At 36.6% G+C, this 1153433-nt stretch overlaps 2 protein-coding genes and 2 non-coding genes across 6 annotated transcripts; all 4 read right to left on the reverse strand.

Moving 5' to 3' along the window:
* Positions 1–126392: 126392 nt before the first annotated feature.
* On the reverse strand, positions 126393–889885 carry INPP4B (inositol polyphosphate-4-phosphatase type II B). 3 transcript variants are annotated; one of them, XM_047091642.1, is made up of 26 exons: positions 889718–889884; positions 762852–762914; positions 517595–517661; positions 494118–494325; positions 491375–491419; positions 466866–466984; positions 464721–464837; positions 387177–387227; positions 377073–377152; positions 343059–343170; positions 334000–334072; positions 321648–321795; positions 297932–298062; positions 297444–297548; positions 282404–282512; positions 258733–258910; positions 247124–247327; positions 231619–231778; positions 212272–212444; positions 211303–211426; positions 210064–210181; positions 204828–204968; positions 200339–200436; positions 180088–180200; positions 176027–176181; positions 126393–128163 (listed from the first exon to the last, which is right to left on the reverse strand). In XM_047091642.1, the coding sequence occupies exons 4-26, from the start codon at positions 494206–494208 to the stop codon at positions 128031–128033; spliced, it is 2778 nt and encodes a 925-aa protein (XP_046947598.1). In that variant the 5' UTR covers positions 494209–494325; positions 517595–517661; positions 762852–762914; positions 889718–889884; the 3' UTR covers positions 126393–128030. The 3 variants fall into 3 exon arrangements, with proteins under 3 accessions (XP_046947598.1, XP_046947600.1, XP_046947599.1); XM_047091643.1 differs by lacking the exon at positions 126393–128163 and adding an exon at positions 172959–173005 and having other exon boundaries at positions 889718–889885; XM_047091644.1 differs by lacking the exons at positions 126393–128163; positions 387177–387227; positions 464721–464837; ... (4 more) ...; positions 762852–762914; positions 889718–889884 and adding exons at positions 129338–129571; positions 386353–386481.
* LOC124521397 (U6 spliceosomal RNA) lies at positions 573285–573392 on the reverse strand. The gene has a single exon (XR_006964494.1). It is a non-coding gene; the product is annotated as a U6 spliceosomal RNA (small nuclear RNA).
* LOC124521388 (U6 spliceosomal RNA) lies at positions 843529–843634 on the reverse strand. The gene has a single exon (XR_006964486.1). It is a non-coding gene; the product is annotated as a U6 spliceosomal RNA (small nuclear RNA).
* A 127691-nt stretch (positions 889886–1017576) lies between the features above and the next one.
* Positions 1017577–1017833, reverse strand: LOC124520417 (60S ribosomal protein L39). The gene has a single exon (XM_047091280.1). It carries the CDS (start codon positions 1017790–1017792, stop codon positions 1017637–1017639), a length of 156 nt encoding a protein of 51 aa, XP_046947236.1. The 5' UTR covers positions 1017793–1017833; the 3' UTR covers positions 1017577–1017636.
* Between the last annotated feature and the right edge of the window lie 135600 nt (positions 1017834–1153433).

Consider the following 1153433-nt stretch of genomic DNA (forward strand, 5'->3'; position numbering starts at 1 on the left):
CTTTTTCTTATTGTTGTATACTGTTCTGTTTGGTTTTAATTAAAACAACTTATTCTAAATAATTATTTTAAAATATATTTCTTAAAATAATAATTCAATAATTTAGCACATAATTTTAAATAAAATTTCAAATAATTTTATTTAAAATAATTTATTTAAAAAAATTAAACTTTAGCGAAATAATGGTTGAGGATTTTTCTTTCACAACATCTTCCTGACCTTTTTGCCTCCCCCTCTTCCCACTTCTGAAGTGCCCCTCAGTTTTTCAATGGCCAATTTCTCTCCCAGAAGTTCCCCAGTCAGGATGTCAGGCTCCAACCTAAGTAGGCCTATGAAGATAAACCCAATCGTGTCCCTCCATCCTTCAGAGTCTTGGTGCTCCTTAGGGCAAGGGTATAAATTCCTTCTTCCACAGCAAACTTATGGGCATTACATTTATAGAAATCCCAGGTTAGCAAAATGCTTGTTTTTCCTTAGGAAACAATAGCAAAAATTTTCAGTTGTTCAGCCAATGGAAAGGACACAGTCTGCTTATTCATAATTTTTACATTCTCTCTAATGACTATGTTTTCTCTATTAATTATTATTTGCTCCTATTCTGACTTTATCTCAGTTTTTTTAAGGTCACATTTTACTTTCTTTAACCAAGAGAAGCATACAAATTGTTCCAAACTGAACTAGATGCTACTATTTGTAATTTAAGAAAAATTCTTAAGACATTGTCTTCTTTTAGATTTTGTTTTTTTAACATGAGCTGTTTGTCTTGTTTTCCCCCTTCTCTAAAATCTATTGTTGTAAATTCAGGGTTTATCTTTGTTCTGACTGAGTGAAGTCATATGGTGACTATAATTTGAGTTAACTCCAGTAAGCATTAAAAAGATTACCATATACCCAAATCAGCAATCTGGTCCTGTCTTATAGCCCATCCCCACCAAATAACTCCCTTTTCAGCCTTATGCCTGTGGGTGTGGTATTCTGATTTCACTGTTACCGCTTATAGCATTGGGCTGCACTGGTGCAAAAACATTTTCCCAAATGATTTCCAAACTCAATCCATCCTTCAGTAATTACATTTGTAGATAATGGAAAAGAAACCATTAACGCAGACTGCTTTTAAATCATAATTAATTGCACATGCAAATGCACTGCTAAATTTGGATGCTCAATTAGACAGCTAATTGCATTGAAAATGAAAGTGTGCCCTTAAATTAACGACCATGGGCCGTGGCCCACCTGTGTGCATCCTTACACTTAAGTAAGACTCCTTTCTTGATACAATTGTAGGTATGGAAAGGGAAAAGAAAAAAAAAGGAAAAAAAAAGTACCACTTGCAGGAAGCAGAAGATGTGGCCAATCATAATTGTCACACAATTTACATCTGTAATAAAGACAGTCTATTTTAAATCAGATCCTCTGAAGATGAGGCACCCTGGAGCTTCCATGAGTTTTAGAGCTTTCTAAAAACATTTTACTCATGAAGGAAATGCTGTGCTTATATAATAGTTCATTCTTTGATAATATAGGAGACATTTTCCTATGGGTTTTTAACCAATTCTTGTAACATTTAGTATCTTGAAACACTGAGATAAGAAACTAGTAGTGGAATTGGAACATTCAAATTATCATAACCAACATTATTACTGATAGATATATTGTCTCATATTTGTATAGCAATGACAATGTAATATTTTAACATATATTTGCTCATCTCATCATCACTCCATGAGAAAAGTAGGAAATGTACAATTATCCACATGCTATGAGCTGGAAACTATGATTCAGAGATGGGTTTGTGTTAGAAAGTCAATAGTAGAAAAGAAACTCTTCCATTTTAAAACTCAGTCTGATAGTCTTCATGAAACCAGCATTGAGTGTTAAAAATATACTTTGCAAAGTAAGTGAGCCTAACATCTTTAGCACTCTAAAATAAATTTGAAAAAATTGAGATGGTTTTGAAATTAAATAATAGAACATCTTAAGAGAAAAGTAGAGGCAAAATAATGCACACCCCTCTGCCCAGTAAATGGCCATGTGCAATCCCTGAACAGCGAATACATCAGGTTACATCAAAAAGGGGAATTAAGGCTGCTAATCAATTCATCTTAAAATAGGTCCTGGATTGGAGCACCCGGGTGGCTCAGTCAGTTGAGCATCCGACTTCGGCTCAGGTCATGATCTCAAGGTTCATGAGTTCGAGCCCCGCGTCGGGCTCTGTGCTGACAGCTCAGAGCCTGGAGCCTGCTTCGAATTCTGTGTCTCCCTCTCTCTCTGCTCCTCCCCTGTTCATGCTCTTTCTCTCTCTCTCTCCTTCAAAAATAAATTTAAAAAACATTAAAAAAGATAGGTCCTGGATTATATGCGTGGTTCCAGTGCAATCACATGAGTCCTTAAAAGTGGAAGAGGGAGATGAAGAAGAGTGTCAGAGGGAGATCACCTGTAAGGAAAAGGCACAGATGGATGCAACATTATTGGTTTTGAAGGTGGAGAAAGGAAGTTATGAGCCAAGGAATGTGGGCAACCTCTAGGAGCTGGAAAGGTTTCTAGGCTTCTCCCCCAGAGCCATCAGAGAGGAATACAGCCCTGCTGACACTCTGATGCTAGCCCAATGAGATCTGTGTGACTTCTGACCTCCAGAATTGTAAGATGTATATTTGTGTTGTTTTAAGCCACTTAGCTTGTGGCAATTAGTTATGGCACCAAGCCAGAAATTCGTATAAATTGTGCTAAAATGTACACGCTGAACTGGAAACAAATGCTTGTAGAATAAGTGAAAGGTGTCTCCTGAATGTTGTGACTATATCAGGATGATATAACTACACATGACATTTGCCTCTCAGCCTGTCTCTCCCCATTACTAGTCAGAAAACTTTCCTGACCCTTTCTTGAGAATTTACTCACATTTATTGAAATCGCTGGTTAGAGTAGATTCACAAATTCTTGCTTTGCAAAGGCAATTGTTTCTACTTTTCATTTTACCCAAGAAAGGCTTGTCAGGCTCTGTCAGTGGAAATCTACTGCCTGCTGATATAAACTGCTTTGATGGATGACTTTCTAACTCTCTTTTGGACATCAAACTTAGTGTTCTGAATTGATTTCTTACCTATTCTTGAGAGATCCTAAATATAACATAAAAGTTGCTTGAGGGTATAATAAGTGAGGTGAAAGAGGCCCAATTTGGTTTTAAAAAGATTGAATTGCACCTTGAAATTAACCAGGTTGTGTCCCACACAACCATTGTTAGAGTAAAACTTGGACAATAAGAGAAGTTCACTGGTTCAATACAAGCTTTTATATTTTAACGTATTAGAAGTCAACATTTATCATAGAACCAATGGCATTCACCATCCTTCCATCCAAGTGGGTGTGCATGACTTGTTCATAATTGTTCTGATTTGTCATCATTTCCATGAACTTACTGACATCTACAATGTTCCTACTGAAGGTGAAATCTAATTGGCATTGAAGAAAAAGTTGGTGTGTAAGCAAAAAGACACAAAACAGTGCAGCAGGGCATAAATTTGCTTCTATCAAATAGTCATTGCTGGTAGAATAACTAAAATTATACATTTCTCTTTTTTGGGGGGGGGGTAAAGAAGCCGTCAAGAATTTAAGAAATAAAATACTGACAAATAATGAAGCTATATTGTTTTCTTAACGGGATATATGCAAAAAGATTGTCTATTAGATTCCAAGCAATGTATTTAAGGGCCGGAGAAATTGACAAGTCCCTTAGAAGAGGGACAAGTATATGAGAGGCTAGTGTGACTAACACATTAATAGTGCAGGACATTCATTAAAGCATTGATTCATAATTTAATTTGTACAATTCTTTATATTACAATCATTAATATCTCATACTAGATAAAAAATAACATGTAAAGAAATGGAGGAACAAGATGAGTGATCTAGTTTATGTGTTGCTCCTAAAGTATGACACAGAGGCAATTTAAAATAGAATATGGATACATTTGAAATCATTATAGATTAGGTTCTCTTCCTTAGCCTTATTATATAACTAGAGCAAGGTAACTTTTCTGAACCTCTGTTCCGATCTATTAGAAGAGATAATAATGTTTACTAAGAGCTGTGATTCAAGGATTAAATGAGCTTTTCATTTGCTTCTCTTTCGTTACAGTCAAAGGGAATATTTGTAAGTCGGGTCAGTTGTGGGATAACCTGTAAGGAATTTGGAGTCTAGAGACAGGAGTTCAACATCTGGCTCTGCCTCTCACAGTGTGACCTTATACTTGTTAGCTAACTTCTTGGTTTGTGTGACAGTGAACCTGCAAGATGGCCTCAGGGAGCCCTTGTGTATACCCTCCCTCACTGGACTAGTTTTTATCTGTATGGCAGAAACATTATTAGGTCACTTTTGAGATCGGGTTATAAAGACTGTGGTTTCTGTCTTAGGCAGCAGCACTTTGGGGGAAGCCACGGGCTGTGTCTTGAGGATACCCAGGCAACCTTGTGGAAAGGCCTACATGGCAAGAAACTAAGACTTTTAGACAACAGCCCGCAGGGAACTGAGGGCTCCAGCCAATAGTCATTGGACTGAATCTTCTCAGAAGCTGAGCCTGGAATCTAGTCAAGGATTTATACAGTATCATGCAACCCCAGGTGACTGAGACTCTGTGAGAAACCCTGAGCCAAAATCATCCAGCTAAGCCATACTTGAGTCATAAGCCATTTCCTGAGTCAGAAATTATGAGGTAATATTTGTTTGCTGTTTTAATCCAGTAAACTGGAGTCTTGTTTTTTTTAATACAAAAATAAATAACTAATGTAGTCTTTTATCTAAGAAAATGAGGTTACTACTACTTCACAGAGTTTTGGAGTGTCAAAAGAGAGCATGTTGTAAACTATAAAGTATTAATACAAATGCTAATGACAATGATTATTCCACATGTCCACTTACCACACTTCAGATAACCTAGGTGCTATTAGACTTTCTCTTAATCCTAAGTAAGCCATCAAGAGGTATTGTTTCAGGGGTCCCCAAGATCATGCTTAGATTTGTTTCTTTTGTTTTTAATTTTTTAAATGTTTATTTGTTTTTGAGAGAGAGAGAGAAAAGGAGAGAGAGACAGAGCGTGAGCTGGGGAGGAGCAGAGAGAGAGAGACAAGGGACACACAGATTTAGAAGCAGGCTCCAGGCTCTGATCTGTCAGCACAGAGTCCCACACGGGGCTCGAGCTCACGAACCACAAGATCATGACCTGAGCTGAAGCTGGACACGCAACCAACTGAGCCACCCCAGGTGCCCATCAGGTTTAATGATTTTCTAGATGAACTTACAGAACTCAGGCAAGCTATTATACTCATGCTTATGGTTTATCACAGTGACAGGATCCAAATTAAAATCTGCAAAGTTAGAAGGTGCACAAGGCAGAGTCTAGGAGAGACCAGATGCAAATTCCCAGTTCTCTCCCAATGGAGTCATACAAATAGCACTTAATACTCCCAGTGATGATATGGAATAAGTCATACAGAGTATTGTCAGAGAATCCCACCTGAGTCTTGGTGTTCAGTATTTTAACCGGGGAACAGTCATATAGGCATAGAGCACCTATGTAGCTGACATTAGTTACCCAACAGCTTCTCCAGGCGCGAAATTTATGCAGTTTGGCCCAAGGCTTCTGCCACATATGGCATTACTGGCACAAATTCTCTGGCATGGCCCAAGTTCCCAGGCATGCAAAGACCTTGTAGGCAAGATATTACAAGGGCCTTGAGATTATCTCCCAGGGGCTAGCAAAGACCAGTCCTTTATTTGGAATGTTCAGGGTTTGAGCTTCCCAACCCCACTGAGTTAACCCTTTACTACATAAGTATGGTTCTATAGATTTATAGGTTTTCCTTTTTTCCTTTACCTATGAAACATCCTTCGTCTTATTCTCTGGGCTACTCTTGCTTCCAATTATGATGACGGGATTTTGCTATTCTCGTGCCTTCAGGGGACCTCTGGGTAGCTCTAGTATGCAATGGAATTATACTGCAAAGAATCCTATCTTCTTCCAGAGAACCAAAAGCCCCTAATGTCATAAATGTAATTGTGTGCCCTAGTAATGCTGGAGATAGTGGTCTGGTTTCAGTAATCCACAGACAAGAAAGCAGCATACTCTAGTGGGAAAACTACAAGCATGAAAGTCAGGGCTTGGCATTCTTGTTTTCTTTTTCCTCTAACTGTGCAACTTTCTCTGTGCCTTTCTTGGGGTCCTCATTAATAAAATATAAATGGAAAGGTAGTAATGCTTTCATACCTATGATTGGCTTTGTTTGAAAATTGTTGCAAATTAAAAAACAAACATTTGTGGGGCAACTGGGTGGCTCAATTAGCTGAGTGACCAACTCTTGATTTTGGCTCAGGTCATGGAATCAAGCCACGTGTCAGGCTTGGTGATGAGCATGGAGCCTGTTTGAGATTCTCTCTCTCTCTCTCTCTGTCTCTTTCTCTCTCTCTGTCTCTTTCTCTCTCTCCATCTGCCCCCCTTCCTCTCTCTCTAAAATAAAAAATAAATAAATAAAATAAGGATTTGCTAAAAATATATTGGATTTCGTGTCCCTTTTGTTAGGGAACAAAATGTCAATGCCTTAAACATTATTCTCAGAAACTGGAGAAATCTCTATAGATTTCTCACATAATTAAAGTAGATATTTGAATGGAGTAATGATTAAAATGGATTGAAAGTGGGGCAAAGTAAATAAACCAAACTGTTAGGTTAGTGTGATTTCAGTGAGATTGTGTCAGCAAGGAAAAAGGTGGGAATAGATTTTGGGTGGGCAACCCTGCATTGCCCCATGTAAAACTTATTTATAGAGGTGAAACGCTTCCCACCTTCTGGATTTCTGTTCCACAAGCACAGCCTTTATATCACACATTTCAGCATCCAGCCACAAAAATCCCTTTTATCAGCTCCACAAAGAACACAAGGTTATCCCCAGGCTTACCTATGGACACAGAAAAAGATGAAGCAAAAACTGACTGGTGCAGCCCAAATCCAGCCTGAATGAAACATCAAGAGCAGTTGCATGGCTCACAGGTCTGTAGGGTGGACTGGCTGCCTCCCTGAAGAAGAGTTCAGTGTCCACAGTGCAGCCTGCCTGTCGGAGGCCCACCTTCTTTCTACCACTCATTCCAGCAGTGTCTCCTTGTCTGAGCAAAGAGTGAATCCTTTCTAGTGTTTTGGTTGAAGAGAATTTGAAACTGTAGTGGTAGATGAGCAATCACAATATCAGGGGCTTCAGAGGGCTTAAAATGAAGCATACCTTAATCTGTTGCAAAAGAGTAGCCACTCTAGCTTGTAGAGATCCCTTGAGTATCTATCTTCAAGAGATCAGCTCATCTTCCCTGACCACATGTTTCATCTTAAGTTATTCCCTTGGCTGCTGGATCACTAATTCAGACATGGCCCTGCTTTTCTCTCTCTGATAATATACCCTCACTGAAACTCCTAAATTTATTAACAATCTTTAAAATTCCAAGTGATTGATGCTTGATTTGAGGTACAGCAAGGAAATAGGGTACAGGGATGAATAGACTCTAGTCCATATCTCATCCTAGCAGAATGTGACTTCAAGAAATAAATAGCAAAGCTAAGGCACTACAGCTGTACAAAAAAAGCTCTGGATTTTGGAGAAGGAAGAAAATACTAGACAGAGAGATGGTTAAGGGACTTGATTAGAGTATATGTCATGGTTTGCTTGGGGCATAATCTGTTTACAACTCTTGCCCTGGAATGATTTTTTTTAAATGTTTATTTATTCTTGAGACAGAGACAGAGCGTGAACAGGGGAGGTGGAGAGAGAGGGCGACACAGAATCTGAAACAAGCTCCAGGCTCTGAGCTGGAGTCCAACGTCCAACAACGCAGGGCTCCAACCCACGAACTGTGAGATCATGACCTGAGCCGAAGTTGGACGCTTAACCGACTGAGCCACCCAGGCACCCCTGCCCTGGAATGATTATTAAAAGCATCTCTCTTATCCTAAAAGTATCCTGGTTTGGATGATGAATTATATGGTGGACCCTAAACTTAACTGGCAGATGGTCAACCTGGTCATCACCAGAGAACTTAAAAAAAGATGGCAAATGCCAAAGAGAAGCAGAAGTGTGTGATTTAGAAATCTCCTGAATGCCCCAGAAAGGGAAATGGGCAAGTGTGGTCAATACTGTAGAAAATGCAAGAATTCTGACTGAGAAAACACAATTAAATAGAGTAATTTGGAGGTCACCGGTGATTTCCAGGGAGCAACCTTCTGGGCATTTTTGAGCCATAGGTTGTAATTTCAGTAGAAAGGGAAGTGAGTTAGAGGTTCGTACTACCCACCTACACTTTAGAAAAATGTGTTCATTAAGCAAAGGAAAGGAATAAAAAATGGGGCAAGTAAATGTATGATTTGATTTTAAAAGGAGAGAAAAGGAAATACAGAAGACTGCTTAACATAAATAGGTAACTAAAATTAGAACTATGCTGCAATATAATTTTTTAACCATCACGTTAGAAATGGTGAGATAAAGAGGCCCTTTCGTATCATGGTTGGTAGTGTATAAATTATTACAATCTGAGTGGAAGGTGGCTTGGCAGAATGTATGAATACATAAAATGCACGTTTGATTTGACCTAGAAACTTCCACTTTCAGAAATTATCTTGCAGATATACTTACATAGGTACAAAATGACTTTATATGAGGATATTTATTATAGAATTATTTGCAACACCAAAATATTGGAAATAACCTGAAGTCTTTCAATAGAAAACTGGATAAATGCTAACAGAAAAAAAAAATGTTGAATGCTTACTATGAGCTAGACACCATGGTAAGTGTTTTGTATGTATTGGCTATTTTATTAAATAGTCAATTAATATATGACTCAATCTGTGAGTCATATATTTATAGATGAGGAAACTGAGGCACAGAGAGATAGGTAACTTGCCCAGGGTAATATGGATAGTAAATGGTAGACATAGGATTTGAACTCAGAGCTTAGTTTCATAACCATTGATATAAGCATATCTTGTTCTATAAAAGAATGAGGTCTTTTATTGTGGCTTTTAAGAAGAATAAGGTAGACCTGTATGTACTTCCATGGAATGATCTCCAAGGCATAGTTCTAAGGGAAAAAGAGGATGGTGCAAAACACTATGTTTAATATACTATCATTTGTGCACAAAATGTATTTGTCTGTCTATGCATAGTTTCTGTCTGGAAAACTAAACAAGCAATAGAGGTTCTCTCTGAGAAGAGAGAGAACTTCTGAACATTTTTGAGCCAGAGGTTGTAATTTCAATAGAAAGGGAAGTGACAGAGGTAGGAGAAGACTTATGTTTTACTGTGTGCTCTTTTGTATCTGAAAAAAAAATATATTCATTTATTTTGAGGGAGAGAGCAGGGGAGGGGCAGAGAGAGAGGGAGAGAGAGAATCTCAAGCAGGTTCTGCTTGGGCAGGGTAGAGCCCCCGAGGCGGGGCTCCAACTCAGGACCTGAGCCGACATCAAGACTTGGTTGCTTAAGTGACTGAGCCACCAGTCAGTTCAAATCTTTTGGATTTTGTACCACGTGTTTCTATTTTTTTCTTCAAATTAATTTTTTTAAATAAAAATAAAATGTAGATGATACAAAAGAAAGAAAGGAAAACGGAGGTGCTAATGACAAATGATAGGGGATAAGTGAGAAAACCTGGGTTGGAAGGAGGTTAGAAGGCTTGGATGGCTGTGTGTAGAAACAGGACATGGGCTTAAAGAAAAGGAACACACTGGAGCAGCATGAGGATTTATACAAATACAACTATATTTTTCTTAACTGGGTAAAAAACATATAAGATGAGCTCTACCCTCCTAACAAATGTTGAAGTATACAGTATAGTATATAGTATAGTATTGTTAACTAAGTGCACATTTTTGTATAGTAGTTTTCTAGAACTTGTTCATCTTGCATGACTGAAACTCTACACCTGCTTTTGTTAGCTCAGGATCCTATAACAAAATACATGAGATGCTGGCTTAAACAACAGACATTTATTTTCTCATAGTGGTGGAGACTGGAAATCCGAGATCAGGGCATGTGAATTGTGGGTTTCTCATGATGGCTCTCTCCCTGGTTTTTAGGTGGCTATATGAATTGCTGTATACTCACATGATTTCTTCTTGGGGGATGGTGCAATGAGAGAGAGAAAGAGAGAGAAAGAGAGAGAGAGAAAGAGAGCGCTCTGGTGTTTCTTCTTATAAGGGTGCTAATGCCATCAGACCATGGCTCTATGCTATGATTTCATTTAATCTTAATCACATCCTTAAAAGCCCTGTTTCTGATGCAAATCACATAGTGGGTTAGGGCTTCAATATATGAATTTGAGAGGAACACAGTTTAGTTCATAGTTCCATTGAACAACAAATCTCCATTTCCCCCTTCCCTCAGCCAGAGGCTGGCAACTACCTTTCAACTTTTTCTTGTATGAGTTTGACTATTATAGGTATTTGACATAAGTGGATTCATGCAGTACTTGTCCTTCTGTGATTGGTTTATTTCACTTAGCATAATATGCTCAAGATTCATCCATTTGCAGCATATAAAATTTCCTTTTTTAAGACTGAATAATATTCAACTGTTTATATTTATACCATGTTTTATTCATCCATTCATCTGTCTGTGGGCATTTAGGTTGTTTCCATATCTTGAGTATTGTGAATAATGCCTCAATGAAAATGCATGTGTTTTTTCTCAGGACTTGGGCATGTAAATTTTCAGTTAGAGGAGTTTGCAGATTTTTTTTCAGGAGCTCATAATCTCTTGCCTCTGGTGTCTGTCTACAGCACCATGGTTACAGTATTACAGTATTCTGTATCTGTCTATATGTTTACCTAAAATCCAGGTTTTCTAGAGCTGCTACAAGATGTACAGCTTTCTTTTGTTCTCAGCGGCCACCAGGCTTCTAGTGTATGCTGTAGAACTGGGTCCCATCAGTTCTTTGAGTTGGGAAGGACAGAAATCACCCCTCAGATAGTCTCTCCAAAAGCTGCAACATTGGATACATGTTCCAACTCTCTCCCACCCCAGGGATAAGCTGGGAGTTGGGCTTTTTTTTTTCTCCTGATGTTCCACAATGAACCAGGAAGAGGGGCTATAGTGAGTGAGGGTACCTTAGGCCAAACCTTTGCCTTTGTTCTCAGCAGCTCCCAACCTGATGCCCTTTCCTGTCAGCACTTAGAGTCAGGCAACACAGAAGCCAGTCCCTTGAGCAGCCCCCTGAAAAGTCTGCATGTTGGACCTATGTTTTAGTCTTCTGTTTCCTTCTCCATGGAAAAGTAAAGAACTGAGAATTTCTTCCCAATCATACTGCACTAAGTTTGGGGGAAGGACTTTGGCAAGTGGGTGCCATGAGCTTTCCTACTGGAATTGATATGGCTTGTTTCATGCTCACCTGGGGTACAAGAGTTTCTTAACTATTTTATGGATTTCTCACAAAGGGAATTGATCTGTGTATTTTTGCTATGTTGGTGTGTCTGTGGAAGGGTCTGGAACTTCCCATTCTGCTGTCTTCCTGATGTCACTCCCAAATATCACTATGTTTTGATTAATGGGTAAAAGTTGCTGTGCTTAAATAAATACATATCCTAATGTAGGTGACACAAAACTTTGAATTCCTCAGTCCATGAGACTTGTTGTAAGAAATAGGAAAAGCCCCAGTGTGGTATCAGATGGTCACCAATGAAAGAACTTGTTTTCTGGGAAATTTTACAACTTTATTATCTTCTGTAGAGGAAAAGAGCTCAGACTGGGAATAAACCATTCTGTTCCAACAAGGATCCAGCCCTAAGATTGACCAAACGAATAAGAATTATAAAGATTGGAAATGCTTTGGCACTGTAGTGGTGATTGCTCACATATTCTTTTAATTGTTGGATGTTATGATTCCTTTTTAATTTTGCTGCCAAAAATTCTCAGAAGAATCAAATAATACAAGGACTGAGAAAAACTGACTGTCCTAGTCCTGGCTTTTGCACAAGGCGAATCCTCAGCAGTGAGAAGGATGTTCTGAAGTTGAAGAGAGAAGTTGTGAGTCAAAATAAAGCAGAACAAACAAGTGGAAACAGCAGGTGGGAGCAAGGGCTACCTTCTACCTCACAAGTTTTTGAGGCAGAAGAATTGGAGGTGGGGAGGATGCTCCTGAATGTGTTCCAGGAGCACAGGGGTTTCAGAGAGCTCAGGGCAAGTGGCCATGGAGTATATTTAAGAGAGCACAGGATAACTGACATGGAAAGAAGAAGGGGGTGATAATTAGGAATGAGATCACAAAAAGCAAAAACAACACAAAGAAGCTAGCTCCTTGGGGTTAGTAACAGTGGATCATGAGTTGATAGAGGTCAGAAGTTGGGAGGAGGCAGAAGGGGTAGGACTGCTGAGTAATTGAAGCTAAATTAAGATATATGTGTGAAATTAATGAATCTCAATGTACCCATTTGAAATATTTCTGCTCAAAGATTTACTGTTGTGGTGCTGAGTTTCTAGTACTTAAGATTTCTCTCTAGACTTTGCTAACGGTAATGGTGATGGGGCAAGCTGACAGAAATTAAAGGCAAGAAAAATTTTTTTCACAAAAGTAGAAAGAATGTGAAAGAATTCTTCTGACCTGGACTTCCTGTTTCAGGCTTGAGGCTGAAACTCACCCTTAGCCTTCCCAATTAAGTAAGCCTCTCCCCTAGCCACCTTGATATTGAAGCTACCTCCACTCCAGCAATCTCTGACACTATAAAGCCAGCTCAGAAAACTTCCTCTTTTCATCAGTCCCAGCTTCCAGTCCTCAAATAATGATGATATGGTTCTTGGTAAAATTTTTATTTATAAAAGGAATATGACCACATTATAGAAATGATGAAAATCAGAAGAAACAACACTTCTGATTCATCCATAATCTACCATTTTGAAAGAATCGGCGATATAACTTAGGTATTTTTTTGGATATTCATGTTCTTATAAAGTTTTGATGGTACAGTAAATTTAGTTTTGTACCTTTCTTTTTTATATATTAATGCATGGCCATATTTTTCTGTGACTGTATAAAATTACCTTTATTTACCAATCTTTAACAGCTCTTTAGCATTATGCATTGTTATTGATTTTTTTTTACTTCTGAGTCAGGAGGGAAGGCAAACTCAGGAGATAAGTTGTTTTGGTTTTAGGCTGACTCTTAACCTAAAAATCATGAGGTCATAAAAAGAGTAACAACATCAAGTTCATGGAAAACAACAAGACCCCACTCTTTTCGACAGTAAAATCCACAAAGGCTGTACAATCTTAAAATTTCTCCCCATGGGTAATTCCACAACCCTAAGATAATGGAAAAACTAACAACCCAATGTAGATGATAAACTCCACATTAAAGAACAAGCCCCTCCCTATATGGTCAGCTATTTTTTTAAAAAAACTTATAAAACTCTTCACTAGAAGGAAAGGATGATCCTCTTCCTCATCTGTGAGGAAAGACCACTACTTTGTGAAGTAGCCCTTTTCTTTTATATTTAACAAATCTTTGTCCTTTTCCCTAAATAGCAAAGCCAAGAAACCTTGGTGATGGCCCTGAGGCCCTCCCTCTAGGGGCCTTGGCTCATCTGACATCACTTTGGTTAATATCACTACTGAACATCTTTGTATATATGACTTATTCTATATGCTAGATTATTTATTTTTTATAATTTTTTTAATGTACTATTTATTTTTGACAGAGAGAGAGAATGAGCAAGGGAGGGACAGAGAGAGAAGAGAACAACGAGATCACAGAGCCTGACACAGGGCTCAAACTCACAAACCATGAGATCATGACCTGAGCTGAAGTCAGACACCTGACCAACTGAGCCACCGGGTGCCCCTATGCTAGATTATTTCTTTAGAGCATTATCTCAAATGTGAACTATGTTTAAACTGTATAAATATGTTGGGGATCCTCAGTGGCTCAGTTGGTTGAGCATCTGACTCTTGATTTCGGCTCAGGTAATGATCCTAGGGTCATGGAATCGAGCCCCTCATGGAGCCTGCTTAATATTCTCTCTCTCTCTCTCTCTCTCTCTCTCTCTCTCTCCCCCCCCTCTGCCCTTCTCCCCCACTTGTTCTCTCACTCTCTCAAAATAAAAATAAATAAGTAAAAATAAATAAAAAAGTATAAACATGTTATTTTTTACTCTTAGTGACTTTGCTAAACACTGTAGGCATATTTAAAAAAATACTCACTATCTGTATATTTGAGGTGGACGTTTAACCCCATTTATGGATGGGGATGTTAAGCTTAGAGAGGTAGACTAGTTTACTCAAGATCAGACAGCTGGAAGATGGATGAAACTGGACATGAAACCATCCAGTGAGAACCAGAAGTGAGAAGCTAAAATCTTGTGTAAATTGCAACCCAACCAAGGAAGGTGGACATGGAATTTGCTGTTGAGATCTACGTGCAGTTTCAATTCTCTGTAAAGAAAAAAATCAGCCTTTGACCTTAGTGCTCTTCTGTTCTGTAAAGAGAAACTAATAGACTCTGCATGCCCCTAGCAACTAAAGAGTAATATTAGGGCATTCACTTTATCATTCATTCCTGTGATCTGAGAAAAGATTGTGCATAATGTCAACAGCTGAAATAGACACATTAGGCATTAAGGTAGCTTTAATTACTAGTTTAATGGATGGCCATATATGTCAAAACAAAAACCATAGGGACTGAATCTCAGACTCACTTAACTCACTGATATCCTTTTTAATCATAGATATCAGAGAGATGCAGTTCTCTCTAGAATTAAACTTCTGTCAATGGGCTGAACAAAACAATAAGCATAGATTTCAACAATGGATCCCAACCAACTTAACACTTAAACTGCCATGGGTTAAAATTAAGGAAAAATGTTCAATGATATGGTCTAATAAATAATGTAACTATCCTTAAATAGGGGCCTCATCAAATGACTATGAGTAGATAAGTCAAAATTCTAGATGTGCATTATGGATGGTAAACAAAAGTACCCAGGATTTTTTTTTCTATCGAAACTTTTATGTGTACTTTATTTTTTTAATTTATTAAAAATTTTTTAACGTTTATTAATTATTGAGAGAGACAGAGACAGAGTGTGAGTGGGGGAGGGGCAGAGAGAGGGGGAGACACAGAATCTGAAGCAGGCTCCAGGCTCTGAGCTGTCAGCACAGAGCCCGATGTGGGGCTCGAACTCACAAACCACGAGATCATGACCTGAGCTGAAGTCAGACACCCAACTGACTGAGCCACTCAGGCACCCCCTATTATGTGTACTTCAGTTACAAAGCAGAATCAACTCTTGCTCAACAATCTGTTTGGTTCTTTTTAATCTCTAACCAATATTCCTTAAATTACTGATAAGTCCAAAAAATATGATCAGAAACCAAGCCTATATAGACTTTCATTTTTTTTTTCTGATTTCTCAGAGGGACTCACCAGAAGAAGAATGAAATTCAACCCTATGAAAAGAAATTTAGAAGCATCTGTAGTGAACTGAAATAATATGGGAAGAATGAAAAAAAATAAATCATCTGGGAAGAATGAAAAAAGAAATCATTCACCAGAAAAAGAAAAAACAGTCTTTTAAAACCCTAACAGGAAAATATCTACTGCTACCTAAGAAATGGACCCTTAAGCCATGTCCCACTATGTGGTGAAGTTATTCCTTCTCCTTTCTATAACACATGTGCCTAAGTTAGAATTTTTTTTTTCTTTAGCAGATCTAATATAAATCTATTCAAGTCTAGAAGACACTAAGCTTTCTCTCTCAGTACTATTTGCTAGCTTCTTCCTTGGGGTACCTCTTTTTCTATTTCCTTACTTGAGATTTTTATAAGATTATATACGTAAACATTGAAAATTTAAAAACAATTAAAGAGAAGGAATTGATAATACTCATGAATATTTAAATGAAAATATACATCCTATATGAAATACAATAAAAAGCCTTTGCTACTTAAAGTGGGTACATAGCAAATAACCCTTTATAAAATAAATGTGTTCTACAAAAACCTTTTCCAATACCTTGAACTTGTATCAATCAGGACTGACTGAATGCTATGGTTTAAACATTGTCATTCATAACCATACTTGTATGTACAGATATATAGCTGGTAGTGATATAAGAACAGATCACACAGATTTGTATCGTTGGAATGAGTGAGTGGCAAGGCCTGGAGGTTCCTAAAGAAGAGTGGAAATCAAGCTGACCATTGGCCAAGCCCAAGAAGAATATCACAGTGGGAAAAATCCAAATGTGAAGTTCTCTCCCATTGTTAGCCAACCTGATATATACAAGACCAGGAATGGAGAAGCATGAGCATAGGAAACAAAGGCGAAATGACAGTTTCTGTGTCATCCATTGGGCTAATGTTAAATTGTTTATTTGGGGTTGATTTGACTTGTTGATGTAATGCCTTGATTTTTAGTGATTACAAGAACTGGGTTCATATAATATATGTCCAGGTATAAACTATGTTAAAAAATGCAAGATACTTTATCAGATTAAAAAATGAAATCCTCTGAACCAACAATAAGAGATACAGAAATCATTTCTGTCACAGTAAATGTAGGTAAAATTCAAAGCTTAATGTCAGGCACCATATTTGTGTGAAGGATAGATCCTTTTCTTTTTCTGCACTCAGTCTAATCATTGGAGAATCTTCACAACCTATAAACAATCAGGTTGGGTGAAGTGTACACAAATCCCTGGTCCTCAAGCCCAAAGTCATCCCCCACAATTGGACTACTTGTGCCAGATGCTGTGATACATTACTGGCGGCATACATAGCTTTGCTCATTTCTATGAAAATTATGTATAGAGGAGCTTCTGTGTTAAGCTAACTGTCAATTAATATTGAAGTTACCTAAATTTTATTGAAATGAAGAAGGAAAGAAGAGAATAAACTGTATTTTATTGAGATACTCAAGCGTAAGGTTAATTTCTATCCTGTGTGTCAATTATTTTTTTCCAGGAATAAGATGCTTCTAAAAGAATTAGAAGTTTGATATATTGATTGAGAAAACACCTGTGAAGGCTATAGCAGAGGGAGAGAGAGAGAGAGAGAGAGAGAGAACAGAAGTAGGCAGAGAACTGTCAGATGACTTTTACGTATGATGCCTGTCAAAGCAGAGAAGAAAGGAAGAAAGACTGTGTAAGAGTCTCAAAGTGCAATGCATCTCTGAGAAATTCTAAATCAGGCCTGGAACCCCAGGGCAAAGATACTTCCTTAGAAGAGACTCACATCAAGTAAAAACTACCTTGCTCTAGTATCCCAACCATGCTCATTCATTGGCTGGGAGCAGTCAGGTAGCTTATCAATCACTGTGAGGACTTCAGTGGATCCCAAAGATGTGGCAGCTTGGTCAATCTTGAAGGGAGATTGTATGCCTCCATAACCGGCACACCACTTTCATCAACTATGAACTATAAACCTACCCTCCTCCATCTATTTCCCAAACTTTGGTTAAGTCCAGAAAAGAGATGGAAAATTTAAAGTTTTCCTTTGTGCATCGTGGTAGACATCATGAATCCATCAGTGTAATCTTTCCTGCTGATCTCAGACACAGACACATGATTGTTCTCAACACAGCTCTTGAGGAAGCCACTGTAGATGTGACATGTGGAATAAAACCTAACTGCTACTTCTGATTAGGTATCTAACTTTTCTCTTTAAATAGGAGCAGAGATATAGGTCAGTATGAAATGATACAAATGGATGCTCTGCTGGACAGCAGCACATTTTCAGTGACTCTATGTATGTTTTCTCTCAAAGAATATATACACTATTCTGAAAAACACATGTACACGTATGTATGTGCATGTATCTATACTTCTATCTATATACCTTTATGTATGAGATAGGATTTTTTTTCAATCAAGGAAGCCAAATTTATAATCATTGTATACTTTTAGTATACCCATACTCATTTGGTAGAGAAACTGTTCAGTCTTTAAATGATTCTTTTTTTCTTAGACATAATGAGTGTCTGTATTTTGGGGGTGGGACTCAGCTGCCTACTTCTTCAACCTGCCAGCCCCCAACACTTTGCTGACACTGCACTTCTCAGCACATCTTTGTGTGTGTCTCATTTTAAGTACAATTGGAAGCAAGTCAGAGATGACTGCCTCAAGGTTTGTATCCTTTTATAGAGTACTTGGCATAATCTTCACATTATGGATATTATTCTTTAATGCAAAAATCAAATAATACCATTACAGTGGAGATCAAATTGGGTTTTGCCCATCCACTCCTAACATGTCTCTGAAATTTTTCATTTCCTCAAGTTTCCCCTGATTGAGAAAAAAAAAAAATCCCTGGAGCAAGAGCTCTCTAAAGAGTTATGCTTATGTATTAAATTCCTGCCACTAGGCAAATCTCTTGACCCAGAAAGATTTATTCTAAAACTTTTATAAATAATCCCATCCCTTTTCATAAACCTCTCCCTGCATTCTAATTACATTTTTGAGAGGTGAGAACAAATTTAATTGCCGCTATTCTTATGAGATGAAGCTGGTTTAACCTGAGCTGAGTACAGCTCCATTGCCCTTCTCAATATTCCCCCCTCCACCCCCAATCTTTAGCAGCGTGTCAAGAAGAATTTATTTGTCCTGATTTGATTGGATTTTTGAAAGGAAGAGAAGCTGGGAATATGGAGTTACTCATTTACGACTCAGTGTAGGGGTATTCTGAAAAGACCCTCCGCAGTTCAAGCAGATCCAGGGATGTGGGCTAAGCACCCATTTCAACTGGGTTGTCTAAGAAGTAAATTTGGCCCCAGTCACCATGATGATCAGAGGCACTTAAAATTTGCATTTGAATATGTGCGATTAATTCTTTAAAAATTAAGCCTCACCAAGTAATTGGGCAGAAAAGAGGAAGTAGAAAATGCTACGAATTGATAGGAGGGAGTGGACATGCTTGCTGAAGCACATCTCCTTGGCATAAAGAAGACACTGAGAAAAAACAAAGTTAATGTGGTATTTGCTTGATCCATTGTATCCAGACTTACTGGATTGCTGTGTCTCACAAACAAATGTGCAACAGGGGGGCCAAATATGTGTCCAGGCATATAGGAGAGGGCAAGGGGAGTTGAGGTGGGGGTGGTTATACTGAGAGGAGTTGGGTAACACATTAGCTGTTCAGTAGTCCTGTTCTGTAGTTGAGTATTGCCCATTTTGCTTCATACCCACCTGCAGTCATGGCTTACTTAGAAGATAGAGAGGATCCTGTGATTAGAAAAAAAAACAAACCCAGCGGCACATGGGTGGCTCACTCAGTTAAGCGTCCCACTCTTGATGTCTACTCAGGTCATGATCTCCTGGTTCATGAGATCGAGGTCCATGTTGGAGTCTGTGCTGACAGCACAGAGCCTACTTGGGATTCTCTCTCTCTCTCTCTCTCTCTCTCTCTCTGCCCCTTCCCTGCCCACAGACTTTCTCTCTCTCTCTCAAAATAAGTAAATAAACTAAAAACAAAAAATCTGGATGCTGATTTAGACTAGGCTTTAAACATACAGACATACCTTAAATGTTTGGTTCCATGGCATCTTTGTCTAATAATAACCAGATTACAGAAGCAGCCTTAGAGGACCCCGAGAAAGAGACCTCCTTAAGAGGAGAAGGAAATTTTACATGCAGAGCTAGAGCCTATCAGAGTCCCTAAACTGGCATAGGAAGGCTGGTTCCAGAGAAGTGTGGCTGATGATGTAACCAGGGCTGGCTTTTTTTGGTAGGTAAATCTGTTCAGTCACACAGAGACCCTTGCTCTGGAGAACCCCACACTTTGGTTAGTACTCTGCTGTCCCTGTCTTGACATTATTATTATTATTATTTTTAAATAGACTTCACACACAGCACAGAGTTCAGTGTGGGGCTTGAACTCATGACCCTGAGATCAAGACCTGAGCTGAGATCAGGAGTCAGACAACCAACTGAGACACCCAGGTGCCTGTCTGTCTTGAAATTCTTAACAGCTGAACTAGAGGCTCTGCATTTTCCTTTTACAAATGAACCCCACAAATTATGTGGCCGGTTCTGACTATGAGCTTTCCTGGTGTCCCTCCCCAGTTCCTGTCTATTTGAAATAGTCCTTCCCTTAATTGGTTCCTCCTCCTGTGGCAATAATGTATGGTGAGAGTAGGGTTGGAGATGATCTCTTACTGGTTTAATTCTTCCTAAAACCCAGTCATCAAAATGATAATTGTTCAGGGATTGAGAAAGAAGTGATTGAATTACTACTAGATTATCTTCTTGATCTTTTAAGAAAAATGACATAAGTAAAACAAATAACCATTTTCTGGCCAGGGTGCATTGACCACTACAGAAGGAGCCACTTTTCATTTTAAAGTAAGTTCTCTGAAATACCCTCTCCAATACAAGGACTTCTCCCTTCTCATGCTGAGCCTAAACTCATCAGTATGTCCTCTTGACTTGCATTTAAGAGGAAAAAAAAAAGTAATAATCTGCCAATACAAAGTAAGAAAATAAGTTGGAGAATTCTGGATTGGGCCTAAATTTGGACAAAGTATGAAATGCAACCGAATTTTCAGATCCCCTGTAGAAGGCAGGGCTGGTAAAAAAAAAAAAAAAAAAAAAATGTTAAGTAAATGTCTAGATATCCAGCACCTCACAAACATTTTGAGGCTGAAGTGTTAGCTTCTGTAGATATAGTCTGATCCAGGCTTAGTTCATGTCTGGTCAACGTCTGTACATAATGCTTTAGTTTGCTCTGTCACCCAGCTGTCTCTCTTGGTTTTTCAATACTCTTTGTTTAGCTTTACTAAGGCAAGGCCTGTCGAAATTGCTTAGTTTTGAACACACGTTCGAACGCCACGTAGCTGAAGCAACCTGAATCCATATTCCTTCTCACATCAGGCTTTCTTTTTATCACTAAGGAACACTTACAAAAAGAATAAATACAATTGTTTAATCAAATTGAAACTATTGTTGCATTAGGTCTTTGTAAAAATTAAGCCAGATGAACGTTTTTCTTACAGTTTTCAGCGGAGGGATTTTACGCATAAAGGGTACTGAGTGCAATAGCCAGAAAATGAACTATTCTTTTTGAAGGAAAGACGAGTTGAGGACGTGGAAGGAAGTCTTAGGGATGGCATCAACAGTGGTGTCAGGCCCTGGAGAAAAATTGCAGTAGGTATGAAATGAGAAGCACCCACATGATTAGTCATATGGATAATGGCCCTTTGCAGGATTCTGCCTTTAAAATCACAGAATAATGTGAATATAAAATTCCTCTAACATTGTTTGATGAACTAATATTCCTTGAATGTTTTAGAGTTTGGATAAATGCATGAGCATGACAAATTTTGAAATTTCGGGAGTGCTATATAAAATGTGTTTTTTTTTTAGTGCTTGGGACGACAAAGAAAGTGATGTACTTTGAATATAATTCAGAACTTTATCTAAAACAGCAACATTAAAGTCTCTATAAAGTATTGAAAAAGTATCTGCAGATGTATGTTTTAATTTTTCCTCAAATTATCTTCAGCTTTTTCAAAGCCTATGAGGTAGGAATGGAGATTATAAGAACAATTTGCAAAAACTCATTCTTAAATCCTTTCTCCTGGCTTCCTGTGTTCCCCAGGGAGACGTTCTTGTGTTGGAGAGGGTATTTCAGAGAATTTAATTGTGTTCCTTTGTATAAAATCAGACCTGTCTGAAACACTTCAGAACAATTAGCAAATTTTCATCCATTTTCTTCTTCTGCACCGGCCCCCAGGGAAAATGGAGGACTGTCACAGTGGTAATTGCAGGCATCCTTTTTCCTTTACCTTTTCCTGCTGACTCCTAATCCAAACCTCATGCAAATACAGTTTTAGGGTTTATAGAAAAAGAGCAAAATGTAGCCGCAAAGCGCCAAACTTATTTTCCGGTCCCATGGTTTCCTCCCTCTTGGTATTTCACATGGGAGCTGATTTCCATTTCATACCCCTGAGAAAGAGCATTATCATATCATCATGAAGAACTAAATTAGCTCCTATTATCCCTGAGCCAAGAGTCTGAGGTCGGCCAATTGGAATTTATCCTTCTGATTTTAGAGCTGCTGGGGAACACTGAAGCCCAGCAGTGAACCAAGAGGTGCCTGGAGTCCCTCCCGAGGACTGAAAAAAATGACTATCACTCAGGTCTGATAAGGAGAAGAATGGTTGCATGCCAAATGACATTAGCACTGTGATCTGAACCTTTTAAAATTAATTATTATTTCCAAGAGCAAATGCACTTGAAAAAAGGTCAGCGCCTCTCACTTTGAAGCTCTCAACATCAGGTGCAGCTCCAGACGAAAAGACTGTGTGAAATGGCAGTAGCTTAGGGGAAGCTCAAGCCTCTCTCAGGGGAAATAGCTCAGTAATCATTGCCTCCAGATACTGCTTTGAGGACCCTGCTTTTCTTTTCCCTTTTCCCTACAAATTTCAGTGTTTCTCTCTCAGTTCTGTTTGGGCCAGTGAGCGAGTCCCAGGGGCTGAAAGTGGTGTTAGCAAGCACGGTGTGTAGAAAAAATGAGCACAGCAGGGCTGAGCCTGCTCACCTTAGACAGGATGGCAAATTAGACCTGCCTGCAAGGTTGGCCCTTGGCTGACATCTGGGACCTTGGATTTTGGGAAGGTTCTCACCACGCCCAAGGAGTGACTCATGTGCCTAAAGTGTTTGTGCAAATAATGTGGTTTATGCTGAACATCTGCTTTCTTTCAGGGAAATTCTGAGTCTGGAATTTTGGCACATGCTAGGCAGAGGGGGCTTATGCGACCAACCCCCTATAAAAGCCTTGTGCTCTGAGTTTCTAATGAGCATCACTGGTAGACGATATTTCACACACGTTCCTGGAGGAATTAAGTGCATTCTACGTGAATCTCCTGGGAAAGGACTTTTGGAAGCATCTGTCTGGTTTCTTCCAGATGTCACCTTTTGTACCTTATCCTTTGCTGATTCCACTTTGTATCTTTTCACTGTAATAAATCACAGCCATGAATACAACTATAGGCTGGGTCCTGTGGGACTTCCTAACAAATCATCAAACCTTGGGGTGGTCCTGAGGACCCCTCAACACACAAATTACAATAAAAAATGTTCACTCCATTTCTCATCTAGACTTTTAAGATAAAAGCTTTAGGATGCATCTCTAGTATTTGGTATCACTTTAGATAAGCTCTAAAAGAACTCACCTCAGCATTATGATTTTGGAAAAAAACTTCAATGCAAGCTATAATCTTGTATCAAAGTTGATTCTATATTTAATTTTTTAAATGTTTATTTATTTTTGAAGGGAGAGAGACAGAACATGAACAGGGGAGGGGCAGAGAGAGAGGGAGACACAGAATCCGAAGCAGACTCGAGGCTCTGAGCTGTCAGCACAGAGCCCGCCGTGGGGCTCGAACTCACAGACTGCGAGATCACGACCTGAGCCAAAGTCAGATGCTCAACCGACTGAGCCACCCAGGCACCCTGTGATTCTATATTTAAATTAGTTATTTCCATAATAGTGTACTGTAGTCTCCTCAAGTTGGATATTGTGGCAGCTTTTATTTTTGCAGAAGTTATCTACAAGGGGCACCTCGGTGGCTCAGTGGGTTAAGGGATCTGACTTCTTGTGATCTTGCTGGTGGAGTGCTCACTTTCCTGAAAACAGGACTTGACTCACCCTTTGCTGGCCTCCAGGCATCCTGTTAAAGCCTAACTACCTACCTACTTTAACATGAGTGCAGGACACATGACTTTGGGGAGCACTGTGGGGAGACTCTGAGGATGTGGGGAACATCCTGGTAGGCATTAAATCAATGGTAGAAATTCTGGCTTATTCCTTGTCGTTTCAGAGAGCCATAACCTTTGACAGATGGTGAAGTTGGTATAAATAAATACATTTCTACTCAACCTACTTTAGAGCAATTAGGGTTTCCCATGTGAGAAGTAGTTTGATTGAAAAGTTATAGTTTAGAATTCAAAGCATCTCCTCTCATGACTTGTGATTTGAAGCCTGTTTCTTTCTCCTGTACCCTTTAACACTATGACATGTTCTCCTGATTAATAATCACACGGGCCTCCACTAACCCTTATTTCAGTGAGAAGAGGAAAGTCTACGGCTTTGTGATTTCTACCCCAGGAATGATGCCATGACACTTTGTATTGTATATTTCCGGTCTGAACAAATTAGGTGAAAACCCACCAGTCATTTTCTGGGACTGTAGTAACAGGTAAATAGGTATGTGTAAACTTCATTTCATTTATATTGGAAATGATAACTATAGATGCTGATGCTTGCTCTTCCCGTTTCTAACTAATATCTTGACAACAGTAAGGTGTGCTTCATGTAACTAGTACTCCAGAACAATGTGGTCCAGCGTATAGATTTCATAGACATTTGGGAATGGAAAATTTACAAAACGAAGCATAATTAATAGAATTAGAACAACTAAGGTTTAAAAAGTGAAGGGAAAGGTGTTGTGAGCAAGCAGGGGAGTTAGTTCAAAGTCAGAAAAAAAGATTTCCTAGCACTATCATGGGAATATTACAAACAGGATAGAGGGGCCTGAGACCGAAGAGAAAAGGCAAGTTTGCTTTTGAGAATGATGCAAAGAATGTCATTCTTTGATGACATCCAGATTTATCCTCTGTCATGGTCCTCCTGTATCCTCAACACACCTAATGATGTGTGGTGCCCTTGATGCACCATGCTGATATTGCCAAACTATCGATCACATTGCTTCCTCAACTCAGAATGATCTTTATTACCTATTTGTCTGCTTACTAAATGTGTTCAGCGTTGAAGATTCAACTCATGGATCACTCTCCATAGAAAATGAAGATTTTCTGACCCTAATCCAGGTAAAACTGATCAGTAATTCCTTTGGATCTTCTCTGTACTCAGTAATTACTTAGATCGGAGCACCCATACATACTATTGCATTTGTTTCTTTATGTGTCTCTTTTCTTCTTGTAGATTGTAATCTTCTTATGGGCTAGGAACCTAATTCATCTTTGTATGTGCCTGACACAAAAATATATTATTTGATTAATAGCTATTCCCATGAATGAATGCAACACAAAGGGAATGAAAGAAGGAATACAAAGGATCTCATACATTTAATAAAATGATAGGAAAGTAGTGTTTTTCACCCTGAGGTTTACTTAAACCATGGGGACAAAAGTTGCTCCTTTCAAGCCAGTGTTCAAAGATGACTGATTACAAAAGGATTAAAAAAAAAAAACATGGAATTTTTGATCACTAAAGTGTTTATTAAAAAAAAAAACAAAACAAAACTTGCAGTCTAGGTGCTGGGTAGCACAGACCAAAGAAAAGTAAAACTCCAGTACTGACATCACATTTTTTTTTTAACAGCAAAACCTTTCAAACTGAATATAGATGTCAGACATTTCAGATGAAAAGTCCAAAAGCCAGGTGGACACATACACTAAAGTTTGGCAAGAGGTTAGAAGACACTTTGCTTTCCTCAAGGCCACAATTAGCCCCTAGAGTATTACCTTAGTGTTGTCTACTTCTTTTACCTCTTTATTTTTCTACTCTAAAATTACATTTCAGGCATCAGTGATATTCTAAGATATTAAAGAATGGGCTTGGCAATAATGTTTCCTAAGGTCATCAGAGCTCTGCTTTTCAGCATCAATCACATGAGAAGTTTATTAGCACCAAGATACTTTCTCATTAGGAAACATCCAAAAGAAAATATTTCTTAATGAATTTGAACCAGAGCTGGCATTGTTGGTCTTGAAACAAATGAGACACTTTCAGCAGCCTCATTATGTGCAATTATCAATTTTGGAGGGATGGTATTAAGGCCTATCATTGGGCATACCCAAACATATGGATTTGTTACCTGCTGAGACCCTGGAGATTTTGATGCCCAGCTATCACCTGTTTTCATTACATAGACCTCATAATCATATTTGGTGTTTCACTCTTTGTGAAGCTGTCAAATTCTGGTTTGCTAAAGTAAAACTAGAACAAATATCTTACGTTTAGAGTCTGTTCTTTTCTTCATTTACTGCTCTACATATGTATTCTATATAACTGAACTAGAAAAGAGAGATTAAATGTATACTTATTCAATTCAAAAAACTCATGCTAAATAACTATTAAGTGTCAGAAGTGCACTGAGAACTTAAAACAATATGAAGATGACTATTTGCCTGTTTCTGCTTTCTGGAGCATGCAACTAGTGGCTGAGGAAAGAGAAGGTAACAGCAAGAAAGAAATGACAACTTTAGAGTTACAACTGTATTTATAAGAGTTCAAGGAAACATAAATTCTTACCAATCTGGGGATGAAGAAGAAGGGATGGGAAGTAAGGAAATGGTTCATGGGAAAACGTGAGGTGGATGTTGAGGGAGAAGAAAGATTTTTGAAAACCCGAAGGAGACCTTCAAAAATGGAACAGAATGAGCGTGGAGGCTGGAAACTCTGAGATAGAATCTGCAGCATTTCACTTTGGAGAACTATGGGAATTAGAGAACTGAAGGAAGAAAGGAGAGGAAATATGGGCTTAATCATGTTGTAGAGGACACCAAGTGCAAAATGGAGGAAGCTGCATTTATGTTTGTCCAAAAAGGATTTATTGATGTTTTTTGAGGCAGCTAATAACATGTAGTAACATGACCAGAGATTTATTTATAAAGATTAATTTAAAATTCAGATTACTGGACAGTGAGAAGCAAGTTGTAAAAATCAAAGCAAGACCTAATGAAAGGCTGAACTCAATACTTGAAAGTCAAATTGAGAAGGAGGAAATTCTTTTTTTTTTATTTTTTTAAGTTTATTTATTTTGAGAAAGAGAGAGAGAGCACAAGCGGGGGAGGATCAGAGAGAAGTAGAGACAGAATCCCAAGCAGGCTCTGCAACATTAGTGCAGAGCCCAATGCAGGGTTTGAACTCACAAACTGTGAGATCATGACCTGAGCCAAGATCAAGAGTAGGATGCTTAACCTACTGTGCCATCCAGGTGCCCCAAGGAGGAAATTCTTCTACATAGCAGTAGAGGAATCTAATATTTGTTAAATTATTGGATGTAGATATTGAGGAGAGTAAAGGAGTCAAAGATCAGTTTAAGATCATATATATATATATATATATATATATATATCTTAAACTTAAATATATAAACTTAAATTTAATATCTTAAACTTATATATATATACACACATATATATATTTGGCTTAAATTATAGTAACATTAACAGATGCAGGACAGGGAAAAGTCTGGAATGGGGAATGAGGTTGACATGACTTAGATTAGGTTTTGATGTGTTGATTCTGAGATAACGTTGGATCATTCAGGCAAGAGTCTATAAATTTTATCAGGTAAAAATACTGATATTTTTATACATACCAAATTCATGCCTACAAATTTCATAACTATCATCACTATCATCATCATCACCATCAAATAAGTTATCAAATGCAAAATTGAACATATGAATATTACATGTGGACTTTTCCCTGGTGTCTTTAGAAATGAGGTGGTTCCCTTACAGCCTTGGCCTTCTGTTAGGTACCTCCCCAGCAAAAGGTGTATAAACTCATGAGACATATGCAAATATGTGGGTGTTGTGATTTCCTATATGTTCCTCTGTGTGGTCACTACCATGTTTTTCTTCTGCTGTTGCTTTGAGACCTGTTGTTTCTAATAGGAGGAAGAAAACCAAGTACAATACAAATAAGCTTCAGGTTGTTGAAGTATCAAGGGACGAAAGTATCCTTCTGATGGTAATACAAGATGATGTGATTTTTTGCTTGAATTTTCTCTCTCTGCTCTCAGACAGGGACAAAGCTTAAAAGGACATCTTTTATCCAGGGCATGATAGTTCTTCTCCAAAGATGAGCTATTTGTGTGACATCCTTTCCCAGTTGTCACTTTCCTTTGTGTCAGATTGGCACAAGCTGACAGAATCACTTAAACCATCCAATTCGAACATTCAAACACTGAATTAGGTAACTTTAAGTTGCCTTCCAATTCTGAGATTCTATCATTTTGAGAATCTATTAAATTTTATATTCTTGTGATAGTAACTGAGGTCATTTTTCAGAAAATGATAAACTGTCACAATTAAGAAAACAAATTCTTTAAAAAATAACAAATTCTTATATCCATTAATGATGGGGTCTAATATTCTGAAGTATCATTTAGCATTTTTTATGTTAATGACTTTTCTGATGTAAGGGAAATATTTGATGCTTGGAGGAGAAAGAGCTATGGAGAGCAGCTGGTAATTTTGAAGGTTTAAATACAAAACATAAATATATATTTTATATGTTTGTGTATGTACCTATACACATATATTAGATTTAAGTGGAACAACAGCAATAATAAGTTTATGAATAATCATTAACTATCTTAAGATGAGAATAATGATCAGTTTTTCCTTAATGAATTGAAGACAAGAGGAAAGAATTATTAACAAACCATTGGAGATTTCAATTTAGTATCTGAAAAAAAAAATCTACCGGAAGACTAATGACATTGAAGTGAGTTCCAATGTGGCGATAGTTTTTCCCTAAAGAGAATCTGAAATTGGAGTGAATGTTTTGCTGGGTGGTCGGATGAGAAGTTAGAGGCTGGGCAATTGTCCCACCCACTTCGGACTTATTCAAATACCTGTCAACGTCCAAACTGAAAACAGCTGTTAAAAGCCCTTTGCAAGTGGAAGCAGATAAAAATAAATACAGTCTATGTTAAACATAATGCTACATGCAAATGTACATAATTTTTTATGACTTCTCATTATTTCCAACTATCACCATATCTGTATAGAAGACATATTTATTTTAAAGCATAGTGTGGTTTTATCCTATGTGATGTTTTTAAACTAATTAATTAGGTAATCCAATAGACCTTTACTGATCCCTTCTAAATGCCAGGTACTTCTTCAGATATGGGCAATATAGCAGTGAAGAAACTATTCAAATAGCCTTGCCTTTAGGGAGATTACATGTTACTGAAGAGATGAGGCTAATAATTAAGAAGACAAAAAGTACAACATATGGTATGTTAGAGGGTGATAAATGTGAATGAAAGTAAAAGAAGTCTTCGAATAAGAAGTGTGTATATGTTGTGGGGAAATGTTATTACAATTTTAAGCAAGGTGGTAAAGGAAGGCCTTCCTAAGAATGTGGTAAAAACCTAGAAAATGAGGAAGGAAATCATGGATATGTGGGAGAAGAGCATTCCAGGCAAAGGGAACAATAATTGCAAGGGCCCTGAGGTGAAGATTTTGGAAATGAGAGAATGAGAGTGGCATGATTTTTTTAATGTTTTATTTATTTTGAAAGAGAAAGAGAGGGAGAGAGAGCAAGAAAGAGCAGGGAAGGGGCAGAAAGAGGGAGAGAGAGAATCTGAAGTGGGCTCCAGCAGAGACCCTGACATGGGGCTCAAGCCCACGAACCGTGAGATCATGATCTAAGCTGACATTACTGAGCCACCCAGGAACCCTGACATGATCTAATTTATTTTTAAAGGATTGCCCTGCATGCCGTGGGTTGAGGACATGGCAAGGCAGGCAAAGGCAGAAGCAGAGAGCATAGTCCAGGGGCTATTTCCATAATTATAACGGGGGTCTTGGGTTGAGCCGGAATGAGAGCCAGACACAAGTGTGGTCAAATATGGTCAGAGTATATTCTGAAGTAGGACTGCTGATGGGTTAGTTACAAGGTATGAGAGGAAGGGAAATTGAGTAACTGGAAGGGTGGCATTGCCCATAACTGGAATGGAGAAGACTGCAAGGGAAATGCATTTGGAAGAATGGTCTGAAGCTAAGTTTTGGACATTTTAAATTTCAGATGTGTATAAGTGGATGAAAGAAGTTTAGGGAGAGAAACAGAATTTTTGGCCCATGAATGACATTTAAAACTATGATTCTAAATGAGATTAGATGAAGTTACCTAGACACTGAGTACAAGATAGCCAGTTCCCTAGGGCATCCAAGCATTAAGAGATCAGAGATGAGGAGGAAATGTAAGCCAGTGAGGCAGGCAGAAAATGAATGACATATCCAGAAAAGGAAGAAAGCATATGGAACAGGAGGAAATGATGAGCTGTGGCAAATGCTGCTTGTTGGTCAAGTTCGCAAGGATGACAAATTGACCACTGGATTTAGCACATTGTAGGAAATTAGTGACTTTGTTAAAAAGTCAAAACAAGACAAAACAAAAAACTTTGGTGTGGGAGTAAGGATGAAAGACTAATTAGATATCTAAAAGATATTAAATTTGAAACTCTATGATTGGTTGCTGTTTATTAACTCAAAGCCTTTGAAAAGTTTGAGAAGGTACTTGCACAATATTGTAAGTGAGAAAATAAACAATCACTATAAATGATACACATTAATGAGTAGCCATCCACCAGCTAGAAATATGATGAGGAAAGAGAGTAGATATGGAAATGATGTCTGGAAAAAGAAGACAAAATGGTGCCTCCTGGAATTCACATGGTTGGCATATATTGGCCCATGATTTCCGTTTATGCAGTGACACAGAGTCTGATATTAGCATGGAACCTGGAATCAAATTCATCTACTAAGCTTGGCTGGAAGTAGCAGTTTTAAATTTTCCCAGGTTGAGTTGAGTTTGGAATTTGAGATCACAACCAACCAAGAGTTATATTGGTGTACTCGCATACTTCCAGAAATCACTGAGGAAACCAGCCTACATTCAGTACAATGTTCATGTCTCATTAAAAAGAAAAGAAAAGAAAAGAAAAGAAAAGAAAAGAAAAGAAAAGAAAGAAAGGAAGGAAGGAAGGAAGATATGTATGAACAAGTTAGAAAGTTATATTCTACTCAAAGATGAGAAAAAATTAAAATTAGCAATGTTCAAAAGACAAAATCAAATTAACAAATATTTGTTCAATATCTACTATTGGGAGGGCAATGTAATAATGCCATATGGAATACAAATATCATTCAGTATGTCACATTGAAGATTTTGTCTTCAATGATCTTCAAGTCTATTTGGGGGAAAAAAAAAGCCAGGGTGGGGGCACCGGGGTGGTTCAGTTCGTTAAGCTTCTAACTCTTGATTTTGGCTCAGGTCACGATCTCATGGTTTATGAGTTCGAGCCCCACTTCAGGCTCCACACTGGCAGTGCAGAGCCTGCTTGGGACTCTCTCTCTTTCTCTCTGACCCTCCCCTGCTTGTGAACATACGGACTCTCTTTCCCTCTTAACATAAATAAGAAAAAAAAATTTAAGGAAAAAGAGAAGACCATATGCTAAATAACCACATGTGATTAAAAATGTAAAGAGAAGGGGAGCCTGGGTGGCTCAATCGGTTAAGCGTCCGACTTTGGCTCACAGTTTGTGAGTTCGTGCACCGCATTGGGCTCTGTGCTGACAGCTCGGAGCTGGAGCCTGCTTCAGATTTCATGTCTCCCTCTCTCTCTGACCCTCCCCTGCTCACACTCTGTCTCTCTCTGTCTCTTAAAAATAATAATAAATTTTAAAAAATTAAAAAAATATATAAAGAGAAAAACCTAATAGCTGTCATGAGGTAACACATGGTTGATAATATAACCAAGGGGACTTTCAGTATTATAGAATGCTTTGAAAAGGAAGCACTGATTCAGTTTAGTAGGCTTTGTGAAATAGGTCAAATTTTGTTCAGATATTAGACACAGTCACTCTTCCTGATACTCACCATCAAATAGGGGGAAACATATGAACAAAAAATGTCAACATAAATGCTGACCAAAAATATAAAAGTATATGATTAGAGCAAATAACTTTATTAAAAGGATTAAGGAAAGGTTTCATAGATCCAGAGTTTTGAATTGAGATTTAAAGGATAGATAACATCTAGAAAGGTAAACCAGAGACAAAAATAGCCCCAAGTTTTTTCACAGGACTCTACACAAAGCAAGTATTTATAGAAAATAATTGCACATTGGAAGGGCATGATAAAATTAACATTATAGAATTATTTTTTGATAATGGTGTTGCCATCAATAAACCAAAGAGAGAAGAGATTTGTAATAGGACATCAGAAAAAACACTTAGTACTTGTCTTTAGTTAAATATTACACAAATGCCAAGTATATTGGTGAACATTATGTTTGTCTACTTCAGTAAAACATATGTCCATGGACTTATAAAATATATTACAATGTATTTACAAAAATTATCGGCAAATGCTACCTTTTCCATATGCTAGATGGCACTTTACTTACATTACAAATATGGTGTTTAGGGGCTAGTTGCTGTGCCTGAATTGTTACCCTTGCAGACAAATATGCCATCCAAAGTATACTTTTAAAAAAGTTGAAGCCATGAATCACAGTGAGAACATGTCAAATATACTTAACTCATTAATGAGGGAACCAGTGGAATAACTAAAGTGCATCAAAAAGCATCAAAGAGATTTACATTGTCAACTTAGAAAGGAATACTGAAATATAAGTTAGACACAGAACTCATTAATATACTATAGATCAATAAAATGGTAAACTTTTCTATCAGACAGCAATCATTGCATCTCTAGCAGACAAACTCTCTGATAACAAACAGAAAAAAAAATCTGGATAAAACCTTGTTAAAGTGAACATATAATTGCCCAGAGTCCAGACCTAATCATGAGCAAATACTGAATAAATCTAGAGCATATCACATAGGGAAATAATCTTCAGGTAGGTCTATTAGACAATGCTCCAGTATAACATTGAAAAGGCATGCAGTCATCCTCTTTCCTTATTTACACATTTTAGGGTAGTTGTAAACAAACTTTCCTTGTGATTTTAAATAATCATTTGAGATGATATTGTTTATCACAAAAAGGCTGGCCTCATATTTCATTTACATAGATTCAACAAGCAGTATGAAGTGACATGTGTTCATGTCCTTTCTGAATGGTCATCAAATCTAGAGTCATACTGAGTTGGAAAACTACAGAGTCACAGAATCAAATTCTATGTGGAGGTTTCAGAAGACTATCGGATTGAAATTCTAAAAGTTCCTATTATTTGCTCTTCTTTCTCAAGTTTAGGAACAAAACACAAGAGATTCATCTCTACCAAGTTTTGCTTTTGGTACATGAAACATTGGTGAATTTCTTTCTTTTTGAAGTCTTCAAACTCTGCTGAGGTTCCTGAACTATCAGGAAATGACCTTTCTTAATATCCTTATAGAAGAGTCTCTATTATCAGGCCAGTATCCTGGAAGGGTTTTGTAGACATTGGACACAAACAAGTTACAACCTCTTTTTCCTTAATGGTTGACTTTTCTTATATATATGAATGCATAAAATTTATTCTCAGATATGATACTCTAATCGCATTCTTTACTGCACAGCTTATTTACCTAATTATATTATGGTTAAAAAGGACAGAATTCTAGTGAACCTATGTAAATAACTACATTGCCATGAAAAGTATGGCATCTGTTCCTATTCACTGATGAGTCAGTGAATAAAAACCATATTTAAAAATTATTATTTTAATTTGCAAAAGCATATTCTACTAATATACCCATAAAAACAGTACATTAAAAATATTACCAACAATATTCAAAAATGAATAATCCCAATTAGATTTATCTTATAAGTTCATTCAGTCCTACTTAATCAATTATTTTTCCACTGGATCTTGATCAGCAGTCTGCTTTCATGAAGTTGTATGCTTCTTGATTAAAAAGAGCTTTTGAAATCTTGAATGGGTCCCCTGGTAAAATCTAATAGTTATCTAAGTGATGTTAGCTTAGAAGCCTGTGCTTAAAAATCTATCCCTGGAAGTATCAGTAATGAATACAGTCTTTTCTCTGAGGCCCGAAGAACATGCTTCATTTTTGAGGACCACATTTCTAGACTGTAGCTTATAATGAGCCTTTAGGCAAACATGAAAGGAAAGTATAAGCCATCTGTTGATGGTAAGACTAAATGACAGTGATTAATTTCTTACATCAGCAACATTATGAAATTGAATGGGAGTAAAATTCTCTGTTGGTTATAACACATAATGGTATCTTGAGGATTTGATCTAGATTTCTCCTGAGGGTAAAACATTATGAACAATGAGATCATTGCCTCAATCCTGAAGACTTCCAACTTTTTCTGTAATGTGGATAGTATCTGAAACATATTTGTGTTAATGGTATTTTCCTGTACAAAACTAACTTAGGAAAGGCATATTTTTTCCTGATTTGATAGTTTTTCCCAAGCAGCTCTTACAGTAGTGTTGAACTAATTAAGAAATATTGAGCACATCAAACAACCTAATTATTATTAGTATTCCTCCTTTAATAAGATGAAAGGATCTTTGCAGGTACCCAGGGACTTCTACAAAACCCCAAACATTATTTAGGTATTAAAGATATCTTGAAACAACACTTTTCTGAATCTAGTATGTGATTTTAGGAGAGCAAAATCAAAACAGTTATCAAAGGAGATAAGACAAGTAAGATAGGAACATAGGTGCCTAAGAAAAATAAATGGTCGTAGCCTGCCTACCTATTAATCATAACGTCAAAAGAATATTTTTAAAATAACAAAAGGTAACCTAATTGTAAGATATCTGCTCTTTCAGAAGTAACTTTTATTCTTTGTCTATTTAACAAAATAATCAAGGGCATTATTACAAAGGCAGCAGAACAAACAAAAAGTTATTCTTTTAAGGTACAGAGTCTCTGTTGTTTGAAAAATTGCACAAAAGCTAAAGAGTAACCTTTTATTATTTCTTGTTAAGAGTTGCTGAACACTTCATGACCAATTTCTCATTTTAGCAGAGAGAAAATCTAAGTTCTGGGACTGCATTAATATAATCTTTGGCAGTAAAGGACTCACAACCTTTTCCCCCCTTTATGAATAAACCCATCAAAATTGCACCAACACATTCGTTGCTTCTTTATAGACACATACTTTTTGGGTATTATAATCCAAGCCAAAGAAAATTACTTTCCTCAACCCACAGTTGGCTATAAACACATTTTGTCATTCACTATATTCTTTCATATTCTGGAGCAACTTGACATTTTATTTTAGGACAAAACTATTCTCTATTTCCTTTAAACAAAACAAAACAACGACAACAGAACAAATACACAGTTGTGTTTATTTTCTATTCGTTTTCTGCATAGATTCTCACCCATCCATGTTAATCACAACTTTAAACCAAAGTGTCAAGTTCTACCTCACAGCAAAAAATGTAAGGTAGATAATTGAAAACTGTGTGCCTCATACAAAAATGTCAGCAGATCAGGGAAGCTCATAAGTACACATTATACAACCTCTAAGGTTGACTTCCTTTTACATTCTTTTTTTTTTAAAGGATATAAAATCTTTATTTTTTAAATATAATTTATTGTCAAATTGGTTTCCATACACACTAAGTGCTCATCCCAACAGGTGCCCTCCTCAATGCCCATCGCCCACTTTCCCCTCTCCCCCACCACCACCCCCTATCAACCCTCAGTTTGTTCTCAGTATTTAAGAGTCTCTTATGTATGGTTTGCCTCCTTCCCTCTCTGTAACTTTTTTTCCCTCTTTGCCTCCCCCATGGTCTTCTGTTAAGTTTCTCAGGATCCACATAAGAGTGAAAACATATGGTATCTTTCTCTGCCTGACTTATTTCGCTTAGCATAATACTATTTTTGCCACTTTAAGAACGTAAAGAAGAAATAGACTTTCCTTTTCATTCTTAAAGTGGCAAAAATAAAAATGCTCAGTAACATGTCTCAAAGGTATAGACAATTTTTAATTTTTTAAAATAAAAAGTATGTTTGGTGACCAAATTTTCAGTGTTCTGTGTTACTTGGATGTAATCCATGCATAACCTATTAATTAATTCTGATGTTAATCAAGGTCTCAAATTTAACTAAAGATCTTGGAAATTTTATTTAAGTTGACAAAAAATTCCTAATAATTATTTATATTTAAAAGTTTGCCAGTATTATAATACAATTAATTGAACACATTATTTTATATCTTTCATAGTCTTAAAATTTATATAGAAGAATATTAGTTAATCTGAGCAATAAACCAGTACAGAATTTTAGTGCATTCATATTAGCAGCCTCTTCATGAGAAAACAAACCAAAACCTAAAAAAAAAAAAAACAAAAAAAAAGTTTTTCTTACCCCTTACAGTGATAAAAATCAGGAAAAAGGCATAAAGCTGTTTTTAAAACCCCAGATATCCAACCTATTTCATTTTTTCCTAAGGATTCATTTTGAGCATGTGAACTTGAATTAGTATATAAAAATACTTCTGAGGGGCGCCTGGGTGGTTCAGTTGGCTGAGCGTTGGACTTCGGCTCAGGTCATGAACTCACAGTCAGTGAGTTTGATCCCTGCATGGGGCTCTGTGCTGACAGCTTGGAGCCTGGAGCCTGCTTCAGATTCTGTGTCTCCCTCTCTCTCTGCCCCTCCCCTCCTCATGCTCTGTCTCTCTCTGTCTCAAAAATAAATAAAAACATTAAAAAAAATTTTTAAATACTTCTGAGCCAATAGTTTCTGAGAGAAAGTTTTTTTCTTTTTAAGAGCCTGTGATTCCTAATCAGGAGACTAGATGCTGGAGAAGATGTGGAGAAATGGCAACTCTCTTGCACTGTTGGTAGGAATGCAAACTGGTGCAGCCACTCTGGAAAACAGTGTGGAGGGTCCTCAAAAAATTAGAAATAGATCTACCCTCTGACCCAGCAATAGCACTGCTAAGAATTTACCCAAGGGATACAGGAGTACTGATGCATAGGGACACTTGTACCCCAATGTTTATAGCAGCACTTTCAATAAGAGCCAAACTATGGAAAGAGCCTAAATGTCCATAGACTGATGAATGGATAAATAAATTGTGGCTTATATATACAATGGAATACTACTTGGCAATGAGAAAGACTGAAATCTGGCCTTTTGTAGCAACGTGGATGGAACTGGAGAGTGTTATGCTAAGTGAAATAAGTCATACAGAGAAAGACAGATACCACATGTTTTCACTCTTATGTGGATCCTGAGAAACTTAATAGAAGGTCATGGGGGGAGGGTAAGGGGAAAAATAAAAAGTTAGAGAGGGAGGGAGCCAAAGCATAAGAGACTCTTAAAAACTGAGATAAACTGAGGATTGATTGGGGAGTGGGAGGGAGGGGAAAGTGAGTGATGGGCATTGAGGAGGGCACCTGTTGGGATGAGCACTGGGTGTTGTATGGAAACCAATTTGACAATAAATTTCATATTTTAAAAAAAAGAGCCTGTGATTCCTGGTTTGAACCACAGGACATGGAAGATTATTTGTGTAACTATTTTCTCAATTTTCTCAAAGATGATACATATCTAGTACTGTTGTAGGTATATCAGAGAGAAGTTAATTCATTATATACAAGAAGATGCCTTAGGAAATTAGGTTTAATTCTCTGGTGGAGGGGGAGGAACCAATAAGAGTACATACAAAGTGATAATAGAACATTTACCTTTCCCTCTCCCCCCAAAATCCTTGTATTTTCTTATATTTTTTTTTTTTTAAATTTTTTTTTCAACGTTTTTTTATTTATTTTTGGGACAGAGAGAGACGGAGCATGAACGGGGGAGGGGCAGAGAGAGAGGGAGACACAGAATCAGAAACAGGCTCCAGGCTCTGAGCCATCAGCCCAGAGCCTGACGCGGGGCTCGAACTCACAGACCGCGAGATCGTGACCTGGCTGAAGTCGGACGCTTAACCGACTGCGCCACCCAGGCGCCCCTGTATTTTCTTATATTTATATAAACCCTATGTTTTTTTTTAATATGAAATTTATTGTCAAATAGGTTTCCATATAACACCCAGTGCTCATCCCAACAGGTGCCCTTCTCAATGCCCATCACCCATTTTCCCCTCCCTCCCACCCCTCCATCAACCCTCAGATAAACCTTATGTTTTATAATATTCTTTTGATGACAGAACACACATGACACTCAGATGAAAGATACTTAAAGTTCCAAACGAGAGAAGGCTGTCAGGGGGAGCCACATAGGAGGTTATATCTGGGGACATGTGGAATCAAGCTGGAGCTCTAAGGAGGAGCTTAAATATGGCAAACCTGGCAGGGTTACCTATATTTCATGAGCTTTCTGTGGATTGGGTAATTTGAAAAGTGTTGGCAGGCTTTGGGGCAGAGAGCCTGTTCCTGGTTGTCTGGTAACTGGTCCCAAAGTGATTGGGAAGGCTGTATTCTGGCCTGGAGTTTGAGAACCCTCCAAAAGAAGTGGTTGATACATGGGTTTGATCAGCTACTCAAAAAGGGCAGCTCAAAAAAGCGTCTAGTCGGGCCTCAGAACTGATTAAAGATATTAAAAACAAAACAAAACAAAAGAAAAATGTTAGTACACCTTTTATTTTTAAATTATTATTTTTTTATTTTTTAAGAGGGAGAGAAAGTGCGTGCTGCAGAAGTGGGGGGAGGGGCAGAGGGAGAGGGAGGGTAAGAATCTTTTTTTTTAACATTTTATTTTTGAGAGACAGAGAGAGAGTGTGAGTGGGGGAGGGACAGAGAGAGAGGGACACAGAATCTGAAGCAGTCTCCAGGCTCTGAGCTGTCAGCACAGAGCCCGATGCAGGGCTTGAACCTACCAACCTTGAGATCATGACCTGAGCTGAAGTCGGATGCCCAACCGACTGAGCCACCCAGGCACCCCTGGGGGAGGGTAAGAATCTTAAGCAGACTCCCAGGGCTTGATCTCAAGACCATGAAATCATGACCTGAGTGGAAATCAAGAGTTGGATGCTTAACCAACTTAGCCACCCAGGCACCCTGATAGTAGACCTTATTAGTTCTTATAAACCAGTCAGAACCAGAGATCTCTAATTTAAGATAATTTATAATCCTGCTTACTAATGCATCTGGAAAACAGGAATATAGTTTAAACTCACACAATTAGAGGTAAAGGCTTTCTCAGTTACTGGTAAATATGTACACAGATAGTGTCTTAGTCAGCTCAGGCTGTCACAATAAAAGCCACAGATTGGGTGGCCTAAAGAGCAGGCATTCATTTCTCTGGGAGACTGGAGGTCCCAGATCAAGGTTTCAGTGTGGACTGGGTGTGGTGAGGATTCCTCCTAGCTTGTAGATCACTACCTGCCCTGATGCCTCACCTGGCAGATGAGAACAAGTTTTCTGGTCTCTATTTCTTCTTATAAGACCATTAATCCCATCACAAAGGCCCTACTCTCATGATCTAATCTAACCCAAATTACCTCCCCAAAGCCCTGTCTCCAAATACCACTGGGAAGTAGGCCTTCAACATATAAACTTAAGAGGGACACAATTCAGTCCATACCAGACAGCATACAACTTCAGATCAACCTCCTCAGCCATGAAGAGGCAGGGTCACAGGTAAAAGAAGGACACAAAATCTCCCTGGCCCAGAGATCCCAAAGTCGCAAAAATTATGTCCAGTAGGTATGACATATTCTTTTAATTGAATTAAGCTCAAAAATAGGTAAACATACTATTACTATGCAGAAAAAAAATGAACACAGTAGGCTTGATGCTGCTGGATTCTCCATTTCTTAAAAAAAAAATTTTTTTTAATGTTTACTTATTTTTGAGAGAGAGAGAGACAGAGTGTGAGTGGGGGAAGGGCAGAGAGAGAGGGAGACACAGAATCTGAAGCAGGCTCCAGGCCCTGAACTGTCAGCACAGAGCCCAACACGGGACTGGAACTCACAAACTGTGGGATCATGACCTGAGCCAAAGTTGGATGCCTAACCGACTGAGCCACCCAGGAGCCCCAATGGATTCTCCATTTCTTTAGAAGGGCCTACTTCGGGATTGACGTTGGCTGACATGTTTATTATTAATTGTTAAGGGTGTTAAGTGCCCAAGGCATTGAGCTCTGCCTAGATTGTTCGTAGAAACAATGTGATTTATGATGAACACGTCCTTTTCTTCTGGGAGTATGGGGTTCTGGTCATTGTGGCTAGTAGTGCAAGTAGACAGTATTTACATTACCAGCTTCCAATAAAAGCTCTCAGCTAGGTCTTAAGCAGGCGTCCCTGTACAGAAAGACTCCATACATGTTGCTTCAGCTTATTGCTGAAAGAAGAAGCATGTTCTGTGTAACCCTGGTGAGAAAGAACTCTCGAAGCTGTGCCTGGATCCCTCCAGACCCCATGATGAGACTTTTTCACTTGCCGGTTCTGCTATGTGTCATTTCACTATTAAAAACACTGCCATATGTATAATGAAGGCCCTTAGAGTCCTGTGAGTCCTAGTGAATCACCGAACATGTGAGTGAGCAGAGGACACCCAAAACATGTGTAAACAACTGACTACAAACCAGATCTCCTGTAGTCTCTCCCCATTAGAGAATAGATGCCCAGCATTTCAGTAGAGGTCACCAAAACTAGATTCTTAAATATTGTCACCACTTAATAGGGAATAACTTGTTGACTTTGGGTGGACCCGAAGCAGAACCAAAGTTGGCCATGAACCAGAAATAAAAACAAAACAGCACAGGGAAAACAGCTAGGGGAAAATAAGTCAGCAAAGTTTCTGGGCAGGCTGGTATGGGCCCCACGTCACCAACCATACCATTATCAGCCCTAAGATGACCAGGAACCCGCTCCCTACATAGCTCAGCCCCAGACCATGGAGGGGCAGGAGAAGGCTGTCTGTTTGTCCTACTCCCTTCACCTCAGAAGGCCCTTCTGACAGTCTGTCATCTGACAGCCACTCATCTGTCCTCTGTCTGGGCCAACCAACTGCCAAAGGTCCCCTCCAGCAGAGCCTGTAGTGGGCAACGAGAGTCCCTGCCCAGGAGCTCCTGCCCCAGTTCCAGCCTTGGGCAAACCCACCAGTTTGTGGTAACCCCCTGACATGTACTCTGGACTTTTTGTTTCTATTGCCACTTCGGACTCCCTTTGGAGGAGCAAACTGAAGTAGATCCAATGTTGCTTCAAGGATCACTTGAAGATCAGGTTTCCATAATCCATAGAGAAAAGCATGCTGAAATAGGTGTTATGAGGGAGAAACAAAACAGGTTAATGTCCTACAGGGCAATAAAGCTATAACCTTTGGAGTTTTCTGACAGAAATATTTTATATCCCTTCCAAACAAAAAGTAACATGTAACTTCAGAGAATCGGGCCCTTAGTCAGCAGTGTATGGTGAACTCAAACAAAGGTGCATCCCTAGAAGATGACATAATTCAAGTGAATCTGTTAGGCAATGCTCCAATATGAGATTAAAAAGACAGAGTCATCCTTTTGCTCTTTTTTGAAGTTTCAGATGATTTTTCTTATCAACGTGAAGACAAAAATATCAATAACAATTATATAGTTAGTAGTATACCAAAGAGCATATACAGTTATAAATGGGAAACCTATTTAAATCAGAAATAATATTTACTTATGCAATCGTAATTTTAACATTGAAAATTTATGGCAAAAGATCATTTGATTCATTCAAATGAATTAGTTGTATTTATGAAAAGATTGCGCCATAGAGATACTATAGTAACACTGGAATAAAATAATGGGTAGTACATTTTTCAGGGAGGGTAGATCATGCTGCATTCTTTTTAATTAAACCAATGGAAGAGACTTGTGCTACTTTGAGGTGTAAAGTATCATGGAAAAGGATTCTTCCACAGGATGAGAACTGTAGCTTTGTAAGATTCTCTTTCTGTGAAATAATGGAGATCATTACTATACATTAACACAATTGATACTGTAATCTGCAACACCTATGCCATGCTGCCATGATTCCTCAGAAAGGAAAACAGTTTTCAATTAGTGCATGCTAGATAAGATCAAGCTGGATGGCCTGGAAGAAAGAAGGAGAGGTCAATGAACATGTTTTACAAAAATAAGGGCTCTGTGCTGGTGCACTATGGAAGAAAACTTGATAAAACAAGTGGGTTGATTTAGCATTTATGACCTTGGATATCTCATAAAATCTCCAGAAACTGAATTGAAGTCTAATAAATTATTTTTAAAAGGGACTATTTGACTTTCCTTGCACCAGATGACAGAGTATGATGCCTGTGAAATGGAGGGGTCATCACATGTGAGCTAGCTACAGCTTGCTAGGAGATTAATATTGCTCTTGTTACTTTCTATACTTAGTTATGGACTAGTATCATCTTACACATTTCACAGATAAGTGAGAGAGCACTGAGAAAAGATTAGTAGTCACCAGGAGTTAAAGAGAGGGGTGGAGATGGGAGGGAACTTGGTGTAGCTTATACTAGGACAACTTGGGGAATATTTGTGGTATAGGAAATATACTGAACTGTAATGACCTTAACAGTGTCAATGTCCATACTCTGGTTGTAATACTGTACTATAGTTTGCAAGATGTTACCATTAGAAGAAACTGGGCAAAGGGAACTGGGTATCTCTCTGTATGACTTCTTACTCCTGCATGGAAATATATGATCATAGCAGAATAAAAAGTTTAATTAAAAATTATGGAGCAATATTTCAGGTTAAGATAGTATAGGTCTAAGTCCAGGGAAAACCAAATAAACAGCAATAGCAACAATGAAAAAAAGAGGCAAAAGAGAGAACTTCAGAAAATGATCTTAAAACTCCTGGTGTGACCAGGATTATTTTGAAGCCTTCTATAGGGATGTAACTTTTACCTGGAGAAAGAAACAGCCAGGTGAGGCTGTGGAAGGATACAGTTTAAAAGAGCTGTTGTAGCTCTGCTTTTGTTTCTCCCTTGACATTGCCTAGGGACTAACAGTGCCTTGTCCTTGCACCTGCTGCTATTCAAATTCCAGTGGAGCTGTCATCAGAAGTAAATCCATGTCAGATGAGAAGCCTTGTAGCTATAAGGATCAGATTTTAAACAACAACAACAACAACAACAACAACAACAAATAAACCAAGATCTACTTTTAGATAGTTACTTCCCCTACCAAATTTTCTAAGAGCTGGTTAATTACAACTTAAAGAGACATTTATTCTAATACGCTTATCTCTAAGAAATGAAATAATTTGTTGGGGGGGGGTTAGGAGTGTTTTATTTTTATGTTTTTCTTAGAGACCTTAGGTCTCTCTATCTAGGGCTCATTTATGCATCTTCCATGAGGTCAGTGGGGCTCACTGGACTGGAAATGGCTTTCCTCCAACATGTGCTGGCTGACAGTGTAGCCAGTACCTTTATGGAGAAATGAGCTCACAGGCCAAAATAAAACTTTTGAAGATTCCAAAAGTGTTTCAGAAGTGTTAAAAAACAAAATTCAACTGAGGAAATTTGAAAATATAATAGGCTGTATTTAATGATTCATGAATTGGACAGCACCCCATCTGGCAAGCAGAAAAGAGCTCCAAGGAGCTGAAAGAAAATAGAAGATTGTTATAGGCAGAAATGGGGCAAGAGAAGGAAATAATTAACAAAAGGAAAGAAGGATTGTGTTAAAATAAATAAAAACAAATAAGGATCAGCCTTAAGAGTTCCCTGAGCACACAAAACCAGTTTAGTCATAGCAATAAAGCTTAAACTGAGTTTATTTTGCAAGACTAACTTGACCTGGGTCATTTCTTGCTTATGTCTCTGGGAATCATAAACAAATCTTGAAATGTTTCCCAGGGTTGATATAATGTCATTAAAAAAAAATTCTAATATTATAACCAATTATTGTGAAAAATAAACAGTCACTACTTCCTCATTGTATAAGCTGTTTGTAATGATATACCCCTGAGCCTCATTCCATGTTTCGATTTGAGTGCTCCCGGTTTGCAAAGTGCTTTTTTGTTGTTGCACAGTAAACTTTTCCTAATTACTACCTCTGTAAGCTATTGTTATTTCTGAATTTTTGACATTTCTGTCTTTCAGGCAATGTAACCTTCCTATGAGGAAAGAATAGGGGTCTACCATGCAGATATCCTGACTATTGCTGAGCAGAAAATTCCAGATTGACTGGATAAAGGTCACACTCCTGTAATTAAGTCTTACTTTGCTGTAGTAGTGGCAAATGACACCATTTTGGGCCTTTCTTTCCTTCCTCCCTCTCCTCTCCTCTCCTCTCCTCTCCTCCCTCTCCTCTCCTTTCCTCTTCTTTCTTTTTCTTTCTTTCTTTCTTTCTTTCTTTCTTTCTTTCTTTCTTTCTTTCTCTCTTTCTTTCAAACAGAAGAAAAATAACATGTGATATTAAAGATTCAATTAGAGCAAAAGTAAAAAAAAAAAAAACACACATAAGAACCAAACAAGTAAAATTAGTCTAATAAACATACGAAGAGAAGTTATATGAAACAAGAATAAAATAAAATAAGTTTTTAAAAAGCTAGCTATATTAGTTATGAAATATCGGTTAGAATAGAGTCAAAGAGAAACAGACTTCAAAGAATTAAACAAAATAAAAGATGTCAGCCTTAAAAACCTTAGAAAGACAAAGAAAAGAAGAAAAAATACATACTTTGGCACACTAAAATGATGTGTTTGAATGACAAAGACAAAGAGAAATTTTTGAAAGTTTCCAGAAGCAAACAAAGATCACACATAAAGGAATAGAAATTGGGTTAATAATATTTTTTAGTAGAAAAATGGATGTGAGAAATAATGAAATACCGTCAAAAGTATTGATGAAAAGAGGTTAGAATGTTGTATAGGGCTAAACTCTTGATAAGTCTGTAATATCTGTTAAACACTAAAACCATTTAATTTTATCCTGAAAGCAAACATGAGGTTTCCAGCTAAGATCCGAGTTATTGCTTAAAGCAATAACTGTGCCCATTCCCCTGTGCCTCAACCCAGAGGCCACGCAACTGAGAGTCCCGTATCACCCTGTACATTGGAGAGTGCAGAGGAGGAACCCTGAAATTAGGTATTTGGAAGTTTATTCAGATCATCTGCCACCTTCCTCTCCTAAGAGAGGGAGATAAACCATATCTCCCTGATGTTAATAAATCCTTCTTGGAAGAGAAGAGGGAAGACCCTGGGTTTTTACCTTTTAGACTGTAAATAAACCTTTCTAGGGGAAAAAATAAGGCAATTATCTTAGTTTACAATCTTCAAAATGGTTTTGTTTTATCTCCCTTTGAAATGTAAACACATATCTCTAAGCAGGTAAAATCTTTCACCATCCATTCATCACCATTAAACTTTCAATGTTGGTATTTAAACCAAGGATTCTATTTTCTTCACTCAGAAAGCCCTAGTATGCAGAAACATGAAAATATTTACTTCTTGACAACTATTATTCAAATAGAAGGACATGATAAAAATATTCCCTTTCAATTCTTCAGAAATTGGGTACACTAAGCCCAGACTGAAAATAATTTTGGATACAGTACATAAATAAGAGAAAAGGCAAATCCAGGAGATACTGTAAAAGATATATGAAAAAAGAACCAAAACTTTGTTACAATTATGTTGTCTTTAAAAATTATTAAATCCAAGAAAAAGAGAAAATAAGTTTATAATAACCAAGAAATGAAAAGCATGTCAACATGATAGAGGGTTCCAAGTGGTACATAAGCACAAAGCATGTAAAAGCTTGCTAAAATTCTTGACATCAAAAAAAAGTACCAGAAAAAACAGAAAAAAAAAAAAAAAGAAAAATAAACTTGGAAACAGTAGAACAAACTGAAATAAGAAATTAAGAAAACAAAAACATAATTAGGAAAAACTGAAATAAGAAATTAAGATAACAAAAACATAATTATAATAAATGTAAGTGGATTCAACAATATATTAATAGAATGAGTAAAAAAAACCCAAAATAATAAATAGAGGCACCTAGAGCATAAGAATATTCCAAGAATGAGACTGAAAATATGTAATAAGACACCTAAGACAAATAGCAATCAAAATAAATAAATAGCAAATCAAAACAAATAGCAATCAAAAGAAAGTTTTAGCTTTTGATTAGCTTAGCTAATTTTGATTGTTTAGCTAAACTAATATCAGATAAAAGAGATGTTTATATATGAAGTATTACTAAAGATGGAGTATCATTACCCAATAATAAACGTTTCCATGAACTAAAAAGATATACCAACTTAAAACATGTATGCGACTTAAAAACGCTGCCATAGAATTAAGGGAGAAACTGGGGGCGCCTGGGTGGCTCAGTTGGTTAAGCGTCCGACTTCAGCTCAGGTCATGATCTCACAGTCCATGAGTTGGAGCCTCGGGTCAGGCTCTGTGCTGGAGCCTGCTTCGGATTCTGTGTCTCCCTCTCTCTCTGCCCCTCCCCTGCTCATGCTCTGTCTCTCTGTGTCTCAAAAATAAATAAAAACATTAAAAGAAAAAAAAGGAGAAACTGATACATTCACCATCATGTGTTTCAACATATCTCTTTCAATGGATTGGTCAAGCACACAAAATAATCAGGAAGTATACAGATATAAACAACATAATTAACAAATTTGAACTAGTGCACCTATGTACAATTTTGCAGCCAACAATTAAAGAATGTATATTTTTCTCATACACATATAGAAGGTTTATTACAATATTTTGTCATAAAGGAAACAAAGACACTAATTTCAAAGATACCATAGGTGTTATACAAACATGAGATCTAATGACAACACGATTAAATCAGAAATTATTTTTAAAAAGATAAAAATGTCCTATATATTGAAGTTTTTAAAAAAAACCTGCTAAATAGTTCATGATGTATAAATAAAAGACCAAGAGAAATAATTCCTAGAATTGTATGATAATAGAAGATAATGAAAAGCTTTTAAAACAAAACCTATGGGTTGCAAAGTGAGCCTTTGAGAGGGATTTATAATCATAAATGTTTATATTAGAAAAGAAGAAATTTTTAAAATCAGTTGTGCCAATATTTATTTTTAGAATTTAGAAAATGAATTTTTCCAAAGAATATGGAAAAAAAAGAAGAGTTGTGATGAATGAAAACAAAGGTGCAGTTTTAACTAGAATGTGATTATAAAGAAAATGTATCAAATAGAAGGAAACCTAATGACCTAAAAGATGGAAGGAGCTTTTCTCTCAACCTTTCGCTTACTCAGGAAAATTGATTCCATTTCACCCTTCCCTTCACTGTCAGCCTCTCTGCTTCCAGCATCTGCTGCCACACAGAACATGAATACCATTCTATGACAGAATAAAATCAAGGGAAGTCAAAGGCACCCATCCACAGAGCACCACAGACTTCTTGTGGGAATCACTCCTTGTGAGGGTTTAATTTGCCCATGCATTGCCTCATTTTTGCAGAGACAAAATAAATTAGGAGAAATCAAAAGTTATTAAATACAGGCACTCAAAAAAATAGACACATTGGCCCTGAGCAGTCTAGCAAGGGAAGGTCATAAGGCATACCATCTTCCTTCAGCCTTTGCCAGCAATATACTCTCATCTCATCCTTGAGCAGGGTTCTTAACTCTCCAAAGAGCAGACCTCTTTTTTTGTGAGAACAGAGGAAAGATTTTTAGCTCAGATTTCCATATCTTTAATTTGTGTTAAATCTAAAGCCTGGCAGACTTCCTTATTTTCTACCCAATTAATGCATTACACGGTTCAGTAGCTCTGACTTCACCCTGGCACCCTGATTACGGTAATGTGAACATTGGCTCATACTGCTGTTCGTAAGTGTCCTGTTCTGTGCTGGATCCAAACGTCAGAAAATGTCTCATATTGTTGGGGGCCGGGGAGAATGTCTGTCTATCTATCTATCTATCTATCATCTATTTTATGTACATGTATGTGTATAAGTATATATACATAAACAAAATGATGTACTCTGACCCAGAGAGAGTGATGACTGAGCACCAGTAGTTAATTGTTCTTTGCACACACAAAGGAAATCAGGGACGAGATAGTCTCCCCCCTCCTTTTTTTTTTTTTTTTTAATAGTCTGGGGTTGTTTAAGATGAAAGTGCCCCGGCTCAGTGGTTCCCAAACTTGCTCTTCACTAAGAGTCACCTAGGTGCTAGTTAAAAATACAGATTCCTAGGGGGCCTGGAGGGCTCGGTTGAGCTTCTGATTCTTGATTTCTGCTTAGGTCACGATCCCAGGGTTATGGGATTCAGCCTGGCATCAGGCATCAGGCTTTTTAACTTGTGCTGTCAGGGTGAATTTATGGTTGCACAAGTTTGGGAAACATTGTTCTACCTAGTTCTAAAAATTTTAATTTATGTGCATACAGTCTTTTGGGGGTCATTTTACTTGTTTTCTGTAAGACTTATCTAACTTCTTCAATTACCCCAACCAAGGAGGTGGTATCCATTAATCTGCATAATCTGCATAATCTGAAATATGGAGATAACATTAATAATAACACTACCTCCAAGAGATTTTTAAAGAATGCAATAAACTAATGCCTATAAAACACTTACCATAAGACTTAGAACACAGTAAGCCTGCAATAATGTTAGCTACAATGATTATTATTTCATACAACTGTCTTTTGCTTACGTAATGTGAAAGATTATTTAGAAGAATGTTGTAATTATTCTTCCTGTACTAAGCCTCTATACAATGTGGCTTTGCAGCAATTCCTATGGGGACATGAAGCTTATTTTCCATACACTTGAATCCAAGATGCTCTTATCAATTCTTCTGACCAAAAGAATGTGACAGCAGAAGTGAAGTTCTGCTAGTTTGACCCTAGGCTTTGAGAGGCCCCGGGAACATCCAATCTATAAGCAAGCCCACTCTAGCCAGTGGTAGGGGAGGGTGGGAAATCATGTGGACAAGCCCAGTCAACCAGGTGTCTCAGCCCTGGCCCCGGAGATGTAAGGAGCCAGTCAAAATCAGCAGGGTGCTAGCCAACCTATAACCAGTTGGAGGCAAATCAATGAGCCAAGTAAGTTAGCTCAACTGAAAGCAACAGAAGAACCCAACTGCTCCAAAAACTTACGAGGAATGATAAACCGGGATTCTTTAAGGTACTAAGTTTGGTGGTGATTTGTTACACAGGCATAGATTACTGATGCGTCTACTATACACCAATTACTAGGGGATATATGAGAGATGTAAAGATAGATTTGTTCAAAAAATAATTTTGGAATGTCTACTATTTGCCATTCATTGTTCCAGGCACTTGAGGCAGATCAGTAAACAAATCAGACAAAAATCCCTTCCCCAAGGAAAATAATAAGCAATAAAGGTTATAAATAAATACGTTGAATAGGATGTTAGAAGGTGACAAATGCTGGGGGGAGAAAAAAAAGATAAGAAAAAGTAGAACCAGTAGGAGGGAATCAGAAATGCAGAACATAGTGGATAGATATCAGACTGCAGTATTTAATGGGGTGGTCTGAAGAGGCCATTGTTGAGGAGAGAGTTGAACAAACACTTAAAGAAGATTTAAAAAACAAGAATGTTTCCAAGTAGATCAAGGAGATAAAGTGAGGTTAAAAAGATAAAAAAAAAAAGACCAGAAATTTTTTTTTTTTTAAATTTTTTTTTCAACGTTTATTTATTTTTGGGACAGAGAGAGACAGAGCATGAATGGGGGAGGGGCAGAGAGAGAGGGAGACACAGAATCGGAAACCAGGCTCCAGGCTCTGAGCCATCAGCCCAGAGCCCGACGCGGGGCTCGAACTCACGGACCGTGAGATCGTGACCTGGCTGAAGTCGGACGCTTAACCGACTGCGCCACCCAGGCGCCCCAAAAAGACCAGAAATTTTGATGAACAGATACTAGGGTAGTGTGGCTAAAGCAGGAGGAAACACAAGGTAGGACGTGCAAATTGGCCTTTAAGAAAGCATCAAGGAAAGCTTCCTGGAGGAGGTGACATGAGCTCAATGCTGAAGCAAGTATAGGAGTTAGCCAGGACAGTGAAGAGAGGCACCCAGGGTGTAGGAGGGAGAGATTAGATAAAAGAGTTACAAGTAAGACACAAGGACACATGAAAAAAGCCAAGACAATGTTCACACTGAATGTAATCTGCTGGGGAATTGCAAGTATTACAAAGAACTGGAGCCTTCAGGGGTGGTGCAAAATGACACTGGAGAAGCAGATAGGCTCCTATCCTGAAAGACATGAATGTAAGGCTAAGGAGGTTGGATTTTACCTGGAAGGCAATGGGTGACCACTGAAAACTTGAAGCAAGAAATAAGTGGTTTTTATTGGATTGATTTGGAAACATCATTCAGTTTTTAGCAAATGTACACATTAGGAAAATGTATTGGATAGGAATGAAGAAACAGTCTGGAAGGTATTTAGAAGCTACTTTTGATGGTGCAGCCAAGAAATGAGGACAGCGGTGAGAATGGATTCATGCAATATAAAAACGTGTCACAAGGTAGGGTGAATGGAAGTGGGACATAAAGCAATTCTGGAACTTTAAGTTTTAGACCACAGTGACATCCTAGTTATTAGGAGATTGGGCAGTATTTTAACGGCAATGAAAGAAATAATAGCGTTCATTCATACATTCATTTCTTTTAATATTTAATGGATGCCTAGGGTATCCCCAGACAATATTAGACACTATGGATATAAAGAAGAGTGAAACAGGGTTATATCATCAAGGGCCATACAGTCTAATAACACTTACTCATCACCTAGAAAACAACTGACACTTGGTGAGTGGTTCTTGTATAAGACGTGAATTAAGTGCTTTGTCAGGAGTATCTGAATGAGTCCTCCCAATGGCATTTTGAAGTAAGACTACTATCTCCGTTGTACAAATGAAAAAATTTAGGCATCGAGATTGACTTGGTCTAAGTCACACATGTAGTACGGGGCATATTTGGACCCTGAATCCAGGACATCTGTCACAACCCTACACTGCATTGTGGTGATCCAAACCTACGAACCAGTGAGTACAATAAAGGAAATAATCAATCAGTTTCCCTGTTTCCCTCACACTAACAGTGTGAAAGGCTTCAAGGTGGAGATTCTTTTTTTTTTTTTTTAATTTTTTTTTTCAACGTTTATTTATTTTTGGGACAGAGAGAGACAGAGCATGAACGGGGGAGGGGCAGAGAGAGAGGGAGACACAGAATCGGAAACAGGCTCCAGGCTCTGAGCCATCAGTCCAGAGCCTGACGCGGGGCTCGAACTCACGGACCGTGAGATCGTGACCTGGCTGAAGTCGGACGCTTAACCGACTGCGCCACCCAGGCGCCCCATCAAGGTGGAGATTCTTGAATTGAGCCTTGAGAGATGAGCAGCTGGGGAGGAAAGAGGGTGGAAAAACTTAAGTTGTGCATCCTATAGAGAAGCAGCTGTGTGGATGGACATTGTCTATATCTCCAGATCTACCCTTCACTCCCCTTACCTCCTCTGTGCACTAAAAGGCCGACCTCTGGGGATTGTGCCATCCCAGGGGGCTGACTGAATTTGACCAAGGAGACACTAGCTAGAGACTGGACTGTGGGAGTAGGGAGAAATCTGGGTAAATATTTTCTTGTTCCTGCTTTGTAAGGCCATGAGTTGACAATGGCTGCATTCATCTACCAAAGTCCATATCTACTCAGCGATCCTCTTCTCAGCTATATTACAACTGTGTATCTCTCAATTTCTAGAAACTGTGCTTTCTTCTTCCCGTGTTGCCAGGCCATGTATGCTCAATCATCCCTTGTGAGATTCCATAACTCTGTTCCACCTTTGGAAATAGTGATCTCCAACCTCTCTCTCTCTCTCTGTCTCTCTTTTCTCTTTTATTTACAGAACTAGCAGCCTAGTTGAGATGTAATTCACATACCACACAATTCACTCATTTCAAGTATAAAATTCAATAATTTTGCATACATTCACAGAGTCGTACAACCATCAATGCAATTTTAAAATACTTTCATCACTCTCCGAGAAAACCTTGTGCCGTTTGATAATCATCTCCCCGTTTCCTCCACACACCTCCCTCCCACCAAGCAACCACTAATCTATTTTCTATGCGTATAGATTTGCTGAATGTGGACATTTCGTCTAAATGGAATCATGTAATAAATGACACCACTGTGACTGAATTCTTTGACTTACCATAATGCTTTCGAGGTTCCTCCATGTTGTAGCATATGTCCATATGAACCATGTTTTTATTTCTTCATGTATCAGTTGATAGATATTTAGGTTGTTTCTACCTTCTGGTTATAATGAATAATGTTGTAAACACCTGTGTACAAGATTTTACATGGACCTGTGTTTTTCATTTCTCGGAGTGTATACCTTAGAGTGTTGTTGCCGGGTTGTATGAAAACTCTATGTTTAACCTTTTGTGCAACTGCCAGACTGTTTTACAAAGTGACTACATCGTTTTACATTCTCATCAGCAATATATGAAGGTTCCAATTTTCCACACACTTGCCAATGCTCATTATCTGTCTTTTTTATCATAGTCATCTTAATGTGTGTGAAGCGATATTTCACTGAGGTTTTGATGTTGCATTTCCCTGATGGGTGATGATGTTGAGCATCTTTTCATGCACTTACTATTTGTCTTCCTTTTTTGGGGAAATATCTATTAATATACTTTGCCCATTTTTAAACTCCCAATCTCTTAAACACTTCATTTGGGATTCCTGCTAGTATCCCAATTTACATGTATCAGAGGACCATCTAGATTTATAGAACATGCCATACCTCAAGGTACATAAATTTAGTGAAAGATTTAGGGCAAGCCACTAGTGTTAGTTGGACCAACAAAAAGAAGAAAATAATTTCCAAATTACTACACAGACCTTAGCAATTTCTCTTGAATTAAGGCTATATCTTAACATGGTCTTTTAACTAACTGCCTTTTATTTGAATTATTTAATCCCAAACCTTCCTAAAAACTCAAAACTAAGTACCTCACAGTCCAAGTCACAAAAAGTGGAATTTTAGGGCTTCAATATTGTCAATACAAACTTTACCAGTAAGCTTTAAAAAGCCCTGACAGTCTGAATAAGAAAAGCTCTAGGTAAGATTGAAGATACGTTCTTCTTGTCCAAATAATTCAGATTTTGGTAAAAACCAGCAGCTCCAATAAAGTTAAGGTTTGAAGCCACACAGAACTAAGTTTGACTATCTACTCTATTACTTATTGGATACATGAGTTTGGACTAGTTACTTGACCCATTTCCTCATCTGGAAAATTAGGATAATGGTATTAGTATCTATAAAATAGTTGTGACATTTAAATAAAATATTGCAAACAAGGCACTGGGAAGGACAATGTCAAACAATTATTTCCTTCCCTACTGTTCTTGCACTCTGTTTCATGGTAATTTGGTTCTGAAAATTATCTCTCTCCTCTGTAATGCTAAGTACGTGACACCAGAATTAATGCTAATGTTACAAAAGACACATATTATTTATGGGATGAGTCAATACATATAAGCCTGCTTTGTTTTTTTTATTTAAAAAAATTTTAGTGTTTATTTTTGAGAGACAGAGAAAGAGACAGAGTGCAAGAGGGGGAGGGGCAGAGAGACAGAGAGACAGAGACAGAATCTGAAGCAGGCTCCATGCTCCGAGCTGTCAGCACAGAGTCCGATGTAGGGCTCAAACTCACAAACCATGAGATCATGAGATCATGACCTGAGCCAAAGTCAGACACCCAACCCACTGAGCCACCCAGGCTCCCCTTCCTATGCTTTATCATAAAAAATTCTAAGATACATTTGAAAAGTCATTCCTTTTTTTTTAATTATTAAAGTTTATTTATTTCTTTTTTGACAGAGATTGAGCCCTCATGAGTGGGGGAGAGACAGAGGTAGAGCAAGAGACAAAATCCCAAGCAGGCTCTGTGCTGCCAGTGCAGAGCTCCACATGGGGTTCGAACTCATGAACCCCTTGATCATGATGTGAGCAGAAAACAAGAGTTGGTTGCTTAACCCACCGAGCCACACAGGCGCCCCCAACTCCTGCTTTTATTTATTTATTTATTTATTTTTAACAACAGTAAATAAGACAAAGTGTTAAGCGTCATAGAGCTTACATTCTAGTTGTGAAGGTGGACAATCTATCCATCCATTTTTAACACTGTAGGCCTAAAGATAAATTTGTACTTGGGGGGGGTCTCTCCATCAACCTATAAGTTTTAGAAATAGCCTTCTTATTTATCAAGACATGGGTTAAATCATGAGGTTGGGAAAAGTAGTGTCATTATCTCCTATTTATAATTGTGAGCATGTTAATATTTTCTATTGACAAAATGCCAAGTGAAACAGAGCAGTTCTCTTTTTGATACATTCCCTGAGCTGATGAATTATAAATATGAAGTGAGGGGCATATCTTATGATACTAATGTCATATCTTAAGGAGGCAAGAAAAAAGTTCTGACCTTTTAGGAACACAATGAATTCGTAGAAAACCAGTCCTCCAGGCATCCACCCTGAAAAGTGCACTCTTATCTACAAACCGCAGAGATGAGCTATACTCCCAACTCAAATAATAGCCATGTAGAAATTGTAGAACTATTCCTGGACTATAAAGGAGCCCAATTGTGGGAAGAGCTATAAAGGAAGCCATACAGGTATTTAGATTAGACCCTGCAAGTAGAGATATATATATATATATATATATATATATATATATATATATATATATATTTTTTTTTTTTTTTTTCCCAGAGTGCAAATGGAACATCAAACAAACATATTTTAAGTATACAGGATGTGGGCAGTTGTGGAATCTGGTTTTGGATGCTCTTATCCTTAAATTATATATAATCACTTTATTAAAGTGAGTCAGCTTGAACTCAATAGAATACTTTATTCTTTCTTGCCTGTTCCTACTAAATTCACTCTCTGGAATATTCTTTCCCGGCCCTGGATTAAAACTCATGCAAATTCCATAGCTTATCCAGTCACTCTCAGATGATAAAAATCTCTCTCTCTCTCTCCCTCTTTTAGGTACTAAGAAGTCTATTCAGGGTAACTATCACATCCATCAGTCTTTGTTCAAATGTTATTTTCCTTGACCGTCTTATCGACAATTTCAAATCTTGCTTCCACCCCAGCACTCCATATTCTCCCCTGTGCTTTCTTTCTTCTGCCTTCTAATAAATAATTTACCGATTTTATTTATTTTCTATCTTCCTTCCCTGGTAAGTTCCTTGAGGGTAAGACCTTTTTTTCTTTGTGTGTGTGTGTGTGTGTGTGTGGGAGGGGTGTATTTACCAGTTTATTCCTTGAAATTAAAACAGTGGTGAGCACTTTGTAGGAATTTGCTCAGTAAATATGGGTTGAAAGGAAGAGTGAATCAGAAATTCAAATTCTTAGCCAGTTTAAAGCTTTACTCGTCTCCCAGCGTGGGCTAATCTCAAGTGGGACACTGATGGAGCAGGAAGGCTTGGGCGCCTCCTCACTCATCAGAAGCTACTTGTGGCTACAAGAGGCAGGATACAACGTAAGAGAGAAAATTACTTATGGTTGTAATTTGGCATCAGGGACAATTTACTAATAATCCTGACAGGTGCACAATTTGCTGATACTCTTGTTTGGGTGGAGTGTTTTGTTAGGGGACTCAACACTTCTCACTGCTGAGAGTCTCTCACCTCCTTGACATTGGTGATGCCTCTACCGAGAGGCTGCTTGTGTCCTTACTTATCTTCTGTGTCCAAATGTCTTATTTGCTGTGTGTGCTGTGTCTTCTGAGCTTTTTATAACAAGTAAAATGAGTAACATAAAGTTTATAAAGGCAGAACCAAACCCTTTACTTTCTTCTCCAACTCCACCAGGTAATCAATGCTAATAACCTTTCTTCATAACGTTCTGTGTGTGTGTGTGTGTGTGTGTGTGTGTGTGTATACACAAGCAAACTTGCAAATATAGGATGTCTTTTTGTATATGTTTATTTTTATTTGATTAACACCATGCTCTTCTCATTACATTGATAAATTGTACTTATCATGGCTCTGACATTTTTTTCTGTGTCCTCATTCAGATACAATCAGCATACTGAATGTGATTCATGATATAATCAAACAAACTTTGCTTTTTGTCTCTTGTCTCTCACTCTTGTTCATCATTTATTTAAGGTGCTTAATCTTTGCTTGCCCCAGGATGAAAACTAAGGTCACTGTAAATATGAATTGCAGAATCAATTACATAAATATAGTGTTCATTCCTAGATATTAATCAGATACTCAGACTTGATTTAATGTTAAAATCTTCTTTCCTTTTCCTGTTTAGTTCCACCTTATTAGTCTACTTCAGTGTGAGTTTGAATCCATTTGAAATTACTGAATATCATGTGAGAAGGAGGTTCAATGTCACTTCCTTTCATATTGATAACAACCTGTGCAAACAGCATTTATTAAACAAACCTTACCCTTCCTACTCAAATGAAGTAATGCTTTTCTCTACTTGTGCATATGAACATTTCAAATATATGAGATGATTTACAGGTTTTTCTGCTCTTTTCCTTTGACCTGTTTCTCTATTCCCACCAATATTATATCAATGTGATTAAGCTGACTCTATCATATGGTCAAATACCAGGTTACATAAGACTTCTCTCTATACTATTTTTCTTTGTCATACTTTTCTTGGTTTATCTCTGGCATTTAGATTTTCTCATTAAATAATTGGATCCAGTCTACTACCCCCCCCCTTTTATTGGCACTGTAATTGAAATTGCATTACATTTACATATTAATTTTGGGCAGTTTGGTATTTTTATGACATCAAATTCCTATTTTAGAAGATGGAATGCTTTTGCAATATTTCAGATCTTATTTATGTTCATCGGTAATATTTTATAGTTTTATATTTATAGGTCTGACTTGTTTCTTATTAAATTAATTCCTAGGTATCATATTTCCTTGGAGCATTATCTTATCTTAATTCCTCCTTTTGTTCTGTGATTATGCCTCATTTTTCTTTTCTAATCTTGTATATTTTCCATTTTTTTCTTAATTAGGCTCATGAGAGGTGAATATGATTTTTAAATCTTTTTTAAAGAACCTGATTTGCATTTATTTATTCTTTTTACCTCTGCTGTTTTATTAATTTCAGATTTCATTTTATTAATGTCCTCTTCCTCCATTCTTTTGCTTTATTGTGCTGAATCTTACCTAATTAAAATATTTGAAGTAAATATCCAGACAGATGTTTATCATTCTATTTATTTGCCTTGACCCTTTGGCACCATTCTTATATTTGAGAAGTCTCTGAATTTTCGAGACACTTCAAATTTGAGTTAGAAGTCATAAGTTATTTACCCAGCCTCTCTTGCTGTAAAGGTGCAGGTGGCGATGCTGCAGATCACACAGACATTACTGATTAGAATTACCTAGGGGCGCCTGGGTGGCTCAGTCTGTTAAGCATCTGACTTCAGCTCAGGTCATGATCTCACAGCTTGTGAGTTCAAGTCCCATGCCAGGTTCTGTGCTGAAAACTTGGAGCCTGGAGCCTGCTTTGGATTCTGTGTCTCCCTCTCTGTGCCCCTCCCCCACTCATTCTCTGTCTCTCCTTTAAAAATAAATAAAACATTAAAAAAGAAACAATTACCTAAATGAGAGTTCATTTTAGTACATAGTGATGTTACATGCAGACATATGGTCTTCTTCCTAGTGAGGGTGGTCTGGCTGGATGTTTTAAGACTTAAGGATCCTTTTGATGATGTGGTACAACGCAATGACATTCTGAGAGATGAAATGCAGAGCCCTTTGTTACAGCTCCAGATGGGAGAAGACTGTCAAGCAGGGTCATACACAGGGTTGTACTTGGAAACAGGTGACACAGCAAGCTGGAACTGTAGGAGCAGGCTTATACAGCAAGAAGGGTGAATTTAGCTAGGTTTCCTGGCTGTCTGAGCATTGGATAATTTGAATAATCACACAGTCTCCGGGACAGAGATGCTATTCACAGTTGTTTGGTATCAGGCCCAGGAGCGACTTGAGGGGTGTGTGTGTGTGTGTGTGTGTGTGTGCGCGCGCTCGCGCGCGCGCGCTTAGTTGCCTGATAAGGGAAGTGGTTGAAGTAGGGGCTTACCAAACTACCTACAAAGGGGAATTGAGAGTTTTTACCCACAACTTCAATACTAGGTCACAATAGTGCTTGTGGAATGTTATCTTACCAGAGAAATAAGCTTTCTAACACAGCAGTGATATAAATGCAAGTGGAAGACACCAGATTCAAACTTGAGTGCTTCTGCCCCTTGGCAGAGTGAGCAGAGTTGTGGCTAGAGAGGCCCAGTGGTATGCTCTTATTTTATTTTTTTAAGTTTATTTACTTATTTTGAGAGAGAGAAAGCATGAGTGAGGGAGGAGAAGAGAGAGAGGGAGAGAGAGAGAATCCCAAGCAGGCTCTGCAGTGTCAGCACAGATCCCGATGTAGGGCTCGAACCCACAAACCGTGAGATCGTGACCTAAGCTGAAACCAAGAATCTGGTGCTTAACTGAACCATCCAGGCACCGACCCCTACCCCCCCCCCCCCCCCACCACGGCCCTGCACTAATGGTATGATTTAGAGTTAGATTCTGAGTCCTCTGACTCTCTGGTCCTCCTACAGATTCTCAGAGACATCCTGCATTAGGTTCTCCATATATATAAAGAAGTTTATAATAAAGAGTTGTCTCATGCGATTATGGAGGCTGGCAAGTTCCATGATCTGCAGGGTTGAGACAGTAAGTGAGAGACCCAGGAGAGCCAATGGTGTAGCTCTAGTCCAAAAGCCAGAGGGCTTGAGACCCAGGAAGAGCCAATTTTTCAGTTAGAGTCTGAATGCAGGAAAAAAACCACTGTTCCATGCAAAGACAGTCAGGCAGAAAGGATTCTCTCTTACTTGGGGGAGGGTCGGCCTTTTGTCCCATTCAAGCCCTTGGATGAAGCTCACCCACGTGGGGGAGGGCAATTTGCTTCGTCTACTGATATGAACATTAATCTCATCTAAAAATACCCTCATCAAAACACCCCAAATAAAGGTTGACCAGATATCTGGGCACCCCATGGCCCAGTCAAGTCGACACATAAAATTTGCCATCACAGAGTCTTTTATGTATTTATTTTCTATTTACTAGTGTAGGTTCTGTGAATTCTTCTGATTTCCACTAAAACTTTTGACTGATATGAATATTAGTTTATTTTAACATTTAATCTTTAATTTTTAATAAGTATTTAAGTTGAATGCTACGTGTTTTTCTCTTAGAAGAGCCTTTGATGTCTAATAGATTTGTGTGCAACTTTCTCCTTTTTATTATTTTCTACTTTGTCCTTTTAACTGTAAATTCTTATTTGATTCAATGTCTATCTCAAAGTTAGTTTTATAAGTTTTATGTAATAAAAGTTCCCTCCTAAACTTTGTATCTAGTTAGGATTGGAGAATTGGTCTGCAAGATTTATACTTTTTTAATTCAAGATATTTTTGTGTGTGTCTAAGTTGGTAAACAGGAGTTTTACAGGTACAATGAACACACAGAAAATACTTTTTAGTCAAGTTATCTAAAGTTCTGTATATAACCAGAAATTTGAGAGTTGAGTATTATTACTTATTTATACAATTTGTTGTATTTTTATTTATTTATTTTTATTTTATTTTATTTTAGGTTTATTTGTTTTGAGAGAAAATGCATACATGTGAGCAAGGGTGGGGAAAAGAGAGAGGGAAGGGCAGAGACAGAGAATTCCAAGCAGGCTCTATGCTGTCAGCACAGAGCCTGATACAAGGCTCAGACTCACCAACCATCATGATCATGACCTGAGCTGAAATCAAGAATCAGATGCTTAACCGACTGAGCCACCCAGGTGTCCCTTATTGTATTTTTATTGAAATGTATTATTTTTAATAAGTTCTTTTTGCTTTTTAAGTAGTTTTTTTTTTTTTAATATATGTGCAGGGCTCATTCAGATTCATGATTTTTTTCATAAATTTTGCTTTTTATAATTACAAAACATCCATCTTTATTCTGATAAGTGAATTTAACCTTAAACTCCTTGTATATTAATATAGCTGTTCTTGGGGGCGCCTGGGTGGCTCAGTCGGTTAAGCGTCCGACTTCAGCTCAGGTCACGATCTCACACTCCGTGAGTTCGAGCCCCGCGTCGGGCTCTGGGCTGATGGCTCAGAGCCTGGAGCCTGCTTCCAGTTCTGTGTCTCCCTCTCTCTCTGCCCCTCCCCCATTCATGCTCTGTCTCTCTCTGTCTCAAAAATAAATAGACGTTAAAAAAAAAATATAGCTGTTCTTGGTGGTTTTTTTTTTTTTTTTTTGTGGTTGCAACTACATTTGAATAATATCTCCTTAACTGTCTCTTTAATTTCAACCCAGATTTAATACTTTGTTCTTTAACAGCATAATATTTTCTGGACATGTAAATATTGTAGTCTGCCCTTTAAAGGGAAGTATTTAAGTGTTTTAATGAATTTATTTGATTTTATTCTATACTTTCCCCTTTGTATGCATTATTTATTTTCCTTTATTATGTTTCTGTTCTCTTGTTTTCAATGGTTTCATCTATTTACTCATAATTCTTTTTTTTTCTTGTCATTTATGTGACAGTTATACTGAACTTTCCCATCCTATCAAAGTTTCTGTCTCTTCTGATATTCATACAAACTTCTCTAGTGTTACATAAAAAGAAGGAACTAATAGTTCCATATGGGATAATTAAATTTCCCATTCTCTTTCCCGCTCTATCTCCTCCCTCTTCTTCTTTTTCTGCTCAATATCCCCCGGTTTCAAAGTTCTGCTGAGCTAGCTTTCTACTTTGAGTTCAGACTTTTTAAAACTCTCTTGCAGTGTCTCACATCTATTTTAAGAATTTGTTTAAACCATTTATATTTTGCATTTTCACTTTGGTGACTTAAAATATATATATATATATATATATATTTCAGTTTTGCAAAGGCAAAGGCTAGAGAAGTCAGTAAAGAATTAGATCAAAATCATGTGATTCCTGTAGACTTCGCAGAAACCGTATAGACCAGAACATGAAGCTAGCACAAGCCCTCCAAGTGAACAGGCGCAACAGGTGAACCGCCGTAGCTGTCTCTAAGCTGTTCACTTCTTGCAAATGTCAATCCTGCTTCTCCAAGGGAAATGGATGGAGCTTCTGATAGACCCTGGCCATGGGATATAAAGGCAGGAGCATGGGATTTATAGCCACATAAGTATGGACTCAAATTATTCCTTTGCCACTTCTCAGCAGGTGATATCAGGCAGTCACTAGCCTCTGGAAATTCAGTTTCCTTTCTGTGAAAAAGAAATAATAATAACCATCTCACAGGATTCTGTGAAAACATATAAGGCCACAGACCTCTGATGTGGATATTATCATGCACTCAAGTAACGTTTGGGTCTCTGTCTTTCCCTTGGACAGAACTGTGTGCTGATATTTGCCTTAAGAAGGTAAAACTAATTTGAAATTCAAACCTCACATCCCTCCTGCTGAGAAAAGAAACAATTGGAAAAATAACACCTCTCCCCTCCAGTCAAGCATGTCTGTTTCCATGTTTGTGTTCACTTTCTGTCTTTGTCTAGATGTACACATAAGGATAGAAGTACCCTGAACTGGCAGATTTGTGTCTGGCAAATATATTCTCTGGACCTTGATAGGCAGATAATTTTTTTTTTGGCTTACTTCTTCCTAGTAAGAGATGTTTATAAATCACTAGAGTTTTAGGTTTGAACCCAAGACCTAGTCAACTACAAAGTAAAACAAAACCTCAAATAACTGAAGAACAAAATTAAAGTTTCATTAATTCTGTATCTCAGAGTGTCTCTAGGCAATGCTAACCTCTTTACAAAATGATTTATTGCCTCACATGTCAGCTTGGAAAATATACAAGTTTTCAGCTGAAAGTGACTTTTATAGGGCAACAGGCCCCGGCACTGCCTCCCGGCCTAGAGGTTTCCAACATTGTTACTACCTAAGTCTCTCGACTTTTTTCCTCCCTTCTTTGACCTCGGGTGTTGCATTTTTTTTTTTTTACTGGACATAATATTAAGTAAGAGCTTGTTTCTTACATGTAACTCATCAAGAAGACTTAGTTTAACTTCACCTAATCAGTTAGTGACGGAAACACTTTCTTTTTTCTCCATCAAAAGAAAAGAAACACTACATTTTGGTTAACCCCAATGGCAACTACATTATAGATAAATGCAAAAGCCTTGGATTTTTTTTAAAGCTTTGCATCACACAGCCTTGTATAAGAATCACTTCCTCCAGTTGTTAGCTGTGTGACCTTGTCCTAAGTATGTAATTTACATAACCTCATATAAGGATGCAGGGGTCCTTAAACTGTGGTCCCTGGACAAGTATTATCTGCATCACCTAACACTTATTGGAAATGCAAATCTTCAGACCCCAAGCTGACCAAAGAAGTTTTAAGAAGTCATCCAGATGATTGTGATGCCACTGAAAGTTTGAGAACCAACGGGTTACAAGACAAACCATTATATTTCTCTTTTTTTTAATGTTTATATTTTATTTTTGAGAGAGAGAGTGAGAGAGAGAGGGAGAGAGAGATGGTGTGTGCAGGGAGGGGCAGAGAGAGAGGGAGACAGAATCCCAAACGGGATCTGCACTGTCAGCACAGAGCCCAACTTGGGCTTGATCCCATGATTCTGGAATCATGACCTGAGCCAAAATCGAGAGTTGGATGTTTAACCAACTGAGCCACCCAGGCACCCCCAAACCATTATATTTCTAAGATTTATCTAAGAATAAACGAAAAGTGCATACAAAGCAGCAAACGTATTGCATGGCACATAGCATGTACTCCAACATGTTAGCTAGTAGCATTGTTATTGAAAATCATATGGAGAACTTACCTGCCTCCTTTCACACATCCCAGACTGGGGATCGCTGATTTCAGCCAATGAGGTGGACAGTATTAGCCATTATTTCACAAATTACTTTGTTAAGTTCAGTCATACAGGTTCCGGAAACCCAGGATCCTTGTGAGGAAAATGACAGCCTTCTATAGGAATTCCAGTCACTACTAGAGCTGTATTCCCAAATTCTGGAATTAAAGTTCCCTGGTCTCTCTGCCTAGAAAGTCACCGTTTTGGGAAATCAGTTAGAATTCTCTTTGTCAAAAGAATAATTGATTCTTATCTCTTGGGAAATTTTTGTTCTTCTGAAAATGTACAGAATAATTAAAAGGCACTTTTTTGGTACATTTTTGGAAGAGAGTAAAGGTAGGGATCCCTCGGGTGGCTCTGTCTCTTAGTGAAGGGCTGTGGAAGCATTGGCCTGTGAGCAGGAAATAACTCTCTGTCACTGTGCCGCTGGTAATTTTCCCTCCACCCCTGTTTTAGGGGGTTGGGGCTTTAACCAGTCCTTTCCAGACTCCTGAACCTGATGGTGGTACCAGAGTCAGTTCTTTGAACACTTCACTTCCTGGCTTGCCTTATACTTCCATTTAGCTCCATCTGGGTGTTGTTTAATATTAAATGTTTTTGAGGATGCAGACCCCACCACCCATTCCAATACTGGATTTTGCCAACAGAAAATTAGACTACTATATTTCATTTATTTTTCCATTTATGCTTTTAATTTTTGTAGTCCTTCGACTGGCTTTTTCTCCTTAAGAAAGTATAGAGAAAAGGGGATGCCTGGGTGGTTCAGTCAGTTAAGCATCCAACTGTTGGTTTCAGCTCAGGCCGTGATCTCACGGTTTCCTGAGGTCAGACCCCACATCAGGCTCCACACTGGTAACATGGAACCTGCTTGGTATTTTCTCTCTCTCTCTCTGCCCCTTCCCCACTTGCACTGTCTCTGTCTCTCAAAATAAATAAACTTTAAAAAATATTTAAAAATGAAGAAAGTATAGAGAAAAGGAAATAAATGGACAAATTGTTTTATTCATGAAGGTTTTTCAAGTCCTAATAAGAAAATAGTAGTTTTGTTCTACCAGTCCTTCTTCCAATAACCCCCCTCCCCAATTAAATCAGGGCATTTTCTCTATTCTCTCTCTCTGAGCAATCCTGACGTGGCTTTAAAGATTTTACAATAAGGAAGAATTCTATCCTTTATACATTACTTCAATCTACAGAAGAATAAGAATGAGACTTATTTCTCACAAACTTGGGTGAGGAGGCAGCTCATATGTAAAATAAGGGAAAAAAAAGAAAAGCATGGGGTGGGTATCAGAAGCTTGCTTTATTTATAATTCAGACACTGGCCATCTTTTCTTGTGAAAGAAAACACAGGGAAGAAAGGTAATGTCATTACTAATGAGCCTGTTACTCACAAAGAGCACCCTACAGGGACCTCCCTGTGGGCCTGGCAGGATGAAGGTGATTTCTCAACTTTCTTACTGGTTTTGAAAAGCAACCACTTGAGTTATTCCGACATAAAAATCTTCTAGGATTAAAATAGGCAGGTCCATTCAGAATCCTGCCTTCATTTTCCCTGGCTGTAACTAGCTTTTATCTCACCTCAAACCTGAGACTGATAAACCTGTTCATTCACCCACTGCCTGAGGCATCACCGATAGCTTCAGGGTTAAAAGCCTGGTTGAGTTCAATTCTGATAATATCAAATTGTTTCTTGTGGAAACTAAAGGCTTCTGGGCTCCACTGCCTGTCAGGAAAGCTCAGTCTCTCCTGTGTTCCCTGAGCCAAGTGCCTCTGAGAAGATTCTAGATAAAAGACAAAAGGCCCAAGCCCAACTGTGCCTGGACTCTCCTGAAGGAAAGGAGAGGCTGAGCCATGCTGGGCTGAATTGTTTCCTTTCCAGTATAATTGAGAAATGCCTTCATATATATGTGTAATATATATGTATACACACACACACACACACACACACACATAGTGTTTCAAGAAGCCCTGTAGACATGGACGTTTATCTCATAGGAACAAGGCTAAGAATTTAGTGAGACCATCAGTTTGGAACTCAGTATCTCTCAAAGATGATGTTTTCCTAACTTCCACCATCATTTCCTTTATTCAGACTCCCATTACCAACGTGTGATTGGCTTAGTGAAAGGATCCTTTAACAGATCTCTAGGACTCTCCTAATGGTTCTCAAAATCAAGTGTGATCAAAATGTCATGTGTAAAGCAGATTCCTGGATCTTGTTAAGAAATTACATTCTTGGGGTGCTTGCATGGCTCAGTCAATTGAGCATCTGACTCTTGATTTCAATTCAGGTCACGATCCCAGTGTTCTAGGATTGAGCCCCTTGTTGGGCTCCGTTCTCAGTGTGGAGCCTGCTTAAGATTCTCTCCCTCTCTCCCTTTGCCCCTCTACCCTGCTCATGCTCCCTCTCTCTCTCTCAAAAAAAAAAAAAAAAAAATTGCATTCTTAACAAATACTGAAGAAATGGGGATATAAGATCCCAACCTATTTTGATAAACATTACTGACTCTATCTCCCTCTCCATCCATTCTTCCTCTGGTGCCAGAGCACTCATTCTATGGTGCAGCCTTGACCCTGTCAGCCTCCACCAAAAATGTAGTTGATAACATCCTGACACCTTTGAGAATAAAGCCTAGGCCCTTAACTAGTAATAGTACCTATCTGTATAGAGGTATGCATGCTCACCTGATCATTTCCCAGAAAGTATTTAAAATATATTACAAAGGTATATATGCTACAACAAAATAAAGAAATGACAGATGTAGAAATCTTTACAAAGACAAAAAAAGTGGGGAAAATAAGATGAATTCAAGAGTAAGAGTAGTGAGGCCCTGTGTAATAGCTATGAGTGGGCTGCAACTTTCGTTCAAAATAGTCTAGCAGAAAATGCAGAGACGTACACGATTGGCTAGATAAGTCACAGTTTCCAGGAGGGAAAAATAGGTCTAGTTAATGAGAAGAACTATGGCTTGTCCTCATATTGAGACCAGAGAGAATTTGTTCTCATGGGGGCTGAGAAAGTGGACACCTGGCAACATATCCTCATAATAAATATAGCAATACGTTTTCTAGGGCTGTTTCTTATGTTCTTACATGTTGATCGGTGGTATAATGCCTGACATGAAGCATGGCTCTATAGATGCCTTGAAGGGATGAGGTGTTCGTACCTCTATTTTAATCAAAGGATAAATTTTAAAGTGTCTGGAATAGAGCTCAACAAAATTTACTGGGAGCGGTGCATGAGTTAAGCAAATCCAATATTAAATTCTAATCTAAGAGCTGTAAATATTATCTCTCTCTACTGGGCTTTGGGTAAGTATTAGGCAGCAATAAATCCCAGGTTGTACTCAGAAAAATGCCCGGGGTGCAACGCTTATATATGTGTTGTCGAAGTGTTTGTAAACATACTTTAACAATCCTGAGGCTGGGATGGGATTCCCATCTTTTTGTGAAAACTGAGTTGTCTCACAACAAGAAAACATGCTAGAAAAGCCTTCCCCTGAGGTGGGCCAAGACAGTGGGAATAATGATACTTAAGATGCTGTGTTTGGTCTTCCGTAGCACAGAGACCTAAGAAACGACCAATTCCATAATTAATCTGGAACATTTGTAAAGTAGAACAAGGTAACTCTCTGTGGAGAGTATGGTTATTCTATTGTATGGTGACAAGATGGAGCTGAAGAAAAATGATGTAATTTAGCGAGGAAGTGGCAAAACTGGGATTCAAACCCAGACCTAGTTTCCTGCTGAGTCCATTGTTTTAACCTCCACATTATACAAACATTTTCCTCCCAAAACCATTCCTTCTAACCCTGATTCCCATGGTATTAAGGTAGACCATTAATGGGAGGAATCCATACTGAACTGATTCATCTAGTCCATGACCAACTTTTGTCTGTAGAACCAAAGGCTAGAGAACTTCAGCGCAGTGCATGAGGATTTCATGGCTTAGCTAGTATTCCCTCACCAGTCCCACCAGCCTACTCTAGTCTCAAGCATATCAAACCACTTGAGCCGTGCTCTTTCTCCACCGTACCTCTGCATGCCGTTTATTCTACCCACAATTCTTTCTTCATCTCCTTGTGGCTGGCAGGCCCCTTACCCTTCAAGCTTCAGTTCAAATATATCATCTACTTTATTGCATATGGGATAATACCCTTTATATAAAAGTAAGCTGCCGGTGTTTGAATAGGCTGTCTTTCATGTATACTGTAGAGGGCTCAAGGTAGCAGTAGTATATTACTTGAATGATTAAAATCTTGAAATATCTCAGATGAACCACCCAAGTGATGTTGGTTAGGCAGGGAGTTGCTATACATGCAGTGGTTTTGAAGCTTAGCTACCTTAAAAAAGATCTGATGCCCCAATGGCATCTTAGAAAATTATATCAGAACTACAGGGACCCAGGCATTAGTATTATTTTTTAACTCCTCGGGTGATTCTGAGGTATACCAAACGTTCCACCCTACTGCAATTATTGAAAGTGGGCTAAATGCAAAAACCTGGCTTTGGGGAAAAGCATATGGTGGTGGCCAGCTTCAGCAGGATGATAGAATGACTCTGATCTCATTCCTCAAGAGGTTGAAATGTCTCCTATAGCCCATATGTAGGTAATGACAGGAGGTACGTTTTCAAACCCTCTAAATGGTAAGCTTTATTTTAGGGAGCGGATCTGGTTTAGGATGCCAAGAAGGAATGCATGCAAGCAGAGTCAGACTTGCCTAAGGGCAAGGGAGCCCTGTCCCCTTGTGGTGGGAGCAGGGAGAAGTTTCTTGCAGAGAGCCATCTACAAGAGAAAGCATAGCAGATGTAGTTTGCTTTGAATAAAGATCACACATCCTCCTTAATCGCCACCTTTGCTTTTTTACGCAGTAAGTGTAAATTATTGTCAGTTTCATCATTTGTAATCAGAGCCTGAAACAGATGCTGAAGGTTTAGTTTAAAATGATATGTGTCTCTTGTAACAACTTGCAATATGCTCTCCAAGGACTATTTACCTTCCACATTCCATAAACTCAGTACACGGGAGTTTATTCTTAAGAGCATTTGAGGTAAATTAAGCACAATGAGTGCAACTTTAAGATAACGTTTAGTGGAGTTATTATAGGGCTCTCTATGTCTGCTTTGAGTGGGCATTTGCCTTAATGACTTTCTTTAACAAGCTTTCATTTCCTTACTTATGTGATTTAAAGTGCTCTTGTAAATATTTGTTTTTAGGAGTTTTACTACCAAAATGTGCCAATCACAACTTGGCTTTCTTTCTTTGTATCTTCTCTTTGTCTCTCTTTTATGAAATTAGTATCTGGGGATATTTATACAGTTTCAATACCAAGGATAACGGTAAAATTCTTAAGTTTCTTTGCACATGTTAAGCACTTTTTGGTCTGAAACTAGGAACTAGGGATTAGAATCAGGAATCCATAATAAAAATTTCCTCCACACGCACAAGTGCTTACTTCATGCAAGAGACCATTGGAGGTGTCCAGAGTAGAAGGGAGGAGAAAATGATGGTTAAGTGAATGAGTATGCTCAATGGATAAATGGAGATACCCACTTCATGATCTAAATGAGCCAGAGAAAACACATATTTTAAAAATAAAGCACTGTGGGTACCTTTGGGGAAAGGGAACCAAAACCAAAATCAGGATAGGGGATGAAACAGAGCATTTGAAATGCTTTGGCTTTTTACAAGGATAGTATGTAAAGTTATTACTTGTGTAGCTAAAAATAGGCTTTATAACAAAGAGAAGACTAGAAAAAGAAAGAAAAGGAAAAAAGACAACAGAGAACTTAAAATCCATCTGTAAAAGATTAAATTTTAGGCTTCAATAATAAATAACAATAAGAACATGAGAACCAAGGGGATCTCAAGAATTAATCAACAAGAGGCAGAATTCAACAAAGTAAATTAAAAGGAATTAAAAAAAATGTGTTTAATTTCAAAAAGAATTTTATGTTTTAAAAGTTAAAAAGAACTTTACCTCCAAAATTAAAATACTAGATACTACTGTAATTTTGATTCTAACACCAGTTGTTAAATTCTTTATTTAATTGTTTTTATTTACTTATTGATGGAATTTTCATTATTTTCTCAAGCTCTACATATACTTTTCATACCTTGGGTCATACAAGGTATATACACTTCTGTTCTCCTTGTCTTTTGAAAAAATTGACCAGATTCTCAAAAAAAAGAGAATCCTTTACTATTTTATATTGAAATTATTCTTTTATATTGAAATTATTCTTTTACTGTGGTTTTATCAAATTTATCCCACCATTAGGAAAATAAGTCCTCCGTTTTATTTAATAAAGCCTCATTTACTGGAGAGAGATCACAATTGATTCATAGGAAGAGTGAGATGCCAAGTACTCAGTTATGTCCCCCACCCAAGTTCATATGTTGATACCTTAACCCCCAATGTGACTGCATTGGGGGACAGCTTGCTTTCTCTCTTTCCATTCATGCACAGAGAAGAGATCACATGAGCATACGGGAAGAGACAGCTGCCTCCAAGCTAAGAGAAGAAGCCTCAGAATGAAATCCACCTGGCCAAGCATTTTGATCTTGGATGTCTAGGTCTCCAGAGCTGTGAGAAATAAATTTCTGTAGTTTAAGCTACCCAGTCTATTGGAATTTTGTATGGCAACTTGAGTAGACTAATACATGAGGGTGCTACTCATTTCTGCCACTAAAAAAGGGCATGTCAGGTCTTTGCCAATGACTCACTTCTCCCCATGTAGTGGGTGGACTGGTGGCCTCCCAAAAGATATGTTCAGATCTTAATCCCTGGAACTGTGAATATTACCTTGTATAGCAAAAGAGTAAATCTGACCGTATATGGTCACAAATGTGATTGAGTCAAGGATTTTGAGATGAAGAGATTATCTGAGATTATCTGGTTGGGCCCTAAATACTTTCACATGTATCCTTATAAGAAAGAGGCAAGGGAGCTAATACAGAAGAGGCAGTGTGACCAGGGAGACTGAAATGATGCAGCCCTAAGTCAAGACATACAGATAGCCAGCAGAAGTCAAAGAGGCAAAGAACGATCCAAGAGCCTCCAAAAGGAGTGAGGCTCTGCCAACACCTTGATCTTGGACTTCTGTCCTCCAAAACTGTAAGAGAATAAATTTCTGTTTTCAGCAACCTGATTTATGGTAATTTGTTATAGCAACCACAGGAAACTAATACAGCCCATTTCAATTTGCTGATTCATCTTGCATGAACCTACGGTCTCTCTATATACCTATTGAATTTCTTTAGGGTATATTTAAAAAAATTTTAACATTTATTCATTTTTAAGAGAACAGAGCATGAGCAGGGGAGGGGCAGAGAGAGACGGAAACAGAATCCAAAGAAGGTTCCAGGGTCTGAGCCGTCAGCACAGAGCCTGACACAGGGCTCAAACTTACTGACCACCAGGTCATGACCTGAGCCAAACAGACGCTCAACAGACTGAGCCACCCAGGCGCCCCACTTTAGGGAACATTTCAAACTGTCAGGTTAAATAGTATATGTATGCATGTATTTATGTATGAGAGAGACTTAGGACTCACAGGTCTTAAAACATTTATGATGTCTTTGTCAACTCTCCTTCATTTAGTAATTAGTCACTGCCATTCTAATAATGCACTGTTAGCAATATTCACATTAAAATCAAGACTAAGATAACGATTCCAACTATAACTCCCATCCTTAATGGTTTTTCTGAAATTCGTCTGAAATAAAGAAAAAAAAAAGAAATAAGAATAAAAAATAAGAGGTTTACCTACTGAACAGGAGGAAGAAAATAATTGTATGCAAATGATACAATTTTTCACTTAGAAGTTAAAATAGAACTTACTGAAAAGTTCATAAAGGGAGACAATTAAGAATATATTTAAATATATAAACAGCCTCTTTTAGAGCAGCTACAGTTAAAACAAATACGTCATAATAAAATGTTGGCAAAAATATAAAATATTAAAATCAACAATTATAAAAGCTCTATGGCACATAAGAACAAAAACTAAAACCTTATTGAATATATAGGGAGAGACACATACCATATTTTTTAACAAAACAATGTTTCAAAGAAATAATTTCCTTTAAAATTAATCTTTAAATTTCATTTAAAATTAAATATTAGCTAGATTTATTTAGATTTTAACACACTATCCATTTGAAAGAATAAATAAGCAAGAAAGACTAAGAAAAAAAAACTAGAAAGATTTAAAATCAAAAGAGCATAATAATGGTAAAAATCAACAGTTAAGTAAAACAAAAGACATAACTATCATTCATAATAATATTGTTTGTCATAAGGGAAACAACTGTTAGAGGATGAGAGGATTATTCATCAAATGGCTGCAGAAAATAGATGATTATTTAGAAAATTATAATGTCTGATTTTTAGTTAATATCATCTATAACAATAAATCCTGACCTTATGCTGAAAAGTTTATATCCAAAATTACATTATAAACTGCTACACATAATTTATATGAGCATTTTTTCTGCTCTCTGAATAGAGAAGGACTTTCCTAACATACAACATATATTTTTTAAAAAATTGTAAAAGAAAATATTTATGTTTTTCTACATAAAAATAAAACATTTTTTTTTAGGTTTAGACATTTTAGCTTTATTAAAATTCATTTAAACTGGCATGATTGTATTTTCACGAAATTTAGAAAAAAGAAAAGTTCACTGTCTTTGTATCTTTTCTGACTGTTTCTCATTCTATTTCAATATTATTACTGAAAATAATTTATAAAGTAGGGGAATGTTGAAAATGCTCTCCTCTCAGTGCCAAATAATCCAGGTGTGACAGTGCTCAACTACTTTTGGAAAGTGCTTGAAAGTCAGTGCACTGGGACTCAGACTTTATCCTTCATCGTGGCTGTTTTCCCCCTTTCTCCCTTCCTCCCTCCTAGTTTGCTTGCTTCTAGCATTCATTTTTCTATTTCTTTATTATTTTTTTAACTTTATTTTTTATTTTTTAAAATTTACATCCAAATTAGCATATAGTGAAGCAATGATTTCAGGGGTAGATTCCTTAGTGCCCCTTACCCATTTAACCCATCCCCCTCCCACAAACCCTCCAGCAACCCTCAGTTTGTTCTCCATATTTATGAGTCTCTTCTGTTTTGTCCCCCTCCCTGTTTTTATATTATTTTTGTTTCCCTTCCCTTATGTTTATCTGTTTTGTCTCTTAAAGTCCTCATATGAGTGAAGTAATATGATTTTTGTCTTTCTCTGACTGACTAATTTCACTTAGCATAATACCCTCCAGTTCCATCCATGTAGTTGCAAATGGCAAGATTTCATTCTTTTTGATTGCCAACTAATACTCCATTGTATATATGTACCACATTTTCTCTATCCATTCATCCATCGATGGACATTTGGGCTCTTTCCATACTTTGGCTATTGTTGATAGTGTGGCTATAAACATGGGAGTGCACATGTCCCTTCAAAACAGCGCACCTATATCCCTTGGATAAATGCCTAGTAGTGCAATTGCTGGGTCGTAGGGTAGTTCTATTTTTAGTTTTTTGAGGAACCTCCATACTGTTTTCCAGAGTGGCTACTCTAGCTTGCATTCCCACCAACAGTGCAAAAGAGATCCTCTTTTTCCACATCTTCGCCAACATCTGTTGTTGCCTGAATTGTTAATGTTAGCCATTCTGACAGGTGTAAGGTGGTATCTCATTGTGGTTTTGATCTGTATTTCCCTGATGATGAGTGATGTTGAGCATTTTTTCATGTGTTGGTTGGCCATCTGGGTGCCTTCTTTGGAGAAGTGTCTATTCATGTCTTTTTTTTTTTTTAATTTTTTTTTCAACGTTTATTTATTTTTGGGACAGAGAGAGACAGAGCATGAACGGGGGAGGGGCAGAGAGAGAGGGAGACACAGAATCGAAACAGGCTCCAGGCTCCGAGCCATCAGCCCAGAGCCCGATGCGGGGCTCGAACTCACGGACCGCGAGATCGTGAACTGGCTGAAGTCGGACGCTTAACCGACTGTGCCACCCAGGCGCCCCTCTATTCATGTCTTTTGCCCATTTCTTCACTGGATTATTTGTTCTTTGGGTGTTGAGTTTGATAAGTTCTTTGTAGATTTTGGATACTAACCCTTTATCTGATATGTCATTTGCAAATATCTTCTCCCATTCCGTCAGTTGCCTTTTAGCTTTACTGATGGTTTCCTTCGCTGTGCAGAAGCTTTATATTTTGATGAAACTTTTTATTTTGCTTTTGTTTCCCTTGCCTCTGAAGATGTGTTGAGTAAGAAGTTGCTGTGGCCAAAATCAAAGAGCGTTTTGCCTGCTTTCTTCTCAAGGATTTTGATGGCTTCCTGTCTTACATTGAGGTCTTTCATCCATTTTGAATTTATTTTTGTGTATGGTGTAAGAAAGTGGTCCAGGTTCATTCTTCTGCATGTCGCTGTCCAGTTTTCCCAGCACCACTTGCTGAAGACACTGTCTTTGTTCCATTGGATATTCTTTCCTGCTTTGTCAATGATTAGTTGGCCATACGTTTGTGGGTCCATTTCTGGGTTCTCTATTCTATTCCATTGATCTGAGTTTCTGTTCTTGTGCCAGTACCATACTGTCTTGATGATTACAGCTTTGTAGTATAGCTTGAAGTCTGGGATTGTGATGCCTCCAGCTTTGGTTTTCTTTTTCAAGATTGCTTTGGCTATTTGGGGTCTTTTCTGGTTCCATACAATTTTAGGATAATTTGTTCTAGCTCTGTGAAGAATGCTGGTGTTACTTTGATAGGGATTCCATTGAATATGTAGATTGCTTTGGGTAGTATCAACATTTTAACAATATTTGTTCTTCCTATCCAGGAGCATGGAATCTTTTTCCATTTCTTTGTGTCTTCTTCAATTCCTTTCATCAGCTTTCTATAGTATTCAGTGTATAGACTTTTCACCTCTTTGGTTAGATTTATTCCTAGGTATTTTATGGTTTTTGGTGCAACTGTAAATGGGATCGATTCCTTGATTTTTCTTTCTGTCGCTTCATTGTTGGTGTATAGGAAGGCAACCGATTAAAAATAAAACATTTTTGTTTAGAATAACATTGATGAAAATGGAAAGGAAATTATAATATTTGTTATAAATGTGATGGATATGGTTTTTATCCTTCATTATGTAATGGAGATGTTATTTTTGCCTTTATTGAATTCTGTTTCCAATTGGTGGCACCTCACCTAAATGCTCAGCCATGAATCTTGAAATCTTAGAAGACAAAAGGGAGATGTTCTATAAGAGAAAGGATATGTGCACTTTTCCTGGCCCAAGGCATTGTGAAGATGGTAAACAAGATACAAGTAGACAGACAGACTTTTGAATTATTGATCACTATCTCCTGCCCTATCCCCACATCCCTTGAGTCTACTTCTTGGGGTGCTGATTTTAAAACATTCAAAAAGTTTTGGAATAGACTATGTGGGGAGTGGCTTGACTCCCCATATACTGAGAGGGGGCCAGTAACTGCAACACTCCAGGAAAAGAATTACATGTGGCTACTTCCATCATTATACTGGAGTAAAGGCTTGGAAGTGTCATTAGACAGTAGGAGAGAGACTTGGGAGTGTTTTGGTTCTCACCAGCCTGTGCATGTCAAGCAAGAAACCCAGAGGTGGCCATGTACCTGTTGAAGAGACAAAGAATTACTTGGATTTACTTGAAGAGGCCACAGTGGGAAAGGATTTAGAAACCAGAGACAAATGGCCAGAATCAGGAACTCCCACAAAAGGTGCCAGTGTATTAGCTCAAACTGCTAAAAGGACCTGATCACACCCAACAGTCACTGGTCTGATGACTAAACAGAGGAACCACTACTTGTGAGACCAGGGAGGATTCTGAGAAGTCAAGTCCAATCTGAGGACTCCATCTCCTCTGATGCTGTGAGATCACAGAAAGCAGAGAGCACAAAGAGAAAATGACTTGTGAAGGTTGCAATATTCGTAGGTAGAATAAGGGGCTTATGGTCTCTTATGAAGAGATATGCAGATACAGAGATTATATCTGTAACAGGAGCAAACTTCTAGCCTAATTCTATGTGTTCCCTATCTGTATAGTTCTAAAGACAAAAGTATTCCTCTCCTGGAAAGTGAATCACTGAGAGTTTGGAGTGAGTGATAGACTTGTTAAGATTCACTTCTTCCTTCATTACTTTTCCTTCTCTTCTTTTCCACATATCTCATGCCCAGGAAGGGAAGATTTTTCCATCCTCTTTGTCATATCTTCGGATGCTATGGCAACAAGCTCCCCCTTGGATTAGCTCTCATACGGAGGGGGAAGATGAGAATTCTCTCCAAAGTCCATGGAATAAACATTTGGTTTTGCACCCTCCAGGTACATCTAACTGGGAGCTCTGGGGTATGATAAGGAAATAGGGATCTCTGAGAATGAGAACGATTTACTAGCTTCTGAATATGATCTCCACCAAAAATAGTCTAAAAAAACTCATGCCAACTAATAAGAATCCCCTCCCCTCCAAAAAAAAAATCAGAAAAAGCTGAGTAAGACATTCTTAAAAGAAGTAAACATTAAATAACATTTAAGTTCACAAGTAATCAAAAGTATACATATTTAAAAGCACACAACCTTATTAATTTGGCACGTAAAAGAAGATAGTTCCCAATGTTGGAGAAAATGCTCTAAAAGAGCATTTTTATATAATGCTGCTGGCAATGTTAATTTGTTCAAAATTTCAACAAAGCAATTTGGCAATAAGTTTTTGTAGCCTCCAAATTATCTCCTTAGATCAATGTTTTTAATGTTAAGAAAAATGGTAAATATGTTTTTAAAACAGAACTAAGTAACTCTCTCTGCCATCAATCACTGTTGACATAGTTGCATTTGTGGGGTTGGTACGTCTTCCACCTGGCATTTCCTTATCTATATCCACCAGGCATTTATATCAGTGACAGTTGATAGGCAGCCAAAGTAACAGGGATGTTGTGCTAAGAGTTTTAAGTAGCTCTCATTTTCCTGCTTCAACTGAAATTCCATGTAGATTTTTTTCAAACATATGTAAATAGTGAAACACAAAACAAAACAAAGTACTGAGGTAAAAATAACGACAGCAAATTTATTTTGCAAAGAAAATTTAAAGTTAACACAGGCAATAAATGATAACAAACAGGCACAAATCTTTTCCTTAAAGATACAGCAATGGGTTGCACATTCAAAAGTTCATGGAGCAAATTTTGTAAAAGAATCTACCAATAGCAGTGCCATGAAAATTTTTCAAAATGAAGATGAAATCGCAGATTAAGGTGGCAAATGTTCAGGTGAATCAATGTCTCCTCTGACATCCTAGGGACCGCAATGGCATCTTAGAAAAGCCAACAGACATTGTTTCTCTCTTCACTTCCATGTTGCCTCTTTGACTAGGGAACTGGTACAAAGTTATTATCATTCACACAAAGAATAAAAGAGTCAGAAAGACTGAACAGAGTCACAAAAGTACTATCTTCTTACCTTTAACCTTTCCCAGAAAAGCTGAGATTATATACATGTATATATTTAATATTTAATCTATATAATATATATGGATTTAAATTAACATTGCAAAAAGACGTTTTCTTTCCTTGGGCTCTTCCATAAAGCTAATGAAAGGGGTCCTATAAAAGTGTGTACATTTATCTGCTTTGTAAAATGTGACCAAGAGCACTCTTGTTCCAAAGCTGGATTCCTTTAAGCTAAATGAAGAAGTATTCTTTCTCTTCAGTTCTATGTTGTTCTTTTTTAATTTTTTTAATGTTTTATTTATTTTTGACAGAGAGAGAGAGAGAGAGAGAGAGACAGAGCATGAGCAGGGGAGGGGCAGAGAGAGAAGGAGACACAGAACCTGAAGCAGGCTCCAGGCTCTGAGCTGTCAGCACAGAGCCCGAGGCAGGGCTCAAACCCACAAACCACGAAATCATGACCTGACTGGAAGTCAGACACCCAACTGACTGAGCCACCCAGGCACCCCTCTTTCTCTCCAGTTCCATGTTTTTTTTTCTTTCTTTCTTTCTTTTTTTTTTTTTTTTTTTACTGTTTATTTATTTTGAGACAGGGAGAGAGAGAGAGACAGAGACAGAGAGAGAGAGACAGAGAGACAGAGAGAAAGACAGAGTGCAGGTGGGAGAGGGGCAGAGAGAGAGGGAGAGAGAGAATCCCAAGCAGGCTCTGCACTGTCAGGGTAGAGCCTGTTGTGGGACTTGATCATAGGAACCGTGAGATCATGACCTGAGCCAAAACTGAGTCAAACACTTAACCAACTGAGCCATGCAGGTACCCCCATTCTATGTTTTTCTATAAGATATTAAAATCTTTCATTCTCTAGCATATCATTTCATTGAAGTAAAGAGTGAGACTGAAAAAATGCTTTGTTACACTTAAGAAACATTTGCTACGAGTCCCTTATGTGCAGGATTAGCAGCACAGAATTCTAGAGATCACATCAACACCTTTATTCTTCTGGTGAGAACTCAGAGGCTCAGAAAGTATGAGCCACTCTTGGAGGTTACATAGCTAGTCAGTGGCAAGACAAGATCATACCAGAGCTTGTGACTGTAGCTCATCCAATCGTGTCCCTAGCCTAGGGATCTCAAGTACACAGCAAGAACTATGTCTTTCCTTTAATGTTTCAGATTGCTGACAATGATGTGCACGTTACACATGACTTTGAGATGGGTCTAATGAAGGGGAGGTTTAAAATGTATACACAGTAAAACCTTGGATTATGAGTAACTCATTTTGCGAGTGTTCTGCAAGACAAGCAAACATTCCTAATAAATTTTGACTTGATAAACGAACAATGTCTTGCAATATGAGCAGTATGTGATGCTGAACATCACATGGCCATAGCTGAGCCAATGGGTCTTCTCTCTCTCTTTCGCTGTGGGATTGTGGGTGATCATCTTCTATGCCAGGATGCTTGGTCTCAGGCCACAGTGACTGTCCACAAACTGATAGATCTGCACTGTGAGCAACAGCAAGAGGTTATGGAGGAGATCTCGTCTGCGGAAGAGGAGGAGAAAAAGGCAGAGGGATCCCTCACTTCAAATGAGATCGGGGAGATGTGTAAAATGTGGGAAACAGTGCAACATTTTGTAGAAAAGCACCACCCGAAAGAGGCTATAGCAGTGCGAGCGATGAATCTGTTTGATGACAGTGCAATGTCACATTTCCATGAAATCCTCAAAAGGAGGTAAAAGCAAGTGTCATTGGATAGTTTCCTTGTTAAAGTTGCACAAAAAGAAAAAGACTCCATTGAGCCGATAGCAGTGATTCCCTTAGTGATAGTGAAATTTGTCCAACAGGATAACCCTTCGTCTCCCTCACACCAGCCGTGAAGGTTTTTCAAAGTTAAGTGCAGGTTAATTTGTTTCTTTTTCTTCATATTTTGTATTTTCTTTATTATTTTGTATTACATTACAGTATTCTCATCATTTTTATATGAATAGTTTTAGGTTGTAAAATGAATCATCTGAATTTCCATTATTTCTTACGGGGAAATTCACTTTGATATACAAGTGCTTTGGATTACAAGCATGTTTCTGGAATGAATTGTGCTCACAAACCAAGGTTTTACTGGATAGTGTTTCAGGCCACATGCTTCTCTTCCCCAGTTTCTCCATTTCTCTGTCCTAAGGGCACTGATTTGCCATGGTGTCTGTCACTTAAGAACCCAATGCTGGTTGCGACTTTATATTTCATGCAAGTTTGTGTAATTTGACAGATTGAGATTTTGGGGGAAAACCCATTTCAAATGAATCCAAATCTTTCTGTGACTTTTTCTCAGCACTCATCACTTAACGTCCATTATTATATGAGATAATACATATAAAAAGCTTAGCTCAGTATCAGTTGAATAGCTATAAACCCAGCTAATTGATGATATTATGCACTTATTTTAAAACTCTGATTTTTCTAGTAGCCCTGGGATTTTGAAATCTTCCGTGGTGTTTATAATCCATACCAATAGGTCCTTACAATATAACTCTTAAAATTCCAGGAGGATTGGGAAGACTATTTTGTTTTCTACAGATACGTCCCAAGCACGTTCAATAGTACCAGGGACAATGTAGATTATCAAAACATAATTCCAAATGAACAGATAGATAATTGTGAACAGAGGAACCAGGCAGTAACATAAGCCGTGGGTCTGTCTCTGAGTCTAGAAACCTAAGCTCACAGATAAAGCAACTGCCCAGGTTGGCAAAAATGTAACTTATTATTAGGGGAAAGAAGTCTGATTAAGAAGTCTGGTTTAATCTTATAGCATGTGAAAGGTGTTTCCCTTCACAGTATTAGGAGAAGGTAGGAAGGTGAGATATGTTGGTAAAGATTTCTGTGACATTGCTTCAAATATGACCATTTTTCAGATTCATTCCTATTCAAGTCAAGATTACTCATGTTATGTTTGGGACTGAATTTTTTCATGGATACTACTTTAAGAAGAATCTAGTAACATTGGCCTCAAAGCCAACAGTACATTTGCTACAGATTCATTGAGTTGAAGTTCCCATGGATCTTGGGCAATTTCTCTATCAGGTGGCATTAACCTTTTTCATTCCTTTTCTATTTTATGATTATTTTTTACAGTAAGTCTTCAGGGAACAGAGATATATCGTTTTTTTTAAATGGTATTTAGTTTACCAGTGTGGATCAGATTATTTAGAAATGAACTTTAATGGGTAATAGTTCTAGATCCTTGCCTTAAGATAATTTAAAGAGTAATGACTACACTTACTAAGCTAATTTGAATTCCTTGAGTTAATTAAGAGTCTGTTATTAACAGATGTTATTAGGAAGAAATTTCTAATTTCAATAAATATTTCTAAGCACTATTTTAGGCTTTCCCCCAAACTTGTGAGATTATAGTGGTAAAGATATGATCTGTGTTATGGATCTTTATAAAAGGTAATGTTGTATAGAGCAATGCTGTTCATGATAATATAATGTGAGCTACAAATGCCATTATGTAATTTTCGATTTTCTAGTAACTACATTAAAACAATATGGAATGAATTTTAGTCATATATTTTATTTAACCTAAATGCCCAAAATATTATTATTTTAACAGTTAATCAACAGAAAATGATTTATCTTTTTTTTCTGGGCTGCTGCAACAAAATACCACAGATTGGCTTATAAACAATAGACACTTATTTCTCATAGTTCTAAAGGCTAGAAGTCTGAGATCAGGTTGGCAAAGGCCTTCTTCTGAGTTGCAAACTTCTTGTATCTTCTCTTAATGGAAGGGGCATGAAAGTTCTGTGGGGTCTCTTTAATAAGGACACTAATCCTACTCCTGAGGGCTCTACCCTTCAAATACCATCACACTGGGCCTTAAGATTTCAACATGTTTATTTTGGAGGCACACAAAAATTCAGACAAAGCACTGTTAGTGAGATATTTTACATTATTTTAGTGCTAAGTTTTTAAAATTTCACTTTGGACAAGTCACATTTAAAATACCCACAAGCCACCTATGCCTGGTGGCTACCTTTAGAGGCAATACAGGTGGAGAAGTGACCTGAGGAAGTGAAAGATTTTGGAGTTGGGAAGTTCTGGATATAAATCGTGGTTCAATCATTTACTACCTATGGGACATTGAAGAAATTTAAACATTCTAAGTGCCAGTTCCAGCAACTATAAAGTGGGATTAATTTATAGCTTGAACATTTTTGTGAAGATTAGAAATAATATATATAAAACATCTACTACAATGCTGGGAACTCAGGAGCCATTACTTCCTGAGGAAAGTCAGGTTTCTGGGCTTCAAACATAATTTCTATTAAATGTGCTGCTATTACCATCATCACTTTATACCTTTGAAATTGCAGAAAAATTCTCTTAGCTTAACTTTCTTTACCAAGAAGCCAATATTGCGTTGATATGTGGAATGAAGCTCCTGACTGTGGTACATCTGAAAGGTGACCTCATTCGCACACAGTGAGATAACACTGTTGTCACTTACTGTTAAACATGCATTTATCATGAGCCAGCTCATCTTCCTCATTCTAAATCACAGGAAAAGTGGCAGGTGATCTATTCATTTTGAGAGGGTTACTACATTTATTAAAAGCCACACCATGCCTTGGTAAAATAAGATGATTCACTCTGGAATAAATTAAAATGTTGCTATGCGCTCTAAAAATTCATTTTTTTCTTGTTTCAATTCAAATTCATACCTCACTCATTTCTGTCTCGATATGTATGTGTCATTTCTTCCGGCCACCATCCTTAAGAATATGCTCAAGGAGACCAATTCTGGATTTCTCTGAAAGAAGAGTGTGAATATACACTGATAGAACTGGTGGGAGCAGCCTCTGGGGGGGAGAAAATAGACTGAAGACTTAGTCTGAAGACATAATTGGCAAAAGGGAGCACATTTTCTAATCATACTTGATCACCAGACAGCTTGCCTACATGATAGAATGCTAAAGCAGTTGGTAAAATTGAATATTGCATGATCTTTTCTAAATCTTTACCTTACTTTATTAAATACTTTAATTATACACACACACACACACACACACACACATATATAAGCATTAACTGAATTATGGTAAAACTCACTTGCTGAGTCAACATTACCCAGTTAACTCTATGCAGAGAGGAAAAGTTTCTGCAAAAGCAGATAACAGATTTTAGAAAAGTCTACCATTGTTATATGATGATAATTAAAAAGAAATAGAGTTTGCAATGAATTTTGGACAGACTCAACCAAAGGGAATTTAAGGTCAACAACCCAGGTTTTAAAATGGACACCTACATGCTAGATGCTTCATTGAACCTCACACTTACGAGCTTTTTTCATTCACTGGAAAATAAAATACAGAATTACAGAATCATAGATTTACTTAGAAGTCCAGGCTACCCCAGCATCCTCACTTTATAGTTGAGAATCAGAGAAAGGGAGTGACTTTTCCGTAAACAAAGTGATAGCTAGGGACAGAAGGACATTGTGAACCCAAGTAGTCTAACCCCTAATCCAGAAATCTTTTCAGGGCAGAAAGTTGCCTCTAAGGAAAAGGATACACAGATTGTGATGGGAGATACCTGAGTAGAGCAGGTGGGACATTTCTTGGCGTCGTATTCCTTTGGCTGAATGTGTTCACACATAAAGTGAAGAAAATTATTAAATTACATTTTATTTTCAAGTACTAGAGAGCTTCAAACTGAGCTATGAAAATTATGGGTATTTCATGGACGGGGGGCGAGGTGTGATTAATTCAAATAATTATTCAATGTCGTGCTTTATTTTGACTAGAGATGCCGCTGTAATATTTTCAGTCTGACTTTTGGTTTCAATTGTTTTGTTATTCATGGATCCTGGGCAGAGGAAGACAAGTTGTTACTACTGAAGCATCTCCAGGAAATTCTTCTGGGCAATTAAGCAACCATTTCCTCCCTCATGAATTGCTGCAAAGCCACACTGCTTAGGAAATGAATTAGATGAACACTGGTTAAGAAAATCACCAGCTGTCATTTTGGATGTCTCAAAAGGAATATGTCCTCTCTATATTGTTACTTCATTGTGGGGTTCACAGGTTGATGACTGCCTTATTAAGAGGTTGCCGAAGTGGGTTCTCACACTTTGCTCTGAGATGTGTGGATGCTGCTTAGTCAGGCTAAAGCCACTTTGAAAATCCGGTTGTAACACTGCCTGTGGTTCCACTGTGCTTCCTGTAAGCAGGGATCAGCCCAAGTCATAGGAAGTTTATTTTACCAAAGCAAATGACAGAACATGGAAAATGTAGACATTTTTCAATGCCTTAAAACCAAGGAATACAGTAAATATAGAACAAAAATAAAAATGCCTAAATGCTTAAAATAGAAAAGGGAAGGTTACAGAAAAATTTGGTATATATATTTTAAAGTTTATTTATTTTGAGAGGAGGGGGGCAGAGAGAGAGAGGGAGAGAGAATCCCAAGCAGGATCCACGCCCTCAGTGCAGAGCCCAATGCAGGGCTCCAGTTCACGAACTGTGAGATCATGACCTGAGCCAAAATCAAGAGTGAGATGCTTTATCTACTGAGCCACGTGGACGCCCTGAGAAATTTGTTATTTAAGTCTTAAGGCTGATGGAATGAAATGAACGATTAAGTCTTATTTCAGTAATGACTTTTTATTTTGCTGGTAGCAAAATCAAGGCAGACCTGGGTGGTCAAAATGAAATAAATGCTCGTAAGTCAACCAGCATTGTGTGTCTTCACTAAGAACATTACTGAAGTGGAAACTTTTTAGGTTTTGGAAAAAAATTTCTTCATAATGTCCTTAAGAGAGACAGCACTCCAGATTTCAATTTTCTTATGAACATGGCATTGTCTCTATGAGCAGCTATTTCTTTTGTTGTTGCCAATATTTTGAGCCCATATTCATTATTACATACTTCTTTAGCAATGCTTGCTTGATCCGTCTCTAGGCTCTCTAGGTCATCTGTCATTCCGATTCTTTTGAGTAGTAGAATCAGTATTGGTCAAAATTAGATCTTGTAGATGCAATGTCCCTTCATGGCAATCTTTTATCTTTTAAAGCTATAAGACTGGGTCACTACGCCTCCTTGTTCATTTAGCCCTTCCCAAGATTCTGGGACTCTTCTGCCAAAGAGCAAGAGAAAACATAAGAATACCCAAATCAAGGGCTCTTTACAGTCAGTACCAAGCCTCTCTAATTCTTTCTCAAATTCCAATTCCTGAGTGTGGCAAAGACCAGCAAACCACTCACCATAGCCCTGTTTTCCTCCTCCTGGCACACAGCTAGATCACATTCCCCATCGTCTCTGTCATGGCTAATGTTCCATTTCCTAGTTAGTTTCGGTCATGCTACTGGGTTCTGGCCAGAGGAGTGTGATTGAAGTTATGTGTGTCACTTCCATCCCTGGTATATGAAAATATCTTATTCATAATCCCTTCATTCAACTCTCCCTCTCTTAGCTGCTGTGTTCAGAGGGGCATGACAACCTTGAAATCCTCATGATAAAACTGACAGTCTTAAGATGGAAAGAGTATGGGTTTCTGAATCACTGCGTGAAGGAGAGACACTCATCAATCAGAAACATCCATCTAAAAGTTAAGTGAAAAATTAAGTTCCTTTATGAAAAACCACTAATATTTAGTGCTTTATATATTACAGTCGCTTTTATTAGGTGCTTTCTATAAGATCATGACATGCATACTCTTGCAATAAATTCCAGTACTGAAAACCTACTCCCTGCTTTGTCCCTGTTTACTGGTCTTAAATCGGTTGCTCTATGGGATTGTGCCTTTTCTCTCAGTCCTTCCCAGAAATTGAGCTGTGCTTTGGAAATCTGTTCCATGCAACCTGGAATTGGATGACTTCTAGTGTTAAGATTAGACTAGAACTGTGTGCTCTTTTCTTACCCAAAACAGGCTTTGGGAACACCATCTAGTCTTTCAAGATTCTATCGCACACTCTCCTCTGGATTCCTTTTCCCACATACCTGACTCTAGAGAGTTACAACCTTATTATCACCTCCTTGTGGTCATGTAAGCATTTCACATTTTTAAGGTTTTCCTGCTGTGGAAGAAATAGATTTGATGCTGTGCTCTAAAATCCAACTTGCAAAATTGTTTTAAAAAAAGCATATTAAGGGAGAATTTCTTTCATTTGGTTCTCAAAATGGAAAAAAAATTATAATCTTTTAAACTTAATGGATAAATTGTATTACATTGAATGAAATCATGATCAGCATTTAATTATTTTTTTAGCATTTAATATTGTAAGATTGTTGAGATTGTAGCTTTCTATAAGTAATTACAACTTTAAGTAAACAAATACAGCTATTTCTAATATTCATCCTAATAAATATAGTTTTCTATAACGTATATTCATGTTTTTGATATGATAGGTTGTGGCCAACCCCTCATACCCAGTGTATCCAGTCTTCAGGAATTGGTGTCCTTGCTAATCCCTCCTATACCGGATCAAGACTGGTCCTGCATACTCTGTAGAATGGAGTGGAAATGATGCTTCATGACTTCTAAGCCTACATCACAAGAAGCTTGACACCATCTGTCTTGCTCTCTTGAAACACAAATGCTGGGAGAAGCCATCCTCAAAAAAGAAGCCCAACTACCAGGAAACTCCCATTCCCTCTTGTGTGAGGAAGCCCCAGCTGGCCATGCAGAAAGACTGCACGGAGAAAGAGACCTAATGTTGATATTTCAGCTGAGGTTCGAGACTTATGAGTCATTTTAGACATCTAGTCCCAAACACCATCAACTGAATCCAGCCCCAGCCACCCTTTGACTGCAGCCATAGGAGAAATGCTAGCTAAGAACTGCCCAAGACCAGTCAATGCAAAGAATCATGAGAAATAATAAATCATTTTAGCCACCAAATTTTGTAGTGGTTTGTCACACAGAAGTAGATTAATGGGTAGCAGGCCAAAAGTTCTTTGAAAAGATAAAAGCAAGCTTACAAGTAAAGCTAAATTCTTTACTATTCAGAAAAAATCCTGGTGTTTTTTATTCCTTGTCTCCATATGTGTTTTGAATAAATCGGGGGGTGGGGGGGAGGAAAGCAACAAATGAGGCCAGCATATCACCTTCACTATTAATAAAGGGAGGGTGCATGGGAGCCAAATGAGTTTCATGATACTTAACAGCTAAATAATCAGAATTATCCATCCCATCACAGGCAACTAGACCAGAGTAACTGTCTCCATCTGGAGGGGACTTCTGGGTAAGTTTCATGGCACAGAAAACAGAAGAGAACTTGTGGGCAGGTTTGCTTCAAGAGGAACAAAGAGCAGTTCTTCTCAAGTTACCAGTCAGATAAGTCCCTTACCTCACCCAGGGTTAGGTCAATAAAAAGGCAAAGAGAGTCCAGGTGTTCTTCCAATTTACTCAGTCCCCACGGAAGGACAGCTAGAAGGGAGGAAAAAATTCCCCTCTAACAGTAAACAGACTTGACAAAAACTGGCCATGAATAAACATAGATGTAACTGAATTTTTTTACATAAAAGTATGTAAATATTTTCTTATTGTCTCCATTTTCTTTTTAAGTAGAATGATGGCTAATTCAGTGCTTTACACTCTCAAAATCACTTGTGACAATTCCTTCACTTAAAGTTTCTAATTAATACCTTTGAAACTTGTGCCTATGGTTTTATTTATAATTTTATCTAGGCAACACCCAAGATCTGGGGCTCATAATTTTTATTTCTGCATTTCTCATCAAGTGCAAACAGGGTGTAACAAACACAAATAATGAGCAAAAAGGGCTTTTGACTATTTCAAAATTCTTACCACCTCAGATCAGTTTTATAACTCCAGTGCACTTAATCTCCGTAGCATAAATACACTTCAGAAAGTCCAAGGGAGTGAGGAAAATGGGAGAATCCAAGGTTCCATTTAGGTTTGAATGGGGGAATATACCTTAGTGGTACCGTATTGTGTGGAAGATAAAATAGTCAGAACAATTTTGCTAGTGAAATGGGGTTTTCCTAGGGCTAATAAGAATGTAATTTTTAACTAGGCGGTCACTGGAACTGCATGGGTAGAGATGAGTTACTGGAGTTATTTAAAAAATTGAGATGTGGTGTATAGTTATTCCCTAGATTGTAAGCTTTAAAAAAGTTACATGAAAGTAAGAGTTATGTGTAATTAGGCATTGATCCAAATGCAAATTGTACATTTCCTAACAACAGAAAGTACACACTTTGTAGAGAAAGAAAGATAAGAATAAGAGGTATTATGAGGATACCCATAGCTTATGAAGATGGAACCAAGACAATTTCTATTTTACATATGCCATGATTAATAACATTTAAAGAAACGGTGCTGTCTTTGCTCTCAAACCTTTCATATGGCAATTTTGCCCTTGATTTTCATCAGTGTCACAGATTTGATCAGCTTTTCACGTTAACAAGCAAACCTCCTTCAAGCTGTAGGTGTATTTAACACACTGAAGGTTTATTTAACTTCCCATTGCTGTATTTTGCTCAACAAGATAGTTATATTTCATCATATAAATGACTGCTCTGATAGTTCTCTCACTCCCCAATGGCCAACAGGAAATGTAATGTTACTGACACGGTTTGTAGTTAGGAAAGATAGTTAAGGACCAACTACTTACGGCTTGAGTATCACTTTTACTGCTCCCAGGCCAAGAATAAAAACTGATCAGCGAAAGCTTCTTCAGTAGTGTTTAAAAAAAAAAAAAAAAAAAGGCCATAATGACCAAATAGCTCTGGGATCTGGCAGCAGGGATAAGGATGACCTTCCAGACTTTGGGACCACCATGGGCCAGGTAATACGGCAATAAATGTCTTAGACACGGTGAGGTGGACAAATCTAGATATTGCCATGTACAGAGGCCAGATAATAGTAATTCCGGTCTTTGATGAATGAACCCAGAAGGAAACACAGAATCATTGCGAAGAGTCCGTGAATCCTCACATGTGCTGAATACTTTCTGAAAGCTAAATAATTAGAATGAGACTTGCACACATTTGCTTCTCCCCCCACAAATGTAGATCTTACTTGGATTAATAAAGACGTTCATGCTTTTTTACAACTTCTAAAATTTGTAATACCTTTTATATCATGCTTTTTCTCAAACAAGGGATTCTAAAATCCAGTTGTCACAGATGAGAATCTGTGAAATTGTTGAATAGGAGATAGGAAAAACAGTCTCCACACTCAACAGTATTTATTTACATTTTTTCCCTATTTTTTCATTAGCACACTATTCATCCCCAACTCTTTTGCCTCCATAGAACAGGTTAACACTCTATGCAGTAAAGGCATGTTTTTCTTGAGAGGGAGAATCATGTTTTGGAAAGCACCATTAAGCTGGAAATGAAGCCCTAAGGTGAAAAAGGAGTTCTCTTTACAATTCCAGGCCAACCATGATCCAACCTGGGTGATTTCACTTGAGTCCGAGGAGAGTAGGTGTATCTGTTTAGGACAATCTATAGATAGAAAAAAATGCATTAAACTTCCAAGAGATGCTTACGGAGCGCTCCTCACTTTGGACTGCGTATTAGAGTCACCTGGAGAGTTGTTAAAACTCTGAAGGCTCAGGCTCCACACTAGGTCAATGAAATCAGAAGCCAGGGAGGGGGTCTGTGGTGAGAATCAGGGATCAGCCAATCTTACAGCTTGCAGGTGATTGCAGTGTTCTCCTTGGGGTTGGCTTCTCTGAGGATCTTACAGAGACCAGGGGAGCGCATCACATTACGCAGTGCCTGACAGGTCCCTCAAACAGAAAACAAGCTTAAAGATTTCACATCTGTAGCCTGTTACTCAATCATCTAGTCCCTCAAGAGACAGGATAACAGGATTCGTTGATTTGGCAGAGGAGTTGTTATGGCCTCTGAGGAAATATTAAGCACATTTCACTACGTTTCCATAATCACTTTGCCTAGGCTTGATTTCAAACACACTTTCATTCTTTTGCCTTAAATCAGATCTTGTGTACCAGAGTCTGATCTAAATCTGCTGCTACATGGAATACAGTTTTATTTTCAAGGCGTTTGCAACAAGCTTATTGAACTATTGCATGACTGTTGTGTGGAATTGCCTCAGTGCATGTATCTGGGAGTGTTGTTATTCCTACTATTTTCTGCAACTATTTCATTGGAGTTCAACCCAGTTGCCCAGAAAGTTTTCATATGGCAGAATCTTAGTATCAACAAATATTTAATGAGTGCTCACTGTATGCAAGTCACAGTGCCTTGTGCACATAATAAAAACTTGAACTAAGATAACACAGCTCTTCCTCTTAGGTAGGTCACACTGTAAAGGGGGTTACCAAAGAGTAAAAATATAAGTCAAATGAAATGGAATACATAGAAACAAGTTCTCATTAGTTTTTTTTTTTCTTAGCTCAAGTATAGTTGGCACACAGTTACATTAGTTTCAGGCATACAACATATTGATTCCACAATTCTATACACTACTCAATGCTCACCACACAAGTGTAGCTACAATGGGTCACCATACAGTGTTACTACAGTATTATTGACTGTATTCCCTATGCTGCCCTTTTCATCTCCATGATGTATTTATTTTATAACTAGAAGTTTGTACTTCTTAAACATTTTTCCCATTCCCCCGTACAACTACCAGTGTATTCTGTGTATTTATGAGTCTGTTTCCGTTTTTTTTTGTTGTTGTTCATTTGTTTTGTTTTTTATAGTCACATGTAAGTGAAATTATATGGTATTTGTCTTTCTTGGTCTGACTTATTTCACTTAGTATAATATCCTGTAGGTCCATCTATGATGTCACACCTGACAAGATCTCATTCTTTTTTATGGCCAAGTAATATTCCATATGTATATACCTTATCTTTTTTATCCATTCATTTATTGATGAATACTTGGGTGGCTTCAATATCTTGGCTACTGTACATAATGCTGCAATAAACAGAAGGGTTTATTTGAATTTGTGTTTTCATTTATTTGGGGTAAGTACCTAGTAGTGGAATTACTGGATCATATGGTATTTCTGTTTTTAATTTTTTAAGGAATATCAATACTGTTTTCCACAGTGGTTGTAACAATTTAAATTCCTATCAACAGTGCATGAGGGTCTCTTTTGCTCCAAATCCTTGCCAACACTTGTTTCTTGTATTTTTGATACTAGCCATTCTGACTAACGTGAGGCAATAACTCATTGTGGTTTTGATTTGCATTTCCCTGATGATGAGTGATGTTGAACATCTTTTCATGTGTCTGTTGGCCATCTGGATGTCTTCTTTACAGAAATGTCTATTCAAGTCTTCTGCCCATTTTTTAATTGGATTTTTTTTTTTTGGTATTGAGTTGTATAAGTTCTTTATATATTTTGGATATTAAACCCTTATTGGACATATCATTTGGAAATATCTTTTCCCATTCAGTATGTTGTCTTTTCATTTTATTAATGGTTTCCTTTGCTTAAATTAGTTTTATTAATGGTATAGTCCCAATACCATTATGAAGACATTCTGTGAGAAGAAAAAGGGTAACATTTACAGAAAGAAGGAAGACACAGGACACAGTCTTGGTGACAACTGATCTTAGTTATATTTAAACCCTTTTTTTCTGATTAATGAGTAAACATAGAAAAAGTCAGAAATATAGAAATATGTAAAGAAAGTAAATAAAATATCACTAGTGGGGTGCCTGGGTGGTTCAGTCAGTTAAGTGTCCAACTCTTGGTTTCGGCTCAGGTCATGATCTCATGGTTTTGTGAGTTCAAGCCCCACATTGGGCTCCAAGCTGACAGTGAGGAGCCTGCTTGGGATTCTCTGTCTCTTCCTCTCTTTGCCACTACCCCACTCATGTTGGCTCTGTGTGTCTCAAAAATAAGTAAATAAACTTAAAAAAGATATCACTAGTAATTCCACAATCTAGACAAAACAAATATATTTATACATGTATGAAGAGGTGTATATGTGTGTGAGTATGCATTATGTGTTATATATAGTAATGAAAATAGATTATATTACACTTATATCCTATAGAGATGCCACACATTGATATATGTGCATATATGTACATATATGTTCATATGTGTAGTATATTTGAATGCACATTTGTTTGTGTATTATATATATGTATATATGTTCACTTATTTATATATATATACATAAATATTAATGTATCATCCATACATATACACTACTGTAATATCTGAGAAGATGTCGAAATTCTTTTTTTTAATTTTTTTTAATTTTTTTTTTAAATTTATTTTTGAGACAGAGAGAGACAGAGCATGAGCAGGGGAGGGGCAGAAAGAGAGGGAGACACAGAATCTGAAGTAGGCTCCAAGCTCTGAGCTGTCAGCACAGAACCTGATGCGGGGCCCAACTCATGGACTGTGAGATCATGACCTGAGCCGAAGTTGGACACCCAACTGACAGAGCCGCCCAGGCGCCCCAGAAGATGCCAAAATTCCAAATAAATTGAGAAATAAGAAGATGAAGCTGAAAATAATGCTTTTATTATTGATAGAGACTAAGTTGGAGAACATAGTTTTGTGTAAGAAACCAAAGGGTAAGCTAACTGAAGTCCAAATTTAAGCACTTACCCAACCACCAGCAATTCTGGCCTGGTGAGGCCAAACTCCACTAGGGGATGGTTTGGTCCTGGAGGAGCAGAGTAGAATTTACGCTCTCTGTAGGTGGGCTGGCTCTCAAAGAGGAGAAAAGTACGAGGCAAGTTTAGACTTTACAAATTTACATAGATATTTAATTATTATGTAATATATATGTAGTGACATTACATATGCTATTTTGTAACATATATGCAATTATAAAAATATATAATGTGAAGATTCTACCTAGTACCAAGTGAATTCTCAAGAAATTAGCCATTATTAATTTTTGAAACAAATTATGTCCAGTCATGTTGTCCTATGAGATTAGATGGCCACACTATAATACTCCAATCACAAAATGCACAAAGAGCTTTTATTCATAAAATTGCAACAATCAGATTCCTTTGACTTTTGAAAATAAATTAAAGCCCAAAAGTTATCTTTCCTCGTCTGTAGTTCTGCACAGTTCTGTCAGAGGAGTTTACCACATCTGGGTAGAGTTAGGGTTTTTTTCAGCAACTTCAGCCTGGGAAGGGTGTGAATCTTTCAGGGCCTTAAAAATTCTTAATTCAATGTCAACACTCCTCATTTTCACTCCAATAAGACTCTTCAAAATAGGACTCAAAAGTAACCCTGACCCCACACCTATCAATGATCTATGGTGAAAATCCTATTCCCTAAACCCAGAATGCAGTGTTGTCAAAGGCCATCCCACTGCCGTCTGAGGAAGAGGGCAGGTAAATGGTGACCTCCATCTCAGCTTCAGTTTGGCTCATTTGTCAGCCAGTTTACTTCTGGCTGTACAACCCATGCATTTAATGGGTAGGAGCCTCCCAGCAAATGACTAATTCTGTTACTATGAATTTACCCTATCTGAGGGGGTAGAGTCAATCCAGAAGCCTTCTGTCTCCTCAGGAGGGTGGTCTTTTTTTTTTTTTTTCTTTAAGTGTTTATGTATTTTTGAGACATTGAGAGAGCACGAGTGAGGGAGGGGCAGAGAGAGAGGGAGACATAGAATCTAAAGCAGGCTCCAGGCTCTGAGCTGTCAGCACAGAGGCCAACATGGGGCTTGAACTCACGAACCCTTGAGATCATGACCTGAGCTGAAGTCAGACGCTTAACCCACTGAGGCACCCAGGCACCTGCCCCGTCAAGGGGTGGTCTTGACAAGACACTATCATCTTCATTTGCAATGGCAGCAGCCCCTCCTGTCAAACCATGTGTTACTTGAGATCTTTCTTTCTTTCTTTCTCTTTCTTTCTTCTTTCTTTCCTTCTTCCCCAGTCTATTCAAAACCTCATAGCTTCTTGAGGATGAGCTCTATTGTTAGTGCTGACTCCTACTATTCTGTGAGGTATTTTGTGCCTGTGTAATAGCAGCACTCTTACTTTGCCTCTTGGGAAGAATTCAGCCTAAAAACACCCTGCCTTCTAGAAAAGGATTTCACCTTAAAGCTGTACTCATTTCAGGTGAAAAAAACACCATCAGAATTTCTTCTTTTTTTTTTTTTAAATTTTTTAATGTTTATTTATTTTTGACAGAGAGAGAGAGAGTATGTGTGTGTGTGTGTGTGTGTGTGTGTGAGCAGTGGAGGGAAAGAGAGAGAGGGAGACACAGAATATGAAGCAGGCTGCAGGCTCTGAGCTGTCAGCACAGAGCCCAGCATGGGACTCGAACTCACAAACCATGAGATCATGACCTGAGTAGAAGTCTAACGCTTAACCAACTGAACCAACCAGGTCCCCTCTTTTCTTTCTTTCTTTCTTTCTTTCTTTCTTTCTTTCTTTCTTTCTTTCTTTCTTCATGTTCATTTAGTTTTGAGAGAAAGAGATAGAGAATGCACGTGCACAAGTGGGGGAAGGACAGAGAGAGGGGGTACAGAGGACCCTAGGCCAGGCTCCGTGCTGACAGCAGAGAGCCCAATGCTGGGCTTGAACTCGAGAACCGCAAGCTCGTGACCTGATCTGAAGTCAGAGGCTTAAACAACTGAGGTGCCCCACCATCAGAATTTCTGAACTGAAGCTGCTACTGAGGCTCTTGAAGCAGGACTCCCTGAGGTCCTAATGAGGACTGGTGCCTCAGCCACGTGGTCCTCTAAAGTCTAGACAACCTCCTTCTGTTCCATCCCATAAATTCCCTGGGAACTGAGATACCCACATGCCCAGCTATAATAATAGCTGAATAGCTGAATAGTTTGAAACTTGCCCAAACATTCTTATCTATTATTTTCATTTTCTGTGATTGAGCCTTTGGATCAGACACATAATTTAAGGTCAAATGCTCCACAGTTTCAACCTGTGATCTGTATGCAGAATGGAGTGCCACTTACTGCCACCTAAGCAAAAGACCTTAAGCCTTAGCCACAAGATGTTTTAACAGTTTAAAGCTAGAAGCTTCCTAGTGTTCTGTAGCTCATGTGTAAATTTGCTGTCTTGCCATGTACAGGCAGATTATAATCCAACTTTAGCCTAGCCAAGGATAAGAAGCCAAGCTGTGCCTGCATTATAATAAACTACAGCAGCCTGTAATCTGAGACCCTAGCACCTGCCAAGGACACTGCTTTGCTGAAGCCTTTGCCTTGCACTACAAGTTCAAGGTCAAACTGCAACAATCTGCACTCTCAGTCCATCTGTGTTGGCTAAAGGCCCAAGCCTTTGGCTCCATTTCTTAGAGCGAGAGTCTTTTAGGGTCAGACCACAAGTTGCAGCCACCTGGCAAAGTAAAAAATACCTAGTGACTAATGCTTAAGGACTTTTAGCTAAGTGTCAGCAATTAAAAGCTAACTTTGCAAAGTAAAAACCTACTTGGCTTAGTATAAACTCTACAAACCACCAATGTCAAAACTCTGCCTAAACATGAAAGACTAAAGCCTCATCAGAAGTTCATTCCACATGACGTTTGCTTCCCAAATTCTTCTTATTTCTGTCTTCAATGTGTGTGTGTATATATATATCCAATTTAGTAAAATACCTGTAATACATACACTCAGTAAATTTTAATAAATAAAACAAATGCCTGACATATTTTTATATATCAGTATTGATTTTATTTATTTTACTAAATTCAGATCTTACTGTACAGAGAAATGTGTATTCTGCTTTTACACATCAAAAATATTTAAAAATATTTCCTAATATCATTGTTACAAGTTGAAAAACATTAAAATATTTTTTTAAATCACAGTATGCTATAAAGGACCACATAATATAGTAAAGTTTCATGAAAGGGTACATGTTCCTCTCCATAATCCAGCGTGGCTATCTAGAGGAAACAGTTTTTAATTCTTTTAGCTTGTTAAAAATTCTTTTAATTGAAATATAATTGACATATAATATTATATTAGTTTCAGGTGTAGAGAATAATGACTCAATATTTGTATACAGATTGTTCCTGACTCACGATGGTTTGACTTAACATTTTTTTGACTTTATGGTGGTATGAAAGCAATACGAATTCAGTAGAAACTGTACCTTCAATTTTGATCTTTTCCCAGGCTAGCAATATGCAGTAGGATACTCTTTCCTGATGGGGCGGCTCCCAGTCATCCAGGAGATCACAAGGTTAAACAATATATACATGTACAACCATTCTGTTTTTCACTTTCAGTACAGTATTCAGTAAGTTACATGAGATAGTCAACAGTTTATTATCAAATAGGCTTTGTGTTAGATGATTTTGCCCAACTGTAGACTAATCTAGATGTTTTGAGCATGTTTAAAGGAGGCTAAGTTGCAAGTCTGTGATGTTTGGTAGGTTAGGTGTATTAAATGCATTTTCAGTTTATGATATTTTCAACTTTTATAGGTTAGTCAGGATATAACCCCATCATAAGGGACGATTTGCATATTGTGAGTTGATTATCACTGTAAGTCTAGTTTAAGTCTGTCACCATACATATGACAAATTTATTTTTCTTGTGATGAGAACTTTTAAGATTAGCAACTCTCAAATATGCAATACACTATTATTAACTATAGTCACAATGCTGTCCATCACATTCTCTATTTTATAAGTGGAAGTTTGTGCCTTTTGATTCTTAGCTGATTCTTTTTGTTGTTCTTTTCATATTCCTAAATACTATCCTCTACTGGTATTTTTCAATTGTTTCAATTTTAGCAATTATTTTTTACTCCTTTGTCTCTTAATACACCAACCTTCTAGAATGGCTACATCACTATTTTGAATTGAATCAATAAGCTACATAAATACAGTTTATTTGAAAACCAAATAGTTTATTCATTTGCAGTTTTTTTTCATTTATCAGGAGTTTCTAATTTCCTTTTCTTCCCACTATGTGCCTTTATCCTAACATTATATTTAAACTGTTTATTTTATCAGGAATTCTATGGACTATTTGTTTGTTTTACTGCCTTTCTCTGAAACACTTTGTCTCCCACCTGTCATCTGTATACATCATTTTTTTAGGACAGCTTTGAGGTGGTCATCCTGAGATACATTCTTGGGCAGAAACCCTCATTTCCTGGATCTTGTCTTTGTCTTTATTGGATTACTATTTTGTTTTGCTGGAACAAAGAGTGTGTGGAAAATAATATTTCTGAAAAGTTGTATGTCGGAAAATGTGCTTATTCCAAACATTTGACTGAAAGTTTGGCTAGAGAAAGAAGTTTGGTCCAAAATCTATTTCTGTCAGATTTCTGAAAGCTCTACTCCATGACTGTCTAGCACCAGTGTTATTGATAAAGTGTTTGGTGCCAATATGATCATTCCTCTGTAGATGACATATCTAGTTCTCTCTGGACACTATTAGGACTTTGTTTTTATTTATTTGTTTCTAAAATTACACAAAAACTTGTCTAAGAATGGGACTTTTTCATGTATTTATTTGGCACTTAGAAGGTATTTTCAATCTGGAGACTTTGTTCTTCAACTCTGGACAATTCTCTTGAGTTGATTCTTTGATATCTTACCAGTTCCTCTTGTGTATGCCCTTTCATTATGAATTGCTATTCATCAGATCAATATTTATTATTTGTTATTCAAGAAACAATTTCAAAAATGAGATACAAGTGCTTAGTTTGGATTCTCAATCATCTTGGGTCTGGTAAAAATCCGCTAGCAGTTCCTTGAACGGTGAATCTTCAGACCTTCTCAGAGGCAAGGTCACAGAATCAGCAGCTGAACTTCTCCCAGAGACACTATGGAGACCAACCCTTTGCTTTGTAGGTGTAGACACCTGGATAATTAGGTAAGTATTCCACGGTCTTCTAGCCAGTTAGTGACAGAGCATGGATTAAACCAAACCATTTTCTAGCTAGATTCCTTGTTTACTACATAACGTTTAATAGTCTGTCACATCCCAGTAGCTGGAAGCACAAATTCACATACCTTAACTTCAAACATGATGCACATGGTTTCCAAAGGATATTCTGGGGATTGTTACAAAAGCAAACAAACAAAAAGTGGAGAAGGGCTACTAAGATGGCAGAAACTGGAGACATCCTTCAGAGGAGTGGATTTTTGCCTCCCCTCCTGCCATCAATCACTGCTGACAACTCTGTAACTGCTTATGAAGCCAATTTAAATATACACTGGTTATCATATCTATTTAATATTTAAATATAACATTGTTTCTTGGGATATAATTATGGAAGAATTGCTTAAAGTATATAAAGTTTTAAAGGCATATACACAATTTTTTGTAGTAGAACAGGACCTCAGAATAGACATTAAGACTGAATCATCATGTTAAAGAAAACTCAAGATAGAACCCACAGTTTGAGTATACCCCTAATCCAAACATCCATAGTCACATAAACAAAACTGATTTCCCTTAAATACTGACTCTAGATTTCAAACAAAACTTAAGCTTTCTTCCTGTCAGCACCACCATGTAGCTTCCTAGCTGATCAGCTACAAACAAGTAGCTTGAGGCAGTGCCCCTCCCTTAAAAGGAATGTAAGTGTGTGGTAATCAGTTGCAGTAGAAAGTAATGCACTTCCCCATTCAGGCTTTATAAACCCAGCTATAACTGCTAAGAGCCAAGCACTTGTAGTTTTAGAGTCTTCCTGTTTGCAAATAGTGTGTTTCTTTCTCAATAACATATTCATATCAAATAAAACTTTCTGTACTCAGGACAGTTTCTACCATACTTACTAGGTATGTTACTATGAACAAGTTAATTAAACTCTGAGTTCTTCATTAGTAAAATGTGGAAGTGATGATAAGATTTATTGAAATATTCTAAACACTGGATGAAACCACATATAAATTAACTAGCACAGTGGCTGATACGTGGAATGTGCTCATAAAAATTTGTTAAGTCAATGAATATTAGTTTATGTTGCTTGTCATGTGGACATCTCATAAGATTTCTCATGCATATAATTATTTGATAATCAGTCCACCAAATGTTAAAGGGTCTGGAGAACTTGGTTCACATTCAAAGTTGCTGATAAGTAGTAGTATCTTAGTTGACTTGCTCATAAGCAAGTAAGAAAAAAACCTGAAAATTATAGTATAAACTGAGAGAATAGTTTAGGTTATATGCCATTTTTGATATTGTAAGTTGAAAACATTTTGCACTAGGCTACAGTGGTGTCTTTACTGCATAAAAATGACTTTTTCTCGAATTGTGTATTTACGAGATTATGGAAAGTATGCATACTCAAAACATACTGTAATACTTGATCACCCGTAATAAAGGTAAATGTTTAAGTGTATGATTTTGGTGCTGCTCAATATATTCATTCATTCAAATGATTATTAATTCAACTCATTTGTTCATTTGTTTATTATTATATTTATTGAGTTCCAAATCAGTAATGCTGAGGCTATGAAGAAAAAGTCACTGCCCCAAGACTCGCTGTCTCATCTCCATGACCTAATTCATTTGGAAAAATAAAAAAGAGTACAGAAGATTAGAACAGAAGTAGGTTAATGTTCCTTGCTGCTGCTGTGTACCTAAATTAGTTCCTCCTCTTCTAAGAACAAAAGTCAAGGGTAGAAACCTGCACTATCCAATAGAAATAAAATACAGACCACATGTGTAATTTCAAGTTTTCTGGTCACATTTTAAAAAAAGTAAAGAGAGATAGGTGCAATTTATTTCAACAATGTATTTTAACTTCAGAATTTCAAAACATAACTATTTTAGCATGTAATTGACATTAAGATTATTAATGAGAAAAAAAAGATAATGAGATAGTTTAAATATTATAGACTGGGTTTAGGATGTGGATGTAGCTCTTTGGAGGTCACAGTTCAATCCCCTACACTCCCCTAGAGCCTCTAGAAGGAATGTAGATGTGCCAACACCTTGTTAAAATCCAGTGATCAATCACCTGGTGATACCCATTTTGGACTTCTGACTTCCAATATTGTAAGTTAACAAATTTGTGTTATGTTAAGTCCGTTTGTGGTTATTTGCAACAAAAGGAAGCATTAGCGTTCATCTTAAATTTTATTGCCATCCAGCCAGTGGTCTTTTATTGATACTGTTGAGTAAGAAGCACTTCAGTAATGATTGGTAGGAGACATGAAGATATCCTCTGGACAACTGAAATTCTGATTTGGAGCTTGAGAGCAAAGTGACAGTTATGAAACTAATTTTTTTTTTTTTTTAATAGGTTTCACACTCGGCACGGAGTCCAGCATAGGACCCGTGATCAAGACTTGAGCTGAGATCAAACAGTTGGATGCTTAACTGACTGAGCTACCCAGGTGCCTCTGAAACTGATTCAGGAATGATAATGATCCAGACACTTGCAGTAAGAATTGCAACAAGGTGTGGACCAGAAGGTCAGATGGTCAGTATATTTAGTCTTCTAATAAATTTTTATATCCAGCCATTATCTTGCTAGGGCAGGAAATGGCCCCAGTTTGAGGTTTCCTGAAGAAGGTTCACTGATGAGTTTGCTTAACCAGGAGAATTACATCCGAAAGGAAGGAAGGCAAGAAGGAAGGATGGAAGGAAGAAAGGAAAGATGGATCTGTGAAAACTCAGGAGAACTCATCAAAACAGTAACTCAAAATATCAAGTAACTATATCTCATGACCAAATCCTGCTAAATAATGAAGAATAATGTGGAACTTGAATCATATGCTATCAACTTTTAATCCTATAAGACAATATTAAAAGAAAGCATTTAAGTGGTACTTCCTAGAGAAGTAAGCTAGGTCTCATTTGTAATGTTAGTATCAGATGTGTTGCTTAAGTTACTTTTATTGAAAATAATATAACAAAAACTCCTAGGCGTGCACATTTGCTGGATGATTTCTGGGACTGTAAGTTTCCTAGTGTCAATCATTGCAGAAAGTACATTAAAGTCATAAAAATTTAAGAAATAACCAAAGGAATCTAGACCAATTAGTAAGAACCTAGAGCCCATTATTAAACAAAATCTCTACTGTTTTTCAGAGTGTGAGGAGTGTTAAGACACCAGGTAAGAAAGCACTTGGTATTCCTATTGCCACTTAGTTGTTGATAGTCATCAAACAAGACAGCAGAAACGACTTTATCAAATAGGATGAGCCAATGGGCCACTCTAAAGGTAGGTCAAATAAATAGAAAAAAAGATAATCAAGTAAATTTATTGTCAATACATCTCAAATAGCCTCATACACAGAGAAAGAAAGGGATAAAATTATGGACAGAATTGCCATTGATACATATTATAATTGGTTTTGGGGAATAAAATACCTTAAGGTAGAATAAAATTAATTTGTGGATCTGGAGAATACTACTTTTATCATGTAAAATATAAGCTAATAAACATTCATTTTCTGTAATAAATTTCCCCTAAAAGAAAAAAAATTGAATTGAATTGATTTTTATATTATGAAGTGATTAAAGATAAATGTTTGTATATTGATATTCTTTGGCTACTCCCTAAATACATTTTTAAAAATGTTTATTTACTTTTGAGAGAGAGAGAGAGAGAGTGTGTGCGCGCGCGCGCGCGCGCGCGCGCGCGCGCATGAGCAGGGGAGGGGCAGAGAGACCCCCGAGACATAGAATCCAAAGTCAGCTCCAGGCTCTGAGCTGTCAGAACAGAGCCCAAAGGAGAGCTGGAACTAATGAGCTGTGAGATCATGACCTGAGTCAATGTCAGACGCTCAACCAGCTGAGCCACCCAGGTGCCCCATCCCCAAAATACATTTTAAAAGCTTTATAATATAAAGATTAGAGTCTAATTCTTTTCAGACATTGATTATCAAAGATATATAAGCTTGACTATTTATCACTGACATTGTTTTACAACATAAATGCATTTTAATAATATTCACAGAAGAGTGTAAAATGAAGAGAATATTAGTTCAATTCATTCTAATGGAAATAAACCATGGGATACAGGTTTACAGAAAAATGTTGTAAACACATAATTTTGTTTATTTTTTTTTTACAAACATCAATGTTTTTAAGATGTGATGTTGGGACATATCTTCAAACTTGGCAGAGTACAGATTCTTTTGGTAAGATTAACACAAAGATACTCTATTTCTGCCATAACTTAGCCTTTTATTGCAAAGATAAATGTACTCAATTTATTTGCTCAATTGTTAGCATGGTCACAAAGAAGCTAGGAATGGAAAATTCCATCTCTCATTTATTAGAGCAAAAGAAAAAGCTGTGTACTATTCACTTTTCTCTTCATATCAGGAAAAAATACATTTTTCTCTCTTTTCTTCCAATATTCTTCCAATATGTTTGTCCACTTCTAAAACTAGAAATTTATTCCAAGTCTTGATGTTTCCTTATTCAAATTATTTGTGCCAGCACATAGTTTCTTCATTTCTTCTATAAACATCAGTTCTTTCATCAGATGATTGAGTGAAGTGGATGTAATTATGGCTCTTGACAGAGATTTAAGTGGAGTTATGTAACTTGCCTGACATGATAATAAGTTTATCTCCATCACAATTGCTGCTGCCAAAGTCTTGGGCATATTCCCTGTAAAAAAAATTACATAGGAGTTCCCTGTCACCTACCACAGCAGAGGTAGACAGAGTATGGGGATATTTGGATTTTTCCTTTAGTTAACATACTTGATTCATTCATTGAGCTATGATTATTAAAAAACAAACAAAAAAGGAACCTCCAAACTTCAGTGTCTCCTTTGGAGAGATAGTGGCATTATAGTCAGGTATATACCCTCAGCTTAGAATCAACAAAGTTGAGGTACAAATTTTATACCATTTCTGTTGAAGTCAATGATTTTGACTTTCAAATAAATTGTGACAATATCAATGTTTAAGACATTTTCAAAGTTATCATTATTTCATTCATTTCTTTCCTTTTCTTTTTTCTTTTTTTGACTTTTCATAGCCTACTGCCTTCTGAAGTCTTTTGATTTAAATGATCACTAACTCATGTGGAAAAATTAAAATGTTCCCCAAAGTAAGACAGTTTATTAGGTAAAGCATCCAATTTTGTTTTTTAAATTCCACAAAAATGGGAAATTTAATTACAACTTAACATTTGTCTATGGTGGCCTTAAAGGAAGAGAGCGTTTTCCGCCAAAGACAACTATAGCTTTCTAGTCTCTACATGAATTTAGTCTCTTACTCTAAATTTGTCTGTATGATTTAATATTTTGCCTTTTTAGCAATATGTTGGCGCATATAGCAGAAGAGATGATTTTTGTTAAAATACTGTCATGAAAATGATTAAGCATAATTTGGGAAAGAAAGAAACTATGCTGTTGAAAAGCCTGAGGTTGCTTTTGTATGATTACATAGTCTTAGCAGTTTAAATTGGAAGGACATTTGTCAAAAAGTCAATATTCAGCATGCTTAAACATTTCTTATTAATTTTAGTTAAAAGGATTAACCACTTCAATGGAAATAAAAACAACCTATGCTTGCATGAAACCAAGAAAAATGAAACTTGTTCTATGTAGAAAGCCTTTGGAATGCTTTGGTGCCTTAAACCTTTTATATAATTGGAAATAATTAGGTCTGCATTAAAAAGTCATGGTCATAATAAAAATTTGGCTGGAAACTAATGAAATAAGCTGTGCATTGTGTAACTACTTAACATATTTTTTATTTGATTAGTTGACTAATCAAATGAATTACAGAGATAATATAATTGACTTTAAAATTTTACATTAACATATGCCCTGCAGTCTTTCTTAAAAGTCCATTAGGGTATAAACTCTATCTATTGGAAGGAAAGATATTAAGTAGGCAATTTACCCTCTGTAATAGATGTTGTCTGACTGAAAAACAAAACCAAAATCTGTGGCCTAGAACTGAATGCGCAATCCACAAATGCAGAAAGATTACCAGGTGGGAGGCAATTCCAACTATAAAGATGGCTATTATCATAACCAAGTCACAAGCATGTATTTTAGTAAACAAATGATCTCATACACTAAACAGCAGTCCCATTTAAGGTCCTGAAGATGAGGGCTAAGTTCTCAGTAGCATGAGCTCTAGGGCAATGTAATAAAAACAATAAATGAATTAGAATGATACTTGTCATAATACTTGCATTGAGTACACTGGACTGCAGAAAAGATGAAGCATCTGAAAACACTGTGGAACGATTAGCTGAATATAAATACATACAAAAAAATTTGGAGTCACTACAGGTCAAATGTCAACATGTGCATAGAGAGTATGGTACTGTTTTAATACCAAGCAAAATAACAGGCTAAATGTAGTGGGATGAAGCCTATAGGAAATTTACCTATAGGTAAATTGGTAAAGGAGTAATACAGAAGAAAATGAGCTAATAATGTAGGAGAAATTATAGGATTACATAATTGTCCTTTTGGAACCCCTAATGATATTCCTGATCCAGGTAAGATAAAACCTGGTGTTTTATCATCTAAAACAATTAGGTGAATGGTTGATGGGGAACATGAAAAACTGCAGATATGACATCATTCTGATTATCTCTGGCTTGCAAAGGGGAAAAATAAGTACAATAAAAAAACCAATTTGTCAGTCCCTTAGCCAATGTTTAATCTTAGCAATACCAGTGGCTGGCCAACCAGAAAATAAGTTTTCTGATGTGATGCAATGTAGAATCCAACATTACTTATAATGTATATTTAATCCAAAAGCAGTTCTAATTTCTGGTTTGCAGGAATTAGAGGGAATTGAGGAAGAAACCAGACAATGAGAGAGCTTAGAAAACTCTCATTGTAAAACTTTGGGCAGGATATGGCAGAGATTTCACCTTTGTTTCTGGAAAATTTAGACCAGTGAGACTTTGAAAATATCGACATTACAGAACCATTTAAGCTGAAGTAAAGACTTCGTAACATATCTTAGTTCAGCTCCCTCATTTTACAGATAAGAAAAGTCAAATTCAAAGGCCACCTAAGCTAGTAAGAACCTGCCACCATTAGACCCCAGATCTGAAGCCTAGGGATCTTTGTATGACCTCATGTTATTCTCCAGGGTGTGGTGGCACCTCACCAAGTAGTATGTTCCCCATGGTGACAGGTGTTGTAGAGAAGGCTGGAGGATAATTTGGAAATGATGCTATGGAAAAAAATTAAACAGCAGACTTGTGCCTGGACTAAGGCAGAGGTCTTCAAGGTCTTCTTTGACAGTGGTGTGGTTTCATGAGTAATTCACAGCCATTTGAGCAGACTTTAGCTGAATAATTTAGGAATCCCATCCCCATTTGTACTCTTGCCTTTAAGAGTGTAATATTTGCATAGGGAGTAATTTTAAGACATGCCTGACCACCACGGACAAGTTCATAAAATAACAAACTTTGTTTTTGAGCTCCATAGGAATGGATAAAGAGAGGATAAAGAAAGCATTGCTGTTTATTTTTCATTATCTTCAGATAATATTCACATTAAAAAGTGCATTTCCATTCTGCTGTCAAATTCAATTATGTAATCACTTTATTTGTACTTCTTTTATGAAGAAAAATAAACATACTCAAAATATTTGCAGTCAATTTATAACACAGCAGCCACATACCCTACTTACATGAAAGATTTTTTTTTGTAAACTGTAAATTGCCAAACAGATATTAGTGATTATTGCATTCACTTCTATAATGACCTTCATAACTGTCTCATACTAAAGTCGGCTGTGTTGATCTCATTTCCAAATGCAGTTAAAACAAAAGCTCAAAGTCAAGGTATTTCTCAGCAGGCTGAGAATTAGTAGCAAAGATGTACCCTATGTAAGGATACGAAGATGGTTTTAACAAATTAGGTCCTGAGATTCCTCATGAGATTATTACAGCCTTTTAAAGCAAACTGTTGTTAGACACGGCCCTTTAAGCCCTGCTGGTAAATCAATAGCCTAACAATTTTATTCTATTTCACCCCAGTGTATTGAAGATCTGTCCTCAAGAAAGGACTCTTAGAGAGGTGGTTCTTATTCCCATAGAGTAGAGGAGTATGGTATTGATGTTTATTAAAAGGAGAAGGATGGTCTAAAAACTTTGAGTATAAGCTCTACATGTCACTTTCTGTACCCAGTAAAAAGGAACAAAAGAGGATAAATAAAACCACAAACCACAACCATAATGACAAGAACCCTTTCTTCTACATTAACCATAATCTCTCCTTTTTTTGTTGTAACATATTACCGTTCTGAAAGGCAATATGCTAATAAACAATTAAAACATTTACCTAAAGAAGATAACTAGGGCAGGGGGAAGAAAAGCCAAGAACATGGATATTTCACTACATAGTCAGACTAAAGAGATTTTCTGCCCTATTTCCCTTTACAAACCCAGGACGCTAATGTTCTACACTTAGAACAAAGAATAGCATTAGTCTATTAATCCTTTTGAATCATAGATCCTACTTTGCTACCTATTTAAAATGGAAATACTCACAATTTATTTTTGTTATCAAATTAGTCTGGTAATAAATATAATGATAATTCATATTTAATAAGTATCTTTATGTGCCAAGAACAAGTTGTTTGTTATTCCACTTAATCATCCTGCTACTCCATGACATAGACATTATTATCCTCATGTAACAGATGAGGAAACCAAGATTTTGCTTTGACGAGGTGTTTGAATCCACAAAACAAGGAAGTGGAAAATTGGGATTTGGTTTCAAATCTGACTTTAAAGTTTATGTTCTTTTCTGTATACAATGTTCTTATTTCCTTAAGAAACTAAAAGAATTGTGCAGAGCCTGCTTGGGATTCTCTCTCCTCCCTCTTCCTTTCTCTCTTTCTCAAAATAAATAAACTTACAAAAAAAAAGAAACCAGAAGAATGGGCTAGATTCTTACTCTATTTTAACTCTTAAAAAATGACAATATTATTTACTTTGAGTTTTACTTTGGCTGGGTCTTTTTACTTTATTTTAGCATTATATAAATTCATACTTTAGACTATATTGGAACTATAACTAGGAAGAGCTTACTAAATAGGTTATATGGAATTTTAAATAAATAAAAAATATTTCCAAACTGTTGACTCTCATTTATATAAAAATGTTTTTCTATTATAGTAATGTTAGTTAAGTTTACAATATAGATGTGGTTGGCTCTAATCAGTACTCAGGCCAAGGAAGGATAGCTAGTATTTAATCGAAAGGACATATTTCAGATGTGGCCACTACAAGGTTCAGCCGTACTTATGAATATTCAGTATCACAGTTTTCTTAATTTGTGTAACAGAAGTTAGAGATTATGTTTCTTTGGTGAATTGAAATGATGTTGAAGATCTGCAGATGGGTGAAAATTTGCAGAGAAAGGTGGGTGAATGGGATGTAAGAACATAGACTGGCCCTTCATCCTTTTGCCCGTGGACTTAGTTACCTGGATCTCATTCCTTAACCAACTGAGCCACCCAGGTGCCCCTACCTGGATCTCATTCCTAAATGGTCCTGTGTTTAGCCATTGATCAGCCAAGTTTTGTGACTCAGATTAAAGTAGTTACCTACGATAGCGTCACAGTTACCTTGAAGTAAACTTCATTTCAAGGTTTTGCCAGGATCGCTAAGGGACTGTGCAAGCATACAGAAGGGCTTGTGTCCTTGCTTCCTACCTTCTTGCTACTAAATATCTCTGTGACAGAATTCAGTCTGAGACTTGTTTTCATTTTAACAATGTGCAGGGCGGGGGGCGGAAGGTATATCTTTTACCTACCTCTAACTATTAGAGGTCACTAATATTTATCAAAAGGAATCTAATAGTTGTAGGTGAATAACTTGTCTTGGATTAGTTCAAGATAAATATTATTCAATTCCATGCATTATATAAGCATCTATATCTCTATGCCTCTATCATTACCTTGAGGCAATTGGAATTCCCTCACCATTATCACCTTCTTACCAACAAACAGGAATGCTACAGATTGGTCAGAGTGCTCTTGAGTCTTTTCTAAACTAGGTTTTGGACACATTTGGACTTTGGCTGGGTCTTTGGAGAGACTGAAAGCTACCAGGATGCTTAATCTAGGACACATTTTGAAAGTAATATAAATGTTCCTTGTTTTTATTTTCAAGTCTCTAAATTCAAATGACTTCTGTCCCAAAGGCAGATATTTTTATAGTTGCACAATAGCCAGGAAAGGGGTTCATCAGTCCTTAGGTGTTAATGAGTTAAGCAGCTTTTAGGAATGAATCCTAATTCGTGTGCAGAGAGAAGGTTTGTAAAATGTTGTTTAAATGAAAACTATCTGTACTTTTTAGTTTCCCACTCATCTATACCATCTGAGAAGGACTACGTCCTTTCCACACTTGTTCATGACTTTACGACTTTGATGGTGTAAGAAAGTTTAGGAGTAGTGGAGTAGTCTGTAGAGTAGTTGGGAGTAAAACAGTTTCTAGACTCAGATTGGGGACAAATCTCATAGTTTCCTCTCACTATCTCATCGAATCCTCACAATAAGTGTATAGGGTAGATAACATTTATTATCTATTATAGGGTTGATATAGAGTAGATATCTATTATCTATATTATTATACTAATGATATCTACCCTATACACTTATTGTGAGGATTCAATGAGATAGTCACCTAAAAGCATGTAAGACAATACCTGGTACATAGTTCGTAAACAATACATATTTACAATGGACAGATATTCAGGTTTCCTATTCAAAGTTCTGGGCATAAAAGGAAGAACATGGGGAATACAGTCAATAGTATTGTAATATTATTTTATGGTGACAGATGGTAGCTGCCCTTGTGGTGAGCATCACCTAATGGATAGAGATGTATCGCTATGTTGTACACCTGAAACTAATGTAACATTGTGTGTCATCTATACTCATATAAAAAATTAATAATAAAAATATTCTTATTCAAATTCCTTTCAAATACAAGTATCCCCAAATTTTATTTTCTTCTGAGTACAGCTGAAACATAGTGCCATCATTTACTCTTGCTGGAAGTGACGGTGAGGCAGGCATAGCACAGCAGGCACTGGGCATGGAGTGGGAAGTAATGGATTGAATTCTAGCCACGTGACTGAAAATGGCATACTTAATTTTTCTGAGCCTTCCTTCCTTACCTCCCAGTGTTCTGAAAATTAAATGAGAGTAAGCATAACAAAGTGCCCATCACTGAGCCAGTCTATAAGCAATGTTGGCCAGCTAAAGTATTTATTTCTGTGGAGTAAGATGTGTGCTATGGATTTTTCCTTATCCCTATGTAGCTCAATGATCCGCATACACTTGGTGTCTACTTAATAATTAACTATTTCCAGACTTAAAGAGTAGAATGTGTTTCTACATTTATTTCAACTTTATCATTTCCACTTTATTTGTGTGACAAACAGCTGAGTATGTGAATTTATTTCATTGTTTTCTCACAGAAGTGTCTTAAATGCTCTCCTGTACCTTACAACTTCCTGGATGCTATCTTCTTTGTTAATGATGTCCAAACAAATGCAATGTTAAAAATACATTGCATGGAAACACAGTGCAAAATGAAGTTTACTAGGTGGAAGATCAAGAGGAATTAAGTGCCAAAGCTCTAGCCCACACGTCTGTAAAACTGATTTGACTTAATAAGTTTAATGCAAATAGAGTTGTATTGTTTGCGATGTGTGGATACACACACTCATACACATACAAACGTACACATCTTCAACTGTATGGGCACATCTTGCTTTTGTCCATTTAGAATTCTCATGAATAAATAAATATAAATATGCTGTTTTCATTTTTAAAGATCAGCTTTTTATCAGAAAAGTATAGAGCATATACTAGCATACGAACAGACAGACTTTGAGAAACACAGTAGGTTGGGGCATGCCGGAAGATAGCTCATGATTGCCATGTTCTTCTCAGTAAAAGAAGTACTATATTTCTCATCTCATCCTCTTGATTAAACCTGTTTGTTTTTTACCCTTCCTGTAAATCATTTCGTTGCAACCACCACTAGATTTAAAGCATGGAGCTGCTAGTAATCACACCAATTTTTCACTTCAAGGCTTTTCTAGGTGATTTGGTGTAAAATGTTTAATCTGTTCTCCTAGCTAATGCTGGAAATCTTCCAGGATTTAATTTCAGTATCCTCCAGGAAGCTTCCCTTTATCCCTTCTTCCTATTCAGCATGAGCAAAACGTCTTTCCTCTGTACTTTTAAATTACTCCATATAATAATAAAATTGTAGCTTTCTTTCGGTCTTATCCATGACATTGTGAAAATCCTGTTTACTCTTGAATCCAATCCCTTACTACAGTGCTTACTCAGCACATAGGACATGCTCCATAGGTATTTGTTCAACCGAACTGAAACTATTCATGGACCTGTTTATCTAAGTTAATTCCAAAGTGATCCCCAAGTTTCCACTCATCCAAGAAGAATGCTTCTTCATGTACAACTTATTGAAAGAAGCATTGATATGTACTGTTACAAAAGCAAATTCTGATTGGTGTTGAAGTGGTGGGTTTCTAGCTTCTCACTCTGATCTCAGGGGGCAAGGGGGAGAGACTCCATTCAGTTCATGGAAGTTGTAACATTCAACTGGCATTGGGCTGAGTTCAAGGATGCAACTTCTTTATGCATGTGACCAGTTCCATTCTGTGTTTTTGGTTTTCTGCTTTGCAAAGTAAAAATGATCACTCTTACCTCGCAGAAGGCACTGGGATGCTTGCCCTGCCCAATCAGAAAATAAAATGATTTTTAAATTGATTACAGTTCATTATCTCTGAAAGGGTTCTTTTACTTACCTGAGAGTCCCAATTATCAATATAGTAAATCTATAAAATAAAAGTAGAAACAACAGATGATTTTAAGAATGGTGATTTCAAAACAATATGAAAGGGCAGTTGAGAGGAAAGAGAACAAACATAACTAGCAAGGTGAAAATACAACTAGTTAATAGAAGTCTAATATATAATAGGATTTTGTTCATTTAGGATAGCAGACATCTGAGGGACATTCCTGGTTATCTTTTACAGCTAGAATAAATTCGTATATTTTTATTCTTTTATTAGGAAACTGAAAAATCAGAAAACAATTTTACTTCCTTAAATTAATATAGATCTCATCCATCAAAAAGAGCATGCAAAAAATAACTCATGACACAACTAATAATATCTTACCCATAAATGATACCCAAGATCCAAGGGCTCCAGGTCCTTAAAAATATTATATTGTTTTGGGGCTCCTGGGTGGCTCAGTCAGTTGGGCATCCAACTCTTAATGTCAGCTCTGGTCATGATCTCGTGGTTGTGGGATTGATCCTGCACTGGGCTCCGAGCTGGGTGTGGAGCCTGCTTTTTTTCTCTCTCCCTCTCTCTCTGCCCTTCCTCCACTCACATGCACATGTGCTCTCTCTCTCTCTGTCTCAAAATAATTAAACATTTAAAAAATATGATATTGTTTTGAGAAAATAAATCATTCCTTTCTGTGTGTTTTGGGTAGGCAACATTGACTTCACTTAAAAATAGAGAAAACTAAGCACAGGAAATAGTAACTTTCTAACATAGGAACACTAGTAAGCCAATAGGGGAATTAACATATATTCCACTTTTACTACTTTCCTGTCTGGAATTTATTTCTCCTATATGTTTGTTTTTGAATGACAGAACAAAGAACAGAGCAAAAGTGTATTCCATTTTTGATGGACCATCACCTTTTGCAGCATTTTAGGTGGGTGGCAATCCAACAAAAAGCAAACAAAAAAGCCCTAAAGCCTAGGAAAAATATTCTAAAAACCCCCTATTGAAAATAGCTTTACAGAGAGTTGTAGAAAAATAAGCAGTACTCAGAAGTAATGCTAAAAACAGGCCCAAATTGGAGTCAGTTATGTTAAGCCCCATGTCACCAAATCAAGACTTACAGTTTCAGCTCTTCCAGAAATGGAATTATAAGGCAGTTAATCAGGAATCGTGCAATAAGCATTACTTAGGTAATCTGCCTGACCCCTGCCATGTCCTAAAGGAAGTAACCTTGCAATAACCAACCCATGTTTTGGGCTAGTGTAACTTTCTTGTTCCAGGCCCTTCTGCCTATAAAAGTCTTTCATTTTGTGTAATCACTTGGAGCTCGTTTCTGTCTGCTGGTTTGGATGCTGCCTGATGCATGAGTAATCGAAGAAAGCCAATATGATCCTCAAAATGTACTCAATTGATTTTGTTTTTTAACAGTTGTTTATTTATTGTCTTATTGTCTTTACCCCTCTAAAGAAGAAATATATTTTATCTCACACCTTAGCACTAACACAGCCTTCTCTGATCAAAAGTTCATTCCTAACTCATTAAACTCAGTGATTCAATGCCTATAATGTATTGAAATTTACATCAAAGTCCACCTCAAACTTGAACCTTCCAAGTAGCTAAAATTGTATTGTGTAAGAAAGTAATTCCTCTTTGCTCATATCCCTGCCTCTGGACTTAATGGAGGTGGAATCACCATGGAGCAGCAGCAAGTGCCTTTTAGCTTCCTTGATGATTTACTCTATCGCCTTCAAATGTTTTCCTGTGCAGCATCTGTGAGCCAAATCAATTACGCATTCCAGGCAGGTTTCTTTTTTTCCCTTCTTGAAAATTCATTATGCATCTTAATGTATTAAAAAGGTTTTTTTTTTTTTTTTTTTTTTTTTTTTTTTCCTCTCTCTCTAGTCTTTTATTGGTTTCTGGTTCCAAGGTATTAAGAGTCAGATAATGTGTTCACTTGCTTACATTTGTCTAAGTGCCTCCCCCCTCCCCCTTGTCCAGAACATTTTTAGCATTTGGTCTAAGCTGATCTAAAGATTTTAAACTATTGTATATGCAGCATATGTGAAACCTGAATTAATTTATACGGAAAAGCTTTTTACCATCCTCTAGTTGGAAAAGGTGAATGCTTACATTCTTCAAGTGGAGAAAAATCTATTCCAGAAAAGGTATTAGTGTAGAAACAATGCAAAAGCGGAAAAAACAAGTATGTGTTTGTTCATCTTAAACACATAGAGTTAAAAAGTAATTTTTACTATCATCCCTCAGATATAAAAAAAATCATTTAATATCCTTGTAGTTTTCTTTGTCAGACTAGTATTCTAAGAACTAATAATTTGAAGAAATGCCTTAAAAATATAAATTTTTCTCCTAAGTTTATTTGTACATGAAGCATTTTTAAATCATATTGAAACTATTAGTTTTCTGTCAGGTATTTATGTCTTGTCTCTTCCTCAAGCCACTCCCTAAAGCAGTAAATTTAGAAACCATATTTGCTAAAAAGATATACTAAACAGAGAAATAATTCAAATAAAATTCTCGCACAGAATCTTCTTAGGTGTTCAGACAATATTTTAAAAAAATGAGTGAGAAAGGTTGTGCTGGCAAAATCACTTAATGTATCATTTTTCATCACATCACACAGCTTCAAACTAATAAATCCTATAAAAGTTATTTTTAAGGGATAGTTTAGGGAATTAATCTATAGTATCTCCTTTTTCTGTTCCTGTTCTGAGCAAATTAGAGGTAGACAAGGAGCAAGGCTGTCAGAGATGAAGATATAAGCAGTTCTTTTTTTTTTTTTTTTTCAATTTTTGGATACACTTAGACTCAGAAGACCCGTGAAAAGAATATGGAGAGTTCCTGTGTGACTTTCTTCTGGTCCATTCTAATATCAAAAAAACACATAGACATTGGTTCAGTACTGTAAACTAAACCACAGACCTTATTCAGACCTCCCAGATTCTCCACTACTATTGTTTTCCTGTTCCAGGATCCAAGTTGCAGTCAGCTGTCATGTCTCCTTTGTCTCTCCAATCTGTCATAGTTTGTCAGGATTTCTTGTAACACATGACCTTGACAATTTTGGAAAGTACTAGTCAGGTATATTGTGATTGTCCCCCAATTTGGATCTGCCTTATGATTTTCAAGTATTAGACGGAGTTTATGGATTTGGGGAATACCAGAGAGGTCATGCGCTCATCATATTGCGATATAACAGAGAACACATGATATCAACCCATTTTACTACTAATGGTCATTGGAGTCATTAACAATGCTGACTTCCTACTCTCATTCTTTCTATATTCATTAATTGAAATTTTCTGTAAGGGTAAGTTGTCTCTTTCATTTATTTGTTCATGTAATCATTTATTTTTATCACAAATTCTTATTTTATTCTTTGGTTAATAGTCCAACACTATCATCATTTATTGTGTGGTTCTGATTGCTCCAACTATGGCCCCTGGGGGCTCTTTCAGGTTGGCTCTTGTGCCCTTTTGAAATGTTCCCTTTGTGTGTTGTTTTGATTTTGTTCTTTTGTTCGTTTATTCTATCTCTACCTTCTGCCACCTCAAGGTGATTTAGATTCATCTTGTATTTTCTCCACCCCCACCCTAGAATAAACCATTTATCCAAGTAATCTTGTTTCTTTACGTTGGAAAATAGAATCTAGAAATCAATATGCAAGTACTACGTGTGCTCATTCCTCCTGGTGGGTGACCGCTTTTTGGCACTCAATGCACACAGCGAGGGGAGTATATGTAAGCATACATTTACGTGTAATATACCTAGCTGTGTGTGTATGTTACACATACACAAATGTATGTACTATAAACATAAGTTTATACTGATACCCGATTCAAATCTACCACAGTATTCATTCTATCTGTCCTCTTTCTTTACTGTGACTTCTTTCTCAGGGAGGAACTTGGCTCTCACCATCTACAAAAGAGCTTTTTATTTGTTCAATCATAGTATAGCTGTAGTTTCAAAATTACTAATTTGTACTTATATGAGAAACAGTTTATGAACTAGAGTACAGGTATCCCTTGCTTTCAGAGAGTTCCCCTAATGCCACTTTGCTTTTAAGTTAGTACTGTTTTCCTTAGCCAAAAGAAGAGGATTTTTGCTTTTACAAAAAAAAAAAAAAAAAGGAGAAAGCTGAAATAGCTTTCAGTGTTTGTTTTGCAGTGAGCTCTTGTAAAGGCAACACACATCCTAAGCAATGAGGGGGACCCAGCCAAGCTCCTTGCCTGGGAATTGCGCTCAGTAGTATCTCAGCATCCATCTGCCGTAGCTTTGAACTGTGTGTGTGAACATTTGAGTTTTAGCTCAATTTGTTTTGTGTGTCTGTTGGCAAGATGTGTCCTAAGGTACGTGTGTATTATGCATTTTTATTGGCTATGTACCCGGGATCAGTGGCATGCATAGTGTATTCGACACCAGGGCAGATCAGTTTTTAATACACCTTCACCTATACAACAAAATAAGTTTTAATAATAATCAAGTAAAAATCAATAAAAATCATTGTCTTAATTTGCTCTTTAGCTTTAAAACTAGTATTAATAATTTAAAGAAACAATAAATTTCAGTTTTAAAGATAATTCTTAAATTCAGAAAAATATTACATATATGAACAAAAATTTACATTTTCAAAAAATAAATAGTATACCTCTCAGTTTGCATTACTTTAATGTTTTGAATTTTAAAGACAAGAACATTAGGTGGTTCTGTAGTGACAATTGAGATGACTCAAGTTTTGATTTTGTCTTTACAATCACTACACGATTGTTGCTTGTTTTGACCTAATACTTTTGTGCAGGAACATGTAGTATAACAAGAGTTGGAGACATGAATGTTAACAATTCTGAACTGAAAGGAACTTATAAGATGAACACATGTAACTGAATCCAAATTTGTCAGAGACCAATTATATAACTGGGAGTTCTCTGAATTAACTTTTATATAACACACCAAGTTTATTAAAGGATATGTAATAGAACAGCTAATTTGATGCTGACAATATTACAAAAATTAACAATATTTAAATTATCAATATTACCTGTGTCAATTGTTTAGAATGTAAATCCAGACAAGTCATTTTAGGGAAGAGTATTTGCCCATTGACATTGTTGAGAACTTCTGAGGCAGAGTTATAACAAAAATCAGACCATCTTTTCATTTCTTTTTTAGTTGTTTTTGTTGTGAAATTCTCTGCAGATAAGACACACTCTAATTTTCTTCGGCCAAGGAAGAATGTTCCCACCTTCCTATCCTTGATATGTCACTGCCTAAAAGTAGAATGCCTGGTTATGGGGTATGTGTGTGTTCAGCTTAGTAGATACTGCCCATATCTGGCAGTATAGTCATTTATATTTTCTACTACTAGTGTGTGAGATTTCCAGCTATTTCTTTTTCATTACCAATATTTGACTTGTCAAGTTTTTCAATGTTAACTGTTCTAAGTGTATATGGTTTCACAATGCGGTTTTAATTTCCATTTGCCAAGTGACTAAGGAGGATAGGTATTGTACATACTTTTGGATATCTTCTTTTGAAAAGTGCCTGTTTCAAGTCTTTTGAGCCCTAATTGGATTACCTGATATATTTTCTTTTAATGATTTGTAAGAGTTATTTATATATTCTGGGCACACGTACTTTTCTGGTTATAAATATTGTAAATACCTATTCCCATTTTTTAATTATTCTTCTTTTTTAAAAATTCTTTTAATGATGTTGTTTGTTGAATAGAAGTTCCTTTTGAAATAATTGCCATTTATTAACATTTTGTTCTATGATCAGTGCTTTTATGTTCTCTTTACGACAGAAGTTCTTCATTTTGATGCAGACAAATCCATCAATGTTTTCTTCGATGATTAGACCTATTGTGTCCTGTTTGAGAAATCTTTAGTTACTACTGGTATAAAAATGGTCTTTATGATTATATAGATGGGTTAATTCCTTGTATATCACATTGAGGTTTAAAAAATCTTCCTGGAATTGATTTTTTTTTTTTAAGTGGGGTAAGGCAGGGATCCATTGATGGATATCCAATTCCCTAGTGCCATTGAATAAATATACCATCTTTCCCCTACTGCTCTATACCTGCCACATTTGTTGAAAGTCAGGTAACTAAATAGATGTAGCATAGTTTTTGGATTTTCAACTCCATACCATTGTTCTGTTCATCTAAATTTGCATTAATACTGAATTACCTTAAGATATTAAATCTTTGCATTTCATTGTGTGTGTGCAACAGATTTGTTCAATTTATTAAAATTTGCCCTGGTTTCTTAGTACTCTTTGCATTTCCATGTAAAGTTTAGAATCAACTTGCCAATTTTCACCAAAATACCTGCTTGGTATTGCTTTGAATCTATAGCATTGAAGTCTTGTGCATCTTTTGTTAAACTGATTCTATCGCGTTTGATGTTTTTATGCAACTGAAAATTTTGTATTTTAAAAAATTACATTTTATAATTTTTCATCTACTAATATATGGAAATCTAATTGATTTCTTTATGTTTCACTTATGTTCAATGACTAGTTAAATTCATTTCTTAATTCTAATATTTCATTTCTAATCAAGAAAATTCCACATTCAAATCATATAATTGTATAATGCTTCATTTCTTAGAATTCATATGGTTAGGACCTCCAATATGATTCCAAAATGGAGAGAGAGAACATCTTTTCCAGATGCCTAATGGGAATATTTCACCATTCAATATGCTCTAAGTTTTCAAGTTATCTCTTTATCAGCTGAAAGAAGTTCCTTTCCACTTTTGTTTGAGTTTTGCTCTATACCTTTTTGGCATCCGTTGAGAAACCATATGATTTTACTCTTTTATTAAGTGTAGTTAATTATATTGATTGAGACCTAAATATTAGGTTTCTTGCATTCCTGGAATAAACTCAGCTTGTTTGTGGTACATTTTTTTTTTCAAATAGCCTAATTGATTCAGCTGCTGAAATTCTCTGCAGATATTTATATTTATGTTGATAATGATCATTAGCCAGGGATTGTCTTTTCTTGTGATATTTTGGTCAAGTGTCCAGACCTCTATTCACTGATCTATATCATGAATCCATGAGCACAATTAAGGTAATTTATCACCTCCAAAAGGTTTTCAGGGCCCTTTTATTTTAAAAAAAAAATTTAATGTTTATTTATTTTTGAAAGAGAGACAGAGACAGAGTGCGAGTCTGAGTATTTTTGAAAGAGAGACAGAGTCCAGAGTGTGGGGGGAGGGGCAGAGAGAGAGAGGGAGACACAGAATCTGAAGCAGGAGCCAGGCTCTGAGCTGTCAGCACAGAGCCCAACACAGGGCTCAAACTCACAAACCGCGAGATCATGAGTTGAGCCAAAGTGGGATGCTTAACCTACTGAGCTACTCAGGCCCCCCTTCGGTGCCCTTTTATAATTCATTTCTCCAGCCAAGCTTCATCTTCAGGCAAACACTGATTTATTTATATCACTATAGGTTAGATTGTATTTTCTAGAATTTATATAAATATAATCATACAGTATATGGTCTTATTTTGTTTGACTTTTTTCACTCAACATAATTACTTTTGAGATTTATCTACATCCTTGTCAACACTTGATATAGTAAGTCGTTTCAACTTTGACCATTCCAGTGGGTATGTGGTGGTATCTCTTTGTGGTTTTACTTTGCATGTTATCATTTTGTATTTTAAATTTTTAATTAAAAAATTGGCATATAATCTAAAAAAACCTGACACATGGTGAAATTCACTCATTTCATTCCGATTATGGATTTTGACAAATACATGGAGTATTTTATATACTACCCAAATCAAGATATAGTGTAGTTCATCACCTCCAAAAATTTTGTTGTGCTATACCTTTGGAGTCAAACTCTTTTCTCACATACAATTATTTGCCACCACTGACCTTTTTCCTCTTCCTATAGGTTTTGTTTTCCAAAATGCCATGTACATGATGAGAATGTTTAGCCCTCTATTTTATTCCTCTCAAAAAAAGAAAATCAGCTCAGGGGCACCTGAGTGGTTCAACCAGTTAAGCCTCTGACCCTTGATTTTGGCTCAGGTCATGATCTCATCAGGTCATGATGTCAGTTCGTGACATCAAGCCCTATGTTGGTCTTTATGCTGACAACTTGGAGCCTGTTTGGGGTTCTCTCCCTCTCTGCTCCTTCCCCCCTCTCTCTCCCTCTCTTTCTGTCCCTTCCTTACTCTCTCTTTCTCTCTCAAAATAAATAAACATTAATGAAAAAAAAAAAGAAAATCAGTTCAAATTCATAATTTTCTTTGGGAGTAAGTCAGGGGCTTCTGAAATAAAACCATATTCTAGAAGCAATATGTGTTTCAGGAAATCCTTGCAGTCAGGTGAATTCACCCTTTGTTCATGAAGCAGACAAGGGACAGACATAGAGTTGTGCTATCTTCAGTTTACATATGACAAAATGGAAAATAACAATGAATTGATTCACTCCGGGTTACTGGCAAATCCAGAAACTATTAAGCGTCTTGCCTTTCACTGTAGTATTATAGTTGTTTCCTTAGTTACATTTATTTCAGTGAAATTACTTTTCATTTTTATCTTACTAGTGACTTTAGAGTTTAACTCCAAATAAAATGCAGTTTTACAGTAAAGCAATTCTTATCAAAAGCAAGCTGTTTCTCCTATAACCCAGCCTCTTAATGTTCAAGCCCTGAGAGCTCTGGTTGCGGGCTTCGTCCTCGACCCTCTGACTCCCCAGGTGAGGTGGGTGTCCTCTCTTCCCATGTCTCTTCCTTTTGGGCATTGCTCTTTGCCAATGCTACTTAATGTGGTGAGTTGTCATTCAAAGTGCTACACTTCATCGGCCATGGAAGTGGAAGAGTGGCCCATACTGGCCCCTCAGAGTCTCTTCCCAGGACACAATGACTGGTGAGATCGATAGGGATCGATAGGATTGCAGGGAGAGAAAGCATCTCTTTTTTCTTCATGAGACATGTTAAAACATCATGTAAGCCTGGTACTGGCAGAGCATTTCTGGAAAATTATGCTAAGACAGAGGAGAGAACAGCCTCCTCCTCTGAAAAAGTCCATGGGGGTAAGACTAGAGAAAGAGAGAGATAGAAATGAGAGAGAGAAAAAGAGAGACAGAGAGACAGAGACAGAGAGAAAAAGGGAATGAAACAGAGAATCGAAATTATCATTTAAACATCAGGCAGATGTACCTAAAGCCCCACCCCTGCTCTTTTTCAGTTTATGAGTCAAGAAATTGTCTTTTGTTTCACTTAGTTTTTTGCCACTTTCAGTCAACAAGTGCCGACTACCCTTCTAAGCGTTTGCATTCATTTACATGAGTGACAGCTTCCACTACTCTAGACTAGTAGAGTCTAGTAGACAGCGTCCACTACTTCAGACTCTTCTCTGAACCCTACGTTCATCTCCACGGCTATACCTGAATTTCTGCTAGGATTGGATGACTTACCCAGCAGAACCTACCGTGTTCAAAGCCTAAGACTTGCTTTCGGCTCAGACCTATTCCTCCTCTTTCTGCATCTCAGTATGTTACCACCACTTTTCAGTCGCTCAAGTCAGAAATGAGACTCACCTTAATTACTCGGTCTCTTCACCCCACCCCCCACCGCCAACCCTCCAGCAAGTCCTGCCATTCTCAGCTCCCAAATGTTACATGGATCTCTCTGCCTCTCTTCATTTTTACCATTTCAGCTCCAGTCTGACACCACGTCTCACTGCCTGCAATTAATTTCCTTCTAGCTGCCTCACTGCTTCCAGTTTTGATTCTTCTTAATCCAACCTCTGCATGGTACTTCGAGTGATCCTTTAACATATAAACTAGGTCCCTTTAGTTCCTCTGCTTGGAACCTTGTCATTGCTGCTGCTGCTCCTCTCTTCCTCCTCCTCCTTCTTTTTCTTCCTCCTCTTCTTCTTCTCCTCTCCCCGCCCCACCTCTTTCTTCTTCTTCTCTTACTCCTCCTTCTCCTTTTTCTCCTTCTTCTCCTTTTTCTCTTTCCCCTACTCCTCCACTTCCTCCACTTCCTTCTCCTCCTCCTCCCTCTCTTCTTCTTCTATCTTCTTCTTCAGTTGTTTTTAATTGCACATAAAATAAAGCTTGAATTCCTTTTCCTGGTCTAAAAGGCCTTTGCTAAGTCTAATCTCATTTCTCCCCCAGCCCTACACTCTGTGGCCCCAACACTGCCCCCTACTTCTCCCCCCCCCCCCCACTGTCTCTGCTTGTACCTTGCTTTCCTGGATGATTCTCTTCCTTTATGGCTTAATCTATGTGATGTCTTCTCAGAGATTATCCCTCATTACTCTATCTAAAGCAAGATAAACACTCTGACCTACACCATGATTCTCTGGCAAAACTCTTACATTATTTACTTCATATCAAACGTGATAATGAATAATCACTTGTTTTTTAGTTGGTTTCCCTTTTGTCTGCTTCCATCACTAGACTGGACCATGAGGTCTGTGAATGGAAAAACCATGCTTCTCGTCTGCTGCCAAACACCCTTCTTTAACAGCAACACAGACACTCAAAAGTATCTGCTAAATGGATAAAATAATAAATGTACAAATGAATAAATTATACAAGGTATAATACAGAGAAATTAGAATAGTGGAGACTACTTCCATTTAGAATGATGTTTGAAGATTGCTTTGGAATAAGAAGCAGATGAGTTAAAGTTGGTGCAATAGTTTTGGGAAAGGAATAGTTTGGGAATAGTTTTGGGAAGAAAGAAAACAGCTCAGATAAAAACTGGAAGAGAGTTTATGTGTGTGTGTGTGTGTGTGTGTGTGAGCATGTGTATATGTGTGTGTAAGGGACGTGCACTGTGTATGCAGATTCCAAGTGTGGGTATGTATGAAGGACATAACATCCAGAGAATGAAAACAAGCCTTGACAGAGAAGAAGAAATTGTGGATTTCATTGAATACTGAAATTCATTTACTTTGGACAGATATCTAGTTATGGGGATGACAAAAGATGCATATGAAAGAAATAGCTTTGTTTGTAAAAAAGAGAAGTAACACATATGAGGTGATGCAATGGTAAAATTTATAGACCTAGTGACAAATGGAAGGTTTTATATGTTGACAGAGATGGAAGAGTCAAAGCCGATTTGAGCTTGTAAACTTGTGTGACTAGAATATAGACCCCATTGACAGGAAACTTAGAGGGCTGTGTGTGACTTGGGAGGAGGCCAATGAAAGTGTGAATGTCCTAAAACAGATACATTAAAAATGGCCAGACGATACTTGAAATGCTGGCACTGGAGCTCAGTTGAAAAATCAAAGATACATAAGTTAATCAGCAACAACTACTAAAAAGAAATTTTGAATATGTCCTATAAGACTGAGGGCATAATCAGTCAGGGTTTAGTGTGGGAGTGGAATCCAGTCCAGTTATGTCTAGCAGAGAATAACTATTACGTGTAATATGGGGAATTTGGTGTTTAGATGATCATTGGAATGACTGGAGGAAATTCATGTCAGAAGTAGACTCTCGTCAGGCTTCTCGCTTCAAGTACCTCTGATCCAGTGATCAGGCATTAGCATTGCCACCTACAGGTCTGGAAAATGCTGCTGCTGTGAGCACTGCTGAAGTCCCAGCCACCCCTACTTGCAAGCTGGGGAACTGGCATTAGAAATGGGAGCCCAATTGCTGCTACTGCAATATGCCTGCCCACAGTGGTGCAGAAAGGGTAAATCAGCTCCCGTTCCTTGCTGTCTTCCTTCCACCTTCCAAATATGGTGCAGGTGGGTCTCACTGGCAGAATCTATGTGATATACTGAACTGCCATGGTAAGTGTGCTGAGAAAATGTAGTTTTCAGTCTTCCAGCCACGTGGTTGCAGATGATGGGGCTAAACTATGGAGGGTAGAGGTGCCAGCTGCTGACAGAAGAGATGCAGTATGCTGGGCAGCGGGCAAAGGGCTAGGCGTAGACTTTCACACTTAGCTTCTCATTGAGGAGCACTAACTCAGTCATACTACAGATCAGAATGTGAAGACACAGAAGCACTTAGGAGCTTGACATATGTCTGCATCTAACTGGGGGAGCCAGATTTGCATCCAGACACTGTGACTCAAAAGCCCACATTCTTTAGCCTGTGCTGGAGTTTTCTCCTTAGAAATGAATAACAGTTATAAAGACCTCAAAGGAGGGCATATCAAATGAGCAGAGAAGAATACCGAGTCTAGACTTTTGGGCAACTCCTAAATGGAAGAAATAGGCAGGAGATGCAGAAGCAGTAATTGAGACTAACGAGCGTTTAGAATGGAATCACAGTGTTAGCATGACACACTCAAGGTCGAAGCACGAAGGAGGTGGTGGCTTATGGGCAATTGGTTTAAAAACTGAGAGATCATCATACTAGGCAACAAGACCACTATCATGGTTGCTGTTACTACATTCTGAAAGTAAAGGCTCTAGTGACAAATTCATATGGATTAGGAAATGGAAGGTAGCTCTTAACATTTGAGCACCACATCCCTGGTATTCTACCCAAATATGCTTTCAAGATCCTCTCCCTTTTCACTTAATATTTATTTAAAAGCTTGTTCTTGAGTCAACTTTATTTATCAGGACCATTCAGAGAACACAGAACTCACTATTTGTTGCCATATGGACCCACAGAATCATGACATGTGGCTACTTTCACTTAGAATGGGTGCTGACTTGACATTCTCCAAGTACATCTACCCATTCTCCTGATTCTGCTCTTCGGAGATACCAAAATACAGGAACAGATGTTCTGAGCCCCTTGTCGAATTGTGACTTTGAGTGGGAATGTCACTTACAACACCCAAGATACCTTTGCATGGATGTTTAAGACAGCAGAGCACTACTCCTTCATTCAGGCTATTCTTCTGGTTTTACAGCAGGTGGCATTTTGTTATAATTCATTACACATTGTTTCACCATGGGGCTACCTACAGATTGTTCCTGCTCAGAGGTAGAACCACATGTTAGTACAAACATATATTAATGATGATGACATTACAGAAGAGGAATGTTTATTCCTGCAGGATCAGCAATGTTCTTGAAATTCTCCAGATGGCAAAACTTCAGTCTTTCTTCACATGCAAGCAGGGGCCTCATTTGGTTAATTTTTTGGCAACAAGATATAATTAAAACTTTGGAATTTGCCTTCTAGTATCAGCTACTATAATGAATTATAAATGATCATATCCAAATAGCCTATAAGCAGAAGTTATCTCATGTACTCAAGTGACTATAACATCATCTGGGCCACAAAGATCACTGATTTGCCCAGTGTTGAAGCATTGACATCTGGTTCTTGAACTCTTTTCTAAATTATGGTTGATCTTGCTCCTACAGAATGGCAACCATAAAACATGCATGCTGCTAGTGATTATGAGACTAACTGACTATTGATGTAAAATGAGTGCTGTAATTGTGGTCTAGCAGAAAATTAGTCTATTCTCTTTGAAATATTGTTTAGGCTACCCTTCTGCTATTTTAATTAACTTTTAGACATTGCTACAATGATGAAAATGAAAAAAAAATGTGTGATAGGGAGAAAAAGACAGAAACATAAAAAATAAAAATCACATTTATTTAAACAAAAATATACACACAGTGTACAATGAATATGGTTTACACAGAACAACAAAATAAAATGATATTTCTTCTAAGGCCAATATAACACGATCTAACCTATCTGTGCCCCATTTCCTAGGAACACACATTATTGGCTCCTCTAGAATACATATTTAACATAAAAGGAAAACAAATGCCAACATTTCATATAAGTACCACAAGGATCTGAAAATTAGATGTTAGGCTAAACAAAATAATAAAATATTCACATGAGAAGTATATGTGTATAAAGGACAGCACTTGTGCAGGGAAATGGGGATGTCCATCTACTTACAGTAAAATGGAACCTGCCTTTGAAAAGTTTGACAGTCTTTTGACATGAAATATGTTTTAATATTGATAGTGATATGAAAGTATCACAAGACCCTTATAGATGATAAGGTAATGTCATCAATACGTGAGTCAATAATGCCTGCTTGACAATGAAATCATACCGCGTGATCATTAAAGACGGACTGTTGGATTGTGCCCTTAGAAGAATTTCCATGATTTTAAGAAGACTGTGAATATATTTACACTATGAGTAGGCAAGTGCAACGTTATCTTAAAGAATTCTATTCACTAAAAGATAAACAAGAGAAGGTTTATCAGGCAACATCACTTGTGTTAGGTCTCTCTCTTGACAGTCACTCTCTCTGGGTACTATATACTTTATCGTGAGCCTTGTTTTCTCTTTTAAGTTTATAATTCTAAATATTCATGTAATCTATGAGAATTCAAGCTGAGGACAGCTGATTGCATGTACAATTGTTTTTGGCTGATATTCTTACTTTTTTTTTCCTACCTCCTTGTTAGCCAGATATGCTTTGTTTCTTTGACATCAGAAATGCCTTAGACTCTTTTACTTGCTTAGAAATAAAGTTGAAAAACTGATTAATGTGCATGTGACTCAGAAAGTAAAAATCCAAATTTCCATACCTTAACTTTATACCTAATTGGCCCATGATTTTTTGTCTAAACATTTATTTTATTTTCTGTTCTTAAAGACAGTTTTGCTATAGGTAGCATCTGTTTGGATAGAAAGTTCTAACTTAAAACTGCCAAAGAAACAAAGGATATAATATATTGGGACTTTCTGTTTAAAGCAATAAAATATAAATATGGGGGAAAAAAGCACAGCTCTTGCAGATTGCAGCTGGCTAAATGAATGTCAATTCACACTAAAGTTGTCAATCAACTACACAGATCATTCTCTTTGGTGCATAATTTGTAAGGCCTTAAGCTATCAGGGATCCTTTTTGTTCAAAATGCTCACTGGGCTTTTGTAACTGCTGATCACCGGTTTTCTTAGGCCAGTTTCTTAAATCTGTAATAAACGTTTAACTTATTTCCTAAGGGTTACAAAAGGTGCCCTGGATATTGAATTAAACAATTGATACGCCACCGTATTTGGAAAGCAAACATCTAAAACATCTGCGGTGTTTTAGCATACCGCCACAGTTCAATTTGCTTAACAGTTTGGGTTTCAACCAAACTACATTTATTAGAATCTGAACACAGTAATATGTTACTGTTTTTCCTGCTTTTAGGAAGTGCTAAAATTATAAACTTAAAAATTTGTACTGAAGCACATTTTCAGTGGTGCTATAATTAGGCTAACATTTCCCTGAATTCAGCCGCTGTTATTGCTTACACTAAAGATGCATTGCTAAGATTTCCCTTGCAGAACATCAAGAGAGATACATTTTTGAATGTGTCTATATGATTAAATAATTTAATTACAAATAAAATATAAATGTCAAATATTACTTATAGTCTAATAGGTATCTTTCAAAAAGGGTAAAAACCAAAACAAAGTTGTAGCCATCTGAAGGTGAGTGGTTGAATTTAATACCATATGAATAACTTTATACTGCTTCCAATTATTTGTTATTTGCCGGAGAAAAAGTGATGGTGACTTTCAGTTGTGTGCTGGTAAATGTTTAACACCTGGCTTTTCAGAAATTAAAGGTCCCGGTTTGTAGCATTTGGTAATTTCTTTGGTGTACATACTCCCACTGTGGTCAATTTCAAGCTACCCACATGATGCTACTGGGTGTGGAGTCAAGAAGAGATGCACAGAACATGATAATAGTGTCTCCACTGCGTACGTACAATTGACATAAATAACCTCAAAAGCACAGATAAAGAGTAATATGAAGGGAAATAATTATGAAGTGGTAGTTTTTCATTATTATCTTTGTTTTTAATAAGATTTATTCAATTGCTTTTGATAATTTAATATTTAATGACGGTGTGTTTAACAACTGGCTTACAAAATTCTTGAAAATTCAATGATCAACTCTCATGAGTCTGCCGAAGCCAGTTCTAGCACATCACTGGTATCCTTTCTCCTTGGCATGTACCATACTTGTTGACGTGAGGGGCTTGATTTGTTGAGAGGAAAGGTAGTACTCCATATAAATCTTTTTCTTTTCCATCGTGAAATTTTATGCAAAATACTATATTTAGTTGAGGGGGGAGGAAAAAAAGGAAAGTATCCTTCCTCCAGATACTAGTTTTTAAGACTTCACAGTTTTTCAGAAAAACAGGAGTTAGTCTGATAAAGTAAGAGCAGGAGGTTAGTCACATGGCATACTGCTCTAATTAGGTGAGTGGGCATTTTAGCACAATTTGTCAGCAGGATCAAATGGTTGCTCTGACGCTGGATGGCTGGAGTCACCAAACATCAAAGGATTGTTTTGGCAGGGTGTAGACAAAGTCAGAGACAATATTAACAAGAAAAACAAAAACAAAAACAAAAACAAAAAACCACACGAGAAATAAATGAATGAATGCATCCAAGTGTGGCTTGGCTTCAATCCAATATCTGAAACTTTTATGTTTAGCTGTCTTGTGGAACATTTTCAGTCTCTGGGTTTTTTGTAGCCGGGTCAAACATAATCAAGATTTTACCTTCCCTTGTTTTTAAACATGTTTTCTGCAGAACTCTGCAGAAGAGCTAATACGGAATTGATATGTACATTTGATATCATTAGAGGGGAAACATATTTTTAGCAAAAATAAATTATCTTGTTTGGAAATGTCATTTTCTTGGTTCAGTTTCTGAGTCAATCTGATCTCTTGAAATAGGCCTGCTGGTGTTATCTTTTAAATAAAAATAGAGAAAAGGATGATTAGGCTGTGTTTGTACAAAGGAGATTTTAAAACTTTTTAACATTTGCTCTTTGATTTAGAAAACCATAATAACTTAAGACATAGTGAAGTGGGGCACCTGGATGGCTCAGTTGGTTGAGTGCCCAACTTCGGCTCAGGTCATGATCTTGCAGCTCATAAGTTCGAGCCCCACATCGGGCTCTGCACTGATAGCTCAGAGCCTGGAGCCTGCTTCAGATTCTGCGTCTCCCTCCCTTTCTGCCCCTTCCCCGCTCACGCTCTGTCTCTCTCTCCTTCAAAAATAAATAAACATTAAAAAAAATTAAGAAAAAAGAAATAGTGAAGTGGATTTCTAAGAATAGTTAGAATATCTCTCAGGAAAGGAGCAATATTGTTGTTGATACAAAACATGAATTTTCTTGATGAAATCCACTTTTAAAAGTATGTACAAATACAGGCTTCATATAGGGAAATGCAGATGACTATGCTAATAATAAATGAAAACTTCTATGCATTTGTATTACAGTAAACTCTAGCCTTTAAGACTTCTATATTAGTACTTTTCAAAAGAAAAAAAAAATCTTTGAAATATCTTCCCCCAAATAGAAAACCCTACTGTTGGCTTTCCATTTAATAAGTTTTTTTTTCCAGATTTGAGTCAAGAGTTTTCATTTTTAAAAATACAGACAAAAATTATACTGTTTATAAGATGATACATTTTCACTTAAGGTCTTTTGGAACCCAGACCACTCTGACATACTGAATGAGGCTTCATTGTTATTCGAGGAAACCTCTGTCATCCCAACCTCTTTACCTTAAATCCAATGGGATAATGAAAATAACACCAAATCCTACCATTTTTAAATTAAACTGAACAATTCAAAAGTTATATCTAATCATTGAAAGGGAGAATGAAATATAAGGCAGAACACCGAAAACTTTGTGAATAGATCTATAGTATACAGCCACTTTTTATTAAGAAGGCTATCAATTGTTTGTCAATGGTCTCAAATATAATGCCCACAAATCATTAGCTAAAATATGGATTGATAATTCTAGTATTCAAAGCCCAAAACAGTTATCTAAAATTTGTAGTAATCTGAAAACCCTACATGAGCCTAGAGATCTGTTTGGAGTCCTTAGTCAACAGATATCTTAGCCAAGAAGCTGTCACACTAGCTATGGAAAGCCCCATAATATTATCCACTGAATGTGGTCACAGCCAAGAGACATCTATGTAATGAGCCTCTGGCATATCCAAAGGGTAGATTTATGCTCTGGATGTCATACTCTTCCAATGAGTGAGGAGAAAGAATAAACTCAACATCTGGAGAAAATAGGTTTCATTTTTTCAGACTGTTGTACTCTAAGGTTTAATTCCAGCAATAAATGACAATTTTTATTTAACTAACTAGCATTCTCCCATAATTTTCATGCATTTTTAGCATGGCACAGGCTAGGAAGGTAAGAAGAGATTATAATCATGGTTCTAAAATTATCTAGCTGAATTATTGGGGGCATATCTTCCTCGTGCTTTAATTTACCCATTTATAATGACATTATACAAGATAATCTCTGCAGCAATTTCTAATTTGGAATATTGGAAAACCTATGCTGGTGTGATTTGGAAATTGAAGTCAACAGAAATAATTATTTTGGTTTATCATTAGCTATGGTTGCATATGTCTTAAAATGTTTATTCACACATAGTAATCTATGCCAGACAACGCAGATTCCACCATCTATATTCTGTAGCAAGATGACTATTGGAAAACATCACGAAGATATTTTTTGGACTTTTATGAACTTGGCTACACAGTTCAGGCTGACGGGGATTTTCATGTTTAACATCAGCAGGGTGATCAGCTTTCATTTTCTTGCAGTTTTAGTTCCTCACGGTATTTTTCTACTATACAACTTTATCACCATACAACCTGTGTCAGAGTTTAGAAAAGATACCATGTTATTGAAAAGTATCTCCACTGAGTTGCTAACACTGTCATCTACCTGTTCCGGAGGACTGGTTATGTCTCACCTGGAGGACCACAGTCTTTAAAAAGCACACCGGCAACCTGCTTCTGCCGTCAACATCATGCGTTGATGCTACCGAATTTTAATTCCCTAGAAAGATATTTTCCAAATACCACAAATGGGCTCTAAGGTTACTCGTGAGAAAGGCTGTGAAATACTATGTCTGAGTCCCTCTCTCCTTTACACTCTCCTGTGTTCATTCTGGAGGTCAAGCGCCCCTCTATGAGTCACCTGTACTCCTCCTGCAGCAACCTATGTTTCCTCAGAATCAGCGCCTTCCACTAAAGGACACCATGAATGAAATGTACACATCCTGAGCTGACCTCAGCCTGCGAGGGGCACCGTGTAGAAGCGAGAACTAGAATCACAATGTTCCTGGAGATTTTTTAATGGATTTCTTTCAGACTAATATGCTAAGACCTAATTCGAGTAATTCCTAGATTTGGGCAAACATCCCTGATCAGCTACCTCCACAAACTCGTGACAATAAAACAGTTTAGAAAGGTGGAGATTATCCGACTGAAGCGTAATTGTGTTCCTGGTTATTTACATGTTGGTAAAGTTAGGTGTCAGCTTTTCCATAAGTCCCCTCTGGAGGTCGGTAGTACTTGGGGAAAGCCAGCAGCTGTAGCATGTTGAAAGCATACTTTCTGCATTTGATATTCTTCAGAACATTCTCTATGCGGCATCCTTCTCTGGTGAAAGGGGAAAAAGTACAACTTCATGAAACACGGAATAAATAAATATGCTTTATTTGTTCAATGCAGAGTTGCAGCAACAGTCCAAGTAAAAATAACAAAGATTCAACTCTACATTTTTTTTTTCCACAAATGATGATACATCTTACAAAATTAAATCCTAGGCCAGGCCCAATACCATTATTGCCCTCAGAAGGAGATGATTAAAGTCTCTTTGCTCTTAACAGATATTTAAGGTTTAATAAACGCTTTAAATATAATTTGCTCCACAATACAGCTTCACTTTAGTTTCATAAATATATCTGCCTTTTTATAACTTTTCCATAAATTAATGTCAGTCTCTTTAAAACACATTAAGATCTACATGTAGCCCTAAGGATGCAGGTTCTAGGAATAAGGCATTTAATTTATTAAGTCTGGCCCTATAGATTTCAAAGGAAAATTTCATCTCTATTTTACTTCATTATTTTAGCTGTGCAACGAAGAGAAAAATGGCTTTCTGAACAGCCTGGTCCAAGTCTCTGCTTTATAAAGGAAGGGTGCTTGTGCACAGACAGTACAAAAGTCACAGGGGCTGAAAATGGCGTGTAAGACACAAACAAGACCTTGTTAAAAAGAATAGAAAAGTACTCGGAGAGCCAAATCAACCCAAACAAGAGTTACAAACAGGTTAATTTAATTACAAAACATAAATAGCCATTCTCTCCATCAAATTACTGGACAGAAAAGGGTAAATTGAAGCAAAGAACCAACATAACTAACAGATTAAGAAATCAAACAGAAGGTTCTGTCAGCTGATGGCAACAAGGATGTTAGCACAGTGGAAATAAAGTCTCGAACCTCCCACATCTCTAAGACTTGACTCAGGGTTTCAGTGCATTGTGCAAATTCATTCTTAATTGTCTTGAATAAATTGAATGGGAAGAGAAATAGGAGGTGCAGAACTTCAAGCTTTCAGGATTCTGTTCTTTGTCTTACTCCAAAGACAGAAATTTAAAAATTCTTTTGAGTTGGTTAACAGTGGGAAACACGTTTCCATGAACAAAAGAGCAAAATAATTCACTTAATGCATAGTACTTCTTTTTTAGATTTTAGGAAAAACAAACAAAACACATTTCAAACATTTTTTTTAAATTCTGTGAATCTGAAAATGTAGAAATATTACAGCATTGTCCCCATAATTTAAAGTCCATTGTCATTTGTAGAAAAGAAAGGAATACAACATAAAACTTATTGGTATTTGGCTAATAGTAATGCAAGACTTAAAATAAGCCACACAACTAACAGGTGTGAGCTGACAAGCAGCAAGGCGACAGGATAGAAGTGTCGAGAAGTTGGCTTGTTATCAGTTAGACAGCCTGTTTCAGGATCATCGGATTCACTCAGTGCTCCCTGGGTTTGTCTGCTGTTAAACAGGGAGGGGAGGGCGGGGAGTCAGGGGAGAAAAGAAAATAGTATAGCATTCACACAGTAAAGAAACTCAACCTTAAATATCCTGAAATTCAACACATTATTTTATAGAATACAACTGTTTCAGATGGAGTTTTTATGCTAAATAGCCCCAAATGCATCTGTGTATCATTTTCTTACTGTCCTACATTGACAAATGTATTAAAAAAGAAGATTCTTTTTTTGTGTGTGTGCAAGAAGGAAGAGAGAGACACTATGATACTCACATGAGTTGAATGTGTATGTACAAGGAAGAATCAAATAAACATAACAGCACCAATCAACAAGACTACATGAATAAAACTAAAATATGGACCCATAAAAATAATCTGATAAATACATCTTTGGAAAATAAGAAGAGAAACACAGTATGCAGAGAAGCAAACGGACATGCCTGGCACATTTAAACACACCATCTAATGTTACTATACTTACATAATGTATTTAAGGCTATAAAAGTGATTTATGGAAATGGTTTGGTATTTAAAATGAATGAAACATCTGATATGTCATCCTTTGCCAGCCATACGATTAGTTTAACAAACCCCGACTCAGCGTCCTTCTGTTAGTTCAGCTCATAAACTATGTTTTCTGCTGCTCATCTTAACTTAGATGAGGCCAAATCTATCTCCAAGGGACTCCTGGTCTTAAAAGAGATCCATATTGCAGAGTGATTCTCCGGGAAAGAAAAGATTTTCTGTGTGAGTAAAAAATGGGCATTTGTAATTGGGCTTAAAGGCAGCTCCAATTATGGCAAGTCTGAAATACGCCATACTGATATATGCTGAAAATAAAAATTCTTTTCTATGTTGTATTTCATCAGTATTCAGAGTATTCAGAATTTCAATCACAGTCAGTTGTCAAGGAGTGGTTTGATCTTTATCAGCTCCTCCAGGTTTTGAGGCAGAAAACTGGTTGTTACTCAGTCTCATGAAGAGTGCCCTGCAAGCAAGCCCCTTAGCTTCCATAGCCCCCTTTCAACCACTTGCAGCCCCTGAAAACTTGCTGCACAGACATTCTTGACGAGGCATGTGACCACATTACTGGCCACATTTGGCCCAGTAGCAATCATAATTACTTTGAACATTTATCTGACTTAGTTTAAAGCATCAAATCAATCATGTTATGCTGTGCCCATGTTATACTTGTTCTTTGGTAAAACCTAAGGACTATGGAGCCAGTGACAAAGTGAAATAGAGGCTTATCTGAAAAACAAATGGCTTGTTGAGCTAAAGAAGAGTTATTCTGGACCTGCATAATTCCTATCATCAATTGTATGAGTAACCCAGTTACTTGTTCAACATTCTACGGCACGTTAGGTAGGAAATACGCTGTGGGTTTTAAAGAATTGATATCCTTGTGATTCAGAAAAGCTTCTTTGCCCAAAATTATTTCTCTAGTATCACTAACATTCCCTCCTGTGCAGTTTTAAGATGAAAGTTATCTGTAGCAAATCTTAATTTTGTTGTAACCTTGGTTCCGACTCCAGTGTTCCCCATTAAAGAAATATAGTCTCCTAAATCAATCAATCTCTTTCTCTCTCTCATCTATCAATCATATTACAAATATTACATTCTGATTAGAAATTTAGGTTAAATATTAACCACAATCTATCAACATAATACTATAATAGTATAGACATACTCTCTCTTTCCCAGTGGGGCCACCTGTACATGGGCTCTGGCTGAGGAGTACACTATTGGCCAAAAAGTAAGTTGAAAGGATCTTATAACAGTCCTTAATCCAAATACAGTGGACTAATTTATACTAGGTGGCTTTTTTTTTTAAACAACTGCCAGAGCCCATTTAATGCTTTCCAGTCTGTCTGCCAAATATGCCTTCAAAGTGGAAATTACTAAATTAAAAGGTTGCATTGTTACTTTTTGGTTTTGTTTCTGGAAGGACAATTTTATAATTGAATTACTTTGCTGTTTACTAACTTCAATCTCTGGAGATTAGATTAATACATTAAAAATGCCTCACACACAATAATTCTATTATTCAGCTAGAATTGAAAGTAACATGGCCTATCGGCTGTCATAGAAGTTAAAGCCCAAGGCCCCCGATTATGTCATAATGTGGAGAAGGGTACTCTTGGCACTGTTTCCTTGCTTTCTGCTAAGAATAGCTCAAATGGTCATTTCTTCATAACCACAAATGAATTTTTAAGCACTCTGCAAGTATAAACTGCAAAGGATGTGTTGAATAATATTAGTAATTTCCTCACCAGCAGATTATGAAAAATAACAAATTAGTGGCCACCTTACAAGGTACCCTGACAATCCAGAGTCATTAGTTTTAGCCATCGTTGGTAGATCACCATGGGAGCAAATCACAATGTTGTCTCCACTGAAAATGCGACATGATCAGTCATTTAAGGGCAGTTACTGAATCTGCAGGATAGAAAATGATTTTTTTTTCTTTAAAGACCTGTCAGAGCAATCACTCAAAAACAAGTCAAAGGAAATGTCTTACTTTTAAATACACCACTGCCTACATGAGGAGACATTTCCTTAAATGAAACCCAATGTGCATAGCTTGATGATATTTGCATATTTCCCCCCTCTTTTCTGTCAGTGACTACTGCTGTATCATAGATCACGAGCCCCCCCCCCCCAACTGCAGGTATACTCTTAAACCATGCAAAGCTCTAAAAACAAAATTTATAGTCTTCTTATCTTCTCCTGCTGGGTAATTATTCATGAAGAGTTTTGCTATTTGATATTTTATTCTTTTAACCACTATAGCCCTTCAAGCTCCCTCAAAGGAAAATTCCCAGTCAAAACTGAATTGAAAAATACTTCCTTCTGACCAGGAAGCTGATTTCTTCCATGCTAAAATGAGACCATTTCACATCTAATTATATCCAAGTTTGGAGCTATGGGTACACCATCGTGAAATTATGAGCCAAGATTTTAGAGCCAATAGTTTATAGAGCTCTATTTGCATCTACATTCATGTAATACATTGATCTTAATAAAGCACCTTGTTTCAGGCCCTAGATTGCTGGATTGTGTCAGATTTTAAGCTGGCAAATCTGTGTAAAACTGAATGTAATGTAGGTCTGGCATCAATAAGAACTTTGAAAGTGGAACAGAAATCATAGAATCATAGATTCTCATATGTAAAAGTGACTTTAAAAAATCTTCAAGTTGAAGTGCACATTTTACAGATAAGAAGCTAAATTTGAAGGCCTTTTCCATGCTTTACAACAGCAATTGCAAGGAAAGGATGTTGAGAATGTACTTTCCCTGCTTTCCAGTTTGCTTATATGACAGTCTGATAAAATAAGGGGAAAGGACTTCTTGTTTTCAGTTTAGATCCAGGCCATGAAATTTAAATTCTAAAATACACTTAAATGTCAAATTATCTACCAAAGCTTTCCAAAAATTTAATTTATAATTAAAATATTAAAAGTATATTTCCAGGACTTAAAAAACAAACAAACAAACTGTGCAACTATTTACATGTAGGGAAAATTTTAATAAAAGGATATCGAAGGTGAGATAATTTCCATTGGCCTAGAAGCCAGATTAGCTTTTGTGGCCCCTGGAACACCAACCACATTTAAAATGGTTTCTTCTGGGGTACCTGGGTGGCTCATTCAGTTAAGCGTCTGATTTTGGCTCAGGTCATGATCTCATGGTTCACGAATCCCAGCCCCACATCCGGCTCTGGACGGCTTGGAGCCTGGAGCCTGCTCCAGATTCTGTGTCTCCTTTTCTGTCCCTCCCCCACTCATGGTCTATCCCTCTCTCTCTCTGTCTCTCAAAAATAAATAATAACATTAAACAAATTTTTTCTTTAAATGGTTTCTTCATTCTGACTGGATTTCAGAATCTAATTCAAAATATATTATGTAGACTATAGGAAAAGCCCCTAATGGAGAAATTACTCAGACGACATAAGACTATGTTATAGCTTTGAATGTCTGGGTCATAGAGTTTCTAACTATCATGGACAAGGTGGTATAAAAGAAAGAGAAGTAGTAAGCAAAACATGCACTCAGAGGAGTGTGGTTCCTCCCCATAGGACCCTGCATGCATATCCAGACAAGATATTTTTGCTGGGGCGGGGGGCGGGGGGGGGCAGTGTTGGGGGGGTAGGGCAGGGTGGCGTGCTATGAACTAGAGAACATCAGAGCCCAATAACCAGGAAGTGATAGTGAGCTTGGGAACCTGCATATCACAGAAGACAGAGATTGAGAGAATGAGTAAAGCCCCACTAACTTAGAGAAGAGGGAAATGTATGGTTAAGTGGTTGGCTTCAGAGTCAAGATTTCTCCAGGTTAAAGTCAGGGCCACCTTGGAGACCACAGGGAGTGTTTAAGGAAAAGGAAAAGATCTCCCATATATCATGTCCTATCATGTAAATGCTGCTTTGTAGGTGTTATCTTGTTCATCTCTTACAAACAGTTAAATTGGTCAGTATTATCTCCATGGGCTCAAAAGGGTTACAAGACTTGTTCAAGTGGCAGAGAGGGAATTTTTATCACTGCCTGTCTAATGGCAAAACCATATTCCTTTCACTTTATGACTGGGATCCTTTAAGTGCAAGGTTTCTTGTTACCTCTCAGAAACTGGCAGGTGTGATTTCTTGCTAGTTGTTACATTAGATTAAATGACTTCTACAATTGCTTTCATCTCTACCTTCCTGTGATTCTTTGATTCTATTCAAACATAACTACAGTACTCCAGAGATGCATATTTTTTTCTACTAATAGAATAGGTGACAGTTCAATAAGAAATAGTTGAAGTAGGGAGCAAAAATCAAAGAATGCAAAGCGTTCTTTGACATTGTGTTTGGTCTCTAAAGATGTTCCTGCTCATTCTTACCTATTTTCAGAATTAAAAAAAGGAATCTGACTTATTTATCTGTTTTGATTCAATTTCTCCCTGGTATCACTTGTTATATTCTTTTTCCCATTTCACTTTTTTAGTTTTATAAAGTACCCAGAAAATAGGAATATCTTCTTGTCAGAAGAAGCAAGGCTCCAAATAGTGATACTTTCAGGTAGTATCTAAACATTGCTTTGATGAGAAAGAAAAGTACATGTGCCCAGAAAAACAACTCAAGAAAAGATAGGAAAGTGGCTTGATATCAAGTCTGTGTTTTACATTAAAAAAGTTTAAAGAAAAAAGGAAGGAGAAAGAGAGAGAGAGACATAATGAGTTTCAAGTATAATTGCTTCCATCAGATGATTATCAGAGAACTGATTTCAGTTTTCATCTTAGAACTTTATAAAGAAGAGTATTTGGATGAGGTCCAGAAAGAAATATCATAAATGATGAAAGGACTGAAGAAAAAAAGCTTATGAGGAAGTGCCTGAGGTTAATTTTATTTGGATAAAAGAAGGCTAATATGCAAGTGATTGTTAAATGCAGGTAAGACAGTAATAAAAAATTTTTGAGTCACTAATTTGTGTTTTGCTCCCTTATATTTTAGGCTGCAGTACAAAGCATGTGTCCCAGGGATTTTAGCAGTGCTGAAAGCAAGAGCTGCCTGACCTAAGTAGATCTGCCCTTTGTTAATCTCATGACTGAGAAAATGTGAGGTATCCAGTGAGAAGCAAAAAGGACCTTTGAGGGTTGAGAGAGAAAAGAGTGGGAGAGAGAGAAAGAGACGGGGAGAGAGGTGGAGTGAGACACACAGAAAGACAGAGAGCACTAAATGGAAGGAGGACAAACTGACAAAAGTTGGTGTGGAGTTGGGGAGAGGATAGAGGTGGGGGGTGGGGTGGGTGAAACCTTGTGCATTGTTCTGCATGGGTGTCCCTGGAAGGGAGGACCACTGGAGGTGGAGAGAGGCGGGAGGCAAGCTGGCCCTCAGTCACTAGTCAGCTTTGCCAAAGATTCCCTTTTCTTGAGCTTGGCTTGGTGCAATGAAATAAAGGGGCATAAAGGCACCACGATGAATAAAATAGGCACATCAGTGGCTAATGACTGATACAGCCTTTCAGAAGTTTCAGTGCAAGGTAAGTCCTGTAGCAAGAAGAAGCTCAAAATAATAGGATTGACTTTCCATCAGCCTGGCCAGATAGGAGGCAAAACAGAGAATGAAGCTTGTTTAAAGAAATTTCTTTAAAAGAAACAAAACAAAACAAAAACACATCACATCTTACACACCTTAGTGGGCAGATAAATAAGGAAATTCTACAAGAAATGAGTACATAGGTGTAGATATACGTTCGTAATTCAGTTTCTGTGTTCCATGCAACGTAACTAGCTTTTCTTTGTACAGGAATGCCAACAAGATGACTTAGTTTTAATTGCTTCAAAGGAATAGTCAGAAGAAAGGAAACCAGTCACTAAAAACATTCTCTAAGTGTGTTTGTTGCTATAGTACTTAAAAATATAAAGAAGCATTGTCTTACTGCTCTAGTTTGCTATTCTCCTGGAGTTTGAGATAATTTTTATCCCCAAGTTAACAGAAAACTAACAGGCCCAAACAGACTTTTGATTCCATTCTTGATAAGCACCAGAGAATAATGAGGAAAATTCACTGCCAGTTAGCTCCCCTGGTGGAGCTGGGAGCTTGACTCCATGGACTACTCTTAAGCTCTCAAATAAAAATAAAAGTCCATATATACCAATAGATTATAGCCTATGTTATTCTGAAAGTAGCCTGGAAAATGTAGCAGGTATTGGTAACAGTGAATAAATATTAGAACATGTATAACAGGAAAGAAAGTCAGTTCAGCTCTCTATTACCTATTTGGTTAAGTTTCTAGTTTATTCCTTTAAATGGGAGAAAGTTAACATCTATCCAATAAGATTATTGTGAGATTATGTTAAAGGAATTTACACATTCTCAATAATAAAAATAGGTAAATAAATAAAATTTCTGTCTTCCCCCCTACTCCCTTGCTAAATCTTAGTTCTTGTGTGGACAATGAGTATCTGGACCAGATATGCAGCTACTTGGTTCCAGCCCTTCTCCTTTTTTTTTTTTTTTTAAACTTTTTTTTTAATGTTTATTTACTCTTGGGAGAGAGAGCTACAGAGCATGAGTGGGGGAGGGGCAGAGAGGGGAAGACAAAGAATCCGCAGCAGGCTCCAGGCTCTGAGCTATCAGCACAGAGCCCAGCACTATCAGCACTCGAACCCACGAATCGTGGGATCATGACCTGAGCCAAAGTTGGATGCTTAACCAACTGAGCCATCCAGGTGCCAGAGAAGCAAACGTTCTTAATGCCAGAGATGGGGATTCAATGCTCAGTTCTCCTTATAAGGAATTCTATGCTATAGACCTAGATGAGATCACTTCTCCTTCCTTTAACTCCTCCCACTCCCATATATTTTGCCTCTCTTCGTTCAGCCTAGTGTGTGTATGTGTGTGTGTGTGTGTGTGTGTGTGTATGTTTATTTATTTATTTATTATTTTATTATATATATATATATATATATATATATATATATATATAAATACAATGTTTATTTATATAAACCCAGGTGCCCCTGTTCAGCCTAGTATAAAAGAATTTAGGTTTTGACACTTCTTTGGGTGTTCATTTTTATTTATTTTTATTTTATTTATTTATTTTTTTGGTGAGGATTTCCCTGTACAAGTGTGCTTTTCACCTGTTTGTTTTTTTAATTTTTTCTTCAGTTTATTTATTTTGAGACAGAGACAGTGTGAGTGGGAGAAGGGCAGAGAGAGAGGGGACAGAGAATCCCAAGCAGGCTCTGTGCTGCCAGCATGGAGCCCAACGTGGGGCTTGAACTCACAAAACTGTGAGATCATGACCTGAGCTGTAACCAAGAGTCAGACACTTAACCAACTGAGCCACCCAGGTGCCCCTTCTTGCTATTTGTCTTATGTCAATTGAATTCTCAGGCCCAGCCAGAGACTCTAAGAGGGCAGAAGAAAAGTTTTGCCTCTGATAGTTTCAAGGTCAAATCTTGGATCTACTTCTTCTGCTACCATTCCAAATCATCTCCTCTCTTCCTTTCCAGCACAGAAAAGGACACACACCCACTCTCAGACATTCGTTCAGCACCTCAGATCTTCCAGATTCTTCCACATTCTGTAAAGCATCCCACGCTCCTCCATTATCCAGTCAGACCACTTTGCACCATCTCCACTGCTGCAGCCTATGAGTTCACCGTGACCTTGCCCTTGTACTAACAGAGGCAGTTTTCCTGCCTTCACCACTCTGGCCCCTCTGTTCAGTTTCACAAAATCCGATGTATCCATTTAGACACATGGCAGAGCAAATGCACCGTGAGAACCGTTACAGAATGAAAATCCAGCTGCCCCCCAAAGGGAGCCAAGCTTGTCAAAACAAAACTGATGCCTTCCATCTGCAGGGAGTTGGAAATACTTTCAACTGCTCAGCCCTGAGAATGAAGCTCCTGAATCTCAAGGAGGAAGTGCAACTACATTTTTTTGCTCCAGACCCTGTTGGGCTTCCCAGGTTTCAATCTCTTCCCACCAATGCCATTTCCACTGAATGAATCCTGTCAATCTTTCTCAGAGATGGTGTTCCATCTGAAATGGACAGAGTTGAGTATGAACTAGCTCCACATCAGACAGCACCATATTGTGAGTGTTGTGTATTCCCGAACATTCCCTTAAGCCCAACTCTTTGAACAGGAACCTCCAAAAGAATCCATTTAGTTTTTGCCCCTGGAACTATCACAGAGACTTCATCATCTCCTCTAGGACAGGTTTTGTCTCTTTTACCACCTGTCAGTCTTTTCCCACTTTTATTTTCCAATTTTCCCTTTACTTTCACCATCCCATGCAAACAGTGTAACAGTATGATGCTACAATTTATGTTATTAACTCCTGGAACTGAAGGCTTATGAAAATCCTAGGAAAGAGAGTAAGATACATTTGAGAATCTTAGAGTTTAGCTTTTGGATACAAGTACATGGCTAAAAACAATAATATTTACATAACTTTGAAAAAGGCAGAATATAAAATATGAAATACAACAAGGAAGAATAAATTCCAGGCATAACCAAAAATAATTTACATATATTATCACTAACCCCTGCTACAGAGATTCAAAAGTCAGAGAAGACTTCTTAGAGAAATAGACTTCTGTGTTGGACAGTGAAGGCTGAATAGAATTTCAATGGCCAGAAATTAGGTGAGGTTGGGTGAATATAAACAACATGAAAAGGCATGGACACAGGAGAATGTTCAGTACACTTGGGAATGACCCACGGTCTGCTTTGGTCATAATAATGGGGCAGCAAGGAAACAATAAAGGCAAGACAATTAACTTTCAAAGAAGATGAATTTCTTTTTTTTTAAATTTTTAACCTTTTTTTATTTATTATTGACAGACTATGAGCATGGGAGGGGCAGAGAGAGGGGGAGACACAGAATCTGAAGCAGGCTTCAGGCTCTGAGCTGTCAGCACAGAGCCTGACACGAGGCTCAAACTCACAAACTGTGAGATCATGACCTGAGCTGAGGTCTGAAGCTTAACCGACTGATTCACCTAGGTGTCCCAAAATGAATTTCTTTCTTTTTTGCTTACTTATTTTAGATATTTGCTAAAAATAAACACGTATTTTGCAATAAGAAATTCAGCTACATTGTTTTTTTTTTTTTTTAAAGAAGATGGGGCTGTTTTACAGATGTTTGTGGTTGCCAGCAAAAACTTAGACCTTATTCTCTGGGTGGTGGGTGGGCTCATGAGCAGCACAGTGGTGTGATTAGCTGTGTATTGTAACACCACCCAGGGTGGCAGTAGAAGGATGGTTTGAGCCAGGAATGCAAAAGGGATGGGATACATGAGAGCATGGAGACCAATTAGGAGGCTATCACAATAGGAGAAATGACAGCTGGGACTTGGGAGTAGGTAAAGGTAAGGGAAAGGTAAGGAAGTTCCAGATTCTAAAACAGAAATAATTTGAAAAATAGAGTAGATAGGGGAAGATCAAGAAGAGGAAGAGTAAAAACAGTATGTTTAGGTTTTAGGGGAAAATGCATTCTATTCAAGTATGCTATATTTGATGCAGGTCTTTAGTTAAATATGTACAATGAAAGACAGGTCTAGATAGTATTTAGACTATGTAGTTCTATGCCCTAGGTTTGGAAGTTTCCTGCAAAAAAAAAAAAAGGCTAATTAGAAAAAGTCACCCATGTGGACAGTATGTGATGAGTAGAGATGAGGACTGAGGGCAGAACTCTGGGGAATGCCTGCGTTTGTAGGGCCTGTGAGAAAGGAGGCTGAGAGTCAAAAGTGATATAGAAAACAGCCACAGATTCAAAGAAAAAAGGTGTAATCAATGAGTCGAATACCGCAGCCGGAGCAAGGAGGTTGCAAAATAAATAAAGGTCACTGGATTCAATCATGTGACTTGTAGTCTTTGACTTTTAGTAGAGTTTTAAGAGCAGAAGTCAGTTTACAAACAACAAATGAATGAGTAGTGAAGAATGGGAGGCAGCAGTCTATTCTATTTCAACCACTACATCTAGAGCCTTGACATGAGTAGAAAGGAAGAAGAAAGTCAGCACAGAGTCTGAAAGAGACTCAAAGATGAAACTGCTTCAGCATTTGTGAGGTGAGTATGCTTGGAGGTGCAAAGGAAAAAGGAGATAGAGGAAGATTCAAGAATATGGGATAGTTGGCTATCTTTTGCAGAAAAAAAAAAGATGTTTATGGGTTACAGACCAGGCAAAAAATAGGGATCTTTCATTGTTTATCAAAAAGTCCTTAAAAAAAAAGTCCTTACTAAGTTGCGCTTGTCAAAGCATTCTGTGATTTCTATGAATGTGGAACTGAAGATAAAGATGTCTGGGTGCCAGAGGAGGAGAATGTGGGGAAGTGACCAAATTAGAAGCTTCACCTCTTTACATTTTGTGACACAATCAGAATTTCTTGCAATACATTCTCAGTGGTTTAGCAAGCAAATAAAGCCAAGATTAAATTTTGAATCACCTAACCATCAACGTCACAATAAATTAGAACATCTATGCTACCCGTGGTGTGTTTGGAGTGGCATCTTTGCATATACTTTCGAAGCTCAATGTCATTTGGTCTCAAGAGTTTACATTTTACATTCACAAACAAATTTCCAAACAGCATATATTTCTCCTGAACTGATTCTTTCTTTGTAAGTTTATATGGGGGGGAAGCCTCCCAGTGATGTATAAACATAAGGACTAGCAACCTGAAGCATTTTAACCATACAGATGACTATCAAAATGACTATACTAGAATACATTATTCTCCTTCCTTTTTAATTTCTAATACTGGTAATGACCTTTAATTATCTAGATTTTGTGTCCAACATATGACTCCTGATTATGGTCATTGGAAAAGCCTTATAACTTGTGTCCCAGAACTTCAGTATCTATTCAGGGTTAATAAATCATCTTAAAAGATATTCAGCTGTTTTCTACTGACCAGAGGCTTACTTCCTGTTGTTTTTCTGTTTAATGCTGAGTATTTCTTCTTTTCCTTGTTTTAAAATGATATCATCCCCAAATGAGTTCTCATTGCTTGACTATGGATCTTGATTAATTTCCCTTTTTGATCTGCACCCCTCAGCCTCTCTAAGGATATAGAATGCAACAGGAAAATGACATTTTCTAAGATATCTGTGATGAAGTAAGTTCGGGGAATTGTAGGTTAAAAACTCTAGAGATCAAAGAAAAAAAAACTCTAAGAGATCTATCTATCTATCTATCTATCTACCTATCTATCTATCTAATACTCTTCGAGTACTGACTTTGTGCCTTCAATTGTGTACACTGACTATAGTCTAAGAGGATTAAAAAAGAGGAGGGGCAATGTGGTGGGAAAACTCTGTTGATCCTGAAACAACAGAGGCCCCTAAACTTCAGGCTAAAAAATATTGCTCCACTCTCTAAGCAGCAGAGAGTGACATGGTTGGTGCTGAACTTCAGGAAGTAGACTGGAAGGTAAGGGACTGGAAGAAAGAGAACAAACAATTAAGAGACTACTGCAGTGATCCAGATGACAAGTTATAAAGGTCGGGAGTAAAGCAAAAGAAATACAAATGAGTGAGAGACCATATCTGAAAGATAGCAGGTGGAGTGAATCAATATCTTGGGGAAACCACCTTATATGAATTACAGACAGAGGTAGCAATTATAAATTATAAGACCCAGGAGAAAGTATTTTATCTTGGACATATTTTTTCCCCCTTCTCTGTCCCTTTTGTAACTACACTGATGCAGATAATCTGAGTCTAAGAGACTCATCATTTCTGAAATTTGCATCAATTTTCCACAATAAGTCTTGAAATGGCCGTGTTGCTTGCCAAACAGAGGGTTATCAGGGAGAGTACAAGGTATCACTCAGAGCCCACTGTGGCAATTGCTTACAGTTAACTTTTCTGATTAAAATAAAAAATGTCAGTAGTTTTATTGTAGTAGAACCAAGAGAATTCTTAGGGCACCACAGTTTTTGTTGTTGTTGTTGTTGTTGTTGTTGTTGTTGTTTGTTTTCCTATCCATTTGGTTTGTGCTTTGTTGCTCTTCAGTCAGAAATCACATTCTGTATCAACTCTTCTGTTCAATTGAGTAAGACGCAAAGACACAGCGCTCAGAAAAAGGTTATTTTTTTCTACTTTTGTGTTGTTTAGGGTTCCTCTAATTTGCTTAAATCTTTTCCTCGACTCAGATTGTTGGAGCCTGGAGGGACCTTAGAGATCACCCAGTCCAACCCCTTCATTTTTCAATGAGAAAGCAGTGGCCTCCAGAGGAGAACAAGGATCTCATTAGTAGTCCATGGGGTGTAGAGCTGGAATTGTGTGCAGAACAATTAGATTAATGATATTCTTCAGCTCTCACACAGTGAACAGAACCTCCTCTCTAGCTCCATCCCTAACAGAGAGGAAGGAGCTACTCTCTCACTCAGATTTTATACATTGTGAGGACGTGGTTTCCAGCACATTCCTGTAAGGAAATGTTCTCAGGGTTGAGAGGAAGTGGAGCTGGATACCATGCATATGACTCATCCTGATCTCTCTGCTCCCTGGCAATCCCTATGGCATTTTGATTTTTTTTTTTTTTTCTAGACAATTCTGGTGTGGAGTTAGCCTTTCTCAGTCTGCTACTATAGCTGCTATTGCTCCAACTTACAAGCCATGGAGAATTCCAGGAAAAAAAGAAAATTCATGGATGGCTTCATATAACACTCATAAAGTCATCAGCGAAGGCCACAGAACATTAGTAATAAAAGTTACCGTTTATTGAATACAGATTAATTCAAAAAGGCCCATTGCCTCACCCTAACGATCTCCTTCAACCGTCATACTATTACTGAGAGGTGGATACAAAGATCCATGTTACAAAAGGAAAAACTAAGAAATAATCAAGGTTACACCAGCAATAAGAGGTAGAGATAGAATTTGAATTCCATTCCTCTGACTCTTAAGTCTATGCTCTTAACATGTGCTATACCTTCTTTTCTGCATTTTGCATTCTGTAAGAAACTATGTAGGATTATAGTACCTGCATACATGGCCCTATGGTCTACCTAGGATAGCTCAACATATTCAGAACAATTATAGAAAAAAAATGTAGTATTTGCCATAAATGAAATAAAGGTTTTGAATCTAAAGAGTTTTCAGTGTGATTTTAGGCTTATGGTAACCACACATCCCAGCATGCCCAGGATAACTCTGGTTTATGCCTATAGCCCCAGCAGGACTTAGATGGAGAGAAGGAGGGTTAAAGGGTATTAAAGTATTAAAAAGTATTAAAGTATTAAGTATTAAAAAGAAAGAAAAAGAAAAAAAAGACAGAAGCAAGGATATGTGGTGTTTGATATGTTTATGTGCTGTTACATGTTTGCTGAACAAGTGTGTAAGGGCAGGTATTTAATTGAGAGAAGGGTATAAAGATGAGTGGGAGAAACAGGGCATGGTGTGACAAGGAGATGAAATAAAATGATGATATACTACATGGTGTACTTGGGTTTTAGAAAGATTAGTTTAAAAATACTCTGCAGGGGGGGCGCCTGGGTGGCGCAGTCGGTTAAACGTCTGACTTCAGCCAGGTCACAATCTCGCAGTCCGTGAGTTCGAGCCCCGCGTCAGGCTCTGGGCTGATGGCTCAGAGCCTGGAAGCCTGTTTCCGATTCTGTGTCTCCCTCTCTCTCTGCCCCTCCCCCGTTCATGCTCTGTCTCTCTCTGTCCCAAAAATAAATAAACGTTGAAAAAAAAAATTAAAAAAAAAATACTCTGCAGGGTAGACTGAAGTTTAAGGATTGGAAGCAGAAAACCCAGTGAAGAGGACATGGAAATAATTAAGTTGTAAGGCAAGTTAGAGAGGATCAGCGTGGCAGAGAGAACTTGCAGAAGCCAAAAGACACATTGAGGGGAAGACATGACAGGTTCCAGTCAACGGAAGAGTACTTAACACTTGAGTAATTGTTTATGACTACGTTGGCCCCAACTATTAGATGCTATCATTGCGGACAGTGAGAGAACAACAGAAATTGCCTTAATGCACTCATGAAGCTTTGGAGCTAAGTGGCAGTAAGCTGAAATAATGGTACATGCTACCAAAGAGTTTTTATAGTAGTTTAAGAAAAACAGTCATGGCAGAAGTATATCATACGGCACAGAAAACATAGGCAACCCGAAAACTGTTGCCATATGTAATTTAACTTCAGCAAAATCCTATCACATCATAATAAACAAATCGAACTAACTCAAATTTTGTTGGTTTTGTTTTATGTCATTTGTACATTTGTTTTGGCTCTACAGTTGTATCAGAGCTAAAGGCATAGGGTGTTTGTACCTGGTTTTATGTTTGGGCGTATCTAAGTAAAATTATACTGAACATAGTCTATGTCAAAGAAGAAGGTATGCAGTAATTCTTTCTTCTTAAGGAGGTCAATGTATGACTCAGGTTTGAGACACAGTGTCTAACACAATTGCTATTTACATAACTGGCTTTGACAAGGACGTGGTCATCTGTGATGTGCCACCAGTTTAAGTGGACTGGTGGATTGGAAGTCAAACTGCAAAGGGACAGGAGGAAAATATGGGATTAAAAAGTAATACCAACAGTTGAGAGCACATCAAGAAGTGTGTATTGTGTATGACAAATTCTGAAGGAAAAACATAAAATGAAGAAAAACATCAATAAAACCCAACCATATAAACTATGATTGATACTCAAGACTTAGGACAATAGCTGTACTTGGCTAAAATGTGAGTTTTGTGGTTTTGTGGTAGACATTGCATATATTTCTTTCCAGAAAGGTGACTATATCAATAGACAGGAGTTAATTTTATGGCCAAAAATAGAAATGATAATTTTCAAGATTCATTAAAATACGAAGTATCAAGAAATATGGAAGACAATCCAGATGCCATATCTAATTACTCCAAACCAATCAATTAACAAAGGGTCTATGGGTCATATCCATGTGAAGTGCCATTGGTTTAAAGAGCTGATTTTTTTTTTTTTTACTTTTAGTCAGATGGTGGTGTTGAGGTCCTAAATCACATGGCTAAAATACTTTTGTTCTTTTAATTATTTTTCTAAATAAAAGGCAGTAATTCATTGAAAACTAGCTTCCAGGAAATTGTTTAGGGGATCACGAACAACTGACTTTATGTATAAGATTTCAAAGTTAATCTAGTAATGAATGACCTAAGATTCCTATATAGAAGTATGAAACCAAGATTTATCAGGACACTTATCCTTTTGTTTCAGAGGATGGCGTCTCAATGGATTCCATTCTAGTAAAACAGGGATTAGCTGTTACTCTCATTCCCTTAAAATACTTCCCATTGGAGAATGATTAATAAAAAGTAAATGGTTGATTAAAAACTAAAATATAGATTATTAGCCTATACATTTCTATAATTGCATAAATTATCAGTTTAAAAAAATTCTCAGCCGATACCATCGTACATAGTATATGGTAATTCTATATCTATATATAGCATGGTGTTTATGCACTAAAGTCATACAATCCTAGCTTGAATCTGGCTTTGCTTCTTGCTACCTGTGTCATTTGGACAATCTATATCATTTAGTTAAACTTGCATTTTGTCATCTTTCAAATGGGGATGATAATAGTATTATTATAGATAGGTTAACATGAAAGTTAAACACACACACTTAAACACGCATGCCAATAGTATATTTAGTATGTCTCACATATGTTAAGTACTCAATAAATGGTAGCTATAATTATCAGTGTCATACATATTGAAATATATTGAATAAATGACAATGAAATAATCTACAAGATCTCTATTAATGGCTACGAAAAACCCACAGTGTAACACAGATTAATGTTTATAAGTTATACTCCACAGTAGTGATTTCAAAGAGTATTTAACCATTACTTCTAATAGTATTTTGTTCTTATGACTTATATATACTAATAATTACTTTCTGTAAATATTTTTCTAAATTTTACAAATCCAAATTGGATGGGCTATTAAACAGTTTGATACTTTTTAACCAAAAGATGTTTTACTTGTAGAATATTGCTTTCTTGCTTTTATTATTGCACATTTTATAATGCTTATTTCTCTTATGCTTCTAGTCCACACCTAATTTAACACATATAACACAAAAGAACTGTGACTCAAACTTATAATTCATCTTAGTCTATCTGAAAGAATCACTTAATTCTGATGATGTTTTGTTATAATATTTTCAATCAAAAATCATTAATATACACAGAGATTTTTGTTCAAATATTTGTACCTTGGGTAATTATAAATATTCAATCCCTTATAATTGAGATAATGATAACCAGAGAGGTTTGATGCAAATTAAATTATTAAAATGCATAATATTTCAAAGGGGAATTGATGTTACTCTTTTATTATTAAACTAGCTTATTTATTCCCTAGGAATTACTTATTTAAAATTTATTTCTCAGAAATTGCTACCTGATTACTTAGGCACAATCCATGTTCTTCTATGTTAATAAATATAAACTAAAGCAATTGCATATAGGTATCAATTAAAATAAATACACAGGTTTCTTTGTCTTCCCTCTACTGTTCCATAAATAGGCACATATTTATAAAATAACATTAATTCCCTGAAAAATTCTACAGTGAAGAATGCATTGAATAATTTCATTAAATATTCTTTTTTGTATGTAATGCCTTTATTTTATCTATTTTATTTTGTATGTAATGCCCAAATTTGCTATGCTTAAATTGCCTCATCTCCTAAGACAGACTTTCCCATATTGTATTCCATAAGTATCGATGAATATGCAGTGTTAACAAAAGTTAATTTTCTTTATGATAGAATTTTCACAAGACTTTAATATATAAAAAGGTAGGGGGCTTTTGGGAGCTGAAAACATGCTAGTTCTTGGTCGTAGGCAGCTGTTTCTCAGGTATTCACTTCATAATTATTCACTGAAATATACACTTCTGTTTTATTCACTCTTTACTCCTGATAATACTTTAACATTATGTCTCATAATATGTATTGTGATATTGAGGACATACAGACTAGAAAAATTTCTTTTTTCTTGGAACACTTATTTAACTTCATAAAGGTAACTAGTTTTCAGAGGAACATGAACTGGGAAATGTTGGCTTACAAGAGTTCAGAAAAATAAGTTTAAAGCCACAGGCTAATTAGAAAACTAAACCACTGGGGTGCCTGGATGGCTCAGTGGGTTAAGCATCTGACTTGATTTCAGCTCATGTCATGATCTCATGGTTTGTAGGTTTGAGCCCCTCATCAAGCTCTGTGCTGACAGCTTGGAGCCTGGAGCCTACTTCGGGTTCTGTGTCTCCCTCTCTCTCTGCCCCTCCCCTGCTTGTGCACATGTGCGCGTGCACTCTCTCTCTCTCAAAAAAAAAAAGGGGTTTTTTTTTTTTTAAAGAAAACTAAACCATTTACAGCAAAATTACAACTCATGATATAACAAATGTTGGCAAGGATGCGGAGAAAGGGGAACCCTTTTGCACTGCTGGTGGGAATGCAAACTGGTGCAGCCACTCTGGAAAACAGTATGGAGTTTCCTCAAAAAATTAAAAAAAGAACTACCCTATGACCAAGCAATTGTACTACTCAGTATTTATCTAAAGGACACAAAAATGCTGATTTAAAGGGGCACATGCACCCCAATTTTAGAGTAGCACTATCGACAATAGTCAAAGTATGGAAAGAACCCAAACTTCCATTGACCGATGAATGGATAAAGATGTGGTGTGTATATATATATATATATATATATATATATATATATATATATGATGTATGTATGTATGTGTATATATACATACATAGACACACTCACAATGGAATATTATTCAGTGATCAAAAAGAATGAAATCTTGCATTTTGCAACAACATGGATGGAACTAGAGGGTATTATGCTAAGCAAAATAAGTCAGAGAAAGACAACTATTATATGATTTCACTCATGTGTAATGTAAGAAACACAACAGATAAACATAGAAAAAGGGAAGGAAGAATCAGATAAAAACATAGAGGGAGGAAAACCATAGGAAACTTAAATACAGAGAAGAAACCAAGGATTGCTGGAGGGGTGGCGAGTATGGGGATGGGCTAAATGGGTAAATGGGTGATGGCCATTAAGGAGGGCACCTGTTGGAATGAGCACTGGGTTTTATATGTGATGAATCATTAAGTTCCACTCCTGAAATCATTATTACACTACATGTTAACTAATTTGGATTTAAATAAAAAAACAAAAAGAAAATGAAACCATTTACTCAAATTAATATCCATGTACTAAAGTCAATGATAGCTTACAAAGGTAGGTAGAAAATCAATTCAATCATCTAAATAATTTTGACGAAAATGTATTATTCTTGTATATATATTTAGACTAGATGCTATTTTATTTTGATTTTTAGCTGAATAAATGTCCCAGTTTTCTTTTTACTTGGTATTGGGCTGTCTTAAAAACAGGTACATGTAGGGGCACCTGGATAGCCCAGTTTGTTAAGCATCCAACTCTCAACATCAACTCAGGTCATGATCTCAGGATCATGAGATTGAACCCTGGATGATCTCTGTGCTGACAGCACCTGGAGTCTACTTGGGATTCTCTGTCTCCCCCTCTCTCTGCCCCTCCCCACTCACATGCATGCTCTCTCTGTGTCTCAAAAATAAATAAAATTTTAAAAAAAGTTTTAAAAATGTACATTTAGACCCTATCTCTAAAAGAAAGCAATGTGGATACCTTAATTATAAGTAAAGGTAATACCAGTGCTCTCATTGTCTCTGTCTCTCTCTCTCTCTGTCTCTCTCTCCTTTTTTTTTTTTTTTTTTTTTTTTAGTTTGAATGGTTTTGGTTTAAATAAAGTACAAAATGACACACTATACTGAAATAATATGCTGTTCTGACTTCCTTGGAATCAATGTTCAAATCTTTCTTGATCAAGAATAGACTATTATATTAGACTCCCATCACATTTAAAGTTTTTTCAAGTACTTTATAAAAAAAACCCTCAAAACAATTTTTTGTTATTCTTTAGATACAATTTTTTAAAAAATATGACTTATTAATTTTATCGTGCTAAATAAGCATTGTGTTTTCCACTTTGGGGAACAGCTATAGATATAAGCATTTCCTGGAGACAAGACATGTACAAATAACCTATTTTCTCCAGAATTTCTATAAATTCTATATAATCATTTGAGAGTTTCTAAACAAACATGGGAACTCTACTGCAGAGATTTCAACCCAGTTGTTGGGAAGAAAGGCTCCTTTCAAGGAAGAGTATTAAAAAAGGAGGGCTCTGGCAATTGGGAGCCATATGGTACAAGGAAAAGAGCAGTAGAGGAAGTGTTGGGGGAAACAGGTTCTGGGCTTGGTGCTCTGACAAACTGACAAGTGTGTACTGTAACTTAACTAAACGAAACTTAACTCAAATGTTATTTGAGGGAATTGGCCTAGATACTCTCTAAGTCTAAAGTCTATGCTACCTCAACATTGCCATCAATTACTATAGAATTCTAACTCTGCATTTCTAACTCCTCATCATTCACCATATATCAGGCATTGCATTAGATGCTACAGAGATGAGCACATATTGTTTCAGCCTTCAGGGCTCAAAGAGGGAGAAAGGATATCTGAATCAATATCGATACTTAGATCTGAGGAGGAATGTCAATACAGTAACACTAAGCATAGAGAAAGGAACAATGAAGCCTCATGTAAGAGGAATCATCCAAGGTAGATGTTACAAATATGTGGCAGTTTAATAGGCAGAGGAGGCATGAGGACGTAGAAACACAGCAGAGACAAACGGTGTGTGCAAAGGGTAGTGTCTTCAAGGGCCTCGGGGGCTGGTTGGGAGGAAAAGGGCTGTGGAAGGAGAAAAGGCCAGGAGAGGAATGGTCATGCCAGTCCACTGAAAAGATCCTAAGATGATATGGGACTGACTCAACGTCTGTTTTGAAACATGAATTGTGGCAGCTACTCAGAGGGTGAGCTTCCAGAAGGCAGTAGGGAGAGGGAATCTGGTGAGAACTGGTAATGCTTAATCTAAGGCAGACACTGTGTGGATGATGACTGTCTGTGATACTAATACAAAGGAAATCTGCCTATTTCTAGTGATATTGGTGTCAGTGCTGGTATTTTGTTCAGAAAATCAGAAATCTTGTCTTGTATTCTTTGTCCTAATGGCAGACCACCACATACTCACCTAAGTAAAAGTTAAAATTGTACCTCTAGTCATGGCTCAGCTTCTCAAAAAATGCTTTAGATAGGCTTGAGGATTTAACTCAGAATTTACCTGAATCCCTCAATTTCTCTCCCAGGAATCATGGAAGAGATAACCCAGACCTAGAAAATTGTGGGAGGACAGTGAGTTACTAACTGCCAATCTCTCTACCAGAGAGCAAGAATGTTGCAACAAGAATCAAATCCAGGTCTTTCCTATGTCAATTTTTATCTCTGACATAGGCTTTAACAACCATTCTCTCATTCCCATGAGGTTTAACTTATTCCTACTTGAATTCTGGCCTATAAATTGTAGAAGTAAGCACAATCATTCATTCATGTCCATACAATGTAATTTGGTACTTTAGTAATAGAATATTAAATGATGCCTAGGATAGCCATATGAATAAATGGGTCTTCATAAAAGCCTAAATGGTTTTAGGGAGTTATTTGGACACTGGAGACATCTGTACTTTTTCTTAGAAATATTTTAGAATTCTAATCAACCTATCACTAAATGTATTTAGTGATAGATTACCATATATCATTCATCTCTGCCTTCAAATATTTCCTTCAGATAACCTTGCTAACATTTTTATGCATTAATTTAGAAACTTCTGATGGAAATGCTGTTCTATAGGTCATTAAAAACATCTTCTGATCATGCTATATGCTGTTATCTTCTGCTATATATAAATAAAATACAACAAAGCCTGGCTGACTTCCCTATGCACATTATTCAATGTAATAATAGGCTAAACCATAGCACTCTGTTTCTTCATCTGTTTCTATAGAACCAAATGCCTTCAGAATAGTATCTGGAAACACCACTACTGTATCTGAATACTTTTATATGCATGTATGAGATAATCACTGCTGCAAGATCAAGTTCATTACAGCCTCATTTCAAGTTCCATCTGGGAATTAAACTTAAATTGAGGCTGAAATGGGTTTTGTTATCCCTATTGTGTTGCTTAGGGAAGATGGCTCACGATGATCAAGAGACTGATTGTCTCTGGGGTGGAAAACACAGAGTTTGGGATAGTTCACAACATGCACACACACGGTAATGTAAAAATTAGATACTTCCACAGACAGTCCAGAGAGTCATATTTTTTTTTTCTTTTGTTGAGAACTGACTTAATTGTGAGTGCTTGCCTGGATTAAGGATTTACAACATTTATTTTAAGATTTTCTGATCCATTACTAAAACAAGTGCTGTGATTACAGGAGGCTGGATAATCACAAAGGGTTCCTAAATCATGCTTAAGTATATCCACAACCAGATAATGACATCGTTGGGCATGAAGTATTTAGGAGATAGAGATAATAATATACATAAGGGACACAATCTTTATTATGTACTGTCTGAAACAGGGAATAGATAAAGGTCTCTAAAAAGGGAATAGATAAAAGTCTCTAAACCTTTATTGCCTTATTTAGAACAATCTGTTCTACTGAACTTGAATGGGCACTTCAAAGTCAGCTAATTTTAACTATAATCATCAGCTAAAGATTGCTTACTAAGCATCTTATGACATAAGAGTAACCAAGTATGTGTGTATGAGTCCATTCACTAGTTTGAACCTTCTAGATTTTTTATTTTGCTTCATTAATTCAATAAATGTTTTTTATGGGCCTACTCTGTGCATTTATAATTCAAAGTCACAGGAATCATGGGGTTAACTATTACACATTCATTTTCAACAGCAGAGTGCATTAAAGTTGATTTGATGGTTAAGTAGACAACTGTGGATATTGACAAAGTCATTGATTCCCAAGAAGCACCTAGAAAAGGATTCAAACTCTTCTTGTCATTTATAGTGAAACGCGTGACTCTGAGGTAGAGATGGACTTGGGACTTTACATACAGAAGAGGCCATGGGAAATACACTGTCAACTCCAAATTCATAAAGTATGGCAGGTCTTTGTCAAGCAGGAAATTTATTTTTTTTCTTTCTCTGATTTTTTTAAAGTTTATTTTGAGAGAGACAGACACATCACGAGTGGGGGAGGAGCAGAGAGAGAGGGACAGAGAGAATCCAGCAGGCTCTGCCCTGACCTCAGAGCCTGATGCAGGGATTGAACCCACAAATCTGTGAAATCATGACCTGAGTCAAAACCAAGAGTTGCATGCTTAACCAACTGAGCCACTCAGGTGCCACCTTTCTCTGATTCTTATAAATGCTTTAAGGCTAGATGAGATAATGCCCATTAAATTCTTTACAAGAGTACAAAAAGGGAATTACATTGGTATTCAAGTTAACCAAAAGGACCATATTATACACATTATATTCTGGGTCATCAGGATTAGTAATCATAATGTTCAATGTTGTGTAAGTCTTATTTAATTTTCTACAAATGTTTCTTTTATACTCAAAGTTTTGTTCTATGGGAAGTAATATGAATCCTTCAACAAAAACAACAACAAAAGCAATTAGTATATGAATAGTTTATGAATTGGAAATGCTTCTTCTTAAATTAGAGACACTTAAACTATAAACACTGCTACTGTAAGTAAATTTGACCTAAAAAAATCAGCCTACAGAAGATAAAATGTTAATTTTTTTTAATGCTTATTATTTTTGAGAGAGAGAGAGAGAGAGAGAGCAAGCAGAGGAGGGGCAGAGAGAGAGGGAGACACAGAATCAGAAGTAGGCTCCAGGTTCTGAGCTGCCAGCACAGAGCCTGATGCGGGGCTAGAACTCACAGACTGCGAGATAACGACCTGAGCCAAAATCGACGGCTTACCCAACTGAGCCACCCAGGCGCCCCAGAGAAGACAAAATGTTAAATGGTATCTCTCTTTTCCAAAATGCCAAACTTACAAAGAAACCTTTGATTAGGAAATGAGATGAAATGGTTTTATGGCATAGAGACTACATAAACAGAAGCAGATGATGCTACCTATAAAAATTTAATCTCACTAAAGAAGTAAGTCATAGAAAGACGAAGAAAGTCAGTGTCAAGGACTTCTGATTCCCAGGACAACCTAAAGCTTCAGGTCCCAGAAAGAGGCTACTATTGGATGCTTTGGTTAGTAGCAAAGTGCCAAAAATGACTGGAAGCCACTAAGCCTAAAGACATACAAACATTTTATAAGGAAGAGAAGAGCATCAAGTTCTAAACTGGCCAATCTAAATCTGCAGAAGTTTGGTAATGTTAATATATTATGCCTGTGGTTGTAACAGGATACACTGATGAAGGTAGAAGTTATGTAATCTTCTCTGGAAGTCCGAGCAATACTAGTGACAAAAGGAAATTAAAGAAACAAGTCAACTTTGAGCTGTATTTTGCAATTGAAATACCCCTTTTGTCCTGTCCTACTTACTCAGGAACCCTGAGGGCTATGATCACAAAATTTTCTCACCTCTCACTTGTCAACCACCCAAATGATGGAGAAGTGAAAAACAGTAAGGAGACAGATTCTTCTCTTAAAGTTTATTATGTTCTGTGATGTCAGGGTACCCATATTCCAGACTGACAGGCACCATGGAAATAACTAATTACAGATGGAAACCTATAAATACATCATCACATAACAAACCAACAATTAGGAAACATAGCAAATTTCACAGGAACTTTATGATGATAAAAATGTTCCATTTTAATATGAGGATGTTAAAAACCAATTGTAAGTTCTTTCTAGCTGCACTATTTTTTTTCTTTAATCTGTTTACCTCATTCTAAAGTTACAGAAAATTAATTTATGGTCAAATTCTTCATTGGGTGCCACTTACACAATCTTTATTATTCTTCTTCTCCAATGTTGGTTAGTGATTGAAGGTGAGAACAGAAGCAAAGTTTCTTTCACTGGCTGGATTTATCTATTTCCGCTTAAGATTCAAAAATGGTTAAAGTCTCAGTAGCCAACGCAGAAGTTAAAGACAACTTGATGGGTGCAATCCCAGTGTTGGACTTGAAATTAAGAGGTCAGTCTGTACTGACATGAATATTAGTAAAGACTCCTGAGCAAAACCAGAAATAAATTTGCCTGGGTATATAGATTATGGAAATTCTTACATAGCCACAGGCAAGAGAAATGAAAGTATAAAATCCGGAACTGATAACATTCCATTATCAATGCATATATTATACCAAAATTTGCTTTCTTCTTCCCCAAAACTTTCTGCAAATCCATTTCCTCTTTGTGCAGTGCTCTTTTTGCTTCTTATTGAACATTTCTAGAATCCATAGTGCTTAAGATTTAGTAAGAATTAAAAAAAATTTTTTTTTCAGTCCATTATTCCTTAAGACTCAACTCCAGTGCTACAGGCAAAGTGAGCGTCAGAGGATCTTGGCCTCCTGTGAACATTTAGAGTACTTTCTGGATCTAACCAGATGGCATTCACCACATGCAGCCTGCATTTTATTTATTTGTGTATGTCCTGTCTCTTGTACCAGACTGGAGTTATTTTAGGACAAGGAACATATTTTATGTACCTAATGTGCCTTATACTAAAGAATAGTATATAAAAATACTACTTGAGTCAAGGTCCCTCAAGAGAGCCAAGTGTCACTCTTTCTGACAAGGATCCTGCACTTGGGCCATGACCATGCTAGTTACTCAATAGATAAATGCCTTTGATTAAAATTGATTGTGCCTTAGCCTTAGTAAATACCAGAAGCTCATTAGCACAACAGAGAGATTTAGAGTAATAGTTATTTGTATACCAATTTGATTTTCTAATCAGTTTATACTATCGAAAAGACTTGAAAATTAGGACTAATTCTGAGTTTTGGCCTCACTCAAATAAAAACAATCCCTCATTTTCACAAATGATTTTAAAATGAACATCACTATATCACTGGGCTATTATTTCTCAGATTGTGCCTTTTCCTCTTTTTTCCCTTTTGAGCATCTCTAAGGAAGCTATTTTAGATCCAATCTGTTCTTTGTTCCAACAGCATATAATGGAACAAAAGGCTAGATATTCTCCAGTTCAATATTATGTTGAAAGCACTGTAGAATTCATATACTATTCTTGCTTAACAATTATGATGAAATACTCAAGATAAGAAAGGTTTGAGATTAAAAAAAATAAAACAAAACCCTAAAATAAAATTCTATTTTGCAGAAGTATATTTTAATATCACTGAAACACTTTAATCCCATATTAAAACCAGTGGGGAAGGCTCTTGGACAAAACCAACTTATGATATCTGTTGTAAGATATCTGGTTCTAACACAGCTTTCTCTCATTCTAGGAATAAAGGGTAGAGGTTCATTCATTCGGGTTAAGTAGTAATGGTGTTTATGAGTCTTAGGAGGAGGTCAACTAAAATTGAAACCAATGGGAGAGATTAGGTTTTTGATTGCGTCACAGATTGTGAGCCCAAATACACAGTCTTGCCTGCCTCAGTCTGATGAAACCAGTTACAAAGGAGAAAAATGCAGACAGGTTAGAATCACCCAGGAAACCAATGTGTTTGTGGAGGGATAAGGGCTCCTAAATCTGGATACTTATAAAAGTCACTTCTCTACTTTTCTTAACGTCATGGTTTTCTCAGAGAGCATAACTTGATAAAGTGATCCACTTTTAATATTTATTGCCATTATATCCCAATCTTAAGCCTCTAGCAAAACATGCTGAAATTTTTAGAGTACCTAATAGTTTAATAGTCTCTTGTGGGTGGAATGTGTTTTTTTCTTTTTTACCTGCCCCATAATAATACCAACTTAAGGTCACCTTCTCTTAGCAGTCCTAACAGTGCCCCACAATCCCTCCAATACCCTCTGACAATTAACTACTCCCTTAGCTTGGTTTCCAAAAGCAGTTTATACATAATATCATAAAAAACTTAACCTGTTATTATTTATTTGTATGTGATTTTCTCCTAATAGGTTTTGAGCTTCTCCAGGACCAGAAATATATCATATTCATATATGTATCTTCAATATGAAGCATGATTCTTGGTAAATAATAATCACTCAAACATTCTTCCTTCCTTGATGTAAGAGAATATTCAGAGCCATCTCCTCTTTATGGTGAATGAAATACTTTTTAAAGAAATAATTAATAGGAAAAAAATAAACCAAATAAGAAGAAATAATTAATAGCACTATGGTCAACCAAGGTCAGCCTATGCAGGCCCATGTTGAAGTAGATCATCATCATTCTATAAACATGCCCTCTATGGGACTTCTGAGGGAGAGATGGCTGCACCCCAACAAAGACATAAAATAGAGTTAGCTCAGGGGTGGAATCTCTTCCTTCAACTTCCCGCCCCTGTGCTTCAGACCCTCATGAGGAAAAAGCAGGTGCTGGGTAAGCACAACTGCTCACTGACATCCTTTCTCTTTGACAACAGTGCACTGCTTGTTCAGTGGGGAGACAAAGTGAACTTGAACCAAGTCCAAATGGTCTCTCTCGCCAATTTTCAATCTTGGTCAAGGCTTTATGGTCTGGTTTAGTGTAACAATCAACCACAGATTGGTTCTAGAGTTGCTACATGCTTCGTACGCGTGACTCATTTTTGGTTTTGCACCTTCCATGATTTTTCATTTCAGCAGGCCCGAAGAAAATGCCCCATGGAATACATTTTTAAGATATTCATTTTTTTACTTAGCTATATAAATGTTTGGTTGCAGGGCCCTTAAATAACCTATTAATTTGGTATCATAGGCTAAGAGTATGTTCTATTATAAAATTCAACCTCATTTCTTAAAGCCCAGAAAAGATATAATGTGGCCATCATACTTTCTCTGGGCAATGCTGATAAGGATAAAAATGAATACATTTATATTTCATTACAAAATAACAATTATCTCAATAGAATTGGGAGAAACCTTCCTAGACAGCAGTGTATAAGACAAAGGACTACATGTTTTCACTTACTACACAGTGAAACAAAGTTCTTTTATAAGGGTTATGCAATTTATGTATTCAGGAACAAAGAGATTGAAGATAGATAGCTCTAGCTAGCTAGCTAGTGAGTCTAGGCTCTTAGACGCGTGGACTTGAAATAAGATGGACTGGTTCTACCATTTCCTGATTGTGAAGATTTGAGCAAGTCATTTAATCTCTCTGTTGCTGTTTCCTCATTACAGGATTAATCTTTAGCATTTAAAATAATGTTTAAGGGAGGAAATATTTGCAAAGTGATTAGAAAAGTTCTTGGTATGTAGTAAGCAATTTATAATGGAAAGAAAAAGAAGGAAGAAAGGAAAGAAGGAAAGGAAGGAAGGAAGGAGAGAAGGAAGGAAGAGAGGGATGGAGGGAAGGATGGAGAAAAAGGGAGGGACCTTTTTCTTCTTTTACTTTGTGTTCATGTTACATTTAGAACATAAAGTGCAATTTTGCTTGTGATTATTTATAAAGAGCATCAAAAACAATGCCTTTGAGAGGCAATATCTTTCAGGGAGGGCAGAAGCAGTTGTATCTACTTTTATATCGTAAAGGGATTTAAATGATTAAGCAGAACATGGCAACCATTTTCAAATACTTGCAGGCTGACACAAGGAAAGAGATACTGACTTACTCTATGTTGATCCAAACAGATGAGTGGATTAACAGGGTGAAGTTACAGGGTGACAGATGTCAGCTTAACATGAAGATAAGTTTTATGAAACATAGAACTGTCCAACCACAGAATGGGTTGATACACCAAGTAACAGACTCCCTGCTACTGGACGTGTGCACATAAAGGTTAGCTGACAATCTGTCAGGGATATTGTACAAGGAATTCCTGCCTTGCTTGGCAGGGTCACTAGGTAATCTCTAAGGTCTTTTTCAAATATTACAGTCCTAAAATACCACTAATATGAAAAGTTACGAGTGCACAGAGATGGAAGGAGTTTGAAAACTGACTTCTAGGAGAATAATGTGAAAGCTTGAAAAGAACATTTTATTCTGTACCTAAAGCTTGCGCCCTTCATCAACCCATGAAAATAACGATCAAAGGAATCTGCCTGGTATATTTGGGAGCAGTTGATGTGCCAATTTCCAGGTATTCTTCTTTTCTCAATTTATCTCATTTTAATGAGATACACACTGTTGTTGTTATTATCGTTGTTTTACTTTACATTAAATGTGTTGCTTAATATTAAATTCAGTGGCTGAAACAGTAGTGTATGAAAAACACATCTCTCACAAGTCATAACGATTGGGTCATCTGAATACAGTGCAGTTTAAATTTTTTTTTTTTCAACGTTTTTTATTTATTATTTTTTTTGGGACAGAGAGAAACAGAGCATGAACGGGGGAGGGGCAGAGAGAGAGGGAGACACAGCATCGGAAACAGGCTCCAGGCTCCGAGCCATCAGCCCAGAGCCTGACGCGGGGCTCGAACTCACAGACCGCGAGATCGTGACCTGGCTGAAGTCGGACGCTTAACCGACTGCGCCACCCAGGCGCCCCATGAATACAGTGCAGTTTAAAAACAAGACCAAATTAGGTCTAAGCAAAATGAACATAAATATAATTTATATATAATTTACTTTGCATATATATATGTGTGTGTGTGTGTGTGTGTGTGTGTATATGCATACTAATTAGGACTTTGGCTTTCACAGTAAGTCAAAGGGTAGTATTAAAAAAGTTCATTGCAATTCACTTTTCCATTTCAGTTATTTTATTTGGATCATAAGTCTTGCAAGGCTGCAAAATTCATTTTGTGAAAAAAATGTGGCTTTAGACTATTCTCTGAAGTGGTTTTACACTATCTCCTTAAACCTAGAGATCTAACCTTGCTCCAATAATTCTGTATAAATTCTCACTGTTGCTTAGAGAAGCATATCTTCTCTCAGCTCAGTCCCGAGAAGGGAATGTCCTCCAGCACGTCTGCTCTTGTCCCCACAGCAGCAGATTCAAGATATAGAATCTTCCATTGAAAAGCCTTCCACATGGGGCGCCTGGGTGGCGCAGTCGGTTAAGCGTCCGACTTCAGCCAGGTCACGATCTCACGGTCAGTGAGTTCGAGCCCCGCGTCAGGATCTGGGCTGATAGCTCAGAGCCTGGAGCCTGTTTCCGATTCTGTGTCTCCCTCTCTCTCTGCCCCTCCCCCGTTCATGCTCTGTCTCTCTCTGTCGCAAAAATAAATAAACGTTGAAAAAAAAAATTAAAAAAAAAAAAAAAGCCTTCCACAAAACTCAACTACCTGAAGAGCTAGCTTTAACTTAAGAGCAATATCTACATTAAAAAATAATTACTTTATTAGGCATATATTCATTAACATAAGACCTTGTGAGGTGTTGGGCCAGAAGATATCTAACTTCCCTTCCAACACTGATTTAACAGAAAAAAAATGTATTTATAGACTTCTTTTATGACAGAAATGAAAAAATCAATATTAACCACACATGTTCAGACTCTTCAATAAAATTTTTATCTTAAGTTGAAATATATATTTTGCCTTTAGGTATCTTGTCATCAATGGAGATGAAAGGCCACAGGATGATAATGCTGCAAAATATTTCTTTATATGTGAATAAAGAGTACTGCTTCAACAGTAATTTACTATTTCTTTACTCGCAGAGCCAGGACAAGAATATCAGATTACCTAGCCTTTTTCATGGAGGAGAAATAAACATCTATGGGGAATGCAGACTATCTTCCTTGTAACAACTTTCTCTTTTAGCTGCTGGGGAAAATATTCAGTTTAGATGATCTGCAGAAGCAGAAGGCTTCCCTCTACAAGGGGGAGAGAACCCTGCCTGCCTGGAAGGCCCTCACCATCCACAGTGGTCAAGGGGTCCCAGCCATGAGAGTTAGAAATGAAAGCTGATGCATGCCTTTACTTCATCAACCCCCTTACAAATTAGATAGCTGCTTCTTCTCTCCTACCTGTCAAACACATGGGCTTTGATTCTTTCAAGATTCTTTTAGTTTTTTTTTTTTATTGTGATAAAATTAGTTAAATCAAAATTTTGCTTCTATTACTAACCAAACTCCAGAAGGAAATTAGCAGAGTTTAGCAATATATTGGCAAAATGTACTAATTCCAATTTAGCTTGAGATAAGGATATTCAAATGCAATTGCTAACTTCCAAATTAAACTTAAAATTAAAAACATACACATAAATCCATTTTTATTAGCACTAATATGCCAACATCCTCAAATTCTGAAGGCTTTTAAAAATACTTAGTATTTTTCTTTTCTTTTCTTTTTCTTTTTAAATATTTATTTATTTTTGAGAGAGAGGGAGGCACAGAATCCGAAGCAGGCTCCAGGCTCTAAGCTGTTAGCACAGAACAGAGCCCGACACGGGGCTTGAACTCACAAACCATGAGATCATGACCTGAGCTGAAGTCAGACACTTAACCGACTGAGCCACCCAGGTGCCCCTAAAAATACTTAGTATTTTTCATTTTCCTTTCATTCCCTGCATTCACATGAAGACAGTACATCCTTCGTTTGTTCCTCAAGGGATGTGGGCAAAGGTGGCAAAATAAACATTCACACATTTATGACAAAACTAAATAAAGCAGACTGCAAAGGAACATGACTCTCTTTTACTTGGCATGAACAGAAATGGGAAACTGTTTCTATTGTCCATTATTACCTCAAACCATAACCTCAGTAATATAAAGTTTAAATTTATAACAGAACTTTAAGGATTTCATTTTGGAGAAATTATAATTGACTACATAAATATCAAACTGTATTGTTTGCTCAAAATAGATTTATTTAATCCCCAAATAAAGCACCATTATTTAGAATTAATTTCCAATTATGTACAGTATCTCCAGTCTGTTCAGGAACCACACAGTTCACTTGGAAATTTTAACTTATTAACATCCACAATAAAGTTGTATTTATGAAGTCCAACCACAGAGGAAAAAAAAAAAAGATTAAACTCAGCAAACGTTTGCTGGAGTTTGGGCTTTCAGAGGCTGTTAAGCATGCATTTCTCCTGTGGTCAAGCTGAACCCACAACAGCACTGTTCAACTGCTTCTGGTGCCTTCTGGCATTATGACTATGTAATATTTAATCATACGTACCTTTCATAGATGCACGTGAAATTTTGTTATCTTATTGGAAAATGATTTTTATTTTCTTTTGTGACTAGAGAGAAAGAAATATATCAATTTCAAGAGCAGCTGCTATAAAATCAGTTCATTCTTGTGAAGAGGCAGGCATTTCCCTCTTCTCTTCTGGCAAAAATAATATCTCTTGACAGGTCTAATATGCCTTTTTCTCACTTTTGTTCTAGTGTTTCCAAGAGGAAAAAAAGTCTTTATCATAAAATCAAATAAAACTGTGTTATAAACATTCCATATCTGAATTCATGTTATAAAATTAAATTATGGAACAGAAACTGAACAAAGGATGATATCTATTGTATTCCTATTTTCCAGTGCAAAAGAGCAGTCAAGGTGATTTGCAAACTCTGAAGCATATAAAAATATAATGATATTATTTTCTCAAATAGTTGAGAGGACAGCCATCACTTTGAAAACACATAAATTCAGATGTAAAAGACTGGATTTTTTTTTCAGTTTGAAAAAACTGTAAATCAGTATTATTCAACTTGATTTGACAAGTGTTAAAAATAGATTTAGGAAGTCTTTAGCTTAGGATAGAGAGAATGTTTTATGTGGTTTTATTCTTAAGTATTTAAATCCTGCCTTGTTTTAAAAAGAATTCAAGGCAGTTTAAATGAATACATAAAATTCAGAAAGATATCAAGAATGAAAAGTGGGAAAGAAATAGTAAATGCAAGAGTATGTCATAAAAATAAATTAGGAATGAGGTCACTGTATTTTTTAAAAAGACCCATTAAAGAATGCTATCCATTTGTAGTAGAGGGAGCACAAAATTGGCCATGAGGTTTTTAGAAGTCTCTAAAAAAGGAAAATCATAGGGGCACTTGGGTGGCTCAGTCGATTAAGCCTCTCTGACTCTTGATTTTGGCTCAGGTTATGATCTCACAGTTTGTGGGTTCAAGCTGTAAATCAGCTGACAGCACAGAGCCTGCTTGGGATTCTCTCTCTCTGTCCCTTCCCTGCTCGTGTGCTCTCTCTCTCTCTCTCAAAAAATAAGTAACAGTCGGTTAAGCGGCCGAGTTTGGCTCAGGTCATGATCTCGCGGTCTATGAGTTCGAGCCCCGTGTCGGGCTCTGTGCTGACAGCTCAGAGCCTGGAGCCTGCTTCAGATTCTGTGTCTCCCTCTTTCTGACCCTCCCCTGTTCATGCTCTGTCTCTCTCTGTCTCAAAAATAAATAAAACGTTAAAAAAATAAAAAAAAAACAGTGTTATAAAAAATAAATAAATAAACTTAAAAAAAAAGAAAATCACAAAATTAAAACTCACAGGCACACACACAATCACATTCAGCTACCCCACCTGCACACACAAACACACACACACATACTTGAATTGTTCTGGAGAATCATAAAGAAGCCTAATGTTAATGCTGTAGAAAAAAATATTCATGGAGAGGGAAATTTACAAGGAAATTTGGAAAATGTCTGCAACATAAATGAACCTTGAAACAGTATGCTAAGTAAAAGAAGTGATTCACTTGGGGTGCCTGGACAGCTCAGTCAGGTAAGCCTCTGACTTCAGCTCAGGTCCTGACCTCGAGGTTCACAGTCCCTGCCCTGCATTGGGCTCTGCACCGGTGGTACAGAGCCTGCTTGGGATTCTCTCTCTCTCCCTCTCTCTCTCTCTCTCTCTGCCCCTTCCCCACTTGTACTCTCTCTCAAAAGAAACAAATAAACTTAAAAAAAGACCACACATGGGGCGCCTGGGTGGCGCAGTCGGTTAAGCGTCCGACTTCAGCCAGGTCACGATCTCGCGGTCCGTGAGTTCGAGCCCTGCGTCGGGCTCTGGGCTGATGGCTCGGAGCCTGGAGCCTGTTTCCGATTCTGTGTCTCCCTCTCTCTCTGCCCCTCACCCGTTCATGCTCTGTCTCTCTCTGTCCCAAAAATAAATAAACGTTGAAAAAAAAAATTAAAAAAAAAAAAAAAAGACCACACATTGTATGATTCTATTTATATGAAATGTCCAGAATAGGCAAAAGTGATGAACACGTTCTAAAATTAGATTGTGACGATAATTGTAAAACTTTGTGAATACACCAAAATCTATGAATTGTACTTTTTAGATAAAATTTTTTTCTTTTTAGACTTTAGATAAACAAAAAATAAATTTTTGGTACCAATAGTGTCTCAAATATTTTATGAGCATTCTTTTTTTTTTTTTTTTAAGTATAGTTGAAACACAATGTTACGTAAGTTTCAGGTGTTCGACACAGTGATTCCACAACTGTATACTTTATGCTATGCTCACAAGTGTAGCTGTTATCTGCCGCCATACAACGTTATTACAATATCATTGACTGTATTCCCTATGCTGTGCCTTTTATCCCTATGAGTAATTCATTCTATACTTCTCACTCCCCTTCACCCTGAAATGGATGAATTACATGGTATGGTATGGTATGGTATGGTAGGTGTATGTGGATTTTATATCTCAGTAAAACTGTTAACAGTGTAATCCTATCCTTACGCTAGACCAAGGATTATGAAACCTAGGTGTGCATCACAGTCATCTGGAGAGTTTGTCAAAGCACTGATTGCCGGGACCCAATCCTACAGTTTCTGGTTCAGCAGGTCTGGGGTGAGGCCTAAGAATCTGCATTTATGTCAAGTTTTTGGGGGATGCTGATGCTGCTGGCCTGGGGACCACTCTTTGAGAATCAATGTATAGACAATATGAGTAATTGAATGGGCTGGGTCTTTTACTTTCTTCAGTATGGTTTGAGAAATCAAACCGCTGCACAGTTCAGTAAAACTAATTTGATGAGATACTGTTATGACAAAGAAGGTGGTAGCAATAAGAACAGTAATGGTGACAATCGCCACATCAGTAACAGCCATAGCAACATTTAATTTTTACTGGTCCTTACTATGCAACAAGTACTCTGTTAAGTGCTTCCATGATCATTATTTAACCTAATCCACACAATAGCCCTATGAGATGAATATGTTGGTGAGATCAACACCATAAGTTAAACTTTACCAAGTACTTACATGATATTCTTGTTACCAATTTTTTCATATACCCATTTCTTTCACTTTACATAGCAAGATCCCAAGGGCTCCTAGAATTTCATTCTCACTGCCAAGAAGTGGAGAACCAGGCCATCTTTCCACAGAGTCTTTCCTTTTAATCACTGAACTATACTCATTTCTCTCCACCGAGCTGGCTTAATTCTTAGATTTTTAGAGGTCTCAGAGCAATGACTCTGCCAAAACAATGCTGTGATACTTGAGAAATATCACATGTGATTTTTTACTATTAATAAACTACCAATTTTCCAAATGATATGCCTTATAAATTACACTCTCGACCCCTGTAATGATGTCATTCACACTCCTATGAACCCTGATAGACTCAATGAATGGGAGAGAATGGGGTGTAATTGTGCATAATATATCTTTGCTCATAGGACTTGAGACCATTATCCTCGGCATAAATGCATTATGCTGGGGATTTGAACTTCTCTGTCATCTATGATCTTCTGAAAAGAATAAAAGTTGGAAGTATTTTGACTGCTTTTCCATAAACACTATTGACTCCCAATTTAGCTTTTATGAGACAGTGGCCAATGAAGACTTTCAGTTTGTTCTCCTGGGGTAGAGACTGGAGCATTACAAGTAAAATTCAGGTGACAAGGAGGGTTGAAACCTTTCTATGACAGTGTTTACCCAAGTAGACTGAACACTCTGATTAAGGCTAGAGTTTTTACATGGTACACCGATGATGTATTGATTTTAACAGTTTTGGATTTATTTTCATGGGCAGTAGGACAAACATAATAGGTACATCAAGTGCATGAATTTGTGAATGTCATTCCTTAGGACAAGGTTGAAATAAATTATCGTTCGTGTCACACTTCTGGAAAGAGATTATTAGGTTGTTTAATGAAAAAGATTTGGGAAGTGTTATTGTATGGGAACTAAATGCTCTAACAAACCTGTCAACTTTAAAAGCAAGCAAGATCTGAGATAGAACTATGATATTTGTTTCACATCCCTGTGTTTAATTCCGAGTTGTTTCTCTCTTTGAACGTGGTGTTTGGGTCCAGCAATATGTGGCTGCGTCCACTCACTTCCTTTATTCTTGCATCCTCCCAGGAGCAGAAACAGACTATCTAGATTTTGGCAAAACTGCTTTCCACACGTTCAGGCCTGGGCCACATGCATCTCTGGCTTTTTTAAGGAAACAAGCCCTTTCTAGGACTAGTTCCTGCTACACCTAACTTTCCAAGTGCAAAGGTATCACTCACCTCCCTAATTGCCTCTGTGTGTGTGTGTGTGTGTGTGTGTGTGTGTGTGTGTACACATGTGTCTCAGCTGGAAGTCTCCATCCCTTTTCTAAAACGGAGTACTAAAAAGTCTCATACCATAGACTCCTGTCAAAACACTGCACTTCTCTCTCCAAACCCAAGAGACCTTTCTCATCTACTCTTCTGTGCTTTCATTTTTTTTTGTAAAAATAAAACAAATAAAAAATATTCTTAAACACTGTCACTCCTGAGACTCTCTTATCTAGAACTTTACTTAAATGCAATAACTCAGCAGTTTATATATGCTAGATCCCTTTCTTGGCTGGCATTAAATGCAAACACCCAATATATGAAACATATATTAAAGATGAGATGTTGGAAGTGGAAATGCAAATGGCCATCAATGTTCAGTGTTCAATATGACTTATTACAGAAAAATATAAATTAAATCAAGATATCATTTTTCACCCATCATATTGCTAAAAAAAACTCTTACAGTGCAAATATTTGGGCATGTGGAAAATGGGAACATATGTGCATGGATTGAGGGATATAAATAGTATAGCTATTTAAAAAAAAATTTTAACGTTTATTTATTTTTGAGACAGAGAGAGACAGAGCATGAACAGGGGAGGGGCAGAGAGAGAGGGAGACACAGAATCTGAAATGGGCACCAGGCTCTGAGCTGTCAGCACAGAGCCCGACGTGGGGCTTGAACTCACAGACCGTGAGATCATGACCTGAGCCGAAGTCAGACGCTTAACCGACTGAGCCACCCAGGCGCCCCTAAGTATAGCTATTTTTAAGAGCAATCTGGTAGCATCCAGTAATATTGAAAATATAAATACCTTACAACCTATTTCACTTTTATGTTCATTACACTGTGAAAATTCTCATACTTGTATTCATGGACATACTCATGAGTATGTCTGCTGCACTATTGTTTAATAGCATAATATCAGAAACAACCTAAAATTTGATAGGGAAATAGATAAATTGTGATCTATAATATAAGGGAATACTATACAGCTATTAAAGGAGAGGACTAGATCTTATATATGAATATAGATCTTAAAAAAAAACCAAAACATGATACCAGCTGAAGAAAATAAGTTGTTGGATGTGATACACATTATGATACCATTTATGTAAATAAAACATTTAACAAAGGTGATGATTAACAAACAGTGCCCTTAGCCTTACCCACTGATATTCCCAGTCAAGAACTCCCAATTCCTCCTTGCTGCTTACCTAAATTGTACTCATCCTCAAGGTACAGTTCAAACCCTACCTTCCCCAGGGCCACCCCAGCCCACAGTGATTCTTTTCCCCTCTGATCCACTCTGGTAATAACAGTTTTAGGTATGTGACCTGAACTACCTCATACTATCCTTGTGGGCATTAATAGAAGTTCCTCATATAGAATGCTTACTATAATTCTTAGTACATAGCAAGAAGAACTCATGGACTACTAGATGCTATTATTATTACAGATGCATTTTGCCATTTATTTAGCATGGTACTCTGCCATAGTAGATATTCAATAAATGTTTACTTTTGACTCTAAATATGATGATTGCATAGTTCTGTGAATAATATATTTGCCCAGGCCATCTCCTGGGATGGGGTTCTTGGCTTGTTATTTACCAGATATCCTAAATCGCTAATAAAGTGTGTGGGCATTCAAAGTTGGATAATGCACGAATTCTACTGCCTGAGCACCCAGGCACTGCCAACCGGGGCCACAGGTCATCACGAGGTCTCTGTTCCAGGCTCAGTTGTTCCCAGATTCCCTGGATGCCATCGGCAGGGTTCTCACCAGATTTTCAAACCATGTAGCCCATAGTCACTGAGAGAGAGTTTAAGCCTTTTAGCAACCAAGTATTAATCTTGGGATTTTCTTCTAAGACCTTGAAGATCAGGGAAATTCCTCAATTTCAGGAATATCTGAAGAGGCATGGAGGAGAAATATGGGCTGGGGAAGAATAGGCAGGGTAGGTTGCAATGGGGAGAGCATGGGAGCAAGCAGAGCACCTAACACCACTGGGCACGGAAACTTTAAATGAGCTATGTCATTTAACACAACCACCACAGGACAGGGGAGGAAACTGAAGCCTGGAGATTTAGTTGTCCATAGATGTACACACGATGAGTGTTAGGATAAGGATCTAACCCCAGATCTCCCTGCCTCTAAAAACTCATGTTTGTGGCAGAAGTTACATCTATTTTAATTACATTCATTTATACGTGTTTCCATTAAATGAAATTAAAAAAACATATATTCCATAAACTTGTATTTCTAGGCCCTCAGGTAATAATTACAAGAGCAAATGTGTGTGCAAAGCTGGTAACTGCTCTGGATGACAAGCACAGGGTCTCATGCCACTGCTAGTAGAAAACAAATCTAATACACAAAACAAATTAGGAAGAAAAAATAGACCTCAAAATCACAAGTTTTTTAGTTAACAAAATAATATGATTTGCAACAAATGCATGAAGATTACCTAAAATCAGCACACATGCTTTGTTCAGGAAGTTGAAAGATTTTCGACAGATAATTCTTCAATTTTTCCAATGAGTTCAGTTTTCTTTTAATGGTTCATCTGTGGATATCTTGTTAAAAGATGCTTGCTCCAACAAGATTTTTTTAAAAAGTGCATTCTTTGCACTCTCTTTCACCTTATGGTAAATTGAAGCAAAAACATCCATATGGGGTCAGTTTTCACATAACTATTAGCAACCCTAAGATGAAGGTGACTCCATCTGGGCTTATTGCTGTCATTCATCACAGATACGGACTGAAGTAAGGCAGCAATACAGTACTGAAGTTCTCAAGGGAAGAGATAATGCTTAGTGGTAATGGAAAAACTGTTCCTGCTTATGCTGTTCTACACAAACACATCCCTTTCGAGTAGTCAGGATATAACAGAAAGCTTCCATTGCCTCTGTCTATAATGCTTATTATTCACTTCAATATTTGAAATAGATAATATGAAATAGTAGCACCTTTTCTCTGACTTGTACAATCAAACAAAAGTAAGATGAAAGAAAAACAAGACTAACAAAAGAAAAAAATAAAGTTTTCTATCTTAACACAAACGAACTACATGACTCAAAAGTAAATCTCACAGAGAACGCAGAACATGAGAAATAAAACATTTACTGACATCAATTGGTTAAGGATCACTTGTTTATAAAGCAGAAAATTTGACAAGTTGTGAAATAGAAATAGCATAAATTTCAGGTGCAACATGTTGAAAATAGGACATTCAACAAGATATTAAAACTCAATGTGGCTGATGGGCCTTTTAGTCTCTCTCTTATGAATTAATTATTTACTAAACTTGAATGATGAAAGCCCTGTATCTAAAGGGTGACAAATAGGTTGTATGCTGAAATAAGCCCTGATTAATCTTACTAATGGCGTATCAACTATCTTAATTTTAAGGAGCCACTATAGAATGACAGATTGCAGAGGAATGTACCATAAGGAAAATAAAAGTTACAGACAACTGAGCAATATGGTGTCACATTGTTACCTTGTATATACACATCATCCCTGGGTTCCTGTTAAGGGAAATAAGATTGCACTGGTATTTTCATTTTAATTTACTTTTTAGTGGGTATTAAATTTCCCAACACAATCATTTTTTGATAGAGCATGACATTTTATAATCTAGTCAAATTTTGTATTTAAAACCCATTCCTAATTGTCTATTAATGAAATATAAACTCAAAAGTCTCTGCTAAAAATTCTTTCTGTAAATGCACTGGGACAAAAGGGATCTTAGCATCATGGAGATTCCATAACCAAAAACTGAGTGCTGATATTGCATTATCCCTTTCTATAAAAAAAAAAAAAAAAAAAGTCTGCCAATTACGCAGCCACCATTTTGTAACTTTCCACTAAACATGATCAAGGGAGAATTTGTCAATACACATACACTTCAAAACTCAAAGAAAGGATAAAACAAATAACTCAGTGAAGAAATGGGCATAAGACATGAACAGACAGTTTTCCAAAGAAGACATCTAGATGGCTAACAGACACTTGAAAAGATGCTCAACATCCCTTATCATCAGGGAAATACAATCAAAACCACAATGAGATGCCACCTCACACCTGTCAGAATGGTTAAAATAAACAATTGAGGAAACAACAGATTTTGGTGAGGGTGTGGAGAAAGTGGAACTCTTTTGCACTGCTGGCAGGAATGCAAACTGGTATTGCTACTCTGGAAAACAGTATGGAGGTTCCTCAAAAAATTAAAAATAGAATTACCCTACAACTCAGTAATTTCACTACTAGGTATTTATCCAAAGGATACAAAAATGCTGATTCAAAGAGGCACAAGTATCCCGATGTTTATGGCAGCACCATCAACAGTAGCCAAATTATGGAAAGAGCCCAAATGTCCTTTGGCTGATGAATGAATAAAGAAGATGTGGTACACACACACACACACACACACACACACACACACACACACTCAGGAATATTACTCGGCAATCAGAAAGCTTGAAATCTTGCCATCTGTAACAACGTGGATGGAACTAGAATGTACTATGGTAAGCAAAATAAGTCGCAGAAAGATATATATCATATGATTTCACTCATATGTGGAATTTAAGAAACAAAATAGATGAACATAGAAGAAGGGATGGAAAAAGAAGATAAAGAGAGGGAGACAAACTATAAGAGACTCTTAAATACAGAGAACAAACTGAGGGTTGCTGGAGGGGTGTTGTATGGGGGGTGGGCTAAATGGGTGATGGGCATTAAGGAGGGCACTTGTTGGGATGAGCACTGGGTGTTATATGTAAGTGATGAATCAGTAAGTTCTACTCCTGAAACCATTATTACACTACATGTTAACAAATTTAGATTTAAATAAAATTAAAAAAATGAGAGATATACCAGGCTAATAGTCTTACCACAAAGCCACTAAAATAAATTACTGCAATGTGGCAGGTTTAAATGAGATTGACTTCAGTCAAGTGGTTCTCCACCTAGTCTCCATCCCAGAAGCTAGTTTGTAGAAGGACTCCTGCCATTCAGCCCCCAAACCCCAGGGTTTCTTTCTTTTTCTTTCTTTCTTTCTTTCTTTCTTTCTTTCTTTCTTTCTTTCTTTCTTTCTTTCTTTCTTTCTATTTAAAATGTTTATTTATTTTGAGAGAGAGAGACAGAGAGACACAGAGACACAGAGAGAGACAGAGAGACAGAGAGAGAGAGAGAGAGAGAGAGAGAGAGGCAGAGTGTGAAGGATATAGAGTATCCCAAGCAGGTTCTGTGCTGTCAGCACACAGGCCAACACGGGGATCTAACCCACAAACCAAACCACAAGATCATGACCTGAGTCAAAATCAAGAGTCAGATGCTTAACTGACTAGGCCACGCAGGTGCCCCAAACCCAGGGTTTCTAATGAGGGTTGAGAATCATTGTTTTTGTCTTGCAATATAGGCAATTACTAAGAGTTCTTTACAGAGCCAGATCTTCCCAGATACTCTGCTAACTTTCTATTCTGAAGAAGCCCTTTTGCTATTTCAGCCAAGCAGATTATAACCAAAGGCACGTATCAGTAATGTGCACCTGTGAGTAATATTGGCTATGTAGGAAGAGAGTGAAATTTTTGAAAATAGTACAAAGGAAGGATTCAGAACATGCATGAAGATAGTTTTTTTTTTTTTTTTGAATCATAACCTCTCCAAACCTTTCAATTTCATCTTCTGGAACTTTTGCTTGTAAATATGTCATAACTGAGTGATAATTTCATTCTAATTATCTAATCTAATTATCTAATTCTAAATCTATCTAATTCTAAATGCCTATATATGTGCAAAACTTCCTAACACATATATATATATATACATATATATATGTATATATATGACCTGAACATTTTAGAAACCTGTGTTATCCATCCATCCATCCATCCATCCATTGAATATTTGTTGAGAACCTAATATCATTAGGCATTGTTCTAGATCCTGGAAGGCTGCAATGGACAAAGGAAAATAAAAATACCTCCTCTCACGGAGCTTATGCCGGTGAGTAAGTTTCTGATTAAGCAGCCCAATGAAGCTTTATTTATTTCTCTTTATCTATGACATTTTGTTTATTCATAAATAATCTGAACAGAGAGAAGCACAATACAATTGAAAAATTTAATAGAGATAAGGAAAAAGTAAAACTAAAAAATGGCAATATTATAACCTCGATGAACTTAAAAAAAATCCAGAGTGAATAGCCTGAAAGGTAGTTAGAATAATTCAAAGGTAACCTGTAATTAATGTTAAATAAAATTAAAAAAACAATATTTTCAAAAGCATAAAAATCAAACTCCTTTAAAACACTGATTTATTTAAATCCAAGATTGTGTCCCAGAATATCAGTAAAGTTCTTGAAAAATTTAGATTCCTGAATCCACCTCAGATTTCCCAATTATAAACCAATAGGGTCCAAACATAAGTAATATTTAAAAACTCCAGAAACAGTTTGAGATGCATTTTAAAGCCACTGTCTGAGGGTGGGATTTCCTAGATGGCGGACCAAGGAGTTCTGAAAATCCTCTTTCTTCCAAAAAACTATGACAATGGAAAATACTAGGAAATGGAAAGTCAAAAACACCCATTTCAGGACCCTGGTAATCAACTGAAGTCAAGCAACAAGCTGAGAACTGGTTCTTCCTGGAAAACTGCTGACAGGGGGTAAGAAGAGAGGAAGTGTGTGGCCTTCCTGCCTGGCACTGCTCCCATCCCTGCCCCTTTCAGCTCAAGTTCTACTAGGGTGAGCTGGCGGAGCACTTGACCGCTCTGGGGGAAATGCCACTCCTGGGAATTATCTGAAACAGCAGTATTCTTGGATGAGGACAGTGGACCTCTTGGCTAGTCTGAGATAGTGGTTCTACTGGGGCCGCTCCCAGAGTAGCCATTAATCTAACCAGGAGATCCTGAAAATGAGAGAGCCATGGAGGGATTTGATAAACTTTCACACATCCTGGCCAACTAGCAGGACCTAACAGGCCTGGTGGAAATAAAAGGGAGAAGGTTCGAAAATGCCTGAACTTTGAATATGTTCACAATCAACAGATACATCAACAGTGTTTGGAAACCTTATTGGATTGAGTTGTCTGAGCACAACTTCTGTCTGGCTTATTATCATTGGCCACCAAACTACAGAGACCCAAGGGCAACCCCAGGAAACAAGGCTTAGATATAAGAGTAAGAACCAAATTACTGTCTTGAATATAATTGAAAACATAATTTTAAAAAAAGACAACAAAGTTGATACATAGTTCTGAAAAACAGAAGGCAACATTATGAATTCCTATTTGGATTGTTCTTCATTTATTCAACCCGTATTTATATTCATCTTACTCTGGACCAGACACTGTGCTCAATGCCCTTGTACAAAGGTGAACATAGTAGATAAAGTTGAAATTAAACAGTTGATGTTCTAGAACTAGAATTTGCTCTTCAAGGTCTCAGGATTTGAGCAGGTTACTCTAGTCTTCTACACAGTCTGAAATTTATAAAAGCACACATTTTTTATGAGTTATAGGACTTACGTAATACACTTGACCCTTGAACAACAGAGGGGTTGGGGCACTGAACCCCTGCACATTGGAAAATCCATGTATAACTTTTGGGTCCCCTAAAACTTAATTAGCAATAGCCTACTGTTGACAGGAAGCCTTACTGATAACATAAACAGTGATTAATATGTTTTGTATATTATGTGTACTATATACTGTATTCATACAATAAAGCAGGCTAGAAAAAAGAAAATGCTATTAAATCATAAGAACATAAAGTACTTATAAAAAAATCTGCATATAAGTAGACCCAAGCAGTTCAAACCTGTGTTGTTCAAGGGTCAACTGTATTTTAACTAACAGATTTGAAGGTGCCAAATACATTACCAAATAGTTTTAAGTGATGTTATTTTATTTTATTTGGTACAAAGAGAATAACTTTAAAGTATAACAAGGTCATCTATGTTTGAGTGCTGGCTCTAATATTTTCTATCTGAAGTTTTTGCCAAAACATTCTAGAGCTCAGTTTCATTATTTATAAAGTAAAGGAGGTTTCACCAGATTTCTAGAGTGACTCTTTGATCTCAAATATATCACTCAAATTCTAAGGGCGTGTAAGAATACACATTAATGTAAAAAAATATTTACAAGAAATCTATCCAGGCTTACTGTGATGAATATAGTCCACCCGTAATTGGCACGGCATTTGTAAACACATGCACACTTTAAGGTGGCATTTAAAGAACTATTTCCTTAAATAGATAAAACGTTGCATTTGAAACCTTATTTATAAGAATCAGCAGTAGACTTTATTTTAGTAGATGGTATTGGAGTCAAACCTTTTGTCATAATATATTCATAAAGATTATAGGGACCATGGTTGGCTAGATTTTACTGTACCTGGAAGTTCAGAATGTTAACATCATGACCCTTGATATTTATTTTTTATTGACATAACAAATATTATACAGTGATCACTGTATGTCAAACACTGTTCTAATCACTTTACACATACCAATTCATTTAATCCTCAAGAAACTCCTAAGAAGAGCTTATCACATCTGTTTTATATATGAGGAAACTGAGTCATCAAGAGGTTGACTAACTTGCCTAAGGCATCAGAGGCAGTAAGACATTAACCTTCTCATGGCTAGTAAGCGATGTATAGGCTACATTCAAACTTGGGTCACTGGCTCCCAAGCCCCATGCTCTCATTTACTTTGCTATTTTGACAGAACTCATAAACCAATGGGCTTAGATTGTGATACAGAATACCCAAAGAAAGAAATGACGGTAGTTATTAAAGAAAAGAACACCACTTGTTTCCCGTAAACACAGGTACACACACACACACACACACACACACACACACACACACACACAAAGCCCTCCAAGCCTCACACAGCCCTCATGTATTCACAAAACCAAATGATAAATTTGACAGATTTGAAATGTATAAAAATATATATATACTGATCCCCCAGAGAAGTGGTGATATTGAAGTTAGGATCTTTAGTGTTTTTAGATTAAATTTTTTATACTTAAGTTTGTTTAACAAGGCAAGAATCAACCTCATAAATGTTATGTCCTGAGCAAGTATGTTACATATATAATGTTGATTCTGTACAACCTTTATGCAATACCACACTATGTAGTTTTATGGTTTAACATGTATATGACAAATACATCTTTTATTCACCAATTTGAAAGAATTATCTTTATAATTTAAGGGTCCCTTTTTACATCTGCTTTAAAATAAGCAACAATTGCACCTTCCAGAAAATGCCTGCTTGTTGAACCATTGTAGTCCTCTGGTATATCTGGCCAATAACATGTGTTCCTGCTCTCTCCACCTAGTACCTTTGTTCTATCCATAGTGAAAATTTGTATTCTTTTTATGCACATTAGAGGATTTCAGATTCAGATTCTGAATTCTTCCCATTAGTGCTGAGAGATTATTTTTAAAAGAAGTTTTCTATACCAACCAATGTGCTTTATATGGCTCAGATGTTCATGTCAGGCCTCTAAGACATACTCACACGTTTGTCAAAAAATTATGATAGAACTCCACTGAACAATGAAAATGCCAAGAGACATGAAATGGGGTAACAGAGAGGGCTTCAGAAACCTCTCATTACTGAGGAAAACATGCAGGCACAGGATAAGCGCAGGCAAGCGTCCACATCCCCACTGAAAGGCTGCAGCAGTTAAAAAAAAAAAAGTAGAAGCTAATGATATGCCAGATAAGAAGCAGGTGTCTCTAGAGCATCACAGGACATTCCTTTCTGGGAACAGAGAGCCTGTGCCATGCTATCGGGTGTGCTTCTGAGTCAGTCTTTGCAGCAAAGAGACAATTTCGCTTAACTTTTTAATTAACGTGTGTCCTTGCTGACAGACATTGTGAATGAGGCACTTTTTCCTTCCCATTATGGCTTAGACTTTAGATTTAATTACTGTGGAAATGAATCAAGAAACATGACTTCAGGCATAGCATTTTAAATGTCGGTAGAGTAACAATATTAATTCTCTATTTTAAAAGTATTGGTGTCATCCCATCTTCCTGATGGATGATGTGAAAATAAATTTTAGGAAGCAGGTGACTGACCTGGAGACCCTACCAGACATTGGGAAGATCACGTGTTAGCTGCAGGTAGGAAAGATTTTGTTTGGATAAAGACTTAGTTTTACTTTGTACATATTCACAATTCCTAATATATAAAGAAATTGTTCTTCAAGTGCTATATATGAAGGGACTAGAGCCCTTTAAAACTTGGATCTAAATGAGCTAATACGCTATTATCAAAATCCATCCACGTTGTATTTTATTGCCTAAAATCAGTAGGGGGAATACTTAACATTATTTTATCTTTCATGCCATGAGCTATGAACCATGGAAATGTGGTGAAGTTACTAAATATTTAGTCCTCTAGTAAAATATGTATTCGGAAAAAAAACCTAAAACTTTAAAATGACCTTAGAAGAAAGAAAGTTGAAGACATGTGGGATACCTTCTCATACAATCCAGGGCTCGGATAAAGAAGTCCTTGTGCAGCTGGTGCTCATCTCTCAAGATTGAGCACTGTTCAAGAGTCACCGACATGGACGTCCTGTCTTTGGCACTTTTGCAACAGGTGAAACGAATGCCATTTAGTTTGCGACAAATCTGTAACACAGACACATGAACAATTTATCGTTCATTTGTAGATTACTCTAAGGTGTCGGACTCCTCTAAACACTTCTTATCCAAACACACCAAATTTATGTTAATTTATGACAGTCAATTGGTTCAATCTGCCCTAGCGAATGAAAAACATTATCTTTTCATTTCAAAAGCTAGTGGAACAGATTGAATTTATTTAGTTCTTTGTATGTGGTGTGTGACATGTGGGGCTGTGGAAGCCATATGAGATGGTAAATACCCAGCAGAGGCAGCAATGCCCCCTGAGAGGGGGTCTGAACTGTAGTGGATGACAGTAATAATCACAGCTGAGGAGCAACACCTTAATTGTGAAGGGAAAATAAAACTATGTTTCCTGGATCAGATACTTGATTTGAATCCTAAATAGCTAACATCTTCTTAATTTATATTTAAGAAAACTTTGCTAGGTTTGGTTTTGTGGTATGAGATTTCAAACATCCACAGGGCACCAGCGCAGCAGAAAAGTGAACCACTAACCACTCATTAATGTAACTAGTAGGAAGAAGGACACCAAAATAGTCACTGTAAATCACTCATCTACTGTACCAGGTACGACGCTAATATATTTCATATAGATTTGCACATGAATAACTGCACATGAACCCTGGAAGAAGATTTAATCATTCTTATTTTACAGATGAAGAAATTGAGGTTTAGCCAGGTTAGGTAACTTGCGCATAACTGAGCAGAACCCGGATGCTAATGTGGGTTTACGTGATGCCAAGGACCAAGCCTTTAATTTCTGTTCTATTCTGTTTCTTTTTGTAAATTCTTTCTTTTGTTATTCCAATGTAAGTCAAGAGAAAAATCTCTCAGCAGCAGTATTCTCTTGTCTATGGTTAGCAGGTGAACCATTCCATTCCTTTCTCTTCCCTGTCTCATGGTAGGGCTCTGATATGAGATACCAATACTCTACATTAGTGTCAACAATACTAATCAACATGCAATTAAAATAAATCTAATGTGATACAATGAAGTTTTGCTTTATTATCTGACATCAGATAAGGAAGATCAATTTAAGAATATTTTACAGCAGATATCTGCCTTAACAGTTTTCTGCTTTAAGGAAAACATATAATGATACAGTTTATCAAGGATTTTTACCATGTTTTAATTGTGATTTTGATACTTACACTAGGATTTACAAGTCCTTATTAGAACTTTGGTACTTTCTCACCATTTCAAATATAAGCAACTAGAGAAATATGAGAGCATGATTTCACCATAAAATCTTTTTTATCTGTAAAACTGTAATCTTTTCAAATAAAAAAATATTTCAAAATTTTAAACATAAAACAGCAAAGACTTGACTATATTCATTGCAATGAAATATAGACCCCAATGCCACTTATCTGATATGATTTTTAAAAGAATGAATATTCTTTAAAATGTGTTGCCTCTACTGGGGTGCCTGGGTGGCTCAGTCAATTAAGTGTCTGACTTTGGTTCAGGTCATGATCTCGCGGTTTGTGGGTTCAAGCCCCATGTCGGGCTCTCTGCTGACAGCTCGGAGCCTGGAGCCTGCTTCAGATTCTGTGTCTCCCTTTCTGCACCTCCCACGTTCGCACTCTGTCTCTCTCCCTCTCTCTCTCAAAAATAAATAAACATTAAAACATTGAAAAAGAATTTTTTTAAAAAATGTGTGGCCTCTACGATAGTCAACTAACCTACTAAGGATAGTTGACGTTCTAAATTTAAAATCAAGAGGAGGCAGGGTAAATTAAATCAGAGTGGGCAGGCTGGGTCTTGGTTTCCTTATTTCTATAACTTCTTTGAACTATATGAACTTAATTTAAATGTTTATTTTTTGATATATAGAGAGAGTGAGTGCAGGGGAGGGGCAGAGAGAGGGGGACAGAGGATCAGAGGCCCTGGTAGCACAGAGCCTGATGTGGGGCTGGAACTCCAGAACCATGAGACCATGACCTGAGCTGAAGTCGGACCCTTAACTGACTGAGCACCAAGGTGACCCTGAACTTAATTTAACACACTTGATAGGCATTTGGTCTCTTTAAATTCTCATTTTTTATTGTTTAAAATGTAATCAAGATAAAACCAAATAGCTTTATATGTTTTTTTCTATGAGAATGTAAAATATTAACAGAGCAATATTTAGGTTTTAAAAGAGAAGAAAATGAAATAGAGACAGAAATAAAAGCTTTTTGGAAAATGTCAAAGGGAATTTCCACATTTCTTCATTGTAAAAGTAGTACCCAAGTCTTTGATTTAAAAAGAGGATATTGAAACTGAGGTATCAGCCTAAAGAAATGCTGTAATAATAAAGTCAGTGTTGCTACATAATGCCAAATTTGCACACTGTGGGTTCCCTGTATTTTTCAAGGCAGACAACCATCCATTCAATGATTAAGTTGTGAGTGAGCTATATTTCGTCAGTATTTAAGTTTCAAAAAAGAATACCAGGAATGAATGAGATTCATGGGAAAACTTTTAAAAATACATTCAAATGGTATAACAACATGTACTAAGAGAAAACGTACATTTGTGTTTGCACATGTATATCCTTCATTTATCGATTTACATAACTTCATGATATGTCTATAATGACATATGTATATGTGCCTAAGTTGTCAGAAAGCATTGGTAAATGATCAAATTACCTTCCTATTATCACATTAGTAAAATAGCAAAAATAGCACACGACCCACCTTTGTGAAATTTTTGTGAGAATTGACAACCATAGGAGTCTTTGAAGATATAAAGAGCAGCCACGTTGGGAGGGGGAAGCTATTAAAAACAACCTTCCTGTAATGCAGTATGGTGCTAAATGGGGCCAGTGTAAATGAGCTGCCTGAAAGCAATGTTTCATATTGTTACCTTGGATGTTCTTCCCTGGGGCTCCAAGAGGGCATAAAGGGAAGCTAACACAGATTTCCTCTGCCTTGTTCTTGGTAAATTATTTTATATAGACTCATGGTAAATTATCCATTCCTTTTTCCCAGAAGAGAGTAAGTAATATTGGATTGTAATTGAACACTGGCAGTAGGGACAAGGCTTTGTTTTAAATGCTACTGATACAGAATGAATAGTTATGTCAGAAGATCAGTTACTGAACTCCAAATTACACAAGTAACCGTGTGCAGTAACTACAAATATGGCATTCATCATAAAGGTCTCCAAAGTGTCCCTTTTCTGATCCTCCCATTAGGAAAGGATCTTTGGGTGTGAATGCTTAACAAAATTCGTAAGTTCATGTGAGCTATTGCCTGAATGGTTGCCAGACAAGAAGTTAAAAATTATAGGCACTATTCTCTCCCTCCCTCTAGTAGAAACCTGGGGTAGGAAATAAGGCAGAACTTCTACCCTGAGGGTACCATTAAATGAGAAAGAACCATAGAAAATATAGCTCATTACCCCAAGAGCAATCCATCAGTAATAAATTCTATGCTAATATCTAAATTAACAAACCCATTTACAAGCTCATTAATTGAACAATATGTCCAGGAGCCTTACTGAGCCTTTCAGTCAGAGATCTGATAACCGCATTCTGTTGAAACCATATGTCTCTAGAGTAGCACTTCAAAATCCTGATTGATATGGGTGATTGACATTGCAACGTGTAATATGAAGAAAATCACAGAGACTTCACTCTCACCTCTAAGTGTCAAACATCCAGGATGTACAAGAAAAGCCAATAAGTAAAATTCTTTCTCATTGAGTGCATCTTCTTCCATCTCTTGTTCTAGTATATTAATAGAACTACCAACAGCCTTGAAAATGCCTAATCCCCTTGATGATGGAGGATGACATCCGGTAACCCAAAGTGCAGAGGTTGAACCTACATAGCAGATACTCGATGATGCTTACTGGTCAGCACAGTAACGGAATAAGATCTGGCTGGAGAGTGCTTACCGTTGCAGCCAGCCACATGATTTCTACATTCTTTCTTTTTTTGGCTTGGATATTTTGATGGAGATTTTCTAGTAATCCTTTTAAATCATTTTGTTCTTGAAAATGTGAAATATCTGGGGAAAAAAAAAAGGAGAAAATAAGGGCGATAGTATTAAGCTGCCCATGGAGATGTGCTCAATGTAAGAGCAAATAGAACTTCCATGACAACAAATAACATTCGGAGCAGAAAGCATCTGAGAATAATCATATTTATTAATCCCTCCAGCTTTATTCTTTTCTTAAAATATGCCTCAGTTTCCTCCATTGCCTCTTCTGTGCTACTGTGGTAATGTCAATTTTCATATACTATAATTTTACTAATAAGGGAAACATTTTTTGATGATGGTTGCTGCCTCACTTCAACTAAAGCATGATTTGGATGAGACATGAGGTAGAATTTTATACTTTATTATCTTATAGTCACTTTTTGCTACTAAGTACTCTGAAACAAGAGGATATGTTACACTGAACACCTCAGGGGTGGGAGAAATCTGAAAGTTCCAAAAAAAAAAAAAACCCATGAAGTCAGTTTCCATAGCAAGATTCCTTAACCTCAGCACTATTAACATTTTGGACTGGATAGTATTTCATTGTGGGGAATGGGTTTATGTTCTGGCATGTAGGATGTTAAGCAGCATCCCTGACCTCTACCATTTAGAAACCAATAGTAACCTTCCTGTGGCAATTAAAAATGTCTCCAAATGTTCCTTGAGGGCAAAATCTATCCTGGTTGGGAGCAACTGCTATTAAGGAGCACAGGTATGTCATGGAAAGAGGAACAACATGAGAGGTGATAGTTAATTATATGAGATAATTAGGTAGGGAACAGGAAATGACTGATTGCTCACATCTCTACATGCTAATAACTAGAGTGTAGGTAATAAATGGCACACATTTTATATTAAAACCTAAGGCAATGTACATCATGACACAAATGTCCCTGAGACTTGGTGAGATGGGGTTCGAGATCAGAATATAGAGATGGAAACAAAAAAGCTTTCCAGGAGAGTTGTTGGATTAATGCTGTACAGTATGAAAATGTGTTCTATTATTGAATCCACAAACTGAGGGATGAAGAATTCCTGAGAATTTTAATAGAGGCTAAAAACAGAACAAACTCCATAAGCACAAAATGCACTGTGCTTAGGCTCTCCAGTAACAGTGAAGAAAAAATTAAAATATTCCTGAATCAGATCTCCCTTTCTCCCTCTCTTTTATATACACATACACACATACATGCACACGTGTGCACACAAACACACATATACACACACGTACACATACATACACACACGTATACACATGAACACACACATGACACAAATAAGCTGTAATCATAATGAGACTTCGTGCTTTCCAAAACTGTACCAGATGTTTCGTTTTATCAAAATAATACATCTGAGTAGTTCTTGACTTCAGCTCCAGAGAGTAGAGCAAGTATCCTAATGAACTATACTAGTGATCTATATCTACCAAAGAGTGAAAGTGGTTTATAAAATAAAAATATCCATTAAAAACAATTATATATTATCTCGAATTTCATGACCACAGAAGAGGGTAAGGTCAAGTACAATCGAGATGCATACCCTATGTTAGGGAGGTGAGATTTAAAATATTCATATAAAATATATGCATGCTTCCACTGTATTAGTTTCTAAATGGAAAAACTATCAGAAGTCAAACACTTACTATGTAACTATAGATGGTTCTCTTAAGAAAGACAAGGTCTGACTAAAAGTATCACATTACTAGGTAGGAGACTCTCTGATATACAGAAATTTTAACAGGATGCAGGCCAAGGATAAAGGGAAGGAGAATAATGCAGAATCCTTAAAGAGAGTTACAAAAACAGCTCAAGACTACAGCTGACCAAAGAACAAAAGGACAATAATGCTGCTTTTTAATTGATACTGATAGCATACAAGGAACAAGAAGTCAGGTCTGCCATTGATGCCCTTAATGAATTAAAATTATAAGTAGCCATTTAAAAACATGTAAAGATATATCATTAACAGATAAAGTGTCCTTGACATTGTTGAAAGGAAAAATTGGTCAGATCAACGCATGAATTTATTCATATAACACTGTATGTGTATGCATGTGTGTGTGTGCTTATGTCTCTCTATACATTCATGAAGGCAGAGCGAGACATCGGTTTTGATGTTAACAGTGGTCTTTGTTAGGTTGTAGGATTTAGGGTGATTTTTCAACTGCCTTCCCATGTCATTTGAGACATTTAAAATGAACACGTACTGTTTCTAAAGAATAAAGTTATTTTAAGAGAAAGGGAGAACACAGTATAGGCATAAGAAAAAGAAAGAACCCAAATTCTTAAGATACAAAGAGTTGACCTCAAAATCTTCACAGTTTAGTAGGGTGAGATGGATTTTAAACCATTATTAGCCGCAGTGAAATGTACTGTGGGCTATGACATTAAGTCAGTAAAAATAATAATAGAAAAAAAATAATAGAGACCCAAGGGAAGGAGTGCCTCATTCCATAAAGAATACTTGGGTATGGAAGAATTTTTAGCAAAAGTAAGGCCTTGTGGTTACGGAAAGCATTTGAGTGTGGAGAAATGATACAGCACTGTCAAAGCAGGGAATTTGTAGTTCACCAGGACCTTGCAGGGCATGGTCCCAGAAGCAAAAATTATGAAGGGTCTTTTCTGTTATGCCTGGAAATTTGGGCTTCATCTTAAAAAACAGGAGCAATTAGGGTATTCTAAATAGGGACATAACCATATCTGGCAGGTCCCTAAAATAGTTTCTGAAGTCACGTGATATAAATGGCTTTCGAACATTTTTGAAAGGAATACAGAATAAGAATTTTACCTTACACAAACACACACACCCTTCTGTAACAAGAAAATTATGACATAATATTTACCCTTAGTGCAAACACTGTTCCCTGAATATGTTCTCTTCTATTCCATGTGATTATTATTATTACTCTTATTGTCCCAACCCTTGAAACTGATAAAACAACCTGGAGTCAACATAAACAAATTGCAAATTACTGACTTAGGGCAACCCCATATCCAAGATGGTAAGTGACTTTCACAAGGTTCCTCGTCAGAGGAAGTAAAAAAATCCTAGTCTCCAAATTCCAATGCCGACAATTTCCCCCATATCTGTGCTAATGTCTTCACAATTAGCTGGCAGTTCCAGTATCAACACAATGAACCAGCTTCTTCAGAATTCTGAGAATCCAGAGTAAATATAGTGATTTTTCAAAATAATTCCATTTCATTGTTGACATGAAGATTTTTTAATCAGTTATATAAAATAGACTATAAGGATCCTAAATATAAGTCAAATAAATGGCCATCCTTAGCCTATTTCTACCCCATAAAGAGAGCACTTTAAGACAGACATGATGTCCCATGGAAATCTCAACCCTTCTCCCCAGGGCATGCTTTTCAGAAGGAAATCATTCTGATGTTCTTAAAATTTTCAGGCCACTCTTTCTATTTCTATAATGATAAAGCTGGCTTTATTCAGAGCACATCTCTACCAATTCAATACTTTGTTTGCTGCCAGTTTTTTCTCAACCTGACCAAAATCCTGCAGGTCACAGAAATTCAGGTCTGGTTCTGGAAAGAAGTATCATTGGTAATGACTAGACTGTGGATTAATAAGTGAGATTTTAAGATAAAATGAGAAATGTTGATAAATCAACTTAAAATCCCGGTATACATGGAATGTGGATTAGTTTAAACTTAGAATAAATCTCTTCAAATGTAAATATCGCAAGTCTTGCTTTTTGCTACTCACTCCTGCATTACTCTAGCACATAATTTAAACAGGATAATTAAATCTCCATACTTATCTCCGTAAGAGTATTCTTTTTTCAAATAGGGTTCAAGAAAAAAATCAGGTGAAAGGTACAAGAACGTTCACTGCATTATTGTTTATAATATTCAACAACAGAAAAAAAAAACACCTAAGTATTTACAAAGAGAATGGATAAATTGTTATATATTCATGAAATGTAACATTATACAATGGGTAAAATCAATAAACATGCTATATTATATATGTACATATCAGCATGAATATAGAGTAAAAACTATGTTGAGCAAAACAATAAAAATTATGGGACACATCCAAAATGGTAGCAATAATGTAAAGTTAAATATGTAAAACTACCAGATTTTTTATGGATAATATATATGCAGTAAAAGTGTGTATGAGAATGTAAAATGCCAAATTCAGGGTACTTCTTTTCTCAGAGAAGGGAAGGTGAGGGATTAAAACTGGAAGGTGTGGAAAGGGAGCTTTAATTCTATCTGTAAGTTGTTTCTTAAAAAAAAAAAGAAGAAAGAAAATTCTGAGGCTGAGTGATGGGTTCCCTAGTGTTTGTTATCTTATGATGTATTCTTTTTTTGTTTGTTTGAAACTTTCGTAATTTTTTTTTTAAAGAAAGCATGGAACCAAGCTTCCCAGAAAGTGATTTCTAATGCCAACTCCGTCCCTGATCTGACATGTGGTCTTAGGTGAGTTGCTTAACCCTCTGTCCTTATTTTCTCTACTGCAAAATGAGGACAATAACCCTGTCATGCTTCATCGACTTGAAGTGGAAAACAATTAATAAAAGTCTTGGCAGAAGCGGCTACATTGTTAGATTCTGTGTCAACCCTGAAAAACAGAGAAAGACATTAGTAGCTCTTAGGAAAGCATCCACAGTCTCAGATAGGAAGCCTACTTTCTCAGAAAAAGTCAGAATTTATCCAAAGTAGGAAATACTCTTTCAACACATAGAGGTGCACACAAAGATCAGAATCAGAAACACTCACAACCCCCGTGACTGTTCTCTTACCACTCTTTCATGGAACATAAGAGCCAAAAACAGAGTCACTTTTTATACCAATATCTTCCTTATGACATTGACCTGAATCAAAGATGGGGTGCTGACAAGCAAGCAGGAATGTGACTGTAAACTTTCACCTGATTGAGCTGTGATGTTAATGAGGCCAAGGCAATAGCTTCATCACCTCACAGTCAAATGACTTTATGTTGCCAGAGTGTTCCAAGATGAAATGGAAATTAAAGCTCAATTCCCAGCACCACACCTACTTCCCACTTCATAGCTGGCACAAAATTTAAATGGGATCAATCATACTTCCACTCTGATGTCAATTTATATAATCCCATCCACCTTGAAATCAGGATCAGTTCAGAGATGGGCATTTGAAACTAAGCCAACAAGAACTTGACTGTGACCACAGCAATCATTTCATGGGTATGTGGGTGACCTCTCCTGCCCCAGCTGAGTGAAGCTGAGGACTCAAATGTGGAAGGAGGAGTAAAAGTCCTCTTTATCTGTTTGGTTGAGTATGAGTTGAGCATGGGGATAATTGGTCATGCCAGCCATCATTTAAGATGGACCAGATGTAGGATAAAGTCTACACTAAGAGTGGTTAAGTGATGAATTAGCATGGAAAGTGTCTTTTCAATACTGCTAAGCCATTGAAGCAACCTTCCCTTGGAGGGTTGCGTGCTTGACCTTTGGAATTTTCAGTTTTGTTCATAAATTTTCTTTATTGTTCAAGCCAATTTGAGTCAGGGTTTCTGTCACTTGCAATCAAAAACATTCTAAGGTAAAATACGTGGCTATATAATACAGGCATTTTTAACATTGACCAGCCATATTGCAAACGTGTATTGTTGCTTTAGAGATGAGAAAATGACAAGTAAATTAGAATGTCTCTCAAAAGCAGCACATCAATCACCTCTACAGTGATGGTTTTAAGACAAGGCTCTACATTCTTTGACACTCCTTCTATTGAGAGATGGAGTTTATGTACTTTCCCTTGGAATGCTGGTGGGCTTGTCACTGTCTTTACTAACAGAGTATGGCACAAGTGACGCTATGTCACTTTGGAGTTAGGCCATAAATGCCAATGCAGCTCTTGTCTAATTCTCTTGTCAGATTTGCTGTCTGTGTTCCCTATCTTGAGGTGCTCCCTATAAGAGCCCAGGCACTATGCTGGGAGAAGCCCAATCACATGGAGGCTCCTATTTAGGTTCTCCAGTCAACAGTTTCACCCAAGTCCAGCCCTTAGGTTATCGTGGCCCAGGTGTCAGAATGCAAGTGCAGAAGCTTGCAAGTGCAGAAGCTTGCAGAACACTCCAGTTCCCAATCAGTTAAGTGACACCCTGACACCGCACCCCTCCCGCCCCCACCAATCTTTCCAGCTGAGGTCCCAGATATCATGGGGTGCAGATAAACCATCTTTACTTCCTCTGTCTGAGTACCTTCCTCTGTCTGATGCTTACAGAATCTGTGAGCATAAATAAAATGCTTCTGATTTTATATCAGTAAACTTGGAATAATTTGTCACCTGGTAATAAATAACCAGAACATCTACAAAGGGAAAAAAATTGTAAGAGTCTGTATCTTTAAGTATTGAAAATAAACATATAGGGACACTTGGGTGGCTCAGTCTGTTAAGCTTCTGACTCTTGACTTCTGCTCAGGTCACGATATCATGGTTCATGAGATAGAGCCCGTGTTGGGCTCTGCACTGATAACATGTAGCCTGCTTGGGATTCTCACTCACCCTTTCTCTCTTTGTCCCTCCCCTGCACACTCTCTCTCTGTCTCTTAAAAGTAAATAAACTGAAAAAAATGAACATATAAAGAACAACACTTTCATAGTCTACCCTGGTTAGTACTATATCCTGTGATATCAAATCTTCTCTACAATTAATTCTGAAATAATTATAGTTAAATTAACTACAGTTAATAGTTAACTATAGTTAAACTAGCAAGCGAACAAATGCAATTAGGTGAAAGCCATTGAGATGTCTTAAAATTGGAAATTACGTTCTTTTGGATGCTGTAAAATCTTGAAAATATTTAAAAAAAAGCCCCAGTGAAACTGGCTCTATTTAAATTGTATTTCCAACTTAACAATTTATGAAAAAGGCAATATAAGAAATCAAATATCAAACTCCCCACCTGAACAGAGCTGAATAATATTTTTGACCTATACACTTTCATTGTTTCCTTTTAAATGAATTTCAAGGTTGCATCACCCATAGTAAATGAAAGACAACTTTAAAAGTAATTGTGTTAAAAATTCTTCAGGATTTTCCTTGCTCACTGTCATACATTGAAGGCCATGGGACTTGGTGTGCAGGGAGGAGAGTAGAATTATAACATATTAATTTTTTTTCCTATTTTTGTTTTTGTTAAGAAAACACTCATGATTTGATTTCTGAATCTCCAAATAGTTTCAAGTCATTACAAAGGGTTGGGGGGGAGATAGTTCGCAGGTAGATGACTCTCAAAAGCCTAAATGCCTCAGATACTTGAGATAGTTTTATGCACAGACAGAAGAAAATTTGAGTATGGAAAGGAGGTTGACGCGGATTCCCCAGCTGAGTCTTCTTGTGAGCCCAGTTGCACTGCCTGCATTCTAGTGAGTGTTCACTGCCTTAGCAGTGAAGGCAGTTGATGGCTGCCTTTCCTTTTTCCCAAGGCAATTCCCAAGTCCCTGCATTTTACTTTGACAAGAATAGCAAGAAAGGTCCTGTTGAGAGCATACATTACACACAAAATGTCTGAAAACCAAAGCAAGTATAGACTTCTTAAAGCTTAGGACAGAAAGGAAAGCAGCTTCTGAGATATTTCCAGTACCCCACCTCCCTACCATGTAAGAGCCAGGCTGCCAGTGAAATATGTCAAGGCCACATGGCAGCATAGAGGGGCAGATGCATAATGAGGCCATCTCCAAAAAAAGAACAGTTCAGCACTTCCATGCTCCACTTTCTGATAACATGGAAGGAAATGACTCCCAAATTGCTAGAATGATAGCCGAAACAAAGCAGGAGAAGACAGTTGAGAAGACAGGGCTTTTTCCCAATAGCCAAGGTCTCTGCGTTACTTCTTTAGGCTCCTGGAGGCAAGTAAGAATGAGATCTTTAATATTTCATACTATATGGAATAAAATAAAGAACTCCTGAGGTATTAAAAAAGGTACAGATGAGGTAAAATAGAGGAAGAAGATTACAGAAACAAAGCTGCCTTGGGAGGCTCCAACATGAAAAGGAAAGAGGTAATAAAAACACAAGGTAGACATTTCATTCCATTCCTATAGCTCCTTTTTTGGCTTGAAGTGAGCTATAGTTTTATAACCTAGGCTTCTCATATATTTATAGTTTATTGATAGCAACAAAATATATTAAACTAACCATGTCACCAGACTTATCTTTTCTGATCCCTTGATAAAGATAATTTTATCTTTGAGTGTTGAGTTTCTCCTCCTTCTCTGACTTCAAAGATGAGTCTGAGTTTTGTTTTGCAGAACTGGAAGCATGAGGAAGTTAGGATGCAAGAAAAGGTAGACCAGAAGGAAACAAAAGACTTCGCACTTGTGGCTGAGAAAAACAACACAGTAAGCAGTGAATGTTTGAGAGAGTGACATGCTCAATAGAGTGAATTAGAAACTTGGACAAAAGGACTTCAAAAGAATCATCATAAAGTTGCTAGTTGTCTGCTCTTTGATGTTTAATTAAAAGTTGGGACTAAATTTTATTTACCTTTAATTATTGGGCTCTTTATTAGGTGTCATACTATGCTGAAACTGGAGTCCTAGGAGATTCATGTTAAATTAGGTGATATTTATTTCCAAAGGGGAAAGTGAATCCTAAGATTTTTAATATCCACCTTACTCCTCACTGTGGGGCCAATAAACTTATCCTAATGGTGATTATTTCAGGATCTCATCCCTATCACAGTATTTCACAAAGAGATATATGCTTTTTTAAAAAGATTATCAGACAAGCAGTGATTATAAGAAAACAATTCGTTAAGGTTAATATAGATAGGTATTTATATTTGAATAAATATACACAAGACAGAGGAAAAGAGACTACCGAATGGGGAAAAGAGGCAGGTTGCTTCAAACTATAGGAAGAGCTTTATAATCAATTTTAACTGGATCAATAAGTTGACTTGTTAGTACAAAGGAGACATATAACTCTCGTGAGAAACTCAAAGTGCATACAGTCATGATCTTATCCCTCACTGTAACATTCATAAGTGCAGTGTGACATCTTCTTAGCACAGACACTGACACTGGAAATATTAACTCCCTTTCTCTGGTGAGATAATGGTAGAATGTACTTTGATGTATTGGCATATACATATTGATTATTCTCATTTAGTCGATAACGAAATGGAGGCATTCAAAACATCAAGTGATTCACCTAAGTGAGCTTTCAATTGAATTCATATCTTTTGACTTCATGCCATTTTATGTAGACTTACTAGGCTGGTTTACTGGGAGTCTAGCTAATCTTCGATGAGTGGTAAAATTTGGAGTGCAAGACTCAGTCTACTTACTCTACCGACAAGGAAGCCCCTGTGAGAGGGAAAGAATGTAGACAGATGTAAAGTTGACTGATATACTAATCTTAGACTTTTCCTATACAAATTAGAGCAGAAGAGGGCTAACCAAAAAACTGATGCGTCTAAATTGCGAGGAGCCTGAAGTAACGTAGAAGATGCAGAGATCAATGCTGAGATAAACAGGGGGGCGGCCATCTGTATGGGCATCTGTGAGTGTGCATGTCTACCTCTGTTATTTGCAGTACTGTTTACATTTGTTGCTTCAGTCTAGTGCACAAGTTATTGGACACCAGAAGTCTATGTCTGTGGTTTTACCTGCACATAGAAAATTAAAACTGAATACTGTTTTATATCACTTTTCCTTTCAAAAAGCCACAGAAGTGCTTCTAGAGACATATCAGGTAAAAAAAAAATCCCTTAATCTTTATTAATATCAGAGAAAATTAAAAGCCTGAAGAGGTAAGTACATGAGAGTTTCTTCTTCAATGAGCTGAAAATAAAGGTGCTGCTGGATATATGCAAATGTTTTCTAAATCTGCAGTTTTAAATTGAAATGATCAGAAGAACTACAGCAATGGGAGAGCAGCAGTACAAAAGTGAAAAGAACACTTAACTGGGAAACAGGAAATATGGAACTTAGTCCCTGTTCACCCACTAGCTAGGTGTGTGAACTTAACAAAATCATCTTGGATCCCAAGCCCCTTATAGCATTTCTTAAAATATGTCCTGAGGGGCACACATTTGGCAAGATGCTTGTGAGTATTACATATATATTTGCTATATATCAAATTCTTTAAAACATTCATAAATGACCTCATCTATTTCATTAATTCATTCATTCAACAAATAGTTATGGAGTATGAGCTATAGGCCAGATAATGTTTTTGGTAGTTGGGATATAAAGTCAAAATATAGTCAAGGATACTTGTCCCCAAGGAGCTTACATTCTGAGGAGATACAGCCAAACAAAGTAAATGATGTATTATACACTAGATGATGGTAGGTGTTATGGAGAAGGGGACTAGGGCATGGGAGATTGCAATTGAAACAATTTTTTTTAATATATATATATTTTTAATTTATTTTTGAGAGACAGAGTGGGAGTGTGAGAGGGGCAGAGAGAGAATGTGACACAGAATCCAAAGTAGGCTCCAGGCTCTGAGCTGTCAGTGCAGAGCCCATCATGGGGCTCGAACTTGGCCTCTTAACCTACTGAGCCACCCAGGTGCCCCGGGAGATAGCAATTTTAAAGAGGGCAGTCAATGGCATGTAGGTGGCTCAGTAGGTTAAGTGTCTGACTTCAGCTCAGGTCATGATCTCACAGTTTGTGAGTTCGAGCCCCCTGTGGGGCTCCAGCACAGAGCCTGGAGCCTGGTTTGGATTCTGTGTCTCCTTCTCTCTCTGCTCCTCCCTCAGTTGTGCTCTGTCTCTCTCTGTCTCTTAAAAAATAAGGAAATGTAAATAAGAATTTTTTTAAAAAATAAAGAGGGCAGTCAAGGGTGTTGTATGTAAGTGATGAGTTGCTGAAGTCTTACTTCTGAAACCAATATTGCGCTGTATGCTAACTAATTAAAATTTAAAAGGAAATAAATAAAGACGGTAGTTAAGAAAGGCCTCACTAAGAAAGTGACATTTGGGGAAAGACTTAAAGGGACGAGTGAAGGATCCATATAAAGGGAGAGAATTTAAGGCAGAGAATTTAAGGCAAGAAAAAGTCCCAAGAAACAGCAAGAAGTCAGTGTGGGGCAGAGTAGAGCAAGGGAGGGAGAGAGGTAGGAAAGGAAAGTCAGCAGATTTGCTGCCAGATAACAAGGAACCTTCGAGACCACCGTAAAAATTTAGGTTTTTAGTCGGCTGAAAAAGTAGGGGCTATCAGAAGAGTTGGAGGAGAGACGTGATTTCATTTTCATGTTTAAAAGATCACTTTGGCTGCAGTGATAGAAACTGAGTGAGGCTGAGAGAGGAAACAAAAGACCAGAGGGAGCTTATTGCCATAATATGAGAGTGAGAATAATAAGGACTTGCACAGAATGGTAACAATATAGGTGGAGGGAGCTGGTGGCAGACACTTGGGAAATAGAGCCAGTGAAATTTTCTGATGGACTGAAAGTGGGGTGTGAGAAAAAGAGAAGAGTCAAATGTGACTTCAATGTTTTTTTCCCAAAGCAACAAATAAGCTAGAATTCATTAAAAACTAAGATGGAGATAGATGATTGTAGGAAAAGTAAGTTTTTTTTTTAAGTTTATTTATTTTGAGAGAGACAGAGACAGCATGAGCAGGGAAGGGGTAGAGAGAGGGAGAGAGAGAGTAGGAAAAGTAAGTTTTTTTTTTTTAATTCTTAAATTATTTTTTAATGTTTTTCTTTAAATTTATTTTTGAGAAAGAGAGAGACAGAGAATGAGTGGAGGAGGGGCAGAGAGAGAGGGAGATACAGAATCCGAAGCAGGCTCCAGGCTCTGAGCTGTCAGCACAGAGCCCAACACGGGGTTTGAACTTGTGAACCATGAGATCATGACCTGAGCTGAAGTCGGACACTTAACCGAGTCACCAGGTGCCCCGGAAAAGTAAGTTTTTAAGGGCATATCAGGAACAAAGTTTGAGGTGATGAGCAGGACATATGAGTTCCAGGAAGAGAGATGGGCTGGTGATGTAGGAACAGAGGTTGATAATTAATAGATGGTATTTAAAGCAATGAGACTGTGTTCAACAAGAGCAAAGACATCTGTAGACTAAATCCTGGGACCCTCCGACATTTGGAGGTCAGAAAGTTAATGAGGAATCAGTAATGGCAGTGGAAAAGTAGCCAGAGAGTAGAGGCAATCACAGAAAAGTGTGGTGGCCTAGAAGCAAATGATGAAAGATGGAAAAAAATGACCATGTCAAATCTATTACTAGATCAGGTAGGATGAGAACAGAGAACTGAGCACTGAGCACTGGCTCTAAACCCTATGAAAAAACCAGTTTCAGTAAAGTTATTTAGACCAAAGGCTGACTGGAGTGGATTCAGTGAAAAAAAAAAAATGGGTAGAGAAAAATTGGAGACAGCTGGTAATCTTTAAATTCCTCTTTTAAATGAGAAAAAACGGAGGGTGGGAGGGCAGGGAAGGTGGATGATGGGTATTGAAGAGGGCATCTTTTGGGATGAGCACTGGGTGTTGTATGGAAACCAATTTGACAATAAATTTCATATATTTAAGAAAATAAATAAAAGTACTTTGAAAAACAAAAACAAAAACAAAAATTAAATAAATTCCTCTTTTATCTGTTCTTTCTGAAACATTTCCAACCTTAAGGTAGTCTTGAATTATAAAATAATTTCTCCTATACCACCAACACCTTGTACTCGTCTTTAATGTCTGTGTAATGCCAAGCATATGGACGATATGTGAAAAATTCCTCAGCTATCTGAATGTTTCCAAATACACATGCGTTTGAAATAAAACAAGTAAAATATCTGAATGAGTAACTGGATATTTCATGGGTATATCTGTATGTGTACATGGTATCAGAGTTGGCTGTCTGCAAGACAGAAATTATTCGTAGTAATTAATTATGCAGTGATTTATAGTTCCTGTTGGAAGGATATTCGTGTGTTAATTCAAGAGCCTTATATCCTCTTATATCTTCATGTTTGTTAAAAATGCCAAAAATCCATAATATTCAGATCTTTCTTTGTGCTTGGTAAACTTAGACACATTAATTTACTTTGGCATAATCAATCCAGGTAACCTCACATTGACCGGAATCATGATTACAGCTGAATTGTACACATTATATACACTTCACTTAGGTCAATAAATGTTAGTTAAGCAAAAACTAAATAAAAGATACAACATTTCAATATTCTGGGAATTTCACTTTCTTTTATCCTCAGGTCTAGAGTATAAATGAAACACAAAACATAAACTCACATTTTGATAACTAATCTATAACATTTTACAAGTCTAACATAGTGGTTTTCAAATCATATTGTACAGCACAGTCACCTAGAGAGCTTGGTAGAACACAAACTGCTGACCCCATATCCAGATATGGATCGTTTGAAATTATTCTTGCATGGGTAAAAGGTAAGAAGAGGTGCCGAATGACTGAGGGATAGACTGGGCTAGTCAATTGCTGATTTGCTCTCATATCTATCTCTACTTTTTTCCCTTCTGCTCTATATCACAGGAATCCTTGTTCCCCAGACTGCTTGCTGCCTGCTGACTCAGTTAAATTTGGACAATGAGGATTAAGAGCGAGGTTAAAGGAACCAGGGAGACAGAAACCAGTGTATTTGTTTTCTGATCTCTCTGCTTGTGGATATGACCGTGGCTTCCGCATGGCTCCAGTTCCCAGGGGGCAACTCTTCTGTCTGTGGTCCCAGCTTCTTCTGGACAGTCCCCATCAAGAACCAAGATTCAGCAGCATGGCCCTAGATTTTGTGCTCTGGTGACACTACATCTGACCTAGGTCCTTTCAGCACCTGGCCTAGCATCAGCTTCTTGATATTGCTAAACTCAGTGTGGCTAAGTCGATCCCTGCTTAATTTCTCCCATTTCTTTCATGTCTATCACCAATGCTCCACAGCAAATTCCTCATATGTGTTTTCCTGACTGTGCTTGGACTGATATGGTTACTAAGGATTTAGTAATATATGTATAGTTTTTATTTTAGCAAACCACAGCCTAGGCTAGCATAACATGTCAAATTCAGACATGACCCTGTGTCTATCTGACCCTGTGTGCAGGCCAATCCTTTCTTGCATTTCCTGACCTCATACTTAAAGTTTATAGACAGTAAAAATATAAAAGATATATTGGGAGGAGGGAGAAAAGTACTGGCGGAAGGGTCTTATGGTATTTTTTGTCACCCATGGCTGAACCTTAGTTGACAGAATAAAACACTAGCCTTTGATGTCACTGTTTTGTAACGTTGAAGGGCCATCCTAATGTTCAGAACAAGTATATATCATACACATACAATATATATAATCATATCATATATATAAATATAATATATATATTAATGTAAATCATTCAGAGGAGATCTAGAATTATTATATGTGGAGAAAAAGTTAATCATTTAGAAATTTACTTTAAAACTTGGGAAATATTTAACCTGTATCAGAAAGTCCCTTTGCTAAAGGGAAAAACTCAGATTGTCAGAAGACATTTAATGGGGTGTGTACATGAGTGTGAGTGTGTGTATTTGTGTGTGTGTGCAACTGCATGTCTGTGTGTGTTTGTTAATGTCTTTTAAGATATCTGCCTGATTTCATTTCTTATTTTATAAGTTCAGGTTATTTCCAGAGCCTGCTGAGGTCTGGTTAGCCAGGATCAGCATGGGTGCTAGTCTGAGGGTAGAGGGCTCTGAAAAGCAGGGGCCAGAAACCCCACCATAGCTTGTTCTGAGAGAGTAAAGGCAGCATGTTTAGACTTGTGAAAGCGGTGAGCCATGTTACAAGTGTCAACACGCGTGGGCTCCAATTTTAAGTATACAAACAGTAAGTAGATATTTACTTAGATAAAGGTGATATTTAAATGCACCTTATTTTGTTTATGGAGCATTGCCCATCTCTGAGGCACACATAGTTGATGCTGTCACTATTGATTCTATCACACACTTTCTGGACTGCGACCACAGCTCATACTAGAATTACTGACTGAAGGAAATAGTCATTTAAGTAGCCTTAATTTTCATTAATACACAGAGCAAATGCAGTGCAATTTTTCTCTCTGATATATGCACGATATTCCAAGAACTGATGTATCTGCTGCTCCTCAGTGATTTTATCCATTTGTAACACAAGGTATGTGTTAGTATGTGTGCCAGCCACTGTTCTCCCACATTCTATGGCATTGAACCATGTGGAAAGTCCAACAATGTGATCAGCTACAAAATCTTGGCAAGACCTAGGACTGATTTCTTCCAGAGCATAGTATGTGTTATAAATGCTGTAACTAGTTGTCTGTTTCTTAGCAATAGTCTGATATATCCATTTGTAAGTTTATATTACATAAAGTACAATTATGAACGATACCTTGGTAGCTCTGTTTTGTTTTGTTTGTTTTCCATTTCTTAGAGAAACAGAATCCAATAATTTTACTCAGGGAACTATTACCATATATTTGTTCTAGAAAAAGTATCTTGATTTACTAGAGAGTTCTATCTTATCTTTGAAAAACCTTGCTGAACTTTCAATGGCTGTATGAGAATGTTTTCAAAAGACAAGTTATTAGATATGAAGAGTCACGTGATCCATTTTCTGGCCTAACAAAAGTAGATTTTAGATATTCAACATTTTATTCACAGTTAAGCTTTCTTTTTCATCTGCTTCTGGGAAATCCTTTCATGTGTAGGTTTTCTTATCCTAATGGAGTCCTGTTACTTTTTATATATTTCACATTATTTTGAGTTTTAACATTATAATTTTCTTTCTGATTTTATTCTTAACTGACCCAGTTTTGCTACATTGATCTATTTTTTACTTTATTTTTTAATATTTATTTATTTTTAAGAGAGAGAGAGAATGGGAGAGGGGCAGAGAGAGAGAGAGGGAGACAGAGGATCTGAAGCAGGCTCTGTGCTGACAGCAGCAAAACCTATGTGGGTCTTGAACTCATGAACTGTGAGATCATGACCTGAGCAGAAGCTAGATGCTTATCTGACTGAGCCACCCAGGTGCCCCCCACTTTTTAAAGTTTATTTATTTATTTTTGAGAGAGTGAGGGAGAGAGAGAAAGTGTGGGAGGAGCAGAGAGAGAGAATCCCAAACAAGCTTCAGCGCACAGAGCCTGATGTAGGTCTCAAACTCATGAACCATGAGACCTGAGCTGAAATCAAGAGTTGGAGGCTTGGGGCGCCTGGGTGGCGCAGTCGGTTAAGCGTCCGACTTCAGCCAGGTCACGATCTCGCGGTCCGTGAGTTCAAGCCCCGCGTCGGGCTCTGGGCTGACGGCTCAGAGCCTGGAGCCTGCTTCCGATTCTGTGTCTCCCTCTCTCTCTGCCCCTCCCCCGTTCATGCTCTGTCTCTGTCTGTCTCAAAAATAAATAAAAACGTTAAAAAAAATTTAAAAAAAAAAAAGAGTTGGAGGCTTAACCCACCGAGCCACCCAGGCACCCCACACACTGATTTATTTTTTAAAGGAGAGATAAGATAAATCAAAATACTAAAAAATGTAAAATGTTAACTGAAAATGTAAGTTCAAAGCACACGAAAATATTTTGGTCTAAATAAATTGCAGCCTGTTAACTAAATCTTAGCTCAGCAAAAGTAAACCTCAGAGTGCTTGACACTCATGCACAGATTTTAAACGTTATAGTTAAAGAATTACATTTTCATAATTATGTTAAAAGAATTTGACAGCATATCAGGGAAAACCATGACTGATCTGATTTTTACAGTTAGTAAAGTGCTTGTGAACAAAATCTCTTTTCAAGCTTTTTCCCTCTGAAACTACCAAAGGAGCCTGGAGACCTAACAGACAGTGGTGGACCGGCAGACCTAAACTACACTTTGGCCTCCTTCCAAACCTTCGATACTCAGGGCACCAATCTTAAACAGTCACGGGTGACCTTTTATTGAATTTCTTCAGGTGTTATATGGGCTGTAGCCAGGCATGGCAGATTTCTTTTTCTAAAACCCAGAATACTACTTTTTTCCTCCTGAGTAATGTTCTATCTCTGTATCGTATGGGAGGCATAATCTTCTGCTCTCTCTGGGTCCCTCAAGGGCTTTCTGGCTAGTTCTAGGGGTTTGACCGTTGCAACCTTTTGTAGAGCCTCTATGCAGTGTCCAGAGACGATCCTTAGCCCCTTGCAACTGTCCTATACTTTCCACATGTCTTTACAATTTTCATGTCTCTTGGAAAATGAAACTAAAGAGAAATAAAGGAGAAAACCCCTCTTCCTTGATTCTGTTGCTTTCAGCTTATTTTTTCATTCTTTGTAGTCACTACCGACCTTCCTAGGAGGGTAGCTTTCGCTCTGGTTGTCCACTTGTACAATACGAGTTCTCTTCTTAAATGCCTTAGATGTGGTTCCACTCCATGTTTTTATGTAAATGGTTCCAGGCAATGTCATCAATGCTCATAACCACCAAATCCAACAGCTTCTCTTTAATCCCTCTTTTTTCTTCATCAACACATTTGTTATTCTTGTTTACCTTATCCTGTCTAAAATCCTTCTCATTTAACGACAGTGATGCTTGAAGCCCCTCAATCTTGAACAATTTCTCCATATTTTGTGGGTTCTTTAATCCTTCTTTTCTTGTACTTAATGGATAGTCTCCTATCATATATGTGTATTTCTCACATCGGTTGAAATAGATTTATTCATTCAATCCCAATATCACAAAAGACATCCCTTAAGGTAAAAAAAAATTCCTTTGGAAGAAACGGAATTTTTTTTAAAACATGTAGAATAGTGTAAAATTCAACCATTTAATTCATAAATAATAAAATAAACGGGGTTAATGAATGGATAGCTCATCCAAAATGGATTAGTAAGTGAAAGTAATGGTTTACAGGATTAACTCATCCTTTTAACACTGACAGAAATTATCCTTAATTTTACTGTGAAAGAAAAATAATAGATTATATGGATTATGGGTACGATTCAGCATGGTAATTCTTTTCCTCCTTTACAAACAGCCTAACCTCTATTTACACTGTTAATAAAGCTTTATAGTTTCTTTCTTGAATGGAGTATAACTCAAATGATGCTTTGAGTTACAACTTTTCTGCATAAGGAACAACCCTACATATGTCAGTATAGTGCATAGATCAGATTTGGACTTTTGTTATGGAAAACAACCAAAGTCATATCACAAAATTCTGTGCCAAATCTGTGACAGGTTGTCTCAAAAGTATGTTGACATAATAGAAAACAAAATATCAGGAAACATTCACTATGTTAAGACAACTGCCTAGCTAATGAAATATAGTTGGTTTGATGCAAAAGTCCACCATGTTTTCAAGGAAGAAATATATTTACAAGTTTCAAATATACTTAGTTATATTTATTTAGTATACTACATGAGGTCTTATGTTTTCAAACTTTTTAAACTTCTGTTCCCATGAAGAGTTTAAATGACTTGAATGTAGGGATTTTTTTTTTTGAATTTCGTGTCTCAGACAATAATTTACTCATGACTTGTACATATTTCAACAATGACTTATACCTATTTTTAAGGTGACATAATTATTTTATGTATAGTATTGAAGCCCCTTATAGACTTTGCCAACAACCTACTTTTAAATATATTTTAAGTAATGAGGACATATCATTGGTTCACAAATATTAGTATCAATTAAAAATAACCTAAAATGTTTATTAAAACACAGATTATAGGGAAAACTCAATAGTTCTGTAGAGAGACTTGGGAATTTGCATTGCCAACAGGTTCCTAGGTGATGTTGATTCTGCTGGTCCTGTGATCACACTTTGAAAGAACTGATAGAAATAGAAAATAAGTTATAAGAATTCTGGGAATTCCAGATGTGCTTGGGTAGTTCAGTAGGTTAACCTTCTGACTCTTGATTTCAGCTCAGGTCATGATCTCACGGTTCTGGGATCAAATCCCAAGTCAGGCTCTATGCTGACAGTGCGGAGCCTGCCTGGGATTGCCTCTCTTTCTTTCTCTCTCCCTGTCCCTCACTTGTGCTCTCTTGTGCTCTCTCAAAATAAATAAACAAACATTTAAAAAAAAGAATTCTGAGAATTCCAAATTTAGATAACTTGTATAAAAATTATCTACCCACATCCAAGTTAAAATAAGCCATTTTTCATTAATTACTAATGCAAAATAGTTTTGTTTATATTATTAACTTTAAGTAATTAAATTTAGAATTCACAAGAATGCTGGCTGCCAAAAAGTTTCCCTGCATTTAATTTCATTTTGGGTTAAAAATAATATTTTATGTGAAATAAAATAATATAAAAACTGCAGGTGAAATTTGTAACTATCCACACTTGAACTTGCATATGCCATTGTAATATTTTGATGCAAGATTCACTGGGTTATGAAAAGTCCTAAACACTCTGCCACCAACGGTATTTTAGATAACGTATCAGAATACAGAGCAGTGAAAAAATTGCCAGTGATTTGATAATAGACTTTCATTATAGCTTTTGGTTAAAAATACTAAAATATTTTCTACTTTATTAAAACCTAGTTTCTTATCATTGTAAATATCTCAATATTACCACACACTTATATCACTTATTGATGAACTCCAACTACATTTTTGATTCTCTGGCTTTGAATTGCTCAAATGTTGTGTGCTTACTTTTGTGGGGAAAAGAACTGCAGAATTGAATAATAAAAAACATGCTGAAGTGTAAGATACATTTCTATAGGCTTGGATGCTTAACAGTTTCACATAAAAATTGCAATAATCCTATTCAATAAATTAGTTCCTTAGTTCATATCACTTTTTGTTACTTGTATAACTTGTATTCTATCTGATTTTCTCCTTGTATATGTGTGATATATCTGATATAGATTATAAATCAAAAAGTTAATTATTCATTAAACCCTTTTACATGGTTAAGAATTATACAAACTTTTTAGTAGACTCAATTGAGATTCTAAACTATAAGTTCCTTATTTTAGATTTTAGGTATCTTCCAGTGGCACTAAAATTAATGTCCTAGCATGAGCAGCAGGACATCAAGAGTGCAATCAAGGCAGTGAGGCAGGTGACGGTCATGCCACCTTGGCAATCAGTCTTTTTGATTCAGATAATCTCAAAGTTGCTCTCCCGTCCTTACCCCATGTCTTTCCCCCATTGACCTCTTTGTTTGACCTGTCCTGAAAATTTATAATCAAGAAATTATTATTGTTGCTTTATAAAGCTGGTATACTTACAATCAGGAGGCATCTTTTCCATAAATATTGTGTAATATTCTTTTAGAAGTTCAAAATTTTCCTGATTAATACTTTCCTGCAAGGAGACATCTCCAAACCTAAAAATAGAACAAAGAAAACAGTTATGGGTTATAAAGATGCTCCTGAAAGTAACATTTTTTAACCTTTTATTTTTAAATAGATGCCAGACTAAAACCACCTCCTCCTCTTGTTTAGAATTAAACATATCCCCAGTATTCTGCCATTAACTCATGTTAAAATCTAGGCACTCTTCTGGATTTCCTCTCTTTTCTCCACCCCGTCCAGTATTCATTGATCTTTTCTCACCTCTGGCAGTCTTTCCTTCTTTTTCCTTAACACTGTAATTGTATAGTAGACATTTAATTACATCCACTCTAGACTGGGTATATAGCTTCCCAAATACCCCAATGCTATGTCTTCAATCTCCTTCCCTTCCAGTCTCTCCTTTACATCAAGGTCAGATCATTCACTCATTCGACAGATATTTGTTTAACTTTGACTATATGCCCAGAGCTGCATGTGCAATAAACACAACGTTGGAGAAGTGAGTCTAATACCTGTTCTTCATATCAGCTCACTAAACTTCACTGCCTCTTCTCTCCCTAAAAGGACAAAGTCCAACCCCTTAGTTTAGCATCTAACTTCTCCACCAAACCTTCCAAAAACCCTCATAGGAATGTAGTTACACTCTTCTCCCTCATCGGCAGCATTTTGATACCTTTGGAACTCTCCACATGTTATTCTCCCTCTAACTAGAATTTTTTTTATCTTCCTTGTCTGTTTGATCAATTCATCCTTCAGGCTTTAGGCTCATGTATTCCATGAAACCTTCCTCATGTATTCCCCTCCCATCTGTGAATCACTTTCTTTCTTCCACTATTCCTGCCCCTTCCACATCTTTGCTTATTGCATGAGTCAAACTGTAATGTATTACTTGTTGACCTGGCTTCCTTACTGGATGGTAAGTTCTTTTCGGACAGGGATCATATCCATTTTTCTTGTCACATTGCATGCTCCCTGTGTCCCTTAGCTTGGCAGAGTAGTGCCTGGTACAAGGTCAATGCTCAATATCTATGCTGAGTTAAAGTTGGAGAATGAGAATATAGATGAAGGAAAATCCATAGGAGAGCTTCTCTTAAACACTGAAATACACTCTTCTAACTTTTTCATACATTATAACCAACTGGTATTAAAAAAATCTCATCCTTGCTGGAGAAATAGTATTGTTATGGACTTAATGTTTGTGTCTTCCCTCCCAAAATCATATTTTGAAGCCCCTAAACCCCAGTAGCTGTGTTTGGAAATGGAGATTCTAAAGAAGTAATTAAAGTCAAATGAGGTGGGGGCCCTAATCTAATAGGATTGGTGTGTCCTTGCAAAGAGAGACACCTGTGAGCTCACCATCTCTCTCTGTGCCCACAAAAGAGATCAAGGGAGCACACAGAGAGAAAGTTAGAGAGACTTCTCACCAGAAGCCAAGTTGGCTAGAACCTTGATCTTGGAATTCTCAGCCTCTGGAATGAGGCTATACATTTGAGATATACATTTGATATACAAATGAGATATACAAATGAGATATACATTTCTGTTGTGTAAACTGCCCAGTCTGAAGGATTTTGTTGTGTAGGCCAGAGTAATTAGTACTTATTTAATTAAGAATGGATACACATAACATACAAGTTGGCAATGGGTAAATAGTTCGTAAAGTATTGAACCTGGATTACATAGCATACCTAACTTGTAGATGTTGCCTGGTAAAGCTCAAAATTCAGAATCAGAGAAATAAGACTCAGAGAACAGAGACAGAGTAATTTACTTAAATCAGTAATTGGTTGATGTCTAAGTGTCAGCCTTCCCTCTTCTCTTCAAGTTTTTCTATACTTTGTCATTTATCTCCTTTTCAAGTCTTATGTGTTTTTACAGCTTCCAGTTATGAAAAAAGTGTATGTGTGCATGGTGCACGTGTGTGCACACACACATAAAATATGCAAGATTGATAAGAGAGAAGAAAGGGAAGGGACATTTTATTTTTTGATGTTTATTTATTTTTGAGAGAGAGGGAGAGAGAGAGCAAGCAAGAGCGAGCACAAGTGGGGGAGGGACAGAGAAAGAGGGAAACACAGAATCCAAAGCAGGGTCCAGGCTGTAAGCTGTCAGCACACAGCCTGATGTGGAGCTCAAACTCACGAACCGTGAGATCATGACCTGAGCCGAAGTTGGATGCTTAACCAACTGAGCCACATGGGCGCCACAAAGAAGGTAAGGGGCTTTTTAAAATAAAGTAACTAAGAACTGAGATAGTGACATAAATGATGCAAATTAACCGAATGTAGAGGGCTTGAAAATACAATGGTAACTATTCCTTGAAAGTCTGTACACGGGACTTCCACATCTCTCAAGATGACATTCACAGGTCTTAACTTACTAATTCAAACCGCAAACACTCTGTAGTTTAGTGTACCAAAGAAGAGATAATTAATTTAGAGTGCTGTTTTGTTTTTCCCACCCAAATTGTGTAATTTATGTTCATAAATATCATTCATCTCAACCACTGAACTTGCTGTGAGGCACATATATACCAATGACTGGAATATAATCTGACTTCAGGTACTTATTTGCAAAAGTGCTCAATTATCAAAGAAAACTTGTGCAACACAGTGAATACAAATATATTCTGATTTATGCATAGTATAAGAAAAGAGATTAATGGCTTCTGTACAGTTTGAAATTAAACATGAAATACAAAGCTGCCACCTAATTTTGTAACTGACAAGTGAGAATTATGAAAACCTATGCTGTTCAGGAAATATCTTTTGGATAAGAGGGAGAGAAGGAAAAATCATTGGAAAATAATAGATAAAAACTGGCACCTTGACTACCATTGAAAAATTCAGGAGTACTGTAAATGCAATGGCATTTTTAATTTAGTAAAAGACATTGGAAAGGTTTAACACTTACATATCAAGTCATGGCCAAGAATACGCTAGGCACTTTTAAACTGATACCTATGGGGGAAGGAGCCATTTGGAGAGTGAATTATGGATAAGAAATCATTTTAAATATGGAAGACTATCAAATTCTCCAGAAGTTCTGCCTGTAGGGGAACCTCTCCAGCCAGGCCTCATAGCCAAGATGGTGACTTCTGTCTCTAAAATCTTTTAAAAATGGGCGCCTGGGTGGCGCAGTCGGTTAAGCGTCCGACTTCAGCCAGGTCACCATCTCGCGGTCCGGGAGTTCGAGCCCCGTGTCAGGCTCTGGGCTGATGGCTCAGAGCCTGGAGCCTGTTTCTGATTCTGTGTCTCCCTCTCTCTCTGCCCCTCCCCCGTTCATGCTCTGTCTCTCTCTGTCCCAAAAATAAACGCTGAAAAAAAAAATAAAAAAAAATGTGTTCTATGAACTTTAACTCGTATCCACATTTTCAATAATCTCTACATGTGAATCATGTAATATGCAAAAGTAATTCCTATGCTTTCTCACAAAAGTATTTTTGACACTAACTCATGGCACTATGTATAATCATCTGTTGTTTGACTAAGCAATTTATTATGAAAAGATGTGCTAACCTTGCCCAATAACAGCTATTTTAGTAAACAAAACAAAAGGGAATAATAGACTATGTTTCAGGTCCAGAAAAGTTTGACAAAATTAGCTGAGTTTACATTGTTGAAATACATATGAACATAAAACTTTTTTTTTAAACATTTATTTATTTATTTATTTATTTATTTATTTGGAGAGACAGAGTATGCAAGGAGGACAAGGGCAGAGAGAGAGAGAGAGACAGAGAGAGAGAATCCCAAGCAGACTCTGCATTGTCAGCACAGGAGCCCAACAAAGGGCTCAATCACACAAACCCGCGAGATCATGACCTGATTCCAAATCAAGAGTTGGTTGTCTAACCAAGGAGCCACCTAGGCACCCAAAACACAAAAACTTTTTTTTAAATGTTTATTTTTGAAGGAGAATGAGAAAGAGTGTGAGTGTGGGAGAGGCAGAGAAAGAGGGAGACACAAAATGAAGCAGGCTCCAGGCTCTGAGCTGTCAGCACAGAGCCTCACATGGGGCTCGAACTCACGAGCCATGAGATCATGACCTGAGTCGAAGTCATATGCTCAATCGACTGAGCCACCCAGGCACTCCCAACCCCCCAAACGTAAAACTTCTAAAACTGGATACACACACTGTACTTGGAAACATGAAGAAAGTTAATCCCTGTAAATAATTTGGTATTGGCATCAATATTTTCCTCATTCGTTTGCCACATTTAAATTTGATGTGGGCCAGGGATCCTTAAATGTGAATATTTGTCCTTGCTATCTCAAATAACTTGGTAGTGATAAAAAGGGAGAACGTTTGCCATGAGTCTTTCTGAGTTCTGTGTTCTGTGCACGGAAGCGTATGGAATTGCTCAGCATACCCATACCAATTAAAAAACATGTGTAGTACTGATCTTACACTTGAAGCTTACCTCTCAGCAAGAGTTTGTTGCTCATTGATTCCAACATTAAAAAGTACTGGATACACATGAAGCAATTGCCCTTCTTTAATCTGCAGGGGCAGGGCCTCAAACATTCTCGCTGGAAGCTTCACCTCTACCACGTAATGTTCACTAAAGAAAGCGGAGGGCAAAGAGAAGGAGCATTGTTCATTTCATTCAGTTTTATTGGAAAGAAACAATAAAACAGTTGGAACATAGAGCTGATTTAGGTTTCTGGCTGCTATCTCCCTATTTTCTGTTATTAATTCATTCAACAATCATTTCATTCACTTCACTATTAAATTACTTGGCATAAAGAGTTATTTTCATTTTTTATTTTTCTCCATTACTTTGAGATCCTTTAGGAAAGGAAGAATGTTTAGTTCATTTGTACACCAGGGCCATGTGCATAAGAGACTCAATATTTATCTTCTTGATTTAATTATTTTTAAAACCCAGTCAGTCTCAAGAATAAGGAAAGTAATTTAATGATGGATTTTTCAATATAGTGAAACTAATAAGCCCAATCACTTAAGGCATTACTTAGCATGGCTTGATTATTATTATTATTGATGAACCTCCCTCTTTGCGATGGCTTGATGGGAATGTAACTGTTTCATTATTTAAAATGTAACCTTTGGGGGTTCCTGATCAGTTTTGCAACATTAGCACTGCACAGGAGTGGTTTTTCACTGGAAATTTCCATTAAAAATTACCCCTATTGTTTGGTGTGGAAAATTTAAATTAGGATTCACAGAATATGGTCAACAAGAATAGCTGCTTGTACATTTTTAAACTTGACATCTTCTGATGCAGTGTGAATTGAGTATTAAAATATAGAGAGTTTTGTTCAGAGTTTATGAAAATCCATGTGTTTCTGGAGCTATATATAGTGCTGGGATCGCAATACATGTATTGGGAAAAGAAGCACAGGACAACTAGTGAGTCTCTTTGCGAGGATATTTTTAGTTTTCTAAAATATAACAATACTGACACATACTCTGGATGATTGACCCTGAGCTTCAAACCAGAGAACCAGGACATACCCCCAATCTGGCAAGCAGGGATGTTAGCACTAGCCGCAGATGAATGGCCACATTATTTTTCTTTTTTTTTTTTTAATTTTTTTTATTTATTTATTTTAATGTTTATTTATTTTTGAGACAGAGAGAGACAGAGCATGAACGGGGGAGGGTCAGAGAGAGAGAGGGAGACACAGAATCCAAAACAGGCTCCAGGCTCTGAGCTGTCCGCACAGAGCCCGACGCGGGGCTCGAACTCACGGACTGTGAGATCATGACCTGAGCCGAAGTCGGACGCTTAACCGACTGAGCCACCCAGGCGCCCCTATTTTTCTTTTTAAAAATGCTCTCAGTGCCCTTTACAATAGCCTGGCTAACAGAGGGCTGATGTTTATTTATTTCAGAATACGAGAAGTATTAATGAGTGAGTCCATGTGTAAAGATGCACTGAAGGTGAAACATTATATAGTATTTTATGATAACTTTTTGTCAGCTTGAATCAAATATAACTGACATAAACTCATGCATGGTAAGTGCAGAATTCAGAGTTTTAGCAAATTTGTAGAGTTGTGCAGTCCTGACTATAATCCAGTTTTCAGAATACGAGAAGTATTAATGAGTGAGTCCATGTGTAAAGATGCACTGAAGGTGAAACATTATATAGTATTTTATGATAACTTTTTGTCAGCTTGAATCAAATATAACTGACATAAACTCATGCATTGTAAGTGCAGAATTCAGAGTTTTAGCAAATTTGTAGAGTTGCGCAGTCCTGACTATAATCCAGTTTCAGAACATTTCTATCACCTTAAACAAATCTCTCCCTTGAATGCAAATGACCATTTGCATTCAAACCCCAATCCCACTGTCAGCCCCAGGAAACCACTGATCTACTTCCTGTCTCTGCAGATTTTAGTTTTTTACATATTTCATATAAACAGAATTATGTAATATATAGTCTTTTGTGTCTATCATTTTCATTTAGCATAATGACTTTGAAGTTATTATGTCGTAGCATGTATCAGCAGATTATTCCTTTTTATTCCTTTTTATAGCATTCTATTGTATAGATATACCACATTTTGTCAACGTACTCACAAGTTGACAGATACTTGGATTACTTCATGATTTGGACTATTATGAATAATGCTGTTATCAACATTCATGCATTAGCTGTTGTGTGGACATATGGTTTCATTTTCTCTTTGGTATATACCTAAAAGTCATATAGTAATTTTACGTTCAACTTTTTAAGAAACTGCCAAACTGTTTCCAAAGTGGCAGCACAACTTTATATGCCCACCAGCAATGTATGAGGGCTCCAGGTTTCTCACATCCTTGTGAACACTTGTCTGATTTTTGATTATGATGGTTTCCACTATGATGAAGCGGTATCCACTTGGGGCTTTAATTTGCATTCTCCTAATGACTAATGATATTGAATATGTTTCCATATGCATATAAACCACTCACATATCTTACCTGGCAAAAAATCTATTCAAACTGTTTGCCCATTTTTAAATTAGGATTTTTTCTCGTAATTATTGAGTTGTAAGAATCTTTATACATTCTGGATGCAAGTCTTTTATCAGATATATGATTTGTATATATTGTCTCCCAATCTGTGGCTTGTCTTTTCATTTACTTAGTGATATTTTTGATCCTTAAAAGTTTATAATTTTGATTAAATTCTATCTATCAAATTGTTTATTTTATGAATCTACAATTTGGGGTCCTATCTAAGAACTCTTTCCTGAACCCGACTTAGAAATATTTTCTCAAATAGTTTTACAAATAGTTTTAGCTCCTACATTTAGACCTATGATCCATTATGAGATAACTTTTGTGTGTGACGTAAATTGGGTTCTAAATTATTTTTTCTGCATATGGATAACCAATTGTCACAGCACATTTTTTGAAAAGACTCTCCATTCTCCATTGAATGGCTTTGGCACTTTTGTCAAAAATCAATTGAACAGTTTACATCTGGGCTCTAAATTCTGTTCCATTGATCTAGATGTGTATACTTATTCCAGTACCACAAAGTCTTGATTATTGTGGTTTCATATTAAGTCTTGAAATCAGAAAGTGTAAGTCTTCTTTTGTCCTTCTTTTGCAAAATTGTTTTTGGAATTTTGGTTCCTTTGCATTTCCATACAAATTTTAGGTTTAGCTTGCCAATTTCTGCACAAAAGACTACTGGGATTTAGACAGCAATTGGACTGAATCTATAGATCAATTTGTGGAGAATTGCCATCGAAACAATACTGAGTATCCTAATCTGGGAACACGGACTGTCTTTTCTGTTTATTGGATCTTATTAATTTCTCTAAGCACGATTTTGTGTGTTCTGTATACAATTCTTAGAGTACTTTGTTAAATTTGGTCCGATGTAATTATTTTTTGACGTTATTGTGAATGACATTGTTATGTGTATCACCACTGCTTCCAACAACTTTTCAGGAGTGTGCTTTTTTCTGCTCTCCAGTCCAAATAAAGTCAGCCCCCTCTAGTAGTGAAACCGCTGGTCTTCTCGGATTGTGTCACCGCAGTAAAACTGTGCTGACCCAACTGCCCAGCTGGCTTGGATGGGAGCAACTCCAGGCAAGAGAGCCAACAGACACCAATGGTCTTAACCAATGTCCACTAGTTTTTCATCAATAAGTACTTCTGAGTTTGTGTGCACATTTATTTCCTTCGTCTCAAGATGGTCGTTTTAGACCATTCTGTCCAATTGCAGTGCTCCTGTTAGGAGAGAGGATTTGCCAAGTTGCTCACTTTGCTGTTCTAAGAGTTCCACTGACATCTGTTTCGTAACTTTTGAATTTAGGCACAGCCTGCACATTCCCTCAGAAAAAGCGTATACTCTGCCTATACCAAATGGCCTGGTAAGCTTTCCATATTAATTGTGATAGAAGTATCAGTTTCCCACTTTTGATAATAATCTCCATAGTAATATAGAGTGGTACTGTTTTCCAGGTGTGTGTATGAACAATTTTATTCTTCTTTATTCCAATGCATGGAAAATTAAGCATGAGTTCACAGATGAAATATTTAGCTTTATGAGGATATTTTTTCTTTATAAGAAATAGTCACCTTTCATTCAATCATGTATCTCTGAGCATCCTTCATACAAAGTTTAAAATAACTATTATATATTGACTATAGACAAGAAAGCAAGGTTAATTTTTTTATGTTTACTTATTTTGAGAGAGAAATAGAGAGCACACACAAGTGGGCAGGGGAAGAGAGAAGGAGAGGCAGAATCTCAAGCAGGCTTCACACTATCAGTGCAGAGCCCGATGCAGGGCTTGAACTTAAGAACCATGAGATCATGACCTGAGCTCGGATCAAGAGTCAGGTGCTTAACTGACTGAGCCACCCAGGTGCCCCAAGAAAGCAAGTTTAGTTTGAACTTTTCTACCTACTTTCTTCTCCATCTCTCTCCAGTATGAAAAGGGCCTTCTCTTTAGTATGTTCATATTTTTCCTTGTGATCTAAGAATGTTTCAAATTTCAAATATCCTCATGCAGCATTTAAAAGTGCTAATTTCCAAATGGTTACAATCTGGTGGACCCCAACTGAAATGATTTACCAAAGGATATAATTCTTCTGTTGGAGGTCTATTCCACACATCATCATTTTTCTTAACTATTTCTGATATTCTACCCATCATACACTGACCTTCAAAGCTATATTTAAAACCATTCTCAGAAATTTGAGTCTGTGAGTGAATTGTCAAAAATTATTAAGAAAAATGGCGGTATATGCCCCATGACACAGAAATAGATCCTTTCTAAAATGTTGCTGCTTTTAACAGAATTTAATAAAAAGTCATTTTAGGAATTATGACGCTATTAACCAAATGATTCCAGCAAAAGTAAAAACATGTAGAGCTTTGGAATAGATAGTAATAAAGAGAAAATGCTCTTCTGATGCCTGCTATTCTTTTGAATTCCTCATATTTCCTGGAGGAACACTACAAGGCTCACCTCACTACCGGACAATTGATAAACATTCATGAGACTTCTGAGAGTTTTTCAAGATCTTCCCCTCTTACATCCCCTAACTTATTTTGCACAAAAAAGGAAAAAAGAACAAGAGAAAAGTTTCCCAACCAAACCTTAATTCTCCTTGGCTCCTTTGTCAGGAGTTAACACAAATATCTAACAAAGCTTGGTCTCAAGGAAATAGGCACCACTTACCGCCTTCCTGTTATAACTGGCAAGACATCATTGGACTTGGCTTCAATTATTTTAAATGCAACTTTCTTCAAATCTGAAATGCCAACAGCCATGTCCTCTAGCATTCCGATTTCATCACCTACACAAGGGAGAAGGAGCATTGTTACAAATATACTATTTGAAGAAAATGTCATTTGGTATTACACCTCCCTGCTGGGATTTGTTCTAGCATTTTAGTGAATGAGTTTCTGAGTGCAGTGAATTTATTCTAAACACTTTTCCTCAGAGGCTGAAGGCTTTCACCAGTGAAATAAAAACCATTTCAGTGGACTCCAGCAGTCCAAGTACCCTTTGAGGGAAAGAAGAATGTGTACATTTGGTGGAAGACTATAGGGAAGTTTTAACTCCTTTATGAAACAGAGGATCATGCAGATCTCTTTCCATTGGCAGGACTGATATTTGATTTTTCTAGAAATAATAGAGATGTTTGAATTTTAGACTTGATATTTGATTTTTCTAGAAATAATAGAGATGTTTGAATTTTAGACTACTGACCCAGGCTCACACTAGTTTTATTTCTCAGCACACTAACGAAGAAAGCCTAAGAAGGAGGAAATTGAGTTAGAGTCCAGATCAACACTATCCAATTCAAATATAATGTAGGCCACATATATAATTTTAAATTTCCCGGGGGTCACGTTTTTAAAAGAGTAAGATTTACAAAGGTGAAATTAATATTAATAATATATTTTATCTAACCCAATATACCTACCCAATGTATCATTTAGTTATAAATAAATATAAAATTATTAATTATTAACATAAAACTAGTTTTTACTAGTCTTGGAAATCTGGTGTGCCTGTCTAGTACATATTGATTTGGACTAGACACGTTTCAAGCGCTCAATAGCCACACCAGGCTATGTATTGAATAGTGCAGTTCTAGACATTAGAGAGTTGGGACTTTAAAAATCCAGTCATTGAAACTCTGTTGGCAAAGAGCCTTTTATATTAAAAAAGCCAGATGGTTGTTCAGGACTCCACTATGAAATAATCTATAATTCCATTTTCAAAACATAATGAGGATAAGAGTACAGTTACAAGGTGAATGAATGCACAGAACAGAAAGTTACATTATTTCTCTAATGCCTGATGTCATAAATGTTTATTTCTCATTTTTAAGTTTTACTGCAGAATCTATGGATCAACTATCCTTATGAATAAGAATACGATTTTAACATGTACCAAAGCAATACTCACTATATGTACTTAGCAGTCCTTCATATTGCACTATCAACCCCACTGTGTGAAGCTGCTGCAGGAAGCCAGGGTCATGCAAACTTGTATGTAATTTGATGATAAAACCACAAACCAATCCAGCAAGCTAAAAAAAAGTCATTGAAGACATTTGGGTCAGCAAACTTTAATTGAAAAATATTTAAGATTTTTGAGGCATCACAGATTTAATTAAAAATTTTCAAGTATGTGAAACATCCATGAAATAGTGGGAGACACGGACAGTTGGGTTAAAATATTCCCTTTGCCTGGAATGTTTAGGAAGAGAGGCTTCTGTCTCCTTTCCTCCATATGTATGTCTATAAAACTCAGGTGTAGGTGTGGAGGCGGAAGGGAGAAGAAAGGCCCCCAGGACAGCTACTGTGATGGAGACCAGCCTTGGTGTCATGAGATAGGGCTGGGGGTAGGCAAAGAAAGTGGTCCTGCCAAACCCTGCCTTTAAGCATTACTTCCCTGCAAACTTATTTTATAAGCAAACCAAACAAAAAGATCATTATGAGGCCTTGTCCTGGGATTCCTTAGGGAGCTGTATAAATAAAAGGGAGGTTGCAAACAGATCCCTTTTGCCAGCCCCAGCTGCCACCTGCTGTGGAAGGCAGCCGCCCCTTTCCTTCCAGCCTGTACTGTGTGGAGACCCCAGGGAGTAATACCATGACAGGATGGGCAACCTGTTCTTCACGGACTGTCTGCGCCATGAAACAGAATGTACAATTCAGAGACTTGGCCATCTCTTTGCAGAAATAAATACTGAAGATCTCATAAGCTGTTTCCATTCAGTTCATGTTTATTATGAACAAGAAAACCTCATACCAAAAATTTAAGTAAAGAATTTCTTTAAAAATGAAACTACCAAAAGAAGACCTCTTCTGTCACCAAGGATAACATTTAGCCACCCAGCATTGCACTGTGCTCACAACAAAAAGAGGCATCTACCGCTTGGCTGAAGACGATGTCCCTTCTCAGAGTCAGCATCAAGCACTGGGGCAAGCTGTATGCAAGTTCCTGAAGGAGCACGAATGTCAAGGACTGCTTGGCTCGGTTCACCACTTCTCCCATGCAGTCCTTCAGGGTAAGGATGAGGGGATACAACTGTTCATACCAGTCCTCTGTGGGGAGGAAGGGGGTGTAAGAACAGCAGGATAGGTGAAGGTCTTGGAGAATAGAACCAATTTATTATTCTACAGTCAAGTTACACATATCATTAAGGATTCAGAATGATTAGAAGAGCTCTGAAACAAATCTCTCCTCTGAAATCCAGGTGTCAATAACCAGCCACATGTTGGATCTCTCTGCTGGGTGTATTGAATATATTTACAGTAGAACTCCTCTCCACCCTACTCACCTCCAGTCTGTACTGCTTGGATCCTAGTGGATGAGGCCATCAGACTCTTTCTATGCTGGAAACAAATTTTCCTAGACTTCTTCTTCTATAGTTTTCACATTTGTTGGGACATTGAATAGTTCTACCACTGTAATAACCCACCAGACATTCACTTACCCCTTGCCCTCTGCCTTCATCATTTCTCAATCTTCTCTGGATCAGTCACTTCCCTCTCCCTCTGATCACATCCTATTTGAACGCTTTTTCAACAGTGTCACTGGAGGGGACTTTCTAATCAGTTTCAATTCCATCCCATCCCTCACTCCCTCACTGCCCTACTTTAAACATTTTAAAAACACTAAAGAATTCAGAATAAAGTCCAAAAGCATAAAAGACCCTGCATTATCTGATCTCTGCTACTTGTCCAGTCTCACCTCTCAGAACATCCTCACTCGCAGTCGTGAGTCCCAGGTGAACTGAACAATGTTCCCAATTTTCCCAAACCTGCCATGCTCTTTCATTTTAGTGTGTGTGCAAATCCTAACTCCAGTCCTGGAACACACTCCCTCTACCTGTCTCCCTGATAAATACTTTATCTTCTCTGCAGACTTAATTTAGGATTTTTGTCTTCTAGGAAGTATGGATCCCCCCCCCCTCCCCATTTACTGAAGTTTGGGTAGAGATTAATTCCTTTTTTTTTTATTCCCACAGTTCCTTGTTTTTAATGTTCTAGAATTATCCACACACTGTTTGCTCTACAAGAAAGGGAGCTCACTGACAGTAAGGAACTTATATTTCAATCACTGAGCCTAGCATAGAATCTAAAATTCAATCGTTTTAATTGAATGAGTATAGTTATAATAAATATGCCAAACGTTTTTAAAGATATAGACAAGAATGAAAAAATCAAGTTTTTGACAATTCAAATAGGTTTTTTTCAAATCAGGATACAAAACTGAAACCAACTGTGCTTTTTGTATGTCTAGATACCAAACATGTTTCAATTCTATAATTATGACATTGGCACATGATATAGAAATGAGTTATATTATATTTTAGTTTATTTGGAAATCAAGGCCCTGATAAATGTCAAATACTATACATTCCAGATTGCATGACATTCCATTAACATATAAATAAATTAATAGTAGCATGACAATGATATCTAATAGAAATGTATATATGCTGAAAAATTCATTATAAATCAGGATCTGACCTGCTATGATCTTCTTAGCAAAAAAGTGTAAACTTCACCGTGAATGATGTAAGTGGTCAATAACCAGTTAAGACCTTGGAAGAGTTACAGGGAATGATAAAAAGAATCGTAATCACCATTGTACCATATCTACTGTCAGTTATTTTATGTTGTGTTGTAATAAACTAGATGAAATAAACTAAAATGCTTGAAAGAATAATTAGTGACCCCCACTTAATAAAAAGCTGTGCTCTTGTTAATACTTAATGTAAATGCTTATGTGAAGCTATAATGCAAAATACATTAGGAACATTATGAGTTATTATTCAAAAATATTGTAGAATTAAGTGTTATGATAGGAATAAAAAAAACACTAGAGAAGGAAAATCCAATGAAGGCTTATTAAGTCTGTAATCATTTAATGAAGGACTCACCTGTGGGCAGCCTTGAGTGAAATACAAACAATAGTTCATTTTAAACAAGCATTGGCTAATAGTGATTTTTATGTCATTATTACATGTAAAAGGGCGTGTGAATGGGCATCAGACTTATTTTCAGAATAAAAGATACATCAGTAGATATCAAAAAGGGATGCTCCTTAGTCCTATTTTTTTATATTTACATTCTTTATCTCCCATTCTCTCCCACCCTCTTATTATTCTCAATATGAATGTTTAGACTGATAACATACATATATACACTAGGAAGACAAATATTTCAATAAACCGATGTAGATTTCCATCTTAAAAGATAACAGGCGGCAAAATGATTTTGTTTTGTGCTTAAGTCCTAGAGATCAGCTTCTACTGAAGAATCTCAAACACAAAATAAAGCTTGTGTGCAGTAGGTGGCGCTGCCTTATTAGGCTGAAGCAGAACTACTGTGTCACTATTCCATTCAAGCCCCTGATTTGTACTGCCTTATACATAGTGTGCATATTGGTTTAGGCACCTTGTATCATACTATCTTGTGTCAAGTGGTCAATGACTTGGTCAAGGGTGTGATATGCTCTTCCTCATTAGAAATTGGAAAATTAACTTAAAGGTATACACTTACTTCTCTTGAAAGACATTGGCAGCTAAAATTTAAATATAGCTCTTTGTTTTTCTTGAAGATCTTTCTTTGCAAATTTCTTCATCATTTCCTTACTCGCTTCTAAACCTATCCTCACACTTACTTAACCAGTTGATTCTTACTCATAAATTGCAATCATATACTAACAAAAGGGAGTCTGATTTCTAGTCTTAATAGAATTAAACTGAAAACATGGAAAAAATACACTGATATTCTAAACCTAGGAGCATGTTAACAATAGTCTCCATTTACTATAGTTATATATATGTTTTTAGCTAAAATTTAAAGAAAATGACAGTATAATAAAACATTAATTATAAATAAGAAAAATGCAAGTTTGTGAGGAAGGTAGCATGTTTTAAAGATTACAGTAGCCAGCTTCCAATAGAAAAGCATGAATGAGAAAGCTAAAATTCTATTTTGTTTTCTGGAAAAGAAACAATTTAAGTTCACCAGATAAAGGAAAAACTGCACTGGCAAATGCAAATTGCAATGACTAAAGGTTTTGGTCCCTGTTAATATTCACTCACCGTAAATCTCAGGTTCTCAAATAAACACAATGGTGTATGACAGGCGAAAGAAAGGCTGGAGTCAGTTCACAAATGGCCTTTTTGCTCCAATGAGCATTCCAAATCATTTTCACAAAGGAACAGCAAATGCTTTAGTTTTCTCTTCGAAAATATTTTTGGGAAAAGGAAGAAGCTAAAGGTCTTGACCGTCTTCAGATCACTGTCACTTCCCCTCACCTTCCTGCCTCTCCTTACTTCACAATTTGCGTGGTGCTCACTTTGTTCTCGTGAGAAAGCCATGTTCTGTCAGAGATGAAGATGATGTTCATTCTGCACTATCTAGTCAAAATCAGAAGTCCCGAAATGCACAATCCACTTTTCTGAGTTTAATTTCTTCAAATTTCAACTAAGATTTTATACCACACAACACACACACACACACACACACACACACACACACACACACACAGGATACACCCAATGAAGCTAGGAAGCTAGGGGCTCACCACTCTATAGTCACGGCACCAACTCCTCTCTGGGAGCTAACCGGCTCAGCAGGCACTTAAGTGCCCACATCCTCGATTCTATCCCCTGGGCTCCTTTCAGTGACAGAGGAAAATATAAAGAGAATGTTTTAGTGTCTCTATAAAAACTTGCTGAAACTCCTTAACCCTGTGACCAACAAGCAGAGTCTTTCCTCAGGAAAACATAAAATGCATGTGGCTTAGCCGAGCTTTTCCTGAGCTTTGTGAAGTGTGCTGGAAGCCATCCAAGCAGAGCCTGTTTTCCAGCCCTTTCCTTGCTTCTATAACATATTCAAGTGACGCTCAGTGAAGGATTCAAAGAACGACTGCGAGGTGCCCCCCTCACCTCCTCCATAAGCCATCTATTTCCTGTACAGGATGTTCACGTCCTCTGAGCTCAATGGCTCTTATGTTACTCAGGAGGAAAATAAAAGAGCCAAATAGCTACCAACTGTAGCAGAGCATAATGCTTTCTTTCCAATTTCTGAGTCATTTTCTTCTCAGGTACTTGGTTTTCTTTGCTCATTTAAAATAATTAACTTCACACAAGCTTGTTGCCATTGTTATTTTTGTTATCACAACTTTTCAGACATAGAGGAAAAGAAAAGCTAAAAGATTGCATGCCCATTAAACTTTATGCAAAGAGATAAGAGAAGAAATGATCCCAGCTTTTAGGATTCACCTCAGTTAAGAAGATGATGAACTGTGAAGCTAAGAAATTAGAATAGCCTCTAAGGAGGGTGATAAAATCCCCAAGGTTGTGAGAACAGAGACCAAACTCCTAGCCAACAGGGCTTTTATACTATGCTCAAACTCAGGGACCACAGGATCCACAATGGGTTTGTAGTTGGAGGCGAGGGTGGGAGATTTCACAATCCCTGCTCAGAGTCTTTATGGCTTTTGATGGACCTGTGTCCTACCTCACCCCAGATATAGCTACCTATGTGCCCCTCTGAGTGAAGGCCTTCTTTCAGGCACAATGGGAACATCATAGCTTGGAGGGGTCAACCAAAGGCTTCCTCTCCAGACACTTTATAGCTAAACTCCTTTGTATGAGTATAATACATGGGGCCAACGTTGGTAATAGATCCTGGACACCAGCCCACATGAAGCCTCCAAATATCTGGACATACCCCAGGATATAGCCTAATCAGATAATAGCTGAATAATCCAGAGAAGAAAAGCACCCGCTAAGGCCTGGTTGCCTAGAATGCCTTCCTCAGCCACTCAGAATGTGCCCTGAGCCTTCCTAAGCCCTTGTCCATCTTTATCATCTATCTCTTGGTCCAGGAACCAAAAAATCAATCTGTATTTATATCACTTTAACAAATGCTAACCTGCCTTCCTTTTATCACTTTCCCTCCTTTCTTCACTGCCATCATGAGAAACACAGTCATTTGTTAGACAGGTAGAACCTTTTGGATGTGAGGTCCTATGGGTGACACTTATATTTATAACTCATGACCCCTACAAGGAAAAGTAAGAGGTGCAAAGTAATATCTACCATGTAAGGGAGTTGGATAAGTGCTATAAAAATTGGGAACGTGACAAAACAAGTTTAGAAGAATTAAGAGTTTAGAGGCAATGCAGTTCATCTTTGGTGAGATCATATTCATTCATGGTTGTGTTATTTGCTGAACATTTGAAGGAAGTGTTGTACGGAAGGAGTTCAGGGAAGCTGAATGGAACACTCATAAAGCAAAGCTTTGTAGGAACAGTCTGGGAGAAGTGAATGGTTTGATGATGTCAAGTCCCATAGACAGATGCCATAAACTGATTGAAGTTGCCATGCCGGGATTGGAAGGGAGGAGAGGAGGGGCTGACATTACTGACAGACTTGGACAAGGCAAGAGTACAGTGGAAATAAATATTGAGCCTGAAGCCATGGGAGGAAGGGAAAAACAATAAAAAGCTTAGTGGGCAGTCATCATAGCTGGGATAGAAGAGAGGTAAGTAGGGGTGGGGAGGGAAACAGGAAGGTACAGAGTATGTGAGCAGAGAACCAAAAGCTAAGAAATAAGACCAAATCTAGAAATAATGGGTATCAGGCAGGGCAAATGGAAACAGGGTTTATGGTAACCCTGGGGGAAAAGTTGCACAGAGAGCAGTCTATGTCTTCTGAGCAGTCTAACGGCCCCAGGGGGATTCACACAAAGGACAGACACGAATCTTAAAACGTGATCATCATAGTGTCCACTGAACTATGATCCAAGGGAAGCGACTGATCTTGGCACCTTCCAGATGTATTAGAAATGAGTGTACTGCTCAACTTGAAACAAGCTGCTAGAAGAACAAAGGCAACCTTTTCTTGTGTCAAGGGAACTTTGTTTGTTTAAATCCTGCCAGCCTGAGAACACAGTGTCATAAAACTCTCCAATCTTGCTCTTAGAAAAATAGCGAAGGAAATGCATCAACCGATATCCTGGTTAAATTTCTCATTTTGTAGCACAGAGTTGAAAGCCTTAAGTAAATTCTGCTAAGACAGTTTCCAGGACCTAAATCCATTAATCAAACAAGCTCTGTATTTGTTGTAGCACAAAAGTTTTGAATTGGGGGTTGTGATGAGCCTGGAGGAGTCTCATATCCATTGGGCTTATTTTGCCTTGTGGCCTTAAAAACACCTGTAACCTCAGGACTCTGGCCTACAAATATGCTGAACATTTCAGAATAAGCTGTATAGGTCATAGATTACTGAGCAACCTGAAGTCACCAATACATCTGCACCAGAGAGCTCCTGTAATTTAAATTTTGTGTAGTATCTAAGACTGAGAAAAAAGGAGTAGATATTGAGTTGACTGAAGAATGATCCAGAGAAGGGAAAAGGAGAGGCATTTCTATCCTGAAGTGAACCAGGTACTGTAGGAGCTTTCTCTAGTAAACTCCAAAGCCATTGGAATATAGTGCATCATTTTTAAAAATTCCTTTACAAAGTAACAAAGCCTCATGTAAACAGATTTAACTCATAAGTGCAGAGAAAGTAGGCAAGTAACCAAACATAATGTAAACAATACTACTCTCAAGCCATTCCATTCAATAATCATATGCCCCAAGGTTCCCACATGGGAAATATGAGTCTTTATCTATCTCAGTTTTGTTTTGGATGTGAGCATCACCAGATTTATGATAAATTTAAGTAATTTTAAGCAAGTGCAATTTTTGAATATGCGGTAATTCTTAATTTCTGCCTAAGGTACCATTCCATTGTAAAGCTTTAAGAGATATCTACAGGATTGATTTTCAAAAAGTTATCTCTCAATACCACTAATGCTTTTTCCTGGAAAGAATAGAAGCAGTGAAGCATAGTGGTCAGGAGAGCAGGCTCTCACCTGAGACCACTGGGGATAGAAGCCAGGCTCTGCCACTGGACTGGGATTGATAGTGACAAGTAATTCACCTTTCTACTTTTTCATTTATTAAATATGTAGAATTATTCCTATGCATGTTACAAGAATTAAATAATACAGGCAATATTTTTAAGTTTCCAGCACATACTAAGAAACCCCAAGATGTTAGCTACGATCTTAAAAAATTAATACAATCATAAAGTAATTTTTATATGTCACCCATTGTCTGCCTGCCTACTCACATTTGTTGCTTATGCTCTTCCTTCTCTCCTATTTCTGAGGATGAACTGTTTGTTCCCCAGCTAAGACCAACCAGCTCCTCTATCTGTACACCAGATCTCATCTCCTATCCCTTACTTAAAAGTATCACTCAAGAAATTCTCTCCCCTTTCCCCTACATCATCAATATTTCCCTTGTCACTAGAGATTCCCATCAGCACATACACATGCCGTTGTGTTCCCATCTTTAAAAAAACAACCCCGTCTCGACCCTACTTCCTTCTACAGCTTCCACCCTCTTTCTCTTCTTCCTTTCATGATGACACTTCTCAAAAAGTTGTCTATACATGCTGTCTCCAGTTCCTTTTCTTTCTCTTCCTTTTAACCACTCCACTTGCATTTACTCCTTATCCACTCTAGTGAATTGTCATCACTGTCACCAGTGACTTCTATGCTGATAAATCCAAAGTCACTTAGTCCTCATTCCACTTGACCTTTGGCAGCATTAGGCATGCTGAAAACTCCCTCCTGGAGTTTCTCACCCCGGATTTCAGGATATCATACTCTCCTGGTATCCTCCCACCTTACTGGCCATTCCTTATCCCACTCTGTTGCTGGTTCATCCACTTCTTTTTGACCCACTCATATGGGAACATCCCCAGGGTAATCTGCACATTAGCTTCCTTTCCTCTGAACACTCAACCCTTTGTTGACATTTTTCAGTTCCATGGTTTTAAGTACCATTTATGTGTTGACAATTACCATATTTATACCTTTTTTTATTAAGTTTTAAAATTTTAATTCTAGTATAGTTAACATACAGTGTTATACTAGTTTCGGGTGTACCGTATAGTGATTCACTCAGTGCTCATCATGATAAATGCACTCTTTATACAAATTTATATCTTTAACCTGAACCTCTCTCTTGAACCCAGATTCTTATATCTAACTGCATACTTGATATGTCCATGTAAACTGGCATTTTCCAAACAAGCTCCTATTCACCACAAACCCTGTTCTACCCAGTCTTCCCCAACCAGTACAGGACCACCCCATCTTTCCAGCTGCTTGTGCTAAAAATGTTGAATCATTCTCAACTCCTCCTTTTCTTTTTTTTTTATTTAAAATTTTTTTTTAACGTTTATTTATTTTTGAGACAGAGAGAGACAGAGCATGAACGGGGGAGGGTCAGAGAGAGAGGAAGACACAGAATCTGAAACAGGCTCCAGGCTCTGAGCTGTCAGCACAGAGCATGACACGGGGCTCGAACTCACAGACCGTGAGATCATGACCTGAGCCGAAGTCTGCCGCCCAACCGACTGAGCCACCCAGGCGCCCCTCAACTCCTCCTTTTCTTTCATTCTCTCACCCAAACCATCAGAAAAGCCTGTCAACACTACCTTCAAAATAAGTACAGAGTCCAACCACTTTTCATCATCTCCACTGCCACCTTCTTCTTGATCCAAGCCACTAACATGTCTCACCTATATAATTACATTAGCCTTCCAACTTATCTATACCTGGTTCTATCTTTCCCATCTATAGTCTAATCGCAACATTACAGCCTAGGTGTTAAAATCTGTGTCATATTAGGTTAATCCCTGGCTCAAAAACTCTCTGATTGCTCTTATTTTTCTCAGAGTAAAAGTCAAAGTCAATCCAAAGGCCTTACATGATCCTTTCTCTAAGTTACCTGTATAAATTCATCTTCTACTTTTTTCCCTCCTCTTTCTCTGTTCAAACCAAACTGGCATTTTTGCTGTTTTCTGATCATGGCAGGGCCACTACTGTCTCAAGTCTTTTGTAGTAGTTGTTTTCTGTGTCCAATATATCCTTCCCCTAGATGTCCACATGGCTCTATCTTTTTCCCCTTGTGTCTTTGTTCTAATATCAACTTCTCAATAAAGCCATTGGCCACTCCCCTTAAACTTCAATTCTGCCCTCTAACAATATTCCAAAACCCTCTTATTTGCTTCATATTTTTCCACATCATTTGCCACCATTAATATCTTGTGTAATACCTTTATTTATTATGTTTTAATGTCTCTCTGGTACAAACATATGGGAGGGCAGATGTTTTGCCTGTTTCATTTATTGTTGTATCTTCATTGTCTAGAATAGTGCCTGGCACATAGTAGGTACTCAATTAAAATATGTTGAATGAATGAAAGAAAAAAAATCACTTTAAATAATGTGACACCTTTATTCTCATACATTAGAACTGGCAGAGACCTTCAAAACTTGGTAGATGACCTTTATTTTACCCACAAAGTAAGGTCCAAAGAATGTAAGTTATCTGTCAAAGGTTATAGCCAAATAAGTAAATTGAGAACTTGCCAAGAATCTTGGAGCTGAGTCAAGTGTTGTTTTGTTACATTGTAATTCATTGCACAATTTTTAAAGGGCACATTAGTTTTCTGATAGGATATTTGAAAATTTCATAATGTACAATTATTATTGAAATCCTAATTTTATAATACAAATATCTGTGGTATATTTTATTTTTTATTGTTTTTTTTTAGCTAGTAAGTGTATTTTAAAAGCCTTTTTTACCTGTTAACTTATGAGTTTTTAAAAGCCTGATTCATTGATGCTTCTTTCCCAATGTAATACTAATCATTTATGTGTAGAAATTCATGAAATTCATGAATATTAATATTTAAGCCCTTTGATGAAAATGATGCTTTGTGCTTGTATCCTTGCACTTTACAAAGTAAAATACATGTTTCATATTATAAATCCACTGAAATAATTATCTAATGTTGAGTATAAGTTCTGATGATTTTCATGTATGTACGCATAAACATGCACACATGTTGATGATATTCACTTAATAATATAAAATTTACCTGCCTAAGCATTTCTTGTCAGGTAGCAGTTATAGATCAAGGTGACCAGGCTTTTATTTCATAATGTTGGCCTCTATGAGTTTCCAAGAATTATGTTAGGTTCTGGAGATTCAAGAGCAAATCACAAATACTTGGCATATTTTCTCACAGAGCCAAGTCTAGTAGAGGAGATGACATTTAAAACAGCATCTCAATAAACCAGAGATTCAGAGGCTGCAAAATAGTGGCCCATGGGCCAGTCGTATTTGGCCCTCAAAGGTATTTTATTTGGCCTTCCTCATATTTTAACAATTCTTCCAACTCAAATATTGACCTTTAAAGAATTTTAATGTTTCATATAAAAATTCAGATTTACTTGAAAAATCAGAAGATATGGCACCTGTAGGTTCAGATTCCTTTGTGGGAATGATTGGCTGGATCTGAGCGGTGGCCCTCTTTTGAAGGATATATACTTCCTAGTTTGTCCCAGTGTCCAACCATCCAATTCATTTGACTCATTCATGTTACCCTATATGACAGCTGAGGGCCTTTGTACTTGAAACCCTTGTAGAAAGTATGGCTGCAGAGAAAGACAGATACCATATGTTTTCACTCGTATGTGGATCATGAGAAACTTACCAGAAGACCATGGGGGAGGGGAAGGAAAAAAAAAGAGGTTAGAGAGGGAGGGAGCCAAAACATAAGAGACTCTTAAAAACTGAGAACAAACTGAGGGTTGATGGGGGGGTGGAAGGGAGGGGAAAGTGGGTGATAGGCATTGAGGAGGGCAACTGTTGGGATGAGCGCTGGGTATTGTATGGAGACCAATTTGGCAATAAATTTCATATTGAAAAAAAAAAAGAAAGTATGGCTGCATAATTTGCAGAATTCAATGAAAAAATTAAAATGTGAGAGACCCCTGTTCAAAGAGAGTAAACAACCTTTCTCCTTTCTTCCTCAGTGGTATCTTTCTCAACCTGTCATGGTTGAGATTTTACTTACTCTTTTATGTCATACTCCCTTGGGCACGGTGACACATGTATGCAGAGTCTCAAAGGTATCCATCCTGACCCTAACTATCTCCACACCTGCACCCAGGCCCCTTGGTAGGTGAGAATGGGGTCAGAAAGAGGTCACTGGGTTAGGAGAAAGATGAGGGAACTGGACAGGCATTGGAGAACATGGGAGGCAGAACTGTAGGTGAATCAAATCTAAAGTTCCAGGCATGGCTTCCATTGCCCTATTGGACTTTATTTAAAACACAAAGATAAATTTTTAAGAAGGCAAGATGGTGACTACAGAGCATTAAACCCAGAGCAGATGGCCCTGCTGTGTTGGTGACCCTGTGCACTTGCAATGATCCCATGCTCACAAAATCAGCTCTGGCCTGAAGGACTAGAGAAGGTTCCTCAGAGGATGTGAAGTTTGAGATCATGGAAAAATATGGGCAAACCTTTGAAGGCCTAGCAGTGAAAAGTACAAAGTGAGGTCTCAAAAGAGTCCAGTGTGACTAGATTATGAAGGATGAGGTAAGATGAGGTGGAAGAAAATGACAAAGCATTATGAAGTGGCAAGTGTGGGTCTTGGAATTTAGGGCTTTGAAAGATCAGGAAAAATTTCAGCAAACAAGTATTAGATATGGCTGATATCTAACCATAAAGTAAGTCCATATGCAGAACTGCTCTTAAGATCTAAGGATTTCTTGCCAACAGTTATTCTGAGGACTCAGATTCTTTTTGACAAATTCAATCAGGAATCATTTTGCCTGGATTTGTATCCTTGCTCAGATACCTACCAGTTCTGTGATCTTTTAAGTATTGCTTAAGTTCTTCATCTATAAAATGGGGGTAAAAATAGAACCTCCCCTACAAGTTTATTGTAAGGCGGAGGCAAGAATGTAAAAGGCTTAGCAAGTGCGTGTCACATAAATATGAATGAAAGAAGGTTTAACAAGGTAATGCGATTATTTTCTCTCTTGATACCTTTGTTTGGTACCCAAGTTGCATGTGATTTTTACCCACTTGTGCTTCCTATTCCTCAGGTGAAGGCAATCTCTATGACCCACACATCTGTAGTATGGATTTCCTTAATATTTTTCTCTTCCTTGTGTTCACACTTTATTTAGTTTCATCTATCTACCTGGTAATGACTCTTAAATGCATATTTCCTCTTCTAAGTCTTTTATCTTGTATATTCTATCCTTGGAAAATCTCTGTGTATCTTCTCTTATTTTTATTCATTTTTAATTTTTTGCATTATTTTATTTATTTTTGAGAGAGAGAGAGAGAGAGAGCGAGCAGGGGAGGGGCAGAGAGAGAGGGAGACACAGAGTCCGAAGCAGGCTCCAGGCTCCGAGCTGTCAGCACAGAGCCTGACATGGGATTTGAACCCATGAATGGTGAGATCATGACCTGAGCTGAAATCAGATGCTTAACTGACTGAGCCACCCAGGTGCCCTTCTATGTATCTTCTTTTAAATGCTATTTGCTCACCCAAGATACTGTAAGAGCAGGGTTATGACAGCATGACACAGGGTAGATGCTCAACACATATATATTGAATTAATGAAAGTATCTTCTTTATTTTCCAGCTAACACAAATTTAGTGTGTCTCTTCCATAAACTTAATGACATGAACTATTTTATGCATAATTGTGTTAATTAATTAATGGTTCTCATCCTTAAGTATTTCAAATTTATTAGGCAGACAACTACTCTGGCCAACCAAAGATAAAATATAGGAAAGAGGGGCACCTGGGGGGCTCATTCGGTTAAGCATCCTACTTCAGCTCAGATCATGATCTCATGGTTCATGGGTATGAGCCCTGCTGTCATCTCAGAACTCACTTTGGATCCTCTGTCTCCCATTCTCTCTGCCCTTCCCCCTTTCAGACACACACACACACTTTCTCTCTCTCTCTCTCTCTCTCAAAATAAATGAATAAGCATTTAAGTACACACACACACACACACACACACACACACACACACATGAAAGAAGTTTGCTAAAAAAAGTGATTTGCTAAAACCCTAGATTTGTCCCTCTTTGGAGGTTGTGGTACATTTTTTCAGATGACTAATCTTTGGCATTAGGAAGCCATTGATAATTAGTGATAAATTACTGACAAATTCTTGGTAGTTACCAAACAATTGGGTTAACTGGAGGCAGGCAAAGATGAAGTAAAAGGCCTGGAGAAAAAGTGAATTCTCAGATCCCACTAGGAAACGTGAAATGCACCTTGTAAGCTAAAAGAAAATTAGGAAACAGGAAAGGACATGTGTATCAGTGAGTGTAAAACTGTAATTGGTAGTAAGTAAACTAATTCTGTGATCTGCATGGATGTTTACCTCCTTTGTATGAGGAAGCAGTGATGACATGAAGTCAGCATGGGCTCGATGAGAAAAGTCACATCATAGGAACTTCATCTCCTTTTTGACAGGACTTACAGCTGGGCATATTAGAAAAAAAGTTTTCAGAGACATAGAGTGTTTGGCCTTTCACAGGACATTTCATGGTAACCTTGTAGAAGACAGAGAAATGCAGGCATGCAACAACATGAATGGGAGAATATATCGCTGCTTGAACACACATCCCTAAACAGTAGTGATTAATAAGTGTACTTCAATGCATACACACACACACACACACACACACACACACACACACACAGTGATGTGCCTCAAGGGTCTGTATTTATTTCTGTCTTGCCATCATTTTTATATTTTACTTGTGTGAATGAACAGAAAATAGTTGTGAAATGTGAATAAAATAAACCTGAGTTGGACAGCAGATATGATGGATGAGAGAAAGAGGTCTTTATTAGAGTATATTCAAAAGTGCGGCATCCTGCAGTCATGGGTTTGCACATCCATCTCTTCAGTAGAATTGAGATAGACCGTGTCTTAATCTCCTTGTGCCCCTAGTATTTCATAATGTCTAGCACACAGTGGTGCTTAAAAACTACTTGAATCTTGAAAGCCTGGAGGATATGTCAAATTTACCAAGGTTTTTGGATATCATTGGAGGCAGTAGTAAAATGCAGCTGTCAAAACAGTTAATGTGAACTTAGATATCATTAATAGAAAAATAGTATCTGAAAGTAGGAAAGTGGTCCTCCTGTGTTACTCTGTGTTGGATGCTATTCCTTTGAAAAATGACCAAGGAGTGGCAATTCAAAAAGGACATGAGGGTTGCTTTCAGGTAAGTTAGACTATAATGTGGAAAAAGGAAAGTAGATTTGTTCTGTTTGTTATACAGAATTAGACCTGGGCCGGTGGGTAAAATTAAAGGGAACATATTTAGATCAACATCTGGAGTATGCCATTCTAGAAAATAAAAAATGGTTTTCTATCAGTGGAGATGTGCACCACAGGCTACGTGAAAACTGGCAGAGATGCTATGCGTAAGCTTCTTAACACAATTTAGGAGGTTTAATTACATAATCTTTAAGGGCACATTAAAATCCAAGATTCTAATATTCACTGATTTTATCTGTGAGTCTTCAAGTTGTTACAAAATTAAAGGCATGTGGTCCCATGCATACAGTGGATGCTTGTAGATGCTTACAGTATGTTTAAGTTGGGGTGCCTGGGTGGCTCAGTCGGTTAAGCATCCAATTCTTGGTTTTGCCTCAGGTCATGATCTCACAGTTTTGTGAGTTCAAGCCCCACAGTGGGAGCTTGCTTGGGATTCTCTCTCTCTCCCTCTCTCTCTGTCACCTCCCCACTCATGCTGTCTCTGTCTCTCTAAAAATAAATACATAAAATTAAAAAATAAGCATGTTAAAATGTAGGGAAGTACACAAAAATCTTGTTCATTAAGAAAAGCTATGAATATATATAAGCCATATAGGTTTGGAAAGGTATTCCATTATTCATGTTCAGAATAGTAGAGAATGTTTTACTTCTCTCAACACTATTTATATTAGCTCTGAAAAGAAATTTATGAAGTAAGATATATTGTAAAATCCTGGATCTAAAATAAACAAAACCCTTTAAACCTCCAGATTTAAAACATTATTAAATAAATACACTGCAAAAGAAAAAATGCACAACTTGAAACAATATCTGCAGGTTATAAACATTTAAAAAATGGGAAAAGGTAGCAATAAATCAGAGGACCATCTGTTTAAACATGATATGTATATATGTATATGTACATATATATATCATGATGTATATGTACATATACATATATGTACATCATGTACATCATGATGTGTATACATATACATATATACATATACACATACCAGCAAAACAAACATGAGTTACAGCTAAAATATAAAAATAAAAGATGGTGATGAAGAGAGGGAAATATGTCATAGGGTTAACTTACCCTATGAGATTTCAAAATATATCTGAATATAAAACACAATAGTCAAAAACATATGAACAGAAGAAAAATTCCAGAAATTGATGAAAAATATATGCAGAATGTACTATAGAAAGAAAAAAAAAACCAGAACAATAATAAATGATGTGGTAACAAATGCCTAACAGTATTTACGATATCACACATTTCAGTATATTCTGGATGACTCAATCATTTACTGAATCAATTCATTTATTAATCATAAAAAGAAAAGAATAAAATCGTTTTTCCACCCCAGTGAGGAGCTGGGGATAAAACTGGGGCTGTTGAAGAAATGGATTTTACTACAAAAAATAATAATTTGAAGTACAGAATTAAGCTATATGATGTCAAACATCACTAATAACTAGATAAATTACAATAAGTTACAAATACAGTTATAATAAATTGCAAATTACAATATGATGTTTTTCACCCAATGTAGCATGAGATCAGGGAAGGCTGTAGTTAAAAGGGTGCTTGTAGATACTGCTGGTGAGAGTTTCTGTTGCTAAAGAGATACCTACCCACACACATTTGGTTTCTACATGCCATTTTCTAATAGAAGAAACCAGAGTTCCCTGGAAAATGGCTGAACCTAAGGCTGGGGCAGGGAAAATACAAATGAACCTAGAATACCTCATGGTGCCAGAGGGTAGCGGAGTGAGTGAGTAAAGGAAACTAAGAGAGTCAGTATGAAAGAAAACAAGGGAGGAACTAGTCTGTGCGCAGAGGAACATGTCAGAAGGCTACTGAAACCAACCTGAAAGAACTCCTAACGGCTAACTCCAGACAAGTTTGAGCCTGAAATAAATATTATAATATTATTAGATTATAAGCTAAAGATAAAATAAGCATTCATGAGTCCACACTGATATAAATAGAATTGTATAAATGAATACATGGGAGAGAAGGGATAACTCTTCCTTATAAAATAATTCCACTTCCAGCAATCTAACTTAGGGGGAAATATAGAAGATGTAGTTGAAAACTTAAGTGTTCAAAGATGCTCTATGTGTTAATATAATAATGATTAAATTTCTAAAATAGTGGTTTCTCTTTTGATGAATTAGTTTAGTGTCATAATCACATTTTTAGAAATGTTTCTCAAGAAATATTCATGATATAATAATAAGCAGGATATCAAGAAGTGCCTCTGTATTTACAATGCGTACTCCAGTTTGCTTACTGTGTGTGTGTGTGTGTGTGTGTGTGTGTTCGTAAACATAGGATATGTTCCAAATGTTTATGTCTGATTGAAATAAAATAAAAATTATACATAATACTATTTGTTGTTCTTTGCAAATTTTCTAATTTATTATTTTTCTAATAAAATTTAAAACTACATATAAATTGGGGGTACATATAATTAGTGAATGTGTATCTCAAATATCTGTATGTGAAATAATTTTGAGGGTAGTGTAGGTAAATGCATGACTTTAGGTTATTTGCTTTATATTAGTTCAAAAAACCACCATTAATTTCTCTATTGCATTGCTTTATGTGACAAAAGCCAGGGTAGAAACTAAAAATGCTTTTTTCCTACCTTAATAGGAAGACTATAATGACAACAAGAAGTATTTTATTAATATATTATTATTATTACATAATAAAGGTATATTATTATTACATAATTGATTGGGCTAATCAATCACAGTCCAACTATGCAGTGCATCCATAAGTATTTTAAGTAAACTTGAGCACAGATTTATCTGTAAGACATCTATTTATACATGTTAAGCATCTTTTTTTATGCAGCACTATCCTCTGCAAAACATGCACTCCATTTGCAATTGTGTAACATGTTAAATGTAAACAAAAGCTTTAACTTTGAAATTATTTGATGATACTGTATTAAATCATTATCAGACTAAAGTATATGTTTTATATTACACATTTAAAGTATCTTATTTCCTAAAATGTTTATAACATAAAAAAGTATGGATGAAATAAATATGGATAATAAGTTAAAGATAAAAATCATTTAGAGGGCACTATGTTGTTATTTGACTCTAACCTTTCACAGAGCCAATCAAGTTGTGAGTTCTACATTGAGGGCAACTTCTACCTGGTGTTAGATTATACCCAAAGAATGCTTCACATTCAAATGAAAGTGATTCATCTAGTCTTACCAAATATTTATCTGCCAAATATCTTTACTTCTGAAAATGTAATTTTGATCACACAGATATAATCTTCTGATAAAATACAAGATATGGATTATATATATATATATATATATAAAATTTCAAATAATTTAGAACTCCATTCTTATCAATGAGATGTTTCAGGGAATATCAAAACACACGTGGCAGAATTCAGTATCCCGCATCTTATTTCTAGTAAAAAAAAGTATTATGCCTAGGGGCATCTGGGTGGCTCAGTCGGTTAAGCATCCAACTTGGACTCAGGTCACGATCTCATGGTTTGTGAGTTTGGGCCCCACATCAGGCTCTGTGCTGACAGCTCAGAGCCTGGGGCCTACCTCAGATTCTGCGTCTCCCTCTTTCTACCCTTCCCCTGATCACGTTCTCTGTCTCTCTCAAAAATAAAAAAAAAATATTAAAAAAATTAAAAAAATTAACAAAAATATTATGCCTTGAAACTCATCAATGGACAGAACAAGTCACTAAAATGGATTATACTTCTCACCTCATTTTCTGGAGCGCGGTATAGTGTCTGGCTTACAGTTGATAGTCAATAAATGTTCAATTAAAGAAAATGGAAGTATACTACGTCTTTATGACATAAGTTATGACATGCTTTCATTTTGATTCATGTAAAAGTTATGGAACTGACATGAATCTAACTGATATTAGATCCATTAACTAATAAAACTGATATTATTTAAAAAATAAAATCCCCATATATAGTTAAAACAAGTAGGTATGAACATAAAGAACATTGGTATAAACTTTCCCTTGTGTGAATCTTCTACTGAGGATGAAGACCATCGACAGTAAGAAAACTTTAGAAAGCCACAGTTTACAAACATAATTTAGAAATGGTTCTACTGTTAATCAAGTGATGAAAGATTGATGTTTCATATAATTAAACTCCTGATGAAAATGTGAGTAATGAAAAATCAGGAAAACAAATTGGGAAAAACATAAATTTAATTTTATAAGTATCCATATTTTCTAATGAGTCATTTTCTTAAAAAGGAAATGTGGATTTCAGAGGAAGACAGCAGGGCAATACTGTTTATCCTCTCCAGATACTTAAGATACCAAAAGGGCTGTGGCAACCTGGCCCTTTTGTCAAAATTAATCAAATTAACAAAAAAAATTTTTGATATAAAAGCCGTGTATAGGGACACAACCATAATCAAATTTTTGATTATCATATTTGCTAGTCAAAGTTGTAATAAGTCATACTTTTGAAAGTATCTATGTATGTGTCTGTGTGTATACACAGATATATACACCTAGACGTGTATGCATGTGTAAGCATGTGTGTATACAGGTATCCATGAAAACCTAGACTTAAGGCAAAAAGCATTTTTTCATACTGCATTCTTTTCAGGAACCATTATGAGATACTGTGTCCTTATATCCCTAGAAGTTTCTCGGAGTTTTAAGAGCAGATGCTTGTTTTGCTTCCTAATAAAAATTTGGAGGAATGTGTCAAAATAGATTAAACTATGTCAGAGTCTTTAAAAGAAAACACTGTTCTTTCAAGGAGGTTTTTACGTAGCAAAAGAAAAAAAAAAAGAGCATTGCTAGCAGTTCTGAAAACACAACTGAGATGCAATTTGATAAATAGCCTTCTATCATCTAAGTCAGAGCAGTGGAAAAGCATGCTATCAGCACTTTCATCAAAGGCACTATTTACTCTTCTTTTTCTATCTCATTTTATCATGACTTTCTCATTTTGTTTACTCAGTCAGTGATTGGGAAAAAATGACTCCTTACCCCTTGGATGAGTTATGATGGAGTCCACTAGAGAAGGGTCCTCTTCTCCATCTTTGCTGCCATCGCCACCGCCTTCACTGCCACCATCTCTTTCAATCAGTTTATCCACCGTGGCAATAATGCAGTTCAGGCTCTTCCCCACACTGGCCCACACCCTATCCTGAAAAGAGCATGAGCATCACTACACAAGTTTATTGCAAATACAAGATGAGGCAAAATCTGACGAATCCACATTAGAGAAGCATGGGAGGAGCAATCATTAGAATGCAGATGGAGTGATTAGTTCTAATACTCCCATTAATTGGGCCAGACTATGAATATACAAGAAATCTGTTTTCCCTTAATAAAGCAACACTTAAGTGTCATAGAGTTTCATTTAGTTCATTATTTTTTCTCTGTCATAAAGCAATGATGAACTACTATACAATATTAATCCATAACTGAGCACAACCTATGATATTTTAAACTGGACATACCTATATTCCTTATCAACACTTAGTAAGAAAGAAAAAACACAACAATATTGTTAAATAATAATCATTTGTCTTCAAAATTCTTGTTTTTCCTCTTTATTGTGATAATATACATAACATTGTTTACCATTTAACCATTTTTAAGTATACAGTTCACTGGCATTAAGCACATTCACATTATTATACAACCGTCACTGTTTTCCATCTCTAGAATTTTTCATCTTTCCAACTGAAACTTTGTACCCTTTAAAAGTGAACTCCCCACCCTTCTCCCCCCAGCCGTTGGCAACCATCACTGTACTTTCTGTCTGTATGAATTTGAAAGCTCTAGATAACAGAAATTCTTAAAGTGTGGTGTTCACATCACCTCTACCAGAATGACCTAGAGAATTAAAATGCATATCCTTCGCGCCCACCAAGTCGATCAGAACTACTGGAAAGAAGGCACTCTAAACTGAAATTTTGACAAGCTCCTCAGGTGCTTGTAACCACACTAGGTCTGAGAACTTCTACATGCTACAGCCATGTAATAAGTTACTGTGGTTGATTTATTTCTTGGAAACAGCCCCAAACACTAGGGGAGCTCCTTGTCACCAATCTTACCAATTCTGATTAGCATTTGCTTTGGTTTAGGGCAATTCATGACACTCAATTCTGTGATTTATAAAAATTGTTATTTCTTTCTTTTTCTCTTTTAAAATTATATTTAAAGTTTACTTATTTATTTATTTTGAGAGAGAGAGAGAGAGAACACACATAAGCAGGGGAGGGGCAGAGAGAGAAAGGGAAAGAGAATCTCAAGCAGGCTCTGGACTATCAAGCACAGAGCTCAATATAGGGCTTGAAATCACATACCATGAGATCATGATCTGAGCTGAGGTCAAGAGTGGGAAGCTTAACCAACTGTGCCACCCAGGAGCTCCAAAAGTTATTTCTTAATAAACATTTTAAACATAGTTGTCATCATGGTAGGCTCTCATCTGTAGCTTCCTTTCTTGCTCCTTTCGCCACATCATTTAGATGCAGTCACTGACTCCACATCTGTGATGGTTAATTTAATGTCAACTTGATTGAATCACAAGATGTCCAGATAATTAGCTAAACATTATTTATGGGTGTCAATATATAATTATAGTACTTTTTTGTTAGTTTTTCTAGTTAATTTTGCTGGTTTATAAACAGATAAACTAATTTGGGGTAATAAATCTAGGAAAAAAGAACTATAGTTGAGTTTAGATTATTTGATGGTTATCTTGTAAAGACTAAGTTGAATAACATAATAAACAAATATGGGGGTTTACAGGTATGCATACTATAGGTGGTGGGGAAAAGTAGAACATTCAAAGTTAAAAAGGTAAGTTTGAGGTCCACCTGTAAGTGACATGCTACCTAGGGAAAACTGCCTCATTTCTGGGGAACCACAGTTGGTTCATCCACAGTTTAGAATAATAATTCTTGCCCTGCCTACCTCACCTTGGTGCAGTGGGAGCCAAATAATATAGTCTCTATGAAAGTGCTTGGAAAATTATTATAATTTGGAAAAATGACATCCTATTTTGCTGGCTTTCCTAAATGAATCAAGCTTGCTTTTCATCATTTTGTAATCCTGAGTGTGAGATATGCTATTAATCATAAATAATCAGAATAAAATCTCCACTCAGGGCATATTTATTCTACCGAAAATTAAAAGCACTTTCCCTCTAAGAGAAACTAAGACACCAATCACATCTATAAAATGCTTTATCCCTGCTTGTTGTCTGAGAAAAGGAGATGGTGTAATCCCTGAGTTATGACCCAGGAGATCTAAAGAAGCTCACCTTTTCCGGGATGAAATGTAGGGAAACCTAAGCAAGCTGAGGTCCTGACATCACTTATTTGGGATTTGGTGAGAAGCTTACATTCCAGACTGCAATAACAAACCTAATGGAACTCATTCTGAATATGTCTTAATCACTGCCAAGGACTGCATCTTTAAAGCTATTAAATTGAAAAATGAAACAAGTCTTGGGCTAACACTGGGAATAAACTCTGTTATTAAGGTGAAAAAAGGGAAAGGATTATTCTTAATTATCCAGATTAGCTTTGCACATGAGATAAATTTCAACTCTCTTTCTGTTGTCAATGTTGAGAAGAAGTTTATATTTTGATCAAAAATCAAAATAAGATTGCATGCTATCTTTCTTATATAAAGTAATATAAAGAGTTAACCAACTTCTTTTGATTACATCTCCAAGAGCCTGAATATAAGAATATATAAAAGGATAACTTTACATACTAAAACTATATGTTCTTCCTTTATACTCACCTTGGGTTATAGGATTATATTCACCGAAAAGGTAATATTTACAGCCAGTAGAGAGATCTTTATTGGCATGAGGTGCAGAGTGAAGCATGTTCACTGAAGGAGACCAACAACCATATAGTAAAAGGTTAGGTGGTAAACAGTAGAACAACATTGAAGTCATGAAATACTTAGAGGACACTCAAGCTGGGAGTGAGAAATTGAGCAAGTTTCTTATGCAAGACCAATACACGATTCATACATAATCAATTTTTTTTTTTTTTATTGAAGACACACTCAGCAGCAGCCCCTAAGTAGATTCATCCTGGTCTTTATCTTTTGGAGAGGAGATCCTGCCCAGCTGGTAGGGAGAGAATGCTGAGCTTTGACAGTCACTTCTTTTTCCTTTATGGCATCTACAAAGTAGATTAAAGTTATGGATTTACAGTGCTGTCTCTAATACTAGTCCAAGAGTTGTTTGAGGGTGGTGTCTTCACTGTATTGCACAGGGCATGGAGGAAAGGCAGAGAGAGAGAAAAGGAGAAAAGAAGAGAGGAGAAGAGAGATGACTCCAACCCAGAGGCAGATTGAGGCTGTTATTTATTTTCATCTGGTATAATGAAATGAGCTAATTTACCTTCCAAACTACCACATTAGATCAACATTATGGACTTCATCTTTAGAGATGAGGAGACTTTAGGAAAGAGATGTTGGATAACATGCAACATTAAAATGGTATATAACTAAATTAGAAATTCTATTCGATTTCAAAGACTTGATTCTTCCCCTATGATTTCCCACAGAACTGTGGTATACAGTAGGAATTCTTTGTGAGATTACTAAAACTCTGTGGACAAGCTAGATATAGGAAGGTCAAGAGAGGGAACCACAGGAAGGACCAGGCAGAGGTGTCTGTCACTTTACATGAGTAAGACTAGACATCACTTATCTAAGACTTGAAAATGAGTCCAAAGGCAAATCACTAAGAGATGATGCTGAAAAGGACAGGCTGGTCACATGTGTCTTTAAGTTGAAATAAAGAGGAATATACAATCAAAGATGGAACAATCACTTGGTTAAAGGGTCAATGAGCTTGGGTCAATGGACATAAGTGGCTAACATGAATAGAAGACAGTGTCAACATCAAACCACTCATGTGACCGGGATATAAAACAAGGAATGGGGTATAGGGAGAAAATATAATTCAATTCCTAGGAGATAATTATTAATTATTCTCAGAAAAATCACTATTCTGAAATTAGAATGCTAAAAATGGGGATGCAATATTCTTGAAGGGAAACCTTGAATATCTGATTCCCACCCCTCCACCCCAAAGAAAAACATTTTCCATAGTATCTCTGTGAAAACATTCACACGAAGGAAAATAATCAGCAAAATGCATTCTTATTCTGATAATTTTCATGAGGACAGTCCATGTAGGAGCTTCACTTTGCTTAGATTGCTGGTGTGGCTGGGGCCTACCTACTCCACTTTCTTCCCTACTAAAATCACTTTCTTCCCTACTAAATTTTTTTTTCAGACTGCTTCCATGAAGTGGAAAGGATGGTTAGTGAAGGGAAGACAATGGAAGCATAGAAATGTGGCTATAGTACATGGTGCTTCCATACCTCCCTTTTTCAGGAGACAGATACTACTCTAGATCCTACTTTAACTCCTCAGCTACTTGGGGGGTTTCAAACCAAAACCAAAACCAGAACCAGAACCAGGACCAAAACCAAACCAAAAGCAAAACAACAATCTGTCAGAAAAACAGATTGCTGGCGTGCCTGGCTGGCTCAGATGGAAGAGCATGTGACTCCACCTTGGAGTTGTGAGTTCAAGCTGCATGTTGGGCATAGAGCCTACTTAAATAAACACATGAATAAACCTAGAAAGAACAAAACAAAACAAAACAAAACATAAATACAGATTGCTGGGCCTTCCCCCACCCCCAGAAATAGCAGTCATTATTCTGTTACGTCTCCTGTTGAATGAAGTAAATAATGGAAAATTGGTGGGTTACAGTCTAACCTTTATTAAATGGAGGCTAACTGGCGTCCTTGACCTTAATGGAGCCTTAAGACAATTGAACTTCGTCAAAGTGAGTGGCTATAAACTATTTCTCAGCAATGAGGGCACAAAGTCAGGGGAACTAGTAGCAATATTTAATCCATCCTGAGTCAGGTGTTGATTTTGGTCCTTATTTATTTCTGGTTTAGGACCTAAGTTAACATGGAGGCCAAGCCCAGTGGCAAGAGGTGCACAAATTTAATGGATGTACTAGTGAGTAGTTAGTGAGACTTTGCACCTGGCAAAGTGAGCAAAATGGTGTTTGTTCAGCGTGTCACACATTTATGAGCTTGGTGGCATCCAAAGAATTCTTGACCCCTTTGGATCAGCAGTTAACTTAAAAATATAAAAATAGAGGGCACCTGTGTGGCTCAGTTGGTTAAGCATCCAACTCTTGATTTCAGCTTAGGTAATGATCTCATGGTTCTGAGTTTGAGCCCCATGTCAGGCTCTTGTGCTGACAGTGTGAAGCCTGCCTGGCATTCTTTCTGTCTCCCTCTCTCTGCCGTTCCCCCATTTACGTGCACATACATGCTCTCTCTCTGTCTCAAAAATAAATAAATAAACTTTATTTTTTAAAAAAAAAATTTTTAACGTTTATTTATTTTTGAGACAGAGAGAGACAGAGCATGAACGGGGGAGGGTCAGAGAGAGGGAGACACAGAATCTGAAACGGGCTCCAGGCTCTCAGCTGTCAGCACTGAGCCCAACGCGGGGCTCAAACTCACAGACCACGAGATCATGACCTGAGCCGAAGTTGGCCGCTTAACCGACTGAGCCACCCAGGCGCCCCTAAATAGATAAACTTTAAAAAATATATTTAAAAAATCAGCAATGCTTAGCAGCTGATCAGTTTTTCTAGGACCTATTTTTGATCAGCAAGAATGTGAAGACTAACCCAGAACTGAAATGGGGTCCAAAGTAGCTTTGTTGTGTCTGTATTTCTACACATAATTTCTCACTTGTCATTACCAATTTTTGAGTACTTTGATTAGAACCAGCCAGTGAATTAATAAGGCCAATCACATCTTCAAAGAGAAACTTCAGTGTATCCTTGAGTCAACTGAGAGTAATTTGTACTCAACTGGCCTCTTTCCTCAACACTGCAAACCTTCGCTCTTTCAAGAGCTTGATAGCTCTTCTCTCTGAATCCTAACTTTAAGAATGTTGGGTAAAAAAGGAGTTGCACTTAAAATACTCTATGGCACAAACTGGTACACGTATGGCCCACAGTAGGTAGTACACACACACACACACACACACACACACACACACACACCTGCACAAATACACATATAAACATACACATCATATCCTGTAAGAATAGCCAGACATGTGATATCCATCAGAATCGAGATAACCCAACCTTTGCTTCCTATTGATTCTCCTACTGAGCTTAACCTAATTAGTCATGTAAAAATCCCTGACCTTTGTTTCCAGATCATCACACTACTGACCTCACCCTGAAATTCAGTCCATAGTCATATAAGTGAGATTCTGATAGTCAGCTACTATTCTGTAGTATTGACCTCCCCATATTGTCCTGGTCTGGCTCTTGGCCAGACCCATCCTATCAGCTATCATACAGCCAGGTTTACACACGAGTGTACATTCACCCTCATCAATCACCATGCTCATATCATCAGTCCTCTGATCAAAAGCAAGCTTTGTACTGCAGCAAGTATTCATTCTTCAGCCTGGAGGCACTTCTGCAGTCGTGTCGACCTACATATCTCTTCTTATTTCTCGTTAATCTTCAAAACGAAAACTTCCCCAGGTCAGTCTCCTTGCTGTCCTAGAAACATGCTGTTAATTAGCTCAACATATATTTTCTGGGCATCTGCTACAAGCTTGCTGAGTGCTGAACATCAAAGATATGAAGGAAACCTTGGAGGAACTAATATTTCTATCCTGACACATACTGCTTTTTATGCTTGGAATGCTTTCTCTCATCTTCCATCAATCTAGATTCTCACCTTTTCAAGTATCATCATCTCCAAGAATGGTTCATTCTATTCTATCTCTGCTTAACATTTTTTTTTCTTTCTAGCAAACTCTATGAGGGGAATGACTATTATTTATTAATCCTTTTATTCTCAGGTGCTAGGAGTCATCAGGTAATAGATAAATAAAAGAATGAATAAATGAGTGAATGAAGAAGGAATGAAAGAAGGAAGGGATTATTTTTTTCATCTTCTCCAACCTTCATATAACTTCTCTCTGAATATTTTCAACATGTTTAATGTGTATCACACAACCACCTCCATTCTGGGAAAGATTCCATGTCTTTCAATATCTCTTCTTAGTTTTTGAGTGCTGGCCATTCACTTGAATTACATGATATGGCTTTTGAGGCCAGGAGCCATATTTTCTACTTAATTTACTCTCCCCCAAGAACCGATAGCATTATTGTACACTTAATTAACATCTGTTGATTGACTAAACAACCTGTGACTTACAAGTAAAGGGATACAACTATAGTAAGTATTATGACATACATCTCCAAATTAAAGTTAGAACCAAGCTCATACTCTGATAGGCTGTGTTCCCCACAATAAAGGTCACATCATGCTAATGCTTTCAATTTGGTGAAAACATTAAATAAAGCATTTGTTTAATAACAAAAAATCCACTGATTAAGTAAAGCTCTTAATTTTAAATTGGTAATTGGATGTTATCTGCACACCATTAGCTATACAACTAGTTGACTTATATGACATTATCAGTTGGTGCGTTGCATATAATCAATTTCCAGGATTGATTTTGTTTAACAGAATGTTCCCTGATATATCAAGTTAGTCTGCCTAAAAAATACCTCATTTCTTTAACTATTCATTAAATTATGGATATTCAAAAATTTGTACATAGAAAATAATGCCTCACTATTTACATTAGAACACAGTAAAGTTTGGGCTGCCTGTGAGGCTCAGTTGATTAAGCATCTGACTCTTGATTTGGGCTGAGATCGTGATCTCAAGGTCATGAGTTCAAGCACCATATGGGACTGGGCATGAAGCCTGCTTGGGATTCTCTCTCTCCCTCTTCCTCTACCCCCCTCCCCATCTCTCTCTCAGGAAAAAAAAAAATTACTAAAGCTTGAGTGATTGATTTGAATGTAATCACAAATCTCTAAGGTATGTGTATAGAAATTTGCATATTCATTATATACAGGAAAAATAAAAATATCTGATGTTGAATCAGGCATTTTAAGAGTCAATAAAGTATCTAAGGGAGATGATGGTATCCAGTATAAAAAAAACACAGGAAAATTGCCATTACATTAATAAAAATAAAATATCTCTGTTAAAAATACTGGCTTGAGTGGGAGGATGAACTGCTGATTCAGCAAATCCATTTATTCATTTATTTCTACATTAACTCTGAAAATACATTGAATGAGTATGTATAAAACACTGTATTAGGTGCTATAAAATAGGGAGCTGAAGGTGAATGTATTAACTTCATGTGGGAAAACCTAGAAATTGTCAGGATTTCATGAATATGCATGTACATAAAGATCTCTTTTGGGGTTTCTTTTCTTTAATAGAACATTTGTGCATTTTAATGGACAGTCATGAACTTTGCTTAATCACCTTTTGTGGACTTTCATATTGGATAAGTATTCAAAGCACATTTCTTCTGGGTGAAATGGACTGGAGAAGTTCAGGAATGTTTCCCATCCATCAAGAAAACAGATGATAGAACACATTTCAGCTGCCACATAGGTAACAACTAGCCCAATTCTCCCTGTCTTTGCCTGCCCTTTCTGATTGTGTGAGTGGATACTTCCAATGCCCCCTTCTCATTATAAGATTAACAAAAGCAGACAACCAACCCTATTATGTGTGATTTAGGGATGAAAACGAAAAAGCTGGGACAAGGGGAAAATAGTCACTTCCAATTCATATTTGCTGAGTAACATCTAAAATTATTTCTGTATAACTAGGACCTTTGTAATTGGTGCATGAATAATCAAATAAAATTAAAATTGCCACCACAGGGTTTCCGGAAGTTTCTGAAAGTCTTAATTCATCATGTTCTTATGTTCTTCATCATGTTCTTTGGTCATCTCTGATGTTATGTATCTAATTTGAATTTTACTGCTTTATATTTTTGGAGATATTGGAAGCTGACTTGTACAGTCACCTCTTGAGTTGATTACGAGACTGGGAAATATACACTAAGGAGAGAAGGATACAGCTGGGTACTTTTGACTACAAGAGAGACACAGAATCCCCAGAAGAATTCATGAATTCTAGTAGGGAAAAGGTACCTGACACAGTGCAAAGTTATGTTAAAGTTGAATATTCCATATTCCAAAATAAGAAGGTAAACAAGAATAATTTGAGGGCAAATTTCAAAGTCATTAATATATTCTACAAATAAGTAATGAGCACCTTTTCTGTGCAGATGGTCTGCTAACTGTGGAGTACAACAGTGAACATGAAGCTGACTTTGCCCCCTAGGAGCTTATAAAGACCATGAATACATGAAGAAATATATATATATATATATATATATATACATACACACACACACACAAATGATTATAATTCAGTGTTCATGAGGCTGTGTGATCACAAGATGCAAGAATAATGCTTTATTACACAAAATGTTTTGGAGTTGAATGCATATTTTATATCCATCTACCTATAACATAAAATTTTGAAATAAACGGCCATACTTTAGTGGGGATTTTATTCATTCAGGTAACTAAGTTATAAGGTACTGCTTTAGGAAAGTTAAATTAGTGGTCGAGTTGTCTATAAGAATTAATTATCTCTGAAGAACGAGATTTATTTCCTTCTTATCAAGATCAGGTTAGTGGTTTCACATAAAATAATTCTAGCCAGCCAGAGAACTGAACAGAGTATCTTTTGAATTATTAATTTGCATAGGTACCTCTGCATTATGCACAGCCTGAACTATTTTTCCTAGAGATAAGGTCTACGTTGGAGACAGAAGATGGCAAGTGAAGTTGAGAACACAGATCACTGCAGATTGCTTGTTGGGGGTATTTTGCTGGATAAGTGTGTTTTGTCCTCAATAGTAATATTTTGCAACTATGTATGCTTACAGTTACTAATTATGGCAATATAAATAGCTCTATCAATACTCTTGTCAGGCTTAAGCATTCATATTTGATCCAGACATCATTTGAGAAAGTTGTAGTACAAAATAGACTGTGAGATGGTGGTAAAGAACATACCAGAAAGTGGTATGTAAAGAACAAATCAGAAAGTGGTTTATGTAAATCTCATTCCAAAATGCAATCTTTGGGAATACTGACCTACAGAGAAACCACAATTTTTTTTCAGGTTATATATGGAATTTATTAACACTATGTCCAACATAAATATTACTGTAAATTTATGCTACTGCTTCTATAATCTATAACATTATTGAAAATGTATTATAGATAAGTGTGGATCATCTGTGCTCATGTGACATAAACATATTTTACCATAGAAGGCATAACAAATGTTTCCCTAGTTTAAGCATGGACTGAAAATTTAAAATTTGATTTACATTTACAACATGAAGAAGGGAATTAACTGGGTAATTTGGATGCTGAAAAGTTGCCTGATATAGAAATTTAGTTCAATTAAAAAATGGGTTTGGGATATGGCTAAGTAATAAGAATAGTTTTCTTACTTCTGCTCTTTGCTGGAATGAAACATAATATAAATGATCAGAAGTTTATTTTGTTTTTAACAATTTTTGAATGAGGGTAGACAGATTTAGCCCTGAACCCATCAGTGTAGTAATGTTGAAGTTAAATCACACTGTTCTAGAGAATAGTATAATTACTGGAAGCCACAAAAACTGGGTCAACTTAATACTTTAGTTGGATGACATGCTTTCATATTTTGGACAAACTAATCTTGGAATCCCAGCTGCTAGAAGCATCTGTTGTAGAGATAAAGAGAAAGAAAAGCAATATGTCATTTTTACCAGCTAAAAAAATGAAGAATGTCATATTAGTCTATTTCTTTGCACAGATTGCCATAAAATCCCAACATTCCTTTGGGTTTAATTGTTTACTAATTTTTCAGGAAAATAAATCTTTAAAGCACTCAATCATTTAATAAGTACAATTCAGCAAATAACAGACACTTTTTTTGGTCCATGATCATTTTAGTTTCAATCTCTTCCATATTGACTAGATAATTATTATCCAGATTCATATGTCATTAATTTTGCCAATAAAACAGGTTGAAAAGAGAACTGCTGACTTAGAATTAATATTCTCTCTTCTAACCTCAAAAAGAAAGGTTTTTACATGTATCAACAGAGTAGAATTCAAGAGTAATTTACTAGTATATATTTAGTTTCCAATATTTATTATAAGATGCTAAATGCAGCTGTTCAAGTTAATTGTTAAAACTAGTCATTATAAGACATTAAATAAAATGCTTTTTAAAAAATGGAGGTACTGTAGTCTTATGTGCAAACCTAAACCAACCTAAGTGACCAGAGAATACCTTCATATACCACAGAACCCTAACTAAATTAACATAAAACACTGAATTATTTCAGGAAGTTTATTAGACTTGTGATTAGTGTTGAAACTTTTCTAACAATTAACTAAGAAAAATGGTACACAAAGTTTTGATTCTAATTCATTTAATAGCACAATGTCTAAGGGCATTTTCAATTAGCTACATTTGTTTGGATTTACTCATCTTTTCAATTTTTATCTTATCTTATCGTATCTTATCTTTATTTATTTCTTTTGAGAAAATGAGAACATGCTTGAGAGCAAGCAGGGGAGGGGCAGAGAGAGAGGAGAAAGAGAATCCCAAACAGTCTCTGCTCTGTCAGCACAGAGCCTGATGCAAGGCTTGATTTCACCAACCATGATATCATAAGCTGAGCTGAAATCAAGAGTCTGATGCTTAACTGACAGAGCCACCCAGGCACCCCTCATCTTTTCAAATTTATATAAAGCTTTGAAAAGAATGTTAAATGGCTACGACTTGGGTAATTATTTTTTAAATAAGGGATTTCTATCTTTTAACAAAGGTATCTTCTCAATAGGAAGTAATTGCTATGGAAAATCAATCAGAATGTTATATAACAACCAAACTTGGTTACACTTGCAAATAGTGGTAAATTACATTAGGAGGAGAGAGAAGCAACTTTTCTGAGTGGGAAAGATTTTCCTCATAATTGTGGTAAATTTAGACAAAGTATTCATATACTTTCTAGAAACAGTGTGTTCTGGAAGAAATTCAGAAATTATATGAAAAGAGATAGAGAGATACAGATATTTGTTATTATCCTACCCTTTTGTCTGTGAAGGAAACCAAAACACCCAAGAAACTGAGAAGACACATCCACATAAACTGGAAGAAAAAAAAATCAGTAAGACTTTTTCCTAGTGTCAAGAGACTAAAGTATTCCAAAAAGAATAATAAAGGATAAGCCAACAACCATACGGACGTCTAATGCAACCCTGAATGGCCCATAGCAAGGATTGGAATTCTTCCTAATTTTTCTAAGTGTTGCTAGTAAGCACCTCTACCCATTGTCTTTGGGGTGCCAATTTGAAACTTTTACCCATTTCCTCATCCTATCCTCTTCCTCCCCTTCTCTTTGTACAAGATTCTACTTTAAGGATAAAATAAAGCACCCACATTAATATCCAAACAATATAAATAACTCACACAACTCAACAGAAAAAAAAAATTAAAAAGTGGCCAGAGGAACTGAATAAACATCTTTCCAAAGAAGACGCACAATAGCCAACAGGTATGTGACAAGGTGCTCCATATCACTAATCATCAGGGAACCACAATGACATATCACCTCATACTTGTTAGAATGGTTATCATCAAAAAGATAAGAGATAACAAATGCTGGTGTGGATGTGTAGGAAAGAGAACCCTGGGTGGTTTGGTGGGAGTGTAAATTGGTGCAGCCACTGAAAAACAATATGGAGGTTCCTCAATAAACTAAAACTAGAACAACCATATGATCCAGCAATTCCATTTCTGAGGATGGATATACCTGAAGGAAATGAAATCACAATCTCAAAGAGGTATCAGTACCTGCACATTCACTGAAGCATTATTTACAATAACCAAGATATGGAAACAACCTAAGTGTCCACTGGCAGATGAATGGACAAAGAAAATGTGGTAAATATACGAAATATCATTCAGCCACAAAAAGAGGGAAATCCTGCCATTTGCAACAACATGGATGGACCCTGAAGGCATTAAACTCAGTGACATAAGTCAGATGGAGAAAGGCAAATACTGTGTGATCTCTTTTATATGTGGAATCTAAAAACAAACAACAAACTCACAGAAACAGACAACAGGTTGGTGGTTGCCAGAGGTGAGGGTTCAGGGTGGTAGGGCAAATAGGTAAAAGGGGTCAAAAGGTACAAAAACTTCCAGTTATAAGATAATAAGTCATGGGGATGTAATGCACAGCATGGTGACTATAGTTAACAACACAGTATTGTACATGTTAAGTTGTAAGAGAGTAGATCTTAAAAGTTCTCATCAACAAAAAAAATCTTATATATTAACTAATTTAGTATGGTAATTATTTCTCAACTCATTATCTCAACTCAACTAATACAATATTATATGTTGGTTATATCTCAATATAGCTAGAAAAATATTTTAAGCAAACAAAAAAGAAGCCATCCAGCCTCACCTACCCTCAAAAAAGTGAAACTGATCCTTATATTCTCCTCATAGTCTCAGCAGAAGAGCCCATTTCTGCCCGGGACTGCCTTCCACCTGTATGCTAGAATTGAGTCTCTTCTTTATGGAGAAAAAAACCTCACTCTACCATTCATCACCTATCTGCTTCTCAAATGGCTTTTGGAATATAAACATGCTCAATTTTCATCATCTTTATAACAAAACAAGTGAACCACTAATAATAATCACACACACCTACAATATAGAAGGTCTCAAAAATTATCTAAAGAAAAGGACATAAGGAGGGAGGGATGGAGAGGGACACTTTCCAAGAGCAGGAGAATGGCAAGGTGTGGAGGAGAATTTGCATAACAAAGCAAGGTGAAAATTATAAAAACAGAAGATACCCAACTTCAAAATTTTTACTTGACATAATATAAAAATGGTACCTATTTGTCATAAGGTTGACATCATATGTTTAATTCAATAAAATACAAGTTCTTTTCTATATTTACTCAAACTCTTTAAAATTTACAACACACATTTTATGATAGATCCAGTTTCCCCATTTACTTTAAGAGATAGTATTAATCTCCATAATAAGATTATATAATTTATGCATCTTAAAAAAGAAAACATATAGCAACAATACTAAAGTAATACAATGCATTTCCAGGCCTTCCCACATAATGGGGCATTATTGCACAGGTAAATCATTTATCTCATGACCACCCAAGGAGCTAAACAGAACAGGTACTGTTATTTTCACTTTACAGTTGAGAAAATTGAACTTCAGAGAGGTTAAGAGGTACATACGCCTTGGAGCTGTGAATAAATTGAAGAAGAAAGTGAAGGTAAAAAGGAGAAATATTAGATTTGCTCTTCTGAAAACTTCTCAGTGGGAGAAGCGCAATCTTAATCAGCAGCAACAAATACTTATTCAGCATTTACTTCTAGGAACCCAGCTCTGTCTTTCCTGTGATAGAAGTTTTATCAAAAGATAGAACAGCCATCACTTTCACAGCCCTTCAGACAGCAATTTTTTTTGAGAGACCTGGGCCTTTCAAATAATTTACTCCCCAAACGCTCTTAAATTCTAGGATGGCAGGAAAAGTAATCATTAACTGTTTAACATCTAACATGGCTAGCATATTATTTTCTTGGTTAAACTTATGATACAGTAAAGAGCTTTCTTCTGTATGTGTGATATGCACATACTTTGTTCTTGGATAATTAATATGTATTAATTCAGGAATAACACTGCTCCCCTTTAGCCAGCACCTTCATGTTTCTTTTATTCTGTCCAACTAGAGTTTCTATTATCATGTTAGCTTTTTTTTTTTTTTTTTTTTGCCTATACTAGCTATTTTTTCAGATGCTTTTATGTGGCCATCCTTTTGCCAATTTCAGAGCATCTGGACAACATATTTTTTTAAATATAATCATGAACAAGAAGGATTTAAGAGATCTCTATGCCTACCGCTATGTAAACGCGAATGTCTTTTGAAGTTCGTCCAGAACTAAAACACCAGATTGCAGTAAGAAAATATTTGCAAGAAGTAGTGGATTATAAGTGATTTTTTACTCTTTTTCTAAAAAACACAATTTTAATAGTTCATATTACCTTGGCAATAAATACAGAAAAGTATTATAGGTCATGTAATTGTGGCATCTTTGCTTTAATGACATCTTGGTTTTATATATATATATATATATATATATATATATATATTTATTTTTTTATATATAATATATTTATATTTATATATATATAAATATTTATATTTATATATAATTTATGTATTATGTAACTATAAATTTTTATGCCAAATAAATGTGATCAGGAATAAGACTTCCATTTATAATTTTTCCCCAAGGAAAAATGTTGCCTATTTATCCACAATCTGTATTAGGACTGCTTTCCAACTTGTTTTGATGAAGAGGAGAGATTTCTGATCTTTCTTGCTTGACTTCTCAGGACTAAACATCAGGAGGCAAGCGATGTGCAAGAGACTTACCCACTCTTCCTCATCATAGTCTGAATGATGTGGTATGGAGTCCTGCCTTCTCATCGGTGGGGGTGGGTCCTGGGGACAGCTCTCCTCTGTGCTGTTCTTAGGAGAGGGTGGTTTCTTAAGGACACCTCCTGGCCTGGCAGTGTAGAGGGCTAAAAGAGCACTTCTTACCAACTGATCCTTGAAGGCATGTACAAAAAGCTCTGTCTGGAAAGAAATTGACAAGGATTAGAAACACCATGGTAGGCATCTCAGCATAGAGCTATGAAAAGGTCAACCGCAGATTTGTTGGCACATAAGTGGTGTGCATGGTGGAAAAAGTACAGGCGACAGAGAGAGAAAATGATTCATACCAATCAATGAAAATAGTTGAGTTTTGGGATGATGCCAAGGTCTTGAGTCCTCCTGTTCTAAAAGTTAATGCTGAGGTTCTGTGGGTACTATAAACACCAGCTGTCTCCTCAGCCCCCTCTCTTTTAATTCTAAATTCTATCTTTGAAGATGAATTTCACTAGAGATAATCATTTGAACACTGTCTACCTGCTGCACCTTTCAAGTAATTCCAAATGCACCTTAAAAGAAAATGTGATCAGACTATGTATATTCTATAGTTTAAACAGAGTGAAAGTCTAAAGAAAGGAATATGTATCTTTAAAAATAGAGGCAGGAAACCTTTTTTTTCTTTTTAGCATCCTGAGTAGATTTCAATAGTAGAGATGGTATAGGCAGTTTTCCCATGAAAATATTTGACTTTTATTCCTTATCATGACTCCTAAACTGTCTCCTCCACCAAATGGTTTCAGTAATGCTCAATGTTAATGAGGCTGCTGTGAAACTTGCTATGGTAGATTTTACAAGCTGGTGGTAAATACCTAGTAAGTACTATAGAAATGACAGCTTCCCAACAATAAAGAATTTTACAACAGTACTTTGCAATTTCCTGATGAAATGTTTAATAGCTTCACCCTGTACTATACTGGATGATGCAGTAATTGATCTTCTGTATTATACTACACTTAACATGCATGTGGTCTAACAATCTATTCATTCAGAATAGAGTAGTAACTCAAACATTGACTCATATTGCTAACACAATCACATATTGTAATCTGTTGAGAAGAAGCCCTTTAAATCATAGCATTATTTTGAATAATACTTGATATCACCATTTCATGAGACACTTGGATGTAATGCTGACTTCACCATCACTGTAACTCAAGGTAATCATTTACTGGCGTATTTTCAATATGCATTCAACAGTGCCATGTCTAACAAATGGTTACTAAATTATCCCTTAAAAACCCCTGTTGTGTCAGCAATTAAAGAAAACCAGTTAAACCCCATGCAAAACAATTGCCTAATAAGACTATGTTAATAAGACTACATATGCTAATAGGACTACATAGTTAAGTCTTTGCAATAGATCATGAAATTCTACAGTTGCATAAGACCTTAAAGTCAGACCTCTCATTAACCAGGTAAAGAAACTAAAAAGGAAGAGTGGTGTCCTGTCCTAGAACAGACTGCTTACCAGTAACACAAAGGGAACAAAGCCATAGTTTTCTAACAAATTCAGTAGCTTTTCCCCATACTCCACCCCACCTATCAACCCATCACCTGCATGCTTCTGTCCTTCCCCCCTTTCTTCCTTAACCCAAGCTCCTCAAGCGCTTTGGACATCTACTTGCTTCTATAATTAATCACGTCTACAATTGTCAGTGTAACTATCTTCACTGTAAAACTTTACTGATGTTTTTAAATGCTCTTTTAATCTATTGGTTGTATTGAAAGCACTTTGAAGGTAAGTAGACAAGAAACATTTAAAAAAGGATACACAAGAATAAAATATTGAAAAATATTTTGGTAATAATTTAGGAAAACAAAATGAAAAGGGAGCTTATAGTGAAAAGGCATAAAAAGAAGCATTAATTGATGTTCACAATGAAGTGTTAAAATGAAAATGAACAATACAAAAAAAATACTGATGAAAAATGTAGCTAGACAGTACTCACACAAGGCAATATAGTTATAACAAAATAGGGAAACATGTTATTTACATAATTTTCATAGAGCCTGGATAGATCCATCAATGTGAATTTAAATATTTAAAAATGCAAATTTACTTCCATTCAGCTTAACTAAACTATTTCTCTATTGATAGATTCAATAAATTCTTTTGACTTATTTTTAGAGCAAAACAGCTTGCCTTCTTTGAATTCCTGCTACTACAGCTCCAGTCTCCATAACATCACCTAATTACTATGTAGCTGAATATATATTCACACCCAATGAAATCTAAAGTTCTTATAATTGCCATCATTTTCTTCCCATTGCATGCATGCACAGAGATTCCACTTCATTTATTCAAATCTCATTTGAGTTGATTTATCACCAAAGACATGAAAGATAGTACAGTAGATTCGTGCAATTTTACAACCCAGAATTTTCTTGGTGGGGGGGGGGGTAGCTGGATGAACACACAAAATCTTATAGAAACAGTTTGTGTCTATATTGGAAAATTCATCTGACTGGAAACTCTATGAATAGCCATGATCTTTTGCAGAGAATTGCACTTTGATAGAAAATAGCCAAAATTCCATTACTATATCCATATGACCTGGAAATTTTCTCGACTAGCACTACTTAGTAAATGTAGACCAATGCAGATCCTGATGTTTTACACTCAAATAAATTAGCTTGAAGGGATTAATGTAATCACTCAATTCCAATACATCTGTATGCTGCTGTTCTTGCAACAGAGATGACACTAAGGAAGTTCAAAGTCATGGGAAGGATGCGGAGTTGCCTATTGACTCAAAGTACTGAAAACCTTTTTCCTTTTCTGACTCTGCTCATATTGCATTAAATGAAAGGAAAAAGGCTGTCTACATGTTATCATAAGGGTAGGCAAATCAATTTATTTAAAACAGTTTAATAATATAGCAAAAAAAGCATAAACTCTGTACCTAAGGTGGATCATTTCATTTGTTTGATATTAAAAAAGAGAAAGAAATGGTATCTTAAAAATGAAATGTTTTCTTGCCTTCCTGACATTTTTCCAATTCATGTTCTCATGCAAATGTTCTTCAAAGTAACACACAGAATTATCTACAAGTATAAAACCAGTAAAATTACTTCTTCTGGGGATGAATTTCCTAGGTTCCTAAATATTAAGGGCAGAGGAATAGTTAGGAATATGCTTATTTAAAACTACCCTTTTTAACTAGAGGTCTCAACAAATTAATCAAAGTCTCATACTATTTAAAAGCTTTTTTTCGATGAAAAAATTCAAAGCGATGCCTAACCCCACCTGCAAGACAGAAGTAGTCAATGACATAAACAGGTGATTATTATTTTAGTAGTCATGTATATGACAAAAAAGAATCCTGTTTATTTTTTTCCCCCGACCTTACCATTCCCTATTATTTTGCACCCAACTAGCCTCTCTTACTTTCATCACCTGCATGGTCCCTATCTAATATCGCTTGATTATTATTTAGATATGCTTGGGGCGCCTGGGTGGCTCAGTCGGTTAAGCACCCAAGTTCGGCTCAGGTCATAATCTCGCGTCCGTGAGTTCAAGCCCTGCGTCAGACAGCTCAGAGCCTGGAGCCTGTTTCAGATTCTGTGTCTCCCTCTTTCTCCTCCCCCGCTCATGCTCTGTCTCTCTCTTCTCAAAAATAAATAAACGTTAAAAAAATTAGATATGCTCGACATATAATATTATATTAGTTTCATATGTACAGTATAAGAATTCAATTTTTGAATATATTGCAACACTATCACTACAATAAGTCTGTTTATTTTTAAAATTTTGATATACTTTAATTACTGCATAGGGCAATAGCGCTATACTCTGGAATTAGTACATAAATATGTATGTTTTCTACATTCCCTAAAGAAAAGAACACTGAACCTTCAGGAGAGTTACTTGACATCTGGGCAGATCATACAAATTATGCACTTGACCTTGGCTAAATCACATAACAACTTTTCTCCAGTTTGCACAAAATTACAATGCTTACCTATGAAACCTCATAGCAGTTCACTGTAAACTGTGAACTCTTCTATTTATGCTCCCCTTTCTTGAATGATCTTTTCAGTTTCCTTTGTTGACTCAACATCCCAGACTCACTCAAACTATGGTAAACAAATCCTAAGGGACCTTAAACCACTTTCTTGAAAGCATTTTTTTTTTCCCATTAGATATATAACACATTTCCCCATAGCTTCAACTACCCTCTTTATGCCACAGTCTCTAAAATCCATCTCTATCCACCTCTTGAACCAGTACTGTCACCTGTTTCCACCTGAAAGTCTTTCAAGGTTAGAAGTCACAGCCTGATCTCAAGTGTTTTCAATAAATGTGTTCTTCCCAGCTTTTCAAACTGTGTGGTGTCATCATTATGCAGCAACTCAGCGCCCAAATGTCTGGATCATCTTCAGCAATATTCATCTTCTAGATTAGTCATTAATTTCTACAAGTTATACTTTTTCAGTAATTTCAAAGATTATGTCCACAGCTAGTCCCAGTTAAGATCCTTTCTACATTCCACGTGGATACTTTCCATAGTCTCCTTACTGATTGATTTATTTTTCCTAAGCTAATGCTTTGTTTTATGGGATGTTCTTCAAGGTCACTAATATTAAAATGTAGACATCTGAGTCCCAGCCCAGCAGCTGAGTCAGAATTTGTATTTTTAGCAAGCTCCCCCAAGAGGAATGCTGACATTTTGTAATGCCCAATAATGTCCAATAATTCAAATCCACTGTCTAGCTCAGCTTCTCTATTCTATGAGGATCATCTTCACAAAGCATGTCTCCAGTCCTTCCTCACTTAACGACCTTCCAACTTACAAAAGAGACTTTCTCTTGGGTGAATAACCAGGAGTGAAATGGCTAGATCATATACATATATAAACAAATGTATATATAAACATATATATAAACACACATTTATATTTATTATATATATTTATATAAACATTATGAGACACTGCTGAACTGTTTTTCAAAGTGTGCAAGTAATTATGTAAGTAATATATGAATGTTCCAGTCATTTCATATCCTCCCCAACTCCTCATATGCTTAACCTTTTTGATTTCAGCTATTCTAGTGGGTAGTTAGTATTACCTCATTTTAGTTTAAATCTGTATTTCCCTAAAAACAAATGATGATTAGCATCTTTACGTGTGTTTATTTGCCATCCATATATCTTCTCTGATGAAACATCATTTCAATTTTTTTGCCCATTTTAAATTAAGCCACTTGTCTTATTATTAAAGTATAAGAATACTTTATGTATTCTGATGATTTCCTTTGTAAGATACATAGTTTACAAATATTTTCTCAGTCCAGACTTGCCTTCTCACTTTTTAATAATGTCATCTGAATGTCTCCTGAAAACTTTAATGAAAGTTTTTGATTTTGATGTTGCCTTATATGTCACGTGTTTTCTTTTATTGGTTCATACTTTTTGTGTTCCAAGAAATATTTGCCTAATCCAAGATGACAAAAAATTTTTCCTATGTTGTCTTCTAGAAGTTTGTCTGTTTGCTTCTTTCTTTTAGCTTGTATATTAAGATTTATGCTCTATTTTGAATTAATTTTTATAGATATGTGAGGTAAAGATAAGGAAAGTTTTTTTTTTTTTTTTTTACATATGGATATCGAATTGTTCCTGAGTTTTATGTTAAGAATACATCATTTTCCCAATGAATTTTCTTTGCCCTTTCTCTAAGGTTATTTGAACATATATGTGTGGGTCTATTTCTAGATTCTCTATTCCATTATATTGATAGCTATGCTTACCCTAGAAAGTTACTAACCACAGAATACAATCAGTATTATTTTCATTTTAAAGAGTAAATATGTTTAAGTAAATTAAAGTTTGGTTTTTTAAAAATATATCTGTCTACATACTTACCATTTCTGGTACTCTTTATTCTTGTGTAGATCCATTCCCACCTCCCCCCCCATGTTATCACTTTCTTTGGCCTGAAGACTTTACTTTAAAATTTGTAGTAGTACAAGTTTGCTATGAAATCTCCCAGTTTTTATTTGTCCAAATGGTCTTTATTTCATCTTTATGTTTGAAAGATATCTTCTGTAGATAAGGAATTATAGTTTGTGTGTGTATATCAGTACTTTGAAGATGTTACTCTATAAGACCATCTAATAAGCCTGTGAATAATTCTGTTATATGTTCCTTTGCAGATAATGTGCCTTTTCCCCCTCAATTTTCACTTTATCTCTGTTTCTCAGTAGTTTGATGATGTACCTGCATTTTTTTTAATGTTTATTCTGCTTAGAGTACATTGAGCTTCTTGGATCTATAGTTTCATTTTCTCATTAAATTTTGAAGAATTTCCATCATCGTTTCAGCAAGTATTTTTCTATTTTCCTTTCTGCTTCTTCTAGGACTCTGATTAATGCATATTAGACTTCTTGGTATTGTTGGATAAGTCATTCATATTCTATTTATGTTTTTACATCTTTTTTATCTCTGTACTACATTTAAATAGTTTCTAATACTATGTTTGAAAATTCACTATTTATTCTTCTGAAGTGACTCATCTGCTAATTCTACCTAGTACATGTTTTTATTTCAAAGATTATATTTTATATTTTTCTTATTTCTGTATTATTCTTTTTTAATCTTCCATTTTCCTCTTCATCCCGTTTGTGTGTTTCTCTGCTTCCCTAAATATATGGACTATATTTATAATTTCTGTTGTAAGGTCCTTATCTGCTAATTTCATCATCTCTATTATTTCTGGGTCTGTTTCTATTGCTTGATTTTTCTTCTGGTTGTGGGTCATATATTCCTGCTTAATTGTTTGCTTGGTATATGCTTATCTCATCAATGAAATGTTTACCATTTAACGAGGAGTATAAGAAGAAGAAATAGGAGTTCTATCATGAAATTTCATCTTCATTTATACTTTTATATACATTCATGTATACTTTCACCAACTATAAAAAAAAAAGCAAAGAAAAGAACCTCTACTCATTAAGTTCTGTTTAGTTTGGAACTGAGATAGATCTAGGAGTGACTGAAGTAAATAGAAGTAAAAATTCCTTCTCAGTATCTAAGTAATCAATATATTATTTATATCTTCAACTTCTTAGTATACTGGCTTCCTGGTATTGTCATTAAAACAAAATTAAGAAAACAAAACAAGGCAACCAGAACATTTCTAAGAGTACCCTGAGTTAAATGTTAGACTGAAATGTTTTTGTTGTTTTTGTTACTGCTGTTTGTTTTTGTTTTTGTTTTTCGCTTTTGGAATACACAGGATGTTTCAGTATATTATGTTAAAGGACACTAGGAATTAGAAGTTGTGAGATTTTCTCAAATATACTGTGAGCATAGCCTCTAATATTAGCAACAAAATCCTTTTGTTGTTGTTTTTTTACCATCTAGCAATTTTCATAATGTGAAACACCCCATTCTTTTAAATTTTAGGTTATAAAAGTTAAGGTCCGTGTCTATGTAGCATTTGTCATACAGCATTAGTACAATACCACACACAATTAAGTGCTCAATATTGTTTTTTGATGAGCAAGAATAATAATGATTTTCTACACAAGATCTCTCCATCTCTATGGATAGAGAATGCGATGAGCATTTAAAGTTGATGTCACACATATATCTAAGCTGTGAGAGATAGATACCTATATCTCTTAAGTCCTTATTTTTTCAGTTCAAATTTAGTCACATTACTTTTTTCTCCCTTTTATTTTTCATAGTATTGCATACTTTCAGTCTAGCAAAAAGGAAAATACATTTTAACCCACTCTATTATTAACCTTTCAGATCTTATGTTAAAAATTTGGCCTATCCTTTGTCTTCTCTGTTAAAATTATTCATATAAACTCAGTTTTCCTTTTCTTATGACCCTATATCATAAGATTAAATAATTTCTTTATTATTTTCATGAATTAATATGCAAGGAACAAACCCAGTCATCCATAAGAAGGCATACTAATAATTAAAAAAATAGAACAATTTAATTACACTTGTGCACATTAGGACATGACAAATTTTTAGAAAATTCTTATTCTTACAGAATTTCAGTTTTATCTTTCCTATTCCCACTCTGATCTCTTTACTTGTTTCTTTAATCATATACACAAGTGTCCATCATGGAACTCATGGAACATTTGACCATATTGAATAGTGGTTAAGCTCACAACATATGGAGCTAGACTCACAAGTTGTGTGATTTTGGGTGCATTATATATATTTCTGTACCTCGGTTTCCTCTACTTTATAAAATAAGGACACTAACAGAACCTATTTCATGGGACGCCTGGGTGGCTCAGTTGGTTGGGCGACCAACTTGAACTCACAGTTTGTGAGTTCGAGCCTCGCATTGGGCTCAGTGCTGACAGCTCAGAGCCCGGAGCCTGCTTCAGATTCTGTGTGTCCCCCTCTCTCTACCCCTCCCCTGCTCACACTCTGTGTCTCTCTGTCTCTCAGTAATAAATAAATGTTAAAAAAAAAACAGTACCTATTTCATAGGATTAGAAAGATTAAATGTTGAAAATAATAGTGCCCACCTCATGGACTTGTAAAATGTTGTTATAATGTCTCACTCACAGTTTTTAAACCTCCAATAAATGTTAGTTATTATTGTCATCATCCTTAGCATCATAACCATTATCTCAAGAACTTTGAATCTCTTGGGAAGAACAAGAATAGACCTTTCTTATTCCATTTTGTGCACCTAGTGTAATTAGTATGAATTCAGTAAATATTTTTACTTTTCATAAATTGTGTTTGTTTGTTTTCTCCACCAATAAATGTTTAGAGGAATGGAATTTTGCTGGTGAGCCTTAGTCTTAGTCTTGGTTATAATTAACAGTAGAGATGATGTGAATTGACCTTGGATCTACAAATATTGCTCCTCTGAGATTCAATATGCAGTTGGATCTCTCTGTTGTCCTTTGCTTCCATCCCCAGACTCTGAGCATAAATTGATCTGATAATGTGTCCATTGCTATCATCTCCAGAAGCTACATGTTACCTAACAGGAGAGATTCCATCTCATTAAAAAACAACTGAATGCCTTCTACTATACTACGCATGGGCTTCCCTCAGCCCTACACAGCCTCCTTAGTCAATACAGAGAACTCTCCCATATTGGGCTTGGACTTCCCCTGATGCATATGAACATAGATAATTCCTATTGAATATGCTACATGAATGAGCTCCAGAGACAACCGAATGACTTATTTTCTAAACATACCAGTTCAGATTCAATAAAAGAAACAAGGGGACTAATAATAGAGAAACGTTTTATGCTCTGACCCACAGTGTGCAAGACCCTGATCTTAAAAACAGAATGTTTTAGGGGTGCCTGGCTGGCTCAGGGGATAGAGCATGTAACTCTTGATCTTGGGGTTATAAGTTTGAGTCCCACATTGGGGGTTTAGATTACCTACAGATAAAATCTTAAAACAACAATAAAACCCCAAAATATTTGAAGCTAAATATTCTAATATTAAATATTGAGACTATTTATCTTTTATGCTAAGTTCGCGGATCATACTTTATTTTAAACTGTAAGCTATTAGTTGCCTCCATAGATTATGCAAAACTCTGTTAACTTAGATAATTCTTTGAAATTCCAGGCATAAATTCTTAAAGTAATGCATGGCTTGCAAACTTAAAAAAAGATCCCTCTGATTTCAAAGTTTGACAGACTTATAAGTAGGTGAAGCTTGTCTACTCAGTAGAAAAACATAGGGTAAAATTTGGGAGCAATGCTGAGTTAAAGGAGAAAATACATACCCTGTTCCATCCCTCTCCCCAATCACTGCAGCAAGGTGTGAATGATGTATGAAATGACAAATCCCTGGCCCAATGCACAGGAAGAATATAAATACTGCTCTGTAATCACTGCAGTGATGTGCCATTTGCTAAAATTTTCTGCTTAAGTGAGCCCAGAAAAACCTCCTATCATCTGCAAATCAAAAAAAGAAATCAACTCAAATGAAATTATATTATTTTACTATATACAACACTCCCCTCTTTTCCCTTTTTTTTTCTAGTCCTAACATATTTATTGACTATTAGCCATACTTATCGACCATTAAGATACTTAAGTATTACTGAGAAGTATGCCTAATGAAAAATGTTTAAAAATTTTTAAAAAAGAAGTGTCAAAACACATATATAACCCATAGGATATCAGAAGGATTTTCCATTCAAGAGTCAACCAGACCTGGGTTTGAATCTTGGTTTTGTTTGCATCTAGCTGTGTGATTTCATACATCTTTTTAACTTCTCTGAGCCTTAATCATTTTCCTTTGTGAGGCAGAGTAAATATGTGCTCACAATGTGAAAATTAAGTTTGAAGATTAAATGAAATAATATAAGTCATAAAGTTATGGGCGCATAACCCAGGCGCCCCATAAATTGACATATTTGAATAAAAAATATATACATATATAATACCCAAGTTTCCATCAATCTGTTCTTTAGGGACATGAAAAACTATACTTGTTTTATTCTAAAATGATACCATGAGAATTTTGTTTCTTCTCAGTTTCTTCAAGGGCATATTTATTGGAAGTATCTCATAATAAACTGCAAGATGTCCTCAGAATGTGAAGGTTAAGGATAAGTGTATTGGAATTGGACTCCAGGACACCCGGTTTTACATTTAAAATCAAGCTGCAATTTGTCTTTTCAATCTTGGTTCTCTCTGTACTTTTCAGCTGCCCTAATTAGTTATGAAAGTTGATGTTGATGATTTACCTTATGCCAGACTACTTCTTCTCTTTGTATATACTGGGGGAAGTCACCTTTGAAAGAAAAATTCGGCTTAGGTCCCACTACATTACAAACAAGAGCTAGTATTTTTGGAAATATTTAAAACCTTCTCCCAGTAGATAGTGTTGTAGAAAGCAAACCAAAGCAGAGGAATTACCCCATGCCACTGATAAGAATCCACATCAAAGTGGTACTTTCTTTTTTTTTTTTTTTTTTTTACATTTTTATTTATTTTTGGGACAGAGAGAGACAGAGCATGAATGGGGGAGGGGCAGAGAGAGAGGGAGACACAGAATCGGAAACAGGCTCCAGGCTCCGAGCCATCAGCCCAGAGCCCGACGCGGGGCTCGAACTCACGGACCGCAAGATCGTGACCTGGCTGAAGTCGGACGCTTAACCGACTGCGCCACCCAGGCGCCCCCAAAGTGGTACTTTCAAATGAGGTGACATTCCTATTCAAATGTATAGCTTCATATGCATAAAAATTAGTTGATCACCAGAGGAAAATAATTTTTAAAATCTAATTCAACTCACTTAATAAGACCATGAGCCAAAGAAAATGAAAGATGTCAAGAAAAAAAGAAAATATATATCAGCCAATAACAGGTTTCATTTCCTACATAAAAAAAAAAAAATTAATGCTCAGTAAGATTTGACAAGAGAATGAGGCCAATTCATTTTGATCCTGTGGCAATACTTTGAAGCTTACTTTTTAACCTAGTCTATTTTACATTTCCAGATGCTGTGAAAGGCAATGTATGCAGAAAGCAACACCAATGGGGATTTGGGTATTTCATTTTCCCCACTGTAGTAGTGATTTGGATCTTACTTTTTCTGAAAGCATCTTTAAAGAATTCTTCAGGCTGTCTGGAGAATGCTGGCTTGCAGAATTAAGCAGGAGGTCCGCATGGGTTGCTATCAGAGGTTGTAGTTGATTGATGTTGCTGAGAACTTCTTTTGCTTTGGCTGTGTTTTCGGGTGAATAGTAAATAAACTGGTATCCAGTACTGGAACAACAAAGATAAAGGCAAGTTACACAAAAAGTAGAAAGAATTTGCAGCTCTCAGTACCAGATGGCAAATGAGAAACAGAACTCCAAATAGCATGACTTCCTTTTGAACAGATAAGAACTATTCTAAGAGAAGTTTACGATGTCCTAAGAGTTTTTTTAGGTAAAATAACCAAGACAATTTCAAGACCAAGATTTTTTTTGTAGTTTTTTTTTTTGAAATTTTTAAATGTTTATTTATTTTTGAGAAAGAATGAGATGGAATGTGAGTAGGATAGGGGCAGAGAGAGAGAGAGAGGGAGACACAGAATCCGAAGCAAGCTCAAGGCTTTTGAGCTGTCAGCACAGAGCCTGATGTGGGCTCAAACTCATGAACCTTGAGATCATGACCTGAGCTGAAGTTGGACCCTTACCGACTGAGCCATCCAGGTGACCCTAAGATTTTTAAGTGAAATAAATTCAGTTCTGCTCAACCGCCAGGAAGATTCTTTATAATTACATATGTCAGGTATTAATATTCAAAACAAATTATTGTTAATCACTAGAAAACTTGAAGTCACATTAGTATCCAAGTGAGAAGTATAAGCCTTTATATTCAGGCCAATCTGAATATAAATCCTGGCTCTGCTCCCTTGTAGCTAGGTGATCTTAGGCAAGCTTCAGTTTCCTCTTCAGGAAATTAGGAATAAATATACAAAACTTCTAAGAGGTGGGTAAGACTGATCATAATTCATGTGAAATGCCTAAAATAGTGCCTGATACAGAGCAAGCATTCAATAACTACTACCTATATTCCCCCCACCCCTGTGATACGTAGGGCAGGGTTAGTAAACTTTAATAGCTGAGAAATGGGGAGAAAACAAATTAATGCCAAGTGGGCATATGGAGAATTTTATTGGATAGAAAAAATATTTATAGCATAAAAATTTCATTATGCTATTTTGTCTCTACCCATTTTGTTCCTAGTAGTTTCTCATTTAACTTGTAAAAAACAAAATTTAAAATTGATTACCAACTGAGGAATATCTGACTTTTATAATCATCATCTAAGAATTAGTCAAGCATACTATGGGGGTAAGGATTCCACAAAAGGAAGGAAACTTTGGATTAGGAAAGACAAAGGAGGCATTCCAGCAGGGAAAGAAATAAACCCAACAAATACTAGCCAAACAAGAAAAAAAAAAAAAAAAAAAAAAAGAGGGAAGTTCACAGAACTTGTTTGCATCCTCCCGCAGTCAACTGTCAAAGCACTTTTCATACATCCTGCATTCTGTGTTGAGTATTTATTATTTTCTTTACGTTTACAAGTTAAATTGTTAAAATTCTCAGAATTCCATTTCTTATTTAGAAATATGAGAATCTGTTAGAAAAACTAACATCTTGGGAGCACTCTCCCTTTCCATTCACGCTAATGATTTTTAAGTACCAGTTTCTTCAGGAAGACAACACTCCTTTTGTAAACATATAATGACTATTCATATCATTGATTGATTGATTGATTGATCTCAATGATTAAAAGAAAAATCCTTGGTTGCTTAGACTATTCAGAAGCTAGGATAAGAATTTGATGAGGGGTACATGTTTGTGAAGGCTAAGAAACACATCGCTAGTGTGTGTCACAGAAGAATTGGCTCTTAATTTTATACTAACAGACTTTTAAATTTCAGAAGTGAGAGTTTAAAAATAAAACATGACTTAACTACTTATTGTACATATTTCAATGCAAATTAAAGCAAATGGTAAAGAACAATGGTGAGGAAGAGAAAGAAAACAGTTGTCCCTGCCAATTATCTAGAACTCTTTCCAACTCATCTGATCTCAAGCAGGAATGTGTTAAGACCTCTAACAAAAATCACGAACTGGGATGTCTCCCTTACTCATCTGTACTCAGATGGGATACAAAGTTCAATCCAAAACAATCCGTAGGAAATCAAACAACTCTGTGTTATTTTTGCAAAGAAAATGATTATCTTAAGATATTAGTGTGTCACCGGGATGGGGATGATGTTTGATACCCAGCACCTCTAACAGTGGAGAGAGACTTAACTACAGGCCTGACATGGAAAGCAATGTGTAGTAGCTGCTTGGTGGTCCCTTTACACAGATCTGCTCTTCTGTCATAATTTGCTTTCTGGTGTCATCTTCTGGGTACTGACAGGCCTCGCACGGCTTACCTCTTGGAAAGCAGAGCTCTGGAGGCCATGTGTAGACTTCCATCTTCCTCTTCACATAACTGTCCTCCCTGAGTGGGTCATTCTTGCTTCTCCTAATTTACTCCCATGCATTCTTTTTGACTCCTGTCCCCAGTGTCTCCCTTCTTTACTCATATCATACTTCCCTGCCAGTTCACTGTTACTTTATTGCTGAATGTTATCTAATTTCATTATTGTTTTCCACATATTTCTTGCTTTGCAAATTATTTTAGACTCTCCTCTCCAGTTGAGTCTACTACATACCTTTTCCAGATTTATTTCTCACATGTTCTTTCCACTATTGCTAGTTCAGTGGTCCTTAAATTTGAGCAGGCATACAATTCACTTGCAGATGAGGAGAGGGTCTGGGCATTTGCTTAAAAAATGCAGATTTCCTGGCAACACTGAGATTCTGCCTCAGTGGGTTGTGGCATTTGTAAAAACCATCTCGGTGAAAATCCTGATGCAGAGACACAGACGAGCACTTCTATTTTATTTTTTAAAAAGGTTTTATTTATTTAAGAGAGAGAGAGAGAGAGAGAGAGAGAGAGAGATAGAGAGAACAGGGGAGGGGCAGAGAGAGAGGCAGAGAGAGAGAATCCCAAGCAAGCTTAGCACTATTAGCCCAGAGTCCAACTCGGGACTTGAAATCACAAACTGTGAGATGATGCCCTGAGCAGAAACCAAGAGTCAGATGCTCAACCCACTGAGCCACCCAGGCACCCCAACTGAGCACTTTTAGAGACACCGCTGCCATTGGTTTGGCTGTGAATCCCCTCTACACCCCTTGACCTTGCTACACAGTGACCTTAATAATAAAGGTTCTTTTTCTTATTCTTAGCTCCAAGTTCCTTATTCTTAATTTATTCTAATTTCCATGATACCCTTTCCAAGGCTATCTTTGTACTCCGTCTTTATATCTAGCACCAGTTGTTTTGGTCCTTTCTCATTACCAGTGCTGCCTCCCCTCACTTTTCCCCACCATTCCTTCATCTTTTCCTTCCCAGCATACCGGCTTTCCTCATCCTTTCCTCCCCCAATCTCCCCGGTGGTAGGACATTATCATAACTCCTTCTCCCTCCTCATAAGTCAGTCTCCACTGGAGCAAAGTTACATAGCAGTTATTGATGCTCCCAATTAGGTCACCTAATGATGAGCATCTTACCTACTGAGGCAGAAAGATTCATTTTCCACAATAAAGCCAATGTTAATGTCCAGGGTGAAATACTATGGTATGGGAAAAAAAATATCGCCACCCACAAAATAATTTTACGTATACATAAATTTCCTCTACCTATTCAGTGCCTTACTCTTTAAACATGTCATATATTTTAATAGTTATAGCTTTTTAAATGGGAAGTTATGAGTATAATTTAATTATCGAGATAAAAAGTATATAGCTAAACTCTATTTTATAGTGGTCTGAAATTGAAACTGAATCCAAACACTTGAATCAACTATCAATCAGACAAAACCAGAAGAAAGACAAAGTATGTGCTTGGACAAAAAATACTTTATGGGATGTAAGTGATATAGCAAATCATGGATAATGAAAATTGAAATTAATTTTGTAATATTTTTCTACTGATGAAACAGTGGACAAAAGTGCATTATCTGTATATAGACACACTTTAATATGTATCTATTTAATTATTATCAGTTTAATTAGAACACCTCCCCATAACTCATAGAGGCATGTACGTGTTGTTACCAGAGAAGTCATATTTGGGAGGTGTAAAGTAAAATAAAGCACTCAGTGAAATAACATTCATATTCATAAACTCTAATTGCTAACCAAAATTCAACCAAAACAGGATCATATCCTCTTACGTTTATTCCACCTCGGTCGCTTTTTTCCTGGTCCTCCTTATCTCCCCACCTTGCAGTGTCGGCACCTTCCAAAGCTCACTTCTTAGGGCACTTCCTTTTTTTAGTCCCCAGGCCCTTCCTAAGTAATTTCATTTAATCTTGTGGTTTAAATACTTCAGTTGTGAAGATTCCCAAGTTCACATCTCTAGCCTAGACCTTTTTCCCTGAACTCTAATTAAAAACAAAAGCTCTCCTCTTGACAGCTCCAATTTATCATGTCCCAAACTGAACTCCCTATCTGCTCCTCATTCTCAATAACCAGCTCTTTCTACACGCTTCCCCATCTTAGTTCATGGCAAGTCCGTTCGATGTGATGTATGTCTATTCTCTTCCTCTTTTACCTTTTTCTTTTTTTTTTCTTTTCTTTTTTTTTTCCCCAGAAAATTTCTGCTATTTCCTTCAAAACATATGCAGAATTCTTGGGGCGCCTGAGTGGCTCAGTCGGTTAAGCGTCCAACTTCGGCTCATGTCATGATCTCACGGTCTGTGAGTTCGAGGCCCGAGTTGGGCTCTGTGCTGATGGCTCAGAGTCTGGAGCCTGCTTCGGATTCTGTGTCTCCCTCTCTCTCTGACCCTCCCCCATTCATGCTTTGTCTCTCTCTATCTCAAAAATAAATTAACATTAAAAAAAAAAGAATTTGGGGCGCCTGGGTGGCGCAGTCGGTTAAGCGTCTGACTTCAGCCAGGTCACGATCTCGCGGTCCGTGGGTTCGAGCCCCGCGTCAGGCTCTGGGCTGATGGCTCAGAGCCTGGAGCCTGTTTCCGATTCTGTGTCTCCCTCTCTCTCTGCCCCTCCCCCGTTCATGCTCTGTCTCTCTCTGTCCCAAAAATAAATAAACGTTGAAAAAAAATTAAAAAAAAAAAAAAAGAATTCAATCACTTATTTCCACACTCATTGCAACATCCCTGGTGCAACCCCCTATCATCTTCTACCTAAAAATTGGTTTTCCCATCTCTGCCCTTACTCTAAGACATTGAAATTCTGGGCTTATGCCTAGGGTTGAAGGAGGCAGGGGACAGGTGAGGAGAGAGAAATAAAGCAAGTGCTTCTTTAGCTTCCTGCCCACACCCAGATCCTGGGACTTGCTCTGCCACTTATCTGTGCCTTTCCTCCTCCATGCCCCTGCAACCTCCACTCCTTAACCCATTTGCCCAACCAAGCCACTATTTTGGTAAATAGAGTCGTGGAAGAGTATAGGTTAGAGATGATGAACAGTCAAGGAGAAAAAAAGGGAAGGAAAAGATCAGGGAAGAGAGGCAGAGGCAGAAGAGGATCAGGATTGAGGAACATAGAGGGAAAAATGCTATACAATAATGTGCCTCTGCTCCTGTGGCAGAACTAAATCTCCAGAGAAAAACCTGAGGACTATTTCCACTTATTTTTTTTTCCCAACTCAAGCACTACTTGTAAAAAAATGATCTTTGAATCCAGAGGGAGGGATAGACATTCTCTCAGTTCTAACTGAGAAGAAAACTATGTGGATAATAAATGAAAATTTACACCTTAGTGCACTTGAATATATATACCCTTTTGGCTTCACGGGGTTTAACAATGTGCTTCATGAAATTGTAGAAGGTAAAAACATACCTCTCTGCTTTCCCCCATGCATCCTTTCCATTTTTTGATAGAATTATAACTTAGAGAAAAGAACTCTAAGGAAAATGGGATTTGATTTTGTTTGCCTCCTATGGACTTCACTTACATAATTAAATTAGTTACATGATCAAAGCCTAAATTAATGCTTATCTTTGAAACTACTCTTTTTAAAAAATATTAGTTTCATGGAAATTTTAGGATCATTGTTTTGAACAGTACACTTGATTCTGCCATTTATTACCTCTGTGACAGGTGATACTAATTAAGAGGAAAAAAAAATCCTACAATTCATTTCAGCTCAACTTACCTTCGAATGAAATTTGCCTATGGTCTCTGATCACAGTGGCTCCTACTATCCCACTTTTCAGTTTACAAGTTCTTATCTGCAATTTCTTAACCATTAAGACCTTTCTTTTTTTTTAATGTTTATTTATATTTGAGAAATAGCATGCATGTGTGGGGGGTGGGAGGAGATGAGAGGCAGAGAGAGAAGGAGACAGAGGATCTAAAGCCTGCCCTGTGCTGACAGCAGCAAGCCCAACCAGGGGCTCGAACCCAGGAACCGACTGAGCCAGTCAGGTGCCCCTAAGACCTCTTTTCTACGTACAACCTTTCCTTAGCCCTATTCTTGCTCTAATAAAAATCTCCAGGGACTGTTATATGACCTTTAAATAAACACAGTCCAATGTGATTTCATTTCCTTCCATGGCTTATTTCCACTTATTCCTAAATATACTTGTCCTGATTCCTTTGCTAATTTCCAAGGGTCTGGTCACTTCTATTTGTGCCTAGTAGGGCTTCCAGTATTTTCATGTTCACTCCTCTATGAAGGTGTAATGGAGTAATACCTAAACGAGGTCCCTCGATTCCCTTTCATCTCAAAAACTTTTCAACTCCATCCTGGACCTTATCCATTCACATGTCTTATACAGAGTAAGATAAGGTACCCAAATGGAAACCATTCTCAAATACACTGCACAAGTAAATGTTCCCTTGACTGCAAATTAGCATGAGGGGCCTTTTGGGGGTGATGAAAATGTCCTAAACATTAGAATGTGATGATGATTGCATAGATTTACTAAAAATCATCGAACTGTACATTTAAAATAGGTCAGTCCCAGGGTATGCAAATTACACTACATAAGCAGAGAGTTGAATGGTGGTTGCCAGGGCTAGAGGGAGAGGGAAATGGTGAGTTATTAGTCAAAGGGTACAAAGTTTTGGTTAGACAAGATGTCTAAATTCTGGAGATATAATGTACAGCACCATGATTATAGTTAATAATACTGTATTGCATACTTGAAATTTGCTAAGAGGATAGATCTTAAGTGTTCTCACCACACATACACTAAAAGAAGACAAAGACAAAGATGCAGAAGAAGATGAAGATGAAGAAGAAGAAAAGAAAATAACTATGTGAGATGATGTGTAGATTAATTAACTTCATTGTGGTGATAATTTCATTATGTATATATATATCAAAACATCAAGTATTGTACTATATATATATTTATATATATAAATGTATATAGTATATATATAATATATACAGTATAGTACAATATATATATTGTGCAGTACAATATATACCATACATAATATATACATATATGTATATATGTGCATATACAATATACATATATATACAATATATACAATATAGTATATATAATATTATATACAATATAGTATATATAATATTATATACAATATACATATATATGTACATATATGTATATTGTATATACAATATACGTCTATATTGTATATACAATATATGATGTACTATTGTATATATTGTATATATATTGTGTAATACAATATATATACAGTACATTATATATATATATAAATGTATACATGTGTGCACATATATATATGTATATATACACACACATAGTTTTTATTTGTCAACTATACCTTAATAAAGCTGGGCACAAGTAAGCAAATATTTCCATAATATGATATTATAGTGTTTATAATATATATATTATAGTGATTATAATTCTGGGATAAGAATACAAGAAAGCAGAAGTATATTTAAAAGCCATTTCATTTTTTTCCCTGTTAAACCTAAAAAGGTTTTTGTAGATGTTTCTAATAAAGCAAAAAATTTTATACTGTGAAATTTACACTAATAATACAAATCTCTTTCATTTTAATAGTTAATAGTCATTGAGTCCACACTACAGGATTAGCATTATGCTAAATATGTAGAGATTATTTTATTTAATCTCGACAACTCTTTGAGGAACAAATTTTATTTCATCATACAGATATGGAAGTTGAAGCTTGGGTAGGTTAAGTAACTTATCCTGGATCACACAACTAGTGTGGTAAAACCAAGGTTTCATCCCCAGGTTTATTATCACACAGTTTGAACTCTTAATTATGTTTTACTACCTCATGAACATGATTCGGGCTACTTTAAATTTGGAAAAATTATAATATAATAACTAACACAGGAAACATCTTTTCTTTGGTCACACAATGGTAGGTACAGCCTATAAATATTAAAATAAAATATAATTAAAGACATTCTCATCTTCTAATTAAAACAAAGCTCATTAGAGAAGATACATGATTCTATTTTATAAGACAGGTTAGACTAAAAAATGAATTTGAAAGTTATCTCACAATAAATTGCTTTCAACAAATATTTAATGACTGCTACTGTGTGTATGCATTGAGGAAGGCAAAAGGCCAGAGGTAGCCAGCAAGATAACTGGTGGATGAGCATGATGATATCAGTCCTCTAAATGCCACAAGCCAGGGGTGGTAGCTGAGAAGAAGAAACAGGGAATAAATAACTTCTTTACCTCAGTCTTCTTTCCACAAGACCTTGTAAGCTTAAATATCCTTTGGATAGCTATAGCTTCAGAGCTTGTTTACTAACTACTCAGTCTTATTGCTCTTAAACATTCTTGAGAGGTCAGACATTCATTTACAAGCAATGTCACATGGTATTGGGACAAAGGATGTCACATGGCATCTAACTTTCCATCTATTTTGTAGTTGGAGATTTTTTTCATGTCACCTAGTTTTCCACATTTTCTGGAAGGAGAAGTGGAAAAAGGTTTTATAGAGACATTTCACTCATTCTACAACTAAATAAAAGAGGGGAGAGACAGAAAATAAAACTATCCTAAAAGAATTAGAGCTCTGTCTGCATCTATCAGCACCATTCTCAGTAAACTTACTATCCTTTCTAAAACATGTACCTGTACGTTTAGATTGATGTCCTCTGTGTATTTACAATTTCATGTTTTCTTTCAGGTATGTTTTTATTTTTTTCAACGTTTATTTATTTTTGGGACAGAGAGAGACAGAGCATGAACGGGGGAGGGGCAGAGAGAGAGGGAGACACAGAATCGGAAACAGGCTCCAGGCTCTGAGCCATCAGCCCAGAGCCTGACGCGGGGCTCGAACTCACGGACCGCGAGATCGTGACTCGGCTGAAGTCAGACGCTTAACCGACTGTGCCACCCAGGCGCCCCCAGGTATGTGTTTATATACATCTCTGCATACCTCATAATCCACACACTAATTGAAATGCTACATAGTCACATCACTCTAGTGATGCAAAGAGTTTGCTTATTCATTCATTCAAGATGTTTCTTATATTTTACGATTATGAATAGAATCTATGATTGCCTTTGAAAATTTTACTTTTTTTCTTTCATTTTTTTTTTTGATTGTAGGTATATTCTTAAATAAGTGCTTCCTGAGGTATATTTGGGAGGGCTATGTATAGAGAACCAATAAAGCTAAAGTCTTAGAAATATGTTTTACTGACTACTTTACAGAGTAATTTTAGGCAGATTCAAACAGTAATCAATCTGAGGGTTAACCACCACACCAAGTCATGTATTTTTTGTAATTGTACAGGTAAAGTGATTTCCTTTTAAAAGTGTGTTCTCATTGAAGTCCATAAGGAGTTGAATGCACCAACTTTTTTTTTTCTTAAATTTCTATCTGATGGGCAGCAAAATCAATTCTGGAAAGGTCATTTATAACTTACATTATTAGCTAGAACTAACACTGTTCATTATTAAGAGCATTTCTTTTGTATCAAATATCTACTGATTGCATGATAGTGAATAAGCATGGAAGAAGAACCCAAAAGTGGGGACAGAAGTCCAATTTTCTAGCTCTGGTTCTGTCATTATCTGCATGGGTGATTTACTCTTTGGACTCCCATATTCTCATCAATAAAGTAAAGAGGAGAATTTGTGATCTCTGAGATTCCCTGTTGGTTCTAACATTTAAAAGATTCTTTAATCGGAAAAAAGGCACAGACTCAACAAAATGATTTTCTTGTTTCCCAAAACTTCTTTTCATATTGAATATATACAACTGACTTTATTAACTAAGCAATGGAAACAAATGGTTTATTTCCTCTACTCTTTTTCCCAGAAACTTTTGCATTTACCCAATTATATAAACCAGAGTACTAAGAATCCCTCAACCCTGCCTAGTCTCCCTCAAGTACTAATCCAGTTGGATTTAAATTCTTTACAAATTTTCTTATCGCCATGGTCACCCATTCCTTCTCCTCATTAGTATTATAATGGAGTAATTATTTACCCTTCATTTTTTTCACACTTGGTTCAAAATACAAACCTGATCCTGTTAATCTTTAGACAAAAACCTGCCAGTGGGTCCCACAGCCTACAGTATGAACTGCCAGGACTTGATATTTGGCTCCTTCACATTTGGCTCCTTTTCTGCCCACCCTTATATAATTTCTCTCTCTCTCTCTGTCTCTCATCCTTCCATGTCCCTCCTTCCCCTCTTTCTTGACTTCTCCCCTCCTCTCCCTCCTTCCCTCCCCTTTTCCTTCCCTCTCCTTCTCTCCCAGATTCCCTATGCTCTTGGAATTTTTGAGTCAAGGACAATGGATGACATCACCATACCCACTTGTGCCGTACAGAATCTTGGGAGTCTTTCTTGATATCTCTGGATTTTTACCTCCCACTCCACACAAACACACAAAATCCAAACAATTGCTAAGCCCTCCCAAATATCTTGGTAACCAATCTCCTCTTCTGTATCTGTGCTGACATCACCCCAGGCCAAGCCATCTTTCTCCTCTACAAGATCATTGCAATAACTATGTATTCATACAAACCTCATGATGGGGGAGGACACTGGCATTGTTCAAAGTCCCATCTAATAAAGATTTTGCAAAAACAGTATTTTTCTCATGTTACACAAGCCAGTTTTGTGATTTTTCCATGACATAGATCCCATACATACTTTTTCCTTTTTTTTTTCTAAGTTAGTACTTTCACTATAATTTTGCAAAGAATGAGATATTCTATAGTTAGCTTATAAAGCTCTGGAAAATATAGTGCTTTTTATTTTCTGGGAATTTACTTGTAGACGATTTTATTTTCTGCTGTTTTCTGCCTTTGAGACAATGGATATTAAATATCTAAACTAATAGAGAGCTTTATTTTATTATTTTTGAGAGGACAGTATGAGCAGGGGAGAGGGGCAGAGTTGGAAAGGGATGGAAGGAGGAAGGGAGGGAGGGAGAAAGAGAGAGAGAGAGAGAGAGACAGAGAGAGAGACAGAGAGAGAGAGAGAGAGAGAGAGAGAGAGAGAGAGAAAGAATGTTAAGCAGACTCCATGCTTAAGGTGAACCCAATGCAGGGCTCAATCTCACTACCCTAGGATCATGACCTGAGCCAGAATCAAGAATTGGTAGGTCAAACGACTGAGCCACCCAGGCACCCCTAATAGAGAGCTTTAAAAATATGCTGAAAATTATTCAGTGTTTAACCTGAGTACAAAAGTTCTTCTTTGGATGAAATGCATACCAGTTGAAATGACCTAATAGTGCCATGATTTAATTTTTTTCAGTTTACGATGAAGGAGAAATGCAACTCCTGATTTACAGAAAATAAGTCCTTAAACCATATTATTTTTTCATATTTACTTTTTAAAGAAAAGCTTCTCTCTGTAATTTGCTTATTAGAGTTCACATTTTATCTTCTAAGTACCAATCTTTCTGTTGATTAACTTTTTCTTCCCAAATAAAACCAGAAGTCTCATTTTAGTAACTGTGAATTAAAACATTTAATTATAAAGTCAAATTATCTTCCTGAGAAATTGTAATGATATATTTTAAAAGTCTTTCCTTAAAATCTCAAGATTTTAACCACTCTTTCTAGCAATGTAATGATTTCAAAAGAAATCAGCCACATCAATAGTTCAAACAAAGAAAAAGGAGGGTGAGAAGTTCAGTGACTTTCTGAAAACCTCAAATTAATATTGATGATGTATTTTATCATTTTAGACACTTTTCTCTTCACCAAATTTATTACCACTATAAATTCTAGGTCATTTAACAAACTTATTTTCATTTACAATTAAAGTCATTTCTTTAAAGGAAAGATTCAATTTTTAAGAATTCTGAACTGTCACACTACATACAGTGCTTCCTGCCTACACTTCAGATCACACTTGGCTTCACAAGCTTTTGGGTAGGTGACTGGAAAAATGCCACCAACTAAAATGTTAAAGTCACTATTGCATTACAAATGTTGAATCAGATTTTAGGTTGGGCTATTTTTTACAAAATTTATCACCTATGTCCTTTCAGAACACATAAAAGTATATTTTGCCTTCCTAGTGAGGTGCAAACAAATGCAAACATTCTAAAATCTGAAAAATGGCTTTTTTTTTTTAAAGAGAGAGAGATAGAGGACATGAGCAGTAGAGGGAGAGAGAGAATCCCAAGCAGGTTTCCATGTCCAGTGTGGAGTCCAAAGTTGGGCTGGATTTCTTGAACCGTGAGATCATGACCCAAGCCAAAATCAAGAGTTGGATGCTTAACTGAGCCACCCAGGCAGCCCTGAAAAATGGCTGTTTTTAAAGCTTATGACATATTTTCTACAAATATCTGTTTTGTATTTCTATTTCTGTTTCCTGACTCTATTTCTGTTTCCTGGTTCCACAAATATTCCCTATATTTCTGTTACCTGATGCAGTCACACTGATGTCTTCAGGCAGAGGAGAGATACTCCTATGACAGGCAACCAATCCTTCAACAACAAAAGTTAGTTCCTGAGGATACTGTCTGTGGTAAACCGGACACACTCAGTCCATGTCCTCATGGCACACACAGTCCAGAGGAGAAGGTAGACAATTAGGGATGATTGTACATGGGAGGCTTCAAGTAGAAGTGGTCTAGCCAAGGGGTCAAAGAAAGCTTGCAGGGGGCACTGAAAGTGAGCTAGTTCAGTCTGGCTCATATAAGGGGTGTGATAGACAAAAATTTAGAAGAAAGTGGGGCCAGATAACACATGAATATATCAGGCACCTTGAACTTTACACTTTAGGCAAGAAGCAGCTAAGAAATATCCAACATTATGAAACCACAAGATTGTATTTGCCTTTTAGAAATATTACTCCAACCAAGGTGAGAAAAATGGATTGGATGAGAGCCAACCTGGAGAGAGAATGATTAAGAGATTTGGTGGTAGAATATTTAAAACATGGTGATTCCATGGGTTAGAGTTACCATAACCCATAATTTATTATTGAAATAAATGCTTTCCTGAAAAATAAGAAGGTAGAACTGATAGTACTGATTTTATTTTACTTTATTTCCACTTTCTAGGTTGAACATCTAGGTGAATGGTGCTGACTTTTATTTAGAAAAGATATTCTCAAGAGAAGTTTGAGGGAAAGGGATTGAGGGATGATTGAATATGTTGACACTGAAGTATTTGGATGATACCATTAATGCAGAACTGTCTTCTGGATGGTTCTAAATGTATGTCTGGACTCATGCGCCAAACCTGGGCTTAACACAGACATGGTGTCCGAAGCCCAGTGCTTGAGAATATGTGGGCAATTAGGCATTTTATGCACATTGACACAACTTTTTTTGGAAAACAACATGGCAGCATCTCTAAAATTTAACCACCTCAACTAAGAACTTTTAGGAGTTTATCAAAAAGAAATACAAATTTTCAGGGATATAAAATAAGGGTGTATCTTGTAGATGCAGGTGGTTATAGCAAAAAGTGGAAATAATCTAAATGACCATCAATATTGAATTGGTTAGATAATAATGCTGCATTCAATAAATAAAATCCTACATAGCTTTTAGAAAAAAATGAGATCTACGTGAACTGAAATGAAGCATTGTGAAAACATTTTTCTGAGTGAAAATATACCTGTTTATATATTTTTCATAAAAAAATAGCTAATATCTATTAGGTCCTCATTATGTGCCAGGTACTGTTAGAAAATGTTTGGTGTATATGAAGTCATCAAATCTTGAGAACAACCCTATGAGCCAAGCAACATTTCCACACCACAACTGAGGAAACTTAGTTATATTGAGGTGAGGCAATTTGACGAATGTTACAAAGCTACTAAGTGCCCAAACCATGATTTAATCTATAAAGGGACTGGAGTCTATGAATTGTCTGAAAGTTTCTGCCTTAACCCAGAATGGGGGTCAGAAAAATAAAACTTAGTTATGGAAAAGTCAAGAACATTACATTCCCATGAACCTGAGTTTGTGGACTGAGTCATAGCCATTGATAATTCAACTGGTTGGATGCCTAGAAGAAATTACACAGGGAAACACATTTACTGTTCCAATCGGTTTATTCTAGGGAGAGATAAGGGAAAAGGTAGGCTTTTCACTTTATATGCTTCTTTATTCTCTGAATTTGTGTGCTACAAGCAAATTTTATTTTTCTATAGTTAAAAAGAGAATAAAGAAGGGAAACGCTGCATTACAAATTCATTTAGGATCGTATGCAAGTTAAAAAACCCTTTTATTTCCTCGTGTCACATGTAGTTTAATGCCTTGCAAGCCTAATCATTTAGTTTGTTCAGTATGTTCAAGTCTCAACATGACTATTTATTTAAACACATTTTATTTTCTTGTTATTCCAAACTATAAATGTGTGAGAGATAAAACCCACTTACTCTTTAAGATTTGATGTTGTTGTACAAGGAGCTGGCTACATGCGGGGAAATGCACATGGAGAAGAAAAACCTGGTACATAGTTTTGGCAGACCTAGCTTTCTATTTGCTCAAATATGAACTGAGCAGAGAGCTAAGAGTGGCTGAGGAAGACTAAATCATAGGTGGAAGAAAATATACCCTCAAGGAATCAAATTATAATCTGCACAAAGAATGAAATTGTTATCTCCTTGAAAATAACATATTGCCGGTTGCTGGTTCAAAAGAAAAAAAATAATGGATAGGGCTTTTATTAACACCTACTCTTTATTTCCACAGGGCCTGTGTGATTTAAAGTGGTGTGTGTGTGTGTGTGTGTGTGTGTGTGTGTGTGTGTGTGTGTGATATAAAGCATTTTTTCCAAAAGGAAAGAAAATGCATTTGGAAGTGAACAGAACATGAATTTTAGCTATAACCTATGATAGTGATATTTTATATTATTTTATTTTATTTTATTTTATTTTAGTTTAGTTTAGTTTATTTATTTGGAGAAGGAGAAAGAAACTGGGGGAGGGGCAGAGAGAGAGGGAGAGAGAATCCCAACGAGGCTCTGCATTGTCAGTGCAAAGCCCAATGGGGAGTCCAAACCTACAAACCATGAGATCATGACCTGGGCCAAAATCAAGTCAGACACTCAATGACTAAACCACCAAGGTGCTCCTATAAGACTGATATTTTAAATAGACTAGCTTTGCTGGATTGGGCACGACTTCCAAAGAACCACAAACACATAGATATTTTTTTTTTCACTGTAGAACATTCATTTAATGTCCAGAGAAGAATTAGCCATCTTAAGCCGTTTTGAATTTTTAAGTTCATAATAGAAAAAAAAAATAAAGCTGTAAATTACATGTGGGAAAACAAACTAGAAGAGACCATACCAGTATGCCACCAGTAACTGTCTTGTTGAGGAGGGAGATTATAAGTAATTTTACTCTTTCTTTTGACTTTTCTATACTTTCCAAAAAAATACACTCAAAAAGCAAATAATCCAATTAAAAAATAGGCAGAGTATATGAACAGACATTTCTCCAAAGAAGATATATAGATGGCCAACAGACACATGAGAAGACCCTCAATATCAGTCATCATCAGGGAAATGCAAATCAAAACCACAATGAGCTATCACCTCACACCTGTAAGAATGGCTAAAATTGAAACACAAGAAACAGTAAGTGTAAGTGAGGATGTGGAGAAAAAGGAATCCTCTTCCATTGTTGGTGGGAATGCAAACTGGTGCAGCCATTGTGAAAAACAATATGGAAGTTCCTCAGAAAGTTAAAAATAGAACTACCCTATGAACCAGTAATTGCACTACTCGGCATTTACCCAAAGAATACAAAAATACTAATTCAAAGATATGCATGCACCCCTATGTTTATAGCAGCATTATTTTTAGCAGCCAAATTATAGAAGCAGCCCAAGTGTCTATCTAGAGATGAATGGATAAGGAAGATGTGATATATTCATACAATGGACTATTATTCAGCCATAAAGAAGAATGAAATCTTGCTATTCTAATGACATGGTTGATGCTAGAGTATAATGCTAAGTGAAATAAGTCAGTCAGAGAAGGGCAAATTCCTATGGTTTCATTTGTACGTGGAATTTAAGGAACAAAACAGATGAGCAAAGGAAAAGAGAGAGAGAGAGAGAGACAGAGAGAGAGAGACAGAGAGAGAGGGAAACCAAGAAACAGATTCTTAACTATAGAGACCAAACTGATGGTTACAGGAGGGGATGCAGTTAGGGGGATGGGTGAAATAGGTGACAGGCGTTAAGGAGTGCACTTGCCATGATGAGCACCAGGGAGATGTATGAAAGTGTTGATTCAGTATATTGTACACTTGAAATTAATATTACACTGTATGTTAAGTATTATCAGTAGAAAATATTTTTAAAAATCTCTATTATTGAGGGGCACCTGGGTGGCTCAGTCGGTTAAGCATCCGACTTCAGCTCAGGTCATAATTCCACAACTCGTGAGTTCAAACTTTGCATCGGGCTCCCTGCTGTCAACACAGAGCCCACTTTGGATTCTTTGTTTCCTCTCTCTCTGTCCACCCCCCACTAGTGTTCTCTCTGTCTCTCTCTCTCTCTCTCTCTCTCTGTCTCTGTCTCTTTCTCTCTCAAATAGAAATAAATATTTAAAAAATACATATACACTATTGAAAGAGCCAAAATGCTACTGAAAAGACATACGGCATGATCTCTTGGTGCTTACAAAATACTAAACAGATCACACAGTTGTGATCTCAGACTAAACTGCTCTGCCAGTGAGTGACAAGACAAATTTCTAGAAGAAATCCAGAGATCAAACTAGAGACAGAGAAAGAGCTTCAGTAGGAAAAAAATAACTAGAGACAGAGAAACAGCTTCGGTAGGAAAAATATAATAATTGGCTCCCTAAATCAAATCACATATGCAGTCTTATTACTTTCATTGAATATATTTGAATCACTCATTCTTTCATAAAAAAAAATAAGAATCTCAGTCTTCATAACTGCTTCCTAGTCTGCTCATAGTTAGTGGAGAGAATACAAAAAGGGATGAGTTGGAAAACTCAGACAGATTTGCTGAGACATCTCAGCTCTACATTACTAACTAAAAATGTTACTTTATGTTTTATCTCCACAAATTAAGTAGCGTAAGAAGAATATGTATCAAAGGTAGTGGTATGAAATTCTGCATCCAGTTCTCCCATTTCTGGTTTATTGAATGCCTGCTATACTGGAGGCTACACAGAGCTTCCTTTCCTACTGCAATATTTTTCTTTTTACCCAAGCAGTCTCCTAACTATAATAGAGAATGAGGAAATACCTATTTGTATTTCTCCTTGTAACAGGAAAGTTTTCCTCAGAGTTTTTGCCATATGATTACATAGCCATTGATCTCTTAAAGGTAAGACTGATTTGTGTAACTCTTTGCATTAATATTCTGCTTTCCTTCAGAACATTTCCCCAAATTCTAGTACAGACTCAGCTTGTTGTAGGCTCAAGGAGAATCTACAATATTCCTGTCAGTAAAATTTTAGTTCATTTTCTTTATGACTTTTCCAAGTGATTTTTTTTTCTCTCTTCTGTTTGAAATTGTGGGGTAGTAACTACTGATTTTGGGCACTTGGAATGACAGACTGGGGGGAGGAGTGGAAAGACCAAGGCACTTCCTCCTCTAGGCAGGCATGTGACATCAAGTCACTTGCAGGGAGTTGGTTCTGAATGCTCCAAATGAATAGGCAGATCACAGGGAATTAATATTCTCAAACAAGGGTTGACACTGCCCTTCACTGGTACTTTTTCTTTATAAAGGCTCTTGGTTTTCATGAGGTACTTTTTTCATTTTAAGGAAAGGTTTTTGCTTTTAGGTCATGATCCTACTCAAAGCTCTGGCTGAGTCTGAAATTCCTGCTGAAATCAGAAATGATCAAAGCAGGCAATATGCGTGGTTGTGGCAATTTCCCCCTTTCTTTTAAACAATAACAAAAGGAAAAAAATGATCATATTTTGAGGGAGGAATCCACAAGTTTTAAGTAGCTTCCAGATACATCACTGATTCCAGGGACATGTAGATGTTTGATGTAACTATTAAAGACAATGCCTTACACATCCTAATTCTGGTCTTTAAAAAAATACATGTGCAATTAGGCTTTTGGCTCATATAAATCTCATGTTTACAGCATGAAAACCCTTATAGTATGCTCAATTTTACTTGTTTGCATGTTACTTCAGCCCAAGTTGTCTCAAATCAAAATTCTTATAGCTCCCATCTTTGCTTCTGTTTTGCAACTGTTTAGTGAGTTCAGGATTCTTTAAACACAAAGTTCTAGTATGCAAGTTGTAATATTTTTCTTATTTCAACAAATACTACTTTGCATAGATTTTCTTTCCTCCTGCTACATATCAATTGAGGTTCTATACATTTTTCAAGTTCATTTCATCTGTGTCACTATTCTTGTTTCTATTCTCCACACCCTTCCTCAGCCTCAGTGGTGCTCAACTCTAGCTACACATTTGTCTTACCTGGGAAGCTTTTAAAACATACCAATACCTGGGCTCCATTCCCAGGACTTTCACTTAATTGGTCTGGGGTGCTATCTTGCCAGAGATAAAATCTTTTAATTTTTAAAAAAAATGCTTTTTTTTATTTTTGAGGCAGAGACAGAGACAGAGAGACAGAGTGTGAGCAGGAGAGGGGCAGAGAGAGAGGGAGACACAGAATCTGAAGCAGGCCCCAGGCTCTGAGTTGTCGGCACAGAGCCTATGTGGGGCTGGACCTCATGAACTAGGAGATCATGACCTGAGCCAAAGTCGGACACTTAACCAACTGAGCCACCCAGGGACTCCTAGATAAAATCTTTTGTTTATTTATTTTTATTTTTTTTAATGTTTACCTATTTTTGAGACAGAGAGAGACATAGTACAGGTGGGAGAGGGGCAGAGAGAGGGAGACAGAATCTGAAGCAGGCTCCAGGCTCCGAGCTGTCAGTACAGAGTCCAACACGGGGCTTGAACTCAAGAACCGTGAGATAACAAACTGAGCTGAATTTAGACACTTAACTGACTGAGCCACCCAGGCACCCCTAGATAAAATCTTTTAAAGCTCCAAAGAGAATTGTAATATGCAACAAGGTTGATAACACCTGCTCCATGTATTATGATTATTTGTGAGACTTGATCTCCCACTTGAATTTTCAGCAGCTTAAATCAGAGACTGTATCTGATTCATGTGTGAATTCCAATGCCTGCTGAATTTGAACCTGCATGCCATGTACTCTGTGGGGCACATTAGAAGATCCAAATTTTAAGAGGACATCATCTTTTCATTAAGGAAATCACAAACTGTTACGGAAATATCAGAAAAGAACAAACCTAATACATCATAACTGTGACCTAATAAAGCTATAAGGAGATTAAAAATAATATATTAGGATAGAGAGTCAAATCAACTTGAAAATTAGAAAGACATAACAGAGAAGGTAGAACCTTAGGGTGGACAATGTGTGGAAGTTTGAATAGGTTCATGTATATGGTTTTGACAGAAAGAAACAGAAAATAATGGGGAGATGAAAACAGAAGAATTTCTTGTACAAGGGAACAGAATAAGGAGATAAGAGGTGGGAAAGTATGAAGTCCTTCAGGGAAACAGTTTGTATAGCATTTAGGAAGAGCAGAAAGTTGGTGGGATGAGATCATGCTGGCTTTGAATACCCAATGGATGGGCATGGACTCCTTGAAGGATTCTGATCAGAGGATCAATATACTCAGATATTTGTGCTTTAAAAAGACCACTCTTCCTGGGGCGCCTGGGTGGCTCGGTCGGTTAAGCGTCCGACTTTGGCTCAGGTCATGATCTCACTGTTTGTGGGTTCGAGCCCTGCATTGGGCTCTGTGCTGACAGCTCGGAGCCCGGAGCCTGCTTCTGATTCTGTGTCTCTCTCTCTCTGCCCCTCCCCTGTTCATGCTGTCTCTCTCTGTCTCTCAAAAATAAATACATGCAAAAAAAAGTTAAAGAAAAAAGACCATTCTTCCTAATTATCTTGTAGCCTTTATTTATTTAAAAAAAATGTTAACGTTTATTTATTATTGAGAGACAGAGAGAGACAGAGCATGAGCAGGGGAGGGGCAGAGAGAGAGAGGGAGACGCAGAATCCGAAGCAGGCTCCAGGCTCTGAGCTGTCAACACAGAGCCAGATGCAGGGCTCACACTCACAAACTGTGAGATCATGACCTGAGCCAAAGTCAGACACTTAACTGACTGAGCCACCCAGGCGCTCCTCTTGTAGCCTTTAAAACATACTTTTTTTGTGATCTGAATTACATTATATAAATACTCTGAGCAAGGCTTTCTTATACTAAAACCCTTTTCATTGTGTGGTCAATGTATTCATCAAAAAATATATCACTGAGGAACAGACACATAAATTACATCTGTTCTCAGGTGACAGTACGTCATTCGCATAGCTGAGAAGAAAACAGATGAAGGTGAAGTAGGAAAATGGCTGTGGTGGTTCCCCTAAAAAACTGACTTAAAATATTTGGCTATCTTTTTGGGAGGTATCAAAAGAAAGAAGTGAAGGAAATTCCTTCACTTAATGTGCTTTTCTGCAGTGCCAAATGTAAATAAATGTGCAAGTTTAAGTTACTCATTTCATGTAGTCTCATATTTACTTCTCTATTATTGCTTTTGACTGACAAGTGCAATATTTGCTGTTGAAAAAGCCTGCAGAAAGATAATTTGAATAGTATGGTATCACTTTAGGCATAAAGTCTTTGTTTAGATCACCCCTTAACTTGATGGACAGGCTGATACCAAGCTCATCTGTGTATTGCTTCAGCAAGCCATATTTGTCCTACATCACTTCCCTACAGAGTACTTTTGAGATCTACACCAAATTGTTTTTTTTAATTAAAAACATCTCATTGGTTTTTTTTATTAATAAAGTCATCAGTAAAACAATGGGATATATAACACATATGAAAAACCTAAAGCAAATCAATGTTTGTAAGCTTTGGATGCATTTTTCTCTTTTATTTTAAATTTGATCCTAGAAGGCTATGTGCGTGTGTGTGTGTGTGTGTGTGCACGCGCGTGTGTGTGCATGTGATTATATGTATATAAACATCCCAGTGAAGGATAGTGAAGAATTCAGATATTCATGCAGGTATTTAAAACAAAAAATACTATTCAAAATCTAACACACAACTCAACATTTGTCTTTAATAGCAGCACGTAGTAATATTTTATGAAATTACATGGTTAGGTTCCATGTATCATCACATGCCAATTCTGTACATGCTCAACTAGATTTTATGTGCCCTACAGACAGTTTTCAGCCTTTTAGCTGTGTTATAAACACAAAAATTTGATTGAGAAAAGCAAATAGATTAGGTGAATTCTCACCTAAGATTAGAGACTTCTAGTTCCAGGAAAGATGGAGTAAACACAATCTATTTTACTTCTCTAATTACAAAAAAACTCTGGGCAAAATCTATATGTCATTTATCAGAAGAATCTAAGAGGTGGAGAAATGAAGGCAGATTGACTAGGTGCCTCAAGACTTAAAGAATGACATGACAGTGAGTTCCATGGCTGTTTTGTTTGTTTGTTTTTTTCCTTGTCTCATACATCCCAGCAATGTAGTAAAATGCCAAATAAAAATAGCAACCAAGAAAAGCCAAAGGATTGGTAAAGGGTGGGCAAACAGAATAAAAAACTTTTAATCATATTTGTCTGTTCTAGGGGTGATATTATAAAAATGGCAGGTTGCTCCCCGACTCAAAGAATGGTGCAGCAGGAGGTCAGTGAGAAACACCCCTCCCTGATAGAGCCCATGGACAGAAACCTGTATTCTACTCCCATTCCCATTTCAGTAAAGAGATATAGCATCCTTGCCCTGTGAAGTCTGTGATAACTGACTTCCAGCCTCCATGAATTAAATAGGAGGTGCCCCTCCCCTCAGATGCCCTGGTTGCAATTCTCATTTCTATTCCCTGCTGAAATAATAAAGCAACAGAACAGCTTTCTGCAGCAGAAGGTTTTTGGGGAGGGTGTGACTATTAAGGAATCACTGAGGGAGTTTCTTGGTGGTAATAGAACATCCCTTTATGATTATTTTGATGATAGTTACTCTAATTTACATCTGTGATGCAATTTCATAGAACACTATCTGTACCCTCTCAACCAACCAACCAACCACCCAACCAACCAAACAAGAAAATGAAACCTGGAGTAATCTGAATAAGGACTATAGCTAAGTTAATAGTATTGTACCAAAGTCAATTTCTTGAAAGCAAGAAAAAAATATATAAATATGTATTATTAGTTTATATATTAATATAATAGTATGTCACCTATTCAATCATAATTTACCTGAATGTTTTCTTCCTGAACATCTGGACACTGAATAAAAATGTGTTATGTGGTAAATGTGATAAAACTTAAAAAAAAATTCTGCTTTTGCCACTCAGATTTTCTAGTACTATTAATAAACCAACTATGACTAAGAATAACTATTTTCTCATAACTTTCAAACTTTGAGATCTTAATCCAAGAAGAGTAATGGCTTGAAAAGGAAAGTAAAGTTATCCTTCAGACCTGAATGATACTTTTTATGGTTTACATGAGTATAGGCATAGCTAGAGGGTATTATAGGATAAACTCAGTACCTGGGGGTGAGTACATGGGGGATAAACTACTGATGCAATATTTTAAAGTAAATGAAGACAAAAAATTGAGAAAGTATATTAAAATTATAAATAACAGTGATAATAGTTTTTGTGTCATGCCTTTCTCCTAAGGGATATGATTCCTCTTTTAATCTCATCACTTTACAGATACAGTTCTGTGTTGATGTCTCTTTTTCAAATGGCATAATTAAATGATAGATAGTTATGTGCCTGGACTTAGGTCAAAATGGAAATCAATAGTAGGGTCAAAGTCATAAATTAGGTCTCATGCTCTCCATCAAGTATCTTTGGGTTCACAGTTAAAGTGGACTGTTTTCAGCTAAATCTCCATCTGAATACCATTCCATTCAATGTGCCATGGTTGATACTAGATACTAGAATGTATCTATTTTGGTAGCATGGTTTCCAGAAATTTTTTCTGCCAGCATAATGCTACTACTCTATAAGCAATACACTCAGGCATTTCATTTATTCTAATTTAATTTCTGCTCAAGTATTTTTTTTTTGACATTTCAACAACTTTAAGTTACTTAATGGGTTGCAGAATTGAAGAACTGTTCATTGTGATGGAACAAACTTCTTTATCCTAACATTATACACAAACTTCTCCAAAGGGAAGATAATATCATTAATGCATTCTCTCATCACTTACTTTCTTCTTTCCATTTCAAATCTATGGAGTAGTTTCCGAAGACCACCATTCTTAAATCCCTGAAAATGGGCAGCTGGGGCTCCCACGGTGATGACATCGTAGAGAGCATCTGGAACAGGAATGGACAAGGAGATGAACATTTTGCAAATATTTGTCTCCAGCATGCTGTTGGCATGGAAGTATACACACTGTTGGAAGTTTGAGAAATTATTCTGTTTAATTTTGCAGGAATAACTATGAACTCACATCTCAAGGGGGCAAGAGGAGCTAATCAATCTTTGTAAAAGCCACCTGTGCACCTAACCAAGTTATAATATTTCTTTGATTTATGACTACATCTTAATTATATGCTACTATCTGGAACAGTATGTTCTCTCATTCTTCTATATACTTACTGAGATAACATGTTAATTGGTCTTTTGTGTATTTTACTTTATTGAGTTTTGCATCATTTAATTTGCAATCATATTGAAATTCAACAATAATGAACAATCTTTACAGAGAAAATTTACAGAGAAAAAAACCCAAATTATTAATTCATCTTGGCTCAAGGGCAGAACATTACTAGTGCATTAAACACACACACACACACACACACACACACACACACACACACACAAAAACTATACAGAGTAGTTTCCTGCCTATGTAAAACCTTAGACAGCTTGGAATGCATGCTTTTGCAATTTTCTTAGGTGACGAAGAAAGAATACACTAAATATCTCTAGATCTATTTTCCACAAAGATATTTTGTTTTTTTAATAAAAAAATCCATACATTTAAATTGCAACTCCATCTTTTGATCTTGAAACATCAAGTTTGATGCTTATTAAGTTTAGGGCTTCAAAACATGGCATCAATTTTCCATTCTAATGAAAAGTATCCCCATAAGAAGGAAAACAGAGTGAGCATCTCTGGTTAAACTACATTTTATTTGAGAAACCTAATTTCATAGTAGATCCTTTTCAAATTGATTTTGGTATTGACACATTGGTTGTTTTTCAGTTCTCATTTACAGGGAAAACATAAATTATTTTATTAGCTTCACGTAAACACCGTAACTTCTTCATACTGGTTCAATCCAAATGCACTTGAAATATTTTTCTTAATAAAAAAAGTCTTCAAGTGAAAGACTTCAGCAGCACTCAGAGAAGTCAAGGTCACACAACAGAACAAAACAAAACAGAAAACAAACAAACAAAAAACCCCACAGAATACAACCCAAATCAACCCATCAATAAGGCACATACTGAACAATCACTCAATATATTGCTGGAGTGGTAATCTCTTGCCCTTTTAAAAAGTCACTAATAAACTGAAAGTTAGCTTTTCTTAATATAGCAGAATATAAGACTTGTGTGAAATTTAAAGACTTCTTAGTCCAGGATATTTTAACATAGGGCTAAGAAAAGGGTTTCAGGGAGTCCATGAATATATGCAAGTTTTGTAAGTGTCTGTTCTACTTTATGGAAAAGGGCCACAGCTTTCTCAAATAGCCATGACATTACCCGAAAGTTACCAACACTAAATTCCAGTCCATCTTCATCTATCTCATGAGAAACCTGAGCACCTTGAGAAATTACCTGCTTCATCTAAAGTCCCAAAGACTTCAGGGTCTTTCACCTTCTAATCCAGGGATGGAGAGCCAGGGGTTTAAGTTAATGACCAGAACCTGAGTCCCTCACTCTGGATCCCAGCTCTGCCACTTATGAGCTGTGCAACATTAGGAAAATTATTTAACCTCTCTATGTCTCAGTTTCCTCAGCTAGAAAATGGAGTTGAAAATAATTAGAAGTGGTGAGCATTCACTATTATCTATGATTCTTTTTCTTTTTTTTAAGCTTATTTATTTATTTTGAGAGAGAGAGAGAGAGAGAGAGAGAGAGAGAGAGAGAGAGGGAGAGAATGAGGAAGAGACAAAATCCCAAGCAGGCTCTGTACTGCCAGTGCAGAGCCCCACACGGGGCTTGAACCCAGGAGCCATGAGATTATGACCTGAGCTGAAATCAAGAGTCAGACACTTAACTGACTGAGACACCCAGGAGTCCCTACGATTATTTTCCTTATAAGAAGTTATCCTACCAAGGAAGCAAAGAAAGATGATATTTTAACTATTGCTTCTTTACCATGAAAATACACTTTTCAGTCTGAAAAGGAAAGTGAAATTGAGGCTCAGTCTTCGGTTCCTGTGTTAATTTAAACTAAATGCAAAAAGAAAAATCATCATGATGATGCAAGCAGAAATACATTTCTGCTAAAAGCTGGGTGACCAACAATACCAACAATATAACTAAGTCACTTTAAACCCAAATCCCATTAAGCCCAAGCTAAATGCATTCCTAACTCAATTTTTTTAATTGTCTGTAGCCTCCCGCTGGATTCAAAAATCCACATCTCCAACATCATCTAGCAAGAGGGGAAGAATGAAGGAAGGGGAAATCTGAGTTTGTGGCCTCTCCACCACCACCTAGCATGAGGGAAAGAATGAGGGAAGGGGAAATCTGCATAGAAAGAGAGACCAGTCCTAACTGATGGAGGTTAAAATAACTTATTTTTGTAAAATTTGCAAAAACACCTGACCAGAAACAAGTTGCTGAGGCCCACTGAAGAATCTTGTGATACCCATACACAGGAAGAGCCAGCCCTGAACTTAAGTTGTACTAGCTTCATGGTAAATCTGTCTCTTCAATTCACCTATAGTTTCCACATTTTTCCAAAGCTACTTTCTAGGAGCAGAAACTTTCTTTTTGTTCCTCCACTTTGCTCTGGGAAATTCTAGATATCTGTGAAGGAACCATGAAACTTGGAAGTGGCAGGTAAAGAAAGAGAAGCAAGTTGCTCAAATATTCTCCATGCCTCATAATAAAGAGCTGATTATTTTTAAATCTAATGAAGACATGTGTGTTTCTTGAATCCAATGATATAAAGAGCTTCTTTAGTTATAAACAAGTTCTTTGATATCCAAAGTTCTGACTGACTTTTACTTGTTTCCATTCTATTTTCTATTTATAAGCTCATTCGTTTCAGAGTTTTAACACTATTTTTTTTTTTTTACCAAAGCCTACAAAGTCTCTATTTCTGGCTAGTTCTGACCTTTTCCACATTAAATAATCAAATTCCTAAGTGCCTTATGAACGTTTCTGAATTTAAATCAGTTATTAAGCTTCACTTGCTCTAACTCTTCCAACCTGGTCTTCCTCCCCAGTTGTCTATGATCATTACAGACACCACATTTTTTTTAAGTCTTCCAGAGTAAAACTCTCAAGATATCAAGATCATTTTCAATTTCTCCCTTTCCCTCAACATTTTACCTGATCAGTTTTTTTAATGTTTATTTATTTTTGAGAGAGAGAGAGAGAGAGAGAGAACACAAGCAGGGAGCACAAGAGAGAGAGGGAGACACAGAATCTAAAGCAGGCTCCAAGATCTGAGCTATCAGCACAGAGCCTAATACAGGGCTTGAACTTGCCAACTGTGAGATCATGACCTAAGCCAAAGTTGGATAGTTAACTGACTGAGCCACCCAGGTGCCCCTTACCTGATGAGTTCTCATAACTCTTCTACCAAATTTTATTTTCTCTTATCAGTGTTAATTATCTTTATCTTAATTCTGATCTTTGTTATTTCTTGTCGGGATTACTACTGCCTCTTCAGTCTTAGCCTCCCTCTATCCACAGTGCACTAGATTACTTTCCTATATGCGTGGCCATTCAGTCACTTGGCCCAAAAGCACAGGCTCTGATACTTATACTCCTCCTCATACATTTCAAATATTAACAGAAGAACATTCAAATGCCTCAATATCATCCATGTTGTAGGTTTTCAATAAATGCCAATAAATAAACAAATATTTGTTTAATAATTCAGTTTGTCTTATTTTTTTTTTTTTTGCAGATCATACAAGGTATTACTATTCTTTGAAATTTTTTTGAATGCTTATTTTTGAGAGAGAAAGTGTGAATGTTGGAGGAGCAGAGTGAGAAAGAGGCAGAGAATCCAAAGCAGGCTCTGCACTGTCAGTGCAAAGGCCAATGTGGGGCTTAAACTCACAAACCATGAGATCATGACCTGAGCTGAAGTTGGATGCTCTACCGACTGAGACACCCAGGCTCCCCAAGGTACTATTTTCATAATTGAAGAAATAAAAAAGTTTATAAACACTATCAGGAAAAACATTGGAATCTGAAATAAGTATATCTTCATGGGATGAGGATGAAAATATATCCATCCATAGACTATATTCTATAAAAGAATAAGAGAACTTATGATTATTCACATGCAAAAGAATGAAATTAGATCCTTATAGCATGCACAAAAATCAACTCAAATTAAAGATTTAGACATAAGACTTAAGACTATACAACTCCTAGAAAGAAACATAGAGGAAAAGTGTTATGATATTGGTATTTACAAATATTTCATAGATATGACACTAAAAGCATAAGCAACAAAAACAAGCAAAACTACATCAAACTAAAAAGCTTCTGCATAGGTGAGGAGATGACAGACTGAAAAGAAAAAGAGGAAATATCTGCAAACCATATATCTGATGAGAAGTTAATCTCCAAAACATATAATGAACTCCTATAACTCAGTAGTAAAAAAATTAATAACTTTATTTTAAAATGGGCTAATGCCTTGACTAGACATTTTGCCAAAGAAAATTACAAATGGCCAACAGGTATATGAAAAAATGTTAAATGTTATTAATCACCAGGGAAAATGCAAATCAAGAAGAAGAAGAAGAAGAAGAAGAAGAAGAAGAAGAAGAAGAAAGAAAGAAAGAAAGAAAGAAAGAAAGAAGGAAAGAAAGACAAGATAGTGAGTGTTTGCCATGATGTGAACAAATTTGAATCCTTGCACAATGTTACAGGATTCAAAATATGGTGCAGATGCGATGGGAAATAGTATAGACGTTCCTTATAAAGTTAAAAATAGAATAATGGTTCAGCAATCCCAGTTTTGGGTATTTACACAAAAGACATGAAATCAGGATCTCAAAGAGATATTAGCACCTCTATGTTCGTTTAAGCACTATTCATAATAGGCAAGATATGGAAGGAACCAAAATATCCATCAGTGGGTGAATGGATACTGAAAATGGATAAAGAAAAGTGGGTGAATTCCATGTACAATGGGATACTATTCAGCTTTAAAAAAGAAAGAACTTCTGCAATATGTGACATGGATAAACCTTGAGGTTATTATGTTAAGTGAAATAAGCCACAAAAAGACAAATAATGCATGATTCTACTTGTATGAAGTATCTAAAATTAAGTGAGAATCAAATTAATAGAAACCAGAAGTAGAATACTGGTTGCCAGTGGCTGGGAGAAGAGGGAAAAGGAAAGTTACTAATCAAATGGTATAAAGTTTCAGTCAAGGAAGCCAAATATATACCAAACAATAAGTTATTAGGTATTGTACACTTAACATTTTGTTAAGAGGTTAGGTCTTATGTTAGATATTCTTGCTACAGTGAAAGAAAAAAAGTTTATGACTAAGTTGCTGTCAATGTTTCTATAAAATTTGAATTAAATTTTAATATTCTGTCTAAAACAGGAAGAAATTTAAAAATACTTTAAAAATGTCTCACCACACACACACAGTCTCCCCATAAAAAAACACAAACAAACAAAAACAAATAAACGAAAAACTTCTGTTAGGAGATGAATATGTTAATTAGCTTGACTGTAGTAACCATTTACTATGTATATGTATAACAAAATATCATATTATATACCTGAAATATATATATATATATTAAAATACAAAAAAATTTATTGTTGTTTAAATATTTTTGAAAATTTTTATGTTTGAGATAATTTTGGATTTCCAGAGTTGTTGCAAAATTAGAGAGTTTTGTATACCCTTCATGCATGTTCCCTATGTTAAAATCTTACAGAGTCATAGATTAATTATCAAAACTAAAAAATTAATCTTGTACTATTACATCAAAATAAGTAGATAGTATGTTAGGATTGGTTTCTCCACTAACACCCTTTCCTCTTTCAGGAACTAGTCCAATATTCCACATTTTATTTAGCTGTTGTCATCTCCTCCAATCTATGATAGTTCCTCAGTCTTTCATTTTTGACTGTAGCACTTTTGAAGAATACTGGTAAGTTACTTTGTAAAGTGTCCCTCTGTTTGGATTTGTCTTATGTTTTCTCATAATTAGATTGAAGATTTGCACTATTGAGTAGGATACCATGGAGACAATATGCCCTTCTCAGTGCATTATAACAGGGAGTATGTTAAGTTGTTATGTATTACGTGCTGTTAACCTTGTGATGAAAAGTTGATTCTTCACTGTAAAGTTACTAAATATTTAAAGAGACATATTTTAAGACAATGCAGTATCTTGTTTCTGTTTAACTTGCTCCCACTCATTTTAGCATCTATTGATAAATCTTGTCTAAGGCACTTATTACTGCTGTGTTTGAATGCTCATTTTCCATTTCCGTCATTCCTTCCACATTCATTAATTGGAATTCTTCTGGAAAGAATAGTTGACTCTTCTCCTTTATTCTTTTATATATTCAGTTTTTTATTAACATCAATATGGGCTCATGGGTACTTTGTTCCTTGGTTTATGAACTAACACTATCTTTATGTTCAAGTTGTTCCAGCTTTGTCCATTGGGAGCTCCTTCAGTTAGCTCTTGTGCTATTTATATATGTTCCTTTCACACACACCATTTGTTGTCATCGTTGTTGTTCATTTTTTGAGCACTTCCTTACTTTCTAGAGCCACAGGATACTCTAGACTCTAATCTTATATTTTCCCTGCCTCAGCTCTAGAATCAACCAGCTTTCCAAGAATCCTAGTCCCTTTTACTGGACAATGGTGTTTAGAAATCAAATACTGGGGGTAGTTATGCTCATTACTATTGCTTCCAATCCTTTCATGGGCTAGAGGTAGGAAATATATGTATGTATACTAACTTGTTTACATACACACATCTATATCTATCTATACTAACAACAACAAACCCATGAGTCCATATTATTACTCTGATTCAGTTCAGAATCACAAGATTCCTTCTGGCCTTCCTTCCTTCTTTATTTCTAACTTCTTTTGCTCACTATCTTCATACCTACATATTGATTAACTCTAGTATATAAATAAAATAGTTTTAGAATTGTTCATTCATACTTCTGCTAGGAGTGAATTTACTAAGGGAAGTACAATGTTTGTAATTTGTTTTTAATATAGCCTTATAATATCCAGTGTTTCCTTAGATCAGATCCTTTATTTCCCATTCTTTTCATTAACTTATCATTTTTTATAATTTTATTTACCATTTGTTATCATTTTAAACAAGATATTAAAAATAAATTAACAAGAAAGCATATTGGGAATATGAAATTCTTGGGAAAGTTTACATAATAATTAGTATCACAACAATCAGGATATGAAAAAAAATAAGAACAGAAAGGGAGCCAATTTCCTAACATAGGTATATGTTCTCCAGGGTGAAGGTACCAGGAGGTAAAACACAGGAGACACCCCAAATATTCTTTATTCTTGAACTTCATAGAAAATATTTCAAATAGTCAAGTAAAAAGTAGTGTTGCTATGTTTCAGCACAGCTAGCAGAACTGAACACTATCTATATTTTAGAAGACATCTCTCCCATTTCCCCACCTTGCAAGCCAACCTTAATAATCCATTAATATCAAGAGGCTTTCTCCACAGGGACAATAAGTAGGGTTTATGTCTGGATACGGAAAGAGCAAGTAGGTCTCTCTTGCTCTCTCACTTTCTTGCCTTTTGATTCTACCTACCTGATTAAAACCATTCCTCAAAAAGCTGGGATCTTTATGTGCCTATTTTGTAGAGGGTCAAAGAATTTAGGTTTACCTAACCTTTGTATATTTGAGGTCTTCAAAAAGTTGAAGTGTTAAAATTTAAACATTGATAACTCTGATATTGTGATTTATAACATAAAAAAGACAGCCACAGGCTCATAATAGTCAGTCAAGAGACCCACATCAGCAAACCAAGCCTTAATACCTAATCTAACTGCAGTTTCAGCCCCCCAGGAATGTAATCTTTAACTAGTCAACATAGAATTTCTTGGTCAGCACTAGGAGATTTACTAACAGGTCCCTTCCATTTCCCTTAGGATGATCTTGCCTAAAACAATGGATTCCTTTGCCAATCATTTTCTTTTTCCCCATTTCCTCAATACCTTTAAAAAAATCTTTCCTTTCTTTAGCTCTACAGAGCTCCTTTCTATTTACTAGGTGGGATGCTGTCTGATTCATGAATCATTCAATAAAGTCAATTTGATCTTTTAAATCACTCGGTTGAATTTTTGTTCCTTAACAATAACAGGAAATAAATATTTGATCTTTGTTCCCTCTTCTGGTACAGCGGTTCTAAAAACCCTTGGAATTTCCTCAGCGTTGAGAGCTTTTCTCATGTTTAATGAAGTGACTATCGGACCTCACCTAAGGATAGGGACTGGATGCCAGTGAACCAAACAAAGTGATTAGAGGTTGGAATTTTCTATCCCTCCTCTCACACCCTGCCTCCTGGGAGAAGAAAAGAGCTGGAGATTGACTTCAATCCTCAATGGCCAATTATTTAATCAATTATGCCTATGTAGTGAAGTCTCAAACGAACAAACAAAAACACAACCCAAAGGACTAGGTTTGGAGAGGTTCCGTGTTGGTGAACATGTGGAGATGCTGGGAGAGAGGTGTTCAGAGAGCATGGAAGTTCTGGATACTTTCCCTATGCTTTGCCCTGTGCATCTCTTCCATCTGGCTATTATATCCTTTTATAATAAACCAGTGATCTAGTAAATAAAATGTTTTTCTGAGTTCTGTGAATAGCTCTATCAAATTAATTGAATGCAAGGAGAAGGGAACCTTTGATTTCAAGCCAGATAGTCAAAAGTACGGGTAACAAGCTTGGACTTTTGATTGGCATCTGAAGTGAAGGGCAGTCATTAACCTGGGAATCTGATGCTGTCTCCAGGTAAATAATGTTAGAATTGAGTTGAAATTTAGGACATTCAGTTGGCATCTGGGGAGAGTTGGAAAATAGATGATGTGAGGAAAGCCCCATCCCCACACTGGGATGGTTCCACAATCATGAATGACCAAGGAGTGGCTCTGAAAGAAACAGAAAGTAGCTGCTGAATGTTATTCTCAGAATTTACATGAACTTAAGCAAAAGAATACAGCTGTGCTCTTCAGCTATGGATATGTTAGGTTTGTCACATAATCTAAAATAAGAAGATGCTGTATACAGCTATATAATCCTTAACTTTGAAATCATCTCTGTCATACTTTACACTAATCACTATAATTTTTAAATACCACACTCTTACTGAAATCACAAAATCTCAACTCTTGGGAGTCTTAGTATTTTGCAAATATTGTTTGACAATTATCATTTACCAATATCACAGTATTGGAACTGCTAGATTTATGTCTTTGGTCCTTTCACCCTTGAATGCCACTTGCAATTATGACAAAAATGGTAGACAGATTTTGGTACACTATGGAATTCATTTCCTGGTGTCTTACTGTAGTTGATGAAGAACGGTATACACTTAAAGTACTATGTTCAGTCTTGGCTGTAACAGTTGTACTTTTTAAAATTCAGTTAGAATTAACTGAAATGTATTGTATTCCTCTAAGAATGAGCAGATATACAAGTAAACAAATAGTCAATAAAAATAAAACTCTTAAATAAAACAATCTTATCATTCATATTTGTCTCTTTGGAAAAATTTCCTCATTTTATCCTGCTGTTTAAATTATCTATCTTTATGATATGAACAGTCCTTAACTGTATATAATAAAAGCTTTCATATTTTTGATACTTAGAGGCAACTATAAAAATCTAGGTGGACATTTATTTTATGAAAATTTGAGCAATAAAATCAGAGGTCTTTTTTTCTTTCTAAAAAAAAATAGAATCTGTGTGTCTTCTTTTTTTGATAGTTCATATCTCAAAACATGTCCTTGGCTTTGTGAAAATGGCATCATATACAGCATAACAGGGAAGTGGAATTCAAGTTGCGAATCTCATCAAGCTAAAGATACTAGGTTGGCTTGAAATTTAATAATAGGGCTGCCTCATACTCTTTAAAAGCCATTTAATAATAGATATGAGATAATAAGTCTATTTTTTCCCAGAAAATCTCTTTAAAGTTCCTACAACTATAAAAATAGTTCTAATGAAAAGAAAAAAAAAAAAACATAGACATGCTGATCTCGTTTCAAGGAGCAATTTAAGCACAATCCCTGACTTCAACATGGACCACAAAATGACTTTGACATGAATCACAAGAGAACAAGGAATTTTAAGGGAAAACTATTTCAAAATAGTTGAAACAATTTGGCAACATCATGAAACATATCTAAAAGTAATTATACTGGGGCGCCTGGGTGGCGCAGTCGGTTAAGCGTCCGACTTCAGCCAGGTCACGATCTCACGGTCCGTGAGTTCGAGCCCCGCGTCAGGCTCTGGGCTGATGGCTCGGAGCCTGGAGCCTGTTTCTGATTCTGTGTCTCCCTCTCTCTGCCCCTCCCCCGTTCATGCTCTGTCTCTCTCTGTCCCAAAAAAATAAATAAACGTTGAAAAAAAAAATTTAAATAAAAAAAAAAATAAAAAAAAAATAAATAAAAGTAATTATACTTCATTGATGATGTGATATACTCAAACTCGAGATACAGAAATCAGGGAGCTCTAAACAGCTCCTCATTTGTTCCTTCCCTCAATGTGGATGTTTGAAAACTAAGGAGCAGAGGTTAGCTGATTCATCCTAGTTACACAATAAATTCTGGCTTATGTTGTACCTGATTCCAACTATAGCTTTATGATTTACTATAGATTTTTTCTTTCTTTTCTTTCTTTTCTCTTTGTATCTTTCTTACCCTGTCTCCTTGTCTCTGTCTCTGTCTCTCTCTCTTTGCCATGTACTATAATATGCTATTTTATATCTATAACATAAAATAAAACAACTTAAACACAGAATAATATCACAAGAATCCAGGGTGCCTGGGTGGCTCAGTCAGGTTAAGCATCTGACTTTTGATTTTGGCTCAGGTCATGATCTCATGGTTCGTGAGTTTGAACCTAACATCCAGCTCTCTTCTGTCAGCGTGGAGCCTGCTTCAGATCCTCTGTCTCCCTCACTCTGCTCACTCTCTCTCTCTCTCTCTCCCTCAAAAATAAAATAAACCTTTAAAAAAGTGTTACAAGAATCCATATTTTATAATATTCATAACTGGTTTTCTATTAAAGTAATATTCACCAGGGTAGAAAACTTTGCTCTTAATTTTAAGGTTTTGTCTTTGTTACTGTCACTGCCATCTAAGATCTCTATTGGGATTGTATTTGCTGTATTAAGTAATGAATAAGGGTGAAAAGTTAACTTAATGGGCCTGGGGGCACCTGACGTTAAATGGAGGTTATTTCATTTGTCAGTATGAGACAGGACATTAGTTCTGCTCAGTTACTTGTTTCTAGAGCTAGACATTAGCCTTGTGTTTGGTGAATCTGCCTGCTATTGTTTGCAAAGCTGCCTATCCAAATATATCAGGCATATTAATCAAATGTGGATTGAGGTAATTTACTAATGGTGAGAATGAAAATAAATGTACTACATCCAAATAACTCACCAGTGAAAATACCAAGGCTTGGCCAATCTTACTTGCATCATTACCTTGCAAAATGTTGTCTGTAATGCAGCTAAACATTCAAACCAGTAACCATGGATCTTAAATAAATTTAGCTGAAATTATTTTAATATGCTGACTACATGTTATATAAGCAAGTAGAAAATTTGATTGACTGTCATCTTAAACTTTAACCATTTTATTTTGCAAATAAGAAAACCAATGCTCAGAAAGCTTATTTAACTTAGTCAATATCAAAGAAGTGGATGGTAGGACCCCAAAAATTCAGTCAAGTTTTCAATTTCTATTATAACATATAGTTGGTGATATAGCCTATAAAGCACTTACTTTACCTAAATTCCAATCTCAAATAATCAATTTTCAACTTATAAAAACATATTTTAAAAACATGTAAGCTTAATATTCAATATCACATATATTATATGTATACCATATATATGATGTATATAAAATTATTTATATATGTATAATACAATACAATACAATACAATACAATACAATACAATACAATACCTATAAAATTTACATGAGGTGCCTTGGAGAAAAAGTCAGTATGCGGTAGAACTCAGTACCTTTGCATTAATTCTTGGCTATGAGGATATCTAGCCTTTTCCCACATTTTCTCCTTTAGGTCTTCAAAAAGAAGAACCATCTTTCTGAAAACTGCTCTAGAGCAAAAGTCTCCTAGTTCATGAGTCGTACCCTAGTTCTATAACATCAAAATCTTGCTTTTCTCTATACTACTTGATATTTATCATCACAAATAAGAAATTCCTCTATATATCCTGTTATTATGGGTTGATTTATGCTTCCCAGAAAGATATCCTAGAATATGACCTTATTTGGAAATATGGTCTTTACAGATGTAATCAAGTTCAAATCAGGTCATTAGGACAGATCATAATTCAGTGTGAGTGGTGTCCTTAAGGGGGAGGTTCGGAGATAGAGACAGACACAGTGGAGATGATGTTAAAATGCTCAGGGAACACCGTATGACGCATTGATAAACCAAAGAAAATCAAAGACTGCCAGCAAGCTATCAGAAGCCAGGAGGAGGTAAGGAAGAATACCCCTATAGGTTTCAGAGGGAGCTAGCTTAGCCAAAATTTTGATTTCAGACTTCTGGCCTCCAGACTGCAAGACAATAATTTTTTGTTTATTTAAGCCATTCAGTTTGTGGTACTCTGTTACAGCAGATCTAGGAAACTGATACATATCACAAACCAAAATAATTAGGAGAAATTATGTTTGCTTTTAGAAATTTACTTCAGTTGCAAGTTTCTTCCTGTCAAATTACAGAAACCCAAACTGAACACATTGTTTTCCTTCTAGCTCACTCTGGTCCATTTTTCAGATAGCATCTTGGAAAGAACAGCACAAATGGTTCTGTTTTTGTTTTGTTTTCAAGAAGTAAGTATAATAAAAGGTCACCTAGATAATATTTTTTCTTTGGTGGAAGTATGTTAGGATCATTGCCAAATATTTGAATGCATATTTAAATATACATCCGTATCAATTGGGCCCCAACAAGCCACTTGGTTTGATGATACAGCTATCTATCCACAGATGTACTGAAGTTGTCCTTCTCTCATTTCTTCCTTCTATCAGTCATTAAGTGCTTACATATGATAATTTTTCCAAAATGCCTAACTCATCTTTTCTCTAAATCTGGCTACTTCTTAGTTCAAGATTTCATTGTCCCTTAATAGGCTCTTCACTGATCACTTTTCTCCTTTTAACAGACCTGATAGAACTGAAAGATCTATTTTGTTCCAGTGATGGCAAATGCTACCTGTTTCATAATGGCTATTATTGTTCATTCTAGGTGTTTTACATACTCCAATTCACTTAAATAGGAAAAGTACACTTGCTTAGAAAGTAAATAACGGACTTAAGGTCATACATCAAAAATGGGAGAGCTGAAATTGTGTTTCATTTCAAATTACATAAACTTTACTATATCATTAGAGTGATTTAATATTGGTCATTAGAAAAAAAAGACATTGGTTTTCAGATAGATTTTAAGTATTTTAGTTTCTTTATTATTTATCTATACTTTGGTTTTGATGATTTTTAAAACCACCGGATGTTATGTTCAAACTACTGGTAGATATGCAGCAATCGAGGAAGAGTTTCTAAATGCTTTGGGCCAATCCATTTCATTTGTATCTCAGTTCTTTCAGTGACATAACTTCTGGTGAAAAGGAGCCAAGTTAAAATTTTAGATAGTAGATAAAGGTTACTAGAGGTATTCACATTACACATCATAATGATTATAACTACACTTAAACTTGCACATTAGCTGGTTGCATATATATAATCAATATGTACAAACACAGAAAAACTGGTTTTTATGCTTGTAAAACTTCAGATGATTCTAAAGCAGAATAGAGATTTTGACTTTTCAAAACCTAGAACCTCTATATTGCGACAATGGCTACAAAATAGGGTGTTAGCATGCATCTTTAGATGTATCTGTGTGTGTTTGCATGTTGATACACTTATCCTGAAGGACTGGATGATCTAAAGTAACTTTTGGCTCCAGGAACATGGGTACTGGTAGGATGACTATAGCACTTACCATTAAACAGGGAGACTTTTGAGAGGGAAGAGAGGTGAAGACCTTCTTTAACAATGATGCTGGACAACAAGCATAATATCAGACTTTGATGTATGTGAATGCAGGCATATAGTCACTCTACTTATGCACAAAAATTGATATTGCAGTAAGTTAAAGGAAATGGGAGATGAGAAGAATATTTTAAAATATTTTTTTTACTAAGAAATAGCAAGGAATCATGTAGAATGGCAATGAATGCAATACAGTGTTCGCTGTAAACCTCATTCAAGTATGTTTATAAAAATCTATACACTTTTCCTTGAAAAATGTTTCTCACAACTGAGTATAGTAAAATACTCTACCACTTTCTTTCTGATAAATTCCCTGCTCATAGAGAAGCGGGTGATTCTGTTGATAGTCACCACTAAATCAGAAAAACAGCTCATGAGTCTATCTTTGGGCTTTGATTTTTCAAGATAGGAACAAAATGAACAAGTCTTGTTTTTCCTTTTTCTTATTAAAACAGTAGCACAGTTATTAGCCATCACTGGTACTACTTAGGAAGCTAACACTTACTTCGTATATTCACCTGTTACTCAATTCAGGTGCCACATTTTTAAAGTATTGTTTAGAAACACAGCAACAAAAATGCTATACCCCTTTTTGTAGCAATCAGGGTCATTATCAAGTTAAATTGCTTCATCTTCATCTTTATATAATTCTGAAATTTTAAATTCTGCCAATAGTCAAGCTTTTTAAAAAAACACACACTAACATAATTTGCTCATTAAAAAAAAAGAATATTATATATTACCTTTCAAGTGAGGGCTGTGGACGTGCATTCTTTGCAAATGTAGATTTACTGGAACAAATTCTAATGTTTTCTCTCCTTTGCTGCTGCTTGATTTGAAAGAGGACCCTAAGTGGAAAAAAAACTGAACATTATTATTAAGTAAATAATAAATGTGTGTGTATGCACGTATATTGAAAAGTATGCTTGATATAGAAAAATGTTACAAGGATTTCAGAAAGGAAAACATATTTGTATAAGCTGCTTTTCTTTACGGAAATTCAATTTAAAACTTCTCAGTTATTCTTATAATAATACCATGAGATAAAATAGTGCAATTTGTTTCTTACTGGTCTATCATGCCGAGATGGTAGAGTTAGAAATAAAAGTTGTTTTTTTTTTTTTAATTTTGGCTCTTCCATATCCATAACAACAATGTTTATTATTGTTTTCACCGAACACATATGAAATGGAATTTAGTTTGAATACGTAAAAAGTTTTTGCTTTCATACCTGTTTCCTTGCTAAGTTCTGTCAGAATATCTTGGTACATATTCACCATTTGATCACAGTGAGTAAGGACATTTTTCCGTAGATTGTCCCAGTGCGGAGAAAGCTCACCAAGTTCCTTTAGCTCCTGGTTTCTGTTAAGAATGGAAAAGAGGGGAAAATAATAATTTTGATCTTATGTCCACAGACAAGGAACACTATAAAAGTTGCCAAGTTAAAAAGAAACTGATTTACCATCCATTTCAGGAAAGTTTTATGCACTTATTAGAAAAAAAAAATATTTTCTTACATCAGCCCTAACAATATCTTTGCAGGTATGTCTCCTGAGGCAAGAGAAACAAAAGCAAAAATAAACTACTGGGACTACATCAAAAAAAACAAAAACAAAAACAAAAACAAAAAAAACAAAAAAAAAAAACCTTCTACATAGCCAAGGAAAAAACCAACAAAACTAAAAGGCAATCTATTGAATAGGAAAAGATATTTGCAAATGACATATCCAATAAACGGTTAGTATCCTAAATATATAAAGAGTTTATACAGCTCAACACCAAAAAAACAAATAATCCAATTAAAAAATGGGCAGAAGACGTGGATAGACATTTCTCCAAAGAAGACATACAGATGGGCAACAGACACATAAAAACTGCTCAATATCACACATCATCAGGGAAATGCAAGTCAAAACCACACTGAGCTAAAACCTCACACCTGTCAGAATGGCTAAAATAAAAAACTCAAGAAACAACAAGCATTGATGAGGATGTAGGATGGGGGGAAATGAAAACTGGTAAAACAACTGTGGAAAGTAGTATAGACGTCCCTAAAAAGTGAAAAACAGAACTACCTTATGATCCAGTAGTTGCACTACTGGGTATTTACCCAAAGAATAAAAAAAATACTAATTCAAAAGAATTTTGCACCCTATGTTATAGTAGCATTATTTACAATAGCCAAATTATAGAAGCAACCCAAGTTTCCATCAATCGATGAATGGATAAAGAAGTAGTATATGTATGTATACAATAGAATATTAATCATAAAAAAGAATGGAATCTTGCCATTTCCAACAACATGGATAGATCTAGAGAGTAAAATGGTAAGTGAAATAAGCTAGTCAGAGAAAGACAAGTATCATATTATTTCACTCATATGTGTAATTTAAGAAACAAAACAAACACATAAATGGAAAAAAAAGAGACAAACCAATAAACAGACTCTTAACTATGGAGAACAAACAGATGGTTATCAGAGAGGAGGTGGGTGTGGAGATGGATGAAATAGGCAAAGGGGATTAAGAGTACACTTATCTTGATGAGCACTGAGAAATATATGGAATTGTTGAACCATTATATTGTACACCTAAAATTAAATAACACTGTATGTTAACTCCATTGGAATTAAAATAAAATAAATAATTTTAACACAAAGGAAGATATGAGTAATTTAGGTCACCCAAACATTAAAGTTTTATATGGCAAAGAGGTAAAAAAAAAAAAAATACAAGTTAAATAAATGTTTTCACTGGTAAAACTTCACAAAGATGACAAAAACTTAACTATCCTCTATATATTATATAATATATGTATAAATATATAATATATAAATATATAATATATATTAATATATATTATATATTAATACATATATTATACATTATATATAAATATATAACATATAAATATATAACATATATATTATATATTATATGTTATATATATATATTATATGCATATAATATATATATGACAATTCAGTTAAAAACCAAACACTAAAACCTCAATAGAAAAACAGCTAAATCCTAGACTTCAGCCATCCAAAATAAAATAATGTGGAAAAAAAATAACATGGGAAGGGCTATCTGACTAGGTCTGAAGGAAAAACAAGATATTCCAGTAACCCAGTTTATTTACAATATAGCTGTAAAATATTTTAAAAGCCCATAAATGGTATAATCAGTTGTGATTTATTGGCCTCAGTTTCTCTCAAGAGGACAATTTAAGTAAATGCGGTATGCATGTTTTGTCTTTTCTTTATCAAAAGGAAGAGCTAATCCTGCCATTTAGGTTTTAATTATTACCTTTTATCTAATTCTCTAGCCTTTAGCCAAGTTAATTCAAATCATCAGAATGCCTTTTTAAATTATAATGATAAATAGTCTAACATGCTGCTTGGTTAGATCTCTTACTCATTTCTGTAACCTTTTACCAACAACATTTTCATGAGGCTAATTTAACCAGCAATAATGAAACTTCTTTGCTATTTTGACTGTGAAACATGCTAAATACCAAGCTAATAAATTCAGAAGATGTAGAATCTCTAACATCCTGTTAAATGTAAGAATAATGGATGGTGTGCAAAAATGTGACTTGCTTTCAAATGCTTGTAGCTGCCTTTGTTTTGTTTCAATGGGGATGCAATATAGTAGTGCTGCATCTTTTATCTGATGTCTCCACAATTTTGGCAAACATTAATCTCATTTTTAACTTTTCCATAGATTAGCTTTCATCACACAACATTTATGGGAGAAGAAGTGGTCAATTAATAGACAATAAGAGTAAAAAAAGTTCATGACCGAAGTTGAAGGGGGAGACTGAAAAACTGGAGAGTCAAGTTCTCTGTGTGCACTCAAATGGCCGGACAAATTCAAATTCAGGACAAAACAACAACAACCAACACAAAAAAATAATTCCAAAAGCCTGAGATATCTAAGTCAAAAGATCTGGGCAATTAGGTCAGATATGAGATCGACAGCAACTGTGACATATCAACTTACTTTATTTTCAATATACAGTTAAAATGAAAATGCTAGCTAAGTATTCCTATTTAATACTCATAGATGCACTATGGGTTTATAATTCATGTTGTCCCTGAATCCTTGTCAGAAAGAATAATGAAAAGAGAGGGAATGAGGGAGGGAAGGAAGGGTGGTAATGAAGCTGCTGACGACATTGTAGGATACTGGGGTGGGGTACGTCTCCTTCCCTAAGAGAAACCTGGCAAAGCATGGTCAGAAAAGTTTAGTGTTCTTGGGGACTTGAGATAAGCTGAAAGGAGTCCATAATGTGTTGTTTACAATTTATTACACTCCTCCAATATGTCAAAAATGATATACAGAAATCTATAGATGAAACTTGACATTCACTGCTCATTTCTGGCACTGAACAGCTACATGTTCTAAAAGGGAAAAACAACCAAATAAAGCTTCTCTGCATTGAAGAAAACCCTCGAGTACAGAGGAGCTATAAAATAAAAGTATAATAAACCAGAGCAGAGTAATAAAAAGTTAGAAAACAAAATGGGACATAGTAAGAGGGTAGTTGTAAGTTTAAGAAAAATGAAAGAAATTGATTACATTAATACACTAAAATAGACAAAGAGAGAAGGTACTTAGGGGTACTCAAATCAGGAAACTTTTCAGTTGGGAAGGTGAGGACTGTTCACACTACATTTTAATTTGTTACTCAGTGAACAAAACTTGGGAGTTGAAGGACCTTGATTTGTATCTCAAGCCAGGTTCTCTAGGAAGCAGAGACTGAGATCAAGCAATCCTAGGTCAGCAAAAGGGAGGTGAGAAGAGAAGTGCTGTAGGAGAAACAAAGTAGACATAAGGTGGGAGGTTACTGAGTTGGGCAGAACTTCACAAGAAAACATGGCTGGTTACTTGGTCATGTGAAACAGCTCTAGATAAGTCATATGGAAGCAACGCACCTTGGAAAACTTTGTTAAGTGGAAAAAGCAATATTTATATGCCAGTTCCTTACCACCTTCTATAGTATTTCATTGGTAAACATTCATCCTATGAGACATTAACTCCTCTGCACTTCTGCTTGTCTCTTCTGGGTGGCCACTGGGGAAGCAATATCCCAGTGGAGATAGAACTGTCCTGGATATAGTCATAGGTACCTGAACCATTCTGGATATAGATGCCATTGGGGGCATGCTAACACCTGGTCTTCACCCTGAGGGAGGCTGATATAGCTGGTGGTGTTAGGAAATAAGGTGACAATGGTGGCAGCATCTGGAGCCCTCCATTGGGCAAACAGTCAAAACTTGAGGACAAGTTAAGGTTGGCCCATTATAGAAAAGTACATCAACTGGGCCCAGGACAGGCAACCCCTTGTAGAACTTGCACTTCCATCACTCCCTGACATCCTTGTGGCATATAAAACATCATCCCTCATATCTTCCCTAAGAAGAAAGTTCAAGTATAATCCTTTGAAGTGATGACCAGATGCAATTCCCCAAAATGGAGTAATGAGCCAAGCTATAATATGCAATATTCCAGCGATCCTTGGGGCCTTAGTTGACATTCATCACCAATCTCTACCGCTCATTCTAGATTTTCCTCACATTCCTTTGGCACTTCAGCTGGTCTGGGGTGCTGCCTTGTGAGGTGATCCAGACCTTAATCCCAAGTGATTAGGCCCTTAGTTTCTTTGCTTTTAAGGAATCTTAGTTACTGTAATCTCCCATGCACCTCTGGGCATGGAGCACATCTAAGTGCCAGGCATATTTCTCTTCACTCAGATTATGAAGCAGCAGCCCTATGTCCTCACAATGATAAGTATCCCTTGCCATCTTTGCTGGTCCATTGTAGTAGTAAGAAATGCATGATAATCAGACCACATGTGAGCCACACATAGGTTTCAGATAAGTGGGACTCTTTATGGCTTACTGACAGAACTGCCCCTACCCATGCCTCAAGAACTAGGATTCTAATTGGCAAAGTCTAAGGTGGTAGGGAAAAGAAGCACAACTCCACTAGTGGGCATCATGATTGATTGTAATAAGGGCTCCCCCTTTTTCCGAGAGCTGAGTATTCTACCTGTGGTAGACATCCTCTATCAGCTGTTGGTTTAGCATACAAACTTCATCCTGGAGACCAGTACTCCAATCCTAAGGTTAAGTTCCCCTAAAATAGGGCCTTAGCTGAGCCTCTCATGGTTAATAATGTTCCACTACTGTATTAGATTTGTGGCTTTGGGGTGGTAGGGCATGCAGGAATTTCAAGCTCACTGTTGCACCTCCTTTGTTATAGCAAGTATCCTTTGGTAGAAACAATGTTATGTGGGACATCATATCATTGGTCCAGGCATTCTGAAAGCTGTCAGATGTGGGTAATGGCAGTGGCACTGTGAACAGTAAAGGCATACACACATCCAAACTTTGTTTCACCTACTTAGGACAAATTGCCATCCTCTCCAAGTTGAAAGAGATCTGATGTAATTGGCCTGCCACTAAGTAGTTGATGGGTCTTCCCTAGGAACGGCACTCTCTTAGCATTCACTATCAGTTATATATTAGTGCTTGGTTAAGCACTAGACAAAAAGTCTCAATGATATGTGCATCATAAATAAAACTCAAAAAAGCAAAATTATTGACATGCATAGATGATAAAGGTCTTTTTGTGTATGTATGTCTTTTTTGTTACTGATTTCCCCCATTATTTGTCATTTTACCAACATATGTTACAGGTGGAACATATGTGTATATGCCACTTTACACCTGTCCTTCTGTCATGATTATTAGCATGTCTTTACTTTCAAAATATCTTGTTAGGCTGTCCAAGTTACAGGAAACCAAAGTTAATATAACTTTTTTCATCTTCTATTGTGATTATTAGCACGTCCTTATTCTCAAAATATCCTGTTAGACTGTCCAAGTTACGGGATACCAGAATAAATCTAACTTTTTTGATATAGTTTTAAAAAATAACTATAAACTCACAGAATGTTACAGTTGGAAGGAAGTTCAGAGAATAATGTGAAACCTCTTGTTTCACAGATGGAAGCATCTCAGTGAAACAGCTTGTTTGTCTCTGAGTCACTAGAATACCGAGTCTTTTAGACTATAATCCCCGTTTCCACTCTTTTCCTCAGCCCATGTAATTCCCTGGTGTAAACACACACATACTCACAAAATTAAACTAAAAAACAAACAAACAAAAAAACCAGAGTGCCTTATTTATTGAAGGTACTTAATGAACATAAGCTGAATAAATGGGGTTTGGAAGGAGTGGGGCTATTGACTTCTAGAACTACATTTGTAAATTTTCATGTACTTTTTTTTTGTTTTAATTTTCATGTACTTTTATTTTATTTTTTTTTCTACGTTTTTAATTTATTTTTGGGACAGAGAGAGACAGAGCATGAACGGGGGAGGGGCAGAGAGAGAGGGAGACACAGAATCGGAAACAGGCTCCAGGTTCGGAGCCATCAGCCCAGAGCCCGACGCGGGGCTCGAACTCACGGACAGGGAGATCGTGACCTGGCTGAAGTCGGACACTCAACCGACTGCGCCACCTAGGCGCCCCTTCATGTACTTTTAAAGTGAACTTTGAACAAAGGGTAAGTTATTGTTTGGTATTGTTATATCTGGACCTTTTAGTTAGAATGGTACAGCTACTAGGTGTGCAGTGCATGGTAACTGATATTCCCTAAAATACGTTCAAGTGTGTACTGGTGTCCAATATTACAAGACCCATAGACAGAGTCTTTGCATGTCTCCACATTTATCTGGGTAGCAATCTTGGCATTAATGTTTCAGTTAAATAGTTACACATCTTCACTCTGCCTTTGGTGTGAATGGCAAAAGAGATGAACTGTGTAAATGCATTTTTAATCCATAGAAAAATATTTTTAAAAATACTCCTTCCCCATCTATAAACATTCTCATTTATTCACAGCAACAACAGCATCTACTTTTAAAAGCTGTCTCCTTCAACTGCTACTTTACAACAATAACGGCAAAAATGTCTTTCTGGAAAATCCACTGCCCTCCTAAACACATACAATCTTTTATGAATTCATTACTTTACTATCACTAGAACTCTACGTTTCAAAAAAATCTTCTAATAGATAGGCTAGGACTCTCCTAGAGTCCAAGAAGTAGCCAAAAAAAAAAAAAAAGATGTTGAAAGAAAAGACTGAATATTCAAATACTAATAAGCTTAGGCCTCATACACATTAAACATTTTTTTGGCATTTACTGCCATCCATTCCCTTTTACGTTGCTACCTGCAAAAATAAAAGGTAAACCAGATAAAATAAATCTCAAAGGACACAGATGATCGCTAAGGCTTACTTGAAAAATATCTTTACACTCTGGATCTTGGCATTCCAACTGTAAAAGTGTGATATTCTTGATACTTGATGAAATATTCATGCCAATCTCTGGAAATAACCTCATGGTACACTGTTTGTCTACATGGCTTCTTTTGTCCTACCTTGCTTAAATATTTCAAAAATATAGGCTTTACCTCTTCAGCAAAATCACAAGTTTCAGGAGGTCATTCTGATCCTCTGAACCTTCCATAAAGGAACACACTACTAAGCATATAATATGCTTGAAACACCAGACTATTAAATAGTGTAAGGAGAAAAATGAGATTAAAAACAAACAAACAACTCTAAGAAGAATGAAGGGAAATAACTGAACACAAAATCAGTTCCAGGGAAACCTGAAGAAAAATAGCCAAACCTGTTTTAAAGTTTTTACATATAATTCATAAAACATTGGAAGGAATATTAAATAGATGGATAGTTTTTAAACTTCTTTCCCTACACCCTGTGGCTCAGGGACAGGGGAGGGTGTTGATGAAAGAGAAGTCAAGTACATGAACAGGCATCAGGACCTTTTCCTTATTCCAGCCAATCACCAGCTCCAATTGAATTTTTTTTGATTAATACTGAAATTGCATGTACAGATCTTTTTTTTTTTTAATTTTATTTAGTTTTGAGAGAAACAGAAACAGCATGAGCAGGGGAGGGGCAGAGAGAGAGAATCCCAAGTAGGATCAGCACTGTCAGCACGGAGCCCGATGTGGGGCTCAAACTCACTTGAAACCATGAGATCGTGACCTGAGTCAAAACCAAGAGTCGGACACTTAATCGACTGAGCCACCCAGGTGCCCTCCCCATGTATAGTTCTGTATGAAAAAAATAAGTTTTTCCTGCTAAAAAAAATAAAATTAGGTTTAAGATCACCAAAATAGAACATAGTTAAAAGAAGAGAATGTTTATCTTCTACTTACAACATAGTTTTAAAACCTACTGATGATGTATTCAAGGAGAAATTCCAACAGCGGGAATATTTGCTCTAAGTCTGTGAGTGTGGCACACTTGCCTTATTTATCTTTGTGTCCTACCACAGTCCTTAGTTTGTGGGAAGTGTTGAGCCTGATGACTGACTGAATGAAAGGTTTGCTTACAGACTGTTGTTCTTCAATCTTCCTGAAATTTGAGATCAAGTCAGAATATAAACTAACCTAAAAGTAGAATGTTGAGCTCTGTCCCAGTTAAAATGAATAAATGCAATAGATAAAACGAGACACTGTTGAGTCCTCTAACCTTGTATGATCTAGGTCTGCAACTCTGGATTGGTCATGTCTTCTTTAGGGATAGAGAAAGACCTGAAAATGTATCTTAATATGGCATTCCTTACTGTGATGGTTAATTTTATATGTCAACTTGGCTGAATCACAAGGTATCCAGATATTTAGTTAAATGCTATGGTAGGTGTTTCTGGGTGAGATAAACATTTGAATTGGTATACTGAGCAAAGTACCTTGTCCTCACTAATTTTGGTAGGCCTCACCAAGCAGTTGAAGGGGTTTAGAGCAACAGGTTGACCCCTCCCTGAGTAAGAAAGAATTTCTCTTGACTGGCTGACTTTGAAATAGGACATTGGCTTTTTCTTGCCTTTGCACTCAAATTGAAACAGTGGCTTTTCCTGGGCTTCAAGCTCACTGGCCTTTGGATTAGAACGGTATCATAGACTGTCCTGGGTCTCCAGTTTGTGGACTTACCCTGAAGATGTTAAGATTTGCCAGCCATCATAACTGTGTGAGCCATTCCTTATAATAAATCTGTCTGTCTCTGTCTGTCTCTGTTTCTTTCTACACACACACACACACACACACACACACACACACACACACACGGTATTGATTCTGCCTCTCTGGAGAACCCTCACTAACACACTAATTATACAGGGATTCCATTACAAAGATTTCCCTCTGTTTGGGGCAAAATGTTGGGGAAATGGGGTGGGATGGAAAAATCTAGAGTATAGTTCAGGACATTTCATGATCTCCTATCTCTCTTGCTGTATTTTGTAGATACTCTTGATTAATCTTCAACAAAGAAGAAAAGAATTCAATGGGAAAAAGACAGTCTTTTCAACAAATGGGGTTGGACAGCTATATGCAAAAGAATGAAATTGGTCCACTTTCTTACAACATACACAAAAATAATCTCAAAATGGGTTAGGGACCTATATATGAGACATGAAAATCCTAGAAGAGAGCACAGGTAGTAATTTCTCTGACATTGGCCACAGCAACATCTTTCTAGACTTCTTCAAAAGAAAAATGACTATAGAGTCGTTTAGCTCGTCTAAGGGACATGCACAAGAAATCTCTCTAGTGCTGAAGTCACTGCTCCACATGTGAGAACCTCTTTTGCTAGGGCTGTGAACCCAGAATAATAAAATTTTAAAACCTGAGTATGTAAATTCAAAAATTCCTGAAATTATGAAAAGTAATCATTGTAAGAAAGAGTAACTGAGAATAATAGTTAATTCATTTACAAGAATGTAGGAGGACCAAATAGCCTGATAAAAATTCATATACCAAAGGCCCAGTAAAAAAAGGCATTAAAATGTTATTTGAAATTGTTATTACCTCAGTAAATAGAAATATTTCCCCACAATGAGCTGCACAATACCACTTTGTACAATAAAAATAGCTATACAATTTAACCAGAGCCTTCTGGTAGTTATCATACTCTAAAACTATATGTGGGCATACACGGGTACAAAGTGTAATAGCCAGGTTGCTTTCATTCATTGAGCAAAGTTAGGCCTTAAATCAAACCTAAAAGAATCATAACAGAATTTACCCATTAGGGAAAAAAAATTAAACACTAAACAGTCAATGAAGAATAGATGACATAAATGACTCGGGGGTGGCTTCAATTTCATAAAGTGGTTGGGTGACACCATAAAGCTGAACAAAGTTCAACTAGATGTCAAGTTTCACAATATTTTTCACAGTATGTTCAACCCACAATTCAAACCGTCTGTGCTTGAACCCATGTGGGGATAAAAATTGCAGCCATAAATCACAGGCTTTGAAAAAAGTGCATTAAAAAAATGACAACGTGGTTAATGTTGCAGTCCGTGAGTCACTATTTCACTGAAAAATGATGGGATATTCTGAATGGTCACTCCTTCTGATTTTCACCTGACATTAAAATAAGCAGCCGTTGTACTGTATATTCAAGAAGGTTTCAAGTTATGTACAAAGACTAAACACTGGAACACAGTAACTGCAGGGTTTAGTTGTAATCACTGTAGCAGTTTGTACTGATGAATAGCCAGATTCCATCATTTAGTTTTATGGAACTGTGTTAGAAAACAATGAGGGATAAAAATAAGCATGTCTTATTCTACCTTAAAAGTCTATTTGCTGTTCCTGATCAAGGTGATTTGGTGTTTATTTACTTCTTCTTCTTTTTTTTTTACTGTTTACTTATTTTTGAGAGAGACAGAGACAGAGCGTGAGTGGGGGAGGACAGAGAGAGAGGGAGACACAGAATCCTAAGCAAGCTCCAGGCTCTGAGCTGTCAGAACAGAGCCAGATGCGGGGCTGAAACCCACCAACGTGAGATCCTGACCTGAGCTAAGGCCAGTCACTTAACTGACTGAGCCACCCAGGCGGCCCGGCGGTTATTTACTTTTAAGTAACATCTTATTTACACTTTGAAGTTTGTTTTCAAGTTATCAAAGATAGATGATATATATATATATATATATATATATATATATATATTTAATATCTTAAAGCTCAGTGTTCCACTGGTTTTTAAAGTGTGGCATATAATGTGAAGTCTGTCTGAAATCCACATATATTAAATGCATGTCTTTTCATTCTGGGTATCCATGAAAACTATGAACTGTACCTGAAAGTTCAGGGGGCAAAGCAAAAAACTGTGCTGGCACTCTCAGCACCTTTCCATTACTCGTGCTCGTAAGCTTAGAAATTGAAACCATTTCAGGCTGTTTTTCCTTCCCTTTCCATCCCTAAACCTGGAGTGCCAGACACCTCCTAGTCAAGTTTCATAATTAGATGCCATTCAAGTGGCTCCACAAGATGCTTGGCAGTGAGTCTCTTTGGTGAGCACTGTAAGGCGTTCCAAGTAACCAAAAATACTTCTGTATAGAATGTATCTCTTCTTTATTTTCAAAACAAACCTTGGACACAATCGTTCCAGAGCCAGCTGGACTAAGCACAATTAAAACTTCAGGTCGACTCAGCACATTTCAAGTGCTTATTAGTCACATAGCTATCATCTTCAAGTAGAGAACATTTCTAACATCATGAATAGTTCTATTGAATGACATCGCTTTAGACAAATGAGAAGAATAGAATTGAGAAGTGAAGTGATTTATTGAATGCCATATTGCTAGTAAGTGGCAGAATCAAGACTTGCGCCCAGGTTTTGTGACTATAAATCTTGCTCTCTTTATTTTTTTAATTTTTTTAATGTTTGTTTATTTTTGGAGAGAGAGAGAAAGAGTATGAGTGGGGGAGGGACAGAGAAAGAGGGAGACACAGAATCTGAAGCAGGCTCCAGGTTCCACACTATCAGCACAGAGCCTGACAAGGGGCTCCAACTCACAAACCGTGAGATCATGACCTGAGCCAAAGTCGGATGCCTAACCCTTATTCTCTTTTTTATTTTAATTCCTGGTGAGTATGGTTTCTTCCTGAATAGGAAGACTGAAATCTCTCACTTGAGGGACTCACCTGAATGCAACTTCTATTCAGCTCAACAGAGGGCTCACTCAAATATTTTGCTGAAGTGTTCACTTACCAGCCAGCCTTGGCTACCATAATTCCCAAGTATGTCAACAACAGAACAAAATTCTTATTTATTTTCTGTTAATTTAAAAAATATGCTGTGTTTATTATGGTTATTTATGTCAGGCAATGTAATAAGAAGTTAACAAATATTCATTCATTCAATATGCATAACAGCCCATTGAAATAGGTATTATTATTATCTTCATTTTACAAATGAGGAAAATTAAACTTAGAGAAGTAATTTACCCAAGGTCACCCAGATAGTGAGTAGCAGAACCATGATTAACCCAGGAGATATGTCTTTGGTGTCCATGTTTTAAACTAGTATACTAGATGGATTCTCCATTAGAAACATTGTACAATATGGGTGGCTCAGTCATTTAAGCCTCCGACTCTTGACTTGGGCTCAGGTGATGATCTCACGGTTTGTGAGTTGGAGCCCCACATCTGTGCTGACAGCACGGAGCCTGCTTGGGATTCTGCCTCCCTTTCTCTTTGCCCCTCCGCTGCTTGCTCTCTCTCTCTCAAAATAAAATAAAAAGAAATTAAAAAAAGAAACTTTATACAATCTCATTCCCACTAGAAATCACTGCGCAGAACATGTATCTTGATACTACAACTTGGAAAAACAGAATAAGAAAACCTTTTATCTTTTACCTGCAAATGTAAAGTAGAAAGCTTGATGTCACCCTTCTCATTCTCCACACTAAATTCTAACGGGCAGGAAGAAAGAGTTTTATACTGTAGTCCTTCTTTAGATGCCACTGTTGTTTATTCTACATCTGTGTTGTCCAGTAAAACTGTGTGTGATAATAGGAATGTTCGATAGCTGTGCTATTTAATATGATGGCTATTTAGTCATATGTGACTATTGAGCATTTGAAAGGTGACTAAGTTAACTACAGAATGGAATCTTAAGTTTCATTTAATGTTAATAAATTTTAACTTAAGTTTAAATAGCCATATGGGGCAAATGGCTACTGTATTGGATAGCACAGACCCAGATGGTCCAGCTAAGAACCTGTCAGGACTCCTTTCTTTCTTCTAAACCGCACGCTCACCTACTATCAGCGACATATACCAATCTATTCAGTCATGCAGGCCAGAATGCTTGAGTGATCCTGAGCACTTTATCTCCAGATATAATCCATCAGGAAGTTCTGTTGATTTTAGCTGCTTAAAAATGCACAGATGTATGTATACTTCTCCATTTCTCCCACTATCACCCTGGTCTAAGCCACTATAATTATCAGCCTAGGCAACAACAATACCACCTACATTGTTTTATCCCTCTACATTTGCCTCCCTTTTTCTTAAATTTATTTGAGAGAGAGAGAGAGAGAGAGCAAGACAGCACAAGCTAGCGCAAGCAGGGAAGGAGCAGAGGGAGAAAGACAGAAAGAATCCAAAGTCAGCGCAGAGCCCAATGCAGTGAGATCATGACCCAGGCCCAAAAGGAGAGTCAGACGCTCAACCAGCTGAGCCACCCAGGTGCCCCTCCTCCCTTTTTCTAAATGCAACCGTATCATTCTCTGATAACAGTTTCACTTGTTCTTAGGAAAAATATTGCATTACTGAGGGCTTATTATATGCTAGATATTATGCTAGATTTTAGAAATAACACAAGAAAATTGACAAGTTCTTCCTTTTCTGTGGCCTAGAAGTCCCCAATTAATTTGCAGCCTGATTTTCATTCCAAAATCACTGTTTCAGCTCCAAACACACCAGCTTTGTGGCTGAAGACATGCCCAGCCTGCTTTTCTGCCCGCTGGAAATTTGTGGTAACGCATAATGCACATACCTATGAGATGTGCCAGGTTAGTAAGCTAGAGGAGGTTAAAATAAATTATAGACTCAGTTGTGTGTCTGATGCACTATAGCATTCAGCTAAGATCAACAATAGCAATAGGTTTGCTATATGAAGTGTCTACTGTGTATGTGATTCTTTACATGGATGGTAAGAGTGGTTTCCACATACTAAAGGTCTATGAATGCATGTAGCAGGCCATGTCACATAGCTATTATATGTCACATAGCTAATTGTGCCATGTCACATAGCTATTAAGTAGAGTTTGGGAAAGCCAGCTTTCAAACCCAGAGCTGTACTTACACACACACACACACACACACACACACACACCTCAAAACAAAACCCTAGAGTCTCCTGATTGCTCATTTAATTACTACAGTAGCCTTATAAGACAGGTGATAATGTTATTACCTACAAAAATGTAGAAATTGAAAGATTAAGTAATTTTCTGTAATCATAAGCATGTATTGAGTGGCAGAGGTTTTTGAACTAAGGTCCATAGTAATTCCAATTCTGTGTTTTTACCATTACAGCACACTTTCCCTGCTCATTCCATTTTAAATAATCTTGGCACAATAAGGGAAAAAAAAAACTCTAAATGAGTTTTGCCATATTTGCTCCTGTGCAGATATCGTAATATTCAAACAGCAAAATAAAACACATATTTCTATCGCCAGCTTGACAATACTAAGTGCTCTACAGGACCTCTCATTAAATGATACCAAGAATCCATAACAATGAACTTAATGGCACACAGCATCTGCCCTGGATCCTGGGAGGCAGGAGGGCAAATGCACTTTCCATGATAAATAACACACCACATAGTATTCCAACTGAGCATCAACACTGCATGAAGAAAAATGAACAGAAGAAATAACACTAATTGGATATGAATCACCAGTGGAGTCCTCATGTAATATTTTTTATTCCTCATTTTTGGATCTTTAGGACTAAAGATTTTTCTCAGAGTGAGCAAGCAAGAGAGACAGAAAAAAAAAGTACCACGAGAAACAAAGTGGAAGAGAACATTATAAAACATCTACGAGATTCATCAGTTTGAGGTCTATTTGATATATATGAGATTTAAACAGAATGACTGGCTCCCTATCACTTTTACCATTGATCAGTGTTTTTTTAAGGTCAGTAAAGATTTTCAGTGTGCCTTTATTTTATTCAAGAATGCAAATGTTGATAGACCTCTCAAAAGGCATGTGGTTCAACCACACCAGATTAAATAAGGCATGGGATGAGGCTGGAGAAGTAAGTAGACACAAGGTCCTGCTTGCCTCGTAGGCCATGTAAAGGCAAAGCCTGTCTGGTGATTAATAAATCTTGAAACAAAGTACATAAATTATATTTTAGAATGTTAGACCATGTCAAATGCACAGGCTGGGTCACTATGTTGTATAATCCTACCATGTGTCTTTTTGTATCATGAGGATGTTTTTGAACAAGAATTTACCTGAATATATTCTACTTTTAGTTTATAATTCTTAATACATAATCTTAACACTTTAAAAAAAAGGCACTTCTGTAGTATTATCATCTTGAAATAAAATGAACTTTTATATGAGATTCATAAAATGCATTAAGATAAGGTAGAAAGTGAGAAATATTTTCTGCATTTGTCTCAAACTAGATATAATGCTTAGGAAACCAATTTAACAGCATATGATAATATTTAAGTAAGCATGTAGAACATGTCTCTAAAACATCTATCTCTGTGCAACAGCTAGGCTTTCAGCCTGGAATTTCAAAATATCTTACCAAAAAACCTTTTTCATATATAAGAATACACTATGTTCAAGAAATAGATTTAAGATATGGATATATATCTACATAGATACACTTATAGTTATATAATAATATAATAATAATAATGTAGCTATAATATGGCTATATTAATATCTATAATAGTAGAGGTATAGAATACAGAACACTTGACATATACAGTGTTAAAAAATTGTTTAACTTTATCGATATAAAATATTTTATCACTATAAATTTAGTATATGTACAATATTTACAAACACTAATATATAAGACAAAGCGTGTACATTATCCCTAAGAGGTAGTAATAAAACTTGAAAGTTTGTACGTCCCAAACACTATCACATTTTTCCCTACTAAAGTATTTTGGTTCATATTTTTTATATTTTATTTACAAGATTGTTTCTCTGCATCATACATATAATATTTATATTTTATGTAAAACCTAAGAAAGCCTTAAAGTTCACTGATATAAAATATTCTTATCTTTTCTTCTAAACTCCCAATGTACATGCCAGAAAGTTTCTCTTTCCCCACCCATGAGATCAAAAGACAAAAATGAATGACATAAATCAAACTAATTTTTCCCCTGGGGAGTTTTATGGACCATAGGGTTTATGTTCACTGAAATATTTCATTTATTTAAAACTTGTTATACCAAACTAGGTTTTCATATATTTTATAGTGTAGAAATGTACACTTATTTTTTAATATAAAGCCAAACACTATATGGCCATAGAACCTCCCATCCAAATGGTTGTGTATGCACACCATGATTTATATATTTGTAGCTGTCATGAAGCTTCAGCTCTACAAACACCAGCATTTTATCTAGTAACTAACATATTTCAGTGTAGACTGAGCACAGGAAACCTTTAAAGTAGGACAAAATCCAAAGAAAACACTCAACATAAACAAAATATGTAGCAACACTAGAACAAACTATAAAAATTTTATAGGTGGTAGTTTGGCAAGACCTACATGACTTGTTTGTGTGCAAGCCAAGCTGAAGGACAGTAAAACTTAAAGCATTATAAATACAGGCAAAGATGCACATAAACACATACACACACACACACACACACACACACACACACACACACGCTTTCACGCTTTCTACATATTTAGAATCTCTGAGTTGTCTTTAACATGTCATTCTTCTTTTCTTTTCCATTATATTTCTTTTCCATAATAAATAAGCCAGTTGCCATTTCCCCTTATCCTTCAGGCATGCTAGATCAAATAACTGGTCTGTTTTTTAACACTAACCCTGTATGTATCATGATTATGAAGTAATTCAGTAAACTTCTCAAAAGCAAGGTGTTACAGTGAGTACTTTGTAAGCAGAACCTCCCCCTTCCCTTCCCAACACATAATTGTAGTATGGGTCTCAAGAGATTAAATATCAAGGCTGTCTCAAGAAAACTCATACTGGAAATCTGAATTTTATAATATTTTCAATCAGATGTGACCCATGTATTTTAAGAAGATAAAGCCACAGGCAGAAAAGCCATTAGTAGACTGTTGCACTATCACAGGCAATACATGATGGTGGTTGGGATTAGAGCAGGTGGAGTGAACATGTACAAAAATGAATAAATGAGTTTTTTATGTTGTACACTTGAAATTAATATAATGTTATATATCAAATGTCTCAAAAAAGAGAAAAATAAACAAAACAGAAAAAAACGACAGCACATAGTTCATGCAAAAGGCTGTTTCAAAAAAAGAAAGAAAATAATAAGGACAAAACTAGAAATAACTAAGACAACAGGAAGACTAGAATTGATAAGTCCACAAGAATTCTCTTTCAAAAAATCAATAAAAATAAAGTATATCAATCTTTACAATAAGCATACAGAAGTTTTTTATACATGAAAAACTAAAATAGTGTTTTGTATGCATAAAAGAAGATTTTAGCAGGCCATATTCTTGAATATAAAGAGCAAAGATTCCAAATATTCAATTCTTTTAAAAGTAATTTTGTTGTTGTCACTGTTTAATTTTCTTAATTACTTTGGTGTTGACAATGGAGAAACATGGAAACTAGCAAGTATAATAAGGAGGTAAGAGAAATGGAACACTGAAAAAGTGATATTGAAAATACTAAGTTTTTAGAAATGCAGCTAATTTGGCATTTCATTTTATAAATGTAATCTAATAAGTCCCAGATAATTAAAATTTATTTCTTTTTAAGTTTTTAATTTAATTATTTTGAGAGAGACAGAGACAGTACAAGTTGGGGAGGGGCAGACAGAGGGGAAGAGAGAGAGAATCCCAAGCAGGTTCTGCGCTGCCAGCGCAGAGTCAAATGCAGGGCTCGAAACCCATGGAGTCATGGGTTCATGACGTGAGCCAAAACCAAGAGTTTAACTGACTGAGCCACCCAAGAACCCCACCAGATAATTAAAATTTTAAATGTAAAACAATTAAACAAAAATGTTGAAAGTATTAATATTGAACTGAACTCAAAATAAAGGGAAACTTTCAAAGTACCCCAGAAGGCCACGGAGAGAGAGTCCATGACATTTCAGTGGTTTCCTGTCAGCCCATGATAGAAACCACTAGGCATCCAAAAGACACTGCAAGGAATCAAGAATCCTTTTGTCACAGTTGCCATGAAAACAGAGTAAGCCCATCCTCATTTACCTACATATTTTCTTGAGGTAGGGAAGGGGGAAAACTTAAATTCTAAATGGTAATTTTCCAAAACAAAACAATAACAAAAACAAAAAACAAAACAGTCATCCACAATTTTTAGACCAATTCTGAGGGAGAACTAAATTTTGAATAGACTTCGATGTTTGAATGTAAACTGTTTAAATTAAAAGAAATCAAGATATGGTTAGCTGGCAAGTCTATTCTTTAATTGTAAGAGTTTATGTATTTGCTTTCTATTGCTGTGTAGAAAATTACTATTCTAAAACCACCATCCAGAGATAACCATTTTTATTATCTTCATATACATGTAACTAACGCTCTAGTATGTTTCTAGTCTATTTTTCCTTCTAGTTATTTATATATAAATAAAAATTAAGATGCAATAATTTTCACTATTTAGTGTCCTACACTTTTATTTAACATATAGTAGAATCACAGATTTATTCATAATACAACTCAGATGTGCAAGGAAAATTAACCATGATACCAGAGCATGATGGTCATAGGTACCATAATTCTGCTTCCCACAATAAGACTTATGAAAATGAGAGTAGATATAAAAAATAAAGACACAATATACCTTCTGGGTGGTCGATTTAGAGGAAATTTACTGGGTTTTTTTTTTTGGCCATTTTCTAGAGTGTGTATATTTTTTTTATGGAAAAAATCCAATATAATATAATATAATTTTCCCAGGACAGATTTCCAAGGATGCAAATGAAGTGCTTTGTACTGTTTAGAAGTACTAAAAGATAACAGCACTATGCCACCCGCAGTCTTCATCAAAGAAAGTAAGACAGTTCATCTAAGTTGTGAGGTTTAGGAGGGAGGTTGAGGTGAGTAAAGTACTTTCTGGGATCTGAGTAAGACTGGGGTTAAAAGAAGCTGAGAAAAGAACTTCAGAGTAAAGCTCTGTCCAGGCTGGAGATTCCATCCAACCAAGAGAAATGTTAGAAGTTCTTTTTGCAGGACAAGGCCCACTCTCAGATTCTTAATTTACTATATTATGTTATATCATATACATTTTATAATGTAATATAATTATATATTATATCAATTCATAGTACACTATAAATATGTCTTTTTTTAATGTTTATTCATTTTTGAGAGAGACAGATCATGAGTAGGGGAGGGGAGAGAGAAAGGGTGACACAGAATCCAAAGTAGACTCCAGCCTCTGAGCTGTCTGCACAGAGCCCAACATGGAGCTCAAACCCACGAACCATGAGATCATGACCTGAGCCAAAGTTGGATGCTCAACTGACTGAGCCACCCAGATGTCCCAAAATAATTCTTAATTAAATTAATTTCTCAGTTGGATGCATATGTCTTCAAGTAAATTTTTTAAGAACATTTTGTGAGCGGCATTTTTTGAGCTCCTGCATATTTATGTCACTTCCATTGCCTTCATTCATAAAATATTCATAACCTTGCCCTATACAATAAAGTGGGGCCATAGCCTTTTCCTCTCAAAAAGCAGTAGATGCTATTCTATTGGCTTCTGCAGAGAAGTGTAAGGTTAGCCTGATTTTAGCATGTAAACAACAACAACAAAAAACCACCAAAGCTGCATAACTTTTTACTGTTTTCTTTCAAACTTTTGCATGAGTTGTTCCTCCCTAAGAGCACTTCAAATTATTTGATAGTGCCCAATCCTGTGCCTTGTATTTCTAACATCTTTTCCCCCATCATTCTGAACTTTTTTCACCCTCATTCAGTATTTGAGGAGAACTTATTATATTTGTCTTCCACATTACTGATACAATTTCTCAGTGTCAAATCTGTTTTCTCTGGCTCTCTGGATTTCAGTTGGTTGCTGCATTTTAAAATTTCATTATTCCTTCCATTATCTGTTTCTTTACAGCTTTTTCCCTAAAGGATAATAATTCTTTTCTTAAGGGTTTCTGATTCTGCTTCCTAATAACCATACCTTCTTACACTCTACTGAGATGGCTAGTCAGTTTTCCTATGTTTTTCCTTATCTCCCTTTTGTGTCTTCACAAAAGTGTGATTTTTTCCCTCTTATTCTTTATAAAATGTTAAAGATTCATTGTTGAATTTTTAAAAACTAATTATGGGAGATTTACACAGAAAAGTTGGTGGAGAAAGCAGAAGGTATATGAAACAGGTTGGTCTTTACAGTGTCTAGCCAATTTTCAGATCTATCAGGTATTTATATAATTGAGTTCTATAGGATTGAAATTGGATTTTCTTCTCTGAAAAATTCCCAGTGTATACCGATTGACAGTTCCTAGTTTTGTTCCTAGCAACGCAACTTCATATTTGGATTCACTGTTCCTTTGTGTCCACCAGAACTGCCCCCAGGCCTATCTATGTGTTTGGATTTTTTTTTTCTGTAAGTGCAAAGGAAAAAGAGATAGGAAGAGAAGAGAACAGGTAAATGGACAACACTTTGGTGTGCTAAAAAGTAATAAAACCAATTACAGAGGTTATGCGTACTAAACTTTAATGGCTTAATGGCTGCTTTCTCCTTACTCCCTACCCATTATTTCCCCCTGGGATTTACTGTCTGTGAATGGATAGACAGAGAGATATTAACTGGAGTGAAGAAAAGATAGGGGTTAAAGATAGCACTGTGGAATATTCACAAGTAGTAGACATGTAGAAGGTCAGCTGATCAACCTTTAAGGGGTCTCTAAACCGATGACAAAAGACAGACTGGAACAATAGTAGGGGTCTTTTCATTTTCTTTCCTACTGTGTTGCAGTATTTTTAGATAAACAGCATTAGTGGTCCATCAACTAAGATGCTAAACCTTAAAACATTAGCCTAATAATTAGTCATCATGTTATAAACAGTATATTGCATAATAATAATGTATTATTATTTTTAAAATTTTAATATTGTGGTGTGCTAATCAATTTCCATGTTTTGTGAAAGGTCATAATTTTCTATTTTTTGTGTCTTTATAGATTATTTTTTTAAATTTTAATTCCAGTGTAGTTAACATACAGTGTTCTACTAATTTTAGGCGTACAATATAGTACTTCAACAATTCCATACATTACTCAGTGCTCATCACAATAAGTGTACTCTTAATCACCTGACCTTTATCACCCATCACCAATCCCTCCTTTCTGGTAACCATCTGTTGGTTCTCTATATTTAAGAGTTTGTTTTTCAGTTTGTCTTTTTGTTTTCTTTGTCCATTTGCTTTGTTTCTTAAACTCCACATATGAGTGAAATCATACGGTATTTGTCTTCTGCTGACTGGTTTATTTCACTTTGCATTATATTTTCTAGATCCATCCATGTTGTTGCAAATGACAAGGTTTTATTCTTGTTTATGGCTGAATAATATTCTGAGATGTATATATATATATATATATATATATATATACACATGCATATATATATATATATATATTATATATATATACATATATATATATATATCACCTACTAATGGGCATTTAGATTGCTTACATAATTTGGCTATTGTAAATAATACTGCAATAAACATAGGCATGCATGTATTCCTTTGAATTAGTTGTTTTGTATTCTTTGGGTAAGTGCCCACTAATGGGACTATTGGATTATGGGGACCTCAGAAGAAGAAGAGAGATTAAAAAAAAAAAAGGCAGAAAAATTTTGAAGAACTAATAGCTGAAAGCTTCCTGAATTTGGGGAAGGAAACAGAAACCCAGACCCAGGAGGCACAGAGATCCCACAGCAAAATTTACCCAAGGAGGTCCTCACCAAGACACATAGTAATTAAAACGGCAAAAATCAGTGATAAAGAAAGAATTTTAAAAGCATCCAGAATAGTTACATATACAGGAAACCTCATAAGGCTTTCAGCAGATTTTTCAACAGAAACCTTACAGGCCAGAAGGTACTGGCATTATACAGACATTTTAGTGGGAATTTAGGACTGGCTAACTTAGATGGAGTTTTCAGGGGCCATTTTTGGGGCAAGGCCTAACTCTACTTTTTTTTAAACCTGCCACCTCTGGCAACTCCTCTTCTGTGGTTCTAAGCTGAAATAAACGTGCTATGACCTCTAACTCATGCTTGTTTATGGAGTCCTTCCTTATTCTATAATCCCTGTGAGGAACAGTTATTCTCTATAAAACTTCCATATGAAATGTGATCTTTACATAACACTAGTGGGAATAATTCTTAGTGTTCAATAATCTAGAATACAACAATGCTGAGGATGAGAATTCTTTTATGACTTTGAAGATCCAAACTCTTATAAACTTGTTTATCCTTCCTAGGAATTTGTTGTTTTCATTACATACTCTTAGTACTAGCTATAGATAAGGATGATATTGAATAATTTGGCTTACATTAATTCATTCTTGCCGCTGGCTCTTATAAGTAGTCTGCTTAGTTTCCTGAACATGTTACAGCTTCTCTTGACCCAAGTCAATATCTGTTGTCTGATTTTTGTGGTCTGATTATCTTCACTCTCCTACTCTCAAATATATATCTCCTTGTCCCTCTTTCAATATTTATTTCCCTGAGTCCAGGTTGTTTCCTTACAACCCAATTTCCTATCTGATTTTCTCTAAAATCTTGGCTGTGTGTTTTTTCTTTTACTTATTCCTCACATAGAAATATAGTCTCTGTGTGGTCATTCCTATTCTAAAATATACTGTCAATATTGCCAGCTTTGACCTGCTTTGTCCATTGTTTGCTCACTGTTTTAGATCAAGATGATATCCTTGGGAACTGTAGAATCTACCAAAAGGGTACCTACTATTAAGTAACTTGGTGTATTAATGTGAACATAGGCCAGAAATCCAAATTTTAGACATTTCACACTTAGGTATGTATTTCAGCAATTACAAGTGTTACAAAAGTATCTGCTAATTTTCTGAAATGTAGGCCCTTAACAGTGCTTAGTATAATGTAGTATTCAGCATTTTTAAAGTCACTAGAGGTTTATAAGGCAGAAAAACAAATTGTTTGATCTGTCATGGCTCAGAGATATTCTTATTAACAAACAGTTCCCAGATCTTTCTGTTTTACTATGGCAATAGATTTAATTTTGCTAGATAACAACACCGTCCATTAATATAGCATACTTTATGAATCATCTAAAAGAATTTTTAGACCAACAAATATCTGAAAGCCTTGTTACAGGTGAGTAGTCCAAAGAGCCCAGGAGGCATTTCTTACAGAAACAGTAATCATAAGCAGATGAGGTAAAGACAAAAGGATTATTAGTAAGGTCAAAGTTCAGATTACTGGATACACACCAACTATATAATAGAAATAAATAGAAGCAATAAGTGAGAGTCATATATGTAAGTTTAAATTTTCTAGTAGTCATAGTTTAAAAGTTAAAAAAACAAGTGAAGTTAATATTTTATTTAACCTCCATATGCCCCAAATTTTAGTAATTTCATTTTAAAATCGGCCTTTTTATATTTGTGTGATAAGAATTCAAAATCTCGTGTGTATTTTACACTTAAAGAACATTTTTAATTGGAATAGTAGCATTTCAAATGATTAACAGCCATACAGGGCTAATGGCTGGGCAGTAAAAGTCTAGATTTTTGTGTTATAATCATACTTTGAGAAAAAATGTTTTGTAGAAAAAATAATGTGAAAGACAATCATAAATTATTTTCTCTTACCTACACAAGTCTTCTTTTATGTGAAGAGAAATCAATTCCTTAGGAATATGAAAAGAAAGTATGCTCTCTGACATCTGCTCCCGGATTCGCATCCACTTATTGTCAGATGTAGGAAATCTATATAATTTACACACTGGGTTCTTTAACACTGGGAGGGAAGAAAAAAAATAAAAGGTTAGTAGTTAAATTATAAATACATGCACATTAGATAAAGATCAATTAACATAATTATTAATCATTGTACCACTCTAATTATTTGTTTAATCAAAATTTGGTTTTATCATAATTCATTAGTGCATTTGAATTTCTAAGAATTTTTTTCTTCTGTTTTCTTCAGTAGCTTCTGAGATATAAAGTTGTTATTAAATTAAAAAATAATACATCAAATTCCAATTCATAAATGTGGCTATTGTGGTTCTCTAATTTACCATCTATTAATTTCTTTCTCTTCCAAAGATTTTCTTAAAGCATATGTATTTATAAATATACGTAAAATATATGTACTTACATATAATACACACGAAAAATACATTTCTGAATTTTTTCTGATCATTGTTAGTCAACTTTGCTCACTTATACAGTAGATGACAACTGACATGTTATTTCTGAGGTTTTAAATGGCCCTACTACTAAAAATGGTTTATTTCTTAAATGCCAGAAAGTTTCCTTGGATTAAGCTCTAGTACAATTCAAATATTACGTATACTTTAGTGCCAATGAGTCAATAAAATACTTTCCTAACATTACATGTTGTGAGAAACAAGAAAAGGAGGCTCTGAAAAAAACTGTATTTGTGGATGGAAAGTAATTAGGGAAGAAATACAAGATTATGCCATCCAGGATTTTAATAGATTTAGGGGAAAAATGGAGGGCCAGAGATTAAGGTAAGACTTGATACTTTTTTCATGAGGCCAGTATATCTACCACACTCCCAAGCCATTTATTTCAGGTCAGAAATTGATTTCCACTGCTGTTTAGCAATGAATGCCTTTGTTTCACTTATACACCAAAGTTTAATGGGCAATATATTATCAAGTCAATCATCAGTCAAATATTTATGGTTATTTGGCTCCAGTTTATTAATAAAACTGATTAAAAACAAAATTTGATATTGAAATGGAGCACAGGTTATGTGGGCCAAGACTACTCAATATATAAGGTAAAATTCCTTTCAAAATTTAGGGCTCCCTAAGACTGTATCTCATTCACTACTTGGGTAAATATATAATAGCTCTTTGAACATTGAAATGAGGATCTATTCATCCATTCCTCTGCAATCATCCATTCTCAGAGGCATAGTCTATACATTATCATTGTCAGAATTGATGAAATATCAAAAACCTTGATTTCAAAGATCCCATTCTTCAACAACTAGATTCAAATCTTCCAGTATACCTACCTACCCACTACTAAGAATTAGCCAAAGTGGTCACTTTTCAAAAACACCAATAGAAGCCAGAATATAGTAGGATATTTCCAATATGTTGAGAGAAAATATTTAAAATCTAGAGTTGTATGCCCAGTTAAAAAAAATTAAAATAAAATCTAGAGTTATATGCCCGAAGAGATTATATTTTTAACATAAACATTATCTATAAGTTTTATCAATTAGATTATGTCACAGATCCATATATCAAATTAATTTTATTTATTTTCTTTCTTATTGAAGTATAATTGACATAACATTATATTAGTTTCAGGTGTACAATGTAATGATTCAATATTTATATACTGTACTGCAGAATAATCACCACAATAAGTCTAGTTGACATCACCATCATAGCTATAATTTTTTTCTTGTGATGAGAACTTTTAAGGTGTACTCTTTTAATAACTTTAAACTACAGTATTATTAACTATAGTCATCATGTTGTATATTATATCCCTAAGACTTACTTTTTTTATAACTGGAAAAGTGTACCTTTTGACTCCTTTCAACCATTTCACCCACAGCCACCCCTACCTCTGGCAACCACCAATCTGTTCTCTGTATCCATTAGCTTGTTTTTTGTTTGTTTGTTTGTTTGTTTTTTTACTAGATTACACATATAAAAGAGGTCATATGATATTTGTCTTTCTCGGTCTGACTTATCTCACTTAGTGTAATTCCCTCAAGGTCCATTCATGATGTCACAAATGACAAGATTTCATTCTTTTTTATGGCTGAGTAATATTCCATTATATATAGATATCTATTGATGGATCAATTAATCAATTGATAGATCAATATCACATTTTCTTTATTCATCTGCTAGTGGACACTTAAATTATTTCCATGTCTTGGCTATTATAAACAATGCTGCTATGAACATGTTGGTGCAGATACCTTCTCAAGTTAATGTTTTAATTTCCTTTGGATATATTCCCAGAAGCAAAATGACTGGATAGTATGGTAATTCTATTTTTAATTTTTTTAGGAACCTCAATACTGTTTTCCACAGCACCTACACCCATTTACAATCCTACTAACAGAGAACAAGGGTTCCCTTTTCTCTACACATTCTTTCCAACACTTGTTATTTCTTTTTTTTTTTTTTGATAATAGCCATTCTAATAGGTGTGAGGTAATAGTTCTTTATGATTTTGATTTGCATTTCCCTGATGATCAGTAATATTGAATATCTTTTCATGTACCTGTTAGCCATCTTTATGTCTTCTTTGGGAAAGTGTTTATTCATATTCTCTGCCCATTTTTTAATCAGATTTTTTTTTGCTATTGAATTTTATGATTTCTTTATATATTTTGTAGATTGGGCCTCATCAGATATATTTTCTTTCATCTGAAATATAAGTGAGCCTATAAAAGAAACGATGATATTCCATTTTCTTTTTCTTCTTTTTTCAAGTTTTCATTTAAATTCTAGTTAGTTAAGATATATGGTCAAATTTGTTTCAGGTGTAGAATTTAGTTATTCATCACATATAATTCTCAGTGCTCATCGCAAGTGCCCTCCTTAATATCCATCACCCATTTAGTCCATTCCCACTCACCTCCCTCCATCAGCCCTTTGTTAAGAGTCTCTTTTTTTTAAATTAATTTTTTTAATGTTTATTTATTTTTGAGAGAAAGAGAGATAAAGCATGAGTGGTAGAGGGGCATAGAGAGAAAGAGGGAGCCACAGAATCCGAAACAGGCTCCAGGCTCCGAACTGTCAGCACAGAGTCCGACGCGGGGCTGGAACCCACAAACTGTGAGATCATGACCTGAGCCGAAGTTGGATGCTTAACTTACTGAGCCACCCAGGCGCCCCTGTAGTTAAGAGTCTCTTATAGTTTGCTTCCCTCTCTCTTTTTTTTCCCTTCCCCCTATGTCATTAATTTTTAAAGTGACAATGTTTCAAAGATGTAAGAATTTTACTACAACCTCAATTCCATCTCTAGAGTTTGAGAAGAAAAGGAAGTATGTATTGAATTCAATGTAGTATCAGTAAGGTTAAACCATTTATGGGATCTCATGAATTCTAATATAGCTAACATGATCAGAAATATATATGCCTTCTTTCATAGTAAGACAAAAACTCAATCTCTGAAATGTCCAAAATTTTGCTTAGTAACCTAAGTAAATATTCAATTACTTAGTTTGTGTATACTCAGTTTATGTGCTTCTTTTAAACCTCTGTTTTGTTTTGTTTTTTCAAGATTATACAGAATTTTTGTATTTCCCAAACTCTGGTTAAGAATCCTTCATTTTTCTTGTCTTTTATAAACAGTAAAGAATAGTTATTTTTTGGAGAATTTGAATTAAGATACAAAACATAAAATGCTTCATTTCCTCAGTTATCCCAAAAGTAGCCTTTCTACTTTTGATTTTATTGTTTTTATTTTAATGCTCTTCAGTGTGTTTAAGTATCAACCTTCACTGAAATGGCTTAAGCAGAAGTCAAGGGCAGTTTGATTAATGAGTTCTAGAACTCTCCTCTGACCATCTGGTACATATCAAACAAGGACTCTGTGGGAATGCTACTGTTTTTAAAGAAAACGCTTGGGACAAATTTAAAACAAAAATTCAGGCAACTTGATCAATATCAATTATATCTCCCAACTAACTTTCATGTTACAGGTTCTGATCTTTTGAAATTCATAGATCTGCAAACATTAGTACTAAATCAGGATCTCAATGTAGCTATAGTGGGGTCCACCTTACAACCCAGTTTCATTCAGCAGCATTTCTTATTAAACACCTACTATGTATAAAGCAAGAACATATACTCGGTATCTTAAAATATCATAAAATGGAGTATGACTTAAAAAATGAAAAAAAAAATATGGCCTAACATTTTACTGCTATGCAAATGTATTGCACTGGTTACAAGAAAGACCAGATAGGATGTTCTTAACTCAAAATTCTTACTGTGTTGATAATGGGGGGATTTTGTCATCTTCATATAAAAGAAAGGCATATTGTATTCATGCACCACATACTGAACAATGGATCATAAATTATGAATGCTTGTGTAACCTTGTTTTAATGTTTCTTCCTTATAGAAGACATTCAATTCCAACAATTCTGCATACTCATTCCAGCTGTGTGAATGAGTCCATCACTTTCAGCTCTGGCTTATCATTGATGCCAGGTTTTTCTTTATGTAGGAGATGCATTTCTGACCATACAATAGGCCTGTCAACTCAGAACACTATCTAACATCTATTATAAATTCTTTAAAGAGACCCCTGTGTGTGTGTATGCTCTTCATTTTTTTCACTGCTTTTGCCAAAACAATTGCTAAAAATATCATGTGACTGATTCTGCCAAGAGAAAAGTAGCAGAGATATTTTGGACTACATCATGGTCTTGAGATGACTTAAGAGTAAAGTTCTAAGTTGGTACAGATGTTGTTACATTTCTTTGAAGTCCACTCTCTATGGTGAGCACAGGAACAGAAAGTAGATGGCAGATCCCCCCCTACCCCCACACACACACCAAATTGCAGCACAACTTGAATCTCTATATTGTTTTCTCTCAGACACCATAGCAGCGCTTCTTTAACAAGGTATCTTGCTAAGAAATTGTGAAAGCCAAGCTGTCCCAATTCTGCATTATCAAAGTAAAGACGCCAAAGAAATGTTCAACAGAGCCAACACATAGACGACACATTAAAAACAAAACAACATGGCTGTTCAAGAGAACTGGGGCAGAAAGGATAAACCAGAAAGATACCATAGGAATTTGTTTTTTTCCTGTTTCTGTGTTAGGGGTGTCAGTGGATAGACAAGAAACTTTGCAAATTTAGATTTAGGGACAAGGGAGTTATCAAAAAGCCAAACACTTACTTCCTCTGGTTGTCTTTAATATATTTCTCAAGTGGAAGCTCATATGTGATTATCCTCATGAACTTTCTTGCATTCAGGAGGTGGTAGGAGTCACATATTTAAATGGAATCTGACTTTATTGGCTTTAAGCCTTAAAAAAATCATTATTTTAATGTCCTACAGATTCTTGTAGAGAATTCATTCTGTTGCTTTTAACTATGCAGTTGTTTAATAGTTTAATTATTCAGCTGAATGTACATGCATTGCCTGTTCTCCAAATGCTACATTATACTTACTAAAGATAAGTCTGTGTAATCCAATTAGATACTGACATTCCCTCATTTGTACTTGGAAATATCTTAGATTTATATACATCCAAAATGTAGGTTGGCTCTTTTTAAGACTGGATGAGAACTGAAAAACCTAAATAGAAATCACTAAAACACCATCCTGAACATGGTTATTGAAAAGAGACGGTAAGGAGACCCGACAGGAACACAGAAAACACAGCAAAGAGAGATCTGTTTACAAATAATAAAGATGAAATAAGTTGTTAAAAAAATGAACTCCTAAGAATGTTTCATTAATTTTCTCTAGATCTGTTATAAAATCTAACTTATGTTATTGTTTGTGTTGTTTTTAAAGGAGAAACAGAAAAAATGGAATAGAAAATAGGATATTTTCTATCTTGAACAAAGTGCTGCTTCTCTAGTCTAGTCAAACCCATAAGCTCTTGGCCCTCCATCTTCAATCTAAGGCCAAGAATAAGAAAAACTATTATAGATGTCAGACTAGGACATAAAGATAATATTTGTGGGCATTTAGTCTCCAGTTGGTGATAAATTGGTAAGTTTAGTGTATACAATTTGGGTTTTAGTTTTTAGGTGATCAGAAAATGATTTGCTTCATTCTCTCTAGTTTGCATGATTTTCTCTGTTCATTCTAGTTCAGTCATAAAGTAAAAGATACAACCAGGAGAGGTAGATGGTGGCTCATATTTCATTCTGGAGGAGGAAGCCTTCCTTGGCCTCCACCTCATCCTTCCCTACAGGTTTCTCTCCTTTGTACTTCGTATCCCCAGCACTGTCATGGTTTTTACCAGTTGTGCTACAATTGTCTACTTACTGTTCCAGGTCACCCATTAGAGTGTGAACTTTGTGAAGGCTAGGACAGTGCTGTTTTGTTCTTGTCCTCATTTTATCTCCTGCACCTAGCACAGTGCCCAGTAAAAATAAACATTCCACAGAAATAAGCTTAAACCTTTCAACTCATGTTTCCCGTCACTACTTTCCCCAGGAGAACAGTTAGAGCACCAACAACTGTGTGAAGAGAGAGGGAAAAATGCAAGAGTGAAGAATACAATTGAAAACCTCACTTCGGGGCACCTGGGTGGCGCAGTCGGTTAAGCGTCCGACTTCAGCCAGGTCACGATCTCGCGGTCCGTGAGTTCGAGCCCCGCGTCGGGCTCTGGGCTGATGGCTCAGAGCCTGGAGCCTGTTTCCAATTCTGTCTCCCTCTCTCTCTGCCCCTCCCCCGTTCATGCTCTGTCTCTCTCTGTCCCAAAAATAATAAATAAAAAAAAAAAAACGTTGGGAAAAAAAAAAAAAGAAAACCTCACTTCAAGGGAGCACAGGCATCAGAATGAAGGATGAAAAAAAAAAAACATGATTGAGAGAAAGGTATCCTCACATTTGTCCACAAAATGTTGGCTTTTTAACTCTATCATCTTCTTGCCTTCATTTTTCTTCTAGTTTACCTAGGTGGGGAGTGTAGGAGGTAATGGACTGATACCAGGAAGACAGCTGAAGCATTTAAACGTGTCTAAGACACGATTTCATTGATTATTAGATCATGAAATTCACTCTTCCATTGAAGCTACTTAACATCCTAAATATATTAGTACACAGTAATGAAAACATATGGTAATTCCCAAAGAGCAAAGTTAATGGACTCTGTCCCATTTGTTAAAACAGCAGAGGGCAAAGAAATCTGGTAAGTATAAAAGATCAAAGGCCAGTATTAGAAGTCAAAATTGCCCCAAATTTTACATATTAGAGAGTTACAAATACAAGGACAAAATCTATTTAAACTAGTGTGGGTAAAATACAACAGAGATATCTTTGTTTATATAAAATGATGTCATCTAAAGTCTGACAAGGTAGTAGATTTCACAGCTCATGAATAAACAGAAAGAAAATAAAGGGGGAAACTGGGGATTTGACTTTCGGTTGGAATTCATCAGGACTCAAAATGAGTATAAAGGGACATATTTTTGACAATATCTTAAAATAATGTGAGTCATGCATTGCTTTGGATGGGAGTGTTAGTGAGGAGAACATTACCCCAATATTTGGCTCATGTGGTATTGTGAGAGGCAGATAAACTCTATGGTGTCATATGAGGCAGAAAACATTTTTTTAAAGTAATCTCTACACTCAATGTGGGGCTCAAACTCATGACCCCAAGATTAAGAGTCACATGCTATATGGACTGGAGGCAGAAAACACTTAAAAATGAGAATTTGGCAGTAATTTTTAAGGAAAGTGATAAATTCTTTGATTTAAAAGCTAAATAATTAAATTTAAACATCTTTCTCATGGAGAGAATAACAATGTCATTTTCTGTTACATGAAGCATAAATTGAGATGATAAGATACACTGGCTATCAGCCATCTGACAAGCATTTATTGAGTTTCTATTGTGTTCTGGCCCTGGAGATACAGAAATAAATAAGCAATGCTCTTTTTTCTTAAATAGCATATAATCTAGCATCTTCTGCAAAGTGGTGGATGGCTTAACCCCAATTTGAGAAAAAGAATAAAAGATACAGTGGCCTATTTTGAGAAAAAGCGTGATTCATCTGTGAAGCAAGAAATGCAAAACACCAATAAATTCTCTGAATAGGAAGGCAACTGCATGGATTTAGGATGGAGAGATGGCCGGTCTCCTCATTTTTGTTTAGATTCCACCTTACACAGTCACGGAAATCATAGCTGTCAGATATCCCCTCTATGAATATGAAGGACAGTATACACGTTAATCTACAGCATGAAAGTGGCCTTTAAAGAATATAAAGGATAATTTCATGACTCAGGAAGTATGGAATTCAACCAAGGAAGATGCTGTATCAGATCTAATGCTTGCTGACAGGGGAAAACTTACTCAAAATGTGAAGAAAATAGGAAACCTTGTGACAGGGCCCATTAGTTCCTCAGATTTGGCATAGTAACAGAAGGGTCTATGGGCTGACGTGCATTATACTTTTACAAGGAGAGCTGGAAGAATTGGGAATATAGAGAGAATTATCTTTCTGACAGAATTTTAAAAAGGTATTATTTTTGGTCAGGCTTATTAAATATAAATGGCTTCTGAGAAAGACAACTGTGACAATGACAAAAAATTAGTATGTGACTCCATATGAAACTGATTAAAACAAATGCATTTATGAAATAAATGGCTGAATTATGCTATATTGACTTCACACATGTGAGAGCCAAAAAAGGAAGTCAAAGACTGTCCTGGTTAATGTGATCATTTAAAAAGCACTGATGTGGGGCGCCTGGGTGGCTCAGTCGGTTAAGCGGCCGACTTCGGCTCAGGTCATGATCTCACGGTCTGTAAGTTCGAGCCCCGCGTCGGGCTCTGTGCTGACAGCTCAGAGCCTGGAGCCTGTTTCAGATTCTGTGTCTCCCTCTCTCTGACCCTCCCCTGTTCATGCTCTGGCTCTCCCTGTCTCAAAAATAAATAAAACGTTAAAAAAAAAAAAAGAAAAAAGAAAAGCACTGATGTGCGAAGAGGCTGACCCATGTATTTGGGTCTCGGTGCTGGTGGGCAAATCTAGGCTTTGATACCAGTCCTTCCGACAGCCTGTCCAGTGCTCTTATATTAATACCACAAGAGCTATTTGGTATTGTTCGGCTGCAGAGAAGTCCCTCAGTTGATGTGACTTAGCAGGACACGTGAGAGACCCAACTGCACTTCTCTGTTCCCCACCCTACCCCCGCCAACAACAAGCAGTTTTAAGCTTTCTTACTACCATTTTGCTTCAATGAATAAGCAAATAACCAAATGAATAAGCAAATAACTGTTTTAACAAATTTTTGTTATGACCTACATAACTAGAGAGTCAAACTAAATAAGAACTTCACATTTCTAATACTTACTGTGCTGAAAGGACTGTTTTCCCATAAAGCTAAGGTACTTACAGAACTTTCTTAAGGAATTGTAAATTCTGCCCCCACCCCCTCCTTTCTCTCCTTCTGCCCTCCATTCCCCAGACTCCCAACATACACATTCACCTTGCAAGGCAAGCAAGGCATGAAAAAGGTGAGAACTCAGGGGTAAGAGCTTTTTTTCTTGTTAGTCTTACAATAGATGAGTGAATTTCCTGAATTATAAATTAAACCTCTAGAGATATAAATAGAATAGTGAAGAGCTGCTATGAGATATGACATTCTCTTCCATTCACTCAATAAGTACTTCATAACTCACTTGAGGCTGGCAAGTTCCACATAATACATTAATACAAAGACTTGAAAAAAATGTCAGTAGCTCTCTTTGCCTACAGATTAAAAAAAAATACCACATGGGAATATAATAGATTAATTCCAAAGTTGCTGAGTTTACATAGAAAAATAAATAGAACAATAGACAAAGGTACACACAAGCCAAAGTCATACATATTCTATACCTGTATGATGAACTTTTGTATTTTAAGCAGAAACATTTCACGTAGAGAACCTAGTTGCATTTAAATACTTTTTAAAAACCTAGCTTTTGTAACATTTGATTCCCATTTAGTTTTATCTTTCCCTAATGTAAGAAGGCTCAAAGAAAATATTTGTGGTAAATATCCTAGGTTCTGAGTGTTCCTCTGGATCGCATGGACTAAGGACATTGAGAAATATCATTAGAGGAGCACCTGGGTGGCTCAGTCGGTTAAGCGTCCAACTCTTGACTTTGGCTCAGGTCATGATCTCATGGTCTGTGAGTTTAAGCCCTGCATCAGGCTCTGTGCTGACAGCATGGAGCCTGCTTGGGATTCTTGCTCTCCCTTTCTCTCTGCCCCTCCTCTGCTCAACCTCTTTCTCTCTCTCTCAAAATAAATAAACATTAAAAAAAAAAGAAAAGAAATATCATCAGAACTAAGTGGAGTATCACCACCCAAACTGTCACCTCCATAAAAGGAGAAAGGCAGTAATCAATCATCTTTCACTCCACTAAGTATATTTAAATTATGGAAAGCAGCTGCCTCCATCAGTTCCATGTCAGTTGCCTTGTCCTAATGCAATTGATGCATTAGGAATAGTATCCTAGTAATCTGGAATAGTTAGTATGCCTTTAAGACTCATGCCTTACAGATTTTATGGCACAGGTATATGGAGGTACGGGTTTATTTTTCACTGTGTTCCTTCTGTCTCTTCTTCCTTAGGTAATATATTTTCTCACTTAGAAAGCCATTTTTCTCTTTCTCCTTGAAATGCATATTAAGCCAATCAGTATTTTAAAATGGCATTTCTTTCTCTGTGCATAAAAAACTACAAGGTTCACATGAGTGAATTACTAAAAAGTTATAATTATAATGTAGATGATTGTGGTGATAACCTGATTCATCCAAACTGTATTTAACATGCACTTAATATGTACTTAATATGTCCCACACTCAATTTTATTTCTCAAAATTGACATTTCCTAAATTAAATAGATTATGTGGATACATTAAAATAAAGGATTAAAAGTTTGGTCAATTTTCAGGTGGAAAATAAATGTGAGGAGGACGCTTTGAGGATATATTAGATACTTTAAGCAGCCTGAAAACTTATGAAGTACTTTTAACATACATGGTTGATCTAGCTGTCTGGGTAGACTCTTCACTGCTCATTGCACATCCCTCTCAATATTACATCCTAAATGAAATGAACAACAATATCGTTTGCTCATAGGCTAAGAAGTTGCTCCTCTTCTTTGGTATAATCAATCCCTCATTCCATGCAAGTATAATTACTGATTTTTTGTTATTGTTCCATTTTATTTTGAGTTCTCTGTAAGTATAAACTGAGTCAAAAGGGTTGCCTTCCCTTTCTCCATTCCCTATTAGTAGAGGCTTCTGCCAGCGAAAGGTTGCTAATAGTTTAGCAGTTATATATTAGTAAGCTTTGAAATTCGGTATCATTCACTAAGCTGATTATTATGCTATCTAAGTCATTGGTTAAATGTACGACATGACAGGGCTAGAAAAATATTAAGGCTTATTCTATTGTTACACCAACTTGTCAATTAATGGCTTTTTGGTAATAGCATGGCCTACTAATTAAGAGCAAAGGCCTTGGGATCAAAACTGGATTTAAATTCTGGACCTGTCATTTGCCAGGTAGGTGACCTTGACCGATTTCCTCATCTGTAAAATGAGGATTATGACAGTGCCATTTTCATAGCACAGGTCAGAAGGCAAGACATATGAGGCATTTAGCCTGCTGCTTGTCACTATAATAGTCATTGTTTACTATTATTAATGGTAACATAATTTACATTAACATAAAAATATTAGTTCCATAATTTACTATATATATTATCACAATTTTAACTGGTCCTATAAGTCTCAGTTTTATTCATAAGGTTATCATTTAACACATGGTTTAGTGTCTTGTTGAAATTCAAATATATTACTGTAAGTAACACATTAAATACATATATACCCCAGGAATGTACAAATGTGTATATGAATTTTTCCTACTTAACCCATATATGTACTGTTTTAACAACTTTGTTTTGAACTCTATAATTAGAAAGTCAAACTAAATAAGAGCTTCATATTTCTAATGCTTATTGTCTAATGTGTCTTGTTTCAGATAATACCAAATCCAAAGCTAAAAGGAATTTCCTTTGCCATACAGCCACAGTGTTTTTATATCTTTCTTATGGAATTGTCAAGTCTATCCTCCCTCCACAGATGATGGTTACTTCTCATGATTACCAATTTATTTACTAAGTGTTCACAAATGATTCTGTGAGAATGCTGCCCACTTTCAGTATTGAGTTCATGGGAAATTAAAATTTACGTTTATATGAAACTAATATCAGTTTCCAAAACTGAGGTACATACCTGCATTCAAAAAAGGTAAGTTATCTTTTCCGTTCACACTTTCTGGGGCTGTACATTCACACACCAGTGCACACTAGGAAAGAATAAAAGAAAAAAACACATATTTGAAAATAACGAAATCAAGAAATGAAATGCTTCCATTTTGTTTGCAAAACATGAGGCTATGCACATGGTTTCAAAAACTTTTGAACAAGACACTTTTGTAAAACTATTTTTAGCTTTATCTTTACTATGAGGCCTGTTTAACTTGTGCCTATTTACATGTATATATAATATGATTGAATCACATAATTATAGGCTACATCTTGGTTCTATCGGAAACTACTTAGGAAAGAAAGTAAAAAGTGGAAAAGGATCGTCCCCAACATGCCAGAAATCTGCTTTGAGTACAGCAAATCACATTTGACAACCAGAATGGTTTCATATTTCTGTCACCTGGGATAGTTTTGGATCAATAAAAAGCAAATTATTTTCTAGATTTGAAAGGACAGCTTTAAATAAGGACAGCTTTAAATAAAAGATAAAATATGATGAAGCATCAAGTGACATAAGGCGAAAGGAGATTTTCATCTCTGGCAAAACAATGTAAACACTTGTTCATAAAGTATGAGGAAAAATTATAAATAAATTGATCTCTGATTTATATGTTGCTGATTTATAAACAAGTAATTTGTAAATAAGCTGATCCAGAGATCATGGGTCTATTAATCTATGATTAGTAGGTTAAGCTCCTGAGCTTTTACAGAACCAACACTGCTCTGGACAGAGAAGAAACACAGAAGAGCACGTTGCCGTGAGTGAAGCATGCATGGGCAACGATATCCCAGACAATGTAGCATTAAGTGAGGGGACCCCCCTTCAGCTTTCTATGAAACTGGAATTAACAGAGGAAGCAACTCTTCTGGCCCCATGATATTGATAAGAGACTTATTGTCACACAGACTGACACCAGCATCGCTGGCATCTGTTTCTTCAAATGAGTTCCCTTCTATCGCTAGCCAAAAAAAAACGGGGGTGGTAGTTTGAGGAAAGAGGAAAGTGAATTTTTAGAGCAAATATATCACACAGAAACAAATAAATGCAAACAAAAACAAAGGAAAACTCAGAAACCAGAAACTTCTTTGGTGAGTTCTGAGGGAAGCAGGCTTTGCTCAAGAGACTCCAAGGGCTCAAGAGAACCTAGGAGGGTGTATCAAGATTGCTTGGGCTATTTCCTGTCTGTTTCCCTCCACCATTCCTTCTCCAGGCACTGGTCCTCTTGGAGAATCATGGCCACTGAGGTCACTGCTAATGATGGAACGTATATGTCTGTCAAACATTTCTAGAAGAAAGACAAATAACTTAAAAGATTTATTTAAACGTTGTGTCTATATTTGTATAATCCACTACTTATTCCCCCATCATAACATTCATCACATACTCAGGAAATGTCTTGATGGGGAAAAATGTGATCTCATAATTTCTTTGGTGCTTCTATTGAGGGCTAGTTTACTGAAAGAATGAATAACTGCAAACAGCTCTTAAAATTTGATGTTCTCTAAATCATTTTCCTGACCAAACCAGAACTCAAAGGTGATCCTTTCTTTTAATCCATAGCTATTTAGGAAATGCACTTCCCAAATCACTAGAGCAATGTGCAGTGATGCTTGAACATACTTAAAATTCTTTATTTCTCTTACTTCTAATATTTCTTCTACTCTTTGCAGCCTATATAGGGCTGTTAAAATAATCTTTCATAAACATTATATTCATCATACCAGTGCTCTGCTTGAAAATGTATAATGGTTATTTACTATCCAATCAAATCCAATATCTCATACTCGTATTCAAATTCTTTCATGATTTGTCCATGATATCCTTCCACATAATAACTAGGTAAATAGCTATTAGCCATCCTCCTTTCCAAAAAAGGATTATCATCTACAATATAATTTATAGGAATGGTTTGGATTAAACTCTTTTAGTAAAGAAGTCCATAATTCATAGGGATCAGGCTATTATCTTGAGAAGCTCCTCCTCTGCATGGAGAGAGCTGTGCCTCTTCATAATCAAAACCAACTTTCTGTTTCCTAACAGAAGGCCTATATTATTTTACCAAATGGATACAGACATATAACTTTCATACATCTGCATCTTCCATCTACACTGGAAGGCAGGTACTTAGGATAATTTTAACCTAATAACATTCTTATTTTGCAACTTTTATTGTATTTTAAAGCTTTACTATTCAGAATGCTCTCAAAATTTAAATCCTGGGAACATAACAGGAAATATCCAATAAGTATTTACTAAATTGATAAATATTTGACTCAGTAATTATTTTCTTCAATTGTTTCCTGAGTGTACTATCTGTGCCATTATTTAAGTTGTGAGTTTTTGAAGCCAAGAACCACATTTCTTATTTCCCCAGGCCATTTTATTTAGTATTTTACAGCTGACCCTAGAATCATTTTTCCACTGTGCTAGGTATTACAGAGAATGCAAAGATTAAAATGATGTGGACTCTGTGCTTAAGGAGGCTCCAGCTATGTATACTGTTTATTGCTATCATTATGATGGATATTTGCAGTGTTATGCACTTACACGGTAGGTGCTCTCAATGTAATGACTTCATATTTGTGATTCTGAGCAGGGATAACAAACACCACATGCCTTTTGTACCACCATAGCACCATAAGCCTAGTGATTTTGATGAGTGCTTTTAAAAATGTCATCTACTGGTAAGTATAGCCAAGAAGAAGAAACATAAGATATATAAAATTCTTGGAGCTTAATGATTTTGAATATCAACTATCAAACCAATTTGCCATGCATTGGGCTAGAAAGTTAACCAAACTGTAAGGACAATGATCATGAAAGACACAAAGACCAGACTCTTGGCTAAGCACTTTCACATTTGTTAGTTTATTCCTTAAATCATGGTTGTCTAAGTTTGGTCTGGAATCTCCTGGAGTGCCTGATAACTTTGTCTTTGCATCCTCTGCAGCATCTAGCACAGGGGGAAGACAAAGTCATTTTCATTATAACACTAAAACACTATTTGTCTACCTCTCTCTTTCTCTTATAAGCATATAGTGGAATTTTCTAGAGGCCCTATTACATAATCATTTGACAGCTAATGGTATGTGGGCTTGTGGACTCTTCTGTTTTAAACATTTCTTGTTTTAATTTCTAATATGATAAATGTAGATATAAGTCAGCAAAATCTCTAATACAGTAACTATCAACAGATAAAATCCACATAAATTCAAATTTTAAGAGTGTATAATACCGTTCAGATACTATAATTACTTGCAAACAATAATTCTAGCTTGGATATCTCACAAGAATTCTAGACTCAAACCTCCAACTGCCTTCATATATTTACACTTGGATGTCTAAGAGGAATTTCAAAGTTAACATCTCAAAATCTCTGGTGCTCCTGCACCTGCTCCTCTCACTTTTCCTTATCACTAAAAATGGTAATTCTGTTCTTTTGACTTTCCTTTGTACCTACAGTCTGGCCACATTTCACTTTCTCTATCAGTACCACCCTGATTCAACCCATCTTCATTTGTACCTTGAATCTTTGCAACCAACAGGCCCCATTCTTCTGCCCTTCCTTCTTTTCAGGCCATACTCAACACAAACAATCATAACATTTTGTACATATATTCAAAAATCCTCAACTGTATTTGTATCTAGTTCAGAGTCTAATGGCCTATAAGGGAGCATACAGTCTGCCTCCCCTGCCTGTGGACCTCATCCTCAACTCCTATCACTCTCCTCTTCAACCCCCAATTCCAGTCACACTGGCCTCCTCACTGGTCTTTTAATAACACAGGCACACTGCCACCTCAGGGCTTTTGCTCCTGCTGTTCACTCTAACTAGAATTCTTGTTCCTCTCAGATATCCACATCTTGTTCCCTCATTTCCTGCATGTTTCAGATCAGATATCATATTAACAGTGAGTTTATCCATGATCATCCAAAATAAAATGGCCACAGCCAACATTCCCTAGTCCTTGTACCCTTATTTTTTTATAGCGAATAGTACCATCTGATCAACACTATATGACTTGTTTATTTTGTGATTGTTCACTTCCCTGGAAGGCAGCATCTGTGTCTATTTGTCTCATTGCTGAATATCCAGAACCTAGTAGAATGCCTAGGACATAGAAGGCAGTATTTTTTGATAAATGAACGGTGACTATTATATGTCTGCAAATATCTTATAAGGTAAGTCAGTTATATTATTCTCAATTGTATATTTGGGAAAAATAAAGGGATGGAGCTTTTTGAGATGGTCCTTAGCTATCCAAGGAGTCTACACTTTCCCTGACCGTGGCTAATGAATATCTTGTTAAAACACCACTTCAAAATATGGGGGGGAAATAGCCTGAGGAGAGCAGCAAGTCACCAAAATATGAGTCAGACAAGGCTCGTAGTAAAAAGAAGATGTATTATTACTCCACTTGTATCATCTCTGTCACTGTCATAAATAAGTAAGGCTTTTCTCTCCTTTCGTAGAAATCACCACTACTTTGATCATTTGTAGTATGCCACATTCCAATATAATACAGATGTTACACAAAAGGGGGAGACAAGGCAAGAGGTGATCTCAGCCCCAGCAAAGCCCCACTGGAGGATGCCTGTTAACAATCCTGTCCTGACAAGAAGCCAAGGCCCCTGGGAGGGTGGGCAGGGCAAAGAGGAGGGCTATGGAAGTCTCACTTGATCCTATTGGCTGTTACTTACATGGGGTTTTCTCATCTATTACCTGATTTGATGCTTTTGGTTCCTCATTCTCCTTTCCCTAGTAGCATATTTTTTCCTTGACTATTTAATTCAAAGATTGTTCTTGAAAAGTTTCTTCCTCTTTCCTTCATAATTCTACACTCTTTACTGCATTCTCACTCCAGTCTTTATTTATGGACTGATCAGTTTGTACACAGCATTCTATATAGACAAATATTATCACTTCTAGGGAGACAATTTTGGATTTTATTTCAAGGTAAAAATGACTTCATTTACTTATTCACTCACTTTCCCTGTGCCAGGCTCTGTTCTAGGTACTAGGGTAAAGGAAAGAACACAATAGACAAAAGCCTTTCTCTCATGAAGTTTAATTCTAGTCAGCGAAATAGACAATAGATGAGACAAATAAAATATATATGACACTGGACAGTGGTAAGTACAAGGGACAAAAAATAATGCAGACAAAGGAGATAGAAAGTTTCAGGTAGGCATGGAAATTTTGGATATAGGGCAGAGAAGGCAGAATGAGAAGGTGACATTTTGAAAAAAAAAAAAAAAAAACAGAAGGAAATGAGGGAATGAAGTATATAGTTACCTGGGGAAAAAAAACTACAAAGGTAGACTGAAAACCAAGGTGAAGGACCTGAGTTGGAAAGGTCCTTCATTACCTGGAATGTGTAATGAACAGCCAAGAAGCTAATGAGGCTGGATCAAAGTAAGCAAGGAAGATAAGTAGAGGATGAGGTGAACCATCACACTGAGAGGGCCAACACACTGAAAGGATTTAGGTTTACACTTTCAGGGAGTTGAGAAGCCATTGGAGGAATGACATGTTTTGTGCTACATTTTAATAAGTGTTCTGCTAAGAATAGACTATGATGATGGGGGTGTCGGGGAGGAGGAAGAAGGGACATTTAAGAGATTACTGTAAAAATGTCTGTAACAGACAATGTTGTAAGAGTGAAGGACTCACAAGTCACTTCTTTCTGGATTTATTTAAAAGTCAAAGTCAAAGCGACTGGGTGGTTCAGTCGGTTAAGTGTCCGACTCTTGGTTTCAGTTCAGGTCATGATCTCATGGTTCGTGAATTCAAGCCCCATGTCAGGCTCTGTGCTGACAGTGTGGAGCATGCTTGGGATTCTCTCTCTCCCTTTCTCTCGGCCTCTACTCTGCTCATGCTCTCTCTCTTTCCCTCTCTCTCAAAAATAAATAAACCTTAAAAAAGGTAATAAACTTACAAATGTAAAAACATAACTTAAAAAAAAAGTCAGAGTCAACAGAATTTACTAACAGGATTTGAGTATGAGAGGAAGAAATGAGTCAAAGATGACTCCAAAAATTAAAAAAAATAATTTGAATACCTAATGCAATATTCCACTTGCTATATGAGCTTTGTAAAATGTTGTTACTACTTCTTCTGTGAAATTTTCCTTCTTTAGCTATGAGATTTTAACACTTTGCCTTCTATTACTATGCATGTACATAAAAAATAACAGTTTGAAACAGTGTGATATGGTGAATGCCCTTCTGAATGATCTTTGCTTAATGAGAACTGTAAAGTAATAATATGATTTGAGGCAACAAGTAAGTTAATGGCAGAAGACAGAGTCTGGATTTTCATTTATACTGTATTTCATGCTCTGGAGGTTATATGAGATTAAAGATTCAAATGTAGTTTTATGTCAGGGATATTGTTATGAACTGGATTGTTCCCCAAAATTCATTATGTTGAAGCCCAACACCCAATGGGACTGTATTTGGAGACGGCCTTTATAGAGGTAATTACAGTTAGGTAAGATGATAAGGGTGGGGGCTCTAATCCTATAGGGCTGGTGTCCTTATAAGATGAGACACCAGAGCTCGCTGCCTCTGTGTACATGTGCCAAGGAAAGGCCATGTGAGGACACAGCAAGAAGTCTGTAAGCCTGGAAGAGAGCTCTCACCAAGAACTAAGTCATCTGGCACATTGATCTGGGACTTCCTAGCCTCCAGAGCTGTGATAAAATAAATTTTTGTTGTTTAAGCTGTTCAGTGTGTAGTATTTTATTATGGAAGCCCATGCTGATAAAACAGGTGTTAATCTGTTATCTATTTCAATATACATGAGCGATAACCTGTGTCACTCACCCACAAAATTCTGGTCCTGCTAGTTTTACTTCATTCTCCACCATTCACACAAAGTAAGGAGGGGGATGTTGTTTTAGAGATAACGTCTATTTCGGTTACTTTGTCTTTTCACATGTTTTAGTCATTCAGGACTTAAGTCACCATTCGTGGACTGTGTTAATACACTTCATACAGATTTGGATTTAGCATATCTGCAAAAAGAGTCCCTGCATTTGCATTTCTAACAAACATCCCAGAAAATTCTGATCATGCTTTGTAAGCCACTGAGATAAAGTTATTTCCAGGTAATTCTTCTAAATGTCATACCTAGTGGACATTACTACATGTTTTTCACTGAACCATGAGTATTCTGAAGGATTGCCAACAACATTTATAGTAACTTTATTAAAAATGTATGAAAGGTCAATGTTTACTAAGAACCCAGACAGGACAGAACTAATGCCAACAATGATTAGCACATTTATCATTTTAGTCAACTTACGACTTGTACATGGTGCGTGCTGACACTGCCACCTCCTATTTCCAGAACAGTGCAGTTAAGTCTTTTTAAGTTCACATTACTAAGTCAGAAACATTATGTGGGGCTTTGGGGAGGTGTATTCCTGGGTACCTAGTTCTCTGTTTATGAGAAGAGTATGATTCAATTTGTCCTACCTCATAATAGCAACCCAGGAAAGGAGTCAGGGGGTGGGCAAGCTTTGAGAAAACTAGAGAGGTAGCTAATAATCTATTAATCTATTAATCTAATAATCTAATAATAATCTATTATTAGCTTGGAGCAGGCAAAGTAGTACTCCTTTGAAACAGGAAGTGTTTCTGCTACTGGTCTCCTGGCATACTGCCACAGGACAAGGCACAATTATCTGCCTTTTTCTGTTCTTAGTCTCTCACTTGGCCTCCAAATATTTCCTCCTTAATCTTGATACAAGCGTTCATGTGGTGGTGACTAACACAAGTTTTATATAGAACTCTAAAGGAAACAAGGATTGAATGAAGGGACCCCATAATTGGGGTCCCAGGTGCACACATCCTAAGAGCCACAACTGGGGTTCTGAACACACAGATCTTAAGCGAATCTGCTGCAAAACTCACAACAACCCTCACATTGTCAGGCAAATGGATTCAAACTTTGAGCCTCCTTGGAATATTTTCATGATTTTTGATATGTTGTGAGGGAGAGTAGGGGAACAGAGAAGCACAAGGCTTGCTGCAGCAGGTAAGACCCAAGCTCATTCTAGGGCAAGAATAATATTCTTTTGAGGGGCAGTCTTGGGTTTCTTTTATAAAATTAATAATTCGTTATATTAGATAAACACCATTTCCCATGTAGATGTTTCCTCAGCATCCAAAATCAAATATGCCCCTAGATAAGGGACACTAAGCCAGAAAGTAAGTCACTATAGGTCTTATCATTAGAGAATGCTTATTTATGAAAAGGTAGGAATTATAGTGTATATACAAAGTCTTTCCTGAAAAAATGCAGTTTGTAAGTCTATTCACTGTGTCTCAATAAATTAGGCAATTGCATTCCTAAGACAGGAATTTAAGTTAATTCTTATATTAAATTTCTCTTTCTTAGATGAAAGAAAGTAAAAATCCTGGACACCTATTGATATGCACTGGGGACCTTTATCCTCAGCTTCAAGGAAGCTGCTTCACCTCTAGCTGCCATTGCCCCTCCTCCAAAGCTGCCCCTTCCATTTTATGCTATTTCTACTTCTCTCTCTGCAATTTCATCAGACACAACATTATCAAATCTGCTCTCCTTCACATAAAGATGAAATCTAAATTCAACTTGCGTCTCTTTCTAAAGAGGGTTTTGAGAGTAGAAAAGTGGTTACTTTTGGCGATAGCCCTCCCAGAATCTTCTGTGCATTTTGCTTAGGGTTAATTAGGGCAGAATGCAACAGTGATCAATATTTTTGTTCCAATTGAGAGGAGGCAGTGTCAACACAGGAGCCAGGGCGAAGAAGAAGGTGTTTCTGAACGGCGCATGGCTTTGCATAGTTCCATGCAAACAGACACTTTGGTTCAGTGGATGAAACATACTTCTGGCACTCCCATTCCAGAGTTGACTTCTCATTTTGTCTTTAAATAATGAGATTTCAACTGCACAGACGTGTTGATAATTCAGGCATCTGGCAAAACTGATCATTTCTAATTTAATTTGTGCATTATGCTGACTGAGACCCTACCTTTTGTCCCTGCACATCTGTCGTGATGTGGTCGGCTTCCCCATCCTCAATCTCCCCCATCTTCACGACACTGACTTCTATGGTGCCAACAACTTTGCCACCATCTGAAGTTCTGCAACCAAAAATAAATGAAATGGAAAGGTAAGAATCTTCTCTCTCCTTAAAATATGCCCAAACATGTTTGTTTCTGAAAACCACAAATAGTGCTATTTACCTTCATTGGTCTTAATTAAACAAATCTGCATAAAAAACATCAAAACAAGTTAATAGTGTTGGTATTATTTTTAACTAAAAAAAAAGTTAACCACAAACTTAAGAGGTAAGTATATGGAGTGTCAAAAGCTACCTCATGAAGGGGACACCTCCTCCTGGATCTTAGGAGTAGACACAAATATCATGGATTGGTGTCCTGTTTGGCAACACCACATCCCCCACAACAGCAGAAACCATGGCTCCTCTGTGCCAACTGCATGGAATGTTGTGCAAATCTGTTATAGAGATTACAGCTGAATAAAATAGAAGAGAGTATAAACATCCTTATATTCCTCTCTGATTGGACCACTGGCCACAAAATCTGATTCTGTGCCTCCTCCCTAACATAATTTTTCTTTTTTTTAAAATTATTTTTAATGTTTATTTTTGAGAGAGAAACAGAGACAGACACAATGTGAGTGGGGAAGGGGCAGAGAGAGAGGGAGACACAGAATCCCAAGCAGGGCTCCAGGCTCTGAGCTGTCAGCACAGAGCCAGACGTGGGGCTAGAACCCACGGACTGTGAGATCATGACCTGAGCCGAAGTCGGACACTTAACCGACTGAGCCACCCAGGAGCCCTTCATTTTTCTAAGAGATGAGGTAAAGGAGATTCTCTTCCAGTAAACAGAAGAAATTTAAGGTACATGCAGAACAGAAATTAACGTTAGAGATAATTTAGTGCAACCTATAACTTAATCAAATAAAGAATCAGAGACTCAGAAAGATGAAAAGTCTTATCTAAGGTAACAAAATGGCGGGGTGCATGGGTGGCTCAGTCAGTTAAGTGCCAGACTTCAGCTGAGGTCACGATCACACAGTTTGTGGGTTTGAGCCCCGTGTCCGCCTCTGTGCTGACAGCTCAGAGCCTGGAGCCTGATTGGGATTCTGTGTCTCCCTCTCTCTCTGCCCTTCTCCAGCTCATACTCTGTCTCTTTCTCTCTCAAAAATAAATAAACATTAAGGTAACAAAATGGAAAACGAGAAATCCAGGTTTCTAGCTCCTTCAAGTCTGTTGGTCACTGAAAAACTTCTCTATTTAATGATGATGATAATTTTATTAAAGATTTTTGCCATCATTAATGTCCTCAATGAATTTTCTGATTAACAATAATGAAAGATAAAAATAGAATTAATAACCACCATCCTTTAAGGTTCTCTAATTTCTTTTCCTGGACAAGAAAATACATAGAATAAATAGTGCCACCATACCATTGGAACAGTGTGACACATAATGATATTTTCCCCTTGAATCTTATTTTGAAAATAGGTAGCAAGCCACCTCCTAGGCATGCCATTTTGCTATAACTTCTTTCTAGGTCTAACTGACTAACAGAAATGCAATGCTTCATATTCTTCCATCATGTTTTTTTCTGAAATTTGTTTTTATCTTTAACTAGGATACAAATAGTGTATTTCTTTCAACCAATTCCTTCCAAGTGTCATGATATTATACTAAAGAAGTCAGAAAAGAGGATTAGGAACATTTTTACAAAGTAGTTTAGCAAAATGCTAATTAAAATAATGAATGTGTTAGGTGAAAATGAAACCCAATTATGTTACTAGATCATGGTAGGTATTTCTCAAAAAACAAAAATAATAAAGTATACCCTTTTTAAGTATGTTTCTAAGAAAATTGAAAGAGTAAAATTCTGGTGACAAATGCATACCCAATGTCATAATGTAATAAAATAAAAATGTGTACATAAAGAAAAGTGTTTTACTTGTTAAGTGGTGTATTAAGATTTCTTAGTAACATATGAAATAAAATGCTTTTTGGTGACTTTAAAATCAGTGGAAATCATATTGACTCAATTATTTGAAATTTTAATACAGAAACTTTAAACATTCATCATAAAGAAGATACGTATATGGATGGCATTATAATCTATGATTTGTGAAAAACTGCATCAGCTCCAATTCTGGGATAGTTTTAAAAAATTCATTATACCATTTTCCCACTTGAAAATGACATACTAACTTGTCATAAATCATGATGTGACTTAACTCTGCACAGTTATTCAGTACTGATAGTTATTAATTAAAGAGTTTAATAAGAGCTTTCATTGGCACTACTCAGCTTTTTCTAGAGGTTTGCAGGTTCTTTTTCCCCCAAGTGGATCATCAATAACAATTACAGACATCTTTTTCTTCACATAGGAGTTGTTTAGAAATGTTTTGCTTGAGCAAATTGAGCTAGCTGAATTTCTAGGAATGCAAAGCCTATGTGTTACTGTCTACATTTTTTCAATGCACTAAACCAAATAATGCCATAATTATTTGAAGCCGAGGGTACATTTTTCACACCCCCACCCCTCACCGCAGGACTGAGTAATAAAACAATACATGCCATAGTTGTTAAAAGCGTTAAAGCAGGAGTTTTTTAAAAAAAAATTTTTTTTTCAACGTTTATTTATTTTTGGGACAGAGAGAGACAGAGCATGAACGGGGGAGGGGCAGAGAGAGAGGGAGACACAGAATCGGAAACAGGCTCCAGGCTCTGAGCCATCAGCCCAGAGCCTGACGCGGGGCTCAAACTCCCGGACCGCGAGATCGTGACCTGGCTGAAGTCGGACGCTTAACCGACTGCGCCACCCAGGCGCCCCAAAGCAGGAGTTTTGAGCTACCTGCTAGCTGCATGACCTGGGCAAAGAACTTAACCTCATGACACTTTGTAAAATGGAGACTGAGAATTTTCTTGTAAGGATTAAATTGTGGCATGATTTATGTCAAGTGCTCAGCACAATGCCTTCTATGAGATGAATGCTCTTTCCTGCCAGCCCTCCTCTTTGTCCTAGTAGTAGAGCAGTGGCAGGAATAGTCGTAGTAGTAACTGTAGTGGTAGTACCAGCAGCGGTGGTAAGAGTAGCCACAGCAGCAGCAGGAATAGACTGTGATGTCGTTAATGTATCAGATTTAATTCGATCCTCTTCAGGAATGTTACTAAAATAGGCAGCTAAGACTATAGTAAGAGGTTACAGGATCCCATGGCACGTGCATTTCAACAGTGATTGAGTGCTCACCAGAGATGCAAAGAATTAGAATTAACAGCTGATATTATGAAGCTTACACTCTTAGTAGCTCAAAGAACACAGGTTTATAACTAATTACAATGCGGCTGAACCTTCCAAAGTGCAAAAGTGAATGAATAAGCGATGTACTATGAGAGTAAGCTTCTGAACTATAGCTCTCTCTATTCCCTTTAAAACAATTATCTGGCTACTTTTTAAAGAATTTTAATGCCTTCAGGGTTTCCTACTTCATTTTATCTCCTATAGGCTTCCAAATAGTCCCAGATTAGAATCAAAGCAAGGAGCTTGCTCAATCTAGGGACTCTAGAATGATTCTAAAATCTTTTTTATTCCAAAACAATTTTGGATAGGGAGCTCTAACTACTCTAAAGCAAGTCTCTTCATCTGAGATTTGTGGATGACAAAGAATGGGGCATCCAAATTATAAACTAAAGAGCTGAATCCAAGACACCTAAAGTATGGTTCACCCTGTTGATGAACTAGAACATAAAAGGTAGAAGGTGTTTTCTATTTATTCTGCAACAATTTAACACACACAGAGTATGGGTATTCAACACTTCTCTTCAATCAGGGGAGTCATGATTGAAATATATATTTCATGTTTCCAAAGGCTACTTCAAAGGTGATTTCCTACACATTTAGAAAAAACATTCATTATTAAATGTTTAATTATGCTTTCAATTTATCACCCATCAGGTTCAGGAGGCTAGTAATAATAGCTTAACTATTATTTATCACCAAAATCCTACTGAATTTTATCTAGGGGAAATCACTGTATCTGCATGGAAGATATATAGAAGACATGTCTGGGCTAGGAACCAAGAAATCCAAGTATTACTTGTAGTTCAACTGCTAACTAGCTATGTGACCAATGAGACATCACTCCAGCTCTCTGGATTTCAGTTTTCTTCGCTGCAAAACAAAGAGTTGGTCTCTAATAGCTATTCTCTAATACCAGCACTCAGGCCCAGTGCTCTGGTCACCCCTGTGATTGCATCATATGATTCTATCATGGGCACCATAGGCCATCATGGGCTGATACAGCCTTGGGGAAAATATCAGGTACATTCTAGCCTCCCCTCACTTCCCACCTTCCCATCTTACCTTCCCCCAAAACAAACCGAAGAAGCCAAAGTCATGAGAAACCTGGCAAATACCTTAACGCTTGGAGTCAAATAAAAGGGCTAGTTTTTCTTATAATATCCAATGCATACATACATATTTTACTGCTTTTACAGCACAGCATCTTGGCATTTTTACAAGGATACAAATTTGACTGAGCTAAGAAACAAAAGTGATCTTTACACACTTTCCTAGCAATTTATATGGCAATAAGAACAGGCTGCAGTAATAAATAACTATCTCAATCTACGTGAACAACAACAACAAAAAACTGCCATTTCAGTCACTTGACAGGTCATTACCACTGTTTAATGCTGAAAGCTGTAAGAGAAGTAAAAGATGAATAGTTCGTGGCCGATAAAGTATTTTGATCACAACATCAAAGTTCCTAGTTAAATTCAGCAAATATAGTAGTCCCTCTTATCCTTGGTTTCACTTTTCACAGCTTCGCCTTCTGAGGTTTTGGTTGCCCATCATCAACTGTGGTCCCGAAACAGATGTTCTTCTTTCTGACATATCATCAGAAAATCAACAGTAGCCTGGGTCACAATACCTCTGTCATTCACCTCACTTCATCTCATCATGTAGGCATTTTATCAACTCACATCATCACAAGAAGAAGGGTAAGTACAATGCAGTAAGATATTCTGTGAGACAGGGACCACATTCACTTAGCAATTATTACAATATATTATTATAATTGCTCTGTTTTATTATTGTTCTTGTTAATCTTTTCCTGTGTCTAACTTATAAGTTAAACTTTTCCATAGGTAGGTATGTATAGGAAAAAAACATAGTATATATAGGGTTTGGTACTATCCACATTTTCCATTGGGGGTCTTGGAATGTATCCTCTGCAAATAAGATTTGTCGGGGGGGGGAGGCTTCTGTGCACTAATATTTAACCATGCCAACAAGATGGAAGGCAAACGAGATTTTCAGCAATACAAGTCTACATTCCTTTCTCACTCAGATTTTCAGCATGCAGAGTAGATTACTGGTTAAGGTCCTTTAAAATCTGCCTTTAAAATACCTCCCCTAATGCTTTCTAATGAAATATTCAATCACATGCAGAAACATACACTTTTAGAGGACTGAATGAAAGGGAGTGTAAAACAGTCTTCTAACAAAGGAAAATTTAATGACTCTTCCTCTAGACTTCTTCACCACCTACTACACTATCCTTACTAGAGCAAAACGAAAAAGAAAAAGAAAAAAAAGAAACTCTGGAAATGTTAAACAGCAGCATATAAATAACTCCTCTGTTTTGGAAATGCCACAGAGATGCAAACCAACAAATGACTCTGTAAACATCTAGGGAGAAACCATCATTAGCACTGCCAGTTTTTGTGAATATAAAGTAGTGCTGTGCTATGCACAGGATCTTCAGCTGTGAGACGTGCCTTGCATTTAAACTGTCTAGACATGGACCTGAGAAATACAAATTTCACCCAGACAAGAAAATAAACAAAGGTAAACAAATAGAGTTAGTGAGTGAGTGCATCCTGACGATCTTTCTGGTGAATACATTTTACCTGGCGATGCTAGATTTACTCAGGGCTGAAAGAAGTGAGAGTTCTATTTAAGTATGTATAACTAAGCACACCTCTATTCTGGCTGAAATTCATAAATGTCAGAAGCCATAAAATACTTTCAAACTATTACTTAAATAAAACTTTCAGTAGTTCTTAACATTATAGCTTATACCCTCCAAGTTTTGGTCTCTGGTTTTCTCATTATAAAGCTCGCCTTCAGAAATTCCATCCATAATTACAATTCAAGTATCCCGTGTATGAGGATCTATCATAATTCTACATTCCCTACTCTAACTTCTTTCAGCAGGGATAGAAATTCTTTAACCTGGTCTAGAACTCCAAATTCCTTTTGTCCTGATATTTTACATTCTGTAAGCTTGAAACTAAACTGTTCCTCAAACTCCAACTCACACACGTCAAGAGCATATCATTTCCAAAGAAAAATATGCCATAGAATATTCCATCTCTACCTGTGTCTTGCCTCTACCTTCCGATAAGTCATTAAGCCCTGCTGACTAGTCCTCTAGAATGTCTCTTACACATGTCCCTTCACAACGGTAACATCCCAAGCAGTTTTTTCACCTCTGTTTCATTACGCTTGAAGAACCTACTTTCACCTTCCATGAGCCTTCTCTTGCATTCCATCCATGTCAAGTTTTCTTCTTTTTTTTTTGTTTTTAAAATGTTTTTTAATGTTTATTTATTTTTGAGAGAGAGAGAGACAGAGACCGAGTGTGAGCAGGGGAGGGGCAGAGAGAGAGGGAGACACAGAATCCAAAGCAGCCTCCAGGCTTTGAGCTGTCAGCACAGAGCCCGATGTGGGGCTTGAACCCACAAGCTGTGAGATCATGACCTGAGCCAAAGTCGGCAGCTCAACCGACTGAGCCACCCAGGCGTCCCAAGTTTTCTTCTTTTTTCATTTTATTTTTTTAAGTTTTTATTTATTTATTTTGAGAGAGAGAGAGAGAGCACGAGCATGAGTGGGATAAGGGCAGAGAGAGAGGAATAGAGAGAATCCTAAGCAGGCTCTGCACTATCAGCATGGAGCCCCACGTGGGACTTGAACTCACGAACTGTGAGATCATGACCTAAGTTGAAATTAAGAGTCAGACCCTTAACCAACTGAGCCACCCAGGCATTCCTGTCAGGCTTTCTTATTAAAGTACATATTATTCTCTTTTCTCTATTATTAAATGTCACCATATTATTCTCTTTCCTCTATTTTTTTTTTCTTTCTCAACGTTTTTATTTATTTTTGGGACAGACAGAGACAGAGCATGAACGGGGGAGGGGCAGAGAGAGAGGGAGACACAGAATCGAAACAGGCTCCAGGCTCTGAGCCATCCGCCCAGAGCCTGACGCGGGGCTCGAACTCACGGACCGCGAGATCGTGACCTGGCTGAAGTCGGACGCTTAACCGACTGCGCCACCCAGGCGCCCCTCTCTTTCCTCTATTAAAGGTCCTGAGACATTGTCTAATGCCTGCCCAGAGAGACTGCAGTATAGCCTGTCTTTAAAGGCCTTATATCAGTACTTGTCAAGGGTTTTGGGGAACTTGGTGTTTTTGGTTCAAACTTATCTATGCCATCACACACCATTAAATAACAGAGTATGGTTTAGTGAGCAGTGCAGTGAACTTTGAGTAACAAAGTCCTTGGTTACTTTACAGTAAACAGCTATGTGACCACCATTAGCAAGCAACATAGCATCTATAAAGATGTCCCCAGCTATAAAATATGAAGATAGTAAGCCATCCTACTTATCCCACAAGATTTATGTGACCAAAAACAAAAGATCTTAAGTGTAAGTACAAAACTGCTTTAATGTATGGCAGTGACTACTATATTGTACAGTCTGGGCCACAAAGCTTCAAGAGTACATCACAAATACATTTCTTCAATTTTCAGACTCATTGACTCATAGCATCTTCTTTACTGCTAAAAATAGTACTATTCAAATATAAGTAATTATCCTAATAGAAATAAGTTAAAGCATATCTTTCCCTCTTCATGACTTTATTACAAAAATATATGATAAGTTATGTTTGGAAACTTGTTGATTCAATGTAAAGGTGAAGTATAAAATACATCTTTAAACTTAAGACATATCCTGTAAACAAGGTGAGAAAACAAGATCGGCATCTTGTGAATGAATTTGTCAGGATTCGTAGGCAACCAAACATATATTAAAAATAATAGGATATCAAGAGCTGCCCACTGGTACATACTGAGTTGTAGGTAAGAGGGAGTAAGTACACTCTACCCTCCTGCATCCACCGAATGCAGCTATAAAACCCGGACAGATGGACAGAATAGCTGTTTGAAGACTCAAAGTAAATAGTACAAGGAATATTGGGGTAGATCAGAATTTTAAATACCACTGAGCCAGCGGTGAGTTTACCATTTCCCCCTCTCTGGTAGCTCCTGATCTGGACTCAACAGAGCCCTAAGCCTAGAGGCGGTCAATGGTGCAAACAGAGAGAACTCCAGGAGAAGCCCTCAAATCCTGGCACAAGGAATATAAAATGGGTTTCCCAACACTCAGAAGAATGGTTTTCATTTTTATTTTTTCCACTTTCTCACATCCCAGCCCCCAAGTAATCCAGTGGGGGCAGCAGTAAAAGTGACAGCAAAGAGGAATTGCAGGAGGCTGAATACTATGAAGGAAGGAAAGTCTCCTCTCTGATTGCAATTGACATCGTAAGGGTGTAGGGTGAATCCCTTTACTTTTTATCTCTCTCTGTTCTTCTGCTTCTTGGTCCCTGAAGAGGGTGCAGTTGCATAGCAGAAATAAAAATAAATAAATAAATAAACCCCCAGCTTTCTGGCTGGAGGATCAAACGGGAAGCCACAGGAAACAGGAACGTGCCAGAGATAGTGTGAAGAGGAAGGAGGTCAGGAAAGGGACTTCTTAATATTGTTCATAAATACCTGGCCTCACCTCAAGCTGTGCATGCATGAATCTAAATAGAATACCAGAGACTTTGAGAAATTATTTATGGACTCGACTACCCCCCAGGTCTCAGACTGTCAACTGAGTGACAAAGATGAAGGACAGGTCTTAATGATACAACAAAAGCTTTGAAAATTTGAGTGATACTGAAACTACCATACGAGGTTTCACAGGACGTTAAGTTCAGCTCACAAACATCTAGCAATGAACAAACGGAAACTGACATAAAAAATTATCATTTATGGTAGATACAAACCAAATGCCTAAGTGCAAAGATGTATAAGATTTATATACTGAAAATTACAAATGCGGATGGAAGAAATTAAAGAAGTTCTAAATTAATGGCAAGACAGATAGTGTTCATGTATTTGAAGACTCAACTTTATAGAGATGCCAGTTCTCCCCAAATTGATCTATACATTTAATAAAAAACTAATCAAAATCTTTTTGTAGATTTTGTACAAGATCTTTTGTAGATATTGATAAGCTAATTCAAGAAGTTATAAGTCAGGGCAAATAAATAGAACAGCCAGAGTAATTTTAAGAAAGAAGAACAAAAATGGAGAATTTGCATTTACAAGACTTACTGTAAATATACAGTAATCAAAACTATGTGGTGTTGGTGAAAGGGAAAATATATTTATAAATGAAACAATACAGAGGCAACATGATCAATTATTTTTTGACAAAGTTATGGTCAATTAAATAAAAAAGACTAGTCCTTTCAACAAATGGTATTGAAATAATTAGACATCCATTTGGGAAAAAAAATGAACCTTTGTTTTGACTTCACAACTGAAACAAAAGTTAAAATGCTTCACAGACCTGAATGTCTAAAACTTTTTATATAGATATAGATATAGATATAAGAAAAAAATCTTCATGAATTGGGTTTAGTCAAGTGTTCTTAAATATGACAAAAGCAAAATCTAAAAAGGAAGAAAATCAGTAATTTGAACCTCATCAAAATTGAAAACTTTTGCTCTGTGAAAGATATTGTTATGTGAATGAAAAGACAAACATTTGACTAGAAGAAAATAATTGCATATTCTGTATCTAACAAAGAATTTGCTTCCAAAGCCCATAAAGAGTCCTCAAAACTCAACAGCAAAAAAAGGAACAACCTAATTAATAAATGGGCAAAGTTGAACCAACATGTTTCAAAAGAGGATATTCAGATATCAAATAAGCCATGGAAAGTCATTCAATGTCATTGGTCAACAGGGAAGTGAAAATTAAAAGCATTATGGGATGTCACTATATGCCTTAGGATGGCTGATGAGGATGCAGAACCACTGAAACTCTCATACGCTGCTGGTGGGAAAAAAAGAAGCATCTTGGGTGTTTATACAACTCAATATACACTTACCATATGACCCAGAAATTCCAATCATATTTACCCTAGAGAAATGAAAATTTAGGGTCACAGAAAAACCTACACATGAATATTTTACAAGGCCCTCTCATAATCATTCCAAATTAGAAACAACCAAAATATCCTTTAATGTGAATGGTTACACAGACTATCTTACAACCATATAATGGAATCCCGCTTAGTAATTAAAAACCAAAACCAAAACCAAAACTGTTGATACACATAGCTTGGATGAATTTCAAAGGCATTGGACTGGGTGAATGAAGCCAGTCTCAAAAAGATACATACTCTATGATTCAATTTATATGTCCTGGAAATGAAAAAGCTATGGTAATAGAGAACATACATTGTGGTCAGAGGGGTTAGGGTGGGTGGAGGTGTGAATTAACAGGGAAGTAGGAGAGAGATTCACTGTGGTGAAAACAGTTCTGTTTCTTGACTGTGGTGGTGTTTACAAGAATCCACACATGTGTTAATAGATAGAACCATATAAACAATAAAAAGTCAATTTTACTGTATGTTAATTTATAAAATACAATAAATTAGAAAGGACACAGCCATTTTCTCTGATAATAAATTAACAGCAAATAAAAACAGCCATTCAGTCTGGGAATAGAGAATCCAAATCATTAAAAGGTTATCCTATTTTATGTGAACCAAATCTTCCAATTTCTGGCAATACTGACTTGAAACAGGAAAGTCAAAGTGTCAATTTATCCCATGCTCTATACTTTCAAGATATATGCTGACATAGAAATGTCATATATGAGAGAAAAAAATCCACATGAACCATGGGGAACATTTCATCAGACTAGAGAGGAAGGTGTTCATGCAGGAAGTTCAGTGAGTTTCCCAAACCAATGATTCCCATTCATGGGATGAACCTACCAACTAAAATTAGTCACATTTAGACCTACAAAAGAGAAACTATTGCTAGGGCTTTCTGTTGTGTCAACTTATTTTATTACATTTATTTGTTTGAATTTTTATTTTGAGTAAGAGAAAGAAAGAAGATTGAGAGGAAAAGAGCACTTCCTAAGCAGAGATCATTAGAAGAGAAAAGAAATAGCAGGGAGAAAGTAACCATATGAGGTCATGCATAGATTGCTTCAGACATTATTTGAAAGCAAAGATTATACATATATACACTTTTAAGACCATTTTTTTCTTACTCAAAATGGACATGCTCCTGGAACAGAAACTCTTTACAAGAATGGTTTGCAAATGTCACTAAACCAATCAAAATATTCTAAGACATTCTGAAAACATTCCAAAAATAGCAGGCATGGGGAATTAAAGGAGGCAATTATTAAATAATTAGCAATAAATACTAGTGATGGGTCAGTACTTAATACTCAAATTTTGAATTATGTATATTTTTATCTGTGTTGTGCTTTGTAGTTTATGCCAGTTCCTTAATGGTAGGAAACAGTGCTAAGAGATTTTTTTTAAAGCTAGAATTAAAAAAGTTATACAGTATATGGTCAAAGTTTTACAGTGTATAAACATAATTTTAGACTATAATGTTTTTCAAACCTATGTAGTAAGAAATTCACTAAGCTTTAAATTGTACCATGGGGCATGCACTCTGAAACCAAGCAATTCTTAGTGTCTATATTTTTATGCTTAATTGCATTTGGATCTACGTTACATTCTTTTATTAAGCTATAAAATGTTGTGGTTTTAAAAATATTTTTTCTCCTTTAATATGACATTTTAAACCAAAAATCCTTTAAAAATAAGTTCAAAAACCAGAAAATATGAATTCATTTACAAACTTTTATTAAGGACCTACTATGTTGTAAGCACTATTCCACGTACAAGGATTGTTGCAACAGAAAACAAAACCAAAATCCCTGCTCTCATGGAATTTGAACTCAACAAATAAATGATACATTAGAATATGATAAATTCCATGGAGAAAAATTAAGCAGGGAAAGAAGGTGGATGAGCATCGGGTTGGGGCTGCTACTTTATACTCAGTGGTTAGAAAAGAACTCTCTAATACAATGCCATTTTAACAAACACCTAAAGGCAGTAAGGAAGTAAGTCACATATCTTTCTTGGGGGAAAATCTTTTCAGGCAGAAGAAACAGATGGTCCAAAAGCCTTGGAACCTGGTCCCCATATTCAAGGAGGAGAAAGAACCATTATGGCTAAAGCTGGGTAGGGTAGAAAGAGCGTACAAGAAGACTAAGTAAGGGAGGTATTCATTCTTTTTACATTTCTGCACAACAAATGACCACAAACTCACAGTGTAAAGACCAGAAGTATGGATCATGTCCTGAGCTCAGGGTCTCACAAGAATGAAATCATCATGTAGGATGCACTGAATTCTCCTGCCTCATGGAAGCTCTAGGGAAGAGTCCACTTCCTAGCTCATTCAGGTTGTTGGTAGAATTTATTTCCTTGTGCCTGAATGACTGAGGTCCCCTTTTTCTTGCCAATTATCAGCTAGTTTCTTGCTACTGACACTCCATGCCTTGAGATCACCCTCACATTCTTACTATGTGGCCCTCTCTATAGGCAATTCATAAGAGGGAAGTTTGCTTTCTCAAGGTCAGGAGGAGAGTTTCTCTTCCTAGTATGCTAAGATGGGAACTTATACAAGGTTATCCCAGCTACCTAGTATAATGACTAGTGGTTATCCCATCACCTTTGGCACATGGGGTAACCTAATAAGGGAAGTAACTATCCCATCATATTCACAGGCCCCACCCACATTCAAAGGGAAAGTATCATGCATGGCATGTACACCAGGGAGCTGGGAATCTCAGGGGACATCTTCGCAGTCTGCCTACCACAAGCAATGGTGAATCATCTAGAACTCCATAGGACACTCTAAAAATATTTGCCTCGTAAGTGAGATGGAAGACTGAAAGAAGATTCTAAGCTGACACATAAGTTTTAAAATGAGAATCTGGGCTGCAGTGCAGAGAACAGACTGCAGGGAAGCAAAGAGAGAAGCACCAAAATGGGTTAGAAGAAATTAGGATGAAGTCAAGACATGTCAGATTCTATTTTTATTCTGAAGGGAGACAAACTAGATATTGTGATTGGTTGGATATAGATAGTAAGAGAAAGAGGAATCAGAGACTACAGAGACTATGGCATGAACAATGAGAAGGGTGGAATTGCAATTTCTTGATATGGGTAGACTGTGAGGATACATAGGATTTTAGGGGAAGGAAGGAGGCAGACAGGAAGGGAGAGTTCAGTTTTGAACATTTTAAGTGTGAGGCATTAATTTAAAGGGCGAATAAAGATATCAGGTGGTTGGATGTGAGAGTCTGGAGTTCAAGGGATCAGTCAAGGATAGAGAGAAAAATACAGGGATCATCAGAATATAGATGATATCAAAAGCTTTGAGACTGAGTGGAGGTGAGTGAATGAATGAAGAGTGAAAACTCTGTATCTAGACTCAGATGTAGGACATCTCAGTTTAGAGGTTGGTGTGATGAGGAATAATGTGCAAAAAAACAGAGAAGTGGCCAGCTTCCTATTGATAGGAAGACAAAAAAAGTCTAGTATCTCAGATACCTTCTAAAGAATGTGTTTTAAGGAGATAATGATCCAGTGTACAGATGTGCCAAAGAGAGGAACATTGAGAACTTTCAATTGGATTTAGCAAAATGGAGGCAATTTATTCCTGATCATGACAATAACTGTTTAGGTAAAGTAATAGGATGAAAGCCTGATGAAAATGGATTCAAAAGACAATCAGAGGAGGCAAAGTGGAGACAGCTCTTGAAATGGTTCTTCTACAAAGAAGAGTAGGGAAATAGAGCATTGGTTAGAAGATACGGGAGATTGGGTAGCATTTTTCATGTTAACAGACATGATCTAGTAGAGAGGAAATGATGTATGACACAAGAGTAAGAGGGGATAATATTCTTAGATACATGAGAAGAGATGGAATCTAAAAGGCTAGTGGAAGAGTTGACTTTAGACATGAAGCAGAGTTCATCTGTAATAGTGGCAAGGCAGGCAGAGTGGATGCTGGTAGGTTAGTAAATACAGCATGGGAAATTACCAAATTCCTTTTCTCAGTGAAACAGAAACCAGATAAAATCAGCTGTGAATTAGGAAGAGGGGGAGACTTCTGGGAAGAAAGAGATGTAAAATAACCGTCCAGGAGAGTGGGAGAGCAAACGGACCAGGGAACTATAGGACTACAGAACAGTACTGAAGAATTATGAACCCAAAAGAAACCTATAAACATGGAAATCAAGTTATCCCAGTTCACTCAGCTGGAAGGATGCATGCATGGATTAGGTGAACAAAGTGAGGAATTTAACCAGTGTTTTTGCTGTTGTGGCTATTCTTTCCTTCTATCTATCTATCTATCTATCTATCTATCTATCTATCTTCTATCTATCCTCTATGTACACTTACCTATTTTTCCCAGGGAGTATAGTAACTGAAGAGGGGCCCAGGAGATGAGGATATATATGAGGGAATTGTTCTCTGATTCCTAAGTAATGGATCATGGAACCACAACTGGATAAGAAAAGAAGAGTGGATATGGGGAAGGGAGGTTATGAAGGGTTAAAGATATGACTTTAGGATCAATGACTTGGTACAATCAAAGAGCAACTAGAAGGAGCACAGCTCCTTCCTCACAATATGAGATGGAAATCCAAAAATAGAGTACTTAAAATGTAGACTCTGGAGGGGTAGGATTAGTGACAAGATCTGGGGGATGACCCCAGGAGTAGGTTGCTGAAGTAGAGAAAAGTCTGAAAGGCCCATGAACTGAAAAGATGATTTACATGGCTATTAAATCACAGGATGCATGAGAGGGGTTGTATTGAAGAGAGACAGTGCATTGCGAGTGAAAATCTTCATGAAATGAGGGGAATGGCATCTTTCCATAACCCTGGTAAGGCAGGGAATCCAAAGGTGTGTCTGAAGACATAAGCCTCAAATTAGGAGCATTTTCAGAAGATGTTCATCCTACACCACTTGGCAGGGCTGCAAGAGATAGATACCCAGCTTCCAATTAAATAAAGAGAACTAACTGAGAATGGGGTTGTGGTTGAGGAGGGACTTAAGGTATTGGAGGAGATTTGGGGAGCAGAGGGCACTAGGACCAGAGTACGAGTAGACAGACAGGTAAAATGATGGGTGACCACGTGGATGAAGGATGACCTGGGAATCCAGCACTTCTTGTGGTCACAATGAGTAATGATTACTGCCACAATAAGGAAACTCAATTTAGGAAGGGCAGCACTAATTTTAAAATATTATAAAGACCTGAAATTTCTCATTTTCTGACTTTATCTTGTTCTGCTATATAGACTTAACACTGCCTTCCTAAATCATCTGGTAATTATTTTAGAGGTCAAGATGTGACTGATTCACCAGTAAAGAAGTCTAGACAGAACAATAAAGATTCCTACGGAATTTTTTTGTTAAAAAGAAGAAAAATAATTAAATCAAAGTTCAAGACGTTGCTACAAGGAAACAGAATACTCAGTATACTGCTTTTATTCATGCTAAATAGATTCTGAAGATATATTTGAATAGATCAAATGTCCTGCACCAGTTTTTCAACATAAAGTACATGAGAAAGCACTGTTTCTCCAAATATAACCCTTTTAAAGATTATTCTAAGATTTCTGATTATAAGACAGGTTACCTACTAGTAATTAAAAGGTCCTTATCACTTCTCTAAGAAAAGAATCCATATAAGAACAAGAATGGGTTTTGGCAGGAAGTAGAAAAACAGTAAAAATGAAAGGTCACAGGAGTAAAATTTTCAATTCAAGAGCAATTGCTATATAATGTTTTGGAAATTTTTGAGAACTATATTGATGTATGTGTTCCAAATAAAAGTTTCACTAGTTTTAAATAACCTCGGAGGCAGCTATTTTCTCCTTTTTTCTCAGATAAACTCCTCATAAGTCACTGTTAGGATTGAATAATGTCAGAGAATGTTTAGACCAGTGAATAAATACCATCTAATTCACTTCATAGAAACTGATACCCAAAGAGTTTAAGCAACAGGCTCAAGGCCACCTCACAAGTCATCAGACGCGCTGAAGTTGGTCTAAGAACAATAAAAATCGGAAGGCCACATCTGATTTTTTAAAATTCATTTCTGAAAAACAAAATATAAATGGTGTAATTTATTTTTAGTTGTTTGTCAATTTGTTTATCATTCTTATCTGAAAAGTCTTCATAAAAATTGTGGTTTTAGTTTAGTCCTTCCCAGCTTGCTCCTGAGCTCTGAGGCAATTGGTCTTCTGGGCTACGGGATCTTTGTTCTGAGCAAGAGACATTTAGGAATCATTTCATGTCTTCTTTTAAACTTTGTTCTAAGACTGTATTCTCTCCTATAGCAGCATGAACCTTCTTGTGTATCTTTTCCATGTCTGGAGTTACTTTCTTTACATATTGAGAGAATTATTTCTTGTAAGCAGCATCATCTTCTTCCATTAAGTACCACATATAATCTGAAATGTTCTGATCCAAGATGTGCTTACAGAGCACTTCTGTGCTGAGTTCCTTGCTTTCTGAATCGCATCCAGGGCATCATTTGGTACTGTGAAGGACAGAAAAGCTTCTTCCCATAGCTCCCTTCAGAATCCCCAGAATCCTTCAGAAATTTTATTTCCAGCGGCAGTTCTGGTATGGACTACATCTAAATATAAAATACCTTCACATTATAATTTGGAAGTTCATGAGTATAAGCCACAGAGACTATCACAGCAATATAGTCCTGTAGATGCAAGCAATCTGACAAATGCTATCTCCACCAGTTACATAAACTATTATATTATATTTAATTTATCCTGGATTTACTAAGCATTCTCAAACATAGTATCAGCTTTACCCTCTTGTCTTCTTCTAATTTTCACTTGGTATCTCTTGAAGTAGGCCTTATTCTTGACAACTTATTCTTGAAACCCTATCCTAAAGAACAGAGACCAATGTCTGTGGCTGCAGCAATGGTGGTAACTTTTAGAATTTAATTCTTACTGGTTACAACAAGAAAATACAGTTGATGAAATTAAAAAAAATGATTTGAAAATCTATTCTAAGAATTCTATCAAAGTCCAGTAACTCTTTGTTTTAGTTTGCTCAGGCTGCCATAAAATACAATTTTGGTTGATGCCAGCATGGTCAGATTCTTGTGAGAGATCTCCTCCTGACTTGTAGACAGCTGCCTTCTCATTGTGTCCTTGCATGATGAAGAGAAAGAGCAAGCTCTCTGGTGTCTCTTATAAGGGCACTAATGCCATCATGAGGGCCCCTTCTTATGACATCATGTAACCCCAATTGCTCCCCGAAGACCCCATCTCCAAATAACATTACAGACGGGGTTTAGGACTTCAAAAGATGAATTTTGAGGGGATACAAACATTCAGTCTGTAACACTTTAAAACCTCTAACTTTAAAAATATTAGAATACAACTCAATATTGGTCATTATTCATTACCTTTGCTGTATTCATAGAGAACCCATTTCAATTACATTTGCAGATGTCTGGAAAGGTCTACCTTAATAGGGCTTTGATTACTGAATCTGGACCATCGTTCTTGAAATAAGTCTATTATTGCATCCTTAAAAATCACTGTGCCCATAAATTATCTTCTCTCTCATCCATTCTATCTTTGTTCATTTTCTCTGGAACTTACCAGAAATGTGGTATTGGACAATTTACTTAACACTTCTAAGCTTAATTTTGTTCATCTGTAAAATAGTGATAATAATATTACCTGCCGTGTAAGAGTTTTTGAGGCGTAAATGAGACAGTCTGAGAAAGCACTCAGTAATTGCTATTATTGTGTTGTTGGTGGTCCTGGTTGTGAAAGACAGTGGAAGAGGTGAGGGACTACAGGTACTAGTAGTTTTCTGAAATCTGCAATATTTCTTGGGTTTATCATCTGCTTTACTGATTGCAAAATAATAGAAATATATGTTTTATTCTGTGCCTGGTTCCCTTGTATTTTCCTAAGTACTAAGAGCACTAAGAGCATCTTTTGCTCTAATATTTTGTCTTTGACTCTGGTCCCTGACACAGAGCTTCTAAATCCCTTGGAATTTCCTGGATGATAAGAGTGTTTTCGTTCAAATGAGGCAATGTTTGGTGGGCTCCTGGATGGCGGTTGGTCACCAGAAAGAACAAGACACGGTTAGAAGCTTAGAATTGTCAGGCTCACACTCTATCTTCCATCAAGGGGAGAGGGGCTAGAAATTGGGTGAATGACCATTCCTGCCTATGTGATTAACCCTCCACAAAAATCTCAAAAGTACAAGGTTCAGATAACTTCTGGGTTGGTGAACACATCCATGTACTGGGAGGATGAGGCATCCCAATTCCACAGGCATCCCACACATTTGGTGACCAAAAGTCAGAAATGAACCGTTCTGTGTGAATGACAAGGGAGAAACACTCAGGAGTGTTTTCCTTTACATGGATTGTTTTCTATAGTATCAAATTACTATTCCTCATCCCAATGTGGTTTTATTTAAGCCATTATGTTTTTAATGTTATTATGCTTTCTCTTCCCCATCTTGTTATTGCTTAATAAATTGAAGTGTTAGAGGACTTGATTGAGAGCCTTGGAAAGATTCTTTCGAAAATATCTTTTTATTGGGGCTCCTGGGTGGCTCAGTCAGTTAAGCATCTGACTTCAGCTTAGGTCATGATCTCATGGTCTATGAGTTTGAGCCCTGCGTGGGGCTCTGTGCTGACAGCTCGTAGCCCGGAGCCTGCTTTGGATTCTGTGTGTGTGTCTCTCTCTGCCCCTCCCCCACTCACCCTTTGTCTCTCCCTCTCTCAAAAATAAACATTAAAATTTTTTTAAAATATCTTTTTATCAACGGATTTTAAAACTTTAATTATAATTTTATTTACTTACATTTGCTTCTCCTGACTGTAGTTTAAAACATTTCTAAACTTCATATGGTTACTTTTTTCCCCCTTCATTAGTTTATTAATTCATTCTTACAAATGTATCTCATCTAAACTTGATAATGTTCAAAAGGGGACTTGCAATCTTTCTCTTAAAACCTATTTCACTGAAGCCTCCCCCTACTAAGTTAGCGGTAACTCCATTGCTTTCAAAGTCTAAACCAGAATTTCTGAATTCATTGTTGTTTCCTTTCTCTCATATGCCATATCTATGCTGTCACCAAACCCTATTCATTCTGTCTTAAAAAAATATATCCAGAGAATGGCCACTTCTCAGCACTTCTGAACTACCTCCCTGGTAAAAACCACCATCACTCTTCTCCTGGGTTGGGGCAGAAGCTTCCTACTTGCACTCTTGCGCCCCTGTGGTGATTCTATTCTCAACACAACTGAAGTCAGAGCATGCCACTCCTCTTCCAAAACAGGCATGACTCCTGGCTCTACTAGAAGTAAAAGATGAAGCAGGCACACTGGCTTTCACTCCTACAGCATCTAGACCCATGTTACTTTCTTGGCCTTATTTCTTTTACTGTCCTTGTACTGCTCATTCAACTTTTGTCTCATGAGTCTCTTTACTGTTCTTTACATTGGCTATGGCAGCAAGACCACCATTGCCACCATCACTCCTCAGTTGATATCTGCAGGGTTAATTTCTCCAAATTTTTGCTCAAAATGTCACCTTCCAAATATGACTGGCACTGATCACCCACTGAACCATGCTGACCATAGGTAGGAAACGTGTATGATCAAAGATACATAGGTATAAACAGCCTAGAGTTGGTGTAAACTCATTTTTGACAAAATAGAAAGCTATTGAGGTTTAGTGTTATGAGAGACTCAAGTTGTTGATGATGATGATGGTAATGATGACCGGTACTTTTTGGGTACTATGTACCATGCATATGTCAATTGCACTGCATGTATTATTTTCTAAAATTCTCAATATCAGTGTTATGAGGCACTCCATTCCCAATTACAGATGAAGATTGTGAGGTGTCCTCAGAACTCTAAGAAGTACCTCCATTTGTAAAGGCTTCTCTAAACTTGATTCTGGAAAGGCTGTCTTTCAGGAAAACATAAGTTATCCAATAAAAATCAATACCCTTTCCTTGTATACTTCACTAATTAGGTCCTCCAGGTAATGCAAAAAATAACTCCCTTACCTCTCTCTGCCTGCAACCCTCACCCCATCCCTCTCTAAGAAGGTCATAGATGGAGACAATCCTCAGCCTTTTAGCACTAAAGAACCTTGGAGTTCATCTAATCATTGAATTCAAAGTCTTTTTTTGCACCCAATAAAACTGAAGAGTGCACACACACTTCCTTCCTAAGGTTAATGGCAAAACGGACCACCATCTTTGGAATGATGTGTCTTGGGTTCCAGTCCCAGCTAACATAAGAGATAATTTACCCAACCATCCTATAGTCTACATTGGACCCTTGTGACTCAGCTTTATGTGCTGATTATTAATATACATGACTCAAAAATAGAAAGGGGAACTTTTTCCCAGAATGAGTATTCATGTGCTGTTATAAAATGTTGCTTGTTATCCATTCTTTGCCTCTCTAGCTTCAGAGTTGTCCATGATTCTAGTCTTACAATCAGCTCCAGAAGAAAACACTCCTTATCTCTTAGAAATTCATCAGTCCTCCTTTCTGACTCCATCTCTCTGTAGATAAGACATGAGATGGAAGTTTCACAAAGCTTTCATTAAGGAATGGACCTGTAGGGTGTGAAAAGGAAAAACACTCTCCAAAAATATGTATTCCCATCTTTTACTCACCTTAGTCCTGAAACACAAAATTTTGTTGCCATATCATGTCCATGACAATAATTTTTGAACTCAAAGAATTAAAAAAAAATCTCTGAGAAAACAATAAATTTTATGATAAATACTATGAAACCAGTTATATGTGTTTTTACCATTTCCTCCTATATATCCTTTATTATCTCAATATATTCTTCAAATAAATTTGACAGGAAAGAAGATCAATTGAATAGTACTTGTTTCAAGGACTAGTGGAGGTTTAAGGAAGGAAGGGATGTATGAAAGAAAGAGTAGATAGAAATTTTTTTCTATTAAAATATAAAAGGATCCTTTACTTAAAATCCAGCTTATGAACCCATTATTTAATTTCATTCAATGGTATGATCATTAGTAAATGCAATTTACTAATGGGGAAATTTAAGCAAAGTAATTAACACTCCTGGTGAAAGTAACAGTACTCTAACTTCTTCCAATGTTACACTCACAGGCCTAACAGCCTCAAAGTACTTCAAAGGATATATCATAGAAGCAATAATAGAATTGGTCATAGAAGCAATTCATTTTTAGTGGTACTAGAGGTATGTCTCAATAGTCAGGAAATTTAGTGTTAGTTGGCAGTCTGCCCAACAAACAAGCAAACCCAAGGACCTATAGAGACTGTCTCTCCTACTTACTGTGTAAGTCCTTGGAAAATCTTCAGTTCGATTCTAGATAAGAAAAAAATAATCCCCACTATACAACATTTTTAAGTTTAGGATTGAAACTTTCAAACCTGCTTTGAAATAGGGAGACTGCATCTATGTTGAGAAAGATAAAAATAAAATGAAAATAAAATAAAATAAAATAAAATAAAATAAAATAAAATAAAATAAAATAAAATAAAATAAAATTCAAGTTATCTGCTCTGCTCTTCAATGGATGGTTGAGGATTAGACTAAGTTTATTATGGCACCTCAAGTTTGTTTTTAACAATCAATTTTTATACTAAGTTTTAAAGGAATGTGCTTATTTCCTTTCTAACTTACATATTTGAACATAAGAAAGAAGTAATATTCAGCATGTATCTACAAGCGAATTTGGACATTTCATTTGCTTGTAATAATGTAATATATGCCCAGTACCACTGAGATCAGGTTCAATTAAATCCTCATTCAGTAATACAGTTAATTTAAAAAAAAACTTACTTTATATGCAAGATAGTAAAAGTACCCCATAGGGTAACAAATTCATCAGTGTTACACAGTGTTAGAAAGAAGACTCCTTAATTACTTAATTTATCTATTAGGTATTTGGGTATTTCTATTAGGTATTTCTTATTCTAATGAGCTTAAGTGCATTGACCGAGGAACCCAACAGATCATCCATGAAACAGGTTGGGCCCATTACTAGAAATAACTATCCCCCATTGTAGCACAGCCTACAAAACAGCGTGCATACATGGAAAGTAATTTGCATATATTGGTACTATATCTAATTAAGTACCACAAAATAAGCTTGACTATTCTTTCTTCTTTCTTATTCTACATCTTCTCTTTTTACCTTTGATCTCATCCTTCTCTTTGCATTCTTAAAACCTTTTATCATATTTTTGCATATTTTCTAGTTTCCCTAGCTTTTATTAATAAAATAGTATTTGTCTTAATTTCTTGACAACTCTGTACCTTACTGAAATATTATTGCAAACAATCTCTTTCAAATGCACTTGTACTATAAGATAGCCATGCTATGCCACAGAATTATAGACATCAATTAATTTCACTTAATAGATTAGGGTAAATAATCCTCAACTAGAGCATACTATAAGTGGGGGATACATTGTCAAGGGGCAGGTAACTTTCTATATATTCCTTCAAGGTTGATACCTCCAACACAGCTCACTCATATATATATATATTCAGTGGAACAGACAATGTGTAAATAGAACAGCAAAGTCAAACCTCACTGGAAACAAAACTAACAATGGTGACCTCTCAGTGATCATTAATCCTCTGTTAGTTGACAGGGTGATGCGTTCTGACCTGCTTCTTCAGGCACCACTCAAAAGCCTGATGGTCATCTGGTCATAGGAAATCGAGAAGCCTGAGTTGGGGTGGTGACCAGAACTTTTCACTAACATTTCTGGAGACTGCTGTATCTAAGTTCCCAGAGGGAGTAAATTTGAAGAATACCAGGGTGTTCTGGATGGGTAAGACTTATTCCTTGGGTAAAAGATGCCCAAAAGTGGAGGGAAAATAACTGGTTATCAGTGTAGGACTGGACTCCACCTTTACAAAGTGGAAAGTGTGCACAAGCCCCTGTAAATGATGAAGGAAGAGGTATCAGTGTCAAGGGTAATGTGTGTGGTTGCAGATGAGGCTGAAGAAGCAGACTTACAATCTTGTATATCTTGGCTGAGGTTGTTGCACACATATGTTCATATACATGCTCATGTGGAGGGGGGCGGGAAGGAATATACTGTCTCTATTGTTTAGGAGGAAAAGAGCATAATCAGATAAGAATTTTAGAAAGGATGAATTGAAAAAGATGCTCAGATCTCTAGCTTCTGCTACATTAAGAGTGTCTGATGGTTCTTAGTTTAACAAAGATATGAAAAGCACCAAAAAGCACAGCTTTCAGGGGAACAGCAAAGTTCAGTTTGCGGTAGTTATAATTTGCAAAAATAAATGTATGTCCACTTATGTAAGCTGAAAATGAATCAGTCAATGCCCATAAAGGATACAGTACGTATTTTGTCACTCATTTCCCACATTTCTATACAAATTTCACAAACTGGTGTCTACACCAGTCATGGCGTGAATATAAAATGCCACAGGGTTGGCAATGCGTATGGACAGGGGGTGAGGGATGGGAGAAATAGGGGTGGGTAACTGCATGTTACATAGGAGCATAACGTGCATGGGTGGAAAGTGTGCATGTAGGACTGAGTATTCATTTGCATGAAGACCACATGCCTGCCTACAGATGTATGTGTTAGAAAACAGGCCTATGGTTGGGGGAGAAAAGTGGACCATACATATAGACAATCACTCATGTATTTTTAAAGTTTATTTATTTATTTGAGAGAGAGAGAGAGAGAGAGAGAGAGAGAGAGAGAAAGTGACAGCACCCAGACAGGGCAGAGAGAGAGGGAGAGAAAGAGAAGCCCAAGCAGGCTCCAGCGGCAGAGCTCAATGTGGGGCTTGAACTCATGAACTGTGAGATCAGGACCTAAGCCGAAGTCAGAGGCTTAATAACTGAGCCACCCAGTCTCCCCAAGACAGTCACTCATGCATTTCTCTGAAAAATACTTGGCTGTTCTTGTTCCCAATCAGCATTTCCTAAATTATGCAGCCGTGTTTCTTGGAGCACAACATCTGATAAGCTGTGAATAGGTGTTCCATGAAAAAAACTCTTGCGTTCAAATTAGTGTGGGAAAGCTGTAGGCAACATCTGTCTTCCCAAAGGGCCTGGAGGACTAATGAAGGCACTGAGAAGTCCTACAGTAAAGTAACCCTCTTCAGTCTTTTAGCACAGCATTTTTAAATTTACTTGATATAAAACTCCTTTATTCTAAGAACATATATGATTAACTTAAGGGATACTGTGTTCAAAAAAACCCAAACCCAAAACAAACAAACAAAAAAACACTGTTTAGAAAAAGCTGATATAAATGTGTCTAGAGCAACAGAAACACGGGGAGATAATGACGAAAGTGACTTTGGTAAATATGGGCAAATCCAATATGAAATTTTCAGGTCAAATATAATTCCTTGCAGGCCTAATCATTCCTGCAAATTATCTTCAAAGCTAAATTAGCTCTCAAACTTCTTAAGCAGGTAGGTCTTTGTGTACAGATATTAACTTAATGTGATTTGCATTTTAAAAGAGGAACGGTTTCAGGTTTTTCTATACAAACTGAGAAGCTATTAAAGTGTGCTCTAAGTATGTGGTGTCCCTTCAGTGACTGAAAACCCTAATTTGCAATCTGATGAATATGACATCTTTTGAATAATGCAAGCTAAGAAAGTGCTAATTGGTTTCCATGGTCATACCTACAGCCTCATGAAAATAGATTAGGAACATAAAGAAAAATGCAGAATATATGACTGCAGAGCCATTTAAATTATAAATGAAAGACTGTCTAGTTGAATGTAATGCAAAATAATAATAATGATAATTTTAATAATAGGTGATAAGCATTGATTTGCACCTGCTTTGCACCAGATACTGTTTCAGATAGGCTGTGTCCAATATGTCTAATCCTCATCTACAAAAACAAAACAAAACCTGAGGCTAGACAAGCTAATCAATACAAAGATAAATAAAAATTATAGGGAATGTTTGTTGAGCACTTTCTATGTGTCAGGCACTGTTGGACACATCTCCTATCAAATAATTCTTGCAAGCCTCACAACAACTCTGTGAGATGGGAACTACTATTGTCCCCATTCCACAGATAAGAAAACTGAGTTCAGAGTACTCCACCATGCTACTAAGCAATACAAGAGCCAGACTTGAGTATGTATGTATGTGTTCAGATATGTCTCTAAAGCACGTATTCTGTCTACCTCTCCACTATCCGAATCCCATGATATCTGTATACGTTTCATATTCTGATTTTAAATTAAATTGATATAATGTTAACAGCAATTAGCAAGTGGCTCATGTTAGAGCCTTTTGATAATTTTAGGCAATTGTGTCCCTAAAGGACATTGACATGTAATCAGTTGGAGAAGCAAATTCACCTACTTCTGGGTTTGATGTCTCCCTTTATTCTCACAGTCCGGTTCTGAGAAATGTCACTTGAATTTACTTCTGTGGACAGTTTATGATATATTCAGCAATAAAATGCAATCAGTACACTCTAATAGCAATTGATACACTGTGTTATATTCATGAATTTCTGTCCTGATTTCAATGCTATATTGCTAAATTTTTATTTTTTTAATGTTTATTTTTGAGAGACAGAGAGATAGAGACAGAGAGAGAGAGAGAGAGAGAGAGAGAGAGAGAGACAGGCAGAGTACAAGCGGGGGAGGGGCAGAGAGACAGGGAGACACAGAATCTGAAATAGTCACCAGGTTCTGAGCTGTCAGCACAGAGCCCGATGCAGGGCTAGAACTCACGGACTGCGAGATTGTGACCTGAGCCGAAGTTGGACGCTTAACTTACTGAGCCACCCAGGCGCCCCAGCTAAAGTTTTAAGTAAAAAAAAAAATTCTTTTTAAATGTTTTGCCCACCTCTGTTTCTGTTTCAACCAAACAAACTGCTCTCCATATGCTTCTTGCTGGTATCTGCCACCTGATAAGAAGCTATATCTGATGTTAGAGGGATTAATGGCAGAATTTAGACTTCAGGTAAGTGTCTATTTCTCAGATAATAGAAGTGACATGTTCAGGTCAAAGGTTAAACTGACCCCTCTGCCACTGACCAGTTTTGAGAATTGCGGATGTCACATGTAAGAAAGAACTTCAACAAACTAAGTAAGCAAACAAATCAAACATTAAATTATGGTTGAGGGAATTAGTAAGTTTAATGCAAGAAGCAAGGAAAACAGTATGGATAGAATGCTTTTCTCTAATGCAAAGCAGTGCAAGGAACTTTACTGCATTTATTGATTGCCCGGAATTACCCTGGGAGGGAGGTCATTACTACTTCTACTAACGGGCATTAAAGAGAGCAGACAATAGAGGTGAGGCAAAAGCTGGAGGCAAAGCTGGGAGTTGAACCCAAGCCTGGCATTACAGCTGGCTGTTCTTTCTACTATATCACATTCTTTCCTGAGAAAAAAAAGGAGAGAAGATTTAAGGTTGGACGAAAGAGCTGCTTTCAAATGTGATCATAAAGACACGAGGCTTGTCCTCCTTAATTCCATGAAGGAGAGCGAGGGCTGTGGCAAGGGCAGCAAATTTGAGATAAGAAAGGAATACTTTTCTGACTTTCACCTGTCTGAAAATGGGAAAGACAAATGGCCTCTTGAGTTGGCACTGCCTTTCACTAAAAGGGTCCAAAAAGAAGTTGAAGTGTCCCAATGTTTTCTGTTCTCTAAAACTATTTAATTTTAAGATTCTAAACAAAATATATATTCTCTAGAAAATCCTTGAGAGCAAGGACACTTCTTTCTCAATCTCCATTTTCCAACGTGTCCCAGCCGTGTGACCTAAGAGACGTTGAACTGCTGTTGTTCGGTTTGTTTCTTAGTAAAGCAGGAATATATCACCTTTCAGGCAAGGTTATTAGAAGATTGAATGAGATAAGACATGTGACATCCTGAATCCATCATAAAGCTCAAACAGTGTTAGCTGCTCCTTCCTACATGTTTATGAGGTTGGAGTCTGTCAGAATCAGAAGGCTTTCCTGTTACCTCCACTTGGATAATGCTGAAAAATGTGAAGGAACCCCCCCCACAGATGCAAGGCTCTCCCCTTCTACATGTGTCTGGATCAATAATGAGTAGGCATGTGCTACTGACTTGCATGTTTTTCTGCTTTTTCACTCCCTAAGAGAAAAGTGCAGTGTTCTTATTGCTCTCAGGGTTTATAATGTGCATTTTTAGTTAATTCTATGCAAAAGCATCGATTAAGTAGGTTTTTACATGCCATCTTCATTCCTCTTTTATATTGGTGCATTCAATAAAGTATGCTACTATTCTGTTTTATAATTAATCACAGATAGGCCATTCCCTCTCAAAGAGGGTTTTTTTTTTTTTTCCAGTTGCCCATCAAAGTCTTTATCTGAGAAATAGATACTTACCTGAAGTCTAAATTCTGCCATTAATCCCTCTAACATCACCCTCATTTCATATAAAAAGTGTTTCAGTCATACATAAGAATTAGTGTTGTGGAACCATCAGACCTTTCTGCTATAATCTTACCTTCTGGTACCCAAGAAAGCTAACTGGAAGACTTTTAAGAATGAATGAAATATATTTAAGATATACATGGCTATTAAAATGTTTGCTTGTAATTTTTTAAATTCTCCTGAAGTTCAAACAAATACTGATAAGAAAAGATGTCATTAAAGAGGTATTCATCATACATATAATTTTCAAGACTATAATCTGGTGCTTAAATTAAAAAGACTTGCATAACCATTATTTACATGCAGGAAAAGAATAGTGATAGGAAATTAAAATTCTAAGAAAGTTTAGTTCCATTTTAAATGAAAAAAGTTTATCCTTTAAAACTCTTTTGTCAATCTATGGCAAGGTTCATCTCAAGTACTGAGGGGGTTCAGATGTATTCATGCATTCCAAGAACAAACTTATTCTGATCTACTGCCCCGTGGGCTAAAGACCATGTCTATGCTCCCAACCTGTGAGTTGTTTGTGACAATTTCATCTTTTTATCGCTCTGAGTATGCTTGTGCAGAAAACTGTATGTCATCGCCCAAGGAGCCTCTCCTTATCATTACTTCCAGCTCTCAAGTTAAAAACATGCCTTTGGGAGATTAAGTTAAAAATATGTGGGTTTTTTTCTTATTGTTCTCTTACTTTTAGAAACAAAGTTGAACTGTATATCTGTGTGTATGCGTGTGTCTAAGGAGGTTAAATTGTTAAATATAAGCAAAACACCAACAAATAAAAATCTAAGGGCTTCATAATGTGGACCCTCCTTCCTCTAAGCACATACATTTGACAACAATGGAAAGCAAGTATTCATGGTTGGTGAGAAAGCAAAATAATCCTGAAATAATATAGATGTACAAACACATGCCCGTCCACACAATTTATGATAGATTTATATATGCGGAAGTATGTACACATATAAATATTACATAAAATAGGGAACATTTAAAAACCAACAGTAGATATCTATTGTTTATTTCTTTCATAGCCTCTCCCGCATATCTGTGTATCATAAAACATAATGCCATATGTCTATTAGGATCATGGGAGTCTTACGTTAAATTTATGTTACATGACAGCACTACCATAAATGTGGCAGAAGTAATAAATGAAAACAAGATTTCTTTTTATGAAAAAATTCAAGAAGATTTTGCACATCCATTCTGATAAAATTCTGTAAATGTTTGCTTACCTTGGAAGGGTTACATGCGAAAGACTACAGAAGAAATAAGAGAGCACTCATTAAGTGCTCTCTTGAAAGATTCTGTGACAAGGTAAAGTGGCCTACCCTGAAATCGTAAATTCTAAAGGGTTTCAGCTTTTCAAGCAAATTACAATCTATCCCTCACTGTAACTCGGAAAGGGACTCATGTCAGATATAGTCTAATGCTTAGACTGCACTATAGTCACTAATTTAGGTGGGTCCCATTCATAAACAAATGGTACTAGGTTTAAGCTTAGCATCCAAATGCATATGAGGAAGTCATCATCATGAATCAAAATTCCAACAAATTATTACTGAACCCCTCCCATGTCACTGGCATATGAAACTGAATTTTAAGATAAGGCATTAAGAAAAAAGAATTGAGGTCCCTGAAACTCTCCCAAGGACAGCATATAAATGGAGGAGGAAGCAAAGATTCTATCAGATCATTAGCTTCCTAAGAGGCAGGAAAATAAAGCAGCACAAGTGCTGGAGTCAGACCAAACTGGATTCTAATCCTACTCGTACAGTCAGCAGCTGCAGGATCGTAGATGAGTTGCTGCAGGACAGGGATGATAATTCTGTGTGGGTTAAAGATCATGCATGAAGAGCACCTCATGTGTTCTTTGCACATGAGTAGAGGCTCAATAAATAAGGAGATTTTTCATTAATCGTGTTATTAGTGACATCAACTGCAAAATATTAACTGATGACATTGAAATGTTTTTCTAAAAAACTATCACGGTACTTAGCATATGAAAAATTTTAATAAATGCTTGCTGAGTGAATAAGCCCTGAATCAAACCTAAATTGTGAGGAGATACACAACGAAGTTCATATGCAACAAAGACAAGGTCAGAACACATCCATGTGTCTCAATTCTTCTGAGAAGGATTTCCTAAAAAAAGAAGTTTTACCCTCCCCTCCCATCCTTTTTTTTTCTGCTTTTGTGGTTGTTTGAATACTTTAAGAGTAACGTAATTCTTCCTGACTGCTAGTACCATTCCCAGAGACAGATCTAATCTCTCCATTCTTTTATTAAATCATGACACAGAATTATGATGTTCCAAATTTCTGCTTGCGTGGTCCTAAGACATTCAGATAAGGTTGGCAAAGCAAATGATTGTCAGGTGCTTGGACAGTAAATCAGATCTGGGCCTGATAATGCCAGGCTGCCGGGGTAAGACTAGATTCCATAGGTTTCCCTCAGTCTTCCCCTTAACCAGGCTGGTTCCCATTTTTTGCCATCAAGGCTAATATGTCTGACTTTTCCATGGCATGTTAACACTCATTACGTCTTCATTTACTATTTGACAAGGCACTGTGGTGAAATTGAAGTGGAAGAAACCATGAACGAGCGGTCCTGGACCTGAGTCCTTGCTTTGTTCCTCCATCACCTAAGTCACATGATGTGTGATATGTTTTAACAAGTTCTCAGTTTTCTCCTCTCTCAAAGGAGACAAGCAGTGTATCACTAAAAGCACAGGCTTTGCAATCAGCAATGTGTGGCTCCATATCTTGGCTTTCCCATTTATGAGCACTGTAACTTTGCGCAAATCACTTAACTACTTTTTATATCTCACTCTCCTTTTTTCTTAAGTTTATTTATTTTGAGAGAGAGAGAGAGAGAAAGAATGTGAGTGGGGGAGGGGCAGAGAAAGAGGGACAGAGAATCCCAAGCAGGCTCCTTGCTATCAGGCTCCTTGCAGAGCCAACACAGGGCTTGATCCCATGAACCGTGAGCTCATGACCTGAGCTGAAGAGTCAGACGCTTAACCAACTGAGGCACCCAGGTGCCCTATATGTCTCAGTTTCTTGGTTTATAAAGTGGCAAAAAGAATAACATCATAGGTGAATTTGATAAGGGTCAGTGAGACAATATCTCTAATATATTTATCAGAGCATAAAGCACATAGTACCTTCCTCTCCTCCTCCTTCTATTTATTATTATTATTATTATTATTATTATTATTATTATTATATGATTATCCACTGTCTCTCATGCCTACATTTGTAATCTTCTATACAAGGAACTTAACTTGTTTACATTATAGTATAAGAAGAGTCAGGGATATATGGCAATGAACTGGAGAATAAAAACAGAAAATGCAATTCAGATCTAAAAGAAATCAGAGGAGATAGGAACTACCAAGTGTAAACTAGCAAAACAAAGGAGATATAATACAAAAGTAAAAGGGTTAATCCTAAGTAAAGATGCCAAGTGCAAATGGGATGCTAGAAAACTCGGGCAGTAATTTAGTAACTATGTATTTAAATGAAGATGAGTTATAGGAGTAGGAACCAATTTACATATTGGAGGCATTTCTCCCAATACATGCAAACAAATTTTATTATACAACTTCAAAAATCGACACTATGATATTTCATGAAATTTGAGTCTACATGTATAAATAAGACACAGACTTCTTGCCCCTTGAAGTTTCTGTGGGAAAAAGAATTCATTTCCAAATTCAGTTAAAAAATTCTAGTTCAAAGCACAAATGACACAGTAACCACAAACTATGGTGCTCTGTGGAGCTAGTGAGAGTTTTGGAATTGGAATTATCTGATAAGAAACAACTCAAAGGGACAGTGAAAATGAAACAAAACTACACAGATTTTTTTTGGAAGCTTACATCAAAGAACATTTCCTATAAATGTATATTTATTTTTGTGAATTTGTTTCACAGAAATCTGAGAATTCTATTGCTTTAAACATAATGACTGGAATTGAAAAGGAACAAAATTCAGGTAGTCAGTGCAAAGGACTTATTAAAAACAAAAGAAAACAAACAACCAAAAAAACAATGCTTCTTATCCCTAACCTAATGTTATTTTAGCACAGTACCTCAGAGACCCCAGAGCCAGGGGAAAGAAGATGAATTACCTCTGAATTAAAAAATATGAAGTGTCAGAAATCAAAAGGCTATGATAAGTCTATAAGGTGTCTAGTTCATAGGGAGAGAAATACACAAATTTGGCAAAGCACAAAAAAGGGAAACAATAATAACCTACCCTTTTCAAAATTATTTTTGAAAAAATATTTTTTTCTAGAAAACTCAATCCTTTGTTGTTAAATTTGTTTTCCTTTTATACAGTCAAAATCAAATGAGTATTAAGCAGAAGTATTAAAACCAAAAGTGGAAATTTGTATTGATTTCATCTAAATCTGAAATTATTCTAATTCTTTTTTTTCTTTTTCTTACAATGGTTGTACTCTAAACTTGACCCTTCTGTTCCTATCCTACCACTAAGGTATTATATGTGTTTATTAATTTTCATTTAAGCATTTGTGGTCCCCATTTCTGTTTCAAGAGCAGTGTCTAAATGTGTAGTGTGGTGATGTTAATGACGGTTATGATATAATCAATATTATAGCTTGTAAGTCAGCAAAAGGAGGAATAAAGTGCTATGCATCTCATCCAAAAAACATATGGTCTGCTAGCATTCCTAAATTAGCTTAATGCCTCACTTCGTATGCCATGAATCCAGCAATACTTGGGTGAGATCCCACCACCGTGCTAGGGCACTAACACAGATTTTCTAGAGTATTGGTGACATTGATAGCTAGACATTTTAGCTGACCCATACAAACTTCAAACTGAAAATAACCACAGCAAAATTTTATTGGGAATAACACCACAAAACTATGAAGATTTAAAAATGTCTTCCCAAATAAAATACAACAACAATAACCAAACCATGGATGTTTAAGAGACATAGCTGAGAGCGAAGATGATGGTCTCATCAGAATCCATCCACACTTATTTTTCTGCATGAGTATGAGTTACTTTACATTACTTTATACTCTCTTAAGTCAAAATGCAAAGCTGTGCGGATCAGGAAAAATCAGAAAAGGAGACAGCCAGCAATACAGATTCCAGCATAAGCCACAGCATCTTTATTGAAATAAATTGGTTACAAGTGGGTCCTTGTGGGTCAAGGCAGAGGGCAAACACACTTAAGGCATTTTCTCCTCCTTGGGAGGAGTCTCTATGTTTCATCAAAAGGAGAGCATTTTCAGGGGCACCTGTGTGGCTCAGTCAGGTAAGCCTCTGACTTTGGCTCAGGTCATGATCTCCCAGTTCATGAGTTCAAGCCCTGTGTCGGGCTCTGCGCTAACAGCTCAGAGCCTGGAGCCTACTTCAGATTCTGTGTCTCCCTCTCTCTCTGCCCCTCCCCCACTTGTTCTCTGTCTCTCTCTGTGTGTGTCTCTCTCTCTCTCTCAAAAATGAATAAATGTTAAAAAAAAAAAAAGGAGAGCATTTTCTGATTTACAAATAGTGTTCTGTACAATTTTTATATTTTTTATTGCAAATATTGCAAGGTGATATTTTTCATAATTATAGAAGTTATCATACAGTTAGAAAACAACATGCTATTGATTAGAATTTATAATGAAGTTTAAAAATGTTTATTCTATTTAATACTCTTCTTAACATTAAAATACTATGTAACTTCCTAAAGATGGTTGCTTCATCTTCTATACCCAAACAAATTGTACTAATACTCAAAATTAGATCTGACCTACTGCCTATTTCAGTATGAATCTGTTTTAACTTGTGTTTTATATTTAATAGTGTAGCAACAAAATAAGCTTAAAAAAAGAGAATAATGAACATTTCCTGTATTATCATAAATTTGCAATGTTGCCACTAACAAACATATTTCAAACCTAGAAACTTACTTGACTTAAAAAGGAACATTTTAATAAGTACTAGAAAAATTACTTAATAACGTGCTCATCATTTCTATTCTTACTATCAAAGAATTTGATTACTTTAATGATCGTGTAATTTTTTTCCCCTATAAGGGCTGAAAACCTTTGACAATGTGAACCATGAACTTCAGTGTGAACTTGAATAATTGCTGTTTCCCTATAACTTGCTGCTGTGGCGAATGTTAAGCCATCTGAGAGCTGACATCTAAACATCTGTAAGAATTGGGACTTTTAAACCCAAACATCCTTCAATAAATACCATAGGCTATTTGCTTTGCAGCATTTCTGCAGACAAAGGACTCACCTCAGGCTCAGGGCCAGCAGCTGCTCCTTTGACTTCAGTAGCTCCCCCACTTTAAAACTGGCATAGCCCAGGAAACTTCTCTGAAAATAAGAAAAAATGCTTTTCGTTAGCTTCAGAAGTCCTTAATATTTTTACCGGCACACCAATCAGACAAACCTAGTCTTCAAAAGAATGAAATGTTAAATCCATTAGCCTGACAAATATTTCATATGCAGAGATACAGTCCTCACTGACAGATACAACAATATATCCTTCTCAGGGGGTGAAGTCTAGGGTGCACATGTATCCTTTTCACAAAAAACAAAGAGACCAATAGCCTGGGACATAACGAAATGTATAGTGCAGAAGCCAGGACTTTTCTAGGAACTAATTTTCTTCGCCTATGAAAACTGGGTTAGAAGAAAAAATGATAAACTTTTAACGTTTACCAATGCCGTCCTCGTTCTTATTAGAATTCCTCAAGTCACTGGCAGCAACAACTTTGTATTCCAGATATGAGCAAATCTGGTAGTTGGAGCTATTTTTATGTGGGACTCTGTACAAGTTATAAATAGAAATGCTACATTTCTCCCCCATCACAGCAATGTTTAAAAGCATTTGTTTCCTTTGTTATTTCTAGCATGGGACAATTTCATTCCAACACACAAAAAAGAAAGGTGCTTATTCAGTTACATTTTCTAAAATTGCTTTTTTAACCTATCATACTGGCTGTTGACTATCTATGAATATCTACTTCCCACACTCTTTGGCTCATAATGCAAAGAATAAAACTCTAAATTGGTTTTTCTTTTCCAGGATAAAAATCTTCCATCTCTTTTTAATATTCCTGGCTACTTCTGATTTAAAAGTCACAATATTATGGTATACCATAAATAGTATTTCTCATTTTCCCCTCAAGGTCAAGAAGTAAACATGAAAACATCAAACCCATATTATTATCTAGGCCATTGCTGCCTCACACATTGTAAACTCTACAAGAAGTCAAAACTGAATCTTCGAGAGCATTCTCTGTTCATATGTCTGTTGCCAGGCTGCTCTAGAATGAGAGCCTGGACGTAAGTAGTCTGAGGACAATTGTATCTTTTCAGAGAAAAGTGTGTGGTTATTTCATACATAGAAGGCTGCCTTCTATGAAAAGTGTAAGAAAGAAAAGCTTCAGGTCTGAATTTTTCTCCCTCTTTTCAAAGCTCTAATTTAGAATTCTTTCAAAACACTCAGATGCAAACATTTGAAATACAACTCAGCTCTAAAGTTGGAGATGCCTCTATGTTAGTAACAATAAATCCAATTAATTAACTTGAAACTCAAAAAGCTGGTTTAGACACCAAGTCACCAAAGCCAGAAGAATACAAGACTGAATTATTCAATGAAGGGTGTTAGGTGAAAACAGAGATTGAGGTCCACGTCGGGCTCCATACTGACAGCATGGAGCCTGCTTGGAATTCTCTCTCTCATTCTCTCTCTTTCTCTCTCTCTCTCTTTCTCTGCCCCTTCCCTGCATATTCTCTCTCTCCCTCCCTCCCCCCCCCCTCTCACACACACACACACACACATACACACACAAATTAAACATTAAAAAAATAAAGTATTTGTGGAAAGAAGGTCTGATGAGATGTCAATGAGTGATGAAATGAGTGAGTCAAAGCAGAAAAGGAAGTTTAAGAGGTATATATGTATTTGAAGCTCCACAAGGAGCTTTATTTTGTTTTCTGACAAACTCCTCCTCCCTAGTGCATGGTAGGCATGTGATGAACATTTACTGACAATAAATGAATGAATGAATGGCTGATTTAAAAACTAGCTTTCAAGTCAGTCACTCTATTAGATATGGATATTAGAATGCTCTTTCTGCAGATATTTACAAAGCACTATAATTCACTGAAACGTGGGTAATCAAAACAATTTTAGTAGGCAGACTGTATATTGTTATAGTGAATTTCATTTCAGCCTTTTGCATTTAAATAGATGTCTATCTCACTTCCTCTTTCCCTGATTATCAGGGTTTTTAAACTCCTATTCCCCACTCTCTCTTCACTCCAAGAAAACTCTTAACTGATAACAGATTTCATGACACCTCAAAATTTCAAATTATTTTCTCTCTGTCTTTTGAGATTTTGAAGATATGGATGGTTTTAGAATTAAAAACACAAACTTCACATGTCATGAATGTTACCGTGGTCTCTTCATCAATAAAAGGAGCAAATGCTCCAGACTGGAATGTAGCAATGAGAGACAGGTGAAGGGGCTATTTTCAGACATAGCTACACACACACACACACACACACACACACACACACACACACACACACCATGAGCCACAGCTGCAAGTAGTTTGTGACCACAGCCACTGAATGTCTCATGTGTCCACAGATCAGGAGATCCTGTGGAAGGAGGACGTTGGCTTGTCTGCCTGTGAGTCAAGCCCAGTGCCCAGAACAGAGGGTTGCCTAGTATGCCTACTGCTTCACTGTGAGGGCTTGAAGTGGGCCAGGAAAAATGCCCATGAGTCAAACTTTCTTCCCATCATAACTGGCTGCCACATGCTTCATCTCAAAGGATAAGGGATTTTACAGAAATCATACAACTTATTAAAAGCTAATTTAAGTAATGGCATCATAGTACTGTTATGAAAACATGTCAAACTAGAGGAGGTGTTATTTAGGTATAAGTATTACCGTATTTATTCTACAAATAACTATATTATGGAGACTACATGTTGCATAAAGTACATTAATGAACTTTCTGAAGACAGTGTATAATTGTTCCAAACTGCAATGCTAACAATGGAATTGCCTATATATTTAATTTCTAGGAAGTTTGTGTGTATTTGCTCCATCTCAATATAAGCAAAACACATCATTTATTTACATGAATATTCACTGGACTCTTGTAAAAGAGTAAATTAATTAGAGGAAAATAGTCTTCTCTGTTTCTAAAACCTAAATGCCCATGAAGGGAAAATAGCATACTAATGTTAATGTAAAAAAATAACTTAATATAAAGCTATTTTATCTTTGCTATCACTGTAATCATAACTATAGAATTTGAGAGAATTATTTATTTTTTAATTTTTTAATTTTTATTTTTTAAATTCTAGTTAGTTAACATTAACATATGGGGCATCTGGGTGGCTCAGTAGGTTGAGTGTCTGACTTCGGCTCAGATCATGATCTCATAGTTTGTGGGTTCAAGCTCCATGTCAGGCTCTGTGCTGACAGCTCAGAGCCTGGAGCCTGCTTTGCATTCTGTGTCTCCCTCTTTCTCTGTCCCTCCCCTGCTCGCACTCTGTCAATAATAAATAAATGTTAAAAACATTTTTTAGTTAACATATAGTGTAATATTGGTTTCAGGAGTAGAATTTAGTGATTCATCACTTACATACAACACCCAGTGTTCAACACAAGTCCTAATGCCCATCACCAAGCTAGCCCATCCCCCACCTACTTCCCTCCATCAACCATCACTTTGTTCTCTAGAGTTAAGACTCTCTGATGGTTTGCTTCACTCTTTTTCCCTCTACCCTTCCTCTATGTTCATCTGCTTTATTTCCTAAATTCCATATGTGAGTGAAATAATATGGTATTTATTTTTCTCTGACTTACTTTGCTTAGCAATAAAGTTCTTTAAACACTTTTATATTTCAGATATAACTCAAGGAACAAGATTTTCCATCTCTTCTTCAGTGTTGTTTCTAAAATTCTCATCTTAAAGGTCTTAAACTGGGAGCTCTAATATCAGTGGAAAAAATCGAGAGACAAACAAAAAAATTTAAGTCTCATTGGAGTTGGAGCTCAGAGATCTAAAGTGTCATACTAAATCTGCCTCAAAATGGAAATCTGGGCTCTCACAGCCCCCAGAATGGTTATCCACTAATGGATATTGTCTAGCCTTGTTACTCTGTCTTCTTTCTTACTAATACATGGTCTTAAATGAAACCACTGACAGCCTTATGGCTGTATGAAAAAGTTGCCTATGATAACTCTATCTTTCTCATAGCTACAGTAATGAGAATCAAAGTAATCCAGGAAAAGCACTTAGTACACTGCTGGGAAAATAGGAATTTAAAAGTTAACCTGGCTTCTACATGGTCCCAGAACTAGTTAATATGCAGAAGCCAAGTTGGAATCCAGGTTTCTTGCTTTTCAGTCCATCATTCTTTTATCCCCATCACACTGTGCCTTATTTCCAAGACAGGTGGCAATTCCCTGTCCCTCTGCCAGGCTCTCTGCCTGCACAACATGTGGTTCTGACCTTTTCTGCCTGCTCGTGAGAGTGCAACACTCACAATGATCATTCTGGTGCAAGCACCCAAAGCAGATGATCATTAAATTGCTTGATGTACAATTTTAATCACTCACCTGGCTGGAGAGTGATATCAAGCAGCGTGGAGAAAAGTGGGGCATCTGCCTCAATCCCTGGTTGCTCTCTATGGAGACTATACAAATAAACAGTTTATCCTATTAGCCCTTGCAGGGACTCCAGCTGTACCATATAAAGGGCCAGAAGATGTACAACCTCAATCACCTTGCAGTGAGCTGGCCACACCTCCATCACCTATGTTCATCTCACAAAGCCTTTACTCAAAGTATAGGTTTTCTTTACACTACAATTTACAAGTACTATGCAGGGCTGTACTATCCAATGGGTAGAATTAGGCTTGTGGCTATGCTGAATTGAGATGCGCTAGTAAGTGTAGAATATACATCAAATTTACACAATGTGGTATGAAAAAAATAATGTGAAATATAGCATTAATAATTTTACATAGTGATTATGTTTTGAAATGATTACATTTTGCATATATTGGGTTCAATAACACATTAAAATAAGTTTTTCCTCTTTCTTTTTACTTTTTTAAAAGCATGGTCTACTAGAAAATTTAAAATTACATATGTGGCACACATCTGTGGCACATATAATATTTCCATTAAAAAGTGATTGTTTAGAGGTTAAATGAATATATCAACAATAAGAATAATACTTTGGCCTATTCTAATAAAACTATACATAGGAACTGTGGCACAAATTTAAAGGGTCTTTGAAGTTGATATCATGAGGCCAATATACAACGTCTCCCAAACATAACTTACAGGACAGGCCCTTTTTCATATTCCATGTGCTTTTTCTTCACTGTCAACCCTAACAGATATGGTTACGTGGTTTCCCATCAAATAGAAAGGGAAAGAGGGTACATGAACTATTCACACTGAAAAAAAGACATCAGAAAGAAAAACAAAACTTGGGAGGAAATCTATTAAAAGTTGATAAACAGTCCAAAGAAAACATTAAAAAGAATTTTAGGGTGAAGTCATATATTTAAAAATTACATCTTCCCTATGAATATAACTCAAAAGGTCTCAGCACAGATTGGCATCTCGTTCACTAAGACATCAACAAAAGATCTGGGTGCATCCAAAAGATGCTGCTTAAAAATGCAAAGAAATGTATAGAACATATTTGGACTATTTATAATAAAGTATTTCAGCTCATTTTTTTAATGTTTATTTATTATTGAGAGACAGAGAGACACAGAGCATGAGCAGGGGAGGAACAGAGAGAGAGAGGGAGACACAGAATCTGAAGCAGGCTTCAGGCTCTGAGCTGTCAGCACAGAGCCCGACACGGGGCTCGAACTCACAAACCACAAGATCATGACCTGAGCCATAGTTGGACGCCCAACTGACTGAGCCACCCAGTCACCCCTAATTTTCAGCTCTTTTTTAACCAGAGTAGTCAATGGTTAGAGTCCTTAGCATGTTGTAATGGCAGAACAAAGTCTTGGCCAAGAGCTAAAGCTCTCAGACACGTTTTGCAGTGCCCAAAGCAATATTCTGTGGATTAATCGATAAGATAAATATTACCCAGGGGTACCTCATAGGTGCTCAAGATGTGGTAATTCTTCTCTGTCCAGAATATCATGTACTCTGAGGGTATTAGACACGCCACAGCATGCTAACTTGTTCTTATTTAGGCTCATTCTTACTATGCTTGAGATTTAGTTCTACAATATAACTGCCATTTTATTGAGTTCTGATGTGTCATAAAGTATACTAGATTTTTACATATTATTACAATTTACATATTATTGCAATATATATGTATATTCATATATATTCATTATATATATGTATATATATATTCATTATATATATGTATATATATATGTATATGCATATAATATATGTATATGCATTTATTTATTGTTGACAGAGTGCAAGCAGGGGAGGGGAAGAGAGATACACACACAGAATGCATATCATACATATCATATATGTATATATATCATTATTTACAAGTTTCCAGGCACAAAGGTAGGGCTATTCGAGTGAACAAAATACATAGGCTCTTTGCTATCATGGAGTTTAACACGTAGGAGGATTGGGCAGACATTACTAACATGTAATACCTAGTTTGCTCATTTGTATTACTAATAGCACCTTGATTTTGTTTAAGTGAGAATTGTACTGAGATTCCCTGCTGCTTAGGGACTCCTCTCTTCTCAGTGAGAGATACATATCAGTATACCAATTGAAATTTCCCCAAAAGCTACTGTTTCCCAGAATTGAAGGAACAGGGTCAGCTGCCTTTTGTCCTTCGGTCTTCTCCCCACCTGGACTGTGATTCCTGAAGGCGCAATGGTTAGACTGGACAATACTCTAACAAAGGAGGAGCGGCAAGGTAGATAGAACGTGGTTGCTAGAAGTCATTTTTGAGTAGCTACAGTCTTGGGCAATTTCCCCAAACCTTCTTCTAACATGAAAAAAATGACTCTGTTACTTTTAACCCACTGTTTGCTAGGTTACTTGCTTCTGAATGCATGCCTAACTGATATAATTACCATGCCACAGAATGTCAATTGAGAATTTTGTTTTGACCCAGGAATCATAGCTGAGTCTCTCACAAAGACATTATACCAAATGCACCATAGTGTCAGTTCAGAGAACCTCTAGTGGCCTGAGTTAGCAACCTCCTCACAGTGCTTAAAAAGAAGCTAGTTTACAGAAACTGGCCTATTAGTAAACATGACACACACAGCTGATATAAAGGTAGTGTTAGCAGAGAGGGAAGGTGAGCATTTCACAAGGTGTACTATTTAAGAACCGAACCTAATTTCTTTGTTATATCATACTCAGGAAGACACCTTAAAGTCAAAGGAGGGGTGCCTGGGTGGGTCAGTTGGTTAAGCGTCCAACTTCAGCTCAGGTCATGATCTTGGGATTCATGAGTTCAAGCCCCGCGTCAGGCTCTGTGCTGACAGCTCAGAGCTTGGAGCCTGCTTCGGATTCTCTCTCTTTCTCTCCTTCTCTCTCTTTCTCGCTCTCTCCCTCTCCCCTGCTTGTACTCTCTCTCTCTCAAAAATAAATAAACATTATGGGGCGCCTGGGTGGCGCAGTCGGTTAAGCGTCCGACTTCAGCCAGGTCACGATCTCGCGGTCAGGGAGTTCGAGCCCCGTGTCCGGCTCTGGGCTGATGGCTCGGAGCCTGGAGCCTGTTTCCGATTCTGTGTCTCCCTCTCTCTCTCTGCCCCTCCCCCGTTCATGCTCTGTCTCTCTCTGTCCCAAAAATAAATAAACGTTGAAATAAAAAAATAAAAAAAAATAAACATTTAAAAAGTAAAAAAAAAAAAAAGTCACGGCGGTCTGGTCCCAAAAAAATCAATTATTAAGCTTGTGGGTGTCCAAACCATCTTTGGCTCCACTATATCAGGAACTGGAGATTGTCTCTCCTTTGAAAATCATGACTGTTGGGGCGCCTGGGTGGCGCAGTCGGTTAAGCGTCCGACTTCAGCCAGGTCACGATCTCGCGGTCCGTGAGTTCGAGCCCCGCGTCAGGCTCTGGGCTGATGGCTCAGAGCCTGGAGCCTGTTTCCCATTCTGTGTCTCCCTCTCTCTCTGCCCCTCCCCCGTTCATGCTCTGTCTCTCTCTGTCCCAAAAATAAACGTTTAAAAAAAATTAAAAAAAAAAAATCATGACTGTCTAGCATCTGATGCTGGTCAGGCTTGTAGAAAGGGACAGCAGAGAGACGGCTGAGCTGAGAGAGGAAACACCAGTGGGGTAGCCTGCATCTCTTCTGTGTGGCATGGAAAATACATGTGTGTTTCATCAGGGCCAAAAAACACCGCAAGCAGCTAAGCAAGCATTACATGCTAGAAAATTAGGTCTTAGCAGCAAGAGCGTACCGGGTGAGCCTGGGCAGTGGAGAAGGTTGAGCCAGAACCAGATTCCCCATGGTAGGGAAATCTGTGATGGGAAGGAGCCTACAAGGTCTCCAGAAATACCTATAGTTGTGCTCATAACAGAGACAGCATTTCAATGTCTGCCACATGCTGACAGGCAGCACTAGCCTGAGAAATATCAAAACCAGCAGAAAGGGAACCACAACCTCACCATGGGCAAGCACAGAAGGAACCTCTCCCCATTCCTTTCTCCTTGCCACAGCATTGAGCAATAGAGGAGGAAAGGGCAGGACTCATGTGAGAATCGGACTGTGCTCCCCTTCCACTACAAGTTGCTAGAGGCACAGAGATGTCTATCTACCCCATAGTGGGAAGTGATGGGGGGAGGGGGGAGAAGAAAACAATTAAACTCAGAGAAGGAACTCAAGTTTTAAAATGAATAGGATATATTTCAAGAACTTGAATGAGAGAAAAAACAGGGAAATTTACATAATTAGCCCAAGATGTCACTAAAGCTTCAAGCGAGGGGGATTTAACACTGAGCAGTTGTGGGGATGAAGGGTTAGAAGAGGAAAAATAAATTAAACTAGCTCATCTTTCTTGAATCTCAAAAAATAAATAAAATTCCTTATAAAATAATGCATTCAGTTGATAGTTAAAATTTCAAAAGGTCTTGTTTTCAGAAGCAAGTACGAAGGGTGTGATGAGAGCTTGTGATGGAGGTTCCAGTTAAAAGGAGTGCACCTGAGGTGGTCAGAACCCAAAGGCTGTGAACAGAGCCCTGAGCCCTGAGCAGGGGAGGAACAGCACTGGGCAGGGAAAGGGTCCTGGGGCCTGCAGCAGTGAAGGGCCTGAGGCTGGGAAGAACTTGCTAGTCACTCTGGAGAAACTAAGCATAGTCTGGGCAGCACAAGAGGTTTGAAGGTTTGCAGAAAACAAAGCATGAAGATTCACTCGAGTAAAAGAGAACAACATGTCCCCAGGAAGAAACTAGAAGCTTGTGTTAGGCATGAGAGAGCACAGAGTGCCCTTTTCCTTCTCCTTCCCGATCAGAATCAGAATGTCAGACATGGCTGACATTCTTCTCCATCAATTCAACTCACTCTTTGGTGCACACATTTGGAGGGCTTCCTTGGCAGGTTCAGATAGTGGCTGTTGCTAGTGAGGAAATGATCGGCATATAGTACTCTGCTCCACACATCAACTGGAAGAAGGTTGTCAGTTGCCTGTAGGATTTCTGGGAATTTCAAATAGGTCTTTCAGTTGGCTCAGTCCCATGGCCTCTATAGACTCAACTTATTTCTAGGCTTTTTCATCCTCTCTGCACAGATCCCAGGGACTCAGCCTGCTGGGCTATCTTTTCAGGAGTTGCCACCACCTACTCTAGGCTTGTCTAAGCAAAAAAGCACCTATTATCTTTCCGCTCTTCCAATTTCTAAAAGCTGCAGATGCAATGGCTCAGATGCAGCAGGAATTCTGCAACACCGGTCTGCACTTTGGTGGCAGCTACTGTTGTGAGTTGCATTACAGTGTTTAAGCAGCAGGAAGCAGAAAACAGCACAGTCTTTCAGGTAATTAGTTCTCTGCCTCCTTCCTGAAGCAGTCGAGCCCACATCAGCAATCTCTCTGGCCCTCTGTTGTTCCAGGAATGTTGGTTCCAAATTGCATCCCAGCTACCTGCAGGACAATTTCTCGATTCATCTCTATCCAGTGAAACAAAATATGAGTTCATCTGGGAATAATTTTTGAGAGACAAGAAATGAACTCTATACAATTCGCCAAATATGTGCCCCCTTGCATGGTCACACCCTGTTAATTTAACACAATTTCATTTTTCAGCCATCAGACAGCAGAAGGCCAGTGAAAATCCAAATGATTTAACTTAGAAGTGCTGTGTGTACCTTTTGGAAAGATAAAAAACACTTACCCCAACCTCTGGCAGGGGATCCTTATGTTCAGGTAGGACACTGGTTCGAACCTATAGAGAAAAAACAAACATTTTCTGTAGGATTTTGGAGTAGAAACTAGTGCAGAAGCTTCACACAGGTGCTGGGTGTCATTTTCCCATCATGGAGCATCAATTCAGACTGGGGTTAATCATTACCGAAGGTACCTGTGTACATCACCTGCTGCAGAGCCATAAAGCTTTCCTCTGATAGTTGCTAAGCTTCCTGGTTTTCCTAAGTACACAGAACTACTGGATCCTTACCCCATCACCCCTTGTCAAATACAGAGATGTCTGGGCTTTAGGTGAATCAGCGTTAATCTCCTCAAAAAGCAACCCTAATTCAACATTCAAAGGAAAGGACAGAGTTGGTGTAGAGCAAGTCATTCCACGCAAGCTCAATAAATATTTATTCTCTAAATGAGCACCAAAACCCACAGTCTTTATAGTATATCCCTCCCACAGGAGAGTTCTGGGCCAAATTGTCAGATACCATTATCTAAATTCATTTGAAAATGAATTCTCAACTGGGGGAGAGGGAAATAGTGTAAAATAATCAGTCATCTGGGGAAGCTTTTCATATGTTTGAACGTGTTCCAAGTGAAATATCAACCCCTTAGATGATAAGTAGACATATATCTTCTACTGAGTAGTGATCCTTAATCCTGGTTGTGCATTAGAGTTACCTGGGGACCTTTCAAACTGCTGGTGCTCTTTCCTGCCCCTGGATATTGATTCTAATGTACAGCTGAATCGATGTTTCTCTATTTAAGAAAAAACGCTTCAAATGAAAAGAAATCACGACTATCTTTCTCACTTAAGAAAAGGCTAGTAAAAGCAAGAAACACATAAAACCTAAATCTAGTATATCTTAATTTGAAGTAAGGATTAGATAATAAAGTTAAGTGAATACAGAGCAATAGACAAGCATACTCTGTTTAACTGGAGAGCAGAGGGAAGGGGTGATGGATGGGAGAGAGGAGCCCTAGAAACACATGATGGATCAATATTTTAGGGGGTCATTTTAACAAAATCCCTTTGGAGGTACTGCACTGCCAATCATAACTTTCTTGAAATCCTTTAAGCTCTGACATACTTGACCATACCTGGTCAATTCTCCCAGGTTGAAGAGATACCTATAATACCCCTCATAATGTCAAAAGACTTGAACTAGCTCCCAAGGGCCTACTAGTCTTTAACACGGTTTCCATTTTCTTGGAAAAAGCCTCAAGCCGTGGTAAAACAGTGCATTTTAACTTCTAGCTTAAAGCTCCTTCTTTGTTTCTTTATGACAGACCCAGCACTATCGCTTGCACAATTTGTCAGTCATTATGACTCAAATTGTTCACCAGAGCACAAAATAAATGACAGGAGAGATCCCAACAGAGTAAACAACACAATTTGCAGAACACACTCCACTCAGGATTTCATGACAGAGCGTTCACTGGCGAAGAGCATTTGCAGTGTGGCGGCTGCATTAATGCTCTTTGGTCCAGAATGTTCAGATGTACCATTCAGTCTCATTATCTGAAAACCATTAGCTGGCCTCAAAGGATAAGGAATCTGTATATTAACAGGGGACTATAATGGACCATACAGTGTGCGTATGTGTATGATTTCCCTCTCTCTCTCTCTCTCTCTCTCTTTCATACATACAGTGTATACTCTCTCTGTCTGTCTCTGTCTCTCAGATTAACTCTGTCTCCGAAAGACAGAGACAGAGAGACTTGTTCCCCCCTTATCCACGGTTTCACTTGCCATGGTGTCAGTGTTACCCACAGTCAACCACTCTTCTCTGGAAGCAGAGGATTCTCCTTATATATCATCAGAAGGTCAAAGCAGCCTAATGCTACATCACAATGTCTATGTCATTCACCTCACTTCATCTCAGCACATAGGCATTTTATCATCTCACATCATCATGAGAAGAGGGAGTATAGTACAATAAGGTATGTTCAGAGAGAGAGAGACCATATGCACAGAACTTTTATTATAGTATATTGTAATAATTGTTCTATTTTATTATTAGTTATTATCAATCTCTTTTTGGCCCTGATTTATAAATTAAACTTTATCATAGGTATGTATGAATAGGAATAAACAGTATATGTAGGGTTCGGTATTATCTGTGGTTTCAGGCATCCACTGGGGATCTTGGAAGTATCCCCTGTGGATTAGGTAAGACAACTGTATACACACATAGACACACACACACACAATGTGCGCATGTATGCATATATATATATATATATATATATTCACACACATATATATGCATGTATACATATATAGTATATAAAGTATGTAGAGTGTACATATTATATATATATATATATAAATGTACATCTACTATATATCAGAATGGATTATATATATAGTGAATGTATATTCACACATATGCAACCCATATAACACATATATATGTGTATGTTTATGCATCATTTTAAGAAAATATTTGACATCCAAATAACATTATCCAACGGGATATGCTTAAATTTAGAAATAAAGTGAAAGAAGTCAGACATTGGTGGAGGTCAACATATATAGGATTGCTATATCATATATATATGTGTGTGTGTATATATATATATATATATATATATATGTGATATAATGTTAGATAAAGTAGAATAATATTGACAATTACTGCAATATTGTCATTAAATTGATGTTGATTTTATCAGGACAATTAATCCTTATAAATATAAATAAACTACAAAGAAAAAAGAAAAGATTCCTGACCCAAAGTTGTATACTATAAAAAAATTTCAAAGATAATCATGGACTAGTTTGCCATTTCCAATGTGTGTACATGTGTGAAGGAGAGAGAGACAGAGAACGAACTTCCCTTTACATAATAAAACTATTTTTGAAAAGTACATGTATGTCACATGTCATAACTCAAGGCATGTTTAAAACACTAGCAGAGCTCCTGATATAGAGGAATTGAAAAACAAAACTTTTGTAAACCAATTTTAAATTTTATAAAGTCAGATTTTCATATGAAACACATGTTTCAGGTAGTATATATGTATAGTTCTAAAACTTTTATATTTAAGGTTAATGCTACAGATGTTATGGTATATAGGTCACACACTGATGATGTTTTTTCTTGCATAATATATAGCCCTCATTACACTAAACACATACTAGGTGGCAAGCACTGGGTTTGCCAGTAAATAGGGTCCCATTTCTTCTCTTTGGGATTTCAGAAACCAGTGGATGGGACAAATATATAAATAATCCAGTACAACATAATACATGCTATAATGGAAATGTGAGCATTTTTCTGTGGGCATTCAGGGTAAGGAGTAATTAATCCAGACTGTGAATGTCAGGAAAGGCTTCACAGAACAAGGAGTCTGGGTTTTGAAGGATGTGTAGGAGTTTTAAGCAAGGAAGAATAGGATGAAGCAAACAGCGTATTACATAATAAGCATGTGTCATGGAGTTGTAAAAGGCCATTTGTTAGGGCGCCTGAGTGGCTCAGTCTGTTAAGTATCTGACTCTTGGTTTCAGCTCAGGTCATGACCTCATGTTTCATGCAACTGAGCCCCTCAATGGAGTCCACGCTGAGAGTGTGTGCCTGCTTGGGATACTCTCTCCCTCTCTCTCTTCCCTCCCCTACTTGCTCGTTCTCTCTCTCTCTCTCAAAATAAATAGATAAACTTAAAAAATAAAGGCCATTTGTGTTTCGGAAAGAGTGAGTATTCTGATAATACCATAACAGGGGGGCCTTCAGGGAAATGGTAAGAGTTGGGGAGATGTTTGGTTATATGTCTGAGGAGAGAGGTTGGGGCCATTTGATATCTATCATGTTATGGAACTGGAGCTTTATGCAATTTATAGACAATAGGATATCAGGTAAGACAATCAAGTAGAAAAGTGATGTTATCAGAGCCCCTTAAAGCATATCCACTATGCCCTGAGTCATAATGGGAAAATAACCTCTTTATGCTAGCTGCCTTTTGCCTTTTTGTTAGTTATCTTTAGCATAGGGTGAATAATAAACCTCATAGTTGTTGTAGTACATCTTTTAAGTACCCAGAACAGTACCTGTCACTGAGAGGGAAGAAGGGAGAGAGTGAGAAAAGAAAAGAAAGGGAAGAAGAATGAGAGGAAATGAGGGGGGGAGGGAGAAAAAGAAAGAAGAAAGGAAGAGAGAGGAAAAAAGACAGAGGAAAAAGAGTAAGACAGAGATGGGGTGGGTAGAAAAGGCAGGAGCAATATGTCACTGAAAACAGATAATAAAGCCTGGACAGATTTAGATGAGGCCTTTTGATGAGGAAGGGATGATGCAATGGCTGTCACTGTAACATTTGGAACATTCCAGTTCACGGGCAATGTCATGCCTCCTGAGATTTACTGGCCTTCCTTCAGAATTCATTTTCCCTTTTTTGGTCTTATTAGCCGTTCTTCTTCCCAGTTTTCTTTACCATACCCCTCCCTGTCCTTCCTGGGACACAACAATGTCTGCCTGGCCACACATTTAAAGTTATTATAACTTCCTCTTGTCTAGGAGGACACTTTTATGATATCAAATAAAGATCACTTAATAGAAGTTATCATGTAGATGATATGTTCCATCTTGAATAGTTCTCAAGTTTCATATAAAGCAAATTCATTTACTTTTTCATAGGCTCAAACTTCCATATCCTAAATTTGCCTTGAAAAAAAGAAAAACTGAGGTTGGGAGGGTGGTGGAGACTGCTGTATTCTTCATGGGTGAGTAGGTAAGAATAAGCAATAGGGCTGCCTCAACTGCAGGCATTGTTGACTATCCAGATACAGAGAAGGGGTAGGTCAGGCTGCCATGACTGTGCACTAGGCTGTCCACACCTCAGCCCCGGGCAAGTGCATCTTCTCAAGAGCAAATGCAACTTTTCCCTAGCTGGGCTCAGCTGGACAGGGTTGTAACAGTGCTTGAACATCCCCAGGGCAGGGAAAGGGCCTAGATCTTCTTCTTGGACTACTGTGACATCTGGTAAGTTCTCTGATATTGAATGCATTGTTGAAACACGTTCTTTTTGTTTTTTTTAATAAAAATGTTACTCTAATTCTCTACATATCTCGAGTTAGAATATATTATTTCATCACATTTACTTGTTCCACTTGGAACGAGGCACCAAACTGCCTTCATACTCAAACACACGAAAAGCTGACTGGTACAGAAGTGTTCTGCCACCTTCCACAATATTAATATTCGGGGAGGAAGATGCTCAGTTAGGCCCATATTTCCCAGGATGCCTTGTTTTGAGAGATAGCCATGTACCAAGCTCTCACCAATAAAATATATGTGTAAGTGATGTTTGCTGCATCCAAACTGGAGTTCTCCGAAGTGGATAGCCTAGGCCCTCTTCAGTCCTTTTCTCCTTCCAAGGAGTCCCGCCTTTAGGTGACTGCAGAGCCACACATGAAAGAACACCATTCGCCACGCCATACCATGTATCCCTACCAGTGTTAGATTATACATGATTGTATCAGTTTTCTATTGCTGCTTAACAAATTTCCACAAACTCAGCTGCTTAAAACAACATCCACTTATTAATTCACAGTCTGTAGGTCAGAAATCCAGTCCTCATGTGGTTGATTTCTCTGCTCTGGTATTACAAGGCTGCAGCCTCTCCTGGAGGTTTGTCTAGGCAAAGGTCTGCTTTCAGCTTCCACAGGCTGGCAGCAGAATTCAGTTCCTTGCAGCTTTCGGACCAAGGTCCCCATTTTCTTGATGAATGTCATCTGGAAGCTGCTATAAACTCCTGGAGTTTATTCCATGCCACCCTTACTCCATGCCACGTGGCTTCCTCCATCCTCAAATCCAGCAGCAGAGGATCTGCTTTGCACCAAATCCTTCTTGCACTTCAGATACCTGTCTTTGGAATCCACTCTTTTAAAGGCTTATCTCATTAGGTCAGACTTGCCCCAGATAATCTCCCACTCTTAGGCAACTTTGCCATGTGACATGATCTAATCACAGGAGTATGTCCCAGGGACCATGTAGAATGTGTACAACAATGGGGCAGTAATCCTGGGGCCAGTGTAGAATTCTGCCCAACACAGTGACCAAGAAATAAACTTCCCACTGTGAAAACACACTGAAATTTGGATGTTTACATTTGTTTCAGCAGATCACATAATATGACCCCCCCCCATTTTTTTTTAATGAAAGTTTGGATTCCATTTATGGCTATGAAGAAATAAATCAAAATAGCTAATATTAAATCCTAATTCATTATTTTAATGTCAACAGATCTGTATTAACTGTGTATTATGATCCAATGACTGTCATAAACACTGGCAATACCAGAGATTAGGAAGACAAGGTATTTCTCACCCACAGGTAATAATGATAACATGGCAAGGGTCAAAACATACAATTATAATTGTTAAGCATCTTCAATTGTGTAAAATTTACCAGCCACTCTTAGATACTGATTTTCCAACTATTTAATTTCTGCTGTGCATGGAGAAAATGATCCATGTATAAGCCCAAATGATTCATATCACAGAACCTTAGAGATGGGAGGGATCTTAGGGTAAACCTAGAAAAACCACCTCTGTGATGTGAAAATTGTACATGAAATATCCCGGGAGCTTACATTTAAATTTTCTCCTTGGACATGTTTAATCTCTAGCTTATTCTCTTACTAATTAGTCTTGTAGAGGTAGTATTGCTCACCTACCTAAAGGTTCCAAACAGGTTAAGTTAATGAAATAAGTAGGTTGAGTGTGAGAGACAATAGGGAGGGGAAAGGAATCTGGCAAAAATGGAAATCACATTCCTAGTCTATGAAGAACAACTATCCAGCTCCAAGTAATTAAAATGTTCCTGAGAAAAAAATTCTTCAATTATCAACAATGGACAAATCCTAACTCTTTTGCAGGTATACCATTATTAGTATTTAATTATTTTTGGCAGAAACCAGCCTGATATAAAAGGTAAAAATATGCCCAGTACTATTTTTAGTGAGTGGCGGGGGGGCGGGGGAGTGCTATTCTAAAGCAATTGTTCTTAATCTTGACAACACATTAGAAACCTCTGGAATATTTTTTAATGCCAGTTTCCAGGCCATATTCTAAAATAATTACATCAGAATCTCTGAGGGAAGAATCCAGGGATCAGTGCTTTTTAAGGCTGACTCCACACCTGTTTCCAAAGTGCAGTCAAAGTTAAGAATTACTGCTGTAAAATAAATGAGATTGTTTTGAGTGTAAGCCTCAAAACTAGCTCCAAATCCTATGAAGATTTGCAAAAAAAAAAAAATGTACTAGGCAATGGTCATGTGATGGAATAAGGCTCTCTTGGAAAACAAAAAATTAAAAAAAAATATGTTAATGGATTCTCAGAGCTGGAAGAGGTCTTAGACATTATCAGGCCATGTTGCTTAAATTTCAGTATGCATTCTCATTACCTACTGGTCTTCAGCTGGTTGGGGGATGGTCTGAGGACTATCGCTTACAAGCTTGTTATAGAAATGCAGAATCTCAGTCTCACTCCAAACAACTGAATCAGAGTCTTCATTTCAATAAAGTCCCCATGTAATTCATATGCACATTCAAGTGTGAGAAGGTCTGGTCTAGGATAGTGCTTATGAGGGAAATAGGTCACAGGTGAGAATGGTAGACATTCATTTGCACATAAACATGCTTGAGACAAGGGGTGGGGTTTATTCTTCTGGTTTTGAAGGTGTTTGGTAATTTATTTTTAAATGTCAAGCATCTGTAAAAGCTCCAGATAATACTTTCTATCAGAGATGCCCTTTCCTTTCTTTTTTTTTTTTTAAATTTTTTTTTCAACTTTTTTTTTTTTTTTTTTTTTTTTTTTTTGGGACAGAGAGAGACAGAGCATGAACGGGGAGGGGCAGAGAGAGAGGGAGACACAGAATCGGAAACAGGCTCCAGGCTCCGAGCCATCAGCCCAGAGCCTGACGCGGGGCTCGAACTCACAGACCGCGAGATCGTGACCTGGCTAAAGTCTTGACGCTTAACCGATGCCCTTTCCTTTCTTATGCAAAGGGGGAAAGGGTTGCTCTTATCATCAATCTCAAATCAGGGACTGATTTGGGACAGAGCTTAGCTGGAATTTCTGTAAGACTCATTGTTGCAGGCTGAATCTCCACTTCTCTAACCCCTTCATCTCCCCCAAACCCTCAATCTCAATATCACAGGTTGAAGTCCTAACCAGAGAGTGCATTTGGAGATAAGGGTAATTAAGTTAAAATGAAGCTATTAGCATGGGACCCTAATGCAATATGGTTGATGTCCTGAAAAGAAGAGGAAGATGCTGCAGGGGTGTGATACAAAGGGTAACCATGGGAAGAGGCAGCAAGAGGGCGGCCATCTGCAAGCCAAGGAGGGAGGCCTGAGAAGAATTTACTGCTGCCAACACCCTGCTCTTGGACTTCCAGATTCCAGTATTTTAAGAAAATAAATTTCTGTTTAAGCCACACAGTCTGTGGCAGTTTGTTACGGCAGCTCTAGAGAACTAAGACACTCAGTCTACCCATGTTGTAGGGTATGACCCCTCTCCAGGACTTTTAGCCAAGAACCTTTGGTTGAGGACTCTTTGTCCTTCGACCCTAAAAGAATGCTAGAGATTCTTGGAAGTCTCTCCATACCTGTTTCACACTGTGTCCCACTCAGCTTCAAAATCTGGCAAATGTCTTTAGAGGCAGAACAGCCATGAATTTGAGTCCCCTTTGGTCTCTAAATTTGTCATTTCAGCTACACATAAAAACCAAAATCTCTGCTGGGTTCTATGTCTTCCAGCTGCCACTCTGTGTTAAGCAAAACCTTGATGCTGAGACTTCCGAGCTACAGGGACAATCTGTAAATGCGCACAGGTGGAAAAGAGCTTTTTAGTCCCTCACCACCACACCCTCTTGGGCTTTCTCTCTTGCCTGTGACTCTCCCTGTTTCCAAAGCGCTGTGAGTCTGTGGGAGGTTTCACTCTGCTTTTTAGAAGGCTTTGGCCTGGTTCTCTAGACTCCTGAAAAGCTCAGAATTCAGCAAGTCTCTTCGGAGAAAAAAAATGTTCATTGACTTGAAGTTGACGAAGTCTCAGTTTTTTAGTTCCTCCAACACATGCACTGAGAGTTTTGCTGATTTTTCTTTCTCTGAGCAGCACCAGCTCTGTGTCCAGGCAAAGGCATGTTCTTCAGCTCATTCTCAGAACCAGCAAATGCCCAAAGAGGAAAAATAGCAGGCTCCTGAGAGCTCAGCTCCAAAAGATCCTCCTTTCTCTGGAATTGTAGTTTACTTTTGTAGTTTAAGTTGTAGTTTATTACTTTCACAGCTTGCTGGAAGATGCATTCGAATGCGATTTTTGTAAAATGTGTGGCTTGTTTCTGGGTGTTGTCAGAGGGAGCACAGCTTGCCCTCCCTACCACATACTACCCAAACTGAACTTTTTAACATCTGAAAGTCACTAGAAGTTTAAGGAATCTTCCAAACATGCGGTTAACGGATGAAAAATGATATTCGACATTGCATAGTTAAATATGCTTGGAAGGGGGGAAATGCCATCACATGCTGGTCTGTCTATTAAGGTAAGTCTTTAGTAAACCAGTTACAAATGCATAATTACAGGTAATTCTCCTGGTAAAAACAGAGTTTATCCTGAAGCCTGAGCACTATCCAAAAACTATCCAATAATTATTGAGTGTGACATGTTGTGTTGGTCTTCACTAGGTAAATGTGATCATCTTTCACATGTCAAAACATATTATACAAAATTATGTACATGAGAATAATCTATTGGCTTCTAAGCCTGAAAGAAAGAGTGGTAAGACAAATATAAGCACTCTTTTAGCTTGGATGCATCTAGTCTTAGAGTTCTCTAAGGCACGGATGTTCACACCACAGCTCTCTAGTCACATGGGTCCCTTTATGTTTAATTGGTGGCTCTTTCAGACTTCTAATTTCACTATATGAATGTGCCATTATACTAAATTCTACCAGTCATACAAGAGTCATGTGGTTCTTTGGGTTAATGGTGACTGCAAATGTGGCTCCAGAGTCACATAACTCTGAGTATCCCTGCCATTACCCACATTTTATTCCATTTCCCTTTCCAACCATTATAGAGATCTATTACAGGCAGGTGAAAAAATACCGAACAGCAAAAATACCTTTAGACATTCCCTTTGTCAGAGAGTCTCTCCAAAAGATACAGGCTCTGCTGAAAATAAGAGATGCTTAAACTTAGATCAGGGAAGTTTCAGGGAAGTCAAAGAGGTCTCTCTACTGCTGTTCTGAAAGTAAGTCCATCTGCCTTTCATACTCTTTACTTCCGGATTTTCCTGAAAGGGACACTAGGTTCCGAGAGGCAGCGCTGTTCAGATCCGGTCAGGCTTCTTGTACTGTACCTACCAGCCAAGTCTGATCCTGGGCACTTACCTAAAGCAATAAAGACTAATCTCCAAAGAAATGCACAATTAAAGACCCAGGCTTTATTTATTTATTTATTTTTTAGTGTTAAGTTTTAAGTGTTAAGCTGTTTGGATATTTTAAAAATAGAAATAAAGAATAAAGGAACTCTTTGCACTGAAAAAATACAGTGTTAAGATGTGTTATGGGCACTGAAGACATTAACTCATGATTTGCTAAATAATTGCTCATTCTTTTTTTTTAAAGTTTTTTCTAATGTATATTTATTTTTGTGAGAGAGAGGGTGGGGGAGAGAGAGAGAGAGAGAGAGAACGAGCAGGGAGGCTGCAGAGAGAGAGAGAGAGGGAGACACAGAATCTGAAGTAGGCTCCAGGCTCCTAACTGTCAGCACAGAGCCCCATGTGGGGCTCAAACTCACGAACCGTGAGATCAAGACCTGGGCCAAAGTCGTATGCTTAACTGACTGAGCCACCCAGGTGCCCCGATATTGCTCATTCTAAGTTGAGACCTCTATTCCTGCTATCCTGTAGGAGGATACTGTAAACATATCAGTACATATAGTGCTCAATTCAAATATCATGTATCTATAATAACAGTTTTTTATCAGATCAGATCAGACCTTTACTACTGCTTCCTCCTGCCATCACCCTTCTTCTTCTCTACCCAAATACTGAAAAATAATTGTGCCATCATTTTGAAAAGTGGGGAGAGTCATTAGAGCTGATCCTTTGATCCCAGAATTAGACTTACATTAAGTATGTGCTACCCTAGAAACTTTCTACCCTATAAATAAATAACAGAAAGTTTATAATTGATAAATAAGGTTAATAGAATCCAAGGAAGTAACAACTATGCTTTCTGGACCAATAGGTAATTATTTCAGAGGCACATGCATTATTTTCTTTACTTGTATTATCTCATTTAATCCCTATAGTTCTGGTGTTGTATTACTACTTTGTCCATTTTACAGGTAAGAAAACTTAGTCTCAGAAAACTGGATTAATTTGCCTAAGGTCAATTCAACGGCAAACTGCAGATCAGACACTGAATGGTCTACTTCCAAAGTCTGTGCCCCTTCCATGGCTGTGTGCCTCTTCTGAACCCAGACTGATGGTGACTTTAATTGTCTTCCCTAGGGCTGCTTAATGAGAGTTTTAAAAGCCAAAAATCTATTAGCCTCAGGGAATAGAAACAGACACAATTTATCACATTGCCAGACTCAAAAACACCATCCTTATGTATTAACAGCCCCCAATTAAGACCATAGTCATGAGTTAATGAACAAGCCATTAGAGAGAGAACAGTAATATCAACACAGGCACATGTCTATTAATCTGTTGCTCACTGAAAGTCATTAGTTCTACACTATAAGGCTAAATAATTTCTAGGTAGCTTTAAAACAAAATTATTGCAATATCACTCAGTATTTTAAAAGATCATTTACAACACAGGCTTTTCTAACTCCAGTCAAAAGAAGATCACCATGCCCTGGGTGAAGATCAATTGATTAATAAAATCAGATGGTGTGTACAGGCACAGAGGGGAGAGGCTTTTAGTGTATTTATCCAATGAGGTGTTTTCATCCCCAGGCAAAAATGGGATAGCTGCAATAACTCTATTCTACTATTCCACTACTTTCTTCACTGTAGAATTCTACCAAACTATCTAAGAGTTTTATCAGTGGGTCTCAGCATTAGCTGTAGATGACAAATCACATGGAGAAGCTTTCAAAATGCTGATGCCAGGGCCCCACTTGCTTTTGCTCCTGTAATTGATGTTTCTAAATCTCTCAGAATTTTCTTCCACTGCTTTCCCTTACTATTTAATCTTCAAAACAACTATATGAGAAAACTGAGGCTCCAATTTCAAGTAACTTCCAACCTGTCAGTAGAGGAGCTAATATTTCAATGTGCATCTGCAGCATCCCAAGACCAATGCTTTCAACACCTCATTGTATTGTCTGCAACTTGAGCTGAAATCATACTACACATCTACACAAAAAACAATGAAGGGACATTGAAACAGAGTTCCCAGTTTCCCTGTAGCAGAGGGCAAAGTAAGTGTGGCATCTCAAACAGGAAGTAGGGATGACTCTTTTCAAAGAAGCACTGTTACAAAGAGGCCAGAGTCTACTGCATGGCTCAGGCAGTCTTGTCTTAAAAGAGCAAAGGTGTTCAATTCAATATGGTAAACTCTTCCCGGGAAGGTAATAACAGTACATAACAATGTTTCCAAAAGAAAAAATGTATTTGACGTTTCAAAAGATTGACTTACAAAATTGGGAACACAATCTCATTAAGTTGAGGTTTCCTTTTACTCTCATAAACCAGGTGCACATTGAATCCTGCGACATGTGAGTAGTAGCTAGGACATAAAATGCTTGCATTTTATATCTTATTCAAACTATATATTGGCAGTTCTCTAGTGGGTACAATCAGAGAATCTACAAGGTCAAATTATTTTCATAATAATTCTAAGATGGTATTTTCCTTTTCTACCCTTCTTTCATGAACGTACAGTGGAGCTCTCCAGAGCCTTCAAGAAATGTGATTTCACCGGACATTGCACACAGAAGCAGACAGGACAACTCAGTTCTCTGCTATTAATTGGGCATTAAAGGGATTTGCAAAATGGTAAAACAATGCCACACTCTCAGTATACTTTAGTTTTCCAAAATAAAATAATTTCAAAAACATGTATTATTTGGCTAACCTGTAAGGGGTTATTATTAGTTATTTTAAATAAATTGATAAAGATGTAAAGTATTCTTGAGTTTTAATTTCTAATGCGGTAAGTATCCATAGTTACTTTAATTAAAGCTGGTACATCTGTACTATTTATTTAATTTTTAAAAATTTGAGTACAGTTGAGTACAGTTGTGTAGTGATTCAACAACATCCATAGTTATTAACCCACATAACAGCCTTTTGAGAGTCTTTACTTTATTTTTTTAAATATTTTGAGAGAGAGAAAGAGAAAGCGAGCACGTGAGCAGGGGAGAGGCAGAGAAAGAGGGGGACAGAGAATCCGAAGTAGGCTCTGCGCTGACAGCAGAGAGCCAGATTCCAGGCTGGAACTCGCCAACCATGAGATCATGACCTGACCCAAAGTCAGATGCTCAACTGACTGAGCCACCCAGGCTCCCCAAAGCCCTTCGAGATTCTTGATATTGAAGAGTATAAAAAGGTCCTGAAACCAAAACTTTGAGAAACAGTGGGACTGGTGATCCTGAACATTTGGGATTTGTCTTTCATGTTTACTAAGTCAGTCTTACCACTTTTAGGCAGATTTTTGCTTCAGAGTCTCTTTTAGAGATGGATGTGATGTTTGCTACATGCACCCCTAATCCAGCTACTCTGAATCACTATGGTTCCTTGAACTTGTCTTGTTTCTATCTCCCTCCACACCTTTGCATATGCTGGTCTTCTGCCATCATTAAATTTGAGGAATATGGTTGCAAATACAGAATAATCGCTTCATGGACTTATAATCTTAGCATCGACAAGAGACAAAATACCAAGCTGGATAAAGTAGTAAGTATACATGAAAGTAAGTTAGGGTGATAGGATGAAGTGATAGCTGGATGGGGATACTTTAGCTGTGGCAGTTAAGAGTGGGTTTCTCGGCACAGGTGACTTTGATTAAGACCTACATTAAAAAAAAAGGTGGCCAGCTTAATGAAAAATAAGAGGGAATAGTATTCTAGGCCAAGACAGTATTAAGGGCAAAGGCCCTGAGGCCAGACTGACTAAAATACATGGCTGAATAAAGGGGAAAGAAATGGTCTGAAGAGTCAAGGAAAGGCAGGACTCTAGCAATGTAAGGTCTCTTCTTATTACAGTGGAAATCTCTTGCAGGGTTTTGAGCCAAGAACTAATGTGATCTTTTTCATGCTTTAAGAATATTGTGCTGTGGACACCTGGGTGGTGGTTAAGCATCTGACTCTTGATTTCTGGTCAGGTCAGGATCTCACAGTTTGTGGGTTCCAGCCCCGCATTGGGCTCTGTGCTGACAGTGTGGAGCCTGCTTGGGATTCTCTGCCCCTCCCTTCCTGCCTCTCTCTCTCTCTTTCTCTCTCAAAATAAATGAATAAAACTTAAAAAAAGAAATAATATTGTGCTGATTCTATATGGAGAATAAACTGCAGAAGGTCAAAATAGAAAGGATGAACAATTAGAAGTCATTTGTAGATTAGAGTTTTATTACCATTATTCTAGTTTTTCTAGAGTACAGGTTGAGCTAGGTATTTTAGGTTTTCTAAGGATAACCATTGGCTGGACTCAAGTTATTTTGTTCCAAATATTTATAAAAAGCACTTTGATACTGACAGAGAAATAAAATTGGTATATAAATTTCCTGTATATATAATTATATTCATCTATGAAAATAATAATGCTCAACTAATCAAAAGAATATTTGTGGATGAATAATTATTTAAATAAATTTAGTGCTAAATAATAAATGTTGTAATAGTTACATTCTATTTACATTACGGATATTAAAGAATAGCATAGCTTTTGAAATACAAGAATATTCAGAAGAAGCTTGGTACCTTAATGCCTGATGGAACTTAATTCCCTGAAAAAAATTATGAACAAACTGAATAAGGATAATAGAACTATAATTACTGAAAAAAACCCTACAAATAAGATGGCTTATGGATGGATTCAGTACTTCTGGCAAGTCCCTGTGACAGTAGTAATTTAGAAAATATCTTTGTATTTAAACCATATCAGCAGTGATTCAAAGGCCCAATGGCAAATAATGATGCCCACATGGGAGAATCTGAGAAGAACAGTACCTTTAATTTTGAAGCCAAATCTCTCCTTTCTAGCAAAAAAGACCTATTAACAGGACTTCTGAAAAGCATCTTTCTACTTGGACACAATTGTACACATCCCTGGGCCTGACTTAAAGTATATGTTGGAAATCCACCCCTGGGTGGATTAAGCTAAAGTTGTAGAACATTCTACATCTGCACTGGAGTAACAGCTGTCTGCGAGATGGCTTTTCCATTTCCCAATCACAGGTTTTCTGTCTATTTTACAACATGAACTGGCAGTCAGAACTAAGTACAAACACACACACACACACACACACACACACACACACACGCAGGAGTACTCAGTAAAACAATTCAGTTTCATTAAACTGTAAGTATTCAACAAATACCAAAGTATTCCTATTCTCTCAAACCATTTATGGCTTTAAAATATATCTTCTCAGATATCTGAAAGCCTTAGTGTCTCGAGGAAACACCTGAAATGTAGCATGTTAACACTTAAGATTCTTAACAACTGGAGTATCTTTGGGGTGCCTGGGTGGCTCAGTCAGTCAAGCATCTGACTTCGGCTCAGGTCATGATCTCATGATCTGTGAGTTTGAGCTCCATGTCGGGCTCTGTGCTGACAGCTCAGAGCCTGGAGCCTGCTTCAGATTCTGTGTCTCCCTCTCTCTCTCTCTCTGCCCCCCTCCCCGCTCACAGTCTCTCTCTCTCTCTTTCTTGAAACATAAATAAACATTTAAAAATTAAAAAAAACAATAACCAACTGGAGTATCTTTGTCAGCTGTAATGCATGTTTTGTGCTTAAAGTAAGTTTAGACTTCATGGAATGATACTTATAAGTCTCACTTATAATTCTTGCTGCCCCAGTGCCAAAGAGGCAGGCTAAATTGGAGCTAATTCCAAAAACTTTGAGAGGAAACTATTTGAAACTAAGTGCACTAAACAAAGTCCACTCACAGTGACAAGAGAAACAAGGGGCATTTTCATAAATTCTTCTTATCAAAAGTTGTACTTTTACCCTTTCCACTTCTTAGAGTGAATTTTCTTTTGATGTCAAGAAGAAACTTTCAAACATTCTCAGATAAGGGTGTTCATGATTCCACAGACTAGATGGGATCACAGGCAAGAAAATTCAAGAGCTTTAATCTAATCACACTGAATGGGATTCTGCCTTCAAGGATAGTAGTGTGCAGGTAAATGTTTAATAACTGGTTCTTATCGGGTGGGGATGGGTGGGGAAGCTATTATTTATAGAGTGTGCCAATTTCTGTAGAGTAAATTCTCCCGCCCTGGCCTGTTGCAAGCTAACGACTTGAAACAATGGACTATTGGCCTTCGGAAGAGATTTTGCGAGCCGTGACCCCAGGACTGGTCCCAGCCCACCGCCAGGGGTCACTGGGGAGAAGTGAGCACAGCAGAGGTGCGAGGGATACAGACCCACCCAGGAAACCAAGAGCCTGGCTGTGGGTAGCTCAGGCATCTGTTTCAGAAAGAACTTAGTATAACACAAGTATACTTCCATCAGCAATTTGAAAACAAAACCATCTTTAGTTTCACATCTCAGGGCAAGACCATGTCTCAGAAACCAATGATTTTAATTTTAAACTCAGCAGAATTCAAATGTCTGAGAGTTGACCTAGCTCTATTTATTCAATCAGATTCTCAGGAGCTGCTGAGAAATTCTTTTTAAAATCAATGGAAACTTTGGCCATGGGAAAGACACAGAAGCATACAAAGAATGTGGCTTATGACAATTGGTCTCATGACATATCTGGGCTCCGGGGCCAATTTTAAGTGCCCTGGCAGCAAGTATTGGATGCTTCAAAGTTTTCTCTATCTTTGGAGTCTTTGACTGTGGTCTTTACAAGGCACAGACCGTGCTATGCATCAATGTTTAGAAAGGTATGTTCACTGAATGTATCACAAAGCTGAAAAAAAACCTGAGGTTGTCAGTAAATCCCCCAGTCCATAAATAGACATTCATTACCAGGATGTCTAGATTAGATTCTAAACTCTTATGGAAATCTTCCATTAAGGGATTTAAAAACTTTGTTCCTATTAAGCAAAAAGAAATTTCTTTAAGCGAATTAACCATGCTGATAATTTTACCTCCTTAAAAAAGCTAAATTTTAGAACAGCTGTCTTGTACAAGTTTTATTTCACAGTTTATTCCAAACCAAGCTATACAATATGACAGTTTGTACTTACAGTACCACGTTTCAGGGACTTCAGAAAATTTTATATTTAAAAAAAAAAGAAATTTATGATACTATAATGAGACTTTATTCTTGGCCTTTTTTCCCTTTCTTTAAAATAAAATGTAAGTGGGGTAAACATGGCTCAACATTCAGTACAGGCTTTGTAATAATAGATTGCCGGCCTTCACAGACACATCGATATTCATAAAAAGAGCAATGGCACAGAAAGCATTAAATGCTATTCTTAAATCAAAAAAAGAAATATTTCTCAGTGACCTTGGGACATGAATAGGTAAACTTATTAAAGGAGAAGAAGAAAAACACATATACTAAGGAAGTAAAAAAGAAATAGAAGGGAAAAAGGAGGATCACATTCACCATCTTGAAAACCCTTATCAGAGCCTTTATTAATTTATGAGCTAAGGAGTGTCTCGACTACAAAAGGTGTTACAACATTAAATCAACAACTTAAAAAACTTTTGCAAAATCGGGGCACCCAGGTGGTTCTGCCGGTTAAGCGTCTTGACTTTGGCTCAGCTCATGACCTCAGGGTTCCTGAATTTTGGCCCCACATCAGGCTCTGCACTGACAGTGTGGAGCCTACCAGGGATTCTCTCTCTCCCTCTTTATGCCCCTGCCCCACTCTCTTTCTCTTTCAAAATTAATAAACATAAAAAATTTGCAAAATGAAAATTTTATTTTTCCAGCTTTATTGAGGTATATTTGACAAACAAATATTGTGTATATTTAAGGTATAAAATGTGATGATTTGATCTCTCTATGCATTGTAAAATGGTTACCACAACAAGCTAATCAACACACCAATCATCTCACATTAGTTACCTTTTTTTATGTGTGGTAAGAGCACTTAAGATCTTTCTTAGCAACTTCCAAGTATATGGTACAGTATTGTTAATTATAGTCACCACACTAGACATTACATCCCCAGAAATTCATCTTATAACTGGAAGTGGGTTTCCTTTGAGCAACATCTCCCTGGTCTCACAATGAGCTCAAAACAGAATAAGGCCTAAACTCAAAAGTTGTATTTTTCCTTTAAAAATTTTAAAGGATTTTTAAAAAATGTTTATTTACTTATTTTGAAAGAGAGGGAGAGAGTTAAGGGAGAGAGAATTTAAAGAGAGAGAGTTGAGAGAGAGAATTGAAAGAGAGAGAGAGAGAGAGTTGAGTGAGAGAGAGAGAGAGAGAGAGAGAGCACAGGGGAGGGACAAAGAGAGAATTCCAAGCAGGCTCCACACTGTCAGCACAGAGACTGATGCAGAGCTCCATCTCACAGACTGCGAGATCATGACCTAAGCCAAGATTAAAAGTCTGAGGCTTAACCAACTGAGCCACCGAGGTACCCTTCCTTTAAAACCTTCAAAAACCTTGGGGTGCCTGGGTGGCTAAGTTGGTTAAGCGTCTGACTTTGGCTCAAGTCACGATCTCATAGTTTGTGGGTTCAAGCCCCAGGTCGGGCTCTGTGCTGACAGCTCAGATCCTGGAGCCTGCTTCAGATTCTGTGTGTGTCTCTCTCTGTTCCTCCCCTGCTCATTCTCTGTGTCTCTCTGTCTCTCAATAAGAAATAAATGTTAAAAAAAATTAAAAAATAAAAAACTTCAGAAACCAGACAAGTACCCACAATGAAAACCTGGAAACACAGAAGATGGGTTACCTGGGAGAACCTATCTCTGGTGCATTCTGATCAGAGCTGTGAGGAGGGCATGTGGGTCTGTCCACCTAGATTTGCTAGGGTCATAATTTACTCTCTGTGCTCTTGTTCCTCAAAGTGAGGTGTTGGATCCACAGCATTGGAATCACTTGAGAGATTGTTATAAATGCAGAATTTCAGGGCCTGCCCCAGACTGCTGAATTACAGCCTGCATTTCACAAGCTCCTCAAGTGGCACTAAGTACATTAAAGTTTGAGAAATCCTGGAGCAAAGGATGCATTCTTTCAAAATGGAGGACAGTTTGGTAAAAGACCATAGTTTCCGTTTCCATCCTTTATTTTTCATAATCTGTTTTGTAGAAATTAGGGAAACTGGAAAGTAATAGTGCATTAATTAAATATATATAAAGGTAGATTTTGTGATGTTATATCACTAGAGGGTTCCCATATATGAGAAAAAAGAAAGAAGGACTTGTACATAAATGCCATATAATTCAAAGCGTAAGTTATCTGCATGATTTTGTCATTATTACAGGGTTAAATTTACACGTCTTTTGGTTTTTGGTGTTTCCTTGTTTGTTTTTAATACACGCTGCATTTAGGCAGTTGGTGAACTGCCTGTGAATACTGAATGGATAATCGATTCTTTAGGGAGCAACCACACCTGTGACAAACATGCCAGCTAAAACTTTGGCCCCCTCAGATCTCCCAGAGTTGATGCCTATAATTCAAGGAGACTGGCTGATGGTCTGCTACTTCCTGGGAAAAATGTGAAAAAAAAAAGCAATGTCTCTCTAAGCATCCAAGAATTCCCAAAGCAACTGGAGGAGTTATAAAAAGAATGGCTTTTGACCATTTCCATGGGAGCGTCTTCACTTTGCCCATTTTCTTTATTAATAGTAACTCAGATTAAACCTGTCAACAACAAAAACAAAACCTCTAGTGAACTGGTTCCTAAGGTCTGCTTGGGGTCCAGAATGCTTCTCTTCCCTAGCTTCAGCTCAGGTCCTGTTACTGTTCTAGTCCAAGCTACCTTGTGTTAATTTTTCATCCTACTTTGTCAACTATCGTATTCTTTAGAATTTAGCTGTTCTTTCTTGTAACCCCAAGCTTCCACAGGTACCTGAAAGGTGATTTGCTTTCCATATACCAGAAAGAAAGCAATATCGGGGCAAATCTAATATTTATGTACTACACATTCAGATTTCTTATTATGCTATTCATGTTCAAATTCCCAACAGCTAAATGCTATGTTAAATTTAAGAGTAGTACCTTTAAACACCCTTGGGAGACAGGCAGTATCAGTCATCAAACTGCAGAATATGGAGAAGGAAGAGTCAATTGGCTTTTAAAAGCCAATTGTTAACCTATTTTTTTCCTTTTTTAAATGTTTATTTTTGAGAGAGCAAGTAAGCATGCAAACACGAGTTGGGGAGGGGCAGAGAGAGAGGGTGAGAGAATCCCAAGCAGGCCTTCACGATCAGCACGGAGCCTGCCGCGGGTTTTGATCTCACGACTACAAGATCATGACTTGAGCCAAAATCAAGAGTCAGACACTTAACCAACAAAGCTACCCAGGCACCCCAACGTTAATCTATTTTTATCAGAAAGAAAACTGCATAATCATATGTGCACAGTTTGAAAAGTACAAATTAACACCAGTATAATCACCACATCTGGAAGAAATCCAACTTAGCCAGCAACCTTCTTTCTGAGACTTTTTCCCAACACAACCACAACCTTCTCCACTAGAGAAAATCATTGTATTTTTGCGATGATTTCTTTTCTTTTCCTTAGAGCATTACCACCAAAAACGCACCCCTAAAGAAAAGAATGTGGGCTTTCTGTTGCCCACCTTTTCACTTAACATAGAACATATAAATACCGTACGCATTCCTTTGTCTTGCTTTGTTAACTCAACATTTTTTTTTTTTTTGAGATTTGTCCAAGTTGTTGCATATAGCTCAGGTTCATTTATTTTCAGTTCCTGATAGTAATTTATTGTGTGACTACACCACCATTTATTTACCCCTATTACTGTTGATGGATATATAGATTATTTCCATGTATTGAAGAACGAATTGTTGCTATGAAATTCTTGTGTGTGTATTCTGGAACACATGTATGAATCACTTTCTAGAGTAATTACCTAAGGGAAGAATTGTTAGGCCTTTAGAGATCACATCTTCAACTTGACAAGAAAGCTAAATTGTTTTCTAAAATGCTTATATCATTTACCTCCAACCATATGCAAACCTTACATCTTTATCAATGCTTGAAATTATTAGACTTTTAAATTTTTTGCCAACAATTGATATGTAATTGTACCTTTTCATAATTTTAATTAACATTTCTCTGATTGCTAATAAGTTTGATTTCCAAATGTTTATTAGTCATTTAAGTCATCTCTTTTGTTAAGTGCTGATTCAAACCTTTTGCCGTTTTGTTCTATAGGTATTTGTCTTATTTTTCTTATTTTTCATACTTGTCTTACCTATAGGTGTCCTTTACACATTTTACATATACAGTGGATCTTAGTCTTTTGTAATTTATATGTGTTGAAAATGCTTCTGTAGCCTGTCTTTTCACTTTTTATGGTGACTTTTTCACCTTTGTTAAATGTTCATATTTGAAAGCATTAGGATAAGGTGAGGAAAAAGTAATATATAATCATACACCTTTAAAAGAATGTATCTGATATCAGGATCTCTAATTTTGCATTCGAAAAGTGATCTATCAGCACTTATTTACCTGCTTTCAACTATTTAATCCCCAAACTGTCAATGTATTGCTTTGTAAATGCTTTTAAAACTCTCCACATATGTCTGAAACCTTGCCTTCCATAGAATTCTAATACCTCGATGCTGACCGATACCTAACAAATACTCTAATAAAAAAATTCAGTTGATTAAGTGTCACATGAGAGACTAGCCATCTAATTGTGCTAGTAGTTTATAATTACTGGCAACCTAGAAAGAAAGTAACACAGCTTGCATATAGAGATCTGCTCATTTGCCTTCATATTGGCCCAACTAATGAGCGGGCTGTTTTTTGTTTTTCCTACCTTTCAAACTCAACAAAATAAGGCTCTCAAAGCCTAAATGCCTCATTAGTATTATATATTTCTATTAATGCACTTTGATTTTCACAAGCCATAAAAACAACTTGCATTTCAAGGTTCTAATTTCCATATGTTGGAATTTTTACCAAATGTGCCAGATCCTATTTTGCTGCTCTAGATCCCATATTCCACCGTTTTCTATCCTGTCCTTCTATCTCTGGAGGCTAAGTAAGCTCTGTAGAATACATTAAGGGGCTTCCTTGTCCTCTGGCTTTCAGTTGCGTTCTGATGGTGTGAGCCCTGGCAACAGTTTCAAGGCCCCAGAGGGGAAAAAGGGGTCAGAACATATAAGCCCTTGGCTCTCTTCCTGCAAGGTAGCTTATGGCCAGCCATGCCCCTGGATCAGGCTAGCCTCCACTCAAGTGTATTTTCTGGAAGCTGCCCCCACCTTCTCTCTTTCAGACCTAGGAGTGATAATAGCTCTACCATTATTAAACCAGGTTACAACACTACTTCTTGTGGTTCTACTTTGCAAGAGTCCCTTTGTAAATAAACCCTCCTGGAATTAACCTAATTTGCAAGTGCCATCTGTTTCCTATTGGGACTGTGACTGATACAGACTTAATAGCCATGATTGTGTGCAAAAAGAGAAGCAAAACAAAGCATTAAGGTAGATTACTGGAAGTGCTGCTTTCCTGGGCTTATACGTAAAGCACAGAGAAGTACAAGGACTCTTTTTTCTATGGAGCTAACAGACTAATCAGGGAGCACAACAATTACATTGGGTCCTGGGAATATAATACATAATTAAGACAAAATTATTCTTCCCCTTGGAAAGATGGGTTCCTTGGACGGCACCAGGTTGTAGAACCCAGTTATCTGCCCACTGAACAGCCTTCAGAAGGGTGGGGGAAAGCACTTCCCTCCCACAATTCTTCACACCTTCTTGCTTAACTCATCTATTCTCACTACCATATTTTGCAACCAAAGAGGACATTATTGAGTGTAGGAAAGTGAAATATGTTTCAAGTGACCCCATGAATCCTGGCTCTGAACTTCATTCAGTTTTTTTTTCTTTATGTTTTTTTTTTCTCCTTCCCTAAAAAAAAGGCAGTTCGGTTGGTGCTTATTTATCTATTCCGTGTTGTATAGATCTCTTATTTTCTCATGCTTCGATACAGTATTAAATAACACAACGTTTCCCTCTTATTTGTAGTTCATGCAAAACTGAAAAGCAATTATTAAGCAAAGGAACAAATTTAAATTAGCTACATGAATACCTCAGGGTGCTACAAAGAAATATTTTCATTTCTCAGCTACAAGACTGTCTTCTTAACCACAAAGCCTTATTATTTATATACTACAGAAATGAAAGTCCCTCCAAGCTAGGGTATATTTAATATCACAGAGAGCACATCAAAAACAGAGATCTTATTAAACTGAAATTACTACCTGGAAATACATAAGGTGTATCTGGTGAAGGGAACAGCAGTAGGAGCTCTTCCTGTTCACCTACAGGAAAGGCAGCCTAATTTTCACAGGAAAAAGACAGGAAGGCTTAAATTGAGGATATCTGTAGCAGGGGCAACAGGAGATATGAGAGGCAGTCACTGTCTCCCCTCTGAGTAAGGATCTTCCCCTTCTTTAAAAACCAGGACTGCATGCAAGGTCATTGTCTTTAGCCTGCCAGCACAGAGGAGCCTCTCGCTTTATGCTTCCCCTCTGTTAGCAGTCAATGACAGGACTAAATGGACGGTGATCCGAAGACCCCTAAAGCAGGCATGAAATCATGGAGGAGCTTTCCCTAACTGGTCTTTACCATTTGGAGAAAAACAGAATTGTAGCTCTCCCATTTTTTTCATCTCCATTCCTAAATAAAAGAACCTAAAACCTCAGAGCTGCAACATCATACTCCAGGAACTTAAAGTGCGGTTCGTGATGCATTTGCCATTATTTTACAGAGATTCTGAGGATAAAAATGAAGATCTGCTTTCCAAACAGATAAACACTACACAGTTCTAGTGGCTTACTAGCAAATATATAAATATACTTATTTGAGGGAAAGCCACTTTCCTCTTTCCCTTGACCCCATTCTTTACTTTATTGAAAACAAAAGTGAGTCTCTTTATGACAGTGTTATTTGGTGTCTAATTCAATACTACACTCATTTATGTTTCTAAGCAGATGTGATAAAACATACACATAAGGGGTGAAGGAGGATTAAGAAAGTCCCCATGGGATGCCTGGGTGGCTCCATTGGTTAAGCATCCGACTTCAGCTCATGGAACCATTTCATGGTTCATGGGTTTGAGCCCTGTGTCAGGCTCTGTGCTGCCAGCTCAGAGCCTGGAGCCTGTTTCGGATTCTGTGTCTCCCACTCTCTCTGCCCCTCCACCTGCTCGTGCCCTGTCTCTGTCTCTGTCTCTCTCTCTCAAAAATAAATAAAAACATAAAAAAAAGAAAGTCCCCAAATGTAGAAATTACATCACTTAAGTTACCCTTTATAAAGTTATTGAACCACATGCAGTCAAGCCCACATGGTTGTATTTCATGTTATTTGTATTTTATGTAGATAGGAAAATATAGTAGTTAATACATGGGTATTTAAGTTAGTAACATCTAGCTATGAATCCCAGCAGCTGTGTGACCTTGGTTAATTTATACTTAATGCGATTGGCAAACCTCAGGGTGGCTTCATGATCCCTGTCTCCTGGTGTTCCTGTCCTGTATGCTCCTTGCCTTGAGTGTGGACAAGACCTGTGCCTTGCTTCTAATCTAGAATACGACACAGGTGACAGAATGTTAGTCTTATGATTGTTATATTACATGGCAAAGATGATCAGATATCACCTTGTGATTATATTACATTACATAATACCCTTTTTTTAGCAGACTGGCGCCAGAGATCCTCCTTGTAGACTCAATGAAGTCAATGCCCATGTTGGACAAGCTCATATGGCAAAAATCTAAGGGTCACAGTTGTACTGCCACAAGTAACTGAGTTCTGCCAAGGACCAGAATAAGTGAGGACACAGATGCTTCTCTGGTTGAGCCTCCAGATGAGATCATACCCTGGCTAACACATTGACTGTAGACCCTGGGCAGAGGACTCGGTGAAGCCCAAGCCCTGATCCAGAGAAAGACTGTGAAACAAATATGTATTATTTTAAGATGCTAAGTCTGTGATGATTTGTTATACACTTACCTAATCCTCAGATTCCTTACATGTAAAACGGAAATAGTAGAACCTCCCAGAATAGTCGTGAGCATTAAATGCAATACTTTTTTAAACAGATACATCCAGGATCTTACTCATGGATAGCTCTCAAAAATAAGCAGTAATATTATCATTGCTAGCATACAAGAAAGCTAAATCTCAGAAGAGTGAACACAAGATAAAGCCTTAGGAAGAGGTGAGTTCTACCGATATTCATAGTGAAGATGCAATCAGAGAAAGTACTGATTGACCAAGAACTTGACAAATTCATTTTTATTACATCTGATTTTTGGAACAGCAGTAAACAAAATGGAGAAATGGAAGAAATTGGTCTTGAGCCCCTCCCTTCATCTTTTCAAGCCCTCCCCACTTTTCTCCCCCCACACTCTTTCAGCTCTTACATGCTCAGTTTTTCCTAGTAGCTATGTATGGTGAGGATTAAAGAATCTATCTCAAAGTAGGAAATCTTATAAAAGCTTGAGCCACGCCAAAAACACAATTGCTTCTTCTGCCAGAATATAAGAACTGCTGCATATTTGCACAAAGGGTTAAATTAAAATTACTGGGAAATGTATGTAAGAATATGAACATTTTCATAATATATAACAATTTCAAAACAGACTTCATACATTTTGTATAGAGAAATCTGCTGAAAAAGCATTCATGTTCTTTAATGGCAGTCTGAACTATCTTCCTTACTGCCTTGATCTTGAAACTGAGCTTTATTTATTACTCTCATTTTGATTTCAGATCATTTTAATTACCAATAAAAAGCTAGTACCAACACTGAATGGATTATTACTTATGTGGATGCATTTAAAGCTAGAATAGTTAGTGGCCTCATTCCAAAGGTTCTATAAACCATTTTTATAAGTGAGTGCTATCATAAAGAAATTTGGAAAGAAACCCTGTTATTAGTTGGAGAAAGGCAAAGCAAAGAACGACTAGTACTTTAAGTGTGTCAAGTACAAATCAACACCATTAACCTAAAAGTGTAATATTTCATCCATCCCTCAATTTCATTAGAAGAGAAATCATCAGTGAAAAGATGAAGGATTTCATTTCTATCCTGTCACTTTAAACAATGAATTAGAAGACATTTGAATATCGGCAGTGTAGAAGGCCATGGGAAAGAATTTTATAGTCTCAGTTCATTCCTATAGAGCAAACAGGATGCTTTCCAGTATAACCACTCACACAGGAACCACTGAAATTGATATCCTAACTGGCAAATTAACCAGGATCTCAAGAACTAAGTAGACTACGTAGCCCATTCCAAGGGGTATATTTCATAGTCTGTAATGACAAAGATTTTGGTACTCTAGAGATGAAGTGATAAACATTTATTTAATGGATTATAAGAATATCTTTGCTTCTGAGCTCACATAAATCCCTATGCCTGTGAAGGCTTGAAAAATACTTGAAATGTTATAATAAATCAAACTAATGGAAACTTGCCTTTCACTAAAATGAGGAATTAGAGTTTTGCCTGTATTTTAAATATGAATTTCATAATCAGAGATCCTAGCTAATTGGGAAGAATGACTAACAGCCCCAAAGCACCCCAAATGTCTTTTATGCTTCCTTTTATTAACCCTATATTCTGAGGCATTTACCTCATCAACTTGTATGCTGATGAAGTCCAACAATTAGCTATTAGTGATAGCTCAGCCACTAACTAATTGTAAATTAGGTCAAACCACTTAATCTCCTTGACACTTTGTTTGTCTGTAGTAAGAGGAACCATTTCCTTTACTCGTGTTCTATAATCTATATAAAGTGTTTTAGGGGCCCTTTACCCAATCTACAGTTTGGTTTGAGTTTAGCAACTCAAAAAATCGCATCATAATGGGAAATGTAAATGTGGCAAGTTTTCCTATTTCCATCATGTCTGTTCAGCATAATCATAGAGTTCACAATTATATAGCATCTACAAATAAATTTACATGAATGGAAAAAGATACCAGACAAAGCAAGAAAATCAACTCCTTTTCCAGCAATACACTCATCAGTCATCCAAGAAACAAGAACATAACTTTGTTTGGCAATGTGATAAACACATCACTTAAGATGTTGATATTTTTTCTTTAAACCATAAAGATATGAAATAATCTTTAATTTCCACATTTCTTTTGTCATTCTGTGTCATTTCAGTTACCACACAACAATATTTTCTCTAGCTGGAGTACTTTAAAATAAAACATTGTTCTCTTGGTATCTATCACCTCATTTGATTTGTAGATTGTTTTATAAGCTCTCCTTAAATTATTCTAAGCTAACTTTGCTTGTTTCCACTTATTTCCATGCAGTCTTAAATTCACAACTTAATAATACTGAAGTGCACCTAACTCATTTATATTTGGGGAAATATGCACAATAAAAAAATCTTTATGGAGGCATCTGTGCATTACAAAGTCATAATATTATTCTTTAGTAAAAGAAGTGACATTGCATAGTAGCAGATGTACTTATAACTAATTAGACTCTATTACAAAACACTCTAAAGGTAACGGATTTCTAGAAAAAGAAGACATTTCTTGATGAGAAGAATCTATAGTGACTATCAGAAAATTCTTTTCTGATTTAAAAAAAGCCATAGTGAGGAGAAATAATGTTGAAAAATTAAGCATTTGAAAAATAGTGACAAGAAAAAGGTTCAGAGAACAGTGCATGCTCTACGTTCATAAAAGTGTGACAGGAGGCTCTCAAATGCTAGCTGTGGCTAACGGGATGTGGCTACATCACTCAGTGCACATGACTGGAAATGGTACACAGGCATACAAGCAACTACTTGGTGGAACATCGAAACATGAATCGCAGCCCCGTTAATTAGAAAGCGTAGAATCTGAGGAGAGGTAGAGAATCCATTTAATTCAAGTCAAACTTAAATAGTTCATTTCCCATAAATTCCAGTTGTCTTCATAAGAAAACATTCACCATGAATCACATCTGAGTTAATTTAACAATGATCACAAGAACCAGAATAAACAAAGAAAATAGAGGGTTTATGCTTACACAGATTGGGGTTTACAATTGTCCATTTTCCCTACAATTGCTAATGCTTCTTCTTCAGTGTATACTTAGCCTAGTAAGTGAATTTTTGGCTAAATGGTTTCTTGATCTTCCTTTTTCTCCTTTGTGGTTGTGGCAGCTTGAGCAAACTGTTTCTCACCTCAGCCGTCCACCTCAGTTTGCTTATGCAAACACACAGTTATAACTCATTAAGTCATGCATATATAGTCACAAAAACAATGAAATGGAATTGTAGAAAGAAACAAACAACAGTAGAAATAGCTCTAATTTATCAGACATCATCATCATCATTTTATATAGTGCTGAGCTGGGCACTTAATTTAAATAGACGTTGTCTCTGCAACCTAGGAATTTATGAAATAAAACATAAATAACATACTCTCATTCTATTCCAAGAGGAGAAGAATATAGATTTACCCTGTGGGCTTCCTAATTAAATCTAAGCATTAGGACTGTAAGATAAACTTGTCATTAGCTTTATTCCATATCACTTTTCTTCTTTTTGACTCTTGCTCTCTATCACTCAATAATTTAAGAAGACTTTGGGAATGAGAAGGCCTACAGAAGGTATCAAAAAGGCAAATGTCCTCAAATATTAAATAACATGAAATAATGGAAGCTGAGACGAGACTAGAAAAAACAGACACATGGATGATGTGGAAAAGGATAAAAGTCTCTTTTATAAACCAAACTAGATAAACAAGACAAAGAAGTTAAAAGGTACTGTTTGCATGAGCAAATAATCAAAAAGTGTAAATTAAAGCCAAGAACACAAGAAGAATGAAGAATACTTAAAAAAAAATATAATAGAGGTCATGGGGCTGTTTAACAAAATATTTTTTTTCTAAACAGAATTATGGCTCTACCGACTCAGCAAGAAAGACCAAGTTAAGACAAATCTTAAATAACTCAAACCTACACTATGTAAATAATTGAAACGTTTGGCTTAAATTGGAATCTTCCAATACTTTTATTTAAAGGTGAAATGTTGAGGGGCGCCTGGGTGGCTCAGTCGTTTAAGCATCTGACTCTTGATTTCGGCTCAGGTCATGATCTCACAGTTCATGAGTTCAAGCCCTGTGTTGGGCTCTGTGCTATGTCAGCATGTAGCCTGCTGGGAATTCTCTCTCCCTTTCTCTCTGCCCCTACCACACTGATGCTCTCTCATTCTCTCTCTCTCTCAATATAAAGAAATAAGCTTAAAAAAAATAAAAATAAAGGTGCAATGTTGAGTAGCAGTAGCATACAAGTGCTGCACAACAACTTGCTAAGAAGCAGAGCAAGTACCACAAATAGAATCCTCCCCACTTGAAAGGACACAGAAGGTAAGGCCTAGCCAGTGATCTGGCTACCCAATCACTGACCAGATCTAGTTTCATGACTGATCCGGATGTAATAGGTTTAAAGATACATTTTTCCCTAAGTTCTACAGTTGCTTTAATTTTACACTTTATTTTGTGCCAAGCCCTTACAGGAACATTGAAGCCACCACTTTGCTGACTAACGTGTGGTCTTGAAATGCTTAGATATGCAACCACATTTGATATTTCATTTCACTTGATTTAATTAATTTAATGCTATTCTATTGTAAGTCCATATGGTAAATAACATATTTTTCAAATCAGCCAAATGAGTACTTAAATAAAAGATTGATGTCACTTTAATTTCAATGTTAATAGGTATTTGACAAATATCTATTGATTATCTACTATGTGCCAGCCAACGGGACTAAAATTCTTCACCTAACTGTTTAATAGGGATAACATAGGGAGAGTCTTGGTTTTTTTTTTTTTTTTAATGTTTATTTATTTATTTTGCGAGAGAGAGAAAGAGAGAGAGGAGGGGCAGAGAGTGCTTTGCCAGCACAGAGGCCAATGTGGGGCATGATCTAAAGATCATGACGTGAGCCAAGACCAAGAGTCAGATGCTTAACTGAGCCACGGAGGTGCCTCCATAAGGAGAGTCTTAAAGAGTCAGGGTGAGTATGCATTACTTTTTCAGATTAAAGTACTACAAACTTTCCAATTACCTGACTATTACTTGGCCAGTGCTCTGAGTGGAAAGTACAGCCCTTTATCACTGTGAAACACTGGAAGTATTGCTTCACGGCTAACACGCAAAGTGAAGGTCGGAGTAGCCAAGTCAATACTTGTTTGAGCACGTGCCTCAGGGTCAAAAAATTCACAATGAAATTAATGTATTCGCTGTTAGTTGAATGAGCAACAACGCTATTATTTTCACTTAACTTCCAAACTGGACAAATCAAAGTGAAAAATATTAAAATTCAATAAAAACATGATTTAGAGGTGCCTGGGTGGCTCAGTAGGTTAAGCATCTGACTTAGACTCAGGTCATTATCTCACGGTTCATGGATTTGAGCCCTGCATCCTGCTCTGCTGATAGCTCAGAGCCTGGAGCCTGCTTCAGATTCTGGGTCTCCCTCTCTCTCTGCCCCTCCCCAACTTGCACGCATGCTCTCTCTCTCTCAAAAAAAAAAATGAATAAACATTAAATTTTTTTAATAAAATAAAAACAAGATATAAAATAATTGATTAATTAAAATAACTGAACAAATGATTTCCATGTGAACTTTTCTCCTGAGACCTCTCTGATAGCATAATATAAAAGACTGAAAATGAAATACAAAAGCATTTATGAGACAGGGAGAGAATCCACTAGATGAACATTTTCTTCTAGATTTAGGTCCATGTATAATAACAAAGGTAGTTCAGCAATAGGGGACAATCTCCTTTAACGAGTAGCAACAGGGTTACAGTACTCCTATTTGGAGGTTAAATATCCCCATCTTAAATCACAACAATTTCCTGATCATCTGAGGGAAGGAAAGGAGAAGACAGGGAACTATAATTATCAAAAACATGAGAGAATATCTAAACACAATAATCCATAAATTTTGCTATATAATTATGAAACAAAATCACAGCTCCATTATGTGACTGCATACACATCTGCACATTTAGGCAAAGTGCACACCAATAACAAAGATAAACTATGAGCTTCATCTGATGCATCCTCTTCTTCTGTCTTGAAGCCTTTACTTATGACATAGGGTGGGGTGAGGCAAGGGCATTAAATCTGAGGAGGGGGCATTGCAAAGAGTCCTAACCCAGCCCTGCCACTACAAAGGGGTCATGAGGAGAAGCCTTTATTTCCATCAGCCCCTGATCAATTTCTCCATCATTAATTCTCTTGGCAGAGGATGAGAAATGAGTTGACTTTTGCCATTTTAATGAAGTTAAGGCACCCATCATCCAGTCACTTCAGTGCTTGGTCTTGTTTAAGGAATATATTTCATTTTGGGAATATTTTGCCTTAGAGGAAGTATCATTAACCAGTCTATTGTGGACCCAAATCAGGTTAATTCTGGAGCTCCAGTAGAAGCTACCTGACGCGCCTTCGGATCCTTTCTCAATATAGATGATTAAGGAGTCATTGGAAATCATCAGCATGTAGAAGACCTTTTCTCTATTCTCTCTTTTTTTCCCATCTTACAACTAACAAGGGCAAATATGGGATACAAGGAAATGAAAGAATCTCTCTCTCAGTATGAGCTTAGCGACACACGCATCTAAAGTAATATGGCTCCAGGGTGGCAAACCAGAACTGGCTCAACCCAGGGCAGCGGTTGTCTAAAATACCCCTAGTGAACACTTTGAAATAAGGGTCATTCCCTATAAGCCACAGCAGGTTAGCAGAGTAAAGCTTTATCTGTTATGAGAATTCCTATGTCAACTTCAGTGAATGCCTACTCCCAGGGGCTGTTCTGCCACAGACAAAAGTGATGTCATGCACCTCACAGCCAGCTCAATGCAGGGAGCTGGAGGCTGATGCTCTGAGAACCTGGTACTTACAGCTCAGCCTTGCCAGCACCAATGAGGTACGCAGAGCAGATGTTATTTTCCCCATGTTTTTACACTCATTTGGAAAGAAAGATTTTTCTGTTCCTCTTCCAAATGTCTACCACATTTGGCTCTTTATTAGCTATTGTTACATATTCTGTGTAGTAGCCAAGATTATTATGATGATAGACCTTTATTCACAATGTGAGTTAAAGTACATTAACTCGGGTCAATGATCAGCAGTCTGTCTTTATTTAGACATAATTTTGACGTCTTAGAAGATACCTCATCCTTGACATACCTCTTATTATTTCCCCTCAGAGAATAAGAACAACTCATAAACAAGAGATAAAAGCAAGATTTGTGAATCATTTTCCAAATGGGGGTGGGGAGAGAAAGATTACATTAAAGGGATGCCATTTTTTCATATTGTTTGTTATACTCTTTTTGTAAGTTGGATTCTTGGGAAGAAAAATCTGCTTTCATATAGTAGCTTAGAACTAATAGTTCCTCTAAGAGAATAAAAGTCAAACTACCTACCCCCTTACCAAGTAACTTAAAAACAGAAAGAGATTTGGACACTAGGAGAATCTCATGGATCAGCTTTTCCATTTTCTTAAGGAGACATAAGAATATTATATTTAATTGAAAATATAAAATAGACTTTTTCAACATCAATAATTTACAAAAATAAAATGTTTTTTAAAGATTTATTGTGCATTGACAAAGTACTCTTTGAAGTGGGAGATTTTGTGAGCAATAAAGGACACATTGAACGTAATACCATAAATTTTCCTTTGTAAAAATCGCATCTTTTTTTAAGTTTATTTATTTTGGGGGGGGGGAAGAGGGAGAGTGCATGCAAGCAGGGGAGGAGCAGTGAGAGAGAGGGAGAGAGAGAAAGGGAGAGAGATAATCCCAAGCAGGCTCCACGCTGACAGTGTAGAGCCAGACACAGGGCTTGAACCCACAAACCTCCAGATCATGACCCGAGCTGAGATCAAGGGTCAGATGCCCAACCAACTGAGCCACTTAGGCACCTCAAAATCATATCTTTAGACCCTCCCCCACCACTGCCAAGTAATCAAGGGATCACACATTTCTTCTTTATTTTTCAGATCACTTAAAAATAGACAAAGAATTTTATGCTCAAACAATTCTAGATCTTCCTGAAATCAGGATTGTCAGAGAAATTGTTAAAAAAAAAAGCAATCAGGGGCGCCTGGGTGGCGCAGTCGGTTAAGCGTCCGACTTCAGCCAGGTCACGATCTCGCGGTCCGGGAGTTCGAGCCCCGCGTCAGGCTCTGGGCTGATGGCTCGGAGCCTGGAGCCTGTTTTCAATTCTGTGTCTCCCTCTCTCTCTGCCCCTCCCCCGTTCATGCTCTGTCTCTCTCTGTCCCAAAAATAAATAAACGTTGAAAAAAAAATTAAAAAAAAAAAAAAAAGCAATCATCATCAGTGTCTGACCAGAGTATCTGTTTATTCTCTTAAATGTAAAACAGAAACAAGTGGTCTTTTAAAGATACTCAATGCACTAAAAATAACCATGCTGTAGGAACCAGACTGTTACCACCACAATCAAAGCTACTTCTTATGCTCTTAAATGCAATTAAGCCACAGAAAAAAATTACCATGAAATGTGAGGCTAAAGAACTGGGGTTGAATATTGCTTTCCACTGTTAAGAACAGCCTATTCTATCAGCCCTACTATGAGCATTCAGGGATATGCTACGTCATCAAGAACATACGATATGCCCTTGATTTATCTAAGCAAAATAGTAAATGTGGCATCACTGTCACACTTTATGTTCAATAATTAGTGTCCATGTTTTAATTACCATTACTCTAAGATACTTTAAAGATCAATCAGAGCACATAACACATAACATGCAATATTGCTCTTCTTGAACATTCTTTCAAGTATTTTCTTTGGCAAAATGAACAAAAAAGCCTACACCAGTTTCTCTTAAACATCACCAGTATTAATGTAATTCAAATTCTCACCCAGTTGCCCCTTACCCTAGACTCACCTCATTCTCCATTAGTGCTCTAATTCTTACTTTATTAGAGCAGAATAAGCGTATCATTCAGAAGCCATTGAGCCTCGATCCTAAGAGTGCCCTTGCATGGAATCAATATGAAGTGCCCTGCTATTGGTAAGACGTTTGATAACACAGAAGTCAGTTAAGGATACCTAAGCCACAACTGTTTTCCACGATTCAGAAGGGCAAAATGTTAACGATACTAAAAGTCTTCCTTTACATTGCAAAATTATATTCTATATCTGTATCTCAATTTTCAATGCAATTTTATATACAACTGTGCCATTGATTACCTCTCACCTCCAAATCCACTGTTTACACTCTACCTCGTGATGCTGGGACTGAGCCTCTCAAAACCATAGTCTTATTTTTCCAGCTGGCTCTACGCTAGGCTCTTCTACCAGGAAGTGCTAGTTGGAGATTGAGAAAGCTGCAGGAGAAGGAACGCTGTCCTTCCCGTGGGCCATTCTTCTTGCAGTTCCAGAACATCACTCGACTTATACTTCTTTACACAGGGAGCAACTGTTCCTTTCTGCAGCATACGCCGAAACCAGTGTGCAATGAGTGCAACATCTGCAGCCCTACTGAGCCCTCTCAGAGATGGGAGCGCGAGCCTGCTGGTGTTCCCTCTACAGAGTGGGACGTTTGGTCCACTCATTTTAGCTCTCCTGCTCCTTGACTCCAAGGTTCTATATTTTAGTAACTTCAAACTCATTCCTTTGTTCTTCCAGCTCTTGAAATGGCTGCCACCTCCTATAGTTTCTACCTTTGTGATAGTCTTATCCCATAGAAACATTATGCCTACTTGATCACTTATATTCAGTGCTCAATATGTGTTCACTCTCTATGGTCAAATAATGGGTGCGGTCTCTGTCTCTGGATTGGGTCCTGATTGATTCAATGACCCTACATGGGCAGGGAGAGCTGGCATTATTGTCCTTACTTCACAAAATAACATCTTAACCCTGGGAAAGAAAAGCCTGGAACTTGAACTCCCATCTTCGAACCCCAATCTTGGCATTCTTTCCATCAAAAATGCTTCCATGTATCAACCGAATCCCAGTACTTCTCATAGATACGCTGCATATACAACGGAACAACATAGGTAGAAAGTATATAAGGTGACCCAGATGAATATGGCTATATAAAGTCAGATTTTTATACAAAGTCCCAGGTTAATTTTTACAGAAAAGTTCTTTAATTTCAACCCATTCTAAAAATTTTTCAGAGTTTGGGCTAAGATGTATTTTCGTTCTTATAGTATAACAAACAAGCATGATCCATTCAATTTGAGCCCATTGAAGAATGTCAAAACCATACTTGTGAGCTCATTATTTTCTATGTAGGTTTAACAGTGGAATTGCAAAAGCAAAAGCAAAATACTAAATAAAACGTAGCTCTCAGTATTGCATTTGCTTGCTGCCAAATATTCTATAAATATAAAAACAGATCCTGGAAGCTGCTGTTTAAAATGAAAGTAATGAATATTTCCTGATGGGGCGTTCGGCAAGATTTTCCAGACACGGGCTTCCTTACTCTTGTTGGCCAAGTAGTATGTTTTTTCCTCCTGCCTGTTCAGTGAATGTGCTTCTAAAAGCTGCTTTGTGTTCCTGTAAATTATAGGAATTCCTTTACGATAGGCCCTGGCAGCAAAGCCTAATCAAGTTGAAGAAAGCACCACAAATACTTCCCAAGTGGCCTTCTTCCAAAATTGGCAGCATTAAGACAGCAGCAAAAATGTAAAAACAGAAACTACAAAAGCAAATACATCAACTTTTGTTCTTCCCTCATTTCTTTCTAGATCCCCAGGACTGAAAAGCAAAGAAAAAAAGATTAAAAGTACAATTGCATCTGTACTACCTATGCTATATAAATATATTAAAATATTCTATGAGATGAAATTCTCACTATGAAAGATATAGAGGGGCACCGGGGTGGCTCAGTCAGTTAAGCATCTGACTCTTGATTTTGGCTCAGGTCATGATCTCTTAGTTCCTGAGTTTGTGAGATTGAGCTCTGTGCCAGTCTCCACAATGACAGTGCAGAGCCTGTTTGGAATTCTCTCTCTCTCTCTCTCTCTCTCTCTCTCTCTCTCTCTGCCCCTCCCCCACTCCCTCCCTCTTTCTCTCTCTCAAAATACACAAAAATAAAAGCAAAACATAGAGATAAATATAGATATTACTTTCTACACTAGAAAATATTCCCAAGCCATATGTTCTTATGTCTCACCAGGAATTTAACAAATTCTTCTGCTAATTTAATATGATCAAACTTCACTTCTCTTTTAGTGGCTTATGGCATATCACTACCAGGGAACAAAGTAAGAAATGAGAAAACTAACAAAAGAAACCCTTCCAGCTCTCTTAATTGCTGACAATTAATTACATACCTATGAAAGAGCAACCCCCCCTTTTGTAGTCCCAACATTGTCAGGATTGGCCATTGAGAAACTGATGTTAAATGACCACATCTGAGTTGCCTGTGTGAGTTGATGGACACCACCCACTGCATGAGAGGCAACATCCTACAACGGTGATGTGCCAAATTATCCATGGAAGCTTTAGCTGATGACAAGCAGCCTATTCGGTTATGAACAGAGTAGCTTGGTAATATAGCTCCCAGTTCATTGCTCTGTAGATAACCAAACCCCCATTTACTTGACTTCAGAGATTATCAGATACCTTAGACCACAGAACCCAAATGTGCTAGCACTGAGCACACATTCAACAGTTACAAACTAAATGTATTTTTTTAATGTTCATCAAAAAAGAAACATCAAAGTATCTATGTCTTCCATCTTTAACTGATGAGATACAATTGTGAATATGGTACCTACATCCTGTTAAAATATCTAAAGGTAATGAATAGATATCATGCCAATATTTTCATCAGGGGATTATCAAGACCTTAAAAACACTAAGACCCATATACTGCAGTTTTGTTGTTTTCATTTTTTTTAAGTTGTGTGTATAAATATTAGCCTCTAGGGGGAACTCTAGGCTCTTTACCTTAATTTTTCCAAAGGCTAAATCAGGAAAAGAGGAGAAATCTCCATTCCCCTAAGAGGAAATGATCTGGCTAGTCGGATTCCAGGACATTGACGGGACCATGTTTTGTACGACTGGAGCTTTCAGAGGGTTTCTAAGTCAGCATAAGTGATTATTTCTCTCTTCATGCTCTCTACTCCTTTTCTATGGCAAGCAGGCTGAATCACTGCCCTGGCAAACTCCACCCTGCACCTCCACACCCACCTCTGTATGTATCTATATATGTACCTATACATATACATACACACATATACATACATACACATGCATATTCAGGTGTACCCGGGATTATCCAATTATTGCCTTTGCTCAGCTATCCATTTCCAATTTCTTGAGGGGAAATATCATGCAAAGAAATAGTCAGCACTACTGCTCCCCTGGCCATCATATCATAGCACTGTAGACCTTTTCCTGATTTCTAATAGTATGCAGGGAGAGTATAGGGTGCTTATTTTTAAACTGCACAGAATACCATTAACTAGTTTTGTGAATTTGGGCATATCCTCTTGCTCTACGAGTTCCACTTTCCTCACTAAATGGTTTCTAAAGTACCTTCTGGCACCAACATTTTATGTATTTTATCTTTATCAAATTACTTCCAATGCTAAGTGAATTTTTTTCCAATAACTCTTGGCCATCTAAGTCATTTCCCCACTGGGTGATTTCACTGACCTAATATCACTCAAGGTTGTGCAGCAAAACCCAAAATATACAGTAAACACATGAGAACTAAAGTCAAGTGCATGTGACTAGTCAGCTGCAGAGACCTGGAAAACAACAGCCCAAAACAACCTAAACAGAAACATCTCAACAGCAAAGTCATAGTCTGCCTTTAATCCAACATATTGGGTAATGTGTGACAGGTCCTCTTAGAGCCTTGGGACAGGGGCTCAGCAAATATGCACGCTGACTCTTACACCTAAAAATGCAGTGGAATGCACAGATACTTTGCACAAATCATCTTCCTGACTCTACCAGCAGCTTTTCATCCATAAGCACAGGGCAACTCAGAACGGGTTTGGATAAGCACAGCCCATCTATATGCAGGAGATATAAGCTTTTCACAGGAAAAGCAGAGGAGGAGGATTCTTGTTATCCCATATACTTAGAACTCTCACTCATTTCCATTTTGTAACTTTTATCTATCCTGGACACTCAAGTAATAAACTTGCCAGAACAATTCAGGGAAAGGAAAAAGAAGAAAATTAGAATCATGAATTTCAATTCTTCCAGAAAATCCAACTATCAAAATTAACTGGCATTATGAAATACAAAGCAAAGAACAATCTTAAATGCATTAAATCCAATGCCCTCATATCACTAATTAGGAAACTGTAACTCAGAGAGGTCCAATCTTCACCACAATGATCTTTATTTTGGGTTGACCTTAGATGCTATTAGATGAATGGGAAATTCTGCATGGGCACCCTCCAGAGTTTAAAGCATCAAGCTAGGGGCACCTGGGTGGCTCAGCTAAGTAAGCATCTGACTTTGGCTCAGGTCATGATCTCGCGGTCTGTGAGTTCAAGCCCCGCGTTGGGCTCTGTGCTGACAGCTCAGAGCCCGGAGCCTACTTCAGATTCTGTGTCTCCCTCTCTCTCTGACCCTTCCCTGCTTATGCTCTGTCTCTCTCTCTCTCTCTCAAAAATAAATAAACATTAAAAAAAATTAAAGCATCAAGCTAAATAAACCCACCTACATAAGCCTGGTATATCAGTTACCCATTTCGGCTTAAAAAAAATCTTGATATTTAGTTCCTTATAACATTAATTATGTATTATTTCTCATGATTCTGTGAGTGGACTGTACAGTTTTGTTCATCTTATCTGGGCTCACTCATGAAGCCCAGTCAGTTGGATGCTTGGCAAGGGCTATATGCTCTAAAATACCCTCACTCATGTGCCTGGGGCCACAGCTAGGATGTCTGCAACAGCTGTAACATCTAGGACTCTCTCTCCATGTGATCTTTCATCTGGGCTTTTTACATAATGCTCGAAGCATTCCAAGAGGACAAAAGTAGAAGTGGTGAGGCCTCTAGAAATAGAGGTTCAGAAAGCCCATTAAGTCACTCCTGCTGGATTCTGGTCAAAGTAAGTCACAAGGATGGGGCAGATTCCAAGGGTGGGAAAATAGACTCCACCTCTTTATAGGTGGAGCTGCAAAGATTCTGTGTCCTATATAATCTACCAACCCAAGACAGAAGAGGTTAAATTAGATGCAAATTTGATTTCCTTTGTTTTCAATAGAATATATCCTTAGGGACAGAGGTCATTGATTGATGCTTTCAGATCATTCATTAGTTTGAATTCTAACAAACAGAAACCATGTCAATATTATGCTTCTGTCCAATGTCTACATCATAACTGGCACTCAATAAACACATAATCATAACAATAGGGGCAGAAGTGTACGCAGGCAGGTTTCACCGAAAATAAACCAGATTTGGTAAGTTTATTTATTAAACACATATTATTATCTATTGTGAAAAGTAATGACATTCTCAGCTGAGGAAAGCAATTACAGTTCTGCCCAGAGAATCTTTATATTACAACACAAAAGAGAATCTAAAGTTTCTGGCAAAACTAAGACATCCAAGGCAGGCAGTGTCTAATCGTGCAAACTTTATGATACCATTCAGCATACCAGAACATGGGGCTAGGAAAATCAAAGGTTTTACCCTTAAACCTTTGTCAATTAATTTCATTGACAGAACCCCTTTTTATATAAAGACAGTCTTGATCAATCCTACTACTACTGATCCTTTCTTAACCTCAAGAGAAACGGACGGTATGATACAATAAGATGCATACTCTTTTAAATGTATCTATTTTCACAGGTACTGTAGGACTACAAATATGAGAACTATGCAGTTTTATTCTCCAGAATGTTTAAGGTTGTAAGGGCAAAAAAAAAAAAATAGGACTATTCACACAATTAGTTGAACATGTATGAGATGATACAGTGCTAGAGAAAAGGGACAAATTACAGCCCAAGTTCGAGGGAAGAAGATATTACATTAAGGGATCTAAAAAATGTACAAAGGTCGTTATATTTGCACTAAATCTTTACATATAGGGTAAGATTTTTGCCAGGACAGATGGGGAGGAAGGAAGTCTAGATAGAAGGGAAAGGGGAGAGGGGCGCCTGGGTGGCTCAGCTGGTTGAGCCTCTGACTTCGGCTCAGGTCATGATCTCACCTTTCCTGAGTTCCAGCCCCAAGTTGGGCTCTGTGCTGACAGCTCAGAGCCTGGAACCTGTTTCGAGTTCTGTGTCTCCCTCTCTGTCTCTGTCTCTGTCTCTGTCTCTCTCTCAAAAATAAATAAACATTAACAAAAATTTAAAAAAAAGGGAGAGGGGAGAGCAGTGAGTTAATTAAACAAACAAACACAAATGAGTGATTGGTTTCATAAGGATGTAAGGTCTAAAAAGAAAAAATTCATGAGAAAAAAGAGCATAAATGTAGCTTACAGACAGATTATAAAAGAATGTACCTTACTTTAGAAGGTAAAGGGGAGCTGAAAATAAAATAACTAGAGTGGTATTTTTAAGAAAATCTTTCTGATAGCAATGAATACGGTTGATTACAGAGGAAATGAATGGTTAGGAGGAGAGGTTAGGCACCTACCAGAATAAACTAGATGAGGATTCTAAAGGCAACAACCATGAGGAAAAAAGATCAAGAACAACAATAGACAATTTACATGTGTAAGACGACATATGATCTCCAAGACAGGGGTCAAGTAAGGAAAGAATATAAATCTTACACTAATGTTTGAAATGAGGAGGAGACAATGTGAGGAAAACATAGTCAGCTTCACTATTTTCAGTTATCTAGACCTTAGTTCCTAGAGAATGATGGTATGCTTTGATAGATCACCTGATGAGTCTGGGGACTTCACTATGATCAGTACATGACAGCGGTGACAAAGCATGGAAAGGAAAGCAAACTGCAGCATTGGAGCAGCTGAGATGACACTAATACGACTTCGTGGGAGAATCCAGTCAGCATGGTTTCGCAAATTTCTCCAGCCATAGTCAGTACTCTAGGAAGATGAAAGTACCTAAACAATGGAAATTATCCAGGCTGAAAACCAGAATGAATCAAGTAGAGGAGGCGCAAGAATCTAGGGTTTTGCTGAGTATATGATTGAAAACTCTCATTCTATGGTTGTGGCTGAGAAAGGAGACACAGGGAGCCAGATTGAGAGGGCAGACTGAGCAGGCAAGTGGGAGCAGGTGGAAATGCTGTGGATCCTGGTTCAAGGGGAAAGCAGAGACCAGGCTCTGTAGCCCTGATGAGGAGCTGGAGGTGAAGAAGCCGAGGCAATCATCACCTCTCTCATGAGCAATGCACAAGGGGGGGGGGTCAGGCAGTGCTCATGACTCATGGCTTTCTACTCAAATGTCATCTACAGGCACCTCACCTTTCTGTAGGAAAGCCCTCATATTCATGAACATAATATGGGCATTTTTGCTGTCCTTTCCGGCATTAGCATCTTATCATTTTGTGCTTTAGTCTATTGTAATTTTTTCTTTTCTGACCTCTTAACTAACTTGTAATTAATTTCAGACACATAGACAACTAGAGAGGATAAAAAAACATAACGTAGCAAATACCCAGAAACCTACCATTAATCTGCTAACATTTTGCCATATTCGATTTAGTCCTACTTTTTAAAGAAAGATACAGATAAACACATTACGTTTTTTGTGATTCCTTTCTCAATCCCATTTCTCTTCCTCCAATTCCAAAAATAGTAACTATCCTCAACTTAGTTTTTATTGTTCCCATGCTTGTTTTACATCTTTAGTAAATATGTGTGCATCTGTAAGTTTTTATTTTAGATGTATGTAAAGAGTTCATTCATTTTTAACTGCCCTAATACTATGGATATACAATTTATTTATTCATTTTATGAGATATTCATTTATATCTCTTGTAATTTTATACTAATACAAAACAAAAATGCTGCAAAGAAATTTTAGGAGACTGTGTGGCAACCCTGCTTGAACATTATAATTATCTAGAGAGTTCAAAATCCAGATCTAGGGCTATGCCAGCCATTCTGTTTTAGATCATGACAAACCTACAAAATGATCATATTTATAGGGTGCAATAAAGAGAAGAGGTTGCTCATAGTCAAAGTGCACCAGTCACTTCTGCCTCACCAAACACACCTGGCTATTCTAAGGGCTGATAAGAGTCAAATCTCAATGGATTGAAAACCTTTCCCAATTTCTAGCACAAGAATGTGTAGGTAATACTGGCTGAGCAGCTTTGCTCTAGAGCAAAGATTCTCAAATTTGGCTGCACATTAGAATCTACTGGGGAGCTTTAAAAAATCTGCTTATGTCCAAGCTATACTAGAGGCCAATTAAGTTAGAACACTAAGCAGTCAGATCAAGACATCAGCACTTTTTTAAATCTCCCAGATGACTCCAACATTCAGCCAAGGTTGAGAACCATACTGAGCAGCATCTCCCAAACTCTCCTGATTATGACATGGAACACCTGTTGCCAATGCATTTCTCAAGGCCCCAAACTCTTGAGTTGTGAGTCTGGGAAGCTGCATGCTTAAAGATGCCTCAGGTATATACCTAGAAACAGAATTGCTGTGTCTCAACTGAACAGTGGTGAGAAAGCTACATTAGAGCCAAGCAAGTAATCTTGCCTTTCCAAATAACATCCTTGTCTAAGTGGCTGTTTTGACCTATTGACATCAGTGATCAGCCTGTATAGAATTGGAAAAATCAGTTGAGATCCCTCAGAAAAGGATCCCAGTTGAGTGTCATTAGCCTTCTGAGGGGCTTCATATAGTAGCTGTTGCTGGCGTTGTTACATCACACTCCACGTGCATCTACCATATTGCCCATTGTGCTGGGAAATAACCTTTGAGATTCCAACCATGGTATTCTTTTCTACTTTGTTGAAAAGGTGGCAAAGAGGACTGATAAAGAACAGGCTCTGGAACCTGTCTCTTTAATTGTCTTTGGTCTCCACTAGCAACTAAGATGCGTAACCCTGGGCCACACACTCAAGGGAACCATGCCTTGTCTCCTTCATTTGTAAAAATATGTCACAAAAATGATAGTACCTACCTACCCTCATGTTATTGTCATGAAGATTAAATCTATAAGTAATTAAAATGCCTACAATTTAAGTGCTTACAGAGGTAAGTTTTACTATGATGACTATTACCAGTTTGCATTTTCCAGTTCTCCCTTCACTTGGGTATTCTCTCATGTTTATCACCTGGAATTCTTCCCATTTTCACCCATACAAGTTCCTTTAGTCTTACTGATTGTAGCAATGGAAAAAGAAAGTAGCAAAAATACCAAAATTATGAAACCTTTTATCAGATAACAAATCGCTATGTATGTTTTCCAAAATATATTAAGTACCTTTCTCTCCTTTTTTGTCACCACCATGTAAATAACATTGAAGAGTTCTTAACTCAAAAATAATACCTTGACTGTATCTACTTTAGTTTAAGCTTTGTGCTATCCTGATTCAATTTTTTTCAAGGATCTCTGGATCTTGGTATCCCATAACCTACTGTAATCACTTGTTGTAGAAGCTAAAATAACCCTCTTGGGCAAGAAATTCATTTTCATGTCCAAGTTTATTTGGTCATGCTTAACTTTTAATGCCATTTTCTCTAAGTTTGGATTGTGTGGCCATTTAAAAAAAATGGGACTTGTGATAACTATCATTACTTAGTATTTATTGTAGAAAGAATTTCAAGTCTTTAAAAAATATACTAGAATGTTAGAATATGTTTTCTTTTGAGTTACATTTCATATTATAAGAGGAGCTTGTCAAGAAATAGTAAAGGAAATGTTATTTGAGGTAATTGTAATCATAAAATGACCCCCAAGACAGATACTGAGATCAGGATTCTTGTAACATGTATACGAATTCTGGATCTAGTGTTAATATAAGCATATTTCACACATACTGGTAACTAAGCTAATAATTTCAAAGGCTGCTATCTAGAAGGATGAATAAGCAGCCAATCTAGCAGATATAAAACAGGTGAAGTTATAAAATTTTCTCACTTATGATTATTAACAATATTTACTACTTTGTCTTCCTGAGAAGCAGCTGGTCATCTAAAGCCATCCGTATTTTTGTGCTGGATAGAAAGGTGTCAAGAGTCAAGGTATTTAAAAATCATCACTATAGGAGCAAACATATTTGAAACCTAAGAAATTCACAGAAACGCACCCTAAAAATACATCTCAGACATTTTTATTTTCAAAGACTATTTCCTATTACAATGCCAACTGTAGTTACTGATACACTGAAAATAATTAACACTATAATCTGGCTGTGAAGAATTTAGGTCATTTTAGTGATGGGATAATATCTATGTTAATTCTACAAATCCCACAGGATCTAGGTCAGAGATCTACATACTACAAGAAAGGAAAACATAATTTTAGATAACAGTTAAAGATGATGATTATGGTAACTACAATGCAATGGAATACTTTTTAATTATGTCAGTTCACAAAAAAAGTGATTTCATTTGTAAAATGTCAGGTGGAAAACGCAGACTCCAAATCCAATAGCCATGCAAATAGTTTGAAAAACCTACTAAAGTGATTAAAAATCTATATTAGTACCTTTCTTGTAGAAGCTGAGTTTACACCAAGGGTATATATTTATACATACACATCTATGTGGTTGTTATTTCATTTCGTTAGTGTATACGTGTCACTTTTTGTGTACATCCTTTGAGTGTCATCCTTGATATCCTCTCTTTACCTAACCACTTTATCCTATTGTTTCCTAAGTCTGTAATTGATTTTGTCTCTTAAGGATATCTAAAATACAACCACTTGTCTCCATTCCACTGCTGCTCTGCTGGTCCAGCCATCACCATTTGCTCTACTTGTTTATTCCTAACCTCCTTTAGTCCATATTACACATAGTAGCTAGAGTGATCATTTAAAAATACATATAGAATTATGTGTCTCTCTACTTAAAGCCATTTGGTGGTTTCCTAACTCAGATAAAATTAAATTAAAATATCATCAAGACTCCTATCCTACTGTATGGCCAGCCTAATCTCTAGCAAAGGCATGGGTAGTTTTGGTAGAACAGACACTGTGATTTGCCCGTCTCCTGTTAATTTGCCACTTCTTCCTTACTACCAGAACCCCAGTTTTGTTAGGCGTGGCAATTTTCCCAGCTTTCCTTGTCATTTAGAGCTGGCCAGCAGATTTCAGTTGATGATATGTAAGTGGATGTATATGCTGAGGGACTTCAAGTTTCCAACTGAGTATCACTTCCTCAAAGACACTTTCCCCAATTACCCTTTATAAAATTAAATCTCATCCTGTTAATATCTCAAAATCCAATTTCTTCTTAGCATTGATTACAGTTTTTAATCTGTTGGTTTGTTTGTGTCTATCTGACTCCTCTGCAGGTTCTGTGAGAGTAATGAACATTTATGCCCTATTTATTGGTATATATTGTCATCTACCACAGCAGTAGATAAATAGTGGGCATGAGAATGAATAAAATAATGAATTTTGTAGGTATTTATCAACATTATAAACTATATTTTAAATCATTATGTCAACAGACTTTGGTCTTATATTTATTTTGTTTAAGGTATCATGCTCAGTGATGGGGGAAATATAACAGTAAATACAACATGACTTCAAAAAGTACCAGGTTAGTACAAAAGAATAACATATACACAAATAACCCTAAAGGCAGCAGGTGATATAAACATGCAATAGATACTACAGGAGTTCAGAGGAAGGAGAGATCTCTAATGACTGGAGTGTAGGAAGGTCTCCTGGGAGCATGCCTAAATTGACCATGAAGTTGAGGATTATTATTTCAATGGAGGTAGAAGATGAAGGTGAGTGAGTAGGAGAAAGGCAGACCAGAGTGAGAAAGCTAAAAAGGCATTTCCAGAATTGCAGGTTGTATGTAAGAAACTTTAGTAGCTCATAGAAAAGAAAAGAAAAGAAAAGAAAAGAAAAGAAAAGAAAAGAAAAGAAAAGAAAAGAAAAAAGAAAGGGAAGGAAAGGAAAGGAAAGGAAAGGAAAGGAAAGGAAAGGAAAGGAAAGGAAAGGAAAGAAAAGGAAAAGAAAAGAAAAGAAAAGAAAAGAAAAGAAAAGAAAAGAAAAATCATTCTATTTGTTTGCTTCCTATAACACTTTACCTTGAGGCAGCACCTGGTGAGGACCCAGTTTGGTCTAAGGAATAAGGGTGACTGTGCTTTAATAAGGCTGATTTAAGAAAATAAACCATAGATACAGAAGAAAAAAGAGAGAGGAAACCGGATATGGTATCTGGCACAAATTCAAATCTTCAGTAGAGGTAGGAAGGGGCATTGGAGTAGTTAACACAAGTAAGAATTATGCATGCCCCTATTGGGAATCAATAAACAGAAAAGAAAAAAAATCAGCCTTAAGGGGGAGAACACAGATGATTAAAAACATAACGGTAAAAGGAGAGAAATGAAAAAGTACAGATTTAGAATCAAATTTAGGAACCTGTAAGACAGTCTGGTATTACATGTGCAGGTACATGTACACACACAGGCAACTGTGGCAAAATCCAATCACTATAAAAATGAATTACAGTCAATCGTCTATTTCACTTGTGTATATCAATCTTAGAAATTTCAAGGGCCGCTCTTCCAATGGTACCATGTAGTTAACCTAAATGGAGGGAATATGTGTGACAAGTACGTGTGCATACAGAAAAGTATAGGGATATATTATATATAATTACATGGGGCTTTATTATTTTGTATGCATATAAATTCATAGACACTCAGATAGATTTCAGTCTATTATACGTCTCACAGACTGTTCTCGCTTCTTGTGTACTTGACCCTCACAGTACCTCTGAGGGGTAAGTACTATCATTCTGCTGTACATTTTTCAGATATGAAAGTAAACATAAAGAAATGACATAAGTTGCCTAAAGATATAGAGTCAGATAGTGCTCAAAGCCAAGCGGAACTATGATTTCAAAACTCGGTGAGTCCAGGGATCTTTCTATTATTACATTTAGAACAGCACGAAGACGTCTCGTAGTGGGTGGAAGAATGATTAAGGTGGTGTCTCATATATAACACCGCCCTAGATTTATATATCACATTTCTTCCAAAGGGTTTTCAGATATTATCTCATTTGTCTTCCAACAACTCTGAAAGATAAGTAGGGGCAGGCAGGTTCATCTGCATTTCCCAAGATGGATTATCTGAGGCAGGGGAGGGGGAAGTCACCGAGAGCTGCTGAGCTCTGCAGCAATCAGACCAGAATCTGAGTGGCTGTTTTCCACCCAACACTCTTCCTACTGATCTGGTTAACAGAGCTCTGGGATTAACTACCCCCTGCATGGAGGTAGTAGGGGACAGGGTGTGAGGTTGGAGAGATTCCAGAAAAGAGATATAGTGGTTATTTCACTTTACTCTTGCTAACATCTCTCTCTGGTGCCTCTGCCCACAGGAGTATGAGAGAACAGGTAACATGATCTTAAATGGGATTTTTCCTATTTCTCCAAATTACCAATTAATGCTTAATGCTAACAACATAAAGAATCTGAGTACCCCATATTCTACAAAGAACTGCAAACAGTAAAGGCTTGTCATCTTAAGAGCTTTCTAACCCAGGTGAAGTAGCTCTACTGCCCGCAAACATCACTCCAGCTTCCTGACTTCCCTTACCTATTAAAAACCATAGGGAAAGGAGAGAGGAAAGGGGTAATGAAGAGCAATAGGTTCTTGGCCTCATGGGAAGTAAAATCTCCCCCTCGCTTATAAACAAGCTAAATAAATGGGATCTGAGAGAATCCCTAACAGAGACTAAGATTCTAGCACCTCGTTGGTTTCCCTTAGTGCAGGGTATCCCTGATTTTCCCTGTATCTAGTTAAGCAAAGGAAAAATAGATTGACAAAAGACCAAAGACCGAGACAGGTGATTTTAGTACTGCAGCTTGTACTTCCAGTATTTGGTTCCCATAGTTAAGTGTGCATCTTTGAAGAGAGCTCGATGGGAACCACCTTCCCAGCACCTCACAGAAAAGGACTGCTAGCCAAGTGAGGGACCTCAGATAGCAGGAGGCTATGGTGTACATGAACGTGATCAGGTTCTAGAGATTGTGCAGAAGGGAGACCTCTCAACAGAGCCCTCCCGCAAATGCATGCCTGCTGCCCACCGGAGAGCCATAGCCCAGGAAGTAGTTGTAATCAACAAAGAGAAAGTTACAACAGCTCCAGTCAGGTAAGAGACAAACTATTCTTTTTCCTTTTTTCTTTCTCCCCTCCTCAGTACATGAGGAAAAGTGGGGGGACAAAAGTGCCCAAAGGCAAGTCAACCAATCCTGCCCTGGGCTCCCAAGTAAGGAACTGGTAAGAGTGGCAAAGCAAGCCAGGCCTTCCCGATAGATCCAGGAGCCCTGAGTCTGGCTCACGATGTTGGAAGGGAAAGTTTTGTATAAGAAATGCAATTGGAAATTTCAACTGGACGGAATTTGAGTAATGGGAAATGACTTGAGAGTTATGGTATCTGCCTAGGATGCCGTTAAGGGATCCACTACCCAGCTGGGAAGAGGAATTTGACATAACACAATAGGGGAGCAAAAACTGGTGAAAAATAAAATCATTTCATGTTTGCTCCCCACTGAGCTGAGTCTTCTCAATAAACTAGACACATGCAGATGCAAAAATCAACTGAGACCATGGAGAAGGAAGGGCAGGTTTTAACAGCGAAAGAAGAATGTTATTTATGCTTCTCTACAGAGATGATTTACTAGAATACAAACAACCCATAAGTAATAGGCTGAAGACGTACAAAGAAGTGAGCATTTGCAGCCCTCCATTTTAGTGCAACCTGCAGTTTTCAGATTCCTACTTTTACACTCAGATGTGGGCAGTGCACATTGAAGAATCTAGAGAGGTTTACACTTGACACTACAAGGAACATTTATTTCAGACATGTGGCTACATCAATTAAATGCAATGTGTATTCACAACATTAGTCATTTTCACACAGCAGCTCATTATAATGCATGTGCCTTGCAAAAGCAGCCAAGATTCAGTGAGGCATAAAACCACAAAGCATCATTATAGATCATACATCACTGTTTTTATAAAAAAAATATTAAATTTTTACAATGATTTTCTTCTCCAAATTACTAATACTCATCAAAATAATCATTTTCCTCACCTACTCGGGGTAACTTCCACTTGACCTTACATCCTGATTATATACAATTTTACCCTATAATTACCTTAATTCAACAATAGTTTTTAAAAGTGTCTTTCCATATTATAAAATGACAACTATAATTTTTGCATAAATATTAAAGAATCAATGGCTCTATAAAATATTATCAGAGGGAGCTATTTCTAATTTAAAAAGAGTCATTAATTAAGTTTCTGCATGAGAATAACTAAAGTAAATCACCTAAATGAAAAAGAAGAAATAATGTGCAACATGATTATATAAATGACCGTTTTAATGTTATGTAGGCAGATTGTCACTCAATAATCTATGTGCAGCTTAGCATTATTACTCATCGTGTCTGATGCAATAAAAACAAGAAAATTAAGTGTGAATTCAATTCAGTTCAACTGAACAAGGATTTCTGTAACACATCCTAAGAGAGATACAATGTGCTGAGGGGTTGATGTGGACTCAGAAATGCAAAGATAAATAAAATATAGTCAATAAAGAGGAAAGAGTGGAATAAATTTTAACATCCTGAAGCTTAAAGGTATCACCATCAACATAATGTTAGGTAAAAAAAAAAAAAATCATGTATATATACGAAGCAAGGAGCATTTGCTGCATCAGTCAAGGCCCGCTAAGAAACAGATGGCACACTTAAAATCGTTTGTCTGAAGAGGATTAATAAAAGGAACCTCTTACAGAGGTGTAGGAGGGTCAAGAAGTGCAAAAAGGTCCCATGAAACACCAGGGAATGTAGCCACAGCAGTTGGTGTCCCCCTAGTGGAAAAGAAAAAGAAGGGACTTCATTTTCTGAGACCTGGTGACAGATGGGGCCAGGAGTATTGCTGAAGACTGGACAAGGACTCTGGAAAGAGAGGAAAGCAGCCAATTCTAGAAACTGAACGAGGGTAGGAGTGGGAATGGGGGCTATATGTGGTCAGATTTCTCTCTCTTGCTGTTCTCTTGATCTCTAGAAGAGATTCACATTGGCTGGACTCCATGTAAAGCTGAAAGCAAGAGAGCTCAGGTCCTAAGGTAGGTGAGGCCAGAGCATGACAAAGTGTGGAGAATGGTTGTGGGCAAGTGGAGGCAAGGCAAACAAAATAACCAGCTTATTTGTTAAAATGGAATTTAGAACATAGTAAATCACCTTTGTTAATCAATAATTTGAGATTTCAAAAACCTGTTTTGGCATTTAAATAAGATACAACATTGAATACAGAAAAATTCAGAGGTTTTGGAAGAAAGTGTTTTTTTTTTTTAACGTTAATTCACTCTTTAGAGCAAGCACACACACAAAAGCAGGAGAGGTACAGAGAGAGACGGGGACAGAGGATCTGAAGCAGGCTCTGTGCTGACAGCAGAGAACCCAATGTGAGGCTCCCAACGTGGGGGTCAAACTCATGAGCCATGAGATCATGACCTGAGCTAGAGCTGGATGCTTAACCAAAGGAGCCACCCAGGCACCCCTGGAAGAATGTTTTAAAATACTCTAGTCCTTAAAGCATAAGACATCGTGACATGGCCAGTCCACCTCAATAATCATCAATTAAAGAAATAAATGCCAGACATAAGCTTCCTTCTGCCTGGTGCTACTCAGAACAGGAAAATAGCTCTACACTTCTTTGGTACAAGAGCTATGTTATCTTCCTTAATTCAGTGCTGAAATGTTTATCTCCATCTTTCCTTGTTTTTGGAGAAAAAAAATTGTTACATGTTAGGCACTTAACTGACAAATTATTCTACATACCTTTGGTGCTTCAGGAAACATATAGAAGGAAATACAGAGTGGTAGAAAATGTAATGCATAATTCAGAATAAGTGAAATATTTATATTAAGAACAAGCAGTGATTAAGTGCATTTAGGATTAGGGAAGTGAGAGTGAATTATTGAGACATGGAGGGATTTACCCCAAATAATCACATTGTCACTGCTCTGTTAAGGAAGATCTGGTGGAGAGAATGAAATGTTAAGAGAATGAATGTATAATTTGGAGGCCTGGGAGACATTAAAATTGTTTTTTCTTATTAATTTAGTTTGAGAGAGAGTGGGGGGGGGGGCGGAGAGAAAGAATTCCCAGCAGGCTCCATACTGTCAATGCAGAGTCTAACACGGGGCTTGTACTCACAAACTGTGAGATCATGACCTGAGCAGAATCAAGAGTTGAATGTTTAACCATTTGAGCCACCCAGGCCTGAGAGACTTTTCTTGATTATTGACACTTGGCTATGAACAGGCCCTTCCCAACAATACTTGGATTTTATGATATCACTGAGTTCCTTGAAATTGATATCCACAGTTTCCTTCATCAGTCAACTTCATGTTGTCATTTCTCATGACTCCATTCAAGAGAGGGACTGCATTTTTTTTTTAATTTTTTTTTTCAACGTTTATTTATTTTTGGGACAGAGAGAGACAGAGCATGAACGGGGGAGGGGCAGAGAGAGAGGGAGACACAGAATCGGAAACAGGCTCCAGGCTCTGAGCCATCAGCCCAGAGCCTGACGCGGGGCTCGAACTCACGGACCGCGAGATCGTGACCTGGCTGAAGTCGGACGCTTAACCGACTGCGCCACCCAGGCGCCCCGGACTGCATTTTTAATGTAAAGGAAAATTGCGAAGGTTTTTGCCAGTGGGAAATGAGCAAGGCCGTGGTCCTTTCCATAAATGAATAGATAATGTTAATAAAGGGTCATAGCATGTTATAGGACTTCCCTCTGAGTATACTGGTTGCACGTCTATCTCACAGGAACAGGCAGCACAGAATATCTACCCCCCCTCCCCCTCCCCCCCACAGGAATCTTCTAAGGATTCTGGTCATGCTGGCTGCTTGACTGCAACAGTTTATGTCATGAGGCTTGATTCTCTGGGGGAGAATGTGTATATGTCAAAGGATATAAAAGGGGGATATAGATAAAATAACTACTCTGACACCTTCATAATGGTTACAAATATTAGTTCTTAATTATAATCGAGGTATGTGAAGATAAGAGAAATTTCTATCTTTTAGGTGATTCAATCTGAATAGAAATCATCATAGGAATGCAAAATTCAAATCATAACTGGCTAATTGCAGGTCTTTATAATTAACAATGTCTAATAATTAGTTCAGCATAATTTCATAAATAGCCATGAATAAGCCATAGTGTCCTTGACCCCTGCAGCATCCCTGTGCTGTGGCAGACTATCATTCAAAGCCATGTGATCTGAAAAAAATATTTATGGACTACCTGGAATTCCTAATTCAGAGAAATCCAAGGGTATGAATGTAGTAGATGTGAATTAAATTTAAAATAATACTTCAGAATAATCCTTAAACCAACAACACTTTTGTTAACACAAGATGTCATGTCTATTTTCTCTCAGGGAAAATGCTGATTGGACTTCCTCAACCAACCTCTTCTTCTGAATCTCTATGAGAAAATTGTGTTTGCACCATGCTTTTGCCAACGTCCCTGGTTTTGGTGTCCAAAAATACTTTTAATTTCTTCTTGTATCACATGAGAACCCAAGAGGAAATAAAATGTATTTTTTCCCTGTTTCTTTTTTTTTTATTTTAATTTTTAGAAAATGAAACAGAGCATGCAAGCAGGTGAGGGGGGGAGAGAGAGAGAGAGAGAGAGGGAGGGAGGGAGAGAGAGAATCCCAAGCAGGCTCCACACTCAGTGCAGAGCTGATGCCAGGCTGGATCCCACAACTTTGCGATTGAGACCCAAGCTGAATCAAGAGTCGGATGCTCAACCGAGCCACCCAGGTACCTCTATTTTTTTTTCTGTTTCTTTATCATAAAATAGAGTTATCTACATTTGGAATGCTTCTAGTTTGTTTCTCTAGGATGAATGTCCTATATCTTTTTACTGATTAACATGTTAGTTTAGTTTGTTCATAAATACATCTATATGTGCACATGCAGTCATTAAGGGAGTTATACTTTGACTCCCTTACATTCTTTTTTCCCTCAGTTATTTCCATCGCCATCCAGAAATGAGACTCAATAGCTATCGTATGATTAATAATTGCATGATTTTTCCTATCTTGTTTCAAGTAGCTCAAAGAGAGAGTGAACTTTCTTTAGCACACAATCCCCTTGAACTTCCCCTAATTCTCAACTCAGCCTTCATGTAAAATTTCTAACAGATATTGTCAAATAATGAAGGACAGTAATAAAAATAATTACATGTGTGGAAACTTGGTGGGCCAGGAACTCTGCTAAGGGCTCTATAACTAATGTAATACCCTTAACCTATGAGGAGGGTTCTATTCCTGTCTCTGTTTCACAAATAGGAAACTGAAGCTTTAGTGATGTTAATTAACTTGCCTAAGGTCACGTGGTTAGTGACTAGCAGTGTCAGGACTCAAACACAGATCTGCTTGTCATCAGGGCTTGTGTTTTCAACCTTATGTTCTACCAGCCCTGATTAAAACATAGTAACAAATCTCCTCCAGTCACCCTAGAGACGCTCCACCCAGAGTTTAAGAAGTTATGCCAAGTTCATGGCTCTGTCACTACAATAGGACTAAAGATCTATTCCTGTTCTGCAATTCTATGTAGTTCATCTATTTGGCCAGATCCCAATGTGTTCTCTGGGCTGGGGGGATTATGGTTTGATTCCTCTATGAATTTAACCCAGAGTTAAAGACAGTAAACCATCACAACAGAAAATAGAGTTGGAAATAACTGCATGCCAGGCCCACTGAATGGACAAATAAGGAGAAGCCCACCACACAGTGTATTTTCTGTCCCTCAATATCAAAACATGCAAACGTACAAAAATCTTACCACATGGAGCTCCACTAAACCACGCTGCCTTTGCAACTACGTAAGACCAAGCAGCAGAAATAATTTACAAATAAAAAATAACCCATTCAAAGGTCACTGTCCTTGCTTCTGGAATTAAAACAGTTAATTCTTTTCTCATACATCTTCCAACTAACATCATAAAATTAAATCATATTAATAAATGGTTTATCAAGTGATTACTCTCTTCTGTATCTCTAATCCTAAACATGGACTTAAATTCTGGTATTTTTAATAGTACCATTATTAACTTAAATTCAGTGTCTCCAAAACCAAATAATAATTTCCTTCATTTCTAAAATTCAACATTTTGGACAATGATATTGCCATTCCTTCAGTCACAAAATATTTTTAATCAATTTCTTTTTCCTTCATGTTCTATAAAATAATAACTGATACCTATATGGCATGTAACCATTTACTAAAAAAAAAAAAAAAGAAAAAAAAGGTTGTTCATATTTATTTGCTCATTCAAAAACCCCATAATCTGAGAAAGTGAAGTTATAGAGTAGTAAAAGATATTACCTGCAATTCAAAAGGCGTACAATCTGAGGATGCCTGGGTGGCTTAGTCAGTTAACCATCGACTCTTGATTTCGACCCAGGCCACGACCTCGTGATTTGTGAGATCGAGCTCATGTCTGGCTCTGTGGTGACAGACCAGAACCTGTTTGAGATTCTCTCTCTCCCTCTCTCTCTGCCCCACCCCCTCCCACACATACGTGCATGCATGTGTGCTCTCTCCCAAATTAAATAAATAAACTTAAAAAAGGCATACAATCTAGTTAGAATGAAATAATATGCAAAAACAAAACAAAAACAACTGCAGGAGTGTATGCTTGTACAACTTCCTATTGGATCAGAGGAAATTACGACCCAATTAGTGGAAAAGGACATCAGGGAAAGTTTCCTACAGGAGTTGCACAGGAAAGGCAGGCAGGTGAGCATAAGAAGAGAGTTGGCAAAAGGAAACAGAGCAATTACAAAGGGGTAGAGACACGGTAGGATGTCCAGTAATCCAAGAAGAACAAGCCCAGTGGGGAAATATAGGACTCCGGGTGATCGTAGGAGAGTTAGAAAAAAAGATATTTACTAAGATTATAATTCTGGGTCACTTCAAGCAGAGACATGTATGCCACGCTAAGGAGCTTATTCTCCATAGGTGATAGTGAAAGAGGAGGAGGTGGGGAAGAGCCAAAAGGAAGAAAGGATGGAGGGAAGGAGGAAAGGAAGGGAAAAAGGGAAAGAGAAAGTAGAGGATGTTAGAATTTGTCAGCTCACCTAAAGTCTCCAGGGATTACTCTTGTTTAGGCATACCTACATCCTGGTGCTTAAATATCAGCTGAACTCTTGGGGTTCTGATTTTTCCCCTTCTTGGCCACATTCTTAGGTTCTTTCCAAGATAAAACTGCTGAGAATCTCCTAAGAAGGAAGGCTTCGTCCTCCCATGTTTCTAGGGAAAACACAATCCTGGTAGGTAAGGTAATGTCTCATTGCTCTGGTTTAGGTCACATGCCAAGAAAACTCATGAGGGAATCTATTGATAGCAATAGACATATTGATTAGTTGGACAATATTGCAGTTGATATTCACTTTCTCATTTATACCTCCTTTCATAAATGAGAAAACCTGAAACTAGGGTTAAATGCTCAAGGTCACTGACAGCCAATACTCAGACCCAAGTCTGTTCATCCCCAATGTCCATGTCCCAGATATAAGTAAGTGCCTTCATAACAGTCAATTGCCAGCCTGGGACAGTGTCCAGCAGTATGCTCTGAAAAATAACTCACTCTCATGAAGCACACTAATCTCTGCTCAATGAGTCCCCATAGAGTTTGTCTAGAGTTCTAAAATCTCTTTTAGATTTTCCTTAAAAATAAATCACCTTGACAAAAGTAGTTCAGACTCTGAATAGATTCCCCAAGTCTTATATCTACATAATAACGCTGTGCATTGAATAAAAGGAAAGATGAAAAAAATATTTAATAAAGGCAGCAAAAATAACCTGGATTTGGTTCTGCAATGGAAAAGTGTAGAGAGGCCTGGGAGGTATTTCAGTGATGGGCAGGTTTCCCTTCGCAAGTCCTTACTTTGGTTCCCATATGATTTCTGACAGCTGGTAGGAATGCGTGCCTCTGACTGAGCAGCTTGCCATATTCTTGAGGACGAAAAACAAGGTTGACAACATCCTTTCGATTCCAATTGTCGGCAAAAGTGTTTCCTCTCCAGGAAAAAGTATTAGCTCAATCTTCTGGTACTGGAAGTGAAACCCAAGTGTCTTTACCATGCGGAGTCCTGCTCCCTCGATAGCACCGCAGATAGGGTGGCACAAGATGGCTTAAGCAGATTTTACCTGAATCTTGGCCCCAAACCAAGGACTTAGCCTCTGTATCTGCCCACAAATAAATAAACACAAGGGCATGCAGTGCACTTCTCTTCTGGACTTGAAATATAGAGGACTTTAAACTGAACCGTTTATTTTCTTTGCCAAAACAGGGATCAGTCTCAAATAGCTGCAGGCTTTAACAATTACTATTTTGAAAATCTGACACTATGTTATGCGGCATAGTGGAAAGAGCTCTGATTGAAGAGCCAAGACCTGTATGTGTCATAAATTCTATTTTTGCATCTATATTGAATAGATTGGTGCCCTTTCATAAAGCAGAAAGTATTTGAGAAGATGAATAGAGTAACAACATTTGACCTTTTAAGGTTCTGAAAGCCTAAGATCATAAATCTCAAATACTTAGAGAAAAATACCTTTTAGTGAAATTGTTAGAATTGCTCCCTTTGGGACCTAAAATATACAAGTAAAAACACTGTTGTGGTAAGATATAATAGATATCACAGATAAATAGATATAAATAGATCATTTACCATGCTATTTGTGATCATTTAAAATGTAATGATTAAGAAGAACACCAGGTCTGGAGCTAAATGTCCTGGTTCCTATCCAAGCACATCTACTTCTAGGTTTTGTATCTCTCTGTACCTCAGTTTTCTCACCTGAAAGGTGGGAGACACTATCAATGGTATCTATCTCTTTGTATTCTGTGAAGATTAAATGAGCAATATATAAAACCTAGGGAATGGTGTGCGATATAGAGAGTGCTATTAAAGCTACTGTTATGATGAGGAGGAGGATGATTACATATCATTACAAAATATAAATAAAATATATTTAAACATAAATATGTAAGGTAAAGAGTCATTTAGATACTATCTTTTATCATATTCCCAGTTGAGAATCTTTCTGCAGTTATTTTAAAGCAAGCAAACACAAATAAAGTATAACAAAACATTTTCCAAAGTTAATTACGGTGCTGAAATATAAACACCATCATCATCATGATGATATTAAACACAGCAGCAACAGCAACTTGCATGCACTGTGCAGCTACTATGTCAGGCATTATACTAGATTTACAACAACCATCTCACTTCATCTTTATAACCACCCTCTGTAATATTTATCATTATCACCATTTTATTGTTTAATGAACTGAAACCCGGAATGATTAAGTGACTGCCCATGCTTACAGAATTAATATGTTTTGGAGACTGGAAATAAGCCCTGATTCAGATGAGTATAGCTCACAACCCTAATCATAATCCAAAAGACTATTGTTCTCAACAAAGATGTATCTTTCATGATAACATTTTTTCTTATAATTTTTTTTCAATAATCTGGACTTTTTTTTAGCAAAATTCATTTGGGTAAACATTTTAGAAGATGTAGAATAAAGAATGGGGTGCCTGGGTGGCGCAGTCGGTTAAGCGTCCGACTTCAGCCAGGTCACGATCTCGCGGTCCGTGAGTTCGAGCCCCGCGTCAGGCTCTGGGCTAATGGCTCAGAGCCTGGAGGCTGGTTCCGATTCTGTGTCTCCCTCTCTCTCTGTGCCTCCCCCGTTCATGCTCTGTCTCTCTCTGTCCCAAAAATAAATAAACGTTGAAAAAAAAATATTAAAAAAAGAAGATGTAGAATAAAGATTAAAAATAGGGATGCCTGGGTGGCTCAGTTAGTTGAGCATCTGACTTCGGCTCAGGTCAGGATCTCGCAGTTTGTGAGTTTGAGCCCCGCGTCGGGCTCTGTGCTGACAGCTCAGAGCCTGTTTCAGATTCTGTGTCTCCCTCTCTCTGCCCCTTCCCCACTCATGCTCTGTCTCTCTCTGTCTCTCAAAAGTGAATACATGTTTAAAAAAATTAAAGATTAAAAATAAAAAAAGAGGGACACCTGGGTGGCTCAGCGGTTGAGCATCTGACTTTGGCTCAGGTCATGATCTCACAGTTTGCAAGTTTGAGCCCCACATTGGACTAGCTGCTGTCAGCTCAGAGCCCAATTCAGATCCTCTGCCCCCCCTCTCTCCACCCCTCCCCTGCTTGAACTCTCTCTCTCAAAAATAAATAAACATTAAAAAAAAAAGATTTGTACTAGTTTTGAGATGGTATGGGGAAAGAGCATATAAAACACAACTGAATGTAATATCATATATATTCTTTCTCTTGGCTCTTCCACAAGATTTTCTTTTACTATAATTATTTTGGATACCTGGGTCTTGTCAAACTAATTAAAATAAACTTATTATTGATATTGTTATAAGCATTAAGAAGTGATTAGACAACACTCATCATATTCCTTAAGGAAGTCATGTTACCGGTGATTTTCATATAACAATTTCTTTCCCACCAGAATCTCTAACCACATCAAAAAAATAATTCTTGAGTCTTCTTGTTACCCAATTGAGCTTAACATTTCATTATTTCTCATTTGGTAAACTGACCCAAAAAAGGGACTATAACAAATATACTGTAATAAAAATACTGCTATTTTTTAATGATTAAAAAAATAATAATTATTGAGGAATTATTGTCTCCAGTAAAGGCAAAATCAATCACCAAGCCATCTCCAGCTTTCTGTTCTGGAGCCTCCCACCACCTACTACCGCAGAACTCGTAGGGACTTCCACAGTTAGCTTAGGTGGCCTACTTCTTCTCCAAAAATGTGTTCAAACTCACCCTAAATGAAATCCCTTCCTGTATGTTCACTGACACTCCTTTCCACTTCCTTGGTTTTGCTATCCTGTATTTACAGCATCAGCACTCACTTATTCCTAAACCCCCTTGGACTCTGGCTTTTCTCTCAGCTTTTTCTGAAAGACTAGTAACCTCCTAATCACTGAAACCAGTAGTCTTTCTTCATCTTCCTTAACATCTCTGTAAATGTAGGCAACATGACCTTCCTCTCCATCTTAAAACTCTCCCCTTATTTAGTTTCTAGGACACTGCACTATCTGCTTCCCTCCATATTTTTTTCTTATTGCTTTTTATCTTTTTTCCCTGTATTTTTTATTTATCCAACACAAATTTATTCAGGAACAAACAGTGGGTTAGAACTGGAGATACAAAGACAAACAAGAGGGTCCCTGTTCCAGGAGTTCACAGTCTAAAGGAGAGCTAGACATATAAATGGAGGATTATGGTATTTAGCGCTAAGTCTTATGTTAAACTACTGATCCTCAGGTATGACCAGAGGACCAGCAGTATCAGCATCACTTGGGGACTTGTTAGAAATTCAACTTTGTGGGCTGCAGCCCAAATCTACCAAAGAAGAAAGCTGAAGTAATTTAATTTTTTAACTGTGGAAAAAAAAAAAAACCATAACATAAAATGTACCATTTGTACCATTTTTAAGTGTAGAGTTCAGTAGTGTTAAGTATATTCAGATTGTTGTGAAATAGATCTCCAAAACTTTTTCATCTTGCAAAACTGAAACTCTACTCTCATTAAACAACAGCTTCCCATTTCCCTCTCTCCTCAGCCCTTAGTAACCACTATTCTACTTTTTGTTTCTATGAATTTGAATGTTTTAGATACCTCATATATGTGGTATCATTCAGAATTTGTCTTTTTGTGACTGGCTTATTTCATGTAGCATAATGTCATCAGCGTTCTCCAATTATAGAGTTTGATGTTTTGGGTTTTTTTTTTCCTTTTTCAGGATGAATAATATTCTATCATACGTATATGCCACATTTTGTTTTCCCATTCATCCAATAATAGACGTTTAGGTTGCTTTCGCCTCTTGGCTATTATGAACAGTGCTGCTTTCAACACGGATGTATAAATACCTCTTTGAGATTCTGATTTCAATTTTTTGGATATATCCAGAAATGGGATTGTTGTATCATATGGTAATTCTATTTTTAATTTTTTCAGGAGCCTCCACACTGTTTTCCATAGCAGCTGAACCGTTTTGTATTTCTACCACGAGTGCACAAGTGTTCCGATGTGTCCACAACTAGCCATGGAGAAATAACACTTGGTATTTTCTAGTGTTTTTTTATTATTATTTTTTGTTTTGTGACAGTAGCCATCTTAACAGGTGAGAGATTGCTCTTTACCTTTTTACTGAAACTAATCATCTCTCATTCTTCCTGTCAGTGTTCCCCAAGTTTCTGACTTTGATCATTTTCTCCTATTTTTTGTTCTTGCTTTTCTCATGTTCAAAGTTCACTTCTGTAAGGATGCAAAATCTTTATTCCAAATCTTGTGGTTACTTGCCTACTAAAAGTCATTTCCAAGTTGCTTCTTTTTTGCACATTCCAATCCAGAAAGTAGAGAAGAACAGATACATGCTTTATTAGCATCCCTTGCTATCACTGAGGGACACAATTCTAGTCAATGAGTTGCAAGAAAGAGTCTGGGGCAGGTTTGCCTTCCTGAGTAAAAGGGACAATCAGATGATATTACACCTTTCCCATTTGCTGTGTGAGAAGAAAATTAAGAAATAATTATTTTAGCTACTCTCAGGCAGATGTTTCTAGACAATATATATCCTGTCACTTTCTCTTAATTGCATGCACCTATTTCCAAATGCTTACTTAGATATTTACACATGGATATCCCATCTCCATGTCAAATTTATCATAACGAAAATCAAACTGATATAAAGAAGGCTATGTTTTTGTCATCTCTTTATGCCTTCTTTTAAAATTTTATTTATTTTTATTTTTTTTAAGTTTATTTTTGAGAGAGACAGAGACAGCATGAGCAGGGGTGATGCAGAAAGAGAGAGAGGGAGAGAGAGAGAACCCCAAGCAGGCTCCACACTGTCAATGCAGAGCCCAATGCAGCACTCAAACCCATGAAACTGTGCCACCCAGGTGCCCCTCTTTATGCTTTCTTAACACATGAAACTTTATACTTCTTATACAGAGGAAGTATAAAAATATTTAAGTGAGTTAATAAATTGTGGCACAACTAAACATAGTATAGCAAATAATCTGTAGGAACTTCTCATTAGAGGAAATAACATTAAGATATACAGTTCGGGGCGCCTGGGTGGCTCAGTTGGTTAAGCTTCTGACTTCAGCTCAGGTCACGATCTCATGGTTCTTGAGTTCCAGCCCCGTGTCGGGCTCTATGCTGACCACTCAGAGCCTGTAGCCTGCCTTGGATTTTGTGTCTCCCTCTCTCTTGCTCTGCTCCTCCCTGGCTTGTGCACTCTCTCTCTCTTTCTCTCTCTCTCAGAAATGAATAAACATTAACAAAATTAAATATATATATATATGTGTGAAGAACTGTATATATATATATATATATATATATATATATATATATACACACATGTGTATATATATATATGTGTGTGTGTATATATATATATATATATATATATATATATATATACACAGTTCTTCCCTTCACTTGGCTATTTGTGTCTTCACATTATGGGATAAGATCTCATGGTGACTTGACAACATGGGTGAGCTTCTCTTGGATGCCAGTTCTTCCAAAGAGAAGACTCACATTCTATAAGCCAGCTAACTTGAGACAGGCCAAATAGTACTATCATATAATTATCAAAGCTATTACACAGTAGCCTAAGGCACACTTATCCAAATAGAAATAAACAATCAAAAGGCCATCAGGGCATTTCAGCACCTTTATTCAGGTACACTGACCCTGTGAACAAGATACATTATCCAAGGTAGTTACTCTAGATGTCCATAGTGCCTTTGAAAAATAAATTCCCCTATTCCTCTCACTAAAGGTCAACTTAAAAAGCACTTAAAAATGTTAACCACATTTATAGGTGTGGTTATCCTCAGCAGTGAATTGATTGAAAATCATCATCAAACTCAAATTAGTAAAAGAGGTAGGGACTTTAATATTATTCCTAAGAAACTTCTTACAGTCCAGTGGATTCAACAGCAGAAAACTTAGATTCTGGTGATTTCAGGGTGACCCTCAGCAAATTGTTTAAAATTACTTTCCTGACATGTCAGGGCCCTATATAACACAGCAGGGTACCTAGGAGGATCAAATGTAATACTGCATATATGAATTATTTGTAATTATTGGAGTTTTATGTCATTTATTTGTTCTTTACTTTCTGTGATGCCCCAAAAAGAAATAGCACTGTTCTAAAGGGTGAAGTGATACAGATAACTATAAAGTAATAAGATAATCCTTTTCCTTAATCTGTCATGCAGTAACACGACTTGTAGTTTGGTCTGATGTTTAATTAATTAATAACACTCAAAACTTTCCTTCTATCTTTGATGTTTCTGAGAGTCCAAATGGTTAAACCATTTTCCTTATAGAAAAAAAAACTTTTTTTTCCACAATTTTTAGGTGGCTATGGCCTCAGAAGCTCTTCAAACAATCTCATCTAGTTAAGCATTCATGAATCTCATGAGGTCAGGCTAGAGAAGAAACATTCTGCTAATCTTTTGTCTAATAAAAGTCGTTAGAAGGAAAGTGAAGTAAGTTTGTGAGGAAGGTACAAAAGAATTCTTTACTTTCTGCTCCCTCCAAGGTCAAAGAATCCTATAAAAGCCTTTCACATTAGGCAGTTTGAATGATGTGTCAAAAATCAAACTGGATAATAACTCAGAGTTAGAAGAACGAAAAAGAGGGAAAAGGTGATTTGCTGGTCAGCCCATCAGGTAGAAGTATGATTTGAAAAGTGAATCATAAAGAAGAGTTTTTTTTTTCCTCTCTCTCTCATACTCCTTTTCACAGTGGTTTCAGAAGACAGACCCACAGGCACACTGCTATGTGTAACCCAAGTCAGAAGGAGAATCAGTATTAAAATGACTACAGTGGAAAATTTGGGCACGCCTTTGCAGTAATCATCTTTTCCAGTTTTTCTCCCCTTTGGAAAGAAACACTCACAGGAAATGGACGTTGGAGAATCAAACTGCAGAGTATCAGATAAATGAAATGCTAAAACAACAACAAAAAAATAGATTCTTATTCATTGCTGTTCATATGTCTCAAACTGAAACATGGCTGGTACACAGTATGGGCTCTGCACCCAGCCACAAGTCACCAGGCAAGAACATCCAATGTATCCAGACTGACCAGTTCACTGGAAACATGGTCAGCCTTGAGGAGTCTGATAGCATGAAACCACTAATCCTGATCTTGGAAATATACCAGTGTCACTCAGGAAAGAATGCCCTGAGTGCCAGAATAATATCTGAATAATATCTGCAGTAAATTATGGTGATACTTGCATTTCTACTACGTTTTCAGTTTCCAGAGCACTTTTACATATGTTAGTCTGTTTTCATTCCAGTAGTAGACAGAGCAGGATTGATGATCATTTTAGAGCTGGGGGAACTGAGTCCCCAAATGGATAACTTGTCTAAGGTCACACGACTAAGTAGCAGATCTGAGATTAGAACTTCCAGTTCTTAACTGTATGTTCTGTGCTCTCAATGCAGCATCACAGTTGAGAAGGAATCCTTGAAGGGTCCAAGAGTTGTATTTCTGATCCCAGGTTTGAAAACGTTCTTGCTAGAGTACTTTCTAACACTATATGCACTGCATTTTCCCATAATAGCATTCAGAAATATTATATCCACTGGTGGCGTTTTCAGATGCCTCATGGTTTTTGTTACAATAGTTCACCTCCAGTTTGGTATTGCTTTTTCTCAGATACTTGTTTAGGTTGCAAGTTCAAGGTGGGACACCCAGGGAAAGCAACTATTGCACATGTGTGCTGGAGAAAGCAGAATGGAGAAAGCAGTGAAGCAGAATCTAAGAGACAAGCTCTGCCTTTAAACCTACACCACATGAAAAAGTTCTCTTTACAGAGAGAAGAACATTTCTCTGAATATTAACATTGCCCTAAGGATATTTCTGGCTTTTTGGGGGGACAACAAATGAATTTGATCCTGGAATTTAAAGTTTAAAGCCTTACTTAATGTTTAAAGCCTTATATTACTCAATGTACATATTCATATTTAAAACTGGGTGTATATGTATGTGTGAATATGCATGCACCTGTCTAGAGGTTCTATCATGAGGCCCCCATTTCTTTGCTGCTCTGAGGCCAGAGCAAGCTGCTATTTACATTTCACTATGCCTCAACTTAAATTCAGGAATGAAAAGCAAACATGGTAGCTTTAGCACATACTTTAAATGCCCCAAATGGAGGCTTGCTGGGGTTTGCAGTGGGTGACTTCTTGTTTATATTAAATCCTATCCAATTAAGCTTTTCTTGGGAAACTGCTTTCACACATTTTAAACCACTAATATGACTATAAATGCCCTTTTCATAAAACCAAAATAGCAGTTTAAAAAAGAGAAGAATAATATTTAAAATTTTAAATATCCATGGGGCACCTGGGTGGCTCAGTTGGTGAAGCGTCCGACTTTGGCTCAGGTCCATGAGTTCGAGCCCCATGTCGGGGGCTCAGACCCTGAAGCCTGCTTCAGATTCTGTGTCTCCCTCTCTCTCTCTGCCCCTTCCCTGCTCACACTCTGTGTCTCTGTCTCGCAAAAACAAACATTAAAAAAATAAAAAATAAAATTTTAAATATCCCTATAGACCCCATATGTGATTAAACAAATCTCCATAGTGCCCTCTGAAGGCTGCTTTCTCTATCATGGTTAAAAACAATTACCCGAGTTTGTATGTGAGACCAGTATTTTCAGGAATTCACATACTGAATTCCTTAGGACATGATGTAAGGAACAGCTGCCACCTTAACATTTAGCTCCATCCTCAATGAGCACATCTTAAAAGACAGCTTGACTTAATGCCATGAAACCTAAGTAAACCTGGCTCATGGCAACATGAGAAGAAAATCTTTGGGATGTGGAAACAGATGTCCCTTAACATTTTTCAGGATGTGACATCACCTTCTGCCTTGGTGTACATGACTCTGCTCAGTAGGTTTAAAAATAATTTTCACGTGAATTTAAATACCAGCCTGAACTTAGTTTTAATTATCATTCCATTCAGATGGCTCTAAGGAAAGCCTATGTTTCTTTAGAATTTCCTTTTGTTCCTGCTGTGCGGTGTATAGAAACTTTCGGTAATTAAAAGCTATTCCTAGCTGAAGCAGTCTAACCTTTTAAATCACTAGTTTCTGCTCCTTTCTGATCAGAAGAAATGTTTTGGCAACACATCACATTTCAGCTTTGCAAAACCAAGAACGAATGGGAGGCCAAAGCACAACATGTGTCCTCAGTGCCCACGGTGTGTTTCAGGGATCACCCGCATTGGACAGGGTGTGCGCGGAGTTTCCACCTGCATATCAGCTGAGCCAAGAAAGCTGCTGTAAGAATGAGACAGGGCTGGCCAGCCAGGCACGAATGGCCTAAGATGCTGAACAAACGGTAACAGCTGGGGGATACTTGAAAACTGTAGGAATGAGTGAAATATCCCAGAGACGAGGGAAATAAATTGAAGCAGAAATAACTCAGTTCGGAGTCCAAGTCAGACTCACAAATCACAGCAGTCAGTAATCAGATCACTCGACTACTGTTAGCAGGTGGAAAGATAAATGTTCCTAGATCTACTTTGAAGCACAAATTCATTGCACAGCATACTATAATGTAGCATGGGAAGATGGTGCTTCCCCCTGAGATTGCAGATCCAAGAGACCCCGACGAGTACCCCCCTAGTTAGTTCGGGGAGTTCCCACGGACTTCAAGTATTGCAGATGATTGCCATTTTCTTCCTCTTCTGCTCTGAACGAGCTCGGTGATGTTTTTGGCTGCTGCCTCCATTCCATGCAGATGATCCCCGACAGTGGGTCCCTCACATCTCCCCAGATGCTGAAGCCCCTGCCCTGTGCCCACCAGTACTCCTTCAGGCTGCCACTTGTTCACTGCAGTTTCCTTTCATCCAGGACCACTGACAGAGTTCCCATATTGAATCTTCAAGATGCAAAAGGAACACTCCTCTTAGGATGACATATTTTGTATAAAAGTAATGGGAATGGCAGTCATTTTTAAAAGTTACATTTATTTTAATTTATTAAAAATAAGGAATTCTGTCAGCAAATCCGTTAACATGACTGTTTTATCACACTTATTTTATTTCATGCTCTCCTTTATCTCTTCTTTTACTCTGCCTCATCATCCACACCCCTCCTCCCCCACTCAACCCATTGCCTTAACCCTCCTATATTTTCTACATACTCATAACAGTCATCTACAATTATATACTATCTTAAATACAGAAACAACACACATACATATATAAAGGCATTTTTCATTAGTAGTTTTGTTTTCATGAAATTAGATTATATGTTATTTTTGGCATTTGCTTTTCTCAATTATGCAGTCCCTCCTGAATCTTCCAGGTCTGCTTTTAGAACTCCCATGAATTACACCTTCTTTTTCTAAGGCTTCATAATATCCCTAGTTTGGACACACCAGAATTTTTTCACACACTTCACTACTGATAAGCATTCACACTGTTTCTAATTTTTCACTATTTGAGCAATGCTCAAACACCCTTTTCCATATATCCTCAAGTACAAGTGTTTTACTTGGAAGAGGTTAATAACCAGGAGTAACGTTGCCAAATCAAAATGCATACTTATTTTCCATTTTAATAAATGCTGGCATATTGTTTTTTTTTTAAGTTGTAAAATTTCACATTAAATCAACAGTGCATGAGAGTACACTTTTTCCCACATCCCTGCCAGCAATGGTCTTTAAAATTTTTGCCAGTTTATTAGTAAAAATTGATGAGCACATTGCTATTTTAATTTTGTGTTTCCAAGAATATACAGTTAGAACATTTTTAAATGTTTCTTGGTCATTTAGATTTATTCTTCTGAGGACAACCTCTTTAAATATCCTTTTCTAAACTTGAAAGAACTTTTTAAATATTATAGGGATTAATCCACCAATCTTTGACTTGCATATAGTTTTCCATATCTACTTTTTCTGTCTTGTCTATGCCATAGATCCTCATGTAAATGTGTAGATTTCCATATAGTCAAATGTCAACTTTTGTTGACTAAATGTCAACTTATGGACTCCCATTATTAAGAAAACTTTCCCTACCTCCTGCCTCTAGATTATATATCTTTTAAACTATCTTGCAAGAGTTTTAATGCAATTTAGTTTCTACATTTAATTAATCTATGTAAAATGTATTTTTATACATATAATATGACTGTACTATCATTTTCATCCAGATGGACAGTCATTTAACCAATACCATTTGTATTAAATAATCTACTCTTTACCTGCTGACTTAAACCATCTACCTCATAGAGTCAATTATCAGCTTTCCTGGAATCTGCTCTTAGATTTGATATTCTGTCTCACTTCTCTATTTGTCTATTCCTATGATCAAACCACATAGATTTGACTGCAGTAGCTTTATGTTTTCTTTTAATGCCTGATCAGGCAAATCTTACTATTTTTAAAAATGTCTTTGGCTATTCTTGAATATTGATTTAGTTAAGTAAATTTTAAGATCACTTTATCCAATCCCCCAAATCCCTCTCCATAAAAATACTTATAATATTTTATTTGCAATTACGTTAAATTTATAAATTGATTTGGATTGATGGTAATTATATTATTTTCTAACACAAGTAAGTTTTCCTATTGGTAAAGACCTTATTTTACAGTCTTTAATAAGATTTTATACTTTTCTATGTAACGTAAGCTATAAAAGAAGGGTGCTATTGATTTTTAAATATATTGATCTTATAACCAACCAACTTACCAAATCATATTTGGTTTTTATTTCTAAAGTCTCTTGGGATTTCCGGATATTTTAATCACATCAATAGATAAATAGTTTTGCTTCTTGTCTTCCAAATTTTACATAAGTAATGTAATTTTCTCATTGTATTTTCTATAGTCTCCAAGAAGATGTTGAATAATAATGATGATAGTGGTTAATTAGGAGTCTCATCGAAATGATTTTAGCACTTCATTGTTTGAACATTTATATTATCTTATTCAGATAGTTTTGTATTATATTTCTGTAATATAATCTATTTATTTTTTATTAGACATGACCACTAGATTTATTAAATGCATCTTTACCATCCATTGTCAGAATCAAATGAGTTTTCTCCTACTTAATAAAATAGATTAGGTTGATAGATGTCCTGATATTGAGCCATTTTTGCTTTCCAGAATGTATTTTTCTTTTTCCACACAGATGAATTCTACTGAATGCTATTTCACTTACAACTTATGTACCTATGTTTCTAATTGAAATTTGGGTATAGCTTTTATTTTATTTTTTTTAAGATTCATCAGGTTTTGGTGTTAAGGTGCTCCATATGTACACAGGCTGTATTCCTGGGTCAAACCTCACTGCTTACATTTCTGTTCCCTTATGATAAGGGATCAGAGAACTTCCTAAAAGTTCTGGGAAGCACCCATCAAATTAGATTTATACTGACATGACTAAACTCCAGTTTGTGGACTCAACAGGCTCAAAACAGAATTACCCTGCAACTCCCCCAACCACTCTTCCCAGTGATATTTCATGATGCCTAAAATGAAAAGTGCTCACTGCTCAAAACTTATGAGAGTAAAAAATTCAAAGTCATTCTTGAATGTTCAATGGAAGTCAGAGTCAGAACAAGAGTTCATTGGGAAACACAGGGTAAATTATGGTCCTCTATGTTTGTGATTAACATTAATTAACTTTCCCAGCTTTGAAAAGAGAATGGGAAGTGACCTTATGTCATCATTTCTATTTTTTTATGTTTATTTATTTATTTATTTTTGAGAGAGGGCACAAGTCGGGGAGGGGCAGAGAAAAAGGGGGAGACACAGAATCTGAGGCAGGCTCCAGACTCTGAGCTGTCAGCACAGAACCCAACTTGGGGCTTGAACCCATGGACTACGAGATCATGACCTGAGCTGAAGTCATAAGCTTAACCAACTGAGCCACCCAGACGACCCATCATCATTTCTATTTTAATTGGAAAAAAGGCAAATTAATTCTAGGTATTAGTGTGTGTGTGTGTGTGTGTGTGTGTGTGTGTGTGTGTGTTTTAAGCTAGGTTAAACAATGTTTCTAACACACACATTTGTAGACAGCTAAGTTTGAAAATATTCAAAATACAGTTCTGCTAATCTCCATGAAATAAGGATGTGGCGACTTCACAGAGTCAAGCGGCCACTCTGCTAAGGCCAAAAGGTTTTGTAAGAAACTTCCTTTACTTCATGAGTAAATTCATTTTCTTATTTCAAATAAGACTGTCCAATAGCTGGCCTGTCTCCATGCAAACATTATTTTCTTAGGGAAAGTTAGGAAGTATTGAATATTCTTTCCTCTATTGTGGGAGTCCAAACAAAAACAATAAACAAACAAAAGCCCTGAACAGATGATATAGAGCAAGTACTGTGTGAATGAAGATAGTAACACGGAAAACAGGAATAAAAGAGGAAAGGAAAAACAACGTAAAGAGCAGCATAGATTGTAATGCACTGAATATGTAAACCACAGAGGAGGGGAAAAGGAGATGGAAATGCAAATATAGAGAGAGTAGCATAAATGCTAAAGGAAAGAACTTAAATATATAGTACTTCCACTTCTGGTTAAGATGCAAAAATTTGCAAGAGACTGCCACTCCTATAGTAACATCAGATACACCACCAAATCCATTTTTGTTAAACCCATCAGAAAACTGAGAATGTAAATAAACCAAATGAAATGAAATCCAGGGAAAGACAGACTGTTCCTGGAGGAAGACATACCCATGGCTGGTATTATTCCTGGCTGAGCTGCAGGAAGCAGAGGATCTTCCATAGAAACCAGATGGACTCGTAATAAACTTTTAATGAGCACATGTTGCCTGGCATGAGAGATTTGAGCCGTGAGGAGCCCTAGCCATTGCATGAATGAATTTTGCCCATCCACCTACTCCTTCCCATGGGACATCACATACTGAAGGAGGAGATTTCAATGTACAGGAGAGCTGAGAGATTTTACCACTGAGCTGCACAGGGCTTTTTCCAATGTGAAGCAGAGGAGCAGAGGTCGATTTCCCCATGTGCTAGGCTGAAGCTTGAGAGAGAGGCAAGATTGCTGCCAAGTGAAAAAAAATTACCTCCAGTAATCTAAGGTTGGCTTAACTTACAGAAATGAATTAATGTATTCATTACATTAACAGAATAAGTAAGACAAACACTTAAGCCTCTCAATATATACCAAAAAAAGCCATTGGACCAAATTCAATACTACTCGTGATAAAAACTCACAGAAAATTAGGGATAGGGAGAAATTCCTCAATCTGACAAAAGACATCGATGAAGAGCCTACAGTTAAGATCATATTTAATGTTGAATTACTGAACACTTCTTCCTTAAGTCTGGAAACAAAACCAGGATTTCCACTGTTACCACTTCTATTGATATTATACTGAAAGTCCTATTGCACCTAGCTAGTGCAATAAGGAAAGATAAGATGCACTTTGACTGGAAAAGAAAACATAAATTTTTCATTATTTGCAGGTAACATGATTATATATTTATAAAACCCTATGGAGTTTTAAAAAATGTTTTAGAACTAATATGTGAATTTAACAAGACTGTAGGTTACAAGGCCAATACGCAGAAAGTAATTGTATTTCTACATACTAACAAACAAGAGTTTAAAACTCTCTCTCTCTCTCTCTCTCTCTCTCTATATATATATATATATATATATATATATAGTGTGTATATATATATATATATACACATATATTTTATGTTTACTTATTTATTTTAAGAGAGAATGAGAGGGAGGGGCAGAGACAGAGAGAATCCCAAGCAGGTTCCAGACTCTCAACACAGAACCTGATGTGGGCTCAATCCCACAAACCGGGAGATCATGACCTGAGCTTAAATCAAGAGTCAGATGCTTAATCGACTGAGCCACCCAGGCACCCCTAAAGCTATATTTTAAAAAATACCTTATATGTTATCATGAAAAACTATCAAATATACCTAGAAATAAGTCTTAAAATATATTATGATCACACACAAATGATGTGAACACAAATGTATTCCTGATAAAATTTAAATATGTAAATAAATAGATATGTCTAGCATATTTAAAGATTAATAGACTCAGTATTGTTAAGATGTCCATTCCCTCCAAAATGATATATACATTCAACAAAATTCCAATGAAAATCCCAATGAAAATTCAACAGATTGTTGAAAATCCCAACAATCCCAATTGAAGAAATTGACAAGCTGTTTTCAAATTTATGTGGAAAAACTAAGGCTCTAGAATAGGCAAAACAAAACAAAAATCTTGATAAAAAGCACAAAGGTGGCAGGACTTACAATAAAGCTACAATCTTTGTGTTATTGTCATGATGCTAGATAAAGAGATCAATGGAAGAAAAGAGATCATTGAGAAATAGACCTGCATCTATCAATAGACAACTGAACTTCTATTCAAGACACCAACTAAATTTAATGAAGAAAAAAGTATTTTTGACAAACTGCTGCAATAACTGGATATCCTCATGGGAAAAATAACTTTGATCCCTATCTCATTCCTCAATGTAATGGCTAGAATGATAGAACATTCTGAAGGAAGACACTGGAGAATACTCTCATGACCTGAGGCATAATAATCTTTGGGGGCACAAAAAATACTATGAGTGAAAAGATTGATGAACTGAACTCACTCAAAATTTAAAATCCCTGAATAACAAAATACATCATTAGGAAAATTATAAGGTAAGCCAAAGGGAGGAGAGGCCCTTATAACACCTATATTCATAAAACCACTTACATCCACATATATGAAAAGTTCTTATAAATCAACAATAAAAAGAAAACCCGTTTTTTTTTTTTAAAAAGGGAAAAAACATGAACAGAAACTTGCAAACAGAAAAGATGAATGGCCACTAAGCATAGGAAAAGGTACTTAAAGAATCAGTCATCAGGAAAACGCAAATTAATACCCATTAAGATACCACTTCATACCCACTAGAATGCTAAATGAAAATGATCGACAATATCATTATTAGTGGAGTTAACTGGAACTCTCATACAGAATTAAGAGTAGGAGAATAAACCCATACAATAACTTTGAAGAACAGTTTGGCAGTTCCTAGAAAAGTTAAACAGACATCTGCCCTATGATTTAACAATTTTAACTCCTCAGTATTTACCTCCCAAAATAAAAACAAATACCCACACAAATACATGTACTCAAATGTTCATACACACTTTATTCACTGTTGTCAAAAGCTGCAAGTAATTAAATGCCCATCCATAAGAGAATGAATAAACAAATTGTGGTGTCTCTACAGCATAATGCCATTCAGTAATAATACCACTCAGCAACATAAATGAATCTCAAAAACGTGTTTGAACAGAAGATACCAGGCACAAGATAATACATATTATATGATTTTATTCACATAAATTTCAACAAGCAAAACAAACTTATGGTGATATATATATGGGAAAGTTGTTGCCTCAGAGTATGTGGGGTGGCAATGGACAAGAATGAGGCACAAAGGAACTTTTTGGAATGATGGAAATGTTCTATATCTTGAATATACATAGGTTATAAGGTCATATGCAACTGTCAAAGTCATCAAACTGAAACTTTATATCTGTCCTTTTTATCATATATAAATTATGCTTCAATAAAATATAAATATGCTCTTTGTAAATATATACCATTTATCAACACGTAGAAAGAAAGTGAAGTTTTATTTGAAGGGCAGCAATATTTGAGAACCTTGAACTACCTCTATACTATGGATTCAGAATCAGTAACTCCCCTTGCAAATTATATTATGATGGAGACAGAAGCGTTACAAAAGACAAAGTCTGAGTGAACCAGCAAGTTGAGAAGACCTTGTGACACACACAAAAGAAAAGAGAAAACAAGGCCAGGTGGACAAAAGCAAAAGTTTAAGACATAAACTTAGTCACTTCACAACAAGTAACAATAGCTGTTGTTTCATGATTAGTTGGCCACTTCATTATAAAATGTATTCAGACATCTGCAATTAGTTATACACACTTAATCTAAGTGCTTAAAAAATTTGGATATGTTTTTCCCCTATATTGACATATTAACATTTTTTTTCTCAATCAGTTTTGAAGACCTAAATAAAGAATGCTTTTAAAATACCAGCTGAAATAAAAATACCATCGTGTGGGAGTGAAAATGAGGGCAATCCTAACAACATACGTACACTTGAGAAAAGACAGGATCTTTGAATTGGCCTCCTTAAGGCTTTAGAATCTCAATTTTTTCATCTTTGAAATGGACGCAGTAATACTTCCCTCAAAGAATTTTTTAGAGACTAAAGGACAAACCATACATATTAACCATAGTGTTTGGTATATGCTTAGTGATCAATAATAGCGATTTCTTTTTAAGGAAAAAGCTGTACTATACCTTCTATAGAAGATAGAGAAGAAGGCCAGCTTATAGAATTTGAATCTCAACAAGTATAATTATACCTAACCTTCTCAAAAGTCAGTATAGAAAATCAAGCCAAGTCAAAGTATACGAAATGTAAATGATTTTCTTTTCCATAGAAAAACACACACAAAAAACTTAGACACTTCTGTATAGGTAACTGCACTAGAAGTGAACTGCCTTGAACATATAACTCATACAGTTCAATACACTTACATCTAATCTTGATAAGGTAACTTTTTCTGAAAGGTACAAATGGAGGATTGCTAGTAACTGGCAGTAAAAAATGTCTTAGGACATATATTCTCACCTGAGAAATGTTCAGTATCTAACGGACACAGGACTCTGTCCTATAAACTGAACATCTAACAAGTTGAGGGATACAGCAAACATTTACTCTAAGAACAAAAGGAATAAAGCAATTTGTGCTCTTGCAAAATATATAGAAATTCACATTTCTACCATGAGTAAACCAATTCTGTGACCTAATCATGTGTTTGCAGATTGATGGCTGTCCTTATCTGAGTGTTGAAAGAGCCTTGTTCAGTATCTTCCAAAACATCAGTTGTATGGGAAGAAGTGGAAAAAGACAAAGTTTGATGATGATGTTCTTTTCCTATGTAAATTTCACCTTTTTCTGAGTTGTTTCTGTAACATATGAAAGACCCAGATTCCCAACATAATTCCCTAGGGCTAAACACTGTAAATAACATGCTAAAAATACTTTTGTCTATGTTGTTTCAGTTTCTAGGAAGTTTAAAATAGAGCAGACAACCAGTATATGTTCAGAAAACATGAGTTTCACGATTAGAACTTGGCTTCTCCTATGCTGGACACGGGCTTCAATTTCAATCTTTGAAGTCCCCACCAAACAGCTGGATATCAGAGAGCCCATTCTGAGAAAAAAGGTAATTTCCTCATGGTGAGGAAATTAATAAAAAGTTCATTCTTATTTTATTTTTAAGTTTATTTATTTATTTTGAGAGAGACAGAGAGAAAGAGAGAGAGAGCATGCATGTGAGCAGAGAAGGGGCAGAGAGAGAGAAAGAGAGAGAATCCTAAACAGACTCCATGGCACAGGGCCCAACACAGGGCTTGATCTCACAACCTTGAGATCATGACCTGAGAGGAGATCAAGAGTTGGATGCGACTGAGCCACCCAAGGGCCCCAGTCACTCTAATTTTAATAATGACCCTATCACCCAACCATAACCTACCTTCCCACCTGCCAAGCATTATCCATCCATCTGCCACAGTGAGAGATTTGCTGAAGTGAATGAGGAGGATGAAGAATGTAGTAGGAGGAAACAATAGTCATTCTGAATCAACAGACTCTTCTCATTCATTATAATGATTAATTGCATTTCTGCTGAAGTTACTAAGTTAAGGTAATCAATCTTAGGTCCAATGTTTGGAGGAATACAAGAACAATGACTAGTTAGATAATAGCCATATCAAGGGCACAGATGAAAGGTTATCATTTCTCTTTAAAAATATCTAATATAAATAGGTATGTCAATGAATATGAAATGGCAAAGTAACAAATTTATTTGACTGATGAACTCCAAGTAATGATAAAGTCAATAGGAAAGAGCAAGCAGCTTAGTCATCCGACTCAACTAGTTAGTATTCAGTTGGTAGAAGATCTCATTGTTTTGGGCCAGCCTAACATGATCAATGATTTACTAGGATCAAATATTTAAACTACTTTTAAATACAAGCACATAATTCATTAATTTTCTAAAACACAAACATATTTTCATTTCGTAGGTCTTAAAAGTATTATGATCTTAAATTGTTTTAGGTTGTTACTTGCTCATCATTACAAATTGTACTTTAAAACCACTTCCTGCTTCCTCTTCTTACCCTCTCCCACCCCCAACCCAAAGAAAATCTTAAGAAACAAGAGAAAAACTTCCAGGATAAAGACTATATGTCTGTGGGGATTATTAGCATATTAATAGACTCTGTTTCTATTTACACTTCCATATCCAGAACCAATTGTTAGTTATTTTAAGGAAGAGGTTATGCCTTAATTAACAGCTCTTTGTAAATGAAAGCCGCTTGCGTTTCTTAAGTGTGTTCAAATTTCACAAGTCGTATTTTACAGCAGGGATCCCAGTTCATCCAATACTTTTATGTGATAACACCTCTGATCAAGGAAGGAAGTCTTTAAAAGACCTTAAATAATTAGCTTTCAGAACAGAAGCCAACAAAAAGTATAATTAATGAGTAAGCTGATTATCCCTAAAGCATTAACATCCATGCACATTTTAAATGAGAGAGAGTGAAGGGACTAGAAGCACCTTAGGTATTTAATATTTCTAACTCTGATATTTCTAAGGACTTCACAAACTTGAGAGTTTAGGGAAAACATTCATTTCTGTAACATAGTGTTGCTATACCTCTGTCCTTTCCATATTCTGTCCTGTCTGTGCCTTGGGACTGCCGGGAGGACTGAATTTGATCATGTGCTTGGAGGAACATAAAATCCCATAGTTGCTGCTTACCGTCCCATCATCCTAATCATTTCCCTGCTTACTACTCCCCTGCACAGTTGTATCACCTCCTCCCACTATCTACTTGAACCATAACCTAGGTGAGGGTTAAGTTTCAAGTGACGCTTTCCTCAGACTACATATGTGTGATTCCCAAGGTCCAGCAGTGCCCCTTAGCTTCAACAGGAACTCTTCTGGTACCTAAAGGCCTCCCTGCCTTCAGTGTTTCCTGGCATGTGCTTCACTATTGATCGTCAACACTGCCGTAGCTCCCCTGTCTTGAAAACAGACAAAAAGTCATGCTGACCTGAGGGATTTAAAGAAGAGGGCTCCTTTGAAGTCATCCCTTCCTCAGCACCTACCCAACAGGATTCTCTTCTGTCCAGGAATTTTCAGAGTGGCCTCTAGAGGTAACGCCTGGTACTTCACTATCTAACCTGGCAGTCAGGGAAGAGAAGTCAGACACCGCGGGAAGACTGAAGAATTTAGGACAAAAGACCATTGGGACTTTACATGACCTTCACGTAAATAGGCCTCTTAAAACATCTGCCTAGTACTTCTTGTTTGTTTTAGTGCCAGGAACAACTTCGGGAAAATAGAGGGAGTTTCTCTCTCATATGTACAGGAAGAAATTGTGAAAATAGAGCCCTTTATCAATCTCCTGTTTTAGAATAATTACAATCTCTAGAAAGTTTTGAAGCATGTAAAGTTAATCCTTTCTACTTGCTTTATGCCCACAATATGACTCCTTTAGCAACTCCCTACAACAACAACAGAAATGTAAACCAAGAGATCAAGCCAGCCTTCCTGAAAAAGAGAAAAATATGTTCTGAAAGATTTTGCTCCTAACCAATTGCCAGTTTGGCACTAAGCCAAGTGAATTGGAAGGGGGTGGGGGGAGACATCAGGAAACTATAAACATAAGGCAAGCATAAACACAGTATAAATACCCTCTTTGAAAAATGCCCAGTTATATCCAAAACCCAATAGTTTGGAAAAGCATAACTTCTTTTCCCAAAGAAAGAAAGAAGTGTAAGTACTTACAGTGTCATGAGACTTATCCTTGACATCATAGACTGTTAGCTTTATTTTGGTCTCCTCATAGATGGGATACTCAGATGGGAATGTGACACCAGTCAAAAACAGTGGGTCTCTTGTTCCCTGTAACAGCAGCAGCAGACAACTTTGATTCAATAAAGCAGCAACTGCAGCCGGCAGCATGCAGGGACACACGAGAGCGCAGAAAATGTGTTTGAGTCTGTTTGTTTTTCTAGGAAATAGTTCTGTTGGAAGAGGGACCTGAATTGCCAAATGATGCTCATGGGCGACAGAAGGCCCAGGGCCCCAAATACTGATATAGCTGTTGATAGTAAATGCTACTACATCAGTGTCACAGCTGCTAATAGTCTGGAAAAACAGCTTATTTTCATTATATGCAGAACTCTCCTTTAGGGTCAGTTGTCAGTCCACCTAGAATACATTTAATGGATTTCACATGAAATGTATACAAAAATCTAAGATATTGACTGATCAAAGTAAAATGAAGCTATTTTCTCATAAAGTACCATTTACTTCCTTTCTGTAATGATTCAGCTGAAAGCCATGCTCTGATAATGTCCATTTGTTTTGAGATGTTCAGCTGGGTTTTTTTTTTCTCCAACCAATTTGAAAACTAATGAAAGAAACTTCATATGATGGATTTGGGGCTATAAAATTACTAGTTTAGGATGTACCCCACAGGATAGTTCAATGTCTCATAATTCATTTTTAGAGAGCTGACATCCAACATTAAATTTGACATCGATATTTAAATATGCATATTACCAAATATCATGGAGATGTTTGCTACAATTCTGTAAACCAGGCATCTATGAGTTTCTGAAAGCTCAAGTTATTCATTTATCCATTCATTCTTTCTCTTTGTATTCAACAAATACTACTTTTTGTTCAACTCTGTGTTAGACACGTTGGAAAAAAACAGCCCCAAATAGCTATGTATGTTCAAACATAAACATCTGAAGTGTGTCAAAATAATTTCTTTTAAGTTTTGGCAATGTTTTAAAAATAATTATATTGGAACAATACTTAAATTTTTTTCATAGCATAAACAACTTTATAATTTTAGTCAAGTTTTTGCTATATGAATGAGGCTATTTTTGTTAATTCAACCACAGCATTAACTACAAATTATACCAGCATTGGCACCTAAAGTTTCCAAAGGGCAGATTCAAGATTCCATACAGGATCTGGGTCATTCTCATTAGAGAAATGAGTAGAGTTCAGTCTGAATCATTTATTCCGCCAGCCAGGCACAGGTCAGCATTGAGCAAACCCGGTCTGGGGTAGGCTACTTAGTTCCTTGCAGAGAAATTCCTCATGCAAAACAGACAGGGTTTACAAGTCTAAAAAAATCACGCACAGCTAAGGAGTTTAAAGTATACTTTCTTTAGTCCCAGATATTCAGGTATCTCTTATTCACTAAGTTCATGAAATATGCATGATGAGAACAAAATAATCAAAAGGGAAACACTTCCTCTTTTGAATCTGATCCAATAAAATAACAAGTTTCCTCCCAACACATTTTGAATGTATATTAGTAACAATAAATGTAAATAGGAAATCTCTCATCTGATGAGTAATATTTACACCCTTTAGCTAGAAACATTACAGTTTCTGAAATTAATCATCTACCTTTCTTTGAAAAACATCTTACTTTAAAAAGACACACACAAATAGCAGAGAATATAAAGTTTCCATGGGCAGACAGAAGAACATAGGAAAAAACGAAAAGGGCAAAAACACTTAACTTCTCTAGGTACTTTATGGTTCTCTTTTTTCCCCCAAAAGCAAATATTCATTCCACTTAATTAAAAAAATCTCTATATATTTTTTCCCTACTTGTTGCTATATTTAAGGATTCAACGTGGGATTTTTTTTTCTTTCTATTTACTAAAGAAACATAAGGTCTTTTATGAAAAAGGCAAGTTCTTCTCTCATCTGTTTATTCTGGTAAGTTACCAATGCATGCTTAATAACCTCAGGTATGCTTTCTCAAATGACAGAGGACAGTAACATAGCATAGCTACAGGCCATGGGCTAACTTATTTCAGCTGTTTGCTTAAATCCAGCAAGAGGCTGAGAGAGTGAGAGCAGAGCAGAGAAATGCAGGCACACAGCTCGCTCACTCACCTCCACGATTTCCGTGCTTGAGTATCTTGTCAGACCCTGCTCCGCCGGGTGGATTACTGAGATCTGCACCAGTGTATTCAGCTTCCGATCACGGACAGGAGCCACAAGATCCTTGCATGCTGACAATGACGGAGGAAAGAGAAAGAAAAGAAACTAACACCATGTCTCAGGGAAAACTTCTGTCTGAGTTGGAAGTAAACTTAGCGACGGCGCTGAATGAAATCTCCTGGGACTCAGGCTGATTTTTTTTTTTTTTTTTTTTTTTTTTTTTTTTTTTTTTTTACAGAGGAAGTCCCTTGGAAGTACCTTACAGAAATAGGAAGTCACGTGTTGCAGAGCTGAATTGAGAGTTCATTTCCACTGACAACATTTGCCGCTCCTGCTAGTCTTGACTGCCCGGGGATCCCGGCTCTAATGTGTGACTGTGCACACACAGCTCAGGGACTTGAGGGACTTTAATTAGTCATTAAACCCTGGGCTTTAAATCACACTCCCAGACAAAGTAAGCTGAGTTGGGCTATATCCGGGAAACTTTACGCTGTTCCTTATTGACATTGGCTGGATTGGTTCAAATGTACCAATGCGCCCTTGGTCCTTACCTGTCTATTGGCTAGAGCTGGCCTCCTACAATCATACACAGTGACAGAAACTGGGAAGAGAGGCTACACTACCAAAGCAGCACGCAAGCCACAAGCCAGAGGCAGAGGAGGGGTTAAAAATGCCCTCTGTCTGGGATACCAGCCAAGTCTGGGAGGCAGAAATATGGAATAAGGATGGGTTAATTTTTGCCCAGGGGCCACAAACTAATAACTTTCCTTTGAGACACCAGGCTCATATTACAGACTCTCATCACCATACCATATTTACCTGAATATCTTCTCCTCCCACATATCATTCCCACAATACTGAGGGAAAATCAAAACTACATTCCTTTGCAGCATGTCCAACATCTGTCCCAGTGCTTTCTCCCCTGGCTCTGAAATAGTTTTACTACCTGCCTTTGGGTGGCTAAATATGATGCAAAGGCTCCTCTCCAGAAGGGGTTCAAGTTATGCTCAGCTGAAGGCCTAAGGCGAGCTGGGGGAAACTGGGTTCTAGATCCATGATGACAGTGTGCTGGGCTCTATACCATCCTTACCCCACACTTCTGACAGGTGCTGACTGGTACAGGAAGGGACAGGAGGATGGGTGCATTTAAGCTATGTTGTGTCACCGCGGCAATTTACAGGACCTTCATCCACTGGGACACAGGTACTATGGCTTAAATCCAAAACTTGAAAGCAGAGGAAATTATAAATGTAATTAGCATCTTCCAGTGGCTTACAGATCATCTCATTTATAGCAGCAGAATGGGATAGAGATTTGGAACCAAACAGGCCTGGTTTTCACCCAATTCTAAAAGCTCGGCAATGCTGGGCAAAATATTTACCTCCATAATTCTTCCTGCCAGACTTTGAGATCCTTTTGTTCGTGTATGGTATTTTGTCACGATTTTTCCTTACTTAAACCCCCTCTCTTTAAATGCCTCTATCAATACAGGAGAGCTTAGGAAATCGTGTGTGGAAAAAGTAATAGCTACAATTTAGCCTTCCCTGTTTTTGAGGCATTTTGCTAATTATCTTTTTATTTCTCAAAACAGAACTTGGACTTACTATTTTAGTTTTACATATTGCAAACTAGAGGCTTAGGAATATTAAGTGCTCACATTTACATTAGTAGAACACTGGTGCTTTGTTTACATCTTTCCCCATTAGTTCCATTTCTTTTCTTGCTGTACTGAATTCCTTTCCTGCACAAATAGCACCTACCTTTGGAAGACCCGCTGCCATAATTCTTTACTGTCCCACCCAAGAGATCTGCAGTTTTAGGAAACACTGATGTGAGGTTTCAATGTCAACATAGCTCCGGAAGGAAAAAAAAAAAAAAAAAAAAAAAAAAAAGCTAGATTTAAACTTTCCTGTTCTTTGGTGTTACTTTGATCATTTCCTCTACTTGCCTTACGAATCTGTTTAACTTCATAACTCATTTGCTTGGTTATATGCTCAGGGTGTTCAGCTTTCTCTCCATCTACTGATGTTGACTATACCTGTCTTGGATTTTAAAGCTGAAGTTCGTTTGCTTCAAACATATGCATCTTGCCCTCTTTCTGCCTGCAGCCTCATCTCTACCTTATGAGCTTATGACACGTTTGCTCAAAATGAGTTACTCCTTTTCAGATTTCTTATCAGTGGTGGGCTGTGATTATTTCCCAGAAGCAAGCTGCTATTCTCTCTTTTATGAGAGAAACTCTCAGACTCACTCCTAATAAAAACAGACAAAGTCTTCATTAAACTGAAGTGTTCTCTCCAACCCAATCTGCAGATATCCCAATACTGAAGAAGTAAAAACAACAATAATGGCACTTTGTATTCCTTTATATTCCATATCTTAAAACAAGCACAAAAAACAATAACTAAAGTCATACCTCGGGCAGTACATATCTCTTTTCTTCCCAAAACCCCAGAAGACTTTCTGTTCCCTAATACTTAGGCTGTAAGATATCATGGAAAGACCCTAAGATCAGTCAGAATTCCTGAGCTGTATTCCTAGATTCCTTGTTTACTAGTTATGTGACATTAAGTCACAAACTCTTGAACACTTTATTTCTTCATCTGTTTACCTGTCTCTTGGCATCTGAGAAAGGCTAATGCCTTTTTTATGAATGGACTTTTCTACATAAAGTTTATCAATATCATTATACTAATATTTACCAATATATATCAACATTTACCAATATTTAGTGTTTTATTATTGTGTAAAATGTTTTTTATTGACTCAGTCATATTCAGATAGCTCCTTAAAGCTGTCACCATGTCCAATATTTGTTTGTAAATACAATCCAGTAGGTGAGTCACTGTATTTCATATCATGAAACCCATACACGCCATGGATCTATATATTCTGAAACTGTCCCACTGAACGGGTGATAAATGATGAGTGCTTGGATTTCTTCATGGAGATATCACTCATTTGGTCACTATAAAGTCTAACCTGCATAGGAATTATGTGATAGCCAATAAAGAAGCCTAAAAACTCTGTCAATCTTCCAGATATACTTGCCACAACCCATTACCCAAACAAAACTCTGATCTGCCTACATGGCCTTCCTCAACTCATAAGACTAACAGAGTACAGTACGTTTTGCTTCTGTTGTTCTGTTTTATTTAAGAATTTTTTGAGTCAAATGCATAGTTAATGAATGTCTCCTGCAATCATTAATATATACATATATATATACATATATATATATGAATGATTATATATATAATTATATATAAAGGAATTATTTCTTCCTTTTTACTGGTTTTGTTTTGGACTGAGCTATTTAAAAGTATTCCCAAAGTCCAGAAGAGTTTAAATACACAAGATGCTAATAGGTTGGGATTCAGATGTGCTTGTGTCCATTGAATAGACTTGTTTTATTTTTTACCAAAAAGGGAAAAAAACTGCAATATAGAAGTAATGAGTCTTTTTTTTAAAAAAGCTTATAATTTTAAACTTTTCTTTACAGAAATAAAATAGTTTTGAGCTACTATTTTTTTTTCTGTCAACTTTGTTACAGTAACTAGCAACTTGAGGGTTCACTTTCTATTGCCAGTGTTTTGAATGAGACCCGCGTCTCCTGCTCAGATTTGTAAAGGAGTCACACAGCTCTCACTCTATGGTAGGGAATCCTCGGTAGAAGTGTAAGGATAAAAAATAAATGCAGCATCAATATCTCAGGGGAGGGCTGGGCACTGAGCAAACTGGAAAGCCTCTGCTGTGTTAGCAGAGGGAACCTCTATTCAAATTCATTGCCCAAAGAAATGAAAGCCCACTGTTGCTTGATTTGAGGATCTGTCCAGAGCTTGAAATCCCAGTCACTGTGTAGGCTAAAGTTATAAGAACCATACAACAAATACATCTGTGACTGATTTGGCCTAAGGACCAGAAGTTTCTAACCTATGGTCTAGATGATCAAAGCTACTACTTGAATTCTTAGGAAGACAGCACAAATCATCTTTTGCTCCTTAGTTCTAATATTTGAGGTTCCAGGAGCTAAGGGGGTCAGGGGTCTTCAGAGTTCTTGTTAAATTAAATATTCTCTCTACCCAGAAATACAGTTTTTACAACATAACAGTTTTTGTTTCATTCAGCCATCATTTCTAAATCGTGTCAAGTCTCTTGAATCCATAGAGCCTTTCCATGATTCTAGCCAATTTTAGCTGGAAGCCTAAAACTGTCTCTTGACTCTTCTATCAGAGAGTTCGATCCCAGCAATAATCATCTGAAGCAGAACACAACTGTTGGTTCAAGTGCCTTCGAATTCAGCAGCATTGGCCAAATCCTAACATTCTAAGACCTGCATCAGATATGGAGGCCACAAATAAGCAAAGGTGCCTGCCACAGGCTTTCATGAGAGCAGCAGCATGAGCCACAGGGCAGTGTGAATTCACAGTCGACTTCAAGCATCTACCCCTTTCCCCTTAAGAACTCTTTCTTCTTTGAAGTCAGGTCATTTTTCTTGCTTCACTCCATTTCGTCTCTCTTCTTGCCATTCAGTGTTACTGGCATCTAACAAAGTTTATCCTCTTTCCTCCAGAACAAAGCAATGGCCACAAGCAAAGGAGGCAGGGGCAGGGGACTTTGACAAGAATTTCCACATCTCTATTTTCTGTTCTTACATTAGCAAAAAGAAAGTTAGGCTTAGAGGAGAAACCACACAGTATAATATATAGAACACAGAGGAATGATTTTTTCACTGGAGATAAAACTATTTGAAACCTGGATTTAGTCTAAGGAGTTATGTTACTTTGGATAAATTATCTCTTTGAGTCTCTATTTTCTAATCTGTAGAGTGGACTTAAAAGGACACATTTCATAGATTTGCTATAAAGATTATAGGAAGCAATGTATATAGAATGCTAAGCACATTATATTATTATTATTATGAATATAATTATGCACTGATGCAAAAATGGATTTTATCTATCCAATATTCTTATAGTAGTTATATGCTTGAGATATTCCAGGTTGGTCCTAATTTGGTATAACCATATGGTTCTTCAGTAAAATAATTTTATTAAATTTATAGCTGTGATTTTTTGGTATTTTCTTGTTTTCATATAGATAAAAATGTTTAAAACCTTTTACTGGATTATTTGTTAATTTCCAAAATCATAGGTATCATTAATATGCTGTCTTCTGTGAAAGCAGATGTGGACACTTACACTTGTTAATTTTACCTATGATTAGGAACTTCCAAATAACAACCAAAAATAACAGAAAGCCTTATTTTTTTGTCTGCCAGGCAAATGAGCTACATGTAAATAGTCAACTCACCCTATAAGTAGGCATTTAGCTGGGAGGTAGTGTTCCTTTATACAGAGAGTGATGGCTAACAGGGAGGCATTATCTAATAACTGAGATGCCCCAACAGATTATAGAAAGACTTGCTCTTCTGCTCTGTATACTTCCTTCATCGAAAAAGGAAGACTGCTCATAACTCTTCCTTTTCTTGCAATTAAAAGTAAATGTTGTAGTTAGAACCCAATATAGCCTAATAGAAGCGTACCTCCTCCTCTGTTGAAATCTTAACGATTGTACCCTCTACAGACCCTTCATAGTGAAAATGGAAGAGATAAATCCATGCCACTCAAGGGCAAAAAATGCCAGGGCACAGAGGATGGGGTATCCTGAATAGAAAAGCAGCCTTGTACAAACAGGGCTTTAGAGAAATAACCATCTGGCTTCTAGGCTCCCTCAATAGCACCATTCTTATCTTACTACGGCTAAGAGAATCAGCCACTTCCCCAAAGGCTGTGGGAAAGACTCTTGAGGCCTAGAATACAGTGTTTTATTTACTTCTCAAATTCTTATTTGGTCAGGTTTCTTAAAATGTCACATATATATCTTTCTCCTCGTATTCCAGAAAATTAGATGCCACTAATCAATTGATATGCCAATTTGGGTTATGCTTCCAGTCCAGAAAATTACTGTACTCCATTATATGTTTTCCCAGTTACCATTATATACCAGTGATTAAATTTAAATTATATAAATTTGTAACATACGTTAAAAAATGTATGTAATACTTAAAAAGCATCATAACTCCTCTTTTTATTGCTTTGCCAGTATAATATGTATAACATACTTCCCTGTTTTTAGTCTCTTCTTCCTTTCTGTTCTTTATTCTTCCTTTCTCTCTGGAATGTTAAGAAAGCAATTTTCTGAAGTGTAGGATACAGTTCAGATCCCCTGACTGGATTCAGAAGACAACGCTGCCCCATTTCCAGGGCACTGCAATCCATGATAATTCAATTGTATGCAGTAAAATGGCAGAATGCACAGTGGCGCTGCTTCATAATAATATCCACACAGTGAGAATTTCCTGAGTAGTCAGGATATTCTGTATTCACTAATAAATATTTTCCTAAGGCTACTTCTTAGAAAAATGTGGCTCTATATCATACTGACTGATTTATGGCTATTAATTTATACATTCTATGTGCATTCAGTATTCTTTGTAGAATCTTTTAAGAGTCTTTAATTCATTGACTCTAGCATTATATCTTGTCATCCTGTTCATTTTAGTGTACTTTCACCTAATCAAGTCTAATTTCTGTAATCTTTCTCATTTGGTCTTATCCCTTTTTGTTCTCTTTCCTGCCCTCTCACATTTCCTCTAATACATGTTTCTCCCATCATTCTGAAAGGTGAGGTTGTTGAAGTTGTCACTGCATATTTTTAAGACTTACAACTATTAGGGTCAGGAACACCTCTCTCTGAACCCACTGCAGCTCTTCCTTCAGTTAAGTAACTGTTTTTAAGTCCTTATAGGGATAAAACAAAAAGGTGTTATCTCCCCCTTAACCATTGTGGGGGGGGGATTTTAATTAACACATACTTCCCTGAAGACTACGTGAACCATGCTTAACTGTCAACATAAGCAATATTTGTTGGAAAAGTAAAAAATGTATAAAAGTTGGCACTTTTTTTTTCCTTTTTGGTTTAGTTTGTCTTTTAAGGCAATGTATCAAAAAAAAAAAAAAGTCCCAAATGCAAAATCAAGGCCTGCCTGACTTTTCAAGGGGGATAAGAAAGGGGGATAAGAATATCTACATGACATGAACCAACAGTATTAATTTTAGATTGTTAGAAGGTCAGGGGTAAACAGCAGTTCAGGTTTAAGGTTGGAAGTAAAGAAATAAACCCAAAAAATCAACACACACGTGCATGCACGCTCACACACACACACACACACCCACCCACCCACACACCCACACACACATACACACAGGAAAAAAAGCTATCCTAATGCAAGAATTTTTTAGACTTATTGAAATAATGCTATATTTTTTTGCTCCTATACTACCACCATAAAATACTAATAACATATAAATTTTAAGGTTTTTCTCACTTAAGATAATACATGAAGCATGCAGACAAGATGGGAGTGGAGGGAAACACAATGTACTACATACTAACCATGTGTCAAGTGGCATTGAAAATAAACTTTGCTTGTGTTAGCACATGTCCAGAACAATACCATGCTTGTTGCTGCCTCATAGTTCCACTAAATTCCATATCTATATGGTGTTTTTTACTCATCAGATTTGTAGATCATAACATGTGGCTCAAGAATGAAGCCTGTTATTTATTTATTTATTTATTTATTTATTTATTTATTTATTTATTTATTTATCTTACCAATAGCAGAGAGTATTCAGTAGTCTGAGTTTTTCCCCAATAACGTCATTCTGCTTTGTCTGTTCCTCTGCATGCTCAATGTTGATTTAGCTTTGTTAACAAGAATTTTAAGACTCTCAATATTCCGGTAATAGTATCCAAATAAAACATGAGGAAAGGATGAGCCTAATGCCATGGGGAGGAAGCAGATGATGGAGTGATTGAAGAATATAGGTAATAATTTGCAAGAGGGAATTTAAAAGATTTTGTTATAGAAACATTGCTACAGAATTCTTGCTACACTGAGATTTGAGCACCACTTCTCCTAAATTTCATTACAACTGGTTCACTTATAAATTAAATTGATTTCCTTCATGTAAAAAGCTAAATTCACATTGTTGGGAAAAAGGTCCTGAAATAAAATTTTTTATTTTTCCCCATAACAAAATAATATAAAAATATGCCACCACATTCTATGTGTACCTCTGTGTGTGTTAAATAAATGTGTTGGCCTTTAAAAATTAAAAAAAAAAATGCCTAAAAAGATGAAATTCACTTCCTTAGTGTGGAACATTACACATATGAAAATAAACTACCCACTCAGTACAGATTCTGAATTTAAGTATCATTGAAAAATCTAGAGAGAGAGGGAAAAAAAAGAACCTCTTCCCGGAACAATGGTGCTTTCGGGAAATGCTCTTTGATTGTCTGTGCTCTGGAGCAGTGAAGATGCCAGCTGTACAGAAGACAGCATATTTGCATATAAAAAGAACAAATTTGGTTCAAATGACTGTTGTCAGTACCAGAAGACGCCCATTCTCCAACTTGTCCCCAGCTCCCTCAGCTTCTCTCGTGTCAATCCTCAGAAAATACTATTTTGTCTTGTTTTCATGAATATTACCTAGGTGACTAAGACTCTGTCGTCAAGCAATTGAATTAAAAACAAGTCTGTACTGGTGACTTTTCTAGTCTTGATATCCCACCCTATATGCTGAAAGCCCCAAACTGGCCTGGCATCATCACCTAACATTGTATACAGACTTGGTTCTTTGTGTGCAAGCTCCAAATCCACGTTCCACTTCAGAAACAAGTGCTTGCAGCTTTCTGCTGCTCTTTTCAGCAGGAACATATGTGCTGCTTAAGAAAGGATGAAAACGTTATTCCAAGAATGGAAGCAGGTCCTTCCGAATACTAAAAGAAATATTGTGAATCAGTTAATGGAAATCTGTAACGTTAAAACTAGGATCAGAAAAGTTAGAGAGAACAACATGAAGCCTTTTATCTGCCCAGAGGCCAAGATGACAGCATTTTTCCATGACTATCGATCAGTTCCACATGGGAGCCAATAGGATTCCTATCAGGACAACCATAGAACCTGTCAGTGGATCCAGAAGAGCACGTGTGTTAGTGGGAAGGGTTAGTTACCTTCCCTGTTTTACCCCTGAATCAAAAGATAAGGCCAGTGTGGCTGGTGGAGACAGTTACAGGAGGGGTGGCAGAAAAGTCAGAACCTGAGTCGCCAAAGATGGATGGCTAAGAGAAGTGCACTCAGAGTTGTTGAACTCTAAAGACTCAGAATGATTGATGTCCAGGAGGGATTCGGGAGTCAGAGGACAAATGAAGGAAATAAGGCCTGGAATGCTGCCTTCAGGGGTTGATGGTCTCCTGAAAGAATCCATTTGTTTGGGCAGGAAATAGCAAGCGATCTGGAAAACAGTTGTTCAATCTGGATGTCTATGTACAACACATTGACTCATACATAGTCTGGCTTTCATCAAATCCTGAATGAGCCAATTTTTAGACATGCTTTCCCAAACCAAAATATTTTAGAAGAATTGCATTGTATATATTACACCAAGAGATTTAAATTTTAAAAGGTGGTGCTTAAATTAAGGTAATTTTTTTTAAATTTCAGTAATATTTTTTATAAATGTATTGCACTTAGTATCTATATGTAAAATTAATGGTTTTTTTTTAATGAAATTGCTATCCCTTTAAAACCAAATATTTTACAAGTAGATTAAAAGCATTAAATCAAAGCCTTACATAAATAGAAAATAAGAGGGGGAAAGGGAGAATGAGAGGAATAGATGGGTCTGAGGGGATAGCCTCTATTTTAATTGTCTCCATGTAGAACATCATTTGGGGGAGGACAGTATTGAAGACCTTGAAGAATATAACTCCCCATTTTTCTTGACTCTTGAGTCAATCACATGTGTGATTTTCCTATAGACAAAAGAAAATCTCGATATTCGTGTTTTATGTGCAGCTCTAGGGGTGTCAATTCTCCCATCATGAGATGGTTGACTCACAGGAAATAAAACAGATACAGATAAGCTAAAACTAGAAATGACTAGCAATCCAGGAGACACAGAACAATAGAAAGGAGACAAGTGAGTATGTAGGTGAGAAAGCAAATGTGGGATAACTTGAAGACAGGAAGGGACTAATTATTCACAGCAAAATCCACAAGTTCAACCCCACGTGGAAAAAGCATAGCTCAGACAATTGGAAATAACAGATAGTGCTTCTAGGGGAATCAGAGTTTGAAAGAAACAAAAAAGCAAATTCTTAGAAAAACTGGGATCTCCAGGGAGAACAGTTCAAATCTAAAGCTCAGCAGAGTTCCTGCTAGCTGAATGGAACGCTTCAGGGCCCTAGCTACAAAGGCAGTTTCAGAACAAAGAAGTAGTTTACACTACCCAAATTAAAAAAGAACCACCTCTGTACTCTTCCAGGGCATGTGGTACACTAGGTAAGATAAGAATATGAGATATCTTCTGTTTGAGGGTCTCCTTCAAGTTCTTACTTGCTATATGGAGTAAACTGCTTAAGGTTCCCAGCCATGGATCCCAGTCCTGACTCAGTGACTGGATTTGTTATGGAGTCTCCCTATCCTCATCCTGAAGTGGGGATAGTAACTGTAGTTCTTCTCACTGAGGGTTTGTGAAGATCCAATTAAATATGTGAGAAAAAAAAAAGATTGAATTTCCAACGATGTATGAACATATTTCTCACTTTCATATATATTTGTCAAACACCCTGTGAAATAAGAATTATAACCCACAACTTACACATAAAGAATCAGAGTTTTAGAGAGGGTAAGGGATTAACTGAAGACAATCAACAGATTAATACCATTAAGTGATAACTTATATGTCTAGCACCATTCTTAGTGCTTTAAGTAACTACCTCAGCTTAATCCACAAAACTCCCCAATAAAATTTAATTGTTCAGAGTTACACAGGTAGCCAGTAGAAGAATCAGGATTCAAACGCTCTCAGGATGGCAGCCCAGCCCAGGCTCTCAAACACTGTCCTTGTATTACATTCTCTCAGGATTACATGGTATAGGCTGAAATGTAAGTTCAAATCTCTGGACCCATTCCAGTCCATTTCTACTATTCTAGCTGTCTGTTACACTTTCTGTTATTTGTTTACATATGCTCTTAAAAGCATATCTATAAGAAGATTGCTTTCTTGGGGACACCTAGGTGGCTCAACTGGTGAAGCATCTGACTCTTGATCTTGGCTCAGGTCATGATCTCATGGTTTGAGCCCCACCTCAGGCTCTGCACAGACAGCACCGATCCTGCTTGGGATTCTCTCTCCCTCTCTCTCTGCCCCTCCGTCGTCGCTCACTTGTGTATTCTCTCTCTCTCTCTCTCTCTCTCTCTCTCAAAATAAATACGTAAGCTTTAAGAAGATTGCTTGTTTTATGATGCTGTCATAATAATAGAATCATGAAGTGTGTTTGTGAAGAATTTTAGACATAAAATTCTAAACAGGTAAGCACTCACCAGCTATACAGTCTAGTTACAAAATGTCCTTGTTCAGCTCAGCCTATGACTGATTCCTCCTCTCAGTTCTTTCTAGAAGAACTCCAAGGGCAGTAAGCCTCTACCCTTCCTAATATATAATTTTCTTATAACAAAATATCAATGTTTAAATAATTGTATTTATTGAGAATTTTAAAATGAACTTCTTTCTACAAATAATTGTGTCACAATAATTACAAAACATTTCAAGGGCATATCTAAATATACACATCTATTTTATGAAGAAATATGAGAGGAAAAAAGCAATGGCATCCATGCATGCATTCAATTCATGGATATTTATTAAGTGTCTAAATGTGCCCAGCATGATTCTAGGTGACAGTTTCACAGCAGTGAACAAGAAGTTCCCTATTTTATGGAGCTTGTACGCTAGTGGGACATGAAGTTTAAAATAATAATTTAGTCACAATTTTAAACAGGGTGTTAAATTGAATGTTGAGGAGTGGGGGTGTGGGTCACAAAAAGTTTCTCTGATGAGGTGACATTTGAGCTGAGCTAAAACATACCAAGGAGCCAGTTTGGGGGAACAACAAATGCAAAGATCCAGATATTTGGCTTGTTTGAGAAGCAAAAAGAAGACCAAAGCTGATGAAGAATGAGCTAGGGGATAAGCTTATGTCTGGTGAGAATGGCCTACTTCTCAAGATCCTTGTAGAATGTGGTAAGATATTTCAATTTTATTCTAAGTGAAATGGAAGCTATTGGGGGATTTTAACTAGGAAAGTGAAGAAATCACATTGATATTTTTAAAAGATTATTCTGGCTCTTCTGTCTGGACGTGACTATGCAGGGGCAAGAGCAGATGCCAGGTTCCCATAAAGAGTCCTCTAACTGACCCCGATGAGAGCTGATAGCTGCTTAGAATTGAACAACAGGAGGGGCAAAGGATGGGGTTGGTCAAATTCAGAAAATATTTTAAACATAGGAATTATAGGCTTTGATGATGGATCTAAAATGAGGTTAGAAAAAAAGGGAATTAAAAAAGAGTGATATTTGGGGATTTGTATAACTGAATGGATGGTGATATTTTTTGTGGAGATTGGCATCATGGAGGAATAAAATACCTCCTAGATGAGCAAGTGGAGATATCTCCTAGCCAGTTGAAAATAGGAGTAGGGAGCTCCATGGAAAAGTGAAAGCAAGAGTTACAGGTTTTGAAAACAAAAACCCACAAATGTTTAAAGCCGTGGACTTTCAAGTTGCTAAGAGTGATGACACATTTAAGTTTTGTGAATATTGGGGATAAAACCGATATCCTGAATTTGGACAAGTTTTGACCTGGGGATACCTGTTTTGCTTAAATTGACTTCTGAGACCTCACCACGATAGATAACAGCCAAGAATAATCTCTTGTCCTTGATAAAATAAAAGTAATATGGGAATAAGTGCCAGAGCACTTGAAAAGCTTTGGGCTTTCTCATACTAGGTGTATGACCGTAGGCAAGTCACTTAATGCCTCTGAGAGTCAGTTTCTTCCATTGTAAAATGGGCATAGCACCACCTTTGCCAACTTCAAAAGGTCAAAGCCAAAGTTAGAAGCATTTTGGAAAAGACTGTTTTGTACAGTGGAAACACGAGGGACGTCTCTTTAATACTGATTTCCACCCTACTAGGTCTCTTTTCTTCCCCATGGCATGGCTCCCAGGTGGCCTAGGATACTTTTGGATACCATCTGCTCGACAAGAAGGCTGCCTGATAAATTTCAGCCCCAAAGACAGCAGCATCAGGGGATCTTGCTCCCTCACAACCTCAGAGGCTTTCAACTTGATGCAAAGCAAAACCACCTAATGAACAAAGCCCTTAGGTAGTCCTGATTCCCCAATTACCCATAAGTAGCAACAGATGCTGCAAAGGTATACCTGTTCCAGTGACCAGCCACTGTCAGTAATTAGACAATGGAGGGAAGTAAGCAATGAGGTAAATCACAGAGAAAGAGTAATAAACTAGACGAGGTATGTTGCTCATGGAAAAAAGACACAAATAAAGAAGGTAGAAAGTAAATTTAAAAAAAAATTCTAATTTAACAAATAATTTGCAAAACTTATGTGGAACAATCTGATTTGGCCTATGAAGTTCACCTGGTTAAAGACCTCCTTTAACTGAAGCTCCCATGGAATATTGTTCAGAAAGAAATGTGACAAGAATAGATCTACTTTATCACAACACAATCTAGTTAAATGATACGGTTGCAGCAGATAGGAAGTGGGAAGAGAAGTTTGATTTCTCATTTATTAGTGATGTTACACATCTCAACTTCCTCAAGAGCACCAAACTAGAATCTACACCAGTGTCAGTAAGAACAGGCTACCTTCTAACTTCAGCACACATTAAATCTTGAGACTCTGGAAACCACTACTCACACAACAGCCTGTTAAGAAGCTCTGATTGGTTCATCTTCTCTCTTCTTTCAGTGAAATCTCTAATTATTTCAGCAGTACAAAAACATAATGCAGATCTTAGATTACCTTTTATTGTCTTCTCTCTCCCACTCCTGCACTTTTAATAATCAATCACAAAGAACATGGCCTTTGGAGTTATAATCTATACTCCTCCACTTCCTAGCCTTATGCCCTTGGGCAAGTTACTGAATCCATCTCTGAAACATGAATAGTGGGAAGCACCTAATAGGTCAGCTGTAGAAGCAAAGATAAAAAAAAAATGAAAAGTGTGCAGGGGTGCCTGGGTGGCTCAGTCGGTTAAGTATCCTACTTCAGCTCAGGTCATGATCTTGTGGTTCGAGAGTTCAAGCCCTGCATCGGGCTTTGTGCCAACAGCTCTGAGCCTGGAGCCTGCTTAAGATTCTGTGTCTCCTTGTCTCTCTGCTCCTCCCCTGCTCGTGCTTGTGTCTCTCTCTCTCAAAAATAAATAAACATCAAAAAAAATTTTTTTAAAAAGTGTGCAGCCTAATACCTGGCACCTAGAAGGAGTTCCATAAGCGATAGCAATTATTATGCACAAAAAGACAGTGTTAAGACCTGCTGCTCAAGGAAGAACTTGTTGACTATAAGAAAGTGACTCACCCAAGGATATTTTCAAAATAATACAGCTTAACCACTCAGTAAATGTATGTCAGATACTAGTTTAAGTGCTTTATGTACATTAATTTATTTAATCCTAACAAGCAACTTATAAGGTAGATACTGATGCCCTTCCCATTTTACAGATAAGAAAACAGAGATTCAGAAACACCATGTAATTTTTCTAAGGTCAAGTGGCTAGACGGTAACAAAGATAGGACTCAAATGATTGCAATTGGCTTCTCACTCCCATCTCTTAACTGGTGAGATATTGCCTCCCCACTCAAACTGTAGACTGAAATCTGAGACTGAAATGCAAATCCACTTCTATTAGTTGTCTGTTATTTTTGTTTCTTTGTTTCTGAAAAGGTCTCCTCAAGAGTATTGCTAGTTACCTGATGCTGTCAAAATTGCAATAGCTTGAAGGAAGATGCTCAGGTATGCAAACTCTGCATAGGTAGGCAGTTGTCAGGAGCACAACATGGCTACAGAGTCCACTGTATCCAGCTCAGCATGGTTAAGGCTTCTTTGAGTTTCATCTAATATAGCCCTAAAGCCAGTAAGGCTCAATTGTTGCTGATACCCAAATGCAATTTGCTAGCATTAGACAATGTTTAAAAACTTGTGTTCATCTGGAATTTTAAAATAAGCTCCAAATATATGTGCAATGATTGTAAAATACTGCAAGAGAATTTCTAGAGCCTTAATTTATTTTTGATGTGGGATTATAAGTAATAAAGAGGGATATGTAAATGAGCATTAAGCACATCACCTTGGAAAATGAGCTCTAGGATTTTGTTTCATGAAATTTGCTATTCCTTTTGCTTGAATTGTCTCTTGTGTTCCTTCTAAACCAACTGAAATCCCTCTCATCTTTTCAGGTCTGGTCCAAATGCCACTTCCTTTGAGATGTTGTTTCTGATGCCATAATTATATTTAATTACTGTTTGCTTAGTATTTCCATAGTTGTTGGTGTGTGCCTTTATTTTGCCCTTATCATAGTCTGCCTGGCATTATAGTTGTTTGTCTTCACCACCTCCTAGAAATTTTTGGGAAGCAGGAATCAATAAAAAGGGGATATACCCTGATGATTAAAAGCAGGGGCTTCAGAATCAGACAAAACTCAATTTGGATCCTGACACTGTCACTCAATTTCCATAAGATCTTTGGGAAGTTGACCATTGGGAATTTTTTATGTTTTATCTCTTAAGTGAACATAATGGGAGAGCATGCTCTGCACTCAGACTCCTGGGTTCAAATCTTGGGCCCATACTTTACCTGTTCATGTCTAAGTTTCTTTTCCTGTAAAACAATATGACTAACTAATAAGTGAGCAATTATTCCACAATTAAGTTGTGAAAATGGGGGTGCCTGGGTGGCTCAGTCAGTTGAGTATCCAACTCATGATTTTGGCTCAAGTCATTATCTTATGGTTCGTGAGATCGAACCACACATCCATCGGCTCTGAGCTGACAGCTCAGAGCCTGCTTGGGATTCTCTCTCTCCCTCTTTCTCTGCACCTACACTGCTTACTCTCACTCTGTCTCTCAAAATAAACAAATAAACATTTTAAATAAATAAATGAATTGTGAAACGGAAAGTAATTAATTTATGTAAATGACTTACGACGAAGAATGGTAAATGGATAAGCACTCAATAAATGTTTGTTGTTTTTAGTGTTACCTTGTAGAGTTGTGGTGAGGAAAACATGGCATTCTGTTTGTAAAGAGGTAAGTACCATTTCATAGTATCTTAAATATCATGGATTCTCAAAGAATGGTATCTACCACTGTGCTATTACTGTGATCCCAGCACTTTGCACAATGCCTTGTCTTTAGAAGGTACCCCCCAAATTATTGTTGAGTGGAAAGCAATGTTTTTTAAGGGAAATATCACATTGTAAGAATCAAGATAGTGGTGATCTGTGTTTAATGAAGCAACAAAAAAGGATGAGCAGAGGCCTTATCTAATTCTTAGCAGGTGCTTCTTTTTTTGCTTAAAGATGATCTTACAGCTTATAGGAAGTAATATTTTTACCAATAGATTAAATACAAAAAATATACCTCTGTGCTTGGTATTCCCTTTAGCTGGAACAGCATACCACGTAGAGGGTAAAAAGATACTAAAGAAGATAGACTAAAACCTTCCATTTTTCCACTGGAGCTTTAAAGAAAAAAAGTCAGAGCTTTATAATCATTTATAGAACAAAGACCAGCAGGAATGTAGAAGTGTAAACACAGAAAGGAGCTAGCAAGTTTAGCCTCCTAAGGTGTTTTTTTTTTCTTTTAGAGAAACATACGAAACAATTCCTGATTTATAGCAATTCATAAAGTATGAATGGACCTGACGTGCAGGTTAATGAAGGCCCCAGCCAGCTATAAAAGCTGTGTCTATAAAGAAATGAGACTGTTTTTTATGCAGCTTGTCAGTCTGAGCACATTTTAATACACATTTCAAATTCTGAACACAGAAAACTGATCACATAATTTACACGACTTTGTGTTTTTTGCTTGCTGTTTGGTTTTTTTTTTTGTTTTGTTTTGTTTTTTTGTTTTTGCTAACCAGGCTATTAGAAATATAGTGGCTCTGAGTGTTGTATATAAGTGACAAATCACTGAATTCTACTACTGAAATCAATCATGCACTGTATGTTAACTAAATAAAATTTAAATACAATTAAAAAAAAGATAAAATACAACCATAAAAAAAGATATATAGTTACTTTATATATAAAATCCAAAATCTGTACACATAACCTAATATATGATCCAATAGAAGAACAAAGTATTTAGATTCATCACCTTCCTGGACAAAGCCTTAGCAACAAAATAGGATAACCTCTTTTTGAAAGCCACTCTGATATTTCAAGTAACCTACCTAAGGACATCTTGTCACTTTGCCATAATATAATGTTGTCATAAAATTGAATTTTAATTACTGAATTCTAGAATGGTACACCTCACTTACCTAGTATAGTGGGTTGCATATCCACAAGACTGTTTTTATTTTAATATATTTTAATAAATTATTTTAATTTATTTTAAATTTATATTTTTTAATAAAAAATTTTATTTTCCTGTTACCATAGAAAAAATAGTCTCTACAAGTGGTAAACTTCAATTTCTCTATTTAGTCACATTATGTATGGCAGAACTGGCATGGCTTCCAGAGTGAATGTGAAGTTAAAACACTTGGAATCATTGTGTTTTCTATACATACAACTATTCCAAAGGACCAAGAAATAGAGGAATGAAGAACCCAATTTGAGAACACATTTTCCACTTTCTCTTCCAGGAAGACAAGATGGCTGGCCTTTCTATATGTAGCTTGGTATCTAATGATAAATGAGTATTTATTATGTGCTTTGGTATGTGTGTGTTTTCTGGCGTTGAAGTCTTTATCTTATTCCAAGCACCAAGTGTATGCTTATGATGCTCTCCTGGTCTAGGATGTGATTCCTCCTTTCCTCTTCCTATTTTTAATCCTACAGTCTTCCTTCAAAAATTGACTTTATTTAGTTTTCCTTGCAAAGTCTTTTTTGACTACTCCTCTCTGCACTCATTTGATTCTTTACACAATCTTTTATATTCTTAGAGATCCTAAAAAATCACTGAGCTTTAATTTTTTTGATGTTTATCTTATTTTTTAGAGAGAGAGAGAGAAAGAGTGTGAGTGGGGAAGAGGTAGAGAGGAATAGAGAGACACAGATATGAAGCAGGCTCCAGGCTCTGAACTGTCAGTGCAGAGCCTGACGTGGAGCTTGAACTCATGGACCACAAGATCATGACCTGAGCAGAAGTCGGATGCTTAACCAACTGAACCACCCAGGTGCCCCCAAAATTGCTAAGGTTTTAAAGGTCTTTTAATGATTTCAGGAGTCTTAGTTTGACCTCTCTAATTATACTATGAGCTAATTGAAAGCAAAGAACAGATTTTTACCACTTCAGATATGCCCCTTTTCTTGCTTAGCTTATTCAGGTTATTCATTTTAAAAAATGACACCACCTGATTGTGACATTTATATGAGCACATTGCAGAGATTTGGAAAGCTGTAAGAAAGTATAACAAAGGAAGCAAAATCCTACTAATATGTCATAACCATGATTAAAGATACTCATACTTATTCTTCCAATCTTATTCTTTCATACATACAAAGAGAGTTAAATAAGTAAGGGTCATGTTGTATATGTAGTTTGTTATTCTGTTTTGGCAACATTTATATTCCCTTGTTTGATGAAATATCCCTTTAACAGATGATTTTTATGATTGTATAGTATTCCATCTTAAGACTATATGTTTTACTATAAAAATTAAACAACACATGCTGATCGACTCTGCATTGAGAATAAAATAACAGTGGTCTGCACTTTCCTTCATCCATCCTGAATTTGAGGTATTAGGATAAAAGTCAAGAAATGAGATGATATAATGGACATAAAAAGAGTTAACTGTCTGAAAATGTATTATGATATATGACTACATTGCAGAGATAACAGATGTATTTCTACATTGCCTATTACTGATTTTTATTTATGCTAATTTTCATTATATTACCATAGAAGTTATAGCAGTTGCTATAAGACTTCTCAATTTTAGAGAAAACTAAAAAATAAAGTAAGGCTATGTTAAATTATTTGATCCTTGGATTTGTCTTATTTTATACACTAATAAAACCTACATGGGACGAGTTGATACATTTTCTTTCAAGAGGGAAAAGTCTCTGGAAAAAAAATTATCCCATAATTTTATATATAGATTCTTGAAAGATAAAACAGCTTCACAAAAGGCAAAGGATTAACAATCTGTTAGCTTTGAATCCTATCTCTCCCTGTCTCTTGCTCACTAGAGGCTCAACCCAATCATGAGGGCTGATTCTATTACCCAGGGGTTATGGAGTAAGAGACACTAGAAGAGGCTATGGGACCAGGATGAGTATTTCTTCTGTCTCACAATTGTCATACTCTGACCCTAGCATTCTGGTCATCTAACAGGTGGTCGTCAGTATTCTGCCATTGCTGCTGAGGTTTTGTTTACTTCAAGACAGATCAGCTCATAACTTGGTTTCATTCCTGATCAAACCAGCAACCCAATTCACTACCCTTGAAACCCAGTATTCTCATTCTTATGACCCTTTACCTGCTGCATAAATATTTACTATAGCCAGGGTCTCCTGCTCAGAAAGTTACCTGGATCTTCTATTCAGTATAGACACTTTCCAAACAAGTACCCACTTCCCAAATCCCTTTGGATACACAGAATCCTTCTTTGACTTTTATATCTAAAATAGTCCCTCCATTCCGCAAGTCAATTACCTCTCCCCCAGACATATTCTATATAGTTGTTCTATTTCCTGTATACATAGAACTTAACACTACCTGAAATTATTTACTTACAAGTTTGCTATGCTCCCAATACAAAATGGATGAAAGAATGATTTGTATTGTTAGAACTTTCACTCCAGCATCCGTGTCTTTACATTCCTATCATAATTGACACCGAGATTGTTGCCATGCCTAAAATGTGTCTTTCGATGTGCCCTATATCTGGTCATTGGCCTCCATTAGGTATCAGGCACCAAGGTATAAATTATTTTAAGAATATAACTTCACAGGGTCAAATAAAGGAGTACATGCATACACACACACGTGTCATCTCATGCCATTAATATATATTAATGTATATCAAAATATGTAGTATAAGTTAGTGCCTATTGTTTTGGATTTATGATATGTAGTATCCACATAAAAATATGAAAACATACTCATAAGTATTCTATTGACTTTGGATCTAGTAAATGAAAATATATAAACATTATGAGCATAATTAAGAGCATAAACTTAATAGAAAGTTCCTTTATGTCTCAGGCAAGATTAGTCTTCTCTCTATATTTTCCACAATGGTTTCAAAAGAAATGCACCCAGATTTTAAGAAATGATCTCTCTCATGGGGCGCCTGGGTGGCTCAGTCGGTTAAGTGGCTGACTTCGGCTCAGGTCATGATCTCGCGGTCCGTGAGTTCGAGCCCCACGTGGGGCTCTGTGCTGACAGCTCAGAGCCTGAAGCCTGTTTCAGATTCTGTGTCTCCCTCTCTCTGACCCTCCCCTGTTCATGCTTTGTCTCTGTCTCAAAAATAAATAAACGTTAAAAAAAATTAAAAAGAAAGAAATGATCTCTCTTCTTAAATGCTAACCTAAGCACAAAAATAAAAATAAAAATTTGTTTAAAAATTTAAAAAATTATTAAACTTTAAGAAAATCTTTATTCTCTTCAGTTTTTCATTATTTCTCTTTGTGGAAATAAAAAGGAATCAACACACTTAAAAGAAACAATGATAAAAACACGGATGCAGTCTTTCAGTTGTAAGGGATGAGTTATATAATTTAGATTCAATAAACCACTAGAAGTATAGTTGGTAATGGTCTTGAGATACTCATTTTTCAGTAAATGCTGATCTTGTGCTATCAAGACATTTTTAACCAATTAGTTTGCTCAATTGACTAAGAATCTCCTACCTCATTTACTTGAATAAAGATGTAGAGAACTTCAGCAAGATATAATGATTTCATAATGGCATACAGACATGGCAGAAACAATCCTTAATGGAAAATAACTTATACAAAGCATTATGACACCTAGCAAAATTAGTATAGCTATTTCCCCAATTTAAAGGCAAGGCTATTGGAGTTTTCAATTTATTTGAATACTTTAGTAAAGAATCAGGAATCAAATATCAAAAATTTCATTGAAAAATTAGGTGGAAGAAAAGCCTCCTGCTTTATTTCTTTTTTTTTTTAAAGAATGTTTTTTGTATTAAAATGCGTTGCTTTTTTATTAAATAAATATGCATTCTTAAATAATGATAAAAATATTTAGGAAATGATTATTATTTCATTATTAATTATGAAGTTAACTAGTTAGCAGGTGAAGTGTTAAAGAATTTGTGGGATTTAAAAAAACTAAAAAAAAAAAAAAAAAGCCAAAATATATAGTAAAGCCTATACGGATTTAATTATAATGTCCTTGAAAGAGTAGTTTTTAAAAGTGTTTTTTTTTCTTTTTTCTTTTCTTTTTTTAATAGTACAATTGAGGGCTTTGTGTGCTCAAAAGCATAACAAATAGTTTGGGGAATATATCTTCCAGGATCAACAACACAATTTCCTGAAGACTCTCAATAACCTTATTTACTTGTAAGGCATTTTTTTTGCCACATGATAAAATCAAATGATCTGTTGTTAAGAATTCTAGTGTGTCTTTTAAGTAAATATGAAAAAATAAAATTGAAGTTTTTTTTAGTGGGAGGAATATTATTATGAATAAATTCTCACAGCTGCTCATCTCTTAGATCTATGATCCAAAGACAGAAAAATAGGTGACAACAGCATTGCTACTGAATTTGGGCTTTCAAAACAAACAAAAAAAAAATATACCGAGATCTTTGAACAAGACAGATAACTTTATTTGAAATAGAAGAGACATATTTGGCCCAGGCACCCTGTCTCTTGAAACTTGGTCTCCATGTTTGACTAACAGCCTCTCCTACAATTGTCTCTGCCTCCTTCAGATTTCACAAGATGAAAATAAGAAGGATTTATCTGTATCTTTAAATACACTAAATTAGGGGTGCCTGGGCAGCTCAGTCGGTGAAGCTTCCAACTTCAGCTCCAACTTGCTGTTTGTGGGTTCAAACCCCATATTGGGCTCTGAGCTGAAACTGCAGAGCCTGCTTGGAATTGTCTCTCTCACCTTTTCTCTCTCTGCCCCTCCGCCACTTCTGTGCACACACTCTCTCCCCAAAAAATAAATAAACAAATAAAAGTAATGGCCTCAACATTACTTCTAAAAATAATAATAAAGAAATAAATACACTAAGTTATTTTCTAACACATCTTAACTCTTTGAAATCCTACTAAAAAAAGTTAAAAAATGAATTTCTTGTCTCAAAAATGAAAGATGAATAGATAAAGGCTCAAGTAGCAAGAGTTACAGTGAGTCAAGAGCTACCGAGGCTTATTTTGCTACTCAATACAATACAAGTTCTTTCTATATCTGACACTTTTCCAATACAAGTTCTTTCTATATCTGACACTATCTGAGAACTCTCTAGAAAAAAGAAAAAAAAAAAGTATAACTTTTTGGGTGTTACCACAGAAGTTTCTTGAGTTTTCACATTTCTGTTTCTCAATACCTGGGAAAATAAAAAACTAGAATCCTTAACTTAAAGCACCTTTTAGCTACATTTGTAACAAAAATGAAATGTTTAAGAAATGAATTATACCAAAATCCAGAACACTGACAATACTAAATGCTTGTGAGGATGAAGAGTAACAGAAACACTTAGGCATTGTTGGCAGGAATGCACAATAATATAGCCACTTTGCAAGACAGTTTGGCAATTTCTTATAAAACTAAACATACTCTTGCCAAATAACAATATGTTCCCTCATATTTACCCAAAGGCATTGAAAACTTACGTCCTCATAAAAACTTGCATACAGCTTTATCCATAATTGTCAAAACTTGGAAGTGACCTAGAAATCCCTTAGTAAGTGAGTGGACATATGAACTGTGGTATATCCAAACATTGGAATAATATTTAGTGCTAAAAAATGAGCTATCAAGCCATGAAAAGGCCTAGAGGGAACTTAAATGAATATTACTAAGTGAAAGAAGCTAGTATGAAAGGGTTACATACTGCATGATTCCAACTATATGACATTCTGGAAAAGATAAAACTAGGGAGACAGTAAAAAAATATCAGTAGTTGCCGCAGGTTAGGTGAGAGAGGGATGAATAGACTGAGTACACAGGATTTTTAGGGTAATGAAGATATTCTGTTTGATACTTTAATGATCGATATATGTCATTATATATTATTCAAACGCATAGAATATAACAAAACCAAGAATGAGCCCAAATGTAAACTATGGACTTAGAGTGGTAATGATTTATCAGTGTAAGTTCAACAATTGTAATAAATGTAAAATCTCTGTACTTTCTGTTCAATTTTGCTGTGAACCTAAAAATGCTCTAAAAATAAGCTCTATTAAAGAGAAAAACAAAATTAAATATATATTTTTATATATATTATAAATATATATTTATATATTATATATATTTTATATATATTATAAATATATATACATTATTATTATATATTTATATATTATATATTTATTTATTATATATATTTAATGTATATTAATATATTTTATATATATTATAAATATATATACACACACACACACACACAATGTTATCTCAGTAAGTTATACTTCAAAATGTAATGTTTTGAGCAAAGGATATAAATTTGAAACCTATTTCATTAATGAAAATAGATAATCCTGGAATAATTGAGACTTCAAACCACTAAAAACTACTATAGATAATAAATGTATATATTTCAATTTTTCCAAAAATTTATAAAACGCGTATATTAATAAAGGTTTACCTATCTTGTCTCTGTATATGAAATTGAACACATGTATGTGTGATTCTATAAAACCTCATTACAAATACAATGTAAAGATATCAGTGAGCTTACAAAATATTTCAGAACCATAAGCTCAGATTCTATAAATTGGGGAAAGTAACACCATATAGAATGAACTCCCCCCCAGCTTTGTTATTATTTTTTAAACTGAAGTACAACAAAAACAACTTGTATTAGTTTCACGTGTAGAATATAATTCAACAATTTCATAGCATTTCTCAGTGCCCATCATGATAACTGTACTTTTAATCTCCTTTACCTATTTCACCCATCCTGCCATCTACCTCAAAGTAACACCTTAAAGAGTGAAATTTCTTTTATAGAACAATGTTTGTAAAAGTTTGTAAATTATACAATGATTATAAGCAATGATATAATGATATAAGCAACCTAAGGCTGTATACTATATATGCAATTACTATTATATTTATCAGTATAAGTAAGATAGAATTCCTTACCAAGGATGAATTCCAACTGTGGTTCATTTGGAGTCTTCTGAATACCTATCAATAATGGGTAAGAATTCAGATTAAAGATATTTAACTCATTATCAAAGATATATAAATACATATTACAGTGCTTCACCCTACCCAGGATGTATAAATATATTATTTGGCAGAACAAATTAACTCAGTTAATTGTCCAGACTGATAAGTCATCAGTTCTCAGGACAGGGCATAATATTTGTAGCAGAACTAAATGTGACTAAAGACTTGACTGATCTCCTTAGCTCTAAGGTTCTAAAGAAACTCAAAAAATATTGTTTTTGTAAGCTTTGCAATTTAAAATGTATTTTTTCATTGTTAGTTTCTTATAGATGAATGTAGACAGAGGCAAAACTTTCAAAAAAGATGACCTCACCCAAGTACTCTCCTATATAGATTTTTCTTTCAAACCATTCCAGCCTGCTGTAAAGAGTAAGTTATTAATTAAAGAGATATCTCTTGTAAGGTTATGAAGGACATTATGGTGGTGGTTATTCTGTCAACTTATAGATAGCTCAAATCAATGTCCTGATAAATGTTTCGATTCCTTTTTATCATGATTTTTAAGAAATCTAACAACATGGCTTAGAATGAAGTGGAGGGAATGTCTGAGAACAAAAGTAAGGAAATGGGAACATGTAAGGGTTAGAAGGCAGCGAGATCCGACTGTAAGGTGATAATGTGGTATAATGTGATAACATGGATACCCGACGACCACGCACAGCTCGGGGTCTTTTTAAACAAGACTGGATGAGGACTTGGATACCACTTATTACAACTCATGGGTGGCCAAAGAAGCGAAACTAAAATTAATGAAAAAGTAAACTATTTGGTAATAAATGTAAGAATCATTTTCTTATTTATTTCTAAATCTAAATAAATGTAAAATAATTTTCTTATTTATTTCTACTGGTGCATTTACCAAATACAATTTAAATTTACTAATATTGGATCACTAATATATTGTTAGTACCATTTCTTTGTATAAAATCTATTTGTTTTTTATTTACAGGGCTAACTTTTTTCTTCTTTTTTTTTGCTTAGTAGCCATTTATTTTTTCTCCTGTTGACATTTCACAATACTATGATTAAAAATATCAGACTTTCCAGAGAGATGAGACTTGTAATCATTGGGTAGATCTCTGTTCATTTCAAATAATGTAGATTTTTTTAAAGACTATTAGTAACTGCTGTAAGCTTTGACAAACAAATTTCTAGAAAACATATTCAACCAATACTGTTTTCTTTAGATTATTTTTTATGTTTTTAAATGTTTATTATTCATTTTTGAGAGAAAGCATGTATGCACACATGTCCACCAGTGGGGAAGGAGCAGAGAAAGAGAGGGAAAGAGAGAACCCCAGGCTGGCTTCACTCTGTCAGCATGGAGCCCAATGTGGAGATCGAACATATGAAACTTGAGATCATGACCTCAGCCAAAAATCAAGAGTTGGACGCTTAACTGACTGAGACACCCAAGCTACCCTTTAAAGTTTATTTTATGGTGTAAATTAAATACTCTCATTTAATTTGACATATATTTGAAAGCGATAAATAAATGGCCAACAGGACTCTTGAAAAGAAAAGGCACAATTCATGCTAAACAATAAAACCTAAACTCTACAATTTGAAGCATAATACAAAACATACAATTCTTCCAATGATTTTAATGACTTGAATAGCACAAATAACAACTGTAATGTCTAAATGCAAATCTTGGCCACATCTCCATGTTTGCTCTATTTATGTGACTTAGTGTTCTTGAGTATAGCAGTGACAATCTACCTGTCTAGGGTAACCATTATGTCCTAATGCTTTCAACTTAAATGACTTTGATTTTATTTATTTTTTTTTTAATTTTTTTTTTTCAACGTTTATTTATTTTTGGGACAGAGAGAGACAGAGCATGAACGGGCGAGGGGCAGAGAGAGAGGGAGACACAGAATCGGAAACAGGCTCCAGGCTCTGAGCCATCAGCCCAGAGCCCGACGCGGGGCTCGAACTCACGCACCGCGAGATCGTGACCTGGCTGAAGTCGGACGCTTAACCGACTGCGCCACCCAGGCGCCCCATGACTTTGATTTTAAAGAGAACATTTCTATATTCTAAAAAATAATTCCACATGAGATTACATAAATGCTAAAGAGAAGGTGTACTTAAAAAGTATTTATTAGTGTCTTAAAAAAAGTATTTATTGGGGCGCCTGGGTGGCGCAGTCGGTTAAGCGTCCGACTTCAGCCAGGTCACGATCTCACGGTCCGGGAGTTCGAGCCCCGCGTCAGGCTCTGGGCTGATGGCTCAGAGCCTGGAGCTTGTTTCCGATTCTGTGTCTCCCTCTCTCTGCCCCTCCCCCGTTCATGCTCTGTCTCTCTCTGTCCCAAAAATAAATAAACGTTGGAAAAAAAAAAAAGTATTTATTAGTGTCTTAATATACATTCAATAACTTTGATGCTACTATTTGATATTTCATAGACTATATTTCATAGTCCATTTCATAGACTATCATCTGTCTCACTCAAGATAAAGGATCAGAATCACATCACAGACTCACTAGGACAAAATAAATGGTGCAAACAAAAAAATAGTTAATTTCATGCCATTTGTTAGAACCCAGGTTTCTGTGAATACATATGAATGTATGCTTAGTTGACTCAATTTACATTTTCAGAGAATTACATTTTCAGAGAATTACAGAGAGGGGAACACATATACTTACTTGTGAACTGGAAGTCCCCAGTATCATTTGCCTGGGGTGTGGGAAGAAAGTGCTGGCCTTCTTCTGATGCTCCTTCCTCTTTGATTTCCATGATCAACCGTCACAGTTGTTTAGTCTTCTAAATTTTCACGTCCAAATGTCGCTGCCAGTGATTCCTGGTTTAATATAGATGTATCTTCACACTAAAGGCCCAATATCTTCTGAAATTCTGCATTTAGGAAACAGCAACAGCAAAAATCTTAGTTACTTCAGAGTTTAGTATAAAGCTAAGAATTGAAGGTAGGTAGAAACTACAACTTCCTGCCTATCTCACCTTTATTTTCAAGATCTATCCACCTAATTTATGCCTCATGAACTCTAAGTTAAGTGGGTATTCTCTATGCAATTATTTTATGTTCATAAGAGGGATTTCTAAATCCTGAAATGTGTATTCTTCTCTTCTAGGTCATTCTGTAAAACAGTAGATAGCAATAGGGGCTGCTGCTAACCTAATATGCATCTAATTTAGCAGCAAGAGCAGATAGCATCTTGTCAGGGCATTAGCATGTTTTGCCAAGGTGAATACTACTATCATTCCTTCCATTAGATCTACCCTTTACGCTCATCTCTCCATCCACCCTTGTTAGAACATTATTCACGAGCACGTAAAGACAATTTGGCATGGCACTCTTCTTCCAATATGAGCCAAGAGCCAACAAGTAGTACAAGGGAGTTTCTAACCTCATCATTACCCATGGAGTCTTGCTTCTCTGCCTGATAAAGTTTTAATTGGTTAATGATCAGGGTCTATGGTGAAAAGAATGAATAATAACTCTACAAAGCTAAAGCTCAAGGGGAAATGAAAGTAACAACAAAATCATGAAAATCAGCATGGGGGAAAGAAAGCTTTTCCAAGAATTTAATACCCTATTATGCAAATAGCCACAAATAGTTTCAAATTCATTCTGATATTTAGCCTGATATACATGACCAAGAATGAATTAGGGAAAAAAAATCAATGTTGTTTTAAATCAAGTTACCACCTGAATTAAAATGTATAAAAAATCTTTAAATGTCTGTCCAATGTTGTTTAAAGCGATAGTGGCAATCAAGTTTGGTTTAGAATAATGATTTCGTCTCCAACTTCACAAATCCACAGCCTTAGTCTTTGTTGTTTTAACAAAGCAGTTTCATTTGTAATTCAGCTCTGGTTTTTAAAGATCATCTGGTAAAAATTAAATTCTGAAAGCATCTTGAATCTTTAAAAAATATTCTAATAAAGTTGTATATAAGTACGCATTGGTTCTTCAGGATACAACCAGGAATGAAGGCCAGGAGTAAAGGGCAATTGCACTATCAATTAGACCAAATTCTTCAAGTTAAAAATTGTATTTTGAATTAAGATAATGCTTTCTATTTTTTTAACTATTTAAATTTAGATGTGTCTTCTGATAAGGACAGACATATTCATTGGACCACATTCTATCATGAACCTATGACAATTTCATTAGCATGAGTGGGGTCATATCTGTGGAAGACTACCATGCATGTGGGACTTGGGTACAAGAACTTTGTCAACTTAACTGTACTTCTTCACCAAAAACTCAACCTCTAATCTTGATCAGCTGTCGTAAAAATTAAAGAGGAGGCCTAAATAAGCAATATGGATAAATCTTAACAAACTAACAACTCAGCACACTAACAGTGAATAATTAATAAAATAAATGTCAACTCTGAGTGTGGGTGAATGTGTACCTTTGGGTGAGTGGAGAAGACTGAAGAGGCCTATAAACATTACTAATATGGTCCCATTTTAGGCATATCACCCATTCAAAACTTAAAAATAAATTCAATTTCAAGAGAATAAAGTCAAATACATAAGACAAAGATCGTATAACAACCTCTTATGACTCTATTCATTTTTATTCTATCTTGTTTCATTTGAGGAGAAATTTCAGATTTGATACCTATTAACAAGGCATATGCCTCAGAAGGAATCAGTTATGTTAATAGAAAAGCTCTAGAAAACCACTACATTTTCTAGCTGGTAAATACAGCATTTACCTATGGTTATGGTTAAATATAGTAGTTCCTTTTCTGTGTCTATTGGAAATTTTTTGGTTTGGAGATCATGCACAAGAATAGATTTAAATTTTTACATACCACAAATATATTTTAAAAAGTCAGCTAGAGATACTAAACCTAATTCTCAGAGCAGAAAGAAGTGACATTAAATGTACCTATTGTAAGAGAGTGACATAACTATATTTGATTTTTAGAAAGTTTACTGGGTGTCAAAGTAGAGAACATACTAGAAGTTGACAACTTAATAAGGAAACTAACTTGTTTAGAGGTTATTTTAATATTCAAGGAAAATAAAATAATAAAGAGGATCTAAGTCAAAACAGAAGCAGATGACTAGAGAAGAGAATCTGGATTCCAAAACAAGTTATTAAATGGGATAAAGGGCCATTTATTAAATGCAGTTACCTAGACTTAATGATGGAATTAGCTACAATTTAGAATTGAGATAATGGAAGTCAGGAATTTCAGGTGAAAGTCAGTAAATATGGACCACTAAACTATCTGGAATATAAAGAAAGAGTGATTTTAGTCAAGGATGATGAGTTTAGTTCTAACCATGTTGTTTTTGAAATGTCTTCAAATATTCAGAAACAGTTAAACACATGGGTCTAGATTTCAGGAGAGATACTAAGGCTGGAAAAGTATTTTTTTGTAAATCATTGGCTAATGTTTGAAGTCAGTCAAATGAAGTCATTGAAACCAAGTACATGTAGTGAAAAAAAAGGATGACTAAAGACTGAACTGTAAGGCACAAAACCATTCAGGGGAGCAAGAAGAGAATTTAGCTGGTAAAAGCACTGACAGTGATAGGAGGAGCAGCAGAGAAGAACAACTGAGGGAACAATGTCATCACTCTACTTACTGGATGTTTCTCAAGTAAACAAGGTCATTAAGTTAAAAGATGACTTTACCAGGCTGAGTAGCTCCCACCCCTTTCCAACCAGAGAACCTGTTTGAGAAATTGAGGGTAGCCTGCAGTAGTGCCTTCTCCTTCTGCCAAGGCAAGGGAGCTAAGAGTGTCTTCTGATGACAACTCCTGGGAGCTTTGAAGACTTGTGGTACTCAGCTCAGAGGCAGACAGAGATCACCCCCAGAACAAAGCCAGTACCACCTGTGGAGTGTTCCAGTGCTGCACAGAGACAAGAGGATTAATTCATAGACAAGGCTGAGGGTAGCTCCAGTTCTTCTCCACCAGAAAGCCTGTTTGGGAAACTGAAAGTCCCTCCCCCTACTGCCTAGGCAAGGGAGCTGAGATACTGAGGAGAGTGTTTTCCAGTTCCATTTCACCTGATGGGCTGGCAACCCCAGGAAGCTGAGAGGTGGGCAGGCAAATCTAGTGGCCATGTTTAATCAGGAAACTTAGAGTGGAGGTTGTCTTGAGTTAATACAACAAACAAAAAGCTTTATGGCTTTAGAGCAGCTTCTCCCACTGCTCCAGGGCAGAGAATCTAATTTGTAACCTCCTCATCCCTGAATACAACTTTCATCCTGCCCAACCAAGGAACCTAACCAGAGCATATAGAAAGCTGCATAGTCTATTCAACAGCCCTACATTCGTGGCATTGGCACTTGAACAGAGAGCACAGCCTGTGGCTCCCCACATCTGCAGAGCAAAACCAGTTACCTCACTCAACCAGGGAATTCGGTGCACACTCTGGTTTGATTAAAGTCACCAAATAACAAACTGTACAGGTCCTGAGTCCCATCCTACTGCTCTGCAAGGACAGGGAAATTAATTCATAGCTCTGTCTACTACCAAATACTGTACCCAGTCCTGATCATCTAGTAAGCCTCATCAGAGAATCTGGGCAAGCATAGAGCCCATCCTATAGCTTCACTAGGGTAGGGAACCAGGCCCATAAAACTATTTAACTGTTCTCAGCCAGTGGCACAACTCCCACTCCCTGCCATCCCTTTAGACCTGGAACAGCAACCTTGCTCAAAAATAGACCATAGTGACAGGCCCCACCTGCTCAAGGACATTATCAGATACACACCCAGAAACCCAAACTTAGCTGCCTATTGAAGAGCTGTCTCTACCAAAGAAAACTTGTAAAGTCTAGAAAAGGAGGCCATTACTCAAACAGGTAGAATTAATAAGGACACAAAGATACACACACACACACACACACACACACACACATCAGGCAAATATGACACCAAAGGAAATTAATAAAGTTCTAATAGCTGACACTAAATATATGGAGATCTGTGAGCTGTCAAAGAATTCAGAATTATCTAAGGAAGTTTAGTGAATTACAAGAAAACAGACATATAACTAAATAAAATTAGGAAAACAATGCATGAACAAAACAAGAAGTTTGATAAGGAAATAGAAACCATCAAAAAGCAATAAAATAGAAATCTAGAGTTGAAAAATATAATAACTGAACTGAAGAACTCAGTAGAGAGTTTTAAAAGAAGACTTCACCATTGGGGGGGTGGGGAATCACTCACCTGAACAATAAGACATTGAAAACTACCGAGTCAGAGGAGGAAAAAGAAAAAAAAAAAAAAGAATGAAAAAGGGTGAAGAAAGCTTGCAGAAATTATAATACAAAATGAAAAGAAACAATATTTGCATTATGAGAATGCCAGAAAGAAAAGAGAAAGAAAAACGGACAGAAAGTATATTTAAAGTAGCAAGGGTTGAAAAAAAAATCCCTGAACCTGGAGAGATAAATGGACACATAGATCCATGAGGCCCAAAAGATCCTAAAGAGCTGAATTTAAATAGTGCTACACTGAGATACTGACTATATAATTAAATAGTCAGAAGTGAAAAACAATGGAAGAATTTTAAGAGCAGCAAGAGAAAAGAGAGAAGTTACATACAAGGGAACCCCTAAAGACTATGAGCAGATTTCTCAACAGAAATTTTTCAGGCCAGGAAAGAATGTGATGATATATTCAAAATTTTGAAAGGAAATAACTGTTAACCAAGAATTCTCTACCTGGTGAAGTTGTCCTTCAGAAACAAAGGAAGGAAAAATACTTTTTTTTATTTTCAATTAAATTTTCAATCTTAAATTGAAGATTAAGGAGAAAAAGATATTGTTGGGGCAAGAAAAAAATCTAGATGATATAATCTTCTATAATGGGAGGAAGTTGGGGGTGAAGAGAAAATGAGGTATGATCTGAAAAGCATTAACAGAAACTTGAGGAGATTCTGCCCAATGGCCTTATTTTTATCCATTCAAGAAAAAAGTATATTTAAGAACAATGGAGTATAAAAGATTTATCAACCTGACTTCAAAAGAACAGTACATAAAGGAAATATTAATAAATTTGACTACGCTAAAATAAAAAAATATTCTGTAAGTACAAGATACCACAAAAACTGAGGTAACAAATTATACACTAGAAATATATTTGTAACAGAAATTTCAGCTCCAGTTTAGGATATACAAAAATGCAAAGACTATTACTCCCACTATAAACTCAAGAAAATGCTGAATATATCAAACCATAAACATTTCTTTAATCTGAGAACAGAAGTCTCAGAGGAACCAACTAGCCTGAAACCTAAGAAAAGGCAAATGCCTTCATGGAAAAGAGCTTCCCTCCACGGAAGGAAGAGATGTCAGGCCTCATATAAGCTGGTAATAATAATTCAGCCAAAAATATTCAATGACTTACTGAAGGTCAAGGGGGACTAGTATGAAAGTACAGAGCTACTGAAAGCCATAAGCTCAAAAGTAGGCTGCATTGGCTAACAGACTTTTCTTCATCCTCACAGAGGCTCATGAGGAAGATTGGGAAGAAAGTGGGAATCTGGAGAAAGTGTCCTTTGGTGATTCAACCCTATGGGAGGGGAGTAGCCATCACTAAAGACACACCACTTGGATCCTCTTCCCTATAGAACAAAAACTGCAGACTCCATTGCCTTCAGGGCATAGATGGAGACTCATTGCAACTAGAAGATAGAAATAAGAGAGGTACAGAGAAGTTTCCTGGGATCAGATCATTAGAGATTCTCTGATCCTCTATTGCTAAGAGAAGGACAGGACCACTGAAAAGCCTCATCCTCAAGACCCAAGAATATAGATTTTGCCTAAGATCGAGGTTAAAAATAGGACAACAGAAAATGTCTCTACTCCTACCAGTCCAGTAAACAGTAGGAAACTATTAACAGCAGCCTACCACTGGAGGAGGCATAAAAACATGAACACTAAACCTCTCTTTGGTAGAAGCTCCCCAAAAAAGCCTTAAGCGGAGAGTAGAGAACAGTCTCCAGACACCCAAACCCCACTATGAGTAGAAATGAATGTTAGAGTTATTTGAAACTGGTGATGCACTCAAGGCAGCCATAGTAACAACAAAACTCAAACCCAGATCTGTTACTGACTAGATTGACTCAATTTAAAGGTGTAGTAGGAAAAGAGGAATGCCCACTTCCAGGCATAGGTACTATTTTTTTTATATTTTACTATCCTACACAGTACACAAAGAAGATGAAGACTAAGATGAACAGTCAAGAGAAAAGAGGGGAAAAAAGCAGTTAAGAGAACCAGGTTAATATAAGACCCAAATGTTGGACCTGTTAGAAACAGAATATACTTAAGACTCTAATGGAAAATGTGGATGACTTGCATGACCAGATGGAGATTTTTAGCAGAGATAGAAACTATTGGAAATGACCAAATACAAATCCTAGGAATGTAAAACACAGTAAGAGAGGAAGAATGCCTTTGACAAGATCATTAATAGTTATGATACCATCAATGAAGTAATCAGTGAACTTGAAGATAAGCTAATAGAAATTACCCAAACTGAAACACAAAGAAAAAAAGAAAAAAAAGACACAAAGAAAAATGAAAATGCATACGAGAGCATTCAAAAACTGTGACACAATACCAAATTAAATATATGTGTTATTTGAATCTCAGAAAAAAGAAAAAGACAGAATAGATATTTGAAGAGATAATGGCCTAAGATTTTCCAAAAATATTAAATTTCAAAACACCAGAGAAATGACATGTACACAAATATACCCATAAACAAACAAGCAAATCAAACAAACGATAAACTTCTATGTATATCACAGTCAGGCTTTTAAAAAACGAAGATAAGGAGAAAAAATTTAAGGTGACCAAAGCAAAAAAAAAAAAAAAAAAGCAAATTACATATAGAGTAATAAAAGTAAGAAAATATTTTGGACTTCTTGTTTAAAAGTATGTAAGTGACATCTTTAAAGCACTGAAATAAGAAAAACATCAACCCAGGATTTTATACAAAGTAGAAATAACTTGTAAAAATTAAGAGACACAAAGACTTTTATCCAGACAAATAAAAACTGACAAATTCATTATCAGCAGATTTGCACTGCAAGAAATATTAAAGGAAGTTTTTCAAGTATGACATAACAGAGAGATACTTGAATCCACAAAAGAAATGGAGAATGCTATAAGCGATATAAAAGAAAGTAAATATTAATTTAATCTTTTCTTGTTTGTAGTGACTATAAAAGATAATTGCCTAAGGCAGGGTTTGGCATACTTCTATTAAAGACAGATAGTAAATATTTTAGGCTTTTTGGACTATATGGTTTCTGTCACAACCATTCAACTCTGCTGTGGCAGTGTAAAAGCAACCATTGGCAATACATAAACAAAGAGGCATAGTTGTGTTACAATAATATTCTATTTGTAAAACTAATTAATATTCAGAATTTGGCCTGAAGGCCAGAGTTTGCCAACCACTGGCCTAAAGTAAAAATAGTAGTGATGTATTATATACTGATAGCATATATAAAAGTGTAACATATAACATCAATAGCAAGAAGGGTGACAGGGACAAATGGGGAGTTATTGTTGTCTAGTTCTTACACTAAAAGTATAGTATACAATTATATCACTAAAATACTTGAAGGTAGATTGTAATTAAAATGTTTATGACAATTTGGGGAGTAATTACTAATAACTTTTAAAAATAAGTATAAATAATAACCCAATAGTGAAGGTAAAATGGAATAACAAAACATACAAAATAAAATTTAAAGCAAAGGAAAAGAACAAGACAGATGGAATATATAGAAGACAAGTAGCAAAATGTTTTTAATCCAACCATGTCAATAATCACATTAAATGCAAGCTACACACACACACACACACACACACACACACACACACCAATTAAAAGACAGAGAAGATTATCAGCTTGAAAGACCTGACTATATGCTTCATAGTTACAATGAAATATAATGACATAGTTAAAAGTAAAAAGACTGAAAAGACTGAAACAATTATATCATGGAAACACTAATCAAAGGAAAATTGCAGTGACTATTGATATCAGATAAAATAGATTTCATATAACACACATTAGTATTATATAAGGATAAAATTGTAATTCACCAAGAAAATGTAACTATCCTGAAGGTAAATGGGCCTAACAATAGAGCTTTATAATACATGAAGCAAAAACTTAAAGAACTGAAAAAGAAACAGACAAATCCACAGTGATATACTTAGAGACCTCAACATTCCACTCTCTACAACAGATCAAACAAGTAGATAAAACATCAGAGAGGATACAGAATACTTAAATAACACTACTAACAACTTGACCTCATTGGTATTTATTAGACTTCATCCAACAACAGAATACATATTTTGTTTCAAAGTACACATGGAATGCTTACTAAGATTATATTCTTGGTTGTAAAACAAACCTTAATAAACTAAAATAAAAATGTGTGTGTTTGTACATTTAAATCAGAATAAAATCACTATGCTACATATAAAAATGTGCTTAAAGGGAAAGTTATATTATTAAATGCTTATATTTAGAATACAAGTTCTCAAATCCATGATTTAAACTGAAAAGCAATTCTACTTATAAGCTTCTATTTTAGAAAAATTATTGAAAATGCATACCAGAAGATAATGGAAGGAATGTTCATAATAAATCAGCTTCAATAAAAAAATATTGAAACAGGCTAAAGGCCTGTCACTAAGAAAGTAGACAAATATATTGTAGCCTATTCATTCTATATAAAATGAATCTTCATATATCAACATTGATTAACTTCACAAAGTACAGAGGAGAAAGAGTGAGGAGGGACAGGAAGACAGAGGGAGGGATATGATGGCACTTATAGAAAATTTAACAACATGTAAAATAGTACTCTAGTTCTATATTGCGTAGATGTACATACATATGAAGTCCAACCACAGAGAAATGCATGATAAACACTAAATCAGAATAATTATGATATTTGGGGAACAAGTGTGAGGGATGTGATCAGGAAGGGGAACACAAAAAACTTCAAATGCACAGGGAAAGTTTTGTTTATTACACTGAGTAAGTACAAAATGTCTCTATATTTTTCATTATACCTTTGGTACATCCTAAACACTCATTATACATTTAATTAACTAAAAAGGCAAAGTCATGTGTTGAGAGAAAATGGGGAAGAAGTTGGGTAGGAGGCTGGAGAAGAAAAGTGGAGTTCTGAGCTAGCCTTTAAGAGTACCAGATGAGGGAACAAGTGGAGGCAGTTTTATGGGGCCAGCTGGGCCTGGAGACCACAGATTTATAGATATATGTGTGTGGCTTTCTTCAACAGTGCTCAGCAGTCTTGTGGAGAAGGATAGTTTCATTGACAGTGTAGGGGTTTTGCCTCCTGATGAAGTGAGAGAATAGTGAAGCTAAGACTGTAATAATACAAATATGACCAAACATCTTTTTTAGGTTGTATTGGGAACTCATTAAAGGGGAAAGATGTAACATATTGGCAGATGAGAGAATAATTCAGTTCTGAGTAATGAGAAGTCCAAGGTATTGCCATGGGTATAAGTAGATGGCTGAAATGGCATGGTATTATTGGTCACTAGGGCTAGTAAGAAAAAGACACTGTGCATCAAGGATGTTCAATGGGTTATTCCCATGGAAACTGAAATCTCCCAGGAGGATAACAGGCAGGACGTGTTCTCATAGAAAAGTCTGAAGAAAGCAGAAGTTTCACCAATGAACATGACAAATAGGGGTGGAGGAGTGGTATAGCCAGACATCAGCAATCTTACATGAGGTCCTAACAGCTTAAGGGGACTCTTGCGACTACTAGGAAAATAGTAGCCCAGCCTTCAGTCCCTGTGGTTTGTGGCCTGTCTGTATTAGAGTAGGCAACTAGGAAGCAGAAAACCCCAGAAACCAAGTTTCCATTAAGACAAAAAGACACAGAAAACATTTTCTGAAGAGGTAGAAGGCTAAAGAAACTGTTTTCTATAGGAATAGAAGACCCTAAGGACATTATATAACATTTTTAAAAGTGAGAAGATCAGGGGAAGATTGAGTCATTTGCCCATAGCAAAATGAGGATGACACAAGGGGCAAGGATACAGGACAGGGGGTGCTTGTGGTTTAGGTGCTATCCCAGGATGACAGGAATATAAGGCATCATATGATGGGCTGTGCCTGGGTTCTAACCAGAAGGGCATACCTCTGGTTAAAGATATTCCCTAGCCTGTTCAGGCTGAGGTCCGGGCAGGGAGTGTTGGAGGCTCACTGACACTATGTACCTGTGGCTTTTGTTCAGCTTTCCAAACAGTGCTTTGATATAAAATGTTGAATAAATGATTAATTCCTATCCATTTCAAAAATAAACAGAGTAGCAAGTCTCTATTATGGTGATTGTATAGCCCTTCAGTAGCCAACCCACTAAACTTGTTCACTTCATGTCAGTATCCTGAAACTTCTAACACCAGGACATTCTGATAAACCAGATATAATTCACAATGCCAAATCACTTGAAAACTGTCTAAAGCCCTGCAATTTACAAGAGGGAATATGGAGGGACAGGGCTTGTAAGGATCAGCCAAATGCTATATAATGTCAAGAAGACATAAAACCAGGAATATTATTTACCTCTGCCTTCTCTGTTTCTTTTTCCTCATGGCAAATGTCAGGGTACTTTGAAAGCTACCATCTTCATAGGATAATTATATTCAAAGTTCTGCAACTAGGCCCCTATTCTCAGTAACAGGGATTTATTCTTATTTATATCATTGGAAAGTAATAGAAGAATTAAAAAAAAAGTTTCAGGAAAAAGATTCTTTTTGAGGAAAATGGCATAAATTGGCAAATTTGATATTTTACCTGAAAAAAAAAATCAGGCATGTATTTAAGGTCAAGACCTTCCTTGCCTCTCATGAGGCAGAGCATAATTCCTGACAGAGCAGTGAATTAAGATTCTAGGGCAACATTTCTGCCCAAGAAACCAACTGTGTCAGGAGACAATTGAATTCTTTAAATTGTCAGTATGGTTTTGCTACCAATATTAAATTCAATGTGAGCCCCTTTGTCACAAGAAGAATAAGGATGAGAGTTGTCAAGGCTCCAGATTGATCAAAAGCCCAGCTTCCAGGCTTTACCACAAGGAAGCAGCACTGACATGAGACAGACAGAAGACCCATGGATTTAGCAAGACCAAACAGCAACAGTCTTTTAAGGCTTTGCCACTCAAAACACGATCCCTAGACCAGCAGTATGAGTCACCTGGAAGCCTGTTAGAAATGCAAAACCTTGAGCCAGACCCCAGATCTTCTAAATTAGAAACTGCATTATGGCATAGAGCATTTCTACCTACATTCAAGCATGAGAAGCACCATTTTAAGAATAGAAGCCCAGATTCCATTCCCATAAACTGGGAGAAGTGAATACGGAATTCTGCCAAATAAAAAGCCAATATGGGCTAAAGGCCCATGTCACTTAATCAGACTTTCTAGACAGATGCCAAGAGCTGTTATGGATCCTGGCCTGGGCTTCAGTCTCTCTAGCCACTGACTTATGACCTACATATAGTACTCTCATTTCTACCCAGAATTTTATAATCTGGGTTGTCTGTCTGAGGCTCTTGACACCTACCTCCTTTTTACTCATCTATTTGTTGGCCTCTTTGTATTGAACTTTTTCCAGTGACTAACCCTAACCCAGATGTGATTCTTTCCTCATTCTCTCTTCCTTTTACTTTTGCATTCTCCAGACTTAGCTGTGCTGCCTGACTCTTGGCAGGGTCAGGCCCAACACACCTCTATTGAATACTTGGCTAAACAGACTCAGGTCACTGTATGCCACACTTTGGAGAATGTTGGAGGTTGGCCAGGACATGTATATGGCAGCTCATAATAAGAACTAGTGTCTTGATGTCATCAAAATCAGGATCATCTAGAGTCCAGCAACTTACTGAACACATCTGGACTGGGGTTTCAGAATACACAGTGGTTCAAACTATAGTGACGCATGGAAACAGGAAGGAGGGGAAAGGGTGTAATAAAATATAAGTGACCGGCATGGTACTCTTCCTTTTCCTCCTTGTAAATACCAAACCAAAGGAGGTTCTACTAATATCCACTTCACGGAGTCTCTCCACTACTGCTTTTGAAATTCATTTTATCCAAAAGCAACCACAATTTTCTGAGTACTTATGTGACTTTTCTGAATATTATGTGCCATGTGCCATGTTCTGTATTATCACATCATATGTATAACATTAATCTTTATAACAAATTTAAGATGTAACTCCAGCTTTACAGGTGAAAAACTGAAGGTTAAAAAGTAATTTGTTCCACTTAGTAACTGGAGAAACAAGGAAGTTAATGTGAGTTTCTAATTCTTCTCTGTATTCTACCTGCTATCGCTTTTCAACTTTACCATACAAAAATCTTCAAATGTTTATCATCTCTTAAAAAATATACTAGGGCAGATAGGTAGGGAGAAAGGAAGTAGGGCTAGGAAACATTTATTTTATTTATCTTTTTATTTATATTATTTTCCTTCCTAAAAATAGAAATCTCTGGGAAACCTATAACATATCAACATAGCATTTAAAGCTTAAGCACCAAAACCTCCAGGAAAGAGAAAAAACCAACCAACCAAACAAAAAAAACCCCATCATGGTAGATATTTTTATAGTTCTATTTATAACATTCCGTCTTCTTGAGACATACTCATCCCTATCACTTCTACTGGGTCCTGATGAGAATATACTTTCAGTGGACAAACAACCATGAAAAAGAATCAATAGCAAAAATTCTAAAGAATTGAAGTTTAAAAATAGAATCTGATGATTGAACATATCCAATTCTACAGACCCACCATTCTGGATACTTAACAAAGGGGTAAAATTTCCTCCTTTTGCTTCTTTGAATCATAGGACTGCCTTCTGGAGATTGCAATCTCAGTCAAGAAATAGTCCCAAGTCACAATGAGTATTAACTGAATATTCATTGAAACTAGCAAAATCTTGATATTCACAAAGAGCACAGAGCAACAACTCAGAGCAAAGAACTCAGTTCAGCAAGCAGAGGGATTGTATCTTTGGTTCATTGTAAATCAAAGGTCAGTCTACTGCTCGTTAGTCTCAAATTAGGATAAGAACAATGTTGATCTCCACTGTGTATAAAGTAAAAGAGGCTCTGTCAATCCCTGTGACAAGGCCCTTTAATCCTGAGAACTCTGTAGTCTTTGTGCCAGCACTAGGCCAGATCTGAACCATAATTTACATAGTTTTAACAGTGACCTGACATCCTGAGAGGGAGCACTTGGACCAACTTTAGGAATATGGTCAGTAGGCCATCTGATTTGCTAGTTTTTGCTCTGTGTCTGTCATAAAAATGAAGGCATCCTGAAGAACTACAAAGTGAAGATATGAGAAAATGCTCGATTTAATCTGAATCATCTCTTTGTGACAGGTTGGTTACAGATGTCTACCCATAATCCCTCATTAAAATAATATAATAAGGGGTACCTGGGTGGTTCAGTCAGTTGAGTGCCCGACTCTTGATTTCAGCTCAGGTCAGGATCCCAGGATCATGGGATCAAGTCCCAAGTTGGGCTCCATACTGAGTATGGAACATGCTTAAAGTATTCTCTCTCTCTTTCTCTCTCTTTCCTCTGCCCCTCTCCCCTATCCCCACACACTTTCTCTCTAAAACAAAATAATAATTTAAAAAATGCTATAATAAAATGTTCTAACAGAATATAGACTTGAAAAGACTTAAAGAAACAAGCAGTTGTCTCATTTAAGTGATGGGAACACTGAGGCCTAGAAATGAGGTGGGAGAGCTCCATGTGCACAGCTGGCTAGTAGCCATGCTGGAACTAGAGAGAAGGTCTTTTGTTCTGAGGTAAGCTTTTTACCCTTCTCTTCAGGGTGTGACACTCGTGGTTGCTTCCCACCTATTACACAAACAACAGGAATTTTCATTGGATATTCCCAAAAAGACAGAAATGTCATGAAAATGTTTTCTTCTATAAACACATCATGTGACACCTTGATTCTGCCTACTTGACAAAAACTTGTAAAACCTGGTCTCAAGCCCCAAAGGCACTTAAAAAAAATTGCTAGCACCCAGCAAAGATTTAAAGAAATAACACAACAGAGTTATGTAACAGTTCACTAGATGCTTGGGTATTTTTTAATGTCCTTCTCTGTCATCTGGAAGACCAAATAAAGGATAGGAGTTTATTGTCTGCACTTAAGATGACAGGTTTTTTCCCCTGATACTTTTATTCAGCAAACTTCATATTTCAAATATAATGACTCCTAGCAGCCCATCTCAAGCCTATCTTAAGAAGCAGAGATGTTCAGAAAGAATTTTAATTTGGCTGGAGGTTGATTCTTTTCTTTTTTTTTTCCACATGTACTAAAGCAGACTCGAGGAAGTGCTGTCTCAGCAACATCAAATGTCTCAAATCCTTATGAACACTGTCACACACAAACACCCAAGGCCAGTTAAATACCAAGTGCTCAAGCAAAACTAAAACTGAAACTTTGATTATAACCGTAGGACATTTCTAATGTAGACATCAGAAGTTATTAATTCACAGAACTGACTGAATTCCTTATGATGATACATTTCAAGTTCCAATTAGTATTGACTAAATTATCTATAGTTTCTGATGATTAATTGCTTATTTTCTTTTGAAATTTGAAATTTCAAAGAAAGACAGATAATGAATTTAATTAAAATTTTATCTTCTGCTTTTTATTATAACAGGCAAGAATAAATGTATAGATGTGATTATTATAATTTCACTTTAGCTCTCCAGAGAAGTTCATAGAGTGCCTGAGGTTATCTACAAAGAATATAATACGGCATAACTAAGTTTTCTTATCCATACTGCCTACTGCATACAGATAATGAGTCTTAATTCTTTTACTACAAGCAGGTCCTTTACTCTCCAATATGTACAAAATCACACATTCCACCTTAAAATGTTTACTCAATAAAATTGCACTACAATAAAAGTAAGAGCAAGCAATAGGTGATAAAAAAAAAAAAAGAAGAAAGAATTCAACTGCTAAACTTGAATCGGACAGAAGACCTATAAAAAGAATGGGGCTGAGCAGTGAGGTTCAAGCCATTGTTCTGCAAACTCATCTAGCATTTCTCTAGTGCATCTTCTGGAAATGAAGAAAATCATGGAGTGATTTGATAAGTCCCCTTAGTAGTATGGGTTAATCCTCTGTGATCAGCTAGAATATATTAAGGATTTCCACTGAGACAATATGATATTCCAGTTCAAACTTTATGTGAAATGTATGTCATTAATTTATGCCAGAACACTGAATAAAACAACATCCGTAGACTTTCCTTCTTCCTGTCCCATCTTCTCAATCTTGGCTGAAGTCCTCCAACTTTTAAGATCGCTCTTATCCCATAGGTAAGGAGAAGTAAGGAAAGGAAATACCATAGTCATAAATCCATATGACATGTATTTCTTGAGCATCTACTATATGGGATGCAGTGTGTAAATAGAAATGTTCCCTTTCATATCCCGTCCTTGAGAAAGTACTAGTTTCAGTCCTTAAATAGAACAAGCAACATAATACCCACCTCCACGCCTTTCTCTCACTCCTGCTTCTATCCCCTTGCCCCATTTCCACACCTCCCTGCCTCCAACACAACACATTTTAGCACTTAACATTCCCTGACGCTTTTCCTCTTAGCAAACTATTCTGAGAATTTCTTCACTCCCTAATCCTTTGTCAGAAAAGTTAATAAATGTGTCTTTGTTTGGCCATTTCTTGTTGTGTTTCTGGAGTCTTTTTTAATAATTTAACTCTATGTTAGTCTGGTAAACACATTGGAATTCTCTCACATGGCACTTCTTATTACAGTAATCTGTCATGAGAGAAGTTATATAGGAATGTGGTTAAGAAACCTATGATGGATCCAGACTGCCAAGGCTCTGCCAATTACTCTGGGACCCTGGGCAGTTTACTTAACTGTGCTATCCTAGTTTCCTCAACATAAATTGGCAAAATGGCAATGCCTGCCTGATTAATTGTAGAGAGAATTAAACAAATATATGCAAAGTTTTTAGGTATTTCATTTTTAGCAAAGATGGACCAATGTAACAAAACACTGTATCTCCACTGATTGGAAGTAAACACAAAAAGTGAGCTACCTGATGATGTAAAAAAATAAACAACAGCAGGAAAATTTTGACAAGGAGCTAAACATGGAGAAACATACACACAAGGGTGAATTTTTCTTTCCCTATTTTCCTTGTGCTTTTGACCTGAAGGTAGTCCCCATTTTTTGACATGGGCCATAAAACTGGGACTCTTCTTTTTTAATTGAAATAATATATATTTAGAACATAATGGTATTAGGCCAAATCCAATAACACAAAAATATCTGGGAAATTCAAATGTTTGAGAATTAGGCAACACACTTCTATACAACCACTGTGCCAAAGAGAAAGTTACTAAGGTAATTAGGAAATCATTTGAATTATGAAGATAAAAATAATATCAAAATTTGTGGGATGCAACTAAAGTGGTACTGACAGAAATTTAGAACACTAATACTAGAAAAGTCTTACATCTAAGATCTAAACTACCATTTTAGGAAACTAGAAAGGGTACATTAAACTCAAAGCAAGCAGAAGGAAGAGAATAATAAAAACAAAAGCAAAAATCAATGTGATTGAAAATGAAAACAATTGAGAAAAATCAATGAAACCAAAAGCTGTTTATTTGAAAAGATAAATAAAATTGATAAACTCCAGTTAGATAGACCAAGATAAAAAGAAGCTATAAATTACAATATTGGGAAAGGAAGAGTAGAGCTCATTATAGACCACTAACCTTAACATAATAATAAAGAACTATTCTGAACAATATGAAGATAAAAAAGGTAACAAATAAAATTGAACAATCTTTGAATAAAAACTACCAAGTTTCACTCAAGCATACAGCATACAGAGGGGTTTTTTCCAGGAAGGAAAAACTATTTAACATTAAAAAATCTATTAATACAACTCATTATATCAAAAGACTAAGAAATTAAGAAAAAAACATTTGATAATCCAAAAGATGCAAAAAAAAAAAAAACACACCAAAAAACAGTAGAGGAAATTCAACATGCATACAATAAAACTCCCATCCATTAAAAAAAAAAAAAAAACTGTCAGCAATTTAGGAAGAGAAGGGAAGTACTTTAACTCAATAATGGGCATCTAGAAAAATCCTACAGCTATGATTACAGCTGGATTATAACAGACTCAATACTTTGCTCCTAGGATCAGGAATAAGGTAAGGCTTCCACTCTTAGCTTTCCTCTTCATTTTCACACTGGTGATCTTAACCAATGCAGTAAGCCAAGGAAAAGAATTAAAAGACATACAGATTGAGGCAAGTCTGGGTGGCTAGTCTGTTAAGTGTCCGACTCTTGGTTTCAGCTCAGGTCATGATCTCATGGTTCATGCGTTCGAGCCATGTCAGGCTCTGTGCTATTAGCACAGAGGGATTCTCTGTGGAGGGATTCTCTCTCTCCCTCTCTCTGCCTCTCCCCTTCTCATGCTGTCTCTTTCTCTCTCTGTCTCAAAATAAATAAATAAACTTTAAAAATGATATAAAAGACATACAGATTGAAAACAAATAACTAATGTTGTCTTTATTTGCAGACAACATGAGTACATTGCTCATAGGAATGCAAAATAGTATCTCTTCTTAGGAAAAAAGGTCTGTCAGTTTCTTATAAACACTGACCTTCCATATGACCCAGAAGTCTTCCTCCTATTTATTTTCCCCAAGAGAAATGGAATTTATGGTCACATAAAAACCTGTTTTTAATGTTTTTTTTAACTAAAAATTCAAAATCACCCCAAATCTCTTCAAATGATGAATTGATAATCACCTTAAAGTATATCCACAAAATGGGATATTACTCAGCAATAAAAAGCAATACATCATTGATACCCACAAAACTTAGATGAATCTTCAGCACATTGCAGCCAGATTCAAAGGGCTTCATACTATATAATTCTGGAAAATGTAAATTATGGGAATAAAATATAGATCAGTGATTTCTAATGGTTGGAGGTAAGCAGGAGAGGTTGACCATAAAGGGATAGAAGCCAAAAGATTTTGGGGTGATGTAAGTGTTCTGTATCTTAATTGTAGTGGTGTGTATATGACTGTTTACATTTGTCAAAATGTCAAAAAGTCTAGAACTATACACCAAAAAGCATGAATTTTCCTGTGTGTAGATTTTTAAAATACTGAACATAAATAAAACAAATAAAAAGAAATTAGAAGATATAGCAAGAGGTCAATCAATATTACCAGAATTATTAATTTTATTAATATTTACAATTACTAACGGCTAGAAAAATGGAAGATGAACTAAGAGAGGTACAAGTGGAATGCTTTGGTAATAATTAATGTGAACTCAATTAAGAGGAATGCAGAATCATGAAAGGAAGGAAAAAGAACATATTCTGTAAAGGAGTAAGAAGAGAAACTGGGAACAAAATATTGATTTATATGGACCAAGAGTAGAGCGTCTGTGTGGCTCAGTCGGTTAAAGTGTCCGACTTCAGCTCAGGTCATGATCTCACGGTTTGTAAGTTTGAGCTCTGCTTTGGGATCTGTGCTCTGCTTTGGGATCGGAGCCTGGAGACTGCTTCTGATTCTGTGTTTCCCTTTCTCTGTTCCTCCCTGGCTCAGTCTCTCTCTCTCTCTGTCTCTCTCTCTCTCTCTGTCTCTCTCTCTCTCAAAAACAGATAAAAATTTGGGGTGCCTGGGTGGCTCAGTTGGTTAAGTGTCTGACTTCGGCTCAGGTCACGATCTCATGGTTTGTGAGTTAGAGCCCCACGTTGGGCTCTGTGCTGACAGCTCAGAGCCTGGAGCCTGTTTCAGATTCTGTGTCTCCCTCTCTTTCTGGCCCTCCCTCACTCTCTCTCTCTCTCTCTCTCTCTCTCTCTCTCTCTTCTTCAAAAATAAACATTTAAATAAATAAATATTTTTTTAAAAAAATTATATAGACCAAGTGTCCAATTACCAAGACTTAATTGATAAACTCAAGTTTGATCTAAATAGGCATCAATAAATAGGGGCTCCTTTAAGTTTGGGATGAGGGATGGAGAAGCAGTAGTAGCTTCTGTGCAGGGGCAATTTTCAGCATCATGTGTGTGTCCAAATCATAAATCAGGGAGGGAGACCCAAAGTAAAGTAAGGCCACAGGGTATGAGTCGCAGGCAGGTGTCCTGGGAATCAGGGTACTCGAACCACTGGGTGCAGAGCCAGGCTCCAGACCTCGAGGACATGGCAGCCAAAACTAAGGACACATTCAGAAACCCAATCAGACTCAGACAACTGATGTGACTGTTGCCTGGTGCTCATGGCCTAAATTTATCTCACCAGTAACCCAGACACCACTGTGGAAGCATGTGGTAAACTCTGCCAGAGGTTCACTCCTTTGGTGAGGTGGTTTTTTTGTTTTGTTTTGTTTTGTTTTTTGGTTTTTGTTTGTTTTTGGTAAAAGGAAACAGGATGGAGTAGAGGATGGGAGGAAAGAGCCATTAACATATCCAGCTGAGTTTTCACTGGCTCTAAGTCAGGGTCACCTTCCACAGATGGGGAGCAAGGAACAGTGCCTGACAACAAGCAAACAAACAAACAAACAAAAGGGGGATTAAAATAATTATCTCAGGAGATACCTGGAACTGCTTCAAGAGATGATATTTAATTGGACATTGAGAGATTTGTATATCAAAAATGTGGGGATAGATAAAAGGGAGGGAGAAGAGAAGAGGGGTTGAAGAGGAAAGCAAGAATGAAAGACAAAAAAAAAAGAAAATATTGAAAAGAAAGAATGCAAGCAAAGACAAAAAGCTACAAATGTAGAATATACATAAGCAACAGGAAATTGGTTAATCTGAAGGGAGCAGACTGCATGGAGAAGCAGCAGGAAGTGGGTATATTATCACTGAAAGAAATCATTCATAGGGACAACCACTTTTGCATAGGATGTTAGATACAGTGTTTGTCAACAAGGGAATAGGACAATCTGGGTTATCTACTTTCTAGCACTGTTAATTCGTGGTTTCACTCAATTAAACAAATATTAATTGAGCAACTATCATGCCTAAGAGCATGAAAAGTGCTGTAATTCAGAAATAATGTCACTATGCCTTTAAGTGGGGTTTATAATCTGAAGAGCAGAATCCAAAATATCTATAAGGAAAAAAAAAGTTTGAGGAAAAGGATTAATCTGCTTTGAGTCTTCGCCTCCAGGGTGCAGAATCAATAAGCACTTTCTGAATGTTTAATATTTGCAATATTCTGTGCTAGATATTATTCTTATGTATTCTCAAATTTAATTTTGTTTCTGATTACTCCTTTCTTTTCTTTCCTTCCTTTTTAGAACTTAATGCATCTAAAGCTGCTACTATATACTAGTCAGTGTGGAAGTTAAAAGACAAATAAAACAGAAACCATGTTGCATGAGATTTAAAATCCCATTTTAAAGATGGGTAAACTGAGATTGAAAATGTTTAGAAAATATGTCCAAGTTCAGACAGGAAACGAGTTAGGGAACAGGGATTTAACCATGGCCTCAACACTTTAAAACCATTGTTTGGGGGTGCCTGGGTGGCTCAGCTGGCTAAGTGTCCATTTTCAGCTCAGGTCATGATCTCGTGGTCCGTGAGTTCAAGTCCTGCATCAGGCTCTGTGCTGACATCTAAGGGCCTGGAGCCTGCTTTGGATTCTGTGTCTTCCTCTCTCTCTGCCCCTCCCCAGCTCATGCTCTGTTTCTCTCTCTCAAAAATAAACCCTAAAAAAAAAATTTAAATAAATAAAACCATTGTTCCTATACTGAGCAAAATATAGTCCCTAAAAATTACAATTTCTAAAGATTAAAAGACTAGTCATTTGGTTGAGAAATCCCTCCTGAGAGAGGGAAGAGTAAAGTTCAATTTCATGCCAGATAATATGTTCCCCAGAGGCCAACTCATTTAATGACAGGCGATTATTCAATCTGGCTGAAATATTACCATTTCTATTTTTATCTCTACTTTTATGTTTCCATGTTGGTCTTTTTCTTTCTTTTCTTTCTTTTTCTTTTTCTTTTATTTTTTTAGCCATTTTCAATTAAGATTTCTAATTAGATTCTAAATTTGAGACATCTCTAGTTGAAACCAAATGGCAAAAGTAGTAATTAAAGGACAGCTGTTTGTTGTCTTTCTGGGGATGAAACAAGGCTTTTTGTTTCCAAGTTACGAAATCCTAGGGAATTCTTCATGTTTTTATCTTACTGTTTTAATAATAGTTAACTGAATTGAAAGATGCTGAATTGATCTAAAAAAGTCAATACGCTTTCCAAGACAGATGCTGAGAACCTCTCTTCTGGAATAAGTTTAGGTTAACTCTAATATTCTGGCTTACTGAAATTTTCATTGTTATAAATACAAAATCTCCACATTTTATACAAAATCAAATAATTCTTTAGGTGCTACAGTAGGCACTACCCCAAGTCATTTTCCTAACTTGAAGACTTTTTAAAATTATGACAATTTTATAAACCAACAAGAATAAGCATTTTCAATGGAAAGGAATAAGATTCAGAGCAGCTGAGATGCAAAATTTCTCTTATGGTTTTCTTTTGCCTGATTTGAGAGAACAAATATTATTAATACCGATACTGAAAATTATTTAGTAAGACTTTACTCCATAATATTTTCACATGAAAAGTATGATCAAGATTTGAAGCAATTAACCATATAATTCAGGTCGAGAAAAATCTTCTGCCTGAAAAGGCTAAACCACTGAAGCAGACAGATTTTTTTTCTAGCTTGAATCATCTAGATTATAATAAAATTTCTAATATCATTTAATGTGCATAGCCATTAAATAGGTCAAATTACCTAAAAGCAGGCCAGCCTCAGAAGTATAGGGAACCTCTTAAAATGTGTATTTCCAAGAAAGAAACTTCTAAAACATTTTCTAGTGTAAACCTGAAAATAGCTTTGGGAAATGCCAGATTAAATAAAGGTATACACACACATACATATAGACATAGACATATATGTTTGTTTGGTTATTTACTATTTATTATAGGTTCTCAAAACCTCTACTGTGTTAAAGCTCCTGAGAGTGTTATAGTACTCAGGCAATTTCAGAATTTCTTGACTCCAAACCATTTTATGCAGAACTTGTCACAGAACTAGTGTTCAAAGAAGTGAACATATTGAGGACCTCTTTCCACAACCCTAAGACATTTACGTAGTACTTTGGCAGATGCAGGAAGGTAGGGTTAGATGGCAGATTTAAAAGCATCTATATCCAGAGAACCAGGAGAGAAGGCTAAATGGCATTGCATAGAAATGCCAAAGGCAGAAAGTAGCCAAGCTGACCTGGGACAAAGTCCCCTTACCAAGGCCATTGAGGCCCTATGGGACTAGGCCACTTCCCATACTCATTTTCATCCAATTATCAATCCGGCTTCCTCTTACTCCTCTCTCTAGCTTTGTGACTTTGGTATAGCTACTTTATCCTCTTACCAATTATTATGTTTATTCACTGCTATTCCATCTTCCTGGGACTCTTCCCTACACTTCAGCTCTTAGTTTAAGTGTCATTTTCCAGAGAAATACCCTCTGTTTAGCAAGTCCACAATAGATTCCTCCCTGTCTCCCAATACTTTCTCCCACAAACTCTGCTATTTCTCTTCATTGCACTTACCACAGTTTTCATTCATATATTGATATTTCCTTATTTATTACATGTCACCTCCACAAGCTCCTTGAGGGCAGCAATGGACCATGCCTGTTTTGTTCTGTAAAATCACCAATTACCCCACAGATGAGTGTTTGCCATGTAACAGGCCTTTAATGAATATGTGTTGATTTAATTATTATTATTATTATTAAATTCCTTCATATTTATATCTAGGCCTTGCCTAATTGAAACCCTCAAAATTAATTTAATATATGCATAGATATCAATTCCTTTTTAGGATATGGTCAGCCAACTATAACATGCAGTTACACAAAATCTAAGACACCAAGCTGGCACTTTTGTAAAAATATTTTTTTAATGATAGGGGCTATAATTTTGAATTCATTGTCAATCTAAATAAACATTATGTGTTAATTACTGAGACCCACAATTATACCTGCTTTGCTGTTGTATTCCACAAATTGCTCTGGCTCTTCTATAATCGCTTTGCTGACTTCAGAGCTCTGAAAAGGACAAAGGACAAAATGTTAGAATGTAGTGTTTCACTGGGAACCTCCCTTGCTAAAGCATACCTGGCTAAAATTTTAATATGTTCATAATGCCCATCATTCCAAACTTGAGGACTTACCGTCACAACGTCATGGGACATAGCCTGAGTTCCTTGGTTGCCTGAGTTACTCACACCCTGCACATTCCAATGAAAGGTCGTCTTCAGGATTGGCCTTTGGCTAGTTCCTGGAAGATAACCTCTGAGCTCTTGCAATAGTCTGCCTGATAAAAGAGTTTTTGTATGCCTGCGCCTTGGCGGAGTCTGACCAGGTACATTGATGGTAAACACCTGTTTTTTGCTTGGGGGGAAGGGGAGGCTAAAGCCTGAGTAGCTGAGGTTAGTCAGCTGGTGCTGCGTGCTTATGTGACTGACTCCTAATGAAACTACAGGCCTGACCTCCATTAAAACTCTAGAGACCAAAGCTTAGTTGAGCTCCTTCCCTGGCTGACCACACTTCACATGAGTTGTCACACATTGTTCTTGGGAGAACTAAGCACATCCACGTGTGACTCCACTGAGAGGGAACACCTGGAGGTTGGCAGAGGGACTTTGCCTCATGTGCCTTTCCCCTTTGCTGATTGTAATCTGTTTCTTTTCACTGTAATAAATCACAACTATCAGTGTAACAGCTTTTCTGAATCTTGGGAGTTCTTCTAGCAAATCATCAAGCCTGAGAGTGGTCTTGGGGACTTCCCCCATACGTAACCACCCTATGAGGTAGATACTATTATTACCCACCTTTCATGGGCAGAGAAATTGGCAAAGAAGGGTGAGGTAACTCAAAGTCCCATGGCTAATTTAAGTGTCAGTATTTAAATGTGAACCCGATGATCTGGTTCCAGAGACGGAGCATTTTACATATTTTATCAATTATGTCATGTTGTTTGCCAAAATATTTGTTATTATCTGTCATTCAATATGTGTATCAAAAAATGCCACCTGGTTCTTTTTCTTTTTATCAGGAATAATTTTCACATTGAAAATTTATTAATTATCGAGATTTCATTTATCTTCCAAGAAGAGAACAATAACTTGTATTGTTAAAGTTGTTCTTTAACCATTCTACTTTAATCAAAGCAAACTTTCCTCCAGTCCTATCAATAATGCAGATGTGACATAAGATTTTCTCATTTACATTCTCATCTATCTCTCCCCATTCTAAATGTTTTTTTTTTTTTAATATGAGGCCTGAAAAATACAGAGTCAACTTTGTATCATACCAGTATTACTTAATTTAGGAAAAACAAAACACCTTATTGTAATTTTTAAGATTTATGATTTTTGTTTAATATTTATTTATTCTTTTTTTTTTTTAATTTTTTTTCAACTTTTTTATTTATTTTTGGGACAGAGAGAGACAGAGCATGAACGGGGGAGGGGCAGAGAGAGAGGGAGACACAGAATCGGAAACAGGCTCCAGGCTCCAAGCCATCAGCCCAGAGCCTGACGCGGGGCTCGAACTCACGGACCGCGAGATCGTGACCTGGCTGAAGTCGGACGCTTAACCGACTGCGCCGCCCAGGCGCCCCAGTATTTATTTATTCTTGAGAGAGAGAGAGCACAAGTGGGGGAAGGGCAGAGAGAGGGAGACACAGAATCTGAAGCAGGGTCCAGGCTCTGAGCTGTCAGCACAGAGTCTGATGCGGGGCTTGAACCCACCAACTGTGAGATCATGACCTGAGCCAAAATTGGACACTTAACCGATTGAGCCACTCAGGCACTCCACGATTTTTGATTTCTTAAAAATGTTTATTTATTTATTTTGGGAGAGGGGAGGAGGGCAGAGAGAGAGGGAGAGAAAAGATCCCAAGCAGGCTCCACGTGGGGCTCAATCCTATGACCGTGATATCATGACCCGAGCCAAAACCAAGAGTCAGACGCTTAACCAACCAAGCTACCCAGATGCCCCTGAGATATGTAATTATTTGAGTCTAATAGATCTGGAGTTGCTTTTAAGGTAAGTGCTAGATAAAAATAGTTTCAGAATAGGAGAAAGCATGAGGCTTCTGTTGATATTAAAGAAATGCAAACCATCTACTGATTTCTAAACACAAAAGAGAAAAATAATTTACCAATTGTGTAGAAAAGTTGTGAGTTTTCATTCAGGAAGACTTTGCAAAAAAAATGCTTTTCTCTAATTTGTCATTGGCATTAGGTGGATGAGGTAGTAGCTTTATTCTAACACTTGAACAAAACTATAATGCATTCTCTTATCTTTTTTTTTTTAACTTGCCCAAGGCTCAACATTGTATTCTGTTGTGCATACAGTGGATGCCAGTGTCTTGCTTTTATCACTGAAACATACTGCACATCTCTTGATATTTTGAGGGGTCATTATATCTGCAAAGGTAATGAGTCTACCTTGCAATGCGTACGTGCAGAGGTCAGTGTAGTCTCAGATGACCCGTAGTGTCCAAACACTATTGTATTTTGAAACAATTTTCAAAAATACAAAAAGCATACAGAGCAAGGGCAACACTGCACACAGTGATGATGAAATACATCAAACGTAAACTGGATAATTGTGCAAGTCCAAGGAATAAAAGTTTATGATGCAGAAGGACCAACTGTGTTATTTGAGCCCGAGTCTTTCAGATTCATTTTATCTCCATTTATGGTGTTATCACTCATCAACTCTCATCATGTAGCAAGAACCAATATTTACCCAAACCCATCAAAGTGTATGGTCACCTTAAATAAAGATCCTACGGAGTTAATACAGACCAAAAGCCTTAACACAGATCATCACCTTGACAATACATGATAAAGTATGTCATGCTTTAATTAGGACATAAAAGTTTTTTTTTTAAGTTGAAAATGCAAAATTCTATTTTGAACAACTCCTGGATGTTAAAGTGAATTGAATGTTACTGATTAGAATTAATATATGGTAACACAAAAAATCAGAATAAACTTTATTATGTTCCACCTTATGCTATAGAGGTTGGTCCTTTCTTTGGTTCCTATCTGCATTCCCTTTGTGGCCCCAAATGATAATTTCATCACTCATATTCTGTCTCCTTCTACCCTAGTGATCTGGTGTGATGGTCACATAGCTAAATTCAAAGCTAGCTATTTCCATGTTGCCCCATGAAAGAAAGCTGGGCTTCAGGTGGCTTGCTGTTGTTCCCAGACAGCCTGGGTGAGTCCAGGTCAAGAGCCCCCATCAGTGAGAGGATTGGGGATATTGGGCCAAAGACAAGAGCTGAGTGGAATGGAGTTTAGAAAAGATCAGGGAGAGAGCATGCTGTGTCTGTCAGGAAATTGTATGATATGAAGGTCCCCATCGGTTCTGAAAATCTTACACATCCGTCCCCTAAAAGATCCAGCAGTTAAAAAACAGAGAAACAAAACTGCAAAGTGCCCTCGGGTAACTGCAAAACAGTCAGAAAGTAAATACAGGAAGTGAAGAGGAAACCACACAATGTTAATAAAAGCTACCTGTTTTATAGGCTGTTGTAAATATTTAGTTAAGGCCACACAGCTACGAGGAGCAAAACCTGTATTCAAACCCAAACAGTCTGCTTCTTGGACTCATTCTCAGAACCACTAGACCAGGTTGCCTTTCCAGGAAGGTCTTGTGTGCTATGCTAAGGTTAGACCTTGCTTTCCAGGAGATGTTGAAACTATGTAGATTTTATGCAAGGAAATAAGATGATCAAGTTTGTGTTTCAGACAGAATATTGAGAAGCTGTGAGAAATATAGCCTAGAGGAGATTAGAGGGATTAATTCGGGGGCTTTTCCAAAGCTTTAGTAACAGATGACCAAGACCTGATTTAAAGCAGTGGTGATAAGAATAGGAAAGGATGGATCTCGGAGATATTTAAGAGGTAAAGTGGACGTGGTGATTTATTTTTGTGGGCAGTAAAAAGAGATAGTACTTGGTTTCTCTAAAATCAATATAGACATGTACACTATGCAACTTACTGATTTTGTTAGTTTAGAAATTCAACCCTTTAAATTGACTTTTAAGGGTCAATTTTGCTTTTGGGGTCTGCTTTTGCTTTTCTAGTTTTCTGTGTCTTGGCTTGTGGTATCAATATAAACTAATAGTCCAAATATGTAAATATACACAGAAAATAACCACTAATTAGTACCAATGGAGAGAATCAAATATTTGAGAAATTTTTCAATCCACTGTTCTGTCCAAAAGTGAGTCTTCCAGATACAATGTAACTATGCTCTAATATTAAATCTAAAAAAAAAAAAAGCTTCGTATACATATATATGTATGATATACAAATAGTTGATATACATACAGTTTTTAAAATCTATAATTAACTGTCCCTAGAATAGATGTGAAATTTAATTCTACCTCCAAAAGCAAGTTTTCAAAATCTTACTTTTGTCCCCTAATTCTCATCCCTTATTCTAAAGGCAAAGTAGAATTTAGCAAACAATGAAATTATTGTCAATATGATCTTCACATTAACTAAAAAACTACAAAAAAATCCGTTAAAATTAATAAAATGATTCAAGAAAAGTCTCAGGATGCAAGGTGAATTTGTAACAATAACTTTCCACATAATAGCAATAAACAAAGTAAAATTTTCAAAATAAATGAATGCAATTCCCAATAGCATCAATAATCTTGAATCACTACAGCAGTAACGACAAAATCAATAACCTACTTATGAATAATTAGGTAAAGAAAATTATAAAAAGCTATAAAGAGAAATAAGGAACTATAACAAATGCATGAGTAGGAAAGTATTTACAAGATTAATATCACTCCTTCCCAAATTAATTTATATTTTTAGCATAAATCCAATCAAAATTCTAATGGACATAATTTTGGAACCTGTGAACACTTTCTATATTTCATTTGAAGAAAGAGTCATAAATCATAACAAAAAGTATTTTTTTAAGTTTATTTATGTATTTTGAGAAATAGAGAGTGGGGAGAGGGGTAGAGAGAATGGGAAAGAGAGAATCCCAAGCAAGCTCTGTCCTGATAGCACAGAGCCTCATGCGGGCTCAAACTCACAAACCCCTGAGATCATGACCTGAGCAGAAATCAAAAGTCCTGTACTTAACTGACTGAGTCACCCAGGCACCCAACAAAAATTCTGAATATGAATATTAAAGGGAGGTTTTGCTCTAATAATACAATATATTGTTGTGACACATATAACACAGGCAGAATTGGTTAGAAATTATGTACAAGTTAGTAAAATATAAGGAAATAATAAGCAATTATAATTAGGAAAATATAAGCAGTTCTAGAAACACCCTACTTACTGCATTCATTCAACAAATATTTAATGCCTGTCATATACCAAGCATTATGTCCCTTAAGGGGACAACATAATTCCTGCTATCAGAAAGTTTGATGGAAAAAAATTAATAACAATTTTCATTATGGTAGAAATTGAGACAAATGGGCATAGGATTCTATGGATGCATAATATAGGAAGGAAACCTAAATTTGGTGTATGATTAAATGAGCACCACAAATTAATGAGAAGGAAAGGATTTGTTTAATAATGTTTAGATAATTGCCTAACTTTTTGGAATAAAATCAAATATGTCCCATTATACACAGATATAAATTCCAGATGTATCATGGAATTAAATACAAATAAAATGCAACATAAAAAAATAAAAATGGAATGAATTACATGTGTTTTTGAAGAGGTCAACTGTACTTATGAAGCTTGTAAGTGCTAAAAGAAAAAAATTAAAGCAAAGCAGATCTGAAATTATTTTGCAACAAATACAATGCACCAAAATCTATCTCTCTATATATACATACTGAATACCAAAACATCAAAGGATACTTCACAATGAAGAAACAACTCATTAACAAGCATATGGAAAAACGTTCAACCTTACATTAGGACTCAAGGAAATAACCATTAAGACAATGGTTGACAATATTTCATCTAAAAAAATTGGCAAAGAAAAAAATTTCATGCTTAATGCCATGTTGAAATTGCCTTGAATGCCACTTTCCTACAAACTTTAAGAGCTCTAAAGGTATTCCCACCCTGTCCCAGAAAATCTAGGAAACATTCTTACCATATATAATTAATACAAAATGCTTATATGCGCTACACTGATTTTAACACCATTGAGTCACAATAACATTTTGATAAGTGACTATCACATCATCATGATATTACAGGTACCATACCAAGTACATAGAAAGCATGCAATAAATGTAATGAATGTTGAATAGAAGAATTAATGAGCTTTTTTCTTCATCAATAAAGTAAATAAAAGTGTGGTGCTGGCTTCTCAAAAAAAATGTTCTTAGACTGATCGAGTAGTTCTAAATCTGTGTTTCTATAGAATGGAAATAATTTATTTTATTTACTTTTTAATTACAATAATTTATTTTTAGAAAATAATCCTAAATATTAAAACAATTATATACACAAAGACTTACTACAATATGACTTAAAAAGAAAAATGTATAGCCTAAAGATTAAGCAAGAGAAATCTAAAAAATTTTATGTAATATTAATTTGGTGAAATATTACATAATCTTTAAAAAGAAATTTAAAATTCAGGTTTAAAAAGGCTTATGCAAAAATGTTAAATGTAAAAAGCATGTTTTAAAGTTGTATATTTTGTGCTTCAGACTCTGTCTGTCTCTCTCTCTCTCTCTCTGTTCCTCCCCCACTCATGCTGTCTCTGTCCCTCAAATAAATAAATAAACAAACAAACAAACATTAATTTTTTTTTTTTTTAAAGGGGCTGCCTGGGTGGCTAAGTATCTGACTTCAGCTCAGGTCATGATCTTACAATTTGTGAGTTCGAGCCCTGTGCTGACACCTCAGAGCCTGGAACCTGCTTCAGATTCTGTGTCTCCGTCCCTCTCTGCTCCTCCCTCACTCGTGCTCTGTCTCTCTCCATCGCTCAAAAATAAACAAACATTAAAAACATTTTGAAGTTGTATATTTCGGGGGTACCTGGGTGGCTCAGTCAGTCAGGCATCAGACTCTTGGTTTAGGCTCATGTCATGATCATGCGGTTTGTGAGTTCAAGCCCCACGTCGGGCTCTGTGCTGACAGTGCAGAGCCTCCTTGGGATTCTCTCTCTTTCCCTCCCTCTCTCTCTGCCCCTACGGTACTCATGCTCTCTCTCTCTCTCTCTGTCTCCCTCCCTCTCTCAAAATAAATAAATAAATAATAAAATTGTATATTTTGTACATAACAGGTATAGTGTAGCAGGTAAGACAGCAGGTATAGTGTAGCAGATAAAACCCCATCTTCTCTAATCCTTAACTATCTCTCTGAGCAAGTTATTTCACCTATTTAAGCTTCAGTTCCTCATTTATAAAATGGAAATGTAGGAATAATATTGCCTATCTCAAAGTGCTGTTATTTGTAATTAAAAATCAAATAAGAAAAAAATCAAATTAGAAAATTCAAATAATGTTAATAGTATCAATCATACAATAAGCATTCAGTAATTGAAGCTATAGCTTTCATTTTAACTGTTAAATAAAACCAAACCAATGCAAACCAGAAAGGGTAGCTGCAATAGTTGGCAACTATGTGCAACGTGTTGGCAATAGTTTTTGTATGGTGGATTTGGCTGTTCAGAACCTTGGGTACACATCTTCTATGTTTGGGAAATGCCCCACCTTACAAGTTCATACATCACCAGGATGGATGGCCAGAAATCCACTTCCAGCTTTTCCTTACGTGTTAAGAGTCTAAATTATCCCTAATGTGGTATAAGTTAGGGTGGAAGCATGTGTCCGAGGCTTTTCTGATAAGATACTGTTATTCAAGGCTTCAGTTCTGAAGCATGTGATCCACAGAACTTGGAGACCCATTCTAAGAGTTGACATTTCTGATCTCAAGACATTGGGGGCAGAGGATCTACCATCTGGCCCACATCAGTGATGTGAGTGGTAGGGCCTGTGCCAAAAGCAGAAACTGGAGGTTTGTTGTGGAGTGGTACTCCTTTGGATTTGGGTAGGCTAAAAACTCTGAGCAGGAAGCCCCCACGCCTGAGCCTCTGTTCATTAAGACTTTAATGGGTCCTATACAATTTTGTCTTCATGAGCCCTTCTTCCATCATGCGTGGGTGGGTACATGTGCACGTGCACACACACATACACAACCTCTCTCTTTCTCTCTGTCTGCAAATAGATGATAGATAGATAGGTAGAGAGAGAGATAGATGATAGATAGGTAGATGTGCATATGTAATTACAGCTTATGACTACATTGGTATAAAGATAAACATAATATTATGTAGCACAATTTTTTCAAAGTAAAAATTCTTTTTTTCTTCAGTTCTTAAAAGAAATTAAAACATTTTATTGGGCCTCTAAAAGCATTGAAAGTCATTGACACTGTGCCCACTATACCTGATAGAAAAGCCAGCCCACCCTATTGCTATCAGATGAATTCTTATAAACTAGCTGATTGGCAGCTATGAAACCTGATTATACAGATGATGAAACTGCAGTGCAATTTTTACTTTTTTCAACTTTTTTGAGGAATTTTTAACTTCTTTAAAAAAAGCATGTATTGAAAATGATACATGAAGAAGAAGAAGAAGAAGAAGAAGAAGAAGAAGAAGAAGAAGAAGAAGAAGAAGAAGAAAATCTGGCCAATAATGTATCATCAGTAGGTCATAGCATTAAATGCAAACTTTATATACATATCTCAGAATCTCAAGCTAGAAAGGGACTGTAAATATTATTGTGGAAAAAATGTCACTGAGTCCAATCCCTCATGTGCCATTTAAATCACCTCTGACCAAGATGTCATGGCCAATGATACTGGGCTCAGTAGTTCACTATCTCAGGAAGAAAATCAGATATTCTATTTCTTCATAGCTTTGACAGCTAGAAAGTTCTTCTTTAATCCTGAGTCAAAATATATATTTCTGAAGCTTCCTTTTCCCCTCTGAATGCATCTCCAACATCTTAGTATTCTCTATGCTCCCATTTTAAACACCCAATATCAGTGCTTTGGAATCGTTGCATAGTAACCCTGCTCAAAAGACCCTTATATCTACTGCATACTTACTAATTTGATTCTGCATCAGTCTACCATTCTTCTGGGTAGCCTTTGCACCAGAGCAGAGATAGGAATTGCTAAATCAGAGGCACTGTCTCTTCTTTCTCTTGAGATCACAAACTCATCATTTCCTTGACTCCCATCAGAGGAAAACAAAGTTACACTGGGCCATAGTTTGGAAAGAAATTTGGAACCTAATACAAAATGCAGACATTAGTGTTTGGAAAGGAAAACTTCTCTTGTGATTTGTTTTTCTTGAAGCAGATAACTAAAACAGAATAGTGAAAACTGTATAAACCTGGGAGTCTAGAAATACAGATTCTAAGTCCTGGTTCTGCTACTTATTCCTCTGTAATCCATAAAATCCAAATCTCTCTGTCCCTTTAGGGATGTTTTAGACTCCTAAGATTGATTACTTGACTTCTAATAATGATCCCTAAGTCATTAGCTAAACAAAGAAGTAAAATTAAAATAAAACTGTTGAGCAATGTAACCTCATTTGTATTTAAGATTTCCAGTAACCAGTGAACAGAAGAAGTATTCAGTGGTATTGAAATAAAAAAATATACCATTGTTAGCTAGCATCCTGATTGTTATCAGTTATTTTTTTCTGCTCTTGGAACCTTACAGATTCATATGCCCCATCTCACAGAGACGAGTTGCCATCACCTGAAAAAACACAGAAATACCATGTAGACATAAGTGAAGATAAAACCTATGCCTATATTAACTGAAAATCCTTTCCCTTAATTCACTCATTTGAAAGATACTGGGTTCCTGTATAAGTTATGGTAATGCTTGCTTTTGTAAGAGCTGTCCATGAAATCTCAGTCTGGTTTGTATTATCTCATTGATCTGAGAGGGCATGGAAGGAGGCCTGAGGAGGGCATGGAAGGAGGCCTGTTTTATGAAGTCTTCCAGGCACTCATGCTGACAGAGACTCCATCATCTTGCAGGCAAGTGTCTTAGTCACCCTGAATATGGAAATCCAACAGGGAAATGAGGAGAGAGAGAGAATGATGATCACATGAGAGCCTTTTATGGGCCAGGTCTGGAAGTGTCACATGATTCCCCTGGGTGAAAGTGGGTTGAGCAGTCATAACTCTATACCTTGGGACGGAACCAGGATCTCTGATGGAGAGCTGACCATCTCCATCACAGTCCACTATGAAGACTTTATGAGGCTCAATTAGTCCAAGGAAGGTTGCATACATTTGTCTATACCAATGGTAGATACATAAATAATGAAGAAAGTAAAACAAATGACTTGGTAGTAAAGACTTTTGCATCAAGAATAGTTGAAGACAAGAGGATAATCAGAATGTGGTTATAGCCTGCCCACACATTAGGGAGGACAGACAACAGGGGTCCAGGAGAAATGTAGTTCTGTGTGGGAATTATCAGAAACATCTTGAAGGCAAAAGTCATATTAGAAAAGGGAATTTCTAGGGTTGTTATTTTCATTGTAATATGATAAAATATACATATGCTCCTCAGGCTGGAGGACAGGATATTTTCTATGTGGATTTTGTCTCAGCCATTATTAAAATGGCTTTTGTTTTGTGGCTTCTGCAAATGTCCTCTGTCTGGAGGCACCTTTCATTAGGTGGTTACCTGTTGGAACTTTACCAACCCAACAAACCCTTGTCATATATATGCCAGGAAGAATATTGTCTCCCCTTGGAACTCTCATATTATTTATATTATGGTGGCTTGTTATGTGGTTATTTATTTATATGTTGTTATATTAATCTACTTTTTCTGACTACACACATTGTAACTTAAAGTGTTATTGAGTGAATAATTGAAATGGTGAACTGATTTATACATTAAACAAGTTCTTTTTAAACACATTGTACCAGAATTGCTTGGGGATTCGAGTCTCAGTCAGTATAATTGGGGCATTTTGCATTTCTAAAAAGCTCCCAGATGATTTGATTTCATCAGCTTTGGGAAAACAGATGACTAATTCTACTGAATCTGAGGTAAAATTGTTAAACCACATTTTAGACAAAAACACAAAGAGATCAGTGGTTTTAATTACCTCAAATACATTGATAGGCATATGATTTTAGCACTGGAAAGTTTAGAGAGGACTGGGATCTATTTCCTGGGAAAAGTGAATAAAACTTCTCAAGAAGGGAACATCTATCTATTGCATTTTTTGTATCCTAGTGCATAGGAAGTAGTAGAATAGATGACTATGAGTGAGTTCCAAAGTAACCATCATCACAGTAACATCACCTTTAGTACTGTCATACAAGTGAGGAAACAAAAGAAATAGTTAAGTATTAGAGAAAAAGACAGATGGCAGCAATATGTGGGCATTAGTTGGGAAATCATTTTAAATTAAAATAGAGAAAGTCAATAGCCTACAAGAATCCTAGTGATTGCTTACCAAGTCCCTTACTACAAGCCCCCCCCCAAAAAAAAATGCATGCTGGGGATTAAAATTACAGGCATGTATAATATAGGAAAACAATAATATTGGAAAGGAAAAGGTACCTATTTTTGTTATTTAAAGTTCGACCAGCTCTATTAATTTTGAGAAAATACAGCTTTCAAATTTTGCTCTTTTGAATAGCTTCGTGCACAAGCAATACATACTACCAGTCAAATGCCATAAACTGTCACCTGTTAAAAATCATCTTTCAAAAAAATGGAAGGACAGGCAGAGTGAGAATGACAGGAAAGCCCTCAAAAGAGCCAATAGATCCAGTAATATCTGGGAATAAAATGTTTTCCCCCCAAACAACTTGTAAGATTACTTTTCAAGAAATGTCAAAACAAATAAAAACCCATTTTAAAGAATATATCAAAGAAAAAGAGCCAGCTACAGACTCCGTGAATTCATGACTATGGTCCAACAAAGAGAACACTTAGGATTTAAGGTCAAAACAAAACAAAACAAAACAAAAGGACAGACATAAACTGATAGGCTGCTTCCTTTGAAAGGTAAAATTTGAGGAGACACCACACATTATCTGCACTTCTAATCTACCATTTCAGAAGTGCAGAATAAAATAATATACAAGTTATAATTTGTGGATTATACAAAAATCTAATGATATAAGTTAGCGTTTTTAAGCATTTATATATTCAAAGGCTGTGCCTTAAAACACTCATTATTATTTATCTTTGCTTTAGTTGTTTCCATATTAGATAGGGCTGACTAAAGTCCAATAGATCAAGGCCAAACAAAGAGGGTCAAGAAGGGGCGCCTGGGTGGCTCAGTCGGTTGGGCGGCCGACTTCGGCTCAGGTCCTGATCTCGCAGTCCGTGAGTTCAAGCCCCGCGTCCGGCTCTGTGCTGATAGCTCAGAGCCTGGAGACTGTTTCGGATTCTGTGTCTCTCTCTCTCTCTCTGACCCTCCCCCATTCATGCTCTGTCTCTCCCTGTCTCAAAAATAAATAAAACGTTAAAAAAAAATAAAAAAAGAGGGTCAAGAACTAAGAGACCAGAGTGACTTCTCCTAAAGGAGATGGGACCTAGGAAGCTATTGAGATACATGCTTTTACAGAGTTCTTAAGTGCAATAGGGAAACCATGACTTGAAAATCCACATGGTTCCATAAAGAGATTCAGAAGCTTGGGTTATGTTTGAGCAGCAGAGATGCAGAGATCAGTGTAAAAAATTCAGAACATTACTGGGTTTAGTTTCAGTGTGGCTCCATGATTGTAGACTGAAAGGCTGGTACTGAAGTTCCCTGAAACCATGCTGTGCCAGGGCAGCTGATCCAGTCCATGAGGTGACCCCCAAATCTGCATTTAGTGGCATCCCCTTATTAGCCTGAATTTAGCCATGGTGAGAGTATTTATACCTTGAAAATGGATCAACACTAAAAATTTGGACTTTTGTTTTCTAGAGAGCCAGTTTCTCAGCACACTATGGCCCTACAGAGACATTTTCAAGACTTCTACATATTAGGACTCTAAGAGAACGAATTAGAGGAGACATACTAAATAAAATCCAAAGAGGATAATGATAGAGCTCTGAACCTAGATTAGATGTTGTCTAATTATATGATAAAATACCTCTGAGATAGTTATCCTATTCAGGGAGGTAAAGGTAATTAAAATTTGCATGAATATGAGATGTTTTTGGTAGATCCAGCGATAGATGACTTCATATCTCTCACTACAGGAGTCTCTCTAACAAAAAATTCAGAAGAGTATGTTAGAAAAACAAATTCCTGGACCAAAATCAAAAGGAAGAAGATACTCAGATGCAGCCATAGGTACCTGTGCGACACAAAATAGAGAACAAAAGGGACCAATTTAAGAAGCAAATTAAACTGTTTAATCCTCATCTGAACCTTCCACCCAAGTGTAAGAGAACAACAGAGACAAATCACTCATTTAAAAAAAAAAAAAAAAAAACAGGCAGAAGAGGTTCCGGTTCAAGCCAGTGACATAGGAAAACTCTGAACTCACCTCCTTAACAGAATGCACCAAATTGCACCTATTAATAGAATAGTTTCTCCTGAAGAAGAACAGAGGTCTGACTGACCGAACAGCTACTGAACAAGGAAAGATAGAACAGATAAAGAGAAACCAAGAGAACAGCAAGAGAGATGAAGATACATAACAAAGGAACCCCTCCCCCACCCCTGATGTTGTGAATAGCATGGGGGGTGGGGGATAGTACAGAAAAAAAAAAAAAGCCAAGGTTTAAAAGAGCAACTAGCATATAAAAGAGAACACTAGAACTCTGCCAATTGGCAAGGGAGCTGCAGGCAGTTTCTTCAGGTCAGAGGGACTGTAGAACCACTGGGTTTACATACCCATTCCACCTTAAAAGCTAAGATCTGAGCCGGGTCTGGACACCATAAGTGGGCAAGTCCAGTTGTCTCAGTGAGCTTGCAACTTCAGCAGCCCCGGGTCCACAAACCCACACCATCTCTACCCATGCTGGGGCACAGAAAATGAAGCCAGAATTTGAAAGGGCTGAGGAGCTATGGGAATACTCTCCCTCACTCCTCCTAAAAAGCCCAGACCAGAGCAGGGCTGGACACACTAAGGGGCAGGTTTGAACATCATAGCTAGTGGGTCCCAATGCCATAAATGGCTGATCAAATCATCACAGAAATCTTGCAACTTTAGCAAGCTCAGAGTCCACAAGCCCACACCAGTCCTAGCCACACTAAGACAGAAAAAAAAAAAAAAAAAAAAAAAGCTGAAGTTTAAAAGAGCCAAGGAACTGTAGGAATCCTCTCTGCCCCACTACCTGAAAAGCCCAGACTACAGCAAGGTCCAGCTCATAGTGAGCCAGCAAAAGTCACCAAGCACACAGTCTGCATAGTGGGACACCCATTATGCAAGACCACTCCTTCAACTTTAGGAAAAGTAGCTGTTTTGCCTAATCCATAGAAACAAACACAAAAAGTCAAGCAGAATAGGGAGACAGAGGAATGTACTCCAAAAGAAAGAACAAGAAATAATCTTGGAAAAATAATTAAATGAAACAGAGGTAAGCAATATACCTGATAAAGAATTTTTTTGTTTATTCATTTATTTTTTTTTAAACATAATTTTTGGTCAAGTTAGCTAAGTGTGCTCTTGGTTTCAGGGGTAGATTCCCATGATTCATTGCTTATATGCAACACCCAGTGCTTATCCCAATGCCCAGTGACCTCCTCAATGTTCATCACCCATTTTCCCCTCTTCCCTGCCACCTCCTATCAACCCTCAGTTTGTTCTCTGTATTTAGGAATCTCTTATGGGTTTGCTTCTCTCTTTGCTTAAAACTATTTTTCCCCTTCCCTTACCCCGTGGTCTTCTGTTAAGTTTCTCAAGTTCCACATATGAGTCAAAACATATGATATCTGTCTCTTTCTGACTGACTTATTTCACTTAGTATATAATACCCTTCAGTTCCATCCACATTGCTGCAAATGGCAGGATTTCATTCTTTCTCATTGCCAAGTAGTATCCATTGTATATATAAACCACATCTTCATTATCCGTTCATCAGTTGATGGACATTTGGGCTCTTTCTATGATTTGGCTATTGTTGAAAGTGCTGCTATAAACATTGGGGTCCAAGTGTCCATATGAATCAACACTCCTGTATCTTTTGTATAAATTCCTGGTAGTGCTATTGCTGGATCATATGGTAGTTCTATTTTTAATTTTTTGAGGAAACTCCACACTGTTTTCCAGAGCTACTGCACCAGTGTGCATTCGCACCAACAGTGCAAGAGGATTCCCGTTTCTCCACATCCTCGCCAATATCTGTGTTTGTCTGAGTTTTTAATTGTAGCCAATTCTGACAGGTGTGAGGTAGTATTTCAGTGTGGTTTTGATTTGTATTTCCCTGATGATGAGTGATGTTGAGCATCTTTTCATGTGTCTGTTGACCATCTGGATGTCTTCTTTGGAAAAGTGTCTATTCATGTCTTCTGCCCATTTCTTCACTGGATTCTTTGTTTTCCAGGTGTTGAGTTTGGTAAACTCTTTACAGATTTTGGATACTAATCCTTTATCTAATATGTCTGATATGTCATTAGCAAATATCTTCTCCCATTCTTTCAGCCGTCTTTTAGTTTTGTTGATTGGTTCCTTTGCAGTGCAGAAGCTTTTTATCTTGATGAGACCCCAATAGTTCATTTTTGCATTTATTTCCCTTGCTTTCAGACACGTGTCAAGTAAGAAGCTGCTTTGGTTGAGGTCAAAGAGGTTGTTGCCTGTTTTTTCCTCTAGGGTTTTGATGGTTTCCTGTCTCACATTTAGGTCTTTCATCTATTTTGAGTTTATTTTTGTGTATGGTATAAAAAAGTGATCCAGTTTCATTCTTCTGCATTTTGCTGTCCAGTTTTCCCAGCACTATTTGTTAAAGAGACTGTCTTTTTTTCCATTGGATACTCTTTCCTGCTTTGTCAAAATTTAGTTGGCCATACATTTTTGGGTCTAATTCTGGGTTCTCTATTCTATTCCATTGGTCTATGTGTCTGTTTTTTGCCGATACCATACTGTCTTGATGGTTACAACTTTGTATAGAGGCTAAAGTCCAGGATTCTGATAACTCCCACTTTGCTTTTCTTTTTCAAAATTACTATTTGGGGTCTTTGTGGTTCCATATAAAATTTAGGATTGTTTGTTCTAGCTTTGAGAAGAATGGTGGTGCAATTTTGATTGGGATTACATTGAATGTATAGACTGCTTTTGGAAGTATTGACATTTTAACAATATTTGTTCTTCCAGGAACCTTTAAAAACCTATAAAAATATATAGGTTTTTCTTTACAGAAACCATTTTCTTTTAAAAATCATACATCTTAAAACACAAAATTAATGTAAGTGCATGGTAAAATAAACGAAACAAAGGTAAAAAATGCAAAATAAAATTATTTCTCCATGATAAAAAAGGAAAGAAAGAAAGAAAGACCATCTCATTTAAAATTGCACCAAAAAGAATAAAATACCTAGGAATAAATTTAACCAAAGAGGCAAAAGACCTGTATTCTGAAAACTATAAACATTCATAAAACAAACTGAAGATGATACAAGCAAATGTAAAGATATTCTATGCTCATGGATTAGAAGAATTAATATTGTCAAAATCTTCATATTACCCAAGCAACCTATATATCCAATGTAATCCCTATGAGAATACCAATAGTGTTTTTCACAAAATAGAGCAAATGATACCAAAATTTGTATGAAGACCTCAAATAACCAAATAAACCCTGAGAAAGAACAAAGCTGAAAGTATTATAATTCTGGATTTCAAGATATACTACAAACCTGAAGAATCAAAACAGTATGGTACTGGCACAAAAACAGACACGTAGATCATAGATCAACAAAACAAAATAGAGACCCCAGAAATAAAACCATGATTCTTTCTTCAATTTATCTCACTGACAAAAGAGGCAAGAATATACAATGGGAAAAAGACAATCCTTTCAATAAATGGTGCTGGGAAAACGGGACAGCTACATGTAAAAGAATGAAACTGAACTACTTTTAACACCATACACAAAAATAAAATCAAAATAGATTAAAGATTTAAATATGACACCTGAAAACACAAAAATCCTACAAGGGAACACAGGCAGCAATTTTTCTGACATAAGCCATAGCAACATTTTTCTAGATATGTTTCTGAAGGCAAAGGAAACAAAAGTAAAATTAAACTATTGGGACTACATCAAAAATAAAAAGCTTTTGCACAGAAAAGGAAATAATCAACAAAACTAATGAGAGAAGCTACCAACATTTTTCTAGATATGTTTCTAAAGGCAAAGGAAACAAAAGTAAAATTAAACTATTAGGACTACATCAAAAATAAAAAGCTTTTGCACAGAAAAGGAAATAATCAACAAAACTAATGGGAGAACCTACTGAATTGGAGAAGATATTTGCAAATGATATATCTGATAAAGGGTTAATATCTAAAATGTATAAAGAACTGATACAACTCAACACCAAGAAGATAAACAACCAAATTAAAAAATGGGTAGAGGACCTGAATAGACATATTTTCAAAGAACACATTTGGATGGTCAACAGACACATGAAAAAATGCTCAACATCACTAATCATCTGGGAAATGCAAATCAAAACCACAATGAGATATCACCTCATCCTGTTAGAATGGACACAATCAAGAAGAAAAGAAACAACACTCATGCACTGTTAGTGAGAATGTAAATTAGTACAGCACTGTGGAAAACAGTATGAAGTTTCCTCAAAAAATTAAAAATAGAAATACCATATGATCCAATAATTCCACTATTGGGTGTTTACCCAGGGAAAATGAAAACACTAACTCATAAAGACATGTGCAACCCTATGTTTATTGTAGCATTACTTAATATAGCCAACACATGGAAGCAACCTAAGTGTCCATTCCATCAATATATGAAGATAAGCTATAAAGGAGGTGTGAAATTGTGTCATTTGAGACAACATGGATGGACCTACACACTACTATACTAAGTGAAAAAAGTCAAACTGAGAAAGACAAATACCATATGATTCTATTCATAATTGGAATTTTTAAAAGTAAACAAAAAGCAAAGGCAGCACTATAAATAGAGAAGAAACTGATGGTTGTCAGAGGGGAGGGGCTGGACAGTTGGACAAAATGGGTGAAGGAGAGAGTGTAGATATAGGCCTCCAGTTATGAGATGAGTAAGTCATTAGAATAAAAGGCAGAGCACAAAGAATATAGTCAGTGTTGGACGCTGGGGTGGCTAAGTCAGATGAGCATATGACTTTTGATTTCATCTCAGGTCATGATCTTAAGGTCCTGAAATCAAGCCCTGCATCAGGCTCCATGCTGTGCATAGAGTCTGCTTGAGATTCTTTCCCTCTCCCTCTGCCCCTGCCTGGCTTGCATGCTCACATGCGCGCTCTCGCTCTCTCTCTCTCTCTCTCTCTCTCTCTCTCTCTCTTTCAAAAAATAAAAATAAAAGGAATACAATCAGAATCAGTGATACTGTAATAGAGATGTAATGGAACAGATGGTACCTATATTTGTGATGAACATGGAATAATATATAAACTTGTCAAATCACTAAATTGTACACCTGAAACTAATGTAACATTGTATGTTAACTATACTAAAATTATATATGTATATAAAGACATGTGCATCATGGTTTCCCTAGGTCCTAGTCAAGTTTGTAAACTTGAAGTCTGTAGTTTATAGACTAATGTAATGCCATGCACATATTTTGGATCAAACTGAAAAGTAAGGAGCTAACACAGAATTAATACAACTATATGATTACAGGCAGTGGGGAAGGACACATGCTCTAAAGTGATGAGCAACAACCTGAATTTATTTGTAAAATTCAGGAATACTCACTAGTGATTCTTAGAAATTCTTGGAGGGAGACCAAAATTTCTTGAATAGAATGGGGACTCAAGATTATTGCTCCTTGGATACCAAAGGAAAATGTGGTACCAAAAATATGACTTTTACTCATAGAATCCTGGGCTTTAACAGAGTCATGATGCAATCTGGGAATCTCTAGACTATTTCTCTTGGGAATATGAATCTTAGTGATGGAGCAGTTGATAAGGATGAGAGAACTTTGGGCATCATAACTGGGTTACAGTAAAAATACTGGAAATTTTTTCCCATCCTAGAACATCATGGATAGTTCTTATCACTGTACCTTAAGAAAAGTACTTAAAAAGAGCCAGAAAACAGCACCTAAAACCATCAGGTGAGTGATGTATGAGGGCTGCCATATACAGTCAGATTAAAATGGAAAGTTTTTTCTAATGTGGAAACAGAAGCTGATAAATAATTGCAACATAAAAAAGAGCAGCTTAAAAATCAATATAATTTACAAATGTAATATAGATTTGTTCAATAAGTTTCAGAGTACTAGGGCAAAAAGATGTGCTTTAAGTAACATTATCAGTATTTTATTATTACCAATTAGAAATTCATAGAATTCAATAGAAATTCATTCTGGCAATAAACAGACATTACATAAGAATTTATCAAATTTATAAAGAAGTAAGCCACAAACAATTATTAAAAGAAATCTTAGATATAGTCTATCTTTACAGTTGAAAGTCACAACTTCTAATAATTATGCCTTAACACATCCACTGGCAATCAAACACTAGAATTAGAAGACCCGAAGTATATCACCAATTAAATTCCAGAATATTATAAAATATTTTTAATGTTTATTTATTAAACATTAGAGAGAGACAGAGTGTGAGTGGGGAGGGCAGAGAGAGAGAGTGACACACAGAATCTGAAGCAGGTTCCAGGCTCTGAACTATCAGCACAGAGCCTGACGGGGGGCTTGAACTCATGAGCTGTGAGATCATGACCTGAGCCAAAGTCAGCTGCCCAACCGAATGAACCACCCAGGTGCCCTTATTCCAGAATATTTTAAAAAACCAATTTAACAGTAACTGATAACTAATTTCCTAAGATAAAAACATCAGTAAATTAAAGAATTCCTTAGAAAAAGGCATCTTTGGGGCATCTGGGTGGCTCTATCGGCTAAGTGTCCAACTTTGGCTCAGGTCATGATCTTGTGTTTCATAGATTCGAGCCCTGCATTGGGCTCTGTGGTGACAGTTCAGAACTTGGAGCCTGCTTCAGATCCTATGTCTCCCTCCCTCTCTGCCCCTCACCTGCTCACGCTCTGTCTCTCTCACTCTATCGAAAATAAATAAACATTCAAAAAAAAGAAAAAGAAAAAGGAAAAGGTCTCTTTGTTCAGATATTATGGAAACAATTGCAATTTAGGGGTCTTATATTTAGTTGTTGATTAATAGTGATTTCTACTGTAAAAAAAAAATTAGCAATCAAGGGGGAACTGAAGTTATCAGAATGTTAATTTGTAATTTGGGGCACTAAAGCAGAGATACTTGCCTGCCTATCAGAGAATCTTTGTTCTGTATGAGATTTCAAGAAATTAGTCTGTTCCTTTATAGGAGACTTCAGAGAAGTGATAAACACATACATTTTTTAACTTGACACTAAGGGAGATACTACATTACTTTGATAGAGGAGACTGTGAACTCAAGTCAGAGAGAGCAAAGCAGTAAAAATCCAGGCATAGTCTCAATCTTCTTTTAAATGTTTTTGGGAGCACCTCACTGGAGTGGGGATTGTCTCATTTAGAAAGAAAACAAAACAAAAAACTTGTATTTAACTTTTAATTTTTTTAATGTTTATTTATTTTTTGAAATTTTTTTAACGTTTATTTATTTTTGAGACAGAGAGAGACAGAGCATGAACGGGGGAGGGTCAGAGAGAGAGGGAGACACAGAATCTGAAACAGGCTCCAGGCTCTGAGCGGTCAGCACAGAGCCCGACGTGGGGCTCGAACTCACGGACCGCAAGATCATGACCTGAGCCGAAGTTGGCTGCTTAACTGGCTGAGCCACCCAGGCGCCCCAGTGTTTATTTATTTTTGAGAGAGAGAGGGGGCAGGGAGAGCAGGGGAGGGGCAGAGAGAGAGGGAGGCACAGGATCTGAAGCAGGCTCCAGGCTCTGAGCTGTCAGCACAGAGCCCTACACAGAGCTTGAACTCGCAAACCATGAGACCATGACCGGAGCTGAAGTCAGATGCTTAACCAACTGAGCCACCCTGGCACCCCTTAGGTATTTAACTTTTAGACTGATAGTCTATATCTCTGAACTACAAAGACCCAATGTATAACATTCATTCAAAGGGAGATTTGTTTTCCAAAATCTGAGTTTTCATAAACATCACAAAGATTAATACTCCTTCATCATTTGAGAAGGAAAATAATTTATTTTTCATAACATAAGACATTATCTAATTTCATCTTCAAGACAGTCCTAGAATGGGTAAGAGTAGGCAACATGATTTCTATTTTATAAAAGAAAAAAGTAAATCTCTAAGAACGAGCAAATGTATCAGTAACTTCCTATTTTTCAATGGCCACTGTATGAACTGGTTTAATTGGAAACTTAGCTAGGTTAAGGAATTGGGATTAGAATGGATCTGTCTGATTCTAAACCCATGCTCTTAACCAACTATATTTTAGATTTCTTGTCCAAGGTAACATGCATTTACTACTAGAGCTAACAATTACGCTCCCGAACTAGTGTTCTTCTTGATTATACAAATTGCCTCCCACATCCATCCACAACTAAACAGCAGTGTGAATAAGGCTGGCAATGGCTAGCCATTCACTGAATTATTTTCCCTTTGTTTGTATGCACACACCTAGACTACACTTCCCAGCTTTCTGTGCAATTACGCACGGCCACATGACTGAGATCTGGTTGACAGCATGTAGATAGATGCTTTGTACATGTATTACAGACTGGGCCTAATAATTCTCCCATACTCTCTCCTCCTTGTTCTTCCCCACAAAAGGAAAGATCTTGTTTCCCTACATTACCATATATTTGAAGGCCTTCTACCTACCAAGAATGGTCAGGTTGTAATTTGTATGGAAAGAAGAAATAAACTTTTATTTTCCCATGAGCCACCAAAATTTTGGAACTTCCAAAGGGATTGTATCATTTCATGCTCCCACCAGCAAAGTATGAGAAGTCCAATTATTTCACATTCTTACCAACATTTGGTGCTATTCATCTTTCTAGTATTAGATATTCAATCCATATGTAGTGATAAATGTGGCTTTAATTTGCATTTTCCTGATAACTTATAATTTTAAGCATTTTCTATGTTCATCACCCATTTGTTATGTGTTCATTTGAAACTATTCCAACCTTTTCCCTATTTTTCACTGGGAAATTTGTCTTTTCATTATTGTGTGATAGCAGTGTTTATATTCTGGATATAATCTCTTATCAAATATATTTTTGTTGGAATACTTTTTTGTCATGAATATTTTCTTCCTATATGTGTCTTGCCATTTCATTTTCCTAATGGTATTTTTCAAATAGAATACATTGTACACATTTTTAAAATCCAATTATCTGTTTTTCTTTTTATAGCTTGTGGTTTTTTTTTTTTTTTAGCATATATTAGAAATCGTTTCCTGAACAAGTTCATGAGACAAGTCTACTTTGTTTGCCTTTAGAAGGTTTATCTAGAATATAGCCCATCTAGTGAGAGTAAGAGCTGGTGTCATTCTTATTACCTAAATTTATCCATTCCCAACAACATTTATTGCAAAGAATTTTCTCAATGATTGCCTTGGCACCTATATCAAAAATTAATTGACCGTTACATGTAGGTCTATTTCTGGACATTCTATTTTATCTATTGACCTATTTGTCTAAATGTATGCCACTAGATGCTGTCTGGAACTTAATAACATTATAGTACATCTTAAAATTAGGGACCATAAATCCCCCAACTTTGTTCTTTTTCAAGATGTTTTGTCTATTCTAGGTCTTGTGTATTTCCATATAATTTTAGTATCAATTTGTCAATTTCTACCTCCAAAGACATCTTCTGGGATTTTAATTGGGATTGCATTTAATTTATAGAACAGTTTTGGGAGAAAAGACTTCTTAATTGAGTTCTTTAATCCATAAATATAGTTTAAAGATTTTCTTTAAATTCTGTAAACAAAATTTTATAATTTTCATTCCAGAAGTCTTATACATATTTTATTAAAAATCCCTGAATGTTTTATTTTGGGGAATGCTTTTATAAATAATGAATCCAAAATGTATCTTTTTTTTTCTTTTTAGAGAGAGAAAGCCCAAGATGGGGAGAGAGGCAGAGAGAGAGAGAGACCGAGAACCTTAAGCACGCTCCATGCTCAGTGCAGAACCCAACACGGGGCTCTATCCCACAACCCTGGGATCGTGACCCAAGCCAAAATCAATAGTTGGACCCTCAACGAACTTAGTCATCCAGGTGCTTTAAATAACACTTGATCTTTAAGGAAATCCTCCATTTTATTTAAAATTTCCCACTTTTTGTAACGTTCTTTTATATTTTTCTTAAGATCTTTAGGATGTGTATTATTATCCTATCTTTCAAATCCAATATTTGTAATTTGCACTTCTCTTTTCTTGATAGGTCTTGTTAGAGGTTTATCAATTTGATTAATCCTTTGGGAAAAAACATTCCTAGCCCTTTAACTTTTTGTCTCTTTTTATTTCATTGATTTCCTGTCTTATTATTTCTTTTCTTCAACCTTGGTTTTAATTTTCTCTCCTTTGGTTAGCTTTTTTTTTTTTTTTTAAGACTGTTCACTTTTTTTATTTTGAGAGAGAGAAAGAGAGAGTGCATATGTGAGTGGGGGAGGGGCAGAGAGAGAGGGAGAGAGAAAATCCCAAACAGGCTCTGAGCTGTCAGCAAAGAGCCCAACTTGGCTCTGGAAAGTCCGAGGGACTCTTAACCAACTGAGCCAGGCACCCCTCCCTTTTTAAGCTTCTTAATGTGAAAATTTAGGTTACTAATTTGAAGTGTTTCTTCTATTATAATATAAACATTAAAAGCATTCATTTATTTCTAAATACTGCTCTAAGCTGTATCCTACAAATGTTAATATGTTGGGTTTAATTTTTACTTAAAATAAAGTATTTCTGGTTTTCCTTGGAGATTCTTCTTTGTACCATAATTTACTCAGATATGTGCTACTTAATTCCCAATGTTTGGTGAGTTTTAAGATTTCTTATGTTTTTTTTTTTTCCTATCTTAATTATATTGTACCTATTGTGATCAGAGAAACTATTGTATAACAGGTCAGTCTTTTGAAACCTTTGAAACTCCTTTTATGGCCCATCATTGGTCTATGTTGGTGAGTACTCCATAAGTACTGGAGAAGTGTTCTGCAGATGGCAGGAATGGTATTCTACAAATATAAATTAGATCAAGTTGATGGTGTTTTCAAGTTTATCATAGACTTACTGATTGATTGATTGATTTTTTTGTCTAGTGGTTCTATCAATTCCTGAAAGGGGATATAAAAATACTAACAATGACTAAGCATTTGTGTATTCTTCCTTGAATCTTGCCAATTTTTGCTTCATGCATTTTATGCTCTGTTGTTCAGGTGTATACATGTATAGAATAGTTATATCATCATATATATTGACCTTTTTGTCATTATGAAACATTTCTTCTTTTCAAGTAATAATTCTAGGCTTGAAGTTACTTTGTCTGATTTCAATATAGCTACATCAGCATTAAAATTTCTAATTATTGTTGGCATGTTACATATCTTCCCATCCTTTTATTTCAACATATATGGTGTCTTTCCATTAAGAGTTCATGCCTTATAGATGGCGTATATTTTATTTTATTCTGTTGCATTTTTGTTAATTTTTTATAACTCTTTGTATAATGTTTTTAAATGGTGTCTTTAAATGCTCTAATTTATACCCTTAATTTATCATACTCTATTATTGTATCATTTCAGGTAAAATGTAAGAAATGCATAATCTGGGGGCATCTGGTTGGCTCAGTCGGTTGAGCATCCGACTGTGGCTCAGGTCATGATCTTGGGGTAGAGGAGTTCAAGCCCCATGTCAGGCTCTGTGCTGACAGCTCAGAGTCTGGAGCCTGATTCCGATTCTGTGTCTCCCCCTCTCTGCCTCTCCCCACTCATGCTCTGTCTCTGTCTCTGTATCTCTCAAAAATAAACATTAAAAAATTCAAAAAAAGACATGCATAATCCCATTTGTCCCTCTTTCTTTGTGCTTTTGCTGTCATATCTTATAAATATTGTCCCCAGAATATATTATTGTTGTGCTAAATAGTCTTCAGTTAAAGAAAATAATAAAAAGATAAAATGTAGGCTTTCATATTTACCAACATATTTATGGTTTCTAGAAATGTTCATTCTTTCCTGTTGACAAAAGTCCCTATGTGGCATCATTTCCCTTCAGCCAGTAAAACTTACTTTAATTTTTCTTGTATGCAACTCTGCAGACAGAATTCCCTCAAAATGAGAAATGTGATTTTAGCCTCAATTTTGTTGCATATGTTCTTTGAATATAGAATTCTGACTTAATTTTTATTTTCTTTCTAAAACTTTAAGGACATTGTTCTATTGTTTTCTAGCTGCTATTGTTTCTGATTAAAAAAAAATCATCCATAATTTGTGTTATGGTTCTCCTGTGTGTAATGTGCACTTTCTCTCTGGCTGCTCCCAATATATTTTTTTCTTTATCTTTGGTTTTCAGCAGCTTAGCTACGTGACTAGAGGTGATTTCTCTTATACCAAGCTACTTGTGGTTTTTTGAGTGTCCTGGTTCTGTAGGTTAATTGTATTATTTTCAGCAAATTTTGGAAGTTTTTGACCATTATTTATTTCAACATTTTATTGGCCCAATCTTTTCCCCTCTTTTTCTGGGACTCTATTTTCACATAGACCTTTTGACATTACTTTGCATGTAACTGAGATTGCGTTTATTTAAAAACACAAAACCAAACAAAACCAAAAAAAACCCTTCTTTTTCTTTGTTCTTCAATTTGGGTAATTTCTGTTGACCTGTCATGCTCACTTACCCTTCATTTTGCAATTTCAACCTGCTATTAATCCCATCCAGTGATACATTTAAAGTTCAGATTTGTAATTCTTTTGAGTTCTAGAATTTCTGTATGATTATTTGCTCACTCACTTTTTCTATAGATGCTTTAAACTCATGAACATATATATAAAACATGCTATTTAAAATAGTTAATGTTGGGGAACCTGGGTGGCTCAGTCAGTTAAGCAGACTCCTAGCTCAGATCATGATCTCATGGTTCATGGGTTTGAGCCCCAGATCAGGCTCCTCACTGACAGTGCAGAGCCTGCCTAGGATTCTCTCTCCTTCTCTCTCCCCTGCTCTCTCTCTCCCTCTCCTTCTCTCTGTCTCTCAAAATAAATAAATAAATTTTAAAAATAAAATAAAATAGGGGCGTCTGGGTAGCTCAGTTGGTTGAGTGTCCAAATTTGGCTCAGGTCATGATCTCATGGTTTTGTGAGTTCAAGCCCCGCATCAGGCTCCGTGCTGACAGCTCGGAGCCTGGAGCCTGCTTCTGATTCTGTCTTCCTTTCTCTCTACCCCCCCCCACTCACACTCTGACTCTATCTCAAAGATAAACATTAATAACATTTTTAAATAAAAAAACAAAATGAAATAATATAGTTAATATAAATAATCTGTGATGAGCTGGTTTTAGTATTTTATTTTTCAACATCTTGGCCATCTAGGTTTCTGGTTTTTTTGTTGACTACTTTATCTTTTGATTCTAGGAAGCATTTTCTTCTTTCATCACATAATTCATAATTTTCATTTTGTTTTGTTTTACGCTAGTCATTGCAGATTTTACATTGAAAGGAGTCTTCGCTATGGTGTTTTCCTTTACATATTAAGTTTAGTTTTGACAAGCAGATAATCTACTGGAGGACCCTCCCTTTGTTTTTTACCCTTTTTAGGGAAGATTTATTTTGATTTTGTTTTAACCTAGGGTGTGGCTCTTATTCTATGGTATGGCCCTTGCTTCCAAAGTATAATCTTTTTGGGGTTTCAACTGATTGAAGTGCTCAGCAATGTTATTCTACTACAGATGACTAAACAATAATTTCCTCTAACACCGCACAATTTCTGGTATCTATATTCTATTCTCAGCCTTACCCTTGCATCAGAAACCTCAGCCTCAGCTCATGTTTGCCTTCTCTTCTCCATGAGATCTCCACTCTCTCTGCTTAGAATTCCTTGCCGGCTCCAACTCAGAAATATTGAAAGAATGTGAGTCTCACCTCACACTTTTTTTCCTTTTTACAAGTATCAAGTTTTTGCACTGTATGTTGCTCAATAACAGTGGACTGTCATTTGCTATACTTTGTCCAATTTGATAGTTGCTTACAGTAGAACAATAACTTGAAATACAATTATTCTGTCACGGATAGAAGAATTCTTATATCAGAGGCATCTTAATGACTAATATTCAACAAAAGTCCAATGTAGTACTGAAAAAGTAGTATTCTTGAGTATGTTTTAAGACTACATCTATATCAATTCAATAGCTAGATATAGATATATCTCCAAATTATTTCCATAACAGTTGTATTGATGTACAGTGCCATTACGGATGTAATGGAATGCCAGTTTCCCTACATAGTTATACACACTAAATACTTTATTTTGTTCATAATGAAACAAATCAGGGATAATTTGAATTCAGCATTAATGTTTGAAAAGGCAGAGTAACAAGTTGGTATTTGAGCCTCTCAAAAAAAAAAATTCTCTGATTTTTGTTTTCCAGTAGCTTCCAATTGCCTGTGGCTAGCCTGGATTCTCTGACTACAGTTTACTGCAAAACTCTTAAGTATCCATAGAAAAAGCATTCTTATACCTTCTCGTTGTCAACTCACCATTATCATTTTACCAATAGGGTTTTCAACTGGTTTTAATTGTGTATGAGCTGACAATAATTTCACTTCCAGAGGCTTTCAGTTGAGAATCTTAGTTTCAGTCAAAGCCTCAAAAAAATACTACACAATAAACCAGCTGTGCATGTGAAGTCCCTAATTTCTCTAATTTTGTTACTTCTATGCCAGTGACCACTAAAACCTTGTTGGAGAAGTGCTTTTCTTGGATAAACCTTTGACCCTCATCGTCCAGATCACATAGGAAAATTCCACAGGGAAACAAACATCTGCCATTGTCAGCTCACTTGGAAAATGCTTTTATCACTGGACTTTTAGCGTGTTTAGGACATATTGGTTCCACAGTTTTCAGGTATCTTTAAAGATATGATTTTTGTAATTTAACCAGATTTTATAGTTCTGTCAGGAGGTTTGTTGGCCTCCCGCGACTTACTACCTTCTATTTTGAAGCAGAAGTCCAGTTTTGCCACTTTTGCACTTTATACAAGTAGAATCATATAAATATATATTCTTTATTAGTGTTTGGCTAATTTTGCTCAATATTATTATTTTTTAGATATTCATCCATTTCCTTGAATGCTTATTCACATTTCTTTAGATTACTCCATTGCATGAGTATACCAAAAGGTATATATGCATTCTATTGTTAATGAGTATTTGAAGAATTTCTACTTTCTGGCTATAGTGAATACTAAATAGTGCTACTTTGAACATTCTTATAAAGTCTTTCAGCAAATATATAAATGCACATTTGTTAGGTGTACATGGTAGGAGAAATATGGGGTCATGGGGTACACATGTGCTCATCTTCAGTAGCTTTGGTCAAACAGATTTCCAAGTGGTTGTTCCTATTTACATTTTTACTATTAGTGTATGAGGATTTTAATTTGCATATTTTTAATTGGCTATATTTTCTGTAAACCACTGTTACATCCTTAATAAGTCACTGTTTTTCCTATTGTTTTTGATAAATCCTTTATGTAATAAAGATATTAATTGTCATATTTTCAGCAAATATATTCCCATGTATTCTGTTCATCGTGTTTTAATATCAACTATGCCAAGCATAATGTGTAAATTACTAGATTATTCATACTTTGAAATATCCACATAGCTGCCTCAGTCCTTATAGTAGATAATTAAGCTCTACTTTTATCAGAACAATGACTTTCCTATCAACAGAATTACCTTTCAACATTTAATATAATTATGTAAAATATCACTTTAAGACTGATATATATAAAACAAATTAAGACAATGTAGATTCACTGTTACTCTTTGGACATACAGAGTTACAAACTGGTTAAGCAGCAGAGAGAAAGAAAGAGAAAGAAAGAAAGAAAGAAAGAAAGAAAGAAAGAAAGAAAGAAAGAAGAACAAGGGATATCTGCATTAAAAAAATGTATAGCTATGTAATCAGAATAAAATGGATCTATAACTAATAAGGTGAGACTTTTTTTTGCCTTACTTTGACCTCCCATAAAATACCATATACGAAAGTTTATAATTACAATGTTTTCTCTAGCATGCCCATCTAAAACAGGCCTGTTTTAATCTGATACTTTATTAGCCATGTCACATCTCATTACTACAGCTGTGACTAATACCAGGTAATAAATAAACAATGCTGAGCCCCAGAAATCCTATCCTAACTGTAACTGTTAGAATCACAGAAAGGCAAAGGAGCAAACAATGCAATATGCCCAAATTACATTTATCTTGATATTCAGTAAAACTAATTTCCAGGCTGAGATGTTTTTGTAACACTATCTTCTGAAGAATTTACATTTAAAAAGTACAATAGAGAATTAAGTCTCCATCTGTTAATGATGAAAATCTCAAATTCATACAGAAGAGATTAAGAAGCCCCAAGACTTCCAAACAGGCTTTTAAATCCACACAATGTGTCATAGTGTTTAATTTCTGCCTCATTTCAAGTATATTTTAAGCAAATTCTTTATTGGCTAAATACAGGGTAAATAAATCAGAGTCAAAGTTGTAAATAATTACATCCATAAAAGTGCTACACTTACAGAAATAAAACTAGGCCTAAATTCTTGGTTTGCTTTCAATTTTGTGGGCTCTTTCAACATTATCTTGAGGCAACATTTTCCAATAGTAGACTTCAATTTCTCCGACCAGTCTGTAAGCACTGGCTTCAGTCATTGCACTGAAAGTCTACGGCATAGTCAGCATATTGCCAAATAGAAGAACGCAAAAGTTTACCTCCACTCATGGTATCTAACTGCTACCCGTTTGAAATGTGTAGAGAAAATAAATAACTTTTCCAAATAAGGTTAAGTATATCACGATTCGAAATGATGTGATCTGTGACTTATTTGGCATAGAAAAAGAAAATGAAATGAAAAGACAAAACTTCAGTTAAAAGACATAATATGCATATATGATATGGCTATATTTATAAGTCTTTAAATGCACTTGAAATCATGACATAACCAGCTTCTTTTGTTAAAAAAATTTCGTTAATATTTATTCATTTTTTGAGAGAGAGAGAGTGAGTGGGGGAAGGGCCAACTGTCATTATAAATAATATACCTATTTAAAAAGTCTTATTTAAAAAGGAATTGATTTGGAATGCTCCAATTTATATTAGAAGATAAACTTTACAATGCATTTTCCTAAATATTAGAAGATAAAACTATGAGTTAGACTTGTTAAGTATAAAGAGGACAACCTGAAGGCAAACTTGTGTGTCTTTGTAAGTATATAATCTCGGGCTTCAAGAGAGAGAGGGAGACACAGAATCCAAAGCAAGCTCTAGGCTCTGAGCTGTTACCCCAGAGCCCTATGTGGGGCTTGAACCCATGAACCATGAGATCATGACCTGAGCCGAAGTCAGACGCTTACCTGACTTAGCCACCCAGGTGCCCATAACCGGCTTATTTCTATTTTGCAACTTGTTTTTTTTTAAATCTTTATATTAACTTTTTGTGGGTGATTTCACCAGCAGAATAAGTCAGTGTCCAAAAATGCCAACTCAAGCAATATATGGCTATAACTCAAATCTACCAGTCTGTCCAATCACATCATTCTTCTAATGAATAAAAGTCACTTCTCACAAAGCAATGACACAAAAATAAACTGAGAGAATTATAGCCACTAAGAAAGTTAGGGATGACTCTCATTTTGTGAAAAAGCCAACTGTCATTATAAATAATATACCTGTTTAAAAAGGAATTGATTTGAAATGCTCCAATTTAGATTAGAAGATAAAATTTACAATTCATTTTCCTAAATATTAGAAGACAAAACTATGAGTTAGACTTGTCAAATATAAAGAGGACAACCTGAAGGCAAACTTGTGTGTCTTTGTAAGTATCTAATCTCAGGCTTTAAAAGAGGAAAGCAATTTTCCAAAATGAACCAAGCATTTTGAAAAGGTATTTGGAAAGACTTTTCTCCCTGTAAGGACTGCTTATCACCATCTTTGTAGTTAGATAACACAGAGGCTGTTCCTTTATTCCTGGATCTTTAAGAATAAAGGAAACATGTTTTTTATAAAAACCACTCAACATATCTAGGGAGCTGGAGTTAGGTTTAATACCACAGAGAAAAGTGCTGGTTGTTTATGACTTACCAAGAAGCAAACAACCTAGCATTCTGAGAGAGAAAAAAATAATAATCAAGGCCTCAACCATGCAAAATAATAATAACCAAATACCCAAGAAGGAGTTATTGTTAGCATATACCACTTGATCAAAAGGAGGCTAAATCGGGAAATATGATGGTTTCCAGCCATGCAAAATAAAATTTAGAACATTGTATTGATCTAAATATATACACAACCTATAGTCTCTTTATTTTTTTATTTAAAAAAAATTAATGTTTTTATTTATATTTTAAGAGAGCAAGAGAGACACAGCATGATCAGGGGAGGGGCAGAGAGAGAGAGAGAGAGAGACAGACAGACAGACAGACAGACAGACAGACAGACAGAATCTGAAGCAGGCTACAGGCTCCGAGCTCTGAGCTGTTAGCACAGAATCTGATGCGGGGCTGAAACCCGTGAAGCACCAGATCATGACCTGAGAGGAACTCGCACATTTAACTGACTGAGCCACCCAGGCACCCCACCTATAATCTCTTTAATTGGACAGGCTCACTGAGGCTAACTAAGATTTCATTATGTTACACAGGTTGTGAGATATTTTTGCTTTTAGTTCTAGTAATTTTTATTTATAAGCTATCTTTTGTCTAAAACATACTGAGCAAGAATAGGAATTGCTTTTACCAGAAACGTGAACATGTAACTGTTCAGGTGTCCCATGGAATAAGTAGTCCTGGAAATAATGTTATCCATCATCCTACAGAGGTCATTACCGCTGAAAGATACCAATTATCAATCCAACAATCCTCCAAAGTGTTCTTCCATTTAACCACCACCAACAACAACAACAACAAAAACTTTGCAGTCTGTTAAGAAATTATTTAAACACTATTATACCTTGACAGACTTCCTACCTTTACTTCTTTTTTTTCCTTCCTTGTCCCTGTGATCTGACCAAAACCCTATCATCCCAAAATATGACTTTCATTGAGATTGCTAGTGACAGGGTCTCAGCCTTTCCCTGGTCTCGGGCTTTCCCAACATGCCTCTCCATAACATTGGAAATTATGATACTCTCTTTGAGAATCAGAGAAGATTCTAGAAAAAGCAAAAATAAATTCAGGAGTTCCCTTCTCTCCACAACACACTCTAAGGTTTTTTCCAATTCTGAGTCAAACCAATAGCTAGCACTCTCAGAACCAGGGAGGACAAGCATGAAAGAACACAAATACACCTTCTTCCTTAAAGTACTGGGCTTGGCAAAATTCTGAGGAACTTAACTGAAGTCCAAGGGCAAGGCTCTATACTGTGTCATTCTCAGAAGATTGAATTAATACACTCTGGTGTCTCCTGAACACCAAGGGATAAAGTATATTAGGTGAATTGAGCCTCTCTGCCCTTGAGACCATGTGATTACAGAGATAATTTAGCTGAGTGGCTTCTCAAGGATCAGTTTAATTGTCAATTCTTTCTCTACTCCTTTGATACATACATCTTCTTCTAGTCTCTGGTCAACTTTACAACCCAGGAATGTCTTTCTCAAGATCCTAGGAGCCATCCCTTTGAAATGTAAGTATCAAGAAAGATAGTGCCAAGAAGAAATAGACCCTCTGAATATGTCTATCCCTAGTAAAGAAATTGAATCAATAACAGATATCCTTTCAAAACAGAAAGCAGAAAACAGATGTGTTCACCAGTTAATTCTCCCAAACTCTTAGAAGAAATTATACTAATTTTCCACAATTGCTTTCAGAGGAGAGGAACAGAGGAAATATTTCAGGCCAGCATTACTCTAATACCAAAACCAGGCAAAACATTATAAGAAAAAACTATGGACCAGGGTGGGAGGGCTCAGTAGGTTAAGCATCCAGCTCTTGATTTCAGGTCAGGTCATGATCTCATGGCTCAAGGGCTCGAGCCCTGCATGGGGCTCAGCACTGACAGTACAGGGCTTGCTTGGGATTCTCTCTCTCTCCCTGTCTCTCTGCCCCTCCCCTGCTTGTGTGCTCTCTTTCTCTCAAAATAAATAAATAAAGTTTTAAAAAGAGAAAAAACTACCGACCAATATTTCTTATGAAAATAGATGAAAAAATCCTCAACATAATATTAGCAAATTGAAATTTAAAAAGTATAAAAATAATTATATATCATGACCAGTTAGAATCTATCCCAGATATGCAAGACAGGTTCAATACTCAAAATAAATTAATATAATCCTTAAAATCAATAGGCTGAAGAAGAAAAAAATCATATGGTCATATCAATACAGTAGAAAAGGCATTTGACAAAATTCAACTTCCACTCATGACAAAATATCTCAGCAAGCTAGGAATAGAGGGGAACTTCACCTTGGTAAAAAAAAAAAAGTCTACAAAAATCCTCCAGCTAGCACCATACTTAAGAGTGAAAAACTCAAAGCTTTCCAAGGAACAATGTAAGGATGTCCCTTTTTACCATTCCTTTGCAATATAGTATTGGAAGACTTTGCTAATGTAATAAGGCAAGAAAAGGAAATAAAATATATATAGATTGGAAAGAAACATTTAAGACTGTATTTGTTCATAGATGACATAATAGTCTATGTAGAAAATCTGAAAAAATTGACAAAAAAAGAAACCTTCCTAAATTAGTAAGTGCTTATAGCAAGGTTATAGGATATAAAGTTAATATAGAAAAGACAACTGCTTTCTTATATACAAACAATTTACAAGTACAATCTGAAATTAGAAATGCAATGTCATTTACATTAGCACCCCCTCCCAAATGAAATATTTAGGTATAAATCTAACAAAATATACATGATATGTATGAGAAAAACTATAAAATTCTGATGAACAAAATCAAGAACTAAATACAGGGAGAGATATTCTATGTTTATGGATAGAAAGACTCAATACTCTCAAGATGTCAGTTCTTTCCCAACTTGATTTATAGATTCAATGCAATTCAAATAAGATCCTAGCAAGTTATTTTATGGATATAGACAAACTAATTCTAACATTCATATGAAGACACAAAAGACTAATAGCCATTGCAATATTAAAGGAGAAGAACAAAGTTTGAGGACTGACACTACTTGACTTCAAAACTTACTATAAAGCTACAATAATTAAGACATTATGGTATTGGCAAAATAATGGACAAATACATCAATGAAACAGAATAGAGAGCCCAGAAACAGATCCTTATAAATACAGTTGATTGATCTTTGACAAAGGAACAAAAGCAATACAATGGAGCAAAGAGCACAGCCTCTTTAAGAACTAGTGCTGGAACAACTGGACATCCATATGCCAATAAATAAATAAATAAATAAATAAATAAATAAATAAATAAAAGGAAGGTAAGAAGGAAGGAAGGAACTAACCAGGTACAGACTTCCACACCCTTCACGAAAATTAACTCAAAATGAATCTTAAACCTAAATGTAAAACTCAAAACTATAAAACTCCTAGAGCAGAATATAGGAGAAAATCTAGACCTTGGGTATGGAGATGATATTTTAGATAAACATCACAGACACAATCTAGGAAAGAAATAATTGATAATCTGGACTTCATTAACATTAAAACCTGCTTTGTGAATGGTAATATAAGAATAAGTAGAAGGCAAGCCATAGTCTGGGAGATAAATTTGCAAAAGTCACATCTAATAAAGGACTGTTATCTAAATATACAAAGAACTCTTAAACTTAACAATAAGAAACCAAGTTGATTAAAAAATGGGCAAAAGACCTGAACAGACACTTCATCAAAGAAGATATACAAAAAAACTGGCAAAGAAGCATATGAAAAGATGTTCCACATAATACATCACTATGGAAATGTAAATTAAAATGAGATACCACTACACACCCATTAGAAAAGCCAACATCTGGAATACTGACAGTACCAAATGCTAGCAAGGATGTGCAGAAACAGGAACTTAAGTTTCTTCTGTTTTTTTTCATGGCTTGATAGCTCATTTCTTTTTAGCACTAAATGCTATTCCATTATCTGAATGTACCATGGTTTTCTCCATTCACATACAAAGGACATCTTCATTGCTTTCATGTTTTGGCAAGTATGAATTTTCCTAAGGTGAAGAATAACCTAAATGGGCATTTGAAATGGCTCACCAAGTTGCAGACTTCACTGATAAGAAAAGACATATTCCTAGGCCTGTTGCAATTAAAATTATTCAAGTCTGAAAACAAAGAAAATCACATGAGCTTGAAAACACGAAGAACAAGTTGCCTAAGAGGAAAGAAAACCAGTTTATTAACATAAGCTGCTTTTCTGTTGTTAATCTGTTTCTTTGTCAGTGTAATTTAGAAGACCTCCACCAATAAACCTAAGATAGGTAGAGGAAAAAGTTTTTCCTCTCCTACATCACATTGTACTGTTGAATCAGAAAAAGAAGGCACAGAAAAATGTATAAAATATACTTTATCTTTTAATAATTTTATTAACTTTAATAATTTTAATAATTTATCTTTTAATAATAATAAAAATGCTTACAAATCACATAAACATATTTATATCATTATACAGCCATATAAAGTAGAAACATGGAAGGATAAATATTAGGATGTCACCAAGAATTTCCACACTTGAGGTGATTTGTATGGTGATTGGTGTTGAAGATGAAGGAGAACAAAAAAAAAAAATCAGGCAAAAAAAAAAAAAGAATAGAAAAGAAAACTACTAAAAATTGAAAAAGTATACATATATACAAAATTACACATGAATATAATTTTTCAAAATTAGAAATGGTAATCACTCTCTTGTCTTTATAGCTCTCTCCTCAGTGACTAAGGAAATCTTCTGTGGGTATGTTTAGGAAAAAACAGGGAGGCAGTGGGTCCACAGGCATTAGTACTGGACAACCAGAGTTCGTGTTCAGCCTGGTCACTAACTGGAGGTGGGACTTCCATTGCATTGTTCACTATTCCAAACTCAAAATTTCCTCATTCATGAAGCAAGAGAATACATTTTATTGTGAGAATAAAATGTGACTACTCAATTAAACTGCTTAGCACAGTGCCTGGTACATATTGAGTGCTCAATAAATATTGGCTATTAATATAATTTTTAATGTTTATTTATTTGAGAGAGACAGAAGGGGTGGAGAGGCACAGAGAAGGAGAGAGAGAATTCCAAGCAGGCTCCATGCTTTCAGTGCAGAGCCTGACTCAGGGCTTGATCCCATGACCCTGGGATCATGACCTGAGCCAAAATCAAGAGCTGGACACTCAACCAACTGAGCTCCCCAGGTGCCCCAAGCTATTAATGTCATTTTTATTATACTTACTATAAATGAGTGAAATTTCAGTACCAGTTAGAGAAAATGAGGACATGTGGAAAGCAAGATGATTTTGAGGTTCAAGCATAAGTGATTTGAAATTTTTCTCACATTTTAAATTCTCCTTCCTATGTTTTGATTGGGTACAGCAAAGTTAAAATTTCTTAACATGGTATCAAGATCCCCAAAGCCAATCCCTTACCTAAATGCAATGATTTTCCTATGCCCAGACATTCTATTTGTTTCCCAAACAATTCTTGCAATACCTACTCAAAGAGGTGCCATTTGGATCAAATAGTGAACATGTTAACTCACATTTTTTGATAACCCGTTGGATGCCAGGCACTATTATTATACACAGGAATACTGAGAAGTATGTTCTATTTGTCCCATTTTGCAGATAAAGGAACTAATATTCCCATAGTTTACATGAGTACCAAAAGTTTGTTTTGATGTTAGGTAAGTCTAGTTCCAGTCCCAGGCTTATTCTAACACACTTCATTGTCATTGATGTATATTAGTACTCTATGAGCAATAAATATTCTACAAATTTAAATGTAGCTGGATATTTAAGGGAAAGTTTCAGTTGCCACAGAGTCTTGTCTCAGGTCCTAAAATTGAAGATGGTTGATGATAAATGTTCTTGACACATTCTAAAGAGAGTTACTAGACACCCCTACCCAGACTTGCTGAGATAAATCTAAACCTGTCTTTACCTTCTTTCTTTGTCACCTATCACCAGTTCAACTAAAGTTGGTAAGATAATTGGGCTTTTTAGGAAACTTGCTAGCCTTGAAGAGAGGAAGATTGGGATTTTCACCTCCCCATTTCTAGACTATGTTCAAGAAGCATTCCATTACAGAAAGAGATAGCTATTGGGCATCTAAAACTCAGGGTTTGTGGCAGATTATAAGAGCACTAGACAGGGGAGCACTTTAACCTGTAATGTTTACAACTGTTCCTTCACCTCTGATTCCTACCCCCATTCCAACCATGGAAGACCCATAACAGCAGAGTTGGGAGAAAAAAAGAATTTTAAGAGCAAAATGGAGGAAAAGTGAGCAAATAGATAACACCCTCCCTTCCTTCCCCACTGTTGGTCTGGGGAATTCTTGCGTCAGAATTCAGCTGGAAAGATGGGAGTAGGCTTAAATTGAATTAGAGATGAAAGTTATGATATATGATTCTACTATAATTTTAATATTAGAAAATTCAGTTCTAATACACAATGACTATTCTTCCTGGAAAGATCTGGGATCTTTCTGAGATACTCCCCAGTGGCAGAGATAGGAAATTCAATGAATTTGAATATGCCGTGGCAAGAGAAATAACAAGGCTATTTCATGGTTATGCCTTATTGACTGGTAACATAAGAAACCATTACTTCTCTCTGCCTTTTCCAACATTGCTCACATATGTTACCCTCTTGAAATTCTGCCTAGCATCTGGTCTTGCCTTCTATGGTCATGTTTCCATACCTTTCATAATGTCTCCAGGTAAACTAATATTTTCTTCTGTGCTCCCATAGCCTTAAACCCCATCCATCATTCAATATCATATCCTAGACTATAGTCAGACTCTTGTGAAATAGTGAGTACTTTAAGGGTGTGGAATCTTGCCTTTTAATTCCCAGTGCTTAGTACAATATCTTGTTCATGTTAAATTATCAGTAGCAGCTGATTAAATTACTGTGGAATGAACTGATCATTGAAATCTGTCACAATCCAGGACATTGGCATATCTTCTGTGTCCCAGTACCTCTAGAGAATAAATCTAGAAAACTTCCCCCAGGCAGCAAAACACTTTCTGTTTTTCTGAGCACTTCCCAGGTAGGAGTTAAGACAACTCTGACACAGCTGAACAACTATGAAAATAGAGACCCAGGTGTCATCCATGTATGAAGCAAACAACTATTAGGCTCCTACTCTGTGTTAGGCTTTAGGACTAAAAAATAAGGAAGACAGCACCTGCCCTGTTCTTTTAACCTATAATGTTTACAACTGTTTAAAATGGATCTCAGTTTGGAAAATTGATGATCATCATTTGCTGAGAGCAATGGTAGTTTAAACTCAAAACTGATGAATCTCTGGTTGTAAGTTGTCAGCTCTATAAAATGAAGATATGGAAATTTAGGTAGGCATAAGCAAGGGCAATAAAGCAGGCCATGGAACCAACACCAGATCCTTCCACAGACATATTTAACTGAGTGTGTGTGATGGTTGCATAAATCCCAACCCAACCACTGACTTAAAAATGACATGTCCTAAATTCATCCTAAGTATAAAAGCATCTTTGTAGCCATCACCTGAATGGGTTTGCCATCCTCATCATCTTGACTAAACTTCAGATAGGTTTCTTTCTGACTACAAGCCCCACCCCACCCCCCAACTTCTTTTGTCATAGAATATTTTCTTTAAAACACTTGTAAATTCTTTTCATTAAAAGTTTATTTATTTATTTTAGAGAGATAGAGAGAAAGAGAAAGAGAGAGAGAGGGAAAGAGAGAATCTTAAGGGCTGCATGCCCAGTGCAGAGCCTGATGCAGGGCTCAATCTCACCCACTGTGAGTTCATAACCTGAGCTAAAATCAAGAGTCAGATGCTTACCAGACTGAGGCACCCAGGTCCCCTATAATTGTAAATTATTTTTCTAGTCCTTTAATATGTAAATCTTCTCCAACCCTCTTGCCAGTTTTACAACCCTGAAATATTTTTCTCAAGAATCTACAGGCCATTGTTTTGAAATGTAATCATTAATAAAGATAGTACCCCTATCTCCCAGGCTCTGAGGGTAGGTAGGAGTTGAATTTGCACAAGCATCAATTAGCAAACACAGATGGTCTAATCACACTGCACATGGACCAACCTCCCCACCAAGGTCTCCCAGTACTTTTTCACTAGCTCACCCACAGTCCTTAACAACTCTTTTCCCGTTTGTTTCTGTAGAGTTGGGTTCAATCTTTCTTCCCTATTGCAATACTTTTGATAACATTCTTCCTTGTTTAACTCTGCCTAATGCAATTTTTCCTTGGAAACCTCTGTATAGAACTTTAGCCATAACATAGTGTTGGTAATTGCCATGATTAGTAAAATAATAATAACAATATAATAATAATAATAATAATGATAATAATAATAATAAGACCATTTCTTGACATTATAAACCATGTTTCCCAACCAAGGGTAATTTTTGCCAAAGAAACCACTTGGTAGAGTCTGGAGACATTCTTGGTTGTCACAACTAGGGACAGAGAAAGGAGGAAGTTTGTTATTGGCATGACTACATTTCACAATGCACAGGGGAATCCCTCATAACAAAGAATAATTTAGTGCAAATGTAAATAATACATAGTTGAGAAATCTTGCTATAAACAATCAGGATCCTAAGAGCACTCTTCTCTAGGTCTCAGCCTGGCCAAAGAAATTAGGTTGTGCCAAAAGCCTGCACCAAATTGTTAGATTATAGTTAAAAAAAAAATGGCAGGTAAATAAGAAATAATTATAAATTCGTCTTGAAGATAATATTATTGACAAACATGAGGACCAATAAAATTTAAAGAATATTGAATTATTAAGCTAATACCAAACGACTTTGTATTTTGCATTGGTGTAGAGCATGGTCCACTTGTTGACAGTGTCCAGGTTCTATTACTTCCTAACTGTGACAATGTGAAACAGGTACTCAACTCTCAAGGCTCAGTTTTCTCATGGCTTAAAAGAGGAATCAGGACCCCTGCCTCATAGTACAGTTGTAAAGATGTAGCAATATAATGCAGGTTCACTACTTAGTTTGGTATCTAATTTATAGTAAGCTCTCAGTATATACTAATGATTTTAAAACTGCAGTAAGAAAGGAAAATAGGGATCCCGGAATTGACTACTTAATAAATAAAGGAGGAAATAAGTGACATCTAATTAAGTCCTAAGTTTATCATTAACAATTTTGAGACCAAGCTAACTCTTCAAACACCATTATTTTTATAAGAATTTAAGATCCAGATAATCCAATTTGTAGGCTTGCTGAGGCACTTTGGACTCATAATCACATGAAGGTATTTCCTTGTAAGAATCTAATTAGATGTTTAATTAGCCTATATAGGCTAATGAACTGCCACTCTGCCATTATCTCCTTTAGAGGTTCATCTCAGCCAGTTTAGGTACACAGTAATAACTATGGTTAATCCAATATAGATTGCCACTGCCTCTCACCATCTTGTTGACAAAAGAATGGCTTTCATTAGCCCATCGCTCCCTTGGAGAAATTGCTAAGTTTTCAGATGCTCTCCTAGCTGGCAAGTTAACTCAACAGGTTACCTAATTTATTTTTCATTTACTCAAAAAGCAGTTGTTGCAGCAATAATAAAGAACAGACATATATCTAATTCACTTGTGACACATTGATTTCCTTTTATTTGGCAAGTGCACACACAAAAAAATTAAACACTTTCCCTTCTCCCCTTTCCACATACCTAGAAAACCCGTATCAGGACAAACTGGCTTTAAGTGGTTCTATGTAAATTAATTTGCCTTATATTGTAATGTAAGGCTCTAGTGCATGCTCATCAATTGCACACTGAGTAATAGACTTTAGCTATTATGCCTTATTTTTATTTGTCCCACATTTAGTCCTTCTATTATTTATATTTGTCGTATGCCTTACTGGAAATATGCTAAAGACTATCTGAGTTTCCCAAGAGCCACACTTTAAATTTACAAGTACATTAGTACATGAGAAGTTAAAGCATAAAATCCCTTAAGTCTCCACTCAATAATATACTACTAAATCAATATATAAAGAATGTTTTTTAAATCACCAAACTACAGGAAACTAAGTTTAAAAACAGTGGATGTCTTCCCTTAAATTTTTTAAAACTAATTTCTCCTTTAAATAGACTTGTCAGTTCCAAATTGAACATGACTTGGGTTTCTGAGATCCTGGGAAATGAAGAAAAGCTTGTTTCATTTTCCAGTCTTACATGAAGCAGAGTTGTATTAAAATTTTCAAATTTCTTCCCTCTTCATGAGTTCCGGAGGGTACATTTTGGTTAGTTCAATATGCTATTCCTACTTTGACCCTCTCATAAGTTCATTTTTCAATTTTATCCTAAAATTTTTAGTCAAAGAATAAAACCTTTGAAGTGCTAGTCCTCTCTAATGTACTTTGGAAAGGGAAACATTAAGTGTAATCCCATGAAGTATAGATCAGGACATAATGCTAAGTAGAACTTAAATTATTAAGAGTGGCACAGAATTAACCTTTACAATAACCTTAACATGAGGGCAAATGATCTGTCTGACATTCTATCTAAAAGGGAAAACCTTTTATACTCTGGAAATTATTTATAGATATTGTTTGGAAGGAGGTTTTCTGTAAATTAGTTAGTACCAGTTGTGGATCTGAGTTTACAAAAGTTAGTTTGGAAAACAGTACCATTGTCTAAGTAGGAAAGAATTTTAACAGTTTAAATCAGTGGCTCACAACATTGGCTGCCCATTGAAATTATCTCTGGAGCTTTTAAATACTCCAACACCCAGACTCTACCCCCAGATCAGTTAAATCAATATATCTAGGCTGGGGAACAAGGCAATAATATTTTTTAATTCTCCCCAGGTGATTCCAAAATGCAGCCCAAGTTAAAAACCAATGCTTTAAAGAAATGGAAGTTTTAATAAAAATTACCACTGTAACATAGAGTTAAATGTAATATATGGATATATTTTCATAAGTGAAAATACAATTAGAGTAGAAGAAAGAATTATCTCCCACCCCCTAACTGCATTTAGAATGAGGTTTAAAGCCATTACTAAAGTAGATTCTTAATTTTTTTCTGCTTTTCTTGTGACACTCCAGCAAAACATTTAGATCATTTATACATGTGTATATGTAAGTTGATGCAATTTGATTTGATATAGCTATTTATACGACTCTAAAAAGTGAAGGTAAATATTAATTCAATTGACTCTGAATGAAACAGAAGATTCAGTCACTGTATACAGTGACCTACATTTACCTATAGGTAACTTTTTTCCTCAAATGTAGAACAAAAATATGAAATTTGTTATATAAGAATATCATAGTATAACAGAAGAAATCACTTTTGGCTCCATATATTAAATCTCATAAAACAATGCCATGACTAGTATATTAACTTATTAAGGAGTTGAACAAGTTTTAGCACCACACTAGGCCCTGGAGATACAAAGTTTCTGAAAAAAACATGGCTCCTGCCCTCGTTGATGTACAGTCCAGCTGGTTGACTTGTAAGCCAGGCTAAAGGTTTTTATTCTTTGTTTTATGAATATAATTTATTGTCAAATTGGCTAACATACAACACCCAGTGCTCATCCCAAAAAGTGCCCTCCTCAATACTCATCACCCATTTCCCCCTCTCCCCCACCCCCCATCCACCCTCAGTTTGTTCTCTGTATTTAAGAATCCCTTATGGTTTGTCTCCCTCTCTCTCTGTAACTATTGTTTCCCCTTCCCTATCTATACAGCCACCATACACCCAAGACATTATTAAACATTAGTAGTATATCAACTTCCAAATGAATTACCATCTGTCTATCCTAACACATTTTCAGAGCATCTTGGTTGATATTCTATGACTTTCTTTATATCCTATTTTTTTGAAGACCAAGAAAAGATTGATAATGTAAATATTACTTGTTAAATTTGTAGGTTTATGCAAATATATATATATATATATATATATACATATAATATGATTCTAATATCCAGCCCCCCTGTTTTTGTTTCTTTATTGAAGAAACAGATAAAAAAATAAATAAATAAACAAGATAATTTCACAGAGTTATTCTTGTTTTAACACTCATGGGATTCCGAAACTAGATTTGGAGCTGGTTAGAGAGAGGAGGTGCTCAGAAAGATATCCACTTCCAAGTAGAAAATGTTTGGTCTGAGATTTGAATGATAAGCAGGCATCAGCCTTGTGAAATGCTCAAGCATATGCAAATGCAAGAAGAGTGGACTAATGCTACCTTCCAGGAAATTCTTAATTACCTGGAACGGATCTTCATGAAGGTACAGGCAAAAAGTAAGCAAGCCTTGAAAATGTCACTTCCTTGCAAATCGTCATATGGTTTCCCTTGAATCAGATCTCAAGCTTTGTTCATCTTTTCCTCAAAAGCCACATAGAGACCAATTTTTTACTTCTCACCAATCAAAAGAGAACTGATATAACCAAATTGCTCCTCAAATTTCTAAGCAAAGATATAGTTAGAACATATGATAGAATTAAACTTTGTGCTGCCCTTTATTTTTACCATGAATTTTCTATGATTACTGACATTTCAAATTTGTGTTACTAGTATTGTTGTTGATAATCTTAGAGCTGAAATGTTCCAGCCTGTACAAGTGGCTTAATATTGGAGTTAAGAACATCGGCTATGGAGAGATTCTAACAGTTAAGACTTTACCTAAGGCACTTAGGCTGACCACAATTTCCTTATTCCGATAATAATAATGTGAGGGTGTGTTTGTTTGTTCTTAGAGAGCATGAGCCTGGGAGAGAGGCAGAGAGAGAGAATCCCAAGCAGGCTCCATGCTCTCTGCAGGGTGTGACCCAAGGCTTGATCCCACGACCCTGGGATCATGACCTGAGCCAAAGTCAAGAGTCTGATGCTTAACCGACTGAGCCACCCAGGTGCCCCAATAATATGAGTTTTAAAAGAGGTGGTGCAGAGAACTCAGTTTAGAGTCTTACATGACAAGCCTAAGGAAGGTAGTGGGGAGAGAGATTGAAAGAGATTGAGGGGGGAGGCGCAGAGGAGAAACCACACATGCACACACATACATATACATATACATGCTTTGAGATTATTTTAAATATTGTGTGCATAAATGTTTTAGTAACAAAAACAAGGCTTCTTTTAGTTATGTCCTCAATGGCCTCCTGAAAGTGTATTGCTTAGAAGGCTGCATGTGTTCTACTGACCAAGGAGGACAGTCCATCAATTTTTACTTGGATGGATTATATACTGTGAGGTTTGGGAAACTTAAACTCCTAAACTCCATTAACTCTTGGTCACGGATGTGATGTCAAATTTCAAACAATCACAGTTGGGCGTGAAAAAGAAATGCCGAGGGTCTTCTCAAATCTTCTCAGTGTTTCCTTCTATTCTCAAAGTTCCCGCTGGGGGACTCCCTCCACACTTAACACATGTATATTCAGGGAAGACCAGCTGAGGCCCAGCACTCCACATTTGAAACAGAACTCCCAAAGGCAGTGGGATGACAGAGTCCTGCCTCCAAGGAAAGGAGGGAATTCAGAAAGAAACTAATAAAGTAGCTTTCACACTGTCCTTCTCAGAAACCCAACACCCCTCAGTAGGAGTTACTTAGGAGTGGGGAAAAGAGGGCTAATCATGTGGGCTTGAACCAGAAAGCTCCATTTTCCTGTGATATGTATGAATATAAGCATGTGATGATCAAAGTGCTCCATGGCTGAACAAAAGCTTGTAAACCACTGAGCCAGTAAATGTGAAGGCCCTTTGTAAACTGTAATGTGATTTACAAAAGCTAGTTGTTAATATTATTAATCCTGTTTCTTGGTTCTTGTGAAAATTTAAATGCTTTGTTTTATTGGGAAATTGTTTAATTAGATAATAAATCTCAAGAAAAGGCATTGTTCCAAGTCAAAGATTTATTCCTGACTCTACCAATCTGTGCAGCAAGTACATTTAAAATGTTTCCTAAAGAGATTCATTTAGTGGAGGAAACTGGAGCACTTGACTAAACTTTTCCATCACAAATTTAATTGACATGGGGTCAACCCAGTCAGTCATCTTCTGGAGTGAAGAAATTCACCACCCTTTCTGGATGTTATGAGAATCTTCAGGGAAATGTTTCCTGCCTCCTTTGGTTACAAGTGAGGCCCCTAAGGATCTCCATTTGATTACTGCAACCTACATTTTTAATCCCAGGTTATAGCCACACACTAAAGGGATATTGAAAAATAATAACAACAGGAATCCAAGTTGACTCAATATACATTATTTGTCCTAAAAATGAGCATTACAATTATAGAATACTGTGTGGGACTTAAGTCAATAATAATAACAAAGTCATGTAATGCTTACTATACCCTGGAAAATTGTCTAAGTGCTTTACATATATTAGTTCATTTATTCCTCACAACAACAACCTTATGGACTTAGCACCATAATTATCTTCTTTAATGATACAGCCTAGAAAGAGTAAGTCAACTGCCAGAGGTCAATGTTGGAGCTAGGATTCAAACCCAGGCAAAAGTTTTGAGAGATAATCACACAATGTTTTAATTTTTAGTTTCAGCAAGATGAGGAAGGAGAGCATATATTTTTAAGTGAATTCTGTCAATTATAAGTATGTGCTTGATATCTTCCTTTTGCCCCTTTTGCCCCTCTGAATCTGCATCCCACATTCTTCTGTCATGCTCTGTGCTCCAGAGTCTGACCTATATGGACAGCATCATTAGGCTTCCAGCTGGATTTGGTACTAGAGATTAGAGATCAAGAGAAGAGTGAGGACAGCATATTTATTTTCCTGTTTCCTCCCAGTAAGGTCACTACTGGTCAGCTGCATCCCTCTGTTGAAACCACAGCACTTCAAATGACTCATTTCACTCTGGATTCTGCTACCTCTCCCTTTCTCTGCCCCTAAATACCTAAACATAACAACAGCTCTTTACTAGTGCAGTTTCTAGGACACTGAACCATATTTGTTATTTTCCCTAAATCCTGATCACATCTTTGTAAATAGGCTTGTTATTAAACTTTCCTCAAATTAGGAATCTGAGCAGAAATTCATCGTTTTATCTAGTTTACAAATGACTTGACAAAAAACAAATGCAGAATAACCCTCACTATCCCCACTTTCCACCCTCTACAAAATAGACCCAGGAAGTAAATTCTAGAGTTATCCAAAGAGAGCTCCATTACTCCTACTACATGTCTATATGAAAATTATTTTTTTAAATTTTATTGATTTTTGTAAGCAGCCAGGAATTGAAGACTATAAATAGAAACATATTTTTATTCCAATAATAGTCATTGGTCTATTAAAGTATCCTGAGTGTCAAGGAGCAAGGCAGTAACAGACCTATTCATGCTGGGTGTTGATCTCTTTGAGGTGAATGACCTTACTGAAGCCTTGACTCAGGTGTCATAAATCAGACACTTAGCCTAATTAAGTATAAAAATACCTGATGCTTTGCAGCTGATAATACTGGACACTGGCTTCCTGGAACCAGGTAGTAAAATATATCTAGGAAATGTGATCCCATGGTGCATAAAGATACCAGGTGCATCCTTGTTTCCCCTTCAATCTAATTAGCCATTCATCAGAAACAATATATGTTTGTGACTACATCTTGCCCTCAAAGACAGTGAGCATCTGAACCAACCTTAACATCTCTTATTCAAAACACCTCAATCTGATCTTTTCTTTTAGTTGAACAGCTCATCCTGTGGTGTAAATAGAGATTGTTTCCATTGAAAAAGATGTAAGAACAACATCCTGAGCCATAATTCTGAAAACTATGGTTACCTGCCCTCTCTTCTCCCTTAATCCACCTTAACAGTGTGATAATTCTTCACTGTTCCACTCCTGGTTTTCACGTTGAAGGTCTACCTACAATTCAGCTGACTTGGTTAGAATGATGCATTTCCTTTTACTGTGACTTGATGTTCATAAAGTTAAATGTGCTTGGAGGTAAATTACTGTCTTTGTTTACAAACCTCATTGTTTCATCATCAGAATGTGTCACAAAAGTCTTAAAACCTATGAACTTGTACACCTACCGTGGAATAGATGCAACATATTGACATCTCTTTGAATCACAGTTTCATAGAACAATGGCTGGAGATGGATGCAAATACATTGACCCATTTCATTAATAAGTATCTGGGGAATCTCTTGGGTTACTTCTGGACTGGCAGGAAGCAATGACTATGACCAAAGATTAAAAGACAAGAAACCTGGATTTTCCTTTTCTAATTCTAGCTCTGTCACCTTCTTATGTATGACACTAGAGCTGCCCCACCATAGAATAACAACGTTCTTCATGACCTAAATTTCAAAGTCATTGGCATGAATAAAACTGTTTTAGATGTACAGACAGTAATATAAAAAAACCTTGTGCTACTTCACCTTGCAGAAATCAGTCAGAAATTATTTTAAGTGATTGAGATACTCATTGTCCTGAAACAAAGTCAAGATACAGTGTTTTATTCAAATTATACATGCTATTTCTTTTTCTCCTTACCTATAGTAGCCAGAGTCTAGGGTGTTCTCCTCCAATAACCATCACTTTCTGATATTCACACATTCACATAGTTCTCTCCCACATTGGATACCTGTATATCCAATAAGATATTGCAGAAACAATATTATGTGATTTCCCAAGTTAGTTCATAAAAGCCATTTGGCTTCTGCCTTGTTCTTACATCACTCACTCTGGGAGAAACCAGTGAATATTCCCATGTGAATAGGGATATATACCACATGGTGAGAAAGTGATACCTCCTATTGGAAGTCAGCCTGCCAGTCATGTGATTAAGCCATCGTGGAAGTGGATATTCACACCCCAGTCAAGCCTTCACATGAATGCAACTCCAACTTACAGGTTGACTGTAACTTCATGAAAAATCCCAAGCCAGAATCACGCAGCTAAGCTACTCCTAAATTTTAAATCTACAGAAACTGTATAAGATAATAAATGCTTGCTGGTAGAAGTAACAAGGATTTGGGGAGGTAACTTGCTATGCAGCAATAGATAACTAAATACTAACTAAATAGATAACTAAAATACTCTTCATTCTGATTTTCTTTTATACAGGGTTTACCTTTCCCCCCAACCCGACACACACACCCATTTCTCAAGCAGGAACTCCACATAGGTATGGCAAAATGGCTAGGAGCAACAGGAGGGCATGCCCACTTTGACAAGGACACAATTTTAGAGAATTAATACTCTAAGATATACATGTCCATAGTTGTACCTGTACAAATAATAAAGGTCCATCTGAAAAATGTCCTCATCCAAGCAATTGTTTACAAAAATAAATGCTGTATATTTATCTTCATAATGTATATATAACTCTATTTTGTTTGTAACAGAGTAGATTATTCCATTGTCTTATAATAGCATAAATGCTATCATTAGAATACTGGTGATATCATTTTATTACTCAGACAGTTATGAGTAGTGAGTTAATGTCTTGTCCTGCCATTAATTCCTGTTAACTGCCAGAATTGAGTCATATTATTTCAGTTGATAGTGAAACAAGTGAGTTAGACTGTTAAGAGGAACATCTGGCTAATATACTGCAAAGGTCTAGCAGTGGACTTAAACCAAATAGGAGTTTCTTCAGTGGCAGAAAATTTTCAAACAATTTTTAACTGTAACGTTACTCTGACTAGTGATTATATGATACAAAGAGTGCTAAAGTACTAACCTACCAGAAGTACCCAAAGCAGATAATGTATCATTCCTCCCCACTTGCCTTCCCCTCTCTATAAAATCAACTTATCATTAACATTTCAGTTCAATTTTAGAAGGTAATAAAATTAAAGAGGATACACATTTACTGGTTATATCACTATACTTTTAAGATTAAAATAACAAAACAGGGGCACCTGGGTGGCTCGGTCGGTTGAGCAGCCAACATCGGCTCAGGTCATGATCTCACGGTTTGTGAGTTCGAGCTCTGCGTCAGCCTCTGTGTTGACAGCTCAGAGCCTGGAGCCTGCTTCGAATTCTGTGTCTCCCTCTCTCTCTCTGCTCCTCCCCTCTTGCTCTCTATGTCTTTCTCTCAAAAATAAATAAACATTAAAAAATATTTTTTAATAAATAAAATAACAAAACAGATGAAAAATCACATCTCTAAAAACTTTTAGGTACTTGTATAATTTTTTGGCAAAACTACTTAAAAACTGTTTTCTGCATTAGATTCCAACATCATAATAAGTCTGAAAACACAGACTACTTTCTTATTATTGATGTGAATTTCTGTTAGGAAAAATCAGAATTCTAAATAAACCTAAATAATATTCAAGTTATTGAATTATACTTCACATGGGATTTTACTGTATACACATTTAGTTTCTGCGAAGGGCAAAAATTTTCCTTTATATAAAACAATTTTTAAAGAGTTATAAGAATTATAATAAAATGAAAAATGCAAAAAGAATGAGATTCAGGTATTTTATCTTTAAGCAAATAGCAGCAAATTTTACCAAATATAAAAGAGTATAAATGGTAATGGTTATGAAATGAGAATCACAAAGTACTTTCCTAAAACACTCAAATGGACAAGGGTCAACTTACTAACTCTTGGTACTAGATCTTACATATCTACTTTAAAATTTTGATATTTCCATTTAATATCTGTAATTTTTATATTTGTAAATTATTAAAAGGGTAGATATAAGGGAAATTCATTTCTGATATTTAAGTTGGCTAACAGTACCTTAGGTGTGGGCAATAAAAAATAAAGTGTAAGTCAACAAATTTTTGATTAATCAATTTTATTCATTGTGCCAAAATTATATCCGTGTGAACCAAGGAGATATACCTAGTATTTACAATTATTCATATGAATTATTTAATAAAATTGTGAATAGATTTATGCTCAATATAATTTCAAAAGGGTTGAGAAAGCATTCTCTGAGAAATCATTCATGATTTAATTGAGAAATCTTATGCATTGGATTGTATATATTATGAAACTATCATTTCTCTTTAGATATTTCATAATACCTGTTGAATGATGTGAATGAATAAATGAAGAAAGGAATTTTCCAGCAATTAGTTCTGGCAATGTTTTGCCATCAATACACTCCATTTGTTTAAAAACTACTGTTACCATTGTGTTGATCTTTATGTTCTTGAGTTTTGCTTTTTATTTCCATATAAAATTGTGTGCAAGGATTACTTTCACTACTTCCTCCCTCCCAGAAACCTACACTGCATGTAATGGTCTGCACCATAATTTCTCAGAAAAATCAAGTTATCAAAGTATTTTATATATATATATATATATATATAAAATATATATATATATGACATGTTTAGCCAAAAGGAGTAAGACAGGTCTTAATATCAAGGAGATGGAGACTATAACCAGAGAAATCAAGTTAAATTACATGAAACAATTAGAGGAAGTTGAGTGCTATGATGTATAACAGCATTTCCCAAAAGATCTTTGAGGTGTTAAAAGATGTTTTATTAAAAAAAAAAAAAAAGGCTTCTACAGTCAAGTAAGTTTGGGAATTACTTTATAAGACATTACCCTCTTGGCAATTCACAATGTCCATTAGCATATTAATGACTGAAAAGTTTTGTAGCAAAGAAAATGGTTGTATTTTGACTAAGCTAGACTATTCAAAATTTCTTTCACTATGGAAGCCTTTGTTAAAATGCTCCCTTTTTGATCATAAAGATTTTATACAAAGAGAAAAAAATAACAACTATTTACCACATTAATTTAACAAGTATTAGCATTTTGCCATATTTGGGTCAGATTTTTTTTAAATTTTTTTAAGGTTTTCATTTATTTTTGAGACAGAGAGAGACAGAGCATGAGCGGGGGAGGGGCAGAGAGAGAGGGGAGACAAGAATCCAAAGCAGGCTCCAGGCTCTGAGCCGTCAGCACAGAGCCTGATGTGGGGCTCGAACTCACAGACTGTGAGATCATGACCTGAGCTGAAGTCGGAGATTTAACCGACTGAGCCACCCAGGTGTCCCTGAAGAGAAAAAAATAACAACTATTTACCACATTAATTTAACAAGTATTAGCATTTTGCAATATTTGGTTCAGATTTTTTAATCTAAATAATAAACAGAAGATCACTTATACAATTAAGGCCAACCCATATCCCTTTTTCCTCCTCCTTCCCCCAGTGGTTACTATCATCCCGAAACTGGTATATATTCTTCTTGTTCATATATTTACTTTAACTGATATGTTTGTATTCACAAACAATATGTAGGATTTCTACATGTGTTGCAGGTTTAAAAAAATAGAATTTTTGTATACATTGTGATTTACTAATTTTATTCAACATTATGTTTATGAGATGGATCCATTATAATGCATATAGGTTTAGTTTATCTGTTTTAACTGAGTAATTGTGTTCTTTGTATAAATAGACCACAAAAATTAGTTATCCAATAACCTATTAAGAACATATGGTTTGCTCTCAGTGTTTTCCTATTCAAACAATGTTGTGGTAAACATCCTTGCACATACATCCTTGTGTGTCTGTTGAAGAGATATTTTAGAGTATATATCTAGAGGTAGAATTAATAAGTTATAGGTACCTACATTATCAACTTTAGTAGATACCTCAAACTTCTCTCCAAAGTAATTAAACTCATTTACACATCAACTAGCATACTAAGGGATAGACTCAAATCTCTGCAAAGGCTCAGACACACTAATCTGATATGTTTGGAATTATATTGTGCTTATATACAACATTAGTTTCCCTTATTATTTTTGAATTCTGAACATATTTTCTTAAACATATTAGCCATCCTTTTTCCTCTTTTGTGAATCATGAAGATTTGACAGAGTTAATTATATATTTCCTTAACTAACATTTCATTGTTCAAATTCACTGCAAATAGCCCCTGATTTATGGTTTAACTATCATTTTTTAAATCTTATTTTTAATTTTCACAAGTGTTTATGTTTACCATTTGTGTGACATTTGTACCACAGTGTTTTATGTTTTATTTAAAATTTTTCAGTTTTGTTTTTCACATTGAAGATTTTATTCCATCTGCTATTTATTTGTGTATTGTATCATACAAGCATTTGATTGTCCCAGTGACATTTCTTGATTAATCTATCCTCTCTGTACTGATTGCTAATACCACCACATCATATACTAAGTTGTAATACAGAGGAGATATTAATAGTTGAGAGAAGGGAGTGGGCTCACTATTGCACTGGGCTAATCATACATGAGGGACTGCATGAAAGAGGTGGCCTTCAGGTAGGGTCTGAATACTAGATGGACATAAAGACATGGGATTTGGTGTTATTTATATCATTTCTGTAACACTCACTGCAGGTGAATTAATCTTACTGCAAATGAATTTCTTTCCTTGTAGGTGGGGATAATACAGATCACCTAGTAGCATTATTTAATGATATAATATATGTTAAGGTGGTTACTCTATTGTCTTGACTATAGTAGGTGTTCAAAGTAATTAGGAGTAGTGATTGTAGTTTCTGTTGTTGCCAGCAATAGTGCTAGGAATGGTCATAGTATTTGATTAGATTGGTAGCTTTCAGTTAAAAAGCTAAAACAAAATCTAAATGCTCAATGTCACTCTTCATCAAGGAAATACAAATCAAAACCACACTGAGATACCACCTCACATGGGTCAGAGTGGCTAAATGAACAAATCAGGAGACTATAGATGCTGGAGAGGATGTGGAGAAACTGGAACCCTCTTGCACTGTTGGTGGGAATGCAAACTGGTGCAGCCACTTTGGAAAACAGTGTGGAGGTTCCTCAAAAAATTAAAAATAGATTTATCCTATGACCCAGAAATAGCACTGCTAAGAATTTACCCAAGGGATACAGGAGTGCTGATGAATTGGGACACATGTACCCCAATGTGTATAGCAGCACTTTCAACAATAGCCAAATTATGGAAAGAGCCTAAATGTCCACTAACTGACAAACGGATAAAGATGTGGTTTATATACAATGGAATACTACTTGGCAATGAGAAAGAATGAAATATGGCCTTTTGTAGCAACGTGGATGGAACTGGCGGGTATTATGCTAAGTGAAATAAGTCAGGCAGAGAAAGAAAGATATCATATGTTTTCACTTCTATGTGGATCCTGAGAAACTTACCAGAAGACCATGGGGGAGGGGAAGGGGGAAAAAAAGTTACAGAGAGGGAAGGAGGCAAACCATAAAAGCCTCTTAAATACTTAGAACAAACTGAGGGTTGATGGGGGGTGGGGGAGAGGGGAAAGGGGGTGATGGGCATTGAGGAGGGCACCTGTTGGGATGAGCACTGGGTGTTGTATGGAAACCAATTTGACAATAAAATATATATAAAAAAAATAAAGGGAATTCTTAGGAAAGCAAAGACAGAACTGGGGAATTGTCGGACTATAAGGTAAGAATTAGAGATGACTCCAAGCTGTGGTTTAGAAGACAAGATGTAGGGGGAATTGGAGATATTAGTTTAGGACGGAGGTTCTCAAAGGGTGGCCCCAGCAGCAATTCCTGTGAACTTGTTAGAAATGCAAATTCAAGACCCCAGACTCACTGATTCAGATACTTGGACTGACATATGGTCTAGTAATCTCTGTTTTAACAACCCCTACCCACTTGCCCATCATTCTGATGATGTTCAAGTTTGAGACCCACTGGTTTGGAACACAATGAGTAAGAGGGGGTGCTGAGAAACCAGGTGAACATAGTGTATGAAGAAGTGTCAGAGCTGAAGATACAGAGTTCTCACTTAGAGGGCTAAGATTCTCCTTTTCTAATGCCTTTCCTTGCTTCTAGTTATTGGCTTTATTACACTGAATGGCTTCCCAATCTTAGAATCATTTCTCAGCATTCAGGTTCTCTCTGTCGTCCACCTACTGGGTAAAGCAATGCTAAGTTTACAACCCTTAATCACTCTCTGTCCTTCCCACGATTTCTCTCCTGCATCTTTCTCCTCCTGTTTTCAGCTTGGAGGCTCCTCACGGAGGGGAATTTGTCTGGCACAATTTCATCCAACATTAAATACCATGTACACTGACAGAGTTTTATAAATAATAAATGAGGGTAGTAATAGCCTAGATCCCAGCTTTTAATAGTAGGAATCCCTGGCCATTAAATATAAAACAGTTATCAATATATGTATATCTAGTGACCCTTCTCTGACCCGTGAAATATAGAAGCCTGCAAGGAACATTCTGTAACATTTAAGAGCACTTTTATTTTTCTAATTTCATCTTAAAATCAATAGGTATAAGTGTGAAGAAGAGATGAGCAGTAGCCAGCCACAGAAAACATATACCTATGTTCAGATTTTCCCATTGTATATTTAGCGAGTTTATTCGATTCTTCGGTAGAAATCAAGGTGGGGAAAGAATGAGAGATCTCACTATAACAGCCTATCAGAGATCTGGCTAGTGTATTACTTTTGGCCATAATGTGTCAATCAGCTGCAAAGGATCAGCTCAGCCACAGTGACAGGGATCAATTGTGTAGAGCTCTGAGATAAGTTAATCTACCGTGACATGCTCTAAAGTAGGATGCATAAGGGAATACCACCTGCATTTTAAACTAGTGCTGACTGCCTTGTAACATCTGGGGATCCATGTTTAATAAAGCAAAATTGATCTTCAGGAACTTGAAACATATTACCCCTATTATTTAAAAACACAAGATAATTCTGGTGTGTTTCTTATTTCATTTTTATTTTGATTTATAATTTATATGTATATTTGCATATATAAATATATCCTATAAAACATATAGGATAGAATGTAAAAGGTAGACCAATAAAATGTATCTTTTATTATCAATATATATAACATGTTTAACAATATAAATAAAATTAACAGTGAAAAAACTTTTACTTTTTAAAAATACTTTGGATAATTGAATACTGCTGCCTTTGCAATGTGAAATCATGATTCTTCACAGTAAAATCAATGCACTTTGGAGTTTAATTTATCTACAAGCACAAGCAGAAGTTTGAAAGCAAGCTCTAGGGTTGAAATTGCCCATTAATATTGTTAAGGAAAATTTAAAATATACCCATATGAATTTAAATGCATGTAAAGAAAGAAAACACATAAAACAGGTAGCCATGGTTTTCTCTTAGTGGCAAGATAATGCATAATTTTTCATTCATACATATTTATTTTCTAAATTCCCTATCATAAGGAAGTATTATTATTATCCATTACAGTACCAGTGTGAGTAATAACACGATACAAAGGAAATATGTCCTTGGATTTCCATGTCATCTTTGCACAGGGGCCATGCCAATCTTCTCTGCATTGTTTCAATTTTCGTATATGTGCTGCCAAAGTGAGCATGAAATATGTACTTGGAAATAGTTGCAATATCCACCTTATTTAAGCTGTACCAGATTCCTACTTACAGAACTCATAACAAACACATACATACCCACAAACATATACCCAAAAACATATTAACATTCCCTTTCTTAATGATTAATAGATAAGATGCCAATACCAGCAGCAGCAAGTAACACTGAGAATCAACACTGTTCTCTTTATATATATAATCCTGGATGGATAGTAAAAATGGGTGTGAAGTGATGTTTCAGCAGCCCTGAATTGATAAAGCAGACTCAAACATGTGCATGTCCTCCAAAGGCAGAATTTCAAAACCTTATAAAAACCACTTTTATTTTTTAAATGAAGAGTATTTTGCATTGCCTTTCCTTAGGCAGTTTTACTATGTTGTAACACATAGACAAAGGATGGAAAAGTAACAATTCATCTGACGTGATAATTGGGATAGTCTGTCTATATTAGCAGCTCTGAAGTATATTCCTCAGATCCCTTAGGGGAGCCTAGGAAACCTTTAAGGAGTCCTGTGAAATCAAAGCAATTAATATATTATTTTCTTTTACTATGTTGGCATTCGCACTGATGGTACAAATACGATGGTGGGTAACATTACTGGGTACTTAGAACAAATCGAGGGAGTAGAACTAAGCGGTACTAGCAGACTTTGTATATTTCATCACCAGGCACTAAAATTCCAGTTTTACCTAAGAACATCTTTGATGAATTGGTAAAAATTCATAATTTTATTAAATCTTGGAACTTAAGGACACACCTTAATATTCATTCTGTGTGACAAAAATTAAACATATATATAAAGTACTTCTATATAATGAAGTAGATAGCTATGTTAGTGATCTATTTCTATAATAAATTACCCTAAAACCTAGCAGCTTAAAACAACATACATTTATTATCTCAGTTTCTGTGGGTCAGAAATTCATGGACTGCTTAGCTGGATCCTCTGGCTGAAGTTTCTAACAAGGCTGCGATCAAGGTGCCACCTGGGACCACATGAATGTGAGAAGAGCCAGAGAGAGAAATCCGGCAAAATGGAAATCAGTCTTTTATAATCCAATCACAGAAGTGACACCTCTTCACTTTTGCCATACTCTATTTGTTAGACGCCAGTCACCTGCTCCAGCCCACATTCAAAGGGGGAGAATTATACAAAAGCATGATCTCTGGGAGGCTGGGATCATTAAGAGCCATGTCAGAAGCTGCTGTCCATAATGGTCTCTGGGAAATACTGTTTATGTTGCAAGTTGAACTACATGCTCTTTTCATTACATACCAGTTTTATTCGAAAGAATAATTAACCTTGGGGCGCCTGGGTGGCTCAGTCAGTTGAGCGTCCGACTTTGGCTGAGGTCATGATCTCACTGTTCGTGAGTTTGAGCCCCACATCGAGCTCTATGCTGACAGCTCAGAGCCTGGAGTCTGCTTCAGATTGTGTGTTTCCCTCTCTCTGTCCTTCCCCCGCTCACACTGTCTCTCTCTGTCTCTCAAAAAAATTAAAAATTAAAAAAAAGAAAAAAAGGATTAACCTAAAAACTATAATAATTTGGGCTTGAATATTTTGCTGATATTCCCAGACTTGAGTATTTCTTGAAAATAGACAAAGTGAGTTTTGTCACTTCAAGGAAAACAATGTTGATGCTCAACACACAATAGAATTTGAATATTCAAAAGAATGCTAGAATTTTGTAAAATTTGTATCCGGTAACAGTTCCTTAACAGTTTCTTGATATATAAAACCTTTTTAAAGATTTTGTTAGCGATACTAAAGAATGTTGGGTTTGGGGTAGGAAAAGTAGGTAAAAACAGAGAGGGAGGCAAACTATAAGAGACTGTTAAATACAGAGAACAAACTGAGGTTTGATGGTGATAAAGAGGTAGGGGTGGGTGGGGAAAATGGGTGACGGGCATTAAGAAGGGCATTTGTTGGGATGAACACTGGGTGTTGCATGCAAGTGATGAATCACTGGATCTACTCCTGAAGCCAAGACTACACTGTATATTAACCAACTTGAGAATAATAAAAACAAAGTTGGGTTTTGATATTGTGTAATGAAATGTGTTATCATTTAGGACATCTGCAAAACCTAGTAAGTCAATGTTTTTCAAATGACCAATAGATGCCTTTACAGAGTCATGAATGTGTCCATTTAAAATGTAAGATAGACCAATGGTTTTAGCCAATCTGACAGGGGTAAAGTGATATCTCATATGGTTTTGATTTGCATTTCTGTGATGATCTTTTTATGTGTTTGTTGGCCATTTGTACATTTTCTTTGAAAAACATGTCTGTTCAGGTCTTCTGTCGATTTTTAGTTAGATTATTGTTTATTTGTTTTTTTTTTTTTTTTTTGGTGTTGACTTGAATAAGTTCTTTATATATTTTGGATATTAATCCATTATCCAATATGTCATTTGTAAATATCTTTTCCCATTCATTAGGCTGCCTTTTTGTTTTGCTGATAGTTTCCTTCACTGTGCAGAAGATTTTTATTTTGATATAGTCCCCAAAGTTTAAATTTGCTTTTGTTTCCTTTGCCAAAGGAGGCATATCTAGAAAAATCATTCTATGGCTTCTGTCAAAGAAATTATTGCCTATGCTTTCTTTTAGGAATTTTATAGTTGAGCACTGAGAACTGTATAGCATTGCTCGATCGTTATACTGTACACCTGAAACTGATATAACACTGTATGTTAATTATACTTGAATAATAAAAAAAAGACCGGTGGATCTCATGTAACAGTATGAGAAGTTCGTTAATATGATTTCAGTTCCACATTGTAATTCACCTTTAAGAAAATACTATTTACAGAGTTCTAGTGTAACACCAAAAAAGAATATCCACAATTATCTAAAAAGGGTATTAAAATACTTCTCCCATTACAACTACATAACTACATGAGGTTGAGTCTTTTCCATATACTTCAAACACAAGAATGACAACAGTCTGAATGCTCTTAGAGCAGATATGAGAATCCGGTTGACTCATATAAAGCCAAACATTAAAAATATATAAAAATATATAAATAAAAGAAATATTCTTTTCATAAAACTATTTTTTCTTTGTCATTAAAATATTTTTATGTGGGCATAAAATGGGCTTATCTTTGTTATTTATTATTTTTTTTTTCAACGTTTATTTTATTTTTGGGACAGAGAGAGACAGAGCATGAACGGGGGAGGGGCAGAGAGAGGGAGACACAGAATCAGAAACAGGCTCCAGGCTCTGAGCCATCAGCCCAGAGCCCGACGCGGGGCTCGAACTCACGGACCGCGAGATCGTGACCTGGCTGAAGTCGGACGCTTAACCGACTGCGCCACCCAGGCGCCCCTGTTATTTATTATTTTTAAGTGAATTATTTAAGAATGTCTATTTTAATTCCTAGCATGATAAATATTCATAGATAGTCCCTCATAAACTAAAACTCTTTGGGATGTCAAGAAATTTTAAGAGTGTAAAAATGATCCTAAGACCAAAACACTTAAGAACCACTGGACTATTTTGCTATTTTGACAAAATAACCCCCAAATCTCAGCAGCTTGCACAAAATGATCTCTCATTCACACCACAAGTCCATTAGCATTAGCTAAAGGAATGTGCTCATTGTTTCTCAGGAAAGCAGGCCGTGGAGAGTATATCTCATCAAGATTCTACACTCACAATAACAAGAAAAATGGCATTAGGACAAAATTTGCAAAAGCTTATAAACATTACCTAGAAGTTACATATGCTACTTCACTTAACTAGTCATCTTCCTGAGAAAGTCACATGGTCATACCTAACTTCAAGGGACAGTATTCTGCCATATACCCAAAAGGAAATCCAGAAATATTTTGTGAACAATACTAATGACTACCACATATGCCAACTTCAATCCATACATACCTGAAGCACTGAAAAAAAGGATTATGAGGTTGCATCTTAGATAGCTCCAGAAGCTTGTTAGTTTTTTATTGTTGTTGAAACAAACTATCACAAATTTATTTTTTTTTTAATTTTAACGTTTATTTATTTTTGAGACAGAGAGAGACAGAGCATGAACAGGGGAGGGGCAGAGAGAGAGGGAGACACAGAATCTGAAACAGGCTCCAGGCTCTGAGCGGTCAGCACAGAGCCCGACATGGGGCTCGAACTCACGGACTATGAGATCATGACCTGAGCCGAAGTCGGATGCTTAACTGACTGAGCCACCCAGGTGCCCCAACAAATTTAGTGTCTTAAGACAACACAAATATATTTTCCTACAGTTGTGGAGGCCAGGCATCCTAAAATCAGAGTGTGGGCAGAGATGCATTCTATTTGGAATCTCTAGGGAACAATCAATTCTTTGTCCTTTTTCAGGTTCTAGAAAACATGAATTATAGCAAATTTTATGCCTTAAACCAAAAGCAATTGAGCACGTGTTAGAGAGGAGGCACTATTCCAAATGCTGAGGACACTGAGCTGAGCAAAAGTCAAAGTCCCAACAATTATAGGGCTTACATTCTAGTAGAAAAAGAAATAAGCAAGTAAACAAACATACATATATATTAGGAGGTTGATAAGTATAACAAAGAAAATTAAGGCAGTAAAAGTAATTGAGAATGAATGAAAGGTGCTATTTTAGATAAGGTGGTCAGAAAAAAACCTTTTAACCAGAATGATTGCATAGATCCCTGAAGACAGTGACGAAACAAATCAAGATACCTGGAGGAAGAACATTCAGGCACAGGCCTTAATGTGGAAGGATTCTTGGAATGTCTGAGAGACAGCAGGGAGACCTGGGTGTGACTAGAGAGGAGGAAAGAAGGAGAGGAGTTCAGAGAATGAGCTCAAGTACAAATAATGCAGTATACTGAGGACGATGATAGTAACATAGTCATTACTCTGAGATGGGCAAAGAACCATTTACTTATAGGAGTGTATGACACAGGTGACATTGTTCAGGGGTCATTGACTACTGTGAAGAGAATATAACCATGGGGCAAGGTTAAAAGCCAGAAGAGTAGTCAGACGGTCATTAAAATAACATAGGATGGAGATGACGTTGATTTAGATTAGAGCCAAAATGGTGGATGGAGGTGGTGAGAATTGTCTGGATTCTGGATATAGCTTGAAGAAAACAAGTCAGTAGATATACCGATGGAGAAAACGATGTGGGTATTAAGGTGTCATTACCAAGAAAAGTGGTCACCTTTAAAACAGAAAAGAAAGGACAGAGAGATGGAGGAAGAAAAAAGGAAGGGAAGGGGAAGAGGCCTTCATCCAACTTCTCACTTGAAAGTTTTTGCATGAGAATGAATAAATGTTCCTAGAAATTTAAGTGTGTGACTTGGGGAAGTCCTTGGATATCAGTCAGAAGAATGATAAATCTTATATAACCAAAACATCTTTACTTAGCATCAAAAACTTGAAATAAAAAATAAAGACTTAAAATGGTGTTAGGCAAATCTGCCAAATGTAGCTGCTTGTGCACATTGTGTAGGCTATGAAAAGTAATTTCTCTTTTATGAGTCCAAGGTGGTGATGTAGCTTTCAACATTATTACAAGATGATTTACTATTATCTAATCCACACCTGAGTAAAATGGCACTGTCCTTCTCTGAACAGAATACAATTTCTCTTGAGTAGATTTTTAATAAGGATGTATGAAGATCACATTTACTGTCAATTCCACAGTCTCAGGCTAAGGGGAAAGGTCATACCAAATAAACCAAGACACTCACCGGGGGTGGACTGTTTCTCCACAAAGGAGATAGAATTTGCTAGTGCCATCTGCAAAGGCCAGTTCTCCACTTCTTTTCAAAATATTTATATTAACACATTGATTAAGCTGGATAGAACTAATTTGTGTGTGTGTGTGTGTGTGTGTGTGTGTGTGTGTGTGTATATATGCTATAAAGTATATATTATATAATTCATTTCTTAATGCATGAGAACATTTTAAGTAAATGATGTTTTTTGTTGTAATTTACTTTTGTTTCAACAGCCAGACATTGAATCCTGAGTCAGGGTGCACTGAGAGCAGATCTCAGAAAATTGTGCTATAGATACCTCATTGCTATTTTCAATTTATCACCAAGTTCCTTTTATTTTCTGATTACTATTAGGAAATATCCACTTGTCCCTCTTGCCACCAACACCATCCTGGTCTAAGCTGTGCCCCAGGAGTAACAAGATCCTCGCATCTAATCTCTGCCTCAATCTTGTCCAACTCTAACCCTTCTTTGCAGAGCAGTTGCAATGATCCTCTTCAAAACTCAAATCACATATTTTCCTTTAGCTTAAAAACTTTCAAAGGCTTACTTGTGTGGTTCACAATGGTTCACAGGATAATGAAAAACCACTGAAGACCCTGCAATTGGCCTCTCCATCCTCGTCAGGAGGCCCCTGCTGTTGCCACTGCTCTTGCTCTGCCCTTTTCAGGACTAGCTCTGCTCCCAACCATTCCATCATCTTTGCACAGGATGTGCCCCCTGCCAGGACACTGGTTATGCCTACCTGCCCCTAGTTCATCTCTCTTTCAGGTCTCTAACCATTCTGCTGTACTTTATCAGAGAATATTTCCCTGAGCATCCCACTTTACCCCAAGTTCAGATCTCCCTGTTACATGCACTATTCATCCCATATTCCTCTAGCTCACAGCACTTTTGAAAGCAGCTTTAGACTGTGTATTTGATTAATGGTTGTCTCCTTTACCAAACAGCAAGCTTCAAGAGGGAGGGACCCATGTCAGTTAAAGCTCAGCAGCCTGCCACTCAGGCAGTAAGATAGGCACTCCGTAACTATTTGATGGAAAACAAATGCATATATAAATTATTCACAAAACAAAAGAGTCCTTTAATAAAAGTTACAAGAGTAAGAGTAAAAATGGAATGTAGTAAAACCTTGGTTCACGAGCAGAATTCATTTTGGAAATAGGCTTGTAATCCAAAGCACTTGTGTATCAAAGTGAATTTCCAGAACCTTTGGCTCAGTTGTGATCATGTGACATTCAGCATCACATACTACTCGTATTGCAAAACATCACTCATTCATCAAGTTAAAATTTATTAGAAATGTTTGCTTGTCTTGAGGAACACTTGCAGAACAAGTTACTCTCAATCCAAGGTTTTACTGTATATCAAAATACTTGAGTAAAAGTAAAACATGTTTAGAATATAGAAATTTAAATAATCAACTGTAATTATGAAATGGATAATTGGAGGAAAAGAGGCTCAGTAAATTCTGCCTTGGTAAAAATCTTTTGATTTTGTTCAAAGGCCATTCATCTGTTCACTTGTAGCTTCGTGGGCTTGTAGAAAACCTTACGATTTTTTTGCTGTATGTTAACAGCTATACACCATAATGGTAGGCATTAGGATTTTTTTTACTAGTGCTAACAAAGAGAGTCAGATGCCACTAATTAATGCACTTAGCAGGGAAATGAAAAACATGTCAGAAACAGAGCCTCAAGAAATAAGTGAATCAGAAAATCATTTCAGTGCATGGTGCCCAAAATTATAGGCCTAAAAAGTGATTGTGCCATTCACCCTTTATCTTTGGAGGGCAATGTTCAAAATGCATTGCAAATATATCATCAGTCTTACAATTTGAATGAGATCAATTTCAGTTGCATGAATACATACACAAGACAAATGTGCTCCCTGCTCTACAGCAATCATAAAGCTTTTCTTAAAAGGCAGTCTGCTTTCAAATCAGTGTAGGACAAATTTGTGAATCCTTCTAGGAAGACTTTACAGTGGCTCTTTGATCTTAATCTAGTTTAAAGATTCAAAACAATAAGCTCTCAAACATTTGTCTTGATTCTTTAACAAACAGAAACCAGTGTTTCCCTGGATTCTAAAATGTACAAAAATACTTCTAAAAAATATCAAATAATAAAAATAGTGGAGCTTTATAGTTCAAGTTGACCCAACATCTCCCTGTGAACATAGTAAGAACTGTTGTTGACATTTTTAACAAGGAGTAAATCCATTTTTTTAATGCTTATTTATTTATTTGGAGATAGAGACAGACCGTGCATGAAGAGGGGAGGGGCAGCGAGAGGGAGAGAGAATCCAAAGCAGGCTCCTCTGAGCCTGACAAGGAGCTCGATCCCACAAACTTTGAGGTCATGACCTGAGCAGAAATCAAATCAAACACTTAACACACTGAGTCACCCAGGCACCCTGGAGTAAATTCATTCTTAATCACCTACCCCGATTCCCATATTATACTTTTTAAAAGACTAGACTTAAAAAAATAGTTTTATTTTAGGAACAAAGTGAGGTTAAGCAAAGCAAAATTGTTACAAAAATTTCATCTTGACCTCATTAGCAAAATGCTTAAACAAATGAAATAATGTGTTCATAAGAAGCTGCAAGAATATAACCTGCCTTTAAAAGTTGTGAACACCCAACTCCCACATTTGTTTCTTTGAAAACACAGTTAGAACCAGGGTTAGTGTGGTACTCATCAGTGCCAGTCACCAAGTACACTAAAACCTTGGATTGCAAGTAGCTTGTTCTGCGACTGTTCCTCAAGAGGAACAAACATTTCTAATAAATTTTCACTTGATAAACAAGTAATGTCTTGCAATATGAGTAGTACACATGATACAGAAAGTCACATGATCACAACTGAGCCAATGGTTCTTCTCTCTCTCTCACTGTGGGATTTTGGGTGATTGTCTTCCATGCTCAGATGCTCAGTCTCAGTCCATGGTGTTTGGCAGAAATCAGATTTTTCAGAACATTGGTAGGTGCCTACAACTGGCACTAGTGTATTTTTTGTCACTTCAAAGTACCTGTGGACAGTCCTTTGCTTTTCTATATAAGAGTAAACTTAGAAATGCTTTGCTTCATTCTAGGTCAGGCTGCCTGCTTCCTCTGCTGCCTTATTGCCAGTTACATTAAGTACAGTATATGACAAGAGTTTATTAATACTCTAGAGGACCCTAAATTCTGCTTAGAGAAAACTGTGGCTTGATTACTTTCTTGGAAATGACTTAGAGGGGCTTGCTCATGAACAGGAGCCACCAGTGGTCAATGAAATTGTGTCCCTGGGGAAGACCATGGGACTGGAGGTGATTGACATTCAAGAGCTGGTGGAGGACATGGCCAGGAGCTGACCACCAACGAACTGATGGATCTGCATCGTGAGCAACAGCAAGAGGTTGTGGAGGAGATCTCGTCTGCAGAGGAGGAGGAGAAAAAGGTCGAGGGATCCCTCACTTCAAATGAGATCAGGGAGATGTGTAAAATGTGGGAAACAGTGCAACATTTTTTAGAAAAGCACCACCTGAATGAGGCCTTAGCAGTGTGAGCGATGAATCTGTTTAATGACAGTGCAATGTCACATTTCCATGAAATCCTCAAAAGGAGGCAAAAGCAAGTGTCATTGGATAGGTTCCTTGTTAAAGTTGTTTTTGTGAAAACAAAAAGGTCCCACTGAGTCAATAGATAGCAGTGATTTCATTATTGATAGTGAAAGTCACCCTACACAATAACCCTCCTCTCTCGTCTCCCTCACACCAGCCATGAAGGTTTTCCAAGGTAAGTATAGGTTAATTTGTTTATTTTTCTTTATATGTTGTATTTTCTTTACTATTTTGTATTATATTACAGTATTGTAATCATTTTTTACATGAATATTTTTGGGTTGTGGAACAAATCATCTGAGTTTCCATTATTTCTTATGAGGAAATTCACTTTGATGTACAAGTGCTTCAGATTACAAGTATGTTTCTGGAACGAATTATGCTCACAAACCAAGGTTTTACTGTATTTCCTTTTTCTCCATTTCTGTGCACACAGTAGGATTACATTTATTAGAATGACATAGACATGAACTTGCTCTGACCAATGAAAGGTTAGAAGTTATGGGTGTCACCTTCGGGTAGATGCTTTGATGGCTAGTGAACAATTTTCAAGATCCCTTTCCCACTGCCACTGATTGGCTTTGCTGCAGATGGTAGAAAATCTACCTTCACCCTGGTCTCCAATTGTAAAGAGTTTCCTCAGCCCCAGCCAATCCACTGTGGACATGTATCTTAAGTGAGAAACATGCTTTTGTTCTTTTAAGCCCTTAAAAGTTGACATTGTTTATTTCCCTAGCATAACCTAGCTCATCGTGAGTGATCCACATTTGCAAACTCAAGCCATCGAAAATAATTTCAAATTTATATTATGATGCCATATAGTATATGATGTATATGCATATCCCCATGTATTTATATTTATATATGGGCATCATAGAATAAAAATGATCCAAATATGCAAAGATTATAGAATGTCATCAGATTTCAATTCATTAAAATTCCTTACTGTACATCTCCTTTAAATTTTCTTTTAAACTTTTTAACCTGGGAGAGGAAAACTGTTATGTATTTCTGTAATTATCTAAGAGTAAGTATAACACTTGTTGTACTCTTTTTCAGAGGTACAGCACAATTTACTTGTTACTAGAAACAATACCATTTGCTCTTAAAATACATTGCCTGGGAAATAAGGGTTCATTCTCTAGTGTTTTCCAGTGTAATCCTCATATTAAAATATCTAAAACAACTTCGATTTTCATATATTACCAAAAGAAGCACATATCATCTTGAGGGACTGTACAAACTAGACTTATGCACAATTTGTTTAGCATTAAAAATGTCATGAGTCAGTTGATGATTCTACAAAAGTCCCTGAGCACCTAGAAACGCATCTTTTGTCTGCTCCTATTGTTTCTTGAGTTAAGTAACAACTCAGAGATAGAAGCTGAGAGAGAGTTCAGTTTACCCACCTACACAGAGCAAGGTAAATCCGTTTTTCTTGCTTCCAGATAAATGTCAACAATTTTCATGTCATTTAAACAAAAACAAATTTCCAAGCAGGCACTCCCTGCACTTCAGGCAATCTGCTACCTATTTCCGCACTCATGGCAGATCTCTAGACTCTTCTTTGGAAGATCTACACATAAATGAGAGTAAACTATGTAGCAGGAGAGCAAAAGCGAGCAGTTTGCTTTGCCATCGCTGCTATTCTTAATGTATTAATAAGAAATGCAAGGAAAGCAGTCGAACTATACAGCAGCCCTCTCATCCGTAATACAAGGCTAATCACATAACTCACTTTAAGGGATTGTGAGGATAAAATGAGCTAATCCATTCAGATCGACTGGTGCTTAGTGGCTCCATAAATTGTAATTGTTGTTATGGTAATAATAGTAATAATAATAATAATAAATAATGATACTTTGCAAGAACATTATTGTTATTATCTAAATCAATAAATTATATGTGCATGGGCATTTCCTAAGTTCAATTCTCAATCATTCTCTTTTTTTCCACTCCATATTTTCCATGGAAATGTCATTCAGTCTCCAGGCTTCAATGATCAATTCTAACAGATTACTACATTTACATACTCCATCCTGATTTGCAGGCTGGTATTTCCAATTCCCTCTAGAATATTTTCAACTAGATGTCCTATCATGTCTCTAAACTCCTTCTGTCTACATCATGTGTCATATCCCCAATCCAGTACTAGCCTTAGACTTGGGTGAGGATGGCCCTTATCTTAGGGCCTGACTTAGATGGGTCTGCTCTTACCCTTCTCTGACTGCTCCCCTCTGCACAGAGCAAGACATTGTAGGACCAAGAGGTCTCATCACTATACAGATCTTCCTCAACCTTCAATGGCATTGCATTCTGATAAACCCATCATAAATTGAAAATACCATAAGTCAAAAATGCATTTGGCACACTCAACCTAATGAACCTCATAGCTTAGCCTAGCCTACCCTAAATGTGCTCAGAATACTCATATTAGCTTACAGTTGGGCACAATAATCTATTATAAAGCCTATTTAATAATAAGGCATTATTTCATGTAATTTATTGAACACTGTACTGAAACTGAAAAACAATGACTATATGGGTAAAGAATGGTTGTTAAGTGTATCAGTTTACACTTGTGAGTGTGTGGCCGAGTGGGAGCCAGGGTTCACTGCTGCTGCCCAGTATCATGAGAAAGTATCATACTGTATATCACTAGCCCAGGAAAAAAATCAAAATTCAAATTACAATGTTTACTGAATCTGAAGCACTTTTGCACCATCATAAAGTCAAAAGTTGGACCATTGTAAGCTGGGGACTGTCTGTGTAGTTATATCATAATTGTCCTATTTTTTTCAAAAACAAATAAAACTATTAACAGATTAATAGTTTAAAATAAGTTTCCCAATTATCTGTATAAGAATTAAACATCCAATACTTTGTTCATGAAAGCTAACAAAGTCTTATATTTAATATTTCTGTAAACAATGCTAGGGGATTTGCTAAACCCCCTTTCTGTATATGCTTTGATAATTAACTGTCCTCCTCCTCTCCATTTTCCACTTCAGAAAGCATTTCTGATTTTAACTTCTCAAAATTGGAATGGAACGATTTCTAAGCAAGGAAAAGATAAATGACCATTAATTCAACTGATAATTAACCACCTGAAAATCAACAAAAGACAGTGCCATCATCATTTCCTATCTTTCTACAATTTCAGATTTTATTTTCCTCTTAGTAGAAATTGTTATCTTCTGAAATCAAAAGAAGTGGCAGCTGCACATAGAGTAGTGTGCCCTGGCATTTCCAGAACTGAAGTTGCCTCTTCCTCCACTACACCGAACAGCTCCTGTCAGAACTCAACAAATAGAGGCAAAACTATGTGTGATGAGAAGGGCCTGTCCCAACATCTGGAAAATTGGGAACTTCCCTGCCATTATCAATGAACTTGACTCTAAGCAGGCAAAATAACCAAGGCTGAGGGAGTTGCTGTGGCTTTTCTTTTCTGCTTCTGGAAAAGGATCTGCCAGGTCTATTGGACAGGTCACTTAAACTTTTCTAGACTTCATTTTCCTTGTCTCTCAAATGCATAGCCCTCTCACTTCTATAACTCTGCTCCTATATATGTGACCTACCACTTTGTGGGAACTTTAAACATGCTACAAATGACATTTTTAGGAGAAAATGTTCAGTACACTTTTCCTCATTTGCATGTGTGTTATGATTGATTAGATCACCTGATTTAGGGAAACATGATAAATAATAACAACAAAAAACCCCAGCAGCTTATCAGGTAACTCATTTAAATAATGAAATGAAACCTTTGGTACCATTGATCCATTCTTATAGGATAAGTTGTAATCATGGAATCAGATACACGTGGCAACCAGGTCTCTGTAATTTCTAATTACCTTCTGTAAAAGTTTTCATTGCAGCTGATAAGTGTGCAGTTTCCAGAATACCTCATGTTCTTCCTTACCTATAATTTTCCAAATATTCTCTTTTACTTCAGAGTTGCTGCATTTGTCTAGAAAACCCCTATACTAGGGTGCTGGGTGGCTCAGTCGGTTAAGCATGGACTTCAGCTCAGGTCATGATCTCACGGTTCCTGAGTTCAAGCCTCGCATTGGGCTGTCGGCTGTCAGTGCGGAGCCTGCTTGAAATCCTCTGTGTCCCTCTCTCTTTCTGCCCTCCCCAGTGATCGCTCAAAAACAAATAAACATTAAAAAAAAAAAAACCTTAAAAAAAAGAGAAATAAAATCCCTAAACCTACTAGAAGATGCAATCCCATTCTAAGAGCCTACCTTGATCACCTTGATCACTCCCAGAGAGGATTAATTGTTCATATGTTTGTCTATCCTGCTAGACTGTAAGAATCTCTGTATTTTCAAACTTACAGCATTGGGCATACAGATGGAACTTAGTGCAATTTAGCAATACATAATTATTCTTAGTGAAAATATTTTTTAAAACCTCTGTTATTGCTCTTTATTGTAGTTTGACATTTCAGTGCTATTCCACAGAATTTCTAAAGGTTAACTTTTTATCTCCCCTGTGGTTCTGTCTGTTATTATGATCTTAAAACTGTGTTGTGCCACAAAAAGTAGACGGCCAAGCATTAGTTCTATCTTATGTATTTGAATTGAGCTGTTGTCTTACCTAATGTGTTTTCTGTGTTGGCCCAAGTATCCAGCACGATGTTGAGCCATACCTGATGTCTTGCTAAAACTTGCATTTTCCCTTGAAACCTCTGTTGATGTTAAAAAATCAAATTGTGATACCCAAAGGTAATCCTTAAAAGAAGGGAAACTGATGTTTATAATGTGTATTCTTATGGATCACAGTAGTCGATAATTAACATCTATAAGATATATTTTACAGAAGTTGGATGCATGTGAAACAAAATTAGTCTAGAGAATATATTGTGTTTTTCTTAAGTGATTAATTTTGAAAGTATTATTTTAGCTTGATAAATACTACCATGTTGTAAATGCCAACAACCTTCATCATTTACCTAAAGATAGATTTTTATTGAGACCAAATATACTGTTCCAATGTAAAATTTAAGGTAAAAGTCATGAGCCATTTCCTCAATGCTGAAATGAATCTTTAAAAATACCCGATTCAAAAATGGGCAGAGGACCTGAATAGACATTTTTTTAAAAAAAGACATATAGATGGCCAAACAGACACATGAAAAGATGCTCAACATCACTAGCCATCAGGAACATGTAAATCAAAAGCACAATGAGATATTACCTTATACCTGTCAGAATGGCTAAAATCAAAAAGACAAGGAATAAATATTGGCAAGGATGCGGAGAAAAAGGAACCCTTATGAACTATTGATGGGAATATAAATTGCACAGCCACTGTGGAAAACAGTATAGAGGTTCCTCAAAAAATTAAACACTGAAATGCCAAATAATTCAATAATTCTATTGTGGGGTATTTACCCATGGAACATGAAAACACTAGTTTAAAAAGATATATGCACCTCAGTGTTTATTGTAGCATTATTTACAGTAGCCAAGATATGGAAGCAGTTAAGTATTCACTCATAGACAAATGGATAAGAAAAATGTGACATACAGATATAGATATAGAGATATAAAGATATAGACATACAGACACAGATAATAGAATATTACACAGCCATAGGAAATTATAGGATCTTGCACTTACAACATGGATGGACCTAGACTGTATTAGGCTAAGTGAAATGAATCAGACTGAAAAAGACTAATACCACAGGATTTCACTTCTATGTAGAATCTAGCAAAACAAAACAAAACAAAACAAATGGGTAAATAAAAACAAGCAGAATCAGACCTATAAACAGAGAAACTGATGATGGTTGTCAGAGGGAAGAAGAGTGGTGGGATGGGCAAAATGGGTAAAGGGGAGTGCGAGATACAGGCTTCCAGTTATGGAATGAATAAGTCATGGGAATAAAAGGCACACATAGGGAATACATTCAATGATATTGTAAGTGTTGTATGGTGACAGATGGTAGCCACCCTGTGGTGAGCATAGCATAATGTATAGAGAAGTTGAGTCACTATGTCATACACCTGAAATTAATGTAACACTGTGTGTCAACTATACGCAAATTAAAAAATATAAAAAGAAAATACTCCATTGGAATTCTGCTATTACTCCATGAATTTGGTTATGCTAACTCTGGAGAGAGGAGAGAGAAGAAATGAAATAGTACATGTTTCCCACACATGCTGCAGTCATCTTGGACTTAAGTGTAGGTAGTCAGCTCCCAGAACACCTCCATGTGAGGTTTGAATGGGACGGATCTGGGAGGAGTGCTGTAGAAATTTGGCCCTCTTTTAATGTAACTTTCTACTGCTGCTTTCCACTTTCCATCTGAAACTACTCCAGTCAATCTCTAATAATTTTCAAGGGGTTTAGTAGACATAAGTTCCAGGAAATAGGGGATGACTATGGTAATTTTGCTTAATTTTTAAAATTTTTTTTTAATTTATTTTTGAGACAGAGAGAGACAGAGCATGAGCAGGGGAGGGGCAGAGAGAGAGGGAGACACAGAATCTGAAGCAGGCTCCAGGCTCTGAGTTGTTGGCACAGAGCCTGACGCGGGGCTCGAACTCACGAGCTGTGAAATCATGACCTGAGCTGAAGTCGGATGCCCAACCGACTGAGCCACCCAGGTGCCCCGGTAATTTTGCTTAATTAATGGGATGATAGACATGATTCATAAATAGCAAGAGAACATTTTCAAATTAAGCAACATGTATATATTCAAACTGAAAGCTACTGAGTCCTGGATGATCAGTAGATACAGATTTCCAGAGATGGGAATGAGGAGTGGGAGAAATAGGGCCTAGGTAGGGCGTGAGAGTGGGCAGACAAGTTTCTTAAAGAGAAGTCAAGGTTATATACCTTTGATGGAGGTTGAGTACATATGTCTAAGATGCTGCCTAAATGCACAACACAGAAGAAAAGCCAGTTCTCAGACAGCAGAGGTTATACATACACACATACACACATATCTACATATGTATGTAGAAATAGAGAGAGAGAGTGAGAGAGAAGAAGGATGAAAAATAACTTACCACATGAACTCCAGAAATACTTAAAATTTTTTTAATATTTATTTATTCTTGAGAGAGAGAGAGACAAAGTGTGAGTAGTGGACAGGCAGAGAGAGAGGGAGATACAGAATCTGAAGCAGGGTCCAGACTCTGAGCTGTCAGCACAGAGCCTGACACAGGGCTCAAACTGACAAGCTGTGAGATAATGACCTGAGCCGAAGTCGAACACTTAACTGACTGAGCCACCAAGGCGTCCCTAGAAATATCTAATAATAACTCCAAAATTTACATAGAATTTTTCAAATCTTGTTTTCAAAAGGTATGCAATAAAAAACTGAAGGAAGCTAGAGTGCAGGATGCACACATTGTTATTTCAAGAAAATTAGCATTCCCAATCTTTTTGAAAACTTCTTGTACCTTAAACAACAACAAAACCCTTACCTAAGCTTTGAGGATTCTGGGAAATGATCATCATGAATGACCTTTACAGGACAGGCACTAAAAAGCACAGCTTCGTTTTGATTGCTAATCACCCACCTAAATCCTTATGTAAGTGGCTTCCCTTACTCCTTCTTTGTAAGCATTATTTTTTTAAATATGGAACACATTCAACACCGACTGCTAAATTGGTTAAATCCACGTGGCAAGAAGGGCAGCCAACAATCTGGAGTGTGTTAAAAATGGTAATACATTAAAAATAATTTCTTGCAAACTCAGTGACAGGGCAGAGATTTATAAAAATAATGTTGACATTCTAACTATACTTTAGTAAATTCATCGGGATTATCTGTATGTGAGTGTATATACATATTTAAAAACAGATATAATAGGAACTTACATAACCATGAAGCTACATACTTGAGCTATAATCTTTCAAGCAAACTCACATTTATTTTGCCTAAATATTTGTACACTGGGTATCATAATTTTTTACTATTATACAAAGATGCCTTGAATGAATACGCCAATTGCAGAAAATGTGACTTGTGCCAAGTATTACTTTAAAGAACTTGAAGGGTTCACTTATGGTAAACACCAGAAGTATATAAATCGCACCCTGGTGAAAAAGCTACTTTGAAATTCTAACTAATGTTGAGATGAGTAGTATCTTCGCATGTCCATATTGCAGGGATGGGCATGGAGGTTAAAGAAGGTAAAATACTTTCCCTAGAACTGTTTTAATAAAATAATGTCTCTGTTGAAATAAGACTTCCTTCAACTTAGATACTGTAAGAAGACCTTTATAGCTATGAACCACACATTTTTTACCAGTGGACACAAAAAAGATTCATTAAAAAAAGAAGAATAAGGGGCGCCTGGGTGGCGCAGTCGGTTAGGCGTCCGACTTCAGCCAGGTCACGATCTCGCGGTCCGTGAGTTCGAGCCCCGCGTCAGGCTCTGGGCTGATGGCTCGGAGCCTGGAGCCTGTTTCCGATTCTGTGTCTCCCTCTCTCTCTGCCCCTCCCCCGTTCATGCTCTGTCTCTCTCTGTCCCAAAAATAAATAAAAACGTTAAAAAAAAAAAAAAAATTTAAAAAAAAAAAAAAAAAGAAGAATAAGACAGAGACAACATTGAAGTATGAAATTCTATGAGCTTGATCCTGGCTCTGTTTAGGCCTCTTTTTCTGTACAGGCATTCTTCATTTTATTGTTTCACACTTACTGTGTTTTTTACAAATTGTGACATCCCTGCCTCAAGCAAGTCTATTGGTCCCTTGTGTCCAATAGCATTTGCTCAATTTGTGTCTCTATGTCACATTCTGGTAATTAACCTGATATTTCAAATTTTTTCATTATTATTGTATTTGTCATGGTGATCTTTAATCCGTGGTCTTTGATGTTAATACTCTAATTGTTTTAAGGCTCTGCAAACCCCATTCATATAAGACCACAAAAAACTGGGAAGTGTTGTGTGTGTTCTGACTAGTCTACTGACTAGCGATTTTGTATCATTCTCTCTTTTTTGAGGTCTCCCTGTTCCCTAAGACACAAGGGTATTAAAACTAGACCAATTAATAACCCTGCAATGGCCTCTAAGTGTTCAAGTGACAAGAAAAGTCACCCATCTGTCACTTTAAATGAAAAGCTAGCAATGATTATGTTTAGTGAGGAAGGTATGCCCAAAAGCCAAGACAGGCTGAAAGCTTGGGCTCTTGAACCAGTTAGCCAAGTTGTGAGTACAAAGGAAAAGTTCTTGAAGGAAATTAAAAGTGCTACTCTAGTGATCACACGATTGACAAGAAAGTGAAACGGACTAATTGCTGACATGGAAAAAGCCTGAGTGGTCTGGACAGTAGATCATACAAGCCATAACATTCTCTTAAGCCAAAGCTTAATCCAGAGCAAGTCTCTCCACCTCTTTAGTTCTATTAAGGCTGAGAGAGGTGAGAAAGCGGCAGAAAAAAAAAAGTCAGAAGCTAGTAGATGTTGGCTCATGAGGTTTCAGAAAAGAAGCCATCTCCATAACATCAAAGTGCAAGACAAAGGAAGCAGTAAGTGCTGATGTAGAAGCTGCAGCAAGTTCTCCAGAAGATTCAACTAAGATAATTCATGAAAGTGGCTACATTAAAACAAGTGATTTTCAATATAGATGAAACAGCCTTATACTAGAAGAAGATGCCATTGAAGACCTTCACAGCTAGAGAGAAGTCAACCCCTAGCCTCAAAGCTTCAAAGGACTGGCTGTCTCTCTTGTTAGGAGCTAATGCAGCTGATCACTTTTAGTTAAAGCCAATGCTTATCCACCATTCCAAAAATCCTAGGGCCCCTCCGAATTTTGCTAAATCTACTCTGTCTGTGCTCTATAAATGGAATAGCAAAGCCTGGATGACAGCACATCTGTTTACTGAATACCTTAAGCCCACTATTGAAACCAACTGGACAGAGAAAAAGATTACTTTCAAAATATTACTGCTTGTTGACAATATACCCGGCCACCCCAAAGCTCTGATGGAGGTGCACAATGAGATAAATGTTGTCTTCATGGCTGCTAACACAACATCTATTCTGCATCCATGGATCAGGGGGTCATTTCAACCGTCAAGTCTTACTATTTAATAAAATACGTTTCATGAGGCTAAGCTGCCATAAATAGTGATTCCTGTGATCTGGGAAAAGTCAATTAAAAACTTTCTAGAAAGGATTCATCATTTCAGATTCCATTAAGAACACTCATGATTCATGGGAAGAGGTTAAAATATCAACATAACAGAATTTTGGAAGAAGTTAATTCCAACCCTCATGGATTACTTTCAGGGATTCAAGACTCCAGAAGTAACTCTGATGTGTGGAAACAGCAAGGGAACTAGAGTTAGAAGTAGAGCCTGAAGATGTGACTGAATTGCTGCAATCTTATGATAAAATGTTAACAGATGAGGAGTTGCTTCTTATAGATGAGCAAAGAAAGTAGTTTCTTGAGATAGAATCTACATCTGGTGAAGATTCTGTGAAGAATGTTGAAATGACTACAAATGATTGAGAATATTGTACAAACTTAGTTGATAAAGCAGTGACAGGGTTTGAGAAAACGGATTCCAATTTTGAAAGAAATTCTATTGTGGGTAAGTGTTATCAAACAGCATCATATACTACAGAAGAATCTACCATGAAAGGAAGAGTCAATTCAGGTGCAAACTTCATTGCTGTCTTATTTTAAGAAATTACCACAGTTATCCAGACTTCAGCAACCACCACCCTGAGCAGTCAGCAGCCATCAGCATCAAAGCAAGACCCTCCACCAGCAAAAAGATTACAACTCGCTGAAAGCTCAGACAATGGTTAGAATTTTTTATAAAAAGTATTTTTAATCAAAGTACGTACATTTTTTAGACATAGTGCTATTGTACATTTAATAGACTGCATTGTAGTGTATATGTAACTTTTTTTTTTAATTTTTTTTTCAACGTTTATTTATTTTTTTGGGGACAGAGAGAGACAGAGCATGAACGGGGGGAGGGGCAGAGAGAGAGGGAGACACAGAATCGGAAACAGGCTCCAGGCTCTGAGCCATCAGCCCAGAGCCTGACGCGGGGCTCGAACTCACAGACCGGGAGATCGTGACCTGGCTGAAGTCGGACGCTTAACCGACTGCGCCACCCAGGCGCCCCTGTATATGTAACTTTTATATGCACTAGGAAACAAAGACAAATCATTTGACTCGGTTTATTACAGTATTTGCTTTATTGCAGTGGTGTGGAACAGAACCTGAATTATCTCCAAGATCTGCCTATATGTGGGGAAAAAAAAAGAAGTTCAAGTCTCCTTCCCCTGCCAACTCTCTCTCTCTCGCTCTTTCCCTCTCTCTCATGCACATGCACGCACACACACACACACACACACACACACACACACACACATATCACCCTGAGGAGACATTCATTTGTTAATCATAACTCTAAGTTGTAGACCAGAGTTCTTCCTTCTTTCACAAACCAGAAAGTATGGATTATCTCCAGGTTGAGAATACAAGACCTGCTTTGGGCCACTCACACCACCTGCTAGATGTTTGCTATACTTGTCATCCAGGTACCTGAGTGTCTGGGGAAGTCATAAAACAGCTGGATGACATTTATTTTGCATATCTACATGACAATTTAACGACAAAAAAAAAACCTTTCCTGACTGAAGCAGAACATGTTTCAAAGTGTATTTGAATGAGGAATGTTCCCAGACAGAAAAATACTGCCTTTAAAGATTTATCTGTATTAAATCAACAAATCTGTCAATGAGGTCAATTATAACAGCTGATCAACTCAATAGAAGTCACAGTAGTTAAGCTCAAGTTGAGCTTGACCAACCAGTTCAATCAAAATATTTGATCAATAGTCTGGTAAAGAACACAATTTAAATTACTGCTGCCTCCTTCCCTTGCCTTAATTTATACCTTCTCTCACTGTATCTTGCTGAAGTGAGAATAAAATCTTCATTACTTACTATGTACCCATGAGTCTCAAAGCTTCTTCCATGTTTCTCCCCCTAAGGTTACCTGGGAGGGCCTGGTAAGCAGGATACTGGCCAAAATGAATAAATTCCCACACCATTCCCCAGTTCCAACACTCATTTTTCCTTTTGAATCTGTTCTATATTTTGTGCTTCTGTGTAAGGTATTTGGTTAAAGAGGCCTTTGGGGGTAAGGGGGACTCTGACCAGGAGAGGAGGGCTATGCATTTGTGATAAAATGAATTAGTATGTTTTAGATAACTTATAAATACTAATATAATACATAAAAGGAAAAAAATTACTAATCTTTTAATGAAATGATTGATTCCAGAAAGGAAGTATTGACTATGAAAGTAAAATGTCTGTTTTGGATCCTGGATCCACTTTCGTCCCCTTCCTATGTCCTGCACCTCATCAGAATCATTGAGCATAATAGCAAACATCTAAACTTCTCAACCCCCTTGTTCTGATCCTCTGGATGCAGTTTAGTTCCCACTAAGGAGATGTCTCATCCTGAGACCTAGAGAATACAAGGAAGACAGTAACACTGAGAGGGGTGGATGAGCTCCAGCAAATGCGGGTGGCTGTGGCAGTTGGACCCCATGTTTTCACTTGCTTGGTGTACGTGGGGACAATGTGACTTTGGCAGCGGCGTGGCTGTGGTCGCAGCAGTTCCTGACCACTGGAGTCTGGAGTGGTGTAAAAACTTTGATGCCAAAAGTCATGTGGTGGCCTCCTGACTTCTAGTCCTCCAATTTGTTAAAGTTTTCATAAACAGTTAATCTTTATACTAAACCCATTTTTGCCTCAAGTACCTAGTGTTGTTTCTGTCTCCTGCACTGAACCCTAACTGATAAAATGCCACTATCTAGGAAAAATAATATGTACTATGTAAGCATTTTTGATGATATTGAAATTGTGTTTACAGAGAGTAAATGCTAATGTTGATATCTCTATTCTCTTGCTTCTCTCCTGTATCATCTCTATTTTCATCTTGTGCCAAACACAGATCTAAGCATCGCTTTAAATTCTCTAAATGAACAATCTTTTTTTCCCCACCTTTCCTTACTTTCCACCCTGCTCCCCCCCACCCCGCCCCACTCAGGCACTCCATAAGCCACTCTTTGGGCATTCTTTTTAGACTTTTCTAACTTTCAAAGACTTCCTGCAGTTGTGCCCTCACCTAGTATTTTCCTTCTTTGTCCTGCCTTAAGTCTTTATCAGGCCTTCTCATTCCTCCAATACCTAATAATCTTCCTGGAAAGTCAGTTTTCTCTCTTCTCTACCACTCAGAATCATTCACTGTCCCAGCTTCTACCCTCAACTTGAATAAGCAAATTCATCCCAATAATCTATATAAAACAAAAGGAAATCTTTAGAACTTTGAAGTTTTTCTTGTTTTGTTTCTCAGTATGTGCTCAGCATCTTACTCTTTGTCTCAAATAACTTGTCTGATTTTTTTCTTCTAAGTTAAGTGTAATCCTCTTCCTAAGCAGAGTTCTGTCGAAAACAACAACAAAAACTTTCCTTCATTATAGCAGAAATAAATAGCTGACTATCCAAGAATTGTTCTTCTCTTTCATAGCATAGTGCTGTTGATGGCAAGTAGTGTCCAGACAGGGGTGACATTTCCTAGTCCCCTTTTACTTAGTTTGGCCTTATGACAAGTTTTAGCTAAGAGATGTAAGACAAAGAGATCCATGAGCTAAGGTGCTTATGTATGTGGTATGCCTTTCTCCTTCTAAGATGACCCTGAAGGCCATGTGTTGAAGACAAATGCATCACAGGTTGAAGGTGATAGTACCTCTGAATGACTATGTGGAGGAGAGTTCTCACCATCCGTGCCTGCCTATTGCATTAGGCAGTGACATGAACAAGTGATAAACTTTTACTGTGTTAAGACACAAGGGGTTCAGATAGGGGGGTTATTTGTTAAAGCAATTAGCCTTATCATAACTAATTCAAGAACAACTTTTAATTTCAGTACCTACCTAATGAACCTGAATATATGCTGCTAGCCTTTACTAAAGAGGCTAAGTCAACGCTAATCACAATGTTACTAAAACTTGTTCAGAGACGGATTGTTGAATAAGTAGATATGCTGAGGAAAGTGCTATCCTTTATCAAAATAAGCTTATTTTCTTAAATAGAATTTAATTTTTTTTTACTACCGTATACCTCAGGTTTTTAAATACTAGTATTTTATATGAATCTACAATAAAGCAAATGATCTGGATATTCTTACTTCTCAGAGAAATGTATCTTTTGAATTAGAACCCAGTTTGGGAGATAATGAGATCTTAGCTTAGGGTTTTCTTGTCAATGGAGTTGAAGGAGAGACTAAAACCATGAATTGTGCAGATCTCCAAAACCGGGGACAAAACACTTCTTTAAAACTAATGAGGGGTGCCTGGGTGGCGCAGTCGGTTGAGCGTCCGACTTCAGCCAGGTCACGATCTCGCGGTCTGTGGGTTCGAGCCCCGCGTCAGGCTCTGGGCTGATGGCTCGGAGCCTGGAGCCTATTTCCGATTCTGTGTCTCCCTCTCTCTCTGCCCCTCCCCTGTTCATGCTCTGTCTCTCTCTGTCCCAAAAATAAATAAAAAAACGTTGAAAAAAAAATTTTAAACTAATGAGCATAAGCATTAAAGAGTAACGTGTTTTCTCAACAGTGGCATTATTGATATTTGGGGCTGGGTAGTTTTGGTTGTGAGGAGTGTCCTGTGGATTAAAGTATGCTTAGCTGGGTCACCTAGGTGGCTCAGTCGGTTGAGTGTCAGACTTGGGCTCAGGTCACGATCTCACGGTTCATGTGTTCCGCCCCACATCAGGCCCCACGTGGGGCTCTGTGCTGACAGCTCAGAGCCTGGAGCCTGCTCTGGATTCTATGTGTGTGTCTCCCTCTCTCTCTACCCCTTCCCTGCTTGTACTCTGTCTCTCTCTCTCTCAAAAATAAATAAACATTTAAAACAATTTTTTAAAATATACTCAGCCACATAAATGGCCTCTATCCACTAGATGCCAGTGACACCCACTCCAAGTTAGCAATCCAAAACCTCCTCAGAGTTTACTAACTGTCCCAGGGGATAGGGGGCTGAATCACCTCCAGTTGACAATCACTGTTACAGAGGAAGTTTAGCATAATTTTAAAGTAAACAACAAACAAAAGTTTGTACTTCTCTCACTTTTTTATCTCTCTTAATAATAGTTCTTAATAATACAGTTCATTCTTGATTTCAGAAAGCATTTTTAAAAGTCCACCTTGATATCTTTTGTCAAAAAAGATGATAAACTGTGAGCTGAATTATAATAGTGAGATTGAGCTGAAATGTCTCAGTCAACCATACCTGATTCTGTCTATTCTATCTATAACTGGAGTTATGCAACACCTGGCTTAGCCCTGTTTAAGATTTTGATCAATGATTTGGATACAAATGTAAATAATAAGTTCCTTACATTTACATGTAACACCAAGTTATGTGAAACACAAAAAAGTATCAATTGAGTCATATTTCCAAAGATTTTAAAAGATATCATGTTGGGTGACCTAACAATTAATATTCTGATCCATGGTTTGGTTCTAATATTCAATAGCATATGTATGTGTAGAGAAGCAATTTACATGGAAAAAGGTATAGATGCTAGTTCTCCAAAATTTTAATGAGCCAATATTTGAGGCAGTCGCTGACATTAATGTAGTATTAGGCTTTATTGGTAAATGTGTACTCTCTAAATCATGGGCTGTTAGCCCCATTTGATTCTCCTCAACTATATCTGAGTGTTTGGTTAGTTTCGGGGGGGGCAAGTTTTCAAGGAGTGCTGAAAATTTGAGTTTGTGATCAAGGAGAATGATTAGGAGTGACAGGGATACAGGGATTGTAATACATTTAATAAGTTGGCTTAGAGACTTATCTTGCCTCAGTGAGGAGTTGCCTTGACAAAAACCAAAGGAAAAGCCATAAAATGCTTTATGTTTTTTTTTAAATGTTAATGACCTGAGGATAAAAAAGGGAGTTGGAAAAGTAAGCAAGAGAAAGTTTTTTTTAAAAGTCCTTGACCCTGCCTAATATTTTGTTCCAGATATGTCACAGAAACTGAAAATAGAGGAGATCTGTGTCCAGCATCTTATCTGAAGTCTTTGAGGACAACAGGTACTTAGAGACACCCACACTACACTGGCACATGCATCATAGTGTGGAGGAGATCCTGAGGAATATCAGGAACATGATTGTCTGAGGTTGCCTCAACCCAAAAGCTTCCTGCAGCAGAGAATGGCGTGGGAGAAAAGCTACATATTTCTGTGCACCATGAATTATGTAGATCTTAGGAGGGAGGAAAGAAATGAGAGAGGGGTGGGAGGGAGATAAGGAGGGAGAGAGAGAATGAGAGAGAGAGAGAGAGAGAGAGAGAGAGAGAAAGAGAGAGAATGCTAATGGATCTAAAGGTGGGGTTGGAACATGACAACTGATACTGCCACAGAAAATGACATTGATCTTATGGTCCTCACCTGGCAGAAGAAGAATCATGAAATGCCATAATAAAGATTATGACCTAGAGCCAGATGATTTTCAACGTAGATTAAAGCCTAAACGAGGAAAGAGTTCTCATGCCCCCTACTCTGTTCCAGATTATGACATAAACCCTCCAGGACTAAAATGCCCTCTAGAGTGTGGAAGTAGGGAATGATTCTGAACTGAGTTCAAAACCTAAGATACACTTTATGTGCAACTAGCAATGATAATGTTTGCTGTCATAAAGCAGAATAGGGGCTTGAAATAGACAAGAATAGAAAGAAAAATTCTCACATTTTACACCCCTAAATTTTGTGACCTGTAAAATTCAGACTCTCCACTTGAGAGCAACGAGAACTGTGCCCTTGACTTTCAATTGGTCCTTTGTACCTATATGCATTTAGTAGCTGACAACAGACTTCTGGGTAAACCTGGGCACATGCAGTGAATTTCAACCTTTGCTAGAATATATCCAGGTATATTCTTTAATATTAAAGTAACATATAACCCACCACATGTACCAGGCAACCTATGACAATTGTTATCATTATAGAGTTGCAAATATTTTTATGACATTTTCTTTTCAGCATTTCCACTTTGGGTTCCTTGCTCTCTGTCCCTCTTAACTCCAAATCACTTTTTTTTTAGAAAGATGTACTTTTTCACAGAGTTCCTCTGTCTACTAATATTACCAGACAAGCTAGTTACTAATTTAATATATGTGGGATGGAATAAAAAGAACTCCACAACCAATTTATTGGTTTAGGATCAGAAAAAACAAAAACAAAAAAAACACTATATGATCACATCACGTTTTGTCCTTAATGTCTTAGGCAGAGATGTAAGTGGAGACCCTGAAAAATGAAAAACAGACAAAAAAAAAACATGAGATTTTCCTTTCATTTACTGAGCCTAGCCTATTTAATTTCCAAAGAATGAGGTCAAATTTGTTGGAAAAGCAAGGACATGTTTTGTTACCCAGCCTCAATGAAGCCTCAAGTCTCCTTGGTGTGGAGACTTGGTACAGAGAATAATGTCTCTCAGTGGCTAGAGTATCACAGGTGTGAAAATTCTGATTTTGTTTGTTTTAATTGAGTATGGTTGACACACAACATTACATAGTTTCAGGTGTGCAACATAGTGACTCAACAACTGTATATGTTATGCTATGCTCACTACAAGTACAGCTGTCATCTATCACCATACAACACTATTGTAATATCATTGACTATTTCCCTTATGCTGTGCCTCTTATTCCATGACTTACTCGTTTCATAACTAGATTTTGAACTAGACTTGAGAAACTTAGCAATCATGCTTCTAGACTTTCTATTTTCCACACTAGAGCTCATGTTACTTTGTCTGCCTTTACCCAAACGTCCTAGAGTTCACCAGACACCTGGGCATAGAAATACTGCTTTGCCAACTGGGCGAAGCGTGAGACAGCCTGTGTGTTTACAGGACATTTTGCTTTATAATAAAAGTAATACGTGTTGAATATTTTTGTTTTTCTAGAAATGATGTGTAGTGCTTTATATCCATCATCTTATTTAATGCAATATAAGGGATGCATGTGTATGTGTGTGTATTCACTTTTGAAGGAGAAAATTTAGGTTAAATAATTTGACAAAGATCAATAACACGGCTAATTAAAGAAGTCCAGTTCAGAAGCCAGGTATTCTGGCCACAAAGCCAATATTTTTTACCTATTCTTTTATCAACTTCTTCCTATATTCTATTTAAGTTAAGAAGGAAAATTTACCAATAGATTGGACAACAAAACAGGATAGTCATAGTCTTTGAAATGCTAATCACCCACATTCTAAAGAGCTCTTGGTAGAGACTTCCTAAAGCCAGCATCTCTTTAGGCCAAGATCAATAGCAACAATAACTAATTTACTAACTAATATTTATATTAATATAAAAGAGAATATTTACAGAACATTTGGTAAATGCTGAGTATGGCGATAGTTAGCTTGAATTAATTAACTCATGTGATCCTTAGAACTGCAAAACAAGAAAACGGATGCCAGTATTACTGCCTTTTACAAATAAGGAAAACAAAGAGGAGTAATCACATAGCTGTAAATCAGATTTAAACTCAAGAAGTTGATGAGAAAGAAAAGAAACATCTCCCCAAAGGAGGCTATTAGGTAGTCCAAATATCTACGTGGGTTCTGGTTGGCTAACACTCCTGGTTAAATCCCTAATTTACTTTGAATTGAATAGAGGTTTGTAGGCAGGAGCCCAGGTAAGACTGCAGCTAGGGCGATATGTTTGCCCCAAGGCATACATCTTTAAGGAGGAGCACAGCGGGTTTAATTCAGGATCATATGACTAAAGGCATGTTTTTCTATTGATTTTATTTGTGCCAGTTATCAATGTATTGCCTCACAGCTCCAAATATATCCTTCAATTAACTGCTCTGAGAAAATGGAGGTCAGCTGTTTAATGCTTTTTTTTTTTTTTTTCTGTTGCCAGTACAGAAGATGTTAAGCTTTGTGAGTAGAGGGTACTACAGAGACTTTACAGGAGAAAGGGTCTTCCTTCCTAGTTCCCTTGTGCTTGCTCAGGCTGACTTCTGAGACATCATGAATGGCTTCTCACCTGCCCAACTTCTACAACAGGCATGGCTTCCCATGTACCATGTTCCTGCAGGACATGTAATGTCCCCAGCCTTCAGCTTCCAGTATAGTGGCTTCTCTACTGCCCAATTTCTTTAGCACAAGTTATTTCTCCAGTACCCAGGAACTGCCTAAATGGCTGCTTTATCCAAGGCCAGATCCTGAAGGTTTGATGGCCAACACCAATCACTAGTAGCTCCCCTGACATGCTTCCCAAGTGGTTTCAGAGCAGAGTGTCCTGGGGATATACCTCTTTGTAAATAGGGTGGGCATTTCCCCCACAAGTTCCATAGGACACATTTCCAGCAAGTTGTGTCAGTGTGGCACTAGAACAACTGCTCTGCCATCCTGTGACCTTGGTTTGCATTCCAACAAGATACGGATTGTCAGGCTTGGAGGCTGGAAGGAGGAAATTCTCTTTAGGTGCTCTATTTCAGCCCCAGAGGAAATAACTGTTTCTTTTATATCTACTATTCTTATATTATTTGTTATTCCAATCCTCTGTTTAGCTGTTAGTTCATGATAAACTTTCTCTGTCCAAATTAAAGTGTGGTTTCTATCTCCTGATTAGACCCTGACCAAGAGAGAAATCAAAAACTTTTTCCTTATTATAGAAAAATATGGCATTCTTTATTAGGAAGTGAATAAATCATCTCATTTTTCAAATATGAAAAGTAACAAGAAATACTAGCAGATGCTTTGTTTTTTTTTTTTTTTTAATTTTTTTTTTCAACGTTTATTTATTTTTGAGACAGAGAGAGACAGAGCATGAACGGGGGAGGGGCAGAGAGAGAGGGAGACACAGAATCGGAAACAGGCTCCAGGCTCTGAGCCATCAGCCCAGAGCCCGACGCGGGGCTCGAACTCCCGGACCGCGAGATCGTGACCTGGCTGAAGTCGGACGCTTAACCAACTGCGCCACCCAGGCGCCCCTAGCAGATGCTTTGAATCTCATCTCTGATACATTTAAATTTCTGCTAACCTTCAAATAATCTTTCTTGCCTTTATTAACTAATACACATGAAGCAACTGCTTAAGATGTCATATGAGACTTAATTCAGGACTATGAAGTTGAATAGTAAAGAGTTAAATTTTATAAAATATTTTTCCCTTCTTGGGTTACAAATCTAGGGCCACAGCAATTTGATATGTTTTTTTTAATAACAAATTTCATAGGAAGCTCATTTCCCTCTCAAATTAGGAATACTGCAAACCAATAAAGCCATTTTGCCAGATCAATAATAACTAGATTGTTTTCTCTTCTAACACACGTATCTCAGTAAGACTAAATAAGATGTTACATATACCGATGAAAACTCACTGAATAAATTCGTCTTTACACAGTGTAAACACCATAAATCTTCCTTGTTCAAAATGAGCATCAATTGGTTTGATTGTGTCATAAAAAAATAGCAGATGTTCGGAGAAAGGAAAAAAAAATCCATATTTACATGCTCAAAACAGTATCTTTCTCATTATCCTGAGTGAAAAAAAACTTCCAGAAGTATCATACTTCTTGGGTCTAAAAATTACATTAATGAGAATTTGGAAGACCATTTCTCAAAGTATTGATGCATGTACACAATTTAAAGTGCATCCTGTTTACACTTACAAATTGAAGTATAATATTCTAACATTTACATGCATTAATCCCAACAGAAAACATTACTATTGTTCACATATTCAATCTTTCTATTGCAACCACTACAAAAATGCTGTTTCCAATTAAGTTTTGTGGTGCATTTTGTTCTATGGTTTAACTCTGCTGTTACCATATCACTTCTTAGCTAACTGCAAATTTGGTAAATATGCGTGCTTCTATTTTCAAGTAAATGAATTTTATGGAAACTCATTTCCACTGTCACACGATTAATTCCCCTTTAGCATTATAATCTATTATATTTGTGGATGATAGGCAGAAAATGAAATGGAACTTTTCTTTCTGATAGAGCTAAATCCATTAGTGAAACTTCAAACTGTGTAGCTAAAAGGTCATTTTACTTCATTGTAATATAAGTGTTCTTTTTTTCTTAATCTTTGAATTCAATTATAGAGTCAGCATTAAAAAAAAATCCCAATGATGCTCAGTAATGTTTGTTCCACTTCATCACAGGGCATTTTTTCCTCTTTAAATCTGCAACTATTTCCCAAAGTTTAAATTGCAATAGTTTCTTTGTGTCCTCAGTTGTTTTTTAGCTTTGAATATTGACAGATTATATGTTGTATAAAATTGCTGAAACATTTCTGAAATTTTTTTTAAGATTTATTTATTTTTGAGAGACACAACACGAGCAGGGAAGGGACAGAGGATCGGAAGCGGGCTCCATGCTGACAACTGTGAGCCCGATGTGGGGCTCGGACTCACAAACCATGAGATCATGACCTAAGCTGAAGTCAGATGCTCAACCGACTGAGCCACCCAGGCACCCCACAATTCTGAAATATTTTTAAGCTACATGTAAAAATCCAACCTGTCTCATAAAAATGGATTTTATTTATTTATTTTTTTTTAATTTACATCCAAGTTAGCTAACATATAGTGCTATAATGAATTCAGGGGTAGAGTCCTGTAAAAATGGATTTTAAATATGATGTTGCAAATGAGATGCCAAGATGCTAACGATAATAGGCATCAAAGTAAGTGTGAAAGCGTCCATGGGGAAGAAACTGAGAAAAAGCCTAAGGAGGCTGCAGCATGTTACCGTAGCCCCTACTCTGTGTAAAAGTCTAAAACAAGGAAGAAGTGGATTGTTGTGAAGAAAAGTCTGTGTGGAAGTTTTCTTTGGAGAAAATTGTACCCTGTAACTAAAACCTAGTGAGGAACTTTTCAAGGGGCCTATTCAGAGGATGTAACGTGTGACCGCCACAGGGTGTGTGTATGTGGGTGGGTGGCTGTGTGTGGGATGGCAGAGTACTGACATCTGACGTCTTCCTATAAAGTCTGCAGAGGGAGAGATGGAATGACTAACTGCTCTGGCAGCAAAATTCGAGTGTTACTAATGTGTTGGAATTAACCTGGCTTTCAAAGTTCATCAGAACAAATTTGTAGTGTTTTCTCTGTATTAGATGTGGCAACACATGGAGTGTGAGCTGGCCTAGAGGTGCTTTGACTTCTTCTTCATGAGGAAAAATAGCTGGGGGGAATACAATGGAAAGAGGCCACATGGAGGGGCCCACCACAAAACCATAAGCCGAGCGAGTTGCTGCAGCTAGATGGATGGAAGGAATCCTTTTCTCAAGTTTTGGCAGAAGTTGCCATCAGAGGGGATCTTCCAAAGAACTTATGGAAGCATCCATGGGGAAAAAATCTTTTAAACACCCCTACCCCTGGTAGGGCAGGAAGAACAAAGCAGATTATGATGTTACCACTCAAAAAAGATCTAAGTGCCCTTATACAGCTTCCACTCATCCTATAATGACTCTGATGTGGTTGAAAGCAATGGACTCTAATGGGGAAGGAAGGAGAGAGAAGCCTGTGTGATGATAGAAAAGGTGGATCAGACTTGATCCACAGCCAAGTGACCCACTGAAACTGTGCCTCAGCTGGAGAAGGGGACCAAATGAAGATTGGGTATTGACTAATACAGTGGACTAGACAGCCTATTTTCTGCATCAGGAGCCTATTTTGTATATAAAGCAACCTTAGGACTTCCTATTATCCAATAGTAATGAACTTGTTGTAGTTTTCCTTCCAGTAATAGAGCAAAAGCTTCTACTGAATATATTTTACAACGACATTAGAAAACAAAATCAAATGGATTTTATGGTGACATTCTAGGAGTTGTAGTTTTTCAGTTACATATATCGTTTATATAAATCTTTATTTTTTCATCTCAGGGACCTTGAATATGGGTGTATAGGAAAAAAAACCCAAATAATTGATTTATGTAAATGTCCCAGTATTAATGTCCAAAGTATTATGGGTAGGCAAAATTAGAATACAACATATCAAGGAAACAGCATCTATATTCATTTAGGACATAATGAGGTAAAGATTTGATGTAGTAACAAAAGTTTTATGCTTAATGATAATAAACATTTTTTTAAATCTTTATTTATTTTTGAGAGAGACAGACAGAGTGAGAGCAGGGGAGGGGCAGAGAGAGAGGGAGACACAGAATCTGAAGCAGGCTCCAGGCTCTGAGCTGTCAGCACAGAGCCCGATGGAGGGCTCAAACTCACGGACCATGAGATCATGACCTGAGATGAAGTCAGACATTTAACCGACAGAGCCACCCAGGCGCTCCCTTAATGATAATAATAATGATGATAATGATAATAGCTAATACGTGCTAAGCACTTAACTTTGAGCCAAACACTATCATGAGTACTTTATTGGGGGAACTTGTGAAATGCTCTCATCAATCCTAAGAGGTAGGAAATACTAATATCCCATTGTAAAAAGAAGGTAGGTGTGACACAGAAAAAGGTAACAGAGCAACTCACTCAAGGTCACTGAGTAAGTACTAAGTCACAGGGAAGGATCCAGACATGAAACTCCTAACCAATCTCTATGGTAACCAAAGAGAAACAAAAGCAAAGAAGACACTAGAAGTCCACTGTAGAACCCCTGTGCTGACTGAAAAGGCAAGCTCATGTGTGAACAACTACTTATCCATTCTTTAGTTCTCAGAAAGCCTCCTTTACCTTCAATTACATTCATATTCACACAATATTTAATCTTATCTATGTGAAGAACAAGAGATATTAGATCTAATCTAATATTAGATATTAGATACACAAAACAGTCTGTAGTTCAAGTAATTTGAGATGTAAATTTCAGGGAAAATGACAGAGACATTCATCTTTCAAAATCTGTTTGTTTCATTTTATCTAGAAATGTTTGTTTGATAGAATAAAATACAACCAGGAGAGCCCTTTCGACCTGAGTGTATGTGCCAAACTGAAAAACCAAGGAGGCTGAGGTGACACGGCGATAAATGTCAGATAATATACCACTTAGGACTTAGGGGAATTGTAATGTCACATTGCCAAGAGATGTACAAAAAGTCAAACTGGATAGTAAAAGTGGAAGTGATTAAAAGTTATTCAGTAACATATTTGTAAGCTATTATTGTTAACTAAAAGTATGGGGACCCTCAAACAACGTTTTAAAGTTTTATATCCTTGGTTAATTTTTTTTTTAAAGGCCACACCATTCAATAGTAATGGAACTTAGACAAAATACACCCTTGAGGACATAGAAGAAGCAGTCCAAAGGGATGCTTAATTTTCAACACATTGAATTGTCCATCTTATAAAAGTTATACAGACTTTGTGAATAATATTAACCCACTACAGATAAATAGAATATAGAATGCACCTATAATTATTACCATGCAGTTACAAACACTATTAATATTTTATGCTCCTTTTCAAAATTAAAATCCTATTATCCATTCTTTTGTCTACATTATTTTGGTTAATTTAATATTTTAAGCATTTTTTTGTTTCTTTTAAGATTCTTAAAATCATGCTTTTGATCTGCATATTGCTCGTTGTATAGCAGTACATATGTTCTTAATTCTCCTCTTCCTGATTCCATTGCTTTTTTGTACTTTTTGTACTTTTTTAACCAAAGTAATCAGTACAGTAAATAAGCTCCAAAAGCTGAGCAGTTATTTCCTGCAAATTCAGAGAGCTTACCCTGAAATCAATAATTTGTGTGCAAATAGTTATTTCTCGAGTCTCAGAAATTTTTGAAAATGTTAGCCAGACCATTTTTGATAACAACCTTATGACAAAATAGTGACTATACTCTAACCCTCTAAACCAAGTTCTGGGGATCCCCCAGATGTATTGAGGGACACCTCAGCTTCTGAACCCCTAAATCCTTGCAGAATTGCCTGGGTAACATTTAAACTACTTATGAGTGGCTGCAACACTCTGCACTAATTTTCTGCAACCCAATTAGCAACACTTGGCAAAAGGAAAGTGACCTTCATCTTGTGAATTGCTAGCAAACCAGACAGTGAAAGAGCCAAATGGGCCAACAGAGGTCATCGAGTTTATACCCCATTTTATATCTCAGGAAAACTAAAGACCATGAAGGTTAAGTAACTTGGCTGAAGTGACACAGTGCGCTGAGCAAAGCTCAAGCTCTGGCTGGTGGAAAAAAGACTGCTTTTGCCTTTCCTGAAAGGAAAGTGCCAACTCTGATTATTTATATTGCAATAATGACTTTTCACTCTCTACTGTATCATGTTTCCTTATGTGTGGAGAACAAATTTGGGGACCAATTTAGAATGTGATGTTCTCTTTTCAAGACTAAAATATTATGGGAAGAAATCATGGGTTTTGCAATATTCAGGTAACAACAACCCAACTTCATGATTTTATCAGTACTGTTTTATTTGAGAGCCTAAATACTTAAAGACGGAGAAAAGCTAAAAACCCTTCAATGTTCCAGGAGAGATATAAAGTAAGGATTGTTATTAACATGGTTTGCATTTGATGGTGGAAAACAAGCTCAGATTCTGGTCAATGGTAAACTTGGAGAGAAGCTCACAGGAACAGCTGTGGAAGGTAAACACATCCCTTAGGCTTTCCAATGGCTGTGAAGATATGTCCTTGGAATGCTTAAGTGGTAGAAGAACTAAGTCTCCGAGTACCAGTCACTATAGAGCAGTACTTCCAGCACTGGTGAACACTGCTGGAATCATGGACGTGATGGCAAATGAGTAGGAAATTTAAGTAGTAAGCTGAGCATTTTAAGCTTTTCTGTCAGTAATGGAATAATAGCCAAAGCATTTCAAAGAATACAAATGTCCCAGCAGAACCCAAAAAGTCATCAAAGGAAAAGTCTACTTCCTGAAATATAAGTAATAACATCAATATATAAATTAGTTGAAGAAGCTAACTCAGATGGTCCTATCTTATAGAAGAAAAGTAACATACATAATATGAGGTTAACATATTAAAACTTAAAATGCATATTAATGAGGGAGCAAACTAATTTCTTCTATAACAATCCATCTCAATTATTTAATTTGGAAACCCTTTCTGGTATTGGTAAACACTTTAGTATGAAGAAGTTATTTTGATCAAAGCTTTACAGATAGACTAAAGCTTCACTGTATAGAATCCCTAAAATTTGGTTATTCTAGATGACATGTTTCCAGTATAACAGAAGAGTTACCTTTCCAAGTAGCAAATACAGTAGACACTTTTTTTCACTTAACTTTCTGACAGATAATCATTCTAAAATACATTAAACTTTATGAGGCCTTCCTTAAAAGTACATTGGGCATAATGTAATTTTCCTTGATGACCCAGAGTCATCACTGTGAATATTAATTATCAAACTGTGCTATAATAAAATTATTTCTGTGAGGCCCTCAGAAATGTATGTTTTCTATTGCCCTCAGAATGACAGAATGTCAGAATTAAGCAGGACTTGAGAGTTTGTCCAGCTTTCTCAATTACGGATAAGGACACTAATGTCAAGACAGGAGTGATGTGATTTAATTAAAGGGACATAAACAGTGACCTTCCCCAGGTCTCTCAACTTCTCATACAGAGTCCTTTCAATTACCCCACATTCTATACCACAGTCTATGTTTTCACTAATTCCTTTCCCTATTGTTTTATAGTTTTCCTCTCTCTTCCTTGTTATGTTCGATGCTCACTCTCATCACTGTTGCCAGGGATACAACCTTCCCCATCCTGTAACTGTGCACCCTGATGAGTGATGCAGTTCGGGCATGGTGAGGGGACAGAGAGCCCATGATCATCAGAAGGTGATGGTTGCAAGTTAAGTTCTGGGGAGTGCCCAGGTAAAATTTAGCAGAGTGATCTAAATTTTGGAGAGGAAATTAATCTGGACCTTAATCAAGTTGTCTAACTGAACATTGGAGTTGAAGTTTCCAAGCAAAGTGGGGAAAGGGTGCAGGAACCAAAAATGTCAAGAATGAAGTATGGAAGCACAAGCTATGGGAGCTAGCCTAAATGAATTCAAATGACAAAGATGTCTGTGCCTTCTTTAAACCTCATTCCAGGGTGATTGTATTTGAAAGTAAACACATTGGGTGAGAGAGAGAATGCCTGCTTCTTTTTAAGTCCCTCAGCCAGTTCAAATTTGAACCTGACTTAGGAAAGAACCCATGCCTTGGATGGTTAGACATGGGTGTCGTAGAGATGTGAGTGAATGATCTGATGGACGTAAGCAGTGATAATATACATTGGGTATAAGACATGGGGCCTGTGGTAGTTCAGAAGTCTTATTTGTTGACTTTCTGGTAGCAGCCTTTCCTGGCCTTGCCCCAAGAGCCCTGAGGTTTCAGAACAATTAAATTCCAGGTGGGTGAGGTGTTACCTTAGCGTTACCACATCAATAAATAGACAAGGCAGCAACCCAATGTAATAGTAGAAAGGGAAATAGCATTTGAAAAGCCAATTATATTTGCGCCTGTTCTAACAAGATGGTGAATTCTTATTTTCTGAAATATTTGTCCCTTTGTCTAAAATGAGGTGACTGAGGTGCCCAGGGGGTAAATGACTTGTCCAGGGTGATACAATGGCAAGGCCATTGCCTCTGATTAAAATGATCCAGTATTAGAGCCCTGCACTGCAAGGGGTGGTCATAGGTCGGCTATTACCATCTCAGAGAGGAAACTGCTCCCCAGGTGGTGGGCAGAGCAGAATCTGCTGTGCTTTCTTTCTCACTTTTTTCTGGAGTGGCAGAAGGAAGGTTTGCTTTGCTGAATAGTCTAAAAGACAAATTGGTATTCTCTGTAGGAACAGGCAGGATGATTCATGCTGTGTGGTACGTAATTAAGGTCTGTGAACTCAAAGTGAGCAAACCAGGATGTTAGTAATCTTGGTAGAGGAGTGGCTCAAGAGGGTAGCTATAACTCATTCTTTATTTCAATCCCTTTGAGGTAGGAGAGTTAAACTTCCCCAAGATAAGGGGATGTACTAAGAATAGAAGTTATTTTCAAGATTTTATCTCTCTTACCTCATGATCTCTCAGTTCTATCATTAAAAAAAAAAAAACCTTTCATATATATGAGTTTTTTATTTCATTGTCAAGAAACTAGGTTTGTCCTCTCATCCTTTGTTCTTTGAAGCATTCATTCAATCCAAACAATTATGGAGGTCCTACAACTTAATAGAGGGCCAAACACGTCAAAGCTTCCTGCTTTCACAAAAGTCCACAGTCTAGTTGGAGAAACAGAGATGTAAACAGATCATACGGGTACTTCCCTGGCTGTGTCACTATGGCTAAAATAGTTAAATTCCATAATCCCAGTCTCCTCAAACATAAAATGACAATAATACTTATCTTGACAATGGTGTTATGATTATGAAAGAGTGAATGTATATAAATCACTGAGTAGTGTGCTTTGCATATATTAGGCATTTTGCACCAGTTAGCAAATGCCAACACAAACTAGTAAGTGTTCTAATCAAGAAATGATACAGAACAGGAAAGACAAAGCAAAGGGGAGGGTATTCTTCCCACAAGTGGACATCTGTTTATAACTGCCCAGGCAATTTCCTTGGATAAGCCTCTGTCCAACATGCTCAGCTTGTGTTTTCTGAGGGAGTTTCCACCATTTTCAGTTACACGGCATGGCAAATAGCCTTTTGAAAGCTTCAGCACAGTCTGGGCTATGAAGGGAGCCTAAATACTAAATTATATGGAAAAAAAATTCATGGAGTTCTTTTCTTTCATGATTTGCTTTCTGAGATTTCACGGAAGTAAGAGGGAGGAGCAAAGGAAGGGTAGAAAGACAAGTCAGGAAGCTGGGCTCCATTGTAAAAATGTCCAAGTGCCATTTTATGGCAAGGGTTGGCTAATATTCTACCACTACACTGTTTGTATTTAAGTGAGGTAAGTATTGGGACACCTGGGTGGCTCAGTTGGTTGAACGTCCGACTTCGGCTCAGGTCATGATCTCATGGTCTGTGAGTTCGAGCCCCGCGTTGGGCTCTGTGCTGACAGCTCAGAGCCTGGAGCCTGTTTCAGATTCTGTGTCTCCCTCTCTCTCTGACCCTCCCCCGTTCATGCTCTGACTCTCTCTGTCTCAAAAATAAATAAACATTAAAAAAAAAATTTAAGTGAGGTAAGTACTTCCCATCTCCCAAACCTGTTATAATTTGTCCTATGCACAAAGGTCTTATGTGTTTCTAAATATTTGTTTTTCTGGAAAATGAGGCAAACTGAGCTCTGTATCTGTGTTGACACAGAATGGAACAGTTGCATGCAAGGATTGGTACACTTATCTTCAGACTAAACTCAGTTGAAGAAGAAGCTTCAGTGACCTATGGCCAAGACAATGTCCATTACACATGGCAGACATCAAAAAGTTGGATGGCAAGAGGGTACAGGAATTTCCTAGGGCATGGAGTAGTGATTTGAGCCCATTTTATCTACTTTTGAGGAAAGGGATACCCTAGCTGATGTTGAAGTTTTATTTTTATTATGATGTTGAAGTCCTGTTCAGGTTCATTTGAACTCTGATGCAATAGACATTTGAGTCCCTTGTTTAAATACCTGCCCTGGTTCTGAACCAGCAGCATATGATAGCCAAACTGTGGGGTGCCTATTTCAGAGAATAGCAATTGACTAAGTATCAACAAGTTAGGTCATGGGGTTTCTACCACAAAGTCACAGGAAAGTTGTGAAAGTTCTCTGAAATCACCCTTCTACAATTTAGGTGAGGAAGCTAATTGAGATGGAATGTTTGTGGCATCATGCAATGCTATGTGGGCTCTTAAGAGCATGCTGCTTACATTTTGACATTCATGTGCACTATCCAGAGATTTTGTTAAAATGCAGAATCTGATTAGCAAGTCTGGGATAAGGCTGAGATTCTGCATTTCTACCAGCCCCCACACGATGCTGAGGCTACTGGTCTGGGGTCCACACGGGGAGCAGCAAGGTTAAATCACCTCATTAAATAACAAACAATAGAGGAGCCTGACATATATAAATAAATTTACCTCATCATAAATAGAATTCCTTGAAACTTAAAGTCTCTTAGGGACAGAAAAGAAGGTACTTACTAGAACCCTGGATGAGCTATCAGAGCACACTGTCAGAGAAGCTGAATTCCTTTAGTAGACTGGTGAGTAGAGGCTTTTGAGTGTTTGATAGGCCTCACATAATACCAAAACCTAGGGATCTGATTGAAAAATCTAATACCAAGGACTACAGAGAATTTTGAGAAGGAGCAATACAGAATCTCAAATAAATAAGCAGAATATAAAGAATAAAACTAACAATTGCTACTATTTGTTTAATGTTTATCATCTATTAGGCACACTTTTGAGCATTTTAGCATTTAATTCTTAATGTCACAGTAACTCTGAGGTAGAAACAATTGTTATCTCTATTTTAGAAGTGAGGAAACTAAGACTCAGAGAGGTCAAATTACTTGCTCAAGGTCACACAGCTAATAATTAGCAAGACAGCTGTTTGAACACAGTCCTGCTCTACAGTTCACACACATAAGCCCTATGATCCCTCCCTTCTTCAATCTCCACTGCTCCTCTGAAATAGGGTTTGCTGTGGAGACCAATAATCGCCACGATTCAAGACGTAATGGACATTTTTGGACCTCTAAGCAACACTGAATGCTGCAGACCCTCCTTCCTTCTCTATTATCTTCCCCTGGCTTCCTCTAACTGGCTTCCACACCCACTCTTGACCCCCACAAATCAGTCTGCATCAAGGATATTATACAAACCTGCTCATGTCACACTCCCCAAGTGTCCCCTTTGGTGTCTTTCGGTGGTTAAGTTAATGATCCAAAGCCTAACCAGCAGACAAGGCACTGAGGGATTTGTTTTGCTTTCCTCTCCAGTTTCATCTTTCATCAAACTATCCCTCACACCCTGGGATGCACCCAGTCTGGACCTTAAACCAGTGCTTTTGTATTTTCAAATTCTCTAATAGATTTTAGTGAAGTGTGAAAATAATTTAGTTGGTCAAGATAAGCATTTTATTTTAATGAAATGGGAGAAGAGAAACCCATCAGAGGATCATTTGTTAGATCCCCCTCCCACTATACGTGTACTGCATCATAATGAAAAAAACTAGTTGTAACCAAACATCATAATCAGAAGAAATCTGCAAAATGATGCCTGAAGCATACTATGGTCTCCTGCCACTGAGCCTCAGCAGATGCTGGTCCCTCTGCCTGGAAAGCTTTACCCCAATTCTTTGTCTAGGAATTTCTATGCCCCATCCTAATATCAGCTGCATCCATGCTAGGATCCTAAGACCTGGTGGGGATGCCAAGGGTCTGAAAAGCTAGCCTGCAGGCAGCACCACATGTAGCTGAGGAGAATTCAACACACCCAATGGGGAGGATTCAAGCTTAAAGCCACAAAGAATCCAAATATTAAGCTGCAGGATGGCTACCAACCATATGAAGCCAAAAAATGTCTGAGAGAGAGGGTAGGAAGTAGAGCCTGCAGAAACCCCTTAAGCCATGAGAGCACAGCCACGTGACTTTTACAGGACATTCCAGCACACTGTTTAGAAAGCCAGTTCAGCAGCCCAGGTGAAAGCCAGTAAGCACATTTGTAAAGATAGCAGCCATAGTGTTGAGAGGAGGCCAGACCTGAGAGATGTCAAGGAAGGAGAATCTACAAGACTGAGTCACAATGCAGTCTATCTCATGTATTTATTAGGCATGAAAGAGTTGTAAATGGGCATTTTACAGTTGATTTATATAGTCTCCAGAGTCAACTTAATAGGGTGAGGGCCATGAGGCTGGTTGAAAAAATTTTTTGAAAAGCATTCGTGTTTCCACCCACTGGCAGAAAGTGTGTGTGTGTGTGTGTGTGTGTGTGTACATATATATATATATATATATATATATATATATATATACATTCCTACTCGGTGAGACAGGAAAGTTCTTAGCTGTAGGTAATCTGTGGAGACACGCAGGCATGATTTTAGAGATGGAATGAATCTAAACCTCTTCATCGTGGGTAGGAAACTGCAGCTCAGAGCGTCACTGCCCTGTAAGCTGAGCGCCAAGGCTGCAATCAGAACCCAGGACTTCAACTAACCAGCCAGAGGATGTCTTTGTCCATTAAGCCACACGTGGTCAAAGGTGCAGTTCCCGAACTGGTCCAAGCAGGATCTGTTTCCCCTGATACCAACTGACTAGGGACACCACCACATACATCGCCCCTCGGTCACTAAGGCAGGAATTGCTGGGGTCCCTGACTCCATACAGGAGTTCGGTTCATATGTAACTGAAGAAAAACAGTTTCTGTTTTTTGTTTTTGTTTTTGTTTTTTTAAATGAAGATGTGAATTAGAGGTATGGTTATGGAAATAGGAAAAACAGCAAATATCAGAGACAATTTGGGAAAAAGGTAAAAGAACTTAATGTCTGACAAGGTATAAGGCATAAGGAGAAAAGAAGAACTAAAGAAGAGCACAAGACTTGCAGACTGGGAAGAAAGCAGGTACCACTGACTGAAATGGGGTCCCTGGGGAGGAGAGGTATCCCAGGTCACAGAGAGAAAGACCATTAACTCAGTCTGGGGTAAGTTAACGTTGACAGGAGAGCAGGATATGCATGTGGAGACTTCCTGCTGATGTGTTATTTGGGAAAAATGTTTTATATCACCTAAGACAGTTTTATTTCCACTTGGAGTCAGAAAGACGAGCTTAGCAGTTATAACAAGAAGGATAAAGGCCTAAAGAGGTGCACAAATTGCAGGGGAAAGTATCGATTGCAGTTTTGATCATCTGAGCTGATACTCGGGAAACCTGCACTATCTCCCCATATATACAGGCAGGAGGAGAGAAGACAGAGGGCTGAGGTGGTCTCTTTCTTCTCTTTTTCTGATGCATCAAAACCAATACCACACAAAGCTGCCCTGCTATTACCGCTGGGGGCCGGCAGCCAGCCTCCAACATCACCCCCAGAGTCTGGTTTTCACATAGCTGCTCAGCCTGAGAGAAGCTTTCAAAGAGGCTGCCTGGAGAGGTTGATGGTGCAAGAGAGGATATTTCTCACAGCTGCTGACATAGCTGGAGGAAGGCTAGCAGTTTGTAGGGTAGGGCTACTGACAGAAAATTGGGGGAAAGTGTTACGAGAGAAGAAAAGCAAGAAAGGATAAAAGTTGGAGCTGAATTTGGGTTCAGATGTTAAGATCGACTTAGACAAGAGGCAAATAGAAAGAGTGTGTAAAGCTCTGTTAGTTCCCAGAAAAGCAACTTCTGTGAAAGTCAGACTCACCACAGAGAACTGAAGAGACGCAAAGGCTTTGAAGTTCATCTCGTCCACCCTCCCCCACTTCCCGCAAACACGCAGACCCATAGCTTCCACAGAGGAAGTGACTGAGCCAGAGGGGTCACATGACCTGCCAGTAGTCACACAGGCAGCTATCAGTGGTAGGATCTGGCTATACACTTAGGATTGCAGACACCCACCCCAGGGGTTTTCTTAATGTCTACAGTACATCGCAAAACCTGCTGTAGATGGGTAAATGTAATCCCAAAACTTGTGGAGAGTCATTACAGGTATCTGATGAATAGAATAAATTATCGAGGTAGTTATAGGGAATATCTGTGATGAAGGATAAGATAGAATTGAGAAAACTTACCATTCCATATAACATATAAAATACATTTGAGTTCCCCAAAGTAGGTCTATCAGAAATGGTAGTGTTCTCCATTCCACTGATCTCTAATGTCAGTTCCTGCAGAGCTTCTGGTTTCATCTGTGGGCTCAGTATCCTACTTCCCCTTCTAAGTTTGGTCCTGCTTCCAGGGCCTGGAGGAACGCTGAACAAGCAGTGCAGCAACAAAGTCAATGCCTTTCTAACCCCTGTATTTGAAATACGATTGCTCCAGGCTGGGTATGACCTCTACCTCCAAGACTCAACTTCTTTAACAGGCTCTTGACCCATATCCCATCAACCAAGACAACCATAATTTCCCTTTTCAATATTTATTTATCTATCTATCTATCTATCTATCTATCTATCTAGAGAATCCCAAACAGGCTCCATGCTATTGGCACAGAGCCCAAAGCAGGGCTAAAACTCAAGAACCATGAGATCATGACCTGAGCCAAAATCAAGAGTTGGACACTTAATTGACTGAGACACCCAGGCACCCCCACAGTTACCCTTCCCAATCCTGAAATACTATTTCTAGTCTTCATTTTGAATTCTACACACTACCTATCTCACCTCAAACTTCTGGAGGAGCCCACAGGCTTTAATCATGGCACCATTCCTCCATCTCCCTCACAGCCTTGACTCCCAAATTTAAAGACCAGCCTGTATACTCAGGTCACTCATTGCCTGTTCTGTCCATTGTGGCTTGCTATCCAGACTGACTCTGCTCTGACCTCTGGGTTCATAGCATTTATTTGTCCTGTCCCCCACCTTCCTTATACTCACTATCTTCCAAAGTTAATCATCCTGGCCCAAATAAGGCACTGACAACAATGTGGATTTGGCAGAAAATAAAGAAGAAAGATGAAAGCTTAAAGTTAAGGAGAAAATAGGGCTTCTTTTAGAAACAAATATTATTAATATACCTAAAGATGCAGAAAGTATCCAATCCAGAGTAAGTATTCAGGGTTGTGCTGCTCTTACCAGATTTACCTGGAAATCTCAGTTAATTAATATAAGAAAGGTCCATTTCCTCCTTCTCATAAATATGCAGTGGTTGTTTGAGAGGTGATAGAGAATTTGCTCTGAGTAGGAATTAGGAATCTGGGCTAAAGGAGGCCACAGCTTCTTGAAACTTCTTCATCAGGAGCAAGTCTCCCTCTATTTCCTGGCAGCTGAAGAGAGACTCGAAGATTATCAGGGGATTTTCATATCCTCAGCCTGGAATTAACACATGTTACTTCCTCTCACTGCTCATTAGCTAGAGATGGGCATAGGATCCCTCCCATCTGCAAAGATTCTGAGAAGCCCTACTTCTCCTGGCGGCCCAAAGGAGAGGGGAACCGGAGACCCAGAATGCTATTGGCAGCCAGTGCATGGATGCCAGTCACTGAGGCTCTCAAATTCTTAGAATTGTTGTTTAGCTAAAGCACTAATGCACTCACAGTTACGACAATGCTTCTCATATGTAGCTGACAATAAGCAAATATTTTTTCAGTAAGTGGAATGGAAGGAATGAATATATGCTAATTGAATGAAGAAATGACAGTATGTGTTAGGGGCTGAGACAAAATAAGGTCTCAGGGTGGCTGTGCTGCTACAATTTTATTTCACTGTTTTTGCTTGTTTTATTTTTACAGCTTGAGGATAATTTTTTAAAGTTAGTTATTAATGTGTAGCTTGTGTTTAATGAACCAAGATTAAAAATAGAGCATTTACCTCTCAATTTTATGAGTAATTGCATATAATATTCAAGAGCATAAAATAGCAAGGATGGCTTATTAAAAGCAACTTGTAGAGTTTCCATATGGAGCAGGCTTACAAATAGTAAAATCATATGCATCATTTTTATCAATATTATGATTTAATCCTAGAGTATCAACTGCACATCTATACATATCAAAACTTGTAATCATAGCCCTTTATAAACAAAGCCATGATAATTCAATACATGTATTAATTATGGCACTAGTTTACCTAGACCTAGCATTTACTTTAAACTCTCATTGCATAAATTGAACATTTTGCCAAAAGTAAACTAAAAATAATGAGAAAACAAAGCTGTTGAATTACCCTTTATTATTGCTTGCCCTTGTTCCTCATATTATATGTTGAAAAAGTTTTTGAGTTGTTCCTTTATATTTAACTCACAGAGATACTTTTATACACTTTAAAATAAAAGTCTACAGTAGGATGTGGGTGGCGGTTGCCCTGTTCATCGATTTGCCTGGTGACACCTCCATGGTGTGCAATGACAGGACTCCTCACAGCATCTTCACATCTCATGACATCACATCAGAGGAGCAGCAGGAAATACAAGTAAAGAAATATTTCTCCTCTAATTTCACAAAATGGGGTTTGCACAGCCTCATTTTCTCTATGAAGATGGCACAGAAGTGTGTTGGCAACTTCTAATCCTCAACATCACAAGCCTGCAGTTTGCAAGACATCTTCTGAAAGCTCCTCTGCCTAAGCCCACCTAGGTCCCCATGAGGATGTCAAAGTTGACCTGTCCTCTCTTCCCCAGCTGTGAGGGTTCACGGGCACAGGGCAGTCAGCCCTGTCTATGGAATTTAAGATCTTCTTAATCCTGAAAGCATATAAATGCTGGTATTGATTTTAAAAAAAAATCAGTCTCACACAGGTGGATAAAACCTTTATTGTCATTTTGGTACAAACTGAAGTGAGCCTTTTAATATCACCTGTCTTCCCACAGGGAATAGTTGCCAAACCAGAGAAAAATGCCTAGTAAGACCACACTGAAATTCAACAGGATATATAAGGTAGAGAAACTCACTATGACATAACTCAGACATTTGTAGAAGATTAGAACTTAAAATATTTTTTCATATCTGACAAAAGACCAAAACATTAAAAGAAAAATTACATGGGGTGCCTGGGTGGCTCAGTCGGTTAAGCGTCTAACTTTGGCTCAGGTCATGATATTGTGGCTCGTGGGTTCGAGCCCCATGTCGAGCTCTGTGCTGACAGCTCAGACTGGAGCCTGCTAAGGGTTCTGAGTCTTCCTCTCTCTCTGTCCCTCCCCTGCTTGTGCTCTGTCTCTCTCTTTCTCAAAAATAAACATTAAAAAAAAATTTTTAGAGATTACTAATCTTTTTTTTTTTAATTTTTTTTTTCAACGTTTATTTATTTTTGGGACAGAGAGAGACAGAGCATGAACGGGGGAGGGGCAGAGAGAGAGGGAGACACAGAATTGGAAACAGGCTCCAGGCTCTGAGCCATCAGCCCAGAGCCCGACGCGGGGCTCGAACTCACGGACCGCGAGATCGTGACCTGGCTGAAGTCGGACGCCCAACCGACTGCGCCACCCAGGCGCCCCTAGAGATTACTAATCTTTAGTCACTAATTTTTCTAAGCATATTATCTGGTGGGGAAGAGTATACTGCTGCTTAAAAAAGACACCTGAGATGAGATAAAACATATACCTCTGAAACAGAAATCAACTCACAAATTTTTTTTACGTGGATACCCATTTTATAAATGGAAAAACTGAATGAGAAAGTTTATATGACTGTTGCTAAAGTTGATTTGTAAGTAGAACAACAAATAGAATGCTTTTTCCCTAACCTGGATTCAAGTATCTGATTCAAGATTTGTTGGTACTCATCTTCTAAAGATATGAAACAACTGAAATGCTTATTTATGCTTAATATTGTAAGAAATATTCTAACTAAAGTCTAACAAATATCTTTTTTTTCCAAAAATTTCATATGTACATTTCAAGACTCAGCATTGTGTCTAGATTTCTTTTTTGTTTTTTTGTTGTTTTCTCTTTTTTCTTTTTTTCCTTGAGATTCTCACAGGGGACAAAAAGAGGAAAAATGAGATTTCATCAGAGGACAGTTCTGATCCAGAAAGAAGCAAAGAAGACCTTTAACATAAAGAACATCTAAGACAGATCTTTAAAAAGGATGGTGGGGAGATATTACTACGTTATTTTGCTTCACGCGGATGTAAAGAAAAAGTTGCCAAGTTTTTATTGCTTGAACGGGGACAAGTATTTTCTTATAAGGCTCTGAAAGGTCTTACCATTGAAAAGTAATGTGAAAAACAATAACTTCTGGCACTAAATGATTGTTATAAAGCTCACCACCTTCAATAAAAAGATGCTTCTGTGCAATTTCCAGTCACATCAAATTCTCATTATAAGCAGCTAAATCCCATCTCTCCATGAGCCAGACTGTATCAAAAGTAGCAGCTTTATGAGGCAAGTTTTGTAACACACACTTACATCCCATATATCCCAAGTCACAAAGCAAATTCTATGACTTTTTCCCCTTGGTGAATGACAGGCTTGGATGCTAAGCTTCAGTGAGGCCACAGACAGGGAAGCACTGTGACCGAGATGTCCTCAAAAATAAGAAAGAAATTCTGCTTCCAGTTCCCAAGTGCTTGCATAAAATCCATTTTTGTGTTAAAGAGAAAAAAATTAAAGTTGCTCAGAGTTTAATTCAGAATCCATGAGGAGGAAAATTAGAGAAGCAATAAGGCCAAAAAAAAAAAAAAAAAAAGTCCCTGGGGTAGAAAACTCAAAGGCCTATTTAATAATTTCCATGCCCTTCTCACATCTCATGTTATTTGCAAATATCAGATATTGCTAGATTTCCTTCTAAGGTCTGGTGAGAAAATGAAATTAAATGCCAATAAAGTTAAAGTTCCCAGACTAACCATGGAAATCAGGACAGGAAGGTGCAGACTCTAATAATTAATGCTAGGGTTCAGAGCATAAGCTCTAAGTCAGAGCATAACCCACCTTAACCAGTAAAGAGGCCAACAGGCTTGACCTTGGATGGCTTTGCCCTTTAAGGAAAGCTCTTTTTAGCAGTGAAGAGCCCCTCTAGTAGGCAGAAAGATGAATATCACTTTCAAAACAGAAAATAGGTCAACTGATATGACAGAACGAAAGCTAGGCATTGTCAATTTTTTAAGGCAGTAAAGCTGAAAATGAAAGGTAACATTCAAGGATACAAGAATGGTATTTTTTCTGATTGGCAGCATGTCCATTCTCATAGTTAGAGTCTGTAGTTTGCTGTGCCTGGGAATGTTGGCTTCATTTTAAGACTTAACCAAATCCAAGTAATTAAATGGGACATGCTTACTTATATTGCTCATGAATAGATACAAAGGGTACTCTTAAACAGGCTAATTGAAAAGGAATTAAGTGACAGCACCAGAAAACAAACAGTTGCATCTGGCAATGGAATGGTTTGAAGATAAACTGAAATAAGGGTATTTATAAGGTGAGAGCAATGGTAGTGATGAAATATTAGAATCCAGCTTATACTTACATTGCAAAGACAATTATGAACTTACATACATTAGACCCACGTGATCGACTGCAAAAATGGCCAATAATAATTTGTAACGCTTCCAATAAAGAAGTGACGTCTATTTGCCCATCATGAATTTGGGCTGGTGGTGTAATTTGCTTTGGCTAATTAGAAGTGGCAGAAATGATTTTATGCCAGTTCTGAGAATAACCCTCAAAAGCACTTTTAGTTTTTCCTCCCACCTCCTTCTCCTACTCTTTCTCTCTCAGAACCTGCTGCCTCCATCTGAATAAGCCTCAAGCCTGGTCAGTCTAGCTTTCTATAAGATGAAGGAGCCACTGTCAATTACCACTGCTCCAGCCAACAATCAGCCACCTGGAGCAAAGCCAGGAGCAAAGCTGACCAGCAGCTGACCACAGACAGGTGAGTAGCCCCGGATGTATCAGGAGAACTACCCAACTGATCCCAGACCAAATTGTCAACCCACAGAATGACAATCTAAGTAAGTTGTTATTTTAAGTCTCAAAGTTTTGTGGTGATTTGTGATGCAATAAAAATAATAGGACCCATATATTCTAAGAAGCTTCATATAAGTCTATTATTAGTTCAACTTGCCAAACCTTTATTGAGTATTAACTACGTGCCAGGCATAATGACAGAGCTCAGTAGTAATACATTCGGGAGACAGAGCTCCTTGGTGCACAGACCATGCCGCGGATGCCAGGAAGGCTTTCAGCAGAGGATACCTGAGCGAAGACTCAAAACACATGAGTGGGCCATGTGAAGCAAGCAGGGAGACGTATTTAAGTGAGAGGGAATGGTAAAGGTATACAGAAGATTAACAGCAAGGCATAAGCAGGAAAGTGCAGGAATTTATATTAACAGAATGTAAAGTTTCAGTCAGGGAATCCAAGAAATGAGGCTAGTGAAGATAGTAAGAATCACACCATGAAAGGCTTTGGCTGCTCTGATAAAGACTGTGGGATGTTTGATATAGGCCTAGGCCAGTACTTCTCCAACAATAGGGCACATGAAAATTATCCGGTTGTGTTAAGAATACAATTCTATCACCCATAAATTCTGATTCAGTAACTGTGATGGAGCCCAGAATTTGGGCCTCAAATTTTTCATCTTAAATCTTTAACATGTAACCCAGGAGGGTCTGATAAAGATTGTTCTTGTACCATACTTAAAAAACATCAGTAGGCAATGAGAGGTCTCTTGAAGTGATTTTAAAAAGAGTGACTTGAGCACTCTCTCTATTATTTTTAGGTTACTATTTGAGACTGAATTTTCTGGCTGTGATCTGGTAGGTAAATTAAAGGCACACAGTGAACGAGCCAAGAATGATTGGAGGAATGGAAGATGGAGGAGAGGGGAGGTGTCAAGGATGATACTCAGATTAAATTAGATTTTAGATATCTTAAAAATATCCAGAAAGCATTGCTTTGAAAATTAGAGGTACTGATTTAGGAAGAACTCCCATAGAATTAAGAGCAAAACATGGCTACACTGACATTATAGTCCCAGGAGCCACGAAACAGCCATGTCCCTGGCAATCTGCCATGTATGGTCACCCTACTTAAAAATTAAAACATATCAATCAAAGTCTCTTGTGACCACTGCTGTCTTGTTTCACTAGTTTGGGCACAGAAGATTGGAGAGAGTGGTTTTAGGAATTAAAGTTCAAAGGTGAAAACAGTCTACACAACCCTTTCAAGAACATGTAAGGATGCAGAAAATTATCAATAAGAATATTAAAAAAATTACTTATGCACTTTGGTGAACAACCTTGCTGAGTCTCTTGCCCATATATAATTTTAAATTAATAGGATATTTGATTTAAATCATATTGTTATTATTATATATAATATGTAATATATATGATATGTAATAAAAATGTGTCTTTTCACTCAATGATATTGTTATCCTACATGTTAATCTATATCAGAGCTAAGAAATATTTTCTATAAAGGGCCAGATAACAAATATTTTAGGCCTGGTGAGCCATATGGTCCCGGTAGTGTAACTCAACTCTTATCTCTCCACTGTAGCATGCAAGCAACCTTAGACAACATGTAACTGGATGGACACGAATGATCTGGCCTAGAGGCTATACTTTGTCAAATGTTAATCTATATCATAATTTTTAATAACTTCATATTGCTTATGGCTGTACCATAAATTATTTAACCAACCTCACTTCAAGAAATATGTCCCAAGGAGATTTTCAAATGTTTGAAAATGTTTGTACAGAATATGTTTAATACAACCTTACATATTTTCATGGGAAAATAGAAACAATGTAAATGTTCATCAAAATGAGATTAATTAGATAATTTTTGGTACTATAATAATTAATTTCAATATTCCTAAATGGCAAAGTTATTTCTTAATTTTTTTAATGTTTATTTATTTTTGAGACAGAGAGACAGAGCATGAACGGGGGAGGGTCACAGAGAGGGAGACACCGAATCTGAAGCAGGGTCCAGGCTCTGAGCTATTGGTATAGAGCCCGACACAGGGCTCGAACTCACGGACCGTGAGATCATGACCAGAGCTGAAGTCGGATGTTTAACCGACTGAGCCACTCAGGTACCCTGCCCTATTTCTAAATTATCTTGTTCTAGCTCAGATCAGTTTCCTCAGAGATCTGAATTTTTTTTTTTAGTTTTTATTTTAATTCCAGTTAGTTAACATACAGTGTTATATTAGTTTCATGTGTACAATATAGTGATTCAACAGTTCAATCACCTGACACTCATCATGACAAGAGCCCTCCTTACTCCCCATTAACCTGTTTCACCCATCCCCCACTTACCTCCCCTCTGGTAACCAAAAATTTGTTCTCTATACTTGAGTCTATTTCTTGGTTTGCCTCTCTCTCTCTCTCTCTCTCTCTCTGGTCCCTCTCTTTGTCTCTCTGTCTTTTTTTCCCCCTTTTCTCAAGTGTTTTATTCCTTAAATTCCACATATGAGTGAAATCATGTGATATTTGCCTTTCTCTGGCTGACTTATTTTACGTAGAATTATGCTCTCTAGTCCCATCCGTGCCATTGCAAATGGCAAGATTTCATTATTTTTACGGCTGAATAATATTCCATTATATATATATATACACATATATATGTATGTATATATATAATGAGAATATATATATATACATGTATATTATGTGTATATATATATATATATATTCCCATTATACACACACACACACACACGCTTGTTGTATATAGACACTTAGGTTGCTTCCATATCTTGGCTATTGTAAATAATGCTGCTATAAACACAGGGGTGCATGTATCCCTTTGAATTAGTACTTTTGTATTTTGGGGTAAATATTCAGTAGCAAAATTGCTGGATCATATGGTAATTCTATTTCTAACTTTCTGAGGGATCTCCATACTGTTTTCCAGCATGACTTCACCAGTTTGCATTCCCATCAATAGTGCAAGAGAGTTCCTCTTTCTCCATATCCTCGCCAACACCTTTTATTTCTTGTGTTGTTGATGTTAGCCATTCTGACAGATGTGGGGTGATATTCAAAATCAATTATCTGTGGATGATCATGTTATTTTGATTTGCCCATGTAAGGAAGATAAGTATGTATAAAATTATAATACAATATACAATGTTATTTAACTTAACAAAACTTACTCAAATTTCTTCAATTGTCACATAATGTTATTTTTTTGGTCCAGGATCCTATGCAAAAATCACGCATTGCATTTAGTTCTCATGTTTCTTTAGCTTCCTTCAATATGGAAATAGTCATCCATCTTTGTTTTTCATGACCTTGAGAATTTTGAAGAGTACTAGTATTGTGATACCTCAATGCCAATGAACCCACCTAGTGTCCACATCTTGGTTTCTAAATACCATCCTCCAATACCAGAATACTGTGAGTCCTTGGAGAAATAGCTGGTTGCAGGATTAGGGCAGGGAAAGTACAAGATGAGCCTGAAATATCTTGTAGTGTCAGAAAATATGGAAGGTACCTTAAAAGTGGAAATGGACAGCAACAATAAAAAAAAAAAAAAAAATAGGAGCCAACCTGAAGGGAACTCCCAAAGGCCAAATCTGGGAAAATTGAACACTGATTGTGACAGATTATAATACAAGGAATAAAATAAGCATTCACTTATATATTCATTATAATAAATGAAATAAAATAATATTCATTATTTATATAAATATAAATAATGAATGAACAAATGAATTATAGATAGAAAAGCATAAACTTTTCCTTACTATAAATTTCTAACTTGTATCTGTAGATTAAGGAATGATTAAAATAGAAAATCGCCATTTGGCAAACACCACAGTAATAATTGTTTCAGGCAGGAATTATCAGTGGATGCTAAAATTAGCAGTGAAAGTATGATAAATAACAAGATACTTAAGTACTCTCGAATTACAGCCTCATAAGATCCTTATGCACAAAGAAATATAGTACCTTTGTAGTGGAGAAACCCAACAGACATCACCTTCACCAAGTTACCATTTTTAGTAATGGAATAAACCAACATCAAATGACTTCTGATATGATATGCTGAGAAGGTAATCTCAGTTTCTGGTATCTTTGCCAACAATGCAAAACCTGAATTTAATTTAAATATGAGGAAACATCAGAGAACATGTTTATTGATTGTCAGGACCTAGTCAACCTAGTATTAGACACACCAGGGCACACTCATGTGTCAGATATACTTTCAGTCTGGTCTTCAGTCATGAAGAAATCCATTGAAAGACTTTGAAGAATAAAAATTACAGGATGAGAACTGCGCCTCAAGAAGATTAAGCTGGCAGCAGATAATAAGATCCAAAATCAAGGGTAAAAATAAAAGCTATAGAAGGCATTTATGCCTGTTAGGAATCTGATACATTATTTCAAGTGCACTGTCATAATAATCTCAACTAGAGTAATGGCCACAGAAATGGAGAAGAGGAGAGTAAGCTGAGAAGTAATATGAAGAAGACTCAGAATGATTTTTCTACTCATTGAATGTGAAAGAGCTGGAGAAGGTGTGAAAGGAAAGTCCCTGTTTACTACACCGAGCAGACAGCCGGAAAGGTCAGTCTCCAGTCTGGGAAAGAGAATGATTGTATTTTCCATTAAAAAACAAAGTTTAAAGAGAACATGTAGCTTTTCAGTGAGCTTAATACAATGCCACTAAGAACCTGATTTAAACCCCAATCTTCGGGGCGCCTGGGTGGCGCAGTCGGTTAAGCGTCCGACTTCAGCCAGGTCACGATCTCGCGGTCCGTGAGTTCGAGCCCCGCGTCAGGCTCTGGGCTGATGGCTCAGAGCCTGGAGCCTGTTTCCGTTTCCGTGTCTCCCTCTCTCTCTGCCCCTCCCCCATTCATGCTCTGTCTCTCTCTGTCCCAAAAATAAATAACCGTTAAAAAAAAAAAAAATTTAAACCCCAATCTTCTAAGTTCAGAAATTTCTATGGCCTATATGAAGATCTGTGTATACTGAGAGTCCTTGAGGGATTAATAAAAACTGCAAACTTCTGCAACTGTCAATATATAAGCGCACAAACAATCAGATGTAGATGCAAAATTAATTATAAGAAATTCATAAAAAATGTAAAGAATATGTGATCGAATATGTAAAATATGTAAAAATATAAAATTTATATAATATATAACATATAAAAATATAAAAAATTTTACATGTAAAAATATGTAAAAAATATGTAAAAAATGTAATCTGAATCTGAATATGAAAATGTAAGAATAAGTGAAGTTCCCCTTATATCTCTGAGTTCCATTGGGTTCTATACAGCAAAAAGGCCCATTTTCCTTAGTTTCAAGTAAGAGCTTCCCAGGGCTGTCAACAGTCACCTGATTGACTGTCAGAGCCTCGCCAACCTCAGAGATCACTCACTCCAATGCCATAATTTTACAGGTATCTGATTCTGCACATTCAAATATTTATATGTAGGTTAAATGGAAAACACACTGATGTAAGTAATTTAATTTGCACTAGGTTATGAGCAGACAGGAACTGGAGTTTTAGGTTTCAATTCCCTGTATGAATTGACAAAACTGTTGCACCCTGAATAACTACATGGAAAAAGATATCATCCTCTGAATACATTTGAATCTACGTACAACAACATGACTGAGACTGGCTCTGAGGGTGGGCAGAAGACCCCATCGCTCAACCCACTGGGTTCTAGGGCACAGCTTAGCCTTGACGGTAAATAAGAGCCAGGCAGAAGTTGCTGATCATGAACTACTTCTCATTTTTCCAGAAGTTTGCTCCTGGTAGTAAGAAGAGGTGCTAGTAAGCCCAAAATCTGCCCCACCAGCCTTCCCTTAAAGGAAGATGATGAAGCTAAAAACAGTGCTCATATTTCTGGTAGAAAGGGTAAAATAAATGAGAAAAATTATCTTCATTACAGCTAATACACTAAAAGGTTGAATGGATGAATGAATATATGCTGAAATAAGTAAGTTTATTCTAATTAAATATTTTTTCTAATTTCTAGTACCTGTAAAAACAGTGGAATAAATTCATGTGCAATGGGTAAAGTACACATAAAAAGGCATATCCTGTACATTACCACAGTGCCTGTCCTAAATTACCATACACAAAGTAATCATTTTTAAATTCTTCTCTAACCACAGTTCATTACATACTCCAAGAAAGGTTTTTCATTATTGCTGTTTATTTATTTATGTTCCTGGAAAGGAATAAAAGAACATTTGTAATTCAGGTACTCTCAAATCATACTCTACCTTCTTGCAATTAAAACACAAATTTACTTAAGATGCTGCTTGCCTGAAACAACTATGTTTTCAAAATAGACACTTCATGAAATTTGTTAGTAACAGTTGAATGCTTAGGAACAGAGCAAAGCTTCAATTAAAGGATTACAGTTCCGGAGCTAAAATGGGAGTCTGTACGCTCAAGGCCAACCTTTCTCTCCTACGTTCATTGCCTCTGATTTTAATATGGTTTTGATTTTTCTTTTCCCTTTTTTCTTTTCCTTTTCTATTTACTGTTGGATAGACACATAAATTATAGGGAGAAAGAGCAGTCTGATCTTACCAAGAAAGTTGTTTTTCTCAAGTTGTTTCTTTCATTTTCAAGTTGGTTCCCAGCCTAGCCTTACATTGCAGGATCTGAAGGTTCATTACTTCTGGTGACTCACCAAGGTCCAAAGTCTGTCACAGCACTACCTGAATGCTTGATTCACCTAAGAGTCAGCTTGCTTACTGGAAACTCTTCCAGTTTCCCTCACATAAACATGGGATTTAGAAACGTCTAAGCAATAACTAAATGAAGAAAGAAAGGACATGCACATTGGACTTCAGAGCTATTGTCATCACTTCCTTTCTCTCTCTCCTTAAAATCATGTAAATTTGTAAATGTCCCAAAGAAGTTGACGAAAACTGGGCACTTCATGGATTTTCCCCCAAATACTCAAAAGTAATAAGTCTCAAAAAATAATGGTTTCTTGCCATCACTGATACATTAAGAGCAAAAGAAATACATGAATAATCTTGTTAGGTATTCATAGATATACTTAACAGCTACTGAAGATATTATTTGATAGGACCATACTTCAATATACAATTCAGCACCATTGAGGGATTGAGGCAGAAATGCTTCTCAGCTGGAAAAAAATATCAAATAGATATTTCTGAACTTCTCAGTTGGTGGTAATCCAGCAACTTTTGGGAAACATTTTATAGACATACGGAACAAGTCACTATGGTAATTGTATAAGGATTATTAATACTTAAAGGTCAGTAGTCTTGACATTTTCAAATGCAACTATTTTGTAGAGAATATGAATTAAAAATAAACTAAATTGTTGTGATATTTATCTAAAATGTTTTAGATAAATGAGATAGCAAATTAATGAATTATTTAAACATATCACCCACATTTTAGCCTGTATATGGACACGAGTAAGAAAGAATATTTTTGCATTACATAGGATTGCACGCACATATACATTCTGTTCCTCCGTCTAATAAATTCTAGATGGCCACTGGAGGTAAAGGACGATGAAAACTACATAGTCTTCCTTTATTTATCTCTATTTTAACTTTATATTTGGAAAAAGTGAAGGATAATTCTGGCCAGTGTTTGTTCAATTCTATAACCTTCTGGAACAGACAATATCAATTTCATAGCAATGCCATAACCATATATTCCCATCACAGTAGGGCCGCTTGCCTGATAAAAACATAATTGGAAAAAAGTCCTTCTTATGTGGCATTGTAAACCATCTGCCATATTCAGGTTTTACAATATGTAGCAAACTCAAAAGAAAGGAGTAGAAATATAAGTTTCTGGAACAACATCAGCAACTAAGAAGTACACCAAGATCATAATATCAGGGAAAGGTACACAATTATAACCAGCAAATGAACATGCGAAAACACCTACCCCTGCAAATAAACATGGGTTATCATTACTTTATGCATATTCCTCTGTACAGTTTAATATACTTCCAACCCATCAAGGAGTGATTTATTTATATTTGTTTATTAACAACCACATAGTGCTGTGTGCTAAATCTGTTCAAAGTGCTTTATAAATATGAAATCACTCAATTTGCATAACCTTATAAAGGGAGCATGCCTATTTTGCAGATGGGAGAAACTAAGAAGAGCCAGGATTAAAACTCAGGCAGTCTGGAACAGGCTCTTTGCTCTTACTGCTACACTGTACTGGTAATTGTCTTCTTTCTCTAGTACACAGTCATAAAAATTTCTCCAAAATACGGATAACTCTTTAAAAATGAGGATTACATTCTGAGATTAAATTCAAAGTTAGCATTAAGATCCACATTCACATTCTGGTATTCTGTAGTTCAAGGTATATGTGCTTTATTTTCTTAAAAGCTTTTTATATAAAATATAGTTCAACATAAGTGTGATGAAGTGTGTTTTCATCTCACCATTGATGAAGAATATGGTGATTAGATCCACATATATATATATATATATATATGTGTGTGTGTATACATACATATATATATATATTTAACAAATACCACCTCTCATACAAAAAATTTCCATATATAGAAAATATATAGGTAGGAAAGAAAAATCAACATTATTTTTCTTTCCTCCCCCTCCAAAATATGATTTATTGTTTTGGGTAAGTAGGTATAAGAATCAGTAAGACCCTCCCATTTAAAAAAAATGTAGGGAAAAACAGGGAATAAATAAAACTAAGAAAATATTAGTTTGTGCCTCCCTATAGAGAACTACAATATATAGTAAAGAAGTCAAATCATCTTTCAGTGTCCATGAAAGAACAAGAAAAAATCCACAAAATCGCTCTTTTATGTACTTTGTTTCATATTAAATAATGAACTGATTTTCAATGACATTAATAATACATTTTTTGGCTAAACAACTGCCTCCCAGGGATCCCAGACTTCTTTTCTCTCTCTCTCTCTTTTAAAAATCCCTGACTACTCATTTGAAATTAACTTAGAGCCCTCTTTACACTTTTGTTCCTTTATCCACTGAAAATTTTCAATACATTATGAAAATTAATTAATACTTTACTGTAATTTTTTTAATTAGGAAGTAATAGAGCTAACATTGCTTAAAGAATTATAATTTGGGGAGAGGGATAAAATACAAACTGAAATTTTGGTAGACATAATTGTGAGCTAATTTGAGTAGGGGAGAAGAATCAGTACAATTGATTACAAGCTCAAGGACGGCAAGATCTGCATGGAGTCTGGACTTTGTAGGAAACCTAAAACCCAGAAGATGCTCTATAGTTAAAGCCATTTTATTTTATTTTATTTTATTTTATTTTATTTTATTTTATTTTATTTTGTTTTATTTTTATTTATGTTTATTTATTTATTTTGAGAGACAAAGAGAGCATAAGCAGGGAAGGTGCAGAGAGAGAGAGAGGGAGAGAGAGAATACCAAGTAGGCTCCACACTGCCAGTGCAGAGCCCAGTGGAGTGGGGGGACTTGATTTCACAGAACTGTGAGAACATGACCTGAGCTGAAATCAAGAGTCACTTAACCCACTGAGCCATCCAGATGCCCCTGAAGGCCATCTTAAACTCTATTTAAAAGAAGAATAAAACAAAATGTACTAGCAATTTTTCAACAGTATGAGGCATTTCAACATTTCTGCATATAAACGCTTTTACAGACCTCAGGTGAACTCTCGTTCACAGATTTTACCACTTATGGAATACACGAAGCACTTGCAACCTGCTAATGAATTGTACTTCCTTCTTCCTCATTTCAGGCCTCTTTTCTCTTTCCTACATGTCATCACACACCCACCCCTGAAGGAAGACATACCCTCTTCTAACCTGTAACAACCCCAAATCCCTCACCAGATATTCTCTCTTATTCTAAAGTTGTATCTTGCAATTACCTTCCTATTTTTCTACCTGGCTCCCATTAACATTTTTCTCTTCACTAGTCCCATCCCACCTACATAAAGATTTCTAGAAGTCCTTACTCAGTCCTTCCCTGTCTCCCAGGAATGGGAGTGTGCAAAGTGGGGTAAGAGGTAGAGAGAAAAAGAGGTAGAGGCCTTGGTATCCCGGCTGGAAACCGATTATGCATCCAGAAAAGCTTCACACCCACCCAAGTCTCATCTTCCTGGTTTTTTTTTTTCCTTCTTTTCCTCCCTCTGACTCTGTCTGGATATCACACCTCAATGTGTCACCACACCAACCTGGTTAACCTGAGCAATATTTGATTTAGTTACGTAAATAAGATAGCTAACCACTATTCACACATACTGGTTAACATTTATATTTAAAGTAGGCCAATAATGATTATATATAATCATAAACACCTAAGAATCTTTGTTATAAGCTTTTAAATAACAACACTTCGTTCTTACCATGTGCCCAGTCTTTATAAATTCTTGCATAAGTAGCATAAGTAAGTCCTTGCAATAAAAAAAAAAAAGACATCATTTCACACCTTTCTAGAGATTGAAAACATCAGCCTGAAAGTGAAGAAGTTTTATTAACAGCCATGGAATTAAACAAAATGATACTTTGACAGTTTTGGCAAGGGAATGGCAAAGAGTAAATTAGAATCAGGTAATTATGAAACTAAAGAGAATACCAGTTAAAGAAAACATAGACCTATATTTTAGCCAAATGGTATTTTTAAAGCCTATATTGATAAATAGTTGATAAATTGTGCCTGATATGTAGAAAACATTCCGTAAAAATTGACTAATTGAATAAATGAATGAATTAATGAGTTGATTGCTTTTCTGGTTTATACCAGGACTATTAAACTAAATTTAGAAATATTTGGCCATTTTCTACATTTTTCAGTTATGTATTATTGCTTCAGAGTCAGTTAATGCTAAAGATTTAGTTTTCTTGAATTGTTGGTAGTAGGTCCCTTTAATTTTATCTTCTCTTTCCAAAGCTTTTCCTGTCTTTGAAGATTGCCTGTCATACTGTCCTGTTGTTGAATTCAATTAGATCTAAAAAGCTCTATATCACTGGCTCACAAAACTATAAAATTCTGCTGAACAGCTGGAGTTGTAAGGAAACAATGCTCCTCAAGTATTCTGGGAAGTTCTGGGACATTGGCACATACGTGCCTCCAGGGAAGGCATGAAAGCAAGGTATACCCTTGCAAACAAGCTCTGGAGTGTCTCCACTCCTGAAGGTTCCTCCAGTAATAAGTGAGAAATTAACACTGACACTGTGACGCAATGGGGCACTCAATCTCTCAGGCATACTGAGGCATTCGTGGGAAGTTGGAAAGACACCAAAATACAACATTGCTTCTCACAGCCATGACACCATATTCCAGAAAAGGAACAAGTCGGTGAGAAATCTGCACGTGATTATTATTTACAGAAAAGGACTCTCTCTGCTCCTTTGCTTGTAAGATTAGAATGGATACAGAGAAATAAGCCAGGATTTACTGATTCTGGATTTTTAAAATTTTTTAGGGTTTTATTTATTTTTGAGAAAGAGAGTGCAAGCAGGGGAAGGGGCAGAGAGAGTTGGGGACAGAGGATCCGAAGTGGGCTCTGTGCTAACAGCAACAAGCCTGATGCGGGGCTCGAACTCACAAACTGCAAGATCATGACCTGAGCCAAAGTCAGACACTCAACTGACTGAGTCACCCAGGTGCCCCCAGGATTTTTTAAAGTATGGAATTTTTTATATGGCTGAAAATATTCCAACTCCCCTCTTATTAACTCTCTGGCTTTAGACTAGATTCTTATACTCCCTATATCTGTACTTCTCTTTTCTCTACTGTAAAATGTGAGAGAATAATACTTACCTTCCATGTTAGTGACTCTTGTGGTTGGCAATTAGTGAATGAACACTCAATAAATGGCTGAGAAGCATAAACAGGCATTCAATAAATGTAAAAAAATAAATATGTATTTACATAATAGTATATAATTATATTGTATAATTATAAATTATATATTAGATTATATATTACATGTGATATATATTGTTATATATTATACATTATATATTATTTATTAATATTAATTATATAATAAATATATAATATATTAATAATACAAATTGCACAGTATATTATATGTAATATATATATGCCTATATATTCATATGTATGTAATATATTTATATATACTTATCCATATTTTAGAGAATTACAGTGGAAGCGAAGATATATTGTTTTGGGTGGGTTATACAAGATGTGGCTTCCCTCCCCCAACAATGGTCTCCACCTATTGTAATCCTTACCCAAGACTCCTACTTCCTACAGGGGAAGGGGAAATATAAATACTAACCCCAGTACCAAACTTCATATCACAGAAAGGAGGGTGGGTAAAGCCAAAAACAAAACCAGTCTTCTTTCAGCTGGTTTATTTGCCCCTTTTACTGTTCTCTGTATCCTCTTGCTTTCTACAGTGGAAAACTACATATTTGTATGCTAGTGACTAAAAGTGGGGAGAGGGCGCCCTGGGAATGACCAGCCAAGCACATATGTAAAAACCTGACAAATAGTTAATTGTTGTATCAGGGAAAAGTGGTATATGTCAACTCACAGAGAGCTCTCAGGAGAATGGGGATTCAGAAATGGCTTCCTCAGTCTATTTGGTGTATCCTTCTGAGCAGCTTTCAGTGTGGCCTAGGCTCTCAGGACATATCCCATGTCCATTATTTTTGTTGACAGAAAACATTCCTCTTATACTTTCTTGCTTGAATCTTGGGCCACTCAGCTCCTTCCTTCTTTTAACAAACCTTTCCCTCTCTTTCATGCCCAAGGCCCTACATCCATTTATGGCTTGCCCCTGGCAAGGGTAGACAGCAATTCTTTGTTCTTCAACACAGTAGCAGAAAATGGAGAATTTTGTTCCTGAAGTAGTCCATCATGGTATTTTGGCCTGAAGATAAAAACTCTAAAAATCGGTCTTATACTTGGCTAGAGAAGGGTTATCTCCCCAGCTTATTTCTCAACCTTATTGCGCTAAAAGGAATGTATGTCACCTTCCACTGGAAGGAAAAAATTAGGAAAAAAATCCATTTTTTGGAAACCTCTAACTATTACCTTTGGCTTGGATCACACTAGTTTGGTGAAAAGAATGAGTGTGTGGTAGGGAATTTAGTATACCATCATGGCTTCTTTGTGCTAGATCACATGTTGACCAAATTTAGCTTGAGATCAGCCATGAATGATTTCTAAATATAAGCCCTCATATTGGGCCACTGCCATTGCCACCTGTTTTCTTGACTTTAATCTCCCTGTCATCAAAGCCATCTTGAATTATACTGACAATTTGCATTCTCCGATTTGTGTCTTTCTACTTTGAATTTGTTGGCTATGCGTGTACTTTTTTATTTGCATAGAATTCTACAATTTACAAAATACCTTTGTATGTATTAATTCAATTGATTATTGTAAATAGACAGTGAAAGTGATGTTATTCCCATCTTAAAGGTAACTAGAGTAAAATTCAGAGAAATTAGGAGGCACGACTGTGATTATGCAACTAAAAAGTACCATAGCTAAACTAACTTAAACCGTTTAACTCTTAGACTTCATCAGTACCAAATGCTTTAGTATGGCATTTAAGAGATTACAAAATTTGAACTCATCCACTTCCAACATTAAATCTAGCTGTTCACAGCTATCCTTTCTGGACTTCTCACTGTCTCCCAATTTTACCTGGAGAGTTCTGTATTTCTCAAACTGGAATATTCTTCAGGCTTTTTATTCTCTGTTTCCTGAGCTGGACTCTGCTAGTCTTTCATCTGCTTAAGATCCAGTTCATATTCTGCCCTTTCTCCAAGTTTTCCCACTTGACACTAGCTTAGCATGGAGTCTCTTCCATGAGAATCCTGTGTGGTTATTTTTCATCTCTTATATGAACATTATGAGCAGTCCCCCTTGACATTAAATGCTGTCTCTCAGCCTTACTCCGGCTGGATAAAGTTATTTGAAGCTTAGATAACAAGGGTATCCCCTGAGATACTATATTCTCCTGTCATCTTCTGTTGCGCTGTCACTGGAGACAGAAAATCACCAACTTATCAAGAGAGTACTTTTCAAAATTGTCAGGATTCAACTCAAATATCTTCTCCTCAATAAAGACTTCCCTGACTCTTTTAGAATTTAGCAAGCTTTCTCATAATCTCGCAATAACTAGTGCATGCTTTCCATTTAGCACTTACTACAACATGCTGTTTGTTTGTTTGTTTGTTTGTTTGTTTACACAGTAATCCCTTACCTCCAGTTGTATAGCTTCCTGGACATAAAGAAAGTGACACTCATTGTGACCCACTATGGCACTACCTCCAAATAGGCAAACTTCATTAAATGTTATGTGACTGGCTGGCTGAATGAATGAATGAATGAATGAATGAAAATTTAGATTTAGTAGCAACCAGAACAGCCTCCCTTAATGACAGGTAACACTGAGACTCTCAAGCTATCCAAAAAAAGCCTTGTTAATCCTTAATTTGGCTGAAATAACTTTCAACTCTGGTAAGGGTCACAGGAAGAGAAATTTACTGTGGAATATGGTTTCCCTTAGGAAATGTTAGCCACATTATTTTCGCTCTCAGTTTGCTCCAAATCCCATTTGACCCATAGTTCAGCAGGATCATGATGAGGAAAAAGAAAGAAAGAAAGAAAGAAAGAAAGAAAGAAAGAAAGAAAGAAAGAAAGACAGACAAAGAAGAAAGAAAGGCAAAGAAAGAAAGGCAAAGAAAAAAGAAAGACAGGCAAGGAAAAAAGGGAGAACAAGAAGAGTTCACATTAAACAGAAACAATAGGTGGATTCACTCAAGGAGAAAATCAAAATGAGAACTACAGAAACTTAAAAACAAAAACTGCAGAGGATTTTGAAGACCTACTCTAATTTAACAGATGAGACTACTGGGGCCCAGTGTGGGTAGTGAGGTGACCAAGGTTAATTAACCAAACCAATGTTTTCTACCAACCATCTACTTTCTCCACCATACCTCTCTGTCTTTCTGATATTTCTTTTTTTTAAGTTTATTTATTTATTTTGAGAAAGATAAAGACTGCAATCAAGGAAGAGGCAGAGAGAGAGAGAGGGGGAGACACAGAATCCCCAAGCAGGTTCCATGTTCAGCATGGAGTCCAACACAAGTATGGATTTCAAGAACTGTGATAACACGACCTGAGCTTATATCAAGAGTCTGCTGCTCAACTGACTAAGCCACCCCCCCCATTTGTTTCTATTGTTGCTACATTATGAATTTAAAAGTTCCACAGTAACAGATAATGACATAAACATATAATAATAACATAAACACCAGAGTCCCTATTTTCTCATCAAGAAGGCAGAGCGGTCAGAATAACCCATGCACAGAAACTTTGTCAGTGTTAAGTGAAATAAGGAGTACACAGTGCTTACGATAGAGATGGCATATTGAAAACCCTCAATAAGTATTCCTATTATTGGCAACTAATACTACCTCAGACTTCTGTGTGCTTTAATATAGATCTTCCTGGAAAAGCTGACATGAAAACAGAACTAATACAAACATGACGTGCTCAATACTTGTCATAAAAATGAAGCTTATGATAAGTGTGCTCTACCATTACACCCTTGACCCTGTGGTTACTACTGTGTATATCACCTGTCTAATTGCTCAAATAATTCAGTGTGCTGGATGCAAAATTACATATTTCAGGTGACCAGGTTACATTTAAGAGATTGAATCCCCGCATGTGTCCTTTAATAGCTGTTATAAATCCACAAAGTTGTAGGGTGGGCACTCTGATGCTTTTTAACTAGCCTGGATATCATTTGTGGTTTCCCAATGGTCCACATGTAACATAGTTACATTTACACTCAATATCCAGCTCGGGCTGATTTGTTTACTTAACATATATTTATTGAGCTTCTAATATGCACCAAGAATTTATTTGGTGCTGGAGATACAGCACTATACAAAGCAGGCAAAAATCCCTGACCTATTAGAACTACATTCTAGTAGAAGAATGATCCAGAATAGTAAAGGGCAGAAATAAATATGTTTATTCTTTGGAAATGTCATCCCCTAAGCCCAAAGATGAACTATCCTTACATTGGAAATAAATAGACTTTTATAAAAAGTCACCTTTTACCTTGACATTATGCAAGCCATCAAGTAACATCTTCAGCATGGCTTTCTATGTTATGACCAATTATTTTCCCTGATATGCCTCTAACTTCCTCATTTACATAAGGGAAACTAAGTAAGAATAATATACCAAAAGATAAAATAGAGAAAAGTCTATTGGCCAAGTGAATAATAATTATAGATAAGTTAAAGCATAAACACCAAAGCCTTAAAAGGAATGCATAAATCATATCACCAAAGGAACAAAAGGCAAAAAAGTCACTTTTAGGACCCACTCACCCAATCTCTACCATCCCACCTTCCTTTTTCACTCTGGTGGTTCAACCTAAGCCTTTTATTTTTTATATTTTTTTATTGGTTATTTATTTTTGAGAGAGACAGAGTGCGAGCAGGGGAGAGGCAGAGAGAAGGAGACACAGAATCTGAGCATGCTCCATTCTCTGAGCTGTCAGCACAGAGCCTGATGTGGGGCTTGAACTCAAGGACTACAAGATCTTGACCTGAGTGAAAGTCAGATGCTTAACCGACTGAGCCACCCAGGTGCCCCCAACCTAAGCCTTTTAAACCAAAATCAGCATCTGTAGTTTGAGATCACACTCAAGGGTTTGCATTGCAACATATCACATCACCCTCTCTCCACACCGGCTACAATAGAAATATCAAATCCAAACCCAAATTTTAAATACAAGGAATAATTCAAACATAACAGAAAAGAATCGTCTGAGCATTAGCACAATGTGCTATATTTTCTGCTGTAAGATTCATGCTATTCGTATTTTATTTAAATATATATATATATGTATATATATATATATATATATATACATATATATATATAAAGATATAAAGTATTTTATTTAAAAAGATATAGGGGCACCTGGGTGGCTCAGTTGGTTAAGCATCCGACTTCAGCTTAGGTCGGATTTCACTGTTCGTGAGTTTGAGCCCCACGTCAGGCTCTGTGCTGACAGCTCAGAGCCTGGAGCCTACTTCGGATTCTGTGTCTCCCACTCTCTCTGACCCTCCCCCACTCACACTTTGTATCTCTCTCTGAAAAATAAATGAAAAACATTAAATAATTAAAAAAATAATGATAAAAAGATTTAAAACCTGGGTGGCTCAGTCAGTTAGCATCCAACTCTTGATTTCAGCTCAGGTCATAATCCCAAGGTGGAGAGATCAAGCCTGAGTCAGGCTCTTCACTGGGTATGGAATCTGCTTAAGATTCTCTCTCTCCCTCTCCCTCTGCCCCTCCCATGCTCACTCACTCTCTCTTTCTCAATAGATACATAGATAGATAGAAGAGTGTTTTCATTATGAATATCAGTGATTACTACAAATCAAGACTGAACTTGTTGTTTTGTTGATTATCTAGACTTAAGGAAGCAACAGATAATATGTTAATCATGCAAATTAAATTTAGAAGTGTTTAATAGCCTAAAAAATGGCCACATCATAGGTAACCATAGGCTGGTATGGGTAAAAGAGTTGTGTAAAAATTAATGAAAGCATTATTTGAGAATCAGTGCCTATATAGAATTTAATAAAATATTGCATATTTTATTATTTTTAAATTGTGTGCCATCTTTACATCTGTAAGATATTTAATAAATATCTATATTTTGTGCATATATGTGCATACATCATATATACTATATATATATATATATATATATATATATATATACACACACACACACACAGACATACAGACATACATACACATACACACACATATTGGGTGGGGCCTGTTAGTAGCAATTAGTTAACCTTTTACCAAATGCTACTGTTTGGAATAGAGAGAAAATGCTAGCATGAAAATAGAAGAAAGAAAAGCAGAAACTTCAATGGAGCATACTAAGCAGTATGGCAACATAAATATCTTGGTGATAAAAGGTGTGGAATGTGATGCTTAATCTAGCCTTAGATAAAAGAATAGTCAGGGAAGGTATCCCAGAGGAAAGACCACCTAAGTCAGTTTTGATGAATGGACAAAAGCTAGCCAAGACAATGTCTGGGGAAAAACCAGCACAAAGAAACAGATAAGGTGTGGTTGTATGAAAAACTAAGAGTTGTTTAGAATACTTGTAGGGAAGCATGTATATAGGACATAGTAAGAAATGTGTCCCTTTTTATTTCTCTTCATTGCTGACCAGCAGCCACATTTCACTTATCTAGTGTGCCCCAGAGTACATGACACAGCTTTATACATCATAGGTATTCAATAAATGCTTTAGGACTTGAGTAGTATATACTAACTAACACTTAGGCAAGTAATAGAAAAACCTAATAATAAAAATTGCTTAGTTTTCATATTTAATACTTAGTTTTAATATTTAGTTTTCATATTTTCTCACACTTTATTTTAATTTCTCACAAAAAAGAAAAGAGTACATAGGAAAAAATGTGTTGCATATTTCTTAGCCCTGTTTATTACTAACTCAAAAGTCCTGATAGATTTTGAAAATCCAAGTAGAAACTTCACAAAAGTAATCATTTGAATTACTTGCCTATTCATATGAAAAGATGCTCAACGTCACTCCTCATCAGGGAAATACAAATCAAAACCACACTGAGATACCACCTCACGCTGGTCAGAGTGGCTAAAATGAATCAATCAGGACACTATAGATGCTGGAGAGGATGTGGAGAAATGGGAACCCTCTTGCACTGTTGGTGGGAATGCAAACTGGTGCAGCTGCTCTGGAACAGTGTGGAGGTTCCTCAAAAAATTAAAAATAGACCTACCCTATGACCCAGCAATAACACTGCTAGGAATTGACCCAAGGGATACAGGAATGCTGATGCACAGGGGCACTTGCACCCCAATGTTGATAGCAGCATTTTCAACAAGAGCCAAATTATGGAAAGAGCCTAAATATCCATCAACTGATGAATGGATTAAGAAGATGTGGTTTATATATACAATGGAATACTACTTGGCAATGAGAAGGAATGAAATCTGGCCATTTGTAGCAACGTGGATGGAACTGGAGAGTATTATGCTAAGTGAAATAAGTTATACAGAGAAAGACACTCCTATGTGGATCCTGAGAAACTTAACAAAAGACCATGGGTGAGGGGAAGAAAAAAAAAATTTAGAGAGGGAGGGAGCCAAACCATAAGAGACTCTTAAAAACTGAGAATAAACTGAGGGTTGATGGGGGGTGGGAGCAAGGGGAAAGCAGGTGATGGGCATTGAGGAGGGTGACTGTTGGGATGAGCACTGGGTGTTGTGTGTGTGTGTGTGTGTGTGTGTGTGTGTGTGTACACAATGAATTACTTGCCTATAAACTAGCCAATGCATTGAATTTAAACAAGTATTTTAATTACTCCACCATTACAGGAATGTTTGGCTCATCTAATAGCCTTGTTTTTGGTCATTTTTGTTTAATTATCCAAATTACAGTCAAGGGTAGCCAATATTAAAGTCTCCATAGATACTTGTTTTTCCTCTGGAAATTGGAACACCAGGGATATACAAGCATTTATTTTTTTTGAAGCGTATTTATTTATTTTGAAAGAAAGAGAGAGAAAGCACAAGTCGGGGAGGAAAGAGAGAGAGGGAGAATCTCAAGCAGGGTCCACTCAGTGCAGATCCCAACATGGGGCTCAATCCCATGACTGTGAGATCATGATCTGAGCTGAAATCAAGAGTTGGACACTCAACCAACTGAGCCACCCAGGAGTCCCTATATAAGCATTTATATTTAAAGATGTTAAAAATGTAAATATATAGAGAGAAATATCAATATAATAAACTCTGTCAGTACTTGGCTATAAAGACAGGACGTCCATCCCTAAGGCCAGTGGCAATCTCCAAAGAAACCACTTAAAATAGTATTTATCTGAATAATAGTAATACTGAATGAAGCAATGTTTTATCATTTCATGAAGAATAGATCTACCTCTCAGGAGCAGATTTATAACCACTAAGCTTATCAGATTGGTGTAAAGCAAACTGGCAATCTATTAAGCTACAATGGGAACAGTAGTGGACACATGAGCTACAACAATAATAACATGACTAACCCAAATTTATTTTAGTAAATAATTATATATATATATATATGAGAAAAATAATATTAAGAATGCTAATTACAGATTTATCATAAGAAATCTATCATAAACTGGAATTTTTAACTTGGGTTTAAACAGTAAATTATTTCCATATAAAGAAGACTATTTGGGAAACCCAGGATATTACTTATCTATTGCTGTGTAACAGTATTACCACATCTTATCTGGGTTCTCTGTTTAGGGTCTGACAAGGCTGCAATGAAGAAGTTAGCCAGGGCTTTGGTTTCATCTGAAGCTTGACTGGGGAAGGCTCTGCTTCCAAGCTCACTCAAGTTGTTAGCAGGATTCAGTTTCTTGTGAAGGTCAGTACTTCAACTGAGAAGTGAGAGCTTCACTGTCTTGGTGGTAGTTAGCCAGAGGCAGCCCTTAGATCCTAGAGGTTACCTGCACTTCCCTCTCATATGAGATCCAACATAGCCAATTAATTTCTCAAAGCTAGCAAAGGAGATTCCAGCAAAATGAATGCTAAAATCTTATGTAACAAACATATAATGTTACATAACACACTACACATAAGCAATCATATATATCCTGTCACCTCTTACATCTTCTATTGGTTAGAAACAAGCCACAAGTACCACCCACACTCTAGGGTAAAGGGTCTCATAAGAGCATAGACAGCAGCAGTTGGGGATCACAAAAGTCACCTAAAAGTGTGTTTCCCATGAGAAGATACAGCAAGATAAGAAACAAGGAACAATGAATCTATGAAACAATCAGAAAACAATTAACAAAATGGCACTAATAAGTCCTTACCTATCAATAATTACTTTAAATGTAAATGGATTAATTTTCCAATAAAAAGAGATGGAAAGGCTGAATAGATAAAAATACAAGACCCAATGATATGCTGCCTTCAAGAGATACACTTTAATCTCAAAAACACAGACTGAAAGTAAAGGTATGAAAAAACATATTTCAAGTAAATGGTAACCAAAAACCAAAAAACAAAACAAAAAGAAAAACAGAAGTAGCTATACTTCTATCACACAAAATAGACTTGGTATTAAAAATACTAAAAAGAGACAAAGACCATTATATAATGATAAAGAGGCTAATCCATCAAGGAGATATAATAATTATAAATATTTATGTACCAACATTGGGTTTACTATCTAAATATATATAGAAAAAAAAACACCAAAACCAAAAAACAAAAAACATAGCTAAATGTGGAAATAAACAGCAATACAGTAATAGTCTGGCTCTTTAACGCCCCACTCTCAACAATGGGTAGATCATGAAGACAGAGACTCAATAAGGAAAAAAAGTGGATTTGGACAACACTATAAACCAAATAGACCTAACAGATATATACAGAACATTCTATCCAACAACAGTAAATTAGACATTCTTCTCAAGTACACATGGAGCATTTTCTAGGATAGATGATGTGTTAGGGCACAAAGCAAGTCTTAACAAATTCAGGAAGATTAAAATCATAGCAAGTATCTTCTCTGACCACAAAAGGATGAGACTAGAAATCAGTAACAAGAAAAAAACTGGAAAATTCATGAATATGTGGAAATTAAGTAACAATCTCCTGAAAAATCAATGGACCAAAGAAGAAATTAAAAGGGAGATAAAAATTTTTCTTGAGACAAATGAAAATGGAAACAAATACGCCAGCATGTATGGGATGTAGCAAGAGCAGTTCTAAAAAAGAAGATCATAGCAATAAACATCCACACCATGAAGCACAAAAGGTCCCAAATAAACAACCTAACTCTTTGCCTTAAGGGACTAAAATACAAGAACAAATTGAACCCAAAGTTAGCAGAAGAAAGGAAATAACAAAGTTAGAACAGAAATAAATAAAATGGAGAACAGAAAAACAATAGAAAAGATTCACCAAACTAAAAGTTGGTTCTTCAAAAAGATAAACAAAACTGGCAAATTCTTAGCTTGACTATTTCAACAGAAAAATAGACAAGACCCCAACCAACAAAATCATAAATGAAAAGGATGCATTACAACTGATATCACAGAAACACAAAGTGCCACAAAAGGCTAATATGAACAACTATATGCCAACAAACTGGACAATTTAGAAAAAAAAATGGAAAAATTTTTAGAAACATACAACCTACCAAGATTTAATGAGAATGAAATAGAAAATCTGAATAGACCAATTACTGGTAAGGAAATTGAATCAGTAATAAAAAAAAAAATTTCTCAATGAAGTAAAGCTTGGGACCAGATGACTTCACTGGTGAATTTTACCAAACAAAGAATTTATACCAATCCTTCTCTACATCTTTCAAAACATGGAAGAGGAGGGAACACTCCCAAACTCATTTTATAAGGCCAGATTCTCCTAATAGCAAAGCCAAGTAAGGACACTACCAGAAAAGAAAGCTACAGGCCAATATCCCTGATGAATATAGATGCAAAAATTCCCAACAAAATACTAGCACACCAAATGCAACAGCAATTTAAAAAGGATCATTCACCATGATCAAGTGGGATTTATCCCTGAGATGCAAGGATGATTCAACATATGTAAATCAATCAGTGTGATATATCACATTAATAAAATGCAAGAAAAGAATCATATGATCACGTTAATGCAGAAAAAGCATCTGGCAAAATTCAACATCCATCCATAACAAAACACTTAACAAATTAGGCATAGAGGGAACATATCTCAACACTATAAAGGCCAGATATGACAAGCTCACAGCTAACATCATACTAAATGGCAAAAGGTTGAAAGCCTTTCCTCTAAGATCAGAACAAGAAGAGAGGGTGTATATTATTATGACTCCTACTCAACATAGTACTAGAAGGCCTAGCTACAGCAATCAGGCAAGAAACATAAATAAAAGGAGAAAGAAAGAAAGAAAGAAAGAAAGAAAGAAAGAAAGAAAGAAAGAAAGAGAAAGGGAGGAAGGAAGGAAAAAAGGAGGGAGAAAAGAAAGAAAGAAAGAAAGAAAGAAAGAAAGAAAGAAAGAAAGAAAGAAGAAAGAAAATAAAAATTAGAAAGGAAGAGAAAAATTTTCTTTTTTCACAGATGTCATGACTTTATAGAAAATCCTAAAGACCAAACAAAAATCTCTTAAAGTTAATAAATTCAATAAAGTTGCAGGATACAAAATTAATATACAGAAATCAGTAGTATTTCTACACAACAGTAAATTTTCTAAAAAAGAAATAAAGACATCAATCCTATTTACAATAGCATCAAAAACCACACACTACAAAAATACTTAGGAATAAATTTAATCAAAGAGGTAAAAGACCTTTATTCCGAAAACTGTAAGATACTTATGAAAGAAATTGAAGAAGACACAAAGAGATGGAAAGGTATCCTATGTTTAATGATTAGAAGAGTTAATACTTTTAAAATTTTAATACTACCAAAAGGCATCTATAGATTCAATGTAATCTCTATAAGATTCCAGAGGTATTTTTTTTACCAAAGTAGAAAAAAAAATTCTAAAATTAAAATGGAACCACAAAAGACCCTGAAAGAAATCCTGAGAAAGAAGAACAAAGCAGGAGGCATCAAATTTCCTGATTTCAAGCTACATTAGAAAACTACAGTAGTTAAAACAGCATGATGCAGGCATAAAAATGGACAAATAAACCAGGGGAACAGAATCAAGAGCCCAGAAATTAACCCAAGCACATATAGTCAACCAATATTTAACAAGAGATCCAAGAATACTCAATGAGAAAAACACACTCTCTTCTTTCTTATCCATTTTTTCTAAGAAAACTGGATATTCACATGTAAAAACAAAAACAAAATAAAACAACAACAAAAAAAACCCACCTTATACCACTCACAAAAATTAACTCAAAATGAATTAAAGACTTAAATGTAAGACCTGAAACCATGAAACTTCTAGAAGAAAACATAGAAAGAAAGCTCCTTGACATGGGTCTTGATAATGATTTTTTAGAAATCACACCTAAAGCACAAGCAACAAAATCAAATATAAACAAGAGGGACTGTATCGAACTAAAAGGCTTCTGGACAGCAAAATAAACCTTTAGCAAAATGAAAAGACCACCTATGGACTGAGAAGAAATATTTGAAAACTATATATCTGATAAGTGGTTAATATCCAGAATATACAAGGAACTCATTCAACTCAATAGCAAAAAACCCAAGTAATCCAATTAAAAATGGGCAAAGGACCTGAATGGACATTTTTATAAAGAAGATATACAAATGGCCAATAGGTAAATGAAAAGATTCTCAACATCACTTTGCACTAGGGAAGTTCAAAGTAAAAATACAATGAAATATCACATCATACCTGTTAGAATGGCCATCATCAAAAAGACGAGATAACAAACCTTGGCATGGATTTGAAGAAAAAAAAGAACACTTGTGCGCTGTTGGTGGGATTGGTACAGCCACTATGGAAAACAGTATGTTTTAAAAATACAGCTACCATTTGATCCAACAATACCTCTTCTAGGAATATATTCAGAGGAAACAAAGTACTAGCTCAAAAAGATATATGCACCCCCCCGTTCATAGCAATATTATTTACAGGCCAAGACATGGGAACAACCTGAATGTCATTGATGGACAAATGGATAAAAAGCTGTGGAAGAGGCACATCTCATTTTATTGTGTTTCACATTATTATACTTCATAAATTATTGCACTGTTTATAAATTGAAAATTTGTAGCAATCCTGCCTGGAACAAGCCTATTGGTGCCATTTTTTTCCAACAGCACTTGCTTACTTTGCCTCTTTGTAATATTTTGGTAATTCTCACAACATCCCAAACGTTTCCACTATTACTATCTTTTTATGATGATCTGTGATCAAGTGACCTTTCAAGTTCCTGTTGTAATTGTTTTGGGGCACCATATAAAATGGACATAGAAATCTATAAATGTTGTGTGTGTTCTGACTGCTCCACTGACAAGCAGTTCCCTTGTCTCACTCCCTTTCCTTGGCCTCCTTATTCCCTAAGACCCAAAATATTAATTTTAGACAAACTAATAATCCTACAATGGCCTCTAAGTGTTCACGTGAAAAAGAGTTACATACCTCTCTCACTTTAAATGAAAAGCTAGAAATGATCAAGTTTAGTGAAGAAGGTATGTTGAAAATTGATATGGGCTGAAAGTTAAGCCTCAGCTGTTCAGTGCTGAGCTCAGCCTCAGCACTGAACAGCCACATTGTGAATGCCACTAAAAGTGCTACAGCAGTAAACATGTGAATGATAAGAAAGTGAAACAGATTTATTGCTGATACAGAAAAAGTCCGAGGGGTCTGGATAGATCACATCAGCCACAACATTCCCTTAAGCCAAAGCCTAATCCGGAGCAAGGCCCCAACTCTCTTCAATTCTGGGAAGGCTGAGAGAGGTTAGGAAGCTGCAGGAGAAAAGTTGGAAGCTGGCAGAAGTTGGTTCATGAAGTTTAAGGAAGACATCTCCATAACAGAAAAACGCAAGGTGAAGTAACAAGTGCCAGATAGAAAGTGCAGAAGATGCAGAAGATCCAGCTAAGGTAATTCATGAAGGTGGCTACACTAAACAGATTATCAGTGTAGATGAAACAGCCTTATACTGAAAGAAGATGCCGTCTAGGACTTTCCTAACTGGAAAGGAGAAGTCAGTGTCTGGCTTAAACGCTTCAAAGGACCGGCTGACTCTCTTGTTAGAGGTTAATACAGATGGTGACTTTAAATTTTTTTTTAACATTTATTTACTTTTGAGAGACAGAGCATGATCAGGGGAGGAGCAGAGAGAGAGAGGGAGACACAAAATCCAAAGCAGGCTCCAGGCTCCAAGCCCTCAGCACAGAGCCCGACACGGGGCTCAAACTTACAAACCGCGAGATCATGACCTCAGCCAAAGTCAGATGCTTAACCCACTGAGCCACCCAGGAGCCCCTGGTGACTTTAAATTGAAGCAAATGATCATTTACCATTCTGAAAATCCTAGGAACTTCAGAATTATGCTAAATCTACTCTGCCTGTTCTCTGTGAATGGAATAGCAAAGCCTGGATGACAGCACATCTGTTTACAATATGGTTTACTAAATATTTTAAGCCTACTGTTGAGACCTGCTCAGGAAAAAAAAAAAGATTTATTTCAAAGGATTATTGCTTATTAACAATGTGTCTAGCCACCCAAAAACTCTGATAAAGATGTACAATGAGATGAATGTTGTTTTCATGGCTGCTAACACAACATCCATTCTGTAGCCCATGGATCAAGGAGTAATTTTAAGTCTCAAGTCTTACTCTTTAAGAAATACATTTCATGTAGCTGCCATAGATAGTGATTCTTCTGATGGATCTGGGAAGAGTCTGTTGACAACCTCCTGGAAGGATTCACCATTCTAGATGCCATTAAGAACATGTGCAATTCTTGGGAAGAGGTCAAAATAACAACATTACAGAATTTTGGAAGAAGCTGATTTCAACCCTCATAGATAACTTTGAGGCACTCAAGACTCCAGTGATAGAAGTAACTGCAGGTATGTGGAAACAGCAAGGGAACTAGAGCTAGACGTGTAGCCTAAATATGTGACTGAATCGCTGCAATCTTACAATGAAACTTTAACATGGGGTGCCTGGGTGGCTCAGTCAGTGAAGTGTCTGACTTCGGCTCAGGTCATGATCTTGCAGTTCATGGGTTCAAGCCCCAGGTCAGACTCTGTGCTGACAGCTCAGAGCCTGGAGCCTGCTTTGGATTCTGTGTCTCCCTCTCTCTCTGCCCCTCCCCCCACCCATGCGCTCTCTCTCTCTCTCTCTCTCTCTCTCTCCTTCTCTCTCTCTCTCTCTCAAAAATAAACATTAAAAAAAACGTTAACAGATGAGGAGTTGTTCCTAATGTATGAGCAAAGAAGGTGGTTTCTTGAGATAAAATCTACTTCTGGTGAAGACACTGTGAAGACTTTTGAAATGACAACAACAGATGTAAAATATTATTATATAAACTTCATGGAAAAAGCAGCAATGGGGTTGGAGAGGACTGACTTCAATTTTGAAAGAAATTCTACTGTGGGTAAATCTTATCAAACAGCATCATATACTACAGAAAAATCCTCCACAAAAGGAATCTATGTGCAAACTTCATTGTTGTCTTATTTTAAGAAATTGCTACAGTCACCCCAACCTTCAGCAACCACTTGTCTGACCGGTCAGCAGGCATCAACATCAATGCCTGGCAAGACCCTCCACCAATAGAAAGATTATGACTCACTGAAAGGCTCAGATAGTGGTTAGCATTTTAAGCAACTATGTATATTTTTAAAATTTTATTTAAATCCAAATTAGTTAACATATGTGTAATAATGGTTTCAGGAGTAGAATTTAGTGATTCAGCACTTACATATAACACCCAGTGGACAAAGTATTTTTTAATTAAGGAATACATATTCTTTTCTTAGACATAATGTTATTGCATATTTAATACAGTAGTATAAACATAACTTTTATATGTTTCAGGAAAACAAAAAATTTATTTGATTCACTTTATTGTGATATTCATTTTAATGTGGTAGTCTGGAACAGGACTCATAGTATCTCCACGGTATGCTTATAATGTGTAACGTGATGACTATAGTTAACACTGGTGTATGATACATAGGAAAGTTGTAAGAGAGCGTATCTTATGAATTTTCATCACAAGGAGAATTTTTTTCTTTTCTTTTTATTGTATCTATTTGATATGGTGTATGGTAACTAAATCTATTATGGGAATCATTTCACAATATATGTAAATGAAACAATCATGCTGTATACCTGAAATTTACACAGTGAGACATGTCAATTACTTCTCTCTAAAACTAAGGAAAAGGGCTCAAAAAAGCCTCTTTGCTATATCATATAAAAACATTTGTTTTGTGAATAATATGAGAACTGAATATGTGTGGCACTAGGCCAAGCCAAACTGATAAATCCACCTCATCTCCATCACAGAAAATGTTGGCAACACGATGAGAATACACAAAATCCATGAGGTTTGTTTTGAGCAATAAACAAGAAATGGCAAGGTTTTCCTTTATGACTATCTTATTGCTTTGTCATTGGATGTCCAACTTTCCTTTGATTCTTAGATGTTGCGTGAGTTTGCAATGGCTGCCTAATAAAATACCATTGCCTGAAAGACTTAAATAAGAGTAATTTATTTTCCCACAGTTCTGGAGTCTAGAAGTCCAATATCAAGGTATTGGGAGGTTTGGTTTCTCCTAAGGGCTTTCTCCTTGGTTTACAGAAGGCTATCTTCTCCCTGTCTCCTCACATGTTCTTTCTGGTGTCTGTGTCCAAATTTCCTCTTCTTACAAAGATACTACCAATCAAAAGATATAGATATAGATATAGATATAGATATAGATATAGATATATAGATATAGATGCACATTATATATGTGTGTGTGTGTGTATATATATATACACACCACCATTCAAACTGGATTGGGGCCCATCCTAAGTGCTTCATTTTAACTTAGTCACTACTTTAAGGCCCTCTTACCAAACACAGGCACATTGTGAGGTACCAGGGGTGAGGGTTCCAACATATAAATTTTGGGGAGCATAATTCAGTCAATAACAGGTGCTGACTTTTAGAAATTTTGTAACATCAGTCAGCCTATAACTGGGTCTCAATTGTCAACATCTTTGAAGTGATTTACCCACTTTGACCAGTTTTCATGCAAAACTTTAGTTCTCAGAGAGGAATTATGTTCTTCTTAAGTTCTCGCGTAATTTGTGACTGTGGACTCCTACAGCTGAAAAGCAGACATGCCTTGGTTTTGTGATGTATTCCTACCAAAACAAAAACAAACATACAAACAACAACTGCAATTTTGCTGAACCCGCTATGTCAGACATTGTACTGAACATCTGCCTTAATCCATCTAACAATCTAACAATTTATTGGGTCCCTAAAACAAAGCTAGTGGGGAATATGAAGGGGGAGGAGGCAGACATTAATTAAGCAAGCAGATAAACACATATCACATATGCAACGTGAACTGTGGAAAGACAGAAATACTAGGAAGAAGCTGTGAATGTGAATGCCAGTAGGTTAGGGGAGGAGAAACCTACGTTACATGGAGTGGTGAGAGATGGCCTCCCAGAGGTGAAGACATCCCCCTTGAGGCCATAAGAATAAGAAGGAGTCAATAATGAGTGAAGGAAGATTGGTTCCAAACCAGACAACAGCAAATGCAAAGATCCTCAAGGCAAAACAGACGTTGGTGTGTTTGAGAACCTGAAGGTAAAGTACAGAAAGTGACAGGGGCATGGAACGAAGAATCAGCTCTGGCTGATCAGTCTGGTCTCTGACACACACACCTACCCAGTCAAGAAAGCAGGGCTCATGAAGAGCCTGGATGTGGATAAAATGTTTGGCTTGCAACCCTATCTCTGCCACCCACTAGCTGTGGTAACTGAGATTCCACTTTCCAACTTCAAAAGCATCAAGGGGTTGCTGCATTTGCAGGTTACTGCAGAGACAATATGAGTTCAACAACATAGCACTTGGTATAAGGCGATAATCTGTCTGCATCAAATATCACCTATCAACATGAAACAAGCCCAATATACTATTTTCTCTCTTTGTTACTCCCTCTATTAAACCTGCATCTGAAGATAATCTAATAGTTAGAAAGTTTTCTTGATTAAGGATCTCTAATTGAGAGATACAGTTAATTTGGGGAAAACTGAGACTCAAAGACAGTATGTGATAACTGTGGTTAAAATCCAGGTGTTGATTCTGCCAAGGGGGAAAAAAATGATCCCAGTGCAGGTTATAAAGAATGTGTTTATTTGGTCCACTTTTGTGTCCAAATATTAAAAGAAGCCAAATACGTGTATTGAATATCCAATCTTCTCTCTTTAGGTTTTTTTTTTTTTTTTCACTTCAAAAATTGCCTGAAATACTTGGTGGGCTTAGAAAAGGCAGAATCTGTACCATTGTGTGGGAAAAAGTTAAACCAGAGAGAGATCCATTAAATAAATTGGGTCAAAATCACTTAATCTACTTCTCACACAATTTCCGATTCTGGGGCAGATTAGACGGTGCTGTTTCATAGTTCAGCAGGCCTGATACACTCATTGATAGATGGAACTTTATGTTATTAGATAACATCTGGCCCAAGTTCAGGACACTTCCTAATTGCACAATATATATAGCATCATCCTTAGATCAAAGAGTAATTCAGAACTCTTTTCTTTCACTTCATCACTGTGAGATGTCTATAAGAAATATGTCTGAAAGAGGGTAGAATATGTATGGGCTAGAAAGGGCAGAGAGTGGCATGTCTTATTATTTTGAGTATAAAAAACAGGACCAAAGAAAAGAGAGCTGAGGGAAGTCTGTCAGGTTTAGAAAAATATACTTTTGCTTACTCTTTGAGGAAAGGATATGAAATCTGGGAGGACAAAAATAAAGACATATTGTATATTCCTCAAAGAGCTTTAGGGAATTTTTCTCCAAGTTTTGTACTGCACAAAGGAAAGAATTCAAGTATTTCTACATTGCAGACAGCTATCAGATCCAGCTTCTCAAATCCTACTGGAAGTCAAGGGCAAGCAAACAGACTACCCAAGTTACTGTCAGATTAACAGGTTATTGATCACCATGCTATCTTTAAAATTTATCAAGGTTGGCAGACAATGATTCTCCATGAACTTTGGGTTACAAAGAAATAGAAAGGAGGTACATGCTTTCCATAACAATTATTTCCACAATTAATCTTCCTTCAGATTACCTGATGGGAAAAGAGACTACTACAATTATTCTAAATTGGGCATCAATGTAGACATATTGTGCTTTATATAAGATTATCCCAGAGTCGTGCAATAATATGACTCCTGTTCCAGCTGATCTTGAATCTACAGAGACCAGGGATAATGCAGTGGATGCTACTAAGAAATTACTAGAAATGATGGCTGGCATGAAAGACTCACCATCTTCTGCAATTGTGTTAAAATGAAAGAATATTAATCACGCCAAGGAAAAGGGCTACTTAAAAAAATAAAAAGATCTGCTACAACTGTGTATTGTGGGAGCCAACAACTGCTGTATTAGCCAGCAATTTGGCATGTGCGTGCTGTACATGCTGATTCTCCTCCAAACACATTCCACCTGCTGCTGCCAATTTGTTCTTACTGTAAAGGCCCTACTGGTCCCGAACACCTTCTCCACTCATTTCCCTAATCTGATGAAAACATAATCATCTAATGGTTAAGAAAATAAATCTACTCATGGATGGCCACAGGATGGAAAAAGCAGATGTTACAAAATTATAAATTAGTTTTTAAAGGCCCAAGACTGGCTTTAGAACTTGTACTCTACATTTATTAATGCTATCAAGCGAAACCACAAAAACATATGAGAAGAGAAAGAAGGACATGCACTTTCAATTGCACTACTTAGATTGGCTCGAGTGGGTGGAAAGAAACCCAGGTAACTAAGGTTTGTGAAGCTTTAAGTAATATGCTCAAGCAGTATTTTGCTATGTACGTGTGTCAGGGTGTGGGGGAGAAGCCAGGAGAAAAATGCAAATTGAAATTTATGTCACCTGGAATTAGAGATGTTCCAAAAAGAATTCAATGACTCATAAAGGGAAAAGTGCTAGTTATTAATAGTAGCGTAATCAATCTATAAGGAATATTGCCTAACCAGAGAGAAAACAAGTTCTTTTGCAAAAGTCTTTTGAGAGTGAGTAAGGTGAGTGTAAAATAAAACTCTTTATAAGATGGGCATGTACCAGTCCACTTGCAGGAGGCAGGGTACAGCTTTCCCACTTGGCATTCATTACACTTGTTGATCTATGACTGCTAAGTGAAAATCAGGGGAAAAAATCAACTTCCCCCTTAAGTTCCCCATAAAACCAAAATGAATAATAGAATCTGTCATAACACACAAAGAGCTTGGAAGTTTGTTTACTGTACATTTTGCTACTGATGTTCAATGTACAATTTCCCTTAACTGTAGTTTAATTACCATATATATTGGGTTATACATATATGATGCAGAGAAAAATTACTACAATTGCATTTCGCTTTTACCAGTTTGTTAGCTATGTGACCTTAATCTGAACTTATTTAGACCTCATTTTCTTTATCTAAAAAACAGATGTAAGAATAATATTGCACCTCTTACCTCCAAAGATCAAATTGAATGTATGTGTATTTTTGGCTAGCCTTGCCAATCTTTTTTTCTCTGAATGAGGTCACATTTACTTTTAGGCCAAAATTACGATTCTCAGACTCTACCTGCCTAACCAAAATAATAAGCCTCTCTCAAAGATTCTATCAATTATTTTTTGAGGGTCTAGAAAAAGGATTTTATCAACTGCAGACATTCTCCTTCTCCTCTCCTGCTCCCACTTACTGCTCCTGCTGTCCAAATCCTTCTAGAAGGGAGTCTTACCACCACCTTGCAGAATGAGGCAGTTGTGAGAATACTTTTCTTCTGTGCCCAGTCAGCTTTCTACAGCTGCTGAACTTCAGTTTCCCGGAGCACTGCTTGATTCCTTGCAGAGCCAGGAAATGTGGTCCTCTTCCCACCTCTGTAATATGCTTTCCACATGGTCCATGAACAACCCCAACAGCTAGAACACCTATCCTTTCTCCTAGAATCCCATAGTCTCCTGAAGAGCGTCTTTGAGTATTTCCTCTCCTTCCATAGACCACCCCATCCAAGAAACCCAATGCAGAAGAGATGTCTCATCATTCCTTCCAGCCATCTGTCTCCTCCCATCCCTCACCTCAAACACAACCTCTTTTGAGGTTTTCTAATTCCCAGACACAAAGCCCTGAGTAAATACATGAATGCAAACAAATACTGGTGATAACTGTAAGGAGGAGACAGATACACAAACAGCACACAAGACTCCACTCAATCACCTGAAGTTACCTGTTTGTGTGTGGATGCATTCATTTATCCAACAACTATTTCATTTAACAAATTTATTAAACTATCTGCATTTGTGATGAGACACCAAGAACCAATATTATTTGTTTCATAAAGGAGCTTTCGAACCCACTCTTTTGGGTAACTCTTCCTTCCCCTGAATACCCTAGAAAGGTCTCAAAGCCTTTTCTGATTCTTATAACAGTTTGCACCATGAGATATTAAACAATTCTATTTCAATAAAAATTAAAACGTAATCTCTTGGGGGCACCTGGGTGGCTCAGTCGGTTAAGTGTCTCACTCTTGATTTTGGCTCAGGTCATGACCTCACAGTTTGTGGGATTGAGCCCTACATTGGGCTCTTTGCGGACAGTGTGAAACCTGCTTGGGATCCTCTCTCTCCCTCTCTCTCTGTCCCTTCCCTGCTTGTGCTCTCTCTTTATCTCTCAAAATAAATAAAAAAAAAACTTAAAAAAAAAATCTCTCAGCCAGTTGAATGCTTCTCCTCATCCCACAACTCCAGCTGTTGTCTCAGCCTGAGAACCGACAGTATATTCTGTCCTTCACCCTCCTTGTTCTATATGCTCTGTACTCTCCTTTTCTGACAGGAAGAGTGAATGCAGAGATAGAGAGTGTTTAAAATAAACTATTTTAAAACAGTTTTAGATATACAGACAAATTGCTAAAATAGTGAGGAGAGTTCCTATGTATCCCATCCCATTTCCACTATTAACGTCTTATGCTAGTCTCGTGCAGCTGTTATCATTAGTGAACCAATATTGATTATTATCTAAAACTTCATACTTAATTCAGACTTCCTTAGCTTTTACCTAATTCCCTTTTTCTATTGCAGAATCCCATTCAGTATATCTTACTTTATTTAGGCATTGTGTCTCCTCCTGCCTATGACACTCTCTCAGACTTTCCCAGTTTTTGATAACTAGTTTGAGAAGACTGGTCAGGTATTCTATAAAGTGTTACTCAGTTGGGATTTGTCTGATGTTTTCCTCATGCTTAGACTGGGATTTGGGGAGGAAGCCCACAGAGGCAAATTGTCATTTTCATCATGCCACATCAAGGGTACATATTATTAGCATGACATATTACTCTTGATGTTAACCTCGATCACCTGGATAGGGCATGTTTAGGCAGGTTTCTTTACTATAAAATACTCTTCTTTCCCCCTTTCCACACTGTAGTTTTTGGAAGAAAGTCACTATGTACAGACCACATTTAAGGAGTGGGAATTATGGTCCACTTTGAAGGCAGAGTATCTACATAAACTATTTGCAATTCTTCTACGTGGGAGATTTATCTATTTTCCCCTATTTACTTTTTAAATTTTTTTAATGTTTATTTATTTTTGAGACACAGAGAGAGACAGAGCGTGAATGGCAAAGGGGCAGAGAGAGAGAGGGGGAGACAGAATCCAAAGCAGGCTCCAGGATCTGAGATCATGACATGAGCTGAAGTTGGATGCTTAACTGACTGAGCCAACCAGGTGCCTCTCCCCTATTTACTTTTTTATTCAATTATTTATATCTGTATGGATTTGTGAATATTTAGTTTACACTTTATAATCCAATACTACTTTATTTTGTTATTCAAATGATTCCAGCTTCAGACACTGAGAGTTCTTTCAGTTGCTTCCTGTGTCCCTCTGACACATCCCCACACATCACAGGGTGCTGTTGACTTTGGTTGTTGTTGGCACCTCTTACTTTCTGGAAGGGAAGACATTCCAGGCCCATTTTATGCATTCACTCCCCCAGCCCTGGATTCAATCATTTCTCCAAAGAGCTTTGGTTCTTTTTTATCAAAGAATGATATTAGAAACCAAGATCTTTTGTTTTGCTTTTCCTCATTCTTTTTAATAACTGCTACCTAGTACATGCTTTATGGATATACCATAATAATCAATTTAACTAGTCACTGATTGGTATGCATCTAGGATTTCACCAATCAGAATCTGAATTCCAGTTCTAGTTTGTAACATAAGGAGAAAAATATTAACAATCCCATGTGCTTTGAACACTGTAAACAAAGTTGGGAAATAAAGCAAATAAAGTGCTTGCTCTGGCAGGAAAATAACACTGCATTAGCCATCCCTCAGTATAGATCTTTTTCCTTCTGTTGTATTACTGCATTGAGTAAATTATTAGAAGTGTGTTTACTGGGAATAAAGTAAAGAGCATTTCTATAGTGTTTGATATATGTCGCCGTTTAGCACCGTAAAAAGTTTGTATCAATGTCTAATGCCAACAGCAATAAAATAATAGCCAATATTTTTCAAATGTTTATTTTGTATTGTTTTATACTATTACTCTTATGGGTGCTTTATTTCTATTAGCTCATTTGTCTCATAAACGTAAGATAGTGTAGATATTACTAATACGTAGATATTATTATCATCATCAACCCCTTTTACTCATATGAGAAAATTGAGACACAGACAAGTAATTTGCCCTAAGTTATGTGACTAAGAGAAAGAAGAACTTGATTTCAATCCAGTCAATCTCACTTTAGAACTGGGAATTTCATTTTTGCCTTTCATTAACCAATTACATATAATATATCAAACATTTAGATACTAAAATTCTGGCAGGCAAAAAAGAGGGGGCATTAATTGCATAAAATACTATCTCAAGATGGCTTCATTTTTACTTCTTTGAATATTACCACAATGATGTTCTTGTTACTATCATTATTTTGCTTTACTTGTATTTTCCTTTAAGTGAAATGCCTATTCAGGTATATTTTTGCAATAATTAGTTGAAGTTACTTTTTAAGTTGGAGTCTTTGAGGTTTGGCACGTTACCTAACGTTTAGTGATAGGGAGCTGGAAATTGAGTCTTTTCTCTCTTGGTGGTACTGCCTCTCTCTCTGCCTACTTGTTTCTGATTCTTGCTCTCTGATGAAGTTAGCTCTTGGGCAGCTCCAACAGTCACACTCAACAGGCACCTTCTAACTAATAGCTTCCACAGCTGCAAACTAATGTATCAGTGACAGAAGTTCCTGGATGTGAATTTTTTATCTAATTTTTCTTCTCCAGATATATTCCTCCTCCAAAGTATGTGCTGTCATGCAGAAATGTCAGATATTAGTCAACATGATTTGTCAACATGATTTTTACCGTAGCACGATAGAATCTCAAGTTATGAAATGTATACAGTCAAACTATACTTAATGTGAATGTAAAATCTGTTAACCAAAGTTGGATATTTTGAGAGGAAAAGAGAAAGCTATATTTATTTCTACTCTGGGCCAGCAGACATAAACAAAGCTGTCCTGAATAAATCTGGACATGGTAAACAATCAACTTGGCAATGTACAAGTGTTTAGGCATTTGAGGGAGTTCTTTGCTTCCACTCTTCACATCAGCAGTTTGCACTAGATTGGTCACCTAGCATCACTTTCCTTGTAAATTCACCCAACTTGTTCTTGTTGAAATGCTGAGGTAGATTCCTTTTTTTTTTTTCTTTTTTTCTTCTTCTCAGAAATGGCTACAATAATTATTCCAATGTTCACTGGCCATTTGATTCTGCCACTTATTCCATTAAGAGGTCAAGTTTATTTTCCCTTCCTTTGAGTTTGGACCGATCTTGTGATGTGCCTTGACCAATAACATGTGGAAAAAGTGATGCTATGTGACATTTGGGGTCCAGGCCTCGAGAGATTTTGCAGCTTCCTCCTTTGCCCTCTTGGGATTGTGCCCTGAGAGCACTTCAGGTGAAGAAGCTCAGGATGGAAATCTCAACAGCTGGGCCAATCCACCCTGAGGCCAGCTCCAGCTCACCCACCCACTGAATGACCAAGTCCAGGAAAAACCAAGAGAAATACCATCCAGTAGAAATAATGAATCATGTATGTTTGTTTAAGCCAGTAAGTTTGGGGTTGATTTGTTACACAACAAAGGATAACTCTAACAAAAGTTTAAAATAAATTAATTTTCTCTCCACATTTCTTTAGACACTTGTAGTTTAATAACTACAATAAAGCTATTTGACATTTATCTAAGGCGTCAACTTTGAAAGACTGCACTACTCCTTAGCGAATGGTCTCTCTGATACCAGTTAAAGCAGCAAACCTGCCCCTGTCAGCTCTTTGGTATAAAGGGGAGAAAAAAAAAATGTAGGGACTTAGTCTGTGCCAAGTCAGGGACCATTTCCATCTCCCTACAGGTTTTGTAACTACACAGATTAAAAGGCATTATTCTGTGCTTTTTGTTCTGGCCTCCAAGATTAACGTCATCTTAGTTACCCTCTAACAAGCATCATCTTTTTCTGCCCGGGCTCCAAACTCACTGCTCATTCATTAAAAGCTTCTATTATGATGGACCAAGTATGGAGCTAGAGTAATTCCATCATGTCATTCAACCCAACGTCAGCATGTAGGTGACACTGAAGAGAATGAAATTCCTTGCTCCAGTTCCCCAGATAATAACTGGAAGGATAAGGACTGTACTTCAAGGACTATCTTATATGAGCACCTATGACATTTCCTGTTTATTTGTATGTGTCTTAATGACCAAATTAAGGGGGCTCTGATTTCTTCAAAAGGTTTTTCTGTATGTCCTGCAAATTCCATGCTTTAACATATGGAGAACTATGTAAATCAGTGGTGCCGCCATTACTAGAGTTAGAGCTTAGATGAGGCTAATATAAGTTCTTAAACATTTCACAATAAATTTTATAGTCTTTTCAGATAATGTCAGGAGAAATAATAATTGAGATAAATGCCCAAATTTAGATGGCTAAGACCTAGGTAATTTTTTACTTGAATGACTCTTTGAATCAGAACTCCCCTTTATCCTAAACGAGATAATCCCTTCTGAGATAGGATTAAATTCTGGAAGGTGATTCTCAGCAAGTTTCAAAAATAGACTTGCTGCCATATAAACCCCTTTATCTGTAAGCATCTTTCTTTTGGAAAACTCAATGAATGGCATGATGTGTCCTTTAAGAATCAGTGGTGACTCATTAACAATTTGTATTCACTGTGGTAAAATATCTACTGTCTGTCTTTACTGTGCCTTCTTCTGGAATACCAAGAACTATAACAGGCAATATGAACTAAAGTACCGATGACCTGGGAGCTAACTGTCTTTTATAAACAAGAACCTACAATTTGATAAACAAATGCCTTTCACTCCATAGAAGTTTGTTCTGAACATAACTACCATTCTAATAAAACCAATATCAAGACAAACTTCCTGCACCAGGAAGAGCTAAACAATTTTAAAATATCAGATTAAAACACAGCTGTTCAAATATATATCCTCAAATATTTCAGATACTAAGAATGTTTGCTAAAGGAATTTTTCAATCATTTCACATGCAACATGCTGGCCTTAAAAGTGCTAAAACTCCATGAGGAAGCTGCTGGCAATATTTCTCTTTCATTAGGAAAGAACACTGAAATCAGTTTACTCTGAATTCACATCAATTTATAAAATGAGAAGTACTAAAATTGACAAATCAAAGGCAAATTCTTTAAAACACAAAGAAAAGCAGTGATTTAAAAATGTTTTTAAGTTCTAATTTTGTTTTTTTTTCTTAGGAATTAGAAAATCCAACAGCATTAAAAAAATAAATCTAAAGTGTAAGTAAAATAAATCTATATAGCATTATATTAATAAAATTAACTCATACTATATCTTATAATATTATTTTCATTCTTACTTATATGGTATTGTACTATAAATATAATATTATACTCTGATTTTTTTACTGAATATTTTGTCATGAGCATACCCCCATAAAAATATTTTTTAAAGGGAAAAGCGGAAGCTGTAATGATGCATAAATTCCACCTTATGCATATTGAATAATTTATTTAATCCTTCCCTTCTTTTGTTGGATATTGTGGAGATACACAGAAAACAAATAAGCATTTTATTTAAATATAAAACTAGCTCTAAAATTGAATATAGGCAAACATATAAGTAAACTATATTAAAGGCTATCGTGGTAACTTTTTTACCGCACATTCAGTACTCTCTACTTGATTAAGTCAATTGATTAAGTCAATAGAAAGCATTTACAGATTGTCATGTCTATATTAATATGTATGCCACGTAGCTTCACATGGTTTTAATGTGCTCAAGTCCTGGCTGACATAAAGCCTGATATCAGGCCAACATTGGCCTGGTAGTTAAATTTCTTTGTCCCTAGAGAATGTAGATTAGATTCTGGTTTGTCAATCTGGTCCAAAATAAAAACTAGAAAACTCTGAAGTTGCTTTTTTTTTTTTTTTTCAGATATGTAGGTACAGAACAATTTTTAAACTAACAATATATTAAGCCTTTATGTATAGACCTACTTTCATTTTTTCTTGCATGATACTAGCCTTGTTCTAATGAATAAATTACAGAAAAGGGACACAAATTTATAGAGAAGATAGATTTTAAAAAATACACATTAGCTTTTAGGAACAGGAATGCTAGAGATGGAGGGAAAAAAAAAGGTTGTCCCACTATTGTCCTCGGTTGTTTGATAGTCTGTTTTTCAACGTGGATGGTTATGTCCTGCTCTCTGGTGCAAATGCAGAGGACTCTGTATAGACAAGGAACCATGCAGCACATGCCCAGAGCATCAGCATCAAATGTGGTTCTATGCTCCCTAGGCACTCCCCACCAAATACTTTCTATTACCTGACTGTTTACTGCTGTATCTCCAGGACCTAAGGTAAGCATTTAAAAAGTTGTGTTTGGTTTGTTTGTTTGTTTTGGTTTTGGTTTTGGTTTTGGTTTTGGTTTTGGTGGGGGCGGGGACAACACTTTGTTGCTGTTTAGTGAATGAATCACTGGGGGCCTGATGCTATCTAATCATAAACAGCCACAGTGACTGTCACGCTTGCCATTAGTGCCCACAGTGACTGCTCCACCTGCCATCAGATTGCCTAAAAGTGAAGGCAGAGACTTCCTTTTGGAGTTTCCAGGCAGAACCACCAGGACCCCTTCCCTCCATTGAGCTCTTCGCATAAGGCAAAGCCAATAAAAGGGCAGGTATTCCTTTCTAACCTCCATGAAAATACCATACTTTCAATATTATAATGAATTTATAGAAAAGAGGCATTACAAACATATATGATAATATAAATGGCCTAAAAATGAAAAGAATTTCTTTCTTTATTTTTAATGTCAGCATTCTCGAATACAAGGGATTTATAAACCTCCTGTAGCTTCTAACTACTCTTTCCTTTCCTCAGAACGTGTAATCTTGCACCCACTGCTCTCAAAATCAGTCTCTGGCTTGTCTCTAGTATGTCTCTGGGGCCTAGACTAGTAGGTGCTCGGTAAATATTAGCTGACTCCCTAGGTTATAGCAGTACCCTCTGGTCTCTAATGTCATTCTCCATCTGATCCACCCTGAACAACACCCTCCAGTCTTAAAAGACCAGTTTGGTCACTGCCTTCTGCAACTAAGAGTCAACAAAGCTGCGTTTGATAACAGGGTCCATAGCCACCACCTTTGTTTTCAAGCTTCTCTGTTTCCTTGCCATGTCCCACCTTTCCAGTCCATGCTGTTATCACTAACCAAATATACACTCACATTCCCACAGGGCCTTCCCATGGTCTGTCCCAAACCTCCACGCTTGCCAGAATGCAAGCACATTCATGTACATCTTCAGGACTCTTCATGACCGATTCAGAAGAGCCAATTTTCTTTCTCCCTCTCAAAATCCTCTTTATGCTTCAGAAGTTCAAATCTTGTTTTGTGAAATGTCTTTTTTCTTGTCACTCTACATTGAGATTTTCTTTCTTTGAATTCATATATACTTACTGCTTTATTCCTCCTTTGTTTTTCTGTGGTTTGCCTCTACAATTAGATTCTCTCCTCAAAGTCCCCAACAATTTTCCAGTGTGTCAGTATAATTCACATTAAGGCTATGAGGCTGTGTGGGAGGGTCAAAGATACAGAGGCTGTCTAATTACTGGTGAGAGGCTAATTTAATTCACTATCCAGGTCCTGTCAAATGCCCAATATTGCCATATAAAAGTATTAAAAATGAATTTGAACGTTGCAGCTCAATTGAAATAAACGCCTGTGAGGATGTGATCACGTGTGCGTAAGTAAATGTGCATTTTTATCCTAAATGACAGAAACCAGCTTTCTCTTCTTCCTCTCTAGGTAATTCTCTTTTCCTCTTTTCTGAAAGAGTACCATGTTCAACTTCACACTGTTGGAAATTATATTCATTCAAAGTACTTAAAACTTGACCGATAGGGGCCTGAAACCAGTACTGTCCCCAAACTGCTTTACTGCTGATAAAAATTATTATCTAAAATGTTTTCCCTGGGTGGAGAAGTAGGGGGATCCATACTTCCCGCATGTCTCAAACAAAGAAGTGCAGAAGCCAAAGGACTTTGAACACCAGAGCCTGGGAGGAAAAGAGACTGAATCCACTAGGAAGAAAATGGGAAAGCTGGAAAAAAGGTGGGTTAACTGCGAACTGGGGGAGATAAAAAAAGGCTGCGTGGGCATGGAGGGGAGGGACACCCTTCCACAGAAAGACAAAGGGAAGAGAAAGAGTGGCTAGGGAAGTGCAGGACCATATCTGGACAGGAGAAAGACCTGGGACTGAGACTGAGAGAGATCTGATCTCTAACTGCGGGTCTTTCTTCCGGCTGGAACCAGCTCCCTTTTGGAGCACGTGGGGAGGAGGGGAGCCAGGGGCCTGGGTGCAGTGGTAGTTCAGGGGTTCAGTCCGCAGTTGGAAAAAGTGGTTCTCTCCCTCCCTGGAGGGCTGCACAATAGTACAGAACCCACCTGCGTCCACCACCGCCAGGCTCAGTGGCTGGGCCAAGGGCACAGTCTGCAGTAGGAAAAAGCAGCCTTCTCCCTGGAGTGCTGTGGGAAAAGACAAAGCCTGCCTGCGTCCACCACCCCAGGGGCTCACAGCAAGCACAGCGGTGTAGTCTACAGTAGGAGAAAACGGCCCCCTCCCTGGAGTACTGTGGGAAAAGATAAGGCCTGCCTGTGTCTGCCTCAGTCCACAGCAGGAGAAAGCGTCCTCCCTGAAGTGCAGTGGCACAGACAAAGCCAGCCAGGACCACATATCACCGCACTGAGAAAAGCTTCCCCAGTGCCAGAGTTCATGGAGAGGGACTTTGAATCCTAGCCAAGCACAGGGCCAGGAGAATTGGCGGAGCAAGAAGGACCGCCCTGTCTGCGCCTGCAGCACAGTGAGGATGACTCAAGTGGAGTCTACTGGGTCTGGCTCCATGGAGAAGAGACTGGGCATCACCATTTCCTGCACAATCACCACCACCACCACCACCAGGGCAGGGCCTCAGGGATCACTCCCAGGGCCCATAGTGGAGGTGGGTCCAGATTACGCCAAACCAAGCCCCCTTGCACTGGGTAACTGCATATCCACTAGAGCGGTACAGACCCTGCAGACAGCTCCTCCTGACAAGCGATGCTCCATAACTCTAGGTCAATTCTGGATATATAGATATATTCTAACATCCTAACCACCCCCCCCCCATTTCTCCTCCTTATCTCTTCCCTCCCCTAGGCTGGTCACTCTGGTTATTGGTCTGTCTAAACAGACCTACTTAATCCATTGTCTTGATACATGTTCTACACCTCCCTCTTTACACTCCTTTCTCTCTCTCTGGAATAATCAAGACATACAGTTTCTCTGCCTGGGTAACTTTATATTCATTTCGTTTTCCCCACCTCCTTTATTTTCCTTTATCTCTCTCTCTGGATTAAGCCTTTTAGTCTCTCTGCCTAGTCAATGTTCATTTTTTTCTATCCCTGCCCTCCTGTCATTTCTCTCTTTGTATGTGCTCTTGCATCAGCACCACCTCCATCCTCTTCTTTACTTGTAGTTGGTGTTTTGGGTTTTTGTTTGTTTGTTTTTAGTCTTTAGTTGTTTGTTTTTATTTGTTTGTGTGTTTGCATGTTTTTGTCTCCTGTTTGTCTGTTTTCCTTTACAGGTCTACTCCAAGGAAGAAATCAAAGCACACCTGGTGGAGGGTCCAAAATATCACTACGAGTAGGGTAATAAAATAACCAAAGTCACAACAACAGAGAGCAAATAACAATCTCCGAAAAAAACACCTCCTGAAGGGCCAGGCCCTGGACAGCGTATGACCCTCCCTTAATATAGCAGTGCTCACAGGTGCAGAGCACACAGCAAGCTTTTAAAATGCATAAGGGATTGTGATGCCTCCCGTTTTGGTCGTCTTCTTCAGAATTACTTTGGCTATTCGGGGTCTTTTGTGGTTCCATACAAATTTTAGGATTGCTTGTTCTAGCTTTGAGAAGAATGCTGGTGCAATTTTGATTGGGATTTCATTGAATGTGTAGATTGCTTTGGGTAGTACTGACATTTTAACAAGATTTATTCTTCCAATCCCAGACTTTAGCCTCTACTACAAAGCTGTAATCATCAAGACAGCATGGTATTGGCACAAAAACAGACACATAGACCAATGGAATAGAATAGAAACCCCAGAACTAGACCCACAAATGTATGGCCAACTAATCTTTGACAAAGCAAGAAAGAATATCCAATGGAAAAAAGACAGTCACTTTAACAAATGGTGCTGGGAGAACTGGACAGCAACATGCAGAAGAATGAAACTAGACCACTTTCTTAAACCATTCACAAAAATAAACTCAAAATGGATAAAGGACCTGAATGTGAGACAGGAAACCATCAAAACCCTAGAGGAGAAAGCAGGAAAAGACCTCTTTGACCTCAGCCACAGCAATTTCTTACTTGACACATCTCCAAAGGCAAGGGAATTAAAAGCAAAAATGAACTATTGGGACTTCATGAAGATAAAAAGCTTCTGAACTGCAAAGGAAACAATCAACAAAACTAAAAGGCAACCGACAGCATGGCAAAAGATATTTGCAAATGATATATCAGACAAAGGGCTAGTATCCAAAATCTATAAAGAACTCACCAAACTCCACGCCCGAAAAACAAATAATCCAGTGAAGAAATGGGCAGAAGACATGAATAGACACTTTTTCTAAAGAAGACATCCAGATGGCCAACAGGCACATGAAAAGATGCTCAATGTCACTCCTCATCAGGGAAATACAAATCAAAACCACACTGAGATATAACCTTATGCCAGTCAGAGTGGCAAAAATGAACAAATCAGGAGACTATAGATGCTGGCATGGATGTGGAGAAACGGGAACACTTTTGCACCGTTGGTGGGAATGCAAACTGGTGCAGCCTCTCTGGAAAACAGTGTAGAGGTTCCCCCAAATTTAAAAATAGATCTACCCTATGACCCAGCAGTAGCACTGTTAGGAATTTACCCAAGTGATACAGGAGTGCTGATGCATAGGGGCACGTGCACCCCAATGTTTATAACAGCACTTTCAACAACAGACAAATTATGGAAAGAGCCTAAATGTCCATCAAGGATGAATGGATGAAGAAGATGTGGTTTATATATACAATGGAATACTACTTGGCAATGAGAAAGAATGAAATCTGGCCATTTGTAGCAACGTGAATGGAACTGGGGAGTGTTATGCTAAGTGAAATAAGTCAGGCAGAGAAAGACAGATACCATATGTTTTCACTCCTATGTGGATCCTGAGAAACTTAACAGAAGACCAGGGGGGAAGAGGAGGGGGAAAAAAAGTTACAGAGAGGGAAGGAGGCAAACCATAAGAGACTCTTAAATACTGAGAACAGACTGAGGGTTGAAAAGGGGTGGGGAAGAGGGGAAAGTGGGTGATAGGCGTGGAGGAGGGCACCTGTTGGGATGAGCACTGGGTGTTGTATGGAAACCAATCTGACAATAAATTATATAAAAAATAAAAAATAAATAAAATGTTTCCCCTAAAAAGCTTATCTAGAGTACCATCTAATAATAACCATTGTTCTGACTTCCCAAAAACCATTCATCTGCCTAATGGGATTTATTATCCTAATTTCCTACATATTTTCTCTTGAAGAGGAAAAAATATTTCTTAGAGAGTCAAGTATGTTCTAAGCCCTTTTGTTAGGCTAATTTGTTTGTTGACTCTCCCTCCCTGTCACCCCCATGCACCAGCTGATAAAAGAATGTAATTGTAATTCACCAAGAAGTAGTAACTAGGATAGCTTTCTAACATGGTACTGTCAAACAGAACTGGCTATGATGATGGAAATGCCATAGAATTTGCATTGTCAAAGACAGAAGCCACTAGCCAGATCTGGCTATTGAGTACTTAAAGTGTAGCTAGTGAGACTGAGGAACTGGATTTTTCATTTTAGCGAATTTATTTTTTCAAGTATATTTATTTATTTTGAGAAAGAGAGAGCACAAATAGGGGAGGGGAGTGAGAAAAGGAGAGAGAGAATTTCAAGCAGGCTTCATGCTGTCTGTGCAGAGCTCAACACAGGGCTCAAACCCACAGACTCTGAAATCATGACCTGAGCCAAAACCAAGAGTCAGACATTCAACCAACTGAGCCACCCAGGCACCCCTCATTTTAGTTAATTTAAACAGCCACATGCAACTAATGGCTACTACACTGGATAGTGTATTTCTAATATACTCAACACTATTAAGATTTTGTATTCACTGAAAGTACAGAGGTTAAGAAAATAATATTCAAGATAAAATGACAGTTTAAAACTTTTTAATGTTTATTTATTTTTGAGAGAGAGAGAGAGAGAGAGCGGGAGCAGGGAAGGGGCAGAGGAAGGGATACACAGAATCTGAAGAAGGCTCCAGGCTCTGAGCTGTCAGCGCAGAGCCCAATGCAGGGCTTGAACTCATGAATCATGAGATCGTGACCTGAGCCGAAGTGGGACGCTTAACTGACTGAGCCACTCAGGCGCCCCAAAATAACATTATTTTAATAGTAAATGCTTCTCTCACATGAAGTTGATATTGCTGGGTAAATACAAACAAGTATTTGCAAAAAATATTTCCCAGGAGTCAGAAGATGTGTGTTTGCAGCTATATTCCTAACTAGTTGTGTGGCATTGGGAAAATTGCTTTATTTCTCAGGGCCTTAAAAGTTTAGAACACGTGATCACCAACTTTGAAATTACTTGATTTTATATTAGTCCCATACTTTTTAAACTATCTTGAGGATATTTTTGAGAATCAAGTGAGAAAAAAATATGTATATTTGAACACTTTGCAACTGGAAAGTGGCACATCAGTGCAAGTAGAATTAAGGGGAATATGATTCAGGATCACCAATTCTTACATTTACTAGGATCTTGCTGCTGAAGCCCTAATTCATAAGTTTTTTCAGACCACCACAAAATATATGCCGGTATTTGCAAATAAAAAATCTATAATACTTCAGATCTCATTTTATTTTGTTTGCTTCAAGGAAAAGCAAGTTAGGGCAAACGTGTAACACACAATGACTATGCGTTAAACACTTGTCTGGGTTGGGCATTTATAAAATAAATATCTTTTAGGGGCGCCTGGGTGGCTTAGTCGGTTAAGCGTCTGACTTCAGCTCAGGTCATGATCTCACCATTGGTGAGTTCCAGCCCCGCATCAGGCTCTGTGCTATGTGCTGACAGCTCAGAGCCTGGAGCCTGCTTCAAGATTCTGTGTCTCCCTCTCTCTCTTCCCCTCCCCCACTCACACTCAGTCTCTCTCTGCCTCTCAAAAATGAATAAACATTAAAAAAATTAATAAAAATAAATAAATAAATACCTTTTAGTTTTTTCATTTGTGTATGAAACATAAACTGGCTTCTCAAATGTTTCAGGTATCTGGGAAGTCCCATTTGAAGGACTGGTCTCTACAGAGCACTGAATAGCACACATGGGATTGTACCCACTGTTTACACACACAGGTGTGGCCAGCAGTGCTGCCTAATAACCCCCTTCAGGAGGAGTGGTGGAGGAAAAAGGTATTTTCCAGTTGTACTTCTCTCATAAGTTGAATTGGAAAGCAGGCCTCCAATGTGAGGGGCCACACCCCAGTAGGTGCATAAATGATCCATTTGTATATGGAAAGAAAATATTAAAACTTCTACTTATATTTAGTGTTTATATAAAAAACTGAGATAAATGAAACTTTACAAACATTTCACATACACGGTGTTGATATCTCTAATTGCATACTGCACTATCCCTTCTCCCTTTCCCAACTTGGTAACAGAACCTCAACTTTCAGCTCGATTCATTGTCACTTCCTAATCCTCTTTGCAGCTAAACTCTGGCCACTGTAATGCAATCGTAGTGCTGCTGCTTCATATGTGAACGCAATGAGGAAAATCCAGCAGTGGCTCTGTACCATGAGGCAGAAGACCCAGGTGAGGATAGAAGACCCATGTGAGGATAGAGCTTTTTCCACCATGACCTCATGGAACTACCAAGCAGCCTTTGACTATCAACCTTCAGATTTCACATCGAAGAAAAATTAAATTTCATTTAGTTGAACGCACTACTAACCTGTTTTATTTTTAACGTTTATTTATTTATTTTGAGATAGACGGAGAGAGCACCAGCAGAAGGAGGAGAGAGAGAGAAGGAGAATCCCAAGCAGGCTCCACGTGCTCAGTGCAGAGCCTGAGGTGGGGCTCAGGGCTTGAAGTCATGAAACTGTGAGATCATGACCTAAGCCAAAATCAAGAGTCGAATGCTTCACTGACCGAGCCACCCAGGCACCCCATATTTGTTTTAAATAATTGTTCTATTGGATATCGCTAAACCTAAGCTTAACTGAAACCTATAGATTTGTTAGTACTGTATTTTAATTTGCAAATCAGTATACATATAACATATGCATGTTCTCTTTCTCTGATAGTATGTACAATAGTTGCAAAATTACAGGGCTAAAGGACTATTTCATGCTACTACAAAGGTCATCTCTACTTTGAATTATTAGAGGCTAATGGTTTGCCATCATACATATACTAATAACACAACAATAGATTCTTAATATTTGGGGGAATCTATAGCTATACATCTTTGGTAAAGTTTATAATACATATATCTTTATAAACGCTGATAAAGACCCCTGAATTTTTCACAAATATAATTTCTGTCCAGAGTCTCATGTTTTCTGAATATGTCTGTCCATGCACACTACAAAGAAAAATGCTTACATCATTACATAAAAGGCTATGCTGTAACACATGGACAATGCAAAAAGTATCAACATATAGAGGCTGACAGTTGGCTAGATTCACTCATCTAATAACTTAGTCCCACATATCAGTCTCACAGTGTATAATATTTAAATCTATACCTTAAATTACATTTAAAAAAATCATATGCCATGATCTCCTTAGGGTTACTTGCAAATAGCAGAGTCCTCCAAGGTTGAATACACACATATCAAGGGTATGTTTATCTAAACAGCCAGTCTCCTACAACATCCCTTTATGCTATAGAAGGATTCTTGGTTAATAGAACTCATGCTTAAACTCAGTGGTGATGTTCAAAATAGGGCCCCAATTGGCTCAAGCTTGTCAGGGCCAAGAGCCCTCACCTTCTTAATTCATAACCATTCCTTCTACTCAGTGGCTTCCCTTGAGTCCACCAAAAGGCTCCAGGCCTAGAGCCACTGTTTCTACTGAAAAATTGACACTAAAAGAGGTAGATTCCACTCATCGCTGGCTGTGGAGATATGAACAGAACTGACATACATTCACTTCAACTCACACACATTCACAGTTGATCTGCATTACCTTTGACACCTGAGACAGGGACCCCTGCTCACTGCCCATAGTGTACTCTCCCTTTCCTGCAGCAAGACTGGCCCTGCAACCTGGGCAGTCCACAGTAGGGAGCCACACTCAAGCCAGAACTTTATACCTAGAGGGGATGCTAAATGGTCATCAGGGAAAATGAGATTCAGTGACATAATGAGGGAATGCTCTGCCACTAATCTCACAAAATGTAGCCTGTGAAGCAATAAACAAAAAGCTGGTGCTATTCCAGGCACTGAATGTCTACTTCTCAATCACAGTGTCTCCTGGAGTTCAAAGGAAACAACACAGATGAAAGGGAAAATGGCCCTGATTTAAATGATCTGGTAAAATAGCCAGCTGAAACATAAATCCTGTAGAAAACCTTAAGTGGAGGATGCACATATTTTCCTTCACTTTAACTTGCCAAGGTGGATTCACACGACTTCCAGGAAATGCAAAAGAGAGTACAGCATGTAAAAAAAGTTGGAGTTTTTCATGTCAGTGGTTATTCTTCAGTTGTCATCTTCTTTGGTTTTAGACGGGCTACTAAAAAAATGTTACAATTTATCAATTTAAATATCACATTTAAGTAGGAATGTGGCAAAATGTCATTACAGTGATGAAACTAATTCAAATCATACATTCTAAAGGGAATCAAAGACAATGTAATTTTATATAGTTTATGTGCCATAGGAACCTTTTCAATAGTTAGATTAAGAAATGGATGTAAACAGGGGCACCTGGTTGCTTCAGTTGGTTGAGCATCTGACTTCGGCCCAGGTCACAATTTTATGTTCATGGGTTCGAGCCCCGCATCAGGCTCTGTGCTGACAGCTCAAAGCCTGGAGCCTACTTCGGATTCTGTGTCTCCCTCTCTCTTTGCCCCTCCCTTACTCATTCTCTGTCTCTCTCTCTCAAAAATAAACAAACTTAAAAAAAAACTTAAAAAAAAGAAATGGATGTAAACAAGATTAAAGACTACATCTCAGAAGTAGATCACATGTAAAGAATGGAGAAGATATCTTTATTTAATAACTAAAGTAAGAATTATTTCTGAAATGTTTAGGTTCATATGATTTAACCCAGAATCGTAATTCTGGAATTCAAAATCAAGGAAGAGTAGTAGAACTCATTTAGCTTAATTTTATTTTAAAGATGAAGAAACTGGGGCTTAAAAACAGCTATGAAGGGGGGCACCTGGGTGGTTCGGTTGGTTAAGCGTCCAACTTCATTTCAGTTCATGACCTCACCGTTCGTGGGTTTGAGCCCCAGGTCAGGCTCTGTGCTGACAGCTTGAAGCCTGGAGCCTGCTTTGGATTCTGTGTCTGCCTCTCTCTCTGCCCCTCCCCTGCTCACACTCTGTCTCTCTCTCTCCCTCAGAAATAAACATTAAAAAAATTTTTTTAAAGCTATGAAGGTCCACAAAATTACAGATAATTAGCAGCAGAATCAGGAGAAAAACCTAGGTCTTCAGATTTTGTTCAAGTTTTCAATCTTTTTCTTTTTTTTTTCATTTTTCCTATTCCTTCCTGTATCTCTGACTTTAACCTTTTTATTTTTTTTTTCAAACATTTATTTAAAACATAACCTTTGAGAGGAGCTGTTTGGGATGATGAAATTGCTCTGTATCCTGACTGTATTAGTACTTACACAAGCCTATGCATGTGTTAACATTCATACAACCGTAAACCACAGAAAGTAAATTAAAAACATCTAAAAAATAACCTTCAATGTTATTTAAAGAGCTGATTTTATATCTAGTGTATCTGATTTTTTTCTTACTATAATTTCTTTGGTATTTCCAATAGAAAACCAAGAATAAAACCAGAACTCTTTGTCCTTTATTCACTGACTTTGTTGTATTTGGTGGCCTACTATTTTACCATATCCAATTTCTCTATTATCAAATATAAATGTAAAATAAGGAAATAAGAATGATGTGTAAATCCTTATTCCTATTATTGACCAAATCTGCCCCCCCCCAAAAAAAAGAACTTTTTTTTTTTGTATGTGTGAGGCACTTACCAGTGGAAAGGTAAACTATATGGATCTACTAAAAATTTAGAAAATTGTATCCATTTAGGTCAGTCCTAAATAGCTCATGTTGAAATAGATCATGATTACAGCTGCCTCCTGTTAGTGGAGTCCTTGTGCAGTAGACCCTGTGTTAGATGGGTGTCAATTATATCTAGTCTAAAATAAGCATTCAGGAGATAAAGAAATATTTTAAGTGTCAATCATCTGTATTTATTGCAAAGATAGGGGACAAATACAGAAGATCACAGCAGAATAGAAAGGACATGATCACCAGAGTCACTCAACAGGATTCAAATTGCAACTCCACTCTTTCTCACCCTGAGATATTTGACAAATTTTGTTCTGTTTGCTTAATACCTCTGAGCCTGAGTTTTCTCACTGATAAATTCAAAAATCCTTCCTTCCTTGCTGGATAATTATGTGGATGCATATAAATAATACCAGTTACCATTTATTTAGTTTTTGCCATATACAATGAACAAGAAGCTATTGTAAGTGCTTTAAGTATTATGATTTATTCATCTGCAGAAAACATCTGGAGACAAATGCTATTATTATCCTCATAATATAGATAAGAAAACAGACACAAAGGTTAAGTAATGTACTGAAGATCATATAGTTAGTAAGTTAAAAACTGAGATTTGGACCCAAATATTCTGGCTCCAGAGTCCATTTGCTTAAAGAATTTCACCATTATTGCCAAATGTATAAATGACTTGGGGCAAAGTAGATGTTAAACCAATGGCAGCTGCTATAACTGCAGCTTTTTATTTTATTTTTTATGGGAAACTAATCTCAGTGGACTCCCAAAAGCTCAAAGTGGAACAGGGTTACAAATGTTAATGACGTAAGCAAAACTGTTTTGCTAACACTGTGATACTTTTCATTTCCTTTTCCCTTCACCAATGTGGCTAAGTCAGAGATTTCTTTTTAATGCTGATGTTAATCAAAAGTGGAGACTTACATTTTAAAAACAAGTCCCCAGCTCTTACCCTCTTTTCTGAGCTCTGGACCTAGATGCCCAACAGCTCCCAAATATCTCCATGTGCATGTCATAACTGCTCACAATGGTTAGAAAAATAAGTTGGGGTAAAGAGATGGGACATAAAATGGAGAAAAAATATTAGTTTTTGCAGTTCAGTCCTAGTAACTGAAGAGTCAGACTTTAAGAAGAGATCCTATGAAACTGCCTGATGATTAGAGAAAGAGAAAACTCACTGGGAAAAATCCCTGGACCAAGAGAAGAGATTATGCAAGGAGACTCAGAAAAGAAACATCAATGGAGATCAATGGTGATCCAAGACAAGGAACAAGATTGGCACAGCAGATCATGGCTTCTGTAGAAAATATGGCCACTATGGGACATGGGCAACATTCAGACTTCTTTTTTTTATCAAACAATTTTGTGTTAATCCCATATATATTAATCCCATAGATATTTCTGCTAAGAGGGATGCTTTGGCCCATGAGATTCCTGTGTAGGCTCCCAGATGTCCTCTTTTTCCAGATTCTTGTGCACCCTTGACTGCCTGAGGTGACCTGTGGGAGATGCCTGCATATGATGCTCCAGAGAAGAATCATCTTCACTCCTCCTCCTGATTTCCTTATCCAAGGTCTATCCCAACCACATGGTATGTACATCTTCTACATCTTCTGTACTCCTAATGTATCTCCTCTGATCCAAGCTCATATTATCTATTACCAGATGACCTGGATGCCCTCTAAAAGTCAAGGATGGTAAATGCATAGTGTATTTGTTGCCAATCCTCTCTCCTATGCATAATTGTGAGGATCTTTCCATCTTGGTGATTTCTCGGCACCATGCTCTAGGAAGCCCCTACCATGTTATTTTAAATGTTACACAAAATGACTCCTATTAGCTGTATATCCATATTTTTCTAACTTATCATTCATATTTTGCCTGAGGTAGCCTCCTAAAACAGAGATCCACTGTGGTGGCAGAATTTTAAGATTTCCTCCAATGTTCCCATCCCTGGTATGGGTAAAACTGTGAATATAATGCACTATCATTTCTATGATTAATAATCAGTTGGCTTTGAATTATTCAAAAGAGAGTGACCTAATCAGGTAAATCCTTTAAAGCAATATGACCCTTCCTGATATTAGAGAAATTTGACCTGAGGGAGATTCTCTCATGCTGGTTTTGAGATGGAGAGGGCTATGTGGCAAGGACTTGAGAGCTGTCTCTAGAAGCTGAGGTCAACCTTCAGCCAACAGTCAGCAACAAGGCAGGGATCTCAGTTTTACAACCACAAATGCTGGACTCATGATAACAATGATATAAGCTTGAAAGAAGACCTGAGTTTCAGGTAGGAAGTCAGCCCAACTCACACTTTGATTTCAGCCTCATGAAACCCTGAACCATGAACTCAGTCATCCCACGCCCAGATTTCTGGCCTAAATAATCATGAACAAATAAATGGACATTGTTTTAAGCCAATGAGTTTGAAGGAATTTGCTACAACAACAACAACAACAACATCATCATCATCATCAAATACATCCACCCTGTCTTTTTCCATTTGAAAAATATATTTCCCCCAAATGGCAGAATATAATTAATTGTACTTAATACTTGATGGAATTTTCTCAAATGAATATTATTTGATGCTAAAGGATAAACATATCTTCCATTCTGTGGTATATATCTCCATCCCAAAATACCCATAGTTATGTTTCTCAATGTGTCCTTAATGTATCACTCATCCAAATGAAAGTCTCACATAACTAAAATATGATTAAAGGATTCTGCTTGGGAGACTTTTGCAACTGCCTATATGTGCCACCACTGAAGGTTTTGATACACAGCTATCTAGAATAAGAGCCCTTCACCATGATACTACAGCATGACCTAAATGACACTCTTCTGCCTCGGCACCTCTGTGGACTGTCAGTGCATTTCAGCCAACAGCACCCCTCTCAAGACATATTCTTTGAATGTGTCAGTTCCTATGGCACCATTTTTCTGCTGTGGTTATTTTATGTGTGCTCAGGTTGTTTGTGTTTTGCTTTGATTCATCTTTTTGACAAGCATCTTGTAAGATATGAACCCACTATATTAAAGAATTCCTAACGTTTACTTTGTTTACAGAGAAGATATATTCCTTCTCTATGACAGGCTGATTCTTCCCAAGGAGTTTTCTAAACAAATGATAAACACAAATAAGTGTTCATGCTGCATAACAGGGAAGGCATGCTGCAGGGGGGAGCAAACAGAACATCAGAGAGATGACATAAAACATTTCTTTTCTATGAAATAATCCATTACTGTACAGTCACAATATGTCCACAAGAGGCAAAAAAGGAAATCTACCTCTTTTACGTTTTATTTATTACTCTCTCTTTTCACACATTTTTATGGAAGCAGTTTATAACCAACTTCCCTCTAATTAATAAAGCAGAAAATACAGATGAGAGTATTCTGCTCTATTTCAGGACTAAGGAAGTAAAGATAATTAATAGCTAAAGAGCATATCCAATGGTTCTTCTTTCTATCCTAAACTGCAGGAAAAGTGAGGACATTCTTAGGCATACATTAGAACTGCTTCCTGGGAGAACAGTCAATCAATATTTACTTATTATTGGATTGAGTTCTAAACCTTGGAAGATGTTGATTTTCATTTACTCACTTAACAAATTTTATTGGCTCATTTTTGATATGGTAAAGAGTAAAAGTATGTAAGTATAACACATGGCAACTGAACTAGAGTTGATCGGAATTTGGTGTAACAGAATATGCATAACAAGATTGGTTTTAACAGGATGAATGCAAAACAATTGCTCCAATTAGAGGTTACTTATTTCCAGATGAGCTGAAGGACACCCCATAGTGGTTGTGTGTGTGTGTGTGTGTGTGTGTGTGTGTGTGTGTGTGTTTGAGTGAAGGGGGAAAGAGAAAGAGAGAGAATGCACAGAGGTGATCCTTGTGCCTTTAAAAATGAAGATAGTAACAGGTTGTGTAACAGAACGTATTTCTAGGCAAGAAAACAACATGGAGTCATGAGAACACATGGCACATTTGGAGAAAAGACTAAGTGTACTTTGACACAGATGAAGTTATGAAAGAAACAATAATAAAGTATGTTGGAAGCAGAATAGGACTTATTTGTGAAAAAAGGTTTTAGTTGGTAAAATATAGGGGTGATTGTTTCCCTCTGCCCAGTTGTCCTTCTCACCCCTTCTTCTCCCATACACAGACCCAAATCCCATGGCTAGCATCTACTGTGGACAAAAAGAATAACCATTTCTAGAGAAACTGACCATAGTGATGGATCCAAAGAGAGGCACAGATTTAAGCTAAGCTATAGAAACTGATGACCGTGATGGTTGAAAGACAAGCACAGGACCCAAGCTAAGCATTTTCTAGACATTTACTGGAATTCTTCTTATTGGATATTAGTAGAAAGAAGGAAAAAATGCCTCTTCTGGTGGCAAGATTTAAGTATGCAAACTCAACACTATCGTTAGTTGCACTCCCTGCCATGATGGCAAAGGTTGTCTGTAGTAGGGTAAAATCAACACCTAAAGAGCAGTAGAGGCACAAGAATCTAGGGAAGTACCATCATCAGTGTTTTTCTCTGTAAATCTGATCATTCCTATGGGTAGCCCTGTCATAGCCCTTTCCAAAAACGTGCTTAAATAAGTCAATACTTTCATATCGAAGCTAATTAAAATCATATTTCTATTTCAACAAAATCAAAAAGTTTCCGTTTCATTTGTGCCTTTTATTTTTTGCCAAATTAAAATTTTTAAAAAGTTCTAGTACTTTAATTTTAAAATAAAAATAAATTAGTGATATCTATGCTGAGGTGGGTAGAACAATGTTCATTTTTTAACAAGCACAATAAACAAACTCTACTAAGGCTCCTCTTTCTGTTAATGCCAGACTGATTAATATGAGGTAATACTGCTATTGAGGACAACTAGGAAAGGTGGATAAAGTGTTATAAAAAATTATGTATTTTAAGACTTCGTAGAGCTAACAAGAAAGTATGTATATATATTTTTTATATATATATGTGTGTATACGTAATACAATACTTGTATGTATATGTGTGTGTGTGTGTGTGTATATATATATATATACACACATATATACTTGTATATATATACATATATTTACGGATTCAAAATTCAAAGCAGGATAGAGGTGCAGGAAGATAAGTCTGAGTCCGGGGTCATTTTTTCAAAAAATCTGGAGGATCAGTCAAGAATCAGTTTATACAACCTATCAGCACAAGGAAGAATGGGATTGGAATCCAGGTCCTACTAAACTGGGGAGGTAGGTAAATCCATCCCTTTGGCATGACATAAATGTTAGAAGTAAAGGGAACCAGAAGTGAATAGTCCTTCACTACAATTGGGGCTTGGCTCCAAGTCATCACAATGACAGTGGATGAATTGAGGCACTCCTATATTACCAATGCCATCCGGGGCCCGGGAGTAGCTAACATAAATCCTCTCTGGAAAAAAAAAAAATCATGGAATAATTCAAATTGTTTCTCCAAGTTAAAAATACTATTAAAAAAAAAACACAAAAACTAAAAATAAAAATACTCTTTCACATAATCTAAATAAGGAAACGAATCAATGGGAATGAAATCCTCTGGATCCAACAAACAACAGAAATAAAATAATATGACCTCCAGATATCATAATAGACATTAAAGTGATCAGGTTTATTATCTCCAAAGAGATAAGAAAAAAATAAACAGATTGGACATTTTCACAAAGTAGAACCCATAAAAAAAAAAAAAAAAACAATAACAAAAGTGCCAGAACCAGTAAATCTGATAACTGAACTTGAGAACTTGATGGATGGTTTTAAAAGCAAAATAGCCATAGCTGCAAAAATACTTAGTAAACTTGAAAATGAATTGGAAGAAACAGTTAAATGAAGCATAAAGAGAAAAAAAAAAGAGAAAAATGCCCAAAAGATGGTAAGGCACTGGGTATATATAGCATGAGGGTCTATAATTTTGGGTAATTTGAGCAAAACAAAAAGAAGAGAAAAGTGTAACTTCATTTTTTTGGAAGAATACTAAGTGAGGACTTTCTACAATTGAACGAAGACAGTAAGCCACAGATTTAGAAGCTGTACAAACTCAAATTTCAACAAATAAAAAGACATCTACAGTTAAACACATCATGGTAAACTGACAGGAAATTAAAGATAAAGGAAAAAAAAACCTTAAAGAGAAAGTAGATAAAAAAAGAACCAACTTCAAAGTAGCAATAATTATTCTGACAGCTAACATCTACAGAAAAAAAGAAGGTAAGCTGGAAGAAGTAAAAAGATATTTTAATAATGAGCTTTAAAAATACACGCCAACATAGGGTTTTCTACAAAAATAACATTTTCTTCAAGAATTAAGGTGAAATAGAGATATTTAAGCCAAATTAAAACTAAAAGAATTCATGAGCAATAGACATAAAAGGAAACACTAAATTATATACTTGAGACAGATCAATGAAAATACAGGGCTAGAAATACAGGAAGAAACAAAAAAAGCAATGAAGAAAGAAGTATATGGACACATATATGAATGATGATGCTAAGAGATAAAAAAAAATAATACCTTTTCAGTTTAAATATAAATGAAGAATTAAATATCCAAAAATAAAAGCATATACTTAAAGAGGAAAACAAACTGAGTTAAAATGTTCAAAAGTGATTGCATTGTCAAAGATAAGGGGAGAATGCCAATTAATAGTCAATTTTAATTAGGTAAAGGATGCATGTGTAAACTCTAAAATAAATACTAAAAAATGATAGAAGAATATACAACTTCCTATTTGATAAGGAAAAAAAAAATCAACCCAAAGGAGGCAAGAAAAAAACAGAAAAACCACAGAATGATGGTAGATATAAAAACAAAATTTAAATGACTATGGTAAACATAAATGGATTCAATTTAAAAACTTAAAAATTAAAAGAAGATAGACTGAATTAATATCTCAGCAATAATTAAAAAAATCTGAACTATGAGGACAACGAAGATTGAAAATAAAAGAATGGGAAATATATACCCCATGAAAATCATATCCAAAAGAATGCTGCTGTAAATATAATTATCACACAAAGCAATCTTTAAATCAAAGGGAATTACTAAAGACAAAGGACACCTAACAATGGTAAAAGGGTGAATTTGCCTTTTCTGAAGCAGGCTCCTGGCCGTTAGCTGTCAGCACAGAGCCCTACAGTGGAGCTCAAACTCATGAACTGGGAGATCATGACCTGAGCTAAAGTCAAATTCTTAACCAACTGAGCCACCCAGGCCCCCAGAAAAAACTTATTCTCAAAAACCTTAAAGGGCACCTGGGTGGCTCAGTTAAGCATCTGACTCTTGATTTTGGCTCATGGTTCCTGGGATCGAGCCCTGCAACCAGCTCTGCACTGAGAGAGCAGAGCCTGATTGGAATTCTCTGTCCCTTTCTCTCTCTCTGTTCCTCCCCCACTTGTGTGTGCACACACACTCTCTCTCTCTGTCAAAATAAATAAATTTATTAAAAAAAAAAAAAACATTGAGGCATTTACCAAAGTTGACCACTTACTGAAACATAGAGAAACCTCAACACACTTAAAAGAAATGAAACCATATAAAATATGGCCTATGAACACAATGCAATTGAGCTGCTAACATCATGATTGATGGAAAGTTTATAGTCCTGATGGGTATATTAGAAAAGAATAAAGGCTGAAAGTAATGAGCAAAATGTCCACTAAGAATTGTGGAAAGAAGACGAAAATAAAACTTAAAAAGTAAAAGGAAGTAAATAATAAGGAACTAAAATTATAAAAAGAAAATAAACATTTCAGAGAAGATGAAAAACATAAAATGACCCAAAACTGATGAAATCTGTAGAGAATGATAACATAAAATACAATAAAATAGATGAATGGAAGAAGGAGCATCACTAACAATCCTGTAGACATTAAATGATAGAAATGGGATACCAGAAAAAAATTATGTAAACCAATTCAACTACTTAAGCAAAATACATATTACTTAAAATATAAATTAACAAAACTGACATATTATAATCCTATCACTATTACCAAAATTAGAGCCATAATAAAAACACCAGATTTATATGGTTTCACAGACAATTCTATGAAACACTTAAGAAAGAAATAATACCCTTCTTTTTCAAACTGTTTCAGTGAAAAAAAAATCCTAATTGATTCTTCAAATTCTGCATATCCTTGAAAGTAAATGACATTTTAAGAAATAAAAATTATAGTCCAGTCTTATTCATAAACATAGAAGAAAAATCCTAAACAAAATATGGAAAGATCAAATTTAGCAACATATGGAAATTATAATACAACACAACCAAGTTCAACCCATCAATGCAAGGTCTATTTAACATGTAAAAATAAAGCTTTGCAATTCATCACATTAACATAATATATAGCATAAAAATTGTATAATTATCTCAATATATGCTGGAATATATTGCAAAATTTACTATTAATTCATAATTAAAGTTTCTTAGAAATTTTCTTTAACCTGTTAAAAGAGAGTTATGGAAAAATGTAAAATATCACCTTTTTATAGTAAAATGTTAAAAACTTTCTAAGATTGAGAATTTTTAAAAGTATGCTTATTATCACTTTACCCACTATTGTATAGGAGGTTCTCTCCAGAGCAGTAAGATAAAAGAAGTAAATTAATTTAATGTATAAGATCTGGAAAGAAAAAAAATAAAAATATCACCCTTTACTAAAGATATGGTTGTGTTCTTAGACCATTCATAAAATTCTATAATGCATTATTTGAATTAATAAGTTTTGCAAAATTTCTATACGCCAATAAACAAAAATAAATTTTATTTTATTTATTTTTTTTTAAACATCTATTTATTTTTGAGAGACAGAGACAGAGCATGAGCAGGGGAGGAACGGAGAGACAGGGAGACACAGAATCTGATGCAGGCTCCAGGCTCTGAGTTGTCAGCACAGAGCCCGATATGGGGCTTGAACTCATGAACTGCGAGATCATGACCTGAGTTGAAATCGAGTTGGACGCTTAACCGACTGAGCCACCCAGGCCCCCAAACAAAAATAAACTTTAAAGGATAATATCTATATTACATTAAAATAGAACAAAAGTCAAAGACCTAGAAACAAATATAACAAATGATGTACAAAATCTCGGTGGGGAAATCTAGAAAATATTATTAAGGCATTAAAAAAAAAGGAAATAATATTTTCATGTATTGAAAGTCTCAACATCGTTGAGTCATCAATTCTACCTAGATAATGTAACCATATTATTCTCATTTCAGTGAAAGAAGATATAAAACAAGTATTGATTTATTATATAAATCAAAATATATTAGTTTTATTATAGTGGTGTACTTATAAAATAATTTTGTTCATTTTCTTCAAAATAGTATTTTCTCTAATAAATTAAAATAACCTGGGGGAGGGGGTATTTTTATGGATTATCTAAACCTTTAAAATTTCATAAGCAGAATTATTCTTGGTATATAATCATATACTTTAATCCATTTCTTAGTTCTACCTATTTCTAATGCCACGTTACTGGCATTTCCTTATTTTTTCTAATATGGTCTTATTATCTTTAATTTCCATAAAATTATTTGCACTTATTCTACCCATTTGATTTTCTGGTTAAAAATGTTTAAACTGGTGACAACTTCAATTGACTCTTCCTATAGGTAATATTTTAATTGTTGAAACACTCTGTAAACATTCAAAGTGTATTAGTTAAATTCTGTTAAATGGAACATACTGTCAATTCTTTGTTTTTATTAAAAAACTTTACTTTTTAGAATAGTTTTGGATTCACACTAAATTAAGGGGAAAGTAAGGACAGTTCCCATATCCTCTACCAATACACACAATCTCCACTACTATCCATATCTCCCACCAGAGTAATACATTTGTTACAATCGATGAACCTACACTGACACACCTGTATCACCCAAAGTCCATAGTTTATGTTAGGGTTCACCCTTGGTTTTGTGGACTCTATGGATTTTGACATCTGTACAGTGAGAAGTATCCACTATTGTAGTATCATACAGAATAGTTTCACTGCCCTCAAAATCCTCTGTGCTTTGCCTAGTCATCCCTCCTTGCCCCCCTAATTCTTCGCAACCACTGATCCTTTTACATCTCCGTAGTTAAACCTTACATAGTGTAATATAATTAGAATCATCCAGTAGGTAGTCTTTTCAGATTGATTTGTTTCACTTAATAAGCATTGAAGCCGTGAATTTTTTATGGCTTAATACCCCCCCCCGTTTTTTTGTACTTAAAAAAAAATATTCCATTGTCTAGATACAACCACTGTTCATACACTAAACTACTAAAGTACATCCTGGATGCTTCCAAGTTTGGGCAACCATGAATAAAGCTGTAAACATTCATGTGCAGGTGTTTGTATAGGCATAAGTTTTCAATTCATCTGCATAAATACCAAGGAGTGTGATTGCTGGATCATATGGTAAGGGTATATTTAGTTTTGTGAAAACCCCCCAACTGTCCTTCAAATTGGCTATACCGGGGCATCTGGGTGGCTCAGTCAGTTAAGCGGCTGACTTTGGCCCAGGTCATGATCTCACTGTTTGTGAGTTTGAGCCCCGCATTGGGCTCTGTGCTGACAGCCAAGAGCCTGGAACCTGCTTCAGATTCTGTGTCTCCCTGTCTCTCTGCCCCCCACCCCTCAAAAATAAACATTAATTTTTTTTAAATGGCTGTACCATCTTTTGTCTCTACCAACAACATATGAAAGTTGCTGATGTTGCACATCCTTACCAGCACTTGGTATTGTCAGTGTTCTAAATGTTGGCCATTCTGAGAGGGGAATAATCTTATTATTGCTGCAGTTTGCATTTCCCTGATGACATATGGTGTGAAGCATCTTTTCATATGTTTGTTTGCCATCTGTATATCTTCTTTGGTGAGGTATATGTTCAGGTCTTCAGACATTTTTTAAATCAGGTTGTTTGTTTCCTTCTTGTTGAATTTTAAGAGTTCATTGTATATTTTGGATAACAGTCTTTAATTAGATGTATCTTTTGCATATTATCTTTTCCTCCAGTATATGGCTTGCCTTTTTATTCTCTTGACAATGTCTTTCACACAGCGCAACTTTTAATTTTAATGAAGTCCAACTTACCAATTATTTCTTTAAGAGATTATGTCTTTTTGTTTTATCTAAAAAGCCATACCATACCCGAGATCATCTAGGTTTTTTCGTACATTATCTACTAGGAAATTTATAGTTTTGTGTTTTGCATTAGGCCTATCATCCATTTTGACTTAATTTTTGTAAGGGATTTAAGATAAGTGTCTAGATCCATTTTTTTTCTTTTTTTCTTTCTTTTATTTTCTTTTCCTTTTTTTTTTTTTTTTTTTTTTTTTTTGGCTTATGGAGTTCCAGTCATTCCAGCACCATCTGTTGAAGAGGCCATCTTTGCTATATTACATTGCCTTAGCTTCTTTGTTAATGATAGGTTTACCATACATTTATGTGGGTCTGAAAGTTTTCTCATGATGGAAGTTGCATTTTGCCAAATACTTTTTCTACCTCTATTGATATCACCATGAATTTTTTTCTTCTGTAGCTTGTTGATGTGATAGGTTACATTAATTGATGTTTAAATACTGAACTGGTCTAGCATACATGGAATAAATCTTTTTGGTCATGATGTATAATTCTTTTTATATTTTACTGGATTTGATTTACTAGTATTTTGTTGAGATTTTACATGCATATTCATGAAGATATTGGCCTATACTTTTCTTTTCTTGTAATGTCTTTGTCTGATTTTTGGTATATTAGAGTAATGGTGGCCTTATAGAATGAGTTAGAACATACTCCCTCTGCTTCTACCTTCTGGAAGAGACTGTAGAGAACTAATGTAGAATTCACTTATGAACCCTTTTAAACCTGGTACTTTCTGTTTTAGAACGTTATTAAATTATTGAGTCAATTTCTCTAATAGATACAGGACTTTTTAGATTTCTTATTTCTTCTTGAGTGAATTTTTGGCCAAGTATGTCTTTCAAGGAATCGGCCCATTTCGTCTCAGTTATCAGATTTGTGGGCATAGAGTTATTCGTGTTAAAATGCCTCCTCCCGGGTATTTTTACACGTGTTGATTCTGCCTTTTCTCAGAGAACTCTTTTTTGACAAATATTTTTATAAGGTATATACCTTATAATTTATCAGATACACTGCAGGTACAACAGGTAACTGACAGAGGGAAAAAAAATCAAATAGTATAGTTTTCCAGCCACCACCTGGATCATGCAGCTCTTCATGTTTCAGTTCATATTTTATTTTATCAGTGAGCATTCTGCTTGTTGTCTTTAAATGAAAGATATTAATAATATTGTGATAGGAATTAGTTGAAAACAGAGGTGGATCATTGTTGGTTATTTCCAGATTTAACCACATGTAGAAGTGAGAATTCTGTTCACTACACGTGTGTCTAGTCCATTTCTAGAACAGACCATACAGGAACTGAATTTTACAGAGAAGTGGTCTTGTGAAACTTTCCCTGATTGTTGGCTTCTTGTAATCTTATTGATTGATTGATTGATTAAGTGAAAGATTAAAAAAAAAAACACACCTCAGAGAAATACTAAGCTAGAAAGGATACCAGGACTATAGGTATAAACTAGGACTATCATAGGCAAACAAGGAAGGAAGGACATACTTTCTATAATTAATGAAATCTTAATAAAAATACCAACAGATTTTTTTTAGTGGTACCTAACAGACTAATTTAAAAATGTAGATGAAAATGCCAAAGGAGGAATCAAGATACTCTCGAAGAAGAACAACAGAGTGGGAAGACTTCTTTACTGGAGATCAAAACTTACTATAAAGCTAGAGTAATTAAGATTATGAGATACTGTACAAAGATAAACTAATAGACAAATGGAATAAAACAGAGAGCCCAAAATTAGAATCAAGGGGTAAAGATACTTTTTCAATGATTCATGCTAAGACATTTGAATATCTATACTTTAAAAATGGTCTACATATGGAAGGTAAAACAATAAAGCTGCCAAAAGATAGTATAGGGTGGGGCCGTGGGTGGCTCAGTCAGTTAAGCATCTGACTTCACCTCAGGTCATGATCTCACGGTTCGTGGGTTCGAGCCTTGTGTGGAGCTCTGTGCTGACAGCTCAGAGCCTTGAGCCTGCTTCAGATTCTGTGTCTCCCTCTCTCTCCATCCCTCGCCTGCTCATATTCTGTCTCTGTCTCTCAAAAATAAATGTTAAAAAAAATTTTTTTAATTAAAAAAACGATAGTATACGGTAATATAACATCAACAACTCAGCAGAAAGAAAAAATTTCTAAAAAGAATTCAAATAGCACTAAACATAAAAGAAATGACGGATAAATTGGACATCAAAATTAAGAACTTCTGTTTATCAAAATTCACATTAAGAAAGTAAAGAGATAAGCCAGAAAGCTGAAGATTTTTGCAACAAAGACAATGAAAAATTCCTAACAATTAAAAAACAAACAAAAGCAATCAACACAATAAATAGAAAAGGGTACAGGCCTTTAAATAGTATTTGCAAAAAGAAGATATCCAAATTGTCAAGAATCATATGAAAATTTGCTCAAACTCATTAGACTTCAGGGAAGTGCTAATTAAAACCAAATGAGATACCATTAGACACCCATTTAATTGGGTACATTTGAAAAGTCTTTCAATCACCAATATTGGTGAGCATGTGAAGCAGTGGAAATGCTTTTTTTAACTGCTACTGGGAGTTTAAATAGGTACCACTTTGGAAAGCCACTTTGGCAATATCTAGTAATGTTGCAGGTAGACATAACCTAAGATGCAATAATTGCATTCCTAGGTATGTACCCATCAGAAATATAGGCACACGTGCCCCGAGAGACACGCACAGGAATGTTTATAGCAGCATTATCTTTAATTTTCCCAACTGGATACAATTCAAATGTCCATTAACAATAGAGTAGATAGCTAAAATGTAGTAAATCTTCATTTCATAAAATCCAATGCTACACAGCACCAAAAATTTTTAAAGCTACAGCTTCTTATAACAACATAATCATTATTATAAACAATGTGGAATAAAAGTAGACACAAAAGAATGGTGTATGCTTCATATTATCTATATAAAGTAAATTCAAGAACAGAAGAGGTTGTAGAAAGTAATTAGTCAGGATACATACTTAAGTGGTAAAACTCATCTAAAAAGTAATTAAATCAAGTGATTTAATTATATTTGGGAAGGGAGCAAAGCAATTCAATGGGGACATAGAGAGCCTCTAGTGGGCTAGCAATGTTTTATTCTTCACCTGATGATTGTTACAGGGATTTTCACTTTGGTAAGTCACTGTAAATTATGTTTTTTGTGTGTGTGCAATTTCCTGTATTTTTGCTATATTCCATTTTTTTTTTAAAAAAAAAAAAGATCAACTCTACTATAACAGCTCCTTATTCAATCCTCATCTTACTTCATTGTTTGGAGTATATCAGGCTCAGCTTTATTTGCCTGACTATTTGTAAAGCTTACCATAAAAACACTTAGCCAATTGAATGGAAATTTGGGTGAGGATTTCATAAAATTTCAGTTAGGACTGAAAGGAACAAATTATTAAAGAGTCCATGTGATGCTAAAGCAATTGGTTTTTCCTTTCTGAATCACATGTGAACAAGGAAATTGAGACAATGGTGGGATGCCAGATCAACTCCCCAGATAAGAATGTCCGTTTCTACTTACACTGTCCTGAATATTGCAATAATATTTTCTAATTAGAATATCACAGATTCAGCAGATGATATTCTCTCTCTTCAAAGTGCTTAAAATTATGAGCCCATTGGATCTGAAATCATATCACAGGATAAGGGTTTGTGCTTAAATTTTCAAACTTTACTTAAGATAGGATTTTTTGCCAAACTTTGATGCTTAAAAGGATATTAATGTCAACTAACTTTAACAACTTGTTAAACTAGTTTAACTAGCTTTAATTGGTTTAACTGGTTAGCTTCAGTAACAGAATATGACACATAATTCCAGGAAAGATTTTATTTAATTCTGTGCATATGAAGACTAAACAGAACCTTAGTTTTATACTATTAATTTAGTTCCTGGAGAAAGAGAAATTATGCATGTTCTGCTATAAATTATATGATTGTATGAGATAATTACTGAAAATCAAGAGGTAGTGTCTAAAACTGTGTTGGCATTGTATGCTGCTAACCATCAATAAATAAAAATATAGAAGAGATATTAGACAATAGGCCCATTCATTAGTTTTAAATTTTGCCCCATTCACAATTATAACAATACAAAAAAAAAAGAGAAAAACATTTGTAATCTTTAAGAGAGAGTTTCAGAAAATATGTAGTTAATAGAATTGAGCAAAATCTCAGTGAAAGAAATGCCCTATTGATTGAAGAGTTCATAGGATAGCACTTTAGGATGTAGAGGTGATATCAGGATGGACAATTTCTGTGCAGTGATAGAGGCAAAAGTCAGAAAAAAGCCTTGAGTGGAAATCAAGGTAGAGGAGATAATTATTTGTCTTCAAATATCCCTTCTCCATTCTTCTTTTAGTATAACAGGCCCAAATTTAGCTGGACATGCTGGTGTCCTCATAAGACTACATCCTGCTGCGGGGCACCTGGGTGGCTCAGTCGGTTGAGCGGCCGACTTCGGCTCAGGTCATGATCTCTCGGTCCATGAGTTCGAGCCCCGCGTCGGGCTCTGTGCTGACAGCTCAGAGCCTGGAGCCCGTTTCAGATTCTGTGTCTCCCTCTCTCTGACCCTCCCCCATTCATGCTCTGTCTCTCTCTGTCTCAAAAATAAATAAACATTAAAAAAAAATTAAAAAAAAAAAAAGACTACATCCTGCATCCTGCTTGCAGTTGCATGTGGCCATGAGTCAAAAGTTTGGCCAATGGGATATGATGTTTGCCACTTGTGTGCTCTTCATATATTCTCCCCGTCCCACTTTCAGAAAAGCAGACATGACAGTCAAGCTGAAGAAGCATTTTTAAACCATGACATGAGAGCCAGGTGGTCAGGCTGGCAAAACAATAAGATAAAAGGAGTCTGAGTGCTTGCCACTGGAGCTGTCATATCGGCTCTAGTCAGCTAGCTGAGACTGTTGGATACGACAGAAATAAACTCCATCTTTCAAGCCGCTGCCATTTTGGTCTCTTTTTCAGCAGTGCAACCTGTCCTAGCTAACACTGCAGACATTAACTCCAAGGAAACTGGAGAGATTTAGAAGAAAAGGAATGATATTATAACATACTATGTGACTCAGCTGTGGTCAACATGTAAAAGTGTAAACACAGTCCATTGATTTCACCAAAGACCGTGATTATAACTTTGCTGGTGTATAGGAAGAAGGGTTTGTGTAGGGGAAGACCTGAGAATTCAATCCTCAACTTCCATGGAAAGAAGTTAATAGATAATGCTTAAAATTAAGTACCTAAAGACTTAGTAGTGTAGGCCTGTTATCAAAGGGAAAAAAGAGGACATATCAAAAGAAATGGCCCAAAACAGTTGAAAATATTTGCCTCGGGGGAGTGGGATTCAGAAGCCAGAAGGAGTGGAGCAGGTGCCTGGTGGTATTTTGTTGTTGTCGTATCGTGAAGTACATTTTAACTATGTGCATGTATTATTGTTTTAAAGAAAAACAGTTTAAAAATGAAATGCACTTAATATAGTGACTGCAACCTAGTATATATAATGCCTGACACCAGCTTTTTCCTGTTTTTACAGGTACAAAGAGGACAGACAGAGGCCCTGAAGGAAGAGATGCCAAGAAGTGGGAAGGTCATCAAGGGTAACTTGGGATAAGAGACAATATTCATCTACACCATAATTTTGCCTGAAGCCTGTCCAGCTGTGTGTGGAGAAACAGAAGATGTCCTCAGAGATGGTTTATCTCTTTCATGGCCTCTGGTGCATATTGCTCAAATGAAGTCCTGCTGAGAAGCCTGCATTATATCAGTAAACCCCCCAAGTACTTATCTGCAGCTAGGGAGGGTGCAGTGTCATTGAAAGGGCTTGGGCATTAACAGATCTGAATTCCATTTCTTTCTCATTCCCTCATCATAGTGATCACCTTAAACAAGTTACTTCACCAAGCCCCAATTTCCCTGCAAGTGATGTGGAGGTGATATCATCCATACTGGATTGATGTGAAAATCAAATAAGATAGCTGACAGAGCAGTGAACTAAGGGCCCAAAGCAGGTGTTGACAAATGTTACTTTCTTCTTGTTCTTCATTGTCTCCACCTTTTGTAGCAAGTGATCTGTTGATTAGTTAGCCTAAATAAATGTCTATTTATTGACGTGTAGGTGCAAATTCTCATTCTCTCTCTCTCTCTCTCTCTCTCTCTCTCTCTCTCTCCTCCCAGTTAGGTTCTACTCTGAACTTGAACTTTCAAATGCCTCAAAATTTGAAACAGGATAGAATCAATTTCTTCTAAAGGAACTCACTACTTCTCTGCACCGTCTCCTCTATAAAAAGGTATTTTCTCGGTTAGTTTGCCTACTATGGTACACTGCTAAAGTGTAACATACACCTTTGCTACAAGACTATGAAACTAAATTGGCTCAGATTAGCACCAAAAAATATAAAATGAGTTAGTGAACTGAGACCATAAAGAGCAATGTTCTCTTATCTTTCTGCTCCACACACTTCCTTGCAGATACAATGATAATGAATAAATCTTAAAGAGATACACAAACTCAACTATAATACAGAATCCTATAATTTCAAGGGAATATCAATGCGCTTGCTTATTAAATTTCTCTCTGTTTCTTATTCCACATCTTTTTGGATTTTCTAAAGCTCTTGTTTTCAAAGTTGGACTTCCCTCCTTCCCTGAATAGCCCCTCCTACCTAATATTACAAAGAAGAAAACAAAGGCAGACTACAATTTCACTTTCATTTGAAACCCAGTTAGTGAAAGTCAATAACCATTTTCTGAAGGAGTTTTGGAAGAGCTGTGGTCAGAAACAAGGTGGATAAAATAGAAAGAAAGAGACCCTTTCTTTAAGATAATGTTTCAAAGAGGCACAAATAACCAAGCAAATACACTTCAGTGCCACCATCAAGGGACATGATCCAAATAGCTTCTAGACAGAGAACATGCAACAAAAAGCTTCCTGAATCCAATGCCAGCATCAGTCACTTTTAGATACATCTCATTCAGTTCTCACAGCAACTACATGTGGAAGGGAAAGGTACAAATTTGATCTAGAATTCAAGTTTTTGGTCTTGTAACTCACTGTATTTTAGCATAGTTGCAAAAGATATTGCTCTTTAAAACAACATTTTTAAAAAAATTCTTTAAACGTTTATTTATATTTGAGAGAAAGAGACAGAGGGCAAGTGGGGGAAGGACAGAGAGAAAGAGAGGGAGACAGAATCTGAAGCAGGCTCCAGGCTCTGAACTGTCAGCACAGAGCCTGACTCGGGGCTTGAACTCAATGAGCCATGAGATCTGACCTGAGCCGAAGTTGGATGCTCAACAGACTGAGCCACCCAGGTGCCCCAACAACAATTAAAAAAAACCCTCTTGGGGCACCTGGGTGGTTCAGTCAGTTAAGCGTCTGACTTCGCTCAGGTCATGATCTCACAGTTCGTGAGTTCGAGCCCCACATGGGGCTCTGTGCTGGCAGCTTAGAGCCTGGAGCCTGCTTCAAATTCTATGTCTCCCTCTCTCTCTGCTCCTCCCCTGCTCATGCTTTGTCTCTGTCTCCCTCAAAAATAAATAAAAGCATTTAAAAAATTAAAAAAAAAAACACCCTCCTGTGAATCCTTTTGTTATTGCTTAATGGCATCGATTTCCTGGTTAAAGTAATACTTATGAAAATCATCTCACCTGGTGGTCCAACTCAGTAGGTGAGCTCCATTATCTCCACAGTTGTATACTTCTTGTTGGCTTATTTTCTAAACTTTCACTTACAGGGAATAGATTAACATTCTCTGTCCTCAGTGAATTCCATTTTTTGTGGAGCACACCATGGTTTCAATGAACCATACTCTTTTAGCACTTGGCCCAAATCTAAATGAGAGTATCCTCTATGTACTCATTTTTAATAGCTGGCTTTAAAATTATCTGACAAGTGAAGCTAATTTTGTACATCCTGTATGTTAAGTGCTTTAAGGTACCTGAATGAATTATATTTCTAAAATAAACCCTTGTGCCTTACATGTTCCATAATTAACTAGCATGAAGCTATGGTTAAGTAACAAGACTTAAAAGGATACAGTAAAGTTAATGAGTGGCACAGTTAATTATAGGAGTATAAAAATTGGAATCTGTTGCAACATACTGTAGGTTATAAACTTAATTTAATTTGGTTTATCTCATTTACCTGCATTATTTCTTTGAAGGTCTACATGAAGGGCATGGGAACTTCCTGTTCCCCTGTACCCTACTCTATCTTCTATTTTCACTTGTACTCTACTAGCTTCCCAAATTTTTGTTGACTTCAAAAACAAGATTTATTATCAATTAGAAAGCTAATATTATTCTTTCAATCTTGACAGTGATATATTGTATAGGATATTTAATTGATTAATTCTGCAGTGCAAGATACAGTTAAAATCAACACTAAAGAATGAAGGTAAAATTAAATCAAAATTCTGGGGAAGATCTTTAAATTATCCATTAGAGGGAAAAAGAAAAACATATGGACAATGATAAAGTTAAATGGGCCAAATGTCATAACCAGCAACTGTCCCTATTCTGAGAGAGAAAAGCACAAGAGGAAATAAGCTTAAATACAGCATGAAGAAGTTCAGTCAGATTCCTAATATTCGATCCGTAAAATGGATATCAACAAGATGCAGCAGAATTCAAAAACTAGGTTACAACCTCAATAGTAGGTAATTTTTGAGTTTTTCCACTGGCAATGTTGTATCTTTTATGAGAGTTAAACCACAGGAACTTCTTAATTTAGCAATTCTTTCAGAATTGAAGAATCCTTTAAAAATGCAACTAGACCTGGGGCGTCTGGGTGGCTCAGTCAGTTGAGTGTCTATTTTTGGCTCAGGTCATGATCTCACAGTTAGTGATTGAGCCCCACACTGGGCTCGCTGTTGTCAGCACAGAACCCTCTTCGGATCTTCTGTCCCCTCTCTCTCTGTCCATTTCACTCTCTTTCTCTCAAAAATAAATAAACATTAAAAAATGCAACTAGATCTTCCTTTTATGATTTACTAGATTTATGATTTACTGGATTTTAAGGATGGTTATTTAAAACAGGAATCTTTTAGCCTCATTCACCTATATAGTATACCAGCTACTGACCAGGCAACAGTGAAGCTGTTACTTCCATATGAAGTAACAGATGCTGGAAGTGATCCCCTCAAAGCAGGAAACAGTCCAACTGAAACTACTAGCAGATGCCCATTTGGGGACAAGATTTAATAAGTGGGGCCTGGTAAGTACTGCCTTGGGCTCGAATCTTCCAGATGATCAGATGGGGATTGAGGTAAATAGGATTCTAAAACACAACCTATCAGAAGAGTGGGAGAGGATGAACACAGCTCCATCCTTGCACACATGTGGTTAAGCTCTTAAAAACCTCCCTGCACAATCCTGACACTCCCTCGTTAGTGTATCATTACTAAATAGCATCACATATGTTATCTTTGGGGTATTCATAGTATAATCTTCTGTGGCATTGATGGCCAACTCTCCATGAAAAATTTGCTCTGTATCACAGCATGGTGTCAATTGTGGGAGGTAGCTGCCCAAACAGAGATGTATTTCGGGTTTGTCCATGTGACTAATTCCACCCAAAAGAATGAATTATGTCATCTCCAACCTGAAGCTCTGAAGAGGCAGACAAACTTTATGTAGAGAACTCAGAGGCCCCAGGGGATGGTGCAATCAAAAGGTGAATGGAGCCAGAGTTCCCTGAATAATTCCATGGAGGAAAACTGCTCACTAGTCAGAAAAACCATCACACGTGACCCTTGTATAAGTGAGAAGTAAAGAAAATTTGGTTGTAAAAAAAATAAAGAAAATGTGGTGTGTATTAATGAAACAGCTAAAGTAACCCTACAATTCTAAACCTTAAAATAAAGTAAAAGTATATATATATATATATAGTTGTTTTTTTTTAATCCAGGTTATGGAAATGCCAGATAAATGGTTACAATCCTAAAATAGATGGGACGGTCTCAAAACTGAAAAGTTATAACAATTGAAAGGTATTTCATTACTCCAAAACATCTAATAAATATTGGCAGTCACATATTTAGTAAGGATTAAAAAGTTATTGGAACAGGTTGGGATACCTTGTAGAGATAAATTATCAAGATGAAGGAAACGTTCAATTTGGTAACTGGGAAACTGAAAGAGATTAAAAACATAGATGGGGGTGAGAGTGTGAGAAAAATACAAAGGATGACTTGTGTTTTTCTAGTCCAGAAATACTCAAACAAGCCATTCCATCTTAACTTTATCCTCTTTGATGCAGTTAATATCTCTCTCTCTTGTTAAAATATCAAGTCAGATGAAAGATATGGCAGTACTTGAAAAACTGTCAAGCACTTAAAAAAGTAAAACAATATCATTGCTAATAAATTAATCAGAAGAGCTCTGCAGAAGGATACTTAAATTACAGTAATTTCATTTGCCTTTCAGATAAGATTTGGAAGTTCAAGGAAACTTGTAATTGCATATTTTAATATATGAAATAGCAGTCTAGAAGTAAAATAAAAGTGAGCATTGAATGGGTGATATATTTAAGAATGGGTTAAAATTACATTTTAACGCAAAGAATAATAAATTTGAGATTTATATTCATTTACAACTTGAAAGACTATTTTAATTGTTTTGATCTGTTTCTGAAAATTTCTATAGCAACTGTCACCATTAGTTTTAGATTTTTTGGTAAAGCTATTAAAATTTTTTAGAAACCTTTCAGTCAATTCAAATTTCACTCTGATAAAATTGAAGTGTATGGAATATGGGAATAAGGTGGAAACAATGTTTTTTTTAATGTTTGCTTAAATGAACTAATTGTCTTGGAAAATTATTTCCAGATAGTCCAAATAAATGACAAAGTTCTAAGTTGTATCAGAAAAATGTCTTAGTTATATACGTTCTTTGAGGTAATGAGTATAACTTGACTTTTCTTGGGGAAGTCAAGCACTTAAGTCTCTGGACTGATGATTTTAATTGTCTACCTGAGGAATCCACGAGGTGAATGTTTTCACCTGAACAGGAAGGCATGAAAGGCCTCTGCCTTAGAAAAAAAAATCAACTCAATATCTTGTTGGTTTTCCCTATTCACCATCATCCACGTCATCCATTCCAGGACTTTGATGGTAATGGGCTAAACCATGCCCCATAAAAATATTTTCATCAAGGCCTACAGAGTTTGGATGGTGGCTCATCTACTTAATTCCACTGTGCTTGAGGCCCATCATGTTGCTTAACCCTACCCAGCTATCCAAACTATATGCTTGGCCTGCTGGCCCCTGGATTTCTTTGCCATTTCTGCTGCCCACTGCAGCCATATCAGTTATGTCTCTGTTCAGCTTTGTGTTTAATATTGCACCAAGGCCTCACCCAATCCTGGGGTCATTCCTTCTGGGCCTAGATTAGGTTGTTGCCATCTAATATCTAGTACTGTTGCATACACAAATGGAAATGCCAGGGTCCAGCATGAAATATTAGACAATTTCTAACACTGTAGAATGCCAAAATCAAGTAATCCCTTTCATTTAGAAACATGAAACAGACAACAAATAACAGTAAAATAATAATAATCATACCTAATAATTATAAACCTAACAATTATAATACCTAATAATTATAATTAGAAAAATTAAGTTCTAAGAATTTCTTTAAAATAAAGCACTAATAGAAATGGGATGTAAATGTTTCAATTCACTAAAAGAAAACAAAAAGTAGAGACTTAAAAGCAAAAAAGAAAATGCAAGAAAGCATGGAAAACAGAAAACATGAACAAGATAACTGAAGGAAGAAATTAAATCTTACTTCTTTGAACCAAAACCCTTATAAATCATATACCCTTTATTCTCAGAAATTTCAATTCTAAGATTTCATTTTAAGGAAGCAGTGATTGATATGAAAAAGACAGCTACAAGGTTATTCACTGTTGTTTTGTCTACTAATGCAAAACAATGGAAATAACACAATCAGCCACAGGAACTGATTTAAAAAAATATGATACAGTGAGATGTTCCCTGCCATTAAAAATATTTCTATACTACATGAAGTTATATGAAAGATTCAGAATAGTTTCTTAAGTAATGAAGAGCACTAAAAACAATTGATCTCACATTTAAAATACCTATTTGGCAGGGTGCCTGCGTAGCTAGATGGGTTGAGCATCTGACTCTTGATTTCAGCTCAGGTCAATTTCTCACGGTTTGTGAGACTGAACTCTGCACTGAGAGCAGGGAGCCTGCTTTGGTTTCTCTCTCAGTCTCTGCCCCTCCCCCACTCATGCATGCCCATGCACATGTGCTCTCTCTTTCAAAATAACATCTAAAAAATATATAAAAAAATTAAAAAACCAAAATGCTTATTTTTCTTGGTAAGTAAATATATGTGTGTATTGAAAACTATACATCAAAATATTAACTGGTGCTGGGAGGTTTACATAACTGATTCTTAATTCTTCATTCCTAATTATTCTGCAAGATATATGCTTTTACTTATGCAATAAAAGAATAAAAGTGTATATGCATCCTCAGACTATATTAAAGAAAAACTTAGAAACCTATTTATAAGAGATTCACTAAAGAAAATGAATCACTATACTGTACACCTGAAACTAATATTATACTGTATGTTAAATAACTGGAATTTAAATAGAAAATTGGAAAAAGAAAACAATATAAGAGTTTAAGAATACAAACATAAGGGAGATTTTAAGATAAATTAAAACAAAAAGTAATCAGAGGTACCTATGTGTATCAGTTGATTAATCGTCTGACTTCAGCTCAGGTCATGATCTTGTGGTTTGCGTGTTCGATCCCCGCCTGGGGCTCTGTGCTGACAGCTAAAGCCTGGAGACTGCTTTGGATTCTGCATCTCCCTCTTTCTCTGCCCCTCCCCTGCTTGTGTTCTGGCTCTTTCTCTTTCTCTCCCAAAAATAAATAAACATTTAAAATTTTAAAAGAAAGTAATCAGATAAAAGCATCACTTGCACACATGAAAAAAAATCAAATGACTGTTAGAAATAAAGTACAACATTCATATTGATTTCCCTGGGAGATTCATTATAAGTGATATTAAAAAATGTTCATAGCATGTTTTCATATTTATATTCAAATTTATTGTTTTATAATCAGAAAAAAATATTTAAAACATAAAATATGTATCAAATCGTTTTGTGTTATGATTGAAGATAAGATTAGAAGAGATAATTAAGGGGCGCCTGGGTGGCGCAGTCGGTTAAGCGTCCGACTTCAGCCAGGTCACGATCTCGCGGTCTGTGAGTTCGAGCCCCGCATCGGGCTCTGGGCTGATGGCTCAGAGCCTGGAGCCTGTTTCCGATTCTGTGTGTCTCCCTCTCTCTCTGCCCCTCCCCCGTTCATGCTCTGTCTCTCTCTGTCCCAAAAATAAATAAACGTTGAAAAAAAAAATTAAAAAAAAAAAGAAGAGATAATTAATGTAAAAGTACCCCCAAATTAAGCTGTTTCTTGTTTTTAATTCTTTTTTAAATTTATTTTTATTTAAGTGTTTATTTATTTTGGGAGAGAGAGAGAGAGGGAGAAGGAGAGAGCGAAAGAGTGTGAGCACAGGCACGCACACAGGCACATGAGCAGGGAAGGGGCAAAGATGGGTAGAGAGAGAATCCCAAACTGGCTCTGTGCTGTCAGCACAGGGATCGTGACCTGAGGCCAAATCAAGAGACGCTCAACTGACTGAGCCACGCAGGCACCCCTCTTCTTGGATTTGAAAATGAATTCAGTGGCGTTCCTACTCAGAATCGAGAAACACAGAGAATAATATTTTGACAACAATTAAAAAATCAATCACATGAATTTTCTTTTCCCAAAATTTTTGAGGTTGTTCTAAGATTCAGCCCGTGGGGAAAACAAATTAACGTGGGACTGATATTCTGTGTTTGTGTGTACATGAGTGCCCATGCTTACTTTCCTTGCTGCTGAACAGCTACAATTCATTAATGTCCAATGACATCACCAGCATTGGTCTTGGGAACAAAGGGTAAAGACAAGTGCTATCTATCAACCTTTTAATTTGCTAAAGTCCCTTAATGAGGACTAATAACCTTAATATTCATTTGCTTGATAAACAAGCCATTTTATATGAATGGAAGGTCAACACAACCCGAGGCTATTTTTGTGCGTTTCTGTTGGATTTTAATGGTTGCTGGAGTTCAGTGTCTATAAATATGCACACCAAATGCCCACCCATATATTTAAGTATGGGCTTCATAAACAAAGGAAATCATTGAACATGACATGTTTGTCCACACCTATCTTCCTAAGTGTGGATCAATCTTTTTGGTCTGGCACTTGAAAGCCTAAATTCTGGTGCAATGTTGACCATATTGACAGCATAATGGGCTCAAGAACCACCATGGGGGGTGGGAGGGGCAGTTATCAGTAAGACTTCCTGTCTAAATGGTATAACTGGGGCAGCTCTCAGAATCTGTGCAGACGACTCAGTCTGTTATGTTTGTCCAATCTTCAAGCTCTGGCTTTTCTTTGTTTCCTGATACAACCTCCAGTCTCTTTCTTCAGAGTCCTGACCCACTTGGCCAGGACTTTGATATCTATGTATTGGAAGCTACTTCCATCATTGGGTACTAATCATGATGCTGGCAGAATCTGGCTCCACAAAGTGCAGACAGCCAAGCCCAATAACCGTCCACTGTACTGGACCATTTGAATATGGCCTCTACCTGGACATTAGAGAGGGCAGGAGTGCAGGTTCTGGAGTCAGACTATTAGGACCCAGTTCTGTCTCAGCTGTTTACTCACTGTGTAAACAGGAATGAGCAATTCAATTTCTTTAAGTTTTGTCTCCTGAGAAAATATCTCCAAGGAGGTTATTTTGGAAATTAAATGAGATCTCATATAAAGAACCAGGCATATGGCCAGCACTTTATATGTCTAGAAGCAGTCTCACTATGGATAGTGAAAAGTATAAGGCCTTCAAGAGAAAGAAGAATGACAAGAGTCCATGCCCTTCTGACTAAGAAGGAAGTCTCAGAATAGATGATTTCATAGAGATGATCGGGTATAAGAATACAGTTCAAGAACTAACTGCTGGGATTATGATTCAGGGTTAAATCTTTGTCATATAAAATATAAAAACTAGAAGCCTAGGTATTTAGACATAAGGTCAGTGCCAAGGTAAAAACAAGACTATCTTAGTGTAAACTTACCTGACAAGCTAAGATAAGCCTTAAATTTCACCCAACAAATAAAGATAATTAGTTATAGAGCACTAGATTCGGATGAAGATGTAGGTGTAGGTAAAAACACTAATGCTTTGGGGTTTGGAAGCAGGCTATATTGAAAATCAGAAGGTCATTTGCAACCACCTTTTACGCTTGAACCATATAAATCCATCTTAAGGACTGCTGACCCACCAATCTTGCTAAAGTGCAGCTATGATCATCAGCCAATTTGTCTCTCAAAGCCCTTGATTGTGTTATAAAATTACATACAATCTATTTAGTACATCATCATATGATCCAACTTCCCTTTACAGACTTTACCGCAATACATTCCTGCCTGTACTTGGTGCTCTCACAAAACTGACTATGAAACATATTATGCATTTCCTGCTTTCATGTTTTTGCTCTTACAATTTCTTGTTCCCGAAAACCCTTCCCACTGTGTAAATCTGTTTCAATTCTACATGTCTTTCAAGGCCTGCTTCAAAGGCACTCTCATTGTATGATGCTGCAAATTGAAATGAGTAGAATATATGGGTCTAGAAAACAAGGGTGGCTGGGTGTTGTCCTACTTACTATCATTGCCAGTGATGCTTATCCTCGTAACTTTAGGTTCTGAGCACTTAGAAGTCCTAATTTCCAAAGAGTAACACTCCTACCAGGGGACATAATAAAAACCCCATTGAACCATTTAAAATTTTTACTTCTTTTTTTCTTTTTTAAAAAAAATTTTAATGTTTATTTATTTTTGAGCATGAGTGGGGGAGGGGCAGAGAGAGGGAGACACAGAATTGGAAGCAGGCTCCAGGCTCTGAGCTGTCAGCACAGAGCCCAATGCGGGGCTCAAACCCACGAACTATGAGATCATGACCCGAGCCGAAGTCAGACGTTCAACCAACTGAGCCACCCAGGAGCCCCTAAAATTTTTACTTTACTAGGATATAATTTACATACTGTAAAATTTACCCTTTTTAGTGCACAATGCCATGAGTTTTGTCAGGTGCATATAATCAAGACCCCACCACCAAACCATGATATAGAACAATTCTGTAACTCCAAAATATTTCCTTAAAGTGACACCATATGTTAGCTAACTGGAATTAAAACAAAAACTTAAAAAGCAAATATAAAAAAAAACTTTCCTCAGGCTACTTTGATGTGAACTCTTACCTCTCCCTCAATACCTAGCAATCATTGATATGTTTTCTATCCTTATAGTTTTGTCTTTTCCAGAATGGAATCCTACAACATGTAACCTCTTGAGTCCGACTTCTTTCACTTAGTATAATGTACGTTGTTGCATGTATCAGTAGTCCATTCCTTTTTTATTGCTTAATAGTATTCCATCATATGAATGTACCACAGTTTATTAATTAACCAGTTGAAGGACATTTACATTGTTTCCATTTTTTGACTATTTTGAATAAAACTGCTACAAACATTCACATATAAGCTTCCATGTACTTATGTGTGAATGTAAGTTTTCATTTCCCTTGAGCGAATACCTAGGAAAAGGATTGCTGAGTCCTATGGTAAATATATGTTGACTTCAACAAGAAACTTCAAGCTGTTTGTGAAAGTGGCTGTTCCATATGCCTACCAGCAACATTTGAGGTTTCTGGATATTTCGGATGCTTACCAGTTCTTGGTGTAGGTCCAGTCTTTTATACTCCTTTATCTTTTTTCTTATAATTTTAGGCATTCTAATCAATCATAATGGCTTTAATTTGCCTTTCCCTAATGACTACTAATATTGACCAACTTTTCATGTACTTATTTTTCATCTGTTTGTCTCCTTTGGCAAATTACCTCTTCAATTGTTTTTCTTTTTATTGTTGTTTTATATGCTTATTGAGTTTTGAGAGTTCTCTATATATTCTAGATATAAACCCTATACCAGGTATGTGATTTGCAAATATTTTCTTCCTGTATGTTACCTGGCCTGTATTTTCATTTTCTTAAGAATGTCTTTTGAAGAGAAAAAAATTCTAATTTTGATAGTCTAATTTATAATTTTTCTATGAATCATGCTTTTGGTATCATATTTAAGGAATCTTTGTATAATCAAAGGTCACAAAGACTTTTTCCCATGTTCTTTTAGAAGCTTAGGTTTTACATATAGATCTATGATTCATACAGAGTTCATTTTACATATGGTGCAGAATGAGTTGAAGTTCATTTTTTTTGCATATGAATATATAATTTTTCCAGTATCACTTGTTGAAATTACTACCTTTCTCCAGTGAATTAGTTTAGTAACTTTATCAAAATCACTTGATTATATATGTATAAGCCTATTTCTAATATTCCCAATCTTTTCCATTCGTCTTCATGTCTAATGTTTTTCTAGTACCACACTCTCTGGAATTTTGTAGTTTATATTTTATGCTAAGTCTTGAAATTAGACAGTGTGAGTCTTCCACCTTTGTCCATCTTTTAAAAAAAACTACTCTATGTCTTCACCTTTCCAAATTTTAAAATCAACTTGCCAATGTCTGTAAAAAACCATTCTGATATTGGGATTGCATTGAATCTATTCTGATTCATAAAGTAGTTTGGAGAGAGTTTTGTTGAATACTGACCTATAAATGTTGCCATCACTCTGAGCTCTTCATGTCAAGATACTAGTAGACAAGGGAAGGAGCTATACTTCTGAGAGTGTTATTGACTCTGATAGCCATGAGGAGGTAAGGATGCTGCTACTCAGTGGATACATAAAATAATACAATTGCAATCTGATGATGACTTGGGCATTTCTTTGTATTCTCTTACCCAATGTCAGTGGTAAATTGGCAAGTGCAGTGGTATATATCTTGGCCTGAGATGGGCATGGGAATCAGGAACTCACATCCCTCAGGGATTTGGATCAGCTCACTAGGTAAGCCGTCAAGACCAGAAGAGGTTCCAGCCAAGGGTGAATTGAATCTATCTTGAGTAAAAGTTGATAGAGTATTAGTTGCAGCAGAGGCAGGACTGAAGTTGGTCACACTAACTTTCTTCTCTTGTGTTTCCCCAGGAAAAGAAACCAACCACAATCCAGGAAGAGCTATTCCTAGATGAGGAGAATTACTATATAAAACAAGTGAATATGGGTGGAGTCAGCACTTAGATAACCTGTCAGGCCCCAGGCACTCATTTCCCTGGTTGCCAAGAGTTGCCCTACTTGCAGTCCAGGTCCTGGTGGTCTTAAAGCTTTCTCAGGTGTTTAGGATATGCACTCCTACTTGGGAAACACTGTCATTATGGATTGAGTTTTGCCAGTGTTTTGACCCAATTCTGGCAGTAAATGTTTAAGGGGGAAAAACATATATATATATATATATATATATATATATATATATATATACACACACACACACACACACACACACACACACACATATATATATATGTGTATGTGTGCGTATATATATATATGTGTGTATATATATATGTGTGTATATATATATATGTGTGTGTATATATATATATATATATATATATATATGGCCTAGACTATATGGGAAAAGGCTCTTGCCGTGTTGAGATCAATTAACAATAAAATATAAATTTACCTTTTCAGGAGAAATGTAAATATGAAGGCAGACTATCGTGACATTATTTATTAGAAGACTGTGGTAACGGTCTGCTGAATTAAAACCCACAAGGCCCGATGACTGCCATTAGGAATATAATAGGAAGTGAGTCACCCAGAGAGGTCAACCATATCAGACCTTCTCTAGTTCTACATTTCTGGTTCCTGTCAGTTGATAAAAAACAATCTTGTTTTGCTAGAAGTATTTAATTCTAAGTATCCAATAATGTCCAAACTAATAAAGATTTAAGTTCTTTTCGAGAAGGTATTTTTTTATATGGTGTGGACTCTGTGGCCAATACGTGTTTCTCATTAGACAACTGACTTTGCGTGTGATCTTGGGCAAAACACTTTACATCCCTAGTCTTCATTTCCTTTTTTTAAAAAATTATATATTGAGACAGACATTCCTTAGGTTTCTTCTGAATCTAAAAGATGCTAATTCTATGATATGCTACTCCAAAAGATAAGATTAAGGATAAGAGAGATCTACACTCAACATGAAAAGATACAGAAAGGGTTGGTGAAAGGAAAATTGTATATATAATACATCCATTCAGGAGATAAATTTTTTATCTATATTTTGAATTAAATGGAATGTTAGAAAGTCTGTCCTCAAATGACTTTATTTTAAAAATGCGTGACTGATCTGAAGTTAGACCAGCATTTAGTTGAATATCTCAGCCACTCGAACATTTGCTATTATTTTTAGCTGTGCGATGAAGGATTGTTTAAAACACTCCTGAGACATCTTCCCAAGAGACATTAATTTATCTTTCTTAATTCCTAAAAATTCCTTTTAATAGCAAAGTAGAGTGAATTACTCTATTGTTCTAAGGGGGGGGGGCAAAGAAAGTTTAAGAAAAAAATGGACTTCCTTACTAGTAAAAACAGATTTCCTTTCATTTACTTCAATTTATTTTTAGTTCTCAAGATGTCACTGAAACAATCAGATATCCAGATCCCCAGGCCAACAATGTTTCAGAGACAGCCATTGTGGTGGACTGGAAGTGAGGAAGAGCTTTTATCTGCTTTATATACTATTAATATGTTATACCACTGCATATGATTTCTCTGGAAGACAAAGTCCTGCTGCTTTAGCAAGTCAGGAATACATCTATCTAGAATCCAAAGGCTTGACAAGATACTTAACATACTTTCTTTAAAGCAGGTTTCTTAAGGGGATCAGTAGAATCCCCTAAGAGTTTCTGGGAAACTGAATGGCATTGAAAATTATAGGGCTATTTTTTGTCCTCAAAGTCTTGCATGAGTATTTATTTACCTCCTGTAAGACATGTTATTTTATAATAATTTAATCTTCTTTTCATTTCACTCTTCATGGCATTAGGTTGATTTTGTTAATTATGCATATAGGTAGGTTGCATTACATCTGAATTTTATTTCAGGATAGTAAATCAGGTATTCCAAAACAGCAGTTATAGAAAGGTTGAGAAGCACTAATTAAAATAAAATCATTATAGGGGTTGTGTATCATTGGCATGTGTTTAACATAGGCAGTCTAATTTCTGGCACCATATAAAAGTTTGAGTTCTAGAAGATGAAGAGTTTACAAGACCTCATCTAGCAGAAAACATTATTCTCCCTGAAAGGAGAACCCTTCATGTTCTATATATAGGAATCAATACTTACCCAGAAAACACTAATGATCTCCCATATTGTAGCAAGAGAACATTCTCCTTAAGTCAGGTAAGAGGACAATAAAAGCTGTACACTTTTTAACAGTATTCAGTGTCAATCCATTTTTAAAAACACGTACACCATGATCTTATTTAGATATCAGAGACTTGAATGGTTAAATTGAGAAATGGATGGAAACTTGTAGTGAAGATGTAACATCTCTTCTATTTGTTCCATTTTCTTTTCAGCAATGGACAAGCCGGCTGGTTTCAGCTAGCCTTACTCTTCATCCACTTTGAGTTCTGGTTTGGAGCTATAACATCACAGTGTATAAATCTAATTACAGGTCTTAGTTGGCGAATTCAAAGTAGGCCTGATTATTTTTAGACTAATTTTAAAATGGCACTTTAACAAAAAATATTAAAACTTCACATATTCCTATTAATTTGATTTTCTCACTTTGTGCCAGGAACCCCGGCCAAGAAACCAACAGGCAGGCAAATCAAAATATTTCTTAGCTACACTGCATTCCAAGATTATCTACTCCATGCCAAATCCTATTGCCCATTCTTACCTATCACATCCCCCAAGGGAAGCACTTCAACTAACATGATCATTTGTTTTAGGTTTGCTTCTAAATTAAAAAGGCATCTAGTTCCCCCTATAGAGTAGCTATTGTTAAATAATCTGAGTCTTTATTTACAGCTGGTTATTCATCTCTAAATAACCATGAAAAGAAAAAGACAGAAAATCATAGAATCAAAGACACTTGTTTGACATGAAAGAGTTTCTAGTAAGTGCATAATTTAGGCCTTTTTATTTAATGAGTTACCTGCAAGCTAGTTACAAACTGAATTCTCCCTCTCTGTCTCTCTGTCTCTCTCTCTCTCAGCACATTTGTATTAATTATTTTTATTATAGAAGTGTTAGTTCACCAAACACAGTTCTAGAATTTGGCTGCCAAAACCAGAAATGTCCTCTCAACTGTCTTCCTATTCCCACTTCCCATGCATCTCATTGGGTTTTAGGCTTAGAACTTGAGAGAGGTTCTCGAACCACGAGGGCAAACAAGAGCTGACAGAGGTGGCCATGACTCCCTTCCCCCACTCATGGTACATTTTAGAACTCTAGTGGCTGTCATACTACCAGGTATGCTTTGACATATATCCACAACACAAAGGTAAGCCTGATACTCTTTTCAGCTATCCACAAGAATCGGAAAATCCGGGGCACCTGGGTGGCACAGTCGGTTAAGCGTCCGACTTCAGCCAGGTCACGATCTCGCGGTCCGTGAGTTCGAGCCCCGCGTCGGGCTCTGGGCTGATGGCTCAGAGCCTGGAGCCTGTTTCCGATTCTGTGTCCCCCTCTCTCTCTGCCCCTCGCCCGTTCATGCTCTGTCTCTCTCTGTCCCAAAAATAAATAAACGTTGAAAAAAAAATTAAAAAAAAAAAAAGAATCGGAAAATCCAAGTATCATTTACTTTTTAGTAAATTCTCTTGAACAAATCTCTTCTCAGGAGCCAAGGGGAATATTTCTGTCCAGCCCCAAGGCTATACATTTATGTGGAAAGTTTGCTGAGCTGAGTTTTCATTTAATTCTATACACAATGTATGTAATTATATTGTTGCATCAGGTTGCATGCATAAAATCTCACTTTCCTATAGTTTTACTCAGTATACGCTTGAATTGACTGTAATTACATGGTGCTTTAAACAGCCTAAAGCACACGTTTATGTTAGCATCAGTTTTTCTAAACTCTGTACAGTCTTTTAATGAGCCATGGATATGAAGTCAATATCCTTTCCTAGCACAGGCATTATACCCCTATTATCATATAAAGAAGAGAAACATCCTGTTCAGGGCAACTGATTCCACTTAACCTGAGGATGCCAGGACCCAGTGTCTTAAACATGGAATAATCTACTGAACCAAACCAGACTTTATGAAATTCTAAGTGCAGTTTAATAGTGATATAAAGGGCATTGTAAGCAAGTGTGACTCTTTCTTCTCCTCTGCTATGGGTGCTAATTAATTAGCTGCCCTTGACTAACTGGATAAAACTGAAGAAAAAAGAGAATAAATAGGCAGGAACAGTCAGGTGTCTAAACCTTAAAATGAAAGAGTACATTTAAAAATGTCATTAATTTTGGCATTAAAGCAAACATCTGGAAAATAGAAGCCAAAAAAAAAAAAAGGAAAAAAAAGAAAAGAGATAGAAGAAAAAAATGAAAGGCTTTTCAAGCAGGTGGATGAATGCATAAGCCAACAAAATGAAGGCTGTTAATGATGAGGAAAAAAAAGACAGTAGGGGTAGATTTATAGCAGAAGGCAAAGATGGTCGATTTGTTCTAATGTCATTTTTAATCTGCCTTGAAATTTCTTAAAATGTAACATAATAAATTGTATTGTATGGCATTTTAGTGCTCCGTGTGCATTCAATCTTAATAAAGATGGCTGGCAGATATTGCTGTCTATGCTTTACAATATTTCATAATGTGTAATTACCCCAAATCCATGCAGAAACAACTCAAAAGTTCAGTCATGAAGAGCACTATTTTTTTTCTGCCCAGTGTGCAATTTGCTCTTAATGTATACCTTTGGGAGGTTTTGTATCTTCCATTGTTCCAGTGCTCTGTGAGATTTAGCCTCATCCTTGAAGCAATATCTGTAGTAAAATTATTTCATCTGCTTCTGACATTTGAAAACAAATGTTCTAAGGATGTGGAAAATTATTGTATAAGAAGTTCATTTATTCTATCAATTTCCACAACTTCTCTATTTTTTGACACATCCCCCCACCCCCGCCCAGAGAGAATATTTAATGGAATTCTTTGACAGGAGTCTCCTTCTCTTTCCCTCTCTCACTCTCTCTGTCTGTTCCTTTTGGTTATAAAACAGCACTTACCCAATTAAACCTTGAACAGAGACTGTAAAAAACAAAAACGAAAGGCAACATCTTAAAAATCTGAAATGTTTTTTTGAAGTTTCTGTGTTTAATGTCAATAAAATAATAAACATTAGAAAAGAAGATATATTTCTACAATACACATCAAATATGATAATATTTAAAAATTAAATTATGTCGCTGATAAAATAATTGCAATATTATACAGCAATATATACAATATCATCACTAATTCACCCATAATAATTCTTACCTAAAACACACGGGGTCACTTTTGTTGAAAGACATGAATGAAATGGTCTACAGAGCAGACTCATAGGAAGAATTTGAGCAGCCAGATAATTGGGTATTACAATGACACTTTCTTATGTATCACTGTTGTAACTTCCTCATCTAACTAACCAGGATTCAAGGAAAGATGAAAATTCAACTTTGCAATAATTTATAGAATAAAATAGTGATTTCTTTTATTGGATAAAATAAAGTTAAAGTTAGATTAACCAAAATAAATAATATAGCTTAATTAAGAAAATGAACACTAATTTTATATTATGTGTTGTCAGTATTTTAAATTATCTTAATGTACCAATGTGTACAAATTATTTTCATCTACTCTGTCACAACTGTATTCAGACAAAATAATCAACTAACCTTATCATGGAGTAACTATTACGTAGGCAAAAACAAGATTTGGAAGACGAAATAAATTCTTAACGTACAGAAATATTATACCAGCACATACTGAAATATTGCTTTCATGCAATGCGTGAAATCCAAGGAAGTACAAGTTTATGACAATTTTATGTTATGGTAATTTTTAGTTGAAAGAAAATAATAACACAAGGTTGCCTCTAAATTTTGTGTACATTTTAAATACTTAATATTTGTTTTAGAACAAAATGTATTGCCTTGCTTCTATATGAAGTCTACCTTTCCTCCCAACAGCACCTACTATTTCTTGTCCACAGAAATGGGAATAAATAGTTGTTAGATGAATTAAATTGTATACATAAACATCTTTGTTAAGAAAATGTCATCACCTGTAGTTCCTAGAGCTGTTCCAATCCACCTACATTTATAAAAGAGGTTCCAATCCACGAAGTTTCAAAGAGATGTCAAACTCTAGGTTCCCCAACCAAATGTAGAAGTTTCAAGATAAACTGAGATTCATCAACATCAATACTTCATTACTTAACTTGTCTACCTTTCTCAGGGATAAAAAGTAGTGTTACTATTAATATTTTATGGTTTGTCCTTGCATTTTTGTTAAAATTATTTTGAAGGTTATTTAAGATTAAAAAAATTAATTTTTTACTTTTACCTTTATTATTGAGATATTTGCAAAGGCCTCAAATGAAAACACTGAAAAACTGACAAGAAATTTGGGCATCATATATAAGAATAATTTTTCTATAAGGCCGAATCCAGAGCATTGGAGGTCAGGACATCTTGAAGTTCAGCACAGCATAATCCAAACAAATATCTTCTTACTAATTTATCAGTAATACTCTACATCTGATTAAATAAAACATAGGTAACTTCTATAACAATAGTGATGGTTCACTCACTGATACTCTTTGGCTTCCATGCTTCGTCCCATGCCTAATATTAAGGCAGCTATTAGAGTTCTAACCAATACTGCACAGTTGAACACCTTTAGAATAACCATGTTGATGTTTCCCTTTAGTTCTGAGAAAGCTGACAGTGTCCCTTCCTGTGTTGAGAAGAGACAGATTCTTTAGCACAGAAATTTCATGCTGCTGTGTAAAACAAAATGTGTGCACCAAGAAGAACACCTGATCCCATGGATTTGCTTTATGCAACCAAATTCTCCATGTGCACTAGGAACAGGGTTGAGGTTGGATGGGGACAGGTCAATTTCACTGTAGCACACTTTGGAGCCCAAGATAGAAGAAAAAAAGACTCTCCCTATCCCCACTTTAAAACACTGTTACTTTTTTCCTTACACGTATCAGTATCTTTTATTTGACATTTGAAGCCTGGAGCCACATCTGTGAAGAGGCACCGGGTACTGATTGGTATTTAAGCATGTTGGATGATAATGGGTTTTGCAGCATTTCTCTTTGCGAGTGCTGAGAATAACTCATATATATATATGTGTATATATATATATATATATATATATATATATATATGGAGAGAGAGAGAGAGGGATTAAGTATAGTAAGTATATATATAATTTTATACACATACACATATATATATATAATCTTCACTCTGTCCTTATGTTGCATGCCATTTCATGGCTATGAGAATTTTAAGATAATTAAAGCTCATTAGAAGCACTTTTTAGCAGATGAGATAGGGACAGATAGGAAATTAAAAAGCCAATATAAAGAAGGAATAAAAAATGATATGCTGCTTTAAAACGTTTTCTTTTAACTGAAAACACACACACACACACACACACACACACACACACACACACACACCAGTCTTCTGAGGCTGAAACAAAGCCTTTTCTTTGAGTATACCAATTTGAATTGGTGAACCACACTGTTTTTCTTAAATAAAATGCAACCTTGATGCATCATTTCAGCTTGGATCTCTCCAAAGTGAAGCATGCAATAAAGGGCTAAGTCGTCAGGCTTGGAGTGTTCAAATCCTACACATTCCAGTGAAAACACTCGTTCTTAACTAGCTCCTGGGAGGTAATTTCTAAGCTCTTAGAATAAATATCCTACCTTATATGACTGTCTTTGTATACCTGGGCCCTTGGGCCATGGCATACAGTTTTTGCTAACAATGCAATATAGTCTCTGCCTCTTTTCTCTCTTTTTCTCACTTGGGGCTCTGGACCACTGTATCACTTGGACATCCAGGAGAGCTAGAGACAGACTAAAGAATTCAGGTCAGTCATGTGGCCCTCCATGCCTATGTGACTGAGGCCCAGTATAAACCTTGGACACCAGGTTCAAGTGAACTTCCATGGTTGGCAAAATGTTGCACATATCACCTACTGCTGCCAGGAGAATTAAGTGTGGTCCATATCACCTCAATGTGCAAGGGAAGCTTAAACTCACCCCTGGCCTCTCCTAGGTACTGTCTTAGGCACTTTTCACATCTACTGCTCTTAATCTATATCCTTTTGCTGAAATAAACTGCAACTATGAGTATAATAGCTTTTCTGAGTTCTGTGAGTCATTCTGCTGATCATCAAATCTGGGGGTGGTCTTGGGAATCCCCAGTACAAAAGTGAGAATTTAAAGATACTTACAAAACAATATAATGTAGAATAAATCTAATTTTTTTTAAATTCTTGGGGTGCGTGGGTGGCTCAGTCAGTTGAGTGTCCAACTCTTGGTTTCAGCTCAGGTTATAATCTCATGATTGGTGGATCCAATCCCCGCATCAGGCTCTGCACTGACAGTGTAGAGCCTGCTTAGGATTCTCTGTCTGCCCCCTCCCCACTCATGTTCTCCATAACTCAGAAAATAAATAAATAATTTTTTAAAAAATTATCTATATAAGCTGTCTTCCCACACCAACTTGGCAGTTTTCATTGGCTCTTTCCAAAGATTCAAATTAATTTTAATTAATTTGATTGATTTACGAAAAGACAAAAATTCTCTTCTTCTGCATCCATATTTTAACAATTTTCAATGCCTTAATTTGAGTACTCAGTGATTATTTTCTGAACAAATAGAGTACATAGTCCCTTGAAAAACAAACAAAACAAAAGGTGTTTTCCCTACAGCATGGGGATAGAGAATATTCCCACAGAGTATTGGTACATGAAGTTAAAAATATCCTCTTCTTCATGGGGCGCCTGGGTGGCGCAGTCGGTTAAGCGTCCGACTTCAGCCAGGTCACGATCTTGCGGTCCGTGAGTTCGAGCCCCGCGTCAGGCTCTGGGCTGATGGCTCAGAGCCTGGAGCCTGTTTCCGATTCTGTGTCTCCCTCTCTCTCTGCCCCTCCCCCGTTCATGCTCTGTCTCTCTCTGTCCCAAAAATAAATAAACGTTGAAAAAAAAAAAATATCCTCTTCTGGGACACTCTGACTATGGAATTCTGACAGGGAAGTGATAGCTTACATTTTATTGTCAAAAGAAACAGTATTCCATTTTGGAAGTTTGATATTAAAAAAACACTTAATAGAAAATAACTTTGGTACCTATATGATATCAATCAGTAGAGTTGGAAAGAAGCCAAAAGCAAGAATGGTATTTTAGCTTTTTTGGGTGTCAAGAAAGAATGTATTATACAATAAAGGTATTGCAATGATTATATGTCACATATACGTGATCACACATACATATGTGATAAATGGAAAGTTTCTCAGAATAATTTATCTTTAAGATTTGAGATAGATAATTTTTCTAGATAAATGAAGCAACTCAGCCAAACTTTTCCAAATCATTTTTTTGTTCTCTAGCAATACTTCTCTGAACTTCTAGGTAATTTTTAATAGAGTACATGCATATTACATATAAAAACAGCCTCTTCCTACATTTAAATGCTATAGTTCTAGAATAAAAAGACATCTTTCTTCAGTATGTTTTGTTTGTATGTCTCTGGTAGAAGAGGAGATACTGGAAAAGAAATCTATGAAAACTTCTGTAAGGCACTGAGAACACTAAGCAGGACTTCTTGGTGATAGTGTCTTCCAAGGGATGTCAGTAGAACATGTTGTAGAAGAAAAACATACTGTCTACCACTTGAAAATTAACAAGACTACTTCTCAAGTTCCTATGAGACAACCCATGACTACCAACTTGGGGAAAGAAACCAGACAAATGACTTTTTCTCAAGTTATTGTGACCCTATGCTGTATTCTCCAGGCTGGGAAAATCTGGGGATATATTAATTACACATGTAAACAAACCAGCAAACTTGAACACAATCTACTAAGTATTACAACAGGTGTAAGTATATAGTGATTTTAAAAAGGGAGTACCAAAACCTATCTGAGCCAGAGAAAGGGGAGGAAATTTGGTAAAGCTCTACAGGGGAATTAAGTTGAGTCAGGAAAAGTGAGTATACATTTACCAGGCAGCAACAGGCTTGATGGACATTCCAGGAAAACACAGAGGCAAAAAAGAGTGTGGTGTGCTTCAGGACTAGATGTTATTTGAGGAGGCTAAAGCATACGGTATTTATGAGATGGAGTGGCAATAAATAAAGCAGGAAAGATATAACTTGGATTTGTCCATTGCAAAACTCCTTCAATTTGTATACAGAAATAAAACTTTTTGGGGGATCTTTGTGGTTAGCATGCCTGTAAATGGGTCATTTGCTGCCTTTCAACAAAGCTTTGCAGTAGACAGGTTCACCAATATTTCAGGTGGATTTTGTGGAACAACAGAAAATAGAACATTATTAGAAGGAAATTTGAAACTTCATGAATGGCTCTGCCGAAAAAGATTGCATATATATAACCCCTTCATTGGAAACCAAGATATTAATGCCAGAAAGTTTCATATAACTTATCTAAGAGCAGATAATTGGGTGTTGCAGAGCTATGAGTATGGTAATATTTTCAGACTAGAGTTCAATCTAAGTTAATAACATGAAGTTTACTACAAAAACTCCTTTCCCTCTACCCTTGTTCTTAAGCAACGGAGAACTCCACTATAAGTAATTCCTAAATAACTAAACAGCCACAAAACTGAGAAAAACCTGAGGATATAGGAGAGTGGTAGAAAGGGAGTTTGAAATTTAGAAATAAAAAAGCCAATCACTTCATTATGATTTAGTATATGCCATTAATATTTGATTTCATTTTCCTGAGTGTTGTGACATTATTTTTGAAAGTTAACTTGATATTTAGCAACAGACATTTCAGCTTCAAATGAAAAGCCAAAAAGTCTTTAATTAAATATACCTTGATCATATTAATCCTACATAAGAAAAAGACACTTCCACATTACTAATTATTTAGCAAAATTTATTCGGACTAAATTGGCAAAAGACTATAAAAATAAGTTAGCCAGAGTGATAGTACAAACCTCAAAAGGTCCATTCAAAGGCTACATGCTGGCTATATATTAATAAAATGAAATGAATTAAAGAACATACGTGTGACTTTGAACATTTCTAAAATATAATATATTTTAAACTGTTACGTAAAGAGCCTAAATGTCCATCAACTGATGAATAGATAAAGAAGTTGTGGTTTATATATACAATGGAATACTACTTGGCAATGACAAAGAATGAAATATGGCCTTTTGTAGCAACGTGGATGGAACTGGAGAGTGTTATGCTAAGTGAAATAAGTAATACAGAGAAAGACAGATGCCATATGTTTTCACTCTCACGTGGATCCTGAGAAACTTAGCAGAAGAGCATGGGGAAGGGAGAAAAAAAAAGTTACAGAGAGGGAAGGAGGCAAACCATGAGAGACTCTTAAAAACTGAGAATAAACTGAGGGTTGATGGGGGGGTAAGAGGGAGGGGAAAGTGGTTGATGGGCATTGAGGAGGGCACCTCTTAGATGAGCACTGAGTGTTGTATGGAAACCAATTTGCCAATAAATTTCATATTAAAAATATAAATAAATAAAATGATGGAAGTGTTCTAATATATATATGTGTGTATATATATAAAGTGGATACTTATTTTCTCTGACATTATTCCCTGATTCAGACTTAAGTATGTCTTCCAAAATAAGAAGAATACAATGGAATACTACTTGGCAATGACAAAGAATGAAATATGGCCTTTTGTAGCAACGTGGATGGAACTGGAGAGTGTTATGCTAAGTGAAATAAGTAATACAGAGAAAGACAGATGCCATATGTTTTCACTCTCACGTGGATCCTGAGAAACTTAGCAGAAGAGCATGGGGAAGGGAGAAAAAAAAAGTTACAGAGAGGGAAGGAGGCAAACCATGAGAGACTCTTAAAAACTGAGAATAAACTGAGGGTTGATGGGGGGGTAAGAGGGAGGGGAAAGTGGTTGATGGGCATTGAGGAGGGCACCTCTTAGATGAGCACTGAGTGTTGTATGGAAACCAATTTGCCAATAAATTTCATATTAAAAATATAAATAAATAAAATGATGGAAGTGTTCTAATATATATATGTGTGTATATATATAAAGTGGATACTTATTTTCTCTGACATTATTCCCTGATTCAGACTTAAGTATGTCTTCCAAAATTCTGCAAGGTATAACAGTCAGCAATGTATCAAAGGAAGGCTGCAGGTTCAGATATGCCACTAACTAATTGTACAAGCCATAGAAATATTACTTAATAAGCAGAAGCTGACTTTTGCCAATACAGTCTTATATACTTGCCTGAGACAAGGAAATGTATAGTACTTCTCAAGAAGAACATTTGAATATTTACCATTTTATAGATCCTTCTTGACTGAGAAGAGGAAAAAAAAAAAAAGGCCAATTGCACTTTGGAAAATTCCTTCATTGGGGAGACACTTTTAGTAAATAATATTTCAAAGACTGTTCAAGGGTGAAAAAATGTTTTAAAAACAATAAATATTTTAGTGACTTCCACAGTGAAAATTTCATAGAATGGCTTTTTGATGTAGTCTACTTTCATTCTGCTAAAATTCCACTATCTGCAACCATTTCTAAAAATACAAATGATCAAGAGTTTCCCTACCAAGCTAAAGTTATCTTTAAACTCTGACATCAGTTATACTTTCTCTAGAACCAAATAGGTTTCTAGGTGCAAATTTATCCACAGCATTAAAAAAAAAAACATTTATCAAACAAATGACTTAAATAGGTGAGTCTATAAAAATTATCTACCTCTACATATAAAAAAAGATTAACTGCATAAAATGTATGAGCACAAATACATATTTGCTTTTAAGTACTGGATTATTGAAGTTAATAACAAACTACAAGGCACAGATTTATAAATCCAGAAGGCATATTTTCAACATTGGGTATAACTGACCCCCCCCCCAAGCTGTTGATCAGATTTTCCAAACTCTAGAATCAGGTTAGAATTGAGATTTAAAATGCTTCCAACACACTAAGACTGTGGTTTCTACTCCCAAGATAGTCCATTAGCATTTGTGAAATTCTCTAGAATTCTAGAGTTAAATGTTTAAGTGGTATAAGTTAAGATTCCAATTATTAATTAACAGAAAGTGAAAGTTAAGACAATCTTAGGGAGGAAATGACAAAGTCACCAATCATAGGTTAAGATCCCTGAGTAGGGAGAAATTCTGATGACCTTGGTTGCCAACTTGAATAAGCAATATATAGTTGTGTTTTGGGTCAAAGTCCAGTTGGCTCTATGTGTGAACTGCCCTGACACTCAGTGGTCAGAATTCACAATGAAGGCTGGAGTACAGGTGGGGTCAAAGAACCACAGGGACGCTTTGAGTAATAAACACAGGGCAACAATGTCATCACACCATTTTCATACAAAGGGAAGATCCATGATCCCCAAACTACTATTCACCTTTGATAATTCCGATCAGCCACTCTGAATTTCGGTATAGTATCCAATGTGCTTTAAAGTGTATAACATGCCCGAAAAACAACTTCAGTTACAAATTATTTTTGTTTATTCTTGGGTTTCATATGCAATTTAAAATTTGGAAAAATAAACTTTTGTCAAGAGAAAATAACTCCAACAGAAAGAAGATTATGTGTCTCCTTTACCTCCACTCTCTAGAAATTAGAAAGCAGGCCATCCAAACCAAAAATTGAAGAGCAGAATATATCCATTTTATAGGAGAAAGAGGATTATGACCAAGACTTATTAAGAATAAAGAAGTTTGGGGAGCCTAGGTGGCTCAGTGGGTTAAGTGCCCAATTCTTGATTTCAGCTCAGGTCATGATCTCACAAACTGTGAGATTGAGCCCCATGTTGGGCTCTGCACTGACAGTGAGGAGCCTGATTGAGATTCTCTCTCTCCCTCTCTCTCTGCCCCTTCCCCACTCACGTGCAACTGCACATGCTCTTTCTCTTTCTTTCAAAATAAATAAACAAACATCAAAAAAGTTTTAATAAAAAAATGAACAAAGTAATTTTGGGGTGCCTGGGTGGCTCAGTCAGTTAACTGTCCAAATCCTGATTTCAGCTCAGGTCATGATCTCATGGTTCATGGGCTCCAGCCCCATGTCAGGCTCCATACTGACAGCACAGAGCCTGCTTGGGGTCCTCTCTCTCCCTCTCTCCCTGCCTTTCCTCCACTTGCTCTCTCTCTCTCTCTTTCCAAATAAAAAAATAAACTAAAAAAAAAAAAGAGTAAAGTAGTTTCAAAGACAAGAATGCAGATGTATGGCAGGGTTTTCTTTTCTACTCACTGGAAACAGTGATGGTTTCAGGAGAAAAAAAAATCCTCAGGATTCTTGAAAAACCTGGGAAGGAACAAAGAGTTTTGCCAAAATAAAATGGGGGATTTTATTTTTATTGAAAGCTTATGAGTGCTGAGAGTTACTAAGAAAGAATATCAAATAGACAAAGATGTGAAACTGACCCACTGACAAGGAATCAAGAATGTGTTCCAGGGCAGAGAACTGGGAGGATTATGCCAAAGGATGCATGAGATTAGAAACAGTATTTGATTATTTTTACTAATTAATTTTCAGTTCATTTCAAAAGCGCTTCAGAGGACTTTCTAAAATAGCTACAATACCAAAGCACAAAATTAATGAATGAAAAAAAATTGAGAAAAAGAGACAGTAACCATTGAAAATTCAATGAGGATCTGATTGGGGTTCATATACAGAAATAGATACGCAGAAGTTCTTCTAGAGTTGCTTGAGCTGGGAAGCAAATTCAGCTTTAATTTTTCCAGGACTCAAAGCAAAACAAGACACAGGGACAGAGAGTTTGCTAGCTAATTGTTTCACTTATTCAGTCATCCTTCCTTAGGAAAACCCTTGAAGGGAAAATAGAAACTATGCACTTGTTCATGCAGTGCAAGCCATGAGAGTTCTGCAGAGAAGAGCCAGGCCAGGAGATGACAGCTGGAAACAGAAAGAAAGTATGGAGCTGGGCCATGGGCTTGTTAGGCCACATTTAAATTGCTAGGAATAGAAAACACAGTCCTGGTGACTATGAATATTGGGGATGATATTTGCTGAGACATTCCCAACAGTGTGGGATGCTGTGGGACTCTTGGTCACCATACACATACTCTGGGTCCCACACTTCCAATCCCTGTCAGGCTCAGGCACCAGACCTACTGCCAGGGTAACATTTTCCTTGTCCCCATACCAGTCTTTGTTTTGTCCCTCCTTCATCCTTCATTTTTCTCTCACCACCCAGCTCTTTCTACCCTGTCCTATAAAACCCTATCCCACCATGACAGACTTGACTAAATTGCACTCTGTTCCTCTTTCTGTCAAAGAAACAACTCTTGCCTGACAGTACGGTCTGCCCTGCTCATTCACCTATGACCCACAGCTCATGGATAGATGCCAAAGCTGCACTGAGCCTTCTTCTACAGACACCTGCCCCTTCCAGAGCATCATTGTTTTCTTATCTTACAGTATTAAAAAAAATTGTCTTCAAACAGAAGAGACTCATAAATATGGAGAGCAAACTGAGGGTTGCTGGAGGAGTTGTGGGAGGGGGATGGACATTAAGGAATCTACTCCTGAAATCATTGTTTCACTACCTGCTAACTAATTTGGATGTAAATTTAAAAAAAATTGTCTTCGAGGGGTGCCTGGGTGGCAAAGTTGCTTAAGCATCTGACTCTTGATTTCAGCTCAGGTCATGATCTCACAGTTCGTGAGATCGAGCCCCGCATCAGGCTCTGTGCTGATGGCATGGAGCCTGTTTGGGATTCTCTCTCACCTTCTCTCTCTTCCTACCCCACTCACTCTCTCTCTCTTTCAGACTAAATAAATAAACTTAAAAACTGTCTTCAAAACACTTTCCAGATTAATTTCATCACCAGAATGAACTCTATAATAACTACTAAGTCATCCTCTTTAGTAACTAACTGAAAGTCATTTCCTGTATTATTTGTTTTCTTCGTAAATACTGAAATGAGAGCAAGATTTTGACAGTAAACACCACAAGACTACGTAAAATTTCCTAAATTCACTATGATATTTCTTAACATGTGACTCTGCACATGTTATTTCTTTTTTTCTGGAAAGTCTTCCCATAATATTTTTATCTGGAAAATACACTTCCGTCAAGACTCAGCCAGGAGACTTTCATTTCTGGGAGATGTCCTGAGCCATCTCAGGAAGCCAATGGTCCTTTTTTGTGTCACTGTTGTATACTCTATATTCACTGAAGGAAATGAATCTTCCAGATATATACTAGTAGAAATGAATCTCTCACATATATGCTAATGGAAATGAATTTCTCACATATATGCTAATGGACACGAATCTCTCACAGCAACTAGTTACATATTTGTTTGTCTTCTTAGAAGAAAGACTAGTACCCAGGTCCAAGTGACATTCCCAGAGTATTGGTAGACAATAAATACTTGTGAATTGAATGAATTTTTCTGAAATTGCAATCTCTTATTCAAATAACATGTTAAGAGTGCTTTCAACAAGTAGTGCCAAGCTGCCTGTGATAATCTATTTGGTTAGATTTAAACCAAGAAATTATAAATCCTTCATTAGAATTACCCAGACTCTGTTTCAGAATCATTTTGGAACAAAAAAGTCCACAAAATGTCTGAAGGGGTGGTCAAATTTCTCTACTCAATGGTATTATTTCTCAAGCTCTGTGATACTACTTTAAAAAGTAGCCCAAGCTGATGGTATAGAATGAGCTACAATACAATTTACATTCTAAAGCGTTAAACAAAAAGCCTCACAGTTGTTAGAGATAAATATTTGTGAGTAAAAAATTCTGCTTTACATAAATGCATATATTGATATACAGCTAAGTAATTCTTTAGAAATAATATTTTAACTTCCCTCCTTCCTAACAGAACTAAGTTCACAAGTAAGTACTCAATTCTGGTTTCATGCAATTTTAAAAATCAAACAAACTTTCCTTACCTTGCAAAAATAGATAGGTAGAAATACATAGATGATAAGATAGATAGATAGATAGATAGATAGATAGATAGATAGATGGCAACTACCATCTGCATAACAAAACGAATAGACATTTACATATTCAATAACCTTTTCCATCATACACTATCTGCTATACCACTTTGGAGTTTTATTAAAAAAGTGAATGACATACTCAGCTCTGTATGGCTGATAAGAGATCTAGTCACCATCAGCACCATGCCTTCAAGTTAGGATCTGGTTCTTAATATCCTTTTAAGACACAATAGGGAATCTTTTATTGATCCATTATTATTTGACTCAGGTGTGTTACAAAGCATGAAGAAACTACCTAAGTGCTTGAGCCAACAAGGTGTCATGCAGGATAGGAAGGATGATATGGAGTATCTTGGCCTAAATATAATGTGGAGAAAAATGTTTCAGAGGTAATTTTTGTTCTTTGGGGCCAGAAAAAAATATTCACCATATAAAACAAATAATACAAAAAGTGCAGTGAGGAAAAGAAATACAAGGACAGAAAGACATATTTAAAAATTAATATAACAGCCTTTTAATTTCAACTTTCCATTCTTCAATTTCTTCAGTGGTTTTATCTGTTGTCTCCCCCCCTTATGCATCAGCTGCCCATAGGAGACTTGGCAGTCTTCAAAATTTTCTTCACTTAAAAAGACTAGGTTAGGGGCTTACTGTGCTCTTGATTTAGTGTCAATTTAACACTGAAACAATCTTGAAAGAAGCCTGCTCCCCTGCAGGGAGCTGCTGGAGAATTGGCAAAAAGGACCAGAGAAGGAACTGTAAATGCTGGCCTCCTATTCTTCCTAGAGAGCCTCCCCTGGTGCCTTCAACTTCATTAGAAAAGCCAATTTAGACTTTTTAAATGGCTCCCAATACTGACTTTTCTATACCAGTGAATAGTGAAATTGACCTCTTTGCAAAGCACAGCAAGGGCTTAGAAATTAGTCTAGAAGACCCCCAGCACCTCCCTCCTCACCCATCTCCAGAAACCAGGAACTATGGGCTCAGGACCTTTTCCCTGGAACCTATTTTTATGAAGCCTACCCAAAACTGTTTCTAGCCAACAACTGGTCTCTTTTTTGCACCGTTTTTCCAATTCTGCATATAATTCTCAGCTATCATAAAGCATAAAATCCTGTGATGACCAGTGGACCTGTGGGACCTGACAGAGCTAAGGACTCATCAGGAACCATCTGTTTAGATCCATCACTATGAGACTAGGAAGCTCTAAGAGCACCTCTGCCCTTCAATGCGTATCATTTCCTTCTCATCTTAACATTATCTTTAGCTGTAACTGTCACCACATTTTCTAGCGAATTCTAAAAGCCCAGTGTGAAAAAAACTCAAAGGGAAATGATAGCCCTTCTGACACCAAAACAAGAATGTGATTTTGAAGCAGTTTGAAAAAAAGAGCAGTGGGTCCAAAATGCCTAAAAAGGGCAGGTTTTTGTTGTTGTTAATTTTAGTTTCTCAGGATCCACATAACAAAGCATATGCCACAAGGTCCATGTTTAGAAAACAGATGCTACTGGAAAAAATGTCCCCTGATTAATACTTTAATAGTCAAAGTATACCTTTAATAAGGTCAAACAGTGATATAAATTTATTGGAATCAGGCAGGTGTAAGAAGACCACTGAAGAAAATGTCAGGGCAAATACCTGGATCTAAAATCATTCATAAGTAGATAAGACCTACTTATCCACTGACAATCTAGATATAGAAATAACACAATTACAGCACCCTAGTTACCTGTTTTAGAGAACCGCAATTTATTCTATGACTCTTGTGTATACTGTCTGCAGTCTCTCTTCTCTATACTTCTATGTTTCCAATCAGGAAACAGGTGGATACTTCTCAAAAACAAAGTCCCTAAACTATTGACCTTGGATTACAAGACTCCTTTGTTCATGCCTTCCCTTCAAGGAGCTCTGTGGAAGCTCTAAGAAAGACACAAGAGAGAACCAGAAGGCTTGAGTTCCACTTCTGACTCTGCCACTCAACCACAGTCAGGCAGACCTTCACTTTTCTGGGCCCTGTCTCCTCTGAAATGAAGGAGCTGGATTAGATAACCTGAGCACCCCCTTTTGACTTAAAATCTATGAAGAATTACTCAGTGTTATCAAAACAGATTAATACTGAGCCTTCACACAAGAAAAGAACCTTACGGACCATATGAAATGATTCCTCTGTCCCATTACAGATTTCTGTTCAGAAGCCACAGATGGAACAAATCAGGTTGGGTTCTCAGCTGCCTTATCACTACTTTAAATAGATTACTACTTTAAATAGATTACTAGAAACAAATAAGAGAGGGGTGCCTGGTGGATCAGTCCGTTAAGCCTCCAACTTCAGCTCAGGTCATGATCTCACAGTTCATGAGTTCAAGCCCTGGTCAGGCTCTGTGCTGACAGCTCAGAGCCTAAAGCCTGCTTTGGATTCTATGTCTCCCTCTCTCTCTGTCTCCCCGCCCCTCCCCTGACCCCCACTGCTACCTCTCTGTCTCTCTCTCTCTCTCTCAAAAATAAACATTAAAGGGGCGCCTGGGTGGCACAGTCGGTTAAGCGTCCGACTTCAGCCAGGTCACGATCTCGCGGTCCGGGAGTTCGAGCCCCGCGTCGGGCTCTGGGCTGATGGCTCGGAGCCTGGAGCCTGTTTCCGATTCTGTGTCTCCCTCTCTCTCTGCCCCTCCCCCGTTCATGCTCTGTCTCTCTCTGTCCCAAAAATAAAATAAAAATAAATAAATAAATAAACATTAAAAAAAATACTGGAAGAGAAATAAATATTGAAGGCAAAAAATAATACAGAATATTAATAGAAAGTATCCCTCCCATCATTTTATAATTCATTCCCTTCCATTAGCCAACAAGACTTACATTGAGCTTAAAAATATTCTTAGATTAAATTTATCAAAATATTCTTGTTAAATTAGTTTACATTAAATTAAATTAGTTAACATTCTTGAAAAATACATTTGCTTTTTACTAAATGTACAGGGATACCAGCTGAAGTCCCTCAGGAAAATATTTTCCTCTAGCAGGAGACAAAACTTAAAAACCAACCACTTTCTTCTTTAAAATCCACATTTCACTATTGGTCCAGTTATGACATAGAGTATTTGCAGGTTGGTTGTGGTAGGGGATGGGGGGTGGGTAGGTAATTTGCAAAAATTACAATACAATTCATTGTACCTAGGACACCTTCTTGATCATCTACTTTTACTTTATTTTTTTTAGTGTTAAACAATACCTATGTGTGGGGTAAAAAAGAAATTATAAAATTATCTACAAATTGTACAAAGCAATAACTGGAAAAATCCATTATGGAGATATCAAAATCACTGACCCTATTCCAAGATTATACAAGGATATAAAGTTCTGAAATCAAAGTCTAGCAATGAACCAGGAGACTGAGGAGTCCCAAACATGGAGCTAATTCTGAAATACCCCTGCCAAATTTGAAGCATGTGTTCTGTTATCCAGGAAGTCCAAATGATTTTCTTAAACTGAATAACTATTTTGGTTCCCTAAAAATAATTTTTAAATTAATACATTGAGATAAATTTTAATAATCCTAAAATGATTTTCCCATGCAAAAGATCTGAATGTCTTAGTTCTTAATGTGTTTTTTTTTAAGCAAAGGATCAAGTATAATGCAGCTGTCATTTTCCTTCTATAATTTTCTATAAATTAGTAGTTCATTTTTAAAATACTATGCATAAGTCTATGATTGGAAATAACTAGTTAAGGGAAAAATAAGATGTTGTATTGTGTTGTTAGCAGCATATGCCTCAAAGGCAAGAACCTATCCAACACATATGATTTAATAACTTGTGCAGCAGAATTTAAATCAGTTATTTAAAGTTTATTAGGACTGCTCCAGTGCTACAATGAGCAGAGCACTAAGTTATCCATCCATAATCCAACTACTACCAAATCTTAACTGTCAGGCATAGGTCTTAGTAGTCACATACATATCATGCATACAAATTACGCCAATGTCCTTACCAGGATGTTGGATTTCAAGGGACAAGATGATCCAGAAAGAACTTAAGCTCAGACACTTTCAGTCAGTCAAGAGATCAAGTTTCAGGCAAGCAAGCTGGGACCATGAGAATTAGACAAGTGCCCCAAGAGGTCAGAAAGCCACAAGAGAAATTCACAAGGGATCCTCATGCAACAGCCACGCTCATTCCATGACTGTGCCAGGTGGCTTGAGGATACAATTATGAAACATGGCTTCCACCCTCAAAGAGCATAAAATCTAGATGAGGGAACAAAGCATACTCACTTATCACTGCAAGGCAGTAACCGACCCAATGTCTAACTTCGTTGCACAAACAATCCCTTTCCCCACCTTGTACTAATTTCTACCTCCTGCACAAACTACATGGTCAGTGTCTACCCAAGTTCATCACTTATTTCACTGCTTACACCTGAACTGTCTTATCCTGGCACCAGCGGCATCTATTCAACTCCTCTATTGCTGTCTTATCATCAGCTACTACTTATGAAACTCTGAACATTTCAGAATGAGGTACTCCACAGTCATCCACTTCTGCACCTCTCAATTCACCAACCCCTTTGCTAGCCAGCCAGTTGAGAAGCCTAGTGAGGGGGAAAATTGGATAACACCAAGGATATCCAAGCAAAAGCAGGTCATAGTTCCACTCTTTTATTGTAAAATTACTTATTGTATTACTTTCTTTGCATGTTTTACTTGTTTGTATAAAAGTCCTTTCCTCCAGCAAGGAAGTCAATAAAGCCTCAGTGTGCAGCCCAGCATACTCCAATGTATGCATTTATTTTTAGAATGGTAAGTCAGAGAGAGTGAAACACAATAGGGAAGTTGGCAAGCTGTCACTTTCTTTTAGTTTAAAAGTACGCAGGTTATAGTTTATTATCCCAATGATGAATTTTTAAAAAATTCCTCAGAATCACATCGTCTACATGTTGATGTCAGTTGTAATCAGCCTAAGCTGTTATTCAATTATCTGTTACACACTGTTTCATAATTTCCAGGAAAAGGAAGCATTCAAATGATAGACTTCTAGTAAAGACATCTGTGACTAAACATAGGACAAATAACCCCAACACCACCCTCCCCTATGATTCTGTTTAGCTTTCGTCAACCTACGCCAACACCATCAGCCTCACTCCTGGAAAAACTGCCTAAATTTATGGAGCTGTCATTAATAAAAAAGCAAAATTCTTGTATCAATTGTGAAACTGAATTATATATATTAGCATATAAATCAAAATAATACTCTAACAGAATAGGTAAGCCAAGTTTATTGCTTCTGGCTGTTCATTTTAATTACATGATAATGTTCTGTTCATCTTTTCTTAGAAATCCAATCCAATTAGATAAAACTATCAAACTCAACTGAAAAAGCTTTGAACAACATATTCTTAGAAAGCTTTACTACATGATTAAATGACAAAAGTTTAGTGCTTTTCATTACTTTATGTAGTCAGACCATATCCTGGGAAACTATAAGAAAAACGCGAGACAAAGGTGAGAAGATGTGTGAGAAGTGGAAGGAAACACAGTCTTCAGAAGTTCCCAGTATCATGAGTTACACACATTTGGATCCCCAAACTGTTTTTCATATCTCTTGGCATGGGTAAATGTTCTTATATAGGAATAAGACATTACAAATCATTTTCTAGACACTGACTTAATTAAATGCTGCATTCATATATAAATAACAACATCCTTATCAGGTAAATTCAGAATTTCAATGTTTCCATTTGGGAATTTCAAATTCCCAGAATAAAGAATGTTTAACAAAATAAAAGAGTTTTATAATTTAGGACTAAATTCCCAGAATGTTACACATGCTGGAATTTAAAAAGATAATAGTGCATGATGATTGATTGCTAAAATTCTCATCTGTATATAAAATTCTCAGGCTAACCTACAGAATGGGAGAAAATATTTGCAAGCCACATATCTAATAAGGGGTTAATATCCAAAATATATAAAGAGCTCATTGAACTCAATAGCAAAGAAAAATAATTCAATTTAAAATTAGGCAAAGGACATTTTTCCAAAGAAGACAAACAAGTGGCCAACAGGTACATGAAAAGGTGTTCAGCATCACTACTCAGAAATGCAAATCAAAACCATAATGAGATATCACCTCATGCCTGTTGGGATGGCTATTATAGAAAAAAATTAATAATAAGAGATAACAAATGTTGGCCAGAATATAGAGGAAAATAGAACCCTTGTGAACTGTTAGTGGGAACGTAAATTGGTACAACCATTTTGAAAATCAATATGGCAGTTCCTCAAAATATTAAAAATGAAACTACCTATGAGCTAGCAATCCCTTTCCTCAGTATATATCTATCTGAGGAAAATGAAATCAGTATCTTAAAGAGATATCTGCTCTCCAATATTCACTGCAACATTATTCATGATAGCCAAGATAAGGAAAACTACATACCCTTTGATGGATGAATGGATAAAGAAAATGTGGTATATACATAATAGAGTCTTATTCAGCCATAAAAAAAGAAGGAAATTCTGCCATTTATGACAATATGGATGAATCTGTGAGCACATTGTGCTAAATGAATAAGCCAGACAAAGATAAATACTGTATGGTACCACAGTATTTAAAAAAAAAAAAAAAAAAAAAAAAAAGCCGGGGCGCCTGGGTGGCGCAGTCGGTTAAGCGTCCGACTTCAGCCAGGTCACGATCTCGCGGTCTGTGAGTTCGAGCCCCGCGTCAGGCTCTGGGCTGATGGCTCAGAGCCTGGAGCCTGTTTCCGATTCTGTGTCTCCTTCTCTCTCTGCCCCTCCCCCGTTCATGCTCTGTCTCTCTCTGTCCCAAAAATAAATAAACGTTGAAAAAAAAATTTAAAAAAAAAAAGCCAATTTCATAGAATAGAAAAGTAGTTGCCAGGGGTTGGGGAAAGGAGGATTTGAGGGAGATCTAGATTAAAGGGTACAAATTTTCAATTGTAAGAAAAATACATCCTGAAGACCTAATGTAAAGCATGGTGACTATAGTTAATAATATGGTATTGTATATTTGAAAGTTGCTGAGAGCAGATCTTAAGTGTCCTTACTACACACACGCACATGCACACACACACACACACACACACACACACACATGCACGCAAAGAAAAAGAATTCTTTGTGAGATGATAAATATTTTAATTACCTTGATCTTGGTAATCATCCCATAATATGTACATTTCAAAATGCCACATTGTACACTTTAAATATATGCAGTTATATTTGTCAATTATCCCCTGATAATGCTGGAAAATAATACTCATGCTGAAATGAATTGTGTTTTTTTAAAAAATCAAGATAAGCAACCACAGCCATCTCATAAGGGCAACTGTTAGTGTGAACACACCCTGCTAGTTCAAGAAAACAACACTGTCAGAGATCTTACATATTTTTTTAATTCCTGATACAAATGTTATTTTGACACATTTCAAGTCAACAAATTTTTCATGAAATACTTTTCATAGAAAATAGATATAGATGAGCTAAATATTTAAGTATCTTAGCACTGAAAGGATATGTCATCATTTCTCTGTCCAGCATTATTCCTGTCATAATGCTGCCATTTTAATTTCCACAGAGATGGTTCTGCCTCTCCTCTCTCAAAGGATTTTCTTTCTACTTTAATAGAACCACTCATTTCTATCACCAGACCCTGGATGTCATCATTACCAATATCCAGATTTTCCTGTATCTCAGTTGAAAGCATCTCATTTCCCAATTTTTCTAACTCACTTCCTGTCACCAATTTTTCAGGCTTCATCAGGATCTATTGAGTAGTCCAGCTCCTGACCTAAAAATCTCTGTGTAACCCTTCAGACCTGACACAAGGCAACTGCAAAGGCTTTACTGGCCAGCCTCACAGGTGAAGGCTGCTCTCTCCACACCAAGATGTGATGCACAGCTCATGCATGACAGTCTCTGAAGGGAGCTGCAGTGAAGGACTCAGGTCTCCAAGCCAGCCATGTTCTTAGGCATATCTATATTCTTGGCTCAGCACCTTTATTCCAAGGCTTCTTTATCAGGAACCTTTGGGCTAAGGCCTTCCTCAGGAATCTCTGCCTAAACCTTCTTATTGTGAGGGGGGAAGGGAACCTTGAAGAAGCTTTTCTTCACTCTGACTCAGAACTTTTTAGCTCCTAATCCTTCCTTTTTGCCTTATTCCCTGGGTCCTGGGCCCATAAGACTGCAGTAAACTTTTGTTTGGGATTCCCTCTGGTAGTAAAGCAATTCCTCATATCTCTGTTAATCACTGAACCCTTAGCCAGCATTGTTCATAGGGAAAAATGGAATGGGGATGTCAGCACTTTCTTTGGTTTAGTCTCTTGTTTATACTTATAATCAATAAGTGATTAAAGTCTTGACTGTTAATTTTTATTTTGGCTTATTGTCTTAACCAGCTATTCTGATACCTGGCAGCCCAGCTCAGCTCTCTCCAGCTCCGCTTGGCCTCTGAGATCTACAACCCATTGTACAACCACTCATCAGCATAGCATATCTTATCTCCTTGTGACCTCGCCTTCCTTCATACTCAGCTCGAATGTCATAGTTGCCGTTTACATTCAGTCTCTTGTTCACATCCCAAACTACCTTGACTCTCTTGCATTTCATCATCTCATTTGAGAAAACCACATACTTGGCAAAACTATCTCCCCACCTATACTCTGTACTTCTACCTGTGCAGTTGTGAATGTGTCTGGAGAAAAACTCATACCCATGCTGACCAGTGTCACTATATCCATGATCTCTATCCCTGATGGGCTCTTAAGACAGCCTGGCAATCATACTATACATCCCTGGTACTTTTATTCTTCCACATGCCTCAAGAACTATTACCTACCTTTGCCTCCTATTAATGTCTCAAAACTTCTCTTCCATCCCTATGTTTCCTGACAACCTTTCTTCCCATTTCAATAGCAAAATGTAAGTGATCAGAAGGTATACAAGCTCCCATCTCTTATTCCTTTTCTTAACTTCATTTGCATCTGCATATCCTGAGTCTCCCCTATTGTTATGGGTGAACTCTATAAGCTCTTGGCTAACACCAACCCTTTACTCATGCACTAGATCTCAACCCCTCTTGACTACTCAAAGACATCATTCAACATGTCTTTCTTTTCTTTTCTACACAGTTTCTCCCTCCTAACTGTTTTTTCCCCATTAGTATACAAACATGTTGTTATGTTTCTCATCTGTAAAACAAATAAAAAATACTTTTTCAGCAACCACCCTCCTTTCTGTCTACCCCTGTATAGTAAAACATCCTGATAGATTTGCCTATACTCTAGGTCCTCAAATTGTCTTTTCCATTCTTCCTTGAAACTGTTCCAATCAAATTTTGCCTTTATCTGGGCACCTGGGTGGCTCAATCGGTTAAGTGTCCAACTTCGACTCAGGTTATGATCTCACAGTTCATGGGTTCAAACCCTACATCAGGCTTTATGCTGACAGCTCAGAGCCTGAAGCCTGCTTTGGATTATGTGTCCCCCTCTCTCTCTACTCCTACCCCACTTGTACTCCTTCTTTCTCTGTCTTTCAAAAAAAATAAATAAAAACTTAAAAATAAGTAAATAATAAAAAGACTTTGCCTCTATCACTCTATCAAAACTTCTGTTATCATGTCACCAATGACATACTTGTTGTATAATTATGGCCATTCAACCATGATCTAATAACTAATCAGCAAAGTTTCCAGAAATGGAATAGTAATTCACCTTTCTTGTTAAGATAGGATGCAAGGGTGATAGGATGTCTTTAGTCTATGCCCATGGTGATGCCAAGTATTAACTTCTAAAGCCTGAAAGGGGAGAAAGCCCTTTGAGAAAGCCTCACCAAATGAGGAATCTGGCTTTAGTCCATGGGCATTTATATAAATCTGGTACTATTTAAAATGCAATCATCAAGTCATTTTAACTTAAGAAATGCACTCAATGGAGAAGTTGTATGGCTTCTCTTTCCCATAAATGCACAATACTGAGTTAAATATGGTATTAACAATTCTTCTCTGTGGTATATCTGGTATTCCTTCAGCTCACCCGATAGGGAAGCATATTTCAAAAATGGGACCAGTCAGTCAGATTTCTATAGAACTATATCTCTCTGTGTATTCCCATTGTAAGATAAAGAATTTCTTTTCTTCTAAATACACGTTCAAAATTCTATTAACCCTTTCTTTCCTTCCTATAAAAAAAATGAAGCACATTCTTATTTAACAAAACAGGTAGCGATTACACTTTTTGCCCAATGTTTTACTCCTTTTTTTTTTTTTTTTTTTTTTTGCCCTGGGTCATTTGCATGGAACTACAATTTTTGATTCTTGCATTGCAGCAGGTGCTTTTTCCTACCTCAGATTATAATCTTTTCTTAGAATCTTCCTGTGAAATTATGTGTGGTTTTGTGTTTAAGCATCAGTGAAGGGGCGCCTGGGTGGCGCAGTCGGTTAAGTGTCCGACTTCAGCCAGGTCACGATCTCGCGGTCCGTGAGTTCGAGCCCGGCGTCAGGCTCTGGGCTGATGGCTCAGAGCCTGGAGCCTGTTTCCGATTCTGTGTCTCCCTCTCTCTCTGCCCCTCCCCCGTTCATGCTCTGTCTCTCTCTGTCCCAAAAATAAAAATAAACGTTGAAAAAAAAAAAGCATCAGTGAAATGTCTTAAAGTTACACTTTTATGCTAATTTTCAATATAAAGACTATCTAGAGCAAGAATACTGAGTTAATACTGTACCTAAATTATTATAAAAATGTTGATAGTGATAAATATTTGTTATTTCAAAACATGTTAAGATTATATATCAGTCAAAGTTACAGACTGAAGACAAAGGAAATTGGCTTTGTCACCTTAAGCCATAATGAAATTTATTAGGGATATTTCAGAGCTGATCAAAGGCAGGAGGGATAGTCTTGGAGAACTGGTGGGAACAAGGGAGCCAGAAGAAAGCAGCAGGAATCACTTAAAAAGTCATACAGTGAGAAAAATCTGGTCTGCATGCTATTGCTAATGCAACCTCTGCATGAAAGTGTCAGGAAAGTACAGATGACAGCCGATCTGTGTCATGATTATCCCCTGACTGTCCTAGGCAAGAAGAGACCATTCTGTTTCCACAATGTTTAGTAGACACCGTCCTACCCAGTGCCTGCACAGTAGGGAGCACCCTAAAAGAGAGATGGTATGACCAAGAAAAACATGAAGGTCAACTCCAAGCCATCCTTGAAGGAATGTCTCACACATCTGACCACATCAAGGGCAGCCACGTGCCAACAGGTGCAATGAGGAAGAAATGAGCATCCGAAACACCCAGAGAATGAAAAATGGTACCAAGAAGCACTGAGTAGCAAGGACAAAGGTGAGGTTTCAAGGAAAGGAAAGGGGCTTTGCCTACTTGTTCACCAAATATATACTGATGTATGTGAAATTATGGATTTTGTTTTGAACACCAGCTAGAAAGTTACCCTTTCTCCCTACTAGGTGCTTTGTGAATCACTGTGTATATTCAAAGTTCCCAAAAGTCAGAGCTCTCCTCCCTGATGCAGAGAACAGAATCATCTATGCAGAACCTGAAAATCTGCACCATGGGGGATAAGTCCTACTAAGCCCCATCATAATATCCTCTTCATAGGTCGACAGAGAACTACAGTACTTTCTCAAACACGAGTAAATATAAGGAACATCTAGATGTTGTGATAGCTCAACATAAAAATTAACTAAACCAGATCATGTTATTATAAAGGCGCTCCCACTCACACTGAAAATTCACCCATCAGGTCTATGTTAGGAGTTTGAAAGACCTGTTCACAAGCCTACTTACTGAATATATTCCTGACTTGTAACTCCACCCTTGTCACCTAACATCTTTCACAGCTGTGGCCTCTTTAAGCTTTAGTTTCTTTTTTTTTTTTCATTTTACTTAAACACAAACTGAGGAAAGGGAATGGGGGGAGATAAAAACAGGGTGGGGGTGATGAACAGCACACTGAGCACACTTTGAGAGAGCTAATTTTCAGCAATCAATCAGTGGAAGACTTCAGTCTTAAGAATGTTGCTGTAAGAGGGGGAAGATGGCAGTGTAGGAGGACACTGGGCTCACCGCGTCCTGCTGATCACTTAGATTCCACCCACACCTACCTAAATAACCCAGAAAACCACCAGAAGACTAGCAGAACGTATTCTCTGGAGCCAATCACAGACGAGAGGCCCACAGAAGAGGGTAGGAAGGGCGGAGAGGCTGTGCGCACTACACGGACTGGCAGGAGGGAGCGGGGGCAGAGGGGCGGCCAGCCAGCCAAGCAGAGACCCCAAGTCTGGCTGGCAAAAGCAGAGGGGCTGGACAGAGTGTGTTCAGACAGCAAGCGGGACTTAACATCTGGAAGGTTATAAGTTAACAGCTCTGCTCAGAGATCAGGAAGGCTAGGGGACAACGGGAGGGAGAGTTGCTGAAACCCAGACGACAGAGCTCAGCTTGGCGGGGAACAAAGGCGCTCGCCAGCGCCATCTCCCTCTTCCATCCCCCAGCCAAAATCCCAAAGGGAACCAGTTCCTGTCAGGGAACTTGCTTGCACCGCGCAGACACCCAATGCTGTGCTTCTGCGGATCCATCCCTCCAGCGGCAGTGGGTCTGACTCCCTCCCTGTGTCGCAGGGCCCCTCCCAAAGCAGATCACTGAAGGATAAGCTAGCTGAGCCTGCCCCTCCCGCCCTTGTGCACCTTGCCAATCCACCCCAGCTAATACGCCAGATCCCCAGCACCACAAGCCTGGCAGTGTGCAAGCAGCCCAGACGGGCCACGCCACCCCACAGGGAATCCCGTCCCTAGGAGAGGAGAAGAAAAGGTACACACCAGTCTGACTGTGGCCCCAGCGGTGGGCTGGGGGCAGACATCAGGTCTGACTGCGGCCCCCCCACCAACGCAAGTTATGCAAGACAGCACAGGGGAAGTGCCCCGTAGTTCCACACCACTCCAGGGTCTATCCAAAATGATGAAACGGAAGAATTCCCCTCAAAAGAATCTCCAGGAAATAACAACAGCTAACGAACTGATCAAAAAGGATTTAAACAATATAACAGAAAGTGAATTTAGAATAATAGTCATAAAAGTAATCGCTGGGCTTGAAAACAGTATAGAGGACAACAGAGAATCTATTGTTACAGAGATCAAGGGACTAAGGAACAGCCAGGAGGAGCTAAAAAATGCTATAAATGAGCTGCAAAATAAAATGGAGACAACCACGGCTCAGACTGAAGAGGCAGAGGAGAGAATAGGTGAACTAGAAGATAAAATTATGGAAAAAGAGGCAGCTGAGAAAAAGAGAGAGATAAAAAAAATCCAGGAGTATGAGGGGAAAATTAGAGAACTAAGTGATACACTAAAGGGAAATAATCTACGCATAATTGCTATTCCAGAGGAGGAAGAGAGAGGGAAAGGTCCTGAAGGTGTACATGAAGAAATAATAGCTGAGAACTTCCCTGATCTGGGGAAGGAAAAAGGCATGGAAATCCAAGAGGCACAGAGAACTCCCTTCAGACGTAACTTGAATCGATCTTCTGCACAACATATCATAGTGAAACTGGCAAAATACAAGGATAAAGAGAAAATTCTGAAAGCCGCTAGAGATAAACATGCTCTAACATATAAAGGGAGACATGTAAGACTCGTGACTGATCGCTCTACTGAAACTTGGCAGGCCAGAAAGGAATGGCAAGAGATCTTCAATGTGATGAACAGAAAAAATATGCAGCCGAGAATCCTTTATCCAGCAAGTTTGTCATTTAGGAAAGAAGGAGAGATAAAGGTCTTCCCAAACAAAAACTGAAGGAATTCGTCACCACTAAACCAGCCCTACAAGAGATCCTAAGGGGGATCCTGTGAGACAAAGTACCAGAGACATTGCTACAAGCATGAAACCTACAGACATCACAATGACTCTAAACCCATATCTTTCTATAACAACACTGAACGTAAATGGACTAAATGCGCCAACCAAAAGACATAGGGTATCAGAATGGATAAAAAAACAAGACCCGTCTATTTGCTGTCTACAAGAGACTCATTTTAGACCTGAGGACACCTTCAGATTGAAAGTGAGGGGATGGAGAACTATTTATCATGCTACTGGAAATCAAAAGAAAGCTGGAGTAGCCATACTTATACCAGACAAACTAGACTTTAAATTAAAGGCTGTAACAAGAGATGAAGAAGGACATTATATAATAGTTACAGGGTCTATCCATCAGGAAGAGCAAACGATTATAAATGTCTATGCGCCAAATACGGGAGCCCCCAAATATGTAAAACAATTACTCACAAACATAAGCAACCTTATTGATAAGAATGTGGTAATTGCAGGGGACTTTAACACTCCATTTACAGAAATGGATAGATCATCTAGACACAAGATCAATAAAGAAACAAGGGCCCTGAATGATACATTGGATCAGATGGACTTGACAGATATATTTAGAACTCTGCATCCCAAAGCAACAGAATATACTTTCTTCTCGAGTGGACATGGAACATTCTCCAAGATAGATCACATACTGGGTCACAAAACAGCCCTTCATAAGTATACAAGAATTGAAATCATACCATGCATACTTTCGGACCACAATGCTATGAAGCTTGAAATCAACCACAGGAAAAAGTCTGGAAAACCTCCAAAAGCATGGAGGTTAAAGAACACCATACTAAAGAATGAATGGGTCAACCAGGCAATTAGAGAAGAAATTAAAAAATATATGGAAACAAATGAAAATGAAAATACAACCATCCAAACGCTTTGGGATGCAGCGAAGGCAGTCCTGAGAGGAAAATACATTGCAATCCAGGCCTATCTCAAGAAACAAGAAAAATCCCAAATACAAAATCTAACAGCATACCTAAAGGAAATAGAAGCAGAACAGGAAAGACAGCCTAAACCCAGCAGAAGAAGAGAAATAATAAAAATCAGAGCAGAAATAAACAATATAGAATCTTAAAAAACTGTAGAGCAGATCAATGAAACCAAGAGTTGGTTTTTTGAAAAAATAAACAAAATTGATAAACCTCTAGCCAGGCTTCTCAAAAAGAAAAGGGAGATGATCCAAATAGATAAAATCATGAATGAAAATGGAATTGTTACAACCAATTCCTCAGAGATACAAGCAATTATCAGGGAATACTATGAAAAATTATATGCCAACAAACTAGACAACCTGGAAGAAATGGACAAACTCCTAAACACCCACACGCTTCTAAAACTCAAACAGGAGGAAATAGAAAGCTTGAACAGATCCATAACCAGCAAAGAAATTGAATCAGTCATCAAAAATCTCCCAAAAAATAAGAGTCCAGGACCAGATGGCTTCCCAGGGGAGTTTTACCAGATGTTTAAAGCAGAGATAATACTTATCCTTCTCAAGTTATTCCAAAAAATAGAAAGGGAAGGAAAACTTCCAGATTCATTCTATGAAGCCAGTATTACTTTGATTCCTAAACCAGACAGAGACCCAGTAAAAAAAAAGAGAACTACAGGCCAATATCCCTGATGAATATGGATGCAAAAATTCTCAATAAGATACCAGCAAATCGAATTCAACAGCATATAAAAAGAATTATTCACCATGATCAAGTGGGATTCATTCCTGGGCTACAGAGCTGGTTCAACATTCGCAAGTCAATCAACATGATACATCACATTAATAAAAGAAAAGAACCATACGATCCTGTCAATCAATGCAGAAAAAGCATTTGACAAAATTCAGCATCCTTTCTTAATAAAAACCCTCAAGAAAGTCGGGATAGAAGGAACATACTTAAACATCATAAAAGCCATTTATGAAAAGCCTACAGCTAACATCATCCTCAATGGGGAAAAACTGAGAGCCTTTTCCCTGAGATCAGGAACACGACAGGGATGTTCACTCTCACCGCTGTTGTTTAACATAGTGTTGGAAGTTCTAGCATCAGCAATCAGATAACAAAAGGAAATCAAAGGCATCAAAATTGGCAAAGATGAAGTTAAGCTTTCACTTTTTGCAGATGACATGATATTATACATGGAAAATCCGATAGACTCCACCAAAAGTCTGCTAGAACTGATACATGAATTTAGCAAAGTTGCAGGATACAGAATCAATGTACAGAAATCAGTTGCATTCTTATACACTAATAATGAAGCAACAGAAAGACAAATAAAGAAACTAATCCTATTCACAATTGCACCAAGAAGCATAAAATACCTAGGGATAAATCTAACCAAAGATGTTCAAGATCTGTATGCTGAAAACTATAGAAAGCTTATGAAGGAAATTGAAGAAGATATAAAGAAATGGAAAGACATTCCCTGCTCATGGATTGTAAGAATAAATATTGTCAAAATGTCCATACTACCCAAAGCTATCTACACATTCAATGCAATCCCAATCAAAATTGCACCAGCATTCTTCTCGAAGCTAGAACAAGCAATCCTAAAATTCCTATGGAACCACAAAAGGCCCCGAATAGCCAAAGTAATTTTGAAGAAGAAGACCAAAACAGGAGGCATCACAATCCCAGACTTTAGCCTCTACTACAAAGCTGTAATCATCAAGACAGCATGGTATTGGCACAAAAACAGACACATAGACCAATGGAATAGAATAGAAACCCCAGAACTAGACCCACAAACGTATGGCCAACTTATCTTTGACAAGCAGGAAAGAACATCCAATGGAAAAAAGACAGTCTCTTTAACAAATGGTGCTGGGAAAACTGGACAGCAACATGCAGAAGGTTGAAACTAGACCACTTTCTCACACCATTCACAAAAATAAACTCAAAATAGATAAAGGACCTGAATGTGAGACAGGAAACCATCAAAACCCTAGATGAGAAAGCAGGAAAAGACCTCTCTGACCTCAGTTGTAGCAATTTCTTACTTGACACATCCCCAAAGGCAAGGGAATTAAAAGCAAAAATGAACTATTGAGACCTCATAAAGATAAAAAGCTTCTGCACAGCAAAGGAAACAATCAACAAAACTAAAAGGCAACCAACGGAATGGGAAAAGATATTTGCAAATGACATATCAGACAAAGGGCTAGTATCCAAAATCTATAAAGAGCTCACGAAACTCCACACCCGAAAAACAAATAATCCAGTGAAGAAATGGGCAGAAAACATGAATAGACACTTCTCTAAAGAAGACATCCGGATGGCCAACAGGCACATGAAAAGATGCTCAATGCCGCTCCTCATCAGGGAAATACAAATCAAAACCACACTCAGATATAACCTTATGCCAGTCAGAGTGGCAAAAATGAATAAATCAGGAGACTATAGATGCTGGAGAGGATGTGGAGAAATGGGAATCCTCTTGCACTGTTGGTGGGAATGCAAATTTGTGCAGCCATTCTGGAAAATGTGTGGAGGTTCCTCAAAAAATTAAAAATAGACCTACCCTATGACCCAGCAGTAGCACTGTTAGGAATTTACCCAAGGGATACAGGAGTACTGATGCATAGGGGCACTTGTACCCCAATGTTTATAGCAGCACTCTCAACAATAGCCAAATTATGGAAAGAGCCTAAATGCCATCAACTGATAAATGGATAAAGAAATTGTGGTTTATATACACAATGGAGTACTATGTGGCAATGAGAAAGAATGAAATATGGCCCTTTGCAGCAACATGGATGGAACTGGAGAGTGTTATGCTAAGTGAAATAAGCCATACAGAGAAAGACAGATACCATATGGTTTCACTCTTATGTGGATCCTGAGAAACTTAACAGAAACCCATGGAGGAGGGGAAGGAAAAAAAAAAGAGGTTAGAGTGGGAGAGAGCCAAAGCATAAGAGACTCTTAAAAACTGAGAACAAACTGAGGGTTAATGGGGGGTGGGAGGGAGAGGAGGGTTGGTGATGGGCATTGAGGAGGGCATATTTTGGGATGAGCACTGGGTGTTGTATGGAAACCAATTTGACAATATATTTGATATATTGAAAAAAAAAAGAATGTTTCTGTAAGAAAATATAATTGCATTTATGGTGAGTACAATGGTATATGAATCATATGAATTTGGTAAGCTACTCCTCAAGACATATCTTTATTGTAAACCTGTATAACCAAGGAATTTGTGACTTCCCTCATTTCATGAAACACATGGTAGCCATCATATAGAATTCCTCTAAATTCATAGCACAAAACTTGCACATTCATACACTTTTATATATTTTTTACACTCTCTATTACTGCAATGAATTTACTGTTTCTATTTCCCCAAAATTCATGTGTTGAAACCCTAATTCTTAAAGTGAATGTATTAGGAGGTGGAACCTTTGGGAAGTAACAAGGTCATGAGAGTGGAGCTCTCATAATGAGATTGGTGTCCTTGTAAAAACAAACACTGGAGAGCTCACCCTTTCTCTCTCTGCCTCTGCCCTCACCCTGACTTTCTCTAGCTCCATCACATAAGCACAGGAGAAAGCTGCCATCAGCAAGCCAGGGAGATATCCCTACCAAGAACCAAACTGGTGGCACCATGATCTTGGACTTCCCAGCCTCCAGAAATAAATGTTCGTTGTTTAAGCTACCCAGTCTATGGTATTTTTGTTACAGGAACCCAAATAGACTAAGCCAATTACCATGGAAAAGTCAATTTAAAACTGATCTCCTGCCAATTCTATGTATGTTAGCCCTTCCTACTTGCTCAAAAATTCAATCACTTGTTGGGGCACCTGGGTGACTCAGTTGGTTAAGTATCTGACTTCGGCTCAGGTCATGATCTCATAGTTTGTGGTTCCATCCCCAGGTCAGAATCCCTGCTGACAGCTCAGAGCCTGGAGTCTACTTCAATTTCTTTGTCACCCTCTCTCTGCCCTTCCCCTGCTCGTGCTCTGTCTCCCTCTATCTCTTAAAAATAAATAAACATTAAAAGAAACTCAATCACTTGTATATTCTTCCCTGCATCTTCCACCTTCTCCTTTTCTACTCATGTTTTCCTATCAGCAGGTAAACATGCTGAAGAATTATTTTTTCTTAACAAACAAGAACCTATCTCTGTCAAATTCCTGTTCCTCACAGACACTGCCCTCATTCCTTCCACTCACAAATCTCTTTACATAAATAAATGTAAATTCTCTACATACTTTTCACTCCCTACTCGTTCTTCAATCCATGGTAGTCTGTTTTTTTCCCAACTTTCCCCCAAAGGTGCTGTTACTTGACCAATCATTCAATTTGTTAAATTTCTGTGTTCTTATCTTAAATGTTTATTTATTTATTTTTGAGAGATGGGGGGTGGGGTGTGCAGAGAGAGAGAGGGAGGCAGAGGATCTGAAGCAGGTTCAGAGTTGTCAGCCCACAGCTGACTCAGGACTCAAACTTATGAACTGGGAGATCATGACCTGAACTGAAGTCGGACACTTAACTGACTGAGTCATCCAGGTGGCCCATGTTCTTCTGTTATTTAGTATGTTAGAAACATTTAACATCCTTGGTAATTATCTCCTTGAAATTCACTATCCTCTCCTGGGATTTTCTCCAGCTCTTGTTCTCAATTTGCCCTTTAGTGGTTCTTTCTCTGACTATTCTTGAAACTATTCCCATTCCTGCTTTCCCTAGGTCATCTTTTATTCTCAATCCAAACATATTTTCTGAGCAATGGTCTGTATTCACCCGGATCTGGAATCTACTTTGGTGTTTAATACTATCTGTTTTCCACTGCTAACCCAGATCACATTTCTGTGCTGAACAGTTGCTATAGACAATCCCACAGTACCTTAACTGTAACATAGTCACATGAATTTATCATCATCTTCCACAAACCAGCCCATCATCAATTTAATGGATGTAGTCAAAAGCTAAGACATTATTCGTTTCCCTTTTTAACCTTCATAAAGTGCCCCCTCCACCCATACTCACGAAAATAAGCCAATCATATTCTCCTCACTTCTAAAAGCAATCTACTTCTCTTCTGCCCTAGAACATATATCGCTTCTGGATAGCTACAGTTGGAGTCACATAGCCTAGTGGTTATGAGTGTAAGTTTTCCACATAGGGAATGAATTCCTAAATCTGCCACTTATTCTTGTGTTACTCTCAACAATTAACAACTCCAAAGATTCATTTCTTCATCTTTACAACTGGAATTATTATAAAGCCCAGCCTCATAAAACTTAAGTGAAATAATGTCACAGTGCTGACAAGTACGTAGGTACTCAGTATGTGTTACAAAGTTATTTCCAAGTTAGCAGCCTTTCTCTTTGGTGTATACTCTTCACAACTAAATATATATTCATTTCCCTACTTTGATTTTATTCTGTCTCTATGACATATACACTAGAGATCCATGACCCAAGGCAGAGTGGGTTAACTATGCTGAGGAGCTTTGACCTCAATTGGGATTTAGGATAGCTCATTCTAAATGATCTGACCTGAGTGATCTTCCTGAATAGAAATCGTTTCTCAAATTAAAACCATTTGGTGGTTCCTGTTGCATGTGGCATAAAATGCAAATCCATTAGAACGGTATACCAGATTGTTCATGACCTGGCCTCTGCCACTGTCTCAGCCTTATCTGTCAACCTTTATTCCTACCCTCTATGTTATGGTCACAGGTATTTCCTTTAGTTCCCCCCAAATCTCATGCTCTCATAACTCCAAACTTTGCAAATGGCAATTCCCCTCATTTGGACATCTTTTCCCCATCCTCTTTGCCTAGATAATACAATCAGGTACCAAAACTCAAGGCCATTGTCTTGACTATGAATATCCACAGTACCTTAGAATACCTACAGCATGGCACTGTGATAATTGTTAAATCATCTGTCTCCCCCTCTGGGGTTTCAGCTTTATGAGGGAGGTGAGTATATGTATCTATACGTATATTATTTATCTTTCTAAGTCCAGAAACTATCAGACTTCTTAACTCATGGAAGGTACTTCATAACAATTTTGAAAGACTATATCAATAAATGAATAAATAATTTAGGCTGCTAAATGGCCTTACACATAGGAAAAGGGTGTCCTGTTCATCATCTAGTCTGGTCAGAAGTATGTGTTTGCTTGTAAATCTATCTCATATGTTTTACTCACATAAATTAACACTCAGAACTCAGTCATCAGGGGCTAGTGACCAGACCTTAAAAACCATCAATCCATTGAGCTACAATCACCCTGGGCTGAAGCTAAATAAGAAAGCCTGTCTTCACTACTTATTTCAAAAATAAATCCAATAGGCTGAGGTTTAAAGCAGAGATTTTACACTCATATACCTACAGAGGCCAGGTAAGCACATAAATGAGTAACATGGGTAAATGCATATTATGTAACAGCAGGGGCTGAACTAAAAGGAGAATGCAGGCCTTTTCTAAAAGGAATAGACATTGCTCATCTCCATTGAATTATTCTCAGATCTTCAGGCTGGTTTTTTAAACCTGGTAATCCAAGACTTGCATGTGAGGCTACTCATTTTAAAATATGGCTTACTAGGGGTGCCTGGGTGGCTCAGTTGGCTAGGGGTCTGACTCTCTTGTTTTGGCTCAGATAGTTATCTCACAGTCAGTCATGAGACCAAGCCCTGCATCGGGCTCTGTGCTGAGCTGGAGCCTGCTTGGGATTCTGTCCCAAATTCGCCCTCTGCCCCTCCCTCACTTGCACTCTCTCTCTGTCTCAAAAAAATAAATATAAATTTAAAAAAACTTAGATATGGCTTATTAAAATAATGAGAAACAAACAAATCTAGGGGGACAATCCAGTTGTGAATTATCAATTTATGATCTTGGCCTTAAACCAAAGAGAAAGAAGACAAAATTTGAGACAGCCAATAGATAAGTACTAATTTGTCATGTTCATGAATGCCTTTACCTTAGATCAGCTCTTTCTACCCAAGGACAGGTCCAAAACTTCAGTGTTATCCTTAAGCACCTCTTAACATATAACCCCCCATTCTCGGAAGAAAATCCTTTTCTTCTAATTCCTTTTTTATTACTTTTTTAAAAAAAATTTATTTTATTTTTAAAATATGTTTTATTGTAAAGTTAGCTAACATACAGTGTATACAGTGTACTCTTGGCTTTGGAAGTAGATTCCTATGATTCATCACTTACATACAACACCCAGTGCTCATCCCAACAAGTGCCCTCTTCAATGCCCATCGCCCATCCTCCCCCCACCCCTCCATCAACCCTCAGTTTGTTTTTGGTATTTGAGAGTCTCTTATGGTTTGCCTCCCTCCCTGTTTGAAACTACATTTTCCCCTTTGCTTCCCTCATGGTCTTCTGTTAAGTCTCTCAAATTCCATATATGAGTGAAAATATATGATACCTGTCTTTCTCTGCCTGACTTATTTCACTTAGCATACTACTTGGCAATGAGAAAGAATGAAATCTTGCCCTTTGCAACAACGTGGAAAGAATGATTTCTAATTCTTAAAGAAAATCACAGACATTACTGAACAATCTCTTCATTTTTCCATTCTCAGCCTATAAGCTTACCTATCATTGGAACCATCCAACATCAAAGGAGAGGTGAACTTTCTCCTCTTTAAAGAAATCCTCCCACAGTTGACTTTACTATGTCTCCTCCAATGGAAGAATAAACTTTGTGAAAATGTCTATACTACCCAAAGCAATCTACATATTCAATGCAATTCCTATAAGAATACCACCAGCTTTCTCACAGAGCTAGAAGAAACAATCCTAAAATTTATACGGAACCACAAAAGAGCCCGAATAGCCAAGGTAATCTTGAAAAAGAAAAACAAAACTGGAGGCATCAAAATTCTGGACTTCAAGTTGTATTACAAAGCTGTAGTCATCAAGACAGCATATATTGGCACAAAAACAGACACATAGATCAATGGAACAGAATAAAAAATCCAGAAATGGACCCACAACTATATGGTCAACTAATCTTTGGCAAAGCAAGATATTATCTAATGGAAAAAAGATAGTATCTTCAACAAACGGTGTTGGGAAAACTGGAAGGCAATATGCATAAGAATGAAATTGGACCACTTTCTTACATCATATACCAAAATAACTTCAAAATGGATGAAAGTGAGACAGAAAACCATCAATATCCTAGAGGGAACACAGGCTGCAAACTCTTTCAACTCGGCTGGAGCAAATTCTTACTAGACACATTGCCAGAGGCAAGGGAAACAAAAGCAAAAATGAACTACTGGGACTTCATCAAGATAAAAAGCTTCTGCACCGTGAAGGAGACAGTCAACAAAACTACAAGGCAACCTACAGAGTGGGAGAATATATTTGCAAATGACATATCTGATAACAGGTTAGTATCCAAAATCTATAAAGAACTTATTAAACTCAATACCCCAAATCAAACAACCCAGTTAAGAAATGGGCAGAGGACATGAATAGACATTTTTCCAAAGAAGACGCCCAGGTGGCTAACAGACACATAAAGAGATGCTCAACATTACTCATCATCAGAGAAATACAAATAAAAATACAATGAGATACCACCTCATACCTGTTAGAATGACTAAAATTAACAACACAAGAAACAACAGGTGTTGTCAAGGATGCAGAGAAAGAGGAACCCTCTTACACTCTTGGTGGGAATGCAAACTGGTGCAGGCACTCTGGAAAACAGTATAAAGTTCCTCAAAAAGTTAAAAATAACACTACCTTATCATAGAACAATTGCATTACTGTGCATTACCAGGTGCATTACCCCCCAGCACCCTTTCCCCAAAGGATACAAAAATATAGTTCATAAGGGTGCATGCACTCCAATGTTTATAGCAGCATTGTCAACAATAGCCAAATAGTGGAAAGAGCCCATGTGTCTATTGACTGATGAATGGATAAAGAAGAGGTGGTATGTATATATACATATATGCATATATATGTATATACAATGAAATATATGTAATGGAATACTACTCAGCCATCAAAAAGAATGAAATCTTCCCATTTGCAATGACGTAGTTGGAGCTAGAGTGTACTATGCTAAGCAAAATAAGTCGGTCAATAAAAGACAAATACTATACGATTTCACTCATGTGTAGAATTTAAGAAACAAAACAGATGAGCATATAGAAGGGGGCAAAGAGAGAGGAAAGCAACCCACAAGAGACCTTAAAGATAGAGAAGAAACTGAGGGTTGATGGAGGGAGGTGGGAGGGGGATGGGCTAAATGGGTATTAAGAAGGGTACTTGTTGTGATGAGCACTGTGTACTGTATGTAAGTGATGAATCACTGAAATCTACTCCTGAAACCAATATTGCACTGTATGTTAACTAACTGGAATTTAAATAAAAATTTGAAAAGAAAAAAAATATATCCTCTCCATTAATTATCCTCTTTTCTAAAAGATCTTCAATTTATCCTTCTGCTCAATTTAGTGATAGTCTCATCTTGGGGGGTGGGCAGCAGGGGACAAAAACAAAAACAAAAAACCCTTGCCCTACTGCCTTCTTTAGATTTCCTTTAAAGTAAAACTTATATTGTATTTTTTAAAATGAAATTTACTATTACATTAGCATAGATTTACAGAACAAGAAGCTGTCACTTTTATTGACCTATGTGAAGTTTTCTGACTTTCAAAAAAAATGTATTAATTAATGCCATTTGTTTATTTGATAAATATTTATTAGCATAGTATATACCAAGTACTGCTCAATAATGACCCATCCTAAACCCCAATTGAGGTTAAAGTGCCTCAGCACAGTGAACCCACTATGCCATGGTTCATGGATCTCCAGTTCACATGTTACAGAGACAGAATAAAATCCAAGTATGGAAATGGGCCCATATTGTTTAGTTAGCAGGAAACACTTATCTATGAGCACAGCCAATGTCTTTAATACACACTGAGTCTTAATCATATTAAAGTAAGTTAGGGGGCACCTGGGTGGTTCAGTTGGTTAAGCATCTGACTCTTCATTTTGGCTAAGGGGTTCCCCTTTCTCTGCATCCTTGCCAACACCTGTTGTTTCTTGGGTTGTTAATTTTAGCCATTCTGACAGGTATGAGGTGGTATCTCATTATGGTTTTGATTTGTATTTCCTTGATGATGAATGATGTTGAGCATCTCTTCATGTGTCTGTTAGCCACCTGGGTGTCTTCTTTGGAAAAATGTCTATTCATGTCCTCTGCCCATTTTTTAACTGGGTTGTTTGATTTTTGGCTAAGGGCATGGGCTCAGGTCATGATCTCACAGTTCATGGGATCAAGCCCCATGTCAGACTCTGAGCTGTCAACATGGAGCCTTCTTGGGATTCTCCGTCTCCCTCTCTCTCTCTGCTCTTCCCCCACTTGCACACACACGTGTGTGGGCTCTCTCTTTTCTGTCTCTCAATAATAAATTAATAAACATTTAAAAAAACAAAATAAGTTTAGATTAACTATCTTATTAATTTTCAGTTTGTGACTATGGATGGAAGGGCAAAAATTCCAAATGTAAGGGAGAGATCATGTTGCTGAAAGTTTCACCACAAGGGCCCAGATACGACACTGACTGGCATGCAGAAAAATGTGGGCAATGGTTCTGAGGGGCCACCTTTTGTTTTAACTGAGGTCCATAATCATGCTTTTCAAATCATGAGTCAAGACTCTAGAGTGGGCTATAAAATCAATTTAGTGGATCATAGCAAGCACTTTTAAAAGAAATTATATGAAAGAGAATAGAAAATAAGGTGCATAGCAAAGTAAGGTGCATAGCACATAAAAAAGTCCTAATTACATCACATAAATATGTATATTGATATGTATGTACGGGCACTGTGTGTATTACAGTATAAAATATATCTCTTACTCTATATTGTGGTAAAAATAAATATATATTGGGGGGAGTCACTGGTTTGTGTTTTTCAAGCCTCATAAATGAATAATCTATATTCTCTGTCTACGCCCTTTTACTTCCCAATCTCAATCTGTTATTTCTGCTTGAACAAACTCACTGAAATTGCTCTTAATAATGTCACTGATGGCCTTCTATTTGTCAGATTGAATGTACTCCATTTCAGATACATTCATAGCTGAATTCTCTGCAGTGCTGAACATTGTTCATATATCTTTCTTAAAACTTACTGGCTTTGTCTTGTGTGATACCATTTTCTATATGATTCTCCTCCTATCCTCCTGGTGCTTCCCTCTAGGTTTTGTTTTCTTGTTCCTATCCCTCAGTCTTGCCCTGAAATGCTGGCATTTCTGCAGAACAGAGCATGAGCCTCAGAGATGCCACAACACCAAGACTGAACTTTATCTCTGCTACTTAGCACCTCCAATACTACCTCCCTGGCCCTATTTACTAGCATCTCTTACCTGGATTATTGCATTAACCTAATGACTGGTCTCCTCTTCTGTCTATGCTCAAAAAGTGGCCAGAGTACCCTGGTAAAAGGGAAGTCAGACCATCTCATTTCTTTGATCAAAACCACTCACTGGTCCCATGACCTCTTTCAGGTCTTTGCTCAAATAGCATATTCTTAGTGAAGAGCTCCAAGCCTCTCTCCTTTTTTTGTTTAATGTTTATTTATTTTTGAGAAAGAGAGAGACAGAGACAGAGTGTGAGTGGGGGAGGGGCAGAGAGAGAAGGAGACACAGAATACAAAGCAGGCTCCAGGCTCTAGGCTATCAGCATAGAGCCCAACGCGAGGCTCAAACTCACAAACCATGAGATCATGACCTGAGTGCAAGTTATACACTCAACCGACTGAGCCACCCAGGCACCCTCAAGCCTCCGCTCTTAAATAAATAATTTTATTGCCACTACAAGATTCCCTGTCCTCTTTCTCTGCTTTAGTTTCCTCCATAGCCCTTGTATAACATACTATATGATCGTTTATTTTGTTTACTATCTGTCTCCTTTTATTAGGATATAAGATCCAAAGAAGCAAGGATTTCTGTCTGTTTTGTAGAATACTGTATCTCCAGGGCACCTGGACAGCTCAGCCAGGTCATGATCTCACAGTTCATAAGATGGATCCCCCACATTGGGCTCTGCACTGACAGCACATAGCCTGCTTGGGATTCTCTCCCTATCTTTGCCCCTCCCCTGCTCATTCTCTTCCTCTCTCTCTCTCAAGATAAATAAATACCTTGAAAAAAAAAGAAAAAGAATACTATATTCCCAGCATCCAGAATTGGTGGCCCATATGAGGAGACCAATAATATTTACTGAAATAATGAGTGACTATCATCAATCATGTATTCTTTTTATGATAATAGGCCTCAGAGTACACATAGACTACGTAACTTCCACACTGTACTATGTAGTTCTATGTGTAATATGATTTTTAAGAGGGTTTTTAGCTATTAAGCAAAAAAATAAGAGATATTTATAGAAATCTGAAATTCATAGCCAGATCTTTTAAATTTATTTATTTATTTTTGAGAGAGAGAGAGAGAGCAGGGAAGGGCAGGGTAGGGGGGGAGAGAGAGAGAGAGAGAGAGAGAGATTGAGGAGAGAATCTCAAGCAGGCTCTGCACTGTTAGCATAGGGCTGGATCTCACAAACCATGAAATCATGACCTGAGCCGAAATCAAGGAGTGGATGCTTAACCAACTGAGCCACCCAGGCACCCCTGGAGCCAGGTCTTAATCCTATGTTAGCAGTGTTCCTTCCTGATAACCCTATAAGATGCAGGTACCTATATGTTGCTCTGGTTAAACAGATAATACAAATGACCTAGAGATGCTAGGTCATCACACACATAACCACTTCTATTGGCCTAAAGAGTGTGAAAGATAGTTCAATTTCTTTCCTTTATTTTCTTTTCAATAACCCATAATTATGCAAAAGGAGAAAAATAATAAAAAATTTATTTTTCCCATGAAATATAACTAGACTACAACCTTAATTTTTTTTCATTCACTGCTATTGCTATTTAAAGATATTTGCTCCTGTAAAAGAACTAAATGAACCATTAAGATTTTCCCCTTAATAATAAACACTTTTCCTTTCATAGCGAGACAAAAAGAAAAAGTGAATTTAATCTTCTCTCTACTCCCCTAATTCATCCCCTTTAATTTTCACAAATTTACAATCCTCTCACTTAGGTATTACTATTATTCCCATTGAACAGATGGAGAATTAAGACATGCGACTAGAAAGTCTGTTCAAGGTCATGCAGCATGCAGGTATCAGGTAGAAGAGCTATGGTTTGACTCAAAGACTTAAGGCATGGAAGGGTAGGGGGTTTATGGGACAGAGGACATATCTTGAGAAATGTGATTGATGGTCAGGAGGTAAGAGCAAAAAGAGAAATCCAAGCATGATCCACAGGTGTCTGGCTTAGGTGACTAGGATGGTTCTTCCAGTGACCTATGGGAAGAAGAGGTTTAGAGCACAAGCTTATCAGATCAATTATGGATATAAGTTTGAGGTACCTGTGGGAATATAATTTTGAAGCTCAGGACTGTGCCCTGGGCTGGAGATACAAATGTGGAACTCAAAACCATTTAGACAGAATCCAAAATTATAGATGCCAATAAGTTCACCCAGGAAAATCACACTGCGTTTGTCAACTAGGAAATAGTAAGTTATCTGAGAAAGAAGAGTTTTACCAGAATGAGAGAGTTAATGAAAGATTGTTGTAGTCCAAAGAGCAATGGTTGGTAGGGAAGCAGGGCAGTGAATGTGACCTATTCTTTTGAGAAATGGTTATTTGCAGAGGGGAAGGAAATGATTGAACACTATCTGGAAGTCACAGGAGCTGTTAAGATTTTCTTCAGCTGATCGTCTCCCTTTTGACACCTTCTAAAAATTGACCTTTCTAGAAACATAACTCTGAAAGTCTCATGTCCTCGGAAAGACTCTGCCAGATATGACTGGCCATCCTCCAACTTCCCAGGAACCCTCCTGAAACAGCCCTCTTTAGGAAACACTCCACATTGTGGCCTCTCCCACACCATCAGGGTCTTGGGATCCTGTTCATTAGGTAAATTAGTCTGTATGGATGAATGTTAATGGTAAAAATATTACTCTTTTTTAAAATGCCTATTTGTTAATTTGTTTTCCTGTATTTTTTTAAGTTTAAATTCAAGTTAGTTAAAATACATCTTGGCTTTAAGAGCAGAACTCAGTGATTCATCATTCACATATACTACCCAGTGCTCATACTGAAAAGTGTCTTCCTTAATGCCCATCACCCATTTAACCCATTCCTCCACCACCTCCTCTCCAGCAACCCTCAGTTTGTTCTCTGTATTTAAGATTCTCTTACAGTTTGCCTCCCTCTCTGTTTTTATTTTATTTTTCCTTCCCTTCCCCTATGTTCATCTGTTGAGTTTCTCAAATTCCACATATGAGTGAAATAATATATTTCTTTGACTGACTTATTTTGCTTAACACAATACCCTCTAGTTCCATTCACATTGTTGCAAATGGCAAGATACACACACACACACACACACACACACACACACACACACACACACCCCACATCCTCTTTATCCCTTCATCAGTTGACAGACATTTTTGAGAGAGAGAGAGAAAGAGAGAGAGAGAGAGAGAGAGAGAGAGAGAGGAGAGAGGAGAGAGAGGTGTAGACAGAGAGAGCAACAGAGGATTTCTGACCCAAAGTGGGCTCCGTGCTGACAGCAGAGAGCCCAATGCAGGGCTCAAACCCATGAACCCTGTGATCAGGACCTGAGCCAAAGTTAAATGTTCAACCGACTGAACCCAGGCACCCCTGAAAATGTGACTCTTATCAGGTGACTTCTATGTTGAAATAAGCCTTCCTGGGGATCTGTATTTTATTCTAAAGCATGATTTCACAAAGTGTGATTCATGAAAGCCTACTACTACTGGATGCAATCAGTATTACCTAAAATATACTAAAGTATAGAAGGTTTCATGGTCCACTAATTTTAGGAAATGCTGGGCTAACCAAAGTTTAAAAAAAGTTTCTTTACTGAAGGATTTTCAGAGACTAATATTCAATGTGCATCATAAAACTACAGGAGAGACACATACAATCCAGCATTTCCCAAAATTACCTGATTTTAGGTTTTGTTTTTTTTTTTTAAAGTTATCACATGGGTCAGAAATTTAGGAAGGTGTCTTCCTACAGGAACAATGCTAATGGTAGTTATTTCAGGCAATGTGACAAATTAATTAGAGATCAAAATCAGCATCACTTCAATTATACCAGCTATCACCCCATTGGAGCAGCCACATTTTCTCAACTTCACCCCACTTTCAGCTCTTTTCTCACATAATGGCATTAATTTGGGCAAAATCACTTTTAATGGGAACGGAACTTTCTTTGAAAGTTGAAGTGTTTGCTTTCCCTTTTGACCAACCAAATTCTATGGACTGAATTTTAAAAACTGGGATTGGGTTTGTGGTGTTTTTTATTTCGTGGTGTACACAGTGACTGAGTACAAATGAGATAAAGTTGATGAATAAACTTGTTGATCGTTGATATTATTTCCCTGCTTCTATTTGCTTTTTTTTTTCTTTTATAGCTTGCAAGCTCAGTTGTTACAAGGAAAATCAATAAACAAGCTTTCAAGGAAACTTATACCCAGGGAGAATAAAGGCCCGTTTGCCTTGAAGTTATTCTTTTTCTTTTTTAAGGGAGTAATATCCGCTCCACAGCCAGAGTTCACTTTCAAGTCAACAGAAACCCTGTGTACTTATGAGGACTCTCTGCTGAGAGAACAGAGCCCCCAAGTATTTTCAGAGGGATATCTTTTGTTACCAGGATAACTTTTGTGAATTGAATTGTTCTGAAGTCAGGCAGGATTGAAAAAAAAGGGACCAGTGTGGCCAAAAAAATAAACTATTGTCCACAAGTTGAGGAGATGGAAAAGAATGTAGGTAAGGCTACAAAAGACAGCCTTTTCATGTGAATGTAAATGAAACATAATTTTATTAATGGCACAGAGACTCTCTGCCCTCTCCTGGAACTTATACCTAGGAAATAGAGACCAGATCCTTTAGAGTTCTACTCTTTGTCAAAGTATTTTTGCCATCGCATGACAGTATTTAAAGGAGTTGACCTTGGACCACATGTGTGAGTTGCAAATCTGAGCAGCAGCATTCAAAAAAACATAGTAAGATGATAGAAATATTCTATAACTTTGCAATGCTCAGTATGTTAGCCAGTAGTTACCTATAAATATTGAATGCTTAAAATGTGGTTAGTGTAGATAAAGAACTAAATTACCAATATTATTTAATTTTAATTAATTCAAATTTAAGTAATTGCATGTGCCTAGGGGCCACCATATTAGCATAACACTGGAGAATGAGAGCTGAATTCAGATTCTCAGCCTTTTAATAAGCACATAGAGTAACATGGATATCCCCAACTCATGTTCCCTGGTCATTTCCTTCCAAGCAAAATTACATCACAAAGCCAATGGCAAGAGTCAACACCAACAACAAAAAAACGTCCACATCTACTTGGCAAATCAGTACATTTAAGTAAAGGCATGGGTAAAAGTAGAATGGTAGTCATTGTGTAGGAAGGGAAGAGGGTCTGAGATGTGTTTTAGTAAGAAAAGAGAGTCCTTGAAAAAATATATGCACCCCTATGTTCATCGCACCATTATTAACAATAGCCAAGTCATGGAAACAACTTAAATGCCCATTAACCTATGAATCGATAAAAACTGTGGCATACATATTGACATTGAAATATTACTCAGCCATAAAAAAGAGGATGACATCTTGCCATTTGCAACAACATAGATGGACTTTGAGGGTATTGTGCTAAGTGCAATAAGTCAGAGAGAGAAAGACAAATACTGCATGATCTCACTTATATGTGGAATATTTTTAAAAAATGAGCTCATAGATGCAGAGAACAATTTGGTGGTTGCCAGAGGCAGGGGTGAGAGTGGGTGAAATGGGTAAAGGGGATCAAAAGGTACAAACTCCCAGGTATAAAATAAATAAGTCACAAGAGCATAATGTACAGCATAGTGACTATAATTAATAATGCTGTATTGCATACTTGAAAGTTGCAAAGAGTAAATCTTAAAAGTTCTCAGACACACACACACACACACACACACACACACACACACACATACAAATTCTGTAACTATGTGTTGGTGACAGATGTTAATTAGACTTGTAGTGATCATTATCCAATAGATAAAAATATCAAGCCATTACTTGAAACTAATGTTGTATGTCAATTATACCTCAATATAAAAGAAAAGAAAAAGAAAAGAGAGTCCTGAGAAAGAGCTACTGGATGAGAATGTAGTGTTAGTGTTGCAGTTATTTATTTGCTGCCTAACAAATTTCCCCACAATTTAGTGACTTAAATCAATGACATTTGTTTTGCTCATGAATTTGCAACTTGGGCAGGGCTCATGGGAAGATAGTGCATCTCTGTTCTGGCCATCATCACCTGAATTGCCCCAAGGCTGGGAACAGGGATCACCTGAAGGCTTGTCCCCACACCTGGCTAGAAATAATGCTGACTATTAGCTATAAAACTATCAGCCAGAACACATTAAAAATGGATACTCCATGAGGCCTAGACTTTTTTCACAACATGGTGACTTGATTCCAAAGGCAAGTATCCAGAAAGAGAGTTCTTTACCCTCTTTATGACCCAGCTCTGGAAGTCCCATAGCATCACTTCTGCAGTACTCTGCTCATCAGAGAAGACACAAAACCCATCAGGTTCAGGGGAAGGGAAAATAGTGTTCACCTTTTGATAAGGAATGCCAAGAAGGTTATGGGAAAGCACATGAGACTAGATATATTGCTGTAGCCATTTTTTGCAAAATACTGTTTTGCTTAACTATTTTACAGTTTAGTTAAATAGTTTAGGCTTCAAGTAATAGAAGCCTTAGTCAAACTAGACTAACAAAAAAAGAAATTTATTATTTTAACAAACTGTTAAGCTTAAAGTCTCAAGTGTATCTGCATCCAGTGGCTCAAATGATACAATTCATCTTTCTCATGCATACTAATCATTCTGTGTTTCTCTCTTGTCTCTTTTCTCTCTGTATCTCTCTCTTTTCAACTGCCCCAGCAACTTCTACAAATGGCAGAACAAAAGATTACTGGCAATGCTAAGTCAACATCCTGACAGGAAATTTTTTCTTGGACACCAAGTCTCATAGAAGGACTGTGATTAATTTGTTTATAGACACCATGCCTGGCCGTTGTCCAATCCTGGGTCCTGGAAAATGAAGTCCCATTACAGGCCAGGTAAAGTTCACAAGCTGACACTACCAGCAATTATTTAATCTCACTGAATTTGGGTTTTCACACATGTAGACAGGAGGTTCTGACTGATTGATGGCAAAACTCACTCCCGTTCTCCCCTCTCCTCTATCTGACCAATTGCAATGTGATTTTGTAGCTTCTTTCATCCAATGATGGAGTCTATTTCCCTGGATCCTAGGCTAACCTTGAGATTTAGTTTTGGCCAATAGAATGTAATCAAAGTAACTTTGTGCCAATATTGAGCATAGGCCTGAAGATCCCTTAGGCATTTCTGCTCTTTTTCTCTCAGATCCCCAACACTACCATGAAAACAAGCTCAGTTTAAACTGTTGAAGGAAGAAAGATTGAGTAGAGCAAAGATGAGTCAGCCCAGTTCTCCCAGCCAAACTCAAAGACACATAAGACAGCTCAGCCTAGATCAGCAAAACCAATCCACAGCTGACTTTTCAGCTGTCTGAAGATACATGAGCAAACCCAGCTAAAACCACCCAATCTGCAGACTGTGCCCTTGAGTTTTTCTCCTTGTGTGTTTGTTCCACAGCGTTACTATGACAAATATGAAACCATGATGCCAGCAGCCCCTAAATCTTAGAGCTGTGTTTAGAACAGTGCCTGACATCAAATAAGTAGTCAATAAATATTTGCTATTATTATTATCCATAAATGCCAGTACCACATAGAATATGAGTGGGCTTCCTAAAGAAAAAAAACGGTTTCCCAAACTAAACTCCAAAAAGAAAAAAATTAAAAAATGAGATACCTGCCACATGTTTCATGTGCTCTAACAAAGAGAGAATATTGACCTATTAAATTTTTAATAATTTTAATAAATCTATAAGAAAAAGTAAGCATATAATGGGAAACACTTCACTTATTGTCAATGAAGTAAAAGTAGATGATTTGCAAAGCCTTTCACATATCCTGTATAAATTTCTAATATCTGATGTATGCCTAGCTATCACACCACCAATTAGATCAAATATCTAACTTCTTCCTTGCAAAATAGACAGTAACATTTTCATTATATTATTAATTGCTGTTGTTAACAATATTTATATCAGGCCAAAAATAAGGACAAGAGTAATTTTATCTCTCCTAGTGTTTTCCAGACAGAATAATTCTATGTCTGATACTATTTTGAATGGTGGACTTTAAAAAGATAAATACATTAGCTCCAAGAGAACATTATACCTTACCTTTACAAAAACTAGAGACACACATGACTCTGAGCCTCACCCTTCTGTGTGAGTTGTGTGTATTGTGGGGGAAGAGGCTGTTCTCTCATAGCGACCCTTCTCAGTCTGCTCTTTCAGGTAAGTCACTCATCCAGTTACATAACTTCAGCAAAACTCTGTCACAGTTTCGTTTCAGCTTGTAAATTCTCTTGTGAACTCAATTCTATATTTCCATTTCTATTTGACTTTTGTACTCAGATGTTCTGCCATTTCCTTTCTCAGTAGGTCTTAATGTGAATCACTGCCTCCCTGTCCAATGTCCACAAAATACATGTATGTTAAGTGATAACTCAATGTAAATAAGGATCCTAGTTCTGTTCCTTACACATAACAAAAACAGAATCAGTAGTAATTATCACTAATTTTGTCATTACTTTTATTTTCTAATTTTGCCTTCACAATATCCCTAGGTGTGGCTATGACAAGTATTATTATCTTATCTGTTAATTATGAGTATAATATACCAAGAGGATAAGATGCATAGGTCACCAAATATGAAAGTACAAGTAGGGTGGCAGGTAGAGTTGCAAACACATATCAGTAAGATTAATAATGACTGCATGAAGGACAGTAAGTTTGAGAATAAATCTAATGAAAGTGAATTTTCAGATTCATTTAACAGAATTAACAGTACTTAATATATATTAAGCACTTACTATGTGACAATAGCTATTGTGAGTCAAAAGTAATATCTTAGGTGTTCCTGGGTGGCTCAGTCGGTTGAGCAAATGACTCGGTTTCAGTTCAGATCATGAGCTTACAGTTCATGGGATGGAGCCCCACATTGGGTTCTGTGCTGACAGTGTGGAGCCTGCTTGGAATACTCTCTCTCCTCTCTCTCTTCTCCTCCACCCCCAAATAAATGAATAAATCATTTAAAAAGTAATATCTTAATATTAGCATTGACTCAATTATTTAATCATTTTTTCATGGTTTTGTAGAAGAAACCAATATGAGACTCTATGGGTTAAATAGCTTGCATTCAGTCTAGTACCAATAAGCTAATAAATCACCAATAGGGAATTTGAATATAGATCATCTTGTTCCCACAAGTGTCCCTATTAGCATTGACTCAATTATTTAAGCATTTTTTCATGGTTTTGTAGAAGAAACCAATATGAGACTCTATGGGTTAAATAGCTTGCATTCAGTCTAGTACCAATAAGCTAATAAATCACCAATAGGGAATTTGAATATGGATCATCTCGTTCCCACAAGTGTCCCTATTACACTTTTCTCTCTCTGAAGTGAAAAATGAAAAGAGAGATACGTAATGGTGAATGAAAAGTCATCAAGGTAGAAATATGTAAATCATACACAGGGTGGGTCGATCATTGTGCGTGGGCTATGAGGTAACAGCTGGGTGAAGAATCAGGTGGAAATGAGGTTGGGAAGGTTTGGGATGCAGCATCAGAAAAAATGACCCTTGATTTTCAGGTTGAGGTGTTTGAATTTCTGGAACAGCCTGAAGGGAAACTGACCCTCTCTATACTTTAACTTAATCTATGTCAATGGATGGAAAAATGAATATGTTGAGGAAAAATGCACTGGTGCAAATGGAAATAGGAGTTCATTTCTTGATGGAGAGCTATTTAGAGTTTATTTAGCATTGGCAGCATTTCTATTCAAAATACTTCCTGAACATCTGTGTCATTTAATATTTGTAAAAGATAAAGAAAGAGACAGATTTCAGACAAATGCTCTGGTCACATCTCACCCCTAACCTCTTCTAGAAGGTTAAGTGCTGGAAGCAGAGGATGAACTGCTGTATATCAAGACAGTGATGTGCTTCAAATGTTGAAAGGATCTTAACTGAACATCTGGCTAATAATGTGCCTTCCATTTATTAACTGCACTTACTCATTGCACCTGCTCCACGTGAGGAATGTACATGGGTCAAGTAACTGCAGCATGATTTAAAACGTTTGCCTTACCACCTACAAACATAATTAAAGGATAACAACTGCAATCTTGGGGGGAAATGTTGGTAAGTCCCTTTTACTAGTGGTTCTACAACAGAAATGCAAAAAAATAAGAAATTTACTGATAATCTGATGAAGTCAAACCAATAATTCTCAAATGTAACAACTTCAGTATGAAAGGAATTACTTTTTTAGTTTATGTACTAGTTGAGTTAGCCCCTACCTCACTACACCAACTAAATCAATTTTTAAAACTCTTAAAAGTGATGAGAGTGTAACATTAACATTAGTATCTTCCTTGGTAGAGCTGGCTTTAGGAAACGAAATATTTTCATAATTCTCATTTCCAGCTTTTCCTAAGACATATATTTTTAAATTCACTGAAAGTAGTACTTTTCCAAGGGAGAAACATGGGAGTAATACTACCTTTTTCAAGATTATTTAAAAATCTGTTTGGTACTTGATGAACTAATAGTTAATCACCCGAGTTCTAATTCATGACTGAAATCCAACAGATTAGTCTGAATCATTCTGCTAATGTGATTCTGATTTGATCAGATATTAATTGCATTATTTAAAATAACGGCCAGGGACACCTGGGTGGCTGAGTCGGTTGAGTGACCAACTTCAGTTCAGGTCCTGATCTCACAGTTTATGGGTTCCAGCCCCATGTTGGGCTCTGTGCTGACAGCTCTGAGCCTGGAGCCTGCTTCAGATTCTGTGTCTCCCTCTCTCCCTGCCCCTCCCCTGCTCATACTCTCTCTCTGTCTCTTTCTCTGTCTCAAAAATAAACTTTAAAAACTTAAAAAAAATAAATTAATTAAAAAAATAAAATAATGGCCAACATTGGCCAATACTATAATTTTCCTTTTTAAAAATTTTTTTAATATTTCTTTTTTGAGAGAGAGTGGGAGAGGGACAGACAGAGAGGGAGACAGAGATCTGAAGCGGGCTCTGCACTGACAGCAGAGAATCCAATGCAGGGCTCAAACCCATACACCATGAGATCATGACCTGAGCCAAAGGCAGATGCTTAACCGACTGAGCCACCCAGGCATGCCTTATAATTTTCTTATTAATTTCTGGAAAAAAATTTGAGATCATTTTACCTGCTGTGTTAAGGACTAAACAATTATATGTATTATAATTCATGGAAAATACATATTTTTTTCATATTTCTAAGTTTTCCTTGTCTACTGGTGAGCAAACACCTATAATACTCTTTGGCATCTATCAAAGCGTTCTGAGTATCTTATAACAACAGAGCACAGATCCAAGAAAGGTTAGACATTGCTAAATAAATAGCACACAGATGTGGATGCTAAAAAATTAATACCACACAATCTTCTGATGGGCTGGAGCATCAAAATGCTTCCACAAAAACAGAATGAAATAAACCCAAGCACAAATACTCATGTAATCGTGACATAAATGAATCATAAAGCACTGAAACAGAAGTTTAGAGATCGGCATCTAGTACAACTTCTGACAAATTACTCAGCTCCACACATAGTTCTTATGTCATCTCATTGGTAGAGATAATATTGGAAGTAAAAGTAACTTGTTACATGTGAACAGAAACAAGTTTAAAAAATAATTTCAAAATATTTTATGATGTTTGTAGTCCTTCTCATAACTCAAAAAACTACCTCTTACATTTTCAAAATAGGTACTTATTATTCTCAGATAAGATGTTCTAATAAAGTACCAATTTGTTGTTGTCATTATGAGTTAAGGCCACGGGAACCCTAGGAGGTTGCTGCTGACATCTAGTGGCATAATTTTTTAAATGCCAAATTCATTAAAAATATATAACTAGGGAGAGAAAGGGACAAACATACATACATATGCACTTGAAAACTCTAGTGGACACCCCATGTCATAAATTATTTGCCTCTGCCCACACTACTGTGCTTCCAATTATTTGCTCCCCTTCCAAAGTAATGTTAGTACTGTAAATCCAAAGAAATGAGAACTAACATATATGCTGAAGCCCAAAACAACCAATTCCCTTGAAGTCCTTAGTCCTCTACTGGGAATTGCCAAGTCCCAGACAGCCCCAGTTCCTAAAGACCCTGTTCCAACCCCAATAGTCACAATTTCATCTCAATTTCCCAAATAACCATAGCCCTCCCCAACTCCACACCTAGTACTTGGGTGCTTTCAAGATGCTACCCTAAAGAGACTACTGTAGAGCTGGGAATATGTTATTTCAGGCTGCATATCCACAAACATACACACATATTCAAAATGGTCACATACTTCCTAGGCCTGAGGTTCAACAATTATTGCAAACTTAAAAATAGCTTTCAGGGGCAGCTTTAATGGCTTCCAACAATCTACATGAATGATGGTGAAAAGAAGAACACAGAAGAAACTGAACTTGGGAAAAATGATGAGAAGCATAGAGTATGCTTCTATACACATGTAAAAGGATTTATTTTGTAGGTTATGTATGTATGTATGTATGTATGTAAGGTGCGCGCATGTGTGTGTGTGTGTGTGTGTGTGTGTGTGTAAAAAGAGAGACACTCTCAAGTTCTGCACATACCTCACTCTAGCTAGAACACTTATGAATACAGTAGGTAAACACTGACTTAATGAATGAACAAATAAATTAATGAGGTGACAAATTATAATATAACTTTTTTTCCCTACTTGTTCTAACGTGAGATATGCAGTAGGTAGTGTCCTTAAAAGGCAGGATTTTGCTCTTAGGGAACAAACGCTTTAGTTGAGTAGCTCAGGTTAGAATTTTCTTCAATGACATGCGTAAAGTGTCAAAAACAATGGGTGATAGAACTGGGCAATCTTCTGTTGGTGAAGAGAGTGTGTTTCAATAGTCAAAAATGATTTGTTTTACAAATTAATGTATTTGAATTTCGACTTTACTCTCATTGCGAAGATGTGATAAAGGGAGAGTGGGTTCTCAATTAATTAATTAATTAATTCTAATTAATACAAGACATAGCTAAATTATAAACCTCATAGTACAGAGAAATATTTTAGCCTTTAAACATTCCTTTAGTGGAAACCATGGAAATGCAAGGAGCTCATTACTTCACTCAAAAGTGGGAGTAACATTGGATGGCAGAAGAATCTTCTTTTTTTGTTGTTTTTTTCTTCTTCAAAATCATATTAAAGAAAAGAAACCCCATGTCTGTGTATCTAGATGACTTTACTAAGAGAATATGGGTTAAGGGAGAGATATCGTTGTAGTATTATGAGGAATTCAAAAGGCATCTTAAAGAGAAGTTTTAAGGTTATGTAGGCTTGGGAATATGGGAGAAAGACTGGGCATTCAGAGTGGAGTATTTATTCAAGAATAAAGAAAGACAATAATGTTTAAAGTATGTAGTGGAGTAAGAGAGAAACAAAGTAAGAAATAAAGACAGGGAATTGATGGAAGAACTTGAATATTACTTGCAGGAGTTGATTCTAGACAGTGCTATGCCTTGTAGTCTTGGGAGTTTTTAAATAGCTCTTAAAAGATGGAGTATCCCACAGAATCTAATCTTAAGAAGAGTAAAAAATAACAAGAACTTTTCAAATGACAAAAACTATAAAAGCCAAAAAGTTCTTTAGAATTTTCATAATAGCTCTTTTTCATGCAAATCCTCTTTAAGAATTACTTTTTAATCACTTCTGTATGAAAATGCTCAGTGATTTGTTCTGTGACTTGCACTTTAAGTACTCTTTGGGAGCATACTTTGCCTGTTGTAATAGTTATATTTCTGTAAAGCAATACGTCTTTCACATATTGAACCTAAATCAGGTAATGTGACAATGGCATCACACCTTTTATCACATGCCATAGAAGTATTTCTAACTCTCGTTTAAATTCATGGCCATTAACTTATTAGTCAACCTGTAAGTTTTGATGATTTACTTTCCATTGTTATTTCAGGATAGGTATATGATATATAATATAAAATATAAGTAATGTAGTAAACTCAAAATATCAGAAGATTTTCATTCCTTTAAACCTCAACATATATTACATCTATGTTTACAGCCTGTTGAAATAAACCACAATGAAACACATCACTAAACAATTTATTTACAACTTATTTGTTAGTGTTCTTGAACATAACACTATACATTAGCCTTATGACATAATTTATTTTTGATTCTTAAAAGTGTGTGTATACTAAGCTTAGAGCTCAACCTAGATTACATCAACAAAGTGCTGAATCTTATTTAAAAAATGTTCTTTGTTTATTTGGTAGGGAGGGGGGATTCATGTGGGAAGAGTCACAGAGAGAGGGAAAGAGAGAGAATCTTAAGTAGGCTCTGCCCAGTCAGTGCAGAGCCCACCACAGGGCTCAATCTCACCAACTGCAAGATCATGATCTGAGCCAAAATCAAGAGTCAGACACTTAACCAACTGAGCCACCTAGAAGCCCCCAAAATGCTGAGTCCTTAATATCTTATTACAAATTCTACAAAAAAAGTTAAATACGATGAAATAAAACTTGACATCCCTACATAATAAAAATAAATTACAGACATGAAATTTTCTTTATGACATTCAATCTATTTCTAGGACATATAAACATATGTAAAAATGGAACAGAAGAGGAATCTTTATTTTTGTACATAACCTTACTAGAGGTATGTAGAAGGATATTTTGACTTGGCGAGTTGAAGTAGCATCTCTCTTTGAATGACAAAATTCATAATATTGTGACTAAAACACCCCTTTTAAAAGGGTCAAATGCAGAACTTTCAAGTATGTGCACACACAAAAGTGTCTGCTATTTCAACAGCTTGCTCTCTGAGCTTCATTGCCAGAGTTAATCCTACTCAAAATGACAGTGTTAGTTGTCATGTGCAACTAAGAAAAGCTGAATGGTCCCATTTGTCTAAAAATAACACCTTGACTAGTATGTCTTAAACTTCCACCATTAAAACTTCCAAATGCATTCTAGAAGGCCAGCATTACCCTGATACCAAAACCAGATAAAAACTCCACTGAAAAAGAGAACTACAGGCCAATATCTCTGATGAACATGTATACAAAAACTCTCAATAAGACTAGCAAATCGAATCCAACAATACATTAAACATTGAAATTTCAATGTCCATATCCCATTGTGAGATAATAGAGCATCAATAATTAGCACTCTTTGTCTTATTAACAGGAATTATTTTTATAAGATTGCAAACACCCCTACGTCAATGAATCCAAAGGTCTAACTTAGAGAAATAATGACATGAGCACCATTTCTCCCACCCAAGTTACTCATCCACACCCACTCCCAACCTGAACACAAATGCACACATGCTGGAGCATAAACTCTTTGGAAATTTTGTCAGACCAAAGCACTTGGACCCTAGCCATATATAGGACTGTTCCTTTATTTTCACTTTTGAGAAGCAAATTTTGCTAGTCTGCATACATAATTCTGGAAATTCTACCATGTTAATGGAAATCTCTCTCCTTCCACCCGAACTTCTTTTTTTTTTACTACTTTCAGTTCAAAATGAGTTTGTCCATCTCTTAAATAAAACAAAAAGCCTAATAAAACGGAATATTAGCATATACAGAGCTCTGAAAAAAGAAAAACATCACAAGAACGCATCCTGGAAAGTCTGTGTTCCTTTCATCCTTTATTTTCATTCTAAAGATCATAGATCCTTGAACTTCTTCATTAACTTCATCTCATTTAGTGTGTTTCTTTTTCTCTCTTTACTGTGTTATCCATCAATTTCCCCTAAACAAGCATTTTTCTACGACTTATACCCCTAGCCCCTTACGCCTATATATCATATAGCTCAGCTTCACCATCTTCCACATATTGTTGAGGCAGTTCTCATTATGTCTGTCTTTGGGGAGTCACAGTTAATAGCTCTATTAAGGCAACTCTCAACTGATGACATTAACCGTTTTTAGATATTTTATAGTTTGAATTAACAGTTTAATATAGATAAAATTTGAAAAGAGTGCCTACAATTCAAAGTCCCCTTTAGGGGAGAAAAGTTGCTTCCTTAAAGGGTTTTTACTTCCTTTGAAGAATCAACTGAAAGCCAGAAATAAGTAGAAACACCCCAATTTTCAATCCAACCTATTTTTGTTCAACTGCAAATTAAAGTTCAGAAATAAGTTTTCTGCCAAGGTCCATTAAATTTAAATGCTACCTTTGTTTCAGCACTCATTTGTTTAGGAATTCAAAGAGTTGTCAAAAATAAAACCCAGTTAGTTCCAATTAGCATGCAGCCTAATATACATTTCAATCATTCTATTATTTGTTTTCATATACATACAGTGACATCCTATCCTCACAGATAAATGAGTAGATAGTATTGAGAGATGGGTCTAGTTCCCCATCACAATTCCAACCTTTCAGAAGCATTTCTAGAAAAAAACTACTTTGAGATAGCAACTCTATTCATGAAACATATACGCATTGTATATCTGTGTCTATACTCACACTTGTTTACATGTACATGTCATTAGAATATTTGCATGAGCATTCATATTCTTAGTCCAACATATGTAAATAAATCACACAGTAATTTGAAAAATTTAACAACTAAATAGGCAATCTGTTAAACATAATCAGGCATGCTATTCAGCAACTGTATGATATAATTCAATCTTCCAAAGAAAATATGTTTTGCGCAAGGGTACCTTTTTTAAAAACCTGATGAAATTTTCTAGGAATTTGTACCCACATTTTTGCAGATTCAAAAAATATGTAAAGCCATTTCACTAATGCTTAAATAAAAGGAAAATCTCATCACCGTAACCTGATAAATAATCTAATTCTCTTATTGTCTACCATTTGTAAACATGATACACTAATTGGAGCTATTTCCAAAGAGAATGCAATCTTCTAGTCAAGATCCTATTCACATATTAACATAAATGAAAGAAAAATGTCACAAAATTAACCATTATCTATAATGTTTTGATAAGCTAATATATACTTTAAAATTTATTCACTTCACAAATACGGTGATCATCATAAATTATTTCCTATACTTTTCAGGTGATGATTTAATTTTTGAAGGTTTATTCAATAGCTGAAACCAGTAATCAAAGAAAGCCAATTATTTTAATGCATCAAAGTTAAAAAGACTAAAAAATTTATCAATTCAAAATAAGCATTACCTTTATCTGATTTTTCATAAAAGACAGCAGATTGCTTGCCAGGTAACACCATTTCCTTGGGTTCTGTGGGCAAAGAGAAAAAAGATTAATAAAAACAGCCTTTCTTTTTACTCTTTAAATACTTCTTGAGGGAGATTCATTAGTAATAAAGGTCAGAGAGGAAAATCATTTAACAAAATACTCAGCTCCATTCAGCAGCTGCCTTGGGAACCACTTGGCTATAAATGCCAAATAATTTCCCCAAAGGTCCCCTCTCTCCTGGAGCTGAGAACATGGGTGACTGTGGCAGATACTAAGCCCTGTTTTCTTTGCTTCTCTCCCTTCTCACATGGGAACAAAACTAGCACTTTGAGCAACAAAAAGCTTTAGCTTCTGCCATTTCAAAAGATAGGATGGAAGCCATGTTGGGACAGAACATTTACTTGGAATACAACTGACTGAAATGAATTTGCAATTATCTAAACTTACTTTTCTCCCTCCTGCAGTGAGTATGGGTTTTAAAATATTCATGAAAGCTTGGGTGTCTTCCTATTCTGTCTTTCCACAAAAGTGATAACATGAGATATTATGGGATGCCTCTGTAAATAATTGCAGATTACCCTGCTCATATGATGCAATTTTAGAGTTTTTCTATGCAGCAACAAGGAGGAAAGCACTTTATAAAAGTCAAAAGTATTAAAATATATCTTATTCCCTCTCTTAGCATATAACAATCTTGATGAGTATCCCATAAGAGATTTTATTGCATCATTATCTGAATGTTCAGATTGGAGGATAAATTCAAGTCTGAGCAATAGCTTTCCAGAAAGGAATGTAACATATCTAGGTAAGAATTTTAAATTCATCCCTTAAGAAAGTTATTTGAATGAATGTCAACAGTTAAAAGCATCATTGATTAATTGACTATAACAGTCATTATAAGAATAGTCATATAACTGCAATCACTACATCTTACAAGCTATGTGAACTTGGGCAAGTAAATTAAACTGTAAACCTTCACTTTTCATCTGTATCAGAATAATAATTTTTCCTACTCCACAGAGCTGATAAATAAATGAAATAAAAATATATAAAGGATATAGAACTAATAAATGTTAGCTGATATAGTTTTCAATATCATTATTATTATTTTCATTGTTCCCTTTTTAAAAAAAATCTTGCTACTTCATTAAAAACCACTGCCTCTGTGAGTCATGTGGTGGAATGATTAAAATAATATCACACTGGACACCACTTAATTTGCAGATTTGTTAATGATGACAAAAATAAATAAATAAAGTCATTTTAGGTCTTTGGGCAGGTGGAGAAAAAAGATTTTTCAGGAAGATCAGCAAGCTGTCAACCACTCTACTGCATTGGCTCCCCTTGATTTTGCTAAAGATTTTCATTTAAAGACGTCCTCCAAGATTCTCTTAAAGTACTTTTATCAGTACTCAATCCCATTCAGAAAACACCTAGTGAGCCCCTACTGCAAGCCAAGGGTATGGACAGACTTTAGAGAAACCACAATAAACAAAAAGTGACTTAAGAAAAATACAGTTCAGTAGAGGAAACACATCTGTAGATAGTCATTTCGTGTAATTGGTGTAAATGGCAAGTTTAAATCAATAAATGATACATAATGTGTTGGAGCAACAGAAGGTATTGAAAGAATGTTCTGCAGTCAGGAAAAGAGAATTTAAAAAATAATCTTTAAAAAGTCAGTCAGAATAGCTGTACTGATACACACTGGCTGACAAGCAGACCTGTTTGGTCTAAGAAAATGTCACAGAAGAGAAACTTTGCAAGACTAAGTCTGGAAGGCAGGTAAGTAAGGATATGTCTTTCCAGGAAGCTAGGACAATGCAGTCAAAGAACTGGAAGCATAAAAAAGCATGGAGACCAGATTAGCATGAGGGTGACTTCAGAGCTTCCCCTCAATCTCTCATTAAAATGCTCAGAGGATGTCAAAGAAGACAAACACTGGTAACACCACTGGGAGAAAGTAGACAAAATATAAAAAGGTATTTCCAGTAGCTTCCTCCCTAATAGTAACAGATTAAGTAACACTGTTTTAGACTGAAATGTCATACTGTATATTTTGAAAGAGTAGAGCATATATGACTAGAAATAAACGGGAAAGGGACTTTGGTTCGCACCAACAACAGTCCCCAACTACAAGGTGCTGGAATCAAGCAGACCAAAATCTGCTTGACATCTCTTGTGGGTTGGATTGTGATTGTGCCCACCAAGAAATATGTTAAAGTCCTACACTAGCACTTGTGAACGTGACCTTATTTGGAAAACGGAGTCTTTCCAGATGTAATTAAAATATGAGTTAAGATGATATTATATGGAGTAGAGGAGACCCTTAATCCAATTTGACTGATGTCCTTATAAAATGAGACACAAAGATAGACACTTGCAGAGAAGAGAATACCATGTGATGAGGGAAGAAGAGACTGAAGTCAACAAGCCAAGGAATGCCAAGGATTGCTTGGTACCAGAACAACACCAGAAGCTAAGAGAAAGTCATGGAACAGGTTCTCCCCTAGAGCTCAGAGAGAACATGGCCCTGTTGACCCCCTTATTCTGAACTTACAGCCTCTAGAATTGTGAGGGAATTTATCTTATTCTAAGTACCCAGTTTCTGGTACTTTGTTATGGCAGTCCCAGTAAACTAATGCGGCATCTTTTGAACCAACAAGAATTAGGCCCCCACCCATACCCTGATCATTTGGAGCTTAAAAAATTCTTACAGTTACACTAAGTCAGCAAATAATTCTCAATTTAGAATTTAGAATACCCAGCTACATTAAAAAGCTGATTTAAAGTTTAACTTGTCTCCCAACCATAGCTAGGATCTGCTGCAAGTGAAAACCAACAGCCAATGAAGAAGGATAAGTTGGTCCTATGTTTTTACCACAGGTCCTCTTCCCCAGCCAGTTAACTTTGGCCACGATGCCTCTACAATATAAGAGTGGAGTGAAAAAGGGAAGGTAAGGAAAGAAGAGGTAAACGGAGGAAGAAAGTTTACTCTCTAGTCACTGAGCTAAGAGAGCTGTTACCTATTGAAAGCTGATTCTCAACTACTGGATGCCTTTCCAGGTTTTTCAGTGACTGCTTCCCCTTCTCCAGTCACTGGCCTCCATTCATCTGAACTGCCTTGATATGAGTCATACTGTCTCGCTTTACCACTTACTACATCCACAGCTCCATATGACACCTTCAGCTTCTCCCTGCTGAGGACAATTCAGCCCATGAGTAACTCTCTTATTGTTCTCTCACATCCATGGATCCTACCTACAGCATAGAGAGCTCTCTAACAAACCCTGGAAAAATGGGTTATTCTCAATTCAGCACCTCTGCTTCCTCTACATAAACTCTCGCTAGCTCATCTTGGCTTTAGTTTCATCAGAAATTAGTCCACTGTTTCCACAACCACCCCCAAAACTTAAAGGGACACATATTAAACTCTCAGTGAGTTTTGTTGAAGCACCTCTTTTTATCACTGGGAGGGGAAAAGGGGAAACACTCCACCAACCTCCCTCCTTGTGGACATTCCTGATGGACCCTCAGTTCACTCTGAAGAAATATGCCTTGAATCTCTAGACCTCCCACCCCTTTTGGATTAGGAATGTAGGAGCTATCTAACCAGTTCTCATGCTCATACTAGGGAATTTCTAAAAGGTGACCTGTTTTATAAAGCATTTTGGTATCTGATATCTATTGCTTTAAGTAGTCAATATTTTCTGATTTTACATCCTATGAGATTAGTCTTCACAATTTGAGCTTTAAGAGACTCTTGGGGGAAGCAGCTAAAAATTGTATAAAATGTCTACTAGATACACTATCTTTTTTTATGTTTCTTGAGCATTCCATGTATTTTATATATAAATTCAACATAATACAATTAATGTTATATCTGTCCTATTCTTCAACATAATCTCTCATCTTCAGTCAGGCAGAGTTCTCAATAGCCATGTTGTTCTCATCCAGTTCCACTCTCCATATTATTTCCTTCTGGTTGTGGTTAAATTCTTACTTTTCTGCATGTTCCAAATTTACCACCCTGTCAAAACTTTAATGCCAACTTCTCCAAAAAGTGATCCCCAGGTATTTTGGACTTAGTTGATTTTGTCATTCTTTGACCTGTGTAACAATTATACCAATGCCTATCATTTATATTGCCTTCTTGGGTTGTCTTGTCATGTCTCCCCATATACCTTTTGCCTCTCACCTATCTTCTTCAGTACTTATTTAAATGCTCAGCACCTAGGAGGAGGTTCTAATAACTACATACTCACTTCTATGTATTAGATATCTATTAACAAAGATAAGACAGAGCTAACTTTTAAGGCACAAATATCTTACAATGTTCCATGACAGAAATTACATAGTAAGACCTTATTGTTGCCATATAAAATTTTTTAAAAAGTTTGAACAAACTAATATGTCAAATAGAACAGAAGCAAAAGACAAGGGAATATGAGAGGTGATGTCCCATCATAAAACAAGGATGTCATTATTTGAAAATATAATCTATATGCAATGCTTTTGCATTTCTCTATGTTTGACGTCACCTTCCCGACAGGGGTAGCACTTGCCTCAAAAGGATTAAGATTGTTACAAGGTCATGTTATCAGGTCATGATCTCACAGTTCATGGGTTTGGGTTTGAGCCCTGGGTCAGGCTCTGTGCTGACAGCTCAGAGCTCAGCACAGAGCCTAGAGCCTGCTTCAGATTCTGTGTCCATCTCTTTCTGCCCCTCCCCTGCTCACACTGTCTCTGTCTCTCCCAAAAATAAATAAACATTAAAATTTTTTAAAATAAAATAAGACCACAGGTTTACTCCCAGGAATAATTCTAGATCCATAGCAAGGTGATAGTCTTGAAAATTAGATTTCCTTTAGAAGAGAATAAATTTTGATGCACCCAGGTGGCTCAGTCGGCTAAGTTTCTGACTCTTGGTTTGGGCTCTGGTCATAATATCACAGTTCATGAGTTTGAGCCCCACATGGGGCTCCGTGCTGACAGTGCAGAGTCTGCTTAGGATTCTGTCTCTTTGCCCCTGCCCCACTCACACTCTCTGTCTCTCAATCTTAAAAAAAAAACAAAATAAAAAATAATTTTTAAAAACACAATCTTAGTTGTCATTAACATATTAGAAGCCAGAACTAGAGAACTAGGTCATGGAGCTATGTGACACCATGGTGAAGAAAACATGGGGTATCATGTAAATGATATGGAAAACTGCCTCAGGCTCCAGGGTTGTATGCAGAAGAGGACAACAGATGGAGGAGGAAGAGGTCAGATATCAAGTCCTCCTTTCCCTTCTCTAAGTTGAACTCCTACATGAATGTGGTAATAACAACATTAGGACTTGAAGACTACTTTTCAGAGCATGTACTGGAGAAAACTCAAGACTGTCCGAGAAAAACTAGCATTCAGCATTTAACATGGCATGGGAGCAGCTAAGTGGTATTAGAGGAGGAAGGGAAATATCTAAAACCATGAACCTGAGGCAGAATCCCATCATCCCCACAGCCAATGTATGGTGTCCTGGGAAGACAAAAGTTCCCAACTGCCCTGATCAGGGAACACGGAAGTGCTGAGCAGATGTGATCCCACCTATTACCTTCCCCAAAATGAGATCACAGGAGGCCCATTGCCTCCATAGTCACAATACTGTTAGGGAAAGAGTAGAAGAAAGGGAAGAACTCTAAAAAGCACAACCATTTATCCAGAAGTTGTCTGACTCATCTACCCCTAATAAAAAGGAACTCAAATGTATCTAGTCCAGTGTTATTCTCTTACAGATGAGAAAACAAAAGACCAGATTGGCAGACTCATTTACTCAAGAGATTATACAGATGAAGAGAGATTATACTGATGAGGACAGAAAAGAGGCAGTAATTCCAATTTTTCTAATGCCCGCTGAAATGCCTACGCACTATCCTACACTTTAAACCAGTTTTTCTGTTTATTATATCAGTTAATGCTATTATTCAGTTAATACTTTTAAATAAAATTCAAATTTTGTTTTAAATAAAAATACCAATAATTTTAAATCCATTTATTTTGATAAATAATGAAATGCACTTAAAATAATGAATAATGAGTCCACAGAAACACGATTAGTCTCATTGATTTAGCAAATTTAGCAAGGTTACTGAATTTAGGGTCATTATAAAAACTTAGTTGTGCTACCCCATAACAACAAAAAAGTAAAAACATAGAAATTCTACATTTAAAATAGAAATAAAACCTCATATATCCTGGAATAAATCTCACAAAAGATGTTTATGATCTCTATACCAAAAATTACTTAGAGAAACATTAGGACAAAACACTACGTAGAGAAAATAAAGCAAAAAAATTAATGGAAAGACATACATCATACTCATTGATTGGAAGATTCATTATTATAAGATGTTGATCCATGCATTCAGTGTGATCACAATAAAAATTCTAGTTGCTTTTTTTTTTTTAATTTTAAAATACAAGCTAACATTTAAACAGAAATGTAAAGGGTCAAGATTAGCCAAGGTGGTTTTAAAGAAGAACAAATTTGGAGGTCTTCAATTATCAGATTATTATATCAGCTTATTATAAAGCTTTCATAATTAACATGATGTGGAATTGGTACAAAAATAAACAGATACATGAAATAAACAACAAAACAAAACAAAAAACCACACAAATTATGACAACTAATTATGCAAGAATTACGCAATAAGAAAAGGTCAATCTTTCCATTAAATGATACTGAATGAATTATATATCCATTTGGGATAAAACATGAATCTTAACTCCTACATGTACAAAAAATCACTTTCAGAGGGTTGTATACTTAAACATGGATGATAAAACAATAAAGCTTTCAGAAGAGAATATCTTTCCCTTTGGGGTAGACAATGATTTCTTAAACAGCACAGAAGAAATGGTGGCTATAAAGAGAAAATATGATATGTTTGATTGCATTTAAATTAAGAACTTCTGTTTATCAGAAGATGCCAAGTAGAGAACGAAATGGCAAGCCACATAGTATAAGAAGAAACTTGCAATACATATATCAGATAATGACTCATATTCAGGATATTTAAATAAACTTCTACAAATCAATAAGAACAAGGCAGACAACTCCAAAGAAAAATGGGCAAAAGACATACATGGACATTTCATAAAAGAAAGCATTCAAATTTTCAACAAATATATTAAAATTTCCTCAACCTTATTAGTCCCTTGGAAATGCAAATTAAAATCACAATGAGATGCCCACTGTAGCCAAAATAAAAAGGACAGATAACATCAAGAGTTGCAAGGATATGAAGTAATGGACCTGTCATATCCTGCTTGCAAAGGCCAGAGAGTGGAAATTGATAGAACTTCAGAAAACAGTTTAGTAGTATTTATAAGGTGGACAGATTCACACCTTGTGGCTGGGCAAGTTCTGCTCCTTGGTTTATAACCACTATAAAGGCATACTACGGTTGCCAAAAATTATAAATGGATGTACATAGTAGCACACTTCATAATAGGGACTAACTGGAAATAGTTCAAATCTCCACTAATAAACTAATTAAGAAATTAAGATTTATTCATACAATGAAAAGCCATACATTAATGACAATAAACAAAGCACAGTTACATGAACAACGTAGATGAATATCACAAACAATAATCAGGGTAATAAGTCATACGCAAAAAACTACACACTATATCATAGTATATAGCATATCCCCCTTGTGGGATATATAGTGACTGGAGAGGACATGGGGTGCTTTTGAGGTACTGATATTATACTTTTTTTCTTGAGCTAGCTGTTGGATCTTCAAGGTGGGTTCACCTGAAAAATTTTATCAAGCTGCACACTTGATTTGCTTACTTTCCTATATGCATCTTTCTTTTTTTTAACAGAAGGAACATACATTTATTTATTTATTTATTTATTTATTTATTTATTTATTTTTGAGAGAGAGAGAGAGAGAGAGAGAGAGCAAGCAGGGGAGAGGCAGAGAGAGAGAGGGCAAGAGAGTATCTCAAGCAGGCTCCTCACTGTCAGTACAAAGCTCATTGTGGGGCTTGAACTCATGAACCATAAGATCATGACCTGAGTCGAAGTCAAATGCTGAACAAACTGAGCCACCCAGGCACCCCTGCATGTTATATTTCAATAAACTTTACTTTCAAGTGGCATTTGGATCCCCACCCATCTGTCTATACCACTTGAACCAAAGGCACAAGGAGATTTTAAAGATAATTCCTGATTTTAAAGACAACCAGAAAGAAAGAGCAGATTTCAATTTGCAAATGTTCTTTCTCAGCATCTACAGGTGTGATAATTCAGGACAGCATCTAGAGAGAGAACATTAGTGTTTTCCCTGGAATACAAGCCATCTTCCATATTTTCAACCTATACATTCTTCTTCAAATTACTTCTTCATTGTTGACACGGTTCAATAAAAGGGAATCTAGCATAAAGTGTATGTATATTCCACTTTTAAACACAGTTGCACATTTAACAGTACATATGTTTAAGAATTTTTTTTTAATTTGGACTACATTAGGCAGGAAACACTTAGAGTCAGGTCTTAAGCATTATACGTGAACTTTTAAATTATTTCTTTTTGCAAATACTAAATGTCTACCTTCTAATTGCTTTCTAATTTTCCTTTGCTTATTTCTTTATGAAACAATTATTACAGAAAAGAAAAACACAAATAAAACAAAGATTTGTAATTGTAGGTTTTTAAAAGTTTCTGCATTTAAGCTTTGGAAAGAAAATATAAATAGAAAACAGAAATATAATGAACACCTATTTATCTCTGTCTGCAAGCAATAAGATAGAAAACCTGTTTTCTTCTCTGAATTATAATTATACTTAGATTAAGCACCAATAATGAAAAACCACAAAGGTAATAACCACAGCATAGGCATTTTGAAATGTATGCTTAATCTATGCCAGAGAAAAGGCAGAAATAACAACAAAAGTCACATCCCAGGTTTAAAGCATACTAAAAGCAAATACTAGGAATAATTAATTTCTGCCCCTTTTTTTAATAATCATATTTTAACTAGGTTGATGAAAACATTCTTTTCTAAGTGATATACTCTAATTCTACTGATAATTTTATTTATTTAATCGTAAGTTTACATTTTCTGTTGTTTATTCAAAAAAGTAATCAAAATCTTTTCCCAGAGGCAATTTAGCAATAAAAGACGTTAAAAAACTACTTTTTGAAAACTATTTTTTAAATCTCTTAGTCTGGATTACCTTAGAAGTACCTTATTATTATTGTAATAATAAAAATAAACATTTCCACTGCCAAATATAAACCAGATATTGTTTTGAGTTGCTGTCTTACACATTCAATTCTTGTAATAAGCTTAACAGATGGATATACTATTATCCCGTTTTATAGATGAGGAAAATGAAGCACAGTTTGGTTACCAGAAGTTACCTGAACCACAGAGACAACAAAGGCAAGATTTGAAGGCAGGTAGCAGTTACCAATTCTATTCTCTTGACTATTCCGTTGAGATAATGTCCCTCTATTTCCATGTGAGTACCCATTACTATGACACATGCTTGGTCTTTATGTGCTATTATTTAGATATATTACTTAATTCTTACTAGGAAGTCTCCCATTTTATTTTGAATGTCTGTTATTTAAAAATATATATTTTGTGTATATCTCTACTGTTTTCTATATTTTTCGTGTATTGGCTAGAACTGTTGACACAATATACTTTGAATTTACAATGGGTACTATGTCCTAAGAGTTTAAATCAATTTACATATATCATGCCATTTCCATTTAAACACACATGCAACCAGCACTATTCTCTGAATTGATTTTTACATATTTTATTGCATATTTTCTCACCTTCTATCTCATGCTATTGCCAAAGTCAAATACTCAGAGTCCAGATCCTTTATTTTCAAAATGTGGTCCATAAAATGGCAGCATTCCATTACCTGAGAAAGATACAGAAATTCCAGGCACCACCCAAGACCAACTGAGTTAGACTCTTCATTTTAACAAGAAACTCAAGTGATCAGTGGGCATATTAAAGTTTAAGAAACATGCTTTAGATGATATATTCCTCTAAACTAAAGACTTTCTTAATCTTTGCTTCAGTTAATTTATTTCTGTAGGTTCTGTGAAATTTATTCTTATCAATTTTACCACTAAATATTTCAGTCTGCTAAAATTATTATTGAGTACTTCACTATCCCTATCACTTTTACTGCCTGCAGTGTTACTGAATTTTACTGAATTAACTACTGAAGACTTAGAAGCTTCTCTTCTAGGGCTGTCTGAAAGGCTGTTTTGTTTGCAAGGTGCTATATCTTCCACAAGTAACTACAAATGCCATCAATTGAAAACAGGAAGAGTTGAAATGCTTTAGTTCTAGTGTGTAGCCTGTAAATGTCCATGAGAGTTCCTAAGTTAAAAAATCAATACTAGACTAGCTACTGTTTTCTCAAAATCCTGAGAAATTTGATGCTATATTATAGAACAATGCTGATCTCAAATCCTTTGTGAATTTTTCTCAAATTTTCTTAGTTCTCAATATTCACTTAAAAGTTGCCCTAGGGTTTTCTAGCTTTTTACATAAGATGACCTGGAAAGGTTCCAGAAAGATATTTTACTATTACTACTAAGATAAAGGATTTTGCTCTGGCAATAAAACAACCACCATTAACGACAACCCAAACAAGGGCTCAGGGTGGCTTCGTCAGTTAAGTGCTTGACTCTTAATTTCGACTCAGGTCTTGATCTCATGGTTCGTGGGTTCAAGCCCCTCATCAGGCTCTGTCCTGTCAGTGTGAAGCATGCTTGGGATTCTCTCTGTCTGCCTCTCACTCTGCCCCTACTCAGCTAGTGCTCTGTCACAGCATGAATAAACTTAAAAAAAAACATAACTAATAAAGCTGCCAAACAAAGAGAAATATCCATATTGAAAACCATAAAAATAAGCTTCAAAAGGGACACTGGATAGCTCATTGGCTGAGCCTCTAACTTCAGATCAGGTCATGATCTCATAGTTCATGAACTCAAACCCCACATCACATTTGCTGCTGTCATCACAGAGTCAGAGCTTCTCTCCCCCTCTCTCTCTGCCCTTCCCCTGCTCTCACTCTCAAAAATAAATAAAAACATTAAAAAATAATAAGCTTCAAAAGCAGCAAATTAATGCAAAAAAATCAATCTTAAGATACAAGACAAAGTTTTGTGTTGGTAAGCACTTTTTACTTTTTTAATAAAAGACCAGTACTCATATCTTCAAAAAAAATGATCAAATTTCCTTATTACCTTATCTCTTTGCATTGGCTCTTGAATGGATTTCCAACTTATGAGCTAGCTTGGGTAAGAAGGTTAATTTACTTGGGCATATAGAATCAAGGAAGATCACTCATTACAATTTTGTGATAGAAAAATTAAGAATGTTTGTAGTCTGGGAATTAAATAGTAAAAAGGAATTGATTTTAATTGTGTCAGGTGCAATAACCACATTGCGTTACATAAGATAATATCCTTATCTTTTAGAAATGTATACTGAAAAAAAATGGGCTGAAATGTCCAAAAAAATTACAAATAGGACATATGGGTACACACTGCCACCACTAAAGGAAAAATAAAATAAAGTACCACCTACAAAAACAGAAAGAGCACCATCAGGAATCTAGAAATAACATCAATAATAGAGAAATTTCAATATCAATGTAGGAGGCTTAAATTAAATAAGCCATTAGTACATTAGATTAAGAGAAATGTAAGAAAAAATAATGTTTCTTTTCAATATTCATAATGTAACTGAACTAACTATATTTGAAAAATGATATGGGCACATTTTGCTCAAGCTAGTCACTATGATAACTTTTTTATATATACCACTGCTCTTAAGATTTAAAATAGCTGTTTAAGAGAGACATGATCACTTTGCCTATTTTCATAACATTTTTGGTTTGACCCACGGACAGAAGTTTTATACTGCTTTACAGTAAGCCTTTCTATTCTATCTTCTACTTATTTCACCCTGTAGGATAAGGAGGGATAATTTGATTAGTCATATAGTCATATTTTATTAGTAGGTGGTCTGTGCCTTAATGCACTAGAGTAAGTGAAAAACTTAGCCCAAAATTTTGGAAATTAACTAACATTAAAAAGAATTTTAACTAAGTTAACTTTTACCTTTTATTCCCATTCTAGGAACCAACAACTTTTGTGAAGAATACAAACATCAAAACTAAAACAGCAGAAAAAATTTTTGCAATGTTGGCATAAAAACAGGAGATAAACTTAAAAACTATATGGTGCCAAATTAGGGAATTTCTGCTGCTGGTTACATAGTCACTAGTAATTCTAAAAAAACCCTCTCTTTCAGAACATCTAGAATGCTTGATAAAATTCAACAAACATACTTTAAAATGCACTGTTGGGTTCACAAGACATAGAAGGACCTTAAAGTGGCAAAATGTAGACAGAATTGAAACAATAGTAGCATTCACATGCAAAAGCATGGATGCCCTCATGTTGTTTACTAATAAAATCTTGAACTTTTGCATTTCAGCCTGAGAGGAAATAATGGGCAAGCCTTTAGGTTTGAACAAAATAAGGAGTTGAAATTCAGAACATCTAAAAAGCCCAAGAGAATGTAAAACTAAAAAAAAAAAAGTCTTGTACCATAGGGAAGTGACAAGGGGTAACTTATCTATGATATCCCTAGCTTGGAGTAGAGAAAAAGCAAATCATAAAATTTCTAAAATTCTAAAATGTATAAACCATAGTTCTTCCCCCACAGCTGTTAGTCTTGGTTTTACACTGGTTATAAATCTTGAAAAACTTCAAGCAGAGAAATTAACTTAAAGAAGCAAATTAAATCTACTTCAAAATAATATAACTTCATCACAGACCTCTCAGAATCTCCAGAATTTTTTAAAAGCCCAGATGAGCACACAATCCAAAATTACACAACCTACAAGAAAATAGGCCTTCATAAAGAAGAATCCAAAGAAGCAATAAACATCAGAATTAGACTGCCAAGACATCAGATTTTGTAATTGTCAGGAACACAACATAAAATGAAAATTTCAAAATTCTCTAAATATGTAAAAGAGGGAACTAAAAACAGAATATTAAAGCCAATTAGAATTTTAAAAGGCAACTTCTAGAAAAACAAAAATAAAAATACATTCTACATATGCATTGAATACAAAATTGGGTACAACTTCAAAGAGTGTTAATAAACTCTCAATCGAGCAATTATATAAAATACAACAAAGAAAGAAAAGGCAATGAAACCTACTTAAGATGGAGGAAAAATGCAAAGCTCTAACTTGTGCTCAAATTCCATGAAAAAGGGATAAGAGAAAATGGAGGAGACTAGATCCAGGCCTAGGGTGAAGCAAGTGAGACAACGAGGGCAAAAAAATTTAGGAGGTATTTTTAGTCTTCTTAAATTCTGCCTCCTGGAAGAGGTAATACCAAGAAAGATAATTGGCTAACAGTTTACCAGAATTGAAACTTGAGATCCGGGAAATACACTGTTTTCCAAGCAGAATAAATAAAAAAATATGTACACCTAGCAACAACAGTAAAACTATAGAATACTAAAGACAAAGAGGTCTTAAAAGCAGCCAGCAATAAAAGATTGACTACTTTAGTAGACACTGCTGGTGCCATGTCCATATTCTCTCTACCAACCACTGAACCCACACCTACCCTTCTCTTGATAAATGTCCTCAAGAGTTTCTATAGTCTTTCAGGGATAGCCCATGGCCAAAGAATAACTAATAAATGGATACCAAGGCCAGTTCCCTAGCATTAATGTGGGACATTTTTATGGTACTACAGGATGCAGATTGTCTTATGGAATCAGGCTAGTCTTCTGCTAAATCTACATCTTTGACTACTGCTTTCCCTGTGCTATAATGCTTTCCTAATTTTCTTTTTCTGATTTCAACAAAGTTGAGAATCCCCATTTTGGGTTTGACTCTAAGAAGTGCAATTAGCAATAAGCAATGACAAATAGAACAGCAGCAGATTGTCAAAACAAAAATGCATATCAGAAGACTATAGAGTAACATATTCTAACCACTGAGAAAAGTAACTGTCAGTTAAGGCTCTGTTCCCAAACTGTGATTTGAGGCAGAGGCAAAATAATTACCTATTTGGATGTATCAAAACAGAGTTTATCACCAATAGACCCAACCAAAACTTTTTTTTATTTTTTAATTTTTAATTTTTAGAGAGAGAGAGAGAAAGGCATACAAGCAGGGGAGGAGGAGCAGAGAGAGAGAGAGAGGGAGAGAATCTTAAACAGGCTCCACACTCAATGTGGAGCCCAATGTGAGGTTCGATCCCATGCCCCTTGGGATATGAGCTAAGCCAAATTCAAGAGTTGGAAGCTCAACTGACTGAGCCATCCAGGCACCCCCAAAAAGTTTTTAAAGAAAGAATTTGGGGCAGAAAGAAAATAATCCTCGGGGCGCCTGGATGGCTCGGTTGGTTAAGCATCTGACTTTGGCTCAGGTCATGATTTCACAGTTCGTGAGTTTGAGCCCTGCATCGGTTCTGTGCAGAAAGCTCAGAGCCTGGAACCTGTTTCAGATTCTGTGTGTCTCTCTCTATATATATCCCTCTTGTTTGTGCTCTGTCTGTCTCTCTCAAAAATAAATAAATGTTAAAAAGAAAAAAAGAAAGAAAATAATCCTAGATGGGAAGTCTGAGACACAAGAGACACTGGAAATAAGGGAAAAAGTAGTGACCACATGGGTAGATTTAATCAACAATAACTGTACTTAAAAATAATATTAATAAAATGTTTAAGTAGGTAAATAATAAATAAGGTTTAACTAGGTTATTTTACAAAAAAATGGAAGGAGGTGATTGAATTTAAGTTGTGATATCTTGTATTGTTGAGAAGAAACAACAGAGGTTAATTAAGATTTTAAGTATGCAAGCAAACATTTTAAGGTCAATCTCTAAAAAACAGAAATCAAATATATTAACCTCAAATCAGGAAAAAATAGAAAAGCGGAAACAATAGAAAACCTCAATCAGAAAGAAACCTTCAGGAAGTTCTGTTTCTGGCTACAATGGAATAACTGGTCCTGGATTAGTGTATTCATTATAAACAATAATAAAGTTAGACAAATATATAAGGCAAATCTTTTGAGGCATAATACAACATGCAGCATAAAACTGTCCTTTATGAGTGAAAGGAAAGCCCCACAATTTCCCCAAATCTCTCCATAAACACAATTTTCCAACCTCAGTAAAGCAAGCTGACATCCAGGTCAAACACATGTCCTGCTGTACTTAGAAGGCAGAGATTAGAGTTCAAAGAAGCTGAAGTAAATAAAATATGCATGGCAAGGAGTCAGAAAGGAGGGAGCTGTGCAGAAGGGAGGTCTCAGATGTCTATGTAGTAGTATTCCCTCATAAGCTCCCAGGCAAGGACTGAGCTATGCATATTCAGGACAAGAATACATGATGCTTTTTAGACAGTTATTAAGAATGAAACAGAGGTAGTGGAGGTCAGGCAGTGATAGTGGATATTGGAGACCATGTCATCCAGAGGAAAGAGAGCCCATTAACAATTTTTAACATGGTAACTTTTTTACAATGTCAGTATACATTAATCACTAAATGTACAAAAAGAAAAGAAAACAGGACAGGTAGTAAAGAAAATGCATCAAAATAAACTGAGATGATACAGGTCTTGCATTTAGCAGATAATGACTTTAAAGCAGCTAGTAAAAATATTTACAAAGAACCAAAGGAAAATGTGTTCAGAGAATTAACACATACATGGTCTTCATGAAAGAACAGATAGTGGATCTCAGAAATAAAAGTTACTTTAAAAGGCAAATAGAAATTCTACAAATAAAGGAATAATAAACAAAATTTAAAATGTACTCTACAGGCTTAATAGCAAGTTGGAGATGGAAGAAGCAAGAATTAATGAAGTTGAAATAAAATCAATAAAAATTATGCAATCTGAGAAACAGAAACAAAATGTTTGAAGAAAAACAAACAGAGTTATAGAGACCTGTAAAACAATATAAGATAGTTGAACATATGTATAGTAGAGTCTCAAAAAGAAAAGATAACAGGACATAAAAGTATTTAAAGAAATAATGACCAAAAATATGATGGGGGAAGAAATGAACTTACAGAGTCAAGAATTTTATGAATCCCAAAAAGAGATAAAATCAAAGAAAACTACACCAAAGTACATACATCTTGGTCAATCTGCTAAAAACAAAATATAAAGCATTCAGAGAAAAAGAGACATTACTACAGGCAACAATAAAAATAAGTGCTAAATTCTCATCGGAATGAGGTACTTCAGACAATAATGGAACAGCATCTTTAATATGCTGAAAGAAAAAAATATAGTTTACCCTTAAACAATACAGGTTTGAACTGTGGGTCCATTTATATACATATTTTTTCAATAAATACAGTATAGTATTGTAAATGTATTTTCTCTTCCTTATGATTTTCGTAATATTTTCTTTTCTCTAGCTTACTTTATTGTAAAAATACAGTATGTCATATAACATACAAAATGTGTGTTAGCCTACCACTTATATTATTGGTAAGGCTTCTGGTCAATAGTAGTCTACTGGTAGTTAAGTTTCAGGGGATTCAAAAGTCACACACAGATTTGCAACTGTGAGGGGAATCAGTGTCTCTAACCCCTGTGTTGTTCAAGGGTCAATTGTTATTCAAGAATTTTATATCTAGTAAAACTATACTTCAGCACAGCAAAAGATACCATCAGCAAAATGAGAAGGCAAACTACTGAATGGGAGAAGTATTTGTAATTGATTTATCCAACAAGGAGTTAACATCCAAAATACATAAATAATTTATATAACTCAACAATTAAAAAAAAATAATCTGATTGAAAAAATGGGCAGGGGCACCTGGCTAGATCAATCAGCAGAGGATCTACTCTTAATCTCAGGTTTGTAAATCTGTGCCCCATATTGGCTGCAGAGATTACCTAAAAATAAAATCTTTTAAAAAAATAGGCAGAGGATCCAAATAGACATTGTTCCAAAGAAAACATACAGATAACCAACAGATACATGAAAAGATACTCGACATCAATAATCATCAGGAAAATGCAAATCAAAACAACGATGAGGTATCACCATACACCTGTCAGAACAGCTAGAATCAAAAAGATAAAAAATAACAAGTATTAAGCAGGATGTGAGAAAAAGGAGCCCCATGCACTGTTGATAGGAATGTAAACTGATGCAGCCATTGGTGAAAGCAGTATAAAGATGCCTCAAAAGATTAAAAATAGAAATATCACACAATCCAGTAATTCCACTACTATTCACCCAGAGAAAATTAAAATACTACTACTAATAATACTACTAATAATAATAATTTGAAAACATGCCCTAATTTTATTTATTTAATTTATTTAATTTAAATCATTTAATTGCAGCATTATTTATAATAGCCAAGATATGGAGGCAACCCAAGTTTCCATCAATAGATGAATGGATGAAAATGTGGTATATGTGTATATTTATAATGAAATATTACTCAGCCATAAAAAAGAATGAGATCTTGCCATTTGTGACAAGAATGGACCTAGAAAGTATTATGCTAAGTGAGTAAGTCAAAGAAATACCACATGATACCACTTATATGTGGAATCTAAACACAAACAAGAAGCAGAAACAGTCCCATACATACAGAGAACAAACTTATAGCTTACCAGAGGGGAGAGGGTAGGGGGATCAGCAAAACAGGTGAAGGCAAGCAGAGGTACAGTCCTCCAGTTATGGAATGAGTAAGTCACAGGAATGAAAGGTACAGCATGGGAAGTGCCTGGGTGGCTTAGTTGGTTAAGTGTCCAACTCTTGATTTTGGCTCAGGTCATGATTTCACAGTTGTGAGATGGAGCCCTGCATGAGCCTACTTGGAATTCTCTCTCCTTCTTTCTCTGCCCCTCCCCTGTACTCTCTCTCTCAAAATAAATAAACAAACTTAAAAAAAAAAAAGGTACAGCATAGGGACTATAGTTGATTGCATTGTAGTAGTGTTGTGTGGTGACACTTGGCAGCTACACTTATGGTGAACACAGCATAATAGACCTGTCAAATCACTATGTGTATACCTGAAGCTAATATAACATCATGTGTCAAGTGTACTTCAATTTAAAAAAATATATAAATATATATATATATATATATATATATATATACACACACACACACATATACACACACATATGTATACTTCAAAAATAAGGTAAAAACATTTTATTGTAAACAAAAGTGAAAAATTATTTCACAACAAACATAAACTACAAAATATGTTCAAGAAAGAAGGGAAATTATTCCACATGAAAAGGCACAAAAAGAAAGAAAGGTGAAAGGGAAAAAAAATGAACACCAGAAAAGTAAATAGTGTGTAATATGAGATATTATTCTCCTTATTTCTTAAAACATAACTACTTATTTAAAAACAATGATAACATTGTAAGGTGGAGTTTATATTAAAAAATAGAGGATTTGTGAATAACAGCACAGTACATAAGTCACAAGTAAATTAAATTCTACTATTGAGTGAGTATAACACTTTGGCAATAGAAATTAGGAAGTGGGAAGTAAGAAGTATCAAATGTGAATAAAGTGAAATTGTGAAGGGTCAGGTGTTAAACAGAGTAATATTGACTCTGAATAGAACTTAATAACTTAAGGATGGGATATTGTTAATCCTATAGCAAATACTGTGTCAATTTGTTTTTTAAAAAGAGCTGAGAAGCCAAGAAAATAAATAAACAGTAAAACATATTCAATTAGCCCAAAGTACTCAGGAAAGGAGCAACAAAAAACAAAAAAGAAACAATGGAAAAGAAACAAGATGAAGACAGATTTAAGCACAACAAATTCAATAATTATATAAAATGTAAACAGAGAGAGGGAGATACAAGCAAACAGATACAACAAGGGGTTAAGAAACTATGAGCTGCAGGTCAAATCTTGCCCACTTATTTTGTAAATATTTATTGAAATATAGCCTTATCTATTTATATATTGCCTGTGGCTGTTTTGTGTTACAGTGTAGCATTCAGTAGTTGTGACAAACACCATATGACTCGAGAAGTCTAAAATATTTATTATCTAGCCCTTAACAAAAAAAGTTTGTGGACCCTTGGACTAAATACTCCAGTTGGACAGCAGATTTTACAAGACTGCATTAAAAACCCAGATCCAACTATATGATGCCAACAAAAGAGTAATTTCATTTTTTCATTATTTAGTTATTTTTTTTCTTTTTTCAAGTTTTATTTAAATTCCAGTTAGTTGGCATACAGTGTAACATTATTTTCAGGTGTAGAATCTAGTGATTCATCACTACAACACCCAGTGCTCATCACAAGTGCCCTCCTTGATCCCCACCACACATTTAGCCCCCACCCACCCACCTCCCTTCAGTTTATTCTTTACAGTAAAGAGTCTGTTTTCTAGTTTTCCTCTCCACACACCCCCCCCCCGCCATGTTCATCTGTTTTGTTTTTTAAATTCCACTCTGGAAAATGGTATGGAGGTTCCTCAAAAAGTCAAAAATAGAACTACCCTATGATCCAAAAGACTCATTTTAAATTTAAAATTTAAAAGGACAAATAGTATTTTGGATGAGAAGTATTTTGGATGAGAAAAGTACACAACATAAACAGGAAACATAAGAAAGCTGGTGTGGTTATATTAATATGAGACAAAGTAGGTAGACTTCTAGACAAAATATGTGCTAAGAGATAAAGATGGATATTTCGTAATGATAAAAGGGCCAGTTCTTGAGGAAGACATAATGATCTTAAATATATGTCTGCGTTTATTGAGGTTCAAAACTCATGAAGCAAAAACTTATAGAACTAGAAGGAGAAATAAGTAAATCCATAATCATAATTGATCTTCAATACCCCTTTGTCAGTAATTTATATAAGACAAAAAAAGTCAGTAAAGAAAAAATAACCTTAATACCATCACCCAACCATCTTGACCTCACTGACAATTGTAGAATACCATACCCAGAAATTGCAGTGAACACATTCTTTTCAAGAACACATGGAATATTCACCATGATAGAACCTATGTTAGCCATAAAGTAAACTTCAATATATTGTAAAGGGTTGAAATCTCAGAGTATGTTCTCGTCTCCAATTTAAACTAAAAATCAATAAGAGGAAAAGAAATATTTGGAGGCTAAATAATCCTCTTCTAAGTAAGTAACCCATGGGCCAAAGAAAAAAAGTAACAAAATTAGAAAAATATTTCAAAAAGTATGACAAGAATACAACATGGCAATATTTATGGGATGTAACTAAAGTAGTGACTATAAAAAGATGTATAGCTTTAAATTCCTATATTAGAAAACAACATACAACTTTCTGACTTAAGAACTAGAAAAAGGAACAGCAAATTGAAGTAAAGAGAACAAAAGAAATATTAAAAATCATAACAGAAGCATTTTTATTTTAGTGTAGTCCTAATAGTTTATTTTTGCTTTTGTTTTCCTTGCCAAAGGAGACATATTTAGAAAAATGTTTCTACAGCTGTTTAAGAGATCACTGCTTATGTTTTCTTCTAGAAATTTTATGGTTTCAGGTATCACATTTAGGTCTTTAATCAATTTTGAGTTCATTTTTGTGTATGGGGTAAAAAAGTCCACTTTTCCCAACACCTTTGTTGAACACATTCTCCTTTTCCAATTGTATATTCTTGCCTCCTTTGACCATAGAGATTACTTGACCCTATAATCATGCGTTTATTTCTGAGGTCTCCATTTCATTCTATTGGTCCATGTGCCTATTTTTTTTGTGTACCAGTTTCAAACTGTTTTGATTACAACAGCTTTGTAGTATATCTTGATATCTGGGATTTTGATAGCTCCACTTTTGTTCTTTTTCGATTACTTTGTCTATTTGGGGTCTTTTGTGGTTCCATACAAGTTTTAGGATTATCTGTTCTAATTCTGGGAGAAATGCTATTGGTATTTTGATAAGAATTGCATTAAATGTGTAGATTGCTTTGGGTAGTATGGACATTTTAACAATATGTGTTATCTTAATCCATGAACATGTAATGTCTTCCCATTTGTGTCATCTTCACTTTCTTTGATCAATGTTTTATAGTTTAATAAAAACCTTTTGCACAGTGAATAAAACCATCAATAAAACAAAAAGACAACCACAGATGGGAGAGGATGTTTACAAATGCTATATCTAATAAGGGATTAGTATTTAAAACATATAAAGAACTTATATAACAACACCAAAAAACAAACAATCCAAATAAAAATGGGCAGAAGAAATTAACTAACATACATTTTACCAAAGACATACAGGTGACCAACAGACACATGAAAAGATGCTCAACAACACATTAGAAGGAAAATGCAAACCAAAACCACAATGAGGTATAACCTCATACCCGTCAGAACGGCTAAAATAAAAAACACAAGAAACAGCAAGTATTGGAGAGGATGTGGAGAAAAAGGAATCCTTGTGCACGGTTTGTGGGAATACAAACTGTCACAGCCACTCTGGAAAACAGTATGAAGCTTCCTCAAAATGTTAAAAATAGAATTACCATATGATCCAGTAATTCCACTGATGGACATTTACCCAAAGAAAACAAAAACGCTAATTCAAAAATATAGAAGCACCCCTATTTCTATTGCAGCATTATTTACGATAGCCCAGATATGGAAGCAATCCAAGCGTCCATTGATGGATGACTTGATAAAGAAGGTGTGGTATATAAATAAAATGGAATATTACTTAGCCATAAAAAAATGGAATCTTGCTATTTGAAACAACATAGATTGAGAGAGTACAATGTTAAGTGAACTAAGTCACTAAGACGAAGACAAATACCATATCATTTCACTCATATGTGGAATTTAAGGGGAAAAAGAAACAAAGAAAAAAAAGACAAACAAAAAAGGAAACTCTTAACTACAGAGAACAAACTGGTGGTTGCCAGAGGGGAGGTAGATGGGGGCTGTATTAAACATGTGAAGGGGATTAAGAGTACGCTTACTGTGATGAGTACTGGGTAATGTATATAATCGTTGAATCATTATATTGATATGTATAATTATTATATTGATATTTATAATTAGTATATGTACCAGAAAACAATATGACACTGTATGTTAATTATAATTGATTTTAAAAAATGAATTTTTTTAAAGCATAACAGAAACCAAAGAAACATTAAATAAGCAAATGATAGAGAATTAAAAAAAAAACACACACACAAGTTGGATCTTTCAAAAGTTTAATAAAATTGATAAACCCCTAGCAAACTTGTCAGGGGTGGGGGGAAGGAGAAACACAAATTAAGAAAATTAATAACGAAATAAACATTGCTAGAGATTCTACAAAGTAAAAAAGGAAATATTATGAACAACTTTATACTTATTAGCTTAATAACTTGGATAAAATGCACAAATTCCTTGAACAACTCAACCTTCTAAAACTCACTCGAGGAGAAATTAAGAAATGGAATGACAGTCCTCCTTCTATTAAAGATTCCTCTTGGGGCGCCTGGGTGGCTCCCTCGGTTAAGCAGCCAACTTCACTCAGGTCATGATTTCATGGTCCGTGAATTCGAGCCCCGCATCGGGCTCTGTGCTGACAGCTCAGAGCCTGGAGCCTGTTTCAGATTCTGTGTCTCCCTCTCTCTGACCCTCCCCCGTTCGTGCTCTGTCTCTCTCTGTCTCAAGAATAAATAGACGTTAAAAAAAAAAAAAAGATTCTTCCAGATAAGTGACGAAGCAAAAGAACTAATAGTGTACAGATTGAGAAAGACAAAAAAAAAACTACCTCACAGGCTATAAGTCATATGGGCAACAAAATTATAACTGAAAGTGTTCAGAAATAACTCAACTGCCCAATGAATGGGGAATGATTAAAGAAATGATCACTTATCAAGTTTATTGAATATCTTAATTTTTAAAGTGACATGTTTCAGGAACATTACATCTTTCTCTGTAGCGCTTATGCCCACCATCAACTCTCACTTACTGTTTGCCACATTGTTAAAATCAAAGTGCACTTGTGTGCTGCCTAAATAAACATGTCTTAAAGCATCCCTCCTATCTCTTTCTTGCTCCAATTTTTTTATTCCTGTTTTTTAAAAAATTTTCTTTCCCTTTGTTTCCTCAAAATAAATGTCTTTACGTGGAATTACACAATTTACTTCTTTCTTAGAATCTTGTCTGTTTTGCTCTATTCCCAGACTGAATTTTGTTCCTCTTCATTATTAGTGTTTATCCATCTCCCAGCATTGTCACCTGGTTTTGGGGTTAGGGGTTGGGGAGAGATAAGATGGGAAAAAAGGAATGCGGGGGGAGGGGCACCAGGCAGAAACTATATGCTTTTTATGACCCAGCTTCAGAAGCCATGGTGTATCATTATTATCATAGTCTATGAGTTGGAACAGTCATAGCCCATACTTATAGATTCAAAGGCAAGTAACAGACCACATCTTCAATATGAGGCATGTTAGTCTCATGAAAAAAAAAAAAAACAAAAACATGCGGGATGAGATACACACATACTGGTGTGGCCAAAACATAATCCGCCATGAAATCTGAATAAAAGAATGGCAAACACATAATCTTGTCGTTATTATAAATTAAGAGGGATTACTAACACTCTCAAAATGTAAATAATTAACTAAAGCTCTACCCCCACCCCAATAATTAAAAGGAGCACAGTGGTTCAGATCTTCAGGTTTTTTTTTTTTTTTACATATTTACTAATTTTTGAGACAGCATGAGCGGGAAAGGGGCAGAGAGAGAGGGGGACAGAGGATCTGATGACGGCTCTGCACTGATAGCAGAGAGCCCAACGCAGAGCTCGAACTCACAAACCATGAGTTCATGACCTGAGCTGAAGTTGGATGCTCAACCAACTGAGCCACCCCCGGTGCCCTAAGAGCTTTAGCTTTAAAGTCAGACAGACTTGGGTAAGGTTCAAATAAATTACCTCACATGTAAAATGGAAATAGTAATACCTATAATACTATACTCTATATGGTAATACTCCATATGGTTGTTGACATATAGTAAGAACTTCTAGCTATTATTATAAATAATACTTGCAATATTTTTTTAGTAAAGAATTACTTGGAAAACACAAAACTATACAGAGAATAAAATTGGTCACTTATAATTGTACCACTCAGCAAAAATGAAACTCATTTTAAAATGACCTTGACAAAACCAAAGTCCTATTTAAGTTTATTTATTTATTTTGAGAGAGAAAGAGAGAGAGAGAGTGCAAACTGGGAAGGGGCAAAGAGAGAGAGAGAGAGAGAGAGAGAGAGAATCCCAAGTAGGCTCTGTGCTGTCAGTACTGAGCCCGATGCAGGGCTCGAACTCACGAACAGTTAGATCATGACCTGAGCCGAAATCAAGAGTTGTAAGGTTAACCAACAGAGCAACCCAGGTGACCCAAGAGTCCTATTTAAAAAAAAAAAAAAAAAAAGGATACAGTTCGATAGGAAAATGTTGAAAAAATACAAAAATCCTGTTCTGCACCATGTTATGATACTCACCATATGGGTATGGCTCTTCGGGCAGATGCAGAGCTAGGGGAGGCAGGAGTCACATACACCAGGTAACAGGGCAGGATGAAGCCCCTGAGGAAGCCAGAGGAGGCCTCACCAGGAAAGTGGTGCATAAGCTGGGCCAAAGTGTGAGTGGGCTTCAGATCACTGGAAAGCAGTGAAAAGAGGTCTGAGAACTGGTGATGACAGTGGCATATACACAGGGGATAGGCTGAGGGATCCATCTGGAGAGCCCTTGGCAGATGAATCTGATCAGATTTGGGGGTTCCTTCAAAGAAAGTAATAAATGAAGAGTAACTATTAGTTTAGAGGATGAACATGAATGTCAAGTTAAAGAATTTAAACATTATCTTTCTAGGTAGTGGGACTCCTTAGAAGTTTCTAAAGAAGGGTTATGACCTGTACTATTGTCTTTTAGATAATTTAATGTTAAACAGGGAGTCTAAAAACAGGGAGATAAAATGTAAAATATCAGATGAAAGAACTTAATAAGGAAATTTTTTCAAAAATAGAAGAGTATGGAATAACTATGGTATGCAAAAACTAAGTATAAATATTGCAGAAAAACCTGGAGACTCTGTAGACACTGCCATCTTTGGCCTATAGCTGTAAAAATAACATCTTGTTGAGAAATATCGAAAAATATGACAAAAGAAGAGCCAGTATATACTATATAATCAGAACTTTGTGCCGTAGTTTCACTGATCAAGCATTAAAAACTAGATACAGGAATAGCAGAAGTAAATGAAAGGGCAAAAATGGAAATGCTTTTGTTGTTGTTGTCATTTTTAAAAAGAGCCAAAGTACTGAGTGCTAACAGAGTCAGAAAATAAGCTCAAGAATGACAATGACCCTCAGTATAGAGAGAGAGCTGGGGGGGGGGGGGCGGGGAGAAGTGCAGTAGAAAATGGGCTTAAATATGGAAACAAGACATATTTCCTTGGAAGTAATAAAACCTCTCCCAACATATACCTTCCATCCTCTCTCTCTCTTTCACCCCAATTCCATGAAAACTTTTAAGAAGCAGCAATACTATAAGTACTTCATAAATTCATATTCTTCAAAGGCTGTCTCAAGAGATTTCTAACCCTGTGACTCTGATTTTCTATTCTGTGCTATCCAGGAAGGCTCTCATCTAAACATATGGCTTTCGCCTGTGATTTATGGAGCTGGGAAGAAAGAGTACTCCCTTGAAGTCAACTGGAACATACAAACCAGTGATCAGGAATTAATGGTGTGGTAGATATTATGGTCTCATCACCTATTCTGTATTTCAGTCTGATTTTCTTTTCATCATTAAACAATATCACAGATAGGGAACAGTTCTTCAGGCCTGAAGGATTAGCTGCACTGTCCAAAAGAGACAGTTGGTTAGAAACTTGGGCTGTCTCGTTCCTGATCTAGGCATTGTTTCACTCTGCATATTCTCTATTTTCCATGTACTTTAGAAAGTTATTTATTTCACTTGCTTCAAAGCATATCATACCCCACATACATTCAATTATGGACTGAATGTTTATGTTCCTTCAAAATTCATTTGTTGAAATCTAGCCCCCAGAGGGATGGCATTTGGAGGGAGGCCTTTGGGAGGTAATTAGCTCATGAGGATAGAGTTCTCATGAATAGGATTAGTGTCCTTATAAGAAGAGACCAGTAAGCTCTCTTTCTACCATGTGAAGATAAATGAGAAGTCACCAGTCTGCAATGGGGAAGAGGGCCCAAACCTCCTGACATCCTGATCTCAGACTTCCAAACTCCGGAACTGTGGAAATAAATCTATTGTATATAAGCTACTCCATCTATGCATGGTACTATTTTTCTTTGGCAGCCCAAACTGATCAAGACATAACTGCTTTTCAAAAAGAAAAACTTTTATTTTAAACAATTTAATATTTTTGCGATGTGGAGTTCTATTTTATTCCTATCCATGGACCTGCTTCATAATTTTTTAGGCTAAAACACAAACACCATAAGCCTACAGACACCAAAGTTGAAGTTTCTTGTGAGACCTGCTTAAGGAAACAGACACTTTTCAGAGCTGGAAGAACAGAAGCCAGCCACATGAGGTAAAGATCAGGGAATCACATCTCTATGCGGCTGGAAAAGAAACTTAAGTTGTTCCATGTGAACAGCAGAAATTTAGGAGGCCCAAGTTGCCTGGGAAATGAAAATTTGGTCCAGGAGGAGGCCATCCTGGTAATCTTCTAAAGATCAGTGTCAAATCTCATATGTACAGTCCACACGCCACGTGTGTCCTCAATTTCCCCTTCTGTAGATCTTTTCCAGCTGCAACTTGCTATAGTCAAGAATCACCGCCTGGATTTCTGCCGAAGTCCCTGTCCCCAAGGCTTGGAACTATCTGTCTTTCTGCATCACAAGTGAACACCCTTCTGGTTGCTAGTGGAGAAGAAGGAGGCTCTGCCCTTTTGTAGCTTTACTGTTTAATTTTAAGCAACTAGCTGGGGAAATTCTGAACTTAATGAGCCCTTCTTTTGTCCTTGGAAGAGTCACAGAATGCAGCTGTCAGGCAGCAAGAATTGTACAGGAGTCTTACAGATCCTCCGTAATTCTTCAGATAACATCATATTTTATATTATCAGTTGCCGACGGCCTGACAGCTGAGACTCTACCTCCCATAAATTCCCCAACAAAGAAGGACCAGATGTGTCTTCTTTATTGGCCACATTTTCCGGTACATCCTGAGAGGTCTTTGAAGAAAAGCGAATTTTCTTTTTTTCTATGAAAAAAGAAAGGATGAGCACGTACTAACGGATGGTTACTAGAATTCAGTAACCCAGGAAGCACTTCCAAAGTGCCTCCTTGAGCCGGACACTGACTTCAAATCTATGGATCTGGTTCAGAATAGTATAAATAATTCCTGGCACACCCTTCTCAGTTGGAAACAGCTCTACACATAGGAGAACTCTAAGCCTCAGGACATGTGATAAAGCCTTGATTCCAACAGAACCGTAAATGTCACAACCAGGACTTTGCAGTCAGAATAAACATTTTACTGAAATGTAATGGTTCCAAATATTCACAGCAATGGTTTAAGACAATAAGATTTCACCTAATATCAATTGGTCATATCTTGCTGTAATAAAGTGACATACATTTTATTCCAAATCCTTGCTTTTTTCAAGGGCAAACTCTTAGCTATACGTAGGAGGGCAACAATAATAATATACTACATCCTTGTCATAAAATATTTAAGTATATCAGCCATAAATTGGTCGCTAGCTTGAGGTTGTTGAATTACTCACACTATAGGCTTTTGCACCTGCTTTCTAGTAAAGCCAAAATTGATTTGCTGTCAACCTGCTGATTATTGTCTTGATATCAGCAGTGCAGCTGGTATGATGAGGACCAGGTCAGCCCAGGAGAACCTCTCAAAACAAATTTGCATCTCCCTGTCTCCTTTTGATTACACTCGAGGCTTGCTGGGATCTAGGGACACACGGGAATATATGTCTTTTCAAAGACAGAAAACCTCAAATCTTTCACAAATTTGTTTTCAAGATGAATTTTACTGTTGAAAGCTCATTCATAGAAGAATAGGCTTCTCAAAGAGGAAATAAAACATTTTTCAAAAAAAATTTTCTCCTGGATCGGATCGATAAAGTGGTGAACTTTATGACAGCATAATTATGACAAAGGTACTATTTAAAAACTGTACCAGTATCATTTTCTTTTGGTGCACATTGCTACAAAAAAAAATCTAGGATGCTTACTTACTCTGTGCAATGTTACTAAAAATTATGCAGATGACTTGCTACCACTTCCCTGAATCACACCTATAATTCTCCTTCTCGTTCTGTTCCTTTCCTTTTTTTCCCCACAAATGCCCAGTTCAGGTTTGCTGATTACTAAGAAACTCCTAAAAGGCATGACTGATTTCTACCTTCAGCAACTGAAAACTAAGAAGAACAACAATAGTACAGTTCCAAGTAAGGTCATATTTAATGTCATATGCGGAAATTGTGCTCATTTCCAAACTAGCTGATCTGGAATGAAGAAAAGTGTGAATTTTTCATTTAGAATTTTGTTTTATACCTCTAATAATTCCCCTGAATCTCTCCTTTTCTCAAAAATAACTCCAAAATATTATTAGCTAGGGGTTTCTTTTGCATTCAGTTTCTCAAGTAAATGAGTCATGCTGTTCTGTCAGACATCTTTTAGTAATGAGTTTCTTTATTTGGGCTGAAGCAATGGTGACCCTGAGTGCTTACAAACAGCAAAAATAATTGCTTGGAATCCAAACAGTGCATTTGTATGTGAATATGCCAAGTACACATTGAGATTCACCTCTGTTTTTTTTTTTCTTTCCTTGTATATCCCCTCCCTGTCCACCCCAGTATTTACCATTGGGTTGTATTTTTTTTTTCACAATTATGCCATATACAGGCTTAAAAATTCTTGGAGTGGCATTTTAAATGCAGGTCTATGCTAATCAGCGAGATGTATCCTTTTTCAAAACCCAAAAAAAAGATTTTAAATGCTTCAGAGTTACTGATGATCTACAAATGTTTCTTTTACAATTTGCCAACTTTAAAAACATATGTATATTTGCAATTGAATGGATTCAGTCTCAAAGTGTGATATGGCTCACAAATATGATTTTGTAACTCATTACTGATTTACAGAACTTATTAAACACAATGAGGTTTTGAGAATAGTGTCAGGTAAAACTGCTTAATGATTCTCATATAACTAAACTCTGACCCATGCGTGCAGGGGCTTTTCCAAATTCACCTTCGAACTGAGGCAGGCCATTGTAACAAACAATAGACTGGCATGGGTGCAGAAAGACACGACTAAAAATACCTTCTATTTGTACGGCACATCACAATTTAAAATCACATAATTTTTCATAATTATACCTGCCCCATATTGCACCTGCCTCAAAGAGTTGCAAGGATTAAATGAAATAACGTGGGTAAATTCTCGACACATACATGGGTCACTATAAATGGAAACTCTTGTTTCTGTTGCTGATTTCATTTTCTTCTGTGGATGACAAACATTTTCATTCTATCTGTTCTTATAAATTTGCTGGTCTTCTCTGCAGGTTAACACTGAAATCAGGTAATAGCCACAGATTTTCACTCACCTCAAGTTTTCTTTCTGAAAGCTATTGAGTAATTTATAGTGCATGAATTCCTCAGACTACATCTCTATACCTATACTGATTTATCTCAGTTTCTTTTTCTTTTTCCTTTTATTATACAATTCATTATCAAGTTACCTAACATACAGTTAGGTACACAGTGTGCTCTTGGCTTCAGGAGTATATTCCCATGATACATCACTTACATACAACACCCAGTGATCATCCCAACAAGTGCCCCTCCTTAGTGCCCATCACCCATTTTCCTTGCCCCCCCATCAACCCTCAGTTTGTTCTCTGTATTTAAGAGTTTCTTATGGCTGCCTCCCTCTCTGTTTGTAACTATTTTTTTTCCTTCCCTTCCCCCATGGTCTTCTGTTAAGTTGCTCAAATTTCACATATGAGTGAAAACATATGATACCTGTATTTCTTTGACTGACTTATTTCACTTAGCACAATACTCTCCAGTTCCATCTATGTTGTTGCAAATGGCAAGATTTCACTCTTTTTCATTGCTGTCTCTCAGTTTTCTGACTCCAAACTTCACTAGGACCAATTAGAAATACTAGTACATTGACTTTTTATGAACTTTTTCAAACAAATTCTTAATTTGCATTTAAATATCCAGTTCATTAAAAGATTGTATTTTCTCTCCCAATTACTTTCCTCTGGCAATGATCTCAATTAGTCCTCTCCCCCAATTACATCGCAATTGCAAAGCTGTAACTCTAACTCCTTTTAAAAGAGTTGTTATAAGGAATGCCTGGACAGCTCAGTCAGTTAAGCGTCCAACTTCGGCTCAGGTCATGATCTCATAGTTACTGGGTTCAAGCCCCATGTCAGGCTCTGTGCTGATAGCTCAGAGCCTGAAGCCTACTTCAGATTCTTTGTCTCCCTCTCTCTGTGCCCCTCCCCTGCTCACGCTCTGTCTCTCTGTCAAAAATAAACAAACATTATAAATAAATAAATAAATAAATAAATAAATAAATAAATAAATAAAAGAATTGTTATAAGAAGTCAGATTGAAGGAAAAACAAAAGGACAGTTGTTTCAAAGAGCTACAGATCCCTTCTTCTCAACAAGATGGAGTACTTCCATATAGGCCAAGAATTGCAAACATAGTATTAATCTGGAGCCATGCACAAATTATTTTTTTAAATTAGACTTTAATTAATTTACTTCAGAAAGAAATAAAATGTTACCATGTGGTCAGCAAAATGGATTATTCTGTTACCTTTTCCCCACAAAATGGTTGCTTGATCTTCAGCAACAAGCCACCACTCATAAGATATTACTTTGATAACATTTTCATTGGCGTAATACCTACCGTCTAAGGAAACAAAATGCTGTTAAGCTTTGGTAGGATAATGAACACTGGTAGTTGTTCACCCAGAAGTTATTCCTCATAACCCTCTTCTTCCTTGCTCACAGAATCCCAATTTGTTCAGGTCTTCCTCATTAAATCCCAACTGTTACCAGGTGTCAAGCCCTCTATCAGCTTCAAGGGCAGATCCAGCCATAACACTAGACCAGGAGTGAATCACCATTTTTCCAATCCCCTTTGCCAGGAATTGCTTTCTGCGGGGACATGTATTATAGTTCAGGAGAATGAGATATGGGAGGACGTCTGATGAGAGGATTCTAAAAAGAGATAGGAGGAGGAGAAGGTAAAGGAGAAGGAAAAGAAGGAGAAGGAGGAGAAGGAAGAGGAGGAAGAGGAGGAGGAGGAGGAGGAGGAGGAGGAGGAGGAGGAGAAGAAGAACAACAACAACAACAACAACAACAACAACAACAACAAAGGGGTCACCTTCTGCTCCTGGATGCTGTTATGTCTCAGCACCAATCTTGAGATCATGAAAGAAGTTAGCCTGAAAGGAAATACTGGGGATGGCAGAGTGGAAAGATAAAAGCAAAGTAGGATTTTGATGACATTCAAATACTGCTGAATTAACTAACCTTGGGACTGTCCTACCTTTAGAGTTCATGCTATCTATATAAGATATTGAATCCCTGCATTATTTAAGATATTTTAAGTTAGGGTTCCTGATACTTGCAGCCAAAATAAGCCTAACTAAGCTACAGTGGTATCATTTTATGAGATGCATGCAAGGACTAAAAGATGTCCATCACTTTAGTTCTAGGCCTGGGCGTTCTGACATTACTTTATAGCATTCTGAGACCCACTGTCTATCAACTTCCAATTCTGCAGGCAATTGCTACAATAACTTAGAAAAGAAAGGTGATTCAAAGCATTATGCAAAATAATAAATATGTTAAATATGAAAAAGTGAGAACAATACATAATGCTCACCAGAGAAGAGTGGTGATAAATAAAAAACAGGTCTGAATCTATATAGTTTTCCTTACATTTATCATCCTGGTATGCCTACCCAAAATGAGTGAATCCTTAAAAAGGTTATCTGAATAAGGCATGTGAGATCAAAACTTATATAGCTAGAATAAAATGATGGCCAGGAATGGCCAAGATGAGATATAATAGAAATAAATGTAAGGTCTTAGATATAGGTCCTATAAAATGCAGTGGTCAAATTTAGGAAAGAATTAAACAAACAAACAAACAAACAACATCAAAAACAAGTGAAACAAAGAACCTCTAAGAACAACATCAAAAACAAGTGAAACAAAGAACATTTGGTTGTTTCCAAATTTGGCACATAAAAGTAATATTATTTGGCCATCCATAAACATATAAACATTATGTGATCTTTCTTCCTTCACTAAATATAGTGTCTAGATAGTTGATCTTCAGCCCCAGTTAGATACCAAAATTATCTGTGTCTTTTTTAAAAATGCAAATATCTGGGCTCAACTCCAGACCTAGTGACTCAGAATATTTTGGAGTTGGACCTAGCTTTGTGCATTTTGTAAAATTCCATAGACTTTAGCCAATGACCTGGTCTAGACTCTAGATCAAGCAAGATCTGCTGAACTCATCTCTAAATAGGCCTCATCAATGGGACTTTATTTAGTTCTGGGAATTATATTTTCAAAAAAGGCATTTAAAAGTTGGAATGCACACAAAGAAAGCCAACCAACAGAGTGAAGAGTTTTGTAATAATGTCATATGATGAGAAGATGGAAGATCCAAGGATATTTGATCTGGAAATGAAAGTACAAAGGAGAGAAAACTATATATGCACATTGGATATTTCAGATTTGATGTGTAGAGGAGGTGCTACTGCTTGATAGCTCTGAAACAGAGGATTAAAGAACTAATGCACGGAGTTAAAAAGCCACAGATTTTAGATCAATATAAAGAAAACTTCTTAAGCCATTAAATGTTAAGCCATGGAAAGGACTGCTTTTCTCATAATTGCAAGTTCCTCTAAGAGGTCAGATGATGGACATTCTGGAATACAATCAAGAAAGCTGTAATGGGGATACTTGTAATGGGGAGTAGACTAAAACACCTTTGAGGTTACTTTTGACTCTGAGATTCTATGACACTTTGAGAAAATGTATCACATAATGATCACAGCATCCCAGCAAACTTGGAATTCACCTGTTCAAGGTTCTTCACTCTACAGATTGTAATTGCTGACCCGCAGTGAACTACATGTCAGACACTTCATGTAACACTATTCCCAATTCTTACAGCAACCCAGAAAGATCATGTTGTCAGTCATATGTTATAGATAAGAAAAACAATTTTCTGAAAAAAAAAATCTCTAACTTACCTTAAGCCATTAAAATACTAAGTGGAAGAGATAGGACTAAAAACCAAGTCTTGCCAAGGGCGCTCTCTCTCTCCCTCCCCTTTATCCCCCTCTCCACCCACCCCCCGCCCTTTTTTTTTTTTTTAAGAACAACCCCCAATGATTTTTCAAGGTCTACACAATGAATACTAAACTCCCTGTTTGGATTGAAGAACTTCTATGATTTTCACCCTTATTTTTCATCATTACCCTCAATTCACCTTATTATCCAGTTAAATTAAATTATTTGCTTCCTTCTAAGTCCAAAGTCTCCTGACTCCAAGCCTTATATTAAAGTTGTTCCTTCTAACACCACTTCTTCTCCTCTCCACATTTTTCTAAACTCAAATTCTATTCAAAGATTAATTCAAATACTTCCTCCTCAAGTCTCCTTTCTTTATCAACTCAAAATAAGCTTTCTATCCTAGGAATCACCACTGCATTCTGTACTAGTTTTCTTGCAGTATTAATACCCTGGTTTTTATTTATTATATGATTATGTGTGTTAGTATGATTTGCACTAAAATAATTTTTCTGTGTCTAATTTCTCTTACTAATCCACCAAATTCCCTCAAAACTGAATGCACCACCATGCACACACTAGACAGTCAAAATCTTCTGATTAAATAAAGAAAAACCTTGAGTCACAAAGAATTTAAGTGATTTGACCAGGACCACAAAAGTAATTTGTATTTTTACCAGAACTTGAGCCTACATCTTTTATAACATATTTTTAATATTATTATTACTTAATTATACCATGAAGCAATTCTGCTACATTTTTAGATAATTAGAAACAAGAAAAGAACATATGATTTACCTCTTTAAGCAGCAGGGGGAAAAAGGCAAAAATTTTTAGGAGAGGCCCTCTAAATATCTTTGACAAAAAAAATAATAATAAAATAAATAAATAAAAATTTTAAAAAAACAACAACACAGAAAATCTATTTGCTGTCATATTTCTGAGTGATATTTCACCTTAAATAATTAAGCCAAGCTTAAGTACCTCAATCCAAGATCTGTCAGTGCAGTCACTAAATATATAACTGCTGAAGTTCACAAATATCCAGAAACCTACATTTCTAATTAAGTAGATAGTATCATGGAATTGAGAACACATTCCCTGAACAAATAAATCTGGAAAATGCTGTTCTTATGCTATCATATTAAGAAATGGCAATAAATCATTTTAACAGCTCCCTGCCATGTCACACGTGGAAAAGACAAAGAAAATGTATTTCAACTCACAAAAGAGATACACAGAAAAGAATACAAAATCAGATAACTTAGTAGAAAAACATAGCAAAATAAATAAATTATTATAAAGGTTACTGTTTTATACAAAGTGGCAATTTACATGAATAACCAGCAGTATACTTGAAGTTAGTGTCAACATTTAAAAAGCTTTCACAGCCAGTTCTAGAGAGGAAATCAATTATACTGAAAGCCAAGGTACTCTTAAAGAACAATAAATTATGCTGAAAATACTTTCAATGACTGAATAAAAAAAAATGGCAAGTCATGTTACAAAGCAGCCCAATATATAACTGTTAATTATAAAAAAATAAGTAAATTTTATCATTTTAATTATTCAAACTGTTCTTATAATAAATTTGGTGTAAAATCACTGAAAGTAAGTTTTTTCAAGGAGAGTGTTTTCTGGAAAACCATGTTCTTTTTTGTCTTTGGCCAAGCAATGGTGTTACATCTGGGAACATCATTACCAATTGCTACTCTCCATTCTCAATTCTTCTTCTCTGCCTAAATTACACTCATTCTTTAAGTTTCAGATTACAAATTCTTTCCGAATTCGTCCCTGGGCATCCTCCTCAAAACTGGATTCAGTGCCTCCCCCCGCCAAAATGTGCACCAGCCCTGGCACCCTGTGCTGACCCCCAATATAGCACAAAGCACAATGTCTTATCATTTCTTATTTATTTGTACTCCCCTCATCTCGTGGGCACACACACAAACACACACGCATATGCATGCACACACATGCATTCATAAGGACGCATAGACTATAAGCTCCTTCCGGGGCAGGACTTAGCATCTGCTACCTTTCTAGGAACACAGTACAAACCTAACATATTTGTCATAAATGAATACACGGTCATAAAATAGGTAACACCCACATCTTCTGGAATATTTTTAGTTGTATTCTGAAATATTTTCCATTTTATCTCCCGACCATGGTAGCAGAAGTCCTCAGTTCTACAAACTGGGAAACTGGCTGAAGTTGTATATATGGTTCCTTTTTGATATTTTTGCATATTGGTTTCTCACTCTGAAAATAGAGGAAATGTATATACCATTTAATTTATTTTAAATAATTACTATGAAAGCCTTTGTACACAAAGCATCACAATAGCATGTGATCAAGATTGAGATCTGTGTGTCTATTTTAAAGTTCATAACAATATTTTCAGATGACCGGGTAATATTTTTCAATTAATATAGTATCTTTTTAAGAAGTGTTCACAGTGTATCTCACTATAATCATTGTTGTGAAAGATTTTTAAAGCCCATTACATATTAGGAAAATTCACTTGAAAGTTACTGTCAAGCTAAACAAACACACATGCTATTGATTGTTTCTGTTTTTCACACATTGACAGAGGTAGAAAGATTGCACAGTCCTTTTTGTCAGATACTAAATGAATTGCATTATGGATTCCCTGTGACAATAGAACATTGGAGAAACTCTGACTTTTTGTCCTTTCAAAGATGAATTAGTCACACAGAAATTGTTAAGACGTGTTAACACAGTCTTAGCCAAGGGTGGAACATAAACCATTTCAAAATCTTTCAGAACACAAGGCCAACTGTGTAGACATGGAAACTGGACAGATTCAGTTTGGGAGCCAAAAGAGATCATTCTGATCTTCTAGATCCAACATAAAACCCAGACACAAATTTCAAACAAAACTATATTACAGGACCTGAGTCCATGGCTTAGGAGTTAATAACTTTCACTGTCTCAAGCATAGAGAGCTGTCTGCAGCAATATGTCAAGTACACACACACACACACACACACACACACACACACAGTTCTTTTTATTTGTTTGTTCTGATACACCCTATAGTTCTATGTCGATGCCTGGTTCCTCACTCGTCATCCCCCTAGCATTCTGGAAACATTTTAGAGCTTGTAGGGCTCATGGAAACACTCCAGTTGATATTATAGTGAAGTCATAGAAATCCATGAACATGCTCATCTCAGTTCTCCAAGAGCATTTCCCCTAACTCCCCCTCCGCAAACACATATGCACAGTTTGTTAAAGTTCAAAAGAAGAGCTGGGGAAGGTAGACCACTTAGTAACTTAAATACTCAGTGCAATTCTGGGAGCCACCATATCCTGTAAAGTGTCAAGAGTTAAAAATAGCTGCCCTGAGCTAACTCCTCTGGTTAAAGCTGGCTTATGGCATATAGCCAGTAGTAAAACGGTCCTACGGAAACACTTTGCAGCAAGCCAGCCCAAACTTTTCAGTGAATTTCCCTGCCTGGTTAGCCTAGATCTAACCCACTGCTGCATATGGTAGCATTCTAAGAGACAGAAAGAACAACCGTTTTCTTTAATCATTGTAGTATAATGCAAGGTATATTGAGGGCCATAGAGGAGCAGATATGATACATTTGAAGAGGCTCTGTTAAGTCAAAGGATGGAATATCAGAATAATATGAAATTTTAGCCTCTCACTGTGTCATCTTAAAGAAGTCACTTAAATTCTCTAAATATACATTTCTACCTGCTTGTAACTACATTCTCATTTGAACTTTACATAAGCACTGTCAATACTGGTCAAAAGTTTATAATTAAATATATTCAAGATCTTTTTCCAAGTATATGAACTTGTCAGCACTAATGGAATTCTTGTCATTTTGTAAAATTCAACACATTTTTCTTATGAAATAAAAATGATAGATTTAAGAGAAATACTATTCAATATATATATTAATTAATTTCTTCCTTCTTTGGATTTAATCCTCAGTAGCAAGATGGAGCACCAAGAAACAAATAGAACATATTATATACATAAGTAAGACATTACCCTTGCAGACATAGAAAGGACGCTTCACCAGAGACATTGACACATGATTGATAAGCAAAACTAGCTTGAGAATTACAATATAATATCAAATCTTAAGGAAGAATTTGGAAATAATAAATACACTCAGTTTGCTTTTCTAAAGGAAAAATAAAAATACCATGAGGAAATAGGAAACTAGTAATAATAAATCAATGTAATAGGTATACTATCAGAGTAAAAGTGATGTCAGAAGCAATTCTAACTAAGGTACAATTGTTACATTTATATTTCTTTGCAGCTAAGATATTTTCCAAAAATAATAACACAAACTTTGATTCATAAAAAAGGAATTTTAAATTTAAAATAATCAACAAAAAAAGTGATGTAGTCAAGACACATGAATTTATTCCAACTCTTAGAAGAAAGAAACAAAAAGAAAATTCTATAGGAAATTAGTGATTAGCCATACTCATTGATGGCTTCCTAAAAGCTCTAACCTGCTATTTAAAATTCTTTGAGCTTATCCACTTCTAAGACATTTTATTTCAAGTTCAAAAAGTTATGACAAAATGCTAATTTTATTACTCAATTTATGACAGCATAAATTTTCTTCCTTTAAAAAGGTTTTATCAATTTCTCAAGATATTTTCTATCTCCCTTTTTAATGTGTCAGACAAAATTACACGTGTGTATACAATAAACAATATATAATTTACATTCAAAATATAAACTGCATTTAATCTATACTTGGTAAGCAAAAAGTTACAAATAAACCAAAACATCAATAAAAACTCTTTTCTGAATAAAATCATTGTGTTCATGTCTTGACCCTTTTAAGATGGTTGTTGAAAAAGTATATGAATGAATACATACATCAAACAGATACTGAAACTCTCAAAGGTCATTTCTTGCTTTATATAGTAATGAAAAATTCAAGGCAACTGTCAGAAAATAGCTGGCACAGCACCATACTGAGCTGACATCAAAGAAGCTGTTGATGTTATAGTTCCTTTCAAACAAAAAAATAACTTCGTTAGGGCTCTGATGATACTGGGATCCCACCCTGTGAACATAACCATCTTATTTTGACAAGAACAAAGAGGAACCAGCTGTTCTCCCAGTAGCGCATTAGAAATCAGAGAGCCACTTTTCCTCAAGAGATGTTCTTGAGAGGTATCCTAGATATATGAAGGTTTCTTTAATGCAACACCCAAAGAATCGATACCCATCCTATCTATTTCTACCTTACCACCTCCCACTATCAATGATAATCAAAATCTACTCTAAGAACAAATGATCCTTCAGAAAACTTAAGAAACTGGAAAACTTCCGATATATGCATCAGAGCATGGATGCTGGAGCAAGAGCAAGGAGAGTCTTGATTATGAGGCTAAGGAGTTGGACTTGGTTTAAAAGGCCATAACTCAGTAAAGAAGGGAATGTATGTGAGTTCAATAAAATAGAGTAAGTCATCTACTCTGGAAGTAGGTAAATAATCAGGTGTTTGAAAATAGTGAAAAAGATTTGGTGCAACTACTCTGAGAAATATTCTAAAAGTCTATAACAGATAAATAGGAGATTAAGCTACACTGAGGACATAGCTAATTAGAGAGAGCATGATACTGCACAGACCTTAGCCCAAACATTTACATGGTTTTCTGCATTGAAGCTTGGTTACCTGATAGTGGAGGAAGCAGACAATTGGATGACCCAATTTTAGAGATTAGCAAGGCAATGGAAATGTTGAAATGACTAACCAAAAGTCCAGAGGGACATGCAAGGCAAGTAAAATCTACAAGGTACTTATGACCACGATGATATAAGAAGAACAGGCTAAAATAAAAGACTGGGTATACAACACTATAAAATATAACACAAGAGCCATGGTCACTTAAGTATGTTCTAAGCCCTAAGGTACACTGAGTGGTATATTGCACCAAAATAGTCTCTCCAAACATAGCACAAAAAATTAGACTGCACCAGTCACTTTGTCTGTACTTGGAGGGAGAGTTGTTACATAGCATCAGTAGACAAATGGATGGTAATCTCATGGTTGGAACTGAAGAATCTTCTTTTTTTTTCATCAGTCACCTGAAAGCCAGTTTGGCTCAAAACAAAATTAACAAAATAGAATTAGTTTTGCATAGATTCAGAAAAGTATACAGGATTTTTACTTACTGCATTTTTATTTCACTTACTAGCATCATCATAATTCCTATCATTCCTAACAGAAAGATTAACTAAACCAGTACAACAGCATAGTATGCTATCTTTCTATTGTTTATGTAACCTGGATTAAAATTGAGTGTTGTTTTTTATATCATCATTATCTCTCTTTTATAAGCTAGGATTTCAACTCATAAAATGTGTATAGAAAACTGTGCACAAGAGGTACTAGTTTTATGAAACAAATACAATATAAATCAAAGCTACCATTCTTTTCCAGCTAAAGAGGTGCTCCATTTTTTTTCAATAAATGTATTTGCTCATTGAGGTTGGTCTGTTGATTTTTTCCAGCCCATTAGAATCTCACTTAATGTGATTTTTCTGTTTAAAGAAAATAGAGATATTGAATCAATACAGCCTCCTGTAGAAAAACACAGAGAAGTCTAACATTTGCATAAACATTCTAATTACAGACACTGAATCTGTGATAGAAATACATGGGAATACTTATCCATTTAATCAATCATGTTCCCAATACTTTTTAATTTATTTATATTGTACAGCAAACATTATTTATAGGGCATAGCTCATCAGTCAATCATTTACATATTCCACTGCCATGGTTTAAAAAAATATTCAAACATAGAATAATAACAGAATAAGATGCAAATAAAATATAAATATTTGACTCTCACTATTTAAAAATCACCTGGATTCTTATTAAATAATTCACTCATGGTGAATCTGGTAGTTGGCAAAAGGCATAAATTATCTTGTAGGAAAATCTTAAGCAGGATGAATTCAATGAATGCCTCCTTACCTAAGACCATGGGAGGATAAAGTTGGAATAGAATGTGGAGATCATGCCCATGGGTTCTTAAACCTAGAAGGTCCACAGATGATGCTATCCCCTGAAATCGTACCAGGAATTGTGCATGTATTTGTTCATGTGCATTTGGGTGGGGGATGGGGAGGGAGAGACAGTGGGGATGATATACAGAGAGTTCAGCAGATTCTTAAGTGATTCCATGACTCTAAAAGAAAGTAAGAATATCCACTTTCTCTTTTTTTTCCTGCACATTAGGTTTATTCTCTACATTCTACACATGTACAATAAACTCTTTACTCTCATTCTACACCTTGGGAAATTGAGACTCAGACTGGGGAATAGAGTCACCCAAGGTCATGGAACTAGTTAGTTGTTCAGATGACAGTGGTTTACTGGATTATGATCTAAATAGCCATTCCTTTTTCCACAGCACCACTATTCAAAGGCTTCTGCTATGAAATCTTAAAAATTGAGCTTTCAAAAATGGAAAGTTATAAAAAAAAATGGAAAGTTACAACACTGTAAAGTCTCCTCTGTCACTCTTCTACACTATTCTCCTTCTAGGAAAAAACACTTTGGAACTTAATATTATGAATTTATTTAGAGAAGAAAAGAGATCAAAGAAGCAATGTACTTTTGTATCTATATCTAGGGTAGAAATATGAACTTTTTGAAGACAGTTACAATAGGCGACTTAATCATGTAATTTGAGACCCCTACATCTCTTACAGTCTTTGTTCACTATGGAGTGGTAGTCAAGAAAAAGAGCTCTAAAGTGAAACTATCTGCATTCAAACCCAGTCTTCCTTATTTTCTATCTGTAGGACCTCAGGCAAGGTATTTAGCCTTCCTGTGCCTCTGTCTCTGATACAATGAAGACAGCAGTAGCACTTATCTTAATTTGGGTTTCCTCAAAGTAGAACGTGATAAAATCTCGTGTATGAATAGTTTACTTGGGAGATGCCTCTGGAGGGAACGAGGAATGGCAAGTGAGACAGAGCTCCATAGGAGTAAATTATCTTCTATATTCAATAGAAACTTGATTCAGTTGGGACTTCTGTGAGCACACAGAATGCCTCTTAGAATTTTTTATCCAAAGGAGGGGAGGCTGGAGCATTCGCCCACCAGCTCGTGTGCACTCGTGATTGGGGGTTGCCCTGAGAATGTTGTCTCCTTCACTTTTGTGGTAGACTCACAAACAGATCTAATGACTTCATGCACCTTTGGGGAAGACCTGAGACAGAAATAAGATTGGCACATAGAGTAAGTTTGAGGTGAGATACTCAGCACAAGTCTGAGCTCGCAAAAAACTGTCACAGTGATGACTGAGATCAGAGTTGAGTCAAAGGACAGTAACACAGGGCACTAAAAGTACTGGCTATATTATTAACTTAAAGAATTGTTGTAAGAATTCAATAAAATAATTAATGTTAAAGTGATTAGAACCAACCTGACATACATATTATAAGGGATCGATTCATGTTTACTGTGATTATTATTCATCTAATATTTATTGAGCACCTGCCAGATGCCAAGTATGTTGTACCAAGTGTTACAAAAATAGTTATAATAAATAATTAACAAACTCTTCTCTCAATCTCTTCACAGTCTACTAGAGGCAGCAGACAAAGAATTAAGCATTTGTCAACCAAAGTAATACATTTATGATAAAGGCATACATACATTGGGTCTAATTGCTACATAACATAGGGAGAAATACACCCTTCCTAGAGATCATAGCAATCAAAAAGTTTTCACAGAAGATGTTATGTCAGCACAGAGTCTTGACGATAAGTAGGAATGGGCTCAGGAGGGGAAGGATTTCAAGTAGTGGAAGCAACATATACAGAAGCATGTCACAGAAGCAAGAAAGAACTTAAAGCTCTTCAAGAACAGCAAAGGACTCAAGAGGGCTGGAACACAGGTTTCTATGCTTGAATGGTCAGAAAACAAATCTGTACCATGAAAAGTCAGAGCATAATCATCAAGAAAAAGGGGTAGCATTTGCCTTAGTCTGGAATAATTCTATAGGGAATGAGGAAAAAAATGGGAGGATTCACATTTTAGGGACTTGTTAGAAGTACAGAGAATGGATTAGTGTGGAACAACACAGGATGCAGAAGAAATCAGATGGGTAGCTATTGGAATAGCCTGAGGTAAATTTAATGAAAGCCAAAATTAATCTAGAAGGGAGAAGAGCTGGAATTTGTAAGTTTTGGTGAATGGATATATATGGAAGTTGAAAAGGAATAAGGAGCACCTGGGTGGTTAAGCATACGACTTCGGCTCAGGTCATGATCTCACAGTTCATGAGTTCAAGCCACGTGTTGGGCTCTGCACTGACAGCTCGGAGCCTGGAGCCTGCTTCAGATTCTGTGTCTCCCTCTCTCTCTGCCCCATCCCTGCTTGCACTCTCTCTCTGTCTCTCAAAAATGAATAAACATTAAAAAATTTTTTTAAAAAAGAATTTTTCCAAGATGACCTTCAGGGTTCTGGTTTAAGTAATTAATTGTTTAGTACTATTCAACCAAGACAGGAAATAAAAAGAGACTAGGTCTCAAAGAAAGGAAGAAAGCAATAATGAGTTAATTTTGCATACACGGACTTTGAGGGATCTATCAAGCCCATGCTGTCCACAGTTGCTGGGCTTTTTCCATTGTAAACTCAGCCGGAAGGCCCACGGTGTGGTGAGAAAGACAGAGAGATGTTCCAATGAAGCTCTGCAGAGCCCTCTGAAGTACTTTTCTGGGCCCAAAACTGAAACCAGGCCTTAATAAGTAAGCTTGTGATATTTTAGTAAGCTAAACTATATACAACCAGTTTTTAACTGTTAATTTACTATATCATCATTAGAGTAGATGTTAGGTGTACAATAGGTGTTTTAGAATATGACATGGACAAATGTTGTATGGAAATTCTACCACTGATGATTTCTTACTCTTAAGATCTTGTTCTCTCCAGGAATTTTCATTTTAAAAGTACAAATACCTTTGGATACACACATGGAGGTGTTATTACCCATTGACAAATCTATGTTTTTCTTCATTAATCTAGTTGGAAGAAAGGCGCTAAAGGAATGGGAACTTTAATGTGAAGGCAGATGAATGGGGTCATTTGAAGTTCAGGGGGGACAAAGGAGGGAAGGGAATCTAATTTCTCTTTGGAATCAGAAGTCATTATCCAGAGACCCAGAAGCTTTCTGGAGAGAAGGTAGACTTGGGTTAGGGGTGGGGTTCAAAAGAAATGGGAAATAATTAAAGGCCAACCTCATTATTTCAGCTTTTTAGGCTCACCTTGCAAGCACGAGATGTGAGGTTTGAGGTGTAAGAAAACTATATTGGAAACACTGAAAACAGACCAAGTCGTGCTTGTAGAATACTGATAGCAGTTTGCTTGTATGTTTGTTTTTACAAAATCCGATAATTTCTTGGTCATGAGAGTTTGCCAAAGAATATGAAACATCCCCGTGGCTGGGTGTAAAGCCAGTGACCTAGGTCCAATATCAATGTACTGTTTAAGACATTAAGTTTCACAATGTAAAATTTTATAATGATAAATGTTTATTTAATCGTGGTAATATAAGTAAAAGGACTGTAATTTGTGAAAAGACCTAAGCCAGTCTCTCAGCTTACAGAGAGAATGAACTTTTCAGACAGATCATTTTTTCAATGAATTAATAGCATTGGTTTTCCTGCCTAATAAACTGGTACCATGAGCATCAAATCTTCATCTCCTCTATTAAGTGAAACTATTCCCACTGCCCTCCTACCACATTCTTTCATTAGGCAAGTACCTTAGGTCAGAGTTTCTTTTACCAATTATAGGCCTCATCAATTCCCCAATCTCAGTTTTAAAGGCTCTAATAGGAATTTAAGTTTCCTCTAACTAACAAGCAATTCCATTAGAAAAAGAATGAGGGAGGAAAGAGTGATTACAGAATTTAAAGAAAAAACATGTGTGCTCATCTAGTCAGTGCTACTCTGTGCCCAGTTCTCTAAGAAGCATGGTGTCTATTTCTAAGGGGCTCACAGTTGAGCATGAGAAGTAACTGTGAGGTGTTTTGACAGCTTCAAGACAGGGCAAAAGTCTTTAGCCATAGAAACAACTATCTAGAGAAACAAGATGGGCTGCCAACAAGAAGGCATTAGTCTATCAGTCAGTCAATAAATACACATTAAGGCAGACACTATTTTAGATTCTAGAGCTCACACTCTCATTGGGAAGTAGAGGAACAAATGCATCCTTCACCTAGTAAGGGTTGGAAAGAAGATGAAATCACAGTAGAGGATGGCTGAAGGTACTTTAGCCAAGGTGGTTGGGGAAGGACTTTTTGAGGACATGGAGAAGGAGATGATCATGCAAAGCTCTGAGCTGAAGCTACAGCAAAAACAAAATATGGTGAACAAACCAGCTTCCCACGTTTGAGGGACAGGAAGGGGGTCAATGTCACTACAGCACAGTGAACAAAAGGAACAAAGAAAGAAGGAAAGTCAGAAGTTACTCAAGGCTTAGATCGTGTAGGCCTGTGGATGATATAGTTAAAAATTTACATTTGATTTTAAGTAGAAGGCATTGGGGAACTCTAAAATAGGAATGCTGTGATCTCATGGATGCCATAAAGAGTTTTCTTGTTACCTGTGTGAAGAACCAGTTTATTTTTTTATTTTTATTTTTTTATTAATATGAAATTTATTTTCAAATTGGTTTCCATACAACACCCAGTGCTCATCCCAACAGGTGACTTCCTCACTACCCATCACCCACCCTCCCCTCCCTCCCACCCCACATCAACCCTCAGATTGTTCTCAGTTTTTAAGAGTCTTTTATAGTTTGGCTCCTTCCCTAATTTTTTTTCTCTCCTTCCCCTCCCCCATGGTCTTCTGTTAAGTTTCTCAGGATCCACATAAGAGTGAAAACATATGCAAATGACATATCCAACAAAGGGCTAGTATCCAAAATCTATAAAGAACTCACCAAACTCCACACCCAAAAAAACAAATAATCCAGTGAAGAAATGGGCAGAAAACACGAATAGACACTTCTCTAAAGAAGACATCCAGATGGCCAACAGGCACATGAAAAGATGCTCAACATTGCTCCTCATCAGGGATATACAAATCAAGAACCAGTTTTAGAGGAGCAATAATGGAGATCAGGAGACTGATTAGGAGGCTGTGACTATAGTTTAGGTAAGATGATGGTGGCACTAATCCAAGGGAGAGTGGCAGTGACTTGGACCAGGCTACAGATACAGAGATGATGAAAATGCATAAAATTCCAGATATATTTTGGTAATTAACTGACAGGAATTATTAATTTATTAATGAATTTGATATGGACTATGAGGAAACGGGAAATCGAGGTTACTCACTGTTACTGAAATAAGGGAGACTAGGGGCGCCTGGGTGGCGCAGTCGGTTAAGCGTCCGACTTCAGCCAGGTCACGATCTCGCGGTCCATGAGTTCGAGCCCCGCGTCGGGCTCTGGGCTGATGGCTCAGAGCCTGGAGCCTGTTTCCGATTCTGTGTCTCCCTCTCTCTCTGCCCCTCCCCCGTTCATGCTCTGTCTCTCTCTGTCCCAAAAATAAATAAAAAACGCTGAAAAAAAATTTAAAAAAAAAAAAAAAAGAATGAAATAAGGGAGACTTAGTGTGAAAAGTAATCAAGAGTTTTCTGGCCATGTTAAGTTTGAGATTCTAATTAGAAAGCCAATTGCAGATAAACAGGTAATTGAATATATAAGAGAGGTAAAGGGGAGGTGCAGGTTGGGGATATAAATTTGTGACGGTTCAGAAACTATCTTAACAAGGCCCTGGAGATGTATCATTCAGCTCACATTCATGAGTCACCTGCAATGTATAAAGCAGATACTAGTCCTTGAGCTGGGATAAATAGGATGGTTGTCTTTAAGGAGCTTATGACACAATGTATGCACGTATGTGTCTCTGGGGTGAGTGACAGACATAAATAAAACACATAGCAGAAGGAAATTTTTATAAAAGAGACCAAAGCAAAGTGGAGTGGGAATATAGTGAACGATGTGATTAATTCCAACTGAACAATCTGTTTCTCAGAGACTATGACACCTCAGGTGACCCTTAAATAATGTGTGGATATTAGTAGGTGGATGAAGAGAGAAAGGGTTGAAGGTCCACTGTGGGCAATAGCAGGGAGGTGCAAAAGCAAATACAAAATACCACTATGGAGCAGGAAGGAATGAACAAATAAACACAACACAGTCCCCAACAGTAAAAGAGGTTAGAAACTATGTAAGGAGACCTGCATGTATGCAAATAATAAAAGTGGTTATCCAAAAGGGTCAGAGAAGAATGCAAATGAAATATGAAAGCAAACTGATACTATGAAAGCTGATGCTTTAAAGACCTATGCTAGCAGTACCATTGTTCTTAGGTTCTGAATCCAGGAATTGAATACTTTTAGAAACCGATGCCAGAGACTAAAAATTAGAGGCCTCTTAGACTAGAAATACAAAAGAGATGGGCCAGAGATAGTAGACTGTTACTGCTTGAAAATCCGCAATAAAAAGTACTGTCTCTTGTACTATTATGCACCATAGCATTAATTTTACTATAATTAATACCAGAAATTTACTATAATTAACACTACTATGAGATGAGAGTAGACATAAAATCCAAAGGTCAGGGTCTACTACTAAAAAATTACCTTATTTATATTTCCTATTGCATGAAAACCGCTGCCAAGGAATTCAGAGCCTACAAATGACAGATGATCTACTTACCACGTACTTATGCACTTCTATTTCAAGGTTGCAGAACTCTCTAATTGAATACAAATTGTTGATTAAAAAATCACATAAGCTACACACACACATGCACACAAGTGTCCCTGTGCACTTACTACTCTCTCTGTATTAAATATACTGAGATATTTCTTGATCTGAGATCTATTGGCTAAGCTATTTTTTACAGAAGTTCTAAAATTTGCCTAAACTTCAATGTATACACTTGTCAGAAAGCACACGATAGAAGACACTGTAATATCATATTCATTTCTGTATTCCTAAAGTTCTATAACTTTTAGAGCATGAATCACAAAGTAGACATGTGTGAAGAGGAAATGGATGAGCACAGAAACACATAAGCGAGATAATATTTGTTTGCTAGTAGAAACAGAAAGGGTGGTGACCAAAATTTCTGCTGGTGCTATTTCTCCAGAAGAAAATGAATTGATCTGGATTTCCAGAGGGTGAGAGCCATCTGGTCCTATGGATAACAGTAGTGGATGCCCGCCCTCCAAGTTATTCCTAATCACTGAGTTGGCCTCAAGCACCATGAGACGAGGTAGTGTTTAAAACTGAAATGATAATATCCAGTATAAAACCATTGGGTTTTGCTTCATGTCTTCATTTTGTGTTCTCTAACTTGTCGTTAACTGTTCTTTTTAAGAGAAAAGAAGAATACATGTGCATAAATACAGTCTCAGAGGCTTTTCTTAAGCCCGTTCCTCACAGTCCTCAACAATTATTTCTCCCTTCCAATCTAGAATGTGTAATTCCAAGATGATCAGAGAAAAACTTGCCATCTGGACATCATTAGAAAATAACTAGTTTCCGAGGCCCGCCTGCAGCCACCTGAACTGATGCAAGCATAGTGGAGTTAGATAACACACATGGAATCCCTGCATCTGAGATGAACACACCTTCAGGCTCATTCTCACCCAACTATTCTTCTCTATGACATTCCTTTAGCCTCTGCTTGAAGATCAGTAAGAGGAAGTGTTCTGCCTCCTTCCAAAGGTAGATTCATCACATTTGGACAGCTCTAATAATTATAAAATGCTTTTTTCAATATGAGTTGAAATCCGTTTCCATGTAACTTTGTTCAATTTGTTATTGTGCAGCCACTGGAAACTATACTAAAGCATGATGCCTTTATATTCAGTGTCTGAAATATCTGAAGGCAAGAATTATAAGTACTCCAATTACAACTCCGTCATAAGCATTTATTCAATTGTAAGTACCTCATAAATATACTAGATTTTTTTAACCAACCATTCCATCTATAATGGAATGGTTTCCAAAGTCACTCATTGATTTTGTCTTCTGAACTTCCTGTTTATCTTTTTTAAAAAAATGAGCTCTTTATCTTAAAATTATTTTAGACTTACAGAAAAATGGCAAAGATAGAGAAGAGAGTTTCCATATACCATGTTACCCAATTTCCTCTATTATTCGTATCTTACATTAGTATGGGACATTTGTCACAATTAATGAAATTACATTCATATATTATTATTAACTAACGTCCATACTTTATTCAGGATTTCCTTAGTTTTTACCTAATATCCAAGTAATTTAGACATACCATTACATTAGGCTCCTCTTGACTGTGACAGTTTCTTAGGCTTTTCTTGTTTTGATGACCTTGATATTTTTGAGGAATGCTGGTCAAGTGTTTTTTAGAATGTCCTTCAATCAGAATTGTCTGATGTTTTTCTCATTATTGGAATGGGGTTATGGGCTTAGGGAGACAGACTACAAAAATAGAGTGACATTGTCAACACATCATATCAAAAGTATATACCGTGAACATAACACCACTGTTGATGCTGACCTTGATCACCTGGTAAGGTGCTGTCTGTCAGGTTTTTCCACCGTAAAATTACCCCCCCCACTTCCTTTTCCATACTATATTCTTTGGAAGAATGTCACTATGCAGAGCCCATATTTAAAGAGTGACTAGTTCAGCTCCATCTCCTTGAGGGTGGAGTATCCACATGCATTATTTGGAATTCATTTGTGTAGATATTTGTCTTTGTCCCTCATTTATTTATTTATTAAATCATGTACTTATATCTGTATGGACCCATGGATATTTATTTTGAACTCTCGGTTACCATTTAGTCTGCTTTATTTATTTAGTTCCTGGAATGTTTTGGTTTTGGCTCCTGGGAGACTTTTTCAGTTGGCTTTGTACTTCTCTGAACTACTCCCATCATTGAGGGTTTTTGTTTGTTTGATTTTGTGTATTGTTTGTTAAAGTACTTCCTTACTTTTTGGCACTATAAGATTCTCTGGGCTCATCTTATATATTTCCTGCCTCACATCTGATATCAACCATTTCTCCCAGATGGTCTGTTTTTTTGGTTGTATTATATTATATTATATTATATTATATTATATTATATTATATTATATTATATCATATCATATCATATTATATGTATGTATCTACTTACTTATTTTTGTTTGGGGTTGCTTCTAGGTTCTTTCAAGATCACAGACTGAAAAATATATACCTGTATATTTACCCATGTTATATGCATATCTAAAAATATTCTGTAACTACCTGTATCTATATTAAGCTAAACATGAGTTCATCCTGGTGGTTCTAACTCTAATCCATTACCATGAATCAATCTAGTATATTCCCTTGATTATCTGTAAATTTCCACTCAATGTTGAGAAGTCTCGCTCCCATTATCTGTCACCATTTACTTAGCTATTCAATTCCCATACACTTCTGTAGCAGTATCACAATTGTTAAACTTTCCCCAAGTGAGAAACAACGTTACGCAGTGCTTATGCACGGTTTCTTTTGACTTCAGTCTTACGAGCTTAACTCATTTCCAGAGATCACAACCTTTTTCCTCATTACCCCATTCAGTAAGATTTTTCATACTTATGTAATACAGTTAGATTTTTTTATTAAATTCTGCATCTATTCTAGAAATATTCCAACCATATTAATGATTTTTTTATTTGCATACATTAAGTTTTACTCATTGTGCGGTAAAGTTCTATGAGTTTTGACAAATGCATGGTGTCATGTATCCACCTTTACAATTTAGCATAGAGTTGTGTAACCATCCTGAAGTACCCCCCATGTTTCACTTATTCAGCCCTCTTCTGCTCCCCCTGAACATCTGGCAACCACTGATATTTTTACTATCTCTATAATTTGCTTTTCCAGAATGCCATATAATTGGAATCATACAATGTATAGTGTTTTTAGGCTGGCTACCTTCACTTAACTATATGCATTTATGATTTAACCATGTCTTTTTTGTGGCTTAATAGCTCATTTTTCTTATTGTCACTTGATGGCGCATTTTTCTTACTGATAAATAATATTCCATATATAGATGTGCCCTAGTTTATCCATTTTCCTATCAAAGGACATCTTGGTTGCTTTCAGTGTTCTGGTGATTATGAATAAAACTACTACAAACATTCATGTGCAGGTTTCTGTGAAGAAGTAAGTTTTTTACTCAGTTAGGTAAATACCAAGGAGTGCAATTACTAGATCATACACCAAGACTATGCTTTGTTTTATAGAAAACTGCTAACCTGTCACCCAATGTGGCTGTATCACTCTGCCTTTCCATCAGAAATGAATGAGTGTTCTTTTTCCTCTGCATCTTCACCTGCAATCAGTATTATCAGTTTTAGGGGGGTTAGCCATTCTAACACCTACTATAATGGTATGTCATTGTTTTAGCTGGAAATTCTCTAATGACAAATGATGTTGGACATCTTTGTATATCCTTATTTACCAACTGTATGTTTTCTTTAGTGAGATGTCAGTTTAGATCCTTTGCCCATTTTAAAAATCAGATTGTTTGAATTTTAAGAATTCTTTATATTTTTAAAAAGAAGTCTTTTAGCAGATATGTGTTTTGAAAATATTTTCTCCCCAATTATGACCTGTCTTTTTATTCTAACGATGTCTTTTGCAGAAAGAAGTTTTTAATTTTAATAAGTCCAACAATTTTTTTTTTTATTTTATAGATCATGCCTTGGTATTGTATTTAAAAGTCACCACTGGGGAGCCTGGGTGGCTCAGTCGGTTGAGCGTCCGGCTTCGGCTCAGATGGTGATCTCACGGTTTGTGAGTTGATGCCCTGCGTCAGGATCTGTGCTAACAGCTCAGAGCCTGGAGCCTGTTTCGGATTCTGTGTTTCCTTCTCTCTCTGCTCCTCCCCCACCCGTGCTCTGTGTGTGTGTGTCTCTCTCTCAAAAATAAGTAAACATTAAAAAAAATTTTTTTAAGTCACCACCAAATCCAGGGTCACCTAGATATTCTCATATGTTTCCTTCTAAAAGCTTTGTAGTTTTACATTTTACAGTTTTACATTTTACAATTACCTCTAAGATCTATTTTGATTTAATTTTTGTGAAAAATGTAAGCTCTGTCTTTAGATTCATTTTCTTGTGTATGATTGTGTAATTGTTTCAGCACCATTGACTAAAGACTATCCTTTCCCCATTGAATTTCCTTCATTTCTTTGTCAAAGATCAGTTAACTATTATCAGTCTATTTCTGGGTGCTATTTCTCTTTCACTCATTTATGTGTCTATTCTTTCACCAATTCCATGTTCTATTGATTATTGTTGTTTATAATAAGTCTTAGGATCTGTTGGTATAAGTCCATCAATTTTGTTCATCTTCAATATTGTATGGCTCTTCCAGGTGTTCTATGTTTTCATATAAACTTTAATCAGTATCAGTGTCAGGATTTTGGTTGGAGTTGCATTGAGTGTATACATCAAATAGGAAAGAATTCACATCTTAACAATACTGAGTCTTCCAGTCCATCAACACAGAATATCTTTGTTTTTGTTTAGATATTCTATGATTTCACCAGAGTTTTGTAGTTTTCCACATATAGATTCTATACATACTTTATTAGATTTATAGTTAAATATTTCTTTTTAGTTGCTATTATAAATTGTATTTTTAAAGTTTCAAATTCAAATTGTTATTGCTGGTATGTAAGAAAACAATGGACTATCATACATTAACCTTGTGTCTTGCGAATTTGCTATACTTCGTTATTTCTTCCAGAATTTTTTTTGTCATTTTTTTAGGATTTCAATATAGACAATCATGTCATCTGCAAACAAGTCCTTCCCAATCTGCATAATTTTCATGCCCTTTTATTGTGTTACTACATTAGCTAGTGCTTCCAGTATGAGGTTGAATAGAAGTGGTAAGAGTGGACATTCTTTCCTTGTTCCAAATCTCAGAAGGAAAGTACATAGTTTCTCCCCATTAAGTATGATATTTAAAAAAAAGTATGATATTAACTATAGGTATTTTTTGTAGATGTTCTCTTTGAAGTTGAGGAAGTTCCTCTACATTTATAGTTTGGTAAGAGTTTTTGTCGTAATTGAGTCTTTGATTTTTGTCAAATACTTTTTCTGCATTATGTATGACTGTATAATTTTTATTCTTTAGCCTGTTGATATGGTGGCTCTTTGTCTTTTAAAAACATAGTACCTCTTTTCCTTCCACATATAGTACAATGTGAATATTACCTCCACTGTTTCTACGAATATAAGTAATACATGTATTAATTTTCCAAATTTATTGAAAATTTGTGTTTTTGTCAACAAAAACCCCAGACTTATTTTATTTTATGAATTATTCTTAATTTATATATCTGTAATTCTTTTACTTACACGGTTGGTTTTTTATCCCTCCACATATGGTGTTATGTTGATTATTAAATTTCATGCATTCAACAAATATGTATTGAATGACTACTGTGTGCCATTCTATTCTAGATACTGAGGATTAAGCATTGAGCAAACTGTTGTGGAGCTTTCATTCTGATAGAGGTAACAAAACATAAAAAAGCTGATAACTGCATACATCAGACCCTAATAAGTACAATGGAAAAACAGAACAAGGTCTGTGAATATATTGGGATATTAGAGGCTGAGATACCAGTTCACTGAGTTTGGTCAAGAAGTGTCTGGGGCACCTGGGTGGCTCAGTTGGTTAAGCATCTGACTTCAGCTCAGGTCATGATCTCACGGTTTGTGAGTTCAAGCCCCATGTCAGGCTCTGTGCTAACAGCTCAGAGCCTGGAGCCTGCTTTGCATTCTGTGTCTCCCTCTCTCTCTGCCCCTCCCCTGCCCATGCTGTCTCTCTCTCTCTCTCAAAAATAAACATTAAAAAGAAGAAGAAGAATCTTTCACATTTAATATGACACTTGAAGGACAAAAATTAAGTTTGAGATTTTTTTTGAAACCTACCATCCAGTATGTATTATCACTCACACACAGCTTTGTATTATTAAAAATAATCAACAAGACAAGGCCAAGAACAGTGCTCTGTAGCTGTTCAATTAGCTCTGAATCCACTCAGCTAAGTGGGAACTACATTTCCCAGAATTCCTTTCCCTCATGGTTCTGAGCTAAGATTGGCCACAAGAGAAACTTAGGTGAAATGGGAAGGCAAAAGTAAGACAGCAATCATCTTTAAGTTTGGAAGGTTGGCATTGGGCCAGGCGCTACTGCAGCTCCTGCATATTGATTGTGAATCTGCTGCTTGACCTCACTGGCATGCAGCAGCTGCCAGGGCCACAGCCCCTTCCAAGCTCCTCCCACTCCCAGGCCAGGCGCATGTTTGGCCCTCAGCTTCTCCTGCCTGATACTTGCATCATCAGAATTGGAAAGGGGTGGGGCAAGATCCAGACCATCCTCCTCACACATTCCTGTTTGCCCTTGCTCTCCCCAATTTCACATCAATCTTTTCCTCCTAACTTCCTGCAGTGCTGACCAGGCCCAGCAAAAGCAGCAGCTTACACAACCACTTTAGCCAGTTCTCACAATTGTATAAAGTCAAATCCCAGTAATCAATGCCTTATTTCATATCATTCCTAGGAATTCCACCTTTATAATTGAACTCTGATCAATACAAGGACACACTATCAACTCCTTTCCTCAAGTGATTTGTGATTCAACTTACAGGAGACAATCATTAAATGAGCTATGTGTTCATCTGGCTGTACTATTATCTGTACCACATTTCTGCATCTGGTCTATAAGGATATAAGGATATCTTTGGGAGATTTATAAATACCAATCTAAAATTACAACTATCATACCTATAGCTTTCCCTGGGCCTCCCACTCTTCAAAACACATTATTCACAAAATAATAATAAAGTTAATTTGGCATGATTCCTGGTGATCACCATTTCTAAGAGCTGACAAGTTACCTGTTTAATAATTCTTTCCAGAATTTTGTAGGAAATTGCTGTCAGACTCACCACCCAGTAGTTTTCAGAATTCATCTTTTTCTTTCTTTGAAAAAAATGGCACCTCTCTGCTTCCCTGTGATTCTTCAGAGATTACTGGTGGTGTTTTTCTAATCATAGCTATAAATTTTTTCTATATCCCAAGGATATAATTTGTCTGACCCTAGAGACTCGTATTAATTTAAAGCAGTTTGACATGCTCCTACTATTTCTTGTCAAGACTGCTACCAGCTGTGGGCTAAGGTCTATTACCCACTGGTTCTGGCCAAGAAGAAACAAGGAGGGTGCAGCCCACAGAGGCGGCAATGCTGCTTGGTACGTGGTAGATTGTGGTACCTCTCAAACACTAATGTGCACATAAATTACTCAGGATCTTGCCAAAATGCAGGTTTTTCTTTACTGAGTGTAGATGGGGCCTGAGATTCTGCATTTTAACAAGCTCCCAGAAGTAGTGACACTGTTGGTTGTTGAGTAGTAAGGATATAGCGAGAAACAGAGGCACATTTCCTGGAAAGGTGATGAAGCTCCAGGCATTGCCTCCCTGGAGCATTGGAAGTTGCCAGGAGCTATAGAATATTGCAGGTAAATGGGAAGAAACCAGGTTACAATTAGAAAGGATCTCTATGCAAGCATTTCTGGTAAAGTACTTAGAGAACTCAGAAAAAAAGAGACTGAATTTCCAAGTTTTGAGTAATTTGTTGTGATTTCCTATTCTAAATATTCATTTTGTATCTAATATTATAAATTACTATTTTTCATTCTCTTACTCAATGTAGCCCCCCCCCAATGTATACATTTCAGACCCCACAGTACCTGGATGTATCCCAGGGAAGAATATGAAATTCAGAGCTACACAAACCTGAGATTAAGTTTCAGATCTGCCAGTCACTAGTGACGTAGCGCAGACACAGATTCTGGCCTGGATTCGGGAATGATCATGAATAATGGTGAACTCAGTTCACACTTATTTTTGATCTGACTTGTAAAGTAGCAAAAATAATAAAAAAAAATACAAGATGTAAGTACAGATGAGGAGTGGTAGTCATATTGCTTTCTTTATGTCTCATGAATGTATGTCCAAAATCTGGAAGCTTTAGTAATCCATATGAGGAGAGAGGCTTGCCTAGGCAGACTGTTCATCAATGGTAGATTTTTTCTTATATATGTGACAGACCCTAGGGTGACCCCCAATACTTCTGATTCCTTTTGGTAAGGCCTTTGTGTAAACTTATTTCCGTGTGACTTGCTTCTAATCAACAGAATATGGCAAAGGCAACAGAATGTCAGTCTTGCAATTACATTATAGCACACCAGAAAGAAAGACTCTCCTGCTAGCCTTGAAGAAGTAGTCATATGTGAACAGGTATGAACTTCCTATAGAAAGAGCCACAAGTCAGGGAACTGTGGGTGGCCTGTAGAAAGCCTAGTCTAGTCAAGACTCTAGATCTCAACTCTGCAATTCCAAGGACTAAATTCTGCCAACAACCACATGAACCCCAGAAAAAAATGCAGCCTGGCCAACACCTTCATTGCATGCTGGTAGCAATCTAAGCAGAGCACTAAGCTAAGCCATGCCCAGACTCCTGACCCAAAGAAACTGTGCCATAATAAATATGTGTTGATTTAAGCCACTGTTTGTAGTAATTTGTTACACAGCAATAGAAAAATTGAAAAATTAAAGAATCAAACCACATTGGCACCCAGAAACCACTTAGACTACTATATGAGGCAGTGATTCTTCTTCTGAGGGAGGCATATCCCCCAAGCCTAATATCCTGATTCCAGAACACAAAGTTCTTATGCAAGCCTTGAAGCTACCTCTTCTTCTCTTAGTCTGCCTTTCAAGGCTTAGGAATTTTCTGTGTAAAAATTTAGGGATCTCCATGGAAGACCCTGGCATAGCTTACCAGAAGGACTAGCTATGCAATTTATAAGGCCCAGAGGGAAAAGAAAATGTGGAGTCTTTTGTTCAAAAGTATGTAAGAACCTCAGGATGGCGACAGCAGAGCATTAAACAAAGCATGGGCCCATCTAAGAATAGGACCTGAACAATTACTCATGAAGTTGGATCTTACGCCCTATTAGATATGCCCTGAGCAGATTATTTAAATCTGCTGATTTAAAACTGATCCTCAGTATACTCCTCTGTAGAAAATGGCATGCAGTAACTGGCAACACGTAATACTGTGAAATGTGTGTTTGGAAGTATAGGTACGCAACAAATGTTGGCTTTTTTATCTTCATTTCTGTCTGCTTACTACTGAACCATCAGCCTCAAGCACATACATCCTTTCTTATTCTCCTTTTCTCCTAACATAGATAATATAGTAACTTCAGTCATTCAAAGACAACTGGTAACAGGTAAAACTAAGAGATGATGATTTTTATTTTGATACTTGTTCCTTGTTTTCAAATCTTTCTTCAGATCTTAAAAAATTGGCAACTTACATACAGACTTACAGCAGATTCAGAAACAGCCCAAGGTTTTCCAATAGATCTCTGTCATCTATCTATCCAGTACTCCTGGGCAATGTGGCACATTCTCATCAGTATCAGTGACACCACAACAGAGAACCTCAGCTGGGTAAGTGTTGGGAGTTGGAAGGAGGAGCTATAAGAGCTAAGGCAGGTGAATAGATTGAAACAGATTCTCTTGTGATTCTGACAAGGTAAGCATAAAACTCACCACCACTTCTTTGTTGGGAATAATTATTTTAGGAAGATTTCCATATCCCTTCTAGGGATAAAAAGGGTTATATTTATTTCCTATATAATTTTTTTCTGAGTCTATAGCTTTTTACAAATTGCTACTCCCTAACCTCTCCATCATGTAAATTTTTGTGCAGGCAACATATGGCTTTTAATACTGGGTGAGAGATCAATTCATATTGAAAAAGATGGCTGGGGGCTAGGGATCTAAATTCAGAGCATTTATACTTGCCCACACTCATAAGTGTAAGAGCCAGTGTAGCTTCTGGAGAATAAACGGAATTATCAACTTATTTCATTTTATGCAAACATGAAAGGTAACTTTCCTTGTGCATAAGTAGAGTTAATATGACCCTGATTTTTAGAGCCCATTTTAGAGCCCATTCTAATTCAGTCAGCAGGCAAATGTCCCTGACATCCTAAGATGAAATTCAGAATTTTTTTTCTGAGATAATTTTATAAATACTATTTATAAGCAATGAAATTATTCAAATGGTAGCTTAGATTCATTATAATGAGTTGAATGGCGTTTTGTGGGCTAATCTAAGTATCTGTAACAATGTTTTAATTATATAAGGTCTCAAGTAAGTCATTTATAAACAAACTTTTGAAATATAAACACCACATAATTTGGGAGCTGCAATAGTATAGACCAAAAAAGGTTACAAAAAAAGAAAATGACACATTAGTAATACATGCTTACTATCCTACCAGATATTTCCTTTCTATTCTTTATACAAATCTATAACTCCCAGCTTTTATTATTATTAATTATTATTTAATACCAATATGGTCAAAACTAGTGTGGCATCCCTCCCCTCTTTTTCATATATTCCATGTTTACAGAAAAAAAAGTAGTGGCTGAAACCATGAGAGGTTGGTCCATTTTCCATCTAAGAGATCAGAAGGCTGTATTTGTCTTTTAAAGAACAGAGTAGAGTTTGACTAAGAGGAGATAAAAATAAACAAAGGGAGAAAAAGAATGAAAGAAGGATAGCAGAAAGGTTGAAAAGAAAGCTAGAAGGTCATTAAAACTGCATGGTGATGTAGGATCACAGTGGCAGAGAGCACAAAAGGGAGTAACAGAGAAGACAGGAGACCAGGGGAGTTGAGCCAGAAACTAAGGCGGCAGCAGGTCTGAGAAGAGATGCCTACAACCCGCAGTGTTCTTTAGAGAAATGAGCTCACATTTATGAAACAAATATCATTACTTTTATATTCACAGCAAAGAAAGAAAGAATGGGGTAATTTCTGTCACCTCAATGACAGCCTAAACAAGTTCAGGTTCAATTTAGAGAGAATTACATCTTTTCTTTAAAGTGAACATTATTTTCACAGTTTATTAATGCCATTTCCATAAAGCCAGTATCTGACTTTTAGCATATGATAAAATCAAGTAGATTTTCTTGTCTCTGACCTTCAACAAAACTCCAGAAGAGCAGTACTGAGGGTTCCAATGAAGGTTGAAAATTAGAGGAGATTGAGAGAAGGGGATAGATTGGAAGACATGTTCAGGGATACAATAAATAAATACATACTCAAAATACAAAATGTGAGGGAAGTAGGACAGGAAAGCAAAGTTCTGTTTGACTTGATACATGCAGAGGACACACACACTAGCACTAAGGAATTTAGGTATTAATAAATTCCAGCAAAACAACTTTCAATTTAACCAAAAATTCGATCTGTCTAGACTGAATCTGATCTTAATGTACTCCTCATAAAGGTGTCAGAAGCTACATGATTGTTTCTTTTTTGATTGTGAATATAAAATTAGTGAAATACAGAGTGCCTGTGAGCTCATTTATCTCAAGACTTCAGAGGCTTTAGAGAAATCAATCTCATAATACTCGCTAAATCTGTGAACTAAAAAGTGCTGTAACAATGCACCATATCATTGCTGTGGTTCTTTACATACCACATTATTACTGTGAAATAATCTCAGTATGGCAGATTTGCAACAGGACAGTGGAGGGGGTGGGTGTTGGCCTAAGAGTGGTTGTTCAGAAAACAGGAGTGGAGGTGAGGTGGTTCATATAGAGGTTTATCCTATAGGGATGACTAGGTAAGCACTTCTTTCTCCAAATCACAAAGAATCTTGCATTCTGCCTGTCCCTCACCAGTTTGCCTCTGCTGATGAGTCATTTCTTGCTACTGGTCCTACTCCCATGGACTCCTCCCCGCCTCTGACTATCTGGCTGTGAAGAGGTTCTCACTCTGTGTGGATAGGAACGGGGGGAACAGCTTTTGGTCATTATATGAAGAAGCCTCATGACAGCCAGTTTTGTTCAATATGGAACAGGTCATCTTGTAAGGTGAGCTTCCTGCCACAGAAAGACCAAGGCCATTCATTGGCACAGATAAGATGCAAGTATAAAGTGAATTGTTGTAACTGGATGAGATGAACATTTCCTATCGATTATTTAATGAAATTTGAAAAAAAAAATCACAAATGAAAAATCAGATTGAAGGCAAGATCTTGTGAGGGACAAAAGAATCTATAGATTCAGTAAGAATGGATCTTTATAAATTAGGATGTAAGTCTTCATTTAAGGGGTATAACAATGACATTAAACATTTTAAACATATTGAATATAACAGTAAAATAAAACTTCCCTTGAAAAAATTACTGCAGAGAGGCTACTGCTTTACTTGTTAGTCAGCGGTTCAACTGGAATGACTTACACCTTCTTTCTGTCTTGCTAACCTCTTCAAAAGAACCCTTATTTCTTAAAACAAGGTGGATACAGTCCCTGTTAGGAATATTTATGTCAGAGGGAGTACTGAAGCACCATGCATAGACAATTTTTATTGACCTGGCTTTCTTTCCCCTCTTCTCAGCGTTTAGTTTTCCCAGTTTCATTTTTATGCATCCCTTATGGATGATTAATTTTTTTAAACACCACATTTTGCTACATTGGTATTATGATAAACAGAAATTTAGATCCTCTGTGTACTCTGCAAAACATTAAAATGATAGAAAATATGCATTAGAAAGAATGGAGAGTGTAATAGCACTTCATGTAGCATACTACCCACTTTCTTCCTAATCCTCCCCGCCTCTTTCTGACCACTTACTGAGGTAGGCTCAGTACCAAAAGGGTGAGAATCTGGGTGGGAAATAGTCAAGACAGAGCAGGGTGAGAGAAATGACAGAATGGCTGAGAGCAGGCAAAGATGTCTTACTGGGCTTGCTTTGTAAGAAGAGATTTGAAGACTTTTAAGGCTAAGAAAAATGTCAGAGACTTTTGCTTTCAGCTCCTGTAGGTAAGGAGCTTACAAGTCATCATTCCCATGTTTACAGCAAGACAAAACCTGATCAAATTGAAAATCAGCAATTATTCTCAGACCAACAGAGAATTGAGATCACAGGACAAACCACCACCCCTTTAAAGGTAGGCAAAGTACAGAGAATCATAGACAATAAATGTTTACCTAAAGCAAAATTGCTGGAGCAATAAATGCTAGAAATACCTTAAGTGCATATCACTAAATGAAAGATGCCAGCCTGAAGGAGCTACAAACTGTATGATTCCAATTACATGATATTCTGGGAATGGCAAAACTACAGGGATGTTAAAAAAAATCAGTGGTTGCCAGGGATTGAGAAGGGGTAGGAAGGGATGCATAAGTGAAGCACTTAGAATTCTTAGGGTGATTAAATTATTCTGCATGATACTATAATGGTTGATTTATAACATTATACATTTTTCAAACCATATAACATAAAACACAAAGAGTAAAACTTAATGTATGCAAGTTTTTAAAATAAATCATTTTGGAGATCAGGAGATCCAAAGAAGTAACATAGCCTGTGACAAAAGAATCTCAATGTATTACAAATGTATTGAAACAAATTCACTGAATGTGGTTGGGGGAAATGATGCTGACCTAAGTAACTTTGGAAACAAGTGGAGGCTGTAAGATTAAAGACAAAAGGAAGTCCAGTAAACACTGTATTATAGTTCATAAAGTTATTTCTCATAGGGATATAAGTTAACAATTATGAAATAATATAAATGTATACTGGAACTGAACAACTAGACAAATGAATGGTAGATCATAGGAGCTGGGTTTCTCACTGTTGGAGTGGATGTGTACAGATAAGCAAGAGGAGAAGGTTAGAATGATTCATATGGTAATGGTTAGAGTTGGAGTCATCAGTAAGAAGTAATGTTGAGCTTAATATAAAGATGCTTATACAGAGATTTGTGTGTGTGCACAGGTTAGTACAATTACATATTTCTTTACTATGCCAACAGAGAGAGTGTAAATGAAACAAACCTTCCCAGTACTCGTATCATGGTGTCTAATGCCATTGTCCAATAAAAAGAACCTGGAATCCCTGGAGAAGTGGCTGATTCTAGGACTGAGACGATAAGTATACAAGATCAACCTGGATCATCACATAGTGCCAAAAAGAATGAAAAAAAAACCCTAAGAAACCCCAAATTTATGGGCATATACCAAAAGGGCATTAGTAACCAAGTGTCAGAGTTCCTCTTGACCAAAGCTAGAACAATTTAAGCAATAAATAACGATGTATTGGGTTATAACCCAAAGTATAAATAATATCAATGAGTTCATAGAGATATAAATAAATAATTGAAAAAAATAAATGGAGGATAAGAAACATAGCCCAAATAATTTATTTAAATACTCTGCCCTAAAGAAGATCAAATGTAACTCTTCACTCAAGTGTAGACTGAGTACATTCACCTATTTGTAGAAAAAAAGGGCGGAGTGGGAAAAGAAATTTCACAGCGAAGAAACCTACTTTATCCAGGTGATCAAGGTTAGGTGATAAAATAATGTCCATAGTATGTACCTTCAATATGATATTTTAAAAATGGTACTTTACCTGTTATCTTCCTCCATCCAAAAAGCATAATTCCTATCTAATCATGAAAACATTAGACAAATCCAAATTGAGAGACAAAATACCTAACCAGACTTCTCAAAACTGTTGAGGTTCATCAAAGACAAGAAAAGAGAGAAACTGTCACAGTCAAGAGGACTCTAAGGATATTTGACAATGAAATGTAATGTGGTATCCTGGATGGGATTTTAAAAAAGGAAAAAGACATTGGATACCAACTAAGAAAATATGAGCAAAATATGAGCTTCAGCTAATAGAAATATATCAATATTGCTTCATTAATTATATGAAAGTGCTACACTAATATAAAACATTAATTACAGGGGAAACTGTATGTAGGAGTATATAGGAACTTTCTGTACTATCTTCTACATTTTGATGTAATCCTAAAATCTATTAAAATAAATGCCAGGGTAAGGATGACTAGAAATCCCATATTCTGGGTTTCATTCCTATCCATGTTACCAATTCATTTTATGACTTAAAACAATCAGCTGTTTATACAAAACTAGGTGGGAATTACAATAGTCATTGACAAATATGTACCCAAACACTGATTTGGGTAAAAACAAAAAACAAAAAACAAAAAACAAAAAGAAACAAACCACTATGCTGTGCTTAAAAGATAAAATATCCTATAAGAGATAATGACTCCTCTCCAGAGGAAAAAAGATCTACTGTCAAGATGAGGGGGGGAAAAGACATACACATAAGAAGATAAATAGTAATATAAGAGAAAGCATGGTGAAAACAAAGTCAGTATACATGCTGTGTAAGTTCAGAAAGATTGATTAGACTTGAGCAATCAGAAAATGTGTCATGGACAAACAAGTACAAGATTCAGAAAGGAGGACAGGAGAAAAGGCAGAGATGTGATGAACACAAAGAATAAAGCCATTCAGACAGGATGGAGGAAGACCCTGGGAATTAGATGGAAGCAACTGGACCACTTCTGACTGTGGAGAGTCTTAAAGCCAGCTTAAGAAATATGGATGTTATCCCCACTTGTGGTGTCCCCCAAAATGCTGACCCATGGGGCAGAAAGCACATTCATTATGACATGGTAGCCAGTAAATGCTTGGTAAATGTAAAGCCCCAATTAATAACTTTAATAGTGTATCTTCATCCCATGAAGCTCAATATATTTCTGAAATACAATTTCACTTAAATTTTTACAATCCTTAAAAGTAGTAAACAAATGAGCTAAAAATGAGAATAAGAGAATAGAAAATAGAGTTTCTAAAATAGATCTGAGACTAAAGTTTGAGTTTCCAGAGTGTTGTACAAGAGAGATTTTCTCTTGCCGCATTTTCTGTTAGGTAACCCTTGAATGTTCTTTAAAATGCTGAAGGAGGGGCGCCTGGGTGGCGCAGTCGGTTAAGCGTCCGACTTCAGCCAGGTCACGATCTCGCGGTCTGGGAGTTCGAGCCCCGCGTCAGGCTCTGGGCTGATGGCTCGGAGCCTGGAGCCTGTTTCCGATTCTGTGTCTGCCTCTCTCTCTGTCCCTCCCCCGTTCATGCTCTGTCTCTCTCTGTCCCAAAAATAAATAAACGTTGAAAAAAAAATTAAAAAAAAATAAATAAAATGCTGAAGGAATTGCAATTTGACAATAAATTTCATATATTAAAAAAAATAAAATAAAATAAAATTAAAAAAAAAAAGGAATTGCAAAAGTCCTAATAGATATATTTTCAAAACTTGTGGGCCTGAAGGGAAAAGGAACACAAACTGGGGCAGAAAACTGATGTAACTAATTTGACTGAATATTAAACTGCCATATTATTTGAATATTTTATTTATATAAAATCTATTTCTATATAGTACAGAATGGAATAATATTTTAGACTGAGATCCTTTTTTCCCCCTCATATTACAAATAAACCTGGTTCGGGGGCTGCCCTATTTTCCTTTCTCTCTCTCTAAGTTTTTATTTAAATTCCTGTTAGTTAACATACATACAATGCAATATTACTTTCATGTGTGCCATATAGTGACTCAACACATCCATACAACACCTGGTACTCATCACAACAAGTACATTCCTTAATCCTCACCAACTATTTAACCCATCCCTCTACCCGCCTGCCCTCTGGTAACCATCAATTTGTTCCCTATAGGTAAGAGTCTGTTTCTTGGTTTACTTCTCCCTTTTTTCCCCTTTGCTTGTTTGTTTTGTTTCTTAAATCCCACATGTAAGTGAAATCATATGGCATTTGTCTTTCTCTAACTGCCTTATTTCACTTAGCATAATACTCTCTGGCTCATCAACATCATCATTGCAAATGGCAAGATTTCATTCTTTTTATGACTGAGTAATATTCCATTATACACACACACACACACACACACACACACACATCTTTTTCATCCATTCATCAGTCAGTGGACATTTGGGCTGTTTCCATAGTTTAACTATTATAGATAACACTGCTATAAACATTGGGGTGTATGTGCATGTATCCCCTTGAATTGTAGTTTTGTATTGTTTGGGTAAATACCTAGTAGTACAATTGCTGAATCATTGGATAGTTTTACTTCTCTTTTAAAAGCTTGAAAGGGGTGATGCCTGGGTGGCTCAGTCAGTTAAGCGGCCGACTTTGGCTCAGGTCATGATCTCGCACTCCGTGAGTTCAAGCCCCGCGTCAGGCTCTGTGCTGACAGCTCAGAGCCTGGAGCCTGTTTCAGATTTTGTGTCTCCCTCTCTCTGACCCTCCCCTGTTCATGCTCTGTCTCTCCCTCTCTCAAAAATAAATAAAACATTTAAAAAAATAAAAAATAAAAATAAAGCTTGAAAGGGAAAAGTACAACATTGGAGTAGGCATACTAGTTGATGAGCACCATGCGTCATCCCAGTCCCATCTCCAACACCCAAAACTAACACCATTGCAAACTTTTAGAAACCTACCAACATTTCAATATGGTCTACATTAAAGAATAATTATCTATGGCCAATTTTCCAGGAGAATAAAATGGCTTCATACTAGAAAGAGATTATAACAGAAACAATTAAACAATTAAAATGGGATTCTGTCTATGGTATTATCACACTGACCACCCAGATTACAGGATGAATTTCACCACAGGTGTGTAGAAGGCAGCTGGCAAGGGGCAGACAGGTTGGGGAGGAGTGATATAGAAGCTCAGGATCAGGCCTCAGTCAGCCTATACCATGTTCTACCAGCAGTATAGCTCTTAACTTCTTCATAATTGAGTTCTAATCCAGTTACTAGTTTGATATCTTGCCCATGTCTTCTTACAAAAGAACTCCCTAGTACCTTGGCTCTCTGTATATACCCCCAAAGGATCAAGAATTGCCTTCTTTTTGCCTTCTCTCTCAGCTATACTTATTTCCAAAGCCACAACACCCAAGTAAACTTTGGGCCCTTAGATTCAGACTCTTTCACTTACCCACCTACTTAACAAGCCACCATCGATGTGATCTTCCAAAACACTCATTTTCCATCCAGATGATATCACATTGCCTCACACTGCCTTCTTACTGCTCATCAGCCCACTTCCAACAACTCTAGAATCCTAGTGTGGTTAACAGTAAACTCCAAAATAAACTTCAAATGTCAGGAACCAAGAGATAATTATTTAAAATTTGATTTCAAGGTTTTTTTTTTAATTTCTGAAACAAATATCACTATAATGTCTCATATTTAATCTCACTGGGTGTTGGTGTATATGTAATTTCTTTTAATACATTTTATTATTCTTTTAGAAAATTGCTCTCCAATTGTCAAAACAATAGATGCAAGTTAGAGAACTTGGGTTGGGGTGGGAGACAGAAAAATACCAAGACTCTCATTTCTCAATTCATTTCTAAATGAATATTAACAATATGGATTACGTTGCAATAGTTTATCTTGATAATTTCACTTAGTATTTTATTATGAACATTCTCCCTGACATTAAAAATTCCTTGAAAAGTTTTTCAGGTGCTACATGATTTTATATCATGTGAAAGTATGATCACTTATTTAATCATTTCCCCAAGGTCTTTTTCTTTTACCTTATGATACTGCTTTAAGGTGAGGTCAAATAGGGACACTGCTCAAGAAATCAAAAGCATTCCTATGGGGTCGGAAAAAGTAACAGACTCTTTGGCCACATTCTCATTGTGACTAGAATGGCAAATGTCATGAGAGACATCCTAAATGGAAAAATCACTCCACATCTAAGCACAGCAGCCTTTCCAAGGCACACAACATAAGCAGAAGGATGCTCTTCACATCATCGGTAAAGAGTTGATGTGACAACAATACCAACTTAATTCAAACATTACTATGACTTTCAAAACTCAAAAGGAAGTATCCAAGATATTCTTAGAAACACAAGGTAAAAACTCACCAAAGTTAATCTCAAAATGGATTGGGTCATGCAAGTTTTCTCTTTACCTTACACCTCTATACCCTAATTTTAACCCCATAACCAGACAGATATATGAGACCAAACCAAGAAGTTGGAAGGTCTAACTTCTTTTCTGGCAAAATACTGATCTTCTAACTTTTTGACTATCCCAAGATGCCACATGAAATAAAGAATGAATGGCAAAAGTGCTATAGAACCAGGAATAAGGCCAATAACACATGTCTGTTTTGTTTAAACCCAAAGATTAAAAAACATGAGACACCCATACGGAGTGTTTTGCTTCTAGTAACAGCCCATCAGAAATGTAGCTCCCTGAAGAAAATAAGTTACCCTTTACAACACAGCTGAATTAATTAGGAACAAATCTGCCAAAAATCTACGAGACTGTAAGTTACTGAAAGGCTGGGATGACTTATCCCATTCTTGTATTCCTAACACCTAGCCCCTTGTCTGCACCAGCACTAACCCACAGTAGAATCTCAGTTAATGTTCAACTGAACAAAGAAGCAGAACTGTAAGCTGTACATGTTTCAATGCAACTACTAATAGAACAAAAACAATTAAGGGAAAAACAAATCAAACAATGTGTCTGTTGTAGCAGTTGGGGTTCAGGCCCTGAAAGTTAAAAAATGTATTTGTAAGGATTTCCTCAGAGGTCTTAGAGCTCTAGAATGACAGTAATACCAAGCACTCTAATCAACTGTGCATAGAAAACTGTGATTCAAAAAGTCAAACAGAAAAAAACAAATTAAATAAATAATGTGCAGGGCTAAGCACAATGTATTTGTTACTAGGATTAATAAAACATTTTAGCAAGGTGGCTGAAAACAAAATCAATATACAAAAATCAATTGCACTTCTAAGCACTAGCAACAGCAGTTATGAAATGCATTAAAGATACTACATTCAAGTAGCATAAAAAACACAAAGTAGTTAGGAATAAATATAATGAAATATATGCAATACCCTTATGAAAAAAATTAAAGTATCATTCAAAATGTTAAAGAAAACTAAATGGAAAAGAAGAAATTAAACAAGACTACTCTGCAAAATTCACGTGACTATCTCAACAGGTACAAAAAAAAATCGTCTTAAACTCAACAACCTACACATGATAAAACCAAAGAAAACAGACGTAATTAAGCATTTCTTAAACTTGATAACATGCTTAATGGCTAAACACTAAAGCAAATGCCATACTTAAAGAATTTTTTGATGTAGTCTTTGAATGCAGAAACAAGACATATATAATTGTTACCATTGTTATTTAATATTTAAAAATTGGATATAAGAACTGGAAAGAAAGAAGTAAAACTGTCAGTATGTCGTTATGATCTTCTACATGGGAAACCATTAGGATCAACAGAAAAATTGAATTAGCAAAGAGGTCCAAATACAGGTTAATGCAAAATTCAGAAACATTCCTAAATCACTATAACAAGCTAGAAATTTTCATTAAAAAATAAGATACTACTCATTATATTGAAAAAATTAACACTATCAAGAAATTAAGGTAGTGAAAATTACAAAAAGCCTACAGAGAGCAAATTTGTAAACTCCCCTAAAAGACATTCATAAAGAATTGATTAAATGCATAATGTATTTATGAATGGAGAAAATTGCCGAAATCAATATTCCCCAAATTAAATTGATTTATAAATTCAATGTTAAGACTAACCAAAATTCCAGCTGTACTTTTTTAAGAGCTTAATATATTTTTTTCATGATGTGTGTGTATGTGTGTGTGTGTGTGTGTGTGTGTGTGTGTGTGTATCCCTGAACAGATACATCAAGTTAGAAAATAAAAGGAGGGGCACCTAGTGGCTCAGTCATTTAAGCGTCCAACTCTTCATTTCAACTCAGGTCATGATCTCAGGATTGTGAGATTGAGCCCTGTAGTGAGTCCCACATAGGGCTCTGTGATGAGTATGGAACCTATTTGAGATTCTCTCTCCCTCTCTCTCTCTGCCCCTTCCTCTCCCTCTCTCTCCCCAGCCCCCCCCCAAAAAAAGAAAAAGAAGAAATGTCTTCCTATAACATTTTAGCACATAACAAAAGACCATAGCAATAACAACTATATGCAACTATGAAGAAAAAAATTAAACAATGGAATAAATTTCCTCCTGATAGAGCTGAAAATAGTGCTCATCAGTGAGGAAAAGACATTGTATTATGGTTGATGTTAGGAAATCCAGCTCATTATATGATGAAAATCAATACTATGTATCAATCCAATATTATGCACAAAGGTTTGAAACCTAAATATGAGATAGAAAACATGAAGCTAATACATATAAGAAAAAATTATGTGAATTTAAGTAGATGAGGAAACAAAACTAAGACACAAAACTCAAACTATTAGGCAAAAGTGATGGATAACTGAGAAAATTAATAGACTAATACCAAATAGAGAGAAGTAATCAACATGTGATATGTAAAGAATATAGGATAAAAAGCATTTCTGCAAATATAGACAACCAACCAGAAAGCACATGAAGATGTAGACAAGAACTTCACAGAAAGGGAAACTTGAACGGCTAACAAATATATGAAGATATGTTCATACTTATTAATTAGAACAAAATAAAAGCAGGTATTCAATTCAAGGTGGTAAGAAGGGCTGGGATGAGGGGATGAATAGAAAAAATGAAAAATAAAACTAAATGAACAGATACCATATTCATGGATTGAGAGGTTGTATGTCATATAGATGTCAATTCTACCCTAATTGATCTATAGAAACAATGCAATTACAGGTAAAGACTCAATGGGTTGGTGGTGGTGGTGTTGATTCTATCTATCCATCCATTCACCTACCTCCCTATTACAAGCTTATTCTAGAATGTGTCTATGGAAAAGCAAAAGACCAAGAATAGCCAAGACATTCCTAAAGGAATATCAAATCAAGATAGGTGGACATGTCTTACCAGATATCAAGACTTATTAGGTTTAAGCTATAAATAAAGTATTAAGCATATCAAAATAAAGTTTAAGATGGCATGGATTAGGGATAGACAAACATGACAGGAGCTCTACAAAGGATCCAAAATTGAAGATATATGGAAGTGTGATTTATTACAGAACTGAACTGAAAGTTAATAGAAAAAGGAGCAATTTTTCCATAAAATGAGTTGAGAAAAACTGGGAAAAAATAGTATAACAGTATATCTGTACTGATAAAATACACAAAAATAATTCTATGTATATTAAATATAAAAGATAAAACATAAAATATTAAGAAGATAAGATTGAATATCTGGGACAGGAATAATTTCTTAAGTTTAACATAAAAAGCCCAAATCATAAAGGAAAATATTTATATGCCTAAATTGTGTTAAAAGTAAGAACTTCTGCCCACCAAAAAATGTCATAAAAAGAAATTGAAAATTCAAGCCACAAACTGGGAGATATTTGTAATTTTTTAAAATATTATCATAAAAATATAGAAAGCACATCTGGAAGTCAATGAGAAGTAACAAACAAGCTAATGAGAAAATGGAAGCACTTAACAAAAGAGGCAATAAAAATGGCTAAATATTTGAAAAATGTAATCTAGAAAACAAATTGGCATTAGGTAGTAGGATATAAGTATGTGCATATAATTTAAGATAGATATGTTAAAGAATGTTTCACAGAATATTCATTTAGCATTCCCTGTATTGGCAAAAAAATAATTCAGGAGTAAAATGGATAAATAAATTCTGGAATACTCATTCTGTGGAATACCATGTAACAATGAAAATGGAATACTACGTAACTGCATGCATCAACAAAGATGAATTTTAAGAGAATAATGTTGAGTGAAAAAGCAAGCTACAGAAGAATGTATAATTTTATTTATAGAACTTGAAATGCATGAAAAACTAATATAGGTTTAGGGATAGAAACATATATGAAGAAAACTAGGAAGAAAAACTAGGAAGAAAAATCAAGACAATTATATCACAAAATCCAAGCTACCTCTTAGGAAGCATAAACAGGATGACAATGGCACAAGCATCCAAGGAGCCTTGACAGTAATGGTTCTTTTTTTTTTAATTTTTTAAAAATGTTTATTTATTTATTTTGAGAGACAGAGACCGAGCACAAGCAGGGGAGGAGCAGAGAGAGAGGGAGACACAGAATGTGAAGCAGGCTCCAGGCTCCGAGCTGTCAGCACAGAGCCCAACGCGGGGCTCAAACTCACGAACCGTGAGATCATGACCTGAGCCAAAGCCAGACGTTCAACTGACTGAGCCACCTAGGCGCCCCAGTAATGGTTCTCTTAATCTGAAGTGATAGGTATGCAAGAGATTGTTCTTCTTTCATTTTCTATAATATTATGCATAGCCTAATTATAAATCTTTTTTTGTTTGTTTTTGTACAATAGGTAAAAAACAAAACATACAAGAGAGCGCTGTCTGAAGTTTCTCTATCGTCCTTTGGCTGATAAATTGCTTTTTTTTAAACCTTTCTTCTCAGGTTAAAAAATATATCAACATTTATTATAGCATATCTTGAAATAGTATCCTGTGTATACTAGCTGCTTAATAATTATTCATTATCATTATTATTATCAACACTACCATATATGTTATTATCAATGCAACCACCAATGTGGCCAAAACAGTCTATGGCTTCTCTCCTTACCCAATGCTTTAATGCTTTCCCCAACCAACAAAAACAAATTAAATTGATGAATTATGCCTTTACTCAACTACCTTTTTAATCATATATATCCTGCTCTTACTACAAATCTTTTTAAAACTTCCATAGTTCCTGCCTCCATTCAGTATGCCTCTTATAGGCTTTCACTTCACTTAGATCATTATTTTCAATTTAAGAATATTGCAATGCTTCCACATTCTATTTTTATATCCATTCCTCCCAAAGGAAGGCCCCTCATCTTTGAATTTGGTTTCAATATTCACATACAATGAATGTGAGCATCTTGAAGACGAGAGTCACATCTCATTGCTCTCTCTATCCCCAACATCTTGCTCCACATGATGAGCACATTTGTATCTGCTCAAAAGATGTTTGGAGAAGGAATAATGAATAGTAAAATGAATAAACTAAGCATTACACAAACGTGGAAGATTCTTGTTTAAGTTAAAGGACAAGGCAGTTATGTTTTGCCTCTCATTTGTTCTAAGACAATAGTGTTGTTAAATTGAAAAAATAAACACAAAAGGCATAAGTCTATAAAAGGAATAGGGGTTCAGTAGCCAAAATATTTCATAAAAATCTTGAAAGGTGGGGAACCTGGGTGGCTCAGTCAATTGAGCCTCTGACTCTTGATTTCGGCTCAGGTCATGATCTCATGGTTGGTGAGACTGAGCTCCACATCGGGCTCTGTGCTGAGTGTGTTACACACTTAAGATTTTCTCTCTCACCCTCTGCATCTCTCTCCCTATGCCCCTTTATGCCACTTGCACTCTCTCTCTTTCTCAAATAATAATAATGATAATAATAATAATAATAATAATAAATCCTAAATTTATTATTTAAAATAAATAAATAATAATAAATAATAAATAATAAATATATAAATAATAAATAATAAAATAAATAATAATAATAAATAATAAATAAAAATAAATAATAAATAAATAAATAAAAATAATAAATAAATAAATAGCTGAGAAATATATAAAGAAATAAAACACAATGAAAGAACTGAACCTGCTCTTGCACTAGAAGTCAGCAGGACATGAATAGTGGAAAAAGGATGCTAAACACAGAGGGTAAGTAAAAGACTGCCATAGCAAGGCTAAAGAAACGCCCACTCCCTGGTCAAGGTACAGAGGGCAGAGCCACCAGCAGCTTAACATTTATAACAAGGCCAAAATAAAATAAAATAAAATAAAATAAAATAAAATAAAATAAAGTGAAATAAAATAAAAAAATATATATAATACATATATATATATATATATATATATATATATAGAGAGAGAGAGAGAGAGAGAGAGCGCACCTCTTTCTAAAAATTTGAATAATTGCTACAGAAGCTAGATTATTGCTGTTGAAGTAGGCACTTATCTATTCTGGCATTTATGAGTTATTGAACTAAGAGGGAGCTTTCTGCTCATTTACCCTAGAATACAGACTATCAGTTTTTAAGACCTATCCATGTACAGAGAGTTTCTAATAAGTCTCTTTATTCAGGAGAAACCTGTGTGAAAAAAAAACATATATATGGCTGAGACAAAATGGGGAAAAATAATATTAGATCCTTGCTGATACCATAAAAAATTATATATGTATTAAAGAGCTAAATATAAAAGACTAAATTATAAAATTTTAAGGTAAATTTAAATATAGATGACCTGTACTATTAAATATGAATAACAATTGGAAATAAAAAGACATGTGTGGAAAAACAGCAGCAACATAAAAGAATGACAACAACAACAACAAAAACTTTTAGACTAACTTCAGAGAAAAATAAATAGGAATTGAGATTATTTTCATCAATGATGTTCAAGAATACAAAAAGCTAGTATTTATTTAAGGATTACCACATGCCAAGTTCTGCTCTGAGAGCTTTACATGCTTAATCCAATTTAATCCTCCTAATATTCTTATAAAAGAGTGAAGATTTTTTCCTTCCCTTAGATGTAAAACCCTAAATTAAAATAATTAAACATTTCTAATGTACACAATAAGTGGCCAATCCAAAATGTGTACCTAGGCCCTCCCTCTCCAAAACTTATACTCTTAGCTTTATACTATAATGCCTTTGGAAACATAGCACCTATAAAACAAGAGTCTGTTGTAATAACCAAAGCACCAAAAAAGTTTCTACAAATGTTAATCAGGCTTACCAAAAAGAAAACTGTTAGGTAAAGTCAAGAAACTTTTCCAGAGCAAAGAGACAGTAAGAAAACAAAAGACCTATGAAAAGAGTGGGGGAGGGGGTGGAACTACATTTGAGTGCCTAAAGTTCTAGAAAGTGAAAACAAAAAAAGATGTGTTTTCACATAAGAAGAAATCATCAAAAATCCCAGCCCAAATAATAATAAAAGAAAAAAATCTAAATATACTTTCATGCCATTTTATACCCCCCAGCATAGAGTATCTTAAAATATGCTTTCAAAGTGACAAAAATGAAAACAAAATTCATGAAAAATAAATGACAATATGTCATTGCCCTAATTAAATGCTAGAAAATAAATTTAGAGCAATGCCTTCAAAGTTTAAGGAGAAAAAAATTGAACCTAGATTATATATTTTCAAATGTGGGGTAAAACAAATATATTTTCATATACTCATAAACTCAGTTATTTTTTATCACATCCACCTTTCAGAAGAAATTGCTTGAGGATAGCTTCATCAAAACAAGAATGGTAATCCAGAAAGAGAAAGATAAAAGCAATAACAACAATAACAGCAGAAATAAACCAGAAGCACAGTGAAAGAAAATCTTAAGATAACAGTGATGTAGCAAGCCTAGAAGGCAATTGGTTTTAATTGGAAGAGTAAGACACTGAACCACCAGTAAAAAAATCTCACAGAAGATGGAATAGATTTCAATCAATATAAAAAAATAAGTCAAAAGAGATCAGCACTGTGACTTACAAAAAAAAAAAAAAAAAGGTTCTTCAATATTACCAAAGGGAGGTAAAAAGGAGAAGGAGGAACACAGACATTAGGAAAAACAGAAAAAAAAATCTACAAGAAAGCTATTTGTTACATATATAAGGCAAACCAAAATGTGGCATGATTTTGAGCAGTTAGTGGAACATAATGTAACAGTACTACTCATTTGACCTTGATGCTAGATTGATTCAAGTAATGTAACAGGTGGGTAGCTGGACCATGAGGAAGGAAAAGTAATCTTACTCATCATCTTTAGAACAGACATAGAGCTAATGTTTGAAAGAATTGATTATGGTTTCAGAATGGAACATAAATGCTATCTAGCAGATAGAGCTAACAGAAGTTGGAAGACAGAAAAAGTGTGGAGAGGAAGAGAGGTCTAATATCCTCCCAGTGCACAGCGAGGAATAAGGAGACCCCATCTAAAGACTAGGACACAGGAGTAGAGATTAAAGTGCATTATCAGAAGTTATACACATGCATAATTGAAGAACTTTTCTAAATTAGATAACTATTCAAAATCGAAAAGAAGGAGGGAATTGTGAGGAGGACATTATTTATATAAATGAGATAATCTGCCATATTTTACAGTGAGAAGTAGAAATAACATCTAACGTTGACTAATCAATTAGTGTTTAAATATTTGTTTAAAATTATAGCATTAACTAATAGAAGAGCCAAAATCAAAAATGGTTTAAATGGTTAAAGTGTATCTGAGCAGGGGGTTGGGGACTGTGAGAGACCAGCTGGTGCTTTTCTTGATGAATCTGTTGGTACTTACTAGACTTTACCCATGTGCACATAACACACTGGTAATTTAAAATAAAAAAAAAATGAGTAATTAAAAAAAAACAAAACCAGGGCGCCTGGGTGGCTCAGTCGGCTGAGTGTCCGACTTTGGCTCAGGTCATGATCTCACCGTCTGTGGGTTCAAGACCGCGCCTGGCTCTGTGCTGACAGCTCAGAGCCTGGAGCCTGCTTCAGATTCTGTCTCCCTCTCCGTCTGCCCCTCCCCCACTCATACTGTCTCTCTCTCAGAAATAAATAAACATTAAAAGAAATTTAAAAAAAAACTCACAATAGATCCTAAGACTAGGATCAATGCCCATTGAAATATCATCCTATAACATAAAGAAATTTTCAGATTCAACCTCTATTAAATGCTTTACAACCAATATTGCTTATAGATGTTACTTATAAAATCTCTTGATTCTCTTTTCCCCATATATATTCAGGATCACTTTCTACCCATTTGTATCTGAAACTCATTAGTCCCAATATATTTTAAATAGTCCCAATATATTTTAAATAATTATTTACATTTTTTTGCTGATTTTAAACATATATATAAAAAAGTATGTGCATCATGGAAAAAATGGGCAATTCTAAAAAATATATAGATCAAACAATCATAATCTACTTTTCAGAAACTAAATTGTACACCTGAAACTATTATTACACTGTATATTAACTAATTGGAATTTAACTAAACACTTAAAAAAAAAACTTGTTTAAATAGAAAAAAAAGGAAGCAGTTTCTTTTGATACTTATCTTCTTTTTTTTTTTTAATTTTTTTTTTCCAACGTTTATTTATTTTTGGGACAGAGAGAGACAGAGCATGAATGGGGGAGGGGCAGAGAGAGAGGGAGACACAGAACCGGAAACAGGCTCCAGGCTCTGAGCCATCAGCCCAGAGCCCGACGCGGGGCTCGAACTCACGGACCGCGAGATCGTGACCTGGCTGAAGTCGGACGCTTAACCGACTGCGCCACCCAGGCGCCCCGATACTTATCTTCAATTACCTTCACTGTTAAACATAACTAAAATCATAATACAATTAATGCTTTGCATTCTACTTACAAAAATAATATATAAAATTTTCCATGCTATTATTATTCAAATGTAATTTTTAAAATAAATGTTGATGGATTATAAAAATAGTACATAACAGGGGCACCTGCGTTACTCAGTTGAGGCTCCAACTTTTGATTCCAGTTCAGGTTATGATCCCAGCATTGTGGGATTGAGCCACAAGTGGGGCTCTGTGCTGAGCATGAAGCCTGCCTAGAATTCTCTCCCTATCCCTCTGCTCCCCTCCCCCACTCATGCTCACTCTCTCTCTTAAAATTAAAAAAAAAAAAAAAAGTATATAACAAATATACAGAAGTTAGAAAATAGAGAAAAACACAAAAAATAATGATCCTTTATAATTCTATAGTCTAGAGATACTCAGTTTTAACTCCTCCCACCTTTGCTCAGTATATACAGGGTGTGCTTTAACAATTACTCTAATCTATTGTAAGTGGAAGTTTGTTTCCTGCTTTTGTTTGTTTATTTTGAGAGAGAAAGTGAGTAGGGGAGGGGCAGAGAAAGAGGGAGAGAGAGAATCCCAAGCTCGCTCCGCACCATCAGTGCAGAGCCTGACATGGGGCTTGATCTCAGGAACCCTGAGATCATGACCTAAACCAAAATCAAGAGTCAGATGCTTAACTCACTGAGCCATCCAGGTGCCCTCCTGCTTTTTTCATGATAAAAAGACTATTCCCTTTGTACACCAACTTCTTCATAAATATTTTTGCATTTTATTTATCGAATTGTAATTCTTGTCCCATTATTAAATAGTATTAAATTTTTATCCTACTATTAAATATTCTTGTTCTTCTAATTTGTCAATCATTCAAATTGGAAATAATGATTCAATGAACCCATTTGTGCATAAAATCTTTTCCTCTTTTGGATTATTTTCATCATTTAAATTCCTAGAAGTACATACACCATCTCTAAGAGGAGTACAATAAATTTAGACTGTATAAAGATCATTCTGAGTACAATAATTGAAAAAGCATGTAATTTAGATGAAGGTGAAGTGATTCTTTGACTTATATAAGATGTTGCTGCATAATTAAAAATCAAAAAAGAGTGGGGTGCATTCTTTTCACATGCCCTTAAAAATCAGTAAGAAAATGTGATGCCTTTTAGGTTGAATGTACACACAGAAACCTTAGAAACAGCTATCTCCTTTCTCCCAAAAGTGAGTAATAATTTATACCAGGCAAACAAACAACTACTGGTTTCGTTCCTTTTATGGCCAATGTATCTCCATGGAAGGCAGTAGAGCAGGTAAAGATTCTCAGTCAACTATAAAGTTCCAGTGCTTATTTACAAGGCTGATAAAAGAGTTGCTTTAACAAATCATGCTTCCTCTCTGATCCTAATGACATCAACTTAAGAGAATGGTGATATAATGACAATTGGATCACTAGAAATTGCAGTATCATATTTTCAAGATATGACTGACATTTATACGCAGATCTCTAAAGGGAAAGGAAGAGATCCACTGACTTCCATAGATCTCTTAGTGTTTTAATTTCTAAAGGCAAAACATTAATTACTTTTGTCACATTAGCTGGCATATGACCCTGAAAATACCATCGGATGTTAGTAATATGATATTTATATTTGTAGGAACTAGTATTAATTACCTAGATGTTAAATTCTGGGAGTCTCTGAATGCAAATGAAAACCACAATGAGATATCACCTCTTACCTGTCAGAAGGGCTAAAAACAAAAACATAAGAAACAGCAAAGGATGTGGAGAAAAAGGAACCCTCATGTACTGTTGGTGGGAATGCAAAATGGTGGGACTACTATGGAAAACAGTATGAAGCTTCCTCAAAAAATTAAATACATTATGTACATTAAGTACATATTTGTCAATACTTCCACTACTGGGTATTTACCCAAAGAATATAAAAACACTAATATGAAAAGACATATGCACCCCTGTATTTATTTCAGCATATTTACAATAGCAAGATATGAAAGCAACCCAACTCCATCAATAGATGAATGGATAAAGAATATGAGGTACCTATATACAACAGAATATTAGCCATAAAAAAGAATAAAATATTGCCATTTGCCATATGGGTGGATCTAGAGAATATAATACTAAGTGAAATAAGTCAGAGAAATACAATTAGTACATGATTTCACTCATATGTGTAATTTAAGAAACAAAACAAACAAACAAAAAAAGAGACAAACAAAAAAACAGACCCTTAAATATAGAAAGCGAACTAGTGGTTATCAGAGGGGTGGTGGGTGGGGGAAAGGATGAAATAGGTGAAGGGGATTAAGAGTACACTTATTGTGTTGAGCACTGAATGATGTACAGAATTGTTGAATCACTATATTGTACACCTGAAACTAATATACCACTGTATGTTAATTATACTGAAATTGAAAAAACAAATAATTTTTTTTAAGATTAAAAAAATTTTTTTAATGTTTATTTATTTTTGAGAGACAGAGTGTGAGTGGGGGAGGAGCAGAGAGAGAAGGAGACACAGAATCCGAAGCAGGCTCCAGGCTCTGAGCTGTCAGCACAGAGCCCGATGCGGGGCTTGAACCCACAGACCGTGAGATCATGACCTGAGCTGAAATCAGATGCTTACCGACTGAGCCACCCAGGTGCCCCAAATAATTTTTTTTTAATGTTGAGAGTCTCTCTTAGTATTTCCTCCTTAGTACTATGCATGAGATTTCTTAAATGCCCATTAGTGATTAAAGGTGTTTGCATAGTTGTGATGACACAAGATAATGGAGAAAGTAAAAGACAGCAAATTATTCCACACTGGAAATAAGTTACCAAGTGAGTATCTGAGGGCCCAGAGGCTGTCGAGCAAGTCACTTTGAGAATCTGAACGATCCATATAGCCAGAAAATAAATTTAATGAAGAACGTGGTGGAGGAAAAATTGTACAGAAATAAAGATGGTAAGGTTGACTAGAGACAGATAACAAAGGGCCTTGTACACCAGGTTAAAGTAGCAAAATATTGAGGGTATTTAAACATGAGATGTCAGGGGCGCCTGAGTGGCTCAGTTGGTTAAGCATCCGACTTCGGCTCAGGTCATGATCTCACCGTTTGTGGGTTCGAGCCCCGCGTCGGGCTCTGTGCTAACAACTCAGAGCCTGGAACGTGTTTTGGATTCTGTGTCTCCTCCTCTCTCTGCCCCTCCCCTGCTCATGCTCTGTCTCTCTCTGTCTCTCAATAATAAATAAATGTTAAAAAAATTTTAAAAAATAAACATGAGATGTCATGATAAAGAACACTCTACCTGGAGAACAAGGAAAAGAACTGACAAAGAAAAGAGGTTGTTGCAGTAATCTAGGCAAGAGATGATAATAGCCAAAATTAAGAAACTAGAAGCTGGATCGTGTTTTGGGCTAAACTGTGTTCTCTTCAACTCTGTTGAAACTTTAACCCCCATTACCTCAGTATCTGACTACATTTGGACATAGGGCCTTACAAAGGGGTGATTACATTAAAATGAGGCTGTTAGTGTAGGTCCTATACTAATCTGGTGTTCTTACAAGAGAAATACAGAGAGACATCAAGGATGTGTGCATATAGATGTCCACCATAGGAGGACACAGCAAGAAGGTGGCAGTCTGCAAGCCAAGGAGAGAGGCCTCAACGCTGATATACAAGGTCACAAGTTAGCTATGGATCTGTTGAATTCTTCATAATTATGAGACATCCAAGTGAAAATATAATTATGGATTAGACAATTAGATATTTATGGATCTGGAAATCAGGAAGTTTGGCTGGAGAAATGGGGTGGGACTCATCAACATACAGATGAATGAAGACCTGTTGGAGACAAGAGAACCATTGCTTCAAGCTGGTGACTCTCAGATATGAGAATATAGAAATGAAACAGTATATATTCACAGATGGTTCTATCCTCCCCCCCCCCCAGCAAAGGTCATTAAGTGTTGCCTCTTAGCGCTTGAGGCCAACACTTGAATGTCTACCCAGAACACATTACCCTTTTTTGAACAGGACCCTATTTTGATTCAGGTTTCAAGCAGTAATGGGCCAAACCCTAGGAAATAAATCATGATTGGTTCATGGAAATCATTGCAATCTACCTTCCCTTTGCCAGAGAATATTTAGTAGACATTTGACCTATTCATTTCCAGTGGCAATATATCTGAAAAAAAATTTACTGATAAAAAGAGAAAAAACATATACATTTACCTCTTTTTTCTTGAATTTGAGGCCTGCTGAAAAATGTCATATTCGGTATAGTGGCAGCCACATTGTGAGAATGAGGGAAGGTCAACAAAATCAAAGAGAAGACTCCCCAGAGGTCTGAAACTCTACAGTTCCTAAAGCAATCCTGGAATCACTTTACCATTTCACTTGTCTCGAGAGAGAAATAATCCCGCATTGTTCATTCCACTTTAATAAGTTGTACAACATGATGATTTGATACGTGTATATACTGTAAAACGGGGACCACAATCATGTTAGTTAACACCTCCATCATCTCATATACTTACCTTTTTTTGGTGATAACATTTAAGATCTACTCTATTAGCAATTTTTATGTACGCATAAAACCATGTTCTACATTAGATTCCCAGAACTTATTCATCTTATAATGGAAAGTGTGTACCCTTTGACTACCATCTCTCCATTTCCCACACTCTCAGGCCTGGCAAACATCATTCTACTGTTTTTGAGTTTGGCTTTTTTAGATTCCACATGTGAGATGATACAGTATTTGCCTTTCTGAGTCTGGCTTATTTCATTAGCATCATGTCCTCCAGGTTCATCCATGTTGTCACAAAATGCAAGGTTTCCTTCTTTTTATGTCATCCTTGCACAGAGGCCATGCTAATCTTCTCTGTATCATTCCAATTTTAGTATACGTGCTGTTGAAATGAGCACTTCTTTTTATATACACATACAATGGAATATAGATACAGATTTATATAGATGATATAGATATAGATGCACACAATACACACAGACACACATATACACATACCACACTGATACTTTAGTTGATTCTGTGATCTGGCTATTGCATATAATGCTGCATTGAACATGAGGATGCAAACATTTCTTTGAGCTAATTATTTCATTTTATGGAAGGTATCTTGAAAGTGCAGGCTAAGATAACAACTTGCTCTTCCTCTTAAAGCTGAGAGCCTCTAGCTTTCAGTCTGCTCTTAGTTCTCAGTTCTTAGCTCTTAGCTCTTCTTTCAGTTTCTACTTAGAAAACAGTGATGATTTAAAAGATAGCATGGGCCACCCTCTGTGTGCAAAAATGATAAAATTGAATAGAGTGATTAGTAGGATATAAGATAGAAAACATCAAGAGCTAGTAGTTTAAAACATTTTATACAATATCGGGGCACCTAGGTGGCTCGGTTGGTTGAGTGTCCAACTTCAACTCACGGTTCATGAGTTCAAACCCCATGTCAGGCTCTGTGCTGACAGCTCAGAGCCTGGAGCCTGCTTCATATTCTGTCTCTGTCTCTGTCTCTCTCTGCCCCTCCTCTGCTTGCATACCGCCTCTCCTCCCCTCCCCCTCTCTCAAATGTAAATAAACATTTTATGCAATATCAAAACTTTAAATGGGTTTTTACAACAGTCATTACTTAAGACACAATATAATTTCAAGTATACCTTCATTTAATAATCATATAGTAGATGCTCAATAAATACTTTTGATTTAATTTGATGTCAGAATCACATCGAACATCGAGAGCAAAATCAAATTCTGTTTCCTCATATAAGAAAAACTCACAAAGGCTTTTCCTTGCATTATTTCATAAAAGAAATTTCTTAAAAGCCCAAATATCTCAGGGCGCCTGGGTGGCTCAGTCGGTTGAGCGTCCGACTTCAGCTCAGGTCACGATCTCACGGACCGTGAGTTCGAGCCCCGCGTCGGGCTCTGGGCTGATGGCTCGGAGCCTGGAGCCTGCTTCCGATTCTGTGTCTCCCTCTCTCTCTGCCCCTCCCCCGTTCATGCTCTGTCTCTCTCTGTCTCAAAAATAAATAAAACGTTAAAAACAAAATTTTAAAAAAGCCCAAATATCTCTACCACTTTACTTTTTTTTTTCTACACAGAACCCTACAAAGTGACTTCTCTTCTGTGGTCTAATGCAGGAATAGAGATTAGAAATATGTCTCTGCTTTCCCAGGGGAATTCCAGCAAACCTTTTTAAAAAAGGATAATACCAATTTTCTTTAAGCATTGAAAAACATAGAAAAATGAAGGAAGCCTCTCAAATTTTTTTATGAAGTGAGCAAAACACTAATATTAATGTTGAGGATATGTATACTACTCAACACACACACACATACACACAAACACAAACTTCAGACCAATTTCACTTTTGACTATCAATGTAAAAATACTAAAGATAATATTAGCAAACAGAATCCATTGATACTTTGAAAAGCAGAATAGTGTATCAGGACCAAATATGGCTTTGAAGATCATTTGATATGAGAAAATGCATTCATACTATTTTTTTGAAGTTTTTATTTTATTTTATTTTTAATTTACATCCAAGTTAGTTAGCATATAGTGCAACAATGATTTCAGGAGTAGATTCCTTAATGCCCCTAACCCACTTAGCCCATCCCTCCTCCCAAACCCCTCCAGTAACCCTCTGTTTATTCTCCATATTTAAGAGTCTCTTATGTTTTATCCCATCCCTGTTTTCATATTGTTTTTGTTTCCCTTCCCTTATATTAATCTGTTCTAGGTCTTAAAGTCCTCATATGAGTTAAGTCATATGATATTTTTCTCTGACTAATCTCGCTTAGCATAATACCCTCCAGTTCCATCCACGTAGTCACAAATGGCAAGATTTCATTCTTTTTGATTGCCAAGTAATACTCCATTGTATATGTATATACCATATCTTCTTTATCCATTAATCCATCGATGGACATTTGGACTTTTTCCATACTTCGGCTACTGTCAATAGTGCTGCTACAAACATTGGGGGCATTAATACTATTTAAAATAAATGTATCACTTTAACATATAAGTCAGATCATGTCACTTCTCTGTTCCAAAATCTCTGAAGACTTCCTGTTTCACTCAGAGGAAGAGCCAAAAATTCTTACACTGACCTAAAAAGTCTATATAATCTGGCAACTGTTGTCTCTGTCACTTCTCCCCTCAGTCATATGGCTCCAGACACACTGAACTTTGCTGCTCCTCAAACATTCCAGGAACATTCCTGCCCTAACATCTTCGCACTGTTATACTCTTTGTCTGAAAAGCTTCCAATACAAGCTTCCACCAAGTATCTGAGAGGTTAAGTCCCTCACCTCCTAAGATATCTTGCTTCAGTGTCGCCTACACAATAAAGCTTATGCTGTCCACTCTGTTTAAAATTGCAACTCTCCTACTCTCACCCATGGCACTTCTGGTTTCTTGCCTTACTCTGTGCCTTCTCTTTTTCTCTAGCACTTGCTACAGCACTTCCGTATCATCTTCTGGAACTGAGTCAATGTACTTACATATCATCATTTTCATTTATTGTCTCTATCTCTCTCCTGCCATTATTATAAGCTTTTTGTCATTATTATAAGCTTTCCTTCACCATTGTATTCCATATGCCTACAATAGTACCTGGTACATAAGTTAGCTTTCAACAGATTTTCTTAAAATAAATGACCAAATGATTATTTAATACATCTGAAGAAAAGTCACATGGTATTCTCCATAGCCACTACAAAGTCATTTGACAAATACACACTCAACTAAGTAGAAATTAGTGGCTAAGTCCTTAAAATCATTTACCTCAAAAACATTGTTAATAGAGGAAATACTGGAGGCATTCCACTACCATCAGGTACAAGGAACCCCATTATCACCACTAACCACTTAACTTCTATGGCCTGTATAAGCTGATTTGGTTAAAAATAGAAAAAAAGTTATTTGTAGATAAAGAATGGACAGAACAAATAGAACTATTTGTAGATAAGAGGATTATACAACTAGTGTGAAAAAGTCAAATGAAAAACTACCAAAATTAACATGAGCTTTAGCGAGTATCAGAATAATAAATTTTGTACATTTATTTGAAAAATTATTTCTAAGTATTTAATCTATTATGCTGTGCCCCTTTTGCTGTTGCAGCTTTGACTTTCTATTTCACTATATCTTTTAACTGATAAATATATATAATATATATAATGGAATATTATATGTATATTGTATATAATGCAATATTATTCAGCCATAAAGAAAAGGAAATCCCGCCACTTGCAACAACATGGATAAAATGTGAAGTGAAATAATCCAGACACAGAAATGCAAACACTATATGATCTCATTTATATGGGAAATATAAAAAAGTTGAAATCATAGCAAAGTAGAATGATGGTTGCCAAAAGCTCAGGGTGGGAGGAATGGGGAGATGTTGATCAAAGGGTACAAGCTATAAGATAAATAAGTCCTGGGGATCTAATGTACCGCATGGTGACCATATGTAATAATACTGTGTTGTATGCTTGAAATTTTCTAAGAGAATACACCTTAAGTATTCACACCACACACACATAAGAGGTGATGGATATCTAAATTAGCTTGATTGTAGTAGTCATTTCACAATGTATTATGTCATCAACTCATGTTGTACACCTTAAATATATACAATTTTCATTTGTCAATTATACCTCAATAAAGATGGAGGGTGAGTCCAAAATTAGTCTCAGTGGGCTAATATCAAGGCATCAGCAGGGCTGTATTCTTTCTAAAGGCTCTAGGGAAAATCCTTTTTCTTGCCTTTTCCAGCTTTTAGAAGCTTCCTGAATTTCTCACCTTATGGCCCCTGCCACGCTCAAAATGTAGGTGGTTGGTCAAGTCTTTCTGCAATCACATCACTCTGACTCTGACTCTCCTTCTGCCTCCTGCTTTCACTTTTAAGAACCCCGTGACTCTGGGGTGCTTGAGTGGCTCAATCCATTAAGTGTCTGACTTCGGCTAAGTTCATGGTCTCACAGTTTGTGGGTTTGAGCCCCATGTCGGGCTCTGTGCTAACAGCTCGGAGCCTGGAGCCTGCTTCAGATTCTGTGTCTCCCTCTCTCTCTCTGCCCCTACCCCGCTCGTGCTCTCTTTCTGTCTCTCAAAAATGAATAAACGTTAAAAAAAATTTTTTTAAAGAACCCTGTGACTCTGCTGTGTTCATCCAGATAATCCACGATAATTTCTCTATCCAAATGTCAGCTGATTAGTAAACCAGATCACATCTGCTACTTGAATTCCACTTTGCCATATAATATAACATATTCATAGATTCAGGAGTTAGGATGCAGACATCTGTGGAAGACCATTGCTCTGCCTACAATACCCAGAGATACTTCTAGATATTTAAATGACTTTACATATGAAAGTTGGACTTTTTAATGGATGGTCATGGAACAGCTGAGTAGTCCTTGGGGGAAAAGATTAAATTAGATCCATGCTTCACATAATACAACCAGATAAACTCCAAATGGATCAAAAGATTTAAATGTAAATAAGTGAACCATAGATATATTAAAGTATGGCAAATGTCTTTAAAACCTCATGGTAAGACCTTTCTTATTATGACTATGGTGGACAGACCTTAAAGTGATCACGATCATCCCTGACTCCTGGTATTCATGTCTTTGTGAAAATCCCCTCTAGGTCAGTATGAATGGACCAGTGGCTTGCTTCTAACCAACAGAATATGGCAAACATCATGGGATTTATATAATTATGTCTCAGTCTGATTATATAAGAGTGCAGCATCAATTTTGATAGTCGTTCTCCCTCTTTCCCTCTCTCTCTCTTTCCCATCCTGTCTTTTTCAAGAGTCCAAGAATCCTACAGAGGAAAAGAAGTTAATTCTGCCAGCAACTAGAGGGTGCTGGGAAGTAAATTTTTCCAGTGTTGAGTCTCCAGATAAGAACACAAGAACACAGTCCGGCCAATACATTGATTGCAGCTTTGTGTGAGACCCTGAGCAGAGGACACCCCACACTGAGTAGTTCCCAGACTTTTGACCCACAGAAGCTATAAGATAATAAACGTATGTTGTTTGACACTGCTAAATTTGTGGTAATTAGTTACACAACATAGAAAACTAATACAGTGGCTCAACATTTGAAATACATAGGAAAAATAAATTTTACTACACAAATAAAAAGACTTGAATATTACAAAGCAAACAAAGCAAGAGATAGATATACAAATATCATAATTAAAAAACAAGAATACATAAGCAAAGTCAAAAGTCAGTTGATTTTTTAAGTAATTATTAAATGATAATCTCCTCAACAGATTAAGAATTCTCAGAAGTCAACAAGAGAAAGATCAATCTCTCAGCAGAAAAATACCCAATGGATATGAACAGATAGTTTCCAAAGAAAGAAATGCAAATGACCCTTCAATATATTAAACAATACTCAATGTCATTTATTAAAAAACATTGATTAAAACTGTACTGGGATACCATTTATACCTGGCAGACCTGTTAAATTCCAAAAGGTCTAATGAAACATTGTATTGGTGAGCATAAAAGAAACATGCACTCTCACGGCGTGCTGGAATAAACTGGAAGGCAATTTAGTGATCTCAATCAATATTACAAATACATATGCTTTTGATCCAGCAATTTCACTCCTCAGAATTACCCTAAAGGGGTACTCACATTCATATGAAATAATGCCTTTCAGAACCATTTGTAATAAGATTAAAAACCTAGTATCTATTAATTAGAAACCTATTAAATTATGGCACATCCATTCAATGGAAGGCAGCACAGCTGTAAAATGATACTGAGGTCTTCATTACTAATTGGGGCAGACTGGGTTACTATTCACCAGTTATTCTTAACTCCTGCTGCCTCTCCCTGCAGGAGAATTATACATACCCAACCCTTTTGGACCTGAGGAAAGATGTGACTTGATTTGTCCAATGAAATGTGGGTATATATGTCATGTATTACTTCCAGACACAAGATTTAAGAGCCAACACGTAGTTTACCATGCCTTTTTATCCCTCTGCCATTAGTCTAGCACTGCTCCAACTAGATGTTGCTCAATCAGCCTGGATTCTTGAGAGGCAATGACGGGAACCAAGGCTAGAGGTGACTCACAATAGACACGCAGTGTGAGTGAAATATAATTCTATGCAGTTTTAAGGCATGGAGATTTTAAAATCAACATGGTAATCTAGCCTGGCTGATGATACAGAAGAATATGAATAAGTATGGCTCACTCTGCCTTAAAATAGAGAGGAAAAAAATAACATGTAAATATAAGTGTGTACTAGCTCAGACAAACATAACAAATCTCTGGATGTTTTTATCTATTACGGCCAATTGGGAACTGGGCAAACGTGAGACAGGGTTGAGAGAGAGACTTTCAATAGAATACATCTCTTTAAATCTTCTGACACTATATATGTATTAACTAGTCAAACTTTTAATACATGTTTAAAGAAAGAAACACCTGTGTCTAAAACACATGTTGGCATAAAATCTTAAGAAACAAGTTGAAAAGCTAGCTGGAGAAGAAAAAACATGAAGTCTTCCTAGAGCTTGAACAGAAGCAATGGCCATCTTTCCAATGATGGATTTTTCCATAATTGTGCCTGCCTCTGACCATATTCATCTGGTAAAAAAAAGGGGAGTGCTCCAGGAGGAACTACATGGGAAAACTGATAAATATGTAAAGTAGCATGAAGGGGAGTCTGGAGAATAGTGAGTTGCTAAAATGAGAAGGGTGTTTTTTCAGATGGAGAGGAGGAATCTTAGGAGAGAGACTAGTGACCTAATTATCAAACACGTGGACAGCTCATAGTTTGATCTGCATCTTTGGAAGATGGGGAGCCAGGTGAATTGAATGGAAAGTAAAACTGCAGAGAATTCAGAAGGCTTCTCAAATTGAAAGCTGGATGAAGACAAATAAGAAAATGACATAAGGAAAGCCTCTCAGGGCATTTATCATATACCTGTTTTAAGATCCAAAGAAACTTGCAAGAGGAACACAATATGCAACATTTAGTTAGAAATAATGCCTAATCCCAACTGTATGTTGCAGGAGCTAGAAGTTAGAGATTTTTTTTTACTTGGAAATAGCCTTTGACAATGCAAACATAATCCTCATCATTCTCTATGTTTATCCAACTCATTCATAAACAGAACACCAGCAGAAATTGCCATGTAAGAATTTTTTTCAGAATGATTTTTTAATGTTGTCAAAATATTTATTTATGTAACTCACTAAAATGGTGAAGATTTTGAAAAGCAAAGAACTTCAAAATGAAAAGCATCAATATCTTTTAATATGAGACTACAATGCCTAAGCAGTACTAATATTGTTATCCAAAATATTTGTGGATTTCTTAATATTATAAGAGTATTCAAAAATTAAAAATCAAATATTCAAATTGATTAGTGAAGAGGACACAAGGAATTTTAGTTTAGTTTTTTTTTACTTTCAAAAATATTTGTATATGAAATGATTTCACCAGTTGTCCTGGATTAAAACCTTATTACTAAAGAAGGAAATTTTAATCTTATCAGTAAATGGATTTTTATCAGTAAAAGGTGTTCTGGAATCTAGTGCATGATCTAGGAATTTTAAAGTTAAAAAAGCATAAATAGGAAAGTGGTCTATATTTTAATTTTAAGGAAAAAGTGTAATACTTTTAAGATTCTCAAACATAATAATATTCTTTCACATTTAATTTCCATTTATGTCACATTAGATGTTTAATAGGAATAAACAGCAATGCTAAATTTTAACCATGACTTTGCATATTGCCTTAATACATAGTAATTAATGTTAATTTAACTCTCTGAAAAAAACAAAGGTCTTCTAAAAATCCAGCTGTTCTAAGCACTCCAGAACTCCATTAGTCTGTAACACCTTCAATATATGAAGGACAAATGTTTGATCTTTTAATATATTTCTTACCCATCTCCACATATCTCTACAGTAATAGGTACCAGGAACTACCTACTTGGTGTAAATGTCAATTACTAAGGATGGATTCATACGCTGAATTTCCACTATAAACTATTAATAATATACTGTCATCGTGTGAAGAAAGTACTGGCTCAAATACAAAGAAAAAAGTGTACCAACATCCTAGAATATATACTAAAATGTATTTAAAAGTGGTGAAGTTTGCACCAAGTTATCTGTGTTCCTCCTCTGTATGCTCCTTACGACTTATATTCCTGTATCAAGACTCAGTTGAACTGTAGTTGATGACTCTGAAAATATGTGATTTTTACCATTTTTTATCTTCAACGTTTTTATTTTTGGGACAGAGAGAGACAGAGCATGAACGGGGGAGGGGCAGAGAGAGAGGGAGACACAGAATCGGAAACCGGCTCCAGGCTCCGAGCCGTCAGCCCAGAGCCTGACGCGGGGCTCGAACTCGCGGACCGCAAGATCGTGACCTGGCTGAAGTCGGACGCTTAACCGACTGCGCCACCCAGGCGCCCCTTACCATTTTTTAAAAAACCCTTTGGAAACCAATTTGTCAATAAATTTCATATATATATATAAAAATGTTTTTAAAAATAATATAAAATTTAAAAAATAAAAATAAAAATAAGAAATAAAAAATTAAAAAAAAAAAAAAACACCCTACAGGATATAGCATGACCTTGCTCTTAATAAGAATTTATCATCAAGTTGCACAACAATGTGAATGTACTTAATACTACAGAACTGTATACTTAAAAAATGATAAAATTTTTACAATAAGTTTTGTTATGTATATTTTACTAAAAATTTTAAAAAAGTATTTATCATTAAGTAGTTATTAATAATGCTGTCATTTATCAATTATAAAGTATTTCATATCTGTTCATTATGCATCCATACATAAATTTTGTTCCTATTGTATTAGCTTCTTTTACTTATAACCCTGAACCATATTTTGATCCATCAGCATTATTTATTCATTGATTCAGAACATAAATATTTTACTGCCATAAATATGAGCAGTAATCTACTGAGATTAACATTTCAGTTATGGGGCCACAGCTAATATATACAATCATATTTTTAGCACTGTGCCAGTGGCTTCATAAAATCAGGTCAACTAATATCTACTGAATTACTCTAGAGCACAAAGGACTCTCCCGGACACTTTTATTGTCACCTCAATTTATTGTTGACTAACGTACAAGCTTTACACTCATACTATAAGTAAGACTGTTATTAACCTTACATTGTGATCCCAAACACAGTGTGGAAATTTTCCAAGACCCAATCTTGTTGTCATCATACGTATCATAGAGTTATATATGACCCCTAATCCTCTCACGACCCCCCAAAAAATCCTTGCAGACAAACTCTCATTCAACAAAGATATACGTTATTTATTAACATTATCTCTTCCTGATTTTACTAATTATCCATGTACAATCAGAAGAGGGCTCTTTTCTAGCAATTTAAAAATCAAAGATATTATATAGATACCAGTATACAATGCTGATATTTCTCTGCACTGGTTATTAAAATATTAACCTACTTTTAATCTAAACACTTAATGCCTTATTACATGCTACCTAAAGCTATTGCCATGGAGCAGTGACAAGAGTCTGAGAATGGGGCAGGATGTTGTGGTGGTGGATAGATATCCACTACCTCTACCTGCACATCCATCTAGTGCACCAAGAGGTGACCATGGCAGGAGAGTCATGGGAAATGGCTATGACTGCCTCAGGGTAGCACAATGCAGGTCAGGCACGTATGTAGTATGTAGATGGCAGGGCAGGAAGCACTGGTGGAGGTGCTGTTGACACTGAGCTAAGGCAGAATCTCCCTAGGTCCAGGCCATAATAAGGGAACCACTGACATCCAGGCATGTACTCAGCCCTCCCAAGGATATGGTGTCAGCTGCCCTCCAGCATAGAAATGCTGACCCAGCGAGATTGATGGGGGCGGTTTTTGGAAAAGTCTGATGTGATTAACATCCTGATTGAGAAAGAGCATCATAACTACTGACAACCTTCTCCAACAAAATACCACCTTGACTTCATCTAAAAATCAACCAAGGACCCGCAAATTGTCAAAATGATCTGATAAATTTAAATGAATTTAAATTACAACTTATCACACTTGGTAAGCTGTCTTCTGATACATGCCAGTTAAGTTGGAAAATAAAATATTCTAAAATATTTTTCTTGTGCATTGATTTACATATTAATTTATATGACCATCTGGTTAATAATACTTTAATTTTTAAAAAATTTTACTCTTATCACTCCCACTCTGTGAGAGTGGGGCTTATATCTGTCTACATTTGCTTACCCCCCCACACAAAAAAAACACATGGTACTGGCACATAATTGGCCTCAAAATATTATCCAATTAATGTCTAAAAATTTGTATATTCAACCAGCAGATATAATTTCCCAAGTCCCCCTATATCCAGTTAACAATTCAATTTCACACACACACAAAAAAAGATTATGAGAACCTACTAAGTATAAGGCACCATGGGAATACTGTGGAGGGTATGAAGACAAACATTACCCAGTCCTCCTCTCAACAACATAAACTTGGATGAGAAACAGAGCTTCTTGATAAAAATTAAAATTCCATATATTTAGTACACACTTCTGGGCTGTACTTTGCATCCTAAGGACAGCAGCCTCTAGGAAATGATGCACTTAATGGAATGCATGAGGCCACACACCTGTGGTAGGTACTTTAGCTTGCACAGTGGAAAATGGCTTGGCATTTCAGGATTGTGTCTATCCTCCATTGCCCCAGAAGTAATATTTCCCTAATAGCTGTGGTTGTTGAGTACAGAAGATATTGCACTTTCTGGCTATAGGCCATGACAGCTGCTTCATCACCAAATTTCTTGGTTTTGCTTTGTTTTTCCTCCTTTAAAGCTAGAAAACTATATTGTGCATTTCTAATAAATATAAATGATATATTAATTCCACTAAATACTGTTCAACCCCATCCCTACAAACTCGTTGGTCTTCTTGCCTAAGATGTAATAATGGATGTGAGTACATCACGTTAGGAAGCATACAACCTGGATACTTAAGGAGTTTGAACAATAACTGGACTACCACTGAGGAAAAATAGAAATAATTACGTTAGCTCATTGATGCCTTAAATTCATTCATAACAAAACAAGGTAGAAAGGATATCAGAACACCTGACTTGAGTGAAATATTTTTGAACAAGGACTTCTAGAATTCATAGACTATTCCCAACTTCTTCAGCTATATGGATTTGACAGGTTGTATTTATGAAAAGCATGATAATCCTTTATAATTTTTAGAACACCTTTCTGGAACACTGCACCAGTCACAGATGGAGGGTTTTCATTTATCCTTTAGATGCCAAAAAATAAAAGGCTTTACTCTGATCAACACTAAATTCATATCCATAACATAAGGCACATCCAGGTATTTAATGCCATATGCCCTGCCTCAGCTTGTGATCTAACTCCTAAAATGTTGAAAGTTAAATTTAAAACAGCCTCACTGTAGAGGGAATTTCTTCCACTTCACTCCAGTGCTACATAAGCCCTTCCTAAACCCGGAAAGGAGACTTACACATGTACTATTCATATTTCAAACCCATAATAAGTAAAAATAACACTACCTTGAAACCTTATGAATCTTTCATAAGCACATCATTTCAAAATGGAAATTAACATGTTTTTCTAAACATCTATTTGATAAAAGATAAAGAAATGCCAACAGATCTTTCGTGAAAAACCTCTCTAGACAAATCATCACATGGAGCTAAAAATCTCTGGATGAACAGAGCCCAGGGTTTACTTGAAGAAGTCAGTTGGGTTAATGCAGTAAGTATAACACAGTGTCTCTGTAATATCAATTTCTTCATGTCTTTCTTTCACCTCCGTGTTACTAAGCGATGTAATGGTGTTTTGTGTTATTTAGTTAAGCTTTGCTCTATGCCTTGTCACTGGCAATAAAAAGATAAAGAAATAAACAACAACACATAAAAGAGGTTGGCAAAGCTTTCTAGTGACACAGATTATAGATCCAAGCTAATAAAAAATTTCATTTTAAAAGATCATAGTGCCAGCAACAAAATAAATGAATACTAAATCAATGATTTATGATATATTCATGCCCTATATACTACAAAACCACAAAGTAACTGAAGAACCCCACCTCTTACCTCTCGTTTCCTTTTATTATGCTGTATTTTGTGTCTTTGAGTGGTATTTATATTCTGAATTGAAATTCTAATGCCAAATATAACACAGTGGTAACTACTTTAAAAAATCATAACACCAATTTCTCTACAAACCCTAAAAACACTCTACTCCAAACTATCAGACTGTTTTCAATTGGGTGTTGTCCCTGAGAGGAGGAAAAAGTAACAACAACAACAAAAATGTCTGGACCTTTTTCCTCAGGTGTGGCTAGACTGGAAAGCGGTTTGAGCTGCTGGCTGAGGGGGTGCTGTAAAGGGACAGGAGTGTGAGATTGGGACATAAACTTTGCCCTAGCAGGGTGTTTCCCCATTGTTGTGCCAGAGACAAAAGTGTAAGAAAGCAGGTGAAAGGGATAAAGGAGGACCAAGCATGCTCTTTCTCTAGGGGAGAGATCCTATTTCAAGTACAATATCTTCAAGCAAAAGCAAAATGTCAGTGAAAGATGAGAAAACTGCTGTAGGAGGTTGCTTCACCTTCCACATCCCCAGCTTTTTTTCCCAACACCCAATAGGCTTAAAAATCTACTTAGAGCATAAAATAATTGACAAACTTATATTAACCTAAATTGTGAAACATGTCTATTTTTCTTGAGATATAAATTAACAAAAGATAGAAATGAAAACAAAGGTAGAAAATGGATGTTACTATCTGGCCAAACTACCTACTAATACCATGGCCAAATAATGCCCTCTTCTCCAAAATTATCTTATATAGTGATTGTATGAAGGGGGAAAGAGAGGTCATGGTCTATTAAAATTTAGTTTGGCTGACCTAAAAATTATACATAGAATACAAGAACTAACTTGTGAAGGAGTTCTCAATAGGCAAAGCTGGAACAATTTGAACAAAATTCATAAAGTAGTCTGGGTTTGTAATCCAAGGCATAAAATAAATATCCATGAGTCTACACTAATCTAGATAAATGACTGAATAAATCAATATAGAGAGAAGAGACAATTCTCCTATGCAGAAATTACAAATAATGTATGTAGATACTCTATATTCAAGGAAATGGAACATAACCCCACACCTCAAAACTCCTTAAGTGTGAGCTACACAAAGAATATAATAGAGAAAGGCGGGGGGTGTGGGGGTATGGAGGTTGGGAGGAGATAGTAACTTAGAGTAGTGAAATTATAAAAGCAACTCCTGACCAAGTAATGAAGGCTAAGATTAACAGTGTCAAGGCGTGTGGATAGTACGTATTCCTGAGACAAGGTGATGAAAATGGCATTGTGCTCCTGTGATCCTCCTCCCAAGAACCTGCGAACCCAATCAAATCATGAGAAAATATTAAATTCCAATAAAAGAGTATTTTACAAAATACCCAACTGGTACTACTCAAAACTGCCAAGATCATCAAAAACAAGGAAAATCTAAGAAATGGTCACAGCCGAGAGGAGACTCAGGAGACATTACAACTAAAATGCAATATAATATCCTGAATGGGATCTTGGAATAGAAAAATAACATTAGATTAAAAACTAAGGAAATATGAATAAAGCATGGACTTTAGTTAATAATAATCAATATAGGCTCATTAATTTTAGCAAATATATCATACAGATGTAAGATATTATTAATAGAGGAAACTAGATGTGGGATCCACAGGAATTCTGTATTACCTCATATTATTTTCTGTAAATTCAAAACTGTTCTAAAATAGAAAGTTTATTTTAACGGAAGCTACACAAATATAAATCTATTGTGCCATTCCTATGTTTTAGTTTAATAAAACAATTAACTTTCATGCTATCCATTATATTAAATGCAAGCTGTGAGGAGAAAAATTTTGACATCCCAATAGAACTGTCTTTCTGCAGGGATTTATCATCAGAGTTTTTAACCTTATGAAGACAAATAGGTAAGTAAACTTAACGAAACTTTATCTTAAATTTTATATATTATTACATGTATTAGCATCATCCTCTATGTATTTTACTTTATTACAAATCAGGTGTATTGTTTAGAGACATATCTCAAAACTTAAGTTGTCCTGCTTTAAAGGGTAGGTGAAAATCTACTTCAGAAAACCCCATTTCTTCCTCCCTAGGTAGTTATTAGTTTTTGTCTCCACTTTTGTAAATTACTGGCTTTTATTCAAACAAGATGCTTTTTTTTTTCCTTTCATAGTAGATGTTGTCCACCTCCTGTATAAAGAAAGTAAAAGAAAGCAAAGGTCTTGTGGTATCACGAAGTCAGAGTGCTAAATTTGTGACATCATCATTATTTCTGTGGCAATAAATTGATGCCAGAAAAGTGATTAGGACCGTTCCAGGACAGAACAGATGTGCATGTCTTCTGCTTCTTCCCCTAGGTAGGCCTCTCAGGGAAGTACCTCCATTTCTGCACCCATGATTGAGTCTTTAGGAATAGATAGTGAAGGAACATTTTGCCACTCTCCATTCTTGTAACTTTCAGAATAGATTAAAGTGGGTTAATTTCAAAGCTGCCAATCTCCATTTACTAAGGAATTGTTAAGAACATTAGGATTATCAAGAACGTTAAAATAATATTTTTTTAAAAAATATTTAATTATATGTTCACACTGTCTATACCCTTAATGTCAAATTTGCTGCCTGGAAAGTTAAGAGTAAATGGGAGAAAGCAAAAGGATCTACTTAGTCATTTCCTATAGGTAACAGACTTAAACTATTTTCCATCTTAAAAAGACTAATAGGAACTATTCCATGGTGCCTAACTTCTTTAAAATCATATATAGGGGCGCCTGGGTGGCGCAGTCGGTTAAGCGTCCGACTTCAGCCAGGTCACGATCTCGCGGTCCGTGAGTTCGAGCCCCGCGTCAGGCTCTGGGCTGATGGCTCAGAGCCTGGAGCCTGTTTCCCATTCTGTGTCTCCCTCTCTCTCTGCCCCTCCCCCGTTCATGCTCTGTTTCTCTCTGTCCCAAAAAAAAAATAAACGTTGAAAAAAAAATTTAAAAAAAATAAAATAAAATAAAATCATATATAAATGATACATTAAAATATACATACCTCTTTGTGTATATATTTTATTTATTTATACACTTATTTTTTACATATTTATTTTATACATATTTTATTTTATACATATATATTTATTTTATTTGTATTTATTTTATATATATATGGATGGATATATAAATATATATTAACATTCTTAGGCATCATTTAAATCCCTTATTATTTCTTTTTTTTTAATTTTTAATGTTTTATTTATTTTTGAGAGAGAGAGACAGAGTGCAAGTGGGGAGGGGCAGAGAGAGAGAAAGACACAGAATCCAAAGCAGGTTCCAGGCTCTGAGCTGTCAGCACAGAGCCTAATGCAGGGCTCAAACCCACAAACCATGAAATCATGACCTGAGCTGAAGTCAGAAGCTTAACCAACTGAGCCACCAGGTGCCCCTTATTGTTTCTTTATAGTACATTTAAATGTTCAAAGTAAAGCTGTCATTTTATTTAACAACCATTTATTAAGCATCCACTGGGTTCCAAGTGCTACTCGAACAAATAAGGTATAGTCTTTTCTTTCACAATTGCTTGCAATCTAGTAGGATGGGGGTGGGGGACTGGGTTGAATAGAATCCCTCCAAAATTCATGTCTACTTGGACCCACAATATGACCTTATTTGAAAATAGGTCTTTATAGATTTAATTAGTTAAAATGAAGTCATACTGAATTAAGGTGGGTCCTAATCCACGGCTCCTGTCCTTATAAGAAAAACAAGAACAAAACAAAATAAGCAAGCAAACCATCAAAAACACACAGAGAGACACAGGGAAAATACCATGTGACAATGGAGGCAGAAATTAGAATAACACATCTACAAGCCAAAGAATGCCAAGGATTTCCAGCAACTACCGGAAGTGAGGAAAAGGGCAAGGAAGGACTTGGGGCACCTGGGTGGTTCAGTCAGTTAAGTGTCTGACTCTTGGTTTTGGCTCAGGTCATGATCTCACAGTTCAGTGGGTTTGAGCCCCACATCTGGCTCTGCACTTGGTGGTATGGAGCCTGTTTGAGATTCTCTCTCCCTTGCTCTCTGCCCCTCTCTCTCTCAAAATAAATAAATAAATTTTAAAAAGCAGGGGGAGGGGGAACAAGGAAGGATGCTCTATAAAGACTTCAGAGAGAGCACAGCCCTGACCACCCCCTTGATTTCAGACTTCTGGCCTCTAGATCTGTGAGAAAATAAGTTTCTTTTGTTCTAAGCCACTAAGTTCATGGTACTTTGTTATAGGAAACTAATACAGGAGGTAAGAAAAATATATATACAAAAAAAGCATTTCTATAAGGATGTATTTGGCTTAAATAGAGGCCTTGAAAGTGTTGATATATACCAGGTCTTCCACATCACAATAGTTGTCCGAGATGTAAAATTATAAAGCACAAACAGTTAAGATGGGGATCAGGGGGAAATGAGATTTAATTATGTTCTCGCTTGTTTCTTAGTCTGTTCCTATACCTCGCATTGCACATATTCATTCAGCAAGGTGGTTGATCATTCCAATTCTAGGATAAAAGTGTTTCACTGAGGTTTCCAGCCATGGCCAAAAAGCAACATAAAACTAAAGACCTGTGAAATGAAATCATCAGTCAGAGACCTGATGGGCTTCCAAAACACAAGCAAGCTGCCTACAGAAGGCTCTTAATTCACTTTGCTTTCCCTTGATTATTCAGTCTTTTCAAAGTCAAACTGCACATGAAGTGTTTTAATCTTTGAATACACAGCTGCTTCAGACTCCCCCAGCCCTTTTACACTTTTTATGCATCCAATTCATCTCTGTTCCAAGGGGCTTGTCCAGGAAGGTGACAGGCTGACTATACACCTGGGTCACAACAAGCCATGGTAGAGTGGAGACTAACTGATAAGTGCTTAGCATGCCAACACCAACCCACATACACCATGGAGCCAGGGATTCAGAGTCCCTCATAGTGCGTCACCCAGGAAGTCAGCTTTCAACTAGAATTAAATTCATCTTAAATAACTTAATACGAACATTTCTTGGGTCTCTTCTGTCATCATATTTGTGCCGGTTTATATGCCGGATATATTTGAACTTAAAAAAAACCAGCTAAACCTACTTTACGACTGCTATATATTGACATAATAAGGAAACCAAAATAACAACAAAAGACACCAGGAAATTAGGACTTCTTAGATAAACTTATCTGGGTGGCCCTTTGGTTTCCTTTCATTAGAATTAGAAAAATAAACAGCCAGCTTTCCAGAAAGGGAGGAGAGAGGAAAAAAGTGAGAAAGAGCACTCAAATAATAAGCAAGCAACAGAAGAGGGGAGAAAAATCAAGTAGTCAAAAATAGCAAGAAAATGGAACTTTAGTAATGCTAAAGATTGAGAAGACCCTAAGAAACAAGCTCCTCCTGGCATTCCATGGAAAGGTGTGAGGGAAGCACCTTAAATTACACGGAAGCCCTGAGTCATTCTAATCCCCTTCCCTTGCTGACATCTCATTCCCTCCCTGACAGAACCCAAATTTGAAAGGCCATCATTCCTTCATTGAGCAACAGCTGCTTTCTCAAAAAACAACATGAAGCAATCTTTTGATTCCATTTTTGACATTCTTACTAAAACAAAATTTCCATGGATTTTCGTTATCAGAGGCCACTCCAGGGCTGGGTTTTCTACAAAAGCATGAAGGCAATTTTAAATATTGTATTATATATATATAACTTCGATATGTGTGTGTGTCTTTATCTATATTTCAGTAGAATTAGAATTTCTGTAGGAATCAAAATCTGAATGAAGTCATTTGAACGCTTCAAAGTCTTCATTGTAAAAATGGCATTGACAATATAAAAATAAAAATCATTATAGAATTAGCAACCAAAAGATTTTGTTGCTAGGTGAGCTCCTAGGTGTCTCCAGGCCTCCATCCCATCCTAACAGCCACATTATCTTCTCAGTAGGATGCCTCTCCACACATTATTCTCTCAGCAAGATGCCTTTCCATACTTGTAAGTCCTGTACCTGATACTTGGACCTCTTTTCTTCCCTTCACCCCCAAGGCTCTGTTGGTCACTCTCAACTGTTCCTGTATCCAAGAGCTCCTTCCCTCTCACCAGTCTAAATAAAATAGCAACCAGGCAACATTCCTTAACTCTTTGTCCTGTTTTATTTTTATCCCTACTGTATCTCTCCTACTGATACATTATTATGTTTGCTTACATGAGTTTTTGGCCCACTAGCACGTGAATGGCATGAGGACAGAGACTTGGTCAGTTTTGGTTTATTGACACACACCCAGAACCTCGAAGAACACCTGGTTTTCATAGGCTCAGTAATCTTTCTTGAGGAATGAATGTCTCTCAGTTCCACACTGTGTGCTGGGATTACCTTGTGGTATTTACTTCAGAAGGAAGAGTGACACAGACCTTCATGTTCCCAGCCTTCCTGGACTCAAATGTTTCAGGTCAAGAATTGAGGAAGAAAGATAAGCTGATGAAAGTAAAGAGTAAGCAGTGTGAATAAACAACTTCATTTTCAAATACCCCGTGGCCTAAAGGACTGCATCCAAGGCCCTCCTGTCTTATCACATGGCCTGGGGAAAATGTACTGAGATGTGTTTGATCCACTTCTTTCAAACCATCTTGTAAAGTCTGTACCTTACTAACAGCAGAACATAGGATCTGGTTAGCATTTGAGTCACTCTCCAAGCAACAGGGAAAAAAAACTAAGCACACAAAGTGGGAAGTCTTAAAATGGCAACTAGAAAATTCAAAGTGAGTCTTAGAAAATTATGAAACCTGATTTCTAAATGAAGACTCTTACCTACTTCATCTAAACCTACACCTATCTGCCAATCTGGGTGAAACACCTAGTATAAAGTTTAGGCCACATATTCTACCTTCATTCTCCTCCTTTCAGCAAATTATATAGAAAAGTTATTTCTAAAGGCCTTAAAGTTGGTGAAAATAGAATTCAAATGTACATGTAGCAGAATCCATGTTGATACCTTGTCCAGATCCCCCTTTACCAGGCCAATGCCAGTGTAGACAGGAGCCACCTCACCAGGGAATTACCACATGCCTCCTCCCCATACCATCCCATCCCATCCCATCTCAACCCAACCACACACACACACACACACACACACACACACACACACACACACTGACTGGCTGACATCCTTGGGTGACAAGGCGTGCTGTGGTTTATGCTGTGATATATGCCTCCATTGCCCCTCCTTTCATCGCCACAGCAAATCCACGTGTAGCCAAGGCTAGAATTTACCTGAAACCACATGCTTGCTCAGCTCTTCTCCCTTCCCTAGCCTGCATCACCTCTTCTCCTGCAGCTTCTTCCTGAAGAACATCCCCTCAATAAAGCATGGCACCTGAATCCCTGTCTCAGGCTTTGTTTGGTTCAGAAAACCCAGAATAAAACAGTGTATATCCAGGTTAGGCTGTTGACTTAAAATCCAAAATTAGAATGCCTTAAATTAGATTAAATTGAAATAAATCCTACCTCATTTTATTTTTTTTAATATTTATTTATTTTGATAGAAACCACATGTGAGCAGGGAAGGGGGAGAGAGAGAGAGAGAGAGAGAGAGAGAGAGAGAGAGAGAGAGAAACTCCCCAGCAGGCTTAGTGCTTTCAGCACAGGGCCCAATGGAAGGCTTGATCCCACGAACCGCAAGGTCATGACCTGAGCCAAAATCAAGAGTCGGGTGTTTAACTGACTGAACCACCCAAGTGCCCCAATCCTATCTCATTTTAAATCCACTTGAATTTAACAGATTCTAAGTTCACAGAGCTACAGAGATATTCTATGCAAAGGAAGAACTTTTTCTCTCAGTTGACAAGTTCATTGTCCATCCATGCTGTGGCAGTACTGGGGAAGAAAATGAGCATGCTCCATTGAAAGGAACGTTTGCAATGTACTGTCCTGCTTTTTTCTTTTGTTCCTTTTCTGTATATATAGTTAGTTGGTTTGCTTTTATTTGTGTATTTGTTTTTAATTTTTTAATGTAGCAAAGTTGACTCTGAAACTTAAGAAAATTATTTAGCCAACTCAGAGTCCTTTATTCTCATTTAAATTGTTTATTGTCTTAAGTTGTTCTTGTGTATTTGATGGATTTTAAGAGGACTATCTCATGGTTTCCATTATAACTTTATATTGGCTATAGTCGGTTAAGAATTTAATCTGTCTCCTGCATTTTATTAGCAAACTGTGAATTATCTTCATAATATGCAGGCTTGCTTCTGTCTGGTCAGTTATTTCGCTTAGGAATTTAAATGCCTCTTGAGAAGTTGGCCAATTGCTTTTTTATTTTTAGTTTACATTTTTAGTAATAACATTATAAAAAACTTCAATGAAGATATAGTATTTATTACATTCTCTTGGGCCTAAATTCTCTTGAGTGCATTTATATATATTTGATTTATAGACTACTTTCTCATAGAACAGTTAGATTTATATTTCAGTCAGTGTTCTGTTTTCACACATTATGTTAGGAATACACACTGCCTTAATTAAAATGATACCGCAGGGTGGCTATACCTTTTTTGGGTGACAATGTTCTTTCTTCCTTGCCTAGAATAATCCAAGAAGTTAATAATAAACCTGATAAAAATATACATCTCCTACATTATATTGACAGTTTATCTAATATTATAATAATAAAACAATGTTATATTTTCTTTTTCAAATTGCCATCAGCTATGTACTCCTATTTAGCATATTTTAATTTTACATTGTTAATCTGTGAATTTCCACTTCTAATTCTATATGCAAATATTTTCCGATATATTCAACAATCTTATTTAAAAAGAGGTAGAATGATACATTTTTACTTTTCTCAGTTTCTTAATTATAATATAGAGATAACAATAAAAATTAGCTCATAATATTGTAAAGAGGACACAGCCTGGAAGGTATGGAGCACTCACTAAGTGCTAAGTCAATTGGCAGGGACACAGGTGTCACTAGTTCGACAGTAGTAAGCTTAGGTCTGGACACACACAGCATAAATGGGTCACTGAAACATCAAAGTGCATTTGAAGAAGCAAAGGCATCTGAAAACTTACCACCAAAAGACTGACTAAAGGAACTAGCATATTCTGTGGAAGGAAGATTAGATTTTGCTCCGAGTGTCCACATAAGCCAAGACAAGAACCAAATGCAGAAATTTTGGGAAAACAGGCTTTGTTGCCATATATGGAAAAACTTCTGTCCGCCTCAGAAAGTAGTGAGTCCCTGCTGCTGGAGACAAGGCAAAAGCAGAACAACTGTAAAACTGATTTCCTCAACTGATGAAGTTTGACAGAAAGAATGCAAGACTCCTTACAACTGCTACAATTCATTACATCTTCAGTAATGGAAAAACAATAAAAACTAAAGCTCGCTGTGTGTCTATTACGTGGCACTGTGTGAGGCACTTTGAGTGCATTATCTTAGTGAGTCATCACTACTTCAGGAGGTAAGTCCTAAGATAATCACTCCCATTTTATGGAGAGGGATATATAATGGCTTAGACTCTGTCTTGAAGGACCCAGAAGCCCTGAACTATTAGGTTATACTGCTTTCAAGGACATGATATACCTGACTTGAGTCCCTCCAGTAATATCAGTGGAGCGGGACATCCCGTCCTTTTTCTGCAATCTTCTAACCTGGTTCTACTGTTCGGAATTCCTTTTGTTTCAGTCAAAACATGCAAGGTTATGCTATATTAACAACCAACTCCTAAATCTTCCTGTCTTCTTACCAAGGTTTCTTTCTCATTCGCGACATATGTTGGTGACCTGCTCTGCATCTCCTAATACTGGATTTGGGTTTATGGAGCAGCCACCATCCAAAAAGATGTCAGTGACCAGAGCAAAGGGAAAAAGAAAGATCTGAAGTGTGCTGCACTGCTCAGGTGCAGATGTGACACAAATTTAACTTTTACTCACAAGTCACTGGTCAGAACTAGCCATTTGACCACCCAAACACACAGGGCCAGACTGACTGATAAATGGATAAAAAAAGATGTGATATATATACATATGTATGTATACACAATAGACTATTACTCAGCCATAAAAAAGAATTAAATCATGCATTTGCAATGACATGGATGGAGCTAGAGAGTCTTATGCTAAGTGAAATAGGTCAGTCCGAGAAAGACAAATAGCATATGATGTCACTCATATGTGGAATTTAAGAAATAAAACAAGCAAAGAGAAAAAAAGAAACAGAGAGGGAGGCAAACCAAGAAACAGCCTCTTAACTATAGAGAAAAAACTGATGGTTACCAGAGGGGAGGTGGGTGGGGGGGATGGATGAAATAGGTGATGGAGATAAAGAAGTGCATTTGTGATGAGCACTGGGTGATGTATGGAATTGCTGAATCACTGTACTGTACATCTGAAACTAAAATTACAGTGTATGTTAACTAATTGCAATTTAAATAAAAACTTAGAAAAAAAACACACAGGACCAGGAATTACAATCCTGTGATAGTTCACAGGGCAGAGAGCCAGAGTGTTTGGTGAATGGAACTAATGACCACCACATTTTCACTACAAAGTTCTCAAGTACTCTTTCATTCAAAAGCTGCTGATAGCTCACAGCTTTGCAAAATATTTTTCTTAACTACTGAGAGACAAGAAACTTTTTGTGCTAGCACAATATTGTCATGGTACTGCCTCTTTGTTTCTTTCTTTCAGTAACTATACCTCTTATGAAAATGTAGCATTTCTTCTAATTTGAATAAAAAATAATTAAGATGTAAAATACTACAAGGGTATAATTTATCTATCCACACCCAAAACGATCCACTGGAGTAGAGATAATGACACAAGTTTAATATGCAGAATTGCAAGAGCATAGATTGAATTTCTCTCACTCTCAATAATTTTAAATGCTGAAGATACCTATTAAGGTGCTTTATTGTTTACAGATCATATAAATCACTAAGTATTTTCTCTCTCAAATGACCTCTACCTTCAACACTAATTCACAAAAGACTAATTCACAAAAGACTCAGTGGACTTTTGGTTGTTCCCGCTGGAATGATTGCACCTCAGGATAAGAGCTGGTCCCCTGCTCTGGAAGCTCCAGTGAGAAAGCAAAGGCTACATGTGCAGGAGCTGTCAGTCCTCTGGGCTCTTTTCCTAAACGCTTTCTTTCCTCTAAACCCTCTTGGCTTTAAAACACAAAGACAAGTGGGGTTCCTGGGCAGTTCAGTCAGTTAAGCTTACGACTTTGGCTCAGGTCATGATGTCAAAGTTTGTGAGTTCTATCCCTGGTTTTTGAGTTTGAGCCCTGCATCAGTCTCTGCACTGACAATGCGAAGCCTGTTTGGGATTCTCTCTCTCTCTTTCTCTCTGCCCCTCCCCCACTTGTGTGCATGCTCATGCTCTCTCTCTCTCTCAAAATAATAAAATAAATAAACTTTTAAAAAACACACAAAGAATAGTTACTTAAGTGTTAAACCCATTCAATTAAGTAAATGATTGATTTGAAATTTAGAATTAAATTTCACACACCTTAACTTTAATGATATAAATTAGAAATAGTTCAAAATGGAAATCATTGCTTTTGGATTTGGAAATAAAATTTCTTGACAAAGTGCTGAGGACTTTTTCTAAAAGTCATTTGATAAGCTAATTTATGTCAAACTTTTCCAGTAAGTGTGCTTTTTCAAGAGGGGATGTAGTTACTAGATTACTTCAATAGGAGTATTGATAATCTAACATCTCATTATCTGCTAATAGAGATGCCAAAAAAGTTCCCATTCACTTGTTTTAGACCCTAGATCATAAAGTTTGATTATTTTCACTAAATGTATTATATAAGCTTAAAATTATATTGTAACTTTATCTAACTGGCTTTACTCTACCAGCAAATTGTGTTTTTTTAATTCAATTTTCAATTCAATGTATGAATACAAAGTGCCTCGTATATGCAAAGCACAATGCTATTGGGAACCTAACAATAGAATCCCTGACCTCAAGAAATCTATAATCTAGTAGAGATATTAACAGCAGGCATGTAAACAAATAAGCACGATACAAAGAAGCATGTGAAAAGTGTTAGAACCACAAATGCTTTGGAACACAGCACCCGAAGATCACTTTCAGCTAGGGAACTTGGGGACAGCTTCATGGAAGAGTGTCATAGGACCTGAATTGGACCTTAAAGTCTGAGCAGAATTTTAAGAGAATTGAGAAAGTAGAGCACTCTGAAAGGAGAAAATGGAAACAAACGGAGTGTGTTTGAGAAAAATCAAGTAGTCTTGTTTGGCTATACCATAGGGTACAGTGAAGAAGAAGTAGGAAATGAAATGCAAACTGCAGATTCTTAGAGCCATATAACACTGATGCTAGAAGGATTTCAGTGACTCCTTTGTCCATCTTCTTATGTTTACAGTAGTAGAAAATAAAAGCCCGTTTTCACATGTTCCATTGTTTATGTGCCCTCTGCAAGATATTTAACTTCTTGTTGATTGTGTTGCCTATTTTTCCACTGAGAGGCTCACATGTCATTTCAATGCAAGTACTTTGAGAGAAAGGTAACAAATTTATCTGTGAAATATACATATCCATGAGGAATAATTACCACATTTTCCTTTTTCCAGATCTAACAGCCCAAATTTGAGGATGGTAAATCCTTTCCCTAAGCTTTTGTTGGTTAAGTTTGTAAATTTATTTGGCTGCACAGGGGAATGAGGCTAACACACCCCTAAATTTCATAAAGCAAGTTCTTGATTTGAATGTTCAGGACAATGCCACAGAAGAACTAATAGTATTAGTTCCAGAATTTCTTTTTTAATGTTTATTTATGTTTGAGAGAGAGAGAATGAAAGAGCAAACAGGGGACAGGCACAGAAAGATGGAGACAGAATCTGAAGCAAGTTGCAGGCTCTGAGCTGTCAGCACAGAGCCCGAGGTGGGGCTTGAACGCATAGATCCCAAGATCATGACCTGAGCGGAAGTCAGATATTTAATCCATTGAGTCACCCAGGTGCCCCAGTTCCAGCATTTTACCTGAGAAGTTGCTGTCCTTTAGTTTTGCTCAGGAGATATTCCCTGCTGTCCCCAAATCCCCAAGTTCTAGTATAGGCACTGCCCTGTCCCCATTTTCATAATCCAAATGCTACACTGTTTTCTTAAAATCAAACACAAACAAGCACAAGAAACAGAAAACCTTTCCCCCTCATCTCTTGAAATTGCACAATACCCGCCCTCCTGCACAAGTCTGCTTCTCTCCGATATTTTGGTTGCAGTGCCCTCATCTATAATAATGTTCTTTTCAGCTGTTGTTTCTCTGTGGAAGCTCACCGCCAGCTAAGGCTGTGTTTCCATTCACTTTGACAGGAGCTCTCTCCACTATGGTCTTCACAAACTCAACTCTCCAGCTTCTGATACACAGGAAAAATGAATAACCCAGCAAGCTCTCTAAAATAGCCAAAATAAAGCACAATGGCCATTTTCATCTTTAAAAGCTCTTGAAAGCTTGTCACTATTGTTGAAATAGCTTTTCCCTTGCAGCTACTGAAATCTGCAGCAGCATCTCTTTGTCCACAAGTCTATTGGTGCCTTTTTGTAGTATCTATTGCTCCCAAAGTCATCTTCCCCACCATTGTTTTCAAGGCTCACTGTAGAACACAAATCAGTTCTCACCTTACTGCTTCTAATAGTCACTTGCTTTCAAGGTCAGTCACCTCTCTGTCTGGAAAAGCCAGAAATCCTTTATGTTGAGGGTCAGTCTTTGGTTTGCGTCTATACTTCTGTAGCTTGTTCCCCATACTGCTCCTGCAGAAGAATTCTTAGGTGCAGGAGCCAGTTCCAAGTGGTTAGCATAAGAGCTGTGCAATATTAATCAAGACAGATTTTACCCAAGCCCTCTACCCCTGTGGACTTAAAGTGCTTTCCGGTATATCCATCTGGCTGTTGCATGCTCTGAATATTAGCAAAAATTAATTTCCTTTTATCTGCTTTACTTGAAGCTAAGTCTTCAAGCCCAATCATCCAATTTAATAAAGTCACACACAAACTAGTAGGTCCTTACAATAATTGGGAAGAAAAGGCCAACGATAATTTGTTACTATTCACCAGGAAACATGCAATAAGATTCCCCCTCAGCAGGCAGAAAAATCCATTACCAACCGAAGCTGTTTAGAATTCTACATGTCTCCATGTATTACCAACATATGTATTTTTAAGGGAGGCGTAAAAATATTCAACATTGTCTGCAGCATGAAGGAGAGGCAAATCCAGAGGCAAACTTATATTTCCTGAAGATAATTACAAACCTCAAGAAACTGAAGCTAAATGAAAGTATTTATCCATTGTAGTACTGTGACTCTTCCAACCACTCCCATCTGGAGTACAACAAACTAATCATCCTCCTTTGAGACACATTAAGGGCTCCTCCGTTCACTCATTTTTTCAAACAAATATTAACTGGACATTTACTAGGTGCTAGAGATTATGCTAAGCACTAGGGAGATATTGGTGAAAAACATCAACACAATCCCTGCCACAAAGAGATTATTACATCAATGGTGAATTAAATTAATAATTAATTTATAAACGTAAAATGACACAGGAACAGAGAACTGGACAGAAGAACTCTGAAGCACCTCAAGTTTAAAGGACAGCCAGGGAAATGACATTGAGAAGGATGACAAAGGCAAGACAAAAAGATTTCAGATAGATTGCAATAACATACAATGCTGGGTACGCAAGAACATTAAAGAAAATCCCTCAGTGGCATATTAACATGAATAAAAAATCAAGAAAGGCTACGACAAATGCTAATACAGGAAACCGGAACTCGGGGAATCCAAGGTCCTGGTATAGCAGAATAGGTGTTAAAACCTTGTTCCTGTGTCCTGCGGAAGGATGACCCTGAACCCCACACAGATCTGCAATAATCAAAAGTAAAGTGTTGTTTGCATAAGGTAGGCTGGAAAACTTCCATTCATTAACAAAAGGAATAGATGAGGAAACCTGTCTGCCTTCATCATCCCTCTGAGCAGAAAAATATAAAATGATAGCCTTTTCTGAACACTTGTACATATAGCTATTCCTTCACAAGAATCTGAGGTTTAAATGATACTGCTCCTATAGAGAAGGTTGTGGAGAGCCATGGTATCTTGCAGAAATAAATACAAATCTTCTTCTGTCCCTTAAGAATCGCACAGGTTAACTTTAGCCAAAATGTGCTCACATTTAAAAATGAACATAAACTCGAGAAAACAAGGCATCATGGCAAGAGTCAGCAGAAACGTGAAAAATTATAGAACCTCAAGACTTAAGACATCAGACCTAAAAGAAATAATTATACATGACATGCCTAAGAAAATAAAAAATGGGATTTAAATTTGAGAAATAAACAAGAATGAGAGAAAATGATAAAAACAAATGTTAAGAGAAAAGGAAACTAAATAGAATGGGCTGTATCTTGTGTTGAACCTTCTAGATTCCCTCTCTCCACCCTTTTCCAACACGTTCTCTCCCCCTATATTTACCTGACCTGTATCATTGTATGAATGTATAACATGATTCCTGCCTTCTGACTGGGTTTGACCAGCACTGAGCACAAGCAGATCAGAGGAAGGAAGGGGAATGATTCCAGGTGTTAATAACCTTGGCTCCTCTGTGAGGTCCCTAGGGCTGGCTGTGCCTCTTGACAGAAGCTAACTGCTCCTGCTCTACACAACCTTTCTTTCTTCCAGTTCCCAGAAACCTTTCCCTCTCTGATAGCTCTATCGCTGTTATTCCTGAGTTTCTGCACACTTCCTTGTGATTCCTCTTTATTCTAACCAGAAAGAGAGATCACTACAAAGATATGGCAATTAGACTGACAGCAAATTCTTAATATGAGCAATAGAAGCCAGGAAACTGTAGAACAATATCTTAGTGTTGAGAGAAAAACTGTAAACTTGGAATTGTATAACACTATTATTCAATAGCAAGCCACAAATAAAGGCAGCTTAACATAAACAGAAACCAAGGGCATCTACTAGCAGTAGACCCATTACAATAAATATACTTAGAAAACACCAGAGCTATAGAAAAATAATTGTTAAGAGAGCTCAGTAAAGTGACTGATTATGAGATCAATTTCTACAAACCATTAACAATAGTTTGAAAATGTAATATCTTTTTTTAAAAAAATACCATTTTAAATAACTGCAATAAACATGAGGCACCTAAGAAGAAAATGAACAGATTCTGTCAACAAGTTTTATAAAGCAAATGTGTAAATTGTATTGAAAGACACTAAAAGAGAGATCCATTAGGTTCATGGATACAAAATTATAACCAACATTCTAAGATGTCAAATTTACCCAAATTGATCTAAGAATTTAGTGAAATTCCAATCAAAGAGAGGAATATAGTGGGAGGGAGGGATACAAGCATGTTCAATTTTTTTCTTATAATATACATTACATATTTAACAAATATTTGACATTCAAAAATTTAAAAAGGAGAATCAATGTCAAGAAAAAAAGAAGAAATTTTTGAAGTTTATTTATTTTGAGAGTGTGTACACACACACAAGTGCACCCATAAGCACATACCTGTGCTCAAGCGGGGGAGGGGGCAGTGAAAGGGAGAGAAAGAATCCCCAGCAGGCTCTGCACTGTTAGCATGGAGCCCCACGAGGGGCTCAAACTCACAAACCCATGAGATCATGACTTGAGCTGAAATCAAGAGTCAGATGCTTAACCAACTGAGCCACCCAGGTTTCCCCAAAGGAAGAATTTTTTAAACAAATAGTTAACATGATCTGATACGACCAAGTGGTCAAGTGAGATAAAGACAGAGAGCTACCTGTGGAATGTAGTACAAAGTCTCTTAGTGACCCTGACAAATGAGGTTTCATTGGGGCTGGAAGGGTAGAAGTCATACTTCAGTGAAATGTGAAAGTATAGGAAATGGTGAACATACCTTCCAAGGTACTTGGCCGTCCTGTGGAAGAAAACTGAGAGTCAATGGTGCAAACTATGCAGTAGAGAGAGTATTTTATTCTTTTTAAAATGTGAAAATCTTGCATATGTTCACTGCTCATTGGAAGGAAGCAGAGAAGTAAGGAATGAATACCATGTAGAAATCTCTGAGATTTCAGGAGAAAATACATTGTGTGCAGAGGTGTGGAGTTTTAGTTTAGCCAGCCAGGAAGGAAGAGAGGATGATGAGAAGATGAAGTAGAGTAGACTGGTAGAGGGTTATTAAAAATAAAGTTTGTAATGGCTTCTACTTTACTAGAAATCAATGGTAAGAGAGCTTAAGAGTACATCCTCTCCTAACATCATTTTCCACTGCCTAACTTTGATGCTGATAACTCAAGTATAAAATTCAAATGGATGAGCAGGAAAATCTCAATGCCTACACATAAATATTTATTCCACCAGATTTAGGTCACAAATTGCTTGGTGGTTCCATGTAGAAAGAGTCCTCAAGTCTCAACCAAGGATATGGCTTCACCTTAGAGTCTATTTGAGTCTACAAAAGTTTTTAGGGAGATGAGCTATAAAGGGAAAATAAAGCAGTAAGACTGCAGCTCAGAGTGCTGTTGAGCAAAGGAAATGTGAGTTGTCTGTTTTTGCATATTAAAACATTAATCTCCCCACAGGGGAGCATCTCCAGCAATTTCTCTGCAAATGTCTTCTACAAGGATTCACAAGGGTGAAGAAAGACTTCTCACTACCCATTAATTTAAAGAACATGGTTCATACAAATCCCTTTGTGCTTTCAATGAATTATGATTGTGCAGAAAACACCAATTCCTCTAGTGTTTTTCTAAAAGCACTTTTTCCTCTTCCCAAGATTAATATCTATGTTGGATGATCTGCAAATGAACCTCCCCATAGAGGTCAGCAAAGAAATCTGTAGTGGTCACACAACGTTAGCTTGCAACAATGTCTTCCGTTAAGAAATAGAAAATTCTTGGGGCACCTGGGTGGCTCAGTCACTTAAGCATCTGACTTTCGCTCAGGTCAAGATCTCATGGTTTGTGAGTTCAAGCCCTGCATCAGGTTCTGTGCTGACAGCTTAGAGCTTGGAGCCTGCTTCAGATTCTGTGTCTCCCTCTCTCTCTGCCCCTCCCCCACTCATACTCTGTCTCTCTCAAAAATAAATAAACATTAAAAATTTTTAAAAAAGAAGATTCTTTGTAGAATGAGACTTAATGCATGCTTATCTTAATGAAGAGTTGTCACCCAACACCCAATGAGGTACACTCATTTTCTTCAAATATATCGTGCTTACAATGTAGATAAAGTCCCACCAGTATCTGTACGTAAGTAGCTGTGGCACAAATAAACCTTAGCAACATTGGCACCATACAGTGTAAACAAATCTTTCCTAAAAATAAAATATATTTTGTGCTCAAGATATACCTTCTAAGCAGGAGGGAAAAACAATCCATCCTATACAGTGGTTTTTCTACATTTAGCTATCAGCTTCTATAGATGGCTTTAACCAGTGGACTTCACAGAGGCTAACATTTATTTCTACTTATGTGGAATATTCTGAGTAGAAAATTCAGTGGCAAGGAAAATTTTTAAGTGTGCCCAATGCATGTAAAATGACCTTGTAAATGAAGCACATTGGATTCCACAGCTCTCATGAAAAACACAGCAGATGTTTCCTTCCACCTATGATATTTTTCAGGCCACAGAAAACTTTTCGCTAGAATGTTCAAAGTGCATGATTAAAGGTTTCCAATTGCTGGGCAATTTTATGCTCATAATCATCATAGAGTCTCCAGATATTACATATATTTATATTCAACAGATTGATCCAACCAGAACTAAATAACCATTTTCCCAACTTAAAGAAGAAACAAATGACAAAGGGAAGTATCCTGAAGATGCCTACATTGATTTTAGCCAGTCTTCCTCCTGGGTTAAAAATTTCCTTCACCCTTCATGACCACAACGGGGAGAGTACACTTTGCCCCTGGCATCATGGCTGCAAGCCACCCTCTGGGGGGAAATCATTTTCCTTCTCTATCAATTGAAGCTCAAGTGAAAAACCTCCAACACAGAACTGGCAAGAAGAATATAAGACTTCCTCTTACTTCTGCTACTGATATTCAAAGAGTCAGATTGCAAGAGTGGGGTCCTAGGTGGTGGGTGCTTGAGGAATTGGCTCAGAATCTTGGATCTACCACTTAATGATGTAACTAGAACTTGTTATATTTCTTCTCTGTGCTTCATTTTCTTACCCATAAAACGGGAGTAACAGCAATGCCTACCTCAAATAATTCTGGGGAGTAAAAGAACTAATGTGACTAAAGCCCTGATAGTGTTCAATAAATGCTAGCTATTGTTACTTTCAGCAGACTAGAGCATGTATGGGAGTTCCTATGAGGATTTTTTTTCCAATTTACCTCAACTTTTTATGCTTGTTCTCATGGATAAGTAGGGGTGGTTAAAAAAAAAAAACTCTACAAATTACTCAGCCTCGAAAAGACAGACAACAGTTCACTCCATGGTTCTACATATAGTTTGTAATTGTTTTCCACAGTCCACATGCTGAAGTGTGATAAACATTTCACTGGCCATATTTCAACAGGCTCTGACACAGCAAATATCCTCAAGAAGAGTAGACTATGTTCAAGTAAATGTTCTTGGTAAGTGCCAAGCACATGGAAGGCCCTCCACAAATGTTCATTGCTTTCCCATTTCTTTCACTTGGTCCCTCACCAATTCTCATGAGCCCATGTGAACCAAGGAGCATGCATACGTGTATGTGCATCCTGACTTTTCAAAGACCAGAATCTTGCCTAGTATAGCAAGAGTTATATATATCAAAATTCTTCTAGGAAGAACCATTTTTAAATGAGTTATTTTATTATACCATTTCCTGTCCTTTTCAGACACTAACACCTTTAAAAGCTCAGTGATATTTTTCTTAAGCCCCACTCTGCCAATTATTCATTTATCAAAAAAAATTTTTGATGCCTAACATGTGCCATGCATTCTATGGGGTATTGGTGTCAAAACAGTCCCCATCTTTTAGAAATTAGCAATCTAGAGGAAGAAGCCATATAAACCAAGACACAAAATAAAAATACCAAATTAACAAAGGTCAAATAAACACAACATATTAAAGAATGAACAAATTGGGGCACCTTGGTGGCTCAGTCGGTTAAGCATCTGACTTCGGCTCGGGTCACGATCTCACGGTGTGTGAGTTCGAGCCCCATGTCAGGCTCTGTGCTGACAACTCAGAGCCTGGAGCCTGCTTCAGATTCTGTGTCTCCCTCTCTCTCTGCCCCTCCCCCACTTCTGTTCATGCTCTCTCTTTCTCAAAAATAAACATGAAAAAAATTTTAAAAATAAATAAAAATAATGAACAAATAAAAAAATAAATTGCATGATGAAGCTGATCTAATTGCACAACTATTATTATCTATATGCCAAGATTTTATGTATTTGTGTTCAGCAAAAGAACCTCCTTGTTTTCATTGAGTGACCTTATCAATAAGCATTTTTTTACATGTGAAGTTACATAATTCATTGATATTAATAGAATATTGCTTTTATGCCACTTTATATACTGGGTTTTCATTTAAAATTCTACTGTCAAAAGTTTAGACAGTATCAGATAGCTCTAACATCTCAATTCCTTGTTCATTCATATAATAATAGAAAGTATTAATCACAGTAATAAAAGACCTTGAAGACTTACCATGTTCAGACACTGTGTGATCTACACTCCTTATTATAGTTAATCCTCCTAACATCTTTGCAAGTGGGTGTTAATGCAGGTCACAGATTAAGGAGATAATGGCTTGAAACTCATCAGAGTGGACTCTGAATTGTTTTGAAAACATTTCTTGGCTACCCCACAGATAATTCCTTGGCCTTCCTCCAACTGGCAGGAGAAAATGACTACATATTTGGATGAGAATCTGTACTAGGTTCTTAGTTTTCACAAAATACTGTCAAGTCTATCATTCTGCTTTAACTCAAGTTTTAAGCCATTAGCAGCCATGGAGTATAGTAAAACCAAAACACTACCAGAAAACATAACATTGAAGTATATGTTACTTTTTAGTGGAGGTTTGTTTTATGTGATAGCACACATAAAGAAGAGCTTGAGAAATATGTAATCTGTTTTTTCCCCCAGTTTAGAAGATACAAGTTCAAATGCCAGCAAAGGGTCAGGCAATTAACATACCTAAGTGAAGTGAGTCAAGTGTATGATAATAGGAAGGAGTAAAGACTGGCCATCTGAATAGACACACCCTGTCTGAAGGCAGTTAAACTCAATATTTTTTTTAAATGTGTTACCTTTCTTTGTCTAAGGCAAGTTAAATTAAACTTTTTAAAACATACTTACATTTTTGTCATTTATCCTAGAAACTCTAGATAGGTGCTACACAAAAATAAGGCAATTTCATCTATTATACCTATGGAGTCAATTGATTACATGTGTAATTAAAAATTTTAACTAACTTGGATATGATATATTAGAATGAGTATATCTTTCTATTAAAGATACTTGGCCACCCACCCCTATCCAAGATGAATCTAAATAGTTTTCCTTGTTACATTTAGAGCCGTAATCCAGTCTTAAATGAGCATTCTGAATATAGGACATAATAACAGAAAAATGATTATATTAATGGTTGTCAATATTTTTAATACTATGCTTTCACAGTATATTTATGTTTTTTTTTTTTTTGTAATGCCACTTAATTCTCACTACAAGTCTGTTAGATAGTTATTACCTGTATTTAACAAATGGGAAAACAGGTTCAGGTAGATTACAATGACTTTCCCCAAATTACTATAGTGTAGATTTGGAAGAACAAAGATCTACACCAGATCTTTTTAATAAATGCAACAGTCTTTTCAATGCAACACAATTGTGTCTAAAGTTAGAATATATGGAACCAGAATAAAAATCATACATGTGATAGAAAACTGCCATTCCTACTTGGATGGACCCAGAGCTCTTCCACATTGGGCCTCTCCTCAATACTTCACTCAGACTCTCTGGTGAGAACCTTATAATATCAAATAGTTACTTAAATAATTACTATCTTTTTATCCAAAAATCATAGGATTTACACAGTCCCAATACATTTTTCTACCTAGAGCACTTCAGGTCTTGCACTGGGTGGTATTCATATTATCAAATTTAATAATTAAGGCATACCACTTTTAGTCAAACTCCACAATATAGCTTTTACATTATTATGGAACTAATATGGGTTTTACTGTGAGTCATCTCAAATCATTTTTGGAAGTATACAGGGAATAAATTATGAATAAATAGGTATAAGTGCATAAATAAAAAATACCAAGTTTCTGCCAGCAAAGGACAACCTGAAATCAGATTTTATATCATCTCTGAGGTGATTTTTATTCACAGAGTACAGAAGCAACACTTTCATCATCAAAAATTTTCTTTTCTTTCTACTGAGTATAATAGATTACTTAAAACTTGTACCTACTACTTTCCTTATACTTTTGCCATGTTTGCGGAGATACAATGACCAACCATTCCATTTCCCAGTCTGTCCTGATTTTAGCCCTGAAACTCCTCAGTCCCAAACAAATCAAAATGTTGGTCATCCTAAAATGGAGCACAGAAATAATTAAACTAAAGATCTTTGAAGGTGCCTTCTTGAACTAAGGCTATATTTTTCAATGAATTTTTATAATTTTTATTATAATTAATGTTTCTGTGCTAGAAGCAGATTACAATTTATTTGCCATGTACTGTCTACACTGGTCTATTTTTTCTCTCACATACTCCTTCTCAGCATCATATCACCCAAGAGATTTTGACAGGGAAATTTCAACAAGTGGTAGAAAAATTCTGTTGAGGCTTTGAGAGGATTTTCATCACTACTAGTGCATTGTTGCTTCAAACATTCAACTAAGAAGAAATGTATAAACCTAAGCATGGAAATTAGAAAATCTTAACAGAAGCAAATTATAAGCTTTTCTCTTGTCTTCATTTGTTGTTGTGCTCAATTATCTAGCCTATGAAATAGAAAGTGGATGTTAGTAAAATCTGGCTTGGTGACCCATCCATGGGGGAGCCCTTGCAGTTTTAGGCAGGGAAGTGAACATGGTTCTCACCATACCCCAATACTTATAGCTCATATATAACTTACATGCACAATTGCACCACGTAGAAGAGTAGAAGTATAGATGAAGGGGCCTGGAGCGCCCCCCCCCCTCCACATACACATAATACTTCTCCTACTCATCTATTTGCAGCTTCCTGAGACACAACACCAGCTGAAGTAGAATCCATTATCCTGAGATAAATAAGTCTCCCCTTCAAGAAAACCTGGAGGACTCAGTACAAAAGCAAGGCTTTCTCTTCTGTATGATCCCAATATGCCACTTGTTTAATATACCAGGGTCAATGGGAGAGAGTGGGAGTATACAGCTATGTAGCATTTAAGGAAGACATAAACAAACGGTGTATATGAAAATACTTCCAGATTTCCATTTTCAAAAGCCCTATACCTAGAGTTTAGACACAGATGAATAAGCTACAGCTTCAGGCTAGGTGTGCACCCCTGCCACCCCATTGTAATGGGCCAAAATTGATGACTTTAGAGGTAATTATGTTGAATTTGACAACTAGAAACCAAATACCAAACTGAGAAATGTTTTCTGCCTTATATGTTGTTTGATATACAAAGTAATACATATTTTGGACAATTTTATGACATCTCATTAGTGAGCTGTTAAAGAAGCTGAACTATTATTCATACTGATGTTTTAAATATTTATACTAAATGTATTTTCTTGGGATAATTTAAGTAACAGAATTTAAACTAAATATATATATATTTAGAGCAAGGTTGTAGCCCAGTAATGGGGAAGAGAAGACTTCAGGCCTCCTGGGTCCCTCCCTCTCAGGGACAACTGAGATGCCATCAGGCCAAACATGAATATGGATGAGCAAAGCTAATGTGAGCCCATTGCGCATAGGGCAGGCTGTATTATTCTTAGTCAGTTTGAAGAGTGAAACACAGAAAAGGAAAATAATTGATGTCTAACACAAGTCCTTACATATAGCATGAAAAATTCCCCAAATTAAGATTTTGCTTGAGAAGCACACCAGGTTCCTGATTTAGATTTAGAAGACTAAATCTTGTAAAGTTGTCAATTCGCCTCAATTTCATTTATATGCTCAACAAAATTTCAATTAAAATTCCAAAACTGGGGGGGGGGGGCAGTTTTACCAAATTATTCTAAAATGGTCTGGAAGAAATATCGGTAAGAATGTCTTAAAGCTACACATAAACACAGAGAAAACAAGAAGAGGGTATCAATCCTACCAGATATTAAGTAAATAAAAACATTTAAATCTGTGCAATATTAATAAAAGAACTGACAGAAAACTAGAATAAAATAAGCATACCAGAAGCAGAAACCCACTTTGTAGGAGTGTATATGTGTCTACTCCTACAATATGATAATATATGATACGTGATAGAAACACAAATAAATGGGAAACGAATGGATTATTCCAAAATGGCTGCTGGAAAATGCTTAACTATTTTTAGGAGGAAATCAATTTAATTCTCATCTCACACCACATACTGTCACGATGTTGGGTGGACTCGAGAAAAAAAATCATTAAAGAACTGGATATAAATTGTTTCAAGGAAAGAACAATCCAGGGAAATATTAATCTGTGAATTTGAATGAGACAAAGTATTGTCCAGGCAAAATAAGCAACAGCAGAAAATACAACTTTCAACTTCACTAGACACGTTTTCAACTTTTATATGTTAAAGAAAATAAGAAAGAAAACAGTATAGATGACGTAAATGACAAAGAAACAGCGTCCCTAATTCATAAAGGACATTAAAACTGATGAAAAGAAAACCAGGGCCCCATTACACAAACAGGCTAAAAATAGGAGTTAATATTAAAAAATAAAGTATAAATGAAAATAAGCATTTCAAAAGTGTTCAGCCTCACCTCATCAAATAGTACAAGAAGAATGTAGTCCTTTAAAGCCTGGATTTAAAGTAAAATCAATTATTGTCCAAGACCTAATTCTACCACTTTCTAGTTGCATGACCTGGGGTAAATCACTTCACTTCTCAAAATATAAGTTTCCTGCTCTAAAGTGGGATGATAATATTGTTCTCCTCTTACAGTTGTTGTACAAAGATTAAATGAGATAATATAAAGGTCTTGCATGATGAAGGGCCTGTAGGAGATACTCAATAAGTGTTATTATTGTTATTATTGATGATGATATTGTTGATGGTGTTAACGATCATCTTCACTTTTCCCAATAACAAAATTTTTAAAAATAATAATATCCCTCAGTGCTGGTGAGGATGGAGGTATTACTTGTGTACTTCCAGGGAGAATGGAAATGGGTGCAATCTTTCTGGAAAGGTCATTTGGCAATATGTATAAGAAGTTTTTAAAAAGCTCATATCCTTTGTCCAGTATACTACTTCTAGAAATCACTCCTTAGAAACAGTGAAAAATACAGACAAAGAATATCAGAAAATGAGGTCATATAGAAAATATTCATCCCAGTGTGATAACAGCAAAAGGGGGTGGTGGGCAATAAGCTGAGAGAATAATTAAACAAATGATAAAGACCCATATGCCTAACTACCAAATAGCAATTGAAAAATGATAGAGAAATTATTTAAAAGCATGGGAAACATGATTTTCTTTTGTTCATTGCAGTAAACCAGAACAGAGTTTAGCATAGTACCTGGCACATTGCTCAATCAAATTCTAAACTGAATTGAACAACATAATTCTAAGTGGAAAAAAAAATCAGAACACTCATTTTCACACACACACACACACACACACACACACCTTGCACATACTTTAATCTCAATTTTTGTAAAAGAATTCTAGAAAATCCTAGAAAGAAATATGATTAAATGTTAACAATACTGTCTTCGGGTGATTTTTTTCTGACTCTTTAGACTTGTCTCTACTTGCCAATTTTTTTTCAGTGGAGATTTATTACATTTATAATCAAGGGAAAAAATGAGTGGGGAAAAAAAAGGAAAGAAAGAATCGCAGAAATCAAATCAACTAGAAGCCAACTGGCTCAATTATTTCTCATTACACCATTCTAAGTATGTACCATTCTTCACTCCTACCCAAATATAAAATGTGAAATGGAAATATGAATAGCATGAATAAATTGGGAAGCAGCCTTAAAACATAGTCCAGGAAAGAAAACATTATAGTAATTTCAAAAAAAAAAAGCCAAAATCATGTATCTAGTATTAAGGAAAGTATACAGGGGCTTTTCTTTATACATAATTTATACATATGAAGAATACGGCATGGATGGCATGGCATAAACTCTTTCAGTACAAATTACTTGTTTTCTCTGCAATGGAATTATATTTTTTCTTAGACATATGTCACAAAGATTTACACACAGTGGTAATTTTTTGAATCAATTTTTTGAAACCTGAAAGAATTTTATTTATTTAAAACTCTAACTCTCCTTCAAATCTAAAAGGTATATTTTAGAATATCCAAACAATTTCTCAGTTTTCCAAATTCTCAAATACACTACCAGGGGAAATTATTAGCCTTAGAAAGTGAAGTGCCATGTTACCTTTGGGCCACTGACTAAACTCATTCCTTGAAAGACCAGTTTACAGGACTGAGCGACTTAAATTTATGCCTCAGAGAAACTAGAGATTACTCTATGTCATGCTCCTTTAAGATGAATGGTAAAATCTTGACTCATGCAAACTAAATTCTTGCATACCAAGAGTGTGCTCGATGTCTGCCTCTTCAGAAGTAAAATGTTATATAACAGAACTGTGGTTATAAGGTATGCAGACAGTCTACATTGTCTTAATCTAAGAAGCCGAATGCAGCGATTGGTTTATGGAGTATGTACTAACATGTACACAAATTTAACATGTTTAAGGAACATTACTATACACTTCTGGTGATCACAAAAAATATGTGACGTAGAACCTAAATTGAAATTCATTCCCTAATTATATAAAGTCCACCATATTTTTCAGAAACAAAGTCAAGTGCTTAATTTACCTAACACCAAGATTTCAGACTTTTTAAAGAGAAATATGCTGTGTTTTAACTGCAGCAATTATTTTTAAAATTCCTCTTCATACAATAACTGCTTTTGTAAATAACTACTTCACAAGTGTATTTCCTTTGATATAATATCTAGGATTTGCTTTCAAAAATTTGAGGGAGGGGAAGAGGGAGTGGAATTGCAGATGACAAAAGAATAGCCATGATTTGACAGTTATTAAAGGTGGAAGAAGGGTACATGGGAGTTTGTCATACTATTCTGTTTTTATTATGTTTGAAATTTTATGCAGTAAGAAGTTTTTTAAAGGAGTATATTTCTTAATCATGCCAATTTATATTGATTAACTTTTTCCTTGGTCTCCATTTCCATAAATCTATGTCCAGTAAACACGGCTGAAACGCTTACCAAATTGAACATGAGGAGGGTTACAACCAGGATTGCTAAACAATGCAGAGGTTCCATTCTGGTGTCTGGAGGGTGGAATAAATTCATTAACTCTTCCATGACCCACAGTTTAATCATTTAGCCAATGAAAGAGATACATACATCTAGATTAACAACAACAACAACAACAACAACAACAAATGGTGTAGATAAACTTCAGCTATCCTCACAACCAACAAATTGTAGTGCTACGTAACTAATCCAATTTGATCATTGTGGTGCCCAGGCAATCACTATTACAAAGGATACTAGGGGATCTGCTGAAGCGTCAGTGAGACAATCTGCACTTGTTTTTTTCTTTTGCATTGTCCCAAAGACAATGAGATAGAGAAAAATTAACAATTATAGCCTTCAACCTCCTAGAAGAAAATTTTTTTGCTCAGCTTGTATACTGAGAGGATTAGGATTAAAATACAAATGGTTAAACAGGGGCACCTGGGTGGCTCAGTTAAGTGTCCGACTTTGGCTCAAGCCATGATCTCATGGTTCATGGGTTCGAGTCCCATGTCAGGCTCTGTGCTGACAACTCAGAGCCTGGAGCCTGCTTTAAATTCTGTGTCTCCCTGTCTCACTGCCCCAACCCCATTCACATTCTGTCTCTGTCTCTCAAAAATAAATAAACATTAAAAAAATAATTTTAAAAAACCATACAAATGGTTAATAAAATGGCTATTTTAGAATGGCCTTTTTTTTTCTATCATGTTCACTTAATTTTTTCTTTTCTTTTCTCTTAGTCATAAGCAGAATTCTGGCACATTTAATTCCATTAATTCCTAATAATTCCTCCTATAAGCAGACCCCACATAAAAAGCAGTGTATGTTAAATATTACAATCAAATCTTTAAAGTCTCACAGACAATAGATCTTCTAAATATACTGCTAAAGATTTAGCTTCATGTTAATTTTAATTTCATTAACACACTCACAACATAAATAAATTCTGCTTAAAAGAAAAGCTTTAATAATGAATATATTGCAATTAAAATGACACAAGGCTACTAAGCATTGCACACTGCCACCTAGTGCTAAATGTCTTTTTAACTCCAAATACACAATGGGTGTCTTCAGGAAAGGGGAAATGCTCTGTTTTAAAGCAAATTTATCCAGAAAGACAGATATGAAACATATTTTTCATAATTCATTCAATATAAGAAGGCTATTAAAATAAGTGAAATTACACATACCATAAAAATCAACTCTGTCTCATAAATTCAGGTGAGAAAGATCTGATTAGATTATTAAATATAAAAAGCTACAGGTTTTGTTATTGAAGACAAATTTTTTAAATGTTTTTAAGTTATTTTTTAATAAGGTGCATCAAGTATGCAACATACTCTATCATGAATATGATGCATGTTGATGTTCTTAGTGAAATATGTGATTAGCAAGTTTGACATATTAAGATGTTTAAAAAGGCATCATAGGATGCTAAATAATCACTAACGATATGTGCAAGCTTTGTTAAGGGCATAGCTATCATCTCGCTTCATCTACAGGTTATAATTTCAATTTCAGATGCCACTGGTTTTCATTTCCACTTTATTTTCCCAGAGGTGAATAATTTTTGTGTTTTAGTTGTGCTAATCACTAGAGGTCATCTCTGATCTTTTGGCCAGAAACATAAAGCCCCCCCCCCCCACACACACACACACAAAATGAGAACCATCTGAAAGACTAGATTAAGGAAAGGATTGCATTAGGTGACTTTACTGCGGTTAGGGAATACATCTGATTTGCTTCATTGTATTCTGCAACGGTAATCCCCAGCTTGGTCTAGTTAAAGCACATAACTACCTATTTTAAGAACTAAAGTGAAAAGTGAAAGACTCATTTCTGGCAATGAAGGTTTGTTTTAAATTTATCTATTTGAGGAAGGGGGGGCAGGGAAATAGAGAGGGAGGGAGAGAATCCCAAGCAGACTCTGCACTGTTAGTGCAGTGCCTGGTTCAGGACTTGGACACACAAACCAGGAGACCATGACCTGGGCCGAAAACAAGAGTCAGATGCTTAACTGACTGAGCACCCAGGTGCCCTTCAATTAAGTTTTTCATGGTGAAAAATAATAAAAGGGTTCCTTTAAATCACTATTACTGAACTTTTCAATAATCACACTCCTTGTGAAAAACTTAAAAATCTCAGGTTCTCCTTCTAAAGTATTTAAAGTTTATAAATAAATGATATATTAAAAACAATATATGGAAATTTTTAAGAATTCTATTTTTTATTTTGATCTTTGAAGATATTTTTCAATGTTGTTTTTGCTCCAATAATTCAAAATCAGCATGAGTGGTAAGGCTGACTGTATATGCTATAAATGTTTCCATCCTTGGAAATGTTGACAATAAAGAATATCATTCAGTAGTTTCAATATTAGGCCTGTTGCATTGTTTCATTTTAATACCCAGAAGGACAGGTAAAAATAGATAGACCACTGGATGAAAAGAAGAAAGAAGGAAGAAAGCGAGGTAGAGAAGGAGGAAGGGAGAAATAATTTTGCCTTTAAGGGAAGTGTTACCTCCATCCCCTTGAAATCACTAATTTAGATAATTCCCAAAGGAATCTTTGATCAAAACCACATGATCTAGAAAACTTCTCAAGATTTCCTTTAATCAGCTTAACCAAATGACTACTGCCAGCTGTTTCATTTAGTTCTATCAAGGCTACTCTGAGGCTCTAAGGGCTATTTTGAGGCCTTCACCACAAAATCAGGACACCCAGTTGATATGGCTGCCCAATGCAGAAGACAGATTTACTCAAAATATTCCAATTTAAGAAACTCAGTTTGGAAAATATGATTTAAGAACACATATTATATTGACACCCAACTCTTCACGCTATGTTGGTATAACATCTATCATGACATCTCAATGTTCAGTAAACTATAAGTTCAGTAAACTTATAGTCAAGGGAATAAAAAGTCTAAAATTGTAACTCCTAGATATTCCACTGGCCTTACAGTATATCATCTATAAAAGGATACTGCTAGGAAATAAGATAGTGGTTACAACTATGCCTTATATAAGAAAAACCACTGCAGTTGCAGCTAATATACAAATATTATATTATATTATATTATATTATATTATATTATATTATATTATATTATATTATTATATTATATATTATAGTGATATCATTATAAAACTTCATAAACATTTTTATAGTATTCCTATTGATCTATGTTCCTATTAATCTACAAGGTAGTGAAAATGTATAAAGTGAATAACAACTTTTAATTCAAATGACAGTTGTGCCTAAGACCCTGAAGACTCCTTAGAATTTTCTCACATACCTTAGTGTGTTTTCTAGTACATACTGCATTTAAGTTTTGTAAAACAAAGGCTATGTGTATTTGCACACACAAAAAATGCAATCGTAGCATCATCATTTGGAATTATCTAAAAATAAATGTTTAAGCTGAAATCATTTATCTAATAACCTCATTTCTTAAGCCTAAATATGGAAGTATGTATATTTATGAGTGCATCCTATAATCAAGGATTATAGAAGTTCTATAATCAAGGATTTCTAATGCAACATAACAAAAAGTAGTAACAAAATGGCCTGTGAAGAAAATTCCCTAGGGCTTTAGAAAGCTAGGAGATGTTGAAAAATTAAACTACAGAATACAGAAGAGACAGACATAGCTTTCAACCGAACATTAACATTTAACTTGAGATTATTTAAAATAGCACATTTCTATCTATTAGAATCCCTATGGTTATGAAAGACAAGGACTTATTCCACAAAGATTACAAAAATATGATATTTGTATATCTAATATTAGTACTGGCTGGCATTGCACACTGTGAAATAAGAAAATGTAATAGATATTTAGTGAGCATTTTACTCACTAATTATGATTTCATAATTTTTTTAACGTTGTATTCTCAGATGTCAGATACCTACTTGGAAACTGACATCCACTTGGTTGCTAAGAGATATGAGATCAGTTTGCATTTTTTTCTGTCTTTACGAAAATTGCTCTCTTGGGTTTTACCTCAAAGTAGTAAAAGTTAACTCTGTTGCCCATGTGGGGGACTTACGCTACTCAAAGAAACTCCCAAATCTCAAAAAAGAAATGAAATACTCTCTATTTGCACAATTAAAACAAATATGTTTTTTCCCAAGCTTAATGAGTTTCCACTTCATGCAACTAAAATGTAATAGTATTGTTTAACAATCAAATTTAACTGATGAGTTTATGAGTATTTTCACAAAAATCTTATGATAAAGGAAGTCATTGGTCCATTGGCACTCCCATAGTAAAGCTAAAATCCTACATTTTAAAAGTATTTTCTGCCTATAACTTTGACCATGTTCTTTAAACAGCTAGAGGAACAAGACTAAACTTGGTCTCTCTAGTTTTTCTTATGTTTTATCAAAGACTCAGAAGCAAAACACAGTTACAAATATGTACATTCTAACTGGTTATTAGTTTATCACAAATAAATATTGACTTATTGCCTAATCGAAGAGAACGTTTTTCCAAGATAAAAGCCCTATTCTAATCAGTACATGGTTCCTAATGACACTGAGCATCTAGACTCTCTTCACATATAAATTTCATAACCTTTCAAGGACAATCTTCTAAATCACATTTTAAAGAAATATGCTGAAAAGACATTCCATTTCAGTAGTATTTTATATTACTATAAATGCAAGAGGTTTAATTTTTAACACTCATGTACTTATCATAAAGCTATTGGTCATTTACTCTGATTTATTGTCAATGTTGTCCTGGAGTATATTGCCAAGGAACACAAGGTAAGCTTTTCTTTGTCTACTAAGTGAGACAATGCCCACTTGCCCAGTACCCTAACACCCAACTTCTTGCACACCATCAGCCAGCTGCCCTATTGGTGAGTCTTTGTACCTTATATATGCCGTTTTAGCATGAAGGCATATTACTACCATTTCTTAATGGTACCGTTAAGAAAATCCTGTTACAAGCACGGTCTCTGAAATGTAGTTTCACACCAATGAAAGGACTATCTAGTACCATCTTGAGGGGAAGAAGATGAATTTATCCTCTTGTCTTCTAGGCTTTTACTTATTTTATAAAGTCACACTTTTATAAACAAGTTCTGTCATACTGAGAGGAAGGGGATATGCAAAATGCAACACCTGGAGTCATAAAATGTAATGACCTCAAATAACACATCTCAGAAAGAGTGGGGAAGACCTGGCTCCAGAGAAGAAAAAACAGTGGCAAAGGAGCGAATCTGCACCATTAGAACAGGAGTAAAAGAAAACCCTCTTGGCTTTTTCCAGTAAGTTTTGTGCAGCAGCAGCAGCAGCAACAGCCTAATCAATATGCATATCCTCACCCCATAAAACCTCCTGTCCCCAAACAGAAACTGCAGGTCCCTCTCCACCGTGTCCTCAGGGCAGAAACCACCACCCACCCGGAAGGGAGGAGGTTTCCCAGGCACAGGGGAAGGGCAGAAACAGGTATGTGTAGCTCCAGCATCCTCGTCTTCCTCCCAGCTGCAAGCCTGAAAGTCCACTCAGGAGCCAGCCCTAGCTCCTAGGCATCCTTCGGCCTGGGCCCTCCCTGCCAGAGGGGCCGGGAAGGTTGCGCAGCTGGCAGCTCAGTTTTCGGACTCCAAACAATGACCCCTCCCCCCACCCCCACTCCCCTGTGCCTTCACCCCAGGCCCTCGCTTTCTAACCCCCTTAGTGAGACCTCGTTGGAGTAGGACAAGGGATGCTTCGTGGCCAAGAGGAGACGTGCTGGGCTTCTCTGCCCGAATGAGTTGCTGGGGGTAGGATGGGGTGGTCATGGAGAAGGGCCCTTTAGGAAAACCCAGGACATGGGGCAACAGAAACCTCAGCACTAGTCACCCTCGCTCCCACCCCCCACCCCACCCCTCGCCTTAAAGCCGACTTCTCCCGAGGCGGGCGGCGGCAGCTAGGCGGCCGGGATGGGGATAAGAGCGAGCCCGGGGGCCACCACGGCCTCTCCAAAGGGACTGCGCAGGTGGGCGCAGCCCGGGAAGGTCAGCGAGGCCAGAGCTCAGAGTTACCCGGGGCCCAGAGAGTGTGAGTGTGAACGAGAGGGTGAACCCGCGCGCTCGCCGGGCCGAGGGGCGCTCGGCGGCAGGGCAAGCACGGTGACAGGGGTACCCCGGCCACCAAGGAGAGACAGCTCACCCACCCCTTAGGCGACAGGGCTGGAGAGGCTTATGGGGCTGTGAGACTGGGAAACTTAATACAAAACAGACAGTTCCCCCCTCCAAGACGTGCCCCCACGCTCTCAGACGCGCTCCAACGCCTCCGGAATCACCCACCATCGCCCACGCCACCCTGCAAAAATCCCCACCGAGCCCTCGGATCCCAGGCGGGTAATTACCTCTCCCGGAGGCGGAGTGGGGGGCGGCAGCAGCAGCAGACACTTTTAGCCTGACTTTCCTGCGTTCGCTTGTGAGAGTGTGCGCGCAGAGCAGGAGCTGTAACCTGCTATTTATAGACTGGAGCCTCAGCACCCGGAGCTGAGAACCCGGAGGAAGCGAGCAGGCGGCGGCGGCGCAGGGCGCGGGCCGCGGCTCCCCGAGGCGGCCGCGGCTCCCCGAGGCTTCCGCGGCTCCCCCAGGCGCCCGGCTCCGGCCGCGCTCCGCGCTCGCTCCCAGCCCTCCCTCCCTCCCGCCCGCCGCGCGCGCCCCGGAGAAGTTGTCACCAGCGCGGCCGCCTCTCCGGCTGCTCACACGCCCCCTGGCACAATTGCTACTTTCTCCCCCCACCCCCACCCTCCCTGCTCCTCTTCCTCCTCCTTCGCTCGTTCCAAGCGGTCTCCTCCCAATGTCACCAGCGGCCCAATAGAGGCGGCGGCGGCAGCGACAGTCTCGCAACTGGCGCAGCTCGCTTCCCGCTACTGATGGAGTGGAGTTGCTACCCCGGCCGCGCTCAGCCCGAAATGACCCAAACACGCTTGCTCCGTGAGCTGGCACCCTGCACCCCGACCCTCTGCAAGCGGGGACGACCGCCCAGCCTGGGCTGCGGGAGCACAGCTGCAAAGTGGTGGTGAGGGGTGACCCGGAGCTGCCACGCTGAGACCGGGCCCAGAGAAACCACAAGGGTCTCAAACCCGCGGGAGGAGGTGCCCCAGACCCCAGCCACTGGCAGCGCCGGCCCAGACTTGGGGTGAGGGGACAGTGGGAGGAGGTGTCCCCGGTGCCCCGGACTTCAGCCTGCCACCACCCTGGGACCCGTCTCTCTTGCCACTCCTCTGCCTTGGCCCGGGCGGAGGTCTGGCGAGGATGACCTGGGCACTGTCTGGGCTTCCAGCTCTGCGCAGCCCACCGCCAGCCCCCACGTCACGGCTGGTGACTGAGGCCGAGTTGCTCCTAGCCAACGTGTGACACGCCTTTGGCAGCCCGGGTGCGTGGGGACAAATCTGAACTCTGCGCGTTTGGGGTGTTTGGGGTGTCAGGAAAACAGGGTACGCAATCACGCAATCTGAACGGAGACTAAAACTCCCCCACTTCCTAGCCAGCAAGCCCACGGTGGAAGGCACGCAGCCTGGTTATTCCGGGCTGTGGGGTGTGGGGCAAATGAGTCTCTCCATCTGCGCCTTACAGGTGCCACCTGGCGGTTCTCTTGAAGAGATTTGATCTGAGCTGCTCAAAGGTAATGGTACCGAGCGCCAGTCCACTCAGGCATCCTCAGCCTTTCCTTTTCCTAAAGGCGCTTTAAATTCACATTTTAAATAAAATGGAGTGAGAAAGCTAGTACTCATGGGTTACATTTGCCACGCAGGAATCCGGCAGTTGGGATGGTGAAGCCGATTTGGGTTAAGTCCGTACTTACAGCTACAAAAAGTGGGAAGCTATAGCTGCCCCCAGCTGCCACCCCTTCTGGCATTTGTTGCACCTAGGCAACCATTCACTCCGCAAACATTTAACTGCCACTAGGTTATAATCTTTATCTATGAGAACAGAGACTTTGGTGGTTTGTTTGTTTTCCAACACATTTCCTCAGAGCTTGGAACAATGCGTTACATGCGGTAGTTTCCATAAATGTTTATGGAATAAATTAAACATTGTGGTCCAGAAACTGTGCTCAGCTCATTCTCTCCCTTTAGCCCCTGCAGCCTTTCCCTTTCCATCTCTTCAAGGATGAAGAGATTTTTTTTTTTTTTTTTTTTTTTTTTTTTTTTTTTTTTTTTTTGCTATGCCCAGCCACCATCACAGGTGAGCTAGAAGGAGAAAAGAGGAAGGTGAAGGGACTAACAGTCCAGGCAGGCCCTCTGGGGATGTGGATCACACTTGAGCCTGTTATAGTCAGATTTCTCCTGCATGGGGCAGTGCTGAACACACCCATTTGGGGGTAGGGAAAAAAAAAAGACTCTGTCATACTTGGTGCTTGAAACAATGGATAAATTCTGTTAATAGAGATCTGTTGGCAAGATGATACAACTTTCTCACTGGGCAACAGTTTCAGCCTTTTCTTAAAATACAGAAAAAGAATAACAGAACATTAGGATGCCAGAGCTTTGCTACTAAATTGAAAAGATGTTTAACATATTTGTCCTCTAACTTGAAATGGAGCTCTGTGTGTGTGTGTGTGTGTGTGTGCATGTGTGTGCGTGTTTATGAAGATTGCCACTGTGCCAAAAGTACTAAACTGTTTCTTCTAAAAGACAGAGTTGTAAAATAGATGCAGCTAATGTCTTTATGGAAATGAACACTTAAAGTGAGATATCCAGAAAACCCTCTTACAATTAAAATCCAGACATAGATCATGCTGACCTAGACCTTTTACAGGGCTGCTGAGGAAAATGTGATGTACCTGTGCACATCACTGAGGAAGTTTAAATTCTGTGGAGAAGAGGGAGACAGAGAGAAAGACAGGGAAAGAGAGGGAGAGAGAATGAATCAGATACGTGTACCATGGGGCATTTTAAAAATCCATCAATCAGCCTGATAGTTACCTTTCTTAGTCATTTGTTGGTGTTTTATTTGAATAAGCTAGAGGATTCAGATGCTTCTATTATTAAACTCATTCAGCATCCACTTTTACAAACCTTGAACTTTTAGCCACTGTGCCCCCCCCCCAGACATAACTCCAGTTGCCAATGAAGGACAAAATATTTTTCATTTCCTCTTGAAATATCTTTATAGGGCCAGAGGTCAAAAGTGATTCCCCGTAGTTACCTTGCTGTCTAAAGCAATAAGTCAAGCCATGATCTGCAGGGCTGGTGTAACACCTTCCTTTTTAGTGAAGTAATTCATTCATTATTCCTGGAGGTTTCTATTTCAAGTTAGATTGGTATGGCCCAAGAAAAACTCTATAATTTTATGATCCTTCACTTTAAAAACCTATAAAAATATAGCACTGAGAATGACAAAGTTTTTTTTTTTACCACAGTTACTTGTTTATATTACTGATAACTTTATAGACCAAGTCATGGTTTTCATTCTAATTTTGAAAACTTATGGAAGCTTTGAAAACTTTGAAAACATTGGAAGAGTGAAGCCTTGGTAATCATGCGTTAAGGTCATTTTTACATGTGTACATGTGTATATGTGTATTTAAATTAATGGGAAATGTTATTAGAAATGGAAATTTGACCCAACTTAACTAAAAGGGAGAAACTATTGGAAAGGTACCAGGCTGCCCATGGAACCCAAAAACAGGAATGCAGCTGGGCATCAGTGACAACTTGGAAATAAGGACATGCCATTAGGACTTTATCTGTCCCTCTTCCCCCACTATGCTGCCTGCTCCATTCTTTCTCTCTCTTACAGACCTTCTCTACATCTCTGGTATGCAGTAGGTTGCATGGATACTAACAGCTCTTGAACTTCATAGTCTATGTGCCAGCTCCAAATTCTCGAGGTAGTACCATGATTGGCCCAGGTCCTGAGCCCCAGTCCAGACAATCATGGCCAGGAGGTGGAAGTCAAGTTACATTCGCATGGCAGCGACTATAGTAATCAGGGCTGGTAGTGATGTGTTGAGACACGAGGGAAAGGACAAAAATCCTCAGAATGTGGAGAGGAGTATAGGTCATTCATGATCACTGTTAACTCCTAATCCTTGTTGTTCCATGAATACAAAAGGCACAAAAGGCAGAAGAAACATAAGGAGCAGTGACATCTGTATGAATGCATATGGATGTTTAAATACTGAGTGAGGTAGAATGTCTCTTGATGATGGTGGTGCTCTAAGATGGCTTGTCCTAGTAGAAGTAGTTGTATATGGTTTTATGATCTCCCAGTGTGGAACTGGATGAGCATGAAGAAGGAAATCAAGTATTTCACAGACAGTTTACTTTAGCTTCGTTTATCATGGCAAATTAAATCAGAGATTTTTTTTAAATGAAGGAAATGACTGTGGTACCATTTACATTTATTGAAGATAAACATTCTGCTCTCTCATTTACATAATAGCTACATTTCTAAAATGTCTATAAATCATATATTTAAAAGCAAAGCATATTTCAAACATAATAGGGTGGTGAATCTTAACATGTTTGTGGTCATGAACTCCTTTGAGAATATGAAGAAAAATGTGGACTCTCCCCAGAAAAAAATATGAGCAGATGCACACACATTTGTGGGGAGATGATATATGACATATTGATATTAGTCCCCTCTTATATATGGTTTCGCTTTCCACAGGGTCAGTCACCTGGTCTGAAAGCAGGTGGTCCTCCATATGATGTATTACCAGAAGGTCAGTATTAGCCTAATATTGTCACCTTGCCTACAGCATTCACCTCACTTCATCTCAGCACATAGGATGTCATCATCTCACATCAGCACAAGATACCACAAAAAGAAATCTGAGAGAGCAGACCACATTCACATCACTTTTATTACAGTATGTAATAATTGTTCTATTTTATTCTTATTTATTGTTGTTAACATTTCACTGTGCCTAATTTATACATTAAACTTTGTCATAGGTTTGTATGTATAGGAAAAAACATAGTACATATGCAGTTCAGCACTATATATATATATATATATATATATATATATATATATGCCAGGCTGCTCTATATATATACAGGTACCGTGTGTGTGTGTGTGTGTGTGTGTGTGTGTGTGTGTGTGTGTATGTATAGTTTCGGGCATCCACTGGAGGTCTGGGAAGTATCTCCTAAGGATACTGGAGGTCAAGTGTATGTGAGATCTGAAACCTTAAACATCATGTTTCTTTTTCCTTCCTTCAATCACCCCCATTTGAACAAGCAAAACAAAGATTCCAGATTCTTTAACAAAAGATTCAAATTCCTGGTAAGTATAAGCCAAAAACTTAGTTGGGGGTAGGGTTTGCTGGAGCCTGCGTGAACCTATGGAACAAGTCCCCTTCATAGCCACTCCTGCCCTGAAGGAGATATAAATGATCTGTAGGTAAGGAAAAGAAAACAGAGTTCTTAGACAGGTGGGAGAAAATTGTGATGTCGGAAGGATGTTATATTAATTTGCTAGGACTATTGTAGCAAAATACCACAGACTAGGTGGCATAAAAGAAACAACAGGCCATGATCAAGATGATGTCAGGGTTGGTTTCTCTTAAGGCCTCTCTCCTTAGCTTGAAGATGACCATCCTCCTCTGTGTCCTCACATGGCCTTACCTCTGTGTGCACACCTCTGGTGTCTCCTCGTGTGTCTCAATTTCTTCTTCTTACAAATACCAGGTCGGGTTAAGCACCACCCTAACAGCTTCATTTTAACTTAATCACCTCTTTAAAGACCATTTCTCCATATACAGTCACATTCTGAGGTACTGGGCTTAGGGCTTCAACATATTAATTTGAGAGGACACAATTCAGCACATAACAGATATGTACTGCATCACACTCCTGGAAGAGTCTTAGGGTAGAGGTGGGACAGAGATTTCTCCTTTATGTTAACAGGGCCCAAGAGTAAAGAAATTTGTATCCAGCTTTCCCTTTGGAGTATTTTGAAAATCTCAGTCTTAATAGAAGAACCCAGAACAAAATGGTGTAAAGTGGAAATATAAATGTTAGAATGCCTTATCTAGATCCTGAAGGGCTGAGGACTATGGCCTGTCCAGCCCCCTGGGTATTCTCATGGTGCCTACTTAGTAAGCATTGGGCCTTTGTGAGCTCCAGGAGGCCAGGAAGTTAGTTGGGAAAGTGAACCAACCAACAGGCCATGGGAAAGGCTACCTGGAAGGGCAACCACACAAAATACCAAAGAACAGTGCAGCCTGTTGACTGGTGTGCAGAGATGTGGCTACAATTCCATGGCATTGCACATACCAAGCATGGGACCAATCAATAGTTGGAGAATAGTCAGTGCCTGTTCACCAGAGCCAAGTTATGCTTTCCTCACACCCAGAGAACAGAGAGACCAAGTCACCTCTTTAGAAAATGAGAGAGGTCATCAACACCCAGACATGTCCCCCAATGTCGCAGTGCTTCATAAGTGTCCTCTGGACCAGCAAGCTACCCCACAGTGAGGGAAAAGGAGGAAGAGAGAAAGCAACAGAATCTTAAACTGGATAAGTTGTAAACCAGGATACACTCAGTTTAATAGAATTGAGAAAACTAAGTTAAGCACCTAACAAGCAAATAGGTGCTTATAAGTTAATTGTATTAGAAAAATTATGTTCCACTTTTTATACCTGAGATTTAAAGACTCTACTGGCTTTTAAGAATATATCTTTTATACTTCTTGTTTTTTATGCATTTTCAGGAAGTGCACTGATCTCTCAGAATAGCCATTTATGACTCCAGATTGAGAATATTTGCCCCAAGGGATCTGGTTCTTTAAATCTGGTTGTGTGAAAAATCTTTTTAACAACAACAACCGGCTAATATATATAATTTTCCACTAATGTATTATTTGAAATTCTATTTTCTTAAAGAGAGGCATGTCTGGAATTGACAGCACAATAGCTCACATGATTATGTTTAGTAAATGCCAGGAAAAAACAGAATTACAAATGGAGAAATTATAGACAATCACTGGGTAAAGATAGCTATATTTGAGCAGTAGAGAGATCAGAGGTGACAGTATTATGCTGTTTCACTTCAAGAAATATAAAGCATTAAAAAAACGGAAGTCTTCAAAAGCAAAAATACCTCAATTGTTTTTCTTCCTTGTCCATTTTCAACCAAACATTTTTTTATTACTTAATAATGTCACTAGTGGCATAAAATCAAGGAGAAACTTGCATATCAGACACATTTGTAAGAAATGTTTGTGGTAATCAGTGGCACTGATTGGAGCAGCCTGTACTTTCCAGAGCTAAGCCCACTACCTGAATATTTTGTTACATTTTGTTCATTGGTGTCTCTATCTTGCGTTCCACACTTAAACAGAAAAATATATCCCTCTCACCTTGTTTTCAAAAATTTCTGCACATACAATCTTCCTGACAATTTACCATGGTAGGTCTCTTTTCCATGGAATAATCAAGTTTTACCATCTCCTAGTGACCTGATTTAGGCTGGAATAAACCAATTTTGATCACCAAAGCAAATCAGAATTGTGTCTAACTGTATCTCCCAGTAAAACCTGTAATCTCTGGAGATGCTCTCCATTAAGATGTCATTTGTTCATCAAGATACAATTTGTGCTTCAGGATCAGACAAATTTGATTTCATCTTAGTGCTCCCATTTATCAGCTGTGTGATATTTGACAAGTGCCTTAAAATTTCTGAGTTTCTTCTTCCTCATCTATAAAATGGGGATAATAGTACCTACCTCATAAAGTAACCATGAAAATCCTCTGAGACACTGTAAGGACAGGACATGAGCTGGAATCTATTTTTCACAACTTATTTATCATCAAATCTCCCCTTGCCAAGACTAAAGAAGATGGACATGGAAGAGGCAAAATCAGCTTCACTGTGAAAACTAATTTATATGTTCTAGGCTAGCTATTTCACATTACCTACGACTAGACATTTGTTACAGAGCTATTGATCAGCAACTATGAAAATGAACACAGTTCAGAAGAATCTGGCTAAGGTCTCTCCCATCTGAGAGAATTTTCCAGAGAATTTCCCAGATACTAAGTCGAGAGTGCCATGAAAATTAGGAAACAGGAGAAATCAAATCTGGTGGGAAGGATAAGAAAAATTTTCATGAAGTAGGTGATGTTTGATATGAGGGATTTCAGGAGACATAAATGGCAAGAATTCCACAGGGAGACACCTCAGCACAGGGACAAGTGAAGTCTACCTATGAAAACTCTCATCTTTCAGGGTCTGATTAGAACATCGTCTACTCTGAGAAGACCAACCATTTAATCTTGTTCTATGTTTCTTCCACACTGTGAACCTGCCTCAGTTGTATCATTTACTGCACTGGATTTGTTGACACATGTGTCTCCTTCACTGGGTCACAAGCTCCACCTAAAAGTACAAACCATGTTTTACTTAACTTTATGTAACAGATGTTAAGGTTCCAGAAAACGGAGAATTTAAGGCTTAGGGAATTTTGCATTTCCTATTTTTAAGTCAAATTATATCCAACCTGAACCTCTCATTTCACTTGCTGAAAAATCCGTCAGTTCTTAGGATCTACTTTACCTCTTTTGGACCTTCTGTCAGGAGCGGGGGGTTCCCTTGGTCCTGAGGCATCTTCAGACCCAGCATTTTCTCAGAACTTCTGCATTCCTCGCGGGGTCATCAGGACCTCCCCTTGGCACATGAAGATCATGGGATGTCATGGCCCATCCATCTAGAATCTTCTTCTGTCAATGCTCTCTAACATGCTACCCCAGGCTGAGTGTAGAACTTCTCTGTGATGTGCCACGTTTGAGGCACTTCAGAATGTATTTCAGTATATCTACTTTCTCTCCCTTGCAGATTAACCTCTAAGGTGGAAGAAAGACAAGCACATACATTTTCCTGCCCTTTTCTCATTTCCTGTCCTTTCTCCCCTCCCAGTTTTCCACTTCCCTACCCTGTGCATCATGGCTTCTATATCATATCCTCCTCTTTCTCTGGTGGCAATCGTGCTCCTCTTTCTTGGGAGAATAATTCTGGAGAAAACACAGAGAAATAATTGAAGAGAAAATGAAGAGAAAATTCATCTGTGTTATTTCAAAAATATTATCCTATGTTATACAAATAGATGAATGAGTATGGTAATGTACATGCATGTGTACATTTTCGAAGACTTGAAATTTCAGAGTAACTTTTCTTTTTAATATATAATGGTATATTACTTTCTACAACATATCCAGATAAATAGGAAGTTACAGATTTTCTTCTTTGTAAATAGAATGTAAGCTTTTTGTGCAGAATGCATTGCAATATTCTCTAAGGTGAAGGTGGAGAAATCATTATAGATAGCTCAAAAATGTTCTTCCTTTGAAATACTGCACTTATGGGCAAATAAGATCATTTGAAACCTTAGGAAATGGGTGAGAAAATTCATCAATGTGAAAAGACAACCAAAGACAACCATTTTATTTGGTCTAAAATGAAGTAACATTTTATAGGACTGAATTTCAGCTTCATGAAAGTTATAATGAAAACAAATGAGTCACTCATTTTATGTTAACAACCTCCCTAAGTTAGCCTTTTCTGGTTTTGTAACCAAAAGCTATAGCTGGGTGTAGATTTGAGTATTTTTTTTATTTTTTTTCTTTTTGATTTTGTTTAATATGAAATTTATTGTCAAATTGGTTTCCATACAACACCCAGTGCTCATTCCAACAGGTGCCCTCCTCAGTACCCATCACCCACCCTCCCCTCCCTCCCACCCTCCATCAACCCTCAGTTTGTTCTCAGTTTCTAAGAGTCTCTTATGTTTTGGCTCCCTCCCTCTCTAACCTTTTTTTTCCTTCCCCTCCCCCAGGGTCTTCTGTTAAGTTTCTCAGGATCCACATAAGAGTGAAAACATATGCTATCTGTCTTTCTCTGTATGACTTATTTCACTTAGCATAACACTCTCCAATTCCATCCACGTTGCTACAAAAGGCCAGATTTCATTCTTTCTCATTGCCACGTAGTATTCCATTGTGTATATAAACTACAATTTCTTTATCCATTCATCAGTTGATGGATATTTAGGCTCTTTCCATAGTTTGCCTCTTGTTGAAAGTGCTGCTATAAACATTGGGGTACAAGTGCCCCTATGCATCAGCACTCCTGTATCCCTTGGGTAAATTCCTAGCAGTGCTATTGCTGGGTCATTAAAAAAAAAAAACCTTGATAAAGGGGGTAACTCAGAAGTGAGTGGAAGCAGGGAGCAGGTAAACACCACTACTTTAATACTGTGAACCTTTTCTCAAGTTCTCCAAATGGAGGATGAATATGAACCTTGTGGTCAGATTACTTTTCATTTTTGGGGAAAAAGTCCTTTGCTGGGTTTTTGTAATGGTAAAGCCAAAAAGAATATTATTCTACAATGGGATGTTCAAAATAATGAGGAAGCAAAATAGCTCTAAATAACAACAAAAAAAAAGTTGTCTTCATTCTAGGCCCTAATTAAGTCTCTGAAGATGATTATGTTTCCTGGAGGGGGGCTTTGAACTGGGGGTTAGGAGTGGTGGGTGAGAGAGAAAATAGATCTGTTTCTTGCTGGATCTCAGAAGATTGTGGGGCAACTGAACTCCAGGCAGGGAGCCCGTGATCAAAGGCACTTCTCTTTCAAAGATGCCAAATGCATCATGTGGGCGGACTAAGTAGCATCTCCTCTCCACCCCATTATGTCTCTATCCCCACATCCCAGCTACCTTATAGAAGGATGAGGTCTTTATATCTTAGAAGTCCTAAGAAGTCATCTTTTGTTTGTTTGTCCTCCTCCATTGTTATTCCTTTTTGTACCCACCATTCATCTGAGAAATGTAGTTAAACCAAGTAGCAAGATCTTCACTGAGCATTGGTGACTTTGTTCTCTCCCAGAGAGGATCAGGAGGACAGCAACAACATGGAAAAGCCAGCCTGGAGTTAGAATCAGAAAGTTAATTGGTTGAGAGGACTCTCCAAACCTGAAGAATTTGTAGGATATATAAACATTCTTTGGATCAAAAAAAAATGCTGGACTTCCAAAAATCAAATGGGATACAAGCTCCAATGATTCATAACTGTTTGTTGTAGGTATGATCCTCAAAGACTGGAAAAGCCATACACATCTGGATGATATTTACAAAAAAAAAGAAGTACCCTGGGCAGACATGAAATACGAGAAATGTGCGGTGTTGACCTGTCTTGTGGGTTTCCTCTCTGTTTCTCTCATTTTTTTTTTTCTGCCAGAGAAGCCACTGGCATTGCTGCTACTGGGGTCCTGGTCACCTTTTACTGGACAGCTATAAATGGAGGAATGAAGAAAACTTGGTGGACACTGCCACCAGAACCACAGTCTTTCTTCTGAATCGTCCCTTTGATCATTAATATTTCTCAGTGAGTTTCATTGTCTATGGTTCTTTTTGGAAGTTCCCCTTTCTCCTCCTATCACTAATTGAATTATCTTCTGTATTCTCATTAGTTCAGATTGCAAAGGATAGCAACTGACTGGATAACAGATCGGGGCAATTCATCTATCTCCTATTAAGAAGAGAGCCTCTTGTAGCAGGCTACCTCATGTATTGTTGACCAATGTATGCTTAGGCTAACCATCAGGTTACATTAGATCAGGTGTCCATAGTTCTCTATAGAGTATAAAGGGCATTGCAGGATTATTTCTGAGAGGAGGTAACTGAGCATTTCAGATTGAGAGAGATATTGGGCACCAGTCTAGTAAAAGTCCATAGTGAAACAAATATGCACATTCAAATACATAAGAAAACAGCATTTGATGAAAACATATACACATACAATTAAATAGGTTTCTGCTAAAGATCATTAAATCAAAGAAAGAGGTTCAGTACTTGTCATCACTACAGACACACTTTACAGATGGGGTTAAGCCAACATGGCAACACGAAAGTTGAATCTATTACTGTCCAGGTCAAATTCCTAATATGTGATTCATTGTTGAGCCTTGTCTTTCTAAAATAAGGAAAACACTGGCCAGTTTTTGTTCTGCTTTTTATAATAAAGCATGCAGTTGTGGCTTATATTAGTTGCAAAAGAGAAAGCATACTATGTGAAATAGTAAACCACAGCTTGATTGTCCTTTGATAATCTACATTCCCTGGATGCTGCAGTTTATTTACACAAGTATTGATGAAAGGCTAACTTTTTATTATACACAAACCAATTTAAACCATTCTTAAAAATGAATTAAAAAAGTCATCTTTGCTTGCACAATTACACAATTACATGGTTTTCAGCAATCTCTAAATGTTTCTTTCTTTAAAATTCCGTTGGAACACGGTTATTTTTATATTACCTATAGATAGGATTTTTTTCTAGCAATTTGACAAATAAAATTAAAGTCAAATTTTGACTTTCTTCTATCTCAATGTCAGACAATACCCCCAATCAAAATGGCTTAGTGGTATAAAATAAAAGGCTCAAAGTCGATATTCCAAGGACCTACTTTATCAGGTCCCCTGGTTCTCAGCCACTGTTTCTCTCTCTCCTTATGTTTGGAGCCATTTGACACCCTGGTATGGGCTCAGTCATTTCTCAGGTCCAAAGGCCCTTGGTGGGAAGGATCTGAGGACAGCCATCCCCCACTGGAGGGACCAGCTTCAAGACACACTTTACTGTTCATCCTTCTCAGAGCTTGTATACAATTTTCCTGACTTGGATTTTTCTTGTTTCTAAAACCCAGAATTAAAAACAACTTTTTGAAAAATTGACTCTATGTCTTAAAAATGGGTCACTGAAATTTATTGGATTTAGCTTTCATTTTTGACATCAATATATCTTACCAGGACATCCAGGTCTACTCTCTGTTCACTGGATCCATAATTATAGACATGGTTTCCATGTAATGGAGCAGCATGATATCCTGGGGATAGGTGAAGTGCTTAAGAAACCCATGAGCCAAACGAGAAGGCAGCAAACTATGGCTTAGAGGCCACATCTGCCCTGCAGCCTGTTTCTGTAAAGCTTGCAAGCCAAGAATGATTTTTATTTGTTAGGTTGGTTTTTAAAAAGAAAGAGGAAAAAGAATATGCATTAGAGACCATATGTGGCATACAAAGCCTAATATATTTACTATTTGACCCTTTCTAGGAGTAGTTTGCCAATCCCTGAACTAAATTACTACAGAGCCAGAGAGTTGATATAGTCCTCAGTCCATTGCTGTCCCTGCTATTTAAAAGAAACTGTTTTTGTGGTCTCTCCTTATTGGGGTATTCAATCTAGGAAAAGAATTTGCCAACTTAACAGTTCTATATCAAGAATCAGAGTCTGTGTTGACAGCAGAAAATAAACCACATATAAAACAGCAGCCCCACTTGGAATCACCTTCTCATTAAGTTTCTGATAATCCATTAATATTGTTCCCCAAACCCATCCATCTTCTCACTGGTCAAGCAGGAGAGCTTAATGAGGATGGGGGTAACTGGGAAATGTAACAGAAATTATTATTCCTACCTTCCTCAAGTGTTTGATAGTAACATTCATCTCTACAACCCCTCCAGCTGCATGGCATTTTTTAGGTTGACTATTATGGCAACACCTTGGCACAGAGGCTTCCTTTTGCCCATCCGGAGCCTTCACTCCATGGGCCAGGAAGCCAACATGTAGATGTTGACAAGTCTGTTCCAGCTATACCTATGAAAACCAGGAAAGTAGCTATGGAATGATTCACCAGTAGGTCCCTGTTGACTCACTGTGAAAGGAACCCAGACCACATATCCACTGATACTCTCTGAACTTCAGTAAGCCTCCTCTGTGTAGTGGGCCACAACAGCATTCTGGAATCAACATTAGCTCGAGCCCATGTCAATAATCCGCAAAGGTCTGGGTGGCTCCTTTCTCCCAGGCAAAGCCATTTTCCTGAGAGGTGGCTGCAGGTCCTTTTCAGGGGAAGACCAGGAACAGTGCTCATGGCACTATTGTAGGATACTTGCTCATTCATTTCTGGGCTTGGGTCTATGAACTGCAAAAGGGCTATAACTCATAATTACAGTTACTCAGGTCACCTAGAATTTAGCTTTTTTTTTTAGTTTCAGTTTATGCAGATCAAGGAGCATGATAACGGTCCTGCACATTCCTATCCCTGGCAGTCAGACCCTGTGATATCTCTCCAGCTACCTATTAGGGGAACCACATCCATCTGCCTCTGTCTTGGGTCTGTCATTGTAGCATCCCCTGCACTTTGCTGCCTGGGACCCCATCAACCCCAGAAAAGTCAGGAGCCCTATCCTTTAGCAGCAACTCCTATGGTCAGGTCTGGCCTGCAGAGAACAGCCACTCTGATGATTTTTAAGGTGTTTCTTTATTAACACAGTGCCTCACTGTAGAAAAGTGCCCTGTAGTCTGTCTCATGAGACATAACTAAATGTAGATGAGTGATTTGTATATCATAAACATACCCTAATATTTCTTTATCTTTACATCAATTTCTCTACATTATCCCAAGAAATTTCTGGTAACATAGCTTATACATTGGCTACCACCATACCAACAATTCTGTCAAACATTCTGAGCTACTCAAGTGAGCATATTGAACATGGAATCCCTGGCAAGTGCACCCAATGCAAAATAACCAACCCAATCTAAAATTACTCTTCTCTCTTCTTGGTCTGACACCCTTGGAATCCATTCCCACACATATTGCAGGTTTTTGCCATTGCAACTGAGCAAAATCTTGTGATTCTTTTTGTTGTATAAATCTTTTCCCTCCAGCTTTGACTTTGTATTTGCCACCACACTCGCATGCCGGGATTTATTCTATATGGCTCTAAGGCAATGTTGGGGTATAGACACACAGAGAGCTGACAACTTCTGCTAACTTAACTCCCTCCAGTGAAGTCATCACGTGGCCCTCTGGCAAGAAAAGAACAGCCTCCTAAAACAGGAAACAAGTTTGCTTTTGCTTTCAAGGAACATTTGATGGAATATGGGCTTTTAAGGTACTCAGGGACATATGAATCTACCACATTCCCTATCTCAGTTTTCTTGGCCCCATTCATCCTGATAAATGCGCTAGGGTTCACACAAGAAACATGAAGTGTATGAATCCACACTGTTATGCAGTTCAGAAACCTGAAGGATCAGACTCTGGTTCTATCTTTTGGTTCTGTCCATTGAACAACTACAAGACAGAAGAGAGGCCTGCAGGCAGCCATGGAAGTTCCTCGATTCTCTGACCATACTTAAGCAGAGCACTTTATATTTCATTTTATCATTTGTCCTTTAAGTTCTCTGGAGCTGATAGAAAAATCTACCCCACATACTCACAACCCTCCCTGCGTTCCTTAATCCTCGCATAATTACCAGCATCTCTTAAGCCACCAGAACATTGTCATTGATAGGCTTCTTATTCTGAACAACCCCAGGTGATGAGGTACTACATCACCAGTACGTACCAGTGTCTATTTTATGATACCAACAGATTCTTAGCCGCCTTCAGTTCAAACCAGAGAGCTAACTAATCTCAGAATTTCACTCCTTGAGAGCCAGTTGCTTGCAACCACAACAGTCTGTGAGGGTTCAGTTACAGAGAATAAAACCTACTCTAGACCATGCCAGCAGAAAGAAATTTGTTTTATTGGGTATTAAGTGGCTTCTCAAATTGTTTATAAACTGAAGAGACTTTAGTCTGATCTTCCAGGAGAGGAAACTTAAGTCATGACCAGAACTGCTGCTGCCCTGGCCATAATCAAGAAGTGGCCTGATGAATCAAGAAGTCGTGGTGACAGCTGCTAGCTCAAGATCAAAGCACTTGCACTTCAATCTGCACCAGCAAAAATAGGAGGCTCATGTCATGTTTCCCTCCACTCTTACTTTAGTTCTGGATTTAAGTCTTATGTAAAGGCATCTGGTTGACAGAACATAAATCATGTCCCGAAATGTGGGAAATGTAGATTTAGCTCACTAGCCTCTGCAGTATAGGAAGCCACAGCAGAAAGAGGTGGGGATCGACTTGGGGAAAGCAAGTCTGTCGTACCCACCACAGTCCTCTTTGGGGGGGGGGGCTTTCTGTGATTGGACTTCTGCTACCTGCTGATGGGATTTCCTGATGCAAACCTGCCAGTCTTGTTGCAACATGTCTGTATACTGACCCCTCCTCAATTGTCCCTCTCCAACTATTAGACAAATATTGTCCACTCCCCCATTGTTTGGTATTAAAACTCGCCTCCAATATGAACTACTTTCCTGGGGTACTGTTATCTGCTTCTCCTTGTCATACTCTTTACATGTGGTTTTTTGCTTCCTACATTGAACTTTTTCCTGCTCCTACTGCTGTTTTCTTCACAGTGCCTGCTCCAGAGAGGGTCCTACGAATCTACCCAATCCCAACGCCGTCGACTTGGACACATTGAGTCAAATCTCATGATATAACAATTAACAATATTTAAGGGCACCAATCTAAATAGACTGCAAAATAGAATCCAAATTTTCAAAGAGGTCTATATCATCTCTTTCAAATGTGCCAAAAATAATATTAATATTTATCAAGTTCGTATCTGGGAAGTAAATAATATCTTGAATCTTCCTTTTAATTCAGGTACATGTACAAGATAGTACACTGTTCTCTTCTTTCTTATTCCTCTGTTTTCTTTTTTGTTTTGTAATTTGATTTTGTCATTTTATTTGAGTATAGCTGACACACAATGTTACAATAGTTTCTGGTGTATGACGTAGTGATTCAACATCTCTGCACATTATGTTCACGACAAGTGTAGCTACCAGCTGTCACCATGCAGTGCTATTACAATATCACCGACTATATTCCCTATGCTGTGCCTTTTATTCCTGAGATGTATTCATTCCATAAGACAGAATACTTTTTCTAATCCAAATATTTCCTTTCATCCCCCAAACAATATTAATTATGCTGATCAGTCTTCCTCAGTTAACTAGATTTACCCTAATTAGCTGGTCTCTTTTCTTCCAAACTACTTGGCTCTGGAGACTTTATATCTGAACTTAAAATTTTTCTGAAGAATCTAGTACAAAATGAATTATGCTGTTTCTTTCTGTATATAATTGGATTTCAAAAAGATTTTTTTTTCTATCAGTGAATCACATAAAGATCACATCTACCCTCACTACTCCATGACCTTTCTATACTGGTCATAGCAGAATTTAAAAAGAGCTCATAGGAAATGTCAGCTTTGTCCTATGTTAAGTCTCCCTAACAGCTGCTCCATTACAGGATTTTATTCTTCATCTTGTACATAGTTTATATCAAGTTGAATATAGCATGTTTTATTCTTTTTTAAATTTTTTAATGTTTATTTTTGAGAGACAGAGACAGAGTGAGTGGAAGAGGGCAGAGAGAGAGGGAGACAGAATCCAAAGCAGGCTCCAGGCTCTGAGCTGTCAGCACAGAGCCCGACTTGGGGCTCGAACTCATGAACCAGAAGATCATGACCTGAGCTGAAGTCAGACACTTAACTGACTGAGCCACCCAGGCATCCCAGTATGTTTTATTCTGTGTGGGATTTTTGTTAAATTGCTACTTGTGCCATCAGTGAAACAGGGATTTATTCTAAAATAACTATTATATATATATATATATATATATATATATATATATATATTGGTAGATTAGGTATGCAGCATCTAGTTCCAAGGTTTCTATCTTTGATGAGTTAGGAAATTGGTTTTGTGTAAATGTGTCTGACACATCTGATTCTAAAAATAAATTTTGGATTGCTCCCAGGTTAGCCTTCTGAAATTACATAATTTTCACAAGTTATTAATATCACTCAGAATTTCTCTTTCCATTCTGTTTTTAAAATCAACACATTGTCTCCCCCTCTATCACTGCCATCCCTCAGTCATTCTTTTTTCTTTTAAGGGGATCCTGACTAGGAGAGGTGCTAATTGATTTTGTCCTTCTAACCAGCAATAATAGGAAATTTGGGCCCCTCACGTAGCTCAAATCCCAAGCCCGCCCCATGTTTTTTCCAACCCTCAAAAACAGACATTTCTATTTGTTTTGAATTCCCTTTTTAATTGTTAGCCACAGTCTTTTTCAATGCAGAAGCAAACCACATGGTGGACTCTCTATTCCCCAGTATTTCCATCCAGGTCTGCACATGGTTAACAAAGTATGCCACAGCAGGTAAAATCAATGGCTTTGGTCCTCTGCAGCTTGTCATCATGATCAATGGATTATCACAGCTGGGCCAATTATGCAGCAATTTGTATCGATTGTTTAGAGTGGCAGTGGTGAATCCTAGTAACTAAACTTGCCATAGTAGGATTTGCTTCTTCTCGAACTATATAGGCTCAAGACAATTCAATGAACTTACATAACTTTTAGATGTTCATAATTCCATATGGTCTAAACAAACTTTACTTTGTGAACTTAGCTTTCCAAGCACTTACATATGGCTTTAAAATGTGACTTAGTGACTAAAGTGAAATTGACCATACCTTTTCTTACCAGTTTTTAATTATTACCTGAATTTTTTCTTTTAAAATGAAAGTATGTGCAGAGATTATCCATGGACTTAATTTTATGTGTGAGCAAGCTGGGTCAGTCAATATTATTGTGTTTATAGAGTTAATTTAATATCAAATAGACCTTATGCCATTTTTTTCACATTTAAACATTGAACTAGATGGAGTCTCAGAGCTCTAATTATTTTACATTTAAGAGTCAATTTTTAAATGACTTCTCAGTTTTGAAGAATATGTCCCGTCTGTTGGAAGAGGAAGAAGGCTTTCACACATAAGGGTCGTGTTCTTTATGACTATAGCTCATCAGTAACTAGACTATAGTCATATGGTTGTGTGCATGTGTGTGTATGTGTTCAAATTGCTAGCTAAGAGCCACTGATGTTTTAAAGACAAGTACAATACTTTCCTAAATGGATAACATTAGAAAAGACTATTGACTGGCAAGTTGTAGGTGACTCCAGTCCTTCTTGAATTACTAAAAATAGGCAATGCTCCATTTGCTCTTTACCTAAAATAAATGAAGTTCTTCCAACTCATGAATGCTGCACTAAAAGGTCAAAATCTTTTATTCCCATCTCAGGAGCAATGTTTCTAAAAGACACTGTGCCCTATGCCTTTGCTGAGCAAAACAGCTAAAAAGATAGCAATTTTTAATTATAGTATACAAGGTTTCTCTAATGACCTTATGACTTTGGGACATTAAAAAGTCTATTCACTAATAAGACACAAAAACAGAAGAAACCTGAGTGGAAATGTCAGTTTAAACATTACATAGGGATCCATTTAATGATGCATGAGTGAAAGAAAATACATTGTATGTCTTTTTTTTTAATAACCTTTTAAAAATATCTGTATTCCCTTTGCTTTCCTTATTTATATTATATTTATCTGAATCTGTGAACATGCACTTCTTTTTGTTACACTACTGAAATTGCTACTGGATTGGCCTGAAGGATAAAGTAATATAAGATTTAAGTGTAAATTTTTGATTACAGTAATAGAATAGGCATTCCATAGAGAAAGATAAAATGTTTTTACTTATTAGGTCAACCACTGGTGAATGAGTCTCAGAATGATCTATCAGGAAAGCAAAAGTATCCTATGCGGTAGAGCCCACCACTGAATTATTTTATGCCACGTGCAAATGTTTGTTTTCTAACTGTAAAAACATTAACACTCATTTAGAAAATTCAAAATAACATTTTATTTAAAAATATCTATCTTAACCTACACAGAGGTATTTATTATTTATATGTTGATGGATTTTATTCCAATATTCAGTGGTTAAGAGCATGGGATCTAGAGCCAGTTCAAACTACTAGTCTGCCATTTGTAAGCCTTGAGACCTTGGGCAAGTAACTTAATTACTTTTTGATTCAGTTTCCATATCAATAAAATAGGCATTAAAGTAGACATAATTCATGAATCTATTGAGAAAATTAAATGAGGGGATACATGTAAAGTTCTTAGGGAAAACTCCTGGTATATGGTGACAGTATAGTACACAACAGCTTTAATTATTATTGTTAAGGTTTTCCATCTCATATATATTTTTCTTATATTGATGATTTACTATATTTTGGGACATCACCAACTTAAAAAGAGATTTATGAACCTTCTGGAAAATTTGGAAAATATGGACAAACATTTAAAAATAAAGTTACACTTGTTATTACATTGTCAGACATAAACACTGCTAATATCTGAATATACAGTTTTAAAATCATCTTTGATCATGATAGGTCTCAAATACTTGGGTGAGATTTTAAAAATATATAATACACATCCTCGCCAGCAACTATAGTCTCCTGATTTGTTCATTTTAGCCACTCTGACTGGCGTGAGGTGGTATCTGAATGTGGTTTTGATTTGTATTGCACTGTTTGTGGGAATGCAAACTGGTGCAGCCACTTTGGAAAACAGTGTGGAGGTTCTTCAAAAAATTAAAAATAGATCTACCCTAGGACCCAGCAATAGCACTGTTAGGAATTTACCCAAGGGATACAGGAGTGCTGATGCATAGGGGCACTTGTACCCCAATGTTTACAGCAGCACTTTCAACAATAGCCAAATTATGGAAAGAGCCTAAATTTCCATCAAATGATGAATGGATAAAGAAATTGTGATTTATATACACAACGGAATACTACATGGCAATGAGAAAGAATGAAATCTGGCCTTTTGTAGCAACGTGGATGGAACTGGAGAGTGTTATGCTAAATGAAATAAGTCATACAGAGAAAGACAGATACCACATGTTTTCACTCTTATGTGGACCCTGACAAACTTACCAGAAATTTCTCATGGGGGAGGGGAAGGGGAAAAAAAAGGAAAAAAAAAAAGAGAGGGAGGGAGCCAAAACATAAGAGACTCTTAAAAACTGAAAAAAACTGAGGGTTGATGGGGGGTGGGAGGGAGGGAAGGGTGGGTGATGGGTGTTGAGGAGGGCACCTGTTGGGATGAGCACTGGGTGTTGTATGGAAACCAATTTGAAAATAAATTTCATATTAAAAAATAAAATAAAAATATATAATACATAGGAATAAATTTACAAAAGTAGTGGAAGGCTTATACACTAAAAATTATAAACATTATTGAGGGAAATTAACTTCTAAATGATTAGAAAGACATTCCATCTACTTAAATTGGAATACTCATTAGTTTTAAGATGGAAAATTTCCCTGAGATTTATCAACACAAGCTATATATTCAGCACAATACCTATTAAAATTCCAGTAAGGCTTTTTTTTTTTTTTTTTGCAAAAATTGATGAGAAATGTGTAGTATGTAGGATTTTCCCATTGGCCTAAAATGTATATGGGATTGCAAAAGACCTAAAGAGCCAAAACAATTTTGAAAAGAAGAGCAAATTGGGAAGCCTAACTTCCTAACTTCAAAGCTTAATATAAAAGTATAGTTACCAAGACAATGTGGTATAGGCATAAGGACGGATATATTCTTTTCTTTTTATATCTAATTTTTTTTCATGTATTATTTATTTTTGAGACAGAGACAGAGCATGAGCAGGGGAGGGGCAGAGAGAGAGGGAGACACAGAATGGGAAGCAGGCTGCAGGCTCCAGGCTCCAGGCTCCAGGCTCTGAGCTGTCAGCACAGAGCCCGACGTGGGGCTCGAACTCACAAACCACAAGATCATGACCTGAGCCAAAGTCAGATGCTTAACCGACTGAGCCACCCAGGTGCCCCAATATATTCTTTTTTATATATAAAATCTATTTGCTTTTTAAACAAATGATTCTTGGACAAGTGGAAAAGCACATGCCAAGAAAATGAGCTCAGACCTCCACACTGTTTTCCAAAGCAGCTGCACCAGTTTGCATTCCCACCAACAGTGCAATACTCAGACCTTAACTCTCACACAAAAATTTTAGAGGATAACATAAGAGAAAATATTTGAGATATGGGTCCGGTAAAGATTCCTTAAATACAGCACTGAAATCATGGTCCATTAAAAAACTTAATAAATTGGACTTCCTCAAAAGTCTTATACTTCAAAATACACCATTAATAAAATAAAACCACAAGCCATAGACAGGAAGAAAATATTTGCAAAACACATATCTGATAAGGAACATGTACCCAGAATGTACAAAGAACTCTTACAATTCAACAACAAAACAGACAACCCAATCAAAACATGGACAAAAGATTTAAATAGACATTTCACCAAAAACAATATATGAATGGTGGATAAGCCCCAGAAAAGATGCTCAATGTTATTAATCAATAGGGGAATGCAGATTAAAACCACAATGAGACACTATATACCCACTAGAAAGACCATAATCAAGACAGACAATGACAGGTGTTGGCTAGAATGTGGATAATTGGAAAGGGGCATGTAAAATAATATACAGTCAATTTAAAAACTGTTTGTTAGTTTCTTATAATGTTAAATAAATTTACTATAACCACTCTTAGGTATCTTCCTAAGAAAAGAAGAAAATATATATCTGCACAAAGATTTGTACATGAATATTTACATCTGTAAATGGCCAAAAATTGGAAACAACCCAAATGTTCATCAACTGACAAATGGATAGACAAAATGTAGTATACCCATACAGTGGAACACTATTTAGCAATAACAAGGACAAGTCCCTGATACAGGTCATGATGTGGCTGTTTTGTCTTTTCATTCACTTATCACTGGCATTTAGTTCTTAAAATTTTTTAATGTTTATTATTGAGAGAGAGAGAGACAGAGCATGAGCATGGGAGGGGCAGAGACAGGAGGAGACACAGAATCCAAAGCAGGCTCCAGGCTCTGAGCTGTCAGCACAGAGCCTGACGCAGGGCTCGAACTCACAAACTGTGAGATCGTGACCTGAGCTGAAGTCGGATGCTTAACCGACTGAGCCACCCAGGCGCACCTACTGGCATTTATTTCTTAAACAATAAACTGTCAGGTGAAAGAAGCCAAACAGAAGAGACCACATATTGCATAATTCCATTTTTTTTATATTCAGGAAAGGTAAATATATAGAAACAGAAAGTAGATTGGTGTTTGCCCAGGGTAGGGTATATGGAACAGAAAAGGAGATCAGCAGTAAATGGACATGAGAAATATTATCAGGGTGATGGAAATGTTCTGAACCTGATTTTTGGTGATGATTGCACAACTTGGTAAACTTAACAAAAATTAAGTGTATGCTTTAAATAGGTGAATCATATGATATGTAAAATATGCCAAAATAAAGTTACATTAAATAATACCCTGATAGATTCCATCCTAAGCCATGTATCTCTGTGTCTTGAAAACATACATACATGGAAGCATCATTGGAGGTTGTGAAATTACTTATTTCTAAGCCACTTACCAGGAATCTTATACATAAGACATAGAAAGCTACATTTCTAACAAATTTTAATCAGTCATTTATCACACTATTTCAGAGAATTACTATGTTAAAAGTAATGTGGCAAATGGCATCAATGCCCAAAACAAAGCAAAAATCTAAACAGCAGGTGGTCAGTGAAACTGAAGGACTGGTTTATGAATGTGGAGGCAGACAAATATGAATAATCCAGAAGGTACAATTCCTCAAAGATGCATAATTTCAGCTAAGATCTGAAATATGAGTAGGAGATAATTAGGGGAGGAGGTCGTTTCAGGCCCATACACAGTTGGAAATGATAATTAGCTGTGGTTTAGGAAGGCTCTATTGCTCTCCTAGCTGCAGAGGGAATAATCTGCAATGGGTACAAGTTTGTATACTGCAAATAAAGAGGTAGTTTGTTGGTGAGTAGAGATGTGTTCTGATGGATGTTGGGGACCATCAGGAGTAGTAATACTGAGATTACATGAAAGTTCTAACAAGGATAAACCCAACTGGATAGCAAGATGACATACAGACCTAAATTTTACTTGTTTTAATCATTCATTTACCATTTTCAACAAATTTATGGAGATATTATATATATATCAGATATATCAGATATATCAGATATCACATATATCATATATATCACATATATATGATATATATCATATATATCTTATATATATATGAAAAGTATATATAATTCACCCATTTTAAGTGTACAATTCACTGATTTTTAGTAAATTTACTGAGGTGTACACCATCATCATAATCCAATTTTAGAATACTTTCATCCTACTAATAATAACCCTCATGTGCATTAGCTGTAAATCCTTGCCTTTATACCATGCTCATGCCTCAAGCAGCCAGTATTCTAATTTGTATTTTTATATATTAGCCTTTACTGGATCATTTTATATAAATAAAGTCACACATTTGGGAGTAGACTTTTTTCACTTCGCATAATGTTTATGAGGTTCATGTAGCATTATCAGTATTTCATTCCTTTTTATTGCTAAATAGTACTCCATTGTATGGATATACAACATTTTCTCTATTCACCAGGTGAAGAGCATTTACACTATTTCCACCCTCTGACTATTATGAATAATGACGTTATGAACATTTACGTGTAATTTTTTAACATAGATATATGCTTTCATTTATCTAGGGTAAATGGCTAGGTGTGGAATTGCTAGAATGTTTGATAACTGATGTTTAATTTTATAGGAAACTGCCAGTCTGTTTTCAAATTAGCTGTATCATTTTACATCCTCACCAGCAATGCAAAAGGCTTTCTGACTCCCTACATCCTTGATAATAATCGTTGTCTATCTTTTCTATTAGAACCATTCTAATGGGCATGAAATGGTATCCCACTATAGTTTTAGTTTGCATTTCTCTAATGACTAATGACATTGATAATCTTTTTATGTGCTTGTTAGCCTCTCATATATCTTTTCTGGCTAAATGTCTATCCAATATTTTGCCTATTTTTATCTGGACTGTTTGTCTTTTTATTCTGAAGGTATAAGAGTTGTTCGTATATTCCAAATACACATCCTTTATCAGATACATGATTTGCAAACACTTTCTCCTTGTCTCTGGTTTGTCTTTTCATTTTCATAATGAAGTCTCTTGAAGCACAAAAGTTTGGAAATTTGATGAGGTCCACTTTACCATTCTTTTCTTTTATGGATCATGCTTTTGGTGTCATGTCCAAGAAATCTTTGCATAACCCAAGATATCAAAGATCGTCTCCTATATTTTCATCTGAAAGATTTTTTCAGCTCTTACACCTACATCTCTAAGCTACTTGAATTAAATTTTGTGTATAGTCTAAGGGTCTTCCCCAATTCATCTTTCCTAGAATTTCACCTTTTTACACATGTATATCCAATTGTTCCAGCATAATTTGTTGAAAGAAACTATATTTTTTCCCATTGAATCACCTTGCCACCTTTGTGGAAGGTCAATTTAACCATAAATAGAAGGGTTTATTTCTAGACTCTCAATTCTGTTACATTTTTCTATATATCTATCTTTACACCTGTACCACACCACCGTATTGTAAATTTTCAAATCAGGAAATAAACTTTCTTCACCTTTATATTTTTGAATTGTTTTGGCTATGGTAGGTCTTTTCACTCACTTATCATTGATGTTTAGTCGTTAACGAGACAAATGCCTTTAAAGCTTCATTTTTTCTGCCAAGTTTTAAAGTCACCTGAGTGTTACATTATTCACATAACAACAGAGATGAGAAAATAAACTTTGCTTTTGAGGCATTGTGATAGATTTGGCAACTACATGGGTATGACAATGTATATAAAAGACTATATGTGAACATGATACATTTGATTTTACAAAACATCATATCTATATATATTTAGTATCATGTCATTGAGAAAAGAGTGTAGAAATATCTCTGGTAAACACTTGAATATGAAACGTTAAGGAAAAAATATCTCAATTCAGCTATTTTGTTGTTAATTTCTGATCTTTCTCATAGCACAAAGCTGTTTTCCATAGATTGTTCATGGTAACGTTACAAACTAATCAACTATGCAAGAGATTTCTGTTATAAGTACCAATTAATCCATCAAAACAAGTTAAAATAGCTATTCAAACTGTTTGTTATGATTGTTGAAAAGATGCAGCAGTATCTCTTGGTAAATGTTTCTTTTATGTTTGATCCAGTTTTTATGAAATATGCTAAGGAGGTAACAAAAATATGATAAAAATCAGCATGTGTTTCTTCATGTGATAGTATCAGATGTTTACCACTTGTTTATGAATATGTTATCCAATAAATCTTTAACAACTTTTTTATCTGGGAGAAAGCCAAAATGAACACAGCAATCTCAGCAGGCCAGAAATATACAGCTATTACTAAGAACAAGATAGCAATTTTTGAAATCAAACCTAGCCTGATGATTCTTGGGCACAGTCTGCTATTAAAATACCCCAAAACACATTTATACATAATCATATAAGTATCTTGAACTAGCTCCTATAACCAAAAGCATTCTGAAATTATGGAAAATTTTCTGGCTATTTTTCACATAAAAAAGAAATTCCCCCCAAATAACCCTGCACTAACATTTACTATGCTGAGCTGTATTACCCATTATGAGGGATGATGGGAGATTTCCTTCTGCATAGAACTTCAAGGCAGGTCATGAAATAATGACTTTGTGCAAAAGTTGTCATTTGATGGTTCCTGAAATAGAAAGTTCTATGCAGCACCAAATCATGCCTAGTTTCTATTGGCTAGAATCCATTGGCTAGATTCTATTGGCTTCTCTACTGTTCCTCACTCATGTGTGAACTAGCTGTGACATGCCCTGTCTCTGCCTTGAATCATTACAGATATCAAGCATCACTCTCAGTCATTCACATGAAAGATGCTTACAGCAGGGAATGTACTTTGTGAGTACTTAAAAAAAAATAAGGTCTTTATCCAGGATAGATTACTTCCCACTTTATGGACACATGAAGTCCAGCTGCCTGATATCTTTCTCAAGTAGCGCAAAACCCATATAAAGTCTTCTATAGTATTAAGATCAGCTAATTTATAGAAGAAATGTCTCAACTTTGAATGCTATAAAACCACCTGACAAAAGCCACCTGTTACTTCCCATAACTTCCTACCTCCATTCTCTCAGGTCTGCTTTTTATGTTCAGTGACAAGGAAATAAATAATAAGCCAGTTAACACTAATTAAGTTAACTGACAAATCCTTTAACTTCTTGAACAAAGAATTTCTAAATCCATGATTTCCCCAATACTAAACATGTTCTGCTAATTAGATCAGTTAAAAGCAAGTTCTATTCTTCAGTAATAAATCAGGCATAATGAGCACAGGTGACCAAAACAATGGGATAACTGCCTTCTCTCAGTCCCTAACTCTCAGCTATGTGCATGGGGAGGCACATGAGCTTGTTCTGGCAGCGTTAGTGTTATAGAGCAGTGATTCTCAAATTTTAATATGCATACAATTCATCTGGTATCAAAACACAGATTCTGGATCAGTAAATGGGGTCTGAAATTCTATTTCTAACAAGTTCCCAGGTGATACTGAGGCTGCTAGTTTGTGGACCACACCAAATAGCAAAGTAGTTGAGTTCTTGAGTGGGGAAAGCACACCTTCCAGCATGAATATTCAGGCCAAGAATGCTTCCATTCTTTCAATCTATTATATAGAAGCAGTCCAGGAGCTACAATATCAAGGACTGGGCTTTAGCGGGAAAAAAAGCAGGAGGCATTTGTAAGCCTAAATATTATTGTTCCCAGTGCAGGGCTCTGAAATGACAAACTCATTACTTTGTTCATTTATTCATTCATGCATGTGAAATATATTGAGTGTCTACTGTATGGCAGGCACTGTGCTAGATTTCAGAGTATAATGTTGGGGTGCCTGGGTGGCTTGGTCGGTTGAGCGATGGACTCTTGGTTTCGGCGCAGGTCATAATCTCACATTTCGGAGACCTAGCCCCATGTTGAGCTCTGCACTGACAGAGAGGAGCCTGCTTGGGATTCTCTCTCCCTCTCTCTCTGCCCCTCCCCCACTCATTCTCATGCTCTCTCTCTCTCTCTCAAAATAAATAAATAAACATTAAAAAATAGATGATCTTATTATCCCTATCCTATAGCTGAAGGAATAAAGGCAAGGAGAAATAATGTAATTTGCCCAGTACATAACTTACTGGTAATAGAGCAGCAGGATTCCCTCTGGTGTTCTCAAAATTCTATTTACCAGCATATCCCACAGTGTAGACAATCCTAGTAATCACTAAGATTTCTGGTTCTCTTTTCCTTCAGGGCACATTCCTCTGTAAGTATACGCATGGACACATGCCACTGAAATGTGAACATTTCAGCAACGTGTGTCACTTCCAGGCAGAAGCATTTAATAGCCAGAGCCCAATTGTTCATGCTCTCTATACCTATCCCAGGGGTCATGGAAGTATTTGTTGACGTGGAGTTGCTATAAGACCGAAGATCCTAGGATGCTGGGCCTGCACAAAAAGGACAGCATCCCCAAATTGTTCCCCAGATCCGTGCAGGATCGTACAAGTGCAAGACATAAACTTGTGTTAGGTCACATAGATTTTTATATCATTTGGTACCGTAGCCTAACTTGGCCTATCTTTTGATGATACATTACAGCTGAGGTGGTGTGCAAATTATCTTACAAAATAATCACGAGTTTAAGTCACCAGAGGAGGGGAAGGTGTGCTGGGGAGAAAGCTTGTGGTAGACGTAGGAGACATTCAGATGCATTAAACAGAATGGTAAATTTAGGAAACTTCAGGTGTTTAGATTTTACTGGAGAACTAAGTTCTGAGGAAGTTGTGGAGGAGAAAAGAGAAAAGTATTACTTTTGGGCCCCTCTGAAATGAAGAGAACAAATGAAGAGTTGAAATCTGGTCAGTGCCCATCAGACACTGCACATGGAGGAGGTTAATCAGATTCAACTCAAGGTTAAATCAAAGAAATGGGTTTTGGTATAAGAAATCAGAAAAAAAAAACCCACTATACTAGAAAGAGGAGTTAGCCACAAATAAGGAGGTAGAACAGAGAGAACAGAGGAAAAGAAGCAAAACAAACCAAGAGTAAAAAGCCTAAATAGAGGGACTCCTGTGTGGCTCAGTCAGTTAAGCATCCAACTTCGGCTCAGGTCATGATCTCATGGTTCCAGAGTTTAAGCCCTTCATTGGGCTCTCTGCTGTCAGAACAGAGACCGCTTTGGATCCTCTGTCCCCTCTCTCTCTGCACTTCCCCTGCTTGAGTGCTCTCTCTCAAAATAAATAAATAAACTTAAAAAAAAGTCTAGATAGAGTTAGAGGAATTGAGAGGCACAGATGTGGGAGGATGGGTTCAAACCAAAGAAAGAAGTATACGTTTACTTGTAGAAAATGGCTCGTCTCACATGCACACCAAGCACATGCTCCTCTGGGGTTTGCCTTTTCCAGAGACCTCACCTGTATGATACCTACTCACTAGGCTCAAAGATGTCCCCTCTGAGAAGTCTTCACCATCCCACACTCCCACTTCACTCACTCCGAGGCCCACTCAGCATTCCTTCTACATCTTCACAAAGTTCCTTCACTTTTACTGCTATATTAATCCACGGGCATTTCAAATATCCATTTATTTGTCTATCTTCCCAGTTATAACAAGATTCTTGAACAGCATAATTGCACCTAGTTTACTTTTGTGATTCTAAGTCCAAGCTCAAAGCTTTGTCCAGAGTAGTCACTTAATAATTGGCAAAGACTTTGGTAAATCCAAAGGAAGAATTTCCACTCCCCCACCAAATGTTTAATATATTACATGGGAGCTCAGAAACAGATCTGAAATAAAGATTAACTTTGGGTCATCTCTAGTGAATTCACCCACTCAATAAATATTTACAAGTGCTTTTTATACTAAATGATGAACATTCTGGTGAACAAAGAAGATACAGTGTTTTGATGCTTGGATATTCGTGGAAGAGAAGATGTTAATTAAAACCCCAAATGTCCATCAACTGATGAATGGATAAAAAAGATGTGGTTTATATATACAATGGAATACTACTTGGCAATGAGAAAGAATGGAATCTTGCCACTTGCAACAATGTGGATGGAATTGGAAGGTATTATGCTAAGTGAAATAAGTCAGAGAAAGACAGATATCATATGCTTTCACTCATATGTAGAATTTGAGAAACTTAACAGAAGACAAGGGGGGAAGAGAAGGGGAAAAATAGTTTCAAACAGAGGGAGGCAAACCATAAGACTCTTAAATACAGAGAACAAACACGGTTGATGGGGGGGTGAAAATGGGTGATGGACATTGAGGAGGGCACTTGTTGGGATGAGCATTGGGTGTTGCATGTAAGTGATTAATCATGGGAATCTACTCCCGAAGCCAAGAGCACACTGTATACAGTGCATGTTAGCTGACTTGACAATAAATTATATTTAAACACACACACACACACACACACACACACACACACGTAAAGAATTAATTTATAAAAACATCTCTTCTCAATGACTTCAAGGGTCTCAACATTGCTAAGTCTAATATGCAATTCTGTCCCAGTCTTATTTGACCTATCACAAGCATTTTACACAGTTGGTCACCCTTTCCTCCTTGAAGAAGGATTCTCCATTCTCCTGGTTTTCCTTTTGTCTTTCTCCATCTCATCACAAGGTTCCTCCTTACCTCTCAAACTGTAGAAGTGGGTGTGCTCAAGGCTTTCTTCACTTCCCTTTCACATTTAATCTTCAGTTGTGATCTCATCTGGACTCATAGCTTTGAATGCCATCTATAAGCTGAAGGCACCCAAATTATATTTTCAGTCCTAATTTCTCCACTGAATTATAGATCCCTATGTCCCAACTGCCTACTTGACATCTCCATTTGGGACACATGTCTAATAAGCATCTCAGACAAAAAATGTCCGAAAGAGAGTTCTTGTTATTTTACTCATGACCAACTCTTCCTACAGTCTTTCCCATCTCAGATAATTGGAGTTCGACTCCTGCATTTGTTCAGAACAAAAGGTTTGGTTTCATCCTTAGCTTCTGTCTCTTCCTTGCATCCTACATCTTGTCCATTAGCAAATCTTACTCTCAAAATATATTTCTAATTTTACATTTATGACCCCTCCTGCCACTACGCTGGTCCAAGTCAGTATTGTTTCTTGCCTAAATTATTTCAGTAGCCACCTAATTGGTCTCCCAATTTTTACACCCACAATACCTTCTCCACACAACAATCATAGTGACCTTGTTAGGTCAGATCATGTCACCTCACAGAACCTTCCAACTGCTCCCTGTTTCACACAGACTATAAACACCAATGACCTTCCAATGGCCCATAATCCTCCAAATGATCTGGGTGAAATATGGTCTATCCTGGAATGCATCTTATGATTTTAGGTTTTAAAATACTTTTCTAAAATTCATTTCACATAAAAAATGCAGAGCTATTCAGCAAAGATCCAAAATGTCTTTTCTTATTATTTATATTTTCTGAATGGCAGTATCAGAGCAATTGAATGGAAATGGATCTACTCTCTTTTAGAAACACCTTGGAAAATCATAGTTCATTGTCCTTTAAAGGATATTGTGAATCTATTTAAATAGGCTCCGAGAATCTGTTCCTTATTTAGGCAACATCTAAGTTGCAAGGTAATCAGCTGTAACAGAGATTTAAAGAATGAGAAAAAGCCTACTTCAGCTGATGGAGTTCAAAAAGCACTACTTAAGTCAATCTCAGCAAAAATTTTTGTGCTATGTATTTACTTTCATTCTATTTCACCACCTAATCACAGAATGCTTCATTGTTAACCTACAAGTATTTACTACTTACCTCATACTAAGGAATATTTTCTACTCTGATCTTAGACTGGAGTGAGATTATATGAGTATGTGTACATATGTTAGTGAGAGAATGAGAGTAATTTAGAGATAAAGACAGAAAAAAAAATTAATCCAGAGGAAATAAAGGTGGTAGGCTGAACTAGCTCTGTGTCCAAGAGGGGTAGTTAGCCACCAAAAGGCCAACTAGGGGGCCACGATAAATCTAAAACAAAGGTAAAAGGTGTTTCTCCCACCACTTAACTCTGAAACTAGAGAAAACAACAAATATTAAAAACAGAAAGAAAGAACCAACAATTTTTGGTGATACTAGAAAACACCACAACCTCAACCCAGAATCTATTTAAAATAGCTACCAAATTATGGGGCGCCTGGGTGGCTCAGTCAGGTAAGCATCTGACTTTCGCTCAGGTCATGATCTCGCAGTTCACAGGTTTGAGCCCCACATTGGGCTGTGCTGACAGCTCAGAGCCTGGAGCCTGCTTCAGATTCTGTGTCTCCCTCTCTCTCTGCCCCTCCCCAGCTCATACTCTCTCTCTCTCAGTAATAAATAAAACATTAAAAAAATTTTAAATAGCTACCAAATTAAAGCCAAGTCAAGAAAAAATTCTGAACATATTTCTATACAGATCTCAGGCATCCTAAGGAGCTCTCCAAAGTAAGTGGAAAACCAAGAAGAAGCAGGCCACTGACCCTTACTTGAAGCTAGGAATATGAGAAAACTTGATGACTATCCCTGACTCTGCTTCAATAGGTCAAAGTGGCAAAAGAGACACAGCTAAACAAGGAACCAGACAGACATGCCAACTTTACAGAAAGCAGGTATGGTAGAATGGATGAGACAAAGAAGATGGCAATTGGGAATGTAGCTGTGGACCCAGATCTGCTGAGGGAAAGCAAATGCCAAATCATGATGTAAAAGACCTGGGACATTCAGCCTTCTCTTTGAGTCCTAGGAATCCTTATCGGGTGCAGCCAATGATCTCTATTCATCCAGCAGGATCTCTGCTCTTGCTCTGAGCTACAAGCACAAAGAATGTTTATTCCTGAAGTTTCTTTATAATATCTCAAAGGCAATGGCACAGACCACAGTACAGCTCCCTAGTACACCAAATGGCCAGCAGAGGCAGCAGCGAGTATTTAACCCACTACCACCAGATACCAATGGAGTTACCTATTCTGTTTGCGTTTGTGTGTACTCCAACAGTACATGTCCTGCATCCTTGAAAGGGGTCTATTAGGTTGTGTCTGGGAAGGGTCAAGATAAATGAAATAATTGCTATCAACTTTCAGATTTAACAGCATTCTAAATTCTGCTCACTGAACATGCATAACCAGCAGGTTTCAAGGTAGAGGTTTGAAGTTCACAGTGAAGATCTCTCAAATACAACCAGGTTTATTTTACTGCAACTATTTATAAAATATTTTATTTTTAAAGTATGGAAAATCTAAAGCAAATGCAAAATCATAGAGGATTTCAGGGCAGCAAATAGTTATCTATAGCAAAGTTTCAGACCTAAAAGTAAGAGTCAACTCATTTTTAAGGGAGAAAATTGGGTCAGCCTTAAAATTACTCATAGCAATGTTAATACCAGAATATAGGAAAGCTTTCAACAAAATTGCCATAGGAATAACATATGACATTAAGAATTTTATAAAGGCAAACAATTTCAAACGTAAAGAATTTGAGGAGTATAATAATCATGAGCCTTCTGAAAATACTACTGAATTATAAAATCCAACCAAACCAGTGATGGAAGAAGGAGCCAATGAAATAGGTGTGGATGGAAACACTGGATTTATGGAATTATGTAGCATTAAACAATTTATAAAATTTATAAAGATAAAAAGTACACAATGAACTGTCATGAATTTATGCATCAAAAAATATGTATAGCACCAAAATTAATAAAGAAAAGAAAACAATTTATGGGATTATTTCATTAATGGATGTCATAATTTTAAATCTACCTGGCATTCCTGGAATTAATCCCATTTGGTCCTGGCACATTATCTTTTAACTATGTCATTGAACTCAGTTCACTGTTTATTGAGGATGTTTAATAGTGATATTGGTCTGTGATTATGTTCTTTTGTTCTGTTTTTATGAGTTACATGTCAATATTTCATTTGTTTAAAAAATTAAATGTAAAAAAATTCAATAAAAACTAAATTAAATTTTTAAAAATAAAAAAATTAAATGTAAATTTTCCCAAGAATTTTTACTCTTTAGAAGAATTTTTGTTGTTGTTGTTGTTGTTGTTGTTGCTGCTGATGTTATGCCCCTTTATCCCTAAATAATTTTACATGCATCTCCTAAAAATAAATATATTATCATAATTTAATAATCATCTAACATCTAGTACATATTCAAATTCCTTCAGTTGTCCCCAAAATATCTTTTATAATTTTTTAAGCTAGGATTCAATCAAGCTTATCACATCTAATTTGACTGGATTTTTTTCAGCTTTACTAAGGTATAACTGGAGTCTCATAAAAAAAATGAAAGTTTTTATAGAATTAAAACTATCTAATTTTGAAGGTTTTGTTAGACTTTCCCCTTAAATCATTCAGGCCCAATGATTTCCAGTAGGGTAATTTATCTAATTCTTCTATAAAATATTGATCTGTTTAAGCTTACTATCTAAAAGGGAACATGATTAGTAAAATGATTTTCATAGAAAATTAGCCATTTAGCTTATATTTTCAGAAATATTTTCATAGAGGAGGACCACAAATTAATCTCTTATTTTTTTATTTTCTACTATTACAAGTTATTCCACTTATTATTTCTTATTTTATATATTTGTGCTCTCTCAACTTTTTGTTATTTCCTATTTTGTACATTTGTATTCTCTCCCTTTTCTTCTAGATTAAATTAGCTAGTGTTTTATCTATTTGTTAATTTTGTTCAAATCACCATATAACTTAATCAAGGAAGAAAATTTGCCTTATATATTTTGTACTTTATGCTTTTTATCCAGGTAATAATTAATAATAATAGGCAATAGCTCCTAATATCCATTCTGTCATTCTATGTCACTATTAGAAACCCTGATTTTTAGCTGAGCACATGACTACCTTAAATAAAGACCACATTTTCCAGCCTAAATTTCAATTAGGTATTGCCAAATGGTTAAGTCCTGGTCAATGCGTGTAAGTGGAGATGGTGTTTGCAGTGTCCTCACAGGAAAATATGCTTTTCTTTTCTCTCCTCATACTTGCTGTCTAGAATCCAAATAAAATGCCTGGAACTGCAACATCCATCTTGGAGATGAAAGGATTTTGAGTATGGAAGTTAGATATGGAGCCAGACAAAAAGAAGTCACCACATACACTCAGGACTGTCTACTAAAGAATATTATCCAAAAGAGGAATCCACTTCCATTGTGTTTAAATAACTGCTACTTTCAGGTTTTCTATCAAATAGAACAAAAAATTCCTAACTGATTCGGGCAGTAGATAAAAATATGCATCCCTTTGTTTAATTATCATAACTATTTAGAGGAATACTCCTACCACAGTTGTCAGGCAGGTCAAGTCAAATATATATTTATGAAAATGTTCTTGGAAAAGTAACTGGAACTTTTATTTGCCAGGAAAAAATATTTCTAGAACATTTATCTATTCAACAATTATTTCTTTTTTTAATATGAAATTTATTGTCAAATTGGTTTCCATACAACACCCAGTGCTCATCCCAAAAGGTGCGCTCCTCAATACCCATCACCCAACCTCCCCTCCCTCCCACACCCCATCAACCCTCAGTTTGTTCTCAGTTTTTAAGAGCCTCTTATGCTTTGGCTCTCTCCCTCTCTAACCTCTTTTTTTTTTTAACAATTATTTCTTAATTGAAATTCAGTAATGGTAGAAATGATTCAATTTGGATAACTTACACCACTAAATGCAATTTCATTCAGCTGGGTTTTTTGTGTTGTTGCTATTTTGTGTTTTTGTTTTTATTTTTTTCTAAAGGGATCCATTCAATAACTTTCCTAATTAGATTCCTTGGCTACCCAGGATAGCCATTATTTAAATCATGATTGATTGGTGATCACTCAAGAAACACTCCTAAGATGAATCTATAGTTCACAATGTCTCACTAAGAAGGCCCACAACATGAGGAAGATAATTTATACATTGATAGATTATATTCAGTTTGAAAATAATGAATTGATATGGGATTTTAATGTTAGTAGAAATAGAACCAATTCTTTTCATAAAGTTAAATGGTCTGAATATAATTGTACCACTATCCAAAATCCATCTAACTCATACTTCTGAAATGCCCATGGCTGAAAGTTAAATTTGATTTTGTTTTCACAATAAAGAAGAGTTGACCAGTAAGGGTATCATATGTACAATTTTAAAAAAAATTGCATAATTTAGAGTTAAGAAAAATTTTAAACATCATTGAATCCAACTTTTCCATTTTATAGCAACCAAGGTCCAGAAAATCTGTATACACAGGTTATACTACAAAGCCAGTTTCATTTGAATCCAAATCCAGACTGCTTATTCTCTACAATAAAGCTGTGCTTTATATTGCAGGCTCTATTAACTGTCTGGATCTAATCTCCTAGGAAATAGAGTCCACACCTAAATGTAGACCTCAATCCTGCACTGAGACATGCTTACTAAGTTCTATGTCTATGAACGACCTGGTATATACCAAACCCAGCTAAGGCTGCTGAATGTAGAGTTTTCCATTCTTCACCATTTGTTTGTAGTAATATGTATTTTTGATATGTCTTTACACATCTAAAAAGGTCACATTCACACTTTTTTCTTTATATGAATCTAATTACAACATCCCCATTCATTGGTAAACTCGATTGTCCAATAATTAACCTTGGCATTTGCTACATAATCTTTCTTACAATGAAATATGCAGGGATTATTGTTTAATTGGATTCTATAATTGAAACAAATGAAAAATAAGCCAAGAATCTTAGAGTCAGCAAATCTGTGATCATGATTTTTTTCCTCAAAATATATTATAGTTTTTCAAAATACTGTTTAAGAATAGCTTTTGAAAATAAGATCTACATTTCTGAATTATAGATAGACCGTTCATCAAAAGACAGGCAAATGGCACATAAATGTATAAACCAAAATACAAATCCAGAATAACTTTCTTGTGACAAGGAGCTATTATTTTATATTTGAGCATGGTGATGAGATCCATTGTCTCTAACAAAAGGAAGTAGTAACTACCCAAGTTGTCATGGGTACGCTGTTTCTTACTTGATGCCTTCACTTTTTACTCTTTATATCATGATTATTATATGACAATCTATAATTCTTCCAGTGCCTTTGCTAAGACCTCAATTGTATTTCTTTTTCCTTTCACTTCAATTTTCTCCTTAAAGATGTTGATTTCATTCTGTTCACTATGTACACTTAAGAAACCTCATTTTTTTTCTAACAAAGTTATTGGTTCATGTTCAGCCTTTAAATGTAGATACGTATGTGTATATAAGTCAAAGCTCTCCAGTTTTTCATATTTTTCAGAGTTATCAGCTTCTTTTATAACTGCTTAAGCTCTGCTACCAATTTGCATAAGAGTCTTAAAAACCGCCAGCTAATTCCATGAGAATTTATTTTATTTCTTTAAGAGAGTAAAGTAGCAGTCAACGTTTTAATGAAATGGAAATAAAGATTCTTTTCCTCACCATTAAGCAACAAAAAGTTTGATTGGCTAGTGAAGTTTCTGATTTTACTGTTATCAATGTAACTGCATGAATTGGTGCTATTTCTGTATTAAAAATAAAGTGAAATAAATAAGTCAGTTTATAAAAGCTTCAGGAAGTGAAATAACATGAAAAACTATATTTCTTTAGCTGATAGAAGATATTTATCTTTAAGTGTGAAAATCTTTTAACTCATAGAGTTTGAATATAGTAAGTACTTACCATATTGAGTCATGAGACAGAAGGAGGATATTAAGGTTTGACTGTTATAACAGATCTGTAATGCTTGAGCAGAGCTTTGTTAAACATACTTTTAAAAACAACCATCAACAGAATAAAATCATATACATTTTCTCACCTGGGATTCATTTTAGTCTAGATCTATGATAACGAAGTCAGGTGGAATGTTAAATTAGTTACATCAAGATAATTCTATCATGGAAATAAAAGGTTTAGGAGACAATTTTCTATGAATTTAGATTTTCAACACAAACTGTGCAATTTCTGAAGATGCAGGCAGTGAAATAATCTCCTCAACTTTCTGCTGGCACATCTTTCCAAAGCCCAAATCTAAGGATGCTAAGCTCCATTCTTCAGCAACTTCTTACTATAGACTCTGGAACAAATGTTATTTCCATTTAGGAAGAATTAAAGTAACATTTCCATAGTCACTCATCATAATATAAATTTTGAGAACAGGGATTTTTTTTTCTATCATGGCTAGCACTATATTCTACACCTTATTTTTTGCCACACAGCAGGAGTTTAGTAAATACATATTGAAAGAGTAAAAATACATATGAAGGAGTAAATGAATGAATGAATGAATTCTCTGGTGTCCTAGCTGAGTTCTAAGCATGAAGTCCTTCCTATAACTGAATTCAAATCAGTGAATCTTAATGTATTGCCTGGTATTTCTGAGATTTTGTCTTGCTCTGCAGTGGTCCTAAGAATATTAGCACTGCTCCTTAATGTTGGCCCCCTGGTTGAGTTTTTCCCCCAACTACATCCTCACTTCTTGTGACAAACAAATGTTAATTTTCCTCCTATTGCTTCTTTCATATTCCGTGACACCATCCACTCCACACATCTACTAGGATACTCATACATAGGAATTTTCTGTGCATCCCTAACTAAACTTTCTATCTGCTTCTTCAGTCACCATCGCATAATATTCTTCTGATCTTTTATCTATAGTGAAGTTGAAAAAAAAAACAATAAAAATGAAATTTTTAAAAAGAGCTGCTAAGCTTGTATGTAATTATGAACAACTTTTTACTGGAATATTTGAAAAGCTGCAACATTTCTTTAAAGTAATACCTACACTTCATTGAATACTACAAATGATTAGTAGTTTGGTGCTTATCTTTCTGCATTTTTTTAACTCTCCATAAATAGTTTGAAGATGCAGAAAGAAGAATGATGATAACCATTTGTAATTAAGAAAGCTTGACCAAGCATCAGAGGGTGGATGGTGTTAAGAACAAGTTTACCCAGCTGATCTGTTCCAACCCTATGTTTATCTCCAGGGATGCTTTGAGTCATGGTGCTGACACTGCCAAACCTGAATGAAATGTACTAACTATTGATGAATATAGGCCTGAACTAGGGTCCAAGGCAGACAAGGAACAAGTTGTGCCAGCTTACCACCATTGTTTATAAAAATAAGACAGACAAATGATTAGCACCTTGTTTTGTGTGTTTTCTTGGATTCTATTATTGAGCCTTGTCATAAAGCCTGCTTTGAGCTAATGGCTGGGAGTATAAAAGACATCTTACATGGGAGTCTTATTTCCCTGAGATCAAGGTAACTGGTACATATATTGGTGGCTCATAATCCAAAGCACATTCTGTGTGACTAAGAATGGAAGCTGGGACCTGTGCGAGAAAGTCTTGTACCTCTCTGATATGTGTGCTTTATTCCTCCTGCTGTATCATACTCTTTCCCTTTACTTAAGCCTAAGTGAATTATGCCATGGAAAATCTTGTGGGTCCTCATAATTATCCAACCCTGTGAAAATTGATGCAGCTGACATAAATCAAAGTTTCCTTTTGCGTTACTTCTTCCAATATATTTATTGGTGATCTCAATAGCAAATAATGTTCACCAAGTATTTAGGTCAAACACGATGCATCTTGATATAATAAATGGTCTGGATATGCCTATTCCGACTTTCTGTTTCTTTGTGGGGTGACTCACAACCATAGTTTCAGTATCTTAAAAAAAAGTCACAAATCTTGTTAAAAATTTTGGAAATTTGGTGAAACCTCAGGGCACCTAGGTGGGTCAGTCAGTTAAGTGTCCGACTTTGGCTCAGGTCATGATCTTCCAATTCATGAGTTCAAGCCCTCACATTGGGCTCTGTGCTGACAGCACAGAGCCTGGAGCCTGCTTCAGATTCTGTGTCTCCCTCTCTCTCTGGCCTTCATGCAGCTCGTGCTCTGTCTCTCTCTCAAAAATAAACATCAAAAGAAACTTTTTTTTTTCGAGGAGCCAAGATGGCAGAACAGCATGGGAGTTTGTTTGTTTGTTTGTTTGTTTGTTTGTTTACATCTCCCATCCCTGAAATGCAGCCAGATCAACACTAAACCATCTTGCACACCTAGAAAACCAATCTGAGGATTAACACAACAATCTGCACGACCTGAACCACAGAACTCAGTAGGTTCATGGTACAGAGAGGTGAACTGGGGGAGAGAGAAGCCATGGAGGGCAGGGAGCTGTTTTTGCTTGCAGAGAGAGGACAGAAACTAGGGGAGAGTATAGGAAAAGCACCCCCCAAAGCAGATGGAGACAAAAAGGAAGAGTGGAAACAGCCACAAAGACTGAACAAAAAAGGGAGAAGGGAGAAAGGAGAGGGTTTAAATTCCACTAGGACTCTATAAACAGGGGGGAGTGCAGAGTGTGAAACTCCAAAGCTCGATACCTGGTGGTGCTCTGGTGAGAAGGGTGAATCCTCAGGAGCAGAATGAGGTCCGGGGAGTCCTCGGGCCACACAGAGAGAGCCGGTTCCCCTGCTAGGAGGATATTTGGTAGAGGCTGTGCAGCCATCCCACAGGCAAAGGTCCCAGAGAACAGCCACATTCAGTGGTGTTGGAGTGAGGACATTAAGGGTGAAGCCTGGCACCAGATGTGTGTTGTGATTTGCCATAATCCGTGAAACACTGCTGCTACATGATTGCACAAACTTTTTTTCTGGGGTATGCTGGCACCCAGCCAGTTTCTGGGCATTGGCAGCAGCACAGTCTCACCAACATTAATGGGGGAGGGCCAGCACCCAGCCATTGCTCAGCAAGACCCTCCCCCAGAGGATCAGAACAGGTCAAAGCTGCAATCCCTCAGAAGTGAGGGGTTGGGAAACACAGCTGCATCTGAGATAAAACTCAGGAGGGAGGTGCTTCCTGGCAGCCTGAAGGCTTGGTCATGGACAGTGTAAAAGCAGGGAGTGGACAGAAGCTGGAGACAAAGGAGGTGTGCACAGTTGCTAGTCAGGTAGAGCACAGAGTTCTGATATTAGAGACTGGGTAGCTGGGTGACCCCATTTCCATCCCTCCTGCACATGCGCATACACACCTCCATGCGCCATGACAATCCACCCCAGAAGATAAGCAGTGCCATCTAGTGGAGAACATAGCTGTTACACTAAGCCTTGCCCAACTGGGCCAACCTTCCTCTTCAGGAACACCACAAGTCTATCTGCCTGCTTAGTCTATGGACTATAAATTGCTTCATAATTTGACTTCTAGGGGAAACCAATGTAATTGCAATCAAATTTCAGTCTGTTCGCTGATCCATCTATTCATTTTTTTATTTTTTTCTTTTGTTATTCTTGAATACAGAAAGAGAAAATTTTATTTTTATTTTCCATTTTTATTAAGATTTTTCTTTAATGTTTTCTACTATATTTTTTAATTTTTGTATTTTTTAAAATTCTATTTTACTTCCATCTTTTAATTTTATTCTATTTTATTGTATTCATTTTTTCAAATTTTCAAACATTTTTCTTTTTTTCTTCTTTTTTTCCTTTTTTTTTTTCTTTTCTTATGTTTACCTTTTTCTCTAATCTACCAAGCTCTTTTCAACAACCAGACCAAACACAGCTAGGATCTAGAATCCTCTATTTGATATTTTTTGTTGTTTTTATGTTTAATTTTAATTTTTTTATTTATTAATTCATTTTCTTCCTTCAAAATGATGAAATGAAGGAATTCACCCCAAAAGAAAGAACAGGAAAAAATGACAGCCAAGAACTTAACCAACACAAACATAAGCAAGATGTCTGAACCAGAATATAGAATCATGATAATAATAATTTTAGCTGGGGTTGAAAATAGATTGTAATTCCTTTCTGCAGAGATAAAAGAAGTAAAATCCAGTCAGGATGAAATAAAAAATGTTATAACTGAGCTGCAATCTCAAATGAATGCTACGGTGGCAAGGATGGATGAAGCAGAGCAGCAAGTCGGCAATATAGAGGCCAAACTTATGGAGAATAATGAAGCAGAAAAAAAGACAGAGACTAAGGCAAAAGAGCACAACTTAAGAATTAGAGAACTCAGTGACTCATTAAAAAGGAATAACATCCGAATAATAGGGGTCCCAGAAGATGAAGAGAGAGAAAGGGGTAGTAGTTTTATGTGAGCAAATCATGGTAGGAAATTTTCCTAACCTGGAGAAAGACACAGACATCAAAATCCAGGAACCATAGAGGACTCCCATTGGATTAAACAAAAACCGACCATCAACAAGGCATATCATAGTCAAATTCACAAAATACTCAGGCAAGGAAAGAATCATGAAAGCAGCAAGGGAAAAAAGTCCTTAACCTACAAGGGAAGACAAATCAGGTTCACAGCAGACTTATCCACAGAAACTTGGCAGGCCAGAAAGGAGTGGCAGGATGTATTCAATGTGCTGAATCTGAAAAATATGCAGCCAAGAATTCTTTATCCAGAAAGGATGTCATTCAAAATAGGAGAGAAAAAAAAATTCCCAAACAAAAATTAAAGGAGTTCGTGACCACTAAATCAGCCCTGTAAGAAATTTTAAGGGGAACCTTCTGAAAGGAGAAAAGACAAAAACAAACAAAGAGACAAACAAAAGACCAAAAGCAACAAAGTCTAGAAAGACCAGAGAACACCACCAGAAACTCCAACTCTACAGGCAACATAATGGCAATAAATTCATATTTTAGTACCCCACTCTAAAGGTCAATGGACTAAATGCTCCAATCAAAAGACATAGGATAAAAAAATGGATAAGAAAACAAGATCCATCTATATGATTTTTACAAGAGATCCGCTTTGGACCTAAAGACTCCTTCAGATTGAAAGTAAGGGGATGGAGAACCATCTATCATGCTAATCTTCAAAAGAAAGCTGGAGTAGCCATACTTATATCAGAAAATCTGGACTTTAAAACAAAGACTGTAACAAGAGATGAAGAAGGGCAATATATCATAATTAAGGGGTCTATCCACCAAGAAGACCTAACAATTATAAACATTTATGCTCCAAATGTGAGAGCACCCAAATACATAAAGCAATTAATCACAAATATAAAGAAATTCATTGATAATAATACCATTATAGGAGGGGACTTGAACACCCCACTTACAACAATGGACAGATCATCTAATCAGAAAAATCAACAAGGAAACAATGGTGAATGACACAATGGACCAGATGGTCATACAGATATATTCAAAACATTTCATCCTAAAACAGAATACACATTCTTCTCCAGTGTACATGGAACATTATCCAGAATAGATCACATACTGGGACACAAATCATCCCTCAACAAGTACAAAAAGATCAAGATCATACCAGGCATATTTTCAGACCACAATACTATGAAACTCAAAATCAACCACAAGAAAAAATTTGGAAAGATAACAAATACCTGGAGACTAAAAAACACCCTACTAAAGAATAAATGGGCTAACCAAGAAGCTAAAGAGGAATTTAAAAAGTACATGGAAGCCAATGAAAATGATAACACCACAGTCCAAAACCTCTGGGAGGCAGTCATAAGAGGGAAGTATATAGTAATCCAGGCCTTCCTAAAGAAATAAGAAAGGTCTCTGATACACAACCTAATCTTACACCTTGAACATCTGGAAAAAGAACAGCAAATAAAAACTAAAGCCAGCAGAAGACAGGAAATAATAAAGATTAGAGCAGAAATCAATGCCATTGAAACCAAAAAAACAGTAGAAAAGATCAATGAAACCAACTGGTTCTTTGAAAGAATTAATGAAATTGATAAACCCCTAGCCAGTTTGATCAAAAAGAAAAAGGAGGGGCACCTGGGTGAGTCAGTCGGTTGAGCATACAACTTCAGCTCAGGTCACAATCTCGTGGTTCATGAGTCCAAGCCCTATATTGGGCTCTGGAGTCTGCTTCAGATTCTGTGTCTCCCTCTCTGCCCCTCCCCTCCTCCTCCTCCTTCTTCTTCTTCTTCTTCTTCTTCTTCTTCTTCTCTCTCTCTCTCAAAAATAAATAAACACTAAAAAATGTTTTAAAAAAAAGAAAAAAGAAAGGACCCATATAAATAAAACCAAGAATGAAAGAGGAGAGATCACAACCAACACAGCAGATATACAAACAATAATAAGAGAATATTATAAGCAATTATATGCCAATAAAATGGGAAATCAGGAAGAAATGGACAAATTCCTAGAAACATATACACTAGTAAAACTGAAACAGGAAGAAATAGAAAATTTGAACGGACCCATAACCCGTAATGATATGGAATTAGTAACCAAAAATTTCCCCCAAAACAAGAGTCCAGGGCCGGATGGCTTTCCAGGGGAATTCTACCAAACATTTAAAGAAGAGTTAAAACCTAGTCTTTTGAAGCTGTTCCAGAAATAGAAATAGAAGGAAAACTTCCAAACTCTTTCTATGAAGCCAGCATTACCTTGATTCCAAAATCAGATAAAGTCCCCCATTACAAAGGAGAACTACAGACCCATTTCCCTAATGAACAAGGATGCAAGACACCTCAACATAATACTAGCCAACTGGATCCAACAATACGTTAAAAGAATTATTCACCACAAACAAGTGGGATTTATACCTGGGATGCAGGGCTGTTTTGTGCAGGTCCACAAAACAATCAATGTGATACATTACATCAATAAAAGAAAGGACAAGAACCATATGATCCTCTCAATAGATGCAGAGAAACCATTTGACAAAATACAGCATCTTTCTTGATAAAAACTCTCAAGAAAATAGGGATAGAAGGATCATACCTCAAGATCGTAAAAGCCATATATGAAAGACCCACCACTAATAACACCCTCTATGAGGAAAAACTGAGAGGTTTCCCCCCAAGGTCAGGGGCACAACAGGGATGTCCACTTTCACCACTGTTATTCAACATAGTATTGGAAGTCTTAGCCTCAGCAGTCAGACAACACAAAGAAATAAAAGGCATCCAAATCAGCCAGGAGGAAGTGAAACTTTCACTCTTCGCAGATGACATTATACTCTATATGGAAAACTCAAAAGATTCCACAAAAAACTGCTAGAACTGATTCATGAATTCAGCAAAGTGGCAGGATATAAATTCAATGCACAGAAATCGGTTGCATTCCTATACACCAATAATGAAGCAACAGAAAGAGAAATCAAGGAATCGATCTCATTTACAATTGCACACAAAACCATAAGATACCTAGGAATAAATCTAACCAAAGAGGTGAAAAATCTATACACTGAAAACTATAGAAAGCTTATGAAAGAAATTGAAGAAGACACAAAAAAATTGAAAAATATTCCATTCTCATGGATTGGAAGAACAAATATTGTTAAAATGTCAATACTACCCAAAGCAATCTACATATTCAAGGCAATACCTGTCAAAATAACACCAGCAATCTTCACAGAGGTAGAACAAACAACTTAAAATTTGTACGGAACTGGAAAAGACCCCAAACAGTCAAGCAATCTTGACAAAGAAAACCAAAGCTAGAGGCATCACAATCCCATACTTCAAGATGTATTATTACAGAGCTGTAATCATCAAGACAGTATTGTACTGGCACAAAAACAGACATTCAGATCAATAGAACAGAAAAGAGAACCCAGAAATGGACCCACAAACATATGGTCTACTAATTTTTAACAAAGCAGGAAAGAACATCCAATGGAATAAAGACAGTCTCTTCAGCAAATGGTGCTGGGAAAACTCAGCAGCAAATGCAGAAAAATGAACATGGACCACTTTCTTACACCATACACAAAAATAAACTCAAAATGGATGAAAGACATAAATGTTAGACAGGAGGCCATTAAAATCCTTGAGGAGAAAGCAGGTAAAAACTTCTTTGACCTCAGCAGCAGCAACTTCTTACTCAACACGTCTCTGGAGGCAACAGAAACAAAAGCAAAAATGAACTATTGGGACCTCATCAAAATAAAAAGCTTCTGCACAGCGAAGGAAACCATCAGCAAAACTAAAAGGCAACCGACAGAATGGAGAGGATATTTGCAAACAACATATCAGATAAAGGGTTTGTTTCCAAAATCTATAAAGAATTTATCAAACTCAACACCCAGAAAACAAATAATCCAGTGAAGAAATGGGCAAAAAACATGAATAGACATTTGTCTAAAGAAGACATTCAGATGGCCAAACAACACGTGAAAAAATGCTCAACATCACTCATCATCAGGGAAATACAAATTAAAACCACAACAAGATATCACCTCACACCTGTCAGAATGGCTAACATGAACAACTCAGGCAATAACAGATGTTGGGAAGGATGTAAAGGAAGAGGATGTCTTTTTCACTGCTGGTGAGAATGCAAACTGGTGCAGCCACTCTGGAAAACAGTTGGAGGTCCTCAAAAAATTAAAAATGGAACTACCCTATGACCCAGTAATTGCACTACTAGATACTTATCCAAGAGATACAGGTATGCTGTTTCGAAGGGACACATGCACTCCAATGTTTATAACAGCACTATCAACAATAGCCAAAGTATGGAAAGAGCCCAAATGTCCACTGACAGATGAATGGATAAAGAAGATATACATATATATATATATATATATATATATATATATATATATAAAGATATATATATATAAAGATATATATATATAAAGAAGATATACATACATATATATATACATATATATATATATATACACACACACACACACAATGGAGTATTACTCAGCAATCATAAAGAATGAAACATTGACATCTGCAACTACATGGATGGAACTAGATGGTATTATGCTGAGCGAAATTAGTCAGTCAGAAAAGACAACTATCATATGACCTCACTCATATGAGGAATTTAAGATACAAAACAGGTGAACATAAGGGAAGGGAAGCAAAAATAATATAAAAACAGGGAGGATGACAAAACATAAGAGACTCTTAAATATAGAGAACAAACAGAGGGTTGCTGGAGGGGTTGTGGGAGGAGGGATGGGCTAAATGGGTAAGGGTCATTAAGGAATCTACTCCTGAAATCATTTATGCACTATACTATAACTAACTTGGATGTAAATTAAAAAATAAATTAATTAATTTTTAAAAATAAAATAAAATAATAAAAAAATAATTTTTTAAATTTTAGTAAAACCTTAGTGTCCCTCCACCCAAGTGATAGCTCTATTTATTTTTAAAATAGATCTAGAAAGGTAGAGTCAGAGTGGAAAGAGACCTGAGACCTTGGATTCTTAGGTTTTGTCTCTCAGTAATTGTACAGTCTTCAAACCCTCTGGATAAACATTTTATCCATAAAATTGGGGTAATAATTCCAAATTCATAAAGTTGTCTGAAGATGAAAAATAAGAGAATATAGGGGCACTTGGGTGGCTCATTCAGTTAAGCGTCAGATTCTTAGTTTCGGCTCAAGTCATGATCTCACAATTTGTTAGTTTGAGCCCCATGTCAGCCTACATGGGATTCTCTCTCTTTCCCTCTCACTCCGGCACTCCCCTGCTTGTTCTCTCTCTCTCTCTCTCTCTCTCTCTCTCTCTCTCTCTCTCTCAAAATAAATAAATAAACTTTTAAAGAAATTATTTAAAAAATAATAAAACTTTTAAGAAAATAAGAGAATATATTAACAGTTCCTAACACTAGGTAAGTGCTTGATAAAGGGTAGTAGCTGTCACTGTCTTGTTCCAAAATTATTTAAACATATTCTGCCCTTTTGTTCTGCTTCTATCATCTATGGTCAAGATAACAAGTGAGTCCAAAATTCACCTGCAATTGATTCTAGGTGCTAGTGAGAAAGCTACCAGAAATATTGTCCCTTGCATATACTTCTTCCATCTATACAATTGTGGATTTATGTTAGGATAAACAGTTTAAGCTATAACAAGAAAACACAAAATATAATGGCTCAGGTAAATCAGAAATCCATTTCTCTTGTACATAACAGTTCATGACAGGATGACTCTAACATCTTCATCAAGTCAGTTCTATCATTGGCTCCAGGCTGGATGCTCTGATACTGCCAGGTGTGATTCAGTGGGAAGGGGAAAGAAGCAGAGTGAATAGAGCCCTCCTTTCTAAGTTCATGACCTGGATGTTGCATATACCACTTATACTTATACCCCATAGGCCAGACTATACTCATGTTACCATACCTTAAAATTGCAAGACAGCTTGCAAGACAGCTTGTTGCAAGACAGCTTGAAAATGTGATTTCTAGCTGGGTAGACCACATGCCAACCTAAAAGTCATGTTTATAAAAAGAGGAAAGATAGGCAATTGATAATAACCTTTCTTTCCTACAATTTGCTTATACATTAACTATGAAGGACAGCTACTTTCCAGGCCTAAATATCTCCCAGAATGCAGCAGTAGATATGAAAAAAAGAAAAGGTCTCCAAAATAAGTGTGTAGACATTCCAGGAGGTGTGGACAATGATATGTAATAGTGTGGGAATAAATATTAAAATCATCCTTTTATTTATTTTAAAAGAAAAAGAGTAAAAGGGGACGCATGGGTGGCTCCGTCTGTTAAGTGACTCACTCTTGATTTTGGCTCAGGTCATGATCTTGCAGGTTCGTGGGATTGAGCCCCACATGGACCTCTGTGCTGAGAGTGCAGAGCCTGCTTGGAACTCTCTCACTCCCCCTTCTCCACTTGTGTGTGCTCTGTCTCTCTCTCTTTCTCTCAAAATAAATAAATAAACTTTTTTAAAAAAGGGTAAAAGAAACTAACCTTTACTGATAGTTAACATGTGGCTTGACACTAATTCTGAATCATGTGATCTTCTGAGATGAGTAGAAGGGACTGTCCATAGTACTTTCACTCATACTTTCAGTGTATTCAAACATATCACTACGTATTAAAATTCATGAATGATTACATAAGCAAATTCACAGATTATATGAAGCTAACTCTGAAGCTAACTTGCACAAAATGAAATGCCTTGAAAAGACTCCTGAAAGAAACCATAGATTAAAGGTAATACCAATGTAAAAAGCAACATAAATATCAAGAATGAAGAGTTTTTTAATAATTTCTGTGTAAATGCCAATAGACCCAAAAATTTTTTATCAAAAATTTTAAATATGACCAAACATGTATTTCCTCCTTTGGGATTTGTGTATCTTTATGAAAAATCATTCCTATAAAGTTAAAACAATTCATTAAAACTAAGTAACAGAGTAAGCCAAAATTAGAACCAATATTTTTAATCACTGTGTCACAAAGATTGATGATGGTTTTCAAAAATAATAAAACATAATTTAACAATACAGACTCACTAAAGTAGTATACCAGTATACTAAGGATAAATGTTAAAAAGTACTTTTGTGCCAATAATGTAGTTCTTCCTAAAACAATTTACTTTGTCTTTATCTCTTTTATTCTGAACTTTTGTGTAGGATTTAAATGTACATAAAATTTTGGAAGAGGACTGAATGTATATAATTTATCATTAGTAGATATATATATTTATAATCAAGATCTCACCAAAAAAAAGGTGTATGGTTAAAAGAGTATGGAAACTACTGTTCTAATCCAAATTTTTTCAATGTGTGGTCTTCAAAATGCCTCCATGGTTTACCAAGTGATCTACAGGTGATTTGGTAATTTTGGAGGAAAAATTATTTTCATTTGTATAAATTTTACAATGATTAGATGCAATATTACCTATGAATCCCAAGGAAATCCTTTTAGAGTCTTACAAGTCATGAAATGTGCATATACACTATAAAGCTTGCTCTAATTAGTCACCATAACTCACATTCAGTTAACAGGTTGCAATTCATCTCAACTAACATGTTTTCACATCACTTATGTGTTTATTACTTACATTTGTTATTATTGGGTTTTTATTGTTCCTATTGCACTTTATTTATTTTTTAAATGTTTATTTATGTATTTTGAGAAAGAGCTCATGAGTTGGGGAGGGCCAAAGAGAAAGGGAAAGAGAGAATCCCAAGCACGCTATGTGTTATCGGTGCAGAGTCTGACGCAGGGCTTGAACTCACGAACTGTGAGATCATGACCTGAGCCAAAATCAAGAGTTGGATGCCTAACTGACTGAGCCACCCAGGCACCCCACTATTGCACTTATTACTATTGTCTAATGTCAGGTTGCTAAGCCCCATGAGTAGAGAATATGGTTTAGAATTGCTTTATTGAAGCAGAGTACTACTAAAGAAAATATTAATCTAAATATTGCAACTTAGAATAATATCAACATATGTAATAAACATGACTCTAGAACAAATACAAAATAGGCTGGGACAACTGCATCAACCAACAAAATTGGTTATTTTGCATAAGCTTTGATTTGGAATTTTATTGGACCTGTAATCCATTTCCTTCTGGTCCCCATAGCAGTTTGAATTATAAAACATTATCAAGGTTTCTACTTCATTTCTAAACAAAGCACAATGGTCTCTTTTGTAAACCAACTGCATTTTTCCAGAACAATTACAAAATATTTCTAAAGAAAAACTTTGGTGATATTTATTACTAAAGAGGGGGAAGAGACAAAACTACAGGAAGATTATTCATTATTGCATACCTTCTAGTAAAAATATAGAAATCATATTGTTGACAGGTCTCTAAAGTTAATGAAAAATACCGTGCTAAAAAGAAAATATAACATGTCTGTCTTAGCTCAGGTTTGCTATAACAGAATACCGTAAACAGGTGGCTTAAACACCAAATATTTATTTCTCACAGTTCTGGAGGCTAGAAGTGCAAGATCAGGGTGCCAAGATGGCCAGATTCTTGGTGAAGGCCCTCTTTCTGGTTTATAGGAATGAGCTATCTTCTCATTGTGTCTTCATATAACAAAGAGAAAGAGTGAGAGCTCTAACCTCCTACTGTTCTTAAAAGGACACTAATCCTATCATGGGAGCTCCATCCTGATGACCTTTCTAAGCCTAATCACGTCCTAAAAGCCCTACATCCAAATACCATCACAATGAAGGTTAAGGTTTCAACGCATGAATTTGAGGGGATATAAGCAGTCTGTAATAACACCATTGGCAAAATTCCTTTAATCAAATCAACTTGTATGTCACTTAACATTAATGGCACAAAACGTAAACTTATAAATATATTTGTATCCTACCAGATATTTCACCTTTCATTTGGATGAAACCATTTATGTAGTATGAATGAGTTCTTAATATGCACAGAAGATAGATGAAAGAAAAGCCATGATAATCTATAACATTTAGCACTGAAATTTCATACCACATGAGAAAATACCTTGTTAAAAATTACAGCTACAATATTTTTAAATCATGACGTAGTCTAGAAATGCTGTGCTGGGGTAAGTACTTAAGTAGTACTCATGAGCTGTGCAGCAAGAAAGGGTATTAGGTTTTTGCACCAAAATGCCAAACACCTTGTTTTATTAACACAAAAAAGAAAAATAAATAATTTGTGTTTGATTGAGTGTTGCAGGAAACGGCAATAATTTTGAACATAGGCAGGTCAATGTTCTTTAGTTACAACCAAACCAATTTCTGGATGATTTAAATAAAAAGAGGCTTGTTGGAATGTTAACAAGAATTCACAGAATTGATGGCAGGCCAGACAAATAGGCTTGGGAATGGCAGGAATGAAATTAGACCGAGACTAAAGATCAGGAAGCAATTGTGGTATATCAGGACCAGAATGATGGAAGCCTGCCACTGCTATGGCACAGAAGGCCAACTGTTTGTCTTTTTTCCTCTACATAGGGTCCAAATACTCCACCATGAACAGCAGAGGAAAAGGCTCCTGGTAAGGGTCCCAGTAGATTATAGATTGTAGACAAAGCATAACCAATGTCCAATACACAGAGACACTGAGAACTTTATTTTCAGCATACTATATAAAGAAATGGTCATCAAGGGCAAGAGACCCTTCTCTACATGAAGGGTGCTCCATAAGAAGTAAGGTGTTACATTTCATTTTACTTTATTTTATTTTATCTTTGAGAGAGAAAGAGAGAGAGCACTTTGGAGCAGGGGAGGGGCAGAGGGAGAGGGAGAGAGAATCTTAAGTAGGCTCCTCACCTCATGCCCAGTTCAATGTCATGACTGTGATCACAACTTAAGCCGAAATCAAGAGTCAGATGCCTAACTGACTGAGCCGCCCGGGAGCCCCAAGGTGTTGTTACATTTTAAATGAGTGATCCCAGTTATATAAAAGACCATTTCTATGATTTCAAACTATTTCTTCAATTGACATATTTTAGGGACTTTATCTAGTATTTTTCAAACAGTTGAACCTCTTACATCAGGACCAAAATATTACTTTTGTTAAAGACAAGATACCAGGGTTTCTTAAGAAAATCAAACTGTGATGCAAAAGGGCTTATCTCCAAGAGTTTGACTTTTAAAAATTGATGGTATTCTTCATACCTATAGGCAGAAATTGATGACATATTTTATATGCTATAAAGCATATTTTATTACCTTGCATAAGTTCTGAAACAGAACATAGTTAAATGAATCTCCAGAATGAATTTGGAGGATCACTGGCCTCTACATCCCAAAATAAAACATTAACTAGATCTTCCAGCTTCTGTGTGTGATCTGCTTAAAATTTTACATCTGGTGCTGTTGCTTAATGTTGTCTTCATTATGAAAAAAATCTGTAAAATCATTAGATGTATATTTGGTCTGAATATTCAGAACTATTTTACCAAATCCCTGCAAGTTGGGATTTTCTTGAGAAATAAAGAAGGAAAGAATGTAGAACCTGATGAGTAGTTCAAACTATCTATACATTACCAGATGGAACCAGATTCTGTTATTCTAGGGAAAATTAAAGCAATATGATCTCACTGAGATCAAACAATTATAAATTTAGAAATTCTCTATTTTATCTGAATTTATCTAATTTTCAATTTTTTAATTTAACTTTTTTTAAGATTTTAAATCACGAAAAATTTGTGGTCCTCACCTTCTCATGTTGAATGTTTCCTAAGTCCACACAGATCACAGATGCCACACCGTGAGAAATATCCCACTAGATGCTGCCTCTGCTATACCTAAAACTTTTGAGCAATGAGATTAAATCAGGACATACAATGGACAGATTTTAATGTGGATCTTGAGCATGAATACATTTAATAAGTACTTAGGCATTCTAAACTCTTTTTTGGAAATCTGTACTAGAAAATAATGAACAATAAATGCATTAAGAATTTAGGCATTCCAAGTTCTCTTTTTTGGAAATCTACTCTATAAAATAAAATAAGTGATTTGCCAGAAAATAGGTAGTCTTTTAAAACATGAATTATCATGGTTATTTGTCTATTATAATGAGAGACAGTATGGTATAATAGAAAGTATACAGAATTTAGGGACAGAGCTGCTTTATTCTTGATTTCCTGCCAAGTGAATGTTTGCTGTTGAATGAGCTACTGCCTTTAATTTCTCTAAACCTTACAATTCCTCTGCAAAATGGAAACAGTAATATTTCCCTTGTGATACCACATGAAAATTAAATAAAGTAGCACTATGTACATGGTAAAGTATTTTAAAAATTGCTGACTTTTCCACATAATTTCTCAAGTTTTCGCTCTACTTAGCCTAGAGAAATAAGACTAAAAATATGTTTTAATCTTCTAAAAAGACTAACCTTTTATCTTACCCTTCAGGGTTAAAATTAAGGGAGACACGCATCATCAGAAATGATAATGTCAAGTAGATGTAATGCATCATCTTTTTCATATTTCAAGTTTCAAAAATAATCTCTTTTTGGCACCAATCTTAACATCAGCCAAAAATGGTAATGTTAGAACCACCATTGCACTTTTTATAATAGTGAATGCTGTGCTTTTAATATTGCCTTCATTTCAAATTCTTATTACATTATTGTGAATTACCACCAACAACATTTAGATCTGCATGAAATAGGAGTAAATACATTTCCCCACTATTTGATTAAAGGCAAAATATATGAGTCCTTGAGACCTTTATAAATAGATAATAAAGGTCTTTTCAGAACTTGAAAATATTACCCATGTTGAATGAGGTTAAAGTACAGTTGTCTAGTACTAATAACCCTTCTAGACTTTTTGTCCCTTCATCAGTGCAGATCTTAATTGAAAAAGCTAATGTAAATATAAGATAAGCTTACAAAAATAAATCATGACTGGACAAGAGCACATATTAAGAAAAATGAATTATGAGTGTCACCATGACCTTCAATAACAAAGAATAGTATTTACTGCATAATTTCTCTATGATCAACAAATGTACCTCAGGGTATTGAATATTCACATCAAAATCCTAAATCAAATAAATTCATGAACGAACTTACAAATTCAGTCCAAAAATCAACTCCCCAGTTATATAAGTGTGGGCCCCAGGCCATCATCTCACACTTTCTGTGTGCCCTTATAAGTATTGCCTGCTGGATGTTTACCTTCAGTATATCATTTGAGGCAGTTATAGCAAATTATCCCCCAGTGTATCTCCCTTTATTCCTTTTAGCAATAAACTCTACAACATTTTTACTTGGCATGTGTCCACCCAGATAATAGCTAAACTTCCAGCCTTCTTGAAGCAAGATGTGGCTAGTGAAAGTACTGACTGATGAGACAGTAGCAGAAATGATGAAAGCAACATCCAGGTCATCTCCTAAGAGTCAATGCTGCTTCCCCTGAACTTCCCCCTTTACCCTTTCGCATTTCCTTAGAAAATGAAGAGGACTGGGACAATGTTGGAAGTCATAGGTTGAAAAAGTTAGAGCTTTCCTATTATCAATAGACCACTCACCACTGGAGTCTTAACATTAGAAAGTAATAAATTTCTCTAATTGAGTTAGTGTATTTTGGTGTCCCTTAGTTGTAGCCGGGTGGCCTGTGTCCTAATAACCCACCCCATCATCAGCTGCATTAGTATTTTCCCTAAACTTTGCCCAGTACTTAAATAATCCCTTTTCAGATGATCTTCAAATTACTCAGTTGTAAGGTTGATCTTAAGTTTTATAGAACTACATCAGCAATTAAATGTTCAATACTTCCTGGCCCTAATGAAATGCAAGGTCCTAGTGAAAGGGGAAGGAATAGGATTCTGAGATATGGAATAGGACATTTGAGCAGATACAGATGAGGCTGGTGATTCTAAATCCACAACTCTCTGAATATCCTTTGTAGAATTCAAGCAACTCTTTTTCTCTCAAGAATACTCTCCCCACACTCCTTCTAAGGGAACTAGCTTAATCTTTAGTAAAAGTCATCCAATGACTAACCAGGGAGAGTTGCCTCACAAACTAACATCTATTGTTAGGATCCACCCCAACCACTGCGCATTAACTCTGGACCCTAACAAGAGTTAAAGCCCAGTCCAGATGGAATAATATAAGGCCAGCTCCAAAAGAGATGATCTATGCACCAAAAGAGAAACAACACATGCTGGCAGGGCTAAGGAGCACATATGGAAGTAAAATCTAAGAGTATTGGACTTATAATTAAACATAAAGTTTGATCTAGCTGAATTTATTAACTAGACTCTGTTTACTCAGGATACACAAATAATGTATTAGACCATAAACATGGCTATGGCATTGATAGTTTGCTAAGTTGGCTATCTGAAGTGAGATCCCAAAGTTATCTACATCAGGGGTCAATAAATAATGGTCCATCAGTCAAATCTGGTCTTCATTCTGTTCATTTAAATACAGCCTTATAGGAATACAGCTAACCTTATTTATTTCCATATTGTTTATGATTGCTTTTGAGCTATAAATGACAGATCTGAGTAGTTGCAAGAGAGGCCATATGATCCTCATAGCCTTAAGATGTTTACTATCTACTCCTTCGCTGAAAGTTTTCTGACCCCTGATCTACATCACTAAGGTCAAAATGTGGAAATGTTCAAAAGTTACTGGAGAGGAAGGCATTCTGAGGGGAAATGGGAGGTGGGAATGGATCCATTATATGCAACTGGCTCACCATCCCAACCATACCTCATGGGAATGGCCCCAAAATACTCCCTTTACCCAGGCATTGATGAGAAGAGCATCAGAAAATTGAAAAGCTCTGTGGTGGCTGCCTTTTGAAAGCTAGAAATAACAATGGAGAATGCTACATTAAAATTTAGTTTCCTGATCTCAGTGGAAATAACACAATCCCAAAGGGGTAGAAACCAGGTGTTGGCATATCAGCAATAAGGTGCATGAAATTAAACAATAAGTCTCTGAGGAAAATGAAATCAAACTATTTTGACACATAAGGATTTGTGGGGATGATGAATTTGATCATGGAATCATCAATGATCCCTGGAAATAAAACAGGCAGGCTTACCATTAAGGTATCTTTACACATATATTAGCAGAAATATTCTAGATTTGGTTATCAGATCTTAACTCAAATCACTATAGGAGAAATTTATACCTTACCTAACCAGACTTAGGTCAGTTCACAAACCAAGAGGCCCTTGTCTGAGGCCAGAGGCTGGGATCTTTGAGGAAAGACCATGCAACACAGCCAGAGGTCTATATTCTAAATCTTACCCCAGTCCTTCCCACAGGGACCTGGGGCCATTTTACCGGTTGACTATGCCTTTTGGAAAGGAAAATACTTAGAACTGCTGAGGCTTATTAGAGCCTAGCTCTGATATGTTGCTAATCCCAATTCCTGAAACACGATGGTCCAGAGTGGGTGCTTAGGAAATCTTAGACCTAAGATTGAATCTTGGTCCAGATGAATCTTGGACCAACTGTTCATCTAACAGCCAGTAGGTCTAGTGGGGAGAGTGAAATGAAGGTATTTATTCCCCTAACTCCTTCCCTGCAATGTAATCACCGGCTGACTGGGATTCACAGCTCTGGTATCCACACATTTCTTTCTCTAAATTCTATTAACCTCTATTTCTCCTTGTACATTTAGGCTTAGGTGTGGTTAAAGGCACACTGCTGCTATGACTTCTAAATGATAACTCCGGTCTACATAAACTTTGCTCACATAACTTTTTCAAAAGTTCCAAAATTAATTCTCATTTTACTGTCATAATACTCTATAATAAAACCCACAAAGCCTCAACAGAATTAACAATAAGCATTTATGGCTCATATGTCTAGTGTCAGCTGGACGGTCAACTAGGCAATGCTTGGTCAGACCTACTGATACATCTGGCAGCTGGCTGACAGCTGATCTAAGCTAGCCTCATATCTACTCCTTATGCTTCTCAACCTCAGGAGGTTACCCTGATACGCTTTTGTAGTATTAGTGAAACCACAAGAAAGGAAGCCCCACTGAACAAATCCATTCCAAACTTCTGCTTGTATTCTTTCTATTAATATTGCACCTGCCCAATCAAGCCCCATGCTAAACCAGTGCCAAGGTGGAGGGTGATGGGTATAGCAGGTAACCCTACATAGAGTAGCAAAACTCTGCAAAGTTACATATCAAAGAGGATAGGAGAGGAGGGTGAATAATTAAGACAATCATTGCAAATCAATTCACTAATCATATTACTCAATTTGAATGTGCATCTTTTCCTCACAGGGTTCTAAGTCATTTAAAGAGGTTAAGAAGGTGCTTGAGTTTGCCCACTAACAAATCAAAGCTGGGAAATAAACCCAGACAGTGTAGCTATAGCATCTACATTAGCCATTATCTTGCTGTGAGTACTAATACAGACAGAAATAGCTCCTGCCAAAGAACAAAGGCAAGCTGGAAAAGGTGAACCAACTTTCAGAAATAAAGGCACTGCACCACTGCTCAGGTCCAGATAGGTGGGTATGGGAACAAAAAAAAAAACATAAAATGTGGTATGATCCAGATAAATGTAGGAACAAGAAATTAATGAAGCAGAATTATGAAAATCTTCTGTAAGTTAGAATCTAAGATGTTAAAATATGAGCAATGTGGGGAAGCCCCAGAATTTGCCTGTATTGGCTCTAATTACATAGAGTGGTTCCAATTCATCTAAAGGTACAGATTTATGTTGGACAATAGGCAGTAACAAAATTCGCAAACATGAAGACGTTACAAAAGAGTTTAGAAAGTTATCTAGAATATTGCCAAGGACCCTAGGTGGCTCAGTCAGATGAGCGTCCAGCTCTTGATTTCAGCTCAGGTCACAATCTCACAGTTTGTGGGTTCGAGCCCTGTGTAGGGGTTTGTTTGGGATTCTCTGTCTCCCTCTCTCTTTCTGCCCCTCTCCCACTCAAAATTCTCTCTTAAAATAAATAAATAAGAAAAAATAAGAACATCCTACTAAAGAATGAATGGGTCAACCAGGCAATTAGAGAAGAAATTTAAAAATATATGGAAACAAATGAAAATGAAAATACAACAATCTAAATGCTTTGGGATGCAGCGAAGGCAGTCCTGAAAGGAAAATACATTGCAATCCAGGCCTATCTCAAGAAACAAGAAAAATCCCAAATACAAAATCTAACAGCACACCTAAAGGAAATAGAAGCAGAACAGCAAAGGCAGCCTAAACCCAGCAGAAGAAGAGAAATAATAAAGATCAGAGCAGAAATAAACAATATAGAATATTTAAAAAATGGTTTTTTGAAAAAATAAACAAAATTGATAAACCTCTAGCTAGGCTTCTAAAAAAAAAGGAGATGACCCAAATAGATAAAATCATGAATGAAAATGGAATTATTGCAACCAATCCCTCAGAAATACAAGCAATTATCAGGGAATACTATGAAAAATTATATGCCAACAAACTGGACAACCTGGAAGAAATGGACAAATTCCTAAGCACCCACACACTTCCAAAACTCAAACAGGAAGAAATAGAAAAATTGAACAGACCCATAACCAGCAAAGAAATTGAATCAATTATCAAAAATCTCCCAAGTAAGAGTCCAGGACCAGATGGCTTCCCTGGGGAATTCTACCAGACATTTAAAGCAGAGACAATACCTATCCTTCTCAAGCTGTTCCAAAAAATAGAAACGGAAGGAAAACTTCCAGACTCATTCTATGAAGCCAGTATTACTTTGATTCCCAAACCAGGCAGATATTTATTTATTTATTTATTTATTTATTTAGCCAAACATTCTGCCAATCATTGCAAATCATTGCACCTATAGTTCCTGGCTCACTTCTTCATCATTCTTCTCCTGCTTCCCTCTTTGACACTCTTCAGCACTGTGTCATGTTCACCTCTCCTCTCCTTGGTTTCCTTTCTTATCCTGCTCTCATCTATTAGTATTAAGCAAGCAAGCAAAGTAAAGTAATGGGTGTGCCTTAGTACTTATTTATGTGCCCTTTTTATCTCTAGCAAATACTTTGCATTTCAGAAGCTCTTCTCATTGGCTGCCACCCATTTCAACAAGTTCTTCTCTCTCATTTTATCATTAGACTGGAGGAATAGTTTAAGATTCCTTAGTTAACTGCTAATGCCAAAATGAAGCAAGGAAACTCAGAAGCCCAGCTGAACATGAGGAAGCCATAGCTTACAGAGCAAATTATTGCTTTAGCCCATTGAAAATTGTTATTTAAATGCTCTTTCCCAATTCCATTATAGTGAATTGGGAAAACTGTCTGTTTGTGGGCCAATATGTAAAAGGAAAAACAAAACCCTCTTCCTACCACACTAGGTCAGGTGTGGTGGCAAGTGGGAATGAGGCAGGAGAGAATATGAATGAAGGAATAGTACCACTAACAATTAAAAAATATATGCTAGCATTTTGGAGACACACAAAGATGTCTAAATTTCCTTTCATCATCAGAAATGCACACTTCTGCAAATATAACAGGACACAATTTTCTTCAAGTTCTCATTAATGTTTGACTTTTAACAGGATGCCAGGTACAGACCACATGATACAATCATCTTTATTGATACAACATACACAATCATCTTTAACGATATAATAAAATTTAAAACCCAGTAGAATGCCTACATGATCACTCAGTCTCCATATGAAAGCTCTTCTATAACAAATTCTATACTCTATGCAATAGCGTGTATTTGCATTTCACAGTCAATATTCTACACAGGTAGAACAAAAAATAACATCAGCAATCAGAAAAACAGTAAATGTGTTGCCAAACACTAAACTTTTCTAGACAGAAATAACCTTCATTAACAAATAATCCCTGAGCCTACAAGGCTAGTAAAGAAGAAAGTTCTTGGTGTGAGGATGGGCAGCTGGCCCTCACATCCCACCTCTTTCTCCCTGGAATCACTTTCTCCTTTTCTTAATTCCAGTGCCACTGCCATCTCGGCCTGCAATAGAGAATACTGCTGCTCCCTATTTAATGCTCTAGCCAAAACACAACTGAAATCACACTGGAACAGTTAAATAAAAATTTTACAAAAGTTGAGGATTACAAAAGGGAAATCCACTCAGAAAGTAACATCAAACTAGATATATATATAACGGCTATATTTTGAAAATAATGTAATCATGAATTAATTCCCTATGGCTCTCCTGGCATTAAATCAAGGGCTTTCATTGTTTTAGGGGAAGAGTCCAAAATACCCAGAAAAAAGGAATTGCTTATAGTTGAGTGTTAACATTTGTTAAGTTCATAGTTAGAAGTAATCTTGAAAGTCGGGTTTCCTTGAGCAGGCGTGTACAAACATACACACATACCCACACTTGTACACACACACACACACACACACACACACACCTTAATTTCCAAAAGATTTTCTCCAAATAATCAGAAAGCAAAATTTGGAAGGTTTTCTATATAGCAGATAATCAAGCAGAACAGCCAAGCTTTGTGTTAAGGAAAATTCCCACTCAGACTAAGCCTGCCTTTGAGGAAAACAAAGAAAAGAGAGAGGAATACAGAGTAAAAAAAATCAGAGGCTTCCTGCACCCTTCTCTACCACTGGGGCCAAACCTGCCCTTGCAGAGAAGGTCCTTAGGTGAAGGGAGGTGACTGAAAATGCAGATGAGGTATCTCTTAGATACAAGATCTCTTAGAGCAAGAGGTATCTTTGTTTCTCCTGCTGTGAAAGCCTATCAGAGAAAACCATTGTTTCATGGTACGGCTTCCAACTTGACTTCTCTACAGTGTTGAAATGGATGAGGGAAATGCCTGTAATGCCCCTCTATTCCTAATGGTGGGTACAGGATGCAGAAGTTTCCATACCCTTGAAGAAGAGGAAAAATCACTGAGGATGCTAACTGGCACACTGCCTGTGGGAGGAGTGGGTAGTACTTTTTTGAAAAATAAAGTGGCCCTACAGCAGATGACCACGGCAAATGCTCAGAGATTAAATAGCACCCCTGACCATGCTTCAGAGGGTCAGCCACATTAGGAGGACAAGAGAGGAGGCTCCGTAAGCACAAAAGAAGTAATGACCTTGATAATGCCTAGAAAATACTCTGGGTACCCCAGCCAGAAACACTCAGCAGAGGAATCAGCCTGCTGCCTCACTGGCCTGAGGATACCCAAGCTTCCTATTTGGAGAAGCAGAAGAAGAAGAATGCTTTTGATAGGATGGGAGCAAACTTTATAAAATGTTTGAACTTTGAATCAAGTGAATATTCACCAAAAAGAGGTTGTTGTAAAATAGAAGATATTGGAAATAACATTAAGGCAATTTAAACTTCTTCATCTTCATCTTGTAAAAAAAAAAAACAAGGAGAAGAAGAAGATATTTGGTGGCCTTTGGTTGGTAGATGCAAGGTGTTTGCCGCCTCCACTATTAGCAGGAATAAAGGCTGAAGAGAAGTTGAGAACAGATAAAGGAAACAAACTCCATTTTGTACACCCCTACTTGTGACTGTTAAATCTCGACCCTGTGACACAGTGAACATAGCTTAACACAGTTTACACACTGTGTTAGAAAATGTGGTAATCTCCTCAGAGCATGACAAGCAGCACTTGCTGCCCCGGCCTCCTATTGACCACTGTCCCATACACCTTATAGCACAATGGTTAAGAGCATTGGTTTCAGAGTCTGGCAGACTTGGGTCCAAACTCTGGCTATACCACTTACCAGCTGTTTGACTCCAACTGACCTTAACTCACCCAACCATCAGAGTCTTTATCTTTGAAATGAAGAAATTAATTAGGCGTGTTTTACCAGAATTGTGAGGAATCAGTGAAATCGTATATGTAAAGAGTTTAATAGAATGTGCAACATGCAGTAAGAGCTCATTGTGCACACACACATTTCCCACAAAAGAATGTGCTAAAATGTTACCAAATTGTGCAATATTTATGTAGTCTTGTACTAATGGCTCTAATAGTTTCATGTTCTCTAGAAGGTGCTCTTCTTTCAGTCTGGCAATTCGTCAGATACAGTAGTTTCCCCTTATGGAGGGAGGGAGGGAAGGAAGGAAGGAAGGAAGGAAGGAAGGAAGGAAGGAAGGAAAAAAAGAAAGAAGGAAAGAAGGAAGGAAGTGTTAAAAACCCTTGAGAAAAAGTGAAGCCCAAATTCAGTAGTTTAAATCAAGTATTTTATATGGACATAAAGATTTTCCTGGATTATCTGGATAATTCCAGAGTCACTTTTCTTCAGAGATCTAGTTTCAGAGGGGCAAATTATGGACAGAAAATTCTGACGGGCATTAATTCATTTTTATATTAAAGAAAGACAGAAAATCCACTGGATGCTTCTAGAGACAAAGTGAAGTTCTCCATTTTCCTTTGGTAACTATAATTACGGAGAGCTACTGAGGAAACATTTGTTTTTCTCATGAGCAAAGTTTGTGACTATGTAACTGGCTAAGTTTCCTCTGTGCATAAAAGTGCTTTAAAAATGGAATACCTATAAATTCATTTTATGCTTTAATTTCTGAGACAAGGTAATTTCAAAAAATAATTCTATTAAATGTAAGTACTAAGATGTTATTAGTTAATATTTCTATATTCCCCTAAGTGGCTTTTAATCCTTATTATCATTTTTATTACCAATAAAAATTAAATGTACACATTAAATATCTAACATATAATTATGATTTAAATAAGCTACAAAATGTTTATTATCAGATTCTAAGTTTAACTAAAAATCAAGATATTTTGAATAAACACAGACCCAAGAACAATATTTGTTTCCTATTAAAGTGTGCAATTTATAGCAACTAATTTAAAATATCTTTCAGGAAAAGGACCAAATCTCATACATCTTCTTTAGTAAAATCGTAATAAGCCCCAGAGCAGGAAAAAGATGTGGGAAGAGAGAGAAAACGGAGATATGTGGGCAATCTGGTGGTGGCTGAAGCCTCCTGGTCAAGCCTGATGACGCCAATACTCTTGTCAGTGAGCCTCCTCAGGAGATAATCTACCAGGCCCCTTAAGCCTCCACTGGGGTCTGCTATTGCCACCACCACTGTTGGGAAGGGGCAGGACATCCACCCCCTTTTACACTTTGTTGGGAGATAAGCATTTCCATTACTTCTCCATAGCACAGCTCAAATCAGTCTGTAAGCTCTCACAAGTCTTCACAGAGGGTATGGAGATAACCAAGAACGAAATCCAGAGATTAATGTGTAATTGCTTCCTGACATGGCTCCCCTGGTGCCCACAAATCTTTCCAGAATCTCCTTCAGGATTTCTCACTGTATGCATGTGGCAGGAGCACCTTGTGTGTCTATGCTATGAAATCCATGCCCAAGTTTCACAGTTCCAGAATGAGGAAACTGCCCACCAATCGGTTTGCCTTCTCAGTAAAATCTCTGCACCCTTTTGCAAAGATAGCCGCCCTTGTCCAGTAGTCTTTTCTCCTAGAGTGTAAGAACCTTTTATCTAAAACACATATGTACTCAGGGCAGGGCCACAAAGGATGGTATTTCACAGGTAAAGCAGTCTTAAGAGTATGGGTGATATTTTTTCCTGAAATTCCAGGGAAAATGCACAAGGAACTGGGCAGGGAGAAGTCTCTCTGGGAATGCTCTTCACTGACTCTCCATTGGCCCTTGTTTTGGGACCAGAATGTGGGAAGTGGCATACTCTGCCAACCCTGGTTTAGGTGGCACAGGTACAGCTAACTCTCCTCCCTTCCCTTCCTCTATCATCTAGTTCATGTATCTTCATCCCCTTTCCAGGGACCCATCCACCTCAACTTATTTAAGGGTCACTGTGACTTATTTCTTTAGCCCCCATGGAGTTTCCCAAACCTTCCAAGGAAACAGCTCTTTTCCTATATCCAAGACAAAATGGCAGATGTTATCTTTTATGAATATTTAAGAAGAACCTGAGGAACTCTTTATCTTTAGGTGTTGAGCACCCACCTCCAGACTGGGATAAATGTTGAGGGTCTACCCTGCGTAATGCTGAGCTATAACCGCTGGCTAAAGTTCTGCTGGGAGTTTTTGTGGACCTTCTTACTCTTACTATCAAGCATGGTCTCCTCCTTCCTTCTCTTTAGATGTAGGACACCAGGAAGATGGCTTTGATGTTCCTGCAGATCAGCTCATCCTGACACACTCCCTGGAGGTGAGCCCCAGTCTGGGGCCACTTGCAGATGCCTGGAGTAAAGCCTACTTATAGCACATTGGAATTGCAGGAGTAGGAACCACAAATTAAAAATAGTTTTCATTAATTTTCATACTAGAAGGAAATAAGGAAATTAATTACTTCAAGTATAGATTTTATGATAGAGGATATTTTACTCATCTCTTCATTCATTCCGTAAATATTGTGTTCCAGGCCCTGAGCCAGGCATGGGGGACAATTATGAGCAACAGCAGGTGACCCAGTCCTCACATGGCTAGAGTCAGTCGAGAGTGGAGGAAAGATAAACATTAATTAAGTAATCACACAAATAAATAGAAAATTATAAGTGATTACAAGTGCTGTGATAGAAGGTTAAAAGGTGGTAAGAGATGACGTAATAGTCATTCCTGACCTGATTTGGGCATTCAGAGAAAGGTCCTATAAGGAAATCATGCTTGAACTGAGATATAAAGGTTGGATATGAGGAGAGGAGAAAAGAAAGAGAAGAGAGAACATAAAAGCCATATACTGCTTGAAGAAAATCATTTCTAAGTCTGGGTCTGGAGAGACATTTTATTACTACATATATATGTGTTTTATGAAGGAAATTATTACTGTGTGTGTACATAAAAATATATTTGCACATGGTATTCAAGCATAAATACCTTGCTTTCAAAATCATCTGTAATGATCTCTTTGAATAGCTTAAAAGAGTAAATCAGAACCAACATGTCTTGTTAGGGTGAAGGCACTTGAAGTAAATGTTTGGGTTGGAAAGAACTCAGTATCTGGCTTCTGAATGCTCAGGTGCTGGCATTGGCTTTTCTTGAATTAAATAGCCTTAAGCAAGTCACTTAGTCCTTGTGAGTCTCATTTCTCACATCTGAAAATTGAGAATGTTATAATAAACTATCTTGAATGTTATTTCAAATTACAAAATTCCATACTTCTATAATTATTTCCTGCAGTATCTGGACACCTAAAAGTAAGATAAAATAACTACCCAAAGACTTCTGCAGTGTGAATGTCTGTGTAAAATGGCTAGGGAAAAATTAGTTCAATGCTACTTCGGGTAAAGAATAGCTTATACTTTAAATGAGGTACCTTACAAAAGTAGAATAGGAATAAATTCTTTCACTAGGCTTTTTGTTAAGAATTATCCATTTTGGGAAAATAGAATTCATTTTGAAAGTCTGGCAGAAATATATGCTGATGAAATCAAAGATGTAAAGGAACTAGAAACATCTTGCAGTGTTACAACTCATTAAAATGCTTACTAGAGCATAGAGTACAGCATCTGAGAAGCAAGTAGGGCTCTGAACATTGTTTTCTTAATTAAAATTCCCTATTTAATCCCCTTGAAATATGTAGTTAAAAAAAAAAAGAAAAAATATTCAAAGCAGAATCATCACTAGGAAATACTACTCCAAGTCCTGGCTATTTGTTTTGCAACTTGTAGGGTAGTTCAAGTTGCATAATCATGATGTAGTTAAAAATATAATGAGGAATTGGCACTGGTAGTTTTATAGGGTTTGAAGATTGGTTTTCATGCACCATGCTTTTTTGTTATTTAAACTTTGTTACTGTCATCATTTTTCTAGCTGTTGAGTTTAACCTTTGCACACCACAGACTGCAGGACCATAGAGCGTGCTCACAAACAAATGAAAAACGTTACTGGGCCCAGTGATCCATAGGACATGTCATTCCACAGAGAAGTTTGCATGAAATGAAGCTTTTTTATTTGTTTAATATGTCTTTAAGCCAAGCATAAACTGCCCAATTTATATACTACTGTCTATGATTTTAGTTATATGACTCCTAATAAAAAAAATCATTTAAAGACTAAGTCCACACACAGATAAAGTAGATAATTAAATTATTTGAATAACCATAGAATCTGAGAACTTGACCCAATCTCAAGATCTTCTAGATTAATGTTTCTCAAATGTGCCTCAAAATAAGAATCACCTGGAATCTTATTAAAAACCTTAAAAAATTAAAAAGTAGGAAATGATTATTGGGCCCCAACCCTGCACAACTGAATTCCCAGTGGGAAAAGCCTTGAGTAAGTAGTTACAAGTGTTCTTAGCTGATACCTGAGAAAGGCTGACCTAGTCCAACTTTCTACCTGAAATTTAAATCCTAGCCTTGTGTGGTTCCTAGTATTTTTGTACATGAGAATCACCTGGCGAGTTTTCTTCACTATGGAGTCCAGTACTCCCACAGATGTATCTCCAGAATGGGGCCTTGTAACCTGTATTTTTTGTTTGTTCTTGTTTTGGAGCCATCGTTTACTTGTTTATCAATGTTCCCAGATGATGCTGATGCCTGATTGGTTCAAGAGCAGCCGCCAGCTTCACTTCATCTGACAGGGTTTACCTTATGTCTGCTTGAATACTTCTAAGTTGAGAGCCCAAACCTTTTCTACCTAAAATAGTTACAAGCAGTTTGTCTTCTCTACCTAGGAAAACTCATAATTTTTCCACCTGCTTTTACACACAAACACACCCAATCTATGAAAAGAAGTAGATCATTTGATTCCTATTATCAATGTATTGACAGTGAGTTAGAGGTAAGTTTTTGTACTGTCATGACACCTTCCCCAGGGCAAAATGGGAGGGATGGAGAAGAGAGGAGGGAAATTTAATCAAAATCTGTTATTTAATAGCATGCACACAAAACAATAAGTTTACCAGCTAAATTGTTAATGCTAACTGATACATCCATCAGAAATATGGCAATATATATTTTGAATATAGTTAATGAGCACCTTTATGATTCTAAATTGATGTTCTGAGTCTCCTTAATATTATGGGAAGCCATGAGAAATACACCATACCAAATTTTTACATTTTTTTTCCAAAAACACACATATTGAGAGCTTACTACATACAGGCACTGTTATTAACATCAGGGATACAGCAGGAAATAAGACCATTCAAGGAGCCTACCCCTCTGTAACCTCTATTTGGTAAGGGCTTGACAGGGAATAATCTATAATGAAACAAATACATATAATAAAATATCTGGCAAAGATAAGGCTATGAAAAAAATAAATCAGGATAAGCAAATAGACAGTGACAGAAAGACTTTTATGGAATACAGCATTCAGCATATCACCATTAGCTGGCATTCATTAGTATGATTTATGGATGTGCATCTTCTTCCTTCATATATGATTATAATGATGCTAGCAATGTTACTTTCCATATTTATAGCTATAGCTTTAAAAAAAAGAAAAGAAAAGAAGATAAAACTTCAAACTGCTCCAGAGAGCTTAGCTGGTCAAGCCCTACCTTCTGACTACAGACACCAACGCAGGGCCTGTCACTGTTTGTTGATTTTCCTAGCTTCACAGCCTGCTCAATACCTTGAATCAAAATGAGCCACCTCTGTCACACTGCCATGTGCCATATCTGCCCACAGACAGTACCCCTCATTCATCACCAACAGCAGCTCCCTTGATGTCACGTCAGCATTTCCTATGGGCTTCTCAGTGAATGTGTACATGGAGCTTTCTTCACGAGACTTGCTGTAGAGCAGCTGCTCCAGGTCCTGCTGCCATCCATCCTCAGCCAGGGCGCAGCCAAGCAGAGCAGCACACACAGCTTCATCGTTTGCAAACTGGCTGCTTTCCAAGGCAGCTGGGAAAGGCTAGTGCGACACTGTGTTGCTGTGTATTTATATAGTGATTATCACCCTTGTGGCATGGCTACAGGCTGATCAAACAGTATGTTCAAGCTAAACTGGGATAAATTCACTTCCTCTCTCAACCTCCTTTGAAGAGAGAAGCAGGAAAAAGTGAACCACAGATAGGTGTTCGAAAAGACTGGGTTATAAAAACAAAGAATTGGCAAGCATAAAATGTCTTGTATAGCATTACTGTAGGTGCTCACAAAAATAGTGGTGCTCAGAGACCTGGCAAATGTGCTCCATATTTGCACCAAATGGATGAGTAAAAGCTGATTCCTGCCCCTGGAGCTCATAGTCTCTTTGAATGTGGATGGGGCCTGTGACTTGCTTCCAACCAAAGGTGAAAGGATTTCAAATGTAATTAATGTTGATTTGGAGTTATTATCAAAAGAGATATAATTGTATATGGATCTGGCTTACTCACGTGAAAGCCTTTAAAGGAGAGACAGGAGCCTCCCTGAAGGAGGGACTCTACTGTGGGCCTGATGAAGTAAGTGGTCATGTTGAAAAGTGCACATTATGAAGAACTATAGGTAGCCTCCAGGAACTACACATGTCCTCCAGGAACTACACATGTCCTCCACGACCTGAGGGTAACCAAAAGCCCGCAAAAATCCAGGGCCTTTGGTCATATCGACATAGACAACTTAACTCTGCCAACAATCTGAATGATGTTAGAAGTATATTCTTCCAGTGAGTCTTCAAATGAGAATATAGTCCAGACAATACCTGGATTTCAAACTTGTGAGACTCTTAGGAAGGGATCGAGCTAAGCCATGCTTAGACTTCTGACCCATAAAGACTATAAGATAATGTTATTTAAACTACTAAATTTATAGTAATTGGTTCAACAGGAATAAAAAACAAATACAATGACTTTGAGGTAGCCAATGGTTTCTTAAATAGGATGCAAAAAAGCGCTAACCATAAAGAAAAAGACTGATAAGTTAAACTCCATTAAAAATAAGAACTTCTGCTCACAAAAATCACGGTTAAGAGGGTAAAAAAGGGGGGCACCTGGGTGGCTCAGTCAGTTAAGCATCCAACTTTGGCTCAGGTCATGATCTCATGGTTCGTGAGTTTGAGCCCCACATCAGGTCAGGCTCTGTGCTGACAGGTGGGAGCCTGGAGCCTGCAGCCTGCTTCAGATTCTGTGTCTCTCTCTCTCTCTCTCTCTGCCCCTCCCCCCGCTCATGCTCTGTCTCTCTCAAAAATAAATAAGAATTTTTTTTAATTTTAGGAAAAAAAACAGTAAAAAAGGTACCTTGTAAAGGGTGAGATATATTTGCAACCATATATCCAAAGAAAAAAACTCAATTTAGTTACTTATAAAAACTTCCTATTAATTAATAAGTAATATATGGACAACCTGATTTTGTAATGGAAAAAAATGTGCACAGGCACTTCACAGAAAGTATATCAAATGTCTATAAACACATGAGTAGGTGTTTAAAATCATTCTTTCTGGAAAATGAATATTGAAACCATAGTAAAAAATGTCTACACATCTACTAGAATAGCAAACAATTTAAAATTAAAAAAAAAAAACAAACCTAAACCAAATAGTATCAGAATATGATACATCTAGAACTCTCACGGACTCTTCTGGGGGTGTGTAAATTGACACAACTACTTCTGAAATTGGTTTGAGATTATCTCCCAAAGCTGAAGATATATACTCTATGATCTTCCGATTCTACTTTAGGGTACATAACAAAAATGTGTACATTTGTACTAGAATATGCAGATCTTTGAATATTAATATTTGACAATACTTGGTCAAACCTTATAGATAATTCAAATGTTCATTAACAATTGTGATATATTCATATAGTTATCGTGAGATACTATATAACAATTAAAATGAACAAAAGATTGCTACATGTACAGCATAGATGAGTATCATAAACAAGAAGTTGAATTAAAGAATCCAAACAAAACAATAATACCATATGAATCCACTTATAATCAAAACAATCAAAACAATGGTTATAAAAATTAAAATGCTAGTTACTTTGGGGTAATGAGTAGAGGCCTGGTAGAAGGAGAGCTTCCATATACTACTAAATGTTCTATTTCTTGATCTAGGTGATAGTTATACAGGTGAGGTTTGTTTTGTGAAAATTCATAGAACATACATTTAAGATTTGTACACTATCCTACATGTATGCTACCCTACAATAAAAATTAACAAAAACAACAAAAGTAAATAGATTAGTCAGAATGATGAGTATCAGAAGAGGAATGAAGGACTAGAGTTATCTTAGTGTGATTTTAGTACTTGCAGAGCCCAAAGAAATAGAAGAAAAGAGGTAGTGAAAGTATGTAAAATAGCTAAAAAATCCAGACAAATTAAGCAGGGCAGGTTCAAAACTGGAAGAATGGATATTCACTCAGAAAGAACTCTGGTGATATTCCCTAAAAATGTCTTTCTGGAAAGTCTGCTGGTGATAACACATGAAAGCAGAAGACAATGATAAGTACAAAGACATGGAGCAGACCCTGTTCTTTGGGGAAAATATTATTTCCCTAACAATGGATTACAATGTTCAAAAGAATTTGAAATCAGTGCTGTATTATCAACTTGATTGTATTGATTACTTGATTGTATTGACTAGGCAATGGGATAAAAACTTGAGATATGAAAAGAATGTGTTACCCCACTCCTATCCTGGCTCTTTTGCTGCATAACAAACTACTTCAAAAATAGAACTTCAGGGTTCCCAGCGTTCCCTGAAGTGAGCTTTCCAAGAGGTCCAGCAGAAGCTGCAAGAATTCCTATGACCTAGCCTTCAAAAGTCTGCAAGTATCACTATCAAGCCTTCATTCTGTTAGTTAAACAAGTAAATTGGACCAGTCCAGATTCAAGAGGAGGATGGTGAAACAGGCTATTACATGATGAGAAAATAGCATGTATATACAGGGAAGAAAGAAGTGATGCCAGCCATCTAAGAGATATGCTACCATACCACACCATTTCCTTGTTATGCTAAGACATTCTTCATACTAAATTAGTTGTTTATACTGCTTCAGAAAAGGAATTACAAAGTACACAAATATTGGAGTCAAATTTTACCTTTAGTGTGAAGATGGATACCAACAACTGAGGATCAGCCTCTGGAAGGTGGCAATAGATGCCAGCAAGGACAACGGAAAAATAGATGCCCTGCCCCTCTGGTGTTGGACACTGGAGAAAGCTTCCCAGAATACATATGTATTGTCAGGGAGAATGGAAGGGAGAAAATCCTGAGTGAATTAAGAAATTATTGAACTGATTACATTTCCCATAAAGTGACAATGTTTACATCTGTACATTTGTGCCACTAGGCTGAATGGAATGGGACAGAGATTAATTTCAGTTGTCGGAAAATAAAATCATATTTTTGAGCTCCTAAATTTGTGGGCAATTAAATTAATACCTAGACAATTGCTTTAAGCTTTTTTTCCTATTGGTTTGATCATCTTAATTATTCATACACTACAACTCAGGAATAGCTAACTCTGATGAGTAATTTTCCTTTCTAACCCTTTAATTTTCCTGAAATCTTGATATTCTTCTTACACTCTCATAGAAAAGAATAAATTGCCTTATTATTTGCTTAAATGCCATAGTCTTGATGACTTTTAAAATCCAATTTATCTTAGACATAAAATATTTACTATTTTAAACACTTAGTTAATTTCTATTGACTTCTTAATATTATACTCCTGAGACTGTCTAGTCCATTACTCCTGGAGAAGCCCCCAACATAATACCTTCTCAGGTTATTATTTGCTTTGGGGGAAGCTTTTGTCCTTGAGCAGAGTTGTAATATTTCATCAAAGACAGTTGGGCAAATATCTATTGAGATAAGTCACCAAATAGAACTAAAGCAAGAAAAATACTTTTAAAGTGCAGATAGAACTTCAGAGAGTAGAATTTCAAGGTATGAATATAAACTTGTAATTTCAGTTTATTCACCGTCAACATACAAAATTCTTGTAGACTCATCAAACACACCTACAACCAAGGTAGACACAAACACAGTGTAGTCTTTCCACAAAGAAATTCTGATTCATCTTTTTATTTTTAGCTCTCTTATTGACCTATACCATTTGTACTACACCCAAAATTCTTGAACCTTCCAGTCACAAAGAAGATTCTACTCATGCTCAAGTGATCTCCCCTTACACTCTTGCTCCCCTTCAGTTTATACTCAAACAAGAGCCAGAGTGATCCATTTAGACATGTCAAGTCATGTCAATCCTCCAATAGAATAAATAACACACTAAGAATAAATTCCCTTACAGCCATTTACAACAGCAGGCAACATTCCAATAGGTCTGAACCTCCATCACCTTTCTGCTCTCTTCTCTCTGTACTTCATTCACTTCACTTCAGCATCACATTCATCCCCTTGATGTTCCTGCATTGAATCAGGCACATGCTTCTCTGCCTGTGACAATATTACCCCAGATTTTCAACATTGTTGACTCCTTTACCTTTCTCAAATCTTTGTTCAAATGCTCTTTTCTTAATGAGAACTTCTCTTTAAAACTTTACCTGTCAGATGAATTATTTTTTTCCATAGCACTTATCACTTCCTAACATATTAGATAATTATCTATTTATTTTTATTTCCTATCGCCACCCATCAAAATGTAAATTCTGTGAGGAAATTATTCTATTTTTTTCACTGATGTACCACTAACCCCTAGAATACTGCTTGGCACATAGTATGCAATCAGTAAACATTTGTTGAATGAATAAATGATGACATAGATTATAAGTATTACTACCAAAAAAAAATGGTAGGCATAAGTTATGCTGCCTTATTTTGATAAGTTTCATTTTCAACTACTAACATCCAGAACTTCTGCTATCAATAATAGCAGAGCAAGTCCTCTGTCCATCTTACCCCCAATACTTTTATTACTACCATCATCAACAAGACCTAGTCTTAGGTCATGACCTCTACCTTAGACTACTATGAAAATGACATCTCTCTGTGCATGTGTAAAATGATAATAATTACTGATACTATTGCCTAGGATTTATTTTAAGATAAACATCAAGAAGCTTTATGTTTGTGAGGGGGGAAAAAAACCTGGTTAAATTTCTTTAATGACTGTAATGAGTGGAAGGGAATGATAGTCTGAGATCAGGAGTAGAGAAAATAAGCAATACAATATAAAGAGAGTTGCAGAACTCAAATCTTCTTTGTTCCATAAACATCCTGACCCAAATATAAGGCACATTTCTCCAGTTAAGGAGAAAGATCTAACAAAGAAAAATGAAGAAAATCTTACAACACGAAAACCAATGGCTACATGCAGCTGTAAAACACTGAAATCAATACAAATAACAACTAAAAATTAAACAAAGTCTCAGAGTATACGCTTAAAAAGTAGGTAACTCAAGAAATAACATTACTAGCCAATGACTCAGAGCATTACATGGGGATAATGCCAGATTTCTTAAAGCTCATATATGACAGCATTCTTCAAACATCAAGACTTTTTGAGGAAAAATTGTTTGATGAATACAATCAGACTGCCAAGGTCTAACAGTCTGTTCTTTGTATCTGGATGAGCTAAGGGGAAAAAAAAAAAACTGGCTACATAAGGATAAAACAAGATATGTTTAGTGTTCTATTTAGCACAACTCAACACATCTACTCATTTCCATCCAGATTTTCAGGAAACCAAGTACAAAAGTGTTTTTATAATTTTTTTAAAGCTTACTTATTTATTTTGGAGAAAGACAGTGACAGTGTGAGCAGGGAAAGGGCAGAGAGAGAGGGGGAGAGATAACCCCAAGTAGGCTCTGCACTGTCAGCACAGAGCCCAACATGGGGCTCGATTGCACAAAACCGTGAGATCATGACCTGAGCTGAAACTAAGAGTCAAATCCTTAACTGACTGAGCCACCCAGGCACTGCAGAAAAGTGTTTTTAAAAGGAGTTCTTCATACTCTTTCAAGAGAGAATACAGAAACAGAGGGCAAACCATACAGGTGAAAGTGCCAGAAATACACAGTCTCCTAGCATTTTTTTTAACTGACCTAACACGTTCTAAGATTAATGCAGAAATGATTTATCGTGCATAAAAGATAAGGGAACATAAAATAAAAGGCAATAAGTTCTTCCATACCCTTTCCTGCTTCTATGTCTAGATCAGCTAGCTGATAATGTTCATTGTATCAAGGTCATAAAAAGGAGGCAAGAGTTTCAAAGAAGACTATATTAGTCCCTATATAATCTGGTATTGAGGCTAAAAAATAGTGGAAGAAATCTTCAAGGTCAAGAAGCCCATAAGAAAGAGCCTCTCTGGATCAAAAATTTAAATTAGCAAAACCCCTAGATTCTCTATGGTCTTAGTAATCAGGCAGTAAGTACGGCAAGAGCTTCCTGGGGGAAAGGAAAGGAAAAGACAGGAGAGGAGAGGAGAGGAGAGGAGAGGAGAGGAGAGGAGAGGAGAGGAGAGGAGAGGAAGAGAAAGAAAGAAAGAAAGAAAGAAAGAAAGAAAGAAAGAAAGAGGGAGGGAGGAAGGAAGGAAGGAAGGAGAAGAGGGAGAGGAAGGGAGAAAAGGGGGAAGGAGGGGAGACGGAAGGGAGAAAAGGGGGGAAGGAGGGGAGAGGGAAGGGAGAGAAGGAGGGAGAAAAGAAGGAAGGAAGAGAGAAAAAGAGAAAGAAAGAAAAAGAAAAGTGGGGGGCAGTGGGAGGAGGATTTGTTCCTAAGTCCTGCCGTTCTCATGGCCACCATAATGACTAAAATTTAAAAGACTGTCAACACTAAATGTTGGCAAGGATATAGAGTGACTAGAAATCTCACATATTGTTGATAGAAATGTAAAATGATACAAACACTGTGGGAAAAGGCTTGGCAGCTTATAAAACTAAACAATTTCCTCCTTATCCATGACTTAGCAATTCCACTATAGATATTTACCTAAGAAGAAATGAAAGCATATGTTTACAAAAAAACACTTGTACAACAATATTCACGGCATTCTTATTCATAATGATCCAAAACTAGAAAAATCCAGGGTCCATCAATAGAAAAATGAATAAACAATCTTTGATATATCTATACAATGGAATACTACATAAAGTGGCAATGGAATACTACATAAAGTACATCTATACAATGGAATACTACATAAACTGTAAAATACTACATAAAGTGGCAACGAACTACTAATACATGTAACAACATGTAACAACTTAGATCTCAAAAGCATTATGCTAAATGGAAAAGAAGACACAAAAGACTACATATTGTATTCTTCCATTTATATGACATTCTAGAATAGGAAAAAAAAACATATCTATTGTAGAAAAAAAACAGAAAAAGTACTTTCCTCTGAGGATACAGGTAAAATTTGACTGGAGAGGGTCATGAAGGAATTTTCTTGGGTGGTGGTGATATTTTATATCTTGATACGAGTTTGGTTTAAACAAGCATAATCATTGGTCGAAATTCAGTGAATGTGCTGGTCACGTTTGTGCATTTTATTAATATAAATTTCATATCAAAAGAAAAATTATAATCCAATAATGAATTCTAGTTAATAATATATATGCTGAAATATTTAGGGAGAGGTATGCTGATATCTGCAATTTACTTTGAAATGCATCAGAAAGATAAGATGAATTAAAGGAGGGATAATGGGATATAAAATATGATAAAGCACCTATAGAACAATATAAATGATAGTATTTGAGTTGTGTGGTTTTTCACTATAAATTTTTTTCAACTTTGCTATATGTTTGGAAGAAATCATAATAAAAAGTTTTAAAATTTAGCATCTCAGCCCCTACGGTGCTTGATACAATAAGAAGCCCCTCTGGATTAAAGACCCTTGCAATCAATTGCATCTTCTCGGGATGGATGAGTCTGAAGAAAGACTTCAAGACACTGAAGGACATGGCCAGGACCCCCAGCCCTGATGACTTACGTAAAGTTGGATGAAGTCTTGTCACAGGAACCCTGGCATCCAAATATGACATGGATAGAAATATACTTGCTCCAAAAAAAAGATCACATATAAATACTTTTAGACTCACTTGGGATTATTAATTACATAAATTCATGTAATGAATGTTTAGATGTAAGAACTATTTCAGCCTCATTGAAATTTTATCTTTCCATTCTCCTTGTAAAATATACACTGAAATGTATTTCAAAGATCCTTATAAAAGTAATAAAATAATGTAAAAACTATCATAAAACCAATCATATATTTTATAGAAAATAGCGGAATAAAATCACGTTTTGAGAGATGTCAAATCCAAGGAGATTTATGACTGAAGAAAAGACAACTTTCTACCACCTTTAAACTTCTAATCTGTTCAGCTTCTTGTGTTAGTGCAGGATTGGAAAGTCATTTTATTATTGCCAATTTGAAAAGACTCTACTCATCACTGGTCACACTTATAGAAAACTTCAGCATGAATTCTGTAAACTGAAAAATCTTTTTAATAACTGTCTATGCCTCATCTTCTCCATTACATTTTCTCAGATTCCATCGCTCCACTCCTGCTTTAGAACAAAACAAAATACTCAGGTTTCCTGTAACCATACCTTGTGAAACCAGTTGCTATTATGACACACTAAGATCTACTGATTTTGGCCCATGCAGAAATGTAAACAAAAGAAATCTAGAGATCACAAGGCACCACAAGTTAAATATGATCCAGGAATTCAACATGCTTCCAAATAAACAAGTGCTCTCTAAGAATGAATTAACAAAAGTATAATGAGGTCAAAATGTAGCATTAACTTAATTCAACTAGTGGAACTCTGTCAAGATAAAGGTCTGATAGGAACTTCAGAGAAATAAAAAACTAGAATATATTTCTGAGAAGGTGCAAAAATAATACCTAAAAGAATGGAATTTAATGGAAAACTGAAAAAAAGTACTAGGCAAGAAAATTGAGAAAATTGGTGACCATCTGCCTTCTACCTTCACTGAAACAGCACAAGATAGAACCATTTATAGAAGGTCAAGGAAGAGAAAACATTCATTCAATGGTCCCTTTTCAATCCTTAGTGAACTTAAGGTTTCTGAAGCAGTATACACCATCAATTACTCTCTGCCTTATGAAGATCCTCATCTCTCTCCTAAAGTGCTACTCTCTATTCTTATCCTACCTTGGCTAGTCATTCTTTTTTATCCACGGTTTTGAAGTCATAAGAGGAAGACAAAAGTTTGGAAATGGACTGGGTTATTCTTCATGTAATTCTTTTTTTTTTTTTTTTAACTTTTACTGTTTACTTTTGCTTTTACTTTTAGTGGCTCTGCTTCTGACTACTAGCCAAAGGCAGGTGTTATCTAAGACTGTGTCCTCTGTGATCCCTTTTTCTTTTTATTCTCTTTCTCCTTCTGAATAATCTCACCCACACATGTTGGTGGTGCTTGAAATTATATTCCAGCTTTATTAATCTTTTTCCAAAGCTCCAAACTGAATTTTCCTCTTCTCAGGTGCCTTGCAGGTTTAAATTCATCATATTGAAAACCAACATGATTGCTTTCTCCAAAAAAGATCCTCCATGTTAGCAATTGTGAAATGCCCATTAGCTTTTCCCCCTCCCTCTCTGCCTCCCACATTTGTATTTTTTTGTTTGTTTGTCTACCCTTTCTGCACTGATGCTTCTTGAAAGTAAGGACACGTCTTAGTCATCCCCTTTATCTCAATGTCTACAAGAGTATCTAGTAAATATCAGGTGTACAGAGTAGGAAGGAAGGAGGAAAGGAAGACATGAATAATGAAAGGAAAATGGGAAAGAAGAAAGGGGAAGGTAGAAATGTGTGGAGGAAAGCAATTAATAAAATTACTGAGCTATGAGTTTATAAGAGCTGACAGCTGATGTAATGCTGAGAAAGAGAGCTCTTTTTGCTGGAAAGACACCATGAGAGGTCCTTAGAATAAAAGTTAAGCTCCCCAGGGCCTACATATCAAACAATGAAAGTGTGGAGGGAGTGGGGAATACTTTCCATAATAAAGAGACAGAATTTGAATGCTTCCAAGGCAAAATAAGAGGAAAAGAGTGAAGCATAGAAAGACATAGAAAATGAGGCATATAGGATCATGACAACACACTCATCCTCTTGACTTTCAAATTTTCAATCTTCTAGGAAATTTATTAAAAGCTTAGCATGAGTGGATACTTTCGTTCTTGCAATGCAGTGAAACGATGGATTTTTAAAATCTAGGTTTACATGAAATAAAAAAAAATGATAAAATTTATGGGCACAAAAGCCAAAGGAAAAGGCAACAAGCGGATCTGGGTTTACCCTCACAGTCACATGTTACGGTGAAAGTACTTAGACTTGCCATAAAGGAATGTGGTAGCTGAAGCGTAACCTCAACCTCTGCCAGAGAATTTGATACAGATGATCAGACAGATGGAAAATTATCCAATCCAAAAGACCAAATCAAAGTTAAAAATCAAGTGTTCAAGATTGCACAAGACATTGCTCTATTCCAAAGTCAGAGACAAGGCTAAATAAATCAGCTTAAAATTCTAATAGGAATCCAAAAACTTCAGCTTTGATCTTGGGCAAGTTCTTCCTACACCCAGTCAGAGTAGTGATGTAAACTCTAAAGAGGTTTAAATACATGAAGCTAGCACACCCTTAAAAATAGGCACTGGCTCACATTGCTTGAACTTAAGGAAATCTGTATATGCTAAGGAACACTCTGGCAGTAGGCCAACAATTAACAATTGACTTCCACAAACTCTTCTTTCCTTCTCTCTCTGTCTGTCTCTCTGCCTCTCTCCCTCTCTCTCTCTCTCTCTCTCCTTTTTTAACTTTTCAATGGGCTCTGTGTTCATCAACGTATACTTGTGTTCTCATAGCTGAGTAAGATGAGGAGAAGGAGGAGATGGGAATATCTAATGATTTGAAGTAGAAACATTTGTCTGCTAATATCAGGTTCTAGAAATATAAAATCTCCTAGTGCTAGGCTACTACATCTTTCATACTCATTTTGATGCTATATAGGCTAGTTTATTTCCTTTATATGATTCAGTCTGAGTTTATAACGTGTAATTATATGTGTTGTTTATATAAAAAATGAATGTAACCACTCCTTTTGACAGGCTAATGAGGTGCAGGAGTACAAAATGCTAGAAGTACATGATTTTATAGAAAATTGTACTATTGTACTTGTTTTGTAATAAACCAAATTGCAGACCTCCAAAATATGCTGCTGCCTTACAATAAAACCATGCACAGCAATAGCTAAGAAAAAAGACTTCTTACTTTTCAGTGATAGTCACCTCTTCTATTAAAAAAAAAATGCTCTGGGGCACCTGAGTAGTTCAGTCAGTTGAGCATTAGACTTGATTCCTGCTCAGGTCATGATCCCAGGGTCATGGGATTGAGCCCTGCATGGGGCTCCATGCTAACAGCAGGAAGCCTGCTTGGGATTCTCTCTTTCCCTCTGCTCCTCTCCACTGCTTATGCTGTCTCTCAAATAAAATAAAATAAAATAAAATAAAATAAAATAAAATAAAATAAAATAAAATAAAATACTGTGTTGTTTTTAAAGCAGAAAAATAAGTAAACACCCAAGAAATACTCCAAAAACTGATGTTCCTCATCAAAATAAACTAGCAAAGCCTAAAAGTACTTTGAAAATATCAGTCTGGTGAAGGTTATAACAAATTTAGATAGTGTGTACTCTTCACCATCAGCATTTACAGAACATTTTTGCACTTGACTAATTTTCTTGTTATTGGCATTATTCCCAGCTCGTACCTTCTCACTCTAAGATGCTGTCTGCTACATTTATACTTTAAGCTAAATCGTTGCCCAGATACTTTACACTGCATTTTTCAAATGCACATTTCCTTCAAACTACCAATATTCCACCTAAGATACTTTTTACTTTGACCAAAAGACAATCTTTTTTTTCCTTAAATTAACCATTTTTAGAAACTAACTTCTATATTATAGCACCAAAGAAAAACACTAGTGGCATTTTCTACCCTTTTTCTTTCTTCCTTTGAAACTTTCCCTCTAACACCCAGGTGTCATGAACAGTCAATATGTGAAACATCAGTCTCACATATATTCTAAATCAAGAGGCATCAAACTGTTTGGCCACTGTGAAAACGAGAATGAATGGGCTTCCAATTACAGTGACGTCAAATGCAGAAGAGAAGAAACACTTGATTTCACCTCTGAATCTCTGCTTTATAATTGACCTACTTTGCATTGTACAGAATAATCTTTCTCACTGCTTTCTGACATAATTGCCTAAACAAATAAGCTGCCATATTACCTCACCTTTGTGGAACTTGTCTTTCAATTCAATCTGCATGTAATAGAGCAAGGAGAGAATGCTCTAAAGACCAAAAAATGCTATTTATACAAGAGTGCCTCTCACACTCTTTCTGAATCTATTTATTCTTAGTTTGAATAGAATCAAATAAGCCTAAAGGCAGTACAGTATAATTATTAAGAACACAAACTCTGGAGTTAGAGTGTCTAAATTGAATCCTGGCTCTGCTATTTACTAGCTCTATGACCTTGGGCAAGTTACTTAAACTCAGTGTTCTGTTGGATCGCCCATAAGATGAGCAAAATAATAATACCTTGTATAGAGTTGGTATAGGATAAAATATATAAAATACCTAGAACTGTGCCAACCACATAGTTTTTGTTTGATTTCTAAGCCCATAAATGCTATAAACAGCAGGAAAGAAGAGGGACAAGGGCTCCTGTAGGTATTTGCACCTACACCAGTAAGCACAATCAACTAAAATTCTAACTACTAGCAGGGGGAGGAGGTCCCTGTATTGTTTAAAAATAAACATAAGAACTGGGGACATTGAGTATGGGAATAAAAGCCTAGTGAGTATCCAAGGACACATCACTCTATTACATCACAATAAAGTAGTGAAAGTTTATAAAAAGAAACTTGAACCAATCTGTCCAAGGACATCTATTTTAGCTCAGTAAAATAGTTGATGTTTAAAAAGATGATGCTGAGCATCCAAGAAATGATAAAAATAGATCAATAATTCAATTAAAGATGAAATACATTTTGAAAATTTTCTATTTGAAAGAGCCAAATAAAAAATTTTAGTGCCTTAATAGATACATACTTATGTATCCAAAATACTCAGTTATTCAGAAGGATTTAATCTAAGTGGTCTTATGAGAAGATACTGAAAGTAAAAACAAAATATAACATAGCAAACTATTTCATGAGGAAGTGTGGCAAAGACTGTTAATTGTCCCCTACCTTTCATTCTCCAACTTTTCATTTTGGAAATAAAAATGTCCTTGAGTATATGAGGTTATGACTACCTGCTCATCTAGGGACTACATGCCCCTGTCTCCGTTGCAAATCAGTGAGGCCATGGGACATGGTTCGAGCCCCATGTCAGGCTCCATGCTGACAGTGCAGAGCCTGCTTGGGATTCTCTCTCTCTCTCTCTCTCTGTCTCTCTCTTCCTTTCTTTCTTTCTTTCTTTCTCTCTCTCTCTCTCTCTTTGTCTCTCTCTCATCTCTCTCTCTTTCTCTTAAATAAACTTTAAAAAAAAAGAGAGAGATGCAGAATTAATTAGATGCAAATTCTGCCCTCAAAGACTTATAATTCAGAAAAGAAAAGTTAAGTACCCAGACAATTATATTACCATATCATCTATCTGGCTTGTCACCTGACAGTTATAAACAAGGTATTATGGGATTAGAGTTGAGAACAATTTTATCAACCTGGACCAAGAAATCTTAAATCAGAAAAATCTTCATGAAGATGGCCTTTAAGAAAGACCTATAAACAAAAGGATTTCAAAAGCAGAGATAAACAGTGTCATGAAAGGAAAACAGTATGCATGAAAGCACTATAACAGAAAAGTGGAAACCTGTTAATGTGTCCTATTAGAATAGAGAGTAGGCTTGAAGGGCCTTAAACTATGTAAGCTGGAAGAGTAAGTTGTGAAGAGCACTAAATTTATTATTATTATTATTATTATTATTGTTAATTATAATTATAAAATATGCATTAAACTCTTTGTATAGGCAAATATTTTGCTAAATGTCTTATGTGTACTTTCTCAATTTATTGTCAAAATAAATCTTTTATATATCTCACAAAATACTTTATATATCACTTCTAGTGTGAGGAATCTGTGCCTAATATTCAATAGGCAACAAATATTTTGAAGAACTATAAAAAAGTGAAGGGCACTCTCTAACTGGGGTTTAGTAAAGCTAATCACCACATAGGAGTGTGCAGTGCAGGACACAACAGGGAATAGTGAGAATATATATATTTTGCAACAGGCAAGGTAAGAAATGGGTGCTTGAACTAGTGGGGCTACATTGAAATAGGAAAAGAGGGGATGGACTGGAAACATGATGAAGAATTTGACAAGTAATAATGTGATTGTGTGATGAATCCTATGAAAAATGAAAGTGGGAGGAAAACTAGAGGTTTAGAATCTGAGTTCTGAAATTAATAAAATAAGGAGGTGTTGATATTAACAAAAAATAGGAGGTAAGGAGGTACATGGCAGCACATGGCGATGTTGACAGAGTCTATGCAGAGAAACTTTGCTTTCTCAGTACCATGCCTTACTATGTGACTTTGCAAAATTGGCTAAATGCTTTCAGCCTGTTTTCTTCTCTGAAAAATAGGAATAATAATATCCAACTCATAGACTTAGAGGATTAAATATGATAATGTTTTTTTAAAAGGAGATACAAAGCACCTAGTGTTGTGGATAACACACAGTAGGTATTCACTAAACAATGGCTAATACCCTTATTGTTGCTCTGCTGCTTCTGAGCATTATGAAAAACTGGGAGAATGAGGTATAGGTTTGAGAGGAATTTATACACTGAAGATGTGAGAGTTGATGAATTCGTGAAAGAAATTACATAATTTTGAGGAGAGAACATTGGGGAATACCTCCATTTTAAGACATAGTAGGAGAGATGGGAGCCAGTGAAGGAGACAGGAGGACATATTAGTGAGGTTAGAAGAGATGAAAGATAGGGAAAAAGAAAATTCAAAGAGAGGATGGTTAACATGTCAAATGCTCCTTAGAGGACACAAAGAATTGAGAAAAATAGTATTGATTTTAGTGGCAGAGTCAAGAAAATGCAGTTTGTCAGGAGACAGAGACCTAAAATGTATTTGTCAACATATGGGAAAGAGCTAGTTGACAAAAAGATTAAGTTTATAATGGAAAAAGGAAAATCAAAGGAATAAAATCTGAGAGGAAGAAAAAGAGGTTAGATTAAGAGCACAGGTGGAAAGATCGGCCTCTGCCAGGAGGAGAGATGTACTTTCTTCATGGAAGAAAATGGAGAAAAAAAGGGGGAAGAAAAAAATGAAGATATTGAAGGCAACGCTGCATCATGAGAGAACTCATTTAAGCTGACTTTTTAGTAAAGTAATAGGTTAGAGGTTAGCCACTGAGGGGGAATGAAATGGATAAAATTAAAGACTTGAAGGGATGTTCAGTTTAGTTTTTCATTCACAGGTAAAAGGCATTTATCCAGTAAAGGACATTATTTCTCAATGTTTCTACTTTGATAATATTTTTACCTAATCTATTTTTCTCCTCAAAGCATTCATTTTTCTAATATTTGGAGAAAGTTTTCAGAGAAAATCACCTTGAATGACTGAAATGAACAATTCCCAGTCATTTTCACCTCTTAATGTCAACTCTTCATATAAAAGAGATAAATGGTGGTAGAGATGGAAGGGGTCCCAAATTGCACAGCATCATTACAAAACATTCACCTTCCTATGAAATAACTATAATTCAATTTTCATAGATCTATTCTCTACATCCACTGAATGATGTCCCCTAAAAATTTATGTCTACCCAGAACCTTAGAAGGTGACCTTGTTTGGATCTTTGCCGATATATTTAGTTAAGATGGGTCATTCTGGGGGCACCTGGATGGCTCAGTCGGTTAAGGGTCTGACTTCGGCTCAGGTCATGATCTCACCATTCATGAGTTCAAGCCCCATGTCAGGCTCTGTGCGGACAGCTCAGAGCCTGGAGCTTGCTTCGGATTCTGTGTCTCCCCCTCTCTCTGCCCATCCCCTGCTCATGCTCTCTCAAAAATAAATAAACATTGAAAAAATTAAAAAAAAAAAAAGATGGGTCATTCTGTATTAGGGTGGACCCTTAATCCAATATGACTGGTATTTTCAGAAGAAGAGAGAAATTTAGACACAGACACAAACATAGCAAGAAGACCCACGAAGAAAGAGGTAGATAATTGATGTATGCTGTCATAAGCCAAGGAATGCCTGGGGCTCTCAGAAGATAGAAGACACAAGAAAGATCCTCCCCTACCAGCTTCTGAGGGAGCAGAGCCCTGCCAACATCTTGATTTTGGACTTCTGGTGTCTAGAACTGTAAGCGAATACATTTCTGTTATTGCAAGCCACCTAGTATGTGGTGCTTTGTTATGGCAATGCTAGGAAACTTATGTACCTAACAAAAAGAAATAAGGGAGCCAAGTCCTGCAACTTGGCTCAAAAGGATCATCCAAAAATCAAAAGAACTGTTTTCTATCAGAACTTCGTTTTGTTGAGCCTACATCCCTCTTCAGAAATATCAGAAAAATATTTCTTAAACTGTCTTCATAAACAAACTAATGATTTACCTGAAAGTCCTGAAAAAATGATGGGAAGTAAATATGAGGAGAAAAAAAAAAAATCCTTGTAGGATCCATTATATAAAAAACTACCCAAGTGCCATTAGTCCCAGGGTTCTACAGAAGAGGTCATCAAATGAAAATGATAACTAATCACTCAAAATAACCAATCAATAGAGAAAAAACAATAGCCTGAGGCCCAAATACATGTCCCTTTAAAAGGAAAGACACCCAATTAGAACACTGAGCCTGGAGCAACATACAGTAATGAAAGCAAACAAAGTGTTAGGGTTTCATCTGGAACTCCTTGATAACACATCAAAGGGAGTCATTTGTGCAAAGACTGCCAGAGGGAATGGAAAGGACAAAGGCCCACTCCTGTTTGAAGGCTGTGTGGCTGAATCTTACCACATACTTGGATTAAAAAAACCCAACCTGCCTCTCTATTCTTTGAGCCTATAAGATATCACAGGAGGAAATAAATCAAAACTTAGAGATCAAGGTCTGGCATTGTGGTGAAATTACTCTAGAGAGATGGTGAAAACATACTACAAAGAACCATCGAGCAGCAAAAGAAAAACTTTAGACCTAAGATCCTTTTTCTTGAAACAATGAAATTGCAGGGAGATAAAGGGGGGAAACTACTTATTTTTCATTTAGAGAACTACTGGAAAATATCCTGTGTTTATAAGTGCAAAATGAAAAAAATATATAGAATGGAGTGAATAGGGGCACAGTAAGAAGTTATGGGGATATTATTTGTAAAGAACATCAAAATTTGGTGTGAAAATGAACTGGAATCATTATAGATGTGTTAAAATTTGAGTAGCAAGATCAAAATTATTCTTCAGAAAGATGCTTCTTACTGCTTCTGTGAGATGGATAGTATATGGAACAGAGACTGCAGTAAAAAAAATTCAAATGAGGCAATGAGTACCCAGACTGGGTTAGGTATGTAAAAAGACCAGGACACAGAATTCAAAGTGGATTAGATAAAACAGACTTGCACTTAGTTCTGCCTTCCTTCCACAAATTTTTCAGCCAAAAATTCCAATCTTTTATTCTACCACTCTCAAGTAAATTTTCCATCAATGCTTTGCCTATATTCCATTAAATTCAATAACTATTTTATTTCCTTCATCTCCATCTGGTCCTCACTTGCCTCCCTACACAAATTAATAACATAGTTCATAATTATAATCACTCATTTCCACAACTCCCAACTCCTTACTCCTCTCTCCTCCAATTATACTCACCTGGCTAAATCCCAGTGCTCATAAAGCCCAGCTCCCCACACTCCGTCCTTGTACCTGCATAACTCAAGGATGGAGTGGATGCTCCACTCCAAGAATGAGGCTCAAGAAAAGCACAGCCATGCTTACCCTTCTCCATTGTATTTCATAGTCCCTAACCTTAAGAGAACACTTGCTCAGCATTTATCCTGTCTTCCTTGCCCATTCCCTCTCCCACTTACTTAATCATTCCATGTCTTCTCTGTCGTTAAACCTTCAACACCATCTCCCCTCAGCTGATGATCTTGCTTCCCATTTCTGTGAAAAGAGGGATGAGATCATTAGAGACAATTTTCAAGCTCTCATCATCATATCTGCTTAAATCTGCCTTTCTTTTTGATGTTAGAAAAGAATGGTCCATGCTCTTCTCAAAGTCTAATGCTTCCTCTTGTCTCTAGGTCTGATACCCTCTACCTACTCAAAGACATCACTCCAACATTTATCCCTCTTCCATCTTTTTCATTATCATTTTTCCTTTCTCCTAGATTATTACTATTAGCATACAAACATATTATAACAGTTTAAAAAAAAAAACATGTCTTGGTTCCATACTCTTATTCAATTATTACCTCATTTCTTTATCCCAGACTGTTGCGAAACTTAATTTTCTGTTCTGAGCTTTCTTTTCTATTTAATCTATTTCAAGTAGGTTTTTGCTATTAACAATAGAAACTGCTTATATCAGGTCACCAATTGCCCCACAATTGCTATATGCAATGGTAAATTCTCAGTCTTTATCTTAGCTATCATAAGCTTTTAATACAATTGATCACTTCCACTTTGAGACATTTTCTTTGCAAGCTTTCTAGGATGCCACTTCCTCTTGGTTCTCCTCCTATTTTTTTGGTGGTCTCTTTCCATATACCCCAATCTGTACATAGTATAGTGGTTCAGTGCTCAGTCTTCAAACCTCTTCCCTCTTCTATCTATATACCTCTAAAGGTGGTAAAATTTAGTCTCATGGCTTTAAAAATCATCAACATGGATATAACTGTCAAATATATCTTCTTTATCCAGACCTTTATTCTGAACTCTAAACCCATATGTCCTACATTCCTGATTGTATGTCTATGATTGGGTTAACAATATGTGAGTATAGAATATTTACACTTCAGGTGGATGTATAATTGTCATTCTAAAATTAACATGACAAAAGGAGTCAATTCATCAAGAAGATATAACAATTATAAGTATATATGCACCCAACATTGAAGCACCTAAATATTTAAAGTAAATATTAACAGAACTCAAAGGAGAAGTAGATAGCAATACAATAATAGTAGGGAACTTCAACACCTTACTTTTAACACTGGATAGAGTATCCAGACATAAAATGAAAAACCAGACCTGAATAACACTAAAGACCAAATGCACCTATATCTATATTTATACCTATTCTATATCTATATCTATATCTATATCTATATCTATATCTATCTATAGAATATGTACATTTTATAGATATATATATACATAGAATATTCCATCGAACAGCACCAGAATATGCTATCTTTCTCAAGTGCACGTGAAATACTCTCCAGGATAGATCAAATGTTGGGCCACAAAGCAGGCCTTAACAAATTAAGGAAAACTGAAATCATATCAAGTACCTTTTCTGACCACAGTGGTATGAAACTAGAAATCAATAACAGGAGGAAAATGGGAAAATTCAGAAAAAATGTAGAAATTAAACAACACACTCTTAAACAACCTAACTTTAAGCTCAAGGAATTGCAAAAAGAAAAATCTAAGCCCAACATTAGCAGAAGGAAGGATATAATAAATATTATAGCAGAAACAAAACCAGGGAAGATGGCAGAGTAAGAGGATCCTAAGTACACCTTGGCCCTAGAAAACACCCACATCAGTGTAAACAACCCAGAAAATGACTCATGGATTGGGGAGAACAGACTCTCCACAGTTAATTCAGAAAAGAGGTCACATTTTAAAATGGTGGAAAGGGAAGAGACATGTTCTGGAGCCCAAGTGACTACTGAGACTGTCCATGGGAGGGAAGCCTGCAAGGACAAAAAAGGGAGAGGAGCAGACTCCACACCAGGCACCCCAAGCACAGGGGACCTGCACTGGGGAGATGAATCCCCATAACATTTGGCTTTGAAAACTAAAGGGGGCTTCACTTCACAAGTTTTTACAATCAGTGGGACTTAACAGTGGGAACATTAAAAATCAGTGTATTCTACTCTAGGAGAATAAGATGGCGATAGGATACTGAGTCCCCAACCTTAAAAAGCCAACATAACAAACAACCCTGTGGAAATGAGGCATAGAAGCTGCAGTTTAAAAAAACTCCTGGGGTGTACTGAAGGAGGCTTATTTACTAATCTCAGAACTGTGCAGGAGAAGCAGAGAGTCTAAGAAGCTTCTCCAAGAACAAAAGAGCAGGCAGGCACCCTCCCTGCCCCTAAGCCTAGGTATCCAGATGGGAAGGAGCATGGACACTCTCTACCTAGATAGCTTCCACCCAATGCTCTGCCTCTGCATTCTCCTGCATATTTGTCTCATCCAACACACCCTCCACAGGAGTCCATCCAAAGATGTGCCTCAAGCATGGCATTGTGCAGTAGCCCTGACAGGTCAACACAACTCCAAAGTGATTGCTTACCTGGGGAAAGGGGAAGATAACCACATAAAACAGTTCTACTGTGGCTCCAGCAGTGGGCTGAAGGTAGACATCTGGTCTGATAGCAGGCTTCACCCACTAATGAAAGCTTCTCTGGGGATAACACAGGGAGAGCATCTTGCAGTTCCATGTGACCACAGCTCTGGCAAACATCTGGTCAGACCCAACTCAGGCTGAAGGAGGTCCCAGACTGACGCAGTAACAACACAGGGAGCAAACCCTACCCATAAGCAGGCAAAGAGATCCATTGCAGACAACTGGATTGACAGCAAACACAGCTCAGCCACTATAGTAGAGTGCCTGCAACACACATGGGAGACACCCACCCCTGAAGCCACAAGTCCTGGTGAATGGGGAACATTGCATTGCAGGCCACTACAGGACCTCTTCTTCATAAGGCCACTACTTTTCAAGCAGGAGACATAGCTGACTTTCCTAATACATAGAATCAGACACAGAGAGTTAGACAAAATGAGAAGACAAGAATATGTCCCAAATGAAAAGATAGGACAAAATCACAGCAAGAAAGTGAAACAAAACAGAGATAAGTAATATGCCTGATAGAGAATTTAAAGTTAATGGTCATGAAGATACTCAGTGAAATTGAGAAAAGAGTGGAGAACCTCAGTGAGACTCTCAACAAAGAGATAGAAAACAAAACAGTACCAGAGCACCTGGGTGGCTCAGTCGGTTAAGCACCCGACTTCTGCTCAGGTCATGATCTCACTGTTCTTGGGTTTGAGCCACCTGCACTGGGCTGTAGGCTGATAGCTCAGAGCCTAGAGCCTCCTTCAGATTCTGTGTCTGCCTCTCTCTCTGCCCTTTCCCTGCTCATTCTGTCTTTCTCTGTCTCTCAAAAATAAACAAACATAAAAAAAAAAACCTTCTTAAACAAAAAAGAACCATTCTTGCTGCCATCTTGCATCCCCATGTGTGTGCACCTACTCTCAGCTAGTCTGCCTAAGTAAGACATGGCCTGTTTCCAAAATATAAATATACTCTCAAAAATAAATTAAATGTGTACACTTACCTTTCAAAAACATAAATAAAAGGATATAAAGTATGACACCATATACCTAAAATAAAGGGGCAAAAATTTAGTACTTTGAGAATGGGTTCAAACCTAAGCAACCATCAACTTAATACAGACATCTGTATACATACAACATTATATATAAATGCAATGGTAACCACAAATCAAAAACTGGTAATAGGTAAGCAAAAAAAATAAATAAATAGAAAGGAATTCAAGGAATTCTTTATCACTGAGGAAAGCTAGCAAACCACAAGAGAAGACAGCAAGAGAAGAAAAGAACAGAGGAGAAATAAAAATAACCAAAAAACAAAAAAATTCAGTAAGTACATACCTATCAATAATTACTTTGAATGAAAATGGACTAAATGCTCCAATAAAAAGACATAGGGTGACTGAGTAGATAAAAAACTAAGGACCCATCTATATGCTGCCCATAGGAGACCCTTTTCAGACCTAAAGACAGAATAAGGGGAAGATGGCGGCGTAGGAGGACGGTGGGCTCACCGCGCGTCCTGCTGATCACTTAGATTCCACCTACACCTGCCTAAATAACCCAGAAAACCGCCAGAGGATTAGCAGAACAGAGTCACCGGACCCAAGTGCAGACGAGAGGCCCACGGAAGAGGGTAGGAAGGGCGGCGAGGCGGTGCGCGCTCCACGGACTGGCGGGAGGGAGCCGGGGCGGAGGGGCGGCTCGCCGGCCAAGCAGAGCCCCCGAGTCCGGCTTGCAAAAGCGGAGGGGCCTGACAGACTGTGTTCCGACAGCAAGCGCGACTTAGCGTCTGGGAGGTCATAAGTTAACAGCTCTGCCCGGAAAGCGGGAAGGCTGGAGGACAAAGGGAGGGTGAGCTGCGGAGCCCCCGGACGACAGAGCTCAGTTTGGCGGGGAACAAAGGCGCTCGCCAGCGCCATCTCCCCCGCCCATCCCCCAGCCAAAATCCCAAAGGGAACCGGTTCCGGCCAGGGAAATTGCTCGCTCCGCGCGAACACCCAACTCTGTGCTTCTGCGGAGCCAAACCTCCGGCGGCAGCGGATCTGACTCCCTCTGGCTGCCACAGGGCCCCTCCTGAAGTGGATCACCTAAGGAGAAGCGAGCTAAGCCTGCCCCCCCTGCCGCCGTGCACCTTGCCTACCCACCCCAGCTAATACGCCAGATCCCCAGTATCACAAGCCTGGCAGTGTGCAAGTAACCCAGACGGGCCACGCCACCCCACAGTGAATCCCGCCCCTAGGAGAGGGGAAGAGAAGGCACACACCAGTCTGACTGTGGCCCCAGCGGTGGGCTGGGGGCAGACATCAGGTCGGACTGCGGCCCCGCCCACCAACTCCAGTTATACACCACAGCACAGGGGAAGTGCCCTGCAGGCCCTCACCACACCAGGGACTATCCAAAATGACCAAGCGGAAGAATTCCCCTCAGAAGAATCTCCAGGAAATAACAACAGCTAATGAGCTGATCAAAAAGGATTTAAATAATATAACAGAAAGTGAATTTAGAATAATAGTCATAAAATTAATCGCTGGGCTGGAAAACAGCATACAGGACAGCAGAGAATCTCTTGCTACAGAGATCAAGGGACTAAGGAACAGTCACGAGGAGCTGAAAAAAGCTTTAAATGAAATGCAAAACAAAATGCAAACCACCACGACTCGGATGGAAGAGGCAGAGGAGAGAATAGGTGAACTAGAAGATAAAGTTATGGAAAAAGAGGAAGCTGAGAAAAAGAGAGATAAAAAAATCCAGGAGTATGAGGGGAAAATTAGAGAACTAAGTGATACACTAAAAAGAAATAATATACGCATAATTGGTATCCCAGAGGAGGAAGAGAGAGGGAAAGGTGCTGAAGGGGTACTTGCAGACCTAAAGACATATGCAGATTGAAAGTTAAGGGATGAAAAACATTTTCATACAAATGGATGTCAAAAGAAAACCTGAGTAGCAATATTTATATTGTACAAAGTAGACTTTAAAACAAAGACTGTAACAAGAAACAAAGAAGGACACTACATAATCATAAAGGGAACAATCCTACAAGAATATATAACAATTGTATGTATGAATAGTTCTTTCTTCTTTTACGATTGACTAATATTCCATTATACAGATCTAACACAATTTGTTCTATCCATTTACCTGGTCATGGATATTTGGATTGTTTCCAATTTGAGGCTGTTATAAATAAAGCTTCTATGAACATTTGTGTATGAGTATTTGCTTGAACATATGTTTTATTTCTCTAGGTAAATATTTAGGAGTACAATGGCTGGGTCATACAGTAGTTGTACGATTGACATTTTAAGAAACTGCCAAACTATCTTCCAAAATGTTGGCACCGTTTTTCGTTCCCACTAGCAGTGTATAAGAGTTCCATTCTCCACAATCCTGCCAGGTCTTGGTATGGTCAGTCTTTTTTAATGTTGGCTATTCTCAGAGGTATATATTGGTATCTTGTAGTTTTTATTGACATATCCCTAATGACTTTGAATATTTGAAAAAGGGTGTTTAGCATCTTTTCATGTGCTTATTTGACATTTATATATCTTTTTTAATGGAGTGTCTATTCAAAGTTTTTGCCCATTTATTTATTGGAGTATCTGTTTTCTTATTATTGACCTTTGTGAGATTTTTCTATATTCTGGATATAAATCTAGAAATAATTAGGTTGCAGGAAACAAGACACAAAAATACACATTGTATATTCCATTCACATAAAATTACAAGAAAAGAAAATGATTCATACTGGCAAAATATCAGTAGTTGCCTGAGAATGGGGTAAGGTGATGTGGAGAGAAAGGATGGAGAGAGATAGATGGTATCATTACCAAGGGGGCACAAAGAAGGTTTTTAAGATGATGGATATGTTCATTATCTTGACTAGTATTGGATTCACAGGTACATACATATATCCAAAGTTATTAAATCATATACTTTAAATATGCAGCATATTGTATGTCAACCATATCTCAATATTTTACACATATTTTTAAAAAAGATATAACAATTGTAAATATTTATGCACTGAACATGCAAGCACCTAAATACATAGTGTAGCTATTAACAAACATATAGGAAATAATCAATAGTAACACAATGATAGTAGGGAACTTTAAAACCATACTTACATCAATGGATAGATCATCCAAGAGAAAATCAACAAGGACACACTGGCTTTGAATGACACATTGGACCAGATGAATCTAACAGATATTCTCAGAAGATTCCATCCTAAAACAGTGCAGGACACATTCTTTCCAAGCACACATGGGATATTCTCCAGAACCGATCATATGTTAGGCCACAAAACAAATCTCAACAAGTTCAGAAAGAATGATGTCACACTATGCATCTTTTCTGATCACAACACTATGAACATAGAAATCAACCAAAATAAAAAAAAATCTGGAAAGAGCAAAAATACATGGAGGTTAAATAACATGCTACTAAACAATGAATGGGTCAGCCAAGAAATCAAAGAGGAAATTAAAAATATATGGAGACAAATGAAAATGAAAAGACAATGGTCAAAATCTTTGTGATGCGACAAAGGCTGTTCTATGAAGGAAAAATATAGTAATAGAGGCCTACCTCCAGAAACAAGAAAAATCTCAGAAAAATGCCTAACCTTACACCTAATGGAGCTAGAAAAAGAAGATTAAATGAAACCCCAAAACAGTAGAAGGAAGGAAATAATAAAGATGAGAGCAGAAATAAATGAAATATAAAAAAACAAACAAAAAAGAAAGTAATAGAACATATCGATCAAACCAAGAGCTGTTTCTTTGAAAATATCAACAAAATTGATAAACCTTTAACCTGACTCATTGAGAGAGAGAAAGAGAGAGGACTCATATAAACAAAATCAGAAATGAAGAAAAACAACTAATACTACAAAAATACAAATTATTATAAGAGAATATTATGAAAAATCATATGCCAACAAACTGGACAACCTAGAAGAAATGGATAAATTCCTAGAAATATAAACTCCCCAAACTGAATCAGGAATAAATAGAAAAATTGAACAGACTGATTACCAGCAATTAAATTGAATCAGTAATCAAAAAACTCCCAACAAACAAAAGTCCAGGACCAGACAGCTTCACAGATGAATTCTACCAAACATTTAATGTAGAGGTAATACCTACTCTTCTCAAACTATTCCAAAAATTAGAAGAGGAAGCACATTTCCAAATTCATTCCATGAGGCCATTACTCTAATACCAAAACCAGATAAAGACACTACAAAAAAAGAACTGTAGGCCAATATCTCTGATGAACACAGATTCAAAAATTCTCATTAAAATATTAACAAGCTGAACCCAACAATACATTAAAAAAATCATCCATCATGATCAAGTGCAATTTATTCCTGGGATGCAAGTGTGTTCAATATTCACAAATCAATCAACATAATACATCACATCAAGAGAAAGGATAAAAACTATATTATCTTTTCAACAGATGCAGAAAAAACATTTGACAAAGTACATCTATTCATGATAAAAATCCCCAATAAAGTAAGTTTTGAGAAAACATACCTCAAAATAGTAGACTGTATATGAAAAACCCACAACCAACATTAACTTCAATGGTGAAAAACTGAGAGCTTTTGCCCTAAAATAGGGAACAAGACAGGGGTGTCCACTCTCACTACTTTTATTCAACATAATACTAGAAGTCCTAGTCACAGCAATCAGACAAGAAAAATGAATAAAAGGCATCCAAATAGGTAAGGAAGAAGTAAAATTTTCACTATTTGCAGATGACATGATACAATATATAGAAAATGCTAAAGACCACCAAAAAACTACTAGAACAGATTGAATTCAGTAAAGTTGCAGGATATAAAGTCAATATACAGAAATCTATTGCATTTCTATATACTAATAATGAAGTGGCAGGAATAGAAATTAAGAAAACATCCCATTTACAATTGCACCAAAAATAATAAAACACTTAGGAATAAACATAAATAAGGAGAAGACCTATAATCTGAAAACTATAAACGAATGATGAAAGAAATCTAAGATGACACAAACTAAATGGAAAGATATTCCATGCTCATGGATTGGAAGAACAAATATTGTTAAAATTTCTATGGTACGCAAAGCAATCTTCAGATATAATGCAATCCCTATCAAAATGCCAACAGCATTTTTCACAGAACCAGAACAAATAATCCTAAAATTTGTATGGAACCACAAAAGACCCTGAATAGTCAAAGCTATGTTGACAAAGAAGAACACAACAGGAAGTATCACAAACCCAGATTTCAAGATATACTACAAATCTGTAGTAATCAGATCAGTATGGCACTGGCACAAAAATACATACATAGATAAACAGAACAGAATAGAAAGCCCAGAAATAAACCCACAACTATATGGTCAATTAATTTGTGACAAAGGAGGCAAGACTATGCAATGGGAAAAAGACAGTCTCTTCAGTAAATTGTGTTGAGAAAACTGGACAGGTACAAGCAAAAGAACAAAACTGAACCACTTTCTTATGCTATACACAAAAATATAATCTAAATATATCTAGGACCTAATGTGAGACCTGAAAACATAAAAATCCTAAAAGATAGCACAGGCAGTAATTTCTCTGACATTGGCTACAGCAACATTTTTCTAGATATGTCTCCTAGGGCAAGGGAAACAAAAGCAAAAATAAACTATTGGGACTATACCAAATTAAAAAGCTTCCACACATCAAAAGAAATAATCAGCAAAACAAAAAGACAACTTAGTGAATGGGGAAGATACTTGTAAATGATATATACAATAAGGGGTTAATATGCAAAATATATAGAGAACTTATTTAAAAAATAATCCAATTAAAAATGGGCAGAAGACATGAACAGACATTTCTCCAAAGAAGACATACAGATGAACGACAGACACAGGAAAAGATGTTAACATCACTCACCATCAGGGAAAGATAAATCAAAACCACAATGATATACTACTTTATACCTGTCAGAAGGGCTAAAATCAAAAACACAAGAAACGAGTGTTGACAAGGAAGTGGAGAAAAAGAAATCCTCATGCACCATTAGTGGGAATGCAAACTGGTGTAGCCACTGTGATAAACAGTATGGAGTTTTCTCAAAAAGTTAAAAATAGAATAACCATATGATCCAGTAATTCCACTATTGATCTAGTAATTCCACTATTGGGTAAATATTTACCCAAAGTATTTACCCAAAGAGAATGAAAACACTAATTACAAAGGATATATGCACCCCTATGTTTATTGCAGCATTATTTTCAGTAGCCAAAATATGGAAGCAACCAAACTGTCCATCAATAGATTAATGGATACAGAAAATGTGGTAAATGAATACAATGGAATATTACTCAACCATAAAAAGGAATGAAATATTGCCATTTGCCACAATATGGATGGTTCTAGAGGGTACAATGGTAAGTGAAATAAGTCAGTAAGAGAAAGACAAATATCCTATGATTTCACTCATACATGAAATTTAAGAACCAAAACAAATGAAAAAACAAACAAACGGACAAACCAAGAAACGGACTCTTAACTACAGAACAAATTGATGGTTACCAGAGGGGATGTGGGTGTGTGAATGGGTGAAACAGGTGACGGGTAATAAGAGTAAACTTGTGATGAGCACTGAGTAATGTTCAGAATTGTCAAATCACTACATTGGACACCTGAAACTAATATAACACTTTATGTTAATTTTATGAAACAAAAAAAAATTAATTAATTTTAAAAAGATTATACCAGAAATTAATAAAATAGAGACAAGACAATAAAAAAATCAATTCTAGAGTTTGGTTTTTAAAAAAGATAAACAAATTAACAAACTTTTAGCTATACTAACCAAGAAAAAAAAATTCTCAAACACATTTTAAATGAAAGAAAAGACATTAAAATTGACATCACAGAAATACCAAGTATAGAGGATACTATGAGTCATTATACACCAACAAACTGGATAATCTAGAAAAATAATTAATAAATTTGTAGCATACAGCCTACCAAGACTGAATCATGAAGAAATAAAAGTTTGAACAGACCTACCAACTAGTAAGGAGATTAAATCAGTAGTAAAACAAAGCAAAATAAAACAAAACCCAGAACCAGATGATTTCATTGGTAAACTCTATCAAACACTTTAAAAGGGATTAATGCTGGGGCACCTGGGTGGCTCAGTCAGTTAAGCATCTGACTCTTGATTTCAGCTCAGGTCATGATCTCATGGTTGGTGGGTTTGAGCCCTGCATCAGGCTCTGCACTGATAGCATGAAGCCTGCTTGGGATTGTCCCTCTACCTCTCTCTCCTCCTCCTCCCCTCTCTCTCTCTCTCAAACAAAAACAAACAAAAATGAGCAAAGGGCCTGAATAGATATTTTCCCAAGGAAGACATACAAATGTCCAACACGTACATGAAAAGATACTCAACATCCCTAATCATCTAAGAAATGCAAATCAAAACCACAATGAGATATCACCTCACACCTATTAGAATGCTTTTATCAAAAAGACAAGAAGTAAGAAGGCTATTGAGGATGTGAGGAGAAATATGAACTCTTGTACAGTAATGGTGAAAATGTAAATTGGTGTAGCCTCTATGCAAGACAGTATAGAAGTTCATATATATATATATATATATATATATATATAATTATCATATGATTCAGCAATGCCACTTCTGAATATATATCTGAAGGAAAAGATCACTATCTTGAAGAGATTTCTGCACTCCATGTCCATCATTATTCCCTATATCCAAGATACGAAAACAACCTAAGTGTCCATAAACAGAGGAATGGATCAGGGCGCCTGGGTGGCGCAGTCGGTTAAGCGTCCGACTTCAGCCAGGTCACGATCTCGCGGTCCCTGAGTTCGAGCCCCGCGTCAGGTTCTGGGCTGATGGCTCGGAGCCTGGAGCCTGTTTCCGATTCTGTGTCTCCCTCTCTCTGCCCCTCCCCCGTTCATGCTCTGTCTCTCTCTCTCTCTGTCCCAAAAATAAATAAATGTTGAAAAAAAAATTTAAAAAAAAAAACAGAGGAATGGATAAAGAAGATATCACACACACACACACACACACACACTGGAATTTTATTCATCCATAAAAAAGAAGGAAATCCTGCCATTTACAACATAAGTGAAACTTGAGAGCATTATGCTGAGTGAGATAAGTCAGAAAAAAGACAAATACTATATGACCTCACTTATATGTATACTCTAAAAAAAAAAAAACACAACAGGAACTCATAGAAACTGAGTAGAATGGTGGTTTCCAGGGACTAGGGAATGATAGAAATGGAGAGACGATGGTCAAAGGGTACAAACTTCCAGCTCTAAGCTGAGTAAGTTCTGGGTATCTAACATACAGCATGGTGACTATAACTAACAATACTGAGTTATACATTTGAAAGTTGCTTTAAGTATTGATGTTAAATGTTCTCACTACATTTACAAAAAAATTATAGCTATATGAAGTGATGGATGTGTTAATTTATTATGATAATTATTTCACAATATATACATGTATCAAATCACCTTACGTATCTTACACATACACAATGTTATGTCAATTATATATCAATAAAGCTGTAGGAAAATAAAAAACTAAAAATAAACTTAACATGACCAAAACAATTTTTTAGCTCTTCCCACCTCTACTCCAAGATTTCTGCAATCTTTTTCATCAATTCTTCTTATTGCTCTGACCAAGAACTTGGGAATCATCCTTGGCATTTCTCTTTCTCTCACACCCTTCATCCAGTTCATTACCAAACTCTTTTGTTTAATGTTCAATATATATCACTATTTCTACCCCTTGGTCCAAGCCACCGTTATTTCTCTCCAAGATTATTCCAAGACCTTACTAACCAGTCTCCCTGATTCTACCATTCTTCTCCTACACTCTGCTTTCCACATGTCAGCCAGAACTGTGCTTTCAAATATGTCAGATCATATCACAGTAAGGACAGGATCTGGGAGGGTTGTGAGATCTTACCTACCAGCAAGCTAATAAAATAGCCTGCTAGAGTTTCACAGATACTGACAGAAGACCCAAAGCTGGGTCAGAGACAAAAGACAATTTGTAGTAATAACAGTAGTCATTGTAACATTGTTGCATAAGTTCCCTAAGCCCCAGTTATCACAGGTTGATGTGATGAGGGCCAGGTGTTGCCAGTATATGCACTGGGCTGTGTTATAGGAATCAGAAAGCCTTGATGTTATATAACTGGTTGGCAATAAACCTGCCTATCTTCCTCTCCCAAGAAAGATAGCTCTATTATCCTACAATATAAACAAACCTGTTACAGGAAAGGAAATAACTCTATCTTCCAAGGCTGCTTGCCATGCAAACATCCTTAAAAAGACAGTTCAGAGCAACTTATCTGTCAATGCCTTTGAAGATTTGCAGAAATGTGAGGGGCCCATGGAGACAATCACTTCTCTGCTTAAAACCCTGTAATGGCTTTTCATCTCGTTCGAAGTAAAAGCCAAAGTCTCTGTAATAGTCTACAAGGAGCTATTTGGTATTGCCCTCTGCTATCTCTTAGATCTCAACCCTTACCACCCACATTTTTACCCACTCAGCTTTGCAGTTTCTTAAAGATGCCATGTGTACTCCCACCTGAACTTATGCTTGGAATACTATTCTTCCAGATATCTGCTGTTGTCACTCCTTTAGTTGTATCTTGTCTAATGTCACCTTATCCAAGACATTCTTCCAGACCACTCTATATAAAAGAAGTAATTATAAAATAATACCCCCTAGTACTTCCTATCCCCCTTTATCCTGCTTTATATTCCTTCATTGTTAATCAACACCTGACACCATATCTATTTGCTTGCTTTTGGTTTATAGTCAAATGCATCTCGTCAATATGAAAGTCCCACTGGGGCATTTGGACTAGTGTCTGGCACATAGTACCTGAGAGGAAGAAGAAAATAAAGCAAGAGAGAGGTAAGGAGAAAAGGAAAGAGGCAGGGAGGAAAAGAAGGAAGAATAGCAAAGGAGGAAGGAGGGTGGAAGTTAAGGAGGAAAGAGAGAGGTCAAAAATTATTCTAAGGTAGTTAGTCTGAGGAAGTATGAGGAGGGTAGCACCAAGGACTGCAAACTTGGTCATAATTCATTCTTTTTTTAAAAAGATCATTTAAAAATTTTTTCAAGGTCAAATATCAGTTGTTAAAATTTATTGAAATGTTCTGCTTTATACCACTATTTCTCATTTACTGTGTCCTCATATGGCAGAGAGAAAGAGAGGGTACGGTCTTTGGTGTCTCTTCTTATAATCCCATCATGAGGGCTCCACCTGATGATCTCACCTAAACCTAATTATGTTTCAAAGTCTCCATCTCAAATACCAACACATTGGGAGTTAGGGCCTCAAAACGTGAATTGTGATGGGCATGGGAGGATACACAATTCAGTCCATAGCAACCCTTAATATGAACAACACAAAGAAGATAAAAGTTCCTTCTTAAGTCACGTCCAGGTGACTTAAGTCACCCACATTCTACCTTCTAACCTGGTTCATTTTCCCTAGAGGCCTATAGACTAGGGTGACCAGGAGGATTTTGGTTACATCTCTTAGAAACATCTCAAACCAAAATGGACTCCTTAAAATTTTCACCTAAAATGAATAATCACAAGCTCAACTTGGATCTGTTTTTTAACTCTTAAGATATAAACATAAGGCATCCAGTACTACCTCCTTCCTCCCTGAATTCACTTCCAGGAAAGGAGCTTCCTTTCCATGCTGGAAGGCAATAGATGCTTAGGCCTGGGGCTCACTCCACCTGTCAATGATCAGAATTGTACTACATGCTACTTATCTCTATGAGATATTGTTGGGGGAAGGGATGGTGAAAATGATTAATATTTGAAACAGAAGCTGCTTAATTTTTGTCACCAATGTCCTGTAAATATAATCTGACTGAAATTTTCTGGTACTATGTTTCTTCTTGCTATTCTTGTATATTCACTATAATACAATATATGAGAATTATCAAATGAAGGTAAATGATTGTAATTAAAAATTGCAAATCATATCTGGATTTAAAATATTTATTGATCTAATAAATGATTCTTTTTTTAAATTTTTTAATGTTTATTTTTTAGAGGGAGGGAGAGAGAGAGAGACAGAGTGTGAGCGGGAGAGGGGCAAAGAGAGAGGGAGACACAGAATCCAAAGCAGGCTCTGGGTTCTGAGCTGTCAGCACAGAGACCAATGCAGGGTCTCTGAACTCACCCTCCGAACCATGAGATCATGACCTGAGCCAAAGTCGGACTTTTAACCTACTGAGCAACCCAGGCACCCCTGATAAACAATTCTTAATTTATTTAATTTACAAAATAATTCTGTTTTCTAACACTTGACTCAAAAAAAAATTTTTCCCTCAAAAAGCTGCCCATAGAAACATACAAGGCAATGTAATTTGTAAAAAATGTGTTAAGTCTTGCTAGCGTTTGGGAAAATTAAAATTAAAATGAGTCCCTACTTTTGGACATCAAATTAACATAGATGTTTCTAAATAATTTTTATTGTTAGCAAGGACACGGTGGGAGTATAAATTGGAGTAATCTTTCTACAAAGAGATTAAATACCTAAGTAAATAAATAAATATCAAAGACCTTGAAATATCAAATAAATAAATATTAAAGGCTCTTGACTCATCAATTACCATTACTCACTGTATCCTAACAAAATAAAGATGCATACAAAGATTTAGCACCATTATTTACCATCTTGAACATTTAGATACCATCCAAAATTCAACAATATGGAATCAATTAAATAAATATGGTATATTTCTACAATAAAACACCACAAGTGTTTTAGGTAAACATGCAATGGCATGCAAAGATGTACCTCATCTATTGTTAAGTGAAAAACTGTTACCAAACAGTATATATAATGTATAGTTTGACTCAGAGAAAGAAGGAAAGAAAAACTCCGTGCTCAAAATGGACCTCTCAGGTGTGCTATATTTTTTCCCTTTGTTTTTGTTTATCTGTTTCCTAAGTCTTCAATAATGATAAATGCTTTTGTAAAAACAGGAATGTCTGCTCTTTAGTCTACTTCTCAATATTAAAACTCACTGACTTCTACACATTTATAAATACAATTTGCAATGTTTTAGCTGATACATATCCCTGCACACATGTTTTTGGTTTCACACATACATACTTTCTTGACTCATAAATTCTCATGTGAATGTGTAAGTTCCAAAAGGTCAAGAACAATTGCATCTAATTCTTTAAACCTCATGGTGCCTAAGAAAGTTATACACAGAAAAATTACACAAATTACTATTTATTGAATACATGAATCAGAAATATGTGATGGAAAAGGTCTTAAAAATTAAAAGTAGATAAAATGTGTCTAAATCGCTGTTGTCTATACTCTAAATATGTTTGATTAATATTTCCCAAGTCAAACATTCACCTCATTTCCCACAAATACTGTATTGCTTCAAAGCTATTATTATTTGAGACTCTGTCTTTTCCTCAAGGTCTCAGTTCAAACTTTTGTTCAAAATAGCAGCACCAGAGTTATGAGCCCTGACACTGGGTTGACCTGCCTGCCAACTTTATCGGTACTTAAAAATCATGGTCAATGCAGAGCCTGGGTGGCTCAGCTGGTTGAGTGACCAACTTCAGCTCAGGTAATGATCTCACAGTTCGTGAATTCGAGCCCTGCTTCGGGCTCTGTGTTGACAGTTCAGAGCCTGGAGCCTCCTTTGGATTCTGTGTCTCCTTCTCTCTCAGCCCCTCCCCTGCTTGTGCTCTGTCTCTCAAAAATAAATAAACATTTGAAAAAATTTTAAAAAGGAAAATCATGAACAAATGCACCTATTACACTTCTGGAAATTTTTTTCTATAGATATGTTATAAAAGATACACATTCAGCATTCTTTATAATAGCAAAACACTGGCAATAATTTAAATATTTATTAACAGATGCATGAGTAGATTATATGCCATGAATATAATAGAATATATGACACTTTTTTTAATTTTAATTTTATTTCTTTATTTTTTTAAATTTACATCCAAATTTGTTAGCATATAGTGCAACAATGATTTCAGGAGTAGATTCCTTAATGCCCTTTACCCATTTAGCCCATCCCCCCTCTCACAACCTCTCCAGTAACCCTCAGTTTGTTCTCCATATTTATGAGTCTCTTCTGTTTTGTCCCCCTCCCTGTTTTTACATTATTTTTGTTTCCCCTCCCTTATGTTCATCTGTTTTGTCTCTTAAAGTCCGCACATGAGTGAAGTCATATGATATTTGTCTTTCTCTGACTAATTTCACTTAGCATAATACACTCCAGTTTCATCCACGTAGTTGCAAATGGCAAGATTTCATTCTTCTTTATTGCTGAGTAATACTCCATTGTGTGTGTGTGTGTGTGTGTGTGTGTGTGTGTGTGTGTGTATATATATACATATATATATATATATACCACATCTTCTGTATCCATTCATCAATCGATGGGCATTTGGGCTCTTTCCATACTTTGCCTATTGTTGATAGTGCTGCTATAAATATGGGGGTGCATGTGTCCCTTTGAAACAGCACACCTGTATCCCTTGGATAAATACCTAGTAGTGCAATTGCTGGGTCATAGGGTAGTTCTATTTTTAGTTTTTGAGGAACTTCCGTACTGTTTTCCAGAGTGGCTGCACCAGCTTCATTCCCACCAACAATGCAAAAGAGATCCTCTTTCTCTGCATCCTCGCCAACATCTGTTGTTGCCTGAGTTGTTAATGTTAGCCATTCTGACAAGTGTGAGGTGGTATCTCATGGTGGTTTTGATTTGCATTTCCCTCATGATGAGTGAAGTTGAGCATTTCTTCATGTGTTGGTTGGCCATTTGGATGTCTTCTTCGGAGACATGTCTATTCATGTCTTTTGCCCATTTCTTCACTGGATTATTTGATTTTTGGGTGTTGAGTTTGAGAAGTTCTTTATAGATTTTGGATACTAACCCTTTATCTGATATGTCATTTGCAAATATCTTCTCCCATTCCGTCGGTTGCCTTTTAGTTTTGCTGATTGTTCCCTTTGCTGTGCAGAAGCGTTTTATTTTGATGAGGTCCCAGTAGTTCATTTTTGCTTTTGTTTCACTTGCCTCCAGAGACGTGTTGAGTAAGAAGTTGCTGCGGGCAAGATCAAAGAGGTTTTTGCCTGCTTTCTCCTCAAGCATTTTGATGGCTTCCTGTCGTACATTGAGGTCTTTCATCCATTTTGAGTTTATTTTTGTGTATGGTGTAAGAAAGGGGTCCAGGTTCATTCTTCTGCATGTCGCTGTCCAGTTTTCCCAGCACCACTTGCTGAAGAGACTGTCTTTATTCCATTGGATATTCTTTTCTGCTTTGTCAAAGATTAGTTGGCCATACGTTTGTGGGTCCATTTCTGTGTTCTCTATTCAGTTCCATTGATCTGAGTGTCTGTTCTTGTGCCAGTACCATAGTGTCTTGATGGGTTACAGCTTTGTAGTATAGTTTGAAGTCTGGGATTGTGATGCCTCCTGCTTTGGTTTTCTTTTTCAAGATTGCTTTGGCTATTCAGGGTCTTTTCTGGTTCCATACAAATTCTAGGATTACTTGTCCTAGCTCTGTGAAGAATGCTGGTGTTATTTTGATAGGAATTGCATTGCCTATGTAGATTGCTTTGGGTAGTACTGACATTTTAACAATATTTGTTCTTCCTATCCAGGAGCATGGAATCTTTTTTCATTTTTTTTTTTTGTGTGTGTGTCTTGTTCAATTTCTTACATAAGCTTTCTATAGTTTTCAGGGTATAGATTTTTCACCTCTTTAGTTAGATTTATTCCTAGGTATTTTATGGTTTTTGGTGCAACTGTAAATGGGATTTATTCCTTAATTTCTCTTTCCGTTGCTTCATTGTTGGTGTATAAGAATGCAACCGACTTCTGTGCGTTGATTTTATATCCTGCAACTTTGCTGAATTCATGAATCAATTCTAGCAGTTTTTTTGGTGGAATCTTTTGGGTTTTCCATGTAGACTATCATGTCATCTGCAAAGAGTGAAAGTTTGACCTCCTCTTGGACGATTTGGAAGCCTTTTATTTCTTTGTGTTGTCTGATTGCAAAGGCTAAGACTTCCAGTACTATTTTGAATAACAGTGGTGAGAGTGGACATGCCTGTCTTGTTCTTGACCTTAGGGGCAAAGTTCTCAGTTTTTCCCAATTTAGGATAATATTAGCGTTGGTCATTCCTGTATGGCTTTTATGATCTAGAGGTATGCTCTTTTCTTGAGGGTTTTTATGAAGAAAGGATGCTGTATTTTGTCAAATGGTTTCTCTGCATCTGTTGAGAGGATCATATGGTTCTTGTCCTTTCTTTTATTGATGTGATGAATCACATTAATTGTTTTGCAGATATTGAATCAGCCCTGCATCCCAGGTATATATCCCATGAGGTTATGGTGAATAATTTTTTTAATGTATTGTTGGATCTGGTTGGCTAATACCTTGTTGAGGATTTTTGCATCCATGTTCATCAGGGAAATTGGTCCGTAGTTCTCCTTTTTTAGTGGGGTCTCTGTCTGGTTTTGGAATCAAGGTAACGCTAGCTTCATAGAAAGAGTTTGGAAGTTTTCCTTCCATTTCTATTTTTTGGAACAGCTTCAAGAGAATACGTGTTAATTCTTCCTTAAATGTTTGGTAGAATTCCTCTGGAAAGCCATCTGTCCTGGACTCGTTTTTTGGCAGATTTTTGATGACTAATTCGATTTCCTTACTGGTTGTGGGTCTGTTCAAATTTTCTATTTCTTCCTGTTTCAGTTTTGGTAGTGTATATGTTTCTAGGAATTTGTCCATTTCTTCCAGATTGCCCATTTTATTGGCATATAATTGCTCATAATATTCTCTTATTATTGTTTTTATTTCTGCTGTGTTGGTTGTGATCTCTCCTCTTTCATTCATGATTTTATTTATTTGGGTCCTTTCCTTTCATTTTTGATCAAACCGGCCAGTGGTTTATCAATTTTTTTTTTAATTCTTTCAAAGAACCAGCTCTGGTTTCATTGATCTGTTCTACTGTTTTGCTTTGTTTTTGTTGTTTTTGGTTTCAATAGCATTAATTTCTGCTCTAATCTTTATTATTTCCTGTCTTCTGCTGTTTTGGGGTTTTATTTGCTGTTCTTTTTCCAGCTTCTTAAGGCGTAAGGTTAGGTTGTATATCTGAGATCTTTCTTCCTTCTTTAGGAAGCCCTGGATTGCTATACTTTCCTCTTATAACCGCCTTTGCTGTGTCCCAGAGGTTTTGGGTTGTGGTGTTATCATTTTCACTGCCTTCCATATACTCTTTAATTTCCTTTTTAACTTTTTGGTTAGCCCATTCATTCTTTAGTAGGATGTTCTTCAGTCTCCAAGTATTTGTTGCCTTTCCAAATTTTTTCTTGTGGTTGATTTCAAGTTTAATAACACTGTGGTCTGAAAATATGCACGGTATGATCTCGATCTTTTTGTACTTGCTTAGGGCTGATTTGTGTCCCAGTATATGATTTATTCTGGAGAACATTCCATGTGCAATGGAGAAGAATGTATATTCTGCTGATTTAGGATGAAATGTTCTGAATATATCTTTTAAGTCTATCTGGTCCAGTGTGTCATTCAAAGCCATTGTTTCCTTGTTGCTTTTTTGATTAGATGATCTGTCCATTGCTGTGAGTGGGTTGTTGAAGTCTCCTATTATTATGGTATTACTATCGACGAGTTTCTGTATGTTTGTGATTAATCGATTTATATTTTTGGGTGCTTTCACATTTGACACATAAATGTTTACAATTGTGAGGTATTTTTGGTGGATCACCCCTTGATTATGACAGAATGCCCTTCTGCATCTCTTGATACAGACTTTATTTTAAAGTCTAGATTGTCTGATTATAAGCATGGCTTCTCCAGCTTTCCTTTGTTGACCATTAGCATGATAGATGGTTCTCCATCCCCTTATTTTCAATCTGAAGGTGTCTTTAGGTCTAAAGCGGGTCTCTTGTAAACATCATATAGATGGATCTTGTTTTCTTATCCATTCTGTTACCCTATGTCTTTTGATTGGAGCACTGAGTCCATTGACATTAGAGTGAGTACTGAAAGATATGAATTTATTGCCATTATGATGCATGTAGAGTTGGAGTTTCTGGTGGTGTTCTCTAGTCCTTTCTAATCTTTGTTGCTTTTGATATTTATTTATTTATTTATTTATTTATTTATTTATTTATGTTTTCATCTTTTCTCCCCTCAGAGAGTCCCCCTTAAAATTTCTTGCAGGGCTGGTTTAGTGGTCACAAACTCTTTTAATTTTTGTTTGTCTGGGAAACTTTTTATCTCTCCTTCTATTTTGAATTACAGCCTTGCTGGATAAAGAATTCTTGGCTGCATATTTTTCTGATTCAGCACATTGAATATATCCTGTCACTCCTTTCTGGACTGCCAAGTTTCTGTGGCTAGGTCTGCTGCAAACCTGATCTGTCTTCCCTTGTATGTTTGGGACTTTTTTTCCCTTGCTGCTTTCATGATTCTCTCCTTGCCTGAGTATTTTGTGAATTTGAATATGATATGCCTTTTTGATGGTCGGTTTTTGTTTAATCTAATGGGGGTCCTCTGTGCTTCCTGGATTTAGTGTGTCTTTCCCCAGGTTAGGAAAGTTTTCCACTATGATTTGCTCACATAACCCTTCTACCCCTATTTCTCTCTCTTCCTCTTCTGGGACCCCTATTATTCTGATGTTGTTCCTTTTTAATGAGTCACTGATTTCTCTAATTCTTAAACTGCTCTTCTGCCTTAATCTCCCTCTTTTTTTCTGATTCATTATTCTCCATATGTTTGTCCTCTATTTCGCTGATTCTCTGTTCTGCCTCATCCATCCTTGCCACTGTGGCATCCATCCATGATTGCAGCTCAGTTATAACATTTTTTATTTCATCCTGACTAGTTTTTATGTCTTTTATCTCTGCAGAAAGGGATTCTAATCTATTTTTGACTCCAGCTAGTATTCTTATTATCGTGATTCTAAATTCTGGTTCAGAAATCTTACTTGTATCTGTATTGGTTAAATCCCTGGCTTTTGTTTCTTCCTGCTCTTTCTTTTGGGGTGAAATCCTTCATTTCATCATTTTGAAGTGAGAAAAGGAATTAATAAGGTAGAAAAATTAAAATTAGAAAAATTAAAATTAAAAAAATTAAAATAAAAAATATTAAAATTAAAAAATTAAAAACACACACACAAAAAAATCAAATAAATGATGCTAGATCCTAGGTGTGTTTTGTTCTGGATGTTGAGTGTGGTTTGATAGATTAGAGAAAAAAGGGGGGGAGGAAATCATTTGAGAATTTGAAAATTGAATACACTGTAGTAGACTAAAATGAAATGATGGGAGTAAAATAGAATTTGAAAAAATTTACACAAAAGTAAAGAATATAGTAGACAAAAATTAAAGGAAAATATTTTTAACAGAAACTAAACATACAAATGAATTTTTTCTCTCTGTATTCAAGAAAAAGAAAATAAATAAAAAATAGAAAAAAGAAAATAAAAGGATATTGTTTGAAAATTTGAAAAAGTGAATACACTGTAGTAGACTAAAATAAAATGATAGAAGTAAAATAGAATTCGAAAAAAATACATAAAAGTAAAACATATAGTAAAAAAAATTAAAGAAAATATTTTTAATAGAAACTGAAAATAAAAATGAATTTTTTCTCTTTATGTATTCAAGAAAAAGAAAATAAATGAAAAAGAGAAAAAAGAAAGATTAAAACAAGGAAATCGTTTGAAAATTTGAAAAAGTGAATACACTGAAGTCGACTAAAATAAAATGATGGAAGTAAAATAGAATTTGAAAAATTTATACAAAAGTAAAAAATACCGTAAAAAAATTAAAGAAAAATATTTTTAATAAAAATTGAAAATAAAAATGAATTTTCTCTCTCTCTGTATTCAAGAAAAAGAAAAGAAGTGAAAAAGAGGAAAAAAAAGAAAGAAAGAAAATTGAATAGATGGACTTGCTAACAGATTGAAATAGGTCTGAAATTACTTAGTTTTCCCCTAGAAGTCAGACTATGATGGGCTTTATAGTCCATAAACTAAGCAGGCTGTGAGACTCTTGAAGTGAGGTTCTTGAAGAGCAAAGTTGGCCCATATGGGCGGAGCTTAGTGTAATGGCTCCATTCTCCACTAGATGGTTCTGCTAGCCTACTGGGGTAGAGTGTTGTGGCGCTCGTAGGTGCATATGCGCATGCGTGGGAGCGGTGAAAATGGTGTCACCCAGCTACCCTGTCTCTAGTATCGGAACTCCATTTTCCCTCATCAGCCATCGCACACCCGTCCTCTGTCTTCAGCTTTTGTTCACTCCCCACTTTTTCACTGTCCATGACCAAGTCCCAGGCAGTACCTCTCTCCTGAGTTTTGTCTCAGATGTAGCTGTTTTCCCCAGGGCCTTACTTCTGAAGGACTGTGGCTTTGACCCGCTCCACCCCTCTGCAGGACGGTCTTACCGAGCAATGGCCGAATGAGCAATGGCCGAATGTCGGCTGCACCAAGGAACACTTGCTGGACCCTGTTGCTGTGGTGCCCTGAGACTTCAGCCAGGTGCCAGCCCGCCCCAGAAAAAGTTTGCGAAATAGTGTAGCAGCAACTTTTCAGGGATTATGGGAAATCACAACACACATCTGGCACCAGGCTTCACCCTTAACGACCTTGTTCCAGCACCAGCAAATGTGGCCGTTTTCTGGGGTGCTGGGACCAGGGTGCTTCAACAGTCTCTACCAAATGTCCTTCCAACAGTGGAACCGCTTTTTCCCTGTGTGGCCCGAGAACCTCCTGGACCCCACTCTGTTCCTGGAGATTCGCCCTTCCCACCAGAGCACCGCCAGGTATCGAGATGCGGGGTTGCAGACTTTGCACTCCCCTTGTTTACGGTCTTAATGGAATTTAAACCCTCTCCTTTCTCCTTTCACCCTTTTTAGTTTAGTCCCTGTAGCTGTTTCCAATTTTCCACTTTCTCTCCAGCTGCTTTTGGGGAGGGGTGCTTTTCCCATATTACCCCCCTGGCCCGTCTCAGTCCTCTCTCCACCCGCAAAAGCACCTCCCTTCTTGTAGCTTCTTGCTCCCCAAGTTCACCTCTCCATGCCACATACCTGCTGAATTCTATGGTTCAGGTCGTGCAGATTGTTGTCTTAATCCTCAAATCAGTTTTCCAGGTGTGCAAGATGGTTTAGTGTTGGTCTAGCTGTATTTCATGGATGTGACACACACAAAAAACTTCCATGCTGTTCCGCCATCTTGGCTCGGCCTTGAATATATGACACCTTAAAAAACAGTAAGGCAACTTTTTTATATGTACTGTTATGGAGCTGATATTGTTAAGTGAAAAGAAGCAGAGTACTATAGAATTGTATTTATAAGATAGTATTGTGTTTATGTACAGTATAAATATGTGTATAGTATCATTAAAGAATATACATACCTCTGGCAAAGGGGAACTACACAACCAGAGGGCAAGATGAAAAAGAGATTTGTTTTTCAAAATAAATGCTTTTGGACCTTTTGAATTCTGGATCTGGTGCATGAATTTCCTTTTTAATAAATTCATAAACTTGGAACTTAATGTTTTATTAATTCCTAGGGATCATTCTATTTTGTGAGGTATCAGAAATAGTCCTTGTGTGGTGACTTTTTTAAGTTTTTTTTATTATTTTTTATTTCATTATTTTATTTTAAGTTTTTATTTAAATGCCAGTTAGTTATCATACAGTGTAACATTAGTTTCAGGTGTACAATATAGTTATTCAACACTTCCATACAACACCTGGTGCTCATCACAAGTGCCCTTCTTAATCCCCATCCATTTACCCAATCCACCTCCCATTACCCAATCCACCTCCCCTTTGGTAACCATCAGCTTGTTCTCTATAGTTAAGAGTCTATTTTCTGGTTTGCTGCTCTCTCTTTTTTCACTTTGCTCATTTGTTTTGTTTCTTAAATTCCAAATATGAGTGAAATCATATGGTATTTGTCTTTCTCTGACTTATTTCACTTAGCATAATACACTCTCATTCCATTCATGTGGTTGCAAATGGCAAGATTTCATTCTTTTTTGATGGATGAATAATAAATATTCCTTCCTGTGTGTGTGTGTGTGTGTGTGTGTGTGTGTGTGTGTGTTCATTCATCAGTAGATGGACATGGGCTGTTTCCATAATTTGGCTCTTGTAGATAATGCCCTATAAACATTGGGGTGCAAGTATCCCTTTGATTAGTATTTTTGTATTCTTTAGGTAAATACCTAGTAGTGCAATTGCTGGGTCATAGGGTAGTACTATCTTTGAGGAAACGCCAGAGTGTCTATACCAGTTTGCATTCCCACTAACAATGCAAGAGGGTTCCCCTTTCTCTACATCCTTGCCAACACCTATTGTTTCTCATGTTGTTGATTATAGCCACTCTGAAAGATGTAAAATGGTATCTCACTGTACTTTTACTTTGTATTTCTCTGACAATCAATGATGTTGAGCATCTTTTCACGTGTCTGTTGGCCATATATATGTCTTCTCTGGCAAAATTCCTATTCATGCACTCTGACATTTTTCAGTTAAATTATTCATTTTTGGGGTGTTAAGTTTTGTAAGTTATTTATGTATTTTAAATACTAAACCTTTATTGGATATGTCATTTTCAAATATCTTCTCCCATTCCATAGTTTCCTTTTAGTTTTGTTGATTGTTTCCTTTGCTGAGCAGAATATTTTTATTTTGATGAAGTCCCAACAGTTCATTTTTGCTTTTGTTTCTCTTGCCACAGGAGACATATCTAGAAAAAAGTTGCTATGGCCAATGTCAAAGAGGTTACTGCTCATGTTCTTCTCTAGGGTTTTATTGTTTCAGGTCGCACATTTAAATCTTTAATCCATTTTGAGTCTATTTTTATGTATAGTATAAGAAAGTGGTCCAGTTTCATTCTTTTGCATGTTGCTATCCAGTTTTCCCAATACCATTTGTTGAAGAGCCTGTCTTTTTTCCATTGGATATTCCTTCCTTTGTCAAAGATTAGTTGACCATATAGTTGTGGGTTCATTTCTGGGTTTTCTATTCTGTTCTATTGATCTATGAATCTATTTTTCTGCCAATACCATACTTTTACAATCACTACAGCTTTGTAATATAACCTGAAGTCTAGAATTATGATGCCTCAAATTTGCTTTCTCTTTTTCAAGGTTGTTTGGCTATTCAGGTCATTGTGGTTCCATATAAATTTAAAGATTGTTCTAGCTCTGTGAAAAATGTTGTTGGTATTTTGATAGGGATTGCATTAAATGTGTAGATTGCTTTGGGTAGTATAAACATTTTAACAATATTTATTCTTCTAATCTGTGAGCATGGAACATCTTTCCATTTCTTTATGTCATCTTCAATTTCTTTCATCAGTGTTTTATACTTTTCAGAGTACAATTCTTTCACCCCTTTTGTTAGGTTTATTCCTAGGGATGTTTTGTTTTGGTGCAATCATAAATGGGATTGATTCTTTATTTTCTCTTTCTGCTGCTTCATTATTGGTATAAAAAATGTAACAGATTTCTGTATGTTGGTTTTGTATCCTGCAAAATTACTAAATTCATTTATCAGCTCTAGCAGTTTTTTGGTGAAGTCTTTTGGGTTTTTTATATGTAGTATCACATCATCTGCAAATGGGGAAAGTTTTACTTCTTCCTTGCCAATTTTTTTAAAGTTTATTTATTTATTTTGAGAGAGACAGGAGGCAAGAGGCAGAGAGAGAGGGAGACAGAAAATCCCAAGCAGACTCTATGTCGTCACAGGGCTTGATCTCACAAATCACAAGATCATGACCTAAGCCAAATCAAGAGTCAGGTGCTTAACCACCTGAGCCACCCAGATACCCCTCTTCCTTGTCAATTTGGATCATTTTTGTCTCTTTGGCTGATTGCAGTGTCTAGGGCTATGTTAAATAACAGTGGTGAGAGTGGACATCCTTGTCTTGTTCCTGACTGTAGGAGAAACGCTCTCAGATTTTTCTCATTGAGGATGATATTAGCTATGGATTTTTCATATATAGCCTTTCTTTTTTTTAATTTTATTTATATTTGGAAGGGGGGTGGAAGGGGCAGTGGGAGAGGGAGAGAGAGGATCCCTGGAAGGCTCAGCACTGTCAGCATGGAACTGGATGTGGGGCTCAAACTCACACACCATGAGATCATGACCTTAGCTGAAATCAAGAGTTGGATGCTTAACCAACTGAGCCACCCAGGTGCCCCCATATATGGCCTTTCTTATGCTGAGGCATGTTCCCTCTGAGCCAACTTTGTTGAGAGTTTTTATCAAAAATGGATGTTATACTTTATTAAATGCTTTTTATGCAACTATTGAAAGGATAATACGGTTCTTATCCTTTATTTTATTAATGTGCTGTATCACATTAATTGATTTGCAAATATGGAGTCATGCTTGCAAGCCAGGAATAAATTCTACTTGATTATGGTGAATGATTTTTTTTTAATTTATTGTTGGATTTGTTTTGCTAGTATTTATTGAGAATTTTGCATCCATTTTCTTCAGGGATATTGGCCATTAGTTCTGTTTTAGTGGAGTTTTGTTTTTGTTTTTGTTTTTGTTTTTGTTTTTGTTTTTGTTTTTGAGAGAGAAAGAGAAAGAGAGAGAGAGAGAGAATGAGCACAGAAGGGGCAGAGGGAGAGCGAAAATCTCAAGCAGTCTCCACACCCAGCACAGATTCCCGACATGGGGGCTCAATCTCACGACCATGAGATCATGACCTGAGCCAAAATCAAGAGCTGGACGCTTAACCAACTGAGCCAACCAAGCTCCCCTTAGTGGAGTCTTTCTCTGGTTTTGGTATCAGGGTAATGCTGGGCTCATATAATGAATTTGGAAGTTTCTCTCCTTTTTTATTTTTTTGGAACAGTTTGAGAATAGATATTAACTCTTATTTAATGTTTAGTAGAATTCACCTGTGAAGCCATCTGGTCCCAGACTTTTGTTTGATGGGAGTTTTTTGATTACTGATTCAATTTCATTGCTGGATATTGGTCTGTTAAAGTTCACTGTTTCTTCCTGTTTTAGTTTTGGTAGTTTATTTGTTTCTAAGAATTTATCCATTTCTTCCAGGTTGTCAGATTTGTTGGCATATAGTTTTTCATAATATTCTCTTACAAATGTTTGTATTTCTGTGGTGTTGGTTGTTATTTCTCCTCTTTCATTTGTAATTTTATTAATTTGGGTCCTTGGTTTTTTCTCTTTGGTAAGTCTGACTAGAGGTTTATCAATTTTATTGATTTTTTTTTTCAGAGAACCAGCTCCTGGTTTTGTTGATCTATTGTTTTTTTAGTTTCTATATTATTTATTTCTGCTCTAATCTTTATTATTTCCTTTCTCCTCCTGGCTTTAGGCTTCTCTGTTGTTCTCTTCACAGCTCCTTTAGGTATAAGTTTAGGTTGTTTATTTGAGATTTTTCTTGCTTCTTGAGGTAGACCTCTTTGCTATATTCTTCTCTCTTAGGATTGCTTTTGTTGTATCCCTATAGTTTTGGGCCACTGTGTTTTCATTTTCATATGTTTCTGTGTATTTTTTTATTTCTTTGATTTCCTGGTTGACCCATTCATTGTTTAGTAGCATATTATTTAACCTCCATGTATTTGTGGTTTTTCCAAATTTTTTCTTGTGGTTGACTTCTAGTGTCACGGTGTTGTGGTCACAGATGTGTGGTGTAATTTAAATCTTTTTGTATTTGTGGAGGCCAGATTTGTGACCTAATAAGTGATCTATTCTGGGGAATGCCCCAAGTGCACTTGAAAAATACATGTATTCTGCTGTTTCAGGATGGAATGCTCTGAATATATCTGTTAAGTCCCTCTGGTCCAGTGTGTCATTCAAAACCATTGTTTCTTTGTTGATTTTCTGTTCAGATTATCTTTCCGTCAATGTAAGTGTAGTGTTAAAGTCCCTACTATTATTGTATTATTTTCAATTGGTTCATTTATGTTTTTTATTAATTGATTTATATATTTGGGTGTTTCAAGTTGGGGGCATAAATATTTACAATTGTTAGATCTTCTTATTGGATTGTCCCCTTTATTATAATATAATACCCTTCTTTGTCTCTTGTTACAGTCTTTGTTTTAAAATCTAGTTTTCCCAATATAAGTATTGCTATTCCAGCTTTGTTTTGACATCCATTTATGTGGTAAATATTTCCCCATCCCCTCAGTTTCTTTTATTATTATTATTATTATTATTGTCATTGTTATTATTATTATTATTTGAGAGAGACAGAGAGAGAGAGAACACAAGCAAGGGAGATAGAGAATCTTAAGCAGGCTCCATGCTCAATAAGGAGCCCAGTGCAGAGCTTGATCCCATGACCCTGGGCTCACAACCTAAGTTGAAATCAAGAGTCAGATGCTCAACCAAGTGAGCCATCCAGGCGCCCCTCTCCATCCCCTCACTTTCAATTAGCAGGTGTCTTTAGGTCTAAAATGAGTCTCTTGCAAGCAGCATATAGATGGGTCTTGTTTTTTAATCCATTCTGACACCCTATGTCTTTTGTTTGGAATGTTTAATCCATTTCCATTCAAAGTAATTATTGGTATATATGTATTTACTGCCATTTTACTACTTGTTTTGTCATTGTTCCTGAAGATTTCTCTCAGGATTTATCTCAGAAGATAAGATTTCTTTCTTATCTTTTTCACTTTTGGACTTTCTTTCCCACTCAAAGATCTCTTTTAATATTTCTTGCAGGGCTGGTTTAGTAGTCATGGATGCCTTTAGTTTTTGTTTGTCTTTATCTCTCCAAGTCTGCAGATTTTTCTTATTCAGCACTTGGAATATATTATGCCACTCCCTTCTGACTTGCCAAATTCCTGTTGAGAAATCTCTACCTAGTCTTATGAGTTTTCCCTTGTAAGTGAAGGACTACTTTTGTCATGCTGCTTTTAAGATTATTTTCTGTATCACTATATTTTGCAAATTTATATACAACACGTCTTGGTGTTGGCCCACTTTTGTTGCTTTTGATGGGAGTTCTCTGTGCTTCCTGGATCTGGATGTCTGTTTCATTCCTCAGATTAGGGAAGTTTTCTACTATTATTCCTTAAAATAAATTTTCTGCTTCCTTTTGCCTCTTGTTTTCTTCTGGGACTCCTGTAATACAAATATTATTATGTTTGATGGAGTCACTGAGGTCCCTAGGTCTACTCTCATGTTGCATAATTCTTTTTCTTTTTTTCAGTTTCATTACTTTCCATTACTTTATCTTCTATGTCACTAATTAGTTTCTTTACTTATGCCAGCCTGTTGTTCATTGCATCAAGCCTGTTTCTAATCTCATTTATTGCATTCTTCATCTCTGATTCATTCTTTTTTAACTCTTTTATCTCTGCAGTGAGGATCTCCCCTGCTGTTTTCCACTCTTTTCTCAAGCCATCATATCCTTATGATTATTGCTTTAAATCAGGCATGCTACTTATATCTGTTTTACTTAGATCTCTGGCTGTGGCCTTATCTTGTTTTTTCATTTGGGATAAATTCTTCCACTTTGGTATTTTGTTTAAGTCTCTCCTTTCTTCTCTGTGTTAGAAAATCTGATTATGTCTTCCACTCCTGAAAGTAATAGCCTTATGAATAAGAGGTCAAGTAGTTCCCAGGGCCCAGCCCTTCAGGAGGTTTCCAGTGTGTGCTGCATGCACTCTGCTGTTGTGTTTTGGCTTCTCTATCAATCAGGTCAATTGTCTGCAGAGGCTCTTCTTGCCTACTGTGGGCAGTATTTGGTCCCTGGCCTGAATATGGTGAGTTTTAACTAGATGCATTCTGGTCTGCTTATGAAATGAGACCTGATACCAACTCCACCAGAACTGAGCTCCTGTAAAACTCCCTGGTCAGGAAACATGGTGTATAAAGGATTTGTGCTGGTCTTCTGCGGGAGGGGCCTGCTGTGCTGGGACAGAGGCAATTGTGACTGGAAAGAGCAGTCCCACCAGAGCATAGTGGGAAGGGCTTGGTGTACCCAAGTTAGGCACCCAGTGTCAGCACTGCACTGCTTCCCACAGGTGGCTCTGTGTTTATGGTGAGGGTCAGGGGAGGAAAATGGTGCCAATCAACTCCTTTCTTCCCAGAGAGGCATCTCCATGAACACTACCTCCCAGGAATGTACTCTGAAAAGAGTGAATAATCTCCCCCACTGTGTGCCACAGGAGTTCTTTAGATGGCTGTTTCCATGATGTCTGCCCCCTGCATTGTTTCCCTGATTTCTCTCCAGGAGCAACCCAGTGCCCTCCTGGGTATATCTCAACCAAGCCCGATGACCTTTAAAACTCTAGGCTTTAAGCCCCACTGGTTGCAAGAACTCATGAAATTCAATCCCTCTCAATTTCCAAGACAATGGCTTTGGGAAAATGTTCTCTTTGTGCATTCCCCTTTGTGCTCTTCTCTCTCACTTGCTTTCTCCATGACCATGGCTCCCTCCCCTCTGCAGCACCTGTGATCCATTTTTTCCTTAAACCATGTCTCTGTACTTGCTACCTTCTTTGATGAGGCCTCTTCTCTTCCTTTATTTGTGGAGTTTGTTCTGTCCTGGAGCATAACTTCTTTACTGAGTGGACTTCACAGTAATGTAGCTGCAAGGGAAGTAGTTACCCAAGCATTAGGGGAAGGGTGTGGCATTACATCTATGTGACCAGATGAAAGTCAATCTTACTAATGCCCATTGTGGAGAGCTAGTCTCTATTAAGGAAGTGTGGGCAAAACTGACTAGGGACTAAAGATTAAGAAGGCCCCTGTGGACACATACATTGAGATCTTGACCTCATCTCTTGAGATTGTTATTAAAAATTTTCCTATTGATCAATATAACCCCATTAATAAGAATGATATACTACAGTCTCAAGGGGGACTTTACCATGAGGAAAATGGCATCTGGACTGGTGAGCTGGCTCAGAGCCAGTACCAAAAGTTCATAGTGGAAGGGCCGATAGCATTAGAGCACATGGCTGTGGCTCAACTCTCTTGCTGAAGTAGCTCCCTGATAGGTGCCCATGTTTTGATTATAATGTGAGTGAATCAAAGAGTTGAACTTTGTAGCCCAAATCTAGAGCACTCTTGTGAAGCATCACACTAAGGGAGTGAGATTATCTTCCTTATCTGTAGCTTCTTGGCATCCTACCCCTCATAGTTAAAAAAATACTAGTATTGGTCACAATACTAATGTGACCACAGATAGATTTACCAATATGGGGAGAGACCTCTATAACATCTTTCTATACTGCAAACCTACTAGTATATCTGCAATGGTGTCATTGAAACAATATATTGAATGGCAGAGGAAATTGCAAAACCTTCCATTTTTAGAAGCAGCATGTGGCAGTGACAGAAGCAAAGTCCACAGAGGACAAAGACCTCTTTTTCCATCAAATTTTGAAATATAACTACCCCTTTGAACTAAGTAAGCTTCCGAAGTTTAAGTAATTTACAATTTGATCGAAGAGCTAAAACCCTCATATATAAGGCACTGGATTTTCTGATTATTTGGACACATGAATTAATTTGAAAGATAAAATAAATATGATTCCCTTCTACCCCATGGGGGTGAAGCAGGCCATATCAGTAACGAGAAAAAAGAATGGTGTCCATGGCCAGCCTCAGGGATACCCAAAAACAATTTAGTTGGGCCTTAAGAAAAGCAGGACTAAAGTAGAGCTGACCTCTTAGACCCTGGAGCTATAATGTAGTTCAGAGTATAAGGCTGCTGGGAAGCCAAGCAGTAGGAATCTAGATCTCACCCTAATGCCCCATAGCTAATGTGATAGCTACCCCCTGAGTACTTCTTTCTTCTTCTGCTACCACCCACCTCTCACCCTCTTTGCTTACTTCTCATGGCTTCTGTCAATGAACTCTATGGAGCTTCATGTGGCTCCACTGTTGTCATAGCCATTTAGCATTGCCTCCCTCTACTAACTGTCTCTGAACTGCATAACTGACATGACCCACAGCCAGAACTAACTGGCACAAGTATACTTTGCATGGGCCACTTTCCACAAGGAAGCACCTTCTAGTCACCTGCTAGCCCACCGATTAACTGCCCTTGGGCTAGATGTTCATTGGTTCACTCACATTATAATCAAGACATGAGCACCAAGTTCTATCTTGGCTTTCTAAATCCATGTGGAAAACCACATGTGGGAGTAAAGGGAACAGTAGAAAAAAAGCTGGTACAAGGACAGGCTGCCTATGACTCTCCATTAGCAGAGTCAGGGCACAGGATACTTTTCTTTTGAGGGGTTGTGAACATTTGCAAAATACCCTACCAAGTCTTCATGCTAGAAAACTCTGAGAACTTGAATACTCTATGAGAATAGGGTCGTAGGAACTTGGTAGAAATTCTGTTTAAACACGGATTTTAACAAAGACTAAATATGGGCTCCCAGTAGAATGTTAAACTAAACTCACTATAACTCTCCACTACTAAATAGAGTTCACTTTGAATTTCAGGAATTAATGAATCAGTTCAAAACTTTGCCAAAATAAAAAGACTTCCTAAATTAATAGAAATAAGGGTTCTATGCATCCTCTTCTTGTTTCTGAAACCAGTTAGTGTGCCCAATCCCTTACTCCGTGTATTACAGTATGTTATGATTAAACCAAAGTTTAATTTATGCTCACGAACAGCCATATTGTACTCACAGCCCCTAATGAGATGATGAATTAAATATATTAAATTTAAAACTAAATTTAAATTAAAATTAATTAAATTTAATTTAACTTAAAATTAAATTTAAATTTTAAAATTAAAATTAAATGTTGAGAACAAAACAAAAAAAATCATTAGTATGTCAATGTGGTGATCTTTCAGACAGGAATCGATTGCTGGACCAGCCTCCATTACAAAACAAGGATTATACTTTGATATAATGGCTTCCTCTCTCCATGCTCCCAAGGGCACAGTAATAAACTCTGTAGGGTTACTGGGCAAAGACAATAGGAAAGAATCAAGAAAGCTCACACAGTAAGAAGAATTCCAAGACATTTTTTTTAACTTGGATTTAAAATTTCAAGGGTTTTAGCTGCTTAAGAAAGGTGAAGATTGCAGCCAAAGTACTTGGTGACAGCTTGCTATATGTTTACAAACAAGTGGTGGGTTTATTTTGTGACTTTATTTGTCCTCAGAGAAGAATATTAAGACTCCAACCATGTATAGATACCTTAATTCAGTTCTGGAACTAAAATCTGAATTAATTTTTTTCAGACAAATTACAGACAGTAATGGAAATTTATAACTTTTTGGTTTTGCCTGATCTTGTTGTATGTTGAAGAATATTTTTAGAATTTTAAGCATATGTATTCTATCCCATGTTATGTTTCTTACTCCTTATTGATTTACTTTTCTCAGTAAAACATTTTACAAAGAAACAAACTTGGAGGTTTTTCTGCAAATTGAACATTGTGTTTCTCTTGCTACCTGTCCCTGTAGTTTTGAGCTATAATGATTTTTTTTCTTTTTTTAAATGTTTATTCATCTATTTAGAAAGAGAGAGAGAGACAGCATGAGCAGGGGAGGGGCAGAGAGAGAGAATCTCAAACAGGCTCTGTGCTGTCAGCATAGAGCCCAACATGGGGCTCAATCCTACTAACCATGAGATCATGACCTGAGCCAAAATCAAGAGTCAGGCACTTAACTGACTGAGCTACCCAGGCACTCCTATAATGATTTGTCTTTAGACTATCCTATTATTAATTGTTGAGAAAATATATGAGATGATAAATATATCTTCTAATGCCCATCAATGCCCACTGACACAAAAATTTAAAAGATTAGAAGGTATTTCATTTCTTTTCTATAAGTCAATATTAAACAGCATCCTTTTCACCCTCGCATGAGATAGGTACCTTGTGACCTTATCACACTAGCTTTCTACCGTGAAAAACTTTTACCTCTATTAGTTAAGAACTGTCATACCTATTCGGGGGTTATATGTACTATGAAAATGTCATTCATATTCTAAGGTAGGAAGCTGTACCTCAAGCAATGACCCATCTTATTTGTATTTAACAAGTGTATAAACCACAAAGTGCAGTTCTGGCATTACATTAATGAACGACAGTAATAAAGTTGGGAGATCAATGATAAATCAACTAAAATGTTTAAACTCAAAATAATTGAGAAAAACTGGAATACTGAAAAATAAAAGGACAACTTAAGCAAAAGCAAAATAAAAAAATTCTAAAATAAAATGCTAACTTTATAATGTAGATAGCTAACAGTTGATCCAAGAGAAAGTAGCTAACTTATCAAATACAACACCAAGGAGTTCCAAACAGGAGACCCGAAAGAATAATATTTCTAAAAAAAAAAATTAGAAGTGCTTAAATATACACAAAGGAAAAAATATTTTGATTTTTATTTCAAGCAAAATGCAGCAGTTTAAAAATTATTCATACATGAGATTTATGAGATATATGTATGAGACATATAGAGATAAATGTATTTAAATTAAAGTCACAGTGATAGTTACATTTTATAACAGATTCATCATTAGCCACCAGTCAGTATTTCTCTTCCCTGTGCTAAGGCTCTCTACTATGGCTTTTTCTCTTATGTATTTGTAGTGAGTGCTAACTATTCATGATGAAGTTAAACTGTTATTAAATGTCACACACCTGTACCTTTATGACTCATCAGTTCCCTAGAATGTGTTATCAACATTCCAAAAAGGAAACATATTATATAAAATCATCTTGTCCCCATATATTTTTACAGGGGTGAAAAATGTTTTAAGGATAGGAATTATTAATAAGTTGTCTACGAAGAACACTGTCAGACTCCAGAAAACTAAGCTCAGTTAATCCCCTTATTTTAAAGAGGGTAAATAGGCTTATCAAGGTAAAAATTACTTTAAAAATGTAATTTCTTTAATATATCAGTTTCCCAAGAATAAATATAATACCTCCATTCCTTTTTTCTTTCCTACTCTTTTCCCCTCTACCTAATGATACTTTTAATTCAGTAGTTTTATTACTTCTCAGGCGGTGGTGGATATAATATAACAAAAATGAATATATTTTAATAATCTCTAACTTGAAAAAGGAGATACAGAACTCTGTGGTCTTGGCTTAGAGGCAACGCAAGCAGTTGGAAATGCATAATCTTTGATTTCTGCAATACTGATGTTTTTAAAGAACTTATTAAGTTTTTGAAAGCCACATTGAGGAGGGCATGGTAGAAAAGTACTCATGTTTTTTTTTTTTCTTAATTTAAATGGTAGTTACTTTTGGAGGCAATTTAGGAAGCTTTGTAATATCTACATTTTGTTAAATTGTGGTATAATCACATATACATACCAAAACTCACACATACATTAAATATGAATTTGCCAATAGTTTTGTTATTTCAAAACTTTCAGCAGTTGAGACTGAAGACTTAAGAGTGGAACCAAATTCAGATAACCAAAGGTATGACTTGGACAAAAGTTAGAGGTCAGGTAACAGAGAAGTCTGGAAACTAATAACCAAGCTGGAACTAGAGATCAAAATTAGACAGTCAGGGTGCCTGCGTGGCTCGTTGGATGGGCCTAGGACTTCGGCTCAAGTCAAGATCTCACAGCTCGTGGGTTCAAGCCCTACGTCAGGCTTTGGGCTGACAGCTCAGAGCCTGGAATCTGCTTCAGATTCTGTGTCTCCCTCTCTCTCTGCCTCTCCCTCATTCATGCTTTCTCTCTCTCTCTCTCTCTTTCTCAGAAATAAACACTAAAAAAAAAAAAAAAAAAAAAACACACACACTAGACACACAGGAATTAGCAAGAGAATGCAATTGCCAAAGATTAAGACAGGTAATTACATGGAGCCCCAGGACCTATGAGAATATGAAAAATCAAAATGAAGAAGAGAGAGGCAAAACCAGATAAATGAGTACATTTCTGCTACTTCCTTCTAGAATAAGAGCCAGTTCCACAATGCGATAGTCCAGGGCCTAAATACAGAAGGTAATTCATATTTGAAAAATAATAAGTGGGTTAATCTGATTAGATGAAGAGTATACATAACATTCAAAGCTAGGATGAATATACTAGCTCAGCACTTAGGAATGGTGATCTTCTGCAAAGCCTGTAAGAGGTTGTACCCTGAGAGCTTTTGTGAGAGAAACATTTTAAATTTAAGGTAGAGAATGGATGCACATTGTCATTAGACTGCTAGAAATGTTTGTATTTTTCATAAGCTTCTAATGGATTTTTGTCTTTGTAGAAATATTTGCTTAAAGACACTCTAAGTGACCATTTTTACACATTACTTACTTCTGGGGAGGTCTAACAGACCCACTACACAGAGTGAGCTGCAAATCGACTTCGATGAATTTTCATGCACATTCAGAGGGTTTTCAGGCAAAACAAGTCTTTCCCACAGGCAAGTAAGCACCTTTGGGAATGCCAATGACAGTTATGCATGGTTTTGGGCTTAAAATTCACATCAATTCATTTTTTGTTTAGTTCAAAAAATAAGAACTATTCTCCCCAAAGCATGAAAAGACTTAACACAAAATTGAGGTAAAGTATTAGAACATTTAGGTCATAATAATGCTGACTAACTGAAAACTGAAACTGACACATATTGCTTTATATTCTCATAAAAAGATAAAGGAAAAAGTTATGAGGTTTGTAAGAACAATAGAAACATGTAAAAAATCAATTATTGATGAATTATCTACCCCCAATTATGGCTTCCATTGGTTATAAAATAATCATTGATAAGACCTTTGATACAGCTATTCAGTTTATAAAAATGAATTGGAAAAAGTCATAATATACCAGTCAACTACTAAATACTGCAGATTTTCCCACTATGCTTACCTTTACCTCTCTTTCTACACCCATTCAGGAAGCAACAACTTCTAGTGCTAAATACTTGGTACATAACAGGTAGTGGTGATTGTTTTGAAGTGGTAAATTAAGGTCAGTTAGTTCAGAGTAAAGCACACAGTCTAGATATTGTACTGGTCATGTATGATCCATAATAAATTATCCAAAGTTCAAAATATTTTTTGAAAATTCCAAAAATAAATTTACTTCCTCACACTTCAAGAATCCAAAACTGAGAGAAGAAATTTCTCACTCTACCTAATAAAGCCGTCCTAAATGAATATCTGCTATACACCAGAAAGGTACTAAATGTGTGCTCATGAAGATGGTTGTCAGGTTAAGAACTGATGGGGGAATTCTAGCAATAAAGGTGCGGATAACATATAAACTCAAAGGGAATAAAACTAACACATTACTTGACAAATAGCAGGCCCAGAGAAATAATTCCTCCCTCAAGTTTAAGAAATCAGAAAGAAATGGGGAAAAAGGAACATTTGGAATAAAAAGTCCTCTGTGACATATAAGAAAGAACTTAGCTATTTCCCTAAAAATACATAGAGGTGTCTACCTCTAACATTTATTCAAGAAATAAAAGCTTATATTGTGTCTGTTTTTTAATGATCTCAATTAAATGTAAGAAACCATGGACCAAATGAAATAAAAGATAAGACACATGATGAAAGATGAGTTAACAGAGAAAAATAAAAATCAAGGAGACCTTCAAAAAAGCAAAATTAGTAATTGTGATTAGTAATTGATAAAAAAATTTATTAGAAAGAAAAAATAAAAGCACAGATTTTGACAGATCAACAAGACTTACTAAATCCTAGGCAAGATTAATATAAAACAGGAAAATTAAATGTAAACTAAACAAAAATTAAATTCCAAAGTAAGATTTTATAAAACTTCAAGTAGAAATAGATTACTTTTAAGGAATAAAAAAAAGTTAGGCCTCTCTCACTGCCTCCAGAACACCGGAATTTTATTCAGAAATTGGGGAGAGAAAGATGCGGCAATTATTTTACACCCAGAATAGATAACACAATGAAATGGCTAAGGCATATGCTACTCATATATATATCTAATTGAAAAATTAAAAATTTTTCTTTGGAGTATTAAAAATTAAAAAATGAGAAACTAGAAGTATAGAGGACTATATCAACAATTTAAAATATAAAAACTTGAAAATAAGGTGTACTAGTTATGGAGCAGGTTAATAAGCTGGAACAAAAGACTTGCAAAATGCAGTAACCCACACAAGATTGCAGTCTACTTCTCTCTCATAAGAGTCAAGACAGGAAAGGCAGTCCCTGGTAGGTAGGTAGACAGTCCATAACGTTATAAGACTCAGATCCTTCTATCATCTTGCTTGGCCATCTCTTAGAATATTATCCATATATATATACATAGGGTTAAAACTGGCAAGGACAATCATTTCCACATTCTAGGCCATGGAAAATGGGAAATAGATCGTGTAGAAAACAAGTAATTTCCTTACACAATAATGATTTGGAAATTGCACACATCACTTTGCTTATATCCTATTGAACAAAACTTAGTCACAGACCTCAACTACCTACAGGAGATTAGGAACTAAAGACTCTAGTTGAATAGACATGTGACCATGTAAAGCTCTGATTGCATCTGTGTGTATAAGGGAAGGTTTATTTAAAAAAAAAAAAAGATGAGAATCATATATATTGGAATTCAATTTGTTAACAACAGCCCTTGCCACTTATAAAAGCAAAAATTAAAAGTCTTGAAAAAGAAACAAAGCTTAAATCTATAACAAAATAACAAAAATAATAATTAACATTTATAACCCTATATTATATTAGGAAGTCAAAAAGAAGTGATGGAAAGGAAAATACACCAAATTTTTTATTTTCTATAGAACTCAAAAATTCATATTCTTGTCTATTTGATTAGATAAAACTTATTTTCAAGCAATTTTTAAAAAGTAACTTATTTTTGAAGTTAAAGAAGATATTTTCTTTTCAATCACTAGAAAAAGAAAAATCAGAGAAAAAAAAACTAATACAGAGATATTCAAAATGAAAAAATAAAGATAACAGAAATAAGATCATCCTAAAAAGTTTGTACAAAAAATAACTGAACTCACCTATTAAGACAAAACCTAAAAATATTCAACTTCAGTGTTCATACCAAACATTAAGACACCAAAATACTAATAGGCAAAATCAGACCAAAGGAAAGCAAGTAGTAATATTAATTTCAATCATAATAAAATTGAATATAATAAAGCATTAAAAAGGCAGTCATTTGTATCAACAAGCAATTTAATTCACAATCACAATGAAACAGAAGTGAACTTCCATGCTGAAGGTAGAAGACAATACAAATGGAAAAATTATTTTTGTTATAAGAATTTAAAGCAACTCTCTTTTACAGAAAAAAAAAAAAAGACTGACCAAGATCCCATAAGGGTTTAAATAGCAAAATTAAGTTTATATTAAATAAAATGAACTTTATTCTATACAGAACACTTATAAAAATTATTATTTTTTTTTTATATGAAGTTTATTGACAAATTGGTTTCCATACAACACCCAGTGCTCATCCCAAAAGGTGCCCTCCTCAATACCCATCACCCACCCGCCCCTCCCTCCCACCCCCCATCAACCCTCAGTTTGTTCTCAGTTTTTAACAGTCTCTTATGCTTTGGCTCTCTCCCACTCTAACGTCCTTTTTTTTTTTTTTCCTTCCCCTCCCCCATGGAAAGAGCCTAAATGTCCATCAACTGATGAATGGATAAAGAAATTGTGGTTTATATACACAATGGAATACTACGTGGCAATGAGAAAAAATGAATTATAAAAATTATTATGTTGTATTTCATAAAGGTAATCCCAATAAATGCTAAGAAACACATATTACAAAGTTCATATTCTATATATGCAAGTTAACACTGGTAATTAACAACAAAAACACTTAAAAAATTATCAAATCACTTGGAAATATAAAAAAGCCTTGCTCTTTTAACTCTAGGATGAACAGAAAAATCTGAACTACAGTCATAAGGTATTTTTAATTAAATGCTCTGCCTATTAAATAAAAGTAGAAATAAATGCACTCATAATTCAACTTAAGATTGTTAGGAAATAAATTCTTAAGAAAACAGGATGAGTAAAATTGTTCGCTGTATTCAATTATTTACTTAACAAGTATTTGGCAAATGCATAGTGCTTTCCAGACACTGTAAGTAAATATGTAAATATGTAAGTACATAAACAACTAATTATATAACAATGTTTTATTGTCATTAATGCTGTAAAGAAATATATAGTAAGGAAAAAAATGAAGGATATTGGGGCACCTGGGTGGCTCAGTCAGTTAAGCATCCAACTTCAGCTCAGGTCATGATTTTGTGGTTTGTGAGTTCGAGCCCTGCATCAGACTGTGCTGACAGCTCAGAGCCTGGAGGCTGCTTCGGATTCTGTGTCTCCCTCTCTCTCTGCCCCTCTCCTACTCGTGTTCTGTCTCTCTCCCTCTCAAAAATAAATAAACATTAAAAAAAATTAAAAATAAATAAATAAATAAAGGATATTAAGAGGTACAAACTTCCAGTTATAAAATGTCATGAGGATAAAAAATATAGTGTAGGGAATATAGTCAATAATATTATAACTTTGTATGGTGAAAGATAACTATACGTATCATGATGAGCATTTTGTAATGTAATGCTGAATCACTATGCTGTATAATTGAAATTCATATTATATGTCAACTATACTTCAATCAAAAATTTTAATATAAGGCAAAATGGGGTAGCAGAAAGTTACCTTTTTTTTTTAGATAAAAGGGTCACAGAAGGTTTCTTTGAAGAGGTGACATTTGAACAAAGACTTAAAAGAAATAAGCAAGGCAAGCAAATGTCTAGTGAGAGAGTCGATGAAAAGGTGTGGACATTTGTAAATCAGAAAACTGAGAGGTGATTCTTAGGAAAAGTAGTAAATACAACTCTGAAAAATACTGCCAAAAAATAAAAAAGAAATCAGGCACATACAAAGACAGCTACAAGAGATTGTAACAGCAGATATGAGAGACTTTTATTAAATAGATGTATATATGAAATAACACACAGAATTTACATTTGCTCTGGTTATATGGTGAGGTGTTCATAATCTCCAGAATGATAAATACTGAAATATTTGTTCAGCTTTACCCTAAATCACACCTCAGTAAAAAGTCATGTGATTCCCAGCACATCCTTATCTAGCAATTTCGCTGTTTTTTCCACCTGTGCTAAAGTCTTCTCTCACTTAATAGTTATTTTCTCAAAGATGGACACATTTCATCACTTACAGAGTTACTGTTGACAAGTAGAGCACAACAAAGCCCTACTGAGATAAAGGTGCTGCACTCAGACCCAGGCTGGCTCAGTCTACATTCTTATCTCAGCAAAATTCATAATTCTAATATCATGGCTCTTAGGGGCCAATTGTGAAGAGCTAAAAGCAAAATGGAATAAATCTAATAAATGATTATAAAACATGACTATGAATAAAAAAAAACCCAGATGATATACAATTTTATAAGACAATGGATATTTCCAGGGGCACCTGGGAGGTTCAGTCGGTTAAGGCTCAGGTCATGATCTCATGGTTCGTGTGTTTGAGGCCCACGTTGAGCCCACTGCTGTCAGCATAGAACCTGCTTTGGATCCTCTGTGTCCCTCTCTTCTGCCTCTCTCCCCCCTCTCAAAACTAAATAAACACTTTTTTTTTTTTCAACCAAAAGGTCTCACAGGTTTATTACTGAACCAACCTACAGGAGCAGAAGCATCATAACAGAGAAAAGTCAATTTCCTAATAAAACACATCTACTGGTCAGGCAGCAGGGAGGTGATGGAATAGAAACGTATGACTTTCAGGCGGCATAAACGTGTGCCATCTCATGTTCGATCCCTCACAGACCCAGCTTCGTTCTTCTCCAATGCCGCCTCTTGGAGTTGTATCTGATTTTATTACCAGTTTTCATCCGAATCCACTGGGGAATGGGACGATTCTGCTTTTGTTTCTTGGCCAGGAATCGCTTGATCCTGAAAGTCTTGTGAGAAGACATGGCGAGAAACAACCAGCGGCGCCCACAAGGACGGCGAAGAAGGAAAATATATAAACACTTTTTTAAAAGCTTTTAAGAGAAAAACATTCCCACCCACCAGCCAAGAACACAACTATTTTTAACAATTAAATCAATGAACAAAATACTTAGGAAATGGGATTTTACATTAGACTTTTCTGTGATTTAGGAATATTGGATAAATGTTCAAAGAAGCCCCACTTTAAGTAGAATGCCAAGGAACTGCGAAATATCCACTGTGGGGCTTATTAAAAGAAATTAAAATCAGATCTGATTCTTTTACTTCAATCTATCCACCTCAGGCTGGATTTAAAGAGAAACCAATGCAAAAGAAAGTTATTGTAATAGAGAATTGATCTGAGATATGAGTTGTCAGCCTAGGGAGAAGAGTATTATGGCTTTTCCCTCTATTTCCTCATTTCAATCTAATTGAGGATAATCTCCAAGAGAATCGGTCACAGAGATCAGGAGTGGCTGAAAGAAGAGGAGAGTGGCATCCCTTTCTCTGTCTGGATACTTAGTGTGGAATACATGGCCCCTGGAATATATGGCTAATACAATATGGATTAAGATATGAGAGGTCCTGGGAAAATTTGACACATATTCCCTGTAGCTTCTTTGAGCAGATGGCAAGAGTAGGACACAGAGAGAATAGCAGAGTGGTGCCTTTACTTGCACCATTTAGAGTAAGTGCCACAGTCTTAAAGGTGTCTTGGAAAAGGGAAGCCAAAAACCCTACTATTAGAGACTTCAGGTGTATTGGTAGGGTGGCAAAGAAGTCCTTGCAGTGCTCCAAAGAACAAACACCTGCAGCCTGGTGTCTGCAAAGACATCAATGACAATAATAGTTAAGTTCTAAGACTTCTGCTACTTCCTCTAATCCCCCCTGCATCCTATTCCAACCCTGTGGGAGCCAAAAGCAACAGAGAGAGGGAAAGGAGAGGAAAAAACAGCAGACAGCATGAAATCACACCTTGCCTTGGTTCTTGCTGCTAGTGTCTAGCCACAGGCCATGCCCAGGATTGGGCTCTAGGGAGCGGTCAGAGGGGGAAAAGCTTTAAATTGGAGATACAATTAGGTTGAGTGGTATATTTGAAAGCCTAAAGACAGTAGTAATAACTTCAGAAGAAGCCTGTTCTTATATCTGTGAGTGACTAGAAAGCCATGGGATCTGACAGAGGTGCTCGCAAAAGGGGAAATGGAGACCTTTAGAGTGTCATAGAGTCCTGGTCCAAACCACTATCATCTTCTTGTTGGATTTTTTGCAATCCGTTTTTTAATAGCTTTTGTCTTTGCCCTCCTTCAGTCTATTCTCAACACAGAAGCCAGACTGATCGTGCAAAAATTGTATCAATCAACTTTTGCTAAAATAATAGTGGGAAGAAGGGGTGTGGGAGTTTGATTCTAAATTAAATGAATAAATAAAATAAGCATTTTATAATGCTACTGTATATTTCTCAGTGTCTAAATGGTATTATTAATGGGGTTGATATATGTGGTAGCTATTCTGCATAGATAGTCCCGCAATGAACCATGCCTCCCAGTAGGTCTTTCCTTCTCTAGTTCTGTCCCACATTGAATTTAATGTTGGTGGTCACAAATGTAAACTGAGACCAACTAGCATGTTTGGGAGTGTGTGTGTGTGTGTGTGTGTGTGTGTGTGTGTGTGTCTGTGTGTGTGTGTCTGTGTACATTTTTTTTCAACTGTATTTCCAGCTCCTAGAGTAGTGCCTTGCACAAAGTACAGTAGGAACAGTTGAATAAATAAAATGAACATTTGATAAGATCCCATTGTATGCTTTTCAGATCTAGTAATGCTATTAAGAGATGATATGAATACTTGGTTTTGTCCGAGTATGACCCTACAGTGTACCATATGAATCCCTTTTAGATAAGTCCAGTGGCCTTCTATATTAAATGTGAGCTGGCTATTGTAACCAATAGACTGTGGTGGAAGGGATTCTATGTGACTTCCGAGGCTAGGTCAGAAGAAATCTTATAGTTTCTGCCATGGTCTTTTATGACACTCATTCTGGTGGAAGCCAGCCAACGGTAGCAAAATGTCTGACACTTCTGAGACCCACACACTGTGAAGGTCAACCTGTCATTGTAGAGAGACTGCATGAAAAAAGAGATAGATGACAGGCCAGTCCCAAGCGTTTACAGTCTTCCCAGCTGAGGTGACAGGTATAGGAGTGAAGAGACCATTTTGTACATCCATCCCATTCAAGCCTTCACATGATTTCAGCGTGAACATTATCCAGCTGCAATCTCATGAGAGTCCCTAAGGAATAAGTGGCCAGATGAGACCAGCCAACCCACAAAATTGTGAGAGATAATAATTGTTACTTTAGGCTACTAAGTTTTAGGGTGGTTTGTTCACAGCAATAGATAACCAGAACAGCTTAACTATGAAAACAAGATGGCGAGAATGTTATACTGAAGATTAAAAATCCTAAGGAATCACATCCATATATCAGTGTCTAAATATTCCCCACCAGGAAGAGTAGAGATTTTTGAAGAATTAGCTGATCCCAGAGCTCAGAAAGAAATGTACAAAATGCATTTGAAACATCTTATCCTGAAAACAATAAATTATCAAAGACAACTACTAGAACTGTGACATAAGTATTCAAGAGCCAGCTAGACAGAGGTACCACTGTTCACAAATGGGACAAATGGAGCAAAAATAATATTGACTATAACAGTTTGAAACATTTAATATGTTAAAATTCTGGATGCTTTTTTAAAAAGGAACTAATTGGTCAACATTTGAGGATGTTAAAGAAATAAATCATTATTCTGAAAACAAGTATATAAAGAGAAAAAAGTGAAAATAAGAAGAAAACACCAAGGTGCCTGGGTGGCTCAGTCAGTTGAGTGTTCAACTTCGGCTCAGGTTATGATCTTGCGGTCCATGATTTCAAGCCCCACATCAGGCTCTGTGCTGACAGCTCAGAGCCTGGAGCCTGCTTTGGATTGTGTGTCTCCCTCTCTCTCTGCCCCTCCCCTGCTCATGCTCTGACTCTCTCTGTCTTTCTCTCTCAAAAATAAACATTAAATTTTTTTTTTAAAAAAAGAAGAAGAAAACACCTATAGCAGTGTGCATAATGAAACTTAACCTCAGAACCTCCAGAGTTTAGCACAACTCCCAGGATTCGGTAGCCAATTAGTAAATGTTTTTTTAAGTGACAGCAAAGAGGAATGATGTCAAGATGACAGAATAGGAAGTTTCTACTCTCTTTCCCCGCCTGGACACACTAATTCAACAATGCACAGCCCAATTTTCTTCATGAGAAATTCAGAAACCAGTTGAGAGGCTTCTAGCAAGCATAAAAACAGGGCCTGGGTGGTTCAGTTGGTTGAACATGGGACTTTGGTTCAGGTCATTATCTCAAAGTTTGTGAGTTCAATTCCCACATCAGGCTTTGCACTGGTAGTGTGAAGCCTGCTTGGGACTCTCTCCCTCCCTCTTTCTGTACCTTCCCCTCTTGCCCATGCTCTCTCTCTTCCTCAAAATAAAAAAAACACTTTTTTAAAAAACTCATTGAGTTTATGATTCCCTCTCATTATAAGTGCCCCCCACCTCCAAAACAGTGCCACACAATCAGGAGGAAATCCCTAGCTCCCAGATTCTCTCTGGGAAGGGAAGGAAAGGATTGAACCATAAATCCATAGATCTATTTCTAGAGACTACCTAAGAAACTTGTTTCTGCCTTGCCTGAATCTGAGCAATGACAGGAAAGGTCTCAAGGTTGAGAGCTTCTGAGAACAAAGGAAGCAATTTAGAATAGCCTGTACACACCCATATAATTCAACCCTAAGCAAATGAGTGAAAAAACACCAGTCTCAACTTCCCCTTGGAGAAAGAAAGAGTTGGAGTCAACATTCTAACTTGACCAGGTGCTACCCAAGGCACTGGCTTCTACCTTGCCTGTCACTGGTCACTGCCAAGACCCAGAATACTTTAGACAATTGAGGGGCACTAACAATAAAGGTAAGACTTGGGCCAACATAATAAAGACTATACAGGGGCACCTATGTGGCTCAGTGCATTTTAATATTTAATATTTATAAACATACACACATATATACAGACATATATATATGTGCACACATATGTGGGTATGTACATAGACAAACACACAAAGATAGTTTTTTTTCCCTTGAGAAAAAATAAGCAAAATATAAAGAAAATCAGAAGGAAAATATAACCCAATAATAAATATTGCCTTTAAGGAATAAATAAAATATGTAAAAATATTTAAAATATTAAAGAAGGTTATCTTTGAGAGATCAGGAAAACACTGATAAACTACCACCTAGATGACATCCAGTTATCAAATTTCAAGGGTGTTGTTGGGCTGTTTGATATCATCTAAGAAGGACCACAGACTAGAAAATATTCTTTTATTAAATGATAGAGGAGATCATATATTTATGTTTTGTTTTTTATGTTGTGATTTGTTTTATAATGTCAAGATACAGTACTAGTACAGTACTGTACTAATATACAATATTTGGAATCTTATGAAATATATTTAATAGAACTCTTTTGTTAACAAAAAAAAGACCAGAGTAGCATAAATTTTTAAAAGGGACTTTACCATAAGAATATAAAAGTATCTCAAAGACATAGATGCAGCTGGGCCTCAGAAAAAACAGAACTATAGTAGTTCAAATGCCATCATGGCTCTTTCCCCATCTTTTACCACACTCATTTGAAAACAGCTCTAGTCTTCTTTCTATCTCTATACCCAGGCATTCTCTGCTTTTATATAATCCATAGGGCAGAAAATATGACCAACAATGAAGTCTAGTGTTGAAATTCAAAAGGCCAGTCAGAATACTACCAAAACTTGATATCTTAATTTCAGAGAGGTTCTGACTGGGCCAGCATGATGCATAGAGATGGCCAGGAGTCCAGTTAACATGGCTACTCTCACTTTAGCCATGTAGACAGAGTTAGCGGGGAATAAGAGTACTCCAAGATAACTCAGAGGGGCAAGCAATCCCACGAGTTTCCACTTCAAAGAAAATATGTCTAATATAGAGATAGTTTGAAACATTCCAAACATGGAAAAATGCAATGTGATTTGACAACTTCTAGTTAGGTTTTATTGCTATTGTTTAAGTAAATGTTGTATTTACTGTTGGTGAATTAAAAAGAAAAGATATTAGAACCTATAGAGAGTGTTTAACTGTCCTTTTTGCCAATGTGCCTTAGAAAGTAAAATAATTAGTCCAGAAATAAGAAATCAAGCTAACAAATATATGCTAAATGAGACAATCATCTAGCACTGTGAATAGGAAAAAGATGTGACTCTTACTATGGGAAAAACATTGAAACAATCAATCCATACAAAATAACAATAAGGAAAAGAAAATGAGATACTGTAATATTCTTAGCTGAAGAAAAATAGGAAAACAAAATGGGGCAGAGTATTCTCTGATAAAGTGTCTGTTTTCATTTGGAAATTAGGTGCGGAACTGATCACCATAATGCAAAAAATCATGGGCTCAGTAAAGTCAATATATGTTCCAATCCAAGCACAAAACTACTGACATTGCTTTGATACATTTGGATGAAAAGAACTTAATACTTCTTAGTGACCTGATATTTAATGAATGAACAAATAGAGTTTCTACACTGGAATTACATTCATAAACAAGAAAGCATAGGGGCGCCTGGGTGGCGCAGTCGGTTAAGCGTCCGACTTCAGCCAGGTCACGATCTCGCAGTCCGGGAGTTCGAGCCCCGCGTCAGGCTCTGGGCTGATGGCTCGGAGCCTGGAGCCTGTTTCCGATTCTGTGTCTCCCTCTCTCTCTGCCCCTCCCCCGTTCATGCTCTGTCTCTCTCTGTCCCAAAAATAAATAAAAACGTTGGAAAAAAAAATTAAACAAGAAAGCATAAAAAAGATTCATTAACTACCAGCAAGTAAGTATTGCAGCCAGCAATATTATTCCTTGTAAAGTACAATATATTGAACAGATTACTGTGGAAGACCAAGTGGGGAAAAAATGTTAGCAGTTGTTATAGCAGACTAATATTATTTCTTTGAAAACTTAACCAATACTTCTGAGAAGTAGCATTCAGCAGTGAGATTCTTTTTTTTTTTTTTTTAATTTTTCAACGTTTATTTATTTTTGGGACAGAGAGAGACAGAGCATGAACGGGGGAGGGGCAGAAAGAGAGGGAGACACAGAATCGGAAACAGGCTCCAGGCTCTGAGCCATCAGCCCAGAGCCCGACGCGGGGCTCGAACTCACGGACCGCGAGATCGTGACCTGGCTGAAGTCGGACGCTTAACCGACTGCGCCACCCAGGCGCCCCAACAGTGAGATTCTAATAGTCATGTATGACATTCATTTATGGAATGAAATGATTATTCCTTTACTCTAAATAATTTAATATCATATTACCTTCCTTTCATTAAAACAACCAAATTCAAATACCTTTCTCAGGAATCTTTTGATTATAAGTCCTCTGCTATTTCAAAAAGAAAGAATTATTTTTTCCTCACAATTCTTGATTGGTTACTATGCATACAGGAATGTGTAATGCTTACTATAATACATTAAGTACTTACAGCCCTTATTTTCCATCCACATTTATATTCATTGCCTAGGCATCTATATGGGGTATGTTCTAAGACACAGAAATCTCTATGCCACTTATTCTATGAAACCAATCACTGCACTTAAAAAGACTGTATTATTTCAAAACTTTAAACAGAATGCCTACATTTTTATTTTTTAAATATTTAATGCAAAAGTCTATTTTGTAATGGTAAAATATCTTTTTTTATATTTTAGTTAATATACATTGCAATATTTGTTTCTGAATTGGAATTCAGTGATTGTGATTCATCACTTACATACAACACCCAGTGTTCATCATAACAAGTGCCCTACTTTTTTTTTCATATTCATTTATTTATTTCTGAGAGAGAGAGAGCGAGCCACGCAGGGGCAGAGAGAGAATCTAGAGCGGCTCCACACTGTCAGTGCAGAGCCTGATGTGGGGCTTGAACTCACGAACCAAGATCATAACTGGAGCTGAGATCATGACCAGAGCCAAAGTCTAGTCAGATGCGTAACCAACTGAGTAACCCAGGCATCTCACAAGTGCCCTTCTTAATACCCATCACCCATCTAGCCCATCTCCTAACCACCTCCTCCATCAACCCTCAGTTTGCTCTTTATTGTTAAGAGTCTTTTGTGGTTTGCTTCTCTTTTTTCTCTTCCCCCCTTCTCATATGTTCTTCTGTTTTGTTTCTTAAATACCATATGCCAGTGAAATTGATATGATATTTGCCTTTCTCTGATTGACTTATTTCTCTTAGCATAATACATCCTAGCTCCATCCACATTGTTTCAAATGGCAAGATTTTTTTTTGATGGCTGAGTAAAATTCCATTATATATATATATATATATATATATATATATATATATATATATCACATCTTCTTTATCCATTCATCAGTCAATGGACACATGGGCTCTCTCCATAGTTCGGCTATTATTGATAATGCTGCTAAAACACTGCGGGGCATGTACCCATTCAAATATGTATATTTGTATCCTTCAGGTAAAATGTAATAGTGCAACTGCTGGATCATAAGGTAGTTCTATTTTTAGTGTTTGAAGAAACTCCATACTGTTCTCCACAGTGGCTGCCCCAGTTTGCATTCCCACCAGAAGTGCAAGAGGTTTTTTTCTTTGCATCCTTGCCAACACCTGTTGTTTATTCTGTTGTTAATTTTAGCCCTTCTGACAGGTATAAGACGGTATCTCATCATGGTTTTGATTTATATTTACCTAATGATAAGTGATATTGAGCATCTTTTCATGTGTCTATTAGCCATCTGGATGTCTTCTTTGGAAAAGTGTCTATTCATGTCTTCTGCCCATTTCTTACCTGGATGTTTAATTTCGGGGGTGTTGAGTTTGATAAGTTCTTTATAGATTTTGGATACTAACCCTTTATCTGATATGTCATTTGCAAATATCTTCTCTTATCCCATAGGCTGTCTTTTAATTTTGTTGATTGTTTCCTTTGCTGTGAAGAAGTTCGTATCTTAATGAAGTCCCAATAGTTCATTTTTGCTTTCATTTCCCTTGCCTCTGGAGACAAGCCTGGTAAGAATTTGCTCTGGTTGACGTCAAAGAGGTTGATGGCTGTGTTCTCCTCTAGGATTTAGATGGTTTCCTGTCTCAAATTTAAGACTTTAATTCATTTTTAATTTATTTATGTTTATGATATAAGAAAGTGGGCCAGTTTCATTCTTCTCCATGTTGCTGTCCAATTTTCCCAATCCCATTTGTTGTAGACACTGTCTTTTTTCATTGGCTAGTCTTTCCTGCTTTGTCGAAAATGAGTTGACCATATAGCTGTGGGTAATTTCTGGGTTTTCTATTATGTCCTGTTGATCCATGTGTCGGTGTTTGTACCAGTACCATACTGTCTTGATGACTACAGCTTTGTAATATAGCTTGAGATCCAGAATCATGATGAGTCCAGTTTTTTTCTTTTTCACAATTACTTGGGCTACTTGGGGTCTTGTGAGGTTCCATACAAATTTTAGGATTGTTTGTGCTAGTTCTGCAAAGAATGCTGGTGGTATTTTGATAGAGATTGCATTAAATGTGTAGATTGCTTTCGATAGTACAGATATTTTTAAATGTTTGTTCTTCCAATCCATGAGCATAAAATGTTTTTCCATTTCTTGTCCCCTCTTCAACTTCTTTCATAAGTATTCTTTAGTTTTCAGAGTACAGTTCTTTTACCTCTTTAGTTAGGTTTATTCCTAGGTATCTTATTGATTTAGTGGCTATTGTAAATGGGATTTATTCCTTAATTTCTTTTTCTGATGCTTCTTTATTGATGTATAGAAATGCAACAAATTTCTGCACATTGATCTAATATCTTGCAACTTTGCTGAATTCTTGTATTTGTTCTGGTGAATTTGGTGGAGTCTTTTGGGTTTTCTGCATAGAAAGTAGCATGTCATCTGCAAATAGTAAAAGTTTTGACTTTTCCCTTTATTTCTTTTTATTGTCTGATTGCTGAGGCTAAGAGTTCCAGTACTATGTTAAATAGTAATGGTGAGTGTGGGCATCCTTGTGTTGTTCCTGACCGTATGGGAAAGGCTCTCAGTTTTTTCCCCATTGAGGATGATATTAGCGGTGGGCCTTTCATATATGGCATTTATGATGTTGAGGTATGTTCCATCTATCCCTACTTTGTTGAGGATTTTTTATCAAGAATGGATGCTGTGTTTTGTCACATGCTTTTTCGCATCTATTAAGGGATCACATGGCTCTTATCCTTTCTTTTATAATGTGGTATATCACATTGATTGATTTGTGAATATTGAATCAGCCCTTCAGCCCAGGAATAAATCCCACTTGATCATGGTGAATAATTCTTTTAATGTACTTTTGGATTCAATTTGCTAGTATCTTGTTGAGAATTTTTGCATACAGTTTCATCAGGGATATTAGCCTATAATTCTTCTTTTTAGTGGGGCACTTTTCTGGTTTTGGAATCAAGGTTATGCTGGCTTCATGAAATGAGTTTGGAAGTTTTCCTTCCATTTCTACTTTTTGGAACAGTTTGAGAATAGGTATTAACTCTAAATGTCTGGTAGAATTTCCCTGGGAAGCCATCTGGCCCAGGACTCATGTTTGTTGGGAGATTTTTGATTACTGATTCATGTTTTTTTCTGGTTATAGGTCTGTTCAAATTTTCTATTTATTCCTGTTTCAGTTTTGGTAGTTTGTGAGTTTCTAAGTATTTGTCCATTTTTCCAGATTGCCCAGTTTGTTGGCATATAATTTTTCATAGTATTCTCTTATATTTTTTGGTATTTCTGCAGTGTTGATTGTGATCTTTCCTCTTTCATTTATGACTTTATCTATTTGGATCCTTTCTCTTTTCTTTTTGATAAGTCTGGCTAGGGGTTTATTAGTTTTTTTTTTTTTTATTCTTCCAATGAACCAGTTATTAGTTTCATTGATCTGTCCTACTGTTTTTTGTTTGTTTCTATAATGTTCATTTCTGCTCTAATCTTTATTATTTCCCTTCTGCTGGCTTTAGGCTTTATTTGATGTTCCTTTTCTAGCTCTTTTAGGTGTAAGGTTAGATTGTGTATTTGGGAACTTTCATGCTTCTTGAGATAGTCCTGAATTGCAATATACTTGTGTTGTCATTTTCATTTGCTTTCCTATATTTTTAAATTTCTTCTTCAATTTCCTGGTTAACCCATTTCTTCTTTAGTAGGATGTTCTTTAACCTCAATGTGAGGGCTTTCCATATTTTTTCTTGTGGTAGACTTCAAGTTTCATAGCGTTGTGATCTGAAAATATGCATGGTATGATCTCGATCTTTTTGTACTTGTTGAGGGCTTATTTGTGATCCAGCATGTGATCCATTCTGGAGAATGATCCATATGCACTTGAGAAGAATTTGTATTCTTCTGCTTTAGAATGAAATGTTCTGAATACATCTGTTAATTCCATCTGTCCAGTGTGTCATTCAAAGCCTTTGTTCCCTTATTGATTTTCTGCTTAGATGATCTATTGGTATAAGTGAAGTGTCAAAGTCCCCTACTCTTATTGTATTATTGTCAAAGCCCTTTGTTATGTTTGTTATTAATTGATTTATATATTTGGGTTATTTCAAGTTGGGGGCATAAATATTTACAATTGTTAGATCTTGGTGGATAGACCCCTTAATTATGATATAATGCCCTTCTTCACCTCTTGTTATAGTCTTTAGTTTAAAGTCTAGTTTGTCTGATAGAAGTATGGCTACTTCAGCTTTCTTTTGACATCCATTAGCACGATAGATGGTTCTCAATTCCTCACTTTTAATCTTCAGGTGTCTTTAGATCTAACATGAGTCTCTTATAAACAGCATACAGATGGATCTTGTTTTTTGTTTTGGGGTTTTTTTATCCATTCTAATACCCTATGTGTTTTGATTGGAGCAATTTTACCATTTACATTCAGAGTGATTATTGAAAGATATGAATTTAGTGCCATTGTGTTACCTGTAAAGTTTGTGTTTCTGGTGATGTTCTCTGGTCCTTTGTAGTCTTTGTTGCTTTGCTATTTTTTTTTCTCTCCACTCACAGAGTCTTCCTTAAAATTTCTTGCAGGGCTGGTATAGAGGTCATGGACTCCTTTAGTTTTTGTTTGTCTAGAAAACTCTTCATTTCTCCTTCTATTCTGAATGACAGTCTTGCTGGATAATGAGTTCTTGGCTGTATATTTTTCCCCCTCAGCATTTTGTATATCTCATCTCACTCCCTTCTGGCCTGTCAGGTTTCTGTGACTGATCTGCTACAAACCTGATTTGTTCTCCCTTGTTGGTTAGAGATTTCTTTTCTCTTTCTGTTTTCAGGATTCTTTCCTTATGTCTATATTTAAAAATTTTTACTATGATATGTCTTGGTGTTCATCAGCTTTCATTGAATTTGATGGGAGTTCTCTGTCCTTCCTGGATTTTTATGTTTGTTTCCTTCCCCAGATTAGGGAAGTTCTCAGCTCTAATTTGTTCAAATAAACATTCTGCCCCCTTTTCCATCTCTTCTTCCCCTGGAACTCCTATGATATGGATACTGTTTCATTTTATGGAATTACTAAGTTCTCTAAATACCTCCTTGTGATCTAATACTTTTCTTTTCCTCTTCTTTTCAGATTCATTATTTTCCATAATTTTATCTCCTATATCCCCCATTTCTGCTTTGCTTCTTCAATCTTCATTGTGACTGTATCCAATGCTATATTGGTTATAGCATTTTTTTTATTTCAGCTTGAATGGTTTTTAGTTCTTCTATCTCTGCAATAAGGGATTCTCTAGTGTCTTCTATGTTTTTCTCAATCCCAGTTAGTAGTCTTATGACGGTTGTTCTAAATTCTTGTTCAGGTGTCATTTTGAAGCACTCAATTTTCAGTACACTTGGTGCATGGGGGCTGCTGGCTGTGCTGGTCTTCTGGAGGAGAGGCCTGATGCATCAGTTCAGAGTCAGTCTTGCTCCAGTAAATAAGCAGTTGCCAGACAGAGGGGAGTGGGGTTTGGAGTAAGCAGATCCCATCTCCCCTGGGAGTACTATGTTGCTCTTTGAAGGTCCACCATGTTGGTGTTGGGGGAGAAATGGCACCACCCCAATCTTTTGTTCCCAGACAAGCAACTCACACCACTTGCTGTTCAGGCAGCCCTTACAGAATAGCAAGGGAAGTCAACTCGCCCTGCATCACAGTTCTTCTGCATTTTTCCCGTCGTATGTGGCTGGGATTCAAAACTCAAAAGTATTTGTTTGCTTGTTTGTTTGTTTGTTTAATGATTTTTTATAGTTTATTTATTTTGAAAGAGAGAGAGAGCCCATGCACATTGTTTTAACAAACAAATCAAAGCACACCTAGTTAGAGAGAGAGAGAGAGAGAGAGAGAGAGAGAGAGCCTGCCAAGCAGGCTCCACACTGTGTCACACAGAGCCCAATGTGCAACTAGAACTCATGAACTGTGAGATCATGACCTCAGCTGAAATCAAGAGTCGGATGTTTAACCAACTGAACCACCCAGGCACCCCCAAAACTCTAAGTTTTAAAGGACCCAGCGCCATGTGCACCTGCCCCCTCCTCCAGAGTAGAGCCTCTCCATACTGTGTCTGATATCCTTTATCCCAGAAAAACAGTCCCATGCCTGTGCAGTGCATGGAATCTATCTGTAGCACCACAAAAAGCAGTGACCAGGTTATCTGCTCTCTGGGTGCACCTCTGTCCCCTGCTGATGAAAGGCCTTTTGCTGGTGCCTATAGGCTCTTTTGTCCTTGGAGAGCAATACATCCTCTTCCAAAAGTACTCCAGGAAGGGAAATGTTCTCTCCCAGTGCACCCTGGAGATCCCTACACCACGCTATGCACTACAGGCCAGCTCCTTCCTCCCCAGGAGTGCGCACACAGCTCCACTCTAGAGAAAGTCATGCACCTCCAAAACCTCAGAGTTTGAGCTCCAAACACTGTTTGCAAAAAAAAACACTGTCACACTCAGTACTTCTTGCTCCCCAGTCCTTGGTTCAGAGAGGTTTTCCTCTTGTGGAAACCTGATGCCACACTCTCAGCCCCTCTCTCTTTCTCTCCCTTTTGTCTCTCCATGGGACCCTTTCCCTCCTCTCTATAGCATCATAGTTTTTCATTCCCCCAATTTACTTCCACACCTCGCATCTGCCAAGTTGTCTCCCTCCAATTGTGGAGATACTTTTTCCGTCCACAGATCGATTTCCTGGGCATTTCAAGTGATCTGATCTCAATACAGTTGTATTAGAGGGAAGAAGAAAGCCCAGGGTCCCCTGCTTTTCCACCATCTTAACTCCTCCAAAGGTAAAGTATCTTAAACATGGTAAGTACTCAGATATTCTTGTAATGTCATTGAAATTAAACTTGTCAAAAGCAGATATTTGGGGACATATTATTTTCCAGCTCAAGTTATGGAAAACTGTATTCTAACTGGTCTTGCCACTGCAAGATTTTTTTTTAATTGAGGCTCTTTGAAACAATATTAATATTAGTAACTTGAAATCACATGGAATCCTTAACTACCATCCTGATATGAAGACAAAATGTTCATTTCCTTTCATATATTTTACCTATGAGCCTCTATAACACTTTAATGCACTTTTCATTGTTTTAATAACAATATAAATACAACTCACTCTTACTTTTGCAACACCACTCTGATAAGATTTTGCAAGATTTTATTAGTATTTTGTCATCTCTAATGATTTTACTCTTGTTCTGAACTGAAATATCTTATAATTACAAAATTGACACAGTGTATTTTTGGGTGGTAATTGCTAATTATATGTCCTACTTGAAAAAGATTCTAATTAAACTCAGGATAAAAGCAGGCAATGAAATCATGAGATTCTTTCTGTAAAGAAACATTTCTATAAAATGTTAAGTACAATAGTCATGAAATGAAATCTCCATTTGATAATTGTAGTACATTGGGTATATTCTAGGGCACTTTAGTTAAAAACATATCTGATACCTATAAAGATGACATTTTAACATACCACTGAATCTCTTGGAAAAAAAAATACTACTGGCTATGATAAGAACTCTCTTTTTCTCTTTCTTTTCTTTAAGTCTTTCTTTCTTTTTATCTTTCTTTCTTTCTTTCTTTCTTTCTTTCTTTCTTTCTCATTATAAACACTGCAGGGAAGTGCCTAGACCACACACATATCAACATGCACATGTTTAATAGCAGTTAAATGTTTCTTACTACAAATTTCCACCAAGCCAGGAATATGAATGATTGGATTTGCCATCAGCAACACTGGATGCTAGAAAAAATAGAGCAATGTGTTCACAAGTCACAGGAAAAAAGCAAGTGGCTAAAAATATAACTTTTCAGGTAGATTTTCTTAAGCTACTAAAGGATATATTACACTAAAATGAATAAAGAAAGAAAGAATACACAGGATCTGGGAAAAGGATCCAACAGCAGAAAGAGGTAAAGGAATTTGTATGAACTTGTCAAAAGGATGTCCCAAGATAAGAGCTATGCAGAAAGCCTACAGTACAGCCATCATGGAACAGAAGATGTAAAGTTCCAGAAAAACATGCTTTTAATAAAAAATAAATAAAAGGTAGTGGTGCAGTTACTGGCATATTATCTTAGAAGTTTGACTACTTTGAAAATTATATTCATAAATATTTTATAGAACTGTTAGAGGGTATAGAAAGCCTCAGATTTTGACTTAAATAAAAGTAGATAAATGGGAAAGAATAAGGCAATTGTCAACTTCAAAGGGGAAAGGTTCTAACAACAAATTGTATTCATGTTATAATACCTGGGCTCAGCAGTGAAAAAGATCCACATACACACTTCCATAGTAATGAAAAACAAAAAAAAATAGGTTTAACCAAAAATTGTGATATTATATTGGGGAGCAGAACAAAGAAAAGAATTGGGGAAAGAATAAAGAGAAGGAATCTTCATCTATTTCGAGAAGAAGCCTATAGCGGCACCTGGGTGGCTCAGTCAGTTAAACGTCTGACTCTTGATTTCAGCTCAGGTCATGATTTCATGGTTAGTGGGTTTGGGCCACACATTGGGCTACATGCTTTCTGTGTGGAGCCTGCTTGGGATTCTCTCTCTCCTCTCCCCTGCTCTCTCTAAATAAATAAATAAATAAATAAATAAATAAATAAATAAACTTAAAAAAATAAATAAAATGTTAAGAAGCCAGTAGACATTGCCGAAAAAGTAAAGAATCAAAAGAATAGTTTGCACATATTTAAAAATATAGAAATAAATGTCAAAAATAAAATTAAAAAGTTGAAAGTATAAAGTAATTGCCTCTAAGGACAAGAAATTAAGAAATGAAGGACATTACCAAAAGACACAAGGATGTTTTGGAGATTCTGGGATAATAAGTAAGAAGACTATATATTCTGTTTGCTCACATAGTCTGTTTATGGAGTTTTTCCTCAGTATTATTCCTGTCCAACTTAGCATTTTCCTTGATTATTCATCTTTAATGAAGTTTGTTCTTGGACTTTCCAGCTTCTGACATGGCTTTATTTAGTGACTTAAAGACTCATGTGCAGTACAGTTCTCACCTTAATGTGTATATAAATCTGAAAGATAATCAGCAATAAACTGCCTTTCTTCACGGAGATTTTCCAGACTCGGCATAACAAATGCTACCTTCCAAGACAGCTCACAGATCCTTGCCTATGACACCAGCTGTTCCTCAACACAAGTGACTAGGGCAGTCATCTCTTTCAAATCTCAGGTGGGTAGCAGGAAAAATACTCTGTGCCTCTATCCTGTGAGTCAATTGTCTTAATGGCTAGTTGCGCATGACTCGTGTCATGGTCTGCTAGATGCATAAAGCCACCAGACCACTAACTGGGAAAAGGAGAAAAGATTAGTATGAAACATGAGAACTTATAGGCTAGGTATATATGAGACATATGGAAGAAATAAAAGCATAACAGTTCTGCTGTACAGTAGATAGATATTAGCCTGAATGCCATATGCTACACTTTAGTCATTTATTATAGGATATAAATCTACAACTATTTAGCTTGCTATCTGGTAATTTTTTTTATTATTTTACATATTCTTTCAGCAGCAATGGCCTCAAAAAAGTCAAAGTACATATTTAATCAAAAATCACGCTAAATCCCTTTCAAAGGGCAATAACAAATGTACAGCCTACTCCAAATGTTTACTATCCTCCATGCCATGAGGATTATAGAGATATCATTGGCTGTGTCAAAACCAGTAGTCAGAAATCTGATCAAGAATGCCACCATCTGTTTTAACTTTTGATATTTACATTAACAAGACTGCATCTAGAGATGATAAAGAAAATGTGCAGCTATAGAAGGTGCATCACTTACTCTGTGAAGCATGAAGTTTCATTTAGATCAAATGACACTGCTTCAATATTAATTTAGCTTATCTTCTTGTATAAAAAGTGAAGTGATATCTGTTAACATGTCGGCTCAATCAGTAAAATGAAAACATCATAAACAATTATGCCAATTTCATGTCTGTGCTATCAGATACTTCAAATAGAAAATGAGTTAATTCTAATGATTTTATTTTTTTCATACAACTTATGGAATCAAAGTAACACTTAAAAATTCATACTACTTAATATGAAACATCTGACATTATTATGCTATTGAGGAAAAAGTACTTTTTCCAGTAATAACATGTACACAAATTTTGATGGAGTAGAGTACATTATCATAAGAACAATGTTCTTATTAAATTGAAAACATATGATAGAGAAGTATACTTAGAACTGATTGTGGTGCACACATAATTCATAACTGTATCCAAACATGTCATAATATTCTACCAGTTGAAAAATAAGTAGAGGTATTAAAATTTTACAAAAAAACTTTATAAATATTTTATACATATCTATACACCTGACTACAAATTTTTTCAACAAAGCTAATGTGAAAATAAAACAAGAACCAAAAAAAAGAGCTTCTACATAGCAGTATGCATTTTCCTTTTGCTATTTCCCTTCAAATATTTAAGTCTTTGAGCAAAACCTTTGTAAAACAAACTATGTGTCTTTTAAAAACATGGAACTTTTTGTTAAAAGTCCTTTACATTTAGATTACATCTTACTCAGTGTGACTTAAAAATCAATAATTAAGAGGTCAAAAATCTTCAGATTTTGGAGCTTTTACTGAATTGCAATGGTTAAAAGCTTGTAAACAAGAAGATACTGAATTGTACCACTACAAATGTAAAGAAAGAGAAAAAGTTATGTGACATTTGAATTTAGTGATTAAGTTTTCAGATATAATACCAAAAGCACATCTGTGAAAGAAAAACTTTGTAAGTTGAATTTTTATTAAAATTAAATTTTTCTGGGCTGCCTGGGTGGCTCAGTCAGTTGAGCACCCAACTTCAGCTCAGGTCATGATCTTGTGGTTCATGAGTTCAAGAGTCGCATCAGGCTCACTGTTGTCAGTGCAGAGTCCGCCTTGGATCTTCTGTCTCTTTTTCAACACCTCACTCTCATGCTCTCTCTCAAAAATAAACATTTAAAAATTTTTAAATTTTTCTCTGCAGTGACTGGGATAAACTATGTGGAAAATACATATCTGATAAAAGTCTTATATCCAAGTTATAGAAAAAAATTTTAAACTCAACAATAAACATAATTTTTTAATGGACAAAATATCTGGAGACCTCACCGAAGACAACATATAGATGGCAAATATTTCTATGAAAATAGGCTCAAAATCATTTGTCACTAGGAAACTGCAAATTAAAACAAAGAGATACCACTACACAACCATTAGCATGGCTAAAATAAAAAATTTAACAATGCCAGTTGTTGGCATGGATGCAAAGCAACTGAAACTCTCATTTATTTATAGTAAGAATGCAAAATGGTTCAGCCACTTTGGAAGACAGTTTGGCAATTTCTTACAAAGCTAAACATACTCTTACTATATAAGCCAGCAGTCATACTCGTAAGTATTTACCCAACGTACCTGAAAACTTATTTTCACAAAATACCTACAGACTTCAGGTTTCTTGTCCTAAGTACAAGGAACTTGGAAGTCACCACTCTGTCCTAACAACAAGTAAAAAGCTAAACAGAAAGCAGCAACAACTGAAAACTCAACAACTCTTTTTAGATCCATAAAGGAGAGGAAGACACAGAACAAACCATCGTCCCCCAAATTGGAGAGTCAGTCAGGCATATACATGGAATCATGGCTTACCTGAACAGAGACCCACATCCAGAACCAGTGTGTAAGTAGGAAACACTGAACTGTAACTAATAAATTGTTGGATGCTCAGTGTAAACAATTCTGACAGTTAAAAACCACAGGGAGATGCATTCATAGGAGGGCTTCTATACTTTTGTGAGTTTAAAGCAAAAAGAAAAAGACAAAAACAACAGAGAACAGAATATCCAAGAACTGGGGAGCAACTACAAAAGGTATAACATACCTGTATGAGAATACCAGAAGGAGAAGAAAGAAAGAAAGAAAGAAAGAAAGAAAGAAAGAAAGAAAGAAAGAAAGAAAGAAATGGAAGGAAGGAGGGAGGGAGGGAGGGAGGGAGGGAGGGAGGAAGGAAGGAAGGAAGAGATGGAAGGAAGGAGGGAGGGAGGAAAGAAGGAAGGAATAGAGAAATATTTGAAACAATACTGACTGAGAATTTCCCCAAGTTGATGTCAGATACCAAATCACAGATCCAGGGAACTCAGAGAACATCAAGGAGAACAAACTCTAAAAGACTACACATGGGAATATTATTTTCAAACTACAGAAAATCAAAGATAAAAATATCCTGAAAAAAATAACCTACATGCTCATATTTATAGCAGCTTTACTCCTAATTGTCAAAAACTGGAAGCAACCAAGATCTCCTTCAATAGATGCTGATAAACAATTATGCTAAATCCAAACAATGTGATGTTATTTAGTGATAAAAAGAAATGAGCTACTAAGCTACAGAATGGAAGAACTGTAAATACATACTGCTAAGTAAAAGAAACCAGTGTGGAAACAATAAATAATCAAAAATTGGACAACATTCTAGAAAAGGTAAAACCATAGACATGACTTTAAAAAAATCAGTGGCTGCTAGGTATTTAAAAACAAAAAAAGTGTTACATACGTGAAGTATAGGGATTTTTTTAGGGCAGTGAAGTTATTCTGTATGACACTGTAGTGATGGACACATGATACTACACATTTGTCAAACCCCACAAAATTTTACAGCACAAAGAGTGAACTTTAATGTATGCAAAATTTTTAAAAATGATTTACAAGTTTTGGAGAATCCACAATGGAATGGAGAATTTCACAAAACAATCTAACTGTACTAAAACATATGAAAGATTCACTAAAGGGGTTGAGGAAGAAAAGACCTGAGTAACTTTGGAAAAAAGTGGAGGCTGTAAAATGAAAGCCCAAATAAACTATACATAAGCACTGTATTGCAGTTGATAATGTTGTTCACCACAGAGGTATAGACTAGCAGTTCTGAGACTGCTACACATGTATACTGAAAGTGAACAATTAAATAAATAGATGGCAGATGGTGAAAGCCAGATTTCTCACTGTTCAATCAGGTTACACATAAGCAAGGGGAGACTAGAAGGATCCACATGGTAATGAATGAAGGTTGGAGACATCAGTATGAACTTGTGTTTAGCTTAACATGATACAGATGGTTACATACAGAACTGTTTATATTTCTATATATTCCTATATGTATTTCTAGATATTTATAGATGTGTATACACACACACACACACACACACACTCACAGATTAGTATAACCCATACATTCCTTTGCTATGTCAGCTGAGGGGGTCAAGAAGCAACATCACTCCAGAACCAATGAGCATGCCAGATCTTGGTTACTAATACTATTCCCAATAAAAGGAATCAGAATTTCTTGGGGTGCCTAGGTGATCAGTTGATTGAGTGTCTGACTTCAGCTCAGGTCATGATCTCAGCATTCCTGAATTTGAGCCCCACATGGGTCCTGTGCTGACAGCTCAGAGCCTGGAGCCTGTTTCAGATTCTGTGTATCCCTCTCTTTACACCCCTTCCCACTCACGCTCTACTCTCTCTCTCTCAAAAATAAATAGACATTAAAAAAAAAGAATCAAAACTTCTTAGAGGAATGGCCGAGTCTAGGACTGATATAGGAAATACACAAAATGAAAATATAGTATCTGGTACTTCCAAAAAGTAAGAAAGCTAAAAACAAAACAAAACAAAACAAAATACAAAAAACCACAGGCAATGATTGAAAGGTATGTCAAAAGGACATATTTTAAATTTTAAAATATTTTCATAGCACTATTATCTAATAAAGTATGAAGTTAAACAATAAGCAATCAACTTTATAATAAATAATATCTTGATTTCTATATAGTGTAGCTTCTAAATTTTGTCAAAAGTTTTATTAGTGTTATTTATTAACTTTAATGATGACCTGTAAGGGAGATAGAAAAGCTACCACCTCAAAAATCAAGATATTGTTAGAAAAAGTGACAGGTTTGTGGAACACAGAACAGACAGCCAAATTTTACAACTACCAGTTATTTGACATTGTAATGATATTTGAGACTAATAGTCATTATATTTGAATTCTACTCCCACTGAATTTCCTATTGTAAGAAAAAGTAGAAGAGCCACTCCCCACTCAATCCAAAATATATTCAAATATATGCAAATTTAGAACAATTGGTTAAGACCCCTGTATTTAAGAGGCACCTGGTTGGCTCGGTTGCTTAACCGACTTTGGCTCAGGTCATGATCTCACAGTTCATGGGTTCGAGCCCCACGTCAGGCTCTGTGCTGACAGCTTAGAGCCTGGAGCCTGCTTTAGATTCTGTGTCTCCCTCTCTCTCTGCCCCTTTTCTGCTCACATTCTGTCTCTCTCTGTCTCTCAAAAATGAATAAATGTTAAAAAAATTTTTAAAGACCCTTTTAGTTAAAAAAGAAAGGAAAGAGATTTTGGATATATTCCAAAATGTTTTTTAAAAGAAACAAAAACTAATTCTTTAACAAATGATGACCAAGCGATATGCCTGCAGTGTATTTTTTTTTTCAATTATCAGAAATTATACAGGCTGGATCAATTTCACAAAAAGATTTAAGGACTAGAAATAGGAAAATCTACTTAAGATAGGTCCTTAACTCTATGATACAAAATACAAAGGAGGATAAATTATCTGGTGAATTGAAGTATATTAAATAGCTAGTTAGGATCATTAGATGTTTCCTCATTTAGGCAACTGTGGCAAAAAAATATTTTTGCCAGAATAATCAGAGTAAGTGTGGCCATAACTCTAGTTAATTTATTCACAGCCATAGACAATAAAAGATCCTACTTAGACACTTTTCCTGCCCAGCACAACATATAGCTAATATTATTTAAGCATCTTCTTTCTAACCCAAAGCTTCCATTCATTTCTGTGCCTACTTCTACCTTATAGCCTTCTCTGGTTTATTTTCCAAACTCTATCTTTGCATTTGCTTTCAAGTTCCCCAACAAGCCAGACTTCAGAGCTCCTCCAAACCTTCATTCTCTTGCAGTACATGACATTTTAAAGTGACCTCCCTTCCCTATTAATATTTCTACCACAAGGGACACACCACACACAGCTACAGAAACTGAACATAAAATGACTACATCTACTCAACTCTGGAAATACTCCTGGGTCCCAAATCTAACTCAGTCACATTATTATATTCCTCAATTATGGCCTACCTTGGTTGTCCACTAGTCCAAGCTTGAACCTGGGATATATTCTTCTCTTGTATAGGATCACAGATTAGAGACCTCTGTGAAGGCATTATTAGGCAAGGAGTGCTCCTCATTTGTCCTTTGCTTTGCTTCTCAGCTAAATCTCCTTTGGATTTGAAAACAAGGATTCTGGTCTCTTTATAGTCTCAGACCTTCTCCTCTTTAGAACTTCACTTGCTCTATCTCCATCACACCAATAGCTGAACTCACCAAACTCCCCATGCTGAGCTATGATGCAAATGACAAATACTCTCAAGTCAGTTGGGAAGAAAATTGTTCACAAATCTTTGAAGCCCATTCAGCAATGGTCCTCAAAATGTTTAGTTTGAAGCACTCTTTAGAACCAGAAGTTTTATCAGTTCAGTGCTTGGAGGGAAAAAAGACTCAAATCAATTCTAACATCTCAGCAATAATATAATCATTCCTATTGCTGGCATCTTTACTCCTTAGGATTTCCTTCCATGGAAGAGGCAGGTGAACATTCTGAAACCATGCCAGCAAGGTAAATGACAGACATCATACCCAGAATACTCTTGGCAAACTCAGTAATCTCTTATTTACTGTCTGAACTCCTCCCCCAAAGATCTCATTCTTCTTCTTCCATTTAAAACCCTCCCCAACTCTCCAGCAATCTCTTCTCCTTCAAGGTGAAGCTCTGAAGACCATATATTGCTCTGCAATTAACTACATTTTACTTTACTTACATGTGGCTTTTTTTTTATTTTGGGTTGGACACAGATACTTCCTATATCCAGGTTGAGCAGCAATATCAGCACAGCTTACTATTAGACAGCTCACTCTGCTCCACTTGGAAGAACCCCAAATGGTTTTTTGACTCAATTTTTGTAGTCACAAGACAGTGAATACTCTAGAATTCTTCCCCTTGACACCTGTGTCTTCATATACTTCATTGACCAACACATGGTTGCTTAAATCCACTAATGTAATGCATTCCATTATATTGTATTTCCATTATATGCTGTTTATTTCCAATCATAAATAACAATAAACCTCCTAATTATATGTGTATTGCTCTTACAATAGACTTCCTTTCTCATTGCAACTGTCAGGTAACATTGCATGGAGTTTTTAAGCATCTTCAGTTACTTCACTATTTCATTGTCATGTAACTAGGACTATGTTTTGCTTTACCACACTGCCTTAGATACTCAACAGGCAAAATTCTTACACATCACAGTAAACTCACAATCTTCAATAGGGATTATTTTGTCTTAAAATATGGTTCTTACTTCTGAATTATACAACTTTTAACCCCACTCTTCATGATGCCAAATAACCCACTCATTTCAAGTTTCCATCTGACATATCATCTTCACAGTAACTGTCAAAAAATTGTTACATATTAATGAAAAGTTAAAGTCATTGTCACCTGTTAAGAAGAACCACTGATCTAGAGTTTATTACCTAGGTACTACTAAAAGTTTACAGAATTTATTCACAGTAAAGCACTAACAAATAATACCATTCTCCTTTTATCCAATCATTCGTTCTAACAGTCTAGGAGTCTATATTACTTCAAATATATGTAGATGAAGTTCAGAGATACATTTTGAACAACTTCTTCTGAATGAAATCGCTGAGATTATATATATATATATATATATATATATATATATATACACATACAGTACTGATATATAGTACTGACATATAGTATCACATAGTACTGATATATCTGATTCCAAAGTAATGTCACAAGGTTCTTTCTTTCTACTCTTTTTTTTTTTTAATTTTTTTTTCAACGTTTATTTATTTTTGGGACAGAGAGAGAGCATGAACGGGCGAGGGGCAGAGAGAGAGGGAGACACAGAATCGGAAACAGGCTCCAGGCTCTGAGCCATCAGCCCAGAGCCCGACGCGGGGCTCGAACTCACGGACAGCGAGATCGTGACCTGGCTGAAGTCGGACGCTTAACCGACTGCGCCACCCAGGCGCCCCTTTCTTTCTACTCTTAATCCATAATTTTATTACCCTTCTACAGTGAGAACTCTAAATTCCTAAAAACATCAACATGTTTATTCATTTGCCCAATTTATAACAAACAAAATAGTTTTGGAACTATAATAGAACCACTATCACAACAAACTACTAATTAAAATTAACAATTTGCCTGTAGTTCTTTTTGTTCTTATAATATAGCATCCTGAAAGTACACATTCACAGTAAAGTACTAACTATTCAATTAGAACATGGGCAAAGGACTTGAATAGACATTTCACTGAAGAGAATATATAAATGGCAAAAAATAATATGAAAAGATGTACAACTTCATTAGCCATTGGAGAAATGCAATAAAAACATAATTAGATATCACTACACACCTATCAGAATGGCTAAAATATATTGACAACACCAAATGCTAGAGAAATTTTGCAGAAACTAGATCACTCATACATTGTTGGTGAGAATATAAAATGGTAGAGTCACTGGAAAAGTTTGGCAGTTACTTATGAAATTAAAAAACATGTAATTATGATATGACCCCACAGTTGCACTTTCAGGCATTTATCCTAAAGAAGTGGAAGTTCTGAGCCTGGGCGGCTCAGTTGGTTAAACTTCCTACTTTGGCTCAGGTCATGATCTCAGGGTTTGTGAGTTCAAGCTCCACACTGGGCTCTGTGCTGATGGTGCGGAGCCTGTTTCAGATCCCCTGTCTCCCTCCCTCTCTCTCTCTCTTCTCCTCCCCCGCTCCCTCTCTCTCAAAAATAAATAAACATTAAAAAACTAATAAGTGGAAGTTTATATTTACATCAAAACTTATAACCAAATACTGCAATATTTAGCCAAAAACCAAAACCATCCCCATGTCCTTCAACAGTATAAAGGCCAAAAAAACTATAATATATTCTTATTACTTAGTAACAAAAAGAAGTTAGGGATGGCAGGGTAAGAAAGGACAAGACAAGGAATCCTTGATCCTTATGATGATGGAATTGTTCTTTACCTGACTGTGGTAGTAGATAAATAAACCTACATGTGATAAAATTGCATAGAATTAAACACACACACTCTCTATCTCAAGGGAAAAAAAACTTAACACACATGCATACACACACATACACACCACACACACACAAGCACAAGTAAATCGCTGGAAATCTGAATGAAACCAATGGACTGTATTAATGTCAATAATATGATTGTGACATATACTTTTGCATTATGTTGCCATTACAAGAAACTAGGTAAAGGATATATGGAATCTTTCTGTATTATTCCTTACAACTGCATATGTATCTACAACTATCTCAGAACTGAAAGGTTAATTTTCAAAATTACTTGGATTGATTTAGTGTGCCTATATTTGTGTGTGTGATTATTTTTGATATATAGACTTATTGACTTCCATTTGCAATGAATTCTTAGAATTCCCCCTCCATCCTATACTTTAATTTTACTTTTAAATACCTAAAACATGCACCACAAGTCAAAAATATTTTAAAGTTTATATTCAGAGAAATTTTATCCTATTTCCTATCCCTCAGCTCTATTTTTGCCCATTCCCCATAGAAAATAATTTTCATTAGATTTGTTTCCTCTTATGTCTCTTTTTGAAAAATTAAGGCAGAATCATAAATAATTTTGTATTTCGTCTTCTTTCTTACACAGTTGACATCATTCTCTAAACATTCTTTTGACACTTTGTTTTTTCACTTGGTTATATATCTGTAAATCACTCTGTATCAATTAATAGGTGCATTTTTCATTCTTTACAGCAATAGGTTATTCATCCAACCTTTTTTATTTGGGTATTTAGGTTCTTTCTAATATTTTTCTATAAAAAATAGTGAAGCAACCATTCTGCACATGTTTATTTTATGTTGTTGAAAGTATATTTTTCAAGGTAAATTCCCAGTAGAGATTTGTTGGAGGTATGAGACCATGCTATTAGACAGAAATAGTCATTTAAAGTCTCTTATTAGTCAATGTTAAATAATAGTGAAAATGGTAGGCATTCTTGTCTGCCTCCTGATTTCAGTGGAAAAGTCCCTAGTGTTTCGATATTTGGTGAGATAATAGCTTTAAAATATATATACGTTAAAAATCATATTAAAGAAATATGTATCAATTTCTATTTTACTGAGACTTTTTATCAAGGATGAGTGTAAATTTTTGTTGAAAACTTTTCAACATCTATAAAGAAAACTATGTGATTTCCCCATGAACTATTAATATGGTGAATTATATTAATGTATTTCCTAATATTGAAAACATCCTTTAATTCTTTGAATAATTTCCACTTGGTAATAATGTATTATTTCCTTTAATACTATGTTGCATCTTTAGATAATTTATTTAAGGTTTTGAATCAATATTCATAAGTGAGATTTACCTCACTTAATTTTCTTGTTTGTGATTCATTCTCAAACCAAAGATATACTCTCAAATCAAAATAAAAGTTATACTTTCTTCACATATTGTTTGGAATTATTTTTCATTTTCTACACTGAAATAATTTATGTATCAATGGGATTCTCTGATTTTAAAGTCTTGATTGAGGGGTGCCTGGGTGGCTCAGTTGGTTGAGCAACAGACTTCGGTTCAGGTCATGATCTCACAGATCAGGAGTTCAAGCCCCGTGTCAGGCTCTGTGCTGACAGCTCAGAGCCTGAAGCCTGCTTCAGATTCTGTGTCTCCCTCTCTCTCTGCCCAACTGCTCGTGCTCTGTCCCTCTCTGTCTCTTAAAAAATAAAATAAAATGTTAAAGTAATAAATAAAAATAAAGTCTTGATTGAAATCCCCTAGGAAAAAAATCCACTCTGGTTGGCAGAGTGGCATTTCTTTCAATTAGTAAAGTAGATACTTAATGGTTTTCTTGATTTCTCTACGGAAATTGCCATACTTATGCTGTGGGTGGTCAACATTGATAAATTATATTTGGGATCAATATTGATAAATTATATTTACTTTAAAAATTATCTATTTTAGTTAGCTAGTGCTTTGTCAATTTTTTTATTTAAAAAAAAAACAGCAAAGTGCGTGGGTGGCTCAGTCAACAGAGCATGCCACTCCACATCAGGCCTAGAGCTTACTTTAAAACAAAACAAAACAAAATAAAGCAGCAAATTAATTGACTAGTTTGTCAAAATTTGTTTCAAAAATCTTTTTTCTATTTCATTATTTTCTATTAATATTACTTTTTCCTTCCTTCTTATAGTTTAGTTTGTTGTTGTTTCATAGCATTCAGATAGGATTCAATTTATTTATTTTTATTCTTTTATTTTATTGATATAAGTACTGAATGTTCCTGCACATGTTTCTCATATATCCTGATATATATACCATTTTCATTATTTTTATCTCAGTATGGTTTGTATTTTCCCCTTCAGTAAAGTTTTGTCTGATAGAAAGGGATATTTGTATTTCCTGAGAGAAACACATTTTTATAATTTTTAAGTTACCTAAAGTGTTATTGTACTGTTATGAGAAGATATTTATATTATTTCTACTTTATGACATTCAGTGATGTATTTTTATGATCTAATATATGTTGATTGTTGTCAATGTATCATGTGCACTTTAAAATAAAGTCAGTCAGGGGCGCCTGGGTGGCGCAGTCGGTTAAGCGTCCGACTTCAGCCAGGTCACGATCTCGCGGTCCGCGAGTTCGAGCCCCGCGTCGGGCTCTGGGCTGATGGCTCAGAGCCTGGAGCCTGTTTCCGATTCTGTGTCTCCCTCTCTCTCTGCCCCTCCCCCATTCATGCTCTGTCTCTCTCTGTCCCAAAAATAAATTAACGTTGAAAAAAAAAATAAAAAATAAAATAAAATAAAATAAAGTCAGTCAAAGGCACCTCGGTGGCTCGGTAGGTTAACCATTCGACTACCGCTCAGGTCATGAATTTGTAGTTTATGAGTTCAAGACCCATGTCAGGCTCTGTGCAGACAGCTCAGAGCCTGGAACCTGCTTCAGATTCTCCCTCTCTCTACCCCTTCCCTGTTCACACACACACACTCTCTCTCTCTCAAAAATAAACATTTAAAAAATTTAAAAAAAATAATAAAGTCAGTCAGAGAAAGACAGATATCACATTTCACTCATATGTAGAATTTGAGAAACTTAACAGATGATCAGAGGGGAAGGGTAGAAAAAATAATATAAAAACAGAGAGGGAGGCAAACCATAAGGGACTCTTAAATACAGAGAACAAACTGAGAGTTGATGGGGGTGTGGAAAATGAGTGATAGGCATTAAGAAGGGCACTTTTCGGGATGAGCACTGGGTGTCATATGTAAGAGATGAATTACCGGGCTCTACTCCTGAAGGCAAGATTAAACTGTATGTTAACTTGATAATAAATTTAAAGAAATACAGAAGTAAATAAAAATACATCATCAGAAAAGGAAGGGAAGGAGATTAAAGTAAGCATGGTAAATCTTGGAAACTCTTGAATGTGGGTGATAGGCATACTATTCTCTCAACTTGGTCTATGTTTGAAAAAAATTAATAAAAAAATCTAAAAATAAAATAAAAGCATCAAACAAAAAATAAATAAATAAAATAAAGCATACCCTATATAATCAAAATACAAAGTTTGATATATAACCATAAGATCTGCCTTACTATGTTGTTTAGTCTTTTATAACCTTTTGTATTTTTTAATCCATTTGTTCTTTTTTGAACTGAAAACGATATGTTAGTCTATTTTTATTATATTTTTGTTTCTACCCATTTTGTATTGAATCTCTTGTAGTTTCTGCTTTATTAAGATAGTTGCTGTGTCTAGATATTAGTAACTATTATAACTTCACTGAGAATTGTGGTTTTAGCATTTTAAAGTGCCAGTTGTTATAACTGATGCTGCATGGCAGGAGCTGTCAAATTTTTTTCTGTAATAGGCCAGATAATAAATATTTTAAACTTGCAGTCTCCATAGGGACCATTCTACTCTGTTCATGGTGTGAAAGCAGCCATAAACAATGCAAAAACGAATGAACATGGCTGTGTTCTGATAAAACCTTATTTGGGGGCTTAAAATTTGAATGCCATACAATTTTCATGTGTCACAAAACACTATTCTTTTGCTTTTTTATCTGTTTTTTATATAACAAAAAAGCTACTCTTAGCTTATGAGCCATACAAAAAGAGATAGCAGGCTAGAATTGGCCCTGCACTATCATTTGCCACCCCTTACTCTATGTCTTGGACTTTATCTTATCTAATAGGAGTACTACAACTTTTGCTTTCTGGTTGTTTCCATTTACCTGGTATGATTTTACTCAACCTTTAATTGAGCACTTCTCTGTTACTTTGTTTTAAGTGTGCTAACTATATACAGCATAGAGTTGCATTTAGATTTGTCAGCCAATTTTAAAACTTTTCACATAATAGCTGATTTAAACTCATTCACATTTATATCACTGTTATATTTGGTCTCCACTCTATCATATCATTTTATGCTATAAGTATGAATATATTACTGTATTTACTTCTCTTTGTTGCTTGGAGTTTTCTGCTTTTAATTTCTTAGTTTTTAGAGAAGTTTATGTATTTTTATTTTCTTAACCTTTATGCTAATACATTCTGTAATTTTTTAGTTCCTTTTTAACTTCCTGCTATTTGGTTTGTCAGGTTTAAGTAATACCCTTTTTTCCCTGCCCATTCAATAATCATACATAAGAGCTTATTTACTTTCCTACTTCTTTCTACATTCCTCCCTATTTAATAGATATCTTTGTCTGACCACATAGCATTCATATTAATTTCCACCCTTGCCCCTACATATGTTTTAATCTCAAATTCACAATTAAATATATTCATTTTTCACTCTCAGTTTGCTATATTTCCCTCACCATCTCATCCTCTAAAACAGGAGTCAGTAAACTATGACCCACAGGCCAAATCCAGCCTATGGCCTGTTTTTGTATGGCTCTCATGTATAGTTCTCAATCTAAGAATGATTTGTAAATTTTTAAATGTTTGTAAAAATTTTTTAATAAAAAAAAGAAAAGAAAAAGAAAAGGAGAATGAGCAAGAAACAGGAATATAAGGAGGAGACAGTATGTGGCCCACCAAACTATAATATTTACTATCTGGCCCTTTACAGAAAATTTCTCCAACTCTTGCTCTGGTAGATTCTTCAGGAAGTGTTTGTGTGACTCAGTATTCTCTGGGTTCTTGCATTTTTTAAAGAAATTCTCCATTTTATTTTAGTTTAGTTTAGTTTTTAATTAGGCTCCATACCCAGTACAGAGCCCAATGTGGAGTTTGAACTCACAACCCTGAGATCAAGACCTGAGTTGAGATCAAGAGTCAGATGCTTAACCAAGTGAGCCTCCTATGCACCCCTGGGTTCCTGCATTTTTTAAATTATTTTTTCTGTAGCCCTCGTTCTCAAGTAACTGCTCGGATAGAGGGAAAGAACCTTGCTTGGCTCTTACCTCCTTCATTTGCATTTCTTGAAAACGTTGCTTTATTTTGTCTTTCTTAATATGTTGCTACAGAGAAAACTAACACTAATCTGATTTTCTTTTCTTTGTAACTTGGCCTTTTAGACTAAAAGTCCTTCAGATATTTTTCTATGTCTTCAACAAAGATTACAGTTATATGTACATTAGATCTTCTTTGCCTATCTTCTATATTCTTCTTCTTTTTCTACGTTTTTATTTTGCACTTGTTCTCATGACTGTTTAAGTGCTTTCCCTCATTCACTCTTGCCAAATTTGCAGCCGAATCTATTCTCCCTTGAGTTGTACCTTGCCATTTAGTCTTCATTTGTTAAGATAATTTTTTTCTTTTTCTTCAATTTCTTTCTTGTGTTTGGTAAACACTTATTTCATATCTTCCTGTTTTCTGGAGATTTTTCTCTTGTTTTTGCCCATTTCGATTCTGATCTTTGAAATTTGAGGATGGATAGCAAATACTGATTTAAGGATATTCAATGATTTGAAGTGTTGGCTTATATTTTTCTTCTGCTTTGTGGTTATTTTGGTGGGGAGATTTTCATTAGCTAAAACGTTTTATCTTATTTTTATCTTTCATTTTCATTTTATCTTTTCTTCTTATAATAGTTTTTTTGAATGGCACCTGCCATTTTCTGTTTATTTTGTAATATTTTTTTTCTCTTTAGCCAAGTATAATGGTATGAACAGACAGAAAAGGTTTTGATTGACAAACTAGATTTTTTTGTTCATGAGCACACACTTCTGATAATATAGTGATGTTCAATTTCTTTAATCAATGGCTCTTTAGGGATGAGGAAGAAAAGTCAGTGTGTCTTCTGACTCTGTGATTCAGTTTTGTTTCTTCAGGACACTGAATGACCTACTCTTTTTCTTGGTTTTCCTTGGCCAAATAGTCTTCAAGAGTTGCCTCCTTTATTCTCCTCCTTCTACCCTGGAAGTGAATCCTTCTGCAAACTATTATCACATAATCAGCACACTTAAATATTTGTCTTTCAATTTTGTGGAAGCCAATGATCTTACATACAAGATTAAAAACATGTCTTCAATCTTTTTCTGTTCAGTGTGAAACTTTTATTTTACTGAGGATAATTTTAACTGTTTCATCCTCCCATCAGAATCTTGAACCCTATCTACTTTTCTTCATGAATTTCACTGTCTCCACCCAACCTCTTCTACGTAAGTAAGCTACAAAGCAAAGTGTAGTGCTTTTAGATATTTACTTACTTATATACAAGAGTTTAAGATTTGTATAATCCTCTTTCTTCATGCAGAGAGCATGGGTTTCAGGTAATTTGGGTTTTATATAAATCTGTAACATTTTGGTGTATAAATTCATATTCAGGTGACCATTATATCAATTGCAAAGACCCACCAGCACATTAGATCCTCTAACTTTTACCTTATTTCCCAAATATTTGTCCTATTGTATTCTATATGAATTTCCTTTCTCTATATTTAAGATCCATTTGGACTCATAAATACAGAAAACAAACTGGCAGCTGCCAGAGGGGAGGGGAGTAGAGGAATGGACAAAATGGGTGAAGGGGAGTGGGAAATAGATTCTTTCAATTATAGAATGCATAAGTCACAGGGATGAAAGGTACAGGGAATAAAGTGAATGGTATTGGAATAGTGTTGGATAGTAACTACACTTGTGGCAAGCATTAGAATAATGTATAGACTTATCCAGTCACTATGTTGAACACCTAAAACTAATGTAACATTGTGTGTCAACTATATTTCAATAAAAAGAAAAAATAAATATTAAAAAAATACATACATACATACATACATACATACATACATACATAAATTCAGTTGGATAAATTGCCTATTGTTTTAATTTTTCCCCAAGATCTTGCCTCTTGGATAGTTGTTCTCAGCTACATGAACTGCAATTCACATTGCTAGCCTAGGCTTCAGGAATGTGACACCGCATGCCATGCTCAGTGCTGAATGTTCTTGGTTCCTGAGCTTTGGCTGAAACCTCTTGGTTCTTTCTTTGTCCTCTACATTTATCACCGATCCTTTAAAAGTAGTTTCATTCTGGACATGCATCCTAACCTATTCTCCATTCTTAGTTCATGTTCCAGATCACTCCATCTTCTGAGTTCTTAACAAGCAAGGTCCTCCTGAGTTACAACAGTATTTGTATAATCTCATATTCTAAGGGAATAGTGCATCTGGAAATATTGGTTATGTGTCTGACAGTGGAACCTGAAACATATGTCTTAGTGGTTATTCAAAAACTCATGTCTTCAAGTAAAGGAGAAAGCCTCATTTGTCTTCCTCATCAAGTTAGTGCCTAGGGAACCACAATAAACCACCATCAGTACCTGGACCTGCAGTCTCTTTACTTACACCTTGCTAGGGTTTATTCAGGCCCTTCAGTATTAAGGCCAAGCATATTAGTAACTCAGTTGGCTCTTCTGGCTTGGGCTATCAGACAATTGGAAGTAAGGGACCTTGATGCAAATTAGGAAAAAGCATATGTAAGCAGAATGCTAAAAATCACACAATGAAGAAAATCACATGTCATATCAGAGGTGTAGTGCAAGAAAAAGAACAGGACATGAAGCCAAAATTTCAGGAATCCAACAACACAAACCTGAGAAGGATCCTGCAAAGGAACAAATGTCTAGGATTTTCGTTGTATATTAGATACATGGTGTTTACATAGATCAGCCTAAGCTGAAGGACAGTGTGAAAATAGGTTCAGTTCACCAGACACTGTCTATCAGAGATTTCTTTGAACATCACACATGCTATAAATCTCAAAGAACCTATCTACAGGGAAAGACTGTCAAGAACATATACAATATAGGAAAAATTATAAGGTTCAGTTTCCTCGCATTATAAGTGATCTTCGAGGCGCCTGGGTGGCTCAGTGGGTTAAGCGTCCAACTTCAGCTCAGGTCATGTCACAGTCTGTGAGTTCAAGTCCCATGTCAGCCTCTGTGCTAACAGCTCAGAGCCTGGAGCCTGCTTTGGATTCTGTGTCTCCCTCTCTCTCTGCCCCTCCTCTGCTTGCATTCTCTCTCTCTGTTTCTCAAAAATGAATAAACATTTAAAAAAATTATATAAGTACTTTGGTTTCTGAATAGAAGTTATTATATACAAACACTTCAGTCAAGTACTTGCTTTTATAAAAAGGAGACTACAGAAATATTATCTCTCCTTCCAGCATCATTATTAGTGATTAGCTTATTCTCTGATCATTGGTGTAAACATTTAGCTATTTTTGTGTTGTGTAATTTACCTAGTTCTCTATGACTGAAAATGACAGAGGGCATACTCCTGAAAACTCCTTGATAATTTAATTTCCAATTCCCAAATTTAGCTAAGAAGTTAAAAACCATTAAGCATAAGGGAAAATAACTTTTAAAAAAACTATTCTTACAGATATCCAGCAAAATTTGATGGAAGTTTCTTATACTATCTGTTGTTCTCATGTCTTTAATAGAACACTGGCATGCTCTATTTTCTATATTAATATCTCTAAAGTAAAAGGATTTTTATATAATGGAGAATTGATTAATGTCTTTGATATATTATCTAATTAAGTATAATTTAGAGAAAATTGAGTATTGATGACCCTAGGTACAAATCTTGAGGAAAAAGATTTTTGCCTGAAAAATACATTTAAGTATGGATAGGAAGATAATAAAACAAAGACTCATTATGTACCTCTAGTAATTTTGCAGTTTCATTCTTTTTATCATTTATGTAATTCTGGCTTCCTTTGGTCATCACTTTTTTGTTTTCCAAATAAATAAATATTGATTAAAAAATATTCAACTTCCTATTTTGTGGCTGCTTTTGAAATTCCACATGAAAACTTCTTCCACAAAATGTAATCAATATCTTTAACCCGCCCAAAAAAATGGAGTAACATCTTCTTTCTTCTGATTTCAAATTTATCAGTTTAAGAACATTCACTTAGTTAAGACTCAGGAAGTTCCAATTAGCACTGTGTAATTTCAACAGGTTAAGTGACTTGCTCCAGGTCCCACAGCTGGTTAGCCACAGATCCAGGAACCAAACAATCTATGGCAAAAGACCAATTTTGTAAAATTTCTACCTGTCAAACATTGATGCTTTGAAAATTCACTAACAATGAATAACTACAGGAATGAAATTTAAAACTAAAATCGTTAAAACAACAACAACAACAAAAACAGAGCCTGTCTGTGAGTGACGCAATATTGGGGAAAGCAAAGACAAATCAGAGAAAATTCTAGTCCTGATAAGGTCATGAGAACTCATGGATCAAACTCTGAGGCAATGATACATCTAGACTTTTCAGTGTTATGAATCAATAAATTCCCATTTTACCCAAATAATTTTGAGTTTGGCTTCTGTCAAAATCAACTAAAACATCCCTAGGAGAAGAACTTAACAATTTACAAAATGCTATATCCCCCCAAATTCAGGAGAAGCTGGGAAAACAAATAACTTGGTGAGACTGTTCCCCCAAGAGCAGCTGAAGTAGGAGACAGAATTCATTTCCCAGCTGGGAGAGGACATGTAGAGGACCAAAGAGTATTAAGCATGAGGCAAGCAAGATGATAAAAGGTGGGACCCTTGGTTCTATAATCCCTAAACCTTTGAAAAGATATTGAATTAATAAAATATTGAATTGAATTTCTCTGAAGAGTGTGAAAATTTGGGGTTCATCTTAAAATTTGATGTTTAAAAAAAAGAGCAGCAAGAACAAACTCAAGAGGAAAGAAGCAGAACATTCTTCATGTTGATCAAAGGGTGCAAACTTTCAGTTATGAGACAAATAATTTCAGGATATCTAATGTACAGAATGGTGATTATAGTTAATAATATGGTACACTCGAAATTTGCTAAGTAGATATTACATGTTCTCATTACCATAAAACATGGTAACTATGTGGAGTAATGTATATTAATTAACTTGATCGAGGTTATCATTTTACAATGTATACATACATGAAACCATAACATTATGTAGCTTTTAAAAATCACATACAACCTAAATTTTTCTAAATTCCAGTATAATTAAAATACAGTGTTCTATTAGTTTCAGGTGTTGCAATATAATGATTCAACAATCCTATACATTGTTCAGTGCTCATCGTGATGAGTGTGCTCCTTCACCAGTTTCAACCATGCCCCCACTCACATCACCTCTGATAACCATTCAGTTCGTTCTCTATAATTAAGAGTCTGTTCTTTGGTGGTCTCTTTTTTTCTTTGTTCCTTTGTTCTGTTCCTTAAATTCCACATAATGACTGAAATGAAAGGTACTTGTCTTTCTCTCACTGACTTATTTCACATAGCATTATAACCTCTAGATCCATCCTTGTTGCAAATGGCAAGATTTCATTCTTTTTGATGGCTGAGTAAATACTCCATTGTGAATATATATCACATCTCCTTTATCCATTCACCTATCAATGGACACTTGAGTTGCTTCTATAATTTGGCTATGTAATTAATGCCGAAATAAACATACAAGTGCACAAATATTTTTGAATTAGTGTTTTCATGTTATTTGGGGAAATAACCAGCAGTGGAATTATGAGATCATATAGTAACTATATTTTTATTTTTTTAAGAACCTCCATACTCTTTTCTACAGTGGTTGCATGAGTTTGTATTTCCACCAACAGCATACAAAGTTTTCTTTCTCTCCACATCCTCACCAATACTTGTTGTTTCTTGTGTATTTTTATTGTGGCTTTGATTTGCATTTCCCTGATGATGAACCATGTTGAGCATCTTTTCATGTGTCTGTTGGCCACCTGTATGTCTTCTTCAGAGAAATGTCTGTTTATGTCTTCTGTCCATTTTCTAACTGGATTACATGGGGGTTTTTTTGTATTGACTTGTGTAAGTTCTTTATATATTTTGGATACTTTTTATCAAATATGTCACTTTCAAATATCTTCTCCTATTCAGTAAATTGTCTTTTTGTTTTGCTGAATGTTTCTTTTGCTGTATGGAAGCTTTTTATTTTGATATAGTCCCAATAGTTTATTTTTGCTTTTGTTCCTTTGCCCTAGGAGACATAGCTACAAAAAGGTTGCTATGGTCAATACCAGAGAAATTACTGCCAGACCTCTCTTCTAGGATTCTTATGGTTCAGGTCTCACAATTAGGTCTTTAATCCATTTTGAGTTTATGTTTGTATATGGTGTTAGAAACTGGTCCAGTTTCATTCTTTTGCATGTGGTTGTCCAGTTTTCTCAACATCATTTGCTGAAGAGATTGTCCTTTCCCGTTGCATATTCTTGCCTCCTTTGTCAAAGATTAATTGGCCATATAATCATGGTTTTTATTTCTGGGACCTGAATTCTGTTCCATTGACTTTTAAGTATATTTTTGTGCCAGTACCATATTATTTTGATGACTACTGCTTCATAATATATCTTGAAATCTGGGATTATGATACTTCCAGTTGTGTTCTTTGTCAATATTGTTTTGGCTATGCAGATTCTTTTGTGGTTCCATTCACATTTTAGGATTATTTGTCCTACTCTGTGGAAAATGCTGTTAGTATTTTGACAGGGATTACATTAAATCTGTAGATTGCCATCGACAACCATATCTCTGCCCTTCCTCCTCTTTTCTTTGTGGCCACTTCTCTATATTTAGTTGTGGAAAGTCTGTTCTGCCAGTCTTTGGGTCATTTACCGGGTTATTTGCCTTGATGTGGGTGTTATCTAGGTCTATCAATGGGACAAGGTGAGCCTAGGGTTCTCCTACTCTGCCATCCTCCCTTGTACAACCTAATTTAAAAAGAAGAAGAAGAAGAAGAAGAAGAAGAAGAAGAAGAAGAAGAAGACGACGACGTCATGGGAATTCACAGGAATCAGGAGAAGAATTTCATATAACCTGAGGATTCAGGACATGTTCAGCCAGTTATCTAATGGGTAGGGAGCTCGAAATAACAGCTGTATCATAGGACTTTGTGAGACATATTTGCTATCATGTAGCCCAAAAGTTGGTGTGGATTGAAATGGGAAGTGAAAGGATGGCTAGAGTTATGAACAAAGTTCTCACCAATCTCTCTACTCCCTCAAACACTTTTTGAAAACAGGTTTCTCTGAAATCTACTCACTTTATTGGATGTCCATTCTTTTCCTAAAGGAGGAATGAATCTAAAATCTGAACATTTCACTCAGTGTTAGAATTTATTCGGCAATTTTTCTGCAAGCATGATGAACCAACCAGCTGACATTGGTGAAGTAAAAATGTAGAGAGTCACAGTTAATAACATTCCTGAATATCTGATTCTACAAAAAAAAAAACACCTCCAAATTTCTCATTATTTGAACAAAATAAACCCATATTTAAAGCTATTCTTGGTCAGGGTTTTGTTACTAGCAATCAAAACAAACAAACAAAAAATCCTGAATAATATACATGAAAAAGATGAAAAATTCAGTAGTGAAACAAAGACTTTTTAAATTTAGGAAATCTTCTCAGAGGAAACAAAACTTATGTTAATATTTGAATTCAGTCTCAGAAACAAAGACTTTTTAAATTTAGGAAATCTTCTCAGAGGAAAAAAACTTATGTTAATATTTGAATTCAGTCTCTATAAGAAGAAACTAAGCTCCATATCATGATCAAGGTGCCAAGAGAAATCAAAAGGCAAAAGAAATACTGAAGTTAATGAAGATCTAATTTTAGTTAAGTGCCATTTTTTACAGAGTACTTGACCTTCAGAAGCCAATGTCTGCAAAGTTTTAAAGAGTTTATAAACCACTCAGATAAATTCTCTTTCAAAGGAAATAGTCCTTATATTGGAAGAGTTCATTCACAAGAGGGAATAGAAAGAGCTCTTCAGGGCAGTTTCTGAGAATGGAAAAGTCACAAGGTATTTCTTTGGATGGGCTAGAGGTTACAGCAACTCTGTTTTTAAATGGCAAAAAGAAAATGATACAAAATACCCATGTGAAATAACTGATAGTGAAATCCCTTTAGAGTTAAAAAAAAAAAAAGGAAAAAATAGAAAAATGGAAGTTGTTTGTATAGGATCTAATGATATTTTACTTGAGAATTGCTCAAAAAGCTTCCTTTAATTAAAAACGAAGGCAAGGGCTGGGGTGGGGGGGAGTTGTCTGGGTGGTTCAGTTGCTTAAGCATCTGACTTCAGCTCAGGTCGTGATCTTGTGGTTTGTGAGTTCCAGCCCAGCGGAGGACTCTGTGCTGACAGCTTAGAGCCTGGAGTCTGCTTCGGATTCTGTGTCTCCCTGTCTCTCTGCCCCTTGCCCGCTCACACTCTGTGTGTGTGTGTGTGTGTGTGTGTGTGTGTGTGTGTGTGTGTGCCTCAAAAAATGAATAAGAATTTTAAAAAAGAATCTGAAGACACTTTCTAATCATAAAGCAAAAAAGTGCAATGTAAGCAAAAACCTGTGGCAAACCACTCCTAATCAATATAATTTATACAATGCTATGTAAGGCAGACATTTATCCTGAGTAGGCCTCCATGTACTCATCTGTAAAAGAGGAAAAAGAGTTCAAACTAGATATATAAGACCTACTGCAATCCTAAATTCTAAAGTAGTGCATTTCCTTATTATGTAAGTAATGCACATTCATTAGAGAAAAATTATAAATTTTTTATAATTTATAAAAATTATATAGATGAAGTAGGACACAGATTTCAGTATTACTAAGAGACAGAGCTCAATTGGAGATTTTTTTTTAAATCTACTTTGTACCCAAGGCCATGCTAGGTATGGGTCAGATATTTGGGCTAGCATCACAACCATCTGCTGGTAAGACTTTCTCGTTCAAATATGCAAACTGTCTGGACTCTTTCCAGGACAGATATTTGAGCAAAAAAAGGGGATGTTCTTATAGTCAAGTTTAGTGGGCACAACCTGGAAATTCTTTCAATGATCATGATATTCCATTCCAATCACAACTTTTTTTCTTAATTCCATTGATGGACTGAGAATCAGTTTTTTTGTTCCCTAATAAGATTAAAAGAACTATAAACCATAATTCTGGAAGAGAGATTTTTCAGACATTATGTTTTCTTATATTTCTGTGGTACTGAATTTAGGAAAGCTAATGTCAATTCATTGGTCCCATTTTCTCCCAAAAGAAGAAAGATTTGCTACATGTCCAGGGTCAAAAATCTCCCCAGACTATAATCAGGACAGTATGAGGGTCTGAAGAGACAGTTACATTGTAACTGGTTTTTTGTCACTTAATATTTCATAAACATCTTTCCATGCCATTAAATACATTTCTACACCATTATTTTTCTCCAGGACAATCAATTTCTTGTTGTTTTCTAATTATTAATGTAATGTGTCCTCCACTATTTATTAGCTGTTTTATCTTGGACAACTTACTTAAAATCAAAGTTTCAATGTCCTCATCAGTAAATTGATATAATTCCTATCAGCAAAATAATATAATCTTTTGTTCTGAAAATTAAAAGAGAAAGAAAATTATTTATCATAGTGTCAGATACATAGTACTGTTTTATAAGTATCAGTGTATTTTTAAGTTTCAAAAAGTAGGAAAAAATTACAAAATAAAGTGAAAATAATCTATTATCCTACCACCCATATTAACTCCTTTGACATGTTCTTTCAATTTGTTCAGATTCTTCTCTAGGCATATGTATTCACCAATGTATCCCCAGTGCTTCGCAGAACATTTAAATAAATATCTGTGGAATGTTAGCAGTATTGAGGAATTAATTAGTAAAAAAAAAGGTGATTTCATGAAAAATCTACATTGTATTTAGTCACAGCTAATGGAGAATTTATTTCATAATGTTTGACACACTAAGAAGAGAATACAAAAATAAAATTTTAATGTTCTTTCACAATATGCTATAATGTGATTTAACTTTTTCCAGCTTTATTGAGAAATAATTGACATCCATCACTGTATAAGGCATACAATATGATGATTTGATTTACATATATTGTGAAATGATCATCACCAAACGTTGATTTAATATCCATATAATATAGATACAATATTAAAAAAGAAAAAAATCTTGTGATAAGAAACCCTCAGAATCTACTCTTAATTTTCCTATGTATCAGACAACAGTGTTTACTATAGTCATCATGTAGTACATTACATCCCTAATACTTATTTATCTTATAACTGGAAATGTATATCTTTTGACCATCTTTTTTCAATTCCCCCTCTCATCCTCTGCCTCTGATAACCACAAGCCTGATCTCTTTTTCTATGAGTGTCTTTGTTGTTGCTATGTTTTGATTTGTTTGTTTTAGATTTCACATATAAGTGAAATCATGCAGCATTTGTCTTTCTCTGACTTATTTCATTTAGCATAATGCCTTCAAGGTCCATGAATGTTGTTACATATAGTAGAATTTCCTTGGGTTTTATATCCTTGTTATTTATCTTCTTTATTCATTCATCCATCAATGAACACTTAGGTTTCTATGTCTTGGTTATTATAAATAAGGTTCCTATGTACATGGGGGTGCAGATATTTCTTTGAGTTAGTGTTTTCATTTCCTTTGGATATATTCCTAAAAGTGGAATTACTGGATTATATGGTAGTTCCATTTTTTTTATTTTTTTGAGGAACCTCCATACTGTTTTTCATAGTGGCTATATCAATTTACAATCCTATCAACAATGTACAGGATTTTCTTTTCTCCACACTCACATGAGCATTTATCTCTTGTTTTTTTATGATGGCAATTCTAACAAATATGAGTTGATATCTCATTGTAGTTTTAATTTGTGTTACCCTAATGACTAGTGATATTGCGAATCTTTTCAGGGGCCTTTTGGCCTTTCATATATCTTCTTTGGAGAAATGTCAGTTGTGGTCTTTTGCCCATTTTTTAATTGGGTTATTTATTTTTTTGTTACTGAGTCTTATGAGTTCTTAATGTATTTTAGATATTAGCCCCTTATCAGATATATGGTTTGTAAATTTTTTTTCCCATTTGTAGGTTGTCTATATATTTTGTTGATGGTTTCTGTTGCTGTGCAAAAACTCTTTAGTTTGATATAGTCCCACTTGTTTATTTTTTATTTTGTTCCTTGTTCTTTAGTTGTCATATCTAAAATTCATCAACAAGACCCATGTCAACGAGTTTTATTCCTAAGTTTTCTTCTAGGAGTTTCATGGTTTCAGGTCTTACATTTAAGTCTTTAATCCATGTTGAGTTAATTCCTAAGTGGTATAAGATAGGGGTCCAGTTTCATTCTTTCACATGTGAATATCCAATTATCCCAGTACCATTTACTGTAGAGACTGTCTTTTCACCATTGAGTATTCCTGGCTTCCTTGTCAAATATGAGTCAACCATATATGCTTGGGTTTATTTCTGGGTTCTTGATTCTTTTCCATTGGTCTGTTTGTCTGCTTTTATGCCAGTACCATAATTTTTTAATGACTATACTTTTATAGGGTAGCATGAAATCAGAGATTATTATGCCTCCTGTTTTTCCCCGCTTTAGGATTTCTTTGGCTATTTGGGGTCTTTTGTGGTTCTATTTAATTTTATGAGTGTTTTTTTTTTCTACTTCTGCAAAAAATCCCCTGGAATCCTGACAAGGGATTGCATTAAATCTATAAATGGCTTTTCGAAGTACTGACATTTTAACAATATTAATGAATCCAATCCATGAACATAGGATGCCTTTCCATTTATTTATGTATTCTTCTATTTTGTTCATCATGTCTTATTTTTAGAGTAGAAATCTTTCACTTCAATGGTTTTTATTCCTAAGTACTTTATTGTTTTTGATGCTTTTGTAAATAGAATTCATTTATTTCTTTCTTTTTCATAAAATTCATTGTTACTATACAGAAACACTACTGATTTTTGTGTGTTAATTTTGTATTCTGTAACTTCACTGAATTCATTGATTACATCTAACAGTTTTTTGGTTGAATGTTTAAGATTTTCTCTATATAAAATCAACATGACTTAAATTTTAATTTTTAAAAATATATGTGTGGGTTTATATCAGTTAAAATCACTTGCCTGCAAGTAACAGAAAATGTAATTCAAATTAAGTTTAACAATGAAGGCATTTATATGTCCACATAACTAGATGTCCAGAGACAGGGTGTTTCTCAAAGTTGCCTTGATCCAGTATGCTGGACTCACTTTCTTTTGGCCTTAGCCTCTTACCGGTTTTAAATCATCTCCATGTTAGTAATAAGATGCAAAAGTTCCTTGTATCACATTCACACAAGAGAATGACACAAGAAAAAATAATGATTGACTTCCAAAAGCTTGTTGGGGGTGGGTGGGGTGGAATAGGGGTAATAGGTATCAGATTTATCCTCCTGAAGCAAATAACAACAAAACAGGATGAATATGTAAATTTAAAAGTTTTCAAGCATTAAACGAAAGAAGGCATGGGGGGGGGCACCTAGGTGGCTCAATAAGTTAAGCATCCAACACTTGATTTTGGCTGAGTCATGATCTCACAGTTCATGGGGTGGAGTCTACTTGGGATTCTCTCTCTTCCTCTCTCTGCCCCTCCCCTGCTTGTTCATATGCATGTGCACACATGCTCTCCCTCTATCTCAAAATAAATAAACTAAAAAAATCTTTTTAAATAAAACAATTTTTCTTAAAAAAAGCATGAGACTGTGACCTAAAAAGAAGTAAAATTTATAAGGCAAGTTCTGCTTTACCCTACTTTGTCTCTCAAAATGCCTCACGGAGCAGTAGAGCCTAAATCAATATTACTGGGTATAGAATATAAACACTGGAGTTGGGGGTTGCTGAGACAGTAGGAATTTGTTAGATAAGATGCCACAGAGGCAGGAGGTATACAGATAAAAATATGTAAATACATATAGGAGTTTTCTTGACTTTTGGGACAGGTCCTCAGCTTTGTGTGCAGATGGTGAAATTCAGCAAGTCATGACAGGTGCCAACTGCTGGGAATCTGTAAGCTGAATGGAAATTTCAGAGATCACACAACGCTGAGATTCTGACCACCCACAGACCTCACACAACTTTCTAAGTGCTCCTATTCTTTCAACCATTTTCCTATGTGACCTTAGAAAGGCCACAAGTTAGGAGTATGACATCTATAGCCATAATATATGGGTTACTGTAGACTCATGCAAACAAAGCCAAAACACTGCCTCAAAAGAACCAAATTGAATTATCAGTAAATTAACTGCCTACGAAAACAAAAATCAATGCTCTGTAAAGCAAGATAATGTAAGTTAGACTTTCAACAACATGACATCAACAATGTCCAGCATACAATAAAAATTACTAGATGCCCAAAGGTGAAGGAAAATTTGACTTAAAACCTAGAGGAGAAAAAAGAGTCAAGAGAAACAGTCCCAGATATGACAGACATTGAAATTGGTACAAAAGTAATTTAAAACATCTATGATACTCCCACTACCTCACAAGAAGTTTTGAATGCTTACCACTTTGCTTATTTTAGAGTTCACCTCCCAAGTCCCCAAATGTAAAAACAAGTGCTGCAATGGATGTCATCACTGTCAATGACAGTAAGTAGAAAAAGGGGAGGCAGCTCTTCTTGGAAAGGAGGAAATAGAAACCAGATCACATCCATGAATCTTGACTATGAACAAACCTCATTTTGTCTGCCTTATACTATATGGTGATGTTAGGAGCCATGAGTTGTGGACACAGGGTAGGTTAGTGTTGGTGGGCATTATCATTTGAAACAGAGAATGAAAGAACATGATGATGCACACACACATCTGACCACTGCTGCTGAAGTAGCAGGAGAACAGAAGTTTCTCTTCAGTCTTTTAAATCATATAAAAGTGCCTCTCCTTGGGGTGCCTGGGTGGTTCAGTCAGTTAAGTGCCTGACTTCAGCTCAGGTCATGATCTCACTGCTCATGAGTTCAAGCCCCACTTTGGGCTCTGTGCTCAGAGCCTCGAGCCTGCTTCTGATTCTGTATCCCTGTCTCTCTGCCCTGCCTCCACTCATTCTCTGTCTCTCAAAACTAAATAAACGTTAAAAAAAATTACTAAAAAAAAGTGCCTCTCCTTGATAGAATTTAACCTAGAACCTTGTTGGCCTAGATTCTGTAAAATTTAGTTTCCAAGTTTCCAATTTCTGTGAAATAGGAGACATCCTACAAAAAAAAAGGAATAGTTCTGGGTTGCCAACTGGCCATCAAAAACATCTTCCATCATCCTTGTTGAGCAATGCTTATAATAATGCCTTACATTTTCAAAATATCTTTACACACAGTTTCTTACTTGGGCTTCACATAACATTATATGCTGATATGGCTGATGTTATTGCCCTTGTTTTACAACAGAAAGAACTGACACTCAGAGTGGCAGTTAATTTTTTTCATTCTACAATATGCTAATTGGTTTAATGACATTGAGCTGTACCAGCAGATGATTCTAATGAAGGAAATTATTTACTCTAGGATAGAAATTTAAGTTAATAAGAATGGTATCCAACTGAACTAACAGATTTACTTATTTCAATTATTCTTTTTTTATATTATCTTTAAATATGATCATTATTAATATTTCTAACTATGCTAAGGAATAATCATTATGTATACTTTTCTACATATGCAGAAAGAATTTAAAGTTATATCATACATTAATCTCCTTCCAGTAAACATCATTTGCAAAATCAAGTTGGGCAGAATAAAGAAATTTCTTGAAAGTTTAATCCAAAAACCTAAATATATAAGGCAATAATGGGAAATGTCACAATTATTATTAAGAAACACTCAAAAATGGTCTTCATTTATTTTAGGATTTGAGAAAACAAGGAGAAATAATCAGTGCAAACCATGAAGCTTCATACTGATCTGTAAAATCCATATACAATATATACAATATACATATACAATATACATATACAATCCATATACAATCCATATACAATATACATATGCAAGGGTTAGGGGCACCACCTCCATTCACAGTCAAAATAACTTTCAATACTTAAAAACTTAACTACTAATAGCCTACTGTTGATAAAAAGCCTTACCAATAACATAAACAGTGATCAATACAAATTGTGTATGATATATAAATATTACAATAAAGTAAGCTAGAGAAAAGCAAGCTAGAGAATTATTATTGCAATAAAGTAAGCTAAAGAGAAGAAATTGTTATTAAGAAAATCATAAGGAAAATACATTTATAGTACTACACTGTATTTATCAAAAAAAAAAAAAAACACATGTAAGTGGACCCATGCAGTACAAACCCATGCGGTTCAAGAGTCAGCTATATTCTAGCACCAACTCCTATGTTATGATTTTAAATTTAATCTTTTAAAGGTTTAATTAATTTCTATTTCTCAAAATATCTATACATATGAACCAAGATTTTCTAAATTTTCTAGCAGAAAACAATTGAAACTTAATATTTTATGTGATTATCCTATCAATGCCACTATAATAATACAAAATTTCCATTTTAACAAAATATGTAGCAGTACAGATAATACTATTGATAGATTACTTCTGGGAACAAGTTATCAACTAATCAGACAATGGCAATTACTATGGAAGTAGAAGCTTCATAAAAATTTACATTACAAACAGGAAGAATTGTGTGTGATTATCTCATTGATTGAAACAAAATTTTTGTGATCTAGACATAACTGAAAGTGACTTTAGTAGTATTTTTATCTTCCTCTTTGTCCTCTTCCCTGCTATCTTCTTCATCTCTTCCTCCCCTTCCTCCTCTTGTTGCCCTCCTCTATTTTTAACTCTTGTTCCAATTCCTCTTCCTCCTTTCCTTTTTCTCTTCTATCTCCCTCCCTCCTGCTCTTTTCAGATCCTAAGATTTCCTTACCAAGTAAAAATGGCTACACAGTAGAATACCTTCATAACCAGAAAGTTGTTTAGCAGAATGATGATGTAAAATATAATTATTTAAGTGCAGTGCTCTTCAAAAGTAAGTTCTTCTTAAGTTTTTTTTAACATTTATTCACTTTTGAGAGACAGAGAGAGACAGAGCGTGAGCAGGGAAGGGGCAGAGAGAGAGGGAGACACAGAATCTGAAGCAGGCTCCAGGCTCTGAGCTGTCTGCATAGAGCCCAACATGGGGCTTGAACCCATGAACCGTGAGATCATGCCCTAAGCCAAAGTCAGACACTTAATTGACTGAGCCACCCAGGTGCCCCTCAAAAGTAAGTTCTTAAAAAGTCACTGTTGAAAACACTAGGGGAGTATCTTGCATACATCAAACACTGTCCTACATATTTGAAAAACATGAGGTTTCCTTCCATCAAATTACATTTGAGGTGGTTAACTAAATCAAGATTCAAACCCAGCCCAGCCCTATGCAGAGCATGCTTCTTTCCCTGGTTTCTTATCATGAAGACTTCCATTTATTTGTACACACTCTCTATTGATGCCTTTGAATTAATTCCTATTCAAGCTAATTGAAGAGACAACCTCAGTTTGCCTTCAGGTCTCTTTGCCAGCTAGAAATATCTAGTGTTCCCTGTGACATTATTACATCCTTGTTATTTACTATCTCTTTTTCCAAATCAGAAAGCTGAAAATTAGTGCCATGGGAGCACCTCTTCACCCCATTTATGAGTCTTTTTATTTAATTGGGAAGAAGTTTCTCTGCTACTCCCAAAAGAACTTTCTCCCTCCCCCTAATATTTTATCTCTGGAAGAACTAGATGGAAGAGGAGAATGAGTATGGCAAAAAGCATGAGGAGGCATCTCAAATTATAGTCACAGTGATTATTAAGTAGCTAAGATAGCTTAGCAACCTGCAACTTTTTAAACCGTTCCTATGTTACAAAAAAAATTATAGCTTGGTCAAAAATCTAAATACACCTCTCAGCCATAGATATTTGAAGAGGTTTGTCATAATAAAGAATCTCACATATATTTAGCACTTTTTCCTAAGAATTTTTCCAACTATTATATTACTTGAGCCTTACAACAAGTTATAAAAACTACCTGAATAGATTTTTCTTTTTTCTTATTTATAAAAATCACACATACATTTTCATTTTTGAAAGTTTAAATAACACTGTACATAGAGCAAAATGTGTAAGCCCAGTATCTTGCTCAAGCCCAGTACCCTTTCAACCATTTTCCTATGCTTGTGTACATGTGCCCATGCAGTTTGGGGTGACAGATATTCATAAGAAATATTATACATACTATTTTGTGAAATGTTTTTCTTACTTAACAGCATGACTTGGAGATGTTCCCGTGACAGTACCAAAAATCTGCCCAAGTCTTTTAAGTGGTCACATAGCATCCCATTATATGGAAGTACCACAAAGTATTAAATCATTCCCCGAGACATACATTAGATTTTGTTTATTACCATAGTCTAAGAGCTATAATTAATAAGATTGAAACTTTAACAGTTTAACCCAGAAAAGTTTACAGCTGAACTCAGGGCAAAGTCCACTGGGTCAGTAATGGATATTCTCTCTCACATAGTCCTTCAAGTATCAGGCTCTTTCCATCTTCATGATCACTCAGCAGACAGGAGGAAGAGAGAGAAAGTATGAAAGCACACCACTCTTTACTGGCTTAGACTGGAAGTGATTTATTTCTCCTATTCATGTCCTACTGGCAAGAACCAGTCATATAGCCCTCCAAGAAGGCAGGAAAGTTTGCTTGAGTTTGTGCCCAGGAAATGCAAGCAGGTTTAATGAGCATCTAGCCAGTCTGGCCATATAGGTTAATTCCACATTTTTTTTTTTTTGCCATTAAAGACAATACCACACACAGAAAAAAAATCTTCTAAAATCTTCTAAATACATCTTTGCATATTTATGACAGTATTTCTATGAGATAGATATCCAGATCAGGAATTGCTAGGCAAAAATGCATGTAGAAGGTATTTCAAAATTCCTGTTTAAAGTAAGAATATTTTTTGTAGATATGTTGCCTTTCTAAAGTAACACATAATATTTAATTGGATTAAAATAGTCTTCTAGTGTGTACTACGTATACATTGAGAAGCTGTCATTCAAAGCATTACCCAGTCCGATCTTTTTTTTTTTTTAATTTATTTATTTATTTTGAGAGAGAGAATGCACACATGAGTTGGGGAGGAGCAGAGAGAGAAAGAATCCCAAACAGGCTCTGCACTGGGAGTGCACTCCCAGTGCAGAGCCCAGCAGAGTTGGAACTTACAAACCATGAGACCATGACATGACCCGAAATCAAGAGTATGCTTAACCAACTGAGCCACCCAGGCACCTCTGATCTTTATCATTAATTTTTTTCTGTCTACTATACCCATAAGAACTCTCCGTTTCTAGACTCTTTACTTCCCAAACATGTCATGACTATTCATTTCAAATCCTGAATCTTCAATTTACTAAATATGTGTTCTTGGGAATAGCACTTTGACCACTTTGAGACTTCGTTTCATTATTTTGGAAAAGCAGTAACATTATAAACCTCTCCAGTTTCTTTTTTTTTTTTTTTAATTTTTTTTTTTCAACGTTTATTTATTTTTGGGACAGAGAGAGACAGAGCATGAACGGGAGAGGGGCAGAGAGAGAGGGAGACACAGAATCGGAAACAGGCTCCAGGCTCTGAGCCATCAGCCCAGAGCCCGACGCGGGGCTCGAACTCACGGACCGTGAGATCGTGACCTGGCTGAAGTCGGACGCTTAACCGACTGCGCCACCCAGGCGCCCCAAACCTCTCCAGTTTCTTGAAATAAGTAGGAGAAAATGGCACATGGGAAATGTCTAGAATATGATAAATACTCAATGAGTGTTTGCCACTACCTTTCTTTCTCTGGTGATCCCAGGCCATAATAATCATTTCTATCATTGAATTCTTATAGTAGTCATCTGCATTGCTCTTCCACCATCTAGCCTATATGACCTGCTATCACAGTTTATCTTTTCACACAATATCTTCTCTCCGCATCTTGATTATAAGCAACTTGAGAACAAAAGCCATGCCATAGTCTTCTTTGAGTTCCTATCCCCTCACGCACACAGTGCTTTACAAATGTGGCCCTAGATAAATTTTTTGATGATGCCAATTAAATCAAGCATACCAGTAGAAGACAGAAAGAAAATAAAACAAAAATTCATCTCAATTATTCAATTTTAGGAAAAGAACCTGAAAAATCTGTAAAGATTACTTAGGAGGAAGTTAAATAGAGCATTTAAAAATATAATAACTTACAGGAAGCTGGAAAGCATTTGTGAACAGTTCACTGAAAATCTAAGATAAATGTATGTCAAGTTTTAAAATGCTAAGCCTGCATATATGTGTGTGTCCCCAGGCAAGGTTAAGGCATTGTGAAAGATGATTTTTCCATTTAATAGAGATATTTGAGAAGTAATTTTAAGGAGGTAGGGCTAATAAAGAAAGAAGGGAAGGAGGGAGGGAAGAAAGGAAGGAGGAAGGGGCAGGTGGAGGGAGGGAGGGAGGAATGGAGAAAGAAAGAAAAGGAGATAGAGAAGAGGAAAGAAAGGAATCTTTCAAAGACAAGAAGACTGCTCCACTAAAGAAAGCAGGAAAAGTCAGGAAGGATGCCAGTTGAGGTAAAATCTGAAATTAGGCAGATCAAACCAAACCAGTCCAAGCCAACAGCTGAATTTGTGGGTGCTACCTATTGAGTTGGTGGGACCACTTAAAGGTCATGGTATGCATATTTTCACCCAAGAGCATGTGAAAGAGAGGGAGGCACTGCCTCAAAAGATCAGGCACTAGAGCAGATTTGAGGAGTAGGGGCTTTGGGAAGGGTTGGCCCCATCCAGGATTTGAGTAGGTAGATTGAGAGGGATATTAGGCAGGGCAGGCAAGACACCATTATTTGCTGCTTAGTCTCTCTGTCCCTCTTTCTCATTTCTCCTTTTCCTTGTCTGCATGTCTTCCACTTCCTCTTCTATTCCTCTCAAAATTCCTATGCATTTCTCTATTCTCTTTCTCTTAAAGAATTCAACTCAGAGACACATTTTTGTATGAAATGCTCTAAGTTTCATAAAATCTGAAATAGATGTCAACATTTAAAATTAAGAACATTTGGGGTACCTGGGTGGCTCAGTTGGTTCAGTGTTCAACTCTTGATTTCAGTTCAGCTCATGATCTCATGGTTTGTGGGATTGAGCCCCGCATTGGGCTCTGTGTTGACAGAAAAGACCCTTGTTTGGATTCTCTCTCTCCCTCTCTCTGCCCATTCCCATGTACTCTCTCTCTCTCTTTCTCTCTCTCTCAAAAATAAATATAGTTTTTTTTTAAAAAATAAAGAAATTTAACATTCCATATTTCAGGTGCCACTTGAGAACAAAGTGAAGAGCTGGCAACACAAGTTCCTAGTCCCATAGAAATAAAGAACTGAGTATCTTTTATAACATCCTGCATCCCTTTCGTCTCCATCTGGCCACATTCACCAATAATGATATCTGTCAGGCCCAGTCAGGAAGGAAGTTTGCCTTCCTGAAAGCATTCCTATTGCTCTTCTTTCTTCTTACACGGAATTTCTTCCTTTCTTTTCCCTAGATATTTATATTCTTCTTAAATTTCCATAGATTATAATTTTAGTAATAGGTTATTTGTCTATTCTTAATGTTTAAGTCAACAATAAAACTTTTAGTTTTTGCTTTATTTTTTATATCACCTGATGAGGGAAAGAAAGGCAAGAAAAATGTAGTTTAAATTAAATTCCCTTACAGCCTGCAGTTCATTGACAGATGCCAGAGACCTGCAGTGTGTAACGCTCCCCAAGATGTTTACGGCTGCCTTAGTGCCTTAATGTTTACACTCCCTTAAAAACTAAAAGCAACCTTATCTTGACAATAGCTAAATCTTCAGGGTCCTGTGAGACCCTGCTTTCAACATACAGAAATTCCTTAAAAACTAACTTTACCTCCTCCAAAACTAAAAGTATATATCAGACACTCCTCATAACCCCAGTGCAGCTCTTTCTGCCCATGGGTCCTGTCCCTGTGCTTTAATAAAATCATCTTTTTGCACCAAAGATATCTCAAGAATTCTTTCTTAGCCATTTGCTCAAGAACCCCATCATTTTTGGTGCCCTTACATGGGGCTCTGCCCTCTCATCTGGACTCTGAGTCTTGGTACAAATTTGGTGAGTACTTTTTCTTTTCTTCCTTTATTCTCACTTCAGGGGCTTTTCAAAGAGTACCATCTTATTGGAACACTTTCATGTCAACTGCTCAGGCTGCAGTCCTCTAGCCCATGGCTACTCTATGGAGAGAGAAGAAAGCCTGCCTTTTAGCTGGAAGTTAGTACCCTGACCGGAATGCTAATAAGATCCAGAAACTTGATGCCTTCTTTTTATTCCTGTCCTTATACAAAGTTGTCTATCTTGGGCATGGGACAGTCACTAAGTGACTAACATGGCTGCCAATCTTAAGACTCCTGTGTGAGGTTTTTACCTCATTGGTCTAATGTGATCCCCTCCACATCCCTGGTCTAGCCACTTCTGGCCAAGGGACCTCCACTGGGAGCCAGCTGAAACCAGTACCCGACTGAATTAAAACCCAAACAGGGACTATTTCCTAGGGAAGTTGGCTGTAAAGATTATATGTGTTGGAATTTCACTTAGATTATGATGGATTTCTATCCATTACTGTTTTCTGTCAATGTCCTCTACCTACTACTTAAGTTACAGAATTGGGTAATTCCCCCTTGTAAAATTTTTCTAGTGTTTTCCATGGGTTAAAATGGCACAGCCTTTTGCCTCTGCCTTTTGTAACTTTCCTATACCTCCCCCAACTGACCAGTATTGACCCATATAGGTAGGGACATCTCTACACCCCCTACTCAACAGGAAGAAGCTACAGAAGATGAGACCTTAAATAAAGATTTAAGGGTCAAAATTGTTCAGGGAGGATATGATGAGGGAGCATAAGGCAGGCTGAGGGCAAAGTACAAACTAGCACACACACACACACCCAGGTGGTATATGTGTGATATTCCTTGGACACTAAGAGCTACCCAAAAAACAGGAACGGACAAAAAACCAAATGGTTAAACTGGGAAGACTCCCCACCAGTTTACAAGAAAAAGGCAATCCCATCAAGAACCTAAATCCAGGAATTCACTACTGTCTTATAAGTTAATGCTTTGCTAGAGGGAAAAACAACGTTGCCTTGACAATAGCTAGGCATCCAGTAATCTGTGAGTCTTTAGCATACAAAAATCTCTTTGGAAACTTCCTGTTTAACTTTACCTCCCCCTACCCCATAGTATATAAGGAGCCACTCTTCACAACCCCAGTGCAGCTCTTTCTGCCCACGGGTCTGTCCCCGTGCTTTAATAAAATCACCTTTTTGCACCAAAAAAGGTCTTCAAGAATTCTTTCTTGGCTGTCAACTCTGAACCTCATGAACTCCACCATCACCCCAAAACCCCACCAGCATGATTAGTTTGTATCTCAGTTCCCTATTTCAAATTCTGTTCCCTCTCCTCACCTAAAGTCTAAGAAACATCTAATAGAAAAAGTGGTATCAAATATATACATTTTGACATTGAATACATTATTTTATTTATTATTTTTTTGTTCTACCTTTTGACTCCTTCACCTTTTTCTCCCACTCCCTACCCCCCACCTCTGACAACCACCAATTTGTTCTCTATGAGTTTGGTTTTTTGTGTTTGTTTTTTAGATTCCACATATAAGTGAGATCATATTTATGTTTCTCTGACTTATTTCATTTAGCCTAATGCCCTCAAGGTCTGTCCATTTTATTGCAAATAGCAAGACTTCAATCTTTTCTTGACTGAATATATATATATATATATATGTATATATATATATACATATATATATGTATATTTATGTATGTGTATATGTATTTATGTATATCAATCCCATATATATATATATATATATATATATATATATATATATAGTGTTTCTTTATCCATTCATCCACTGATGGACACTTAGGTTTTTTCCATATCTTGACAATTGTAAATAGTGCTGCACTGAATATGGGAGTGAATATAACTTTTTGAGATAATGTTTTTATTTTCTTCAGATAAATACCCCATACGTATTTATGGTTCCATACAAATTTCATTTTAGGGTTTTCATATTCAGTGTTAATGCAAATTTAATCTTCCTAGAACTTTATAATGAAGGGCCTTCCTAATGATCTGTCTGCCTACATGTTTTTATCACAGTTCCTGATCTGTACAGCTTCAACCTGATTGATACCCCATTCCCCCCTCCCCCATTGAACCAATGTTTGGAGAATGACTGCTAATATATATCTTGGGGGTTAGAGATAAAGAAAGTTTGCAAAGGGATTTTCATATGCTAAAGAAGACTCAAGCAAGTCCCCAACTCTTGGGGAGTTGGGCTAAGATTGCCTTTTGCCCTTAGCAAAGTATTTGCTTAGTCCAGGCAGTTGAGCTCCCAGAGGAAGGTCACTCTGCTTGTTTCAAGGACTTGTCAATGGGCTGTAGGCAGTAAGTCAATTTAATTTCATCTACATTTTTTTGTGCTTTTGTTTCCAACATCAAATATGAAAAAAATTAATTTAATTTTAGTATACTAGGAACCAGAAAATAAAATTTTAAAACAATTCAATATACAATGGCATCTGAAAACATAAAATACTTAGAGATAACACAGAAAATATATATAAGACCTCTATACTAAAAGCTATAAAACATTACTGAGAGAAATTAAAGAACATCTAAAATAGATGGAGAAATACTCCATATTCATGGATCAGTAGGCTAAGTATTGTTAAGATATCAATTTTCTATAAAATTATCTATGGATTCTGTGTAATACCAGTCATATCATCCAAGGAGACATTTTTGACAAGCTAGTTCTAAAATTATATCAAAAGCCAAAGACCAGAATAGCCAAAACAGTTTTGAGGGGAAAAAAAAATTGAACACATTTAGAGACATTACACTGTCTGATTTCAGGTCATACTGTAAAGCTATAATAAGCAAGAAATTGTGGTACTGGCACAAGACTAGACACATATATCACTGGAACAGAACAGAGTCCAGAAATATACATACATGTATAGTCAATGATTTTCTACAGTCATCCAAACCTAATTCAAGGGAGATAAAATACTCTTTTAAATAAATAGTGCTGGAACAATTAAATATCTATATTCACATAGATTAGGCTTTGGAGTTTTGTGGGGTTTAAAAGCTGACAGCCAAGAAAGAATTCTTGAGATGTTTTTGGTGCAAAAAAGGTGATTTTATTAAAGCACAGGGACAGAACCATGAGCAGAAACTGATTATATCCTTGGGAGTTGGGTGAGGTAAAGTCAAGGGGGAGTTTCCAAAGGGATTTTCACATACTAAAGAAGACTCACAGGATACTGGAGGCCTAGCTATTGTCAAGTTAAGGTTGTTTTTCCCTCTAGCAAAGCATTAACATTAAGACTGTAGGGAATTCCTGGAAAAACTTTTTACTCTATCTGCCTCAAGTATTTGTCAGTGGGCTGCAGGTTATAAGAAAATTTAATTTTATATGTCATTTCCTTCTCCCTTTGTTTCCCACATCAATATGGACAAAAATAAGCCATGTTCTTACCTCACACCACACAATGGGCGTGTGAAATAGGCAATGATTTCTTAGGTGCCAAAAACTATAAACCAGAAAGGAAAATAATTGATAAAACATATTTCATTCAATTTAAAACTTTTGCTCTTCAAAAAACAAGAAAATGGAAAGGGAAGTGACAGACTGGGGAAATATCTGCAAAACATTTATCTGATAAAGGACTTGTATGTAGAATATATACAGAACTCATGTATGTAAATTAGAAGGAAAACAACCCAATATAAATATGTTAACCAAAACTTCACCAAAGAAAATACATGAATGACAAGAAGCACTCAAAAAGAAGTTCAATATTATTAGCTGTCAGTAAAATGCAAATTAAAACCACCATGAGATAACACTACATCTCTATTACAAAGACTAAAATTAAAAATTCTGACAATACCCAGTGTTGATAACTGCAAAAGGGCAGGAAGGAATTTTGGGGGGTGACAGAAATGTTCTGTCTTGACCATGGAGGTAGTGAATACATGCATTTATCAAAATACATTGGACTGTAAGTGGGTGCATTTTACTATATGTAAATATACCTCAATAAAGTTGATTTATTACCAAAAAAAAAAAAACAGTGGAGACTAATAAAAGTGTTAGCACATCTTTAATTAATGAAATGAATATGCCCAAGGAACTCATTCTATTTGTAATAAACGTACCTACACCATATTCTTCTTAGCTCCTTTCTAAAGCATTTAGAACAGTCTCATAAATTCTGCATTTACATTCCAATATCCACTTAAAAGACATTATGCTTATTCTCATTTTTATAGATAAGCTACTAATGATCACTAGGGGTTTCACTCATATCTAAAAGATCCAATGTAATAGCAAGTCCAAATTTCTTGGCCTCTATATAATTTCTCTTTCCCAAGATTATAATGCCTATTTTTCTTTTTTTCCCCTTAGTAAGGGGTCTTTGTTTACTTTTTCTCCTTCTGTTGTCATACATACAGCTCATCCAAATATCTATCTCTCATTAACTCAATGATGATTTCATGCTCAGACCAAAAAAGAAAACAGAGTGTTGTTTATCTATTCAGATATTACTCTCATGTGGCACAGAGCTTTTATATACAGTAATGAACTTGGATGTTTGTACAACTCCAATGTCTCATTCTTACATTTTAAATTCTTTCCTCTTTTTACTCATTTCTCTGCAAACTGAGGTAAAGAAAACTTCCAAAGTATTGCAAAGTAGGCAATAGGAAATTCAGAGACAGTAATTATAGGCACTTTGATATTCCTACTTACATAAGCATTTTAAACATACTTGACATAGATTCATTACAATAGTCCCTATTTTTGTGGGAAAAAAAGGTTACTGTAATGTTTTTTAGTCATACTGATGAGGGAGTTTGGGGCAAACTGAGGGCAAAGTACAGGCTAACAACAGTACCCCCACCCCAGGTGGGATATGTGTGATATTCCTTGGACTCTCCTGGCCATCCAAGAACAAAGGAAAGGGGTTTAAGTGCCATAGTGGTGTGGGAAACAAAAGCAAATGAAAAATTAAATTCCCTTACTGCCTGCAGCCCACTGACAAGTCCTTGAAACAGGCAGAGTGACCTCCTTCCAGCTCAGCTGCCTCAATGATGACACTTTTCTAGCGGCAAAAGGGAATCTCGGCTTAACATTATCCTGAGCCCCAGGATCCTGTAAGTCTACTTTAACATGTAAAAACTCCTTTAGAAACTTCCTTTATCTCAAATCCCCCAAGATGTATGCTGGCAATCATACTCCAAGCTTATGGTCCCCTGATACACATCTGAAGGGTCTCATGACTGAGGTTTCACTAAACAGCAATAAATGTCAATTTTCCTAATAGAAGCTAGTCCCTCAAGGTCCTGGAAACCTTGCTTCCAAAATTCCTTAGAGATTTATGCTGTCCCTAACCCCACCCAACCTGAGGGTATACAATCAGTTACCCATCACAACCCCAGTGCAGCTCTTTCTGCCCACAAGTCCCATCCCTGTGCTTTAATAAAATCACCTATTTGAAGGGTGCTTGCGTGGCTCAATTAGCCTCTGACTTCGGCTCAGGTCACAATCTCACAATTCATGGGTAGGAGCCCAGCGTGGGGATTGTGCTGACAGCTCAGAGCCTGGAGACTGATAAGGATTCTGTGTCTCCCTCTCTCTCTGCCTCTCCCCCACTCACATTTTCCCTCTCTCTCCCTCTCTCTCTCTCAATCTCTTTCTCTCAAAAATAAACATTAAAAAAAATTTTTTTAATCACCTATTTGCACCAAAGACATCTTCAAGAATTCTTTCTTGGCCGTCGGCTCCAAGCCCCACCATCAATACCTCTTTTTAAATTTTTTTTAATGTTTATTTATTTTTGAGAAACAGGAAGAGACACAGCATGGGGGGGGGAGGGGAAGAGAGAGAGGGAGACACAGAATCCTTAGCAGGCTCCAGGCTCTGAGCTATCAGCACAGAGCCTGTCACTGGGCTCAAACTCAGGAACCCCGAGATCTTGACCTGAGCTGAAGTCGGACACTTAATGGACTGAGCCACCCAGGTGCCCCAACACCACTGTTTAAAATTCTTCACTGTTCTAATATTTTAGGGGTAGTTTCTTGTCACATTTTATTTCTATTCATGATTAACTTATTTGATTAAGTATTTTTAATATTTTAAATCTGAGGCCTAGGCAGGATATTTTAAAAGTCTTTTGCTTTGAGTTCTTGGAATGTCTTTGAATATCTGGATTTCAATCACTAATAATCTTGAGAAAATAAGTAAAGTTATGCACCATAAGATGGCCAGAGGGACTAACATAAACCCTAGTCCGTAGCTTAGAGACTCCTCTTCTGGGTTGTTCTTCCTGCCCGGCTTGCCTTGCGTGCCAAATTACTTACTAATGCAGAATGCAGAAGTAACAGACAATAGATTGTCCCCCATGCTTGTGCTCGAGACTCAGATCTCTGGAAAGGATCTCCCCTGAGCCCACCGGTGTGAAATAAAACTCCGATCCCCCAAGATCTCTGAGTGCCACTTGGTTTCCCCGCCAGTGATCCAGCCTGGTTCTGTAACAATAAAACTTGTCATGCTATGATTTTAATCACAGTTGTAAAGAAAGCTCCCTTTCAACCCCTATCTGCTTCTTCCTTCTGGTTCTCTCATTGCATCTATTTACCTTGGTTAACTGTAATAAGTAAAGAAACTACTGTTGTAAGCTAGTGATATTTGTTTTTATTTCCTAAAGCTTAGACAAAATACTCTCTCTACATAGGACCTCTATGCTCCTTGTACTGATTGCACACATACAAGCTATACTCCAATTAAGAGTTCGGTTATTCAGATTTGTCAGTGCTAAGAAGGAGGGTGCCCTGGAGAGACCATTGTGAGTGAGCATTCCAGAATACAAACAGTTATACCCCCTCATAAATTAGTAAGATTGCATTCTGGTTAATCTCTCAAAATTGTGGGAATTTAGTCAATATTAGTCTGCAATGGAGCAGCCAATTACCTCTAAGAATACTGAGAAATTCCCATTTCTAGAATTGCAAGGTTGAGATAGTCCATGGCAGTAGTGATATTGCTGAGAAGCCCCGTCTGTCACCGGCCAGCTGGCCACCACCTCCAGGAAAATGGTGCCAGTAATAAGATATGCCAAGCACCACACAAAATATCAGAGAACATTTAATATGTGACACTGAAATGTTTTTAATCAGCCCCTATCACCTTCCTTCAGTGGCCTGGTCTATACTGAAGGGGATTACAGAAGGGGACCTGTTGTAATATATTCAAGTAGGAGAGAAAGAGAGAGACCCCTTTAACAGAATAACAGCCAGGAGAGCACTGCTAAGAACCAATCCCCCTTGACGAGGTAGATATTTATTTATTTATTTATTTATTTATTTATTTATTTATCTTTATTATAGGTATTTCTACCATAAGGCTGGACTGTTGAGGGCAATTTCCCTTCCTGCACATACATGGATTAAAAGCACACCCAGGCGGCCTCATCCCCCCACAAATGATGGAACAGAATTATGAACTACCCAAGACCCAAGACAGTGATGGGGGAAACTACGTAAGGAGGAGAGGCTCCCAAGAAACTGAGAAATCACAAATGTGAGGGAAGCACTACTATCCAGATCTGACTGCACAGCCACTCCTGCTTCTCCCAACTCAATGAGGGTAAAATGTTTCTCTCCCCAGTTTTCCCACTGGAGTCACCAGTGAGAGCATCTCACAGAATGGGACTAGACTGTATTAGCCCACCCTTCTGATGTTTAAGGCATAATAAAGGGATTAAACAGATGAAGAAACAAAGAAGGACCTGTCCATGTTAAACTTCAAATTAAAACATAAATAAACAAAAATTTTTAAAATGGACCTGTTCTCAGGAAGCTGACAATATAAAGTAATATGTGCCAACTTGTATAATGTCATATGTATTTTTTAAATTTATTGAAGTCACATTATCAGTTCAACAATGGTTTTCCTAGGTGTCCATGTGCATGTGAGTGTGTGTGTATGTATTCAGTTGTAAGACATATCCTGATTTTAGAAATGTTAAATAGAAAAATTATTTAATGGAATGTTATTAATGGGGGTACAAATGTTGTTGCTAATTGTGATGGTGCAAATTAAGCCTATGCTTAATTTCCATCATTTATAAAAATGTAAAAAGTGACTAAGCAACAATTCAGTTAATGCTTGTAGGATAGAAATGCAATGAGGTAAACCTCTTCTTGACCAAGATGGTTCTTTAAAAAAACTCTCTGAAAAAAAAAATCTAAAAAACAAAAGTGCCCCATAATTGAGCTAGGGCAGAACTCTGACGTATGACATAATTAGCAGCACCCTCTGGGAAATATCTAGTACTCATGATAGAATGCTGGAGCAGTTTCCTGATAGATGATATTTAGATTCAAACTCCTTTTGAGAAATTAAAGTACACCATCCAGTGTACCTGTACTTATCTTGTAAATACCTTACCAGTGTAAGTGTACTTGCCTTGCAGTAAGTATAATGATCTTTAACTAGACATACTTTTTTAAAAGAAATCTAATCTAACAGTGATTACCTAACCATTTATTTCCCCCAAAAGATACCTCAACCAAGACGGAGTCTTTGGATTGGCTTTCTTAGGAAACTTCTCTCTACTGCAACTTGAAATAAAACTTTCACACATGCTCACAATCCCGAGAAATTGTCACACAAGTACTAAATCACAAGTGATAGTGATAAACTAGGTACTCCTGTGCTTCCCCTAAAGAAGACCAGGGGCTCTGGTTTGAGAGACAACCGTATGATAGAAAGAAAACCAGGCCAGGGGGGAAAAAATTTTAGTTGAGTGAAAACTGGAAGCCATAAGAGGAAGACATATTCTCCTTTAACTGAGGAAGAAAGCAGCTCAGGTTGAGATGAAGAAAAGCACTCTGAAACTCAGGAAACATAAACTTTATTAGGAAAAGTTCAGCTTTTCCAATTCTAAAAAAAAAAAAAACTTATGGGGGAGCAGTAATACAAATACAAATGTGTGGGGATCAGGACAAAAGTATTAACACAAAAAATGAATGAAGCTTTTTTCTAAAGCACTGTTAGAGATTATCTTACTATTCTGAATATAAATACATTGCTTCCTATTGTGCCCTTACCATCTATGACAAGGTATTTTTGGTTGAGTGCCTAGAAAACTACTTTCAGAAGTCCTACTCTATAGTAAAGGAATGATAAAGGAGATTTTTTGAAGCTGCTGACCATAAAGTATCCAAATTTGTCATGCTAGTGGCAGAAGGGGAAGCCTTCTATAGTTTGGCCTGGGTTTATTAGATCTATTGATAAAGAAAGAAAAGAAGGATAGGGAATCAAAGTCTTAGTTACAAAAGAACTTTAGGTTTTCCTGGTGTGCCAGAAATGGTAGAGTCTGCTTTTTCCCAAAAGATGGTGACACATTGTCAGTTTTTATATTTGCCAAATACCAAATGTAGATTAAGCAGGGGTCTTCTGAAAATAGTACTGTGGCCACAGGGGACACAATTTCACATGCAAAGCAAGCTTTTTAAGACCTCTCTAATCAATCAGTAGGCTTCTGTCTAATCCATCAGATTCTTCCTCCCTGGTCCAACCAGATGAAGCTTGGGAAACAAAAAAGGAAACAGTTCCTATAATCTCCAACTTCCTCATCTACCTCTGTGATTCACCCAATAAATGTCTGCTGAGAGCATGCCAAAGTTTAGACATTGTCCTAGATCCTATAAAATATTTAAAACATGAATAATGAATAAGATGGGGTCACTGTATTCAAGAAAATCAGTTATTTTCCTAAATAAATATATAACATCCAAAGATATATAACTATACAAAAGTTTAAAGTTAGAAATTCCATAAGAGAGGGTCCAGAAAGTTCTGTGAATATATGGAAATTTAATTATGAAAAAAGTTCCATTTAAAAGTAGTACCAGGAGTAGGAGGTCAACATGGTGGAGAAGTATGGGGACCTGAAGTTCCTCCCTCCCTCAAGCACAGCAGTATTGAGGCCAGAAGACTTGGAATTACAGGAATCTGGGCTACAGAGTGACAGAAACATCTTCAGGGGCCCATGAGGAGAACTTGGCAGGACATAGGTGCATGATTGTGAACTGGGAGAAATAAAATAGGCAGATAGGCACGGAGGGGAGGGATCCTTCTGTGGAGAGACATAAGGAAGAAAAAGAGAGGCTGTGGAAGTTTAGGACTGTATTTGGACAAGAGAAAAACCACAGAGTGGGAAACAGGAAAAACATAGAAAGAACCAATTTTTACCGCATTCCAGGGTTGCAAGGCTTTCTCCAGACTGGGGCCTGCCACCCTGTTTGCATGCCTGGGGAGGAAGGGAGCTAGCCCCAGGCTCGACAGAGAGCTCAGAGGCATGATTGGAGACAGCAATCCCCTCCCTTGACCAGTGCTGTGGAAAGAAGACATATAGCCACACCAAGGAGAAGACCCTGCAGGCACCCACCAGCCAGTGGCCCTTTGCTGGATGGCTGGCAGAGTGGCTCTACCCTGGAACTGGGGCATGCAAAGCGGGATCTTTTAAGACATTGGGGTTTGATATCTTAGAAGTGCCTGGGAGGCACAGGAGACTGTGGAGCAGGACAAACCGGCCCACTCACGCCCACATGGCACTGTGATGAGCCAGAGGCCTTTTGTTGGCTGGCTGGGTGGTGTGGCACTACCCCAGAACCTGGGTACACAGAGTGGGATCCTTTAAGACATCAGTGTTTGAATCCCAGGCGAGTGCCTGGCAGGCGCAGGAGACTGTGGAGTGGGACAAACTGGCCTAAACATGCAAATGGAATAAATGCTCCAACCAAAAGACATAGAGTATCAAAATGCATTAAAAAAAAAAAAAAAAAACAAGATCCATCCATATGTTGTCTACAAGAGACTCATTTTAGATCTGAGACACCTTCAGATTGAAAGTGAGGGGATGGAGAATCATCTATCATGCTACTGGAAATCAAAAGAAAGCTGGAGTAACCACACTTATATCAGTCAAACAAGATTTTTTTAATGTTTATTTATTCTCGAAAGAGAGACAGAGTATGAGTGGGAGAGAGGCGGAGAGACACAGAATCCAAAGCAGGCTCCAGGCTCTGAGCTGTCAGCACAGAGCCCAATGTGGGGCTTGAACTCACAAACTGTGAGATCATGACCTGAACCGAAGTTGGACACTTAACCAACTGAGCCACCCAGGTGCCCCTAGACAAACTAGATTTTAAACTATAGGCTGTAACAAGAGATGAAGAAGGACATTATACCATAATTACAGGGGTATCCATCAAGAAGAGCTAACAATTGTAAATGTTGATGCCCCCAACTTGATAGAACCCAAATATATGAATCAATTAATCACTAACATAAGCAATCTTATTGATAAGAATATGGTAATTGCAGGGAACTTTAATCCTCCACTTCAGCAATGGACAAACCATCTAGGCAGAAAATCAATAAAGAAACAATGGCCTTGAATAATGCACTGGACCAGCTGGACTTAACAGATATAGTCAGAACTTTCCATTCAAGAGCATAAGAATACACATTCTTCTCAAGTGCACATGGAACATTCTCCAAGATAGGTCACATACTGTGTCACAAAACAGCCCTCAATAAATATCAATGAATTGAGATCATATCATGCATATTTTCAGATCACAACACTAATGAAACTTGAAATCAACCACGAGAAAAAATTTGGAAAGGCTCCAAATGCATGGAGATTAAAGAACACCCTACTAAAGAATGAATGGGTCAACCAGGCAATTAAAGAAGAAATTTTAAAATTTATGGAAGTGAATTAAAATGAAAACACAACAGTCCAAACACTTTGGGATGCTGCAAAGGTCTGGTTCCTGCTCTTCTGCACAGCCAAACTTGTCAAAGGGTTGTATACAAATGTTATTTCTACTCCTTCACTCCCCAGTCATTTCTTTTTTTAAGAAAGAAAATGTATTGATACATATTGGGTGAATTTTTCTTCTTCAGCCTTGTACTTCAAATTTATCTTGGCTAATCTGGATCCTTTACCTTTCCATAGAATTTATGGTCAGCTTATCAAAATCTACCGAAGAATGAAGAAGAGATGGAGAAGGAGAAAGAAAGAAAGAAAGAAAGAAAGAAAGAAAGAAAGAAAGAAAGAAAGAAAGAAAGAAAGAAAGAGAGAAAGAGAGAAAGAGGGGGAAGGAAGGAAGGAGGGAAGGAAGGAAGGAAGGAAGGAAGGAAGGAAGGAAGGAAGGAAGGAAGAAGAAAAGAGAGGGGAGGCAAGGGGAGGTAAGGGAAGGAAGGAAGGAGAGAGGAAAGTTAGGAAGGAAGGAAGGAAGGAAGGAAGGAAGGAAGGAAGGAAGGAAAGAAGGAAAGCATCACACTAAATTTATAAGTTAATTTGAGAAGAACTGCCTTCTTTTCAATATTGAGTTCACTCATCCATAATGAGTTTCAATTCTATGGTTCAATCATTTTCTCATTGTGTGCCCTTCTAGAATATTTCAGAATTTTTTATATAAGTTATACATGCTTTTGTAGATTTATTCCTAAATAACTTTTATTTTTTATTGCTAACCTGAATGGAATTTCTTGAGTGTGGGTGTGGGTGTGAAAGAAACAAAGGAAGAAATATAAAAGAGAAGATGTATGAAACATTGTGGTTTAAAAACAGCAATATAAGGAACCATCTGTTTCCTTCCCAGCAAGAAACAAGACTTAACAAGAATCTTATGTGGAGTCTTTTCTATATAATCCTATTCCCCTTTGTCCTTCACAGTTATAACCTTATTTCAATGTTGTATTAAACATTCCAGTGATTTTCTTTACAGTATGATCACCTATATACGTATCTATAAACATTATGTTGATCAGGTGTTGATTTTCAACTGTACAGATAGAATCATGCTACACATATTCACTATATTTCTTTCAATCAAAATCATATTTTTGCAGTTGGGCTGTATTGATGCATGTTATGGTTGTTCAATCATTTTCACTGCTGTGGTGTGTTTCCAAGTACAAATATGCTAAATTTTGTCTATTCTACTGTACATGACCATTTGGGTTGTTTTCAGTTTGGGGCTATTACAAAAAATGCTGGTATGAACAATGCTGTACATATATCTTTTGGCCACTGTACTAGTTTTTCTAAACTCTACTCTATTCCTGGAAATGGAAATGCTGAATCACAGTGTCTACTTATTTTCAAATTTAAAACTATTTTCCAATCAGATGTAACAAATTACACTCCAACATTGTCTGAGACTTTCTATTGCTCCATATTAATGATAAAACTTGGTGTAAGGCTTTTAATTTTTGCCATTTGTTGGGTATAGAATGGTATCTAATTTTAATTTGCATTTCTCTAATTCTAAAAGTGAGTACCTTTTTATATGTCTCTTGGCCATTTGGATCTCCTCTCCTCTTTTTTGAAATGCCTGTTCACATCTTTTGCCTATTTATTGGGTGTTTCTCTTTTTGTTGATCTCTAGAAGATCACTAGGTATTCTGAATATTAATACTGTTTCAATTACATCTGTTGCAAAATATCTTCCCACTTGTGACTTGTCCTTACACCCCCTTTATGTGTCTTTTGATACATAAAGTTCATCATTTTAAAGTAGTCAAATTCAGTCTTTTCCTTTACAGGTTGCATTTTTTTGTGTCCTATTTAGGAACTCCTTTCCTGTTCCAATACTAAAAAGTTAATCTGTCACATTGCCTTGGGAGAGTTTTATAGTTTTCCCGTAAATATTTAAGTCCTTAATCTACCTGGAATTTGTAGTTGTGTATGACGTGAGGTAGGGATTGAATAAAAATTTTTAATTTCATTTTGAGTTTTCTATTTGCTCACTGCTAGTATAGGAACAACATTATATCAACAAATACATCTTGTAACCAGAAACCTTGCAGGTTTTTCTCGTTAGTTCTATTATTTATTTATAGATTTCCTTTGTTTTTCTTTCTGGAAAATCTCTGTCTACATTTTTCTCCTGATGCTTTATCATTTATTTCTTTGTTTTATCTATTGTATTGGATAAAGTACATTCTAGTACAATATTCAGTAGAAGCAATTATAATGAGAATTCTTGTGTACTTCCTGATCTTAAAAGAAAATGTTCCTAAAAATACCATTCACTAGGCAAAGGAATTTTCTTTCTATTCCCATTGCTAAGAGTTTTGTTATCATTGATGTTGTTGTTTTAAAATCATGAACATATGTTAAATTTTATCAAGTTATTTTTCACAAGTATAGTGGCTAAATAATTGGCCCAAAGATTTTCTACACTCTAAACCCCAGAACTTTGTCTGGGTTCTATAAATACATTGTATTATATGGCAAAAGGGACTTGGCAGACATAGTTAAGAATTTTGATGGATAGATTCTGGGAAGATGGGGGCGTAGGAGGACGCTGGGCTCACCGCACGTCCTGCTGATCACTTAGATTCCACCTACACCTGCCTAAATAACCCAGAAAACCGCCAGAGGATTAGCAGAACAGAGTCACCGGACCCAAGTGCAGACGAGAGGCCCACGGAAGAGGGTAGGAAGGGCGGCGAGGCGGTGCGCGCTCCACGGACTGGCGGGAGGGAGCCGGGGCGGAGGGGCGGCTCGCCGGCCAAGCAGAGCCCCCGAGTCCGGCTTGCAAAAGCAGAGGGGCCTGACGGACTGTGCTCCGACAGCAAGCAGCAAGCGCGACTTAGCGTCTGGGAGGTCATAAGTTAACAGCTCTGCTCGGAAAGCGGGAAGGCTGGAGGACAAAGGGAGGGTGAGCTGCGGAGCCCCCGGACGACAGAGCTCAGTTTGGCGGGGAACAAAGGCGCTCGCCAGCGCCATCTCCCCCGCCCATCCCCCAGCCAAAATCCCAAAGGGAACCGGCTCCGGCCAGGGAAATTGCTCGCTCCGCGCGAACACCCAACTCTGTGCTTCTGCGGAGCCAAACCTCCGGCAGCGATCTGACTCCCTCCGGCTGCCACAGGGCCCCTCCTGAAGTGGATCACCTAAGGAGAAGCGAGCTAAGCCTGCCCCCCCTGCCGCCGTGCACCTTGCCTTCCCACCCCAGCTAATACGCCAGATCCCCAGCATCACAAGCCTGGCAGTGTGCAAGTAGCCCAGACGGGCCACGCCACCCCACAGTGAATCCCGCCCCTAGGAGAGGGGAAGAGAAGGCACACACCAGTCTGACTGTGGCCCCAGCGGTGGGCTGGGGGCAGACATCAGGTCGGACTGCGGCCCCGCCCACCAACTCCAGTTATACACCACAGCACAGGGGAAGTGCCCTGCAGGCCCTCACCACACCAGGGACTATCCAAAATGACCAAGCGGAAGAATTCCCCTCAGAAGAATCTCCAGGAAATAACAACAGCTAATGAGCTGATCAAAAAGGACTTAAATAATATAACAGAAAGTGAATTTAGAATAATAGTCATAAAATTAATCGCTGGGCTGGAAAACAGCATACAGGACAGCAGAGAATCTCTTGCTACAGACATCAGGGGACTAAGGAACAGTCACGAGGAGCTGAAAAATGCTTTAAAGGAAATGGAAAACAAAATGCAAACCACCACGGCTCGGATGGAAGAGGCAGAGGAGAGAATAGGTGAACTAGAAGATAAAGTTATGGAAAAAGAGGAAGCTGAGAAAAAGAGAGATAAAAAAATCCAGGAGTATGAGGGGAAAATTAGAGAACTAAGTGATACACTAAAAAGAAATAATATACGCATAATTGGTATCCCAGAGGAGGAAGAGAGAGGGAAAGGTGCTGAAGGGGTACTTGAAGAAATCATAGCTGAGAACTTCCCTGAACTGGGGAAGGAAAAAGGCATTGAAATCCAAGAGGCACAGAGAACTCCCTTCAGACGTAACTTGAATCGATCTTCTGTACGACATATCATAGTGAAACTGGCAAAATACAAGGATAAAGAGAAAATTCTGAAAGCAGCAAGGGGTAAACGTGCCCTCACATATAAAGGGAGACCTATAAGACTCGTGACTGATCTCTCTTTTGAAACTTGGCAGGCCAGAAAGAATTGGCACGAGATTTTCAGGGTGCTAGACAGCAAAAATATGCAGCCAAGAATCCTTTATCCAGCAAGTCTGTCATTTAGCATAGAAGGAGAGATAAAGGTCTTCCCAAACAAACAAAAACTGAAGGAATTTGTCACCACTAAACCAGCCCTACAAGAGATCCTAAGGGGGACCCTGTGAGACAAAGTACCAGAGACATCACTACAAGCATAAAACATACAGACATCACAATGACTCTAAACCCGTATCTTTCTATAATAACACTGAATGTAAATGGATTAAATGCGCCAACCAAAAGACATAGGGTATCAGAATGGATAAAAAAACAAGACCCATCTATTTGCTGTCTACAAGAGACTCATTTTAGACCTGAGGACACCTTTAGATTCAGAGTGAGGGGATGGAGAACTATTTATCATGCTACTGGAAGCCAGAAGAAAGCTGGAGTAGCCATACTTATATCAGACAAACTAGACTTTAAATTAAAGGCTGTAACAAGAGATGAAGAAGGACATTATATAATAGTTACAGGGTCTATCCATCAGGAAGAGCTAACAATTATAAATGTCTATGCGCCGAATACCGGAGCCCCCAAATATATAAAACAATTACTCATAAACAGAAGCAACCTTATTGATAAGAATGTGGTAATTGCTGGGGACTTTAACACCCCACTTACAGAAATGGATAGATCATCTAGACACACGGTCAATAAAGAAACAAGGGCCCTGAATGAGACACTGGATCAGATGGACTTGACAGATCTATTTAGAACTCTGCATCCCAAAGCAACAGAATATACTTTCTTCTCGAGTGCACATGGAACATTCTCCAAGATAGATCATATACTGGGTCACAAAACAGCCCTTCATAAGTTTACAAGAATTGAAATTATACCATGCATACTTTCAGACCACAATGCTATGAAGCTTGAAATCAACCACAGGAAAAAGTCTGGAAAACCTCCAAAAGCATGGAGGTTAAAGAACACCCTACTAACGAATGAGTGGGTCAACCAGGCAATTAGAGAAGAAATCAAAAAATATATGGAAACAAACGAAAATGAAAATACAACAATCCAAACGCTTTGGGACGCAGCGAAGGCAGTCCTGAGAGGAAAAGACATTGCAATCCAGGCCTATCTCAAGAAACAAGAAAAATCCCAAATACAAAATCTAACAGCACACCTAAAGGAAATAGAAGCAGAACAGCAAAGGCAGCCTAAACCCAGCAGAAGAAGAGAAATAATAAAGATCAGAGCAGAAATAAACAATATAGAATCTAAAAAAACTGTAGAGCAGATCAACGAAACCAAGAGTTGGTTTTTTGAAAAAATAAACAGAATTGACAAACCTCTAGCCAGGCTTCTCAAAAAGAAAAGGGAGATGACCCAAATAGATAAAATCATGAATGAAAATGGAATTATTACAACCAATCCCTCAGAGATACAAACAATTGTCAGGGAATACTATGAAAAATTATATGCCAACAAATTGGACAACCTGGAAGAAATGGACAAATTCCTGAACACCCACACTCTTCCAAAACTCAATCAGGAGGAAATAGAAAGCTTGAACAGACCCATAACCAGCGAAGAAATTGAATCGGTTATCAAAAATCTCCCAACAAATAAGAGTCCAGGACCAGATGGCTTCCCAGGGGAGTTCTACCAGACGTTTAAAGCAGAGATAATACCTATCCTTCTCAAGCTATTGCAAGAAATAGAAAGGGAAGGAAAACTTCCAGACTCATTCTATGAAGCCAGTATTACTTTGATTCCTAAACCAGACAGAGACCCAGTAAAAAAAGAGAACTACAGGCCAATATCCCTGATGAATATGGATGCCAAAATTCTCAATAAGATACTAGCAAATCGAATTCAACAGCATATAAAAAGAATTATTCACCATGATCAAGTGGGATTCATTCCTGGGATGCAGGGCTGGTTCAACATTCGCAAATCAATCAACGTGATACATCACATTAACAAAAAAAAAGAGAAGAACCATATGATCCTGTCAATCGATGCAGAAAAGGCCTTTGACAAAATCCAGCACCCTTTCTTAATAAAAACCCTTGAGAAAGTCGGGATAGAAGGAACATACTTAAAGATCATAAAAGCCATTTATGAAAAGCCCACAGCTAACATCATCCTCAACGGGGAAAAACTGAGAGCTTTTTCCTGAGATCAGGAACACGACAGGGATGCCCACTCTCACCGTTGTTGTTTAACATAGTGCTGGAAGTTCTAGCATCAGCAATCAGACAACAAAAGGAAATCAAAGGCATCAAAATTGGCAAAGATGAAGTCAAGCTTTCGCTTTTTGCAGATGACATGATATTATACATGGAAAATCCGATAGACTCCACCAAAAGTCTGCTAGAACTGATACATGAATTCAGCAAAGTTGCAGGATACAAAATCAATGTACAGAAATCAGTTGCATTCTTATACACTAACAATGAAGCCACAGAAAGACAAATAAAGAAACTGATCCCATTCACAATTGCACCAAGAAGCATAAAATACCTAGGAATCAATCTAACCAAAGATGTAAAGGATCTGTATGCTGAAAACTATAGAAAGCTTATGAAGGTAATTGAAGAAGATTTAAAGAAATGGAAAGACATTCCCTGCTCATGGATTGGAAAAATAAATATTGTCAAAATGTCAATACTACCCAAAGCTATCTACACATTCAATGCAATCCCAATCAAAATTGCACCAGCATTCTTCTCGAAACTAGAACAAGCAATCCTAAAATTCATATGGAACCACAAAAGGCCCCGAATAGCCAAAGGAATTTTGAAGAAGAAGACCAAAGCAGGAGGCATCACAATCCCAGACTTCAGCCTCTACTACAAAGCTGTCATCATCAAGACAGCATGGTATTGGCACAAAAACAGACACACAGACCAATGGAATAGAATAGAAACCCCAGAACTAGACCCACAAACGTATGGCCAACTCATCTTTGACAAAGCAGGAAAGAACATCCAATGGAAAAAAGACAGCCTCTTTAACAAATGGTGCTGGGAGAACTGGACAGCAACATGCAGAAGGTTGAAACTAGACCACTTTCTCACACCATTTACAAAAATAAACTCAAAATGGATAAAGGACCTAAATGTGAGACAGGAAACCATCAGAACCTTAGAGGAGAAAGCAGGAAAAGACCTCTCTGACCTCAGCCGTAGCAATCTCTTACTCGACACATCCCCAAAGGCAAGGGAATTAAAAGCAAAAGTGAATTACTGGGACCTTATGAAGATAAAAAGCTTCTGCACAGCAAAGGAAACAACCAACAAAACTAAAAGGCAACCAACGGAATGGGAAAAGATATTTGCAAATGACATATCGGACAAAGGGCTAGTATCTAAAATCTATAAAGAGCTCACCAAACTCCACACACGAAAAACAAATAACCCAGTGAAGAAATGGGCAGAAAACATGAATAGACACTTCTCTAAAGAAGACATCCAGATGGCCAACAGGCACATGAAAAGATGTTCAGCGTCGCTCCTTATCAGGGAAATACAAATCAAAACCACACTCAGGTATCACCTCACGCCAGTCAGAGTGGCCAAAATGAACAAATCAGGAGACTATAGATGCTGGAGAGGATGTGGAGAAACGGGAACCCTCTTGCACTGTTGGTGGGAATGCAAATTGGTGCAGCCGCTCTGGAAAGCAGTGTGGAGGTTCCTCAGAAAATTAAAAATAGACCTACCCTATGACCCAGCAATAGCACTGCTAGGAATCTACCCAAGGGATACAGGAGTACTGATGCATAGGGGCACTTGTACCCCAATGTTCATAGCAGCACTCTCAACAATAGCCAAATTATGGAAAGAGCCTAAATGTCCATCAACTGATGAATGGATAAAGAAATTGTGGTTTATATACACAATGGAATACTACGTGGCAATGAGAAAAAATGAAATATGGCCTTTTGTAGCAACGTGGATGGAACTGGAGAGTGTGATGCTAAGTGAAATAAGCCATACAGAGAAAGACAGATACCATATGGTTTCACTCTTATGTGGATCCTGAGAAGCTTAACAGGAACCCATGGGGGAGGGGAAGGTAAAAAAAAAAAAAAAAGGACGTTAGAGTGGGAGAGAGCCAAAGCATAAGAGACTGTTAAAAACTGAGAACAAACTGAGGGTTGATGGGGGGTGGGAGGGAGGGGCGGGTGGGTGATGGGTATTGAGGAGGGCACCTTTTGGGATGAGCACTGGGTGTTGTATGGAAACCAATTTGTCAATAAACTTCATATAAAAAAAAAAAAGAATTTTGATGGATAAAGAAGTTGTGGTTTACATACAACGGAATACTACTTCACAATGAGAAAGAATGAAATCTGGCCTTTTGTAGCAACGTGGATGGAACTGGAGAGTGTTATGCCAAGTGAAATAAGTCAGGCAGAGAAAGACAGATACCATATGTTTTCACTCATATGTGGATCCTGAGAAACTCAACAAAAGACCAGGGGTGAGGAGAAGGGGGTAAAAAAAGTTACAGAGAGGGAAGGAGGCAAACCATAACAGACTCTTAAATACTGAGAATAAACTGAAGGTTGATGGAGGGTGGGGAGGAGGGGAAAGTGGGTGATGGGCACTGAGGAGGGCACCTGTTGGGATGAGCACTGGGTGTTGTATGGAAACCAATTTGACAATAAATTTCATATTAAAAATAAATAAATAAATAAATAAGAATTAGATATATGGAGATAAGCTTAACAAAAATGACACATTAAATCTGAAATGAAGACTTAAACATTTTTTTAAAAACTCATTTTAAATAAATTCATTTTAAACTTAAATTAATTAATTAATTAATTAAACCATCCCCCAGATCCACGCTGTATGATTGTGTGAAGTCAGAACAATGTGTAAAGACCTAGTTCCCCACCTTTCATGTAATTATTAGAATAACACTAAAGAAATAACTTAGCATTATTTGACTTAAAATTATAACAAAACCTTACTTAGTATTTTTACCCTGCACACTCAATTTAATATTGTGCCAATGATAAGGAAAACCAGAGTAACCTAAATCCAGGAATTGAGTTGCCCATAAGAAAACCAAGGAGACACCTGACGCATCCATAGTCTTTGTTAGAAATAACAAAACATAATATAAAAAGATGTTATAAATGGTTAAAAATATTAATGTTTCTTTGAACGTACACCCTGTGGCTCAGAAAAGACTGTACATGAAGCTGTGGTCCTATAAAAAATGATCATTGATTTCTTATGGTACTCCTAAAAAAAAAAAAAAAAAAGAATTTTGAGATGGGGAGAGTATCCTGGATTATCTGAGTGAGCTTGCTATAAGCACATAGATCCTTATAAGAAGTAGTCAGGAGCATCAGAGTCAGAAAGAGTTTGAAGATGATACACTGCTGGCTTTGAAGACTGAAGATAAGACCATGAGCCCAGGGATGTGTGCAGCCTCCAGAAGCTAGAAAAAGCAAAATAATGAATTTTCCCTTGAAGCATCCACAAGGATGCAGCCCTACAAACACCCTGATTTTCGTCCACTGAGACTGATTTGGAACTTTTGACCTCCAGAACTGTAACATAATAAATTTGGGTTGTTTTACGCCACTAAACTTGTGGTGATCTCTTTATAGCAATAATACAGGACATGGGAACTATCATATTGGGTTTTAACCTCACTTAGCCCATGATTATGGTAAACCACTTTACAAAATTCTGGTTAATAAATCATCCTGACATTCTTTTTTAAAAATTTTTTTAATGTTTATTTATTTTTGAGAGAGAGACAGACAGAGCGTGAGTGGGGGAGGAGCAGAGAGAGAGGGAGACACAGAATCTGAAGTAGGTTCCAGACTCTGAACTGTCAGCACAGAGCCCAACACAGGACTTGAACCCATGAACCGTGAGATCATGACCTGAGCAGAAGTGAGACGCTTAACCAACTGAGCCACCCCAGTGCCCCCATCCTGACATTCTTGAAATGATCCTTCCTTGCTTAAGATGTCTCCATTGTTAATTCAGTGGTTCTATTTAAAATGCAAATATTTCATTTAGTATTATTATAACTATGTTCCTAAATGAAATTGAACTTTAATTTTCCTTTCTCATACTATCTTCTTTTGGGTATCAAAGTTACCTGGACTCACAAAAGGAACTGAAGAGCACACCCTCTTTTACTATTGTATCAACATGTTTCATAAGATTGGGATTATTTTTTCCTTATAAGTTTTGTAAAATTCAGCTGTAAAAGATTTAGAGATGGGTGCTGTTGTATGTTAATACACAGATGTTCATTCAGTTTTTAAGTGTGTAAGTCTTTTCAGGTATTTTAATTGCCTTTGAATCAACTTTGGTGATGTATATATTTCTAGAAAAGTATTTGTTTCAGTCTTTTTCCAATTATTATCATAAATCTTTTATATTATTCTCATACATTTTAAGTTTTTATTTTACATTAGTGGTGCCTATTATGTAATATCTAATATTGTTTACTTGCACTTTCTCTTTATTTATCTTGTTCAATCTTGGAAAAAATCACTTATTTTGTTAGTCTTTTCCAAAAATCAGCTTTTGGTTTAGTTGATCTTATAGTCTGTTTTATTTCTATTTTCTTAATTTATGCTCATCTCATTATTATTTTTTTATATGTTTTTTGGGTTTATTCTATTTTTCTTTTCTAAAAATATTTAGTTAAATACTTAGCTTATGAATTTTAATCTTTCTTTTTTTAATAATTTTTTTTAATGTTTATTTGTTTTTGAGAGAGAGAGAAAGAGAGACAGAGTGCGAGCAGGAGAGGGCCAGAGAAAGAAGGAGACACAGATTCCAAGGCAGGCTGAAGGCTCTGAGCTGTCAGCACAGAGACCGATGTGGGGCTTGAACTCATGAACTGTGAGATCATGACCTGAGTCGCAGCTGGATGCTTAACCAACTGAGCCACCCAGGCATGCCTTAATCTTTTTTTTACAGATACATTTAACTATTATATTTAAAAAATAAATTCAATGAAGAACAACAAAAGAATTGTACTCCCCCCTTCTTGCCAACTGAAATTTTAACTTTGGTTCTTTCCTGTCCTTTGAGTATATTCTACAATAGGACCCATGACTTTGTCTCATGTCAATAAGAATCTTCTGGTCACTTTAGTCCCAAGGATAGCCTGATTGCAGTAATTAAAAGAGTTCATCCATGCAATAGTTAAAACTCTTAAATTCACTGAGAGTCAAAACTTATTCCCAATTCTAGTTCAGACCTACTTCAGTAGGAAAATCTGCTGTGCAGAGGTTTTTATCTATTCTTCTCTGTTCCCCCCCTTCTTACCCATTCCTCACCATAAGATTCTCTTCCTCAGCACACCAGCTTGGTAGCCAGAAATTCTCATGGTTAGGAAAAGGAAGGCATTCCTCTGACAGCATTGGTGCTCTAATGGTTTGGTAGATGTTCAAAGAGTATCCTTCTATTTATTATATTAGTTAGGAATCTAAAGGCCCAAGCCCAAATTAAAGGACATTTCACAACATAACTAGCCAGTAATCTTTAAGAATGTCATGGTCATGAGGACAAAGGAATTGTTCCAGACTAAAGGGGACTGAGGATACATGATAATTAAATGCAATGTGTGACCCTAGATTTGGATGCTAGATGCAAAAAAGTATACAAGTTGGACAAATGGCAAAATTTGGATAAGGTTTGTCATTAGATAGTGCAATATGAGTAATTTCCTGGTTGTGATCATTGTACTGTGGTTATATAAGATTTTAACATTTGGAGGATCTGGGTGTATACAGGAATTTTTTTGTACTCTTTTCCAACTTTTTTGTATATCTGGAATTATTTTAAAATAATTTTTTTAATGTATATGCTTTAGATCTCAAGTTTAACTATCTAGCCCACACCTCCCTTCTGTACTCCAGACCAGTATATTCAGTTGTCTGTGTGATATCTCTACTGGATGTATCATAGACATTTCGAGCTTAACATTTCTCAAACTGAACTCTTGCCTTATCTTCAAAATCTCTTTCACCAAAAGCCTTTTCCAAAACCGCTAAATGCTACTGCTACATATCCAGTCACTCAAAGTTGATTTCTTGACATCATTCACCATATGCAGCCCATCACTAAAATCAGTTGATCCTACTTACAAATATGTATCTCAAATCCATCTGATTCTCTCACTTTCCATCGCCATAATGTGAAGCTACTTTATCTCCTGCACAGTATATTGTAATAGTTTCCTAACCTGTCTCTCTGCTTTGACTACGACCTATGTGATGCCTTTAAAATGTACATTAGATCATGACTCTCCCATCTTCAAAATACTTCAGATGCCTCTCACTGTACTTAGGACAAAATTCAATATTCTTAATCTCATTTAAGACAAATTAAGGTCTATAATTTTTCTGGCCTCTCTGACCCTCCTTCAAACACACATACACTCTTACTATACTGTACATCATTCACCAGGCTCCACAACACAACTCCTCCACAATTGCAATTTATTTGCTACCTCAGAACCTATGTAATTGTTATTTCTTCTTCATTGGATGTTCCTTCTACTGCCTAAGACCCTCTCCCTAATAGTTTCTCCTTGGCTGCTTTCTTTTCATCCAGATCTTGGCTTAAATTCACCTTCTTCAAGAAGTTTTCTTAGCTACCCAAACTACACTATGTCCCTCCTGTTAGTCTCTCTCATAGCAACTTTCCCTTTCCCTTTATAGCACTTAAGATAATTCTTTTGTCTTTATAAATCTTGGTTTTTTATTCATTTTGAGAAAGAGAGCATGAGTGCATGTGAGCAGGGGAGAGGCAGAGATAGAGGGAGAGAGAGAATCTGAAACAGGCTCCATGCTGTAAGTACAGAGCCTGATATGGGGCTCAAACTCACAAACCATGAAATCATGACCTGAGCTGAAATCAATAGTTAGATGCTTAACTAACTGAGCCACCCAGGCACCCCAGCACTTAGGATAGTCTTAATTATAATTTTATTTGTTACTTATTTGCTGTCTATGCCTCCCAATAGACTACAAGCTCAGTGAGAGCTGGGGTCAAGTCTGTTTTGCCCACCTTTATATACCAAGTACCTAGTTTATATGCAAAAAAATACATGATGAACAACTAAGTAAATACATTAATTAAAATATCTGTGATATGATGCACTGTCCTCACTTACCAGAGAAACTAGGCAGTCTCTGATTCACCAGGGAGATTCAGAACTAGGCAGTTCTGATTCACTGCATAAAATGTGACTCTTATCTAGGGAAACTGAGACAAATACTCAATTTAGTAGCTGGTGAAAGTGGTACTGCATCCTTCTGAGCAGCAAGCTAAATTTGTTTTGTGATGGTGGTCTCCATAGACTAGAGATGAGGAATTATTTCTGCACTTAGGATGCAGAAGAGGTATCCTTTTCAGTTAATGTAGTTCAGCAACTCCAGTTGGCAGTCATTCTGTGATTTAACGTGAAGTGAATAACTTGGCCTCGTATGCTGGTCAGACATTCATCTACCCACCAATTCCTTTCTGGAACGGCAATGTATTAGGAAGCACATGTTGGACCTCAGCTTATATGTCAGGAACATACACAAAGAGACAGCCATTTCTGAGTCTCAGAGCTATGCTGCTGTGAAGATCCAAATTATAAAGCAAAATTAGCACTTCTTGTATTTAGATCAGAACATTCTGTGTATTGGGTTGCAGTGGAAATGTTCTTATATAACCTCTTAAATTTTGGGAAAATGGGATGCATAAGAAGAGATCTAGGTTTAGGGCATATAAAATTTCCAGAAGTAAAATAAGAAGAAATGAGAAAGGAAATTTCACTTTAAGGATTTTAATTTCACCTTCGAAACTTGATAATAGAAAGTATTCAGATTTCAAGCTTTTCATATTACTGCCATTGTATTAATAGGATTACTGGCATCTGTACATAATCCTCTTTAATTAGCTGAGTTGCATAATCCAAAATGGACTGTGAAACAGGGGGTGAATTTTCTCAGAGTGTGATCTCAGAATTAACATATGCAATGTCACATGGACTTACTTCAGAATCTCTTCTGATTGTTGTTTCTCGTCCCCATGGGATACATCCTCCATTTTGGATTTGGCTTATAAACCCAATGGATTAACAGCATAAATAATAAAGTCAAGAGACATAGGAATTAGAAGAAGGAAAACAACCTTATTAATCGGGACTCTTTTAGTCACAAGAAACAAACCTCAAAACAAACTAGATTTAAAAAAGGGGGGGGGGTATTGGAAACAAACTTGGGTAACTCATAGAATCAAAGATGAACCAAACCAGCTTTAAAGACCTCAAGGAATAAAATCAAGCAATAACTAACCAGGCTTGTCTCTTCCTGCTTCTCATCAGTCTTTCAGTTTCTCCAATTGGTGAGAGACATAGAACCAACACATACTTTCAGCTTTCTTGCAACAAAGAAATAAAGAAAAATTTTCCCACATGGAGCCACTTAAGGAAAAAAATCTCAGGGAAGTATTTTGGTCCAGCTTGGGTAAAATGTCTACTCCCAAACCAATCACAATGTCCAGGTGGTTATGACAGTCTAAATGGATGGGGGGGCGGGGGGGGGGGGGCTGGGTCATGTTCATAGCCCTGAGGCAAGGAGGTAGAAGAGTACTCTGTTGAAAACCCTACCAGGATTAAAGTGAGAGAGAAAAAACAAAAACAAAAAACAAAAGCCCTCACTTCCCCACAAAGACTAAGAGAAGGATATTCTTGTTATGAGAAGAGAAACTAACTAGGCAAAAGCATATTATTCATCTTACTTTCTTTCTATATCTATTCCCCAGAGAAGAAAATTAGGAGCAGGGAGGGGAGATCAGGGGAGGTGAGCTGAGTTTTAACTGAAAACAGCAGGATTTCTATACAGGAGATTTACAGGAGTTGCACACATACATTTCTCAATGCATCCTATTTTTTTAGAAAAGGGTATAGTAGACAAAATAATGGCCCCAAAGATGTCTGCAACATGATCCCTGTGACCTGTGAATATGTTACCTTATATAGCAAAAGGCCTTTGGATTGTGGTTATGGGTATGGATTTTGAGAAAAGGAAATTTCTTGGATTATCCCGCGGGTGGGGGAAGGGCAATATAATCAAAGGGGCACTTATAAGCGAACTTTTTCCAGTTACGGTTAGAAAGAGACATGACAATGGAAGAAAAGCCAAAGATATGCAAAGTTGTTGGGCTTCGAAGATGGAGGTAGGGGACCAAGAGCTAGGCAATACATGTGCCCTTTAGAAGTTAGAAAAGGCAAGGAAAGACTCTCCTCTAGAGCCTCTAGAAAGGAGCCTATCCCTACCAACACCTTGACTTAGCCCAGTGAGACATGTTGTTAGACTTCTGGTCTACAAAACTATAAGATAATAAATGTGTGTTGTTTTATACCATTAAGTTTCTGATAATTTGCTAGTACAGTAATAGCAAATCTAATATAAAGTGGTATGAAACCTAATATAAGGTGATATGAAGTTTAAAAATAGGCCAAACACATAGCCTGCTAATATTGTTTGCTTCCAGTGATAAAGGAAAATTGTAAAAGGGCTGTACTTAGGAGTAGGGAAATAGTTTGCAAGTTCTGTTTGAAGGATTTTCCAATAAATTAGTGAAATGTAAGGGCATAAATTACACCATTTTCTCAAGTGATAAAGTCCCTAGTGCCAAAAGGTCAGTTTTAATGTAGTTTTATCTTTTCTCTCTTGACTTTCTTCCAGGTACCCTAAATTATGGGAAAATATCAGAAAAGGCAATCAAGTCTGTAATAATTAAACTCCCACTGGGTTTTAGATCCCCGCAATTGAGTGAGAAGTTTCTGTTTCTCCTGTAACAGACTTAAGGGGACAAGAACCATGAAGAAATTACCCTGACCTGATGGGCAGAAGCTATGTAGAGAGTGATGGAGCCCTGTGTAAGTCTGGACCTGCATTAAAGACCAGGAATGTAGAAATAAGCCATTGTGCCTGTCAGGTTTCTGATATCAGCAGTAATGCTCTGGATCTTTGTAGGCAGAGATAACTAGTACCACATCTATCTTCAGAAGAATTCCCACTATTAAAAGAACCCAATGGGAACTGTGACAGGAGAATGGAAATCCTGACAATCAGTGCCACTTCTTTTTTTGTTCGAATACCCAATAAACAAAATAGTTACAAATTTGGTCAAATTGTGGGTACACTAAAGAGAATTGAAGTAAACCATGTGTAAATTATATAATTTACACCATTTACACCATTCTGTAATACCTGGCAATGAGGTCATCAAATACAAGCTCCTTGCGGGTAGGGATTTTGTTTGTTCACTGTTTTATATTCAATGCCTGGCAGTGGATACTTAATATATGAAGAACATTTCAATCTCATTATGACTTTAGCAGGTACAGGGAGGTTTTATTTGGCTTAGAGTCATCCTAATGAAATATAATCCTGACCCTCCTTAGCTAAAGAACAGCCAATTCCAGAACAGTTCTTTCTTCTGCCTGGTAGGGTGAGCCAGTAGCTCAGAATGAGCAACAATTCTGTGACTGCTTATTTCCAAGGGAAGCCAGTAAATGTCTAATAATACCAGCTGTATCATAGACATGATACCGAATGAATCTTTCATAGCTACACAGCTTCTGTTTTCCTTCCAAATTGAGAGCAATACCCCTTCTATCTTGGGCCTTTCTACCTGTTGTTCTTTCTGCTTGGAAAACTCTTCCCCAGAACTTCACAAATGTGGCTCCTTCTTAACATTCCTGGGTTAGCTTCAAAGTCACCTCCTCAAAGAAGGCATTCAATCTAAAGTAGTACCTCAGTCACTTTATCATATCACCATGCTTTATTGCTAGCCCTTACTATCTCACTTCTTTGATTTTGTTTTTATTTGATCTGTTTTTGTTTTCCCACTAAAAGATAGCTCTAATTATTATTCAGATGACTTTGGCAAGCCTCAAACTCAGACCCCCAGTTTCCTCATCTAGTTAATAAGTGTCAAAAGAGATAGTAGTATAGACTGCCCTATAGTCAGTTTTCAAGAAGCAGTGGTTTATTCAACTTACTAAGCGTGACAAACACCATTTTAATTTCAAGAAGAAACATAATTATTCCATAAGTATCAGGACACATATTTCAGTTTTATGGTAAGGAATATATGGAGAGAGTAATAAAGATAAAACCTTGATGTTTTTCAAAGTCACAAGAGGGAATAGTAACTAAATAACACCATGACTTTTCTTTTAATACAATTCTTTAGACAAGGAAATGACTAATGTTGCCAGGATTTGTCACTAAAAGCACTTTAATTCCTTTTTAAGATAAAGAAATATATATGAAGTCATCCTCATTTTTTGCAAGGAAAAAACGTTAATTTCATAATTCAAGAGTGTTTCACAAATTTTCACAGTGTAATGAGCCCATCTTGTGGCCTTTTATAATACTGCCACTTTTAAAGTAAAACATATGTTAACCATAGGTTTAAATTGTGTCATTTATTCAACAACCAGCTTTCACTTACTGTGTGCTGACTGCTGGGGATGTAATGATAGGAAATGTAAGAAAAAACAAGATCCTGCTCTGAATTCATATAAGTCTAAAGGAGAACAACTTTTAAGCAGAGATAATTACTGTAGGATAGTTAAGTTCTATTATACAAAAGTATAAACTTAGGCTACCACACCAGAGTTAAGTAAAGTGTCCCCAGAATTCAGAATGAAACTAGTATATCTCCACTTCCAGGAATAACTTTGATCACTAAAGAAATCAAATAACATCAGAGGTTAGGTTAAATATTAGTTTCTAGTCTGGCATTCCATCAGGAAGTGCCTCATATTTACTTAACCTAGTGAACACACAGAAACCTAAATATATCTGGTTCTCATCTGAATCACCCATTCTGAGAGTTTAGCAAGTAAATATTTTAAAAATAGCTGCCTATGTATGTTCCCTTTAGGTAAGCAGTTTTTTTTTTATTCTATCTCCCTATACCTACTCACAATCATAGCTTTAAGAAATGAAATGACATAGAATATTTTAATCAGCCACAGAGAAGGGGAAAGTCCATCCTTTCCAACCTGATGATCTAGAGTAGAAAAATGGGAATAGAAGTAGAGAAGATAAGCAATCAGATATGTGCCCCAACCTCCTACCTTCAAGGCTCTGTGGGAGGAGATAGATATAATAGACTGGGAGGAACATTCCTTCTTTAGGGCTCTGAGAGATCGTTATGCAGAAGAGCTCCTGACCAATAAAGGGCCATACCCAGCATGGGTGAAACAGTGGAGAGGCATGGTCAGCCATAAACAGGGCCCACCTCTATTCCTGAGATGCTGAGATGAAAGCCCATAGGCCAATCGTGGGATTTGCTGATCCACAGCTTCTACTGCAGGATAGATATCCTTGATGAAGGTCAGATGGAGGATTCAGCAGAGACTCAAAAGGCCTTATCACTATCAAGGGCTAAAGAGAGGCCATGTGAGGAGGAAGGGCAATCAGAATCATATCTTAACCGTATGGAAAAGAGTAAAGCACAAGTTTACCAGGCAGAGAAGTCAGCTGTGGACACCAGCAGAAAACAAGTATTGTAACAAACAAATGTGTCTCAATGGGCAGAAACCAAACCACATTCAAGGAGGAAGACTTTCTGACCAAAAATTAAATGTGGGCTATATCCATACACCCAGATGTTTAGGTCTCTCTACCCCTTCTGTACAGACCATGACCTTCACTTGTTCTATATCTTATTCTTTAACATATTATCTCATTCAGGAAAACAAAGCTTCTTCCTAAAAGTGCACCCTCCTGAAAAATAATAAAAAAACAGAATTGAAAGAAGCTAATTAGTTTAAATATATATCCTATATCCTTTCATAATGCTTATATGACCATAAGATTAAATATGGTTTTATGGCAAAAGCACATTGAAAATGATATTGAAGGCAATACAGAGAAAGAATAGATTTTAAACAACATAGATTCTTTGAAAAGATCTCTTTGGTACAAGTATGCACGATGAGCTACAATGCCCATCTACTTCTTTCTTATTTTTTCATTCAGTTTCTTCAACAAATATGGTTGAGAACCTACTTATACCTGATGCTAGGCAGATGTTGGGGAGAAAAATTTTTACTCTGTCTTTCAGAATTCTTCCAGCTAGTCAAAATATTAAATTGACATGAGATAGATTAGCAAGAGAAAATCAAATTTAATTTCATTTGTACAGGGAATCCACATAAACATGAAATTCCAAAGACAGCTAGGCAAAATGAGGTCTATATGTCATCCTGAACTCAGAAGGGGGAAAAGGTCTGGGACTTCAAAGGGAAAGGAAGTAATTCATAGGAAGTAGAAAAAGAGCAAATGTTTGGTAAACGAATATTTGCTGGGCCATACAGAAACAATCGGATACAGAAAGGAATTTTAACAAACAGACTTTGGGAAGTTCCTCCCTATCTACCACTCCTAGTTCACATCACAGTGTAGTTATCTATGGTGATAGCTCTATTCCTGAAGCTACTATCTACACTATTTAAGGCAGTTAAGGGGAAGGTCAAAGTTTATTCCTGAGTCTTTTGGGCCTTGATTGCTTTCTGCTTGAAATAATCTGCATGCCAAAATGGTGCATCTTGGGATAACTTTCAGAACCCCTCCACAGATAATTAGTACAAATATGATTTAGGAGAAAAGGGAATCTTTCCTTCTTCCAAAGTTTTCAGACCGGGAGATTGGATGAATTCTTCAACAATCCATTCAATAAATATATTTGGAGTGTTATCTAAGCACTGCACATTGTCCTAGGCATTAGACAGTAACTGATGCACTAGAAATTAAGAACATAAGACATGGAACAACTTGTAATAGGGTTAGATCAAGTCAGCTGTCAGAGTTTTATCAAGATGACTAACAATCCATGGATTCTAGAGCCACGTCAATGATCCAAGGATGTAAGGTTTTTATGACCTACTTTATATCACTTGGATATAAAGTTCCTTTCCTGAAATTAAAGAAGATTAATTCTGGGGAGGAACAGCATGGAAGATTTTTGTGTGTCTCAAGTCCATGAAATACAGCCAGACCAACACTAAACCATCCTACACACCTAGAAAACTGATTGGAGGATTAACACAACAATCTGAACCACAGAATTCAGCAAGTACAAGGCACAGAAAGCTGAACTTGGGGATCGAGAAGCCGTGAAAGGTAGGAAACTGCTTCTGCGGGCGGAGAGAGGACAGAGACTGGGAAGGAGGGGAGAATATGGGAAAAGCACCCCTGTCCAAAAGCAGCTGGAGAGAAAGTGGAAAATTAGAAATAGCCACAGGTACTAAACTAAAAAGAGAGAAAGGAGAAAGGAGAAAGGAGAAAGGAGAAAGGAGAAAGGAGAAAGGAGAAATGAGAAAGGAGAGGGTTTAAATTCCATTAAGACTGTAAACAAGGGGAGCACAAAGGCTGCAACTCTGCAGCTTGATACCTAGTGGTGCTCTGGTGGGAAGGGTGAATCCCCAGGAACAGAGTGGGGTCCAGGAGGTTCTCGGGCCACACGGGGAAAAGTGGTTCCACTGCTGGAAGGACATTTGGAGAGACTGTTGAAACTACCTGGTCCGAGCAGACCCCAGAAGGCAGCCACATTCGCTGGTGCTGGGGCAAGGTCGTTAAGGGTAGATCCTGGTGCCAGATGTGTGTTGTGATTTTCCATAATCCCTGAAACACTGCTGCTACACTGTCTCACAAACATTTCCTGGGATGGACTGGTACCTGTCTCGGGGCACGGGCAGCAGCAGGGTCCAACAGACGTTCCTTGGTGCAGCCAACATTCAGCCATTGCTCATTCGGCCATTATTTGGTGAGACCCTCCCGCAGGGGGAGGAATGGGTCAAAACTGCAGTCCTTCGGAAAGGGCCGGGGAAAACAGCCACATATGAGACAAAACTTGGGAGAGAGGTACTGCCTGGGGTGTGGTCACAGAGAGTGAAAAAGCGGGGAGTAGACAAGAGCTGAAGACAGATGGGTGCACGATTGCTGATCCAGGAGAACAGACTGGGTAGCTGGGTGGCGTCATTTTCACTGCTCCCGTGCATGCATATATGCACCTACAAGCTCCGCAACAATCCACCCCAGTAGTCTAGCAGCACCATCTAGTGGAAAGTGGAGCCGTTACACTGAGCCCTGCCCAATTGGGACAACTTCACTCTTAAAGAACACAAGTCTCACCGCCAGCTTAATTTATGGACTATAAAGAGCTACATAGACTGACTTCTGGGGGAAAACAAAGCAATTTCAGTCCAACTTCAATCTGTTAGCAGGTTCATCTATTCAATTTTCTTTCTCTTTTTTCTTTTTTCTTTTTCTCTTTTACAATTCTTTTCTTGAATACAGAAAGAGAAAAAAATCATTTTTATTTTCAATTTTTATTAAAAATATCTTTCTTTAATTTTTATTACTCTATATTTTTTTTACTTTTGTGTAAATTTTTTCAAATTCTACTTTACTTCCTTCATTCTATTTTAGTCTACTCCAGTGTATTCACCTTTTCAAATTTTCAAACAATTTCCTTTTTTTCCTTCTTTTTCTTTTTTTCTCTTTTTTGTTTCTTTTCTTTTTCTTGAATGCAGAAAGAGAAAAACTTCATTTTGACTTTCAATTTCTATTAAAAATATTCTTATTTAATTTTCATTACTATGTTTTTTTACTTTTATGTAAATTTTTTCAAATTCTATTTTACTTCCATCATTTTATTTTAGTCTACTACAGTGTATTGACTTTTTCAAATTTTCAAACGATTTCTTTTTTTCTTTTTTTATCTTTTTCGTTTCTTTTCTTTTTTCTTAAATACAGAAAATGAAAATATTCAAATTTATTTTTAATTTTTATTAAAAATATTTTTCTTTACTTTTTTTCTACTATATTCTTTACTTTTGTGTACATTTTTTAGAATTCTATTTTATCCCCATCATCTCACTTTAGTCTACTTCAGTGTATTTATTTTTTCAAATTCTCAAACGATTTTTTTTCTCCCCCCCCCTTTTTTTTCTCTAAACTGTCAAACCACTTTCAACACCCAGACCAAAACACACCTAGGATCTATCTAGCATCATCTATTCGATTTCTGTGTTTATGTGTGTTTTTAATTTTTAATTTTAATTTTTTTAATTGCAATTTTTCTACCTCATTAATTCCTTTAATGTCAATGGACTCGGTGCCTCAATCAAAAGACATAGGGTAACAGAATGGATAAGAAAACAAGCTCCATCTATATGATGTTTACAAAAGACCCACTTTAGACCTAAAGACACCTTCAGGTTGAAAATAAGGGGATAGAGAACCATCTATCATGCTAATGGTCAACAAAAGAAAGCTGGAGAAGCCATACTTATATCAGACAATCTAGACTTTAAAATAAAGACTGTATCAAGAGATGCAGAAGGGCATTCTGTCATAATCAAGGGGTCTATCCACCAAGAATACCTCACAATTGTAAACATTTATGTGCCAAATGTGAAAGCACCCAAATATATAAATCAATTAATCACAAACATACAGAAACTCATCAATAGTAACACCATAATAATAGGAGACTTCAACAACCTACTCACAGCAATGGACAGATGATCTAATCAAAAAATCAACAAGGAAACAATGGCTTTGAATGACACACTGGACCAGATGGACTTAACAGATATTCAGAACATTTCATCCTAAAGCAGCAGAATATATGTAAACACGGTGTTATTCTTCTCAGAAACTCTAGAGCACTCCGAGAAAGGCTTCTATGGTTATGGAACTTCTCCAGAATAGACCATATACTGGGACACAAATCAGCCCTAAATAAGTACAAAAATATAGAGATCATATTGTGCATATTTTCAGACCACAATGCTATGAAACTTGAAATCAACCACAAGAAAAAATTTGGAAAGGTAACAAATACTTGGAGACTGAAGAACATCTTACTAAAGAATGAAAGGGCTAACCAAGCAGTTAAAGAGGAAATTAAAAAGTATATGGAAGTCAATGAAAATGATAGCACCACAATCCAAAACCTCTGGGACGCAGCAAAGGTGGTCTTAAGAGGAAAGTATATAGCAATCCAGGCCTTCCTAAAGAAAGAAGAAAGATCTCAGATACACAACCTAACCTTACACCTTAAGAAGCTGGAAAAACAACAGCAAATAAAACCCCAAAACAGCAGAAGACAGGAAATAATAAAGATTAGAGCAGAAATTAATGCTATCGAAACAAAAAAACAGTAGAACAGATCAATGAAACCAGAGCTGGTTCTTTGAAAGAATTAAAAAAATTGATAAATCACTAGCCAGTTTGATCAAGAAGAAAAAGGAAGGACCCAAATAAGTAAAATCAAGAATGAAAGAGGAAAGATCACAACCAACACAACAGAAATAAAAACAATAATAAGAGAATATTATGAGCAATTATATGCCAATAAAATGGGCAATCTGGAAGAAATGGACAAATTCCTAGAAACATATACACTACCAAAACTGAAACAGGAAGAAATAGAAAATTTGAACAGACCCACAACCAGTAAGGAAATCGAATTAGTCTCAAAAATCTGCCAAAAAACAAGAGTCCAGGACCAGATGGCTTTCCAGGGGAATTCTACCAAACATTTAAGGAAGAGTTAACACCTATTCTCTTGAAAGTGTTCCAAAAAATAGAAATGGGAGGAAAACTTCCAAACTCTTTCTATGAAGCCATCATTACCTTGATTCCAAAACCAGACAGAGACCCCACTAAAAAGGAGAACTATAAACCAATTTCCCTGATGAATATGGATGCAAAAATTTTCAACAAGATATTAGCCAACTGGGTCCAACAGTACATTAAAAAAATTATTCATTATGACCAAGTGGGATTTATACCTGGGATGCAGGGCTGGTTCAATATCCACAAAATAATTAACGGGATTCCTCACATTGATAAAAGAAAGGACAAGAACCATATGATCCTCTCAATAGATGCAGAGAAACCATTTGACAAAATACAGCAAGGTTTCTTGATAAAAACCCTCAAAAAATAGGGATAGAAGGATCATACCTCGAGATCATAAAAGCCATATATGAATGACCCAATGCTAATATCATCCTCAATGGGGAAAAACTGAGAGCTTTCCCCCTAAGGTCAGGAACAAGACAGGTACGTCCACTCTTGTCACTGTATTCAACATAGTATTGGAAGTCTTAGCCTCTGCAATCAGATAACACAAAGATATAAAAGGCATCCAAATCAGCCAGGAGGAGGTCAAACTTTCACTCTTCTCAGATGACATGATAGTCTATATGGAAAACCCAAAAGATTCCACCAAAAAACTGCTAGAACTGATTCATGAGTCCAGCAAAGTTGCAGGATATAAAATCAATGCACAGAAATCGGTTGAATTCCTATACACCAACAATGAAGTGACAGAAAGAGAAATCAAGGAATCGATCCCATTTACAGTTGCACCAAAAACCATAAAATACCTAGGAATAAATCTAACCAAAGAGGTGAAAAATCTACACACTGAAAACTATAGAAAGCTTATGAAAGAAATTGAAGAAGACACAAAGAAATGGAGAAAGATTCCATGCTCCTGGATGGGAAGACCAAATATTATTAAAATGTTGATACTACCCAAAGCCATCTACATATTCAACACAATCCCTATCAAAATAACACCAGCATTCTTCACAGAGCTAGAACAAATAATCCTAAAATTTGTATGGAACCAGAAAAGACCGTGAACAACCAAAGCAATCTTGAAAGAGAAAACCAAAGCAGAAGGCATCACAATCCCAGACTTCACACTATACTACAAAGCTGTAATCATCAAGACACTATGGTACTGGCACAAGAACAGACACTCAGAAGAATGGAACCAAATAGACAACCCAGAAATGGACCCACAAACATATGGCCAACTAATCTTTGACAAAGCAGGAAAGAATATCCAATGGAATAAAGACAGTCTCAGATACCATATGTTTTCACTCTTATGTGGATCCTGAGAAACTTAACAGGAATCCATGGGGGAGGGGAAGCAAAAAAAAATTAAAAAAGAGAGGTTAGAGTGGGAGAGAGCCAAAGCATAAGAGACTCTTAAAAAATGAGAACAAACTGAGGGCTGATGGGGGGTGGGAGGGAGGGGAGGGTGAGTGATAGGTATTGAAGAGGGCATCTTTTGGGATGAGCACTGGGTGTTGTATGGAAACCAATATGACTATAAATTTCATATATTTTTTAAAAAAAGACAGTCTCTTCAGCAAGTGGTGCTGGGAAAACTGGACAGCGACATGCAGAAGAATGAACCTGGACCCCTTTCTTACACCATACACAAAAATAAACTCAAAATGGATGAAAGACCTCAATGTACGACAGGAAGCCATCAAAATGCTTGAGGAGAAAGCAGGCAAAAACCTCTTTGATCTTGCCTGCAGCAACTTCTTACTCAACACGTCTCTGGAGGCAAGTGAAACAAAAGCAAAAATGAACTACTGGGACCTCATCAAAATAAAAAGCTTCTGCACAGCGAAGGGAACAATCAGCAAAACTAAAAGGCAACCGACGGAATGGGAGAAGATATTTGCAAACGACATATCAGATAAAGGGTTAATATCCAAAATCTATAAAGAACTTCTCAAACTCAACACCCAAAAAACAAATAATCCAGTGGAGAAATGGGGAAAAGACATGAATAGACACTTCTCCAAGGAAGACATCCAAATGGCCAACTGACACATGAAAAAATGCTCAACTTCACTCATCATCAGGGAAATGCAAATCAAAACCACAATGAGATACCACCTCACACCTGTCAGAATGGCTAACATTAACAACTTAGGCAACAACAGATGTTGGCGAGGATGCAGAGAAAAAGGATCTCTTTTGCATTGTTGGTGGGAATGCAAGCTGGTGCAGCCACTCTGGAAAACAGTGTGGAGGTTCCTCAAAAAACTAAAAATAGAACTACCCTATGACCCAGCAATTGCACTACTAGGCATTTATCCACGGGATATAGGTGTGCTGCTTTGAAGGGACACATGCACCCCCATGTTTATAGCAGCACTATCAACAATAGCCAAAGTATGGAAAGAGCCCAAATGTCCATCGACGGATGAATGGATAAAGAAGAGGTGGTATATATATGTATATATATATATATACACACACACACATATATATATATACACACACAATGTATGTATATATATACACATGTATACATGTATACAATGTATGTATGTGTGTGTATACACACACACACACACACACACACACACACACACACACAATGGAGTATTACTCGGCAATCAAAAAGAATGAAATCTTACCTTCTGCAACCACATGGATAGAACTGGAAGGCATTATGCTAAGTGAAATTAGTCAGTCAGAAAAAGACAAAAATCATATGACTTCACTAATATGAGGACTTTAAGAGACAAAACAGATGAACATAAGGAAAGGAAAACAAAAATACTATAAAAACAGGGAGGGGGACAAAACAGAAGAAACTCATAAATATGTAGAACAAACTGAGGATTGCTGGTGGGGTTGTGGGAAGGGTTTGGGCTAAATGGGTAAGGGGCATTAAGGAATCTACTCCTGATCATTGTTTCACTATATGCTAACAAATTTGGATGTAAATTTTAAAAAATAAAAAATAAAATTAAAAAAATATATAAGATTAATTCCTCAGTTAAGTGACTTTGTCAAGAATCTACATGACAATTTCCTTCAAAAATTTCTTTTTAATAAATGAAAATTCAATTTTCCCCCTGTATTCTGATTCTTCATTCATTGAATTCATTCAATAAATATTTATTATACACTACTATGTGCCAGTAATCTGTAGTAGATGCTTGGAATACAACAATAAACAAGACCTTCTCTCGGTTCTTATATTTTTTCCATTGACCCTCCCTACCAAACAGGACTTGAATCTGGAGTTCCATATCTCTTTCGTGAGGGAGGGTCAACCCTTCCCCATATCAAGCCCATTTACAGGGCCACCTACATCAGCAATTGCTATCAATCATCTACATACCATGTTGCTTCAGCACCATGCTAAACTCAGGGCTTCTCTAAGATGCTCTCACCTTCCTGGGGTCATGGAAAGGGAAGAATAGAACAAGTCCTGATCTGGATTTCTCAACCCCATCCTGGGGTTTCTGTAACCCCTACATAGCTTATATTTTAGGGAAAAAAGACAGGAGAGTGGGAAGGCCTCTGGTGTGCAACTTTCCATATTTGTTCTCCTTTCTCTCTCACTCCCGTCTTCTCTGCCCAGCCCAAAGAGAGTTTTTATCTTCTCCCTGTGTAACATATCCTGTATCCCTCCTCCAGAGCTTATAGTAAAATTCTACCATAGCACCCAAGCTTTAATTCTTGATTACTAAAGAAAAGATTTTAGAATTTGGGAAGTCCCTTTCCCTTTGGGGGTGATTAGTTCTTGAATTAAAAGTCTTCAAAACTATTGTCTGCCTATGGACTACTAAATTCAAAACTGATCAGTGACCTCATTATTCTAGCCTATCTTTGTCTTCCTCTTAAATCAGTGAATGGGTAAAGAGGCAAAAGACCACAAAAATAATTTCAGTCAAAAGGGGCAGGAAACCTCAGTTTAAAATATCCAAACAGGATGCTGCTATTTATATTTCAGTAATTAGTTGATAAATATCAGTTTCTCTCACTATGCTGCAAGTGTCTTTACAACAGAGACTATGTCTGTTTTCCTCCCTAATGTGTCCCCAGTTAATGAAGACATGGTCCTTGCCCTCACAGCATTACAGTGTTCGGACAGACAATTAAGCAAACAATTACAATGCAGTGTGTTCTTCTGTATAACAAGAAACTATAAAGTGCCTTAGGAGACACTTAAGTCATCTGAGGGTGACTTAAACCAGATTTGGGTACCAGAGAAGGACCCCCAGAGGAAGTGACAGATAAGCTGGGACCTAAAGGGTAAAGAGAAGTTAGTCAAATAAAGGCCATTTGTGAAGGACTCTATAAATTATGCTCCAGTGTTTAGATTTATTTCTAAAGGCAATAGAAAACCACTGAAGGATATAAATAGGGGACTGGTCCTTTTAAAAGGTCACTGTGTAGGATAGAGATTGAAAATAAAAGAATGTTTGGAGGTGGAAAAGGCTGTTAAGAAATGTTTTCAGCACTGCAGGCAAGTTTGTAGAATTCCAGGTGCCTGGCCAGGGTGACAGTGGGAACGGAGAAAAGTACCGAGTTGGTGTAAAGCAGAGAAGGACTGAGAGGGGTTAGGACATTGGCTACATTTCTGACTTGGACAACTAAAGTGGTGCTATTGACTGATATAAAAACAGAAATAGAAGTGGTTTTGTGAACAATCTACAAAGCCATTTGGAACAGTTTTAGATAAATGCCCCATGCCCATTTATTCCTCAATAAACATTTTAATTGCCAAGAAGTTCAATTGTATAAATTTCTCCCCAGTAACAATAATTACTTTACCTTTCCGAGATTTAGAAGAAGTGTAGACCTTCCTCTCTGAGCCTGCCATTCATATCACTTAAGCAGGGGAAACAACTTATACACTCCTATAAAGGAGCAGATAGTAAAATAGTTTCTCAACTTTGTGGGCCATACAGTTTCTGTCACAACTACTTAACTATGCTATTGTAGGAAAAAAAGCCACAAAAACTATGTAAATGGGTGGGTGCTTCTAACAGAACTTTATTTACAAAAATAGGCAGTGGGCAGAATTTAGCCTATGGGCTAAAGTTTGCTAAACCCTGATCAGGAGTTGTGTTTCCCAACATACCCAAGAAATGTGTAATCTTTCAATATCCGTAGACATAAGTTCACTAAAGAACTTTAAAAATCACTTCTTCATTTCTGGGTAGTGTCTCAGCTAGGGCTGCTATAACAAATTACCATAGACTGGGTGTCTTGAACAATAGACATTTATTTCTCACATTTCTGGAGGTTGGGTAGTCCAAGATCAAGCTGCTGGCAGATTCAATTTTTGGTAAGGGCCTTCTGCCTGATTTGCAGACAGCTGTATCCTCACATGGCAGAGAGCAGAAAGGAAGCAAACTCTCTCCCACCTCTCCTAATAAGGGCACTAGTTGTGTTATAAGGGCCCCACTCTTATGACTTAAGAACCTCCCAAAGGTCCCATCTCCAAATACCATCACTTTGGAGATTAGGGTTTCAACACATGAATTTGGGGGGATACAACTATTCAGCCCATAACAGGTAGTATATGATAAAGAGGTCATTTCAAGTCATCATATTATTAAAGGCCATTATGCTGACTTTATAACCATGACATCATTATTAAAAATATTCATAATACACAGAACTAAATTTTGACTTTCTCCCCATTAACATAAGTGACATAGAATTTATTTTTCTTTTATCATTTGGACCAAGCATTATTTTTCTAAATGACAAGATAATAGAAAAATCTTCAGTTTCCTATTTGTAGGTATGAATAATCCTTATTGCTCCTAAATAAAAATGTAATTAGGGTGGAACCATGACTACATATTTCTTTTTCCTTTTCAAATACATGGGTATTTGAAATACGAGAGAGAGTTTGACATGTAATATAAGAAAGTAAATAATGTAACTTCTGTAGGTGTTGGAAATCAAACTGAGATAAAATTGGAGAACTATTATCATCTCCCACTTGTCAGCTCAAAACTCCCCACCACTTGACTAGATCACTAGATCCTCCTGCTACATATTCTCAAAATAATGTATATATTTTTTTTGGGGGGGGGAGATTACATAGAAGCTGAAAGCTGAATTTCAACTGAGATTCTGCAAAAGTCATACCACATCAATCCTCTCCTCTCAATCCTTCATGGCTTTCCATCTCAGTTGAAGTAAAAATCAAAGTCCTTGCACTGGCTTGCTTATAAATCCATGATCTCTACTTCCATCTTCCTCCCCGTTACTCATTCCATTCCAGTTTCCATGCAGCAGTTCTCAAACATGCCAAACCCTTTCTTATTTCAAGGACTTTGCCCTTCACCTACCCTCTGCTGGAGTACATCTTCCCCATATTTACATATGGCTTATCTCCTTATTTATTACTTTCAGATTTCTGCAGAAATGCTACTTCGTCAGTAATACAGACTGAGGAGCATCCTATGTGAATGTCACCAATTCTATAATAGCACTCCACCTGGTCTGAAGGGTTAACTTGAAGCAAGTTAGCTTGCTTGCTGACTTAAGGCCCTTGATCTGTATCAGAACTACTTTACTTTCTTTGAGATTTGCAGACCACTGGCCTTGAGGAATAAAGGAGCAAAGCACTCCCAGGCGACAGACACCAGCAAGTCTGTCTGAAGCCCCCTTAGCTTTCTGATTGGTCCAGCAATCTTTTAGCAAAATGTTTTTCTTTTTTAAGGTCAAATGACTTTACTGAGCTCCTTTTACATATGTGTAGCCCTTGCCCTCCTTTGCAGAAAGAACAGAGTATTCCTGAACAACCCCTGGATAGCAAGCAACCAGACCTTCTTGCACAACCTCTGACCACTGAGACAACTCTGTAGGTGACATCATCAAGTCTGCACATAATCGAGAAATGTCACAGACCACTGCACACCCTTAACTGATTAAACCCCTTTAAAAATCTCTGGGCCAGGCAGAAACCCGGGAGTTGGTCTTTGGACAAAAGCCTGCCTTCTTCCCTGGTGGCCAGCCACCTGAATAAAGCTCATATTCCTTTCCAGACAAAACTCCTTCTCTCTTGAGTATGGCCTTTTGAGCAATGGGCAGCCAAACCTGGGTTTCCATAACAATACCACACTCCTTATCTCCTTTCTCTTTCTTTCTTTTTCTCCATAATACTTATCACCATCTTACTTATTATGTATATTTGTTTACTTATTCTCCGCATTGAATGAAGACAGGAATTTTGTTTCATTCACTGCTCTATACCCACTTCTTAAATACCCAACAGGAAATATATGCTTAGTAAATTAAATATGAAGAAATAGCATGTACTTTAGCTTGTACTTATATAGTTGTGTGATAACTTGATTGGTTGTTTGTATTAGTCAAAACTGTAAACTCCATCAGGACGGAGTCTTTATTTTCATTCATTCTATCTATTCAGAATATTACATTGAGTGCCTACACTATGTTAGCAATGTTCTAAGCACTAGACAAAGTTTTATTTAATGGAGGCTTGATTATAAAAATCACCAGTTTATCACCTATACAGTTTATCACCTATACATATACACACACACATAATAGTGCCTCCTATTTATTTAGTACAATGTTGCAGATTATATTCTCCAAAGAAAACACACTTCCCATCTGTTATGGGTTGAAATGTGTCCTCAGAAAGATATGCTGAAGTCCTAACCACCACTACCTCAGAAAGTACCCTTATTTGGAATTAGGGCCACTGCAGATATAATTAGCTAAAATGAGGCCATACTACAGTATGGTGGGCCCTTAATCTAATATAATAATTATCCTTATAAAAAAAGGAGAGAGAGGGGCACCTGGGTGGCTCAGTCACTTAAGCATCCAACTTCAGCTCAGATCATGATCTCACAGCTGGTGAGTTCGAGCCCTGCATCAGGCTCTGTGCTGACAGCTCAGAGCCTGGAGCTTGCTTCGGATTCTGTGTCTCCCTCTCTCTCTGCCCCTCCCCTGCTCACGCTCTGTCTTTCTCTCCCTCAAAAATAAATAAAACATTAAAAAAATATTTTTAAAAGGGGAGACAGACAGGGAGAGAATGCTTGTCATGTGGTGACAGAGGCAAAGATTGGAGTTATGCATCTACTAGACAAGGAACACCAAGGATTGACAGCAACTCCAGAAGCTAAGAGAAGGGCATGAAACAATTTCTTCCCTAAAGTTTTTGAGAGGGCATGACCTAGTCAACACCTTGATTTTGTATTTCCAGCCTCGAGAATCATGAGATAATAAATTTCTGTTGTTTCAAACCATTCAGAAGCCCTATAAAATGAATACAATATCCCATATGTTCTTAAAATGTGATGTTGACACCCATCCATCAACTATGAGTGCCTATGTCACCTCCCCTTGAACCTGAATGAACTTTAATGACTGCCTTGCTCAATATAGAGGTATAATGCTGTATGACTTCTGAAGCTAGGTCATAAAAATATCATTCACTTCTGCCTTGTTTTCTCAGGATCTTGTTCTTGAAATTCGCCCACTATACTGTGTGAAAGCCCAAGCAGTCCATGGAGTAGCCTACGTAGCGAGGTATCAAAGTCCCTGGCCCAGAGCCCTGGCTGAACTCCCAGACAACAGCCAGCGCCAATTTACCAGCCATATGAATGGGCCATTTTCAAAGTGAATTCTCCAGCTCCCAGTGAAGCCACCCCAGCTAATACCGTGTAAAAAAAAGGATGAACTATTTACACCAAACGCTGCCAAGTACAGATTCATGAGCAGTATAAATAGCTGTTTTTGTTTTGAGCCATTATGTTTTGGAGTAGTTTGTTACACAGCAATAGAAAACTGATGCATACATGCTTATTAAATATTTACTGAATGAATAGGGGCGCCTGGGTGGATCAGTTGGTTGAGCGTCTGACTTCAGCTCAGGTCATGATCTCAGTGTCCATGGGTTCCAGCCCCACGTCGGGCTCTATGCTGACAGCTCAGAGCCTGGAGCCTGCTTTGGATTCTGTGTCTCCCTCTCTCTCTGCCCCTCCCCTGCTCATGCTTTGTCTGCATGCTCTGTCTGTCATGCTCTCTCTGTCTCAAAAATAAATAAAAACATTTTTAAAAAATTTTAAAAAACATTTACTGAATGAATAAATAAATGATCCCATACATTACACTGGTAATGTGACCTAGAAAATGGGTAGATCTCTCAAAAGTGGTCTAATTTAAAACTAGAAGGTATTTATTTTTTATTATCTGAACAGCCAGACACAATAAATGCACACATTGGTATAAACAACAGACCAAGTTTCTGGAAGAGGCTTGAAGGGATGGAATCCAGTGTTAATAGAGAGACTCACCCTGGCAGGTCTGAGACACATCATCCTCTGAGATGGAATGATGGAGGTAAGAATTTTCTCATAGACTAGCTTCTGGCTCCATACATTTTAATCCTTGTTTCTCATTCACTAACCACTTATTTCTGTTCCTGGCTCCATAGGACACATTCATATCACAATAAGACTTTTGGTCCAAAACCTCCAGATCATAAAAATGAGCTAATTGGCACAGCAGGTGGTAGGGATATACTTAGCACCCATTTTTACACTATGACAGCGAGTAATTAACTATACAGAAATGACTACAAACCACATAAATATTATGCACTAAAACTGAACTAATTATATTTCCTATTCTATTCTCAATTAGCTTATGGTATATTTGTATATTTGTCTGTCTGTATGCATTTTAACTCCTCCCTCTTCCCTTCCCTGCCCTACGCAACACATACACACATACACACACACACACACACACACACACACGCACAACATGCATACATCTTTATTATCAGAGCTTAAGTCTTTGATCTTTGTTAAAAAATTTTAGGGGCACCTGGGTGGCTCAGTCGGTTAAGCCTCTGACTTCCGCTCAGGTCATGATCTCGTGGTTCGTGAGTTCAAGCCCCGTGTCAGGCTCTGTGCTGACAGCTCAGAGCCTGGAGCCTGTTTCAGATTCTGTGTCTCCCTCTCTCTCTCTGACCCTCCCCGTTCATGCTCTGTCTCTCTCTGTCTCAAAAATAAATAAATGTTAAAAAAAATTTTTTTAAAGGCATGAGAAAGTCTTAGTGTCAATTTTAGGGTGAGATAAAAACATAAGAAGAATATTGTGTCCCAATATAGGATGACCTAATCAGAAGCTTAATTTGGGGAAGAAATATAACTGTGAAATTAAAATAAATTTTAGCCAATTGCAGTGATATTCAGCCTCCTGGTATTTGCCACAGAGCTAGATTAAATCAATGCCTAATATATTATGTTCTAGAAATTTATCATTATTAAATAACTTGAGATTTACACAAAGGTTGATTTACAAGGATAACTGGGGAAGTAAAAAAACTAAAAGGGAAGGATAAATAGCATTACAGACTGTCAATTATTAAACCTCAAACTCAGAAATTTAGAAACCTTCTATTGTGGATATTGAGTAGATGAGGGGGAGAGAAGATGTGTGTGTGTGTGTGTGTGTGTGTGTGTGTGTGAGAGAGAGAGAGAGAGAGAGAGAGAGAGAGAGAGAGGGAGAGGGAGAGATGTTGTTATTCTTTTGGCCTTGGTTTACTTTTTATTGGTTTTTAAAATTACTTTTTCACAAGGGATATTCTAGGGGAAAAAGTTTACATCTTGGAAAATATGTACCTTTGTAAGATAATCTTATTAAATAGTGTATAATTCCAAGCCCATAGAAGTCTGAGTAACATATTTTAAGAATGTTATTATTTGTGTTAGCAAATAGTTTTCTAAATTCCCAAATGTCTGCCTTCCATATGCAACTCTGATCCTTGTAATTATAACTATAGTATGTGTGTAATGTAAGAACACAAATACTGAAATGCTTTTGGAGCTTCCACCTCCACCTTCCATTTACAATTTCTTGAAATCAATTTTGCTTTTTAATTCAAGTTCTCTGGGTGGTGTTGTTGTCTATATACCTAAGTCACCAAATGTTATTTTTTTAACCATACTTGGCTCCTATTTTACTTCCTCCTATTTTTTCATTAAATAGCTCAGAAGCCTCTCATTGCTCCCCTCAATAACAGTTGTTGTTTTTTTCTTAATGTTACAAATTTTGGTCAAAATGCCAACCCACCTACTCTTATCTACATACTCTTTGTTTTAATAGAATAAAACCAACTGCTCTCAAGTTCTTATTGTTTAGCATTTAATTTCACTTTTCTTTAAATTATCTTTGAATTATTTTCAAGATCCAGGGCAGTATATCAGAATATAAAGATTACAGACTCTGGAATCTCACAGAGATTAGTTTATTCCAGCTTTGCCACTTTATAACTTTGTCTTGGGCAAGTTATTGTTATTTAAATTGAGGCTCAATTTCCTCACTATACTTTGGGCCAACACTAATATCTGTTATTGTGTTCTTATGAAACATAAATGTGGTCATATAAAATGAGCTTAACATAGTATCTAATACAAAATAGGCACTTAGTATATGTTAGTTTATTATGACTACAATTGATTTTATGACTATTTCTTTTCTTCATTCCTCCTCAGTTAACATCACAAAATGTAAATGATAGGCTTAAATAGACAAATCATGTCTCTCTACCCTCCCTACCAATAAGCAAGTAGTTCTTACAGAATCACATATCAAATTAAATTCCAATTTTTAGTGAGAAATAAGACATAGTTTGACCAAAAAAAAAGTGGGTTTTTTTTAATTCAGCTGAATGTACTTTGAGGATAGCTTGTTTTGTAGCTTAATCAAAAAAGATGTAAAACTCCCAGAGGAAAATACACAGCAAATAAAAGCAGAAAGAAATAATACAGAATTCTCTGGGGATCTAGGCAAATAAGACTTTGAGGAGGAAACTACAGGAAAAGGTGTTCAGATTATTTGATGCTGCAAAACAGGTTTCCTATGAAGACTTTCTCTACTCCATTCATTCACACAATTATCTATTCATTCACTTTACATTTATTGCTAGAGCCTACTTACTATATGCCAAGTATTTTCCCAGGCACTGGGAATACACAAATGACCAGGATAATAGTAATAGTACTTTAATAACTAACTTTAGTGATGCAATAATAGTATTTAAAAAACATCTTCCAGATGGGGCACCTGGGTGGCTCAGTCAGTTAAACATCCAACTTCTGCTTAGGTTATGATCTCACAGTTCCTGAATTCAAGCCCCACATCAGGCTCTGTGGTGACAGCTCAGAGCCTGGAGCCTGCTTCTTTGGATTCTGTCTCCCTCTCTCTCTTTCTCCCCCACTCACACTCTGTCTCTGTATCTCTTTCAAAAATAAATGAAGATTTAAGAAATTTTTAAAAAAATCTTCCAGAGCACATATTTACTCTAGCTGTCTGATTGCCTAGGGTAGATTAGAATTTGTAGTAAAAATAATGTAAAGGCAAAGACTGAGTTAATATTCAATAACTGACATTCCAAATATGATTACACATTAGAATCTTAGATTTAAAAGCAAGACTATTGGCTTGGGAAAGGATTTTCAAAATCCTTTATCTGCCTTTTAGTATATGAAAAGCCAATCAGGGAAGGCTTTGCTTTGCTTATAGCATCCTCCAAGAGTGTAAAGATAGCTCTTCAGGTTAAGATAATCAAAATAGTTCTGAGATAGTAAGAAGTTTATAGACACAAAAGAAACACAACTTACTCTTCTGGCCCAAAGAATCATGGGAACAAGGGAAGTACAATAGGCAGACACGAGCCTCCCTGTTTTCCTTTCCCAAGTTTCAACCAGAGAAGAAGCAATACTAGATAAGGTGAGGAGAATGTCAAGGAAAGGAGATCTGCAGGAGCCAAAGTAAGACCAATTAAATCAGGGAGTGCTGCTGGGTCCTGACCAAGCCAAGCAAGAAATATAAATTATACCAGCCACAGACTCAGCAAAAAATACTGCATCCAGGTACTCTGGCATATCATCTGAAGACCAGAGGAGGCAAAGGATGACACTTGAAGATGCCAGCACTTCTCTACTTTGATAAAGATGTTTTCGGCTCACCCATCCTCCTTCTCATCATCATCCCTACCCTCATAGATGCGGACACTGCCTTATGAAGAAGGCAGAGAAGAAGAGAAAGTTATATGAAGGGCTTAGCATTTTTATCCAAGAGGTATTATTAAACACTGCTCAAGTAGTTTTAAATTATTGAACCAGATAAGCTTTACACTGGATATTAAGTTGGGTTTTTCTCCCTTCTGATTAGTTGATGAAGGTTATATGGAAAGGGCAAGTTAGTTGTAGGCTACATTCAGTAACTATAATTTTTCTGTATACACATTATAACATAAGGTGAATTTTTTAGCTCACTAAACTAACATTTATTGAATTGTAACCATGTGTCTGATATTGTGTCTCCTCTGCCTACAAAGAAAAAAAAGATTAAAAACAAAAGAAAAAAAAAGGTAGAATTGTGGAATTTTGGACTATCAGCACCTAAAAAAATAATGCAGAAACAATCTAGTTCCTCCTAAAAGAGTTAACTGACTTGTCTAAATTTATCAATGGGTCAGTGGCAGAGACAGGACCTGATCCTGGCTTCCTACTCCTAGGCCTCTGCCATTTTCCCTAGAACAACTGACTACAAAGGGGGAAATAAGATTTGAAGACTCTAGTAGGCAGAATTCTAAGATGGCTCCTAAAATTTCCATCCCTTACTGTAGAGATGCAGCCTTGTATAATCTCCTCCTCTTGAGTGTGGGTGGGATATGTGGATGTGATGGGATTTCATTCCTGTCATTAGGCTACATTAGATGAAAAAAGTAAAGGAGAGAAGGAATGTGATCTAAGTGACCTTAAGTCAATCAGGTGAAAGCCTTTGGAAGAGGGACTGGGCCCTTCCTCAAGACAGAGACGTTCCCCTGCTGGCTTTGAAGAAGTAATCTGCCATGTGTGAGAGAGTCTTTGACAGGGCATGTGGCAAGGAACTGTAAAGGCCTCTGGGAACTGAGAAGGCCCTTGGCTAATAGCCAGCAAACATGGAGACCTCAGTCCCACAACTGCAAAGAACTTTATTCTACCGACAGCCACATGAACTTGGAAGAGGATCCTAAGCTCCAGAAAGGAAGTGACATGAGTGACATGAGTGACATGAGAAAATAACAAAATTTAATTAAATGGGCATGGAGGCCCAATAATAAAATTGAGACCAACAGAAATGACCAAGAAGGTAGCTTTTATACATTTTGGACAAAGAGGAATAAATCTGCAAGGAATTGACAAGACAAAGAAAATTTATTTTATGCTTGAGAGCTTCAGTTAGTAAGGAATTCTAAACAGAATTTAGGCTGGCACAGTAAATTAATAAAAGTAACAAGATTTGTTTATATAGGCAATGTTGGCCACGAATTCCCTATCATTGACAATAAGGATGTCTATCTACTTCCTGGTTCAAGAAGGGTGTTTTTCACATGGGAGATTTATTTCCTGCTTTCTGGAGACAAAGGGGGCTCAGAGTGTTCCTCTTGATCTGGCTATCTCTTAAGTAACTTTAAATTAAAATAATCAATATAGCAAAGTAAATCCATCCTGAGACCCTACAGAATGCAGCCATGATGACATCTAGATTACAGTGTTCTGAAAGCCTGAGGAGAGAACTAAGCTAAGCCACACCCAGACTCCTGACCCAGGAAATTTTGAGCTAATAAATAAAACTATGAAGTTTGTGGTAATTTGTCACACAGCAATAGATTACTAATATAAACATGTATTCCTATATTTCACTTAATGTATATTAGCACCCAGATATTATTGATGATTTTTTTCAGTAGGTGTTTTGAGATTTGTTCATGAATGATTCCTAGGATTCACACTTTAATTATATTGATTAGTTAAACTTTTGCTTTGAACCTATGATTGCCTATCTCTATGCAGCTTACATACTCAACATCTATGAAAAAGCCTTCTGTTACACTTTAAAAGACTTGCCAAAGAGGATAATGATGTTGTGCCTAGTTACTACAATGGAATGAAGGAGGCAAAAGGAGGAAAGTTACATATATGAATTAAAATCACAAGATGGATCCTTAGGGAATGGTGACCTAGGAGGTAAGGAGATTACAATCTAGTTCAAGTTTAGCTTTACTGAAGACAATACTTCAAGTGTGAATGAATCACATGCATCAGATTGTGGCCAGAATAAAATTACTGGGTGTAGGTGAAAACAAATACAAAATATTTTGCTGCCATAGCAATCCAGGTGTATTTTTATAGGCTAGGAATGTGTTAGAATAAAGATACCAGGTGACAAATGCACAGTGATTTCATATTTATTGAACAGCTCATAGTAACATTAACTTCTGGCTATCACTGCTTATTAAGAAAACTGTCTTCTAGTTCTATCCATCCACAATATGAAAAGCTAACTGTTTCAACATCACTTTATATCTTTACTTAGACACTGACTAGAACAATCTTTAGATTAGAAAGTATTTCCCAAAATCATGTTTCATTCAATTAACACTTAATGAGTGTTAAGGCCAGTGCTAAGTGGCCTAAGTGCTAAGAATAAAATGATAAAAGCCAAAGCCCTTGAGGAATCTTGACTCTAATTTATCTCCTTTAACACTCTTTTACGTCCTCAGCACATGCTAAACTCTGTTGGTAATCAATCCTAATGATATGCCAGGTTCTTTGCCTAAAGAAATTTGACTCAGGGAAATGGAAATTAACATTCTTAATACTAGTGCTAACTTGACTGAAGCAGATTATTCATGCCATAAGATGTGAGAGAAAGAGAAGTCACTGAGGGCCAGAATAACCCCCAAAACCTCAAATGGGGAGGCGGGCTCAATCTGACCCTGAAAAGATTATAGAATTTAGAAAAGCTAAGGAGCTTTATAAGGCATTCTGGGTAAGAAGAGCATTCTAAGAGAATGGGTGGAGGTGGGAATGGAGCTGCAATAAACTTAACATGTTTCAGGAACACAAAGAAAATATAGAGCAGAGGGTATTCTCTGAGTAGAGAGAGTGAAAAATAAGAATGTCAGATAACATTCTTTTGAACAGAGTTCAAAAACATGCTTTTGAACAGAGTTTTCTCATTTAAAAGCTCTATCATGTTTGGAATAAATGTCATACTCAGCAGAATCTGTTGGTAATTTTAGTGACATATAGAAGCAATATAATTCTTCTCTGTGTAATGATACTCAGAAAATTTTATCCTCTTCCTAGCTAGTTTAGAAAGTCTTCTTGTGTAGGTATTCTGAAAGAAGATTGAGAAAAAGATGAGGCCTTCAAAAGACATGCTCATTTAACAATATATACTTGTCATCAGTTTTTGTTGCTATTTTTTGTTGGTTGGGTTGAGTTTGTTTTGGTATTTGGTTTTGTTTTACTAATAAGAACGAAGATGCCCAGGGCATGGAATGTTGTAATATTACTGCATCACTTGAGAATCATCTTAGTAATAGGTATGAGAAGTAATGAAGCTCCAATGGAATGTCAATAAGATGTCTTATAAGGTAATATAAATACATTAAAATATTATAGAATAGTTGAAGAAATGCATAATCTCATCAAGATATAAAAAAAGTTTACTGCAGCCTTGGTAGGGGTACAGACATTTCCCTTGTCAAATCAAAAGAAAGAATTTAACAAGGACATAATTTTATCCTAAAAATAATAGGTTATAAAACCAAAGCCATCTAAGGTGCATGGACTTGAAGGACTCTATGTTCATGGAAATTATAAAATTATTTATTGCTAGGGAAGAAACACCCGCACATCTGCAAAAACAGACCCCATGACCCAGCCTCAATACTTGGCCTGTTCACAACAGCATGGAAGTGAATTGTTGATATAACTTCAATTTGTACGAGATGACAAAATTGTTCTTTCAGTGGCAAGTATCTTTTAATTCCCGTAATAGTTTTAGAGTAAAGAAATGAATAAGTAAATCAAACCACAGTATTAATACTTTTGAGTTAATGAATACTTTTTTAGCTTAAAGTTCTTGTAATGTTCAAAAGAACTGGCATATTATAGAACGTAACAGATTAGTTTTGGGATTCTAATAGAAAATGTATAATTGATTTCAGATTTCTGATTCTTAAGTTGAAAGGTACAAGAGTTTAACTTAATTTCAAAGCATTTCACTCTTCATTGAGAGTATAAAATATTTTCCTATCTCTGGAACATATTAATAAATTAGTTATGAGGTCTCTTATCTTAAAGGATATCTATTCTGATTAGTTTTTACAGATAAATGGGCACTTACACAAATCAAATATTTCTAAAATTCTGAAAAAATATGGAAGTTGAATTTTTAATACTTTAAATGTGTTAGACTTCTGTCTCTTATTAGAACAATCTTCTGTGCTTTATGCTGGCTTTATTACACCTCTGATTAATTAAGGGGAAAAACCCAAAGAACAAAGGAGAGTCTCAGAGCCTCATGAAAAAAGATTCTAACAGGTACTTTAAACCACTGACACTTCAAATAATTGACTTTGGAGTGTGGTTTTTGAGTTGATATTGTTTAGACAACTACCAGTGGATTGATTTTCAGGATTTTTTTCCATGAAACAGAAGGCTTCATGAAAGCAGATTTCTAATCTAAGATCCAGTGAAACAAGAATACATAGAACTAAATAAATTAAAGTAGGAAAGATTACTGCAATTATTTGGAATATTGTCTTGTTATAAGGCTCCCTTTTCTAGGTATATGAAGTATGACTCTAGACTTGTAAAGCCAATTCAAGGAGACATATATTAACACTCTGTGGTACCTATGTAAAAAGTAGACTAAACTCAATGAGACCCGTGTGTGTGTGTGTGTGTGTGTGTGTGTGTGTGTGTGTATAAGAATAATCTTTAATATTATCATGATCATCAGGTGGAAAAATCATGAAAGACATTGAAATGGGCAAAAAGGAAGATTAATGAGTATCCTCTCAAAAGAATGCTAAGCATTGTCTAGTGCATGTCTCCAGGTTATCTGGGAGTCTGCCTCTTTAATTATCTCTAACTAAGCTATTATATAATTCTGAAAATTATTTTAAAAAATTATAGCATGTAAATGATTCTTATCCATAAAGATTCAAAGGAATTTTGCGACATAAAATTGTAATCAATTTCACCACCATCACCTCCACTCCAAAGAAGAACTTATTTGTATCTATTAGCAAATTCATTCACAATTCCTGATTGCCACTGATTTCTGTTTTATATATTGCTGGTTTCCTCATTAAATAAAATGCCTCACACATATTTATTTTATATTTGTACAAGATCCAAGATGCTGCCTCTTTTAAAAAATTATCCTTCAACATAAGCATGTTACATATTATTTTATTTTAAATTTTATTTCAAACTTGCTATGAGGAAGGCCTTTCTAAAAGAACCAATTCAGGGAGAATGGGTGACTCAGTCGGTTAAGCGTCCAACTTCTGCTCAGGTCATGATCTCACAGGTTCATGGGTTGGAGTCCCACGTCAGGCTCTGCGCTGTCACAGCTTGGAGCCTGAAGCCTGCTTTGGATTCTGTGTCTCCCTCTCTCTCTGCCCCTCCCCCACTCGTGTTCTGTCTCTCTCTTTCTCTCTCTCTCTTTCTCAAAAATAAACATTTAAAAAATTTAAAAGAACCAATTCAAAGATTTGCGTCCTGTTAGTGATAGTTCATAGGATTTAAAAAAAAAAAAAAAAAGAGTGGTTAGTTAGATAGTCCTTGTGAGACTATGTATAGAAGACCTAATTAAAGCTTGTTACACTCTTTGTAAGACTGGTTAAAAGTTGTCAGGGTCCTTCCATGATTGACAATCAAAGTGGGTTTCTCAGAAGAGGCTCTCAAATCTATTAGTAAAATTGCTTAAACATTTAATCAGAAATGTAAATTACTTTCCAGAAAGGTTAGTAGACCACCTTGCTCTAGACTAAGTTTGGGAGTGGTTTTTTTCACATCCTGAACATGTTTAAAGAACCTGAGATTTGCTTCATTTCTAAGTTTAATTAATTACATTTAAAAGAGTTAAGTACTTTGAAGGAGTGTTACTTAATAAAATCATCATTTGCCTAGTCAGGCATTTGAAGTACTTTAAAAGGAAAATCAAACATATTAAATTTATTAAATGCAATTTGAATGTTTCATAATATGTAATTAAACTTGTAAATGAGATTTACTGCTCAAGCAAGTTTAATCTTTACAACTGGATTAAGTAATCATAAATCAAGTCTTCCAAAAGATGTTTGTTTTATTTTACATAAATTTAATTTAGAAATTTTAAGAAGTAAATTATAAGAAATTTTAAGAAGTAAATTTAAAAAAAGTTTTAGAAACATTTAGAATACTTTTATAATATATTAAATATAAATATTTTAAAAATATATAATCCTTCTCACAGTCAAAAACCAATCTTAGACAGCCAAAACTCAAATTGACAGTCCAAAGCCAAGGTGTACTACATAACAGATGTCATGATTTTCATTATTAAAAATGAAATTAAAGAGAAGAAAAAGCATTAATATTTCCCTTGTAGTAGGGGAAGTAGTATTGATTTTTGAAACTTCTAAGTTATGTGTGTTTATGCCTTTGTGTATTCAACACAATATAAAATTTATTATTTATTGAGGTTAGGATCAGAAAACTTTGTTTTCTTTCTTTTTTTTTTTTTTAGAGAGAAGAGAGAGAGCATGTGCAAGTGGGGGAAGGGATGAAGAGAGAGGGGAGGGTTGGGGAGGGAAGAACTTCAAGCCGACTCCACATTCAGCAAGGAGTCCAATGTAGGCTAGATCCCATATACTGGGTTCATGACCTGAGCTGTAACCAATAGTCGAATGCCCAACCAGCTGAGGTGTCCAGGTGCCCAGGTGTCCCTAGAGTCTGAAAACTTTGAAAGTCACTGATACAGACACACTAGTACCTCCAAGTGCATCAAATTCCCCCATCAACTGTTTTCCTTTAATTCTTCAGCCATTAATAATTCCTTAATCTAGCACTTAAAACCACAGGCTCCCTACTAAACAATCTAAGACATCAAATGCAGAACACATAATATCTCTTCATATATTTGCTATGTTTTTTTCTATTGATTGTGTATTGGTTTAATATGACTTCAAATCCACCTGCTTACGACCTAAGTGAAGTTGTTTTAATCCATTTGATTCTGACAAAAACTGTTCTCACCAATAAGAACTCAGTAGCTCATCTGTCAAGGGGACTCACTGGGGCTTATCAAAAAAACATGAAGAAACAACTATGGCAAGGGGACATTTAAACAATAAAGACCCGATGGGGCGCCTGGGTGGCGCAGTCGGTTAAGCGTCCGACTTCAACCAGGTCACGATCTCGCGGTCCGTGAGTTCGAGCCCCGCGTCAGGCTCTGGGCTGATGGCTCGGAGCCTGGAGCCTGTTTCCGATTCTGTGTCTCCCTCTCTCTCTGCCCCTCCCCCGTTCATGCTCTGTCTCTCTCTGTCCCAAAAATAAATAAACGTTGAAAAAAAAATTTAAAAAAAAATAAAATAAAATAAACAATAAAGACCCGAAATTTATAAGGACTGTTTATGTGAGTGTGTTCCATCTGGGCAGGGCACCTCTTTGCTGATCTAAATAGCTCTTCAAAGACTTTGGGGCTATTAGATCCTGCCACAGTAAGGGGACTCCTACCAGCATCATAGATGGTATTTACCTCATGTAGTAGGTTGAACAGTACCCCTAAAGATTAATGTCTACTAGAATCTCAGAATGTGACCTTATTTGGAAATAAAGTCTTTGCAGATGTAATTAGAGTAAGGATCCAGATGACATAATACTGGATGGGGGGGGGGAGCTTAAATTCAATTAGTATCCTTATGAAAGGCAGAAAAAAAAACACCTAAAGATAGATGGAAAGAAGGCCATGTGAAGATAGAGGCTGAGACTGGAATTATGCTGCCACAAGCCAAGAAATGCCAGGAACCACCATAAACTGGAAGAGGCAAAGATGGATTCCCCTAGAGCCTTTGGTGGGAGGACAGCTCTATTGACACCTGCCCTCCAGAACTGTGAGAGAATACATTTTTGTTGCTTTAAGAAACAAAGGTGGTGACCTGTTAGAGCAAGCCTAGGAAACTAATACACCACTTATTAATTATTCCCTACACTTAGATAATGAGTACTTCTTACATATGCTTTAGTGAAATAATCATTTTACCGTCTGAAGTTTCCTTTCATACTTATCTTTAGAAATTAAACAATTTCAGAAATCAAATGAGAAAATGCCTGAAACTTGACAGGGTTTCCATTTTACTCCCAAACAGTCCAAAGAGGAACAAAAATCACTGTGTATTATATCCAACATCTATAAAAATATACCTCACAAACTTGAACTAGAAAAGGAGTTTTAACTTGTATTTTAGTAGTAATTTTCTTTTTAAATTTTTCTTAAATCATGTATTTCCAAAATTCAATTGGGTTATTAAATTTGTTATATAATTGCTTCAAAATTGTCACTTATAGTTTGAACTTTTTCAAAACTGTTCAAACTGAACGATTCGAACTGAATTTCTTTCACTTTTGCCTCTTCAATTACTTTTATCCTACTGACTTTTAATTTCTCTCAACTTTCTCTGCAAATTAGAAAAACCTAGCATTTAAAAAATATCTAGGCCTTGTCCCCATGTCTAGAGAATCTGATTTAATTATTTAAAATGTAGCCTAGCCGCAATAAATTTGGCAAATATATTTATACTTTTTTTTCTAACTCTATAATTCATTCTCATGAGCACGGAAAATTGAGGGCCACTGCTTTAAAGTGAACATCCATGCCAACTGCTAACCCAGGAGGATAATAGTTTGCTTTTTTCATACTACCTATTATTTATCTGCAGAATTTTATAAGACTGTTCATCAATGGTAGATAAGGATTTCACACCAGTAAGACCTTAGGAATGTACTTAAAATAAATTATTGAAAGCTCTGTGTCATCGTAGTCATAAAATCACAAAGTAGAAAGGAACCTAATGGAAAAGAATAGAGAGCCCAGAATAAAACACATATGTATATCATCAATTAATTTTTGACAAAGGAGCCAAGAATACACAATAGGGAAATCAATAAATGGTGGTGGAAAGACTGGGTAGCTACATGCAAAGGAATGAAGTTGGACCTCTCTCTTATATCATACACAATAATAAACTCAAAATGGATTAAATAATTGAATGTAAGACCTGAAACCATAAGACTTGTAGAAGGAAACATAGGGAGTAAGCTCCAAAAAATCACAATGATTTTTTTTTGGATTTGATACCAAAAACAAAGGCAAACAGAGCAAAAATAAACACATAGTACTACATCAAACTAAGAAGCTTCTGCATTGCAAAGGAAATTATCAGCAAAATAAAAAGCAAAATATGGAATGGAAGAAAATACAGGCAAACCACGTACCAATAAGGGATTAATATCCAAAATATATAAGAAACTCCTATAACCCAATAGCAGAAGAATAAATAACCCAATTTAAAAAATGGGCAAAAGACCTAAATAGACTTTTTCCAAAGAAAACATATGAATGGCCAACCGGCTCATGAAAAGGTGTTCAACATCACTATTAGGGAAAGGCAAATCAAAACCAAAATGAGGTATCACCTCACACTGGTTAGAATGGCTATTATCAAAAAACACAAGAGATAACAAATGCTGGCAAGGATGTGGAGAGAAGGGAACCACCACACACTGTTAGTGGGAATGTAAACGGTACAGTCGCTATGGAAGTTCCTCAAAATATAAAAGTAGAACAACCATATGATCCAGCAATTCTACTTCTATCCAAAGGAAATAAAATCATAAATCTTGAAAAGATATCTGCACTCCCATGTTCACTGCAGCATTAGTCACAATAGCCAAGACATGGAAACAATTTAAGTGTCTGTCAAAGGATGAATGAATGAATGGATAAAGATGTGAGATACATAGACATATAGATTCATATATCATGTGTGTGTGTGTGTGTATGTGTGTATATATACATATATATATAATTCAACCTTAAAAAGAAGGAAATCCTGCCATTTGCCACAACATGGATAAACCTGGAGGTTTTATGCTAAGTGAAACAAGCCAGAGAGAGAAAGAAAAATACTACATGGTATCACTTACATGTGGAATAAGAAAAATAAAAAATAAAAAATAAACTCATAGAAATAGTAGATTGGTGGCTGCTGGGAAGTTGGGAAAATAGGAAGAAGTTGGTAAAAGGTACAAATTTTCAGCTATAAGATGAATAAAATCTGAGAATCTAATGAATAACATGGTGACTATAGTTGCTAATACTGTATTATAACTGAAATGTGCTATGAAAGTAGAACTTAAATGTTTTCATCAAAAAAAGGTAAATAGGTAAGATAATGGGTGTGTTAATTAACTCAATGGGGGTAATTTTTTCACAGTGTATACATATATTAAGTCATCATGTTGTATACTTTAAACATCTTATAATTTTAGTCGTAAATTATACCTCAATAAAGCTTAAAAAAAGAAAAAAAAAGGATGAAATGGGTCATGAACTCCAATCCTTTCAACTTGTAGATGAGAAGTTTAAAGAATCTGTCCAAAATTTAACTAGAACATGGCAGCATGAGACATTAAACCTGGTTTTCCGATTAACTATCCAGTATGTATAAAAAGTTATAATGATTCAAAAAGACTGACATTTGTCTTCATAAAAGCAAGGAAACAGAGAGGAAGGGGTGTTTCACAAGCTGGTAAATAAATTTTCTCCTATGCTTTTTAAGCTTCACTAAGTTTTTGTGTTAACTATTTCCTAGGTCAAAGACAGAAGCATAAAAAAGGCTCACTGTTTTTTTTTTGAAGAATGACTGAAATTATTCAAGATTTGTGTGAGAGTAAGTGAGTTTTAACCCTATTAAATTTAAATTACATTTTCAATATGGCAAATTAGCATGGGCTGCTGGCTGTCTTAACCAGAATCAACCCTGGAGAAACTATAAAAGCAAGAGGAAAACACAGGATTCCAGGTATTAACAGCAATGATGGCTGCAGGAGGCATCCATGCAGAAATTAAAGACTGTCTTGAACAGGTGTTGGAGGTATGGCTACAGCCCGGGACAGAGAGGAGCAGAAAAGACTGCAGTGAAAAGACAGGTTGGGGAAAAATATTTAGGCTGTATTCTTGTCCATCCCTAAAATTGTCTTAGGATAGTTACTATTTGCCCCTTCACTGAAGAATTCAACTAGCAATAGCCCACCTCTTGGGTGACTATGTATGCATGATAATGTCAAGTCAGGGCAAAACCTTGCTGGAGGCTGTGATTGAAATAGGGCTGGAGCTGATCAGAGAATTGTGGCATTTTCTCCACTCCTCTTCAATAAGGTCAAGGCTGGGGAATGACACATAGTGAGACACCTCTTCCTGAAGTGCTTCTCCATAGGCGCTTACAGGTGGAATTCTGACAAGAGAGGTCACTGAGTGATGGAATAACCTAAAGGAATGTTGCAAATGGAGTAAAAATTGGTGAGCCAGTGGTGCCTTGGGCTTTGTCTGCCCCTCCCTTTAAAATCATCTCTAATGAACTAGGCCAGGGATTTATATCCTTCCCAGAAAAACAGTATCCTTCAGTCACTGGTATTGCTAGAGAGTCATAAGCTCACAATCCAAATAATTAGACAATGTATTAGAGAAATACATTTTCTATAAAAGAAAATACAATCTAAACACTGTCTAAAGCATAATTTTGAGATTAGTCAGACCAAGAATTTAAGCCAAACATAATACACATACTTAGGGAGATAAAGGAAGATATCAGTAGCATAAAACAAGAATAAGAAAAGATAAAAAGAAAGAACTATATGGAAAAATTAAAAAAATATAACAGTTGAAATAAAGAACATGATAGAATAAGATGGTATTTTTAAAAAATAAGATCAAATTTAGAAACTCTCTCAAAAGGCTAGAGGAAAAAATAAAGAAATAGAAAATGTTTTAAAAAGCTAAGAATATATAAGTACAAATGTTAAAATTTGGTCACAGGATTCTTAGAGGGAGACAACAGTAAAATTAGAGAAAAAGAAATATTTGAAGAAATAATGAAGATAAATTTCCAGGAATTCAAGAAAGATGACAAATCTCAAGTAGAAAGTGTTCATAAAGTAACAGAGAAGTATGACTCCATGCCAAAACACATTATAGTATATTTCAAAGAGAAAATTCTAAAAAGTTTCCAGAGTAAAAGAGCTTATCACCTACAATTAAGAAAAAAAAAAAGGATCAAATTGTCCTCAGACATCTCAGCACCCATAAATAAATACAAGTAGTCAATGAAGTAATATTTTTTTTTATTTTTTAAATTTTTTTTTCAACGTTTATTTATTTTTGGGACAGAGAGAGACAGAGCATGAACGGGGGAGGGGCAGAGAGAGAGGGAGACACAGAATCAGAAACAGGCTCCAGGCTCTGAGCCATCAGCCCAGAGCCCGACGCGGGGCTCGAACTCACGGACCGCGAGATCGTGACCTGGCTGAAGTCGGACGCTTAACCGACTGCGCCACCCAGGCGCCCCAATATTTTTAAAGCATTGAAGGAAAAGAACTCTGAACCTAGAATTTCCTATAAAGCCAAATTAAAATGTGAGGATATAATAAAAATAATTTTAGGCATACAGGGTCTCAGAAGCTCTGCCACACAGAAATCCATGTTAAATACTACTTGCCAAAATATAAGAAAAAAAGAAAAAGAGAGAAAGAGACAAATAAAGGTAGGGAAGAAAGAAGGAAGGTAGGATTTTAATTCAGGATATACTAGAAGGACATGCAAAGTAAGGGTAATTATATATCTTGGCAAAGTTTCTAGTTGTCTAAAAGATGAATTTAAAAAATTTAAAACAGGGAAGTTACATTATATCTATTACCCAGAACTAATACTCTGGATAATATTTCTGTGATAGGCATAGAGAGAGAAACCGAAAAAAAAAAGGCATAAGAGTATATTAAAGTACTTGTCTTATTAAGAGAAAGAGAAATGTATACATTAATAAAATAAATTAGTTGGGATACATAAACATCAGTACCAGTCTTAAGGGCAACAAGCATTACAAAGGCAACCAGCATGAAGACAAAATAGAATACAGTAAAACCTTGGTTTGTGAGCATAATTAGTTCTGGAAACATGTTTGTAATCCAAAGCACTTATATATCAAAGTGAATTTCCTCATAAGAAATAATGGAAACTCAGATGATTCGTTCCACAACCCAAAAATATTCACATAAAAATTATTACAGTACTGTAATATAATACAAAATAATAAAGAAAATACAAAATATAAAGAAAAATAAACAAATTAATCTGCACTAACTTGGAAAATCGCCATGAGGGAGACAAGAGAGAGTAGGGTTATTGTGTAAGATAACTTTCACTAACATTAATGGAATCCCTGCTATCTATGGGCTCAATGGAATCTTTTTCTTTTTGTGCAACTTTAACAAGGAGCCTATCCAATGACCTAGAATGAAGCAAAGCATTCCTAAGATTACTCTTGTATGGAAAAGCAAAGGACTGTCTACAGAGGTTTTGAAGTGACAAAAAAATACACTAATGCCAGTTGTGGGCACCTTACAATGTTCTGAAAAATGAGATGTTCTGCTAAACACCACGGTCTGAAACCAAGCATCCTAGCATGGGAGACGATCACCCACAATCCTGAAGCAAGAGAGAGAGAGAAAGAGAAAAGAACCAATGGCTCAGGGGCACCTGAGTGGCTCAGTCAGTTAAGTGTCCAACTTCAGCTCATGTCATGATCTCACAGTTCATGAGTTTGAGCCCCGCATTGGGCTCTGTGCTGACCACTCAGAGCCTGGAGCCTGCTTCAGATTCTGTGTCTCCCTCTCTCTCTCTCTGCCCCTCCCCAGCTCACACTCTGTTTCTCTCTCTCTCTCAAAAATAAATAAACATTTAAGCAAAAAAAGAACCATTGGCTCAGTTTTGATCATGTGACATTCGGCATCACATACTACTCATATTGCAAGACATCACTCATCTATCAAGTTAAAATTTATTAGACATGTTTGCTCATCTTGCAGAACACTTACTTAACAAGTTACTTGCAATCTAAGCCAAGGTTTTGTTGTATATAACTTTAAGCCAAAAGAAATAAATTTGATCTTCGTAATGGGGGGGGGGGGGAGGGAGCGAAAATATACAGTAAGTAGAAAAATATGCTGGGAATGCAAGCTGGTGCAGCCACTCTGGAAAACACTATGGAGGTCCCTCAAAAAACTAAAAATAGAACTACCCTATGACCCAGCAATTGCACTATTAGGCATTTATCCACGGGATACAGGTGTGCTGTTTTGAAGGGACACATACACCCCCATGTTTACAGCAGCACTATCAACAATAGCCAAAGTATGGAAAGAGCCCAAATGTCCGTTGACAGATGAATGGATAAAGAAGATGTGGTATATATATACAATGCAGTATTACTGGGCAATCAAAAAGAATGAAATCTTGCCATTTGCAACTGTGTGGATGGAACTGGAGGGTATTATGCTAAGAGAAATTAGTCAGAGAAAGACAAAAATCATATGACTTCACTCATATGAGGACTTTAAGAGACATAACAGATGAACATAAGGGAAGGGAAACAAGTATAATATAAAAACAGGGAGGGAGACAAAACATAAGAGACTCATAAATATGGAGAAAAAAACTGAGGGTTGCTGGTGGGGTTGTGGGAGGGGGGATGGGCTAAATGGGTAAGGGGCATTAAGGAATCTACTCCTGAAATCATTGCTTCACTATATGCTAACTAATTTGGATGTAAATTTTAAAAATAAATAAAAATTTAAAAAATGTAAAAAAAAATCTTCTTCTCCAAAAACAATAAGATACCTAGGAACAAACCTAACTAAAGAGGTAAATGTTCTGTACTTTCAGAACTATAGAGCACTTATGGAAGAAATTGAAGAGGACACAAAGAAATGGAAAAGCATTCCATGCTCATGGATTGGACAAACAAACTGTTAAATATCTATACTGCCCACAGCAATTAATGCAATCCTTATCAAAATAAAACCAGCATTTTTTCACAGAGCTAGGACAAACAATACTAAAATTTGTATAGAACCGAGAAGACCCCAAATAGCCAAAAAAAAAAAAATCCTGAAAAAAGAAAAACAAAATTGGAGGCATCATGATTCCAAACTTCAAGCTAGATTACAAAGCTGTAGTCATCAAGACAGTAAGAAACTGGCACAAAAACAGACACACAGATCAATGGGACAGAATACAAAACCCAGAAACAGACCCACAACTATATGGTCAACTAATCTTTGACAATGCAGGAAAGAATATCCAATGGAAAAAAGTTTCATCAACAAATGGTGTTAGGAAAACTGGACAGCAACAAGCAGAAAAATTAAACTGGAAAACTCTCTTATGCCACACACAAAATAAATTCAAAATGGATGAAAGACCTAAATGTGAAATAGGAACCCATCAAAATCCTAGAGGAGAACATAGGCAGCATTCTCTTTGACCTCAACCACAGCAACTTCTTACAAGATACGTCTCTGGAGGCAAGGGAAACAAAAGCAAACATGAACTATTGGGACTTCATCAAGATAAAAGTCTTCTGCACAGCGAAGGAAACAATCAACCAAACTAAAAGCAGATATTTGCAAATGACAAATTTGATAAAGGATTAGTATCCAAAATCTATAAAGAACTTATCAAACCAAACACCCAAAAAACAAATAAGCCAGTTAATAAATGGGCAGAAGATATGAATAGACACTTTTCCAAAGAAGACATCCAGATGGCCAACCAACACATGAAAAGATACTCAACATCGCTCAATATCAGGGAAATACAAACCAAAACCACAAATACATACCACCTCCCACCTGTTCAGAATGGCTAAAATTAACAACACAAGAAACAACAGGTGTTGGAGAGGATGCAGAAATCCCTCTCGCAGTGCTAGTGGGAATGCAAACTGGTGCAGTCACTCTGGAGAACAGTATGGAGGTTCCTCAAGAAACTAAAAATACAAATACTCTATGATCTAGCAATGGCACTATGAGGTATTTACTCAAAGGTTACAAAAATACAGATTCTAAGGGGTATATGCACCCCAATGTTACAGCAGCATTATAAACAATAGCCAAACTATGGAGAGAGCCCAAATGTCCATCAACTGATGAAAGGATAAAGAATATGTGGTATATTTACACACAGTGGAATATTACTTAGCCACCAGAAAGAATGAAATCTTACCATTTTCAATGATGTGGATGGAGCTAGAATATATTATGCTAAGTGAAATAAGTCAATCAGAGAAAGAAATATCATATGATTTCATTCATTTTTGGAATTTAAAAAACAAAACAGATGAACATATGGGAAGGGGGAGAAAAAGAGGGAAACAAACCACAAAAGACTCTTAATGATATCTCTATCATCAAACTGAAGATTGACAGAGGGAGGTGGGTGGGAGATGGGCTAGATGGGTGATGGGTATTATGGAGGGCATTTTTTGTGACGAGCAGTGCATGTTGTATGTAAGTGATGGACTACTGAATTCTACTCCTGAAACCAATACTGCACTACATGTTAAGTAACTAAAATGTAAGTAAAAAAAATACTTTTGCATAAAAAAAAGAAAAAGAAAATAGTAAAAAGCAGTATGTAGTAATGCTCCAAATTGGATAGAATTTAGGATAAAGTTCTATGCATGTACATACAAGTAATATCATGCCTTGTTTTAAATAAACATGGCTGTATTATGTCAATAAAAAAAAGAAAGAAAAATATGCAATGTTATGGAGCAATAAATCTGAGTAGAACTATATAGCATGATACCTACAAATAACATAAATATATTAATTAAAATAAAAGATACTCAAAATTGATTTTTAAAATGGCTCAGCAAAATGTTGCCTAGTAGAGCACACTTAAAACAAGAAGACAAAGAAGGGTTTAAAATAAAGATTGAATATGAGGTAAATATGAAACAAAAGAAATCTGAACTAACAAATTTAGCCAAGGTGATAAATATAATTTAGGCCAAAAGTTATAGATACTGTTAAAAAAGGAGGTTCCCAAAATGGAGTCACTTGTGCTAAACCCCATGTCAGCAAATCAAGACTTTATACCTAATCTAACTGCAGTTTCAACCACCCAGGAATGTAAACTTTCACCACTCAATCTGGAATTACCTGATCAGCACTAAGGAGGTAACCCACCTAATAAACCCTTCATTCCTCTTGGGAGGGTGTCCTTGCCTGAAACAATGCATTCTTTACTAATGATTTCCTCTTTCTGCCCCTTTTCTGCCTTTAAAAACCTTTTCTACAGCTTAATGGAGCTCCTTTCTATTGCTAACGGGGATGCTGCCTGATTCATAAATCATTGAATAAAGCCAGTTTGGTCTTTAAATTTACTCAGTTGAATTTCTGTTGTTTAACAATAGATGGACACGTGTATATGTAAATACACACAGGTACATATTTATTATATATTTGCATGTCACATATATATGTGTGTATATATATATATAATGAGAAAAAAACACAATAATATATTGGCAGAGAGAAAAATAGAAAAAGACATATTTATTATAAATGTAAATGTACCTAACAAGACATCCTCAGAATTAGGCGGTAGCCAAATTGATGAAGGTACAGCAGAATCACTTGAATTTGGGATATATTTTGAAGGTAGAGCCGAGAGGACTTGCTAACTGACTAGATTTGGGGAATGAAGGAGAAAAAAGAATCAAGAATTCATTGAGAAGGGGAAGATAAGAAGAGCCAGGTGGCAGTTGTGGATGTTGGAGATTAAAGTGCTCAGTTTTGGACTTGTTAAATTTGGGATGCTCATTTGACATACTATTTGAGACAACAAGCAGGCAGTTGGATATGTAAGTCTGTAGCTCATGGAGAGTACAGGAATGTAAATAGAAGTTTGGGAGTCATCACAAATAGCATTTAAAGTAATGAGTCTAGATTAGATTGCCTAGTCTAGTCTAGATTAGAGCAAACATACAGAAGACAGTGAGCTAAGGACTGAACCCTGAACACCCTACCATGAATAAACCAAACAGAAAATGCCATTCAAGCCAAGGAGACTAAAAAAAAGCCAGTGATGTCTGAAGAAGCCAGGATGGTTGCTTAGATGCCAAATACAGTAAGTTTTAAGAAGAGAGCAGTCAACTGAGTAAAATATTGCTGAGAATGTGAGTATCGTAAGGGGAGGAAATTAGCCATCAGATTTGGCAAGAAGGGGCTGGTGGTTGACCTAAATAAGAGTAGTCTCAATTAAATGGTGGAGAAATCAATATCTTGTAAGCTAGTTGAGCATGAGGCTTATCACCTGTAGGTAAATAAATCAAAATCAGTTTTTGAACCAGTAAAACTGAATTCAGTGATCTGTTGAGATGCTGCCACCTGCTGACACCCCACTGAGAGAATCAGTTACCAACCCTTATCCTTCTGTCATGTTTGATGACCTTTTTAGAGTACAAATAGAAGTTTTAATATGATACTTTAATTGCACTGTGAGACTCTATGCTGACAGTAATCTAATGGTTAATTCCTCTGTCAAGTGAAGAATCTGCTTAAAAACCAATTGATGTCTCTTTTTAAATACATGAAAAATCTTAAATATTTCACTTTCATGAAGGATGCACTTAGAGAGAGAAAAAGACAGCCCACATCACAGGGCACTTGTGCAGAAATTCCAGGCTTGTAATAGCAGAGGGGGAAAATGGAAAATTTAAGAGCAGAGTAGGTTTGCTTTCAAACTCTTCAAGATATGGCTTATTCAGGATTAAAAACCTATAGGAATGTGATCACAAAGAATGACACATCCTACTTACTGGAGTGCTGAATCAAGTTGGTTGGGAAACAGGAATGTTCTATAATCCAATAAAGGCCCTTCCTCTCTCTAGGACCCTTGAGCCAGAATGGGGATGGGGGAGAAAAAGTGAATAAGAAAAAATATCTAACCTATATCCATAATTTTTGGCTCTCCTCCATTAGCTTCTATAACCCCACCCCTCATCTCTTATTCTTCAAAACCCATATATACATTCTCTTTCTTTTTCTCATCTTTTCTGACCTAGAAACACCTGTGAAAAAAACTAAGAAAATCTCCCAACATTACCAGTATGAGAGAAAAGATAAATAAAATTCAGTAACAATGAACACAAATCAAAATGAACTTTGCATATATGAAAGCTTCCAGTGCCTATTTCTCCTCTACTACTTTAAAATAGATAATGACTTTTTCAATAGATTCATAAGTACCTCATAAATGAGTAACATTTCAAAGTGAATGTTGAGTAAGAAAAGCAAGAAAACAGGGGCACCTGAGTGGTTCAGTCAGTTGAGTGTCCAACTTTGGCTCAGGTCATCATCTCACGGGCTCGTGGATTACAGCCCTGCATCGGGCTCTATGCTGACAGCTTAGACCCTGGAGCCTGCCTTACATTCTCTCTCTCTCTCTCTCTCTCTCTCTCTCTCTCTCTTTCTCTCTCTCTCTCTCTCTTTCTGCTCCTCTCCACTTGTGCTCCCCGCCCCCTCTCAAAAATAAAATAAACATTAAAAAAAAAGAAAATACATGTGACTCTGAGAAATAGCAGTTAAATTGGAAAATAAAATACTACTTAAATTAACCTAAGGATGTGAGATCTGTGCCTTATTCTGCATTCCTATTACTATTTTCGACCATATTTTCATGATCTCACACTTGGATTATTATAATGAGATCCTGTGTGTGTATGAATCTGTGTGTTAATATCTGACTCTCCTTCTCTATATAGTCTCTCTTTCTCTACGTATATTGCCAAATCAACCTTAGCAGTAGCAATATACTGCTTTACTCATACCAATTCCCCAGTGAAAAATGTATAACTCTCTTTAACCCAACACAAAAAGCATGACAGTCTATAGCCATTTACAATAGGCACAGAGTCCAGTGCTCCAATAACTTTTCCCTCGTTCAATTCTTTTCATAAACTGACTCCATATCCTACCATCCTAATCTTATTTCTCATCATTCTCAAACAGATAATCACATCTCTAAGGCCTGTCTCTTCCCAGCTCCACACTTGTATTCCCAACTTTTTAGAAAATAGCTACATTTCAAAAATGTTAATAAATTTGACAACATATATTTATTTAGCATTTTCTGTATACCAAGGACACACTGAGTTCAGAATGAGAGAGAGAGATAACTCAGAAATACCATGGTTCCTGAAAACAACAGATTTTCTCAAATAAAAACAGTGATTTGGGGAGCTAGCTAATCAATTTGGGAAAGTCCATGCTGATCAAGAATATGTTCATGTTCTTCTAAGCAGGTCAGCTATAGTTACCCTAGTCAGCACTGAAGAATACCCTGCCCAATTAAAAGTGAGGCCTAAAATTCAGAGATCTTGGGATAAGAGAACACACTGGTATAGTGAACTGGTGAGTAAATACTCTGGTTTTGTGCTTACTCTACAATTAACTACCTGTGTTACCTTAGGCAGTCCCTTAACTCTGAGTCTTTTCAATCAGCTGGATAAAAAGTATTGATCTGATTGACTCAAATGTCTTTTCTAATTCTGAATTTTTATGACTTTAACAGGCATTTCTGGGGGCACCTGGGTGGCTCAGTCAGTTAAGCATCCAACTTCAGTTCAGGTCATGTTCTCATGGTTCATGAGTTTGAGCCCCACATTGGACTTGCTGCTGTCAGCATGGAGCCCACTTTGGATCTTCAGTCTCACTCTCTCTCTGCCCCTCCCCCACTTGCACTCTCTCAAAAATAAACAAAACATTAAAAAAAACAGGTATTTCTGGCACTCCAGATGTTTACAAAGCAATTGGAGTAATTTCTAACTTCATCATAATTCATGTATGACAAACTATCACAGCATGTATTCATGTATTTAACAAAGATATTCGGTATCTATCATATATGAAGTACATGCTAGATCCAGAAAATGCAAAGATAAATCATTGTTTGTTCTTGAGATCATAACTGAAGTGACATATGTCCAACAAATAATTCAAATATTCCATACACAGTTTCAAGGTGCTATACCACTTGCTGTAATAACCCGAGGGAAAGCAACTAACTTTTGGGGAAGGAGGGAAGCAGGTCAGGAAGTCCTTGAAAAAAAGGCTTGAGATGAACCTGGAATCTCTTGATTGATAAGAATTCCCCACCCATAAATATAATTTCCATTCATGGCCCATTAGGTGTGGTGATACAGCAGTTATAGATGCCTGGCTATCTACGGGGCCTCTCTGAATTGTTAAAAACAAACAAACAAAAACAAAAAGTAAACAAAAGACCTCACTATTTAAAACAAAGAAAACAACAAGCCCTAGATTTTGTCTTTTTTTTTTTGAGAAAGATAAATCTTTGCTTGTTCTTTATTAATTTATGTGGTCTTGGAACCAAGCTATTCTGAAAATGAAGTTAGAAAAATTCATTCACAGAAAGGCATTGTTCATCCTGACATTTTATTCAGCTTTTATAACTTCTGTTTGCAACTGACTGGCTCCACTGAATCATAATTCATAAGTTTTTCACAATGATAATACATTTAAAACTCAAGAAAGCAAAAGTCATAATAAAGCTCTCAGAATTTTGCAATTTTAAAAGAACTTTTTAATTTTATCAGTTTCCCAAGTAAGATCTTTGCATCTCCAATGCTCATCACAATGCCTAATATGTATTTGGTATCCCACAAATACTTGTTAAATTTACATTTAATAAGTAAGTATAGGTGAATAAAGAATAATATAAAGACTATAACATGAGGTATAAGTATAAAGAATAAGTGAAAAAAGAAGTGAATAAAAAAATGGATGAATATTAGAGACATTTTCTGGAGATGGTATCAAAAGAGAGATAACCAAGACTGTTTTAAAATGCAAATATTGAATTTGATCAAATTTCTCTCATCAAGAAGTACAGTCTATTTCCCAGTTCCCTGAATCAGAGTTGGCCTTTGAGTTTCTTTAGCCAGTAGAATGTGGCAATGTAATGCTACATGACTTCTAGGCATTGGACCCAAACTTTAGAATTCTTTTCTCACCCTCTTGAATATTTGCAATGGTTGTATTGAAAAATTAAGGTTATCCTAGCAGAGAAAACCTAAAACTAAAAAAAGCCCTCAGCCAACAGCACCAGTAAAAAGCCACACATAACCCAGTGGAGCAGCCAGATTACTGCAGCCACATTGGTGACCCCAAGAAAGACTAGCAGAAGAAACACCCAGCTGAAAATGGTCAAATTGCAAAATCAAGACTAAATAAGTAGGTTGTTGTGTAAAGCCACTAAGTTTTGGGGTGCTTTGTTAATGCAGTAATAAATAATTGATACAGAAATTGCTAGTTAGAAGTAGGATGCTGACTTAACAAACAACACGCATCATTGTATTTGGGATCCTGTAGTGAGCTGGAAACAAAGCAAGGATGGCTGGGAGAATGGTAAGCAAACTGTTGGTAAACCTCATGAGTGGTGATGATTGTTATTGGAGTCTGAAAAAATGGAAACTCACGGTATGTAATGGAGTAATAACTGACGATACTGTTAGCTGAAGTAAACTGAAAGCTAGATAATATACCTAATGAATTTGTGGACCTAGCTAATGAGTTAATCAGAATGTTGAAAATGCACTTATCTTCCTTGAGCTGTGTATGATAAACACAGGGGCAGCAATTAATCTTTATAAGAAGATAGAGATTACAACGAAAAAAAATAATCAGTTTGCAAGCAGTATACAGGAAATACAGAGGTCCCTGGACTTGCTGGGCTGCAATATAAAACTATTTCTCAAAACATCTCTCCAGCAAAAAACTCTTAAAGTAAGAAATGGCCTCAAAGTAAAGGTCAACTGAAGGATATCGTTGTAAGACCTTTGCTAAGACCTTAGAATATTTGAGACGGTGCCCAGTAGACTCTCAATTAGACAAATGGCTACTAAGAAACTTAACGGTGTTTTCCTGCAGTGTATGAAGATGCTTCACCCGGAAGGAGGTCTGTCTCAAATTATGGAGGTGGCTTAAAAGATTAAAAGGATTAAAAGAGACTACGATTGTGCAAATTGAAAAAAGTCCTCCAACTTTCGACAGCAGTGGATACTTTATTGTGCCATCCAGTATCCTTTCCAGAAATGAAGGACTTATTATCCCATTTTTAGTTACTGTGGCAGACATCTCTAGGCCACAGTATCCTCTAAGAATTGTCATAGCTAAAGAAAGCCAGCTTGGTCAAAGTCATGTCTCTGTTCTAACAGTCCTATATCCAGTAACTGATAAATTGTGTGTATAAATGCCCAGCCCTTTCTCCTCAGCACATTTGATCTTTATAACCCCCCCTATGGTCAGCTGAGGCCTCCATTCAGACTTCATTACAGCAGCATAGCATTTCATTCTGCCCTATCCTGTTTCTTCCATCCACATCCATCCGCAGGCATTGATCCCACAAGCATTCCTAATGAATCTCCCACACACTAATTCCATCTAGAAATCTACTTCCTGGAGAAGCCAACCTGCAAAAATTGGTACCAAAAGTAGAGAAAAGTAGAGGTATGTGAATGGATATATATGAGTGGGCATGAAGTGTGAAAATTCTCGCTTTACATTTAATAGCCACCAGAAAGCAACCACCACAGAATAGTCACTAAATAGCCAGGTAAACAAAATGACTCAATCAGATAATGTCAACATTCTCTGTCATTGGCCATCCCAGTGCTGTTGTAATGGACATATGAACAGAGTATCTCTGGTGTCAGGGATAGGGACCATGCATGAGTGTAGTAGCATAAGCTCCCACTTACCAAAACTCATTAAGCTATTACACAAATGAATGTCCAATCTGCCAACAACAATAATGCTGAGTCCTCCATATAACAAGCACCATCCCTTGGAAAGACCAACGAGCCATATGATAGCAAACTGATTGCATTGGAACACTTTTACTCAGAAAGGGGCAGCAATTAATCTTTATAAGAATTCTGGGTATTGGTTTGCCTTTTCTGCCTCAATACATCAGACTTCCCCTCTCTCAGAGGGTTGATTGAATGATCCACCAACATGTGGGAGTGAGATATAGCACCACCATGATGAGATATAGCATCTCATCAGACTAAAGGACCCACTTAATAGCAAAGAAGGTGTAAGTATAGGTACCTATACTTGGGTAAAGGCCATGAGATCCACAGTAATATCACCTACTATACCATCCTGAAGCTACTGGTCTCATAAAGCAAGGGGACAGACTGCTGAAGGCATAGCAGCAGCATATTTGAATGTGATAATTTCTTAATATAGGGCTCTGCCCTCCAGAATGCAGTGTACACTTCAAATCAACAAATATTAGATAATGCCAGGTCCCCAACAGGAATAATACTTTTGCCTGGGACCCAAGGGGCTCCTGCTTCTCATCACTTCCACTGACCCAGTAGGGAATGTAAACTTCCCATACCATCAGTTCTAAGTTCTAGGATTCAGAGTTCCTGTTTCGCAATAGAAGAATGCTTGCACTAGGGTTTACAGCAACAGTCCCATTGAACTATAAGATGTGGCTGTCTATGTATTTCAGGCAATTTGTTTTAAAGGACAAGCAGGAAAGAAGTCACCATCTTTCAGGGATAATTGTCAAGAGGAAGTAGGACTGCTGTTATACAATAGGGGCAAGAAATAATATGATTGATACCAGGTGATCCTGCTATGTACCAGGTATGTCATGGTACTCTTTGCCCAATTTTAACGGTAAATAGACAAATGCATTGACTCCATAGATCAAGGGTTCAAATCCCTCAGGGATGAGAGCCTGGGCCATGTTACCAAATAAGTCACTGAGACCACAAGGTCTAGCTGAAAGTGATGGCAATACAAGATAATAAAGGGGGTAGAGGATGACACTCAATTGCAAGGCCAGCAATAGTGGAGGTTATAGTTCCTCCCAGTAATTTTTCTCTTCTAAGTTTTAGCTAACAGAATCCTGATGAAACTACTTTCAAAACTTTTGAGAAGAAACTGATCTGAGCCATATAAGGAGTAGACTGTGGTGGATTCTGTGATGCACCACTCAGACTCTCCTTCAAGAATGAGGAATCCATTATCCCGGCCTCTGGGATTGCTACCAGCAGACAATCCTGAGTCATCAATTTCCTTCTTCAATTCAGCTAAAGAAAACAACCTCATCCAAAGTTATATCCACTTTCAGGGTAGCTTACATACAATGATGAATCAATACAATGGTTTAAAGGCCCAGTCCTCTAACTCCAACTTGGTACAGCTTTGAGGAGTCATCCTACCTGTGGAATATATTGGAGGGACAGTGCAGGCTTCCACTGAGACTGCATCACAGCTCTAATTCACCCCTGCCCAGTCTTACTCCCTTTCCTTCCCTTCAGCAAGTGTTGATCCCAAGAATACTCACCAATAAACCTCCTGCATACTAATCTCCTTCAAGGAGTGTGCTTCCTAATAAAGTCAATCTAATGGCAGACAAGACACAGTTTGCAGCCACTGAGCTGCAAACACCAGTCATTTCTTCTGGAAAATATTTGATTCCATTCCAAACTGGGTGTTCTTCAATTGAATTCTGGCACTAAGCACCTGAAGTCAGCATAGACCCCACAAGTTAAGGGCTCAGTCCTCCGCAAGACTGCCCTCACTTCCAGTGCCAGCTGCAAGTTCAGGGGGTCCCCAAGACACCCACATTTCTAATAAACTGGCTACAAATCCAAGGGTTACTACAACCCTCAGGTTCAATAATTCACTAGTATAGAACTCAGGAAAGCACTATACTTACCATTATAGTTTTATAATAAAGTATACAACTCAGACTCCTCCCAGACTTGTAAAGTTCAGTCAGAAACACTTATCATTTTATATTCTAAAATGTCATTGTGCTTCCTACTATATATTATGTCCCTTTCAGTTCCAGAAAATAGTTTGGCAAAAGTATGGGCATTTTAGAAATTAATTTCAACTTGAATAATAAAATCAAAGGTCATGTTTCCATTTGTTTGTTTGCTTACACACTCCCAGGTTAAATAAACTGTCCTTCCCACTTTCAAATTGGGAATGATTGTGTCTTTTTGGAACACGAAAATTTTTTTACATTAGGTTCTATGTATTATCTTTTAAACCTATAGACACCAATGGAAATGAGTATAAAAACTTCTATACCTTTCTTTAAAAAAAAAAAGTTTACTTAATTATTTTGAGAGAGAGATGACACTTGAGCAGGGGAGGGGCAGAGAGAAAGAGGGAGAGAAAGAATCCCAAGCAGGCTCCATGCTGTCAGTGCAGAGCCCTACTTGGGCTCTATCCCATGAACTGAGAGATCATGACTGAACCAAGATCAAGAGTCTGACACTTGGGACACCTGGGTAGCTCAGAGTCAGTTAAGCATCTGACTTCAGAGATTCAGGTCATGACCTTGCGGTTTGTGAGTTCCAGCCCCAGGTCGGGCTCTGTGCTGACAGCTCAGAGCCTGGAGTCTGCTTCAGATTCTGTGTCTCCTTCTCTCTCCCTGCCCCTCCCCTGCTTGTACTCTGTCTTTCTCTCTCTCAAAAATAAATAAACATTTTAAAAAATTATAATAAAAAGATTTTAAAAAAAGGACTTAGCCAACTGAGTCACCCAGGTGCCCCTATGTCTTTCTTGACTTGTGTTTTTAAATATTCTTGGTGAGATCATGTATGATACTTCCTACAGGAAATATCTTTCACATTCATTTATTCCTTCAATGATATTTTTAATAATTCATTCAACATGCATTCATAGGGCATACCTAATATACACCAGGTATTCAGTGAGCATTGTGGATGAAAAGATCCTGAACTTTCCCTAGTTTGGAAACTTCTACAATTATAAAGTTCTAAGAATCCCACTATAACTTCTTGTGTTGAAAGAAATAAAGATTTAGCATTATAAATAACTTACAACTTACCATTCATTCATTCAAAGTATTAAGTTGCAAACAAATGTTTTTTTCTCCGTCATTATCTAGGTTATGTCCTCCTAACATTATTTTATAACAAAAATTTCCATCTAACAATCTGAGCTTCTTTTGGTATCATTTAGGATTGTGTTCACCTCTAAACTAAAAGCTTGACTGATAGTTGCTCATACCACAGGAACCTATTTAGCTCATGAAACAGGATGTCTGGGCATAGGGGATCCAAAGCCTCAATGGTGTTATCAAGCAAACTGACTCCTTCATCTCCTGTGCCAGCATCCTCGGCAGGGCAGGGAGTTTTCCTGTCCATGCATGCAATATGGCTGTTGCATTTGCAGGCACCTGCTAGGAACCATCTCATCCAGAAAAAAAAAAGGGAAAAAATATTTCTATTTATTTACCTCAACTATGTCACATGGCTCACCTTAGCTTCAAGGGAGTCTAAAGAACACGAATCTTTAAGATTTTTAACCACCCTAGAAGGAAAAAAAAGGGGGAGGAGGGGATTACAAAAGAATTTGGTGTAGCCAATCTATTACATCTGCCACACTCTTCCAAAGCAGTTATTCTCAATAGATTTCATCCCTCCACAACTCCTTCTCACTTCAAATAAGAATCACTCTAGAGTGTTGTATTTCTCAGATTGGTTGGAGTGAGAAAAGTTTGAAAGACATATATTATTCTGGAGAGAGTGGAAAATCTAACTTCTTTTGAAATATAGTTGGAATACCTGATTTTTAATGTTGGAAGTTCAGAGAACTTCAACTCACCTCCATGGGTTCTAAATTGTAAAGTACTCTTACAAAGAACTTACAAAAATAGAATCTATTTTATTCAGTCAAGACAAATGCACAATCATTTTAAAATTCAAGTCTATTAACAGCTGGATTTGAGAACATGGATTGAGACCTAAGTGGGCATCCTACTAACACCGAGTCTGGAACTTAAGACCCACTCCTGGAGAGAAGCAGATTCACAGAGTGGACTCTAAATTTTATGAAGACTAAACTAGATAATATATTATACTATTGCCTGACATAAGGTAAATATACAAATATTAACCCTTTCTTTCTATATTCTACCCATTCTCCAGACTCTGAGTTCCTTGAAGTCATGCAACTAAACCTAAGTTCTTTATTTATTCATTCATCATATGAATTGTTGGGGAAAAGTAAAAGGATAAAAAAAGGAATTCCTTCAACATTTTGAGGGAAAATTATTTTCTACTTAAAATGCTATACCCAGCCCCTCTATTAAATGAGTGTGAGAGCAGAAAAGATATTTCATGATATGCAAGATCTCAATAACTTACTCCAGTGCACCATTTCTTGGGTAGTTGATGGAGAATAAACTCCACTAAAATGAAGAGATAAACCAAAAAGGGAGAACATTCTCAGCATGTTGGTGAAGCGGAGTCCCACCAAGCCTACTGAGCTATTAATCCCAGCTGTGGTCTAACAAGGGCTCTGAGAGCCCTGGCTCCAGAAAAAAAACGTAAAACTAACAAATCATCAATGTATTTTACTATGTCGAGAAGCATGTCAAAGTTCCATAGGAAATTTAGAGGCTAAATTAATAAAATAAATGTAAGAACAGAATACAGAGCCCAGAAATAAATCCAGGATTATATGGTCGATTAATCTATATCAAAGGAGGTAAGAATATACAATGGGAAAAAGACAGTCTCGTCAATAAATAGTGCTGGGAAAACTGGATAAATACATGTAAAAGAATGGAACTGGACCTCTTTCAACACCATACACAAAGCTAATCTCAAAGTGGATTAGAGACCTAAATGTGAGACCTGAAACCATTAAAATCCTAGAAGAGAATACAAGCAGTAATTTATCTGATATTGGCATAGCAACATTCTTCTAGATATGTCTCCTAAGGAAAGAGAAACAAGAGCAAAAATAAACTGTTGGGACTATACCAAAATAGAAAGCTTTTGCATAGTGAGGGAAACCATTAACAAAACGAAAAGGCAGGGGCCCCTCATGGTTTAGTTGCTTGCGCATCTCAGATCGTGATCTCATGGTTCTTGAGTTTGAGCCCTCCATCGGGCTCTGTGTTGACAACTCAGAGCCTGGAGCCTGCTTCAGATTCTGTGTCTACCCCTTTCTCTGTACCTCTCTCCTGCTCATGCTCTCTCTCCCTTTCTCTCTCAAAACTAAATAAACATTAAAAAAAAGGCAGCCTACTAAGTGGGAGAAGATATTCAATAGGAGTTAGTATCCAAAATATATAAAGAGTTTATACAATGAAACACCAAAAAGAATAATTTGATTAAAAAATCGGCAGAAGACCTGAATAGACATTTTTTCAAAGAAGACATACAGATGGCCAACAGACACATGAAAAGATGCTCAAGATCACTAATCATTAGGGAAATGCAAATCAAAACTACAGTGAGATATCACCTTATACCTGTCAGAATGGCTAAAATGAAAAAGATAAGAAATAACAAGTGTTGGTGAGGATGTGGAAAAAGAGGAAACTACATGCACTATTGGTGCAAATGTAAACTGATATAGCCTACTGTGTAAAACAGTACTGAGTTTCGTCAAAAAATTAAAAATAGAAATACCATATTATCCAATAATTCCGTTACTGGGTATAGATACCAAAAACACTAATTTGAAAACAATATATGCACCCCAAGGTTTATTGCAGCATTATTTATAATAGCCAAATTATGGAAGCAATCTGAGTCCATGGATAGACAAACGGACAAGTAAGATGTGATGTGTACATACACACACACGCACACACACACACACACACACACACACGTGCCCGCACAGAGGAATATTATGCAGCCATAAAAAAGAATAAGATTGTGCCATTTGCAACAACATGTATAGACCTAGAGGGTAATATGCTAAGTGAAATAGGTCAGATTGAGAAAGACAAATAAACACATTATTTCACTCATGTGGAATCTAAAAAACAAAAATGAATAAATAAACAAATTAAAGGAGAATCAGACCTGTGGTACAAACTAACGGTTTTAAAAGGGAAGAGAAATGCATGGGAGGGATGGGCAAAATAGGTGAAGGGGAGTGAGAGATACAAACTTTCAGTTATGAAGTGAATAAGTCACAAGAATAAAAGCATAAGTAATATAGTCAATGATGTTATAATAGCATTGTATGATGACAGATGCTAGCTACATTTGTGGTAAGCATAGCATAATGTTTAAACTTGTCCAATCACTATGTTGTACACCTGAAACTGATGTAACACTGTATCAACTACACTTAAATAAAAAATAATAATAATTAAAAAGAAGAAACATAGATAACAAAGCAAATTTTTTAAATGAAATAATTGTTAACTCTATGAAAGATAAAAATTGTATAAGAAAGGAAATACAAACTAGGCTTAGCTATGAACAATATTTACATATTTATAGCTATATGTACAAATATCATTCATTTAAACAAAAATTATGACACAATTACATGGAGAGGAAAGAGGGTAAAGGAATGTGTTGGTCTGTGGCTGGTTATGCAATGGGTAGCACAGAGGGAAATACAAAAGCTATATGTTCATCTTCCATAGTAGGAAGTCAATAGAAACAGAGTCTAAAATTTAAAAATTATTATCTCATCATTGTCTAATTTCCTTTTTTTTTTTGCTTTTCAATGTTTTATAATAATTATTTCTGAATTTTAAAAATAGTGAAATTTAAAAACCAAGAAAGACTAGAATACTAGAAATATGGTAGAAATAACAGAAGAAACGAGCTACAATAGTACTGAAAGCAACAGAGACAGGACAGGGGGTAGGCAGGGGGGATAAAAGAACTGCTGCTTTTGTTTCAAGCCTTATAGTAGTTTTGTGTATTTGTGTGTGATAAACAAAAACTTAACTTAAAAATGATATTCAAATTCAATGTTTGCAGAACCCTTCAAGTACCTCTGCACACTTCCATAATAAGTGTTTTAAAATTATTTAGATATCCCTCGGGAATCTCTTAGAATACTGGACAAGGTGCTGGTGCTTGCACAGTAGATAACAAAAGCATAGTGAGTTTATATAAATATTTTATTTGGGTTACTTGAATTATACTTATGACAATGCTATAATGTATCATTATCCCATCTGACAAATGGAAAACCAGTTTAAATAACTCACTCAAAAGAGCACTGTTAGTACAAACAAGGTGTGTGTATAGCTCTACATAGCACCAAAAAAGACATTCACTTTCCCTTGAATATGAAAATCACAATGCTAGGAGTCAAAGCATTTTTTCAAGCGGCTAATACACATTTCTTTTCCTGAAATTTAATCATGTTCAAAGAGAAATTGGAAAAGTTGTTGATCATATTTCTACCTGCTATTCATTCCACTAACCTATTTTTATTACTGTTCTATTATTTATTGTCAATAATAAAATTTACTACAAATTCACAATGTGTGAAAAGTTATAAGCAGCAAAAAAATATATGAGCTGTAAAACTCCACAAAATCATGAAAACTCATTTATGGGGAATGACAGACAACAAATGATAATTGCATACTGATAAATACATAACAATAACCTGTGTGAATACCGTATGTCCTGGAGTCAGATTCTATTTTTGATAAGCTAGTCATTTAAGTGTGAAATTATGGAGAATGCCTATAGTACATTAGGACCCACAAATTTAACTGGAAAGTGTCCTAAATAGTGTGAATAATCTATGATGAAGAATTTGGCTGAGGATTAAGACTTCATTCAGCATTTAAATAACCCCAAGCAAATCAAACATTATTTTTGCCCTTCGACCATCTATAATGTAAAAATTCTTTAAAGGTGCTTATTTTTTTATAAATAAAAAGAAATTTGCCTCGAAAACTATTCCTATTAGGTTACCTACTAAACAAAAGTGACTCTAAAAAGTTAATATAATTATTCTGGGTGAATTATCTCCTTACTCTCTACATTCCATTTTCTATTATAGGTTGGGATGATGGAAACAAACAAAAAGCAATTACAAATGAAAGGAATGGTTTCCTGGTAGGACCTCAGTGTTTCTAGGCAATTCTTTTATCTGTCTCTAGAGTAATCCCCCCTTATCCACTGGATGCATGAAACCATGGATAGTACCAAACCCTGTATATACTGTTTTTTCCTATACATGCATACTTATAAGAGAGTTTAATTTATGAATTAGGCACAGTAAGAGATTAACAACAATAACAACAAAAAAGAACAATTATGATAATATTTTGTAATAACAGTTATGTGGAGGAGAGACTCTCGGATGATGGCAGCGTAGGAGGACACTGGGCTCACCGCGCCCTGCTGATCACTTAGATTCCACCCACATCTGCCTAAATAACCCAGAAACCACCAGAAGACTAGCAGAATGGACTCTCCAGAGCCAAGCGTAGACGAGAGGCCCACGGAAGAGGGTAGGAAGGGCAGAGAGGAGGTGCGTGTTACACAGACTGGCAGGAGTGAGCCAGGGCGGTGGAGGGGCAGCCTGCCTGGCAAGGCAGAACCCCTGAAGACTGGCTTGCAAAAGCTGAGGGACCAAACTCCATGAGTTCTGACAGCCAGCGGGACTTAACATCTGGAATATTAGAAGTCAACAGTTCTGCTCAGAGAGCGGGAGGGCGAGAGGACACCGGGAGGGAGAGGTGTTGAGCCCTAGAAGACAGAGCTCAGCTCGGCGGGGAACAAAGGCACCTGCAAGTGCCATCACCCTCTCCCATCCCCCAGTAGAAATTCCAAAGGGAACCAGTTCCCGTCAACAAACTTGCTTGCACGGTGCAAACACCCAACACTGTGCTTCTGTGCTTCTGTGGATCCATCCCTCTGACGGGTCTGCCTCCCTCCCGGTGCTGCAGGGCCCCTCCCGCAGGGAACCACCCATGGCAAAGCAAGCTAAGCCTGCCCCTCCTGCCCCTGTGCACCTTGCGAATCCACCCCAGCTAATACGTCAGATCCCATTGCATCACACCACAAGCCTGTGGGGAGAATTAGAGAACTAAGTGATGCAATCAAACAGAACAATATCCGTATCATAGGAATTCCAGAAGAAGAAGAGAGAGAGAAAGGGGCTGATGGCGTACTTGAACAAGTCATAGCTGAGAACTTCCCTGATCTGGGGAAGGAAAAAGGCATTGAAATCCAGGAAGCACAGAGAACTCCCTTCAGACGTAACTTGAATCAATCTTCTGCATGGCATATCATAGTGAAACTGGCAAAATACAAGGATAAAGAGTGAATTCTGAAAAGCAGCTAGGGATAAACAGGCTCTGACTTACAAAGATAGACCCATAAGAGTAGTCGCAGACCTATCTACTGAAACTTGGCAGGCCAGAAAGGAATGGCAGGAAATCTTCAATGTGATGAACAGAAAAAATATGCAGCCGAGAATCCTTTATTCAGCAAGTCTGTCATTCAGAAGAGAAGGAGAGATAAAGGTTTTCCCAAACAAACAAAAACTGAAGGAATTCATCATCACTAAACCAGCCCTACAAGAGATCCTAAGAGGGACTCTATGAGTGAAATGTTGCAAGGACCACAAAGTACCAGAGACATCACTACAAGCATGAAAACTACAGACATCACAATGACTCTAAACACATATCTTTCAATAATAACACTGAATGTAAATGGACTAAATGCTCCAACTAAAAGACATAGGGTATCAGAATGGATGAAAAAAAAAACAAGACCCACCTATTTTCTGTCTACAAGACACTCATTTTAGGCCTGAGGACACCTTCAGATTGAAAGAAAGAGGATGGAGAACTATCTATGATGCTACTGGAAGTGAAAAGAAAGCTGGAGTACCCATACTTATATCAGACAAACTAGACTTTAAATTAAAGGCTGTAACAAGAGATAAAGAAGGACATTATATAATAATTGCAGGGTCTATCCATCAGGAAGAGCTAACAATTATAAATGTCCATGTGCCGAATATGGGAGCCCCCAAATATATAAAACAATTAATCACAAACATAAGCAACCTTATTGATAAGAACGTGGTAATTGCAGGGGACTTTAACACTCCACTTACAGAAATGGATAGATCATCTAGACACACGGTCAATAAAGAAACAAGGGCCCTGAATGATACATTGGATCAGATGGACTTGACAGATATATTTAGAACTCTGCATCCCAAAGCAACAGAATACACTTTCTTCTCGAGTGCACATGGAATATTCTCCAAGATAGATCACATACTGGGTCACAAAACAGCCTTTCATAAGTATACAAGAATTGAGATCATACCATGCACACTTTCAGACCACAATGCTATGAAGCTTGAAATCAACCACAGGAAAAAGTCCGGAAAACCTCCAAAAGCATGGAGGTTAAAGAACACCATACTAAAGAATGAATGGGTCAACCAGGCAACTAGAGAAGAAATTAAAAAATATATGGAAACAAATGAAAATGAAAATACAACAATCCAAACGCTTTGGGATGCAGTGAAGGCAGTCCTGAGAGGAAAATACATTGCAATCCAGGCCTATCTCAAGAAACAAGAAAAATCCCAAATACAAACTCTAACAGCACAGCTAAAATAAATAGAAGCAGAACAGCAAAGACACCCCAAACCCAGCAGAAGAAGAGAAATAATAAAGATCAGAGCAGAAATAAACAATATAGAATCTTAAAAAACTGTAGAGCAGATCAATGAAACCAAGAGTTGGTTTTTTGAAAAAATAAACAAAATTGATAAACCTCTAGCCAGGCTTCTCAAAAAGAAAAGGGAGATGACCCAAATAGATAAAATCATGAATGAAAATGGAATTATTACAACCAATCCCTCAGAAATACAAACAATTATCAGGGAATACTATGAAAAATTATATGCCAACAAACTGGACAACCTGGAAGAAATGGACAAACTCCTAAGCACTCACACACTTCCAAAACTCAAACAGGAAGAAATGGAAAATTGAAACAGACCCATAACCAGCGAAGAAATTGAATCAGTTATCAAAAATCTCCGAAAAAATAAGAGTCCAGGACCAGATGGCTTCCCAGGGGAGTTCTACCAGACATTTAAAGCAGAGATAATACCTATCCTTCTCAAGCTGTTCCAAAAAATAGAAAGGGAAGGAAAACTTCCAGACTCATTCTATGAAGCCAGCATTACTTTGATTCCCAAACCAGACAGAGACCAGCAAAAAAAGAGAACTACAGGCCAATATCCCTGATGAATATGGATGCAAAAATTCTCAACAAGATACTAGCAAATCGAATTCGACAGCATATAAAAAGAATTATTCACCATGATCAAGTGGGATTCATTCCTGGGCTACAGGGCTGGTTCAACATTTGTAAATCAATCAATATGATACATCACATTAATAAAAGAAAAGAACCATGTGATCCTGTCAATCGATGCAGAAAAAGCATTTGACAAAATTCATCATCCTTTCTTAATAAAAACCCTTGAGAAAGTCGGGATAGAAGGAACATACTTAAACATCATAAAAGCCATTTATGAAAAGCTCACAGCCAATATCATCCTCAATGGGAAAAACTGAGAGCTTCCCCCCTGAGATCAGGAACACGGCAGGGATGTCCACTTTCCCTGCTGTTGTTTACCATAGTGTTGGAAGTTCTAGCATCAGCAATCAGACAACAAAAGGAAATCAAAGGCATCAAAATTGGCAAAGATGAAGTCAAGCTTTCACTTTTTGCAGATGACATGATATTATACATGGAAAATCCGATAGACTCCACTAAAAGTCTGCTAGAACTGATACATGAATTCAGCAAAGTTGCAGGATACAAAA

Source organism: Lynx rufus, unplaced genomic scaffold (genome assembly GCF_022079265.1).
Source record: "Lynx rufus isolate CCGP_SWC_20201006 ecotype Redwood Valley unplaced genomic scaffold, mLynRuf1.p SCAF_3, whole genome shotgun sequence".
NCBI lineage: Eukaryota > Metazoa > Chordata > Mammalia > Carnivora > Felidae > Lynx > Lynx rufus.

What these genes read in the sequence shown, in the direction of transcription:
- LOC124520417 (XM_047091280.1), bottom strand. Translation starts at nt 1,017,792, where the DNA reads ATGTCTTCTCACAAGACTTTCAGGATCAAGCGATTCCTGGCCAAGAAA.
- INPP4B (XM_047091642.1), bottom strand. Translation starts at nt 494,208, where the DNA reads ATGGAAATCAAAGAGGAAGGAGCATCAGAAGAAGGCCAGCACTTTCTT. An exon ending in CTTACCTTTTTTGAATGCAG is followed by an intron (nt 321,796 to 333,999) that starts GTATGTACCTCA and finishes CTTCCCTCCCAG; the next exon opens with TGTTAAAGAACCCAGTGTGT. An exon ending in CAACAAACTCTTGCTGAGAG is followed by an intron (nt 200,437 to 204,827) that starts GTAAGCTTCAAG and finishes TTCTATTTTTAG; the next exon opens with GTTTGGAGATGTCTCCTTGC.